Raw genomic sequence first — 1153433 nt, 5'->3', positions numbered from 1 at the left:
ATTAAAGACCTAATAATGTAAACTAACTAAAAATTTTAGGTAAAGTAGAGCTGCCAAAGATCATGCAGTAATTGGCAAAAGAATAATAATTAGAGGAATCAAAGGAGGGGCAACCACCATCAACTGAGGCATCAGAATTTTGCTAAGCAGCAAAAGAAACTTAGCCAGCATTTATTAAGCACCTGCTGTATGCCCAGCCCAAGGCTGTTCTTTCTCTTGCATTTAGTCTTCAAGCAGAATTCAAATTATTTCATTAAAAATAAATTTCAGTAGTATTTTTACTGGGAAAACATTAAGCCTAATCTGGAGTGCTTCTCAAATTATGATATTCAACCCCCCCCCCTTCTAGAACTATTGTATGTTTCTCCATATATTGAACTCATCTTTTATATCACCAAGTACATGACTTTTTATGTAGATCACAATTCTCATAAGGTTGTTTCTAGGTGTTTTGTATGTTTAGCATTATTATGTATGGATTTTTCCACCATATAGTCTAGATAGATATTGCTGAAACGTCTATTTTTCTACATGCATCTTATGTCTGACCACTATCCTGAACTCTTGATTCTAAGAGGGCTGGTCCTGGGGAAATGTTTTGATTGTCTTAAATGTTCTATGTTTAATAAAAAACTATCTGAAAATAACAAATTTATCTCACTTATCTATAGTTACACATCTCACATCTGACTCATGACTCTTGTATTACCTACATCTTTCAGAACAATAGTCAACAATTTGGTAATATTTCTTCTGTTTTTTCTAATTTTACAAGGAGTGTCTCTCATTTAGAGATTTTGACATTTTGGTATATGTTAGAATCACCTGGGAGAAGACCCCCAGGCATGTGTATTTGAGGTGTACGGGAGGAGAATCTCCACAAGTAAATTTGAAAGTACATCAGTTTCACTCCAGTCACTACTATGACTTATAATCATTATCATGGAATTTGGTATACTGATTTTACTAGAACATTCTTTGACTATGACTAAATTCCAAGTGCTATACTATGTTCTTAATATGAACAACTTTAATTATGCTCACACCCACCCTATCAGGTAAGAAATTGCTGCGCCCATTATTTATAGACAGAACTGAGGCAGAAAGACTAAATAATTTGCTGAAAGTCTCACAGGCAGAAAATGGTAGAGCCAGAATTTAAATCCAAGTCAGAATTCTTTCAGAGCACATTACTCAACATTTTATATAGCTAGGTGCAGTGATCAATGATCATATTACGGACCTTTTTTTTTCTCCATGTCTTTTGAAATATACTTTTTAAAAAAAAAATTTTAAAGATACTTATTTATTTATTTGACAGAGAGAGAGAGAGAGAGAGATCACAAATAGGCAGAGAGGCAGGCAGAGGGAGAGGGGGAAGCAGGCTCCCTGCTTAGCAGAGAGCTGGATGCGGGGCTCGATCCCAGGACCCCGAGATCAGGACCTGAGCCAAAGGCAGTGGCTTAACCCACTGAGCCACCCAGGCACCCCTCTTTTGAAATATACTTTTAAAATTTTGCTTACTCCTTGTTCAGTGCCTACTGTGAGGTGGCTTTTCTCCTTCGTCCTATTGATGTTTTTCATTACAGTGGTAGTTTTTCTAATAGTAAATCAGTGCTTCATTCCTAGGGTAGTTTTCTAATTGTAGAACACAATTCTTTTAGATGCTATTGAATTTAATTGAGTAGTATTTTATCGAGTATTTTTCTGCCTACATTGATTAGTGTCATTGATCTATAGGTAGGGTGTTCTTGTTTGTGTGTGTGTGTGTCTATGTATTCATCAATTTGTGTTTCAGGGTCATGCTTCCTTCATTAAAAACCAGAACTAGCTTTTCAGCTTTTCCTATGCTCTGGAACAATTTAGGTGGCAGCAGAATGATGTGATATAGTTCCTGCAGCATTTGAAGGAATTTACCGATAAAGCCTTCTGGCCTCTTGACATGGTTTGTAGATAATTCTTTAATAACTTATAACATTTCTTCCATGGTGATTGATCTGTTGGAAGGCATTCCTTACAGGTGAAAAAGGTGTCATTGTTATTTTCTGCAACCTGCTCGTTATTGAAAACTTAGAAAACACAAAAAGTAGAGAGAAGCAGAAAAATAATCACCAGAGTCTCATACCCCAGATTCACTGCATTATCATTAAATGGATTTCCTTCCATGTTTTTCAAACTCACAGTTTTTTAACTTATGATGCACACAAAATTTTGTATCCTGCTCTTCTCAATTACAGTGATAGCATAAACATTTTATTTTTATTATAAAGGTTGTGTGAAGTTACTAAATAATATTTTGTCACTTTCAAGGTGCTCTCTCCTGAATTAAGTCCTGCACACTTGGTTGATGGTTGCATTCCCACTCAGCTAGCTGTAGAACAAAGAAACAAAGGAAAGATAGTATACAAATGAATTGTCATTAAAAATGATGCAGAACATTAAAAACCATGTTCCCTGGCAGTGAGTGCAAGAGAAAGCCAGGGCAGATTTCTATGCCCTCCAGTTTAAGTCATTTTCGATCTTAAATACTCATTTCATTGATTACTGTAGCATTCTATACTAGAAAACAGAAATAAGCAGAGAGGGGAATGACTCCATTGAAGGCAGAGTGGGGAATGAGGGAAGAGGATTCCAGGATGGAAGGACAGCTTTAATGTTTAATATGTTTCTAAAGGATAAACAGAAATTTCTAGGACAGTAGCAAATAGAAAAGTCAAAGATGCAGAGGTATGGAATAGGAAGGTGTGTTGGGGGAATTATAAGTAGTGTCTGAAACACCAAGAGTGAAGGGACAGGTGGCAGAATGTAGGCCCAGAGAGGTGGGTGCAGCTGAGATCAATGAGCAGCAATGTTCAATGTTCAATGATCTGGAAGCCAAGGGCATTTAGACCCTCTAATTTAGCTGTGCCTATCGATACCCTTCTGGCCTACAAGTGCTGTCAAATTGCCAAGTTTTAAAAAATACTTTTTACATAGATGCTGTTTTAATCCTGATTTCATCAAACTTTGATTTATTAGGTAATTATTTTCTGCTTAGTTGGCAATAATTGGAGTCTTCGTTTGTGTTCTCCCAGAGGCAGACCCTAAGACAAGGCTTTGAGTACAAGTAATTTATTTGTGAAATGAGCCCTACCTAAGAAGTATGAGTAGGGGAGTGGGGAAGGGATAAAGGGGAGGAAAGGCAGTCAGTATAATTACTGTTGTGAGAAACTGGAGATTCATTCCACCTGGGAACTCCAGGAGTATAAAACATGCCCCCTAGAGTTATCCCACCTATGGGGCGAGGGAGCTGGGATATGTATACACCATCTCCTGCTGAACATTGATCAAGGATTTCTGGGGGACAGTAGGTAGTTAATTCCTTGCATATCTGGCCTGCTATGGATGCAAGCAGAGTGGCTCTGGAGGCCAGTGATAGACCTCAGGTAAAGAGGTGCTGACGGAAGTTAGGCCAGCATGCGCAGCAGTAAGACTCAGGGAGGGTATGAGTGGGATGCTGACAACCTCTGCTACAGCTGGGCATAATAGAATAAAATGAGATATTTATCTTTAAAGCTGCTTTGTGTCTATCCATAGACACTTATTTCTTTTGACAGATACCATAAAATCTTCAAAATCACAAGTCCAGCAACCGTTGTTGCACAAACCTTTTAGATTCCATGCTTACAAATTATTCATGGAGCCCCACTTGGAACTCCCAATGACTCAGCACTCCCTTCCTCTCAAGACAGCCCATTGAATCTCCTCACTCTTTTGTGTTTTAAAATGCATCTCCTAATAGTCTGCAAAGACCTGTCTCCTTTCCATTGGCTCTTGGCTGCATGCTGAGAAAACCTAATTTCTTATTTACATGGGGGTTCTCCATCCCTGGCTGCATGTTAAAATCACCAAGGGGACTCTTAAAGTGTACAAATTTAGGGAGGGAAAGTTCCCTCCAGGGCACCTGAATAAGAATCTCTTGGCAGTGGGACTGAAGAGTCCACAGATTTATGCCAGAACGTTCTTACAGAGTCAGTCTAGCCTTCGTCTGTGGGGTAGAGTTGGGGATCACTGCTCTATATATCATCTTTTAGTAAACTGTCACAGCCATCACAGCCATCTCAAGAGTCCCCCTCTCCATGGAAGAGCTTCCTATTCCCTACAAACATCCTTATTATGACATGGCTTAGAGTCCCTTCAACATTCTCTCCCATCTTCTGACTATCATTGTATCTATTTTTACATTAAAATGTGCCACCAAGAAATGAATATAATTGTGTTCTGAGAGTGTAGAGCACAGCAGAATTATCCCCTCTTGTCTTCTGAACACTGTAATTTAATTAATACAGCCTCAGGTCACATTAAAACTTTTTGAGGCCAGTTAAACTATGGAATCATGATGCACTCAGCATTGACTGAAGCTCTCTAAATCTGCCTTCTTTACCTTGGAAGTTGGATTTTTAGTTTAATTTGGTTTTGACTCAAGGGCAGTACTCCATTGTTTTCCCTTTCCTTCAGTGGTTTTTTTTTTTTTCCTTTTTATAAAATAGGCATTAAGAAATGGAGTCGATGAGATTTAAAATAAAGGGTGGGTCAAGGAAGCCTCCAAGGATTCTAGCTGTAGAAGTTACATGAAGCTTCTATTAAGAATTTTGGAGGTGAAGCAGTTGAAGGACGGAGTAGAGATGATAAGTTTGGCTACAGCCATGTTGGGTTTTTGGTGCATCAGGCAGAGGTGTCTAGTTGATGGCTGTGGAGGTCAGAATGCAAGTTAGAGACATAAGTTTGGAGACCATAGGTTTCTAGGTGGTATTTAGAGCTGTAGAAATCACTTTCTCTTAACATAAGTTATTATTCATATTTTATTATTCATGTTTTAGTTATAATATAGTATTGAAAAAATAAAAGACTGCAGTATGGTTCTAAAGACCTTCCTTCCAGCAGCCATTGATTATCCAGAACGTACTTTTCTATATTAAACCTATTTGGACACCATAAGAAATCTTGTCAAATTTCTAAATGAAATTCAGATATATTATCTCTCTCTCATTTCCCTGATGCCCCTGATTAGTAACCAGGTAGAAGGAATGAGGTCTGACTTCAGGAACAAGCCATTAGGAAATTATGTTTCTGTTTGCAATTCTAGTCACAAAGTTACTTGTTCATTGTGTAAGTAATGCTTTTTTGGCTTGATCAGAGGTCTTTGCACATGAATTACATTCCAAGCCTGGCTCTCTTTAAGTTTTTGTAAAATGTTTAAAAACGTTTGGCAAATCAAACATCGTTTTGATTAATGGACATTCTTTCTCCAAGAAGAAACTTTTAGGAAAAAAAAAAAAAAACAACCAGTGAATTAATTCAGAAAATAAAAGTAAGCCAAAATGATCTTAACAGAAGTGCAAACTGTTTCTCAGCAGTCAGGTCTCAGGCTGTGAAATGGTTAAAATGAAAAGCATTTTGGGGTTTCATTGGAGAAATGGTCCCTGGGATTAAATTCTCTTTTGACTTGACTTCAAACAAAACAGAGCAACAGGATGGGGTTCTTCGTGCTCTTGGAATGTATGTGATCACTTCCTTGTTATGAATTGCTTTTAAATTATTCCCTTTGCTCCTGTTTACCTCATTATTCTTTGAGCACAAATCTTACACTCAAATAATTTATGCGTAAAGGAATCTGATAGAGGAACAGAACAGGCTCACCAAGTGTCTCCTGCTCATTACAAGTGAATAAATAAATAGGAATACCAAACAATCATTCTCATCAAAAGAATGTGGTAGGTTTTTTTTTTTTTCCTAGACATCTCTAATAATTACTGAGGGATTAGGGGAATCTATCCACTGTGAAACTTAGCAGAGGTTTATAAAATCAGCACAGTCAAATATCTTGGATTCAGCCTTGGTGGTATTATTTTCTGCCATAATAAGCCTCCTCATGATGAATCAGAAATTTTATGCTATTAGGAGCCCAATTCTCTGTGGATGTAGTGTGGGGTTAGGGGTATGTTTTATTGGGGGAAGGGGGAAGGGGTGGTTGTAGTAAAGCACTTTTTTTTTTTTATGATACAAGTCAGGGAATTGATACCATCTCTTGCCTCAGATTATCTGCTAATGCATACTTACCCTGAGTTAATCATGAACAGAGGAATAAACCTCATTGGCGCACATGGATGTTGTGTATACAATTTTGTTCTCATTAGCACACCACAGCAACCAAGTATTCTCACCTCTTCCTTCTTGTCTCTCGCCTTCCTCTTCTATCAAATCTAAGGAGTCAAATGCCCAGTCCAGTGTCACACTTTCTTACCATGCGTAATTTGTTCACTTCAGGCTTCTTAGATTGGAAATGGTACCCTCCTGACTATTCTTTGGCATCCAGGAGCTCATACTAATAGTGAATTTATGGAGGGCCAGGGATGCTGAATTTCATCCTAGCCTAAAAAGAAATGAATCCCCTCTAAAGTTTAACCCTACTGTGGTAGGTGCTGTGCCCTTCTTCCCAGATTCCCCTGGGCAGAATAAAGGACTTCTCCAAGTGCTGGGATTGCTCAAAGAAGGCAGCCATCAGCTGTCACCTTTTTGGGGCATTATCTTTTCTGATGAAAATTGCTTTGCCAAAGGTCATACCTCTCTGCATGGCAGCCCATATTCAATTCGATGACTGACATAATGGTGTAAAAGGCCCAGCCCCCTGTCCCAACTCAGGACAACTTCAGAGGACCATACCAGCTCTGGAGCTCCCTGTTAGGTCCCCTGGAGCTTGCACTGGGACTTCGTCACAGCTGGCATCTCCCTCTGCCCAGTCCAGACTTCCTCCACTCCCTTCCACAGGTGCTTTTCCCAGGAGCTTTCCTTGATGACCCTGCATGCTAATTTCCATCTCAGACTCTTTCCAGGGGACCCACTCTACTTTGATGTGTGGAAATTAGCTGCATCTTATGTTATTTATTGGTTATACCCCCCGTTTGTTCCCAAAAGGGTTTAATTCAAGTCAAGAAGAAGTCTGCGTAAGCACAATTCAGTGACTACTGGGGCTACTTGGGACTGGGCTTTTGGCTGATAATATATATGACGAGACATCAGAATGGTTGAGGGAGGTGAGGAAGGCTTTTAGAGTAGAGGTTCCCCAGCCCACTTCCTTAATGGGACTCTCCAGTAGTAAGACCTGGATATTCTGAAGTACAGTCTTATTTCACTATCATGGCTTTAGGACATCCTGGCATCCTGTTTTATGATAGCAAACTCAAAGTACCAAGCCCCCAAACTGGGTTTTCCGTTGTCCTAACCGAAATGTGACAGTTATTAATAAGTTCAAAATGGATCACTTATGTTTTCTTCTTGGCCCTAAGAGAAATGGATATCTGGGAAAGTTTCCAGGGTGTTTTAAGGTCTGCCCTCTACCAGATATTCAGGTCTAGCCAACAACTGATCATGTTCTAACCCTAGGAGCCTAAGTATCCAACTTGACTCTGTGGCACTTGCAGGAGAACACAGTTGTTTGGCCAGTGAATGGACTGAGGAGCTCAAAACCGAGGGTCCACATTTGCCAGCCAATGTGCTCAGGGAGCCAAAGGACACACAGAAGCTCTTGGATACTTTGTGCCACCCTGGGAAGCCTTCCCAAACTTCACCAACCTGAAGGTGTCCCTGGAAGGCCACTGGAGTGAATGCATGGGCACCTTCTTAGGTGTTAAAAGCGTACTTCTTCCCCTGTCAAAGTCATGTCTTTTTGGTGAAGATCAAATGCTCACGCTGATGCTCTTTTGGGAATATCATTGAAGTTTGCAGTTCTCTTTTTAGGGCTCATCCAGGGCTTTTGCTCCACATGACTGTACCCCCCCCCACCCTCCAATACCACCCCCACTACTGTCACCCCTTCACCCACTCTCCCTTCTGACCTGGTGTGCAGTTGCATAAGCTCTTTATCTTGGAAGCTATTAAATTAATCCTTTCCTAAGAAGACTCTCAAGACCTTTAGAGATAAATTCCCAATGGTGGGATTTTGGTCATTCTAGTAGGACGCAGGGAGAGATTTTTTAGCACAACATTAATTCCGTATTTACCTTCAATTCATACAAGAAAAGGGAAGACTGCCTCCCTTCACATTTAATTCTGAAGCTATCCCAAGGAGGGCAGGAGGGTGTGCAGGAGGCTGACCCGTAACAATCAAGAGAATTCATCTAACAGGTCTCCAGTACAGGGGTGCAGTTGAGCAAGGGCCAAGCTGTGCCATTTTGAAAGCCATGGCCTAAGAGTGACAGGAATATTAAGGCAGGCATTTCTGGGAAACAGAACTCCACTGACAGCCAGCTTTGGCAAAGGCTCCCCAAAACCTTGTAGAACCTCCCTTAACTCACATGTCATGCTGGGATGCTTCCACCCAATCTCTCTCTCCTTTGCACCAAGGAACTGGACTTGTATGGCAGTCTGATAGCTCTCCCAAATCTCCCGCCTTTGCCCCATTTTATCTCATAATCACTTTCTGTAATAAAATCATTGTATAATTAACTCCTTCTTGCTTTCTGCTTTTCTGAAACCCAGGTTAATGAACTAGGCTTCTATTTTAGCTGTCAATATTTGACTATTTACTAATCAGCTCCTTCCACCACCACCATTCCCCATCTGAGCAGAGGTAGAAAAGGCCCTTTCCATTATGACAAAGGGTTATAGACTCAGGAGGCCTCAGAGAAAATTTAAGGAAAGAAATCACAACCAAATAATAATAGTAATAATAACAACCATACTACCTTTAAAGGTTAAGAAGAACATTTCTATCCTTATTTTAATCTTTCTAACTACTCCATAAGATAGGAGAAAAGGGAAGTATAACTACTGTTTGTTGAAGGTCTACCTTATGCCATGCATTTGTTCCAGATTTGCATAAGAGGAATAGGAGTATCAACCCAGATGAACAGATGAGGACTTCAAGGCATGGGAAGGCAATGCTGTGAAGCCATACTTACACTGTGAGCAGGAGATGAGCCAGAATTCAAACACAGCATTGTAGGACTCAAAATCTCTGCAGTGCCAAGCAAGTGCTCCCTTTTTGTGAGTAAAATAAGGATTTCTAATCCAGCCTTTGGACTGTAGGATGGAGAAATGGACTTAGCTGCCTATGCTGCTAAGCAGGCAGTAGGGTCATTCCATGGTTGCCTTGATAAGACAACGATGACCCATTTGTGCTTTCCTAAGTGTCTCTATGAGAAACAATTGTGAAAACAGACTTCCAGAGGCCCTAAACAAGAGCCAATGGTCTAGGTTCCCCATTGAGGAATTGCCAGTACTGATGGCAGAGCCTGGGAGAACAAGAAGGAAATGAGTAGCTGCTTTATATACAAAGAAAGTCCAAGACAAAAAAACACCAAAACATTTCTCAGGAATGCAAAGCAGAGCTGCATCATCACTAGTAACCAGAACATCCTACAAAAGTCCTCTTGCACCATCCCTCCTGTCCATTTGTGAGCCACTTTCCTTTTATGTTTACCCAGATGCCAATTTGAATTTGATTTGAAAAGTTCAAGGTGGAGGGAATTTGGGAAGAGGTATACAATTTTAATAGTCTTAGGCTCTACTCCACCAGGGGAATGGCTCTGCCTTCTTCAGCAGGTGGAAGGTCTCATTCAGGCCAGTGGGAAATTTGGTTTCCTGGAGAAACTGGCTTCCAGATATTTAGAGAAAGCTTAAATTGCATTCTCCAGTTGAATCCAATTCAAGAATTGGTCAAGGCACTTAGGAATGACTTCTGGCTTCTTTATAGAGCCAAAAATTGTTCTGTAACGACAACAACAACAACAAAAAGCCATGATAGAGAAGCTCTTTGGAAGGTTCTACTTTTGCTATTACTAGAGAGAGATTAGAATGAGAAGGAAATTACACCATTGTCTTTTGTATCCTGGAAAACTTCCAATTCCCAGCATATCCTACCAGTCTAGTCTCTAGACCAGGGATAGGAATGGATATCTCCCAAAGTTAAGCAAATTGAGCAATGGTCCATAATTTTATTTCTCTACTTATATGTATCTATATCTCTATAAATTATATGAATATGCTATTATCATTTGCTAATATTTCAGGGCATATGTAACTGCAGTAAGGCTTATACTTCATGAGAGTAGATATACATCTATATTTCATTTATTTTTATTTATTCACTTATTTTTTAATTAACATATAATGTATTATTTACCCCAGAGATACAGGTCTCTGAATCAACAGGCTTACTCATTTCATAGCACTCACCATAGCAAATATCCTCCACAATGTCCATAACTCAGTCACCCTATCCCTATCACCCTACCTCCCAGCAACTCTTTTTTTCATGAAATTAAGAGCCTCTTATGGTTTGGCTCCCTTCCAATCCCATCTTCTTTCATTTTTTCCCTCCCTACCCCCCATGACCCCCCCACTCTGCCTCTCAAATTCCTCAGAGAGATCATATGATAATTGCCTTTCTCTGATTGACTTATTTTGCTTAGCATAATACCCTCTAGTTCCATCCACATCGTTGCAAATGGCAAGATTTCCTACCTTTTGATGGCTGCAGAGTATTCCATTGAATGAATTGAAAAAAAAAAAAAAAAATATATATATATATATATATATATATATATATATATATATTACATCTTCTTTATCCATTCATGTGTTGATGGACATCTAGATTCTTTCTGTAGTTTTGCTATTGTGGACATTGCTGCTAGAAACATTCAGTTGCACATGCCGCTTCAGATCACTACATTTTTTTTTTTTTTAATTTCACCTACTTATTTGACAGAGAGAGAGATCGGAAGTAGGCAGAGAGGCAGTCAGAGAGAGGGGGGAAGCAGGCTCCCCACTGAGCAGAGAGCCTGACTTGGGGCTCGATCTCAGGACCCTGAGATCATGACCCAAGCCGAAAGCAGAGGCCCAACCCACTGAGCCAACCAGGTGCCCCCAGATCACTACATTTTTATCATTAGGGTAAATACTCAGTAGTGAGATCGCTGGGTCATAGGGTAGCTCTATTTTCAACTTTTTGAGGAACTTCCGTGCTGTTCTCCAGAGTGACTGTACCCACCACAGTGCATTCCCACCAACAGTGTAGGAGGGTTCCCCTTTCTCTGCATCCTTACAGCATCTGTCATTTCCTGACTTGTTAATTTTAGCCATTCTGACTGGCATGAGGTGGTATCTCATTGTGGTTTTGATTTGTATTTCCCTGATACTGAATCATGGAGAGCACTTTTTCATGTGTCTGTTGGCCATCTGGATGTCTTCTTTGCAGAAATGTCTGTTCACATCCTCTGCCCATTTCTTGATTGGATTATTTGTTCTTTGGGTGTTGAGTTTGATAAGTTCTTTATGGATTTTGGATACTAGCCCTTTATCTGACAGGTCATCTGCAAATATCTTTTCCCATTGTCTCAGTTGTCTTTTGGTTTTGTTGATTATTTTCTTTGCTGTGCAAAAGCTTTTGATCTTGATGAAGTCCCAATAGTTCATTTTTGCCCTTGTTTCCCTTGCCTTTGGTGATATTTCTAGGATGAAGTTGCTGTGGTTGAAGTCAAAGAGGTTGCTGTCTGTGTTCTCCTCTAGAATTTTGATGGATTCCTGTCTCTCATTGAGGTCTTTCATCCATTTTGAGTCTATTTTTGTGTGTGGTGTAAGGAAATGGTCCAGCTTCATTCTTCTTCACATGGCTGTCCAATTTTCCCAACATCATTTGTTGAAGCAACTTTGTTTCCATTGGAGATTCTTTCCCGCTTTGTCAAAGACTAGTTGACCATAAAGTTGAAAGTCCATTTCTGGGCTCTCTATTCTGTTCCATTGGTCCAAGTGTCTGTTTTTGTGCCAGTACCATACTGTCTTGATGATTACAGCTTTGTAATAGAGCTTGAAGTCTGGAATGGTGATGCAACCAACTTGCGTTTTCTTTTTCAACATTTCTCTATTTGGAGTCTTTTCTGTTTCCAGATAAATTTTAGGATTATTTGTTCCATTTCTTTGAAAAATATTGATGGTATTTTGATAGGGATTGCATTAAATGTATAGATTGCTGTAGGTAGCATAGACATTTTCACAATATTTGTTCTTCCATGAGCATGGAATGTTTTTCCATTTCTCTGTGTCTTCCTCAATTTCTTTTCTGAGTACATTAATAGTTTTCTGAATACAGATTGTTTGCCTCTTTGATTAGGTTTATTCTTAGGTATCTTATGGTTTTGGGTGCAGTTGTAAATGGGATCAACTCCTTAATTTTTCTTTCTTCTGTCTTGCTGTTGGTGTACAAAAATGCAACTGATTTCTGTGCTTTGATTTTATATCCTGATACTTTACTGAATTCCTATATGAGTTCTAGCAGTTTTGGAGTGGAGTCTTTTGGGTTTTCCACATACAGTATCATATCATCTGTAGAGAGTGAGAGATTGACTTCTTTGCTGATTCGGATGCCTTCTATTTCTTTTTGTTGTCTGATTGCTGAGGCTGGAGCTTTTAGTACTATGTTGAATAGCAGTGGTCATAGTGGACAGCCCTGCCATGTTCCTGACCTTAAGGGAAAAGTTCTCAGTTTATCCCCATTGAGAATGATATTTGCTGTGGGTTTTCTATAGATGGCTTTGATGATATTGAGGTATGTACTCTCTATCCCTACACTTTGAAGAGTTTTGATCAAGAAAGGATGCTGTACTTTATCAAATGCTTTCTTGACATCTACTTAGAGTATCTTATGGTTCTTGTTCTTTCTTTTATTAATGTATTGTATCACATTGATTGATTTGTGGATGTTGAACCAACCTTACAGCCCAGGAAAAAAATCCCACTTAGTCATGATGAATAATCCTTTTAATGTACTGTTGGATCCTATTGGCTAGTATTTTGGTGAGAATTTTTGCATCCATGTTCATCAAGGATATTCGTCTGTAATTCTCCTTTTTGATGGGGTCCTTGTCTGGTTCTGGGATCAAAGTAATGCTGGCCTCATAAAATGAGTTTGGAAGTTTTCCTTCCATTTCTGTTTTTTGGAATAATTTCAGAAGAATAGGTATTGTCTCTTCTTTAAATGTTTAGTAGAATTGCCCTGAGAAGCTGTCTGGCCCTAGGCTCTTGTTTGTTGGGAGATTTTTGATGACTGCTTCAATCTCCTTACTGGTTATGGGTCTGTTCAGGTTTTTTTTTTTTCTTCTTGGTTCAGTTTTGGTAGTTTATATGTCTCTAGGAATGCATCCATTTCTTCTAGATTGTCAAATTTGCTGGCATATAGTTGCTCATAATATGTTCTTATAATTGTTTGTATTTTTTTGGTGTTGGTTGTGATCATTCCTCTTTCATTCATGATTTTATTAATTTGGATCCTTTCTCTTTTCTTTTTGATCAGTCTGGCCAGGGGGTTATCAATCTTAATAATTCTTTCAAAGAACCAGCTCCTAGTTTTGTTGATCTGTTCTACTGTTCTTTTGGTTTCTATGTCATTGATTTCTGCTCTGATCTTTATTATTTTTCTTCTCCTGCTGGGTTTAGGCTTTCTTTGCTGTTCTTTTTCCAGATCTTTTAGGTGTTGGGTTAACTTGTGTACTTGAGACCTTTCTTGTTTCTTGAGAAAGGCTTGTATTGCTATATACTTTCCTTTCAGGACTGCCTTTGCTATGTCCCAAAAATTTTGAACGGTTGTGTTTTCATTTTTATTTTCTACGAATATTTTCAATTCTTCTTTAATTTCCTGGTTAACGCATTCATTGTTCAGTAGGATGCTCTTTAGCTCCATGCATTTGAGTTTTTTCCAACTTTCCTCTTGTGGTTGAGCTCTAGCTTCAAAGCATTGTGGCCTGAAAATATGCAGGGAATGATCCCAATCTTTTGGTGCCACTTGAGACCTGATTTGTGACCCAGGATGTGATCTATTCTGGAGAATGTTCCATGTGCCTGTGCTTTGGGATGGAATGTTCTAAATAAATCTGTGGTGTCCATCTCATCCAGTGTGTCATTTAAAGCCTTTATTTCCTTGTTGATGTTTTGCTTAGATGATCTGTCCATTTCAGTGAGGTAGGTGTTAAAGTCCCCAGTGTTACTGTATTATTGCTGATGTGTTTCTTTGAGTTTGTTATTAATTGGTTTGTATAATTGGCTGCTCCCATGTGAGGGGCATAGATATTTAAAATTGTTAGATCTTCTTGTTGGACAGACCCTCTAATTATTATACAGTGTCCTTCCTCATCTCATATTATAGTCTTTGGCTTAAAATCTAATTAGTCTAATATAAAGACTTCCACTCCAGCTTTCTTTTGATGTTCATTAGCATGGTAAATTGTTTTCCATCCTTCACTTTCAATCTGGAGGTGTCTTTGGGTCTAAAATGAGTTTCTTACAGACAGCAAATGGATGGGTCTTGTTTTTTAATCCATTCTGATAACGCTGTTTTTTTTGATTGGGGGCATTTAGCCCATTTACATTCAGGACAACTATTAAAAGATATGAATTTAGTGCCATTGTATTGCCTGTAAGGTGACCGTTACCGTATATTGTCTCTGTTCCTTTCTGGTCTGTTTCTTTTAGGCTTTTTCTTTGCTTAGAGGACCCCTTTCAATATTTCCTGTAGTGTTGTTTTGGTGTTTGCAAATTATTTTAGCTTTTGTTTGTCCTGGAAGCTTTTTATCTCCCCTTCTATTTTCAGCGACAGCCTAGCTGGATATAGTATTTTGGCTGCATATTTTTCTTGTTTAGTGCTCTGAATATATCATTTCTGGCCTGCTAGGTCTCTGTGGCTAGGTCTGCTGCCAATCTAATATTTCTACCATTGTATGTTTACAGACCTCTTGTCCTGAGCTGTTTTCAGGATTTTCTCTTTGTCACTGAGACTCTTAAGTTTTACTATTAGATGATGGGTTGTGGACCTATTTTTATTGATTTTGAGGGGGATTCTTTGTGCCTCCTGGATTTTGATGCTTGTTCCCTTCACCAGATTAGGGAAATTATTTGCTATAATTCACTCCAATCTACCCTTCTTCCTCTCTATCTCTTTTTTATTCTTATGGGATCCCAGTTATTCTAATATTGTTTTGTCTTATGGTATCAATTACCTCACGAATTCTCCCTTCGTGGTCCAGTTGTTGTTTCTCTCTCTTTTTCTCAGCTTCTTTATTTCCCATCATTTGGTCTTCTATATCACTAATTCTCTCTTCTGCCTCATTTATCCTAGCAATAAGAGACTCCATTTTTTAATTGCACCTCATTAATAGCTTTTCTGATTTCCACTTGGTTAGATTTTAGTTCTTTAATGTCTCCAGAAAGGGCTTTTATTTCTCCAGAAAGGGATTCTCTGGTATCTTCCATGCTTTTTTTCGAGTCCATCTAGATAGCACCTTGATAATCATTCTGAACTCTAGTACTGACATATTACTAATGTCTGTATTGATTAGGTCCCTAGCTATCAGTACTGCCTCTTGTTTTTTTTTTGTTTTTTTGTTTTTTTGGAGATGAGTTTTCCTGCCTTGTCATTTTGTCCAGATAAAAATAGATGGATGAGAGAACAAAATACTAAAAGGGTAGCAACAACCCCAGAAAAATATACATTAACCAAATCAGATGAGACCTGAAACTGGTGGGAGAAAAAAGGGGGAAGAAAAGAAGAGAGTGTGTGTGTGTGTGTGTATGAATGATGAATGACTGGTTTATAGAACAGAGCCACATACTAGATTTTGGGTGTATTTTGGTCTGTTAGAAGAAACTATCTCCCGAAATTTTAAAGAAAGAAAATTAAAAAATACACACACACACACACAAATGAGGGTACACACTGTGATGGGATGGAATGCTGTAAAGTTGAAAATTTTAAATGGATTCTAGAAAAGGAATTGAAAATAAGTTGGTTGAAAAAAGAAAAGAGAAAGAGAAAAGAGGAAAGAATGTGATCAAGTTGGAGACTAGAACAAAGCCATGCACTAGATTTAGGGTATATTTTGATCTATTAGAAGAAATTGTATTTCAAAATTTTAGAGAAAAAAATCTATATGTATATAAATAATAAGGTTAAATACAATGAAGGGATAAAATATGACTGTAACAATGAAAACTAAAAAAAGATTTTTTTAAAGGTATTGACAAGATAAAATAGTTTAAAAACTTTAGAATGGGAAAGAGGAAAAAATTTTTTAATTTTTAAAATTTTTAAAAATGCTATTCAATCAAAATTCCACCTGTATTTTTCAAAAAGCTGGAGCAAATAATCCTAAAATTTGTATAGAATCAGAAGAGACCCTAAATTGCTAAGGAAATGTTGAAAAAGAAAAACAAAACTGGCGGCATCATGTTACCTTATTACAAGCTTTACTACAAAGCTGTGATCACCAAGACAGCATGGTACTGGCATAAAAACAGACACATAGAACAGTGGAATAGAGTAAAGAGCCCAGATATGGACCCTCAACTTTATGGTCAAATAATCTTCGACAAAGCAGGAAAAAATATACAGTGGAAAAAAGACAGTCTCTTCAATAAATGGTGCTGGGAAAATTGGACAGTTATATATAGAAGAATGAAACTCGACCATTCTCTTACACCGTACACAAAGATAAACTCGAAATGGATAAAAGACCTCAACGTGAAGCAGCAGCCTATCAAAATCCTAGAGGAGAACATAGGCAGTAACCTTTTTGATATCAGCCACGGCAACTTCTTTCAAGATATGTCTCCAGGGCGCCTGGGTGGCTCAGTGGGTTAAAGCCTCTGCCTTCGGCTCAGGTCATGATCTCGGGGTCCTAGGATCAAGTCCTGCATCGGGCTCTCTGCTCAGCAGGAAGCCTGCTTCCTCCTTTCTCTCTCTCTCTGCCTGCCTCTCTGCCTACTTGTAATCTCTATCAAATAAAATAAATAAAATCTTAAAAAAAAAAAAAAGATATGTCTCCAAAGGCAAAGGAAACAAAAGCAAAAATGAACTTTTGGGACTTCATCAAGATCAAAAACTTCTGCACAACAAAGGAAACAGTCAACAAAACAAAGAGGCAACCCACAGAAAGGGAGAAGACATTTGCAAATGACAGTACAGACAAAAGGCTGATATTCAGGATCTCTAAAGAACTTCTCAAACTCAACACACACAAAAGAGATAATCATGTCAAAAAAATGGGCAGAAGACATGAACAGACACGTCTCCAGTGAAGACATACAAATGACTATCAGACACATGAAAAAATGTTCATGATCACTAGCTATCAGGGAGATTCAAATTAAAACCACATTGAGATACCACCTTACACCAGTTAGAATGACCAAAATTAGCAAGACAGGAAACAACATGTGTTGGAGGGGATGTGGAGAAAGGGGAACCCTCTTACACTGTTGTTGGGAATGCAAGTTGGTGCAGCCAATTTGGAGAACAGTGTGCAGATTCCTTAAGAAATTAAAAATAAAGCTTGCCTATGACCCTGCAATTGCACTACTGGATATTTACTCCAAAGACACAGATGGAGTGAAAAGAAGGGCCATCTGTACCCCAATGTTCATAGCAGCAATGGCCACGGTCGCCAAACTGTGGAAAGACCCAAGATGCCCTTCAGCAGACGAATGGATAAGGAAGATGTGGTCCATATACACTATGGAGTATTATGCCTTCATCAGAAAGGATAAATATCCAACTTTTGTATCAACATGGACGGGACTGAAAGAGATTATGCTGAGTGAAATAAGTCAAGCAGAGAGTCAATTATCATGTGGTTTCACTTATTTGTGGAGCATAACAAATAACATGGAGGACATGGGGTGATGGAGAGGAGAAGGGAGTTGAGGGAATTTGGAGGGGGAGATGAACCATGGGAGACTATGGACTCTGAAAAACAATCTGAGGGGTTTGAAGGGATGGAGGGTGGGAGGTTGGGGGAGCCTGGTGGTGGGTATTATGGAGGGCACATATTTCATGGAGCACTGGGTGTGGTGCATAAACAATTAATTTTGTTACACTGAAAGGAAATTAAATAATAAAAACATAAAAATATAGAATAAGAAAAAAACAAAATTAAAAAAGTTAACTTTGATAGACTAAAGGATCATGGGGGAAAAGCCATGAATTCTATGTGTTGTTTTCCCCTAGCTCTGGAGTTCTGCGTTCTCATTGATCAGTGAACTTGGTCTTGTCTGGCTGTTCTTGCTGGTCTTCTGGGGAGTGCCTGTCGCAGCAGTTTTCAAATGTCTTTGCCCGAGGTGGAATTGCACCGCCCTTGCCAGGGGCCAGGATAAGCAATCTGCTCAGGTTCACTCTAGGGAGCTTTTTGTTCCCTGAAAGCTTACTGTATAGCTTTGGAGGAGGAGAATGAAAATGGTGGCCTCCCAATCTCTGGCTAAGAGAAGCTGAGAGCTCAGGGCCCCATTCCTCAGTGTGCTCTCAGAGAAAAGCAGTCAATCCCTCCTCTCTCCCTGGTCTTCACTGCACTCTGTGTTCACCCACCCTGTCACTGAGCATTTTTGTCTCTGGAGCACGGCCCCGTTTGGAGTCTCCACACCCAGCCGATTCCTGCCACATGCTCCCACTCTGCTCCTCATGGAGGAGGAAGGTGAGTGTCCCCAGATCTGCTGCTTATTGGGTTCCTGCCTGCAGAGCAGGGATCTGACTGTGCCTTGGATCATGGTTTAAGGTAATCCTGAGCTGAGAGCTCAGTCCTTGGCTCCATCTCTGCAGCCAGCTTCCCCGCTCCAATACCTGGCAGCTCTCCCACACTCAGACACCCCTGATCTTTCTGAGACTCCACAGGTCCTGAGACCACACTGTCCCCACAAGGGTTCCACCCCCCACTTATCCTCTGGAGCGATATCCCTCAGTGGAGCAAACTACTAAAAGTTCCAGTTTTTTGCTCCACTGCTCTACTGCTTGCTGGGAGTTAGCCCTCCCCCTGCGGTCTGTCTTCCCGTATGTTGCCTCTGATTCACTTCTCCATACGTCCTACCTTCCGGAAAGTTGTCGATTTTCTATTCCTAGAATTGCTGTTATTCTTTTCTTCGATCTCCTGTTGAGTTTGTAGCTGTTCAGAATCGTTTGATAACTATCTGAACTCCTGGGACCTGATGATATTTACATCTCCTACTCCTCTGCCATCTTGCTCCTCCCTCCATCCATCTATATTTCAGGATAGTCTTTTATCATTTCTTATTTTTTAGCTGACCTTATTCTAATTAGATCATCATTGTTTATATCTTATGAAAGACCTTGTTCCTTCTTGACTAGAAGTATAAGTTCAGATATTTTCTTATTTTCATTTGTATTTCATGAATATATAATACTTTGTGTGAGACAGTTCTTTATGGTCCTCTCTCTTTTTTTCACATCTTGAGAGAAGAATCTCTGACAGCTTTCATTCTGGGCCATCTTTCCAGGGATGGTTGTATAGCAAACAGCCTTGAAACATAACAATAGTGGCTTCCACTGGAGTGGAGAGCAAGTTTGTTTTCTGTCCAGTATTCTAAAGATGATTTCTTCTCTGGGGCAAGGTTCAGTCTGGTTTTCTAGTAGTTCCATTATAAAATATTTGGGTTTCCATGACTCAGACATTTTTTAGCTATGGTACAAGCATGCTGAACATGCAGCATCCATGCATGCTGTCCCTGTGGGCCTAGTAGGCCTCAGGGGCAGGGCAGGCCAGGACAAACATGGGGTTCCTCCTGCCTGTTGTGCCAGGAGTACTAAAGTCCTTTGTCTCTGACCCTGGAGCCTTGTGTCTTCTGACAGCATCCATGAAATGTGGCAGACGAGCTTGTTAGCTTGCAAGTGGGTTAAAAGCTCAGACCCTCCACAATTATTACAGTAGCCTTAATACTTTTTAAGTAAAGCATGAGTTTTTTACTCATTTGTCTATTTTATGAGGGTTAATTTGGTTTAAACTACAGTTGATTCTTGAACAACACAGGTTTGAACTACACAGGTCTACATATATGCAGATACTTTTGTAAATACAGTACTGTATTGTAAATGTATTTTATCTTCCTTTTGATTTTAATTACGTTTTCTTTTCAATTAGCAATAATCGTGCCTTGGATAAACCTCATTGACTACGATACTGCCACTGCGCATAGCTTACATTTTCTTTTCTATACCTTATTTTTTTTTTTAAAGATTTTATGTATTTATTTGACAGACACAAACCACAAGTAGGCAGAGAGGCAGGCAGGGGGAGAGAGGAGGAAGCAGGCTGTCCACGGAGCAGAGAGCCCGATGTGGGGCTCGATCCCAGGACCCTGGGACCATGACCCGAGCCGAAGGCAGAGGCTTTAACTCACTGAGCCACCCAGGTGCCCCTTTATACCTTATTTTATTGTGAGAATACAACATATAAACATGTACAAGATATGTGTTAATTGAGTATGTTATCAGTTAGGCTTCCAGTCAGTAGTGGGTTGGTTATTACTAATTAAATATTCAGAGAGTCAAAAGTTATAGCAAATTTTCCACTGCATAGGGGGTTGGCTCTCCTAACACCTATGTTGCTCAAGGGTCAACTGTATGTAATATTGGCAGACTCACCCAACTATACATCATCTCAACACTGACACAAAAATGAATTCTAGGCCCCTGCTATCCACTTGGCCTTGTTCTGACAAGCCCAGTTATTCCTTAGGCTTGTCTTCCAACTTGGACCCTTTGACACATAGACTGAGGGAAGTTACAGGTTGACTCGTATATGAATGAAGGTAATGTGTTTCCTTTGTAGATAAAATACAAGTATCAAAAGAAATCATAATGTCTTCTTCTAATGCTTCCAAAGAATGACCTCAAGACCTCCTTTGGGGACCAATGCCTGTGAATGTGCTTTCCTCACCATTACATGACTACCCCATAATACCTACTGAGCACTTTTGATGGACCAGTCACTGAGCTAAGCATTTCATTTATTTATTTTTAAGATTTTATTTATTTATTTAACAGAGAAAGACACAGCGAGAGAAGGAACACAAGCAAGGGGAGTAGGAGAGGGAGAAGCAGGCTTCCTGCTGAGCAGGAATCCCGTTGCTGGGCTCAATCCCAGGACAATGGGATCATGACTTGAGTTAAAGGTAGCTGCTTAATGACTGAGCCACTCAGGTGCCCCTGAGCTAAGCATTTTAAGTGAACTGTTTCATTTACTTAATTTTCTATCTGAGCACTATCATATCTATTTTACATGTGTGTTACCTATGGCTTAGATACATTAAGTAAGTTTCACATAAACTTTTCACAGAACAAAGTTGTTAAGAGCCTTTGCATCCTCAGCCTGAACTCCAGTACTTCTCTATTTCAAAGCAAGTTTGAAGGCTAAGATCACTGACTGCCTAGTTCTTATCCAACCAGTGCCTTTGCAGGCCCATGCCTTCCTTGTTCCAATGGCTTAGAACAGGGTCTAGTCTTCGTTAAATGACTTGTGATGATTATGAGTAAAACTTGATTAATTTCTATTTAATGAATTCTTTCTTGTTCTGAGATAATATTAGAAGAATACATTTAGGTATCCTCTTTGTATTTTGAATATGCAGATTGAAAATTTTACCTTATGCATTTTGGGGGAAAGAGGGTAGGCAGATTTGGGGTGAGAGAGATTCATGTGGGAAACAAAAGGAAAGAATGGCTTTCCAAATGACTCTGTCATACTCGGGGACATATGTAGGATCAAATATGTACATGCAAGGGAAACAATTAATTCTACTGGTTCCAGGGTTAAGATATGATAAATTATCCTTCCCAAACAGAGACTCCAGCAAGTCAGATATGTCGGATCTGAGCACTTGAACACGTCACACTTCACACCTGCTGGTCTTTAAAAAGATTGATTATCCTGACATGTTCTGAGAAGACCACCACCATGCTCCAGCAGTATTTTCTGTCTTCTAAAAACAATATTTCAATTTAATAGAACACAAGGAAACTTTCAAAAACTGCCAGGCTAACTCCACCTCTGCGGTTTTAATGGGAAGATCATCCAAGCTTCCAGAAGTAGTAAGAGTGCTGACGTTTGTGCACATGGGAAAACGGGGAGATGAGGAGGAAGGCTGAAAGAGGGAGGGGGGGAAGCTACACTTTTCAAGAGGAGTTTAAACAGGTGTGGCAATTTGCTGTACAACTTAACCATAAAACACTGGTCACGTGCCCTATTTGTACTCTATGGAAATCTTTATGGAACTTAACTAAATTTCTATCTGTTGGAGGCTGCAAAGGCACGTGGCAGGAAGTTTCTGAGGGTGGATGATGGTTGGGGGAGGTGGATGGGCAAGAGGCAGGACATGGGCTGGGCAGTGGCAATCAGATTTTTTGGGGTGAGAGTCTTTCTTTTATATCATTGTAAATCTCTGTGACATTTCATTCACTGGCCACTGCATATTTCTGGGCCTTTGGTGGAAGAGGAAACAGAACATGGAAAAAGATATCGAGATAAAGAAACCAATTTACCTGTAATGTAGGGGAGTATATGTCAACAGTTTTCCTTGGCCGTTGATTAGAAAATTTTGAAATTAATAAATAGAATAACTAGGAATTTTGAAATTTTTTTATCTTTAGAATTAGGTATTTTTTAAATTTTTTAAATCCCTGGTTATATATCAAAATGTTCCAGTCTTAAATTAGAGACAAGCATAATGAGATAATAAGACTGGCATCTAGCCCATCCTTCTCATTTTACAGAAGAAATTTAGGCTCAGAGACATGAAGGGAATTATCTGAGGTCACACAGCATGCCAGAATTGAAACAATATCTGGAACCCAGGGGCCAGGATGAACCATTAGCTCTTCTTCCAGAATGCAGAATTTCCTGGAAGGATCAGAAATAATTCTTTAATATCTCACTCCACAAATGAGTTTTCCCCTTGGCAGGAGAAAGATGGACACTGAAAGCTTTGGGGTTTTAAAGAGGCAGAGGGCATGGACATGGTCAGCAAGAACCCTAAAGACAAACTATTATTTAGTATCATTGTCCAGAAGCATGCCACCCACAAAGTTATTTTCTCAAAATCCTGCTGTCATTATGTCACTCTCCTTTTCCAAAATCGTCTATAGGCTCTGTCATCATTTACAGAATAAAAACCAAACTTTTTATTTACGTGGAAAACATCTCCAGCTTGGGGTGCCCAGGTGGCCCCATAGGTTATGCATCTGACTCTTGATTTCAGTTCTGGTTATGATCTCAAGTCATGAGATTGAGCCCCACATAGGGCTTGTGCTGGGAGCTGAGAGCTGAGCACTGGGCACGGAGCCTGCCTAAGATTCTGTCTCCCACTCCACCTGCCCCTCCATCCCCATGCACATGCATCCACTCTCTCTTTGTCTCTAAAAAACAAAAACATAACAACTCCAGCTTTCACAAACACTCCTCTCCTGTAATGACTCCATACCTGGTTAGGTACCTCCTTGGTACACTGCACTGAAGACATGGGAGACACAGTGTAAGATCCTTTTCCTCATAGTGTTCCTATTCAATAGGGGAGATAGTGATCAACAGAGAAAGGAATGGACAAAATAATTATAACATACAAGGATAGCAAACAGGTGAACTGTCAAAGAGTAGTTGGTGGTGGTGAGGGAGGGAAGGGGAAAGAGATTTCCTAACTACTTTATCTGGAAATGACATTTGACTTGAGATCTGATGGTATTGATGAGCAAGTCCCATGAAGAGCTGAGAAAAGAATCATCTAGAGAGAGGGTATTGCAGTTGCCCCAACTGAATGTCTAGCTAATACTTACCTGCCTCAATTTCTTTGTTAATGCCATGTCTGCTGTGGAAATGCCTTTCCCCCACTGGCCTATACTAACCAATTCCATCTGAAACAATACTAGATAGTGGTTATGAGTGTAGATTCTGAATTAGATGTGGGTTTGGTTCTCTCTTCACCTATAAGCTATATGGCCTTGGGCAAGTCACTTCACCTTTATGAGCCTCGATTTCCTTATCTTTAAAGTGGAGATGGTAATAAAACTTATGTTAGAGGATTAATATGAAAATTAAGACAAATATTTCATATAAAACACTTAACATAGTAAAACTACAAAAATGAGTAAATGTTTGTTATTATCTACTCTTGAAGACCCAGCTCAAATCATATCTTCTCGGTAAACTTTGTGGACAAGAGCAGCCCAAAGTAGTGTTTGTTTCATTGGGCTTCTTATGTTCCCAGACCTAAATTCCCCCTCATCCCTGTGATGTTTTGTAGCAATATTCTCTTAATTGTTTTGTGTATCTCTTTTATTCATTCCCTAGTAAATTCTATGATCACGGTAAATCTTCATATTTCCGAGGGGGAGGAATAATGGAGAGGCGATGCTTATACAGGTGAGTAAGTTAGGATAAACGGGTTATAGTTCTACTGTTACCCTCTTGATTGTGGTGGCTCACCTCCGAGATAGCCCCCAATGATCGGCTTCTGGTATTCATCCCTTATATAAGTTTCCCCACTTCAGTGCAGGTGAGACTTTTGACTCACTTCTGTTCCAGAGAATATGGAAAAGATGTTGTGATGTTGCTTTCATGATTAGGTTGTATAAGAGTGTGACTTCCATCTTCCTAGAAGACTCTGCCTTTGATAAAGCAAGTGACCACATTTTGTAGAGGCCAGTGTGCAAAGAACTGAGGGTGTCCTCTGGCCAACAGTATGCAAGGAACTAAATCCTGCTAACAGGCAAGTAGGAGAACTTGAAAATGGGCCTTTCCCTAAGCAGTTCTTCAGATGAGATGCAGCCCTAGGTGTCACCTTGGCTTCAGCTGTGGGAGACCCTAGAGCAGAGGACCCAAATAAGTTGTACCTATGTTTCTGATTAACAGAAGTTATGGAGTAATAAATGTGTGTTGTTCTGAGCCCTCGTGCTAATTTGGAATGACATTGTAGTAAATTGTTAGCAATAGATAACAAATACACTTGTTTACTTGGAAAGATAACTTCATCTCCGTGAACTGGAGTTTCCTTATTAGAGATCTTGTTTGTGTCAGGTCCTAGAGTGGGGACAAGGTCTACAGTAGCAAAGGACAGGCAGCATCCTGTCCCTAGAGCCACTAGTCTAGCTGCAACCCCCATGGGATATTGTGTTCACCCTGCTGGTTGCCCAGGGAACTTAGCAGCTTCAGGCCTTTCTATTAGAGGGTCAAGCCAACCGCTAGATAGATAGAGACAAAACCCAGAGCCATTCTGGAAGCCCTTAAAAAGGAAAATCAAATTAAATAGTTGGGAACTTTCAACATAAGTGATGCACTTAGGCTTTTCTTGGTTTTTAAAAAATTAGTGGGCTTTTAAAATGATGGCAAATGTGGGAACCGTAAGAAATAAGTATGTGACATGGAAAGCCATTCTGTAACAAAAGCACATTCTATTTACCTCCAGCTCAGACTGAACCCTTCTTACTTTCTCAAGAGAGACACATGATTAGAAGTATCATTTGATGCAAGGAATACTAGAACATAATCTGGATGATGGGGTCAGTTCTGGGCTAGAAACATGTGTTTATGTAAGAGGACTTGTTTCTTTTAACTTGCCCCACACAGACTCTAAGACAGCTGTCAGAAAGGAAGGCCCAGGGGCACCTGGGTGGCTCAGTGGGTTGAAGCCTCTTCGGTTCAGGTCATGATCCCAGGGTCCTGGGATCGAGCCCCGCATTGGGCTCTCTGCTCAGCAGGGAGCCTGCTTCCCTTCCTCTCTCTGCCTGCCTCTCTGCCTGCCTATGATCTCTGTCTGTCAAAGAAATAAATAAAATCTTAAAAAAAAAGAAAAGAAAAGAAAAGATGGCCCAATATCCAGACCTCTGGATTCCTGAACCCCCTCCTGACCTTTACATCTTTTCCCCCAGCCTCTTCCCCTAAGGAACTTTCCTTCTACTGTACTTCCCATTGGTACCACTTTCAAGCTTACCCACAAAATTCTGAAATACACCTCTTATCTTCTTCGTTAGTACTCAGTGGCCTATGGGAAATCACTCTCTGAAAGGAGTCATGCCCCTTAAAGACACAAAACGTGTTTATTTTTTTCAAGGCTAAGTGAAGGCCTCAAAAATAAGTGGCCAGTTGACCCTCCCTGGATAGAAGCATTCAGGTACTTTCTTCTTTGAGATACACATCCCCATAATGCTTGTTGCCCTTGTGAACCATCGGGCTCTCTGCTCTGCAGGGAGCTTGCTTCCTCCTCTTTCTCTCTCTGCTTGCCTCTCTGCCTACTTGTGATCTCTGTCTGTCAAATAAATAAATAAAATCCTTAAAAAAAAAAAAAAGACTTTAAGGACTCATTTACTAGGTTCAGTATATTAGCTCACCACTTAGAGCTGAGTGACCTGTGGCAAATTATTTAACCTCTCTGGTCTGTTTTCTAAATGGAGACAATAATGGCACCTACCTCACATTTACGGTGTGAAGTGCTTAGAGTGGTGCCTGGCATAGGGCAAGCTTGGAAACTGTTAACTGTTGCTGTTAAGGTAAAAAAATGAACAAACAAAATGATTTTATGTATTTATTTATTTGAGAGAGAACAGAGCCTGCAAGAGAAAGCACAAGTAAGGAGGAGGGGCAGAAGGGGAGGAAGAAGCAGGCTCCCCACTGAGCAGGGAGCTCAATGATGTGGGGCTCCATCCCAGGACCCTGGGATCATGACCTGAGCCAAAGGCAGACACTTAACTGACTGAACCACCAGGTGCCCCAAAACAGACAGTTTCCATTTCTGATTACATTGAATTTGATCAGGACACAACTAGGAAAAAAAAAAAAAATAGGCAGTATTCATCCTGAGAACTTTTACATTTTTGGTTAGGATCCCCCTTTACCCTTGTCTTTTCCTAGCTCCTCTCCTCTGTACCTTTCTTGGTGAAGTCCCCTTTGGGACAAAACCCCACCTGGGACCACCTCCCCCAAGCCTCAGATTTTGCTGTCCCACTTCCTTCCACATCACATCTCTCCTTTCCTCTGTCCTTGTCCTTAGGCCTTTTGTTAGCATCTGATCAACTAATTTGTGCCAAAATGTTAATCACTCTTGGTTTAAATCAATCGTTCTGAGTTGTTGTTTTTTTTTTAATATCTCCACATCATGCGCATGAAATGCATAATAAATCTCCATTTGTAATAACATCCTTCACCTCCCCAGTGACTTCAGCTCAATGCAGGAAGGGGGGATGTAATCTGAAAGTGTCCTGACCCCCACAGTGTCTTCCCCCTGCCAAACTCTACAGCCTCTCATGATGCTAACAATCACGGCACAATCACAGCAAGTACTACCTTCCAGATTCGTCTTTTGGCAGATAGCTTCAATGACTTAACCCAAGTAATATATGATAATAAAAGCTTATGGTTCTTCAGCGGAGGCACATTTAAGGCCTGGAAGGGTTTGCTGGGTAAAGACTGGGAGAAGGCATATTTGATCACTTTTCTAATCATACATGGAACTGTCCTCTCCATCCGTCTCCAAAAAAACCAAGTAACTGTTGACTCTTCACCTTGTTTTCCTCTGGTATTCAAATTAAATATGAGGTTAATTCTTTTTTTTTTTTTTTAAAGATTTTATTTATTTATTTGACAGAGAGAGACATAGTGAAAGAGGGAACACAAGCAGGGGGAGGAGGAGAAGGAGAAGCAGGCTTCCGGCCAAGCAGAGAGCCGGATGCAGGGCTCGATCCCAGGACCCTGGGATCATGATCTGAGCTGAGAGAGAAATTCGGCTCTCTACTTATTCAAAACAAGACATTACCTGTTTGATAGGGGAAGCCTTCTTACCACCAAGGGCTCTGGCTGGCCCAGAGGGCAAGATTGACTGGGAAAGACTAGCTGGGCTTTCTGCTTCTGTTTATTAGGCCAACCAGGCCAGAGTAACTATGTTCACCCCAATACTGCTGTCCTAGTCCAGGGAGACCTTGATGTCAACAAATCTTGTCCTCATCGGATGGCCCTAAAAATGCAAGTTTCTCTAAAAAAGATACATTTCATGCTATAGTTCCCATTTGGGTTGAGTTGGGGAAAAACATGATCACTGAGTTTTATCTCACTATGAGAGATGAATGAAAATCACCAGGGCAAATCTACCTTCAAGTATTTAATTCTGTTTCCAGAAAACCAACTAAGATTTTTAGTATTTTGTCATCAGAACAAAATATTCTAATTGATCTGGGTGATGATTGCATGAGTTTTGCTTTAAAATATTCTGTAAATGGTAAAAATTGTGTGTGTGTGTGTGTGTATACATGTATATATACATATATATACCATATATATCCAACCACATATACATATATATATGTGGTTGGATGGTTCTGCTGGAACAGCGGTTTTCAAACGGCCATATATCAGAATCATGCTGCCTCCTGGACCAATTAAATGACACTCCCTCAGGCATTATTAGTATTTTCAAATTTCCCAGTTGATTTCAGTGTGCTCAAAAAAAGGGATCCATTGAAAACAACAAAACTAAACAAAAAAAGATTTCACCCCCAATGAAGGCTTATCTGTAAGATCCTTTTTAGTTCTAAGTTTCTCTGATTAAATAAATATTTGCTGTTTTACAAAAGGAAAAATACTGCCAGACTATCTCTTGCACCTGACAGTTGCAAAAGTATGAACAAACAAACAAAAAAATATTTTGGTTCAGAAAGCATAGTCTCTAGACTGGAAGCTTTGAGACTTGCCAAACACAAGTTCTGAGAATTTCCCAGTTTTCCTCTGGGCTGGCCCCGTCTAGTCTCATGCAGACGTTCTTAGATATACATTTGATTTCTCCAGAGAAGATGCCCTAACATGGACAAGCAAAAACTAAAAACTAGAGGCTAGTTGGAAACCAAATTCCCTGGCTAAGTGTTGAGTCCTGCCTGTTCGGTTTGTGTAGATGGAGGTCTGGGGGACTCACTCTAAGCTGCTGGAGGCATCATTAATTTCAATTAGGTGGAAAGTCTTTGGAGTGGATTGCTCCAGTGACAGTCGTATCAGGATGTCCTGCTAGCATGCGTGTTTTGTTTTGTTTCATTTTTTCCCAAGGATACTGCTAATGTAGTTTAAGGTCCTTTCATCTCAACAGAGGCTTTATTAAGTCTCCTCACGTCTGTGAGTACCTGTAGCTGCCCTGTTCCCTCTTAATTCATTTTCTGTGCCACATTCAAGAGTATTTGGAATCTCCGCAAGAACAAATAAACCTCTGAACTCTGATACACATGTAATCTGCCAAGGTCCACCCCACAACTCCAGACTGTCCCCCAGCACAGCTGAAACAATATCAAAAAGCATCAGTGTTTTCTGTAATCCATTTGCCAAAGACAATGCACCAGATGTGTCACATTTCCTATTTCCGCTGTGCCTGGCATCGCTTTCCCTCTGGTAACTGGGGCAAGGGGTCAAGGGAGACTCTCAAGGTGACAGATTTGTTAAAGAAAACATGCAGTGACTTGAGCTTCCAGGGTTCAGCATTAACCACTCCTTACCTACTTTCCTTTCTCTTCCTTTTTTCCCACTCAGTGGATGAGTGAGGACCTTTTGTACAACGGGAAGCACAACTGAAAGTTCTTACATGAGCCAGCTGTGTGACCTTGGGCCTCAGAGACTGCTTTTCTGAATAAGTAATTCCCCAGCATGCTCTAAATTTCCCTGATTCTATTCTAATAAGTGTATGAGGTAGAAACGGGGTTATGTTTATGACCACAGGCACCCTTCTGGCTCACCTACTTCTTGACAGCAAGTCTGTGGCCCTCAAGTCATGCAGATAGCTTTCCACATACTGGACAGAGGCTTTAAACAGCCTTCTCAGGGAACCAAGAGGCCAAGGACTTGGTAGATGGGTAGAACACCCTCCTTCCAGTTTCTGTGTAAACCGTCAGGAACCAGAAACACTGGGGATGCTTCTCCCTTTCGTAATTACTTGGGAAGGAATGTCATAGCCTCAAGCGTAATTAACAGCATTTTAATTCATTCTCTCTTTTTAGGCTGTTCACATAGTTGCTGTTGCTAGAATGAACACACCATTACGGTGTGTTAACTTTCTAAAATGAGGCCAAAGATGTTGAACTATGGCCATCCTCTTAAGGAACCTTGCTCTCTGAGCTTAAACACAGGTTGGGAATAAGCGTCGTGTGGCTGCTGTGAAACACACGCAGGCCTCTGGTGGTCCTGAGCTCCCCAAATGAGATACAAACAGCATTTAGATACGCTTGTCCAAGAAGAGCCTGCTCATTATCTGGCCAGCAGGGAAAGATTCCACAAATACACCGCCCACTGACAAGTTACACAATTAGCCATAAGACTGTGATTGGGTGTCTGTGGGCTTGTCCTCCCCTTCCCCATCCTCTTCCTCATCCCTAGGTCGGCATACTTCCCTACCTGCCACGCCAGCCATACTCCCCCTCTCTAGCCCAAATTTTCACGAAGAGAAAGGTTCCTGTATATTTGCTTGTGAAAGACACTGCATGTTATCCCATCAAGTGGAGTGTGATGATCTCCTTTCTCCAGACGTTTTTTACTCTCATGGATGCCTTTCCTTGACTTGAAACACACCAAGACGTACACCTGTACACACGCATATATACACATTGACTTCACAGAAGTGACTAGTTCGGCTTCTCTTTTAATTTCATACTTGATGGTAATGAGTTCTTTCAAACAGAACCAGTAAAATGTGAAACTGACATTGGTTGAAATTTAGGGCATCCTGCTTTCCTATACATTATTCCTTGCTTCTAAAATATTCATAACCACTTAAAGGTGATTTATAGATGCATATCTAGAATTATATCCTGATAATAAGAGCTTTACTTATTTTTCTTTCTCAGAGTATAGATATGTTTGGTACCAATTGGAGACCAAAATGCAGTGAAATATTTGTATGTGTTAATTATATAACATAAATATACATGTAATACATCTACATACATATTGGCCAAAACTCTACAATGAGAGATACCATGTCAAAAAGCAGTAAACTGTCAGGAATCTATGAATATAAATAGTTTTTAGCAATAGCATATTATCAAGGCATTCTTAACTACATTTGGCATTTTTGGAGCAAGAAAAATGCTGGGGTTTCATTAAACTGCAGTGCAAAGGAAATAGAGAATTTGGGTCCTATACGGGGAATGTCCTTGAAATGAATAGATTGCATAGAAAACCAGAAAGTTTGGTTCATACAAAATTCCCCCCCTTCAGCCTGGCAAAGGAAATCTCAATTCATTTTTAAGTACCCCAAAATTAACAGAAAAAAATGTAGTAAATAATTAAGAGTATGTTTAAATGTCATATACAACATTATTCATGATGAAAGTGAAGTTCATAAAAAATTCATTTGTTTTCTTATTCATGTAAGAGAGCGAAATCAAATAGAGGAAAACTATATTTTTGTGATCTATCTCAATTGTATACGTTCTTATTTGATTCTGGGAAAATTACAGTTGATGTTTAGTAATTTACTGCTAGAAAAATATGGTTTTTTTCCTGTGATGTATGCTAAAGGTAAATAGTAAATTGAAGTTATAAATGATTCTTAGTATGAAACACCCAAGCAATATTTTTACTGTATTTTGGGTGCCAGGATATCACCCCAGGTACCTCATTGAAGCCATCCAATCTGTGCTGTTCTCAGAAAAGAAGAATGCATTTCTGGGAAATTCGCCATTTGAAATTCCAATGGTTGCTTATCCCCTTCTGAGGCTAATGGTGCCAGTTGCTAAGAAAACAGGGCCTCTTGGCTGGCCAGAGGACATAGCTCTTTCTCTGTGTTGCTACAGGATCAGGGATCAACTTTAAGACACTCATTGTCCTGGAAAATTAGTGTATTGTGAGCCTTCTCAAACTTGGCATCTAAAAGTGTAATCCATATTGCTTGTTTTTTGATCCCAGGGAAGGCCCTGATAACAATTTTGAAGTCCGTGTGTTAGCTCCCAAGATGCTCATATTGTAAAGAACTTGAGGTCTGGCTGGCTTGTGGAAAGACTTAGGGGAAGAATTTCTCAAGGCAGAGCCAAAGAAGAGGGTCTGGCTTTTACTCATATTTCAAACACCCCAGTCTTCTTTTTCTCCCGACCACAATGATAAGGTACATTAATTCTGGGGTATGCTCTCTATCTCTTTATGTTCTGTTGGGCTCAGTGCTGAGTCCCTGATGATAATGCTGGAAATACGCTCTTAAGGAAGGGTTCCTTAGGGCACATGGATGGTTAAGTGTCTGCCTTCGGCTCAGGTCATGAAACCAGCATCCTGGGATCAAGTCCCATATCGGGCTCCCTGCTCAGTGGGGTGCCTGCTTCTCCTCTCCAACTCCCCGTACTTGTGTTCCTTCTCTTGCTATCCCTCTCTGTCATTAAAAAACAAACAAACAAACAAAAAACCCAAAACACTTAAAAAAAAAAAAAAAAAAAGAAAAAGGGTTCCTTAGTTTCTGTGCCTGCATAGCATGCTGAATTTGGCCAGAAACAAAATGGCTTACTGTCTCAAGAGGAGACTCCCTTATTATGTAACAGTCAGGCTGCCACAGGTAGGAGTCAGAGCTGTAGACACCATCTTGAATGAAATTTTCTTCAGAGGGGCCTGGGTGGCTCAGTCATTAAGTATCTGCCTTTGGCTCAGGTCGTGATTCCAGAGTCCTGGAATCAAGCCCCACATCAGGCTTCCTGCTCAGTGGGAAGCCTGCTTTTCCCTCTCCCCCTCCTCCTGCCCCTGCTTGCATTCCCTCTATTGCTGTCTCTTTGTCTGTCAAATAAATAAAATCTTTTAATTTATTTTTTCCCTCCAAAACACAAGACCTAATTTTCATTTATGGAATGGATTCTTTCTCTAAGTCCTTCAGAATGTGAAATTCAAAGCCTATCTACCTAGAATTACTTGAAGCAGAGACTGTGCTAGCTGGAGGAAGTTTAGTTGAAGGGAGAAAGTTTCTAGAGGAAGGCAGTGATTTAGAAAGATCTGTGAAGAGTGAAGGAAAGCAGAGTTGACCAACATTCTCCACCTGACAATTGGTATCCACTCCCTGTCAACTCTAACCTAGTCCATGACCACCACTGATGTCTCCCCTCCTGTGTCAGTGACACTTGTCTCCTTTACCCTTTCCTCCTTCATGAAATAATAAAATGTTACTATTAATAACCATTTATTATTTGTTATGTGCCAGGCCACAAATGTGTGCTACCATAATCCTTGTATAGACCATTCTCCTCTTCTTACAGATAGGAAGACAGACTGAGAGAAGTTATGAAATGTACCTAAGGCCACAGAGCTGGTAGGTGGCATAGCCGGTTTCAAATCTAGTTGGTTTTTCATCTGGCCTGTCAGAACCCACCCCTACTATCTTACCCACTGTACCACACTCGTGCCATTCTAGTGATATAGATAGAGCCTTCTTTATTTTTTCTTCCTCTCTCTAGCTCTGGTCAATAGCAGAAGTTGGGGTCCCCTCCTGAACCTGAGACCCCAAATCCGAGTGTGTCTGATGCCAGAACCTCACCATCTTCCACAAAGTTTGCATTGTCCAGTACTATAGCCTCTAGCCGAACATGGCTAGTAAGCACTTAAAATGTGGCTACTACAAATTGAGATGTGGTCTATGTATAAAATACACAGATTTTGAAGACTCGTACTGAGACTCCTAAGAAAAAATGGATGTGAAATATCTCGTTAATAGTTTTTATGTTGATGTCATGTTGAAATGAAAATATTTTAAATATGTCAGGTTAAACAAAATACCTTATTAAAATGAATATTACCTGTTTCCTTTTACTTTTTATCATGTGGCTCCCAGACAGTTTGAAATTACATATGTGGTTCTCACTGAAGTTTCTATTGGGTGGCACCACAGCAGACTGAGTTGGACAGTGTCTGCGTCAAAACATCCAGTGAGAAGCTGCTGCTAAAGTGACCCAGGAACTTTACTATTTACATTTTTCCAAGCTCTCACCTCCCTGCCTCAGTATCTTGAAAGTAATGGCTTCCCGCAGAAACGTTGGTGAACCCTGGCATAACGTAGAATTTTAAGGTTTGAAGGAAAGTTAGAAGTCATCTCGCCTAAACCCCCAAAGCAGTACTCTTAATAACCTCTCTTTATGGCATGGACATTGTCGTAGATTATGTCACTATTCCAGAGATTTGCTGCCTCTCCTACGTCTCCATCCCTCTGATGCAAAGCTTGGCCGGAGGACTTATTGCGCCCCTCCCTGGGGGAGGACTCTCTATCTCCACCCTTCGTAGCAAAGGAGTAGCTTGTCTCTTGCTTTGGGCAATGAAATATCGATAGTTATGTCACTTCTGAGCTTTAAGAAACAACTCATGGTTTGCCATGAGTATTTTTCCTCTGACATGAGACCTCCAATGTCTCAGGGAGGGGTGGTTCTATCAGCCCAGGCCTCCAAAGGAGGAAGATAGAGAAGAGATTCGTGGCAATCATGATGAATGTGTAAGCTTAGCGACAAATAGGCCTGAGTTGTTGCAAGCCACTGAGGTTTTTACTGTATCAAAACTTAGATATAGATGATATTCCCACTACCAAATCCTCATACAATTACATTCAAATACCTCCAGTGACAAAAATCGTTGGCTGGCAGAACACTACATCTTTTGATGGCCCTAACTACTAGAAAGATCTTCTTCATACGATCTTCCTGGGACAAACTTTTTCTTGTGAAACAGATGGGGCTCCCTTCCAGCTGTCAGCACAAATGAGGGAGTAACAATCCAAACTCAGAAATTGGCTGGGGTCAGACACCAGCCGAAGCAGGAGAGGTCACTACAGCTTCCTTTAAGGGGAGGAAGAAGAGGAATGTGACCCAAGGGGACTATATTTACAGCAGGAGGGGAGAACACGAAAAGCTGAGCCCAAGAGACAGGTGAGCTCAGAGCTATGGAATAGATGGAGAGGCAAAGCAGGAGGAAATAGGAGGTTTCTTCATTGCTGGTCTGCTTCAAGTTGTCAGGCATGACAGGCTCACTTAGGAACACTCTGCCCCACTGTACAGGCTCTGGTAAAGTATAAGAGACTGGAACTCTGAACTTGACATTGGCACCCTCCATTATCTGCTTACTTGTTTCACCCCTAGAATCAAAGTACGAAGTTTTCTCCTTCTGCCACAGGACAGCCCTTTCTTTATAGACAGGTCCATTTGTGGCCTGAGCAGACTAACATCAGTATTTTGTAATTAAGCTGGAAGTAGTTTAGAACTTGGATTTCAGAGTCAAGTTAGATCTGGTTTAAAATCTTAACCCCCATCAATTGATAGTGGTGTGAGTTTCAGTAATTTTTAAACTCAATAAGCCTCATTTATCTGTAAAACGGGAATACTCCCAATCTTGAGAGGCTATTGTTCTCAGGATTAAATGAAATGATTAAAAGTGCATGCTACTTTATCTGCCCTTCAATAAATGGTAGTTATGTATTTTTCTCTGGCAAAACCAAAGGAAATACTTTTAAAAAGATCCATCATAAAATGGCGACCACATTGATAACATATTATTATAACTTTAGGGACTCACTTAGAGTCTTACAAAATGCTCAATAATGATGTTGGTCCTTATATTTTAGGACAAAATCATCTTCTATTGAAATTCTGCCATATGAACCCTTAAAGGTTCATTTGAGGTAATTCTGAAAAGGGATGCGTTCTTTATTTATATTTGTGTCCTATTTTCTGTTGTATTTCCTTATCTAATTTCTTCATTTATTGAAGTCAGTGCTGAGAATCAGCATCTTACAAGAGCATTACAACAAAAAGTGTAGAAATTCCACAGCCAATTGCATAAAAATATTTGAAAGCATGGGAGAAGGAAAAGGTGAAGAGAACACTTATCCACTGTGCAGTCATACAAGCATCAGAAAGGCTACAGCAGAACTGGTTTAACCATCCAGCCAGCTCACGATATTGTCCCTGACACCCAGGGCTATTCTTCCCTAGGTCACCTTGAAAAGTTTGGGTCTGCCACCTTTTCTTCACCTTTAGATCCTAGGAAGCTCATTCATAAAGCTTAATTATGGTTTTTAAAAATTCCTACTTCAATCCGTATGTGTGGAGAGGGACAGAAAAGGAGGGACAGTGGGACAGAGGAGGGAGGGGAAGAGGGAGGAATGAATGAATGAATGAATGAATGGGACTATTTCTTGGTCCTCTTGAAATCACTATGTGTCATTAGAACTCACCCTCTCTTTTCTATCAGGTCTTCCCCAATCCTGTGAGCAGGAATCCTGGGTGTCTATTCCCTTAGTCACTTCAGATGTCCTTCTCCAACCTCTTCCAGGGTGATAACATTTTATTGAGACCCAGTGACCAGAAGTGCTTTGGGTAATGCAACACACTTGATTTTTCCTGTGAAGCTTTAATTCCCTTGTGGGTGACATTCAGGATGCAGACCTCTCTCTGGGCCCTAGCATATTCATCTTATGACTCCAGTCTACAATAATTTGTCTACAAATTACACAAATAATATAGCTATAAATAATACAAACTTGGGTCCTTTAGTTCTGTAAGTATTCTGAGGATCTTATTTTATGAGGTTCCAAATTTCTAACCCAATTTAAAGTGTTCTAGCTATTCACCATTTTTCAACGGAAGTTATTCCCCAATTACATTGTGCTTACTTACCTTTAGGGGGTACAATAAAATAAAGTATCTACATCTTTGTAAAATTAAGGTTTTTAATTCCCTTGTACCACCTTCAATTAGCCCATTTTCTGTCTTTAGTCATTACAGGCTTTAAACTCCAATACATACATATCATATATGTGAGATTTTGAAAATGTACTTAGGACTCTTGACTTCTGAGTCATCATAGTGTAAATTGGATGTGTCCAGTAAACCCTCTCCCAATTTTCTATTAAAATGCTTCAAAAAATGCATAAAAAGATATTTACTGGTGAAAGAATTGTCAACTAAACTTGCTATGGTCAGGGATTTACATTAACTGAGTCACTGGTGAAAATTGATTGGGAAGCCCACTGTAGAACCAGATATCACAAACCACACATCCTGCTCTGTGTACTAGAGCAAGGCAGGTACTTGACAGGAAGCCTGTACTCACACCGCTGTCCAAGCTCACTACCGTGCCCTCGAAAGTAGGGAGGTACAACCCAATCAAACCCTGAATTCTAAGCCCAGAGCCCTACTCTTCCCCGCCCCCATCAGTTGTTTCTCTACATACCTTCAGTCACTGTAACCCAAAGCTTACAATATGAGGTAGAATGAAATAATAACTCTTAGCTTCTAAGGAAAAATATCCCAGGAGTAAAGACAGAAAAGATTTATGAATGGTGGTTATTGTTTCAAACTGTGTGATTGTGTCACGTCAAAAAAGTAAATATCAGATCAAGATTCAGCTGAATATACCCCCATTGGCAGAAGTCGGTCTGTAGCAAATTGAGCAAGGGCACTGCATACCAAACTGAGCTAAGAAGATGGAGCTGCCAGTCCTCACCAAGGGAGATCTAAGGATGCCATCTTTTTTGTTGATGAGACACTAGCCCTAAAGAGCATTTTCTCTCTGTATGAATGACGAAAGGAAGATGGATGAATGGATAGATGGAAGGATAGAGGAATGGCAGGAAGGGAGGAAGGAAATGAGGGAGGGAGAGAGGGAGGAAAAAACAAGGGAGAGATGGAGGGAGGGAATTAAAAAACCAATGGGGATAAAGATATAGGTGTAGACATAGACACAGATATAAATATGTGTGTGCTTATGAACTGATAATGAAACATAAAGGGAGGAAGACTTGGAGGAAGAGATTACCTTTAATATCAGAACAAGAACAGGCTGTCATAACAGAAAATAGTGAGATGAGGACAAACATGCCGAAAGGATCCAGTCAAAACAAGTACAAAGCAATAGAAATTCCAAGATCAACTTAAAAATCCTTATTGGAAGACACGAAGCACAGCAGATTCTGAGGTATTCTGATACTGCACAAATAAATTGAATCAGTGATGTAGAGACAAATACAAATAAATAAACCATCCAGAATACATATGGAGAGTTCAAGATAAAAATCAATGAGTGAGAAGCTGTTTGAAAGGTCAGGAACTGACTTTACAATAAGAGAACTAAGTATGAATGGATAAAGAAGATATGGTCCATGTATACAATGGAATATTATGCTTCCATCAGAAAGGATGAATAACCAACTTTTGTATCAACATGGATGGGACTGGAGGAGATGCTGAGTGAAATAAGTCAAGTGGAGAGAGTCAATTATCATATGGTTTCACTTACTTGTGGATCATAAGGAATAACACGGAGGACAGGGGGAGATGGAGAGGAGAAGAGAGTTGGGGGAAATCGGAGTGGGAGACAAACCATGAGAAACTGGACTCTGAGAAACAAACTGAGGGTTTGGGAGGGGAGGGGTCTGGGGGTTTGGGTGAGCCTGGTGGTGGGTATTATGGAGAGCACGCATTGCATGGAACACTGGAACACTGCATAAACAATGAATTTTGGAACACTGAAAAACGTAAAATAACATTAAAAAAATAGAACTACAAGTAATTTTGAGGATTAAACCAAAACAATAGAAACAGAAATAATAATCAGAGATATAGCAGAAGGTAACTTTTCTGTGCTAAGTAATGAATTGAAAGAACATAAGTCAAATAAAAGATAAATTCACGCATTTGGTTTAGCAATAGCTTAACATCTTAACAATGTTTCCAAATTTGGAACTAAAGAACACACATATCAAGGAAGTTAAAAAAAAAAAAAAAAGTTACCTTTAAATCAGGTTTTCCTCAAATTCTACCTCTAAACAAAACAAAACAAAACAAACAACCAGAAAACGATGGAGAAATGCCTACAGAGGTTTAAAAAGGAAATTTCGTGATACATTTATAAACATAGAACTCTCAACATTTTTAAATGAAAGCAGTACAAAGAAAATTCTAGAGCTACCTTAACAAATAAAATATGCCACTTTTACAAAATGAGAAATTCATGAATTGAGAAGTTGTAAGATATAATTGTGCTGGGCATTGAAACCACTGAAGTATAAGGGGAATAAGTGATCTCACTATGAGTCCATCTTTTGAAATTGTTAAACAGCTTCTTACTCTCACTTTTCATCTCCTAAAGCAGAATCTTTGAGAGATGAAGCCTAGACATTTGTGTTTTTAAGCACCGCACACAGGATTGTGATAGGCAGATTTGAGAATATTGTAATAAATGGACAGCATCTTTGCTTGAACTTGCCTTCTTGACCAATAGTAAAGTTACATTTGTATATATTTATTAGCTATTTTCATTACTTCTTTTGTGAATTATCTGTCTTTGACAGTGTTTCTCTGAATATGTCAATATCTTTCTTTACCATTTTGAAATTGTTTATTGTATATTAAGAACATAAAGGGGGCACCTGGGTGGCTCAGTGGGGTAAAACCTCTGCCTTTGGCTCAGGTCATGATCTCAGGGTCCTGGGATCGGGCCCATATCAGGCTCTCTGCTCGGTGGGGAGCCTGCTTCCCCCTCTCTCTCTGCCTGCCTCTCTGCCTACTTGTGATCTCTGTCTGTCAAATAAATAAATAAAATCTTAAAAAAAAAAAAAAACATTAAGCATTTGCCGCAAATGATGCAGTTGTTTTAACCAGTTTATCACTGCCTTTAAAGTTTGTTTGAAAGTCTGAATGGCCATTCACTCTCATAATCATGGATTTTGACTATTCTAGATTCTCTGGATCTGTTTGACATCTTAAATTCTTGCCCATCTTTTCTGAGTGTCTGGCATTCATACATCAAGAAAAACAAATAAGGAAAACGTGCTTTTCTCTCAGACCGCCATAGCACTATACATAGGGGAAATGGAATATGCAGTAGAGACTTTCAGAAGTAATTGGAACAGCAGGAAAATCTCGGCACACATTTGGCCTTTTAAGGCTGTTCCATGTTGAGGAAACATACCAAATCCGTTTGAACATAGAACGAAGAAAAGCTAACCACTTTTCAGGACATAATTTCACATAGTTCACTCAATTCTGATGAACAACTTTGTTTCTAAACCCTCAGAGGAAGACCCTCTGGTCCTTTCCTCTTTGGTTTTCCCTTTGCTTGCATGGGCCCCTGGGTGGCTCAGTGGGTTAAAGCCTCTGCCTTTGCCTCGGGTCATGATCCCAGCATTCTGGGATCAAGCCCGCATAGCATTGGGATCTCTGCTCAGCAGGGGGCCTGCTTCCTCCTCTCTCTATGCCTACCTCTCTGCCTACTTGTGATCTCCATCTGTCTAAATAAATTAATTAATTAAATCTTAAAAAATAAAAAGAAAAAGAAAAGCCTTTGCCACCCTAAGGTATTTTTTTTACAGTGATCTGTATTTCTTACAGTTTTATAGATTCATTTTTCACCTTTACCTTATAAACTCAAACTTGCAATTGGTGTTCTGTTATCTCTCCCATTTTTCAGATGACAATATGAGAGCTCTAAAGTGATTTTAAAAACTTGGTTCAGGGTCAGGTCTCCTGATTCAAAATCAGTTTATTTTCAGTAACCCTAGGATGTGAACTTGATTTTCAACCATGATAGCCTTATACAACTCCTGCCATCATAGGAACGGGATTAAAGAACATGATCTGGAATGGGCCACAGACAGAGGTGGAATAATGTCTGTCTAGCTCATTAACCATCTACCCTAGCCATTTCAACAACAGTAATGGGAGATGCTCTGAGACTACACAAGGCAATAGGGTGTCATTGGTCCTTGGGACCAAGCGTGAGCCACCATCATGTGTGTTCAAACTTCAGTATTAAGAGCCTTTTCCAGGAGGAAAATATTTCTAATACCTTCTAATATTTTGCCTCCCATTATTTTTCTATGTATATTTTCAAGAAACTATAGGACTAGTACTTTGTCAATGATAAAAACAAAATTACTTCTCTATACAGTAGATACAAAAGAAATCAATCAGTCTCAGTGGTATGGGTTGAACATTTTATTCCAGTGTTTGTTTTAGCCTATTAAATGAAAAATAATTGCCACAATCTTTCAGAAATGTGCCTGGTTCAGCTTGGGGAATTACTGAGAGGCATTATAGTGTTAGAGAAAGATAGGCTAGATGGTGTCACTAGTTTACTTCTACCTTTCCTACGTCTCTTCACTTTCTCTAACTCTGAAACATAGGCACCCACTCAAGTCCTTTTGAATTAAGGTTAAATATTAAATATGTCAGTTTGTCAATATAGAGATTTATAGGACTGAGAAAGGATTTACCTATGTTGTTTGGAATGTAGAATTCAAGATTCTAGTCAATAAATCCCTACTTGGTAGAGTGGATTTTTATTGAGAAGGAAAGGGATGCCAGTGTATAGTCTTAATTAAAACTCAGTTTGGTAATTGTTATTTCTTTAGAAAGAAAATGAGAAGTAATTTAATAAGATTTTGTTTTATGAACACCCATATTTTTATTGATAACTCATTGATAAGAATACATAGTTCTTAAGTATAAACTATTCAGCTTTGCTTTCTGTATTTTTATTTTTTTATGATAGGGACAAATTGCAAGCACAATTTTCTGTGAGATTAATGTAATTTAATACACCATGGCCAGTGTGGCATAAATACTTAGATAAGTCAGGCATTCTGCTAGACACTTGGAACACAAAATGCAGACCTCAAAGAGCTCACAGGCTAAAAGGAACTCTGGTGAGTGACATCAATGCAATAAGATGTAATAAATGCTAAACAGAAGCCTGTGTAAAGTATTAATACAGAATAGAGGAGGAAGAGGCCAATCTACCCATGGGAATTTGGGAAGGCTTCACAGAGATGATAGTATTTGGGTTGTCTTAAAGAAAGGAAGTTTGCCATATTAACAATGCATTCAGTAGTAAGTAACCTTAAAGGACAATGAATGGTATGTTTAGAATATAGTAAGAAAACCAGTCTGATTTTAGAATATGGGGAAATTACGTTGGAGGCAGATAGAAAAGGAGACTAAAAAACTGGATTGAGGCTTAGATCTGAGTCAGCAACTTCTTTTGTAAAGATAATAAGCATTTATGGCTTGGGGGAGACTTAAATCTATCCTTGTCATGTGCAAACAATTGTAGAGAATATGTAAATGAATGGGCAGGGCTGTGTCCCAATAAAACCTTACCTGTACTTACAAAAAGAGTTGGTGGACAAGATTTGGTCCATGGGCCATAGTTTGCCAAACCATGGACCAAAATGTGAAGGGTATTTTAATGTTCTATTACAGTTTTGAACCCGATGCTGTGGGCATCTTTAGGCATGACATGATCAAAGTTGTCTCCCAGGAGGCTAATTGTTGTGTCATCGTGCAGCGCAGTGGGAGTGGAAATGGACTTTAGGATAGTGGTCTTGGTCTGGAGGGAGGAAGATGGAGGGAGACAGGAAGGGCCAGAGGCTTGAAGGAGTTCCAAACTAAGATGGACAGGGACTGAAGGTAGAGTGGGGAGGGAGAGGCTGGAGTTAACTTGATTCTGAAGTCTCCTCCATGTATCTTGACAATCAGTATAGAGAAGATGGGATTTTCTACTTCTGTAGCCCAGTGATCCTTTTGTCTGTTTTGAGGATGAAACCAGAAGATAAGCCAAAAAAGTCTGTATCTATGGTAGGAATTGTTTGGTTCTAGGTCTCAGGTCTTACTACAGCTCTCAAACCCTAAGTTGTGAAATTCTTGGAACTGACCTCAGATCTGTCTATACCCAAGATCGGCAAATCAGATCCCCTGCTGAATGCCTGATACTAAATGCTGTTTTTTTGTTTTGTTTTGTTTTGTTTTTTCTGAAAAATCCTTGGAGATCTTAAAATCTAAAAAAGCGGTATAAAGAATAAACAGAAATAATGAAAAAAATTCTTTTTTTTTTCCATTTACGTTCTTGTTTTACATTCTCTTCATGGATATTAAATGTTCCAAATGGTTGTATCTTGACTATAAAATGTCCAGAGTGCATTGGAACTTAAAAATAAATCACTGCCATGACTCAGAATTGAAATAACCATATCATAAATTTCTTAGTAATCTGTCTATCCCTGGGCACCTGGCCTTGTCACCATGTGTTTAAATCCTGTGATTTACTCCTCACCCCTCCTTTGCTCTCCCACCCCCACTTTGGCTATAACAGACCAGAGTCATCTCTTCTAGACAGAACATTATTGCTCACCATTAGCGGTTTGACTTCATCTTATAGACATAGATCAACTCAGAGGTCTCCCAAAGCAGCTTTTAAAAACTGAGATGCTTGACTTTGTTTGGTCATTGTTTTTAAAGCATGACTTACCAGTGAAGCTCATTTGAACACTCTTTCTATATCCTTGTCATGAGTTTCAGATCTCAGTCTTTCCTTGTTGCTGAGTTCCATTGTGGGGCCGCCTTGCTTTGTGGGATTGTTGAGAACCCAAGTCTTCTCTGCCTCCTCAATGTATCGCTGGTGACACTGAACTTCACGTTGCTGCAGGTGGGTGTGCTTGACTGGCTTGTCTTTTGTTCCTTGGAAAGTTCCCAGTTATCTCACATCTTCAACATAAGTTCTAAACAAAAAGTGATAAATGAGTATAGGTAGAACTTCTACTCCAGAGATCTTCACTTTGAACATTGTCTGCTTTACAATAGGGAAACTGCAGCTCATGTTTACATGTATTCTGGTTTCCTGATTGGACATACAGGCAACCCAGTAGTTTTTCCCCAGGTCTTTGCATTCAAAATGAAGGAAAAATCAAACACATTCTAGGCTTTTAAAAAATAATTTAATTTGAATCAAAATATTAAGTATTAGGAAGACTTTTAGAATGCCATATATTAAAAATATTTTGTAGACACATAGCCTTATGTAGTTAAAGCACAACTAAGACTTAAGAGAAATAGGATCTTATTTGGATCACAACCAGTAATCATGTGCTATGACCAATTAAGTAATTTCTTATTTATAAAATAATAAAGCTATATTAGGTGCTTCAGGGTTGGGACTCTCTCCCATGTGTGCAAAGGAGAAGATGAGCCCCACTGGCTTCTTGGAACCATTGTTTCCCTACCTTTTCCAGACCTAGGGTGAAGAGAATAGAGTGGAGAGAACATAGGAAATTCTGGATTGGGCCAGCTCTTTCCCTGCTCTCACTTTCTTCTCCCTCACCGGGGAAAAAAAAAAAAAAAAAAAAAAAAGATGGATGCAGCAGTCTCTTGGGCCTTTTCACATTCTGAAGTTCAAAGTTAGCATATAATTTAATGTTTTTGCATCATAATGTTGAAGAATTTAGAGGTAAGATTCTATGACTTTCAGTGACATACTATATCTGTGAAATAGGTGAAGCAGAGAGAAAATCAGAATGATTTGGGAATATTGGAAAATAGCATCAAGTCTCTTAGATCAGCAAGCCTCATTGCAGTCCACATATTTCAGCTGACCTAAAATGTTTTTGTGACAATATGGCTAGATATGGCTATGTTGTGCTATTATGGAGCAATGACAAGGGATGTTTTGGGTTTTTTTTAGCAATAATCTAGTCAGGGAACTTGACATTGAGATTTGTTCAGTGTTTTGGGTTGGGGCTCCCTAGAAGCAGAGTCAGAGATGTGGTTTCTTGTCAAAGTGATTTATTGAGGAGGATTGCTCTCACTTGAAACCTTCAAGGGAGTAAGAGGATCAGCAGAGGACAGAGGGAGCAATGAGGCAAAGATGTGGGCTAAGCTGACACATAGCCACCGTCTGATGCCACCAGGATCTCTGGAAGATACTGGCACCTTCCAGTGATGCTGCCTGGAAGCAACATGGCCTGACTTTTCCAGGGATCAGTCAGTCATTGGCTGTGGGCCACAATCCCTGTCCCCACCCTTGTCTTATTCTTGACCTTAAAGAATTTCATTATGGAAGTGTTTGCCCTACTTTTTCTTTTTTAAGATTTTATTTGTTAGAGAGACAGAGGAAGAGGGGCTGAGGGGCACAGGGAGAGGGGGAAGCAGACTTCTTACTGAGCAGGGAACCCAACTTTGGGCTCAGTCACAGAACCCTGAGATCATGACCTGAGCCAAAGGCAGATGCTTAATTGACTGAACCACCCAGGCCTCCCTACCCTACATTTTTTATAACTTTTTAAAGATGATGGCATTTTTCCTTTGTTCCTACTTTTCTAGTAATTTTATCATTAAGTATTCAGAATTTTATAAGATACATTTTTGTACATATTAAGACAATTATATATCTTCTTCCTTCAAGCTGTTAATGGAAATTAATATTTTTTCTTATTAAACCACCTTGCATTTTTAAGATAAGCTCTTCTTAGGTAGAGTATATTATTTTAAAACATACATGGTTATATTCAGGATGCTCACATTCTGTTTGGTATTTATGTATCTGTTGTCATAACTGAATTTAGCTTATTCGGTATCAAGGTTGTACAAGGTTCATACAATGAGTTGCAAGCTTTCTCTTTTTCCCCCAATTATTTAGAACGTTTTTCATAATATTGGGATTGTCTATGTATTCATTTCTTGAGGCCACCATAATTGAGTACTACAAACTTGGGTTAAAACAACAGAAATTTGTCCTTTTATAGTTCTGGAAGCTCGAAGTCTAATATTGAGATGTCAGCAGGGCCACACTTCTGCCAGAGGCTCTAGGAAAGTTTCCCTTGTCTCTTCCAGCTTCTGGTGGCTGTTGCTGTATTCCTCAATCTGCTTTCCCAGTCTCATGCCCTCCTCCTCCTCTTCTGTCTGGGTTTCTCTCCAATGTGTATCTTTTGTAAGGACATATCACTGGACATAGGACCCATCTGGATAATCTAGGACAGTCTTCTCATCTCAGGATCCTTAATTATACCTACAGAGGACCTTTGCTTTAACAAATTCCCAGGGGCCAGTGATTTGATATAGGCATACCTTTGGGGCAGGCTACCATTCAACACACTAGTATCCATTCGTAAAAGCTTAGTAGATTTCATCTCTGAAATCATTTGCCTCCCGAGAGGGATTTGGGGTTAAATTTTTTTTTTTAAGATTTTATTTATTTATTTGACAGAGAGAGATCACAAGCAGGCAGAGAGGCAGGCATAGAGAGGAGGAAGCAGGCTCCCTGCTGAGCAGAGAGCCCGATGCCGGGCTCGATCCCAGGACCCTGGGATCATGACCTGAGCTGAAGGCAGTGGCTTAATCCACTGAGCCACCCAGGCGCCCTTGGGGTTAAATTTTTAAACACCAGTTCAACTTCTTTAGTGGTTTTAGGCCTAGTCATTATTTCTTCTTGAGTCTGTTTTGGCACTTGCTTTTTTTTCTAAAAACATATCACTTTTGACTCTCTTCAGATTTACTGGCATGAAGCTCTACATTGAATTCTCTTAAGGTTTTCTAATACAATATGTTATATATGTACTTACGTCCCAGAAGCTGGAAGAAATGAGAATCTTTCCTACAGACTCTGGTAGGAGCATGGCCCTGCTGACATCTTGGTTAGACTTCCAGCTTCTAGAATTATAAGAGGAAAAATTTCTGTGCTTTTTTAATATTGTTTATATGCTTATTACTGTGTGTATATATTCAGAGATACATAATCTATTACTGTATAAACACTTATGTAGTCTATTGTAAGTGCTAACTATCTCAGTGTGCACTGTTGCTCTCCATTCATTAATTTTTTATCACATTTTCTAGAGGTATCTAGTTGCATTCATTTTTAAAAGAACACAAGTCATTTTCTTTGAGATCTTCTGGAGCCATCCCCTCTAAGATTTTTATCTCCCTGTCCCCATGCAATTTGTTTTTAAATATTTTACTTATTTTAGAGAGAGAGCACACAAGGGGGAGGAGTAGAGGGGGAGGGAGAGGGAGAGCAAGAATCTCAAGCAGATGCCCCACTGAGCTTGATCTCATGACCCTGAGATCATGAGCCAAGCCAGAATCAAGAGTTGGACACTCAGCCAACTAAGAGACTCAGACCCCCTGCCGTACAATTACTGTATCCAGCTTCCTTTCTTCACTTTTTCTCCTTAATACACATCACCATCCAGCACACTATGTGTTTTATTTATTTGGCCACTTTGTTTATTGTCTGTCTCCCAAGTAGAATATAATTTTCATGTGAGCAGAGATTTTTACCCATTTAGATCTCCACTGAATCCCTAGTACCTGTAACAGTCAATAAATGTTCGTTGAATGAATGAGCCAAAATTAATCTTAATTGTGTTGGTCTTTATCATTGCTTTGTTTTCTATTCATTAATTCCTGCTCTTTATTATCCTTTCTACTCCTTATGTAATATTAATTCGCTGAAATTTGTTGAGGTTTTCCATATGGCCTACAAACATAGAAATTTTTGTAAATGTCCCATTTGTTTGTGGTATTACAGATATAGTAGATTCTTTCATCACTTTACTCTCTTTGACCTGGGCTGGGGTGTATGAGTCTCCTTAGTTACAACTTTGGAACTTCAAACCCTGTGAACACTTCCATTAACTCATAGATTTGCCTTCCTAACATCATGGTCATTACGTTGCAACCATCAAAATCCATTTGCTTTAATAAAAACAATACTGTTTTTGCAACATACACAAAAACAAGTTAAACTACAGTTGAATATTACTCATCCGACTATGTATACTGACACTATTAAATACTACTCCAAAGGGTCAGACTTAAATTTCAGGAAAAAGGTGCCTTAATATTTTTCAGAAAAGAACGTGGAATATTCACATCAGTGTTCCATACTATATCAGTTGGAAAAATTCTGGTAAACCTTCCTCTACTCCATAAAAGCAGGGAACTGAAAAAGATTTTTTAAATTGGCTCTTCCTATATGCACACTGTACTTTAACTTTTTAAGTTTATTTTAAACAAAGGCCATTTTCTATGTTAAAAAGATTATTCTTTTCTGGGAGAAAGATACTGTTATCCCAAAATGGGAATTTTTAACCTTAAAGAACATTTCCTTCAACTTGAAAAATATTTTTGTCAATGTAAGAGTTAAAATGAAATGTCAAAAGAATTATACATCAAAATGTCACCAGCATCTCGTGACCTAAAATGTGGATATTTGAATATATATGTCATGTATAGTAATTTCCAAGTTATTATAGACAAGCCTCAACCCACACTAAAAGATACCTTATATAAATGTTCCTTTATATGCCAGACTTTGGAACTTGAACAATGGTCCTCAAATAGTGTTAAAGGAAAAGAATGAAATCCTAGGCTACCCCCATTCCTAATGATTTATTAAAATATCAAATCACTAGGAATACAGTATAATATCACTTAATCACTGATAAAATAATGTAGCCCCCCCTGAAAAAAGTCATGCTTAGGGTTCTAGCTTAGGATGTCAGACACCCATCCTGCTATTCAATAAAGAGACAGAGACTCCCCTTCGCCTGCCCCCCTCAGCCTCAAGCTGCCAATGAGGGGCTGCTGAAAACAGTTACAGGATCAGTTTTCTTGGGAGGTTGGGCACATTGCCGATAAAATGAATTAATGTGAAAGCACTAGCCTGAAAATAGTAGTAAAGACCAGGAGAAGGGCAACATTGCCTCGTGATTGGAATCTTTCCTCTGCTCCTTTGCCCTTTGTCGAATCTTGGTTTTCAATGCCTGCTCTGAAGCCAGAGCTTTCTCTTTGAACAGACTGCTGCACTATACTTGGATCAGATGCTTTCCGGGCCTATACTAGCTCTTTGAACCGTAATTCTCTTCCCATGAGTCCACTTCTACCAGCTTGTTTTTGTGAGCCCTTGAGTGCCAGATTTGTGAGAATCAGATTGCATCCAATTCCTGATGCCCTTGATTCTTGGATCTATCCAAATGAGAGCAGCTAGTCCATAGTTTAGTCAAGGCACTGAAATATTTTTGTCTTGTTCAACTTTGAATGAAAATTTCTTAACTACAGACCACATCAAAACTGGGAGCGAAGCAGGGATTTCTAGATTCTCCTAATACCAGTGTCCAGTACAGAAGAACGGTTACATTATTTGACAATGTGCTAGCTACTAGTAATAGAAAATCTGACTGCAGTTGCTTTCACAAATAGGGGTTTGTTTTCCTCAGATAAGCAGTCCAGGGGCAGGCATCTGTTGCTGTTGGTTCAGCTGCTCAGCTCTGCCACTGGGATTCCAGGCTTTTCATCCTCCACTTTCCAGAGCATATTAGAATTTTGTCCTCATATTTAACCATGTTCACAAATGGCCACCCCAAAGACCAGGTGTCACAAGGCAACGTCGTTGTTTCAACACCCTCAGCTCCCTCCTGATATGTTGCCATAATCTCTAGCCCATCTCTCTAGTCCCACTCTGCCACTACCCCCAAATCCATTTTCAATGTAATGGCCAAGGTGATCTTTTTGAAAATAAAAATAAATTGTAATTTGTTTCCCTTACTTAAAACACTCCTATGTTCCTCAGTGATTTAGAGGAAACTCCAAACTTTTGCCCTTGGTCTGCAAGGTTCTAGGGATCCTGCCACTGCCCCCTTGCACCCCATCTGCTGCCATTCAACTGCTCCATCATCATACTTGACCACACTGTGTTCTTGGTGTGCTTCAGAAGTACACTGCTTAGTCTAACCTTAGGCCCTTCACGCTTGCTATGTCCTTTGCATGGAATGTTTTGCTGCTACTTTTTATCTGTGTCTCAGCTCAAAGGCCACATATTCAATGAAACCTTCCCTGACCATCTACAATAAATAGCCATATCCTCTGCCCCCCACCTCCCCCCTTCCCAGGCAGTCTCTTTTTCTTTTGTACCTTGGTTACTCAGCAGCTCCCGCTCCGGACTGCATATGTGAATCACCTGGCAAACTTCTTAAAAATACAATATTCAGCCCTTATTCCATAGATTCAAATTTAATTGGTCTGGGATGGGCCCCAAGCTCTGGTATTATCTTAAAGCTCCCCACATGATTCTATTGTGCAGCTAATATTGAGAACTACTGGAATACATGGGTAAAGGTAGGAAACCATGAACAATAATTTTGGATAATCCTATAACACTGACTTCTTTTTTCTTGATATGATTTAACTTGATAAGGGGTCATTAAGATGATATTCATTCTCAGCATATATTCCCTGCAGCATCTAGTGGGTATTTGTGTTAAATCAAAACTTATAGTAAAGAATTTCTTTCTTAGAAGAAAATGATCCAAATGAGAAAAAAGTGTTTGCTCTGTGTCTGTGTGTTTGTGTGTGTTCCCAGAGAGAACATAGTTTCTCAGTTTTGCACCCCCTCTTCTTACTGCGTGGGAGTTGTCAGTTTTAGGGAGAGGGACTGTGGAGGCAGGGACCTCAGGGGGCGCTCAGCAAGCCTGGAGCTGGCCCGATTGGTCTGTGAGAGGGAAGGCATGGGTCAGAGGCTGACAGATGGTCTTTCTGCCACATGGACTGCAGGCAGATGGCTCTGACAGTTTGGACAAGGCCACAACTTTGGGTCGCTAAGGCAGAGCTCTGAAAAGATGCTTGAAGAAGCTTCTGATGACATCCCTCCCTCTTGCCCTGAGCAGACATTGAGCTTATAAGCACAGGAGGCGGGGAGGAGGAGGAGAAGCAGGAGGACCAGGAGAATGAGGAAGAGAGAGAGACTGCAACCCTTCCGCTCACTGGCTACCACCATGTTGCAGAAAGCCCTGGGGGCAAGCTGAGCCCACAGGCGGGGAGACAGAAAGTGTAGTGGTTAAGTGCATAGGGCTGTCCCCATGCACAGCTGCCCTGGGTTCCAGCTCTGCTGCTCATTGTATGCGTAACCTTCAGAGGTTATCCCAACATGTTTTAATTCTAGTTTCCGCTTAATAATTGAGTCTAACTCAAAGCATTGTTTTGTGGAGCATTGTTTTCAGGATAGGGCATGGTCCACACTAAATACTCCTGGCAAGTAGTCTCTGCCTTGGGTGCCCCAAGGCTTAAAAGAAAATAAACGCGGGGCACCTGGGTGGCTCAGTGGGTTAAGGCCTCTGCCTTCGGCCCAGGTCATGATCCCAGAGTCCTGGGATCGAGCCCCGCATCGGGCTGTCTGCTCAGTGCAGAGCCTGCTTCTCTCTCTCTCTCTCTCTCTCTGCCTGCCTCTCTGCCTACTTGTGTTCTCTGTCAAATAAATAAATAAAATCTTTAAAAAAAAAAATAAACGCAAACTGTGGTCTTACTGTTAACACATCTGACATTTTTTTTTTCCTTCTGCTGTTTAGCACCAGCCTTCTCTTTTCCTACTATATATTTTTAATTTACCAATCAGATCCATGTTTACTGAGAATAGAGAGGTGAAGTGTATCGAGAAGGGAGCTCCATGAGGAGGGGCAAGCCAATCTCATTTCTACCTCTTTTTACTTCCTTAATCCTCTGCAACAACTGTTTCCATCCTGCAGGATCTCCTTGCTTCCGGTCTTCTCTGTCAAGGCCCCGGTGAAGGTTTTTATGAGTCTCCCACTTTGGTCTGTAGACATTTGGGAATGGCCCCTGCAGTAAGCACGTCTGTCCTGTTTTCCCCATGCACTAGATTTTGCAAAGCCTCCTGGCACAGAACTACAGTAGACGTTTAATTAACATAAAACACTCTATAACACCATTAAGACAGCTAGATTGGGAAGCTGGCAATTCCCCAACCCCATGCAGCCAAGTTCCCAGACACAGGTATGTCCTTCAGCTTGCTCACAGTGGTTGAAGTTGAGGGCGTCTTTCCCTTCCAGATCTTTCACCTCTGAAGCTCCCCCACCAACATTTTCTGTTGTACCCATTTGGGGTAGAAGTGAGAGTCACTGCTGCACTCCCTTCTCCCACCTGTGTTTTGGGACTCCCAATCTCCTTTGTGGTCATGGGGTCACTGTAGTGACATGCTGAATAACTTCAAACAGCTGGGAACATCAGAGTCCCATCATCTTCTCTTGCTTATGCCAATTTGCCTTCTTCAAAGCTTACTCCCAAGTCCCCACTCTCCGGCTTTGACCCATAATGTCACCAGAGCCTGATGCCCCCTTGGAGGCTTTCATCTCTCACCTAACTTTATGCCACACCTTATTCTCCAATTATTAGGGTCATCCTCATTTTAACTCCTGTTACGTGGGAGGGGGGAGGAATTTGTCCAGTTGCTCCACAGTATGTGACTGAGCACTTGCTGTGTGTCCAGCAACTAAAAGCATAGTGCCAAATAAGGTGTGTCCCTTGTCACTGAAAGATATGTGTGGACTGATGGATAGGCCCACACATACATCTTACTTTAATGCAATGTAAGAACAAAATGCTCCAGAAGAAGAAACCAAGAACTGACTATTGCACTAGGTAGGAGTGGTGTAGAGAATCAGACAATGACAAAGGATTTGTTTTAGCCAAGTTTCCATGATGGCCACCCCAAGCCTTCTGCTGTGCTCCATGTATAGGTCTCAGGTTTTACAAACACATCCAGTGGAATGACCAGGGGTGTCAAAAAAGGCTGTCAGAAGACGTCCCCGTGTGTCCTGGCATACATCTGAGATCTCAGCATTTGAGATTTTTTTTTTTAATTGACATCATTGAGGAAGCCAACACTTCTTTAGGAGGGAGCACATCAAGCCTAGAAGATGTTGTCATTTTGAATTAATTGGGCCTACTTTTCTTATTTTGTTCCTCTCTGGTTGTCCTTTACTCCTAGGAGAGAATGACAACATGTGAGGTTCCCTTAGGGTTAGGCCTTCACTTGGGCAAATTTCCTCTTCTCCTTAATGTAGCCCAGAAAACTGTATGATTTTTCTAAAAGTTACTTTATCAGGAATCCAGTGACTGGGATGGGAGAGGGAGTGGTGGGTCAGGGAGGAAACAGCAGATGGAAGCACAAAGCCCAAACCAGAAATAGTAGCATTTACAAAGACAGTCTGATGTGGTAGGGCAGTGGTGGTTTTGAATGTTAGGAGGCCTGGATTCAGGTCTGAGTGTGACTACTTAGTGGCCTACAGCTGTCTCTAAGCTTTAACTTCCTCCCCTGTACTGTCTACCTTTCAGGTTTATTTTGCATGTCAAATTCTACACTGTTATGTGAGTGGACACAGTGCGGTTGGATAGGCACCACTGATTTCGCAAGGATCCTATTCAAGGTGTGGTCCACAAACCAACAGCATCAGCTGGGTGCTTGTGAGAAATGTAGGCATTTGGGCTCCGCCCCCAACCTAATGACTTAGAATCTGTATTTTAACAAGATCCCAAGTGGTTCATTTTTCAAACAATAGAGTTTGAAAAGTCCTGGTCTAGATGCTAGTTCTCAAATGTGGTTGCACATTAGAATCACTTAGGGAACTTTAAAAATGCTGAAGGTCAAAGTGTCTTTCTCAGAGATCTTCATGTAATTGGTATGGGGGTCAGCCTGGCCCCAGAGGTTTCTAAAATCTCCCCAAGGTGATTTTAACATGAAACAGTTTTTGAGGACCACTGTTCTCAACCAAGTCTTCTCAAACCGTCTCTGGGAAATGATCATTTTGCTTGTAAATTTCCAGTCCAACTGGTTGTAAAATTAGAAAGCATTACCAGCTATGGATATAGCAGCAAAGTCAAATTGGTATAAAGGTGAATAATGATCACTCTCAATTTGTTCCTCCACTTGTCACAAACTTCTAACAAAGAGTTCGCAGACCAAAAACAGTCTTTGGGCCACACTTGAACTGAGTTGTACTGCAGTCCAGGCCACCCTTCACCCCAACTAGGAAACCAATCCGACCCTATCTCATCCCCACTGGCTCCCTTCTTCTAGGTCAGAAGTTAAGTAGGCTCTATTTTACTGAACACACACTTACATAGCACCTATCCGATAGCAGGTAATATTCTAAATGTTTTCCAAGTGTTTACTAATACCAGTATTCAATTAACTTATCATTACCCCTTTCTTCTTTATGGAAGCAGAAATGGAGACACCAAACAGTTAAATTACTTGTCCAAAGTCACAGAGTTGGTATGTGGCAGAGGCAGGATTCTGAATCAGGATCATCTGGCTCTTAATCACTAGGCTGCCTTACCCACAGGTGCTTGTGGGAGAAAAAGACTAGTCTCCCACATATGCTACATCTTTTTTTAAAAGATTTATTTATTTATTCTTTTATTTGAGGGAGAGGAAGAAAGAATCTTAAGCAGACTCTGAGCTGAGCATGGAGCCGGACACAGGGCTTAATCCCACAACCCTGAGATCATGACTGAGCCAAAGCCAGGAGTCATTTATTCAACTGACTGTGCCACCCAGGTGTCCCTGCTACATCTCTTTTACCCCTAAATGTCTCAGTCCAGTCCCTCCATCTCTATCCCTTTAGTCCTCTTCTCATCTGCCTCTATCCCACCAGGCTCTCTTGCACCATTGCAAGAATCTCATCTCTCCCTTCTAATCATCCCCTGAAACTTTATCAGTGTGATCTTTTCAAGTAGCAAAGCCAAGGAGCTTCTAAATCCTTTAATGGTTCTTAATCCTTAACAGAATAGCAGCCATTCTCAACTACCTTTGTTGTCCCTTTTCTTCCCCTCTAGCCATCCAGAACCAACACCTGCCATGGACTTTGCCTCAGCCACTCTTGTGCCCGATCCTCTGTGCGTGCAGCTTCATGCTGAAGGAGGTCCTCTGTTGAAAGTGAAGCTTTAGCTCAAGTTCCATCTCCCTCACAGAGTCTTTCCTGAACACCTCTACGGAAATCACATCCACTGACTTCTCATTCCTGCTTCAGCTTCTCCTAGAGCATTCGCAATACTGTATCCGGGTCCTAGTTTCTGTGTTAGATTCCCTCTTGACTCAGAGCTCCTTGAAGCAGTGACTATGTTTTAATCAGCTTTGTATTCTTAAAACTACCACAAACCCAGGATCATAGCAATTACTCACTATTTATTTGGAATGAATGAGTGAGTGAATGAATGCAAATAGACCATTAGATCACTTTAGAGACACAGTAGATGCCTCCTTGTTCCTTTCTTCCCTTCTCACCCCACACCCTTGCACACCCTGCCACCCACTGCCTTTGAACGTGATATCTGTGTGTCCTCTTTTGGCTTTGCCAAAGCTGTTCAGACTGTCAGGGTAGGGAACGTGCCCCTTCCTCCTAAGAGTGTCAGCTGTTGGGCAGCCGGCACCAACAGTGGTCTAGCTTCTTCTTATCACTCCCTTGCTCTGTGTGCCCTGGAGAGAATATTAAATGTGTACACAGAGTACATGCTAAAATATTCATGAATATATTCAGAAGGTTTTTGCTTAAGCCCCCTTTGTCTGAAAATAGAGCAGAAGAGACAAATAGGCAAACGTGACACACAAAAGCTTAGGGAGAAATACTTAAGCAATTAGTTGCAATTGACCACTTTGCATTAGGCTATCTAAAAAAGACCAGTCTTAAAACATACCTGGCCATCAAAGGGGAGTTATCCCTCCATTATTGGAAGAATATGCTTTTTTAATGAATGTCTTCTTTCTGTCCTCATGACCTTGTGGTCTGTCACAATATTGTTCTGCCTTTCTCCCTGACTTTTTAACATCTGCCCCATTTCTTGAGGCAGGCCGTAAGTGAACATGGAGAATTGGGTCAATCTGGATGACTTTGCTTCAGCCTGCCTGGAGTTATGCATGGGTGGACCATGGAGAGACCTTGGGGCAGGCACCCGGGTGGTGATCGTGGCTGGTGACTACAGCTTAGGCAGTCTTAGACAGAGGCAAGAATGGGAAGCCTCACTGGAATGTGGGGTAGGGGATTCTCTGTCCTTATGGACCTCACACTTGTGTCCTCCATCTGACTGGCTTACACAGAGAGACCCAGTTCCTTCACCTAAACCTTGTCAATCAGCCTTGCCCGTTGGCATGTCCCACACTCTGATCTATAATGCTAATCCCTTTTACCATTTTTTTCCTTCCATTTCTCCTTCCTTTCTTCTTCCCATCCTTCTTTCCCTTCCTTCCTTCTTTCATTTTTTCCTACCTTCTGCTGGTCCTCTTTTCCTCCCTCTGAAAGATCATCTTCCTATTACTCCCAAACTTGGAACAGCAGATATTTAGTAAAAGACTATTTTAACCTTTAGTACATGGTTTGGAAGTTAAGCTTCAGTGAGGAGTCTCAAAGCCCACCGTCCACTAAAATACAGCTTCTTTTCTGTGCTAATGTGGTGACACTTGTATAGAAAGATGTCCATGCTAACATAAGATTCAGGCTTTGGGAAACACCCTGGTGTCAGACTTAGACTGAGTGAGTGGTCAGCATGTGAGAGAAAGGCCAAACTCTGGGAGTGGGGAAGTAAGTGGTTTTTTTTTTTTTTTTCTAGAAAGCATGAACTTTTTCTCCATGTCTCATCCTGAAAGGATAGTGCCAGGGTGGGAAATGAGAACTTGAGAGACAGGACTTAGGCTGAAGTAAAAGAAGACCACAAATGTCCCCTTTGCCTAGCACAGGGGTTGGCTCCGCCCTTAGGCCTAAGGCCATTTCTGCATTGGGGGGCTGATTCTCCTCTGGCCTGTGGAGACAAGCAATAGACCCCATGAGAAGTCTCGATGGCTGTGATACTGCTCTGTGTTCAGTATATCTGGTTTCCTTATCTTTTGTTCAATTTTCCCTTGAGCCACTATTTGTCTCTGGTGTGTGGGGAGCTAGGGAGAGACCAGCATCCACGCCTGTGGGAAAGGAGTATAGAGGGAATGGGTCCTCTCCCTAAGGCCAGGGATGGGGAGGTGGAAGCAGCTCCATCATGCCCAGGCAGGCCCTGGTCTCAGCAGGGCCATGGGAAGCCAGTTGGTGGGTACAAGGTGTCATACCAGGGGGTCCAGATAAAGAATTTAAGTGCTTACATCCTGAGCAATGAGAGGTGGGGGCCTGGACAGACTCTTCAGTACAGCTGAGGGCCTTTGAGGGTGCTGACTACCAGCCCAGTGTCATCAGGGGCTGTGCCTCCATCATTTGTGGCCAATGTCGATTGGAACTTGGGTAACAATAGCTCCAGCTTAAAGGAAGATAGAACCTGGTCCACTGAATGAAGCCAAGGTCTTTTGGTTAGGCAAGGCAGGTTTGGATTTCCAGGCCCACTACCTGAACTTAAACCCCAATATTTTAATAATGATTTCTACAATTTACAAAGTGCCATTGAGAGCCAGTACATTACCAGTGACAATAGGGATTAGTAAGTGAGTCTGCTTGGAACTCACAAAAACAAAAGCAAAGCAAAAGAACCACAGTGCCTTGTGTGTATGGTTAGATGATATAGATGTTCTTGAATGTTAGGTTCTTTCCCTTATATCCAGGTGTTTTATCAGCATTTTCATTTGGCTGTGGGAGCTTGCACGGCTACTGGTACCTTGGCACTTTCATTCCCATTCTGTTCTTGTACCTTGCGTGAATAAGACTCTCAGGGTAGGAGGTGAGAGAGAGTGGGGAAGAATGATTATTGGGAAAGGATATAATTGTTCTTGGGTCTCTAGTAAAATCACATCATAGTGGGCAAAACTTCACTGTAATTCTTAATGATTCTGAAAAAGATATTTATCCAAGTAAGGATGAAGACCACTGTGGAAACTCGATCTAGACCTGAGATTTAGGGTTCCAACTTCCCTTTCAGAACAGAGACTGCAAGCCTTCTCCATATATTCAATTATTTATCATTCTTCCCTTGGCCTATGAAGTTCCAGGTCATATGCTGCCCCATACCATGTTCTGACACTGAAGCCATTTTATTCAAAGAGATTGTGTTGCAGGACCAAATGTGATGGCCAGTCCTAATGGTTTTGTTAAATGCTGAGCTTAATCAGGGTTTTGTTCCACTCAAATCCTTTGAAGGAAAGAGTGCAGTAAACTATATATGAATAAAATGGGGTGTTTGGCGTTCAAGGGGAAAAAGATAATTGGGAATTATTGGCCTTGCACATTGATTACCATACTGATGTCAAGTCCTCTCATTATGGTAGAGGGGAAAGCATGGATTCTACAGTGGGGACGACTCAAATTTGAATCCCAGTTCTTCCCCTATCAGTGATGTGACCCTGGGTCACTTCCTCTTCTTTCTGGATATCTGCATCTTAACACATAAAGAACAAAACAGAGAATGACTCCATCTATCATGCCTGAGATACGATCTGGAAAAGGATTTTATAAACCAGAACACAAGGAGGCATTTTAGAAGACAGAGATTGTTCATTGAGGGTTGGGCTTGCCCTGTGAACTGACGTGTGGAGAAGGGGCACATGAGGAGGGACCCCAGAACTGTGATATCTGCAGGGTCCTCAGATGATTCCTGTCAGTGTTTTCAACTGGTAGTGAATGCCCTGGCTTCTAAGCTCCAGGTTTTGCTAAGTCATTTAGAAGTTACATGCCTGCCAGGGAGGTGCCAGAGGAACGTAACTTGCTACACTGCTCTTGTGAGTGTGAACTACACTTCTCAGGTACGACAGGGCTGGCAGGACTATTATAATATTTGGTGTGATGCTGCCTTCTATTATCACCACCTTATCCTCTCCTCTTTTCCCAAGCTGTGAGAATGGGAGAGGTGCTATATGGTTCATATGACTGGGCTGTATTTGAAGGCTTGGAGAAAAGATATATACATGCATTGTACCTCAATAAATTGCTCTTCATGCCCTCAGAATCCTTTATACAGAACTTGGTGGTAGTGGGACCACCTGCAATTTACCACCAGAAACTGGAATATGTATTTGTTTGGGATTTTATTTTCTCACTTCAAGATGAGTACTGTGTCTTTTGTCTTCAATAGCTATTCAATACGTGTTGAGTAAGTTATTTCTTAGTTGAACTTAGCCAGTTCACAACTCAGACAGCTATTCAAATGCTTAAGAATTGAACCAACCATTATAGAAAATCTGCAGGAGGTATTAGCAATGATGAGTATGGTGGTGAATATCAACAGAAGGCCTAAAACCGGTGGTTCTTGTCCCTATCAGCACATTTGAATCTTCTGGGGAATGTTTAGGCTTCATTCCCAGAGTTTCTGGTTTAATTGGTCTAGAAAGGACTCTACACCTTGACATCTCCAGTGACCCACTGATACTGAGGCTTGATTTTACTTCCAGTAGAGGATTTCAGCTTTGACTCTATGTTACCATCACCTGGGAAACTTTAAAAAGGACTAATTGTCAGGGTTTGACTCTCAGGGATTCTGATTTGATTGGGCTCTTATGGCCTGGGCATCAGGACTTCCTAAAGCTCTGTACATAGTTCATGGAGCCAAGGTTGAGAAACAATGACTTAAAGGGAGAAGCAGCTCTGTCTTTTTCTGACAAAATTACAACTTGCATTTAAAATAGCCAAATTTAAATAAGAAAATATAGAAGGCTACCACTACATTGTTCCTTATTCACTGTTCACTGAAGTACATTTACAGAAAACATTTTAAAAAGTCAAATACCTCAACCTTTTTTGCATAAATCCTAGCTGCGAATATAACCTGAGACTTGAATAAATTGCCTCTTCCTTAAATGTTGGTTCAGACTCCAGCTGAGATGACTCATGACGTTTAGGCCAGTTTGTTGTCAAAAGTTTCTGGGAATTTATTCTCAACCTCCTGCCCTCTTTCTCTCACCTCAGCCATAAAGAGACTACTGCCCTCTCACCATATGGATTTATTGTGCTATTCTAATGCACCATTTACCTTGATTTTCTGTCTGAGCAATAGTTAGGAAAATCACCTACTCCTCTGACTTCCCAGTGTTCCCACACTCTGCACAGTCCGAAGAGACATTTGCCAACCATATACATCATGGTGTCACCTTTCAAGTTCAACCCCAAATCCTGTCTGGATTTCATTTGGGACGCATTGACTATATAGATCAATATAGGAGAGAATTAATATATTTGCTGTGTTAAGTGTTCCAATCTATAAAAACCATATGCTTCTTTATTTAGATACTTACTTTTCAGTGTCATTCAATAAAGTTTATAATCTTTTCTGAATGATTTTGAACATTTTTCATGATGTACATCCTTAAGTTGTTGAGGCATTAATTGTATCTTTTAAAATTTTATTTGTTGTTAGTATATGATTTTGGTATATTGATTTTTTGTAATCCGGCAAACTTACTATACTCTCTTATGAATTCAGATAAATTATCTGTGGATTTTTTTGGATTTTCCAAATGCAGAATCACATAATCTGCAACAACAACAAAAAAGTTTTATTTCTTCTTCACCAATAACTGTGCTGTTATTTCTTCTCTTATTTTTCTTCTCTTATTCTTCTCCTCTTATTCTGTTAGCTAAGATCTCTGATGTCCAATGAAAATGTTAAATGAAAGAGGTCATGCAGACATCTTTATACCTACCCCACACCTTAAAGGGAAAATGTTCACGTGTTATATATGGTATGTTCTGTAGATTTCTTTTTAAGATTTTATTTATTTGAGAGAGAGAGTGCACACACAAATTGGGGGAGGGCACAGGCAGAGGAAGAAGCTGACTCCTCACTGAGCAGGGAGCCCAAAGCAAGGCTCAGTCCCTGGACCTTGAGATCATGACCTGAGCTGAAGGCAGATGCTTTACTGACTGAGCCAGCAAGTGCTCCTGTACTGTAGATTTCTGTTTAATTTGTACACATCTTTTATCAGTTAAAAGAAATTCCTTTCTTTTTCTGATGTGATAAGCTACATTATATTCTTAATTTTTCATCTTTCCCGGCGTCCATGCTTTTTGTCATGTGACATTGCAGTTCTTCCACTTGAAATGGCATCTGTTTTCCCACCCCCAATGATAAGTGGGCTTGGCAATGAGCATGACCAACAGAATGGTGATTAAAATGACTGTGCTGGTTCTATGCCTAAGCCTTAAGTGCTATCCTATATTTCCACTCACACTTTTGTTGCTTCTGCTATGATTGCAAGAAAAATACATCCCTGATAGCCCATACTAACCTCCAAATATGGACAGACTTCAACCTAACCTAAAATTCGAATCCAAGCCCAGAGAAATCCAGGGTAGATCAGCCAACCAGCAACTGACCTGGCATTGTAGTACATTGCATTACTGTGTCATTAGCTCACCCTTGCATCTAATCTGCTAATAACCTTCTTAATCATGAATGAATTTTAAATTATATCAAATGTTGTCACCTCTTTTATTGAGAAGAGCATTTCTTCCTTTAATCTGTTAATATGATTACATTAATTTAATTTTTTTTTTTTAGATTTTATTTGTTTATTTGACAGAGAGAGAGAGAGAGAGCAAAAGTAGGCAGAGAGGCAGGCAGAGAGAGGGGGAAGCAGGCTCCCTGCTGAGCAGAGAGCCCAATGTGGGACTCAATCCCAGGACTCTGAGATCATGACCTGAGCCGAAGGCAGCCGCTTAACCCACTGAGCCACCCAGGTGCCCTAATTTGTTTTCTTGATGTAAGTCAGTCTTGCCTTTGTAGAATAAATCCTGCTTGGTCAATGATGTATTCTTGTTTTTATAGATTGCTTTATTTGGTTGGTTAATTTTGTTTAGGACTTTTGCCTCGATGTTTTTTGAATGAGATTCCATGCCATTTTCTTTTTTTTGAATTGTCTTGTCAAGCTGGGTAGCAAGGTTGTTGTAGTCTTATACAATGAAAAATGGGGATCACTCCCTCTTTTTCTGTTCTTTGGAAGAGACCATGTAAAACTGATACTTATTTTTTCTTGAATGTTTTTAGAACTTGCCAATGAAGAAACTAGACATAAGATTTTCTTTTTGTGAAAATTTTTTTACTACTACTTTACTTTTATTTGTGGCTCTGGAAATAGTCAGATTTATGCTTATTCTCAAATCAGTGTTAATATTATGTTTTTCTGGGAATTGGCCTATTTTATGAAAATTATTAATAATATCTACTATTATTTACTGTCTACAGTGATTATTGTGTACTCCATTTCATTCTAGATAATGGTAATTTGTGCCTTCTCTCTCTCTTTCAGCAAAATATTGACGAATCTCACCAGTTTTAAAGTTTTTAAAATGACCATCTTTTTAAAGAATTAACTTTTGGCTTTGTTGATATTCTCATTGTTCTTTCTAAGTTTTATTAATTTCTATTCATCTTCTTATTTCTCTCCTTCTACTATAGCTTCATAATTTCAATACTTTTAAATCAGCTGAGAATTGTTTTGTGGCTCAAAATAGAGTAAGCTCTTAATATTCTACCTATCTTTAAGGAATGCATGTTATGCAGTAGTTGGGTGTTGTTTTCTCTATTTGTCAATTAGATCAAGTCTGTCAATCATGTCATTTGAAACTCCTGTATCTTTACCAGTAATTTTGTTTTTGCTTTTACCATCAGTTACTTTTACAGGGATTGTGAATTTTTCCCTTTCTCCTGGTAGTTTTGTCAATTTTTGCCTTACATAGGCACATACAAATTTCACATTGTTCTATCTTCCTGGTCAATGGAATCTTTTATCATTATGAAAATTCCCTCTTTATCTTCATCATTTTTTTTCTTTTGACTTTAGGTTCATTTGGTCAGATGTTAATATAGTCAGAGCAGCTGTCTTACAGTTAGAATTTGCTTAGTCTATCATTTTCTATCCTTTTGCTTTTAACCATTCGTTAGTTATGTGGTATAGATGGATGTATATGTTGTTAGCTTTTTAAAACCCATTCAGACATGTTTATCTTTTATTTGGAACATTTATCCACTTGTATTTCTTGCAGTTGCCAATGTATAGGTATATTTACCATCATATTTTGTACTTTGTTTGACTATTCCATTAGTTATCTTATTCGAGTTTTCTCTACTACTATTTTGGAATCTATATTCTATGTATCTGTTTTAATGGCCACCTGGGATATTAAAGTGTATTTATGTAATCTCTTGGAAGCTAAAATTAATACCTGTATCTTTCCCCAAGACAAGAAAAGAAACTTAGAAAAGTTAAACTTCATACCTACCCACTCCCCAACTTATATGCTATTGCTCTAGTGTATTCTAATTCAACAGTTTTAAAAAGCCATTAGGAAATATAGTAGTTATATAGTGCTAGGCATTATAACAAGTATATCCTGGAATCTTGGTGATTGCACCATGAAAGTTTATTTCATACTCAAGTTCCAGTCCAGTGGGAACTGCTTCTGATGGGGCATCCTTCTGCGGAGTTATTCAGGGATCTGGGTTCCTTCCATTCTGTGGCTCCACGCTCCTTTTAGTTTTGGGACCACTCTCCATTAAGCCACCAAATGGGGTAATAGACTTTGGGAGAAGATACAGCGATTTCCTTACCACTTTATTCCAGAAGTTACCCATATCACTTTTGCTCAAACACAAATGGCCAGAATGTAGCCACGTGCCCGTACCTTATTGCCCTTAACTCAGGTTCCTCCCGATGAAATGGGGAGAACAATGGTACCTCCCTGAGAGCATTTTGTGAGCCTGCAGATCAGCATAATGGATGAGTATCTAGTTAGGTGCTCACCGTGTGGCAGGTACTGTGTTAAGTGCATCATCATGTGTAATCTTCACCGTGATTTGCAGTGGATGAGCTAATTCATCTCCACCTTCAGAGGAAGCAATCCAGGCTTCAGGTGGGGAACTCTCCTGTCTGGAAAGTGGCCTGTAGCTACTTCTCTCCCATGCCAGTCTCCTTACAGCAGGAGAACCCTTCAAGGCTGAGTACTCCTAGGAGGCTCTTCTGATCCCCCCAGGACTTACGTATTTTCTCCTTTTTTCACATCTCAGCCATACCATTTGTATTTGCATGAGCCATCTTTCATGGTTTTCTATTGCTTCCATGTGAATTAATGTTTTCCCAATTAAGTGATAACTTCCTTGATGGAATGTACCATGTCTTACACTTAATTTATTACCTCCAAAACTGAAAGTACAGAAACACTACACACAGCAGAGTCTTAATGCCTATTGTCAATAATGCCTAAGACTCTTTTTATTTTAATCCTTTACAATTCTTAACACAGTACTGCGCACATAAATGTTACCAGATAAATTGTGTTGATTGACAGATAAGTCTCTCTTTATGGGCAGGATTGTAAATGTGGTGGCAAATAGAATGCACTAGAAGCCACTAACTAATTATATGATTTTGGATTTTAATTCCCTGGGCTTCACCTTTCTAATCTGTAAAATCAGATATCTGAACTCCATATTATAAGCTTAACGCTAAAATTCCATAATTCTGTGGAGTTTGCGGATGACAGTTACTAAGTTTGTACATGATTAATTAATTGAATACTCACAACAAGCCTATGTGGCAAATAATTATTATCCCTTCTTTATCGATAGAGAAACTAGGGCCCAGAGAAGCTGGGTAACTCACCTGCGGTCACACAGTCACTAAGTGGAAGAATTGAGATTCATGCTTGAATCCCCTAGAAAGAAAGCACACGTTCTCCTTATTTCACCACTCGGCCTCTTGAGAAACCTCTGCCTTAGCAGTAATGGAAGATTTTTATCAAATTTCCTTTAACTGCTTTTCCTCCAAATGGACTGTCTCAAGCTTAACTATGTCAGAGAAAATCCTAAGGCTATTAGATCAGTAATCAGTCTCTGGAAGCCCCTCCTTACAAGGTGCATGTTTGGCTCACTTTAATTTGTCATTCGTTAAGCCTGGAGGAATGGAAGGAGAGACATCTTTGACTTTGCAGGAGCCAGAAGAGCAAAGTTATTACCCGAACTCAACATAAGCACTTGGGTTTCATTTGGGTTTGAGATTTTGGCGAAGGTTCAGAGCTTTCCATTTCCTGTGAAGCCATTGCCCATTCCTGTCAGGAGATCAGTAAATTTTGAAAGAGATTCCAAAGCTGACAGATGAGTCACAGACGTCCGGACTCCATACGGCCTTGCTTGCACAAATGAAATGACCAGATAAGGCTTCTTTGTGTAGCACGGACATTTGCCATCAAACACGATATACGACTGGGTTTTTAATGCCAGTGGGATTAGAGGACAGAAAATTGGAAAAGGGACACTTAAAGGAGTGTCCAGAGAATCTCCTAATCTCAGGACATTGGTCTGAATGTATCTTGAGATACTGTCAAGGGCCATAGAATCATCAAAGTGTGTCAGGGAGAGCACAGAGCAGTGGGTAAGGCTGTGCAGTCTGGAATAGGCTGGCCTGGGGTTGACTGCTAACCTTGCCATATATTCCTGAACTTGGCAAGTTCCTTAACCTCTCGGAGCCTCAGCTTTCTCATCTACGAAACAGGGGTGCTATCAGTGGAAAGGGCTATTATGCAAATAAAAAGAAAAAATGTAGATGAAGAAATTAGCACAATCCCCAGCAAGCCCCATAATCTATAAGTTGTTTTTTTTTAGCATTAAAATATCAGGTGTGCAAAGCATTTGAAACCGTGTGGTTCACTTATCCTTTTGGAGAACCGAGGAGACCCAGGCCCAGATGGATGAAATAAGCAGCCACTTCACTTAACCAGTGATACAGACGTCAGGGGAGAACCTATGTTTCTTTACATAGGGGATCTGGGTTCCTTCCTTATTTCCCTATTTCTTAACTGAGCCAGCTGGAGAAAGCTTCCAGCTTCTCTTTTTGACCAGTTCATCTGGTCCAGGATGATGGTGAGAAAAGCAGGACAGCCCTGAGTGTCTGTGAGTATTCAGAGGTCTCGAGCAGGCTGGGCCAGGTCAGACTCTTAGCTTATTAGACTCTATCGGACTTTAGCTTACGACTTCATACTGTTCATTTGTCATTGTTTGATCCATGTAGAAAGCTAGGCTGTAAAAAGTCTCAGAGGGCACTTTGGGAGAGAGGACGTCTCTTTCTGGTCAGGTGCTGGCCTCTAGCTGTCTGGCTAGGACCTTCAGATCCCTGACATTTTCAACCTAGGACGGAGCTGAAAGGCAGGTTGCATTTATAATGGGAGAAATTGGCTTCCATTGTCAAAACTTCACAGAAAACTGGAGGCTCTCTTAAGGTTTCCTCAAAACAGCAGAGAAAATGCCATTGGAATCCAAATTCTGGAATAATAATAATAATGAAATTTCACATGTTGGATTTGTTTTTCAGACTTTCTTCTTATAGTCTGGGGTATCAGCTGAGTAGATGTTCATGGCTGGAAGTACTAGCTCTTTGCCATCAAGTTTGATTGCAAAGAAGGGTCCCCTTGATGGCCGTAAAGTAATTCTGTTGTCTCATGAAAGGCCTCTCATGCCAGGACCCCTTTCATCTTACACTCAGTGTCCAGGATGCCAAATAACTATGAGAACAGAACTAGACAGTTTATAAAATTCCATCAGTCAAAACATTTTCCCCATGAAATAGAAGAAATGCAGTGATGATCTACATTGCAACTTCTATTTTACATTAGATTTCTATGTCTTCATTGGTTTTTATATCCCTATGTATATATGTTTGTACCACAATTTTCACTTCAAATTAATGCATTATTTATTCAGTAAATATGTATTGAAGACTTACTATATGCCAGACACTCTTCTATTCATTTTGTTGCTAACTTTGTTTTATAGATAATCGTGACCCTAAAATTTCTTCCACACCATTAATTGACAGAAATTGAGAGAGAATATTAAACTCATTTTAAACAAATTTGGTAGAAGTCAAGTCTCTGCTGAAAGCTAATATTTCCATTTATCAAGATATGTTCCTTCAAGTGATAAGTGTGGAGGCCAAGAAAAACAAGGCTGTACCCACCTCAAGTCTAGCCCTGACATAAGTGCAGACATCTTGATGTTCCAGATTATCACAAAATATTTCTTGGGTTCTGACCTACTCAAGTTAGCATTTTTAAAGTTCCTCTCTCCTTTAATGATTGATTTAAACTCCTGGACTGGAAAAAGGTTTTTTTGTCAAATAGCAAAAAAACTTATTTGAGCTTCATTTTCTTTTTGTTACACTAATCATGTTTTGCTATTTTCGCTGTCATAATTTCCACAGATAATCCTTTCCACTTGGGAAGATCACCTGAGCATTCTCCCCTGGACTCAGCTGCCTCTGTCTTTCATAACTCCCCTACACATTCCCCAACTGACCAGTGTCGACCCAAGTAGGTAGGAACAACTCTACGTCCCTATTCAGCAGGAAGAAGTTACAGAAGATGAGACCTTCCACCTTCAACAACCTTAAAGATTTAAGGATCGAAATTGTTCAGGGGGAAATGTGGAGGCCGAGAAAATTAAGGCCATCCCACCTCAAGTTTAGCTGATGTGGGAAACAGAGGCAGAAGAAACTCATTAAAATTCCTTACCTACTGACAAGCCCTTGAAAGAGACAGAGTGGCTCTCCCCTGGAGACTTAACTGCTCTCACCTTGAGGTTTTGCTAAGGACAATCCTAGCATGACTGCCCCCTCCCCCCACCCCAACAGGTCCAACCAGGATCCTGTAAGTCTACTTTAACAATTCCTTTAGGAAACTTTATCTCTAAACCTCCAAGATATTTTCGAGAATCATTCCCAAACATATGGTCCACTGATATACATCTAAAGGGTCTCAGGAGAAGATTTTTATTACTGGGAATAAATAACCTTTCTCCCAACAATAGTTAGCCCCTCAAGGTCCTGGAGACCTTGCTTCTAAAATTCCTTAGAGACTTACATCATCCATAATCCCCTTTGTCCTCACCTACCGCCCAGACCACCCCTACTCTGCCTTTAAAAACTCTGACTGTAATCTGGTTCAGGGTCCAAGTCCCTACTCTGCTGTGTGGGGTACACTTGGGCCCAAGCTTAAGCTTGTCAAATAAACCCTCGTGTAATTCCATCAATGCTTGGCTCCTTGGTGGTCTCTCCGAGGCGAAAACTCAGGCATAACAATAAGACTATGTCCAAAGCACATGTTCTCTCATAAAGAGAAACTTTTTAAGAATCTGTTTGTCCAAGTGGCAACTACCAGATTTCTAATGATTAATCAAAATTAAGGTATTCAGGTCATGATACTGTAATTTTTCCAAAGGAAATTGCTTCTCCAGATATCTGAGGCATCTGTGAATTCATTTCTTGGTTTTAAGGGGACTTGATCAACTACATGAAGTGTAAAAGGTTCTTCTTTAATGGAACCATGACCTATATACTGAAATATATAGCAGCTACTAAACAAATAAACATAAAACAAAACAAAAAAAAGCTTAAAACACAAAAAGTGTAAGACTTCTGTGCTCAGTTAAACTTGTTTTTTTTTTTTAAAAAAAAAAACAAAACTATTAAACATTCTTGACCTTAAAAGAACACTGTGGAATAAAAGATAAAAGATACTGGTTTATGGGCTTTTAAAAAATATATTAGTAGTCATTAATGTTTATTGAGCATTTACTATATCCCCAGCAGTGTGTAGAGTTCCTTGCATTTACCACTTCATTTAATCCTCTAATTACTACGAAATAGATACTACTCTTTTTCCTTTTTAGCAGATGAAGAAGGTTTGAAGTAGAGAATTATCTTGTCCAGAGTCATGGAGTTTATCAAGTGATAGAGTCAGGCAGTGTGTCTCCTGAGCTTGCCCTCCTTAGAAGCAGCAAAATAGGGCAGAGGAACACGGACCTTGGGAATAGAGTCTTCCTGGGGCTAGAATCTTGACTCTATCACTTACAGGCTGTGTCACCTTGGGCCACACTATATATTCAGCATTGCTATGTTGCAGACTGCTTGGCTGGTAGACAACACTATATTGATTAGGAATTATGCCAACTGAGTCACTGTGTGTTGCTGCATATAAGATACCTGTATTAACTCATCAATAAGGCCAGGGCTGTTCTGGTAAATGTTGAATCACAGGCCCTGCAAAGGAAGAAATCTGCCTGACTGGTAGTGTTTGCTGATTTCAGTGGTGTGAATACTAACCCCATGGCTGATTTCAATGCGCTGTAACTGAATGCTGAGTTGCAAAGATGTGCACACAATCAACTCTTCCAAGTTGACCTAGCTGGCTCTAGCCCACCACCAAGTAAGACTCTTTCTCATATTCAACACCAAGTAAGTATCTTGGTGCATACTTCGGGTCTCTTGAGAGTGAGTGTTCTCCCTCACTCTCATTGGCCATTGGTCAAGTCACCCAGTGATCATGAGACAATTTACTTATATGCCCACTAGGATATTTATTACAGCATTACTCAAAATAGCAAAAATCTTAGACACAATTTAGTCATACAAAGAATAGGATTAGGAAGCCCTATACAGTGCAATGTGGAAATGCATCAAACATTCATCTGAGTGTTGTCAAATTTAGATCTATGTATAAAGTAAAGTTATATCTCTTTTGCAATTGAAGGACATAGTGCCATAGATATATGGACAGTTGGGTGGGCACGTGAAATAGGAAAAGAAAGGTACAACAGTTTAGATGTAGGAGGAGTAGCATCATGCCACGCTGATGCCACAGAAAGACTTAGTGTTTTCTATAAGATAGGAAAACTTGGTCTCTTGGCAGTACAGAAGAATGTTGTAATGGCAACTGGTATTGTTACTCAGGTAGTTACACAGTGATGAGGTCTGACCAACTACCTTCATCAATAATGCAAAGTTTTTAGCACAGTGCCTGGTACATAGTAAGTGTTTGACAAACATTGGCTATCATTATTAAGGTAGTAAACTACAGCATCCCATATGATCTAATGGTTCTTACATTTTTATGGAAGATATATGGACATGAAAAGATACTCATAATGTATTTTAAAATAAAAAAATTATTCTATTTTTATAAAATATATATGCTCAATTTTAGTGATAGAAAAATATCTGAAACATCTGGAGTGATTCTTTATGGATGGCATGATATTGGGTGATTTAAATTTCTTTGTTGTATTTGTGAAGCTATCCAAGTTTTTCTACAGTGAGTATGTACAATTTTTTTATTCAAAACAATTTATTTAAATTAAATAAAAACACTTTTATATAAATATTTTTTTCCTTGTTTCTCTAGAAAAGTCATGACCTGCTCATGTGGTCCAATACTAGAAAGCTAGCAAGTCTTGTCTTTGTTAATTTTGTTGAATAGCAGGTTGGTTAATAACTAGACAGACGGGCTGAATAATATTTTAAGCCTTGCACTGCACCCGGAACCTGCATGATTAAAAACCACAGCAGGCCAAGAGAATGGGAAATAAAGCTAGAAAAAAATAAGAAACACATAAAGAGTTACCTCATATCTTTTTCCATTTTAAAAAATTTTTATACTACATCTTTATATTTAAATTGGATTTCACTAGACCACATATAATTGCTCTTTTATTCAGTATAGCAATCTCTGTCTTTCATTTGGAATGGATAGAGCACTTACATTTAATAAAATTATTAGTATGTTTAGGTATAAATATATTATCCTGCTATTTCCTTTCTATATGTCTTATCTGTTCTTTGTTCCTTTTTACTTTTCCTGCCTTACTTTGGACTGAGTTGTTTAATAATCTGTTTTGTTTCCACTATTGGCTATTGGCTATAGCATTTTTTCTGTTTTTTATTTTAGTGGTTGCTCTAGGACTTACAATAAGCATTTTAACTTAGCAATCTAATTTATTCTTCATTGTAACTGGAAGCAAACACCTCATCACTTTTGTAGCATAGGTGGTATAAGCTAAAATTATGAGTAAGACATGGCAATTAAAAATACAGTCATGAATATCATATAGATTATGTACCTACTTTTCATTGTAGGAGTATCTATAGTGTCTGAATAGATTTTATGCACAATTTAATATCTTTTTCTCCTTTTCCTCTTGCACCATGGTTCTAGAGAAGCAGCATAATGTAATAGAAAGAGCTTGTGCTTCGGAATTTAGATATCCAAGGTTAATTTCTCTGTGTTACCACTTTCTGTTTTGTGACTTTAGATAAATTACTTAAAATCCTGAACCTCATTTATAAAAAGGGCATAATAATATTTATTCTTCAGGAACTTAAGAAAATAAAATGGTATTATGCATGTAAACATTTGGAAATAGAGAACACATGCTTAGTGAATAACAGTAGTTTCCAATTAGCAAGGTATGTATAGCCTCGTTTAGTAATTTTTAAATAGTTTCTTTTTATCAAACTTATTTTGGTGGCATAATGAATTTTTATTTCTCTAAGGTTCAGCCCTACCAGTGCCCCCCCAAAAAGGTCAGACTTTAAATCATGGCTCTCACATGCTCTTACCCAATATGAAGTTGGGTAAATGATAGATTTTCAAATTTTTACTTCTTCTTCATGATATGGAGATTATTTTGTCATAACTTTTTTCGAAAAGCAATTGTTAGAATGAGTAGAATTTCCTTTTGTAAATAATTCTATCACGAATAGTATGTCATTATCCAAATGTAAGGTATTATTAAGAATACTTTTAATAGGGATGCCTGGGTGGCTCAGTCAGTTAAGCTGCTGCCTTTGGCTCAGGTCATGATCCCAGGATCTTGGGATTGAGTTCCTTGCTCAGCGGGGAGCCTGCTTCTCTCTCTCCCTCTGCCTGCCACTCTGCCTGCTTGTGTTCTCTCTCTTTCTGTCTGTCAAGCAAGTAAATAAAATATTTTTTTAAAAGAATACTTTTAATAAAGATGATAAGGATAATAAATACTGGAGTTTGTTACCATGAATTTATCCAAAACATATGACATGGATACTTCTCCCAATGAACTTGCAGTCTAATTGGAGACAGAAAGATGAAAATTTGTGAGATCATGTCTAACCATAATGGGTAGTGTGTCATCACCAAATGAGGAGTGCAAACACCAATGCTAAAATATTCTGGGAAAAGGAGAGTCCATGGATAGAAAAGACTTTCAAGGATAAGAAAAGAATTCCATCTTAGGGAAGGGGAGCATGACCAAGGTCATAAAGATGGTTAGGAGTCATATGAGTAAAGGGGAGATCAGAGAAAGACCAGATGGAGGACATGAACTACAGCAAAGGGTCGGGATGAGAAACACAAAGACTAACGTGTTTATACCCAGAAAAGAATATCCTCTGGGTTATGGCCTTATGGTGGGAACCAGGGCCAGACAGGGATACCAAAGGCTGGCTTGAATTTGTCCATGAGGAATCTAAACATTTTTCTGTAAGTTAAATATATTGGGAAGGGAGTAGGCTGGACGGCATTGGGTATTTAAGAGGAAAGTGATCTTAAATTTAGACCTGATATTCAGGCTCTATATTTGCTATTCTGTCAAACTAACATCTAGCAACCTACAAACACACTCTTGTAAATGCAGTAATTTGTCAAGAATATTGCAAAAGAATTTTATATATCCCTGTCTATCTGGAATAGTCAACTAGTTTCAAACTAAGTATGCATATTATATATAATATAAGAGACAAGAGAATATTAGGCAATATTTGGTCCACTTCATGGAAACATTACATAAGGGCCACACACCCTTTCGTGTTAGAATATGAAACCTGAGGAAATTTTCAAGGCTCTTTCCATAAACAATCATCTCTAGAAGCCGATTACTTCAGGACAGGATTTGAGCCTGATTTAAAAGACAATCTGCAGGTTTTCTTTTCTACCTTTTCCTTTCCACAGCTTTTTTGTCCGATTCTTTATTGACTAGTTTTTTCTTCATAAGGGAAAATGTGGGTAGCAAAGTTTCGCAGGTGAAATAAAAGTTATTTTTAGCCTTTTTTTTTTTTATAAGCTACCGGGGAAAATTGCATTTCATTTACCGTATGTCATAATGGCTCTAGATAGAATGGAAAACGGTTAGACCTGAGCTACTGGAAGATCCAGACCAGTAATATAGATTTTGTCAATTCAAAAAACTCAAGGATGGTACTCACGAGAATAAATTATTTTACTTGGGCTATAACTAGTTCAGTTAACTTGACAGGCTTTGATTCCATTGACATTCAATTCGGTTTTTAAAAACACTCAGGCTGGTTGCTGGAATTAACTAGTTATTTGATTAAATTGACTTGCAGTGTGAAATGACTAGTCAGTTTAATCAAAATGTTCTAACTGGTTGTGCATGCAGGTGTAAAAGTGAACATTTCAACACTCTCTCCTGGATATTCTTTATTCAACAAAATGACAAATGTAAAGAGTTTTGTAAAATATAATATGAATAGGAGATTATGTAAAATGGGCCAGAAAGCCAGCAGTTTTTGCCCTGGGATCAGCAGTGAGCAATCTCACTCACAGAGTTTGGCTCCTCTTACTATAATTTCCCAGATTCCTACTTAAACTCACATCCTATCCTGGGCCTTCTTTACTCTCCCCTGTGATATTTCTGTTCATTCTCTGGACAGCCAAAATGTTTTGAGGATCTGTTCTGTTCTTTACACACCTTTATACTTTACTCTTGATGCATACAAAGACTACATTTTCTAATGGGGGAAAAGCAGGAGATGCGTTCATCTGTAACGTGTTCTAACAATGGACCAAAGCATTTTCTGCCTGGGATGTGTACTTGCCAAATTATGTGTCACAGGAAGAAAGGCAAGAAGGAGGGAAGGCAGAAGGGAGGAAAGGAGGGGCTATGGAAGGAAGGAAGGAAAAATTCATTGAATACTAGAAAAAAAAATTAAGTAGAGTCAACATAAAATAAGTAGGTAATTAAACCAGATTAATGTATGGAATCAACTACCTTCTAACTCTAAGAACCTCTTGGTCTTTAAAACAAAATCATTCCTTAACATAATTCTTCCTTTTTGCCAACATTTTATTAAGGTGCAGTGGTGCTTCTTCTTAAAGAAAAGGACAGATTTTTAAGATAAAGGATATTTTCAACAGCATGCAAGACTCTGGAAATTGGAGTTCTGAGTGCTGAGCCTGAATGTTACTGTCTTTTGGGAAATGGGTTCAGTAGATAAGTCCTCCTTATTGTGGAGAAAGAAAAGTTTAACAGTTTGAACACTTCTTAGCAATGAAACCTCACTCTGAAGAGCCTTTGAGGTGAGTGAAATGAATCAGAAACATATGGATTACATTTTGCTTCAAGTGCCTCAGGGCTCAGAGTGTTTGGCTAAGTACATTTTAGGTTTTTCCCATTACAGAATTGAAAAAAATACTATTGCCTGAAGCACTTTCCCAAGCCCAACTTGTACTAGGATTCAGCTAAAGGAACGTCCTGCCCCTCTCCCATTAGAAATGCAAATGAGCCCAAAGCATCAGTTTTTTCAGAAAGCTCTCAGGGAAAGCATGCCTGATCTGGAGGAGGCATCTGCATAGATGGCATTATTTATGAGGAAAAAATCGGGGGGAGGGTGAGGAGAAGGAGAAGGAAGAGGAAAAGAAAAGGGAACATTAAAAAAAAAAAAAGACCTCAGATCTTCCCAAAGAGGAGTGAATAGTACTTTTGCTAAAATGGATATAAAGATATATGTTTCCTCCCTACTGCAAAGGCAATAATGGTTTTGGTAGTAGATTTCAGTTGATTAACCCTAGGATTCAAATAATAAAGATTATACTAATGCCAGATATCTATTTTATATGGATAATCTCATTTCCATAAAATTTTATAACCCCATCTCTAAATATTCTGATTTAACTTTCTGGGATAGAATATGGATATTTAGTGTCAAAGACATGTGAACTGGGAAATGTGTTTCAAGACTATTGGGGGCACCTGTCTGACTCAGTTGGTTAAGCATCTGCCTTGAGCTCAGGTCATGATCCCAGGGTCCTAGGAGTGAGCCCTGCACCTGACTCCCTGTTCAATGAGTAGTCTGGTTCTTGCTCTACCCCTCCCCTCTGCTTGTGATCTCTCTCTCACTCTCTCTCAAAAAAATAAATCTTAAAAAAAAAAAAAGGGAAAAAACTGAGAGTGGCATTCTTTCTGTAATTTAAAAAAACCTGAAAACAGCCTAAATGTTCCTTAAGCAGCAAAATGGAAAAATAAACTACCATTGCCATACAATGGAAATTCTCTACAGCAGTACAATGGACTGTGGACACAAGTTATGAACACATAAACATGGCAACATCTTAGAAACACATGGAGGGGACACTCCTACAGGAACAGCCACTCCTCTTGACTCTGAAGACCAGATGTGGCTGCCATTGCTGCTACCGCCCATTGTCAGCACAGATGTTTGCTGTCCCTGGGGTGAGGGTGTCTGACTGACACACGTGGCTGCTACTTCCAAGGCTACCTGGTATAGCAAATACCGGTTACTTTCAAATTCTTCAGTGGTAGGTAGATTAAGGTCTAAATTGTGAGGTAGGAAATTTCTAAAATAGAAGATGAGAGATTGGCTGCTGGGCAGCTGAAAAGAATAGCAAACATTGCTACAGGCTCCAAGAAAAAAAAATATGAGATACAAGAAGGAGAGAGTTAGGAGACCAAATTCGTAACTCTTTGTTAAGTCTAAATAAGCTGTACTTGGTAAAATTTAAAAATGCTAACAATTTAGAATTTAACTCCAGAATAGTATCTTATGAGAGATGAGATAGGGAATTAAACACATCCTAAGCTTTTTGTTCACTGTTTTGGAAAATAATGTAGATAATAATTAACTCTGAGCATTCACAGAAAAATATGTCTAAATAATTACATTAAAAATATAAGGATGGGGCTCCTGCGTGGCTCAGTTGGTTAAACGTCTGCCTTCAGCTCAGATCGTGATCGCAGGGTCCTGTAATCAAGTTCCACATTGAGCTCCTTGCTCAGTAGGGAGCTTGCTTCTCCTTCTGCCTGCTGGTCCCCCTGTTTATGCTCTCTCTCTCTCTGACAAATAAATAAATTTTTTAAAGAATATATATAAGGACAGGGGAGGGGGATGAATAGGTGAAGCACCGAGAATCTTTAGTGCTGTGAATATACTCTTTATAACATCAAAATGATGGACACATGTCATTATACGTGTGTCCAACCCCATAGAATGTATAACACCAAGTGTAAACTGTCATGTGAACTATGGACTTTGAGTGGTAAGGGTGTATTAATGTAGGTTCATCAGTTATAACAAATGTCCCACTCTAGTGGGGGATATTGATAGTGGGGGAGGCTATGCATGCAGCGGGGGCAGGAGAAAAATGGGAAATCTCTGTATCTTCCCCTCAAGTTTTCTATGAACTTTTGACTGTTCTAAAATAAAATGTCTTCAAAAAATTGTAAAGATAAGGGCACCTGGGTGGCTCAACTGTTAAGCGTCTGCTTTTGGCTCAGGTTGTGATCCCAGGGTCCTGGGATCCAGCCCTGCATCTGGCTCCTTGCTCAGCAGGAAGCCTTCTTCTGCTACTCCCACTGCTTGTATTCCCTCTCTCGTGCTATCTCTCTGTCAATTAAATAAATAAAGTCTTTTAAAAAATCATAAGGATAAACTCTTGGGCAGCAATAATTGGAAGGGCCACAAGAAAGATTTCAGGGATACTGGTAATGTTATGTTGGTTACATCAACATAAATGTGTGAAAATACAGCAAGCTGTACACTTGTGAAATATATACTTTTCTTGTCTATATTACACTTCAATAAAAAGTTTTCCAAACTTTATGGGTTCATGCTAAAAAAAAAAGCTTTTTGGAAAGTATAGGAAGTCATAGAGTAAATAGTAGGTTTCCTTCATACCTCACTCCCTAAATCTCCTGATTCCTACCTAGAGGCAGTGCTGTAATAATTTCTTCTAAAACCTTCCAGAGATATTTTAGGATTCTATACTCATGTGTATGTGTGTGTCTGTATTTATAAAAAATATATATACATATATATTCATATCTATACATATGTACACATACTATATTCATGTATATTTCCTCCTTTATTGCATAATCACTATACTGTTGCATACAGTATACATCTGTATAGCATCACAATACAGATGCATACTGTTCTACATCTTACTAATTATGTTGCTCTTTCTTTTTCTTTTCAAGGGATACATAGAAATTATGGATTCTATCATATGGTTATACCACAGTTTATTTAGCCAGTCTATGGCTACTCAAAGGAATGCAACAAAAATATCTGTGTCAATATTTCATTGCATAATACACATATGAATCATCTTACGTAAATTATACATATATATTAATATATGTACTTAAACATAGGAACTGCTAGATCAAATGGCATATGCCTTTCTAATTTTGATACTATCACTAGACTACTCTCTGAAAATATTGTACTCCTTACATTCCACCAATACTGAATGAAAATACTATTCCTCCCTGTCCTTACCAGCACAATATATTATCAAACTTTTTCAATATGGTTAGTCTGATAGATGAAAAATTCCCTTGTTCATTTTAATTTGCATTTCTCTAGTCAGATAATTTAATTATTGGAACTTTCATATGTTTAATAGCCATTTGTATTCACTTTTCTACATGTTCTTGTTTTGTTCATTTTATAGTGAGTTGACATTTCTTTATTATTTCTATTGTGGAAAATATACATAACATTTACCATTTTAACTATTTTTGAGAGTAAATTCAGTGGAATTGTAGTTTCACATTGTTGTGGAACCAATACTACTACCCAGCTCCAGAACTCTGTCCTCATCTTAAACTAAAACTCTGTACCCACTAAACAATAACTCCCCATTTCCTTACTAATTTTATGAGCTCTTTATGTATTAATGTAATTCATGATTTGTCATTTAAATCCTGACAGTAATCCTGTGAAGTAGGCAGTTGCTTTAATGACTCATTCCAGTCAGACTTTACCCTCAGCACTCAACTAAGACTGTTCTCAGGGTTATCAATGACCTACATATTGCTAAATCCATTCATCCATTGCAGTTTTCAACTTACTTGCCCTATCAGCAGAATTTAATAGAACTGATCATTTCTTCTAGTACAACTTTTTCCAGTTGAATTCCCAGATGCCTTAATCACACAATCTACTCCATCTCAGTCTCCTTTGTCATCTCTTCAGGTTTTCTAAACTTTGGAGAGAACTCTAAGTCTCAGTACCTGCATTACTTCTCTTCTTTATATATACTCACTTCTTTGGTAATCTCTTTCAGTCTTATGGCTTTAAATAGCATCTGTACGCTAATGACTACCAAATTCATAACTATAGCCCAGATATCCCCACCCCGAACTCCACACTTGTATATTTAACTGCCTCCTCAAAGTTTTCACATAGATATATAATAAAAATATCAAGTGTAACAATTTCAAAATTGATTTCTTGGATTACAAGTTCTAATAATAATAAAACAACTTGGCTGTACTATCTCTCCTATGAATGGCAATTTTAAAAAACTAGAAAAATATATTTGAAAACAAATGTAGAAAGAAACTGTAGAGAGGGTGGCCTTTAAAGATAGTGCATTCTTATGGCCATTTGCCTGAAGGCACTTACTGGACAACATGAGGCAGAGCTAGAGAAAGTCATAGACTTACAGAATTGAGGTGTCAGAAGGCAGAGTCTTGGGCTGGCAGAGTTACTTGAAAATTAAAGAGGGAGAGAAATATCAGAGATGAGGGAGCTACAGAGGAGTCAGACCCCAAAATTATGAATGTAACTCTTCAAACTATTGAGCAATCATTGAATTGTGCATGTTCTGGAGATATTCCAGGGGTCATCCAGAAATGGCATGTAGAAAGTCAGAGAACTGAGAGGGAATCTCAGCTGCTTCCCACTGCAAGAAAGACAGAGTTTTGGGTTTAGTCAATACTCTTCATAGTTACATAATGGAATCCAGAGTCTCTACCATATATTATATGATGTCTAGCATTTAATAAACAATTACTATACAGATGAAGAAAAGGAAATGAGATATAACTCAAGAAAAAAAAAATCAATAGAAATGACCCAAAGGTTTTTCAGATGTTGGAATTAGCATATAAAAACTTTAAAGCTGCTTCATATACATGCTAAGGAATTAAGGAATTCTTAATTAAGGAATTAAGGAACTAAGGAATGAATAAACATGAAAAATCTGGCAGAGTAATGAAAACTATTAAAAAGAATACAATACTTGAAATAAAAATGTTGTAAGATAGGTTTAGAAGTGTATTGCTGATGGCAGAAAAAGAGCCAGTGAACTTGATGGTGGATCAATAGAAATTAAGAAATTTTAAAAATAGAGAAAAATTATTTAAGCATTATGCTCATCAACCTATGTGAATATATTAAGCAGTTCAATACACATACAACTGAGTTCCCAAAAGGAGATAGAGAGTGATGCAAAAAAATTTTTTTTGAAGAAATAATGGCAGAAAATTTCCAAAATTTGGTGAAAAATACTGAATTTTCAGATCCAATAAGATTAGTGAACCTCAGGATAAACACTACACCCAAACACATTATAGTAAAACTGCTGAAAGCCAAAGAAAAGTCTTAAAATCAGGAATAATAATACAGAGGCAAATGTATATACAGAAAGGAAGAACATCACAAGTGATAAATATGGCAGTAAATATATAAATGTAAATATGGAGTAATTACATTCATATATGTATATATTTTTTATTTTTAGGAGATATGGGACCACTTAAAAGAAAAAGCTATTTAAGCTACAATGAGTATAGTTGTTTTATGTATTACAGCAATAACACAAAGGACAGGGGATAAATGAAACTAAACTTTTGCAAGATTTCTATATTTCATGTGAGATAGTACATTATAAACTCTAAAACTTTACTAAATTGAAGGTACATATTGTGCTTCCTAAAGGAACCACTAAAAATAAATCAAAAAGACATAGTTGAAATTTTAATAGAGGAATTAAAATGGAATATTAATATAATTCTATTAATCGAAAAATAGTTAAGGAGAACAAAGGAAATTAGAAGAAATGGAAAATACATGACAAAATGGTAGGCCTAATCCAACCATACTGATAATTATATTGCTTGTAAATTAATAAAACACCACAATTAAGAAGCAGATATTGGTTACATTGTTTTTTAAAAACACAGGATCCAGTTGTATGCTGTCTACAAATGACACATTTTAAGTACAAAGACATATATTATTTGAGTGAAAAGAAGGAAAAAGACATACCATGCACGAAAATAGACCTCAAGTTTAGGAGAGTTATCTCTGATAAAAAGGAACATTTTGCAATAATAAAATGAAATTAACTTCTTAAGAGGACATAGCAATTATGAATGCAAACTGTAGTGACAGGGCTTCAAAACATATGAAACAAAAAATGACAAAAGTGAAGGGAGAAATAGATTAATGCACAATCATAATCATAATTGGAGATTTTGAATAATTCTTAGTAATTGAGAGAAGGGAAGAAACCCGATATCAGCATATTAAAGATCTTTACAATACTAACCACCTTGACATCACTGATATTTATGCAGTACTACATTCAACATTCTGTACTACATTCAGAATACATTATTTTTTCAAATGTACACGCAACATTCATCAAAACAGACAATATGCTAAGGTAAATAATATTTCAAAAGATTTACAAAGCATGTCATGTGATCACAGGGAATTAAATTAGAAATCAATAGCAAGATATTGAGAAAAGCCCCCAAAATTTGCAAATTAAACAATATGGTTTTAAATATTGCATGAGTCAAAGAAGAAAATAAAAAATGAAAACTAGAAAATATTTTGAAGTAAATGATCATAAAACTACAATATGCAAAATTTGTCAGATGCCATTAAAACAATGATTAGAGGGCAAACTATAACTTTAAATGCTTATAAATTTTTAAAGTGTTTAAAATCAGTGATCTGAGTTTACAATTTAATAAGCTAGAAAAATAAAATCAAATTGAACCCAGTATAGCAGAATGAAGGAAATGATGAAGAGCAGAGATTAATGAATTGATAAACAGAGAAAAGTTTTAAAGTTAGTTGTGTTTCTACATACTAGCAACAAATTAGTATTATTTGTTTAGAATATCTTAAAAAAAAATATTTAGGAATAATTTTGTTTATGTAAGACTGATATCCCAAAGATATCAGGCAGATATCAGATACAGAACACGGCAGAAAGAATTTATTGAAGATCAAATTAGTGGAGAGATAGATATACCATGTTTATGGATCAGAAGACCCAATATTGTAAAAATGCCTATGTCTCCTCTACAAATTGATCTACACAGACGTAAGAATCCCAGTCATAATCCCACCAGGCTTTCTTATATAAATTAAGAAACTAACCTTAAAATTTATATGACAATGCAAAGAACTTAGATTAGCCAAAGTAAAGAAAAAACTAACCTCAAGACATTTTATAAAGCTACAATAATCAAGACAATGTGATGTTAGGTGTAGATAGGCAAATAGGTCTATATGAAAAAAAAGAAAATAAAACCTTAAACATTACCTCATATCAAACACAAAGATCCCTTTGGGAAAGATCCAAAACAAAAAAGCTAAAATATATGAAGTCTTAGAAGAAATTATGGGAGAATATGTTTGTTACTTAGGATTAGTCAAAGATTTCCTAGAAAAGGTAAAGAAGGAAGTTACCATAAAACAGACAAATATAAATTAGACCGCATCAGAATTTAAAGCATTTGATAATCATAAAGTGATATTAAGGAAATTAGTAAATAAGCAAGAGATTGAGAAAATACTTATAAAAATATATCTGACAGAACTCTATAATCAAAAGGCAAATAAACCAATTTAAATATGCAAAAGACTTGATTAGACAATACCTTAAAGAAAACACAGGAATGGTCAAGCACATGAAAAAGTGATTAACCTAATTAGTCGTTAAGAAAACCCAAAGCCACGTGAGAGCTATGCATTGCAGAGCATTAACATGGTTAAAGGTTAAAAAGACTGTCACTCTTGTTTTTGGGAGTACAAAATGATATAACCACATTTTTACAACAGTCTGATAATTTCTTAAAAAAGTAAACATATGTGACCTTGACCCCGTAATTCCACTCCCAAAACTTACCTAAGAACTGAAAGCATAAATTCACAGAGACTTGGAGAAGAATGTTTACAGCATCTTCATTTATAATAGCTCCAAACTAGAAACAGCCCAGTTTTCTGTAGACAGAATAATGATATACAAACTGTGATATATATATATACAGTGAAGCACTACGGAGCAATAAAATGTGGTATATTCATACCGTGGAATACTATTTAGCAATAAAATGGAACAAATTAATGATTGATGTAACAGCATGGATAATTCTCAAAAGCATTATGTTGAATGAAAGAAGCCTTGCACAAAAGAGTACATACTGTATGAATCTCACAGATACCATGCTGAGCAAAAGAAGCCAGACAAAAAAGGAGAGACACAAATGATTCCATTCATGCAGGCAAAATAAATCTAGTCTGAAAAAAAAAAAAAAAAAATCAGAGAAATGGTTGCCTCTGGTAACTGAGAAGGGACAAGGGGAACTTTCTGGGGTGATGGAAATGTTTCATGTCTTGACGGGAATGTGTGTTCTTTTGTTACATCTCATTAAATTATAGAGTTTATATTTATGCATTTGAATGTATGTGAATTTTAGATGAAGAAAAAACTGTAAACTAATAATTGAACTCAAATTAGTAGGTTTCCTTTTCACTACCTTTTGTGTATTTCAGGTTTCAACAAATGAGCAAATACGTAAAGGATAAAGAAGGGTGTCTCACTGTTGGGTAACAGAGTTACACTCGAGTGAAGGAAAGGCAAAAATGTTCTCATTGCTTCTGGATTGGAATTGGAGATATCAGCATGGACTCATGGATATTAAAGTAGGTAGATAGATAAATGGATAAATGAAAATAAGGAAGAGAAAGATTTTATATATGACATATATAACATATAGTATATATACACATTAGCATTATGTATATATATGTCATAGAAATGTGACTCATATTATCTAGCTTTGCTTGCTGAGAGGGCTCAGAAGCAATGACCCACCCATAGGAATAAAAATACCCAGTGCCCAGATCTTGGTTTATGCCTGGACTATGCTCACATGGCTTATCCCTTTTGATCCTTCAAGTGTTTTCTTAAATGTCTTCTCAGTGATGCCTAGACTGAACTCCATAATTTAAAATTGTAATCCTTCACGCAATCTGTGCTCATCAGCCATCTTTGTATTTTGGCTTCAGTGCTTATCACTTTTTATCATGCTATATAATTAATTATTTTATGTATTTTCCCTCTCCTTGCTAGAAAGTGAACTTCTGGAGGGCAAAGATTTTTGGTTCATTTGGGTCATTCAGCACTTAGAACAGGGTCTGGCACACAATAGGTACTCAGTAAGAGTTTGTTGAATAAGTTAATGACTGATATTGTTACAGATAAGGAAACTGAGGTTTGAATTCATGGCAAGTAAGTAACACAGGTGAGATGTCTACCCATCTCATTAACTGCAGAATTCATTTCACAAAATGCCTTTCTAGTGTGAAAGATCATGATGTGAAACCAAATCTGACCCTACAGCCTAAGCACTACACCCTCTGTGGCGCTGAAGAAAAAATTTGCTTGCTTCCTAGTTGGGCCAAGGCTAAGTCTAAGCCAATGCAATGATTATACTTAAAGTCCTTTTGTCGGGAATGCCCATTTGCATCAATGAAGACAAATCAGGGCTTTGAAATAGATAAGGTGGCACCTGCCAGATGAGCCCACCCTGGAAACAGTGATTTTCTCAACCCCAGAATTTACTGGGGCCTCAGGTCACATGTATCCTCTCTCTCTTTATCTTTACTCTCACCAACAGCCTTGTAAGAGGTGCACATGAACTCCTAAGAAATTTGTCTGTGTGGGAGAAAAAGGAAGTGAAAAGAAGAAAGATGTCACATTAGAGAGGTATCTGTCAAGAAGAAACAAAACATCAGAAGTAGCAGCTATGTTTGGCAACTGATGCATTTTTTAAGAAAAAAAAATCATTTCTTTAACATTTGAGGCTGAAAGGGTAATTGTGTAAGAGAAAGAGAAGGCTAGGTTCTTCCTTAGTAGAAGAACCACAAAGCTAAAGTCAACAATAAGCAGCTAAACCAACAAAAGAGGGAGAGCTATGTCTGGAAATTTGGGTTGAAAGCAATTGGAGTTTGGAAGAGAAAAAAGAAAATATGACAATTTAAGCATCACTCACATCTGTCAAAGTGTGGATACAATCTAAAGGTCCAGTTACCTTAGGTTCCCCAGGCCACTGGATTCTGAAGGGGCTGCTAATGAAATGATTTACCCCTTTGGTCATTGGAAAAGACATATTATGTTTGCCTGACTGATCTTAATACCCAGAACCCTTGGCCATGGTGATTGGCTAAGGAATGATCTCATGCTCAGATAGGCAGGATTTTTCTCCAGATTTCATATAGAGACTAAGTGAGATAAGCCTTTGCTTTCTTCTGAGCTTCCGAAGCTGGAATGCCAGAAACTTGATCTTCCCTCCTCTTGCCAATGGAGAAAGCCTATGAACAAAAACAAAACAAAACCCAAATAAGACAGACAGAGTAAAAGAAGGATGATAGCAGTGTCTCTGTTCCTGGTAGCCTCCATAACTAAATCCTCTTCTTGGACCTTGCAGTTGCTTGAGTTGTTTCTAGCTACTTGCATCAAAGAGAGTCCTGACCAACAAAGACTCCCGTCAAAAATCTCATTTATTTATTTATTTATTTATTTATTTATTTATTTATTGTCAATTGTTTCTTGACAGCGTGCTAAGCAGCCATGAACCTAGTCCTCAGAGAGTTAAAAATAGAAAATATGCAGTAATAGCTGTTGGGATCCTAACAGTCCCCTCACTGTGCTTTAGTAAAAGTCACAATGGCTCATGGGGATCTTAGCAGCATAGAAGAGTAAGACAAAGGAGGTATTTTAATGAGACCAAGTTCAGGGGAACTTTATGTAACAATAAGACTGTGAGGAAAGCCCTCAGGAGACCATATAAGAGCTAGATTTGGGGCAGTCTCAAAATCAAAGGAGATCCAGTACAGGAATGAGGCAAAGGGACAGAAGCATAAATAGTGGATGAATCTGTGAGTCAGAAGAGATAGGAGAATTGTGGCTCCAGGCAATTAACCCTTGGGAGAGAGGGGTCATGTCCACTAGTGGCTGGAAGTGTGAGAGATGGTGCCAAGTTCCAAGTGGCCAGAATTCAGCAGGGTTCCAGCCTAATATGCTATAGTTCTTTGGAGATCTGGTGTGCCTTTTTGTAGACAACTAGTCAAAGTGATTGTGAGAACCCAGAGCTTAGAATTTACAGTAGGCTCTGAGTCTTCACCTAGAACAGCCTGAAGAGGGTAGACCAGATGATAAGTATTAGGTACACTCATAGGAAGGGTCAAAGCACAAGCCAGAAATTGTAGCTTGATATTCATATCCAGTGGCTTGTGGAGAATCTAGAACTGGAAATGAGAGACCAGGCAAAGTGGTCCAAGGCTGAAGAACCAAAGGGACAGAGGATGAGACAGGAGAAGGGATGGGAAGGGATGAGAACAAAGTGAATGCTTCTAAAGATTTTTTCCCAGAAGAGGTTGTAGTTCACCCAGCCTGATTTTATTAATGGACTACTAGGTGAGATGTGGGTAGGTCAGCCTGTTTTAAAGATGTAGGAGTTGGTGGACATCAAGGGATAAGGGGGATCAAAGGCAGATGCCAATGATGTAGAATGAGCAAGCAGTGAGGATCTGGGGAAGGCAGCATATCAGTAAGTAAGCAGGTTGCCTGATTTCCTCCCTGGAGTATTAGGATGGAATAGTGACACTATTTACTGGACTTAGAATCAGGGTCCCCAGAACTGCAGAATCCTGTTCTGGCATTCACTCCATTCACTCCAAGAGAAGAGTATGGTGTAATCTGTCTGAACAGACTGCTTGAGTTCAAATACACATTTTATTATTAACTATATCCATGACCTTGAATGGGTGATGTAATAACCTATTCCTCATTTTCCTCATCTGTAAAAAAGAGAATGTGTTGGTACTACCACATGATATTATTATAATAATAACATTAATATACATTAAGCACTCAGAACTGTTCCTAGAAGTATTAAGCACTCTCTTAATGTTAGCAATTAATACTATCTCTCAAGAGAGAAATACAGGGGAACAGTCAGCAAATGGGAAACAAAGGACCACTTTGCTGTTAGTTTTCAAGAGTGCCTAAGAAGCCCAGTGCAGAACTCTAAAGAACAAATGGCTTGGGTTTGAATTCACCATTCTCTAAAGCTTAAATCCAGATCTTGGGTCTTAACAGTGTCCAGCCTGGCTCATTATTAAAAACTAAAAGAGGGGCACCTGGTTGCTCAGTGGGTTGAGCCTCTGCCTCGGGGTCCTGGGATCGAGTTCCGCATTGGGCTCTCTGCTCAGCTTCCTCTCTCTCTCTCTGCCTGCTTGTGATCTCTCTCTGTCAAAGAAATAAATAGAGTCTTAAAAAAAAAAAAAAACAACTAAAACTAAAGGAATGATCATCATATTGGGGAATGAGAGAACAGAAGAGCAAAACCTGGGTCTACTTATTCACCAGCTGCAATGAAGAGAGGACAGCAAAATGGGGAGTGAGCCTGGGGTCATAACACTGAGTGGCAATGCCCCAGCAAATGTTCCAGGCTGCTCCCCGATCATATTAGGAGCACATTTCCCTACTCAGCCAGGGGTAGTAGGAAGTGAGAGTGGGGTGAATGCAGGCAGTAGAACCAGGTCTCTGGCAAGAAAATAGAAGTAGGTACATCCACTTTCATAGATGGGTATCAGCCAACTGTAATAAATCTACTTCCAGAATCCACAGGCTGGTGGGTCTGAGCTTCTTTCAAAAAATCCTGTCTTTCATCTTTAGGATTTGCTCAGGAACTGGCTCAGATAAGAAGCAACTCACCATAGGCAGGGCCGACTGGGCATTCTGACAATTGACAGAAACTTTACCCTTAACCATACGTTAATGAAGAGTGTGCAAACTGGGATTGATACTTTCTGTAATGATGAGTTTATATTTACAACATTTTCACCCTCCCATCTTTTAAAGAAGGCTTTTTTTGTTTGTTTGTTTTGTTTTGTTTTTAACTATTGGTTCAGTTAAAGCAATTGAAGAAGTGTAAACAGTGGGCTCTTTCAGTGTTCTCCAACTCCTTTACAGCCTTGAGCACTACTTTGGGCTGCTTTCAAATTTATGGTTCCTGATGATTCTGAGGGCAGCGCCCCAAGAAAAATCTGTACAGAGATAGGACAGTTCCTTAGTGTGCACCCTAATTTGAAAGGATGAGGACACACAATAGGAAATGCATGAGGGACTATTAAGAGGTGTATACAGTTAATATTTATGAACATTATGAGACAGGGGCATCTACTGCTATGTAATGATTGCATCTGAGCAGGGTGGTTACCTGAGAATCCACATTTCTCTTCATTTTTGGTAGATTGGATTCTATAAAGAAGATTTGTGGCAAAACTCCTATAGTGAAATATTACTGCTAAATCTAGGAGAGCAGAAATTTTATTTTCCCTTTCTTGCTTCTTTCTCACCCCAAAATAGTCTCTTTTGATTCAGTACAGACAAATTTCACAGAAGTATAGCATTTCAGGTCTGGAAACAATTTGTCTGCTCATTATTTCCTTTTGGATACATATATCCTGTCTAGAATCACATTTCTTTTACTTTATATATTCCTTGAGGATAGGAAACTCCAAGTTTGTTTGTCTGAAAATGTTTTTGTTTCCTCTTCATTTTGAAAAGATATTTCTCTTCAGTGTATAAATGTATAGTTATTTTTCCTCAGAATTTTGAAAATATTATTTTAATGTATTTTGATTTACATGTTGCTATAAGGAACCTGATGTGAGTCCAGTTGTTATTTCTTTGAAGGTAATCTTAAAAAAAATACTACTTTTGGTGTCCTTATTTTGCTTCCTTATCCTATGATTTTATTTAGAGATATGGATTTTTTTTTTAATGTTTCACATTTTTCTTAGTTCCTGAATCTGAGACCATGTAACTTTCATTAATTCTGGAAGTTTTTTATTATCTTTCAGATGTTACCTTTTCCATTTTTTTTTTAGTCTTCCGGAACTTTTTAAAAAAGTTGTCTCCTAGATTTTCTCTTTTAATCTTCCATGTTTCTTTAAATTATCCTTATCATTTTTTCACCTTTTTCTGTAAACAGTAATTGCTTCAGTATGCAGCAATATATAGTAAGCAATTTCTTTTTTTTTTTTTTTAAGATTTTATTGATTTATTTGACAGACAGTGATCACAAGCAGAGCCACCCAGGCGCCCCAGTACACAATTTCTTTAGTGCTATTTTCGAGTTTACTAATTCTTCCTTTAACTCTGTCTATTCTGCTCTTTGGTCCATCCATTGAGTTTGTAATTTTAATAATTATTTAACTTTCTTATTCCTAGATGTCTATTTGGGTTTTTTTTCCAAGATTTACTGGTGTTTTTTTCAAAATACTTATTCCTTGATCATATTTTTAATTTCTTCTTTTATTTCTTTACACATTTAAACATATTGATTGCTTATTATTTTTTCTGACAATTGTTCCCTAAAGTCCATAAGAGCATAGATCTTTTGTTAATAGTTTGGTTTTGTTTGTGACTTTGTTTGTGGTTCTTTCATTATGGTTTGATTTTCAAAATTTTATACTTGTGGTTTTTCAACTCTTGTCCATTTCAGTTATAGCTGTGTGAATTCTGCAAAGTCCACTTTGAGAATGATGCTTTGCAGGAAGAATTTTCTTTGGTTTCTTCCCAGAACTTGTTACATGATCATTGTAAATTAATATTTTTGTCTTGAGGCTTCCTAGATCACCTAAGTGGTATAGAAATAGACCTGAAACCCATGTGAACACAGACCTGTGTTCACAAATTCTCAAGAGAGACATTTTTTTCCTCACAAGAACTTACACCCAGATTAACAAGTTTCTCCTCTTAGCCAGTGGGCTAATGTTTACTATCTTTCACTGAAATCAGACTCCTTTTAAAGCTCTTGATTTTCATGGAAGTCTTAAATTCAATTCTGTACCATGCAGTACCAAGACTTAGCTCATGTCCTCATATGCAGCCATTAAACCCCACTGTGTCACAAGGAACAGCAAAGGCTCTGATTGCAGGCTAAGCTTCAGTCATTCTTGATTCCTGTTCCCTCTGAGTGTTTGGCCCCAAAGGGTTTCCCTTACTTTGATATAAACTTAGCCAAACCTATAAAAGTCTTTATAAAACTTCTATTTTTATTTTGTTTTCCCAGAGATTATGAATCAGGTAGGGTTTTTCAAGATAATTAATTAAAATTCCCTGATATGGATCATAAGTTTAATTAACCTAGGTCTGGTTTGTTTTGTTGTTTTTTTTTTAAACTGCAACTTTTATTTCAAATGATTTCCACAACCTCAATATGTTAAGATAAAGAATAGACTAGAGTAGAATAGAATAGAATAGAATAGAATAGAATAGAATAGAATACCATAGAATGGAATCAGAAGTTCTCTAGCTATAGCTGGGCAAGCCCAGAACTCTGCTGGTTTGGAGTTTTTCTTATTCTTCATGACAGTATGCAAGATACCTACTGGGACCTGTAGGACTACACAGATCACACTTTGAGGGAAAGTCCAATCTTGACCAAACCCTGATTTTCAAAAGAAAAAAATCCTATTTTCATTTAGTTTGCCACTGTTGGACTTCTCCCATAGACTGGGTGTAGGCCACAGATGAAAATAGGAAAGATAATAAATTCAGGATAGTATCTCTGCTAGTGTGGCATTTGTTTTCCTATCTGTAAATACAAATAAGGCTTAAACATAACCTTAAGGCTAATGTATCTATATAGCTCTCTTGACTTTAAATGGATGGTAACCTTGATTCCTGAAATAGCTATACCCTTGTGACACCTGGATGGCTCAGTTGGTTAAGTGCCCAACTCTTGATTTTGGCTTAGGTCATGATCTCAGGGTTGTGAGATTGAACCCCACATTGGGTTCTGTGCTTAGCATGGAGCCTGCTTAAGATTCTTTCTCTCCCTCTAGCTCTGTGCTTTCCAACTCTCTCCCTCTCTAAAAAAAAAAAAAAAACCTAAATAAAATAAAATAAATAAGATAAAAAAAATAAAAATAGCCACACCCATGCAACATTCTATATAAACCAAATCCTACATTTACTTTCATTGGAATATCAGAGCTATGTTCCTATGAGAAAAGCAGTATGGCCCCAGGATGCAAAATTGCCTTAAAGAATGCAGAAAATTGAATACAAGTGCATGTTAATTTTTTTAAATCCCTTATAATAAATTATCTCTTAATAAAATATTAAGCAAAAACCTGAACATTGTAAATTAGATTATAAATGGGATATAGAAGAAAGAAGTCTTGTTTCATTAATCAAGCACTTTAGTCTTTATAAAATTATATTTATTATATCCACAAACCCCATCTCATTCAAAGACAGCTGAATTGAGCATGCCTTGTCTGATTGTTCATTCACTGAGAGTTTCTGGTTCACACTTTTCCCAAGTGTGTTTGGACAGATGAAAACATAGTTGAGTAAAATGCTGGGTACAGACACTTAATCTTGGATTTCTGTAATAAGAACTTTTACCATTGTGAAGCCTCTACTCTTTCTTTTCTGGCCACAATGGCAAGCTAGTACCTTATAGTGGTTGATTTCAGAAGTCAGAGCCAGAAAGCTTTGTGATTGGAAAGGTTGGAAAAGTGGGATTGGGTGGAATGGCACTTGGCTTGGAGATTTGTTTGTTTCCTCAGCAGGACAGCAAGAGCAAAGGCAAAAACATAAAAGTGAGGCAGGAAAGAAGGAAAGGAGACAGACCAAAGAAAAACACAAAGCAAGAAACAAAAAACAGAGTGCCTTTACTCAGATGCGCAAAGTCCATTTAAGAAAGGACATTTGCACACTTCAGCTCCTCCAGAATCCCTCACCCAGTGGCCAGAATTCTCTCCATTTTGTGGTATGTCCTATCTTCCTGACTTTAAATTTCTCTAGAGCCGGATATAAATAATAATTATTACATTCTGTAACACTTCAAGGTTTATAATGAGATTCCCTCTTACATTATCTCACTTATTATTCAAATTAGGAAGGCATTTATTAAGATTATCTCCATCCTACAACTAAGAAAATTGAGTTTTAAAAAGGTTAAGAGATTTGCGAAGGATCACATAGCTAGTAAATGATAAAGCCAGGAATTGGACAAAGTTCTTCACCAATACTCCTGTGTTCTTGCTACCAAACCAGCAGTTTTAAAATTTTTTTACAGGTTTTATTTATGTACTTGAGAGACAGAAAGAGTGATCACAAAGGGCAGAGGGAGAGGGACAAGGAGATTCCCTGCTAAGCAAGGAGCCAGACACAAGGCTTGATCCCAGGACCGCCAGATTGTGACCTGAGCCAAAGGCAGACACTTAACCAACTGAGCCACCCAGGCACCCCAAGCAGTTTTTACTTTTGATGAATTTCAATTCTTCTTTTCTTTATTCTTTGGCCAGTGCTTTCTGTGGCTGCTCACTGAAATCTCTGCCTACCCCTTAAGGTCATGATGATATTCTCCTAATGTTTCCTTCAAGCTTTATATTTTTAGCCCCATGTTTACATCTATCATCCATCATAAATTAATTTTTGTTTATGGTATGAGTGAGGAGTTGAGATTCATTTCTCATATGCATGGATACCCAGTGGTTCTAGCACCATTTTTGAAAGTACTTTCTTTCCCCCTTGAGTTGCTTTGACCAGAGCAAACATTATTTGACTGCCTCAGTGTGGGCTTTTTTTTTTTTTTCCTATCCTCTATATTCTGTCCCATTATTCTATTTCTTATCCATTTGTCATTACACTATTATTTTGATTACAGCTGCATTCTAACATACTTTTAATTATTCATTTTTTAAGAAACTGGGAGTCCAGTTGACTTACCATAATTATAGAGACATCTGCTGTTGTTTCACTCATTCATTTTTTTGTGTATTCAATGCATGTTTATTGAATACCAGCCTTGTGACATACACTGTGGTTGGTCCTGGGAAACAACAATAGATTAAGTAAATTTTATTTGTCTTAAGGAGCTTCCATAGTGAAGGACACATTTACACAAACAAGTAATTATACAATGTGCTAAAAGTAATCACTCAGTCAATAAATATTTATTGAGCATATACGATCAGCTTGGCAATGTAGAATCCTGAACTCATGTCCAGGTTCAACTTTGCTAATCCAAGTGTGAGCTTCTCTTCTAACCTCACGTCACCCACAGAATATGTCTTCTGAGCTACCCATTCCCTGCTAATTAGTTGGATTCTTCTCTTTTGAACATTTTCCCACCACAAAAGCACAATCATATGAATAGTAATACCTTGTATTAGCATACTGCTTTCAACTTTTCAAAGTGGTTTTACATCCATTATCTTGTGTTTCTCTTCCTATTTCTCCTGTGCATTAGGAAAAGCAAACATTATTATTTTTACTTGACAGAGACAAGTAGATCACAGAAGCGGTAAGTGATTTGCTCCCTGTCACACAGCGAAGGCTACAGCCTCCCGCTCTCCCACCCCCCACCCCAACTCCCTTCCCGCTTCCTTTCCCGTTATTCTCTCTCTTTAGAGTCTTATCAGGGCACACTGCACCTGGAAGGCTTCCAATTTCAGGTACCACTCCTGGGCTCCAAGTTAAGCTGCCACAATGGTACCTTATGTTGAAAGACTACAATAGATTGTCAGCGTTATCTTCAAGTGCTGACGGAGATTTATGAATGGGGATGGAGAAAAGAATCATGATCATTTTCACCATTACAACTGCCTGCAGAAGATTCATAAAATTTCTGACACTTTCTTCATCCTTTTTGCCAGGCATCAGCTGTCAGGGGAAGGTCGCCCCTTCCCACCCAGCTTTGGAATGAAGTGATAAATGTGTCAGAAAGCTCATGCCGGGTGCAATCTTCTGCCTTGTAAACAGTTTTCATTGATACATATATTAAAGTTTGCTTTCTTTTTTTTTAAGCCCCATAAAAGTGCTTGAAAAAGAGCACTGTCACTGATAAATGTCTCCCCTATTGTGGGACTTTTAAGGATATGGGCTTGTTTAAAAAATATAAAGATGTCTAAATGGCTGGATATCTTGGGTCTGGTTTGACAGCAGGCTGACCAGGGTGTCAGGTTGGTGCTTTTACATGAGGAAATTTACACCAGCATTCTGAATTTTCATGAGCTCATTCTCTTCTTCCAGCCCCTCTTCTTTTCCACCACTGATATCTTACCAAAATAAATAAATAAATAAATAAATATAAAGAAAAAGAAAAAAAACTTATCAAGGCTCTGAAGACATGGAAATATTGAATGCATTTTTTTTTAAAAAAAGGATTTTTAGGTCAGTTTTTTTCAGTGTTTAATGCAGAAAAGGGCTCCATTTTGCATTCCCATCGGCAATGTAGACAGAGTGAGGAGTGTGTAATTGAGATCACGGCAGGAAGTGTGCTAGGACTGAGAGAAAGTTTCGTAAAATTAGACTATCAAGGGGGTACAGTGGGGAAAAGGAAGAATATCTCTTTGGGCAGGATACAGAATGTAGCATGTGCCCATTTTTCAACAGAAGATAAAAAGGAGGCATTATCCTACCAAATCAGAAAACAAAAAAAGTTAGCAAAACAGAACCTGAAATGATATGTTTAGCTTTTAGGTCTTCAACTTTTATTAGTATTGCTATTAAATCATATATTACCTAACCAAACTTCAGGGGAATGAGAATAAAGTCAAAATTGGATCAGAATGTTTGATCAAGCAAACATCGACAGGACTCGCAGTTTCTTAGTCACCCAAACTCATCATCTTGAGCCCGGCTGATGGATGAAGTCCAGAGAAACAGAGAGACTGAATGCTTTACTTAAGGTCACACAGCTAGGAGACTATTCAAGCAAGAAACTGAGTCTTTTTGAGTTAGTTCTCCTCTTCCCCATTCTTCCCCAGTCTGTTAGAGTGCTCTGTTTTTCTGCTTTTCCACTTTCCCATCATTCCTGCTGCCTCCGTGGGCACCAGGTCTCTCAGCACTTTTTCCCAGGTCCTTACTTCTAGCCTATTCCTATCTTACATGTTCTCAGCTCTGATCTTCAGAAACTTAGCTGTCTCCATGTCATTCCTAGGCATGTCTGCTCTCCCTCTGTTTTCTCAGTGCCATTCAGAATCCCTATAACCCAGGCTCTTCTGTATTCTTTTCCTACACCTGCCATCATAAAGTACCACAACCTGGGTGGTTGAAAACAACAGAAATGTCTTGGCTCACAGTTCTGGAGGCTACATGTCCAAAACTCAAGATGCCAGTAGGGCCGTATTTCCTCTCTTTCCTTGACTATTCTTGGCTTTTGGTGATATGCCATCAATCCTTGACATCCCCTGGCTTGCAGCTACATAATTCTGTTCTCTGCCTTCTTTGTCACACGGTACTCTTCCTATATATCTCTGTCTTCATATGGCCATCTTCTTATAAGGATACCAGGTATGTTGGATTAGGGGCTCACCCTACTCCTACAGGACCTCATCTTAACTAATGACATCTGTAGTGACCCTATATCCAAATAAGGACTTATTCTTAGGTATCAGGAGTTAGAACTTCAACATATGGTTTGTTTGTTTGTTTGTTTGTTTTGCAGGGGTGTACTTTTCAACCTCTAAGATCTTCCCTCAGTGGCTCACATGACCTAGCTAATTTTAAATCTCAAGCCTCCAGTGTGTAGCCTCAGTGTTCCAGCTGTGCAATACAGACAAACCCAGAGATAGCATCACAATGAAGAAGTGACTGTGTTCTGAGGAGCAGATCTACATGGGAGGGAGGTTTACACAAGACCCCTAAGGCATAACAGTTGGAGGGAATTGTGATCAAGAGGAGCCTAAAGTCGCTGGGTAGGACTACATACTCTGCCTTGTCCAAGACCTTCCATTTTCATTTCCATTCCTAGGGCTCGACTTATTTTGTTTCTTCCCACCCCCAGAAAGCATCCACCCTGTTTACTCTTCGAAGCCCTGCCATTCTGAGAAATAATCTGCACAGTCCACATTTTCTTGGAATCTTCTAGACAGCTATCCAACTTTCATTGTTTTCATTGAACAACTATCCAGCTTTTATTGTTTTCCTTCTCCAACCCTAGTGATACCTGCAGATTTGCACGTAGTTGTGTACTGCCCACCACTCTCTGCACCAGGTGTGACCATTCATTCTCTCTCCCCCAAAGGGCAAAGACCAGGGGTGAACACTTGGAATACTGGAATTCTTTGGAGCTATATGGAGCTTAGACACCATCTATTCCATGATTTCTTAAATTATGCTCAGAGGTGCCATGTGGATGAGCACAGTGAGAGGGGATGTCAGCTCAGAAAGGCTTTAAAGCCAGCTACCCCTCTTTAAGCAGAGTCACCCACCTTTGATCCATTTTGTCTTAGAGAAAGCTGTATAAAAACATCATTTGGGGTTTTAAAGAGTTCTTCAACTAAAGAAAAGTTTGAAAACACTTGAGTTTCCTCATTTTACAGACAGCTAAACTGTGATGCAGGCGGGCTGCATGTCTCCTCCATAATGATACAGCTAGTTTGAGAACCAGGAATATATTTTTCACATCTTGCTGCTTTCTCCTTTCTTCTAGAAGTATATCTATTTCATCTCATATAATTCTCTTAACAAATTTTTAGAATAGGCATTTTTGTTTCTCTTTTAAAATCATCAAAGTTCAATGCAAAATAAAATTCCCAAAGGTTGCTTGAGCTGCGCCAATGAACAGGGGTGAGATAACATCCTAAAGTGCCTGCTTATTCCACTGGACCACACTGAGTCATAAGAATCAGGAACTCCTGGAGCTAAAGCATGAATCACGATAACTTAGTTGAACTACTTTCATGATGTTTGTAGCAGGAAAAGACCTCTAATCATAAACTCATTCCATGCTGGCCATCATCATGGTGGGTGACACACATTAGGGATTCAGGGAAAATTGATTTCAGTGAGTCTGTCATTTGGTGATATTTTAAATATAGAAGCAACAACCCCTGAAATTCATGTATTCAACTATGTAATAAAAGTAGCTTTCTGGGGGCGCCTGGGTGGCTCAGTGGGTTAAGCCTCTACCTTCGGCTCAGGTCATGATCTCAGGGTCCTGGGATTGAACCCCGCGTCGGGCTCTCTGCTCAGCGGGAAGCCTGCTTCCTCCTATCTCTCTCTCTCTCTTTCTCTCTCTCTCTCTGTCTGCCTCTCTGCCTGCTTGTGATCTCTCTCTGTCAAATAAATAAATAAAATCTTCTTTTTTTTTTTTTTTAAAGATTTTATTGTATTTATTTGTCATAGAGAGAGAAGCGAGAGCAAGCACAGGCAGACAGAGTGGCAGGCCGAGGCAGAGGGAGAAGCAGGCTCCCTGCCAAGCAAGGAGCCCGATGTGGGACTCGATCCCAGGACGCTGGGATCATGACCTGAGCTGAAGGCAGCCGCTTAACCAACTGAGCCACCCAGGCGTCCCTAAATAAAATCTTCTTTTTAAAAAATGTAGTTTTCTCTTTCTCTATTGCCCCAGTAATATTGGGATATAATAGGTTCTTATTTAATGCATGTTCCTCCTGAAATTGCATCATAGTGAGGCACTTACTCTATTAGTATCTTCTTTAATACATTATACTGTAAGACTTTAGTTTCCCTTCATATTCCTTCTCTTTTGGGTCTCTTATGATTTTCAAACAGACTGGCTTCTTCAAGAAGCTTTTGAAAACTGCTTTTGGAAAAGTGCTTCAGTTCTGTGGAAGCCCATTTACAATCCAGAGAGGCTAGGGTAGGCCACATTAAACTGAGAGTCTGCGAAGGTCCTCTTTTTTGTTTTTTGTTTTTTTTTTCTGACCTCAGGCAAGAGGCTTTCTCTAAAAACAAACAGAGATTTCTAGTCTCCCCCCTTATCAGCATGATCCCAAATCCAAGGTGCTGTAGGAAGTTGGTATATAAGAAAGCTGAGGAAGGGATCTTTCAGGTTTCAAATGGTTGTTAAATATTTCATTTGTGCATGTCTTTAAAGTTGCCACAGGTATGACTAGTGTCACTCTGTGTTAGTTATGGTGACATAAAACTGGCCAATGAAAATTTAAACAGATACCTTCACTCTTGTCTGTTCTAGAAATTTCTGTTCAGCTCAGTAAGAGTAACAGAATTTCTGAATTCTGACCATGTGCTGTGGTGTTTAGATACAGGGAGATTTAGAAAATTATCCCCAAAGTAAGCATCCATTTAGAAAATGGAAAAGAGTAGCATGAACCCTGTAGTGTTGGATTGCAATCAGAGGTATCAGTATGAACTCATGGTGTATATATATATATAATATATATAATACATATATAATATATATGTATAATATATATACAAAAATATATATATACACAAATATATATGTATATGTATATACATATATATACATACATATATATAATATATATTCATATATAACATATATATATACACACAAAATGATAGGTATGGAAATATAGATGTGTATGAATTAAAAAATATATATGTATTTCCTGGCTCTGTCCAGTGAGAAGACCTAGAAAAAATGTCACTCAAGCAGTAATGAGCACACCTAGTGCCCAGATCTTGGTTTCTAAATACCATTCCCCAATAAAAAGAAGAACTTGGACTCCTTGGAATAGTGGTTGATTATAGGGCTGGAGCAGAGAAAACATAATATGAGACTGGAGTATCTGTGGTGCAACAAGTTAAGAAGTACTCAAAAACAGGATGGGGCCATGCTGAAAGTTCAAGGAACTCTCCGTGGTCAAAGTCAGAACAATTTGAACAACAATAAAAAATAATGATAGTATTGGGTGATAGCCCATAAAGTGAAATAAATATTCATGAGTCTATACTAATATAAATGAATATTGAATAAATATATGGGAAAGAAGGGATGATTTCTACTTACAAAGGCCTTCCAATTAATCATTGTAAATGAAACATCCAAAGTATAAAACCAACACTAGAACGCCATAGTAATAATTATTTCAGACAAGATATACCACCGGATGCTAAAATTAATGGACAAAAGTTTAAGAAGGAATAAGATGCTTGCATAGTCTCAAAGTATCTCTAGCAGAATTTTTATTTATTACAGAGAGAATAAAGATAATAACTGGAAATCCTGCAGGGCACCATCTTCACCCAAGTGATTAAGTTTAGCATTGACATCACGTACCCCTGGTATGATGCACTGTGATGCATTTGCCAAGATGGCAAGTTTTAGCATATTTGGCCATAAACGTATGACCTCAGTCTCCTCATGACAGAACATCAAACAAACCCAAATTGAGAGACAGTCTACAAACTAGCTGACCACTACCCTTTAAAAGTGTCACGTTTGTGAAAGAAAAGAAAAGTCAGAGGAACTGTCACAAGAATTGAGGGAGGCTAAGAAGGCATGACAGCTTTATGCAGAGTGGGATTCTTGGTTGGATTCTGAAACAGAAGAAGGTTAATAGAGGAAATACTGGTGAAATTTGAATGAAGTCTGGAGTTAGTTAAAAGTACTGTGCCAATGTTAATTTCCTAGTTTCAATCTTTGTACAGTAATTATTTAAGATGTTAACATTTTGAAACTGGGTGAAGTGTATATGGGAGCTCCCTGTACTATTTTTGCAAATGCTCTGAAAATATATATACTCATTTCAAAATAAAAAAAAATTAATTGTAAGTAAGCATCCAGCTAGGACATTTTCTTTCACAGTGGAATTTGATTAATTGCAACTCAACTAACTGGAACCTTAAAGCACTTAAAATTTTTCTCTATACTTCTGCTTTAGCAGAAAACCTTGCAAATAAGCTGTTAAATGGGATTTTTTTCCAGAAATTTCATTTCCAAGGGAAAGTCTGGGGTTAGTGTAACTCTAGTATAGTCTATAGTCCCAGATTCTGAGGTGAAACCCACCCAACCTCCGTTTAGCCCCTTCATCCCTGGACAGCCTATGCTCCAGCCAGTTTCTAAACACTCACTTCACCCCCTTTGCCGCCCGGGCACGTCCACATCTTTATGTTGTCCATGCTCTTTCCTTAGCTAGAAAGTGACTTTTTCCTTCATCTATGAACTGCCTTTGGAATCAGCCAGAGCTTGGTTTCAATGATCGGCTGTCCGGCCAATGAGTATGAGTTACTTCCTTCTCTGAATCTACTTCCTCATCTGTAAAACATAGGCACTAATCTTCACTACACAAATTTTAAGGTGTTTAGCACAGTGGCTGATCCACACAGACACTCTAAATGGTAGCTCTGCAGTTGGTATTCATTAATGATGGAAAACTCAACTGTGCCATCTTTTCTGAGAAGTCCTTAATTTATTAATTCGTTTATGTCTTCATTCAACAAAAGTCTACTGAAGGGGTACAACTTACAAAGGCTGATATAGGAGACAGGTATTGAACAAGTCATTCCCAGTGAGAGCAGTGCTGCAAGAGGGGAAATGTAGGTTTTGAAACCCCGTGTAATCTAATTGATTAGAATCAATTACTCTTCCCTCTGCTTGCAGACAACAAGGACAAATGCCTGATATTCACTGATTTCCTCTGGTTAAGCAGGAGCAAGGGCAGGTAAAATTAAGATTATTTACTACTAGATAAGAATATATTGAGTTTTTTGGAAAGCTTCATTTAAATAGAAAATGCCACTTTCCATTCACTGAGTGTTCCAGTTAACTGCAAATTAAATCTGGTTATCAGTGCTACTCACTTCATCGGAACATTCAGGTGAAATCTCTCAGGCGCTTAGTTTTAGCCAAGTACTTTGTTGGACTTTGGCTTCAGTGGTGACATCGGGGTACCTAAATATTAGAATGCAGTGTGATGAATTAAAACCCAAAGGTGGGGGATTAAAATCTGCCTTGGGGAAAGGTCTGTGAAAGCCTGACCAAGGCGGTGACATTCATCAGGAGCTAAAGGAAAACAAGTCTACTTCTTGTGACAAGGGCCAGGATATCTTTATGAAGAAGAACAGAGAAGAGACCACAGAATAAAAGAATTTATTGACTAGGTAGTAATATGTTCCCAGGCTAATAAGTGGTCATTTTACTTCTGCCCCACTGGATTTTGTAGGCTAGGAGGCAAGGACCAGTTAGAGCTCTGAGAAGGAATACACTTGATGTCTTGAGTACCAAATATGGGTTAGGTCTGGTTATGTTCACCAAGTTGGTAGCAGTTCTGGGTGATTTTATTCTTCGTTCAAGAGTTAAGTTTCTCTTGATTAATATCTGCATATGAGTCACTCACTAAGCTATATGTTTCACATTCACCATACCTTTTGCAGTCATTTTCAAACCCCTCCCCACCTCTCAAATGCTTCTCCACTATGGCTGTTTTTGCAGCAAGAAGATCCTCCCCCAGAAGCCCTAGGCTCCCATGTCTGTCATCAAATATATCAGCTGTTTATTCCCAGTGAAGGTAGAAATTGCTGTCCTGGATGGCACCATCTAACCCCCAGGGACGCTTGCCAGAGGTTCCGTAAACCTGGCTTCCCAGAAGAGTCAAGCAATGAGATGTGCCAGAATGGCCACACATATACTGCACCTGGAATCTTTTTCAGAGTTTACTTTTATTTTAAGAGCATGCAGTGGGGACGCTGCTGCTGGGGTGGTAGAAAGAGCTTTAACCTAGGAGTCGGATGATTTGGATTCAGCTCCAGTTGGATCTCTTGTGAGCTACTGTGAGTAAGCTTTAACCTCTCTGAATTTTAATGTCCTTTTCTGCTAAATGGGGAGAATAATAATTGAACATGCCCGTCTTCTGGTGAAAGACGTATGAGATAACGAACATGGAATGCTCCGTAAACTACAAAGAACTGTACAAATTTGAGCAAGATGTTATTAATTTCGAGGATAACCTTAAATAATCCTGAACATAATGGAATTATTCTCTGTTGACATTCTCAGATTTTAAAATTAACCACCATTTTTCTAAGACAGATTATTACAATTATTACACATTATTACAAGAAATAAATTGTCATTTATCTGAGCTTTTCTAGATAAATCGCTTTTTACTATGTATGCTCAGTTTGTCATATACTTCAAAACTCTCACCAAACTGCAAAATTTTAGTGCAAGGTAATGCATTTGGACAATATCCCTCCCACCAGAGTATCCCTGTGAAGTCAGAGGGAGAAAAAGGCTGAGAAAGCATAGCCAGTGCTAAGGGCTCCAGGCTGGGGGTGACCAGACACATGAAATTTGGACCCTGGCTCAACTGGGTCATAGCTGGGTGACCTGAGCACCTTACTTGACTTCTCTGAGCTTCAACTCCTGCCAGGAATAATTACATTTCCTTGATAGGTTAGAATAAATAAGAGAGCACATGTGGAAGATTCTCTGTAAACCATTCAGTGCTTCAGAGAAATTGTAGTTCCTGTCATTAGGTGAGAGATCTTGTATTCTTCTCTGGATTGACACAAATCATTCATGTCTCTGGGCAGCAATGCATGTGAAACCATCCTCCACATAATAGTGCGTTAGAACGTAACAGAGAAGATGGTGACCAGCCGTCACACTTCTTGAGTTCAAATCCTGTCTGGCTCTACTCTGACCAGCTTGGTGACTTGGGGCAAGTTCTTTAACCACTCTGTGCCACGGTTTCTCTTTTCTAAAATGGAAGTGACAGCTGCTTCAGCTTCCTAGAACTGTTATGCAGCGAAAATGAGCAAGATGATGAATGAAGGACTTGGCTTGTGATGGTTAATTCGTTTTATGACTACTTTTTTCTGTCCAGTATCTCAAAAGAGCCTCTTCTTTTGTGTTCAGAGTAAAGAGCAGCCAAAGGGAACACCTAAATACTGTCAGTGGACAATGTTCCTCCTATCTCAGAAGTCATTTTTTCCATCAGCTGACTTATTTATGCAGAGTTTCCCTTTGAGAAGACTTGATTTTCCTCATCTCTCTGCCTGTGTCCCGACTGGCTGTACCATCCAAAAGCAAGAAACCAGCTGCCATGTGATACACCCTCAACTTGAAAGGCTTGTTTGAGTTTTGCTTATCATGGTTTAGATGCTGCTGTGTGGGAGGTGGGACACTAGTTGGGGAGTTGCTATTTTCCAAACCCAGCTCTGCCACTGACCTACTGTGGCCTTGAGCTGGTTGTTTCAGCTCTGTAACTCCCTGTGTCCTCTGTGTGCACTAAAGAAAAGATACTCCATTTAGAGGACTGCTGAGTTACCAAAATACTTTCTACATTTATATTAAAAATTTTATTGCTTTTTAAATTTCCAAACAACCCCACACAAAAAGATGGTGGAAGTAACTAGGTTATTTGGCGATTACTTATTTTTTCTTCCAAGTTTTTATTTAAATTCCAGTTAGTTAGCATATAGTGTAATATTAGTCAGGTTTAGAATTTAGTGATTCATCACTTACATACGTCACAAGTGCACTCCTTAATACCCATCATGCGTTTCGCCCATCCTCCCACACACCTCCCCTCCAGTAACCATCATTGTATTCTCGACAGTTGAGAGTCTGTTTCTTGATTTTCCTCTTTTCTTTTTCCCCTATGTTCATTTGTTTTGTTTGTTAAATTCCACATACAGGTGAGATCATGGCACTTGTCTTTCTCTAACTTGTTTTGCTTAGCATAATACTCACTAGTTCCATTCATATCACTGGAAATGGCAAAATTAATTCTTTTTCATAGTTGAGTAATAGTCTGTCATGTGTCTCTATCACAGCTTTTTATCCATTCATCAATCAATGGACATTTGGGCTCTGTCCATAATTAGGCTGTTGTAAATAATGCTGCTATAAACATCAGGGTGCATGTGTTCCTTTGAAAGGGTTGTTTTTATGCCCATTTTCGGACAGAAATAAAGCTGCCTTTACTTCTTTGTAAAGTATTTCTTTGTGTACTTTGCTGCACACATATACTTCTTGAACCCAATTTGAAAACAACTGAACTAGATAAGATTTGGGGGCCTACATGAAGCCATCAGTGATGGCTGATAGCTGAGCCCCTGCTCCCTCACCAAGACCACTGGAAGGCAGGATTTCAGGGATTCCACCTTGCCATCATTCATTAGGAATAATGGGCTAGACTCCCGAGTGCATTGCAGAGCTATTATTCCTTGGGAGCAAAGTGAACAAATACAGAATGTTTAACAAACAGTCACAAGAATGGACTGTCACTTTCCATTTTTCTTTGTCTTTTCCCCTGGCACCGTATCCCTCATCATCTCCTGCACACTGATCTGTCTCCTCTGTCTCCCCTTTAGAACAGAAGCATGTTCCTTTGGGGCAGGGCTTGTATCTTACTCCTCTTTGTGTGATCTCTAAGGTCCTCCCAGCTTGTACTTTCTGATACCTATACGAAAATATTGGCTAATTTATTTCAAATAGTTTTTTTTCCCCCATTACTTCAAGCATAGCCTCTTGATCTATGAGGACAGCATTAAGATATAATTTATTACATACGGAAACATGTCCTTTCTCCTTGCCTTTCTTCAGTCTGTAATAGACACTGTGTTAAGTACAATTGAATGAAACAGACATAATCCCTGCCTTCATGGACCTTACAGTCCTACAGTTAAGGAGATTCTTGTTAAACAGATATTCCCAAAACAGAAAATCAGCTACAGTTGTGGATGGTAGGAAAGCAGAGTAGAAGGCATGAGGCAGAGGGAAAGTGCATGCTTCCTGAGGTGGAAAACTCTGGAAATCCAGCTGGGATCTTTCTGTTGGCATTCTAAGAGTTAAAGTAAGCTATGTCATAGATTGACTAAAGTGTTTCTCCTGAGACCATCCCTACTTAAACTCATCTTTGCCAATCATAATGTCCTACTTACCTGAGCTTGCTCGGGTATTATCTTTGTCTCAGTAACGTAATCATCTAGACTTTCCTACCTGTGTTGTCATCTTATTTTTATCTTAATAGATCACACTTCCTTCTCTGTTTGACTCAACATCATATTGTTTAACTCCTTCACTTGTCAACACTCTCATTTCCCTGTTTCTCATTTTCTAGTGTTGATATTTTCTGCGTATGTGGCTAGTCTTTCTACCACCTGCCCTATGAGCTAATGGGAGGCAACGGATTATAGAAAAAGGAGCCTGGGCTGTGAAGGCAGACAGACTTGAGTTCAAAGTGCAGCTTCACAAATTAGCAGTTTTGTAACCTTGGGCAAGTGGTCAGTACTTTCAAATGCCCAGAGACGTCAAATTAGATGAGGAAACTCAGTTTTAGAAAAATATGTCCCTAGGAATTTCATTTGATCTTGATTGACTAAATACCTTTTATAATAATAGCTTTTATGATATGTTAGGTACTTTTATAAATCTCTCACACATATTCATTTATTTATTTATTTATTTATTTATTTATTTTTTTTTTAAAGATTTTATTTATTTACTTGACAGACAGATCACAAGTAGGCAGAGAGGCAGGCAGAGAGAGAGGAGGAAGCAGGCTCCCCGCTGAGCAGAGAGCCCAATGCGGGGCTCGATCCCAGGACACTGGGATCATGACCTGAGCCGAAGGCAGAGGCTTTAACCCACTGAGCCACCCAGGCGCCCTCACACATATTCATTTATAAATCCCTCTAATGCTCCTATGAGATGAAATAATAAATCAATAATAAACTTCAGTCTCAACTCTAGTCCCATGTTACACAGGAGAACAGAGAAACACAGGAAGATGAGGTGTGTGCCCAAGGCTGTGACAGCTCATGCATGTCAGAAGGCTGATCTGAACACTGACCTCTCAGTCCACACCCATGCACCGTGGTGCCTCCCTATCCCCAGTTACACCTCTCAGTTCTCTCATCTGTAAAGTGAGACCAATAACATACACCTCTTGGAATTGTCATGAGAATTAAATAAAATAATGTATATAAAACCCCTAATGTTTTGCTTGCCATTTAGCAGACAGTAGACAAATGTCCATTCTGCCTCCCTCCTTTATTAAAAACAAATACAGTCCATGATTTTCCCATCCATCCTCATTTTGTTAATGTGTGCCACTATGTTCTACCTATTCTTCATCCCACATGGAAATGTATCATGCTTTTTCTTTATATTCTATTTTCTATATATTCACCCATCATTAAACCTGAGAAATATACAGGGTCCATACCCCCTTTTTCTTTTTTTCCTGTTGGATGCTAGTGGCTTGCCCACCCATCTCCCCCTGGGCACTTTCACCATCTTGAGTAGACAAAGGGAGCTGGGACTCTGTATGTAGAATTCCCCTACCCCCTGATTTTCAATTCAGTGCCTCATCCCTCCCTTCTCTGCACCTCCTGTTCCCAGGTCTGGGGCTTTTCTGTTCCACCATATTCATAGTATAAATCTCTAGTTCCTTTTTGGGTAGAAAACAGTAGAGTGCCCCTAAAGGGACATTCAGACATTTTTAGTTGTCAGAACTGGAAAGGGGAGGACTGTTGACAATGGTGCATAGAGGCCAGGGATGCTAAGTCGACAATGCCAGATAGCATCCCCCTACATAAAATATCTCCCGCCCAAAATGTCAGCAGGGACAAGGTTGAGAAACTCTGCTTTGGACAGAATTTTCATCAGTCATCCTGTTTGCAAGTCCTTCTGCTGTCTCCAGAGGAACCTGGCTTCTCTGATCCCTGAGCTTTCCCAAAGCACAAAAGCATGCATCAGCTGGCTTCTCACGAGTACCTCTATATGCAGACACTCGTGTCCCAATTATCCCTTATCCACAACTTCTCCACCTTCCGAAATACTTTCTAGCATCTCTGGCCCATTGTTGCCTCCTGTCCCATTCTCCTTGTCCTTGTAGGCTTAAAATGGTCTTACTCCTTTACTGTCTTTTTAACTGAGTTTTGAGAGAGGGCCAAAATAAATTTGTTCAGATGTCAGGTTTGAGCAGCAGTCTACAACCTTCCTAAAACTCCAAGAACTATTTTCTCGCTTTTTCTTTACAATCCAGTGTCATGAACTACAGATTGTTCTTGTGTTTATTAAAGATTCTGGGAGCCGTAGAGCCAGGTGAATTGTCCTATAAGGAGGATGGATGAGGGGTGTCTTGTTCTTCTCTGTAAATGTCTTTGCATTATCCATGGAAATAGCCTTCAGTGGGCCAGGTGAGCATGCCCAGGCTCGAGTGTGGCAGAGGATCTTGGTAGCATCCAGACCATTGTTCCTTGCCTCCAGTCATGTCACTTAACCATTCCAGCTATGGTACAAATAATAGTACTTATTAGATGTACTTTTTAATTTTATTTTTTATAAACATATAATGTATTTTTATCCCCGGGGGTACAGGTCTGTGAATCGCCAGGTTTACACACTTCACAGCACTCACCATATCACATACCCTCCCCAATGTCCATAACCCCATCCCTCTCTCCCAAACCCCCTTCTCCCAGCAACCCTCAGTTTGTTTTGTGAGATTAAGAGTCACTTATTGTTTTCCCCCCTCCCAATCCCATCTTGTTTCATTTATTCTTCTCTTACCCTTTTAACCCCCCAGGTTGCATCTCTACTTCCTCATATCGGAGATCTTGTGATAGTTGTCTTTCTCCGATTGACTTATTTCGCTAAGCATGATACCCTCTAGTTCCATCCACGTCGTCGCAAATGGCAAGATTTCATTTCTTTTGATGGCTGCATAGTATTCCATTAGATGTACTTCTAAAACTTATAATTCCTCTTATTTTCAAAGAAAGCATGTATTACTAACATCACTAAAATAGCAGGAATACCTGCCACCATTAGAAAGTGACCTCATATTCAAATACCATTGGCAGGACTTAGGGGGGTATGATATTTAAATTCTAGCTAGATATTGCTGCCTGCCAAAGGCTCTGAACCTGAGATTTATTCTGTTAAAAAGGGGAAAATTCATAAAAAAATCAGAGAGATATTAAAGACACATCAGTACCAAACTGAGGTCTCTTCATGATACACCGCAAAGAAAAAAAAATGGTGAAAAAAAGTTGCAAAAGGATTAACATTTTTACAATGTGATTCAGTGTTATCAAATGTCCCCCAGATCCCAGATCAGCACTGTTAGGTCTGCTTCATTGGAAAGCCCTGGCCTCATGGGCCAGGTGAAAATGCCCAGGGTGAAAACCCAGGCCTCGTGGGCCGGGTGAGAATGAAACCATCTCTTCATCCCTCAGATGATGAGTTGAAGGATGAGGGAGAAGTACCACTCAAGTGTCCCCAGCTAGGTGACAGCAGTGCTGGGATTCAGGTCCAGGGAATCAGATTCCCCAGTTTGTGTTCTCTTTCCTTAAATCCTCTAATTTCTTATGGAAGTACAAATGTTAATGAGGCAGTGTAGAAAGAACTGAGTGACAAAATGAGAAATCAGAAAAAGCGAGGCCTGTGTCTCTTCCCCCTCTTTCTGTCAAATAAGGATTGTTCCATTTACGTGAATATGTCATGGAAGCTCTCTTTGTTCCCTCCCCCACTTCCTTTGGATCATTTTTCAGTTAAGGATTGTTTTCTTTTGAAAATATGTTTTAGCTGCTCTTTCACAGCATTACCCACACTCTACAGAAAGGAAGCTTATTAAAAGTTAAAAAGGAGCACAGAAAATAGCACCTATGTTGCAGCTGAACAAAAGAATGCATATGGTGGAAAACTGAAAATCCTGCCTTTATTAATTAAATGACAGTATTACAGGTTCTGTTTTCATATGCATTTTTAACCAGACAAATTTAGAAATAGATATTGAACAGTCATGGTCCTGAAAATATATCATATTTTCATAAGATCAACCCTGACAGATAAAGTATTGGCGTGTTGGTCTTTTCTTCCCTGTGTCCCTTTTTGTCTTAACACACAGAGCCCTATCTGGTCAGGAAAACAGGGTTGTGCTGCTCTTTGCACAGAAGTGGCCCCTGACTGAGGCAACGTAATCACTTGACTAGAGAAAGGCCTCCGTTATTGGTCAGCAACCAGTGACCTGGTAGGAAAGGCTTTCTCCAAATGGGCTGATAATAATGAGATAATCCAACTAGACTGTCTCCTTCCTCAAACTGGCATTGATAAAATAGAACTGCAGTGGACACACAGCAGTGGGAATGTTATGCAAGAGAAATCATTTGGACCATAGAGAGGAGTACAGAGATCTATAGGCTTCAGTCTGAACAGCTTCCTACTTTCAAGCTAATCTGCTTGTATTTTTGCAATAATTCCTTTTTTTCTTAAGGTGGTCCAAGAGAATTCTGTTGCCTTACTAGCAAAAGTGGGTATTAATTTGCCCATTTTATAGATGAGGATGCTGAGGCTATGAGGTAGTCTATAAAAATTCATATTCAAATTCAGGCCTGCCTTTGTCCCAAGCCAATTCACCAAGCCATGCCACTTCCCTAGATTCATCACTGAAGATCCTCTTATCCTAGGATGTCGTCCAAAAGTCCAGAAACGTTCAGAAGAAATGAAAGGAGTCCTCTATTAGACGTACCTCTAAAATAAATCCCCCATTATTCTATTTTTTTAAAAGATTTTATTTATTTATTTGACAGAGAGAAATCACAAATAGACGGAGAGGCAGGCAGAGAGAGAGGGAAGCAGTCTCCCCGCTGAGCAGAGAGTCCGATGCGGGACTTGATCCCAGGACCCTGAGATCATGACCTGAGCTGAAGGCAGTGGCTTAACCCACTGAGCCACCCAGGCGCCCCACCCCATTCTTCTATTTTGCCCTCTCTCTTCTTTTTACTCCCTCAGGACCTCGCTCCATCATTTCGCATTTGAAACAGGTAGACCTAAATGGACTCTTAGCTCCAACTTCTGCCCCCTTCCAAACTCCTCTCCACAAAATAGCCAGTGATTTGCCTAAAATATCAATTGATGTTCAACTGATGTTCTGCTTCAAGATGCTGGATGGAGTGTATCTCTTAAACTACCTGTCACCCACCTTAGTTTCTAAATCCACTGCGTTTAGGAAATACAGAATGAAGCACATTTTTTTCAAGTGTTGAGATTGGGAAGTAGGGGCCGTATATCCAGAGCAGAGATTTTATCAACTTCTAGAGCACTGTAAGGGGGATGGAATTGTGTTAACTGATAAACCAGTGAGAAGAGTGACCTGAGTCAGAAAAACTACAGGGAAGGCAGGGATGCTCTTTGTGTATAGTCCCCCACAGTGGCTCTGAGATAGGAGGCAGCAGGCTAGAATTCTTACTGAGGACAGACGACTAGAGAGGACACTGGTCCTAACAAGTCTGTGTTTAGTGCTCTCACAGGTCAGATGCTCAGTGTGATCCTTCATTTGTAGATATGGAAGGACGAACCAGGGCCACTAGACAGCTGCATCCGTCCAACAGCAAGAAGGTGAACATTTACAGCAAATTACCCAGGAGGTACAGAGAGAATCCAAGGAAGAGAAGGGAGATGTTTTAAAACTTCTTATTCAGGGCGCCTGGGTAGCTCAGTGAGTTAAAGCCTCTGCCCTCGGCTCAGGTCATGATCTCAGGGTCCTGGGATCAAGCCCCGCATTGGGCTCTCTGCTCAGTGGGAAGCCTGCTTCCTCCTCTCTCTCTCTCTGCCTGCCTCTCTGCCTGCATGTGATCTCTGTCTGTCAAATAAATAAATAAAATCTTTTAAAAAAAACAAAGAGGGGCCAACATCCATCAAAGAACAGAGAAATGAAAGAGGAAAAATAAAAGAATAATAGTAAAATCTTCCCCATACTAGAAAAATTCAAATCTTCAGAATGAAAGACATCACTGGGTATCAGTCAGAAAGAATAAAGAACTCCCCTACCTAGATTCATCCTTGCACACTTTTGGAACATTAAGTATAAAAAGCAAATCCAACAGTAACAATAAAAAGGATAAAGACTTTCAAGTAAAATATAAACATATAATACATACAAGTGATAGGTAGATGGGTAGGTAGGTAGGTGGATAGATGGATGAATAGATAGATAGGAATCTAGATATAAGATCCTAAGTACTTTCAAATGGAAATATGAATACAGCCAGGAATATGTCTGTGTATTTGTGTTGTTTACATACTAAAAAAGCAATATCAGATTAACATCAGATTTATCAGCAGCATTTAGTCTCATCTGACCCTTACGACACCCCTGAGTTAAAACTGAACATAAAAAGGTAACTCCCTAATCAAAGTAATCTGTGTCTCTAATCACAGTGACAATGGAAAATCACACCTGAGGCATACTTTCTGCTCCAGATACATACCTATAACACATATAGTTGAAAATCAAGAAATTAAAAAGTCAGAGCTGGATTAGAGAATTAGTTAAGCATTTCTATGAACTAGAAACAAAAGGGAAATTCAAAGTGATGATCACAGAGCAAAGCTGAGACTAAATTGCTCCATGTCAAGGCGACCAAAGCCAAGCTCTCTTCTTGAAGCCTGGAGCAGGTATAGGGCTGCCTGACTCATGAGAAGCCTGAAAAGTTGCTATTGACCACCAGCTGGGGTTTTTCTTGCCTTTAACAAACTGCAAATTTCTGAAGGCAGGATGGTATGGAGATTGTTCACAAACAGGATCTGACCCCAGCACCTCCGTCTGTCCATCACTGGATCTGCAGTGACCTGAATAACACCTTGGGAAAGGAGCCCTAAAAATGTCGAAAGACCTGGGTCTAAATTGAGGACCTACAGTTCTAAAAAGGAGCGATTGGACAGAGAAGGATGTGCACAGGGAAGGAAGAGGAAGAAAAAAATATCTGAATCGGAAATTCCCCCATTCAAACTAGAGCCTACCCACTTAAGTTCAAAAACCAACAAAGAAATCTTAAGAGACAGCAAGATCAGTAGTCATCAAAATATGACTTCACTCTGGGTGAAATTAATCATGTAATCTGCCAAGACTTTTAAAAAAGAGTGTTCAGAATGCCCAAAGACAGAGCAGAAATTAAGAAAGAAAATATAATTTTGTAAGTAAAAAGAGCATGAAAATTAAAAACTCAATAGATGGGGTAAATTCTAGATTGAATGGTTTAAGGAAGAATTAACAAAAGAGAATAACAAAAGGGCCCTAAGATAAAAGATGCTCAACTTCAGTAGTTATAAAACAGGGGGCTACTATTTCACATCCATTCGGTTGGCAGAAATTTTGAAGCCTTAAAATACTAAGTGTGGATGAAGTTATGACTATAAAAAGGAAATCTCATATATTGCCAAAGAGTATAGATTGGTACCACCCTGTTATTAAATATTTAGCAAGATCTAGTGAAGATAAAAATGCATATAGCCAACAAACTACCAATTCCACTAGTTAGTATCCTATAGGGAATTTCATCTGTGAGCATATTTGTAAGGAGATATTTGTAAGGTCTATTGTAGCACTATTCATGGTAACTAAAAATTGAAAACAACTTTAATATACATCAACATAAGAGATAAATTTAGATAGAGCTATACTGTTGAATACTTTATATTACCTTAAAAAGAATGAACTACAGTATCCATGTATCAACATGAATAAATCTCAAAAATTCTGTTGAAATATGCATTATGATACTATTTATATAAATTTGGAAAAAATGTGGAAACCAATTCTATATATTGTTTTGGACATGTATGTGTACTAAAACTATAAAATTTTGGAAGAGAGAAGAGAACACCAAATTCAGAATGGCAGCTACCATTCTGGGGAGGAAGAGAGGAAGATGGCATTAGAGAAAGTTACATTGGAAATGTCGATGATATCTACAGTTTAAAAAGATGTTTTAGAAAATCTCAAACATACACAAAAGTAGAAAAAAACCTGTAAAGTGTACCCCCCCCATACCGAATACCCAGCTTCGTAATTCACAAATAATTAGCAAACACTTTGCCAATCGTGTACCATCCGTTTTCCTTCCACACACATCCACTTGTTTTTCTGGAGTTTTTAAAGCAAATATCAGACATCATACTATTTCACCCATAAATATTTCAGCAAACCTCTGTAACAAATGAAGACATTTAAAAAACATAATCAATGTGCTATCATCATATTTACCACAATTATCAATAGCTTGTGTGGTAAGCTCAATAATGGCCCCCGAAGATGTCCATGTCCAAATCCTGAGCCTGTGAATGTGTTACCTTACATGGAAAAAGGAGCTTTACGGGTGTAATTAAGCTAAGGATCTTGAGACGGGGAGATTATCCTGCATTATCCAGTAGAGGAGTACTTGAAAGAGGTACATAGGGGGTCAGAGTAGGAGGTGTGATGAGGAGAGCCAAGTGAGTTTTGAAGACTGGGGAGGGAACCATGAACTAAGGAATGCAGGTGGCCTCTAGACATGGAATAATCAAGGAGACAGAACAAAGTCCTGCTGACATTTTTATTTTAGCCAAGTGCAGTCCATTTCAGACTTCCGAGTTCTAGAAACTTAAGATAATAAATTTGTGTTGTTTTAAGACACTAAATTTGTGGTAATTTGTTAGATTAGAGCAGAAATAGGAAGCTAATGTAATTCCTTACTACTATCTGATATATAATGAATACTTTAATTTCCTCAGTAGTCTCAGAAGTATCTCTTTACAGTGCTATACCTACTACTTGAGCAATAGAACTAAATCAGGTGTCAGAGGCTAAGATTTCTTATTATTTGATCTTGGGCAATTTGTTTGTCCTCAATGCTGTTTCTGGGGTGTGTGGGTTTGTTTTGGTTTTTTTTTTAATTGTGTAATGGGAGTTTTTAATCAGCATCCCTGTCACAGGAAATGAATTAGCAAGTATAAACATACTTTAAAGAGGTTAACATAATTTGTAACTCTAAGGTAATTAGTTTATAATCCCAATTAGCCAAATAATATTTACTGAGCAACTATTATGTGCAGGACACTTCTAAGCAGAGGTGGCACACCAGTATGAAAAGACCTGATTCCTGACCACAGAAGGCTTGCCATTTAGTTGTGAAAAGCATCCTGATGTCAGGGAAGGCGGTATAAATAGTAGGAACACCAAGCCGTGAAAACCTGGGTCCAAGCCAAGTCATCTTCTGAGCTTGACCAATTATAAGCCAGGAGCTCTTGGAAAAGTTACTTTTGTTCCAGGAGTTGTTGGGTCCTTCATAGGGTTGATAGGATGTGTAGAAGTGTGAAGACCTGTAAAGCTATGAGTAGGTAAAATGTGTCCCAGGTAAGCTGGCTTCCCTTCCAGGTGTTTTAGCAGCAAGATAAACGTTACTCAGCCTAGATTTCATGACTCAGCAGGATGACACTATTTAAAGGATGTACAAAGCCAGGAGGTTACCAGTTCAGAGAGGGTGGGGCTGCTGTCAGGTAGAACCTGAGAAGGCCAGCAGCTTAAAGGGGACAGCTAGCTTTGAACCGGGCTTTGCCAGGCTCCTTTGCCAGGCAAGGACGATGTGGGTTGGGAGAAAGCAGCGAGGAAGATATTCCAGGTGGGAAAGGACAGGGAAGGGAGGGTGAACCCATGCTAGCGGTCAGACAGCAAGGAGATGGTCTCAGTGGCAGGGAAGGTTTCCAGAGGGCAAGAGCAGAAGAGAAGATGAGGATGGAAGCTCACAGCCAGATCACACGAAGTTCTTTAGTACTCATTCCTGTTCATTACGTAAGTCTTAGCACCTACAGTGTGCCATTACAAATCTTTCCCTTTCTGGCTGCTGCTGCTTGTACAAAGAACCTTGAACCCTGGTTTGTCTTGTCTTTTGGAGTTCTGTAGCTTAAAAAAGAAATAAATAAACCTAGTACAAGCAAAATTCATAAATCCCAGACAATGGCATCATGACAGAGAGCAGAGTATCTTGAGGCTGCTGCCAGGAGCCATTTCACAATTTCTGCTCTGAACCTTTCATTAATCCTTACTGTTTCATTTAATTTGAAGGCCTGAACAGAATGTCTCACACAGAATTGCTTGCTGTCTTTTTCACCTTCATCTCTGAGTTCCTGTTTGACCCTTACATTAGCATATATTACCAAGTTCCATACCCTTCAAGGTTTTCCATTTGAGGGACTGACTGTGAATAAAGCCCGTCCTGGGTCATGTGCCTGAAAGGAGTTGGGTAGACAGATAGAGGAAGGGGGGATTGCCTCAATAGTAATTGCTTATTTCCTTTCCCCTCAATCGCTGTAAGTTGGGAGGCCAGATAGGGAGTGGTGCTATTAGTCAGGGATGAGAAGAGCAAGCAGAAATTCCCTATGCAGGGAGCCTCCGTGTCTCGTTAAGCGTCTGCTTTCAGCTCTGGTCATGATCCCAGGTCCTGGGATAGACTCCCACATCCTGCTTAGCATTGAGCCTGCTTCTCCCTCTCCCTCTGCCTCCTTCCCCCTGCTCATGCTCTGTCTCTCAAATAAATAAACAAAATCTTTTTTTTAAATTGCCTATTTCAAACAGAACAACATTTAGTAGAGGGAATTGACTTACCAGATCATTGAGAGGGTGGGAGGAGTAGACTCTAGGCTGACCCCTCCTTGGCCGTGACTCTCACAGCATGGCATAACTGACCCACCAGAGGTGCCACCTTCTCTGCTCCAAGTAGGAGGCTTGGACCACTCCAAGGTCCCTGAGATCCAGCAGTAGAAATCCACTGCCACCACCCCTGCAATTTGAAGCCCCCCAATACTCTCGGATGGACTGCATAAGCTCTACCTTTATTAGTAGAAAGCAGCCAAACTGCCCCACTTCCTCCTTCCAAATCTTTTACATATGTTGAACAATTGATAGAACTAAGTCCCAGGCAAAACTCTAGTGGCAAAGGATCTGAAAAAAATTTTTTTAACTTTTTTTTAAGATTTTATTTATTTATTTGACAGGCAGAGATCACAAGTAAGCAGAGAGGCAGGCAGAGAGAGAGGGGGAAGCAGGCTTCCCGCCAAGCAGAGTCCGACTCAGGGCTCGATCCCAGGACCTGGGACTATGAACTGAGTCAAAGACAGAGGCTTTAACCCACTAAGCCACCCAGGCGCCACCTGAAAATTTTAATTACAATTTCCAGCCTCTGCAGTGCAAAAGGGTACATGAGAAGAAAGTAGGAATGGGTACTATAGGCCATTCAACCTTATCCGATATGAGTAAGGTCAGAGACATGATGCAGTGGAACTGACCAAGCAGGCAAAGGTTAAGAGGCCTGGATGTCTAATTCTGTAACTAATTCCCAGTTCCTACCCCAAAACAGGGTGTGATGCCAGGCAACATACATAGTTCTCTGAGCCTCCATTCCCTCCTCTGAGAGATGGATGTAAAATTCCAGCCAGGACGGTGTTGGGCAAACTGGCCCGCTACAATGCAAAGGAATGAAACTGGACCCTTTCCTTGCACCATACACAAAACTAAACTCAAGATGGATTAAGGACCTAAATGTGAGACTTGAAATGATTAAAAAAAAAAAAAAAGAGAGAGAAGAGAGCGTAGGCAATAATTTCTCTGACATTGGCCATAGTGACACTTTTCTAGATATGTCTCCCTGAGGCAAGGGAAACAAAAACAAAAATACACTGTGGGGACTGTATCAAAACAAAAAGCTTCTGCAGAGTGAAGGAAACAATCAAAACTAGAGGAAAGATGTGGTATATATACACAATGGAATACTATGAGGCCATCAAAAGAAATGAAATCTTGCCATTTGCGACGACATGGATGGAACTAGAGGGTATTATGCTGAGCGAAATAAGTCAATCGGAGAAAGACAATTATCATATGATCTCCCTGATATGAAGAAGTGGAGATGCAATGTGGGGAGGTTGGGGGGTAGGAAAAGAAAAAATGAAAGAAGATGGGATTGGGAGGGAGACAAACCATAAAAGACTCAGTCTCAAAAAACAGACTGAGGGTTGCTGGGAGGAGCGGGGACGGGAGAGGGTGGTGGGGATATGGACATCGGCGGGGGGTATGTGTTATGATGAGTGCTGTGAAATGCATAAACCGAGCGATTCACAGACCTGTACCCCTGGGGATAAAAATACATTATATGTTTATTTAAATAAATAAATAAATTCAATTTAAAAAAATAGAGGAAAACTGAATGGGAGAAGATATTTACAAATGATGTATCTGAAAAAGGGCTGGTATCCAAAATATATAAAGAATTAGGGGCGCCTGGGTGGCTCAGTGGGTTGAGCCTCTGCCTTCTGCTCAGGTCATGATCTCAGGGTCCTGGGATCGAGCTCTGCATCAGGCTCTCTGCTCGGCAAGGAGTCTGCTTCCCCCACTCCTCTGCCTGCCTCTGCCTACTTGTGATCTCTGTCAAATAAATAAATAAAATCTTAAAAAAAAAAAGAACTTATACAGCTCAACACACACACACACCCCAAATAATCCAATTAAAAATGGGCAGAAAACATACATAGACAGTTCTCCAAAGAAGACATAGAGGTGGCCAACAGACATATGAAAATATGCTCAGCATCACTCATCAGTGAGGAAATTCAAATCAAAACTATAATGAGGTATCACCTCATACCTGTCAGAATAGCTAAAATAAAAAACACAAGAAACAGCAGGTGTTGGGAAGGTTATGGAGAAAAAAGAACTGGTATGCATTATTGGTGAGAATGCAAGTTGGTGCAGCCACTGCGGAAAACAGTATGGAGATTTCTCGAAATAGTTAAAATAGAGTTACCATATGTTAGTCACCGTATATGGTGACAACATAACGTATTAAAAATACTTTTAAAAAATTGGGGGCACCTGGGTGGCTCAGCGGGTTAAGCCTCTGCCTTCAGCTCAGGTCGTGATCTCAGGGTCCTGGGATTGAGCCCTGCGGGCTCTCTGCTCAGCGGGGAGCCTTCTTCCTCTCTCTCTCTCTCTCTGTCTCTCTCTCTCACTGCCTGCCTCTCTGCCTACTTGCATGCTCTCTCTGTCAAATAAATAAATAAAATATTTAAAAAAATAATTTTAAAAAATTTAAAAAAGAAGAATACATCCAAAAATAAAAGCAGCATTGTCTTTTAATATAAAATATATATGTGCATCTTAATATTCCTCAAGATTTCTATATCAAACATTTCGCAAAATAAATATTTTTCAGGAAGAAAAAGAAGAATTACCATATGCTCTGGTAATTCCACTGCTAGGTATTTATCCAAAGAATATAAAAACACTAATTCAATAAAATGTATGCACCTCTGTGTTTATTGCAGCATTATTTACAATAGCCAAATTATGGAAGCAGCCCGAGTGTCCATCAGTAAATGAATAGATAAAGAAGAAGAGGCATATATATACAATGGAATATGACTTAGCCATAAAAAAGAATAAATCTTGCCATTTGCAACAACATGGATAGATCTAGAGAGTATAGTGCAAAGAGCAATAAGTCAGAAAAAGACAAATACCATGTGATTTCACTCATATGTGGAATTTAAGAAGCAAAACAAAAAAGGAAAGAAGACAAAACCAAGAAGAAGAAGAAAGAAGGAAGGAAAGAAAAGAGAAAAGAGAAGCATGAAACAAAAAGATTCTTTTTTTTTTTTAAGATTTTATTTATTTATTTGACAGACAGAGATCACAAGTAGGCAGAGAGGCAGACAGAGAGAGAGGGGGGGAACAGGCTCCCCGCTGAGCAGAGAGCCCGATGCGGGGCTCGATCCCAGGACCCTGGGATCATGACCTGAGCTGAAGGCAGAGGCTTTAACCACTGAGCCACCCAGGCGCCCCGAAACAAAAACATTCTTAATAGAGAGAACCTACTGATGGTTATCCGAAAGTAATAGGAGGAAGGAAGGAAGGAAGGAAGGTAGATAGAGGGGAAAGGGAAAGAAGAAAAAGGAAAGGAAAAGGAGAGAGGAGAAGAGAAGAAAGGAAGGCCAAGGCAAGGCAAAGCAAGGCAGAAAGGAGGGAGGGAGGGAAGAGAGAGAGCATGGAGTTTCCTCAGGGCCCTCTGCGGGATCCTCTTCCTTCTTTCTGCCAGGTTTGGCGTTCAATGACTGCATTCCTTCCTGTGGGGGTTCATGCCCACTGTGTGCCTGTGCCAGTGATGCCCACACCTCTTTTGTGAATTCGCACACCCAGCCGCCCACTTAGCTTCTCTCCTTGGAGACCTCAAGAACACCTGGAACCTAATATGTCCGAATCAGAGCTCCTGACCCCAGCCTGATCCCACCTTCCTCCGCATCTCCAGCAGAGGCATCACCTGCCTTTTGTTCTAGACATCACCTTTCATGCCCTCCACATCCAGTCTATCAGCTCACCGATGTTCACAGTCCAACATCTATGCCTCCTCTCTACAGCCACCACCTGAGTTGGGGTTCACCATCGTCTCTGGCCTCGACTATGCTCTAGCTTCCTGCAGTTAACCCTGCCTCCACTCCTGTCCCAGTCCATTCTCACAAAGCCAATAAACATGACCCGTTAATTACGAGAACTGAATTTTTAAAAAATGGGAACTGCATCACATCAGCCATCTGCTTAAACCTTGTTGTGGTTTCCCATTGCATTTAGAGTAAAATCCAAATTCCTTCCCATCCAGGCAAGGCCCTGTAAGAGCTGACCATGTCCACCTTGTGCCGTAAAATACGGTGGTGTCAGAGAAGTTGCTTCATGCCTGCTGTGGAGACACAGCCATGTTGATTGGACCAGGGAGCCAGAAGAGGCTTGAGATCAGGATGAGGGATGGGGACAGGACCATCTGAGCCATGGCAAGGTTCCTGATCCTGGGCAGTGGTGCCATCAGCACACCTACATCAGAGAGATTCAGGTGCTGCTCAGTGGACACCAGAGAAGGATCCCAGGGCTCAGCATTCGAGGTCACATGTCCTCCCATGGGGGACCTGCGTGAACCTAGAAGAAAGGTGCACTACCTCCCCCACTCTGGTGCCATCGAAGAAGGGGATGGGACAGTCTGTTTGAAAGGAGGGACAAGTATAGATAGGGAGTTTGAACTTTAAATTGATTGAACACTTCTCAAAAGAGAAACTATTTTAAGTCAGAGAGTAACTTAAGGGGGGATGCTGTTTTTCTTTTCTTTTCTCTTTTTCTTTTTAACACCATCACTTGGAATTGAGGCTCTAGAGCAAGGTACAGACAATTATAGTAGGTTTTGAATGTTCTATATTAGGAGCACATCTTATTTGTGAGCATAGATTTTATACCCATTACAGATATAAATGTAACTATAGACAAGGTAAGAAAGGAAATAAATTAATCTAAATATTAACACTAGATAATGTTTTGTGAGAGTAAATATTTTAACTTTTTTTTTTGTATTTTTCTCTCTTCCAATTTTCCTACCATGAGCATATATGACTTAGAATCAGAATAGCATGGTTAACATTTTTTGAGAGTTCAGGAATCTCTTCATCTGATTGTGAAGGCAAGCCCTATGAACTCCTCTCCTGTCCTCCCATTACCCGTGGCCCCCTTAGAACACTGTTCTTGCTGTATCGTAATTATCTGGCTTCCTCATGAGGCCAGGAGCTCTTCAGAACAGATGAAAACAGTGCCTTTTCATCTATGTATTCTCAGTGCCAACCCAAGACATATAACCACTGGACATTTAATAAGTATTTGTTGAAGAAAAGATTAAGAATCCACAATGAGAAAGTCATCCTTTCAGCTTCAGACATTGTATTTTAAGGACACTTTTGCTCAATTGCTAAATTCTAAGAGGAGAATAAATCCTTTGTCAGCAATTAACATTCAGTATGGATTAACTGAATAGGGCCTAGAAAACAAGGCAGCAGACAGTAAATTGGAATTGTCAAGGAGGAAACAGAGACTGGGTCATGTGCCAGTGAAATGCTTTGTGAAATGTTACAAGGCCAGGTGATGGCAAGGACAGGGATGGGCTGAGGCACTGGCCTTGGGTATAGAGTTTCAGAGGGCTTAGAAAACTCGGTGATCAAGTTAAATCATGTTTTAGTGCAAAAATTTAAAAAATTGAAATTTATTCAAAAAATCCATGATGAACAAAATACCGAAATTGTTCAGTAAAAATACGATCAGTATACCAATTTTTCCTTTTGCCTCAGGCTCCAATGTGGCTCAGCACAGTACTGCTACTGATCTTGTCTATGCTGAAAATTTTGGTATTTTGTCCATCTGGGATTTTTTTTTTTTTTGGATGAAGTTTAATATTTTTTTTAATATTGCATTAGAATATTTATCTTGACCGAGTTTTTGTTACCACCTTAAATTTCTCACACTCGTCCCCCTTGTGACTGCCAGCTATGGGAAATATATGAGCAAGTCCACACTCGAGGGCAGGAAAAGGGATCTTGCCTGCTCCACACTAAGTGTCTTAGTCTGCTGCAGCTGCCTTAATGAAATATCACAAGCTGAAAAGCTTCCAACAACAGAACCTTACAGTTTTGGAGGCTGGAAGTCTGAAAACAGGGTACTGACATGGTGAGGTTGTAGGTGAGGACTGTTTTCCTGGCTTGCAGACAGCTTGCTTTTCCCTGTGTCCTCATATGGTAGACACAGAGAAAGAACAAACTTTCTGTTGTTTCTTCTTATAAGGCCACTTATCCTATCAGGGGGTCAGCCTCCTGACCTTATCTAACCCTCATTATCTCCCAAAGGCCCCTTCTCCAAATGCCATCCCATTGGGTGCTAGGTTCAATATCAAATTTAGGGAGACCCAAACATTCAGTCCATGACACCAAGGATTAGCATTGCTTCTGATAATAGTGCCTGTACAGCAATAGGGCAATTAAGAATATTAATAATGTCTAACTTCAAGCATGTCCCAGTTTTACTTCCATTGTCTCCATGGATCTTCATAAGCAGTCTGTGAGGAAGGGTGAAACATTGTTAACATACTTAGGGAATGAGGGAACTGAGCAAAGGCAAGTTATACATCAATAGCATAGGTGTTATTAGAACCAAGAGTTCTGGTTGCAAAGGAATATTCTTCCTAGCACTATAGCATTCTCTGTGTCTTCTGTGACTGGTGAAGGACCATTTTATTTATCATGTACTTTAACCTCCAGTCTCCTTTATGATTCTGAGAACAACTCTGTGAAGTAGATTCTTATCCCCACTTTACAGATGAGTATGCTGAGTCAAGAAAGATGGCTAAGATGGCTTAAACCATCTAGCACCTAAATGGGAGAGTTAGTTTTCAAGCTCAGGTTCTCTGACCATGCCTCCTTCCTGGAGGAGAAACACTCATGTCCCCACTCTTTCCTGCTATGAGCTGTGTGGTGCAGTCCTGCCTGCTTGCTGAGCCTGAGCTACTGTATTAACAGAGGGCCTTGTAAACCCTCTAAGGTCCCATGAAATAGCACTTGACTTCCTGGGATGATGGAATGTGTGGGTTCGCAGACAAGCTGTTCACATACGGCTCCAGCATTTACTGGAGATCTGGCCAGTGCCTTCGACCTTCACAATCATCCTGTGGATGATGGCAGGTCCCAGATTCACAGTGTGCAAAAAATCCCCAGAGCAGGCTGTTGGGGAATTGGGCAGGGGGATGGGGGATAGGGGAGCCAGGCTTGGGGCCCTCATCCAGCAGCACTGATCAGCAGGTAGAAGGATAGGGGCTTTTAAGGTCTTCCAGAAACCATAGTTTCCCCCAAACAGGAGGAAGCACAAAGACCCAAAACCCCATCAAGGACTGTAAAAATACCAGCACATGGCAAATAGACCACAAATCTTAAAATTCAATTATGGTGACAGGAGAAAAATATTGGGAGGAGAAATTTGATTCCAGCCAAAGACACTGAATCAAAGAGGAACAAAATGAAATCCCCTTAGGAAGAACTCAAGGGTACCTCATAGAGGACCCAAGCCCTTTGAAACCCAGGAAATCAATCACCAAAGACCATCATGAGCTTAGTGGAGTAATGATGAGTCTTTAGAAAGAAGGATGCCAGATTAATGTGTTTCTGACTCAGGTTTAAGAATTAATAAGTGCCAAAAGGTCCAGTGGCCGTAACATTAAATATGAATGATTGAGAACAAAAATGTCAGAGAGTGGTGATGTGTTGGGAGCCGCCAGTGGGACCAGAATCCAGGCAAATTTGTATCTTCCTTAGAAAGCATCTATCATGTAAAAATCTAGAGTACACGTTTGATATGAAACACCAGATGTTTGCCTCTTCCTCCTCCTCTCAACTTCTTTTCCCTCCTCCCTTTTCTGTTCTCTCTACTTTCTCTTTCCTTTTCTTTCCCTTTCTCATCTTTTCTCCCTTCTTCCTCTTTTTCCTGCCTCTCTCTTTCCCTCTTCTTTTAATCTTTCTCTTTCATCATTTATTCCTCTTTCCATTTCTACTTTCTCCACCCTTTCCAAGAAGCTTATTCTACTCCCAGACGCCTTTGGCTCTGTGATCTGGGGCCACCTGGAAAATTCAGAAGTCTTCCTGGAAAATGAAAAGGCTGTACAAGAGGCTTCTTGGCACAAGAATGGAGAGCACATGTGTTGGTTTTAAGTTTTCCAAACTGGACTGTTATACAGCTATTAAAAATGATGGTTTTGGAAACTATGAAATGGCATGAAAACAGCTTATCCATTATATTTAAATGAAAAATTCAGGATGCAAAATTGTATGTACAGCATGATTACAATTTTGTTTAAAAACGAGCCAAAATCTATGCATAGGGAAAGCCTAGAAGGAAATATGCCAAAATGTTAACAGCCATTTTCTTGTAGTAAGGAGACTGGAGGATTGTTTTCCATTTTTTACTCCTTTCCAGGTTTTATTTAGTAAGCACATACTGCCTTTATAATGATAAAATAAGCAGTAAAATGGTCTTGCCAGACACTTGCTGTCAAGGCACAGCCATTCTGCATCTTGAAGTCACACTCTATAATGGGCAGTGCTTGGTGCCAGCTGAGTGAGAGGCAGCTATTAACAAAACTTCATACCAACCCCCTCACGCTGAAAATTCATGGAACCCTCCTTGCTTTTCAGCCTTGAGACAGGAAACTCAAAGGCATTGGGTCTCCCTAAAAAGGAGCAGGCACAGTATTGGAAGTTTCACATACTATGTCATTACAGCTCATTATAGCCATAAGGGAGAGGGGCTGTCATTCCCATTCTACAGATGAGGACTCTGAGACTTAGAAATGGTCAAGTGATTCACTCAGTATCATGCAGAAATTCAGCCGTGAAATAAGTTTTAACTCAGTTTGGTCTGAATTCTTCATTACCCAAAATGGTTACTCCCCAAGGAGTTCAGGGTTCTGAAAGAACCAGAGGAGGAGAAAAGCCTTGAGGGAGTGAAAAACTATAGAAACCAGTAAAGTTTGGGTTCAGAAAGGAACTAGCTCAGACTCCAGAACTCCATGGCTCTGAGTGGAGCCAATATCTGAATGATATTGGTTATCACTACTAGCTTTTGAAAATATCTTTTCTGTTGACCTCTTAGCTCAAAATGTTTCCATATGTGACCAAACTATTACTATTAAGGATCCTAAGAGTTCCACATTGAGTGCACATTACCATGAGCTAAAAAAAAAAAGGTAGATTTAAAAAAAAATTTTAAGGCTGTGTTGTTAGTTATTTTTACTTACTGTGAAGACAACTTTACAATATTTCAAGAAGAAAAGATAAGGGTATAATCTGACCACCTGTCACATTAACTATTCACATTTTTCATTGATCTCTATAGCTTTTCAAACATTTGTGTATGTTTACATAGTTCCAGTTATACTTTTAAATAGTTCTTGCCTCAGTTTTGTCCCTAACATTTCATATGTTCTTTTTCATTTTCTATACTTAGTCTTTTCTCTATTGAGGTATAGTTGACATTATATTAGTTTCACATGTGCAAGGTAAAGATTCGATGTTTGTATATATTACAAAATGTATGTTCCCCACATTTTGTCCAGTTAACTAACATCTATAATGTACTTAGTCTTTACCATTTCCAGTATGTATCTAGTGTTCTTGGGATGAATATGCCACAGTTATCATAGTTCCCCATCATTGGACATTTAGGGTTTTTTAACCATTACAAATAATGCTGCTATAAATATATTTTACATACCACTTTTTTTTTTCATCTGAGTCATTAACTTAGGACGAATTTACAAGAGTCAGATTACTGGTACAAAATATGTAAAAATAGTAATGACTCTAAAGATGTACTGCTGAATTATAATCCAAAAGGATAGGCAAATATATAGTACCCAGATCTCAGTAGGTGCTTAATAAATGTTTAATGAATACAAGAACAAATGCCATCAGCAACATATGTAAATCTTCTTTTGAATATATAAACTGTTTGAGAAAAAAAGACTTGGCCTTATTTTATTAAATGCATGTATTCTAGTCACAATGACTGAAACCAGAATTTCCGAGAATCAGATATGCTTTTCTCATTTATTTTAGTTTTTCCTAACTGAAAATTTTCAAGAAAGGAAGGTTCTTCAAGGACACTAACTTGGAGACCTTTGCCAGGGAAAGGATGGGGATGAGTCCCATCATTGTGACTCCTGGGAGTCTGAATCTGGGTAGGAAGCACTTGGTTTCCATGCCCCCTCCATTCTCCAAGCTTTCCCACGTCACCCTGAGTACCCCAGGTCTTTGCATATTTCTTCTCTCTCATAGCATCTCTTGAGTCTAAAACTCCATTGTTTTTAGTTCTTCTTTCCTGATTCCTGACTTGAGCAGAGTCTTAGAGAATAAATACATCATGAACTACCCAAATGAAGACACATGAGATGAAGAAAATGCACTAAACAGAATGCGGAATCTAAGCCCTGAAACCAATGTGTAAATTTGAGGAAAGTAGGAAGCAGTCTTTGATGAAACAAACTCATATTACAACTCCAGAGAGGAATAGAAAGCCAACAGGAACACAGAGAAGACACCAGCGGTGGCTGAATCTCCCTAAAGGCAGCAACAATCATCTGATAATAGCCCCTTTGATAGAGAATAGGAAAAAGAATAAATGCAAATGGTAAATGCAAATGGAAGCTTGCAGGAATAGCCAAAGACAGCGCTGAACTTGTAAACATGGTAACAGAAGCAAAGGCATCTATGGAGACCTTTTTATCAGGATCAAATATTGGCTATAGAGCCTTATGCATACCCAACCAAAATCCACACAATGTGCAGCCATTTGATACAATGTAGGCAAACAAGGGACCTGGGCAGAAGATTGAGGAGAGTTATAGCAAATGGATTAAAAAACAAAACAAAATAAGACAAAACAAAACACCAATACCAAAAGGGCCCGTGATGAAGAATGTCAAAGCCAGGGTCTGGGGGTGAATTAAAGCAAAATGTCTGGTGTTTATGCTAAAAAAGTATCTCTCAACAGTGATCCTTAAAGATAGATCCTCATGCTGAGTGAAATAAGTCAAGCAGAGAGAGTCAATTATCATATGGTTTCACTTATTTGTGGAGCATAACAAATAGCATGGAGGACATGGGGACTTAGAGTGGAGAAGGGATTTGGGGGAAATTGGAAGGGGAGGTGAACCATGAGAGACTATGGACTCTGAAAAACAATCTGAGGGTTTTGAAGGGACGGGGGGTGGGAGGTTGGGGTACCAGGTGGTGGGTATTATAGAGGGCACGGATTGCATGGAGCACGGGGTGTGGTGCAAAAATAATGACTACTGTTATGCTGGAAATAAAAAAAAAAAAAAAAAAAAAAAAAAAAAAAAGATAGATCCTCAGAAAGTGACCTCTCAGAATTGAAACTGAAGGACAAAGACAAGCTCTATTAAGTAATCAGGTGCAAAAACAAGAATTATGTCACACTTCACCCATCCACATTTGGCCCAGAGCGAGGGCCCTTGGAGGGACATCCACCCAGAACTAAGAAAAATCACACTAGTACACACACAGCTTCTTGCCAAGATTATTGTTCTCCTTGTAAGCACAAAGAGAATGTTCCAAGACCCACCCACAGGACGTGAAATGATTTGTTAACAAAGTCCCACAGACACAAAGATCACTTCAGGGGGTAATGATGATTTAAAGCTCAGCAGTGTGTAATTTTTTTTTCCCCTTAAAGTTATCTACTAGCAATTAATATTCATTTTACCAAAATTTGCTGTCTCATGAGTGATGTTCTCTAGCCTCAGTGCTTCTTGAGTTTACAGCTCTGGTTAACACACAATGAAGTGTTGACTCTTCCTTTTCAACTAATCTTATAAGGTCAAAGCTTTGAACTTCATAAGATGAATTTATTTAAAATGATGCATTCTTCTGACTCTAGAAACAGTACTTAATACACAGCTCTGCAAATTTTGTACATTTTATAAGTGTTAGTAATAATAAAATGGCCTATGTCAAAGCTGGGAAAAATTGTTTTCAAAGGGGTTGTATTATCTTGCTCACTGAACTTGGATTTTTATAATTAATATTTATTGTATCAAAATAATGCATGCACATAGTTCAAAAGTCAACTAGTTTTAAACAATTTCTAAATAATTCCCAGTCCCATCACTCCACAGTCATTCTAGTCGCCTCTTCAGAGGCAAATATTTTGTTTCTTTTAGTTTCATTTCTGGCATTGAAGTGTAAGCATTAAGCATTTCTAAATAATGTGCATATACAGCTCTCTTTGAATTAATGGGTTTCAAGCATTATCATCTGATTTTCTATTATCAGAGATGAGGTCTTATCTCCTTCTTCCTGCTTTCCTTCCCCATCATATTCATTTAAATCAATAGTCAGTCATTACTATAGTATTTCTATGCAAGTATTTCCAGCTTTGCTCTGTGGAGTACTGTTTGCTTTCTTCCTTGACTTTTGTCTTTTCTGATGTGGATTGGTGTGTGTGTCTGTGTGTCTGTGTGTGTTTGTGTGTGTGTGTTCATATTATTAGTCATCTTTGTGTGTGTGTGTTCATATTATTAGTCATCTTTTTATATACTGCTAATTCACCCCACAGTTTTTTTTTTCTTTACTTCCACAATTTTCAAAAGCTTTCCGGTATAATACTCTACAAGTCAACCACATCAAGAAGTTTATCTTTTCCCATTTCTTTTGCTTTGATATATCCATATGGAATACCTCCATTCTTCTTCTGTTTCAGCTGGATGCTGTCTAAACCAGTGGAACAGTGCCATGCTGGAAATTTCCATTGATTTTCTCCTAGGTTGGATTTCCATCCTCTGGTTTTTGTGATGTTGTTTAGAAATATGAACTCATTATGCTTCTTTTTGTGCACCTGTTCACTCTTATTGTCAGCTGGTAGGATTTTTTCTCTCAGCCAAATACTCTGAAATTTCATAATATTGATAATGGCCTGTTTTCTCCCACTGCACCCTCAGTGGATCCTTTCAGTATGGAAACTCATATCCTTCAATTGCAGGAAAGATGACTGAATCATTTTATTGATTATTTCCTCTCCTACATTTTTTCTGTTCTCTCTAGAACTACTATTTTTTGGATGTTGAAGCAAGCTATTTTATTCTCTGATCTGAAATCTTTTTAAAGATACTTTTATTGAGATTTTTTATTTCTGCTATCATGTTTTTAATTTCCTTAAGTATTGTGTGTGTGTGTGTGTGTGTGTGTGTGTGTGTGTGTGTGTGTGTGTTCTAACTCTTCCTTTTCCACTACATTCTGCTCTAGTTTCATGGATATAGTATTGTCTCTTGTTTCTGAGCATGATGATGGTTGATTATATGTTTGTTTTTCCATTTTCCCTTAGTATCTCTGTCACCTCTTATTTGCATGCTCTGTATCTTTGTTTTGGCCTCTATCTTCATTGGTAGAGGCTGCCCTCAGATGTCAGGCAATTTTTATTTCTTCATGATTAGAGAGAATGGGGTAGTTGATTAAAATTGAGACCCATTATAATATTTTCTGGTTGAGCTGTTTGACCTCTTATGTGATTATTTTTATGCCTCTTTCCATGGGCTTGTCATGTACTCCAGGAAGTACTCTTCTAATACCCACCTTGGAGAGCAGATATCTGGCTGCCAGTGGGTTGGAAGTTCTCAGCATGGGGTATGTGATTAACCATTCAGTGCCATCAATTATACCCATCTACTCCCTGTCCAAAACCCCTTATTTATCCTCACCTAGGTATCAATCTCCAAACTTTTCATGAGATGGGGAAGGAACAGTCACCCAGGGATGAAAAATGGCAAAAGAGAACTCCTTCAAAGAAGTACTTTTTCCAGTCCTTTCAATTTTTTACTTTTCTACCTGTTCACACCCAGTTCCATAGTTTCTTTTGCTGACAGTTCCTGAGCCTTTTGAAGATTGCACAGTGCAACTTTGGTTGGTCCTCAGATTTCTTCACTTTATCTTACAGTTTTACCCCACCTGCTAGATTCGTTATGACTCATCTGCCTGCTTTTCAGCTTCCAATGTTTGTAATTATTGTTGTCTCTCCTGTTTTCCTTTCCTTATAGGTTTACATATTTTATAACAATCTATTTGCCTTGTTTCACTGGGATTTTTGGAGTGAGTAGAGTTACTGTAGGTATTTATCTGGTCTTTTTAGATTTGAACTACATAAAGTTGTCATTTTTATAGACTAAAAATTGATTGGAAATTGACAATTTCATATCATTCAAGGTTGTATAAGCTTCTTTTTCCATATCACTTTAAAGAAGTCTTTTCATGGAATGAGAGAAATCATGGTGTATTTACTTTTAAGTGATGCTCCACACGAAAGCATAAGATCATGCTGAGAAATCGACCTGAGTATTTTTGACTGAATAAGACCTGCCCACATCCTTACCCCCACAGTAATTGCTCCTTTTCCCAGCTAGGTTATTTCCCAGCCTTGCTAGAGCAGAGTAAGCCAGGCTTTGATGTATTGAAATGAGCAATGGTGTTAACAGTAAAAGGCCCAATTCTTACCTCCAGTATTTATTCTCTGTGTAATAGTGGAATTCCCTGAATCTCAGTGTTTTCTTTAATAAAAATCCTTTATCTTTGATATTAGACAGCACTGGTCTTAGAAATTTGTTAGCTAGGTGGTCTTGGAGAAATTTGTTAGCTAGGTGGCCCTCATCTCTAACTGGGAATGATTACGTAATTCTTAGGAGGACTAATGAAAGTAAAGGTCTTAGCATGGTAACTTGCATGCAATAACTGTCTCAATAAATGTTAGTATTATCGTTATTAATTGTTAGTGGTATTATCATATATGTAATATGATAAAAATTAAGTTATAAAAATCAAATATATGTTTATTTCCTCTCTCGCTATCACTATTCTATAAGATGTAAGGATCAAGTGAAACAACTTATGTAAAATCTCTAAGTATATGCTATCTACAGTGTATTATGTCTTGCAGACCACTGATCAATACCTTCCTTTGAACTGGTTAATCCAAAGGAAGCTGCACAATTTGAAAGGTGGCTGCTTAGTGCACCTGCCAGTCAGACAGGTGTATTCTCTGTTGCTTTTGTGCCTTTCTGCAGTAGCTCCCCAAACCACTGGGATCCAAATGACGGAAGTGACAAAAGTCAGGCAAACCAAATCCTTTTTACATCCAAATGTATTTTAGTTTCCCAAAATAAATATTGGTCTCAAAGAATATTCCTTTCCCCTAAAACTTTCAATAAATGTAGTAACTAAGGGAAAAATTAAGATTAGGCTTCTTCCCCGCCCCCCCCCCAATGTGATCTTTCCTGTTTGTTTCATTGAAATGAGACCAGTAGATACAACTGACCAAAGCATGGCTGCTCAGTGTGGCTTTTAATATAACTCTTTGAAACCTACTGGGATCTTGTACAATTTTATGAGAGGTAAGCAAATGAATAAACTGTAGAGGGATCAAAAGAATAAAAAAAATTTCCAAGGTTATATATTCCCATTGGTTTGAGACTATTTCCTGGAAATGTCTTCAAAAAGGATATAAGTCTTTGGTCAATTTGAAAGACTGGAGTATAAGGGGGAAATTCTCAAAACAAGTTGTACAGTAATATATTATTGCATGTCACTTATTAGGAGGAAATGTCTTATACAGCTAAAGGATTATTCATATCATCCAGTAGTCTAGTTTTTGAAATTATGGGATACTCTAGTTACAAAACAATCAAAACAAAGTTGCAAATTAACAGGTACTGAGCACCTACTTGGCCCTCTGGAGAAGGAAAGGTGGGGATTATTAGCTCTCAATTAAAAATATGAGTAAACACAAGCATAGGAAGATTAAGTAATATGAACAAGAACTCCCAGCTCTTTATGTCGATACGGAACTAGAACTCTGGGCTGTCTAGTTCTAAAGTATTACCTTTTTATTCTATACTCAATAGATGATAAAACTAAGGTTTTATTTTAAGAAGTAATAAGGTCAAGGTTTCACTGCTATCACAAAGTGGTAAGCAAAACACAGGTTTCTTCAGTTCACCATCACCTACCATTATTGCCTTTTTCACAGTTCACCCATAGACTGTCTTTGGATAAATAATTCTCCCATGTTCAGAAGTGAGAATGGATTTATCAGGGTCTCAGGCTTTAACAAGGTTAGTAGGGAGAATAGAGATGGGACTTGCTGTACCTGATGGTGGTACTGAGACCCACCTTCAGAAGAATTCACAGATGGCCAGGGACCTGGTCAGCAGAGACTCTTGGTGGTTTCTTGACTTGGTCAGATAATGTCTTTTGAAATTTATCATCTCATTACTTCTCAGAAGATGTCCAAGTAATTGAGAACTAGTAAAACCCCTTTACAAGAGTGGTAGTGGGGAAAAATTATGAGAACCTACTTTGCTTGACTTTGCAGAAGAGAAAGCTCATTTGTCTACAGGAATAATCCCTTTGAGCATAATGATTCAGGCCATCATTTCTCTAAATTCACTCTAGACATTACAGATTCCACAGGCCTGGTGTGGCAGGAAGACTTTAAGTGAACCTTCTGAAATGTTTTAAAGGGACATCTTGGTAGCTAATTGCTGTACTTAATGCTAGGGTGTTGGAAAATTTTGTTTTAAGTAATGGAATGTTTTCTGTGCAGTGAAAGAATTGCCTTACTAATGAGCTCCATGTTAAAACATATTAAATACCAACTCTAGATGTATATATATAAAATGACAAGAAAAATTGTCATTGTAAAAGTTATTATTAACCTTCTAGAATATTATTAGGGCAAGGAATAAATGATAGAAACTATTGGAGAAATCTGTGGAGATTATTAGCAAATAGTAACATGCAGTGATCATACAATGAAATTAGGATTGTTTTTATTTTCAATTTTAACTTTATTCAATTATTATAGTGTTTGTCAAATATAAGATATGTTTGCAAGTATGTTCTGTATAAAGATTAACAGGAATACAGGAGGATAGTTTGGTGAATTCTGGTCTCATGAAGGATTGATGTCAGATTTGAAACTACACAGACCCTTAGTGAGAGATGTAAACATATTGAGCTGTTTATAGAATCAGGATAATAATGTCTACCCATTAACCATAGAGCTCTTAGATAATGCCTACCCATTAACCATAAAGCACATTTTATATATTGCATTATTGCCTCCAATTCTTCAACCTTTCCCATGTCCATACTCTTCGCTATGTGTCTGTCTTTACAGTGCTCTCCTACCGTGAGCAGGCTGTACTCCTTGCCTCTTCACTTGGGTGTGGATATGGAGCATACTTTGACAATAAAATGAAGCAGGTGTGCTAATTCCTAGTCGAGGCCTCAAGAGAACTTAAAGTGTTTCTTCTCTTTTCCTGCTTCTCCACCATCATCATAAGGACATGCTGGGGCTAGGTTGCTATTCTCAGGAAGAAGAAAAGAGACCTGTAGGGTGAAAATGCCCTCATTAAGCTTCCCAGCCTAGAGCAGAGCCCTCACCATTCCCCTGCCTCAGTGAGCCCCTCGACATATGAGTAAGTTCACCCAGGATGAACAGACACTCAGACAAACCAGCCTACATTACCCAACCCCTAGAAACATAAGCTATCATAATGTGTTATTTATAAGTATGTACAATAAATTGATATAAGTACTGACTATTGAGGTGGTTTATTACACCGCAGTTACTAACTGATACATTCAATACAGGTACCTAATAAGATCTTTTCTAATAAGACCCAGAGTTGAAAAACCATAACACATGAATCTTTCAGCCACATACCTGGTTGATAACCAGTTTGGTTTCTTAATAGAGGTATTTGTACATCTGTGACTAAGGCTATAACCACCCTTTAAAAAGTGCCTGGAGTGTCCCTCTAGCAGCTCAGAGTTGATCCCCAGTGCTCTCTTTCTCTGGTAGGTATCCTCAGATTCCATTATTTAGTGCCCAGATTCTTGTTCTTGGCCCAGCTATGCAGACTTTCACTGTGGTCATCCCAACAACTTGACTTTTTATTTTGACTGCAGCTGGACATGCTGTCATATGATATTCAGTTTTATGACAGCAGCTCAAAGCACCTGTCCCACCACACCTCCATGAAAGATGAGTTCTGACTTTCCTTTATTCTAAGAGAAAAGACTAAACAAGAATTACCCAGTATGATAATGGCTTAAGAAACACTCTCATTATAACTTTTTTTGGATTCACTTGGCTAAACAATTCTTATTGTAGTGTGAGAGCAAAACAAGGCATTTAGCTGAGTTTTGTCCAAATTCTCCTCTCAGACAAGTGGGAGTCCAGAACACTGGAATCCTAGAAGCCTGCTCTGGGCAGAAGGTATTGGGGGACCAATATTTGGGCAATAGAGAATAGAAATAAAGGAAGTCCAAGAGACAACACCCACAAATGAAACCAACATTGAAAGCCATGTAGACAGTTCAACCAAAGTGCCAGTACAAAGGACTCATGCAAAGAGGCCTAGTCCAGAAGTAAAGAAACAGGTTAGAAACCAGGAATCCTAGTCCATGTTCAAGTGAAATGATTTCCACTGGAGAAGGAAAAGGGTCCTGGAGAACATCCCTAAATTGTTCATAGAGTTCCTTGGAGGTCAGCTGTGACAGAGGATAAAGCTCTCTGTGTCACCTACCAACTCCAACAGCACCCTCAATGAACGATAAACTGACTAATCATTACTGTCATAAGACATCCAGTGATTCTTGGACTGTGTATAAAACACATTCAAAAAGTGAGTCTCATCTAACCATCTTTCTTCCAATTGCTCTCAATTCCATAAGAAGAAAGGGAACAAAACAACTGCCCTCACTCACCACACCTGGGGCCAGCTCAACTTCCTTATTTTCCAGGGATCCCACGGGTGCAGAGAGGTGTAATTGACAGAGGGGAGAACTGTATATGAAGGAAATCATTCATATTTGCCCACGGGCCATGTGTTGTTATAGAATTTTAACAGAAAAGTGGGGGCGGGGGAAGAAAGCTATATGACCAAGAAGGGATCAATCTTTCAATAGCTTGAATTGTGGAGACCTAAGTATGAATGTAACTTCAAATGTCTAGTAACTCCTATTGCCCTTCAAAAATATCTCTGCCTGAGGACATGAACAGACATTTCTGCAAAGAAGACATCCAGATGGCCAACAGACACATGAAAAAGTGCTCCATATCACTCGGCATCAGGGAAATACAAATCAAAACCACAATGAGATATCACCTCACACCAGTCAGAATGGCTAAAATAAACAAGTCAGGAAATGACAGATGCTGGCGAGGATGCGGAGAAAGGGGAACCCTCCTACACTGTTGGTGGGAATGCAAGCTGGTGCAACTGCTCTGGAAAACAGCATGGAGGTTCCTCAAAATGTTGAAAATAGAACTGCCCTATGACCCAGCATTTGCACTACTGGGTATTTACCCTAAAGATACAAACATAGTGATCCAAAGGGGCACATGCACCCGAATGTTTATAGCAGCAATGTCCACAATAGCCAAACTATGGAAAGAACCTAGATGTCCATCAACAGATGAATGGATCAAGAAGATGTGGTATATATACACAATGGAATACTATGCAGCCATCAAAAGAAATAAAATCTTGCCATTTGCGACAACATGGATGGAACTAGAGCGTATCATGCTTAGTGAAAAAGTCAAGCAGAGAAAGACAACTATCATATGATCTCCCTGATATGAGGAAGTGGTGATGCAACATGGGGGCTTAAGTGGGTAGGAGAAGAATAAATGAAACAAGATGGGATTGGGAGGGAGACAAACCATAAGTGACTCTTAATCTCACAAAACAAACTGAGGGTTGCTGGGGAGAGGGGCTTTGGGAGAAGGGGGTGGGATTATGGACATTGGGGAGGGTATGTGCTTTGGTGAGTGCTGTGAAGTGTGTAAACCTGGTGATTCACAGACCTGTACCCCTGGGGATAAAAATATATGTTTATAAAAAATTAAAAATTAAAAAAAAATATCTCTGCCTGAAACTGTGTCATTAGAGATTCATTTTCTGGGTTAAAAGGATACCTTAAATATTTCTCCCAGAGTACTCTATTATAATATAGTGGTCCTTGGGAAAAGTAAGAATTCACTAGTCGTTAGAACCCTAGTGGCAATTAGCTTAATAAAAGGAGGTTGGGGATAGTCAGGCAGACCCGTTGGAATTCCACAGTGGATATTGTAAGGCTCTGGGCACCTCGCTGTGAAAGTGATGGTAGGGTAGGAATAGGAGACAAAGAGAATAGAAAAATGGGAAGAAACACAAGAAGTGAGAAAAACTTCACACACTTAATAATTAGAAGGTTGGGAACAAATAGGAGAAAGGACATGCCAGTGTTCTAATGTTAGCATCTTCCTCAGAGGACTATCTGGAGGACGAACGAAAATAATGTATGTAAAACGTCTTTCATAATGCTTGACACTCACCATGTATCCAATAAGTGACAACTATCATTATTGCTATTGTAAGTTTCATTTCCCTAAGGAGATACCAGGGAGGTGCCAGGATACCCAGTCCTGATCTCTTAACCTCTTAACCTCATCCACTCCCACTCTTCAATCCTTATTCTACACAATCCTCCTACTACCATGTCTGCTGCCCTTCTCCCATGTAAGCCCTTTTTTTCTATTTGGATGTACCATCTGGTTTCTTGGTCCTTCCTTCTTACCTATACTCCTTTTACTTTCTTGTTCAGTGTTTACATGAAACTAACTTCCTTTCTAGAATAAACCACCCTCCAGACTTTCCTCCTATATACCGTTCCCTTTATATAGAGCTCCCTCAGTCTATCCTGGATTCATAGGCAAAGCCTATGAAAGAAATTCATACTTTTACTAAACCTGAATGTCAGACCTGATGCTGCCCTTGGTCACTGTGTGGCTGTGAAAAACTTATTTATCATCTCTGAGCCTCAATTTTCTTATTTCTAAAACATTTCTTACCCTTTCTATTTATTTAGTATTTGACCCACATATATTGAACAATATGCCAGGTAATAAGTACACTGTAGTGAATGAAAAATAGGAATGGTCTTTCTCTCCACAGAGCATATAGTCTAAGGTAGGAGGAAACAATTTCAGACGGTCAAATAATGTAAATAAATATAAAATACTAAATGACATTTAAATAAAGGTAAAATATCAACTGTGGCAGGTGGTATGAGGAAAAGATGTTGGGCATATAACAGAAAGATTTTTCATAATTGTGGGATCAGGGAATATTGACTTCCTGAAGAAGTAAAGCTTGAAGAACTAGTGTGAGTAAACTAGAGAAAAAGAAGAAAAAACTTGTCCTAGAAAAATGTAACAGCATTTTAAAAGGTTCTTTATTTATGTGGCAAATTGATAAAATTTGGTAATGGATTATATAGAAAGTTGGAGGAAATCAACTGATAATGGCATGGCCTCCTTGCTTCCTAGAGGATGAATGGTAGCCATATACTATGTGACTGTCAAAAACCTAAACCCTTCTTAAAGGGTCTATGAATTTACCCTACTGGAAACTAACAAATTAATCTACTACAATTTTATGGATGCTGACAGCAGACATGAGACTCCTGAGTCAGAAGAAAAGGACTTTCTTCTCATGGTGTAGACAGTTTCATGTTTGCACCAGTTGACCTTGCCTCTAAATCCCATGGAGGTGTATGGAATGGCCCAGGTGGGTGATGAGAACACATTGGTTCATGTCACAGCTGAGGACCTCCAAGCTTAGGAAATGCAAATCCTTTTTAATAGGTTGACACAAATCTACCCTTTGCCCTAGGAAGAGACATTATCTTTATTTTACTGGACAACAAGCAAAACTGCTCTTTGTTCCAGAGGTTGACACTTACTAAAGAAATATCTTTAATAAGACAGTCCACAAAAAAAAGACTGTAAGTGACCCTGCTCACAAGATGTGCAAAAACACAAGAGACCCAGAGGGAATTATCTTCCTACAGTGGTAAACCCTGGAAAAGAACCTAGAGATTTTATGGCTATTCTGAGGTTTTCTATGAGGATCAAACAATACAGTGTAGGCTAAACTGAGTGCAGAACTACAAAGAAAGAAGCACTAGTAACCATGCCACCCCCTTTCCTAAGTGAAGTAACCCTATGTGCTTCATTTGAAGCTTTGCAATCAACAAGAAGGAAAGGAAAACAGGAAGGAAACTAACATTTGGGAGTAAGAGAATTAGGAGGTATTTCCCACATGCCAGGTGAATGCTAACACACAGTATCTTGTTTAGTTTTCACAATTACATTATAAAGTTTTATCTTTACTAGATATATGAGGAATTGAACTTTGGAGAGGTTAAAAAAATTTTCAGGGCCACTCAATTGGTAAGTGGTGCACAATAGCCATTCAATCCCAGGTCTTGGCTATTCTGTCACATTATAGTTGATTTTCAGGTAAACTTTATAGGACTGGATTATCACCTTCATCTTCGCAAAAGGAAACTGAAAGATTGAGATGTTAAGTAAGCTTGACTTTACATTCAGTGAGGTGCAGAGATATGGCAGGCCCGCTTCTTGAGTCCTACCGATTAAAATGCCAGTAAGCAAAGAAGGGTGGTCACGGCAGGGGCTGCCTGGCCTCAGTCAATAAAGGCAAAATTGGCATCTGGGTTGGTTCTTTATAGACTACTTTTTAATCTATAATGGTACTGAGTAAGTTTTAAGTGAGTCTACTAGAAATGATGCCTTCACTGATACTTCTTGGAAAATCGGCAGAAAAGCCTTCTTTAGAATTTTTGCTATGATAATGCATTGCAGATGCATCACATATCAAGAAGATACTAGCTAAACAAGTTATGGAATATCCACACTACAAGATGCTCTGTTAACCAACCATATGTTAACATATGAGATACTATGTTAGCCATGTATGTATGCATGGTATGGTATCCAGAGCGATCTTTACATTTCATTTTTTATACTTTGGTACTGTTTCAATCTTTTATGAGAAGAATGTTTTTCTATGTCACTTAAGCAATTGAATGTAAAGACAAAAAACACTTAATCATCACTTAATATTTATCACTTCCAAGTGTCTTCCATGTGTACAATGTGTGTCACAAGGACACATTTCCATTCATTACCTCATGATCTACATTGAAACCAAGTGCTTGAATTTTGCATGGGCCCAAGTACCTTTTAACATTGCCCATGGAAGGTTTGTCATTTAAAATATGGTTTGTACCGCTTTTGAAACACACTTAATCTTTTCTCCATTAATCTGCTTTCCCTAAACCTTTCCCTAATTCTTCTCAAGGATTTCCCACCTGCTGTGCGGGATATACAACAGAGGGAGTCTAATCATGTTTGGAATTATTTTTATCAATTTAATCCATATTTGGCAGTTATTTTCATTCCAAAGTCTTAGACATTTTAGGCTGTATGCTGATCAATTTCTCAGTGTCATGTGACATTGGCAACAGATAAGATAATAAATGGATAATTATCTTCTGAAAAATATGTTAGCTCTTCACATAGGCTAAGCTAAGCTTAGATCTATCCACTGAATATGTTTTCAAACTTCCAGTTGTGGAGATTCTCTACAACCAAAAATAATATCTTTTCACCAGGATACATACAGGCTGCATACGTTTTGAAGTCTTTTTCATGCAGGCTTAAAGGTTCGTTTTTTTGCTGGTTTATGGGCTACTTCTTGATGCAAAACCCAGTCTAAGACTTTAAATAGAGTGGGAAGGTCAGGTGGATCAACATTTGAGACTCCACCTCCTCACATTTGGCTAGGATTCTCTTTTGTCCTTGAAGGAACTGAAAGTCAGTTTCTCCTGTGGTGGTCACCCCGCGTTAGCTGCAGATGCTCTTCCTCCCAACTTTGCATTCTATTTGTGGCATGCCCCTCCCTATCTTTTCATTGTCACAGAACCAGCAGCCTTTGGGAATGTGTGGGCAAAGCAATGAGACTGGCATCAGAGAACACAGCCACTGGGCACCAGGTGGGCCCAGAGCTGCAGGGAGACAAGGCAGGCACCATTGGATGCACTGTTTGATTTTGTTTGTTTGTTTGTTTTTCTTTTGTCAGGAGTGGAAACCCATGAAATGCCTGGTAGCTCTGATAGGAAGGTCTGTGTTTCGAGCTATTATAGCGTTCATTTCCAATATATGGAACTTCATAAAATGGAAATTACATCAAATAACATTGTTCTAAGGCTGTCATAAAATGCTGAAATCCTTTACATATGAAATCTCACCAGATTGCAGTATTTAGTTTCTTTCTGTATCCAAGGCTTTACAGGTTTGACCATGGCTCTGCTACTTACCAGCTTGTGTGACAAATAATTTAACACCCCAAAAACCTTACGTTTTCAAAGATATGCACTGGACTTCCCTCATGAAATTGTCTTGGAGAATTACATGCAGTAAAAGTAATCAACCTTGAACCCACCATTCCTCTGGACTTCTCATCACGTGAAATAATTATGTCATTACTATTTAGAGCACATTACCTGGGGATTCTTCTGCTCACAATCAAGAGCATCATGATCAGTGTGCCATATTTGATTTTACTGCTTCCAGCCCCTAGCCTTATACTTGAACAGCTGCTTCTTTGTCCCCAGAATTCTCCTTTGCAACAGTGGCCATCCATGGGTCCCTGTTCTTCCCCTCTATCTTGACTGTAAAACATCTAGCATAATCTGGGACCTTTTTCTCTTCTTTTCTTTGTTAGAATTTTACTTTAATCACCTGGTGCGTGCATCATGACAAGTGCAGTCCTTAATCACCTTTACCTATTTTGCACGTTTCCCTGACTCCCCCCTTCTCTGATAACCATCAGTTTGTTCTCTGGAGTCAAGAGTCTGTTTTGTGGCTTCTCTCTCTCTCTCATTTTTTCCCCTTTGCTCATTTGTTTTGTTTCTTAAATTCCACATATAAGTAAAATTATATGATACTGCCTTTCTCTGACTAACTTATTTCATTTACCATTATACTTTGTAGCACCATCCACATCACTGCAAATGGCGAGATATTGTTCTTTTTATGGCTGAGTAATACTCCATTGTGTACATAGCCACTTCTTTATTTGTTCATCAATTGATGGATACTCGGGCTGTGTCCATATTTTGACTATTGTTAAAAATACTGCTATAGGGTGCCTGGGTGGCTCAGTGGGTTAAAGCTGCTGCCTTCGGCTCAGGTCATGGTCTCAGGGTCCTGGGATCGAGTCCCACATCGGGCTCTCTGCTCAGCAGGGAACCTGCTTCCCTCTCTCTCTCTCTCTCTGCCTGCCTCTCCATCTACTTGTGATCTCTCTCTGTCAAATAAATAAATAAAATCTTTAAAAAAAAATACTGCTATAAACATAGGAGGGCATGTATCCCTTTAAATTAGTGTTTTCATATTCTTTGAGTAAATCCCCAGTAGTGTGATTGCTGGATTGTAGGATAGTTCTATTTTTAACTTTTTGAGGAACTTCCACACTGATTTCCACAGTGGCTGCACCAATTTGCCACCAATAGTGCATGAAGATAACTTTTTTGCACATCCTCACCAATACCTGTGTGTGTGTTTTAATTTTAGCCATTGATATAGGTATGAGATGATATCTTATTGTAGTTTTGATTTGCTCTTTCCTGATGATAAGTGATGATGAGCACCTTTTCACAATGTCTATTGGCCATCTGTATGTCTTCTTTGGAGAAATGTCTGTTCATGTCTTCTGCCCATTTTTAAATTGGATTATTTGTTTTTTGGGTGTTGAGTTTTATAAGTACTTTGTATAATCTGGAACTTTTCTTTCTAACTCTTAGATATTAAGTTCCTGAATTTTTATCCTATATTCTTTTTAATAGCTTCAAAGAGGTAAATCTTTGGCTGCTTTCTCTCAACTATTCCACTTGGAATCTGAATCCTCAGGCTGGGTGCCTACCATATGTTCGTCTCAGACCTGCCACTGGCATGAACTTTCTGTCCCATGGTTTCCTTCACAGCTGCTTCTATTACTTTCCTGGTGAGGATTCCGTGCCTGCTACACTTCTTTTCTCTGAAAGCAGGACAAAGCCTCGAAATGCCATGTTTTACAATTTCTTTTTATTTATTTATTTATTTTTTTATTTTCAGCATAACAGTATTCATTATTTTTGCACCACACCTAGTGCTCCATGCAATCTGTGCCCTCTATAATACCTACCACCTGGTTCCCCCAACCTCCCACCCCCCGTTGCTTCAAACCCCTCAGATTGTTTTTCAGAGTCCATAGTCTCTCATGGTTCACCTCCCCTTCCAATTTCCCCAACTCCCTTCTCCTCTCTAACTCCCCATGTCCTCCATGCTGTTTGTTATGCTCCACAAATAAGTGAAACCATATGATAATTGACTCTCTCTGCTTGACTTATTTCACTCAGCATTATCTCTTCCAGTCCCATCCATGTTGCTACAAAAGTTGGGTATTCATCCTTTCTGATGGAGGCATAATACTCCATAGTGTATATGGACCACATCTTCCTTATCCATTCGTCCGTTGAAGGGCCTCTTGTTTCTTTCCACAGTTTGGCGACTGTGGCCATTGCTGCTATAAACATTGGGGTACAGATGGCCCTTCTTTTCACTACATCTGTATCTTTGGGGTAAATACCCAGTAGTGCAATTGCAAGGTCATAGAGAAGCTCTATTTTTAATTTCTTGAGGAATCTACACATTGTTCTCCAAAGAGGATGCACCAACTTGCATTCCCAACAACAGTGTAAGAGGGTTCCCCTTTCTCCACATCCCCTCCAACACATGTTGTTTCCTGTCTTGCTAATTTTGGCCATTCTAACTGGTGTAAGGTGATATCTCAATGTGGTTTTAATTTGAATCTCCCTGATGGCTAGTGATGATGAACATTTTTTCATGTGTCTGATAGCCATTTGTATGTCTTCATTGGAGAAGTTCTGCCTGAGATGGACACTCCCAGGGAAAAATTTAACAAATGATTATTTTATTTTAAACCTATTATTTAAACCCATTTTATTAGGTTTCTTTTTCCAATTATATATTAATATAATAATATTGAGATATATGAAACACCTAGACTTCGATTTTCTCAGGTTTCTAAGCTGTTGAATTTCTCCATTTTGTTGAATTTCTTCAAAACTCCCACTTCTTTCTTATCAATACCTCATTCATCTGGATATTGTGTGAAATAATCTATCTGATCCTGATGTGCCTGCTCTAAACCACTATATTTGCTTAGAGCAAGACTAGGTTTCCTGACTATTGACTAGATGAGTACATTTCTCTTGTCTAATGTGGTAGCTACTAGCCATGTGTGATTTTTAAATTTAAATTCACTATGACTAAATGTAATTTAAAATTCAGTTCTTCAGTAGCACCTGGGTGGTTCAGTCAGTTAGGTATCTGACTCTTGATTTCAGCTCAGGTCATGATCTCAGGGTTGTAAGTTGGAGCCCTGTGTTTGGTTCTGCCTGGGCATGGAGCCTGCTTGAGATTCTCTCTCCACCCCCATCCTCTGCCTTTCTCCCACTCTCTCTAAAAAAGTAAAAAAAAATAAAATAAAATAAAATAAAATTCAGTTCTTCAGTCATGCTAGCCACTTTATAAATGCTCAGTAGCCACATGTGGCTATGGGCCACCATATTGGATAGTACAGTTTATAAAATATCATTGTCATCACAGAGAGTTCTATTATACAGTACTGCTTTGGGTTATAAAGTCAAATTTTAAAAGCTGAGTATCAATATTCCAATTATGGAATGGATATAAGCTTAAATATTGTGATTGATTGACTCTCAGGTTCATGCCTCTTGTCTACCACTTAACTAACCACATGACCCTGGGCAAATTAGTTTACTTCCTTGAAATTCAGTTATTCCAGATCTATAAAATGGTAATAAAATGTATCACTTACTTCCCTGAGCTATTGTATGTGAAAGTGCTTTGTAGCTGAAAAAAGTAACACTGAGTTTTGTTGGGGATTGCAGGTTGGGAATGCTAGTGATCACCAAGTGTTTATTGGCAATTTTCAAAATGGAAAGTATTTTAGGGCTGACCTTCACAATAGGTAGGAAGAGAAACATGGTGACCACAACTCCACCAGCCCTTAGGATTGGTCACATGCTGTTTTTGACAGGTATATCAAACTCTCCTCACAGCCCCAGGGCACCCAGGAACATACACTGATTGATTGGCTGTGTTTGACACATTTTGTCCAGGGTCACAGCCGTTAAGGACAATTCCTACCCACTGTTTCACCAGTGAGGATCTGAGTAACACAAGGGGACCCTGGTTCCACTTCGTGGCTGTCATTAACCTTTTTTTTTTTTTTTTAAAGATTTTATTTATTTATTTGCCAGAGACAGAGGGAGAGAGAGCGAGCGAGCACAAGCAGAGAAAGAGGCAGGCAGAGGCAGAGGGAGAAGCAGGCTCCCTGCTGAGCAAGGAGCCCGATGTGGTACTTGATCCCAGGACCCTGGGATCATGACCTGAGCTGAAGGCAGCTGCTTAACCAACTGAGCCACCCAGGCATCCCTGTCATTAACCTTTTTAAGACCAAGTGCAGAGATTCCATTCTGCTTTATGATGCAAGTGCAGAGGTCTACAACTCACCCTATGATAATGCTGTTATATAGCATTACTGAGATGACTCTTAAATAATCTCATCATAAACAATGTGTAAGCCATTTGCAAAGTCCCACATTTTAAGCCATTTTCCCATAGAAAAGGACATTAGAAACTCAGCCCCATTTCATTATCCATTTGAATAACCTTTTCAATTTTGAGCTTGCTGCCTAACCATGAAGGCTGAATTATGACTAGATTCTCCCACTTTCTCGCTCACTTGCTCTCTCTCTCTTTCCTTGCCTAGTGGGAGCACTACATAGATAAATAAAAATCACTGCAGATTAATTGTAGGTGCTGTGAGCTAGAAGCCAAACTGGGCTGATCTGCAGCCTCTGAGCTTGGTCTGTCTGGGTCTTTTTTTTTTTTTTTTTGCTCATCATTATAGAGGATTCAATTATAATCTTTCTCCATAAGCACAGTAGAGGTTTGCATACACCAGCCCTGGGGCATTATCCATCATAATGCATTTTGAGAGTGAAAGAAAAAGAAGGAGATGTCTCTGGTTTCCCCTAAAGCTGTATTTTTCATTTGGAGACTTGGTCAAATTTTAGTATTTTTATCCTTTCCCTAAGTCCCTTTCTCAAACATAAGCTATTCTGAGTGACCTCATGAAAATGCTAGAGGATGCTAGAGTACAGAGACAGGGCTTGTTGGCATTTGCTGAGGAGGGGTCCTTCAAAAAAAAAAAAAAAAAAGAAGAAGAAAGAGAGAAAGAGACAAAGAAGCAGAAAGAAATTTAAGCTTGGAAGTTTGTCCCTTTCCATGCAGGCTTTTGGGACTAGGGATAATCTTGGGGAAGATTTCTACTGAAGGAGAGTCAACCAGATCTGTAAGAGTCTGCCGTGTGCGGTGCCCACAGCCTCTCCTGATAATGACAGCTATCACTGAATCCTTCCTCTGGGCCAGGCACTATTCTGAGTGCTCAAAAGGCATTAACCCATTTAAATCTATAGAACTCCTTTGAGGAATATAGCATAATTATTCTCATTTTGCAGAGACAAATGTAGAGAATTTTTTTTCTTTCGAAAAGTTAGTTCACAGAACCAGTAAGTGGCAGGGATGGGACTCAAAATCTAGATAGCCAGAGCCTCTATTTTTAGCCTTTTATATACACAAATAGTTTCATTTAAAAATAAGGAAGCAATACAAGAAACTACTATAGTCCTCACATAGTCAAGTGGTTGTGGCTGCTGCATAACTATTTTCTTCCACTAATCATTGTGTATTGCATTCAGCAAATGTGTTGGCTGGTGTGGTTCCTTGCCTGGTGGAGTGACCCAAACCTTTGTACCTGAGGGGTGTTGACCATAAGCAGTCCTCTCTATACTGGGTTCTTGCAGTTTGATCATAGGACTAGGAAGTATTAAGAGGCTCCGGAAAATTTCTTGCATTCCAAACTTATTCCTCCTTTACCTCAGGCAGTAGCAAACCAGTATCCCTCACCCCCAGAAATCAGGATCAGTCGCCCCAGTTAGTACGAAAAAAACCCAAAACCTCTTTTTTGCCTGTTCATTCAGTGGCTTGAGGTTCCCAAAATAGCTAGGTAACAGCTTCAGCTTCTACTTTCAGAGGACTATTGCTGTGTCCCATGGTGGAAGCATTCCTCCTTTGGAAAGTGTGACCTCTAACAGAGCATATCCGACATTTGTGGGGATTGATGAAAAAATATTTCTAGCAGGTCACTAGTGAGAGGAGTCTCTGCATTTTCATTTCTGATCACAGTGCCATGAAACCCATCTATGGAAAAAACAGCACCACATATCAGTTGCTGCCTCCTGGAAGACACTGGAAGACAGTGTCCCAAACCGACAAGGTCTTGTTAACCTCCATAATGCATGTCTACCAATGTCTGTGAGCCTGAAAAACCAGGCCACCATTCTATCAGGCCAGCCATTTTAGGGGCAGTTGGGGAACATAGTGATACCACAAACATGGGCCCACTGAAACGCTGCATTTGCTCCAGAATGTGCTCCTTGGTCAGAAGCTAGGCTACTATGATAGTGAGTAGAGAATTCACCAGTCAATGGATGGTGGATTTGCCAGAAATATTGCAGGTATGGGAAGCAAATCTGTATTCAGAGTTAAGTGTCTATTCCAGTGAGAATAAAGCTCTGCTCCTTCCATGGTGGAAGGGTTCCAGTGAAAACAACCTGCCACCAGGTAGCTGGACGATACCCCTCGGGAATGATGCCATATCAGGGGCTCAGCAGGTTGTTGGCAGATTAAGCATTCTGTAGGGGTAGGAGCCAGTTTGGACTTCATGAATAGAACTCTGTGTGACTGAGCCCATGCTTAACCTCTGTCTTTGTCACCATGGCTACTTTGTAAGTCCATTGGGCAAGGATGGAGAGGGCTGAGGAAAGTGATGCCCTGATGTCCACAGGACACTTCGCCTTATCCACCTGATTAAGTTTATGATAATCCGGAGTTATTTTAAGATGTATATATCTTCTGCCTTGTTGAATGGAAATGTGGTAGGAATCACCATACCTCTATCTTTTAAGCCTTTGATGGTGTCACTGATCTCCATAATGCATTTAGAAATGTGGTTGTTCTTGAGTCACTATTTTGGTAGATAGAGGCAGTTTCAGATAGCTTCTATTTGGCCATTACTACCATATCTCTCACTTAATGGGTCAATGAGCCAACATGGAATTTCTCCCAGTTTCTTAGTATTCTATTCTGATTATGCATTCTAGCCCTAGTTTAGTGACAGCAGTTCTCACTCTCATTATAATGGCCTTTAGAGAACAGACACTACAAATCTCTTACAGTAGGCTGAAGCCACCTAACCTTGCAAATATATTTTTCACAGCTTTAATAAATAGAGTGTATTTATAACTCTGCTGTGGATATGATGAGGGAGTGGGTGAGCAGGTCTTACCTTACATGATAAACCCACTCTGGCATTCCAGTCTCTCTAAAACTTTAGATACTTTCCTCTACAACATACTAAGGAAGTTCTGGCATTCCAACTTCATTTAGCATTGGCTACCTTCACATCCATTTAACCAACTAAGCATATTGGTCAAGCCATTCACAACCACCCCAACTCTGCACCTTTACAACTCAGGATTTACATCTAGATACCTTGCTTAACTCAGCCTATTCATGGCCCCAGTAGAACTGAAGGACAAAAAGAATTTTCTAGGAACCTAAAAAGGTGTGTACAAAGATGTGGGCTGCTACGTAAAAAACGAATAAATAAGAAACAACAACAAAAAACAAACAAACATACAAAAAACCTTCTTTGCAAGTATTCAGAGAGCTAGAATGTTGGATGTAAAGCATAAAGAGTTCACCAGAAAGCTTGGGATATAAAGCATAAAGATCTCGCCAGGAATTCTAGGCCTTACTGAAAGGAAATTCCTGGTTTCGCTCTTAAAATATTTAAAGCTGGTGGTAAACTGACTCTTACTAATGTTGCATCAAATTATAGACCCATATAAACTACATAAGAGATTAAATAACATCCCTCAACTAGTGGTCTCACAGGAAGGGAGACGTGCTCTTTTCTGAGAGTAAATATTGTTTAATTAAGTCTCTATTGGATTTTTTAATATACAATGTCTGGCATATGATAATAATAATAAAGATGCTGGCAAAGAAGCAACAAAGTGTGAGGTAGGATAAAAAAAGGAAATGGTCAATAAGAGCATTGCTAGAGGTGGTCAAAATGTTGGAATTCTCAGCAAGGGCAATAAAATAACTACAATAAATATGTTAAAGGATCTAGTGGAAAAGGAGGACAATATATATTAACAGTTGAGAAGTCTTTGCAGAAACATGAAAACCAAAAGAAACAACAGGGAAAGGGAAAAAAAAAAAAAAAACCATGATACAAGAAAAGAAGACTTTATTCAAAAGTGTTTATAACCACTGGAAAATCAGAAGTAGTAATTAGTAAACTTGAAGAGGAGTCAGGAGAAATTAACCAAACTGAAATGTAAAGAAAAAAAATGAGTGAAAGAAAAAGAAATAAAGCAAATGAGAACTAAGAAACAATATCAAATGATCTATACATTTGTATCTGAGATTCTAGAAGCAAATGAGATAGAGGAAGAAGATAGAAAACTATTTAAAGGGACAATGGCTGAAGGGCTAAATTGTCCCAAATTGATGGAAAATACCAATGCTTTATAAACCACATGCAAGAGAGAGACAATTACACCAAACCTAAACATATCATACTCAAACTGATATGTGCTAACATTAAAAAGAGAATCTTTAATTGGAAACACACACAGACACACACAACACATTATATCCCAAGAGCAAGGATAAAAATTATGACTGACAGAGGACAGAAAACAATGGAAAAACATCTTTGAAAGTGCTAAAAGGGGGCAAAATCTGTCAGACTAGAATCTCCTATTCTGTGAATAATACATCCTTTAAAACCAAAGACAAAATAAAGATTTTTAAATATACAAAAGATGAGAGAATTAACTACCACATACCTACATTACAAGAAGTACTAAAATAAGTTCATCAAGCTAAATGGGAAATTATGCCATATAGAATTTCAGATCTATAGGAAGGAATGAAAAACATCATAGGGAGTAAATATAAAATTTTTATTTATATTATTTATATTCATATGTGTATTTTCATATCTTTAAAAGGCTATTGACATTTAAGCAAAAATGACAGCAGTGCCTTGTGACATTCATAGCATATGAAGAAAGTAAAATATATGATGAGAATGTAAAGGATAGTGAGACTGTAATATGAGTTATACTATATTAACAGTCTTACATTGTTTGGAAAGAAGTGTAATATTTAAAGGTACACTGTTATGAATTAAAGATGCAAAAAATAGGTGCATATTGAATCTCTAGAGAAGCAACTAAAAAAAAAAACCACAAGGAGATAAATCTAAAAAATGAATAAAGTAGATAAAATGGAATACTTAGAATTATTCCATTTACCCAAAGTAGGCAGGAAAGATACAACAGAGTGAAAAAGGAACGGAAGAGACAAACAGAAAACACATTCTAAATTTCATTTATTTATTTGAGAGAGACAGTGAGAGAGAGTATGAGCGAGAAGATCAGAGGGAGAAGCAGACTCCCCATGGAGCTGGGAGCCCGATGTGGGACTCGATCCCAGAACTCCGGGACCATGACCTGAACCGAAGGCAGTCGTCAAACCAACTGAGCCACCCAGGCATCCCCAGAAAACACATTCTAAGATGACAGGCTTACTTACCCTATCAGCAATTACATGAAATATAAAAATACTAAAAACTTCCATTAAAAGGTAGAGACTGTTGTACTAAATTAAAACACAAGAGCCAAATATATGTCCTCAAAAGAAACACATCTTAAAATCAAACAAAAGAAAATTAAAAATAAAATTATCAAAAATAAGTTGGGTAAGTACTAAGCATCAAAAAGCTTTAGCAGTTACATTAATATAAGGTAATAAAAAGTATTATTATATTTAAAGAGAGACATAATCATAAAAGGATAAATTCATCAAGAAGACGTAATAATCTTTCATGTGTTGGTCCCTAATAACTGTGTTTCAAAATACATGAAGCAAAAATTTTACTACTAAACAGAGAAATCAATTCTCTTTTACAGTTGGAAATTTTAATAGGACTTTCTCAGTAATTAATAAAATAAGTAGCCAAATAAGTAAGTCCATAGAAGATTTGACAATATAAAACATACAACTGACCTAGTTGACATTATAGAATAACATATACAACAACTGTGTAGTACATATTCTTTTCAAAGGTTGGTCTATAAAATAAGTTTCAATATATTTCAAAGATTATAAATCATACTATGTTTTCTGAACATTGGAATATCAAAAGTCAGCAATAACAAGATATATAAAATTTGGTAGATTTACAAATAGAACAACACTTTTAAATGCCCTAAGGGTTAAAGAAAATAATGTAAAAGAAATTAGGATTGCAAAATGAAATACAATGAAAATATATCAAAATTCATTGCATACTGCTTAAATAGTGCTCAGAGGAAAATTATGGATTTAAGTGGATATATTAGAAGCAAAGAAAGGTATAAAATCAACAATCTAAGTTTCCTCCTTAGGAATTGAATAAAGAAAAGGCAAATTAAACCAAAATAAGTAGGAGAAACTAAAAATTCCCAGAAATAAATGACATATAATCAAATACTAGAGAAAATCAACAAAGTTAAAAATTTAGACTTTATAAATGAGTGTTCATAGTATTTTTATTCATAATAGCCAAAAATTGTAAACAATGTCAATTTTCATCAGCAAATTGTGTTATACAATGAAATATGGAATGAGCTACTGATACATGCAATAATATAGATAAATCCCAAAAACATTATGCTGAGTGATAAATTCAAAACAAAAGAGAAAATACTGTATGATTTCACTTATATGAACTTTAGAATAGGCAAAACTAATCAATCATGTTTGCCTCAACTGGGAGACGAATAGAGATTGACTAGGAAGAAAAACAACAGAACTTTCAGGAGTGAGGAAAGTGTCAACATCAAGATTAGAGTGATGCATTTCCTTAAGCCTGGGTGGCTCAGTGGGTTAAATTCTCTGCCTTTGGCTCAGGTCATGGTCCCAGGGGATTGAACCCCGCAATGGCCTTCCTGCTGGGTGGGGAGGCTGCTTCCTCCTCTCTCTCTTCCTGCTGGGTGGGGAGGCTGCTTCCTCCTCTCTCTCTCTCTACCTGCCTACTTGTGATCTCTGTCTGTCAAATAAATAAATAAAAATATTAAAAAAAAAAAAAAAGATTAGAGTGATGCATTTTTCGTCTATACACTTAAAGTGGTTATATTCATTTTCAACTGCTTCACTGAAGTAGAAATGTCACATAGTTCTCCCTTTGTAAATTTACAGTTTGATAATTTTTAGTAAAGTGAACTGCAGTGCAGCCATCATCACAATACAACTTTAGAAGAATTCCATTGCTGTAAAAGAAGACCCTTTTCTTTTTGAAGTTCTTCCCCATTTATATACCTAGCCCTCATGTATTACTGATCAGGTTTTTATTTCTACAGTTTTGCCTTTTCTTTAAATTTCCTATCAGTGCAGTCATAAAATACATAGTCTTTTATATCTGACTTCTTTTAGTCAGCATGTTTTTGAGGTTCATCCATGTTTTTGTGTGTATTAGTAGTGTCTACCTTTTTACTGCTCAGTAGTATTCTATTACATGAACACTACATTTTATTTATCTTTTCATCTAATGACTGACATTTGAAATATTTCCACATGTTGGCTAGATCTAATAGGCTGCTGTTAATATTTGCTGTTAATATTTGTAAGTCTTTATGTTGACATGTACTTTCTCTTGGGTAGATAGGAGTGGAATTGGTGAGTCATAGAATGAGTGCACATTTAACGGCAATTTGTAAATTTCTTAAGAGACATTTTTAAAAACTTCTTTTGGGGGTGCCTACAAGGCTCAGTTGGTTGAGCATCTGCCTTTGGCTTGGGTTGTGATCCCAGGGTCCTGGGATTGAGCTCCTTGTTGGGCTCCCTGCTCAATGGGGATCCTGCTTCTCTCTCTCCCTCTGCCCCATCCCAGTCATGCTCTCTCTTTCTCTTGCTCTTAAATAAATAAATAAACAAATAAAATCTTTTTTAAAAAAGAAAAGAAACTGCTTTTTAAGAAACATAGTTGAATAGTGGAAAAAGTAGTCACTAGAAACCAGTAATCGAGGGATGCCTGGGTGGCTCATAAGCATCTGCCTTTGTCTCAGGTCATAATCTCAGGGTCCTGGCTTAGAGCCCCATGTCCCATTCCTTACTCAGCAGGGAGTCTGCTTTTCCCTCTCCCTCTGCCTGCCGTTCCCCCCTGCTTGTGCTCTCTCTCTCTGTCAAGTAAATAAATAAATTTTTTTTAAAAAAAGAGAGAAGAAGCCAGTAATCCTGAACTGACATCATGTCCCTGGTATTTAGCAGCTGAGTGACCGTGGATAAATAATTTAACCCCTCTGTTTCCTCATCTGCAAATGGGAGAAAGTAATTGTATATTTTATCAATGTTGTGAGAATTTGTTGAGATAATGTTTTTAAAGTGACTAGTAAAATACAAAGGGGAGTCTATCTATTAAACATAGCTAAGGATAGTAGTAGTAGTAGTAGTAGTTGTAGATAATGTCTCAAAAACTTTGTAATTTGGGGGATAGAGTAAGCACAAGCAAGTAGTCTGCTGATCATTCTCAAACCCCCAACCAGATCAAACAACAAACAACAGGTGTATGTGGTTTGAAGTATATACAGATATTTATTTTCATTCTTATTCATTCTTATTCATTTCTTATTCTAAGCTTCACTTGGCATATGGATCAGTAAACCTATCCAAATGCAGGCCTTCTTGTAATGTAGTTGACAGGAGAGAAACCAGAAGACAAGAGAGTACAAACCAGAGAAACAACAGGAGTCTTCTAATTATGGCTAGGAAAAACTTTGAGTGGCTCTTGTTATCACACAGGAGAAACTGGAATGATGAAAATCTTTTTCTTTATCTAAATCTGTGTAATGCAAAAATTTGTCTCTGTCTAATGTGTGCCTAGGAATAGGTTGTTAGGGGCTCACGCCATTTGGAGGACTACACGTATTCTTGAGCTTCAAGAAAATTGCCATCTTGTGAAAAGAATAAGACCAACATCCAGGAAAGAGTCAAAAAGTATAGTTAGTTCCTTAGTTATATGGTCCAGATGCACTTACTATGGGAATCAGGAAGGGGAAGAGATTTACATAGGTAAGATGGAAATCATGAGGGATATAGGGTTTGAGATGGATGCAAATATTTCCTTTTCTAAGATACAGAACTTTAAGAAGGACTCAGAAAAGGGGGAAATACAGAAATTACAGAAACATGTTTGGAGAACAAAAAAGTAGATGAGATGGACAATGTGAAATGACCACTCAATTCATATAAAATGACATTTTAAGATATAGATACCAATATGGCCATTAAAATGAGTTTAATGTTCATAAATCAAATAACAATGTCTTTTACATTCAACAGATTTGAGGTGAGGTATCCAGGAAATAGTCCTCTTGCAAAAGAGAAGGTAGCAAAATATCTTACTGATAGGTACAATTTATAGCATTTCACTATTATGTCCAGTTTACTGTATTGCATATCCTGATTGTATAGTAAATGCAGTGTGCCTTGTGGGGAAACTATGAAAGACATAGACACATACACACACACAAACATACAAAGGAAACTAATTTGGCCACAATCTGACCCTCCAAAGAATCTCCTTGTTAGCAAGCTGTCATTATCTTTTCACAAACGTTTTCATGTATGATTGAAATTACTGCATTAAAGTCACAGTGTGCAGTCTCACCGTGCACATTATAGTGCACTCATTCTCCCCTCAGATGAAAACCAGGTCATTTCAGATAAAGAGAAGTCCTTTAGTTACTATTGGTCACAAAGCCGTTGGGGTCAGTAGTTAATGTCCATCCCAGAGTAATAATATGAACTTCAATCTTCATTTAAAGGCAAAGTCCCTTCCCCAGATTCCTTGCCTTTCAGTTTGCCGCATGCTGGTCTGCTGCCTGCAGTGGTTAGGGGCCTTTTCTTCTTTCCTCTTTTAGCACTTCTAATTCTCCTCTGACGTGACCACTTGGTTTCTGATCATATAAAGCTGTAGTGTGAGGAGTAAGAAGGACAAGGGGACACAGGAGAATTCTTCCTTGACTGATGCTGATGAGTTGTCTTCAACTGTGTCTGGTCCTGGCAAGTATTTAAGCTCATTCTTTTATGCATAGAGCATTTCTGTGGGTTCTTTGGAGATGCCCATCCCACCCCTTTTGTTGGGAATATCTCACTTATAATTCCCTTGATACAAGTGGATGCATTCTTTTGGCTATTCACATAAGATGCATTTCTAAGCCTCTGAAATCTTACAGGACATATCCAGCTTGCTTTGCTGAAGTTCCCATGTGTAGACAGGATCTGAGGCAACTGCTCACCAGATCTCCCTGTCATGTGGCCCTCAAATTTGACCCACCAGATACAAATCTTTTTGTGGAAGGAGTGAAGTTACTCCCTAACCTGCAACTTCTAGTCCTCTTCTGCCAGCTACTTACTCCAACGTTTTTCTTTTTAGAATTCTCAGGCATGACTCAGACACATTCCAGAGGACATAAATTAAGTTCCCTAAGTTGTCTCATTAAAATCTCTTTCCTAGGCTTAAAACAGAGGAGGAGAGGTATCGGCCTCATAGAACACCAATAACTCTTTCTAAACAGATACTCTTTGCATCTGTAATTTAAGATTCTTTTTATGCTCTTGAGTAATTGGTATTTGTCTTTCTTTGACTGACATATTTCACCTAGCGTAATACCATCCATGTCATTGTAAATGGCAAGATTTTATTCTTTTTGATGGTTGAGTAATATTCCATTATATATATTATCAGTTGATGGACATTTGGTCTCTGTTCCTAGTTTGGCTATTGATAATGCTGCTATAAATATCAGGATTCAGGTATCTCTCTGAATCTGTATTTTTTATCCTTTGGGTAAATACATTGTCGTGCAATTGCTGGATTGTAGCTTAGTTCTATTTTTAAAATTTTGAGGAAACTCCATACTGTTCTCCAGCGTGGCTGCACCAGTTTGCATTCCCACCAAGAGTATAAGAGTGTTCCCCTTTCTCTACATCTTTGCCAACACCTGTTGCTTCTTGTGTTGTTAATTTTAGTCATCCTGACAGGTGGGAGATAGTAACGATTATGCTTTTAGGATTTATATTTCCCTGATGATAAGTGAAATTGAGCATCATTTCAGGTGTCTGTTAGCTATCTGGATGTCTTTTTTAGAAGTGTCTATTCATGTCTTTTGCCCATTTTTTAAGGGTTATTTGTTTTTTGGGGTGTTGAGTTTGGTAATTTCTTTGTGGATTTTGGATACTGACCCCTTTGTCGCCTTTGTCGTTTGGAAATATCTTCTGCCATTCTGTAGGCTGCCTGTGATCAGAAATTTCTATAGGTACAGGGTGACAAGGGTTGTCCAAGAAAATGGCACCAATTTGGAGAACTCCCATGGATGAGAAGCCAAGAGAAAGTTCCAAGGGAAAGAGAATCTAGGAGAGAAGCATGTGGCAGAGAGCCATTCCAGAAGCCACATAGGACAGAGACAGAAAAATCCCAGCCCCCTCTTTATTTCAGGGACTGAATACCTTGGTGGTGAGCCACATGAAGAGAATGTGGAAGTATTGTTAGACAGTTGAGTTCAGCCTTTGACAGAATGTAATGATGGGCCCTTATTTGGAAAGAAAAGGAGAGTCTCTGGCATTGTCATTTGTCAGTAGACTTCTGCCAGTCTTAGTCGTGCCAAATGACGACACCCTGAGTTGCCTCTAACTTCTTCAAAGAACGGTAGAGCATCATTGCTATTATAGAGAACTCCACCCAGGCAACTGGTTTATCCTCTAAAACAGAGCTTCTCAGACTGTAATATGCATATAAACTGCCTCAGGTGCTTGTTAAAATATAGATTCTGACTCATTGCATCTGGGGCAGGGCCCTAGATTCTCATTTTTATCCATATTCCACTGATGCCAGTATTGCAGGTCAGTTGATCAGTCTTTGAAAAGCAAAGCTCCAGAGGATGTGTTCAGGAAATGACACTGAATTGGCTTAATGTTAAGTGAGCTGGAGGTGTTTAAAAAAGTGAGGAACACCTGGAACTAACTGAACAGTAATGACAAACGGAGGCATTAAAAGCACATGGAAAAGACAATATAGTAGCTGGAATTAGCAAACTATAACCTGTCACCTGTTTTTGTAAATAAAATTTTTTTGGAACGCATGCCCATTCATTTGCTCTGTGTAAAAAGTTTACTGGGAACAGAGATCTCATGGTCTGCTCTTGGGCCTGTTGTAGAAAAAGTTTATTGACCCCTGAGATAGAGACATATGCTTCACTCCCCTGTATCATCAGATACTCTTAAAAGAAAGAGGCTTGTGGGACGCTTGAGTGGCTCAGTGGGTTTAAGCCTCTGCCTTCGGCTCAGGTCATGATCCCAGGATCCTGGGGTCCTGCTATCCCACATGGAGCTCTCTGCTGAGCAGAGAGCCTGCTTCCTCCTCTCTCTCTGCCTGCTTCTCTGCCTACTGTGATCTCTGTCTGTCAAATAAATAAATAAAAATCTTTTTTTTTTTTAGGATTTTCTTTATTCATTTGACAGACAGAGATCACAAGTAAGCAGAGAGGCAGGCAGAGAGAGAGGAGGAAGCAGGCTCCCTGCTGAGCAGAGAACCCGATTCGGGGCTCGATTCCAGGACCCTGAGATCGTGACCTGAGCCAAAGGCAGAGGCTTAACCCACTGAGCCACCCAGGCACCCCAATAAATAAAAATCTTAAAAAAAAAGAAAAGAAAGAAAGAGTCTTGTTTGCTTCCTCATTAATGTTCAGTCCTACAACATGCAAGAATTAGAAAGTCTCAGAAGTAGAACCAGAGCTGAAGGTGATGAATAGAGTATGCACTTTGAAAATCATCACTGTGTTTACTGTGTGCCCAGTCCAAGCTAGGTTCTGTTAGAAGTGTATGAAAAGTCAGAGCAATGTCTGCTTTAGGAAATTTAACATCTGGTTGAAGGACTTTCTCTTTCCCTTTATGGATTTTCTATAGATCCTTTTTCTGAAGTTCAGGCATACCAAGCAATTTGACCAAATGGCCAATCCCCAGGTACTCATGAGAAAACAATTCCTCCATTATTTTACCATTTAAATAGAACAGATTTTGTCATGTTTAGTTAAACTTTCTTTTAACGTAAGCATTTCAAAATCAGTAACAAAGAATATATGCAATTTGGTATAATAATCTATATCATAAGTGTTTCTCCATGTTACTCTTTAGATTTTATAATAGTCATTTTTATGGCTGCATAATGTTCTACCAAATGAACACCATAGATTTACTTAACCTTTGATATATTAGAAACATATGATGTCTCTAATATCTTATACATTTAATACTTGAAATAATTATTGAATATATAGCTTTTCCTAAGTTTTGGGCTTTTCTCTTAGGATAATTTCTCAGAAGAACAATTATGATACCAAAAAATAGAAATACCTTCAAGGTATGCTATACGTATTTCTAAATTACTTTCTAGAAGGATTATATCAATTTAAGTTTCTACAAGCAATGAAAAAGCCTTCTAGTTTGCCCACACTGTTACTCAAATAGGGTGTCATTATTTTTGGTTAGTTTGGCAAATATTATAACACAGTTATAGTACAAATACAGGGGTGATTTAATCCTCATGCCTGAACAGAAATTTCTGTTATCTCTTCCTTTCTTGTACTTGAAAGTAGAACATGAGTTGATATTGTTCATTCCCTTCATGGAACTAGAGACTGGAACCTTCTAATGATATTATTTGCTCAGAAGTCTGAATAAACCATGTCTGATTTGAATTACACCTAAGAGTTTAGTTAATTTGGCTCTAAAAAGAACTCTTAAAAACAACACCACTTAGAAGGTGCTATCAAGGTATGATCCCTGAAGTGTTAAATTGAGGTTTCAATATGAAAAAAAAGAAAAAAATAAGAAGAGAGAGAGAGAGAGTAAGCCACATTCAGTTTTTTAATCTTTTATATTTATATAAGCTTTTTTACTAAGCACTTTTACATCAACTATTTCATTGATGTAACTTTATCATAAATTCATCTCTAGGTAGAATAACCACTTTTATTCTAAGTATGAAGTGAAATAAAACAAAGCCTAGGAAGGTTAACTGACTTGCCTAAGGTTATAGAACTACTTATGACAGAGATTGACCCAAAATATAGAATATCTGTTCATTAATCCATCCATCCATTTATTAATTAATTGAATAAATATTTATTGAGCATGCTGTATTTCAGTACCAAGCCCTGACATGAGAGAATTGACCAAAATAGAACAGTCCTTGCCCACACAGAGCTAAATATCAGACAATGGGAAACAGACAGGAAAGTACTCAATTATATAATACCTAAGTCCACTGACTGTATAAATTAAATTGTGGTGAATATTATAGAGGAAGGAAACAGGGTAAGAATAATGGAAAGTTGTTTTATTTGGGTAAGATGGTCAGAGAAAGCCTCTATGAAGAAGTGATATATAAGCCAAGATCTAAAAGATAAGAAGGCTTTGGACAAGTGTGTGTGTGTGTGTGTGTGTGTGTGTGTGTGTGTGTATTCTAGATAGGTCCTGATGTCCAAAGCCTCAGAGATGGGATAGCTCCTGATATCAAGATATAAAGAATGGAAGAACACCAGGATGGCTGTTGCAATTTGCTATAAAATACACCAACTGTTAACCCCCACCAAGCTCACAGAGCTTACAAGCAGCTTTTATTAGCTATCTTTTGGATATAAATAAAAAGAGCAGACATCTTGGGAACATCTCCAAAATGAAAGAAAAGAACAAAGTAATCCAAAAAGAAAAGGAGAAGGTAGGGAAAGATACCCTCAAAATCAAATGATAATTAATATCCTTAGAAAGGTAAGAAGTGATATGATATCCATAAAACAAGGACAGGATGCTATGAAAAAAGAACAGGAAATAGGTAAGAATTTCTGAAGATTATAGTCTGGCAATCAAATTTTTAAAAACAATAGAACAGTTGGAAAATGAATTAGAGGCAGTATCATAGATGATATAAAAACAATACTAAGGATAGATAATAAGCAAGAAAAGAGAAAATAATCTGTAGATTAATATAAGAAACTACCATCCAACTACTTTGTTTCAATAAAAAGTCACCAAATTAAAAGACACATTTCTTCATTTATTTTTATTTATTTTTTTTTAAGATTTTATTTATTTATTTGACAGAGAGAGAGAGAAAAAGATCACAACTAGGCATAGAGGCAGGCAGAGAGAGAGAGGGAGAAGCAGGCTCCCTGCCAAGCAGAGAGTCTGACTGGGGGCTCGATCCCAGGATCCTGAGATCATGACCTGAGCCGAAGGCAGAGGCTTAACCCACTGAGCCACCCTAACGCCATTTCTTCATTTTAAAAGGGACCATCAAGTGCTTAGCATAATGAATGGAAGAAGACCTGGTATTTTCTGTGGTGAAATGTAGAACCCAAAGATAGAAGATCCTAAAAGTGTTTAGACAGAAAGAAAATAATGATCTACAAAGTAAAAATAATCAAGATGACATTGGACTTTGCAACAGCAACTCTGAAAATGATAAGAAAACAGAGCACTTCAAAATTCTGATCGGACATGGTTTTTAATGTACAATTATATTCTAGGTAAACTGTGGACCACTAGAATGAAGATATAGTAAATATATTTTCTTAACTACAAGGATTCAGATGACTGTATTCTTTCTTAAAAAGGTATTGAATGTTGTCAACTATACTTCAGTTATAGAAAAAAAAAAAAGCTACTGAAGAATTTTCTTCAGCAAAGCACACTTGTAAACCAAAAAGGAGAAAGGAAGGGATCCAGCCAGGAAAGATTTTACCTAGCGCAGGAGAGTGGTGAAGAAGAGCCATGAGATGTCAGCTTTGCTAGAGAGCCAAGTTGGGTTGATACAGGAGGGCAGACATTAAGGAGGTAAAGACTCCAGGAAAAGATACGGAATTGTCAGATTGTCTGATGTGTTTGATTTGGGGAGAATGAGACCAATAGACATTTACCAGTATTCTTTGGCTTTGAAATTCTGTGCACAGGCTTCTTTGATAAAAATGAAAAATTTAAAAACCACAGGCTACTGGACTAGGTGAGATTGTTCAGGACAAGAGAAAAGCAACTAAGACTGAGTCCTGAGAACACTGTAAGCTAGAGGTCAGAGAAAGGGAAGAATGGGCAATCACGTGAGTCAGAGAGCGTAGGAAGGGGTGCTGCTACCAGAGAAACTGAACAAGATGAGAGTTGAAAGTTGTCCATTCAATTTGGCATCCTGCGGGTCTTTGGAAACTTGGCATGGACGATACCAGTGGAAATCATTGGTGAGGGAAAGGGGGCAAAAGCCAGACTCAAGTGGGAAAAGTTAGCATGAGGCCAAAGTGTGGATGACTGTACTTACAAAGCCTCTGGCTATGAATTCAAGAAATAGGGTGGTTCATGGAAAGCACTATAGTACAGCAAGACTTGTTTGTTTTGCCTTTCATAATAAATACAAGAGGTGGGAGAACATGTTTGTTTATTGGTAGGCTGATCCAGTCAGACAGACAAAGACTGATAATGTGCAAAGAGGGAGCAACCAAAGGACAGTGTTTGAGGGGCTGAAATCCAGGCTGCATGGAGAGGGACTGGACTTTGAGAGGCTGAAGAGCATTTTTCCCATTTTAACCAGAGTAGCAAAGAGAAAATGGGCCCCAATGAAGATTGCAGGTTTGGTGAAAGGAAGATGATTTTTCAATTTTATCCATGAAATGAGAAGTCATCATCTGAGAGTAGAGAGGAAGGAATGTAGGAGGCTTTGGGAGAGAAAAGAAGGTATAAAATAGCCCTCTCAGGGAATAGGTAAGTAAGCCAACAAGAGAAAAATAAAAGGCCTGCTGGGCAGTTTTGAGTGCCCATTTGAAGCTGGAGATCATGAATTTAAAGTGAATCTTCTAGCTCCATTGCATTTTTCTATCCACATTCAGCAGCCCTGGTACAAGTTAAGGGAAGGAGAAGGTAGAGCTCACCAGGAGATGGGGTATTGTCTGATGAATAAGATGGAAGGAGTGAAAAGCAGAAATTTTTACAAAAGAAAAGGAAGAGTGAGGGAATGCTAGAAGCTAGACTGATGGCCAAAGGGCAAGAGCTGACCCAATGAGAAAATATGGGGTTGGGGGGGTGGGCATGGATCCTATGCAGGAAAATCCTATGCAGAGTATTGTGGTCTTGAGGGAAAGTAGGCATTTGCACAATGTAATTATTTTTTCTGGGGTGAGAATTAGTAGGATAGGGTTGCGTGTTTGTCTTGAGGACCTATGGTGCTTTCCTTAAGGCTGATGTTCCAGGGCAAAGCTAAAAGTGCCACCATCTGAGTTGCTGCCATCCTTCTTCAGAACCCCAAGGGAAATGGGTCATTTAAATAAGAGTTGGTCTAAATTTGATGCCCCCCGCCCCAGGTCTCTTTCAGGTCTAATACTCCATGTGCTGTAACAGCAAAGGTCTAGGCTATGGAAAAACTGGTGTTTCAAATCCTGTGTCTTTCACTTCAAAGGCTGTGAGGCTTCAGAGAAGCCACATAATTGGCCAGAACATCCATTGTTTTTAACATGTTTCTTAGAGATCTGATATCCATTTTTTGAATAAGCAGAATGCACATGTCCTGCTATAGAGAAGATAAAGTCATGCATCATCTTACACATAAGCGATAGGGTTTTATTATGTCAAATGAAGAGAGACCACCTGGTCTTGCTGAATAATTACTGCAAAGAGGAAGAGCTATGGATCAATTACTCTGAAATTATTAGGGGGTACTTCAGTCATAACTGCAGGGTAAATACCAATCCCTTAAGATGTGAACATTTAGTTGCATATTGCCTGTTCCCCTAACTAGCTTCAGGAATTTTACATTCAGAATGTTCTTCCCCTGATCCACCCTTATTTATATCTTCTCATCCTATAGATCTCATGTGAGCACCACCTTTTTGGAGACACCTTCCCTGACTTTGTGTACCATCCCCATCCTTATTCTCTCTCATAGACAAACTCTGTTGTTTTTCTCTTGGCACTTAGGACCTTTTATAACTATATATTTACTTGTGTGTCATACAGAATCATATCCTCTATATGGTACCCATGATGGAACCCATCAAATTTATATTGAATGGTTGAAACAACTGGAGAGGGTTGCCTGGGTGTCTCAGTAGATTAAGCATCCAAGTCTTGATTTAATCTCAGGTCATGTTCTCAAGGTTGTGAGACTGAACCCCACATTCTTCTCTGTGCTGAGTGGGGACCCTTCTTCAGATTCTCTATCTTCCTCTTCCTCTACCCCTCTCCCCTCTAAAAAATGGAGAATATTAATATCTTGGGCATGAAGACTTTTTATGGGATTAGGTGGTTATGTGGTTATTGGGTCTCCCACACCGGTCTTCCACCTCCATTTGGACAGTGACTGTTTTGCTCTCAAAAACATGCCCAGTACATGGCAGGTATACCCAGGTATGTATCAGTTCAATAAATGAATGGATGGATGGAGGAATGGCATATTTCTTAGAAGAAATAACTGTCTAAGTGTAAATATTCTGTAGGTATCTTACTGAGATTTTCTTTTAACCAAGTAAAGATCAGTTACAATGGCCTTAATATTTTTCCAAGTAAAACTATTTTGTCCTCTTTTATGGCTGAATAATATTCTGTTTAAGTGTATATATATGTGTGTATATGTATGTATACATGAATATTTATACACATATATACATGCACACATATATATAAACATATATATATAAATGTGTGTGTGTGTGTGTGTGTGTGTGTGTGTGTACCACATCTTCTTTATCCACTCATCTATCCATAGACACTTAGGCTGTTTCCTTGCTATGTGAAGTGTAACTTAAGGCCTCAATCATTCAACTATCTGGACTCAGAGAAGCATTTTTGGAGAAGAGTCCTATTCCTGCTTAGAATATCCCCTGAAGCTTACTCATCTCAGAGTGGAGCTGGGAAGGATTTTATTCAAGTTGTGTCCTTGTTAAGCTACTGCACCCAGTTTTCACTTAACTTATTTGGGTCTACACTCAACCACAGTTCCCTGCTCACTCTAACTTATTGTTCCTTAGCATCTTCCAAAGCTCCTTGACAATGGGGAAGAGGGATTTCTTGAAGTATACAACATTTCCATTTCTCCAAGTTGTCCAAGCTATAGTTCTGAACCAAACCACAGCAGCCAAGCGCTAGGTACTAGACCATGTCACATGTGACCCAGAAAGACTTCATTTCTGGATTATGCTTGGTTTTGATGCATCAGCCTCCTCTGAGGGTCATTGTAAACATAACCCTGTAGAAGCCACCATCATGTCCCTTGTTAGTCACTGTTGAGAAAGTCATTGGTTATCACAGCACACCATTTCTTCTGTAGAAAAGGCCACAGGAGTTGTCTTCACATGATCTGGGTGTTAAGAGAGGTTTGAAAATCATTTGGTTTTATAATAACATCATCACTGCTAATTGTTCACCTGACCAGATTCCCCTTTTTTTGTTGGCTTCTGGAAAATTGAGAACTAAGTATGGCTTACCCTTGTAGGCATGCAATCCTTGGGTGCTCACTGAGAGCCACATTCCTGGCTCGACTTTATTTGCACCCAGACTTTTCTTCTTGTACCTACATTTAAACTCATGCTCTTGTGTCTGTGTTAGATATTCTTGGGCATTGCTTCAGATTATTTTATTGGGAAGTAGAATGAAGGTAACCAAGTATTTATAAATCCCTTTCTTACTGAACTGCTGTAAGAACTCCCTATAAAATGTATACAGAACTTAAAATATACACAGTACTCAATGATTGATTCTACTTCTGCAGCTGCTAGTGCCTGCACCCCATGATGGCACCCTTAATTTCTTTACCCTACTAGTCAAGCGTTGTCTGTAGCTTTAAATAGACCCTGGTTAGATGATTGTTTTTGCTTCAACTCTCAGCTCTCCCACACCATTACCCTAATGGCACATACTGGCTAACAGCTGGAGAGTATTAGAGATGTCAGTCTGGTTTTAATTTCATTAAGAACTACTTGGGACTGCCTCGCAGATCTGGCCACTAACTACTTACTGAGAGAAGGGAAGGTACGGAGCTTTGAAAAGAGGTCGTATTTCTAATCCAGTGAGTAATTTGGAAGGGCCTGGTGTTAGCTAGGATTTTGCTCCTCTGAGCGTCGTCGGCAGCCTGGCAGCATCGGCACCGCCTGAGCGCTTGTATCTCAGGCCCCACTGCCGACCTCCAGAGCAAGCCTCTGCAGCTGAACAGTAGCCCCAGGTGATTTGTATGCACTTTGATGTTTGAGAGGCACTGAACTGGGACAAACTGTGAGGACAGCAGCCTGCAGTAGCTGAGGGAGAAGTGCCACACTGCCAGCTCTCTTGGCAGGATTTCTATGGGATTATGGGAAGAGTGTGTACGCTGTAATCTGATGAGTGGTTCAGATCCCAGCTCCACAACTTGTGTGTCCTGTGACCTTGAATAGTTGGCCTCACCCTTCCCAACTCTGATTTCTTCATTTGGTAAGTAATCCTGCACCCCTCCAAATGTCACTGGGAGGATGGAATGACATGATGTGTGATAAAGTGACCCACAAAGAGATGAAAATGTCTGGCAGTTTCTAAACAATGACTTAGACAACTGGCTGTGGTTGTTGCCTGAAGGACACTGGTTTGTCATGGACATCTCTAGATCTCAGGGCCTGGAAAGTAGATATCTACGGACCAGATGCCAGAGTCACCACAGGCGCTGCCTCTAAGGGTTCATGGCTCTCTAGAATGTGGGCATCTGACACTGAAGCTTCTCTCCAAGCAAAAACGAGCCAGAACTTACTTGCTTGATTCCATCTCAGGGCGAAACCAACAGGGAGACAGTAGCCCACCCTGAAGAGTACAGATTATGAGTCCCATTTGTTAAACAAAGAAAGGGGAATTGATTGACTCACAGCCCACAGCAGACATTCACAGACTTGGTGTTTGGACACAGCTCTTTCAAGTATGCACTTTTTTTTTTTTTTTTAACTATATGATGATTATAGGATACATTGAGTTACCTGTCATTGGACTTAAGAATTTAAGGATATAAATCTAATAATATCAATCCTGGGGTGAGGTACCCTCCTCTTTAATGCATATCTAGGACATATGGCCCATTCACCTAGATAAGGAGTTTCTCGTTAAGCACTTTGGTAAATAAATACGGTGTCTCCTTAATTATAGCTCCCTTCTATCCCACTGGCCTTGGGCTCTAAATTGGTTTTATGATCCTGCTCCTTGCAATTAGGAGCTCATCTCACACTGAATGATCTTTTTCCTTAAGGACAGTGACCAGTGGCTCACTCTATGTGATTAACTTGGTAGTATTTCACCCAAATCTTCCTGGGCTAGAAAGCGTCAACATTTCACATCAGGACCTTGATTTACTAGCCATCTGCTTAGAAGTCTGTCATCCACAGGGATGATTTCTTACTCCCTCCAGACTGCAAGACTTTGCCAAGGTTCTAGTGAGTCAAGGCCTGACCTTGAAGGCAAAAGGCATACCGTCCCTCACTCTTTAATTGGTTTAATTGTCTGCCTGTAAAGGTAGGCAGCGAGCCATTTTGGTTTTTCTTGCCAAATTTTTTACACATTGGAGATGTGACTTAAAGGAAACCTCATATGGGATCTCTGAGGAATTTCTTTATTGAGACTTTAGTGTTAGGATGTTTGATACAGAAATCCTTTGGTTGGAACGAACAGAGATTTGTTCAGGTTCCCCTGGGAGGAAAAAAAGAAAAGATTAAATGAAAAGATAGAGCTGTGTGCTAATCCAGGAAAAGTTGGAGAAGTGGGCAATAACCAAGTCACAAATTGTGCTATCTTTGGGGAACAGCTTTTCTTCTCCACTCACTACTCTTTCATGAGGATGCCTGCTCTGTTTTTATTTCCATGACGTTCAGTTAGGATTTCTTTATAACTTCATCCCACATGCTACATCAAGGCTGCCAGGTCCATCTATGCTGTGGACAGTCTTTTATACACAGGCCTCATTAACAGCCTTACAGTCTCCAAATGGTAAAAATCCTGAAGGATAACTCTGATTGGCCCAGTTTGTTTTTACAGGTCATTTGTTACATGGGTTTTAGGTGAAGGGCCCACCGTTCATCCATTCTGATTATGGCTCCCTGTCTCCTTTCAGATGAGATCAGGCGCATTCAGGGTGGTATGGCCGTAGACTGTCTCCTTCTTTCAGGAAGGACCATGAGTGTCTCCTCTGGGAGGCATCATGGGCAAGGTGTGAATTTGTAATTCCAGGGTACATCCTAATAATTCCCATTCTCTGACCCATGCTTTAGGCAGGACACAGCAAATAGGCATAAATTTACCCTAGCCACAAGTACCACCAGTTAAACAACCCCTACCCCTGCAACTTTAGGAGCACCCAAACATAGCAAGAAGACTGAGTGAGAGAAAGATAGCAAAAACCCTCTACAGAAGGATGTCTGGCCATGTAAGTTATTGCCTTGACTGAATCACTAGGGCATTCCAGGCCTCCATTTTGACCCTTCGGGTCTTGCATATTCCTGACTTCCTAACTCTCAGGCTTTCCCTGCCTCTAGTTAACCCTAAACTCTGACTCTGTAAGATCAGGACCAGAATTCTTGGTGCCTGGGTTTTGATCTGCAACTGCTGACCTCTGATGTTTACCCTGTTACCTAATTTGTTTTCCTTTACATTTCCTCATTTTGAAAATCCAACATAAGGACAAGCTGCTAAAATGTCTCCCTCAATTATGGACATCTAGCATAAGGATAGATAGTGGAATGGCATGCATATAATAAGGTGACATTCTCCTCTAGAAACAATGTGATTGGGCCATCAACTTTGTGGAATATCCAGTAGCCATCAACACTGAGAAAAATTATGTATGAAGAAAGATTCAAAAATAGAATACTAAATAAAAATAGTGTGAAATTATTCTTACACTATGGGTATTCTTATATAAAATATGAGATATACAGATAAAGAGAGGGAAATTTTTTAAAAAGAAAAACCTCGGGTGTTCACTTTGTACTTTTCCTAAAAATGATTTAGAGTTTTGGTTGCTATGTTGTTTGTACATTTAGTTTTACATTTCATTTAAGAAAGGTGAGGGTCACTAGTCCTTTATCTGATATGTCGTTTGCAAATATCTTCTCCCATTCTGTCAGTTGTCTTTTGATTTTGTTAACTGTTTCCTTTGCTGTGCAAAAGCTTTTGATCTAGTGTCCAAAATCTATAAAGAACTTAGCAAACTCAACACCCAAAGAACAAATAATCCAATCAAGAAATGGACAGAGGACATGAACAGACATTTCTGCAAAGAAGACATCCAGATGGCCAACAGACACATGAAAAAGTGCTCCATATCACTCGGCATCAGGTAAATACAAATCAAAACCACAATGAGATATCACCTCACACCAGTCAGAATGGCTAAAATCAACAAGTCAGGAAAAGACAGATGCTGGCGAGGATGTGGAGAAAGGGGAACCCTCCTATACTGTTGGTGGGAATGCAAGCTAGTGCAGCCACTCTGGAAAACAGCATGGAGGTTCCTCAAAATGTTGAAAATAGAACTGCCCTATGACCCAGCAATCACACTACTGGGTATTTACCCTAAAGATACAAACGTAGTGATCCAAAGGGGCACGTGCACCCGAATGTTTATAGCAGCAATGTCCACAATAGCCAAACTATGGAAAGAACCTAGATGTCCATCAACAGATGAATGGATCAAGAAGATGTGGTATATATACACAATGGAATACTATGCAGCCATCAAAAGAAATGAAATCTTGCCATTTGCGATGACATGGATGGAACTAGAGCGTATCATGCTTAGCAAAATAAGTCAAGCAGAGAAAGACAACTGTCATATGATCTCCCTGATATGAGGAAGTGGTGATGCAACATGGGGGCTTAAGTGGGTAGAAGAAGAATCAATGAAACAAGATGGAATTGGGAGGGAGACAGACCATAAGTGACTCTTAATCTCACAAAACAAACTGAGGGTTGCTGGGGGGAGGGAGGTTGGGAGAAGGGGGGGGTGGGATTATGGACATTGGGGAGGGTATGTGCTGTGAAGTGTGTAAACCTGGTGATTCACAGACCTGTACCCCTGGGGATAAAAATATATGTCTATAAAAAAAAAAAAAAAGGGTGAGGGTACTGAGAGTGGTATGAACGTAAGGAACGAGGCATCAGAAGGAGAAGGAGGTTCATTCTAATTATCCAGGCACAACCAGGCATGCAGAGAGGCCCTGCTGCTCCCTTTCTCCCTTGAAAATGGTAGAAACATTTTAAGTGCTTTGCCAAAAGTGATCAATAAGTTTTCTTTCAAATCTGCCTTGTTGGGCTGATCTGAAGAATGGAGACTGCTGACCACAAGCATGGAGGCAGAATGGGAGGCGATGGAGTTTGGGACTTGGCTTAAAAGAACAGAAGCATTCTGGGCAAGAATCACCAAAGAATGAAGCAGAATGGCCTACCAGGGTGATGTGTTTGGAGGTTACTGACACCCAGAGAAAATCAAAAGATCTCCATCGATTTTCATTAGTGTAAGGGATCCACATCACAGAGGCCTGCATGTCACCCAGGATTCCAAGGCCCAGGTAACTAAGTGATGGGGGACACTTAGGGCAGGGAAGTCAATCTTCTCAAGCTTATGTCTGTGTAGCTATCAGAGTTATTAAAGCAGAATTGCCCATCTGTGTGTGGCACCAGGGATGATGGCCTCAGGCCTCATTACATCAGCTTCTCTGCACATCAGCTTTCCATCAGGGTGCTATGGCTTCTGGTGGTCTCGCTACACTGCACTGAATAGCAGTTAATACAGGAAGACTGTTTAGTTTTGTGTTGAGAGACTAAACTGGTCTCTCTCATATATATGTGACATCAGGCTTCCAAATAGGCAGCCCTTCTGTTGGTGACGGTCATGTGTCAGAATCCCAGGGAGCATGTCTGTATTACCTTGGATTTCAGGCAGAAGGCTCTAGACTTTGGGTATATCCCTTTGCATTGGCAGCATGATAGGTGACATACAGTGGCTCTCAGATTCACTTAGTGAATCTAAGTGAGTTCCATTGCTCCAGAGATGCCAAAGAAGCATGGATGAAAAGTACAGTGGTAGACTAGCAAGAGTGTTGAACTAAATGTGCAGGAACTGTACTCTCTTGGCAGCTCCACAGCTCACTTTTGTACCTTTGGTAAGTCATTCAGTCTCCCAGGATCTGAGTTCCTCTTCTATTCATATGGGAATAGAGCTATTTCAAATTTGTTTTAAATTATGTTAATTATTACCTGATTCAGTCCTATTACTCTAAACCAGCCAAACTCTTCCAGGTTTCCCAGCCAGAACCAACAATAATGAGACCCTGAGTCCCTTAGGTAATGCAGTCATCCTGAACTGTTTCATTTTATCGAACCTTACTTAGCTACTCACAGCTCAGGACCTCTTAACCAAGGTGTCTTAGCAGTGGTGAGATGAGCTTCCTGGGGAAGAAGCCTATGACTCCAGTCTGCACCTTTCCACACACTCTCCTCTTGGACTTGACATTCTTCTAGATGCTCTTAAATCAGACTGGGCCACTGTACCCTCCCTGGAAACATTTTCACTCCTCAACAGTGAGAACTATACAGTCATTTCTTGGTGCTCTGTGATTTTATTCTGAACCCTGCACTTAACCAGAAAGCATGTTGGTATAAAATAGGGGCTGGGCTCTGCTTCTTCGTCTCTTTCTGATTAAGAAATATTTAATATTTCATATGGGTATCCTAACTTAGGGACTGAGTATATTTTAAAAATATAGATGACAGAAACAACCAAAAATGTACAAATAAACAAAAAAGTCCTGAATAAACCTGAGAATACTCTGTTCCAGAGTTCATTACATAAAGTGAGCCCTGAGAGTCATGAAAAGGTGCCTTATAAACAAAATAATTTTATGAACAGTAAGTTTAGAAGATGCTGTACCATGCATGAAAGCATATTAAAGGCTCTGAGAAGTCCTATGTTAGAGAAACTTATTTAAGTTTGCCTAACCCAAATATTTGTCAAGTTAATTAGACCAAGAATCCTTTGTTTATGAGTGTGTGTGTGTGTGTGTGTGTGTGTGTGTGTGTATGCCATTGGAGTTACATGGAGCACATTTAGGGAGATACCCTTTAGAAAATCAAGACATCTGTAATGTTTTCTCTCTCTCTCTCTCTCTCATCATCATCATCATCATGGTTATTATCATTTAATAAATCTCCATTTAGCTTCAGGTTGTAACACATTAATGATCAGAAAAAAAGCTAATGCAGTGCTGTACAAATACTGTGTTTGTACTGAGATTGGCTTATAGTGATACATTCATTGTGTCACTTAGAAATAACTTAATAGTTACCTGCAGGCATCAAGTTCTAGATATGTGAAGTGTATTAGATACTCTGTGAAAATGATCAAAGCAAAAAAGAGAAGACTTTAACAGTCTTATAATCAAGTTGGAAGAAAAACTATCATATTACATATAAAACAATTTGAAAGTAACTTTGAAGAAACCTATTAATACCTGAAAAATAGTGAAATAAAGTCTATGGAGCTATCTAAGAAAATAATGGTCAGAGTAAAGTGGAATTGATATCAGAAGTAACCTGGAGACAAGTACAGGGGTGAATAATCAGAGAGCAATAGAATTCTGGTAGCTGAAAAGTTCTTGGGCAAGGCATAAAAAACAGCAGACCCAAGAAAACTATTCTAAAATTGCAAAGGAAATGACCAAGAACCCTTCTGATTTCACAGAATTTCAAAAAGACTCAGGAACTAATCCCATCAGTAATTTCAGGAAGTGAGAATAGAAAGGTAAAAATTAAGGACTTTGGGTTTGAAGTCTAAGAAACTCTTAGATCTCTAGATCTCCTTCCTTACTCATGACAGCCTACTAACTGCCCTTCCCTCACCCCTAGTAAAAGGCATAAAAGGGTGAAACATTCTCTGGTTTGGAGGAGGTCAGCACAGTTGAGGATGGAAATAGTGAACTGAAATGGGCAATTTGGGAAACATACATAGGGGCACCTGTGTAGTACAGTAAGTTAAGTATCCAACTCTTGGTTTTGCCTCAGGTCCTGATATCGGAGTTGTGAGGTTGAGCCCTGCATCAGGCTCTACATTGAGCTCTTCCTCTGCCCCTCTCCACCTAAAATAAATAAATAAATCTTTTAAAAAGAAAACAGGAATATTAAATGCCAAAAACTCTGATTCTCCCACCTATACCCCAGTCTTTTTCCAAAACAGTGCAGGGCAGCCAGGCGGGTAAAATCTAGACAGAGATTAGAAAGGTCAGTTCTCAAGGATCTGAACCCATGAGGAAATGTATAAGCATACAAGTAAAATGACAACAAAGACAAAAGACGTTTAGGGAAAGCTTCTAAAATGAAAGATGAAGACCCAGATAAACAGAAATAAGCAACTTGAAGGAAAGAGAGACTAAGTAGGAAGAAGGAACTTCCCGAATTTTATCATTTCTGTCCTATGTGGGATTTTAGAAGATCCTTCAGCCATAAAAAAAAACAGTGTACTATTATAATAAGGATCATTCAGAGAACAACCACCACCATTACAAATTCTTGGAACTTCACATTCTATAGGAGAAAAAAAAAAAACTGAGAGGAATTTTCAAAGATAAGTGCAAGAAAATTCCTAGAAAGATAGGCAAGAACAAAGAAGAGATAAAAATAAGAAAATCAGATAGCCAGCTTAAGAGGTGCAAATTTTAGAAGGGTGGAATAATAAAAATGCATAGAAAGAGACAATCAAAAGTATATTTCAAGAAGATTTCCTGGAGATGAAGAACCTGTGTTTTCTATTCAAAAAAGTGCCCAGACAAGTGGATGTAATTAGGCCCATATAAAGAACAATATACTGACATGCCAGAACTCTTCACCTTGAAGAGAAAAGCAAGCATACTTCAAGGATGGAAAAAACGAGTCCCATAGGAAAGGTTAGGAATCAGAACAGCTTCAGACTTTTCAGAATTAATATTGGAAAATATTAAGTAATTGAGCAAAAATTCTAAAGAAATGTTTCAAGTCTAGAATTCTCTAATAAGCCAAATTACCATTCATGGGAGGGTATAACTGACATGAGATGTAATATCTCGAACATTTGCTATTCCCAAGAAAATAGAAAACATGGTATACAGGAAATGGTAGATCCAACAGAACAAAGGAGCAAAGGGAATCCCCAGTATGATAGCTGTCTACAGGTATGGAGAGCAGCCAGTCCACTGTGGAGTGGGGCAGAAGTCTATCAGGAAACTTCTTCAGAAGATAAAATTGGTGAAATAGGCATTCCACCTATTCTTATTGCTTCTGAATGTCCTGAAAGGAGATTTAGGCAATGAATAAGGGGTTTCATTTGGGACTGAATTAGTAATAAAACATAGAAACCAGGCAAAGAAACAAAACAAATAAGAACACAATCATTTAATTTAGGCAAAACAAACATGATGCAGGAAAGGGAAAACTGTCTCTGTTTTGAATAGCATTTCCACAGTCCGTCTAATAAAGCACTGATGGAGTCACTTCTAACCAATATTACAACATCACTCCATTGGAAAGTGGATGGGTGGGAGGAGCCTATGTGCCTGTAGGAGCAGAGGAAGTAAAGAAAGATAAATCTTCATCCTTCAGAGTGGGAAATCAATACTTATTCCTAAAACTGGTAACAATGTAAACATATTTTGCAGAAATCTTGATATAAATATCAAAATAGTCAGCTTAAAGTTTTTGCCCCTAGGGAGAGAAAAATGACGGGATATATGTTAGGGGTGAGGGAAGTCTTTTGGGGATTTTGTGGGGGTTTTGTTACGTTTTTCTGTAGCAAACTGTAGGGAAACTTTTTTATTCTTTAAGGTGTGCATTTATAATTTTGATTTAAAACAAAACAAATCTGAAAGTAAACTACGAAAGAAAAAATGGAAGATTTTACAACTCATTGTATAAGCTTATTATAACCTTGATAATGAAAATGAATTTATAGACCAATCTCAATTGCAAACATAGATGCAGAGATCTTGTATAAAATATTAACACATCTAATTCAGCAGCATCTAAAAAGTGATATGCCAAAACCAAATGTATTTAGTCCCATAAGTCAAAGATCAAACAGTCATTAAAAATAAATCAATTTGGGCGCCTGGGTGGCTCAGTGGGTTAAGCCGCTGCCTTCGGCTCAGGTCATGATCTCAGTGTCCTGGGATCGAGTCCCACATCGGGCTCTCCGCTCAGCAGGGGGCCTGCTTCCCTTCCTCTCTCTCTGTGATCTCTTCCCTTCCTCTCTCCTACTGTGATCTCTCTCTGTCAAATAAATAAATAAAATATTTTAAAAATAAATAAATAAATAAATAAATTTAACACACTGAACTAACTAATGAAAACGGAAAACATCAATATTTAAATAGATTGGGAAAACAATTTGATAAAATTCAGTATCTATTCAGGAAATAGATTCTTAGCTAAATTTTGGAGACAACTTCCTTCATTTGATGATAAGGTATCTATTAAAAATCTATGTCATACTTTATATCTAATAAGAAACTTTAGATGTAATTCCTCTAAATTAAGAAAAATAAAAAAAAGAAACATAACAAGAATACCTACTATCACCACTTCAGAGTCCAACCACTGCTTTAAGAAAAATAATTATAAGCATTATACAAAGAGAAATGTCCTTTTATAGTGATAGTTTTTATAGAAAGCACACCAAAACTTATCAAAAACTTTTGTAATTGGGCGCCTGGGTGGCTCAGTGGGTGAAGCCGCTGCCTTCGGCTCAGGTCATGATCTCAGAGTCCTGGGATCGAGTCCCGCATCGGGCTCTCTGCTCAGCAGGGAGCCTGCTTCCTCCTCCTGTCTCTCTCTCTGCCTGCCTCTCTGCCTACTTGTGATCTGTCTGTCAAATAAATAAATAAAATCTTTAAAAAAAAAAAAAACTTTTGTAATTAATAAGAGTTCAGCATGAGAGCTGGATATTATTTTACTATTAAAAATCAGTATTAAAAATATTTTTTATACCTACCAATAAACTATTTCAGAATGAAATGGAAATAAAACTTTTCTTCATAAAAACTATAAATGTCTGAGGTAATTAGTACAATTTATATAAATATGTATATAACTCTGGAAAACATTTCAAAGCATTATTGAATAACATAAAAATTGAATTAGTAGAAAGATACACTGTATTCATCAAATAGGAAACTCAATATCATCTATATGTCAGTGCTCTCCACAATAATCTATAAATACAAGTTATAAATGCAAAGAGTGTTAATCAAAATCACAGGGAAGTTCTTAGAACTTGACAAACTGACCCTAAAGTTCATGTGTAAGAGAAAAGAACCCAACGTGGCTAATACAGTTTTGGAAAAAAGAACAAAGTTAGGGTAGTCAGTGATGCTTGCCCTATCAGATATGAAGACACTTTATAAAGGTATACTAATTAAAACCATGCATAACCATGCATAAAGACAAGAAAATAGACCAAAGAAACAAACAGAAACAGCCATCAAAAATGAAAAATTGGTATATAACAGAGATGGCCTTATTAATCAGGGGAGAGCAAATGGACTATTAAAACATAAGATATAGAGAGGATTGGTTATCTATATGAAAAAAGATAAAATTAGATCCCTATCTCACACCATAGGTGAATAAGTTTCAAGTGGACTAAAGACTTAAATATGAGGTCAGGGCACCTGGGTGGCTCAGTCAGCTAAGCATTTGCCTTTGGCTCAGGTTGTGATCCCTGGGTCCTGGGCTTGAGCCCCACATGGGGTTCCCTGCTCAGCAGGGAGGCTGCTTCACCCTCTCCCTTTCCCTCTGCTCCCTCTCCCAATTCACACACACACACTCTTTCTCTCAAATAATAAATAAAATATTTTTTCTAAAAACATACTCTCTCTCAAATAAATAAATAAAATATTTTTTCTAAAAAAAGACTTAGGGGCGCCTGGGTGGCTCAGTGGGTTAAAGCCTCCCCTTCGGCTTGGGTCATGATCCCGGGGCCCTGGGATCGAGCCCCATGTCGGGCTCTCTACTCAGCAAGGAGCCTGCTTCTTCCTCTCTCTCTGCCTGCCTGTCTGCCTGCTTGTGATTTCTGTCTATCAAATAAGTAAATTAAAAGAAAAATCTTTTAAATAAATAAATTTAAAAAAATTTAAAAAGACTTGGGTATGGGTGAAAAACCTTAAGTCTTCTATAAGAAAATATAGAAGAATATCATTTATGACTTGGGGTAGGGAAGGATTATATGAACAAGTCACAAATGTGACTAGGTAAAATTATAATATAAAATTATAATATTCTGTTCAGTAATAGACACAATAAGAAAAATGAAGAAAACAAATCCTAGTCTGAGAGATGGTACTCACAGTGCCCGCGCTCACAAAGGATTGATATCCAGAGCCTATAAAGAACTCTGGAAATAATATGAAACAAATCCAAGGTGAAAAATGGTGAGTAACAATTCAGAAAAGAGGAACCTCATGAAAAATAAACAAATCTAATAATGTTTAGCCCTACCAATAATCAGAGAAATGCAAAACAGGACAGTTAGAGACCACTTCACACCAACCAGATTGGCAAACATTAAAGGACCTGACAACATCAAATGTTTGCAAAAATGTGGGGAAGTGGGGCTCTCGAGAACTGTTGGCAATGGTGTAAATCAATACTGCCTCTGTAGAGGGCAATATGAAAATATCTCGAAAAGTTGAAAATGTATGTGCCTTTCAATTCACCTCTTCCATTTTTAGTATGAACCCTAGTGAAACAACCAACAAATGTACACAAAGAGCCATACAGAAAAATGTACATTGTAGCATAGTTCGTAATTGAAAAAAAAAAAAAAAACCTGAAATATGATCTTAGCTAACAAAGGCCCATTATTACCCTTCAGACAGAAATATGAACACCATGACGTATCCCGGATAGCTGTCTTTAATATCACACCAATGTAGCAGCTCAGAAGTTTCATGGTCAGCCATTTCAGATCTAGTATCATGTAAGTTAACATATCCTAAAAACCAACCAACCAGCCAACCAACCAGAAACCCTTCCCACTCCGTGTCACTGTTGTGTGCCTGTGAGCAAAAGGACAAAGTTGTGTATCATCACTTAGAACAGAGACCAGATGCCTCAATAGTGACTAGTTCAAAGTTCACTTTTTCCAATTTTAGAGAATATGAATGTAATATTTTTGGATATGAACCAGCAAGGATTGACGACGATGCTAATCAAATATTTATTTGTCCATTGTAAAAATGCCTTTTAATTTGGTGCATTTGCTTTTAGAGCTACAGGTTGTACAATGTAAATGTGGTTGGAAACAATCGATAGAAGCCAATTCCCTGTTGATTAGTGGGCTCCTCTGAGTGGTCCCTAGTGACACATTCTCCTTTGAACACTTAGTACTTTTGGCAAAAGCCACCACTTGGACTGGGCAGCTGTGATTTCCAGAGGCTCTGAACATCTGTCCAAATTGTGGCACAAAACCTGCCTGTCCCAAATTGACCTCATTACTCATTTATAAACATACAAATAGATGATGGGGGAAAATCATCTTTGTGCTCCACAAGGGACTGCTCGTTATACTCCTCTTCAGCTCTGCTGCTGGCTTGCATTTCTGGGGAGACCTGGAGAGCTTCTCAAAGGGCAGTCTTAACAAACACCACATTACTACTTTGGATGCAGCATGAACATAACAAGCCTGGAAGAAAAGCACAGTCTTTGTGCTTCCTATTTAGAGATGATTCATATATGTAACGTGAACACATCGTCCAGAACGCTTGTTCTTTGATGCTTGTTTCCTGTTTCCTCTTTTAATGAGCAGTCCAGGTTTCCCTGTGTACTGTGGGCTTTGTGAGCCCCTAAATGGTTTCTAGGGAGCTGCCAGTAGCATTAGCTGGTTTGGTAAAGCGTTTGGATAATTTCCCAGTTTCCACTTCACCTTCAGATGAGGAAGAACCCAGTTGAAAGCCCTGATCAGACTCTGTGCTCCCTGCAGTTTTTGTGAAAGCCCAACGACAGCTTGAGAAGGGTGAAACTTTGCAATTTTCAGATCTAATCCAAGTAACGGGAAATTCGGAATATTCCCTATTCCTTGTACAAAGCATTCTTTATTTTAGAGGTAATTTTTTTCTGTGTAAGACAAAGTCAATCGACCTATGAACAAGTGTTAAAACAGTTATAGATTACCTAGCACCAACCGTTTACTGTAAGCAGTCAAGGGTGTGGACAACCTGCCTTTGAACCCTGCAGCTCATCCCTCCGAGCTGTGTGGTCTTGAACAATTTACTGCATCTCCCTAGGCCTTGCGATGCTCATCTGTAAACTGAGGATAACATTAACAGCTATCTCAGGGGGTAGTTGTGAGGAGTAGATGGGTTAATACACACGAAGAGCTTGGAATAGTGCCAAGTATGTGACAAATGTTCAATAAATGTGGGCTACCATGAAAACCTAACACTCTGCTACACATTTGGGGATAAAAGAAATTATACAGAACTTCCCTCAAAGGTATTTAATTGAAAGAGACAAGTACTATTCATATGAGATAATTAGCACCCCAAACATTTTCTTTGTCAGCAGCATATGCTGAGGTAAATTCCTACACACAGAGAGGCAGACTATCCGGTAATCGGAGGGCATCTGTTCTACCCGTTCAGCCACATGGTTCCGAAAGAGGAACAGGGGATCTGGATCTGAGGGCAAGGGAACTGTGAAGAGAGCCTCACAGAGAAGGGAGAACTTGACCTGGGCCTTGAGGGACCAGCGAAATAGAGATAGTTAGATGGCCATTTTAGAAGTAAGACCCACGTGAGAGGACAGACAGATGGTGTAAATATGGCATGTAAGGAAATAGTAAGTCAACCTGAGAAACGGGTTTTGGGCACCTCTTAACTCTCTGTAGCACCGGTTCTGAACTGCACACCTGCAATGACTTCATTCATTGCTTCTCCAACCAGATGCCCTAGTTGCTGTCCATGTTATGTTTTCCCCTTTAGCTCTTTTCCTTTTCCCAGCAGTCCAGACAGTTCCCCTCATGACTACAGTTGGAATCTTCCCTCAGCTCAACAGCCTTGGGACATTTTTATGACCGTGTCTCCCACCTTAACATGGGCCCTTGTATCCATTCCCCCAGGATAGTGTTCTTGTGCGATTTTGAGCCAAATGAATATACAGGAAATAGACCCACTAATCAGTGATATTCATTGCCAGTGCGTTGTGAATGCATTTTTTTAATGTGAAACCTATCTAGAAATCTTTGTCACCTTTCTTTTAGCTGGAGATACAGCCAAGTTATTGCTTAGAATCAGTATTACAGTCTCTTACAGAATGATTTTTAATGGATTTTTTTGGTAATCTCCTCACCAAATCTCCAGATAAAAGTAAAGAAAATACCTAGGGGAATACTTTTCCCCTAGAAATAAATTATCTGAATAAAACTAACCTAAGCTTCCTTTACACTCCCTCCACAACACACACACCTTTCTCCTTTAATTGGAAACTTCATGTTCATTGTGCATCTTGAGTGAAAACAAAAACAAGGTAGATGCAGGCAAGGGGAGGAAATAGTACAACAAAGGAGCAAAAGACTCCCCTTGCTGGTGCCTTAAGAAACAAGCTGGCTGTGTGCTTCTTGGTAAGCCCAAGAGTGATTCTTCATCACTAAGTGGGGCTTTTCAACACCTGCCTCACATCCCTTCTTAGTGATTTCTGGTAGAATCACAAATCTTGAGCCGGCCAGCAGTAAGGCCACCACATAATAGGCCTATTGCACTTGTTCTGCAGCTGAGTGAGGTGGACTGCATTCCCAGAGCTTGTTCATCCTGGAGCCTGTTCCTTCCAGACTGGTCCAGAGCTTCTGGGCTCCAGGACTGTGCTTTATAGGCAGGGGTGCTGGGGAGAGAAAACTCTGGTAGGGGAGATTTCCCATCCAAAGCCCAAGATTTTCTTAACCCTTGACAAGGGAATCTCTTAAACAATGCTCCTTCTTCCTCTAAAATGCCAACATCTGGGAAGAGGCCTTTGAATCAGAGCAAAATAATTCTGTACAAATGTATGGCAGTTGCTGGTTTACTCCTTGGGAAGCCACTGACGTACAACGCACTGGTGACTGACCCAGAAAAGAAACACAGTCAAGGCAGCAATAAAAGGGAAGACATTTTTCCTTTCCACATATAACATAGTCAAAGAACTTGATAGATTGGGTGAAACAAACCACAAACATGGCTTTAAGCTAAATATGCAGGTCAATAACCCTGAACTGGTCAGAACACCTTAGAAGTACTGGGTGGAATCTCCACCAGGCCACTGACCTTTCATCAGTGTCTTACTGCCTGCTAGGATTTGTGCAGTGATGGCACAGGTAAGTATTTAGTAAGTGAACAAAACCTACACATTAATGACTCAAAGCGTCTCAACAGAATCAATCAGAAGAGTGAGAGATTGGGGAATCAGGTAGGTTAATGGGGTTATGATTATGTTTGTCTAGTCCGTAGGGGAGAAGACCTGCAGCATTCATGATTTAACAGGTCAGTTTCATCTATGCAGGAGAGAGATCAGTGGTCCACGGTGCAGGGAGTTTTCATTTTACTCTGGCACTAATTTGTATTGCACGTGCTGGTGGGTTAATGTGTGTGATCCCATCAGATGGCTCTTGAGTGAGCCTAGCAGACTGTTGGAGTCTACACTTGAAACAGATTTTTGTTCTCTTTTGCATCTATGTATGTGTTTTCTGGGAGAAATTGTATGGGCAAATTTAAAGTTTCAGAGTCCCCCAAGGGTCTCCTAGGATTAAAGACTCATCATAGGAAGAAGGAGGAGACATCAAATCTAATAAATGGGCCAATTAGGACCAAGGGGCAAAGACACAGGGAGGAAATTTCAGCACTAGAATAAATTTCCTTCCAGGGCAGCTTAATGACTTCTAGGGGGTCTTACATAGCCAGTTTCTCAAGGGTTCTTGCGGCCAAGGGAACTTACAACATTTGTCTTCAAACAGCCAGTACTCAGTACAGCAGCTGGCACATTACAAGGTCTAGTGATATCCCAGAATACTAGAGCTCTTGAGGCCTTCATCCAATCACACCACTAAATGGTGAGGAAAACAAGCCCCCAAAGGCTAACTGACTGGCTCAGCATCTCACACCACAAAATGGCAGGGCCGGTACTAGGGCCCAGGTCTTTAAGTGCCATTTCAGTGCTATTCCTGATAGAGAAACACTTCACATTTATGTTCATCAGAATACTCTTGAGTGTTAGATATGCTACACATATTAAGTGGTTTCTCAAGCTATTTCTAGAACTTCCTTGAAAGGAAGGGTCGTTTGAGGACACAGTGAGTCGAGCTCTCCCTTCACCCCAGCTTCACCATCGCACCTCCATCTCCTCAGCAGCAGAGCATGATTGGAAAGGACATGACAAAGGAGCACAGGGGATTCACTGCTTCTGAAAGTTACCCCTTCATCTAAAGAACTGGAACTTCAAGATCTTAGTTGAAGGAGGGTCACTTTCCAATTCACCCTCTTTTCTTTGACTTTGGCAGGTGGAGGAATTTCAACCACTCATTCAACAGGCATTGATAGTATCATTTATGTTCCAAGCATGGGGCACTGTGGTCGGTGCTGGAAGGATGCAGAAAAATGCTAAATACCAGTCCAGAGAAGACATGAGACAGCTGCTTCCCTGTGTAGCACATGAATGGAGGCACAGATGAAGTGCTGGGAAAGCTCCAGAGAAGGAAAGACCTCATCTCTTGGGAGGTAATCAGAAAAGTCTTTCTGCTCTTGGAAGGAGCAGGATTTGCAGATGTGGTTAAAAGATCATGCTAGGCAGAGGGAATCAAGTGGATGGAGCATGGAAGCTGGAAGATAGGTGTAGGTACATATTTATGTATGTAAACTACTGATTCAGTCTGCCAGAAATGTAAGACTTGTGAAGAAGGCAAGCATGGGTAAGTGGTGGGTGCTAACTCATTGAGACTTCGATGTAAAGAGCGGAGAGACTTTAGGAAGTCGTTCATGGTTGCTAAATAAAAAGTGATGGTTGAGCAGTAATATGGTGGCATTTAGCTGGCAGTGTAATGGAAGTTGGTGGAGTAGACACTGTCGATGCTCTGATGAGTGCCTATGTCCCCTCAGATCCCTTTTATTATTTCTCTGTGCCCCTCTTCCCAGCCTCTGTATGCTTCTAACAGCTCACACCTGTGACTTCATTCAACCGCCTACCTGCCTTTGGGCAACAGGAAGCACTTTGACAAAACAAGCAGAGTGCTGAAAATGCTGGGGGAATTGACATCCCTTGGGGACCCCTTAGCCAATGATTGACAGTATGGAGATATGAAAGCCCAGCTGACTTGCCTCCAGTTGCACCAACTCAGAGACGTAATTTATACTTCTGACTTTCTTGCAGGATCAGGCCACAGCTGGGACTCTGTGAGAAAGCTCATCTTATTTTAACCTCCTTCCCTATCTTGCTTTCTGGACTCCTACCAATTTTATTCAGAAGCACTTCTGGAACACAGTAGTTGCTCATGAATCCTCATCTCGGGGTCTGCTTCTGACAAACATGTTGTACTGAGAAGAATGCTGAGCTGTGACTGGTTAGGAAGCTACTATAGAACTCTAGGCAAGAAAGCACAGAGCCCAATGCCAGGACAGCAGTGATGTGACAAAGGCAGGGAAGGAAGAGAAGGAATATTCCAAAAACAAACAGATAAGACCTTGAGAATGTAAAGGGAGGAAAAAATAGGAGTCAAACAAGAGTCTATAATTTCAAGCCTAGGTAACGTGATTCTGTGAAAAGAGTTGGGGAACCCCAAAAAGAAGAACGTATATGGGCAGGGAGTCAAGTTGGAGATGTTGCCTTTGCAGTTACAGAAGAATGCCATCTGAATGCTGAGCAGCTAGCAGAAAGGGTCAGGGTTAGAGATCTCCTTTTGGCTGTAATTAAGCACAGAAACCATGAATTAGAGGAGAAACTTCCAGAGAGAAACTGGGCTATGTGACCATCTATGGGAGTCCCCAAAGAGGACACCACTTTAAAGGTCTTAACCTTAGGAAAACCAAATCCATTTCTAGCAGTGGACATGGCAAGGTCTGGGATGGTTCTTACGTACCAATGTCTGTTTATAAAAACACTCCCAGTGAGTACTGTGCCTAGGTACTAAGCTCTAGTCTAGTAGCCTCTTCCTGAGAAGGGTATCTGGAAGGCATGCAGGCGCCTGATGCCCACTGGAGAATAAGCTGTGATGGTTCTCAAATCCTTGAATCCTTTAAGAGCAACTCTGCCTTAAAAGTGTTAATTGGGGAATTGCTGGTGACTGTTATTTTCTTTCTTGTTTTTAAGATTTTATTTATTTATTTGACAGACAGAGATCACAAGTAGTCAGAGAGGCAGGCAGACAGAAAGGAGGATGCAGGCTCCCTGCCGAGCAAAGAGCCTGATGTGGGGCTCGATCCCAGAACCCTGGAATCATGACCTGAGCTGAAGACAGAGGCTTTAACCCACTGAGCCACCCAGGTGTCCCCGACTCTGTTATTTTCACAGAAAGGTCTTATCATAGAATGGTAAGGCTGGAAGAGACCTGAGGGGTCATTTAGTGCATATGATAGATGTAAAAACTTGAGGCTAACTGTTGTGTCGTCAGGCATGGTGGGATCATGGCCAAAGAACCTATCCATGCCTCCTAAGTTCACTGCTGGGCTCTTTCTTTACCCATGGCTGTGCCCAACTCCCTCCATGCTCTCCATCCCAGTCCTGGACTGCATTTCACATCCTGGTCATGTGCAGAAGGCTCTCTGCATTCAATCATTCTTCCTAGTGAAATAATGAGTTCTATATATTGCAACACCTTAGTGACCCTAGTATGTCACTGTATTATTTTTAAGGATTTACTAAGATAAAGGATGTGAAAATGTTTTAACACAGAAGAATACTATTTGAATCTACAACCATGCAAAGTTTCTCTACTTTCTGGTGCAGTTCCTCTGTGATGATTATACTCATATATCGGTATCCTGGTATAAAGTGAGGCCACCAGACCTATGTGGGACTAAACACCTTTCCATCATTTTCACGCCCACTGAACTCCAAGCAACCAAATAAACATTAATTTTATTTTTTGAAGGGAAATCATGTTTAAATTCAAGCTCCTTGTTAATTAAGTCAAGTGAATGTCCCTGTCATGAAATAATCAAACTCACAAACATACACTGATCAGCAAACACGGGCCAGATATTGTATGAGGTTCTGGAGTTAGAAAAATGCAGTACAATGTATGCTTTCAGGAAGTCAGTCTACCAGAGGGAAGAACTTAGAAAGTTGGTGCTTGACACTGAACTGGGATGAATTGGAAGTGTACCAGATGAGAAAGGTGGGGATGGAGGACATTATTTCAGAAAAAACAATAGTAAACAAAGGCAATAGTGCTTTGCTGCTTTCAAGAACTATAATGGGGGCGCCTGGGTGACTTGGTGGGTTGGGCCTCTGCCTTAGGCTCGGGTCGTGGTCCTGGGGTCCTGGGATCAAGCCCCTCATCATGCTCTCTGCTCCATGGGGAGCCTGCTTCCCCTCTCTCTCTGCCTGCCTCTCTGCCTACTTGTGATCTCTCTCTCTCTGTCAAATAAATAAATAAAAATCTTAAAAAAAAAAAACTATAATGGATTTAGTGTCAGGTTCATACTGGCTAATTGAGTGACTGAATGAAACACTGAGTGAATGTCAGTATATGATAGCAGTGGATAAAAGGATGGAACAGGAGGAAGAGGCCAAATGGTTAAGGGCATTCCAGAGGCATCTCCAATGGCTCAGTGGGTTAAGTGTCTGACTCTTAATTTTGACTTAGGTCAAGATCAGGGTTGTGAGATGCAACCCCACATCAGGCCCTGTGCTAGACGTGGAGACTGCCTGAGATTCTCTCTCTCTCTCTCTCCCCCTCTACCCCTCCCCTGTCTTACAAAAAAAAAGCGGGGGGGGGGGGGGGATTCTATACCACCATGGCTTGCTAGCTTTATATCCTCCAGCACAGTGGTTCTCAAAGTGTGTATCTGGACCAGCAGCAACATCATTCCTTGGGGAATTGTTAGATACAAATCATTAAGTCCTAACCCAGTCCTATTAAATCAAGAACCCTGGGGATAGGACCCAGGAATCTGTGTTTTAACAAGACCATCTACTGTGATGGATGGTAAAGTTAAGAGGACCACTGCTCCAAGCATAGGGAGGAAGAAAAAGTTGAAGGAACATTTTATGGGGACAAAGAAGCACATTCATTTACTGGGGCTAGAAGGGAAAATGAAAGCATTGACTTCTCTCTACAAATATGCTAGCTCAGTCCTCCAGAAGTGCTCAGCCAGAGCCATCTGGGGTCCTGCCTAGGTCTTTTCAATCGAGTCCTCCTGTCTCATCAGGTAAGTAATCTTGTAGAAACAGCACCTCATTACCCTCCATCAAATGAGCAGTGAGGAAGCACTTTTCATTTGAGAGCTAGATGACTGAAAAGATTTGTCTGGGGCAATCGCAGTAGATGGCAGTGATTTAAGCTAAATTCAGTTCTGGAAGACAGCTGAGCTATGGGACAACTTGTGTAAAGTTTAGGCTGAGGTATCAGCAGGAATGTCTAACAGAGCACTCAAACCTGAAATAGCAGGAATTAAAGTCACTCATGGATCCTCTTTCAAACCAATTTATATATTGAATAAAATGGAAGTTTGCACCTGGCCTCTGATCTGTAAGTGAAGGCAGATAGCCCATGGCTTGGCTGACTGAAAAAGCAAACAATCAACCACAACTATCACCCTCCCCAAGAAATACTAATGAAAGAAAATGGAAAAATCGGTAGAGAAGCCAAATGATTCATAAAAATCAATTTTAAGCAGCATGAGATAAGCAGAAAGCTTAAATTTTTAAAAATGCAGTTAGGACATCAGGCAATTCCAAATGAAAATAAATATCTCTAAACAAGATTTGGAATAATTTTGGTAATTGTATAGAGCAGGATCTGCCCACAGAATCCATGGTCAAAATCCAGAGGGTTATCCTTGGCCAGGGAGGGACACATTACAATAGACCAAAGAAAAAGTTAAAGGAGCAGTTTGAGGATCAGCACCCCAAACAAGGATGCGGGGATGATGGACAGAGAGGCTCAGAAGCTTGTTCTCTGTGTATGTTGGAAGCTTCCCCTCTCACCGTGACTCAAGCTGCCCACCACCACTCCCTATCCCGATAGCTGGAACTGGTGTGGAAGCCGGCAGAACACACAGTCGATAGGCAATTACAGTAATCGAATCTTGGAGGAAGTGACACAAGTGTAAATAGCCTACTCCCAGTGGGCCTGTGATTAACGTGACAACAGCTTGGATGCGATTCCTTCCATGGAAATAAGGGCAGCCTAGTCACAGTAAAATTGGCAAGAGAGTATCCTACTCTGTCCGTTACGCCCAAACTCATGAGTCTCACCTGGAGGGGAAGCCTGGAAGGAAAGGAGTAGGTGGGTGCACGTAAAATAAGAGAAGCATGTTTGAAAGTACCAAATATTTGCAAAAGATCTCACATGTCCGCTAATTCATTCAATTCTTTATGAAGCAGATGTTAGCGTGAGCCCTGCTTTATCCCCTTTTGACAAGGACTCCGATGCAGAATGGTAAAACAGTCCTTCCAAACCAAGTAGCATCATTCAGATTTGAACTCAAGGGTTTTCTGAATCTAGATTCTAAGCTCTTCCAACCACAAGAAGAGTAAGATAGTTAACTGGGGCTGCAGGTGAGGCAAAGGGTTGCAAGGATATATAATCAAAAGAGAGTCATGAAAAGCTTGGTAGATCCAACCGTAGGCATTACAGGGCCCCAGAGTCCACACCACTGCCTTAGTTGCTATGGCTGCATGCTCATACGGGTACTCGAGAATGTGGAGACCCTCCAGACCTTGGCTGTTAATGTACCCTCAGAGGCAAAAAGACCTTTACCTTCATTCTGAGATGGAACAGACAGTGGCAACAACTAAGAGACATGGACACTTTAAATGTGGTTTGAGCAGTGAGGTTTGGTGGAATAAGTTAAAAGGAGAGCTGTTTATGACAAACATGAAGGAGAGGGTCTTAAGTCGCTTCCCAGTGGGATGGGGGTCAGGAACTCCCAAGGTCTTGCTTTTAGCAGAGCTAACTTTAGAGAGGAGAAGGGAAGTGGTAACAACAGCCCTCAGAGGATAAGATCAAGTGTATTAGAACCAAAGTTCCCTACGAGATATAAGCGATATAAGGGAAAGGATGAAAAATCAAGCTATTGTAAGAGGGGGTTGAGGAAGAACTGTCTTGGTAGGCAGGAGAGAGACATAGGCATTATCTTGGCTCAGGGGGTTAGAGACCCAGGGGTGGGCCCAGGCTCTGTGGGAGAGGGAATGTAGGGGAGACCTCAGGCTGTGGGTTCATTCTTCAGGAGGCAGTGGCAGTACCTAATGGCAGTGGCAATAGTACCAAAAGCCCCTAATGCTGGTCAGTTTGGCTAACTCTCAGAGCTCCTGCTGACCTCTAAATGTTTGATGGGGCTGGAGGTCTCAGTGAGGAGGGTGAAGACCACTCTTCACCCATGAGCAGTCAGAACCAGGGAGAAATGTCTCAAAAGAAGTATCAGAAGCAGATGGTTTCAGACCCCTTAGGAGAAGGTGGGGGAGGCTGTGCTTGATTGAGTCTGAGGAGACCTGGGTGCCACTAGTGGTTACTGCTTATTTTGCCTCTTTCCTGAACCATCACTGCCTTGAGAGAATAGTCAGAGAATAGCTGGTATGGAATAGGGAAGACCTTTTATTCTTTTCCTTGAGAGGAGGATGCCGGAGAGGTGCTCTAATAAGCTGCTGATGATGAAGGCTAAGAGGGCAAAAGCAAGATTGAGAGGCAAGTGTGCTCCTACCTAGAAGCCCTTGGTTTACACGTATCACAGCAGGTTTGGGCACAGGCCTGCAGGGGGAGTTCACAGAAGAATCCAGTGACACATCCATTAACCTCTGGGTTGGGGATAAAAGGACGTGGCCAAGAGGCCAGAGGGGTTTTGGGGGAACAGCAATGTTGAAGGAGGGATTTCACAGTTTTGGTCATAGGATGATATAATCCTCCTCTTCTGTGTCCTGTACAAAATCTTTGTTGGACTGTAGTTGCTTATTGATGCTTTTCCACAAGTGAATTATTACTGGGGGTCAAGGTCATCTAGAAAATGAGCTAGTTCTGCCATTTGTGGGAACACAGGAGCTTGACGATTAGGGAAACAGCCCTCTAGGCCATACATGGTTGTCTCATTTAACATTCTCAGCAACTCTGTGAAATAGATATTATCACCATTTGAAAGTAAGGAAGCTGAACCTCCCAGAAGTCTAGTAATTTGCCAAGAAGCTGAGTCAAAGTTGCACCAAAATGTTGGTGATGCTAAAACTCACTTTCCTCATTTCTGTATGGATGGCTCTCAGGGTGTGGTTTTCTGGGCCAGCAGCATTATTAGCATCACCTTGGAACTTGTTAGCAATGCAGTCTCAGGCCCCACCCCTAGATCTCCTGAACCAGAAACTCTGGGGAGGGGGCAGGGTCTAGGGAGACACCAGCCTCTACTCTTTTTTTAAATCTTTTTTTTTTTTAATTTATTTATTTGAGAGAGAGACAGCAAGAAAGAGCATGAGTGAGGAGAAAGTCAGAGGGAAAAGCAGACTCCCCATGGAGCTGGGCGCCCAATGCGGCACTCGAACCTGGGACTCCGGGATCATGACCCGAGCCGAAGGCAGTCGTCCAATAGACCCTCCAGATGATTCCAATGCATGCCAAAGTTTGAGGACCATTGATCTACACTACAGTGTCTCTCAGAAATCCTGCACGGCACTTCACGTCTGATGAGTCTTTGACTCACTGAGATGACATCCCACTTGACAGTTTGAGATACCTGAATGAGCAAAGCCTGCAGAGACACAAAATTCAGGCACCCGGCTATAAAATGAGATACAGCCTGAAATCTCAGAGGAACTGAGGGGATACCATGAGTGGGGATTGCACTGATGTAATTATAGCCAGTTTGAGATTCAAGGCAACAGTGTTAAAAAGAAATGTAAACAGCTTGCTCCAACATCATCCTGCCTTCAGGCCACCTCTGCAGGATCTGTCTTTGGGCATGATTGTCTAGTTTTTGTTTTGTCATGTCTATATACTGTCTTGGAAAATGGAGGAAATGGGTCTGTCGGGTTTTTTCCATAAAACATATATATGGCTCAGGAAAACTGAACCCTGGTCTGAGCCATAGAGGTGGGGAATGTGCCTTTTGGAGGTGAGAGTACTTGCCCTGGGGCCCCTCCCCTGGGTGCTGAGGAAGCCCATTCTTCTGTGCCCTTTGTATGTGACTAAAACCTGCTCTTGGCCAGAGCTTTTCCAATTACAACTGGATTGCCAAAGAGTATGTTGGATTGCAAGTCAATATAGGGGCTGGGGTGGAAAATATATATTCAGAAAAAAAAAAAATATTTGAATGCAGTGTGGTTAGAATATATTTATAATTTCTGAAAGGCAGGCTGGTGGTAGAAAGAGTGCTGGCCTGAGAAAAATGAAGACCGCATGAATTTAAATATGTTTCATAACAATAATAGTAATGACAAAACTACTACTAATAATTGACATTTACTGGGTTCATACCAAGTAGCGTGTATTATGCTAGTATGCTTTGTATGGATTATCTCAGTTTATTCTTCAAAGAATCCAGTGGAATATCATCCTCATTTTAAAGGTGAGAACACTGAAGCTTAGTTAGGTGATTTGCCCAAGGTCAGATGTACTTGATATGATCCAGACATTCAAACTCCAGAGCTTGAAACCATTTTGCTCAGTCTGCTGTGCTGTCTGCAAGGACCATTCCTTACAAACTGGGTGACTTGGGCCCAGCCAGATTACTCACCTCTCTGAATGTCATCTGAAAACATTCAAATAATGATCCAGCAAGCCTCACAGAGTTATTGCAAGGACCAAAAAAAGAAAAAAAAAATCACTTTAACTGACCACACACAAAACTAATTACTATTATTGCTAGCTTACTTACAAAAAGAACGAAGGACATATTGATTGTAGGGCAATTAAAATGGGAATAAAGGAACAAGAGCAGTTCTAGGAGGCTAGGTTAACATGAGTTACTGCAACTGAGCCATGAACGCATTAGCTTGGAGCTTCCTATAAGTCAAGGCAGAAGGAAGGAAGGAAGGAAAGAAAGGAAAGGGAAAGAAGGAAGGAAGGGAGGGAGGAAGGAGAGAGGGAGGGAGGGAGGGAGAAAGGCAGGAAAGAAAGGAAGAAAAGAAAGAAGGAAGGAAGGAAGATAGATAGAAGGAGGGAGGAAGGAAAAGACACTTTTCCTAGTTCTCACCAGCTTTTAGCAAGGGAGGAATGCCATGTTATCAGTAAAGACTCCTTGCCCAGCATTCATAGGATAATTCATTCTTTTATTATTCCATAAAAAATGTTAGAGAACAGAATAGAGGTTGCTTATGGTGATGTTTAAAAAAAAAAAAAATCACCATAAGTGAGTGACTTCCTTATAAAAACTGAGGACATACCTGTCATTCTAGGAAGGTGTTTCATTGAGTTAAGACAACACAGTCAGTGCATGCAGAGCTTTTGGCTTCCTTCACAGAGAAATAGAATCTACCTGATGAAGAGTTTCTGTGTATTCTCAGCAGCAAGGAAGCATTTTAAATATAGAGACTTTTCCATTGGGAATGTGAGTCCACAAAATTTCTCTCATTCCTCCTGCTGCTTCCCAACACATACACAGAAAAGGACTTCTCCTCTTGGGCGCCCATAGAGCTGCCAGGTGGAAGACAGTATGGATGTGGTTTCTGCATCCCTGTGGATGCGTAAGTGGAAACTGTCCACAGACCCACTGATCTATCATAGCATATTGTAGCAGTTATCCTGCCTGAGATGGAACTCTTAGGTGTTCCCTCTGAGCAGTTCACCTGTGTTAATTTTCATGGCTTTGACACCTCTGTGAGTTGGAGGTATGGGAAAGAGGAAGCTAACTTGGAGGGAATTGAATATTTTCTTCCCTTTCCACCTTCATTGTGAAATGCCTTTGGAAAGCCTCATAACATAGTGTTGCAGGAACAGGCTCTGCCCCTAAATTCCCTGGGTTCAAATCTAGCTGCTGCTGTTTACTGAGGATGTTGGCAATATTTAGCTCTTGGCTGGCTGTTCAGCTACCATGTCTCTGCTCTCATTAGTACCTGAGAGGTTGAAATTTATGGACTGTAAGACCTAGCTCCCAGGCCCTCTAACTTCCATTAAGCTTTACCCAATAGAAGGTATGAAGAGAAGGGTTGGGGTACCTATTACCTTCCAGTCCCTCCACAGAGCCTGTGTTCACTGAGATCTTAATTTGGGCAGAGGATGCAGTCCTCTACAGCCACAGCTTCTGTGGGGAGGCCACAGCTCTCAGCTCTAAATTCTAAGCACCATATTACCTTTCCTAGCCCATTCTTATTGCTGTGATGGGCAATAATGATTCCCAATGTTGATAGCCTATGGGTGCAGCACCATCCCTAGTTGGTTCTCCCAATCCAAACTATACATTTACAAGAGGAAATAGGTCTTTTGCTAAACTCTCTTCAATTATACCCTTTGAATATGACATTATTTGGCAGGGACACTGAAGGATGCAGGGTTGTAGGGAAGTTTATGTGCTTATTAGCACCTGGCACATAGTAAGTGCTCAGTAAATGCTGGGGTTATTCTGAGCAGCAGTGGTGGTGGTAATAGAGGTAGTCTAGCCCAGACCTTCTTAAGCCCCAAGAGAAGTAGATAAGTTTGTTTGTTTGTTTGTTTGTTTGTTTTAAGGGGGAGAATGCAGGGGAGAGAGGGGAAGAGAGAGAGAGGTGAGGGAAGAGCAGAAGGAAAGGGGGAGAATCTTAAGCAGGCTCTATGCCCAGCTCAGAGTCCCATGCAGAGCTCCCTCTCCCAACCCGGAGATCATGACCTGAGCTGAAATCAAGAGTTGAATGCTTAATGGATTGAGGCATCCAGGCGTCCTGACACGTTTTTGTTTTTGTTTTTTTTTAATCTCTGTTGTCTGAGCCATTCCAGAGCATTGAAGTTCTGCCTGATGAACCACTGGGTTCTCTGGCGGGAGAAGATAAGCTAAAAACACTCGTTTGATTTGGAAGAACAAAAAAGAGAGGGAGCTGGTCTTGGAGGGAGTAAAAGGACAGCTCAGAGTAGGAAACCTCCAAAGACCAGAGCCCCCACCATAACAGCAAGTGCTGGGGCTGAGAGGGAGCGCTCCAGACCAGTGGCTGGCTGAAAGGAGCCATCTCAGACCCAGATAGAGAAGGGCTCCCTGGGCAGCTGCCCCTGTGTTTCTTTATGTGATTTGCCCACCATTGGTTCGGGGACAGTCTGATTCCACCTCAGAACACCCTAGGTCACTTAGGAGAGACTCTTGATGAGAGAGGGAAGAGTTCAGGTATCTGTACTTTGGAAGCAAACTGGGAGCAAGTGGGAGACCCAGGCAGGGGAATGAATGCCTGCTACTTGTAGAAGAACCTTGGTTGGAGTTGGTCCAGGAGAAACTGCTTCTGTGTAGATGGTCCCCTGTCACTCCACATGTTTAAGTCCACAAGGCACAGCATTTCGGAAGGTCGTATCAGCCAGAATTCTGAGAGGAAGCAGATGGCCCAGTAAAAATGGATCATCAGTGCAGAATTGAATATAGAAGCTATGTACAAAGGTGTGGGCAAGCTGCAGAAAAGCAGTGGTGTGCTCCAAGTGGCCCCTGACAGCCAATTGTGTGTGCCCCTTCCCAGCTCCATCTGCCTTGGGTGACCATGTTGGGAGCTTAAAATTTGCCACAGTGGGGCATTTGCATAATGGAAATCAGCAAACGTGACAAACCAGGCTTTCGTTTTTGTTAACATGTTTTGTGTTTTCATTTCTTGAAAGCCAGTTTACCAGCTCATCACTGGAAAGAAGCATCCCAGGGCTATTCACAGAGCTTGGAGGAGTGAGGGGAGGCAGCTGTTAGCAGAACCTCTAGGCAAAGAACTGCATGGTTAAGGCCTCCAGACAGGACCTGGATCTTCACTGAAGAGACTGGCATAACCCCTAGTAACCCCACAGGGAAGAAGCTGGAGAGATATTTACCAAATTTCATTCTCCTTCCTGCAGGGTTCCCACTGGCCAAACCCAATAAGAACCAGAAGGCTAGGAAGCCAGTGGTTAGAATTTATACAGGCCAGTCTCCTGAGCCTGAAGATGGGTGCTGGAGGTGCTGGAGACAGACCCAGAGAGCAAGCAGCAGTCCTGCCCCTCCCATGCTAGAGAAGATTCCAGCACTGTGATGAGAATGGAGACAGGGCTGGCCCTGGGAGTGTGGAGCCTCTTGCAACTAGGAGTCTAGGGTAACAGGACAGGCTGTTGAAGGGTCCAGGCAGATGTTTAGATGTTTGAGGTGAAAGACATGGTATCGTGGAAGACAAAGAAGAGACTCCAGTTGTATGGAAACCGCTTTGCCTCCTCCATTTGGTCCAGCCCAGCCCAGCCTCCACATTAGAATTTGACTAAGGACCCCCATTTCCAGAAACTGAGCCCTTGAGCCCTTGGAATTCATAATGAATCCCTTTTCTCTGGCTTCTGTTATTTAGCACATTTCAGTCTAGAAAAGAACATAAACATTTCCATGCCACATCTAATACAATTATAAGGTCATTACACATTCTGTAGCACAAAACAGCTGTTTCAAAGATCCTTATTAGAATTTAACAGAGTTTTATTTGTTTGGGGCAAAAAAAGCAATCTTTTAAATTATGATTTAATGAGACTGTTAAATGTTCATCACTAAGTGGTTACTTATTAAAGCTGCATGGAGCTTGGCTATTTGGGTTCAAAGGAGGTTAACTGAACTTTTCTTCCCACTCTGGCCCTGTGCGTGCGCGCGCACACACACACACACATACACACCCATGCACACACACAAACAAATCTGTATGTTTTTATCTAAGTTCTCTTTTCTCCCAAATTATGGCCTGTTCTTTCAAAAACAAACTTCATAAAGCTAAATGGGTCTAAACTCCAAATTTCTGTGGCTGAGTTGGCTTTTAAGTTGAATTCATAAGTCTGTGTAAAGATACCTTGACTTCCAAATATCTTCTTCCCAGCACCTTTGAAGAAGGAGGTGTTTGCGTCAGAAGTCAACCCATGAGGGACACCTGGGATGCTTAGTCAGTCAAGCGACTGACTCCTGTTTTCGGCTCAGGTCATGATCTCATGGGTCCTGAGATTGAGCCCCCGCACTGGGCTCTGCATGCAGGGGGAAGTCTGCTTTTGCCCCTCCCCCAACTTGCATGCATGCATGTGCATACAGTCACTTGCTCTCTCTTTCTCTCAAGTAAATGAATAAATCTTGAAAAAGAAAAAAAAGGTCACCCCATGATACAGTGTCTGTGACCAGCACCAAAAGTTGGGATTCTACATATATAGGTTCTTGTGGGTTTTATATTATTTCTTACTGGAATAAGAAACTTTTCGCACGGCCCTATTTTCTGGGGTGAGAGTTGGGGTATAGGGGGAGGACGGATTATGGCTGATGACCTACCAGTGATCTAATACAGATGTGTCACTTTGTCAGGCTGCAATACTGTAGCAGTTAATCCCGCAGCATTTATAATAATTGCGGTATGCTGCAGAAGCCGTACTGTGACACAGTGTATCCCTGGAATTCATAAGTAGGTTGTTTAAATGCAAAATAATTATTAAGCACTCATTCTTGGAATTCATCCTGAGATAAGTAGCCCTTAAGAAAATGTCTAATACAAAATGACATTTGGGTTTTAGAATATATAACCTTTTGTATTAATGGTATCCCAAGGTGTTTTACATAGTAATTGGATGGTAGTGTGGTAAGTATTTCAGTAAATGAAATGGCTCTTGGGACTGAAGTAGAGGTTTAGCTATTCTTGGATTTCAAGTTGGATTTCATTGACTATGGGGAGGTGAGGTGGAATGCCAGGCTGTTTAAAAGTAGCCCAAGGCCTTCTTGAAACTTCATTGAAAACATCAGGAAATAGAATTGGTCTCAGAGGTAAAAAATACAACCCCCCTTGGGACAGATGAGGGACCCAGGTACAAAGGTGAGTTAGTGACTCGTGCAGGGCTGGACACCAGGTCTCCTAACTAGGAGGATCTGAGGTACAGTACTCACTCAGGGTTCATATTTCAGCTCTCCCAAGTCCTAGCTGGTTGACTTAAAGCCAGGCCTCCATTATGACATCTGAAAAATGAAAAATAATAATACCTACCAGAGTCAGCAGAGAGATAAAAATTTTATCTATGATGTATTTATATATATACACATACATATAAACAAGTACAGTTCCTGGAACATAATAGGTACTTCCTAAATGGTGATTATTATTATAAATCCATGTTGCCATAAATCTTTCCGGCTTGAACATTTTCAGTATCGATTTGCATCACTTATTGTATTAATGCTGTTCTGTTTTACAATTACAAGTTATAATTAGGCAAATATGACTCATCCAGCTTTCCATGTCCAATTCTCAGCACTCCACCCGCACATCAAGAAACAAATCAAAATGCAATTAGATGCCGACTGGATGCTAAATAGAAAGTTTATAATGTATTGTCTCATAGAAGATTACATTGTGAAAGTGAATTGATCTCATGTCAGTAACAGAAGGGTTGAGACTAGATCTGTGTCAAGCATGAAGAAGATTAATGTAGATGCTGACTTGACATGTTTGGTGGGGGAATGTCTTAAATTGCAGTGGATGGGTGTTAAAAAGTACAACCACACAGCAACAGACTGAGAGGGAGACTGCCTGGCCTAGTTGAACAGATAACATTCTGCATTTTCTGTGTGTGATAATAGGTATAAATAACCATTGCCACCCAGTTTAGGTCTATGGAAGTTCATATTTAACTCCTCCAAAGAAATTAAGAGTAATTATTCATTTTTACCAAAGAAGTCACAACCAGAGTGTTCTTTAAAATGGCTCGTCTCCCTAGTGTGAGTAAAGTATGATTTGACTCGCTTGAAAATCAATTTACAAGTAAAATTTTCAGGAACACATCTGCTAGGTAAAGCACGTTCTGCCAGGATCCTACAATGAAAGTGACAGTGATATGTTGAGTTTTTTTAATGGATAAAATTATGTGAGCAGAGAACATAATTATATATTTTAGAAAGAGCATAGAAATACTTATAAACCTGGGCTATAAAAAAAATCACTTTTTGAATTTCTAAACCAGTATACAAAACAATTTGGTGTTTACTGATTTCTTTGGGTAGGGTATTTTAAGACACAAGGTAAGGCATTCTACAAATATTATGAGAACCCTACTAATGGCAAAACCCTGGAAGCTATTAGATAAGTTGTAGAGTGTTTATACGCTGGTAACAGAATTTCAACCCTTGACAACCTGTGGCTGGGAATATCCTAATCCCCATTCTATGGATGAGGAAGGTAAGGCTGTGAAATTGAATCAATTTATACAAGCTGACAAGGTTAATGATGCATGGCAAAGCTGGAATTCTGGGCTGGCCTCCTATATTTTTCCTAAAGCCCACCATTTCCCCTCTTCTCTTCCCACAGCCCAGTTCAGCACAACACCATCGCTCACCCAACCAACGAGCTACCCCCTCTTCCTTGTCTCTGCTTCTAGCCTTGTTCCTGTCCATCTGTCCATACATCACAAATCTGACCTTACCACCCTCTGCTCAAAACCATCAGGGGCTTCTCATTACCAGTGGGTATAGTCCAAACTCTGTGCCATCTGCTCTCCATATATGTCTCTACCCTTATTTTCAGTCCTCCCTGCTTTGCATGTTTTAATCCCAGTCACACGGTGTGATTGTAGACCTCTGCAAATGCTACATATGGCACCTCCACTAGTTCACTCATGCTTTCTTTTCTCTTCTCTCTAAAATGCCTTCCTCCCTCTTCACCTGGCTCACTCCTCCTTACCTTCAAGCCTCTGGGTATCAATTCCAAGGACCTTTTTCTCCCCACTTGCGTCTCGCCTGGCCTGGCCTTGCAGGGCCTCTCCAGAGCTTTCCTCCATTATTGCCCTTGATATATCATCTCATGAAAACGTGACTGACTGGAAATGTCACCAGTCAATGGTTCCTTCCCATCAGAGACTCCATTACTATCTTTGTCTCCCCAGAGCCTACCTGAGGGCCTGGTCCACAGTAGGTACTGGATAAACCTTTGCTGAGGTGATGAATGTACACTTGAATAAGTAACAAAACAGTGCAGGACTCTTAAATCTAAGTCCAGTTCTCTTTCCAATATGCCAAAGCTCAGTAGTGAAAGATAACAAGCCCCTCTGGGTTTCACGCTCAAGAGATTCAGACCAAACAGGCGTGGGACCCACAGACCCAGAACTCACAGGGCATGGCTGCAAATGGTGCTGCATAGAGTGCTCAGGAATTCGGTGCAGCACTGTTCCCTCTGAAGGCCTCCTCCTTGTTCTTGGGGACTCCAAGAATCCTTGGTTTGTGGCTGCATCCCTGCAGTCTCTGCCTCCTTCATCACATGGTCTTCTTCTCTGTGTCTTCACGTGACCTTCTTTTTATAAGGACATCAATAATTTGATTTAGATCCAACCCTAATCCAGTATGACCTCACTCTAGCTAATTATGTCAGCGAAGACCTGATTTCCAAATAAGGTTACAGTGTGATGTTCCAGTAGACTTGAATTGGGGGGGGACACCATTTAACCCAGTGGAAGAAGAATCTCTCAATCTTTTCTATAGATGGTACAGTTTACAAAACATTTAACCAAGACCTGTATTTACCTTCTTCCCAAGCCTAAAGTTGGAATGTCTGCAGAACTTAGACTGGATATATTTCTCTTGAACCTCCAGTTTTCCCATGACTGGGATCTCAGTAACTAGTTCCAGACTTCCTTGTTGTCAGCCTCTCCTTTGTGAGACCCCAGTCAATTTCCAACCCTTTCCTTCTGTTTGGGTGATACTCGGAACCAGGATAGCCTCACTCTGGGCTTTTGTCTAATGGCACTTTGCATCCTTCTGCTTTTCCCCTCACAGATTGGCTCCCATCTTCAGAGCAACCACAGACTCCTATCTCCATGTATGTGTTCCCAAGGCCCTGCTCTGGCTCCCACACTCCAAACACTCGGCCTTGCCTAGGCCCGCAACTATGATGGAATCCCAGTCCTGGCATCGTGGGCTGGCCCATCTTACCCCTCACAAAGACTTGATTCTAACAAAGATAGGTCTTTTCCTTGAAGTAATTTTTCCCTTCCTGAAATCCCCCGTGACTGTTGCAGCTCTCGTTTGTAAACTGAAATGGTCCAGATGACAAGCTCCAAATGTACTAACATTTTAGCATCATAAACTGTTACAAGGGGAAATATTCTTGGTCGTCTTCCTCTCTTTAAGATGTTTTCTGTTGATCAACCTGCATGCTTCCCTCTAGGGTACCTCTTTAAAATACCTATAAAGGCAAAGGCAGAGTATTCAGCTATATTTGGCCAATCATTGCTGGCATGCTATATGGGAGACAGATGTGAATTTCATCTTTTATTAGCACAGTACCTATAGTCTTTTAAAAATGGACTTGCTTATGAATGTGAGGTATGAAATCCATCTGAATATACTCTTCACCTTAAAAAAAAAAAAAAAAAACAGCAAATTTCACACCAGTAACTTCCTCCTGTATCAGGCAATGGGGTGAGATGAGGTTTTGACAAAAATGGTAGGTATTACATAACACTCCCATCTTCTTACAGATGCGTGCGCAGCTTTAAAATAGAAACGGGCAAGCGGTGCATTGTCTGCAGAAGCAAACTATTTGAGGGAGGCTAGCAACATTCCCATTGCCCATAATACGAACAAATTAGAAGGGGAGGGAAAAGATCCCTTGCTGGGCATCTCAGAGTGATCTCAGAGGAATAATGTTGGTTAGACATTATTTAGGAGAGTTTTGATGGTCACAGCCCTTTCCACCCTCTTGAGGGGCCAGCTGTCTTTCTGTGAGGAGAACCTGTCCCTGGGTCCTGAAGGCACTTTGTAAATTGTACATCTATAGAGAGGAGGCACTAAGTTAAATAACGTCCCCTAAAAATTCATGTCCACCTGGAACCTCAGAATGTGACCTTATTTGGAAATAGAGTCTTTGCAGATGTAATCAGTTAAGATGAGGTCATACTAGATTAGTGTATGTCCTAAATCCGGCGAGTGGTGTCCTTATAGGAAGAGAGCCAGGTGAAGACACACAGGGAAGGCCATGGGATGACGGGGACAGAGATCAAACTGATGTAGCTACAAACCAAGAAACACCAAGGATCACTGGGAGTCACTGGAAGCTAGGGAGTGGCGAGGAAGAAAGCCCCCAGTTTATGGTAATCTGTAACTGCAACCCCAAGAAACTAACATATCACCCAATCCAGTTTCATAGCCAGGAAGAACAAGCTCTCTGTCTTGATACTGCCCCTCATGAAGACACTGTCCAAGTCATACAAGTGCCTTCTCTGTCCACCCATCCACCATGCTCATTCCCGCATTTAGGCTCTGGCTCGCACCCTTGGAATTGCCCTTTCCCCAGGCCCACCACCAAGCCTGGTTCCTTCAAGGCTCCAGCCCTCATCAGGCTCAAGCGAATTATTTTAGGGTGTCCTTCTGCCTCTCCATTAATTGTTTAGATCAGTTATATGGGTCTGCTATCACCTTTGAGCCCTCTCCAAATTCCATGTTTTTGCCTTTCCTCAAGACACCCCCAGCTCCTCCCCACCCTGAAAAGCCCTGCACATACAGGAGACACTCACGAAATTTGTGCTGAAGGTATGTTGTATGCCTGGAGGGTCAAGAGCCCAACAAGAAGTTGTGTAGCTTTTCCTATGGGAGCTGGCTCCAGCACTGCACTGCAGATCCAAGCTTGTGGTCCACACAAGTTTGGTCTAGAAGGTGCTTTGGCAGTGGGAAGAGAAGTCACCTTGGAGACCTAAGGTGGAAACCGAAAGCCTTTGCTGCTTAATAGGTATTTTAAACAAATTAGAGGTGACAGAAGGCAAGTGACTTCCTCCACAAATTGACAGTTCTTTATTGGAGGCCATCTTTGTTCTCAGAGCCCCAGTTAGACCCCTGGCTCCATCCACGTGTACAGACTGCGTGAGCAAAGGGAGGGTTAGCCGTGCTGCTGAGGCTTACCTTGAGGATGTTTTCAGTGGAGTGGGGAGTGCAGCACAGGGCATGGAACCTCTGAAGCTAGTCAGGGAATGACATTCTCTGCCTGCCATGGGGTGCCCTGTCATGTGTCTCGGATCCAGTTCCCCACCAGCCCTGCTCCGGACCAGAGGCAACCCCGCTCCCCACCCTCAGCCACTGCTGCCTGCCAAGAGAGAGGAGGGGGCATATAGGAAGTCAGCAGCCTGCCTGCTCCCACTAACCAGCCTGCCAGCATCCCTGGGCCCCTGCTAGGGCACCACCATGCCCAGGGGTGGTCTACTGGGCATTCATTCCAAACCTTCATCAGAGAGCCCTAGAAGATTATTACTTTTCAGTCCCGATTCTGCTTTCTTTCCAATGTTTCTCACCATTTCTTCTAGTCCGGGATTAGTTTGAAAATGTTTGATTTCTCTCTCTCTCTCTTTTCCTTTTTTAAAATATTTTCTTTCATTTCTAGGGATTTAGGTCAGGAGGGGCAAGCCATAAGATGTGACCAATCTACCACCACCTTGAACAGGAAGCTGCAGCCAAATTATTTAACTTCTCAAAGATTTGTTATTTTTATCTATACAATTAGAAAAACAATACTAGCTAACTCATAAACTTGCTTTATGGACTAAAAGAGATAACGCCCAGAAACTACTTGGTACAACGCCCACACACAGGAGCATAGATATTATATATAAATGTGTAACCTTTGATGAATCACCTAACTTCTCTGAGCCTCAGAAAATGAGCCTCCTCTGTAAAATGGAGTCACAATAATAACTTCATAGCTGACACCAGTCCATGTTTTTGTCCTGCTTTTCTCCTGAAAAGCCTATGCTCCAGCCACTGTGGCCCATTCGAAGTTTCCCACATGGTTCATTGTTTTCAGGCTCCTGTGCTTTTATTGAATTATTCTTTTTGCCTCCAGTATTCACACTGGGCCCACACTTCCCTGTCAATGGAACCACTTACTCACCGTCAAGCTGTCTCAATTCTCACTTTCTCTGGCAAACCTTCTCCTTAATTCAGGCAGAGGTCCTTCAGTCATTTCAATCAATAATTACTGAACATCACACTAGGCCAAGAGCTAAGAATTCAGCAGTGAACAAAGTGGACCAGACCCCTACTCTCATGAAGCTAAATTTTTTTAATAGACTTTATTTTGAGGCGCACCTGGGTGGCTCAGTTGATTAAGTGTCTGACTCAGTTTTGGCTCAGGTCATGCTCTCAGGATTGTAGGATTGAGCCCCATGTCCAGCTCTACACTTAGCGTGGAGTCGGCCTGTCCCTCTCTTTCTATGTTAATAAATAAATAAAATCTTTAAGAAAATAGACTTTATTTTTACAGCCACCTTAGGTTCACAGAAAAATTGAGAGGACAGTTAACCAAGATATCCTATGTATCCCCCGACCCTCACAGACATAGCCTTCCCACTTTCAGCATCCCACACTGGAACTGAATTTGTTGCAGCTGATGAACCTGAATGGATGTTCCTTATCACCTCAAGTCCATAGTTTACATTAAGGTTCACTCTTGGTGTTACACATTCTATTGATTGTATCCATTATGGTCACATACTAGTATTTTTCACTGCCCGAAAAATCCTCTGCGTTCTACCATGTATGCCTCCCTCCCCACTAACCCTTGGTAACCACTGATCTTTTTAGTCTCTGCACAGTTTTGCCTTTTCCAGAGTGTCATATTGTTGGAATCGCACAGAATGTAGCCTTTTCAGATGGGCTTCTTTCACATCGTAATATACATTTAAGGTTCCTTCATGTCTTTTTGTGGCTCAATAGCTCATTTCTTTTTAGCACTGAATAATATTCCATTGTCTGGATGTACCAACAGTTTATCTCTTCACTCACTGAAGGACATCTTGGTTGCTTCCAAGTTTTATAAATAAAGCTGCTATATAAATGTCCACCCATGTGCAGGTTTTCATGTGAACACAAATTTTCACCTCCTTTGGATGAATACCAAGGACCACAATTGCTAGAATGTATGGTAAGAATATGTTTAGTTTTGTAAGAATCTGCTGGACTGTCTCCCCAAGTGGCTATACCAGTTTGCATTCCCACCAATAATGAGTGAGAGAGAATTCCTTTTGTTCTACATCCTTTCCAGAATTTGGTGCTGTCAGTGTTAGTGTGTGGTAGTATTTTACTATTGTTTTTGTTGTTTTTAAAGATTTTATTTATTTATCTGAGAGTGAGAGAGAGATGAGTGGGGTGAAGGGCAGAGGAAGAGGGAAATCAGACTCCCCGCTAAACAGGGAGCCCGATGTGGGGCTCAGTCCCAGAACCCTGGGATCATGACCTGAGCCAAAGGCAGATGCTTAACCCACTGAGCCACAGGCACCCCAATTCACTGTTGTTTTAATTTGCATTCCCCTAATGAGGTATGAGCTGGAACATCTTCTCAGGGCATCTGAATATTTTAAGCTGGGCATCTTAGTCTCTCCTCTCTGCACCCCCAACCCCAGAGCACAGCCCTCTCCAGAAGCACCGGCATGTCACTAAGTCACTGTGATCTCCTGCAGCCTGGGAGGCTTAAAGCAGGCCCTGTTATCTCTCATTTGTTTTATTTCCCAGAGCAGTTGGCACACGGTAGGTGCTCAACAAATGTATGTGAGTTGTCTGCATGTTGAATGATTGGCTGAAAATTTGAACAATACACCGATTTGGAGGACTCATGGCTACAGACAAGAGTAAAAAAATACGTAGCAGCATTTGTGAAGTAACATGCAACAGGCATGTTATGTCAGTGTCTAGATCAAGTGCGGCTCTCAAAACTGCAAATTGACTTCTGGCCAGAGCCCTCTTGGAAGTTTCCTTATTCTGCAAGTGCAGCTCTTTTCCTCTGCTTGACAAGGGAATGTATTGAACACTCCCAGATGGGCCTTTCCCCAAGCAGGGCCCACTGGGGCCCAAATGAATCAAGCTGAAGGAGAGTGAGCAGAGTCAGCAGTGAGAGAAAGACTTAGCTACAAGGTCAAACCCTATCTGAAAATAGGCATGACAGAAGACAGAAAGATTTTCTTTGATCATTGTATAAGGAAAAGGGATGTTTTGTTCCTTTGTTGATGAATACCTTCTCACTGTGTGACCAGATAATACTGTCATGATTGATTCTGTATCTCCCACCTAAGATGAGACCCAGGAGAACTGTGACGAAACCCAGGGTTAGAAGACCCAGGTTCCAGCCCTTGTACCGCCCTAGACACATGGAGTGACCTGGGCTCCTCACCTCAAACTGTATACCTCAGTTTCCAGAAAAAAAATAAAACAGTTGTGTGAAAATACAGCAGTTAATATAAAATATCTTGGAAAAACTATAAAGCACTCTACAAAAACAAAGTGTTAGTATTTCCCTCTTTGAAGCAAGTTCCTTAAGGAGCCCCTTGCCTAATCAGCATCCTTTTCTCTGTACCTACTGTAGGAAACAGCATCTAAAAAACACAGAGCAAAGAGCAGAGATTGCAGAATTGAGGGAACCAGAGGCCTCTCAGAAAGGAAAGAAACAGAGATCAAAACAACCAGCAGTAGAGACTAAGGCACCAAGTAATAGCTGGCTTCCTTATGATGTTTTGCGTTATTCAGAACACATTTACTACCTTATTTTGTTTGCACGATAGCTGGTTGAGTCTCCCAGTAGGATAGATACTCTGTTCCATTGGAGTGATGAACAAACTGAGGCCTACAAAGAGTAAGTGACTTGTTCACGGAAGCTCAGAGTGCAGCCAGAACTAGAAGGAATGTCTCCTAAATCCTAGCCCAACACTTTTTCCAACATAGCACACCATGCTGCAGGGATCAGGCACACATAAGTGTGCCTTGCTGCCACAGTCCCTGAACCAAAGAGGATCCAGGAGACAGATGGTAACTTCTTGAGTCTTGGGAAAACTGCTTGGAGATGGTGATGAAAGCTCAGTAAAAGCAGTTTCCAGGAAAATGCGTGCACTTCACTCACGATTTGTGTACACAAGTTGAAGGGCTTGCTTAAAGCCAATTTGCAGATCTCGAATTGAGTCCCTCTTCTAGGGTATACTAAGAAGCATGTTCTAGGGGTACCTAGGTGGCTCATTAGGTTAACTGACTGACTTTTTTTTTTTTAAGATTTTATTTATTTATTCGACAGAGATCACAAGTAGGCAGAGAGGCAGGCAGAGAGAGAAGGGGAAGCAAACTCCCCGCTGAGCAGAGAGCCCGATGTGGAGCTCCATCCCAGGACCCTGAGATCATGACCTGAGCCGAAGGTAGAGGCTTAACCCACTGAGCCAGCCAGACGCCCCCTGACTGACTCTTGATTTGATCTCAGGTCATGACCTCAAGGTCTGGGATTAGCCCCACATAAAGCCCCTTAAGGGGGTTTCTGTGCTTGGTGAGGAATGAGGAGTCTGCTTGTCCCACTCCTTCTGTCCCCCACTGCCTCCCGCATGCATGCTCTCTATCTCTTTAAACAAAAATAGAAAATACTTCTTTTTTTAAAAAAGAAGCATGTTCAAGGCAAAGGGATGAAACGTAACTATTTAGGGGATAACTGACACATCATTTCGTTTTTGTTTTTGTTTTGCATATAATACCTCAACTAACTCATAAGTTGCCAAAGAACCTGTGTTTGAAAACAGAAAAAAAAGTAGACCAAGCACCTGCTCAGTCCCAGCACCTATTCCAAGAACTGCCAAAACCTTAGAGCTACAAGAAGCTTTGAAAAAGCTTCAGGGCAGCCCACAAATTTATTATTACCTTTATTAATTACTTCTCTTGTTACTCTTGTTTTTTTAAATTATTCTTACCATTTCTGCAGTTCTAGTCATTTTTCTCTTCAGATCTAAGATTTTACCAAAGTAATATTAGGTAGGGAAGCTAAATGTGAGACGCTGAAATTTTCAGAACTCTGCTCAGGAAAGCATCAACAGGTGGTTCAAAAGGTTAGCAAGTACTAACAACATAGTTTAGTCTCCTGTGTGTAAACGGCAATCATGACAAATTTGGAAAGAACTACAGTTGTGGGTTTTTTCTGCAATGCAGTGTAAATTCCCACAGCAACTCCTTCAATATCCTTGAGTCTCTTTTCTGTACCGTTTTTTATGTATATCCCAAAATCTTAGTTCAGTGCTGTTTGAGCTTCATATAGTGCTTGGTTCATCCAAGCATGAGATGTCTTCACTGATTAGAAATTCTTTAAAAACTGGCTATTAAAACAAATCCTATCCAAGGTAAGCCCATCTGTTCTCACTACTAAGGTGCAGCCCCCCACCCCCAGAGTCTGGCCAGGGCTTCAGTATGTCCACATTGTCCGCTGAGCCCTGGAAGTGCCCCTGGAATCCCTCCTTCAAAATATTTGAGGCTCAAGTCTCTTTTCTTCTTGAAACATTCCTCCTCCTCCATTTCCTGGTGAGGGGGCCATGATCCGCCCCAGTATACAGGCCAGAAAGCACAAAGACACGGGAGGTGCTCCCGTCCCTGTTCCCCATGCACCCCATTCCTTCAGCCTATTCCCAGGTCCTAGTTGTCCATCTTCACAGCAGATCTCAGCTGTTTCACCATCTTCCTTCTCACGGATGCCCCCTGAGCCCCTCTCTGGACGGGGCTCACTCGTTCTCCCACAGCTAACATCAGTGGAGTCCTTCTCACTGCTGGACCTTCAACAAAGCCAAGAACTAAACAACAACAACAACAACAACAAAGCTCTAACCAAGTCACTCCTGTGCTCAAAACCTTCAAAGGCTTTCCAAAATATGTCCACCTGACTTAGAATGGGACTGGAAGCCTTCTAGGACCTGGTTCCTACTGATCTTTCTAGGCTTCTCTTCCCAATGCCAGTTACAGAGTCTAGATTCCAGTTAGAGTTCACTGTTCTCTACTCCCTGCTTCCTTTATTAGAGGGAGAGTTCTGGGGCTTTCCTACCTGGTTTTCCCCACTCAGCCCATTACAGCTGTTGCACTGGGCAAGGTGCATTACTTCTCTGTGCCTCTTGGTCATCGCAGGGATATTAACACAGGCACTGTGAGGATGACATGATTTAAGTACGTAAAGTTCTTAGCAAAATGAGCACACGGGGAGATAGAAATCATCATCAAGTATTGTGATTATTGTGCCCAGAAGGCAGTTTTTTCTCTCTGATTTATTTTTATCCAAATTCTTGTCATTTTTCAAGGCCAAACACAGATGTCACCAATTGTTTGAAGTCTTCTCTTGCCCTCTCAACTCAAAGGACAGTTTTTCCCCCATGAGCTATCTACCTTCTTTATGATGTATACCATTTCTAACACAGTTATTTGTATCTACATATTGTCTCTGTTACCACATTATAAATTCCTTTTTTAGCAGGATTTTATTCATTCAATGATTAGCATTCAAGAGCCTGCCATGTGCCAGGCACTGTGCTGAGCATAAGCAGCTTCTTTTCCCTCTTTCTTTGCTTGCCAGCATTCAGCATAGAGAGACATGTTAAGTTGGCACTTAACAAACATTTCTGTCAAAATAAATGGATTATTATGTCCATCCCAGTTATGATTTGGCAAGAACATAAATCATCTCTTTTCCCCCAAATTGGGAGAGTGTTTAAGGCCCCAAATGGTGAAATTAGCAACCTCAGACTATTCTAAGACAAAACTTAAAAATCCTATAATCTTAAGAGCTTCCACTTTCGAAAAAAAAATTTTTAAAACGTTAATATTTTTAGGGGTGCTTGGGTAGCTCAGGTAAGTTGGTTAAGTTGGTTAAGCAGCTGGCTCTTGATCTCAGCTCAGGTCTTTGTATCCCACAGTCATAAGTTTAGGCCCCACATTGGGCTCTCTGCTGGGGATGGAGACTACATTAAAAAAAAAAAAAAGTTAATGTTTTTATTTCACAAAATTCCTAGTTTTTCTTCAAACTTAAAAACACGTGCCAGTTTATGGAATAGTACTCAGCTAGAAAAACGAATGAACGAGTGATATATGCGACACCTGGGTTGAATCTCAGGACCATTACCCTAAGTGAAAGAGCCAGATCAGAAAAGCCAACATTCTGTATGATTACATTTATCTAACAGCTAATCAGTGGTCATCAGGAGCTAGGGATTGTGAGGGAAGGGGCGTGTGGGACTCTATGAAGGGGAGCACCAGGGAGATCTCTGTGGTGATGGATAGTTCTGTATCTGACTGGTGGGGGCAAGTACAGGAACCTACACATTGCTAAAATGACAGAACTACATACATGCACACTGTGGCCTCACCAGCTTCCGGATTTCACTGTTGTGCTATAGTTACATAAAAGCGTGAGCACTGGGGGGAACTGGGTGACAGGTACCCTGTACCTCTCTAGATAGTGTTTGTAACTTGTTGTGAATCTGTTATTATTTCAAGATCGAGAGGTGAAAACTTGGGGCACCTGGGTAGCTCAGTCAGTTAAGTGCCTGTCTTCGGCTCAGATCATGAACTCAGGGTCCTGGGACTAAGGCCCACGTCCCACGTCAGGCTCTGGGGAATCTCACCAGGAAGTCTGTGTGTCCTTCTCCTGCTGCCCTTCCCCGTTTGTGCTCTTTCTTACTCTCAAATAAATAAAGTCTTTAAAAAAAAAAAAAAAGGAAAAACCAAAATGGTAGAAACTTTATATCTCTCCCTTAGAAAATGACCTGAGATCTTCTGAGAAATGAAAAAGAATCACCAAGTTTACCAGAAACTCATGAGGGCTGGGACTTGCTCAGAAGCATAGGCAACTTCACGGTAGACTCCTCTTATGGGTCCTGATGTCCCTGCTCATCGGAGGTGCTCTTGTCATCATGCAATACCCCTCTTTATCCCTGTCACTGCTTCCTTCTGGCACACACTTGCCTGCTCTATGCATTCTCTTCATCCCTTAATTTTCAGCCTTCTTGATGTTTCAGGTATATTTCTTATCAAGAGCAGTTTGATTTAATCTTAATGTAACTTGGGGATTTATGCTTGTGAAGATGTGAGCTGAAGCCATTTACGCCATGTACCTATCAGTCAGCATTCCACTGGAGAAACAAAACCAGTAGGAGATAGAGATTTAATGCAAGGAATTGGATCACACTTACCAGCGCTGGCTAGGCAGTTGGAAACTATAGGGCGGTCTGTCAGGAAGGGCAGGCTGGAACTCTCAGGCATGGGCTGAAGCTACTGTCCACAACCTCATTTCCTTCTCTTCAGGGAAGACTCAGCTCTGCTTTTAAGACCTTTCACTGATTGACTGAGACCCTCACAGGCTTTTTGAGGATCATCTCTGTTACTTACAGTCAACTGATTATGGGCTTTAATCACACCTACCAAATACTTTCATAGCAACATCTCCATTAGTATTTGAGTAACTGGGGACCCTAACCGAGGCAATTTGATAAATAAAACTATCACAAATTGTATATTGTTATCATTAACATATTTGGATTAATTCCTACCAACTTACCTAGATTTTCTCTTTTCTCTGTTTTGTAGTTGCTGCTGCTGTATCTCCTCCTTTCCTTCTCCCCTGCTTCTTTCCCTATTCCTGCCTTCTCTTGAACTGCGAGTTTCTCAGTTACTTTTAGTGATTTTCTCATTTGCATCTTATGAGTTTCCCTTTTTATTTTTTATGTGATTACCCTTACATTTTTTAAGTCTGTATTTTTCCAGCAAATTCTAAAGTTAATCATCTTTGCTTCCCCAAACAACATAATAGAATTTTCTAATCCTGTTTGAACTACTCCCCACTAACAAAATAATTCATTTTGTATATTTTAACTCTTACATTATTTATTATTTTTTCACTATCAACCCTTGTTTTTATGTAGGAACATGCTTACTAATGTTTTCCTCATCACTGCCACTTGGCTTCTGTTCCTTCTAGAGTCTCTTTCCCTCATCAGAAAGTTCTTTCAATGAATAATAAACTCTCTTTGTATGTCTTAAAATACTCATTTTTTTTTAAGTAGGCTTGATGCTGGGTGTGGAGCCCAGCATGGGGCTTGAGCCCACAACCCTGAGATCAAGATCTGAGCTGAGATCGAGACAGACACTCAACCAACTGAGCCACCCAGGTGCCCCAACTTAACCCTCATTCCTTTTAGATTATTTATTTATTTATTTATTTGACAGAGAGAGAGATCACAAGTAGGCAGAGGCAGGCAGAGATGGGGGGGGGGAGAAGGCTCCCTGCTGAGCAGAGACCCCCGATGCAGGGCTCGATCCCAGGACCCTGGGACCATGACCTGAGCTGAAGGCAGAGGCTTTAACCCACTGAGTTAATAATTTAGTTAACTGTAGGATTCTAGATTGACTGTTAAATTTTTCTCCTCAGATTTTGAGGGCATTATTACATTTTCTTTCACATTACTTCCTTATTGATGAGAAGTTAGTTGTCAATCTGATTGTTTTTACTCACAGATTGTCTGTTTTATCACTTCTGGTAGTTTTTAAAATTTATTTGTTATATCTGATAGACTATAGTCTCTTGCTCTCTGTCTCTGTCTCTCTCTCTCTGTGTTTTCTTCAGTTTAGGATTTGGTATGTAACTTTTCAATCTGAGAATTCCATGTCTTTCTAGAAGATTTTCCATCAGGGAGCCTGGGTGGCTTAGTCGGTTAAGCATCCAACTCTTGGTTTCACCTTGGTTCATGATCTCAAGAGTCGTGAAATGGAGTCCCAGGTCAGGCTTCACGCTCTGCAGGGAGTCGGCTTGAGATTCTCTGCCTCTGCCCCTCTTCCCTGCGCTATGCTCACGTTCTTTCATTCATGAATAAATAAATAAATGAGATTCTCCATCAACATAGTTGCATGTTACTACTCCCACATTTTTTCTTTCCCCTTCTGTAACTGTTTTAGACACATTGGAGTTTTTAATTCTATTCTTTACATCTCTTATTGCCTCTTTCTTATCATACATCTTTTGAGGTCTCGAGTTGTATCCTTAAGTTCACCTTTCAGTTTATTAATTCTTGCTTTGGCTTCCTTTGACCTTTTATGTTGAATTTCACAATTATGAGAGCAGTATTTTTCATTTCTAGAATATATGTTTTCAAGTCTGCTTACTCTGTTTTTACAATGTCTCCTTCTGACATGAGTTCAGTTGATTCCTTTATGTCTTTGAACGTTTTTGAAACCACTTATTTTGAAGCTCTTTGGAAACTGCTCTATTTTCTTTAGTTTCTCAACTGGAAATTCTCTCATTTGTTGTGTCTGCTGACTCTCTCTTATGGGAATGGATTTCCTGATGTGCTTCATATCTCTTTACTGTCAGCTTACTTTCAACAGTGGTCTTCCACGGTAGTTTCTCAGCAGTGTCCTGGATTGTGGAGGTGATCTCTTCCAGCAGGTTAGCATTTGCTTCTAACAGTGCCCTCCACATTTGCCAATTCTGGACCCCTTCCAAATTGCTTTATATTAAAATATTTCAGAAATACAAAAAGGTGTAAAGAATAGTATATTGGATCTCTCTGTAACCATTAGGCAGTTTAAGAAATAAAATGTTACAAATACTTTTGAGACCTCCCTGTATCTTCTTTCCTTTGCAATTTCTTCTCACCTCCCACCTCCAGAGATAAACACTCTGCTCAGTTTGCTGGGTTTTGTATCCTTTTGCTACTTTCCTTTTCAATTAAAATTTCTGTTTAGTCATGTTAATATATAAATCTCTGTTTTCAATTTGGTATTATATTCAGTGGTGCGAATATACGTTTTCATTATTTATTCTGCTGTTTATACATATTTAGTTTTTCCTAGTATTTGCAACTACCAAAAAACGCTGCTGACAATTTTCTTGTACTTGCCAACTTGTGTGAATGTGCAAGAATTTTTCCAGAGAAAATTCCTAGGGAAGGAATTGTTGGATAATAGGGAATCTGTATTGCCAAATTAATAGGTTTTGTCAAACTGCTCTCCAAATCATTTATCTCCCACAAGGTATAAAAGTCATTTCACATGCATCTTCATCAGTTCCTAGAATTATCCACATTTTGATAGTTGTCATTCTAACGGATTCGGTATCATATCTCCTTGTGATTTTCATTTGTATTTTATTTCCTTGGTCCCCAGTAAGATGAAGCATTTTTTCATGCTTTTACCCTTTGCCATTTGAGTTTCTCCCTTTTATCCCTGTTCTTTTTCAAATTCATTTCTTTCTTGAATTGCGGGGTGCTTTAGAGTTAGCAGAATGCTAATTCCCAGGAGTAGGCATTGGAAATGTCTTCTCACAGTCTGACTTCTCTTTCACTTTTTTAAATAAAGATTTTATTTACTTATTTGAGACAGAACAGAAAGCACAAATGGGGAGAAGGGGAGAGTGGGGCAGAGGGAGAGGGAGAAGCACACTCCCCGCTGAGTGGAGAGCCCGATGTGGGGCTTAATCCCAGAACCTCGGGACCATGACCTGAGCTAAAGGCAGCTGTCTAACCGATTGAGCCATCTAGGTGCCCCTATCTTCACTTTTTTAAATGGTGACTCTTGGTTTACAGAAGTTTTCTTTGTAATATAGTCAAAGCTCTCAACCTATTACTTTAATATTTGTGCTTATTTGCTTTGTTAAAAAAAAAAGTCTTTCCATTATTACAAAAAATAATAAATAAATAAATCCTTTCACACTTTGAGTCTTAAAAATATTTTCCTACTTTTTTTTTTTTAATTTTTAAGTTTTGCTATCTAAATTTAGCACTTAAACCCACCTGGACTTTTTTTGAGTATGCTGTAAGATAGGATTAAATTTTATTTTTGTACATGAAATTAATTATACCTACAACTTTTATTAAGTTTTCTTTTTATAATTGCCCCACAATTTCATCTCTATCCTATATCAGCTTTGCATTCATGTGTAGGTCTGCTTCTTGCCTTTATTCTGTTCCATTACTTTATCTATACACTCTGTGATAAGTCCACACCATTTTGATTATTATAGTTTTATAAAAAGATTTAACATTCAGTAGGGTAAATCCCTTTCAGACTTATTCTTCTTCAGAGTTGCCCTAGCTATTTGTGGCACATTGCTTTTCTATAAAAAATTTAGGACCGGTTTGTCAAGTCATATCAAAGAAGTGTCTGTTTTAACTGGCATTGTATTGAAATATTAGTGTAAAGTATGCATTTTATATAGTTATATTATGTAATCATGTAAATTAATGTGTTATAATATTAAGTCTTCTAAATTTATGATACTCGAAGTATGGTTTGTAGACCAGCATCATGTGGGAGGTTATAAGAAAAACACAATCTAAGGAACACCTGGCTGACTCAGTCCAAAGAATACTTGATCTTGGGGTCATGAGCTTGAACCCCATTTTGGGTATAGAGCTTACTTAAATAAATTTTTTTTAAACTTAAAAAAAAGTAATAAATAGAAATGCAGAATCTAGAACCTCACCCCAGGCCTACTGAATCAGAATCTGCATGTGAGTAAGATCCCAGAGGCATCATATTCACATTAAAGTTGGGATGCCCTGGTGGAATCCTTAAACACAGAAGCCATCTACCATTATTTAAATCTTTATAAATTTATAAAAGTCTTGTACTTCTTTTTTTACATTTATTGCTAGATATTCTGTTTTTAACCATACTTTATATTATATAGGTATTACAGATGTATAGAAATGTAGTTTGTGTTTGTATATTGAACTTACATGAGTTTTCTATTAACATCTTACAATTTACTAATCCTTTCCCCTACTGTGTTGAATCCACTATTAATCAATTAAATTCTTAATATTTATTATACTTTTATGTCTAAAGTTTCTATGTAATTACTGTTTTAGAATCTCTGATGCACCCTCTGAGGAAACACTCCATCTTTCCCTCTGTGTTCTTGAACATATGATCATATTATGATCACCTATAAGACTCTATTGTCTTTTATTTCTAACTTTGGTCATTTGGCTCTCTTCCTGGCTATCTATGATAATTTTTACTGAATGTTGGACATCGTGTCTAACAGTAGGAAATTGTCAAGGCTTTGGAAGATGTTACCTTTCTACAGAGAGGATGTCAGTTTTTTCTGGCATGTGCACAGAGTACAGACAGATCACATAGATGCAGCTGAAGCTGGTTTCAGGCTTTGGAGGGGACAGAGGTCTCTATTTTCAGTTTGCCTTTGCTCCAGGGCACAGCATTCATGCCTAGAGCATATGCTTCAGATATCTTATCTGAAAACCTGGGATGTTAACCGAGGTTTCTCCACTTTTGTAAGTCCCAGCTCCAACCTCTTTGTCTCCAACCAAAGCCTCCAATCAAGTTCTTCGGCTTCACAGAAGCTGCTTTTCACTTAGATTGTTGGCACCTTGCCCCGTGGGTATGCAACTTAGGGGATGAAAAACAGCTCTAAGGAAAAGTACACATCAAATTTCACATTTTGGCAGCTCCCATTTCTCTGAGGCTTGGGCTTCTTAGGTCCTGCCATCTTGACCACTTGAACTCTAACTGCTATCTCTCCAGCTCAGTGAGACTATTGCAGACCTCAAGCTGCTTCTTTCTGCTTCACTTCCTTGTTCCACAAATCGGCAAAACCCCTCAGGGAAACAAATGGAGGCAGATGGGATGTTGCCCTCAGTGGGCTTTACCTACTCTCTAAGATCTTGAACTCTTAAGTCCTCTTTACGTGGGTTGATCTCTGATGCCTTCAAACAGTTCTTTTTAAAACTTCACCCAGTTTGTATAGTTATTCTTGGTTGTGTGGTTAGTGTTATGTAATCTTTTTCATCATAGACAAGAATAGAAGTCACTTTATACATAATTTTAGTTTATTCTATTTTCCAGATTTTGAGTGGATCCTTGGCTCTTTGATTCTCAATTTTTTTTGATAGAGACATTTAAGGCATGTTCTTTATACACCATTTTAGCCACACCCAACAAGTTTGTATACATCATGGTTCCTTTAGTATTTGGTTCTGAATATTTTTAATTATCGACTATAATTTATTGTTGAACTATGAGTTATTTACAAATGGGGTTTCAATTTCTCAAATATTTGAGACTATTTGATTTTCTTTGCTTATTGATTCCTAAGTTATTTATACTTTGTTCAGATATGTGAGCTTCTCTATTATTTCTTTGGAATATACTGGGACTTGCTTTATGGCCGTGCTTTACAAAGCATGCTTCGTGGTCAACTGAAGGTCTACAAATGCCTGAGAAGAATTTGTGTTCTCCATTAGTTGGACATAAGATTATATTTCCATTTGTTGTGTCCATCGTGTTGATTGTGTTATTCAGATATTTGCTATTCTCACTTAATTCTAATTTCTAGAGTTATTATAGTGAGTTGTATATTAAAACCTCCAGCAAAGATTATGAATAATTCAGTTTTTCTATGTAATTCTGTTAGTTTTTGCTTTTCTATATTTTTGGGTATTCAGATTTAGAATTACTATAGCTTTCTGGTGAAATACATTTTTGTTATTATGTAGACAGCATCTTTATCTCTGATAATGCTTTTGGTCTTAACATACCTTCTTCCTGTTTTTAATAAACTTTTATTGAGGTTTTGTTAGGTTAATATTTACTGTCTAAATAAATTTTTATTATGTGCATTATATTTTATATAATTATTATATTATTACATTATATAGCATATATCATATATTAAATGATATGAAGTATATATGAAATATATTTATTTATATTAACATGTATTTATGCATTGTATTTTTTATTTATTACTTTCTTTGATTTTCAACTTTTTAGTACTTTTAGATTTTCGATGTATTCAGTTTTTATTTTCTTAACTAATCTGACAATCTCTATGTTTAACTACTGGATTTAGACCATTTATAGTTATAACATATATTTAGACATATTTCTTTGAAGTTATTACATGTTTTTATTTACCTTTTTTTCTTTTTGTCTCTTTCCTGTTAATGTTTTAACTGGTCATGATTTTGTAGGGGGTTTTTTTCTCCCCCATTTTTCATTCTTCTGTTTGGAAAATTATATATTCTGTATTCTTTTAGCAATTCCTTTAAAATTTTGGCAATGGGGCATTTTAATTTTGGTTTCTCAGAAGAGATACCCTCAAATAATTCATTTATTTTTTTTAAGATATTTATTTATTTATTTATTTATTTATTTGACAGACAGAGATCACAAGTAGGCAGAGAGGCAGGCAGAGAGAGAGAGGGAAGCAGGCTCCCTACAGAGCAGAGAGCCTGATGTAGGGCTCAATCCCAGGACCCTGGGATCATGACCCAAGCCGAAGGCAGAGGCTTTAACCCACTGAGCCACCCAGGTGCCCCTATACCCTCAAATGCTTTAAAAGGTTGTCCCTGTGCCTCTTGAATAATATGAATTTGCCGCCCCCCCCCCCACCTACCCCATGAGAATTTAGCACATAGCACGTTACATGGGATTCCAGTTTCTTTCTTAGGGAATCAGTCATTTACAGCCCAGCATGAGTTGCATGCTACTATGGCACTTCTCAAGCTACTGATCGGAGTTTTTCAGGACAGCAGCCAGTTGCCCAGTACAAGCTGCCTGAATCCCAGACTCTATCCTAAGTCAGGCATTTAATTCCCTGTCCCTAGGCACCTAGCAGTTCCTGTTAGTTCCATGGCCTCTCTATCATCAAATTCTCATGGCTTTAGTTAAGTGTCCTTCTTATTTATGCCATCTTGACATTTTCATTTCTTCCCTTCCTACTTAGCTGCATTTTTTAATTTTTAAATATTCTATGTATAATTTATTATGTTTGGAGTAGAATGGTGGCATCCAAGTTTAGCTCATTATACCCAGTTCAATTTGCTCTATAAATCTAGAAGACTTGTAAAATCTAGAAAGTTTTCTATTCTACTTTGAAAGATCCTAAGATCTAAATCCCCTTACCATTACAGGACATTTCTACTACTATAAGGGGGAGGTGGCAGTGTAACATCATTAGAAATTCAGTTAGTAAGTAAACAGACTGCTTCATTATGTGTCTGGAAGTTCATGTCTTAGTTTTCATTCCATATCTAATTTTGTGTCTTTAAGTTCTTGATTATGTCTCGGGTAAACTATTTGCCTTCATATAATCTGACTGATAATGCTTCCATCTACCTCCTACTTCAAAGAATTCCTCCAAATATTAAGTGGAATAATAAAAGATTATATTATATAAATGAAATTCCTTAATTTGTTTTAGAAATATCTATAGACAGGTAATTATTACTATTATTGTCATTATGAATGACTAGTTACATACCATAAAGGAGAAAAGAGTTTAAACTCCTAGAGGGTAGAAACTATATTTCTATAGCAAAGTATATAGCTATACTATATAGTAGCTTTTGAGCTTTGAGCATAGTGCCCTGAACAGAACAGGGCTTAGGAATCATGGGTGGATCAATGTCCAGCAGAGAATCCACAGTGAAATTTATAGAATCATTCTTTTATTTGTGTTTCAAAGTTAATACATTTAGCTTTAAACCCTATGCCATAATTTGAGGTATTAGGTCAGGAAATACTGTCAGAGTATTGCTCCCTAGAGTAGAATTGAAGCAAATCCAAACTTACTTGCAGTTATTGGTAAACACTTAAGCTTTTAATAATGGGCAAGGAAAAAAAAAAAAGAAAAGAAAACATTTTACTCAGAAAGAATGATTGCCCTTGATAGCTGAAGTGTAGTAAAGGCTTAAATAATACATTAACTAATTGCTTGTTCTCTCTGATGTTTGATGTTAATGGTTTTTAATTGTAACATATGAATTTTAATTCATTTTCTCCCAGAAACCAGAAAAAAAGTGAAGGCAAACATGGTGACTGCTACCCCCTCACAGGAGTTCGTTAGGTACACTTCATGTTTCACCTATCTGGATGATATAAATTGAATTCTCTGCATGAGCCCTTCAGACAAGTCCTTTACAATGGAAACCCAACGTGAGAAAGTTGATTGCAGTAGCCACCCTGGGCAGAGTCTTTCTGAACAAGCTATTGCCCACCATTGACAAGAAACGTCCTTGTCAATCTCAATGTGGTTTAGGTCGCAGTGGGATATCGTAGGCACAAGCTTTGCCAGCAGTTCAGGAGGACAATGTTAACAACTCTCCATTATATTTGTAGATCTGACCAAAAGGTGGGAAACCATCAGGGTAGTTGAGTCTCTAGCCATAGCTAGTCAGAGTTCACCAGTGCCTACGAGTTACTTCTAGATGGTGATAGCAGAGTCCCCATTGTCTGGGGAGTGAAGGGGTGTTATTACTCACCTCTTGCCTCACTCCATTTGTTTAAAGCTCCACTCTGGAGAAGCCAATCAGTGCTTTTTTCATTCCAGCAAATGTTGCCAGTTATCCTCTGCTTCCTGTTAGAACACTATCTTTTTGTACGAATCTCCTACTCAAATATATGCATTGCCTCCTCCTTGTTGAGCCTCTGAGCTTCCCTTTTCTGCATTCAGAGCCATCCACTATGTGCTTCTGGTTCTGGTTTTGGTTCTGATTCTGGTTCATCTCTCTAATTATCTCCCCCTGCAGACAGTTGCTCTGACAGCCTCGTATATATGGGGGCGGGGGGGGGGGCGGTTCAGTATGCTCTACTCATTCCTTCTGTGTGCCTGGGACTCCTCTAGCAAAAGAGGTTTCTCTCTCACCTCCACTTATCCGAATCCTATTTTCTGACTAGAGACAGGTGCTCCTCTATTTGGAAGGCTTCCTCTTTTTGATCAAATTCTCAGCTTTTGAAGGGCTCTACTTGGAACAATGTGAGACGAAGGACACCCTTTAGCCATCCAGGTGAGCCAAATCAATCTACAATCACCTGGTTGGGGGGTGTTGTAGCCAGATGTCACCCACATTCTGAATTCTACATCTTTTTCAAAGCTAGTCCAAATTGTGCCTTTCCCAGCCCATCTTAATGGGATCTCTTTTTCCTTTCAGTGGTTATAAATCTTGTAGATTTAAGATAAAACACATAAAAGATAAAAACTTGCCTATATCAGTATTTTCCAAACCTGAAAACCATATCAACCCCTCAGGTGGAAAAAAATCTTTTCATATCCCTAATGTTAACTTAAATTATTTTTATGATGCTATTTAAAATATCCAATCATAAAATAAGGCACAAATCCTTTACAATTTTGTATCTTATAAAAAGTTATAAATTAAATAAAACCAAACTTTATAACCAAAATCAAGTTCACAGCATGTCACAGACAATTCCTTTCACTGAAATTAATTATGACAGATGATGTCATTTTGCTGAAATTAATCAGCAGCAAAAACATGAATGTGATTCTGAGTGCCATAGTGCAAATTCTTCTGGCTTTAGCCAATCTGTCACTTCTTAGTGGTGTAACCATAGGCAGAGAAGGTCTCTGAGCCTCAGTTTCCTCATCTGTAAAATAGATTGGTAGCTGCATTGTAAAGTTATTATGAGGTTGATTATATCTGGAAAGTATTTAACTATAGGACAAGTATGAGAATTAAGTTAAATATGCATGTAAAGACCTCTGCATGATGTCCGGCACATGAAAGGTGTTCACAATGTTTTATTATTATCACTGTTAGAGTTAGACCCTACTCTCATTTTATAATTTTAAAAAAGTAGCTCTATTTTGAGTGACTTCTATGGTCAAATCATCAAAAGCTTTGTATTATTTATCTCTAATAGTAATGACTGCCATGTATTTGGTGCTTTCTATGCAGCAGCTTCTATGCAACTATGACTAGTTATTGATTGATATCCTACAGCTCTCCTATTTTCCCATGAGGAAACGAAGGCTCTAAGAAGTTATTTAACTTCTCTGAGGTCACAGAGGTCCCAAATAACAAAGCTGGGATTCCAACTCAGGTTTGTCTGAGCACAAAGTCAGTGTTCCTAATCAGTATCTCATTATTACAGAGTACAAGCTCTTCTTAGAAGCCATTGGAGGGAAGACAGGAGGGCAGGACCAAGCAGTTCAGTCCCAGTTTCGTATAGATGTCTACTGGATTGTATTATAGTAATGATTGCAAACATTTACAGAGCCTATTATGCACTGCTGTGCCAAGCACTTTAATTGCGATATTTCATACAATCTACTACACCTGTAAATTAGGTTCCAATATAATTATCCCCATTTTATAGATGAAGAAACTGGATTCAAAGATTAAGTAACTTAGTGTCACAGAGGTAGCAGTGCCAGAATTTAAACCCAGGTCTAGCTGTTTTCACAGCTAGTCCTATTATGCTGTACTATAGCTCAGAAATGTGCAGAAGGCCATGGGATGGAATTATGATGATAGATCTTCCTATTTCCCAAATCACATGACCATGCAACTGTGGGTACTCAGAAACCATTCACCGATTGGTTGAACTACCAGGAACACCATGCCAGGGGTTGCCTGTCAATGGCTCTGTGGTAATGAAGCACAGAGAAGGGGGTAACAGGCTATGGATGCAATGATGCTAGGTGATAGATGATACGGCGATAGATTTTTCTAGTACATCCTGTTCACAGGTGTGTCATCTTCTAAAGATCTGATCATCGTCACTGTTGCCTGATATGCCGGAACAGCATGTTCTTGGGGTAAGGCGAAAGAGTACGGACTTTATGTCAGTAATTTTGAACAGGGGACTTTTTCTTTTCCCTGAACAAGGTAATTTTCTAACCCAATATTTTTAAACCATGGAGTCATCTGGTAAAAAATTACGTTTGGTGCTCATTTTATCAGGAAATGAGTCCCAATTCTCCACTTCTCTTAGTAAGTATAGACCTGGCCAAGTTGTCCTCAAACATCCTCTCCCGGCCCTGAATGCTAGCCAAGCTCCAGGGCAGAAGGTAACAGATTTCCAGAATGAAACCTTTCAGCACCAGCAGCCAATCATGTGGGAGTGAAGGAGGCTGTCTCCTACAACTGAAACCACAAGGGAGTTAGAACAGGAGGCAAGATAATTACCTACCTGGACAGCAGCCAGGGAAGCAGCCCGGGCCTCTTGTGAAAATGCCATGGGAAATGTAATGACCACATGTGGTAAGAAGGACCTGGGTTTCCTACCTGATCTGATAAGCAAGGTCAAGGCAGGACGCTGATCCCAGGAACAGAAGGACTGGTATTTATTATTTATCCAACACTAGCAGTCAGGCAGGCTCTGCACAATTCGAAGATCAGTCTGAGCACCTACCTTAGGGCTTAAATTTTTTCTCTGGGAACCTAGGTTTCTGGAGTCCTAACGTTCCCCATTTTCTTAAGCCTAACCCTTGAAGTTCAGGGGTCTTCAGTGATGTGCATCGGAGAGCGGGGCAATGGCTTCACAGACATTGGATTCACCCTGTATCCTCACATGTTAATTTCCCTAGGCTTCTTTTCCTCTCTCCTTCCCATCTTTCTGTTGCTCATCCTTTAGGACATGGCTTGAATGTCTCTTCCCTGATCCCCCAAGAGTGGAAAGGGCACTACTTTGGGGGCGGGGGGTGCCTCTTCTGCCATAACACTCACATCACTGAACTATGAGCTCTTTGTCCCCTCCGAGACTGGAAGGTTTTTTATAGTCAGGGACTGTTTTGTATTTTATTCAAAGGTGGTATCCCCAGTACTGTCTGTCTTCTGTAACACATGGCTTCTGTGATGCAAAATGACTTGTACAAAAGTCCAGGGTAGGGATAGGATATCTGCATAATCTGGAAGTCCCACTGGTTTGCAGACAGTTTGCTCTCACACTTTACTCTTCTGTTTCACCAAAAAGCAGCTGATGCAGACTAACATGCCAACTCGAGCGAGCCACGAAGGAGGATAGTACTGAGCCCAGGGCCCAGTACCCCCGTGTACCCACTCACAGACCTTCAGCCTTCCTGCCTTGATCATTTCAGCCCACCTCCTTCTACTGGGGTCACTTGCAGAAGATTCCAGGACCTGTCAGTCACTTTCTGCCTCTCTCTGATTGAGGGTCTTCTCTGGCTTCCAAGAAAGATTGCTTGGTTTGCATATATGGTAAGAAGTACCAGAATCAGTGGCCCAGGAGTGATCTGCAACCTGATAGAGTCCCACCTGAGGTTAAGTCCCAGTTACCCAGGTTGGTTCTGCTCATTGATGCCACTTAGTAAGATGAAGTGACTTTCCTCCCTTGTCTCACTCTTCTCCTCCCTCACTACACCTCCTGGGATCACCTCCCTACAAACTACTTGCACCAAAATCCTGATCTTAGGGTCTGTTTTTCAGGAAAGGTAAGTGAATACACCTCACTCTTTCTTCATGCTATCTTGCAAATGCTCTGGTTCCAAAACTGCCTACGTTTTGAGTGCTCTGATCCAGCCTTAGTTTACCTCCAAGTCCAGCTATCTTTCCAGTGTATGAGTTTAAAGAATATAAGGTTTTTAAAGAATACATATATTGTACTATGGCATAACCATCTATGTTTAGCAACATACCTGGCATTCGTAAGTTGATCAGTAAATATTTGGTGAATAAATGAATAGATGAGTGGCTGAATCAGAATTCTAGTTGTCCTACCTGACTTTAGAGAAGCCACAATCTTCTGTGTGACAGAACCTTCCATTTGTAACAAGACACCAATTCCTATGTCCATCAGAATTTACAGCAATGTTTTCATTACAAGGCTTACCCGTCTTACTGGACTTAATTATGTATCATCAAGGTATTGGAAGAAACCTTTAAATGCTTAAGGAAAGAAAATATTCAAACGAAAACTTACCCCAGAACTTAAATGTGTAGAGTTCATTATCTCTAGCTACATATTTATTTCTGTAGAAGCACCACAACCTGTAAATTGGATGGCAGCTATTTTGCTGTGTGCATGCAAGTTGTTCGTATTCCTGCTATTTCTAAATTTTAAAAATGTCACTCAATGACAGCATGCTATTATAAAAAGTATGGTCAATTCATTCAATTTAAAACAATATATTTCAGCCAACAAGATTAAAATGATCCTCTTAAGTCCATAGAGCAGTGGATTAGTTAATCAGCACGTATGGAATTGATCAAACATATTTTACGTGGAAAAGACTATGCTATAAATCAAGGGAAGATACAGAAAAATAGAAAATGATCTAATTTAGGTTTCTCAGAGTGGCCTTCAAATGTTCTGCCCTCTTGTACCCAGAAGTACCCGAGCCCCATTTTGAGGTTTGAATGATGTGGTACCCGTAATAAATAATATTCTCCACCTTCAAAGGCCTTTCATTTACTTGGGAAGATAGACACAGGTGGAAAGAACAACAAATTGATATGATGATATAAGCGTCGCAGACCAGTTCCCTTCTAAACTCTGTGCCCTGTGTGTCCTAAAGGATCTTTGGGAGATGAGAGGAGTGCTGAGTGTGGGGTCCTAGGGTTCTATTTGCTTTTTCAAATTGGACTTACACATAATATTTCTTTTTTTTCCTTTTTTCTTTTTAGCGTTCACTTCTTGGGGAAAAGTTGAGACCTACAGACAGAATCAGTAAATCAATAGGAACAATAAATTGGGGGAAGGGGCTTGGGGCTGGGACATTCTCTGTGAGCTTTGGTTGTGCAGGAAAACCCTTTGAGGGGGAACAAGGAGAAAGGGTTTTAGGCAGGCCTAGAAAGAGGGGTGATACTCAGACAAATGAAGATCAGTGAGATAGATATCAGGCAAATAACATCCCTATATATAAAACAATAAGTAACAATAAATATAATAACAATAAATACAGTCCCATCATTATATATACACACAAGAACAAGGGCATGGAATTACAATTAGCAAGTTAATCCTTCCCCCTCCCAAAATACCACACCAAACCAAACAAAAATACCTACCACGTGGAATACCTAGATATTCAAGGCCAAGTGTGCTTGATGTGAATTTTCCAAAAGTTTTGTAAAAACTACAAATTTTTTTCACATTGTTAACATTCACTTGGTAGTTGAAGACAGCAGGCAAAAAGGGTAGATTTGGAGAGTCAGGCATTCCTGGATTGAATTCCTGCCTTTGAAACTTACAAGTCACTCAACCTCTTAAGACACTAGTTTCCACATTTGCAAAATGCAATACAGGAATATTCCCTAATGGGTGCTATAATTATGCACATAAAGGATGTAGCACAACACACTCCGAATCCTAGCTTTTCGTGTGCTTTTTGAACAACAGTGAAAATAAGTTAGTATGTTGTAACTTCTATCTCTATAAACTTTTAACCATTCCCCAGTATATAATTCCTGCTGAATAAGAGGGATGTGGGCACTCGTGCTTCCTGTCAGGGGAGGAAAAGAGAAATATATGCAAAAAAATAAGGTGCAAGGTAGTGTTAATGCTAGGTGTAATTGAGGATCCGACAAGTGATTGATTTTTCATAAGGAGTCTGCCATGCTATTTTGGGTAACTGCATTGGCGCATGCCACTTTCTTTTATTTGCTTTCTGCCCTTTTCCACCTAGACCAGGGCTTCTCCAATGTTAATGTGCATAGGAATCACTGGGAATCTTGTTAAAATGCAGATTCTGGTTCTGTGAGTCGGGATAGTGCTCTACATTCTGAATTTCCACTCGGCTCCCACATGATGCCATGTTCCTGGTCTATAGATCCCACTTTGAATCACTAGGATCTAGGTACTCATTTTCAGACCTCCTTTTAAGAGGGCTTTCTAACTTGACATCGTCTCAATTTTGGGTAAAACGCTAAACCATTAAATCTTCAAGACAAGTCCACTACCACTAGGATTAACAGATCAAATCTAAGATTCCCAGATACTTTTGAATTCCAGGTGAATAGCCAATAGCTTTTTAGTATGCTGCATGGAACATATTTAGGCTAAAAGAATATTTGTTGTTTATCTGGAATTCAAATTGACCTTGGTATCCTTTACTTTTATCTGGTAAATCTGGCAACCCAACTTACCACCTACCTTTCCCACCTCACCCCAGCACCTACAGTTAGGTTGATACTCCTCAACCTCTTTCAGACAAAAATCCCAGAGCAGGCACTGTTTGTCCATGCCACCGTATTAACTTGGGGGGACTTCTAATTTTTCACTTAGTGGACAAAGATAAGCTTGGTGTTCATTATGCATTTGTTTTCCTGTGAGCTCAGGAAGCATAAATAGTCCTTCACCTGTGTCTTGCCAGTTTCTGGCAGAATGAAAGATACACGGTAAATATTTGCCAAATTTAAGTGAGCAGAATGAACTCTGTTCCTGATTGAGCTGCTTTGGTTGATAGTAGAAAATGGCTTTGGCAGAGGTTAGAGGGCTCTAAGGTTTTAGAGTCGGGGCAAGGTTGTGGTTCAAAGAGAAACACAGCAATCCTCTTTTAACAAAGATCTCTGTTCCAAAAAAAAAAAAAAAATCTTAATTAATCCAATCAAGGAATGTCTGTCTACAATATTAGAAGCAAGCTCTCTCTTAATTCCAACTAGACTAAGTCCACACTGTACCACAACAAAATTAATCATCCCCACCTCTCCACTTCACATTTCTCCTGAAGGCCCCTCTGCTCATCATCTCCTACCTCCCTCTTTACTGGGCAGCGGACTCAGATCACCCTCCTTTGGATAATGATTGCACGACACTTATTTTTGAGCCCCTTTCTTGATCTGCGGTGGAGATTGGCCCAGCCTCATTGAATGGAACCAAACTGAAGGATACAGGAACTTTAAGCGTCTTCTAATTGATATTGGCTAAAGTGGCTTTACCAGTCCCTGTTCCACGACTCTTTCTGAAAGCCTCTTTGCTAAATACTAAAAACCCTTGAGTGTGTCCTGAGAGAGGTAACCATTTCCAGTCTGTGCAGTCAGCATTCAGCAGGTAGGCCTCCCAGATCTGAAAACACCTCCAAGGACCCTGTCCTCAGGAGCTTCTGCTATGCAAGCGCCACGATTTGGACAGCCCACGTCTGCAGGAAGGGAGAGCTCAGAAAGGAACGGTCTCTGCTGATCTCTGGGATCGTCGCTATCTTCCAGGCAAATGGGGCTGTGACGAGGTCATGCTGTGTGCCTATTCTGACCTTCTCCTTCATGGAAGCGGGCATAGTGGACCATGCCTCCAAAACCACACGAAGCCATGGAAAGCCTGTCACAAGCAGCAATTTCATTTTAATTCATTATTCAACATTTACACAAGCTTAGGTTCATTTGGTATATATAATAGCTAGCAAGCCAAGTTTCTTTTATGAAAACCGGGAATCCAAACACAGAGTAATTACTCTGAGGAGGGAAAAACCACCGCAGGTCAAATAGTGCCACTCTAAATATTGACACTATATACTTTCTGCTCTGCGTTAACCATTTGGATCCCACGGCTCCAAGTGTGATGTCATCCCTGCATACAGAAGAGAAAGGCATTAGATGTAGGAAAATGACAAGGGGAAGGTTGGAAGTCTGAGCAGCTGCCCAGGAGGCAGGAATGAAATGTTCGTTGTGGTAAGATGGAAAAGAGAAGAGTGTAGATCACATTTACAAGTGACCACGGTCACTTGTAAATAACCACCAAGGGTACCTGCTGGTTATTAGCCCCTATGCATCGTTGTTTATATATGTTCACTTCAGCACGACTCACACAGTCTTCTGGGAAGTTGTGCCATACCCTTTCTACCCCATCACCCCTGACATCTATGCTAGCAGGCAGCGCAAAGCTACTATTACAGAGCCAAGGGCTTCCAGTCCCAAGAAATGAACTTCCCACATCCCCTTGCTTGGACGTCTCTATCAGCCCATCTCCCAAAGTGAATCTCTATTACCATTTGTTTTGTATCTTATTTTTTCCTTATAACAATTTATGTTGAGCGTCTTTCAAGTCAAGATTGTTCATGTGAGAACTCCAGGCCCTGGCCGAGCCCAGGGTGCCTGGCCCCAAGGCAGGAATGCTTTCTGATCCAAGAGGCAGTGACTTTGGGTGAAAACAGTCATCTTCTAAAACAATCAGTTCTGGTTTTGTTTGGTTTTAAGAAGTCAGATCCCCAAGGGGATATCACAGTAGAAAGAGAATCCCAAAAACATTTACTCCAAGAAAAAACTCAGTGATCCCATGCTCTGATCCCCAGTGAAAACTCAGGCTCAGAGATGTGAAAAGCGTACCCAAGTCCACACTACCAGTCTGTCCTGTGCCCCACCAGTATGCTACCTACTTCTCTCATGGAGCCAACAGTAAGTGGAGAACCAAACTATTTTGAATCTCAAAACCCAGTTATTATTTATTAGAATCCTACCCTGAGGAGGAACCTGAAACTAAGAATGTTCTGCACTTAATCCCATACAGATGTGAAAATCCAACCAGCAGGCTCCAAGCTCAAGTACTGAAGCTCGAGTATGCTCTAATCCCTGTTAAACAAAGTCTCCCTCTCTTACCTCGTTACTGAGCATTAGGAACATTAGCAACAGTGCTCCACCAGTTGATAAAGATGGACACTCCCCTGTTGCCAGGCACATGGGGCTGTTGACACATGTGACATTGACAGGGAAAAGAAGGGTTTTGTTTGTTTTGTTTTGTTTTTCATCTACTGGCATAAGCCTTTATTAGAAGCCACACATAGTTATTATCTAAATTAAGAAGGTAGGGATAATAAAATAAAATTTAAAGACATCTAAAATCTTACCGCTCACAAACCAGTACTGTCAATATTTTGTCTATCTTCCTAAGTATTTTTCTTTGGATATATGTGTGTATATGCTTCTCTGTACTCAAATATATTTCTCCTATATTAGTAATAAAATTCCAAGATAGTGTTTCATTTATTGTTTAATCACTTTTCAGTTAATAATAGCAACTTTATCCCCATGTCAATAAATGCACTTCTATAACCTATTTTGATGGATATAGAACATTTTATTATTATTATTATTAATTTAATTCATGTAGTAATCATTTACTGGGTGCCTACTTTGCCCCAAGTACTATGCCAGGTACTAGGGACACACAGGTGAGTAAGGCAGTCAGCATCCCAGCCCTCACGAAGTCACATCCTACACAGTACTTCGGCTTGCTTCCTGGCACCAGTCAAGGTTCCAAGGGCTGAACTCATAGGCCTATGGAGCAGGGACAGTAGCTGGCCACCCAAGATGCTGTGACAGCAGCCTGAGGACACAGTTACCAAAGGCCCAGAGATCTCTAGAATTGGTTTGCAGAAATCAGAAGACTTCTTCACACCTATCCTCCTCTTATGATCCCTTTTTACTATAGAGTCCAATGTATAATAAGTATGCAGTAAATGTTGTAGATTGATTAAATGCCAATTACTATTATCTGATACATCAGTCTGCAATCTGCTTTTTAAATGTGAATTTTAAAATAACTTCCTCCCCAGCAGTTAAATGTTAGCAAGCAAAGAACACTGCAGAATTTCCTTCATATAATGAAGGAAATACTATACTATATATAAATATGTATATAAATACTATATATAATATTATACTCTACTAGTCTAGTCTAGTCTATTCAGGGCTAAACTATAGTAGTCTATTCTGTACTTTACTATGCTATGGTATAATTGGTACCAAGTAAATATTTTGTCACATAATTGGTATACTTTTGCCCTAGCAGCAAGTTTACAAAAAAAACCAAGAATGCTTTTCTATTCACTACCCTAGTTGGGCAGGATAGCATTGGCCCCTTTTAAATACGGGGAAGTGCAGTCCAGAAACATAAGGTGACCTGATGATAAACTAAACTAGTAGTGTTGGAGCCTGAGCCAGACAGAATACAGGCTTTGTTTGCTATTTTAGCTACAAGAGCATTGGTAAGAAAGCAGTTAAATTCAAATAAAAACAGAGCAAACATGAGTGATAGCAGAACTTCCTCAGTTCCGTGTGTGACAGAAAGTGATAGTTTCTTTTTTTTTTAAAGATTTTATTTATTTATTTATTTATTTGCTTACTTACTTACTTAGAGAAAGTACCTGAGTAGGAGGAGGGGCAGGGACAGAGTGAGAGAATCTGAAGCAGACTCCCCACTGAGCAGGGAGCCCGATGGGGGCTCAATCCCAGGACCCTGAGATCAAATCAAGAGTCAGACACTTAACTGATTGAGCCACCCAGGCGCCCTAGAGTAGGAGTTTTCGAATCACAGGGAAGTGGGTTCAGTGGCACCACTTACAAGCTCTGTTACTATAATAAATTTCTTGACTTCTGGGACTCAGTTTCATCATCTGTACATAGGGACTTGCAAAGTGAAGGTGAGAATTTGACACGAGTCGTCTTCCATGGGACCTGACCATAATACTGCTCAAAAAGAAGATGCTGTTGTTGCTAGCGTCCGTGTCATTATTACTATTACTCTTAATTTCTGTAAGACAGAGGATATTCCCTTTCGTACTTCTTTATTAGAATATTCAGACGCTGAAGAAGTTTGGTGCTGCTCATCTGCCATGGGGCTCTGTTTACATCTTGAATTACTCAAATGAAATGTAAAAACAGCTTCACTGCATCTTAAAGTGCTCATTACTTTAATTCAAATAGCACAGAGTTCCCCTCAAAATAAATGACTCTGTCCATCTGTTTATTTCCCTCTGCTAAACTGATTTCCTGCTTTTCTTGGGCTGGTGAGAAACACTTTCAGAGACAGCTGATGTAAACTAAGTAGGGAAGTCTACAGCCCCCAGCACTGGTCTCTGGAGAGCCTCAGCAGGCCTGGGAGACAAAGCCATCCTCATATTATATGGTGTGTGCGTATCACAACATTCCCAGTCCAGAGGCTGTGTCACTCTAGATAGAGCTCCACTTTAGGGAATAATTTTTTTGGATGCCAGCTTTGCCAGTTTTTACAGATTTTCATTTTGTAGGCTTGACTATAATTTCATTTTATTTTTGTAATCATTACTGTCAGAGGACACAATTTAAATCAGAGTCTTGATGGTAACACATAATTAAATGATTCTGTGTAAAGGCCAGAAAAATAAATTTTATGAAATTGAGGGCTAATAATTTATGAAACGTGTGTGTCAATATTTTATTGCTCTTCCTAGCACAGAAAGCCCATCCACAGATCACCCAGACATGTACAATGATTAAATTAGTTGTCTTCAATAATTTCTTATTTTTAGGCATATGAAGCCACACATTTTCATATATTTTTAAATTCTGTCATTATGTGTCATAATATACTTGATTTAACTGTTTGTTCAACCACTGATCCCTTTAAATACAGAATAGTCCCCAATTTAACGATGGGTTGACTTAAAATTTTCGACTTTACTATGGTGCCAAAGTGATACATATTCAGTAGAAACCATACTTCTGATTTTGAATTTGGATCTTTTCCTGGGCTGGTGGGATGTGTAGGATCCTCTTGGTGACACAGGGTGGAGGAGCCCACGCTCCCAGGCAGCCACCCTGTCACAAGGGGAAACAACTGATAACACTCACAACCATTCTGTCTCCAGACAACCACTCTGCTTTTCACTTTCAGTCCAGTATTCAGTAAATGACAGGAGACATTCAACCCTTTCTTATCAGATAGGCTTGTGTTAGAGGATTTTGCCCAACTGTAGGCAAAGCTCAGTGTTCTGTTTCAGGCAGGCGAGGCTAAACTGTGGTGATTGCTGAGTTAGGTGTACTAAATGCGTTTTTGACTTAAAAATATTTCTACTTACAATGGGTTTATCAGGAAGTAACCCCATCATAAGTTAAGGAATATCCGTACTTGGACTTGTTGTATGCGGCCTCCAATTATATTCTTGTCCTGGTCCCAGCAAATGTTAGGGGCGGGCCTCACAGTGGCAACTGTGATATGTAAGTTGTGGGGTCTGATGGGGCAAGGGTTGGACTGACAAGGAAGACTGAGAAGTTCTGACAGATCAATTGCTGCTTTTATGATTTTTACAGAGAATTGGCCCTTCTATTCTTGATTGTAAATCTCAGTAAAAAATACACGGTTCTCAGCTAAATTCTTAAGTGCTACATTACTCTTTTTGATTTTGAGGCAGCCTTGAGTTTGCTATCATCCTGGGTAATTCCCAGACAGTTTTATAACATGCAGATTTTTCTGTTTGAATCAGGAAAATAATTACTAAAATCTTACCATTTTCACAAGTCACTTATTTTTATTTTTTACTATGCCACCTTAGTCCGTATCATTTGCATTACTGAAAATAATAGTACATTTTAAATTCTCACCTTGTTAGAATTTTTATATTCTGTTTTTTCCTTGCTTACTATTATGGTATAAGTAATTTTCCCATGTTGTTACAGAATCATCACAAGTGATTATAAAAGTTTTATCAGTTGGTAAATTCTATTTTATTTAATCATTTTCCCACTGCAAGTTTTAGTTGTTTCCTAATCTTTGTAATTAAAAATTTTACAATATATTATTCTCCCTTTCCCTGACTCCCCCTGTTTTGGGGATTACTTTGTAGAAAGAGTAGTAAAGTAGTAGTAGAAGAAATATTCCACAATCCATTACTGAGAACCTTTGGGGCAATTACGTTTTATATTCAGAATCATTTAGATTTTAGAAAGGTTGTATGGTGAGTATGCCATAGATCATGTCTCAGTGTCTGAACACAACACTCCATAATCAATCAGTTTAAGTCAGGTTTTGCTATCAAATGAGTTCAGATCAGGCCAGTGATTGCTTCCTGATGAGTTAAAGAAAAACTTTTCAGCGCTTTTCGGATTTGGAATTGAAATAAGAGATTGGAGACAAAGAGTAACTACAGTCAACACTAGCTACCATGAATTTAGGATTTGATATTAAGAACCAGGCTATGCAAAGCTCTTTTAAAACATTATAGATTTGGATTTTACTTTACATGAAAATTTGAAAATCTTTTAATAAGCAAGAATAATCTGTTTATATTTATTTATATAAATGTAACCTTTGGTCTTGGTGCTGTCACATCATCTTATTTGTAATTATTGAGTGTATTATGTTGTATTTACTAAGTTTCTCTATTTTAGATATCCTCTTTGTTTTCTCAAAAATTTTATTCTAATATGTCAGAAGGAGAATATAATTTTTTAAGATTTATTTCTTTATTTTAGAGAGAGAGCGAGAGAGAGAGCAGGTGTGAGCGGTGGGAGGGGCCGAGGAAGAAGGAGAGGGAGAGAGAGAATCTCAAGCAGATTCCCCGCTGAGCATGGATCCCCGCAAAGGGCTTGGTTCCAGGACCCTGAGATCATGATCTGAGCCAAAATCCAGAGTCAGGCACTTAACTGACTGAGCCACTCAGGCACCCCAGAAAGACGATATTATTATTCTAAGGGTTATGTTTGTATTAATACTTTTTCTACTGTCCTTACTTACACCTCAGTTGAAATGGTGCTATTTAGCCAGGTATGGCCATGCCCCAATACAACTCTATTTTTAAAAATGGGTGGCAGGCTGAATTTGGCCTGTAGGCTATAGTTTGACCTCTGTTCTGAATTCACAGGAATGAAATTTGTCCAGTATTCTGAGCTCTGGCACATTGAAAACTTTTGTCGTATGGCCTTGATATTGGAAGGACAGTGTAGCTGGATACGATAGCCTTGGTTTGAACTTTCTTCCAAGCTTACTGAAGAAGCTGGTTCACCCTTGCCTTGCCTTGTGTGGAGTTTTGTGAAACGTGAGAGCATCCTGTTCCTCTTGCCTTTGTAATTTATTTTATCTTTTTGTCTGAAGACCTTTAAAGAGTGTCTTTATATTTAAAGTCTAATAGTTTCACTAGGGTCTTTCTCAGATGTCTAAATCATTCTCCACAGTACTCAGTGAACCCTGATTCTGGTCTTTTTTACTTATGGAAGTTTTCTTGGGTTTAGTATTAAATATTACACTGATCTATTGTTTCAGGTTTCTTCTTTAGGGACACTAGTTATGGTTACAGTCATTCTCCTTTGCCTGCCTTCTCTTTCAATCACTTCCTCTCTGAACTATTTCACTTCTTTCTTAATCTGATTTTCATTCTCATGATTGTTTACCTGCTTTGCTTCATTGCTCTTTATTAAGTTTTTATTTCTGATTAGCTTTTACTTTTTTATTCTATTTCTTTCCTGAATTCCAATAATTCATGTTTCATTCTTCCTTTTTCTGTCCATTTCTCTTCCTAGTTTTTATATTTTGGATTTGAGGTGGGCTGTATTTTTTTGTTTTTCATATCTCTGAATATTGTGTGATGATATTAAATCTCATTTAGAATGACATGTTAATGTTTTCTTCACCTTCATGGCTCATTGAGGGGGAGAATTTTCATCAGCAGAAGAGTTTTATTCACATCATCTGACTTTCTACAGTAACTTTGTGTAGATGTGGTATGCAGTTTTTTGGTCATATTCATTGTACTGACAGTTTCTAGTTTGAAAACCACTCTTTCTGTCAGTTTTTTCTTTTTTGGAGTAGGTTAATTTAATGATGATTTTTGTTGCTGGACAGTGGAGGGGCAAGAGTTGTGTGTTTTGTTTTTCTTTTATTTCATCAGGATCCTTAATTTCCCTATTCTTTCCTTCTTCCTCTTCACTACACCACCCTCAAGGGATATTGTCTTTTCTATGTTTATCCGATTTCCCCCCCAAAGCACCATTTCTCCAAGGCTGACACTTCTGGTCCTGCACTTTCTTCAGCCCCTTCCTTGTAGACAAATCTGTGAACAACCAAAACTCGATCCGTGTTCATCGTGTTATCCTTCCTCTTTCTGCAGGTGATTTTGTCAGAGTTTCCCATGTGTTTTTTTTTTTTTTTTATCACCCTCTCCTTTTATCACCATGTCTTTTAAATCTCTCCTCACCTGCTCTGTGCATCTACAGACTAGAGGCAATAGATAGGCAGCAAGTTGAAATTTCTTTGTTTTTCTAATCACAATTCATTTGAAGTTTGTAGAGTTCTCTTTTTCCTAGTAATGCAGATGTGTTTTTGCATATTTTTGTTACTTTTCTTTGTTGATTTTCTGTTTAGGGCTTAAGAAGGAAAAGAAAATTTGTAATCAGGTGTTTACCATTGTTCTGGACAAACCTGGAAGTCCCGCCTATTCATTATGACACTTTTGACAGTATAACACATTTTTTATTGACCCAACAATGAAGGCTGAGAGATTCTTTTTTTAAATATTTTATTTATTTATTTAACAGAGAAAGAGAGAGAGCGATCACAAGTAGGCAGAGAGAAAGGCAGAGAGAGAGGGGGAAGCAGGCTCCCCACTGAGCAGAAAGCCTGATGCAGGGCTTGATCCCAGATCCCAGGACCCCAAGACCATGACCTGTGCCAAAGGCAGAGGCTTAACCCACTGAGCCACCCAGGTGCACCAAAAGCTGAGAGATTCTTAAAGATATAATTCCATGTCTCCTGGGTTCATAGTTACCTCACAGATATTATCTTAAATATTCATTCCCAATGATATGAAACACCTACTAGCCAAACCTGACTTCCTTTAGATAAAAATTCCTGGCATGATTTAACATGAATTTGTTTATAATACAATGAGGTATCATACCCCATTGTTATTGTTTGGCTTTGTTACTCAGTTACAATATATTTATTTCTAATTTACTAGCTCTGTAAGGACTTGTCAGGTTTTTGTACTTCAATACATTTGTGCAAGTCACAAAATCTCAGTGTTAGTCTAGCAATTCAGAGGAAGAGCAACCAATCTGATGGAGAAGCTTCTGTTCTTATGGGCTGCAAATTTCTCTCTGACCTTCATTAAGAATTAGTGTTATTAATGGTTAACATTCTTAATTTTTCATATTAATGATATTAAATACTTCTGTTACAAATATATTATAAGGGAAAGAAGCACATTAAGTTATTAATATCAATAAACAGTTCAACCCCCAAACAAAGCCCCAAGAAAATGAGGCTCAGGATTAGTAAGTCTGTTTTGTTAAAAGGAAAACATTGAAAGGATTAAAAACAATATCAAAACAACAGCAAATAGCAGTAACAACAGCAATAGTGTTGGCTAACATGCATTACCTAATACCTACCCAATGCCTACCTAATACCTACCAGTGGCAAAAGCTATACTAATCACTCTTTGGAATTCCATCCTTTTGACATTACTATGAGGTAATTAGTATCATTATTTCTATTTTACATATAAGGAAACAAAACATTAAAGAAACAAAATCACTTCTCGGAGACACAAAAGAATTAAAGGTTATATATTACCTCATTTAGGGGCCCCTAGGTGGCTCAGTCAGTTAAGTGGCGGATTCTTGATTTTGGCTCTGGGTCATGATTTCAGGGTATTGAGATTTAGCCCTGTGTTGAGCTCTATCCTGGGTGTGCAGCTTGCTTGGGATTCTCTCTCTCCCTCTCCCTCTGACCCGCTGCCTGCAACTCGCATGCATGTGCTTGCTCTCTTAAAAAAAATGACCTCATTTAGCCCTCATAATAATACTATGAAAAATTTACTGTTATTATTCCCATTTTACAGATAAGACAATGGAAACTCAGATAATAAAGCGTCCAACTTGAGAAACTTCAGAGTTGAAAACACAACAAAACAACACAAAGTCATGTTTAAAAAGGAAAATTTTTAAATTCATATTTCATATTTCTATCATCCCGTAGTCTTATTGTCAATATTTTGCTATCTCTCCTTTCAGTAAATACACAAATACACACATGGGACCATAGAAGTGAACAGTTGGTAAACTGCTGTGATAACTATGTAACAATTGCATGTGTATGTATTAATCCTACAGACTTCCATTGTTGATCATTCAGGTTGTTTCTTTTTTATTTATTTTTTTTTAAATAATTCTGTAATTAATATCATAGGAGACACAAGTTTTGCACTTTCTTAATTATCTCCCTTAGATTTCATCCTAAAAGTTTATTTCTTATTCGAAAAGTATTGCATTTAAAATACTTAATATTTAATACTAAAATTGTATTTCTAATAATCTAACATGTTCCAGATTACAGTGATGGCAATTTATATCATAGTTTTGAACTTCACTCCATATACTCAGGTGTGTTATCACAGAAATCTATCTATATGTGCACATTCTTTAAAAAAAAAAAAGATTTTATTTATTTATTTGACAGAGATCACAAGTAGGCAGAGAGGCAGGCAGAGAGAGGAAGGGAAGCAGACTCCCTGCTGAGCAGAGAGCCCAATGTGGGTCTCGATCCCAAGACCCTGGGACCATGACCTGAGCCAAAGGCAGAGGCTTTAACCCACTGAGCCACCGAGGTGCCCTATACGTGCACACTCTTATTCCAAATGCATAACAGTCGTTAATAATATAGTTCCATTGAAATAATTTAAAAAGACCTATCACTGAAAAATTAGACCAGCATTTCTGTAGATCACAAATGTCCAGAAGAAAATGGGAGCTGAAACCTTGGTCCTACTAGACTTCCAGAATAGAAGCAGACAAAGGCAACCCAGGACTTGGTCCAGGAGAAAGGAATCAAATTACACCCATTCATAGTGATAGATCTTATTTAGACTTGCTTTGTAAAAAAGTTATAGGGTGAGGCTCTCAGGGTGAACTGAGACTGAAAAGAGTTTAAACTTCTACCTGGGTCTGTTAAATGGCTAGGTAATTAATGATATAGTCCCATGGAGTTAAGGGGGTCCCAGCTATGAGTCCTGTTTCTGAACTAGGGACTCTAAGTTGGGGGCCTCTACGAAGGCAACCAAAAAGACTCCAGTAGAGAAGGTTGAGTGCAAAGAGAAAAAGGTAACAAAACTGGCACACAAAATGAACTTGCTTGCAAAATGTCAAATCTAATGTGGAAAGCTGAGGTATGAAGGATACCTCATCAATCAGAGATGATCTCACTTCAGGGAGGTGGATATTATAAAGGATTCTGAAAGCAGTTTCCAAAAAAATATATGTAAGACCTATGAAAAGATTAAGGAGACACAGCAATCATAAATGCAGTAAAGAACTTACAGAGGACTAAAAGGACCCAACTAGAAATCCTGGAAATGAAAAATACAGCCATGAAAAGGAAGAACACATGAAGTAGAATAGACACCACACTAACTGAAAAAAGAATTAGCGACTAGAAAGAGAATACTGAGGAATTTGTCCAGATTGCAGAGTGGAAAGATAAAGAAAAGAAAAGTGTACAAATGAAAACTTAGGAGTCACAGATAACAGAAAAGGAAGCTTTTATTGTGGAGTATTTCTGTTACAACAGACTTGCATGCTTTAACACTTTGGTTACTATGATTATCTTTGTTTCTCTTCAAACAATTTTGAAATATATATGGCTAAATAATGGGGGAAAATGCTTTGTGATTCTTCCAATACATTGAACTCTATGACATAGGAATTTTTCCATATGAGACATTAAGGACTTCAGTATAGAGCTCAATTTCTCCAGTTTTTGGCCACTGAGTATCACTCAAAGGCTATTCTTCATACATAAAAACAACCAAAGTGGGGATAAGCACTAGGTGATATATGGAAGTGTTGCATCACTACATTTTATACCTGCCACTACTATTACACTATGTGTTAACTAACTGAAATTTAAATAAAAACTTTTATAAAAACCCAACCAATGTTTGGTTAATTTTTAAAAGCTTTACCATAAATTTTATAATAAAATATTAACATTTTAAAATGAAAGCAGTAATGATATTTTTATGTCAGTCCGCTTTATGTCAAGTGTGTATTTATAGTCTGTCTTTCACCAACTTATTTGTACCAGGCTCACTACAAACTTTTCTGTGTGTATCCATTCCTACATACAGTAGCCTCTTGCCTCGCCTCCTGGTCAGAGCTGCTCTATCCACACCATACTCCACTCCTAAGATTCTAAAGCCTAGCTGCTGCCACCAAGTCCACAGTTAAGGAGTCCCTGTTTATGGTACCAGCTGACAAGGAGAGGACTCCATATCTGCGCACTGGCTTGAGTGGACCCATGGAGACTTTGACTAAAGGAAAGTTGCCATATTTCAGGTGGATCTCAGACCCTAGAAGAGGGGAGGCAAAGGGAACCAGAAGCTAATTTTGTCAACCATTCTCCTTGTTCCATCTCTCTTGACCTCCCCCCACCTAGGATTGTTCTGAAACACCAAACAAAGTTGCACATGGCCTTGACGATACCTCTCTAAGAATGAACAACTGAGCTATGTTATGGAATTTGGCCATCTCAGTTATGTATTCCTTTATTTAATCTCTCTCCTTCTCTTAATTCCCTTTTCCCTTGTTGTACAATTCCTTGGAATTGTACTTCCCAATGAAATGTTAGCACATAATTTTTTGCCTTAGGCTCTGTTTTCTAGGGAACCTGGGCTAAGACTATTAATTAATAGCTGACAGATAACTTGAGCCATAGGCCATGTTCTGTAACCAGTCAATTTCTCTCTTTGCTCTTTCTGTTCACTATATTAGAAAATCCAAATCCACAGTCACAGGTTGTCAGGAATGGCAGCAAGTTTTTGGTGGCTCTGACAAATGGTTCTGGATTGAATATGGACATAGAAATTATAAAGAGATTTCCCACTGAAGACTACTTTTATCATTCAGTCAGATGCTAAATCAATGAACATATCATATTCAAAACCCAGAAGGTTGAATATTTCAACTTGAGACATAGCAGCAACTGGAGTCCCAATTTTGCTCTTACTGCATTTGATTTTGGAGAATGTTTCTGCGTATCCTTATGGTTCTCATTCTCTGATGAGTGTAGAAAATCAAGTGATGGGAAATGCCAAATTCTTGGTGATTCTGTTATTTCTACCACCTGGTCTTTGTAACATGTCTTAACTTTTATCCTTGACATTAAAAAACATTTTAAAAAACCCCTGAAGTGATAGGTTTCTCTTATTCAAAAAATGTAAATTATTGCTAAGAAAACCACATTACTAAATACCTGAAATCATAGACATGGTCTTTTTAAAAAAAAAAAAAGATTTATTTAATTTAGAAAGAGAGAGAATGAGAGTGAGCATGGAGGAGGAAGGACAAAGGGAGAGGGAAAGAGAGAATGTCCAGAAGACTCCATACTAAGCACAGAGCCTGTTGCGGGGCTGCACCTCAGGACCCTAAGATCATCATCTGAGCTGAAATCGAATCATACACTTAACCGATTGAGCTACCCACGTGCTCCAGAAATGGTCTTTATGAGGATTATGAAAACAATTATTTTATTTATTTTTAATCAATATTTTTAATATTCTACCATGAAAATTTTCAAACATACAGAAGCTGCAGAGATTGTACTGTGAACACTCATATATTCTCTGGATTCAAGAGTTAACATTTTATTGTACTTCCTTTTCTTTCTTTCTTTCTTTCTTTCTTTTTTTTTTGGTAAAACTGAGCCAGGTTTGGTCTTTATTTTTATTATTGTTATTATTATGTTCAATTAGATGTACTATATATATCCCCTTTTCATATATCTTTCCATCTATTCATACTTCCACCCATCCACTAATTCATCTCATTTTCTATTATTTCAAAGTAAATTGCAATATGCTTATCATTAACTAGAGTTCAAAATATTTGACAGTTCCTTATAAAAATAAAATGCATTATATTATATGCATAAATATTAAGTATACTATCCTATTAATTTTGACAACTTTAAACATTTATGTTACTCAAACTCCTATTGATATGTAGAAAAGAACCATCATCCCAAGAAGCTCCCTCATGTCTCTTTCTGACAATTCCATCCCTATCCTTCAGAGACAATCACATTCTGATTTTTTTTCACTAAATATTAATTTTACCTGTTCTAGAGCTTTATATAAGTGGAATCCTAGAGAATACACAATGGACTATTTTTTGTAAGAACTTTTTCACTCAACATAATGTTTTAAATATTCATCCAAGCCATTGGGTATATCAGTAGTCCATTCTTTTCTATTGCTGTGCTCTATTATGTTATACAAGTATACCACAGTTTAATTAGCCATTCTTCCATTGATGAACACCCAACAGTTTCCAGTTTGGAACTGTTACGAACAAAGCTGCTATCAGTGTTCTTGGTATAAGTCTTTTTGTGGATATGTGTTTTTGTTTTCCTTGGGTAAATACCCAGAAATGGAGTTTCTGGGACATGATGTCAGTGTATATTTACTTTTATAAGAAACTGCCAGACTATTTTCCCAAATGATAAAAGCGCTTTACAGTCCATCAGCAGTGCATGAGAGTTTCTGTTGCTTCACAACCGTGACAATATTTGGTATTGTTAGTCCTTTTAGTTGTAGCCATGTTAGTGGTGTGTAGTGGTATCTCATTATGACTTTAATTTGCATTTACCTGATGATTGGGAGCACATTTTCATTTGCTTATTAGCCATTTGTGTATGTTCCTTTGTAGAATATTTGTTCAAATATTTTACTCAATTTATACTGAGTGAATTGTTCTTTTTTAAATTTAATTTTTTTTAATTTACATGATATATTTTTTATTTTATTTTTTCAGTGTTCCAAGATTCTTTGTTAATGCACCACACCCAGTGCTTCATGCAACACATCCCTTCTTAATACCCACCACCAATGTCCGTTTTTATTGGGTTGTAGAAATTCTGTCCATTGAATACCAATTTTCAGACAGATATATATTTGTGAATATTTTATCCTAGTTTATATCTTATCCATTTTCTTTACAGCATCTATTGTGGAACAGAATTTTTTTTTTGAAATCAAATATAACATATCTTTATTTTCTTTTATTGTTATTATATTCTGTGACTTATCTAAGAGAATTTTTCAACCCCCCAGTCACAAAAATATTGTCTTATATTTTCTACTATAAATTTTAAGGTTTTAATTCACATGAAGCTTATGATCTATCTCAAATTAATTTTTGTGTGTTGTGTAAGGGGGATTCATTTTTTTTTTCTATATGGATATCTAGTTTTTCCATCACCATTTGTTGAAAAGACTTTGCTTTCTTTAGTGAGTTGCTTTGGTACCTTTGTAAAAAATCATTTTAACCTCTATAGAGTCCTCCAACCAACAATAGCAGTATATACATTTTTCTGTACTGCACAGGGAACATTTTTCAGAGTAGACCATATATTAAACCATACAACTAGTCTCAGTAAATGTGAAAATGTTAAAATCATATAGAGCAAATTCTCTAATCAAAGTGGAATTCAATCATAAATCACTTTAAAAAGGAAACTTGGCAAATTCACAAATATGAAGAAATCAAACAAGACAGTTCTAAATAACCAATGGATTAGAGGGGGAAAGTACTAGAAAACACTTTGATATAAGGTAAAACAAAAACACAGCATATGAAAACTTATGTGATATAGTAAAAACAGTACTCAGAAGGAAATTTATAGATTTAAAGCCCTATTAAAATAAGATCTCAAATCCATATTTTGACCTTCCATTCTAAACCTTGAGCAAGAAAAAGAAATGAATAGTGAGCCTGGTGGTGGGTATTATGGAAGGCACATATTGCTTGGAGCACTGGGTATGGTGCATAAACAATGAATTTTGGAACACTCAAGAAAATAAAATAAAATTTAAAAGGAAGATTAGAGATAAACAAAACTGAAAATAGAAAACATGTTCAGAAAATTAACAAAGCCAAAAGTGGGCCCTTTGAAAATATCAACAAAATTGGGAAATCCTTAGCTAGACTTCACAAGACAGAAAGAAATTACTAAAATCAAGACCAAAAGAGGGATCTCAAAACTGAATTTACAGAAATAAAGGAATTTTAAAATTACTATGAAAACTGTATGTTTACCAACACATTAGATAGCCTAGATGAAATGGACAAGTTCCTAGAAGCATACAAACTACCAAAGCTAACTCAAAAAAAAAAAAAAAAAAAAGAGAAAGAAAGAGAAGAAAAGAAAACTTGATTAGACCAATAACAAGTACAGAGATTAGTAATAAAAACAATTCCAACAAAGAAAAGCCTTTGACCAAATGATTTCACTGGCGAATTTAAATTCAACCAAATATCTAAAGATGAACTAATACCAATTCTTCTCAAGCTATTGTAAAAAATAGAAGAGGAAAGAATACTTCCTAACATTCTGTGAGGCCAATACCATCCTAACACCAAACAAACACATCGTTTTAGAAGAAAAGTAAAGAACTTTGTGAACATAAATGTGAAAATATTCAATAAAAATACTAGTTAACTGAATCCAGCAGCATATTAAAAGGATTATATACCATGACCATGTGGAACTTATCCCAAGAATGCAAAGTTGATTCAATATACAAAAACCAGTGTAACTCATCATATAAATAGAAAAAAGAAAAAAGAATGATCATCTCAATAGATGCAGGAAAAAGCACTTGAGAAAATCCAATGCCCTTTCATGACAAAAACACTGAACAATTGGTAATAGAAAGGAACTTCCTCAACCCAACAAAAGCTATCTGTGAAAAACCAACAGCTAACATCATACTTAATGTTGAAAAGCTTAACACTTTGCTCCTAATATAAATAATGAAAGGATGTCAGCTCTTGACACTTATATCTGAAATTATACTGGAAGTTCAAGCCAAAGCAATTAGTCAAGAAAAAGAAATAAAAGGCATTTTATTAAGAAAGGAAGAAGTAGGAGCTCCTGGGTGGCTCGGTGGGTTAGGCCACTGCCTTCAGCTCGGGTCATGTTCCTGGAGTTCCAGGATCAAGTCCCACATTGGGCTCCAGCTCCGCGGGAAGTCTGCTTCTCCCTCTGACCCTCTCCCCTCTCATCCTCTCTCTCTCTCTCAAATAAATAAAATCTTAAAAAAAAAAAAAAAAGGAAAGAAAGGAAGAAGTAAAATGATCTTTACTTGCAGATGGCAAGATCTTATATATAGACAACTCTAAAGAACCCATAAAAAAATATATTGACATGAATGAATAAATTCAGCAAAGTTGCAGGCTACAAGATCCATATAAAATATCAGTTGTTCTTCTATATACTTGGAGTAAACTATTAAAAAAATGAAGTCACAAAAACAATTCAATTTATGATGCCATCAAAAAGAATAAAATACTTAAGATAAGTTTAACCAAGGAACTACATGTCTAACCAAGTAAGTACACTGAAAACTACAAAACACTGCTGAAAGAAGTACAAGAATGGAATTATATCCTATATTAATGAATTGGAAGACTTAATATTGTTAACATGGCAATACTCTCCAACTTGATCTGCAAATTCAATGCAATCCCTATCAAAATTCCAACTGCATTTTTTACACAAATGAACAAGCTGATTTTAAAATTCATGGAGAAATGCAAGGAACACCAAATGACCAAAATCTTGAAAAAGTTTGGAAGACTCATTGGAGGACTCACATTTTCTGATTTCAAAATTTACTAGAAAGACAGGGCATTACGGGCAGAAGGATAGATAAAGAGATCGATGGAGTAGAAGTGAGAGTCAAAAAATAAACTCAGGTATCTATGGCCCGTTGATATTTGACAAGGGTGCCAAGATCATTCAGTCTTTTAAATAAATGGTGTCCAGACTATTGGACATCCACATGCAATGGATGACTTTGGATCTCAACCGCCCACCATATGTGAAAATTAATTCAAAAAAATCAAAGACTTAAAGAGCTAAAAGCAATACAACTCTTAAAAGGAAATATAGATGAAAGTCTTTGTGACCTCAGATCAAGTAATAGTTTCTTAGGTATGATACTAACAGTAGACAACCAAAGAAAAAATAGAAATTAGACTTAATCAAAATTTAAAACTTTTGTGCATCAAAGGACACTATCCCCAAAATGAAAAGATACTACAAAACCAAAGTATTTGTAAATTGTATGTCTGATTAGGGTCTAATACCCATAACATTTAAAGAGTCCTAATAACCAACCATAAAAAGACAAATAACCCTATTAAAAATGATCAAAGAATTTGAATAGACATTTCTTCACGGGAGATATACAAATAGCCAACAGTCACATGAAAATATGCTCAATGTCATTAGCCATTGAATTCAGCTCGGGTCATGTTCCTGGAGTTCCAGGATCGAGTCCCACATCGGGCTCCAGCTCCGCGGGAAGTCTGCTTCTCCCTCTGACCCTCTCATAAAAATGAATATCAAAGCTATAATGACATACCATTTTATGCCCACTAGGGTGGCTGTAATCATAATAATTTTTTAATGGAAAATAAGAAGTATTAGCATGGATTTGGAGAAATTGGAGCTTTCATACATTGCTGCTGGAAATGTAAAATGGTATAGTTGGAAATGTAAAATGGAAAACAGTTTGGCAGTTCCTCAGAAAGTTAAACTTAGAGTTCCCATATGATCCATGAATTTCTCTCCTTAGGTATATACCCAAGAAATTGAAAACATATGTTCATATAAAAACAAATGTTCATAGCACCATTATTGATAATAGCCAAACAGTGGAAAAACTCATATGTCTATCACCGGATGACCAGATTAACAAATGTGGTATGTCCATGTAGTGGAATATTATCAACCATAAAAAAGGAATGCATAAGCACTAATACATGCTAAAACATGAATGAACTTGGAGGATATTACACTAATTGAAAGAAGCCAGACACTAAAGTCTACGTATTATAGGATTCCATTTATATGAAATGTACAGGGTAGTCAAATCCTTGGAGACAGAGACTAGATTAGTGGTTACTAGGGGGTGAAAGAGAAGGGAACAAGTATAGATTTTGTTTTGGAATGATAAAAACCTTCCAGAATTAGGGAATGGGGATAGTTGCACAACATTGCAAATATACTGAAAAAAATCATATGTGTTAAAACTATACACTTTAAAATAATGAATTTTATGGTATGTGAATTTTATTGCAACGTAAAAATGTTTTTTAAAACATCAGTTGATGGCATAAGTGTGAGTCTATTTCTGGGCTTTCTCGTCTACCCCACTGATCTACATGTTCCTTTTACCAGCACCAGGCTGTCTTGATTATTGGAACTTTATTGTAAGCTTTGAAGTCACAGTAAGCCTTCTGACTTTACTCTTCTTTTTCAAGAGTGCTTTGGGTAAGTGTAAGCTATACCCCTTTCCTTAAAAACTTGGGTTCATACCTTTTCCTTTCACATCAAGCATATGTCAGCATAGAACATTCTTTTACCTGCTGCTCGTTTCTTCGTGTAACAGATTGGAAGACTGGAGTAGCAGAGTAGACATTGGTGGCTCTGATTTGCTTGTAGTCACAGAAGTCAGTGTTTTCTTCAGGAATGAATCAAGGTCAGAAGGAAGAATGTTTGCTCCTAATCGCCTTTTTTAAATAAATTAGTCTCTGGGTGGGTGTTCAGATGAAACATTCTTTGTGTGTAGGTAGTAGTGCCTTTTTTGGTTGCATCCATGTCTGGTCCTCCACCATATTTATCATAATGCTCCTTTTCCATTTTTATCATAGTTCAAAATGCCATGATCTAAATTCCTGTATGTGCATTTTATAGTGATCAAAAAACAAAAGCTTATCAAGCACTTGTCCCTCCTACATATACCATCATCTTGGCAAGCCCTGATTTGTGCACTGCATATCACCAGTTTTTTCCAATTGTGAACCTGAATGTGGGAGTGATTGCTCTTTCACATTGTATATACTACGGTTGTTACACTATGTCCATCTGTATCATTTGATAAAGGAATTTTTCCAATAGCTGTTCTTCCTTCTAAGTGTAGTATTTTTTGTACTAGGGATCATTTATAAGCTTTCCAGGAGTAACACATATTTTTTTGTGCTGTAAGGAATGTGACTTGAAGGGTGTTTCTATAGTTTGGGTCTCTTCTTTGCCTTTGGCAACAATGTTATCAATTTTGTGCCAGAAAGCATTATTTTGCGTTTATTACGGAGAATCTAAATGTATTGACTAGAGAAGTCACTGTATTTAGAAAGTTGGTTTTTTTTTTTTTCTTAATGTGGTGGTTTCATATTGCTAATTGACAGTTTCTTATCAGACAAACACTTAGAATGGAAAGTAAATGACTGGCTGGCTCAACAAAATTTAATTTTCAGATTTATGATAATTCCTACTGTTACCTTTTTTCTTTTTGACCGTGAAAAGTCATCGCACTTGTACCTACATGTGTCCCAGTGCACAGACACTCACGGTTTGTGTTTACATTGGGCCTGCTCACTCTACATCTTTTAGACATTATTTTGAATTAGGTTATTTTATTGCCACCCGTATACTTCAGTCAGTGGCCTCTGATTTAGTGACCCTTTTGGTTTATTGAGAATATCATCCAACAATAGAGTCACAACAACAAATGCAGATTTCTCAAACAAAAATAACATACAAGAGACATAAAAAAATGTTTCAATCGACATTAACTACCCTGGTTATCTGAAATTAGCCAAGACGGAATAACTAATACAATTCTAGTAGTGCACAGCCAGCATTTAAGAATATAAAGATTATTAAGACTATAACTGGATTTCTAGAAAATTTTAATTAAGCTTAATTTCAAACTTATGGAAACAGGATTGTTTTTCAATGTTCTCCTCTTAAACCATGAAAAGACAGGAGAACATTTGATAGATTACCAGAGACTCGAGACCAACTAGGGAAACTGGTTTATAATCCTCTATCTCTGTTGAGACACATAACCAGGATGTTTAAATATGGCCAACTAGCAAACCCATCTTCTTGAAATGCTTCACTAATTTGTTACCCAACTTTGCCAACAATCTGTCCCCTTGCTTGTTGAACAAGCTACAGTTCTCCAACACCTCCTGGGCTGTCGAGCCTTGTGCATTGCCAAATTACCATCAAGAAAGCTCTTATCAACTTCTATTTCCCACCAGCTGTGTGGGAGAAAGTCTGTCTCCCCAACTCCTCATCAGTTCTGGGTAAAGAGAAGTTGCATTGCATATGATGTTTAGATTCTAAAGATAGCACTTAGAGGAAAAAATCAGAGTCCAAATGACTCTGGAAGATCCCTTACATTGTCCACGAAATGCAGAAAGATAGGTCTGTGTGCAGTAAGTGCAGTCTCAGGTTCAGGCTCACTGAGTGGGATAGTGGACAAAATGACCCCAACAGTTTTCATTGTGTTTTTTCATTCCCTTTATATCTGTTTATTTATTTTTGTCTGAATTATGTTTGAATTCATGTTCGTTAAATACAATGGCTTTGTGAATTGCCTTTGTCACTTTCAATTTGGAGTGTTCATCTTTTTTTTTTTTTAACATTAAGTGTATGATTACCTTTTTATTACACTTATTTAAAAAATATGTTTCCTAATATGCCATGTATGTGCCATTATGGGGTGTGTGTGTGTGTGGGTGTGTGTGTGTGTGTTCTGTTTATGACCCTCCCCACTGAATTAAGTATGTAACATCTTAAATTAATTATAGGATACTTTCTGGTTTTATGTTTGAATTTTTAATCTTCATGGAATTCCTTTTTATAGACAGCATTGAAGTCAGCCTCTGAGTTTATTTTTCCTCGAGAGCTTGAACAATGATCTCCTAGAGGGACATCCTTAAAAGTTCTCTGATATGTTTATGTTTTCCCATTCTGGTTTTCATACAAGAGTTTCAGCTGTTGGTAATCTGAAAGATAGGAAGAAAATCAAGACAACTTTTCCTATCACACACTTGTGCCCAGGGCATTTCCTTCCTCTTGGAAGAGAACGGTGCTACTTTAATGATTTGGTTATAAATAAGGCAATGGAGAAAAGCAAGCAAGCAAGCTACTTAATCCTGTGGCAAAAGCTGTTAATTGTCCCTCAATATCGATTTTTGCCTTCCTCCTTAGTAACGGAACCCTCACTTAGCTGGGTACAAGATCAACCAGAATAAAGAATAATTACAAGCTTCCTTGAAACTGGGACGTGTCTGGGTTTTGTGAAATATCCTCAAAGATAGGAGGCGTGGTCTATCTTGCCCTTACATCTTTATCAGCTGTGGACATGGAGGCCAGAGCTAAAGCAGCCCTAGTGGACCATAAGGCATTATGTTACAGAGGCCAGCGCAGTGAGACAGACGTCGCCAGGGTCCCTGATTCTGTGGAGCTGGCATTTCAGTTGTGGACTTAAATGTAGCTGAATTTGAATGCTACAGAAACACAGGGAGGGCTTATGTTTTATTCAACATTACATTCACAGGACTTGACACTGGACCAAGAATGTGGTACATGTTCAATAAATGTTTGTAGGAGGCATATCTTTCCATTTATAGGCAAGACAGTAGTGATTCTGAGAATTTCAGGTAGGCTGATTCATTCCACATCTCGTCCTTTGTATTTGGGCCTGTGACTTCAAAACCTTAAAGAAAACATCATCTCCTCTCAAGTATGTTTTACATAGCAATCATCTTTCATAGACAACCCTTTCAATGGAACTCTTTTACCTGACTTAACTTTGTAAAGAATATGCAAATCTGGAAGTGCTAGCTACCATTTTGATGCACGCTCCCCCAGAGCACACCGTGAACGGGAGTTGGTAAGTTTTCTAGAAGAGATCCCAGCCACTCTGGCCCCAAGGTGACAACTCTCTGTGAGGTTTATGCTCCTATTTAATCGCAGTTACCTCCTTCTCCATTCCCTGGGGGCCCATCTTTATGGAGAAATAGGCAGTTGGCTGAGAATGTTGGAACGGAACATTCCTTGCTAATTATTTAATTTTTGTCTGGCACAAACTGGTACCTCTTAAGTTAGTGGGAACTATATGTCCAGTACCTTCCTTTGCTACCAGACAGCTTACCATGTATCACTAAAAAACACACAGCTCTGTTCTTGCCCTTGTCCCCAACCTTGGCCAGCACTTTTCTCTTCCACCTGCTTTTCATGGAGTAATGGCAGCAAGCATCTCGTGCTTTCTATTGTAAAACTGAGGCATCAGTAAAAATGGAGGAAAGACAAAAACCCTGGCCTCTCACACCCCCATTCCTTGCACCTACTCTAAGCCTTTCCTTTATTTCATCTACAATTTATTGTATCCTGACTTGGAATGTAATACCGGGAACAGCCCAGTCAGGAAGGTGTTAGGAAACCAGGGCCCAGAGAGGTGAAGCTACTCCACCAAGGCCACACAGCAAACACATGGCAAAGCAGAGGTTAGGACCCAGCTCTGCCCTGGCTATGATTTAGGCCCCAGACTGTGGATCTATTACCTTTACCGCTAAGAAGGTCTTTAACCTTCTTGTTTCCTTAATGAACTACTGTTCATCTTTCAAGTGTAGTGCAGGTGCCACTTTTTCAGGAAATGATCTCTATTGCCCTGGACTGAGGCCCCCTCCATGTTCCTGCAACCTCCTGCATCTTTATTCCAATAAAATGTTGATTGTGAGCATTGCATTTACTATGTGTCATAAAAGTTTTACAAGGATCACCTACCTCAATGCCCACAAGCCTTCCCAGGGAGGCCACTATAATTAGGGGCAGTCTGCAAAGAGGAATCTTGAGTAAATAGAGCCAGGGGTGCAAATCTAGTTTTTTTTGGTACCAAGGCCCCAATGTTTAATCATTATGATATAATGCATTACAATACCTTTATTTTTTAGTTTGACATTGTCCTTCTGGGACTCTCAATTCTCCAATACCAGAGAGTTTCTTACCCTTTTTATACTCTCAGCAGGTAACACAGGATGACAAGCAGTGGCTCATCTGATTTTAATCTCCTGCCCCCTTTGTTGGCCCTTAAATGTGCTACCACTACATGAGATGGGAATATTCATTTCTGGGATGACATAGTTCCAACAAAACACACATACTATCAAATTGAGAACTGTAGATTCATCTTTCTGTTGCATACACACACCAACAACCTGGCTGAACTTTTTTTTTCAGATACTTCCAAATGTGTAATGAAAAATATCTTTCAAAGAATTTCCCACCCAGGAATATTCTTTATGGTCTGGTCATCCTTAGTGCTGATTTACCGACAATTTACCATGCTCCCTTCTGGGAACATGTTAGGATTTCCCTTCTCTGCCCTCTTGAGTCAGTAAGACTGTGTGGCTTGCTTTGGCCCATGAAGTGTGGGCAGAGTGACAAGTGGTATCTCTAGGTAGAAGCCTAGAGGCCTAAGGGCCCATGCCTGATTTCCTACTGGTCCAGGGACAAGCAGGGTTTGTAATATACATATGACTTTGAAGAGCAGAGCCCTGACCTCTGACCTACAATGATTAGTAGGGTAAGTAGGGCACAAAGCTTAGTTATTCTAAGCTACCAAGATAGGGCGGTTGATTATTACTACAGTGTAAGAGTCTGTCTTGCTTGAGACACTCTTGACAGGTTCATGATCCTCCACCACCACCCCCTTTTATTTTATCTTGAGGAATAAGGAGAGTCATTACACTGGGGCTTAATCTCAAAAGTGTTAGTCCCACTAGAAGCTTAATAGCTATCACCACACTTAAGAAAGTTCTGATTGGGACAATGCTACTGATTGTCCTCCTTCCCCACTGGGGGGCAGAGAAGGTGGAAATGAGCCCAAAGGAACATCAGAGGGAGTTAATTAGATGAGCAAAAATATTCCGAAGGTCAAAGGGTAGGAATCTCCTACCTGGTGCTCTCTTGAAATCATCAGAGCTGTCACACTTGCCCGAGACTGTATAGTGAGAGTGTGCCAGGAGGGTGGGGGGTGAACCTGTTGCTTTCAGGGAGTGCCTTCTGGCTTTATGATTTTATATCTTCAATCTTGGCTGGTTAGAAGATTCATTTATACACTTAACCAGATTTTCCCAGGGTGTAAATTCCCCCCAGAGATAAATTAAACACTTTTAGGGATACAATCAGTCTGGGAGGCCACCAGGGTACCATTCAGTGCTTCGCAGCAGCAATTTACCAAATGGTACCCTGGTGACTTAAGGAGTGAGTGCACATCTGCAAAAGGACTTCCTTCGCATCCAGGGATGCTCTCTCAGGATTCTCCCTGTGATGCATGGACAGCCAAGGGTGGAAATGGAGAGAGTGAGACCCCCTGTTTGCCCCTCTGTTCCCATCATGCTGTCAGCTGGGCTGCTGTGTCAGTGGAAGATAAGCCACGGTAAATTAGGGAGGGAGGGGAGCCCAGCTCCTGAGCATAGGCCATTTCCCCTTGGTCAGAGCCAGCTCCCTTGGGGATGGTCCCTCTCCCAGGGGCTTGCTGTGTTGCCCAGGATATTCACTGTCAAGGGCTTTTCCTGGACCACATCCCCATGCCTTTGTCCTGCCTCATCTCTCTCGCCTCATCGACACCCAACTTATTTTTCCTTCTTTTGGGGTATTAAATGTATTCATTCATTCAAAAAACAATTAGCAACCACTTATTGTATTCAGGATCAAATTTTAGTGAATCACACCAGTACTTGGTTTAGATGGATCTGTCTTAAATCTTGGCTCCACTATTTATTGGCCTTCTGCTTCGATGCCTCACTTTATCCACCTGTATAATAGATGTAGTAAAAGTACCTCCCTCATAGTGTTATAGTAAGAATTAAATGAAACAATATATGTAAAAGGTTTAATAAATTGCTGAGCACAGAATAAATATTAACTTCTATTCTTCTTTACCTTCTACTGTATATGCCAGGCACTGAGGAGCTAGAGATACAAATGTAAGTAAGGCCTGGTTCTTATCCTCAAGACATTCACAGTCTAGAGCAGTGATCCTCAAAATGTGGTTCCTGATTACCAGCAGCAGATGGGAATTTGTTAGACGAATTCTCACACTCCACCCTGACTTCTTGAATCAGAAACTCTGGAGCCCAGCAATCTGTTTTAATAAGCCCTCCTGGGGATTCTGACCCTCACTCAGTTTGAGAGCCTCTGCTTTATAGTAGAGGAATACTTGTATCTTATATTGGTAGCAGGGGCTTAAAGTGTACAAAATGTTGCTGTATGTTTTTAATTCTTACAGCAGTCCTGCAAAGGAGGAATGGTTATTTCCCCACTTTCAACCAAGGAATGGAAGATACTATAGCATAGTTTGCTCATTCACTAACCAAACTGCATTTGTGCTTGTGTATTTATCCCCTCAGGGAAGGTGACCATCCAACAATTTAGACTAAATTTCATTTAGCCTAAACCAATTCTGATAATCCCAATCCCTTTTTAAGTGGTTGGTTTAGGAGTGGATTTGTGACCCAGTCTGACCAACAGAGATGAAGAAACTGTTGAAGAATTTCTAGGGATTTTCTTTCTTAAAAACACAACAAAACAAAACAGCACACAGACGAGATGGCCTTCTCCTGCTGGATGTGATACCAAGGGCAGCAGCAGGCATCTTATCACCATGAGGAAGGAAGCACAAGGCTCAGGCTGACATTCAGAGAATGTAGAGTAGGAAGATGAAAAGGCCCTTGTTGATATCATTGAGGGGTGGGATCAGGCAATACCATCCTATCATAGGACCTCCTGTATTATAACAAATTCTTCTTTTTGTTTAAGCCATTTTGAGTTCACTTTTCTGTTCCTTGAAATGAAACATAACTTGATAAGTCCATGGAGAAAGATTGGCAACAGATAACAGAGCTAGCCATCTGAACTCATGATCTGAGCTTCTTAACTCCCATTCTTTTCATAATTTGACTTGTTGACAGATGATGCTTCTGATGGATGGGACAAACTAATACAATGCATATCTCATTTCACCCCACACCCTTTCCACCACCTACTCCTTCTGCTCTTTTCTTGAACTGAAACTCTAGGCTATCACATCTTTATCCCTAGTACCTAGCAACATGCTTGGCCCACAGTAAGTGGTAATGAATATTACTTTTGCTTTTTATTTTATACACACACACACACACACACACACACACACACACACACACAATTTTTATTGGTAGAGGGAATGGTCCCCTAATTGTGTGAAGAAATGAATGACCGCCTACTGAAGGGTTGATGGCATGTATACATTCAATATACTCCCGTCTATAAAAGTCAGTTTCATGTTAGTCTTACATGCCTTAAATCAGACTGTAAAATGTTAGAGTTCAGGGGAAGATATGCTGGAGAGGAGAGAGGCTTAAACTTTCCGTAGAATCACTGCCTACAAGGATAGAAAGGGACTTTGTGGTTACTGAGACTATTATTTCAGAAATAATGAAACTGAAAAACTCCTCTTCCTCTCCTTTCCCTTCTTATTCTAGCTTCTTTCTAAGTATGCATTTTCTTCAGTCTTCCTTTCTTAAATAGGATCAGCAAATGTTAGATTTGGAAAGGACCCTGTGAGTCATCTGGTCTACCCTCCTTGTTGGATTGATGCAGAAGCTGATGTCCAAAGAAGGGAAAGTGTTCAAGGACTTTGAACAGTTCTAGCAGGTGAGCTGGGCAGTGAAGGGTAGATTTGGTGTCAGTCAGAAACTGGGGTGGGTGGGTGGGGAAGGGTTGTGCCCGTATCAGCTCTGCCATCATCATAAGTTGCACGATCTTGGCCATGTTACTCATCCTCTCTCCGTGCGTCAGTTTCCTTAACCAGAACATGGGTTGTAGCTGCTCACTGCATTGTTGTAGGAAATAGTGTACGGTGCAGGAAGTATTTTTAAAGCATTTGAAGAGCACATGGTCGGTAGCTGTTAGTTGTATAATAATATCTAATATGTGCTGATGAGGAGAATGGGATGATGACCTAAAAGAAAGACCTGGGATATGAATCCAAATTTCTCAGTCCTTGTTTATTTCTACTAACCCATCCCTTTCCCCCTCTTTTCTTTCTCATTTCCCTAGCCTGACATTTAAGTTTCATTTTTGTTTTCTATTTTATTATTGTTTGCAGTAGAAAGTGAATAGAAAGAAAGTCATAGAGAGAACATGGGCACTGGAATTAGACTGAGGTTGAGAGCTTATATTTGCTGAAGGTTAACTATGGAGCTTTGGTCAAACCCCTTACTAACCTGGGCTGTGCTTCTTTGGAAAGCAGAGACTCCATTATCCAGTTCCTAGTCCTGTGACAAAGTAACACTCCTTACATAGTTCAAGACGTGTTGATTTTTTTCCCAAAAGCCATAGACCAGTAGCATGCAAAGTTTCAAAATCTTAACTGTATCTCCTCCAGGACACTCCCAAAATTGAATTGTGGCACTATTTACCTTAATGCGCCAAGTCCAAATTAAGTTAAATCCAGCCTGATCATTCAGTTAAGACTGAGGCTGATTGCTGACCTTGCAGAATCATGTGGTTAAGGCATGGCTGACAAAAAATGTAAAAATTTGACCACACTCGAGGCCACATTCATTGGGATCATGTTGTTCCCCAATCTAAAGGCTAGATTTGTCCCCAAAGATCCTTTTGCTTACACTAAAACAAATAGCACTTTAAAGTGAACTTTCTGTCAGCCAAATGAGGAGAGCTGCCAGTAAAGTTCCGGGCTGCTAAACTTGGTCCAATGAAGCAGCCTGGGGCAGAGGAAGGGCACTAAATGGGGAGCTGGGAGTCCCGGGTCCTTCTTTCATTCCACTGCCAACTCTCCGAGTGACTCTGGCCAAGTCTTCACTGACCTCTCTAGTTTCCTCACGACCGTTAAGGCCCTTCTTGTTTTCCACAGTGTTATTCCGCTGCTTAGTGAACTTCTTCAGCAACAGAACATGCCACCATACATCTTCCCTATTGGACATCTGCTTTTTATCCATGTCATATAACATAGTTCCCTACAACACCATGTCCTTTGTAGTACCAACTACAAAGTAGTTTTTAAAGTAGTCTCCATGCCCAGCATGGCACCCAATGCGGGACTCAAACCCACAATCCTGAGATCAAAAAGTGAGCCAAGATCAAGAGTCAAACGTTCCGCCAACTGAGCCACCCAGTTGCCCCATTGTGCCAAGTATCCTTTAGGCACTTTAATGGAATTGCAGAGGAACCTTGGAAGTGATATAGTTATCAGACGAGAAAACTGAAACCCAGAGAGGATAAGCAACCTCTCCAAAGTCACACAGCTTTTTGGCAGCTGTTCTGACGTCCGCCTTCCACCCTTGCAATGAGACAGTGGTTCCTGCACGATGATGCTTCCTTTTTCGTCGTATCATCATGGAATAAATGTTAAGAGTAACAGCTGTGTAGACCCAAGGCTTTATTTTCTTTATTATGACAACATGTCCCTGGGAAGAAAATATTTGTAGATCTAACTTTTGGATGTGAAGTAAGTGTCAAACTGAAATGTTATTGACTCAATGGTGCTTCCTACTCTGATAAATGTATCCAATATGTTCCCAGTGACTCATCTGCAGGGGGAATGTATCTTTTTTTCTTTTTCCCACACTGACATTTTTGTCCTTCTACACAGTGTTGCCCCTAAAATCTGCATTTATAGTATTATCGAACTTCACCCCCAAATTAATAATTTGATTGATTATTCAAAATCTCAAGCATCCTGACAGCCAGCAAGCAAGGGGGGAGGATATAATATGCAAACTGAAGATTTATCTTTGTTTTTCTTCCAACAAGTGAGCTCTCTCTGAGCCAGACAACTTATAGAAAAAATTATGAGAGGATGTTTTACTTAATCACTATATCTGGAAGATCCCTAAAAGAAATGAAGGGTTTTTCTAAAACATAGTTTGGTCCTTAAAATAGTATTTTCCTTATAAGGAAAAAAAAATCAGAAAGGGGTTTGTAATGCAATAGTTTTGTTTTCACAATGTCATAAAGAGATTCAGAAAGATCCCATACTGAATACTGTGAAATAAAATTAGCGATGCAATAAATGAAGTGAGAGTTTTAAAATTAAAAATATGTTAAGGTGAGGGTGCCAGGGTGGTGCAGTCGGTTGAGCAACCTACTCTTGATTTCGGCTCAGCTTGTGATCTCAGGGCTCAGAGCAGTGAGATCAAGCCCTGCTTTAGGCTCTGTGCCCAGAGGGAAGTCTGCTAAAGATTCTCACTGCCTCGCCTTCTGTCCCCTGCACCCCTCAGGTGTGCATGCACGCTCTCTCAAATAAATAAATAAATAAATAAATATTTTTAAAAATCTGCGACCCTTAAGTGGAAGACACTATGCTGGGAAGAAACATAGTTTACAAAAGACGAGGTCTGCTGACTTTAATTAGCCTCAGATATCCTTTTTCTAGAATGTATGACAGAAAACAAATCCCCTAGAACACATCTTTACAAGACAGTTATAAGGTCCTTTATAACTGCTATGTATTTACAGAACTTCGAGTGCCAGAAGGCACACATACAAAAATAGGAACTCTCTCTCAATGTACATACATACGGAAAATATGAAAATAAATGAAAAGCAAAATAAATGTTTGCATTACCTTTGCAAGTGTCTTAGGTGTTGTTGAGACAATAGATCCTAACTTCTAATACACAGCAGAATTCTATACCGCTATACACAGGTTCTCCAGAAATGTAGACATTTTGCAATTAGCACATACACCAGTGTTTTCACTTTAATGATAGATAAGTAACAAACAGAATTGCCAGCAATTCATTAGTTTTCAACACTACAAAAATCTCTGATGATACCTTTTTATGAATTTGACCTGAGGCTGCTCACTGGAGGGAACAGAAATTGCATCTGACACAGTAATGTGCTTTAACTCTAAAAGGTCTTAAAAGATAGGGAGTTCCCAAAATGAATAGGAAAAGGACCTCCCCAAAGAAGTGGTCAATTTTTTTAATTTAATCAATAGCATTTGGTTTAACACCAGTAGTTCTCAGACTTGGAGGCTCATTATAATCACCTGGAGAGCCTTTTCTATTCCCAGCCTGGGCTCTACCCCAAACCAATTAAACCAGAATCTCTAGGGGTGGGACTCAGGCATCTGTACGGTGTGATTACAATGTGCAGCCAAGCTTGAGAACCTCTGATCTATGATAAGCCATCCCTGATTACTGTATTATTGGCCTCAATTATTCACTCTGTTTTATTAGTGCTACACATTCACATCCTTGAGCTATTCTCTCCAGGGGCAAGGGTACTTCCCCATGCCTTGACTTTGGATGTGGTCACGTGACTTGTTTTGGCCAATGGGATGTTAGCACATGTGGTATGCACAAAGGCTTGAAATGTACTTGGTTCAGGAGCTTGCTCTCTTGTGTACCTACCTGCCTTTGGCCATGAACAGAGCAAGCCTCTGTCAACTACTGTCCCAAGAAGAATGGGAGATGCAAAGAGCTGACACAAATCCAGTCAGCTACCTGGAGCCAAGGCCAGCTGAACCCTAGTTTGCTTACAGACATAAAAATTGGAAACAAATGTTTGTTGCTGTACACCACTGAATTTTGGGATGGTTTGTTATGCAGCAGTTTTGTATAATAGGTAACTAAGATACCTAAAATAGAAAAAAATTGTTTAGTGAGAAGTCCAACTACATTTTGGGGCCAACTACTTTTATTCTGGCATGAGAGAGAGGGACAATTCAGAACTATTTCTAAAGGAAAGTTTGACCCATAATATCTACTATGATGTAGCTTTTTGGAACAGTGCTACTGTCTTTGTCACCCCTCTGATCTGTTAAGCAGAAAATATTTCCTGCTGACTTCTTACTCAGTTTCACACAGGCCTTCCATCTAAATATCTATCTTCACCAGGGCAGAAACAGGCATTCTGAATCATCAGTGCCCCAGGCTAGTTCAACAGCATTTTTTTTTTAATTTTACTTTTTCTTTTTTCTTATTTTTAATTTTTAAATTTTAGCTTTATCCAAGTTTTTTGGGAAAGAACAGAAAAACAGTCTCTATGTAACTACCACCCAAATATTGAGACAGGCATAGCTTAGTTGTGGTAAGTTTCCTTACTTGGGGCTGGGAAACTTGTGGTTGTGCTTTAGTTATAGGCCAAGTTAGGCACACAGGGGCATGGGTCTCTTCTCTCATAAGAGCCCTCCTTTAGGATTTATACTTGTTTATCTCTGTGCATTTATAATTCAGGTGGGCTTGAATTTAGGACAGTGGTCCTCAAATTGAGGGTGCATCAGAATCACAAGGATTCACAAGAATCACAAGAATCACATCTTAACCATAACCATAACCCATAACCACTTCCCAAATGTGTATCTTTAGTCCTGAAACAACCCATGAAATACCTTCTTTTCAAAAAGCTTTCCTTGATTTCTCCAATACTGCTTCTTTCTTCTGAAGTTCTAGGACTTTATCTTAATGTGTCCTAAAGCATTCAACACTTAATATCTAAAGTATAGATACTGATGGACTTGTCTTAGCTCCTCATAGAGGATGTACAATCCATCTGATTCATCTTAGAATCCCTTACAGCATTTTCCTAGCAGGTGCAAAATAAATTTTTATAGAATCAAATCCAATCTATGAGTGAATATCCATATGAGGGTGTCTTGGAAGTTCAAAAGATTAAAACTCGAAATGAAAAGCTGATACCATCAATATGATAACTGTTAGCTACATGTGGCTATTTAAGTTAATTGATCTTAAGTAAAATTAAAAATCCAGTTCCAAACTATAGTAATCAGGAAAGGGTGGTATTGGCAAAGGAGTAGACAAATAGATCAATGGAACAAAATAGAGAGCCCAGAAATAAACCCACATAAATATAGTCAACTGATTGTTAACAAAGGAGCAAAGGCAATACAATAGGGAGAAGATAGTCTTTTCAATAAATGGTGCTGGAACAACTGGACATTTACGTGGAAAAAAAATGAACCTAGACATAGACCATACAACCTTTCACAAAAATTAACTCAAAATGGATCATATGCTTAAATGTATAACACAAAACTATCAAACTCCTAAAAGAAAACAAGAGAAATCTAGATGGCTTTCAACATGGCGATGACTTTTTAGATACATCACAGGCATGAACGATGAAATAAATAACTGATAAGCTGGATATGATTAAAATGAAACATTTCTGCTCAACAAAAGATAGTATCAAGAAAATGAGAAGACAAGCCACAGAATGGAAGAAAATATTGACAAGAGACATATGTGACAAAGAACTGTTATCCAAAATATAAAAATAACACTTCAAATTCCACAATCAGAAAATAAAAAAACCCAATTTAAAAATGGGCAAAAGACCTGAACAGACACCTCACCAAAGAAGATATGCAGATGGAAAATAAGCATATGTAAAAGTGCTCCATATCATATGTCATTAGGAAAATGCATGTTAAAACAACAATGATTACTACTATATGCCTGTTGGAATGGCCAAAATTCAAAACACCAACATTACCAAATGCTGGTGAGGATGTGGAGCAATGAGAACCCTCATTCACTGCTGGTGGGAATGCAAAATGGTGCAGCCTCTGTGGGAGGGCGTTTGTTAATCTCTTAAAGGAATTCAACCTACTCTCACTTTATAATCTAGCAATCAGGCTCCTTGGTATGTACCCAAAGGAGTTGGAAGCTTGTGTCCACATAAAAACCTGCACATGGGTGTTTTTATAGCAGCTTTATTCAAATTGCCGAAACCTGAAAACAACCAAGATGCCCTTCAGTTGGTAAATAGATAAACTGTGGTATATCCAGACAATGGAATATTATTTTGTGCTAAAAAGTAATCAGCTATTAAGTTATGAAATGACTAGGAAGAAATTTACATGCATATTAAATACTAAGTGAAAGAAGACCACCTGAAAAGACCATATTCTGTGTGATGTTCTGGAAAAAGCTGAACTATGGAGACAGTTTAAAAAAAAAAAAAAGTGGTTACAGGGTGCCTGGGTGGCTCAATCAGTTAAATGTCTGCCTTTGGCTCAGGTCATGATCCTGGAGTCCCAGGACTGAGCCCTGTGTCCCTCTCCCTCTGCCTGACCCTCGTGTTCTCTCTCTCTCTCTCTCTCAAATAAATAAACAAACAAACAAACAAACAAATAAATAAAATCTTTAAGGAAAAAAAAATCAGTGGTTGCTAGGGGTCAGGGAGAGAGAGGGATGAAAAAGAGGAACACAGTATTTTCAGGGCAGTGAAACTCCTCTGTTTACTACTATAATGGCAGGTATATATCATCATACATTTCTCAAAACCCAAAGGATGTACAACACCAAGAGTGAAGCTTAATGTAAACTACGGACTTTGGGTGTGTCAATATAAGTTCTTGAGTTGTAAAAAATGTACCACTATGGAGGGGGACAGTGAATGTATAGGGGCAGGAAGTATATGGGAAATCTCTGTACTTCCTGTTCAATTTTGCTGAACCTAAAACTGCTCCGGAAAGATCAAGTCTACATAAAAGTGAAAAAATCCAGTTTTTAAAATCACATTAGCTGTGTATCAAGTGTTTATAGCCATATGTGGCTAGTGGCAATCATATTGGACAACACTAATATGATTCTATCAGGAAGACTCCTCTAAGAATTTCCAAATCACTTTTGTCTATGTTATCTGACCTTCATCAATTCTCCTACGAGATAAGTAGTTAAAAATACAAAGGCTAGGGTGCCTGGGTGGCTCAGTGGGTTAAGCCGCTGCCTTCGGCTCGGGTCATGATCTCAGGGTCCGGGGATCGAGTCCCGCATCGGGCTCTCTGCTCAGCAGGGAGCCTGCTTCCTCCTCTCTCTCTCTGCCTGCCTCTCTGCCTACTTGTGATGTCTCTCTGTCAAATAAATAATTTAAAAAAAAATACAAAGGCTATCATGTCCATTCTAGAGATGGGAAGATGGAACTTTAAAGAAATAAATTGTTTCATGGCAATGTGGAAGAATCTAATCTATAAAATAATTATGAGAGGAGAGAAAGTATCTAGAATCCACAGGTACTCAATAAATTATATTCCTTTATTTGTTGATGTATTCAGTTTCCTTTTTTTTTTTTTTTTAAACCATACCTCATCCATTCACTCAGTTGTCAAAAATCACATTCATCATGTGTTGGACACAGGGCTTGCCCAGGTGAACAAGTGAGACAAGGTCCCTGCCTTCAAGGAGCTTACAATCTAGCCTTCTTTACACTTATGTTTTTCAAAACCAGCCAAAAATATTTGAGAGCTCAGTATCAGTATGATTATGATGGTTCTACGAAGGACAACAAACCCAGCACATCACCTCCACTTCACCCAGGTGAAGCTTAACGTGTTTCCGGTTGCAAACACTAGGCTGCAGGAAACCCCTGTAGGTTCCTTGGCATTTTCATGTTGTCACATGCTTTCCTCTTATTGAAGTCTCCACACCCAGTCTGTTAGCTCAGAAGCTAACAAAGGGAATGGTAGATGCCCAGGGCAGGGTCCCTTGTGTTCCATTCCCTGAGCAAGACTTTTAGCAACTTAGATGCTCGTCTCTAGGGCTGTTGTAGCCTCATCACTGAATGCCACTTAGTTTTGGCGTGTACTTCTTACCTTCTCTGTAAGACATAATCTGTCTCTGTTTTCCCTATAGAGTAATAGGAGCTCAATGAAGATTTTGTAAAATGCCAAGATAGACGTAATGTAACTCTTGACCCAGTGGTACCCCAGTTGAACACTATTATTACTCTAATTAAATAATCATATACCTACTATGTGTAATATATGTTCCTTATTAGCACTATCTGATAGATGTATAAAGCACATATGAATTTTATATTTTCAGTAGTCAGATTTAAAAACAAATTTATTTGTGGGGTGCCTGGGTGGCTCAGTGGGTTAAAACCTCTGCCTTCAGCTCAGGTCATGATCTTGGGGTCCTGGAATCAAGTCCCGCATCGGGCTTTCTGCTCAGCGGGGAGCCTGCTTCCCTTCCTCTCTCTCTGTCTGCCTCTCTGACTACTTGTGATCTCTGTCTGTCAAATAAACAAATAAAATCTTTAAAAAAAATTTTTATTTGTCAGAGAGAGAGAGCAAGCAGAGGGAGCAACTAGCAGAAGGAGAAGTAGGCTCTCCACTGAAAAAGGAGCCCGAAGCGGGGCTCGATCTCAAGATCCTGGGACCATGACCTGAGCCAAAGGCAGACGTTATCGACTGAATGACCGAGGTGTCCCCAGGAGCCAGATTGTTTTTTAAGTTAAATTGAGATGAAATTAATTTGAACAGAATATTTTATTTAACCTGATAGATGCAAACTACTGTCATTTCAACATGCAATCAATATAAAATTACTAATGAGACACTACATTTTTGTATACTGTCTCTGAAATCTATATGGGTTTTAATATATATCATATATTTCAAGTTGGATTAGCCACATTTCAAGTACTCAACAGCCACCCATAGCTAGTGGTTACCATAATGGACAGGGCAGTTTTATACAGTATTTCATTAAATCCTATAAGATAACTAAGAATAATAGCAAAAATTTGAGTGGCAAACATTCTGGAAGGACCATCTCATCTATCTTCCTAACAACCCTCATCTGGAGATGAGGAAATGGACCTAGAAAGGATTATGACTTACTGTCTACCCACCGCTCCTCAGTGGCAGGGCTGGGTCTGGAATTCCCGCTTTGCGGCTACCAGGTCAGGCCACTGATTAACTGGGTGGTCTGGAGCAAGTTAGTCCTCTGCATCTGAGTTGTCTCTTTCACAGAATGGGAAGAGAGTTGCAGGGGATTAGCCACAGTGAATCTTCTTAATTATTTCCTAGCATCTGGCGAGCCTGGCTCTCCTGTTCCTACCTGTGAGGACCTCAGGTTTACAGGCTTTCTTCTGTTATTTGAACAGTGGGCTGGCCGGCCTCCGAACCGCCAAACCTTGCAGCAGGACAGAGCCCCTCCCATACCAAAAGCAGTGCTGCTTTTTCATTTGAGTTTTGTCTATTTCCCGAAGAGTTCAGCTTCAGCTTCTTGATGCTTTTTTGAAAGAAAAGAAACTTGTTGTCTGGGACTCGGTTTTAATTTTCTATCTTCTTTGTTCTTAGGCATGTTGTAGAAAGCTCCCCTCTCCCAAGGATATTCTACTACATATTTCCATAATTTTCCTGCTCTCCCTCTCCATGAAATGAAAAGAAAATAACTGTCAACTTTTTTGCATATATAAATTTTAACAGCCCATACATGTCAACTAATCTTTTATCCAGGAAGGAAATGCTTATTTCAAGTGATTGAAAGTTGAAATGCTTAGGTTTTCATTCTTGTTGTGTAATGGAGCGCTGTGTGGACATGCTACATTATGATTAGTTTATCAATCCCCAAATCCACTAATTCTAATGAATGCCTACTATGTGCAAGGGCAGAGTCCCTATTTTCAGGGAACATATCTTTTACCAGGAAGAGTAAGGCAAATGTTCAACCAAGAACAGCACAAAGTAGATAAAGTGTGCCAAGTGCCTTAAGAGGAGGGGTGCAAAGTACAGTTGACCCTTGCCCAACACAGATTTCAACAGCACGGGGCCACTTATCTGTGGATTTTCTTTCTTTCTTTTTTTCTTTTAATAAATATAGTACAGTACTCTAAATGTATTTTCTCTTCCTCATGATTTTTTTATAACATTTTCTTTTCTCTAGCATACTTTACTCCCAAGAACACCACATATGAAACATAGACAAATTAAATGTGAATTGACCTTTTATGTCATCAGTAAGGCTTCCAGTGAACAGTAGGCTCTTAGTGATGTTTTGGGGGAGTCAAAAGTTATACGTGGATTTTTGACTGCGGTGGGTCAGTGCCCCTAACCCTTGTGTTGTTCAAGGGTCAACAGTATGAAGCCCAAATATTTGGTTTGGGGTAAATCAGAGAAGGTTCCACAGAAGAGTTGCCTTTCAGAATGGACCTTGATAGGTAGGGTTTCAGCATACAGAGGAGGCAAGAAGAGCATTTGGGGAAAAGAGGCACCTGTCCCCGTCTTCCGCACTACAAGCAGGAGGAAGCGTAGGAAGCAGCACGTGGCTTGGTCTGAGGATTACACAGGGATTGCAGGGATTATGTAAGGATGTAAGGCAGTTTGGCAAACTCTGCATGAATGTCACAGTCCCAATCCTCCACCCATGGGAGATGGCATTAATTAATCACAGCCCACACCTTTCCAACCAACCTCTGAGAGGAGATCGATTTGCCATCCCTGGTGCAAGAGTGCAGAGATAAGCGAAGTAGAGCCTTGAATACTGTGTTGACTAGTTAGTAGTTAATTGGATAGGCAATGGGGAGCCATTAAAGTCTTGTAAGCAGGGGAGTGACATGGTGGGAAATGAGAACTGTAGTTCAGGGTAATTAACTTGGCAGTGTTATTTGGGATGGATTAGAATGGTTATCAGACTAAAGGCCAGTTATTTGGAAGGTTACTATAATGGCGTAGGTGAACAATGTCTGGAACTGGAGTGGTGGCTATGGAAAGGAAGGGCACAGGTCATAGAGGTAGAATTTAAAGCACTTGGCAAGTATGTGAAGATGTAGAGAGCTAGGGCCAGTGGTGAGAGAGAGGAGTCAAAGCTCACTTGGAGGTTCCCAGGAATTAGGTCGGAATAAGAGAAAACAAACTAGTGTTATCAAGAGGGAAGCCTGGGATTGATAAAGAGGTAGGGAGAGTCCTGGAGAATTTGGGAAGGGAGAGAACAGTCTGCAAAAAATGGATTTAGGCTTATCTCTTCTACAAAGTATAGATTTTCTAAGCCATCACCTGTCAGAGAACTCAGTAGTTCAAAGTAAAATAACCATTTTTAAGCAAACATTATTGCCCTTTGTCAACGAGCAGAGACTAAGGAAGGCTTCCATCTTTCCAAATATTTGAAAAGTTGGAAAGCCTTAATTAGTAAGCAGACAAGGGGCATGAGGGAAGGAAAATATATAAACCTAATCACTGTGCTTTCCAGGTTTCAAATGCTTCCCCAATCCGGGTAATTTATACTTTAGTAACAATGATTGACAGTCAAGGAATGTATCTAACTCACTTTTATTTTTCCCTTGGGGAAAGCACTTTCGGTCCCAATTGTTTTAAATTGCAGAAGCAGTAATTGTTTTAGAGAGTTAGGAGGAATGGCTTTTTGGAGCTGGAATTTGCCGCTGAAGGGAATATGGATTCTGTCTTAATTGACTAAGGTCACTAGGGCCATTTTCAGGAAGGTCTTTCCAGGGTGAACAAAGACTAGCTTAGTCGAAGGAGAATAGGAAAGGAACCAGTTGAAGGCTCAGGGGAATAGACTTAACCAGAAAAATGTTAATGAGTTGCTACTGGTACCTAAAAAGGAGCCAGGGATATGTTTGAGCCACTTGTATCCCAAATAGAATTGTTGGTGAAATTTAATATGAAAAATTGTTTAAAATATTTTAAAATAAATATGGAGCAGTGGATATATTTTAAGATATTCACTTCTCCAGAGGCCCTCGCTTATTTATGAAACTGTGCACTTTGATATATTTGTTTACTTAGTAAAGTCAAGAGTGACAAGCTAGGTCAATTACATCAAGAACATTATTAACAGGCTAACCAATTGTAAATGGTGTGAAGGCTGTTCTGGAAATCTTGTGCTTTGATGTATGGGGCAACCCACACATCTGATTTGGGATGGAGGAGACAATCGGGGCATTGTTTGTAGGCGCCAACAGACAGGCTAAAGCCAGGGAACCTTGCAGACTGGATTAAGGTATCAGAACCGTTCACATCTCATTTACATCACTCGGAAGAGTGGACCACAGGTTTTGCTGATTTAACACACAGACCATAGCAAAGAGCATTGTGTATTTGAAATCACACCAATATCAGTAACAGTAACACAAATCATGTGTGAAGTTTGGCACATGGAGGTTCATCTTAAGGAATTATCTAACAAGCCCCCCCCCCCTTTTTAAAAAGCCTTTTTCCAAACTAGGAAGGTAGAAAAAGGAAAATATTCCCTACTTCTTTCTCCCATCCCAACCCCCTAAATACACATATTTATGCCACCTTCTGGTATATAATAATATTTTTTATTGTCAAACTTTGTGAGCTTTCTGAAAGAAAGGTGAGGGTGTATGTTAAAAATGTACTGATTTCATCAGTATTTGGGGAGTCAGAAAGAATTGGTCAATTGAGCATTGAGACAGAGAAGTCAGGCTAATACCACCTGAATGTTTTCTAGTTATTCAGTTTGTATTGTCCCTTCATATTGGAGTTTGGGGTCAAGGTAATATTGATACAATTCTCTACTTTCCTTTGATATTATTAAACACCTACTATGTGATGGGTGTGTTTCAATGGAAGGGAGGTGCAGAATGATGTCTACAATGATGTGAATTATTAAGAGCTGTTAATTATCTGAACTTTATCACCGAGACATTATTAATGCCTCTCCAGTATATCTTTTATGGATGAGACTGCAGGTTTAATAGTAAGATTACCAGTGGGAATTGACAATTAGCAGCCACACAGAACTAGATGCAGTATGCCATATTACAACCAGCTTAGATAGTCATCAACCAAACAGGCCAAAGTTTTCTTCAGTAGAAACTGCCCTGCCAAGTGGTTTCTGGATCCTTCTCAGAGAAAGCAGGGAAGGGGCTGAAAGCCACCTCTTTCAGCCACACCAGAAATTGGCTGTCCCGGGCGGTTCAAGACCTAAAACCTGTTTTAGACACAGATGTATCAAACCAATCTGGAAACCCACTGGGCGTCCCATCCCGAAGTAAAAAGTGCCACGTCCCCCCATCCTCCTCCTTCCTTGGGGTGTTGGGCCAGGTCGAATTCCTTTTTAGTTTCTCCTCAGTTCTGGGGTGGGCTGGCAGGGAGCTACCTGCGATTCCCCAACGTGGATGATCGCATTTGTCTCTTCTCAGTCTGGCTGCAGATGGGGCCGAGTGCTGTTCCCGAGAGATTCTCAGAAGTAGGCACAGGATCATCTCGCTGATCTTCGTTTCAGTCTCTGGGCTGGGCAAAGGGGAGGATCGGGGCAAGAGAGCCTCTCCCCTCCAACCCCCACCCCGCCCCAAAATTGGCAGCCAGTCGGTGGCTCTCGGTCTGGGGTCTGGAGGGTGGGGAATGTGGGTGTGGGGGCCGGCTGGAGAAGCTCTCGCTAGCGCTGCCGGTGGCCAGACCCGCCTCCCAACCCCTCTCGGGCGCACACTTACGTCCACCCAGACACACTCCGCGCGCTCCCTCGCGCTCTCGCTCGCCCGCCGCCGCCGCCTGCTCTCTCCCTCCAGCTCTCCCCGGTCTCTTTCTCCCCCCCCCCCCCACTTTTTTTTTTTTTTTTTTTGGTACCATAGAGTTGCTCTGAAAACAGAAGATAGAGGGAGTCTCGGAGCTCGCCATCTCCAGCGATCTCTACATTGGGAAAAAACATGGAGTCAGCTCCGGCAGCCCCCGACCCCGCCGCCAGCGAGCCGGGCAGCAGCGGCGCGGACGCGGCCGCCGGCGCCAGGGAGACCCCGCTGAACCAGGAATCCGCCCGCAAGAGCGAGCCGCCCGCCCCGGTGCGCAGACAGAGCTATTCCAGCACCAGCAGAGGTAGGAGGCTGCGAGAGGGGCTGAGGAGGGGGCGGCGGGAGCCCGGGAGCGGAGCGGGGGCCGGCCGGGAGCGGGCGCCCGGAGCGCGGGGTCCGGGGCCGCGCGCGAGCCTGCAGCGGCGCCCCGAGCCCGGAGAGCCCCCTTCCCCTCCCCCCTCCGCCCCCCAGAAATGTTGCAAACTTTTGCAGCCCGTTCTCGGGTTGCGGGAGGAGAGGGGGGCGGGGGAGGCGGCAGGAGGGTTGACAGCCGGCGGGCTCACCCCCTGGCTTTGATTTTTCTGCGAAGAGAGGAGGAAAGCCGCGTAGTCCAAATTAAATACGCTCCCCCAAAATACGGAGAACCGGAGAGTGGGGGCCCGGGAAAGAAACTTTTAAAGCGGCAGTGTCCTTTTAAGAAGAAAAAAAAAATCCGTTTATGGCCACCCTCCTCCCGCTTTACCTTTTCTCCTCTTGACAGTTTCGGCCCTGGCTGCCCCAGACGTAGTGTGTTTTCGGTCTCCCGCAGAGCTGAGGGGGTGCGGGAGGAGTGAGCGACCTGGGAAGCCCCGGGGGTGGAGAGGGGGCGCTCCTGGATCTCGGGGCGACGTGGGCACCTTCTCTGGAACGCGACGGTGGGCTTGGGATTTGGAGGAAGGGCTGGAGGAAGGGGGGTACGGGCGCGTGAGGTGCTCGCTAAGTTGTCTGGCGGGCGCGACGAGGGGAGATCCTCAAGTTTGCAGACCCGGGGTTCGCAGCCGGGCGCCCAGGCTGGCGGGGGGCGTGTGCGCGCCAGCGCGCGGAGGGCGGTGGTGCTGTGGGGCGCTCCACGCGCATTCGGAGTGAGCGCCTGCAAAAGCAAACAAGCAGAAACAGAAAGCTCGAAATGCACCCAAACTTATTTCTGCCCTGGGAATCCTTCCCTCTCTGAGGTTCAAGCGTTTCTGCAAGAACCTGGGAATGGTCAGCGAGAGTTGGATGCTGGTTGGATAGTGCGAGAGATGCCCCCCCCCCATCCCCGGAGCGATTTTTACACTTCATTTTGGAGCGTTTGTGCGGGGAGGGGGGGTGGGCAGGAGACTCCATTGCCCCCTCCTTGCATTTTCCTAAAGTCGAGTGTTGGGGAAGGCTCACTCTCTCTTTTAAGAAAGGTGTCAGAACCTGATGTGGGGGCTTTTCTTGGAGGTGGGGGATTATTTATTTGATTGCGCCTGGAGTTTGCAAAGAACAGGAGGAAGCTACGGCTTTAATTACTGTTGTAAATAATGTATAAATCACGCCTGTCACTCCGGAGGAAGCGGGCTCGCGCGAGCAGCCCAGGGCTGGGGATCAGGAGGATCTCCAGCCCGGGCTTGGGCACCGGCCCAGCGCGCCCCCTCCTCTTGACACTGGGCTTCTGGCGGCGATTGGGGAGGGCTGGAGAGAGGCGAGTGGGGGCCCGGGAGCCGCTCCCTTCCTCTCGATGTTATAGTTGGAGGTAGGAATATGGCTGATCATGTGCTGGCTGTTTTACAGTATTCACCCCCCCCTTAGCCACACCCCCTGTCCGGGCGCTTTCCCATTCACGGAATTCGAGTACAGTAAAAGCCATCAGGATGACACACACGAAAAACATTTAATTAAAGGCGATTTCCGAGGAGTGAACACGCGGAACCGCGGTTTCAGCGGGAGGGGGGTGCAGCAAGGGCTAGGAAGGGAGGGGGATCAGGGCCAGGGGCCGGGTCCTGTCGCCAGCTCCGTGAGTTTGTGTGTGGAGAGCTTTTGGCTGCAAAGAGTATATTTAGACCCTGAGACGGTGGATTTGGAATGCGAGCGGGTTATGTAACAGGGTTAATCAGAAACACTGGAGAAAATCCCCTTCATGTGTTTCTGAGGTTTTTTTTTTTTTTTTAAGGGGGGGGAATAAAATATAAGAAGCCACACTAATTTGTGGTTTGTGCTGTCACCACCCTCTCTCGTAACCTACCCCTCCCCTTTGTTATTAGCATCTTCAGGTGTCATTCTTGCCAGAAGGTGTTCTTGCAAGAGATCAGGGTGGCAGGCTGCAGAACCAACTAACAAATCCGTAACTTGCTGTTCTTGCAAATTATATAACGTTGAGGCATTCAGTACCACTAGCCCCCTAGGCTTAGCAAAAAGGGGAGAGGGACAAAGTAGGGGTGGGATGCACCCTATACAACTGACCTGTTGACCTTTGTCCCCTTGTCCCCTAGAGGGTCATCCTCCTCAGCTCACTCTCCTTTGAACCAACCCCTTATCCATCTCTCCAGGAGATTTACTAAGGGGAGGGAGAAGAGGTAAGGCCCAAACACTCAACTCACATCCTGCACGCAGGCACTAGGTTATATAACAGTCTGAATGGAAAAAGGAAGGTCAGAGATGGAGGCATCCTTTAGCTAACACAGCAGTAGTAATAGCTTCCAGAAATTATGTGCATTTGCAGACTTTAACCTCAGATGTAGTGTCTGCTCCTCAGGGATACCAATCTTTGTGTGTGTGACCTAGGGAGAAAAAGAGAGAAAGTGTAGGTATGCCTGGTAGATGAGAGTGATTTGAAAATGGGAAATGTTTGGGTTTTCAGATGATGTAATGGAGTTGGCAGAATATGCAAGTCGGCTCCCAGAGTGTAAGCAGCAAGAAAATTGGAGCTGGCATCCAGTATTAATGTTGCATAAATTACAATATCGGAAAGAAATTAACCTACACACTAGGTGATTACGCCTTTTTAATACTTAAAACAGAAAGGCACACAACTCAAAAGGAAAAGCAAACATCATCACCTTATAATTAGCATTTTCAACCTCAAGGAGGATTGAATGGAGTTCTTGGCATTGGGTGAAATGGGAAGCTTTTGGATTTGGGAGATGCTTTCCAGAGAGGTAGCAGGGTTCGCTTCCAGCCAACCAGTGTTTGCAGTCCCCAGAAACTGTGGTCTGTATTCTCATGACATTGAGGTGACCTCATGAGACATTACCTAGGTAGACTTGAAGCTGTTGTTGAATGCCAAACTCCTGGGAGTCCCCTTGTGAATGGGCTGCGTCCCCTTAGTGCCTGCGCTACCAGAATCAGATGTGTGACTTTGTAATCGGAAAGACGGACCTCCCCTGTCCTTAAAACTAGCAGGGAACATTAGCAGTTGTAATGAAACTGTCCTGTTTTCTGGGTGGTATTAACGATGGCTGGTGTTGTTCAGTACCATCTCTGCAACACAATGGAAGGCAAAAAAGAAAGGCAAGAAGCAACATGGGAAGTAAGAATGAAACGGAAAAAAACCACAGCGAATCTTTAATTTAACAAGGCTTTCAGGGACTTCAGGGAGCCGTAAGCATTGTGACATAACTGTTATTAAAACCCCTTTTCCAGAATCTCGTTATTCTATGCATGCCAGAAGCTTACATATTTTACTTTACTAAAGTTATCGTTACAGGGCTGCGTGGTACGCAGTTGATTTGGAACACCCATGTGTAAGTTGAAGGCTTTTAGGGCCTGCCGACCTAAGGGAAAAATCGAAACCAAAAGATGGGATTAACATTGAAAAGCTCAGTTGGGTTGAGATTGAACCCCCTGGAGGCTCAGTTTAGATTGACTGAAAATCAGTTAACAAGGCCTGTAGTTTATTTGTAGCCCCTAGGACTTCTAGAACCACATAACCAAAGTGCCTGGCCTCCACTCCTCCCCTTCTGTCTTGGCTGATTCACTTTCTGGTAGGTACCCTTCTTGCCTGGCAGTTTATAGCCTTTTCTAGATCTACTTTTCTAACTCAGGCTCTCCACAGTGAACAAGTGATGCCCCATAGTTTGAAAGAGCTACTGGCTGGGATAAAATCCTTTGCCAGAGGGATGGAATGATTGTTTTTTAAACTAAGGGACTTTTAATTTTCTGGTAAATTGCTCATAAAAACCTTTATAATTAAACCCTGAAAAAATGGAATAATTTTAGAAATGCATTTGGTGATAGGTATGATAACTTTTCTGTTTCTTACCCCTTCTTTCTTAAAATGAATTGAATTATTAATCCAGAAGTCAAATCCTGAGTGGCTAAAACATTTATAGCAGACTCTTTTTATGTTAGTCACTTGCTGGAATTTTCCAGAACCTCCTAGCATCACGAAGAGCCTTGGCTTTTTCTATAAAATGCCTCCATTTCCGAAACTGAAATACGGAGTCTGTGTGGAATCCCCCTCCGCTGAGACCCTTCAGCTAGTGTTTTCAAGACAGCAGAGGTCTTGGCGGTCGGGGGTGCAGCACACACTGCTAGTTCCACACCAGGCTCCTAGGCAGGATGTAGGGATGTTCGAGAATGTTCATTGCTGTAATTGTGCCTCCAGGGGAAACATTCTGAGGATTTTGGGTGACAGCTGAATTGCTTTTGGAAGCAAACCGACCCCTGTCCAGAGCTAACCTTTGGAATGCACATGAGACAAGCCCATGGCTGCTTCTCCTTGGGCCACACTCCTGTCACTTCTGACAAGAAGATGCACATTTTCCCATTTTTGCTTCCAGAAAGTTGTGGTGTGTTTTTGGAAGGGCAGACTTGAGTTGGATGTCACTGAAAATTCTGTTTGCGTGGTATGGTTTCTTACAGTGTAGGCCACTTTTTCTGAGAGTGCTCCTCCTCTCCGCCCTCATCGTCCATCTACTTAATGAACCGTGCTTCTGTACTTACGTATTCGTAGAAGCAAAATACATAATGACACTTCAGGTGTCTGGGGAAAAATTATAATATGACTGCCCTGTGTGCCAAAGACTAAAATTTTATAGAAAACCCAGCTCGCTTCTTTTGACATAACCTGCTGCTTACCCTCTTTGTCTTCCTTGAGCCATTGTTCAGGTACTTGGAGGTAGACACCGTCCACTCCCTCAGGGAGATTCCTGACCAATCATCCTAGATTAGTGATAGATTCTTCGGGAGCAACGAGAGTCCGCTTTGAAAGGCCTTAAGGTACCAGAGTAAACCTGACCTAGAATGTGGAGTATCTTTCTGAATATGAAGACTATCATCCTTGTTGAAAATTTAGCAACAGTGTCTCTGTCTCTTTTTCTCTGTATTGTTCTCTCTTCTATCATTTAAAAAAATGTGGGTATTTTTGTTGTTGTTATTGGGGGGAGTATTGTGTGCGTGCCTGTGTGTGTGTATGTGTCTGTTTGTGTGATTCATAATGAATCACACAATTCCATTGGTTTGGAAATGAGCTGTTAAATTTTTCACCCACCTTACTAAAACGTATGTTAAGAGAAATAAAAGTGAATCATTTTGAATAATGCTTTAAAAAAATTCTCCAGATAATCAGTGTTCAAGTGTTGATTAATATACAGTAAATCATGATTTTTCTATAAGGGTACCAAGGCATTACTAATGAATTAGTTTTTCTGGCTAACAGTAGATTAACTGAATCTTTTCTGTCTTTTTCTTTTTGAATATGTTTCTTTTAAATGTGCCGGTCCCCTTTCCTACCCTAGAAAGAACATGGGGAATGTAATCGAATCTTTCTTTGAGGTTTGAGGATCTTACAGTGGCACAGGGTCACTATTCTGAGGATGAATTCTGATTGTGCATTATAGAACTGTGAATGGAGACAGTGCCAGAGATTGGACTAAATCTGCCCTGATCCCAGCTTGGAAATTGTTTTCTTTTTCTGTTAAATCCTCAATATCAGTATGTTTTGTTATTTGCCTTTCTTGGTCTCTAGCTCGCAAGGAGCAAAGCAGAAATTCACTTTAATTTGTTGATTCTGGTTAATTGAGGTTTTTACTTTCTAGGAAAATTTCAACCTGAATCTAGAGCCTTTATTCTTCCCCTACAGTTAACAGAGGATGTGAAATCATTCCCAGATGTCTAGGAAGACTGTTGTATTTACAAATAAGTTATGTAATGTATTTCCATAGCATTATGTAACTTCTGGTAGCTAGAAAATGATGGGTAATTTTGCCTCTTCCTTAGATACGTTGAGAGGGGTATCTCATAAATCCTAGAAACTAGGAAATTCTAGGGTTGGTGGGAAGACTTTCAAGAATATCAATAAAGAGCATTTAAATTCCCCCAAAGGAAATTCTCCTTTGAAGTTTGGGCCTTTGTTCACTGGACCAGTATGGAAAGCGTGCCCGGGACGGCACCATCAGAGGCTGACTTTCTCAGGGCCATCCCACGTGATTTCATGAGAGTCTTTGTTTATCTTCTGGTATCCTTGATGTCACAGCTTTGCAAATTCATCTTAGGGGCTAGGGTGTTCTTTTGTGACAGTCCAATTACTACTACTACTACTATTATTATCCTTATCATTATTATTATTATTATTATTATTTTGTTTTCCGAGTAAGGGCATCAAGGAAGTTGAATGGGGGGTGATGAGGAATAAATGTGCCATGTCTTGTGGCTTGCTTTTTGCTCCCGTTTTAACATGCCAATGTGAAAAGGAATTACAGGTAACAATTCCCTTGTGTTGGTGGAAGAATGGTTCTTTTATGTTTGTTTGTTTGTTTGTTTTCCTTTTTCCCCTACCAGATGTGTATGGCCTCCGTGGACATGTCATTATTATGCTCTGTCATATTGCATTATGTGCTCTGACATGTTGACAGTGGTGTGGCCCTGTGTTTTTCTGGTGATTGTCTCATCCACAGAACTGAGGCCCTGGTGGCCGGCTACAGAGCCCTCTCCAGTGTCCACCACCAGTTGAGAGTACAGGTCTCCCACACCCTTGAAGGTGCCAGAGAACTGCAGGCCAGGCCAGGGAGTCTCTGCACCGGTGCTATTCTTCCCCGAAGCTCACTCAGAGGCTGGAACTGAGTAGGAACGCTTGGGGCATAGAGGATTTATAATCTGCCAGCCTCAAATCATCTCTAGCAATGTAACTGGGTGTTTGAGTTTTGATTGTGAACTAGCTGAAAGTTTTTTGAAATAATCAGGAAGTTCCTCCATCCACGATCAGACCATAATGGATGAAACTCCTTTGGGGTGCAAGGAAGGGTGCCACTTAGTACAGGATCCTCAAGCCTGTGAAAGAGGCAGCGCACTGTTAAAAATACCTAGCTTACTTCGGGGGAGGATTTGGCTGAATACTGATGAAGTTTATGAAATATGAATGTAGTGAAGTTGCTGTACGTAAGTGGTAGGCGTGTGTGAAAGAAGTAAGAAGAAATAAAATTGTGTATAAATGACACTCTGAAACTTGATGGAATTGTATACGTGACAGGAATGGTGACGTTTGGGTCTGTGCTTAATGGGGGAAAATAAACTGGCTTAAAATCTGTATGTCAAGCTAGATGTGTGGCTAAAAATTACAGAATATAAAATTATTGGACTTATGAGCAAAGAGTGCTAGCAAGGATAAATAGGCAGATTGCAAAGGATAGAGGTGAAACAGAACGGGGAAAATGAGGGACCTACACTTGAATTTATAATGAGCTATGGTAATCACTGTTTTAAATAATCCAGACTATTAACTACTGTGCTGCTAGGTAGAGAATTAGTTATAGCCAAACAAAAGGCATAAATATGAATTTTAGCTTGTGTGGGAGAAATCCTCTTGATCCCCAAAGCATAAACGCATGTACTGAGAAGCAAAGCTGCGCACGATGTAATTTTTTTCTGTCTTATCCTGATTAATTGACAGCCAACTGTATGCCTCTTTCCTGAAGGTGACTTTACAATCTCCAGACACAGACATTTCTCTCAGAAGTGGAGTGAAGGAAGGAGAACCACAAGCTAAAGTGTGTTTTACTGGGTGAAGTATTTTCGGGGAGAGATAAGAAGGGTACAGTAGGGGAATGAAAGTGCATACAGGGATGAAGAATGCCTGTTTGGGGCTTGGGGAGTGGGGGCTGTGAATGAGGAAGGGAATCTCTAGGGGAAGGAGACTTCTGTGCAAAGGAAAATGAAATTAGCATTGACTCTGAAATGGCGGGGAATGTGACTTTCTAATTTTAAATTATCTTTAACAAGGGCAATGAAAAGAGGAAAAGTTGACACTTTGAGAAGTTATGACGAACTTGTCGAGAATGCCAATTGACAAAGGCAGGTAAGGGAATACTTGGAAACACAGAACAAGAACAGGTCTGAAGGGCATGGTAATCTGCCTCCTAGTGTGTTAAGGGAATTGGTGGGCATGTTTATTGACTCTTCCAGTTAGTTTTAAAGAAACCTGAAGAAATGGACAAAGACGGAGAAAAGACAACGATTCTGCCCTTCCAGAAGCAGAGAAGCTTCTCTCATCCCATACGATCGATGCCAGTCCTGGGGAAGACTGTCTGTATAGAAGTTAATGGATTTTCAACATACAAATCACAGAAGAAACAAGGGTATATTTAGCAAGTCTAAAAACTCTTCGATAAACTGCATTGCTTTCATTTTCACTGTACAGTCATGAAGCCAGTGCATGGAAAGAAGGCCGTGGTAAGGATACAGCTTGTACTCCCAGGAACGTTTGTGTGATGGGGATGTTATATCTGAAAGGACAGGGCATCGGGGAAGATGAGCTGCCCATAACTCGCAATTGTCCAGGTAATGAAACATTGGAAAGCAAAGGCAAATGAAACGCTTTGATAATCAAAAATGATTCTTCTTTTACTGATCATAATAGTTGACCAGTGAGGACAAGCGTGAAGTTGCAAGTTGCATTTTACCCTTTCCGGCCCTCGTGGCCCACTTCTGATGAGCACATGTCTTCAGAAAGCGGGAACCTGGATAATTTCCGTAGAGCAGTCTGTTAACCCAGAAGACGGAACATTTCACAGCATGGAAAAGGAAGGTTGAAGATTAGTGAGGCTCCCAAATTTCTTGAGGCCCTACAGAGAATCAGTAGAGGAACTGCTGTGACACTGAGAGGCTGTAGCAAGTTCCTCGAGCTTGTTTCCTAATCTTGAGCTTGAGGGTGTGTGCTAGGTGTGTGGTTCTCGCTCACGATGCAGGCAGTGGTCCTGCTTTATTAGCCCGGAGCCTGTTAGAGGCAGAAGGGGCCTCACAAATCATCTAGCCTGGCCTCCTCCTTCCAGCTGATGCTCACAGAAGTCTAATAATGCATCCGAGGTCCCATTCCTACTGATTAGCAAGACTGTGACAAGAATACGGGTCTTCTACTTCTGTGGAAAGGTTCCGGGGTCCCTGGCCCTTGTGCGCTGTGCCAAAATGCTCAGAAATTCCACTAAGGTACTGATTCAAAGTCCTCCCCCGCCAGGAGAGACGCCTGAGATTATCACAGTGTGTACACAAGTTCATCCAGCATGAGGTAGTTGACGTGTTTGAAAGTCAGCGCACGTTATGTTGGCCATGCATCAATAATGGAATATTATCAATAACGCTTATGTTTTCAGATCCCACTGGGTATTTTTATTATTGTAGCAAAATTAGCCAGTGAACTGGTGGTGGTGTCAGTAAAGCCATCCTAAAGCATAGTGAAAATAGTGCCCGTGTCTCAGCATTGCTGATCCGGCAGAATGTAGAATAGAGGCTCTGGAGGGGAGCATCTTGTCGTTGGTCCCCGCCTGGGGGCAGCTGGGGGGGAGGTGCTCACCGGAGCTGGATGCAGCCAGAGGGTGGAGTGGGGGAGGCTGGCTCTTGGCGGCTTCCTGCTTTCCTCAAGGCAAAGGATTTAAGGCAGTGCATTTTATAGAGACTCTCACCAGCAAATCCACCTGTGGAATACTATGTAGCCGGTAAAAATCATGTTGTATTCCCAAATATGATTCTCAAATATCTCTTGGGAAAATGTCATCTATTAGTGAAAAGTAATGACCTTCATAGCAGTGTGCATAGAATGTGCATAGAATGATTTTTTTGTAAAAAACGATAGTTTGGGTGTTCGTGTGTGTGTGTGTGTGTGTGTACGTGTGTGTGTATTAATACAGACCCATGTACACCTTAATAATGAAATGATAAAATGGTTTTCTCTGGTGTGAGGTTTTTTTTCTTTGTGCTCTTCTGTATATTCGACTCTCCTGCATTGCACATGTATTACTTTTGTAACTAGAAAAAAAATAAATCTTATTTTTTTTTTCTTCAAAAAGATTGTTTGTATGTTGTGAAACTGGGTGTACTTGGAATGAACTAATTCTGAACTTAGTATGTTGCACAGAATTTCTTGATATTACAGGATGGGCCACATTTACTGGCCCAAAGAGCTATACCTCTGACAGCCACATTCAGCCAGGGTTGTCAGGAAAACAAGGGTCACTCAGCTTAAATATGAAAAAAAAATGTCCAGTAGTGGAATTTCCTGTCCCTCCAGAGCAATATCTTCTAAGTGTTTATACTGTGACCTACAATGAGAGAAACATACTACCTTGTGAGTCAGTACATGTACACACACACACACACACACACACACACACATCCCCCCATGCGCATGCAATAAACTTTTCATGTAAAATATTTATCCTTTACCTGGGATGCGCTGTTATTTTTGCTCTGGTATTTTAAGACAAGATCCAAATCATGAGCCACCAGATTGGTTTCATGATCTATTTATGGGCTGCCTCTCACAGTTTTAAAAACCCTGTCCTGGGCATGAGATAGAAGCAGCCTTTTTGTGAGCCATGGCCCGGCAGTTGGAGGGAAGGCAGGAGAGATGGAGTGTTTCCACAGTAACTGATGTTGGACTTCAGGTGTTACTCATTATGATTTCAGGGAGGAGGTGGGGGAGGGAAAAATAATGTAAATACTTATAATATCTCATGTGGTATCTTTATGCCACTTTTAGCACATGCTCATTAATATCCTGTTTCATTTAGACATGCATCTGCCAAGGCTGGCTTAGAATGGAGATTTTGGAATCCCCTTTGCTTGGATTTGATGTCACTGTCAAAAAGCCCGAGGGTGGCATTCTTTCATTTCACAAAGTTTTGCTGAGCACCTTGCGTGTGAAAGCAGCACACAAGAGGGGGCCGATTCCTGCCTTCCTGGATCTTGCATTCTAGGGGTGGCATCTCTCAGTAAAGCCCACGGTCTGGGTCACTTCTGATAATTCTCTTCTACCTGTGTCTTGGCTTTGGCCTTCTTTAGTCCTGTTCCTCATATATGTGTTCACCCTTTCCCTCTTCTTCCCAACCCCATCTCCCACCTTCTGCCCCTCTCTCTCTTTGCTGCTTGTAAGCCTGCAGTCGTTTTCCATAAAGCTGGGAGACAAAACTCACCCTCTCCCTCCTGCTGTTCTCATGACCCTGGTCTTCCACAGTTGTCAATCATGTGGGCCTCGCTCATGCAGTAAGCATGCAACCTCTTTCTTTGCCAGGTTCCTTTCTGTTGTCTTATGGTGTTACTTCCCAGAGAAGTGATTCTCCCCAAGAAGACCAGCACCGTGGTTTATTCTTTCACTCCTCCACAGTGCTTTGCAAAAAGTAAGTGCTCATCAACTGTGCAGAGAGTGTCCCTGTCAGAGGGCTCCGCCCAGCTGGCCACTTGCTCAGTAGATTCAGCTCTGTCGTTCCGACTCTGCAAGCGCCTCTTCTACTTGCTTCAACTTCCAGCTGAGCCTTGCGTTTGGACCCAGGTGCCCTTGTTTGTCCCATTTCTGCCTCTCTTGGAACCACTCAGCCTCAGTGGCAGGTTCAGGCCTGCTCCAGTCCTGAACGACTCAGATGAGGGCCAGACATGTTGGGAACCCTCATGCGTGCTTGTTGCAAGCCTGCTCGGAGTGAGGCAGACATGGGCCAGAGGCCCAGGTGTGCCCGATGCTAACTGTGTGAACTTAGGTAAGTGCCTTCACCGCTCAGTGTGTTTCTTTCATCACCTGAAAACTGGATGCTGCCTTCCCAAGATGCTTGAGGACCACGTGTGATTGTCCATGCACGACACCTAGCAGGATGCTTGGGGCACGTGGAATGCGGCCCTCGTAGTGTTGTAGTAGTGTTGATGGAGCACATAGAGAAACAGGGGTCCTCTGGCCACCTCTCACCTTCTCTTCCTCAGGTCTCCGACTCCCTTTCCTCCGATCATCACTCTGTGGTTCCGATGGGTTGCTCAGTGAAATGGGTTGCTCAGTGAAATAAACAAGAGTATCGGAAGGCATCGAAAACCTTATCTCTTACTGCTAGTTCCCTTTCCTCACTGGCTCTGCCCCAGTCACTCTGCTCAACCATCAGGGGCTGGATCCTTGTGAGGACAAATCACTGAAGCTCAACCCTGTCAGCCACTTGGGCTCCCTGAGCTGATACCCCACACCCTTCACTGAACCAGAAGAGGGCCCCTGCCTGCCCGTTCCCTCCTCCCGCCCTTGCTGTTCCTTCCACGCTTCCAGCCGCCCCCTCCAGCCACCGAGGCTGTGGCAGCGCCCTCCTCCCCACTGTGCTCCAGAGCTCTCTCACGCCTCATTTCTCAGCAACCCGTCATCATTCCCTGCCCTCCCTTCCCCTTTACTCACTTTCTCCTCCCTGCCAAAAAATCACGTGGCAGAAGCTTGTCTGTGAGGGTTCCATTCAACTTGTTCTGCATTAATGCCCCACTACGGTGACCCACTGCTGAGTCTTTCACTTGTAACGTAATCTAATAATTTACATGCACTTTGCAAGCAATACTCTCAGAGACTCGCAACCTGCTCGAAATTGCTCTGCTGTTCCAGTAGTTGAGCTGATGAGAGAGACCAGTGTGAGAAAGAGTAGTTAAGGGTACCACCATGGTGTTGGGGAAGTAACACTAGCATAAGGGGAGGGTGTGCTGATGGATTATAATATCCTTTCTTAGAGAAGCAATTAAACTTGCTGAGGGTCCTGTATTGATTTTGGCTTATAATTGGACGAGGATAGGTCAATGTAGGTAGAAGCATTAGCAAAGGAAGAGGAAAGTGAACCAAAAGTGGAAACCGGTATTTCTTGGACACTGTGAAAATGTTTTCGTTTCGAGATTCTACGTGACTTATACAGAATTAATTGACACTCTGATGAGGTTGTTTTATTTCTTTACTCAACGACGTTGGAAGCCAGTTCTAATATGCAGTAGCCATGAAAATAGAGTAATGGCATTGTAATAGTGCCATTGTAAACTGAATGACACCATTAATTACACATCTATTTTGTCTAATTTGTATTGTGATGGTGTGGGTAATACACACACATACAGGCATAGAGTAGCTGGTTTTTTAAGAAATAGACTCTGGCTGAGAAGCCCCAATCCTTAATATTGAAGAGTTAGTGAAAATAAGCCATTGTTTAGTGAAAAAGTTCATCTTTATATATTTAAATGTAAATGTAGATGGATGTATATACACACACAGACACACATGTCCATACACATATATACACAGGCATACACGTATATCATGCCTATCAGGCAGATCAAGAAAATCGGTGATGACTGTGGCAAGCTGGCTAGCCTGATGGGGAGAGATGTCAGTTTTTCAGGCCAGGTCAATATGGTATCAAGGACAGGGGTTGAGAGCAAGGCCTTGTCTATTTGTTTCAACCCCTTGGTCCTCATTACCATTTCTGAGAACCTCTATTCATTGATATGTCTCAGGGTGGGAAAGAAGCATGAAGGCCCAGGAATGAGGTTTATTTTATTTTGTCTGTTGTCTCCCAAGGAAGGACACTGGCCAAAGGACTTCTTCCCCAGCACAGAGATAGAGACATATTTTTAAGCCTGAAGTCATTAGCTAAGCCTGGAGCAGAAACGGGTTCTGAGAAGCAGCATCCAGTGTGGTTCCACCCTGTGGGACATGTGAATTAGGAAGTCCGTGACTCTGTTAGGCTTTGCCATGGTTCTAATGACTTTATCTCTTTTTTTTTTTTTAAGAGTTTTTATTTATTTATTTGACAGACAGAGATCACAAGTAGGTAGAGAGACAGGCAAAGAGAGAGGAAGGGAAGCAGGCTCCCTGCTGAGCCGAGAGCCTGATGTGGGGCTTGATCCCAGGACCCCGGGATCATGACCTGAGCCAAAGGCAGAGGCTTTAACCCACTGAGCCACCCAGGTGCCCTGTGACTTTATCTCTTTCTCCTGAGAGCACTGGCGTGGGTGGGGTCGTTTGACACTGTGTGTGAGTTTCTACCTCTTAGGGGGGTATTTCCGGGGAGCTTCTGAAGACTTACCTGACATCTCTGGGAATGGACTACTGCGTCCAAGCCTCTGTTCCCATGTTTTTGTGCAGTGGCCATCTGGAAGGGATTTTCCTGCAGTGGCCTTCTAGAAGGGATTTTATTGTCATCTCCATCTCTCCCCTCCCCATGTTTCAGAGTTTTGCTTTTGCACCATTGTCAGTACCACCGCGTGGTAATCTGGAACCTCAGAAGGACCTCATCCAAAGAGGTGAGATTTTGTGTAGTTTAGAATATATTTAACTTTAATATATATCATGTTTGCTCTGATGACCAAAATGTTAAAAGCAGAGTTGCTTCATAAACAGCTGTGCCCTTACTGTATCACAGATCAACAATGTTGACTTTAAACTCTGTGAACCTTTCAGGAGACAGCACGCAGCATCAATGCCTGGCATGTGGATTAAGAATACATTGAGTGGAGAAGTTTTATTATAAACCTCAATGAAAAAAAATCAATATCGCGCCCAGTAAAATGTTATAATGAAAATTACCATGGTGTTTGACGACATCCCTTTATTAATTAGTCTTTTCCATTATTATTTCTTAGGAGCAAACACACTCTGGTTTTGTCACTCATTAGTTAGAGTCCTTACTGAATTCCTGTTTTGCTGCTTCGCTGTGTTGATCTTCTCACTGGTCTCAGTTCCTGGAGGGCAGCGCTATAGATTGTCTTGAATCTTCCGTCCCCATTTCTCTGTCTATCACTTGGGCATTCAGTGAATGCCCTCAGGATGCTAGTGACTGTGCAATTTAGATCGGTATGTTCAAGATGAGCCAGCGGTGGGACGACTGGGATGAGGCAAGAAAATCCAGTATTCTTCGGAAGCTTCAGATGTTTAAAGGTGAGGCCATGTATAGCCTCCATTCCTTCATTCATCAAGTATTTATTGAGCACTTGCTGTGTGTCAGGTCACGTGCCAGTCAGTGGAGGTACAAGTTAAGGTAGTTGATAGGCAGGAAAGGCACAGTAGCTTAAAAAATAGTGGAGAGTGCTATAACCAGAGATACTTACCAAATGTGCAGCACACAGAAGAGGGAGAATACCCCTCATGAGGGGTCAGGGAGAGTTCACTGAGGAAGGTAGCTTTGCCTGGTTTGGGGGAAGATGGGGAGAGATTTACCTAGAAGACAAAAAGTGAGAGAGCGTTCTGGGCCAGGATACAAGAGATGGAAGTTCATGGCACATTCGGGTAGGGTGAATGAGGTGTAGCTGGGCCGGGGCATGAGGTATGGTGGCGAGGACCAGGAGATGAAGCTGGACAAACTAGGAAGGGACCAGGTAAGCATCTTGAACATTTTCCTATGCAAAATTCTGTGCAAGTGAAAAATATCAGATTTTTTCTTGTTAAGGTCCTTAAGCATAAGTGTGTTTGAAGTTGGGGTGGAAAATTTACGGTGTAGATGAGGAGCCAAGTTAGGAGATCTCTGTGACAATTCTGAAGAGAGATAGTGCAGGCCAGGACCTGGATGGGGGGAAGGGTGGGCTCCGAGGCAGCATTTCCTGGGAGGTAAAATCCTAGGCTCACAAAGGAGGTGACGGCAGGAGTCAGTACGTGAGTTCGGTGGAACCGTTGGCTGGGACAACTTGGGGTGGGATGTGAACGGGTCCCCAGGGCTTAGTTGGAGGTTCTGGGGAAGTGTCTCACGGGCAGCTGGAAATCTGGGGCTGGCAGGGAGCTTGTTAACCAGGGAATCAGGAAAAACAGTATTTTAACAAGGGCCTGGAGCTCAGGAGGGACAGCTGGGCTGGAGGCGTGATGGAGCAGTGTTTTTAACAGGGTATTGGAAGGTGAAATTTTTCTGCCAGGACATGTGTACATGTTTATATCAAGAGAAGATAAGCCGAAAGTCCAAGTGGGTGTGGTTGAGAACATGAAAGAGATGGATAGATGCCTTGACAGAGGGAAGTATCTCCAAAAACTGGCTTTAGACTCAGAAATCTCACATTTACTAAAGGCATTAAAAAAGAAACAAAAACAAAAAAATCACCCCACCAAGAATGTATCTAAAGTTAGAGTGAGGTTTTAATACACTTAGCAGCTATAGGCTGCATTTGAATTTAATCTGCTTTGTTGGTAGTCTCCTTCCCATTGTGTCTAACTGATGATTGTAGAGTTGTTGCCCCGTTCCCCCACCTCCCCTTTTAAACTCCCCTGAGTTGTCTAGAAAGTTTTTTTTAAAACTTTCTACACAACTCAGCATTGATTTATCCTGTCTCTACAGGGAATCTGCCTCACACTTGGCAGAACCTCAAGGTTGGGAGAAATGGAATGAATAGTAGTTGTGGAGAGGTCTCCACATTATCCTGGGAGAAAGGCTTCGTGGGAGAGAGAAAGTTGAAAGAGGGTCTCGAGAAAGGGTATGAGATCTTCAAAGGATGGGTCTGGCCATGGGAAATTAAATGGGAGATTTTTTTTTTCTTTGTAGTTGGGAGAGACACAGAAAGGCACAAGTGTTTTTTGGCGGGGCAGTCGGTGGTGGTGGATGATGGTTATAGTGGGATTGCCGTTGTGTGTTTCTGGCACTTAGTGTTTTCAAGGGGCTTGCTGACGTGGAATAGCCTCTGGAGGTCCTGGAAAGGAGGGGATAATGTCACCTCGCATGGAGGGACTAGAGAAGTGTTACATTATTGGGGAGACCTGTTGACTTAAAACAACTCGGATACTAAGAGGCTGAACTTATCTTTGACTCCAGTGAGTGTGACAGGAGGGGCTCTGCCTGTGGGAAGAGCCATTCCTTTGCCTTCTGAGGCAGTAGCCAAGCTCCCCATTGTTTTCAGTGAGCTCTGACTAAATACTTCCCCTGTAGATATTCGACTAATATGTCATATGAATTATTTGTGTTATCTCTGTGCTGTGAAATTAGAGGCCTTCACCCACAGTGTGGTAAGTAGATTAAAATGAAAGCCTGTTTTTTATGGTATGGGGGAAACCGGGCAAATATCAGGGAACCATTTTGTGTGTGTTTGATCTGACAGTGGGGAGGCCTTGGGATGCCAGTGTCTTCTAAAATCTGAAAGCTGAGCTCTGGCTGGAGTTTCCTTCAAAGAGGTTTATATTTTATCCGTTGGCACTTCTGAGGGGGAAGGAGGGTTTGGAGTGGGTGATTTTGTGATGATTCTTTTCTTGCTGCTGTTTTTCTTCTTCTTTTTAACTTTGCAGAAAGCCCTTCCAGTTCTACGGTCAGACCCCGTTCAGGACGTTGGTGGCCAAACAGTCCCCTTTTGTTAAGCGAGCGTCCTATTTTTGTTTCTCTTGAAAGGTGCCCTTCAGGACAGCAGAGCCTTTATTTGGGCTGTTTAGAATTGAGCCCTGAGGAAACCTAAACAGAAATCGTTCGAAGCCCAGGCCAAGCGCCTCCTTTGCTAGCAAGGCAAAGCTAACCTACGAGATGAAATCTAACCAGCTGGTTACCCGAGAACCACCGTGGAGAGTTCTCCAGCTTGACTTCTCTTGCTCTGGCCGCCGTCCTGAGAGTGAAAGCCTAAGGTCATGGCCTGTCTGGCCAGCGATGCAGGAAGAGAGTTATGGCTCTTGATGAAGACGCATAGGTTACGTTATGTTTTGGGGGTCCTATGTCAGCTTGCCAAACATTGAGGATTAATTTTTATTCAATGAATGTATTTTCTTTCTTTCTCCAAGGGAAATAGTATCTATAGCTTTAGCCTAGGTCAGATAGTTCTGGATCACCAGTTCTGCGTTTTTCTTCTACAAATTAGGTAAACTGAGTCACTTGAGAAAATTGGGGCGTGTATAGGAATTGATCATTTAAAGGTTGTGCATATGAAATGATTTTATTTTCTTCTGTTTGAATACATATGGGCTTAGCCCCTGTGGTTTGAAAAAGAATCTTTGTTCCTTAACCAAACCAAAGATCCTTGGCTTGAGGGCTCAGACAGGCCTCATTGCACACGTATTGCCTTCTGTTGTGGAATTTTTCTGCCCATTTTAGATATCACTCGGGTCATTCAGGTGGACTGGGGAAGAGTATTGGTCTTTGTTAGAGAAAGAAAGACTGGCTGGACAAGTTTGATCGCTAGGGGTGATTTGGAGCCTCTTGAGTGTGAGGTCATCGGTTTATTTAAAATCTGAGCTTCCACACAGACTGGTCAGTAAAGCACTGCCCTTCCTCATTAACTGCACATTTCCCCCTCGGTGTTTCCAGAGGAGGAGACATCTGCCTCCTGGGGAACCCCCAGCCTCCTGGGAGCATCCGTGCGCCTGGCCCCCGTGTACACAGACAACTAAAAAGTGAAGCGGTTTGGAGGCATCATTTTAAGGCTAAAGTCATACATTTTAGAAAGTTGAGGGCTGGTTCTGTGACAGGGAAGTTGAGCTAAATATGCAGTTCTATTTTAATTTTCACTTTATGCCAAGGCAAAAGCATTGGGAGATAGGCTATAAATGTATAAGTAAGTCACTGCAAGAATAGCCCTTGCAAAATGCAGATTTAGGAAGGCTAAATATTTTCTCACATACTTTAATGCACACGAATAACTAACCCCTGATCCAGTTCCTGAGAAAGGGATGTTGTATAACCACTTAACCTTGATGGCTGTAATGAATAGTACAGAAGTCTGGGTAACTGTAACGTAAGTATTTGATTGTCTTCGCTCCAGCTACAATAACAAAATAGCAGAGACTGGGTAGATTAAGCCACGGAACTTTATTCTCTCCTGGTTCTGGAAATGGGGAAGTTCTAGACCCAGGTGCTGGCAGATTTGATTCTTGGTGAGGGCCCTCTTCCTGGCTTGCTAAAGCGGACTTCGTCTTATGTCCTCTCATTGTGGAGAGAGGAGGTTTTGGTGTCTCTTCCTCTTCTTCGGAGGGCACTAATCCCATCGCTGGGACCCCAACTGCCTGACCTCATTTAAATCTGATCACCTTCACAAGAGCATCACCTTCTGGCTAAGGGCTTCAATATGTGAATTTGCGGAGAACACATCCGTGTGGTCCGTAACACTGGTTGACTTTCAGGATGGTTGATGTAGCTCTAAAAAGTTGTTTAAATTTAACTTGTTCATTTGTTTGTTTAAACAGAGTCCTATTTTTCTATGTATGTTTTATCTTAGGCATGACTGTGTCTCATCCTATTCCGGTACTGTCTGAAAGCTACAGTAGTAAAACCGAAGGTAATTAAGGCTATGGTATCATTGTTTTAATTTAGTGTGTGTGATTTTTTTTTTTTTTTGTAATTCAACAAGTTCCTTCATATTCTGCATAATTGGATCACATTTTAATTTTGTGGCAAATAAAGATCTATTTTACATTTCTATTAGAAAGACAAGCCCCTGTGGCTAGGTCTGAATTAGAATGTTTGCTGTTGTTGTACTGAAAGCAGTGAGACTTTCAGAGTTGATTCAGCTTCTAAAAAACTCATCTATGAATCTTTTGGGTGAGGAAAGAGTCTTTGATTTAAAGGTGTACCCAGCTATGGAGTTCATGTAAAAGACAAACACAGAAACAGCAAGAAAATGAAATATATAAGCATTAAAGGCAAGTAAAGAATAACTAAATCATGGATGATCCAGTATGGTATATTCTCCAAAAACATATTGATCTTTGACTCAAGCACATCTGTTTGTGAATTCATTTTATTATCTGTGTGATTAATGCCCTGGGAGTTTGCATGGAACACAGTAAGGAAGATCTCAAACCAGAGAGTGCACTGGACATGTAATTAAGACACCTAGGTTCTGATCCCAGAACACCTTAATTATGTGAGTGGCTTTGAGAAACTGACTATCCCCCAACCCCCGCCCCCTGCCTCACCTTTTTCAGGTAAACTCCAGGTGTCTCCCAGGAACACACTGAGCTATAAGGTCCTGCCATCTTGTCATTCTGTGACCTCGAGACAGAGACCCAACTTCTTTAAGGATCCAGGAAAGAATACACTTTCCTTACTATTTCTACCATTTTTTAAAGTTGACATCTCATAAAATTCACCCTTCTTAACTGGACAATTCAATGATTTTTTTTGTAAACTTACAGAGTTGTACAACCACCATCCCAGTCTAGTTGTAAATTGTTTCTGTTACCCCAGAAGGAGCCCTCATGCCCATTTGCTATTACTGTCCCTTCCTACTCCCAGTCTAAGACCACCATTAATCTACTTTCTGTCTCTGCAGATTTGCCTTTTCTGAACATTTATTTAATAAATCATATAATATGTGGTCTTTTGTGTCTGTCTTTCACTTAGCATCATGTTTTTGAGGTTCATTGATGCTGTAGCAGATATTGATACCTTGGTCCTTTTTTATATCTCAGTACTATTCCATTGTATGGATATACTTCATTTTGTTTATCCAGTAATCAGGTGATGAAATAGAGTAAGTGTTTTCTCTCTTTTAGTTTTTCCCTGTGGGGCACTTCTCACAGTAGCCTACTCCATATGGAGAAAGTATAGGTCTCTTTTAGAGAAATGCTAATTCTCTATCCCATGCCTTCCTTTGTAGAACAGGCTGGAGTCTTATGTTTGAAGCCATTTGGAACCTCCTAAGTCAGTGGACTGAGCTTCTGGGTCAGTGAACATGTGATTAGGCAGTGTGTAGTAACTATCAGTAAAAGTGAAAGCACTCATTACACATCCTGTTCCGTGATACAGAACTATAAACGTGAGGTTTCCCTGGGAGGGAACTTGACTCAGGAACTTTTCCAGTGATGGCCTGCTTGTAGTTTTACATTTGTTTTACTCATCTGGTGACGAAATACTTGGAAACAAGAGTTGAGGACTCTATCTGTTACCTTGACTTGGTAGTGTCACTTTCAGCATTTTCCTCTGGAAGTCTTCAGAAACATTCTGAACAACAGCAAATCCAGAGAGGGAAATACTTGCAGAGAAGTTTGTGCTTTGCTTTTCAGCTCTGAATCAAAAAACTACTAAATGTAATTGCAAAGAAAAGGTAGGTGGAAAGAAGAGAGGACTCATTTAAGGATTCAGGCTGTTGACTTCTTAAAAGAGATGCCATAGGCTAGACACCTCTAGTAATTTCGATATTTGCTGTTCTTTTTGTGTTGTGAGTGAAGAGGGAATGTGCATTTCCACTGGGTAAATTCCTAGCTAATGGAGGGTAGCAGCTTAGTATTCTCGATGCTTCTCAGATGGCTCTCCAGTTTAGACTTTACTCTGGAAATGTGGTTAACCTGCAATATGTTTCCATCTTCACGTGCTCCTGGGTCCATTCAGTTTCCTGGAATCTGTCCTTGGCTAGTGTGTTCTGTAAAATGAAGGAGGAAAGGCTACTCCATTTGCCTTCCTTGTCTCCATGTGGTTAACGTATTTTGTAAATACGCTCTGTTCTACATTTCTGAAAAGGTTGGAATCACAGGAAATTGTGTGTGTGTGTGTGCGTGTGTGTGTACTTATATGTCTGTACATACACATATACATATACTCTTCCAACGTATATTCATCCACACACATATATTGTTCCAGTTGCACCATAGGGCTGGACCTAGGAAAGCCAGCAACTTGACTCAGTTTTATTTAGCATGCAAATTATAAGCAGCTTCAGTAATATCTTCTGGAATTTAGATGTTAAACTGATTCCTACTCCCAGCGATGAAAGTGATGTTTAGAGTGTCATGCCCGGCCTCTTGGGTCCTGGGAAAGGTCTGCCTTTGGGGTTGGGGTTGAATTCATATGGTAGGTTATTGTATAGAAAGATAAACTAGGACATTCTGTAGTAAACCCCAGATGCTCCCTTATACAGAGCCTCAGATGTGGGAGCTGAGAGGGCTGCCAAGGGCTCTGTGCGTCCTGGCCTTCCAGAGAATGAGCAAACAGCATCCAGACATGACCGCATTCTTATCCTTCTCTCCTGTCACTTTAACGAGGGAACATTTTCCTTCTTTCAGTCAGGAAAAAACCAGTTTGGAAAAAATTGTCCTGTCTCTTTTTTGGCGGGTGTGGGAAGGCCAGCCTTCCTTACTTGGAACTGTGTTACGGTATCATCATGTTGATCATTTGCAGGATTATTTACATATGAGTCTCTAACTTGTGAGATCCTTGAGGATGCGATGCAGCGGAGTAAATTTTGTGTTTTATGGGAAACTCAGCACAGTGGGTTGCAGACAACAAGTACTCGAGCATAGTTTTGTGAATGAGTAAATGACGAATAAATACTTTCTGTAGCAAACAGGATCTGTGATTCGGTTAGTATTCACAGTAGTGCCTAGCAATGTTGCTGGGTGCCAAAGAGAGAAATAAAAGACAGAGTCCCTGGCTCTTTCCCTCTCTACCTCCCTTAGTGCCCCCTTCCTTTCTTGCACAACTATGTATTCTGGTCCCATGCTTGTCAGGCAGTGTGCTAGGGGCTGAGGTTAATGAAATAATAAAAGAGTGTGTGTATCTTTGATGAGTTTGCAAGAACAGTTATCCTGGACTGTGAGATACAATTTGATAGGAGTTCACAATAGTTAGAAGCTTCTGCTTATTGAGTACTTACTCTGTTCCAGGCACTAGGCATACTGAGCTCATTTTTAAAATTCTCTTGTTGCCCTAGGAGGTAAGAGTTATGACCCCATGTTGCAGATGAGAAGACTGAGGCCTAGAAGAGTCAGTCAGTCAGGGTCCAGAACGTCACACCACACCAACCACCAACCACCACAGTCCCCCTCCTCCCCAAACCGTGATAAATGTGTCTACCCAACAGCCCCCGTGCCCTGGGGTTCCTTCCCATCTCTGTTTGTGCTCCTCTCCGTCTGCGGAGGCGGGAGGCTGTACTAGGCAGAGGCAGCTCCTGGGAGCTGTGCAGTGTTCAGCCAAGTCAGCTGACCACAGCTGCCCCTGGAGAGTGCCTATTTTTTTTTTTTTTTTAAACTTTCTCTTGCCTTCTCGCTGCTCCTGTGGCAGCTTCTTTATTCTTCCGGTTGCAGGTTTTCCTTTCACTCCTTAGGTATCCTGTCGCCCTTCCTAGGCCTGAGATGGTCATGCCAGAGAACTTCTTGAGATTGAATGGTCTTCCTTACCAGCTTAGCTGACTTCCGGCCAACAAGACAAAGTGAAACTCCGATCTGGCTGGAGGAACTCCTGCATGCAATTCTGACAAGTAACTTGAACCGATTGTTGAAAGCAACCTGTGCTTGCAGCTTGGCAGATGTGTGTGCTGTGGATGATGAGTATTAAAGATGTGGATTTGACCACACGGCAGAGCCTGTGAACGCAAGGTCGGCACATTCTCAGAGTCTCCCCAGCTCCTCCAGTGCTTTGTAGCCCTAACAGGAGCTGCCAGCGGAGAAGTTGCTGAACTTGGTGTTGGCTGGGGCATGGCTTTATTCAGCCAGACTCTTGTGGGCCTGCTGTCCCTTTCAGGAGACTGTCCCCACAGGGAGAGTCATAATGGTTGCCACGGACCCACGTCTGGTTCCTTCCTTTTTGCAAGAAGTGGGGTAACTCAAATGTTATAAAAGTTAGTAAGCCTTGCCTGGGCCCACATGTGACAGGTTGATATTTTGGGGCAGGGTTTGGCCCAGTGTACGGCAAACAACATGAGAACAGCCACAGTGCTGACCAGCACACTGAAGTTTTTAGGTTGAAAAGCCTGAACAGAATGTTCAGCTGGAGCTGGGGACATATTCCTTTCCTATTTTATCTCTGCCATAAGCCTTGGGGCTGATTGGAAAACACACCCACTGCAGGATTTGGATCGCCAGGATTTCATGTTTATTTCTTAGACCTGCTCACGCACGGTCTCTCTCCTTCCCTCTCTCCATTCCTCCTCCTCTCCCTCTCTCTCCCCCTCCCTCCCTCTCTCCTTTCCTCTCTCTCCAGCTCTTTTGGGTGGAAATCTGAAAGCTGCTCATCATATTACTGGTGAGGAAGTATTCTTTCTCTTTATAGAACAGTGCCAACTTCTCTGACATTGACACTAGGACCCAAGTGATTTTTGCAAATGCAAATCTAATATGTCTCTTCCTTGCTTAAACCCTTCATTGAATTCTTATCACTCTTGGAACAAAACCAACCCCTTTAACGTGGCCTAAGTTGGCCCACACTATAGCTTTCCAGCCTTATCTTTCACCTGTCCTCCCGGTGGTTACGTGCATCCTCTGTCCTCTAGCTGTACTAAACTGTGCTGCTCAAACTTGCTGTGCTTCCTCTGCACCTCCACGTGCTTTCCCTTACACCTGTGTTTTAGCCACCCCATTCATTCATTCATTCATTTTTGATGGAGCACCTCTTGGATGTCAGCTACTATTCTGAATCCTAGGGATACAGTTGTCCACTCCCTGTTGTCCCAGTGAGTTTACAGTCTTACTTGTTAATCCTGTTCATCTGACAGATCTCAGCTTGGATTTTCTTCTTCCTGGAAGATTTCCCTGACCTCGCTTTTCTGGGTTAGACACCTTTCCTTTGCCTTCTGGAGCTCCCACATTTGCACTGTCACAGCACTTACAACTTAGTGGGATTCAGCCTTTGGGACTTTTAAAGAGCAAGAATATTCCTTGGCCAGCCTGGCTCGTAGTGGGTGCTCGGTAAAGACCTGTTGAACATCAAAGGACGGTGCATTTGATACGGAAGGCCTTAGTGAAAAAAAAAATACATTCTATATGCAATCATTTCAAACAAAACCCATTCTCCACATCTTCAACAGCTTTGCAGTGGCCTTTGACCAATAGGAGGCACTGAGTGTGCAGATGATAAGTTTGCTGTCAGTCACGTCGTTGCTTCCTTATAGGTAATTTGTCTTCCTGGTTGCTTTTAAGATTTTCTGTTTCTCTGGTGTTGTGCAGGGTCACTATGATATGTTTAGGTGTGGATTTATGTATTCATTCTGCTCAGGATCTTGTGTGCTTATTCATTCTGATAACTCATGCTTTCCTTTCATTCTGGAAAATTCTCTGATGTTGTCTTTTAATTTTTCTTTCTGAAACTCCTGTTGGATATATGAGTGATCGTCTCGTTTTATTTTCTATTTCTTTTCTCTGTTATAGCTGTTCTTTTTCTCTGTGTTCAGCATTCTAGACGATCTCCTTGTTTTTTTCTTCAAGTTCACTCACTAGTCTTCTCCATCTAATTTGCTATATAAATTACTCATTGAATTTTTTAAAATACTGATTTAATATACGTGCAATGCGGTAATGATGCTTTCCATGTGAACACACCTGTGAAACCATCACTGGATCAAATAAAGGATACCGCCTGTTCCCTGAACAGTCCTTCCCAGGCGGTGCTCTCCCAGAGCTAAAGCCTCTTCTGGCTCTCATCATCATGGACTAGTCTTCCCTCTTACGAATTTCATATGAATAGAAACTTACTAAATATATTCTTTTGTGTAACATCCTTAATTTTAAATGATTCTATTTCTCTTTTATATAATTTTTTTCCAAATTTGTCTATTTTTGCCATAATGTTCTGGTACTTCATTATTTATCCTTATTTCTTCTTTATTTTAATCTCTTTAATAATTTTAGAGTTCCTTATTTTATAGAAACTTTGATAATATTCTATTATGTCAAGTTCTTAGGGTGCTAATTTTTTGTTATTTGTACTCTATTATATTGGATCTTTTCCTTATGTGACCCTAATTTTTTATTGCAAATTTGTCTTCCTCAGGATCATTTTCCCCCAGGGAAACCTGTATATCTGGAGTTTGGAGGTGTCCCTGTCCTGCAGCATAAATTCAGAACCTGATACATTTGCACATTGCATAGGTTCAGGATTTCAACCTCCTGGAGGAGACTTTTTTCTTTTCTCCTCATCTGGAATTCTAGGTAGATGACAAGTTTTGTTTTGTTTTGTTTTTCTCTTTCTTTTCTCTCTCTCTCAATCTCTTTTCTTTTTCTTTGTTGTTGTTGTTTCCCTGGGTAGAGTTTTTTCAGTGTTGCTTTCATGAAGGGGGCACTTTTGATGGATCTCTATTTCAGTAGCAGTCTCGATTCTAGTTTCTGGGCTAGCAAAGATGCATCTCACATCCCTGTTCCCTGCAAAGGTATTGGCACCCAGCCCTTCCACTCCCCCACCCCCTTCCAGGGTATATATTGTTAGGGATGTGTTCCCCTCTGCCCATAGGCCATCTTTGCATCATAAGGCCATCACTTCTGGCTCTAATGTTTTTGCTTTGCATCTGGCCTCTGTTTTATCCTCAGTTTTGGCTTCTGTGAGTTTGTGCAAAGGAATAGATTACTGAGACACCGCCTAGACCTACTAAATTTAAGACTCTGCCAGAAGAACCTAAAACCCCATGGTTTTCACAAAATGCTCCAGGTGGCTATGAAAGTGAGGGGACTTTGAGAAATATCACATATGGTAAACCTCTGAGGTTCAGTTTCGGCTGTGACGTTAGGAGGACCTAATGGTTCTTTCTCCATTTCTTTCTTCCTTTATCCCTACCTCTCACATCACATCCCTACAAAAGTGGGCATTGAGATGTCTAATCTGGCCATTCAGGCAAAAATGAGTTGGTCTCATTCTATTCTGAGTTACATTAATCTTTCCTGGCCATGGCTGGAGGAGGCCCTCTGAGACAGTGGCTCACTACTTTCTGTCTCTGTGTCGTCAGAAATCCAGTGATAACCAAGCGGTGTGCAAATTCCTGAAGAACAATAGAAAGAATTACCGAGCACTTTGGTTAATTCAGAAATATTTCTTGGAAATTTTCGAGTTAATGTGCAGTGTTTGAAAAACCTTGTGCAGTTAGGTACCCACGGGACTGAATCTGACTAGAGGCAAATCACCCAATTACTGGCAGGGAATGAAACCATGTTTATAGAAAAACCTTCAGAATCCTACCCGCCCCTGTTTCATTTCTTCATTTCTTTATGCTTGCAGCACGACTGCGTTGTTTTTGGGGCCTGGTTCCAGATTTCTCTCTCTCAGTAGATTGTTTTACCTATCCCGGTGCCCCCAGGCTTTCTAACCTCCATGGCTACTGCAGAATACAAGAAACTGCCTGTGGTCCTTTCCCTTTATTTTGATTAAGCAGCAGGTTCATGGATACACCGACAAATTCACAGGGACTTTGACATTCACCACAATTTAGTAAGCTTGGTCAACCCCATCTGACTTTCCTTGGGTACACCGATCTAAAAACAGTAGCTACCAATCCTCTAGGTTTGTGTGAGGTGCTTCTCTGAGATGCCTCAACTTTCAAAACAAAAACCCCAATGTAAATTGGGAGGGTGGTGTGGAAGATAATAATTAACGAACTCTAAGATTTTTAGGAAAAAAAATCATTTACTGTGCCACTCTATTGCTGTGCAAATGTATGTAGTCTCTCTTGCATTTGTGGAAAACAAGTTGGCTTCTGCTTTCTGGGCTGAAAACACACTTTGCTTCTTTTTTTTTCTTTCCCTGGGACCGTCAATTTAATTCAGGAATGATCTAATTATGAGGAAGTGAATCCAGTCCTCTGGATGATAAGTGTTGACTACCCCGGGAGAAGCCCTGGCAGATGGTTAGTTCAGAGTGAATTTACCCTGGGATCGGGGCTTTAGACTGACAGCTTTTTTCACTCAATTAAGTGCAACAACTGCCAAAAGGACAGCATTGTACTTGATGCAAATCATTACTGTCGCCAGCGTTGATAAAGTTTAAGCCTTGGCCCCCGAGTCAGCCCAGAACTTGTGAGGGTGTTTCAAGGCACCACACTGTGAAGGGAGAAAAAAACCCAGTGATGCGCAGAGGAATACGAGGCCCCGCCTTGAAAATGCACGTATTTATTTCCTTTTCCAGGTCAGTAGCTTTATTTAGGGCCTCTATTTTGGTGTCCTGTCTGTCAGTGATTCATGAGGTATCTCTAGCAGTTGGCTTCTGCCCTGGGCCCCACGGATCCCGCGGTGACTCGACATTCCAAAAAGTTAACTTCTTACTATTTTATTTGGGATGCAGGATGAGCCCACTCTGCATGCCCTGCATACCTTGGGATGGCCATCAAAACACCTGAGAGGCAGGAGCCGAAAAGGAGAGACACCTTCCCTGTGTGGGTGGCGCTTCCATACGTCAGGAAGCCCTACATAGCTTTCTAGGCCACTCGTCAGAAAAGTCCCATTTCCACCCAAAACTTCTGCAGAGCAACTTTCCCAGACTCCTCCGCTTGGGTAGAGCTCTGATCTTCTCCAGTCTTCACCGCAATGTGCAACTTTGACTCCTGTCTGTCTCTTTCTGCTCCCTGAGGATTCTCCTGCCTTAGTGCTGTATTTCTGTGGTGTCCAAGGTCAGGACCCATTAAGATGTTTTTGAACTGTATAATGAGCAATGGCTTCCTGCAAAACAAGGTCTGTGAGGCAAGCCTTTCAGAGAGGCTCCTTCGCTCCCCTGTACCAGCCTTTCTCCACCCTCCGTCCCTCGCCCCAGAGGCACCCCGGTGCCTGGTGCTGCTGCACGGCTTGTTCTGGGTTGTTATTTCTGTTTTACAAGCCTGGGGAATCTGAGCCTGAAATTTCTCAGTCAGGTATATGCCGTTGTCAGCCTGTTATCAGTTTCCTGATTTACTGTGTAAGCAGTTTTGATAATCCCTGTCATATGTGATTACATTCCCCCCCTTCCCATAACATCTCAGTGTAATTGGTTTGATAAACTCGACCTCAGTCCAGTAGTTTGCTTGGAATATACTTTCACCTTCTATCTGTGTGACTAAGATGGTTTTGAATTGCTCTGCTTGGGGAAAATCAGGCTTGGAGCACCAGGCCCTTAGCGGTGGGAGCAAATCACCCGGGGCAGGCGGCACAGGCCTGGGAGAGCTGGGGGCTCCAGCTAAGCTTCTAGAGTAGAAATGGAATTTTTCTTTCCTCCCCTGCACGGGCCAAGAGTGTTGTGTTTCTGTGTGTGTGTGTGTTCTTCGGGATCCAGAGAATAGGCATCTTAAATCTGTATCTGGGGCTCTTGGATGGACCTCCTTTCCATACTTTGTCTTTATTGGAAGTTAGATGTGTTTGTTTATTCTTTTATGGAATGCCCACTTTGTTCCAGGAAGACTCTGTGAGGAAAAGGAGTTTTAATTGTTTCCATTTTTCCTTTTTTTCCCCTCGCTGCAATGGCGCTGCTCCTGAAGACAGAGAAGGAATAATCAGTATGCTTTGACAGTGAGGTGTTTTTGGTAAATTCAGTGTTCTGGTTAATTTTGGGTTAAGTTGAAATGCCAAAGCTTCTTGGAGCTATATCTTACATTAATTTGTCCTGTTATTTAGTAGCCAGCAGAGCTCTGAGGCTTTGCAGAGAAGACAGTTTTAGAATGAAGTCGGGGAGCATGAGTAAGATTTGGAAGAGGGGAGATGGGTTGGGGCAGGTGGGAGAAGGGCGTTCCTGCTCCTAGCAGGGAACAGCCTCAGTAGAGGCAGGAGGGCTGGAAAGCCCGCTGGGGAAGAGGGAGAGGCCTGCTGGCATGTGGGTGGAGGAAAAAGGGAATAAAGCAGAATCATCTCAATTAGCGCAGAGAGCGAGGCTCCTCATTGCTGGGTTTTGGAGTTTGAATTCAAGTCTGTAGGCAGTCAGGATCCATGTAAGCTCTTTTTTGTTTTTGTTTTTTTGTTTTAAAGATTACATTTATTTGTTCGACAGGCGAGACAGTGAGAGAGGGAGCACACGCGGGGGGGAACGGGAGAGGGAGAAACAGGCTTCCCCTTGAGCAGGGAGCCTGATGCGGTGTTCGATCCCAGGACCGTGAGATCATGACGTGAGTTGAAGGCAGACATCATGATCTGACTGAGCCAACCAGGCACCCCCCATATAAGGTTTCTGAGCAAGGGGTGGTATTGTCAGAACGACCTCTCCAGAAAATAAACATACAGCACTATGTAGAATCATCTTTTTAGAGGAAAACATGCAGGCCAAGACTTTAGGACCACCCATATTATAATAATCTTAAAGAATTGTCATTCTAGAATTTAAAAATTTGGGGACAATATTTCCTTTTAGGTCACAAACTTTTCTGAAGGTATCCCTGAAAATTTCTACCCGGTCTGGGCTTTGAAGATGGAAGGCAGCTAGGCTCCCACTGGCCTGTTCTACCATGTGATTTCACATCTGGGCTCCCAATGGCCTGTCACACCATGTGATTCCACAGTTAGGCTCCCATTGGCGTGTCCCACCTTGTAATTCTGCAGCTGGGCTCCCACTGGCCTGTCACACTATGTAATTTCACAGCTATAGCACTCATTCCTGAATGTTCACCAAAGAAATGTTTAGAAAACGCAGATGCGAATGTGACAAGGACGCAAACTTGGATAAGTCTTCCACATGAATTTATCCTGGTTATTTTCCTAGATCTAAATTTAAAGTGGGATCAGAAGATATTATTATTATTATTTTTTTTTTTCCCCACACAAAACAGACCTGTGCTTTTAAAAGCCCTAGGCTGTCTAGTCATTCCTAAACTGCCACTCTTTCTCTTTAAAATTTTGATATTTTACTTGTGATTTTGGGGGTATTAACTTTTAAAATATTGCATTAAAATATTATTTATCTTGATTACTGAATTTTGGGGCACCTTTAAATTTTGTGCCTAAGCCAAGTGCCTTATTTGCCTTGCATTGTCTGGTCCTGTTGAGTTTACAAAACAGAGGAGGTAAATCTTTTCAGTGCTGTGGGGTTTTTTAGCCTCTTTCCTATGGACTCAGATCCTTTTAAAATACGTCCCTCACACCACACAAAACAAACAGCAAACAAACCATCACAACTCTCAGGTTTCCCTTGAGCTCACTGAGGGTCTCTTGCCTGTACATGGGGTGGTGGGCTCTTCCCTGGATGTACCCCTCACCAGAGGGTTTTGAGCTGTGTGTGGTGAGCACATCTTATGAATGGGAACTTCCTGGCCGAGACTGACTTCACCAAGTTTTATTGGACGGGGTCCAGGACAAACCTGCTTCATAATGAGTTCTGCTGGGGAGTGAAGAGGATTGGAAACATGGTCCAGCGGATTTATGTTTTTTGACATCTTGACAGGTCCCAGTGAATGTCCTTCTCTTAGGCTCACCTGATATAGCCCAGTTTAGAATGAGAGGTTCCCTGCAGAGTCATTCCTTGCTTGTAATGAATAAAGATCTGCTGATAAATCTAGAAGGAGAAATGATGGATTTGGAAGGGCTTCCTGGAGAGTTAACCCTTGTCCCTTCTTTTGTGATAGGCAGACCTGAGGCACAGGGAGATGGTGGGGCTCCTCCTGAGCCCCAGGGTCTGTGTGCAGAGGCTGGCCTAGAACCTGGGACACGCTCTGGCTCTCAGTCGGTGTCACCATGCCAGGGAACAGTGGAACCCTCACCGTGAGAACTCCGGGATCCACTCTGTCCTCACCATAAAACAGCCTATTACTAAAGTCTCCCTCTGATTCTAGGTTTCAGTGCCTTCCCTTCAGAACCACGTTAGGCCCCTAAGTGCCTTTATTGCCATGTAGGGAGAGGGAGGATGCAGACGGCTTTGTAATTGAACAACCATGCTCTTGTCAGTACCCATTGTTTTCAAACCAGCTGTTACAGGGGGCTGATGCCCAGGTGCGCGTGCAAGAGAGCCAAGGCAGCCTTCTCCACCTCTCTGTCTGCACAGCAACCTGACCACTTTGTTCCTGTGGGCCGTGGGATGATGTGTCTTTAAATTTTCGTTGTTTCCTAAGTTCTGCTCTGGCAAGCAAGCTCTGCCTTAAACCTGCAGAGTTAAATTTACCCAGACTGACAACTGTATATGCAGGGTTGAGTTACATAACAGCAGTTGCTGCTTTCCACTTTGTGCTAACCCAAACACTGTGTTCAAAGAAACCATGGAAAAGCAGTCTTCCGTTTGGGGTGCTACATGGGTGACTGGATTATGTGTCTTTAAATTTTTTTCTTTTTTAACACTGTAACAATTATCCCATTATCCTGACTTTGGTGCCATTAGGTGACTTTTTTTAATATCTTAATTATTGGGTGAGCAGATGCTGCGCGCACATGTGCAATTTGTTAATTTATGCTGTTTGAAATGAAATCCAGTTGTTTTCAATGTATTTCATAATATTATGGCTAGCTGAATTGTAGCGCTACTGGAATTGTGAAGCCGCTAGCAGGGAAAATGTGCGTGTGCGCCTCCACGTTCTCTCTGATTGTCGTCCTGCGTGCAGCCTGTGTAACTTCTGCGATTGTCGCCTCCCCAGCATTCATCTGAGAAGCTCTTTAGATCCTTGCAAACTTCAGTGGGCTGACGGGCCAGGCCTAGCTAATTCAGAGCTTGCCTCAGCTGGAGAAAGGTTTTTCTGTCTTCAAGCAACCCTTCCTTGTTGGGTGGGCTGTGAGCTGCCTGAGTTGTCACACAGAGACTCAGGGGGTCCGAGGACCGGTAACTCATGCCGCTGGTTGGTTGACAGTCTAATACTGCAGAGCTGTTCAGGCCAGGCTGCCCCTTATCTATTCAAACAACTGCTCAGTACCTATCAGAGAGGTAGCGCGTGTGATGGGAAGTAGCTGCGATTTCACGGGGCAAAAATGCATGGCCGTTGCAGCCCATTTGGTTTTAAATTCTGGCTTTTGGTTTATCTGCAGTGAGGCCTTGGCTTAGTAACTTTATGTCCTTAAGACTCACTTTCTCCAAAGGGAAGAGGAATAACCAACTCCTAGGCCTATTGGTGAAGATTATGCAGTGACCAGCAATGTGCTTGACACCCAACAGATGCTAAGTGAGTGGTCAGGCCTCCCTTTTATTGGTCTGGAATAATCATGTGGGACAGAGGCATGGAAAGGGCTTTAGGAGACCCCTGTGTAGGTGGAGAGGCAAGGCATCAGTATGTGCTGCGTTAAAGAAAGGTACAAAGTGATCATGTGAGATATGTCACAAACAGTCGGGAGCTCATTGGCTAGTTATTGGTACAGACCTAAAATTCAGTGAGTTCCGAAGAGGAGCTAGATCACTAGTAAGCTGAAATGCAGACAGTGCTTCAGAGAAACTCAGACTTTGGCCATTCTTTGAAGATGGAAGGAATTTAGGTAGATAGAAAGGCCACTGAACAGCGTGTGTGCGTGTGTGTGCGCGCGCGCGCACACCTGCAGGTATGAGTGCATGCGCATGCGTAGTGGGGTGTCAGTTGCTTATCAGTGGGGGGAAATCACTCAAAGGTACAGAGATGAAGAGGCCAAAAGCCCATTTAGGAGACAATGAGAATACGTGTTTGTTTGAGGCTGATGGTTTGTACATGCTGAATGGTGGAATACGAGGTTGGAAATATAGATCTGAACCACACCGTAGAAACTCGGAGTGCTAGGTTAAGAAAATCATTGCATTCTGTCCTGTGTTTTGGTTTATTAAAATATGGAGCTCTGGATAGACCAGCAGGCTTCTGGGAAGCCCCCACACCACAGTGAACCTATGAATGAGCAGTAGACCTCTGGTGGCCGAGAGAGTTACTGCAGAGCCCCAAGGTATGAATCTTGTTTATTGCATAATTCTTAGGAGCTTGGCTATATTATAAATTGGAAGCAGAATGTAAATAACATCCAGGCGGACAGCAGTAATGGCTCACAGCCTGAAATCTTACAGAATCAAAAGAGCTACAGAAAGAGGAAAAAATTATGAAACAGACTGGGGCCATTTAGGGGTAGAGTAAACCTCTTTATACCACCATAGATCCTGAAGAAGTCACTGTCTTACAAAACAATAACCGATGACCTGCAAATAACAACAGTAACAATATTATTATGTATAACAACAACAAAAAAAGGCTAGTATGTTTTAACCGGCACAGTGCTAAGAATTTTATTGCATTATTTTATTTAATTCTCACAGTACTTCATGAGAATGGTCTTGCTAAGTTTTCCGTGTACACGGATGTAGAAAATGTAGCTTAGGTTAATTCACTTGCCCAAGGTCACAGCAGTTGGGAAATCATATGGCTGGGATACAAATCTAGGCAATGTGGCTCTGCCCTTTAAAAAACACTCCATATTCCCTAATAACCTTTTTGCCTTGGGTTATAATAAACTGATGTTCGGGAAACCCTTTTGACAACACACTAAAATGTCCACTGTTTCATTCAAAATACTTACAGCCAAAAAATAAACAGGGAGTTCTTATTATCTATGAAATCACTTATGTGGAATATTACCTTCTCCAACAATATGGTTGGAAGTGAGAAATTATTGCACATTTTAAGTCAGAATAAGGAATATGTGTTGGTTTGCTCCTAACCTCCCCATCACTGCTCTGCCCCACCCTGTGCATTTTCTCTATTCTCTGGGTACTTGGAAGGGCAGAGAGTCACACATGTCTGAAAGGCATTCGGTTTACCTTCTGCTCTAGAACTTGAAGCAATTTCATTAGTGCTCTCATTGATTCACATTGGACTTTAGCACACTTCCCACTGGCCATTCATTATGAGTCTTGGTCTTTGCTGCAAGGGTGAGTGAAGGGCAGTGAGAGATACGTTTCATAAAAATATACTTTTCAGGGCTATAGGAAAGTGCTACATCCATTCTTGAAATGGGGCCATTATAAGACCAGCACATCTTCCTACGTGGCCCCCAAAGCCATCCACCAAGGTTAGTGTCTCTGGGTGGCTTATAGTGGAAATGGAGCATTAAGCTGGGGATCTTAACATTTGACATAGTCACTACTTGTGTGACCCTGGGAAAATTCTTGAACTCTCTGGGTCTCAATAGGCTTATAATCATAAAAGTGAGGAATTGGGAGATATTATAAATAAAGCAGTTAACATAATGTTTCTTCATACTCACATGGAATTGCCATTAATATTGGTATTGGGCATAACTATATGGTTTCAAATGAGAAAAAACAAACTCAACCTAGTAAAAAGTGGGAATTAAGGGGCTTACATAACTAGAAAGTTTCAAGGGAAGATCAAGAGAGTAAAAGAATTTCTGAGTTGGCCTTTATCTCTTCCAGGCAGTTCCTTCCCGGCAAGAGATCCAAGGGAGAAAGTTCGACTTTCCCTCCTCTGGGCCCTAGATGAATCCTTAAAAATGTGCGCATTGGCTCAGGCTGGATCATGTGACCCCCACACCACCCTGCACCATTAACTGTGTGAAGGAGGGGGTCTATGACACCCAGTGGCTGGCCTGGGCTTGTGCCAGTCCTTGCAGAGCACATGGTAGAGTCTAAAAATGTCATATTGGTTTTTGAATGAATAAAATTTAGATAGGCCAAACTGAGATGAAGACAGGAGTATTTCAGGATGATATAAATGAAAGTTTAAGGGGTGGGAATTGGCCTAGTGTGTTCAAGGGTGAGTAAAAAAGTGTATGATTGGAATAGACGGTTCATCCTGGGTGGCAGGAAGATGTTAAGTCAGGAGAGGGGATGTGGGCCGGGGTGGGTTCTGATAGCAGGGCCGGAGTCTGGTCTTCTTCTCTCAGCAATAGAAGGTTATTGAAGGTTTCAGTGCTGAGAGGTTAGAGGATGATGATACTAGCAATAACTGATGTTCAGGAACACTGTTGCATTTGCCAGTCACTGCCACAGATACTTTGTCTGCTTGCTCTCACAGCAGCCCTGAGAGGCAGGTGTTTAGCTCTCTTTTACAGATTAGAAAATATGCACTCTCTGGTTTTAAGGGGTCTGCTGGAGCTCCCTGCACAGAGCGGAGAGGTGGACTGGTCTCTGCTCAACAGATCACACATACTCTGGGTGGTAACATGGTGGGTTTGGGTGTGAACTGGAAGTCACATGCATCCGTCATTGATTCATTCCCTGAATCACTGATTAGAGATAACCTAGGAAAAGTGATAGATTCTGCTTGTCTGACTGGCTTTGGGCCTCAGGCATGTGAAGATCACTTTGCATCATAGCATAACCTGTATTTGGGGGTGCTTTGAAGTCAGTGAGGATGAGACTGGGCCCACTGTTGAGCTGCAGACGAGGCACCAGGTACGGGGCACATTTCCCCATACCTCGTAGCAGCTATGCCTTTGGTGGCAAATGGGATACCTGTTGTCCTCAGTTAGGGATGGTGGATTTTTCTCATTTTGTGCTGCCCATTTAGATTTTCTCCTTTACACTGGGTGGATTGCACCGGATCCCTCGTAACTGGTTGGGAAGCCGGCCATCCAGAGTAATTTGCCTTTAAGCACAAGCCAGTACAACATGTCACTTTTAAAATAAAACACATTAATTTAGAGAATGACTGTTTTATGGTGAAGAGCAGCCTGTCTAAATGAGAGGAATTAAAGGTCAATGGTCAAGTCCTCTGCATTATTCACACCACCCTCCTCAATAAATCACAATCGCTAAAACTGCAGGTTAGCACTTACTTAAATAGCAATGTGTTGGTTAAGGACGACGTGTGCTGACATGACCTCTGTTTGCACACAACACGCTCTGTGGAGAGCGAACCCCTCAAGAGCCGCGCGTATCCCTTGGCCATCAACCAGAGTACCTTGTGCACCATTAAACAAGGTTTAGATTGGGCCTGGGCCTCGCCTGAAATCTTCATTCTAGGCAGCCTTTGCTGAGAGAAGCGAAGCTTGAATGGCAATAATATTTGGCATTCAGACCTTATAGCGTGGTGCAGACCTGATATTTTAAGTATTCCTCTTGCCACCAGGTTTTCAGAACAGACGTAGGACTGCAAAATGTGGGGAAGCAGAATGCATGGACCACCCCCTTCTCCCATGGGCACTTTGGGTCTTGCCAAACTACCTTGATGGACCCAGTTGTACTTAGTTACCAAGGTTTGAACTTGGGTTACTGGGTGTGTAATATCTGCTTGAGGGCCACTCTGTTGTTTGCATTGTTTGGAGAGAGAGATCAGAGAAGCAGTCACCCCATCAGGACCCATGGAAGGAAGGATGGAATGGGAAGATGAATATTTTAAAGGTTGACAGTGTGTTCATTTGCAAGGAGCAGGTTTTGACTAAAATGGTTTGGACAGCTTAAGAAATACCATAGCCCACCTTTTAGTCCTCCCGGGACACATCTGAATGCGGGAGAACGGGGCCGCATGGTGGCATCATCATCCCCCATTCACTTTTCACTTGCGACCATTAGGCGTACCCTCTATCAGAAGTGACTTCCGTGTTTTTGCCACGGTGGGAAAGATGGCAACACAGATGTGCTTTCCTTAGAGAGGTGTCACTCTGCGACATCATGATGTCGGGGACAATTACTGTGCACAAGCTCTGTGCTGAGGATTGGGCCAGAGGCTTCCCGTACAGGTTTGTGTCCCGCCTGGTGATTGTGCAAGGCGAGTGCCGCTGTGCTTATTTTTAGATAAAGAAACAGAGGTTCAGAGCTTTGCCCAAAGCCAGAGCATGGAGCCGGCATTTCCACAAAGGTCTCTGTGACTCTAAAGATTATGTTCTTTCTACTGTGCAACACTGCTTCCCGAATGAAAACCCAGGCATACAGAATATCTCCCTGATGCATTTAGTCTTTGTTTATAGACCATTAATTTATCAGCTGAGAGGCTAAGAAGCTCAGAACTGCACTGTGATAAGGTATCAGGTGTTGTTTTCCTTTCTTTTCTTTTCTTTTTTTAAGGGAGCCAGCGAGGAAAAAAATATTCTATGTACAAATCAGTGTCTCTACTTTATATAAACTATTTATAAAATTATAGACACACACACATATACACAAGCATTCTGCAGTATACCCATTGGGCGATGTATAGGCTCTTCCTTGAATTGTTTATGGAACCTGTCTTTCATGGCTTTATTTTGTAGTGAAAGCATCTCCTGATATTTAAAGGGGAACCTCACCACTGAGTGCAGACAATGTCTCTGTGAGGTCTGTGTCAGTCTAGTTTCCATGAGGTATCATGCTTTCCTTGTCCCCTCTGAAACACTGAATTTACAGGAACCCATTGGTGTTCCTTCTGTGGCTGGGAAAGCACTTGACTCGTTGTAAAGTGCGGAGGTACAGCTTATTTTTGGTCCGTGCCTCCTAATTTTAGGTCTGAGTAAAAGGTTCTTATAGCAGGACACACTGACTTTTTAATTTTTTGGACCAAGTACTAATTGATGCAGAAAATAATTTTTATTGATGTGTGAGAATTTGCCTCAACAGGCTTTTGGGGTGAGGAACAGATAAACTTTTAAATGTATCATTGGGGACACCTTGGTGGGTTAGTCTGTGAAGTGCCTGCCTTCAGCTCAGATCGTGATCCCAGAGTCCTGGCTGGGGTCAAGCCCTGAATCAGGCTCTCTGCTTAACGGGAGTCTGCTTCTCCCACTCTCTCTGCCTCTACCACCCCCCACCCCCACACTCATCATACACACTCTCTCACTCAAATAAATGAATAAAATCTTTTAAAAAAATGTATCCTAGACTTCAAGTCAATAGATAGAAATCTAATTTATTTCTTTTATAAGAATTGCAAAATTTCCCATGGTATAGACACATTAATTTATTCATCCTATTGATGAATATATACATGGTTTACAGTGTGAATAATACTGGAATAATTATAGATATCAATTCTATCTTTAGTGTCGGGGGCCCCTTTTAGGCAGTAGCTCTCCTTCTTGCTGGGTCATTGACATTGTGCTGTTCCCATATGGCTCTCACTTACACCAGCCTTTTTTCTAGACTATTTTTTTCCCTAAAGATTTCTTTATTTATTTGAGAGAATAAAGAGAGAGAGAAAGCATAAGCTCAACTGGGGGTAGGGGCAGAAGGAGGGAATCTCGAGCAGACTCCCTGCTGAGTGGAGAGCTGGTGGGGCCTGATCCCATGACCCATTGAGATCATGACCTGAGCTGAAACCAAGAGGCAGGTGCTTAACTGACTGAGCCACCCATGTGCCCCTATCTTCCACCAGCCTTTCTTTTGATTTTTTTTTTTTAAAGATTTTATTTATTTGAGCGACCAAGCTAGAGAGAGAGAGAGCATGAGTGTTGGGGGAGGAACAGAAGGAGAGGGAAAAACAGGCCTAATGTAGGGCTCCATCCCAGGACACTGAGATCATGAACTGAGCTGAAGGCAAATGCTTACCTGAGCCACCCAGGTGTCCCTTCATCAATCTTTATAATCATCTACTGCAGATCTGCTAGGAGCTGGGACACTAGATAAGCAGTCTGGCAAGGATCCTTTCGAGACGAGGGTCTATGGATACTGAGTAGGCGCCTGAAAGTATAGTGGCTGCATATAATTGCTGTGTATTATATGTCTTTGTCCTTTTATGGTCCCCATTATTAGACCATTAACCCCTGGAAAGCAAAGATCATCTCATATTCATTTTTAATCTTTTATAACATCAAGCATGAATGTAAAAATTCCTTCATTCAAGAAACATTTAAGTACTGAGTTAACACTGTAAAGAAAGCTGAAGAAGATATGGGTTTTAGACTCTGTGGGTTGCTACCTCTCACCCAGCAAGTCACCAAGAGAACCAAGGTGCCCTTGCTCTGTTTTCATTGACCAGTGCTGTACATTTAAAAAAAAAAACAAAAACAAAACAACAACAATAACAAACTTGTTCTGGAACATCTGGGACTGGGTTCATAGTGCCTCCAGTTCTGAGGAGCTTGTAAAATATTTCCCTTCCCAGTGAGTACTCCAAATATTAGTCCTTCATACTGATAATGGTGGTACAGTTTTTTCACACAGACTTGTGTTACTCATGTGTTGGGAGATGATGTCCTACTTCATTAAAAGTATTTTGAGCTACGAGGGAGTATCTTAAGAGAAACACAGGATGCTGTTGAAATGCCCTGTTTGCTTATAAACAGTAGGGCCATTTTTATTACTTGCCTTCTCCCTATCGTGGGCCTCATGTTTTTGTTTGTTTGTTTTAAAGATTTTATTTATTTATTCATCAAAGAGAGAGCAGGAGCACACAAGCAGGGGGAGCAGCAGGGAGAGGGAGAAGCAGGCTCTCTGCTGAGCAAGGAGCCAGTTGTGTGACTTGATCCCAGGACTTTGGGATCATGACCTGAGCTGAAGGCAGACACTCAACTGACTGAGCCACCCGGGCATCCCAGACCTCATGTTTTTCAAAGATTTTGATCATCCAGCTCTAATGATTATTTCCCAGTTTGTTTTGTTTTGTTTTTCTCAGACAATATGAGATAGTTCCTGTTAAAACAAGTAGCTGATACGGTTCCTGCCTAGAGATTTGGGTTAGCCTGAGCTAGTGTGGTAAAAGCAAATGCACTTTTTCTGTCAGAAGTTTTGAAATATTTCATGCAGTTTTACAGAACTCATTTGTACCTGGGATCCTGGATTGGGCACAGCTGCCCTAGAGTAAGAGTCAGCAAACTACAACCCAGGGGTCAAAGCCAACCACCTACTGCCTGACTGTGATTGGAGAGAAAGTTTGATTAGAACACAGGCACACCCATTTGTTTACATACTGTCCACTGGCCGCTTTCAAACTACAAGGGCAGAGTTGAATAGTTGCCACAGAAACTGTAGGGTCTACAAAGCCTTAAATATTTATTCTCTGGCCTTTGGCAGAAAGCATTCCTTCTTCTCTAGTTTGGTCTAGAGGAATGCCGCTAAGGCGAATGGCATGGAAAACCCTCTTCAAAGCAGGACACCTTGGGGCTGGGTAATAGGTAGTTGGGGGGCACCACAGGGAATGTCCTGAAAGCTGCTCTAAGGAAAGGTGTGAGCCCATAGCCTGTCAGGATCTTCCCTCATGAGGGGCAAAGGAGGACCATCAGTTAGGCCTTGAGTCAAGCAGTTCAGGGCCATGTAAGTTGAACGTTGTGAGAGAGGATGTTGGGGAACTTCTTCTGAATTCTTTCCTTAGGACCAGTGCAGAAAGAATTAGAAACATTGACAAAGTGAGACATTGGGCAGTTCTGTCTTCCTCACAGAATGTTCTCCAGAGCCCCCCAGGGTGCTTCTGGGGAAGTAACCAGATAAACAGCGGCTCTTGCCAACAGTGCAGGCTTGTAAACTTTTTTCCCTTCCTTTTTATGCCTGTGGTGACAAACATATGCTTTGAAGCATGAGATTTGATTATCCTGTCTTAGCGCTTATAAATACAAATGTGATTAATGGTCATAAAAAACAGGTTGACAGTGTAAGACTAATTTTCAGCAAAGTAGCCCTGTGCTGTTCTCTGGAAGTATCCATTCCTTGTAGAGGCCTGTTGAACAGTGTGGGTGATGCAGGCCCCCTTCCCGTCCCTACTGTCTCTTCCCCTCCTGCTCTTGGTTCTCCCCTCAGCTCTCCCCAGCCTCCCCTCCTTGATAATTAAAATTGGTGGATTTTCCCCTAGAGAGCTACCTGAGGTAAGAATCCGAGTCTCTTTGTCATGCCATTAATAGTCCGGAACTCTGCAGAAAGGCATTTGGCTGCGTTCTCCATTCCCCACTTGGGCCTGGCGGGCCGCCTGTTCATGTTGGGGAACAACACAACCTAAATCCGGACAATTTGTATTTTAGTAGTGACGGGGATATTCGCTCTCTCCCTCTGTCATTTTGCATTAAAGACCTGCCACTAATAAAACTAATTAATAACTGCTGGCTCGGTGTGGAATAGTTGGACTTCTTAAACCTGGCAGGCTGCCACTGCTGCTTTTGAAAGAAGCACTTCATCTCTGTCATGGACAGGATGAATATTTCTCCACACTTCTAATTGGACAAAGTGCCTTTCAAACTCCATGGCATTTCAGAGAGAGCAGATAAGTATAGGTTGTGTGCTCTCTAGATACAGTCACCTCTCAGCTGCCTCCGACACGGGGAGTCCGTTCCTGAGGGAAGCCTGCTTCCATGCTCTTCTTCAGTGATCCCTTCTGAATTTGCCTCTGACCTCTGACCCCAGGGGGAGAGAACTGAAGGGGCACGCCCAGGACCAGAGTTCATCAGACCCTCAAGTGTGTAGGAACAGTTCTCATGCATGGGAGCAGCACAGTGAATTGACAGGAGTGGGGAAACTTAGTTGGAAAATACAGATTTCTAGAACTCTCCCCTGTCCTCTTAGTCAGAATCAGCAGGGGCAGCGGTAGGGCATATGCATTTTTAACAAGCTTCTGGGTGGATTCTGATGCACACCAGGGGCTAAGGACTGCAGGTAGAATCTGGGTGCTTTCATCTTCTGGAACAGGGTGGTTTTTCTCTTCAGCCATTCACCAAGACATCTTTTTAAATGATCCAAGTAGGCAGGGTACTGTGCTTGGAGGGAGGAGGGCGGGAGCTGCTTGCAGTCTCGTCAAAGACACAACACAAATGCACATGAAAACTTAGATGATAAGAGCCCCCAAAACAAATTGTGCTCTGCAGAGAGAGTTTGCGCATGGGCAGTTCTCCCCCTTCTAATAGGCACCAACCCTAGGGAGAACTTTAATGACTCCTAAGCAGTGGAGTGTGTTTGTGTTTTCCCTGGGGAGGGTTAACCCATGCCTTTTAAAGCTGGGTGGTGAAGGATGTATAGGAGGTTACTGGGTAGAGTAGGAGAGTGGGCACGTCCAGGTGCTTGTGTGGTAAGAGATCAGAGGGAGGGACTGCAGACCACCTCTTTGGTGGGGCCATCTGAGCTGCAGTGAGGAGCTGAGATTTTGTTGTGTCTTGAGTTGCAGATTAGGATAGCTCGGAGTGAGGGAAGCCATGGAGGCCTTTGTCACAGCTCTGACTGGAGATGGCAACGGGTGGGGTTTGCATCCTGCTGCGGTGTGGATGGAAACGTTAGGTTATTGCAGTTGGTAATCAGTAGCATGAGGCTTTCCGTTGGTTGTGTGGGCTGAGAGGGAGAAGCGAGGACAACTAAGGTTTCTAGTTTGGGGACCAGAGAGATGGCAGCGCAGCAGCCAAAATGTAGGAGCTATCATAACGTGTGCCAACAGGGGAAAAAGAGGAGAACCACTCTGAGCGCAGACTTGGCTGATACGGAGTTTCTGATGAGAACCTCTGGGGCAGATTTCACGTCTTTATACCACAGCAGCCCTGGTGTCTTGGGAGACCCTTCTGGTCTGCTTACTCCAGCTCCTGTCCTATGAAGCATTCATGCTCGCGGGGAAATAAGGATCAGATCAACATGTCAGGAGGCTCACTACCATTTCGTTTGCTGCGGAGCGTCCGTGAATCCAGAGTGTCCCCTGTGATGATGAGTCTGTGGCTCCTGAGAGCCCTCGAACTCACTGCAGGGACCAGAGATGTGTGGAATGTCCTTGCAGCATGTTTGCTTGTTGCGGGTAATGCCAGCATGGAAGTTCCTGAGCAGTAGGAGCCAGAGTGGGATGAACAGTCCTTCTTTGACTCACCAAACATTCCTTGTATCATTGACAACATGCCAAGTACTGTCCTGGGGCTAAGGATATATGATAAATAAAATTACTGCTTGGGGAGATGGATTTGTAAATAGATAATAAAATAGAGTGTTACAAGCACAAAGGCAGAATTATGTACCAGGCACAAAGGTACCATAGGGCAGGAAATGATTAAGCCTGAGGAGGAAGCTTGTCGAAGGAAGAGGCTGAGGAGTGTCCAGGGGAGGCTTCCTGGAGGAGGTGATGTAATTCATGAAGGAGGATGACTGAATGCTTTTCTAGTCTAGGCAGAGAGCACAGGGAATATTGAACAGCACTTGCTTCTTAAGCGTTCAGCGGGTGAGGGCAGCGTGCTGTGTTATACGCTGTGAAGAGACAGAAATGTGGCTGAGAACACAGCTGGTATGTTTTCACTTACGAAATGGGCAATTTGGGGCAAAATCATGAAGTGCAAGAGAATACATATAATCATCCATGGGAAGCAGGTGCATTCTAACATCACCTGTTCAGAGGTGTGTTTGTGAGTTCTGTGGGGGTGGGGGTGGGGCTTTAGCAGGAGATGCTCTGGGTCTGTTCTGCCCCAGAGGAAGGGAGTAATTGTGTCAGGGCCAAGGGGTGTGGGAGCACTGGGACCCTTCACTTCACAGTGAATTCCAAGGATGGACAGGTTTAGACAAGACATGTGTCTGACATGCATGCAAGGAGAGGTATGAAAAGAGCAGCGTGGGGTTACTGAATATTTCTTACTCATGTAGCTGACTCCCCCTGCCCCCAGTTTAATTGAGATGTAACTGACTTAGGGCACTGTGTAAATGTAAAGTGTGCAGCACAATGATTGACTTAGATTTATTGTGAAATGATTAACATAAGTTTAGTTAACATCCATCATCTCATATAGATGGAAAAAAAAGAAGTAAAAGTTTTATTTCCTTGTAATGAGAATTCTCAGGATTTAGTCTCTTAACAACTTTCAAATAGACCAAACGGTGGTGTTACATTACATCCTTAGTACTTGGTTATCTTAGAACTGGAAATTTGTACCTAATGTTCATCTTCCTCCAACCACCCCCTGCCCAATAACCACAAATCTTAATTTTTTTTTTTAAAATTTTAAAATAACCTTAGACTTGGAGAACTGTGGCCAGGATAGCACAAAGAGTTCTTGCCTACTTTTCAACCAGTTTACCCAGAGTTAACCTCCCACACGGTATACCCATGGTAAAGTTCTCAAAACCAAGAAGTTAACAATGGCGTAATGCTGCCACTTAAACTACAGACCTCATTCAAATTTCCATTGTCTTTCCACCAGTGTCTTTTTTCTGTTCCAAAATCCAGTCTGGGATCCTACATTACATTTGGTCATCTTGTCTCCTGGTCTCCTCCAGCCTGTGATAGTTCCTTGGTTTTTCCTTGTTTCTCATGATCTTGACCTTGTGAAGAGTGCTAGTCAGGTGCTTCTTAGACTGTCCCTTAGCTTAGTTTATCTGGTGCTTTCTCATGGCTAAATGGAGGCCAGGGTTTGGGGGAAGACCGCAGAGGTGAAGTACCCTTTGTAACACATTATGTCAGGGGGACAGGACATCAATGTGTCCCATTTCTGGGAATGTGAGCCTTGATTCCCGAGGTAAAGTGTTGTCTGCCAGGCTTTTCCACTATAAAGTCACTATTCCTTCCCTTTGTAATCAACAAATACTTAGAGGAGACACTTTGAGATGAGGGGAAGATCCTCTCTCTCCTTAGACTTTGGCACGGGCCACTTTTAAGTCTGTGCCTTGGTTCCCTCTAACCTCCTCTCCTTCCAGAGTCAGCTCTGCTGTGTTATGGTGATGCTCTGTCTTTCATCTTTGCACAGACGGCTGGAGGGAGTAAACATGCACACCACGGATGTTCCCGGGGTGACTGTGGCAGGTGGAAAGCACTGCTTTATTTATGTAGGGAGGAAATGGTGCTCAGGGCTAGCAATTTGTCCAAATGCACTTTCCCAAATGAGCATCTATGCATCTATATTTCTTTGCTTTGGTATCATGGAAATAACACTGAATTGGATGGAGGAAAGGAGACTGAGGCCCTATCTGCTTCTGACAACCCTTGGCTATGTGACCCCAGGCAAGGAACTTGAGTTCTCTGGGCCTTGATTTTCCTAAAGGCAAGTGGGTTATATTAGACAATTCCTGGGGTGACTTTCAGCTCTAACATTCTTTGGTCCCATAGTGGAATTCCCCCCTGGGCTAAGATTCTACCTCTAATGAGGAAAACTGAATTATAATGGAATCAAGAAAACAAATATGGAGAGCATCTGGGTGTCATATGACCTTGGAGTCTCTGATAGTTGAGACATCTGATAAGGGTGGTTTGAAATCAGACTAATGAATGAAAAATAAATTGCTATTTTCAAAGTCGAACAAAAGGATACACATCCAATTATATGGGATGGTTGTAAGGATAGACAAGCTCTCTATGCTTGAAGACCTTTACTTTCTGTAGGTTTTCAGAAGGTTGGATTGCTTGTAGCTACCCAATTTCAAATTTTTGCCCCAGAACTATTTGTAATGCCCTCTTCCTTTGGAGATGTGTAGGTACTGCTTCCATAGTAGATTCTTGGTGACATCTTCATCCCTATCATATGGCCATATTCTTAAAGCTCAATATGGAAATGGCCTACTTTACCTATTTTTTTGCCAAAGCTAACTCAAGGCATACAAATCCTTTCTTTGTTCTGCTAATGAAAATGTGTGTTCTTTGCTGATAGGCATGTCAGTTAAAGATGGTAACAAAGTCTGATTGATTTTAGAGCATGACTTTCCAACCTTCTTTGATGTTGTGTAAGTATTTGGGATTGGTAGCATTCCCCTTTCTCCAGTCCTTTTCTGCTAGTTGACTGCTTTTCACATTAGTACTGCTTTTGGCCATGTGAGTTTTTACCTTGGTTTAATTTATCACTTGAAGTACTTGCCTGTATCATTTGCAATTTGTATCCTTTCAGAAAGATGAAAAGAGCTAAATGTTCTTCCAGGAGATGTGTTTTTAGGAGAAGGCTCTCTTTAAATGGGCTGCTCTTCATTCTCACACAGGGCAAGACTAATTCACCATCACTAAGATACAGGTGTTGGGTTTCTAGCTAGGCTGAAAACAAATTTCACCACTTCCTTATTATTCTTTTGCATTCTGCTTAATTCTGATATGTCTCCTAGGTGGTGTGTTAGATGGCTGACTAGAGAGCAAATGGGTTTTTAAAGTGTGTACCATGTTTTGCCACTGCAACAGGTAGTGGAACAGAAAGGTAGACAATGCATGGGCCCTCCACCTTCAAGGCGCTCATGTTCTACTAAGGAAAACAGTACAAATAAAGGATTTCAGTGGCCCTGGACGTCATGCTACCATAGCTATATGCACAAAATACAGAAGAAGTAAGACAGTAGAAAAAGTTTTTAACATTCTCTGGGAAAGAAGAATCCAAACAAAGCTTTTTGGAGGAGATATGGCCCAATGTTGGATTTTGCATGATAAAGACAGCCAGGAGGAACATGTGAACACCATGAATGTGGAACCCAGCATACAGATGTCCCCATGACATTGTGGGGTTCTAGGCCCTTGACTATGCAGGATGTTACATAGTTTAATTAGCCTATGCATAAAATCCTTATATACCCCTTTTTAGAAAACAATCTCACTATCATTGAAGATACTGTTTCTCTGAAAGTAAGAAATAAACAGTGACAGGATAGATAAAGGAAGTCAAGTGATAATCCAAACTCATTTGCTACCTGGCAACTCTCTCCATGCATTTACCTGTGTTTTTTTTTTTTTTTTAAAGATTTTATTTATTTAATTAACAGACAGAGATCACAAGTAGACAGAGAGGCAGGCAGAGAGAAAGGAAGGGAAGCAGGCTCCCCTCTGAGCAGAGAGCCAGATTCGGGGCTCCATCCCAGGACCCTGAGATCATGACCTGAGCCAAAGGCAGAGGCTTTAACCCACTGAGCCACACAGGTGCCTGCCTTTACCTGTTTTTAAGGCATACTTACCTAGCATCTTTACTGTAATAATTGTGGTTCTACACTTTTGTGTTCTTACCATCTTTTTTTTTGTTTTGTTTTGTTTTTTAAATCATGCTGTAAGTGAAAACAGAGGACCTGAAGATGGTTATCCAATGGCTGTGTCCATTTCTTGAACTCTGACATCTCTTGCATATTTAAGAGTCATCATTAAATCCCTTTAATGAGTCAGTTTGCCACACACATATTTAACATTTACTGTATATCAGGCATTGTGCTAACTCGTCAAACTTCCTAGTCTCAGTTCTTAAAAATTTTTGAGTCCCTTTAAGAGCTTTTGTTTATATAAATTATATTTTTTTGATATTTCCCATATAAGAACTAAAAATGGACAAGAGTTTAAAGTATACTGACTTTAAAATAATAATAAATCCATTGCATTCTAAGACAAATAACATATTGTAATGAAAACAATAACTATTTTCCAAGATGAAAACAAAAAAGTAGCATTCTTTTCTTTTTGCACATAATCTCTTTTATGTTTGGCTTAATAGAAGACAGCTGGATTCTTAACTCTGCTGCTAAATCCAGTGTGTTGCCACACTGCACATCATGAAGCCTCTGGAAAACTCTGCTTTTTGTGATAAGTAATATTATGAAAACAGTTTTGACCTCATGGATATCCTTGTAGGAGTCTTGAGGGCACCCAGGGTTCTAGGGACCACACTACTGTGCCTTCTCCTCCCCCCACCACCGTGGAGTGGAGATGCTGAAACCCCAGGGATGGCTTGAAAGGAGCCCAAGGACGCAGCACTGCAGACTGATGACCTGTCGACATTGCACTCCAAAAGATCAGTCCACAGATGTTTCACATGGCTGTGTTTCTTTAAGTTTGAATCCACATAAGAAGAGAAACTGCTGGTGTTTAGGTTTTCTTCTGCCAAAGGAAAAAGTATGTGGAGGAGAGAGGGTCATGGAAAAGCACTGAATGATGGGATATACCAAAATGTCTTTGCTCCATCCAAAGATATTTCAGAAGTTGTGTGTATTCTGTACAGTTAGCCATTCAAGGACTGTTATCATTAGTGTGACATTTCTGTTTAACGTAGTTTCTGGTAGTTCTTTTGTCAGTTATATGAAGTCTTGTTTTATATTTTTACTAACTTATAAACTGTTTTTTCCTGTTTCACTCTGCGTGTGTGTGTGTGTGTATGTGTGTAAAGTGTTGTCATTATTTGTAGTTTCTTCATAGAGAGTACCTGTTATCTTGAAGAAGTATTTTGGGGTAATGGTTTATTTTAGAGTTAAATTAATCAAAATATCAAAAAACTTTTTCCAGTGATACTTTACAAGCATTTCAGTAGACACAGTACTATCAGTATTTCCCCATATCCTTGAGAGAAATGGGTATGAGTAGTCTAGATAAAACTGATATATTTATCTGTACTCTTTAGCTCATAAAAGGGAATTTGATCACTCTTGGATTCTATTTTGAAATATTTAAGGCAAGGTATTTAAAATGTTTTAAAAGTTAACCAGGGAGAAAAGATGAAAGACTTAATTTCCTTGGACTTGAATAATTCAAGTCAAAATCCTCTGTATTCAATTTTCCTTGACTTCTGTTGGTTGGTTTGGGGTTTTTCTTGGCCTGGGATTGAATATTTTACGTCACTTTAGGAAAGTCAGGATGTATCTAGCTTTTGAAGTAATAACCCAGATTTATAGTTGAATGGATTTAGAATCAAAGGGTTTTGAAAAACACACATTAGGTCTGTTGCTCTTCTTTTCTTTCTTTCTTTTTTTAATACCATTAGCAGAGAATTCGAGTATTTTAAACACACTTTCCAGTGGAGCTCTTGGAAGTCCTTCTTAGGGCTACAAATATGAAAATGGGAGGAAGATTTTTTTTTTCCCTCCCTTACTTTTTCTCTTCCCACCTTCCTTCTTTCTCTCTCTTTCTTCTTTCTTCCTTGTTTTTTTTTTTTTTTGTCTTTTTAATTTCTTCATACTTTCCCTCTCAGATTTGCAATAATCAAAAGCCCATTAAGATGTAAAAACAAGGATGTGATGGAAAGTGGGCCCTGGTGCTGACAGCAGTATTTTTCACATAGTTGTGAACATGTGTGCAGCCACAAATTAGTCTTTGGTTCAGCTATCTGTAGTAATGATACAGTGATTTATAAAGTTCCCCTTTCAAAACAAAGTCTGAAGTGTGCAGACCACAAAAATGACAAACATTTTCAAAGATGTAGGGTGGAAAACCCAAGCCTATCAGCATTTTGAAAGACAGATTTCTGGAAACTCCAGTCTCCATTTACCTGTTTTTTCAAGTGCTTTTTTCTCAAAGCCCCTTTGTGCTCACTTGCAGCAGCAAATCCTCCTTCTCTGCTGGAAGGAGCGTTATTGGTGGGTATTGAAATGTTCTAGATGTAAACATCAGAGCTCCTTCTGTTGTTTCACAGAAGGTGGGTTAGAAACACTAAATGGCCATGTGGGGATTATCTCTGAAGTGTCTTTTAAATCTTCAACCACCAAGAGCCATCGAAGACCCACCAACGCCCAACCCCCTCACCTGGGGGAACAGGCATTCCATAGATAGAGGGTGATGAATATTCCAGAGGCTGGTAACATGCTAACAACAAGAAGTCAAGACCTATAAGGCATGAGCAATCATATCAAAACCTCTGCACCTCTTTTGACCCTGTGTGGACATAATTTCAGTAACAGACATAATTTCAGTAACAGTAATAATCATATTAGCCATTGTTATTGATCGTGGTTGTGTGCCAGACATCATGTTAGCCACTGTATATGTATTATCTCATTTAATTATGAATTGCACAAGTCTATAAGGTGAGCACTGTTATTTTCCTATTGTACAGATGAAGAAATATCAGCTTGCCCAAGTTTATGGCACTTAGTTAGCAGGTAAAGATATTTTCAATAGACTTTGCTTACTCAAAGGGCTGACCTTCTAATGTGCCAGGGAATGGAACCAACTCTCTGAAATCCAGATATTCCCCCTAATCCCTCCATTTGGACTGGGTTTTCATTTTGATCCAAGTGACACTAAATGAGTTAGAGCTCCTCCTGCCACCCTAATATTACTTAAAGGTCATTACTTAAAGGTCATTACTTAAATGGGAATAGGGGGTGAGCAGAAGGTAAGTCCCACAGTCAGGCTCTGGACTGTGTGGTGTTGGGCCTCACGGACCTCAGAACATATTCAGCATGTTAGGTGCTAAAAGTTTCAGAATTGAAGAAGTGTGTGTGTTTATTCCATTTTTGTTAAAAAAAGAATGTGTGTGTGTGAGATGAGGAAGCAGCATGATGACGTATGACTTGCACAAACTGAGCCATTGAACTTGGTGATCTCTGGAAGGCAGAAGACTGGGGTCAGAGTGAGTGAGACTAGAGGATAGTTTTTTTCTGTATGTAAACCCTTGTTTTACTGCTACAGCAGTCCTCTTTTCTCTTGTGATGAAAAAACAAGTTCAGGAGAAAAGACAAGCCTGACTCGGAGCAAGTAACATGGGTTTGAGTTTCCATGTCATGGCTCATGGGCTGTTGGACCTGGGGGAGCACAAAACCTCCATGGGCTTCGGTTTCCCCATCTTCAAAATGACGAATGAGATCAAGGATGTCCGAGTCTCTCTGGCCCTTCTGTTTTGTGAAACTCTGTAAAACGTTGTAGTGAGGCAGCTGGGGGCCTGGAATGACTAAGGCCTGCACGCTAGGTTGCCATGAGCCCAGCGTTCTCAGGACTGAGGGCACAGTCCAGGTGGTGCCTCCAGTCAGAAACTCTCCCACAGCAGGCTCCAACTTCTGTGTGGTGAGCTCTGGGCTGTTGGCAGTGTGTGCTCACAGAATGAAGCTCTGTCCTCTAAAAGAGTGTTTGCTTCCTAGCCATAGCAGTAGACCCAGAGCCTTTCCCTCTTCCACTCATATGTTGATGCCATTGCTTATATCCTGCAAAATCGTATGGATCTTCTTATTAAAAAGTTAGCAAAGTAGTTAAGAACATGGGCTTAAAAAAAAAAAAAAAAAAGATCATGGGCTTTGCAGTCAGGCCCATTTGAGTTCAAATTCCAGCATTGCTAACTGTGTCGTGGTTATTTAACCTCTCTGGGCTCAGTTTTCTCATCTACGAAATCGTGATAATCCTACCTCGGTTGGAGGGTGCTACTGGGAGAATTAGATCTTATGCATATCAATAGAGGTGTCGGTGCCTGGAACATAGTAGGTGCTCAATAAACATTAGTTATTCTTTAGTAGAATTCTATTCCCCCCAGGAATAGATGCAAATTGAAAATGTGGAGTTGGCTGGTTGAGGCTTACCTGGGTCTGGGAAGGTGCAGCTGGAGGCAGGAGACAGTTGCTCCATTTCTGCTGTGATTGAAGTTCGTTGATAAGGCTGACAGGTGCAAGTATTAAAACTTTATGTCAGAGCTTATTACAGAAAGTTTTGATCACCAGTAAAATACCAGTTCCTAAGAATCATTTGTGCATTATTAATTCTGGATCGTTGAAGAGGAAAATGAACCATCATTTGTTTCTCTTTATTTCATTCTTGTATGAGCCCCTCCTTTCTTTCCCTCCCCTCTCCTCCTTCCAGCCAGTGAGGGGAAAAGCCTTTTTCTAGTACGGTAGATACTCCTGGTCTCCTGTGGAAAATTAGACCTGCTAATCCTTATTAAGAACCTTCTATGGCCAGTGCGTGTGTTACGAGCACGGAGAGCGAAGAAGGTTCGTATGAACCAGTCCTGTTCTTAAAGAGCTTATTGTCTACTGGGTCAGATGAGGGGCCAAGGGGACAGCTCACCACAAGATAAGGCAGAACATAAGCAGGGTGCTGTGGGGGCAGCTGGGACATGACACATTGTAACAGGATACAGCAGGTAAGGCTTCCCGGAGGAGGCCTTTGAGCTGGGCCTGAGGGAAAGGGTGAGATATGCATTGTGGGCTGGGGAATAGTGATGAGCAAATAGCACAAGGCTGAGAGAGTAGGTCATGTGCCTAGTAAACGGTGAGTTGCCCTAGATTAGAGTTATGACGTTTGTGAATAGTCATGGTTAGGATGGCAATATTTCTCAGTCTTACCTGCCAACGAAGATCTTCTGGGGAGCTTGCTAAAAGTTCTCTGGCCTCCCACCTATTGACTCAGATTCAGTGTGAATAATGTGGTTCTGGAGGATGAATTTGAAAAGATTGGGAAGGCCAGTTTAAGAAGAGCCTCGAATGTCATTCAGAGTTTTGACTGTATTTGACTTTGTATCCCATAGCATCCGACAATATTTTTAACTAGCTATTTTTGTGCAGAACTAGAAGATTCACATTGCAAATGCTGTCCTGGTGGTTCTAGGTCAGTGGTTCCTAATGTGAGGGCTGGGATGACTTGGGGTCCATGAAGACTTTAATGGATCTCTGCATGCTATTTTAGGTGTTTCTAAAAATTCAATGCAAGTTGTACATTTATCTATCCTTCCTAAGTTTGTAAATGGTTTAACTAGCCCCTTTTTTTGGTATGGAACTGTAATAACATAGTGTGGTACTGTGGATAAGTAAGGCAGAACAGTGCTGGTTAAATGCATGGATTTTGGAAGCAGATCTGAGTTTTTAGACTTATTTCTTACCTTTTCAGTTTAAGGTCTCAAGTTACTTCACCTGTGTGATCCTGTTTCCCCGTATGTAAAATGGAGATGAGGGACGAGTGGGTGGCTCAGTCGGTTAAGCGTCTGCTTATGATTGCAGGGTCCTGGGATCCAGTCCTATGTCAGGCCCCCTGCTGAGCAGAGAGCCTGCTTCTTCCTTTACCTGATGTTCCCTCTGCTTGTGCTCTCTCTCTGTCAAATAAATAAATAAAATCTTAAAAATAAATAATAAATAAATAAAATGGGGATAATACTAGTGCCCACCTCACAGGGTTGTGGGGAGGATTCTGGGAGGGGACCCATGTACGGCGCCTGACATGAAGAAAGTGCTCCCAACAAGTCCTTCTTATTAAGCTGCTTCATGGAAAAATAATTATACATCACTATGTGTAATTTTGTTTGGGAACAAGACTCAGAGGAATAATAATCACAATAAAGGAGACTTGCAACTGAAATCTTGGAAAGCTTCTCAAAGGGCTTCTTTTGGACACACATCTCGAACGGAGAGCAGACATCCCTTTTCCTTCGCTCCCCTAGTCTAGAATAGATGCTCCTCGGAGGACCCTCACACTTCAGCTGTGCCTCTGGAGTGTGATTTATCCTGGAAATGGTTCTAATGGAAAATAATAGAAAATTACTTGCCATGAGAAGACTCAAATGAGAATGTGTATTTACTTTGGGCGATTTTCCCATTGCGCTGTGTTAGACTGCCAGGAAGTTAAAAATAGTGGTGATAAGCAATCTGTGAATCGGTCCCTCTTGGGGTGGCAAGGGTCAACTGAAAGTAGAATTGTTCCTCCGGGCCCCTGAGAACTCCACTTTATCCCCCTTTCACTGTTCCAGAGCCCCTCGTGCATGCGGCTTCTGTTGGCTGCTCTCCTGCGATCCGCCTGTCCTGCCCAGCTTCCCCTGTCGGGCCCATCAATTCCTCAGGCTTGTGCTAGGCAGCCTGTGTTAAACCGACCGGTTTGGGATGGCCTCATGCTTTAAATACACTATTTATAACCGGTAATTTATGTTTTCATGATACTTCATGTGGCAGCTGGTCTTTGTGGTGCTGTAATAAGGGAATAATGAAAAACATGGTATTTATACTGGTGGCTGTAGTGTTTGTCATTTTGTGTATGGATTGCAATTGTAGGAAGCATGTAAAATTCCAAAGGGTATTTTTTTCTCTTAAAGATAAACCCTAGCATATTAAATATTCATCTGCTGTGTAAGAACACTATACTATCTTTTTGTTTCCTTCATCCTAATTTTCTCATGGAAATATATTCAGATGTCTACAATATGTATTGTTCTCATAAAATGCTCCTCATTACAACTAGTCCCCTGAGCAAAACTTAAAAATCTTCATCAACAGCTGTTCCAAACTATGCTAATATGCATGCCCTTCAGCCTCTGGGGTCATATCTAAAGAATACCACTGGAGCACAGTTGTGCACTTGGCTCCCGAATTCCTTGAACCTTGGTCAAGTTCATGACTTTGAGTGGTGGGTGAGGTCCTGAGGACTGGCAGCCCGAAGAACCTTTGCCCTTTTAAGGAGTTGCTCCTTTTAGGCTCTGCACCCCGCCCCGTACCCTCCCCCACCCCCATTTCCAAAGGTGAAGTTTGGTGTCTTCCCATTGTTTCTTATTCTTTGACCCAGCTGCAGAGACTGGGAGGACTGGTGACCCAGGCCTCTCTTCTGAAGACATGATAAAGCCAAGGACACTGTCAGAGGCCACCAGGAGGAGCAGTGGGGTTGTAGCTTCTGTGAAGTCCCCTCCACTCTCCCCTCTACTGGGTAATATTACTCAAATGACCCTGGCAGCAATGTGGAAATCAGAAAGTGGGAAGAGTGGGTGGGGGCCAGTGAGCACTGAGACCATGCATGTATTGTGTTCTAATGAATTTGCCTCCAGATCCCTCTAGAACAATGGTTTTCAAAGTGTAGGCTCGGAGTAGCAGCAGTAAGAACACCTGTGTGCTTCCTTGAAATGCGAATTCAGACCTCCTCAAATCTGGAGGTGGGGCCTAGGATCTGAGTTCTCTGGCCCTGCAGGTGATTTTGATGTTTGCTCAGGGTGGAGAGGCACTTACTAATCTCACTGGGCTTTTCGGTTCCTCGAAAAATAACAAGGGCATCACGGCCTACCTCCCGTGTACACACTGATGGGTGTAGGGCTGTGACAAAGAGAAGCACAGCCCTGCTTTCTGCCCTGAGAGGGTGTGCTGGCTGACGGTGGGGCAGGCCTGGTACAGTTCTGACCGCCAGGGTGCACAGGAGCCAGTATGTTGCCATGGCCTGGTCCCTGGAAGGGGGTCAGGCTCTTGAGTCACACAGAAGTAAGGACAGTAAGTTCCTTACTATGAGGAGTGAAAAGTAGTGGTACCTAGTGGGTGCCGTAGAAGCTTTTGTTTTTAAAATGTTGAGGACATAAAACTATGAAGGATGCCTCTGGGTATTATTTAGCCCCGATAATACTTTCTTGTGCTCCCATTAAATTTAGAATCACACGACCTCACTTTACCTCAGTAAGCATTAGCATCTGCTCCCCTCACTGATGCCAGTGTTGGTATACTGCTCTCATCATGGCTGACGTATTTTGAGCCCGTTCAGTGTGCCAGGCAGTGTTCTGAGGACTATACACGTGCTCTTCTGATGTTTTTGTAACAGTCCTGTGAGAGAAGGGGGGACAAAATCCCCTCTCACAATGTCCACACCCTAATCCCTGGAACCTGTGAATGTTACCTCCAGGTGTGGTAAATTAAGGTGGGGCCGGGAGAGCCTCCGATGATCTGGGTGGGGCCAGGGTAGCAAGGGCCTTGGAAGGAGGCCTGGCAGAGGTAGCCGAGAGACACCATGGTGGACGCAGAGGGAATGGGGGGGGGCAGGCGGGCTGAGGAGGAAATTTGAAGGTGCTACTTTACTGGCTTTGGGGATGGAAGGAAAAACCATGAGCCACAGATGGCCGGTGGCCTCGCAGAGCCAGAAAAGAGAAGAAGATGAATTTTCTCCAGAGCTTCTGGAAGGAACACGGCCTGCCAGCGCCTTGATGTGAGAGCTTCGGACCTCCAGAACTGTAAGTAATACTTTTGCGTTGACTGAAGCCACTAAATTTGTGGGGGTTTGTTTCAGGGCCATCGGAAAGCGATATGAGGTCTCTGTCGCCGTTTCATAGGTCGGGGAACTGGTATTCGGAAAGCCGGGGGCAACTCCCCCGAGGTCACTTCAGTAGGAAGCGGTACCCCAGGGGATTGTGCCCAAGTCGGGCTCCTGAGCCCAGACATGGAATTCTCATGAGACTCAGCACTTTGCCAGGGATAGGTGTCTTGCTTTGTACACTGCCTTCCGGACTTTCTTTTCTATTCCACTGGCCTGGCACAGTGGGCAGAAAGGTTCACATCAGACTGAACTTTGTGATGAAATCAGGTGAATTTTTCTTAGTGTACCCTTAATGTGAGCCATTTACTGTTTGTTTGGTTTTGTTGTTTTAAGAGAGGGAGAAGGGGACGATAGGGTGGGAGAGAGAGAGAGAGAGAATCTTAAGGAGGCCCTCCCCCCAGCATGGAACCCAACGCAAGGCTAGATCTTCCGACCCTGAGATCACAACCTGAGCGAAATCTGGAGTCAGACGCTTAACTAATGGAGCCACCCAAGTGCCCCGCGGTTGACTCTTTTCTGAGGTGATGTGTAAGGAAGGCAGTTTTGGGGGGTGATGTTGGGAAAACAGGAGGTGGTTTTAATATCCAATACAGCTCCATCAGCTGATTGAAAAAGAGCCAAGAAGAAAGTGCTTTTTCATGAAAATGGGGTGTGTGTGTGTGGGGGGGAACAACTAGGAAACACTGAGGCCAAGAAAGGCCAGTAAGGCTGAAGGAAGCGTCAGAGTGGGTTAGCTCCCTGCTGGAGTGTGTTGTTCTGTTTCTGGTGGGATAGAGGGGCGGAGAGGAGATGCTGCTCTTCCTCGCACTCAACAAGTCTGTCCTCTGGGATCAGAGACCAGGAGTTTGGAGAAGAGGCTGCAGATCTGGCTGTCAGGAGTAAAGCTGCTGGGTGGGGGAGGGTTGTTGGGGGTCCGGAGGGGATGCCAAGCACAGAGGCATTGTCAGGACCCCAAAGGGCCAAGCTCCAGACTGAATGTCTTAATATCAAAGTCAAGGCAAGGCTCCAAAGAAGCCCAGTCTTTTTTGGAAGGTATGCACAGAAATGCAAGACGGAAGGGCCTAGAATGGCAGTGTTTAAGGCAGAAGAAGATCCAGTGCAGGGAACACCTACAGGGGACCAGCTTTGTGCATGGGACTACAGAAGCCGTGGGTTTTCTTATCCTCTAGTAGGAAGAACACAGCATTTTCAGAATTCTTCTCAGTTAAGAACTGGGAAGATCAAGTCCCAGGGAGGCATAAAGAATACTAGAGCTTGGAGGCATAAAGAAATCAAACTGACTAAGTAAGCTGGAAAGGAAAGAAATTAATAATTATTGCGGGTCACTCTGAGGCAGGTTCCATGCCAGACATATTCACATAAATTCTTTCCTTTGGGCAGCCAGAGACTCTGAGGTAAACATTGTGTCGTCATGTAGAATGAGGCTCAGAGAGGTTAAATAACTTGCCCAAACACAGCAAGTACATGTCAAAACCAGCACTGAAACTCTGTGTTTTGGTTTCAAGCCCAGCGTACTTTACGCCGCAGTGCATTGCCTCCTGGGGAAGAAGGAATCCTAACACGCCTCATGTGTTTTTTAATGACATGGAAAGATGTTCAAGAGATACTGCTAAATGGATAAAGCAGGTTGTGTGACCCAGTTCTTATTAACACACACACTTACCTTGAAATATCAGGATAAATAGATAATACGCCCCAACACCATCAAGTGGCCACTTTTGAGCCTTGAAGTTGGGGATATTTTGTTAAAATTCTTTTGGCTAACCTATAGTTGACAAATTTTCTACAGAGAATGAAACTTCATGTATTCACAGATACTAATAGAATGCTGGGCTTTACAGCCCCTTTGGAGGAGAGCAAGGGCAAATGTATAGAAGCGTGGAATGTTGGGACCGTTCTTGAGTCTGTGCATATGCACAGAATGAGGCATGGCTGCGGTGGGAGGACTCTGCGGGAAAGCCCTGGGGGCTGAGTGTGGATGGTGTCACTTTGGAATATCCAGAGTGCCAGACTTATGACTTGGTGCTGGGTTCTACAGATGGAGGAATCTAATGCAGAGGTGGATTTTTGAAACGCTATCCTGAAATGAGGCAGCGGATTATGTGAATGCTTTAAGAGGTGGGTTTTGTATGGTTACAGGAAGCCTCTTGGAACATCCACTGATCCCAGCCCCGCAGGTTCTGGGTTGTGGCACACTATCGCCACCTAGTGTTCGCACAGCCAAATTGTAGGGCTAGTTGATTTAAGAGTCTTGGTTGTAGAGCAACTTCTCTTTCAAAGCCAGAAATGATAGTTGAGTTATCTTTGCCTTTCAAAGACGTCTAAAAGTTTTAAAATAACTGGAAAAGGAAGTGAATATATTAGTGTTAAACTAGACATCTCAAATTACGTGGACACTGCTTCTTCGGTAACTCAAAATTGTGAAAATCCAGCAGAGAAAGAACATTTATAGCCTCTACAATACACAAATACCTGGGTTCAACTGGAGATTGAGAGCGCTCAGTATCTCTGAGACTTGTAATGAAGAAGAAAACTTTCTTAATTCCTACCAGGTTGGTATTTAAGAGACTTAACTGCTGTGTGCCAAATTAGTAGTGTTTTTTCCAGAAGCCTACATTTTAGCTTATTTTACAGTCTGATTAGATGTCATCATAAAAAAGACTGGATTTTGAATTTAAGAAGAGTTGAGGATGTAGCCGATTATGTGTGTGTGTGTGTGTGTGTGTGTGTGTGTGTGTTGAGGGAGTGGTTGGGGAAGGTGGTCCCTGCATCCAATTCAAGACATCTTCTGGCAAATAAGACTTTCTCATGCTCTGTAATTCTAAGGTGGGCTTAGAAGAGGTGAACATACCTGGGCTCGAATGACTGTTGGTAAGGAGGCTGGGCGGAATAAATCTGATTGTGGAGTTATATTGTGAGAGAGAAAACATTTTTATTACTGTGTTAGCTTTTGGCAAATAGTAGCTGTGGATAACACACAGGATTTCTCTGCCTCACACAGAGACCTCTATGTGGGTGATGTAAGCATTGTGCTAGGAGTCCTGAGGTCTGGATGCTAGTGCTGGCTCTACCCTTAACTAGCTCTTTGACTTTGGGTAAGATGTCTTCTCTGTGGCTACATGTCCATCAGCCGTGAAACTTGGTTTTATGTAAGCCCCTCCTGTACCAGAGTAGTGTAGTGAGGTTCAATCAAACAGCACTGAGTAAATACAAGATGGTATAATAGTTACCAGTGGATGTACAATTTCTTTGAAAAGCTCAAATGCTATGTAAGGTTTACTGTTTATTCTCTTCCCTATTCTCCTCCTCTTCCTTCTCTACTTCTCCTGTTCCTGCTTCCATTCTGTGTCTGTTTCTACTCCTGTCTCTGTCCCTGTCCCTCTAGTTAGACTGAGGACTGGACAGGAAAATTATTCTGTCACTCTAGGTTGTCTTCATTTGTCATCTCTCCAGTGCTTGGGTGTCTGGTAGACACCCAGTAGAAACTGGGCAACTTCACACGTACTCAAAACTATCAATATCACCCTTGATTAAGGGTGACCAAGGTCTATTTGATCAAGGTCCTCAAGAACCTCTTCAGGAAACTGTTGTTAAAATGTTTGTCTTAAAAAAAAAAAAAAAGTCTTCAGTCTTTAGGCTTGCTGTGTTCTCTTCTACTTGCTGGGATCTCTTCATATTGGGCTGATGGGTCCACTCTTTATTTATTTATTTATTTATTTTTTTTTTTAAAGAATTTTTTTTTAAAGATTTTATTTAATTATCAGAGAGAGAGAGGGGGAGAGAGTGAGCACAGGCAGACAGAATGACAGGCAGAGGCAGAGGGAGAAGCAGGCTCCCCGCTGAGCAAGGAGCCTGATGTGGAACTCGATCCCAGCAGGCTGGGATCATGACCTGAGCCGAAGGCAGCTGCTTAACCAACTGAGCCACCCGGGCGTCCCTGATGGGTCCACTCTTAAATGATCTTTATACAGTGGATCATTTGAAATCTTGCAACTGGTGGTTGCCCAGTGTGTGTGAAGAGTAAATGTTCCCGAGTCCAACCCTGGGCTTGAGTCAAGGTTCTGCCACTTAAGTCTGTTTGACTTTCAGCAAATTACTTAACCTTCCTGGGCTTTACATTCTTCATCTGTAAACTAGAGAGCAGTTGTAGGGATTAAAAGAGCTATCTAAGAGTGTCTGGGTTAAGCAGTAGATGGTCTTAGTTTTTGTAAGGGCAGGCCTAGGAGCTGAACATTTCTGCATGTCATGTACAATTAAGAATTGGTTGATATTCAGCTTCCATATTTCAAGGTGGGATGTTGATTTCCTCTTTTTCAATTTCATGCCCCTCCCCTTCAGCAATTCTTAATCACGTGTTTGCACTCTCAGGAATCTATAATACCCAGCTTAGTGATCCATGGAACCTTAGGGTTCTCTGTGGTCGGGTTGGTGGTGGGACCCCCACCCCAGTTCTGCTCTCATCAGGCAGCCTGCCTTTGGTCTATTTTGCATATTGGAACTGTGAATGGGATTTCCTGGGGGTCACGATTCTTTAGATAAAAAAAAAATTTGAAAGCACCAATCTTTGGCCTTAGTTTAGGACAAAAAGAGCAGATCAAAGGAATGAATGAGACGGAAGTCTAGACTCTGAGCAGTAGCAACTATAAAATCACAGAAGTGCTCTGAGGATAAGAGTAGACCTAGATGCACACAGCTTGTTTTGAACTGTTGAGAAGATGGGACTGTAATTCCAGTGTGAAATAACCCTAAAGGATGACCACTGGAGTTACATGCACAATCAATTTGCAATTGAAGGCATTTTCCTCTCCAGAAGCTGGTGGAACACTGACCACTGTCCCTGGATGCCTGGTGTGGGGTTGATACGGGGATGCTTTTACCGCGCCCTGCCCCCCCGCCCCACGCCAAGGCAGAAGCAACAGGAAGGTGAAAAGAAAACTGTGCTTCTACAACACACACATGCCATGTTCACAGTTACATATGATTATTCTTTGGGGTTTGTGATGAGGGCCTAGGAAGAGAAACAGGAAGCCTGCTTCTCTGTGGGAGCTGGTGGGAGTGTGTGTGAAGGGGCTGTGGGAGGGGGAGGTAGTACAGAGTGAAGGGTATGTGGGGCAGGGCTCCAAGTCTGTCTTGGAAAAGCTTCTCTGTTGTACAATAAGTAGTACAGTAGTCTTAATATTGTTGGGATTCTGTGGCACTTCTTTGGAAAGTCTGTGGTGCTCCATAGTTACTTGCAGCAATAGTATTTATCTGTTACACTTTCATACTTCTGTCATTTTGCAGAAATGAGAGCTTCCAGATCTTTTTTAGCCCTTAACACGAAACCTCTACATAATCTGCAGATCGGGTACAGGGGAAAAAATGTGTGCATTGAGACTTTACTGATGCAGAATTGGTGATAACTGTGTGAGAGGTAGAGCCAATGTCACTAGCTCTGCCCAAGAAGAGAGGGCTCTCTTCAAAGCAGGTTCATGGGATCCAAGGATTAGCAGGTATTTAAGAGCATGCAAAGTGATGTTCTAATTACAGACCCTTCTTGCCTTTTTATTAAAGCAGACTTCTGCAAGGCAAGGTTGTGTTATCTAGGTTTGTGGTGTTCTTGATAAGAAGAGTGACACCTGATGGTTCAGGAAAAAGCAAACTTTTTTCTTGTAATCTGCTGATCCTCTGCCCCCTTACTCCCTAATTAGTCTAGAGTAGAGAGGCTTTCCCACAGATGAAAATTAGCGGCCTGCCAGCAACTCTGACAGTTTTTGGGTTTGGGGACTACAGGAAGACAACAAACATTGGGGGTATCTTTAAGATACTCAGGAAAACTTATACTCAGTCAGGAAAAAAGCATGTTCCTACATTAATTATAATTGAGAATATACTTTCCACATGGTTTTGATCTGAAAAAGTCACTGAGCCATCTGGCCAGCATATTGGTTATTCCAGCGAGAGAGACCTCTGCACTCCCTTGGAAGATGAGATCTCCCATTGTAAGAGCATTTTTTGGTTGGTTTTAGTACCTCTATAATTAGATTTTCTAGCAGTTGATAAAGCCCAGCCTCTAATCTGCTAAATTGGATCAAGCTAGTCTGTGTCACCTTGGGCAAGTCATTTTCTCTCAGCCATGCCTTAAATTTCTCCATGTGAATGAATCCTGGGGATAGCAGCCCCTTTTTGGAAAGAACCAATCTGTAAGGAGCTCAGTGCAGTCCTTTGCATATCAAACTCTCCATGAATGTTAGGTATGGTTGTAGGCTAGTCGTGTCCAGTTTCGAGATGAGATGAGGACAGCTGGTTTCCTGCGAGAAACTCTGTAGACATCATCTTTGCTCCAGATCAGATGAGTTGCTTTGATTGCTGTACTTCCTCCCCAGCTACTGTTGCTTTAATGTCTCACCCGTGAACCCTGCTCTCTATACATCTGGTCTCCATTGCCTCCTGTCTCTTCCCTTAGCATCTGTTGTCCTCCAGTAGGAAGTACAAAGCATGGGTTGCTTTCACTTCAAGCTTAGACCCCTGTCTATGCTCTTTCTGGCTTTGGGAATGCTGCCTTGCCTCTGAATGGAGTCATAGGTATCCTGCTGTGGCACTCTTCTCCAGTCTCTGACTTAGCCTGACCAACTGATGTGTACTGGGACTCTAATCCCCATGGTTTCTCCTTGAGGACCCAGGACTGAATTTCTAGGTAGCCTCCCATGCTTTGGTATTACTGATAGTGAAGCAATGGATATATGCAAACATACACACAAAGAAATGGAGAAACAGATCATTAGAAAACAGTAAGTAGAATTTTGAGAAAACCAGTGAACTAGATGGAAAGAAATCATGATGTGGAACTATGTTGATTGTGTTTCTTGAGCTACTTGCTGCCATTGGCATGGATTCATTCATTCACTGACTGACCATCCAACATTTAGTGGGTCTGTGCACCTTAGGAGCTATTCCCCTGGATGCATTGAGTGACACATAGATTGGATGGCCTGTTCTGACCCTATTAAATGAAGCATAAGACCATTCTGTGCCCTCTCATATTCCTCAATAATAGTGGCCTTGTTTCTGGCATTAGGCTGGAGAATTGGAATGTGGATTTCAACAGTTGAAAACTAGTAACAGAAAGCCCAGCTATGGAGCTGGCCAAAGTAGTGTGTATGAAACTGAAGAAGGACTGAATTATGTGTCTGGAGACCTTCTTTATGCTCTCTGCTCACTCATTAATGGTGGAACCATAGATAAAACACTTCACATTCATCTTGGGCCTCTGTTTCTTAAGCCGTAAAAAAAAGGTACCTGGCCTAGGTGAGCCAACTTTTGAATTCTGTTAATTTAAAAAATTTTGAGGGATGGTGACTCAGTCTGTTAAGTGTACAACTCTTGATTTCTGCTCAGGCCATGATCTCATTGGTGGTGAGGTTGAGTCCTGCATCAGTGTAGGGATGGGGATGCCTGTGCTCAGCAGGGAGTCTTCTTGAAGAGTCTCTTCCTCTGTCCCTCCCCCCACTCATGTGTGTTCCCCTTCTTTCTCTCAAATCTTTAAAAATAAAATAAAATATTTTGAAATGTCAGGGATAAAAAAGAGCCATGACTTGCTTTTTCTCTTGCCCTCTCTTGTTACTGAGAGCTTCCCTCCTCAAGACTATTCCACAGAAGCCTAGTGTGGAAGCATCCTGAGGACCTGGAGCACAATGCCCCCACTGGCAGTCTCCTTCATGAACATTCCAATCTCTGTGGCTAGTCTACTGTGTGGGGCCTGACAGGATTTTTGCCAAGATTGGTTTCTATAAAAATACATAGTTACCAAGGTTTCTTTTTTAGCTGTTTAAAAATTTTCGGTTAATGCTAAATAAAGGGCAAAATTAGCTGTTAGAAGCCATCACCACTCTAATGACCCAGAACTGAGGACTTGACCAGGTGATTTCTAAACACCTATTGCTGTAGGGCTATTGATGACCCAGGGCACCTATAAATGTGTACATATGATAGGGGAAAGCTATACTATACGTTTGAGAGACTGTATATACTATACTGTGAAATATTTATTAAAGCCATCACTGGGGTGCCGGGGTGGCTCAGTGGGTTAAGTGTCTGACTTGCCTTCAGCTCAGATCATGATCTCAGGGATGTGAGATTGAGCCCCGTGAAATCTCAGGTTGGGCTCTGTGATCATAGTGGAACCTGCTTGAGATTCTCTCTCTCCCTCTCCCCTACCCCTCCCCTGCTCATGATAGCTCTCTCCAGCTCGAAAAATGAATAAAATCCTTTAAAAAAAAAAAAAAGCCCTTTGTAACTTCTTGCTGATTATAGACAAATCATATTCTCAGTTTGGAATGTAACAAAATACTCCAGCAGTGAGCACTTCTAATATTTGTATATGTATATTTTTCTGTATTTGTGTATTTGTATTCTGCCCTTTGCATCACACATTATAGTTTAAGTGTTTCCCATGTGATTAAAAATAGTTGAAAAGAGTTTTTTCACTGGCTTCAAAGACAATCCGTGCTGGTGGAACTACACTCTCACTGTTGCCACAGTCCATTTCTGCGGTGTTATTGAGACCTCAGGACTCGTCTCCTGTTTTGAAGTGGCCTTAGTAGGTTGGAGAGCCAAGTGTGTCTTTGGACCAACAGATTTGAAGTTCATATGGGTTGTGAGAAGAAATCACATCGAATTTGTGTATTCATTTTTTCTATTCTAGCCGTAATCTAAGATGCTTAATCTGAAAAGGATTGAGATAATACATAAGGACTTCTTTTGGCGATTCTATTTTTGTGCCTACGTGTGACCAAACCCAATAGTAGAGACAAAAACAGTCAAAACAATGAAACCTGAAGAGAAGACAGGACTGGATGAAAATTGATATTTATGGAGCACGTGCTATATGGACACACATACATTAGCTCATTAAGGTCTTAAAACCAACCTGCGAGATAAATAGTACTTCTTAGATCACGGAAGACCAGTTGGGCTCAGAGAGGGTTTTTGTACTTGCCCAGGTGACTCTCCCTGGCAATTGGCAGGCCCAGCTTTTGAATCCAGGTCTGTCAAATTCAAAAATCCAGTTTCTTTCTCTGTTATACCACAGTGCCTAAGTACAATTAAATTCTGGCTTCAGATAGTAACTGCCTGGCTCTCTGTCGCATATCCCTCAGTAAGTAAGAGAAATTCAGAACGATAACCATTGCTCTTGGGGATTGCCTGTTTCTGAGAACCACTCAGGGCCTGGGGTTCGGGACTGGTTCATAGGGGATCCACGGTCCCTCAGTCCCTAACCTCTGCTCTCCTGCTTGAGCCAGAGCAACTCCTCTTTTCCCAGTTTTACAGATTGTATTTCTGAGTAGGAAGTTGACCCCCACTTTGCAGGCCTTCCCCCCACCCCCAATGTAGCAAAATTTATACCCTGGTGTTTCACTGGAAAGCATTGGCTTTTTGCAGGAACTTGGTTCAGAGCCGATCTGTGCTTCCCCCAGTACCAAGTGGCTTGTTAGCCTGGTATATCTCCCAGAAGCATCCTTCCCAGATTTCCAGTGGAAATATTCATTCATTGAACAAATCATTGCATTGGTTGAGCCTCAATGAAAAAATAATTTTCTTTGTACTAACTGACTTTTATGTCTTCATTTATGAAGACCGTTCTCTTCCTAACCCCCTAAGACTTCTGACTCAGAATTGTCTTTGCTATGATCAATTAAAATAGTTCTGAAATAGCATGCAGTGCTGAGATTCTCCACTTGCCACTGTGTTTCTTACCATCTCTACAGTACATGCGCTCGTCCATTTATTCATCAAGCCATCACTGAGCGCCAGCACTGGACCAAGCACGAGGCCTCCCTGCATCCTCTCCAGTGTGCCTTCCCCAGCATTTGTAGAATGCCGGGGGGGTTTTCTCTTAGTTTTTTGCGGGGTTTTTTTTTTGGTTGTTTGTTTTTTGTTTTGCAGGGATTTCTCTCTCTCTCTCTCTCTCTCTCTCTCTCTTTTTTACATTTATATGAAATACAAAAAACAAGCTTATTTACTGACTATTAAACTCAAGAAGATACTATAGTGTGAAATGTGGTTCAGTATTAAAACAACAATGCTGTGAATAAAATATGTAATGTAACATGAACTTGTAAATTAGAAAAAAGTTATCTTTCTCACCTCGTAGTTACTTTACATAGTTACCTTAGGCTAAAGACCTAACAAGCTAATGTCTATAAACAGAGAACAACTTCTCCTTGCATGTTAATTGGAGGCAGAGTTCTTAGTTTGCCGTTATTTTTTGTGTGTTTGAACTAGGTCTTATCTCTTTTTGGATTAGTGATCCCTGTCAATAACCGTAGATCCTACAGTTTAAGTTTATATAGCACTTTCCCCCTTTAAAAAAAAATTTTTTTTTTTTTTTTTAGGATTTTATTTATTTACTTGTCAGAGAGAGAGAGAGAGAGACAGCGTGAGTGAGCACAGGCAGACAGAGCAGCAGGCAGAGGCAGAGGGAGAAGCAGGCTTCCTGCCAAGCTAGGAGCCCGATGTAGGACTTGATCCCAGGACACTGGGATCATGACCTGAGCCGAAGGCAGCTGCTTAACCAACTGAGTCACCCAGGCGTCCCAGTCTTTCCCCCTTTTTACATAAGATTCTTCCCAACACCCTTCTGATGTAGTTGCATATTAGTGTTCTTGTTTCATAATTAAGCTGAGGGTCTGCAGCTGGTGATAGAGAAGGCTTAGAACAACTAATTTTCTCAAAGTCCACTACAGGATCGTTAGATTTCCCCCAACCCCACCCCCCCACCCTCCAGAATCATGTAGGAATTGTGTCCTTTTATCATTTGGATGTACCCATCTTCAGATCCTCAAAAAAATGAAAAATTCTCCGTGAACATTGTACATATTCCTGCTTTTCATGGACAGTAGAAACAGCCTCACAAAATGAATTTGGTAATAGCCGGCCCCTGCTTATGGACAGCTGCCCAAACAGGAACAACATCCATAATGTACACCTTGTTGTCACGGCCCGTTCAAAATGCAGTGTGACTGATGTGAAAGTACGTTGCTATCCTCAGTCAATATGTTGCCCAAATGCATGAATGCAATACAGCGTGGTATTTTGGAACACGACGTTAGGTTTTCCTGATGGAAATGTTCTTGAACTAAAATATCCTCCGTGAAAAGCTTTTTTTGTGGTTATAAAAAAAGATCAGCATCTCGCAGGTTCCCCGATTTGCTAATTACTTAGAATTCAGATCAGGTATTTGTGGTGAAATTAGCATGCAATAGCTATCAGTTTTTGACAAGGGCTTCTGATGGAAGAAAGGGATGGCTGTAGGTGATAAAGGGATAAGGAAGTAGCAAGTAGATTTTCAGGGTTAAATTTGATCACCTCGGTTAGATGATGGCTTAGTGGTTTAATGTTCAGTGAGAGTGGCTGGATACACAGAAAAAGGCAAAGCCACCTCTTGGCGGAGATGTGTCTCAAGAGGTGGGGCCTTTCCTTCGAAAAGGCTGATAGCTGGAGCTCTCAGTGTGAGCCATGTTACCCCCTCTCATTCTGTGTAGGAGGACCTGTAAGAGCTGGTTATTTTCCAATTAACAAAGGGTAGGAGGTTTCTTAATTATTTACACAGAGGCCCTGTTTGATCTATTTCTGTCTATTTCTATCTATATACCTCTCTGCCCATCTATATATTTATCTCTTCCACTACGCTCGCAGTGTACCAAGGTCTACTTCTAAAAAGGACTTAACGCTGAATTGGACAAGAACCCCTACTACATTGGGTCCTGTGCTTCCCTTTGTATTCTCTGTCCTTGGCTAAAGATGTCAATAAAAATGTGAATGCAATATTAACAGTGTGCTTTCTTGCCTGTGGTGCTCCCCCCACCCCCGCTGCCCTCCAGCCCCACCACCATCCTTTAGATGCCATAGATGGTTTCAGAATGACTCACCCCTCAACAGGAATGGAGCTATTTTATTCTCCAGTCTTGAATCAAATATTGTTTCAGCTGACACAACAGCTCCCACAGCCATCCAGTTTATGAGCCGTTTCTTAGCCTCTTTGGGCCTCAGTTACCACATCTGTACACTGGGCAAAGCTGTAGTACCTGCCTTAAAGGATTGGCTGAGGAGTAAATAAGTGGATATCAGTAAAGCACCTAGCCCTGTTGACATCAAGTAGCTCAGAAAAATGTGCCTGGGAGCAGTATCTGCTACCCTCGAAAAGGAATGGAAGGTTGATGTCCCATTCTGCACCTTGTCCATCCCCACCACTTCTAGGACGTTGGGAACCCAGGACTGGCAAAAATGGCCTGGCTGATCTCCAGTAAAGATGACCCTGCCGGGGAGGAGACTGTCAGCCCTTCCTTTGAGCCAAGTCAGCTCAGCACGTATTTCCCTGCTGTCTGGAGGAGTGGAAAACTCCACGCTGTCACTGGAAGCACTCTGGAGATCACATCTGTCAGGATGGGATGGCTCATCCCACACTCTGTGGACAACGGCTTGGCATGAAAGCCTGACATGTGATCAACACCCCATTAGGGAGAGTAGTCATGGCAAACTCTTTTTTGGAAGGGGACTGGGTGAGTTTTCCTACGAGGCAATGTGCAGCTGGGTTAGGGCTTTGGCACAGCCGCTCATGAATTGAACTGTGGCTCTCCTGCTCTCCAGGGGTTGGGATTTGGCTCTAGGCAAGGAACATACACATGCCTCTGAGGCCTGACATTGTTGTTCTCTGCAGCTCCACGGATCATGGAATTTTACTGATGTGGGTGAGGCATGGGGTGACTGGCCCGGTGCTGCTTTCATTTTCATCTATTCTTCCATGCATGCCTGTCTATGTCCGCTTACTCAGCAGCCATTTAAGAATGGCATACCATGCTGGTGGTCACTAGGCTAGGCTAGTCACTTGTATGCACCAGGGGCAGAGAGCTACGTTAAATCAGTCACAGGGACTTTGTCGTTCATCTGTATATGCCCAGTGCCCTTCATAGTGCCTAGCACTAGGGTAAGAGCTTGGCTTTTGGAGAAGGATGGTGTAAGTATTAAAAATGAAGCTGATGCAGGGTGCTAGGAGAACCAAGTAAATGGTATTGTCTAGGATTAACTTTTACAATTTGGTTTCATAATCACATATCCCTTAGTTTCCTCAGATAACTTTAAAGGATGCTTTTCTTTTTGATAGGTCAAACAGAGCAGTTAACTTAATTCCCCCAACATCACACAATTGGTCATTAACTGTCCATCAAGGAACTTCTCTGAATTCAAGTCCCTTTTTATCTTTGTGGCATTGCCTGTATCCTATCTGATGCCAAAAGGGCTCTCCCCCCAACCCTACCCACTGAGAGGTGATGAAAACCTAATTTTTCAGATGACATAATGTGTTCCCATCTGACTCAAGTACTTGGTTTTGGTCATTTCTTTATCACACAAACATAATGAGCACCTACCATGTATCCGGGATTAACCTAAATATTCTGTTTAAGATTTACTAGGTGTATCTTTTTTTTTTTTTTTTTCCTGAAGCTTGAAAAAAGGATCAATTCTGCCTTGAAAATGTATTGACCATACTATTGGCTGGGTGACTTAGAGGGGACTTGAGGCCCCAACAGTCCCCAGGTTCCTCGGTATGAATGTCCTTAATATTCATTACAAAAGCTAGGTGGTGCTGAGCTCAATATGCACTGGCTGTGTTTTGCATTCTGGAAAATCTTGTAAAAAGGAAAGCCTTGGTAGGGGCCAGTGCGATGTCCTAGAACGGTGATCTTGAACAAGCTTATTAACATCTTTTCATCTTTTTAACATCATATGTAAAGTGGAGGGGTCTAGAGGAGAAGTTGATTCCTCAGGGTCTTTACACTTTGAAGCACTGGCTGTATTTCATGGCCCTACTCTAAATGATGGCCTCTCAGAATGCCATCGTTACCCAGATTTTCCTCCTTCCCAAACCGCCTCCACCTCCTGGGGGCTCAGGCTTCCTGTTTGCTTTTCACGCCCACAGATTCCTGCTGGGCTGTCTCTGGCGCCATCTCTCCCTGTCTCTGGGGAAGATAATAGAGAAGAGCTGAGAGGACTTCATGGAGCTGCCTATTCCAGGAGCTATTTTATGACTCATGTACTGTAGGGGGTGCTGGCCTATAGCGGGGAGAAGGGACACTTCCCCTTCATTTCTTTTGCTTAAAAGAAACACTCAAGGAACCTACTATCTCAAGCAGACTCTTCTTCCCCACACAGTATTGGATCATTGGCAAGAATTAAAAAACAAAACTCTAGAATTATCCTAAAAATGGTAACAGGAACAGATATTTAAATATGCTAATAACTCTCTTCTGACCGCCCCCCCCCACACACACATTGTTTTATCCTCTTTCCCTTTGGTTGCTACTTTAAAAAAAAAAAAAAAGTGACAGGAAACTGGCTTCTCACCCAGTGAAGAGTAGGAACAGCCCTTTGGCTTTTGAGTAGCTTGTGAGGTTTTTTTTTTTTTTTTTTTTTTTTTAATAATCAAATGTTTAAGGGAATTTGTTCCAGAAGAGTCATGGGTGAGGAGGGTGAATAGTTGCAACTGGATTAACACCCTGTCTTTTGGGTTCTGGGCATCAGTAGCCTCTTTCTCCGTATAATTGATCCCAGTTTCCAGAAAACAAAGCCCAGAAGGCATATTTGCCCATTTGTACCTTGGCTTGGTGGAAATGCTAGGGTCTCCCTTCACCTTGAGTATGAGAGGAATAAACAGCCACTTTTTGAGGTGTTGGAATCCTTGAAGCTGTGGCCCAGTGATTCACTACATTAGCTGTATCTAAACACATCATCAGCCTTTGTCAAGTTTCTGCTGTGGTTGGCTAATTAATGTTATTGGAGGAAACTAGGAATTCTTTCCCTCCACAGCTGAAGATGAGACAGAATTTGTCAGGCATCATAAACAAATGTATTTTGCTTAATCTTTCCCATTGGAATGATCTCAGTTGTCTTGTAGCCCAAGGACTACCTCCAAAGACCTTCCCAGGCCTGAGGCTACAACACCCTAAATTGTTAGCATCCCTTTAAAGAAGCTAAACCAAGGGACTAATGTGGCTTTGCTCTTTAACATCTCTCTCTCTCTCTCTCTTTCTTTCTTCTTCTTTTTTTTTAATTGCCTCTCAACATGGAAACACTTGATGCCTTCTCTATAGTTGAATTTGGCTGTGTTTGAGGTTTATATGCATGCCCAAAGAAATATTTCTTCCAATATTTTGAACGGGAGAAGTGATAGTATCTGCATTATTGATTTGCCCAAAGATCTCCTTGCCCAGGTGGGTGCCCACTTCGTAATGCCTAAAGCAGAACCATCATTTTTCACATTTCTCAGATTGCTCTCTACTTCTGAGCCAGCCAAAAGTCTCAACATGTATTGTGTGCTGTAATACATGGCAGACACAATAACATAATCAATGACCTTTCCACACTGCACACACCTGCACATATGGGCATAGATACAGTGGGTGTCTTAGCTCGAATACCACCATTTTGTTTCACGTTTGAGGAAATCTAACAGAATGTAGGACTTGGAGAAGACCTTTATTATGTAATGACCTTCAATCCCTCTACTTTATATTGGAAGCCTTAATTATTTGAAAGCTTTAGAAGGCATACTATTCCTAGCCACAAATGACTCATGACATGCCTGGAATGACCTGTCATCTACAGTCACAGAGAACCACTTCTTTCTGGTCCAGGTACTGTCTATGGACCCCTTGCCCAGAGGTTTGGTTAGTAATGGAGTACTGTGGTTTGCAGTTTCTTAGTATTTTTTTCACCTCACAAACCCCAGGGTGCGAGAAAGCTTATGAGTCTGACAGAGCAGCCTTCTCAGGGATGTCTGGTATATACCTATTGAAACGGCTTCTCTGTGGATTGTTCGTATGTTGCCTTTTCCTTTTGTACCTCTTTCCATTCTATAAACAGGATATGTTAAGAGAAAGAGTGTCATTCACAGACCCCAAAGAATAAAGCCAAATGTTTGCAGAGAGTAAGGTCTTCAAAATTAGTTGTGGACTTTGGGGAGGTAGAAGGGTAAACTGGGTGAGAGAGGGCATAGGCTAAAGTCCTGGTGCTGGGAAAGAAGGAGAAATGGAGAGTTTTGTTAGCAACTGTAGGATGTAAGCATTTGAAATCTGCCAGTCAAGCAGAACCAACCTGCTTCATGCCAATTAGCTATGTGAGCCCACTGCGGGCAAGACTTCCAAGTGGTTGGAAGCAGCTCGGTCCTACAAAGTCTGCTCACTGTTAGGAGACCAATAAATGCTAGCCAACCTGAGTGATACTGGCTGAGTTCCACTCCAGCCTGGGCCTCCATGTCATTGTATGTCCTTGTGTAACACTTTGCTCCTGAGGGTTCTGAGCAATTGAAGAGGGAGGCCATGCATGAAGAAACCTGCAATCCAGAATACACAAGGTCATTACTGACGTGTGTAGCCATAGAGCAGACTCATGGAGTTTAGAGCCAGAAGAAAATTTAGAGTATGACATGCCCAAATCCCCTCATGAAATCAATTAACAAAAATTATATAGCCCAAACATTCACATCGGTGCCCTGTAATTAGTAACTGGAGTTTGAGGTACTCAACAAGGTAATAAAGCCTATTAACAGCCGAGAGATCCATGGAGTCTCTCTGGCACAGATAGCGGGTTAGCAGCTGCTCACTGGGTGAAGTGGTTAGAAGGAAGAAAATACTATCTGTTGGGCCCCATCCAATCAGGGCCAGTCACGCCCAGATTTCCTTTCCTGGTAAAAGCTAGTAAAATTTCTCTCATTCATCTGGGGATTGAAGGAGGATCAAAATATTGAGGGACAAATCACACCATCCCATTTAAGGAGTAATAGGGCAAACTTATTTTAACATTGATACTAACCAGAGCTGGGTTCATCATGTCATTCTCCCAGATTAAGGAGCAAACACCTGGACATGGCATTGAGACCCTGCCCCCTTCAACCCACTTAGACGTCAGCCTGCCCTCCAGATTCCGTTTCTCCCAATTTCCACCCGTGCTGCAGTTGGTCTTCAATCCTCTGCACTCAGGTACCTCCTTATCTGATGTGGTTCTCTATCAGGAAGGCTTTCCTCCAGAGTCTACTTAGTACACTCATAATTATCCTTCAAAAGCCAGTTCAGCTGGGACTTGTTTTATAAAATGTAAAGAACATTGATCAGTCCTTTGTCCGTAACTCTGTTAAAGCAGCCTGTTCTGTAGTGAAGTACTTATTTATCTGCAAGAGCTTGCGTGTTATGGTCTTGTTATTTTGTTTAGTTTTGTTTTTTGTATTTTTAGTATTTTTCCTTCCAGAGCCTGGTATGAAGTCATTCGCTAATAAATACCTTTGAGAATATGGATGGACAGATGCATAGGCAGATGTCTCAAAAAGCTGCTCTCCTGATCTTCTGTATAAATGTAAACTCTTTAAGAGCAGAGATGTTAGTCTGTTTTGTTCACTGCTGAATGCCCCAGCACCCTGATTAGTACTTAACACATAATGGATTTCAATAAATTCTTGAATGAAACACAAGTTTTTAAAGGTTTTAACTTATGAAGATACTGGACTTTCATTCACAAATACAATTGATTGAGAAGCAAGTGTCCTTTTAGACCCATAATGATACTTTACCTCATAGAGGGTTGGCATGGTTGTCTTCTTCAGAACTTGCCTCTTGCCATTTCCTTCTGGTCACTTCTCATCAGTGAGAGTCGGCAGCTCAGCTGTTTCTCCAGTTCAGGAATTAGGGAACTTTTAAGCAAATAGGAAAAATGTCCAATTAAAATGTGTTTATAGGGGTGCCTGGGTGGCTCAGTTGGTTAAGCATCTGCCCTTAGCTCAGGTCGTGATCTCAGTGTCCTGGGATTGAGCCCCACATCAGGCTCTCTGCTCAGCGGGGGGTCTGCTTCTCTGTCTGCCTGCCACTCCCCCTGCTGTGTTCTCCCCACCCCCACCACCCCCAATAAATGAATCTTTAAAAAAAGAAAAAACCTAAAAAAATGTATTGCTAGCATTTACTTTTCTATTGCTGCCTTTCCTGGTTTATTATTCTCTACCAGGAAATTTTGGCAAGGAGCGAGGAGGTGCAGTTGTTTGTTTTTAGATTGCACATAGAGGAGAGAAACTATTGAGTTGCAGAGAGTGTTTGAAATAGTACTGGGATTTTTCCCAAGCTACTCTGACTGACAGCTTGATGGAGAAAAATGAACAGTTCTTTTTGCCAATTCCAAAGCAGACTGGGCCTTGTTTACGATGAATATGGCAAGTGGAAAGACAAACCTTGTGCTAACAGTGGACACAGAAATGGAGGGCAGTATCCCTGTTTTATTTATTGATTTTTGCCTTCTACCTATCAGCACCCTGCTTATAGTAGTCTATTTAATGCTAGGTGGTGCATTTAAAGAAAATGTTGGATGAGTCATGTCATCAAAAAAGGTGGTGGGAGTCAGATCTCTGAACCTCTGCATTTAACACTGAAAATGATGGTGCCTGGGGAAGGGAATACTCAGCCTCAGGGGTCACAGGCCTAGTGGCGGTATCAGGACCCATGTGTAATATTTGTCTTGTAGGGTTTAACTTCTCGGATATTTGGATTGGTCCTCTTGAGATGTGTTAAAGTGATATATTTCAGTATTTGTGAATCCAGGAGTAGGTTTCAGTGCTTATCATTTTTCTCCTGAGCCTCACTTGGTACCCAGATATAATGACTTGCTAATGATTGGGAGCATTGCCCATACAGGTCTTCCGGAAAGAAAGGGGAAGGCACTAAAGAACACAAGAGACATGTTCATTTACTTGTTCCGCTTCATGATTGCATATGAAGTGTACAACACTGTACTTGGAGTCTAGTGGGAAAGGACTCTGTAAAAAAGTACAGAGTTCAGGGTGTAAGCCTGGCTCATTGCTTAACTGCTATCCGTCGTAACCAACTTGGAGTTTGGTATCTTCATATCAGTGTCAGACTTGGACAACATCATAGAATGCAGAAAGCGTTCACCTCATGTGCTGCCTATTGATATTAACTGCCTAAAGTGCTATGTTGAGAAGAATGAAGCCACACTGGCATAGAGTAGATGGATACTATCTGTGATTGGCTTCTGATGTCTGTTATGGACAGTGGGTTGAAGGTTACAGTATGTGTGCAACTTAATTGCTATTCTGGGCCAGATGATCTGGGAAGTTGCACTGCCAGTATACTATTGCTTCCGAAGGTTAAGTCTTTGCCTTCTAAGAACTTAAACTTCCGCAGATGGGTATAGTTCTGTTTCATTTAATTTAAAAATCATTGAATGGCAATTGAAGTAATGATTTCAGATTGCCCTTGTAAGTGGAGAAATGGCAGTTTTTCTGCAAGCACCTCTTTCCTCCTAGGTCATTGGTCTTAAACAGAACAAAACAAAGGTATAGTTCTCCTAGTCAATCTTATTTCCGTGTATTTTGATGAAGAGTACTGAAACTGATCCCAACGCACCAGTAGAATTCTTCGTGAGTTACTATTTAGCCTAATGAAAGTTTAGTCATCTATGCCTCATTTCAGTGAAACCTTGAATCTTTAAATAAGTCACATGAAGTTTTAAAAATATAAGCAAGAGCCTTTTGTATATTTTGGTCTAGGAGACAGATTTAACTCTAATTTGAAATTGTGTTTCATTAGGGATGTTTTCTTTTGACTGTGGGTTTAAATTAAGGTTGTTATACATAATGGTGTTAGCCTAGGGAGGGCTGGAAAAGGTCGTTAAATATGGACCAAATTTATGAGATGATCTGTTTGTATGCACATATACAATCAAATGATGGCTCAAAAATAATTATTTTTAAATCGTGCCTTGCATTTTAAAGATGGCAATTGATACAGAGCGTTAGAAGCCTATTCGGGATCAACCAAATGAGGCCAGGAAGTGCTTCACAAGTGACTTTCTAAAGTGTTTACTTCTAATAAATATGATAGAATGCCCCTTGTCACATGTGCTTTTTGCGACCCCAAAGTACACTCTTAAGGCCTATGATACCCCTAAAACCATAAAAGCCTAAGAGTTAATTGAGAAGGAGGATTCAGTCCTGTTTCTCCACATACGAAGGGTTTTAACCATGTGTGATATTCCTAAACTCTTTAAAGACTAATCAAAACCATGTACACTTGGAATTGCAAAGGTTCTATGTGGTTTTTACCTCTTTTTTTTTTTTTTTAAGATCTTATTTATTTATTTATTTTTTTAAGATTTTATTTATTTGACACAGAGAGAGAAATCACAAGTAGGCAGAGAGGCAGGCAGAGAGAGAGAGAGGAGGAAGCCGGCTCCCCGCGGAGCAGAGAGCCCGATGTGGGGCTCGATCCCAGGACCCTGGGATCACGACCTGAGCCGAAGGCAGAGGCTTTAACCCACTGAGCCACCAGGTGCCCCTGGTTTTTGCCTCTTGTTTTATTGGAAGTGTGAGGCCTATTTTGTCTACGAATCCCTGGCTAGTTATGGCAGAGCTAGATATCCCATCAGAAACATTTGACTCCTAGTCAAATGCCTGTTCTTTCTTTGAATAATTAAGAAAATAGAGTATAAAAACAGGGTGAAGTCACATGGATTTCACAGAAAAAAATGGGAGTTCCTAATAGTGATTTGGCTTTCCACACCAGTGCTTTTTTAAAGCTGCTGTGAAGTTTTCTTCTCTGGGATGTTGGTATGTTGCATCACTTTTGACCCCAAGGAAAAGATAGTTTTCTCCTCCTCATGCTTTTCCTTTTGTTGTGACTACCTGGAAGCTCCTGGCTAAGGTTCGTGTTGAGTCTCCACAGTTTTGCTGTAAGCTTCTTCAAATCCTCTCTGGAGAGAAGTAGGAGAAGAAATTAAGAAACACAAAAGTATTATTTTAGAGAGAATGATATCTTCCTAGCAGCTGGAATAACTTCTTCAGTAGTGATGGTGAAATTATTTTGATGAACTTTGTCTGAGGAGCTCACTAGACGAGAGGAGACCTTTGGACGCCTCAGGGTTCAAACCAAAGATAACACCTATGTTTAGGTGAAGTGGGACAAGAAGGACCATAGATAATTAAGCTGAGCACAGATGTGGGAGGAGGTGGTCTAATGGGGACCCTTCCCTCTGGTCCCACAGATCCCCCATAACATGAATGATTGAGACAGGATGGAACTGGTTGAATTTCTTATGGAAGCTGGTGGTGGGGCTGTCTTCTCTGTAGGTGATGGCACATGAACAGAGTCAGCTGACGAGGTGAAATCCCTCACACCGGAGTTACATTTGCTTAGCAAACCATACCTCAGCATTTGGAAACTCCGGATGGAGCTTCTGTTCATTTGTTGGAAGCATCATCAAGGGGAACAGAGCAAGTTGCCTAATGTGATGCCCCAACAGAGCAAGCAAGGGAGTGTCCATCTAACAAGCTAAGCGGATAGGAATCTGCAAAGGGTGTAGCCACAGACTGAGCCAAAGCCCCACTCCACATCACAAGGCTTGTAAACAGTGTTTATGAGCACGCTTCGTCTTAAAGATTTATTCATTTGAGAGAAAAAGAGTGGGTGCAATTGTGGGGGAGGGGCAGTAGGAGAGAACCCAGAGCAGATTCCCCACTGAATGGGAAGCCTCACCTGGGGCTCCATCCCATGACCCCAGATCATGACCTGAGCAGAAACCAAGAGTCAGACGCTCAATTGACTGAGACACCCAGGTGTTCTTGTGAGTTCTCTTGGTTTAATCAGCTTTCAAAAAGGGTCACTTGGGTAGACTTTTGCCCTTACAAAAGATTATCCAGGCCTCCTTCCCTCTTGGACTTAACAGACTATGTGATACCAATATAATCCGATTTTAAGTTAACTTCTGAGTAGATTTATAAGGACCTTTTAATGATACTGAACACTAAGTTCTGGACATTGTCTATTGCACTTACTGACCTGAATGAATTGGCCATGAAATTGCAAGAAGACTGTAAAGATCTTTAGGCCGTGCCTCCCAACCCTGTTTCTGTTTTCTCCACTCATTTTTAGGAGAGAAGAGGTGGTTTGAATTAATTTCTTAGGTCTTTTAAGAATACTTCATAGGAGAGGATCCACTATATTTCATTCCTTGCGCATGTTTACAGAGGCTAAGGACAGGCTCTCTGATAGAGAGCAGGGTGGTTTGGTGACTAGGTAACAGATCACCCTTGTTTACCTTAGTAACGTTGAGCAGACTGTGTAGTATCTGGGAAAGTGAAGCTAGGAGGCAAGAGCCTAGAACTGGTTTCCGAACACCTGTGTTTGGATGTACCTGAGGCACCTGAAACCCAACATATGCAGAGAAGAGCTTGTGACTATCTCCCCACTCCTCCACCCCAGGCTTCCTCCTCCCCCTACACTCTCAGTTCTTCTGTTTACCTCCAACCCTTAGAGACCAGGGTCCTCTTCTCCCTGGCTCTCCTGGCCTGATTGCTCCAAACCTCCAACCTCCCCTCTCTCTTAGGTCACTTTGCTTTGGCCCCACTGCCATATCCTTGGCCCACATCTATTGATGTGACCTCCTTGCTCCTCTTTCTGTTCCCTGCACATCCCCGTGTTGCCAGAGTAGTGTTGGCTCCAGGAAGCAGATCACACCCTGTCGCTTTGTTTGAAATCCCTTGGTGGCTTTCCTTAACCTTCCTGAAAAAGTGCATATTTGTTGAGGTGATTTTGAATGAACTGCCCTTGTTTCTGCCCTGTCCTGTTTCTCACCAGGTCCTCCATGATCCCCAGGCTGTAAGCAGGATGAACCAAAATGAAGCAGGCAGGTAATAAAACTGAAGATTGGACACACACACACACACACACACACACACTTGTTACAGACTGGTAATTCCTATTTGAGAACTAAGATCATGGGTGCCTCCCTCACTTGGGCTTAGAAATAGGAAAGGAAGGTCACCTGGTAGAGAAAGCCTCCCTGTTTACTTACTCTTATTACCTACCGAACAGACCAGGAAGACCCATTTTTTTCCAAATAATTTCATCTTTTTTCCTTTGGTCTCCAACCTATTCTGTCTTCTAGGAGGGCTGGAGCCAGAATTTCCTGAGCCAGAATCAGCTAGCATCTAGCAAGGGATAGAAACTTCCATGCTCTGTCTCTAGTGTCTTTTTGCACTTGTCAGATGTGACCTTCCTCTTTCTTCCTGGAAGGCAGGGGAGGGTGACTGTGACTTGCTGTACCTGAGTGACGTGGTGTCCACAAGGAGCTGGAAGAGCCAAACCCCATAAGGGCCAGTGTCCCAGCTGCCCAACTTGTGGGCTCCTTCAGTGCCCCACACCCCCTCAGTTTCCCTCAGGTGGTGAAAATGTCTGTGGTGCAGGCGCTGGCTTTGTGGTTGACTCCTGTGAAAGTTCTGGGAAATAAAATAAGACAGCCTGAAAATGGCCAGAATGCAGGAGGCGTCTGCCAAAATTGGACCTATTGTGATGGTTGGCCTGGTTGAGGCTCTCGGTGCTCGGGGTGGGGGGGCAGAGGAAATGGAATCCATTTAGTTCCCCCGTGACTGCCCCCTGCCATGAATAGCCTGAAGAGGGTTTTCTTGTGAAAATGTCTGCTTCAACCTTCTGTTTCGAGCCCATGTTTTATTGTGTCCCCCCTCTTCTGCTGCTGCTATTTTCCTGCCTCTACCCTGACAAAGCACCAGGTTTATTCTCTCGCTCTGTGTGTTGGCCCGCTTGGGTGTCTAAGCAATGTATCAGCCTCAGCTAATACATTAGAATTTGAATAAATGTATAACAGCAGGTAGCAAGTGACTGGTGACAGGGTGACATATTGACTTAATATCTTGTGTAATGTGATATGAAGGATGTGCCTTTTGGTGTGTATTTTCATTTTAATTATTTTTTGTTGCTTTTCTTAGGCAGACACTTGTAGGCAGTTTTGAGTAATTGTCTGAAATCATTAACATGTTTATTAAATAAGGAAGCAGAGTGCATTATCTAGCGAATCAATTATGTAAATGCACAAAAAGCATAAGAAATTAGTCTTTAACTGTTGCTGAACTGCATCCGTTTTCTAAATTATGGATGAAAGTTACTATGTGCGTATGCCCCCACTGGTAGGGGGGAGGGAGAGAGATTTAGATGCATTCCCCTTTCTCCGAGTTTTAAAGCAGCAACAATTGTGTTTTTTTGTTTGTTTGTCTTTGTTTTGTTTTGTTTTATGTTTTTTCCAAGAGGGGGCATTTCTGAGGTATAACAACTAGTAGGGATTTATGTAGATCCTTGGTGTAGATGACAACAGATGGTCGGCAGTGAGAAACAGAGCAGTCTCCATCGAAGGGTCTGGGCGAAATGATAAAAACAGTGTTAGTGAAGCAGAAGCAATAGCGTCTCTCCTCTGGATAACAACAAAACTATCTAGGTTCAGCATTTTCGATATTTTTTTTTTTTTTTTTTAAGCCAAAGCATTGTTCTTTCTGATAGCTTAGAAATAAAATCTTTAAAAATTTTTTGCCCTTGACTCGAGTCAAATGTTTGGTAGCATTGGTGTTTTTCATTTGGGAAGCAGTTGCCCCAGATAATCAGAAATACACTCAGCTCAAAGTACCAAATAAATTATGTCAGCATTTAAAATTATCACCCTTTATTCTTTTATTGTGTGGTGGTTTTCCTTTTCTTTCTTTCTTTCTTCCTTCCTTACTTGTTTCTTTTTGCTTCATTCCTTTCTTTTTTTTTCTGGTCTCAAAATTTTGTGGCCTTTCTCTTCATGGGGTCAAACAGTTGACCCAAACATACATAGGTTTCCATTTTTTGGCCTTGCGTTTAATGACTAAAACAATAGTACTGAACTCCTGCCTCTGCTCTTGGCTGAACAAATTTCCTCTAATCCTCCTGATGGCCATCCAAAAAGGAAGACTGGAGACGAGATCCCACCTGCTTTGAATTCTTCGGTAAAGGTTTAAGCTCAGATTGAAGCCTGCTCAAAGAAAATAGTAGGTAGAGGAAGGCTAGAGTTCTAGTATGTGAAATTTTTAGCTTTCTGAGCCAGGGAGAGACAGTTGCCTGTTATTATTACTCTGTTGTCTTTAAAATGGAAATCAGGGCTCCTGGCTGGCTCGGTTCCTTAGAGCATGGCTCTCAATCTTGGGGATGTGAATTTGAGCCCCACGTTGGGTGTAGAGATTATTTAAAAATAAAATCTTAATAGTACTTAATCATATCAACCACTTAGGTTGCCAGTCTTTATTGACAGAATATTTTTGAAGCCAAAAGAAAAATAGGATGGGAGGCAGAAGGATTTGTAGAAAGAGGTAAACATCTAGAGAATGGACTGGACATGGCTACTTTTAGTGGAATTACATAGAACTGTTCATGTAACCTCTGTGAGCTCTGTTTGCATATTGGCAGTCCTGGGAATGATAAGACAGAACTCCTAGGGTTGCTGGGATGAAATTGGAATCTTTATTAGCGTACATATGAGCACCCATTATAATTCTTAGAACAGTATTTCAGGAGCTCAGTTTCCTTTCCAAAAGTGTTAATAACTGCTAAGATTTGAGTTAAATTGGTGTAGTTGCAGTTTCCTGTGCAGAAGACAAATACATCTAGAGACTTGATACAGATTGCTTGCATGTAGGAGTATGTTTATGATACTATAAGAGAATCCAGGAGATGGTCTAGCTATAGTAGGAAGAAAACAAAGTTCTTCTAGATACAGAAAACATAGTAATGTATAAGCCATAAACATAACTTTATAGATAGATATTTTGATTTCATGTTCAGATTTTCTTTTGGACAAATATCATGAAAAAAAATATACAGGGTAAAAAAAAAATGCAGTTTAAAAGAATATGCAGTGGGAACATGTGATCTATCCTTTCACCACCACACTGACTCCAAAGAAATAACCAGTGTTAATAGGCTTTGTGTTTATTTTGGATATACATAGGAATTATTCCTATAGATTCAGAATGTAAGGATGTGGGATCAAAGGGTGTATGCACTTTCAGTATAGAAATAGAAGCCAAATTGTCTTCCAAAGAGGCCTTAAGGATTGGAATAATGTAAGAGTATCAGTGTAAGCGTATCAATATTAACAACTCTGCATTGGTAATCATTTTTCTCTAACAGGACAAATGGTACCTACTGTTGTTTTTAATTTGGATTTTGTTAATTGTGAATGAAGTTGAACATCTTTTTTGTGTGTTCATTAGCCATTTGCTTTTCTCCTTCTATGAACCTGGTCTTACTAATTGCCATGGGTACTGAGCTATGCTACCCAGATCACCCTTCAAGAAGCTCCCATTCCCTCCTCTGCTGCATGGGCTGCAATGGAAGGAGCTCCATGGCCAGCCACCTTTTGGAGATCTTGAGCCGGCTGGCCTCAGGTCTTGCTCCCTTCCGGGGAATATCCTTGTCTGCTCTTAGACCATATGGGGGTCTAAGGCCTCAGCCTCTTGCTACCATTGTGTCAGTCCCTATGCAGTCCTGAACTCTCTGCTGCAGTTTCATTGCTGTGTCTACCTTCCTTTGTGCAGTCCTGGCTCTCTCCCCCAGTGAGGCTTGATCCCCCAGTGCTCCTGCCCCCTCTTCTGCATCTTTAACTCTGCTTTCTGGAAAGCCAGTACCCATTTGACACAGCATTCTTGGTCCTTTTCTAATTGATTGGAAGGCATTCCGTTTGGGAGAAATTCACCTTTTGTCTCATTTAGGAGCTGCAAATACTTTGTCATTTGTTTTTCACTTTGATGTTGGTTTTCCTTGTCTTTCAGATGTTTCAAACGCTCAAGCAAATGTATCAGTTCTCCTTGCTTTTATTTTATATTTTAATTTATGGCATTTGGTTTTTGTCCCTTGCCTAGCAGGGCCTTCCTTATGGGAAGATTTTTTTTTTTTTTAACGTTTCCTTTTTTTGTTGTTGTTCTAACAACTTTATTTTTTACATTCAAATTTTTGAGCCATCTGGGATTTATTTTGATGTAGGACATGAGAAGAGAACCAGCATTATTTCCCCTCCTTGTAACTGGCCAATTGTACCAACATGTTTATAGGATAATCCATTATTCTCACACATCTGAAGTGCCAACTTCATTTATAATAAATTTCTATGTGTATAATGTCTATTTCTGAAATAAATTTGCCCATTTTTCTCACAGTTCTTTTGCTAGTAACAAACTGTTTTAATTACCTTAGCTTTATAGTATATTTTAATATCCAGTAGGGCTAATAACCCCATATTTCTTGACCATTCCCACAGGTTAATTTTCCATGCACATTTTTGTTTATTTTTTTCTATGCACACTTTAGAATTAACTTCCCACTTTCAAAAATACTCTTGTTGGGGGGTGCCTGAGTGGCTCAGGGTCCTGGGATTGAGCCCAGCATCGGTATCGGGCTCTCTGCTTGGCGGGAGCCTGCTTCCCCCTCTCTCTCTCTGCCTGTCTCGCTGCCTGCTGTGATCTCTGTCTGTCAAATAAATAAAATCTTTAAAAAAAAATACTCTTGTTGGCATTTTTACTGGGATCACATTAACAGAGTAAGGAATGGGTGGGGATACCATATTTACAAGTAGTTTCATCTATGAACAAAGTGTGTCTTTCCATTAATTTCCCACTTTTTATGTCTCACTGTGAGACCGTAAGGTTTTTTCTCAATTCTAAATGCTTTAAATTTTTTCTTGAAAATGAATGTCCTTTTGCTCTTGCAAATTGTATCTTCTCTATATTTAATGGCTTTGGTTCGTGTAAGAGAAGTGATTGCTGTTCAGTAGTTTTGTAATCCTCTACTTTTCTCAGTGTTTTCATTAATTTACAGTTGATTATTTTGGTTTCTTAGGTTGATACGGGTATCCTCTGCAGCAATAATAATTTTGCCTCTTTCTAATTTTTTTATTCATGACTGTAGGACTCTGGTTGGGCTGCCAGACTGGGGAGGGGGGGTGCTAAGTAACAGAAATTTATTTCTCACAGTTTTGGAGGCTGGAAGTCCATGGTGAGGTGGGGGAGGCAAGGGAAAGTATGAACTCTGCGAAATCCCTTCTGCTAAGGACTAATCCTGTAAGGGCAGGGCCTCACCCTTATGACCTCTTTTAACTGTAATTACTTCCTTCAAATGGAGCCAAGCTGGAAGGGTTAGGGCTTCAACATAGGAATTTGGGGGGTGGCAGGGAACAAACATTAGGTCCATAACAGTAACTTTCTCCTAATTGCATTGGCTGGTGCTAATTGGAAAATGTGAAAGTGTAAAAAGTGTGAAATTATAGCAGTGACCATTTTTGTCCAGTTGACAACGTTGCTTATGTGGTACTCTTAAGCCTGATTCTGGCTTTTGAGCTAAGATACATTTATATCAATATTTTTGCCATAGTTGGAAGTATTCATGGGCTCCTATTTTAACACATTAAATCATAGTAGACTTTGATTTTATCAGTTGCTTTTTTTAATCAGCAACTGATTTTATCAGTTTGCTTTTTCTGTTAAGGTGATCATAAGGTCGGGTGCCTGGGTAGCTCAGTGGGTTACCTGCCTTCGGCTCAGGTCATGATCCCAAAGTCCTGGGATCAAGTCCCACATTTGGCTCTCTGCTCAGCAGGGAGCCTGCCTCCCTCTCTCTCTCTGCCTGCCTCTCTGCCTACTTGTGATCTGTCTCTCTGTCAAATAAATAAATAAAATCTTTAAAAAAATGATCACAAGGTCTTTCTTATTTAGCTTCTTAATACTATGAATCACAGAAGTAGAATTTCTGTTCACAAATGATTGTGGTATCCCTGAAATTTGTTCTATTTGTTTGTTGTATGTTATGCTTTTATCGTGCTGGTGGATTGTTTGCTAATGATTGAGTTAATAATTTTACATCATTGTTTATAAGTTAGATAGATCTGAATTTTCTTTCTTGGGTTATTTTTGTCAGGTTTGAAAGCAGTGCTAAAGCTGTTCCAAAAAAAATAACTTGGAAGTTTTATTTCCTGAATACATATTTAGGTATTTCAGTGTGAATCAGTATGAAATGGCTCATTGTCAGTGTCTTTCTCAGTGTTTCCCTAAACGTGTTTTTGGAGGAAAATAGTTGATAGATTACAATAATTGTCAGGCTTGGTCCTGTCCTCTTGGAGCTGAAAAAGGAAAATGGAGAGACTAACAGATATATTGCTGAGGAACGGAGAGTTGTGTCTGCAGGTACTATGAGAAGGTGGGGAGCTGGAACACTGGGAATCTATAGAAAAAATCTTGGAGATACTTAGGGTAAAAACAACAACAAAAAAACCTTTAATAAATTGTTCTGTATTGTATGTAGTCTGAGGTGATGAATCTTGATGTATTCACACAGTTATCCTATAACACAACATAAGAAGGGTAAATGCTGTCACCGTTCCTTTTGCTTTTCTCTTTGAATCTTATCTGGAAGTGTTCCTTATGTCTTAGCTTCCCGTGCCTCCGCCTTCCCCACAGAGCCCAAGATCCACCTGTTGGCACTCAACTGTCTGCGCACCAGGACTCTGTCATTTCTCCTTCCCACAAAACCCTTGGTGTGGCAACAACTTGCTAAGAAACTGTTAGGCCAGTCCAAGCTCAAGTGGAAATTGGTGATGATGGTTTGTTTCTCTGCCTCCAGAAGGTGACCTGTTTGTATTTTTCAGGGTAACCTGACAATACTTAAACCAAAGGAGTGGGTGGTGACCTCCTCAGCAAGCTTGCACAGCCTTTGTGTGTGTCTGATGGAGCCACACTTCTAGCTTTTGCTGTTACAAGCAGGGTTGATGTTATACTAAATAAATCAACTCATGATACTATCTGATTCAGCTTTAGCAGTCCTAATCTTTAAAGGTGTTACCTCCTTTTGTAAAGTCTTTTTCAAGTATCTCTTATAGTAGATTTCTTCTTACTCTCTCCCTCCTCTTCCTCCCCTTCTTTCCCCCTCCCCCTCCTCCCCTTCTTCCTCCTCTCCCTCCTCCTTTTTCCTTCTCCTCCTCCTTCTTCTTCTTCAGATTTATTTATGTGTTTTGGAGAGAGAGAGAGAGAGAGAGAGAGTGTGTGTGTGTGTGTGTACGTGCACGAGTGGGCAGAGGGGAGAGGCAGAGAATCTCAAGCAGACTCTGCACTGAGTGTGGAGCCTGATGTGGGGTGGGATCCCACTTCCCTGAGATCATGACCTGAGCTGAAACTAAGAGTTGGATGCTTAACCACCTGAGCCACCCAGGTGTCTCACCTCCAGCAGATTCCTAAAATTTGAAAAGGATTTTTTGTTTTGTTTTTGGTTTCTCTTTTCCTCTTTCTCAACCTGGACAGTGGGACAGTGTGATTAAATTGGATCATTTTGCTGCCTTTTTTTTTTTTTTTACTTTTTGTGTTCTTCCCTCTCTGGGTCTTTGTTAGTCCTGAGCAATTGTGTTAGACTTTTTAACAGGGTAGAAGATTATGTAGTAACATGTGCATTGCCTTAAAACTGTCCCAGTCACAAATTGTTGTGATAAATTAATTCTAAATTCTACATTCTACATTCCAAATTCCAAAATTAGTTGATCTTAAAAATTTACTTCTCATGACCTAGGCTGAAGAACATGGTGCCTAAGACAAATCTGTGAACATTGCTTCCACCCTGGAAGTCAAAATGCACCCCTTTCTAAAATATATATAAGTCTCTGAAATATGAATATAGCCTTTTGAAATGTGGACAGAAGTCCTTGATCAGTTTTTGGCTTTAAAAATAAAGAGGGTTTTTTGGGTCCAATTTACACTTTGCCGTTGTGATACTAACAGATAAGAGTACTGCAAATAGAATGAAGTCAGTAGGATTTAGGGTTCTGAAAGGAGGTTTCTTGTGTGAAAAACAGCTTTTCTTGACAAGCTGCTTGTCAAGGTTTTCAGCAGCCTCTCTTCTCATTTATTTATTTGGTTTGAGGGAGTTAGGAAGGTGTTTGGTGTATTTTGTGCTGGCAGCTCACATGTCAAAAACACAAGACTAAAAATATTCTCCAAATATGAATATATAGTAGTTTCTTCTTCTTCCTTTCTCCCTCCCCCCAGAGTACTAGCACTACGATCCAGACAGACGGGCTGACCCCTGGGAAAACTGACCTGAGGTGAACTGAACCCCTGTGCTTCCCACCACGCTGGGGATTCCTTGTAGATTTCAGATTTCCCTTGGGATGCCCTGCCTCCTTGACTCCTTCCCAGCATTCTCTTATCTCTACTGTCCACCACTGGAACCTCTCTTTCCTGGTTCCATTGTTTTGTAGTGTCAAGAATTTGGGCAAAAGTTGTTTTGCATCTGGCAGTGCTAAACTGGAAGTGGTTAGGTGCTCTTGGTTGATGGGAACCAGGGGAAAGACATACAGAGAATGTGTGGAAGTGGAGAAAGAACATTCCAGTTGGCTGTCACTTAAAGCTTAATGGGCTTTGGTAATTGGTTGTCCTTACTGGTCCGATGGCTTTTTTTAAAAAAAGATTTCTTATTTATTTGAGACAGTGCAGAAGCTGGGGGAGGGGCAGAAAGAGACAGAATCTCAAGCAAACTCCCCGTTGAGTGTAGATGCCCCCCGTCACCCCATGTGGGGCTCCATCTCTTGACCCTGAGACCATGAACTGAGCTGAAATGAAGAGTTGGACACTTAACCAACTGAGCCACCCAGGTACCTCTAGCATTTTGGTTTCTTAACCTTGAGGCATTTACAGACCTAGATTTTGGTTTAATAGACTCACTACTGCATTAAAGCAATGTCAGTGTAATGGCCTCTTTGTTTATTGAGCTTAACATTTTCAAGGCATTGCCTGGGAGTTCTAACAGAACCACTAGAGAGTGAAGGGGAGGTCACATCCAGGTAGAATATCTTAGAATCTGTGTCCGAGATGACACTTAAACAGGATCTTTTTGACAGGAGGTTATGAGGCAGACACACCTTCTTGTGCTGGTAAGTTAAGTTACCTACCTACCAACACAATTCTTAATTTATTTGAAAATCACTTATACCCAGATGCCTTAAAGGAATCATGGTATTGCTGAAAAGTGTAGGCACTGTGTTTGGCCTTTTGCTTAAACCTAAAGCAAGTGAAGTCAGAATTGACTTTGTTTCCTCTCTCTCTGCATTTTTGGGAAATGAGCAGACATGGGCAAAATGAGACAATTGACACGTCAAGGAGAAATTTTCTCTCCCAAAAAATAAGTTCAACATTGTACATTCAGTGTACTGTGAATGTATATGCATACCGGTGGTTTCATTTATAGCAATACAACTGAAAATGTGCAAATGAAATCTGGGAAGTGCCAAATGGTGTCCTCTAGCATCTAGAAGAACTTTCCTGGTGTGAGAGAGAAACTTTTATCAGGTAACAATTCCATTTGGTCCAATTTATTTAAACTGTATTTTTAAAGAAAATATAGGAAAAGAAGCTAAAATTTGAGGAAAACAAAATGAAAAACTTCTGAGAAAGCACATTTTAATATTTTTCGTGACTTATTTTTAGGTAATTCTTTCCCCAGCAAATCTTAGGCTTACTGTCCCACCTGGTCCTGGATCCAGCCCCTGAGGTAGGAAAGCAGATAGAGTACTGTCCTGTGGTCAACTTGCTGGATCTCATCAAGAGATCCAGGAACCAGGGGATTCACCTGAAATCTCCCTGCAGACTTAGTCTTATTTTCTCAAGTGCTCAGCTTCCCCCAACAAGAATGGAGTTCCTGAAAGCCACAGGGTTACCGTCCAGATGGAAGCTTAGGTGGCCTCTTGATTGACATGATGACATTTTCTCACCTGAACATCAAAAAGCTTTCTATTAATTTATCCACAAGTCAACATGTTAAGATCCTTCTCTTCCTTTTGTCTCAGTCTGACTTGTGTTGAACAGAGTGTTCATTTGTTGGTATGTTTTTGTTGAAGAAAGCAAACCAGACCGTGGGTCTTTGCAGGCAAAATGTTCTTCTAATCTAATTCTTATCTATTCCGTTAGACAAGTGTTTCCAAACTGATCTCTGTGGAACACTGGTGATTGGTGAGGCTCTTGTAGTTCTTCTGTGGAAAATATTGCCCTGGTCAATTTAGTTTGGCAAAACACTACCTGCTTTATCTGCTCTTGGTTGCTTTCCCGTGAACATTAGTGTATTAAAGGCCGAGAAGTTTGTAGTTAGAACCAAATTTTAACTTGTGTGCCAGAACTTTTTCTGCTTAGAATCCATCCCACTCCCTGAAGTATCTCTTAACATCCAAGGGACACGGGTATTCCACAGAACAGTCTAGACGGTGCAGAACCAGACCCTCCCCCGCATCTTGCAGGAGTTTCTCTTTCTGTGGCTCACACAGTTTTTGCTGATGATAGTAGTTTGATCTTGAGTCATGAGGGACTTGGATTTCTTGAGATAGAAAAACTCACATATTTGCAAAGAATTTCCAAAGATCTGTGCTTAAAACAGGCAGCTGTTGCAATTTGAGCATTTTCAGAGTGGTCTTTGCCCCAGGGGAGTAATGACAGCCAACCTGAAGCAGTAAGTTTTCATATTGTGTAAAGTCTGCTTTCTGAATATTTTTATTCATACATCATTCAGCATACACAGAACCATCTAGCTCCATCCCACGTTGACGTGAGTCACTTTTTTTAAGTACTTCTTTTTTAAAAAGTGTCTCATGCACATAGATAATTAGAGAGAGAAAAAAAAACGAGTAAAAATAAATCATGTTGTTTAATTTTAAAAACTCAAATGGAGCTTAAGAACCGAATACATATGTTTCTCACTTTCTTGGATTACCAAGAATTACCACCTTTGTTCTGGTCCTATTCCAAGCTTGGGAGTTAGCATTTTTTTTTTTTTTTTTTTTTTACCATGAAAATGAATGATAGGAAAACAGCATGTCAAAATAGAGGCAATACTTTATTAAATTTTCTCAAATGACTCATTATAAATAAAGCATGTAAAAGTCTGTTAAAACCATATGCTTCAGGTTAACAGCCCCTTGTATTTCTCTTTCCAGGGTAATTATGTTGTCCGGATGGACAATAACTTTATAATTTATATGCTCCTCTTTCAAGATTGTTGCCTGGGAAATGGAATGTTAAAGTTATTCATTATTGTGGAGTCAGTTTACTGATTGCGTGATATTTATGTCAGAATTGTAATCTGTTATTACCTATTATTTCATCATTAAATTTAATGCACAAAATGTGTAGTTTTATAGCTGTCCATTACTGTGTTAATTTAACATAATGCAAATTGATCAGCAAGAGTGGCACTCCTCTGTGCACATGTTTTATATGGTATAATGCTAAATGTAGTTGAGCGCTGTTCTGAGTGCTGAGAGAAGAGGTGGGTGCATTTTGTGGTTTGGGAGAATGTCTGATTTGGGAAGACCCCGTCCACCAACAGAAGCACTGTGATTCACAGCTACATGCCAATGCCTCTTTAACCGTGAGCTCAATCAAGTTTTGGGCACACAGTGCCTAGAAAGGAGACGCATTACAAATGAGGACAAGTGTGTGTGATGAGTGAATTTGTCAGAAAAGAGCTTAAGGTCTAGTTAAGGAAGTTTAACATTCAAAAACCCAAAAGACACTTGAACCTCAAACCTCCAAGTACAGGCTGCCTTTCACTCTTGAGAGAAAACATCTTTAGAAGTTAGACCAGTAACTGCTATAGTCGTTATTTTGTGTTGTATGTGCTGCACACTAAGTGAATGATGAAGAGCCAGCAGGGAAATAAAAACGTGTCAGGAGTCCATAGGATTCAGAAGTTTTAGAGTAGATCTAGATTGTGCTGGAATCTTACTTCTCATTTATGGTGGGGAATGTTGGCCATTTTTATTTGGATCTAGAGAAGTAACTTCTCCTTCATTGACTCTGATAGCATTGGTCTCCAGTCATAGGATGTTGGATTGTACATGGCAAATCCTAATTAATATCCTATGCACAGCTGAGACCATCTTGATGTAAGGTTGATAAATACATTTTATTTTAAGAGTACAAACTTGAAGATGAGTCGATGTCCTGAATGCAAAAGCACTGTGAACAAAGTTGTAAGTGCTTTCTAGGGGCATTGGGTTATAATTGCCATGATTGTGATCACCATTCCAGTGTGAGTGTTGGCCTGGTTGGTCATTCCTAGTGTCTCTGAACTGTGTTAATTGAAATTCTTTAATCTGGAGAACTGCCCTGTTCTGTGCCATGTTTTACTGGCACAATACAGGGCAGTTCTATTGAACTATAATTAACATATATCATTGTCTAAGTTTAAGGCATACAATGTAATGAATGATTCACATATATTGTGAAAGAACTTACACAGTAAGGTTAGTTAAGATCCATCATCTCCTGTACATACAAAAAAGTAAAAATTTGTTTTCCTTGTGATGGGAATGCTTTGGATTAATTTACTCAGCAACATTCAAATACACCACACAGCAATGTTAACTATAGTCACTGTGTTGGACATTACATCTCTAGTACCTACTTCTCTGATAACTGGGAGTTTGTACCTTCTGACCAACCTCCTGTTTCCCTCTCTCTTTCTTCTGCCTCTGGTAAGCACATATATGGACTCTTTTTTTTTTTATAACCTTATTTATTTTTATATTCCACATAAAGTGAGATTACATAGTATTTGTCTTTATTTCACTTAGCATAATGCCTTCAAGGTCCATCCATGTTGTCATAAATTGTAGGATTTCCTTTTTTTAATGGTTGTATATATAATCATTGTGTATGTGTGTACACATACCTCTTTATCCAGTCATCCATCAATGTACACTTAGGTTGTTTTCATTTATTGTAAGTAATGCTACTATGAAAGTGGAAGTGCAGATACCTCTTCAACACAATGTTTTTGTTTCTTTCTGATATATTGCCAGAAGTAGAATTGCTGGATCAAATGCTAGTTCTCTTTTTAATTTTTTTGAGAAATCTCCATGCGGTTCTCCACAGTGGCTTCATGGTTTACCTTCCCCTCAATGGTGTGCAAGGGTTCTCTTTTCTCAACATTCTTGCTGGTGTATTAGCTCTTCTCTTTTTGAGAATAGCCATTCTAACAGGTATGATACGATAACTCATGGTGGTTTTGATTTGCTTTTCCCTGATGATTAAGGATGATGAGCATGTTTTCATGTACCCGTTGACCATCAGTATGTAATTTTTCAGGAAAAATGTCTATTCAGATTCTGTGTTCATTTTTAATGTTTTGTTTTTGTTTTGCTGTTGACTTGCATGAATTCTGGATATAGTTTGGATGTTCACCCCTTATCAGATATATGGTTTCCACATATTTCCTCCTATTCAGTAAGTTGTCTTTTATTTTGTTGATGCTTTACTTTCCAGAAACTTTTTAGTTGATGTAGTCCCACTTTTTAACCCCTCTTTGGTTGCTTATGCTTTGGGTGTCCTAACTTAAAAAAAAAAAAGAGTCCTTGCCAAGATCCATGTCAAGGAGCGTTTTTTCCTATGTATTCTTCTGGGAGTTTTATGGTTTTTTTGTCTTACATTTAAATACTTAATGCATTTCAAGTTGATTTTTGTAAGTGGTATAAAATGGGCTAGTTTCATTCTTTTACATAAATATCCAGTTTTCCTGGCACCATTTATTGAAGGGATTGTCTTTTCTCCATTGAATATTCTTGGTTTCCTTGTCAAATATTAGTTGACCATATGTGTATTGGTTTATTTCTGGGTGCTCAGTTCTTTTCCATTGATCTGTGTGTCTGTCTGTATGCCAGTACCATACTGTTTCGATTATATAACTTTATAATAAAAGTTGAGAATAGGAAATGTGATGCCTCTTGCTTTGTTCTTCTTTTTCAGTATTGCTTTGGATTTTTAGCGTCTTTTGTGGTTCCATATAAATTTTAGGATTGTTTTATATTTCTGTGAAAAATGCCCTTGGACTCCTGATAAGGATTGCATTGAATCTATTGATAGCTTTGAGTAGTATAACAATACTTTCCTAGTCCATATACATGGGATACATTCATTTGTGTTGCCTTTGATTTCTTTCATCTGTGTCTCATAGCTTTCAGTGTTGAGATCTTTTACCTTCTTGGTTAAATTTATTCCTAAGTGGGTTGGTTGTTGTTGTTGTTTGTTTGATGCTGTTACAAATGAGAATGTTTTATTCCTTATTCAGATAATTTGTTAGGAGAATTGCTCTTTTACTGTGTGTTCATTTATTATTTATAAGAAAGAAACTTTTTTCATCCCCAATTCTGCATTGTGGTGACAAGGGACTCATTCTGTTTTGTCTCCTTGCAGTCTACTGCATGCCTCTTTCCCCCTTAAACTAGTAACCACACTTAAGAAAAGAAAATACTTAAATAATTTTTGCAAAAATTGTTGATAACTGTGTCCGAACCTCAAGCATTAGATGCTGGCTGCAAATTTACTGAACTATGAACTTTACCATTACTAAAATGGACCATCTTTAGTGTCAAGTGTTAGAGCTGGTTAGCAGTGCTTATCAACATCACATAACCACCTAAGAAAGTGGAGGGGGGTGGGAAGGGTATACTGGAGTTTAACAGGGAATGTAGAAATTTTGTTTAAGATTTTATTTATTTATTTGACAGAGATCATAAGCAGACAGAGAGAGTGGTGGGGGGAGCAGGCTCCCTGCTGAGCAGAGAGCCTGATGCGGGGCTCGGTCTCAGGACCCTGAGATCATGACCTGAGCCAAAGGCAGAGGCTTAACCCACTGAGCCACCCAGGCGCCCTAGAATGTAGAATGGTTTTAGAATGTTTTCGTGGGCAAATCTTTCTGAAGAGATAAGATTTGGGGGGAAGGGGAACGATAATGAGAGCCACATACTCTGAGCTTGTTTGGCTAGGAAATAGACAATACCCTTTCAAGAATAGTGGAGAGTTAAAAAAAAAAATGGTAGAGAATAAATTCTGTAAGTGGCACACTAAATTTTAAGTCAGTCAGTCCCTAACTGACTGTCAGTCAGTCAAAACAAATACTACTCAGACCTTTTAGTGGCCCTTTTCCTTGAACTCGTGAGGACCTAGAAGCTCCTCCCTTCTTCCCTGCCCCAGCTCTCAGCTCTCGGGTGGGTCACTTCTCCACTCAACCTGTGGACAGAACCATGGGATGGTTTCACTGATGTTTCAGAGGTGACAGAGAGGTGGCCAGTTGAGTCAAGATTATGGTGTTACTTATTTGCTTGTCTCACTTGTTTAATCTGAGATGATATATTTGGTCTGGTTCCCAATGTCTTGGCATCCACTAGATTTTCCAGGGGACCAGTTTATCACTTTCAGCTGCCCCTTAGTTTACCACCCGTTGTTGTAATTGTCCTTCTCTGTTTCCCAGTGCCTGGCAAAGCAGTTGGGCCTAGGGATGTACTGGTATTTTGTAGCTAAATGGTTTTAGGATTTGGTGGTAGGTTTTATTTTATTTTTTGAAATGTGGAAATACATTGACGTTACAAATGTGAGAATAACATCAAAGTGTGAGAATAGCTCTCACACTTAGATATTATTCTCACACTCTGGAGAACAAAATAGGCTTTATTGGTAGGTTGTGTCTGCACTTGCTGTAAATGGAATATATATTATCCCTCCAAAGTTATGATATAAACAGATAACACAAAAGTTTGGTTAAAGCAAACAGTTAACTGTTACATCTGCCAGAAACAAAACATTACAAAGAAGGAAGTGAACTTGTTAGTCTGGGGTGGGTTTGGGAGGGAGAGTGAGTACTTTTTGTGATTTGTAAGAATTCTTGATTTCATCTGCAAGAACGGCCCTATCCTAAGAAATTAATAGCTAAACTGTGTTATTCTTATGCTGAAGCAGTGGGAGGACCTATAGTACATTCTGACTGAGATGAGGAACTGGTGACTTAGATCAAGGTGCTCTTGATAAAGTTCATTCCAGATTGAAAAGGATTGAAGATACTATTTTGTTTTAATTATTTTTTAAATGTTAGGTATTATTTGAAGAAATGGCTTTTGGCTTATTTCACAAATGGGTGTCCTTTGGTTTGATATCTGTTCATATGAAGGGTTCCCATCTTTACAAGGAAGCCAGTTGTTGACTGACCATTGACTTTCATGTGTACCCTCCAAAGCCAAGGAGGGAACGAAATGATTTTACAGATACCTAAGAATAAAAACACATTCCCTTTGATAAAACCAGACAGTTAAGACCAAAAGAAGAATTCTTTTTATGTGCTTTTTCTAATAGACCAAATAATTGTTTAAATTTTCAAGTTTATCACCTTGGAGGAAAATAACCTTAAGTGGTGAGCTCTCATGAAATCTTGCAGGACAGTGCTATGTTGGCAGGGACCATATTTCTGGAGGCAATAATCAGTGAAGAATGAAAAAAAAAAACATGGAAGAATGAGGAGTTGGGGGAGTAAGGTACAGAGGAAGGAAAATGCCTGCTTTCCAGAAGGCCCATAAAACTCTGAAAAGTCTCAAGGTGTGACCACACCTGTCAGACACTTTCTTAGGTTTTGTTTGTTAGGCTAAGGACATCCAGAACAGGTCTGAATTAGGTTTGAAAACTGGGTGTTTGGTAATCTAAAATGAGATGCACAGTTACATTTTTATAAATTCAATTTGGGCTATTCTATAGTTGTGTATTATTCCTACCCAAGTGGTTAAAGATAGGCAGTTTTGTTCAATTCTTTCTTGGTTAATTGGAAAGACCAGTATTTACTGATCTGGGGGTACATGTAAGTGCTTTACATGTATTCTTTTGGTCCTGCCTTACAGAGTGTATGAAGTACAACTATTATCCTCTGGCCTTATAGAGGAGAAACTGAGGCCGAGAAAGTTATGTGCACAGGATGCTGGCAGTGAAACCTGGCAGCAGGCTGCCAAGTCCATGCTTTTTCCTAACAGGAGACTCGGTGTTCTTTTGTGGCAAAGGGAATCTTTTTTAAAGACCAGCTGATCAAGAAACTGTACACAGGGTGTACTGATGATTAGTAGTTGTTCAACACACTCCCAGTCCAGCAGACCACTCTGCATTTTCAGACTGACTTGGTCAAGCCCATTCTCAGGCTTGGGAAGGTTTTTGAGGGAAGGACACAAGCTTTCAATGAGGTGTAGATGGTTAAATCAGTTAAATATGGGTGTTAAATAAGAGCTCTGCTGCTGAAGGAAAGAACCCCAGTGCTGCCTGCTTAGCCACCAGTGGTCCCGGAAAGCCATGACTGACTTGCCTGAGTATGCAAGAACTAGGCCTTTTGCAAAAGAAACCAGACGATGGGTTCACGAAACCAGCTAAGCTTCTCCTTCCAGTTGCATTTTGGTAAGGTGTTTTGGAGACTCTGCCTTCTTGTGAGGGAACGGAAGCATATTTTGCTCGAGTCCGAGATTTATTTTCATGGAGTGGAATGATGCAGTAGGGAGAAGGGTGGGTGGAGAAAAGATGGAGGGGGGTGGCATCCAGACAAGTGCTCCCAGCTTCCTGGAACCGAAAAGGAATCTTTAATATGATGGCAGAGCAGGCAGTCCATTTCCACAAAATGGTTTATTTCAGGTGGGAGAAGAGCAGAGACTGTCAGTTTATAGAGCGAATGTGGCTGTAGAGGAAATCACAGCCTAGGAACCCTTTGTGTGTTGGGGCTCTCCTTTGCCGTTGTGATACCTGACTCCGCCCCTTCCCTGGCTTGCGTTAATTACATCACCAGCCGCTGGCCATCTCCTACCTCTGGTCAGTCAGCTGCCTTCAGCTTTCTAGGTTTCTTGATCCTCATAGATGTTTCTCAGGTGGTTTTTGTGTTGTCACTTCTGTTTGAGTTGGTTTTTCACACTAAGATGTTCTATAAAGCCGCCGAAAGGGTAAATTTAACTTAACTTACTCTGATACAATGATTACCTGAAGTTTCGTGAGAATCCTGCAATACAAATTTTGGGCTATTCCATAGTGAAAAGATTCAGGATGATGTTCAAACTTCCTTCTCTTTACACTCTCAGAGAATTCAATAGTTACGTTGCAGAACCTTACGTTACTTGGTTGACCTTATGATCTAGATCTGCTCATCATTCAGAGAGTACTTCCTTTATGAAGGTAACTTTTGTTTAGGGATTTCTTTTATGCATTTTCTAGTATTTACTGTCGTACTTGTAAAGAGTTTACCTTTGGAAGCATGCTTAGTTACTATTAAACTGTTGTGTTTCCCTAGTTGGAAGAATCTAATAAAAAGCAGGCTATTTTTATTAACTGCCAGATTTCACAACAGTGGAGTGTTCCATTTTCATACAAAGAGATATATAGCAGGATTTATTCAGCAAGTTCTTTATATTTATAAAAGTGTCAACAGTGAAAACAGCACACGCTTATACAGGTCAGTTGTATAAATGTACCAAACCAATGGTGGTACCAGACTCCTGGGCTGTGTCTCCCCTGCTACCGGTACAGTTTGACCTTATTTCTAGAACAGTAGGTAAAGTCAGTGTTTGTCCTTTCAGCTGCTTGCGTTTCTGACAGCGGTACTGTTACAACAGAATGTACCCAAAAGCCAAAGGAGATTCTATTTATGTTTATAATCGCTAAAGAACAAGCCCTTAATTATTGCACTTCATTTTTTTAGAATTGTAATTACAGCACATTGAAATCTACATTTTCATTAATCATCCTTTGACATTATTTATTGCAGTCTCACGAGATTATTAAGGATAATATTGGGAAGAAGGGAAAAGGTCTGAACCTGGGATATCCGACCCCTGTAAAAATAGGAAAGAGAATGATTATACATTATTGTGGCGGAAAAACATTTTAAACAGCAATAACAATCTAATATGAGATATTTGGCTAAATCGTCTTTGTTTTCCATGATGGAGGTCATGGTTTATTGATCATTCGAACGTCCATTAACATATAAAAAAATTAATAATTTTCCTGTTGACATATATGCTAGCATTTAATTTGGTTATACTTGGGGGAAATTAAGACGAATTGAATTTATTTTTCCAGAATGGCATGGTTTCTGTAAACCAGTCTGAATTATGCTTTTCAATGTATTTCTACTTCCATTTTGTACTGAGAATAGTTAGATTAGTGGCAAATTGCTTCTTTTTTAAGGACCTGAATGCAAATCTGATTTCTCTCTTCAAAAGAGGAGAGAGGGGAAGCCTGGGTGGCTCAGTGGGTTAAGCTGCTGCCTTTGGCTCAGGTCATGATCTCAGGGTCCTGGGATCGAGTCCCACATCGGGCTCTCTGCTCAGCAGGGGGCCTGCTTCCCTTCTTCTCTCTCTGCCTGCCTCTCTGCCTACTTGTGATGTCTCTCTGTCAAATAAATAAATAAAATCTTTAAAAAAAAAAAAAAAAAAAAGAGAGAGAGGGCAGGAAGGAGAAAGAAGGGTGGTGATGAGGAATGCCCAGAGGGACATGGAGATTACATATGTTCCAGGTCCCCTAGGAATCTGAGTCTCAGCATCCAAACCCAGTGCTAGTTTAGTGCTGTTTCCCTAATGGCATTTTCTCAGTTTGCTGCTGCTGAAACTTTACAAAAGGAAAGCGACTGGCCTGAAACCTTTTGGTGGCAGAGTTGAGGAGTCAGGTCTCCTGTACTTACTCCTTCTCTTTGACTCCCTTGCCAGAGTTGGAACGTCTGCTCAGTATGTCTTTCCACTGTTCCAAATCAGTGTTCAGATTTTAGAATATTGACTTTCATATTTAATGAGTTATCACATGAAAAGTGCTTTGGATACTATCTCACACTAAACCATAGAACACATTTGCTATTAGTAATATTATTATTTTAGTTGAAGTAATTTGATCTTAGTTTCTCCACCTTTTCAGTGAATGGCCACAGTGCCCTAAACTCCCTCCATCCTTGCTCCGTAAACCCACAGCACCCAACACATTCACAGCTTCCAAAGAGACTGTCCCTCTGTTGTCTACAGAGTGCTGCTTAAGTCTGTACAAGTCTCTTGGACAAAGACAAAGACATTTTTCACGGATGAATCAAAGACTTTCAAGACATCTATTTATTTTTAATGGGTAAATATGCAAATAGCAGAAATACTTTGCTGAGACATGAGCAAGATTGGCTCATTGGGAGAGTTATTGAAATAGGCCCTGGTGAAAGCAAAGACAGGAATGTTTATGATTGTCATATTAACACTGAATGTTCAAAAATGGTATGACCTTGCTGACCAAGCATAGCCCATTAATCCCTCCCACAAAACACATTAGTGAGGTAGCTCTTTGGTGATTTTTCTCTTTGCCTTACTGGATATTACAGGTTTGAATGATGGGCACATCCTAGAAACTAACTACATGTGCTCAAGTTATGGATTGGTATGGAGTATTAGGGGAACGTGTCTATTTGAGGTCAGGAGATGTGGGTTTCAGCTACTACTGATGACCTGGGCCTCAGTGATGCCATAATTACATTGTGAAGATAGATGCCAGCTTTCTCTGCTCTGTTTCTTCTTGAAGCCCTGACTCAGGCTGTTTTTTTTTTTAATGCATTTCCTAATAATTTTATTATGAACGAGTTGAAACTTGAAACACACAGAGTAGCTGAAAGAGATTGATAGAGAAAACCCATCCTAGATTGGATTTCAGTAGTTCTAATGCCTCAACACCTATCACATACTTATGGTCCTAGTTCTATGCTAAACTTTTCATCTGTAGAATCTTCATTTAACCCTCTTCATGATAGGACTGGTAGGTAGACTTATCTCCATTTTATAGATGAGGAAATCAAGGCCACAAGAGAAGAAATTATTACTCCTAGTGCCTTCACCTGTTAAGAGGCAAACGCAGTTTGAACCCAAGTCTGGTAGCTACAAATTCTAAGTGTCTAGGCAGCACGCTGCCTCTAAAACCTCTGACTCTGCTAATGAGAAAGCTTTCTCTTGACTCTGCCATTGTTGTAGAACAGAATCTTCCATGGCCACAGTAAGTCACTGTCTTTTCAGATCTTCAGGACCCTTACTTTATCTCCTTGGGGCTTTTTCCACCTGTGAGATGACAGGGTTGTAGAAGGTTCCAAGCCCTCTTCCAGCCCCAAGATCATGTACGATGTTCAACTACCATTACCAGGAATCAGACATGTACATACATCATTCCTTCCAAAACAAATCCAAGTTCTCTTTTATGAACGGAAAAACCAGTACATGATTATGCCAGTGTTGTTATAACCAATATTGTTACGCCTTTCAGAGCAATGAAAAACTATTAGTCACTCAGGGTTCAAGAGAAGGTTTCTGCAAATAATGTCCTCTCTTCTCATCTCCATTGTCTCTCTGCTTCTTTTATTCCCTTCCTGTTTTCTCCTTCCTTCTTGATAAGGGAGAGATGATCAGAATGTAAAATTGTCCAGAGCATTTTGGAGTTATAAGCAGTCATCTTCAATTTCCTGTTATTTGCAGATACTCTTAAGAAATAGAATACATGTGAAACGTTAGTTCACTATGGGTCGATCATCTGCTTAGTTGGACGTGGAGGACCTTTTGTCCAAGATGGGAGGGAAACAATCGTATGCCTCCTCATTGCTCTCAGTCATGCTTCTCTTTCGAATACAGACAGACCTCAGGATTAGAAGGTTCGCGTGGGAAAAGTAGGTAGATAGAGACTTTTACCTCTGAAGTCCTGGCAGGGGAGAATAATGCCCAGAGTTTCTGATCCTTTGATCCATTTGAATTTCCTTAAACCTGAATTTCAAATTCTACCATTTAAAACATCACTGTTTTTATTGTGGTAAAATACCTGTACCATAAAATTTTACCCGTTTCTCCACGTAAATAGATAGAATTTGGTGGGTATGGTCAGGCAACCATCACTATAATCTAGTTGCTGAACTTCTTCACCTACCCAAACAGAAACCTTGTGCCCAATGGCTGTCACTCTCCAGAAGCCCCCTCCCCAGCCCCTGGCAGCCACCAGTCTACTTTCCGTCTATGTATTTGTTCTGGATATTTTACATACACAGAATTATACAGCATGTGGACTTTTGTATCTGGCTTTTCCCCCCTTAACCTATCTTTTCAAGAAAACATTGGCCTTTTGAATCATTTGGTGTTTTGTTTATTTATTTTTTTGCCTTCAAATCACAAGTGGTACCTGATTTCTCTGGGCCTCTTCAAACACCTTCATTATCATACAGTGAAGGAAAATCTCTAGAAGTGAAGAAGATTATCTAGAAACGAGATCAAATAAAGAGTAGACATATTTCCATAATGACTTGTAAAACTGCCAAATGCAGATTTTGATTTTCTGCCCAGCTGGAAAGTCATTTACTGTTAACGAGACATGTGAATTCTTAAATTATTCATTAAAAAAATATTTTCAGCTATTTTAATTTGTGATACTAAATTATTAGATTCAAAAGGGTCAGGAGTGTGGAAAGGAGGAAATGGGACTTGGGCAGAGGCACGGTGGTGGCCAGTATTTGTTCCTGGGTGGCAGTGTGAGCTGACGTGTAGGACTACATGAGTTGTTCTCGTTCCCGGGGCCATGGTGTTCTCAGACCAATTGGACTTCCCTTATCACTTGATTTCCTTTCTCTCCAGATGCATTGCCAATGTTGGATAGTGCCCTGAGAGAATAGATCCCTTGCGATCCACTTTTATGACCTTGGAGGAAATTCAGAAGTAGTTTTCCTCTCTCCTTCTCTGACAGATATCACAACATTCATATGTGTTCTTGGCAGTTGAGAACGAGAGAAAGAACATTTCAACCCTTCTGTAAAACTGGAAAGGCCAAGGGAGTATATGTGACAAAATCGATTGCACACCCCAGGATTTCTCTCTCTCTGTATCCCTGCATTATCTAACATAATCAACAGCCTCCTAGGTCTGTGCTCATAGTATCTGTAATTATATTCATTTGTACGGGTGCCCAGGGAATTCCAGGGATGAGCCCTGTGAGTGGTTAACTGCAAACAGGAGCTTGCTGGAATTACAACATCACTTGGGGTCTTGCACATTTTGTGTGACTAATCTTATGTTTTTTTAGTTTTTGGGTTTATTTTTCTTGCTCTATTTGCAGTTGAGAAAATGATGAAGGTAAGCCAATTATTCTCAGGTCAGTTTATCATTTTCTTCTTAGTGCTTTTTAAGTGTACTCTTGGAGGGGGGGGAAAAACAACCCATAGCAATTGGGATATAGGGGAAATAGAGGAATCAATCCAACTTAAGCAAAAATGACAAGTAATCTGATTCCTGAAATTATGTTTCAGTGTGAAACCAAAAGCATTTTCCCCTCCATTCCCCTTCCCATCTTTTTTTCCTCCAGATTTTGAATCCTATGGGTAAGCCTCTTCCACTGATTGCATAATTAGGTAGATTAATTAGCACCTGTCCTATAGCTGTAAGAAGTTGGTGCATACAGCGTGGACATGTAGTCTATGTAGTCTATGCCAGACTACTTAAAAAGAAACCAGGGGGGTCCGATGTCTAGCCCTTAAACATTTTCATAAAAGAAAAATACTGAGAACCAGCCCTAGTCTTCTCTCCTTGTGGAGAGCCAGAGGGGTGAGCGGAGTTGTGCTGGGTGACCTGTCTACATGGCCCATGTTAACGATGACAAATGAACTTAAAGCCAACTGTTGAAAAATACTGGAAGCCTGTGTTCTGTAGCTGAAATGTTCTGTCAAATTATCAGCTCACATGCCAGCAGTGCACATCTCGTAGAAGGCAACTAGGAACAAATTCCTGGATCATCAGATATTCTGCATATCTGACATTGCCATTAATTAGGTTTGCGAATCATGAGATAAGAAAAGAAAATCTTGGGTACTGGGGAAATGACTACCCATTCCTTTGGATAAATATTTGCTAAACATTTCAAGTGCGTGAAATAGCAAGTTATTTAAACAAAGGGCTTAAAGGGTGTGAAGGTTACACACATGGACCATTTGTGGTGACCCCGTTCCCTGACCTCACACAAATTCCACCTCTTGAGTCCCACCAGTTTAAGTGCTGTGTTTAATTTCTTTAATAATGTGCATTGGGAAGACTTAATATTCCTCACATGTCGTCCTCCAAAATAAATTGGTAATAATGTTGTTATTAAAGTTACTCCGTCATGAGAAATAAACCAAGTCCTTTTCTTCTTCGAGAAAGGCTGGTAGGCATTGTTCACCACACGCTCAAGGTCAGAGGGCACAGTCAAAAGTACACATGGCAGCAGTTTGAAGATTCTGACACACTGCCTTTCAGAGGAGGTCCCCTGCTGGATCTTTCCTGGGTAGGTGTCTAATATCGTAATATATTTATAATTGGATTTTAATTGCAATCTGATTTTAGTGTGTGTGTTTCAGTTTGCTGCTACAAAAGGACAGTGCTCTGAATGAAATTGCACAGTACCTCTCCCAGGGCAGTTTATTCTCTGCCAAAAATATATCGGAAGGAGAAAATGCACGTCAGTGTTGTTTGCCTTAGTTTATTGACTTCACAACCTAAGTGCCTTTCTTCTTGGGCATTTTGTCTTGCTTTGTGGTTCTGCCCAGCAGAGTGGCAAGGTTGGTGGAAGCACGTATGGGTTCACAGACTCTGGGGTTCCGCTAGTGACTCTGCCCTTTCCTTGAGTCAGCACACGTGTCACTTGGCCTCTTAAGGTTTCCGTTTTCTCATCTGTACTATGGGAATACAATCTTTACCAGGTGTATGTGTTGGCCAGGGCAGTGTTAAGGTGAGTAAATCAGATAGGGCATGAAGAGTATCTGGCATCTAGAAAAGAAGGTGACTTTTCTTAACAAGTAGTAACTTGTTAATTACAACTCTGGATAATTTATCATTTAATATTCTTCACAATCCCCATGTGTTAATCATAAAAGTTCTTTGAGAGCCTTTGTTGATTCAGTGGATATGGAGAATCGAGGTCTGATTGTTGACTAGAGGAGTGGTTAATGATAGCCAAGGGTAATTCCTTAGAGCCTTGGAAGAGAATCTCTCTAAAGAAAAGTGACCAGAAATCTTCCCAGCTCTCATTATTCGGCTGCAAAACTATAATTGAAGCTAATAGGAGACTTCAAAAAAGATCACAATATTAATACTTGGATCAACTGATATTATAGTTTGGCTTCTCAACATGAAATTTAGCTTTTCTGGATCCTGTGCTGCAGTTCCTGTGGCTATAATACTGCTCACGGTAAATGTGACGTTTCACTACCTTCTAGCTAGTTGATTTTTAAAAATGTACTAATGGCATTGTTTTTTTCAAGTCAAGAGCATTTGGTAACAGGGTTTTGGTGGAGAATAGAAATTTTTAGGTTCTTTCTTGGCATTTTCGGTTCAGCTGGGAAGAGAAAAGGGGAAAGATAGAAAACAAGCAAAATTGTAACAGTATTTGCCAAACAAAGGAATTAGAAGCTTTGTCAATTAAAAAAGAAATGCGTTCACAGAAAGCTCACTGAAATAGTATAATAAAAATACGTTGTTCTCAGGGCACCTGGGTGGCTCAGTGGGTTAAAGCCTCTGCCTTCGGCTCAGGTCATGATCTCAGGGTCCTGGGATGGCGCCCCGACAGGCTCTCAGTTCAGCAGGGAGCCTACTTCCCTTCCTCTCTCTCTGCCTGCCTCTCTGCCTACTTGTAATCTCTGTCTGTCAAGTGAATAAATAAAATCTTAAAAAAAAAAAAGTTGTTCTAACCTAAGTTTTACAATATTTGGGATCAAAGGGGGGTGAGGGGTTGGGAGAGACTGGTGGTGGGTAATAAGGAGGGCACGTATTACATGGAGCACTGGGTGCGGGGCATTAACAATGAATCTTAGATCCCTGAAAAAATAAAATTAAAAAAGAATATTTGAGATCAGATAATACCATTTCACATTTCTGATATCCTAACCAACAGAATAATTTGCTGTATAATTGAAACAAGCATGAATTCAAACAACACTAGTAGACCTTTGTGCTGTCTTGTTTGAACACCATCCAGAATAGTTGAGTGTCCATATTCTGTGATCTGATAGTACCAATAAAGAAACAGCCCTGCAGGTAAACAGTAGCAGTCGTCCGCTATTGTGTAATTTGATCAAGCCCCTCTACCTGCAATATCAAGAACGTTCCCAAATCCCGTTAGTTTACATAAATATACATAGAGTATTGAATGTCATGTTTTATAGTATTCTCATCCCTTCTTGTCCTCAAAAGTTGTGCTTTTTGCAATAATATGGTAATTGGTTTTTGATATGAATACTAATGTTAATGGATGTAAAATAAGACATTTAGTGTGGAAAAAGGCAGTTTTATAGGTAATTTATTTTCGTGCCACCAATGTTCAATCATAGGAAGCATTGATCATGATTTTTTAAAAATGGAATTATTTCAGTCCTTCCCACCAACAGGAACACATGCTTTTTTTTTTTCAGGGGGTGGACAGGGATGGAAAGATAACAATGCTGATGCCCACTGTGGATTAGATGCTAGAATGACCTAAAGATTAGAATGGACTAAAAAGGTATTGCAGTTGGAGAGTCACATGAGGTCAGCATGAAGATAAGCAGTCATCTAATGAAGTGTGGTCTCCTTACTAGATGGGAAAACTGAGGCCCAAAGAGGAGTTCAGGGTAACTCCATTACGAGGCTCATTAGCAGCAGGTCCTGGGTTAAGATAGAGGTTTTCTTAGGGTCAGGTTGGATTTGAAAAGTAGGAGATTGAAGGGAAAATGATGCTGAGAACAAACACAAGGTTAAAAACTGATCCAGTCCAGACAAAGCATTGCTTTCAGTTACCTGTGACAGAAGCTAAAAGATTATTCTTCTCCTGAGATTGGCTAGAAAGCCATGTTCAAGTTCAGCCTTCTGCTCTTGGTCTTTCTGAGCTGCTTTGTGAGAAGCCAGACCTGTGAGGCGGGTCCACACTCTCCTCTTACTTAATCCGACAGAGAGGGTGCTGAATTGGCATCCAGCACAGGTAGGAGGCTCTCCAGGCCTCCAGCCCACATCGATTTTGTTCTGCCTGGAGGTAGACTACAGTCAGGACCCGAATACATGGGAAACAACACCTACCAGCATGAATTATTATAAGCTGTACCCACTAGAATATCAAAACAGCATTTTCTTAGTGATTGCATTATCTCTGAGCCCTGATAAGAGAAAGGCTTAAAGGAAAAGGAGCCAATACCTTAATGGTGTTGGGGAGGGAGGCAGCATGGCAGGCTGCATAATGGGCCAGAAGGCGGGAGGCTGGCCTTGGGGAGCAGGGAGGGAGTTGTGCTTTGAAGGGAGTAGGCAGAGCCTGCATGGTGCTGGGCTCCTAGAGGGAAGGAACCTGGCAAGGCCTCCTATGGTTGTTTGCCTGTACTTAGGGAAGTCTGAGGCCTGATAAGCATTTTATTTTGTACAATGAGAGGCTTTGAGGACTCTGAAGCAGTCATAAGTAAGTGGTTCCTGTTTTCTCCCCAGCATCCTACCTGGAGATGTCCAGTGCCTGGAAAGGCTGACCTCCAGCATGGAGGAAGAGGACAACCTTCCCTGTTCTGTGGTAGCAGTGGACGTGGAGGGTGGGAAAACATTTGAGGTCTTCAGCAAGCCAGAAAATCTCCCTTAGGCCCAGGCTGGAGCTGTGCTTCTCAAATTACCTGCATAGTACAACCCCCAGGATGGAGAAGGGGAAGATCGCCCAATGCCAGGGGTGCCGGGGGGCTCAGTCAGTTAAGTGTCCAACACTCTTGATTTGGGTCATGATCTCTGGGTCGTGAAATCGAGCACCACATCAGGCTCTGCACTAGGTGGGGAGTCTGCTTGAGCTTCTCTCCCTCCTACCCTGCCTGTGCTTGCTCTCTCTCTCCCTCTAATAAATAAATTTTAACAGCAACAACAAAAAAAATCCCAATGCCTAAATTGCACCCCAGTTAAATCCCATTAGACTTAGGACTGGGGGAGCTTAAGTATCAGGCTTTTTTTTTTTTTTTCTCTTAAGACTAGCAGGGTGCTTTCAGTATGGATCTAAGTTTAAGTGTTGGGGAATAGAACATTCCCAGTCTATAAATAGTTCTGAGGAGTTCTAGGGAGATTCCTTGCCTTTGTCCACAGGTAACTCCTTAGAGACTGTGCGTATGCCCCCCATAGTGGATTAGACACCCTGATGTAGTCCAGGGGGAGGAAGAGGAAAGGACAGGCACTACAACACCTGCTCTTGTATTATTTGGGATGATGCATTAGCTGCTTTGTTTTGACATACACTGGGCTGTGAATCAGTGACAGGTTTGCCCTCACCCCAAGGTCTGTGCGTGTGTGTGTGTGTGTGTGTGTGTACGCATGTGTGTATACACACACTAGCAGTGAAGTCAGCCTCTGGTGTATTAAGAAAAATCCTCTCTACCCGTGTAAGGAGCACCATTCCCCTGAGAACAGGGCAGAGCTGAGACAGAGGAGTGGAGCCCCAGGAAAGAAGCCTCATCATGAGTCGATTAAAACCCCAGCCTCCTGACCTCCAATCATAAGTTCCCGGCCCTGGGAAATAGCTCTCTAATGGGCTTTAGGCGATAAGCAACAAGGTTGAAATTGAGGTTACATTAAAGCCTAATTTTCTTATGAGGAAAAATGTGCAAATGAATATGAAAGTGATGTTACCTTTGTAATACAGCTTATTGCCTGCGCCCAAACACCCGGAGCCTTTGTCTCAATTTTCTCAGTGCAGCACGTGCCTGCAGCTACCCGAATATATTTTACCTAGTCACGCAGTCTCCCTTAACTGGGGTGTGGGCACGATGACAGCTCAGCTCCATTTGGGGTGAATCAGGACTCATGAACCCTGGCATGGCCCCCTCACACAGGCAGTCCTCTGGGTGTCAGAGAATGGGGCCACACGCCTGCCTGGAAGAACAGCCCTTACTGGTGGATACGTGTAGATGAAAATCAGATTTCCTTAGCCTCAGTTTTTCCACTGGAAAAAAGGGATGTTTATGACATCCTATCTGGGAAAGGGCTTGAGGCATTTGGGAGCTGTATATTAAATGTGAGCTAGGACTTTATTAGACCCAGTTCTGCCAGGAAGCCAGCTTTGTAACCTCAGGCAAATCCCTTTGGTGCTCTAAGCCTGGTTTCCTCCTTTCAAAATCAGTTTGGGGGGACCCTTGACATAGATTCCAGCCCTGTCACCCTCCAGTCGGCACACACCACCTCCTTTCCATAGGATTCAGTTTACCAAAAACGCCCTTTTCTCAAGTGCATCTCTTCATTCTCAGCCCCTCTTCCCCATTCTCCATTATCCATTGTGAGATCTTAGAATAGGGAGCGAAGGGATAATGGGAAACAAAGACCACCAGAATGTCTCAACTCAGACAGCAGAGCCTGGCTTAAGAAAGAAAGTCATGTGAGTGCCGAGAAGTGCTGAGGGGCCATCCAGAAACACTGTGCAATCCCTTGTAAGCCCCGGGAAAGGTGATCAAGAAACACCAAGTGAATATTTTTCTTCTTACGTGCAGTTCTTATTTCCCTGGTGTTTCAAGGCAGTATTAGCCTTTATGCTTAAGCAACCCATCTTATATTGTCCAGGATTTCATACGCACTATATGACATTATGCTATTACCACTTTTAATGCTGCAGTAATTTTCATAACATGCAGTATGTATACGGAACCTTATTATAACTTCTGCTTGGGCCTTTTTTTTTTTTTTTTATAAGAAGTCATTTTTTTCTTTTGGCAGCTACATTGCTAAGGGCTTTGAGGATTTCCTTAATGCCGTCACTCGATGGGTGTGTGTTCTGAATTGTCATTTTTTGCTTTTGTGCAGTTTCTCCCGTTCCTATGAGCTTCGTTATCTGCTCATGAAGAATATGGCTCTTAGGAAGCTGGGATTGCGGGCAGCCCTAGTGATGCCCAGAGTCTTATTACCTAGGCACTTCTTTTTGCCCTTGGCATAAAAGATCTGAGATTCTGAGTACAGACTGACGCTGAAATGAATTGCTTACGATGAGACCCACAAAGACAAAGAGACACACGAGTGGCTAAGGGCTTTAAGGGGTAATGTAATCATGGCTGACTTCAGGCTTGCTGGTTTGCAGAAATCATTCCTGTCACAGAAAGCTCCTACTCTGAGAAATTGTTAGCGCTCAAGCAAGAGAGGTAGTGGGCTCTCAGAGTCATCTGATGGTATTTAGTAGTTCCCTTCAGAAAGGATGTATGGGCTCCTCAGGAGAAACACACATCTCTGCACACTACACACAGCCCTCCAGTTCTGCTTCTTATTAGCTGTGTGCCCCTGGGCAAGAGAATAACCTCTTATCTCTGTTTCCTTGACTGTAAAATGGGCCTCTTAGAACCCAGTTTATTTACAAGGTGGTGCTAAAGGATTGGAGGTAATGCTTGTTTCAACAAAGGGTACTAACAGGACCCCCAATAAGTTTGTTTTGAATAATTTTCTTGGCAGATAATGGAATATAAGGTGTTTGAGTCCTGTTAAAAAGACTGTGGCTTTTAAATGGACGATCTTTTTTTTTTCTTTTTTTTTTTTTTAAAGATTTTATTTATTTATTTGACAGAGAGAAATCACAAGTAGATGGAGAGGCAGGCAGAGAGAGAGAGAGGGAAGCGGGCTCCCTGCTGAGCAGAGAGCCCGATGCGGGACTCGATCCCAGGACCCTGAGATCATGACCTGAGCCGAAGGCAGCGGCTTAACCCACTGAGCCACCCAGGCGCCCTTTTTTTTCTTTTTTAATTCTCTGCATAGGACAGTGGTCGTCAGCCCTCCATATATATATATATTAGATTGACTTAATTGGTCTGGAGTGGGGGCCTGGGGATTTATATTTTAACTTTTTTGAGGTGTGATTTAAGACTGTAAAGTACATGTATCTAAAATGGTTTGATGAATTTTTCCATAGGAACAAATCCTGCAACCATCAGCCCTGTCAACTTATAGGATATTTGGGGTGTGTGTGTGTGTGTGTGTGTGTGTGTGTGTTTTCTCCAGGTGTCTCATATGGGTAGCTGGGACTGCAAACCACAGCCCTAGCAGGTGGCCACCCACACTGGATCTGACATTGGCTTTTCCTCCTTACCCCAAATGCCCAGTGTGTTTGCATAGTCCTGTGCCCATGCTCTCCCCTACCATCAGCTCTGTTTCAGAAAACCTTTTATCCCTGCCCATCAGCCTGCCCTCAGCATGTGTACTCACCTCTTGTTGCCTTGGCACTTCATACTGCAGAGTGAGGAGGGAGGTGTCTGTCTTGGTACCAGAAACTTCTCCAGTACAAAACCCAGATTTCTCTGGCTCTTCATATCCCCAGGGTGAGCACACTGAGCATGCAAGAATAAATGGGTCAACTCGAGAGAACCTTGACTATTCACTGCCATTTGCCTTGCTCATAAGAATTAATTATGATGTGAAGGATACAGGAAATAGGTACATTAGGTCTGACTTTTGATTGTGGCCCTTGTGGCCAGCCTGGGGAGCAGTGGCAGGGTGAGCTCTGATGGCACATTATCTTTGAGGATGTCTCTTGGAAATTGTCCTCTTCCAGGCAGGCCTGGTGACTGTCCCTGCACCTGCCCTCCTCCTCCATTCTTCACAGTGGCTGTCCTTCCCTATCTGTGAGCTGGACCTTCCCAGACCTCAACACCCAGTTTGTGCTGACGTTCCTTCCTACCAGTGTCTTCCAAGGATGCCAACCCCCATGGCATTCCCTTTTTCCTTTTTATCTTCTCTTGCCCTGAAAGTCCTCCTAGTCCCTCACAACAGGCTTGTCAGTACCACCTTCGGTTCACATGAGAGATGAATTGAGCCTTAAAACCTGCTCTATCTGCATTGGAAAGAAGTGGAGAAAAAAAATGTTTTGAAAATATTTTTGGAAGTTTTAAATGTCAATTTTGTTTCCTTACTGACTTCTTTTTATGAAAGAAAAAAATATCACCAAAAGAAAAATCACTGCTTCTGTTTTTGGCAGGAGGGGAGTGTAATGGAAAGAAAACGCCCTTTTCCATCATCATGATGCTGGGTGAGCTTCTCTTGGACCATTCGCTGAGGCTTTCCCTCCCCCACAGCAGAATCTTCTCTCTCTGGGCCCTGTGCCTAAACTTCCTCATCTGTGAAATGGAGATATACACTCCTTTCATTTTAAGTCCTCTGTAAATACAAATAAGCTTGAGAAAATCAGCTGAAACGGGGTTTTTAAAAACCCCTCTCCAAATCATGTTTGGATCTTTTCCTCAATAACCAGAGACACAGGGGAACTGCCTTTATTCTGCAGCCTCCTTTCTAATGGGGGGGGGGCACTCCAGCCCAGCCCTGTGCTTTTGTTCGCAAGGTCCTTTTCCAGTCTCGCCCTTATGAAAGCCCGATGACTGGCCTGTGAAGCCAAGGCAGAGCAAGTCTCAGGCCTCTGGAGAGGTATCACCTTCTTTAAGAAACCCTGAAACCCTGACCTTAACCCCATCACCTCCACCCATTTCTCTTCCTAATGTTCTCTGTGTCTTTGTCAGCACACATGCGTTGTAGGGTTATCTGCCAGTGTGGCTCGTTCTCCCCCAAACTGTGGGTTCTGTAAGAGCAGAGCCTGTCCTCTACCCCTTATCTATAACCAGTGCTCAGCACAGTACCTTACTGTCAAATTCACTATGTCTTTGTTGAATTAAAGAGTGAAAGAAAGAATCAGTAGAGTGAAAGAATCAGTAAGGTTGCTAGGGAATCAAGTGGAAAAGGGACTAGAATGATGGTGTCTTCAGGCCACTCAATTTGATGACCTTGAACCTCATTCTTTTATGATCTTCTGGCTGTTTCATTGTACACTCTGGAAATCTTACTTTTTTTAGGTTAATCTCTGTTACTGTATTTTGTAATATCAATAATGAAGAATACTTATATTCTTATTTTGGTGGGTTGTGTGATTTTTCAAAATAGAAAAATACGGTATTTGGGGAGCCCCCAGGACAATAGCTGAACTGACATTACTGACTCCATTTCTTTTGTCAGGGAATGATTTGGAAAGATTCAGGCAATTTCAAAACCCAGGTTCCTGATATCTGAGGCAAAATATTTCAAACACATTTCACAGTCAAAACAGTTCTATAGGGTTATAAAAGATGAACTGATGGCATTTCTATTTTAGATTAAGTTTTGTTAATTCTATAAATGAGAAAAGTTGAATCACTGGTAGCAAAGCCTTTTTAACAGAAAGAATTTACTTTGGATGGTTGTTAGGCATATGATACTAATATTCATGTACAACAAATTCAGCAACTTACGGGAAAAGAAAGAATGTGAATTGAAGCAAAAAAAAAAAGATTCTTTTAATACCTACACATTAAAGTGGAGGAAAGTCTGTGAATGTGAATTTAACTAAATCATTGTAGATAAACAGTTATGAGAACAGAATCTTTGAATGGTTTTATTTTTGGATTTACTTACTGCCATTAACAGAATCTTTGTGCCTGCAACCCAGTGGAGTTTTATTTTGTTTTAATCGGATTTGTTGGCAAGGCAGTTATGTTGTTAAAAAGAAAATGCAACTTTTAACATCCAGCTGCTTTTCTGAGAATTACCCATCTATGAAAAAAAGTGGCACCATTAACATTTATGAGAAACAGACTTAACATTATCATAAATTATACAGTAAACTATCTTGGCCTTGGATTGAAAGGTGTGTGTTTGTCTTTGAAGCTGATGTATTTTGACAGCACACCAGGAGGCAGCTCACTCTGAATAATGGGCAAGATGAGAGCCTCAGAGGAAAGAAATCACTCCCTTAAGTGAGCGTAAACCAGATAGGGGGTAAATGAACTTCCCCACCTGGACACATCGCAATTTTAGAAGCATTGATCACACAAGAAGCTAGTGCTAGCGGGGACCTAGAAGTCATTTAGTTCTATCTTTTCTATTTACCATGCAGAATTGGAGGCTCAGGAAAAAAAAAAAAAATTCTCTTCACTTTATCCAGTGTATCAGTGGAAAAGCCAGGAACGGAGCTCATGGAGCACCACCGGGTCCAGCTCTCAGGGCCTGGGGGCACCACAGCCACGTGCTCGGCTTCTGCTGCCACCTCTGGAAAGTGAGTGGCCCGTTGTTTGAGCTTTACATCCTCTCCAACCTGAAAATCTCACGTTTCACTGATAGTTGTTATCATCTGGGTCATTTCTCTGTTTTACTACATCATCATATCCATTCACCTCCAAGGAATGACTGCTTGGTATGGGATGTAGGAGGCATCCAGAAATAGGTGACTGGGCTGAAGGTCGTTAGGAGAAGAAGGAAAGTAGGGGTCCTCCACCAGCCCCTCTACTCAGATTTTAGGGTTCCAGTAAGTCCTACTTCAAGCCAGGGGTGCACATGTTCAACCCATGTCCTGTGTGGTCCATACCAAAAATTCCGAAATGGACCCCCAGTTGGCCACTGAGCCTTATGATTTGCTTAGGAGGACACCATCTCTCAGTGGTACTCATTACTTTACATTTCTGCACCCCCCCCAACATTTCCATTCTAATGCCATCTGCATCTCACCTGAACGTTTTTTTTTTTTTTTTTGTGATTTTATTTATTTATTTGACAGAGAGAGATCACAAGTAGTCAGAGAGGCAGGCAGAGAGAGAGGGGGAAGCAGACTCCCCACTGAGCAGAGAGCCCAATGCGGGGGCTCAATCCCAGGACCCTGGAATCATAACCTGAGCCAAAGGCAGAAGCTTTAACCCTTTAAAGCCACCCAGGTCCCCTTACCTGAATGATTTCTACCAGTTCATAGTTAGGTGTATTGCCTTCTCAGTTCCTCTTGCCTATCATTGCTAAAATGGCTTGTCCTCTATCAAGACTGCATTTTGAGAAAGTGTTGAAGGACCCACAGTGGATTCTTGTGGGTTGCCTCAAAATTGCCTGGACTACAAAGGCTGTTTTTCTAGTGGTGGGTCTTCCTTTGATACTGAACCTCCCCACCAAGGTACTTTTTATCCCCTCCATGTGGCTCACTGTTTCTCACTCTACCCAAGTAGCTTCCCTCTGCTACTGAGAACTTCCTCAGCTTCCCTTAGAACTGAGCTCATGATGCCTCCCATCAAGGAAATCCGCCCCCTCACTGACTACCTCCCAGATTTCTGGCCCTTGGGTGCTCCTTGTAGAACAATGACTAGATTGTCCAGTTTTGTGCTCAAATTGTTCAGGTCCTCCTGGCTTCAGAACTTGGTCCTGAAATTCAGAAATGTGGTCCTGAAATTGCTTCTTCTTTTCCAAGTCTCTCTGGGGGCCAACTTAAGTGTCCCGAACCATGTGGCAGCTCAACAGAGGTGTTTCCCTTCCTGATGCACTTCTCTGGAGAGGCTGACTTCCTGAGACTGGTGTCATACACGGGAAAGGGAGTCTGTTTAGCAGTGCCATCTAAGAGAAACCTCCTTCACTCTGAAGCCACAAAAATGTGCTCTTGGCTTTGTTGGCGGGAGTCTGTTTTGGAAATTCCACGGTCAGCACCAGCAGGACTGTGGTGGGGGGCCATGTGGAGCAGCATGTCCAGGATCAAGTGTCCTGTCTTTCAAGTCCGCCAGACTCCCTTTAAAACTTGAAAACCGGTGGTTTGCTGAGAGATCTTATGTGGGTTTTCATTTTAAATGGTGCCCTTGAATGTGGCTCCTATTTGCATTTCTCCGAATTTCCGTTACAAAGCCCTCATAGTGGAGCACCTCCCAGTAAAAAGAACAAAATTAAAAGACTTGAAAGCCAGCTCCTTCGCGTGTTCTGGAGATATGAAAGAAAGCAGTGTCTTCATTGGGCCCGACCCAAGATTCCAAACCTGTGGGTGCTGGATCCCCACAGACCTCTAAGCCTTCTCTAGGGGTGTGGGAATCCACATACCTCCCACCGGCAAACAGCCCCTAGCCAGTACACACACAACGTCTTCTGTACTACTCTTTTGCAAGCACATTTAGATGGGTTTGGGATTCATAAACAAGTGTTTGTTTTAAAGTACTGCTAAACAATTTCTTATTAATGGACTAAAATTATAAGTGGAGTCACGTGGGAATTGACACGATATTTTGATGTTACAAAGGAGTTCTCGCACCCTCCAGGCAGAGAGCCAGTGTACTGAGATGCTGGGGCTTGTCTGTGGCTGTGCGTGTGGACAAATATTGGCCAGAACTCTCTGTCAGAAGGGGTAAGGCTGCTTTGGCGGATTTCCATAACAAGGGCAAGGTGCAGGGATAGCTGTCCTCACTGGAAAGCCAGTTATGTAACCAGCTTCATTTTGAGGGGGTTACAGACCCGAAGCTTGTGAAATCATTTTGTAGGTGTAGCATCTGTAGGATTTTTGCTTGTGGAAATTTGGGTAAGTTCTTTCAGGCAACAGAGGTAAATGTTAATGCCCAGTTTCATTTAGTCACACCGCCCAACAGACACTTTGCTAAATAGTACAGTAAAGAAATTTGTGAACGAGGCCTAACAGCAATGAATTTTTCCTGCTGAAAATCCTATTAATATAATTCCCTCCCTTTCATGGAATGGAAGCTGAGGGAATAAATGGTCCAGTCTTCATCTTGACAAAGTTTTTTAAAGCTGAAACTCACCTGAGGATTAAATGCTTTGAAGCATGTGCCACCTGTGTGGCTAAAGCTGATATTTCAGCCCTTTGTCACTCTCTCCAGAGTTCCCTTGGGCTTGGGGGAGAGGGCAGTGGTGACACGGAGGAGATGGAGCAGGGACATCAGTCTCCAGGGTTGCTGGTTGGTTTTTTTGTTTGTTTCACAGTGAAGTTTAAACCCAGAGCTGTGTTGGCTGAATTAAGGACTTTTTGGAGTGACATTTTTGTTGTAAGGACTTCTGTCGAGACCATATTGTTGGCGTAGGAATTCAGCTTCGTGGGACAGGAAACAGTTTCAGGCCCTAGTGAGTAATGTTCCCCTATTTTGGATGGAAAAACATTGCAAATCATGATTTTTGGCCCTCAAAGAACAGCTATGGGTGGCTGCCATGGTTCACTGTCTCTAGTTTGGCTTTGGCGACAATAGCCGATTCGCCAGGATAACAGGCACTTTGATTTTATGGCACTTGACATCTTCAAAATTGCTGAGGTGCATCCCAAACTGGTAGGTGGACAAGACGACAAGACCACGTGTGCCTCCTCGTGTGCAGTCTCTGCACCTCAAGGAGGATTTGTGTGTGTGTGTGTGCATGCACATGTGTGTCTGTTTTTAATATTACTGCTTACATTTATATATTATAAAATACATAATAAAAATTTTTTAAAGCAGGTTCAGGAGCTTCCCAGCTAGACATTTGAAGACCCTGTCTGTATCATATGGACTTGGGAATGACTATAGGCACTGTAAGGGCCTGAAGAGCTGTCTTGGTTAATTCAGCAGCAGCCCCCCCCCCGCCCCGCCTTTTTTTTTTCCCCTTGAGAGGACCAGTGACCTAGGGCCACATGAGAACTTTGTCATTTGCCGTAGTATCTTGCTGTGAAGCCAAAGAATGTTCTCTGTGGAGGTAAAAAGGCTCCCATACGATTTTTATGCTCCCATCTATTTGCTTTAGCCCCCTATGCCTCTAGGCTCCGAGCCCATATCCTAAGCCCAGAGCTGGGCCTCAGGTGTTTCCTGGCCTCCACCCACCATGCCACTTGACATCTTCAAAGGCAGCCATGCCCAAGTTCGAATCGTCTGTGCAAATCACATCACACTTACTTAAGAGCAAATGCAGGATTTCTGTACTCACTGGTAGGAGCAGAACACACGTCTCCTAAGATTAGATTAGTGTCTATATTTAATTAGCTAGAGGCACAAAAATCTTACCAATGCCAGGCAGATGCTCTTAGCAGGAACCAGAGACACCCAGCTCAGGGGACCTTTACCCAGGTTGTGAAGGAGGGATTTGCAGCAAATGGGGTCTTATGGGACCTAAGAAGCCCATGCTTTTGTTGCTCACCTGCTTATTCCTCCTTGGGCTCACATCACCACTCTAAACCTCCAGGACAAGTCTATGTCTTTCATTTACATAATTTATTACAAACCCAACTTAGTCCCATGCACTCATCCAGGAGGATGTGAATGTCTGTGAATGGTACCCGTCCCCTGCCTTCCCTAGGTGCACCCTGACGTCCTAACGGAGAGCCACATCTGTCTGGGAACTGTGTTCACAAATCAGTGTTCCCACAGGCGGTTGGAAGGAACAAATAAGATCATTCCCAGAGCTGGGCTTGCAGTGAGTATTCTATAAATGTTAGTCACGATGGTTATTCACCTGCCCTTTGCTTTATGGAGACTTAAACACGTGCCAGACCCTTTACTTCCTGGCCTCCTTATTTCACGTTCCCTCAAAACCTCCTTTTCCCTGTCTTTGCCTCCAGATTCTGGTGTCCTGTCAGGTTTTGTGCAAATGCTACTCCCTCCAGGAAGCCTTTTTGGACTGCTCCCTGCTTCCTTTCCTTGCTTGAGATATGCATACCCCCTTGTTCTCCCTCTCCTGTTCTCTGCTGGGCTCTCTGCTACTTATCCTTTCCTCAGCAAGGCTCCTCTGTGGACTTCCTCTATGTTCAGTCCAGTGTGGGTGAATACTTTATAAGATACAATGAAAAAGAAAAAGCAGTTTAAAAATACAACCCCCACTTTTTAAACTGAAGTTACCAGACAAAAAAATGTCACATTTACACAAAAGGTTTTAAAGGCTTACTCTCAGCTTCTGAACATCTCTTGCTCCAGACCAGCAACGACCAGGCTGAGGACCATCTTGGTCCACAAAGCGTGCTCTGAAAAGCACAGGGTTACGTTGTCTTCATAGACACAGTTACTCAGGTCCATGCTGATGCCAGTGACCTTAGTCTCCTACACCTGGCAGGAGCCTTACACATAGAGGGTTCTTGATAATTTAGTTGAACTGAATGAATGAATAAATGGATGCACAACAAATATTAGTTGAATTGAATGAATGAATACATGATTGGATGTGCAGAGCATATTTAAAACTCATAATCCCCAGGAAGAATTTTCTTAATGAACAGCACGCCAAAAGGATTATAATTTTTTATCTTTGCCTTTTATAAAATTTACTCATTTGCATTGCATATTAAGACTCTTTCTTTTCCTTTAGTTTTTTAAAATTTTCCATCTCTGATAACTAAATCAAGATAGGTTTTATGCTTTCTGCAGAATATGGGCATCCTTGATAATATGAGAAGTAAGACAGATGAGAATCTTAAGAAAGAATGCATACGTTATGCTTTAGTGAGAAAAAGAATTTCTGTATTTAATAATTGCTAATTAGAGAGCAGAAGGAAGAGAGTATATACTTCTGTGTTGTGAACTTGACAAGAAAATTTACTCAAGAGCCGTATTTGAATAAACAGAGGTAAAGTTTACTTTGTAGTACTTCCTTCAATCACCAAATCAATGTTGAAAAGATGAAAAGCAAATCTCCCTACCAAGGTTTTCTTCCTCCTTGAGGAATGCACTCTGGTAGTTCTCAGAGACATTAAAAGGAACCCCAGTGAACCAGCTAGCAGGATGCTTTCCAGTAATCTCTGCTTCTGTCTGAACAGAGGCAAACCCAGCTTGACCTCCTCTCTAATCACTTAAAGGAGGCTTTGAGATTTGAGGATAAGCTGTATACATTCTTCTCTAGAAATAACATCTCACTGTTTCTTACCTTAAAAAAAAAAATATTAAGACCCGCACACCATTCAGCTTTCTTCATTTTATTCCCTTGCTACCTCTGGTCTCAGACTCTGACTTTTCAAGGCCATAGTCATTTCTCCTGCATTCAGGGTCCACACCATGTGATCATTCAGTCCGCAAACATTTATGGAGGTCTCCTGTGAGTAAGGCAGGGGGACAGAAGCAGACAAGACACAGAAGCAAACAACTACATACATGTAGTTGACATTCTGTTGCACAAGTGATTGCAGGAGTGATGTTATCTATAGAGAGGAAGGGCAGAGTGTGGTATATATGGGGATTGTACAGTGGATCCTGACCCATTGGGAGAATGGGTTGGTCAGGGAAGTGGCATTTAAGCTCAGACATGAAAGATGGGGAGAAATTAACCAAGAAAAGTATTGGGGAAGAGTATTCTGGGACTTAGAGGATTCTCTTCTCTAACCATCAGTCCTGGTATATGCACCGGATTATAAAATACAAAACTATGTTTCTCACTAATAAGACCGTTTCTTATTTTTCCAATCATAGAATTAAATATAAGTCACTGATACATACGTGTGTGTGTGTGTGTGTGTACATGGTGTATGTATAAAAATTACCACAGGACAAGCACTGTAACTGAAGCAACCCTCTCAGTTAGATGCTGTGGTCATCCCCATTTACAGATGAGAGAAACTGAGGCACTAGGAGGTTAAATAACTTACCTAAGGTCATGTAGCCAATAAGTGATGCAGTCAAGATGTGAAACACAAACACTAGAGTTCGTGCTTTTAACAGCTATATCATTTTGCCTGCGCTACAGGCAAAAAGCGTCTTTTTCTTTTTTGAGGTTTGCAGTTTCTAATACAGTGCTACCTACGTAAAGCATGCCCCAATAAATGCTCACCATTTAATCAGGTTAGATTTAGTTACCCCTTTGCCAGAGGGTCTTTGATTTAATTGAAAACAAGAGGGGCTGAAGGAGGGCTTGCTGATAGAACCACGTATTAACGGGGGTGGTGAGGTATTAAGAGATTGAGGCCGCCTGATTTCAAATCTCTCCTTTGCTTCTTTGCCCAATACTGGGACAAACCCTGTGGCATTGTGGGGAGGTCGGACTTTCATTCATTACTCAAATACTTATCGAGTAACTGGGAAATGCTCCTCACTGTTCTGAGCGTGGAGGATTCAGCAGTCAGAACAGACAAAGCCCTGTCCTTGCAGTTCTTACTCCCTGGTTACAGGATGTTGTGTGTAACGTGCTTAGTGCAGGGCTGTGTCATCGGTTAATTCTATTATATGGTGCCGCTGTTTAGTGCTCTTAACGGGCCATATTGGCACATTCCTAATCTGAGGAGGCATGTCAGATGAGATGATAGAACAAGATTTGTAGATGCTGATGGCAAATTGGATCATAGGACAGGGTGACTGTGGAGGTCTTCTAATGACCACTGTTGAATTAATCATACAGCTGTTAGCCTCAGTTTTTGGGATAAACAAAGTATTCTTTTGGGGCATTACACTAGTGTTTTTGATAATGTGCATTGTAGCAATAATGTTTTGGTGGTAACAAAGAAGAGGATCTGTAAAGGGCCAGATAGTGAACATTTTAGGATTTGTGGGAAACGTGATCTTTGTTAGAACGACTCAACTCTGCTGCCCCTGCAGCAGGAAAGCAGCCATTGACAATACGTCAAGGAGCAGGCCTAGCTGTGTTCCAGTGCCACTTTATTTATAAAAGCAAGCATTCAGCCCATAGGTCATAGTTGGCCCACCTCTGGTCCAGAAGACAGTAAAAATTCTGTGAGCCGCACCCTAGCACACAGCACTAGCTTTTTAAGAGAAAAGAAAACGTGAACAGCAAAATGACACTGACTCACTTTAAACCTAAAATACACTCCTTAGGCACTTTTAAGTTTGCATCGGACTCTTCTTGATGGTTTAAATTTCCAATTTTGTATGACCTTTCCTGATGGGTTCAAAACCAAGACCAGTGCAGAGAAGTTGCAAGAACTTGGAAAGGGCATCTTTCCTGGAATAGAATCAGAGTGAAACTGTCCCAGGGGACTGATGTTGGGTGCAAGACAGAATTTTCAGTCAGGAGAGCTTAGCAGTATTGAAGTAGATTACTGAGAAATGTTATTGCTGAAAAGCATCTTCCTTCTCTAGGCATTTTATATTCTACATAGGACCCACTCTCCTGGCTAATCACTCACTGAATAAAAATCTGACCTTCTCCTTCTCTTGTGTGAGGTGCCCAGTTCCTGCTCCAGACAGAAGGCTGATGGTGGATGAATTTAATGGATTGTATGCTCTCCCTGGGATTGGGTGATCAGCTTTACCATATTAGCCAACTAGAATGAAGTCTCAGTAAATTACAGTAAGGGAGAAGAAGCCACTCTGAAATGGAGAAAAGCATTTCTAATGTCTTTCAAGAATGAAATTTGATTTAAGAGGCCAAAAATGTCTCCAAGTAATGGGACCCTGACTCCAGAACACCTAGCCCAGTTAAAAGTAAAGCTAATTAACATATCAATAGTTTGTAGATCTTAGGTGCTTCCAAAGTGCTTGAGGGTGTTTGACAACTTTTTCTTCCCTTAAGCTCTTTTGCTTTCTCTTTGAAGAATTATTTTAAACAAAGAGAACCCCTGTTCCAATCTATTTTAATCTCAAGGATGTCTGATTTAATATAATTTTCTCACGTTCCTATCAGCTTGCCAAGGTGAGAAATAATTTACTTTGTTGGAGCAAAAGAACAAAGAACTTTGGAGGAAATGGTGAAGAGTGGACTTCCTTTACCAAAAAAAAAAAAAAAATACTGTAGTTTAGTCCATACTGACAAACTGCCACTCATTTTTAAACCTCTGCATTTTTAGATGGTCTTGCATTTCCAGGCCTCTGTGAATTTGTTCACATAGGCAGTCATGCAAAAACAGCTGTGTTCTCTATCAGTGGCGTCTGCGGTATTTAGATTTGGTTGATGGGTGTATTAGGAACAAGCAGAGCAGAGGTGATTCCAGCCCATTGGATACAACAAATAATTACTTCTGTGATTTTGGAAGCCATTAACTACACGCCCACCTGAGAAATGAATGTTGCCGGGGCCAAGGTGGGCAGGGGCTGGCTGCTCAGTGACCATGCTCAGGAAGATGCCTGTACGAGGGAAGGAAGGGTTCCAGGAAGACTCTGTACCCTCTCCTATGATGATTAAGACTTAAATGAGTCTGAAGAAAGGACCTGGTGGAGAGCTTATTTTCTGGAAAGGTTGATTGACATTCTCAGTCCCTCTTTCCGCTTTCAGTTGCTTTTAGGAGGGCATACTGTAATTCAAATAAAAATATATTTGTTGTAAATCTACAGAAGATGCAAGGGCCATGGCCTCCCCGAGTTCAAAAGCAGATGGAGGAAAGAGACGTTGAGAACCAGTGGAACGAGAGCCATGTTGTAAAAGACCATGGGGATGATGCAGGGAGGTCGGGGGAGCAGGACAGCACAGGCCCTGCCAATATTAGGTGAGTGGTAAAATTGGATCCGGAAGAGAACATTCTTTTAAAGGGATGGTTAGAAGAAAGTGGTACTAGTCCCGAATGGTTAAGGAAGGCTTCATGGGGGAGGCGTGATTTGACCAAGGCCTTGATGGGTGAGGCGGATGGTGGGGCATGGGGTGAGGGGGATCACATGTGGTGAGAGCTATGAACTCCTGAAATGCAGGTGGGGATCTGTTTTTTAAGTCATTGCTAGTGTTTGAAGCTACTTACAGATGCTTATTGAATGAATGAATGATTCTTAAGTGAACAGAGGATTCCTCTGAACTTAGCCCGTACCACCCAGTTTAACACTCTATTCTGTATTGTCTCACATTATCAAGGCAATGCTTCTTCTGGCTGCCCTGTTAGCACCCTATGGGAAAGGCCCACGATTAATATTTCTGCATCTTCTACAGTACTAACTGGAATGTTGAGCACAGAAAAGATGCTGCCTAAACATACCTCCTCTTTGAAGAGGATAACGAAAACACAGGATGCTAAGCCTTAGTAGAAGCTAGTATTACGTTGGGCGCTTTAAGAAAGAAATCATTGTAACGTGAATTGCTTTGCTAGCACAGAGAGCAGACCACCCCCCCCCCCCGCACCGCCCCCCACAGGATCTGCTTGGTCCTAGTGGGAATGAACCCGTGTATTTGTTTTTAGGGTCTCCATGCCACTTAGTGGAAATAACCCTTGAGTTTCCTGGCAACTAATTCTGTGTATGAACTTGACCTCTGCTGTTTCTACATTATGTCAACTTTTAGGCATGTGGACTTTGATTTATGATGGTCTGACTTAAAGAAGGAAAGTGTTTTCTTCCCATTGTATAAGAGAGCTAATTGTTACCTAGTATCTACTATGTGCCAGGAGGTAAGTTCAGTGCTTAAAGATAGCACTTTATTTAACTTTCACAGTGGCCTTGGAGATAGTGCTTTTCCCATTTTGTAGGAGAAGCTCAGAGCCATGACATGGCTTGGACATGGTTGCAGGTACAGTAAGCTGTGCAGGTTGGATTTGAACCTAGGACACCAGCACAGAGTTACGCTCTTCCCACTGGGTTATGCTGCTTCCTGTGTAACTACATGTTGGTGGGCGTTCAGGTGTGAATAGGTGGAGAGGAGGGAAGAGACCATTTCGGATGAGGTGTGGTGATCTAAGGCAGTGACTGGCGGGAGAGAAGAATACTTGGGTGGGGCAGGGGAGCGGGGAGGAGTGGTTAATAATAAATAATCTTGAATTCTTCAGATTTGGCAGGGTGACAGAGGATTCTGAAAAACTTAAGGCTTCATAAAATGTCTTGGGAGCCACTCGAAATTTTTTTTACTAGAGGAATGACACAATAAAATAATTAAACATCTTTTGAGCACAGATTACATGCCATATTCTCTGTTGAGGCAAATTGTACATTTTTTCTGCTCTCATGAAACTTTTACTCTGAGAGGAGAAGAGAGACCTTAAATAATCTTAAAATACTATGTATAATTACCAACTGTGGAACATACCTAAAAATATATGAGTTCTAAGAGTGTAAATGTGAGGCCTTCCCTAGTCTGAAGAAGTGACTTTTGAGTTGAGACCCAAGGGTTAACCAAGTGAGAAGAGGGCTCCATGCAGAGGAACCGTATATGCAAAGGCCCTGTGGCAGAGGGGACTTAGAGTTAGAAGAATTGAGGAGACAGCCTTTGGTGGGGCTGAGTAGATTGAGGGAGAGAGTGGGGGGAGGATATGGATGAAGAGGTAGAAAAGGGCTAAATGTGTTCAGGACCTCATAGACGATTGAAAGATGCCAGTCTTGATCCAGTAAGGTGGCTGCATGTTCCTTAATTGGCAGTGGGTGATATGGAGATAAAGATAAATGTGAAAGCTGCTAGGGACTGAATGCCGATACTTCCTCTCTTTCAAAAGAACAGGTAGATCTCAGAGGTGCCATCCTCCTGTTGTGTTTGCAGGCTGTTGACACAACCTGGAAAGGTGGGGAGTTTTCCACAGACTTGTCAGGGTTTGTGTTCTATGGAAACTGACAGAGCCTACAGGCTGAGGGGCTAATTTTAATAGAAATAACCTAGGTGGGTTTGTTAATTTTCTTCATTCCCTCGATGACCTGTCTGCATAGCGTGAAGGTGCTTTGATGTGACTGGGAGAACAGAAGGCTATTTTGTGCATAGCCAACCGTGAGAGGAATGCTGGTTTTGCAACAAGGAGGTGCAGGATGATGACAGGTGAGTTGTGTGGAAGGGGAGATCAGAACAGGTGTGGCTTTTCCCACCTTCCCAAATGCAACTTTGTTTATCTAACATTCATCTTTCTTCTAGCACGGAATTAACTTTTATGAACTTGGGGTGTTCAGAGTTCCAAGGAAATGAAACAGCCTGGAAAGTTATTTGGTTACTGGCACAGTGTGAGCCTCCGAGGAGGGGAAGAAGCCCCTCCTTGCTCTGATTGACTGAGTTTGTGGATGTTTCCCCTGGGGTTCCAGAAAACTTGTGAGGCTTGCAGAGGCTTTTAGGTTCAAGTACCAGGGCACATTCTGCCTGTGTAAATGGACATGGTGGGGAGTAGTCTCTCCCCTGCATGCAAATGATCTTGGTGTTGTCTTTGTGGAGTTTTTTTGCTGGCTCTGGCTTCTGTTCTGGGGGGACAAGTTGCCAGGACAGTGTGAATGCCACGGGAATTAGAATGCATCCCTGAGCTGTCTGCACCCACTGCCTTTGGGTCCTTGAGATCTCTGCACAATGGCAGGCCATCTCCTAGGGTGGACAGAGCCAGACCCGAGGAAGGTGTGAGTGCTGACAGCTGCCTCGGCGGTCCTTGTAGTCCTGGTGTGTGTGCTGTGTTGTGGTGTTCAGCTGGTAATGGGGAAGACTCTGCTTCTGAGTGTACCACCCTCCCTACAAGGACTCAGACAAAGCCCTCAACCCATGGTTTGAGTCCTACAAGTGGAAATCCTTGCTAGCTCATCTGTCAGTGCATAAGGATCAGGGGGGTGGGGTACAAAAGAGGGTCTGGAGAACCCCAAGTTTGCATCCAGTTACCTCTGAAATAGCAGGTGTTTGATGACCCATGCAGTCATGGTTCAGTCCCTCTCCTGTGATGCTAAGTGCCAACCCAGTACTGCCAGATCCCCCAGCCCTGCCCCTGAAGGGAGGGCCGCTCACTGTGCCTCCTGTGGTGAGCCAGCGCCCTGCCTTCTCCTGTTCCAGAGCCTGCTGTCCCCAGTTTCCCAGCTCAGATCAGGGGAAGGACTGAATCTGAAAGAGAGGGATGGAGTCTTACCCTGGGGCTCTGGAAAGTGTCTGTGTCTGGGGGTCCCTCCGAGGAAAGCATCCCGTCGTTAACCGGTTCATTTTGTGGAGAACTCTGCCATGGAGGAGAGAGTGGTCGAGTAAGAAGAAGTAGAGAGGACTGTTTCCTGTTAACAGAGGGGAAAGCGGGTGCATCTGTCAGAGTAGGAGGTAGACTGGAGAAGAGCAGTTGGGAGGACTGTCAGGGTCAAGCACTTGGGTGTGGGGATGCAAGGATGTAGGAGCAGAACCAGGAAGTGGTGGGTGCACCGTCAAAGAATTTGGATCTGTCCCCTAGCAAGGAAACAAAACTGGGCTTTTGACAGTAGGGGCCTCATAAAAGGGAAATCGGATATCAAAGGTTGTTTTAAGAAGAGCTTTGGATGTCAGGGGAATGGAGCAGAGGGAATACAGAGCAGAAACGAAAAGCTTGGGAGGCCAGAGGTCCTCGGCTGTGGCCCTGATGGTTGGGGCGGCCAAGGCCAGAACACGCAGTGGGAAGCAGAGCTTTTATTTAGTTATTTTAAAGGAAAGATGTTTACAGGCTGCTCAAAGAAAGGAGAGATTAGATTTCACCATCTGTGTGACATTTCATAGTTCGTCATTGGCAACACTAAGCATGTCAAGTTGGTCTGGTTGAGGAGGGGGCTTCCCCTCTGGAGACCCCTGGCATGGAGTCCTGTACACTGCTTCCCAACTGTTGACAAGGATGAGTGGTTCTCTCAAGCACCCACTTTCTTCATTGAGATCAGGACGGACCAGGGTGTAGGACCTTGCGATGAGGCCTGGGAGAAATGTCCAGGCAGCTGGTGACAGGACTAGGATCCAAGGAGACAATCTGGGGCTTGTTATGGAGCATTCTTGACTGCAGCTTCCATCCCTGTGTGTGCCTGGGAGATAGTTTGAGCATTGGGCCTACTACCACTTAACCTGGTGGGCTAGGTTACCTTTGAGCATGTATAAGCCCACAGGAGCACAGGGTCCTTCTGGCTCACTGCCATTTCGAATCCATCACCCAAAACCTTGAAGGTCCCCTTCAATATTCCTAGTAAACCTGTCCACCATCCCCAGTCTGGCCAAGACCCCCAAAGACCAGTGACCCCCTAGCTGGCCTCCTGCTGTTGTTCCCACTCCCCACCTTTTCTTCCCCAGAGGTAAAGCAGGGAGTGTTCTTTTTGAAATGCAGATCTGGTTCTGTCACTGTCCTGCTTGGAAGGCTTTCTTTTAACCTGAAGATAAAATTTAAAACGTTAGCTTGGACAGGTCCACAAAAGCCTTGCAGACTTTTATTTTGTTATTTTAAAGGAAGAATGAATACATACGGACACTGAGGAAAAGGAAGAGAGATTTCCACAGCTACTCCTGCTTCACCTTTCCTCTTGCTAAATTTTAGCCACACTGATCTATCCATGTCTTGAATGCATCAAGCTCTTTCCCACCTCAGGGCCTTTGCATATGTTGTTCCCACTGCAGAGAAAATGGTCTTCTCAATAGTTCTCCTTTCTCCCGCCTTTCTCCCCCCTGGCTCATTTCTGCTCATCCCTCTAGTCTCAAAGTAACTAGAATCCTTTCCCTCAGTGTCTCATGGTCTCTATGACCCTTACTCACCCTTCCATTCACTTTGTTGCCATTTGCAATTGGCTGTTCATTTGTGTGGTTATTCAGTGTCTGTCTTTTCCATTAACCAGAAACATCCTAAGAGCAGGGCCCTACCTGTTTTAACTAATCTTTGTGTATCTAGTGCACTTTAAATATTGATTGACTAAAACAAACAATTAAAGGGATACATTACAGCCTGTTACTGTGTTCCTATTTGTGCTTCCGGGTAAATGAATTTAAACTTTTATTTACTATCTACCTAATTTTTTCGTACTGCCAACATTTAATAAGTGCAAGCCCAGAATAAGGCATATTTCCTGTCTTTAAGGGGACTGGTGGAAGCAAAAGTCTTAGAATAAGCTATAATCCCACACTTTAGAAGACTTATGGGGATGCTAATAGATTTAGGGACAAGGCCTGGGTGCACAGTCTCTGTCCTGGTATTCCAGGTGGGTTATTAAGTATAATTTTCTGAAATTAGAGTTGGTACAAGTCCATGTACTGGGAAAATGATCAACCACTGCCACATCTCATCCAAAAGGCATTAGTCTAAACTGTACGGAGTGTAAGATAAGCTGTGATCTAGTTAATTGTCACATGAGGGCACATGCTGGTAACAGATCACGTGGGGGTTCATAAGGAATATTGAAACCAGAGCTTGGGAGAACAGGAATGTGTCCTTGACCCCTCACCCTCTGGGGCAGACTCTTCCTTCAAATGAATGGTGCCTCACTATTATCCAGATACATGTACCCCTGGAGTGGAGAAGGGAAAGCCAATCTGCTCCCTTTCCATAAAACCCCCGTCCTTGTAGCTTTTCCAAATATTGTTACCAGTTGGGAGACATTGAAGAATTGACCACTCTTAATGTGTGATGGGGGGAAGAAAGAGGGTGACTTCTGGCTCTTTTGAATTCTGCCTATAATTTAACATGATTGACAACTTTTTTGGAGTTAGTGGGTGAAACACAATCTTTCCTTTTTAGATCATGTCTGAAAAGAGATCACAGTACTGACCAAGTTTACTATTTCTAGAACTATCTTCACTAACTCTAGAAAAATGACCTTGAGATAATTATCTGAGAGTGTCCTCCAAACAGGTTCCCTTCACCTAAGGGTAGAAGGCTTTGAACTTTATTTCCTAACTTGATGAGTATTTCATGATAAACCAGTTCTGGCCCATTAACTTCATTTCTCAAAACACAGGTTTTAAAAGAGTATTTCCTAAAGGAGTTGCCACTAAAAAAGGGAATGAATCCAACTTGCTGGAAACAAAAATAGAGCTGAACATGGCACATATCTTGATAAAAAAAAAAATTTTTTTTTGTAGGAGTGTGTGTTAGTTTTCAATAATGACATTATATAAATAACAAGCAATGTGTGTCTGATTAACAGCCCAATGTCCAATAACTATTAAGAAATCCTGTTAAGTAAGAGCCTGCCCTCCTGTTCTCCTTCTCTTTTCTAATTTATCTAGAAAATCAAACTAGTGAGGTAATGTTCCAAGAAAGCCGTCCCCTCCCTGCTGGAGATTTAGTGGAGGATGTGATAGACCATCTTTCTGGAGAGAATTATAACCCACACTTAGAGGGACCTGTGTCCCAGCAGTCCCCAACTTGGGATGGTTCAACTTAGCATTTTTGACTACTGTGGTGTGAAAACGAAACACATTCAGTAGAAACTCTGCTTCGAATTTTGAGTTCTGTTCTTCACTTTCAGTACACTATTTAATAAATTACATGAGCTATTCAACAGTTTGTTGTAAAACAGGCTTTGTGTTACATAATTTTATGCAGTTGTAGGCTAATTAAGTGTACTGAGCACCTTTAGGCCAGGCGAGGCTGAGCTATCTTATTCATAGGCTGTGTGCATTCAGTGCATTTTTAACTTTTGATATTTTCAGCTTACGGTGAGTTTATGGGGATTTAACCATCACAAGTTGAGGGGGATCTGTATGGATAGATATATGCAGGATGAATTTGCCCAGACTCAGTGCTGGCAGTTTATGAACTGGAACCCTGACATAGAATTCCCGGTTGTGAGGTGTGGTCTCATTCAAGCAATGTCTACAGCACCCATTTCCATTTGAGTAAACAGGCAGACATGAACAGTCACTGGGGTAAATCATAATTAGGAGTGTTCTTGAGATTTGGGGAGTGATTCTTTCAGACTTTTTAAAATTGACAATATATGAGAGATAAATTTTCCCCACAGATGTTTCAGCTAATTGTTCCTTCTAGGTAAAGAATGGCCCCATTTCTTGGTCTGTCTGATGATGACTTTTCATTTTCTGCCATAAACTAACCTAATTTGCAAATGAAAAATTTCACTGAGGTATAGGTTGCCTGCAAGGGAATTATAGCCCTGCACCTTTGGAAGTGTTCGGTAGAACACACGATTACATTTTAAACAAAAGACTTATGTTCTTAATTCACAGTTAAAATAACAATTGCTCCTACGTGGTACTGATTATTTTAAAAAGTTTAGACATTCCAATAACAGTAATCAAGAGGAGTTATGTTCACTTAAAAGCAAAGCAAATGAGGAGAAATTGTGAAAACTTGCTTAGTATTTCCTATTTGTAGGGGGAAGTTTTTCTGAAATCACACCATATTCCCTTGTTGATACATTTCACTGACAGTCTTTTTTAGATAGCTGGAGACTAGAAGCCCTTAGCAGCTTGGTGTCAAGCTTAGAAGCACCAATTCTCTTCCAAGTCCAGCATGTCCAAGGAGGTTTACTGAAAGCAAATAGGATTTAGACCCAGCAAAGGACTTGGGTTCAAGTCTTAGTTTTTACCTTTACTGGCTTTGTAACTGCCTAGAAGGTTGTTTATTTTAGGTACCAACTTTCTCAACTCTGAAGTAAGAACTACAATGCGGAGGCTTTGGGGAGCCTGGGTGGCTCAGTTGGTTAACTGTCTACCTTCATCCTTGGTCATGATCTCAGGGTCCTGGGATCGAGCCCCACGTTGAACTCCCCACTCAGCGGGGAGTCTGCTTCTCCCTCTTCCTCGCCCTCTGCCCCAAAACCTGCTTGTTCTCTCTCTTTCTCTCAAATAAATAAATAAATAAATAAAATCTTTAAAAATAATGGGGAGGCTTTTTCTCTGTACTGAGGGGATCCCTTACTCCAGGGCCATAACAGTACCAGGCAAATGAAAGGTAATAGTGTATCACACTTAATACTTGTTTAGGGCAGGTAAAGTGATCAATAGCCCAGGTAGATTTATTTAAAATTAAAAAAAGAAAAAAAAAAGCCAATTCGGTTATACAAGGAGAGCTTCTACTTTTGTTGGCTCTTTTCTACTGTAGAACTTTATTTATTCCAGAGATATTTATGGAACTCTTTATTTATTGACTGCTTGTGTGCTAGGCACTGAGGATAAAATGTAAAGGAGGAGACAGAGGCCCTGCTAAGGAGTTTACTGTCAGGTCCAAGGGAAAGTAAGTGGGTAGGAAATCTCGGAGAAGCTGGGAGGGCTGGGTGGCCATAGTGAGGGGAGGGAAGCAGGTGGTTGGCAGTGAGGTCCAAGAAAGCTGGGACGCGTGGGCCTTATGATCTAGTGGAAAGGGTTTGGATTTTTTAAAAAGGTTTTGTTTATGGGAGAGACTGAGAGAGAGAGAGAGAGAGAGAAAGAGAGAGAGAAAGAGTGAGAATGAGCAGGGGGAGGAGCAGAGGGAGATAGGCAGGCTCCATGCTCAGTGTGGAGCTCAATGCTGGCGCTCAGACTCATGATCCTGAGATCATGACTGCAGCCAGAACCAAGATCAGTTTCTGCAGCCAGAAACTGAAGCGACTAAGTCACCCAGGTGCCTCAAGGATTGGGATTTTATTCCCAGTCTGTGGCAGTTCCTTTTATTTGCTTTGCACGCAGAAAGTCCTTCAGAGTTCAGATACTGGGCTGCAACTCCAGTGTGTCCGAAAACGGTAGAGCGCAGGGCAAGAGCCTCTTTCATCAGATCCCTGTCTGTCCCCACTGAGCAGTTTTGCCCATCTTTCCGGACCCTGCCCTTGCCTCACTTCACCAGAGGATCCTCCAGTCTTCCCTTTGTAACCTTCTCCCTCCTGTTTGCCTTTGCCTTTTATGGTGCTTCTCACATTCTGCCTTGCTTTAAATTCTTGGCGTTGGTCCCCCAGTAGAGTGGGAGCCTTAAGATGCCAGGGCCTTATGGTACTCACGTTTGCTTTTGTCTCCGTGCACAGGTGCCCTCTACTTGGGAGATGCCCCATAAATATTTATTGAGTTGCAGTAACTCAAATTCGGATATGAGACTACCAGGGAATAGTTTTCCAAAGCATTGTGTGGGAGAGAAGCGTATCTGAGAGCATAATGGGAAATGTATCCTAAGCACCCACAAAATAGTTTCCATTCTTTTGCTTTTACATCCCAAGAAACTTAATGGGTCCACTATAGATGGTTTCATTTGCTAGATGGATCGGATTGAGAGGATTTTCAACCTGTAAACTTTCATAATTAAATTCCACTTTAAAGGAGGACATTTTACTTATTCTTAAAATTGTATACAATTCTACGTAATGCATAATTACAGAAATTCAAACAATTAAGAAAATACATTAAGGTAAAAAAATTAAAATCAGCCTCTCATATTCCCAGTACCACTCTACCTCAGAGGTAATTATTGCTAATTATTCTTTGTTGATTCTTCCAGAATTTCTCACCTGATCCATTTCCCTTTGTCCATCTTGGACATGGACCTGCTACTTTTTATTAATGACTGCGTAGCCTTCCCCAGTGTGGTATGTTATTTTACATTCCCCTATTGAGATGTGTTGAGTTTGCTTCCAGTTTCTTGCTAGTACAGCGAACTCTATGCACATCATTACGCCACCCAAATGGCATGGTTAGCCTAGTCAAAATATGAGCACCTTCTCTATTTTTAACATTTTTGACTACCCACTGTTTGGCGCTTCATTTCCATTGTTTTCCAGACGACACAGATATAAATTAGGTATCATCTGTGCTGTCAAGGAGCTCCGAGTCTGGTGGGGACCAGGGGTTCTACGTGACTAACTGTCCACAGGAACGGAAGCTAGGCTCTAGAGGTGTGTGAGAGGTGCTTCCCAAGTAAGAATCATGAGATGGGGCTGGTGGGAACAGAAAAGGCTTTTTGTCAGAGGACCTGGGCCTGAAGGCAGAGCACTGGTGTAGAGAAAGGCCTTCTGGGACAGAGAAAAGCACCTGCCAGTAGGCAAGATGTCAGGAGAGGGGAAAGAGGAAAAGCTGGAACTGTAGAGGTAGGCCAGGACCAAATTGCCAAGGGTCTGGTGCTCTATGTAGGAACCACAAAGAAATCTCAGAGTAGGAAAGAGCTGGGAGTTTTTCCTGAGAGCTTTCTCAGTTGGCTGCATTTAATGCAAATATGCAAGAGATGCTGCATATTCACATCCATGGCATAAGGAGCTGTTTTGGAAAACAGTTCCCTGCTATTTCAAAGAAGCCTTGCTAATAAGCCAGTTTGAGAGTAGAGTTGCTCTTACAGTACACTACTTTCCAGCAGGACAGCCCCTGGGTTCTGGTGACCTTGCAGCTGGGCGAGCATCTTTCTTGCTCTCTTCCCACTCCCGCCCTCTTCTACCTCTGTGTGGAGACTGTGCAGAAGGGCCGAGAATCTTTTGTGGATTCTGCACATAAATGGATAGGATTGGTCCCCAAGGATGTCAGCTTGGCAACCTTTAGAGTGTGAAATCCATTTAAAAAGGGATCAGGAAAAGAAAATCAGTAAGAATGGGAGAAGACTGTTTAGATGGGGTGGTTTATACAGTTAGTGGGTTTAATTTTTATTTCCTGGAAAGGTTTTAAGAGAAAGACATGTAAGGTAAATTCTCCTGTGAAGTGCTTAGAGAATTGCTACTCCATCAGCAAGGAAAGCGCAGACCAGGGCATAAGTACTGTGAATTTAAAGCAACCTTGGATTAAATTCCTCAGGTAAGCCTGCTAGTCATGTCTCCCCAGTGCATATTTATCCAGATGTCCTTTTGGGATGGGACTGGACTGATTTTTAATGACTCTGAACTGCCTTCCCCAGGCACTGGAGGCTGCGTTTTGCTGACGGCGGAAGCTCTTTGTGTGAGCGCCCAGGCTGCCGTTTGTGAGAAGGATTCTGCTCTCTCCCTGTGTCTCTGTCAGCTTGCGCATGTCAGTTTCCCCATCTCTGAAATGGGGATTATAACCTTTGCTGCAACAGATAATTTTGTTAAGGAAAATAAAGATTTATGGTTTTAAAATATGCATGTCTAAAATAGCTTCTGGTGCTAGTTGGCTGTCTTTGCCTGAATTTCCCTGTGCCTGTAAGTGAGATTCAGCATTTTCTTGTGGACTGTGAATTGTTGCTACTAAATGAGCTTGTCAGTCTCTGCTAAAGAACAAAATGTCCTTGGATTTACCCCACACTGCATCGCTTTGTGCACTTCCACCGGAGTGCTAAATAGGAGATGTGCCCGAATCAGATTTTTCCCCCCAAAAGGCTGCATCTCCATTAGGGACACTGATGTACGCAGCCACTCTCCAAAGCCATGTAGAAGCCTGGGGAGCCTCAGACCTGACTCTGCTGCTACAGATCTCCCCTGCCCCAGCTACCCCCTACCAGCACCCCACTCCCCCACCCCGTGACTTGGGTGTGGGCCTGGGCAAGGGCTGCCCTCTGGTCTCTCTCATTTGCAAAATCTCAGCTCTGGGACTTGTCAAGAAGAGCCAATCTTTTGCTACTTTAATGTCTCTAACTCGGCGTTGAATTTCTGGAGTTTTTCTTTGCAGATTGTGATTCATAATTCCAAACCTTCTGGTTATTATAAAATAAGGAACAGGAGCAATTCAGATGCCTTTGGGATATATCTCCTCATTCTGAGGATCAGGTCTTTGGTGTGAAAGATGGAGGTTGCCCTGACTCTCTGGTAATACTTTGTGTCCCAGGGGCCTGCTGGGTGTTCAGGGCTAAGGAGGGGACAGAAAATAATGGACCTTGGGTCCCAAAGCCCCTAACACTCCATTCAAACAGGCATCCTTATTTGTTATCTGATTTGCCTGCAGGATTTTGCGTAAGATTTAAGAAAAGTGTTCTGCTGCTTAAGAAAAAAAAAAAAAAGTGTTTGAAACCTCTAGTCTGTGCACTTTGGGATTTCATATCCTTGCACAGCCTTGGTATGGTCTTATCTCATTCTTCATGAAATTGGAAAATGCATTTGTCACTGGAGGCCCAGCCCTCAGACTGAGTTGATATTTATAGATTCGCCAGGATTCCTCAGATGGGTGGCCATTGACCTTGTTTAGTGGTATGCAAAGTCTTTTTATTAGTGGGTTTGTATATGGCTTCCTATAAAAGCATTAGTTCATGTCCTTAAATGCTCTTTTCAGAAAATAAGCCTTCAAAAGATGTTCTCTTTTTAAAAAAATAAGTATTTATAAAAAGTGTTTTTGTGGTAAACAAATTCCTATTATAAATGTCTAGTAATCAACACTGCTTAGAAACTTCCTCTTACGATATTCTCTGCGTAGCCTGGTCTTATCCTGCCCTTCAAAAACCTACAGATCCCCCCCCCCCCACCAGGAATTCTAATGGATCCCTGGACAAGCCAGTTCAGTCCCCCGCTCCAGAGCACTGGAAAAGGTCTTTTGGCAACGTGGATCTGACCATTGACTCTCCTGGTCATAGCTTTACGCTGAAAGGGTGGTCTGTCCATCCATGCCCTCAATTCCCTGCTTCCTGGAGTAACCTTTATGCAGTGCCTATAGCATTCAGGCATTGTGCTGAGCCCTTGAGGAATCAAAAAAACAATAAGAGCCCCAAAGGGCACGGGTGCCTTCTGCCTGGAATCCTCTTCTCTGGAGAAGTAGGCTTTCCTCACTCAGTAACCAGCTCAAATAGCACCCTTTGTGAATTCTTCAGTTAGGCAAAGGGGCACCTTCTTGTTTTGCAGGCTTTTTGCACATCTATCCCTTCTTCTACATCAGGATTATGGTAACTAGTTGTCTACTGTCTCTGCAGGGCATCGGCTGGGTCATATTGATTACTGTATCCTCAGCATCTGGTCCAGCTCCAGATACCTGCTAGCTGTTCAAAGAATATACCGCCCCCCACCCTGATCTTTTCTATTTGGGCCAGAAATGACATATCCCTTCTCTTTATGACATTTCTTTCTTTCCACCTTTATTTATTTTATTTATTTTTTTTTATTTGAGAGACGGAGATCACAGAGAAGCAGACAGAGAGAGAGGAGAAGCAGGCTCCCTCCCGAGCAGAGAGCCCGATGTGGGGCTCGATCCCAGGACCCTGGGATCATGACCTCAGCTAAAGGCAGAGGCTTTAACCCACTGAGCCACCTAGGCGCCCCTCTTTCTACCTTTAAAATACTTGTTTGTCTAGCAGTCTCCTCTTCCCCACTGGAGTCTGAGTTCCCAGAGGCTGGCCCCTTGTCTGCTTCACCTTATGGATCTTCCTCAGAGACCTATAAGCATACACTGTGCTCAATGTGTGTTATGGGCCTGGGCATATCCTGTTTCAGAGAGGTGGTGTGACTGCTGGGGCGGGGGGTGCTCCTTTTCTGAGAATGTGAGCTGCATTCCTGGCTTGTCCTACCTCCAGTGGCTAGACATCTTCTGGGGCTGGAGTAGAGAAAAGCCTGGACCCTTTCTTGGGAACTCGTAAAATAGACCAGATACTGACAGCTGAAATATCTGCTCTGTGGTGTCTGCTTGTTTACATTTTGTAGGCATATTTGATTAGAGTGGGTCGAAGGAAAATACCACTCTGAGGTCAACTCAATGGTCTAGATCTTCCTGTAACTGGAGGGTGAATCTCTGTCTCGTCCATCTCTAGGTCTTTCTGGGGGCAAGAATTCTCAGTATTCTGAGATCTCTGAGGAATCTGTAGAGATCTCTGTATTTTTGTTCATTCACCTAAAACAGTAGTCACCCTAGGAATGAATGTCCCTCAATTCTTTAACCTAAGAGGAAAGGCTTGGTCTTTGGAATGAGTATCACAGAATGCCGTGCCAGGTTCTTCAGTGTGCCACTGTGCCCATGTCCCACAGGTGAGTGGCACAGTCCTGGGCCATGGTGGAGGAAAGGATCTCTCGTGTCACTGTGTGCATCACACAGCTCGGCTGGGGAACCAGAGAAGTGTGTTGTTCTTCTCCTGAAACAGTCTCTGTCCTGTCGGCCCATGAGTATGATAGACATGGTTTCACTTTCATTCAGTGCCTCTTTGCTCAAACTCCATTTTGTGGAGCTCTGCCTTGGTTGACCGTGAGTGAAGGATAACAGTGCATAGAGTACTTGCAGACCTCATGGCACAAGGGAAGGATAACACCTTGCTCCTTCTTTGCCTTCTGAGTTTGTTAGCTTCAGAGATGGCTGTCAAGTTATTGGTCATGATGAGAACTGCCTTGCTATAGCCACAGCCTCCTGGAGGTTGATGTGAAATGTGCTTTTCTCCAGAAAAGCCCCAGGTCCAGATGAGCACTCTGCCTTATTGTTGACCCACCTGTCATCACCACCATATCGTGGAGTTTATTATGTGTGGATCACACTCCCAAATGGTTTTCTGTATCCCCACCATCCAAGGTAACCTCTGAGCATAAGGATTGGGACGCCTGGGTGGCTCAGTTGGTTGGACGACTGCCTTCGGCTCAGGTCATGATCCCGGAGTCCCGGGATCGAGTCCCACATCGGGCTCCCAGCTCCATTGGGAGTCTGCTTCTCCCTCTGACCTTCTCCTCGCTCATGCTCTCTCTCACTGTCTCTCTCTCTCAAATAAACAAATAAAATCTTTAAAAAAAAAAAAAAAAAAAAAAAAAGGATAAAATATATCAGCAGCTTGGCCATTGGTGGTAGAGAGAGAATTGTATTGTTTGCCTGCATCTCCAGGCTTAGGGGATAATGTCCACATAATCTGCAATGTGGCTTTGTGCCTACATCATTTGTTTGACTGATGCCCTTGGCAGACCCATATGTGACGGACACCTAGTGCAGTACCTTAAGCTGTGATTCAGGAAGCTTGCACTCCAGGTTAGTGTCCACTGGTGCCTGATGTATTCCTACTGAAAGGAATCCAATCATGGGAGAGGAAGCTCTTCTATCTAGTTGGCATTTAAGGAAACTATTACAGCTGGAATCATATTGCCTTTTCTTTTTCTTTTTTAAAGATTTTACTTATTAGCGAGAGTACACAAGAGTGAGAGAGAGATGGAGGGAGGACAAGTCTGGTGGGGAGGGTTGGGGAAGGGCGGGGGGAGAGGGAGAAGCAGCCTCCCCCCTGAACAGGGAGCCAGACATGGGGTTCAGTCCCAGGACACCGGGATTATGACCTGAGCCAAAGACAGACACTTAACTGACTGAGTCACCCAGTCACCCCAGGATATTGCCTCTTCATGTTCACTTATCCCTTGATGAGACAGTGGAATAAATACTGTGACCTTAGTCACATGAGAGAGAGATCAGCCATCAGTCTAACCAGAGAGTCCAAGAAATTAAGATTAGTAAGTCTTCAGAGAGGGGCCTGAGGGAATAAGGCAGCAGTGTTCCCAGCAAGTGAAGGAGGAGGCAGAGGGGTGGATCTGGAGGTGGGGGTCAGTGTCCCAGTAGATCAGTACCTATTGCTTTCACATACATGGTCACTTAGCTTCCTCTGGAGTCTACCTGGAGAGAAGAGCTGTGGAGAAGCCCCCAAATCTGTCGTTTGAATTCCCTCAGTGCATTGATTGCAAACCTTAGCTGGTATCTGTTGACTGGAGGGGAAGGAGGTTTTGACTGTGGTTAGTACCCATAATGCTCGGTGCCAGCGCCACCCAGGACGGTGCGTGGCATTTTAACTTCCACCTAAAATGCGCTTTTATTTCCTGTTGCAGTATGTAAGCTCCTCTGATGGTAGAGATTTAAGGAAATGCGGAGAGTTATTTAAGTGGAATCTCCTGGAAGACACACCCAGGGATCATTTTCATTCATATTTTTTCATTTCTTTTGGCAGCAATAATGCGGTATTTCTGTGTTTCATTATTATGTAGTGTTATGGGGCATATTCTCTGTGGGTTTAGACTCCAGAGTAGCATATCTGATTTATACTTGATAAAGCAGTGTTTGCCAAGTAATTTTGCTGAAAAGCAGCCACTTCGGCAGAAAGGGAAGTGCCTCCTATAAAAAGAACAGAGTATATTATGTAGCTGCACGGGAGTTCACTGGGACCGAGAGATGTCGGCTATCAGGGGCCTAGAGACAAAAAGTTTGCTTCTTTTGATTTAAGTTTCAATTTTATTTCACTTTCTTTTTGGGATAGTCTGTCAGCCTTTAAGTTTTAAGTAAGTTTCATGTTTGCTCATCACCAAGACATTGGCCCACTTCTTCCCTGTAGGACTGGTCACACCAAGCTCAACAGTATAGGTGACTGTCTACAGTACCATGGAAACTGTTGTTGATATTAAGCATTCTGTCTCCTGATCCTAAACATTACATTATGTTGGCCCAAGTTCCCTGGAGGGTTAACTTTTCCCTTATTATATAGACCAAATTTAGCCTTATTCCTATCTTAGTCTGTTCTGTTGTTTGATGATGATGATGTTGGCTTCTTGAAACTCAGAAGCCAGTCTTGGGATCATGAGTAAGTGTTTAGAAGTCTTTTTAAAATGAGTTTCAAAGACAATTTTAATATGTGCCACTATATTGCAAATCAAGAAAAACTTGAGTCTTTTTTTTTTTTTCCTACCAAATATGGATCCATAGAAAAAGTGCACGTATTTCTAGTGACAGATGGGTAGGGTGACCCTCAGCAGTCCAGGGTACTGCTAGACACTCAGCTAGGGTGACTCTGTTTTTCCCGATGTTGGTTTCCTCATGCAAAGTTGCTGGTGGGTCAGTAGAGAACATCATGAGAATGCTTATGATAGTTTTGAGGCTATCAGACTGAAGAAGCTGGCTGGGGGTACACTTCTCATTCCTGAGACACTCCCAGAGAACTTTGTGGTGTCCTTTGTTGGGGCACCACATGGAGGCCTGCCCCTGGGCAGAGGAAGTCTTTGTCCCCAAGCCGAGAGGGCCCTGGGCCTCCTTCGTTCTCCAAGCCCTTGAATCGGGCTCTGGCAGCCGCAGTTGTGGTGCTAACGGACGCCCCTTTTGATGGCAATTTGGCAGGGAGTCAAACTTTGGCCCTAAAGCAGAGGTGGTGCAATTAGACAGCTGAGATGCATTCTCTGAACACACACTTTTAATTGATTTCAGCTTGTTCAGTTCACAAAGATAGAGCTCTGACACACAGCAGCCTTCTTAGAGAGGCTTATTTTTACTTTTCCTTTATTCAGCAGCGTAATTCAACAGCAACAGAAGCAACAATAATCCAGAAGCTCTAAAGAGCGCGTATTTGGCATGGCTGGGATACAGAAAGTATTATTAAGAACTAATGAGTGAGATAGTTAGATGTTAACCGGAAAAGCATTAATGAGCAGAAGAGAATTCTGGCATAAACATCTGTTTCCGAAGCAGATGTTTGTTACCTTGTAAATTCGCTGAAGAAAAGCCTGTGGAAATGGAGCAGTGGACCGTTTTAGGTAATAGGAGGGGCTGAAGGGTACTGTGGGCGACGTTTTCAGATACCGTGTGTGTGGCTCTTCTGAAATTCGCAAATGACTGTGTTTGAGACCGTGAATTGGGGTGGGGGTGGTGGGGTAGAGTGGGGGTGACAAAAGGTGTCAGACCAAGATGAATTGCAATAGCCGATGACAATGAGCGGCAGTGATTCCTGCCTTAGGGAGAGATTTGGGATTCTCCTTGAACCGCTTAACTCCTGTCCCATCTAGTCCAGGGCTCCATGGTCCTTTCAGTGTGTATGGATCATTTTTGTTTTCATCTTCTTGGGCTAGAGATTTAAGATCTGCTCTGCCCCCAACAAAAATTACCAAACCTTTGGCTGACTTACTGGTAGCTTGATTTATGTAAATGATGAAATGGCTGCTAATGAGTTAATAGTCAAACATTCCAAGATTACACAATGAATGTGCTTCAGCAGCTTCCAATCCCTCATCCCAGAGTCACTAGTTGGCAGGATTTCCAGGGATCTCCAACGGAGGCTTGGGTATTTTTTCAGAGCCTTCAAGTGATCTACCGTTGGCAGCTGCTTCATTTGCTTCTACACAGGGACAACTTGATACGGGTTATGGTCACTTAGTATCATAGAACAGACTTTAGCTGAAAGAAAGCTTTAGGATCGATCGTCTAGTTGCCCCAAACCCCTCAGTGATCAGACTGAAAAAAAAAAGTGGGGACTCCCTAAATGTGTTTCCACTAGTATCATCCAACAGTTGTTGAAAGGGGCTGGTTCCCAGAACCCAGGCTCAAGTCTGGAGCTTGTTCCACTGTGCCCCATTCTAGAACAAAACCCCTTCATCCTTCTCTTAGGTACTCAAGGTCAAGCATGGGGAGAGGGTTCCTCTAGAGAGAAAAGTCCTTTGGGAGAAGACCCTGGGCTTGCCCTCCTTGATGCTTTGAAAGCTATAAGTACAGCTAGAGCTGAAGTGAATTCCAGCCCCCAGACCATAGAGTTGGGACTGCCTTGCCTAGGCTTCTTGGTTTATTTGTATCCGCCCTCAGAATGGTCACAGGCACAGATATTGAGATGATTTTTTTTTTTTAAACTGTTAAATTTTATAAAGCTGTTTTAACCAGCAGTGTGACAAGGCTGTTGCTCCCTCTGTGGCATACTGGAAACACTGTTTGTCACTGCTGTCAGGCTGCAGAGGAACCCAGCAAACCAACCCCAGGGTTAGGGCCCCAGAGTCTACAGTGATGGTTTTGCTGCTGCTGGATGGGTCTGCTTTCTGCCACCAAAACAAGGTAGCTCTGCAATTTTTCAGGAGAATTTCTTGATTAGACCATCTTACCCCTTGGTCGTAGCCCTGGGATCTCCTTCCTGGGGCCCAGGGACTTCTGCTCGAAGACTATTTACAAGAACTCTCCAAGGACGGCCTGTATCCCTTCCACCATGTATCATGGTTATGAGAGAGACGGGTCTCCAGTCTGCCTATGTGGTGATTCCTTTTTCCGTCCCTTTGTGTGTATATTGTTCATGCAAGAAAAAGCATGAACAAAGCCATAGCTGCATGAAACGGGGTGATTTCCTAAGTTAGCAATGCCTGTATTTTTCTGTAGAATTCCCTCTCACACAGAATTAAGGAAGGCCCAAGTAAAGAGTTGCCCCTAATATAGGACTTCTTCCCAGAGCACAAGCATTTCCTCCTCCTCATCAGGGGCTTTTTATCCTCCCAAGCAGGAACCAAAAAAGCCCATGTTCACGGAATATTCTAAATTAATTCTTTTTGTTATGCTTGAGGTGCTGATTCATTTCTCTTGAAAGAACCTTTGCATCTGTCATGTAGCTCCTGGCGAGTCAGAAGCAGATTTCGTGTCACTTCAAGGGGAAGTCTGTTTAACACCCTCCCACCCCATGGTCCTGGGGAGACATGACACAAGAAGAGTTTGTGTTGAGTTGACGTTGGGAGGATGCTCACGGGGCTGCCATTTTGAACGGTGTCAGTTGTATTTGTGAGTCATTCTCTCCCTGACAGCATTTCTTTCACCTGCACGACGGTGACACAGAAAAACGGAAGATGTGAGCAGTGTTGCTGTGTCTTTGAGGGCCTCTCCTGAATGACTCCTTCCATCATTATTCAGTGCTGAGGGAAGAGCCCACTGATAGAATCCTTTAAAAAAGAAAGAAAGGGGAGGAAAGGAAGGAAGGAAGGAAGGAAGGGAGGGAGGGAGGAAAGAATTCTCTTGCTGTTGAGCCCGGGTATGATTCCTCCCTTGTGGTTTTTTTGTCGTTTAGTTTGCTGGCCCACCGCTCTCGGCACGCAGCCGTTACCTCCCTTGATCCCTGTACCACCCTTTGAGGGATGTATTACTAACAAGTACCGAGAAGGGGAGATTCTGGAAGTTGTCCAAGGTCACACTGCTAGCCAGGGGTACATTAGAATTTGAACCAAACTCTAGCCCCTTCCCAAACCCTTACTTTTTCTACACTCTAATGTCCCCTGCCCTGTGAGGCTTGACCTGTGGTAAGGTATATGGACATTCCAGAACAAATTGTCCTGGCTCTTGTAACTGTGGCTTTGTTCATGGTTTTCTGGTATGAACAACCCACAGAGGCACGTGCACACACATACAAAGAGAGCTTGCTTGCTTTGCTCTGCTTATATTCTTCCTACTGATCTTTCCATTCTTGGCTTCTGTGAGCCCGCAAGCTTCTATGAGCGCTCCTCTTTACCCCTACTGTGCTGCTGTGGCACTCTGCATAGCTCTATCCCAGCACCTTTCATGTCCTACTGTGTGTAGGGCATGTCATCTTGGCCACCATGTGGGTGCCTGAAGGTCAAGGGCCATGTCTTGGGGCCTAGCCCAGAACTTGGTACATGTGGGCCTTGCTAACTCTGTGCAGATCTGAACTGAACCAAATCCATAGTAGGAGATTTCAAACCTGTGTGGCATTGTTAATATGGATGACCTGAGCTTCAGGAGGTGGCCTAGCCTGTATACTTAAGCAGGTCTAGAAATGGCCTCTCGACGGAAGACATCTGTGTCTTTCTACTTTCCAAGCACTGTGAAAAACTCCACCAGCAAAAGGTTTGAAGAACGATAACATTTATGGCTCCCTGGCCATAAATTCACTGAAGAGCACATAAAAAACACCATTCCCACAGGGTTATGGCAAAGATTCAGTATTGCAAACATCTGCATATGAGCAGTAAAGCTAACCTCTGGTGTGCAGTACTCGACTGTTATCAACATATATTAACATTAGTGACAATCAGATGTGATTATCTGAGATGGCGTTTTATCTGCCAACTGCAGACTTATGGCTTCTAGAAACCCAATTTGCCTCCTTGCTCATATGTTGTTTTTATATGACTCGAATCCCATGCAGAAATTTGTGATTAGTGTGACTCTCCCTGCTTTTATTATCTGGTGAATATGGGGAAGGTACAAATTTCCTGTACTTAAGTTGATTTTTAGCATCTTGAATAGGAGAGGCTCTCAGAAGTTTGTTAAATAGCTAAGTAAATTTTAAAGCATTTTTTTGCCTTACATTTGAAGAAACCTACTGAGCCAGGAAAAAGGGATAGATGCTAATATTGGCTGATAGGGTTTTTTATACAACAGGTTTGTAATTAATTTTATAAGGTCATTGGTTGGAGGGTATATATTACACAACACATCTTAAGGTTTCAATTGCTGTCATTATTTACTCTTGATTCTTTAAGGCCAGGTTTGGCAGAATTTTTCTGTTGAGAGCTAGACAGTAAGTATTTTAGGGTTTGTGGGTCCTGTGTTCTCTGTAATAACTACTGATCTCTGCCATCGTAAGGTGAAGATAATGCATAAATAAATGAGTATACCTGTGGTCCAGCAACATTTACTGACAAAAATAGGTAATGGGCTACAGTCTAACCTCTGATCCAAATAATATTTTTTCTAAGAGAAGCTTTTGGGAGATTTAGGGGAAAAAATTGTAGACTTTTTGCAAATGGAACTTTTATCTGGCTCCCATTCCATTTGGCAATGTCTAACGTGGCCAAATTAGATTTTAAGTTAAAATATAAAACTTGACATAAAAAATTTGTCCTTTATGCTAGCACAGTGATTCTTAATACTTATTTGATTTTAGTTCGTCTAATGCATATAATACATTTCCAGTAATAATGACTTACTACAGCAAATGTCTCCCAAGGAGAAGGATTGAGAGACACTGGTTTGGTGACATTGCTCTGAGTTCTTTAAAGTCTGTTTTAAAACTGTCTTAGCATGAGCCATTGCATTCAGATGAGTAGAACTTCAGATGGGCAGAAATATTTAGGTGTCAGAAAGCAAGAGCTTAGACTCAGAATTCCTTCTGAGACTTAATCCCAGCATCACTGACGAAGTGCTTTCTTCGTTCACACCGGGCTGTGGAGCTCTATGAAAACAGACCTATGCGGGAACTTGCAAGCACTGCCTGGGTGATGGTCAGATTTCTGAATGGCAGAAAGGTTTTCGGTTTCACAGTTTGAAAAGGATTACCGAGGTAGGAGCAAGGGAAATATCTGAGAGTGTATCTTGTAATACTTATTTTTCTCTTGGTTTGAGGTTATTTTTTTTTTTTTTTTATGCCTCTCCAAACAGTGACTGAGACCGTCAAATTTGCACGGTGCTGTTCCAGGCAACTTAGGCAGTTGGCAACCCTGTGACCCAGGATCACAGCCCCGGAGTAGTGGACCTCAAGTAAATTATTCTTACTCCTTATTGGTTACTTCAGAGTAGCATTTCCACCTTGTAGTCTGGAATGATTTTCAAGGAATCCTCACAGGTGTAGCAGCTGCTGACCCCTGAGAGTTAAGCCACTAGCCCTCCCCACTGGAATCTTCACTGCTTGTCTTTGCAAATAAGTGAGCAGAAGTTGGGGGCAAGAGAAACCCTGTGTGACTGGGGCAGAGGCCTGTGACTTGTATAGCCCTGTGTGGAATTCTTCAAACGGTCAGGGCCAGGCAGTTGTGACTTGTCATGTGACCAGCGTGGGGCTGTAGTGGGAGGATGTCGGGAGTGGAAGATGTTCTCCCAGGGTGGTCCCCACCTAGGCAGCATCCGCAGCTTTTGAGAGATGCAAATTCTCAGACCCCCATGGCCATCCTACTAAATCAGAGTCTTTGGTTGTGGGCCCAGGAATCTGTTGGAACCAGGCCTCTCGCGGACCCTCCTACTTAGTAAAGTTTCAGAAGCCCTGCTTGGTTTACCAGCGGGTAAGCTCTGTCTAGTACCTTTTTGTGGTTGTGGAAATGAAGGGATGGAGGGCCAGTGACTCGTCCAACAGCCTCTTGCGGGGAGGGACCTGCTGGTCTGATTCCCAGTCCAGCCTCCAGGGCGGGGGCAGTGCCAGTTTAGGAGGACTGTGAGGAGGTCAAGGGCCTTGACAGAGTGGTGACTTGGGACCAGTGTCTGTGCTCCGTGCCATTTGTGCTGTGGGCGAGAGGCCTGGTCTGAGGAGAGATGGAAGGGATTGGGACTGCCAGCTCTGCTCCTCCCCTGGGCAGCCTGTCTCCATTGAAAAGCCTGGTGACCCCGCTGTTGAACTTCCTCTTTTAAATAAACAGCTCCCTAGAGCATCTTTGGCTGAGCTTAGCAACAGGGGAGGAGGGAGAGAGAGGGGCGGGGGGAGAACAGGCTCCCCCGTTATCATCATGTCAGTGCAATCACTGGGAATTACGGTTGAGGATTAAGAGTCACTTGGGGATAATTCAGCCAGGCTGGAGAGGGAAATAGACACACACACACACACACACACACACACACACACACACACACACACACCGTAAACATATTGCTAAAATTCATGGCACCAAACAAACAGCATAGGAAAACAAGTATGGGCAGAATTGAAAGGGCCTGAATTTTGAATAGGTGGTATAGGCTCCAGAATGATCTGTTTCCTAAACACTTTTGGTGAAGTTGTATACACAGTGACTAGAACAGAGCAGCTGCTTCCCCAACTCTGTGCATTGCTCTGTTTCAGAACTAGCATCCCTCTCCTCCAGGCATCTGTTCCTGAGAACACTTGAAGGTTCTGCCAAGAGAACTCAAACTGGCGAGAGAATACTTGAAATGTAGAAAACGAGACACACACATGCATGTGCGCACACACACTCCTGAAAAGATACAGCAAGGCCCAAAGGAGAGTATCCCCTGTGTCCCAATATTCAGGTGCCTCTGAAGAAGGTCACATATATCTTCTATCTGTTGTGATTATCCTTGGGCCTGATGAGGAGACCTCAGCCAGTTAGGGTTTTGCTTTTCCCGGACAGGGTGTGGGATTTGTTGACACTTTTTGACTGGGTCTTCAAGGTTGGTACCTAGAACATCTTTTCTTACCCTGTGAGGCAACTGTCCAGCCCAGTGGGATTTGCCCAAGCATGGTTAATGGAGTCCAGAAGAATGCTGTGCTTTTCCAGTCAACCTTGAAAGAGCCAAATAGACCAGAGCAACCCAAAGTAGCAAGAGAAAATAATTTGTTCACCCTCAGTGAGAGGCTTGGCACACCATTCGATTGAGAGGCACAGCCTAGACTTCATGGGGCCAATGAAAGGTGAGAGCTCCCTTCAACCCTTTTGTGTGTCTCTCACTTCAGGTTGGCTGTAAGGTAATCAATTATCTCTGTGATAGAGGCTCTTACCACTTCTGTCCAGCCAAGTGGTGGGCCTTAAACATGGGTTAAACCAGGAAGGAAACAGCCCCACCCTAAGTTTTCCATGTGTGGGTGCCCTTAAAACTACTTTGAACGAAACAGAAGTGACTCTTAAGTTATTCCTCATTTTTTTATTCTTTATCCATTCTTCCTCATGCTTTCTGACTTGGTAATTGACAGAGATCTAGGTATTCCCATCATCCATTTGTTGTACATAATGAGGCTGTATTTTATTTCCTGGGGAGGAGCAATCTCCATAAGGGAGAAGGTGGAGAGAGGTATGGGCTTTCTCTCCCTTTCCAGATTCTCCCCATTAGCCTTAGAGCACTACACAGTCGTTTTCCAGATGAACAAACGCTGCAACGGATGTGTCCACAGACATGTGTTCTGGGATTATTTGGGTTTGTTTAAATTGAGCTTTCCGTACACCAAAAGATTTTATGGAAATACATCGTGGTTTGGGACAAGGAGAGATTTTCAGCTTCAGACATGCAGGGGCCAAGAGATTAACTACTCCATTCCAGAATGTCCATGACTGTGCATGGCTTTATCTTGGAGAATTACTGCTTCAAGCCCAAATAAGCTAAAGGAACACATCTCCTCTTTTCTCTAATACCTACTGGAACTGGACATTATGTAATCTTGATATTCCCTCTCTAGATTCTGCCTGGAATTTTTTTTTTAAGATTTTATTTATTTATTTGACAGAGATCACAAGCAGACAGAGAGAGAAAGAGAGAAGAAGGCAGGCTCCCTGCTGAGCAGAAAGCCAGATGCGGGGCTGGATCCCAGGACCCTGGGATCATGACCTGAGCTGAAGGCAGAGGCTTTAACCCACCACTGAGCCACCCAGGCGCCCCTGCCTGGAATCTTAATAGCATGGTCACTATCAGTGAAGGCTAATGTGATCCATTCAGATGTTCTCAGAGTTGGAGAGGGAAGCCATGTTTTGCCTTGGGGAAGGGACACCTGTTCTGTCTTCTTGTGGGGGTACAGGGACAGAACCCTGCAGTGAAGAACACCACCCTCAACTGCCAGATGCCACTTTCACAGCAATTCCACATTGTTCTGAGAGAATGCCTTTGTGGTCTCAGATGCTGGCTTCATGTGGAAAGCTGAAAAGGAAGTGTTTTGTTGCCTGTGGAGCACTGAAGATTTGGAGCACCAAAAGATTCAGGAGCCCTTACACTGAAACCTGGTTCTGGGAGTCTCTTTATCTTAAAGAATTCATTCAGCCTTTCTCTACCTCCCTTTCCCCATCAGTGAGGTTGGATTAGAATGAGATGCTTCCTAAGCATCTGTTAATGACAACACTCTTTTTTTTTTTTAATTTTACTTTATTTTATTTCAGTGTTCCAAAATTCATTGTTTATGCACCATACCCAGTGCTCCATGCAATACATGCCCTCCATAATACCCACCAGCAGGCTCACCCCACGCTCCCACCCCTGCCAAAATCCTCAGTTTATTTCTCAGAGTCCACAGTCTCTCATGGTTTGTCTCCCCGCTCTGATTTCCCTCAACTCACTTCTCCTCTCCATCTCCCTGTGTCCTCGTGTTATTCCTTATACTCCACAAGTAAGTGAAACCATATGATAATTGACTCTGTGCTTGACTTATTTCACTCAACATCATCTCTTCCAGTCCCGGCCGTGTTAATGCAAAAGTTGGGTATTCATCCTTTCTGATGGAGGCGTAATACTTTCTAATTCTTTAACTCCATATTAAACTGATCAAGAACAGTATACATATTCCACCTTCTCTTAGGATTCTAGAGTGTCCTAGCCACAAGAAACTTAAAGAAATAATTGCCAGAGATTTACTTATAAATGTGATTTTTAGGATTAGACAGAAATCTTGTAATTCTTGCCCTACAAGAGCAACCACGTTGGCATTTGCCCTTCAATCTTGATGAGGAGCTTGAAAGTTCTCAATTACTATTAAGCAGTACAGCACTTTACAGCATTCTTTTACATGTGATCCTTACAGCCAACCTGTGAAGTGGCTGTGTGTTATCCCCATGTTTTGGAGATGTGATTAGTAAGTGGTGAAGCTAAATATTGTTCTTCTGTCTCCCAATTTTCCAGAATTCTAGTTACTATTCCCAGTGCTAATTCTAACAAATTACTGATTATAAATCCTGGTTACTCTACTAATGGAGTAAGTTTTTAGCCCTTGCTATAGACATCCTCTTTCTGCCCCATTCCACTCTCTGCTCAGTTTTCTTTGGAAAGTAAAATATAAGCAGGGAAAGATATATATGGCAAGAAATGATTAATAATACCAGTTTATATTCAGCATCTGCAAATATATGTATTTTCTGGTCCAGAACTTGTAAATAATCTTATAAATGAGTCACTCTGTTGCCTTTTTGTAAGCTGTATCTAGTTCATATCCCTCGTCCAAATATAAACCCCTAAAGGTTAAGAGTACTCTTCTTTTCAAGGCAATAAGGAACAGACAAAGTTAGCCTTTTCAGGTATTTTCATGTAGTCAGGAAAGCTCGCCAAGGGAGTGAGGATAAGATGGCCCAGTGCCCTTGGGCCTTTAGAAAATGTCTCATGGGGGTAAATGCTTTGATTCCCAGCAGTGCAGGAGGTAACAGATGTGAGGCTCTCCATGGTGCTTACCAGAAATATGTATGTACTGTGGGACAGAACAAGGTACTTTGAAGATTGGAGAATTTGTCGGCCCTGTGACTGTTCACTTTATTGCTTTCTTCCTGTGCAAAATGTCTCCAGACCCAGAGGGAGAGGCACCAGCCAGACAGTGAGTCAAATGACAAGTTGACAAAATGGTTGTAATTCTAGAAGCTGCAGTCCCATCTCACTCTTTTTATGTAGGGGTGGGATGAAGCCAAAATCTGAAACAGCTCCCAGGAGAGCAAGAAGATATTGTTACTAATGGTTGGACTGACCTGAATTCTTTCCACATTTGTTTATGCTAGTCATTGGAATAAACATCTGAACCGCATCTACATGAGCACCCATATCTAGCAATGGTGTTCTTATTAAGAGAGAGTCAGCCGAGCCTCGCAAAATACCCACCACGTGCAGGACAAGCGATCGATACCATTGTGGAAAGGCCTCCGAGTAACACCACAAACATCTCTACTCCTTATCCAGAGATTTAATGGCAGTGGGCGCAATATGGGACAGCAGAATTTGATGCCGTATTTGAGCTATGTACTTTTTATTAGGGGCAGATTTGTGAAGGTTTAGACAGGGTGTCTGTTTATGTTCATTCATTCCTCTTCTAAACAAATGATAACTGAACACTGCTACTACCCATTATTGTACTGGAAACTCCAGAGAGAGCACTGGCATGGGGTTCTGCTTTCCACTCCCCTGCACTCGGGTGGGGAGAGTAGGTAAGAACACAGGGATGTTCAAAGGTCAGTGGCAGGTGCTGCAAGCTTAGGTGTTTGAGAGCATGAGGAATGAGCCCTCAGTCATGCTGGGTATGGAGAGTATCAGGAAGAAATGGGAATGGAGGTTTAGGTTAAGCTGAAGGTGCATAGAAATTAACCAGGTGAAGTTTGCATGGAGTCCAGAGGGAGGGAAATAGAAATTGCAACCAAGTGAAGGAGTGCAAAGACCTGGGGAGCTAAAAGAGAGGGAGGTTTCTGATAGCTGGTGGCTTCCTGAGCTGCCGGTGGTGTGGTAGAATGAACCCGCCCCTCCTTCTCCACCGCATGCTAGCCATGACTTCATTTATCCTTACCCGATGCTGGTCACGTGCTGGCCTCTTTATATACGTGATTTGTTGACTCCTTCTCCCCTATTTGAAGTATTATTGTCTCCATTTAAACATAGAAAACCCAAGTCCTCAGGAGGTTAAATAAGGTGCTCACAGTTGCATAGTTCATAACGCAATCAAGCCAGGTTTCAAACTAGGTCTAATAGAAAACATGAACACCTCAGCACTGCCATCCAGGAGTGTCCAGGCCAGAAACCGTGCAGCTTATGGAATCTCGTAACCAGATCTGTCTTGTCCATGTGTCTCCCTGCTGCAGCATCCTGCCAGCTCTCTCAGGATGAGGAGCTGGGCCGTTCAGGTGCCACTGGGTACCTGGAACAGAGTAGGCACATTGTATCCTCACAATAAACACTTGGTAACAAAACATCTCGACCATATATTCCCTTTTCCATCCTCGTGATAAGAGTTGAGATGGAATTCAGTGCCCAGTGACGTTTGGACTTATGTACTTTTTACATAATTCTCCTGAAACTCAGTGGGTGACTTAGTAGAAGATTTAACTGGTGGATGGAGGAGAGATTTAGCTACTCTTAAGGCACCCTTGAAATCCTCCTATGCTCCTTGATTATGCAAGCGGGATTGTTACTGCTCAAGAGAGAGAGAGCCTATCCTGCCACCAGAGAAACAAAGTCAGACTTATGTCGTGGAGAGTTTTATAAACTAGCTGAACAGTGTAGAACTGCATCAAAGATCTGCTATTGAAATCAGTCATTTATATCTCTTTAAGTGATACGTTAGCATCTTTCAATATTATTGCTTTTTTAAAGGGAGTACTTTTTAAATAATTTGAAGACAATGTCTCAATGAATTGGTGGCATCATTTCTGATGCTCAGACTATATAAAATCTCAAGGGTATGGTTTTAGAATAGTATGGATTAAAGTTAGTATTTTTTTTCCCAGTGGTCAGGAGGAGGATAATAAAAATCTGTTAATAAGGGAATCTTGGACAAGTGGTGCCCATAAGGCAGAGTGGGAAGCACATGGGCTTTCTAATTCGATCTCTTCTCCCTACCATGTTCAGAAGTGGAGGTGAGTTAGTCACATGAACTCTGGGTTTTCTTGCTTGTTACATGAGGATAAAACAGCTTGCCTTTTAGAATTGTTGTAAGGTTTAGAAATAGTACGCAAGGAACAATCAGTTCATTGCTTAACCAGTGGTAGACAGTTAAGCCCCTATTCTATGAGGTAGGTGAAAACCCGTGCTTGCCTTCTACTTACCCCTGTGTAGGCTATGCCCTGGTTATGGCATGGTTTCTGGCCATAAATAGAACATAAGAACTTGGACACTGAACTCAAAAAGATGTGGATTCAAATTATGGCTTTAACACTATCACTTTGACTTCTGCAACTTACTTTTTCTCTGTGCATCATCTTTTTCCTTTGTGAAATGGGGAATGTGATTGTATCTACCTAGTAGGGTTATTGTTGGGACTGAATGAGAAGAGCTGCTGAAAGCCCTTAATATGGACTTGGTGTATAATAAATACTCAACAGACACTAATTATCATCAGCTACCTATTATCTAGCGTTGCTTTACTGGGAAGTGGGTATCAGGCTCCCCCTAGGATGAGAGGGCTTGCTGTCTTCACTGAGGCTCTACAAATAAGGTCGCAGTTCAGTATTACAGAGGGTGTGAAAGCTACTCTGGGGGTTTGGGACAGAAGCAGGAGCCCTTGCCGTACTCTCCCCCAGTTCAGAGGCTGTAGGGCATTCCAGTCAGAGGCCGGATCTGCATGGGAGGATACAGAAATGGAAGAAGGACCCACGTAGGGCACCACAAAAGGGGGTTAAGGAAAGAAGAGATTCTTCCGCGTGGAGAGGGATTGGAGGCTTCAGAAAAACGCTGGGCATTTATTTTTATTTAAGGGACCTAACAGCACAGAGAAGTAAGAAAGTATGTTTTCGAAAAGGAGGTTTCTTGGGAAGACCTGTATCTTTGTTCGATAAACACAGAGAGAAATGTTGACAGAAGGCACGTAGTTGGCAGTGCACTTCCCAGGGCAGACGTCCCTTTTCCAATGCCAGGGCTGCCCACAGTAGAGGTGGCTGTGGCTCAGCACCCAGTGGCTGGGGGATCGGGCAATATGGGCAGACAGTTTCTGCCTCCCCGAGTCTGTAACCCTTGCTAGGTACAGTCTAGACTGAAGGAAATAATTTAGATTCACAGCCATTTGCCTGGGACATGGATGTAGAAAGATGGCAAGCAGCAGCTGACCCAATGTAAAATGCTCTTTTTCTTGAAACACGATCATCTTCATTAGGAATCTGAATCTGCTAGATCAGCCCTAGAAGGCTATCCTTTTGAGATGTATCCTTCCTCACTCTCCCTCTTTGTTTTCCTCTCACTCCCTCCCCCCACTTAAAAAAATAGATTCCCCCTGGATCACACCTGTATCATCTACAATTAAAGATTACTTCAACTGCTGACAATGCCCCAAGCTATTCTTTAAGACTATCTCATTCTACTTAGCAGTGCCCTGTGCCTGCTGATCCCACCACAGTGTTTTCTCCACTGAAGACATTGCCTCAACAAAATCTGTTTTAGAGTTTTCCTTGCTTCTCCATGCTGAATTCCAGTCACAGTCAATGGCCCACTTGTGTGTAGTTCAAGAAGCAATTAAGGGCTCTTTTCTCCGAACAGGCAAGGGAGGGGGTAGAGTGAAAAATGATCATTACTCTGATGAGTCCTCTGCGTTACTGAACAGTTCACAGATCTTTGATAGCACAAGTCCCCCACATTGAAACCCTTCTCTGTAACTGCCTTCTGCAGGCTCTCTTGCTGTTGGGCAGACTTGAGGGGGGGGGGTCAAAGACTCACATGTCATAAGATTGGAGCAGTCCTGCACCTGACTTAGGATTCTGATTAAATATGATTGTACCAGCTGCACAGTAACCCGCAGCAGGATGATGGTGTCATTGGAAATGTAAAAAGTGCAAGCTTGGGAGACCTCCCAAGTAACCTTGCCATCTCCATTGTGAGCCTTTTGTTACATCCTAGGAGGTGTGTTATAATCAGAATACAATAGTCTTATTTATCTGTGCTTGTCTATGTGAATTGTGTCTGTCTTTAGTGTGTATGTTTGTAGAGGGAGGAGACTTTGATCCATCTTCTACATATTGGGTCTAAAACAGAACTAAAGACAGAAGCTGCTTAAATGTTTTTGGTGAAGTGATCAGTGTATCCCCTCCTTGATGTCTCTTAACAAATGTGTGCTATGTATGGAGGGGTAAATGAGGTCCTGGGAAGAGACGAGTCATTACGTGTCAGTGGTTCTTGAAGAGCAGGCCTCCCTCCACCAGCAGCATTAGCGTCACTTGGGAATGTGTGAGAAATGAGTGTTCCTTGGCCCTGCTCTCAGAAACTCTGAGGTCAGACCCAGCAACTGGTGCTTGCATAAGCCTTCCAGCACATTCTGACATGTGCTCATGTTTGAGAAACACTGGTCCAATAAACTCTTCCTTGCCCTCTGGCACCTCTACAGACTTTGTTCTGTGAAGAGGAAACCTTTGGTCCTAGCAAGACTAGAGAAGTGGGGACTGAGCTTTGAGGTGAGGGCAAGCTTTCCTGCAGCCTCCCACCTGCCTCCATAGGGTAACAACATAGCAAATTCCTGCCTTTAAGGAGCCAAGGAGTTCCACACTACCTCATGATGGGATATTGAGGCATCCTTGCCTTGAAGAAGATATCTTCTTGCTTCTCCACTAAGTATGCATGTTGAGGCACAGAAGGGCACCGATTCTTGATCGAAATGTAAGAAGCTATAGTGTGAGAAGTTTGGATGTGGAAGACTTGGATCAAGGCACAGGTCTGTTGCAGTAGCTTTGGGACTCTGGGAAAATCCATTAACCTCACTAAACTTAGATGGACCTGAGTTTCCCCATCTCAAAAGCAGAGTTAATTATATCTGCCCTATCGTAGGACGTTCTGCTCAGTGGAGATGGGGGTCAGGATGGGATTTTGCCCAAACTCACTTTTCTTCTCAGACTTCTGGATGAAGGTGCCCTACCAAGGATAGCTCAATAGGGACAACGTATTGTTATGTTTTAATCGTATGCATTTATATTTGTGTGTGTACAAGTGCACATGCATGAACACACACGCACACACATACACACAAATATTGCTTCTCTGGTAAAGGATAATAAAACGGAAGGCTGAGTTGTGTCAACCTAAATGAGGCCTTCCATCTCCACCTTGTGGTCAGACTCTATGTCCAGTTACCTCACCAGCCCAGGCATGAGCAACTGGAATCCCAAGCATGACCAAGGTCAGGGTGTGGTGACCACACAAAGGCAGGAAACTGAATAGAGCTTGCCCACTACAACTGTCAGAATAAGATTGGGTAGGGAGTCTAGAAGGCTGCATGAGAGGGTAGCAGTTCTGTCAGTTCTGTCAGTTGTGATCATGATCCAGAGACAAACAGGCTTTCATGGGTTGAGTGTGCCCCCTCCCATGGAAGGGGCTAGCACCAGGAGAAAATAGAAGTTCTCTTCTTCCTCATTAGCTAAAAAGCAAGCACTCTGAAAATGTTAACAATGTATATGTGTGAGTTATTGCATTTAGTATTTCTTCTCCCCAATTCCCCAGTGCCATGGCTAACAGTGGGCCCTGAGCACCCCCTCATTGGTGAGTTTGGCTCTTATCTGCCTCGTGGGTAGGGATGGGGCTTGGTGGTCAGGGTAGGTAGCAAACTAGCTCAGCTTAGTTAGACTCATGGTGCTGAGACAATTCCAAGGGAGTGGGCAGAAAGGAAAATAGAATGAAAGGTGAAGGTCAAGAGGAAATTTAAGTCATCAGATAGGAGAAAGCACTTATCAAAACAAGATGGGAGGGGGCTTATAAATGAATGCTTCAGACAGTGGCTGCTATGTGTGACCTATGTGATGGCCTTAGGCCTGTTGAATGGGTGGATTCAGTAGGCCAGAAATGCTGGGGATAGAATACATTTTGGCCCAACATGGCAATACATCAGAAAGCCTAATCCCACCACTACTACATGGGACCTGATTGTGCCTTGATGCTACCCGACCCGTCCTCCTTCTTCTCAGCCTACAAACTGTAGCCACCGAGGCCTATGTATGTGCCTGGTCCCCACAACTGCCATTCTGCTTAGATTGTGGTGTCCTGCCATCTCTTAGGGCTGGAGCCCTTCCTTCACCCCAGCATACCAGAAAATGAGAGCCTTTCCCCTGGTGGTTAACTCTGCCTGGGCCTCTCATCGCACATCCCATTTAACCATTTCTATAGTGCTAACACTTACCTAGTGATAGACATGACCATTGACTGCGGACGCTCCTCCCTCTGTCCCATTTATCAGACAACTGTAGGTATTTTGAACAGGGCCACTGCATAAAGTAGTGCAGGTTGTGTCTAGACAACTGGAGAGGGTGCTTTCTACATGGTGGCCTATGTGTGTAATGTGTGAGCACACCTCACAGCCCTTGTGTTCCTTGGATAGGATGTGATTTTGTCCTACTTCTTTGCATATTATAACTCAGACTGACAAACTCAGTTTTACTCAGCTCCACAGCTCGTTGCAACCCTTGGTTCTTGGGGTGAAAATGAGAAAAGAAGGAGTTCAGATATAGTGTGTGGTTTTTTTAAGTCAACAGCTAAGTTTGGGTGGAGTTAAACATGACAACCATCACTCCCTCAGCCCAATTCTCACTACTAACACTTACTGAGCACCTACTATGTGCCAGGCACATAACATGGTTGAAGGACATCCCAAGACTTTCTCTAACTGCAGTCTGGCAGGACCATTGTTTCTTACTAAATCCAAAGTGACATGTTACACAAAGATGAAATCTATTAAGTAGTCCAAGAAAGGTGACCTTGAGAAGTAGATACACTTAGGCCTGCTACCTAAAGACATAGGTCTGACAGAGAAAGCTCCCCCAACCCCCACCCAAATTTCTAAGGTTCCCAAACTTGCTCAGCTCATGGTGTCTTTGTGTGCCACTAAAGTTTTCACCCCCTAGACCAAGAGAAATACCTAACGTTTATTAATAGTTTCAAAAACTCAATATTTGTAGTCTGTGCTCCCTCACAGAGATCACTTGTGACCCTGGAAATTTGAAAATATTTGTGGCTTTCCTAAGAGGTTGCTGCAGCACACTGTTTGGGAACCATGACCCTAACCACACCTGAGACAAACAGGGTGGAGCTTAAACTGTTGAGTTTCCCAGAAGTCTGCCATTGTCATACTTTCCCCTGGAATAGTCCAGCAGAATAATGAAAATTTTTACGCAGTCCTTTGGGAAGGAAGACAATTTGGGGGAAAGAAGATCATTTTGATAAATTGTAAGGAGCTGGTAGAAATTGTCTGTTTCCTTAGCAGCATTTCAATTTCAGGGTAAATTTCAGACCAGAAGCACAGCATTTCTGGCCAAGAATTCCTTCATATCTTTTTGCAGGTATCCCACTTAGAGTTCAGTTTAGAAGCAATATTTTCTTTTTGGAGCAACAGGATCATTGCCCATATCCCAATTCTGTTTCTGACTCTGTATCATTCAGTGGACCTTTGGTGACTTCAGGGCAGGGTCTAGTATAGAGTAGGTGTTTAATTTGTGGCTTTGAGTTATATAACTCCTTTATGGATAGCTTGTAGATATTTTTATTCTTCAAGTGGTTTCCCTCATGGCCATCACTGCTGTCATTCTTTGGGCTTGTTTTTTTAGGGTTGCCAACAAAAGGTAGCACAAATACATCAAGCATTGCAGCTAAGGCTGCCTTTAAAGGCATGGGCTTATCCTTTCAACTGTTCCCAAAGAGTGGTGATGTCAAAGAACACTGGCATGGCCGTGGAGGTCCTGGTGCTCCTTATGATAAATAGCAAGCACACCATTCACAAAATGTACCCAGGCTTCATTCTGCAGGTGCCCTTGTTCTAGAGTAGAAAGCCTTTGGACCCTTAAAGCCATCCTACATTTTAGAGTTCAGTTATGAGCAGAAACGCAAAGTTCTGGTAGCAAGAAACAGTATCTTCTGTTCATTGAGATGGACTGCCTGATATTCTGGAAAAAGAATGAGTCATAAACTGTTGAAATTTAGCAATGAACTTGGCAATGGTTGGCATTTGTGGCAGGAAAACACAGTGGAGAAATTGAGGAACTCCAGAAAACCCCATTTCTTTTACAGGGACTGCCTATGCCCAGTCTAAAGAACGGGTGAAGCATAATGATACTGATATAGGAGACAACTCGAGAAGCTGTCACCACCCAGTTTCTGTTTAATATTTACTTTAAGTCAGTACCTGACGAATTGAGATGAGAACTTCAGCTCTGGGAATTTTTTTGTTTCTTTATTTTCCCACCACTCTCCCCAAGCCCATTTCTCTTTATCCCCTAGGCCAACATCATCAAAAATCCCTTGGGTTGTGGCAAGTCACAGCCCTGCAATATAAGCAGTGGTGATGTTTAGGCAGTTCATGCCATCTGAGAAATTGGAACCACTGTGCAGTGAGTGATAGCGCTGCGAGGAAGCCGGCCCAGACAACCTTTAATAACCATGCCAACCCTGAGAGAGTCCATGCTTTTGAGATGGGAGCTGTTAATAATCCCACAGGGTCGTTGAGTGTCTTGGTTTTAAATAAAACAGGAGCAGTAAGTCAGCTTGTTGTGACGAATAGTACACCTGCTCACTGCCCTCTCCCTTGCCTCACAATCAAACAGAAGCCCCTTAGCATACAAACCTCACCACACTGCTCAGAGGAGCCATTTATAGCATAGAGGCAAGAGAGAAGAGACCATTTCCAGGCTTTTACCAGTTGTAGTTCAGAGCATTCATGGACCGTCTGCTTTAGGTCCCTTTTCTGCAGGGAGTGAAGAAAAGGTGCATATGATGATGGTAAGGAGTGGATAGGAAACCATACCTTTATAGTCTTTTCTTCATTTGCTACAAACAACCTTGGGTCTGTCTGCACCTAAATGCCTGGACCTCAATTTTCCTGGGACTCTGAAATGGAAACACTGACTTGGAACACTTACCATATCCCAACAGTTTTCCTACAGCCTGTGCCCTGCTCTGAGTGCTTTCCATGTATTAACTCACTTAATCTTCAAAAACAGTTTTAGAACCAAGAAAGGTACTGTCATTATGATCCCTCAGTCCTTATTAGGGTCATATGGTAGCCTGAGATCTCCATTAGTTCAGAAAAGTGCTGTTTCCAGGGCAGGGGTGCTGGCTAAGCTTTATAAGGTAGAAATTGCTGGCCAAGAAACCCTTCATACCTATTTGCAGATATCCCACCTAGGATTAAAAAAAATAACATATATAGCTCACAGTGACTTGCCTTGTGAAGATTTTATTTATTTTAGCAAGGAGGGTGTAGGAGCAGAGGGAGAGGGACAATCAGACTCTGCGCTGAGCATGGAGCCTGATGTGGGTCTTAATCTCTTAACCCTGAGATCATGACCTAAAGTGAAATCACGAGTGAGATTTCAGTCAGTTGAGCATGTGACGCTCAACTGACTGAGCCACTCTGGGGCCCATAGTGACTTTTTAAAACAATCAAATTGTGCAGACTAAAGACCCCACTTTACATAAAATGCCATTTGTGTTCTTTTAAGGTGCAATTTTTTGTTAAATGGTAGACCTTTTAGGATAGACTTATTTGAAAGTCATAGATGTATGTAGTTCTTTGGACAGATAATCTCTCCATTCAGCATTTAAAGTTACAATATTTCTACTCTAATGATTCTTAGAGTAGCTTGAAATGTGGAAATGTGAGTGATTTTGCTTTTTTCACTCGGTATTATTTGATCATGACATAAAAATAGAAACTGCTGTATTTCTTATAGGCTTATCAGTGCCCATGTCCACAGGGCAGGGTGTACTGAGAGAAGGGGGATAGCATGCAGGTGATACCATCTTTTCATGAAAGAACGAAATGAAAGTGTTTTGGCTTTCTTTCAGTAACATATCATTTGTAACTTCTTCCCCTCATTTATAATCATGTCCATTTATAAACAGTAATTTGCTCTTACAAACATGTACTGTAGTTAGAGTTCTTTGGGGAGCAATTGGTGTTCTTGCTCTGTGACATCATGAGCATTTAAAAAACTATAATTATAAATATCCTCTAAGGTAAATATATATATATATATATATATGAAAGAATTGGAGGATCTGTCTAGAGACTAATTCAGTAAGAATTTGTCTCTGTATGTCCTGCCCCCACCCTCATCTCGGTGAGTTGAGACACCTCCAGATTTTTCAAAACTCACTGTAGATATTGCCTACCACAAATCTCTGAAAATGTTACTGTTTCGAGAACAGTATTTAGTAACAGTATATCTTGACATCGAAAATAGCTTGTTGCTATTAACCTTGATCCCCAGTTCTGAAATCCAAAGAGTAAGCTTGGATTCCTTTGCCTTATACCGTGAATTGTGGATTGTGGGCTTTTATCTCATCTCCCCCACCAAGTCCAAGGATACACCAATGGAATCAAAGTTTGTATTTCTCTGAATGGTTTGAAGTAGAGAGAAATACCTGGTCTTAGTGATAATAATGAGTAGAATACCCAAACATGAAGTATTCAGAGGGAAAGGATCCATGTATCAAAGACATTCTCCAGTTTCATAACACTTGCAGAGTGGCATTTCAGCAGAGGAGACCATTAGATTACTAATGGGGTATTTAGAGACGAAGGAGCAAAAGTAGAGTGTAATCTGAATATATAAACCGCTTATGTTCTTAAAGTCCAATTTGTACCCAGGTTTTTTTTTTTCTAACTCAGAATGTATTTCCCTGTAGGATCTATATTTTGCATGCTTTTGGGCTCCCCGACTAGCTTATGAAAATCCTTGTTGAGCATAATGTAGTAATGTGGTTTTTTGGAAAGAGCAGAGAATTAGATATCGTATGGCCCTGGGTTTGAGTCCCAAAACTGTAGCACTTCTAGTTGTTTGGCCCTAGGCAGGTCACTAAAGCTTTCAGTGGTTCGGTTTATTCATACATAGAATTCACATGCTGAGACCCAGTGTTTGATCTAGAGTAGATGTTCAGTGGATGTTTGCTGACTGAGTGAACAAAGGAATAAGCACATATTTTATTTCTGTGGGAAAAGTCCATACAAAGGATGAGAGGCTTGCACAATTTCTGCTGCCTCAAGGTGGAGATTGCAGGCCAAGATCGACAGAAATGAAGACTCCTCAAGGAGCCTTTCATGACCATTTATACGATATGGGGGTTTTCTCTGAAGCACCTGGTGGCTCGATGTGGGGCTGCAGGAGTTTCAGTCACGAGGCCAAGGCTTCACCAACACCTTCTCAGGCCCTGTGCAGCTAACAGGCACGTCAAAGGGGTGTGCTGGCCATTTGTATGTTTGACTCTCACTCAAGTTAGATGTTAGCAAATAAAGAACTTTGTGCATGCCTCTACCTCTGTGAAATGTAATAAAGGGCATAAAAAAGATTTCTTTATTAGAAAATATATTAACTTTATTTTGATTGGCCCAAAGGAGGTAGGTGAATACATTTAAAATAATGAGAAGGGGAAAAAAATAAACATAAAAAAATTGAAATGCATAATGTTATTCCCAGAAGGGAGCAGAAAGACCCAGGGTATTACAGACTTAGAGGCAGTCATACCTGATTTGGGGAATGGACTTCGGGTTTATTTTAATGTGACCCCTCCTTTTCTAATTACAATCAGTCCTCAGACAGGTAAGAGCAATTGTGAATTTATCTTCTGTTTCAGTGGGCACACTTTCTGGGAAAAAAAAAAAAAGAAAACCTTAAAATTTCAAGAGGAACTTTTTTTCCTCCATTATCTTTATTTATTTATTTATTTTTATTATTATTTTTTTTTCTTAAGCATTTGTTGTATTTTGAGCTCCAAGGGCTGACAGCTGTTCTAGTTTTGCTTGGGGACTTTTTCACAATGTGGATTAATCAATGTTATGAACTGAGTCCGTGGGGTTTTGGGAATGTAATTGGTTTCAGATGACACTTTGCTAGTCAATCTGTGAAACAGCCGAATGTTGACACAGCTGAACAATTCCAGCTGTTTCCACTCGCCCCTTCCTCTTTCCCTGGACACTACATCCTCTGCCTTTATTTTGTCTGCCCTCTCTTATTGTGACTTCGCTAAACTCATTTGTTATCCTTTCTAAAATTTCTTCTTGATTTTCTCTCCTTCGGGATATCATGGCTCCCCGTTTATTGTATTCTTCACCCAATTTGATTTTGGAAAAGTTTTTTCTTGGCTTGCATAGTTCTTAAGGAAATAATAGTTTTACCATGTAATTTCCCTTTTTTTAATGTGGTGATCATCAAAGCCGTTTATTAAAGGGCACACAGCAACAAATTTAGCTTTTACACAAGTGCTTGGATTCCCTGAATATTTGGTTTCACAACTGTTTGATTGACCTTTTTATTTTTTTAATTACCAGAGGCAGTCCATTGAATAAATAATACAAGTCATTAACTTCATTCAGTGCATAGCGGGGTTTGCTACTGTATATCCTTCTGAAACAGTGAAAAAGAGATTCAGGTGTCAGTATTGCAGCTAGAAAGACATATGATTAGAAGGGAAGAATAAAGAAAAAGAAAAACAACCGTGAGTTATGTACAGTATATTGAGTTTATATACTGTCAGGGGAATAGTTTGTAAATTGCTTTTGGTGGTTTTTCATTATCAGGCTAATTTCTCTTTGTTTTTTCAAGATTACTTGTTTCTATGTCTTACGCTGTGAAGGAATGGCTTTAACTGCTTCTGTGCCCAGTAAAATATTTTGCTCTTTAATTGGGGGATGGGTTGCAGAGCTAGAGCTAAATGAGGTAAAGCTAAAGAATAGGATGCCCAAGTAGATGCATGGGTGAATGTGATCATTCCCACTAGCCGAGACTCTTGATGTAAGAAAAGTAATCCCCTTGTGCCCAGAATGGTCTGCATTGACTAAATAATGGGGTCAGACTTACAGAACAGTTAGGCAGCCACCTGCTCTGGCTTGCTTGTGGATTCAGATGCCTAGCACAATGATAGATTCTGAAGTCAGAGGCACGCCTGAGATGTCAAAGAATGTGGAACAATTGAGCAATTAGCATGAGAATTTGGCAAATGAAAGCAATTGACATAGTGAATTTTTTCAGTCAGATGTTTCCTCCCACTACAGTTGTTAATGATCATGGTATCAGAAGAAACATTCTCAGGGGTGGAGAGAATCCTGCAGCCAGGAAACAATGGGTAGATATACGATGTCCTTTCTCTGAATGGAGAGCAATAAACAGTACAAACACTTAGGCATTGGTGAGGGATGATCCAGTTTAACTCTTACCTAATTGTATGTGTAGTGAAACTTCTGGATCTTTGTAGCAGCAAAATGCTAAACTATCATGGGCCAGGTGTGCTGGAAAGAGGCAGAAAAGCATCTGTATCAACAAAGCATATGAAAAAAAAAAAAAAAAAAGACAAATTGCACTTGGAGATGAGCAGCCAGAATTCTAGGTGCTAACCCAGTAAATGGGCTTTAAATCATTGCAGACAAATCTCAGAAGACTGACCAGAAGTTGGTTATGGCCAAAAAGACAGAACAAGTACTGGATGTAATTATGGAGGCACTAGAATCAGAATCAAAAGTGTGTCTGTGGCCATAGGTGGTGTAATTTATAGCCGGACCAGTGTGCCTTAAGAACACTCTGACCAAACAAAGGAAATCTCTGAGAGGGATAATTGAAGTAACTAAGGGATTCGAGGTATACCACTGGAGGCAAATAAATATACTTTATTTAGGAAGTAAAGAATAAATGGGAAGGAGACCTCTGTGATCATAGTAGGTAGAAGAGTGTGAACCTAGACTTATTCACTAAACATGGTGGCAGGACATACTTTGAGGGTAGAAGTATATTAGATAAGAACATCAGTGTTCAAATCCTTGTTTTACCGTTTATTTACCTGACCATAGTCATTTGTAATCATTCTGATTCCTGATTTTCTTACTGAAAAAGGAGGAAATCACAATCTTAAAAGAGTTTTACAATTATTAAATGAGATATATATGTGGAACGTTTGCTGTAATTCAAAACTTAGTCAAATATTTAACAGATGACTACCATCACATTCATTGTCATCAACCACATCATTGATATTTTATTTTTTTACAAAATCTGAAAGAAGTACAGGTTAAAAATTAAAGTTTACAAGTTTAGATTGACGTATACATGGTTAACTGGGAGAACTGGAAGTATGTTGGCTAGATCTTGGGCCTCTTGATATTAAAATGAAGTGTGAACTGATTCCCTCCCTTAATTGTACCTTAATGTGACTTCCAGAAATGCCTCAGTGCCTCAGTGCAGTAAGGTCCATCCTATCTCCCATTTTTTTTCTGATCTTACTAACCCTTTTCTTTCAGGGCATGTGGATCTAGAAGAAGGAAGGTTTGGACCTCTGGCCTTGAGAAACCATACTTTTAACTACTTGGGTGTAACACAAAACAACACCAACCAAAAACCTGAACCTCTTGAAAGGATGTTCTATATTTTGAGGAATATGCCACCATTTCTCACTATTGTATAGGCCCTAGGCTCCCTAGATCTTTATCATTTGCTCCAAAACAAAAACCCGAACAACCAGTTTCTTCTGGTGAAGCCCTAATTTTGTAGTAAATACTTAATATTCTCAAGTTTTTGTCCTGATGTTGTTAGGGCTAATAACTGCTATCTCCGTCTGTTTCCATAGTACCTGTCTACCAATTTTGGAATCACTAACCTCTTTTAAAAGCTGATAGATAGCTTGGAATGTAGATGAGAGCCAGTAAACTCCTGCAAAAGAAGTGCTTACAACAACAACAAAAAATACTAGACTTAGTAAATTTCTCAGACAAGTAAGCACAAGAGAATGACCAAAATCCTACTCCAGAAGAGGGGCTTTGATTCAGTCATCAGCTTTCTGCTAGGATAGTTCAACCAAACTGCAACCAATCTTGAAGGAACACCAGCTATGGTAGAAAAGTCCTCTGCTTTTTGGGTAGAACAGAGAAGTCATTGGAGAATATGAAATATAGTCAGACTAAACTCAGACCAGAGTCTTACATGAAAGAAATGGATTATGCAATGAAAACAAGATCTTGGCATACCATTCTTGGGCTCTGAGAGACCTTTTGTCCCCCAGTTTTGCAGTCAAACTTGTACCAGCATGAGGTTTATGCTAGATTCCTTGAACGTAAGAGCAGAAAGCACCTAAGATCCAACAGCTTGTCCGAGGTGGAACTGTCCAGGTACCGCTCTTACCAGCCTCTGCAAGGGCAACATCATTGACCTCTTAGTCCTTTCATTGATTCAGGAGTTGGTTTTTGAGTGCTTTATGTCAGTCTCCTTTGTTGTCCTCATGGAACTAGTAGAGGACCGAGAGAGACATTGATCATCCAGTCACTAAAATGCTGGGATATGGCAGCTACATTAAGTGTTGCAAAGGAGAGGGGGATGGTGCCATGAGCTATAGTAAGGAGTGTTGACTTGAGTCAGAGCAGGGTGTCTTGGAGAAAGGGCAGTTGAACCCAGATCATTAAAAATGACCCTGGCTAGGCAGGGGGGAGCTGAAGATGTAAAGTTAATGTGGTGCCTACTGGCAAGGAGCTCACAGTCTTAAGCAGTAACGGTGCATGAGGATACCTGCTACCTGTGTTTCAGGTTTTCCTAGGGATAGTTTGTTAGCCCTTAAAGGGCAATGGAAAACACTATGGGGGAGGGGTTCTCTTCAAGGATAGCTTCCTGGAAGAAGGGACTTTTGAAAGGAGCTTTGGATGATAACACTACTGATAGTTTGTGAAAACTCCTGGAGACGTAAATACATCCTTTACAAAATTTCTTTGGACTCTGATTCTCCAAGCTTGATGTATTCCGAACACTGAGATTCTTTTTTTAGACTCTATGGGGGCAGATAGAGAAGAGTCAGTAACTAGCCCAGGGCAAGCAATGAAGCAGCTTAAGTATGAGGGGACACAGGGTGAGGTGAGGAACTTGAGGAGTGCTAATTGCTCCCAAGTCAGATTGGTCAGATTGCATCATAAATACTAGAATTTTACTTCTGTGCCAGAAAGAAGATGAGCAGATTGTGTAATAGTTTTTTCTTGCTGCCTGAAGACTAGGGGGAAGCCTTAGTTCAGATAATGGTACTTTCTCAGCCGTCTGCATGGGCTCTCCAAAACTATCCATGATGAATCCTGAAAAATGTTATTTACACTGTGCACCACTGACGTCAGAGGAATTTGACATTAAAGCAGCACAGGCCTGGGAACCACCATAGATTTACAGAATTAGTATGAAGGGGGGAGGGTCCGCATTTTCAAAAAGCTCCCTATGCATGCTCTCAAACAGTCTTAAGTTTGTGAACCCTAAAATTTACACTAGGAATTTAGGCTGTGTGTGAGGACTGGATTATGGCCTAAGTAGGATAGAGTATAGCTCAGTAATTGATATATATAGCCCACAAGAATGGGCCATGCAGACGTGCCCTTTGTATTGCAAAAATAAAAAGCTGTTTGCATAGATGGTGCTGAGAAAGTACAGACTAAAATTACCTAGACAGTTTTCTTAGGTGGAAGTAGTGGCTCACGGGAATCAAAGTTGGTCTCAAGCATGTGACGTGCATCGGGGCCTGTCCCTTCAGAATGCGATTGCGTAACCATACCCAGATGCTCCCTCCCTGCAGATGGGGGTGGTGGTGTCTAATGACACAATGTGGCCAGTGGGCCCCATCACTCTGTTCTCTGATTAAAGCTCATAAAATGTGCTGTGTTGACCTTTGCCATCACAGCTACTCTAGAGGTTAACTCCAGGATGTTATGGCTCAAAGGGACTGGTGATATCACCAGCACCAGCTACATCTACAAACATTTTTTATGGAAGCCCAGGGGAGGCACAGCAAGGTGAGGTGATGTGCCGAAGGCGTCACCAAAATGTACTTAAGGTCCAGGACCAGAATTGGGCCCTGTTTCTGCATTTTCAAGAGCTAGGCCAAATGTGCTTTTAATTTATTTTGTAATGCTGGTTCATTTTTCACTCTTTTCACTGGAAAACCTGATTTGAAATGGGCTGGGATTTTTAAGGTGAAAAGCCGCCCATTAGTCTTCTTATTATTTTAGAACCACAGTAGTTAGTGTTTACTGAGCACATACCAGGAGCCAGGCAGTGCATTAAACACTGTGTATACATTAGCCATCTGATCCTCTTGGCTGACCTGCGCAAGTAACTGTCCATATTTTAAAGATGAGGAGGCTCAGGCTTGAGAAACTTTTAAGAACCTTTCCTAGGAGATTCAACTGGCAGATAGAAGACCGAAGATTTCAAGCAGGCCAGTCTGATTCCAGGATATTATTTTATAACTTATTAGACTATTGATCATGTTGAGAAACCACAAAAATTCCTTTTGTACAGATACAGTTCAGGTCACCTTATCTGAATTACACTTTACTTTAGATGACAAAAGATAAAGTGTGTTAAACGTTCACTGAACACTGGGTTCTAGATTAAGTAACTTTTTACTTTTTACTTTAGTTAAATGCATAGAGTATAGCTATTCTAGGGTGTTCTCCCTGGGCAGTAGTGCCCCTTCCCCCTCACTGCCGCCATGTTTTTCATAATCTTGTTCCTGGTAACATATCCAAAAATGATGAGAATATGTATTTTCTGTGGAACCTGAGTTTTCAGTTAGAACAGCAGCAGCTCCACAAAGTGAAGACACTGAATATTATTTAGTCTCTAAGGAGAAGCTGTGTTGGTGGTAGGGGCCGTTGCATGGTGTGTCTTGATTTATAGGCTTCTCGAGGCCAGCTGGTGTGTCCTGCAGGTCAGCAAGCACACCAATCAGCACACATGATTAGAATGCTCACTCTTCACACCTGACACAACTGTCCTCTTGTGCTCTGGGTCTCAGGCTTGGGTAATTTACTGGAGCTGTGGAAATTCTGTCCTTTTCAGATCATGGTAATAAGTTAGAAAAATTAAGTATGGAGAAAGCGCTCACCTGAAGTGGGATGTCTTACTCCCCGGTTTTTGTGAGCAGCACTCCCTAAACCTTGATAGCGAGCATGTAAATACCTCTAAATACCTCATGGAAATGGAGACCACATTTCCCTGAGGACACAAGCTTCTGTCTGTCCCATGCATTTGGGAGAGGAGAGAGTATAATCACTGTCCTCACTCCAGATAGGAATGCCATGTGGACACTGAATGCATAAATTATCATACCCAGGAAATGCAAATCCTGCCCAGGGACTCCTTGAGGCTGATCATCTGAGAAGCAGTAGTTATAAACATGTGGAGCCTTTATCCAAGCTGTTCACTCTGCCCAAAACACCCTCCCAGCTCTGCTCTGCTGGGCCATTGCTCCTGGTTTTCAATGCTCCACTCAAGCTCCCTCCTCTGAGATGTCTCCCCTGATTCCTTCCAGACTGGGGTCCCCCCCCACACAGTGCTCTGCTGACCTCAGGCAGCTCCCACACTAGGCTTGGTTATAATTTTTTATTGGGACAGACTTGGTTTTCAGGGCTCCCAGAGGCCTCTGCAGGGAAACACTGATCCAGAGGAATCCCCCCTTCCGGCCAAGGGAGCAGAGGTAAATACATGACTTCCTTTCATCAGCATCTGGGTTACTTGTTTGGGGTGGGGGGACTGGGATCATCTGTGTGGCTGGCCTGGAGCCACCCTGTGGCACTCTTGGAGTTTATCACCTAAGTGAGGGGTTTATCACCTAAGTAAGGGGGAGCCTGTAAGTGGAGCAAAAGGGGCTGCTCGCTTCCTCTGCCTGGGAAGTTCCAAATGAAATGTGAATCAGTAAGCAGTATAGCATTGCAGAGGAGGGGAAGATAGCGGAGAGTAGAGGGGCCCCGAGAAGAACCTCGAGCTGGATCTTAAGGACCAGTCTAAGAAAGAAACAAGGAGTAGGAAGTATAGCCCAGTTTAGCCAAACCCAACAGTAAAAGCCCTGAGTATGGGCACAAGCCTTTGTTCCTGTTGAAGATGTGCCATTGGCCTTGTGCATGGTCAGGTGTTCCAAGCAGGGAAGACCCAGTAAAGAGGTGGCAGTGTCCCCTCTGGCCTTTATCTTCAGCTCATCAACATTTGTTGAGCACTTACTGTATGCACCATACTGTATGAGCTGATATAGTAGTTAATAAGAACCTATCTATTTGCAGGCCTCCTCTGCCCAGCAACTAAAGCATGGACTAAAATTTCCTTTTAATTCTTGTAATTAGAGAAAGGCTGTGTAAACTGTGATTATTTTCACTTTACCTAGGGATGAATAAATAAATCACAAAGGGCTTTGGGGCTGGTGCATAAGAAAACTTAAAATCGGGATATTATACCGTAAAATGAGGGATGAGGCCAGAAGCTTGTCTGCCCTGTGCCAGCAGCACCCTCCCAATACCATCCCCGCCCCCACATCAGCCTGCCTGCTATACCCGCATCACCCCAATAGCATTGCCTACCCTGTTGTCTAAGGCCAAACTCCAGGGAGAAGAAAGATAGCTCCTCCCCCTTAAGGACTTGGGACATGTCTGCTTTTAGATCCAGTCTGGATATTTTAAATGGTCTTTGATGTTGTATTCTAACCTTTCCCTTGTTTTAATAAAAAGAGTTAGAGGAGCACCTGGGTAGCTCAGTTGGTTGGGCAGCCGACTCTTGGTTTCTGCTCAGGTCATTGTGGTCTCAGGGTCATGGGATCAAACCCAGAGTCCGGGGTCGGGCTCCACACTCAGCAGGGAGTCTGCTTCAGATTCTCTCTCTCCCTCTACTCCTCTCCCAGTTTGGGTACACACACTCTGTCTCTGTTTCTCTCTGTCTCTTAAATGAAGAAATAAAAATCTTAAATAAATAAGTAAAATAAAATAGTTTTTTAAAAAAAGTGCTAGGTGATGTAACCACTGACCTCTCCCAAGCTACATTTGTCACGTGTACTCTGGACGAGAAAGCCAAAAATTCTAGTGATGGAGCCCCCTGTTTGCGCAGCCAGTAGTGATCTATGGCCAAGAAAGGGGTTGTCAACTCTGGTTGGAATCTCATCCTTTCATTCCCTGCTATGGGCCATGGGGTCTGCCACACTCCCTCCTGCCCTGGCATGTCCGGGGAAGGCCCCTGTCAAGTGCATGCTCTTAGGGTGTGTTGTCATGGCAACCACTGGGACCAGGCCAGGGAGAAGCGGGCTCCTACAGTGAACAGAATGAGAAAGGGAAGGTGAGCCAAGAGGATATGTGAAGTGGGAGTCTGGATGCCAGAGGACCAGGGGACATGATTATCAGGTGCTCACTTTTGCTTCATGGGATGCCAGATGTTGGTGGGGGGAGCCTAAAAAGTGTGAAAACTGCATGAAGTTAGCTTACAATCTATTCACTTAACAAGCATGTACTGGGTTTCTCTCTGGAACCACATCCTGCACTAGGAGGTGAGGATTAGTCAGATCATAGGGACACCTCTGCCTCCATCTAAAGTCAGGTGGCACTTACTAGAAGACATAGATTGTGTTTTTCAAATACAGAACTGTGGTGTTTTGACTCCATCATAGTTTATGAATTACATCATTATTGAAAGTAAATGAATCCCTTTTCTCGCGATTAGACCTGTTGGCTGCCAAAACTGGATCTTTGAATCTACTTTGCTTTTTCTCCTTGATACCATTGGGCTTGTCCCAGCTTTTAGCATAATTCCACTTTGGGACAGGATCGGTAAAGAAAATTGAGAAGGGTCTTTTATTACAGCCCATAAATAGCAGGAAATTCTGGACTCTAATTTCCCTATGGGAGGAAAGATCCTACTGAGGTAAAATACAGTAACGTATCTCAAAACAGACTTCCAAAGGAGTAAGGAAGATTTCTACAAACCTCTGTTCTTCCAGAAGTGAGAGTAATTGCTCATACAATGGTATTGGAATAAATAGGTGCATTGTGATAATTTTTTGGTAGGCAGGGAACATAAAATGAACTATCCTTCACCATGACAATTAAATATCATGAATTACTGGTGAGTAAACATCAAGGTGAGGTACACACCAAACATTCTGCTGGTTGCCCCAGTGTAAAACCTGGTTTCTTGGTAATTTTTGTCTTCTGTCCCCCAGCTCACCCCATGCTGTTCGGTGAGTCTGGAAACATCCTGATGTTCCTCACGTTATTCCCTCGCTTTCTTCTGCTACTTTCTGAACCCAGGGCTTTCCTACTTTCTCCCTGTATATTGCCTTTCTTCCTTCTTAAGCTGATTTCTTTGCCCTCGAACCAACTCCTTCCAGTCCATCCTGAACCCCTGAAGCAAGGTTAGTGTTTCTTAGAAAATTTCCTTCCTTCCCAGCTAGTATCTCATGTACAGTCACTCACTCAGCAAATGGGGAAGGGGTGCTTACAATCACTAGATGCTCCCCATGGCTTTGAGGATGAACTCTGAACCTCAGCCTCACCTCCAGTCCAGCTACACTCTTCCTTTCTGACTTCCCCTTTCTGGAAGCAGGACCTTCCATCTGGCTCTTTGCCCACTGCCTCATGCCATGCCTTATATGCTCCGTCCCATACTTTGCTCTTGTTCCGCTCCCTTTCAGGCCATCCAGGTGCCCCATCAAGGTCTAAGTGAAATCCATCATCTTCCTTGAGGCCTCCCTGACTCCTCTAGCCTTAAAAGGACAGAAAACCGGGACGCCTGGGTGGCTCAGTTGGTTAAGCAGCTGCCTTCGGCTCAGGTCATGATCCCAGCGTCCTGGGATCAAGTCCCACATTGGGCTCCTTGCTCAGCGGGGAGCCTGCTTCTCCCTCTGCCTCTGCCTGCCACTCTGTCTGCCTGTGCTCACTCTCTCTGTCAAATAAGTAAGTAAATAAATCTTTAAAAAAAAAAAAAGGACAGAAAATCCCCTATCCAGTTAGTCGCAAGCCATACTCCTGCAAGGATCCCCATAGGATCCCTAGTCCCACTCAGTCTGTTAATGAATCTCTTCTTAAACTTTGTTTAGAACTAACTGCCCATTGTTGGAGCTTTCATATTCATAGTGGGGTGTTTCAACCAGTGTTTTTCCCGAAGCGTGGATCACTGAATAAAGAGAGAAATTTGGGGGACACTGGAGTTCCAAGTTACCTATTAGAACAGTGATTCTTCAGTAAATTTGGGTGACTCAAAAGAGTTAGTGATGGGTTGCAAAGGTGGCCTTGTACAAACACAAATGTTCTTTTGAGTGGTTTTTTATCCCCTGAGCTCCCTGTTTTAATAAAAGTAGGAGTGGCAAAGAAACTAGAGGTTTCTATAGATGTCTGTGCCTCCAAGGTGGCCATTGTACACAGTAGGAGGCACGAGAAGGTGGGTGCCTTAGAGATGAGCATAATTGTTGTTACTTGTATTAGTATACAACAGTGTTGTGAGCGGACTCCAAATTTTATGTGCTTACCATTTACAAATGCTCATGTCATCTAAAGAAGTGCTGAAGACAGTTGCCCTCCTGGCAGAAAATACTAAATGTGATCATTCTGAGAAATGCTGGTGGAAAGATCAAGATTGAGTGTGGAGGGGTTAGAAGTCCCATGCTCATGAATTTCTGCTTTTGGGGGCTTACAGTCAGAAATAATATTCTCAGGTTTCTCTTTTATGCTTGAATATTAGAAAGCCAGGTATAATGAAGTGCATAAGGCTGAACTAGAAGTGGGTTAAAATGCCTTCATTTTACAGAGAGTATCCAGTGTAGAGGACCTCACCAGTGCTTCCTTCCTCTGTCTTCCTCTAGCTGTCGAGTCTAAGGAGACCTGGCAGCCTGAGATCCCCTTGGGTGCTCGGGGAGATCGGTGGAGGCAGACACCTTTGATGTGCTCACCTACCAAAAATGTCACATCACACTGCTTCTGTTGTTTCACACTGAATGTGAATTATTCACTAAAAGGTTAATTTCAAGTCTTGTCAAATGTAGATCATTAAAGGCCTCACATTTTCATGGCACAAGAGAAAAAAAAAAGTCAGGGGGCATGAAGGAAGGCAGATAGAAAGGTTGAACAAGCGGGATACTGTCACAAGCCCTTTGGACAATCACATCAGGGTATTTTTATCTCTACTCGGCAGAAGCAGCGATTGGTGACTTTTTGCAGAAGGAAACTGGATGGGTGTCTGCCTTTCTACTGGTAAAATAGGCCCAGTCTCCTCTAGGACTGACTTTGGTTGGTGCTTTTTGTTCTTTGCCTTTATTCTAGAGCAGAGATGGCCCATATTTTAAAAAAGTGGTTTTTATGTTTCTATTTGTTTTGATTTCTAGGACCATGTTTAGATGACAAAAACACCAGATTGAAAGACAGTCCATCTGGTATCTTTGGCTTTCATAAAAGCCAGTTTGAATCACATCATAGTTGATCCAATGGCAGGAAAACACATATTTACTCAAAATATGGTTAATGTGATGTCTCTCAAGAATCCTGGATTTTGTCGCCTTGGACACTTCAGGCTTTAATTTCCAGTTTATCCCCTTTTTCCTTTCTTTGATTTGAGAAGCCTCATGAAGAGTAGAAGGAATCTGGGATTAAGAGAGACCCAGAGACAAATTCCAGGTTTTCCACTTTAGAGCGTTTGCCCTTGGGGACGATACTCAATCTCTATGACCCCCCCCCCCCCCAGTTTCTTCATTTGATGTAGGGACGTTAATACCTACCCTAGGATTTAGGGGAGGGCTAACTCGGCAAACCCATGTGAGAGCCAGCGAATTCATAGCACACGGCCCCAAACTGGTGTCTACCATCGATACTGTTGTTTTTTATTTTCTTTGTTTTTTGGTGTTTGTTTTCCCTCACTATTATTCCTTGCTTTAAAAAATAACAGAAGAAGTATATGGATCTTCTTATGCATTTGAGTGGATATCTGAAAATTGAATATTTAGGAGTTGTTACATGTAAATGGCATGGGTTTCTAAGACAAGCATTTAATTAGAATGGGCTTTTCAATAACAATACAGTTATCTGGAGTAATCTGGAGTTATGGCCTCACATAAAGGAGTATGACCTGTCAAGAGATATTCACTCTCCTGGATGAAGAAGGGAGGAGAGTACCACGATGTTAATTATTTAAGCTCCTTTATCTGTAAACATCTCTCAGACCCTCGTGATTCTGCTTGTTGCCCATAAACATTACCAATGCTGTTGTATACTTTCCTTGAGATGGTTCTAAAAATATAGAAAGGAAATTTTGATCTGTGATAAAAGTTCAGGTTGATCACCCTTCTCTGCCTGTGTAGTTTTGTTCAGTATTGCTTTGAAGCTCCAGCTGGAATATTCACTTGAAGCAACCTTCTTCTCTCTAAAGTTACTCTGCCCGGTAAACCTAAGAATGGCCCAGCAGATGACTGGAACGAGCAGAATGCCTGCACGGGCGGCACAGGTGCTTTCTTTGGGAAGTGAAGTGATTTTCTGCTGACAGCTTCAGGTACTGTGTAAACATTAGCCACAAAACAAATATGAATCCTCACGGTGGCCCCGGTCACTCCGTAAGCCCTGCTTACTTTAGGAACAGCTGTGATAAAGGGGGAGGAAACATCTGAAGGCAAATCCAACCCATAAAACCTACTAAAGTCTACAGTATTAAACTCCATGATGGAGAGAATGAATTCAGACTGCAAACAAGAGAAACCAGGAAAGAAAAGAGGAGGCCTGGCATGGGCAGGGGGACAATATTTGTCAATGTTGTATGCGAGAGCTCCAATAAGGATTTGGTACGTGACAGAGGTAAAGGGAGAGCCAGCCCTAACTAACTTTATTAGCACAGCTCGGCAAGTTTGGCCTTGTCCATAAACCATGTGTTGTCTGATGGTGTCACTTACCCATTGTGTTTGTATGCCTCAAAAACAGAGTATTAAAATAATACGGTTAGTAACAGGAAATACACAGATACTCACTGAAGGGACTTTGTTGGGACACTGAGTCTTGCTTGGAGCCAAAATCAGAAGGCCTAGCATTTCTGGTGCTTTGGTGGGATGAGAAGAAATACAGCTGGAGTCTGACGTTGTGCCCTGCTCCCCACCCCCACCTCATTGTCTCCATTACCTGGATTTCTGTCTCTAAGGGGAGACACCAGATCTCGATGGAGATGGTTTAGAAATATGGAATGGCTGTGGCAAGAGACGACGAGGAACTCTTCTGGTTGTACAGGAGAACACTTCCAAGTGCTGTGAGCAGCCACGGGGAGACACCACAGCCAATGGTTATTTTTGCTTCCTGCCTTACTCCTTCCTCTGACAATGCCTGTCTTCTTGGCTTCAGGAGAAACCGCATACATGGAAAAAGCCACAGCTAAGTGGGATGATGCTTGCTGAGTCCATCCCTAAACCTTTCCATCTGCCCATCACCATTCCTTTCACCCCCCTCCCCCACTTCACGCTCAACTCACATGGGTTTGCTTAAAACAGAATACAGATTTCCAAGTCCCATCTACCATCCAACAGTTTGGGGATAAAAATGGAATAAGGTTCATTTTACTTTGCAAGTGTTTCTGTTAAAGAAATAGCCCGGCAGGAAACCAAGGCAATACAAGTCAGCTATCCCCCACTGCCCCTTTTCCTTAGGTGTTGCATTTTCTGAAGGAAACCTTCCCCCAAGGATGCAGTAGGTACATTACACCTGGGGAGCTGTTCAAGGCACAAATGAAGTTCAGAGCGTGCTTCGCTATTGTGTGGATTCCGGGAAGTGCCTTCCAGGAGAAGCATTTGTCTGAATACACACACGCCCAACTCGTACATACTTGTTTTCTGACTACAAAAATAACCATCAGCTGTGTTGTCTCCCTGGAACCCCTCAAAAAGGGAGAAGCAAGAATTTTGTTTTTGAGAGGCATTCTCCAAGACTCTGCTGCCCTGGCTCTGTTACTGAAGTTCTGTCTTCCCCCTCAGTGCTTCCCTGGACCCCAGCTTCAGGGCCAAAGTGACAGGGGCATAAGGGTCATTCTGGCGGCTGTCGTCTGTAACTGCCCAGAGCCTGCATAGTGGCCGCTGTGGAGTTGTGTTCTTAGCAGTGAACGCTGTCTGTGAGCTTTCTCCACTGCTGAGGGGTCACCTGTTTACATCTGGACAGGGAGGGAGCCAAGGGGGCCTTTTGTTCTTTCTGTCAGTGTGAGTCAGTAGACCACCATTGAGTCTCAGGGGAAGAGGGGCAAAAGCCAGATTTTTGTTTAAAAAAAAAAAAAATGTTTTCACAGCTGACAGCTGTATGCAAACAGTAATAGTACATCGCGATGAGCATTTTAAAATATGAACAGTCAAGATTATTGGCTTTGGGTGAAAACCAAGTGATATAGGACCAAATGGTTGAGTTTGTCTGATCACATCGCTCCCTTTCCTAATACACAGGCGTTGGTCATTACGGGGACAAAAGCTGAAGCAATGTAGTTTGTTAAATCCTTAATCATGGAAAGTGATGAGCAACAATTTGCGGTTTATTTTTCTTTAGGACACTTTATTTATGATATACTACCATTTATCCCCAAAACACACATTTAGTGAGTTAGAAAAAGATGTCCCTTTTGTAATTCTATAACAGGTACACAGCTAGGTAAGTAGGATGCAGACTGGGCACTTGTGTAGGACACAACTTAAGCAACTGTACATGGCATGCTGCCTGAAGTTTCATCCTAGCCCCTGTTTTCTCTGTGGGCTTTTTGTATACCTTCTGTGCTTTTGTCTTATTATGAACTGTATAAAGGCAAGAGTGCATGGAAATGTACTGTGACCTAGAAGAGAAACAATCAGTGAGGGAACCAACCCAGTCTCAAAACATACATTCAAGATATCTGGAATGGTTCCTACAGAATTGGCGATGATGTGTAGAAATGTGCTGTCTTTGATCTAGTGAAGCAAATCCGTTTTCAGAAACTACAATCTGATAAATGTTACTTACCCTCCATTTCTCTCCTGGACTGATGTTTTCCTTCCTTACAGAAAACACACAACCATAGTTTATTATAATAGCCTTGTATGATACTAGAACCACTTCTTGAAAGCCCTGAAGTTAGCTGTATTTTGAAGGATGAAAAGCATTATGCATGAGGCTTTGCCACCCAGACTTGTAGAATCCTAGCTATTCAGCAGTCCTCTTGCAAGGAATCTGAAAGAAAAAGGAAAAAAAAATAGTGTCATTTGACCCCAGAGTTTGTCCATAGGCTTGATGAGGCTTAAAAGACCCTCCCCTCCACCACTGTGCTTGGTGGAGGAATGGTCCCATTTAGTGAAAACACGGATGGTTTCTGTGTGTATAAACTACACCCACATGGCGCTAATGTTTGGCACCTCTAACTCTTGCCGCTGTGGGCTGAGAAACAGATCCTCACCACCCGTCTTGTGTCTTTTCTGTTTCTGACTGCAGATGATAGCATTTCTGTTTAGTTGAGAAAGCAGCAGATGCTGCATATGCCTAAGACTTCCAGGATGTACCGTAAAGGAAACAGGTTATTGCAGCCACACACGGATGTGGGAAAAGACGTTTCTTCCATCACTGCTGAAAGGTGGGATGGGTGAGTGGGTGTCTGCTGTACATTCTTGCGTAATTAGTGCTGCAGGTTTGGGCTGCTCCCTTTAAGCACGACGTCACTCAGATCCTCTGCGCCTCTTGGGGACAGGCTAATGCAGGCACATGGACTGTTTCGAAGCCAAGACAGAGACTTCAGACTCTCCCCGAATGTGGAAGTGGTGGCCAGGAATAGCAAATGCCAGGCCTCCCCGAAGCCTCTCCTGCTCTCTTCAGGCTGAGAACAGTACATGCAAGCATCACTAGGTGGCATAGCTGCCTTGGTGTATTATTCTCCTGGAGCCAAGCTTGTAACTGCTGTGGGATGCTTTGATGATCTACCTGATAGGATTCATATCCAGGCCCACTGACACAATTTATTCTGATCAAGTGGAAGATTCCATTAGCAGCAGATCACTAGATGGACTCCAGGAGAAAAAGAAGGCATGCCTTAGGGTCTGTCACCACAAACACCTGCACGGTGCAGTTCACCTTGCCCAGGCTGTGGCTGAGACAGAGCTGCTGAGTGGAGCTCAGGCGTTCAAGTTCATGATTCAGTATGTCCCACCCCTGCCAGCCCCTACCCCCATACACACACACACACATACACACACACACACACACACACACACACACACACACACGCCATACCCATCCTCAACTTAGGAGGAATCAGGAAAGTTTCGAGAAAAAGGAATACATAAATATCTCTATGTGTGTATACATTTGATAGTGACTACTGTAACACTGATAGACTCAAATCAGAACTACGACAAACCCACTTGACTGGGCTGACACCTCGTTTCCCTGAACTGCACTTTTTGTCATCTCTCTAGCTGACCACTGCCTGTTAAGTCTCCCTGGAACAGAGCCAGCCCTTGTCTGTTTCTTCGTTCATTGTCAATGGCTACTTTCACACAGCCACAGAGCTGAGTAATGAGACAGATACTGCACGGCTCATAAAGCCTAAAATACTTACTCTCTGGCCCTTTACAGGAAAAACTTGCCAACTCCGGCCCTCCAGAATATAGTTTGAGGAACCTTTATTCCTAGCATCGATATTTCTAACAAATTTCTTAAGTCAATACTGAGACACTTCCCATGGATAATAGAATTTCTGTAATAATGATAGTAAATACGTTTCTTGTTGACCATAAAGCATTTTGGCAATGACCTAGGCAGGTAGGTACTATGCCGTTGTATATGGTGTCTGTATTCAGGGAGCTCACGAGTTAGTGTAGAAGGTCTGTTTGTGTAAAAGAGCACACAAGACACCACGGAGTAGAGAGAACACAGGAGTGTGGGAGGGGGAAACGTGAAATTGAGAGCCACAGAGTTAGGGTTTTAGTCTGGGTAGTGACATTGTCTTCTGTGAGGATAGCAAAACCTTTTACTGAGCACTTACTATGCACCAGACCCCATCCCGACTGCTTTACATGAAAAATTTCTTCTAGTCATGTTGAGGTAGTTATTATCATTATCCCAATTCACTGGGGGAGGAAAGGAAGTCTCAGGTTAACTACTTACCAAAACAAAGCACCCACTTAGGAAGTGGGAAGGACCAAAACAGGTGTGTATGACAGGTAACCACCACATTGTAAGGACTCCTTCTTGGAGATATCACGTAACCTCTGGATTTCCCCCACAGGTGGCAGGATGTCACAGCACACCCTGCTCCTGGGTGCAGTGCAGAGTGTAATGTTCTCGAAGCTCTGACACTGAGCTCACTGATGGAGTGACCACACAGGGAGCAGCAAGATCCTCAGATGGGGAAGAGGTTACCATGGGTTGGACGGGTCACAGAAGGAGGAGCACAGCCTTCAGAGTAGATAGAAAATGTTAAGAGTGTCACATCCTTGACCTTGAAGGAACCGGGAAGGTTTGTGGAGAAAAATACACAGATATGTATATAATTTGAGCCTTTTAACTTGACAGTGTTCATTGCCATATTAAAAGCTCTGAGCCATCCTGCAGCTAAACACTTTTTACATTATTTAACCTACGGTTTTCCTCCTTCTGGCAGTATGGGATGTGCTTTTCATAGTATATCAGTGATCATTTATAGATCAGTATTCCTCACATTACTGGTTAGAAATGCTGGAGTTTTACATTTCCACTCACTACTGTCAAACCTGTATTTTCTTTTCTTTTTTCTTTTTTTTTTTTTTTTGATGGTAGACTGTTGGCATTTATGAAATCGTTACTTTTGTTTGAGGATGCAGACTTGGATGCTGACCCATTCTTGTGCAGTTCAGTGCATGTCCACGGAAGGAGCTGAATGCCCCAGCTGAACGGAGCCGTGCGCACCGAGTCCCCACGGGAGGGTGTTGGAGACGGGTGTGTCGCCGTGCTCATCTCTGTGTTGAGCTCCAGCATAAGTGGGAGTTCTTAGAAGCCGTGTGGCTTAATACATCTGTCTCCTTGGCGGCTGTGCCAGCTTTTCATGACAGTGCTTTTCATCATCTGAAACATGTAATTGCTTTTGACGACAACAAGAGAATTATGGCGAGAGGACTCTCTACAGTTTCCGAAAACACTGAGCCGCCTGTGCTTCAGGCCCGGTCAAGTTAAGCAGACTTGGGGCTGGAACAAGAGAGAGGGTTTGCAGACAGAAAGGGGCGTCCAGCAGGGAAAGGACCTGCAGCAGCTGGCTCCATGGGCGTTTTCTTCAGAGTAAGGATTTGTGGATGGCGTTTCCCCCACCAAACCAAGGCGTGAGGGGAAGTTGGGGTGACTGTGTGTTGTGCAGACGTGGGTCTTGCCTCCCATTCAGTTCCAGGATATGGTGTGTGCTTGAGGAGCCAAGTCTGAAGCAGAAAGACTATAAGCAGAAAGCCCAAACCCCCCTCCCTCCACCACCAGCCCCTGTTCCAAACCTCCCCTTAGGCTTCCCACACACATGAGAGTTGTTTGAAGGGACTCTACGGCCCTTTCTGGGATTGACGTCAAAGTCTCCTTGTGTCCTGAGCTTCAGAAATGTCTGCAACTGCACATGCCAGAAGATTCCTCTCCGTCAGGCAGAATAATCAAAACCAGGCTGGTTGCTGGGCCGTGATGCTCGCCGGGCTCTGTGGGTGAGGCCCACCACCACCACCACCATTTGGGGCATGAAGCAAGGCAAACAGTTCTCCCAGAGAAAGGGTCTTGTGTGTGTTTTTTTACAGAGAGCATAGACCCTGTATCTGGAGATGTCTGTGGCTTTTTCACTTCTTGGTCTCGCTGAGCTGCTGTCCTCTCTGGAGGCTAGTGGGAGAGAGGAAAGCAGAATGCAGGGTTCAGTGGTCATTTCCCAGGGAAAAGGGAGCGTTCAGATGAGTGCAAGTGGATGACCGAGGAGCAAATTCTCAAAGGATTATGAGAACCTGCAGAATAGACCTGTATATAATTTAACCGGGGATGCTGGCATATGTCATTTAGCTTTCGTATAAAGAGAAGAAGCTGGGAACGATGCTGATTTCAAGTGCATGTCTGTCAGATGAATCTCTGTGCAGTTTAGAGCCCACAGGTCACACCCTTCATTAAGATGCCAGTAGTCCCTTGTAGGCCTGTGCTCTTTTCCAGAGCCCTATCTAAAGCCCTGGTTACATAAACACATGAATCACGTCTGCCTTCTGGGGAGTTTTAAAGTTACTCATTTTATCACTGTGGGAGCAAGTATCTTGGGTTGGTTGGTCTCTCCTGGAAAATAGGTCTGCAAGAAATGCTTGCTGAGTCCATGACTATCCTCTTTCTGTAACTGGGGAAACCGAGGCAAAAAAGTACTGAGTAGAGACCCATGCTTCCTCTGCTTTTCTTTCCAAGTCGATTTGGGATATGAACCATTATGGGGCAACAAAGGAGTGGGGTGTTTTGTCTACTATCAGGCACACAAAAAGGGAAAAATGTAAAACCGGCAATTTTTATTTTGATTTTTTGCAAGGAAAAATGCAGCAAAAAAAAAAGATGCCTCTGATTTCTCATTGAATTTTTTCTTGACCACTCTCAACACCCTCATTCTGATTTATTTCTCAAGAACAAGGCGAGAGACACTCCGAGCAGAAGTTCAAATTGCCCTTTTGAGAAGGCAGAGATGCGTTGGAGGTTGCTATTACCAGGCCCTCTAGAGGCACTTCCAGGGTCTTAATGCATTTTATTCCTTCCTACTTGTGAAAACCTAAAGCCTGTTGTTTTCCTCTTTAGGAAAAATGTGGGTATGGAATGCAGAAAGTGATCTTCGGTCTGCAGTCCTTCAAAAGCCAGGGGACACAGGTTGGTCCCCTGAGAAACCTCCCTTATTTCCTAGTCCTGCGCAGAGGAGGATGCTGTGGGGGGCCCCTGGTCATATGCCAGCTGATGGGAAGAGAGATGATTCAGATCCTGGGCGTGAGGACAGATAGAATGCACTTACTCATGACATCAAAGACCCTCTGTGCTACCCAGGCAAGGTCACCTGGTGCCACTTCTCTGCAGGCTAAAGAACCTCTACCCCATGCTCGCTTCGGCAGCACATATACTAAAATTGGAACGATACAGAGAAGATTAGCATGGCCCCTGCGCAAGGATGACACGCAAATTCGTGAAGTGTTCCATATTTTTAATGAATACTGTTATGCTGAAAATAAATAAATTAATTAAAAAAAAAAAAAAGAACCTCTACCCCTTCTAGAATAAGAAGAGAACATCGTTGTAGGTTCACACCACAGTTGGCTACAGTATGGCTAGCTGCCCCATTCAAAGTAAGAAGTTAATTAAAGACTGTGTGCATTCTGGGCAGAGTGGTCTAAAATGAGCGTGTCAGGCTGCCCCAGCAGACTCAATCTAACTGAGACCCCCATTGTGAGCAAAAGATGCTCTCAAAGAAGGGCCTTGAGCTTGAAAACACACTTCCACCTTGACAAGATATGCCCTGTGGCAGGAGGCTGGCTCTGGGTACCCAAGAGGGTCCTTGGGTTTTTTGTTACTGTTGTTGGCTTTTTTTTTGTTTGTTTTATGGTGGTGGTTTTGGTTTTTGGGTTTTGTTTTGTTTTAAATAAGATCAGTGTCAAAGTCAGAAGAATTTGGAAGAGCTCATACCAAATGAGGCTGTTCCTTTCCTTTCTGTGGAAGACCTTTTGGAGTTGATGCCGAGAGCCATTCCAGCTCCATTTCTCCCGTTCTGGTCCTACTATATAACACCCCACCCAGTCCAGCTGGAGTTTGTTGATTTTCTTAAAATATTGAGCAACTGCTGGCAAAGGAGCCCTGCAGCTTGGTGTGAGGGTCTGGGGAGAACCCTCTACTCGACAGGAATACCTCTGTGGTGGCTTCTCTGGCTTACCTCTGGCTTACTCTGGTGAAACTTCAAACTGATACTCTTCTGGGGGCAGGTAGGGTGGCTGTGACACACGTTCTGTGTGCCTAAGTCCATCTTCCGTTTTGCAAGAGGCTTATCGCTTACTGAAACCTACTGGCTGTATCCCATGGCCTCTTCTGAGGGATTGTGTCCCCTAGGGCAGCTCTCAGAGCTCCGAAAGAACTGGTCATGTTTTGCCAAAATGGGACGGAGGAACTATGAGCTTGCATAAGGGTCATTGCTATTTTGTACAGCCCTCTGGCCACACGTAGACACCTCTTCTTCCTCATGCTCCTTAAAAGGGAGATTTGTTTAAGACACACCGTCACATTCTCCTCCCTCCGTCGTTCTTCCCTCCCGCACACACAGCTTCTGATGGAATTTCCAGGGCCTGACTTGTTCTCCTCGATTCTTCTTCCTCCTCCTCCCTGTTCCCGGAATTTCCCCAGTCTCTGCTACCTCTTCTCTCTACCTACCGCTGCCATGGACCCTCTAGCATTCTGTATATGGGGTCTGAGGTTGGCTGGGTGGGGCTTGCGCATGTCTGGGAGAGAGTGCCAGGAGACCGAGACAGTGGTGGTGCCTATTGTTCTCTGTCTGCCATGACGGCCTTTTCCCTGAGCATTTGCTTCCGATTAAAAGGGGGGGAAAATCAGCTTTATGAGTTTGTTTTATGGCTAACATGTCAAGGATTTTAGGTCTAGAAAGGAACAAAATGAAGAGTTGAGATTCACACCAGTCCTTTGTCTGATTTTTGCTGAACAGCATGCTGTGGGGTCCACCATGCCCCATTGTCTTTTCCCTCAGCCCTAGGGCTGCCTTCTCCCCTGAGTCCATTGCTGGATGGTCTGAGTACCTTGAGAGCCCAGCAGAAAAAATTCTTACCAGCTTGGGCTCCTCCAAGTCCTCACTTGCCCAGTCTCCCCACAGCGCTGGTCTTCACTTCTCTAGAGCCCCTGTTCCTTCTGCCCTAACCTCTCACTCATGAACACGCTTATGATTCACCTGGGGGTCTACTTATAATCCAGACTCCAAATCTGGGGTCTAGAAAGGATCCAGTATTCTACATTTCTGACCAGATTCTAGGATTTATGGACCATGCTTTCTCAAGGACCACATTTGTCCTGATTCAATGGTCATGCTAAAGTGAAAGATGATTAATCTGATGAGCACATCAGTATTAATGAACTGAAGAAAAACCAGGGAAGGGCCTTCCCCTTTCCCCAAGTGTCCTGTGGGCAGCAGCTTCCTGGAGATAACTCATTTATCCATTCTATCCCCATTTCTCAAGCCCCTGCGGAGGGCCACGTAATGTTCTAAGCCCAAGGGCAGTGCCTCTCAAACTGTAATGTGCATGCAGATTACCTGGGGATCTTGTTAAAATGCAGATTCTGATTCAGTAGGTCAGGGGTAGGACCTGAGAGTCTGCCTTTCTAACAAGCTCCCAGTGGATACCAATGCTGCAGGTCCCTGGAGACCTCATAGAGGGAAAGAGTCTAGCCTGGAGCTGTGGATATAAGGCAGGAGCCAGATAGGCTAACCTTCTATACAACTTTAAATTTTCTCATGGCCATTTTAAAAAAGTAAAAAGAGACAGGTGAAATTAATTTTGAAAAAATATTATTTAACCCAGTATGTGCGCGGTGTTACTTGAACACGTACTCAGTGTAAAAATGCTGGAGGTCTCCACATAGCTGCCAATACCAAGAGTCTGTTTTGCAGTTAGAGTACATTTCAGTTTGGACTAGCCACATTCCAAGTGCTCAATGGCCACATGTGGCTAATGGCTACTGTTCAAGACGGTGCGGGTCCACGTGATGCTCTCATCTCTGGGTGGCTGGGCAGAGTGACCCTGAGGAGAGCAGAAGGTGCCACCATGGGGCCTGGGGCTTGCAGAGCTCTTGTGAAGAACAGCGTCAATGACATGAAACCTGGACCAGCTCCCTTCCCCCACCCCCTTGGGAAATAAATAAAATCGAAATCTCTCCATGCAAGTGGTTTCTTTCTACCAAAGCTCACTGCTTTGGGTTGGGTCAGATTGCCTTTCCATCTTAAAAGTGCTCCTCCAGCTTCACTGAAATGGAATCTCCTTCATCTTTACTCCTGAGTTGGGGGCCGGGGGGAGGGAGGAGTTGGCTTTGCTTCTGCGGCTCTTACCAGGTTTGTTTTTGACGTCAAAGCCCCTGAGCGTGGCTTTGCTCCGGGAGCCGAGTTCTGACTTTGCGTTCCTGCAGATTCTCTTGTCACTCCAGCCTGTGCTCCAAATGGGGAGCTGAGAGTGGGGTGCCGGGTGCTCGTGAGTCACTGCCTCCACCTGTCCTACCAGCTGACCGGAGGAAAGGGGCCAGGTTGGAGGGCTTGGAGACGTCGAAAAAATAAACTCCTTTGGCTTTCTTGACACCTGCCCTCTTCTGTATTCCTCATGACCCGTGCTCGGGATCTTCATAGTGTTTCAAAGTACTTTATTCTGTGGCAAATTGGGACGTGGCAGATGTGGCTGCCCTGGGGATAATGCGTGACAGGCTTTGCCCAGGACGCTGTGCACTTGTATGGGGCTTGGAGTTCACCCAGGCCCTGTGCCTGATGTCCAAGTATTAAACGGCTCTATTAGAGAAGAATAAACTGAAGTTGGGTTTAAGAGCTGCAGTAGTAAAACTGGTTAACATTTAGCTAGCACTTCTTAGTTGATGTAGCTTTCTGACCATCTCACATTTCATTTTTATAAAGTATTTTTTACATTTATTTATTTTTTAAAATTTATTCATTTTTACAAAATATTGTCTGGAAGAGGAAAGGGGCAGAGCTGTGGTCCTCATCCATTAGGTGAGAAGGTGGGAGGTGTGAATCTGGCCCCATTTGACTCTGCTATTCTGTCATCTGGGGTTGGTTTGTGCATTTGAATGGTCAGATGCTCTGGGTGAGTGTTGGCTGTGAAGTCAAGTTGCCCAGATTGGATGTTGCACAGAATTTTTAACCTAAGCCTCAGTTTCTCCGTCTCTAAAATGGGAATGATAATTGCACCTTCCACATAGCATTAGGTGAGATAATCTATGTAAAATACCGTGTAAGTTCTTGAACTGTGTAAAGTCTTGACTGTCCCTGTCACCACCGGGAGACCTAGTCTCCACGTCTGACTACACTGGAACAAAGAGAAGGATCTAGTTCTTGCTCACTCCTGTGCCACCTTGCTAGCCAGTACCCTCCCTGAATCTTCCCTGCATTGCTCCAGAAGGGGAGAGTCTGTGTGTCTTTGCTAATATTTCTATTTCCAAAAGAAAAGAAAATGGTTCACGAGGGAATTTGAAACTCCAAGTCAGTTCCTCTAGGTAGGCAAAATGAGGTAAATGAAGGGCTTGGCCAGCAGGTCCCAAAGAAGCAGGCTTGGGAGGGCTGGAGTGAAGTACAGGTAAGAAGACTTACACGGAGAAGCTGCTGGTCCCCGCACTGGCACCATCCGCTGTGGAGATATCACCGTGTCTGCTCAGCCAGCTAAGTACAAATTAATCTCTCGTGGCTGACCAATTACGCACAGTCTTTTGTGAGAAAACAAGTTAAAAGAAATGCGTTAGGTAAAGAAAGGAATAGCGGCTCTTACAGGGAGTGGAGGGATAGGCGTGCACAATCAGAAGGCATTTAATTTCCAGCTGCAGTCCAGCTAATCTTATCAGAAGGTGTCGGAAAGTGACTATATCTAATCATGTGTGTATGGACACATATTCCTGACCAGGGCAGCCAGGCACCCTGTTCACCTGGGTCAGTTCCAGTTTACAGCTGTTGTCCTTGAGGAATATTATTTTTTTCTCTTTTCTTTCTTTTTCTTCTAGAAGGGAAGGAGGGAAGAGGCAGAGGGAAAAGGAAAGAGAGAATCTTAAGTGGGCTCCATGCTGAGGGGCTCAGTCTCACAACCCTGAGACCACGCACCAATATCAATTGTCCGACACTTAACTGACTGAGCTAGCCAGGCATCGCTTGAGTAATTACTAAGAGCATCCCCCTTCACTCTTGGATGAGTCTTGGTTTGTACAGTAAAGTGTACAGTTAACTTAATTGTAACTACCTAGCATGTCTGTATGTTTAACAAAAACACATAATTTATAGTGCTGGAAGAGTGTAACAGGCTGTTGTTGAGTTGTGCCTTTTTTTGTTGTTTTCTCTAGAAATATAAATTGAAGTTGTATCCTGGAAAGAACTTGCCCTTTGGAAAAAGGCCAACATAGACCCTGTTATAGAGAAAGGTTGGATGTGATCATCAAGAGAGTAAAGTCCAGAGTGACCATCTGGGTTCCATCTCTAGCTCTGCCACTTACCAGCTATGACTTCTTGGACAAGTTTCTTAACTTCTCTGTGTTTGTTCTATAACCTCTAAGAAGGACACAGAAGTACCTGCTGTATAGGTTGAAATGAGTATTAAGTGTGTTAATAGTTAACACACATGAAACAATGACTGACATTGATTAAGCCCTCGGTAAATATTTGTTCTTACTTTAGTCCTAGCTTTACTGTTCCTTGGCTGCTTGACCATGAGGGTTGGAGTTCTCTGAGCCCCGATTCCCTGTAAACTGAACAGACTATTTCATACCTTCTGGAAATGTAGGAAACCTCTAATGGGGTCATGTACATGCAGAGCTTAGTGCAGCACCAGGTTGTAAAGGATTGTCACCAAATGTTCACTTTTCCTCCCTTTCGACTTTGCCTTGATAAGATGGGAAGTGTCTCTGATAGCTCATGGAGCTCATCTCTCCTCTTGTTTGTTGCATGGGAAACTTGAAGTTGTTTTCTATGATGTCTGTGGCATGAGGCTGTGAAGCCCACCAGAGAGGTAAGTAAACTTCCCAAGAGTTGCCTGTGTCATCTGAGTGATACATGGCGGTGGTGAGCTTGGGACGACTGTGGTGAAAATAGCAAAGACAGTGGTTAAAAGACGGCTGCATTTTTATAAGCTTCTAGAACACCCATCGCTACATACCCTGGTGAGGTGTGGTTTGTTTTTCTTTTAATATTCCCTCCCCTTTCACTCCTCCAATGTCTATGGGTTAGTTATTTTGAATTCCAATGACATTTCTGTTTAAGTGATAACAAGTTGAGATGAGCTGAAGACTGCAAAGAAAAATCGGTATGGGAGCTGGTATTACAGAGGAGGGTGTGTTTAAAATACTCTATTTGCTCTTGTTTCTGTGGGGTAAACAGCACCTAATCAAGAGTTTTATCAGTAAGAGCAACCTTTGAAAAAATGAGTAGTCACTGGTTAATGCTATAAGCTATGTATCTTTCAAACCAACTTGATTTACTCAGACATTATTCAGATCGGTGAGTTTTTTTCTTGTCTATCAATCAGCCATCCTTACATTTACATTTTCAGTAAGTATTTATTGAGTACTTACTATGTGCCGAGCAATATGTCATGTTCAGGGGATACAGCAGTGGAAAAAGACAAACGAAAAAAACCTGTCCTCAGACTTAAGATCTGCATAGTGTTTACACAATATGCTTGTCATCATTCAAGCATGTTCCAAAGGCCATCAAATGTCCTAAAACACATAAGTAAAAGATACAAATTGAGCTAAGAATGAAATGCAGGGAAAGCATCAGTATTACTAATCTGGGAATAAATAAGCAAAAGCCTTTCATCAGTGTTTTGCAGGAGGATAAAGTGAATAGCTTGAGCTGAGGTTCATGTGAGCTGACTAGACCAAAGAAATGAAGCAAACATTTCATGTTAAAGCTTTCAGACAGTTCTTGCTGCAATTACTGGTCCCATCTCAGGCCTGAGACTATATCCTCTTTGCTTTTCCATCTCCCGTGCCCTAGACGAATGTAGATGGGTGCATTAGAGTGCCCCACACACCATCTACCTCTTTCAGGTAAAGCTTACTTCCAGCTAATAGGAAATGGTTATGTATATATGTATGAAAGCTTACAACCATGGCCATTAAAACCATCTTCTTGTGATATAGGTGATACAAGTCATGAGGTTGAAAGAGGCTGGGGAAAAAATGTGACTGAAAAATCATGATTGAAAAATGATGCAGATCCTTTACCAAATACTATTAGTCACCAGTGTTTTCCAAGGTTGTTGGCAGAGAAAGTACGTCAGAATTACCTGGGCACCTTGCTAAGGAGGCACCTGGTCAATGAAGATTCTTTGAGGAGGGTGTGGAGATCTGCATTTTTTTTTAACAGCTTTGGGTGGGTTTTCATACACGTTGAACTTTGAGACCCAACAAGTTAATCCATTTTACCAAGAGTGAATGTAAGTGTCAACCTCAGAAAACTGTCTCTCTGAGAAATGGGCAAAGCAATAAAGCAGTATAAAAGGAAAAAAAAAAAAAAACTAATAAGGCATCATTAGAGGAAATATAGAGGAATCTTGGAATATTTGAGATTTCCAGGACTGAACCTATATTTACAAAGTACCTTACAGTTTCTTTAGAAGCCCAAGATGATTTTTCTAATGTTTGAGGTTGACCAGAGCCCAAATATATTTGCCAGAAGCAGATTTTCCCCCTCAGATTTAACCTCCCCCTCCCATGCATTTTTAGGGAAATTTAATCCATGTGTTCTTGGTAGTCTTGCCCTAAATTTATCAAAATGTCATTTTTGTAACAATAATTTGGTAGCCCTGTAGTATTTTAGAGTCTTTTGTTCCCCTTCAGAAACCGGAAGCTGCATTTGGCCAAAGACAGACTAACCTCAAACAGACAGAAGTTTGAGTTGGCTCCAGAACACAAGCCCCACAAGTATCCTGTGAGTCTCCCACAGACTCTGGGCACTCTGCTTAGATAGAACCTAACCTTCAAAAAGCTCTCTTGCTTCAAAAAAGAAGGCATTTAATAATGGTAACATGACATTCTGGAAGATCAGGGGGCTCAGAGAAACTCATGCTTTAGTCTTGGGCTTTCCACCAGTTTGCTGTGTGGCTTCGGTCAGATACTCTACAACATCTCTGCTTCTCTCTTTTGTTCACATTTAAATGGGAGGATTAAATTACAGATGGTCCCTGACTTAGGATGGTTGAATTTATAATTTTTCAACTTTAGGATGGTGCAAAAGCAATGTACTTTGAGTAGAAACCATACTTGAAATTTTGAATTTTCATCTTTTCCTGGGCCAACAATATGCTGTAGAATGTTCTCTTTTGATGCTGGACTGTAGCAAGGGAGCCTCAGCTTCCAGTGAGCCATGTGATCACGAGAGTAAACAAGTGATACACTTAAAACTAACTGTACCCCTATAACCATTCTGTTTTTCACTTTCAGTACACCATTGAGATATTCAGCACTGTCTAATGAAATGGGCTTTGTGTTAGACGATTTTGCCCAACTATGGTCTAATGGGAGAGTTCTGAGCCTGTTTCAGGCAGGCTAGCCTAAAAGCTCTGATGTTCAGTAGATTAGATGTATTATATATATTTTCGACTTCGGATTTTGTCAACTGATGATATGTTTATTGAGAGAGAGCACCATCATAAGACAAGGAAGATCTGTATGTGACATTTGGGTCTAAAGTACTTCTCTGTCTCAAGTATCATAACAATTACTGAAATTACTCCCTAGATTCTTCTACAACTGTAGTGTATTTTGGTTGGCTTATCTGTTTATTGCCTTTGCAAACACAATGCATTGCTATGTCTCTGGCTTCTTGCCAGGAAAGAGGAGCCAATTTGATTGTGTTGCTTCTGGATGTCAAAACATTCTTGTCTGACCATGCCACAGAAGAAGTTTGTCGAAAGTGTGACTGACTGACATAATGACTGATTGGCTGATAACGGCGGCTGACAGTGATTGATTGAGTGTAAAATTATCTGCTCTCATTACTTCTGAAATTGAATTCAGATTGGTTCTATTGGAGAGTTTCCATGGAGACCATAACCCACTGAAGCAGGTGTTTGTGGATGCAGTGGCTTATTGTGATCAATACCTGTTTCCTGTGTGGGTCTGAAGAAATTATTTGTGATTATAGTGGAAAGAGACAGCCATATATAAAGTGGGGGGGAGGAACTCATGTTCAGTCTCACTGCAACGAAAAAACGGGCCTTCTCAAGCTTCTGCTTTGGCTGACTAGTCCATCATACATTCACTAATTTGCCATTCTTATTTTATTGTGAAATTGGAGGATTTGCATTTATAAAAGACAAGTATTGTAGGATTTTTCCTTTCCCCACTTTGAAGATCAGAACAGTATATAAATGTTCATACTTGTTTTTAAAAATGTGATAGATTACAGTAAGAACAAACATTTAATCAACTCTTAAACACACACACGTTAATGTGGGACAGGGATGGTCCCTCAGGCTTTTTCTGGGTTGTTTCCATGAATGAAGAAGTCATTAAACAATTTCGTGGGCTTGCTTATTGATCTCTTTCAATGGCATGCTATGTCTGCTCTTCAGGGAAGCCTTTCCTGACTGCCCCCATCAGAGTTAATGACTCCTTCCTCACTGTACCGGGGCATTCTTCCATCTCCGGTTCTGTCTTCTTTTAGGACATTCATCTCAAGCCATTTTGCCTTCAAAGGCTTACATCTCTCTTGCCCTCTTGCTGATGACCTCCTGAGGACAGGGTCATTTTCTTTTGTCTTCATATCATCCTCAGCATCTAGTGGAGTTTGGAGACATCACAGAGGTTCAATACATGCCTGTTGATTGAATTAACTGGGGCTGCATTGCAAGATCCTCTCTTCCGAGCCTGGTGTTTAATGGGCTTCCCACAGAGTGAGGCACATTCCCACCAGGTGCCTCAGTGGTTTAGTCCCTGTTTCTGGCCCTGTGGCTGTGTGTGTGCCCTCGAGGGCTGTTAGGGACTATTGTGTTTCAGGAGGCTGGTATCACAGTGGCAGTCTGTACAGCTTCTAGAGCAGCACTGACCTGTGTGTGTAAAACTTGAGTTCCTTAACCACCTGCATGAGAGCATGTGGAATCACGTAGAGTAATTCTGTAAGAAATCACAATTAAAAAAAAAAAAAGAAAGAAAAGAAATCACAATCAAAATCACTCAGAGTGTTGGTTAAAAATATGGTATCCCCGTACCTAACAATTCAGATTCTTTTGATTGAGTTTTGTAAGAAGGGTAAGCGATTTCAATACCACAACTTTGTGAATCTCTGCTCTAAGGCAGACATATTCCTTGAGACTTCTAAACGGAAGTCAAGGCTTTTGGGCTTTTGTTTCTTTGTATTGCCTTTAGCAATAACTGGCCATGGGAACATGAAAACATATTTAAGGGAAATTATGGGGCCTTTATCTTTAAAGAGAATGGGTATTTTTTGAAACTGTCCAGAGAAGTCATCTCACATGTTCATTGCAAAATACAGACTTGCTGCAAATAAGGGCCCAGCCAGTGGTGTCAGCCATGAAGAGATTGTTCCAAGGGTACCCTCCACAGGACACATGACAACAGGCAGTGTGCCAGTGGCTTATGCATGAACTTGATGGCCTTAGCGTTGTGCTTCCTGAAGTATACACCCTGCTTTGTGTTTTCCTCTCTAGAGTAAATGCAAACCAGTGGAGATCTGAAGCTATCTCAGGGCAGCAAGGGAAATCTCTGCCTCCTCCAGAGGGCTGTTTCTTCTTGCTTTGTCTTTGCTGGTGCTCTCTGATGGCCCATCTGTGTCATGTCTTCCTCACAGAATCTGCCTCTTTGGATCCCAGCTCTTTCTTGCAGGAATTTTCTCTGCCAGGTGCAGCCCCCAAAGAGAGGCTCCCCACCTGAAAGTTTGAAGAGGCTTATTCCTCTGGGGTTAATTCTCTCCTTGGTCTTACCTTGTTTACTTTTCCTACTTATCTTTGTGGGACTTCTTTGGTGAACTGCTGGGAGGGGCAGAGACTAGTTAAGGTCTTCTGTTCTTAGGCCTCTTCCTTACTTCAGTGACAACCACAGCAGCTCCAAATACCAGGGCTGCCATGACCTGTTAGAATTTCTTTCGCCCTTCCCCCTACTTTGGGTTTATCAAGCTCTAATTGACATATAGCATTGTAGAAGCTGAATGATTTAATAAGACAGACATTCCAAAATGATTCCCACATGATTCCTAAGTTTAGTTGACATCTGTCACCACACAAAGTTAGAGCATTTTTTTATTTTTCATGTTTTTTGTTGGTTTGTTTTCTGCCTTCAGAGTCTTTATGGAACTGATGAATGCTCATGGGAGTTAATGATTTTCTCCATATCCCCTTCCCCCAACTTTGCCTCTCCCTCCCCCATCCCTCCCCCATCTCTTCGAAGTACTTCTGTTCTTGTTTGTAGCCACTGTCTGTAGGAAGAGCCATGATCCCCGTCTTCACACTGTCGGTGGTATTACAGTTTGTTATGTAGCGTAAAAAAGTGTTTGTTATATAAAAAACAGCTTTTCTTACACGGTATTTATTAGTGATTCAGACACCTATCATTCATTTTACCTATTGTGGCCTTCAAGGTGAGCAGGAGCCCTCTGTTTTGTTCCAGAAGCCAGTGATAGTTGAAAAGCCTCCAGGTGGCTCTGCCCCGGGGGTCCCGTGCCCTCCCTGCAGTCCCAGAACGGTTCCTGTGACCCCAGCTGTGTAGTTCAGGCAGGATTCTTAGGGCTCTGACGTGAAATGGAACAGAAAATTGCTTGATGTATTTTGCCACATGAAGTACCTTTAACCGCCGCTTGGTTCTTTATACTCTTTCGATTAAGAACTCTACTAACATTGTGTGGGTAAGTAAAAGATTCTTTTTATTTTTATTCTGTGGGGAAAAAAAAAAAAAGGAAGAAAAAAAATCCAGGCATTGTCAAAATATTTGCTTAATCTTCCAGAATCGGGAAGTTGTGTAGCTGCTTGCTCTGACAGCCCGGAACAATGGTCATTAAATGAGAAGCAGATGTAACAAAGTCCGCGGTAAAAGCCTTCTATTACGGGCTGTAAGGGGAAAAAAATTAGTTGTTAACAGAACACAGTAAGCGTTATGGAATAAATCAGAACAAAACATTCCCAATTACTGTACAAAGATAATTAAAGTCTACGACGCTAATTAAGGTCTGTTTATATCTATTTCTGTTTGTGTACAAACATATGCACATAGTTAAATATTTTCTATTGTTTTTTATGCGATGCTAACTTCAGAGTCGAGTCTCTCTGAATTTAACTTTTGTTTTTATATCACCAGGAAGTACAATCTCCAGAAATTGAAACTCCAGCTTTTCCTCCTTGATTTTACTTTATTTTTCTTGGCGCACTTCAAAAAAATATTTCAAGTATGCAATTCTACTTCCTTGAGTGGACTTTTTCAGTCTACTATGTTTTTCAGTGGGATCAACCAGATTTTCCCCCCACCATTCTTTAAAGAAAAAAGGATTTTTCTTTGAATTTGACCAATATGGCAAAATATCTTCACACATTAGTGTTATGTAGGATTACCAAATGTCTTTTGGATAGGAATCTCAAGAAAATTCAAACTTGAAGAAAGAGAAATTGATAAATAATCCTCCCTCCTGGCAGTTCCCCCAGGGTTTTCATCACAGGCTATAAATATCACATAAATATTCCCTCACTGTAAGCTATAATTTTTTGGATGGATGTCAATGGTTTTTAAGTGGGAACAACAATGAGCTATAATTATCATTCAAAAGTCATTAGCTAAACAAGTGGAAAGGCAGTATCTTTCCACCAAGGTCCAAGAATAGCCTCGGCCTATACTGTATTTGACTTAACTTTGTGAATTAGGAAGAGACCTAATTCTAAATTGCTGTTGACCTTCTTTTGAAAATGACTTCATGCCACCACCCAGATCAGCAATTTCATTTTTAAAAGAAAGTACAAAGTTCTCCTTGGACTTCTTTCTCTTTCTTTCATTCCTTTGTTCAAACCTACCTGCTGTCTATGTTTTCCCTTAGTCTCCATCTACCATAGATTTAATACAACTGCAACTTTATGGCAGTTCTTCCTACTGGGATTAAACTAAAAAAGAACTTGTATAGGAGTCAGAACTTCAGTCTTGAAACAGCATTGGTGAGACTTTATTCCAGACCAGTCCTGTTCAATAGAGTTGTAATGCAAGTGGCATACAAAAAGTTAAGTTTTCTAGTAGCTGTATTTTTTTTCTTTTATTTTTTAAAATTAACATATAATGTATTATTTGCTTCAGGGGTGCAAGTCTGTGAATCATTAGTCTTAACACAATTTATAGTCCTCTCCATAGCACATACCCTCTTCAATGTCCATAACCCAGCCACCCTGTCCCTCTCCTCCACCCAACAGCAACCCTCAGTTTCCTGAGATTAAGAGTCTTATGGTTTGTCTCCCTCCTGAACCCATCTTGTTTCATTTTTTTCCCCTCCCAAACCCCCCACAACGCCCCCCTGCCTCTCAAATTCCTAGTATCAGAAAGATCATGTGATAATATGATAATTGTCTTTATCTGATTAAATTATTTTGCTTACCATAATACCCTCTAGTTCTATCCATGTCATTGCAGATGGCTAGATTTGGGTTTTTTGATGGCTGCATATTATTCCATTATATATGTTTTATATGTGTATATATACATACATGTATATACACACATATATGTATGTATGTATATACATACATACATATACCATCTTCTTTATCCATTCATCTGTTGATGGGCATCTAGGTTCTTCCCATATTTTGCCTATTGTGGACATTGCTGCTATAAACACTCAGGTGTACATGCCCCTTTGGATCACTACATTTGTATTTTTGGGATAAATACCCAGTAGTGCGAATGTTGGGTCATAGGGTAGCTCTATTTTCAACTTTTTGTGAAACCTCCATACTATCTTCCAGAGTGACTATACTAGCTTGCATTCATTCCTACCAGCAGTGTAGGAGGGTTCCCCTTTCTCCACATCCTCGCCAATATCTGTCATTCCCTGACTTGTTCATTTTAGCTGTTCTGACTGGTGTAAGGTGGTATCTCACTGTGGTCTTGATTTATATTTTCCTCATGCCAAGTGATGTTGAGCACTTTTTCATGTGTCTCAAGGCCATTTGGATGTCTTCTTTGCAGAAATGTCCGTTAATATCTCCTGCCCATTTCTTGATTGGATTACTTGTTCTTTGGGTGTTAAGTTTGATAAGTTCTTTATAGATTTTGGAAACAAGACCTCTATCTGATATGTCATTTGTGAAAATATTCTCCCATTCTGTCAGTTGTCTATTGATTTTGTTGACTATTTCCTTTGCTGGTCTATCCTTGTGCTTTAGATCTTGATGAAGTCCCAATAGTTCATTTTTGCCCTTGCTTCCCTTACCTTTGGTGATGTTTCTAGGAAGAAGTTCCTGTGGCTGAGGTTGAAGAGGTTGCTGCCTGTGTTTTCTCTAGGATTTTGATGGATTCCTGTCTCACATTGAGGTCTTTCATCCATTTGGAGTCTATTTTTGTGTGTGGTGTAAGGAAATGGTCCAGTTTCATTTTTCTGCATGTGGCTGTCCAATTTTCCCAACACCATTTGTTGTTGAGACTCTTTTTTCCACAGGACATTCTTTCTTGCTTTGTCAAAGATTAGTTGACCATAGAGTTGAGGGTCCATTTCTGGGCTGTCTATTCTTTTCCATTGATCTATGTGTCTTTGTGCCAGTACCATACTGTCTTGATGATTACAGCTTTGTAATAGAGCTTGAAGTCTGGAATGGTGATGCTACCAACTTTGGTTTTCTTTTTCAGTATTCCTCTGGCTATTTGGGGTCGTTTCTGGTTCCATATAAATTTTAGGATTATTTGTTCCATTTCTTTGAAAAAAGTTGATGGTATTTTGATAGAGATTACATTAAATGTGTAGATTGCTTTAGGTAGTGTAAACATTTTCACATTATTTGTTCTTCTAATCCATTAGCATGGAACACTTTTCCCTTTCTTTGTATCTTCCTCAATTTCTTTCATGAGTACTTTATAGTTTTCTGAGTACAGATTCCTTGCCTCTGTGGTTAGGTTTATTCCTAGGTATCTTATGGTTTTGGGTGCAATTGTAAATGGGATCGACTCTTTAATTTCTCTTTTTTCGTTCTTGCTTTTGGTGTATAGAAATGCAACTGATTTCTGAGCATTGATTTTTATATCCTGATACTTTACTGAATTCCTCTATGACTTCTAGCGCTTTTGGAGTGGAGTCTTTTGGGTTTTCCATGTAAAATATCATATCATCTGCAAAGAGTGAGAGTTTGACTTCTTCTTTGCCTATTCGGATGCCTTTTATTTCTTTTTGTTGTCTGCTGAGGCTAAGACTTCCTATACTGTGTTGAATAGCGATGGTGATAGTGGACATCCCTGCCATGTTCCTGACCTTAGGGGAAAAGCTCTCAATTTTTCCCCATTGAGAATGATGTTTGCTGTGGGTTTTCTATAGATGGCTTTGATGATATTGAGGTATGTTCCCTTTATCCCTATACTTTGAAGTTTTTATCAAGAAAATATGCTGTACTTTGTCAAATGCATCTATTGAGAGTATCAAACGGTTCTTGTTCTTTCTTTTATTTTTGTATTTTATCACATTGACTGATTTGCGGATGTTGAACCAACCTTGCAGCCCATGAATAAATCCCACTTGGTCAGGGTGAATAATCCTTTTAATGTACTGTTGGATCCTATTGGCTAGTATTTTGGTGAAAAGTTTTGCATCCGTGTTCATCAAGGATATTGGTCTGAAATTCTCCTTTTTGATGGGGTCTTTCTCTGGTTTTGGGATCAAGGTAATGCTGGCCTCATAAAATGAGTTTGGGAAGTTTTCCTTCCATTTCTATTTTTTGGAACAGTTTCAGGAGAATAGGTATTAGCTCTTCTTTAAATGTTTAGTAGAATGCCCTGGGAAGCCATCTGGCCCTGGGCTCTTGTTTGTTGGGAGATTTTTGATGACTGCCTCAATCTCCTTACTGGTTATGGGTCTGTTCAGGTTTTTTGTTTTTGTTTTTGTTTTTGTTTTCCCTTCCTGGTTCACTTTTGGAACTTTATATGTCTCTAGGAATGCATCCATTTCTTCCAGATTGTCAAATTTGCTGGCGTATAGTTGCTCATAATATGTTCTTATAATTGTATTTCTTTGGTGTTGGTTGTGATCTCTCCTCTTTCATTCTTGGTTTTATTAATTTGGGTCCTTTCTCTTTTCTTTTTGATAAACCTGGCCAGGGGCTTATCAATCTTATTAATTCTTTCAAAGAACCACATCCTAGTTTTGTTGCTCTGTTCTACTGTTCTTTTGGTTTCTATTTCATTGATTTCTGCTCTGATTTTTATTATTTCTCTTCTCCTACTGGGTTTAGGCTGTTTTTTCTCCAGCTCCTTTAGGTGTAGGGTAAACTTGTATACTTGAGACCTTTCTTATTTCTTGAGAAAGGCTTGTATTGCTATATACTTTCCTCTCAGGACCACCTTTGCTGTGTCCCAAAGATTTTGAAGAGTTGTGTTTTCATTTTTGTTTGTTTCCATGAATTTTTAAAATTCTTCTTTAATTTCCTGGTTGACCCATTCATTGTTCAGTAGGATGCTCTTTAGCCTCCATGTATTTGAGTTATTTCCAACTTTTCTCTTGTGGCTGAGCTCTAGATTCAAAGCATTGTGGTCTGAAAATATGCAAGGAATAATCCCAGTCTTTTGGCACTGGTTGAGGCCTGATTTATGACCCAGGTTGTGATCTGTTCTGGAGAATGTTCCATGTGCTCTCGAGAAGAGTGTGTATTCTGTTGCTTTTGGATGGAATGTTCTAAATAAATCTGTAATGTCCATCTGGCTCAGTGTGTCATTTAAAGCCTTTATTTCCTTGTTGATATTTTGCTTAGATGATCTGTCCATTTCAGTGAGGTAGGTGTTAAAGTCCTCTACTATTATTGTATTATTGTTGATGTGTTTCTTTGATTTTGTTATTAATTGGTTTATATAATTGGCTGCTCCCATGTGAGGGGTATAGTTATTTACAATTGTTAGATCTTCTTGTTGGACAGATCCTCTAATTATGATACAGTGTCCTTCCTCATCTCTTGCTATAGTCTTTGTCTTAAAATCTAATTAGTCTAATAATAATGACTGCCACTCCAGCTTTCTTTTGATGTCCATTAGCATGGTAAATTGTTTTCCACCCCTAACTTTCAATCTGGAGGTGTCTTTGGGTCTAAAATGAGTTTCTTGCAGACAGCATATCGATGGGTCTTATTTTTTTTTTTAATCCATTCTGATAACACTGTGTCTTTTGATTGGGGGCATTTAGCCCATTTACATTCAGGGTAACCATTGAAAGATATGAACTTATTGCCACTGTATTGCCTATAAGGTGACTGTTACTGTGTATTATCTCTGTTCCTTTCTGGTCTGTTACTTTTAGGCATTCTCTTTGCTTAGAGGATCCTTTCAATATTTCCTGTAGTGTTTTTTTGCTGTTTGCAAATTCTTTTAGTTTTTGTTGTCCTGGAAGCTTTTGATCGCCCCTTCTATTTTCAGTGACAGCCTAGCTGGATATAGTATTCTTGGATGCATATTTTTCTTGTTTAGTGCTTGAATATATCATTTCTGGCCTGCTAGGTCTCTGTGCATAGGTTTGCTGCCAGTCTAAGATTTCTACCATTGTATGTTTACAGACCTCTTGTCCCGAACTGCTTTTAGGATGTTTTCTTTGTCACTGAGACTTGTAAGTTTTACTATTAGATGATGGGTTGTGGACCTATTTTTATTGATTTTGAGGGGGATTCTCTGTGCCTTTTGGATTTTGATGCTGTTGCCATTGCCAAATTAGGGAAATTATCTGTTATAATTTGCTCCAATATACCCTTCTGCCCCCCTCTCTCTTTCTTCTTCTTCTTGGATCCCAATCATTCTAATATTGTTTCATCTTATGGTATCACTTATCTCTCAAATTCTCCCCTTGTGGTCCAGTAGTTGTTTGTCTCTCTTTTTCTCAGCTTCTTTATTCTCCATCATTTGGTCTTCTGTATCACTAATTCTCTCTTCTGCTTCATTTATTCTAGGAATAAGAGCCTCCATTTTTTATTACACCTCATTAATAGCTTTTTTTAATTTTCAACTTGGTTAGATTTTACTTCTTTCATTTCTCCAGAAAGGGCATTTGTTTCTCCAGAAAGGGATTCTCTGGTATCTTCCATGCTTTTTTTGAGCCCAGCTAGCTAGCATCTTGATAATAGTCATTCTGAACCCAAGTTCTGACATCTTACTAATGTCCGTATTGAGTAGGTACCTAGCCATCGGTACTGCCTCTTCTTCCTTTTTATTTTATTTTATTTTTGTGGTGAGTTTTTGTGCGTTGTCATTTTATCCAAGTAAGAATAGATGAATGAGAGAACAAAATACTAAGAGTATATAAATGACCCAGAAAGATATACACTAACCAAATCAGAAGAGATCCAAAACCAGAGGTGAAGAAAGGAGGAAAAAAAGAAAAACGAAAAACATAATAATATATAGACCAGTGAATAGAACAGAGCCACACACTTGCTTTTGGGTGTATTTTGGTCTGTTAAAAGAAACTACCTATTTGTGTGTGTGTGTGTGTGTGTGTGTGTGTGTGTACATACACACACACACACACACACACACACAAATAAGGGTAAACATGATGAAGGGATGGGATATGATTGTAAAGATGAAAATTAAAAAAGATTCTAAAAAAATGGAATTGATAGGATAAGAAGCCGGTTGAAGAAAGAAAAGAAGAAAAAAAAGAGGAAAGAATGTGATCAGGCTGGAGACTAGAACAAAGCCATGTGCTAGATTTAAGGTATATTTTTATCTATTAGACAAAATTGTATACCAAAGTTTTAAAGAAAGAAAAACCTACATGTGTACAAAAAATAAGGTTAAATACAATGAAGGGATAGAATATGACTATAACAATGAATATTTAGAAAGATTTTTAAAAGGTATTGTTAAGATAAAATAGTTTAAAAAGTTAAAATTAAGAGGAAAATATTTTTAAAAATAGAGTAAGAAGAAAATAAAATTTAAAAAATTGAACTTTGAAAGACTAAAGAATCACAGGGGAAAAGCCATGAATTCTATATGTTGCTTTCCCCCTCACTCTGGAGTTCCACAGTTCCCATTGATTGGTGAACTTGATCTTGGCTGGATGTTCTTGCTGATCTTCTCGGGGACGGGCCTGTTGCTGCCATTCTTAAATGTCTTTGCCCAAGGCAGAATTGCACGGCCCTTGCCAGGGGCCAGGCTAAGTAATCTGCTTGGGTTCTTTCTCAGTAGCTTCTCTTCCCTGAACACTTTCCATATGGCTTTGGATGCTGGGAATGAAAATGGCAGCCTCCCAGTCTCTGGCCTTGTAGCAACTAAGAGCTCAGTGCCCCACTCCTCAGTGTGCCCTCAGAGAAAAGCAGTCAGTTACTCCTATCTCCCTGTTCTCTGGCTGCACTCCCAGCTCATCCATTCTGTGTCGGAGCATTTCTGTCTCTGGCGCATAGCCCCATTTGGAGTCTCCAAACCCAGGCGATTCCTGCAGCATGCTCCTGCACCATTCCCCCCAGTTGAGGCAGATGAGTCTCTCCAGATCTGCCACTAGTGACATCCCTGCTTGAAGAGCAGTGGCCCAGCTCTGCCTCAGATCACAGTCTAAGGTAACCCTGAGCTGAGAGCCACTCCTCAGCTCCATCTCTGTAACCAGCTAACCCACTCGATACCTGAGAGGTCTGCCACACTCAGGCACCCCCGGTCTTTTATGACCCTGTGGGTCCTGAAACCACACTGTCCCCACGTGGTCTCCACCCCCATGCCTAGCCTCTGGAGTGACATCCCTCAGTGGAGCAGACTTCTAAAAGTTGCAATTTTGTGCTCCACTGATCTACTGCTTGCTGGGAGCCGGCCCCTCCCCCTGCAGTCTCTCTTCCCATATATTACCTGTGATTCAGTTCTCCTCATGTCCTACCTTCCAGAAAGTGGTCAATTTTCTGTTCCCAGAATTGCTGTTCTTCTTCTCTTCAATCTCCTATTGAGTTTTTAGGTGTTCAAAACGGTTTGATACCTGCCTAGCTGAACTTCTGAGACCTGAGAATATTTAGGTCTCCTACTCCTTGGCTATCTTCTCTAGTAGCTGTATGAACTGATGAAACTGATGAATTTTGACTAAAGATTTTGGGTATTTTAGGTTAAAAATACATTAATTTTAGCATTTTACCAATAAGTAATTGCTAGTCATATAGTTCATATTCTTTTTTTCATACTAAGTCTTCAAAGTCTGGTGTGTATTTTAGATTTGCAGCACACCTGTACTTGGACTAGCCACGTTTTACCCACTCAGTAGCCACATGGGCCAGCGGCGACCAAACTAGACAGCAGAGCTTTAAATAACACTTGGAGAGGACCCCATGTGACATTAACCAAATCTGGGGGCTTGAGTGTCTTGTTCACATGGAGTTACTTATCTAGGTCAGTTTGGAGATGAAGGCAGAATCCCCTTGCTTCTCGCTTGGGTGGCGATGGATTTGGAGAAAGGAAATGGTAGGAGGTTTCAGAAAGTTGAAGGGTGTGATTGATACAAAATGACTTGATTTTTGAGTAGAAAACTACAAATGTGGAGCTTCGTTTTACTTGTGTGAGAGCTGTCTTGTTGGGCTTGATGTTCTGTTATGAGCCAGCTAGGACCTAACTAGAAGGATCGAGGGGAAGAATTCATTCTCTCTGAACAATTTCAGAGCAGAAGGAACATTGGTTTGAAGGAAAACTCAGCATTCCTCTGTCCTGCTTGCCTGAGGCAGCTGCTATTGCCCCGAAGACTCACTCACATAGCCTATGCTGTGTTCTTTTGTACCCACAGACTGGAGCCTGAATCCATTCCCAGCTCAGTGATAAACACACAGAGATTCCTTGAGGTGTACCCAGAGAGAGTTGACTTTTCAAATCTGATAGCCCTCAGTTTGAACAGCTCAGTGACTTGAAGCAAATTGCAGATCTGAATCTGTTTCTAGCAGTAAACCAGGAAAGATAATGCCTACCTTACAGAGTTGTTTGAGAAGTAAATACCATGAAGTGTATAAAGCACTTGGCAGAGTGCCTGACACATAGTAGGCAGTCAATAAAAGATGGGTATCATCATAATGTAAACATTATATAAGTATACACATAAATAATAATGCCAACATATTTAATTACTGTCTCAAGCTGCTGTCATGGTCCTTTGCAAAAGGAACTTTTTGTATTGCTCTAGGGTCCATCACTGAAAACAATGTTCTGTAGTTTATGATCTCCATGAAAATAATTTTTGGTTAAGCTGGGGTAGGAACTCTGGATGTCTAGGCTGTTAAAAAACTCCTAAGTATTTGTCAAACTAAGCTCCTGCCTCTTGGTTTTTTTTTTTTTTTTTTTTTCAGAATGACTTAAACTGTAAATGTGAAATGTTTCTAATATCCATACTTGGCCCAGCCTGGGTATGTGACCATGTGAGGAAACTCGTTATGGTTGTCATCTGAAAATATGGGAACGTGCATTGGTCTACTCTGTTGACCAAATACTGATAAAATTCTTGCTTTTTACATTTGAGGGGCTTGTTGTTTTCTTGGAAACCACCTTTTTGTTACTTATGTTCTCTTGTTAACTTTCAAGGGTACGAGTTGAGCAGAATCATACACTAACTCTTTCTTAAGGCCAGAAAGGCACTATTCGCAGGATTCTCTTTCGTTTGTGGGGAAGAGGGTGGCCAGGATCTTTGCTCTTTTGTTTGAAACTCTTTGCTTTAGATTATGTTTGGGCCACATTTTAAAGCTTATTTTATGATCCTAAAAGTGCTAATCATAATTGGTTGAATGTGATGTGAGCCACTTGGAAGGGTTTCCTTTGTAATTCTGCATAGTTTCAAGTACTCTGGGTGTCATCTTGCTAACCAGCCAATTAACTGAAGAGTTCTTTGAGAGCATGCGCTGAATTTGATGTAGGTGGCTTGTGTAAAATGTGTCCCTCTCACAGTGTACTTCTCCCAGAACACAAAAAGACACTTTTCCAAAGACAGACCTTTTCAGGAGGTCAGGGGTAAAGTGACCATTCTTGGCAGGACCCATCAGAGGGACAAATGTCCTCCAGTTCTTCAGAAGGAGAGTCAATACTGAGAACAAAATTATGATCATCTTTATCTGTTATACAGAAACATCTATGTTTAATATTTTGCATAAAATATTTCTCTAGCCATTTTTGTGGTTCTGCCCTTTGGCTCTTGCTCCCACATCATGATGGAATAAGCAATAACACATTGTTAGCCTTTCACACCTTTTCTCCTCACTGATACAGAGGTGTGTATATGCACGGGGCCATAGCTGGGCAGGGGGGTAATCTCTGTGGAGGTTTTTTCGTATGGAAATAGAGGCATACTCTACATTGTTTTACATTACACAGTGCATCATGTACACATCCCTAAAACTCAGTAGAGTTCTGACACACTACCCTTCCCCCTCTAAATTACCAAAGAGATCTTTAACTGCCTCCTACACGCAAACTTAGAACACACACACAACCACATTATATTCCAAATCCTTACTGACAGTAGTCTCAGAAGTTGGTTGCTTGCTAAGCTAAGTTATGTGTCAGTTCAGAATGCATCTGAGCTAAACCAAATCAAAAAAGTATTTCCATTTGGTGTAGACCAGAAAAGAAATTATTAAAATAACCTGGCGTCGTTATATCTTATGAGAAATATAGACCCTAGATGAATATGTATCATATAAAGGTACTCTTCACCTGGAGACTAGCAAGGTCTGGAAAAGTATGTATATGACAGTTTTTTAAATATCTCATTTCACTGAATTTGACATTCAGAGAGAATTTTTACTTATATTATAGTTAAGTTTCAGCTGGCCAGTAACAACTTTGGATTTAATATTTTTGTCCAGCTGTGGTTTTTACCCATTCTTTGCCTAGATATTCTCAGGAGGCTAATAATTTGTAAATAAATTCAGTTCTATCCAGAAACTCTGTATTAAACAGTTACTAACACAAACTAATTGTGTTGGTCTGGAAGTAAGTGTTAAGATGATATCTTAAACAACCTGTGCTATTATTTTATTAAAATGAAATGTGACTTGTATGTATGCATACATATACACACACATACTAAACATAACTGTTTTGTGAGTTTTAAACTTTATTTTTCTAATATCTTTTAAAACTGTTAGAGTTATTCTCAAATGAAATTGAAAAAGAGATAACCTAAAATAAGGTATATTATCAGACATAAATGTGTTTACTAAGTTGCATATACATATCAGTTAAGGGATCATTCTTTTTAAAGATTGTATTTATTTATTTGAGAGGGAGACAGAGCACAAGAGGTGGAGAGGGGCAGAGAGAGAGGAAGAAGCAGACTCCTGGCTGAGCAGGGAGCATGATACGGGTCTTGGCCCCAGGACCCTGAGATCATGACCTGGCCTGAGCTGAAGGCAGATGCTTTACCAGAAGAGCCACCCAGCTTCCCCCAAGGAATCATTTTTAAATGCTACAGTTTTTAAGTCCTTGTTGGGATGCAAAGGCATGGATGGCTTTGTTTTGTGCATATTCACTATCTTGATGTGAGCTCTAAACTTTCATGACAGTCTTTTCTACCTCTCTGATCAACTCATTGTCCCATATAACACAACAGCCATTTCATCCTTTCTCAAACTCTCTCCCTGCCGCTGCATCATTGATGACCTCCTATTTTATATTCTGTTCTCTCAAATGGGTCATGCCCACTGACTTCTGAAAAAGTAGCAAGACTAATACGAAGAACTTTATTTTCTTCTGAACCATTTGAGAGCAAGTTGCCAACCTCTTGCCCTATCATCCTAGAATACTTAGTTTATAAGTTTATACAAAGATACTCTCCTTGCATATGCATGATCTAACCATCGAAAATCAGGACGGAAAAGCACTGATACATGACAACCTGTGAACTGTTGACCCTGTTCAAGTTTTACCAGTTGCCTGATCCTTATATGTACATAGATACAATTGCAAATATAAATATACATATGTCTTGTCCTTCTAGAGCAAAATGTTCCAGTTTTGGGTAACATATTACAATTTAGTTGATATGTGTCTTTGGTTTTCTTTCTTTTATGTAGTGTAATTTCTGTCTTCCCTTGACACAGTTGAAGAGTACAGGCCAGTTATTTCATAGAATGACTCTCATTTTGGGTTTGTCTTAGGATTAGATTCCATTTATGCAGCATCAGGCTACTCAATATTAGAATTCCTCACAGTCCAGTTGACTTTTTCTTCCCTTCTTGCTGAGCCAAGCTCACACACGCCCAGGGTTCCATTTATCTCCCTTTAGCTGGTTCACAGATTCACATCTCAAGTTCAGGCCTCTCCAGGAAGCTCTAGACTCATGGAACCAACAGTCTCCCTGTTTCTCTTCTTGGATACTAAATACCAATCAGTCACCTTTTACTATTGATTTGACAACTCAAACATCCTAATCTGTCTGCCTTGGTCCTTCAGTGCTACCTCAACCCTTGCCTTGGACTCTCACAGCCTCTTAATTGGTCTGTACATATCCTGTTTGGTTTCCTCCAATATATTTTCCTTATTTCAGCCACATGATCTTTTGAAAATGGAAAATTGGTTGTCATTTCCCCCTTGCTACTTAAGACCCTCCAGTGATATCCCCTGTGTGCTTTGGACAGACAAAATGTTAACGTGACCAGTGGGGTCCTGTGTGGACCACTTACTCCCTCTTCATCTTGATCTCATGTCTGACCCTCCCTATTCTGGTCATACTGACCTTTCTGTCTTTCTAGTTGTGTGTACCGTGTTTCCTCCAAACACAGAACCCTTGCTCCCCTCAGCTCATCATCTTCCCAGCCTTCTAGTATTTTTAAATACTGAGATAATGATTCACATACCGCTTAAAGTGTACATTTCTGTGTTTTTATTATATTCAGAGTTCTGCAACCATCACCACTATCTAATTTCAGAAGAATTTCGTAATTGCAAAAAGAAATTCCCTGCTCATTAGCCACCACTCCTCATTCACACCTGTTAGCAGTTACTTTTCATCCCACCCACCCCTAGCCGGTCAGCCCTAAGCACCCACAATCTACTTCCAGTCTCTATAGATTTTCCTGTTCTAGACATTTTATATAAGTGAAATACACAATATGTGGTATTTTTTGACTGGCTTCTTTTCACTCAGAGTTACGTTTCCAGAGTTCATACATGCTATAGCATGAATCAGTACTTCATTCCTTCTTATGGCCAAATAATATTTCACTCGGTGAATGTATCATATTTTATTTATTCAGTCATGAGTTGATGTACATTTGGGCCAACTTTAAAGTCTTGAATCAAGTATCTCGTCCTCAGAGAATTTCCCTTAAAGCATAGCAAGTGTAGATCCTGATAAATGGGGTTTTGTTGTACAGTATCTCTGTCTCTCTATCGCTCTCTCACTAGTGATAGCATTTCTTTCTTTCTTTTCTTTCTTTCTTTCTTTTTAATTTGTTTCTCCTTTTTCACAACCCCACAGGCGCCCAGAGGTTCCCACCTGCCCCCCCACACACACCGAGGGACGCGGGGCACACGCACATGCATGGCCCGACAGGGCCGCCGGGTAGCCCCCTAGTGATAGCATTTCTCAGAGCTATGGTTTTGTCTGCTTATTTCTTGGCCTAAATAAATGCTGGTCTTTCCCACCGTCACTTGTAAAACAGAGAAGGCAGGGACCGTATCTGTTTTGACTTACATGGTGTGCCAACAGCTAACACAGGGGCATGCACACAGTAGGAACTGATTAGATATTTGTTAAATGAATGAATCGTAATACTGTTCATTGAAACAAGATTGTTTCTGGCAGTGTAGATATTTGAACCATTTGTATGAATTTTCTTGGCATGACCTCTATTATGCCTTAGATCGCAAGGGCCCTCCATAAACCGTTCATTTCTTCCTCTTGCTTCCAGCCCGCCTTTACTCAATTGTATTTCTTAATAGAATTCAACATTTATTGTATATATTTATTTGAATTAAGTTGAAAAAACATAGAAGTGACTGTGAGAGGCCAAAGCAGAGGAGCATGGGGAAGTGAATGCATGGCGAGCCCATAGCAGAGCTGGAAAGGTCTGGGTGACTGTCAGCTGAGAAGGGCAATGGGATTCAGGGGTATGCTTCTGTAAACATCTGGGGAGAAACTTTTTTTGATGAGTTTCCTGTTTGTACTTAAAGTGCGGGAAGTAGTTCATGCAAAACATTTTTTGCTTGAACGAGTGGTCGGCTGGAATGACTTGGTTCTCTTCCTGACTCCCTTACTGAGGGTTAGGCATGGTGCTATGAGCTTTAGGTGTGGAGTTTCCTTTAATCCTGCCAGCCACCTTGTGAGCTAGGCATTACTGTTACCATTTTACAGATGAGTAAACTGAGGATTTGAGAGAGAAAAGTCACTTGGCCTTTGTCCCGAAGTTTTTCTAATTCTAAATCTTACATTAACTCCTGCAGTTTTAGATATTAACTGTTCATTTTGGCAGGTGTAGGGTCTCTTTTTAACTGGAAGGTTTAAAATAGAGAATTAAACTAGAAAATCACAAGCTGTTGATGATTCTGCCTGGAATTAAAAAAGAAAGAAAGAAAAGAAAAGAAAGAAAGAATGAACAACTCTGGTAGAGCAGAGGAGATCACTTAGGTTCTGGAGCTGGATGGAGCTGGAGTCCATACCTACCTCTATCGTTACTAGTTGAGGACATTACTTACTGTCCCTGAACCCCAGTTTTTTAATTTTATAAGTGGGAATAATTATATCAATCTCAGTGGTTAGTGAGGGGTTAAATGAAACAAAAAGAACAAATCTCCAAGCCAGTGCTTGACACAAAATATATGCTTTTTTTTTTTTTTAAGATTTTATTTATTTGCCAGAGATCACAGGGGAGAGAGAGAGAGTATAAATAAGGAGCAGCAGACAGAGGGAGAAGCAGGCTCTCTGCTGAGCAGGCACCCCTATGTGGGACTCGATCTCAGAACCCTGGGATCAGGACCTGAGCCGAAGGCAGATGCTTAACTATCTGAGCCACCCAGGCATCCCCAAAATATGTGATTTAAAAAAAGGTGACTTCTCCATTTTTTTTCCCTCTTCTTCTATAGTAATATGCAAATGAATGGCTTCTGTAGAAAGTTTGAGCTAGCTCACCCAGCTAACACTTTTTTTAGGCCAAGATTAGAAAGAAATTAGGTACTAAACTGTGAAAATGATTGTTGGAAGAAGAAACTTCCCTTCTCACCTGAAATAGTTATCTATCGTTGAGTGACTATCCATTCAATTAGTACTATTCAAGCACAGAAGTGAATATGATACTAATGGTCCTTTGCCCATACTGGGCTCAAGATCCAATAGAAGAGACACAAACAAACAGGCTTTTACAATTCAACCAAATACAGCTCACTTACTACTATGACAGATGCCTTTGAAGCAGCATGGGGAAATGTGACGACATTTTTTGCGGGCCAGAAGGCTTTCTAACTTGCTTCTGGTGCGGTTAAGACTCCATGGCCTCTGGGAGCCAGTGAAAATCCTCCCCCCTTACTGCACTGTGATTAACAGGGAGAGGAAGTGCAGCGTGTTTAATGAGGCTGAGTCTCCCATTAGGTGCTAAAGGACAATATTGTTCACATATCCCACCTAACAAGTCCTGCAGAAGCAAAGTTCATCAGCCATAGGGACTTCCTGTGTCTAGTTTTTAAAATTTTAAAGCAGGAACAGACTGAGGATGAATTTGGAGGCCTATTTGAAAAGTTTAGTTCTATATACATGTTTCTAATTACTTTGTTGTGAAATAGAACTTGCCAGGCCGGCCAGCTAGTGGTTTATTTCACTCTTTATGAGGCAAGCATATTAAGTATGACAGGTAACCCACTGGAACTGTGGATGGTATTTCACGCAATAGTGTTAAACATTGGGGAGCAGGGCAGACCTGGAGATGAAGAACACTTGATTTCTTTGGGAGTCACTTTGTTCTTAAATACCCAAATACCAGATATTGAAACACATTTTCGTGATTCCTTTGAATAAAAAGCAAGCAGAATGGCTACTGTTGTAATTCTGCTGCTTCTAGCAATTCGCCAGCAGAATACGTCCCAAAATAGCAGATATACAATGCAGCATACACTTTGGTAAATCTAATAATCTCATGAACTCCTTCGCGCCTGGGTTAGTCATCTACATAGCTTTAATGGTGAACTTTATAAAATTTGGAACCTCATGAATCAGAAGGGGAAAAACAAAAGTGGACAGTTTTAACAATGATGGATGAGTTGCTAGGGAGTAAAATTAAATGGTTGATAATAATTGTGGTAGCTCACAAAGACTGATGTTATTTACAAAAGCTCCATTTTGCATGTAATCAGATGTCTATTCCCATGAGCTGGGTCATAATTCATATTCCACTTTAATGTTCGTGGAAAATGTGCTTCTCTCTGTGTATGTATTATTTTTAGGATGTTATGTTTCCTTGGTGCATACACAATGAGCCTGAAATCCTTTAGGAATGTGTTTAATTTGAAAGTTTTATCCTCTGGGTCTGGCTAATTCAAATACACAGCTAGGAACATTACGGTGGGGTCTGAAAGAATGTGGGCATGGCAAATTACGTGCACAAAGGCAGCCCCATCCAGTGTTGCCCGTGCTCATTTGGTGAAAGGATGCAGGGAGAATTTTTTTCCGAAACTTTTTCATCTATTCACTTAATATTTCTGAACTAATTCCTTATCTTAATCAGCTTGAATTATACTGAACCATATTTCTTTGCTTTTCAACTCAGAACCATCTCTGGTGGCTCTTCTGAATTAAAATGTTAAGCCTAGGGACCTTTGATAAATTTCCTCCAGGGTGTCCTGGGGCCTCCCTTATAGTCTCTCCCATCCTTGGTCACAAAGATGGTCTGAGCTGCATTTTTCCTCCCCAGCAGCTGGGGAAGAGCCCTAAGTGTATAACTCAAGGATCACAGCTCTCAGAAAAGAGTGAGATTTGTCCCACCATCTCAGAGAAGATGTTTCTGAATCCTGTCGTTGTGTCATGGAAGAAGAGCGGGGGCCTGGGAATTTGGCCCAGAAGCCTTTCAAGGGGATGAGTGGCTCTCTGGGAGCTGTAAGTTCTCTCAGGAGAGGCATTTTCATAGGGCTCTGTGAAACTCAGTCTTACATATGGACAGAGACACGCGTTTTATGATTTGAGAAGTCTGAGGAGAAATTAAGTCTTGTCCCAGTGGGTAGTGCTCTGCTGAGAGAATGGTCAGATCATGCTAGAGCATCCCAGGATGCTGATAGGGACTTCTGTATACATTGTGGGGCTTCAGAGTGGCACAGACTTAGGTCTGAGTCCTGACCACTGAACTCATTACACATGTGATCTGAGCCTGGACTGAAGCTTTGGACATCTTCAACAGCAAAAAAATTGTGATGCGAAAACATGTAATGCAACCACGTCATTCAAAAAATAATACCGAAAGTTAAACCAGAAAGTGAGTATGAGGAGTTCTAATACATTGCCACTTTCTCCCCCCAGGTAAATGCAATTTATAATTTTTTTTTTTTTAAACTTTCACATTACCCCCCAAATTTGCTCTTGCTATGCTCGTATTCTCAGCCTAGGTTTTGTGTAGAAACCCAATGCATGGATCACCACCCCCCTTTCTGGGAGTTGTGCTATTTCTTTTCTTTCTTTCTTTCTTTCTTTTTTTTTTTTAAAAGAGCACAAATGTGAGCTGAGGTGGAGTAAGGGAGGAGCAGAGGGAAAGGAAGAGAGAATCTCAAAGAGGCTCCACACCTAGCGTGGAACTCGATGCAGGGCTCAATCTTATGACCCTGCAATCATGACCTGAGCCAGAATCAAGAGTCAGACACTTAATCCACTGAACCACCTAGGTGCCCCTGGGGGTTATGCACATTAAACACGCAGAAGTATGTCATGGACCTTGTACAGTGCCATACATGTAATCAACTCTCAGTGTAGGTTACTTTTTTTTTTCCTCCCCATTTCTCATCCTTCCCTCCACCCCAGACTCTTAGGGACCAGTTTAAAGGTTTTCTGGTGCAAGGTAATTGGGCCTTCTGAACTGGGTTTGATCCAGATAGGTAGGAGAGTACCATGGTTCTATATATCAGTGTATACACATTGGGTACTTTCATCTTTTTTCTTGAGCCACAGGGATTTAACTACCATTGAAGACAATATGTGGGATGAGCTTTGTCATCCCAGGTAGAAATCATGAATGGGAAGGAGTCAGGTTTGTGTTTATGACCAGTAACATTGCATCTTATATAGACCGTTCCCGCCCCAGGGGAATTTGCATGGACAAAAATTGCCAGATCTCTTCACTGGAACAGCGTGTGGATACCAGTAACCGGTCTGCCATCTTAAAAGTTCGTAGCTGATCCTGAGATGGTCCTGGCTTTTCGTAGCCCTCCAAAAGTGAAGCACCTAGTTCTGTCATTTATTAAACTTTGGTCAGCACCAGGAGTAATGCTACCTCCCTGCATCTCTTCCCCTGAGGAGCCAAAGGCAAATGGCAAACTCAGTCTTGCGTTGTTTAAGAGACCATTTTCCCCTACCCTTATCTAGACAGCCAAACCACAAACAAGGTTTAGAATGGAATTAGCCAGTAAATCCTCAGTTAATCATGTCCCTGAAATCTGAATGCATCTTGTTGTGATGGGTCTTAAGGATTGTAGTTTTACACAACTTTAAAGTAAGAAAACACAAAACTACAGAAAGGTATCTTCCTTAACAAGGGAGGATTCTGATTGTGACCCCTCACCCTGTTCTTAGTGCTGATCCCTATCAGTTTTATCATGGCTTTTGTTCACTTCATTTTTAAGGCCTCTTGAAAAATGGAATGCATTAAGTGTATTGTGTTTATGCCTTGCTGAGTCTGTAGCAGATGTCACATTAACACAGTGTGTCTGTGTGGGCACCATTGACAATACTGGCATGAAAACAAAGATGGTACTCTGAATTTGATCTCTGTTCTTAAAAGTATAGGGAAGAAGCTGTTGTCCTTCAGGCCAAGCCCAGTGACCACACATCTGATCCAAACTTATCTTCCTGCAACATCTCAGCATGTGGCACAGTCACCATGCACATTCCTACTCACACCCATTTTTTCACACACATTAAGTATATTAATAAGTGGCTGCCAAAACAGTGAGAGCTTCCGTGTCAGATATTTTACAGGTGCTGGCTCATACAGTGGTTCTAACCACCCCAGAGGGTAAGAGCTTTGGCTATCATGATTTTATAGATAGGGAGACTGAGGCAGCAAACTAGTGAACTAGGTTATCACAAATCATAGATGTCACAAGTGGCTGAGCTGGTATTTGAATACACACAGTCAGACCGCAGAGCCTGGACCTCACACACTCCTCAGAACTGCCACCCCAAGATGCTTTGTTTGCCTAAGCAGATACTGCTCTCCTTCTAAGGCTCCCTCAGGTCAGTACATAATTAATTGACCAAGAACACTTACTCTGAGCAGGGCACCACATGAAGCATGCAAGCGGATATACACACACCATTCACCGCTAGTCCCTGCCCACCCAGCAGCCTGGACGTGTTGGGATGTGGCGTGCATATGAGCACTCACTGGAAGTTAAACATCCACTGGGAGGATGTTGACACTTGCTGCTTTGCTGGGGACAATAGGTCTTTCTAGTGTAATTATTAAAATGCTTCCATTTGTTCTCAGATGTGCCCTACTTTGGAGGGTATCATTGCCGTGGCCACAGAATTACATTCGAGGGCTTAGGGGAGGAGAAGGACGTAGCTGACCAGGGGATCACATGCAAGATGCTCTTGCAAAAGAGCTCTTGGAGAAGGTTGTACTAAAGCTGTTCTTGGCAAGGCAGGGTTGTGTTGTGGCTAGGAGAATAGAACTGGAGTCAGACTGCCTTTCTGAAATCCCATTGGACTTCAGTGTCCTCACCTGGGAGATGGGTAGAACTATGCTCTTCCCTCAGGGTTATCATGAAGAACGAAAGCTCATACCCATTAAGCAACCGAAGTACTGGCTGGCCAAGAGCAAGGGCTTGTGAAATGCACTCTAGCATTACTTAGGTAGACAGAAGGATGTTCTAAGTTTAGGCAGTGACATCTAGAGTGTGTTTAGGGAACTCTCCGAGCCATTCACAAAGCTGCCATCTGCCTCTCCAGTCTCCCACTGTGGGGACCAAACAATAAAAATCACTTTCCCAGCCTCCTTTGCAGTCACGTGACCCAGTTCCTGCCAATGAGGCAAGAGAAAGGTGTCCTTGCAGAGAATTCTGTGTGCAGGCCCCCTCCCACTTCATGCGTCAGAGTATTGGTGTGGACTTGATACTTGAAGGTGCCCCTGTCATCTCCTTTTCTCAAGGGGAAGACTAAGAGAATTCCCAGCAGTGGCCTGGAGTCCTGACCTTGTAGGACCTCTAACACACAATACAAAGTCAGCTGCGTCCAGACTTTGTGTTATATGAAGAAAGATAAATGCTTATTCGTTTAGGCCACTGTCAACTGGGTTTCTGGTACTTAGAACTAAATTCATCATAACTGATAGGGAATGAGAAACTAATTTGGCACTAGGATCAGTTGCCATTTGGGAAGTACAGAAGCTGGGTGGGGATGGCGGGCGGGGGGGCGGGGGTGTCCTCAGAAAATGGTAGCAAGCCCTTGAAGGTTTCTTAGCTTGGGAATAATATGACTTGAGTTATGCTGTGGGAAGATAATTCTGCCTTCAAGGTCTATGATGGATTAGAACAGAGTCTCCAAAATCTAATTGTCCACAAGATCCCCTGAGAAGCTTTTCAAAATACAGATTTGAGGGGCCTCTTGTCAATATGGTGAATCAGAATCTATGGGGGTGAAGGTGTAGGGCACATCTGCAGTGGGGGAGGGAGATAGGTGGTTATAACAACAGCTAGGCGTTCTTGTTTTCAGTGAGCCAGAGGAAAGGAGCCACATTTGTACTGGAGAGGTGGGAAGGTTGAGCCTAAAAGGGGACAGGTCCGTGTCCAAAGTTAATCTGCAAAGAGGCAGCAGTTGTGAATTAAAGAGTCCTGTCTCCTCTGTGCAGTGTGTGCTCTCCTTTGTTGGATGCCTGTTTCTGAAACAAAAGGCTCTCTTATTCTGGGCTCTACGTGGGAAGGTCTGAGGGTGAACAGTGGCAGAGAGGGTGGCATATAAGTAACAGATGTGAGGAGCTGTGTGGAGGTGATACTTGGAAGCTGTCTTAATGTGGGAGCCAAGAGTGGGGGAAACAGAAAGGACAGAAGGCATTTCACGCTTGCAGAACTCTGACAGCAGTAGCCCCTGATAGTAGATTTGGAAGGAAGTTGTGGCCTGCAGAGTTGGTTTCCTGACGTGTTACAAGGGAACACATCTAGGTGATGTCCAGCAGACACCTGGGGGTGTGAATCTGGTGCTTCCGAGAGAAGGTGGCAAATTCCTTGGTGATGAGGGAGCAGGGTGGGTCGGGAGGGACACAGGGAGAAGAGAGCAGGCCAGAGGCCCCCCCATGGGGTACACCCAGAGCCAGAGCAGGAACCAGAAGGGGATGCTTGAGAAGGGGCAAAGGAGCCAGGAATGTGCTTTGCTGTGAAGGTGAAAGGTGGGCGGAAGGCTCAAGGTGATGGACAGACCATTCCAGAGGATAGTGAGGACATGAACAGGAACCTTATCAGGAGGGTTAGTTGACAAGAGTGGAGTGGAGAAGAGGTGAAGTAAAGTGTAGGAAGTTAAGGAGGATATGCTGGGGGACTTGAAGCTGCAGAATGATTTACTTTTAGGAGAGCAGCACTCAAAACGGGGGGAGGGAGGGGCAGAGTGTTCAGTTTCCACCTCTTCCCCAAGCACTCCTGCTCCAAAGAACCACTGTGTTTTCTGAGCATGAGCAGTGGCTATCCTCCGAACCATACAACTGATCGCTAAGACGTCCATTGGCTTCTGATCATCTGGGGTGTAAGTCTTACCTCTTAGAATCTCACAGATGGTTAGTGGACAGTAGTGTTTACTATCTATTTGATACCTGATTGGCAAACAGCACAGGGAATTACCGCACAAAATGGAGGGGGAGCCCAGGGGACAACGTTTTCTCTCTTTAAGGAAAGGGCATGATGAAGGACAGACATGGGGAAAATTCTTGTTACTTTAAAACATGGGAAAGCACAGCCTGAGAACAAATGGGGTTATCATGACAATGTTAGAAATTTGGGGCGAGTGACGCCGGCAATATCAATTTCAGAAGAGCTGTGAGGAGGGGTGTGTAATGTATTCCGCTGGGCATGTTCTATGGAGCTGTGAAGACAGTGCAGTTCTCGTGCCTCGCAGCAACTGGGTCCTTTTGTATTAGAGAGCTTTGGAGATGTTAAGAGCATTTGGGGATCTTAGCAGAACTAAAAAAGATCTTTCCTTTCAGAGGGTGTATTAGATAAGATGGAAGAAAACTCAGGGGGGAACAGAGCTGGATCGGCTCTGCTTGCTTTAAGCTCTTCAGCTGGACGCATAGGTCTGGATTTAGTCCTGGGTCATTTCGGGTAGCCTCCGTTGCAAAGGGCACAGCTTAAGTGGCTTGGATACATGCATGTTTAGTGTGTATATGCGCCCATAGACATAAATGTCTATGGGTATACTCATGAGCTTGTATGATGAGTACATATCTATGAGTACGTCATATACACCCATGCTTGGATGTGTTCTAAGTGGCTCTTTGGGGCCCCTGTATTCATATATACATCTGTACTTATCCCTGGGTCCCTATACATATGTGTGGTCTGCACCAGTATACATATGCATGCAGAAACATATGTTACATTTATAATAATGAACACAAATACGTACGTGTGTATACAGGTACTGTGGACTACTCCTTTACGCCACCTTCCACATAGCCTCTCACCATTAGGGGACCTGTGACGCCTTGCACTTAAAAAAAGGACTGTAGATCCTTTGCCAGATTGTTTTGGCATCCCTTTCTCCCTCTTTTGATTTGCTAACGCCGTTCTGGAATTTTAATGGGGCGAGAAAGAGGAAATAAATCCACTGAAACCCCTGTCTTCTGAGCTGGTCGAGGACAGGAGCAAGTTGGAACTAGCGCCAGACAGAAGAGGCCCCAGGAACTTGTGACTTTTAAGCCCACGGCACTTTGCCGACGACTCAGAAGGTGAGGCCCCGCTCAGTTAGTGAAGAGACTGGACTGTAGACATGCACAAAGACATTCAGTTTTATAACTTCTATACCAGGCATAGTGAAATAGAATGAAACGGACCAATAAAGTCTTCCACAGGAGAGTTCTACGGGGGAATCCATTGTAATAAATAGAAAAGGCAGTTGAATAGCTTGACCAGTTTTCTATATAAACAATGCTTCTAAGTGCTTGGGAAGAGGCTCCTCCATTATTGAGGCTGAGTATGCGTGCTTCAGTACTTGTCATGATATTCATTTGCTTTGCCAACCCTTTCACCCTTACGATCAAAGTCGGCTTCTTCCCTACCCCTGTGGAAGTGATCAACATGGAGAATTAGTGAAACTGGAACCCAGAAGGTTTGACTGTAACAGTAATTAGGAAGGAATGCACGTGTGCTTGTTTCTGGGAAGGTTAGGAATGGAAATAAATGCAAAAATATGCTTTTCTGGCAAGTCATCATTTTTAATACGAAGACGGAAAGCACAAGACAGCTTTGTTTTGCCTTTTTTCGAGGGTTGTGGTTGATTTTCTTTTCTTGCTTCCTGGTTTTTGCTAGAAAGAAACTTGTTTATTTCCCACCCACTCCACACCCCCTCTCCCAAGCTAAAATATCTGTCCAAGATCAGCCTTTTAAGTGCACAGTCTTAGAGACGAGAGAAGAAAAAGAACTGTGATTTAAAATATATATGTACATCTTTTTTTTAAGCTTGCAAACTGGGATTTCTAGACTCAATTTGTGTTCTTGAGACATTGGAGTCAAGTTTATATATAGTTTTTGATGTAGGACCTAATTAGGCTCTCAGCATATCTTAATACTTTCTGCTACATCTGCATTAAAGATAACGTTGCATACATTTGCATTTCATTTACATAAAATGTTAGCCATGCTGTATGTAACAATCACTTTAACCAAGTACCGTTGACAGCAAATATTTTGAATAAGCATGTGAAAATCCATGGTTACACAAAGCCTGTCCTGGATTCTGTCGCATCTCTCTCATTTGGAACTTGTTTGTGTGTAACACGTTCTATTCGGGCCCTGGAGGTTTAGCCAGCAAATAAGGACAGAGGAATCAACAAGGGTCTGACGTATGTGATAGACTCATGTCAGGAAAGAAAGGTTCAATTGAGACTCTTTCTGACGCCTTTATGATTTTATTAACAACGGCTATCAGTGGTAATAATGGTATGCTTTTTGTGATACATTTTAAAAGATGGGATAACCTTGAAATAAAAGTATTCATTCATTTCTTTATTCATTCATGTGTATTCGGATGAGTCTATATGGGGCAACCTTATTTCCAGGTCTCATTTAATGAATCTCAGGTTTATCTGGGCCAATTTACTTTAAAAGTGAAATTTTTGCCAGGGGACTGCTCCCCCAGTTGCCTCAGAATGAGGAATGTTGCTTACCTTAAGTTCTGATTCCTCTGGGCACATTTCCTGTGTTCTAACCTGCTCAGCCATTCACCTCCCAAGTTTGTCACACTTGGCTATTCTTTCCCCCTTAAGGGGGAAATCTGGGCTGCCTCTCTGGGGTGTGGTTTATGGCCGTCAGAGGATGGTAGGCCTAGCTTGTGATGTGTGGGATCTTCTACAGTCATGAGATCTGAAGCTTGCTCCGAAAAACATGCACTTTCCAGGGAATATTCATGAAAAATGGTACTAACCAAACCCATCTGGGAATTGTTGCATACTTCTATCTCTTCTTGGAGGACCACGATGTCTAAAGTAAAAATCTTGCTTAATTTTCTCTAAGTTGCTATTTCCCAAACTTTTGGGACCATGGAAACCTTTGTTGATATGCCACATATTTACTCTGGGAGACAAGTTATGCACAGAGATTTTGGAAGTCACTGTTCTATTTTAAGGACAACAAGGATAGCAACAATAATAGTAGTTGCTAGCATTTGCTAAGAGCTTCTTGAGTGCCTTGTACTAGGGTGAGTACCATACTTACATTATCTCAGCTGATTCCCTCAAGAACCCTAGAAGGTTAAAGTGCCATATAAGTGCTGTCTGAGAGATGAGAAGACTGAGACCTAGGGAAGCTAAACAACTTACTCCACATTGTGCCACTAAGAGAAAAGGGCGAGACTCGAACCCAGGGCTGTGCTCCTGTTTGCTCTGCCTTCTGTGCACAGCAAAAGAAGAAGGTACTCTTCTTTTCCAAGCCACCATTGCCTGTCTCTGTAATCATTCCTCACATGTCCTGACTCAGGTCCTTCACTATGGCAGCCACTTTGCCCCTGGTTTATCCATATCCCATATCAACTGTGCTCTATTAAACACAGAGCCCCAGATGGAGGATGAGGTCCAAGGAGTCAGGCAGAGCCATCAGCTCCCTTGTCTTGGACCCTGGATTTCAAGTAATGCAGCCTAAGACTTCAGTGGCTCTTTTACACGTATATAATTCTTTTGTATCTTTTGGAGCGTGTTCCCAGAATTGTTCAATCTCTTTTCCCGTGTATGCCACTGATTTTTAACAACTGAAGATTTGTGATCTAAGGCAAGTTGTCGCCCTCTTTCAAAAGGCTTCAGTTTTCTGGTGAGTAAAATGGAAATAATAATGGTCCAGACCTCCTAGACCTGCGGGGGCAACAGATGAACAGGTGCAGTCCTCAGTACGGTGTCTTATATGTAGTAACTATTCAGTAAGTATATTTTTTAAAGATTTTATTTATTTATTTGAAAGAGACAGAGAATGCACTTGAGAGAGCACAAGCCAGGGGAACAGCAGGCAGAGGGGGAAGGAGAAACAGGCTCCCCAAAGGGCAGGGAGTGTGATGTGGGGCTTGATCCCAGGACCCTGGGATCATGACCTGAGCCAAAGGCAGCCGGTTATCCAGCCGCCCCACCATTCAATAAGTATTAACAAGTACGATTGTTGTGGTAGTTATTAGAAAATTAAGAAATTTTATTGAGCAAAAGCCTCCTCCCCCAGTTTTTTGGTATATTTTAATGTAATTAAATTTTCTTTCCTTCAAAAATTTTGAATTAATATCTCTATTTGTAAGAGCAGCTTTGTTAGTACATTTGAAACAATTCCCACAATGCTGATTTAGGCATTTCACATTTTTATATGCATTTTTAGCTGGTTTTCAAAGTTGTAAGACTCTAAGGGGGGGGGGAACCACCCTAATCCTTAGTTGGCAGGCAAGTCTCCTCCCCACATCCTTGGATTAGAATAGAATCTGCCGCCAGGGCTTTCCTTGTCTCCTGTGATTGAGATCTGTCTGAGGCAAGAAGGCAACCAGTACCTGTGTATAGCAAGTACATCTGTTAAAGGTAGAATTTGCAACTTTAATATTTATCAATAGGCACACTAATTCTCTTGACGATGGTAATTAATGAAGTGCTTATATCTTATTTTGTGGTAGTTTAATGAGCTGCGGGCTAGCAGGGAGATCTGGTGCTTGCTATAAATGCTACGAATCAAAGATGCTGGAGGAAAATGCAGAAAATGGAGCAGAAAAATTAAGCCTTTAGTAGATAAAATGTCTCAGATTAAAACGATCTCAAAACAAACCTTGGTAAGGCAGCAGCATTTAGGAATCAGTGAAAGCCTTCTGGGGGGAAAAGTCATATGTTTGCCATTCGTTTTTCTCCAGTGAGGCTGTTAATTTTGACCACCCATTTGTCTTTCTAGCCGTTTGGTCTGGACTGTGTTAGCAGCATGCAGTGAAAAATTGAGAGGAAAACATAGTTTGCTTCTTAAGGCTTAGATAGTTGCAGCCAAAACATTTTGTTGTATTGTGTTTTGAATAATTGCTCCAAATCTACACTTAATTTTGCCATAGACAGCTAGCCTTATAACCCTAGTTAACCTGTGTTTTCTCTTGTTCTTTCATCCTTTGGAAATGAGGTCCACAGAATACAAATGCAGAAAGGCATAAATTCCAACTCCTCAGAAGACAGGAATAGAAGTCAAAGTGACCTCAATAAATCAAAAGCAAGTTGAAGTTCAATAGGGACAAATGTAAGGTAGGATACTTATGTCCAATAAATGGACTCACAAATTTAAAATTGTCTGAGCCCTATCATGGCAGAGAAATGTCTTGGTCAATGATGTGAGGAGGACTCTCGTAGCCTTATCCTAGGACCTACTATGGGCTAGCCGTTCTGCAGAAGTCAACTTGTTCAAATACACTGTTGCAATTTCCCTACACTAACTCTCTCAGCTATACATAATTTGTTCTCTCATTTTATAGATGTGGAAGCTGGGGTTGAGAGAGGTTAAATAATTTGCCCAAGTATTTACAGTTAATAAACGAACTGCCTGGTTTTGGACCATGCTTTTTCTACGTGACCAAGAGCACTTCATTACTGAGCTGTTATTTAAAAAGCCAACCCAGTTCTTGGCTGTATGAACTTGGATTTCACTATAGAACCAGATAATAACCTTTCCAGTATACTATACATTACTTAAAATTTAAAAGAAAAAGGAACAGGAGAAACTGGAGCACGTCCCAAAATACCCCACCCAGCAACAAAGGCAGGGAAAGAAATTTTGAAACTGGCCTTATAGGAAAAGACTCAAGGTGTTAGGGATTGCTTAGCTGGGAGGAATGCAGCTGTGGGGTAAGTGGCATGCTAATTGCCTATAAACATCGAAAAGGCAGTAATAAAGATTTATTTGCATTTTACATAAATATTGCAGTTTACAAGGCACTTCCAGATCCCGTCGTTTTATGGGTCCCCCACAACCTCTCTCTTCGTGAGCAGGAGTTGGCAAACTTCCTCTGTAAAGGGTCAGAGGGTTAAATATGTTTGGCTTAGCGGACTGTGCGATCTCTGTCACAGCTTCTCAGCCCTTGTGTCACTGCACAGGAAAGCGGCCTGGACGCTTCCTACACAAGTGGGCGTGACTGTGAGCCGATGAAACTTTATTTACCACAAGAAGTGGCAGGCTGGATTTGGCTCTTGAGCTAGAGTAATTGACTGCACATTATTGCTCCTAGGGTACAAGTCAAGGAAATTGAGGCTCGGAAAAGTAAAGGGACTTGTCCGATGCGATTCAGTGAATGAACAGTAGCTCTGGAGTTAGAGTCCAGACTCCCTGGTTCATAGTTTGGTGCTCCATGCACTCAACAGAAACTGTGTCCCCGGAAAGATTGCAGGGAAGGTCATCATCCCCAGGTACCATTTGCCAGTGATGGTGACTGAAATTTGGAGCAGACTCATCCAGAAGTTAGGTGCCTACCTGGTGTAATGGAATGTTACTTGGCGAGCACTTAAGAAGGGGTATCTTGTCAAAAAACATTTTCCATCATGCCTAAAATTTCCATTATAAAATCAATTACTTTTTTTAAAAATTATTATTTTTTATTTATTTGACAGACAGAGATCACAACTAGGCAGAGAGGCAGGCAGAGAGAAAGAGGAGGAAGCAGGCTCCCCACTGAGCAGAGAGCCACTGCTGGGCTCGATCCCAGGACCCTGGGATCATGACCTGGGCTGAAGGCAGAGGCTCTAATCCACTGAGCCACCCAGGCACCCCTATAAAAGCAATTACTTAAGGAACTTCCTGAGATGTGTGAATTTCCAGTGGATTACAGCATTTCTGTACCTAGGAGAGAAAATACATTAGAAAATACATTTGTGCTGACTTTTCGCTAGTAAAAAGTGGGATTGAGAAGGTATATGGCATCAGAACAAGTTAGCATTTATGGGGTTTGGGGTAGGCAGTGAGGTTGTAAGCAAAGGTTACTGTACCAGTTATGGGTGTTTTATATGAGCAAGTGGGGACAGCATTAATATTATCTGCAGGATGTGTGGGGTACTTAACCCATTGTGGGGCACATGTTCTAAGAGCTGTGCTTGCCTCAATTCTCCAAACAATCCTGGAAGACAGGTGCTCTTCTTTCTATTTTATAGGTAGGGAACCTGAGGCACAAAGTCACAATAAGTAGGTGGAGGTGGCACATCAGAGTCATGTTACATATAATCTGTTAGCGAAGCTCCCCGGCCTGTCCTTCTTGGTGGGCTTGGGGAAGGAAGCCCTCCACCCCGGAGATGCTCAGACTGCATATGCACACTCTTGCTGCAGTTGGCTGGGCAGGTAATCCTCCAGTTCTATTTGTCTGATAGAGATGTAAACTGTGGTGAGCTGTGGAGAAAACACAGGAAAGTTAATGCACCATTACCGGCCAGGCCGGATGGCATGAACTATGGCTGAAGAATGTTTCCTCTTGTTTGCTGAAAGAGGCCTTAAGTGGGCACTTGTAACAAGCTTGGTTAAACTTATCCTGCTCAGGGTTAAACCCTCATAAATCAGAATAGCTCAAGTGACCCTAGTAAATGCCAGTACCCAGCAATGGATGGAGTAATTCAGTCTGCTTTGTTAAGTGTCAACTAGCCTAATACTGCTTCTTCTTTTTTTTATTTGTGTGTGTGTGGGGGGAGCTTTTGCAGATATACTTTCAGTAAGAGTTTTTTTTCCGATTTATCTCGTTGAGAAAGCAGAAGGTAATGCCACTTCTATTTCCTCTTTAGATTAAAATTTTATTTCAAACCATTCTTCTGACATACTTAAAGTAGATGAGATTTATGCATTTAAAAATAAACAATGCAAAGCCTTATCATTTTATTAGTCTTGACATCATTCTTTTTAAGATACTATTTTTAGAATTTCCAAAATTTCTACTCTTAGGTTTCAGGAACTTTCATTACCTGTACAGTAGAGAAACAGATTGGGTAATGAGATCATGGGTGCTTATAAGGAAAGAAACAGAGGAAGAGAATGTGAGAGTTACAGCTTGCAGGAAGGGAAGGAAAGAATTACAAAGTGGAGGTGGGAAGGAAAGGTAAGAAGCCAGATGTGTGTTCAATGGAATGAAGAAGCAGGAAGAAACGCTGAATTTGGGATCATGAAATCAGAAGATTTGAGTTCAGTTCCCAGCTCTGCCCCTTGCCTGCATAACCTTTGATTTGTCACTTGGCCTTCATCACCTTCATGTTTTATATCCTGTGGGAATAATCATGGAAGCTTTAAAGGGTGTTTAAATGATGTGATGTGGACGAAGTCCATTGGTTTAAGAGAGGTGTATGGGATCTGTGTGTCTTAGGATTACAGCAAAACAGAAGCAAGGGACCAAGCTCATGATGGTAAGATGAATGGGAAAGAAGCAGCTTGGGAAGTAAATTCATTTGGGTGTTCCTAACCAACAATCTTTATTTCCAAGTTCTGGGAAGTCATGGAACGTTCTTAACTGTCTACTCTGCATTACACCCCCTTGCAACAAAATCCTGATATCACCAGGTCACGAATTTTGACCAAAACCTTACAGGGCAAAGGCAGGAATAGGATCTAGAATGTGCACCGTCTAATAGGTGGACACTTAAGCAGGGTGATATTGGTATTTCAAGGACCTTGGACGGGGGGTGCTCAAGGGGACTCTACTTGAAACAGAAGCTCTCTGTGACAGTGTTAGATTCAGGTCCCAGTGGGCCTTGAGCAATTCTACAGAGGAAAAGTATCCCCAATTTTCTCAAGCATAGGTTGTTTTCCCCCCAAAGCCAGGGATTTTCATAAGCTAGATTTAAATTTAATTCTTCTCTCCCAGTGTCTTTTCTTTTTAACTCACCATCTGACAGGGAATAGTTAGTATATAACCCAAAGCATATGTGGTAAGTTTGTTCCTCTCTCCCTAAATATGAGTTTAATAAAAAAAAATAAATAACAGTTAAACATATGTTACAAATGAAGCAGTACAGTTGGGGGCAAAGACTAAAAGGCGACACAACTGTTTATTAGTTGTGTTTTTCATTTTCATGTTCGGAGAATTTTAAAACCTGATTTTTCCCCCCAAGCTGTAGCCAGATCTGCACAACCAGTTATGTACTCTATTTTGGTCTTTATTTCCTACAGATAAACACCAGACAGTGTTGAAGTCCGTGTCCAAAGCAATGAACATCAATTACCAAAATAATGAATTAGGACTCTTTTATGTGTCACTTGTCCAGGTTAGTAATTTCAGGGCTTGTAATGTTTTACCACAAGAGAGAGCTTTGGCATTACGTATAGAAATCAGCGCAGGGGAGTGTTAAGTGATCTTGGCTTCCTGGATTGCTGTTCAAGGTTTGTGAGATCCAACCAGAGTCAGGACAGATCAGATGGTTCCTTTTCTCGTCATCAGCAGCTTTATCAAGACAGTCTATCTGACTTAAAATCAGAGATGAGTCTTGACCTTATAGGTGAATTTGCCAGTCTTTCTTTACTGTGTCACAAGGATGAATCCAGGTAGAGGCACCTTGTATCTTGGAATAACTGCCCTACCAAAATGTGGCTGTTCAAGGATAGAACTGTGACCAGAGTCCTGGTTGTTTCTTTTATTATAGTGAAACCAGGGCTGTGAGCCATGACTTCTAGGAAGACAGATTCTCACTGTAATAAATTTTTGCTCTACATGTATGACCTCAGTGATCCTCTATACCCATCCTCCTACCTAAATGGGCTGCTATATAGGAAAAGAGAAGTGACATCAGGACAGATACTAGAGTGGAGAATACCAAGTCAAGGTTCTTCTTCCAAAAGTGTTGGCATAGAAAAGCTTTTCAGACTGAAAGCGATGAATCAGTAATGGTATGCAAGGAACTTTGGGATTCACAGTCTGATTTGCTACTGAGAGCAGTCTTGCGAAGTAGTAGGCAGGTGTCTGTTTTGAACTCCACTTTAAAGAGAAGGAAACCAAGGGGGGAAAAAAAGTCGTTTGAGATGGGGAGTCACCGGACCTGGTTCTTTCTGCACCCTTATCTTACTGTGTTGCATGGGTAACTTCCTATGCCTGAAGTTGTCTCTAGTCAGAGTTAGCAGAGAGGAGGAAAGCTAGTATGTGTGCCCCCAGCAATTCTTTGGTGTCATCGATTTCAAGGCTTTTTCCTTGTTTGGGAGTGGATATACACATGCAACTTTCTAAATAACAGAGTGTACACAGTTGTGAGATTTTTGCCTAATGCAATCAAGGACAAAGCATTCAAAGGTGGTCCATAGATAAGGACAAAAGAGAATTCCATCCATGTGCCAATTTTTTCATAGGATTTCTTCCATTCTTGCAAATGATAAACATAAAGAACTTGATTATAGCTGTAAGTCACAACGGGAGATTTAGTTTTCCTTTGCTTTCTGGGAGTCACATGTATTCCAGCCGTCCAGGAACCTGCTAGTGTCACTCATCACCCTTGTGCTCGGAGCTGCTACATGCTCTTTCCTGTTTATGTGTTCTGAGCACCTGCTCCATGAGAGAACCCACCAACACGTGGCCTGTGGAGGCAGGTGGAGTGTGGCCAGATCTCTTGAGATGACTAAATCAAATGTTTTCTTTATCCCCTTAAACCCAATGATACAAATGTCATCTTCTTGGATCTCATAAATTAAAGAAGTGTCGCCTTGAAATGTGATAGACAGTGAATTTTAATTTTTGGTCATTTACCACCCCCTCAAAAAAAAAAAAAGAATTTTGAAATTTTTTTGTACCCCCTTGCACATGCTTTCCTAAAATTTGACATTTAGAGTTTTTCATCGTAAGTTTAAATAGTTGCAAAAGATATAAATTCCTGGCAAATTATATTGACATTTTAAAATAAAACTGTTTGATCACTTTTGAAAATGCATGCAGTGAAATCTGAATGCTATTTTGAGTGAATATCCACCATCATTCTTTTTTTTTAAATACATGAACAAGCTGTTCTTTAACACTCAAAAATTGTCTGTCTTTTTTCTTTGAACTATCTTTCTATTATATTTCCCCTGTGGAATTTTATACTAATGTTATATATTTTAATGCTTAAAAGTCTTTTATTGATTTTGCTGTCATAGCCCTTTGCAATAAAAATATGTGTAAAAATAAATTTAAATTTTAAATCCAATGATCATAAAACTCTAATTCATAAAAAGTCTTTTAGATTGATTTATCACTACAATGATTTTTTTTACTATAGAGTTTATCAAAACAACATAATTGAAACATTTTGATTAATAATTATTAAATGTAAGAAGCAAAAATTTATTGGAAATACATTTCCTAATGAGATGGATGGAGATTTATTTCCAGTTAGTTCAACCCATGGATGAATATTATTTATTGCTAAGGGCTCAACATCAGTTCCATTTCTAGTTTTAGTTTCTATTATATAGATGGTGAATATGATATATATAGATATAAATTCTCTACATATTATATGATGGGAACAGATGGAGTCCTGTTAGAGCAGTACCATTTCTGTCTTTAAATTTCTGAATTATAAGCCAAAACAAACAACCACCCGCAGCAATATTTAGTGATCTCTTGGTAAATTTATTAGATCTTCCTTTGATTTTGTGAAAAGCAAACAATAGTGGGCACCTGGCTTCCAGAAGTGTTTGTAACCATTCATTAAAGTCATCTGCTTTCTCAGTGTATGCTAAACAGTATGTCACATTTGCTTTATCAAGATACCAAATTGCTAAAAATTATATGTATTCTTTCACTTAGTGATGTGCTGCTTAACCTGATCTACTTAGAAAGTGTTCATGATTAGGAATATTGGAAATTTCAATACACCTTTGCCTTCCAAACCATATTTTTTATGTGATTACGGTAAACATGCTTTTATCACACCTTGAAATGCATATTCATCAAACCTTGGATCTGCAGATTTAGTTTGTTCAATGCATAGATAATATACCCTAATTGTGCTCATTGTTTAATCAACCAGCCACGTCAAATTTATTTTGTGTCAGAAAAAATTCTGACTTCATTTTCCAATGGATATATTTTCAGTGTTAAGATGCATCCCTGTGACAATGATATCACTTCTGCATTTGGATTTTAATATAGAATTTTGACTAAAACGTAGCTCTATAAGGACAGGGTTTTTAAAAATATATATTTGGGCATTAATTGCTCAATAAATGTCTGTGGGGGAGGGTGAGGAGGGAAAGAGGGAAGAAAATTGAGGACTGGAGCTGTGGAGGTCATAAGCTGGTAGCCTGGGTTTGGGAAGGCTGCACAACTTTCACTAGTTCTTACTGACTGTATTCCACTGGGGTCTCTAATAATAATCAAGGGGTAGAGGAGAGGTGGTGAAACCGTAAGTATTGTCCTTCTCCCCACCCCAGTCCTCCTATCTGAATCTCAAAAAGAGGTCAAAATACACTACTTCTGACTCTTCACCAAAGACCCAAAGACTTACCCACCTTGGATTTATCACTCACCTTGATTCTAGGAGGCTTACTTTTCACCTGTATGTCAAGTTGGTCCTTTCTGGGCCACTCCAGTGCTCTTCATAGCTCCAAGCAATGGGGCACAGTGGATCTGTGAGGGTGAGAGTCAGGTTTTTCTTCTGGGAAGTAGGAGAAGCGTGATCGTAGGAGGCGGGTGAATACAGCAGAAGGCACCCTTGAGCACAGATGCATTCTCAGACAAGCTCAGGAAATCTTAGGGAAATAGAGATTCTGGAAGTTTATTTCCTTAAAACTGCCTATGTCTGTGTATTCCTTGGAAGGATTTTTGGGACTCTTGAGATGTACATGCTCCCTAGTTTGAAGACCACTGTAATAGAGAACAACATAACCTTGGAAAACAACACAAGAACTTTAGTTCAGAAAGGGTTATAATTTGGGAAGGGAGGGACAGGACACACAGGTAAAGGGCAGGAAGAAGGCATTCTTGAGGCCGAGTATATTTCCCTTTGATGTGAATCCGTGGTCTTCCCTAAGACCTTGAAAACCATGTATTAGGCAGAAACTGGAGAAAAGCCACTCCAGGAATCGGTGTGTTCCAGAAAACTGGCAAGAGCAAGGGGGAAACCACATTTATTGAACAGATATTGTTGGAGGTGAAGGTTGAATACCTTAAGATGTTTATTTCTCACTCTGCATTGGAGAGGTTAAATGACCTTTCCCAGGGCATATGGTCAGGAGGTGGTCATGCCTGGCTCCAGAGTCCATCTGGGGAAAAGAGTTTGTTAGCTCCTTTCTGCTGCTGCTTGAATCTACCTGAGTATCAAGGAGTCAGATGGTCACAGAGTACCATCTCAGAAGAAGAGCTAATTTTATCTTTTCCTTAGTTGCAGAAGAGACACATGCTCATTGTAGAAATCACGAAAAACAGAAAAGCACAAAGCGGTAAACAAAATTTGTGTCTAAGTCTACCACTCAGATAATTCTGAACTTTTTAGAGTGTATATATTTGTGAGGAAGGACACACATACACAAGCACACATTCTCACAGCAGGGACCAAAAGTTTGTGTGGTTTAGACAAACACCTCCACCCAGGTTTACATTTACACGTGGGCGATCACCAGGCTCTTTATCTGTGGAGAGGCAATAATAGTACATACTTCATGGAGTTGTCATTGTGAGTGTTACAGGAGTTCATGGCAGTATGCTTAGCTAAATGTTTCGCACACAGTAAGCCGGATGGATGGGGGGATAGATGGATGATAGACCCTAGACTTTAAAAAAAATTTTTTTTTTTTTTGGTTAACAGCATTTCCTGAACATTTATCCATCTCATTAGTTATGTATTGCAGTAAGCATGACTTTTCATCACACCCATTGTATGACTATAACACAGTTGACTTAACTAATTGTCTTATTGTTGGGCACCCACATTGTTCCCAGCAAATTGCTGTTCTAAACAGTGTTGCATCTAACGTTCTGCTGCCGAGGACTGATGCAGTCAACGGCTCCAAGTGTGATTGCAGCGCTGGAATACGCGCATTTAAGACGTTTCCAGTGCGTTGCCTAATTTAAGTTCAGAAAACCCTACTCATTTATATTCCAACTCTACACAGATGTGAGAGTGCTTGTTTGCATAAACCCTCACCAACACAGGTATTATCTTCCTTTTTCATCTTTGCTAATTGGATAAGTTTTAAAAAGTGTGCATGTTTTAGTTTGCATTTCTTTGATTATAAGTGAGGTTTGACATTCTCTGTTATTGGGCGGGGGCGGAGAAAAACAATCTAACCATGAGGTGTGTGCGCGTGTTTGTTCTTCTTAGGATGCTTAGTGTTATTTACTCCCAGTCTGTATCCATCTCTGTTCTGTAGGAGGCATGAAATTAAAGTTCAACTTTCCTGGGGCATGTGTGTATGCATAAGAGGTTTAATCAATAACTGACAGAAGAAGTGGGGGCTTACAGTGCCCTCCCAGGTCTCTGTGGATTCTTTCTCTTTCAGTCTGGCTGCTGCTTCTCTGACAGGTGTATTTCTTAGCTCCGGGGACCCGACCAGACAGCCCTCAGCTCTCACTCCGCCCAGCGTGTCTTGGGACTCAGGACATTACAGAAATACATATGGTCTGGAGAATGCAAAAGGTCAAAGGCTTATTTTTAGTTGGGAAAAATGAGACTACATTTTAAGCATAAAGAATCCTGTGATAGGATGTGCCCTCTTGCTGTGTTATTTGTATTCTAGTATTTGCTCTTCTCTCTCTCTCTTTCTTTCACTCCCTCTCTCCCTACCTCTCTCTGGCAAATTATACTTTTCTATGACAAGAGGTACTTCAATAAAGAAAGCAAATGTATAACAAGGAATTTAAATAATAGAAGAAAATGTCCTAAACCTAGAAAATCTTGTTTGCAAATTGACAGAGTGAGAAGGATGTTTCTCATTCGGCAAAGACTTGAAACCTCATCTTGTCTGCATTCCCTTCACTCTGGGATCTGAAACCTGTGACTGATCTCCCTGCTGCTTTTGATCCTCTGCCTTGGCGTTTGGGATGGGGCTTTTTCCCCCACCTCAAAAAAATTTTTTTCTTGACCATGAGAAAAGATTTCTCATCAGAAGAGTGAGACTGCAGGAGAGTCTGTGTGTGAGAGAGACAGACAGACAGTTGGCAAAGCAGCAGCCGCCCAAAAGGCCAGGCCTGTGCCATCCCCTTCCAGTTCCGTGTTTGATTTCCTCCCAGCCGGGGGTGTGGGGGAGTGGGGGGTGGGGGGAGTAGCTAGGCCCTGTCAGCCTCTGCTGGAGTCCCTGGGGACTCAGCCATAACTTTCCTCCCGCTTCAGCCGTTTCTTCTTCCAAAGGCTGTGTGAGATAGGCATCCTTTCTTCCTAAAAGCTTGCTCTGTTCTCTCTCCCCTTCCAGGCCTGACCTTGTTTGGCATTTTGTCCAAAGCATGGGAAATAAACTTTAAAACTTGCTCGATGAAATAAACACTCATAGGCCTCCTGGATTCCCACACCCTCCTCCAAGCCCACACGGTCACTATGACCACGCTAAGCAGGGGATGGCACCAAAGATGCAGTCTAGTTTTGTCTTTGAATTTCGGAAGTTTGCATCTCCCAGCTGGAACCCTCGAGTGGGCTGCATTCATATATATTCAATACAAGCATAAACGCGATCCTAATTAATGAGTTTGTTAATTCTTCTTGCCAGCTGGGGACAAAGACCATTGTTCCAGTCTCCAGCCATTGTGTGTGTGTGTGAATTTGGAATCTCCAGATTTCAAATCACTAGGTCAGCAGATTAGATCGTCTCTTCCATCTCTCAAGATTTTTTAAAAACCTAGACATTCTTCCTTATAATGTCACATAATCAGAAACAAACCCCCCCACCATTTTTTAGGCTACCATAGTATGTAGCTTATCAGAATGGATACATAGAGTGTAATAGATGTTAGATAGTATGTCCTTGTATTTTTCAAGTGATTTCTAGGAAACCAGTTTTGTGACATTGGTAAGTGCAAGGTATTTATATTCCCTGGTTGGGTGCACCCAATAACTCCTTTTCAAATTGGAGCATCAGCTCCAAGGATGAAAGGATCACTTCTCGGAGTTTAAACCCTAAAGCGGCATCATTCATGAGAATGATTTGCTTGCAGAGGTTAGCTCTCTGACTAGATGATGCTTTGGATAAAGTAAGAAGCGGGCTGACTAGCCCCTAAATTACAGGTAGGCTGTGTTCAGAAACACTAGGCATTTTTTCAATATGATACAAGCCCTTTAATCTCTCTGCATGGCATTGTTTTAGCACTGAGCACGGCTCCTCAAAGCCCAAGATTAAATTAGGAGAAATCCCCCTGCTGCTTCTATTGAATTGAGTTAATATAATGAGTTTATTGTTAAATTAAACAAAATGAAACTTGCCATGTGGAAGAAATGCGGCTGAGATCGCAGTGGGATGTTTTTTCCCTTTCTACCTTGCTTCTGTGCCTCTGAGAGGTAACTCCTTGGCTTGGATGCTACAACTCCAACACACTCGCTCAACTTGCCCTGGGACCTGGGAGCTGGGAGGTTGAGCCTCAAGCATAAAGTGAACTTCAACATTTGTGGGGTAAGGGTCGATGCCCAGCATTCCTATAGCAGCTCCTTCTTCATAGATACAGGTGCTGGTCTAACATGGACATGGCTTCCATTCCCTCGCATTGTTTCTGTGAAAGACAGGGTTGAGACCAGGCAACCCACCTCAACAGCCAGGAGAGAGGAGCTTATTAGGAAACGGCCACCTTCCCAGCTGCCCCTTCTGCTCATTGCTTGCCACTTCTGGCTACTTCTGTCCACGGCATAACCAGCCCCCTTTCCTCTTGCCCCCTCAAACTGACTCTTGCCCACATCTCCTTATGGCTGGGTTCCTTTTGTCATTCCGTTCCTAGTTCAAATGTCCCCTCAGAGAGCTCTTTTCTCCTTCACCACATAGAAGTAGCTCTCCAGTCACTCTCCATCATATTGCCTGGTTTTACTTTTGTCACCTTTTACATCGCCATTTATTTCCTCACTGTTAGCTTATGTGTTGACAGCTGTTCGTGTCTCTCTCTGATAGAAAGTAAACTCTGTCAAGGCAGATGCCACATGGGCTCCTCCCACTGTGTCCCCACCATGTCTAGAATATAGCAGGCATCCAGTAGATATTGGCTGGAAGGGTGACTCCTCAGTGTTCCCATGTGACATAGAGCAGGCTTCTTGACCTTTCTGAACTTACAATGTAGAGATAATAAATGCCCGTCTCCCTGTGGCACATGAGCAGTAAATCCATTCCAAGAAAACTAGCCCAGAACAATGACACGTGCTGGTTTCCTTCTTTGGGCTCTGAAACACCAGCTTCAGATGCTTTCTCCCTGCTTCCTGGGGCACATACCGTAACCAGCCAGCAAGCAACTGTTACATGGTTGGTGTTTCCACATGGGAAGCTGAGCTCTACGTTGAGTTATTAATGACTTCTCTAAAACTCATTCTTCCTATCCCACGAAGATTTGTAATTCATTTGTCAAAAGCATCATTTCCTCCAAAACACCATGGATCTCTAAGTATCATCAGTGTCCCAAACCTGACAGATGTAGTGAGGAACGAGCAGCTCCGTGAAAAAGCAGGCTTGAACCAGAATGCTGGGAGGACCTTCCAGAAACTGTTTGGTCAGATGGTTGTCTTTTATTAAGGAAATTTAAAATAGAGTGTCCTCAGCAATCTCCTTGATAATTTATCAACCTTCTCATTTGAGAGAGAGAGAGTTTGGGGATTTTTTTTTTTTTTTTTTAGTTTAGTTTTCATTGTAAGATCCTCTTGGGCTGGCAGGAATCTTAGAAACCATGGGCTGCATCCTTAGGTTACAGATGTGGAAACTGAGGCCTGTAGCCTTCTCATTTGTTAGCAACAAGTGGGTCCACCCAGTCCTAATTCCCCAGCTAACCCCTTCCCTCTGGCCTGGCCTCCCTCCCACAATGCCCACCAGAATTTCACTGTCCCCTCATTTCCCTAAATCCTCTTCTCAAAAGCCAATCATGTACTTGATGGTATTTACTAAGTTGCTCTTTTCTTCTGAAGTCCACTGATAGCACTGATCTTGCCTCACTAGGTGTGTTTCCCACCTACCTAGCAGCTTCCTTACCCCTTTCCGCCCCTCCTCAGATGGCAGTGGCCAGCCATCTCCTCTCGCAACACTCCCGAGCATTCTCCCTGGACGGGGTCCTCCTCACCTCTGAGCCTAGGAGCAAGTGCAGCCCTTGACTTCAGAGTTCTCTGACCAGCATAATTATTATTCTCAGTTATGAAATGGTCACTTTGCCTCTGATATCGTTTCTGTCCTAATGCCTGTCATCTTTTACATTGGTTGGCTGCCCAGTAGAGCAGTCTGTTCCCCAACCTCAAAATGTCTGCTTTTAGCATCCCAGAATGTCCAGTTAATCTTAGGTGAATCTAAGATTCATGTTACACTGATGAAAGTAAGATTTAGTATAACGAACATTTAAAAAATTCTTGCCAACATCATCAAGAAGTACTAAACATCAAATGTTTTTTCCAAAAAGATCTTCTTTAGCTAATAATAAAAAAAAAACCCTAAATGCTAAGTATATCCTATAATTTTACATCTGTTAAGTGATTTGAACTGTGAAACGTTCACACTGAAAAACAGTTTGCCTTTCCAGCTGTTGATCTGTTCTGAACACTGAGCATTACTGTACAGGAAGTCTTCCTTGCAGGCTCCAAGTCGCTCTGTTCATATGCCTTTGAACTGGGAAGGAGGAGCAGATTAATTTTTTGTCTGCATTTCAGCTATTTTCATTTTTCTTTTAACATATAAAGTCTGTTTAGAATTTTCCCCCAGAATCTGATGCCACAAGCTGATTTGTATGGCCCTCTATTCAGAAAGGGTTAAAGCCAGTAGAAAAGCAAGAACTCAGTGGCAAAATTCCTTCCTTCCCTTCTTGTGCACACACAGAGTCAGAGACACCCTGGGTGCCTTTTGGGGGCTAAGCCCCTAGCATCCACATGTACAGAAAGCCTTGGTAGGACTAGTAGTGGGGAGCAGAGATGGTTTCAGCTTGAACACCTGGGGGACAGGGAGGGAATGTGTACACAGCATACCATATAATGAAGAGCATGTCAAAAATACAACTACCTGCTTTCTTGGGTATGTGAGAAGTTCTCTATGCTAAATGCGGATACATTATTTTATTTGGCTTCAAAGGGAAGTTAACACCCATGAATATGAGCTACAAGGACACAGACTTCAGCTGTATGCAAAGGAGAAATCCTCTGAGGGTCTGAGCTCCCTGTGGTGGAATAGCCTCAATGGTAGGAATCTCCCTGTCATTATTCTTTTAAGGACCTCCCTGTTCACATGTGCTCTGGGAATCCTCCCATAGCGTTTGGGAACCATGTAAACAATGAGCTGAACCTTTCCATCAAAGAATAAGGAATTTTAACTCTCCAGCAACCTAGTCCTCCATTTCCATTGTTTTCTAGGTGAAGGGTCCATGTCGATTTAATTCCAAAAGGAACTCTACCTAAAAAAAAAAAAAAAAAAAAAAAAAATTGCTTGAAAACCACCACAGCTGATGACCTTTCAGCTCCCTTCTAGCTCTGGGGTGCTGTGGCCGTAGCAGAATCCAGAATGGTTGGTCATCAGGTTCTGGGTCCCAAAAGCTGCCAAAAGCATCACCCTGGATTAATGGACCTCAGCTTTTTCAAGAGGTTCACCACCTCTCCATTGACCGATGGGTGATAGCTCCACCATGATTGGGGGAGCCCTGGCCAAGCCTCCGAGAGATGTTCAGGATCTGTCAAGAGCATCATGGTCATCAGCCTTCAAAAACCGATACCCATGCGATACCCATGGTGAAGTTAGCCTTGGTGAAAAGGAATTGATAGAACAAAGCAAACCTGCCTGGAATTCTGAAGTTGCCACTAAATCTCTGAAGCCACGCCAAGGCCACCCCGGTTTCTTCTCTCAGTTTCTTCTTCTTGCTGGCTACTGGCTTGCTCTCTCCACGAACAGTATGTTGAGGACATGAACAAGAGTATTTCGTTTTTTTTTCTATTGAACTTATTGGTTTCCATGGGATTATGGCTCTTTTACCTTATCACCGCCAATTCTTATGGCTCCAGAGAGAAAGATGACTTACCCAATCACTGGAGCAAACTTGAAAGAAACATTAAGGTCCAAGCAGGAGAAAATGTGAGTTTACAGTGATAAGATGCCTTTGAGAATCTTTTGTTTTAAGGATGGGATACCAGCAAACATGAGCAAGAGTTTTTAAAAGCCATAACTAACATAGGGAAGATATACACAAGTACTTTGTAAGAAGTTAAGCATGAGTTATGGAGTATAATTTTTCTAAGTGCTTTGAGGAGGACCCATTCTCCATGGGCGGGGGGCGGATGTTCTTCTGAAGATGCTTTACAATATTATTTAGTAACAGCATTACTTCATCGAAAGTTGATGATAGATATTAATACCATATTTGCTTTTAAAAAATACTAGTAGGGGATGGCATTTAGTATGGGAATACAGGAAACTGGAAGGAGAAACAGACCTGAGAGCCAGACTTGTGTTTGGCGGGAGATGGCTGTGTGTTCTTGAGAAATATGCTTTTCTTCTCTGAGCCTCAATTTTTATATTGGTTTGGTGAGGGGTGTAGATCATATGATCCACTGCCTTTTAAACCTCTGAAGTTCTGTCACTCTCTTCCTGAATTGAACAAATGTTCTCAGTTCATCTGCAAATCCGTATCATTCAAACAAACCAATTTTGTTGCCCTCCCTTCCAAGTCCCCAGCCAGGACTCCCCATATCAAGGTATTTGAGACCAACTGATTCAAGCCCCTAACGTATTTTACTTGCACATTTACCTGTCAACTCATAGGTAACCTATAACATTATCATCCTTCCCTTCAGAAAAACCTTTCTGAGCTGCTCTAGATTATGATAGGCTCCTAAAATTTAATTAAGGATCATATAGGGATTACTTTGGGATCTTTTAAAAATTATTCCATATATACCAGATAACTAACTGTTGAAGTGTCACAATGTGTGTTTTTACAGTAGTCAGCTGGTATAGATGCTGTGTATAGTTACTATGAGTGTTACTGGAACATAAGACCTTAAACTTTAAGCTTTTATTCAGATATAATTTGCATACAACAGAATCCCCAGATCTTAGGCATTCAGCTCAATGAGTTTTGACAGCTGTATACACTTATGTAACCAGCACTTAAAACAACATACAGAACACTTCCATCTTTCTAGAAACCTCCTTTAAGCACTTATTTTAGCAGCTGAGTTTCTTATTTTTGTCCTTTTTACGTAATTATCAAACAGTGTGTGAATGAAAATCAGAGAAAAAGTGGACAAGTTCATGGAAAGGGAACTTGTGCTCCCCCTGACAGGGACACTCTCTTTACCTTGACCTTGATTCAAAGGATTACTTTTCTTGCACTGAGTAGCCAGGTGTGAGCTCTTCCGTCTGAGTTCCTCCTCTGTGTGTAAACACAGCACTGAGTAAATAAACTTGTGTGGCATAGTAGTTGGTGTTAGTGAACATTCACAGAGGAGACTTCACTGCCTTCCCAGAGGAGACACCAGGGGATTCTGCCAGGGCATCCACAGACTCCGGTTCAGCCGAGGGATCTGAAAAGGAATACATGCATTTTCCAGGGGTTGAACTGGGCCATCAGGTGTGTGCCCAGACACTTGGGGACAAGAGGCTTCTGCTACAGGCTGTTCAGTGAGCGGGCAGGAGGAAGCCCCACCACTTTGAAGGAAGGAGAGATGGTTAGTTGGGAGGATGTTGGGGAGCAGAGGAGGAACAGATAGAGGAAAGACCTCTTTCAAGGTCACCTTTCTGGGAACACAGAGCCAGGAGGTAGAAGGTGGCGCCGGTGAGCTCCTGGGGCCAGAAGGCCGGCCCTGGGGAGACTCAGGAAGGGCGCGGGAAGATATGCCACCACACCTGAGGCAGCCCTTCATTTATTTGAGCCTCTGTGCCGGGACTGCTAACAACCAGCTCAAATTGGCTGATTTTTCCACATTTGTCAGGGAGCCAGCTGCACTGGCTCAGCTGAGCATCTGCAGAAAGGGAAGCAGAGAACCAGAAAAAAAAAAAGCTTTTAAGTCATTATTCTTATTCATTTCCCTATTCTCTGCCCCTCCCCCTCGCAGTCTCCACTGCCATGCCTCTTTCTTCTTCTTCTTTCTTTTTTTAAAAAATCTTTTTATAACCATCTTTTCCTTTATGTGGCAAGAGCCCTTGGCATCCTTCCAGTGACCTGTCTATAGAGAGATACTCCTCCCTTATAATTAGGCCTTTGTTACACCACTTCCTGATTTTCTTCCCTTTCTTTCCCTTTTTAAAGCTTCTGGCCCCTGACACCCCAGTGCCCGGTGGAATAACCACACTTGTTAAAACGAAGGGTCTTCAAAAGGGTGATCAAGTTGGCTTCCTCAAGGAGGCCTGTGAGTTCATTCAGGCCTGTGGTTACAATGGACCAGGGCATGGATGGACCCAAAATAAGACGTGTGTTGAGATGTCTTCATTCTAATCACAATCTCACCTGCTGAGCTTTCTCTGAGCACCATTTCATGAGCCCTGGGAGAATGGGTTCTCAGTATATCCGCTTCTCTTGTGGGTACCTCGGTCTCTTCCCTGCATTTGGGGGATTTTTTCTTTCTGTCTTTTCAGGAGTGTTTGACAGTATGGAGTCCCATCCTTCTGCCTGGAAACTGGTATGATTATAGCCCAGGAATGATGGAGTGTAGAAACCGTGATCCTGACATGAAGTGGGCCAAGAATAGGGATAGGAGGTTAAGACGCCCTCACACTGAAAGACTAGAAGTCTTGCGGTCATTGAAATCTTTAGGATGTAAAGAAGAAATTATGAGAGAACTTAGTCCTTCCCTATCACAATTGGTGATGTTCCATTCTGTTCCCTTTGTTCTGATTTGCAGCTCAAAAACAAACAGTGCCAAGCAAGCTAGATAACCACTCTTAGTGGCCTCTCTTTCTCCAACGTGGCTTTTAGAAATAAAGCTATTGGGACAGTCTAGACTTGCCCAAAATGTTAGATTTCTAACCCCCACCTCGTCAGATCAATTACTTTGTTAACCCAAAATGTTACCAAGTGTTTCTGGTAGGCTTAAAAAAGATGAGGGTAACACTAAGGTTTTTTTCCCCCCTTTATGGGTTTTAGGATTTTTAGATACTTCCTTTTGAAAATTTTATGTCAAGAGGGAGTATTATAGGGACGCCTGGGTGGCTCAGTTGGTTGGACGACTGCCTTCGGCTCAGGTCATGATCCTGGAGTCCCGGGATCGAGTCCCGCATCGGGCTCCCAGCTCCACGGGGAGTCTGCTTCTCTCTCTGACCTTCTCCTCGCTCATGCTCTCTCACTGTCTCTCTCTCAAATAAATAAATAAATAAATCTTAAAAAAAAAATTAAAAAAAAAGAGGAGTATTATAGAGAAAAATGTTTTATCATTTTTGCTGTTATTGTTATACAAAGATCCAACCTCCAAGTGGTCATTCTAACCAGCCTACTGGTAGCGCTCTTTGTTGTGGCTTAGTTAAGAATACCAAATGCTCTTCCTGGTGGTTTAAGAGACTGAAGTTAGGTCCTTTGGAAGCACTTGAACCAGGTCAAATGAGAATTAAATGGGTTATTGATTTAAAGGCATGTTTAAAACACTAAAGCTAGATTTCAGGTTTGTAACTTGTTTTAGAAGTTACTTAGATAGTCTGTGAAAGGGGATCCTTAATACCTTCCTCACAGTAATGTGTAGATTAATGAGATCCTGGGTATGGAGCACCTGATATGATGCTTGGCATGTGGTAGAAGTATGCATAGACCAGCCATTTTCAAAGACCTGCAGTGTGATTTTTCAACTTAGAAAAGTTATCACTATCCAAGAGCTGGGCTTAATGTAGTGAGAGTATTGTACGTAACCGAATACTTCATCATATCCCAAGGATAGGTAAACGTTGCAGAAGAGCTTGACCAGAATCTCATGCCTTCCATTTTATACTAGTTGAGTAACTAGAGGGGATAGGTGGGTGGGATGCCTCCAATGTACAGACCAGTTTCTGCTAAAACCCTTGAAAGAGTTTTGGTTTTGGTTTCCAAGAAAGCCTTTTCTTGTCCAGACAGTGGGGCAGTGTTTAAGTGTTACTTAGGTACTCAGGGGTGCCTGGGTGGCTCAGTCGCTTCAGTGTCTTACTCTTGATTTCTGCTCAGGTCATGACCTCAGGGTTGGGAGATCGGCTCACATGAGGCTCCACACTCAGCAAGGAGTCTGCTGCTCTCCCTCTTCCTCTGCCCCTTTGTGCTTGCTCACTTTCTCTTTCCCTCTCTCAAAATAAATTAAAAAAAAAAAAAAAAAAAAAAAAAAAAAAAGATTAGGTACCCAAACCAGCCCAAAGTGGACTTTTCTGGCAGCACAGAGTTTTGATTTCCTTAGTCCCTACCATATTTTTTTTCTGTGAAACACTGCCTTCTGATTTCCAGACATATATCATCCCTCTGCATCTCCACAACAGTGTGGGTGGCTGTCTGGCCAATTCCATGGTATCAGGGACTCTAATTGTGGGACAAGCTATGTCAGCGGGTGGGAAGGTGCTGGTGAGATAAGCTTGCACCTTCTCAACACCTGTGGCAGCAATGAGGGGAGTGAAACTGTTCTACTGTAGCTCCCCTTCTAGATTAAAGCCTGGTCTTCCACTCTCCCTAAGGAAGAGAGCGGTCCTACTTGCAGGGGGCAGAAGGGTCTCGTTCTCATTCCTATATAAGAGTCATACATATATTGAAAGTGTGTTGTGTCCATCAACACCCACCTCACCTGAGTTGGAATGGCAGATTTGTGATGCCAAGGTTATAGAGCTCTTTTACGTGTGTCAGAAACTCTGGTAGTAGAGCCCAGGCCTCCAACGGATCCTAGTGGATACTTTCAGAGTTTGAGGATTATTGGTTTAAGCATTAAATAGGATTCCTGTCTACACTGCCGACTTTTGGGGAAGGGATGCCTGTGGAAAATGGGGTGAGGAGAGTCCCATGGACAAGGTAGGGGCTCAATAAACAATAATGACTTTCTTTTTGGGGGGATTTACTTCTGAAAGTAGAGCTGCCTGATAAAACACAGAGGCCCCATTAAATCTGAATTTTAAATAAAAACAAAATTTTTTAGTATTGGTATGTCTCATTTAATGTCCTGTGTTTCTGTGTGCTGAATCTGGCAATTCTGTGACAGTGAAGTCAGGTTGTGTAGAAACTTGGCAGATACCACCTGAGACAAGTGATCAAGGTTACCACCACCAGTAAGAAGCTATGAGAAGATGTGCTAAGAAGGGTTCTTTATCTCTGAGCTTTTTCTTTTTCTTCCCCCAAATCCATAACCTCAGTCTCATCATTAGGGAGCATCAGACAAGTGTCTGAGAGACTGTTCAAATGTCAAGGTCATGTAAAACCACGAGAGACTTGAGAAACTGTCACTGATGGGGGAAAAAAGAAAAAGAGAGAGAGACAGAAAGAAAATTAGGAGATATGAATAACCGAAGGCAATGTGGGATTCTCGATGGGATCCTGGAAAGAAAAAGAGACATTTGTGGAAAAACTGGCAAAATCAGGATAAAGTCTGAAGTTTAGTTAATAGGAGTAACTTACTAACATTACTTTCTTAGTTTCTATAACTACTGTGGTGAGATGTGATATTAATAACAGGTCAAGCTGGATGAAGTGTCTATGGGAACTCTACTCTCTTTGCAGTTCTTCTGGAAGGCTAAAACTGCTATAAAATGCAAGTTTTCAAAAAATCGGGCCGGGTATACCTTAGCAGCTTTGTGAGTACCACCCTCCTTTGTTTCCTTTCAGGAACAAAGAGAGATTTTACTTAATTGCTGAAGTGTGTGAGGTCATGGGAATGAACGATGAACACACGGGGCATCGTTCTTCCGACATGATAGGGGCCAGAAATGTTGCAGTGGGTTTAAATCTGCCAGGGACAAATAGTCTTTTCCATGAGCATATAACGGGTTGTGCCTGGAGAGGCATGGGAATCCTCATTGACTGTTATGGCTTATTCACCCCAGAGCTGATTGAGACAGATTTTTTTTTAAGAAGCAAGAGAGGTCAGCAGTGGGGTGGTTGTGTAAGAGGAGCTCACACACAAGCATCCTGATCAGAATGGCTTCATCGCTTCCGGAGGATTCTGTTGTCGTTCCCTCGTTTTTAGTTTTATCTGCAAGGTTTGGTCTGTGTGAATCCATGAGCTTAGGGATCCAACGGCGGCTTCTCAGCCAAAAAGATTTTTCCACAGCACCAGTTTACAGATGGTGGACCAATTTGTTCTGGAATTAGTGGTTTCAGATAAAAACCTTTTAGTAGGGCATTTAGAATCACACTGTGACTTTAGTTTATTCCCAGCCCCACCCTGCCCACCCCCTACTGTATCTTCCCTATTTCCCTAGATGGGGATGCCTCTTAAATTAAGTCCCCAAACCTTAGGGACTGTGGTGGCTTCTTGCCGAGGTCTAAGAGCCCTTCCCACAGCAAAAGGTCTGAGGATTGCAGTTAGCTTCCCTGTGGAGGCTTAGTCGTTCACTTCAGCCCAGCTCAGCCCTTAACCAGGAATGAATGTAGCTAAATCCCGGCTGGAAAGAGCTCTCTGTCTCAGTCAAGTTTCTTTGTCTTCTCTCTCCTTCCTGTCATTCGGTGGGCCTTCTGGGCGCCATTTCTCCCAGCAGGAATCCATTTTTCTTCCTGATTTGAAACTCTTGTGTTTAAGAACATAATATTTAAAAGCATACATTCTAGTACTTACAGATTTTTTACATTCATCTCTTTCCCTGAGCACTGTCTCATAGCTGCTTCTCCTTGAGTCCAAAGACTTGATTTTATTTACTTACCATGATTTTCTTCCAATTTTTAAATTATTTGTTATAATTTACTAATATGTGTTACTATCAAAGGTTTAATATTGAATAATAATTTATCTCAGTTTCTTTTTTTTTAAGATTTTATTTATTTATTTGACAGAGATTACAAGTAGGCAGAGAGGCAGGCGAAGAGGGAGAGAGGAGGAAGCAAGCTTGCCGCCGAGCAGAGAGCCCGATGTGGGGCTCGATCCGAGGACCCTGAGATCATGACCTGAGCTGAAGGCAGAGGCTTTAAACCACTGAGCCACCCAGGCGCCCCTATCTCAGTTATTTTTTGTTGTTAGGTTCTTTATGTCATTATAGTTAATGTTTTACTGTTTTCAATGACAGTGGGATTTATATTTTAAAAACTTCACTACTTTTAACTTTCTTCATCTTTGGAGTCATTTTGATTAGGAAAAACTGAGTTATAGTATTACTGGGATCTAAAAACTCTTAAAACTTTTAGGACTTTTTTTTTTTTTAAGATTTTATTTATTTATTTGATAGACAGAGATCACAAGTAGGCAGAGAGGCAGGCAGAGAGCGAGGAAGGGAAGCAGCTCCCTGCTGAGCAGAGAGCCCGATGCAGAGCTTGATCCCAGGACCCCAGGATCATGACCTGAGCCGAAGGCAGAGGCCTTAACCCCCTGAGCCACCCAGGCACCCCAACTTTTAGGACTTTTGATATGCATTTCTTGTCAGTTTAATTTTTACATGTCTAAAATGACCAGAAATACTCTTTCCTATTGTCTCCAACCCATGCCTACAATCTTCCGGAAAACCCACATTGAAACACCCCTCACCCACTCAGTAGTTTCAAAATAAATTCTACCTTCTTTTTTATTCTCTCTGTGGTCTTTCTTTTGTCCATCCATCCATCCATCCATCCACCCATCCACCCAACAGTTTCTACTTGCTAAATTTATTGGTGTTACTAGTTTTGTTCTTTGGTCTTTGACTAGAAGTCAACTTGAAGTTCTGCTCTCTTCTTACTTGCTTCTGGGAAGAATAAACCCAGGTTATTATCTCCTGGGTTTAGCTGATGTCTTCTTAACAAGTACTACTTTCCATTCATTTACAAAATTTCTATTTTTACAGTCAATATCCAGTAGTCACTGAATCAGTGAAAATAAGTAAGGTTGTTTTTCACTGATTCAGAAAGGTTTACTTAATTAACAGGCATAACATAGACAAGTATCACCTAAGATTTGGTGACGCAAAGCGATTATACATAGTCATCTATAACTCACTCTAGCTAAGTAGATCTAAGGTTTATAATTTGATTTCTACCTGCATCATATTTTGAGATTACATTTGTTTTAACTCCTTTAAAATGTTCAGTGTTTGCTACCTTCAGGTATTGAGTAAATGCATATTAAAATAATAGTCTGTGTGTTTCTGCTTTTGGGGAGACTAAGAAACTTGCCCATGTTGTTGGTAAGTATTCAAGGTGTGGGTGGGTGGATGTTCACATACAGATTTGTGAGGAAACAACTTTGTATACACACTTAAAAGTATTTGTTACCTCATTCAGAGAACCCAAATTCTTCCAGAAGTCACTGTCTTGCCAGTTTACATTCTTGATGAATGTTTAGGACAAATGTGTTGGCTGTTTAATCAGCCATTTCTTATCCAGGAATAATGAGCTTTGAAGGGATTTGAACCACTTCTTAACAGAGTGTAGGACTCACCGTTATATTTTCCTTTTTATTTTCACAATTTACTGCAAAAAGCACAGGAGTAGAAATTCACTCACTTACTATCTTTTAATAACTGAATTACTGCCCAAACATAGAGTAAGACAAGTATATCTTAAACAATGGCTGATAAAAAAAGAAAATTGCACACAAGCCTTACTAATTCCAAAGTATTCTAACACTTTTATACTATTAATTGTCAAAATAAAATTTCACTTATTATTTCTTTAAGCCCTCTGAGTGCATCAACTCTGCATTAGGGCTTAATTGGAGCTTTTTAAAATAAAAGTTATATTTGATCCAACAAGATAAAGTCCGTTGCTTATTGATTTGCCTGGGAAACAAAAAGCTCAGATCTCAGCATGAGCCAAATGAAACTTTTGGTTCCATGAGTTCAAATTAGTGTTATTAATCATATGACCTCAGGGTGTTTGAGTTAAGGTTAAAAGTAGTAATACTTTAACAAATAATTATTCAGTGAATTTTAGCCCAAGAAGCTCTAGGTTTAGTGGCTGGACTAGAACCAGATAGACCTGGATCCCAATCCTGGCTCCACCACTAATAAGCTGGTTGACCCCGGCAGGGTGCCTTCTCTCTTAGCCTCAATTTCCCCATGTTATAGTAGGCTTAAAGCAGCAATTCCATGCCTATGTATATACCTAAGAGAAACAAAAACACTTTTCTACACAAAAACTTATGCATGAATGTTTGTAGCAGCATCATTCATAATGGCCAGACGTCGCTCCATCAACTGACAAATGGGTAAACAAATTGTGACATGTATATACAATGGAGTATTATTCAAACATGAAAGAATGGTTGCTACCACTTGGATGAAACTTGAAAACATTATGCCAAATGAAGGAAGAAGCCATATACGGAAGTTCGCATATTAGGTGATTCTTTTCATTTGAATATCCAGAACAGGGCAATCCACGGACACAGAAAGCAGATGAGTGATGAGGCGGTAGGAGAATGGGCATGATTTCTTAATAGAGATAGGGTATTTTTCTGGGGTGATGAAGATGTTTTGAAACTACAGAGCTTGGTTGCCCAACATTGTGAATCTGCTAAATGCCACTGAATTATACACTTAATTTATTTTTATTTTTGTATTTTTTTTAAAAAGATTTTATGTATGTGTGAGAGAGAGCTTGAGAGGGGATGGGGACAGGGAGAGGGAGAAGCAGGCTCCCCGCCGAGCAGGGAGCCCAATGTGGAACTCAGTCCCAGGGCCCTGGGATCATGACCTGAGTCAAAGGCAGACACTTGACCAACTGAGCCACCCAGGTGTCCCTGGTTTGTACACTTTAAAATGCTGAATTGTATGTGGATTGCACTCAGTAAAAAATAGTACAATGAGAAGACCTCAGCCTGAAAGTTATTAGGATTAAATTTGGGTGATGTGCACACAGTAGGCACTTAAACAATATGCTTTTATTTCTTCTACCCTTGCTACTCCTCTCTTTCTGGATGATTCCTTTACCTCTTGTGTGTTGAAAGAATGAGAGAAGAGCATTTTATAGAGAAGTGAGTTGAAGTGTTGAGGGAAGGGTGTGGATCCGGATTTCTGGGCCTCTGGAATACATCAATGTAGGGCTCTCCTTAAGGTAATAGTGTCTATTAAACCACATTGTGTACCTTGCTTCGAGTGTTTCGGGTGGCCTTAACCATCCTTGAGGGGCGGGAGGGGACCAAGACAGCTGCAGTATCTGGAGCGCTTCATCTAGAGGGCAGGCATTTGCCAAGCAAGCAGAGAGTCATAATTCTAATAGTTTAGCAACAGAGGATTTGCCGAGGTCGATAGGCTGTTTGTCAGTGAGGCAAGTGTTCTGCCTTTGGCTATGACTTTTATATATTCTTTCCAACAGAGGCAGAACAACAAAAGTCCCCAAACAGTGCATTCACTGGTTGAAAAATAGGCGTTGCCTGAGCTGAATGAAAGTAATTGCCTTCTGACCTATAAGGTTATCAGTTCATTTCCAGAAGCATCAAATGTGACTCCCCTGATATTAGCATGCTGTGAATGATGGCCAGTGTATTTGCTCCTGATTTTCCCACTCCCAGGGGAATTAATCTTTCTACTTGGTTCTAGGAATAGGTAATCTATCATTTGCCCCCAGTATCTCCTCTCTCCAAGGCCCCCTTTCAGCCTCTCCAAACATGCTTGAGAGTTCTGCCTGCCACCTTTTTCTCACTCTTAGCACTTAGTTGCCCCCTGAAGGATGGTCTGCTGACTGCATGGGTTCTCTACAGCATTGTGCTGGAGCTCAGTGTCATGGCAAGCGGGAAAGCAGGGCCAGAGTGGGTGGGCACACCTCCACAGCAAGGAGGATGGCAGTTCAGGTGAAAATGCCAGGGAGAGAAGGCTGCGATCTGACGAGTTCAATGCAGCTGGTCTGTCATTCAGCATTTGCCCTTGAGGACCTACTATGTGTATTGTGTGGAGAGAGCTTGGTGTGCCCAAAGAGGACTTGAATTCAAGGCCAGACATGCTAGTCACTAACTGTGTGGCCTCTGGAAGTAACAACTGACTCTGGGCCTCGGTTTACTCATCTGTAAGCAGGAGGTAAAAATCTCTTCTCAGGAACATTTTGAGAATTAAATGTAAACAGCCTACTATCTCTTAGAAAGCACGTGTTCCATAAGTGGACGCTCTGCCACTTATGGAACACTCTGCTGAGTGTTAGTTAATTAATTCCCCTGGGAGTGGGGAATCTCTGCTTCCAAAATGGGGGATACCTTCACGGCCCTCAGGGACTCTCAGGGCGATAAGGTCAGAAGTCCTGAATTATTGCACAAATCATACACGTGCTAAAGGAAGTAGGTCTGATTCTTGTGTTTTTGATTGTCATGAGAGAAGGGCCCCAACCAAACAGATGGTTGCAGTAACAAAAGTTTTAATACTCACTCATTTTTGTATCCTCAATCCTTACTATGACCCAGGATTTTTACAGTGAAGAATCTTGTGACTCAGGGTAAGTAATTACCTGCCCTCCTCAGCTCTGGTTAACCTCAAAGCCCATGGTTTTCTTACCACTCAAGTGCTGTTTGGGAAGGCAGCCTTTGTAAAAGAGGGAGAATTTGAGTTGGACCTTGAGGAGTGAGCAGACTTGGATAGTCCTTGATTCTGTCATGGGTAACCATAATTGGGTAGACCATCCTCCAGGCAAGGAGGAACAGCTAGGACAAAGGCATAGGAGAGGAGAGTGACATTGCCCAACAATAGGGAAACACGGTCGAGTGGAGTGGGAAGAAATAATGAGACCTCACATCCCAACATCCCAAGCCTTCAGTCTTGAGAGTCTCTTCTGAACATCATTTTCCCCACCTGCCCACAGCATGTGGCTAGCATCATCCTGTCCCTTTTCATGTGATTACAATCTTTCCATGGAATTTGTCAGTAATGACAGCCATGGCTTGTGATCTTCTTAACAATCCATGCACTTTCAGAGCCTTTCAAAGACTCCAAGTCCTTATGTCGCTGGGCAAAGTGAGCTTGACAGAAGTCTTCACAAGGCCCCTAAGAGCCGTGAATTGCCACTAGCAAGCCTGTGTCTTAAAGACCTAGTGAGCCCATGGTTTCATTTAAATCTTTAAGTAAATTCTCAATTTTGAAGGACCCCTTGATTTGAGTGAAGCATATTAAGGTACTCCTTGCCTAGCCTCAGCATAAGATTAATTTTTCATTTATAAGAAAAATATTATCTTTACCCATTTCCAAACAGAAGGATGGCTTTTGAAAACACAGGTGCTACAGTTCAAGAAGGATTTAGTTTTTCTCAGTTTGATCAAATATTCTGATTTCTTTCAATGCCAAAAAAAATTTTTAATTTAGTTCTTCTTTCTCTTAGGCAAGCTTTTCTAATTTTGAAAATGAGAAGACACTTAATTTACGTTTTCTCCTTCACTGGAAGATTCTACCAATCATGCTATTGAAATTCTAAATCCTTTCTTTAAGGAACTTCAGAGTCAAAGAGGAAATTAAAAGATTTTAATTCATTTTCTGATTTTTACCCATGATAAAAGAAAGAGATGCCTATATTAGACAAGAGAGATAAAAAAAAAAACCATAGAAAAATTTAGACACATTTTATTTCCAAACCTTAGGAAACTTGATTCTGGGGGTTTTCTTCCAGTTTTTCACCTATACTCTGTAACACTGTAACTGCTACTTCATAAATCCTGCTCAAACCACTGGAGTCCATCGCGAATCCTGCTCAAACCACTGGAGTCCATCGTGATCTCTCTGCTCCTCCAAATCTGAATGTATATATATGTCCCCAGGACCTGTCATTTCCCAAACCAAGTAGCATATATAGTCTAAACTAACACTTCTCAAGGTATCTGTTCTGAAGGGCTAGTTTCTCCCCACTCTTTCTAGTTTTTTGTAGACTGGTGTTTTTCTTTTAAAAAGAACACAAAAATGAGTTACCAGAAAATAATGAAATACTATGAAAAGACATTACAAAATACAAAACCACATTCATTGTGATATTTTACAGGCGAAACTTCCATTTTCAAAGTGCTGTAAGTTTCTAAACACTACTCTCCAGTTCTGCACTTGTCTCAAACCAGTAACAAGTTTGCAGACCAGTGTACTAGCCTGTGGACTGTGCTTGGATTAGCACTCAGTACTGTGTGCAGTGCCTCATTGTTTTTGCAAGTGTTGCTTGGACATATGAAATACAGAAATATGAAACAATTACACTTAAAATAGCATTAAATGTAATACTTAGAATACATTTAAACAAGGTAATGTTTGTCCTGCACACTGGGAATTATTAAAAAAATAAGTTTTGAAATAAAGATATCCTGTGTTCCTGGGTCTGAAGATAGAATATTGTTAAGATAGTAATACTCCCCAAATTAATTTACAGATTCAGTGCAAACCCTATCAAATTCCAACTGTTGTTTTTTTGTTTTTCCCCCACATCAATGGACACACTGATCCTAAAATTCACATGGAATTGCAAGGGACATAGCCAGAACATTCTTGAAAAAGAACAAAGTTGGAGGACTCCTATTTCCCAATTTTAAAACTTGTTACAAGGACCCGTGGCTGGCTCAGTAGGTTAAGCGTCTGACTCTTCGTTTCAGCTGAGGTCATGATTTCAGGGTTGTGAGATCGATCCCCACATAAGGCTCTGCCCTTGGTGGGGAGCCTGCTTGAGATTTTCTCTCCCGCTCTCTTTGCCCCTCCCCTCATTTGTATATGTTCTCTATCTCTGTCCCTTTCTCTCTCTAAAGTAAAATAAATAAAATCTTTTAAAAAACAAACCCGTTACATGTCTGCAGTAATCAAAACAGGATGATCCTGGCGTAAGGACAGGCATATAAACTAGTGAAATGGAATTGAGGATCCAGAAATAAATTTTACACGCATGGTCAACTAGTTTTCCAAGAGAATTTGGTGATGAGAATTCAGTGCTGAGAGAATTCAGTGAAGAGACAATGGGCTGAACAAGTGCTTCCGATATAACTGGATAGCCGCATACAAGGGAATGGAGTTGGACCTTTATGTTACACTACATACAAAAAATTAGTTCACAATGGATCAAAGACTTACATGTAAGAGACAAAACTATAAAACTCTTCGAAAGGAGGATAGGTATAAATCTTATGACTTAGGATCAGGCAGTGGTTTCTTAAATATAACTCCGAAAGCACAGGCAACAGAAGAAAAAAATGATGAGATTTGATCAGATTAAAATTATGTGCTGAAAAGGACAATATTAAGAAAGTAAAAAAGCAACCCAAAGTATAGGAGAAATTATTTGCAAATCATTTATCTCCTAAGCACCTGCTATCCCAAATATATAAGAACTCCTACTACTCAGCAATAAAAGACAACCAAATCAAATACAATGGGTAAAGGAGACAAACAGACATTCCTCCAAAGAAGATCTACAAAGTGAGAAGATCTTCAGCATCATTTGTTAGGAAAATACCACTTCACATCCTACTACGTTGCTGCTGCTGCCGCTGCTGCTAGCAACAGATGGAAAGTAACAATGTTAAAGAAGACATGGGGTGATTGGAACCCTCCCACTTCACTGGGGTGAATGGAAAACGGTTTAACCTCTGTGGAAAAATTTGGTCATACCCCAAAAGCTAAATACAGAGCTGCCATTTGACCCAATATTTCCACTCCTAGGTATATACATAAGAGAATTCAACACATGTCTTCAACTACATCTAAAATTAATTATATACTACATGTTGGCCAGTTGCATTTAAATTAAATTTTAGAACAGTGTGTTCACACAGAAACTTGTATATGAACAATCATAGCAGTATTATTCATAATAGCAAAGAAGTAGAAACAAACCCATTGTCCATCGAATAATGATGGATAAGCAAAAGATAGGATATCTATACATGGAAAGAGTACTCAGCTAGGAAAAGGAATGATGTACTTCTACATGCACCAGCATGGATCAGCCTTCAAAACATGATATTCACAGAACAAAACCATCCATGAGATGTCACATAATGTAGGATTCTGTTTATATGAAATGTCCAGAAAGTAAGTGGTTGCCAGGAATTGAGACTGTCTGCTCACAGCTAAGGGGCTTCTTGTTGGGGTCATGGAAATGTTTTGGAATTAGTCTTGATGGTTGTACAAAACTACTGAATCATGCGTTTTTTCATATGAATTTTACTTTGTGTGAATTTTTTTCCCCTCAAGAAAAAAAACTTCATGGAAAACTATTTTAAAATGAGCACAAATGAACATTACCACAAAATTTTCTTGTTAAACCATTTCGTTAAGCTGACAACTGACATCTGTTTTATAAAGAAAGGCTATGGAATACTGTTTTGGCTTGTCGTCTTACAATGGCAAGTTATATTTACTGTCCCCTCTCAACCTGTGCCTCCAGCTAAACATATAATCATGACTCCAGGCAAAAAAAATTCAGTCCTCATGAAATTGGGAAAGTAATTTTACAGTTTAATTATTAATGGGTTTGCAGGGGTTTTTTTCCTTCCCTCTCACAGATTTTGAAAATAACTGGGTAGAGCCTCGGTAACCATATCATTTTGTCCAAATAGGACACTTTTGAGCAGGAAGGTAGGCACTAGCCATATGGGATGCTGGCACAACCAGCAGAAACGAGACTGCTCTGGGCAACCCAGGACATATGGCCACCTGAGCAGAGGGGACATTAAATTCCAAGCACAGACTCGGGGCTGGATACCCAACCAAAAACACTGGGCAAGGTGCGAGGATTGCTTCCGAAGTGAAAACCGTGCTACAGGTGGTGGTGGTGAGCGGGGAGGTGTCCTCCCTCCTCAGTGGGAAGGACTGGCCCCGGGGGAGGCCGCTGTCACCCCAGCTATCTGGGACTGGGATTCCAGAGGAGGTGGAGAAAGGTGGGGGGTGGGGGGTCTGTCTTCTAGATGCCTGTCTGGGGTCTCCTCCTAAGAACATTACCTCCTTTCTTATTGTGCATCTAAGTTAGGACTTTGGGATGGGCCCGGGCTGCTGTGCCAGCATCATCGGCTGGTGTATGTGAGAGAGGACATCCACCCGGGCAGGTCAAATGGCAAGTTCGAACCTTGGCTGCCGATGTTGGCAGTTCTGAGCTGTTCAGACTCAAGCAGAATGGGTGGGTATCAAAGAATCGATCTTCAGTGTAAGCTCTGTTCTGATCTGCATTTGCCTGAAGACACTTGGTGATATTTAATTGGATTCTTCATTGTTTCAAATGAGAAAGCAGAGACTCAGAAATGGTTCAGATTTCTCTATTGAACAGCGCCTCTCCTGGAGTAGGAATTGTTCCCTATCTATTCAGCTTCTATTTTCCTGGGGGTGGGCATTTGGAGGGGTGAGAAGAGGGGAGGTGAGACTCTAAAGGAAAGAGGTTTGTGGAAGACTGGGGTAAGAATCTGAAGGGTCCGGGGCGCCTGGGTGGCTCAGTGGGTTAAGCCGCTGCCTTTGGCTCAGGTCATGATCTCGGGGTCCTGGGATCGAGCCCCGCATCAGGCTCTCTGCTCAGCAGGGAGCCTACTTCCTCCTCTCTCTCTGCCTGCCTCTCTGCCTGCTTGTGATCTCTCTGTCAAATAAATAAATAAAATCTTTAAAAAAAAAAAGAATCTGAAGGGTCCAAGGCTGAGGTTTCCGTCCCCCCACCCCACCTCACCACAGCCCTGCCCTGTAAGGCAGATAAATGTATAGAGCAATCTCATTAGTGCAGTGGTGAGCCACTGTCTGCCTCCCTGGGCTGGGCTGTGGATTAATTGCTCAGTGTTCAGAAAGTACCTTAAAGAAAGAGCTGTCACCTGGGCCCTTCCAGCTGATGTCATCTCTAAGGACCGAGCCCTGCTTGGAGCTGAGGAGAAGAGGTAGGAGGTTTCTGTGGGATCCAAGGGGCCCCTGCCCCAGAAAACCTCACAGACTGCCCATCCTCTTAACTGAAGTTGAAGCCAAGATGGGGACGCGGCTGTGTGTTGATCAGTGGTGGTGGCTGCAGTAAAGGAATGGAGGGACACGTTCCAGGCACAGAAGAATCAGGAAGCCCCGCCAGAGGTGTCAACATTCTCTGTGCCTTGTTTGGCACCAAATTAGTTATTTTACACCCATTCACTCTGCTAATCCTCTGAGTCCTCACGCATGTGCGTTGTTATTTCTACGTCCTGGGCGAGAGTGAGCGAGCTCCCAGAATCCAGCAGAGCCCGCATGGGGAGGGGGTTTCATCAAAGGCAGCGTGGATTGCACACACTCAAAGCAAACATGCCCAGGGTATGATCCCCCATGTGTATTTCAGTGCTTTTCAAAAGGAGCGCTGGGGGTTGGATTTTCTGATTGTCTTTTGAGTTTGCCAAACTGGAAATGGACTCCTTCCAGGTCTGTAAAAAACCTGCTTGACAAAAATCCAGGAAGATGTCCTGCCCGTGGCAGGACATACAAAGCCTGAGAAGGGACTTGGCAGGCTGGGGTGACTTAGGAACAGGAATTCAGTGCTTGGTTTGCCCACTTCCTCTGTTCGGACCTCACTTGTGCACGCTGCCTGTCTTTGCACTCTGTGGTGCGATAGATTGGAATTTGCTTAGACGTCATCCCTCTCGGCTCAGACCATGGCAGCAGCTTCCAAGGGGCATCCACAGGGCATCTGCCCTCACGAGCCCCGTGCTATTCCTCCCTCCACTTTCCCCGAAGAGTGGTCTCCTTAGGCCCTTCTTCTGACTGAATCCCAGTGTCCTCCCACCGGCCCTCATTCCCCCTCAGGCTCTCTGCAGTCTGGCTCTGGCCCCCCTTTCTGGCCTGCTGTCTCCAGGCTCATTCTTGTTCAGCAGCCTTTCCCATTCTTTTCTTCATGCCTCGGACAGCTACCCACTTTCACTGGCTGAGTCCTATCAGATCTCACATGAGCATCGAGTTTCCCCTGCTTCAGGAAACTGTCTGATGCCTTGAACCGTTCACCCCCCGGCTCGGAGCAGAGGCTGTCCTGTGATGAGAGCTTATCCTGGCATTTCAGCCACACAGTGCTGCCACAGATCTCTAGGCTCCCTGGGGGCCTTGTTTGCGGCTTCTCCTACCCATCACCGTACAGAGAGCCTGGGACAGCGAAGAGACTCAGTGCGGGTGAACGAATGAGGCCTGTTAGAGAGCTGAAGTCCCAGAGCCTATTTCTCACAGAGTTTTGACTCTAAAGGGTGCTGATAACTCAGGAGCCACAAAAGTAAAGCACAGAGTGAATAATGTCCTTGCTACCCCAGGGGGTGACACATTTTCCTTAGTGAAGCCCAGAGCTCTGGGCCAGAATCACCTGGTAACTATAAAGGGAAGAAGGGGATGAGGCAGAGAGTGTCCCCAATTTATAGAGCAGGAACTTGAGAGGTGAAGCTGATTGAAAAGAGCTGGCTGAGAGAGTTGCTTGGGCTTCAGGTACGGGATAGTCTCTGTGCTTCCTACCACACCTCCCTTAATAGCAGCCTGGAAGGATGTGAAATGACCCAAGCTCATTATAGGATTCCGGAGGTGGCTAAGGGCGAATTCCTGCTTACTTACACAGCTGGCTTCGTGGGGGCCAGGGTGGAGGCTGGGGTGTCGGTCCTCCCATGTCCTGAGGACTTTGTCCAAAAGGGTCTTCATCCGGGCGACTTTCCTCCAGGACTCAAGGAGCAGCGTGTTACCCAATGAAATCAATTAAAAGAAGTTTGAAATGCCATGTCCTGCAAAACAGCTGTGTAATGCTAAAAATAGGTCCCCAGGTAAGCCGGCATCTATCGGCTAATTGCTGAGAGGGATGGTTTGCAGAAGGGCCTCCCATCCCCAACACAGAGCTCTAGAAGGCAGAGATGGCAGGAAGCCGGATTGAACTGTTCAGATGGAACTCAGAGGGTCTGGCGGCTCCCGGACCCTCGGAGCCAAGGTGACTTCTCTCTTTGTTCTTCTTGAGGCCCAGCCCTGGTGGTGTCACCTCCTCCCTGGGCCTGGCTACAAGGGTCTTGAGGGCAACTTCTGTTGTAAGCAGAATAATGTTAACAGCTGGGACGTGCCAGTCTGTCAGAGGTCACTGCTGTTACAAGTTTCAGAGTGAACATTTTTAGTAGAAGGTGAGACAGGAGGACTGCAGGCTACACTTTGAGGCTGCAGACTGGAAAAATCAGAGCATTTTCCGAGCAGTGGACTAAGGCTGCCCAACCACCCTGCTCGTCACTCATGGGCCCCATAGATTCAGACAGAGCCCACTCTAAGTAAAATTGGACAGGTGGCAGGGGAAAGTCAGTGGATTCTGAAACAGGAGATGGAAGCTTTAATCCTGCTCTTTGACCAACGAGCTAGGTCACTTGAGGCAAGTAACATAACCCACTCAGGTTTGCACCGTGTGTGGACCAGGGTTCTCCTACTTTTGTTCTGACATTCAGTGAACCTATGATTCCAGAATTTTCTCATAGTTGAGCATCTTCCACATTCCTTGGCATGACCCTCCTGACCTCTTTTTTGGTGACCCCACCCACTGAGACACAGAGGGCTTTAATTTGTGTCCTCTCTTGCCCAGCCGCCCAAAGTACCTCCCTTTTCATTCTAATCCCAGATTTCCCGTGAGTCATGGGATGATTTTGCAAAGCCACCTGCTTTTGATGCTTCTTTAAGTCAATTAAAGCAGGTCCTTGTGTATTATCTGAAGAGAGATGGGGGTAATGGAGTGCATGCCGGTCAGCTGTGTTGGGGAGTCCTCAGGTCAGAGGATAATGGCAAAATCACAATGGCAACAATTAGGAGGAGAATGAATGAGTTCCAGACACGAACGCCATCTCCTTATAAAGTCAATTTACGTGCTTGTTCCAGCAATGTAATACACACAAGATTGAGGCTCCCGATTTCTCCTTCATGAGCCCCACAGGTCCATGGAACCCTTTTCTTTCTGGGGGAATCTTTTAGAGAAGCCCCAGTTTGTGAGGCAGATAAATGAATAGAGCTTCTGTGTTTGAAGCATAAATTGAGACATGACCCCCTTTCACTCTTCTCTCCTGCTCTTCTTGTTCTGCTCCTTGACCACTAGGAAGGCTTCAAGTCCCAGGGGACCCAGTTTGAAAACCACTCCCCCCACCCCAGGCTTCCCAGTGTTGGGGTAGGGGTGGGGGCAGAGTCAGGAGCCCCTTACCCTCTTGCTGGTCCAGGCTGAGCAAGTCCTGTCTTTGAACTCAAGGAGCATATCTGTATCTCCTTAAAGTTCTCACTGGCTGCAAGGAAGGCGAACATGACTCCTGGGTGAACGCCTCCTCCGGGTCTTTAATCCACCATTCATATTTGTAGAAGAGCTTTAAGAGGTTTGCAGAAATGCTTTAAGGAAGGAAGAAGAGGGAGCTTGGTGGCTATAAATAGAAAGGCTAGTTCTAAGGTCAAGAATGATAAAAGAGGAGAGAAAAAATGTAAGGGTTGCAATGGAATGAGGAAAAGAATCACAAAGACATTAAGAAAAAGCGTGCAAACTGGGGATTTCCAGCAGAAAGCGAAAAGCACAATGTGTCTGAATCCCAGGCTGAATGTTGAACGTCCGCTGTGTCCAGCCTCCCACTGTCGTTAGGGTCATGAAGAGCTGGGAGGGATACCCGTTCCTTACCTGGTCCTGGGGCTACCAGCAAGGATCCCTCTCTTAACGAGCTCCCTGTCTAGTAGGGGACTTACTCAGAAACTCTAAATCCAAAAGGAAATGTGGCAAAGGAGTAAGGGAGATAAAAATGGACAGTTAGAGGAGATCAGAGGAGGGGTTCTTCTGTGAAAACACCCAAGCCAGAGCAAGGTTGCTCTAAAGCATGACCATCCTTTCAATCCTGAAGTGGGAACTTTGGGTAAAACTTAGGCTCTTCCAATTATATCTTATCAAACTTATTTTGACTCCTTCATCCTAACTTCATTCTTCTCAAAAAAAAAAAAAAAAATTTACTTCTTTGTTTCTCTCCCTAGAGGAGGTGTAAAGTCATAACTATGTTTCTTCCAGCATGAGACAGTTGGACCCTTGCTTTAAGTGGTGATTGCGTGGCCCAGGAATTCTTCTGTCCGCCTGTCTGAATTTCAGTGGAGCATAGCAAGGCCTTTCCATTTTCACTTAATTGCTTTCAAGTTGCTTTGACTTAAAAGCATCAGCTCATACCTCACACCAACATGGAAGGCAAAAAAAAACAAAAAACAAAAAACAAAAACTCTTGACCATCAAGGAGGGAAAAAAAAAGAAAAAAAAAACAAACACCTCAATTTGTGTGGAGGACCCTGGCCAATTACTAGTGATCTGGGAGAAGACTTTGTTACCACACAGATATAATAAAACTAAGGGGGAGTGCAGAGGCCTGTTGTATCTAATCCTGTGATTTTTTTTTTTTTAAAGATTTTGTTTATTTATTTGACAGACAGATTACATGTAGGCAGAGAGGCAGGCAGAGAGAGAGGAGGAAGCAGGCTCCCTGCTGAGCAGAGAGCCTGATGCGGGGCTCGATCCCAGGACCCTGAGATCATGACCTGAGCTGAAGGCAGAGGCTTAACCCACTGAGCCACCCAGGCGCCCCATCTAATCCTGTGATTTAACTCATTTTACCCATATCTTTTGTGAGCCAGTGCCTTTCCAAGTGGAATTTAGAACAACTTCTAACCTAGGCCGGCAGTGGGCAGTACCGTCACCCTTGGCTTTGGACATGAAGCAATGCTGTGTTGCACGCTCTCTACTCCCAGAGTCTAGGACCTGGTTGGCACATAGTAAGGACTTGCTCAAATCATACTTGTGGAACTGAACTGGTTAGGACAAGGGCAGGGAAACGGGAATGTGCGGGGTGTGTTTATAGGCCAGAGAAATAGCCAACACTTGGAAAGCATTTACTGAAACCCAGTACCATGCTAAGTACTTGATGTTTTCTTCTCCTTGACCTTCCACAGACCTCTGTAGGTAGAACTAGTAGTATCCATTTTCACAGGTGGGAAACAGATCAGATCAGCACTGTGTTCACTTGTGAGGACCACCCTAAAAGGCACCACAGACTGATAACACAAATTTATTTCTCACAGTTCTGGAGGCTGGGAATTCCGAAAGATCAAGGTGCAAGCAGGCTAGGTTTTATTCTGAGGTCTCTTCTTTTAGCTTGTAGATGGTGACCATCTTGCTTTGTGTGCCCATGACTTCTTTTTTGCGGCTGTTCCTGGAGGATGTAGAGATAGGACGCCATTGTCTAGGATTTAATTTTACTTCTCTAGAAGCTTCCTGTATAAACACAGCCATGCTGGCAGTTAGGGCTTCAGTATACAAATTTTGTGGGCAGGGGTACAAACACTCAGTCCATAACAAGTCACAGCTCAAGTTGACACAACTAGGGAATGTCCAAACAGGAACTCAGACCGCCTTACCCTGAAATTTCTGCTTTCCATTGCGAGGCATCTGTTCCGTGATGTGTGGAGTCACAACCTAGCATACAGGGAGGGAAGGGACTGTGTTGTTGGAGAGGATAAGGAGGATGTAGTCTAGACTCAGAGGAACCCTAAAAATGGAATCTGTTGACACCCCCCATCTACATCCTACCTATGACCTATATAGAAAACCTTGTAGTTCCCTGAGCCTTCTGCTCATTGACTTGCTGAATATGATGCTTTGCTCTGTCTTACAGAAGGGGTTCTCAGCCTCAGCTGCATACTAGAACCACCTGGTAGACTGTGAAAAAACCAGGAGTCCAAGCCAGACTGAAAGGCTCCCACGAGCCTCACACAAATCTTGGTAGTGACAGCAAAATAAAACAGCATGACTTCATACTGATACAAGTAACCTAATGAACTGGTCAAAAGTCCGAGATAAATAGGATATTTATGTAATTTCAAGCACCTCTCCAAACAGGACTGATAAATGCAAAAGGAAAATGAGGGAATTTATAGTGGAGAAGCCGGACAGTCACTGCTTCAATCAAGTGACCAAAGCGAACATCATCAGTATTGGGACAAATAGAAACCATGTGCCATTTCACAGGTGAAAATGAGAAGGCGCCAAGTGCTGCTGTGTCAGCCTATCCAAGATACAGAACCCGAATCTCACCGTGGGGAAACATCAGACTAAACTGAGCAACATTTCCACTGAGCTGCTGGCTTGTAATTTTCAACATTGTCAAAGTCAGGAGAGCTAAGGACAGAATAAGGAAGCTTTCCAGAATCAAGGCAGCTAAATGCACATAACAACTAAAAGTGACTTGTAATTTTAAATTAGAGCCTTTTACTATTAAAAAAAAAGATCTTAGGTTCGGCAAAGCTTGAATGATCATAATATATCAATATGGATTTCCTGATTTTAATGGTTACGTGGTAGTTATGTTACAGAAGGTTCTTGTTAGGAAGAAAATCCCCACTGTAAAGGAAGAGATGGGACGCCAAGTCGAATTACTTCCAAATGGTTCAGTTAAAAAAAATAAAAAAATAAAAGTTATTTATGCTGTAACTTTTCTGTAAGCTTGAAATTCTCAAAATACAAACACACGAAATCCCTGATGTCCAGCTTGTGCACCAAACCAATTAAAAAAGAATCTCCAGGGAGGCGACCCAGGGTTCCGTAAGCTGTGGAAATTCCCAGGTGATTCCAGTGTGAGCCTGGGTTGAGATTCTCAAAATGTGGTCCCCGAACCAGTGGTGTTAGAATCAGTGGGACGGGGGCACCTGGGTGGCTCAATAGGTTAAGCCTCTGCCTTCGGCTCAGGTCATGATCTCAGGGTCCTGGGATCGAGTCCCGCATCGGGCTCTCTGCTTGGCAAGGAGCCTGCTTCCTCTTCTCTCTCTGCCTGCCTCTCTGCCTATTTGTGATCTCTGTCTGTCAAATAAATAAAATCTTTAAAAAAAAAAAAAAAAAAAAGAATCAGTGGGACGCTTGTTAGAAGCAGAGATTCTCCAGCCCTCTTGCAGAGCTCTTGAGTCAGAAAATCTAAGGGGAGGGCCCCAGCAATTTGTATTTTAACAAACCCTCCAACTGGCTTGGAGGTTTTGGTTCATGCTTCAGAACCATTCATCCAGAACTTTACTCATTATTCTGTCCATATTTGCTCCTAAGTATCCTTCCAGAGTCAGCTCAGATCCTCTTCACATACCTTCTCTGGGGCTACCTCACTCTCTTAGTGTAGCCTCAGGGTTTAGAAACGATCTGTCCACACACTGGTCACCCCCGACAGACCTGGTTCAAGTGTTGTTCCCCCAGTCCCCGGCACAGAGTGGGCACCACTGCATGCCTTTTTAATTGACATTTATCAGATGAATGGAGGGACGTTTGGTGGTGTTCTCTGTGCTACATTGACTTCCATTTGCCATCCCTTTGGAGGCCCGCAGTGATGCTTCTCAAGTGCTGTGACGGGAATGGGGTAAGGGGCTCTGTGAAGGCAGGGAAGACAGATGACGAGTATTTGAAACCACATTAAGAAGCAGCCCCACTCTTAGGGGAGTTGGTTCTGAAGCCTTTTACTAAAAGGTGCCTGCGAACTGCTGGGCTCCCTAATTAAACCAGATGGACTGGATGATAGCTGATTAGATTCCTGACTTACCGATCCTCCTTCTATTTACTCACATAAATACGTTGATGAGCCAGAAACCATCTCATTCAGGAAAAGCACCTCGCTGAATATTTTTAGAAAATTAAACTTTTATAGATGACCCAGTCTGTGAGCAGCTAAAATGCCAAAGTCTGTTTCCTGTGGCACTAGGATGGTAGAGCTTTCAGCAGGGGAGCCGTGAACGGGTCTGTGTCTGCAAATGTATGCCAACACAACAGCAACAACAAATTATAGGCCCATCAGTCACTTTGGACAGAGGGAGCAGCACATCACAGCGATGGACACAACCCGGGATTTGGGCACGTCTTCGCTGCAGCGGTCTCTGCCTCTCCTAGCTCCGCTGGGTGGCGTCACTGTTGTGGATACTGACTTTCCATTCACTTGGTGGTCCCAGCTGGTAATATTTGGGGCTGGGGTTGATGAAGTAGATGGTGAAAAGAACACACTCCATTAAAACATACATTTATAAACACATGCAAATATAGGTTCATCTGCCCATGCATAAATACATATGCCTATGTGTATCAATAACTGTGTGCCACTTTCTTGGAAAAAACCCACACCAGATACAGTTATTCAGGCAGCAAGGATCTTAAGCAACCATGGGGTTGAGAGATTTTTTGCTTCAGGTCCTGCTACTGACTGGAATCAATATCCGTGCCCTATAGTAGATATGGAGGTGGCCCAGACTGGATGCAAGGAAAATTATTCTGTGAACTGCATTGCTTGAGGAGGTTTCTAAGACAATTGTGCTGAGATGATAGAAGAGTGAGTAGAATATTCTAAAGATATGCCACCAGATCGATGGTCCTGCAGAAACATCACTGCACTAGAGAGAGGGCACATCTCAGTCCCAAGTGCTCACACTGGCTTTGACCTGTGAAAATTGGTGCAGGTCTGGACTGACTTCCTTAGCTGAACGGCATAATCAGAATTCTGTTTGATCACACGCAAAGAGTATTTTTGACTGCCTGATGGATTACTAGTGGGTGTTTACTTCCATGGCTGGCGCAACATATTTAGAACATATCAGATTTACTGAAAATATGGAAGCATTCCCTCTTAGAGTAAAAGCCAAGATCAGATTGTTCTCTAAAGGCACGGCAGGTCTCTGGAAGGTCAAATAGATATAATACCAGTGTGTAACTTTCTGCTCATTTATTCATCTAGTATTTAAGATATTCCTACCATGTGCCAAATATTATTCTAGGAGGAAACAGTGGTTAATAAGACAGACACAGTCTCTTCTTTCATGGAACTTATGATTTGTGTTAACTAGCCATTAAGTTTGGTGAAAATAGAAATGAATGGTGTAGGTAGAACTTGCAAACTTCCTGGGAGATAAGACTCATCTTCCAGAAAGCCATCTCCTTAGAGTATTATTATGGGCTGAATTGGGTACCCCCCCCAAAATCCATCATCCCCAGTACCTACGAGTGAGACCTTATGTGGAGATAGGCTCTTTAAAGAGATAATTAAGTTAAAATGAATAGGCCCTTATCCAACCTGACTAGTGTCTGTATAAGAAGAAAAAAATTGGATTCAGATAACAACATATAGAGGGAAGATAAACTGAATACACAGATAACCATCTTTAAGCCAAGGAGAGAGAACTGTAACAGATCCTTACTTCACAACCCTCAACCTTGCTAACCCCTTGATCTCAGACTTAAGCCTCCAGAACTGTGAGACAGTATGCTTCAGGGGGTTAAGCCACCCCATCTGAGTACCTTGTCACATCAGCCCTAACGAACTAATACGAATATATTAAATGCTAAAGTGTGGACAGGGAAGAGACTGGCTCGATTGAGCAGGGACACAGGTTGAGAGAAGTTGAACTGTTGGTCAGGCTGAGTAGGGAGGAGGATGGCTTAGTGTTCCAGAAGGGGGAAAAAGAGAGAGAGAGAGAGAGAGCGAAAGGGAGGGAGGGGACCAGGAGGGAAGGGGGAAGATATAAAGGGAGCAAGGGAGGGAGTTGCTGCAAACAGAGAACTCAAAATGCAAGTCTCTTTGCCTCCGAATAGCTTCATCCCTGTGAAGGAGGCTTCTGCATTCTCCAGAGAACACATTTCCCCTTGATGTCCTGTTTATTGAATTGTTTTGTTTTTCAACGAAGCAAAATGGCTTCAGGTCAGGCTGGTTGGTTCTTCTGCTCAGATATGTTAAGTTCTTCCATTGGAAGACTCTCTTTGTCCCCTGTAATTATCAGCTTGGACGGTTCCTTGATGATGGGATTTAGAGCTGCAGCCTGCAGGACAGAAACCATCCCTAATTCTGCATTTTGATTGTGCCCCAACCCCCAGTGGCCCTGGGGACGTGAGGACAGTCCTAGACGGTGAGCGAAGCAATGAAGTGAGCAGAGGGTGATGCTTTGCAGTGTTGTCCTCTTACTGGTAGGCTCAGTGATAGTGGGTTGACAGTTAATGCTGGGGAGGAAGATTGGAGAATGAGCTCAAAGATGGGAAGTCAAACATGACAAACACTTGTGTTGATGCAGTGCCTTGCTGGTGCTCAGAATTGCCTTGGTAGGTGAGATCACTGCCTCCAGGCCGGCTCTTCCTGGAGGTCTCTAGAATGTTGTGAAAGGGGCTGATGGCCTTTAGCAGCAGTTAGAAGTCCATTGTCCCTCAACACATTATGCCATAGTTCCTATTCCTTTGGTGTCTTGAGCCTCCATGCCACTGGTCACCAGAAGGACCTTCTGTAAGGTAGGAGGGCTGGTTCAGCTGAACTCCAAGAAGGAGGCGTGTGGTTGGAGCAAAGGGACTTCTCACCACTTCCTTTCCTGTCATAACTTTCTCATCTCCTTTCTCATCACTTCTCTGTCTCTCTCCCCACGTAGAAAACACTCCCTGCCAGGGACCATCCTTTAGTTCTCTCAGAATCCTCAGAACCTAGTCGATGCTTAGTTTATAGCTGGCACTCAGTGACTACTGGCTACAGGGAGAAAGGGAAGAGAAGGAGCTTTCTTTTGGGTCTGGGCAGTACCTCTTTGTGGCATAATGTGGCATAATTCAATGTAATTTATGTCATATGTGGATCCCAGGAATCTCAAACAGGACCTCTCCTTTACCTACCGCCCCCTTGTATCTGCTTCACGCAGAAGGTGACTCCATGTGCTTCTGCAACCAGCCCTCCCAGCTGCACTTGTAGGCCACCAACATCTGGAGACACCTTTGCTGCTCGGGCTGCAGTACCTAGAGATTGAGACCATCCTTCTCCCCTAGTTTGCCCCAGTCCTTTGGGCAAACTACTTAGGCCACTCTATTTACCAGTGGGACACTGCACCCCAACTCCTGCTGACTGCAGCTCCCTCCCCTTGCCACCAGGCAGCACTGCCTTCCTTCCACTCTCCCCAGGTCCCAGGAGTTTTTAATAGCTCTTTGATTCTACCTTTGGGACAGAGGTATGAGGGCACAGGGTATGGGACTAAATAAAAGGGCAGGATGACTCTCCCCTCTCTGACCCTGACCCTGGTCCTTAACACTTTGGCCCTTGAGGCTCATTCCCTTGGGTTGCGGGCTTTCCCAGAAAGCTCTGCAGAACCTCCAGCAACCAGAAAGCCTCCTCACCCCACCCTCCATCTGCAAAACCTGAATCCCAGGGTGAGTTCCAGGTGGGCTTTCTCTGCCAGCTAGCCCAAGGCTATCCTCCTTGGTGAGAGGCCACACCACATCTTATCCAGATAGGCATATTAATGTTTCCATTACCAAAAATTGGCCTTGTAGCTCCAGAAAGGCTTGAGCAGAGCATGAAAGCCCTGCAGGGGCGGGAGTCAGATGGACTTACATTTCAAACCAGACTGTACCACTTACTTACTAGCTGTGTGACTGTGGACCAGTTACTAAGACTCCATGGGTCCGTTAAATGGGATAATTCCTATTTCGAGAGACTCTAACTGGTTTACAGGAGTGGAAATATGAAATGAGGGAAGAGCATTGCTGGCAAATAGTAGGCACTAAACCTACCTTGCTTTTCTTGTCTTCCTCTTCCCTTAAGTTGAGAGTAAGGAATAACTCGATACAAATCTCTGACTTGAAACCACCCACTGGTGAACCTCCCCTTGAATATCCTAGCAGGAGAGCCCCATCAAGGGATCCCTGTCCCTGCAGTTGGAATGCATAAGTATCTGAGCTGCTTCATACTAACCAGGGCTGAAATCCACACCTGCCCACCGGGCCTCCCAGGATGTACTCGCAGAGCTAACTGGGCCGTCCCTGCTGAGTTCTGTAGCATTCGGTAGAGCTCTTTCATTAAGATGCTCAGAAAGGGCTTCAGATGAAACTGAGGGAGGTACCACAGGCAAAGTGAGCTGAGCAGGGAGCAGAGGAATGGAAGGGAAACCTCACAAATAAGTACAACCTCTTTGCCAGGAGACCACAAACCAGAGGATGCCAACTTCCTTTCCGGCACCACGCAGAAGTGGTTCATTGCTTTAAGTCTAAGGGAAATGAATATCAACCTCTTCAGATCTCTTCCAAGCTTGGCAGTTTTCAACCCTTTGCTCCCACTGCCCACTTCCTCTGTTCTGCATCACTGCTATTCCTGCGTGAGATCATGGACAGTGTGTGCCTTGTGAGCCGTGTCCCTTGCCTGCATTCTGATGAATAGGGGCCCTCCTGCACCATCACCACCTGCAGGAGACAAGCAGACTCTAGCTTCTAATGCCATAGGATACAAAAGCACAGACTTTAGAATGAGAGCTGCTCTCCTCTATTAGCTGTTCAACTTGGGAGCCACTCATTTACCCCCGGAAGCTTCCATGGCTTCTAAGTGTAAATAGAGCTCATTTTGTCTTCTTCAGAAGTATAAGAATTAAATGAGATGGTACGTATAGGCATCTCATCATCTGATGCGCAGTATGGTCGCTATTTATAGGTGTCCTGGCAGTGGGAGGCATGGCGGGTGTGAGATGCATTTAGTCATACCAGGAATACTCTCCCCACCTTTTAAAACCATATCTATTCTTCATGCTTACAAATGGCATCATCTCCATATTGTCTTCGCTGTCATCTGCAACCACCTAATTCCCTTTGAATGCCTGTCTCCCCTACATTCTGCCATTCCTTGGCCTTGTTGCCAATTCTGAGCAAGTCTTATGTTTCCCCAGAGTGACTGTAGGCCCTTTCAGACCCAAATCATCCTTTCTAGTGAGTGTTTCAGTAATAGCTCCTGGGAGCTGTGAATTTTAGTGAATGTCAACACCCGTGTTTGGGCAGGTGAACATATTAAGGTTGCCAAGCGTTCATGTCATGGTATCCAAGACAGTGTCCTAGCGTGTTGAGGACAGCTCAGAGATGGCTGAGATGAAGTAGAAGAGGGAGAAACCATATAACCTCAAATAGAACTCTCCGAGCCATGTCCAGGGGCTAAACTCAGAAAAGGCCAGCTTTGATCTGTACCTTCCCTCTGGGGCCAGGTGATTATAGCTTAAGATGGGTTTGGGAATTTCCATGCTGCTGGAAACATATGAGAACCTTCCTAGTATTTGGGTCTGACAGCAAATGCTGAGACAGAAAAAAATATTTCCATCCATCTGCACTAATCTCTTGTTTCCCTAGCAGTTAGAAAGAGAGGATGAAAAAAATAAATTAAAGGCTGCATCAGGGGGAAAAAAAAAAATAAAAAAACACAGTTAAAGAGCCAGGCTTATGCTCAGTCTGCTGCCAGGTCATTTTCTCGTCGGTGCAGAAAATGCCAAACTTCTGTGGCTATGGGGTGGAGGTGCTGGGAATATAATCATTCGAACTGTGATAATTGAAGGCATTAAAGAAGAAAGCCCAACTGAAAAACTTCCGGAAAAGCAATGGCACTCAGAATTCCAAGCAGGCCACTCTCACCCCTGCAGCCTTGCGGCCACACGAGGAAGAAAGTAGAGGTTGGTCAGGATCAGGTCTCCTTCCATGTCCTAAAAGAATCCAGCCATCTGCAGCCGGTGCTCTGTGCCAAGCCAAATCCAAACCCCAGCACCTTTCTACCAATTTATGTGCAGGCCTTCCATGTTTGTATGTGCAAATCCATCCACGTGGTACCCGTATGAGTTACCGTGCTTAGGCTGGGACCCCAGGGAACACAGAGTTGATGAGGGCTTTGCACTTAACCTTTAGTTACACAATCTGGGCCTTGTTACCGGGTTGGCTGGAGCTGGCAGTTCCCACTGCTCCTGGAGATAGGCCAGGCTGACAATGTATATCCGTGGATTAAATCATTAAAGCCATCACGGCTTCTTCCCCTTCCTCCTTACTCCTTTCTTGGACCCATTCGTAGCCAGAGACATCTCTCCAAAGGAAGAAGCTTCTGCCCACGTGTATTCTAGGCCTAGACACCATGTCAGCACCAACGTAGTTGCTTCAACCAGCCAGTACTTGAAAGTCTCTGTCTTGTGTATTGTTGGGCAATAAACATGCTCTTCTTGGTCACTTACATTCTTTCCTTATGGATCTTGGCTCCTGGGATCAGGTGTGCATGTATGGTAGGGATGGGAAGGTTGAGAATGGTCCAGTGCCTTCGTAAGGCCGTCTGTGAACTCACCTGTGAGCAGGTTCCTATGGAGCAGACTGAGCCATGCACCCAATCCTATACCGGGCCTTGTAGGAGAGGTAGAAGGAGTATTTGTTCCCTGGCCTCAGGAGGCCCACAGTCAGATTAGAAGCCATAGGCAAATGGGAACTAAAATGAAAACGTAGGAAAACAAACAAACAAACAAACAAACCCAGACACACCAAAATCAGCATGACACAACCTAAGGCAGAGAAGGTGAGCAAGAGAGGCTAGCAAAGAGGGGAAAGGAGGGGGGGGGGGGGCTGAGAACACTGAGAAAGTGCTTTCTGAAGGAGGTGACATTTGCACTTCACCTTGATGACAAGGTGAATGAAGCCTCTGTAACCTGATAGTTAAGATGAAGACTGAAGAGAGATGGCTTGGTCTTAAATCCCAGCTCAGCTTCTCCCCAACTGTGTGATCTTGGGCAAGTTCCTTAATCTCTTTGTTCCTCAGTTTTCCTACTTATAAAAGGATAATAATAGTGTCTGTCTCATAGGGGTGCCCTGAGGATTCCTTGAAATAGACCTAGAGAGCATATAGCTAAAATGTGGTGATGGTGGAGGTGATGCAGGGCTCATGCGCAAGCCAAGAACAGAACTGGCCAAATGAGAGGAGCCCTGGAACATGGGGAACATGACTTTGAGGGGAAGCTAGTGTGTCAGTGGGTCATCTTTCCCAGTCATTTGTTGTATCTGTAATCCCGGTCATCTGTAATCTCTGCCTCCACTTATTAGATCAGATGGGCAGACATCTCATCCACCGTCCCAGCGGGCCAAGGCATCAACCGGACAACTATTGGAGTGGGGTTTTTTTTTAATTAATTTTTAATCAGATAGACAAATTGTGTGGCCTAAATTCCTGCAAGAAATGCAAAGGCCTCTCCAGCACCAACTTCCTAAGCAGTTCAGCCAACAGTGTGGCTGGCTTTAGGGAGGCAGGGGAAACGACTGGTGCATTTGCTCTGGTAGCTATCTTGGTCAGAGGGATTTCATAAGAGCAACATGTTTGTTAAATGTAGTATGCATAGCTGATGATTTTATGATAAAGTAAAAAACAAACAAACAAAAAAACTTTAACTTATCTCTATGGAGTCATGGAATTTGAAGAATTATCCAGATCTCAGATCCTAGCTTCATAAAATTTCTTCCTCTTTCCACAGAAGGTATTATTTCCATTTATTTTGGGGCCTTATGAGGAAAATTTTTACAATCCTCACTGGTTGCAGGAAAGAAGAAAGGGCAGCCTGTCATATGGCAAGCCCCACAACCCCCATTTCCAAACTCAGCAGTGGGTGATGATGAGGCCTTAAGTGTTGGATGGGAGAGGAACTGAGAAAGTTGTTCACACGTGTGTCTCTGCCATAAACGTATATGGCAAAATGAAATCCTTCTCTGGAGGATTGTAGAGTCCAGCAGCAGAGGGAAGCTTCAGGATCATTTAGTATTTCTAAAATTCCATTCTACCAGTTTCCCAAGATGTTTAATGGTGTTACATGTCACAGTCCACTAAGTTTGGAAATGATCATTTGAGCGACAATAATAGGACTGTTGCCTGCAGGAATTTCAGAATCTTTAGTATGCTACTATTATCATTGTGGCTTTCCAAGAAAGGGATGTAAGTATGAACCCAATTAATTTAATTTAATTTATTTTGGCCATTGTGTTGTTTTTTATTTTTGTGAAGGACCTTTTTAGGTTAAGACTCATGGCGGTATTGCTCAGCATTTGTGGTCTGTGGAGCATCAGGACATTTTGACTTTGTCTAATACCTAAGTTTACAGATGAGGTTTTTGGAGCAAAGTCACTATCAAGTTCATGGTTGAAGTCAGACGTGATCCCAGGCCACCTGAGCTCCTCTTCCAGAGCTTCAGAACTCCAAGTAGGCAGGCCAAGCTGCCCATTTTACCTGCAGTTATCCAAATGTTTCAGGAAAACAGTGGTTTTTAAAAAATAGTTATCTTGGTTTCTTTGGATGTATATTTCTGTTTATCACTCTGTCATACGGAGGTGGGTAATCATAGAATATCTAATACATCCTCTGTCCAACAGTCATAGAAAGAAAAGGAATACTTAGTTTCTATTCCTTTTTCACACAGGAGTCCAGTAGGACTCTGCTATAGAGGCTGGTCACCCTGGTTTTTGTAGTTTCCAAAATCCTTCATATAATTAACCTTGGGTTGTGTCCATACCAGTCTATTAGCAGGTACAATTTTAATGGGTGTGCCCATCTGCAGACTTCAGCAGTATCAGAAGGGTTTTGATGTTCTGATTTGTTGGGAGAGAATCGGGCACATGTGGCTCAGAATGGTAAGGGTCTTTACTTCTTTTTCCTGTGTTACCAGCCACTCAACAAGGTGCCTGAGCCAAGTTTCTGTGCAACCCTGCTAAGCAGACAGCAAGAATGGTGTCATATTGGGACCAATAGTCAAGAGCACATTCATACAGAGTACATTTTTCAAGTGATCCATTTGGTGCACATGAGCCAAGTTCAGTTTTCTTAATGACAACAATGGCCGCCAGTTTTGCTTAGCTGTGAGTTACCATGCCGGACATTTAACATATGTTTTATCTCATTTTTTTCTCGTGACAACCATTGCTAAGTCCTAGTTACCTGACCTTGAATAAGACAATTTAATCTCTTTGTTCTTTGGTTTCCTCAGAGGGGGTTGGGAAGATTGAGTACAATGAGGTATGATTAAATGAGCATCTGTCTCATGTTTGCATATACTAGGCACTTAATAAGTAGTCATTTATTGGGGCAAAATCTATATTGTATAAGATGTTATAAAATCCACTTTCCTCTCTTTATACCTCTAGCTAAGACAATTAGGCCATAGTAATATTTTAAATAATCCTAGGTTTTGGTAAAGGGGCTGTGGAGCACATTAGTGACTCTTCTTATTAGGATGAAATAGAATTTGATTCTGCATACATGCAGAGGCTCGGGTAATTTGAGTGTGATGTTTAATCCAGGGTGAACATCCTTTGGATGAAATAAATGCCATCAGCACTTTAAGAAAGTTAATATTTATATCAAACATCTTCTGTAATGAGATATGATCCTTTGACCACCAGAAATCTAGCTCAGATTTTAGATTTGCATGCTCCCATAGTCAGGTTTCTAAATGTTTTATTTATCCAATTGGAGAAGTAAAGTAGATGCACTATTTCAAAGGAGACAGTGATTCAAAGTGGATCACTAATTATTCCCTTCTCAAAGTATTCTGGTTGAAGAAAATAAAAGAAGACTCTAAAATCAAACATACTGCACAGATAATTTTGAATAGTAGTTATGTTTAAAAAACTCCTTTTAAAACAAACCATGAAAGGTAGGTGACATAATGTGATTATATTTGGAAACCAAGTGTTTATATTTGAGAAGAAAGTATATTGGTTTCCTGGCATAAATACTTAACTCTTTCAGAGTAGTCTCTACCTCTCGTTGGTGCTTCTTCACTTTTTGTCAACCCCCTCCTTTTCCCCATCTAGTTAACTCTTAACCATTTAAGACTAAGATAAAGTGTCATCTCCTCCCAGAAGTCTTCCCCAGCCTCCCTTTCTCCATTTTAATGTTGAGCCCTTTGCCTACCTATATCTCAACCATGATGAGCACCTTATTCTGAAATAATTAGTATGTGAATCTGTTTGCTCCACTGAACCACTATGTCACGCAGGTCCTGAGCAAAATGTCTTTTCTATCTTTGTTTACCAAAATTACTGGCACAAAGTAGGTCTTTAGCGAATGTCTATTTAAAGGAACTACAGGGGTGCTTGGGTGACTCTATCCGTTAAGCATCCGACTCTTGATTTCGACTCCAGTCATGATCTGAGGGTCTTGAAATGGAGCCCCTCATTGGGTTTGCTGCTCAGTGAAGTGTTGCTTCCTTTCTCCCTCTGCCTCTCCCCTGCTCTCTGGTATACATGTGTACGTGCATACTTGCCCTCAAATAAATAAATCTTAAAAAATCAAAAGACATTCAAAAAAGATAAAGGAACTACAACAAATCCTAGACAGTGGGCTTCACCATTGCATTGCTGGGAATCAGAGCCAAGAAGTTCAATGGTGTCATGGAACTGATGGAACTGTAGCTAAAAAGGCTTCTGGATTTGTGTTCTTCTGTGCTAGAGGAAAGATGACAGGCACAATGGAGTCCTCACCTGCCTTCCCTGGCAAAATTCCTAAATGTGGGTGTTGAGAGGATGTTAGTCTTCTCTCCAACAGGATTGTAGGCTGTGTTCACATTTTGTAAGTGCTCTTGTAGCCCCCACGTTATCTATTTCAGTAATAGGCACATTGTAATAATACCTCACTTGAATTCACATCATAGTGTAGTCAGTCATGTACCATCTTACGTGTCTGTCTCCTCTGCTCTCCCAACTCATTTTTGAGTCACTGCTGTTCTGTACAGTGCCTCGCATTGGCAAGGATGCTAACAGTCTATGCATGAATGAGCGAACGAATGGTAAATAAATGAAGTCATTTGTATCATACCTTGTAGACTTCCTGGTACTTTCCCTTCAGATCTCACTTGATTTAATCTGTACAGCAACACTGTAAGGCTCATATGTCTAGGGTTAGTGTCCCATTTCATAGATGCAGAAATTGGCCATCAGAAAGATTCAATAACTTGCTCATGACCTCATATCTGATAAAGGACAGAACCAGGACTTACGCCCAGCACTTCAAGTGCTTGAAGCACAGACTCATGCCCCTAACACAGAGCTTCCTCTACAATTTCTAATAGACCGGGTATGTGTTGGGTGAAGAGATGGTGGGACCTGCTAAGATACTTTGCCTGCGACAGAAGGAATAGTCATAATAAGAGTGGTTGCTATTTACTGAGTTCTTAAGATGGGTACTCAGTAAATGTCAAGCACTTTACACAATTCGTCCTCACTAACACACTCCAAGGTAGCTACTGGTGTGACTTTTGTTTCCCACAGGAGGAGACTGGAATACAGAATGCTTATGTACCCTGTGCATGGTCCCAGAGCTGGTTCATAGTAGAGGCAAGATTGGAAGCCACACAGTTTGAATTCAGAGCCCCCGCTTAACCACTCTGCCATACTTCTTCCCCTGAAAGACCTCCGTTTTCTTCTGAACTGTCATTGTGTTCCTAACAGGCCAACACCTTGCAGTAATTTTGACCTTGGAAAAATTATCCAACTTACCTGGGCCTCTAATACCTGATTTGTAAAATGAAGAAATTAATATCTACCTTTTGGAACTGCTGTGAGAATAAAATGGTAATACATGAAGAATGTGCTTTGTAAGCTGGAAAGCATTATACAAATGAAAGTTGTTATTGCTTAGTGTGGAAAAAAAGCAACAAGCTATTGTAATAATAATTCGATTGAACAAGTGTTTATCGAGTTCATGTGGGCAACGTGTGATCAAAATAAGAGAAATACTTCTATTCATCGCTGAACATAATGCTATCAAATTTCCAGCTAGAGAATCTACTTTCCCTGCTTCTTTTTGTTAGAAACATGCTGGTGAAAATATCTAACAGGAAAGAAAACAAAACCAGGTAAAGCAATCTTGTTTAAAATTGTGCTGGTGATTACAGTGTGTTTTATGATTTTCTGCTTTCAATAATGCACCGCCCTACTTAAAAGCTTGCCTACTGTTATTGTAATTTCAAACATCATCTGGCCCCTTTGGAGAATACATGTATGTAAACTGTTCTGTTCTCAGTGGAATAAACAAAAGGGATAAATTGAAAACAGTGCCACAAGGAAGAACTAGAGAGGCATTGAGACTGTCAGGATTGGGAGTCGGCCTTCTTGGTTGGGTGTGATTCCTCCTTCTGACCCATCCTGCCTTCATGGTCTTGAGTGAGACATGTACACTGACTGAGCCTCCATTGCTTTCCCAGCAAAATGCAGCAATTGAAACTTTATAAAAATAGTTTATGAAATCTTTCTCACTCTAAAATGCAAGTTCTTGTTTTATGTTGCGTTCAGGAGAATATTTAGCATCTTTTTAAAAATATTTGTTTTTCTTTTTTTTTTTTTTTTTTTGCATGATAGTTAGGACTAGGAATTTTAAAGGCATAAAGCCAGTGTCCAGTTAAACATCTCTATGATCCCAGTTTGACAGCTAACATGTACCGAGCATCTACAGTATAACCAACATATGCTTTACGTGTATTCAGTAATGTTCACAGTTCTAAATCTGAAATCCCAGTAATCTGAAAAAATACATATAAATGGGGCGCCTGGGTTGCTCATTGGGTTAAAGCCTCTGTATTCCCCTCAGGTCATGATCCCAGGGTCCTGTGATGGAGCCTGCATAGCATCGGGCTCTCTGCTCAGCAGGAAGCCTGCTTCTCCCCCACCCCCAACACCTGCCTCTCTGCCTACTTGTGATCTCTGTCAAATAAATAAATAAAATCTTAAAAATATATGTATATATAAATAGAGATTACCTTTAAAAAATATAAAACTCACATAAATGTGGCAAGTCAAGGCAAGAAATAACTGGAGAAAAATGTCCAGGTTTTTTTTTTTTTTTCAGTCATTACCAGTTGAACTACAATTTGCCAGTCACTAAATGGTTGCAAAGAGAAGCAAAACTGGTCTCTGCTGTCAAGGAACTCACCATTCCACTCAGAATATAAGAACTGAATAAGACTCATAAAGTACTTGAGGGTCCCAAGAGAAAATAATTCGTTCTGCCTGGGGAGTCCTAGAAATTCCAGAAGAGGTGACGTTTCTCCTGAAACTTGGATGTCTCCCCTTGAATTTGTTGGCAGTTGGCTGCTTGTTCACTAGTTTAACTACTAGTTAAATCTAGTAGACACCCCGCATAGGTCAGTAAATATGGAGAGCAGATCCAGTGGGGACCAAATCAGGACCTTTCTCACAAACCTACCTCCACAGAGTCAAAGCTTGCATCATCCATGAATGAGGAGGATTGGAGTCCTACCCGTAGGTGTAAATAGAAAGTTTCCCCTTTGAGTATGTCCAGATACGTATCTTCTAACCTGCAGGGCTTGAAACTATCCTGAAAGTTCCCACAGTCTCCAGAGAGGCTTCTCATCCTTTTTGCAAAACCTGTGTTTGTGGCACACAATAGATGGTATGAAGTAGAAGCTTTATCTGTTGATTTCACTTATTAAGCAAGGTCGGATAGAGCTATAAGAAGCGTCCGGGTGGGAAATTTAATGCTGGAGATTTGCAGGAGTGTGTCAGTACCATTTCTTACATCCCACCACAGGGTCTGCGGTAATGGCAACATGGCGCCAGGTGACCAGGAGTAGGTTAAAAGCACCCTCTCTGGGCGCCTGGGTGTCACAGTCTGTTGAGTGTTGGACTCTTGCTTTCACCTCAGGTCATGATCTCAGGCTGGTGAGATAGAGCCCTCCATTGGGCTCTGTGCCAGCATGGAGTCTGCCTGTGATTCTCTCTCCCTCGGCCCCTCCTGCTCGTGTGTTCTTGCATGCTTTCTCTCTCTCTCTCTTTCAAATAAACAAGTCTTTAAAAAAATAAAAAATAAAAAATAAAGCACACCCCCCCTCCCCGACCTGCTCCTTATATCCTGCAGTGGCATGTCCAGCAGAGGGTTCAGATGAGGCTGCAGCAATTAGAACAGAAGTGGAGGGGTCTCTGTGTTGGTGCTTTGTGTGCCCACACTTCACAGCTGCTCTGCGATCCAGTCCAGAGCGGCGTGGCTTTCTCTTGTGTGTAGTAACACTGGGTGCCAAATGGAGTGGTGAGGGAACACTATTTGGGCAGTTTATTTTTACATGCTGAGTTTTTTTCCCCTTTAGCTGTATATTGAGAGGTTTTATCTCTGAGGCAGTCCTGATAAATAGCCTAACTGGAGAAGCCAAGCAAGATTGGAACTGGCAACTTGCAGCATTTACATTGTGGATGGTACGAGACGATCACGTGGGGTTCAGCTGCCTCATCACAGGAGGCCAGGAGCGTCACAAGAGAGAGACCATGACTTAGGTACGTGTACTCTACGGTGTAGCAAAGTGCGTGGCACACGCCCCATGCTTCAGGGACGTTTGCAAGAGAATGAATGACTGGACAGCGCCATTATCCTATATTTCATCGTGCTGCTTCCGCTTAGAAAGGCTGCTTGTTCACGGCTCAGAACACACTTCAACTCAGCCCTGCCTCTTCTCTGCTTGCCTATTAAAATCTTCCTTCTCTGGAACAACTCTTGGACAACTCCAACCTTTATAGATCTCTTCCTGCCTAAATTATGGTATCATTCCCTTCAGTATCCCTCTTTTGGAACTAGGGGGAAAAATAACCAAGTTCTAGTTTCTTTCTTTCTTTCTTTCTTTCTTTTTTTTTTGTTTACGATTTTATTTATTTGAGAGAGAGAGAGAGCACACGAGCAGATGAGAGGGATAGAGGTAGAGGGAGAAGCAGGCTCCCAGCTGAGCAGGGAGCCCCATGAGGGGCTTGATCCCAGGACTCTGGGATCATGACCTGAGCCAAAGGCAGACGCTTAACTTACTGAGGCATGCAGGTACCCCACCAAGTTCTAGTTTCTGATTGTTTATATGAGTTTGAGTCTCATGACTTCTTTTTTAATTGAAGTATAGTTGAACAATATTACATTAGTTTCAGGTCTATAACATTGTGATTTGACAGTTACATACATTGTGAAATGTCACTATAATAAGTATAGTTAGCATCTGTCACTCCACAAAGTTGTTACAAATTACTGATTATATTCCCCATGCTATGTTTTACATCCCGATGACTTTTTTATTTTATTATTGGAAGTTTGTACCTCTTAATCCCCTTCACCTATCCCCCACCTACCTCTCTCCTTGCCACCAGCAGTTTGTTCTCTGTGTTTGAATCTCTTCCTGGTTTTGTCCGTTTGCTCATTTGTTACATTTTTAGATTCCATAGCTAGGTGAAATCTTACGATATTTATCTTTCTCAGTCTTACTTACTTCACTTAGTATAATAGCCTCTAGGTCCAGCTATGTCATCCCGAATAGGAAGGTATCATTCCTTTTTGTGGCTAAGTAATATTCCTCTGTGTGTGGGTTTGTGCGTGCACTGCAAGCTTTCTTTATCCTTTCATCTGCCACTGGACACTTGGCTTGCTGCCGTAACTTGGCTATTGCAAATAATGCCTCAATAAGCATAGGAGGGCATACATCTTTTCAAATAAGTGTTCTTGTTTTCTTCAGATAAATACCCAGCAGTGGAATTACTGAATCCTATGGTAATTCTATTTTTAATTGGGTGGGGGGAACCTCCATGCTATTTTCCATAGTGGCTATACCATTTTGGCACAGGGGTTCCTTTTTCTCACATCCTCGCTAACACTTGTTTTTTATTTTATTTTTGATACTAGCCATTCTGACTGATATGAGGTGTTATCTCATTGTGGTTTTAATTTGCACTTCCCTGATGCTTAATGATGTTGAGCATCTTTGCCTGTGTTTCTTAGCCATCTGTATGTCTTCCTTGGGAAACTGTCTATTTAGGTTCTCTGTCCACTTTTAATTGGATTATTTGTTCTTTTGGTGTTGAGTTACATGAGTTCTTTATATATTTCGGATATTAACTCCAATATGGTGTGGTACTAGCACAAAAATAGACACATAGATCAATGGAACAGGGTAGAGAGTCCAGAAATAAACCCACTCTTATGTGGTCAATTAATCTACAACAAAGAAGGCAGAATATACAATGGGGAAAAGACAGTCTTTTCAATAAATGGCCTTGGGAAAACTGGACAGCTATGTGCAAAAGAATGAAACCGAGCCACTTCCTCACAGCATACACAAAAACACACTCAAAATGAATTAAAGACCTAAATGTAAGACCTGAGACCATAAGCTCTCTAAAAACAAAAGAAAACAAAAAATCTGGGAAGTAATGTCTTGGACATCAGCCTTAACAATATTTTTATGAATCTGTCCCCTCAGGCTAGGGAAACAAAGGCAAAAACAAACTATTGGGACTGCATCAAACTAAAAAGCTTTTCCACAGCAACAGAAGCCATCAACAAAATAAAAAGGCAACCCCACTGAGTGAGAGAAGTTATTTGCAAATGACATATCCAGTAAGGGGTTGATAGCAAGGTTTCTTGAAAGCAGGGAGTAAGTAGGGCCATGTTTTTATACCCCACATGGGGGAATGGTTGTAGGGGATGAAAAGAATCTGGAGCTAAAATTGGATCCAAGTGTGTGACCTGGTTCTGTCCCTTAATATTTGGATGATCTTGGCCAAGCCACTTAACTTCTCAAAGCCTCGATTTTCCCATCTTTAAAGTAGGAATAAATAGTGCTTGTCACAATAAGGTCAAAAGAATTAAATGAGGTTGCTTATGTTAAAATGTATGGCGTAAATTAAGTGTTGTTGTTACTTATCCCTGACAGAGGCTAGCACTAGCTGGGAACTTCATCTATTTTTAGTTACTATTAGTTTAGTGACTGAGGAAATGAACCATGGAGAGTATTTTGCCTTCCATAAGTGACTCCTATAACTCATTTGTAAATGTTGGCATTTTGGAATGGAAAGAAAAAAATGGATTTTGTTTCTTTTAAATGAATGCTGCATTGCATTTGTATCACAAGCAAATGGAGAGAAATGTTTTCATTCAGTTTTATTTTTCTTCTTTAACACCGGTCACTTGTATTTCTTGGGTCATGTTTGCCTGGGAATAAAAAATAGGGTCTCCAAATAGTTTTGTTTTGGAAAGAACTTGAATCCCCCACCTTCCCCACTATCTTTTAAACATCGGGGCATGGGGTGCCTGAGTGGCTCAGTCTTTGGGCATATGCCTTTGGCTCAGGTCATGAACCCAGAGTCCTGGAATCAAGCCCCGCATCAGGCTCTCTGCTTCGCAGGAAGCCTGCTTCCCCCTCACCCTCCCCCCCTGCTTGTGCTCCCTCTCTTGCTGTGTCTCTCTCTGTCAAATAATACATAAAATCTTTTTTTAAAAAAAATCTGGGTGTATTTCAGGTGAGCTGGTCATTTTGGCTGCCTTTCACATTCCCTGTGGCTCTCGGTCATGTTAGGTTCTGAAGCTACTGATGCTGAAAACAGCAGCGTGGACCTAATATCCACCACCAGAGATGCCCTTGGGGGGCTGGGGGGTGGCATTGCTGATGCCTATTGACTAGTGATGCCCACAGGTGGCTGCCCCCAAGGCTCTGAGACTGCCTGGCCTTCAGAGGGCCTCGGCCTTTGCAGTATCTGCCAGTACCCTTGCTTAGGTACCAGCTCCCACTACAGAGGCTGCTGGCAGCAAAGCAGACACCATATCCTGGGTTTCGCTAGGGGCCACTCATGGTTTTGGGGAGATTGCTCTTTTTTATTCCATTATTACTCAACCATGCAATTGTGGCTGTTCTCCCATGAGGCACAGGATAACTGGGACAAAGAATGCACTGCTCCACTCAGAATCATCCCTCCTTCTGATCCTGGCCCGTTCGCAAAAGGTGCATTTTGAGTCATTCTTCCTTTGGAAAATACATCTCCTTCCTGGAGCCTCCTTGACTCCTGCATATAACCCTGAGCAAGTGTCCCCTCTCCTCCAGGCCTGCCTGAATCCTTGGGTGGGCCCTACTTGAACTCAGAGCGGGGACCCTGCTACACCCCTGACTCGTCAAAGCGTCTGCCTGGTGGGAGAACTCCTGACCACCATTCCCTGGGTGGAAAGGGGGCAGGAAGCAGACCCAGTTCATCTCGTGGATTGGAAGCTGGGTTGATGACCAGGTTTGCCTCTGGCTCTTTTGGGCCAGTGAGGTGACTTTAGGTGCCCCTGGCTTCCCCACAAACAGAGGGGACCTCACGTGTTCAGGGCTCGCCACATGTACTGTCACAGACAGAGTGCACGGACCAGTGTGAATCATTTTCGTCTGCCCCTGGCCTGAACCACCCCTTTTTCTTTCTCCCAAATACAGTTTTGAGTGTATCCCTTTATACCTATGAACACTTATTGATGGAACGTCTTTTTGTGCCTGTGACCAGGGAGCGGGGAAGGGGTATGGATTAAACGGAAGGGATTTGAAGAAAGAGCCCCTTTTCTCCCTGAACAGTGAGGAGCCTTATTTCTTCTAAGTAGCTCTGTTCTTGGCAGTTGTTGCCTGGAGAGCCTCATTCTTTCCCTCACCTTCGCATCTGCAGCAGCCACGATAGAACAGCGTTTCCCCCTGACAGGAGCTTGGGCGAGCCACTGTCGCCTGGAGGCAAGCCAGCCCCGTGTGCTGGCCAGTTGGCACCACCCGCCTGTGTTCAGGAAGCCAGCGCTCTTCTCCATCCCCAGAGATGTCAGTCCTGTGATGCCGGCTCCCTCCAACAGGAACCTTGGCATACTTACTTCCCTTCCAAAAGAGAGAGAGGAGAATTCCTATTCTGCGCCCCCCGTGACATATCGTTTTATAGGATGATGAGCTTAGATTTTCAGAGTGTGGGGAGGGAAATGCCGTTTTATAGGTTGTCCCTCCACCCCGCCCCCATGTTGCCGGATCTGCTACATATATTCCATGGGAACCTCTCTCCCCTCTGCCCGAAAGCTGACCAGTCCTTGGTCTTTTTCATTCCAAAACCGGAGCAGGCTGTTTGCTTTCCATTGGTGTTCCATCCTACACATTGTGCTCATTCGAGCATCTGTCCCATCTCTGAGCTGCGAACCCTGCGGAAACTCTGACGTGGGTGCCTTTTGCTAAACCCAGGTCACTGTCAGTGGGGGTCTAGCCCACATAGGCATGGAGCACCCTCAGCCCTGGGGCCTGGTGTGCGGTTTTCACTGTGTTCTGTGGCCAACGTATTTCTAGCCTCCTGCAGGGACACCCATTGGAAAGGGTTTCCTACCCTCTGGAAATGCGGGCTTCAAGAAATCTTGCACAGTTTTTGGAGTTTTCCCACCTATAGCTGTGTCCAGTGAAGCAGTTGGTTCCGAGGAGCCCCTCGTGGGGCATTCACTGAGGCTGGCTGGGTCTAGAGCGGGCAGCCTCCTTCTAGTTGCACGGGGAGAATCTCCTGGGGGCTTTTAAGTAATACTGATGCCCAAGCCCCATTTCAGACCAGTTAAATCAAACTCCCAGGGAACGGGAGTGGGGTGGGCTGGGCTTCAGGAATTTTTAAAGCTCCCCAGGTGCTTCTCATGTTCAGCCTATGTTGCAGTTCTTCAGTTTATAGGATTTCCCTGACAGCTAGATGACCTTGTGTGAGTGTGAGCACACGTGTGTGTGGTTTTCCTTTCACCGTGATGGTCAGCCAACAGACCATGGCAGAGGCCTCTGTTTTATGGTTTATTTGGCAAGCAGCAATGATATATTTATCCTCATGTTATAGACACACTTGCTAGGTCCCCGAGATAGCGACTGTCGTTATTAAATATGTCATATACGGAGAATAGAGACCAGTGCTGGCTCTCACCAGATTGAGAACCTCTTCAGCCTTCCCCTCGTTAGCTCTATCCTCTAAAACATTGGCTGAACCCTCATACTGAAAACAAAATCACGTCAGAACCCTGATCAAGAAATAACATCCCCTTTTAAGTATGACCTTGATTACAGAAAAGAACAAGAACTCCTTGGGAAAAAAGTGGCTACAGGAGCCAGAACGAGATGGAATAGATCAGAAATGACACTCTTAAGCTAATTTAAAATGTGAAAAACATAAGAAATATGAAAAATCAAATTCTAAGCCTGGCAATCAGTCCACTTTGAAAGTGTCCTGCAGAACCTGACCATCTGTAGCAAAGTCACCTTACTTCTTAACCCTAGCGAGTCTTAAAATCAGAATGTGCTTCTGGGCCTAGCTCTGTGGATTTGGATTTGGTCATGAGGCCAGTGAAGGGATGGATACATGTACCCTGCCTCTAGTTTTTTCGATTTGGGTGGAACCGTCTCAAGTGTGTGCTAAGAACAGAAAATTGTTCTTCGGCTATCCTACAAGAAAATCTAATAAATTTGACCTTCAAGGAGTTGCTACTTAAACTCTAACAGGACTTTGTAGGCTTGATAATATCATTAGCCTTGTTTATTTCATTCTGTGTAAGGACAGTGGGGGCCAGTCTTGCAGTTGTGAGTTTTGGTGTCTATTTCTCTCGTTATGCTCAGCTTCCTTTGTCCACCCCCCACTCCCCGGTGTATGTCTCTGTTATCACTTTTGCACATAAATCTAAAGATAAAGACAGTGAGTGTTTTGAAGGAGGATAGGGAGATCCAGGCTACAGAGAAAACGTGTGTGTGTATATATGTGCACATAAGGTACACATGGTGTTCTAACAGCTCAGCACTGAGCATCATAGGTAACAGGAAAATTCTTTTAACAGATAATCTTATGAACTGATTACAGGTCACTGCTCACATGAATGTATGCCTGAGGCTACGTCGCTAATGTGAAGCAAAGTACAAGATGTGAGAAACCTAAACACATACCTTTTTATTTGTGGGCAAATAATTGCAGAAGATCTTGCTTAACATACATATAATGAGCCTTGTGAATAGAAATGTAAACAGAAGCCTGATTCTCACATTTGAAAATTAGCAGTAGAAGAAAGAGCATTGATTTTGGATTTCATCTGACATGGGTGTGTATTCTAGCTCTGCTGCTTACATGCTGGGTGGCCTTGGGTTTGTGACATGAGCTCAGTACAACGCCGTTTCCACATTCGGTTTTAAGTTTTGAAAAAATCTACCGTGTGCTGAGTACCTGGCCATTACTGGGGGCTCCGTAAATAGTTATTTTTACCATTAGCTATGGTTTTTGCCAGTATTTTAGTTTTCAGCCAGATCCATCATGTTAAAAAAAAAAAAAAAAAAAACAAAATCAGTGCTTCTGGAAAATTAAGAGGGATCTTCCCAAGATATTACAGATTAGGTTTTCATTCAGCCATTTAGGAAGGAGGGTTTACTTGTAGACTTAGCAGGTTTTATGCATAAGAGCTATGTCTGCTCACTAAACTGGTGAATGATGCAAAAATCGATGATTAACTTTGTAAAAACTGCTTCCTAATAACTGCAATGCCACTTATCACCAGTATCAGGGTGTCTCATCTTTTTCTTTTTTTCCAAGGGCAAGCATTTAAAACCCTTCCTTACTTCCAGGATCTTTGAAGAGAAAAAGATAAATCAGTGATGAGGTTGGGGGGTGGGGAATCTTGAGGTTACAGATGTGAATGTGCTGAGTGACTCATAATTGCATAGAAAAAGTGAGATAAATAATCCTCTTCTTACAATCTGAACATTTTCTTGGGCTCCAAAGTAAGTACCAAGGAACTAAAAATAAGGCAGAGAAGTCACTGGGGATCTTCCAAGAGCACCTCTGATTGAGAACGTAATAGAAATTGGCTACTGTGTCCAGGTAGGACCATCAGCCTGGGCAGTGCCAGCATTAAGGTCCACTGTTGACTCTGGCACTGATCATCTTCACTCTGAATGCCTCATAGCCCTTCACCCCATTTTCCATGATGTTGGTATTCAGACCAGCTAGGTTTAGCTTGAAGGTAGAGTGGGGGGTTCGAAGAGCTAAATGGAATCATAAGTTGCCAACCCATTAAAGAATTTGCAGAGATCAACGTATGGCCCGATTGTACCATTTAAAATCTATAGCAGCTGTTTCGTCCAAATCACTTTTAAAGACAATAATCTTGAAGACCAGGGAGGTGAAACCCCTTGCCTGAGATCACACCTCTGGTGAATTCTGTACTCCAACATTTTTGGGCCTTTTAGACCTAACTGAAATTAACCAGAAGTTGAGCTGAACCTGGCAGGTCTCTGCTGCCGCCGGGGCGGTGCGTGTAGTTGATCACCATACTGCTTGGAGTACAATGGCGTTTGGGCTCTGCAAGGTCAGGTTCACAAGGGAGGCTCATTCCTTTTTACGTAGTGAGTATAACTCGTTTTCCTATAGACTATCACTTCTGTCTTGTAGGGCTGTCACAGGAAGAAAAGTCAGGGCAATTCCCCTTAGTCAACATCCTGTGCTCTTCTGTTTTTTGTTTCTTTGTGTGTTTTTAAATCATTTATTAAGAGAGTGTTTATGTACAGTAAAATTCAACAGCTTTAAGTATACAGTCGGATGAATTTTGGAAATTGTGTACAATCCTATAACCACCACCGATCAATATATAGAACACTTTGCTCATCCTAAAAAGCTCCCTCAGGCCCATTTGCTCCCCACTCCCTCCCCCAACACTGGCCTCGGGTGACCACAGATCTGCTTTCTGTCACTACAGTTTTGCTCTTTTTCTAGAATTTCATATAAATGAGACCATGAAGTACATGAGCTTTTGTGTTCAGCTTTTCTTCTCTTAGCATCATGTTTTTGAGACTCATCCATGTTGTGGCATGTATTAATATTTCTTTGGATTGCTGGAGTCATAGGGAGCCATATTCCATGGTATATAGGATATAGGACACACAGTCCATTTATCCATTCACCAACGGATGGCCATTGGCTTGCTTCCAGTTGGGGGCTATTGGGAGTCATCTTGGCTGATCGTTTTATCCTTAATTTCTCCTAGTGACTTAATATCTTGACCCAGTCTCTAATTTTTATGGTCTTCAATTGTTTTTCATCCCCAGTATATGAAACACTTTCACAAAATGCTGATGGGGTGGAGGTGTTGCTCCTCATCCTCCCATCTGTGACTTCAGAAGCGATCTACTCAGAGTAGCAATCTGGGGCCCGAAGCTGACATGATGGCCTCTTTAGTGTGCTATAATGTAATTTACCATCATGACAGGCCTTCAGGGACACAGCAGAGTGCACCAAAATGCAGTATCCAATATTTATAGTAAATAGAGTTGAGTGGCTTTTTATCCTGCCTTGTGGAAAAGTGCACACACTCTGTTTTCCACCCATTCTAAGTGCTCAGGGAGGGAGCAGAGGGAGGACCCGTGGACAAAACTGTCCCACACCCGTGCGGCTGCCTCGGAACAACTTGGGCTGAGTTAGCACTTAGACCCAACAGCAGAGAGTCTCCTGAAAAATGGGCTGTCCCCTGTTATAATTCACCGTAATGAGTGGGGAACAAAAGGTTGTGAAGGAGAGTGGTGACTGATGGCCGACACGGCCGCCCCGTGTTGCAGCTGGCACAGCTCCCGCCGGCGAAAGGCATAATCTATTACTGCTCCAGGTCGCGTAGTGGTAAATGAACACTTACGGCCGCTATGGCAACTGGATTGATTATCACAGCTACCTCACGACCAGCCTGGCCCCGTATTACAAGTGAGCACATGCGCCCCTGCCCTGCCTCAGTCAGAAGAACGCCTCCAAGGCAATTTGTAGAAACAGGAATCTCTGAGTACACCAGGTCCCTCTTCTCCAGCTCCCCCAGCCGCTGGGGAGTCTGGGCAAAGCTGGCCATGGACCATCGGGCCTCTCCAACTAGAGAGGTAGGGCCACCCTATTAAGACAATGTCTGGCTCCTTGTGACAGTAGGGTAACTGTTTGTTGAATACGGTCACATGCATGAATGGAGTGGATCCCTGAGTGGAAGGCCCAGCCAGCTCTGAGATTGTGCTGAGGGCAAAGTGGGAGGTGACGGTGGGGAGGTCAGAGTGTTTATGGGGAGCTGGAATGCCCCGCTGGGAGGTCTGACGGAAGGCAAGGAGGGAAACCAGACCTGGCAAGTTGAAATGGACCAACGGGCAATGGCCTGAGCCAATAACATTGGTCAAGACGTTACCTGTGACTAGACTTGTACATGTTTCTGAAAGCATGTTCTTCATTTAGGAAGTACAGGATGGGTCACTTCCTTTTCTCTTTATCTATAGATATTGACTGGAATTAATACATAAATCTCTAGTTTTTCCAGTAGCCAAAGGAGAGGGAGCAATCCCTGTCCCCATTGGAAGGTTTAGGCAGAGTTATGATAATGTTCTAAATACACTCAATTGTTATTTTTATTTTTTCCCAAGATTTTATTTAAAAATGTTTAAATGAGTTTTTCTCTGATCTAGTTTGTGCAAGTTGATCTAAATATGTATCATCAAGGGTAGAGGGGTGGGTAGCATTAGTGGTGCATTATCTTTGTATTTGGTTGGTAGAAGATTTACTCCATGGAATTTAAATGTGAAGGTGTTCTAATTCTTTGCACATGACCCCTAAGCTAGACCATCCACAATGGCAACTAAAGTGGCTACCACGTTCCCTGGGACCGTGTTTGAACATGGCATGCAGCCTTTCCTTGTAGGATCCTAATGGCATGGTATGAATAATAATCTAATTGTGTGAAATGGAATGATATAGTGAAGTTAGACCAGTATTTCTCAAATTTTTCATCACTGTTGCCTTCTAAGGACAATTTATTTTTCCTGATTGTCCTCCCCATGAAATTTTCATATCATAGCTACATCATGTATTTATGTGTTGTGTCTACACCTGCGCTATGTACATAAAAAGAGTATGATTTTTTGGCAAGAACCAGTTTTCACCCCTGTGGGAGTGATATTAATTCTCCGGAAAATTCATAAGTTAGAAAAACATGGGGTCAACTCTTTTTCTGCCAATTCTCTGAGCCTCACCTTCTTCCTCACCAGCAATAGAGATAATTAATATCCACTTAATAGGATTCTGGTGCACCCAAGAGGCAATTAAGAGATGTTCGTTATCATCACTGTTACTGTTATTTAAACTCATATATGTTTTCGCATAGAGTATCTTGATTGGTCTAATTGTGAACTTCTGAGGTATCAGAACTGATGTCACCCTATTACAGATATTATTCCCCCCTTTACTGATAAGATCACAGATGGTCATAGTGGTTTGGTGATTTGCTCGAGGTCGTGCAAATAGTAAATTTGTCAAAGCTAAGACTTGAACTCAGATTCAAGTTGTAGTTCAGAACTCTCTCCTTTGAAGCTCTGTTGGCTCCACCTTGCTGCCTGTGGTGGCGCTAGGTTTTACTGTGTTGTCAAGACCCAAGTTGGAATGTGAGGAATTGAAGAAATCACCCATGAAAATAGGCTCTAAGGACCAGTCATACATTTTCTGCCCCCAGTGTGTAGAGAGAGAATTATCAAGGCTTTGAACCAAATGGTCACACCCAGTTTCAGGAAATCTGTGATAAGCTTTTCCTGTGTTGCCTGGTAACTCATGGGTTTAATGAAGCAGAATTTCCCCAAGCTTGGGAGAACTTGGCTTTCAAGCTGGATGAGGGTGAGTCCGTTCTCACCAAGATAAAGCCCTTATGAAATGAACAATAATAATCACTCAGAGAGGAAGTAGTCTTGAACGACTACCATGTTCAGGCTCACTGCTGACTATCTGGAAGCATTGGAGAGTTCCCGTGCTGGGCCTGGTGTTCCTCTGAGCTCATTGCAAGGCTATGCAGCAGAAGGGGCAGTTCAAGGGTGTTAACTGAAGCTTTGCCATTTGACAGCTGTGGTGCTCCGTTTCCTTATCTGCAATCCAACATGAAAACACTCCCTACACTGTCTGGCCCATGATAAGTAAATATTTACAATTGTTATTATTAGATGAAAAACTTAAGACATACACCCCTCTTATCACAAAGTGTAAGATCTAATACTGCTCCTAACTAATCATTATACCCACCTCGACATAGCATTTAATCTTTATTGAAGTGGTTTTACATGAGTGGTTGCAGAAACAGAGTCCTTGGCATCTGGAGATTCCTACCATCATCCCCTGCCCCATCGAGGCACCTGTCTTGTACATTTCATCAACATCAACTGCTCATTTTTTAATTAGCTAAGAGATATTCAATTCTCTGCACATGAAAAAAGAAAAAGGGGATGTTGAGAACAAGGACTTGTTTTTTGACCACTGCATGGTCAAGGGCAGTGCCTATTGCTAAGGCAGGGCCATCCTTATCGGTCACTCCACATGGTTGCTCTCAGAGGTGGCAGATCCACCGTGATCTGCATTCGAGGTAGTGATGGTGATGAGAGAATATTAAGGCAGACGTTCTCACTTCTGTAGCTACAGAGGCTGAAGGGCTGACAGGTGCATGAGGAATGCCGTCTGCTTCTCCGTCCAGGCTGTTTCTGGAAACATACCCCTGTGCTGCTAATAACACCAGATCCCTCCAACAGAGCCACTCCACAGGTTGCCTAGCACCAGGCTAGGGCGAGAACTGGATGAGAGTAACCTCATGTGTTCCAGCTAAGAGAGGGCTGTTGTGAGCAGCCGGAAGGAAAACTGTGAGGAGCCAGGCGAGTGATGTTGCTTCCAGAGATGGACCTGTCCTTTCCCCCAGAATGGCTTCCTGAAGGGCCGTAGATACCGTGGGGACATCCGTTGGGCTTGAATCTGGCATAGCTCTCATTCTGCTGGAACTCTGCATGGATACTCTGACGATGACTTGCTCAGGTGCAGATTTCCGCGTGGCTAGTATCACCATGGTGAACCCGAGACTGGGGGACTGCAGGGCAATCCACGTGGGGAAGCCCTTGGAGGTGACCCAGAAACTTGAGCTGGTGATGAATTCATCCATATTGGTTTACCCAATTCCAAGAGATTTGAGTTCAAACTCCCTTTGTTATCATTGTCTTTCATTCATGGCAAACAAGAGTATTTTCAAAAGGGGAACAGCTGAGCGTCTTTTGGGAAGACCACACTGCCTGCCCCCAGTCTCAAAGGGTCGCATTTTGCTGATCATTGGTGCAAAATCTAGCTTGTGAAGTCCACTGTCTCCAGAGCAGTGAAGGATGAAGCTACCAGTTTGAGTCTGATGTTTTATTTATCTGGACTGGTAGTTTTATGTATGGTGTGTTTTCTCTGTTTGGGCCTCAAGGCTGGTTAAGCAAAAGGCAGGAAACATAAATAAGTAATAGACAGACAGGGCTGTCCATTTATAGACTTTCAAAGATGACCTGGTTTTCTGTTCCAATGTAAGCATTAGTGTTGCATTAGAGTAATATGCATTCGAGATGTTTTTGCTGGTGCATTGGTGGTGATAATCAGGAGAGACATATTCATGTTCTATTTTTATAATAAAAATTAAGAAACCTCAGGCTGCACCAGGGGCCCTTGTTGGCAGTGTGAAACCATGAGCCTGAGCAGTCCATTTTCCTCGGGTTGTGTGGGATCATAGTGTTCCTTTCTGCTCTTCTCCAGTTTCTGGTTATTATTAAACAACCCTTTGTGAAGGATTAACTCTGGCTTTCCTCCCAGTGAGGAGATGTCTACACAAAGCCAGAATATCCAGCCAATTGCAGGCAAACGGGTTATTTGGTATAGTACAGGAACAAATAACTGGTTGGCCAGCCAATTCTTCACTTTCTGATGGCCTCCCTTGGCATGGAAACAGCCTTCTGTAGTACATGGTGTAAATGCTTATGAGCGTCCCTTTAGCCATTCATTCAGAAAATATTTCCTGAGGGCTCACTGTGGGATTCATTATTTTAAAATGGGGATAATAATAGTACCTACTGCATAGAATTATGTGGATTAAATGAGTTAATATGTGTAAAGGGCTTAAAACAGTACCTGGCACACAGTTAAGGATTAGTTCATATGAGCTTGGCTGTGGAGTTGGAGTTTTATTCTATAGGCAAGGAAGAGGCAGTGAAACCAATGGTATAGGCAGATATGTCCTTATAGGCAGATGTGTCCTTCCAGAAGGTGGTTTCGGTGGCAGAAGAGAGGGCAGATCTTAATGGGGCAGAGCCCACAGGCAGGGAGAGAGGTACATATCATCTCTTGTCCAATCTCTTACCACTTTCATTTACCTTTCTTGAGATCACCTAGACTAGTGCTTCTCAAGTGTGATCCCGGAACCAGTAACATCACCGAGAATCTTATTAGAAATGCAGATTCTTGGGCTGTGTCCCAGAGAGACTGAATCAGACTCTAGAATTTTGGTCCAGCAATCTGTTGCTTTAACAAGGTCCCCCAGGTAATTCCGTCCTTGCTGAAGTTTGCGAACATTGATCAAGTCTTTGGAGGAAGAGTGGAAAGGAGAGCTTTATTTAGAAACTCTTTCCCCCCAACACCCACCTACTCCCACACATGAAGACATCACTGAGTCAACATGGGGCAGGTGCACAAGCTTTGAGGAGGGTCTCCGTGCACAAGGCATGCCAGGTGGCAGTCTCCTTGTTAGCTGGTCACACAGAAGCAGGAGCCTTGTTAACACAGATCAAGGCCACCTGTTGAGCACAGCAAAAACCAAACCTCAAATCTCTGCCTGGCTCACTGCCAAGAAAGCACTGTGACCCACCCCTGTCGATACATATGGTGTAGAGCCAAAGTGGCGTTATGCTAAGTAGGTGTTTTTGTTACCAGAAAGACTGTTGGCTGCAAGGCTCCAGTGTGCCTCCCATCACATTGAGTAATGAAGGAGCCCAGGGACTCTGGGCTCTCCTGAAGCATGCTGCATCTGGGTCTTGGGAGTCTACGTGCACATACCTGAAGATGTTGGATGGCCCACAGAAAGGAGCACATAGAATGCTTCTGCCCTTTCCCGTATGAAAACCTTGTGGCTGGGCTTGTTTTTATTACTGACATGTAGTTACCTCTGGGATGAAATACCACCTCTATAGATAATTCTAGAACAGCCATCTCTATCTTCTAAATTTATTCATTTTTTTCATTAATACAAATTCACATACTCTGGCATGATGGGAAATAAACCAAGAATAGGACATCCACCCTCCTCACCCCCACACTGTCTTGGGGAGTATGCCATCCAGGAGGAGATAGAAGTTACCCACACAGGTGCCAGCAGTTCAGAATAATGTGCTATGTCAACAGGAAGGTACAAACGGTGCATGGGATGAGAAATCAGAGGGTCTTCCTTAGCGTGATCTGGAGAAGCTGCTTGGCAGAGGAGATAGCATTTGATCTGGGTGGAATTTCAAGAGATAGAGAGAAGGGATCTCAAGTAAAGGGAACTGAAAGAGCATGATGGGGGGAGGGGGTGGGAAGCACACATGCTCAAGGGAAGAGCAAGGGGTCGATTTTGCCAAGGACACATTCTGCAAGTAGTGTCCTAGAGAAAGATGAGGCTTGAAAGATAGATGGGGCTTTGAATACCAAATTCCAGGCCAGGATGTGGACCTGATTGCCTAGGTGAGGGAGCTGGTGGAGAGTTTTTGTTAGGAGGTTGGTGTGAGCATCATGGCTCTAAGAAGACAATTGGGCTGAGAATGAAATTGGGATGGGAAGGATTTGAGGTGGGTTGCTCAGGGGTCTAGCCATAGGAAGCAGAAGACTCTAGGTTGGAACTAAGTATTCTGTGTTCACAAGTTCATGGCCGTGGGAGGCACCTGGATATTCCTGGTAAGAAGGAGGAGGGAGCTTTTAGATTAAAGGATTCCCATGTAGGAAGCCATCACAACTCTCCACGGATTGGGAGGAAGAGAGTAGAGCCACTGTGGGATGTCAGCTACTTTTCTGGTCGATTCTTCTTGGTCATCTGTCCGAGAAAACATTCCTCCCTTTAGAGATGAACACCAGAGGTCCTCGATAGCCCATGCTAGCCAAGCCCAGAGCATCTCAACAATGCCACGGAGCCTTGGCAAGGGGCTGAGTCACAGGCTTGGTTCTGACTCAGAGGAGTTGGAACCACCTACTGAGTCATTTGCAGGAGCTGTGGTTTCCTGGGAGGCTTCCCAACCAGTTACCCGCCCTGCCGAGTGGCTGGTAGCATGCAAGATCTGAAGGGAGCCGCACATTCTCTGCGCCATGGCTTCAGGCAAACGCAAGTTGCACATCTCCAACTGTTGCATGGAAATTATTTCCTTGCTCTGCATAGAGAAACTTGGCACTTGGTGGTAACAGATAAACAGATGAAACATCTTTTTACTCCCTGTTAGTTATTTGATCTTAAGGAGTCTCAGTTTCCCCAACAATGAGTGAAAAACTACTTAGGAACAGTTGTGGTTCCTGAGAGAAGTGTTGGTTCCTAATGACTTCTCCTTAGGAAGGTCCAAAATGTTCCATATTTTGCAAGAATTTGGCATACTAGTTGACTGAGCGTTCTGGTAGAAATGGAATTTGGTCCATGTCTGTGTATACTTTTATTTACTGCCACTCAAGCAGCTCTGTTTTCTCAGATCTTTTAGATTTCTCCACAGTTAGTAGTCATAGAAATTTCAAGTACCACGAAATCTTTCCACTCAGAGAGTACCATAGTTTGTTTTAGAGAGTGAATTCAAATATATTGGTACTGCTATATTCTTCCAAATAGAAGTTGCCACTCTACCCCCACCATTGGGTCTTTGTTTTAATGAAGATATCTCTGGATTCAGTATTCTTCTAGAGGTTGCTTTTAGAACTCAGGATCAGAAAAGAACCCAGAACAGGTCCTATTGGTAGAGTCCAGTCCCTAACTTCCAGCACATAAGAATGAATTTCTAACACGTATGAAGCTGGAGTTCCTTGCTAATACAGAGGTTAATGTGGCTGCCTAATGTGTTGACCTAATGAATATTTAGCCAGAGATCTCAGCCCACGGTTTGGGGTCTAAGCTGTTATCATTATAAGTTAGAAAAGCTTGGAAAGAAGGTTTCTTTCTTTCTTCTTGGAAAGAAGGTTGTGATTTTTGTCTTTTTTTCCTGTCCTTACACTGGATTATGAGGAACTCACAGTGCCGTGTTACCTATAAGGAGTTCTCTGTAGAGCGCTCTCTCTCTCTCTCTCCCTCTCTCTCTCTCTCTCTCTCTCCCTTTCTCCTTCCCTCCCTCCCTCCCTCTGTGTGTATATCCGTGTGTGCTTGTATGTGTGTGCAGAGAGAGACAGCTTTGGCCCTGTGCAAGATACCAGGAACATTAAATCTTGGCATCAGCCACACAACTTCTGATTACCAGTGCCTGTTTTCTGGAGGCAAAATAATGCCACTTGATGAAAAGAAAGGGGAGTTGAATGTCAGAGACTTATAAAGGTTCAGGAGTCTGGGACTGGCAGAGCTAGCCATCTGTAAGCTGAAACTATGCATCTCCTCTCTTTAGCTGGACCTCCTGCAGCTCTGAGCTGGGGTTCTGCTTCCTTGGGGAGCCAGAAAAATGAGTTCAAAAAAGAGATTGGGTAGGGACTAAATGTCTAATTGAGCAGAGGGAGTCCAGTGAAGGCTGGTGGGCTGCTCCTTCACTTCTGGAGTGGGGTCTCTGTGCATTGGGTCAGGGGCAACGGTCTCCCAAGGCCTCACACCACCACTCCCCTCCTGGGCCTCTCTGGCCCATGTGAACGTTTGCTGTGGCAATCAGACACACCCTTCACATTCCCAAGCAGAATTTTCTCACAGATGGGGAGTTCCACATCAGAACCTGACCAATCACCCTTCCATATGGCTTTCTTCCCCACCCTTTAAAATATATTGGGGGGGTCCCGTCTCAAAACACTGTAAAGCGAGAACACCAATGGCCCTTTATCATCAAAGAACAGAATACTTTCTACTTCTCAGAGCCCACCTACCCATCTGACTTGCAGCCTTAAGGAAAACGTAAAGGGCCTCACCTAGGCAAATATGAGGCCATTTGATTTCAGTTCATACTGTTGTGCCCTACCAGTGTCTGCCACTGGGCTAAGCCCTGGGGCTCAGAGATGAGTGAATTCTGATCCCTCATGGATCTCAGTCTCTATAAGATAGCAGGGGAACAGGGAATGAGAGTCACACATGCTAAGGTGACCTCAAAGCGGGGGTGTGGGGGGTTCCACCTCCACAAAGCAGAGATAGTTAGACATCTACCTTGGGCACTTAAGAAAGGAATTTAGAATTCTGTGTTCTCTCAGTGAATTGGAGATGATTAATGACAAACCCATCTCAGTAATTCCAAAGTAGGAAAGGAAAATCTCATGTCTGGAAGTGTTCAGAGCATTAGCTAGGGGAGAACAGACTTCTAGCCCCTTGCTTCTTTAGGTGTTTTCTGCTACAGCCCCAGGGCTTTCTTTCTTTCTTTTTTTTAAAGATTTTTATTTATTTATTTGACAGACAGAGTTCACAAGTAGACAGAGAGGCAGGCAGAGAGAGAGGAGGAAGCAGGCTCTCTGCTGAGCAGAGAGCCCGATGCGGGACTCGATCCCAGGATCCTGGGATCATGACCTGAGCCGAAGGCAGAGGCTTTAACCCACTGAGCCACCCAGGCGCCCCAACCCCAGGGCTTTCTTAAAGCATTTATCACACTGTGCCATCTGGCATTGGGTCACTTGTGTGTTTATCTTCTCACCCTGTATTGGGAAGGAAGGGACCTCATCCTGAAGGACCAGGGCCATATCTTATTCTCAGAGACCACCCCCCCGCCGACACACACACATATCCACGTAGAAGCTTAAGGAATTGAATCTCTCTGTTTCTCTACTTGTGTAGACCTTGGGAATGGAGGTGGGAGAATATGTTTCTCTGGCCTCCTATTCCAACCTGAAGAAATAAGGCACACTTCCCAGGGGCTTACCATATTCATTTGTGGCAAAAAAAAAATGGGGGAGTGGAAGGAGACTGGTATGTCAGGTTTCATGTGCCTATTGAGTTTTTCAGCCTGTACCTGCTTTCCAGAATTCAAATGTTCACTGATTTGCTGGAGCTGTGCTGTCCAGTATGGCAACTGCTGGCTGCATGTGATGACTTACATTTCAGTTAAAGAAAATGAAGAAATTCAGTTCCTCTCTCACATCAGCCACATTCTGAGTGCTCAGTAGCCACAAGCAATTATTAGATATAGTATTTGTCAGTGCGGAGTATTTGCGTCTTCATCGAACGTTCACATGGACAGCACTGGGGGTACGACATTTCTCCCAAGCAGCGTGTCTTAATCCAAAGTGTGTGCCATGAATTGTGTCGAGCTGAATTACTTGACAGCAAGAGCTTATGGAAATACACATTCCCAAGTTCTTCCCTAGATCTCCTGAATCAGAATCTCTGGGAGGGAAGGGGTTGGGAAAACTGGGAATCTTTTCACAAGTACCCCCAGATGGCTATTAGGAAAACTCACATTTCAGGATCAGCAATCTAAGGGAAGCCAGAAGTTGAATATCAAAGCTGGAAAACCTCCTGGTACAGCGATTCTGAGCATCAGATGTCTAATAGCACTTTCCACTCCAGTGTGAGATTTCCCAGCCCAACATTTCCAAGAGTGTGTGACTGGAGCTCCCAGATTGCAGCTGAGGGCACCGTCTCAGGAAAGTCTTGGCTGTGCTTCTACCAAGCAGTAAATAATGAAGAAAGAGGCTGTCCTAGCATTATCTCCCTTTCTCCTCTTGCAGACCAGGAGGATGGAAATAACCTCGCTGCTCCCCTTGAGCATGTTTGAATCACAAGTACCTTCCTCTAAAATAAATTTATTTCCTGCTGCCTTCATCCAACAAAGACCAGCCAGTGATGAATACCAGACTTCATAGCTTATTTGTCAAGGCAGTACACCTGTGAGGATTCCTGTGGAAGATAAATTTTGGTTTGGGGGAGGGGGACTTGGAGGAGGAGGGACCTGGCTGGGAATAAATCTTAACATGTTGCACCAGACGGTGAATGAGCGTTTGCCTCACAAGGCTCGCCCTCCTGACAAGGTATGATAAATTACCCTCTGTGTTGACACCTTCATTGGGTTATTTATGGCTCATTAATTGAACCGAAAAGGGGCCTTGTAGACCCAGCAGGGGCACCTTACAATGCTCCTCCAGTGGACCCAGCTCAAAGAGAAGAACAAAGGAGGGCATAGGGGGAGGGGGGCACACAAATGTGTCTGCTTCTTGGCTGGAGACACTCTTCACCAAAGATTTCAAGATGTGTTTAAAAAAAGAAAGGAAGGAAGAAAAAACCTTGGGAAGTACAGGTGAGCGTCTCTAGGGATGATGAGCTGTGCACCTCCCAGCCAGCCTCTGCTGGTATCTGGTATCTTCTAGAGACTCCTGCACCTCGAGCTCTGCGCGTGATCACCACTGAAGCTTTAGACTTGCCCTGAAGGTCAGCACGGCACAACGAAGACCATCAGAGGACCCAGACATAATGCTAGGTCATTCGTACATTTGCTGTGGGGCATTGGCGGGGGTGGGGGGTGGTTGGCACTCAATCTCTTTGAGCTTTGAATTCTTCCCTTGTGAAGTGTGGGTATCAGACTGGATGATCTCAGAGTCTTTATTAATTCTAAACGGTCTGAGAAAACAAAAAACACGTTGCTCCTCACAGCCCATTGTATTGATTTAACACCTCTGTTTCTGGTTATTAATGATTAGTTGATTCATTTGGCAAACAGTATTTACAGGGATCCTGTCATGTATCAGGTTCCCAGAGGGGAGACATAGCCTTACTGGGTATGTATGGTCTTGTCAGCTTCCATGAGCATTCTGTCTAGAATTCTGTTTGTGTTTTCAAGAGCTGGCCAGCTCTTAGGGAGGAATTGAATCTTTAAATTACATACTTCTGGGATAGCCTCTTATGATAAACTCTCCTTTATTTGATAGTAACATGCAGTATTTCCAGCTATCATGTGTGGAAAGTGGTTTCTCCGGGGTGCCTCTGTGATCCATGACTAAGTTGAAAAGGCTCTCATATAAAGTGCCAGGTGTTTTCACTGTTGCTGTTGCCTTGCAGAAGGTTCCACCCGGTGGAAAAAAGCTTCTGAATGAAAGGAATACTGGCATGGTTTTGGTCGTTTATCTGTCCGTCCATCCATTTCGTCGTTCTTCTATTTCACCAAATTTTATTGAGTGCGCACTCTTCATCTTTGTGTTCACAAGGTGAGTCGGAGACAAAATTCAAGAATTCAAGGAAGTTACCCTCTGGTGGAAAGCAAATGCAGTCCATAGTCATTGATTACTATTACAGAGTCATTCTCTTGGCATCTATGGGAGCATATGGGGGAAAGCATAACGGTGCTGGGGGCTTAGGGAAGGCTTCCAGAATACTTAAGTTGGGGTTTGAAGGAAGGCTAGCTATTTTCTGGGCAAACAAGTTGTAGAGGATTTTTCCACATAGAACAAAAGAATGTGTGTAAACAGCACAAGTATGTACATCAGCTGTTTCACAAATTACAAGTAGTTTATTCTGATTGGGGTTGAGTGTGAATTTAGGAGATGGAAGGCAAAATGAGGAAGATGGGGCTGGAGTAAGGCCAGATCTTGAAGAGGCTCCTGTGAGATGTGGAGGAGCCTGAGCTCTGTCCTGAAGGCCATGAGAAAGATTTGAAGAGACTTACTTAGAAGAAAGGTAAAGTCAATATTTTAGGGAGATCCTCTGGTACCAGGGTGGAGTGAGCTTTCTTGTCTAGGAGATTGGGGGAGGAAAAACCTGCTGGATGACTATTGCAGTAGTCCAAGCAGGAGAAAATAAATGGGCCCAAAGCAAGGGCATGGCAGTGAGGAAGGTGGAGAGAACACAGGACTGGCAGCTAGAAGCCCTTGATTCTAATCCAGGCTCTGTCAATATCCACGTGAATTATTTGTTTTCTCCAGGACATGTGGCCTGCTCTGCAAAGTGAGGACATGTGACTAGATGTTCTCTACTCTGACTCTGACATTCTGTAAGGATTGGGTTTCCTATCTGTAGTTAGAAGTGGGGAGAGAGAGGAAGGTACGGGGTCAGTATTTAAAATTGAGAGAAGTTTTATTTAATAATGAGGATTGGCATGTTCATCAGCTGCACCCAGCTAAGGATATGGATGGGAGATGGTAGGGAATGATTCAGCTGGTGGTAGGGCAAGTTCTTTGCCTCCTTACCAAAACCCACAGAGAGGGCTTCCTTAGGACTCATCAAAAACATGGGATTTGGGGGCGCCTGGGTGGCTCAGTGGGTTAAGGCCGCTGCCTTCGGCTCGGGTCATGATCTCAGGGTCCTGGGATAGAGCCCCGCATCGGGCTCTCTGCTCGGCAGGGAGCCTGCTTCCTCCTCTCTCTCTGCCTGCCTCTCTGCCTACTTGTGATCGCTCTCTGTCAAATAGATAAATAAAAATCTTTAAAAAAAAAATGGGATTTGTATAACTTACATTCTGCTTTAGGAATCCATTGCCTGGCAGCTAGAAGGGAAAGCAGTTGGGAGAACTGGTCCACTCAGGCTAAATACTTTCTACCTCGTCAGTCAGGTGAGAAGGATGAGCATGACTTACGCTTATATCCTCAGAAACTCATTTCACCCATTTGGAGAGATCTCTGCTCTTTCTTTTCCCCTCCAGGGTTGCCTGTGAAATTCTTTTCTTTTCTTTTTTTTTTTTTTGCCCCCAAATGAAAATAATTATTTTTCTGATATTAAAAAAGGACAGGCTCATTGTGAAGAGTTCAAAGTCTTTTTTTTTTTTTTTTTTTTTTTTTTTTTTTTTTTTTTTTTAAATTACAGAATAGAGGAGCCTGGGTGGCTCCTTCAGTTATGTGTCTGCCTTCAGCTCAGGTCATGATCCCGGGGTCCTGGAATGGAGTCCTGTCAGGCTTCCTGCTCAATCAGGAGTCTGCTTGTCCCTCTCCCTATGCCCTATTCATTCTCTCTCAGTCTCTCTCTTAAATGAATAAACAAAAATTTTTTTTTAAAAATTACAGAATAAAATTTACCTAATATCTCAAGATCCAGGTAATAAGTTAATATGTCTGTAAGGATCCTTCTAGCCGTCTTCTGTGTGTGCAATAATTTGGATATATTGACATGAATGGGCTATATCATATAATCTGTTCTATTCAGGCAGTAAAATCTTATGGCTATCTTTTGTGATGTATTTATGCATCACCATTTTTATGACACAGCACTTTATTCATCGATAAATCATAATGTATTCAACTGATAAATTGGTATTAATGGACAATTTTTCTTTTATAAATAAGATGAAGAAGACCTTTTTATATATACATTTGTGCATTTGTAGAATTACTTATTTCCTACAGAGGAAGCTGTAAGGACAGAGTTTATGTACATTTTCAAGTTTTCCTACATATTTACCCAACATGGTCTCTGGAAAGATTACCATCATACCTAAAATGTAATTTAATGTTTTCCTTCACTGGAGAGCCAGGGTCCCAGGGGTTGGAGCTGGGGCAGGATTGAGGCTTGGGAAGCTCCATGGTCTTCCCTGTGACTCTCTTCACCAAGCACTCTGGAGTCCATAGGTCCAGTGAAGGTGTGAGAGACTTTGCCAAGGGCTCGTGGAAAGTGGTAGAGTCAGCGTGCCTGCTGATGCCAGGGTGCATTCCAGGATCTCCTCTAAGGTGGCTGACCCTACATTTTAGGACATTTGGCTTCTGAAGAGCAGTGTGTCACTATACGGATAAGCTATATGAAATGCAGTTGATGAAAATAGGTGTGTACTGGGGCACCTGGGTGGCTCAGTGGGTTAAAGTCTCTGCCTTCGGCTCAGGTCATGATCCCAAGGTCCTGGGATCGAGCCCCGCATCGGGCTCTCTGCTCAGCAGGAAGCCTGCTTCCTCCTCTCTCTCTCTCTGCCTGCCTCTCTGCCTGCCTCTCTGCCTGCTTGTGAGCTGTCTGTCAAATAAATAAATAAAATCTTTAAGAAAAAAAAAAAGAAAAAAATAAGTGTGTACCTGTGTGATATACAACCTTCTTCAGGCCCCAGTGTGGTGTTTTCTGGTCTCTGAGATGGCAGCCCTCTGTCCTAGATGTTCAAGAGCAGTTCAAGGTCAATATACTCCATCCTCTCCTCAAGGCTGCTTCCTTCCATGCATGTCAGACCATGTGGGCCAGGTACGGCTTCAGAATTTTTGGTCATCACCTGGCACCGTGTGATGAATTTGAGTAGAATTCCCCAATCATTTTGTCTCCATTCATGACAAGTGCAGAGTTTCCATCCCTTATTACTAAGAACTTGTGTTATTACAGGCAGTGTGCTGGGTACTGGGTAGAACCCTAAAATGAGTAAGAACTTAGAGGTTCATGGCATTTGAGAAAGAAAGAATCCTGGCACTCCTCAGGTCCAACCCCCTCGGATTCCTGTGGAGGAAACTGAGGTCCACAGAAGTGAATGTTTTGTCTCTGGTCATCAGTCTGGCTGCCCAGATGTGACAGGCAGGAGCTCTCAATGGTGAGATGGCCATCGGATCCTCAAGATAGGTAACACATCTTATCAATTACCAGTCCTCCGATCTCTCAGGTCACTAGAGCTTACAGAGTATTTTCACCACATTAACCAGTCCCGTCCCTACACCACCTGTGTACGAATGCTTCCCTAATTAATTTTAATATATCTGTGCCCTCCTCATCAGCAAGGAATCCGAAAACAGAAAGATTGAGTGACCTGTCCAAGAGCTAGCAAGAGACAGTGTTGGGCTCGTGATCAGGTTTTCTTGCTTCCGGTTCCAGCCTTTTTCCAGACCTGCCTTTGCTGGCTCTGGGTCTGTACCCTGAGCAGTCCTTGACAAGAATGGCCTGCAGAGCAGGTCAGCTAGGAAAGAGGTCCCTCTGCCTGGATATTTGAATGGGGGCTAGGAAAAAACGTTTGCCTTAACCATTTGTCCTTACCATAAAACATTCATTCCTTGGTATCTTAAAAGCTTTCATTAAATGAAAGATGCACCCATGTAGTACTACAGCTATTCTGTTCCATTAGCAATGGAATGGAAGGACATGGAATAGAATTTATGTTGCATTAGAAATAAAATAGAATTCATGGGCAGAAGTATGATTATGGACACATAAGAAACACACTTACTTATAAATGTGTGAAAAAAAAAAATCTGGAGTCTCTACAACTTAAAAGGGCCGTGGTGTGTGATGACTTTAGTTGTTTTCTTTATTCCACTGTATATTGTTACATTTTTATGCCATGAACGTGTATTAGCAGTAGTGGCACGATGAGCTAGTTTTTAAAAAGTTAACAGACTACTCATTACAGTCGTGTGCTTCATCTTCAATGAGTGAAAAAGGATGAAATAAATACAATGTTATGCCTCTATTCCGTTCTCCTGGCACCGTATTCACACATTAAACTGCAGAGAAATCATCTTAACACTTGGAGACACCTGGGTGGCTCTGTGGGCTAAGTGGCTGACTCTTGCTTTAGTTCAGGTCATGATGTCGGGGTCATGAGATTGAGACTAGCATTGGGCTCTGTGTTCAGCGTGGAGTCTTGAGATCCTCTCTCTGCCCTTCCCCCTATTCATGCACTCTCTCTCTCTTTCAATGAGTAAACAAAAAACAAACAAACAAAAACCCAAAAAGTTAAAAAAAAAAAAAAAAAAAGAGTTGTCAACAAGCCAAAAGCCAAAATTTTTTTCTGGAATGGGATGGTGCAGCAGGTATGGGATAGATAGCATGAGAGGAGAGAATAAGTACAAGCTGAGTGTCACCCAGTGGGCTGACTCGGCCAGCCTTCACCTCTCCCTATGCTCGCCTCCTGAAATGCATTGCCCTATGCCCATACAGAATAATGGCCAATCATCCACTCTGTTCAGAGCAGAATCAGACATGGGCTAAGGGGTAAGACAAGGCTTCTCATTAGTCCCTGCTCACTCCAGCTTTCAGGCAGCTCAGTTGAACCGAATCTAGCACACGACATGCTGTTGGGTGAGTTAGATGGGAGGGTTCCTTCTGGCCACTCTGGGTGTGGTGTTACTACTGTAATTTGTGGTGGGAACACAGTAGGCGCAGAAGGTATAGAGCAACATGGTGAACAAAGTCTTGTCACTGTGGAGTGTTCTGAGAAGGCACCAGTGCTTTGTCCAACACTTAGTGTTTAGATGTAAATTAAGAGATGTATCAACACAGTAGCTTGGTAAGTGAAGTAAATATTTTCTAGAACTGGGGACTCTTTTAAAAGGGTTGTGAGAAATCCTAGAAATTTCTGGAAGCCCATGGAAGTTAGTGGCTTGCCTCAGGTCACCCCAAGGGTCAGAGACATAGAGAAGACTGTAGTCTAGCCCGTAGTCCAGGGCTTTTCCCACAAGCTCTGTTCACCCTCATTCACTAATATATCCCACACACATTTACTTCGGGGCCTACTGTATACTGGGTGCTGAGCCAGGAATGAGGATCCCCAGATAAATAGAATGAGGGCCCTTTCCTTTTGGTGCTCAAAATCTGGTTGGGAGGAACACATTCACTGGTTCTTTAATAAGATGCAGTAGGTGCACCTAGGTGCTGCAGTCAGTTAAGCATCTGACTCTTGATTTCAGCCCAGGTCATGATCTCAGGGTTGAGAGATGGAGCCCCACATTGGACACTGCACTCAGCGTGGAGTCTACTTGGGTTTCTCTCTCCCTCACCCTTTGCCCCTCCCCCCCCAGCTCGCTCACTGTCTCAAACAAATTTACTTAAATAAATAAATAAATAAATAAATAAAATGCAGTAAGGTGCCTTCCTGAAAAGAAGGACTGTGAGATGCATGCAGTCTAGGAGACCATCTGTTTTTAGGGAATCAGCACAAGGGACGACCCTGCTTGGGGGTGTGACACTGCCTTGACTCAGATCCCAGAGGAAGGCACCCAGGCTCCGAGATGATGAGCAAAGTTTACATGGATGAAGACAAAATAGCACAGAGGAAAGATATGAAGGACAGTTTCCCCCATAATCTTGGCAGTGTGTTCTTTTGAGGAGCTCAAAACTCTTGTTTGATTCCAACAGTTGAGCTAGATACCACACATTTTTGTCTCCCAGGAAATGCTCACCACAGGGTTTCCTTTGTCTGTTGTGTGACCACCCTAGCTGCTCTCGCACCTGTGTCCATGGTCTGTGTTGAAGGGTCTTCCCTTTGTTTTTTATTGTGTTAAATCCAGTTTTGACCATGACAACAGCCATTTGGTTCTAAAGAACTCAGAACAGTGCTAGAAACAGAAACTCTGTGTATTTCCAGGAGACTTCCTTACAGAACCCTTTCCCTCTCCACAAAGGATTCTGTGACATAGCAAATGTCACAGATAGACTCTTTGCCCATTACCCTTGTGGTTTATTAAGAGACTGAAGAAAATTAAGAATGAAAACATACCCATCCGTATACCTTGTCTGGATCTTGATTTGAGCAAACTAGTTATAAGAAGACATTTTGGGGGTAATCAGGGAAACTTGATTAATAGCAGTAGTATTTAATGATAATGGTATCATGATTATGGCTTCAAAAAGTTGTCTCTTACAAACACAAAATGATATATACATACATACATACATATCTACCTACCTACCTACCTACCTACCTACCAGGAACTCCAGTTTTTTGGTTTTTTTTTCTGTTCTGTCACTCATTTTTCTCTAATAGATCAAGAGATCAACTACCTTAGTTCTAGCAGACTAGGAAATAACAGAGGCTCCTGGAAGGTTGTGAGATAGAACCAAGATTGAGGTTTGAGCCTGGAATATTCTGGTTCAGTGTTGATGTATCCCAAGTCCCAACCCAGGCCTTCAGTGCTTCATGTATCTTTCCTGAAATAAGTTTAACGCAAGGAGAACACTGCTCAGAACTGTCCTGCATCTGAAATTGAACACAATACCGGGACACCACAAATCATAGAACATCAATAAAAGAAAACATTTCATAAAATACAAATTTTAATAAAGTCCCCCTTGACATTTGGCATACTTGAAGGTTTGTCAGTATTACAGAAGTGGTGTCATTACAATCTCATTTTGAAGGATGAAATGTAGCTATTGGAGTAGCCTGTGATTAACTGTGAACCCGAGGAAATGGGCTTCTTAACTGTTGGTTACGTGGGTCATCCTCATGCATCATACCTACAGCCCCCAAATTATTCTTCCTGCGTGAAGCCTGATGGCCTTGGGGCCTAAGAGAGACCTAAAATGGGTGGCCTACTCACGACAGTTTCAGGTGACAGTGAATGTCCAACAATGCAGGTGATATGGTAGAAAAAAGTGTGGGCTTCAGATACAAATGGGAGTGGGTTCAAATTCCATGGCTACTTATTATTTGACCTTGAAGATAGGACTTAATTTTGAACCTCTGCTTCCTTATCCATAGCATAAGGATGATGAAATCAATTTTAGAGAAAAGCTAGAAAAAGGTTACCTAGAAAAGTGATGGAGGTGGATGATAAAATGAGAGAGATAGAGAGAGATAACACACACAGCACTAGACACACTGAACCCCTCCAGGAAATGTCAGTTGCCTTTCTTGGCTATTTATCTATCAAATGTGTTCCAGGTTATGATAGTTCTTTCCCCAGATTGCACCACTCCAAGGTCACCAGAGGCTTTTTTTAAACGAAATATTTATCTATTTTAGAAGTTGTGGGGTGGGGAGGAGAGGGAGAGAAGAGAATCTCATGCTGACTCCTCACTAAGTGCAGAGCCAAGGCTCAATCCCACGACCCTGAGATCATGACCTCAGATAAAATCAAGAGTCAGACGCTTAGCCAACCGAGCCCCCCAGGCTTCAGAAACCCTTTTTATTCTGCCTCCAGCTCTTCTGGTTGTAGTGGTTGGTGGGGCAAGATGGTGATACTCAGGCTGGAGAGGGGCCAGTAAAGGAACTGGCCTCTTCTGTCTGCTCTCCTTTTTCACAAAAACTTGAGCCTCCTCCCCATGCAGTATGTATGTGGACAGGAGGCTCTGGCATCCTTCCCAATTTGTTGGTAGATTCTATAAAATTTTACTTCATGCATGGTTGAACCCTAAGGTTTAAGATTATTATTGATTTGGTTTTCGTTTATTGATTGTTGGTAATCCCACCTCCATCCAGAGATTTTCTAGTAAAAACACAGGTACAGAAAGATCAAAACAGTTTACCTAATGGCAAAGCAGGTCTTGAGCAAACGAGAGGGAAAGAAAACTACAGTGAAAACGCCCTTCTGAGGAAAGCAGCATAAGATGCGGCTCCCTGTCTCCTAACAGCTGGGGAGGAAAAGAGGAATCACTGTAGAAGGTGGAGGTCTCCTTGTCTTAGAGTAGGAAGCAGTTCAGGTCAGAGCCACCAAATGCCTGCATTCTCTTGACCACTGGAAGGAATTTGTTGCAGGAAGGAGTTTTATGTATAAGGTTATTTAAAAAGGCCAAGAAAAAAAATCATCCCAGAGTGGCTTTCCTGGTGGATGAAGAGACACTCGGCCTGTGGCTGTGTTTATATCCGCCTTTCCATTTGAGAGCTTGGGCAACCTCTCCCTCACGAAGGATAGGCATTTGTGGCCTGCCTCTGACATGCGTCGCTGTTTGACTTTGGACCACATGTTCACCTTTCTGGCCCCTGGGCTGCTCCTCTGTTAAATGAGGAGCCCCTTGCAGTTCTAAGAGCCAGTGATGCTCTTATTCTATGCTTGCCAACCATGGAGCTCCAGGAGGGTTGAGAACCCATCATATCATGTTCTTCTCCCCATGTCTGCTGGTATCCAGTGAAAATAACTGGCAAGAGCAACCACAGGGACAGTCAGCTTGAAGGGATGTGGAAAAAGGGACTAGGAGGACACTGTGGCCCAGAAAATCAGCCTGGACACCAGATTCATTTTTAGTGGGGCGGGGCTTTCACAACCTGCGTGTGTTACTACAGCCGCGCACCTTTTCCCAGCACCCCTGTTCCTAGTGTGTGGAAGCCACCATCCCCTCTCCTTTGGGCCTCCTTTCTGCAACTCCTAGTCTCCTGGTCCCCACACTGTACATCACCAATCACTCAGCCTCCCGACTTCTGTGCCCCTTAGCCCGAAAGCGTAGGTTCTCTGAGAGTCCTCCCCGATACTCAACAAGTTGGTAATTCCTACAGCTCTGGAATCTAGCCTCCTAGAACTCAGTGCCTGCACACTTTGCCAAATCTTTCTGCCTCCTCCCTGTCGCCAGAGCACCCCAGACATGCCCAGAAACAGGACAGACCTGCAAAACTGCATCTTGTTCTGCCAGAAGAAATTAAAAAAGAAAAAAGCTCCTGGTGTCACCCAGGTTCCTGGTTTTTCTGCTAATTGGGAATGAAAAGATGCAGTCCCTTACTAATAACCTTTCGCACACAGCCACAGCTAATCATGTCATTAATGGGTAATTCCAAGGTAGCCAGCTGTTGGTAAACATGCACCTCCACAGTGCCTAGTTTCTACCTGGCAATTCCAATCGTAATTACCATGAAATTATATAACTGCAAATTACCCTGCCATGCGAGTGGTGTAAATAAGTACGTTCCTGCTCTGTGATAATAAATGTGAGATGACACGGTTAGTTAATTAGTAGCCACTGGAAATTTACCAATGGGTTACCAAACCAGTAACTTTCACCGAAAGAGGGAAGCAGATGGTTGGGGTTTATTCAGCTCGGTTTTGTCAAAGCCGTAGCGAAGGAACTGGTAGTGCCTGTTTTTTTCTTTTCTCCTGGTCCCTGCTGTTGGAATCTGGAAAGTAAGGGAGGACTCCCTAGAATGAAAGCACAACTTGAAGACCAAAGATGATGATCCCCAGCTTAGCCGTTGGCTAGTCGTGTGACCGGGAAACCATGCTGAATCCCCCTGAGTCTCAATTTCCTCTGTGAGGTGAGAGTGATGCCAGCGAGGTCGATGATGAGTCCCTCCTCCCTGGGGTTGTCAGGAGGATGACATGGGTTTATGCCCGGGGAGGGGGTGGAAAACTCCCAGCCCTCCGCGGGGTGAGCTGTTATCATTGACCAAGGACTAGAGGAAAGCCCAGCTTCACGGGCCATTCGTTCACCTTCTGCACTCTGAGGGCTGCGTCTGCTTCCGGCCGTTGTGAAACGCTGTCGGGGCAGAGACACTGTCACGCTTTGTCAGTTGAGGGTGGCAGAATGAACTCAGCTCTGAGCCTCTGCTGTTTTCTGAAGGGAGATTATAACTCCATTTCCATCAGGAAAGAAGGGGTGATGCTACAGATGCGTGAGAGGAAAGGATTACGCCCAAAGAAATTTAACTCCTGAGAGATTATGTTCTCAGCCCTTGCCTGTAGCTGGGAAATAATCAGCCAAGAGTAAACAGTCTAGTAACAGCTCTAGTTGGGCAACAGGAGGGCCCTGACCTGGCCACTGGGACTGCTCCACAGCCAACTTTTCTGACTTTCCCCCAGTTAGCTCTCCTTATGGGTGCCGCACTCAGGCAGGGAAACACCAGGAGGGAGAGAGGGGGACAGCGCCCAGCGGTTCCAAGGCGTGTCCACCCTAGGCTCCAGGACTTCCAAATACAATGAGACCAGGAAAAGCCACTTTCCTTAGGACAGAAAACTAATGTCACTCTTTAGCTTGCTTTCTGAGGCACATCCGGGCTGCACCTTGACAAATAGAAAGCTACTCTTGGGGATGATGGATTTATCTTCCAAAGTACTGCTAAACTTGTAACCATAGTAACAAACAAAGCTATTACATAAAATGGCTTCACCCATGTGAAAGCAATAATTATATTAACCAGATGGGAGGAAGAAGGAGAAGGAAGTCTGATCAGTGTGGCAGGTACCAGTAAATTGGATTGAAAATGCGTGGCATTTTCCTAAATTACACCTATTTGGGGGCGGGGGCCGGAGCCCGACAGAGGAGCGGAAACAAAGTTGGGAGCAGCTCCCACCAGGTGGCAGTATGCAGAAGTGGTTGAAGAGTCTCCCGGCCGGCCCGTGGCTCTGGGCTCCGGAAGCCGGCTTCAGATTCACTTTAGGCTTGGTTTTACAGCACCCCTCCCCTGCCCATCACCAGTGCAGAGGGGAATTTCCCTGTCAACACTAACAATGTGGAAATGGCCCCAATTAGACTTTATTCAAGAGGATGCTGGTTGAGAAATATTCTAGTGGCGACAAGCAGTGTGTGCTAAGGGAAATGTGAACCCCCGTGGTCTGATGAGGCCTGGGGTGTGTGCGGTACAGATGAAAACTCCGGTGCGGTTAACCCCTGAGCGGCTCCCTGGGTCGTTCCTTCTTGACACTCGGTTCTCAAACATACGCATACCTTCGGATCATCCAGGAGGCTTTAAAAAGTACAGACACATCGTAGGGCGCCACCCTCACCATTTTTTATTTAATTGTATGTGGTCCGGGCTGGGCATTGGAATTTTGTTTTGTTTTGTTTTTTTAATCCTCCAGGTGATTCGAAGTATGTTTTCTGGGGATCGGGTGGGTCAGAAGCCATTTCTTAAAATGGAGCGGAGGTGAGTTATTCAGAGGTGATACCTTTGGGGGCAAAAGAGCTGCAAACTGACTTTCTCATCAGTTGCTTTCTCTTTTACTCCAGTGGGTGGTTCTCGGTTTAAGAATTTTAACCAGAAAATGGCCAGCTGACCCCCAGAGCAAGTGCCCTCATGATGTCGCAGGCTGTCCCTCATGTTTGCTTAGAATGTCAAGGACCTTTCCCTTCCCTCAGTCTCTTGACCTGTAAATCTCGGTGGTAATGCCTGCTCACAAATCCCTGGCCAGTCAGATCTGTTTGCTTACAAGGCTGGGAGGATTGCACCATACAGACACATCGAAGGGAATCTGAATATCTAGCTAGATCTTGTGTAATTTGACCCAATCAGAGACACGCAGGGACAGCCCTGGGAAAAATGTAAAGTAGGCAAAACTGCCTTTCCTTCCCTCACTCCTCCCTCCCCTGCCCCCCCCCCCACTGACTTCCCAGAGCCCTGCCCTGTGGATTTTAAACCTCACTCTCCTTTTGCTCAGTTTTGCATGTGAAGTGTCTGTAAAGGAGGTAATGGATAAATCAAAAACAAAACAAAACAAAAACAAAAACAACACCCTCTCCCACTCCTTCATGTAGGGAGTCCTCATGATTGTAACAGACAATACACTGAGAGCTCAATCTCCTTCACTGATCACAGCACGTTTGTGTGGAAGTCATTTTCATTTTGATAGACGAGGAAACAGGCTTGAGGAGGGTAAATGCCTTGGGTTTGGCCTCATCGCTAGTGAGTGACAGGATGAGATTTGAACCCACGTCCGTGAGAACTGGAACCCTTAATCCTACCTTATACCGCTTCCTTCTCAGCCTCTTAGGGATGAAGCTTCCTACCTTCACTGTCTAATACAGGAGCCACTAGACACATGTGGCTGTTTACATTTAAATCTCAATTAACTAAAATCTTACAATTAATTCAGTTTCTCATTCACACTAACCACTGTTCAAGTACTTTGTGGGTAGATATGGCTAGTCACTACTGTATTGGGCAGTGCAGAAAACAGAGTACTTGCATCATCATACAAAGATCTGAGGTGCTTAGAAATAATCTGTCAAGTCTTTTCAGTTTACAGATGAGGAACTAAGGGTCAGGGAAGAAGGGTGATTTGCTGAAGAACCAGCCCTCTCCTGCTATATTGCCTCCCACCCAGTGGTAAAGCTGGGGTTGGAACCTGAGCTTCCTGATGCTGACCTCTTGCAGACTTTACACGAGCGCATACCTGCCACTCAAAACCATTCTTGAATGTTGAACAAGGGCAGACTCATGCACAAACCTGGGAGGCCGTGTATCATCTGGGCTGGGCAGCTAAGGTAGCCTCAGGAAGGAGACTATAAATGCTGCTATTGAAAGAGCCTGGAGGCCCTCTCTAAGCCCCCCGGATTGATGCTGCTATGGTTGAGTTGCAAGGGTCTGCAGAGAAGCCCATGCTCCACCACGAAATCAGTGGGCACGTCCTCTGGGGCCCACAGTCTGTAGGTGTGTGCCCTCCCTCAGGAGGTGTCTGTCCTGTGGTCATTACTACTTATTGGTAAACAAGTATGAATACAGCTTAGGAAACAGTTGTTGATCCTTCCTCTGGACTGCACTAAGGAGAGAGGCTACAGAAATTGAAGAAGACTTGTTTATCTCTGCCCATGGGATTCCAAATGGGATTTGGGATTCCAAATCCAAAGGAATTCTAAGGGGCCAGATATGTGTTGGACTGGCAAGATCTCTGTCCACAGAGTTAGATCTGTGTTCAGGTTCTGGTAGGGTCACTTTCTAGCTGGACAACCTTGGGTATGACATGCAGTCTCTCTGACCCTCCCCTCCTCAGTGGTAAAGTTCTGATTGCCATAGCCTTCTAGTAGGTTCCCTGGTCAGAACGGATAGGGGAGGTGGGAGTACTTCACCTGGCCCAGAGCAGGTTCCAAAGAAACCTTAGTTCATTTCCCTCTGGTCCTTCCTGCATCTTCCCAGATGGCCTCCTCCCCTGCCCCGTGCTCCTCCTCACCCGGAGTCCTTGAACATTCCTGGGGCCACTCAGAAGGTGGATGATCACTTGAGGACAGACATCTCAGATATTGAGTCTTCACTGCATTTATTTTCCAAGAGGTGGTATTCCCAGGCCTGGGACCCATGGGCTTACCTTCCTTATTTTCCATTTGTTAATCACATTCACGGATCACTTCCTGGACAAGCTGAGATGTTCAATGGAAAATCCAGTTCAGGGAATTTGTGTTTTTAGAGCACAGAGCACAGGGGGCAACAATACATATTTTCTGGAGAAAGAAGCCAGCCAGACTCTGAAATATTCATTCACGTCACAAGTATTTACTAAGTGCTGACTGTGTTCTGAGGCCTGTGGTACGCCCTGGGGATGCAGCAGCGGTGGGCAAGACAGGCAAAATGAACGTGGTGAAGGCATTTCCATAAACCACAAGTTGAAAGCACGCATTTATTTGCCTTTCTTGCTGTGGGTCCAGCTCTGACGGTAGACGTTTGTAAGGAGGAGTGGTTGCTTATCCTCACAGACCATGGCTGTGGAGACACAGATTTCCTCTCTTTTCGCTGGGAGCTGCATTCTGCCAGCCTTCTCAGCGGGCAGATATTAGGGAAAGCTCCTCCCCCCCAAAGCCTCCAGCCCTTACTTCAGCAATCCAGCGTTGCCGTTTACGTTTATTGCTTCTTGAGTCCAAAACAATTTCTTAATTCAACAAATTATCACAAATCACTCCCTGGCCACGGGAAGTTTGGCAAATTAGCCCAGCTGCCTGCGGAAGGAGGCACTGGTTCTGCACGTGCGCCCCTCTCTGTTTTCACCGTCCTTCCCTCGTCAATCGAGTACAGGTCATCTCGTGGGCATCCTCACTCTGCAGGGGTACCCTTAGACATCAGGGTTACATGGAAGGATATGACATGGTCTCCTTTCTACAGGACTTAGAGTGTGGAAGGGGGACAGAGACAGAACAGAAAGGCCTGGTCCAGCAGACTAAGTTCCATAGGAAGGAGTGGCATGGGGAAAGGAGTGGTCCGTTGTTTGGTTTGGAGAACTCTCACATGGAAGGACAGGCAAAAGGAGGAAAGGGGATTCTCAAAAGAGAGAACAGCGTGTGTAAGGGCATATACCTCATTTGTTCAGACTCTGTTAATAGACTCTAACTCCACAATTGTTATTTTGACCCTTAATAGTAAATCCAAAGTGTTTAAGTGGATTCTAGACTCAACCAAATATTTGCTCATGCCCATTCTTTACCCATGTCTGCTACTAAGAAATGCCACCAAAGCACAACAGAGTCTTTGTTCTAGCGTTTACTTTAAAATAAGGCTGCCTTTCTGTCTTCCACTTGACTCACAGTGAAACAGAAAGACCTAGAATGAGGTAAGTCAGTTTGGTGCCCAGAGATAAAGGACAGAGGAGCCTGTCACATGGCTGTCAGTGGGGGTGAGAGGGGCATTGCCTGCCAAATGGAATGCCGACTTGTGAGCCAGTTTCCTTCACGCTGTCCGAGGAGAGGTGGGTGTAGGAGGCTGGGGTGGAAGGGCAGATCACACTCTTGTTCTCTTGTTCTGGAAACCGGAGGTGTGCCCAGGAGTTCTCTGTAACTTTCCAAGTAGTGGTCATGGAGGCCGTAGACCTCCCATCTACAGTGGACCTTCCCATCATCCCCAGGGGCCCCTCCTTCAGTCCAAGTACTGGGTGGCTGGGCTCTTAGCTTACTCCCACATCCCAACATGCAATGAAATAGAAACCAAGAAAAGGAAGCAGACCTTCCAAAGCAGGGTTGCCCTTATGCCTTCTGGTAGTGAGCCTAAATGAGGCAGATGTTGATAAGAAGAAATCCGATCGTGTACTGTGATGGGCAAACAGTATTTCCATTTCCAAGTATTATTTCTTCAAATGTAACTTCTAAAACTACATTGTGACGATGGCTATACTAGGCTAGGAATTTACTAAAAATCATTAAATTGTATACTTAATATGTGTGGATTTTAGGATATGTAAATCTTAATAAAGCTGCTTTAAAAATTTTTTTAATCCAATCCATTAAAGGATCCTCAAAACGTTTCTTTAGAGCCTAGAACATTTAACAGGCATTGCCTTAAGCAAAACAGTACAGCCAGGGGACTGTCTTCAGGGATCCTAGTGTACTTGTTCTGCCCCTTTCCCACCTCTGTGACCTTCCCAACAACACTGCCCTCATACCCTCCTCTTCCCTCTCAGCCCCTCTTGCTCCCCGGAAGAACTGATTGGTATTTTATTTATTCACTAATGAATGAATCCATTGCCCTGAATTGATTCTTTAATATATTTGCACTTTCAACTTGTCTTTCATTGTAAAATGATTACTTTTAAATCCCCACTCAGGGGATTTAAAACCTTAGAGGAAGGGATAGAAGAGAATTGAAGGAAGAAATGCTTTCCCCTAAGAACCTGGAAATCACCGCAGAAAGGCAGCCATCTGTTTTGTCTATAGATAAAATCAACCACGTATGATGAAAGATCGAGTTAATCCAATATTCTCAGAACCTGGCCATGTAAATGGCCTTGGGAGCAGAGGGTATGCTGCGAGTCTGGCCCGGCCATTCCACCTATGCATCAGTGAATCAGACATAGGCAGGTGCTCCCAGAACCCACTGTGGTCATAAAGACACCCGGAGACTTACAGAGATGATTTATGTCTGTGGAAAAGAGCGTGGACTCCTGATATTGATGTGACTGGGAGGGTGGGATAAATTTAGTTAGTTATTATAGGGTCACTCTTTTCAACCTTGGAAAAATCTTGCATACACCAAGAGGAAAGCCTTGTGATTCTGTGGAGAGAGAAGTGGTTGTGGAACGAGCGGGTCTAGGCTTGTCCCTTCTCTGTGGCTGTCGAGCTGTGTGAATTTAGGTGAGCCACCTAACCAGCCCTCTGAGCCTCTGTCCTCTCATCTAAAACGGGGCCATTACTCCCAACTGCACAGGGTTGTTTGGAGGTAGGTGATAGTCACCTGATTAGAGATCTTGCAGGGAGTAATTCAGACTGACTAAAGGAAGGGGTTTTTACAAGCTAAAGTGCTCTAAGATTAGAGTATTATAATTCCCTCAAACTTCCCAACAAATTTCAGCAGAAAGATAATGCAGATGGTTATTCTCTGTCTGCCTGACGGCATCAAAAGGCACTGGGAGCTAAGTGACTTGCCTACCCAGGATTGGTATTTGCATCTTCTGATAGAAACATGGAGCTTTGTGGAAGGCAACGTTTTCAATTTCAGGGTTAGTTTCCACTGCGGTTCATGGAATCTAGACAGGGAACGTTGACACTGACATTTCGGAACTCTTCCAATTAGTTTCAAGAGTTCAAATATCTCTCTGTTCGATACAACCCAGAGTGTAATCGTTTGTTGGTAATAACCTAGCCCTTGTTTAGCTACATAGATCTGACTCTGAACCCAGACATCCCATGGACAAAAACACCACTTGCTTTTTATTGGCATGTTGGGTGGAATGGCTCCACACAGCTAGGAAACAATTTTATTTTTCCCCTTTGCAACTCAATTATAAGGCTGAAGGGCACATATAGATTTTTCTGCAGGAAGCAAAGGGCTTTCAGGCTTACTTTATTGGCAGATTTCTGCATCACCTCCACGGTGAAGGGTTAGGTGCTTTTAAGAGGCAGAAATGCCCAGACTGAGGGGGAAAAGAAAAAAAAAAGGGGAGGGCAGGGAAGGGGGGAAGGAACCATAATACATTCCAGATGGGCTTGTAAAAAACGAGGGAGGTGTTGTGAATCTTGGCCTTTCACTCCTGTCCCACCGGAGGCCGCTCTCTTCCCAGAGACTCCATGAATCCAACAAGAAACAAAATAAGGGGCCCTGGGTGGTGGTAAGAACTCGGAATTAGAAGGCAGATGCCCAGGCTGGGGCTCTGTCCCCAACTCTGACACATGCTGAGTCGGGGCCCTGTTGAGCCCCTGTTCCTCGGTGTCTTCATGTATAGAATGAAGGAAGTAGTCTGGCTGCTTTTTAAGTGCCCCCCTGTATGGATATTCTATGACTCTGTTTCTACAGCTTTCCTCACAGGACATCTCTTTCCATTTATGGGAGTGCAAGTGTGGAGATTAAATATTTCAGGAAGGGTCCACCTGAGAGATGGAAAGGCAGGAGATGCTGGGTTTGCTGCCAACCTTGACTTTTCCTGGTGGCCCACCTAAGTGCTGAGGGGCCAGTCTCCGAGGCATCCACACCTGAGCCTTAGCAAGATGCTCTTTCTGTTTTTCTGTTTGAATCACAGAAATTCCCTGATGACTCAGAGTAGCTCCCCTGGGCGTCTGTGCCTGAGGCTGGCAGATGTGTTCAGCATCTGGAAGAGAACCCAAAGCAGGTAACATATTGGCAGCCTGTATCCTTATGGTCTGAAAATTTGTAGCCATTTTTCCAAGCCAGTAGAGCTGTCGATGGTTCACGTGGAGTCCCCAGACACGTGTTAACTTGCCCTGGGATGAGTGGTACGAGCAGAGCTGTCCACCTCCCCTGCCGTCCTGAAGTAACAACATCAGAGAAGTTCATCCACTGAGGGGCCAAACAGACGGGGCAGCATGCTGGGCTCTGTGGATGATAGTATCCCTGAGTCTGAGGGGACATCCCCTCTCTCCAGTACTGGGTGGTGTGTCTCCGGTAGACTGAGAACTCTCGGTAAAAAAAATAAAATAAAATAAAAATAAAAATAAAGGGAAAGAATTCGTGTGTTCAGGATACCAAGTGGCAAGAAGGGCATAATCCCCCCAGCGCTGGGGCATCTACACAATATTCGGTTGGCAAAACCACACTGTCTTGGGTATGTAACAAGCTCAGTATTCAGCCTGCATTACTGGGACCCTGGTGAGGAGAGGGTCGGGTGGGAAGACAAAATGGGAGAGAGACTGCTATAGAAATGAATATTGAATCCAAAGTATTATTGTTAGAATCTCTGGAGAAAATGGCTCCCGGACATACAGGATTTTCAATACAGTTTAAAAAAGGAATGGCTCTTCTGGTTTTTCCATTTATTGTAGCTTCCCAAAGCTTATTTTTAGTAGCACTAATAGTGCCGCCTACCCCTGTACTCATTTTCTACAGATTTTAAATTTTTGTATTATCCTGTCCCTCCAGAGGTGCCTTCTATTTCTAAAACATTAGTACCATGGAGGGGGGAAAATAGGGCATTTCTGAGAGAAAGGAGCCTTGGATATTTGCATTCCAATTTGATTAGTATTTTTGCTTCTCCTGGTTCATTCTGAATCAAGGGAAAACATACTTAAATGGAAATAGATTGATGCCAAGGATCTCTGGACACTAAAGGTCCCCCAGTCTCTGACACACAAACACAACATGGTTAGCTTAGGCGCCAGTGTCCTCTCAGAGCTTCATTAGCCTCAGGGCTAATGAAAGGCCTGACCCAGGGGCCTCACCAAGATGGATCAACTCTAAACTTGACTCCGCAAGCCCCCTGCCCAGGATGAGCTATGGGCGGGAAAGAAACCCCGTGAGCATGTGGCTTGTGTGTTTCTGGGTGGAGGTGGGGAATTCTGAGCAGTCAGACCCCATGTGCAGTCTCAGAAGCCAGAATGTGGCATCTGTGACTGAAGAAGTCAAGAAACTGCCATCATAGAAGGACCCTTTGTCCTTTAATTGTGCATCTAGGAGCAGATCTCTGACAGCAGAGTCCACTGCTGAAGAATGACAGTACTTGAGTTGTGAGTGGAGTTTCAGACTCACTGACTTTGCGCAGACCTCTTCACAACTGGGGCCACGTTGCCAGATTACACGTGGGAACTAGATAGAGGGTAGCTCATGCTATCTTTACCTGTGGGCTCCTGGAGCAGCTCCTGGATTAGTCCTAAAAGAAAGCTGGACGTGGAGGCATCTTCAGCCCGTCACTGCTTTTGTAAAGTTGTGGCTTTGTGACCTGGTTATCTGGGTTCTAACGGGGGCATTACAAGTCAAGTTTTGAGAAAATAATGCTATGTTAGATTTCCATGGATGGTCTCTCCTAGCTCAAAGAATTCACAATTAGCTGAAAGTGTTAGATCTGGAAGAGACTTAAGAGGTGTTTTCTCTAACTCATTGTTATGTAGTTGAGGTCCCTGAGCCCAGAGAGGGCATGTCTCTGGCTGAATGTCACCAAGCAATGTCTTGTATAGGTTCATGGACAATGTCTCAGGTCTCTTCTATTGCTCTTTCCAGTGATCCTTGAAAAAGGCAGAATGGCTGCTATGACATGATGGGCATTTAGGGAATCAGAGATGCCACTAACCACTCCCCATGGCTGCCCCTTAGCTCTTCTTCCCAACCCTTCCAAGCTGGGCAGCCCTGAGCAAGTTGCTTTCCCTCTCTGTGCCTTGTTTATCACATGTGTAAAATGCAGATGATGCTGATGGTGGTGGTGATGATGATGACACCCCCCCTCCCAAAGCAATTACGTGCTTCAGCATGAGCTTTAGAGTCAGACACTTGGGTTCAAATCCTCATGCTCCTTGATTTAGTGCTTGGAGCACGTGGCTTACTTACTCTCTCTCAGCCTCAGTTTCCTTAATTTTAAACTAGGTGTAATAATTCCTCACTCATAACATTTTTCTAAGGATTAAATGATAAACTAGATATGTAAAGTGCTTAGTCCAAGCGTTCAATAAATGGCCACTGCTCTTACTGTAATTGCCAACAATAATAATGAGTTAGAAAAATGTAAGTAAAAGTCCTAAAAAAAAAATCCTAATGTGTGATAAAAATATTAGCAGTTATTAACAGAAGGGGCCATTAGTATCCATCCCAAGCTGTTGTTAAAACTCCTACATTTCTAGCAGCTGGATCAGCCCAGAGCAGGGTACTAGATTTGCTTGCTAAATCAGCTTAAATCACTTGTTTGCCTCTGACACAGTGTGGCTCTTTCTGACATGGCCAGAGAGACCACAGAGCGCACTAAGCTGCAGAAGGGGAACAACAAACAAAATTTCAGAGACGAAGAGATTTCCAGTAATTGCTGGGACCACCTCCATGCCAGTTTGATTTCCTGGGCGAATGCGTGTGTTGCAAAGATTGATGTGGGCTTGACCTTCAGACCCTGTTTGGAAATTATACATACACGTGGTGCTTTAATGGTACGAGTGGCAGTTGGGGGGTTGTGTTAATTACATTTGAATAGAGAGATGGTGATAACTTACTAGCTCAGCCCCTGGTAGTTAATTTTATTACATCTAGGGGAAAATTCTGTTGGGGTCTATGAGTAGCTGTGGTGCAATTAAGCGGCAAGAAGGTTTTTGTCGGTACAGTTGCTATTGATTAGTATTTACTTTAAAAAGAGTAAAAGCTATTCCCTCGTGCCAGAGCTGCCTAATCTGTCAGGGACGAGCCTGCACGTTTCGGAGATGCATAGCAGGCTTCTTCATATGTGCTGAAACCCCCCAAAAGAGAGTCCAGTATAAAAATCTCCCCAACTGGTTTTAATGATGCTCCAGTAAAAGGCATATACCACAGCCAAGATCTCATTAAAAGAGGGAAGTCTTTTTGTAGATTTGCTTATTTATTTATGAAACACCTCTGAAATATTTATAAATGCTTCCCTGATATTTGTCTGAAAATACATTTTAGGGCTTCTTTGGTGGAATGCAGGGGGAGGGGGAGCAGAGGGAGGGGAAGCAGGGAGGAGAGGATGCAGGTGGGAGAGAAAGAGGTGAGTCGGGCACAGTTTCTGCTGCCGGGAAGTGGATGTGCCAGGGTACACATGAGTCACTAGGGGGTGCCCCAAGAACCAGGCAGACGCTAACCTGCTCAGCACAGGTGACCCCGCTTACTTGGATCCCTTAAACAGAAGCAATGGCAATCACAAGTGCTCTGTTGAATTTTCCTGACAGAACCAGGGCAGATAGGGACGCTCCTAAGGCCTTTATCACTTCCTTCACTTTTAGAGCTATTTATTAATTGAAATAATAGTTATGCTACCCCTCGCCTCAGACCTACTTTCATCTGTTTAGCAACTGCTTTCTACAAAACACAAAAGAGCTCAGCAATGACACTGGTGTCTTAATTAACCATTGAATACCTTACAGAGCAGCTGTCATAACTCTTGTCACTTGAAAGAAAGCACAGTGGTCCCTGTTTTTTAAAAAAAAAAAAAAAACCACATACACACAACAGATACACAGGGGAAAAAAGTTGATTTAATGAGCTGTCTTTGATGTGTCTGAAGAATGATATTTTTTATCATCATGCTTTGCACTCACATAGCAATGCAAAGGAGGGAATCTCAGGTCAATCTGGAAGAAACCCGTGAATACTTGACACCTTTCAGAGAACCTGGTTGCACAGTGGCTCAGAGAAGTGGTCCAAGATCAGGGATTATAACACAACTAAGACTAGGAAGAAGAAGAAGAAGAGGAGGGGCTAATATAAGCTTATATGGAAGAAGAGGAGGGGCTAATATAAACTTAGGTGACCAAAATGTTCCTAAGCCTTTCCAGCCCATGGGTATGAATGAGTCCCATTAATGCTAAGACCAGAGCCTCTAGCCCTCACCTGTTAATGCAGGCAGTACAGCCCTTTACAAAGCTCATTCTAAAACTCAATGTCCCTTTGAGCTCCCAGCATGGTGTTTTCTGTGTGTTTAGGAATTAGTCTGGACTTTTACTCAACGCTAGATTCTGCTAGCCCTGAGTTCCCCTGATGCCATCAGTATCGGCCCCAAACCACACCACCGTTAGGACTTTTTTTTTTTTTTTTTTTTTTTTTTTTACCATTTCTTATGGACTTCCTCCTCTTCATATGGTTGATTGCTGGCTCTAGCCACCAACCCTCTCAAATCTTTCATTACCAGGACAGAATAGGAGTCTATGTTGAAGTGAGGAAAGATGTTTTCTGTCTCTGGGCTCATTTAGGAATGTTTCATCTTAGTTAAGTAGTTTGAACCCAAAAGTGTTCTAGAACTTGATGCTAAACTTCTTTTAGCTGATGTGTACAACCCCTTCTCCCCAAGGTATATATAAGCCCTTAGGGCCGGATGGGTTCAAACTAGAGCCAGCATAGTGAAAGAGAACATCCAACCCATCCGAAAATCTTCCCATCAGACTCTCAGACCTGTGGCTGAGTCTCACTGGCACTGCTGGTGATCCCGTGGTGATCCTTGTTTTTCAGCCCAAGGCTGCTTCTCCGCCCCCGTGCAAATAAATATTTAGGGAATAGACCCCTCTTACTCCACAAACCATGCATCTAAAGCTCCACTCTGCCCCAGTAAGGACCTCCAAAATCCTAAACGTGAACCTAGTTAGAGAGGAGGCCTTTAATGACACCAGCATAAATCTTGGGGGGGATGAATGTGCAAATGGCACAGTGATTCGCTTGTTTCAACTCTACTTCTACAGTTACTTGGTATTTGAAATGTTACGAAGAACAGGGATGCCTTGTAACTAAGTGTTGCAGACCCCTCCAGTGCAAAACAAATGCTGTTACCAGCACTGAGCAGAAGGTCCACAATTAGCAGGCACTTATTATAAATAAGAGGGAAATCATAGCAGCCCAAGGATTGTTAGTACCGACCTTCCATTTTTCAAAGCAAACCAGATACTTTATATATCACTGTATATGAATGCAAAAGGTACCCCTGGGGGCTTATCAAATCAATGGGACAGCAAAGCATTTTATAATGGGTTTGCCATGGAAATTTTAATGTGTTAGAAGATACTCTACTCATTGCTGCCTCACTTAAATCACCGTTAAGTGAAGTCTTAGACTGGCCTTCTGTTTTGCATAATTCTAAATTCAGGGTCCCTGGGGAGGCAGTCACCCCTGTAATAACCATTGTGTTTCTATGCATTTATTTCTGTGTACACTCAACTGTGAACATACATCGGGAGAGCTTGTACCTTCTCAATGGTGAGTCTCTGAAAAGGCCACCTCGAATTGCACAGCGCTTGGGGGGGAAGAGTTGGTGGAGTAGAATAGTTCTGCCAGTTAAACTTCAAAATGAAGTCCAGCTTTGCATCATGTGTCAGGAGCCTTGAGCGAGTGTGGAGGCCTGATACAAAGTGACTACCACACCGCCCACCACCCCCAACCCCACCCCAATAGAAGGATTCCAGAAGACATTTATACAAAGCTTCTTGCCAAATAGGGCAATAGGGCCCATAAATGTGTCCAGTGGTGGAAACAGTGGTTCCTGCTTGTCTCTGCCAAGCGTGTACCCTGGGGAAGACAGCGTTACCCGACATCCTCTAAGGTTGCTGTGAGTAGAGGTCAGAGCCTCCTCTCCCCCGTGACGTTGTCACCCCAGTAGACAGTCTCCACAGTCTTCTCCTGGCACCCTCCAAAACTACTCATACAAGTATTGGGCGCCTGATGAATACTGTTGACTTGATTTCCCTGAGCCAGCCGGCAAGGTCAGAGGTCAGGGTAATCTCCCCACACCCAGAGAGGGGTCACAGAATTCATCCCCTGCGTAAAATGCTTCACATTAGCCTATTTTCTCTCCAAAGCACTCTTCTATTTTTTTTTTCCTTTCAACTTTATTTATTACGTCTGAGAGAAATCCTCAATTAGGAAAACATAAACTTGAACATTTGCATATCTCCCCTTTAGCTAAAGGAGCATTCTCCAGGCAGCTCTAGAAGAGCAGAAACCCAGAGCTGGTGGTGTGCTTCTCATCCTGACTCTGAACTCGGTGACCTTACTCCTGTGTGGTGGGGGTTTTGTAACCTAGAAACTAGGCAGCGCTGAGAAGCAGGGTTTTCCCTCTCAGGGAGCCGTTGTTAAGTATGCGCCCCATATACAATCTGTCCCGCCCTGCCTCTCCTTACCACTGTCCTGAGCAGGGTTTAAATCATCTTTCAGCTCTGTGCACGTGCCTATAAAGCAAGATAGAACACATTCTAACCAGGAGCAGTGGCAAGCCCTGTTGCTTCCCCAGACCTGGGTTCAGTTCCAGATGCCGGTGCTTGCATATATGCAAGCAGAGCTCTGAAGTGATGAGCCCCTCTCACATGTTAGAGGAGAGAGGCCCTTCCTTCATCTCACATGAACCCATAGGAAGCTGAGCCGCAGCTCACAAATTCCTATGAATTCCTATGAATGAGAAAATGAAAAAATGAAAAACTTTGCACTACCCTATGGTTTTTGAAGTAAGTTAACATTTGATACTGAGATAAATAGATGATTATCCGTTTCCATTCCTAGAAGCGCCACTGCAGAATTTATCTGGTGACCATATGACATTACGAGGACAGCTTTTAACTAAGTGAAAGACTGAAGGCTAACAAGCAAAATAGAAATACAGCCAGGCCACTGTCATAACAAGTCTTGTCATTCCTCAGATGGACCTATAACATTGTCCCATCCGTATTTCCATGACACAGACGCATAGGAGAACAATCTGATTTGATATGGTAGATTAGCCTTTTGGTTCCCAGACAGTGAGCCAAGGCACCCTGGGCATTATAGCAAACTCAAAAGAGTGCCAGGAAGTAGTTTAAATAGTTGAGGAAAGTGTATCAATTCTTGACATCTGTCAGACATCGTGTGAACTACCAGCTCAAGTCAGTTCACAGTTTCACTACTGGAATGCACAACAATCTTTTCAGTGATGTCACACCTTTGCGAAGCTAGGTTTTTGACATTTGGTAAAATATAAGTCAGAGCCATGTGGTACAGTGTGGAGCAGGAAATGAGGGCGGGGCTTTCCCATCAAATGCCAAGGGTTCAGAAGTTGTGAAGTAAGTACTTGTGATTACTTAACGATGAAAATCCTATTTTTATTTTTCTTTATGTGCCTGATAGTTTCAAAAAACTACGAAATTGGCAGGACACACTTATTATCTGGGCCTAATTAATTAATAAACAGTACTGTTAGATCATTTCTTTTAGCCCAGGAGTGCTATAAAAGAAAAGATGACTGATACATTAATCATGAAACAAGAATGTTTGGGGACTTCTGGGTTATACGGTACAAAAGATAAATAATCATTGTTTGCTATTGAATAAATGCCAAGAAGTACTTACTGTGTGCTTTTCATATATAGGCATAATTTCAAAAAAACTACAGAGACATACATGTGAGGTTTCTGCCCTCCAAGTTGGGGGAGGACAGTAATAATATGAAGGATGTGGTATGTGCAGAGGTCCCATAGTTTACATATAATCCTATTATATCTGTGTAAAAAATCTATGAGGAAGGGCGCTATGATTCATTTTATAGAATATAAGGCAGTTTCAGAAAATAAGACACTTGCCCCAAACCACATGTCTGTAGTGAGTGAACAGGCTAGTATTTGACCCAGCTCTATTTGATTCTGAAGCATACTCAGCCTTGTGCTCTATCAGTATCCTGGACTGTTGTAACAGCAATATTGAAACAACAGCCCATGCGTTTCAGTATCCATCAGGAAGATGCTGTTTTAAAATGCCCCTTACAATCCCAAGTAGCTGTGGGCTCTCGGGCTACTATGTTTCTATTTTCCTGATCAGTTTGTGAGCATACTTAATTTTGTATGTGAGGGAGTATTTTAATTCTTTTCTCCCCCTAATTATGTGGCTGAACCATTTCACTTTGAAGCATTCCATTTGGCAGACAATACATGACCCTTTTAATCTTGGTCTTTGTATCTTGTACCCAACAAAAGTTAAAAAGCACCAAATGGTGCCAGTTGTATTGTGATTGTCACGTTGTGTGATGTGCAAGCTTAACCCATAGCAATTAAAGCAGCTCAGAGAAGGAATTTTCCACTTAGACAAAGGGGAAAAGGCTATCTTGCTCTCTCCTGGAAACAACTAGAATAATTCTGTGGAAAATCTGCTTTCCTGATCTTTGCATCAGGAAAAGCAGGCTGTCGGGTGGAAGCCAGCAGGACTCTGGGCTTCCCTCACTGTCCTGTATTGGCTGGGTTAGGAAGTCCTCAACAGCATCTCAAGAAAGAGTTTGACTTTGTGGTCTGACATTTGTATAATGGATATTCTGTACACACATTCCCCAGATTTTGTGGATTCAGAGATTACTCAAACTCCATCCTGATAAAGCTGTATTTAATCTGGGTTTACTAAGTCGTTTGTTTAAAGGGTGGGGAGTTGTTTTGGATAGTGGGCTGCTACTTACGCTGAAAAGGCTTTTTGCTGACATCCCTACCTGGTGAAATGGCAAGAGGCGGTTTCAGTAGATGGTCAAGCATGTCAGATATCTATCAACCTAACCTTAAGAGAACACCATGAAAGAAGTGTGGCTGAAAACTGCTGGCTTCTGCTTGCTCAGGAAACTCCCTGTCTGGGTTACTTACCTTTCATTACTAACATTTTACCCAGTCATTATACTGGATTTCCCCTTTTCCCCTCAGAAAATTAGTAATCATTTCATTTCCAGCCCATATTTGTGCACTCAATCAGATAAGAGCTGTGAAGGTGCCATGTCCATATTGGGACATAAACTTCAGCATACTGCGCGCTAATCTGCTTTTGACCTGCTCAGGTGGTCGGTGCTCTCCATGTTGAGGACTTCTGAAAATGACATATTCATATTTACTTCTCTAAGTTCTTGCCTAGGAGATCCTAACTCAGGATAGAAGAAGACGAGGTTGGAAAATGGCATATGTAAGACATGTTTGCATTTGGGCTGCCCAAGGCCAAACCGTGGTTTCTGTAGCATTGTTGACAACCCCTGGTGGTGTGGAGATGAAACGCTGCTCCATGTTCCCCTTAATAAGATGTGGACCACCACTGACCCCAGTGCGGGCTTGCAGATGGCCTGAAGGTCAGTTACTATCCATGGGACTCCTTGCTAGATGTTTTTGGCGATTGCCAGGGAATATCTACCATGGTCTCATCCATCAGTAAGCCTGAGATCATGGCTTGTCCCCCACCTTACCCTCCCACCCCCCTCATGCCCTCAGATTGGATCCCTGACAACTGTATACTACACAGAACTTTATGGTAGTTTTGAACAGCTGCTTTTGGTGCACTTCACCATCCAATCCTATGTGATGTTTCCCAGAAAGCATTGCCTAATTTTTGGAAGGGTTCTGCCCTGCCTCCCCTCCTGCCTAGAGGACCTGAGCTTTACAGAGATTTATCAGTTCTGATACCTTCTCTTCCTTGAGCCTAGAATAAAACCCATCCTGCCCATAAACGGAAGGCCTCCCAAGCCTGAAGATCATCCTGGCTCTACCCCGTCCATGCTTTGGAGTCAGCAGAACCCAGTTTGCAGGTTGATTCTGTCACTTACTCATCTGCAGCTTGGACAGCCTGAGCTTCTGCTTCTTTGGTCTATAGAGAAAATAATTCTGCTTCATTGGACTGTTACGTGTGATGTCAGATGAGTCATTGCATAGTAGATACTCAAGAATTATAGCTTCCTTTGCTAAACTTAGAGTTTTTCGACTTCTACTTAGGACCCGTCTCCAGCATTGGCTCCTCCAGGACAAGGATAGAAGGAGGCAGGTGTGTTAGGAAACGTGCTATCTTTTCTCTAACTCAGTGCAGTCCTGCCTGTTCTTTTTTCAAGGTCTTCCTTCCTTTATTGTGGGCACAGTTTTGCTTCCCCAGTTAGATGACTCTGTGTTGGAGAGAAAGCATAAGAAGACTGAAGTAAATTTATTAAGATGTGGGACTACACTTGTCAACTTTTATGGGATTGAGGGAGCGTTATGTGTGTAAGTGTTATCGGACCTAGCGACAGACATCATAAAAATTTCCAGGTCGTCTCTTTTATTTAAGCTGTTTTTCAGTGAAACTACAAGTTCATACGGACTTCCACAGAAATAAAATTCACAGCTCACTTGGGAAACAGGGGGCTCAATTTGGGTCTCAAAAATACATCTTCAGCCACGGCAGATCTCTCCAGTGGACGTGGAACACAAAAACACGGGTTTTTGCCTGAGCAGTGGTTCATCAGACTAAAGGAGGCTTATTCTTACCCCCAAAAGTAGGCATTTGTGGTTCCTGGACGCATCACCAAAATCATTAGTTCATTAGTTTCTTTGCCTCGTCATCTAGCATTCATATCCCCCTCCACTACAAGAACAAGATTTAAGGCAACTGTTTAATGTGATCTCTACCGAAGAGGAGATTATGTGTATACCATGATTACTCATTAATCCCACAAGCAGAGATCTTGAGATGTCATTGTGGAGATAATGAGTGCAAGGCCCTGATATGTAATAAGTTAGGGCAGAACTGGTGGGGGACTTGTAAGACACGGGTAGAGCTGCCCTGTCCACTGATGAAAGGAGAGGCCAATGGCTGTCCTTATGGGCCTTGGCTGGCCCTTTCTCTCCTCTTTTTTTTGACCGGTAGTTCAGCTCTTCAGTCCTCTCTCCTGAGTGACTGCTGTTCTCCTTGTTCCCACTGCTACCTTTAAGAACAACACACATGCACACGGGCGACGACCCCCTCCTGGAGCTGCCCTTCCCACCATGTGCCCTGTTTCTTTATCGCTTCTCAACCTGGGGAGGATTATCTATCCGGATCGCTCTCCCTGACCAGCCGGCCTTCGAGAAGGGGAATTCACATTACTGAGCACTGTCCAGATGGCAAACCCCACACAGTGTGCTCTTCCTGTTTCTTTATTGACTCCTCGCAGGTTTGTACCCTGACTCCCCTTTTGTAAATGACACAGCCAGAGCTCTTAGAGGAGACGTGACTTGCCCAAGTTCACAGCGCTAGGAAAGGACGGCTCTTAGGTTCCAACTCAGGTCTGTATAACCCCAAGGCTAAATTGTCTTGGCGAGGCAACCAAAGTAAGACTTGATAAAGTCTCGGGAGTGTTGCTGATTAAGTAGATTTAGTGGGTTGCTTCTTGCAATAATTTAATGTGAAAAGGGTATTCCTAGACTTAAAATATCGTGAGGATTTTTTTACTGGTGAAATTTTAGCTATAGAGTAGATTGGGAAGGGAAATATTTGGGGATTGGAATTCGGGGTCGCTCTGTAAGAAGGAAACAGCCTAAAACCAGGTCGGTAACTAAGACGCTTGTATGCATATCAGGAGAAATATTTTTGTCTGGCAGTGGATTTTTCTTGAGCATCTAGTGGTGGAAATGGGAAATTTAGAATTGCTTGTGTATCACCAGGGTAAAATCAATCCTTATTTGCACATGGAGCATTTTGCAAGTATGCTAGCTTTCCATTGATTGGCACTGGTGATGCCCAGGGTGTGTTAGCTTTGAGATCTGATAGGAGAACAAATATCTAGGCAGAAAAAATGGAGTGTAACCCTCTGGGAGGCAGATATGAAAATGGCCTGGCCAGGTTACCCTCTCGTGGGGATAAATGTCGGCGTGTCTCTCAGTGCTTACGGTGTGAGTTGGTCTTTTCTGTACACCAGCTTAGTGAACAGAGACAGACCTCCCTAATCCGGTGAGGGGAACTCCAGAGACTGCTCAGAACTGTAATGTGAGTCCTGATTGATGGTTTTAAGAGAGAGAAAAGATGACCCTTTGCTGACAGAATTACAATGTGTAGTCTTAGAAGGCTGCCAGGAAGAAAGTTCGATATGATCAATGTTTACCTTTTTCTAATTAAAAAAAGTAATCACCTACACGTGTTTAAGGAAGAAGTTTAAGCTCCTGTCCTTACCACATGAGTACATTGAGCAACTGAATCTCAAGGAAAGAGACCAAGTAGAAAGAGGTGGAAAGCTGAGGAAAGAGCACCAGCTTAGAATAGCCATATATTCATTGTTCTCAGGGAGACTGCTGAGGGAGGAGAGTGCCCAAATGTGTGTGTCGTATGGGCAAGCCTCTGAAATATGCAGAGGGTCTTGTCATGATTTATTTCCAGCCACTGACTGCTGTAAACGACAGAGTTTAGTTCAGTTTACTTATTTTCTTTTTTTCTTTCTTTCTTTTTTTTTTTAAAGAAGAAGCCTCAGTCTAAGGAAACACTGTGCTTCTCCAAGATGCCAAGCTGTTGAAAGAACCGTTCCGGGTGGAGGGTGGGGGCAGGGAAAGTATATTTCCTAAGATTTTCCGATACTAAAACCCATTTACGACTGTTGAGGAAAATCTCTCTGACGGAGGATTTAGCTCTCACTAATCCTTAAGTGACTTGTTTTGACAGAGCCTTTATAGGAGATTTTCTCAGTAACTTTGGTTTGCTCTAAAGGAGCAATTACTGATTTGTCCTCCAGCACCTTTTTTTCTAATTTTTTTTTATTTTTTCCTGTTTAATGTATGCCAATTAATGAACATCATGTATGTTCCAAAATAGACAGCGAATCCGATCAGAACTGTTTACTGGAGAAATTCAGGAACGTTTGGATTTTCTTGGATCCTCCATTCTCTTTCTTGCCTCCGGGTATCAAGGACCTGGATTTCATTTCGTGTGTCATGTGGCCTTCTCAGCAGATTCTTTGACTCCAGCTTGAGGAAATCGAGCCCTACTTTCTATTTACACTGCACTTTCTCTACATAAAGACATTTTCTCCTGCTTGAGGAACGAGCGCGGGGACCCCAGGTTTTTAAGCTTCCCGGTGTTTGCTTTTGCTCAGATAGGCGTTATCTTTTAGAGGTGACTAAAGGAGCTGGCGCACACTGCTCACCTCCCTGTTCAAGGGACCGCTCGATGCTGGTGCTATGACAACGGGGCCCTCACGTCTGTGCGTTTCGATTTCCTACCCTACCTGCTGTGGCTGTGAAGGGATTTTTAAATTCCACCTCACCTCCCATCTCCCCACATTGTCATTAAATCCCACCCCAGCAGAGGCCTCCGTGGGTCTTTCCAACCCACAGGTTCTCAGAGTGCGGTTCCCCAACCAGACCAGCGGCACCAACGGCTCCTGAGACCTCGTTAGAAATGCAGATTCTCGGGCCCCGCCCCGGACCTGCCCCGTCAGAAAATCAAGGAGCAGGGCCCAGCTAACTGGGTTGTGGCACAGTCTTATGGCGATTCTGATGCAAGCTAACATTTAAGAAGCACTGTGTTCTAGTCCCTGGCCTATCTTGTTTGTGGAAAGGACTGCAGAGGAAGCCCCCCTCCAAGAGAACTACCGCCTACTGCCTCAAAAATCCCCAGACTCGTGACTCCACGCTCGATTTTGGTTTGTGACTTTGAAAGCTTTGTCTGCACAGTGAGGTTTCTGGTCCTAATTTATGACTGGGTTCACTCTATTTCTTTCTTAATTTCATTAAGCCATGCCAGTGACAGGATTGCTGCTAGGGTGTGGCAGGAGAGATTTATGAGTTTTCACGAAAGTGTACAAAACTCTAGGCGAGCATTAGCATAGTGAGTTTTAAATTATTCCTGAGACTTTTTTGAAAACCGCCTGCCTTAATCCTCTTGTCAGGGAGCTGCTGAGGTAAAAAATGATCACCGAAGCAGCTTTGCTGGCTTCACAGAGACAGCCGTGAGAGCTCTTCACTGGGAGAACTGTCTCTGTGCCCATGTGGCCAATGAAGATAGTTTTCAGAGAAAGTGAGAAGCCATGACATTGGTTTTGAGGAGAGGAACATTATGGGAGGTCCCTCGGGAGTGGGCATGGGGTCACCCTGTAGGCACGTAAGTGTTCACGTGGCTGCTTGATGGGGTGGCATCAGCCCAGTCTCTGTGGACTGGGGGAGAGGTCCTGGACTGGGGACTCAGGAGAGCACGATTCATGTCCTGGCTCTTCACAAGTAGCCTAACCTTGGGCATTCACGTTTCTGACTTTTGGTTTCTTCATTTATAAGACAGAGGAGGTTATACTAGGTGACCTCTAAGGGTCCTTTCAGCTTTAAAATTTATGATTCTGGGATTCTTTCTCCCATCTGCCTCCCTGCACCATCCTTCCCCTTGTGTAAAGAAACAGTCGAATTTATTGATCCCTCAGAGGCTCTGTCACCCACTTCTCCTTCCTCCATGCTCCCTCGTCCCTTAAGAGCCTCGTCCTTATAGGACTTGAAAAAAACAAAAACACATACAGTGCACTCTTCTCTCTTCAGCTGCTTAGAATTTACCTCCAGAGTGGCTTCTTTACTTTCTCATGGAGCGGTGAGGTGGGTGCCCAAAGATGACAGAGTCTCATCAGGCAGGGTAGGGGATTCGTTACCCAGAAATCCTTCAGTGAGACTTGAAATGAAAACATGTAATAACACTCTCTTCCCTCAGAAAATCAGGACTCCCAGCCTAATCCCATTCCCACTTGCCCTGTCCTCGGAAGAAACCAAGCTGCTAAAAACACAGCAGAGGTGAGACAAAGGACATGGTTGCTAATTGCTGTCGAGCATTCTGGGATCGGGGGTTTAGGGAATGTCCTATCATCATCTCACGTTTGCCTCCAGTTCTGGGAATTCTCCCATCTTTGGTTAGAACTGTGTCCTTGGGTAACCTGGCCAACCAGGTCATTTGCTGTTGAAGCACATAAAGGCGGACATCCAGGTGACTCTCTTCAGGTTTAAGGGTTAGACGACCCTTTCCAAGCTCAGGCCATGCTGGGAGAATTTATCTCACTTCCCAAACTCTGACAGAACCACAGGACGATGGGAGAGGGGGTCGGCAAGCACGTGTCTCGTGTCACCACTGAGGTCTCAGGAAAGCACAGTTTAGAATCCTTTAGGGTGTTGCAGCTAAATTTAAATACAGTGGTAACGTGACAACTGCTTGTCAGATGGGGAGTGTGCCAGCCTTCCTTCTCTTTATACCTTGTAACCTCCTGAAACTGGAACCCACTGGAAAATTCCCTTTACCCTGTGACAAGGAAAGAGTCCATCTCATGAAACTATTCTAAGTATATTTCCTTCTCGGGAAAGTTTCTGATGCCCAGATGAGGAGTGAAACACCAAGTCGGGAAACGTAGCTTCTACTTCGTTTTGGCTTCTTCACTGACAGGAAGGAGTGTAGTTGTGATATTGGGAGAGTCGGCTCAGAAGTCTTCATTTTATCTTGGCTCACAGGCACCAGCAGTGCCAACAGCACCAACTAAAGAAGAGCAGAAAGGCAGAGACTTGGGGAGAATTAGGCAGGAAGAAACCTTATATGGCACAGAGGTTCGGGCAGGTAGTGTACAAGCAAAATCGTGAATGCCTGTTTCCCTTCAGTGGCTCCATCTCTAAATAACTACTCTCCTCCTCTGAAGAGATCTAAGAATCTGTTAAGAGTTTCAATGTTCCAGATCTGGAATCTTTGTGAATCCAAGGAACACTTGGTTAAGAATGACAAGGCCTGGTTTCCTATTCTGATTTTGCTGTCAGCTAGCCTTGTGATGCTGGGCAGACATTTCTTGTCTTTCAGCCTCAAATTCCTCATCTGGCTCATGAGGATGTTGGTCGACAGCAGAAGTGTGGCCCGTGCACTGAAGAGGGCCCTTAACTGCTACATTCTTTCCCAGTGATTCCAGATGAGACCTCAGAATCCTTCTTAACAAAGTGCCTCGAAGCAGCCATGACCTTTTCAGAGTTCAGAGTTGACCCTTTGCATGAAAACTCCCTGCCGTCTTTCTTAGATGGAAGCTTGGAAATTGACACAATGTCATCAGAGCCTGTAGGAGTGGTACTTAACCTAGCCCCAAGGTTTGGAGAGCAAGGAAGGCTTCCAGGAGGAGGTGACTCCAAAGCTACATCTTGGAAAACGGGAGATCAGGGGTGGAAGAAAGGGTTGTCTGGGTACAGAGAACCGAAGGAATGAAGGCAAGAATGGAGAACAACAGAGTCTGCTGCATTTTTGTTTTGATGTCATGTAAGGTGTCAAATGTGGGACAGCAGGAGATAAGGCTAGAAAGACCGGCAGAGACCAGATCAAGGAGGGTCTTGGAGACTAGGCTTTGGAGGTGTGGTTTCGCTGACCTGTCTCTTGTCCTTTCTTGCCCCTGCCTTGTCCCTTTCTTGCTGGCTGGTGATTTCTGAGTCTATACATCTCTGCTTCTGTCTTTTGTTGCCCATTTGACCCTTGAGTTTTCCCAGGCTCTGGCTTTCTCTGCAGCTAGCATTGTTCCTCTTATGACCTCTGACCATGGGACCTGACCAAGTGCCGACCCCTTGACCAGATGCCCACCCTGGATGCTTGTCTGTTCTTCCACATTCTGAGCAGCTCACCATCCAATTTCTTTACTTTCTGTGTATATCTTGTTCTTCGCTGACCCCTTACCCTCACCCACAGCACACACGCACGCATACACACGCACACACACCCCAGATCTGAAGCTTACATCAAGGGCACTTGCGAAATATTACATAATGACACATTCCTTCAGATAGAGTTTGGGCCAGTTAGAAAAAGAAAAATGGGCTCATTTGCAGGATCATATCAGCTTGCACATGGAAGGGGGTCTTTTGAGGCTCTAATGGGCAGGCAGCTGATTCTGACAGCAGAATTCTCGGTCCTTGATCTTCCCAAGACATCTCCCCCCTGTTTTGAACATTAGCTGTGGTGTGGGTCCTTCCCATGGAGAACTGTGAATCCTATTCAGCCGCCTCCTTGTGATTTGGACATGAACAGGGAGCTTTCTCTGTCTACTTAATTCCCTTTGAAAGCTTTCTCGTCCCACTATTGGGCCCTTCAGAGAGAGCACTGCATTAATATCTTCTGCTCTGGTTTCAACTTGGTGTGGTTTTGTGATCTTAAAATAGATGGAATTACCACGGCAAGCATTGTTCTGCCTTGAACTTAAAGTCTCAAGAGCAAGTACTTCTGAAAAAGTTAATCCTTTTCTTATTTGCAAGGATTCTGGACTGCAGTTTACAAAGAAATATGCTAAATTATTTATAATCCAGGATTATTGCAATACCAAAGATTTCCTTGCATAACATCCCAGCTGCACTAAAATGGCACAAAGAGAACAGCCCTTGGCCACACCTTATCTCAGCTGCTCTCCGCAGTCCCTGAGAAGGGGCCCCAGAGCTGATGCCCTGGTCACAGGAACGCGGGGTCTCCAAAGCATCACCCACCTCAGCTCACATGCTCATGATTCTGCTGCTGGGGCCTCAGGTGTGGACAGACAGCGTACTTCTTTATAGCAAGCATCTAGTTTCCTAACATTTGTACCCTGCATTCTTCGGAGAGGAGTTGGGATGGTCAATAGTTAAAAAATGGCATTTGTGAGACATTTTAGAAACTATGCAGTATTCTAGGCCCGTCTCCACAGTTAACTCGGAGAAAATTCATTGAGCTCCCAATTTGCACAAATGTAAAGTAAGGGGGTTAGCGTCAGTGATCATGAAAATGCCTTCGGTCCTAACATTGGATGACTCTAAACAAGTCCCGACATAACTCAGGGATGCTTATGTGCATGGCACAGACCATTGGAAAAAAAGACGGTGACATCTGGGTTACTTATTGTGGGAAGATGGAGCGGAATATTGGATATTGGATATTGGGTATTGCAGAAAGATGAGAATCCTAATCCCTGTTATGAATAGAACCTTCCAGAGTGGATTTATGTATGTGTAATACATTTTCCTCTATTTTCAAAATTGGGAAATTACTTGATGCTGTTTTATAATCTCTTACCCTTTATAAATCGTCCCCAGGTTTTAGAAGTAATCTCATACTTTTAAGGTATTTTTACATCCCTTGTCGTTCATTACGATTCGCATTTCCTGCGGCTGTGTCTATTTCTGCATCTGAGTTCCACGTGACATAAATTTAAGTCTGCCAGTGGGCCGCCAAGGCGAAGGGGGTAAGGCACAATTGTGTTTTCCCAACTTGGGTTTCCTGCCCTTTGGCGTTTTAGCTTTGGGGATACTGTATCTTGGCCTCTAAGGGAAGCCAGATCTAAACTTCAGCAGGACTTGGTGCCTCCCAAGCGTCTTCCCTGCACAGCGCTGCTGCCGTTCCGGGTCAGCATGAGGCTTCAGACATTCATCTGTGCCATGATCACTCTCCTTTGACTGTGGAGAACCGTGCATTTTGTTCTCTCCCAAATACACATGTGTCCCAGCACTCACTAACAAGTCTGTGGGGCAGGGAAGCCTATTCCCTGGGGTGCTGGGAGGAAAGAGAAGTGATAAATGTCAAATGCTAAGATGCCTGCTGGTCTGTGGGTATTGCAGAAAGGTTGATTTCTTTCTCTCCCTCCCTTGCTTTCTCTCTCAGCACCCATTTCCCCCTCTGCCAAAGGAGGCTGGTCTAAATGATCAGTAATGATCAAACATTTAGGGACATCTCTCTCCACCTGGGACTGGGCAGGGTGCATTGGACACACAGCATTAGAGCTCCTAAGTTCCCACTGTCAAGGGGTTCGTAGTGAGGTGGGAAGTAGCCAGCTCCTGCCAGGGTGATAGTAGGAAAAACACTGGATACTCATGGGACTGTGGGAGGCAGATTAAACTCCAGGTACAGGACTAAGGACATGACAAGGAAGAGTCAGGAAAGGAGCCTCAGAGGTGGCCCTCTTATTCCTAAGCACCTCTTCTGTGTGTTCATCTCCTGGGTTCCAATGACTATCTGTTCACTGGCAGCACAACAGTCTTTCTGTGATGAAGGTTTGCCCTCTGCTGCCACCCTGCCTATTTTCTGAGCGGAAGGAATATGAGGGTCCACTCCGGTCTATCTGCCCTGGGCCCTCGGGGTAGGAGGAGGCTTATTGCCATCGCAGAAAGGACTTGCAAAGTGGCAGGCTCCAGTCACCCAGGACAGGGACAGCTTTGATCTCTGCTCCTCTCTTGAATCCACAAACACCCCGCTGATGTCTTAAAGGAAAAGAAAATCTTGAGGTGAGCCAGAAAAGCACTTGGAGTTAGAGAAGTTAGAGCACAAGAGGACAGGTAAAACAACACCAAAACCAGAGAACACTTGCTCAGAGGAAGTGTTGAGAATTGAGCCAGTGAAACCAATGTGTGGCTGGTTGTGTATGAGGCCAGGAAAGAGAGAGGGGGAGAGAGAGAGAGATTGAGATTGAGAGGCGCTCCTGGGCAGGAGCCTGGTTAGTGAGGTGAGGTTCACAGAGCAAGATGGGGATGGAGAGAGCCTGTTTGGGACTCCGTCTAGGGATACCCTTTCTTGGCTGACTAGGGCTAATTTTTAGGATCTCTTCATTTCGAGTTCTCACTAGCCTTCTTTTTAGAAGCTCATGATTAGACTCCATGAAGTATTAGACTCTGGGAAGGAAGGTCTAAGGAGTCTGTCTGTTTGGAGGTGAAACAGAATGTCATTGCTGAAGCCTGCACTTCGCCTCCTTCTTCTCACCACAGCCAGGCGCGGGCGAGGCCGTGGGGCAGCAGGTGCACGGGGCCGGCCCCAAGACTGCCTTAGTACTTCCGAACGACCAACCTTTCAAGCTAGCACTGTCTTGCTCCAGAGAGAGTGGGCTATTTTTAAAAGCTCCTTCCCTATCCTCTGCCCATCCAGATGCCAAACAAGCACGAGCGTGTAACCCCAAAGAAAGAAACAGATGGCCCCGAAGTCACATCAAACATGTCTGTAAAGATGCTTTTTTTCTACCTATTTGATACTCCTGCTTCTTTGCCTTTTCCTTCTCTTTCTGCTCCTCTGCTCTTGTCTATAATATGTAGAACGCTTTGGTTTGCCGAACTGGGGTTTAATCCTGGCAAGGGTCTTCAATAATGCTGAGACTTCTGAAATTCCTATAAAACCCCACTTTGGCTGCCTTTTATCATGAACCAGCCATGCACCCTAGTGACAGCATGATAGTCAGAGTAGGAACAAGAGAATGTCTTCACAACTGACCACATAACTAGATCCCTTCAGGCCACGAAGGGTTGCAAATCTGATATGCTTAACATCTCTGTTAAAAGATCATAGAGGCACTTGAAACCTTTTTCCTAATTCCAGCTCAGTCTCGCTCTCGTGCTCCCTCGTTCTCTCATTTTTTCCCCTCTCAGCTCTGGTACAGGAAAATGTCTGGCCGACAGTGAAGGCAGCTTTCTTCTGACCTGTCTTGGTTTTTGTTTGCAACAACCTGACAAAGAGCAGATCACTTCCAGAAGCAATGAAAACTATTGAGGAAGGCAATCTTATGGTCCAGGAGCAGAAGAGAGAGATAGTCACAGGCGATGTTGTTCTAGGAGGCTGCTAGGTTTAAATGTGGTGACCACAAGTCTCATCTGGTTTTTGTAAATGGTAGGGATTTTAGAGTTTGTAGTTGTCTTCCAAGTCTGTGCCACAAACACTTAGCAAGTATGCCAGACCATCCCAGAAGAGACCCAGTTGTCTAGGAAGAAGTTATAGTCGTAAAATATATTCATTGCAAAACCTAGATGATGGTGTACTAATTTTAGTAATGGCTTAAGTTGTTCTTGAAGAGTTTTAAGCCTTTCACCATCCTTACGATTGTTTATGCAAGAAAATTTGCTATTTTCATTACTGGAGACCCACCTCAGGTGGAGATCAAAGCTCTCTATATTGACTAAGCAAATGGGTTGAAATATTTTGCAGGAGGGATTGACATCCATGGTTATAACTGGGTGGCCCTTGGCAGGCCAACTCTATAAGGAGTTTAACATAAGCAAGTGTAAGGAAAGGTTCCACAGGAACCACCCAGGCATGGAATTTGAGCCTTTCATGTGGGATACTCCTGCACTTGGTTGGAGGCAAAAACGTTGCAGTATAAAGCGTTTGAGACCTACTTATCCCTCAGTCCCCATGAGCTGTAATTGATGCTGAGGGGTCCCAGCCTTGTTCACCTTTGTCTGGTCATGTAACTAGATCCCATTAGAACCTTCTAGTTTGTTTTTGTTTTTGTTTTTAATCTCCATCCTCAGGGCCCCTCCATATGTTTTTTTGTTTTTTGTTTTTTTTTAATGTCTATGTTATGAGTGTTTTGATTCTCTGCCTTCTGTCAACTCATGCTGTCTGATTTAGTTGGGGAAATGCTGTCTCCAGATGTAACAAGGTCTTGTCTGCTTTTCCCTTTAAGGACCTTCTGCATACCAGGTAGGATTCTTCTAAAGATGCCCTCTATTTGGTGAAGTTCTAACAGTGAGTAGGGTTGAGATCTAAACAAGATAAATCATGAGGCAGTCATTTGCCTGGAAAAATCAAGAGTGTCCAGGAAATGAGGTGGCAGAGTAACTAGCTGAGATTTGGAAACAGGAGGCGAAGCTGAGTTAGATGGTGTGGGGAATCAAGGACCATGGAAGCCCCTGCTGGTGAGCCAGGCCCTGTGCTCTGTGCTTTGCATCTGCTTTCTCATGTGACAGTCACAACAACCCCATCAAATAGGTGGTGTCATCCCCGTTTTACAGATGAGGAAGTTGAGGTTCAAAGAACACAGTAATTGCCTGAGTCATCTACTAGCCAAGGGGCAATGCTGAAATTTGAGCCAGGATAGTTACCAATTGCATTGCATTCCATTCCCTTAAGAGCACAGAATATATTTTATCTTTTTTCAGATCACTCGACCGATAGTTAGATAGGAGATAGATAGACGGGAAAATTTCTGAGGCAAAGCTAATATTGAAAATGGACAGTCATTATAAACCTCTTGTCTAGGCCAGACTATCTATTACTGTATAACATGCTACCCCAAAACTTGGGAGCTTAAAAATAGAGCCATTTTATTCTATCTCACATTTTTTAATGGGTGAAGAATCCAGGCAAATCTAGGCTGCGCTATTCTGCTTTCCCACATGACATCAGTTGAAGTCACTTATTAGTATTCAGCAGTAGCCAGGCTAGTCTCAAGGGTCTTAAATGCCTTTACTTGCGTGTTCAGTAGCTTGGCAGGGACAGCTGGACATCTGGAGCTCAGCCACACCCCCTCCCCTCCTGCGTTCTTAAGTCATCTCTACCTGGCCCTACCACACAGTAGTTAGAGTCAGTTCAGGGCTCCAGAAAAGGTGGAGGAAGCTACCAGTCTTCTCAAAGGATGAACCCCAAACAGGTATAGCTTCATTTCTGCTCTACTCTGTTGGTAAAAACATATCTAGGTTGGCCTAGATTCTAGGAGAGAAGATTTCAACCCGACTTCTGACTGGAGAGAGTGCCAAAGAACTTACCACCATCTTTCTTCTACCACAATCACATGTGCTCTTCGCATGGAATCAAAGGAAAAGACTGCTTTTTAGGACCAGGCTGTAAGAGAGCCACATTCATTTCGATGGCCTATTATCCTTCATTGACTTTGTTTCACCCTTCTCCTATGTTCCTAAAACCCATGCTCAAGGAAGATGAGAGAGCTATGACTCACATGCCCTTTGGGGGGCCATTTTCATTGTGAGCTGTATTTCTCATTAGAGAATGAAAGGATTTTTCTCTTGTCAAAGGAATATGCTGCTTCTCAAAATTCAGGGAGATAAAGAAGGGAAGAAAGAATGGGTCTGGGCAAGTAGTCCTCGTCAGAGTCCTTAAAGTACAGACTATTCCAGCAATTGTTCATTCTGCCCAAGACAGCGATAGGTCCACTCCTTCCCATCAGCTGTGCACACACTCCCTGCCTCTCTTTCTGTAGTCCTCTCTCCTTTTCTTCTGTGACCCTTCAACTCTCTCTCCATACACACAGGTGAATTTATATTTAGATTTGTTTATTTTCTTGGGTTACTGTATCAGGATGACCACAAGTAGTCAAATATATAAAATCATCACACTTTTTTTTTCCCCTTCCTAGGTGACATAAGGATCTAACCATTCCAGGAAAAGGGCAGATGACATTTTTCAGGGTTGCAGTCCCAAAGAGGCATTTGTGAAAATGGGGAAAAAAAAAAGTTTTACAAAGGCTGTGAGAATTATATTCATGGGTCTGGGTTAACACTGGTCTTTTTAGGTTGCTCCAGAAGCCAGCCTCTCATGTCTGTGTCATTTTCTTCTTCTTCTCTCTCTCCCTCTCTCTCTCTCTCTTTCTCTCTCTCTCTTTGGGATACATTTTTCTGTTCTATTTTGAGCACCACAGCATAGTTCTTTTATTCCATTTGTCAGCTGCAGACGCACATCCAGTTGAAAAGCGCCCCCAGCCTCCACTGCCACAATGCCTCTGATCTTGTGGCCACTGGAGCCTCTGACCACATGAGTCTGTTGATTTGTGGCTGCTCTGTTGTTTCAGCTCTTGGTGTTACCAGTGGGAGAAAAGCTCAAGGGAGGGAAGAATGCTGAAAGAGTAAACCAGTTATAACAAAGCACTGCGGCCGGGCCAGTGGGTTATTATAATTCCCGTATTTTGAATCCATGGTAGCTGTATCATTGTGTCCCTCAGTTGCGTCATGGAACGGGCTTCCCAGGCACCGAATGCCCTTTTGTATGCCCTTGCCTTCTGCATCTTTCAAACCCTTCTTTACGTGGGTTCTAAGGTGCTCTTTTATATTTTGCAACAGCAAAATAATCTACGTATACTTTTCTGTCTATAAAAGCAACACAGACTCATTGGAGAATCTTCGAAAAATAGAGGAAAAGTAAAAAGATACTGATCATGAAAATGTCAGTCATCGGTAACCATGTTAATTCATTCATTTCATTCACTCACCAGTAATTCCAGTATACGACCCAGAAACACAGAAATGCAGAAGGAATCAAAAAGGCAAGATCCTTGAACTCATAGACTTTAATTTAATGGGAACACTAACCCTAAAATAATAAAAAAACATGACCTTTAGCAGCTGCATAGCATTCCATCATTTGAATATATATGAGGTTCAATTAATACCTTTTTATATAATTTACTAAGCCAAGTTAGAATTTATTACCCTAATAACTATTAGATGTTTAGATTATTTTCAAGGTTTTGTTATTATATATAAAGCTTCACTTCACATTCTGGTATGCAAATCTTTGAAATTCTGAGTGAACATCTTTAAGACTCTGAATTTATGTTATCAGTTTGTTTTCCAGAAGCATCCCCATTTGTACCACTTACCCATTCCTGCCCTACCACCTCATAAAGCTGATCTTGCCGTGCTCTTGCTAGCAATGAATATTAACCAGCCAAGCTGAATTTCACTGTATTTCATATAGTCTTTAGAAGTGAAGACGATACACTGTTTTCTGCTTATAAAATCGGTAAATGTTTATCATGAAAGCAAAACAAAACTAACAAACCACATAAATCCAGCCTGGGCATACCAGAACAAAAGAGAAAAATCAGCGCAATCAGAGATGATCACAGATTCCATTTAGGTGTGTATCCTTTTTTTCTAAAGGTAAGTGCCATTTTTTGAGCAATTCCTTCTAGAATAAACATGCCACAGGGAAGAGGTATAGAACCAGCTAACCTGGACACCATGCACGGCCTCCGCTCCTAGTGACTGAATTCTCCTATTCTAAATTTCCCTCCCCCTAGGCTTCAATATCTTTGCGAAAGGAGAGGTTGGCCTAACAGATTTTCATTACTATGTTCCTTTTAGGCCAGGCTTCTCAACTTCAGTGCTATTGACATCTTGCGCAGGACGGTTCTTTGTTGCGAGGGTTATCGTAGGCATCGTAGGAATTCAGCAGCACCCCTGGACCTCACTTACTGGATGCCAGTAGCCACTAGCACCCCCAGATGTGTCAATCAATCAAAAATGTCACCTGACATTGCCAGATGTACCCTTGGTGCATAATCGCTCCCCCAGTTGAAAAGCACCATTTTGAGCCAAGAAATACCATAATTCCATGCCTAGTGAGTTTTCATAGTTGCTGCAAAGCAAAACTTTGGGTGATCGCCAGCGTGCTTTGTATGGGGAGGCAGAAAAGGTGGTAGATACAGGAACAGCAGGGCTAATTGAAGAGGAAGCGCCACCTGGGTACTGGCCTGGATAGCGTGCTGGGGACAGTTCTGGAACACGTGCCCACGAGGACAATGCTCTGAGCTGTATTTACGTCTCAGGTGCCCATTCATGGTCAGTGGGTAGGAAAACAAATTTCTTTTGTAGTAGTTATATTGTACGCCGGCAAGGTGATGAATTATTGAATTGGTTCTCTTTTTATAAACATATTTATCATCTTTCCTTTTCATCAATTCTGTGGTGAACAAGGGAAGGCAGAAGCAGGGAAGCATTTTGCAAAGAGCTTCAAATGTTACCTCCCTGTGCTGAATGGCCCCCTGGTTGGAGGGGTTATTTCCTTCTTGAGTGGTCCCTATGCCTCAAGGACACTTTTTCGTGCCATCATTATTCAGCCTCAGAGTCACCCTGTTTTCTAACACTTTCTCTTTCACTTGCCACCCCCCCCCCAATTTTTTTTATTTTGGTGGTGAAAGGAAGCCTAGGTGTTTATTAAAAATTGGGATGAGGTGGCAAAGTGGCCATTTTGCATTTTGCAGTGTGCTTTGAGCCTCAGCTCAAACAGCCAGGCTATTGTTCAAGCGGAGTCCCAGTTTTTTCAGCAAAGGTGTTGAATTCTACTGAATGTTAACATGGTTGTTTCACCCAGTGGGTGGGCTAGGGGACTTCAGGAAAGTGGGATATGTTGAGAGCACCTGTCTGGAACGATTACTAGCCAGGAATGGGGCTCCCTAGCATGTGTCCGCCTAGGCCCTTCTCCTGGTGAGACCTCTCTCCAGTAGTGGCAACCCTGGTGGCTGTGCCCAGAAAGGCTACAGTGGAGGAGGCCACGGAGCTCAAGGTCTCAGGGGGAAGTCAAGCAAGTGGGGCCATAAAAACAGAGGCCTGGCAGACAGTAATAAAGATAGATCAAGGGTCCTGAGGTCGTGATGAAATTAAGCATCAGTAAAACTCATTGCTGGAAAGGAGAGTGCTGGCCATTGTCCCCACCTTTCTCCTCATTAATGTTTGTTCCTTTAGATCAGTGCTTTTTTTGTTTTGTTTTGTTTGTTTGTTTTAAGATTTTATTTATTTATTTGACAGGCAGAGATCACAAGTACACGGAGAGGCAGGCAGAGAGAGAGGAGGAAGCAGGCTGTCTGCTGAGCAGAGAGCCCGATGCTGGGCTCGATCCGAGGACCCTGGGATCATGACCTGAGCCAAAGGCAGAGGCTTTAACCCACTGAGCCACCCAGGTGCCCCTAGATCAGTGCTTTTTGAAAGGTGCTTTGAGGAGCCCTTAGGGCGGCCAAGGCAAAGGCCTCGGGGTTAAATTGGAGGTGGAAGATGGTGGCTGAGGTGTTGAATGAACAAGTGAAGGGCAAAATTTGTTTATTTTTAACTGCCTTGGTTTCATTTAAGGAAAGGAATCCTGTAATTAAGAGGGGGGTGGGGAGATAACACCATTGGCAGAGATTTTTGTATTTCTCAAGTCACTCTCAAGTTATTCAAACAATTCTCAAGAGTTTTTTGTATTTACTCAAAGCAGAAATATAAGAAATTTAATCTTCGTTTCATCATTTTAATGTCTGAAGAAATTAGACCATTATTATTTTATTTTAATCGATTTTAATTTATACCTTTTACAGAGGCTTTGAGCTGGCCTACAACATATCCACAAACTAAAAAATAGGTAAAAATAGGTTGAATCAAATGAAGCTGTTGAAATTTGGGTTTTAACCTACAAAAATGGAAACATCTCTAGCTTCAGAGAGATTGTTGTTTGGATTATGAGCAAGGAAAAGTTAGAATGAAGGGAAGAATGTCAAACCAGTTCCAGGGAAAGGGTGGGGCAAGAGAATAGAAATACACAGGCCCATGGACCTGCAGGGTTGCTCCTAATTGAGCCTTAAATATTCCTGGAAACCAAAGAGTAAAATAAGATGTAATTGGTCAAAAGAAAGCATTTTGATCTCACAGAGAGGCAAATCTGCTTCTTCCACTTTTATCGAAAAGAAATTACGTGTGCAGGCCCTCTTAGGGGACCCGTGGGTGATGGTGCAGATTCTTTCTTCAAGCACGCTAAGAGGAAATGCAGTCACAGATTTCATAAATCACCTTCTTATAGCAGCCCACATGATAATACCACAATCACGCTGGTGTATATTTGTTTTTAAAGGAAATAGTATTCTAAAATGACACAGAGAGGTGGAAGGTTTATGTTTGTGTCTTATTTTACAAGCGTTGAAAAAGGAAATTATTTGTTTCTGCCAAATAACATCTCAAAGCATTTCCTCTTAGTCTAGGAGGAATTTCCAGAGCCTGACCTTAAACCCCAATTCTATCAGCCTGTCAGAGATAGATTTTACTGATCTCTTCTTATGTCTGCTGTCCACTGATGTGACTTCGTGTTGTTTTAAAGTGGGTCCTCGCCATTTGTTTCTGTACTCTAAATAATTGATCAGACACTCTGAATGCCCTTCTTGGGAAAAAGCTTCAAATTATATAAATAGTGCGTTTTATAAGATGATCAGGTTGCATCTAATTAGGTCTTTGGTGTGTTATTGACTTTCGAGAGTTGTTTGCTTTTGCTTTTCCAAATAACACCAATGGCTAATATTCCTGAGCATTCTCTGTGCACCAGGCTCCATTCTAAGGGTTTTTTATATACATCATCTCACATACCCTCACCCGGTGGTCCCGTAAGTTAAGTCCTTTAATTCTTTTTATGTTACCAATAAACAAATCAAGGCTCTGAAAAGCTTAAAAAAACAAAAACAAATAACTTCCCTGAGACTACCTGGCTGACATCCAGCCAAGTCAGGATTCAGCCTATGGGCCCCGCGACCCTTGTTCTTGATCAGTATACTGCAAAGCCCAGGTGACTGTTCTTGGCAGCTGCTCAGGGGAGAGGAAGCCTGTGCTTCTAACACATGGAAACAGCCTGGCCTTGTCACACAGGAACATGGGCAGTAGAGGGACTGGATAGCCAAGAGGACCAGCGGCAGCTGGTTCTCAAAAAGCATGACACCTGGAACTAGAAGGTCAGAGGAGATCTGTGAGTCCTGTTCTGAAACCTGCTCAGGCTGACAGGGGGGTGGTTGGGTTGGGACTGAAAGAGCAGACAGATAGATACGCAGCAAAGTTCTGGAATCTAAGGAGCTCAGATGAAGAAAACAAAGACTAAAGATGATAAGACAAGGCACCAGATCTGGATAATTAGAGGGAGGGCTGCGTAATGAAAATTCTTTTAACCAATCTGCTATAGTTACTTGGGACCTTGCTTACCTCTGGGCACAAGCTACTTCATCTGGAAAAAGAAGTCCAGTAGGTCACCATAGTAATGTTGCTTCTGATGGCTACTGCTTCTGTGGGGCCTGGGTTTTCAGAGAGAGGTCTGAGCACTGACAGGAAGTTGGGATTTAGCCATGTGGCTCAACAGAGTACTTGTAGAAGAGAGCTTTCTTCTAAGCAGAGCCTTTCAGGGACCAGGACTGGCCTCTGAAAATGACCCAGACCCAGTCCCTGTGGGACAAGCAGGTGGACCCACAAAGGAGCAAGGCTATCTCAATACATCTTTAGTTTCTGGGCTCCAGTTTTCTTCCTCCCTTGTGAGATATACCAGCCACCAACAAAGCAATGCCAAACACGCAGCTCTGGTTGCGTCCCGAGAGACTGAGGGCTGGTGAGGAGAAAGTCACTCCATCCTCCTTAACATAGGAAAATAGTATTTTTTTTTTCATTTTTAAACTTTATTTTTCTTTTTTTTTTTTTTTTTTTTTTTTAGATTTTACTTATTTATTTGACAGAGAACACAAGTAGGCAGAGAGGCAGGCAGAGAGAGAGAGAGTAGCAGGCTCTGCACTGAGCAGAGAGCCCGATGTGGGGCTCGATCCCAGGACTCTGGGATCATGACCTGGGCTGAAGGCAGAGGCTTTAACCCACTGAGCCACCCAGGCGCCCCTTAAACTTTATTTTTTTAGATTATTTTTTTTTAATTTGATAGAGAGAGAGATCACAAGTAGGCAGAGAGGCAGGCAGAGAGAGAGGGGGAAGCAGGCTCCCCGCTGAGCAGAGAACCTGATGCGAGGCTCGATCCCAGGACTCTGAGATCATGACCTGAGCCGAAGGCAGATGCTTAACCCTCTGAGCCACCCTGGCGCCCCAACATCAGAAAATAGTATTAATTTAGCCTCCACACTTGATTCCTCAGCAGCCCAAACTTACTTCAGTGGAATCCATTGTTAAGGTCTGTGTACTACGGTGAGCTGTTAGAAGTAGGGCATTTTACACGTTTAGTTTGCCTTGAATAGAAATGAACCCAAATCAGGTCTCATTAGAGCTCTGCTGGTGTGTGATTTAGGCAATTTTACCATTATCTGCAAAGAGAGGAAATCATGGGTACATTCAGATGTAATTCCGTAGCATCAGAGTGAGCTCTCCCTGTTAACTGGTTGTGACTGCTGGGTTTTTCTTGTTTAATTGTTTAGTGTAGCTGCGCCTCAAGGAATGAGCACAAGTGAGTGTGATCTGGAGGTGGTCATGAAATTTTTAGACCTTGGAATGGATTCATGATTTTTAGGGTGCACTTTGGTGTTTTCGCTAAAAATACTTGGTTATTTCATGAATCAAGAAAAGACAGCAGCGTTTTGCTAGTAGTCAAAAAGTGTTTACTGAATTCTATCCTGGGCCAAAGTCAAAGAGATAGAAGACAGAGGCTGCTCTAAAACAAAGCCCCCCATAGGCTAAAGTTTCAAAAGAGAAATCCAATCAGCAGTTATTTTGTAAAGTTTTCAGCTGGCATGAAGCAACCGCTTTGTAGCATTTGCCACTGTGATGGTAACAAAGATAGTAATAATGAGGGGACAATATCTAGCATGATGTTTTTAAAATAGTGGCTCTATTGAGATATAATTCATAGACCATAAGATACATCCCCCCCCTTTTTTTATAAAGATTTTATGTATTTGACAGGGAGAGAGAGAGAGATCACAAGTAGGCAGCAAGGCAGGTAGAGAGAGAGGGGGAAAGCAGGCTCCCTGCTGAACAGAGAGCCCAATGTGGGGCTTGATCCCAGGACCCTGAGATCATAACCTGAGCCAGAGGCAGACGTTTAACTGACTGAGCCACCCAGGCACCCCTAAAAATCACCCTTTTAAAATTTACAATTAAATGGTATATACCCAGGGTGTGCAGTTATCATCACCATCTAATTTCAGAGTATTTCCATCTTTCCAAAAAGAAACCCCATATCCAGTAGCAGTCACTCCCCTCACTCCCCACTCTCAAGCTCCTAGTAACTACTAATCTACTTTCTGTCTCTATGGATTTGCCTCTTCTAGATGTTTCATATAAATGGAATCATATAAAACATGCTCTTTTGTAACTCAATTCTTTCACTAATCTTGTTTTTGAGGTCCATTCATGCTGTTACATGAGTGAGTACTTTTAATTGCCCAATAATATTCCGTTGTATGGGTATGCCACCTTTTGTTTAGCCAATCATCTGTTGATGGGCATTTAGGTGGTTTCAGTCTTTTACTATTATAAATGATGTTACTACTATAAATAATGTCCACATACAAGTTTTTGTATGGACACCTTTTTTTTTTTTTTCAGTTCTCTGGGTATATACCTAGAAGTGGAATTGCTGGTTTATATGGTAACTATAAGTCTAACATTTTCAGGAACTGCCAGATTATTTTCTGAAGTGGCCATACCACATTACAATCTTGCCACCAGTGTATTAGGGTTTCAACTTCTTTAAATCTCCTCTGGCACTTCTTATTATCTGTGATTTTGATTTTAGTCAATCCTAGTGGATGTGAGATGGTAACTTATTGTGGTTTTGATTTACATAATCACTAATGATGTTGAGTATCTTTATGTGTTTATTAGCCTTTTGTATATCTTCATTGGAGAAATGTCTGTTTCAATCTTTTACCCATTTTTTAGTTGGGTAGAGTTGTAAGAGTTCTTTATGTATGCTGGTTACAAATCCCTTATCTGATCTATGACTTGTCAGAATTTCTCCCATTTCTGTGGATTGTCTTTTCACTTTCTTGATTATGTCCCTGAAAACACAAATATTTTTAATTTTGTAGAAATTCACTTTATCTATGTTCTTTGTCACTTATGCTTTTGGGGTCAAATCTAAGAAACCAATCCCTTATCCAAAGTCACAAAGATTTATTCTTATGTTTTCTTCTAAAGGTTTTAAAGTTTTATCTTTTACAATTAGGTCTGTGATTCATTTTGAGTTAATTTTTGTATGCGCCACAAAGCAAAGATCCAGCTTAATTCTTTTGCATGTAGACTCGCAGTTGTCACAGAACCACTTGCTCAAAAAACTGTTCTTTGTTGATTGAATTGGCTTGTAATCTTGGTCTAAACCTTGATTGTTTTTTAAATCACCAACTAAATCAACTAGATCCTAGAATATCCTGGAATCACATAAAATAGTCTCAGTTCCTATTCCCAGAGAACTTGCTATCTCCTAGGGAGAAATCCTTGCCAAAAACAGGTGGAAGAACACTCATTCATTCATTTATTCAACATTATTATAGTATTCTTACAAAATATCTGGCCCTATGGTAGGCCCTGGGAAGACTGGGATCTATAAGGATAAGAGAGGACACACTGAAGCAGGTGAAGGAAACACAGCTTTCAGTTTTATTAAGACTATAGTAGGTCCCAAGGAGTTTTATTTCTATTTCTATTTGTGTTTGTACATGCTCATTCTTTTCCATCTAGTTGCCTTGATGAACCACTTCTCACCCCTGGATTCTGATGGCATATCTTCTAAAAGGTCTTTGACATAATCCTAAGATATATATACCTCTGTAATAGTTCTTAGCATGTTGAATTGTAACTGGATATCTGTCTCTTGCACTCATACTTGACGAAATAACCATGTTTTCATGGCATCATATACCTGCTAATTCCTAGATATAGATGATGCCCCATTTGTATATTAAACAAATTAATATCGGAATCAAGAGTACTAGATGGAGGGGTGCCTGGGTGGCTCAGTTGTTAAGTGTCTGCCATCGGCTCAGGTCATGATCCCATGGTCCTGGGATCAAGCCCCGAATCGGGCTCCCTGCTTGGCAGGAAGCCTGGTTCTCCCTCTCTCACTCCCCCTGCTTGTGTTCCCCTCTCTCGCTATGTCTCTCTCTGTAAAAGAAATAAAATCTTTTAAAAAAAAATTTAAAAAAAAAAGTACTAGATAGAGTTGCTCTCTTCCAATTCATTTCAGAAAAGAACTCAACAAACATCTCAACAAATGCAAGACATTGTGTTACAGGTTGACTGAGTCATGTGACCCTCTCACATTGCCTTGATCTTGATAACAAATGTTTTAAAAGTAGATGTGGGTATGGTGTGTGTGGGCACCATTGCAGTGATGTATATGACTTCCAAAGAGACCGTTGTCTTTGGCTTGGGAAAAAAGACCTCAAAATCGAATTCAAGGCCAGTGTGACCCAGATGTCTCTAGTAACTAAACCATTTGTCAGAAGGATAGTTCTACTGACTCTAACCGTGTGGTGGTCTTTTAGCCCTCCCACTTCCTGTCACAACTCACAATGACAGATCCCAGAAAACACCTAACCTCAGAAAAAAAGCACTTTTGTGGGGAGGACCAACCTCAGGAAACTAATTTTCTGTATTCTAGATGTCACACTCACAATTAATTAGTTTAAAGTTCCCTGAGAGAACCTTTATGCTGCTGTGGATTGATTTGCTTGAAATAGCAGAAATATGTGGGCCTTCAGAAGGGTGTGGCATATGAAGATCTAAAACTCTTGGCTCTCACAGCTCTGGCTTTTCTCTTTCCCTGAGGATAACTTTCATTAAATACACCGAACAACTGTGGTCTTCAAAAGAGTTTTTGGAGAACTCGATCCTTAAGTGAAACAAGCAAAAGGTTGAAAATAATTACCATGAAAAATAATATTTCAAAAGGCTCATTGGGTGGTCTCCTGGAGCACACCACCAGGTAGAAGAAGCCAAAGCGTTTAACCTCATCCAGGCATTTTAGTTTATAGTGAATATACTAAAGGCCTGGCTTCATTTGTGCATGGAAGAATTGGATTCTTTCATCCACCTTAGGCAGTCTCTACTGCAGAATTCATTCTCTTGATGACCATATTCTTCTTAAGGGTACTGTCCACTGATAGCCTCACTATTGAACATTAGATGGGACAACAGTACATACCGTTCTATCCAAAGGTTGGGAGTCGTTCTGTTTTCCCCAAATCCCTCTCCATGTATCAGAGGGCAGCTCTAAGGTTTCTTGGAGAATTGAGCAAAGTCTTGCTCAGTTGTCTAGTTTTTATTACTCATGGATCCTGCAGTTTAGACAGGACTTTGACTTGGGAGGCACAGTACCTGGTTCCCATGAGGACTCTGGTACTCACATGCCAGTCATGCCCCCTCTCTGAGACTTCTGTTTTTGTTGTTACTGTTATTATTGTCATTGTTGTCATGAAAACTAGAATTTGTTGTGGGTTTCCTGTGATTCACATGCCATGAATACATATTTATCTGGGTTATCTTAAGAGCCACCTGAGGTATAGATATCATTATTTTCCTTTTATCAATGACAAAAATGAAGTGGAGAGAGATTAAGTAGCTTGTCCCAAATCACCTTTGATAAGTGGAAAAGGCAAAGATTTGAACCCTGGAAGGCTGACCCTAAAGGCCACATTCTCAATCTTGACACTGCCACATGAGGGGAAAGTGAGGTTAAGATTAAGTGACTATCCTTTTCAACACTAAGTATCTATACTTCTGTAAGTCATTCCATAAATTCTATACCATTACTGTTTCATGCCAGTGATTTATAAGAAATTTCATGGACTGGAACAGAAGTTGGTAAACTATGGCCTACAAGGCCCAATCAGTCCCCCTGCCTGTTTATATCAATAGCTTTATTGGAATAGAGCCACATTCATTTCTTTACATATTGTCTATGGCTGCATTTTTGCTACAATGGCAAGGTTGACTACTGCTGAAGACAGTCTGGGTGTAAAGTAAAAAATATTTACTTTCCTGACCCTTTGTGAAAGCAGCTTGCTGATGTCTAAACTAAAATGGGAGGCTGTAGTGCTGGGAAGTTTATTCTGTTCACTACAGTATTTTCAGCATCAGAATGATGCTTAGTACACAGTAGGTGCTTAATATATAGTTTTGAAAGAACAATGAATGAGATAAAAAGTTTGTAATTTCATCAACTATGCCCTGGTAGATAAAGCTTCTGTCTACAAATAAGCAGAATTTTAGAATAAGCTATCCACCCCCCTACACAAAACCCATAAACTATAATGCTCAAATACATAATTTTTATGAGATGTGAACTCATAAAATGAGATTTTTACCAATTTTCTTGAGCACTTACTAAAGGTAGGGTAGTTGGTTTAGGTTTTTCTACCCTCCTCCCCCGTTCCCCTACTACTTCAGGACCTGATGTCTTGGCTTGGTAAAATTAATATTGACATTGAAAACTAGTTTATTTGTTTTAGGTGGAGTCCCCATAACGCTAGTAGACAAATATGCGTAGAAGGAGAGACAGACTGCTTTGCATTCTATCTTTGCCCCTTCTTTCATGAATTATTATGCAAAGATCAATTCCCTAGTATTTTACACCTGGCAGTTATCTACAAAATTTGCTTTCTGCTCCAGAATGTATTATTTGGGGGTTGTTTAAAATAGCAGCTGGGTATCTCTAGTTGTATCCCAATTTAATAGAGCTAATACAGCTATTTGGATGTGAGAGTTGCTTAGTAGAAGCTACTTTATATTCCAGAACCAACTTGGAAACATAATAGCTATGGTGGGTTTGTTTTTCCCCCCAGGTTCTTACAGTCATTTATCTTAGCAGTGCATTAATTAATTTTCTTTCATTATCTGGTACTTAGTCATAAAATGTTGTCATTCTCATTATGTCATTCTACAAAATGCTCTGTACATATTGTTAGTACTACTGAAATGTGTGAGCTCACTGCTAGTCATATCAGTGTATTTGGAAATCACTCTGGTAGAAATAACATTTATGTTCAATACCAAATTCTCCTGGCCTTAGAAATACATGCATACTTCTGGAATAGATCTAAGTGGCTGGCCATTTTATTCATTGATTCACTTATTCCTATAACCTACTTTGTGCTGAATACTTGGTTAAATGATTAAGATATTGGAAAATACACACACACACACACACACACATACCCTTTACCTATAAAAGACCACTGTCTGGTGCAGAGGATGTTAGGGAGACAGAATATGGGATGAACAATTTGATCATGGACTGGGGAGAGGAACCAACTGAGGTTGAGAGAGGGGAAAGGTCAGGGAAGAATCTTTAAGAACTTGACACGTGAAACCTGAAAACTGAGAAGAAGGAAAAGTGGAGAAAGATGTAAGGCCATAAATAAAGGATTGGGAAAAATAGAAAACAAAGAAAAGATGAGTAGGGATTACCCTGGTGAGAAAGATATAAAAAGGTATTCAGAGAGGACAAGAGCAGGTGAAAGGCATATAACATTAAACAGTATGTGTGCTTGTGAAAGAGCAAATAGGAGAGAGTGTTGGAGGTTAAGGTTAAAGACCTGTGTGCCGTGCTAAGGAGTTGAATTTGATGGTCTAGGTGTGGGGGAGCCACAGAATAATGCAGTAGGAGAAAACTAACTGATTGGAATGACAGTCCAGCAAGCAGTAATGCTAGCATTTGGGGCAGCAAGAGTCCCTCTGCCTGTGAATGAACCACAAATCTTCAATCACTAGATATTGGGGTGATTCTACTCTGGGCCTCAGACATCGAGCTCCTCCTAAACTAGGGTTCTCTCTACTATGTCACACTCTTAATGGGAAGATTTCCTTAGAGCACTGCCAAAACAGAAGTTCCTCCATAAAGTTTTTTAATAAAGTGTTTACTTTGGAAGAATTTTGCATTTACAAAAAGTTGCAAAGATGATACAGATTTCCCAGATGTACTTCACCCGTTTTCCCCTAATGTTAATCTCTTACATAACTATGATTCATTTGCCAAAGTTCAGAAATTAACATTGGCACATTACTAGTAAGTGAAGTTCAGACTTGACTTGGATTTCATCAGTTTTTTACATTAATGTCCCTTTTCCATTTCAGGATCCAACCCAGGATACCACATTGCATTTACATGCCCATTTTTCTGCATTGCATCCTTAAAGTTTTTAATTACATATGCTTGTGGTTTATAGAAACTGACTACATAAGAGACTTTGAACCTGGTGAGACTGGAAAAGAGAGAGCTTTCCCCTTCTGTGAAAGGGGAAAGCGTTCCTCTTTTTGTGGAAAAGCCAGCCAGCCTGTAGGATGTAGGCATAACATTCCCTTCATCAACTTTCCTAGGCTGAATGGTTTTAACAAGGTAGAAAAGAATTGGATGAGTCAAAATCTGACTGGGTGATACTTATTTGATGAGTGGCATTTTGGGTAATATGGCTGGCCATGACCTCTTGAAATAAATGGTGCTCATAAAATACTTCAAACCTTATGTAGCTATAGTCCCCATAAGCAATGCTTTGTTTGCTAGGGCAGTGGTTCAATGGTGGTCATTATTTAGTACACCTTGGGCTTGTAAGCTGAACTCTAAATTTAACAAAAAAGTTACCAAATACTTCTTAAGTGCCCTTGAAGAGTTTGGCCTCCAAATGTGTGCTTTGGTGTGGTTTTGGGGAAGAAAAAAAACAAAACTTTGATCTGCAGCAGGAGTGTAATTTGGGAAAATGTACAAAACTTCTGTTGCCTAGATCTCTAGCCCATCTCTTTTCCTAGACCTGAGCTGTCGTGCCTGGAAGTCCATTATTATCACCATTCCCCATGCTTGTTCTGATGTGCTATTTCCAGAAGTTTTCACTTTGGAGGAAAGAGAATCCATCCGAAACTTCCCAGCTTAAATCTGGCAAACCAGTCAGCTCTGGTGTGTCTTCATGATAGGACTGGTAGAGTAGACAAAAGAAATAAAACATGGTTTAAAAAGTTCCCTGCAGAAGGTGGCATTGATTTTTTTGGAGAAGAACAATATGATTAGGACTTGTCTCCCACTAGGACCAGAGGCAGGCATATTCCAATGTCATCCGATGGTTAATCAACTCTACAAGTGACTGATCTGTGACTAGTGATGGTAAGGATTCAGCTAGCCTACGGAATCTGTAACCAACGCGAACCAGAATGCTCACTGGGGAGGTGGAAAACTCTAGCCACTGGCGAGGTCTTGGGCTTTTCTGACATCAAGCAGGTTTCTGTGCAAAAGTGAGCATCGCACACACGTGGTCATAAGCTAGGTGCGCCATACAAAAGCAAGGTGTCTCTAGCTGAGTCAGCAACACAGACATTTGCCGGCTAACCACCTCTCTGCCCCATTATTGCTGCCACTTGTCCCAGTACCACCACTTCCTCAGGTCCAGGTTCTTTTTATCCACCGAGGAGCAGCATAGAAGTGGCCTCTTTTGTGCATTCTGGGAGCTACCCATATGAAAAAGACATTAGCGCCCTTCCTAAAATCCCCCCCAAATCTCTGCCTCTGGCTCTGGGATGCACTTCTCACCCTCTCGTTATCTAGATAAGTATCTAATCTCTTCTCATTTAGGATAATTAATTGGAGCACAGGATTTACATTTAATTCACCTTTATATATCCTCAGAGTGCTTAGCATGCTGCTTGGCACACAACAGTAATGCAATAAATATCTCAATAAGTAGCACCTGGTTATGCTGCTGATGACCGTGCCCCCAGCCTAGCTCATCACCTCGCCAGTGAAATTATGAGTAATAAGGAGTCCTGGCCAGATGTCCAATTGAATTCCAATGACACTGTTGCAAAGACCACTTCAGGAGATCTTTTCTTTGGCCTAATCGACCATGATGAGCTTTTTGCCCCAAATGAGGGAAGACAAGCAGACAACTGAAGAAGATAGACAACCCCACAAGAAACAAACCCCACAAGAAAAAAAAGAAATTTCCTTTCTCACAATTCCTCACTGTTTCTCCATACCCACCATGGGTTAAAATCAGACTCCTTTACACAGGTACCAGCAGAAACTGGATGACATAAGTCCCTTTTTCTTGACACTGCTGTAGATTCAGAGTTGTACACCGTATCCTCGCTGAGTTGCCTCCTCTCTCTGGGATGAAGCGTGAGGAGTGTGGAGGGAGGAGGAAAGGCAGTCCACAAAAAACCAGAGGGACCAGAGGAGGATAACATGGGGGTTGGGACCAGCATTCTCCTTGGGACCAGCAGTACTTATTCAATTGTTGCCCATTTTACGGTGTTCCAGGGAGGAGAGAGAGAACTATAGTTGCCTGCTTGCCTTCTAATGTGTCTCCCCCTGCCCCACAAAAGCCTGGAGCATCTCCCACATAAGAGCTTTGGGAATTCCCTAACCTGGGACCAGCTGAGGCAGCTTGAAGCTGAAATATTTTTAGCATTTATTATGTGACTGGCCACTGCTTGCCACCAGCCCCGCCCACTCACAGTTCAAGAAGCTCTACCAACAAGAGATTGCCAGTCTTGTGTCCAACCAAAGTACTGACTGACCCAGGAGTATGGAAACCTGTCCTTAATTACAGAGGCTGCCATTTCGTCTCCACGTAGACGCAGGGGCACCTGGACCACCTACGTTGTGGACCATCTGGGGAGACACGTACTGCCCCAATCTCTATTATAAAAGGCCCCTTCCGGGATTTTCATGAAAAAGAAAACTCCATCTTTAAAATAATAAAATCTGTATCTCTGGAGAATTTCCCACCTCTTAATTCTGTCCCATTCAGGTGCCTGTCAATTCATTAGAAAAAGGTCAGTGGAAGACGGTTACCATGGTTGCATTGGGGACCTGCAATTTTAGGGTCATTCCACCCAAAATGTAGAGAGCTGATGTGGTTGTTTTTTCCTCCATGTGGCACATTTTCTGAAGGACACCACCATCAAAAGACTGTAAAATAATGCGGGTGCATAATGGAGCGACTCGGTGTGAGGTTGACAGTAATGAAACTCGAATGTCCATCACATTTGGCATGCGTTCTAGACAGCTTCGTTGTTTGAAGTGTGCTGTCTGTGCCTTGGTGGAAATAATCAGGTTGCCAACCTGTTTTTGGCAAGCCGTAGCGGAAGCAGCTCTTTACTTACAGATAGATAGCAAGGCATGAAGCACTTTCTGACATTTTCTCAAGTCTCCCCTCCCAGGGTGTTTTCCCCTGGGAAATGCTATAATAGCCAACTGGTAAGGTCCCAAATGAAATGTATACATGAAAGAACAGAGAACTTCTAATAAAAGGACATTCCAATCTTCCTCTCCCCCCAACACCCTTATGCTACCTCAGACTAAATGGATTTGACACCCAAGTATCACCCACCGTGGGGTTGAAAGGAAGGCGAACAGTGACCTCGTCCAGCCCGCACCAGCCATGTAAGTCGCCCTCACAATTCGCCCTCACAATAGCCACACAAGCAGGATGGGTGGTTGGCTCCTGGGTCTCTGATTCCTCTGATGACTTAGAGCTCACTCACCCGACAGGACAGTCAGGTTTGGAAGTTAATCTTAAACTAACAAGATAGCTTTCAATGCATAAATCCTCTTCAATAAGAATGGCTACTTTTTTTTTTTTCCAACTGCTGGCTGAGTGCACTGAGAGCTCCCCCGCTTGCCCTGCACCCGCTCATATACTATTCACAACCACCTCAAAGGGAGGTATTATTATTCTTATTTTATAGTTAAAGAAACTGAGGTTGAGTTGGCCAAAGTGCTTATTCAGTTTATTCACAGAACCCCTAGTGACAGGAACCACACAGCTGGTCTTGAAGCAACTCTGACTCTCAGAAACGGCTTCTTTTTAAGGTAAAACGTGTTTCCCTCTAAAGCAAGCAGTACGCATTTATTGAGGAGCTGCCGAACTTCAGGCACGATGCTAGGCATTTCAGATTCAAAGAAATAATGGGTTTGATTTATGCCCATACTCATATTTTTACCTCATTTTAAGAAATATTGGGGGCAAATTAAAAGGAAACTTCTGGTATACAATGGCAGGATATAAATAGGACTAGAGAGCCAGGATCAGAGGAAGCATAAATAAAAGTGAAAGCTACCTTGACCAAATGAAAAATATACTACACAAACCAAATGGAATGAGAAACATTGTGTCAATTTGTTTATATTTGACCGGGGCATCCCCAAAGCCAGAACAAAAGGGAGACGCTGTTAAATCACAAGACTTAAAAACAAAATGATGGCCAAAACAGGGTAGCTTTTTTCCCTGCAATTAAATGGTGAAAAGAAATCTCTCTCAGAAGACGACGTATTGGGAGCATTTGGGAGATCAACTTCGCTGTAGCCTTAGCAAAATTCCTCCAGGATATGCATTAAAATACTTAAGGGTAGTTGTTCTTGAAGGAGAGCATTAAATTAACTTGGCATATAATAGGGCACTATAAGTCAAGTAGGTAGCCTGTGCCCTTCCATCCTTTATCCTCCCGAAAGTATAAAACATTGCTCCTGGCACAGAGGATCTTCATTACAGATCTCAGATACTGAAACATAGAGACATGCCTGAGCCCCAGACTATGAGTGATCAGAACTCAGAGAGCAGGAACTCTTCTGAGTTTTCAGAGAACTAACCCATCACTGTGGGCTGAGCCTTTGAGGGGCCATTTCTAGGAAAGAATGACCTTTGAGCTGAGTCGCACTGAACAAGCATGGGAGGGAGATGGAGGAAAGATGAGTCAGGCTAAACGTGACTGATTTGATTTATTCCTTTCACTTAAACTGTGTTGTGCCTCAATTTCATGTGTCTGTGGAGGACACTCACCCTTGGCACCAACTGGAAAGTGAAACTGCAGGGCGTTCATGGGCTCTGGCCAAGGAGCCATCAGCAATCCCATTACCAGTGCTTCGAGTGAGTCTCATAAGGCAGATTTGGCTCCAAGCAGCAACCACAGCTCGATTTTCATAAAGTAATTTCACTTGTTTGTCCCAGTTAATATTAATAAGCCCAGGGCTACACGCATCTACTTATCAGAGCACAAAGATAATAGAATAATGGAATGTTCAAGCTGAAATGGACCTCGGAGAACTTGTAGTCCAACTTCCTCATTTGATAGATGAGGAAGTGGAGGTGGGAAGAAGTGAAGGGCCAGGTTGCAGAGAGTCGGATTTACAGACCAACTGAGCTGGAACCCAGTCTCTCCAACAGCCAGCCCAAGGCATAGTCTGTCAGAGTTGTCTGGCATCCTCCTACCTCATCCCTGAGAACGGGAGTGTGCTAGAAAGAACCTTGGACCACGCACCAGGAGAACCAGGACTTCAACATATCTTCATTCATTTTTATCTGGAGTTTCTCTGGACTCTTACTTTCTCATCACCACCTCAACTTCCTGTAAACATGGATGCCCGACGCTGTTCCCCAGAAGAGGAGATAAGATAAAACAAAGTCTCTGCAACACCGTGGTCCCTTCGGTTTAGCCCAAACTCAGCACAGACCTGGTGCTAGCAGGTGGTACTTGGTGCTCTGTGACTTTGAACATACTTTCTTATCTCATGGAACCTAAGCTTCACTAGACTGTTGTCATTATGATATGAGTCAGGGCATATAAATCATATGGCACAAGGCCTAGCACTGAGATGCTCAAACATGCTCATTTCTTGATTGTGTTCTTGCCTTCTGCCTTCCTGGTAGACCAGATGTAAGTCCATGTGTGCCTCTAAGGGACATGAATCATCTAGAACTCCACGTAGTCAGAATGTGGAGTGATATCATGTGCCTAAGTTACTTACCTCTTTCCACTGAATAAGTCAGTCTGCGGGGTCTCATTTCCATTTCTCTTCAACTAGCCAAACATCCATTTTCACCTTCTGCTGGCCCAGGGACAAATAAATCACATTTCAAGTGGTCCCAGGACAATTCAGCTTTAAAGAAAAAGAAAGGATGGCAACATGAAGGACGTTTGCTGTGTTGGGCTGTCACTGGGTCCCCATCGGAATCATGAAAAATTATGGCCAATAAAATAACATTTTTCAAAATGTGACACTACCCTTAAATTTATCTTGGGCAGTAAATGGATTTTGAAGAGAATATTTGAGGGCAGTTCATTTTTCAAGCACTCAATAACACATCATAAATGAATCGCATTATTAATTTATAATAGAATAATTGTTTTGTCGCAACAGCCATTTTCACAAGCTCTGGCATTAATTTTCTCTTTCTTTTTAATCATCTCAAAATATAAGCGCATACACCACCCCAGCCTGCCACCCAGTCTTCTCCATTTATACGGAATTGATTCTGACTGCTTGGCTAGAGAATCTTCTGGCCATCCTTTTGTGACAATGAGAGAGAATGGGAGCAAAAGCAGCTAGCTCAGACTGAGACTGACTGTCTTCTAAATAGTTTGCTAAAGAGCTTAACTGTAGTATTTTATCGAGTCTCCCCAATAATCCTGAAAAGTAGCTGCCATTATTATGCCCATTTTACATATGAGGAAACAGGAAGAGAATCTTTTTCTAAAGCAACAAGACAGAAAGGAACACCATTTTCCACTGAGGAGGCTTCGTGAATACAGGTTTCACAGACCAGGTGTGCTAAAATCAGGGTGCGTTGGACTGTCATCCCCTTTATATAACAGAACATGTAGTATCCTCTTTAATGGCACCAAGTTAAAGCAGCGAAGGGCAGAGAAAAATGGAGCAAAGTACTTATAGAGTGAAGACCAAGAGAGCAAAGTCTTTGGGAATGCATTTCCTTTTTGTAATGAATGATCCAGTTGGGTGGCTTGCCGATGTCATAATGTTCGTCCAACTCTGACGTGTACAGGTGTCCTGATTGTTTTCTTCCTGGAGCATCAGGACACCTGGGTGCCAGACCCCTGTTCTGTCACTCAACATTTGTGCCATTTTGGTAAGTTGTTACATCTTTCCGAATCTCAGCTTCCCCCCCCCCCCCACTGTGAAAAATTTGCCCTCCAGTGTCAGTATTCCCGGAGGTTGTATTGACCAGATCGAAGCAACTGTTTACATACTAACCATGAAGAGGATGAGGGAGAAACAGGGCATCTTTAATGCCTAGCACTCAACATACAAAAACTTAGCCTTGCATTTCAACCTGTCTGAAGGGAGAGCTATATAATTGGACTTCAGAGAGGAAAAAGCCCATATGAAAGCTTAATAATAACAATAACCCAAAAAAAGGCAGTCTTAAAGCATCACGACACTAAAAGCTCATTAAGATCTCTGTCCCAGCTATTACACTCCTAATTGAACAGTTACACAAATAGACGTACAATACAATCGTGACTCTAATTAAGGCTCCGACCTCAGAATCTAGTAGAAGCTTGTACAGTTCCTGCTCCCTTCCCCCCTCCCCCTTTAAATAGCTGTTCTGGGTAAGCTTTGGGAAGAGAAACTGTCCTATTATGACTTCACTGAAATAACATGAAAACTCATACAAGTGCCTCTTTTTTGTTTCTTTCCTTAGCCCAAATCACCTCTCCCACTCCCCATTTCTTCCCATTCACCACAGGGAATGTGTTCTTTGGTGGGAGAGGATGCAGTTTGCCAACTCCAGTGGTGTCTGTCCTATGATTGTCCACATTTTTCTGCAGGGCCTTCCATCGGTGTCTTGATCTATAGGACTGTGGGTCTAAGTCCTGCCTGGTACTCTCAAGCAAGGCTCTCTCCCTATTAGATAAAAGGCTTTCTTGCCCTTGTGCATGTATTAGTTTTACTTTCTCTTGCCACTTTTTTTTTTTTTTTTGCTCATATATACATCCCAGCTAAGAATTTTAACAGATAGACAGTTTCGAGTTTCTCTGCACTTTTCCCTCCTCCTTCTTGTCCTGACCTTCGCAGAGAAGAGGGATGCCAAGACCCACAGGCGGTAACCTTGGGAGGAGGGGTAAAAATCAAGGTCTGTCTTTGAATAATGAAGAGTCCACAGGCTTAGAAAAATTCTAAAGGAAGAAAAAAAAAGAAAAATTCTAAAGGAAGTTAAAGATCTGTATATAGAAAACATTCCTGAAGTGCCCAGTTTCTGTCCCCTCTGAACTGACTGCGTTCCACGTTAATGGAGGTTGGCATATTTGTCAAGCAGAGCTATGATAAAATCTAGAGTGAAAATAATTTGAGCTTGAGGTTGACCACCTCCATGAATTGATTTCTTTCTGTCCTAAAACTAAGGACCTATTTCCAGGGCAGCTTAGTATACCTACTGAGGAGAGCCCAGTGACCTAGAATTCCTTTAGATCCTTTTGTCTCCTGCTATCTGAGTGGTGTGGTCTTCTGCAGGGCCACTGAAATAGAGGGGAGTCTAACACACCAGGATACTTGATGTCAAGTTACATAAAGAGAAAGGCGGTTTAGGGAGACCCTTCATTCCTTGGAATTTCAAAAAAATATTTTTCACGCTTAACAGTAAAAAGTAGCTGCCTTTGCTTGACCATGAGTACAGTGTAAAGAGAATCCTCGTCTCAGTGCCACACATACTAGCCATGTCACACTGTGACAAGCCACCAACGACCCCGGGGGCAGTGACTCTGAGAGCCCAATGAGCAAACATTTATGAAGGTGCTTTTAAACAGAAATGTGGCCTCACCAATGTAAACGCTTGAATCTACAGACAGATCCAGGTCCTCTAGTGGGAGTTGATTTTCAAAAATTAAGAGGTAAGCACATTTTTCTGAGACATGTGATTGACATTAAGCTACCTCTGCTATGGATGGTTGACCTCTTTATCAACTGGGTTATGCATGTGATTCCCTCATGCATTTTCAATTCCAAAAAAGATAAGCATTGTCCATGGTGTCTTTGGGATCTAGTTTTATTGTCGACATCCTCAGGAAGAGCCCAAAAGTCTTTCCTGCTAGAAAATCAAGCTAGAGCGTGATTGTTAAGGATATCCCTTTGGACTATGTACGCACTATTATAAAAACTTTTCCCACCATGTAATTGCTGGGTGCATCTGTCACTCCCAGCTGGGACATCAGGGACTCAAGGACAGAAAATCTCCCGCTCCAGGCCCCAACATAGTTTTTAGCACCTGGTGGATGGTCACTAAATATTTGAAAAGAGAAAGGCAGTGGGAGGAGAAAGGGGGGAGTTCCACATTGAATTCTAAATACCAACACATCCCCTAGCACACAGTAAATACCCAATAAATGTACATTGAGTTAATAGCTCTGATGTGCAGCCAACAGTTTAAATTTTGTACTCAGATAATAATAATTACTTATTTAGCATGTCACAATTTAGGGAGTTTAGGAGATAAGGATGAGAACTTTGGTTTCATTTTCTGGATCCTGAATTTCAGTAATATCTCCATACCTCACAGGCCAGGACTGTGGGTTGCTATTTCATGACCCACGTGTGGGCTTTAGTCTTCTGGGGGCAGAATGAACTACTTAGGTGGTGGTTGTCCTTAACGCTCTTGCAAAGAGTTCAGTCATTTTTAAGGGACAGCATAGTTCATACCTGTTTTGCTGGACTTCGGGTTAGATGGCCTCTATTTTCCTCTGAAGGTTTGACTGAGAGCCTTTGTTATTGGAAGCTTGAGGTTTGGCACAGTCTCGAAGGTGTCAAGTTTCTCGCAACTTTTGACCTTTGATGCTACACTTAGATTTTCCACTGCTGAGCAAATTATGCATCTACTATTGGAGAAATGAGTGTATGCTCTTGGATTGGGTTGTACGACAAACCAGAACCAGCGATCAACACATTTAGAATGGTTTGAGAACACAGATTTGGTTTCAGTCCCCATCTAAAAGGTTTGGATGGTTATCTGAACTTGACTCATCAGATCTCAATCTGGACCATTGAATTTGCAACACAAAGCTCGAAACCTCAAATAGGAAGACTCCTGTTATTTCTCGTCATGCCAGCTTCCCATCAGGCCAACCGCGTTTCGGTGAAATGTCCTCAGGCATTTTGGCACGTCCGGTTCTGTTCCAAGTCCAGGTTGTGGTTTCTTTGAAAGTAGTAGGTGTAGGTGGTAGGAACATGGAAACAGGCCCCCAAGCTCTGCAGAGTTCACATCCAGGATCTACTGCAGGGCTGAGGAGAGAGGGTTGAAGAGTTAGCTTTCCCTTCACAGTGTGTCCTCCTGGAGGACAGAGAACTGTAGCAGGAACAACTGGATTCTTCACAAACTCTGATTCAGTGTTTCTCATCCCACCTGGTCTAGTGTTTTAAACTTGAATATGGCCTCAGATTACCTGAGCATCTTGTTAAATTGAAGATTAAGATTCAGGAGGGCTGGATGAAGTCTGAGACTCTGCGCTTCTCACAGGCTCCAAGTGGCGCTCGTACTACGGGTCCCTAAACCCACTGTGTTCTGAGCAGCGGCCCATGTGCAAAGCATTGGACCAACGTAACACAGAGGTGAATCGATGAGGAAGACTAGACCGTTGCCCTGGTGGGGAGACAAACAAGTACACAGTAAGCACTCCACAAGTGCTCAGGGCAGAGACTGAGGTGAAGAGAGCCCTGTGGGAGCCCTGCCTGGGCTTTGAAGGCAAGCAGGAGGTGAGCAGGCAGGGAAGCCAGAAAGGAACATTTTAGGCAGAAGCAAGGGCCTGGGTTAGAAAGGAGACCACATACAAGCTTGTCATCTTTCTGCATAGAAGACACTTAAAATATTGCCCAGCTCATTCTCAAACCCCGGGGGTGGGCGGGGAACGGGGTGGGGGCGTGGGGAGAAGCATATGAAAGCACAGAACATTCCTGTGGCAAGTAAGCCATCGCTCACATCCAAGGGCACCAGGCCTTCTTCCTGCTGCACAATGTAATTAGAGCGTTGGAGATGTGGGATCGGGAGAAGCACCAAGCTGAGGGAATTGTGAGCCAGCCGAAGCTGCGAGAAAGTCAGGCGTTCCCATTCTCAGCACTATCAGCAGCCTTGCTGTTATTTCTTGGGGACTGACCAAACTGGGGTTTGCTTTTTTCTTTTCTTTTCTTTCTTTCTTTTTTTTTTTTCTTTCTTTCTTTCTTTTTTTTTTTTTTTTTTTGGTGTGCCTTTTTTTTTCTTTCTTTCTTTTTAATGAATCTGAAAACTCAGTGAAACTCAGGCTATTACATTTCCCTGGGCTTTTTTCCTCTCCTTCCTGCTGCCACCTTGCTTTGCTGTGTCCCCACTGTCCCTTGGGATTCCACCCAGAAATGAGACTGGTTCACATCGCCCATGCTACAGACCTGTTCTCACTCGAGCTCCAAGCTGGCCCATCAAACTTTCTGATCCCAGCTGTCAGAGTCCAAGCAGTGCAATCCAACAGTGGCCCAGGGGGAAAACAAAACAAAACAAGAAAACCTCAGATGGTCTTTCTCTTTCATTGTGTACATTCACTATGGCCCCAGCTGCTCACTGATGGGGAGGCCCAGAATGTGTCTTGCCATAATAGTAAAACAATAGCAACTGCTTGCTTAGAAACTTACACAGCTCTCATTTTTAAGCCTTCCATCTATCCTGACAAGTCATTAGGCAGACACTAGCGTTCTTATTCCCATTTAACAGGTGCAAAAACTGAGGCCAAGGGAGCCACAGCTCAGATGTGGTGGACCAAGGATGCAAATCTAGTGTTCTGAGTCTAGGCAGGAGCGGGTTTGGCTCCCCACGAACAGACCGTGCAGTCAGTTCTGACAGTAGTCCGTATTTCAAAGAGGAAACTGAGGCCAAAGGAGGCTAAAGAACTTTCCTGAGGTCGGTGAGTTCCAGCCTTGGGATGCAGACTCCCCGTCTGCGTGATCTCAGTCCTTACTCTTCCCCTGATGCCGGTAGCTTCTTCGATCGTTGCACAGTACATCCTGCCTGCGCTCACCTCTCTGGGCCTTATTTTCTCATCCGTGAAATAGAGACTTTGTGGCCGGCGAGATCTCTTCCCAGCTGTCCTGTGCCACGATCGTGCTGTTTGGACTCTGGGACCAGAGTTCTTCACTGCAGCTTCTACTCGGTGCTAATCATCTTGCTCCGTTACGTTTAGCTCTGAGTGTGTTTACTGCAGCTGTCAACACACTTCAGTTGGTTTTGCGGCTGAGGTGGATAGCTAGACGAGAGCACCTGTGTGCCATTTTGCAGAGCCCTTCAGCAGCCCGGCAGGCCTTCCACTTGGCTGCAGGCTGCCATGGGCGGTCTCGGTGCCAGCTCTAACTCCTCTGTTTACACTGGAGAGAAGCAGGCATAGCTTTAGCTGCAAATACCCGGAAAGCAACATCAGGAACCTTTGGCTGAAGGTAAACTGCTGGTTGTGCTCCAAAGCCCGGCGTGTTGTGTTGATGGGGTATTCGAGGTGAAGAGAGCAAAGACTCACACGTGACACATTTATTCCCAGGTTGTGTGCATGAGCAAAGTGGATTTCAGTCTCCCACTTCTCCATGACTCCTCTACCTCCTGGGCCTCTGCTGCTGTGATTGAAATCTCTGCTCACTCTTTCCCTTCAAGCCTCATGAGGCACCATGTTCTCTAGAATGCTTTCCCTGACACGTTTTGTCGGCACTCCAGCTTTGCCCGCGTGTCCCTGAACTTCCATCCATCATAGCCCTTGCCCCGCCATAATGAATATGTCTCTCATTATTTTCCTGGCTGAGGGCACCAGCCATATGTCATTCATCCCTGGATGCTCTCCCACTAAATGTTTATTGAATGAAGAATGGACGAATGAATGAAGCCATAATGGCTTTCTATGTGTTCACCCTTGCAGTGTTCTACATACTGATTAAGAGCAAGAGTTTCCCTTGTCTTTCTGATTTTCTGCCATTAGGCCTCCTTCCTCTTCTGACAGATTTGCTCAAAGTTTATCCATTTGCCTTACTTGTCCTCTGAGCCTTCTCCCAAGCTCATCTTTATCCAGAACAGCATCCCTTCTTCTTCCCTTTCTTCTCATATACTCCCTGATGGGCTAGCTTCTCTGCCCTTCATCTCTGAAAGGACACCTAAACCTCTCCTCATTCTCCAGTGTTCTCTGGCCAGCACTTTCCCTACTGCCCTACTAGAAATAAACATGAAGTTTCTGGAAGTAGCCAGAAGTAGTCTTTCCCCTGGATCATACGTAATATAATATTGTGTGTGTGTGTGTGTGTGTGTGTGTGTGTGTGTGTGTGTAGTTTAGTTTGTTTTGTTTTGTTTTGCTTTTTAAGTTGTAAAAGAATCAATTCATTTGCATCAATGACTTCTAAAATCTCACTTGTGCAGCAAGTATTTCGACACTATCAAAGGACCCTTCTGGTTCTAAAACAAATTTAAAAGTCAGTAATTCTATAAATCATGGATGGATCCCACCCCCAAGAGATTCCGTGTAGGAGATCTTCTATCGGAGCTTCAATCTTAACAGGTGACTTGTTGTCCCCAGGGCCACCTGGCCAAGGTGTATACTGGTGGGTGTTTCTGCTGGGGAGAGAATTGGAAGGGAGATAAAACTTGGAGTGGTGGGAAGCATTTAGAGGGCTTCCTCCTTGAGAGACAGAACCTATCATGCCATCAATAGTGCCCTCCACTATGCCAAGAAGGGAAGGAAGGGAGTTTTCACCCAAGCTTTTCTCATTGTGCCGCATATTTCCTTCTTCCCTTGATGGGTTTCCTGGGTTGGTGGTGAGCAACTTCCAACCTGTTAAGTGCCATGGTTGGTAGGGAAGGATCAGCGCAGCCATCTGTAATTTCAGTGGATATGAGGACCACTTGATACTGGGAAAAGTTTGGATTCGCAGGCCCTTCATCAGGATTCCTGATTCACTATATACAGAGTAAGTCCAGAAATCGCTATTTTGTTTACAATACACATTTGCTCTCCAAGACCAGAGTCAGATTTTACCTGCCCCATGGGAGAAGCCCAGCAGAGTACACTCAAACGTAGGTGTGCTTCCGTTTCGGCCCTTGTTCTCCTTCATAATCCTGTCTCTAAATCTGACCCCTTCTATCATATGGAATTCTACTGTGCTGGTTCTTCACTTTTAAGGGGAAGTTCGCAGGGGAAGTTTGGGAAAGAGTGACCAACACCCTTTGGAAAATCTGGTGAAAGCACAATGATGTTATGCCTGTGCATGGGCTCCCTGGGGAGAGAAGCCATCCATACATCTCAAGTGAAACATCTCACCCATGTCAAGAATTGCTTATCTCCTTCCTATGGCTCCTTGTAGCTATAGAGAGCAGAAGCACCTGGGGAAGGAGTCCAGGGCTCTGCAGGCACCTATACAGCCTGTCATGTAGTTTCCGTATCATTGTAAAAGTTGGTCCTAAGTTTTAGCTGCCCTGCTAGGCTCTGTTTTTCTCTCTTGTTTGCAACATGAAAAGCCAAGAGGCACTTCATGCCTTTGATACCCAGTGCTCCAGGAGACTTTAAAGAGCAGAATTCTCCCACATCTTACCAAATAGCTTGTGTCTCCCAGTGAGGTATATGCAGACCAATAAAGCAGACAGTGCCAAGAGCATCGTCAGTGTGGTCAGCCGCACAGAGCAATGTGATCTTAAGTTCTAGGCCGGCCCCGAGCCTGAGTCAGCTACTTCTGGAGCACCGAACTATACTCAAAACTACTATAAGCATCTTTTCCAGACCTTTTCTCCAGGTCAGGTACTGAACTTTAGAAAGAAAATCCTTATTGCAAATTTGGGTGATTCTCTCTGTTGTCGAGTATTGCTGATACCAAAACCAGTGTCCTTCTGGTGAGAAATGAGACAAATATTTTGAACTACATAAACTCATTCCTGTTCATCCTCTGTATTTGGGAGGTTTAAACACCAGATTCTCTACTACTGTTATTACTGATGAATTGAAAAATGTCAGATACCTTTAGCTAGGCCACACTTGGAAGGAGCAATATCATGTTCTAATGGTAGGGTGGTTTTAGGATAATCATCATAAGTGTTGTCATTTATGTATCTCTGTTGCTGGGAAGCTTTGCTGAAGTACTACAAATTGCTAATTTTGTTTCTGATAGCCACCCATCAAAGGCCACGGTCAGCCATATGCTCAAACATGTGCTATGTGCCTGGGTTTACTTTTCTTGTTGTGTTTTCTGAATCACCCCACCGAAGTAGTTGTGTGTATAGCATGTCTCAAATTCCATTTAATCATTAACATAGAAAATCTTCTCTCCTGGGAGGGTCTAATGTAGAAAAGGAGCATTGCCTCAGAGTATGTATGGATAACCTCAGGGTTGATGTTATCACTAACTGATAATAATAATCATTATTATTATTTGTTTTTATATTGTACCTAGTCATTTATAAAGTATTCTTCTATCTTTGCTCACATTTGATCTTCAGTTAATTTAAGCTTCTATCATAAGCTGTAGATATTCAAATCATTCTAACTTTCCAGATGCCAAAACTATGGAATCACAATACAGCAATGATAAAAGATGATATAAATTGTCCACCAAATAGGGACAAACACTGGGGCGCCTGGGTGGCTCGGTCATTTAAGTGTCCAGCTCTTGGTTTCAGCTTTGGTCTTGATTTCAGGGTCATGAGTTCAAGCCCTATGTTGGGCTTCATGCTGGCCGCGGAGCTACTTAAAAAAAAAATGTGGACAGTTATTGAGATTTGAATGCAGGTCTGTCTGACTCCAAGTCCAGTTCATTCTATGTTTAAATTTCCTGAACTTCTGCAAATAAAACAGTGTATTGTTGCTCATAGTAAGCCACAGTGATTGGACTATTCGTAGAACCGTGTGACTAACACCCCTTACTGTCATATTAAGACCTGGCCACATATACCGTGAGACCGCTTCCACACCAAGCTGATGTCATGAGATGTTTTAATCGCTACTTTCTTCTTCTTTGATGACTTCTTGTTGGCAATGGTACAGCCATTTGTTACGCACCCAATTAAGTCAGCAGTCTTGTAGTCTTTTGTAGAATGTGGAAACTTCTCGTTTTATGTCTTGTGACTCTACTTCACGGAGCCGACAAGAGAGATGGCGGAAAAGGTTACAGTCACTCCATTTCTCTATTAGCGTCTTCTCCTGAGAGCTTATCACTAATTTTGGTGTCAGAGCAATAGTCACTTTGAGGCTTCATGAAAGCCTACATACTCCCCAGAAATGCAGACGGCCCCCCTGACCTTTGAGGCTGGAGATAATGGCCAAGGCTGAGGCACAGTGACCTTTAGGCCAAGAGTGGGTGGCAGCACTTTCTTTTCTGTGACATTCGTTTTGCTTTTCCCTGTCTGTATTTTTTAATTGGAAGCATGTACCGTGTGAATCTGCCTGATTCCCCCATACGTACACCCTGAACTCTGAGTAGAAAGATTGTGTCTGGCTGGCTCTTATCATCAAGGAGTGCTCTCACTGCTAAGCTGGGGGCCATTACTAATTGCCACAGTTATAGACACAAAGGATATTATGGGTGACCTTTCAGGGGAAGATGCTGTTAGCAGAGCAGGACCTTTGTACCACCTGGCCCAGCCCATGCTCTTTCTCATACTCGTTTTACCTCCATGATCTCATGAGATGAATCTGGCACTTGGATTTTTTTTTTTTTCCCAAAAGACTTTTTTTTAAAAAATTATTTTATTTTATTTTATTTTATTTTTTGTATGCAGAACTCATACTCCTCAAGGGGAACCACAGCCACTTAAGCCATTTCTTCAGGCCTTCCTCCATGAAACCATTTGCTACAGACGTACCTGGCACCTTCAGTCCCCTTTTGCAGCTCTAGCCCACACCAACCATCTTGTTATTTGTTCTATTTAGTTCCTTATCTTTGGATAACTCTGTAATGTTCCCAGATTACTTCCCACATGTTCATCTCATTCTCTCAGATTTTTGTTTCCTACTTATCAAACAGAAGCTGGCCAACAGAATTTCCTAAGTACCCCCTCTGTGTTGGGCCCCGAGGTGCTTCTCACGTACTTTAATTTAATCCTCACAACACCCCTGGGAATTAGGAGCTGCTTTCCTGTTTTACCCCTGAGAGACTGGATACACACCATGCACATTATAGGCTTGCTGAGGGTCACACAGGGCTGGTAAGTATAGGAGACATGTTGCTATTAAGCTCCCATGGGCCAAGGCAGGATTCCAGCCGTGGACACTGATGGGAGGTGGTTGGGGAGAGGACACCCCCAAATGCAGATCACAGTACCCACGTAGCATGCTTTCCACAGGGCCAGGCACGTGGATGGTATTCTTAAACATGATACTCTTCTGCTGAGTTACAAAGGGACAGTCCCCACCTGTAGCCCCAACTGAGGTTTAAGCTCTGGTGGAGAGCCCAGGCAAGGGTCCCTTGGACAATGCCTGACCAGGACTGTAAAATGGGAAAACATGTCACAATGTTGTTCCTTCATCGGGTCACTCAGGACCTACAGTATAGGCACATGCAGGGCACGGGGAAGAGCCTGTGGGAAATGTGGCCAAGTCTTGGCTCTTGGGAGTTGAGACATTATCAAGAAATGATTCCTCTTCCTTCGGAACCATCCAGTGATCCAGAATAGGAGTTCTCAGAGCTTAGATCTGGTTGGCACAATGGCATTTTGATCAAAAAGGAAGAAGGAGAGAGGAAAATGGTTGTGAGGGGGATAATACACAATACATAACATGTGCACACACACACACACACACACACACAGAGCCATAAACCAAAGCCAATGAATGACTTTAATAAAGGAAAACTTATAGAATGCCAAGATTTATTCCCCCCCCCCCATTTGAAATTGCTTTTTATGTTCAGAAAATTCAGAGTAAGAGACAGCGGTTTTCTCTAACTTTGAGCTGTGTGCTTTGGACAGCTTGGGACCTCAAACTTTCCCCACTGTCCAGGCACATGGCTGCTCCAAGCTCACCCCACTGAGGCCTTTCCCACACACACCCAGGCAGGGGCACTGTTAGGAACAGAGCAGTCATGCCTTCTTCCTGGGGAACAGGGCAGGGGGGGAGCGACATTTCCATGGTGGCAGGATTGGCACCTTAAACTGTCGAAGGGGGTGACAGGTTGCCAGCGTCTTAGAAGAACATTTTTTATGTTCTGCCGAAATTTGAAATCCAGCTCGTGCTTGTAAATCGTTGTGTAACCATGTCAAGGATTCGGTAGGGTTTTTGTGTTTATATATATGTGGGCATTGTTGTTCCTGATGAGTCCAGCAGTGGGCTAGCGGGGAAGCTCGGTCCACCTCACAGAGAACTTAACAAGAGACCAGACAACAGCAATATGTTACCTCTTTTGTTTGTACTGCGTCTTCACACCCACTCACTCAGCAACAGACTGAATGAAACGGGCTCCAGTGCTTTGTGTGGGGGAAAAAGAATGAAAATAATGGCCATTCAGGCAAAATAAAGCTTTTTAGTGCTTTTCAGAAAGCAGTCTTGTCCTCATTGTTGTCCGGATGTTCACATAATAGCCTTATCCTTGTCCTTCATTGAAACACGCTCAAAGCAAGGAAAACATCTCACCTCGCACGCAAACAGATGTGTGCTCTTAAAGTGATCGGCAAGGAAGGCATGGGTCAGGGAGGGCTGTTGGACTAGGGATTGGGGAGGGTACGTGAAAGGGGTCTTCCTGCCGGGAGCAAAGGCAATGGACAGGTGATGTTGACGTTGATGTTGGGAGATGAGCTTTGGAAATTAGGTTCTGCCTGACATAATCTTGAGAAGGGGAAAACGTGATTTTCACTGTTAGCCATGGCATTGTGCACACCTGTCAGGTACTTACTAGGTTCTGTGTGTGTCACGGTGTATCCCTTAGGTGTTATGTAATCCTCACAAACAGGCTCAAGGAAGACATTATTCTCCCCCATTTTAGAGATGAAGAACCTCGAGTCTAGAGAAATCAAGTCTCCTCCCCAGAGTCATTCACCTGGGAAGTGGTAGAGTCAGGATTCAAATCTAGATACCATCTGACCCCACACACCAACTTCTTAAGTCCCACCCTAGGAGTCTCAGAATCAAACCAGCCAGGCTTATCAATTAGAGGAGATGACACCAGCATGAAGATGGGATGAAAGGGAGGGTTACTTTGAGAACCTTAAGTAGGTAGTCCCAAGTTCATTTGGCAGCTCATCTTTATGATGGAACTGTAGGGTACCTGCATGTTATATCAATCAATCAAATGTCTGCGGGACAGAATGAGTCAGGACATCAGCCTGGGCTCAGGGCAAAGAATCCTCTAGACCAGGTCAGGAGACACAGACTGTGCACTGTTTCCTTCTGGCCTTGCTACCCTGAGTGCTTAGCTCTACCCCACACTCATTAAAATCAGTGGGGGGGCCGGAAGAATCATCAAGGTGCTCCCAACAATAAGATTTTCTGTTCCCACATCTCTCTAGGCAGTCCTCTTCGTGGTGACTTCAAGTTAGTCTCTTATTTTTGTTTGTCTCAATGACAGAAAACCCACTGGAACCACAAGGGCCATAGATACCCCCCACTTCACCAGCCCTAAAGAGATTATTGCCTTTGTGTGCCCCATGCCTTCTGTCCCCATCCCACCCAACTTTTTGAGGTCCAGTTGAAATCTCACCTCCTCAACAAGATCCCACATGATCCTTCTGCGCACCACACTTAAAGACATTGCACTGGTAGCTTTAAGGTGGTCACCGTAGGAGTGCGTACACAGACTTGGCAAGTACTACAAATCAGGCCATCTTTGTTGCTGGTTTGAGAGCTAGTTTACCAGCACATCACTGCTCATGACCAATGCTCTGCCACCCATTTGACCCCAGTCACTTAATACCCCACAGGCCTTTTATTTTTTATCATGTGCCCATGCATGCCTCTATACAGAGACTGTAGAGTCATCGGCTTCTTTCTATCTGTGCAGCACCATCATGGTCTCTTATAAGTAAGAGGCACTCTCTAGTATCTCTCAGTGTGGTTCATTTCATCCCCTTGGGTATACTTTTTTCTATCCAGTTGGTTGAATATAAATCTTTTATGTAACCAATTGCCATTTGTTAATTCATTTATAAATGATTTATTCATACCAAAGAGGATTTACTGTGCTCCAGACTCTAGTTCAGAAGGCCAGATCCTTAGTAGTAAATGCAACAGGAGGTCTTTGCCCACAGGGAACTCACATTCTAGTGAGGAGAGACTGAAAATAAACAAATAAATTAATAAATTTGATGCTGTCTGATAGTAATAGAAGAGTAGTCTAGGGGCACCTGGGGGCTCAGTTGATTAAGCATCCAAGTCTTCATTTTGGTTCAGGTCATGATTTCAGGGTCGTGGGGTGGAGGCCTCTGTCGGGCTCTATGCTCAGTGGGGAGTCTACTTGAGATTCTCTCTTTCCTTCTCCCGCTACTCCCCAAAATAAATAATTAAATAAATCTTTTTTAAAAAAGAAAAAAAAGAATAAACTAGAAAGATGGATAGGGGAATTGGGAATTGGGTGATACAGAGTCTCAGACTGGGATGTGTATTAGTTTTCTAACGCTGCTATAACAAATTATCACAAAGGTTTTTTTACTTAAAACAGTACAAGTTTATTATCTTACAGTTTTGGAGGTTAGAAGTCTAAAATAGGTTGGCAAGCCTGCGTTCCTTCTGGAGGATCTAGGGAAGAATCCATTTCTTGCGTGTTGCAGCTCCTGGAGTGTACTTGCCGTACTCGGTTGCTGGCCTTGTGTTTCTCTGACTTTCGCTTGTGTTATCACATCTCCTCCAACTCTCTCTCCCTTGCCTCCTTCTTTTCATTATAAAGGCCCTCACCTGCCTGGATAATCCAGGGTAATCTCTCATCTTAAAATCCTTAACTTGATCATATCTGGGAAATTCCCTTTGCTACATAAGGTAGATAATCACAGATTCCAGGGAGAGAATGTCAACATTGGTAGGGGACATTATTGTGCCTGCCAAGGAAAGGTAACATTTGAGATGACACTCAATTAACAAAAGCCTATGAAGGGAAAGTATTCCAGATAGAGAGAACAACAGCCTGCAGAGATCCTGAGCCTGGCCTGAGCCTAGAGTCTCTGAGGAAGGTTCCAGCTCACTGGAGTGAGCAAGCAGAGGGAGGCCAGAGATGTAGACAGCCCCCAGGTGCCTCAGCATCCTGGGGGCCAGAGTGGGGCATGGATTTCATTCTGAGTGTGATAGAGCTGGCAAAGGACTCAAGAGTTTTATTGCTCACTGGGTTGATCTATATTTCAATGGAAACAACTTCTCTGGCAATTGTCTAAAGCAGTGCTGGCCAGTAGAGACAGAATGCAGTCCACATTTGTCCCTTGAAGCGTTCTGCTAGCCACATTTTAAAAAGTGAAAACTAACAGGGAAAATTAATCTTAAGGAGACATTTAATTAATCCCGTATATCCAAAATGTCATCATTTCAACATGTAATCAAGATAAAACACATAATAATGAGATATTTCACCTTCTTTTGTTTTCCAAGTATCATGTCTTCATCATCTGATGTGTATTTTATACCTAAAGGACACATCAGGTTTGACCAGCCGTATTTCAGGAGCTTGAGAGCCAGCCACCTGCGGTCTGTGGCAAACATTTTGGACAGGGCACTTCCGGACACCGTCCTCAGAGTCCCAGGCAAGGTCTCCTCAGGGAGTGTTTGAAAAAGCAATGAACAGTGGGGTGTCACAGAGAATGTGGGGCACATGTCACTGCCATGAGCCATTCCCAACTTCAGAGGCTCTGAGTAGGCCATAGGAAGCGAAGAATAGAATAGATTCTAGAAAGGATTGTGTCCCCTGGTGGGGCGGATGGGGTTAGGTCCACTCTGAGTGGACTCTTGCCTGGCTGGAACCTCCAAGGAACACAGATCTCTCTCCATTTGATTGGTCTTTAAGTTCACCTCTTTGTCTACCCCTCATACCTTTAATCCTCTGAGGGTGTTCTAGTCAAAACCAGACTTTCCCCATTTCTTTATAGACAGGGCCATTTAATTCAACTCATTATACCAATATTACTGAAAACAAGGGCAGAGGTCAAGAACAGGAAAAATTCAATGAGGCAATGAGAGCGTATCAGTTGCTAGGGCAAGAGCTGTATCCCAGGCACTCTCAAGCTATACCCATGCCCTGTTGTGCTCTCACAGTGACCCTGTCCCTGATATTAACCACAAAAGTCTAGCCCAAAATGCTTAGTATAGAAAGAACACCATGTATATCCATTTAGATTTTTTTATAGTGATATTAAATTAAAAGGGTTTATGAAACAGAAAATAAAGATCTGAATTAAAAATGTAGGTCATGGTGGTTACATAAAGGCCAGCTTATGAGCAGCTTATTCAACACAGCACAAGACAGTAAAAATAACAGCAACATTTATTAGAATATCCTATTTAGAGCCAGTGATCTGTGCAACACTGCTTTTAGGAAAAGGGATGGCACTGAGTTCCCCTCTGATGATGGATTCGGTGGGCAGGCACCTCGACCCTGACATCCGGGCTCTAGGCACCAGCAGCACCATTAAAAGACGGTTTGGCCATTTTGGATACATAGGGACGAAAGCTCTCATGTGCAAGGACAGAGGTGCCTTCGGCAAGTACTTCAGGCCTGTAGAGCAGCGGTCAAATTACCAGTGGCTCTAATTAATGTGCTTACAATCTGGAGCAACCTATATCTGCATTCCAAAAAGGGGTGGAATGTTTCCCTGTGAAAACACACTAGCACAAGCCCATCTTGGATGAGTTTTCCAAAATCATAAGGACATGATGGCGTGGGAGAAAGGAGCTAGGACAGAAACCTGTTGCCTTGTTAATCAGCAGCGATCTTCACAATCAGCTGATTAACAAATATTTATGTAATACCTATGAAGTGCTATAATGTGGAGGGATTTCAGCAGCACCAGATCCCTACTTTGCAGGGGCTTGAGACCTAGTGGGAGAAGTAACTGTGCAATAATTAATAACAGTCCATGGCACTACTGTGGTCTCCGGGGTCAGGTTCTGGCCTGAGGATCAGTAGGTCTGAGCTGTGCCATTAACTCAGCCACTTTCGAACCAGTCATCACCTTGCAGGGACAATATCTGCTAGATCACCTAAAACCCATGTCCTTGGGACCTCTCTGGACCTCGGGATCTTCTTCTGGAAATGAAGAGGGTTTGACTGGATTAGGATGGTGGCAATAATAGTAATAGGTCCACACAGTGGTGCTCATGAGTGTGCTTTGTACTTTACATAAATCACGAGAAGAGGGGTTCTGGTTTTCCCAATTTATGGATGAGAAAGCCAAGATTTAGGTTAAGTAACTTACTCCAAGCCAAAGAGCACTGACTAACGCAGAACTGAAATTCAGTAGCAAGCCATCGAGCCTGCAGATTTTGGAATCTGAATGCTCTGCAGCCCATCACGGCTGCCACAGTCTCTAGTCCTGGGACCTGAAGGAATTGTAGGAAGATGTCTTGGGGGACTTACAAGGGCGAAAACTGATGGAAGAGACCATGTTGTGGTAAAACATGGCCCAGGTCTAAACAGAACTTCAGAGGAAGACAGCTCCCCATCATCTGTGGCTCAGAGAATTCAGATGCAGCTGGCCCAGAACACCAGAATGCCGGAATTCTGCATCCTTCCCTGGGATATACTGGTCAGTCAATGCCAGTGTCTACTTTTGCCTTGATGCACCACTGGTCCTGGAGCAAGACAGTCACACAGCAGGTGGAGTTACCAGAAAGGGACCTCAAGACTGCTGCGTGAAAACAAGTGTCACCTTTTCAACCTTTTCATTTTATACATGCTCAGCCACAGGTGGAGGAGCTGTGAATTTCGCTTTAGCCATAACGTGTAGCTAGGGCACACACACGCACACATACACACAAACAGATTGGCACCCACAAAGTCTTTACTTTGAGACGAGGGTGGGTTCGGTTTCCTTCGCTTACACAACCGATGCCGCACAGGGACACTTTGGCTTAGATGGCTCATTAGCCACAAACTGTTTCGTTATGTGTTGCCCAGTTCCTCTGGCTTCCTGCTCATTCTCGTGAGCAGATAGTTCACCTCCTTATCTCCGAGAATGGTCTCCCAGGTAGCCCCAGAGTCCGTCGCTTTGATACCATCGAGGCAAGAAGGCATTAAACCACCCTTCTTGTAATTGTTTCAGTCGTCCCTTTTCATGTCTGCTTCATGAAAAGATACTGTGGTTAGATTTAAGCCAGGCCTTGCCGAGGGTATCATGCTTGCCTGGGGTTACCCACATGGTCACGTGGCTTACCTTCTTCTGCAGCAGGGTGATCTTATCTTCCTTGCTGCTCCTTGCCAGAGAGCGTCCAGCTCCCTCCAGCTTGTGTGTGTGTGTGCACACACGTGTGCGCTCAGGCATGCGTGGAGGCTCGCTCATGGCAGCGGCTTGTAAAATGACACTTTGTCATTCTATAGCCGAGGCCATTAGAATGAGGCCTTGGCTATATGCTTAGAAAAGAAAACCTTTATTGGCCTTTCACTTGGGAATTTGGTATAAAGTTTTCCTTCAGCGGACCTGTTTCTCTTTGATTTAAGCTGGTACTTCTGTTTTTCCCTTTCTGGGCCAGGACCTGGGCTAGCTACTTAGGGTACAAAGGTGACTATGACTGAGCCACTGTCCTTGAGAGATGTTCAGTGGAGCCACAGAGAGAAAACGTGTTAATAAATAGCTAGGGTTTGACCCAGGAAGGGCCCAGCGGTGCAGTTCAGAGGGAAGACAGATGAGGGGGACTTGGAGGGAGGGGCCAAGGGAGGTGGTGAAAAGGAGCAGGCATTTAAAATCCATATTTAAAGTTAAGTACAAGTTTTCCAGTTAAAGAGGGAAAACATGTTGTCAGCAGAGGGAATAGCAGAAGAAATGACAAAGGTATAGACAAGGGGCTCTGTTTAGTGCAGCTTGAGTAGAGCAGTCACCCAAGGGGGAAGCTGTAGAACAGTGGGCTGACCCAGCCAGAGCAGGACTTTGAGTGTTGTCCTGGATGTTTAGCACTTGGGAGAGCGTCCTGGGATCTTTAGCTTTAAGCACTTTCAGCACTTAGTGTCCTGAGATCTTTCGCCTTAAGATTTAAACCTGAGGAGTGCACCAGAGACCCCAGGAAAATCAGGAGACTTTCTAGAACCTTGCCAAAACGAGGACCTTGGCCTTCCCCAGCCAGACAGGACCGTGCCTGCAAGTCTCCCTGGTTCTGACTCAGCCTGTGGCTTTCCTTTCACAAGTGATTTAACCCTCCTGGTACCCGATTTGCTATGGTCAGAGTGTGAACCTTCCAAGTGTCCTTGGCTCCTGCTGACACCTTGAAAGGCACATGGGAAGAATTAATTTAATATCTCATGTGGCTCTTGGCAACCCAGTGGACACTTACCCATGACCCTCGTCGGGGTAGGAGGGACAGTTGTTGGTTAGGGTGGCAGTGATACCATGCTGCCAGAGGAGGGAAGGAGCTCTGCCTGGGACACTTGGGACATGTGGTCTTCCGTGGGCTCTGTCATGCTCAGGCAGCATGAACTGGACAAGTACTTTCTGTCCAGGCTCTGGCAGACACTTTTGTAGAATGAGGGGCTGGCCTCCATGGCTTCCTCCTCTGATTCTGCCTTACCTCTTGGGAACTCAGAAGTGTTCTATGATGGAAGAGTCTGACCAGGAAGTGTTTCATCTTAATAAATTAGGGGGCTCTGGGAGTTGGGGGCCTCAGATAAGGGGGGGGGAATCACCCAGAGACCCAGTGAGGGTGCCCTTTTCTCTGTTTCCTAGCAGCAAAACAGCCAGAGACGGAGGGAGTCTGAACCCAATGTCCTGCCCGAGTAGTCCTTGGGTGTGGAGGTTTAGAGTAGGCACCCTGGGAATGGGGCTCCAGGAGTGGAGTGACAGGGAGGTGGCTGTAGCATAGGCAATTAGAGAAGCTACAGCTCGGATGACTCCAACTGGCTCAAACTCGGCCACCGCCGCCCTCACCCAGCAGGGGCAGTGGCCTTTTCCCACAGCCTGGCCGCTCAGAGCCTCCTAGGCCGCACATCACGTCAGTCTCACCGTTTCCTGCTCTGAAGGCTGAGAATGTTCAGCTCATCTGCACTGAGGGCTCATGAGGGGCCCCTCTGTACCAGGTGCTTAGAGGGGGTGACCCACGGCAACCTGTGGCTGAGGCGGAAGGTGGAGGCCCAGGACGCAATCAGTCCTGGGCTGCAGCACAGGGTGCCCATTCAGGCAGCAGAGAGAGGGGGTCATGAGCACCGGTTTTGAGGTCATAAGGACCTGGATTCAAGTGCTGGGTCCCCTGCCTCACTGAGCAGCTTCTCACGCTACTTTGTCTCTGCAGGCCTTGGGCATCGTTGCGTCATCTGAGAAGGGCAAGTAATAAAAATTGGTCTGACTCTTAGAAGAAAAAACTCAGATAAAGTGGTCAGCGCTCTGCCTGATATGTAGTAAGTGCCCCATAGATGGCACCTTTAAAAAAAAAAAAAATTGTATTGCTAATGTCTAGAAAAATAAGTTAGGGCCAGAATGTAGAGGCTCCTGTCTGCCAAGGCTGGGAACTTGGACTTTGTCCTGCAGCCCGTGGGCAGCCACTGATGGTGCCCCAGCAGGGAATGGCATTAAAGAAGTTGGTGTGTGGGGGAAGTCTCCACCTGTCTTCCATTTGGGGGGTGCATCGGAAGAAAGAAGGAATGTTGGTAAGCAGGCTTCGCTGGTGTCCACACCAAGTGGAGGAGGGCCCAGAGAGGTAGTGGAGGGAATGGAATGGAAAAGCAGAATCAAGAACTTTGAAAAGGAAGGTGGCCGAGGAGGATGGGGTGGGCACTGGGCAGGGAGGCAGTAGAGGAGAATGAAAGACGATGTCCCCAAAATGGCATCGACCCACACCAAAGTGTAAACTGTTCTCTGTCTGCGGGGCTGGGTGGCAACGGTTGACCCAGGCCCCAAAACTGTGTTTTTTTGGCACAGTGGTTGGTCCGTATGCTTGTATCCTGCTTTGTCCACAGGGGATTCAAGATGTTATACCTGACAGAGTGTGTGGCTTCTACTTTCTTCATAAGGAAAAATGAACTGAAACAGTGACCAAAGGAGAGAAGAGATAGAAAATAGAGTAGCAGAGTGTCAGAGAGTGGAGATGGGATGACTGACCAAATGGGGTGGGGGGAGGGGGTGTTAGTCCCCCAACTCTCGGCCTTGGAATTCAGATTCTGTCGTTTACTGCCTACCCCCTTTCTGAGGGAAAAGCCCCTCCCAAAGGGACAGAAAAACCAGGTTCTTTGACCTCTATTCTAACTTCCAGAATAACAGTGGGGTATTAAGCAATGGTATTTTTAATCTTGCTTTTCTTTGTCATGGAATAAGCCAGGGCCAGTGCCTCCTTCTCCAGTCCCAGGAAAGGATGAGAGGGAGAGAGAGAGGGAGGGAGAGCGAGAAAGAGCAGCGGGAAGGGAGAGGGAGAACCCATCACCACTAGGCACTGCCAGGTGACCCGCCGGTGGATGGCAGTGGCAGCGGCTGCCACAGCACCATCCCGCTTGTGGCTTTGCTTCCTCTTTCTCTCTCTCTAGTAGCACAGAATCACTCAGCCCTAGATTCCTCAGGGTTTCAGAACCCAAGAGGTCTGTGAGGACATCTCGCCAGGCCTGAGGCCCCGAGAGCGTTCACAACTGCCGCTCTCACAACCGGATATTTGGTGTCTCTGGGCTGGGTTCTGTCCGCTTAGAGGGTCAGCTGCTGGGTGGCACCGGGAGAAAGCAAGAAAAAGTTGTTTCCTTCAGGTCTCTGCTTGAAAATGCTAATGGAGAGTCACTCAACACTTGGTAAGTGCAGTGAATGTTTTTATTCTCAATGGCCAACTTTCTCTGGCTTCCGTAAGGTATTGTTATCGAGGAAGAAGGTGGTATGATCGCCACCCCACCCCCACCCCCCACCGTGTGCTGTGAAGGCACAGAGATAGTTATCTCTACACCTAAGTCAATGTTGCTTTTTTTGGGGTAACAGCTTTCAAAAAACCATCGACTGTGCTCCGGCCGGTCAGGCTTCAAGGGCTGTTGCCACAGAGCAAAAAGGCAGGATGCTTTGTCAGGCAAGCTGCAAGCCACAGACACAGGCTTTGGGAGATAGTGAACGCATCCCCTCTTTGTCACAGACTGGAGCCTAGACCCACCTGTGCCTGGGATGTGGAGTAAGAGGGGCCAGGTGAGAGGTGTGCTGGTTAATGCAGGGCTCCTTCCCTTATCTCTTCTGCCAGTCTGGCAATGACCGGACACGTGCAGGGTCCCTTTAGGGAGAAGAAAAGAGCTTAGCAAACATATAGCTGTCATGATCTTCTTCCTAATGGGAACCGTGAGGTTGCACTAACTTTCCCAAGGTCAACCCGTACTGCTGCTTAGAGGTACGACAGGATTCGAGATGGCATTGCTCTGAATTCAGTGTTCAGAGACTTCTTGGTTAAGTGCAAAAGAGCCTGGCTTTGCAGCCAGATGGCCCTGGAAAACATCCAGCCTAAGGACCTAGGAGAGTTTGTCTTTACCCAGCCCCAAGCCAGGCCCCCCGAGCCCTCTCCACCCCGCACCCCCACCCCGGGAATGTTGCAGAGGTCTCTGGGACAGATGCTGAGGACTTCTAGATGAGAGGACAAGGCACTCAGAGCCGACAAGCCGTAGAGACAGGCATCTGGTCCTTCCCTCAGTAAGCAGACTCTCTTAGGCTCAAAGGGACTGCCCCCCGGTAGGGCTGCCAAAAGAAACCCAACCCCTGTATCATGGAAGCAGTTGGTAACATCCTTCCCCAGCGAGCAGGGTTTACCCTAGAAGCAGTTCTCATTGCTGCTGCAGACTCAGGCTATCCTCCTCCTACTGGGAGCCATCTCAGGGCCAGCTCTGCCCACGTGCCACTCCCTTCCCATTGTCACTGCTAACATCCCCTGGATGTGCCCCCTGCAGCAAGGACTCTCTTGCCTGCCCCCACCCCAGCCTGCTAACCATGACAGACTCTGAGTTCATCTTCTTCCAGTCCCAGAATCATCCTTCTTTATTTACCTTATAAGATGTTCTCACTTAATCAGGCAAGTGGCAAAAATGTCAGTGCACCTCCTGGATGCCCATATAAACCACTGCCAGTGATACAGAGATGTATGTGGCCATCCCTGTCTGGGATTTTTTTCCTCTTGTAATTCCAGTAACTTCTAAGAAGACAGGGTTGCTTTTTCTACAGCACGAGGGGGCCAGCCTTTTCCTCATATGCTATGGAGCTATGCTCCCACAGGTGCTAATCTCAGGGAATACCGTGCCTGGTACTCCCTGGAACTCTGAAGGCGCTGTACAGACCCAGGGTCCCCTCTGCCACGTGTACTTTGCAGGTGTGTGAAGAATCGTACGCTGGGTAAATGTGCCATCTCCCAAGTCAGGCAGACCAGATTCAAATTTGGGCTTCACTATCAACTGCGTGGCTCTGTGTCAATTAATCTCCCTGAACACCCGAGAGAGTTGCTAAGGTGGTTTGATAAATTAAAAATACAAATAGATTTTTCAGTGAGGAACTGAAAGGGTCGATCTATATTAACAATAATTATTATCATTAATATAATGATTTCTCACTCTTGCCGTCATTATGTTTGTTCAAGGTAGGTGAACTCTGCCAACAATGCCCAACAGGATAAGCACTTAACAGATACGTGCTGAATGAATGTTTTCAGGAATGATCAGGTGGGGATCCAAGTGCTCTCTTGCAAGAAAAAGAAGAAAACTGTGTGGGGAAACTGAATTAGAACCAGAAGACACTGAGTTTTTTAATGTGGTTTTGGTTAAATCGCGTTCTCTGGGAACTGAAAGCTAAGAGGGAAATCTTGACCTGGCCACACTTTTGACACCTCCAAGTAGGAGGCTGTTGTATCTGGTGTGGGTGGGGTTATTTATGAACAGACTGCTGTTCCCGCCTCCCTTCTTCACCCATGCTTCTCTTCTAAAAGAAAGCTCCAGAAGGATGGGCTTTAGATCTACAGTCTTTAGGCCAGATTTCATCCACCACGAGGCTCTGTTTCCACAGCCAACATGGGGCACTGGTGAGCCAAGCCCTGGGACCTGCTGCCTTTCTGCTGGGATAGCCACTCTCCTTGGTGGGGCAGTTGCCAGGATGTTCCCTCTTCCCTATACCAGACCTCTAGATGTTTAGAAACAGCTGATAGCTGTGCTTTTTTTCATGATAGTGCAGATGCTTGGTGCTTTACAGTTCTAGCCAGGGTGAAGTCCCCCACCCAGACCCAGTCTTGGTCAGCCTGTATTCAGTGTTAAAGGCAGGGTAAAGGTCTAGGACCCTATAGGCCAGGGCAGGCTTACATCAACAGGTAGGGATCTGGCCTGAGCTGATGGGGATTGAAAATTGCACCTGTGTTCTAGGGTTGTCGGTAGATTACTCAAACAGTAGCTGTGGTTCCGGAGGAAAGTGTGCCGGCCGCAGAGCCAGCAGGGTAGCAAACCCAGGTCATCCCACAATCTTTGAAGGCTCGAGTGGATCTCAAAGATCAACATAGCAGTAAGAACAGAATCTCTATTTAGAGAAGAGCTGGGAAGCCAAATCTTGAAAAATTTGGAGAGTCGGCTATGTTCTACCTCAAGTTGTATGGCCTAGGGTTTTTTGGTTCATAAGGTTCCTTCTGGAATATTCATAGACATTTCCTCTGCCAACCCCTATGCTAGGGAACAAGAACACAAAGATGAAGGAGACATCCCTGTCCTTTGGGATGTACCCTCACAATGCCAAATGCCTTCGTACAAAGTGAACAGCTAGTCACTTCCAAAGGTTTCCAGATATCCCAGTTTTTGGCATCATGAGAGGAAACCATCAGATGCTACCTTGTTTGGTAGGACCCTCTGTGATTTCAAAGCTCATAGATACAATGAAGGCTGTACCCTCGGTTAGCTCTTGAGAGAAGTTCATAACTCTGTGGTCAACACAGAAGCCAAGGGCAAGGTTACAGGCCAGCATGAGGTAGGACTTAGGAGTGGGTACACCTCTATACTCCAGTCTCCCCATGGAAGGCAGGGAATGAGGTCACCATCTTCTTGTTTTGTTTTCCACATGTTAAACTTGTAGTACCTGCTACCAAGCCTGTGTTGACATGTGCAAGAAGGGATGGGATTGGCAGGGTACAGTGCCCATTGATTGATATACGTGCGTCCCCACCATCGTGTAATTAATGGAGCCCCACCTGGAGAGGAGCTTCTGTTAGCCAAGCTTCATCCCACATCTGGAATCACCTCAACCTGACAGGCTTCATTTTTTTTTCCCTAGTCACTTATTTTCCTATTTCCATCCATTGACCAACATATAGGAGATACAGGATAGAAAAAGAACAAGAAAGATAAGGTTTTTCTGACACTAATTCAAGCTGGAAAGGTAAGATTGCTGGACTCTGGCCCAGGATCTGCCTCAAATCTGCCATATTTTGGCCATTAATTGCCCATTCAGAGAGCCTGGGTAAGGAGCAAAGACAAGCTTATATAGGGCCTGAAAAAGTCAAGGTAAGGATTTTGTACTTGATCATGAGCACAGGGAGCCATTGAAGGATTTCTTCAATAGGGAAGGTCCTGGTGGGATTTACCTTTTAGAAGCATCACTGGCTGCAGTGCATGCCGGGTTTTGAGGTGTAGACCAGGTGAATGACATGGAGGCCATGGCCTAGGACAATGGGGCTGGAAGGGCAGAGGAGGGAGTCACTGGAGAGTATTTAGGAGATAAAGTCTTGAGGACTCAGTGACTGATGAACATGAGCTAGGATAGCCTCCTGCTGGGTTTGGACAGGGTGTTTCCACTAAATGGAGAACCCAGGAGGCAGTACATAAGGCAAGAAGGCCTTGAGTTTGATTCTGAATATGCTACATCTGGAGTCCCCACTGGACATGGGGGTGGAAATGTTCAGGGAGCCAAAGAAGAGTGAGTCTAAAACTGGGAGGGGAGAATGACACTAGGGGTTCCTGATTGCCCATGGAGCTCAGGCCTACCAGCCTGCTGGTGAAAGAAACCTGTGGGACTGTCATCAGGGGCAAGCAGGCCTGGGGGACCTGCAACAAAGATGATGAAAGAATGGTTAGGGAGGTTCAAGGCCAGCCAGTGTAACCTTCAAGTCTCCTCATCATGTCATTATCAGTGTGTGAAAAACCAAGAGCAAGAATGAAGTTTCTCTGTTTTGTCTCTTCTCTTGGTCAGCACATAAAGCAAAATGGGCCAGCACAAACTTTTAAGTGGCGTTTCAAGCCACCTGGTAGTTCTCTACAGGAATGTGCCTTTCACATAGGTTGGCATTCATACCAACAAGTTCTGGCTTAAATAAGCATCATATCATCTCAACTGTATCTTTAACCGACTGCCATTTATTTTTTTAAAAACATTTTAAACCAATCTTACCTACTCACTGTTACAACCAGCATTCAACCATGAGAAATATTAAAAGTGAACATATTGAAAGTGGTCGGTGTAGTGGAGTACATAAGTGATTGAGCAACACCCTAGGTATTGACCTGTGCCTTGAATACCACAGAACTTCACAGACCTTTAAACAAAAAAAGATAAGCAGCAGGGAAGGTGTTTACTTTTAAACTGAGAGCAAGTTTTTATTTCAGTGCCAATTTTTGGAGGTGAAAAAGGATCAATGATTTTTTTCTTACCTTTGAAGGTCAGTCAAATGAAACAGACTAGCCATCTTCTAGGTTGTATCTGAGGATAGTAAACTGAGCCAGAGTGTTATGGTGATTAAACAGATAGTTTGAGTTTAAAGTGTAAGGAAGCTACTGAGAAATTTGTGGAAGGAGGTAAGAGAATACATGGGATTAAGTGCCCCCATCACCACCTCTCTGACCCTCAGGCTCTTTATCTGTCAGGGTTGGGGGATGGTAATCACAGATAGTCTTCTACAGGTTGTCATAACAATTGGGTATGGAAATTGTTTTGTTATGTGAAGTGTGTCGGGCATAGTTTGTTTTTATTGGTGTCTTATCTCGTGGGAAAGACTTCATGTTCTGGTATGTCTCGGGTGCCTGGAGGGTCATTCAGAGAGCTGATGGTCTTTCTGTAGGTTACGTTTTTGAAACCTTCTTTGGCCCGCACAGTTTTTGCTTACCCTTTCCATTTTACGAATGTCAGAAAGATTATATGATTGACTGATAGAACACCAGCAACCCAGCGAGATATTGTACCATGGCCCAGGGCTATACTTTCCATTTTTATTAAAATTCTTATTAACTCATAGCCCAAGAGCTTTTAAGCCAAGCTTGATCTCCTTTAGGGCCCCTTGATTTGATCAGAGCAATTTGTGTGCAGTGTTCTGGTCCCACTTTGTGGAAAGGCAACAAGACAGCAACCAAATAATGTTCTTCTGAAGATAGTGGGGTCCCCTCTCCCTCACAAACTACCTTGCCTTACAACCCTGGCCACGTAGACACACTTGAGGTCTACAATGACAAGTCTGCTTCCTCAGTTTAAGGCCTGCCGCCCCTTTGAAATTCTGTGTCTCTCTATGAAAAATAACTATTCAGTCCTTTGTAGCTCAGTGGTACTGAGTTTGGTGGCTCCTATCCTGAATATGAGGATAGCTCTTTGGAGGGAGGGAAACTATCCTGCAAAGATAAGGGTCCTGAGGAAAAACACACCATGATGAGGTGCAAGGGGAAAGGGGGAACAAGAAGGGGACCTTGCTGCATGGGGTAGCTCCTAGCCTTGTTGAGCAGACGTTCTGCTACTCTTTGGTGGGAACAAAATGGCTTGCTCTCAGCAAAGGCACAGTAGCTCTCACAACATGTGTGATCAGATCAGGCGCATTGTTGGAGCTGTAGGGTAAAGCCGCATCTCTGTTCTTCCCCCATGGGCTTCATGGCGATTTTTATCCTTCAGTTGGTGGTTGCTTAAGTGGCCTCCCTGAATTACTCATATTTATCCTTCCATTAATAGGTAGTCTTAAACGTAATGTCATCACCTTGGTAATCTGCTAAGCTATAGAACACCTGAAAACAGCAACTCTCTTAGCAACTAGCTGCGTAGAAGCCATTTCTTTCCTGACATAAGATGTATCTGGAGCCTTTTTAAAATTTTTCCTCGTGTTTGTGTTGAGGCACAGAACACACAGTGTTGAGGCTGAGAAGGGCGATGCTACTGTTCGTAGAAACTACTTCGTGTCTCCAGCATTGTTGACTTAGATTTTATTGCCACAAATTAGCTGGTAATGTGGCTCTGAAAAGCCACTCATGAATGAAAACCTGGGTCTGAGACCTCATTTGTTATCACTTACAATGAACTCATTTGTACCTTTCTCATATCTGAAGGAGTAGATGTCCAGGCAGAGCCTTCTTCTTGATGATTTCAAAATGCTTATTCTTTCTCTCCTTTATTTATTCTACAAAGATTCACGGACCTGTCATTCACTGCATCCCTGGTACGGTAGTAAGCCTGCTAAGGATAGCAGGTGAATATCAGAGAGAGGACCAGTTCTCAAGAACTGTTAACATGGTTACGGCGCTCAATGGCTGATGAGGTAGCCCCATAATATGTAATCTCACAACAGCACAGGGCAGGAGGCTGAGGAGGGATTATAATCACTGCCACCTTATGAGTGATAGAGCTGTCACTCAAGACCAGGAGAGCAGCAAATGCTGAAATTCAGACTCAACCCCAAACCTGCTAAACCCTGAGCCACATTCCATCAACTGCACAGCCTCCCCAGATCTTAGACTCTTCCCAGGGATGAGACTTAAACATGTGATAAGTTAAATGACTGTGTAAAGAGTCTGTGATTAAATATTAAATGCATGGTCAAGATAAATGCTGCCGGATTCCAGAAATGGACAAAATCACGGTAGCCAAAAAAGTCATGGTAGTAAAAGAGATGGGGCCCGATGCATTAGGTTTGCTGGAGAGAAAGAAGAGACCTTTGACAGGACAGAAGCTGATTTATCTTTCACATAAAAGTCTGAGCAGATGCGGCAGCTTGTGCTGCGGGAAGCTGGGGGACCTAGGCTTCCTCTGCCATTCCCGGGCTTTCCCTTCACCCGCATACCCAAGATGGCTCACCAACGTGTCCATATTCCAGGAAATACGCTGAAGAGAGGGGTGGGAGAGAGACAGTCACCCAACATCCCACTTTTGCCCCGAAGTAGGGGATTTTCCAGGGCATGAGACTTTCAATGCTCAGATCAGGAAAGTCCCTGACAAACAAGGGGTGGGGGTGGTAGTCACGCTAGTTCTAGGACCCCACCTGAAAGTCGTATGCTTCACTTGTAGTTGCATCCCATTTGCTAGAACTTAGTCACATGATTGTACCTGGCTGCAAGTGAGGCTAGGAAAAAAATTAATCTTTATTCTGGGTGGCTGTAACTGTGGGCTTCTAGACTCAATTGTAGGAAATTAAGAACTTGCCTCAACCCTGTCTTCTGGGGAAGGCTATCCATTTGAGTTGCTAGTTAGCACCCCAGACTGGCTTTTGGGAAAAAGATCTGCTGTATGAGTCACACTGTTAGGAGATAATATCAACCATCAAGCTGATGTGTCATGGCGGGGGGGGGGGGGGGGGGGGGTAGGTGAGGAGCTGGTGTACACAGGTGTAGCCACTGGGTGGTGAGGGTAGTCAGTTCTGCCCTGATACCTGTGCTATCCAGCCTTGATCTGGCTGTGCTGGACTGAGTTTTCCATACAAAACCCTCCTAATTAGAGTTTCACATTCACCTTATCAAACACTCCAGCTTCATTCAAGGAAAAGAAGACTGGATTGCAGTAGGAAGGAACCCAAGGAGGGAGAGAGGATATGGCAATGTTTGGAAACCAGTTGTTCGATAGAAGAGAGCCCAGGACACCACTTATTGAACATTTCCCAGTCTGGTAAAGACCCTTCATCACCTCCTCTGTCATCGGAGCTTCATGGATATTCCCAATCTCCACACTGATGATACAGGCATGTTACCATGTGTCAACTTTGAATTATTTTTTCTCTTCTTGATAGCCTAAGTTCACCTTTTTTTTTTTTTTTTTTTTTTTTGTCAAATCACTTTACTGTAGGGAATTAATAGATCTCTCTTCCTAAATTGAGGCGTGGTCCCTCATGCCCAAGTAAATCTCCAGTGTTTCGTGAATCAACTAGACTTCTGCCATGTGGTTCTCATCACACTCGAATGCCTGTTTTCTTGTGTACCCTGGAGCTTCCAACTTGAAGAGAATAAACATTCCAAAGGCATTAGCATGCTTGTATGAATTAGTAACTCTGAGGAGGGAAAAGCTGAAACGAGATCCAGCCATACTTGCAACAGCTTTACTTGCCTGGAAGTATTTATTTGTCATTTTGTAAAGGTTTGCAGTCAGCCTCAGCCACTGTGATGGTTACAGAAGCCTGAGAACAGTTTTGATCGTACAGTGATTCAGGGAGTTATTAAGGACAATAAATCTGCATTAGTTAAGAATTGAAGAGCTATAATGTAATATTATGCAGCCATTAAGTATAACATTTTCAAAGAATGTTTAATGGCATGGTAAAGCGCTCATGATAGTATTTTTAATGGGGAAGAATCAAGATCTCATACTACGTACATGGCATGCTTCCAACTTCGTAAATTTGTATATATAGAAAAAAGACTAGAAGGAAATTCTCCAGAATGCTCACAGTGTTGGTGAGATTATGGAAATTGGTATTATCTTTAAAATCATGTAACTTTTCCACTATTAAAATAGAGGGAAGAATTGTTTGTTTTAAAAAAAAAAAACACCTCTTCCCTCTATTTTAATGCAAATACCTCATACATTTATAATTATAGAAAGTTATTTATCGTTAAAAGAACATAGATGAAAATGGTGCTCAGGGGGATGGCTTCACATTTTTGTGTTTGTTCATTGTTGATACATTTGTTCCAGGCACAGTGCTAAATTGGCTAAAGTTTAGAAGTCCCCACCTTAAGAAGTCTGCAGTACCGTCAAGATACCTTAGTAAGGCAATATGTTAATTGTCTTACAAAGTTGTGAATAGCATATGTGTTTACTGAAGGAATTAATACATGGATCTGTCGGTGGATGCACAGAAGCAAGAGTTGGTCACCAGTGCTGACCTTTCCTTCGGGGGTTTCTGGCGCACTGGGAGATTTCTCTCATTTCCTTATGGGAATATCAAGTGTCTGGGCCCTACCCTTTGGGTTGATTGCTTCATAAAATGACAAAGGCAAATGGAAGAACTGACAAGCTCTTTCCATGTGTTGTCCTGGCAAGGTTGTACTGATTTGGGAATGGATGACTATGGTAAGAGTCAGAGTTGGAGGCCTCCAGATGTGCAGAATTTCTCCCTAGTTAATGCAGTGTTCCTATGGGACAAGAACCCAAGCTAGAGGCATGAACAGACCACAATTTGGGGGCCAAATTGTACCCTGCGGGAGATAGAAAAGGTCCTCTGTTCACCAACACCCGCATCACTGATTCAGTAACTGAGGACAGAGGTCTTCCACTTTAGTGAGAGAGTTTAACAGGTCCATGCCCCAGAACTGCCTGAATTCCAGTTGCCCTAAGGTATAAAGAAATGCCAAAGGAGACTAACACTTCCTGCTGGAAAACTCCCCGAGGCGTAGCCTGTCTCCAGATTGGCAATAATCCAGGTAAGCAGAGGGGAGATCCAAACCAAGCTGGGCCTGAGAAAACATATCTCTTCCCTTCAAGAGTCTTACTAAATGCTCTGACAGTCTCCCTCACTCTCTGGGACACACCACCACCCCCTAGTGGGGCTTAAGTCTGTGGGGAGGAGGACTCCTAATGTCTTTTTTGCAGGACTCCTGGAAATCCTTAAGTGATCTAAGTAAATGAGTAACTCTTTGGATATTGCAAGATGAAAGTAAATGAGCTGCCCTGAGACCATAATGAATGCAAATGAATTCTGCACCTTTATGCAGGTTTGAGAGAGACTAGCAGAACTACTGGTGGCGAGACGTTGTCTGAACATGAGAGAGACTCAAAATCAATGGGAATCTGGAAGAAGAGAGGGAAGGAAAATGCAAAGTGGTAGTCCTTGGAGAAGCCATTAGCCAGGACCTGGCTTTTATTACTTTCTTTCTAAGAAATACCCTGGGTCGTTTCTCCCCAGTGCCTCCCTGGAGCTTTCTCTTCGAGGGTCCTACATCCCCGTGGGTCTGGGCCAGGGTTGAAGGGGGGGTGTATCCTTTCCCCCTACACAGGGCCTACAGAGGCTGTGACCACCCTGCATTCAGTGTGCCTCAGTCAGTAGCTGCCTGGAGGTGCCCAGAATAGAGTAGACCACTGCAGTGACTGAGTCCAGACTTGACAGTCATGAAAGAGTGTCTCCTCTGTCTTCCCTTCCTTTGTCCTCCTCTCACACCCTCTTTCCTTCCGGGGACCTCTCGATGCCCTCTGGGCCCCGTCCCAAGCCTTCCTTTACCGGGAACTGATAGCGGGGTTGGCAAGACCACCTTCCTCACCTGCCCGCCCCTCCTGCCCTTCCTGCTCCAGGCTCAGGTCCAAGACAAGTCTGAGAGGGTGGGGGAGGTGAATCTCTTGGGAGCAGAGCTCCCTGCTCCTGAGGCTTGCCACTGCTTCTTCAACTCCACTCCCTTCTCCTTCAGACCTTCTTCGGGAAGCTTCTTCAACTCCACTCCCTTCTCCTTCAGACCTTCTTCGGGAAGCTTCTTCAGCCTCCCCCACCCTTTCCCTGACACTCCCCGAATGGCCCATCCTCGTGATCCTCCACCATGAAATGCCTCATAGTTCGTACCGGATTGTCTCTGAAGTGTACGCGAACCTTCCTTACTTCATCCAGTTCTCACTGAGTACCTAATACATACATCTGCTAGAGCAGAGATTTAGGACATGAACAAGAACAAGCTCTCTCTGGCTGCTTGTAAGACCATAGCTAGAATACGCTTTTATAATGGTCCTGAATCCTTCCTGGAAGCACAGAGAATAAGGACCAGACAGGAGCCACCCGGGTCTTGGAGCGCAGACACCACAGATGCAACGGGCCCCTTCTCAGGGACCAGCACAGGCAGCTCCTTCCCACACCCCATTCCTTTAAGACCCCATCTTTCCCTGGAGGCAGATCCACATCCCCATAGCACTGCAGCGGGAAGAAGGATATTGGCCCCCAAGCTGGTTCCTGAACACACGTTCCTGTGGAAAGCTTGCCGCGAAGGGTGGTTTGGGGATATCCTAAGGATTACACTTCAAGTACATTATGGTTAAAGCATACTTTTTTAGACCGTCCTCTGGGAACATAACCACCCTTTATAATTTGCATTTCTGGGGAAAAGCTTCCAAATAGCAAATGAACAAATGAGTTCGTTTCGGATTTTATATCCACCAGACATTTTCTCCCCAGCCCTCAATCCCTCGAATCTGCCATTCTCTCAAGGCTCCATATCTACAAGCTCACTCATCTTTTGAAGTCAGTCATGTCAAGGTGTTACTTTCTTAAGTAATATGTATTTGAGCAGAGGATTCTGATAGACCTGTGCCTTAACTCTCAGAAAAGAAAAAAAAAATTTTTTTTTTCATTCTAGTATTTCTCTCCATAGCTCTAGTGGAGGGGATCTCACATAGATATTAAGGCAAGTCAGTAGTAGAAACATTTGTGAAGAGGGGATTTGGAGCATCTAAAATCTTATACTCTGAGTCTCGTACTCAATTTGGGTAAACATGGCATTAGTATTGTTTTCCAATTAGGCTTAATGTTATACTCCTCCAAGGTGTTTGACATGTTATCTGTATCACAGGCAGGGGAAGGGTGGGGGGTGTTGGTCTACCCAATTAGATGCCTCTAATTCTGAAATGTAATTGAAGGTTGGGGAGTTTCTGAACTGAGAGTGCACACCTTTTCCTTTCTGTGGTAGCGTGAGGACTTGGGAACTAAAGCGAAAGATAATAAATATCTTAAGTTTGAAATCTGATGGGAAGAAAAAAAAGTGTATGTCTTTTAAAAAAAGAGAGCAGGTAGAATAATGTCCCCAGGCCAGGAAAGTACCAGTCATTTTCAGATAAATTATACCCTCCTCCTCCTCCATGGGAAAAAAAAAATCATACTCAGACTTAACTGTCCCTTTGGCACTTTTGTCAAATGAGTTTTAGTAGCAGGAGCTGCTAAAAATATAAGCCAATTTCTTTCTTCATTTAAATCAAGTGCTTAAAAAAAGTGTAGCGCCTAGAACTGGTGCAGGGCTCAGCATAGCAGCAGCTGGTCTGCCTGAGTCCCTGAATAGTCCTCAGTGACAGCCCAGCGCCCTCTCAGAGCTGAGGGAAGTCAGCAGCGAGGCTGGAAATTGCCCCTAAAGAGCGGGGGCTGCATTTAGCACCTGAGACCCACGTTGAAAAGATGTCCCTGTGTACATATTGACCAGGTCGGATGCAGGAGGTACTCTCAAGAGTATTTTTGTGTTTGGGCATTCATAGGTCTGTCGTTCATTCGTTCATTCTTTCGTTCCTTCCTTCCTTCCAAAAAAGCAAAAACAGGGGCGGGCAGCTGGATGGCTCAGTAGGTTAAGTGTCTGCCTCTTGATTTCGGATCAGGTCCTGGTCTCAGGGTCATGAGATGGAGCCCTGCATGGGGCTCTGCGCTCAGCAGGGAGTCTGCTTGAGATTCACTCTCTCCTTCTTCCTCTGCTCCTCCCTCCTGTGCTCTCTCTTACACACACACTCTCTCTAAAATAAATAAATAAATCGTTTTTTAAGAACGAAATTTCAAAAAATTAAAAAACAAAACAAAACATTTGAAAGCTCCCAAGCATGTGCCAATATCTATATAGAAACACACAGCCCTAAATCTGTGAATGAGACATAATGCCCATGCTTGGGTAGAGTGGGATTTGCCCCATCCCGTCCAATGTTCCCTTTTCCCGGGACCTTTCTCTTTGTCATGTTTGGAAAGCAGTCTGACCAACTGACCCTGTAAAGTGAGAACCAGTAAAGGTTCATATTGCTTTTAGGGTTACCTGCCTTTTAATAAAAGACTCTTAAGAATTTCAAAGCTTTTGAAGTCCAAAAGAATCTATTTATAATGGTCAAATGTCAGGAACTGTGATAGGGGGAAGGGAAAATATTTTTTGGCAAGAGACTCCTCATGTTATCCTATGTGGCAGCTATTTGTTCTGCTCAAGAATCATGTAAGTTATATCTAAATTATGTATATCAAAGGTCATCTTAGATTCAAATTTTATGGGTGAAAAGCTTTTAGGAAATTAGCTGATCCAATTCCCATATTTTTATAGAAGAGGAAATTCTGGGAAAGTCAAGCTCCTGCGTGCAGTGGGCCGCTCTTTGTCCCCACCACGCTTTGTCCCAGAGGGAGAGCAGCAGCACGCCACTTCAGGAATGGAGATGTAAGATGGGGAAATGGGCCTACTCAGAGCTGACTGTGTATTATGCTAGGATTTCGCCGTAATGCCCCCAGTACTTAGCCTTGAGACGTATAAATGAGGCCACCTTGAATCAAACCCCCTGTGGAACTTCAGTGATTCAAACAAACCTCCTGAATGAGACTCTGAGATAGCTTTGCCATAGTTCAAATTCGGGTCTCTAATGAATAGTGAACATAGTTATTAATGTCACAGTGACTTCTACGGAACAGCTACATTTTACCGCTGCATCAAACCTGACTTTTCTATACAATAATTGCATGAATGCTGTCTATGTGTATGTATGGTGACGATACAGAAGCACCTAACCATTTGCTAGGAGCACCGAGGGATTGTGGCAAGTACCCCACTATGCTTTCTTCCTGTTCTACTTGTTAACAGTGGTGCAGAAATTTGGAAGTCTGCCAAATATCCCTGTTACCACAGCACGGGAGGGAAGGCGACTGATTCCAATTAGGATTAACTCTGTAACCCCTTCTTCCTTATAACAATGCTCTAATCACTGAGGTATCAGCACTAAACAATTCTAGAAATTCCAGGCTACGCAGTCCTGCTTTCATCTGCTTGTACTCTCTTTATTTATGATGTTTTATAGTCCACCACTCAAGTCACCCTGGTTATCTTTTTCATAAGAATTGGATTATTCTTTCCTTTGCCATCTGCTGTCCTGTTCCTTAGCAGGGTCACGGTTCATTTTGGGTGGACTTTTGGATAAACAAATAGATCTTAACAATGGATTACATAGTTCTGAGATTGGGTTTGGTTTCTAAATAATGATTGTGCACTCTTTTGTAACATTTCTTATGTGTCGGGCACTGTTCTGAAACTTTATGTGAATTACCTTTATCTTCATGAAAACAATCATACTAGCAAAGATTTATTATTTAGCCCCATTTTACAGATGGAGAAACTGAAGCAAGGGGAGGCTATTTAATTTGTCCAAGGTCATACAACTCTTCAGTGGAAGAAGCTGAGATTTGAATCCAGCCAGTCTGGCTTAATCACTACGATTTCTGGTCACTATCACACTAAGCTTTGGGACACGGATTTTAGTATTAAATGTTAACACCCATTTCTGGCACTTTAGGATTCTGTTTACAAGGGAAGATATCTATGAAAAGAGCTAGTGGGCTTGTCAGCAAAACTATATTTAAAGCTCACGTTGCTTCTCTTCATGTGAACTCCCAAATCACATCCAAGGACAGAGTTTGTCTTGACTTCACAGGTTAGGCCTGTTCCCCACAGAAATCTAGGAAGAAATGTTGACTCTATTAACTTCCGAAAGCCTGGTTGAGTCAAGAACATTTCTCAGTCCCAGACCTTTTCCTCTTCCACAAAGGCTCTACTGATTATGCCAACATATCATGTGTTCTCTCTCTGGATCTTTTCCTTGGATCTCCCCTGAACCTAAATTAGGACAACTGGTCTGACCAGCACACATATCTGCACACATTCAACAGACCTCCATGTTGGAAATAACACTTCACTACTTACTGGCTTCTCTCATCCTTCTCATTATGCCACATCAGTAAGCTCTGTCTTCACAACTTAAGGCCATGAACCATGTCTTCAAATTCGTTATTTCTCACAAAGTGTTTATTAATATACGAGACATCCCTAGCTACATTTAATAAATATACAGGGATCAGACCTAAAGAAGCAGCAGTATTTTAGGCAAAGCTAGGGTTTTAGCCAAAGCTATTACATGGATTTTTTTTTTCTTGTCAGTAACTGTTTGTTTGTTGTCTTTTCCTTTACCTGGTAATTGTCTAAAAATTCCTGCTTACCTGTTACATTGAGTTAAACTCTCTTATTTCTAGGGGAGGTAAAGTGTGTATTACGTACATTTAAGTTCTGTCTCTGTAAGGTTCTAGCAGTGAATTTTAAAAAATGAGAAATGCAATACATACCTAACCATCATTCATTCCTTCATTTGATCTATATTTATTGAGTCTACCACATGTGCCAGGTGCTCTGAATAACACAACAGACCTGGTTAGCAGTTCCATTCATGAAGCCTACCCTAGTTGGAGATTAGGGTAGGCAAAGGACACTATATGAATAAATGCATAATTTCAATCTTGCTGAGTGTTAAGAGAAGTACCAATAGAGTGCTATGAGAAAAAAAAGATAGAGGGTACCTGATGTAGAATTTGGATAACAAGTTCCCAGGTGATGCTGCTGGTTTGGGGAACACACTCTGAGAACAACTGCTCTAGGTTATTATGGGTGGAGGATATTTTGCTTGCCTTATGGGTCAGCTCAGCATACCTTTGAATCACCTGGAGGCCTTAAAAAGTACTGAATGCCCAGGAGAGTCTTTCATAGTTGGTCTGGGCTGGTGCCTGGACATCAGCATTTTCAGGGGTACCTAATGCAAAAATGGGGGATAAAGAACACTGAGACTCGGGCCCGGCGTGGGGGGGCTCTTGTTGGCTGAGCACTGGCTAGTGCATATATTCCAGGGTGGTTTGCAACACAAATGCTGATTCACTCACCTACCAGTCAGCCTAGTGGTGAGGAATTCTGCTTTCTTCCAGTGCTGATCTCACAAATCCCCAGTTGCAACGTGATGCTGTAATTCTACCCACCTGTCATATGAAAGAACTGGATCTTGATGGGCTTGCTCGCCGTGAATTTGATCTCCAACATGGAGTGTTTCTAATAAACCCAAGCGATAGCCAGTTGGACTCTGTTCCTCAGCTGGGAAGCCTGGGGCAGGAGGGTGGTGGGGAAGGAGCTGGCTAGCGGGCCCATAGTGGTGTAGCTGGAATCAGGGGACCCAGGTTTACTCCCAACTGGGCTGTCATGAGGTAGAGATTTTGGCAAGGACTCTGACTCATTGCGCTACAGCTCCGTCATTTACAAAATGAGGGCATTGAACTAAGAGGTCACCATGCTTCTTTAAAATGATCCAATTCTAGTTGTGGAAATAAGTGTGAAACTGAACAGTTTCCTCCTTTGTAAAATAAGAGTTGGACTCGTGACTTCTAAGACTTTGTCATCCCCAGGTGCTATGATTCTACCAAAAATGACAACAGCTAACATTCAACGAGTGTGTGTGTGTGTGTGTGTGTGTGTGTATTTACATGCCTGATAAACGTGTATTATCTTCTTGCATCCTTATTTAAAAAACGAGGTAAACTCTATTACCATTCCTACTTTATAGATTAAGAAACTGAGGAACAAAGGGGCTGAGTGGCTAGCCCCGACCCACAGAGATAGTGGGTGACACATCCGTATTGTGACCCAGCCATCTCCTCCAAGCACACACACTGTTTTACCTCAGACGCTTTGTTTCACTGCTCTAACCCCTAGTTTCTCTAGTAATTAAATTAGGGTTTGGACTAAACTTGTCTCTAGGTCCCTTTCAACTCCCAAATGCAGTGCTTCTGTGGATATTTCCAATTCTTCATTTGTTCATGTTGCCTTTATTTATTCAGCAAACTTTGAATGAGCTCTTAACTGGGGGCTCAGGAGTCAGATGGGCTCAGATTCCGATCCTAAACTGATGGGGGTATTAGCTGTATGACATGTGTCCAATTACCGACACACTCCAGCCTCACAAATCCCATTTATTTGCACAAGATCAGTAACTGGGTCAATTGTGTAGGGATGTTGCGGGGTTAAGTGGCACATTGCCTGAAAACACCTTGCCAAGTGCCTGGCAAACAGTAAGCACTCAGTCAGGGCTTTGTTAACGGTATTGTGAGGCCCCACACTAGTTGCTAGAGGCGAAAGGATCAGTGAGACATAGTCCTTGGCCTCGTAGAGCCTACAGCCTCGGCAGGGCAGCAAGGTGGCTAGAAATACTTAGAATAGGACGTGAACCAGAGAAGTGTGTCCCAAACCTTTGGGGAATGCAAAGGCGGGAGTGATTATTTCAGGAAGAGGGGGGCTCTTTTAACATGAGCCCTGTTTTCTAGAGGCCTGAAGGCTTCGAGAACCACGAGCGCTAAGACATGGGCAGCTCATGGCGTGAGCCCAGCATGGAACACAGAGGCCAGGAGCCTCTGATCCAAACACCTAAGGAGGCGGAGAGCACCATGCTGAGCAGAGGAGCAAAGCAAGAGTCAACCGGAAAGGGACAGGCAGGCAGCGTGGAGCGGGGCAAGGGAAAGGGGCCAGGCAGGGGGGAGCTGGCTGGAAGTGGAGCACACACCACCAGCAGTGATCAGAGAGCCCGAAAGCATTCAAGGCGTCTTCCGTGGAAGATAAATCCCTTCCACAGCCAACTGGCCCTGCTTCTTTAGGGCTGGTGTGAAGAGCCAGTCTTGGCCAAGGCCCGTTGGCCCAGCAGGGGGGCTCGGTAATTACCTGGCAGAGGTGAGGTGGACTCTGGCAGTGGGGTAGCTGCAGTTCCTGGGGAGGCTCCCTTCCAGAGAGTCTGGGTTCATAGAGTAGCCGAGAAAGGATGGGCCGGGGTGAGTGTAGGGATTGCCTACCGTATCCAGCCCCTTCCAGGGCACAACGTTGTAATCTGCATTTTAACACGCTTCCCTGGTAGTTCTTGCCTCTGTGGTCTGGGACTGACTGTGCCTTGAGACACACATGGTAGAGGGGAGCAGGCCAGGCCGACCGACACATATGTTGGGACCTCTCGGTTTGCAGTTTTCACAACTTAGGGGAAACCTGTGTTGTTTTCCTCCACATTTCCTGTAAGAACCAGGCACCTGCCCCCTGCCACCCCACTCTGTCTTCATTCTCAGTGTGAAAGCTACAGGCCAAAAGGATAACACTGAGCTTACAAACAATTTTTAGAAGTTTTATGGGAAAGAGATGCACCTTTTTGACCTCAAATTTTAAAGCCCCCGACGCAGCGCAGGCCAGGATCTCACTGGCCCTTCGCCATGTGTGAAATGTTTGATCAAGGGTTCGCTTTCTGCAAGACCTCCAGCACGCCGAGAGCCAGGCCTCTGTGTCTTCCCTCCTTTTCTCGCCCCCTGAAAGCACGTTCCCGATATTGTCTATTCTTTTAAAACTTGAGGGAACTGCCATAGAGCTTTGATCAGCAATGTTTACCCATCTCTGGGAAGAAGAAAAAAAAAGCCTACTTTCAAAACACATGCTAGGACCTGTGCTAAGCAAGGAGAAGCCCTATAAATTCCCTGAGCCACCCTCAGGTTGCTGGGAGGCGGTGAGGAGCGTCTTCTCCTGCCGGCATCACTTGCCAGCTTGTCCCAAACTACTGGTTTCCCAGTCGCAAGGTAGCAGGCTGGCTTCAGACTAGTGTGATCCAGGGGAGGACCTGGCTGTGTGAAATGCATATACACATGCGTGCACGCACACACACACACACACACACACAATTTTAGTTCATGTTGTCAGGGAGGAGAGGCTTTGTGACAGACTTCCTTTCAGGTTGCCCTGAGGCATTCACAGGGGTGGCGTCACTGGTCCCAGTAGTAGACTTGGTCCCTCTCGAGTCCCTCCTCCTTGGAGCTTCCCGGCTGCCTCATTTGGGTTGCCGGGTCCTCACTGTGAGATAGGCCATGAGCTCCACCCACAAAAAGGCAACCTTCTCATGTGTGTCTGGGTGTGACCTCAGCCCCAGAATGCCATGCCCAGAGTTCTGGGAAGTTCCTTATGGGAATTCCAGTGTCCAGCCAGCCAGAGGTCCAAGAGAAGAAGGAGGGAGCCAGCAGTGCCTGCCTTTAGCTCCACAGACGGGCCCCTCTCTGAAGGGCGCCGGCAGCAGCCTAGTCCCTGTGGAAATTTCTCTAGGGAAATCTCACAAGCCTGTAAGAAACTTGACCTCATTTGCATTTTCTGATTGAATCACAGATAGGTTTTGGTTCTTTCCCTTCCCTCTATAAAGAAAGGCCCAGGAATGAAGTAAGGCTGTTACCTAGTATTTTCAGGAGCAATACATTGTTATTGATTATAAACTAGGTTCTCTTACCCATGGTATTTCTGGGCCTTGACTAATTCCATAGTGGATGTGTGTCTGTATCATGCTGTTTAAAAATCTTTCTTCCCCTCTTGTACATCATTGTTTAATGCAAAGTTCAACAGCATCAGAGCACACTCCTGAAGGATTTATTAGTTAACCGAATCTCCGTCCTCATTATGGGAGTGATGGAATTTCTTTCAAGGACTGCAGTTCCAGTAATAGCATAAATCAAAGACAAGCCAGTTGCTTGCTCTGCACAGGACTCTTGTTTTTAATCTCATTCCCCAAAGGGAGGGAAAATTTAGATGTAAAAAACCATAGAGTGAGACCAAGTTATTTAGATGTCAGCACGCATCTGGACTGCCGGAATCTATTAATTGCTGTTACAGAGCCTTCGCGAGAGACCCACGATGGGGCAGAGCTGCTGCTTCCGTGTGGCTGTTGGGCTTCATTGTACTGGTTTGCATTAAGTCCATAAGTGTGGTTCTGCCTGCCAGGCCCAAACTGTCCAGGGAAATATTGCCGGGACGAGAAATTAACAACAGCTTGCTGGCAGAAGGACCTCGAGACATGTATGTGATACCAGGAAAGATAAACCGAGCACCAAGGAAAAATCAATTCATCTTCCTTCTGATGAAAGAAAATAGGAATCTTTGTTTTTTTCCTGCAAAAGTAATAAACCCCTCTTCTGAATACAGCAGTTGACATGCCCAACTGGGTGCTAAGTTTCTTCTTAGTTATTAGCTACCCCCTTTCTCTTCTGCATCCTGTGGAGAAGGGCTCTTTGAGGACCCCAGAGTCCCAAAGGAAGAACACCCCATCAGTGGAGTGCATGTCCTGCTCTTCCAAATGGGCCAGGTGGGATTCAGATGTATTTGGGTTGCTTGTTGGACTTGGCAGTTTATTCGCTGTGTGACCTTGAAGAAGACACTCTACCTCTCTGAGCTTCCCTTCCTCCCTGTGTCCCATAGGGTGAGTATGAGCAGTAAGCGAGATAATGTGTATAAAGATTCCCAACATTTCCTCCTGCCCTCCCCACTGCTCTCATGTGGGAAGTTCCTGGAAAAGAAAATTTAAGGGTGATTTTAATCTAATCTTAACATATTAGAGTCCTTGCACCTGTTCCTTCCTTTTACTTCAGGCTCCCAAATATTCCTCTTCCTTCTCACTTTGCCTTGTTCCAGGTGCTATTTCAAGGACTCGCCTGAAGATTTAAACGCATCTGCACTATTTCTCTCCTTTCGGGAATCTACTCCTTTTTTTCCTTCTCTCCTTTCTTAATCTATTTTACTTGCCTGTGATTGGTATAAGGAGGGATAGGAAAGGGTTAATGTTAGGTTGGGGCATAGAATATAAGAGAATGGAATATAAGAGAGGTGAGAAACTGTATTCTTCATGCATGCAACAAATATTGGTTAAGCACCTGCTGTATGCAGGCTCAGTGCACAGGACTGGCATACCTCATGCTCCCATGGTCTTTTGTGGGCAAACCTGGAAAGGCAAGAGACAAGTACGATGCTGTCTGCCAGGTGCTTTCGCCCAAGCACAAAGGAGGGCTCCGGAAGGAGGGAGAGCCTCCCTGAGAGCTGAAGGCAAAGACAAGAAGGAAAGCATATGCAAAGGCCATGAACGGCATGCATAGAGGCCCGGAAGAGAGAGAGAGAGAGAATGAGAGAGAACCTTGTGTGTTTGAAGAAATAAAAGATCAGGAGGGAGGGGGGAAAAAAAAAAGATCAAGAGGGAGGAACAGGGAGTGCGAGGGAGCGTTTGTAAAGATGCAGTAGAGGGGGGGTCCGGTGCCTGGGGGAGGAGTTCGGACACGAAGTGCCAGAGGAAACCAGTGGAAAGAACAGGGGACAACAGCAATCAGGCTTGTGATAGAGGCACCTTGCTCTGGCAGCAGCCCTGGGAGATGAGCCTCCTTATCTTGGCTCTGTGCCTATCATTCCACGGGGGTAGTTTGGACCCTTAGAATTGCCAAGTCCTCGGCTTTGAAAACAAGCAGCCCGCCTTGCTGAAGCTAAGTGCTTTCAGTGGTCCAGTGAACTGAGATCAAAAGAGCTCCCCCTTGGCCAGGCGCTGTTTTAAGGACTCTGCGGAGGATTTAAACCGACTGGTTTTGAAATGTAAGACAAACCATAATCACCGGGCAATGCTCCCTTGTTTTGCCAGGGAGAGACATTTATAGGTATTAAACTAGATCCAGAAGGCCTCTAATACAGTTCCTTAAATGTAATAATAACACAGAATTATTAGGGGAAACTATTATTATTATTCCAAGTAATAACATAATTTTGTGCCCATGGAGGACATCCAAAGTGCTGAGAGAAACGAGCATTAGTTAATTAAGCCTCGCCACTCCTCCCTGAGTTAGGCGAAGTATCATTAGACTCATTTATAGAGAAGTAAACTGAAATGCTGTTGGGTTAGTTGACTTCCTTAAGGTCAAACCGTGGGAAGAGAAACTGGGGATTTTTACGTTTTCTCAGCCCCCTTTGCTTCATGCATCCGCTTGTGAACGTAGATTCAGATTTTCCCAGTGCCTAAGCAAAGAATTCACCTCCAGGGTGGGGACAGGAGAGGAGGAGAAGCGCCAAGCTCCCGTCCTGGTAATGGGCCCCTCTGAGCCTCCACATTCTCACGGGGCCTGGATGCATCCAGGGAAGCTGATTCACCGTGCTGAAGGCAGCCCTTTGGAGGAGAATCAGAACACTGGTCACATGTGGCAAACAAAGCCACATTGCATGGGAAGAAGGAGCGAGGAACAGAGGTCCTAGTTGTTGGGGGCTTCATGTTCTGGCAGCAAGAGTACGAACCCCAGAAATTCTTCAGCATCTGCTGCTACAGCTGCTTTTTTCTCTTCCCACCCACTTTCTTCAGCTCTGGGCTCCTGCCTCCAAATCTCTAGGATCTGAGTTTAGGAAAGACACCTTTGGGATCATATGGGGCATCTCAGCAAGCTATGTCCTCTCTTCCAGATCATTTATATCTTCACCCCATGGACCTTTCACTCATGTCAGGAACCACATGGGACCCTGGAGATAGAAAGCAGAAAAGGGTTTGATTCCTACCCTCAGGAAGTCAGTGATTTATTTGGAGTAGAAAAAGATGCCATACACACAGCCTCCCCTTAAAAAAATCAGCAAACTTCACAGATAGGTGATCTGTGCTCCCAGATGGAAAAGACCTGCAGGATATCTTGAAGAAGGCAGACTGACCAATTCTCCCTGGGGAGTTTGAAGAAGACTCTGGGGGAAGGAGTGGCATGGCAGCCAGCAATAGAAAGAAGAGATGATTGGGCTGAAAACCGAGAGAAAGGCATCTATGCAAAAGGAACAGCCCAGGCAAGGACATGAAGACATGATGCTGTACGAAGGTTAGGGGCCATTTGAAAACGTGCATGCATCCTCCTTGTGTAAACTTTTCCCCATGGACTGAAAGAGCTAAATTAGTCCCTAATTATCTATTCCCTCCTAATTTTTATAGATTGTTTTATAAAATGTAATAGGCCTCCTTATCCAGGTAGATTATAAATCACTTAAGTTTAGGGACCTTGTTTCACCCCATTACACAAAACTGAGCAGTACTGAGTATCTAGCATCTGGCTAAGACATACAAAGGAAAAGTCAAATTTAGACACAATTTGGAAGACCCAGACTGAAAGGTCACTGGAAGGACCAGCTCAGAATGACCTCGAATGTGATACTTCCATTCTCTAAGACTTGATTTTCTCATTTATAAAATTATGGTTACTGTTACTTCACACATTATTTCAATGATAAAATAAAACAATAGAGATAAAACTACTTTTCAACTGCAATATGTTATAGAAAACATTATCATTGTTAAGTCTAATCTAATAAATAATTATAATAAAGATATAATATAATAAGGATATAATAGAGGCAACTGGATGGCATAGTCAGTTAAGTGTCCAACTCTTTGTTTTGGCTCAGGTTGTGATCTCAGGGTCATGGGATCAAGCCCTATGCTGGGGTCCCCACTCAGCATGGAGTCTACATGAGATTCTCTCTCCCTCTCACTCTGCCCCTCCTGCTTGTGCTCTCTCTCCATATGTATATATGTATTAAATAAACAAATAAATACATCTTTTAAAAAATATAATATTCTAGAGTAAAGTATTTTCTTTCTATCTCCTTAGCTGGCACCAATTAGAATCTCTAAGTTCAATTCTGCCCATAAGGCAGAACTAATGGGAAGATAGACAAAGGATACAATTGAGTGGAGCTCTTTTTTTTTTTTTTTTTTAAGTTTTAAAAGTTTTAAAGCACAAGTAGACAAAATGGCAGAGGGAAAGGGAGAAGCAGACTCTCCACTGAGCAGGGATTCCGACATGGGCCTTGGAATTCCAGGACCTTGGAATCATGACCTGAGACAAAGGCAGATGTTTAACCGACTGAGCCACAGAGTCCAGAGTATATTTGCCTATTTTACTACGCTGGAGATAGAATGAAGGCGTTTAGACAAAATGGTTAGAGATAGCAGATTAAACCCACATAGTTAGTTGCTCTCCCTTCAAAATCCACTACAGTAAAGAGTGTTTTTAAGAGACAACCCAGAGGCTACATATTACATCAGCAATAATATTTGGAAACTAGAAAGCCAGTGGAATAGAAGTGACAGGCTTGTCAGCTAAGAAAACTGAATCCCAAGCCAGTAGTGAAGAAAACCCAGAACATCGCAGAACCCATCAAGAATTGATGGCACCATGGGGCACCGGGTGGCATAGTCAGCTAAGTGAATGACTCTTGGTTTGGGCTCAGGTCATGATTTTGGGGGTCCCAGGATCAAGCCCCATGTCTGGCTCTGAGCTCAGCATGGAACCTACTTGAGATTCTCTCTTCCTCTGTCCCCACCATGAAAGAATTGATGGTACTAGTTACCTCTGAAAGTGAAGTACAAGGTGGGCTAACAATAATACCAAATAAAAGTCTAAGTAGCAGTTTGTTCCCAAGTTCCCTCTGGGAAACTGTTCTACCTCTTCCCTGACTGGAATTATTCTTTGGATACTGTAAACTGATGGTCCCTCTGCTTGGTACACCATGTGCAAACAGTGGGGTTAAGAATACATTCATTTATTTAATTGAAGACTCCCTGCTTTCTTCCTCCAATTTGGCTCCAACACAATGGCAGCCAGATGTATACCTCTTAGCAGGAATCAGAATCTTCACTGCAATATCTGACCAGGCTAAGAGGAATAAAATACTAAAAAACTCATGTTGGAGTTCCCCAAGGAAGTTGCCCAATCAGTTAATCTAATAGTGAATGAACTCTTCTCATGCACTCTAAAATCATACTCAGCCTTTCCATACCTCATTCTTAAAAATAAGCAGATAACCAAGAATTATCAGGCATCTGAGGAAAGTATCTAATATGAGAAACAGAGGTTTTTGTTGTTGTTGTTGTTGTTTTTAAGTAGCAAGTTAGAGGAAACAAACTATGAAGGGAGAAAAAAAAAATTGGCAGAGAGGGAAATACCCGTCTTTAACAAACACAGAAATACAAATGGAGATGTGACCTCCATGAAAGAATGAGCTGTTCTTTAAAGAAAAAAAAAAAAAAAGGAACATGAAAAAATAAGAATGAGCTACAGCAAATAAAAATCAAAGCATAGAATGAAAAATAAGGGAAAGAAGACTACGGAGAGTGGAAAGGATAAAATAATTCAAGAGATGACTCAGGAAAATTGGAAAGTGAAAGACACAAGTTTCCCATTGAATCTATCAAATGTCCAGTATAGTGGATGAAATTAAATCCATACTAAGGCAGGATGGTTATGAAATTGCAGAACACCAAAGACAAGAAGATCCTTGATGTCCAAAGAGAAACAACAGGTTTCATAGTAAAGACCAAGAATTGGGTGGGTATTAAGCTTCGGAACAGCAACAATAGAAACTAAAAGGTGATGGAGCAAGGTTTTCATAAGTCTAAGAGAAAATGACTTCCCGTGTAGAATTCTGTATCTAACCAAACCATCAATTACATGTGACTTTACAATAAAGACAGTTGCAAATATGTGCGGTCTCCAAAATATTACCTCACACACATCCTTTCTCAAGAGACTACTGAAGGAAGCTCCATCAAGATGGGAACATAAACCAAGAAAGATACAAGCTCCAAGAACAAGGAGGCCAACAAAATAGACCGTGAAGAGAATCTCCAGGATCATGAGAAAGAGAAACCACAAGACAACAGCTCTGCACCCGTCCATATTGGAGCTGGTCAGAAGGCTTCTGAGGAACTGGCTTCAAGAAGGTGAAATTGGCAGAACACCTGATGTGTTTCAATATATTGAAACTTACACAACAAGGAGAAAGTTTGAGGTTCAATAAGTGATCAGTAGCTAGAAAATTAAGCAAGCAAGAACAGCTCGTTATTAACTCCCGGAGAAACACACTATTGTACAAAACAAGAAATATTCTGGTTGGCTACGACACGACCTAGCAGTGAATCACTTTTTTGTTGTCATTAAAACAGAATATCGATCCAACCAAATTGTGAGAGAAGTACATTGGCAGGATGAGGGACAGGAAATGTGCATGTGTGGTGGGGGTGGGAGATCTTGAAAGAAAGCAGAAACCTCATCTTCCGTAGTGGAAGGTCAATAGATAAAGCCTAGAACTGAAAAGTCAAAAAGTAGTTACATAAACATGTTATTTAGAGATATGGCAATAAAGATCGAAAGCATCAGCTAAAGGAGTTGAAAGTGGTTGCTCTGAGGGCATGGGAAATAGAGGGAGGGGACTGTTGGTTTTTCGACAAAACTTTCTAGAGTTACTTTTCTCTTTAACTAAGACACAAGTATAATTTTTAGACATGAATTTTTAAAAAGAATTAGAATTAACTGTGCCCATTTCCACCAACTGTTGTGTTTCAGGCTGCTATGGCCAATGACCATCAAATTTACCAATCCAAATCTGATGTCAGCTTGGCCATTCCAAGGAGGTATCGAATTAGTTACAGAATTTAGAGCGAAATGACATTGTTTTATAGACAACAACAGAGAAGGCAAGTGACTTGCCCAAGGCCCTCAGCTCAGTTACAGCAGAATCAGAGCTAGAAACCAGAGCCCCTCCCACCTGGTCCAATTGTCTTTCCTGGACACCCTCAAGACTCTGCTTTCCTCCTTTTCGCATGTAAGAATGTGCTTTTTATAGTGCATGGGACATGTGGTGGTCGCAGAGGGAGTCAGCCATGACTCTAGTCCTGGCTCTGCTCCTGACCTGCATGCTGCTCCTTAACCTCACCAAGCAGGTTGGTTGGTTTTTCCATCTGTGAAATGAGCATAATAATGCCCACGTTGCCTACGCAATAGTATTGTCATGGGGATCAAAGAAGAGTATAGAGATGAAACCACTTTTTGAAACTGTAAAGCCTTTACAGATACCAGGAGGTGCTATTATTTTCACTAGTACAGCAACTGCCTGGGAAAGACGGCAGTAAAGACCATCTAGAAGTTCCCATTAGTAATGCCGATGAGAGTTCTTGGGTAGTGTGAAGATAATGGTATCTCAGAAGGCATGGCAAGGGATAGTTGATCTCTTCTCTTGCGGTCTGGCCCTGAATTTGTCCGGTCCTGTCTACGTATGGGTGGGTGTATAGACTCCTTCAGACAGACGCTCGCTTCTAGTCAAATTGGGTGCTTTTTGGTCAGGGACACAGATCAGCCATCTGCTAGACTTTGGACTATCTTCGGTCCCCATAGTTGTCGACTTTGTTTTCTAACCCCTTTGCAATTTTTCCCTCTTGGGTTCGTACCAGGAAATCAAAAGCAGAAGAGTTAGACTCTTTCTGACAGTTCTGACTTTCCTACTGAAAGGAAAAATTTCAGAGCAGCATGTCACTGCCTAAAGTGCTTATTAGAGATGCTGTGGAATTGGCTGGAACACTCCAAAAGGAGGCTTTACAAACAATTCCCAGGCAGCGAATCCTGCCTGGTCCACCCTCCACATTCCTGGGGGAGGGGCAGCCTTGGAGAAAAGAGGACTCTGTGTCCAAAGGATGGGACTCCTGGACAACTAAAATATAAACTTCTGCCCCTTGCGTGTTGACATTTTGGTGTTGAACAATGAGTAGAAGAAATGATACCATGTTAGAGACAGTGGCACTCTTATTTGGCAGAATTTGAAACTTATACCAAATTATGTGTTTGCCTCAAGTCTATCATCTGGTCAGGGGCAAAACAAGGACCAGAATCTAGGCTTCTCTCACATCCTTCTTAATGGTGTAGCAAACCTTTTGCTAGGGAGGGAGAGGGGCACAGTGGGTGCTAGGACATTCACTAATGTACAGGGAAGGCAGACCTACTATATAATCCTGTATTAATAATACAATAATATAAATTGGCCAACACAAATTGAGTGTTATGTACTATGTGTTTTACGTAAATACTTAAGAGTCTTACATCAACAGACCTATGAGTTGGGTCCTGTTACTACTATTCCGTCCTACAAATAAGACAGAGTCAGTAACTTTTCCAAGGTTGCATGCCAGTAAGCGGAAGTCCTGGGCTCAAACCCAGTTCTTTCAGACTCCTAGCCCCTCCCTCTAGTTGCACTGTCTCCCTGCATTTCCTAAGTTAAGTCGAAACAGGGGTGACTGTGTTTTAATTTTTTGTGGCAACAGCACTCCCTTGCATTCTCTCTCTCTCTCTTTCTTCCCCCCTCCTTCCCTTTTCTGTGACTCTGTCTGAGCTCCCCAGCCTCCGTGGATTGTTGTTTGTGGTTTAAATGACACCGTTTTATTTGGGCTGTTGTCAGAGTGATTGGTACGGTGAAGTCACCCCTGGCAGGTGTTCCCATGCCTGTCAGAGGAGAGTGGCGTCATGGTCATGGTGAGAGGGAGGCTGCATATGGGGGGAGGGGGGAGCAGAGAGGACCTTGGGACAACTTGGGCTGCATACTGGGGAAGTGACTGGTGGAAGCAGTGATTCATCGCCCTGGATATGCTCAAGACTGGATCCATGGGATTCTTACAATTTTCACACCCCGGACAAAACTTGACACATTGAAAAACTGTGGCGGGGAAGTCATTTTCCTTCGATTTACTTGGGTGATGAGGAAATCATTTTTGAAACTGCGCGTATAAAGAGGCCATTATAAAAGAACAATGAACAAATTTGGATTTTAGGTTTCTTCTGTTGAAAGGGAGAGACTGTTTTAATTTAAGAGCTGTGATCACAGGCTTATAAAGAGGACTAAACGGAGCCAGGATCTTTGAATCTGCAATTCAAATATCTAAACCCTGGCCAAAATGCAAGGAGACTAGTTTTTGTGTGGCTCCTGAAATCAGTTGTTTAATCTCATACATATGTAATTTCATAGTCACACCTCTCTCATTTGTGGAAATTCAAAAATATTTGTAATCCCCCTTAGCTACAGGTGATCTTAATCACCAGTGGAACTTAAGCAATCAGACTTACTAAATCACATTTTAAAGGACGCTGATTCCTGAACTTGCTCACTTCTGCCCTATGGAAATAGCACTCATATGGGAGTCAGATGACTTGGTTCGGGTTCAGGTTCTGCCCTTCCCTGTGTGGTGATCTCGTGTAAAGTAGCTCTCTGTGCCTCAGTTTTCTCATCTGTCAAATAGGGAGGATTAATGTGGCCTTCCCTAGGTGATTTGGAGGATTAAGTGAAACCATTTTATTCAAAAGTTACAGTATAATACCTAACACAGAGAAAGCCCGTCTTGAATATTTGTTAATATGAATGCCAGTACCGGATAGAATTTTGTCTATTTCTGAGATATACGGAGGGAAAAGATGAAAAAGAAAGAGAAGGAGAACAGAAAAAAAAAAAAATAGAGACACCAAAAAAGAAACCAAATACAGGTTTCTCCACCCAGATGTATCAAGACCAATTCTCCATATCATGGGTCAGAAACTTCTGGTCATCACTCCCCACTCCCATCTATTTTGGAATAGCTGGAAAAGGTAGTTACATCACGGGGGTTGTCGGTAGTAACACACAACTATCTACCTCCTCTCGAATTAGAGTCATGGAATGTCAGAGAAGGAAGACAATCTCTCAGAACTTTTAGTTTACTGCTAAGGAAACTGAGGCCGAGAAAGATGATATGACTTGATCAAGGGAACACACAGTTGGCTGGGAAACTAGGACTCCCTACTCCCAACAGCCAGCCTGGTATCCTTTCCACTCTGAGATTCTCCTTTATGGGCTTCCTATCCCTTTCTCCCACTCCTTCTCATGTTCTTGTCTTCTCTAAAAGCAACAAACAATGCCACACAGGTTGCATGCCTGTTCCTCCACTTGGGGCTGGAATTGTCCACCGTTTCATAACAGGCTCCTTCCGTAGATGGTGAACATGAAGAGACTGAGCAAGTGAAGTACAGAGTTCTGTGAGGCCTCAACTTTCTTTCCGTGGGCTTCTTCCTCCAGCCCGAGAATGAAGAACTGCTTCAGTTCCTCCTGGCCCTGGGCTGTGCACGGCAGTCCTAAGGGGCTGCCACTTGGGATATGCAGATGGGAGGGAAGATTTCAGCCAACCGGAATTCTAATTTGAGGCATAAATTAATGCACACCTGAACAGGTGACATTATCCAAATGATAAATTGCTATAGGCACAGGCCATTGTGTTCATAAGGGTGATTTATGGCCCAGGTTTGGAAATGAACAGAGAAAGGAATATTTAAATGTAGCCATTTAAAAGCCAAGCTGTTGGGTTTAGGGCTGTCTTTAAAAAATTGAGGTGTCTTTCCTCTGTCAGACTTGTCCATATTAATCAAAATAGAGTGAAATAGCTTCGTAAATTTTTTTTTTAGAAAAACAGGAAAAATTGTTTCAAATAGGACATGTAAGGCTCTTTGTTCGTTTTTATCGCCCCCCCCCCCAGCACATTGCCCAAAATGAAACCTGCAGGAATCTGTACACATTTCTGTTATGTAGGCCTTCCCTCAACCTCTCGTCTTTTGAGGCTAAGCAGAAAATGAAAACTTTAATTGATTTCCTGCCTTATTGAATCTTGGCAAAGATTTTTATCTCTGTAGACACAGAAATATTTGAAAAAAAAACAAGGATGGTTTGTCAACAACAGGTAAATATCATTTCCAAAGTAGAGTGGAAGAAATCAGCCAGGCTCATCAGTATACACACACACACACACACACACACACTGCCTTTACAGGAAGGCTTTTTCCTTCTGAACATGGAAACCAGGTACTTGAGCTGTTTGTCACTTGCTAAAACACTAAAGGAGGACAAAAGAGATGGACCTCATGAAATATTTAGAATTCCCACCCAGCAGAGTCACAAAGATATGAAATTAGCCCCTTCATGGGGCCGAGAGCCCTCTGTAAAGCTACCAATAATGATGGCTACTTAAGGCTACCATTTGATCCCTCCCGCATACCCATCTCCCCACCACCACCACCAGCAACAGCACCCTGTGACCCTCACAGCAGTCTTTGAGTTGGGAGTTGTTACTCACGTTTTCAGATGAGGAAACTGTAGCCAGAGGGATCATAGTTAAGAAACGATGGAGAGACTTAGCCCCAGGAGTGCTGTCAGGTCTGTTTGACCGCAGTTTGCACCCTCTTCCAAGTGGTCTCTACTTACAGACTTAGTGGTGGTGCCCCTTCTTCTGGGACTCCCACCCCATCTCAGTCCTGCCGGGCATCCTGAGAGAGCTCTGGGTTTCACTGCAAGACCATCCATCCCTCAGCAGCTACACCATGGTACCTCTCTCTGTTCGTTTTCCACACCTGTAACATCAGTGGTTTGTCCCCTACCTGGCTGGCGTGGTTGTTGCATCAAATAAAAATGAGAGAAAATATAGAGGAAACAGCTTTTTACATGGAGATACGCTGCCACCACCATCCTCTGTCCTCATCTTCTTATCCTGTAAGACACTTCTATCCCCCCCCACACCCGCATGCTTCTGTTTTATTAGGAAACGCTAAAAAGCCCATGAACGACTATGAGAGTCATCTGAAATGATGAGTTTTCTTTGCGAGGGTCTGCTCACAGATTCCACACTGTGGCAAGCTGCCTCTCCCGGGCTTTTGGGCGGCAGCATCAGGGGCATTTGAGGCCAGAGAGCTTCATGTCTTTATAACATTATGCATTAAAGTCATCTGTAAAATGAAGAGACATTCCAAATAGCCCTTATGTTTTTCATTTTTTCATTTTGGCACGGGGACACAGAGCAATTTTCCAGAATGTTTTAAATAGGAAAAAAACGGTCATTCTCAAGACAGCCGTTCTGTATTCCTGAGCCTCTGGGTCATATTCACATTCTGAAATATCTGAGCCACTAAAGTCTGTGTTCCTTTAAATGGGCTGTTTCTTTTATTAAAACAAATGAAGGCAGCCTTCCTCCCTTATATAATATTCTTACCCCTGAGCCCTGTGGGCAGGGAGGGTGCAGAACCCTGGAATAAAGCGGTTGGAACACACTGAGAGAAGGGAGGAGGAGGAAGGGGAGACCACAATTAGAAGAATGCTTTCTGTAGTTCCTAACTGCTCCTTTCCACCCAAGGCCTCCAGGTGTTCACGAATTTTGTCTAGCAGCTATGTGATTAAATGCTTTTATAGGGACTGTGCAGGCCAGGGCTATTCCTAAAGTTGGCAGTAGGGTGCACCCTTTTTTGTGGTCGGCCCTCGATAATACCTCTTCACATTTTATGTATCGTGTTCACAGTTGAAAAGCTCCTTCGCTTCTAGTTTTCGCTGGTTCACTCACTAAATGTGCCGTCATCAACGGGTACGTGCCAGTCACTGCCCCTGCACTCGCGGAGGTCACAGAGTGACAGAGGTTGGGGGCACCCAATCTGTAAGCAGCTATATACATGTAGCATGATACGCACTGGAATTGAGACAGGAGAGATGGGCTGAGGGACCTGTATGCCAACAAGCAGGCCTTCTTCTTCTGGGGGCAGGGGTGGCTTTGTTGAAGCAGCAGAGGGAACAGAAGCATGGGAAGTGGGTTCCAGAGGATGACTAGGAGTTCAGCTTGGGGAGAACATGGGATGCTGTGGGGTGGGGGTGAGGGGGGCAGGTAGGCAGTCATCCTGTAGGTCGGGCAGAGGAAATGTTATTTACTAGTCAGTAGCAAGGCAACCTGTACTCAGAGAAAGTCACTCCCTCCTTGAGGTCACAGAGAGGAGGCTGCCATATGTGACGGCTGCACCGAGCCTGGCGGGCTCCCTCTCATAGCCCTGTCCCAAGCATTTAGTGCTGTTCTCTTCTTAAGATCAAAAGAAATGAGAAGCGATGTGAAATCTTCACCTCTTCCTTGTGGGTTTATAAGGTTGATACTTTCCACCAGAGCTGAGTCAGAGACGCTATTACCAAAGAGAAATTTTGTTTTAAATTAGTCTTCCTGGCATTTCTTTCTCTGCTTCATAACTAAATCCTAAGGCTTGTCGTCTTTTTGTTGAGAAGAATTTACAGAGGGTTTGCTATGAATAGAGCCATGGAGGTGTTGGAAATGGCTCAAATGAATGGGACAGCTCAGCATTCTTTGTTTATATATCAAATATTTATGGAATGCCTATTGTCAGTAGTGAACTGCTGAATGTTGAACAATTGGCACTCTAGAAAAAAAATAAAGCCCTGATTTGTAGTGTTTGCCAATTTCTGTGGTGTAAATGCTCCCGTCACAGTCAGTTTCAGGCATCCCATCTAATGTCTCTGCAGGCAAGGTGGAAGAGAGACACAGAATTGGCACAGACACTGGGCTGGGTGCCGAAGTTGACTTGCGATGCCTGCCCTTTGTTACAAGTCAGGACCCCCTTTGTGGGGCAGATGAAATCCCAGCTTTATTTCTGTTACTGTTTTCATGAAAAAACCAGAGATACAGGTACTGAGAGACAGAGACAGAGAGCTAGAGAGAGAACGAGAAAAGGCTGAGACATTCCAATACACACATCTTGATAAGAGCTAAAATGCCTCAACCATCTGTCTCTTCCTGTGCCCCTCCCGCCTTATCTCCCTCTCTGCTAAGGCAGGCTCCAGCCACAGGTGTTTAAAAGAACATCAGATTGCAGAGGAAAATGAGAAAAGGAAAAAGAAACGAGACTACTTCTTAGTATTTTTTCCCATGAAAGCATAATGATTAACTTAGTGTTTTGATGGGGGGATCTTGTTGGCGTAAGACCTTGTTTTCCTTTGTGACTCAGCACTCCCCTCCCCAGTATTTTTGGATCAGTGCAGAATATAAAAAAATAACTGTGAATCACTCAGAAGGGGGGCTGTGAGGCTTTGCATGGATACCTGTCAACCTCTGACTCTGACAAGGAACACCATCTATCTTCTGTGGCCAGCCTTGGGCCCTGTTCATGCCCCAGGCTCCTGATGGTGTGGTTTCAGGAGAAACTGCTTATAGGGTGTGATTGAGAGGACACTCCTTTGTCGAAATGTCTCTATTAGAGAAGTATTCATTTTTCTTAAGATTTTTATTTTTTTATTTGGGGGGGTTGATATGGGGCCGGATCCCACGATACTGACTGAGATCAAGACCTGAGCCAAAACCAAGAGTCAGACACTTAACCGACTGAGCCACCCACCCTCAAGAATTCCTTTCATTGGTGGCAGTCCCTCTTGCTAACTGATACCCACAAAAACTTTGCTTTGCTATTTTCAAGCATTGACACCTTAAGATAAGGCAGTTTATCAGAGAAGAATAGTTAGCTAAAAGTAGGTCTTACAGAGAGAAGGAGAGAATCTGAGCAGGGCCTCAGAGATGGGCAGAAAGGGGTGGAGGCCTGAGGTTTCAGGGATCCCAGGGGAGGAAGGCAGATGAAGAACTTATTGGAGGGAAGGTCCCTGCCTTTTCCCTGAGAACATGCAGACTACATGTTAACCTTCTCCAGATGACTCACCATGAACATGAGTAACCAGACCACACCATGACACCCTGATGTCCTCAGGTCTTTAAAAAAAAAAAAAAGTTTTTTATTGAGCAATAACTAGGTGCCTCTGTTAGCTCATTACATAATTATCTCATTTTCACAATAACCCTGTATATTCGAGAAGCTTGTTTCCACTCTAAAGTGAGGATGTAGCATTCCTTTATAGAAGGAAACTAAAGGTCAGAGATGGGAAGTAACTTACCCAAGATTGCACAGCAATTAAGTGGCAAATTCTGGCTTTCAGACTGGGTTCTAGCTGACTCCTAAGCCCGTGCTCCCCACATGCTGTTGTGCTGCATCTTAGGGTGGGGTATGATTTGCTAACACTTCCCGTGGCTTCAGGCTATTCAATTTTGTATTACTTCCACTTGCTCTAGTTTTGTGGGATCTTCCTACTTTGGTGGTCAGTAATCACACATTGTGGCAGTCAGGGTGCCTTGCCCCAGGGGGCTCCCTCTCCCCACTTCTAGGGAGCCAGTTTTTGGTTTAGGAACCAGATAACTCACCTTGTTGTTTCTTTGTAGAAAAAGGGCCCAAGGATTCTGAATAGAGTCCTAACAGCTTCTCTAAGTTTGTGTGCTTGATCTTTGATGCATATCTCAAGTGGGCTTCATCTGACTTGATTAATTCTTTGCTATTTTCTAAATAAATGAAGTTATGAAGTACTACATTTTATTGTTAAAATATTCCATATATAATTAGATTTATTTAGTTAGTTAGTTATACTGCAGGTGAAGTTCTCTCTGTGTGTGTGTGTGTGTGTGTGTGTGCCTATGGGAAGAAGAGAAGGAAGAGAGAGAGCTCATAAACTTAGCAACTTGTTCGAGTTCATGCATTAAATAATAAGGTGGGGTTCTTCCCCCTCCCTAGATGTAATTGAATAACTATTGCCAGGTGAAAAATTTTGTAAGATGTGTCTCCTTAATGCCAAAATTCAAGCTCAGTTGATCAAACTGGTCTTCCTCCTGTTGGGTTGCCGCTGGTGCTGTGGCATAGCTACAGGGCATGAATATGGTCATAGTCATGTCTTACCTGTCTGGCTGATTTTAAAGCCTTCACTGTACCATGCCAAAGTGTCATCCTAGCTCCCGGAAATTTTAGTCAAACCGATTTGTTTGGGCAAGACCCTTCATCTGTCTGGGGGCCTCCAAGACCACATGTGAAGAGGGAGGACCTGACTGGACCTGGCGACCAATGGGCCTGCCTAGGTACAGGCCAGAGAATGACTTCTTCCCATCAACCACATATTGGTCTTGGTGGAAAAAACCAGAGCATGCTGTTACTTTATAAATGACTCTGGTGTCCTTAGCAGTGCTAGTAAGGAGTTAACATCTTGTATGCAGAGTGTGAGGAGTCTTACATAACTCATTCAGTCTCATCTCATGGGTGTTTTTCTGTAAACTCTGCCAGAACTAATTTCACGGTTTTAAAACAACTCATGGTACCAAAAGAATGCGTAATGAGCTGCCATGAGATATGATCGTTTCCCGTTTATAAGGAAAAGACCTGTAGCTCCTTGGGACTTATTAGGAATAATTTCTCAATTAAGCCAACAATGCAGGCCTTTGGAAGGGCTCACACAGTACAGCAGAGATCGCTTGGGAAGGTCCTCCCTCTACTGGAGCTCTAGAATGCTCCCTTCCTTCCACATCGTCCCCACCTTGGTCTGGCTTTCATTCTTTTTCTTCTCTTTAAAAAAAAAAAAAAAAATATATATATATATATATATATATATATATATATATATATATAGAGAGAGAGAGAGAGAGAGAGGGAGACAGAAACAGAGACAGACAGAGAGCGAGCGAGAGCGAGCAGTATAAAACATACAAGATTTACCATGTTGGCTGTTAGAAACTTTATGATTTAATAGAATCTAGCAGCTTCCTTTCCAGGAAGTAAGCATTCCCCATTCCCAGCCCCCAGCAAACACTAGTGTGCTTTTGGTGTCTGTAGATTGCCTGCTGTGGGTATTCACGTCAATGGAGTCATCTGTTAGATGGCCTTTTGGTTCTGGGTCTTTTCACTCAGCATAATGCTTTCAGGGTTCATCTACCTTGTAGCCTATGTCAGGCCTTCATTCCTTTTTTGTGGCTGAATAATATTCTGTGGCGATAATAATATTGTGTGGCAATACCAGCTTGTGTCTCTTCATAGTTGACAGGTAAGGTTGTTTCTACCTTTTGCTGATTGGACAAAGGGGTGCTATGTAGTTTTACCTACAGGTTTTTATTTGAACACCCATTTTCAGTTCTTTGGGGCAAATCCCTAGGAGTGGAATTGCTGGGTGATAGGATGATTCTATGTTTAATTGCTGTGGAACTACCAAAATGTTTCCAAAGTGGCTGCACTGTTTTACGTCCCCACCAGCAATGTATGAGAGTTCCAATCTCTCCATGTCTTGGCCAACTACTTGTTGTTTTCCTTTTTCCTGTTTAATTGCCATCTTCGTGGGTATGAAATGGTATCTGTCTGGCTTTCTTTAGAGGGATTTGTTTCTGAAAACTATTTATGGATTTCCAGGGGTAGAAAGCTCATATGGGCCAAAGCATCACAAAAGCTCAGCTCAGCCCATCCCCTGTCCCACTTCTAGGTTTCAAAGCAGGCTCTTGCATGTAGGGACATCAGAGGGGTCACCTCCAGGATTGCAGTGCATGTCAGAACTATCCAAGTCTCACCTCACTTCATGAGCTTGTGCCATCTCTTAGAGTCCCTTCTAGCACAAGTAGTTTGTGGGTGCCACAAAGCTAACCTTCTACCCTCTCCCTGATAGAGTCGTAGACACGGCATACAATGTGAAGGCGTAGGAGAGCCACTGCCAGCCCCCAGCTCACCGCTGCTCCAGGCTTCTTTCCACTCTGTCATGAACCACAGCTTCATTTCACACTTCCTGTTTTGAGGATGCAAATGTTAAAAAAATATTGTGATGATGATGATGATGATATTTACATAAGCTTTAAGCATGTTAATACTCACAGTAGTCCTGCAATATAGACCAGATATCAGGTAGTACTACCCCCATGTTATAGTGGAAGAAAGCAAGGCATGGTGCCATTTAGGTATTTGCCCAGAGCTCTTTCCACTCTAATATATTTTTCTAAATAATGTTCCCTGGTGGTACAGTGTCATGCAGTCTACCAGGTGTCTTCCCATTAAGTAGGGCTGAAGGAAAGGGAAGGATGGGGGTTTCTGAGTGAGTGGAATTGGCATTCAGGTGAGGGGGTCATTAGGAAGGTCTCTTCTGATAGTCTGAGGAGGACAACTAAGCCAGCTGTTTCTGCTGGCTCACTATAGAGGGAAGGATTGGAGGAAGCTGTTTGAAGCTGTGATCTTAACAGCTCAGTGGCTGCTCCAGAACATTCCATCATCGTTGTGCCATATGAGTAGATGCCCATGTACCTACTGTGTCCTACTGATGTCGTACTGTGCCCCGCAGCAATGAGGTCAAAAGACAGAGCCTTTTCTCAGGGAGCTTCAAGTCTAAACAACTGTCAAATTTTTAACTCAAAAAATACTGCCCTTTGGTTTGGCCGCCTTTTCTGGGACAGGTTATAAGAAGAAGAATGTGGAAGCAAATTTTATGTCTCAAAAAACCTGTCAAAGGGCTGTGGTTTTATTGTTGCTGCTGCTGTTGTTTTGTGGTGAGTACAGGAATAAAGTGACAAGTTGCTGCCAACCTGCAGATGGTGGATAGCCCACACTGAGCATTGGTTTCGGGGTGCCTTTTAAATTCTCTGTGTACTTGGTCCCACTACCAGCCACAAAATCCAGGTTGGCTCTTTAGAGGTAAGGATTCCTTGCTCTGATTCCTAAGCTGGAAGACATCTAGTGGGTGGGAATTTTCAATGCCTGCCAAAACCCCCAGCATGTGTATGCCAAAATGGTGGTAGATTATAATGTCTGATGCTTACAGTAGGGTCTTCTTGAGGCTTTTATGTGGTTGGCAAGCCGTGAAGGGGGTCTCACAGTTTAGAAGCTAAGGTCTGGGATTTGGTTTTAGGCAAACCCCTCTGAGAATAGTCCTTCGTTTTTACCTCCCATTTCCCACATTTGCTTGGTTAAAGGACTTGAGGTGGAAAGACAGGACCCCACATGTAAGCTGCTCTTGAGCAGTAAACTCAAGGATATTGGCAGATGGGCCAAAGCACCCATCTAGACAGAAAGCAAGGAAGGAAACCAAGTACTTTTGACTTGGGCTCTAATTAAATGACAACTCTGCACTGTCAGAAGTTCTTTTACTCGACATCCAGTGGCCCATGGCTTAGAAGGTTCTGGTTGTCATTCTAAAGATCTATTGGATTTAGCTGTCAGATACCCACAGACAGCTCACAGGGATGTCAGTGACTCAGTTGCCTCTGACGTCAGTGGCTTTTTGGATATCAGAAAGCAGGTTTTGGCTCACTGATTATGTACCCAGAATTTCCCCCTGGGGCTCTGTTATTGTTTTTCCCCAAAGGGGAGCATAAAAGCAGGTATAATGGTCTTGAGGTGACAAAGTTCAAATCTAAGAGCCATTCAAAAACACAAATGATGTGTATTCTATACTATGTGCTACAAGTTGGGAAGTTGGAGCAAATTTAAAAAAAAAAAAGAAATTTAACCTGGGTCATGTGACTAGGGGGGAAAAAAGGCTTATCAAGAATGCTGTGAAATAAACAGAAAATGATTCAGCATTTCTCTGCTCTGTTCGTTAAAGTAATGGTGTTAGGCTTTGAAATTTTCTGTTTCAGTCATACCTTTATTTCATGTGTGCCAGTATTTGTAAATAATTATATTAATGTGACATTTTAAGTAGACCTGTTTCCAAACAGCCTGTTATTCACAGTGGCTGTTTTCTGGAGAGAAAAGAAACAGTGGAACACAGAGCACTCAGCAGAATCACAAAACTCCTGCCAACAAAGGGACCACTAATCCCACCTTTCCACTGCCACCTCAGAGAGGCCTCAGGGGTCTAGGTCCTCAAGGAGCTGTTCTAGAGTCTACTGAATCAGTCAAGAACCTCCCAGGCCTTGCTTCATCCAGCAGAGTCTCAGAGGCACTGAGGCAGGATGGAAAGGCTCCCCAGCTCAAATGTCACAGAGCATCATAACTGAGGAAGGCCGCCCTAAAGGCCACCTCCTGGAACATGGTGGCCGAGCCTTAGAGTCTAGCCTGGCTTCAGTCCATCTCAGTAGCAAATCACCAGATCTTTGAATTTCCACAGATTCTCCCCTGCAGTGAAACATGGACACACTGAATATTTGATTAACTGTTCCCAGTCCTTGGAGCCTCCTGGCTCCCCTACTCCCTACTTCTCACATAAGCAAGACTTGTGCAGTGAACTTTCGCGCTTGGCTAAGCACATTCTGATGTGGTTTAATGTAGTTCCTCGGTGTTCAAGATGACTAAGAAACAGGCATCCAGCATCAACATATTGCCAGTGTGAAAGGAAACCTGACAGTTGGGATAATAAAACCACTTTACCTTTACCTGTTTTGGGCTTTTACACTCCACAAAGCATATGCACTATAACTTACTGCATGGTATTACTTTAGCAATGGGTGTATGTTTTAGGTTATTTTTTGAATTGTGAGGCACAAAAGGATTTGGTAAGTGTGAGAAGCTTCTGAGGCACATTAGGTCTTGGTTGAATTTTATGAGTTTGGTCATTAATAAGACTCAGTTACCTTCACCATAATAATGAAAATATAAGTAATAATCATAAAAATTAAATGGAGAATATTGCTAATATATAGATCTAATTTAGTCATAAACCAAAGTATCTTCAGGGCAAAAGGAATTTTGAGATTACTTATTCCATCCTTTCACCTTAGAAATAAGGAAACAAATGCACAGATAAGTTAACTTTGTGCCTAAGATCAATCACACAGCTAAATAATGAAAACCAAATTTTTGTTTTTGTTTTTATTTGGAGGGCTGCTTTGGGGTTTAGGGAGAAAGCCAGAAAAAAGCAAAATTTATAGGACTTATGTGTTCTATTTAGAGGTCGTGTGTCACTTAATCTATATGGGATAAGTTTGCTACCCACTAGAAAAATTAATAATTACTTACTTCAAAAATTTTCTTTGGTGATCCTCATTCTGTTTTATAGATATGACTTATCATTGATTTTAATTCCCTTCAAGCTGAGGAACTTCTTTTATCATTTCTTTTAGTGCAGGTCTTCAGGTAATGAATCTCTCAGTTTTAGTCTATCTGAAAGTGACTTTTATTTTGACTTTTCCCTAACTGTAGACTTCTGGATTGACAGTGTTTTTCTTGCTGTACTTTAACAGTATTACTTCCTCATCTTCCGGCCTTTGTTTCTTTTTGAAAGAAGTTAGCTGTCATTCACACAGTTGCTTCTCCTCTAAGGAGTGTGTGTTTTTTTCTGGCTGTTTTCAAGATTCTTCTCTCTATCTTTGGATTTTAGAGAACTGACTATGGTGTTCCTAGGTATGATTTTCTTTGTATTTATCCTGCCTTAGGTATGTTGAGCTTCTTGGATCTGTAAGTTAATGTCTTTTACCACATTTAGGAAGTTTTCAGTCATTCCTTCAAATGTATTTTATGCCCATCCTCTCTCCCTTATCCTTCTGAGATTTCATGTTCATTTATGTTAGACTGTTTGATGGTCTACAGTGCTCAGATCTCAGAGGCTCTGTTCACTTTTCTTCGTTTGTTTTTCCTCTTTGTTTTTAAGATTGGATACTTTATACTGATCCATCTTCAAGTCCACAGACTCTCTCCTCTCATTTCTAAACTGCTGTTAAGCTCAAACAGTATTTTTTTTTCATTGTAGTCATTTTTTCTTTTCAACTCTAGGCTTTCCATCTGGTTCATTTTTATAGTTTATCTTTTCCACTGAGGTTCCATATGTGTTCATTTATTATGTATATAGTTCTCTCAGTTCCTCAAATATATTTATAGTATCTTCTTTAAAGTCCTTATCTGCTAAATGCATCATCTGAATATTATTGGGGTGAGTTTCTATTGACTGCTTTTCTTTATCTGAGTATGGGTTAAATTTTACTCATTCTTCACATTTCTAGTAACTTTTAGTTGGGTAATAGGTAATACGAATAATTGTTGCTGTGACTCTAGATTCTGTTATATTCCTCTGTAGATTAATTATTTTAGCAGCCAGTTAATTTATCTGGTCTCAAATTCTAACTCTGTCTTTGGGGTGGTCAGCAGCAACTACAGTCTCTTTTTGGTTGTTTCATCTTTCAGCTGCTGCTTTGTATTGGGACCCTTGAGATCTCCTTTATACGTGTTTGGTTTAGTAGTCAGCCAAAGAGTCAGCAGATTTTATATACCGATTTGTAACACGTTCCCTCTGCAGTTCCCACCCTTCTAGACTTTCTTCCCTAACTTTCTTCCAACCCTGAATTTATTCTCTGACAAGTTAAGATAACCAGAGCCAAAAACTGACCAGAGAGTCCTTTCAGGCAAAATTTCACAAATCCACAAATTTCACGAAGTGGAGGCCCTGTCTTTCAAGGTGAAGACTGTATTCCAGTTTTCTGTCCATTTTGGTTGTACTCCATTATCTTCAAATCATTTTTTAAGACTTATTTTGTGTAGACATTTTAATTGTTATCTGCAGGAGGATTAGTAGACCATTGCCAGAAACCAATACTCTGTATATTTACATTTAGATTTTTTAAAACATGTTGACTCCATAGCACAGCTCAGTGAGGCAAAACTAGTATTACAGATAAGGAAATAGAATTGGGGGTTAAATGCCTTGCCCAAGTTCACCCAGCTTTGTGCTAGCTGAATAAGCCATGGAACCCAGAACCCTTCACTTTGGCCCTGGGCTCAATTCCACAGTTGGTGTTATATACATCAGACTTTCCAGTGCCAAAGCTTCTATTGCATTCTGTTCCTGCTAAACACTACTAAACAAACAAACAGGACCATGTTGGCTTTTTGAAGCGTTTTGGTCCACAAGAAGGATCTGGGGCTTCCATGGATTGTAGAGATCTCTAAGAAGTCTGCACCAAGCTGGTGTTGGAAGCAAAATACCTGCAGCAATCCTAGAGCCAACTGATACCTGCAAGCCCCAGCATGCATGATTGTGAAACTGAAGCCAGTCCAGAAGTTTCTTTTTGGGGAAGCCATATACAGCCATGACAGGAATGTTCTATGTTACCTAGCCAGTACTATCTACTAAAAATTTTAGTGTAGCTGAACTGAAAACTCAACCTCCATTGGCCCTTGTGGTTGGGAAGGGTGTTTTTCTCCCCTCTCTCCAGGGAATTTAGTGCAAAGTGTCTATAGGTTGACATTCACAGGAAGACAAGAATTGTTCTCAAGCTGGGGTCTGCACAGATATTTTCAAATACATTTACTACCTTCTGTACTCTCCAGGTTCTAAACAGATACTTCTGTACCTCTGTTGATCCTGGATCTTCCTCAAGCCATGATGCTACATCAAGTTTTAGTCATCTTCCAGCTTCTTAAGGGAAATGTCATTCTCTACCAGCCCTCCCAACCAGTTCCCACCCAATTCCTCCCTTTCACTTCAACGTTTGTATTTAGCCAAAGCTTTTCAAAGTGTATTTTTAGAAAACCTGTGGCAAGATCACAGGTTGTTTTGGAGATCAATGGCAAAACACTATAGTGCTTTATCAAATTATGGTGACTGTCATTAATAACATTGGATGTATACTTGAATGTTGCTATGAGAATAGAGCTTTAAAGTTCTACCCTAACAATAGCAACAACAAAATGGCAATTATGTGAGGTGAAGGATGTGTTAACTAACCTTATTGTGGTATACCTTTTAGAATATGTGTGCATATCAAATCACCATTTTGTACACCTTAAACTTCCACAATGTTGTATATTGATTACAACTCAATAAAGCTGGAGAGAAGGGTGCCGAGGTAGTGCAATTGGTTAAGCACCAACTTTTGGTTTCGGCTCAGGTTGTGATCTCAGAGTCCTGAAATTGAACCCCACACTGGGGTCCCTGCTGAGTGCCAAGTCTGCTGGAGATGCTTTCTCACTCTCCCTCTGACCATCCCACTTGTGCTCTCATTCACTCTCTCTCTCAAAAAAATAAGTGAATCTTTAAAAAAAAAAAAAAAAAGTAAATAAAGCTGGAGGGGAAGATCACAGGTGAGCACGCGTGTTTAAAATGCAGATTCTCAGGAACCACTCCAGTTATAAGAAATTAAAATTTTAAACACTCCAGTGTTTGTGCTGGGGAATCTGCTACACAGCAAGGGATCCAGGTGATTTCAGTGCTCATGAAAATGAAAGAACCACTGATCTACGTGAAATGAGGAATGCTAAGAGCAATCTCAAGTGTAAAGACTGACTGTATGAGCCATGTGTCTTCACTCTTGGGGGAATCTGTTTTTTCTTTCTTAGTTTCTTTCTTTCTTGTGTTCTTTCTTCCTTTCTATTTTGTATGTATTTATTTTACTTTTTTGTCACAGGTTCTCAGATGGGAAAACGTGATTCTTAAAAATCAATTCTGTCAGGCGCCTGGGTGGCTCAGTTGGTTAAGCTGCTGCCTTTAGCTCAGGTCATAGTCCCACATGGGGCTCCCTGCTCAGCAGGGAGTCTGTTTCTCCCTCTGACTCTTTCCCCCTCATTCTCTCTCTCACTCTCTCTCTCAAATAAATAAATAAAATCTTCTAAAAAAAAATCAGTTTGGTCTCCAGCCCTAATCATCTTATCATCTGGACTGCTGTGATGTTCAAGGAGTCTACCCTTACCCTTTCTTTGGCTGAGCCTGTCACATTGTGTACTCACAAGAAGGTCCTTTCCTGTAGTTACTCAGTTCATGCTACCCACATTTATGAAATGCTTGTTACATGCAAGGAACTATGTCTATGGGCCAGAAGCAGACGTACAAATAAAGCTTAAACTTCAGAACTCCTCACTTGAATGAGTTTCTTCCAAGGTCCTGGGAAGGATCCTCATAATGTGTTCTCATGGTTATATGTTTTTTTAATATTTGTAAAAGCACAGTTTTAAGTTCTTTTTCTTAAAGTCCCCCAACTTGGATAAGCTTCAGCCACCATCCTGAATGCATATTTGCTCCTGTAAAGAGCTAATAAGTAAGCAGTGAGAGAAAGAGATATGCACATGGATGATTAAAATACAATGTGGTGCAACGTGGACCCTCTTCTGGGTATTCTGGGAACATACTTGTGAAAAGGGAGGTGATCAGGGAAGACTTCCTGGAGGAGGTGACGCTTGATGTTGGCCATGAAGTAGGGGAAGGAAGACTCTTCCAAAGAAATAGTGTGAGCAGAGTTACAGAGGTAAGATATATTTGGGTGGTGGGGTGAGAGATTAAAATGCTTTGTTATTTGAGGACATTTCCTTTAGGTAAGGGGAAACTCCAATAGCAGGATGGTGAAGAGATTCCATTTCCAGGAAACTATATGGACGGTGAAGCTGTGTTTCCCAGAGCGCACCTGATCCTCAGCCTCCTGGAGCCCAGCTAGCCCCTGTACTTGACCTTTAGGAGACCTATTAGTTGACTACATCAGTAATTGTTCTTCAAGGAAAAATAACCCTTTTACTCTTCACTCCTTCTCCCATGTCCCTCCAACCCTTCTTTACTGTCAGCCTCGCAAATCAATATTTCATTTTGAAGAGCCTTGTTTGATGCCAGTTCTGCTTATTTGCTTCACAGCCACTGTGGGTAATGCTTTGTAGGTCTGTCAGTATGTAAATTAAACCAAGCATAGATAGCTTTGTGTTGCTTAATGTTCAGCTGATAAAAATTAATGTGGTGTGAAATGAGCATTTTATCTGACTGCAGATACAGTGACGGAGTTAATTAGACAGGCAGAGGGAAAATGTTATTAAGCAAGATGGGGGCTTTCTCTTAGAAGGGGGCCCCAACCCTCAGACAGAAGGTTCAGAAGGGCCACGGGTGTGGCTGGGGTGCCCTGGGCTGAGGCAGGCTCAGAGCAATGAGGCAGGGAGGAGAGTGCCCTCTTTAAGCGGTCAGCCCCATGGTGCTGATGACTATGTGGATCCAGCCCGAGGAGGAGGGGAGGAATACACAGGCCAAGCCAGGCCAGCCGCTTCCAGCTTACTGCAAATTGCACACATCAGCATTTGCTGAGGCGGCTTCTTCTCCGTGCAACATCACTGCCATTGATAGAGAAAGTAGTTTCGCTCTTAAGCAAGGAAAAGCAAGACGACAGGCCAAGCAGCACCGCACACAGCTGTCCACCAGGGCAGCTAGGAAGCCCAGTCTCTGAGGAAGATGTCTTGAGCTTAAAGTGTTCCCTCTGCCCAGCTGTGATCTGCCTCCCCCACTCACCTTGCACAATTCTTGGGGTCGCAGATGTCTTGTTCCTCAGGGTGACCGCAGTGCTGAGCTCACAGGTGCTTCATAAATGTCAGTGGAATGAGTGAATGCACGTGATGCCCCCTCTGCCTGAAATCTCTTCCTGCCCACGCTTCTAGCCCTTGACCTCAGACACTGCTGCGCATCTTTCCATCTCAGCTCAAAGGTCACATGTTGACCAGAACTTCTCCTGTCTCCCTGACAAGATCAGTCCCCCAGACTCTTCAGACACTTTATACTTTTCCTTCATACTCCCCGAATTTATGATGAACTATTTGTGTGCCTACCCCTGTCACTAGACTGTGAACTCCTCGAGAGTAGGGACTGGGCTGTTTTGCCACAGTATCCCCAGCACAGCTGAGTGTGAATGAATGAATGAATGGTCTTTCTGATGCCCAGTGGATTCCTGTTCTTTCATCCATACCTTGTTTCAGAAATGTCTCGTAGGCACCCTGGCAGAGTTTCTCCTTCCTCTGAGTTCCCATAGCACCCTGTGTATTCCAGCAACAGGCTTGCCAAAGGGCGGCCCTAATCTTGGTTTATATGCTATTCTAACCTATTAGGGGATAGCTCCTTGAGAGCAGTCGTGGGGTCTCATTCGGCTTTACGTCCTTAGTACTTAGCACAGGGCCTGGTTTTTGTAAGGGCTCAGTATGAGAATGCACAACTAGTAAGACCAAACAAACAATTGTAGGTATCCCTGGGTTAAACAGTATTTCAGTTAAATGAAAAAATTCTTTGCCACTTTCCTAGGCTCTCCCATTCTACCCCTTGCAGAGGGACACCCAGAAAAGACGAAGGGATGTAGCCATCCCTCTTCAGTGTTGACACTGCTGACGGGGAAGGGCTGTGAGGAAATGCCATATTTAGGGAATGCTTCATGGTTCCTCTTACCATTTGATGAAGGTGTAAGCTTTGCAGACAGCGAGAAGGGACTTAGGCAGTGCTTAATCCCATGCCTGCTCCGCCCGTCTCTCAGCTCCCAAACTTTGTAGCAGCTGCTTGAGCAACAGCAAGGCCTGCTGTTTTGATAGCCCCATGTGGTTACCAGCACTTCTGCCCTGTAACCCTGCTAGGTCTCATTTGATGAGCACCCCAACCTTCAGAGCACTGCGTGACTTAGTACAGACTTGCTTTCCACTCCTCGTTTGCAAAATGGGAGGACATTGCGTTTTGAGAGAGGTAGACTAGAAGGCCTGAGTATTATGAGAAAACACTGATGAGGTCCCACTCACACCCCACCCAGTGGTTCCCGAGTCACCCTATCCTGAGAAAAGCCTTGGTTCTTGTTCTGTGATTATGTAGGACTCTCCACACCTCTGCTCATAAGGTTGCTAAATAATTATCACACGCTGAGACTCCCAGGAGGGAGCTGCCCTGGCGTGAGGGCTGATCCAGTCAGGTGAGCATCAGGTAGGGAGGAGACTTCCTGTTTGTTTGCCAAACCCAGGTGAGACAGGGCCCCAGAACCATTAGAGAAACAGCCCAACTCAGGGCAGATGAACCGGCCCAAACTCAGGGCAGATGAATCAGCCTCTTTCCCCCTTTCTCCTGGTCCTCTGCCATCACAAAGCTGCTCAATATTCCTGCTTCAGGGTGGCCATCCTCTGGGTGGCCCTGCGGACAGGAGGGTGGTCTTCCCCTGTCCCCCAGAAGAGTACCCTTCTCGGTCTGTCTGCGTGGCACTGGACTGTGCCCCCATATGGGCCCCACCCACTCCTATGGCATAAGTGCCATCTCACCCAAGAGGATGGCTTCTGTCATGTTTTTCTAGGAAGGCCCAAGACCTTTTATTAGAGGTGGCCGAGGAGGTGGTTTCATTTTAGGAAAAAGTAATACCAGTATTTGCCTTTTTAGGGCACTTTCCTTTATGTAGTCTGGTTTTATCTTCTGACCATTTAGCAAAGAGCTCACTGATGCTCTCCCATTTGACAAATGGGGCAGTGGAGGGACAGAAAGGTTTAGTGATTTGTCCAAGGCACCATGTGCCATCTGGAAGTCACTTGGATTCACTGATGCCATGGACAGCCCAGTTCTCAACTGTGGTGATGTCCTTTGCATGTGAAAATGGCATTTCCAGCTGATTAAACCCTCAGAGGCCTGGAATCATGACTTTTACCTTGTTCTACACGACGCCTTCCTTGCAAAGGCATGTCATTAACAAGAGATTTTGGTGAGGTTAATTGTCAAGGATTCATTCGCTCCACTCATGTAGTGCTTAAATAGTTACTGAGCACCTGCCAGGCAAGGGCATAGGATGGAAAGCAAACACAGATTGCCTGTTCTGAGGAGCTAATAGTCTTGTGGGGGAGATGGAGTTCATCAGATTGTCACCAAATAAATGTAAAGTAACAACAGTGACAAGTGTGTTGAAGGATTTGTCCTCTGAAAATACATAGTAGCAGATTTGTCTCACATGAAAGACAGCAAGGTTTCCCCGAGGAAGGAATGATCAGAAACATGAATAGGACAGAACCAGGCAAAGGGGATATCATGTGCAAAGGTCCTGTGGAGAGATGAAAAATACGTATTTGAGGAACTAGGTGAAGACTCTAAAGATGGAGCCCAGAAACACAGGAAAAGCAGCATGAGATGCAGCTGGAAAGGCAGATGAGGAATCTTATGGAAGCTTTCTACACAATCACAGGCAGAACATCTGACATTTCTTTGTACCACATGTGACATAATTTGCAAATTAATTTGCTCAAAAGAATGCACAGGATCATCCCGACAGTTATAATTCTCTTTCTCCCTTCATGCCTCACTTGCTAACAGTTAAAATTCAAGCTCCTTCTCCATTTACCTCTTCATTTATTTAAAATATTTATCACTGGAAAGGGGAGGCTGAAAGTTCCCCGTCTTTGTTTGCATCAGTGACCACAGAAGAAAAGCACACAGGTTTCAGACCCACACATCCCCCTGCTGGAGCGTCTGCTGAACCATTTGAGGGTCTGGATCGAGCCTGTTAGAAGATGCTCACTGATGTTTACGTTTCAAGCGCGTGAAACCAGACATTGAAACTGTTCATTAAAAATTCCTGTGCTCAAGCAGACAAAGAAGAATCATTTCAGAAGCTCCATAATGAATGTACAAGCGGGTACAGGTTATCTTGTCAAACACAATAATCATGAGTCAATGCAAACGGATGCTGCTTGTATTTGATTTTGCCTTCCACTGAAGCACGCTGACAGCTGCCTCCGGCCCTCCACCTCCCTGGGTGGGAGGACCCAGTCTTTTGCTTTGTGATCCCCTCTGGCCAGGGCTGAAGGGGCGGGTGGTGGGGGAGGAACATGTAAATTAGGAGAAGCGCTCCGTCCAGGAGTTAGATGGCGAGAGTGAAATTAACACACATGTAGGCACTTTGCTGTGACCCATACCCAGCGACACAAGCTAGGGGGCCGGGGAGGGGATGAGACGGATTTCCGCATTGTTAGCGCTGGAGCTGGCAAGGAACTGCTCAGGTCCCACAGCTCTCACCTGGCAGAGCTGGGATTCTAATCCAGTCTTCTGAACCCACATCGAGAGCTTTCTTCTCAGTTCCACAACCGTCCTTCAGATTTTACTCCACTTTGTCCAACTACAGACTAGAGTTTAACAACAGTATACTCAATGCTGTGTTAGTCACCAAAAACACAAGGACGAATAAGGCAGTGGTTTCTGAGCAAAGACGTTCACAACTCAGTAGGGCAGACAGACACATACAGTGATGGAAGGAAAGCTCTATAATAATTGCACGGCACATTTTGAAGAGTCATGGGGACCAGAACTTGCTGTGAAACTGTTTGGTGTGGCCCACTGAGAATGTCCAGAACCTCCATCTTTCTGTTGAATGGGGCTTTAAGGGCAATGCATGTAATAAAGTAGTTTAATTTCACTGACGTTTTAGAGGCCAATGTACGGTTCCTATATTCTACTGCAAAGAAATAAGAGCAACAAAATACAACCCCCATCTGGTTGTCACCATCTTTTCCCAAAAGGATGGGGTTTTAACATCAAAAAACTAGAAAGGACATTATCTTGGAGTAAGGAATAATTTTTTTACTGTGAAAATACGTAACTTCATGACAGCTCATTATATTATCCTTACTCTCCCCAGTTGAACACAGTGGAAACCAAAACACAGACCTACCCACACTGTGCTGACAGGCTTGGAGAAGCGGCTGATGGGTAGCAAAGAATGGCCACCCTTGGTTTGACCCAAAATCATTGAGTTAAACCAGTTATGTGACTGGTTCATTATCCTGAGTAGAGATTCACTTCTTTGCTAGTCTTTCCAGGATGATCAGTCACATGAAATCGAGTTTCCTTCATTTCCTTTTAAAAAGAGACAGATTGTTGGGACGCCAGGGTGGCTTAGTTCGTTAAGCCTCTGCCTTCGGCTCAGGTCATGATCCCATCATCCTGAGATCGAGTCCCGCATTGGGCTCCTTGCTCGGCAGGGAGCCTGCTTCTCCCTCTGCCTGCCACTCTGCCTGCCACTCTGCCTGCCACTCTGCCTGCCTGTGCTTTCGCTCTTGCTCTCTCTCTCTCTCTCTCTCTGTGACAAATAAATAAATTTAAAAAGAGAGAGAGAGATTGTTGATCTGGAGAGTTCTGAAGCCCTGGCACCAAGTTTTCTGGTGGCTCTCTCTGGAGGTGCTTCCAGCATCTGAATGGATGTGAGCTACTACGGAGCTGTGGTGGGAGCAGAGCCCCATTTTAGCACCTTTCCAAGACATCCCATTTGGAAAAATGAAAGAGGTTCTCTCAAAGGTAAGAGTGAAAGTCCAAGGACCTGGCTCAGACCACACTCAGGATACAAGGTTTTAAGCCCTCCCCCCAGTCACCCAGCATGATTTCGGTGACCCTCTGTATTTCATTATTTTCGTTTGGGAAATCCTTGATAAAAGCCTCCGGGTTTTGCACAGATGTCTAGGCAGGAAAATAACTGTCTGATGGACCTCCTGGAACATTCTCTAGAATACTCTTAATTTCTTTTACATATTAGAAGAGATCAATAAAAACATTAAAGTAAATCCTATCATCCTAGTCATCTTCTTAAATTTACCCCTCATGTCTTCTGGAGTTTAATAGCAGTGTAGTATTCCATTGTCAACATGCATTCATTTGTTAAGCCATATCCAGTTACCAAACCTTAGTCTCCTTCTGAAATTTTGTGGTGTGTGTGTGTGTGAGAGAGAGAGATTAAATTTGATCATTAGGGACAGTGCTGCAGTTTGTGTAGCTTTTTGCTTCTGTCAGATCGTTTCTTTAATACAAATTCCCAGGAAAAGAATTCCTGGGTCAGAGTAAGCACGTCTTTACAATTCTTGTTACACGTTGCCTTATTTCTCTCAAGAGGAATTATTCTGATTTAATGTAGGGCTCACAGGAGTCAATCAGTCCTACCATAGCCCAACCAGCTTTAGGATATTGTTCAGTAAGATTAAAATGGTACCTATTCCAAGTTACTTTAATTTGCATTTTTGATTACTAGCAGGGATGAATGTTTTCCCCCATGTTTACTTACTTATTACTATTCATTGGGGTCTGGAGTATGGATGGGGTCATACCTGGAGGGGCGATGACAGCTGTAGATGAGTCCATGTGAATAAAATGTAGGTTGATTTCTGTGACATGAAGGGACTGCGTATCATAGGACCACTTTCACAGTTGAGAAAACGGATGGTTGTAACTCTTATGGGCAAAAGAAACAGACTCCCCATAAAGTAAACAGCCAACAGTGGGCACGCGTTCATTTACCGTGTTATCCTCATTGAAAGGTCTCAAGGAGCTTCTGGAAGGCCATCAGCCTCCACGTCTTTCAGTCTTTACAGTTGTCCACATTAAGATTCGAGAAGCAAACAAATAGTGGCAAAACTCAAGATGAAGTACACTTCCTTAGCTGGAATGGGGCATGACCCTTCACGTGACCCTCCTCATCGAGCTGGGTTGATTGAAAACCATTGTACATGCATATGTACAAACAGGCATGTTTTAAGACTAAATAATCTTGTTGCCTTCAAGAATCTGAGCCCTGTTTCCTCTGCGGGCCTCCCTGCCCACAGTTGACCAGACTCAGATGCGTGGGATTTGAAGATTGGGGAACTTAATGGGAAACAAATGGTGCCAAACTCTGAATTCTCTGGAAGATTTCAAAGTCTGTTTTCTTCACATTACGCTAATAGCGCCTTTCCTGGCTCACCACACCCCCCCCCAACCCCATCGCCCCCTCTGGGGAGGCACTCAGCCCAGTGGTTATATAACTGTGACTTGACGCCACAGCCAAGGTACGGGAGCTCAGTTCACTGAACTGTGGCGAGGCTTACGTTCTCCTCCCTTTACTGGCCAGGGAGGAGTACAGTTAGAGGATAAATAGATGACTTCAGGTTACAGCTCAGCTGCCCCTGACTCCGTGGGCTGGCTGGGCCACTCCATGCTGCCCAAGCAGAGACCCGCCCTGGGGACCAGAAATAAATGTCTCTCAGGTACCAAATTAAGCCCCAGCAGGAGGAATCTGGGCTGGTTCATTTTTTTCCCCTTCAAGAGAGTGGCCTCAGAGGCACTACTAACCCTTTGGGCTGCTTGGGCATCCAAGGCAGCCACAGCCCCTGGGATGCTGAGTTTACTCTTACCCGGTACAGTGTTGACCTAGCAAGAGGAAAGGTTGCACTCAGCCCTCTCCACTCCACCCCAGCACAGCCAGACAGACGGAACACCCTCCAGGCCCAAGCCCCCACAGACGGCCTCCTGTACACTTAAGAAACAGAATAAGACAGGTGTGTAAATTTGGCTTGCTGAATCAGAAATGCCCAGCTCTTATAGGTTTTGAGACCTTTGAGAAGTTTGGTTAGCCATCTAAATCTCAGGTTCCCCATCTGTAAAATGGGTATCATTTTATACACAAGCCACCTGATGAGGCTGTGGCAAGGATGAAATGAGGTCTGGGATGGAAAGCTCTGGAAATATTGCATGACCTCTGGAAAGAGGCAAATGAAAAATCACTTCTAATCATAGCACTTTTTTATTCTTTACCCCTCCCTTGCTAGACTGGATGATCCTAGCATGTAGGGACTGTATCTGCTTCATCCCGGACTGATAAAATCAAGCACAGTTCCTGATACATAGGGGACCCTCAGTAAGTTGGTGCATGCATGTTTGTGTGGATACTAGCTGTCTTAGGAAACTTAGATTCTGAGATTGTGGATGCAGCAGGATGGGGCTGGTTTCCTTTTGATTTTTTTAAAAATTTTTTTTTTTCCTTCTACGTTATTTTGGGGTCAGTGCTCTAATCCCTAGTCCTGCGCATCCATCAAATAAATGGTTTCTTTTGAGTCCATTTAAATAAAAGTAAGAGTCAAGGATTTCTTGTTTTGAATTTGTTGCTCTGTGACTCTTGACTTTGGGGTCATGAGTTCGAGCCCCACATTGTGGACATAGAGAGCCCTTAAAAGTACAATAGTTGCTTACATAAAATATCAAGCAAAACTAAATTACTAACTGAACAGGGATGCTGTTTGGAAGTAATTACCTGAGGGCATGTGCCCTATTCTTTTGAAAAGACTTATTTCTCTTGTATGTTCTATGACAGGTGATGTAACTCACATGTAGGTGTTCACAGTCTAGACTGTGCTCCTGAGACCAGCCCAGTGTTTCCCAGACCTGTCTGCACAACAGAATCACAAATGGAGCTTTTTTTCATTTAATACCCCTGTCTTATCACTCCTGGGGAGGTAATCTTAAGACTGAAATAGACATGAGAATTTTCAAAAGTTCTCCAAATGGTTCTGGTTAGCAGCCAGTATTGAGATACTCGAGGCTGAACTTTTCCACACCCAGCATGGTAGTAAAGAAAGAAATTTCTCTCCCTCTATTTTTCTTGAAATTCCCATATACATTATGGCTTAGCTGAAACTCCTCCTCCTACTGCCTCCTCACCTAACAGACACATTTAATGTGTGTTCTGTGATGTATGACTGCTGTTGCTTCCGAAAGCACTTCACTTAGATGTCTAAAACTTTGCTGAAAACCCCCAAGTGCTTTGGAAATATGTATCCACATGTTTTTGATAAGGGAATCCTCTCGTTAGAGGCAAACTACCTTAGTGCATTTAACCATACAGATTATCTCCCCCTCCCCACTCCCCCGATGGGGTCTGGGTCTCACTTGACTATGCCACAACAATAGAAAGAATATCAGTGTTCTTCCATTCAAGGCAAAGTTGTGGAGAAAATGAAGAGCCATTTCACAATTGTCAGAAACGCCATTGCTAGAACTGTTTTGAGGAAAAAAACTTGTACAGTTTCCTACAAAGTGTCCACCAGCTTGGTCTTTGTCAAAGATTAGCCAATGGGTTTATATAGTGAAGGGTTACAAGGTGTGTTGGTTTGTTCATCTTTCTTTCTCTCATCTATCTACTTGTGCCAAGCAGCATTCTCCTTACACAGTCCTGCCACTTACATCTCCCACAGCTGCAGGTGCAAGGAGCGGTGAGCCGACTGGATGGAAGACAACCTCCATAGCAGAACCAGCCTAGTAAAACTCCAGCCTGTGGTTCAGGGAGTCTTATTAGAGGGAGGTGTTAGACAGGCTCAGGCATTTAAATGACCTGCAGGTGAGCCTTTGATCTGAGCTCCTTTCAGTTGTGTTGGAGGAAGGCAAATCCCAAAACGGGAGTGTGGAAAAGGGGAGGGCAGGGTGGTGATGCGCCAAGCAGAGAGACGTATAGGCTGAGCTCAGGTCCTTGATCCAGGGATGGGGTTTTCATCGGGTTTTGTGAAGGGAAAGAGTCCCATGAGCCCTTCCTGTACATGGGAATCCAAATGGTTCACTCTTTCACTGGCTAAAGATCATCTCTGTTTGAAACTAGTCACTCATGCTCCCACCTAAATGTTCCCATCTATAAAATGGGGCTAGTTCATACCTCACACAGTGTTGGGAGGGGGAATTGATTAATTAACGTTTACAATCTGCTTTGAACTTGAAAAGAATTCCCTAGAAGTTGTTATTAAGCCTGTATCATTTTTACTTTGAGTTCTGGGGTGTGTCTAAACTAGAAATTCAAAGGAAACTTCACAGTTTGTGGCACCCCCACAGAGGGGACATAAAATGCAGTAAGATTAATGCAAATCCCCTAGAAATGGCTACCCTTTAACCAGTACACAGTGTGTTCTCTGTGGTGCTCTAGAGGGATCCTGAAGCAGAAAGGAGAGAAGAGTAGCCATCTTCCAAGCGAGGACGCAGGAAGCAGTTCCTTGAACTGAGAGGGGTAAGGTGGGGAGGACTTTGTTCTTTGGTAAAGGGATCTATCAGTATTCAGAAAAAAATTAGTTTTTGGCCCTCCACCTTCGTTAAGTCCCTCAGGAAGCCAGATAGTCTGCTGGGCAGAAGGGTTTGCACGTAAGGCATTAAAGGATAGTCAACCTAATTTAGTTTATAGTCATCTTAATTTATCCTGTTGTCACTCAGCAGCAAACCGCAACGTACAGACACTTGTCTGCAACCAGGTAACTGGGCTGTGCGATGAGGCAAGGTTCAGGGCCAAAGCAACGTGCAGCAGAGAGAGCATTAATGAACACTGGCTCTTGGGATCCAGGGTCTTTAACCCTTCTGTGTGAATATGGAGAGAAATATGGGTCCTTGTGTGCAGGAAAAACAAAATAGTGATCACCTAATCCCATTACAGAACCTTTGTAAACCGTAAGGATAACAAGCCTGTGCCTGGCTTCAGTAAGCCAGATCAAAAATTATTAGCCACATTGATTTCTGAGCACTGACCATTCCCACCGAATGGAGTTTGGGTAATTGTTTCTCACTGAAGAAACAACAACCTGTGATGTGTATCAATACCAGGCCTGCGTGGTTGCATTAGATTTTTCTTGCCGGAGGCTGTGGCTTGAGTTTTAAGTCAATTGAGGCTATCCAGCAGAAGCTGGTATTGACTATTGGATTAAACAGTAAGTCAATTTATTTTTCGGGATTCAATATTCAAGGATGCAAGAGAGCAAAGAGATCCTCCAGATGTGCTTTTGTGCAGCCGTTGTACCCTGCTCACATTGTTGTGATGCTTTTTAAGCCATTTGAAATAGCATTTGCACACCCCTTGCTCAGCAGTTCAATGCGCACCTTGACTATCGGCATTTTACTCACTCGCTGTGCTGGTGAGACGGCTGTTTGATTCTCGGTTCTCCAAAGAGGTGAGCGCCCGGACTCTGCTGCCCCAGGGACTCTCAGCACCTCACCTTTCAGAGTAAATGCCTGCTCTGCTGAGTAAGGATGTCTAAATGAAGGTGTAATCCACTTGGGAGCGGCAGCCCACAGCAACAAGGGGAGGGGATGCAACTTCAATTTTTTTCCCATGAATGATCAAATTTAGCATCTTAATATCAAGTGGGACTAGGTAGGGTTATGCCATCCCAGGGCTTGAAGTGACGCAGTGTGCACTCATTAAATATTTGAATCTAATCAAGCTTAACTTGGGTGGAGAAAATGAGGCCCAGAGAGAAAGGGTGATCTGCCCAGAGTCACACCACTGAGTGTGCAAAACGGAGGCTTTAGCTAGGGTCTTCTTATATTTACCTAGGCCAGTGACTTTTCCATGATACCATGAGGCTTCTCTTTAGGAAGAGGAGATGGATCGGTATTTATTAGCTCAGGAGGGAAACCGACGTGGGTTTTCTTTTGAGCCAATGTTCCAGGTTGGTTTCTCTGTTTTGTTTTGTTTTTCAGCTATTCACTTAACCTCCACCTGAACTGGAGGACACTTTGTTAGAGAGAACCAAACTGTAGATGCTTATACCTTTTTTGTTATTTTAACTACAGTCTTAAAGGGTTCCCAGTGTTGTAGAGTATAACTGTCTATATATATAAATTATATATATGTATATATATACATATATATAATTTATTTATTTTAGAGACAGAGAGCGCGGAAGGGGAGAGGGAGAGAGAGAATCTTAAGCAGACTCCCCACTGAGCATGGAGCCCAGTGCAGGGCTCGATCTCACTACCCTGAGATCATAACCTGAGAGGAAACCAAGAGTCAGACGCTCAACCAACTGGGCCACCCACGCCCCCCAAGAACTGCTTTTAATAAGTAACATTCATTCGTTCATTTGGTAAATATCTATCCAGCAGCACCTGCTGCGAACCAGGCATGGTTCTGAGTACTAAGAGCATACTAGCAGACATAAACAAATACCCATGACTTTGAGTTGTTTATTTTCCTGCAGGGAGAAGACAGACAATTAGCAATAAATATAAGAAATAAGTAAATTATATAGTGTGTTAGAAAGTGGTAAGTGCTAAAAAGGAAAAAGTAGAACAGGTAGGGGAGGCAGGCTGCAGGTTTTAATAGGGTGGTTGGGATAGGACTGCCTCTAGAGACAGTAATTCCACTGTCACTGATAAGGTGTCTTAGACACCAGTAGGTGCAGATAAAGATTCAGGCGCTTTACCAGAACTCCACTCCAAACTTTGGGGACTCCATCCCTGATCTCTGTCTTCTGCATCCATGACTCATTTGTACCCCTTTGGGCTGGGGAGCTACACTCCACCATCTCAGTTCGATTTGCCATTTGTACCCCTTTGGGCTGGGGAGCTACACTCCACCATCTCAGTTCGATTTGCATACTTTAAAAGCAGCAGAAAAGGCACATGTATTTCAATAGAGTTCACTTGTGAAGTCTTTGATGGCTCCCTTCTTTCTTTTCCCCCAGCACTCAGCTCTTTGGTGATGCTCCAAGCTCCAATCTCTCCAGCCCTTTACTTCCTGCCAGGCAGCTTCTGGTATCTCTAAAGACCTAGACAAAGTTACCCTATTCTACTTCCTTCCCCTGAAAACTTTGCTAGGAGATTAAGTAGCCATCTGGTAGACGAATACATCCCTCCTGGGTGTTGATGGATCTGTAATAACAATAGCAAACACAAATAACACAAACACAATAACAATAGCCTTCATTTGATAATACTAACTCATTTAATACAACAGCCTTAAGATACCGTAATTATCCTCATTTCACTGGTAATGAAACTGAGGCAAAGAGCAACTTCCCCAGAGTCATACTGCTTTTAAGTGCTGGGCCTGGGATGCAAACCCTGGCAGTCTAGGCTTCTTCAGTGCCTTAACCCTGGAATATAAATCGGATCCAGCTCTCATGTCAGCTCCAGCTGACTGGTAGTGACTGCTTAAAATGCCATCACGAAAAAGACCTGGGATTGGGGTTAGTATTAATGGGAAAGAATTCCATGGTCGATTAGCACTGTCGGCCATGGGTTCAGGACCGGAGAATGGACAGTTTCCTTGTCGTAACCCGAAGGAGTAGTGGAGAGTCAGGCCTGCGGCATGGCCAGTGAGAGAGATATTTGGGGGCTGGTCCCTATTAGATCCTACTGTAAAGTCAACTGCCAATCTACCAGTAGACTCCGTTTCTTCTTTTCTTACCATGGTCTTTTTTTTTCTTTTATCCCACAAAGGTGAGAAGTATAAAGATGGGCTCTGAAGCCCATCCACGGAAAATGAAAGGGAAGGGAGAGGCTCGCTCCTACAAGCCAGCCACAAGTCCCTTCACCTCAAACCGGTTGATGATCGTAATATCCTGGGTGCTGTCTAAACTCAATTTTAACTGAACTAGCAAAACACCTCCCCCTTCAACAAAGTTTCACGTTTCCTTAGAATTACCGATAAGGCCTAAGCTACAGAATTTGAGTTGGAACTTGTTCACACGCAGGCATGCTGACCTCGGCAGATCTGACACTTCCCTGGGGGTGCTCAGGGAGGAGGGTTAGAGGGTTAGAGTCGAAGCCCCATGTAGGGGACGTTCCCCCGCCATACTGTATTCCATAATGACCCAGCTATGAAAGCAAGGGGGTGCTGCACAAGATAATTCTTCTATGTCAGTAATTTTAAACCTAAAGGGGTTTGATGTCCCATAAGCATATTCATCTTTCCATGTTTATTAAATTAAGCCCTCCATGAATCTGCAACAACATACTGTTCATTAATAGGAAAAGAGACCATTGTTTCCCCCCAGGGACCATATTGGCTCAGATCTGTTCCAAGGTAGGTATAAATGATGTGTGTGTGTGTGTGTGTGTGTGTGTGTGTGTGTGTGTGTACGCATGTGTGCACAGACACGTGCATGTGCACTTGTGCACCTTAAGTAGAGATGATAAGGGAAGGACAAAGAGCAAAGTGGAAAAGAAGGAAACAAGGTCTTAGAGCTTAGACCAGATACATCCAAGAAGAGTTTTTATCAGAACCAAATCTAACTACTCCTGGCAGAGTGCCTAGTGTGATATTAGTTTTTATAAGGAGAAAACTGAACGTGTAATTGTAGTGTCTCCATAGGAAGGAAATGGCAGATCTGTTCAGGAGAACCCCCCACGCAAATTTGAAAACAGCTTACATATAGGAAAGTCAGTTTTTTTTTCCTTCTAGCAACATTAACATAGTCAAACGACTGAAGAGAGAATTCTATTAACGAAGTCAGTCCCATCAAGTTAAAGCCTAGTAATACTGCCATCGGGGCTCAGTAGGGAATCTAATCATTTGCAGCTTGGACCAGAATAATGTGGAAATCCCATTCATTTAGAGTTGTGTTACTAGTGATGCTGAAGGCAAATCCAGGAAGTCCAGTACAAGTGTAGGGAGCTTAAGGGAGAAGTGTTGAAAAAAGAAAGAAGAGGGTGAAGATATTTTGACAGCCATGTGATTCACAGGTGAAAAACACTACAGGTGGGGGGTGTCTGAGACTTTACTGATAGCTTGTTTCAGGACAACATGCTTTATTTAGACAATGTTACAGTAATAGACTCAAAATATCAGTCACAAAGGAAGTTGAGGAAATGTGTTGAGTAATCATGAATTGATACTGCAATTACCCTAAATTTTCAAGTTTCCAGTTAAAGCCAATGGTTGTTTGGTAATAGAATCTGAGGAACATGGTAATAATGTGGGTTCAGCAAAGAGAAACTTTTCATCCTCAATTCTTTTGCTTTGCTTCAGGAAAATAAGATGACTGTGGGAGGGGGCAAGCTAGAACATTTAGAAAGAGACTGCAGATGACTTCTGCCCATTCAGAAACACTAGTGACAAATGTGGTGTATCTCAGGACCTCAGTGTGAGGAAAGAAAGACTGAGGCCCTTGCTTGACCTAAATGGGGGTACATCCATTGAGTCTGTCAAGAGCTACTAAGACCAGTGGCTACTCCAGGCAGTTAGTGGGGTAAGGAGACAAGAGAGGTGCTTTTTCTTTTTTCTAGGAGTAAACTCTCTTAGTAGAAGCAGTAGTAACAACTGGTGTATGTGAAAGGCTTATGGAAAGGCATATCTGGTGAAGGATCCAAGGAGATTGGGCCTCTGTGAGCCTTTCATGAACTCTGATGATAGCCTCTCAGGAGGAAGCAGTTTCCAGTGATGGTTCCTGGATTGGGGCAGAGTCTCAAATGAAGGACATCATGAGACCAGGCAGCACATTTGAAGAACAGGAGGTCCGACCCCCGGCCTTGACATCGATAAACACTACACTGACTTATCTGACCCAGATGCTCCAATAAAATCTAATCCTTCCAGAACATGAACAGGATTAGGCTCCCGGGGTAGAGAGTAGGGAAATGCCCTATTAAGAATCTCCAGAATCCATAGCTATGGGTGCCGGTCAGATCTTTCAATCTGAGTCAGGCCCAGGGCACATGCTGTCATCAAAGGGCCTTTCGGCTGTGAGGTCTCAGTGGTCTTCATGTTGCTGCTGAGGGATCCTGATTTAAGCCTGCTCAGAGAGCCACCCCATATTTCATAAGTAATTAGAATCTTAAATCTGGGAGAAAAGACGTATCTCGATGAATAACTCTTTATCGCATGTCTTTATTACACATTACATAAATGCTGAACATGGCCCTTGAGAGTGGTGGGGGAAAAGAAGAAGAAGAGATCTAGGGGAAGATTCCATAGCTGGGTGAGGGTAGTGTCGAGTCTTGTTGGGCAGGTAACTCTCAATGCTTGGGTCAAGACTGACCGGGCCTTCCCTGAGTTTTTGTGTGGTTATCCATTCAGTGACCAGAAGTTGGCTTTGTTGGCCTTTTATTTAACTATATTTGTCCCTGAGGACCTGTTTTGAAATGTCTGGTGCCAATGGCATATTCTTCTTCAAAATACAAAGGCAGTGGGTGGAAGAAGACTGCAGCCACCATGCCCACCCCTACCCTCCACCTTCCACCGCTGAGGTGCCTCTGTAACCTTGGGGCTCTGGGGAACACTGAGAACCCCTAGCAGAATGGAAAAGCTGGCTACCTGAATTCTTGAGTTTGTCTCGACATTGCTGCCAATGTATAGTCTTTTGTTGTTGTTGTTTATGATGTTAGTTAGTCGCCATACATTCCATCATCAGTTTTTAATGTATAATTCATTTTATTTTCTGGGTCTTATTTTTCTGTCTCTTTTTCTTTCCCGAAGAGCTTCATTCTTCCTCTTGATTCCCGCCCCTCTTTTGTAACCTGATCTTTAGGTGTTGTTTAGTGCAGTGCATTTCAGAGTAAATCGGTATCGGTAGAGTAGACACGGTTATGGTAGCACTGAAAATTGATGAAGTTGGTAACTCAGTCGTGGTTACGTAAGACAATATTCCTATTCTTAGGAAACACATATGGAAGTCTCCAGGACTTACTGATCACGCTGTATATGCCTCATCCTCAAATAGTGCAGAAAACGAAGTACATATATTCACATAGAAAGAGGGAGAGAAAGAAGATTCGACGTCAATCATTTATGAAGCATTAAGTCCAACGCTGAGTGTACCAAGACCGTCACCCTTCAGGCCAGAGTTCACCACAGATATTTAAAGCAAAGAATCCACCCAAAAGCCCAAAAGCAGGTCGCTCTCTGTGCTCCAGCTTTCCTAGACTTGTCAGGATGGATCAAGGTTTCATCGCCCACCCTGGAGCCTTCAGGTGCAAATGAGCTGTCAGAGAGAGGTTTTCAGAGAGCAATCAAGAGCCTCTTCCTTAGAGGCCAGGAGAGCCTGGGCCTCCCATTTTAGTCAAAGGAAGCTAAATGGAACTTGCAACCCAAAATATGTAATGATTCACCCCATGGTAATAAAGCAGCCCTGGAGAACTCCCTAGAGGGATTAATCTTAATCGGCAATTAAGATAAAGTCAGGGCACATGCTAATCCAGGACTTAATCGGAGACATTTTAATGTGCTGCTGCCATGTGGGTATAAGACTGGGATTCCACTAATTGACCCTGGAATGTGGGTGTGAGGAGGAGGAGGAACAGTGTGCAGATGGGCCGCACATCCAGCAGCTAAATGAGGCTTTGCAAGGGTGCTGGGCAGTCTTGGCTAGCACGGATACCACGCATGGCTTGTCCTGCTGTTAAGGCTCACAGGTAAATGAGCAAAAAGGCAAAAAGGCAAAGCAACTTCCAAACAAGACGTACGGGACACTTCCTGACCCACCAGCCTGTTCTGAAAAACCCTGGCTTATGAGATTATCAGAGACAGTCCTGCAAGGTGTGCAAACCAATACAAATATAAGCAAAAGCAAAATATAAAAAGGAAAAAAAAATTACATTTTCAAAGAAAGTTGAAGCCAGTATCACTCCTGCATTCTCTTCTCCCTAGATTTCCCTTTTCTGTGTATTTCTCAATCCCGACAATCACAGGATGCAGTTTGTAAGTATGAATTCCCGTGAACCAGACCTTGCACCCTAGGTTAGGCAGAGACTCGTGCACATGCTCTCCAGCTGGTTTGTCTCCAGTTGTGTCCTTCTGAAGTCGCACATTGCCAGCCGTGATTTGAAGACGACGCTGGCATTTGCCCTGAAACTCTCATGAGGAACCCAAGCATCCAGGTGCAACGGTGTACGGTAGAGAAGTTTAATCCATGTTCTTATCCTCATCACCACATGCATGCCAGACCCTCTGCTACTTCCTTTTTTTCCTTTTTTCCCAAGTTCAGATGGATCCTGGTTACCTTGGGAGGCAGCTGGGTACCAGGCCCTTCTCCCAGATAAGACAAGGGTTTTGCATCATTTACTCATGTGTCCATGAGAAATGGATCTGGCCATGAAACTTTTAACCCTATATAAGATTGAGTGCATGTGTGTAAGTTTCCCCACATGCCCACTGGCTCACATGGGTTTGAACCTTCCCCTGACGCGAGAGAGAAGTAAGAGCAAGTTGCAGAGGAGGGCAGCTCGGTGTCTTTCCATGGTTGTCTTTGAAATCCATGGATATCTTAGAGCACTAGCTACATGATGGGCCTAGCGCAGGGCTCTGTGAAGCACACAAAGAGGTGTGTGGCAAAGTCACGGCCACACAAGGGAAAAAATACACTATACAGATGAAGTGATAACCAAAGCTGCGAGACACTAGGAGAAGCATCAGACAGAAAGAGCTCTCTCATCTAAATGGGGAAAGAGATGACTTTGGCCATTTGGGAAAGGCTCCCCTGAGGAGGCGTGCTTGAACAGTCCAAGGAGCTAGAAGGAAAGGAAGCATTCAGATGGGAAAATAAGCCCAATTCAGAGGCTGGTAAATGGCACACAGGATTGGAGTGGGGGAGAAGAGGAAGTCAGATATCCTAGAAAAGGTGTCAGAAAGAAAAGGGTCAGAGCCAGTATATGGAGAAACCCAGAAATCTGGGCTTGAGAGTTAAGGCCTGTCTGTTTATATGGTGCAGATAGGGTTGCCAGATTTAGGGAAAATATCCAGAAAAACAAACAACAACAACAAAAGGACACCCAATTAGATTTGAATTTCAGTAAGCAAAATCATTTTTGATAGACGTCCCCGATATTGCATGGGACATACTTATACCCAAAAGGTATTGACTGTTTATCTGAAATTCAAATGTACCTGGGAATCCTATATTTTATCCAGCAGCCCTAACTGTGGAACTTGGGAAGGTTTCGAAATAGAATAGTCTCATGAAGATAAATCTCTTCCAAAAGGAATTCTGAGGATCGGATATTAAGAACTGTTAAACTTTCCTCATCACGTGCTTTTCTTTTTGGGAAAGCTCGATGAAAATCTCATGTCCCACATAAGGGGTTCCCTGTAGCTGAAATGCATGAATTACCCTGTTTTAAGACATGAGCTTAACAGGAGCTGTGAATTCAACAATGTCACCAGTGAAACAGTTGTCCCTAGGAAAGGCTGATTAGTGTACAGCTGAATTGGGCTTTGAAAACATCATTTCTTACAAACCCGTGACTCCTGGGCTTCCTACACCTGCCTGTATGTGCAGGACAGTTAAGAAACACAAAGGGAGATCAAACATAATAGGCATGACATGAAAAGCGTAATAGGAAAATCATATTGGGCCACTACCATTTTCATTAAAATCTTTTTTCTCCAAGAAAATAAGTAATGCATTTTTTGAACATTTGTAGTTTTTATAATTTAAATGGGCAGTATTCAGAAACAAAAGCCTTTTAACAAAGGTGTAAATTGTGCCTTTTAAAATGACTTTTCTTCCCTACCCTGGTACCCACAGTAATGAACACTCCTACCCAATCAAAATATGAAAACAAAATTGGAGCTGTGTCAGCATCTTGGCTGCAAATAAAACTCAAAACAGGTTATAGCACATGCTAGGAATACAAAATAAGGTTAGAAATAATGCTTCAGCTGTGAGTTCTTCAGGCTGTGGAAATAATAGAGCATAATTTAGTAGAGGGGGAACGAGGGAGTCAGCATACACAGGAAAAATGAAAAAAGCAAGAAAAACACAAGGTGTAGGAAGCAGGGTTGAAAGAAATTGAGGAGGACATTGGGTGGCTAATCATTTGAGGAGAAAAAAGGCCCAGCCTGGTCAGAGAAGGTCCAGGAGCACAGAGATCAAACTGGTCGAGTTTTGTATAAACTGCTCATATTGGGTTATCAAGGTGATTCTAAAAGTCCTCCCAACAAGAGCAGAATGGAGGAATCCACTTTTCTTACCTGGCAACTGGAATATTCAAGGGGTGTTTATTTTATTAAGTCTGAGATTATCGCCTAAACCCTAACCAAATTTGCAGAGCCACTCCGTAATTATCTTGGTTTAGTGATTCAGCTCTCCGGTTACCATGTTCAACCAAACGGATTTTTTTTTTTCTTTTCTTTTTGCAACTCTTTCAGGATATCACTAGTCCAGATCTCCCACCCCCAACCCCATCCCATCTGAGCACCTGACCCTGGTGAATGGAGACAAAAATAGTTAACAGGTCTGCTGTTTTACATTGTACTTGCAAGAGCCTTATCAAGACCGCTATCTGCAATTACAGTTTGCACATTCGCTTCCATTCTAACTCAAGACTCATTTTCTTAACGAATATTGATTATGGAAGTTCATTTCCCTTTGTACTTGGCTTCCTGGTGCTAACAGTTAAGAACTTGTTATACATAGAAAGAGGCAGCCTTCCTTTTCTCCCCTGTAACACCAGGTCAAATAATTCAAAACGTGTGGCTCTCTCTACCATCCCCCCATCTTGAATAGGGTACCAGTTGCCTGACTATGAGGTTGCCCTAAGTTTCCCAGGCTATGCTCACTATTCCCATTTTGGAAATAACCACACATGCAGTACACATTCAGTGAAGTTTTGTTTGGGATGAGAAACAAAAACATGCCAGTTAAAACTCCCCTAAATGTACTACAAGCTTTCCTCCCTAGTTAGTCTCTCCTGAAATAATCATTTTGTGAGAAGACACATTTCTCACCTTTAGTAATTCATTGCCAAAGTCAACTCCTCCCTCCCACCTGGTCAGCGCTTTCTCATTGTCTACATGTGACAAGTTCATTAGAAAGAATAAAAATTCATTTTATCCAGCCAGCCTGTCAGTGCACCTGCTCTTAATTTTACCACTTATTTATGATTCAGGTGTGGGATAAAGTTTAAGCTTTGGCCTCTGGTTTGGTTTATTCCACATGTACTCTGTTCCATATTCATTTTTTTTTTTATTTTAATGAGTCCTTTGGTGGTTAGTTGTAGTGGCAATTATTTCACACTTTCAAAAATACTATGGGAGTAGAGAATGAAAAAAGGGAAGTTCATTTGAGGCCCAGCCAATGATTTGGAGAGAAGTCAGTCTTATATTCCCATTATATTCCCATAGTTTCCCATACTCCATGTGAGAAACAGACATTCAGCCAGCCCTCAGCTAGCACCTGGGCAGATCCACCATATTTTCAGGTATTTTTCGCAGGCCCTCTCTGGCATTGGTCATTTCCTGGTTGGCTTTACAGTCTTGTCTTAATTCTGCAGTGCACACATGCCAGTTCCTCCTCACCCATGCAGTGCCCAGCAAGTTTCTGGTGTGTTTCAAATTTGAACCCACTTGACGAGCTTATCTGGGTATTCAAAGTAGTGAGTGTGTTCAAACCTCTGGCAACAGAGGAGTGAGTGGCCAAGCTTTATGATGTCAGGAGTGTGGAGGATATGTGAGGGTCCAGTAATGGCTTATGAGGAAACAGACCAAAAGATAAATGGAGATGACCCTTCTCATGTAATTTCACTTCCCCGAGGACACCTTGAAAGGAACACGGTTCAGATTCCTCCACGGCACAGACCACCCTGTTTTGCATTCTTACTGCGTTGAGGCACCTGAAGACTGGGCATGGGAGATACAGTGATGAAGGAGATGTGGCTGTGACCTTAAGGAACCAACAGTCGCACGAGGGGAGACATGTATGTGGACCTTCTGCCAAGGGACACTTGAGTAAGAACAAAGGTGACAGGAGCTCTGAGGTCAGAATAACTGACTCAGGTGTTGATGAAAATCTTCATGAAGGAGCTGGGAGTCAGGCTGGGTCTTGCAGGATGAAGAGAAGTTGTTGTCCTGAAGGAAAGAGCATTCGAGGTAGAGGGGAAAGAATATGCAAAGGCAAGAAGTGCTAAAATGATCTAGACTATCTGGTGTGACAAGACTAGAGCAGAGCTGAATGAGAGCAAAAGAGTATGGGGCCCAGCAGCAAGTACTGCACCCTTCCAGTAGTTGGAATTGGTAAGAGGGATGCTTCCAAACCAGGAGCTCTAGTTCCAACACCCAGCCCTTAGCACCAGGTATGTCGAATCAGAGAGCCTCGATTTCTTCATCTGTAAAAGGGGTATCAGAATCCCTGTCGATGTACAGAAATGATCAAATGAGATGACATATCTCAAGTACCTGCCCGTGTACCCAAAATATGCCAGTTATTATTGTCTGCCTTTGTGTGTATCCTTATCATGGCTCTTAAACCCAAAGGGCCAGTGGCCCTGCAGGTAGCTTAAAGATGTCAAGGGAGCCAGGTCTAAAGAGCTTACCGGCGTCTGTCATTCAGCCACTGTTGAGAAAGAACGTATGTCCCATCTGAAACAGACTCAGGAAGGAAACGCCCCCTTCTCAGTCACATCTTCCAGTTTTCTAGGAGAAGCTGGAAATAGTGATGTCTAAGCAAAATTGCCCAACATTTCTGTGTTAGCTCCGAGTCCAAACTTAAAACACAGTGCAGGCAAAATGGCACATGTCTCTGGGCCATACACCACCTGTGGGCTGCCAGTTTAGGGCCTTTGATCTCTATCTTCTCTCTCCCACCACATTACAGGCTCTTACGGGGCAAGGGCTGTGGTTGCTAATGATTCGTATCAGGGCTGGCTCATGGCGGATGCTGCGTGGTTGGAGGGCACTGACTTTAGCCACATAGAGACATCAGCACCAGGAGTGAGGAAAAGCCAGCCAACAAGTGAGGTGTTCAAAAATGCAGAATTCAAAGAGTGACCCAGCGCCATAGCACAAACCCAGGAATGAAAACTTTTAAAACTCAGCCCCAGCAAGAAGCTCCTGGGGGAGGAGCAGATCCTTGGGGGAAAAAAAAAAAAATGTGCAGTCTGTGAAGGGCAAAGTTTGGCAGTCTATTAAACATCAAGTTACAATAGGCAAGTGCAGAGATCACAGAGGCTAGGATTCATGTACACACATCTATACAGGGGACTTTGATGCTTTCAAATGTCTGCTCGCCATCTGAAAATCAGGCAGCAGGCATCGCCTACATACCTCCCAGCAGGTCTACCTGTCTGGGTGTTTGGGCTTGACAGCGGGAAGCTCTTTGAAATAAGGCTGAGGCATTTCAAACACTTTTGCTTGAATATCCAGTTTGTATATTCTGCTGATGCCTTTTTAAAAATTTCTGTTTTATTTTATGTGGGTTTTTTTCCCCCTAATTTTGGAATCGTTGATGAAGTCGGGAGTGTGCAAAAGAGCCAGTTCCGAAGCGAAGATGCCTTTGACGGCCTCGAGTCAATAATCAGATACAGACTCCTCGTGCCCACACGCAATCCCATGTAATGAGGAAGGAAAGAAGTTTTATTCACAGATCAGAACTATTTTCAACAACAGTCTAGTAAAAAGTGCCAAATGTTTGAACCATTTGACTCCTGCCCGGATAATTTCATAATGGTTTAGGGAGGGATGTTTATGGCTTTCTATGAGTAATAAATAATTTAGAAGCCATTCATTAAAACCTTCTAAATTACAGACACTGCAGGCAAATTCCTTCTTTTAAGACGGAAAGGATGACCTGAAAATTGGTCCCCCGTCTCTAGCCTTCCTCCCTTTGATTCTTTTTTCCTTACCCTCCTTACTAGGTAAGTGAGTAAAACGCCAGCATTAAGAGGGTCTAGAGGACCGTGGTGCATATAGAAAGGAAACTGAGCTGCTCTGGCCTGATGAAATTATGGGTGAAAATCAGACGATCTTAAATTTCATTCTCAGGTACACAGATTCTTACTCATCCATCTCTCTGCTCATTTTTTTCCCTAAGATCTTATTTACTTACTTGACAGAGAGCCAGAGAGGGAGAGAAAGCACAGAGGGTGGAGGAGAAGCAGACTCCCCACTGAACAGATAGCCCGACACAGGGCTTGATCCCAGGACCCCAAGATCATGACCCAAGCTGAAGGCAGACGCTTAACCAACTGAGCCACCCAGGTGCCCTATTTTTAAAAGGAGGTTCTGGTGTCCTGGCTAAAAGAAGGAGAACATATGGATTTGCATAAGGGAGGTTCTGTGACTCAGGTTTTCAAAGCTGCCACATAGGAGGCAAAGAATATCATCCTCGTCTGCATCGTGTCGGAGGTGTGGTAGCTTGGCTATCTCTCCTGACACCACACTGCAAGGCCTTGATCGTGGGGTGTGGGAGTCTTACACAAGAGCTAACCAAACCACAGAGGATTAGTTTTAATTTCATCCAAAAGCTCTAAGTAGGAGAAAAGGTTGTCAGTACCTAAGGCAATACTGAGAAGCAGGTTGACGTGGTGGGATTGTCCTGGAAAGGAAAGGAAAACGGTGACTCTGGGTTGGCTCAGGCACTCCCAGGCCAAAATCGGTGGGCACACACTGAGCTTACTTTCCTTTGTTTTGGTGGTGGGAGGGTGGGAAGGTCTTGGGAGTGAGGAGTTCTAGCTCAGCCTGTAGACATGAAAGGTAAGAAAACAAACTGTTGACCTGAGCCAGAGTTCTCCCGTTTCACAAATAGCCTGTGTCAGCAAGAGGGAGTGGCATGAGAAATGTGCTATGGATTCTAGGATCTTCCCAGTATAAAGCCATTCTTCTCCCCCGTGTAGACATATCTGATACCTGCTGCTTGGTCACTTCTTTTGAAATCTGGCCCCAACATTCCCACTCAAACAGGATCAGGGCAAAACTGGACACTGGCTTTTGTGGTAACAACCTATTGGCTGTCCTCCTCTCCTTGAGGCCGGCCCCTGAGAGGGCAAGCTTCTGGTTCCAGGTGCAGGCACCGTCTCCAACTACCTAATGAACACATTTTTTAAGAGGGCCTTTTTATGGTTCCTTAAATGACAAGTCATTTTAAGCACAACTGATAAAGGGGCACGATCACAAAGTAGTGTGGATGGAAAGGAAAGTATTTTATGTGAGCAAGAGTGTCAAAGCAGAGCTTTATCAATGAGTGGAATTTCCTGTAAGTAGAGAGATAAATGAATTAGTAACTCAGAGTAATTTTTTAAAAATACATATCCAGATGAAAGCTTGGATAAGTTTGATCCCTTTTAGCCAATGAAGTATGATCTCTAATTAGGTTTCCACGCAGACGGTGCAGGCTTGGAGTACATTTCTGAATCTAGTTGACCTTTTCAGCTGGAGAAGCCAAATGATTTCCATTCCATGCTCTTTAATTCTGGAGGAATTTCTAATTTGTTGCCAGAGATAAAAACTCACTCCAAACGGGGGGGGGGGGGGGGGGGGGGGGGGGAGTTTTAAATAGTCCAGAGTCCCATTTATAGAATATTAAAATTTTAGAGCTTGGAGAACCCTAAGAGACCATTTTATTCATTCTCCTTATTTTCCTGATAATAAAACTGAGGACCAGAGAAAATCAAAGACTGGCCCAAGGTCACTCAGGGACTTAGGACCCAGGACTAGAACCCACGTCTCCTGCTTCACACCCCGGACTCCGTGTGTGGCCGGCTTCTCATTTACCTGCCAGGCTTTCTGGAGTCGTCCATATGTTGCTGAATCAAGGATCCCTTACTGAACTCCAGGATCAGGCCTGCTTTGGGGAAACTTCCACGGGCCAACACCTACCCTCTTGCCTTTCTTAATTTCTTTTGGAAATTCTCTATTCTCTCACCTTATTAATGTTAAAACAAAATGGGTTCTTTTATTGCCACAGGCAGCAAGAAAGTGAACTTCTTGATGGAGGAAAGTGTCTTCCCTAGTGAGAGCAAGTAAATTAGTTCTGAGGTACTCTCACTCACTGTAACTGTAATGAGAGAGACACCAGCCCTTCCTCATTAATGAGATGCCAATCACAAAGGGAACAGCCTCAGAGAGCCTTTGGGGAGGGGGTGGCAGGGGGACGGCAGTGATTGGCACTGTAGCAAGAAGGTAGACAGCAGAAAAGAAAGCCTCCAGAGGTGGGGAACACACGTGGCTGATCTAGAATTGGAGGGGCAGGTCCGGTGGGAGCTTATGGTTGTCCTGAATGGGCACGTCAGTGTGGTTTATGGGAAGCATCTCTGAAAACGGAGAGAGAGATTGGGGAGCTCTATCGTCTGGCATACTTCGCCTCACACGCTTCCTGAGGCAAGGTTGTGATCGTGCTAAGTGTGTCCCACGTGGGGACCCATATGCTTCGTGACAGTCGGGGCTGGTTAACGAGTTGGGCCCTCTAGGAGGGTTGGCAGCCACGTATCTTGTCTGTCTGCCTTAGAACTTGTCAGGAGTTTAACATACTGTGTAACCTAAACTTTGAAAAGGAAACTTTCTAAAAGAAAGTCAAGGAGAAGGAGTTTGGTACTGAGGGAGTGGAATCATTTCCCTGGTCGGAGACCCTGGACTTAAATTTGCCCAAGGACCATTTAATTGAGGACAGTGGAAGCACCGAAGTCACATCTGGTGGGTAATCGCTACTGAAAACAGTTTGAAAGTCCTGCCCCTGGCAAGACGATGCTGTCTTTCCCCCTGAGCTGCCCAGAACAGCATTTACCACAGCATCAAGAAAGTTTGGGGAAAATAGCCGTCCAAGCGTTCCAACTCAGTTTTCAACATGTGCAGCCTCCCTTTGCTTTTATAAGTCGGTAAAATTCTGTGCATCTTGGAAATGAGTAGAACTTCCATTTGGAATTAAATGCCCTTTTTCTCCAGTTGTTTTTTTCCCTGAAACATTTATTTTTTATGAATATGGGCCTCTGTGAAGGTTAAGAGACTTTCAGCACTCAAAACAACTTAATAAAAGGTCTGAGAACACAATTAGGCATGCTTATGTCCTTCAAGAATCAGGTAGCGGAAGTTCTAATTGGCAAAGCAGCATCTTGAATGTCATTTTCCAAACCTATTAGACCATGTCTAACCGAGAAAGAGGAGAAGCCACAGCAGTTTACAAAATACCAATAGTGTCCCTCTTGGAGACATAATTTTAGGGTAGCAGTGAATGTGGTACCGAACTTGTAGATGTTACAAAATGTTGTAGCTGCGAAGCCATGCTTGTTTCAAGCAAAATGATATTTCTGAAGATCACGTGTAGGCTCCGCTATTCATAGTAATTATAGTAAATGTGTGTGCAAGCGATCTGAAGATCCTTCTCCATTGTGTGTGTTTCACATATTTCCTTCAAGACCCATAGTCACCCACTAGTGCAGCATCATGGCCTCCTTTCTCTGCTTCTTGGTGATCTTTCTCCATAGACTGGGTAAGACCAAAGCTTCTCATTTGATAGTAAGACAACACACATATTTTCATTTATTCAAGCCTGATAACATAACCTCGATGCCTGGCTACTTTGGGGTTACCAACATCCACATTAAAATCAAGAAGAACCAGAATTGTTTTTAATAAATCCAGAAGAGAGTACCTCCAGGAGACATTATTTGGCCTGGAATCTTTACATTTTACATGAGCCCTTTGGAAAATCTGAAGAGACTCACCTAGGAATTCCATTCTTGGGTGGAAGGCCAAAGGGAGGAATCGTCATGGAACACAAAGATTCATAAAGCCAGTTGCATTTTATTTTTGGCGTTGTGTTGCTGCTAGAAAACTGTTTTTCAAAAACTTGTTGGGTAAATCCTCATTTTTGTATTTTTCCCCTTTGGTTTTAGACACCTGAGTTTTTAAAGATAAAATTCTTGCAGATGTTTTGGATTAATTTGTTTTCAAAGGTGCCCAATAACTTGGTTTCCAAGGACTAGATGTTTTTTCTTCATTACCAACCACTGTGGTTTGCAGGGAGGGAGAAACTCCACTTGTGGTTGGCTTCTGTACAATGGAGTCACATCCTCCCGGGTTTTTGGAGCATTTGAAACTAAACAAAGCATGAATGTGCCACCTGACTCCGATTTTTTTTAAAAAATAAGAATAATTTTGTCAGCTCTTTCAGGCCAATGTCTTATATAGTGATCTGAATTTAATTTGAAGCATCTATAAGTCTTTAAGTTAGTTCTCCCTAAGAAAATGGTTCAGAAGAAAACAAGGGGTTTCAGTTTTACCTACACAGGCACACTATGGAATAGGTATTTCTCCAGACTGATAAATGAGCTTTATTTTTGTTGTTGTTGTTGTTGTTGTTGTTGTTGTTGTTTTTCAGAGAATAGAAACAATATCTGGGTAAGAGCTTGAAAGCAGAGAAGGCCTGAGATAGAACAGTATTTTTTTTTTTTTTTTTTTAATATTGTAAGAGAGGGCTGCCCAGCACTTTCTTAACTGGTACTTCTAGAGAACTGGCTCTTCCTCACGTTTACCACAAAATAATTGATGTTTGTATTGCTGACCCTAAGGCATTACAGGATCCCAAATTGCGTTTTGAATCATCAAAGAGTGATTCATTGCGTTCTGGGTGGTTTTCTTGTTGAGTGTATTTTATTGTATACTAATCCCTTTGAAAACTGGTAATATGCCTAGGACAGGGAGCAGAGGCTTGCAGTCAAGAGCACATAGCTGCAGCCGGTGAGCAGGAAGTCTCTTTGGTGTACAGGCTGGTTGCCCCCTCCCCAGCCTCTGTCCTCCTGCCTCAGACGGGGCAGGAGATGCCACCCAGGGAATCTGTGGAAGATTGTCTCTTCCTTTCCTGCTCAGCTGGCTAGCTGGAACCCATGTGTAAACAGAATTCCAGATTCTCACCCCTTCCCTGTGCCCAAAGAAAAGAAGAGCCAGAAACTCAGGGTGGCATTAATTAGGTTGACCTGTTGACCTGTATGAAAATTCTTTCATTTGACCACTTTGTATCTACAAAAGTGGCAATTTCATATGCCAGTTGCAATGATTACAGATATCGGGTGCCTGTGTGTGTGTGTGTGTGCGTGTGTACACATGCATGTACATGTGTGTGTGCCTATGTGTGTAGATAGGCATCTATCATTGAATGACTCAGAGGACTCCTTTAACGAGAACACCAGAGCTCCTCCGACCACTCAATGTGCTGCCCCCTTGTTTGTTAAGCAAATGATTGTTCCTTCTGCGATGATCTTTAGCCATTCTAGGAATGGCACCCCAGCGTGTCACAACACTGCTATGTATTAGGTGAAAATGGCCTTCCTATTTCTTGGTGTGCTCTGTTTATATTTTAATGCTGTTTACAGATGGAATATTCTATAAATATTCATATTGTGCCTGTTACTGAAAGGCTCCAAAGAGCGCTTTATTAACAAGCTCCCTCAAGTAAGGGTAACTATGGGAGAGAGGGCTTTAATCCATCGTCCTGGAGTTCTCACACAAAAACTGCTCTACCCTCTTTACACATAATGTTGGGGTGACCTGGGATTTACCAGCTAAATTCACAGCTGAAAGTGTCAGCTAATGAATTATTCCAAGTAAATTAACAGACCTAGGGAATCCTTTTTCAGTCCCATACCAATGCTCTCTTCATTAGCGAGTACTCTTAATGTAGGAGACAAATCAACTGGGTGCCCGGAGAATCTGCAGCCCACATTCAGCCTCTCCACCATTCCCCTATGCCAACAAATTTTAAATTTTATTCTAGCGCCAATATTCAAATGACATTTGTTAGAAGAGTGTTTTATTCTTCCAAAGGAAGGCTGGGAACACTGGAAAATTTGAGAGAGAGAGGAAGAGGAAGGAAGGAAGGGAAGAAGGAAGAGAGAAAGAGAGAGACAGCAAGCAAGCTCAGGGAGAACTTAGAGTGAAGCATATTGAAACAATTTTTTTTTAAGTCACAAATTTTTTTGTGTTCAAATGTAAAGCTGTTAAACAGTCCCAGGTTATACATTACAGATTTTTTTTTTTTTTTAAGCTGAGTTATTGAGTGACTAGCAAGTCCAAAATACAGTCAGGCTGATCTTTGTACCAAAGAAATCAAAGAAAAAGTAACAAATTATTTGGTATCTTCTCAAATGGGCAGGGGTAGGAGAGGGGGAGGCTGAAGCGGATAAGGTATCCCCCAATTTTTGTACCAGAGATACGAAATACTCCTTTCTGTCCAACCAGACTGGCTTAACTAGCAAGGTAATATTTGGGGGAAAAACTAGGGAGAAGGAAGAATGAAACCAGCAGCCCCCGGGCTCCGCAGGACTCCGTCTGGCACTCAGTTCTTTGAGGCCTACCCCGAAGCGGTTAATCAGAGAGTAGAGATGATGTCAGGTTACATCAGAGGCGGATCGCTCTATGTGTATGGACAAATCCGAGACGGCCGCTCTTTCAGGTCTGGAGCTGCGGTTGCACGCAAACTGTGATCCAAAAACGAAATGCCAGCATTTAATCCTTCCAGCTACTCAACTTCCTCATTATTCCCTTGTGGGAATAATGGTTGCTACTGACTCAAAGCCATTCCGCCTCCCCTCTGTTGGGTGACGTATGCATTGCTAGAGATGGCCCTGGCCCCAGGATTACGATCGAGGGTCCTATAATGAGAATTCAGTTCATCTCTAGGTAAAATCCAGCAACAAGGACTTTGAAGCCCTGAAACGCACAATGCTGTCTTTATGTGTGCTGGGATATTCACTCTCACACGGCGTCTGGGCCGGCCTCTGCCGGTCAGGACTCTCAGTACATTCTCTCGGGCACTCGCTGGGGAGTACCTCCTAGCAGAGCACATTTTTGTTACGTGAGGTCATAGCTACATGTGGCCACTGAATCAACCATTTTGACGTCAGTTTTGGTTCTTTCCAGTTGTCTAATGACCGTTCATTGAACATTTGATTGGATTAGGATAGGCTGATGCGGTTCAAGTGAATCCAAGTGTAGGAGGGAGGGGAAAAGCCCTGGATTGTAAATCCAAAGGACGTTGGTGGCCTCCCCTGCGCTGCTAGCTTGCTTTGTGACATTCAAATCTCTTGACTTCTCTGAACCTCAGTTTCTTCGTCTATAACAGGATAATCTGTCTAGCCTCTCTTATCAATCTTTTCTGGGTTTTATGAAGAGCACAAGTTGGTGGATGTGAAAGCTCTTATTCCATTTGCGTTATCAGCCTGAATTTGAAAGAGTTAGTTGGCATAGTGCTGCGGGAGATAACCTGAGCGTGGCTTTGCTGGAGATTTCTGTGCCACTCAGACAACACTCTCTTGGGAAGGGAGTAAGAAAACAAGGGAGTCATTTGGGTCATTTGGACCCACTCGGTCATCACTACTTTAAAGTTGCGAGAGTCATGGCAAATTCTTTGCATTAGCTATTCCTAAAGAAACCAGAAGGAAAATGCCCTCTCCCTAATTGTACTTGAAAACAGGAAAGCCTAAAGCATCAGGACAAGTATGTTGAATGGACAGGATGTCCTAGAATGACACTCTAGGTGTAAATAAATCACTGGAACTCATGGCATCCACCCAAGAGTTTTGAAGGAACTCAAGGGTAAAATTGTGGAACTGTTGGCCAAAATGTGTAACTCGTTACAAATGGGTACTGTGCTCCAGACGTGGCAAACTGCCAGGGCCACACTGAAAGAAGAGAAGGACAAATAGTGAGTCTCACTTGTGTACCTGGCAAGCTAGTTAGAGACTAGCTGAGTGGATAGTATCACTGAATACGTGCTTATCAACAACCGAAGCATTTACTGAGTGCATTCGCCATGCCTGAGGCTAAGTGGGAGACGTCAACAAATGCAAGCGTCTAGGAGGCAGTTTGAAAGGGGGGTCCGAGAACTCCAGTGCTCCAGATACCGATTTGGGGAGATGTTGGCAGGTTGGTCAGAGAAATAACTTTCATCTGGAGTGCAAAGGTCTTTCAATTGGCAGAGCTTGCCTCTGGAGCACCGTGCCCACTGAGACTAAACTGTTTTGAGAAGAGAGCTGAACTCCTCTGGTAATGTCTGCCCTGGGCAGTACGGTGCTCTGTGTTTGTCGTCTCCATATATAGATGGGTATTCCCATTCTGAGGGGGTCTGTGATAACCCAGGGAAAATGTGAGAGGGGAGAAAGGGAGAGGCTGAAAGACAGTCTCCTAGACACAGCAAGCATTTAAGGAGTATGTACAGGAAAAAGAGGCCAGCAAAGGAGGCCGAAACTGATCATCATTTATTCACCAATTCATTTGTTCAACAAATAAATATCAGGCACTTTCTAGGTACCAGGCACTATTTCACACACTGGAGTCATGTCCAGGATGCAGGCAATGCTCCCGCTTTTGGAATTATTTCAAAAATATCAGATAGTAATAAATGCTCAGAATCGGAAGAAGGTAAATGTGGACAGGGGTTGGATGGGCACTGGAGCAAGATTGGCCAGCTCTTGTAGAAGCTGAGACCTGAATTGGCAGGACTCGACAAGGTATTAAAAATAAAACAAACAAACAAGACAAAACAAAACAAACTAGGTGAAGAGCATTCCTGGCAAAAGAAATAGCTAGTGCAAAGGCCCTGAGGCAGAAGAGATGGCAGAAAAGGATACTTCCCTGAAGCTCATCTGGGTAAGATGGCATTGCAAGGGTAAGACAGGGCTGAGGAGGTTTCCTGATGCTTATAGTCAGTTGGCTGGTTGTTTAGAATGGAGAAACTTAATGATGTTTGCGCACTGAGGAAAAGGAGAGAGACTAGAGGAGAGAGAAAGGATGGCAGATGGTGCTGAGAAGGACATTCATCTTGGGGAAAACAGCATAGATGATAAGAGCAGGGATAGATAAACAGTTTAGAACAGCACTTTCCAACCATTTTTAAACCTGTTAACTCATTTCTTAGTAATGTATATTATTTGGGAAAAAAATTTAATCATCTGATCATCTTGCATGCAAAGCAAAATGAAGTGATTTAATGTTTTAAAATATATGTATCATTTTAGAACAGTATATATTAAAGATTTTATTACAAAATTAATTGAATACAATATTTACTAATATTCATGGATTATAATAATAAATTCTGAATGAGTTCCATCTAACAAGTGATGCACATGGTTTAATTTACTTTAATTATGTAAGAAGCGACAATTTATAAAACATACATTATAATGACATCTAATAGTGTGCTTAGTTTGGAAACCAAATAAACATTATTAAGCTGAGGCTTGAAACTTAACTGTGTATCACAGCATCAAATATGGACAAAAACAGAACCAAATCTGTTTTCATAAGTAGTGATAGGAAACCTTACATTTTGTGTAAAAAAAAATGGGAATTATTTTTATCCTTTGTTTCTTTTATTTCTAAACAGTGAAATTTTTAAAGTACATTTCTGTCCACTAATTATAAATATTTCTATGCAGATAATTAAAAGCCAAACTGGATATTGGCAACACCAACTTTTCTGTTATTAACATTGGCTTTTGAAATGATGGTGAGATCTCAGTGGGTTATAGGAGAGGTCCATTGGTTATATGGAATTCTGAAACCTAGTGAAGAGTGACTTGCAGAATTACTATCATGTGTACAGTATTCATAAACTTTTCAACATTTTACTGGAGAATTCTGCTATTTGCCTTTACCCAAAGGCCCATTATGTGCAAAAATTAGACAGCTTAATCAAGTAAGCCACTAACAAAAAACGAACATTAAAATTGTGTGACAGTGAGGTTGCCACTGCAGTTGGTGATAGTGAACTCAACCCCCCAGTACTGGAGAATGGCCCAGCGATGAACACCAGTGCCTGGTTCCAAGCTCTTCTCTCTTAAATGGAAAACATATTTAAGTAATCATTATCTTTATCCAGTCATTTAAGTAGAGATTGAGATATATGCCGCTCTGATTTCCTCCAAGTTGGGAAGCATTACTCAGGAGAGACATTGAGGGATGGTAAACAACAGGAGGGCAGAGACTTTATTTTGCTCACTGCTACATCTCCAGATCGAACACAGAGCCTGGCACAGGTATTGGCTAAATAAATGAGTAAGCAGATAAACAAATGCATGTTGAAGCAGAAGACCAAGTCTGCTGTGGAGGTGTGGAATGTTTTGGAGGAGGGATTGAGGAGAAGAAAGGATCAAAAGAGGGAAGTTGCAGGGGCTGGGTTAGCAAACACCATTAGGTGGAAAGGCCAGGTTCCACAGAGGACATGGTATTCGTAAAGGACCTTCATTTAATGCCCAAACTATTGTTTAAACAATTACTATGTGTTTGGACTTGTGAAAGATACTGTAATATTCAGAGATAAAAAAGACTCAACCGTTGCCTTCAGGAGAAGCTCACTAAGTTTATGGGGGTAAGGAGATAAATACCCATTCTAGACCGTGCACACACTCTACTGTCCACAGACCTTAGGGAAGAAGCAGAGGGGTCTCAAAGAAGCAGTGTTGACCTCAAGAATCAGGAGAGTAGGGCGCCTGGGTGGCTCAGTGGGTTAAGCCGCTGCCTTCGGCTCAGGTCATGATCTCAGAGTCCTGGGATCGAGTCCCGCATCGGGCTCTCCGCTCAGCAGGGAGCCTGCTTCCTCCTCTCTCTCTCTCTGCCTGCCTCTCTGCCTACTTGTGATCTCTCTCTGTCAAATAAATAAATAAAATCTTTAAAAAAAAAAAAAAAAAAAAGAATCAGGAGAGTAGGGTACTTGTTCCAGCATCACCATCAACCAAAAAGGCATCTGGTGCCCCTGTCTATGTTCAAAGAGATTAGGACTGGATCTCCTCAAAGGTGTCTGCCCAGTAAAACTTTGACCATCCATGGGCTTGGGAAACTCAGAGCAGGATTTGGTGTTGGCAGCAGTTTTGTGGAAATGCATCCTCAAGGACATGGAACTTGAATTGGCCTTGGAGAATGGGGGAGGATTGTGGAAGTTGGGGCTGAGCATATCAGGTGGGACTAGCAATGAACTGAGTCATGAGGGTAAAACTGTACAATTTTTTTTTTCTGATGTCCATTTTATAAGTAAGAGAAGAGAAGTATGAACAAGCAAGGTCGAGTGATATGATGGATTGCATGCTAACATATTGGAATTAGCATGACTCTCTTTGATGCGATGTTTTATCACTTACATACAAGACACAGAGGATGAAGAGCACCTGGGTAGCTCAGTCAGTTAAGCTTCCAGCTCTTGATTTCGGCTAAGTCATGATCTGATTGTAAGATCGAGCCTTACATCAGGCTCCACACTCAGCAGAGAGTCTGCTTGTCCCTCTCCCTCTGCTCCTCCCCACCACTAACCCCACGCTCTCCTTCTCTCAAGTAAATAAATAAATAAAATCTTTTTTTTTTTTTTAAAGAAAGGTTAAAAATAGTCTAACTGGAGTAGTACCAGCTTTGGGAACCCCATATACCGATGTTAAGAGCAATCTTAGAAAACAGCTAAATGAGAGAATACACCATGAAATCTGCATGTTAGGGAATGATGATGATGGTAATAAAAGGTGATGGGAAAATGCTACAAATTCTCATAAGGTGGAATAGCGAATGATTCTCAAAGTGGACAAGTGTAAAAATAGCCCATGCTTTACCTCTAACGTGAATTGCTACCTAACAAGGGCTGCCAGTGGTAGATGGACACTGGTAAAAGATGGACAGAGGTAAGCAGCCCCCAGAAATCTACTGAAGCCCAAACTGGAAACATCTGCCTGCTCTTGTGCAGACCCATGGAGAGGAAGCTTGCACAGGGGTGCTGGTGTTCCAGGTCCAGCTCCAGCAGATTGCTTAACCTCGGTGTCTACATCTGTGCAATGGGAATAATAATAACCCCTTCTCCGTGTGCGTCACAACACTGTCACAAGGACCGAATGAGATAATGGGAATGAATTTGCTTTAAAAAGAATCAAGTGCTATAATTGCTGGAATGAGGCAACAGAAATTTGTGCATTTTTGATGTCTGTCTGGTATATGAACAGCTTGTGCAAACACACTTAAAATAATTCCTTGTATTTGCAGAATGTTTTAGAGTTTATCGGGTTCCAAAAAAAGATAAAGGGACTTGGTGTGGCTTTAACTCCGGAAAAAAAACCTGGGTTTGAATTGCAATCTTGTCACTTGCTAATGTGGTTTGGCATCCAGATCTTTAAAGGACGTAGGCTCAATTTCCTCATTTGTAACATAGGAGAGCGTAGGCTCCCTCCCTGGGGGGCCGGTTGTGAGACTTCAGTACAATAGTGGACGGAGCTTAGCGCCTGTCCACACAGCCCCTTCGTGCCCCGTGGCTGGCTTCTGTCTCACACTGTGTTAGGATGGGAACTCCCATGGCCTGCAGAGTTCCTGAGACGGAGCTGGTGTTCAGTAAATATTTGTTGACCGGATGGGTGAACACCAGCTCTGTCATAGAGATGAAAGAAGGTAATATCTGCTTTCCTGGGTAAGAAAACCAAGGCTCAGAGAGATTAAATGTCTGCCTAAGGTTTAGTGTCAGAACTGAAAACAGCAGGCTGGATTCAGTCATGAGCCTCTTCCCCAAGCATCCATGTGCTGCTCTCTGTTGTAAATCTCTGGCCTTTAGCGAGCTCCCAGGCTCCAGTTTTCTGTGCTGTTATTGTCCTATCTTTACTATTTGCTTCTGCTTCTGCTTCTGCTTCCCCTCCTCCTTTCCTTTCTTTCTTTCTTTCTTTCTTTCCTTCTTTCTTTCTTTCTTTCTTCTTTTTTTTTGATCAGGGCTCAGAGAGTAAAAAACTCAAGTCAACTTCTAAACTGTTGTTTTTTTTTGTTTTGTTTTGTTTTTTTGAAAAAGGGCCAAAGGGAAAAGAAAAGGGGGAAAAAAACCCATAAGCAGAATCTCAAATGTCTTGGCTTTTGACAGTCCTCCGTTGGCTGGCCTCACTCCAGAAAATACTCTTCACTGAAAGGTACAGTTTGTTTCCTTCTCCTGCAGACGGAAATGGGTGTTCAGGAGGCTGATTCATCCCATGGCCCTTGCACCAGGCCTGGGACCAGCCCTTTTCATTATTTGCTCTGTTCCCTCTTTGGTTTACAAGGTCAGAGTCGATGTTTTGGTTGTTTTCCAGCAGTGCTCTACTGACCGACTTCGCTCTAATCCCTTGATGTCACTTAAATAAACTCGAGGCGGGTGGGGGAGGGGAGCGGTGTGAGGACTCCAATGATTTTTCTGCCGCTGTTGTTCTCGGCGGCAAATTAATTTGATGCTGTTATGTAAGTGTAATCATCCTCTCTAATCACATCACAGGATTGGGAACTGCCAGAAATAACAGAAGGGAACATTCGCGGTATCAAAGGGGAGCCACTAAAATAGATTGTTTATTTAGGTACCAAATTGAGACGCTATTATTGGGATATGGAAAACAGCCCCCGCCACACTCCCCTTTCACACGTCCCTGCGTTTTACATACTGTATTTGTCCGTGTGCATCATCCAGAAGTAAAAGGAGATACAGATTCAAAGCTTCCAGGGGCACCATCCCGGAAGGAAAGCGGGGAGTCAGAGGACCATGAGCGTCAGTGGGTTTTGGTCGATGCCTGGCATTTTGGTGATGTTCCTGCTGGTGGAAGAGGCTCCTCTCTTTGCCTGATGTTCTTTCCTTATGCCTGCCTCCCTCTCTTCCCTGTTCTCCCCCAACATTGCCTTCTCCCTCCCTGTGTTTTCCTAGCAAGTCAGAGAAGCCTCCAGCGAACTCAGGTGGCCTTTGGCAAATTCTTGTTGCTGTCCCCTCCCCCAGCAGATGGGTCACGGGACAGATGTGAAATGGTTACAGCCGCCCCGTCTTCTCCCACACTCTATCTGGTTCTTTCTTCTGCCCAAGCTCTTGTGCTTTCCTTCCTGCTCAGAGAGTCCCAGACTTGAGAAACAGAGTCCTCTCCCAACCTGAAAATGGACTGCACCGAGTGCTCCATGGGACAGTGGATGGGTGGCTAAGAGTCTGGTTTGGAAGCTCAGCTCCCCTCCTTGTCCTGGACAGATTATATTTTCTGAGCATCACTTCCCTCATCTGTAAGAGGGGACAGCGGGGCCTGGCTCAGCCTGTTGCTGTGAGGATTCAGGTGGGAACCCCTAGGAAAGCCCAGCATGTGGTGGGCAAGAATGTGGGCTCTGGGGTTGGGATCTGCAGCCAGACTTTGGGGGTTGGGTCCCTGTGCTACTACTGCTTACACCGCCTGCTCTGTGACGCTGTTCGAGGTGCTGACCTCCTCATACCCCAGTGTCCTCCTCTGTGAAGCAGGATCATGCTGATACTGATCAGAAGAGCAGAGAGTGAGATAAGATTGCATATTTTAAACGTTTAGCATAGTGCCTGGCTTGCTAAATGTTAGCTTCCCTGCGTTTTATCATTCTCATTGTTATTATTTATTGTCATAATAGCAAAATATAATTAAACAAAAATAATAATCATAATGATGATCCATTTCTAACTCTCCCCACCTCTTATTCCCACCACTTGTCCCCACACAGCTGCTAATCGCCCCTGGTGTTATTGGCCATAAGTAATCAGGACATGACATAGGATCGAAGGAGGCAGAATGATTTAAAACATGGACAGACGGGGTAAGGAAGGATGCCTGCCATGGGAGAGAAAGGACACTCTGCTGAAGGATCTTAGAAGACTCTTTCCTTGGAGCCTCTGACGGAGGCCTCTTCCTGCTCCCCTGCTCCCCTGGTCTCCATATTCCTCTGCCATGTTCCGTATCTGGTCTCCTCCTGCCTTTCTTCTCTGCTCCGATCACCGCTGGCTTTGAAATGCCTTCCACCAACAAAGTCCTCCCATCAGAACGAACTAATCCCTTTTCCTTCTGTAAGGAGGGGTACCCAGGCTGGGGATTAGGAGGCTTGACTCCTTTCCTGCCCCTCACCTCTTGGGAGACTTTTGTCCATGGGTCTTCCGGTTTTGTCTGTGGACACAGACGGCACGGTATGATAAGTGCCAGCTGGAGTACCAGCCAGTCCCCCATTTCTGAACCATGTACCAGGACCCAGAGCACCGCTGTTCCTCACTTTCCTTGAATGGAAGTATTTTTTAAATACATAAAAATTCATCTCTAAGACTATTCTGTACACCCCGATCACAGAAGGGAATCGATCACTTTGCCATAGCCATCTTTCACTCTTTTTCCTCTAATCTAATCTCAGTTTGGTGTCCTCCCCAGCTGAAGATTTTCTGTGGAGAGTCTAATGAGCAGGCTCCCCAAAGCAGCTGTCGTAGCTGGAAGGAATGCTAACTGAGTTTCGGGTCACCAGCTCCAGAGAAAGTGGGGCTCTATGGTAACCAGGCCCAACTAGGTTTGCAAAAATATATTGAAAGTAAAACTTTAAAGGGATTTTGTTTTTTTCTTTCTTAGAGAAGATGATCTGGACAGTTACTTTCTGCGCACTACTTCATTCTCTGTGAACTTGGCAAGCTACACGTTTTAGCTAGCTAGTTGGTGCCTCTAGCAATGGTAACCAGTGGAGGAGACCAGTAGGAGGGGAGTGAATTCTTTCTTGGGTACAGACACAGCGGTGGTCTGGTGGGCTTCAGAGTCACACTCTAACTGCACCACTTTCTAGCTGGGGGACTTTGGGCAATTTACTTAACCTCTCTGAATCACAATTTCTCTATCTGTAAACTGGTTGATACAGTATCCAGCAATAGGATTAATGTAAAGACAGTATGAAATAAGGTACGCAAAGTACTTGGCACATAGAAAGGCCTTGATGAGTATTAGCTATTAGCATTATTGTTGCTGTTTAGATGATGTGGATGTTTGAATGCCTAAAGTCACAAAGCAGATGTTGTTTCTGTCATGCTCCTGGGAAAAGAGGTGCTGTCTGGACGTGCTAACAGGCACCCTGAAACAGTCATCTGGGCAGTCATTGGGCAGTTCTGGTTCATATCCTCTCTGTCCTGCAAAACTTGGTCCATTAAAGCAAGGGTTACTAAAGTGATTATCAACTATTCTCCCTCTCTTAGCTACTTAGCCTTTCAATTAATATCCTAAAATAACTAAACCAGTTAAATACTTAACTATATATCATAACTGACTACCATAGGATATTAGTTAGGGAAAAAAAAAAAAAAAAGCATTTACAGAAATCCCATTAATTTGCATTTCATCCATTCTTAGAGCAATTTGCAGTAATTCAGTCTGGATCAGGCTACATTAACTTTTACATCTATGTTTTACAGAAATAATTTACCAGAAGAATTAATGGTGTAAATGAGGTGATAGGGGATATACTAAACTTTTTTTAAGGCAGCAAGTATTTCTCAAACAATAATGCTCTGTGTGAAAATAAAACTTATAATTCATAAATGGGTGTTGTTCAGTGAATGCATGCAGCAACATTTCTCAAAATTCCATCAGAGAGAATCATGGGGAGAGAGAGTCAAAGATTCCTGAACTATACCCCCAAAACTTTTGAATCATGATCTTTGGGGGTGGAGCCTAGGAATGTGTATTTTAGCAAGCTCCCTCTGTGATTCAGGTGTTAACTAAAGTTTAAGAATAGCTATTACACACACTATTGGCCAAAATTATATAATTTTGTGTGTGTGTGTGTGTGTGTGTGTGTGTGTGCAATCACATATGCCTTGATTGAAGTAACCCGGGAAAGTCTCCTTAGCAATTGTCCAGAGCTCCTCGGTATACCAGAAAACACCGGGGCCTCTTCTCTTTAAAATATTCCAGAATTCAAACCCTTGTACTAGTGCAGACTGATCTTCCCCCATAATGGAGATCTGTCACTGAAATGTCCTCCAGCTTCCCGTGATCACTGCGCAGCTGCCTACATCATAACCCTCTAACAGTCAAAACACCTTATAGCCTAAAAATTTTGATGGTAAGACTGGGATTCAAGAAGATTATGAGGAACCAGGAACCAGGAAAGGAAAGGAACCAGACTGGGACTCTGGGAGGCCTGGAAAGAGAACAAGGATCGAACATGATAGGGATTCGGTTACCCAGCAAGGAGAGGCTTGGTCGTAAGGGACGGGTCTGGAGTTCAGTTATAGGAACAGAGTTAAGGACAGGTTGGCAAAGAGTCACTTGATTTAGAGCCTCTGCAGGCACAAGCCACCCCTCAGTTGTCACATAAGCCAAAGTGACATGAAACCCTAACACATTTGAGAACAATAGGAGGAAGAATCTCTTTACCCTGATTTTGACTTTCCACAGGTGGATGGCTTGTTCAGTACTATACCATTTCCCTTGTTAATAAAATAATCCCTATGTCTGAAGGGGCTGGTTTATATTGCTTTGGATGTTTGTTCACTAATTGTGCCAATATGGGGTTAGGACCATTTTTTCCACCATTTCTGTGTACAATGTATCATATAGATGTGCACATGTGCTCACACACACACACACACACACACTTAGACCAGCATGTGTATGTATATATTTAGAATATTTTAAACTAGGCTTTGACTCAAAACCAGATCTTTATATCTTAATTTATAATGGTAAAGAATGTGCAGCAAATACAAAATTGACCTAGAGGTCAGTTTATGCCACTGTTTGCCAGGGATTAAAACCATGGTGTGAGCAAGTTTGCTTGTAACTAAAGCACAGACTCTTGGCTATTTGCAGCATTTTAAACTTTAACAAGTGGGTGATGCAATATAAATGATGGTTTAAACATTTATGCATTGGGTGGGAATCCATATTAATTATAAAACAAAGAGCCAAGTCCTAGAAACAAAGAAGTATCCGTTTTTCTTCCTGAGTTGCTTTGCTAAGAATAAGATCTCTAAAGTAAAGCCATAGAAACCAGAAAGACTCTAGGTACTTACCAATACTTGATCTGTAGCTTACCTGGGACAACTCATCCAAGAGCTCCCCATGAGTTGTTGACTTTCTACTCCATGACTTGCTTGTGTTCTGCAGCCATCATATGCCGTGTGCTGAAGAACACCTCTTCTCATGCACAGCGCTCATTGTCATGGTGCATTTGGCAAAGCCTCACTGATTCTAGAGTCCTGACATGGTGGAAGCAAGCCTGAGCTCTCGGATGCTTCTACCGTGTCTCTGGAAGGTGACTGGGGGCATATCCACCGTTTTTCTCTTGCTATAAAATAGTCCTCTATTTCTCTAACAGGCCAGGATTAAAGAAAGAGATGTCAATTATTTCAAGCCTGTTCCTTTACGTTCCCTCTTCTTCCAGGCACCAGAACTCTATACCAACCACAGAGTAAAAGCAAGTTCAACCTTATGCTTCTGTCTCTCGGGGAATGTTCTACTACTCCCCTGAAGCTGATGGATGAGAAGGGCTGAACATGGCCATCTCTCAATTAAAAATATCTCTCACCAGCTTGCTTTGGTTCCAAGGATTCTGACTTTCTTTGGAATCTGCCTTAGGAGCCATACTCAGCTGTTCTCACCTCAACAGAAATTTCTTGGTTAGTATCTTAGAGACGAAAAGAACTCCTGGATAGGTTTTAGTCTGACCAAGGGTCTATTCCCAGCCTGGGATGCTGCCCAGCTTTAATGAAGGGTCCTTACCATTGGGGTGCAATGAGTGTAAGCAGGACGGGCCATGGGCTGTGAAAACAAGTGGTCACCAGTTCACAATTCAGTCCGAGGCTGACACTACCCAGAGTTGATCAGTGAGTGTGTGTTCACTATTTTATTCAACATTATTTGGTATAGAATTCAGCTCTTCCTTACTGGGAAGCAAGTCCCTAATTCCACAGGTTTGACTGAAGTGGGCCACCTGCCAGATGGTAAAGTTAATATAAGAATCTGAATTATTTTTCTCTAAGCCATCAAGGGAAAAATATTTTCTATGGCCACACTTTTGAAATGGTCGGTGCAGATTTAAGTGTCCAGTTAATTGTATAGCCCTCCGCTTCCTCCCGTCTGTCCACACGTAGGCTTAGCAAGAACTAACCCCACACGTTGAACCCAGGCCTGGAATCTTTTACCTCTTCCGGAAAGTCAGTAGAGGCTTCTGTCTCCTTGAGTTTCTTGAGTTTCGCTTTCAAAAGGTTTCAGTTTTCTCTTGGGAAAGGCTAGCGGGAGTCTGGATCATTGATCACAGGTAGTTTAAGGTCAGAATGTTTTCTCTCTCTCCCTTTCCAAGCTTTAACCATGTTTATACAGAGAGTTCTAAAGACTAGAATTCATGAATCTCAAGGCTCATAAACCACTCTCCACCCACTATAGAGTCGTAAGCTTTGGCCGCACACATCTGCAAGGCATACCTGGTATGTTCAGCATCTGAAAAGCTACAACTGGGCAGCAAGCTGGAAAAATCAAACCTCCATTCATTAAAAATAAAATAAAATAAAATAAAAGCACATGGCCCACCACCCCTGACAGCTGGCAGCCTACATTTTTCCAGCTGGGTTTTAGCTTAACACCTTTTGGGATGTTGTCTTCCAAGAGGATGTATTTGTGCTTTTCAAATCTGACATTTGGATTAAAAAAAATGGAGCCTAGAGACAGTGTTGGACACATATTTATAAATCCATGAAGGCTTAGCCTACAGAAACCACAGGAAATACTATGATATTTTGGAAAAGGTCGAGTTTCATAGATTCTGTAAGGCACTCAGCAGGTTGTAATTATTTCTTTTATTTAAAAGCCCTCCAGATATTTTTTTCCAGAGGGTCTCTGCAATTGAGGGTAGCAGACATTTTTTTCATACTGTACATTCTTTTTGGCCAAGCGCTGGAAATACACAGGAAATCAAGTGGTTTTGGAAGATCCAGCAGAGGCCAGGCCAAGGCATGAAGTCACTGCGACAAAACGGGAAATCTCCGGATCAGCAGCATCAGGTCTTGGCCGCCTTCATCCCCCTCCTTGTGCATGAGGGAAAAAATGAAGCAGGTGAACACACTGATCTGTTGTGTTCTAACAGAAACCAAATGTCACGGTGTCCGCAGGCCCGACACAGCAGCTGGAATCGCTCAAGAGGTTTAGACATAGGCCGACAAGACAGATGCGTCGAGGCGGCCAGGAAAGTGGAATGAGTTGCCTGTGTCTTAATTCAAGGTCTTCTCGCTGCCTTGGGTCTGGACTTCTGCTGGCCTGGCTCAGGGCGAGGGCAGAAGCGGCCCGCGGAGGCCGAGGAAAGCAGGTCAGGGCCTTGTTGCACTAGCCGCTGGGCTGCCGCTCAGGAAAGTCAGTTGCAGGGACTTTCACCTCCAACCAAAGAGAAAATGGGCCGGCCTTTTGGGCTCACCTGCTGAAGACAAAAAGGCAGGATCTGAATCTGAGGCAGCAGGTAGGCACATGTCTGGCTTCCTTTCCATGGGGAGGGGCAGACCTTCAGAGGCACCAGAACAGAGCAGGAGAGACCTCCGCGGAAGGCGAGCGCTTGGCTCCGGCCAAGCTGTGGGCTCCGCCGTTTGACGGGATTCTGTGAGAACCCAGGAAAGCTGCGAAAACTCCCCGGGAAACAAACTCGGAATGTGCAAGGCCCTCGCTCGCCACCGTTTCATCCGGATTCTTTTGGATGCTTTGGGCTGAGTAGGGTTAACCTTGAGCAAAAAGGGAAGAGAATTTTAGCCAGTATGAATGAAGTGGTCCCAGGACAAGTCATAAAATGGCCTTTCAGAAAGAGCCATCCATTGAGAAGGGAGCCAGCCGGTGAAGTCACCACCAGCACAGGGCGCGGTGGCCAGGCATAGGCTGGATTCAGCAGAACTCTGGCCTGCGCCCATCACACCCTCCAGCATTTCCATTTAATCAGTGGCGGAGGCCCCGGGTGAAATGAGGTAGGGAAGTCGTGTGGTTCCCAGTAGGTTTCCTAGGACTGAGTTTATTTCTCCCTGGCTCCCAACATGAAGGAGGTACCAGGAAGGGGCAGAGGAGACTCACAGATCCCCCCGGGGCAGAATCCGTTCTGGGGCCTTGTGCGGCACCGTTGTCATCATCAGTCACAGTGAAGTCGCCGACCGTCATGCTGCGTGGGAGGCCAAACTGAGCGAGGATTTGAGTAGCTCTTCGTGGTTCACAAAGCTCCGGTCTTGTCTGGTGTACGGAGCCCAGGATACCACCATCACTGCTCCTCGCATTCTTGTGAGGACGCTGAGCTCAGAGAGGTTAAGTGATATGTCCTGGGCCACACAGCTAATAAGAGGGTGAACCAGAACTCAGACTCAGACCTTTTAAAATTATGATGAGATGCCCCCTGGGAGATTCCCCCAATCAGCTTCATGGCCATGGGTCCCTACCGTCTCATGTCCCCGGTGTCAGCCCAGTGTCACTTCCAAAGAAACACACATTGACTTCTAAAAAAGAATTTAAAAGCAATTTGTGTCTTCATTACATTTTCTCAGAAAATGCTACAGGAAGGTTTCCATATATAACATATAGCAGATTTCCTGACATATCTGTTTACCCATGTATCTCCCCCAAAACCCCACCCATCACAATATGACAGCTGCCTTAATCACTCCCCCTCCCCCCCACCAGAAAAAGAAAGTTCCCTCGCTCCCTCACACTTTTCCTCAAACCTAGTGACTTCTGATTCTTACTTTTTCACCCTACCTCTTACCTTCCAAATCTGTTATTTCCTCTTCTTTGAGTCTGGTTTCTCCAATGGAAACCAGCCAGTCTTGGTTTATTCTTCTCCTTCATCCTTAATCCATTCCTGTTATTGGAATGACAAGACCCAGGATCAATCTGGAATGAGGTTGTCTTCTCTACGGAGGGTGGGAGGGAGGGGGAAGCCGTGAGTCTTTTGTTTTTCCGGTTATACATGTATGTGACATGTCTGTGACCTCGCAAATGTGGCCTCTAACCTTCAAACCAAGACAGGCAGTGCATAAGATGTCATTAGCAGAGCCTCGCCGTGAATGTGGGCTTAGAATCAGATTCATGCTTTCCGATGGTGGACAGTGAGATTGGCAAACTCACCAACCATGCCTTGTTTACACTTCTTTTGTCAACTGCAATCATTCTTCTCCTCAAACTCATGTTTCCCACCTTTCTTAGAGTCATTGATGTCTGTGGCAAAGTGACAATAGGATTGAATTTCATCTTCCTCATCTTCCACTTCACAGTAGATACATCTAGATGGATAGCTATCTAGATCTTTATCTATTGAGAGAGATTCAGTTGGGGCCATGAGAATCGTTTCCATTTCTCTCTAATCAATCTAGAATGGCTTCCTGGAGGAGGTCAGATTTCAGAAGTTACATAAATGCTGTGAGAGAAACTTTTGTTTAGCTGGGAGGGAAGGAGCTGGAAGGCAGCATTCTGAGGAAGCTTGGCAAGAGGTGGCATACTGGTTCCCAAGGAGATTTGTGCGGTTGGTCTGAGGCATGTGGGGGATGGGGGTCAGCTGTGGCCATGGAGGAAGTGGGAAAAGAAAACAAGGAAAGCAAGATTGACGGGGCCTCCCACGTGAATAAGGAAGAGGTGAAGAGAGCAAGAAGTACCCTGAGGCTCTAAAGATGAGATTCAAAGGAGAGGACTAGACCCCCAGAGCCAAGTCCCTGGCGTCCTAGATCAGGGAGGCTGTGCCCCTCCCCCACCCCCGTCTCTGTACTCTGTACCAGCACCTGCTATAGTGAATGATGGGCACTTGCTCAATGCCCTAGGTGTAAATTTCCATTTTTCTAAGGCCAGACAGGAAAGAAGCAGCAGCAGTCTCGGCCCTGGAACACTGCCCTCTGAGTAGTGTCAGTGAGCATTTTCTCAGCTGCTCTGACTCTACCCTCAGTCCTGTTACTGGGAGCTCTCGCCCCAAGGAGCATTTTCCCATCTCACTCTGCTCTGTTCCTGGTTATTATAGCCTCCAGAGAGAATGCCTGAAGCCTGTGGCCTGTTGGAAGCCATATTATCAGAGGTCATGTGTACAGAGAGTAAACCATCTTATTCCTTTCAGGGAGGGAGAAGCATGGAAATGGATGCACTTCCTCCAAGGTCATGAAAAGGTCAGTGTCAAGAAAAGGTCAGTGTTGTATTAAGGAGAAACCACTGTTCCTCAGGACACTGTCCTCCAAAGTTCATTCTGTGCTGTGTGAAGTTTCTGGCTGAAAATTGAATTTGAGTCATTTGCTCACTGGACTTGCTCTTCCTATCCCGTGTGATTTGCTAATGGTCAATGCTATATATGATTAGTCAGCCGAGGCATTTGGAGAGGACTCTGGGATACGTGTAGTGGTTTATCATATACAGACCCAGAGCCTAGAATGTCCATTCATTCTCAAGCACACCAGTTCCTCTACCCAAGTAGAATGCCTGGGGCTTCTGTTTTGCAGTTGCTGAACACCATGCAGGAAATATAGATGTTTTGAGTGTATGACCTCAAAAAGTACTACAGTTTCTTTCTCACCCAGCAGGGCTTGGTCGAACGTTGGGCTGCATCTGGTAGGTGAACCAACTGCAAGATCTTCTTCTGAAGAGAAGGGAGAATGATGCTAGTCATCGGTCACAAACACACACAAGTCATTTGGTCTTGGATATGTACATAGCAAAATCACTCTTTTTTTTTAAGTTAATGAGGATCTAAGAGACATACTGTTCAGAGTAACCACTGCCCTTATCTCACCATAATGTGTGCCAAGAGAGAAAGCCCTTCTTGGGGTGGTTTCCATTGGTCTTCCACATAAACATCAAGTACTTCCTTTTCAGCACATACACCCTCCAAGCCATCACTGTTACTTACCCCAGCCCTCTGGAAGAGAACTGTCTCACAGGGACAGTTCAGCTTTCAACACAGCCTAACTGGCATTGTCATTTGGGCCTTTAACCGTGTCTGGTGCTCCAGTTCGCATCCAGGGCTGTGAACAGTATTGCCGGACCCAATTGTGTGTCTGCGAATGAGCTGGAGATTTTGTAATTTAAAGGGACAGGCAAAGTTCACATACTGTTTCAGTTCTTACTTTATGGGCCCCCTTGGGCCGTCCTGCTTTATTTGGCTGTTTCTGTGTGAGGTGCTTTTTCTTCTGAATGCGTGTCAGGGCAGTGGGGGCCAGGGCAGGAGGCTCAAGGAGGGTACCACACTTTGTTTGGGTTTATAGAATCCTTTGGGACTTGAACCATCGAACCACTGAGAAAGAATGTGGAGCCCTTTGTTGCAGTGAGCCACAAAAATTGAAGCAAAACAAGGGAGTGATCATCTCGGGTATCCTTTCCAGTCTCCCTCACTCTTTATCTATCTTTTCCAGTAGAGAAGAGGAGAAAAGGTTGGTGTCTGGGGGCAGTGGGAAAATCTCTTCAGAATAAGCCCCTCTTTCTTCCCCCCGTTCTAGGTCATCAATAAAGACCTAGGGAGCAAATTAGGGATGTCTGGGTGGCTCAGTCGGTTAAGTGTCTGTCTTGGGCTTGGGTCATGATCCTGGCATCCAGCCCCACCTCGGGCTCCCTGCTCAGCGTAGAGTCTGCTTCTCCCTCTCCCTCTGTTCCTCCACCCAGCTCCTGCTCTCTCCCATGTGCACTCTTTCAAATAAATAAAGAAAATCTTTTTTAAAAAAATTAGAAAATATCGGGGCGCCTGGGTGGCTCAATGGGTTGAGCCTCTGCCTTCAGCTGAAGTCATGGTCTCAGCATCCTGGGATCGGGCCCCACGTCGGGCTCTCTGCTCAGCAGGGAGCCTGCTTCCCCTCTCTCTCTCTGCCTGCCTCTCTGCCTATTTGTGATCTCTCTCTCTCTCAAATAAATAAAATCTTTACAAAAAAAAAAAAAAATTAGAAAATATGGAAAAAAAAAAAAAAAAGACCTGGGGCAAGTCAAATGTCTCTTGCAGGGGAAGAGAGAAGACTAATATGGGGGAAGAGATCAAGAGTAGTACATGGCCTCTGTGAAAATCAGATTTTTAAAAAAATGAAATTGTATCCTTCCCCAATTCCTCAGAGGGCTCAGCTCCAAGAGAGGAGCAGGAAACACAAAGGATTGAAACCTCCTGGATGGGGGAAGGGTTTCTCCTGTTGCAGAGGCTGGCTGCTTACTCCTGGAGCTGAGGGAGGGCTCTAAGCCCTGTGCTTAGAAGTGGGGCATTAAAAGAAGTTAACTTTCCCCCACGTGGAGTAGATCCATAGAAACTTGTCCTTGAAGACGTTTTGAATCTTGAAGTTATTTCCTTTAAAAACCAAGTAAAACATAAAACATGTCCTCCACTACCCCCACCCCGACCTACCTCTCCCACCCAGCACCAAACCTCCACCCCCCAACCCCCCAACCCCCACCTCCACCCGCCCCCACCCCCGCCATGGGTGCTTATCTCATTTCTGATACTTTGGAGCTGTAATCTTGCAGCTGACTCTCAGAATCCCAGAGAAGGCTTTGCCGGGAGGATCTCTCCATTAGACACAGGACCTAGGCTCCTATTATGGGTTGATTTGTGTCCCCTCAAAATTCATATGCTGAAATTCTGAATCCCTAGTACCTTGGACTGTGACCTTATTTGGAAATAGGGTCATTCGGGGTAATTCATTAAGATGAGGTCATACCAGAGTGGGTGGGCCCCTAAAGCTGCAGGACTGGTATCCTTATAAAAAAGAGGAAATCTGGAGACAGACATGCACACAGGGACAACAGCAAGTGAGGACTGGAGTTCTGCCCCTATGAGCCAAAGAACTAGCAAAAGCTGGGGGAAGAGACCAGCTGAAGGAAAAAGAGCAGGTCCTGCCAACACCTTGGTCTCAGGCTTCCAGCCTCCAGATCTGAGTCAATACATTTCTACTTTTAAGCCATTCAGTTTAGGGTTCTTCATTTCAGCAGCCCTGGGAAGCTACTACAGGCCTGGTACCTTTAGGGGCCCACCAAAAGGTTTCCATTTTAATTCCTTTTAAAATCAGAGGGGAAAGTTACTACAATGATAAAGATAAATAATGATAAATTATAAATTATATAAATTATGTGTTATAAATTATATAATAAACAAGTCCAGCCTACCCTATATTTATCTTTATACCAATGCAGTCATAAAATAAAATTAAAAAAAATTTTTTTTAATCAAGGAAGGGGTCTGTGAAGGCCAAAGTGCCCAAGACCCACAAAGGTAATGCTCCAGCCCTGAGGCCTGGAGTTGATTTGAAACAGGTGAGAGGCCTCTGCAGGTTGCTAGAGAATCCTGGAATTTGTGACTGGGTAACCCGGTACCCCCACCCCCACCCCCACAATAAATAATAAACCGCCCAATACTTTGTATAACTGTGTTACAAAATATTCCTTCAAGCTTTGCTGCTCAACCTGCCTCTTTACCTCGGCCAGATTGAGTTGTTTTCACATCTGATTTCTGTGGGAGGAGAGTGTCCAGAACGTCTCCATTTGGTAGGTGATCTTCCGGCCGCTCTTTCTGAAGCACAAAGTGGAACAGAATCCACCACCGTCTCTGTGCGTCCCCAGTGGAACGGCTTGCTTCACTAAAATGAGAAGGTAGCGCTTCAAATTAAGTCTGGCCTCCCTCCTTCAGCTCCCAATAGGTCTTTCTTTTCCACTGTCTCTTCCCATTCACTTTCAAAAGCTCTATTACTTATTTATGACCCAACCCAGTAGAAATAATATGCACTTAACTTGCACTTGTAACTGTTATCCTATTAATTACTCAGTTAAAATCCATAAAAGTAGACGGCTGTCACCGAAGTCTCCGCTAAAATCCTCACAAAGGGGAGCAGCTCTGGACAAATTCATTAATTAGGATCTGGTATGTCGTTCTTCGAAGTCAAATCGTCTGAGTTTCCAGGAGCCCAGTGGCCTGTGAAGATTGTTTCTCGTCCTCTCCAGTTGACAGTTCACACAGACTCTGGAATCAAAGGGAATATCTTTTCCTGACAAGCAGCCATAAACAGAGGAAACGTATGTCAAACAAGCAGGTGATTCTACGTTGACAAGTGATAGGTACCCTTGACCCTCCCATCCCCCACATCGACAGCCCCATGGTTGTCAAACTGTAGTGAGCATCAGAGTCACCTGGAGGTCTCGTTAAAAGTACACACTGCTGGGCCCCCCAACCCCACAATTTCTGATTCAGTGATTCTGGTATTGAGCCCAAGAACACGTTTTACCAAGAACATGTTCCCAGGTGATACCAATTCTGATGGTCCAGGGCCACACTTTGAGAACCCCAAGTCTAGACACTAACCTTCAGTGGGTCTTTATCCCCAATGGGTGGAAAAGGACACCATCCTGCAGTTGCTAGGGGACATAATGAATTTTTAACAGAGGAACAAGCTGCCTAAAGTTATAGAATCGTCTTTGCTGAAAATAGGTAGGAGTAGACACTACCCCTTTCCAAAAGGGTTTTGTGTTGTTTGGCTACAAACCCATGCAACCGGAATAACATGATCAACATGATTGTATTCTGCTCCTGTTCTCTGTGACTTTCTCCCCTCCCTAGTGACTGTCCCGGCATCCCGTCTCGTGATGTGTAGATAGATATTCAATGGTGCTAACAGGAAAAAGCAACGGCAGGGGTAGAGCAATGAAAAAGTACACTTGGGTGCCGAGGCATCTCGGAAAAGCTGCACAAGGGGGTGTCCAAGCAAGGGTGCAGAGAGTGGGGAAGGAGCATTAGTAAAAGCTTATTAGCAAGACCTTAGTCTTCTGAGAAGTGGAAAAGTGAGAAGAACCCAACTTCTCTCTGCTGTGTTCCTTCAGTCAAGGTGTATTTACTGGTGAAGAGTGCCAAGGGGATTCACCCAGAGGGAGCTAATGGTGTAGTAGAGAGAGTGAGGCCAGTGCACAGATCATTATACGTGGTGAGACAATGTCACAAAACCAAACTCACAAGGGCCCAAGATGCTCCAACAATCATCATACCTGAAATGTAGTTACCTTTCAGGAGGGACAAAAAAAAGTATCAGATCAGAGTGTGTTCAAATCAGATGATACCAAATCAGAGCTCATGGACAGAGACATCAAAGCCTTAAACCAAATGGGAGCGTGTGCAAAGGTCTTCCTCTGGGTGCAGGAGCCCTTAAATGCCGAAGGTCCTTGCTTATCAGAGCTGTTCAGAGAGGGAGACAAAATGGGATGTTTTTGGAGATGTTTTCTGTCATGACTCTGACCTCCTGCCATGCTGCTACCTGTCCTCTGCCCTAAGAACCTGGACCAGCTGAGATTGCCACCAACTGGAAAGTACCGTTCCAGCATTCTTTGGGACCAGGGGAAAAGCAGAAGATCGAATGTGGCAACACATAGCGAGCAGCAAGCTGACATCCCTATTCACGCTCACCCACGCCCACCCCAACCTGCACAAGGCCTCCCCCAGACTCAGCTTCTGCTTCAGATAGAATCTGCTGGAGCCCTCAGTGACTTCTTAGAGGTGACTGGCAAGGAAGATAATTAGGAGAGGTGACAGCTGAAATGTGCTAGATAATACCCTGTGGTGAAGGGCATGGATACACCTAATCTACTATGTGTTTGGAATTAGGAATGGGGGATTAAAGTGGGGTTGGCCTGGCCGGTCAATACATCTTTCTCTGATGGTGAATCACTGTTTCCCATTAGTGACTTTGCTGCTTCCCTGATATTTTATCCCAAATGGAAGTGCGGAATTGCATTTTATCTTAAAAGCACCGAGCCTTGACTTTGTTGTTCTGCATTGCTAAACTTCCTCCCAAATGTCCTTGGGAAATTGTACCCACTAAGCAAAGCTCATCTTGTCTACAGACATTTTTCCTGCCATGTTCCAATTCACATGGACTTCTCTAAACACAAACATTTCGATGCTGAACTTCTGTTTATCTTATCTCTTCTGGAGGCCAAAGTTGTACCTGTCTTTTTCTTTTTCTCCTTTTTCTTAGGATGCCTAGCATTGTTCTAAAGATGGTAGGCCCTCAGTCGTATAACCATTCTTGTTTTGTTTAATTAAATAGCATTCATTTCTCTCCCTAAACAGCAAATTAGGCAGGTAAGGTATAGGTGTGATATGCTTTCCCAGACACAGATTAGAATGATGTCTGCCACAGATTCCATATCACTAACTGGTCTCTCTCTTCTTAAAAGAGCTACAGAAATAGTGTTTGGCAATATTATATAAAAAACAACCTTTTATAAAGCAAGCTATGTTTAGTTAGGGGTCAGATGATGCTTTGTTCAGTATGTCTTGTCACCGATGTCTTTTATCATAAGCAACAAATCTTTCTGTGTTGGTGAACATCTCTGAAGCAGATGTCCTGTGACCCAGGGTGGAGGTTTATCCTTTGTTCTGTGATATATTTGCCTTCTCTTGAATTGCAGGCTCAGTGACTCAGCTTCTTTCTCTCCTCCAAAGAGATGTCAGCGACTGTTGTTTTGCTCTCTGATGCTTTATCCCTCACAGGGATTTGCTTTTGTAAACTGCATGGCTAAGGTGCACATCTTAAATAACACCATTAAATAACTCTCTTTTATACCCAACTGTGCTGCCCACAGTTGTCTACAAGTCAAGTCTGAGTGCACACAGCAGAGAAAAGGAAACAATAAAAACAGTATAGAAACAAACACCAGGTTGAGGTATTGGAGTGCAGGAAAACAGTTTTGTTAGCCATTGCCAAAAGTATTACAGAAATTTCTAGCCCCATCTATCAACTCAGAGCGACTACGTGGTTACCGTGACATGACACACAGAGCTGAATGGCCTTTTAGAAGAGAATGCACGGGACCTTTCTGAAGCGTGGTACCAAGGTGAGGGTCTCTTTCCAATCACAGAAACCTACTTTTCTGTCAGTGTTTGAAAATGGAGAAGGACCCACCCAGAATACAGTGAGGTCAGGTGTCCCAAGAAGCATGATAGTGGGCTATTACCTCCAATTCTCTCCTGTTTTCAGAAACACAGCTTTTAGTCCCACCGGTTCAAAAACTTGTATTTGTAATGTTCAGAAATGTGAGGACAGATTCAAAGATGACAAGCTCCCACAACTGATGTATAAAACCAGTATATTCCTTTGTTTATTTAAATGAGAGATTTCTTCAGCTGTTTCTTCAGTGGAGCTCCAGAAACAGACTTGTGTTTAGGGCAGTGGTTCTCAAATTTTTTCATGCATCAGAATCACTGAGAGAACTTCTTAAAATATGAATTCCTGGGCCCACCCCCAAAATTTCTGATTTCCTACAACTTGGGTGGGACCCAAGTGTGCATTTCTAAGGGATTCCCAGGTGATGCTGATGCTGTTGGCCCAAGGACCACACTTGGAAAACACTGGTCATGGGGAAGAAATTGCTATAATTAAAAACTAGAAGTTCTCTCAAGCACAGAGTTGCTCACAGGCTTAAGAACTGGGGCTGACTGGAAGATGTACAGAATTACATTTCCTTTATTCATCTCTCTCCTCTTCCCCATCTTCTTTCCTGTTTTTTTTCCTCCTCATTCTCCTCTTAATTCTCTCTCTCTACCTCTCCCTCCTGACTTCCCTCCCCTTCTCCCTTTCCCGCTCCCTACTCCAGCACCTCACCTGTGTGTGGATAGCTGGATACACATCAGTTAGGCAACTCAACTTTCCCACCACTGGGAACAATGGATGCCCAGGGCATTACCGTGATCTTCCTTTTTTTCTGCTTCCTTGGCCAGACCTGATTATCATACGTTCTTTTGATATATTTGTAAGTTCAAACAGGCTACAAAATTTGTCTTCCATAGAGCTCCATGAGAGATACACAGTATCTCTCCCATGACCTTTCTGTGGGGTCATACAATTGAACTTTCTGGCCATGGTCTTTTTTCCTCCCTCAAACTCATTCTTGGGGGGTCACCTCTGTAATCCCCAAATACTGACACCATTAATATTTGCATTTTAGTTAAAGTATAAAGATATTCTATGTGAAATGTGTTCTTTTCTCACAGTTTCTCACAGTTTCTAACACGCTTCACTCTTTAGTAGAATTCAGCAACCAAGTGACTCCATGTGGCCCACCCAAGGACCCCACTTCCCACAGATCCCTCCAGCCCACAGCCATGTACTGATCACACTCATACTATATACATTGAGCATTTGTTTCTTCCCTTGTCCTCCTTTTCTTCTCTTTGTGGCACCTTGTTTGTGGTTGCTACTGTTGGTAGTTTTACTAATTCAAAGAAATCACCCCAAGAAGGCAGAAGGGAAAAAAAAAAAGATTGAAGAAATGAATAGGGGAGGAGGTTGAGAAGGACATTGACTAATGTATTTCCTTATTTAGCTCCCTTTCCAAATTTAGGGAACTCATAAGAAGCATAATTGAGTCTCCTACTTATAAAAGTTCTGAGCCAGAATTCCTCCAGAGGAACAAGCTAATACCATCTCGGCAATAAAGGGGCCAGAAGCAGAGCAGGTGTGCGTGTCTATTCTGCCCAGTCCCTGGGGCTTGGTGTTTATGAGAGTGTCCCTTTATGAGAAGATTTCTATCCAAAGAGAGTTGTTTTTGTCTAGAAGGAAAATTGTATGAAGGGGAGAGGGGAATTGATAACAGGACAGTGTGAACAGATATCTGTTAATGTGCGTCTTTGGAGGTGAGGACGTGCGAGTATGTGTGTATGTGAGTGTGTGTTTGAGTCTATGTGAGTGAATAAGTGTGTGTGTACATTTTCCTGTGTGTGTGTGAGAGTATGTGGGTGGGTGTGTGTGTGAGTGAATGAGTGGGTGAGTGAGAATGTGAGTGATTATCCCATCTCAGATAAGCTGGGTGGGCTTGCTTGACCTCTCTCTGACTGCAGCTGAACAAAGCGGCCAAATGAAGGAAAGGCTTATATTATTTGCTTAATTTTTTTTCTGACCAGGACAGCTTCTCCAGGAAAGCTTCCTGAAATGTGGTGGTAGATTCTTCAGTGTGCCCTGGGTGCAGGAAGCTGTCTGCTTCCTGAAGGTTCACCGCAGGGTAAAAATCTTTGGCCTGACTTCAGTGCAAGGAGCCTGCCTTTGCCGCCTTGCAGGAATCTGGAAGGTGCTTGGCTCGCTGTCTCCTACCTTTCCGTCTTATATAACCTGACAATTTGACAATTACATCCTCTACCTGGTGGATTCATTCCTGTTTTCCTTGATGGTTACTAGATTTCATATTTTTACATAATAAGTTCTTTAAAGATCTCTAATTTGGGTACCTATGCAGAGGTTGCACTGTCCAAACAAGATGTTTTAAGGCAAACTTTTGTTTTGTTTTTAATTCTCAAGAACTCTGTATACTGAATGTCTGCTAGGGATGCGTTCTGTTCCATTGGATGGTTTAGATGGTCATTCAGCTTGGCGCTTGCTCTGAGTCAGACGTTCTCTTGAGCTAAATGGGGAGCAAAGCCTTAGCCCACGTGGAACTTCTAGTCTGGTATGGAAGGATCCTAATTTATTAGTTAAGAGAGACCTCTGTTTTCACTAAGATACATCCTCTGTAGACATTTGGCTGAAGAAGAATTCCACCAGCAAATTTAAGCTTATACAGTTCATGCTTATGAAATGAATACCTGGGGTTGGTCACAATGGAGATGATGGCTCCTGTGACAAACTGGTTTGCCATAGTGTTTCATTTTAGGTGCCAACTATAGTCAGTTGGTAGTGGCTGCTTGGAGTGCTAAGTACAGAAGAAATCTGAGGCAGAGTCCTGGTTCAGCAGGAAAGAGTACCACAATAGATAAGTGATGCCTGCCAGAAACAGGAGTGGCGTTGTTAGTGTGCTGGCTGTACTTGCCCCCTCTCTCCTGGTTAACAAAAGAAAGATGCCATCTTTATAAAACCTGTTTTTATTTGCTCGATAAAGTTAACTTTTGCTCTTACAAGTTGAGACCATCTCTAGACAGGTAACTGATATTTCAGCAATTTTGAAGCTTTTAATTATTTTCCCCCTGTTTTCTTTTCCTAGCCTGTCTCTCTTTATTATGTCTCCCCCTCCCCAGCTTTAGAATCATTGACCACCAGGAATACTGAACATTTACTGACTGAATCATGCTTTCTGAGAAAGAAAGTACCCAACAAACTAAGTTGTTGTTTATTCCTAGAACATATGTATGTTTATAGGAAATGATTAGAGCTGGCCATGTTTAGACCAAAGGAATGAATTTCTAATGGTGAAATTCAGGTATACTAATTGAGGTTTGAGACAGAGCTGTTTTCTTGACATTACTTAAATGACCATATTTACCACTGCTGATGGTTGTTCACCGCATATGGCCCATCAGAGATCTCAAGTCTCTTGAGGTAAAAATGAGGGCCTGCTTCATCGTTTACTGGGTTAGCCTCAGTTTATGCCAGATTATTATCAAAAAACAATGGAGGGGCATCTGGGTGGTTCAGTGGATTGTCCGACTCTTGATCTTGGCTCAGGTCTTGATCTTAGGGTTGTGAGTTCAAGCCCTGAGGGGGAAAAAAGGCAATGTAAATACTCTTCTTTCTCTGTTTTTTTCTGTCAAAAGAAGCATTCATTTTCCACATAAAAGTAGCTAACTTTTGAGACATAAAAATTCAGACTATAATATACCTTTTTATTTATTCCATATGAGACTACCCAGCAGTTAGAACGAAGTTTGCAAATAAAGATACGGTGACTTGGAAACCAATTCATGGTGTATTAAGCAAAATAAAATAATCATAGTATAATATATCAAGAAAAATATAAGTGAACACATATACACACATATACATATTTTAAGCCTATATTTAAAGCATATACAGTAGCCTAGAAGAAGTTTATATTAAAAAGTTTTACCTCACAAGAAAGGCGAGTGATGAGGGAGTGTGGGAGTAGTGGGGGGGAAGTGAATGGGGTCTTTTGATCTTTTATTCCACATTAAACTGCAATTTTTAGCTCTTTATAGCCAGCATATATTACTTCTATCATTAAAGAGAGAAAAGTTTAATTTATTTGGAAAACAATAGCAAAAGCCATCAGGCCATAAAAGGTTAAGGCCACTGGACCAAATACAATTATTCAGAGTGAGAAGAATGGCATTTCCTACTGTCCTTGATAACCCCAGGGTTTCCAGCTGCTAACAATCATCTCCAAGCATCCTGTGCACACATGAAATGTGCAAGGAAAGCCATCTTCTCCTCTAGTGAGGAACGCCTTCGAGCACCTTCACTTCAGGCCCTCTCCTGTGGTCACCTAAACGAAGATATGCTGCTGAGAGCCTCAGGTGCAACTGTTGACTATTTAAATGCGATCCCAAAGCCTGCTTTTTAAAAATTGCTTCCCAGATGTTATCTGGTTATTCTTGTTTATGGCTTTGTTAATGTTAGTATGACAAGAGAAAAATGTAGAGTGACAGATCACAACAAGGGTGACTTCAATTCAGTGCTACTTAGTGTCGCTACTTATAGAGATGGAACTGGACAAGGGAGAATCTAGCAATTTTTTTAATGTTGAAGCTAAATCTACTGTCAAGAACTAGCCTCAAAGCAGAGGTAAGATGGGTAAGATAGAGGGGCGCCTGGGTGGCTCAGTGGGTTAAAGCCTCTGCCTTTAGCTCAGGTCATGATCCCAGGGTTCTGGGATCGAGCCCCACATCGGGCTCTCTGCTCGGCAGGGAACCTGCTTCCTCCTCTCTCTCTGCCTGCCTCTCTGCCTACTTGTGATCTGTGTCTGTCAAATAAATAAATCAAATCTTAAAAAAAGAAAAAAGGTGTTAGATAGAAAATGCTGTATTACCAGTCCTACCCCTTGACTGTATAAAGTGCAAGTTGGATTGGACTTTACATTTTAGATTTAATACAGAGGAACAAGTGAACAAGGGAATGCATTAACCTATTACAATCCAGTTGGGATGAATTCTATGCCATTTGTTGAGGCAGAAGGACAAACCAAGTCACTACAGACAAGGCTCTTGTTAGAAAGATTCCTGGCACCTGGCTAAAATTCCCATCCACCATTATATTAACATGTGTTTATATAAATCACGGGAGTTTTGTATTCCATACTATATACAACCTTGAGAGTGTCTGTAATTATTGAATTTTAACAATAAAGAAAGTGGTGTCTCAAATAAGTTAATGGGTTTGTCCAAGTCACAACTGGGAGTGACTAATCTGGGACTAGAATGCCAGAATCCTGACTCTCTTCTCTTCAACTCTGCTAATATGGTATTTCTCTTGGTTCAGGACTCATCCCCAGAAGACCTTGTTAAAATATGTATTGTTGGAGTTTGGAGTGGGGAAAGTAGCCAAGAGAACCTTTCTAGTTAATGTGTTGCCCTCTTCTGTGACAACACTGGGAGCTCTTTGGCAATGAAATTTTGAGAGAGCAGAATAGAGGTGGAGGCTTCCAGAATATGGGGTGGGGTGAAGAGATCTGGGTGAGAGCGTAGTGTAGAGACCTGTATCCCAAAGCAGAGATACCAAAACATAGGAGATGAAGATTAGCATCAGCTTCACCTCCTCTTATTGGCTTCTAGTGCCTATCTACTAATATTAATTAAACCTAAAATAAATATCCCATCAAAGGAAGTTATAAATATCTGTCCATAAAAATACTAAAATGTCACTTTGTGTTCACATGGGTTAAATTAAGGGGAGACCCCTACCAGATGAAATGAATAATATCTTAACATTAATACAGTGAAACTGTATCATTTTCTAAAGTTTTTTTTGAATCTGTACCTCTCTTAATGGCACTTTTTATACTTTAACCTTTTTGAGGGTGGGATCTGTATCTGCTTCATCTTTAGGTGTGGAGAAATGAATAGCACTCAACATGTTCTTGCATTAATGCATGGATCAGGGATGTTAGCACAGATCTTTTTAATTCTCTTTAGTGTATTATACTTATAAATGCATTATACTTGTAAAATTTAAAAGTTGGAGACTCATAGTCTATTCTTCATTTTTAATCTCTTTCAATTTTATAAATGAATGGTGTGTCTTTATATGTGTTTTTGGATAAAAAGAATGATAGTACTGATATTTTAAAGTTCAAATGTGCTAACATCCTAGGTTTGTCTGTGTTAATGAAGTCTATTTTGCTGTTCAACTAAATATAAAATTGAATAGGTACAACCTAGTCCCTACAAAAGTAGGGACAATATAATCTATTGCATATTGCCTATGGCCAGGGGGGGTGAGAATATTGGAGATCGTTAATCAATAGTGTTGAATGGTAAAAGAACATTTTTCTCTCAGTTATGGTTCTGGTTTATTTTTTTTTAAGTTTTTTATTCTAATTCCAGTATAGTTAACATACAGTGTGGGATTCTGATTAAAAAAAAAAAAAAAAAAAAAAAAAAGAGGAAGCATTTTCTTATCTTGTTAAATTCTACCCAAAGAGTAATCATCCAGATGGGAAGTAGAAGGAAGGTTTGAGTTCCAGTAGCGTGCAAGAAAAAAATGGAAAAATTCCTTTGGCATGCATTCTCTTGATAGAGAGGAAAAACACTGGGCTCAGTGTCTCACAGACCTTGGTTTCCCCATCTCCCATCTCCCAGCTCTGGTTGTAAGCAGGCAAACCTTTCAAATTCATTTGCTGGGTCTTTGTAGAGAGGAGATGAAGCCAGGTCCAGGAGTCCATTCAAAGAGGGAGGAATACCTTCCTGAGGCATGTGAATGTCAGAAGCCCTGTGAACCTCTCCTAAGGTTTCACTTGGCAGGCAGGTGCTCCATTGAAACTATCTCCCCAGGGATCTCATGGGATCTGAGATCCTGCTCCTTCTCTTACTGGGTGGGATGAGAGCAATGGCCAGTTCATGTAAGGACAAGGACAGATTCTTTTCATTCTAATGCCACTTAAAACAACAACAACAACAAAAATCTATTCCAGGCCCTTCTCCCTTCACAGAGCTGGTCCCAGGTGCCTTTTCTTTGCATCTCTCTTCCCAGCAATGCCTGACACCTGAAGTGTCTGCATTCTTTTCCTGCTCTGTTTTGCTCCTGAACTTCTCTGGTGGACAATTAGAAGCTTTGGTTCATAAGGGATCAGCTGTCAGGGCGAGGAATGTGAGGCTCTTGTTTTGGACGGGATTTGGGCAGTCTGAATCCTTGCTTTTGTCTGGAAACATTGAGAACGATAATAGCGATGTGTGCCCAGTGGCCTAGGACTGCAGGTAAATCCGAACAGGGGCCTGGGAGTGAAAGAAGGTATGCTGGGAATCTAGTGGGTTTGCAACCCAGGGCGAGTCTAAGGCATATTAAGGCTAACAGCAAGCATAGGGAAGCAATTACAAAGAAGGGAAAGGAGGCACAAGTGTGGTTGTATTTCAGCCTATTCCTGCCCCCAAAAAAAAAAAAAAAAAATTAAAGAATTAAAAAAAGCAACGGCTGAGTTCAACAGAGCCGTGGAGTGAGCTGAGGCAGAAATATTTGTCTTTTTTCGTTGTGGCCGGCCGTGTAATCGCAGGGCTCGCTGGGGAAGAAAACCCGCCAACCGGTGCGGGCTCCTGTTTGTGAGGCGTTCACCGGAGTTTGCGATCAAAACGATTGTGAATGTGAAAGTTATTACTGCTCAAAAAACACTTTATATCAGGGTTAATTATAAGGAGATTCTGGAGTATAATTAGTGTTCTTTCTATGGAGGATTAAGGGGCTCTCCTAAATGGCCTTTTTGATTGCCTTCTTCCCTTTTTTAATTTCCTCCTTGTCCTTTTTGATTATCTACCCCACGACCCTCAGGGCTCCTCAATGTAATACAATTAAAATAACATTTTTGTGTTAGAGGGTTTTATTTTATGAGCTATTAACCCCCTGCTTGCCTGCAGTCTGGTTCCGTCTCCCCGCGCAGCCGCTGCCCCCCGTCGCCCAGGCGCGTCTGCAGCCCCAACCCCTGCGGGAGGCGCGGGCTGAGGAGCGTCTATGCTGGCCGCGCCAGGGCTGGGGAATGCCACTACTGGGTTATCGAAAACATGATTGGATGCTGACTTTCAAGCAGGAATGGAAGGCAAAAGGAGCCCTCGCAGCTGGGCTGGCTTTCCTGTAAGTCGCTGGCTAGATGCTAATACCTCGTCCTGACTCTTTTCCATTCTTTTTCTCTCTGTGCCCTGGCTGGATTGTCTTTCACACAGTAGGTGCTCAAAACTGTCCATTAATGACCTGCTTAGAACCATTTGCCATCGTTGTTTTTGCAACTGGACTGTAATAACCAAGAACTCAAACATTTCAGCTTCCCCTCCCTGTCAGTCCTATACCCATTCATTTGTTAGGCTTGCCAACAAGGCGTCTTATTAACCTTTATTTCCTCCATTCTGAGCCTAAAGGTAGGTTCTAGTCAATGTATGCATTTAAAGAGTGAAGGTGATTCTGGGAGGCAGTATAAAGGAAAGAGTACAATTTTGGAGTCAGATAAGCCTGGAGCCCTCCTCCAGCCCTACCATCTAGTAGCTGTGTGACCTTGGCTGAGTCACTTAAATTCTCTGAGCTTCATTTTAATCATGGGTAGAAGGGGAGGGGGGCATTCTATTAACATCTAAGGTTTGTTGTGATAATTAGATGAATTCAAGTGTGTGAAACATTTAACCTAGTACCTAGCATATGGGTCTGTTCAGGAAATGTTGTGTACTCCTCAACCCCTACCAGTATCTACCCATACCCACTACCACCACCACCACCACCCACCTTTCTTGTCATTTGCATTTGACCAGAACTTCTGTAGTTCTGCATGGAGACTGCTCTATAAAACCTGCCTCACTTTAAGATTTTTTTTTTTTTTTTTTTTGACACAGAGAGAGAGAAATCACAAGTAGGCAGAGAGGCAGGCAGAGAGAGGGGGAAGCAGGCTCCCTGATGAGCAGAGAGTCCAATGCGGGACTGGATCCCAGCACCTTGAGATCATGACCTGAACCAAAGGCAGAGGCTTAACCCACTGAGCCACCCAGGCACCCCAGAACCTGCCTTACTTTACATTGACTGGCCCAGTACCAGAGGACATTTATATTCACTTTATTTGAGGGACATAACATTTTATAATATTGCGTGGCCTTTCCCGAAGCACATGGAACCGATAACTTGAGTCACTAGATTCCAGGAAGGATTCCAAGAAGCACAAGTCACAATGGTCTCTCGAACATGGGGACATTGAATTAATAATGCAAAACTTCGGGGCACCTGGGTGGCTCAGTCTGTTGAATGACCAGCTCTTGTTTTCAGCTCAGCTCTTGTTTTCAGCTCAGGTCATGGGCTCAAGGTCATAGGATTGGTCCGCATTCAGTAGAGTCTGCTTTTCCCTCCCATCCTCCCCCAACTTGCATTCTCTCTCTCTCTAAAATAAATAAATAAAATCTTTTTTTAAAAAAAAATGCAAGAGTCAAATAATAATTGGACATAATAATACATGTCTCTAAGCAAAACATGACTGTTAAGTAAATAGCCCAGGTAATAAAAGCAAAGAAGATAAGAGGAAAGACCATATCAAAGTAGGAAAGAGAGGGAAGGCTTTGGTGCTGGTGGCATTGCTCGAAGGCAAATTAGGGAAAAAAGAAAACACTGAAATGCCCAAACTCATAAGATAATTAAAAAGTGCCCATTCCAATTTTGAATATGGCACTTTTGAATATACTTAGATTGAAATCTAGTCCATTTTATAATCACTAACCAAGAAGACCTTTTTTCTTGCAAAATGTGTTCTCTCTGTGTGATTAAACCTGACGCATATGTTTTACAACTCACAGATTGATGGTTGTTTCATTTTAGAAGCATCTGCTAGCCACATAGAACTCTCCAGTTACAAATAGGTGAGCCATTTGTAGCCATCATTCAGAGACATCATGAAGGGACCAAGGTCTGTGCATGCTTCTCTGGGAGAGTGTGGGAAAGTGGTGGAGCCCTCATTCGTTCAGTCAACCCACATCAACTTTTAGTAAATATCTGTTGTGGCTCATATAAGCTACCAGCACTGACAGCTTGAACGTGAGGGAGCTTTAGCAACTGTTCTGAAGAAGCTCATCCTCCAGAGACACAGGTGCTCAGATGCGGGAGCTCCTACTAACCCAGCCATGATGGGTCAGGGAGGCATCACAGAGAAGATGGGCCCAATATTCGAGAAGGCACCCAAGATGACGTGGGGCACAATATAAGGTCCAAAAGTCAAACAGTGGGGGAAACCTAGTGAGTCAGACCGTTAGGCAAAAAGGCTTCTGTCCCATGAAGAGGCCTGGAGAGCTCCAATATGTAGACAAACCACCAGGAGCTCTACAAGCAGAGTATATGGGTTCAAGTTCTAGGTGTACTACTTAATTGCAGTTACATGACCCTCTAGCTTGCTTTCCTCTTCTGTGAAATAGGATCATTAATAGCCACAGAAGTTTATTGTCAAGGTGGAGGAAATGGTTGTAACGTGCTTAGCATGGTTCCTAACACCACATGCTTGGTGTGCACATGGAATGCGCCCGTGGTTCCTGACACCACCTCAGTGTTCTCAGTGAAAGTCACTTATAATAACAAAAATGACTATCTTTGTTATTGTTATTATGGGATGTAGTAGGGTAATTGTATTTATTTCCCAAGAGGATTTGAGGTGGCCTATGCAAGGTAAAAATTCAGGGACTAAATTGTAGTGGAAAGAAGACTCAGCTAGGGATAATTAAATGAAGCCAGGGGTAAAGTAAGTATACATGCTGCATGTTGTCAGATTTGGTATATCTGTTAAGCCTTAAGAGAATTAACACCTCAGGGAGCACCTGGGTGGCTCAGTTGGTTGAGCATCAGACCCTTGATTTCAGCTCAGGTCATGATCTCAGGGTGTGAGTTAGACTCTCCGCCGGGCAGGGAGTCTGCTTAAGATTCTCTCTCCCACTTCCTCTGCCTGACCCCACTCTTCCTCTCTAAAAAGAGAGAGAGAATTAATGCTTTTTATCAACTGTCCTCTTTTAAAAACATTAAAAAGAGAGAATTAACACTCTTACCTAAGTGCATGTTCTCTCTAAGAAAAAGTTAAGGCCCCCGAGTTAGTTGTACTGCATGGATAGACCTAGATGGTCTCTGGTGTGGCTGAGGGGAGCCCTGCTCATGTGCACAGACTCTGTGGCCTTCCTCTCACCCTCCTTGAGGATGGAGAACTTGTCTTGGCCTTTCCTGTAGCCTCCAACTCTAAGAACCAAACTTCTCACATAATAAGCACTTAATAAATACTTCTTGATTTGTTGGGTGAATGGGTGCTTGGATGCATGGGTGCAGGGCTGAATGGATGGAGTTAGACATCATCCTGCCTAGGGTTTTAACTCTGACCCTTCTAACCTCTCAGAAGTTCATATCCTATTTGTTTTAGATGGGAAACCCTCCAGAAAAAAATTCTGTGTTTAGAATCTGTCATTTAATTTATTTTATTCAAATCATTTTTCAAATCATTTCCCTGAGAAAGTGCTCAACTAGTCCAACTTACTTCTTCTCCTTTGCTTTTTTTTTCTTCTCCTGACCTGAGGAGGGTGTCTTTCCAAAAATATTCAAAGAGAATAGTTATGCATGGGTATAAATAGTTTGATAGGGTCACATTTGTCAAATTCAACCAGGTTTGAGGTAACAATGGTCTTTATTTTTCTCTCTTTTCAACAAACCTTTCAACTTCCATGTTCATCTAAACCAAGGTTAGCTGTTATTACTCAAGTAAAATGTCACATATTAATCTATACGTGACTGTTCAAAGATTTTTATAAAATCTAGTCTTGGCAATACCTTCCTTGGTGTCCTTCCTTGAGTAAGGAGTTCTGTATCCTAAGAAAATATCTATGTTTTATCATAATGAGATTATAGAAAAAGTGAAATTCCATTATTTCTACACCCAAAAGACCTCAGTGACCTAAGGACAGATAATTTGGAGAACTCAGGGCTTCTTGCATACCAATCTTATTCCATCTTTGCAAAGATCTGGTGAGATGTTAAACTCCGTGGTCGGGGGTGTCATGTTTACAGGTAGAATTCCTGTGGTGCTCATCTCACGATGCCTAGACCACTTCCCTGGAAGTGTTCTTCTCACTGCTTGTCAGAGGCAGAGAGGGATGAGGAGTGGCATGGAGGTGCCTCATGTCTGGCGTTGGAAATGTTCATCAGAACCAGAAGGTCTGCTTCCACCGAGAAGATGGTCCTCCTTTCCTGCATTCTTCCTGCGTGACCCCGGGACGGAGCTGCACAGGAATGACCAGAGTCCAGCCTCTTGTAGGGATCTGGCATATAGCACAGGTCCAAGCCAAAAGGAGATTAGTCCAGGGAAGTCAGCTAAAACAGGAAGAGGCAAGTGGTGGTAATGCCCTAGGTAGGCAGGGCCTAGAGTCCAGGAGGTCAGACAGGTGACAAGAGTAGCAGGGGTGAGCCAAGAACTCTCATTCTTCAGAAAGGCTGCTTTCTGCTGCTGTCATCAACCTATTGCCTGTGAGAACCCAGGTCTCCTAGGGGTTAATCAGACCTAGAAGAAGTCCAGAAAACTGCAGGTAAGCCCTCTACATGAATAAGGCAGGGCAGAAACACTCTATTTATACGTACATAAAAGCTGTAAGAAATAGTGTGGTTAGTGGGTGGTGGGTGATGAGAGGGAGCAACTGTTTAAGTGCACCTTGGTTTGCTAGGTTATCTTTGTGATTTTGTTTCCTCTTCAGTTTGCTAACGGCAACAGAAGCTTAGTTCTTTAACGATATGTAGATAATTTCCTGCACTTACCTTAATGATATATTTTATGTTGACAACACATGAATTCAGAACTTCAGAAAATAAATAGTATTTGGAAAACTGAGAGGGAAGAGAATGGCATCAAGCAAACAAACAAAAAAGGTCAAGAAGAGATAGTGATAACATGAGCTAATTTTATATCTTTAATAGGGTCTCTATAGAAAAGGTGCTGCTGTAATGTCACCCACGGTAATCGTTCAGACTCTTGCTGGACAAATCCATAATGAAATGATTTGCTCAGCAAATAAATAGAGGTGTCTTTGTTTAAACAACGGTGCATTTCTGAAGAGCCGTTTTTACACCTTCTGTGAAGAATCCTTCCGGAAAATAAATCATCAGCCTGTATGGTCCCCAAAGACTGAGGCTCTTTTGAGGGATCAGGTGCATCTTGACAGACATGTCCCTTTGCAGAAACCATCTTCGCTCAAACTGCAAAGGGTTTTTTGCCTTTTGTTTTAATAAAGAAGGCTGATTCCCGACTCATCATGTTTCATGTATCTGGTCTGTTTAAATACCCTGGTATATATAGACGGTGTAAATAAGGTTTCCAGCAATTGTTTCTTCCTACTAGAAGAGCAACAGTTTTGTCATCACTTAAGAAACAGCTATTACCAAGCTCTTCAAGAATGCCCACATCTGCCTTCCCCGTGGCCCTTCTTCCAACGAGCTCCACAGAGTGGTACTCAACAAACCTGGCTTGTATGAGTAAACATATTTATTTATATAATAAATAATTGATGTACATTTAAATAATGTACATAAGAATACATAAATAAGAGTACTTTCGCAATGGAAGCACAGCCTCGCTCTCCTCAGAGAGGTAGTTGGCTATTGTGGTTTCGATTTTCTCTTATCTGTTTGTGAATCAGAACCTACAGCAGGCCAGTTTATTTGTGTCGCTCTTGAGACCATATATATACAATGATATGATTGTATCATTGATACAAAAACAGTATTTGGATCATTCAAAGTTTTTGTTAATTTGGCCCATCCCCTCCCCGACAGTCAGTCCAGCTTCATGAGGAGATCCTTCCGTAGAAGCTGATCTCTCTGAGACCCAGAGACAGAGAACCCGTGGCCTCTTTTGCTCTCTTCTGCCCCTGACTCATTCTGTGACCTTCAAAATGAAGACAGCGCTACCCCAGGAAAGGTGGTTGTATTGATTGCAGTTGAGAACTGAGGTTTCTGTGTTTCTCTCGTTGTTTGATTGATGATGTGTGATGCAGGGAAAGCAGCGTTCAGGGAGACTCTCAGGTGCGGGGGCGGAGGTAGTAAGTTCAAGAGTGCCACAAAGGTCTGCTGGCTAAACCGAGAGCCGGCTGGGGGTTTTGGTTAAATTGTGTTTGAAAGCCCTCGCAAGCCCCCAGACAACAACGTATGGCAAACTCAGACGCAAGGAACACTGTAGAAGTCATACCCGCAAACTTTGGGAAATTACAGCCGACAGTTATTAGTCATTCTTACGGGCAATAGAGAGTGTTTAAAAAAAAAAAATTCAAATCTGATGCTATGAGTAAAGAGGTGTTCTTTCCTGGACCGGATAATAATATTGCCAAGACCGAGTCAAGAAATTAATAGGACACCTTGCTCGGTGCTGCCAGCCAGCAAACTTTGTTTCTTGTCAAGTTTAGCCTGTACACAGGTGTCTTTAAGTTCGCGGGGAGTCGTTAATATATAGAATCCCAAGCCACTCACTTATTTGGGCGAAAATGTAGTTCTTGAGGGAAGGGGGAGGAAAGTAAACATGAGGTGAATGGAGGCAACCACAGAGGGGGAATTGTTAAATTTACTACTGATAAAAGGTGATTGGGTCCATTTAGATACTTTCAACTGGACAGTCTGGATTTTTAAATTGTTAACTTAGATTTTTTTGGTTATCTTCTGTACCTTTCTGTTCACGTTAAACGTTCTAACCCAAATAAGACTCTTGTTTGCCATCTAGCTTGACGGGAGGCCTAAGGCGGTGGGGGGGGGGGGTGGTTGGGGTAGGGGTGGGCGTCAGATTAGCTCTCCTACAAATCACAACCCAGGCACTCAGATGTCTTAGGGCCAGAAGAGACCCAAGAGACGTTTGTGTGTTGACATGTCGTTCCAGTGTGCCATAAGAGTCACCACGGCAGGATCATCCCCTGAGGTTTGCGCTAGCATGCAGCACTAGGGACACTAAAAGCTAGGCTCCTGCTTCCGCACTAGCATTCCCTCCACCCTCAAAATGCTGGCTCTCTCCTTTTTTTTTTTTTTCCCAACTGGAAGAGAAACAACAAAGGGTAGGGGGAAGCTTTGTAGACTCTAAATGCCTCTCTTGCAAGGTGTTCTCTCTTGCGTTACTAGAAGGTAGCGCTGGTAGCGTGGCCATGCCTGTGCATTCTGAGCCTTCTCACTACTCCTTCTTAAACATACAACACATGATTTTACCTGTGAACACCCACCCGAACCCCCAAGTCAATTCTGCCTCAACCAAGCACCTCCACCAATCCTTGAAGCCAGAGTCTGCAAGGTGGATTTCCTAACAAGCTGACTTTTCAAAGGTTTTTCAGCTCTCAAACACATGAAAGCCATGTTTAAAAATTTAAGGGTCTGATATGTACCAGTTCTGTGGAGCAGCAGCAGGATGTCGCTTTTTGCAGTGCCGTGATTCCCCAAACCCCAACTCTTTAAATTAAGATGTTTATGACAGCTGCTTGGGCTTAATGGAATGCACATAGGATTGGCCATTAATTATCGCTCTTGGGTTTTTGCACACATAATCCCTGAATTTCACCACAAAAGTCAGTATTGTTGTGTAAACCGTTTTTAGTGCTTTTTAAAGTAACCCTCTTTATCTGGGGTTAGACATTTTTTTCATTTTACTGTAAAGTTTCCAAACATAATCACGAGTTTGGAAAAAAAACAAAACAAAATCCACAACCCTTGATGGAACTATCATTCAGCTTCAACAACCATCAACATCTTACCATCACTGTTTTTCCTACTCCCCCTCCCCCACACACTTTTTAGTTTTGCTGGAATATTTTAACGAAGACCTCAGACATCAGGTCATTTCACCGCTAAATATTTCAAGGTCCACATTTTGGAAATAGTTTTACATAACCATAATGCCATTATCAAAACGAAAGAAAGTTAATAATTCCTTAATGTCATATACTATTGAGTTTATCTTCAAATTTATGCTTGATTTGATCAAATAAAGATCCAAACAAAGAAAAGCATGAAATTGTAACAGAAGAGATTGCATAAGGTCTTTTAGCAGCTTTCACTGGGTTGTTCATCATTATCTACTAATGCCACACATACACACACACACTGCTGTTTTGGGGGGTTTTTATACTTTCGTCTTTTGGTTTTTTGAGCCTAAGGAAGGTTAGTCCTTGAACTCTGATCTCTACATTTTGCTCTCAGAATGGATCTGGAGGCTGTCCTAATCAGAAAGTTTGCCTTGGTAATGATAGAGTGCCTGGTGTCCATTGTGGAAATACCTCAGCTTTGTGACAGAACATACTATTTTCTTGAGGTAAATATTTATACAGTTCCTCTTGATTTTCATCAGTGAAAGGCACTCGGTGTTGGTGTTCCTTTGAGAGAGCCCCTTTCCACATATTAATGACTTCCTCGCCTGCTTTCTGCCAAGTTCTGTACTTTGGATTAGAAGGAGGTCAAGACGTGGATGTTTAAACGAATGTCCAGCTACCCCAGCTTTGTGTATGAAGCTCTCAGTACTCCTCTCTGGCTCCGGTTACCTAGTTAAAGCATATTTGTGACATGGGGACAATTCTGACGGGAAAGTCAAACTTAGCAAATGAGTATTTATTTGAATGTGATTAAACCAAAGACTTTCATTCATATCTAACCAGAAACCCTTCTTCTAAAGTGGTTTTTCCTATTCAGTTTGTAGATCTAGCTTTTTTTTCATTTATTGGACTCGTTTATGAAAGTGGGATCACCTTTATCGAGGTGAATGTCTTCACTTGCCTGCTGTCACATTCACCTTGAATTCTACAACAAGAGAAGAATCTTTAGGAAGCTGGCAGTTACAGTGGCTTCATCTGAATGTAGCATCAGAGATGAAGTGAGACACTAGAGCATTCTAGAAAGGTTCTCCCTTCAGTGACTGACAGATGGACGGAAGAATAAATCCCTGCCGAGTGATACTCTGATCACCATTTCTTTTTGCATGTATGTCAAACCATTTTCATTATGGCAACCTGACCTTGTTGACACATCTTCATTGATATGAAGGCCCCATCTATAGAACACCAAATGCTGGAATGGGAATGCGGCATTCTGATTGACTACTCAGAGTTTTTCTGCATAAAATGCAAAGAATCTGGAAGCTGGTTGTATTTGGGGGCTTCATCTGGGTATGATTCAGTGTCAGGCATTTAATGGCAGCCTCATAAAAGTATGTTACCTGAGTAATTGATGAGGCCCAAGGATGCCCATTTAAGAGTGCTGATAGATGGTAACAAAGCCAGACAAGGGTTTCATAAGTAACTGCCAAGAGTGAAAGTAATATATTCCCACCCACCTTGCCTTCTAGCTTCCAACATCATGGGCAGACGTTATTAACATGCTTTAGGTATTATAGACCCCATCTGCCCCTTACGTCTGTGCTGATCAGGCCATCCATGATGCCCTGATTCCGGGCATTCAAAGAAAAGAAGAAAAATGCCTGATACTTGCTGCACTTTTCCTGCATGCAGGACACTGTGCTGGGTTCTATATTCCTTCTCTTGTTTATCCACAGTCACAAGCACATGGTAGATGTGGTGGGGGTGGGGGTGCGTAACTTAGCCTCATATTATAGATGTGGCTCAGAGATGGGAATTGCTTGGCTAGTAGGGGCTGTTGCTGAAACAGAAACACAAGATTGCATGCTCTTCTCTCTGTGCTGGTGCCACAGACTGCCTCCTATAGGTGAGCAACTGCGAGTGTATTCAGAAAAGAAGGAAGGAGGATGAGCCTGAGGGAGGTATCTGAATTGAGGGAAGATTCACAAGCAACGTAGGAGCTCAGAGAAGCCTGTTTAAACTGTCATTGTCTGCAGCCCATTTCTCGACCTGGAGAGAACAGCTTACAGAGGGCTTGGTCTAGAATTTTGCTACTCAGAGTTTAGTCCATGGGCTGGAAGTTTTGGTATCACCTGGGAACTTATAAGAACTATAGACTCTCCAGGCCCAGGTAAGACCTACTGAATCAGAATCAGCATTTTTAACAAGATCTCCAGGCAATTCATATGCACATTACACTTTGAGAAGCACTGGCCTAGAGGCTTGTGGGAAATAATTAAAGATGCTGACTGAGTAGTTCTAGTGTAGTGCAAGATCATTTCTGGGTATAGGCAATTCTCCACCATTAGGCTGAGAGGAAGAATCTTTTTTTTTTTTATTAAAAAAAAAGATAACAGAATTTCTTCCAACTGTGAATCTCAAGATGGTGGTTTCAACCAGGAAATGGATCTTTCCCTCCTCTGACATTTTACACTGTTTTTTGAGTAGTAAGCCGGGAGTGTGTGTGTGCGCACACACACACACACACACACAAACAAATTTAGAAAAAAAAGCTAGCCCGTGAATTTATTAGAAACCATTGTTGAGCACCGTGTGGAAGTTTAATGGAAACTCATTTTATTCTCTTTCTAAAAATATTATTTTGGTTTTGGTTGTTTTTCAACATGCAGAAAAATTCACCCAATGTATGAAATGCAAACCTTAAGGGATGAATAAAGTTGTGGTTTTCACAGCTTTGTTCATCCAGGCTTCTTCTAGTCTCCTCAGACAAGCTCCAAGGAAGCTCTTGCAGTCAGCCGTCAGACACCATGTGAAGGTCTTTGGAAAAACAACATGAGAGTTTACCACCTACCTGTTGCCAGGAAGCTTTACAAGCAAGTTAGCAAAAGAGGAAGGTGTTTTAGAGCTGACTGCCGCATCACTCTGAGGACGGGAGGTTCTCCGTGATTTCAAACTTCCACCACACTGACATGCTTCTTGCCCTTATTTGCTCCTTTCCTTTTCACTGTGTCCTTGTCTGTTGGATTCCTGCTCCTCGTAGGTCTTCCTCTGGAAATTCAGGAGCTGTATCTACTGGGAGGCAGGGCTAAGACCCTGCATCACAGAGCCTGCTAGGGAAGGAATGGGGTATTTTATATAGTTGTTAAAGTTCACCCTCTCTCACAAGAAAGAGGTAGAACTGGAGAGTCTTGCAAGGCCTCATACTCTCCAATAGCACTAGCCACCCAGTTACCGGAGGCAGCCTGACAGGAAGTCACAAGGGTTCTAGTCCCACCCTTGCTGCTAACTGGTTAAGTTTGGTCTTAGTTCCTCAACTCTTGAGGGTTGGATGGCAAGTCTACAGGATGAGGGTCACAGGTGGCCCCTTCTGGCTTTCGAATTAAGGATCCCATTATTCAGTCTACCAGATAATGAGCCCACATTTTGAGGGCAGTGCTGGGCTCATGAGATGTTCTCCTTTTCTCTCTGGTCACAGTTCACATCATCACATCATCACACTGGGACGGCAGAAGCCCTTTTTGACATCCCCATAAACACAAATATCCTATCTGGGAAGAAAAAATCCTTCTTTCAACAAGAAAGAGAATTAAAAAGGTGCTGATTTTTTAAATGTTTTACAAGTGGCTCTTGGGTTTCTGTAGGGCCCAGTTTTGCCAAGTGAAAGCATCTCGCCCATTTGAGGTGGTTGTGGAGTTTTACTTCATTGCTCTGTGAAATCCTTGGGGTCAGTGGTTTGTCAGCCAGCATCTGTTAGTCTGCCTTGCAAATCCTGTTGTAAGGTGTGTGCCTTCAAACTGGAGTGCTTTCCGTAGAAAATTAAACTGATAGTAGTAGCTGATATATATATTGAGCTCTTTCTGTGTGACAAGTACTGGAACTAGGGACTGACATCTACTTTACTTTACTGATGTGGAAGTTGTAGATCAGAGATGTTCAGTTACTTACCTCAGGCCCCATGCCTAGGTAGGACACAGACCATGAGGGGACATTCATCACTCCCCTCCTGTGGGAATATTGCTGAGGGCTGAATATGACCTGGTTGAGCAGAAGAGAAAAGTGGAGAAGGTGGAATGTTCATGGGGGTATATCTGAAACCATTCTTTTGGTTTAGGATCTTCTCCTCATTGCTGCTGCTCAGTTTCAGTTTCACAAAACCCTACAAATATCCGTGCTGTGTTGTCTGAGAACTAGGAATGCTGACAGTAGAAACCAAGGATTCTAAGGACAGAATTAAGCATTCCTTTTGTCTTCTTGTCAAAGCGATAGAAGGCACCACTGGTTTTCTTAGTGGGTGAAGGGAGTTAGGAAGAAGCGAGGAGCCATTTCCTGGAACCGGATGAACTCCCTCTTCAGCCTCATTGCAGTGGCCTGAGTAATGACTCACATGCTCCCAGGGAGGCTGGACACCACCCCCCCCAAAAAAAGGTGCTGTTGCTAGTTAATTCTGGTGTGGATTTCTGGCACTAGCACATTTGTTTTCTTATGGAAAATGATTGTATTAATGACTATAATCTTCCTACATAATTTAGCACAATTTAGTGCAATCTTTTATTGCCAGTGAAGCCCTGACCACAGTGTGAAAAAAGTAGAAGAAATGAGAATCTGTTTGTTTTGCGGATGAATGTAATCTAAACAGCTCTCTCTCTCTCTCTCTCTCTCTCTGTGTATGTGTGTGTGTATGTGTATTTCTTGGCTTAACCCAAGTTCAAAGTATCCACTCTGACTGTTGAAGAGGGTGTAAGTCCAGTAGCCATGAGCAGAGACTTTTCAGGCTTTCTAGTCTGAAGGATAGGATTTCCATCATCAAGATTTTTCTCCCTCAGAGGAGAGCAGTCTGCCCTCAGTGAAGCAACCTGGAGACAGAATTCTAACCCTAGATGGAGGGTTATAAACTCTAATGGTGGGATATCCCTAATCAGGAAAAGAAGCTGGGTGCCAGTAGTCACAATGGGCATCATAGAAGCACTAGAAATTGAGGCTAGCCTTCGAGCCTCCGGAATAGCCAGAGCTTAAATTAGGCCCCATCTATCACATAGTGCCTTGCAACAGACTGGGATCCTAAATGGAAATGAGCACCAAGGCTAGGAGGATACCTTAAGCCAGCTGGGTACATACTGAAAAGATAAACCAAAATGAATCTAAACCATGGTGCACACCTGGCCATAAATGGTAACTGACCATGACCTCACTTCCACCAGTAGTATGAAATGGTATGGATTGTGTCAACTAGAGAACTTGTGCCAAAGATGGCGGCCACTCATTGAGATCCAGTGTAACTGTTTGATGCTAGAAAAAAGCTTTCGTGTCATCACATTTCTCTTTTCAAGAAAAGACAGAAATATGTATATGTCTTAAAGGGAACATCTGGATATTTAAATATTAGACTATAATTCAAGATTTTTTTAAAGTGCTAGACAACCATGTGTAATCCAGATAGAACATGTAGGGAACCACCGGTATGTCACCTCTAGAAGAAGACTTCATCTCTAAATCAACACAATGATATTTTGAACCTGTTGTATTTAGGTATTAGTTCCATCTGAAAATATCAGCCATTCTTCCTAAGATAAGAAACATCACTTCTAATATTCATAGAAGAAAAATACACTGTCATTGACATTTCAGATTTCATTTCTAAAAGAAAATTCTATGTATTATTAGATTACATAGCACAAAATAGTTTTATTGTACTGTAGCAGGAAAAAAGAAACTTGAAACCACTGCTATTATAATTTGTAGCATCTTGAGACTAAGTGTGGGAAGGCTAAGGAATTTGGCATTTTATTATCATATAATTTGTTTCAATAAAGTTGTTTTACATTTTGGATTTTTCTAGTAAGTCATGTGTACAAAGGTGTGTTGCTAGAAGTTTTCAAAAAACCTAGAAGACCAAGCTGAGATTAAGCCATCTGTCCTAAAGTGTCCTCTCCCCACAGCCCTTGAGCTAGAGCATATAAGGACCAGAGGAGACAGACAGCGGGGCCTGAAAACAGTGGGAAAGAACAAGCAATGAATGGGAGCAGGATGAAATCCATCATGGGGGTGCTTCTCACACGATAGGCAACCTTTAGTCTAGCTTTTTCTTCAACCACAGAATAGCTCCCTAAAAATAAACCCTTCTGGTTCATGGCATTGTGTGTTCATGGAAGGCAGGGCACAATAATGGGGAAGAGAGTCACCTCATGTCACCCCTTATTTAAGCACTTGACCTCAAATTAACCACGGCCTCAAGCTGTCCATCTTCTTGAGTATAGTATGCAACTTTTGACATTTATTCATTATACATTCATTTATTTAATAAACATGTATTGATTACCTGCTCTATGCTGGTACTGTCTGGGCAAAAAGAAGCTGTCAGGGAAGAAATATGTGTAGTCCCAGGCCTACAGAGTGTGCGTTTAGAAGTAGGAGTAAGAAATGTATGTTCGTGACTAACTCCAAGTAAAGTAAGAGAAGAACATGGCCTTGAAGGCCCAGAGGCTGTTTGGCGGCATGTGGGAAGGGCAGAAGTGACGCATCCTTATTTGATCTTATAGAGGCAAAACCTCCTCAGGGGGTAAATAGGGATGCAGGGAAAGCATGAGGCTGGAGAAGGCCCGGCACTGGGGGATAAAAAGAGCTCTGGAATCCTAGGCTCAGCATACCACTTTCTAGCAGTGTAACCAGCTCAGCTTTCTTCTGCATTGCCTTGGTCTCCTACATGTTAAGTGATGGAGTTGGGGGAATCATCCTGGAGGCCTCTTTCTGCTGAAAGGGCTACAGGTCTTACCTGTATAGGTGTTCTGGAGCATAGAGGGTCAGGGTTTGCTGGGATACTTCATGCACAGCATGCCTTCCCTCTTCTCTGACCTGGGACCAGTGCAGTGAGAAGAGCCCTGCTTTCCAGAGGCACCATGGAGTCATCCAGAAGGGCTTCCCACTGCTCAGGGGAAAATTGGGCTTCAGCAATGAGAACATGAGGCACTAAGTGAAGGCCAACCAGCCATTAACAGCCAACTCTTCATCTCATGGTTCTTGCCTTTACTAAATACCACCTACACACATCCTAGATAGATTCTATCTATGATCTACTTGAACATTCCCAGTGGAAGCCTTATCTGTTATATCTTTCTATGGGTAATTCTTAAGGTCAGGAGGAATCCATCTCCCCAAGTTCAAGTGCAAGGCAACATAGGGCTTTGTCCAAAATGGCAGAGCCTGGGTCTGAATCCCATCTCTACACTACTCAGCTTCCAATGCCAAATATTCCTGAGACAGTAAAATCAAGGTAAAAAGTCTGATCAAACAGACACTTGATCTCTAAGTTACTTCTCTCCACACCAGAACCCTCAGACCCTATCCCCTGGAAGAGGCCATGGCCTTATCTGCAGCATACAGATGGGTTTTGGAACCAATGGGCCTGAATCTGAATCCCCAGTCTGTTACAAGGGTAATAGTAACCATTTCTCAGTGTTGTAGAATTAAATGAGATCTGTATGCAAAATACTTCATACACAGTAGAAAGTCAGTGAACGGTAGTAGCTATTAATTACCGCTACTTAAGAAGCTTACATATAATTAGTTGAAGAGGAGTTTACATGAAGTTCATCAAGCTAGGGGAGGAAATATTAAGGTATGTTATCTCGTAAAATCCCACCACTGATCTTCCGGAAGTAAGTTTGGGAGGGGCTGAAGCTCAGTGGTTTCTGGAAGGCCTCTGATTCTCCCATCCCCATGGGCTGTCAGAAATGGCGCCGAGCTAATCATGTCTCCCCGCTCACATACCCTTTGCTGGCTGCCCTGGCGCTACATCAAGGCCTTTTCTTGCATGCCCTGTGCTGTTTGAGGTCTGTCTTGAGGCCTACCGTACAGCGCGGGGTTTTACCTTATCATCAGTACTTGTTTTCAGCCTGACCCCTGGATGCCCCTGTTAGGGGATAGATCTCCTGATTCACTTCCTTCTCAGAATTCTACTGCATAAACAAGCCTAAGCTCTAAGATATAAATAATTCTAACTCTGATACCAAACAGACTTAGCCGCAGTATTGCTGCTATGCCCTGGGAACAGGGAGGGTGAAAGTGTGGAGAATTGAAAGGGCCTGAGACGGGGGGGAGGATGCCAGAATTTCTATGGAGAGTCCGGGGAGTTAAATGAAAGAATTTCTGTGCAAATAGTATGGAAAATTCCTTCATGGCCCTTTACATAATGGAAGCTATTTCTAAGTATTTCTCCCACCCACCTTGGGACACACACAGGCATAAAATGACAAAGAAGCTCAAGTTCTGATGCTAAGCCACAGTTGAATGCCGCTTGGATGAGAAGTTAGTGACATTTTGGTTCTGAAAAGAAGGTAGGCACCCAGGAAAGTCTTGGTTGGGCTCTACACACACATAATACGCGTGCATCTTCTGTGGCCAGAATTCTGTCAGGGAGGTTCAAGGGACAGTCTCTCTACCCTTAAGAAGCCTCAAGTTTAAGCCTCAGTCTAAGGAGTCAAGAGTTTGTTCAGAAGGAGCAGGCTGAGCCAACATCCGTTAAAAAAAATGTATGTGAATGGGTGACAAACATGACATCACATAGGGATGCAACTGGTTTTATGTAAATCCTCCAGGGCTGTGGAGGTGATGGGGATGAGGAGCACGTCTGGGGGAAAGTAGTATGGGCTCCCAGCGAACGCAAAGGGAAAGGCTCACCTTGAGCCAATGGAGTAGTATCATGGACTCCAGCACACCAGCTCACAACTGGCCCCGGGCGGAAACTTAATGAGAGAAAAATGGTGGTCAGGGAAGGACCCAAGGAGAAAATTCAAGGAGAATTTCTGTGGGGGCATGGAAAGGAGGGGCTCTTTGGGACTAATTGAGTGACTTCAAGAAAGATCATGATCATGATGCTTCAAGAGAATCACGATGCTTGCTTGTAGGCGCAACACCCAGAGTCAGTTAATTCAGGGATCAGGGGAGAGCTCTTCCCTTGGCAATAGCCCACAGCACACTTGCCTGCCATTCTGGGGAGTTTCAGCTGACATCCACCTTTCACGGCTTCCAGAGACCAAAGGAAGTCCACTCGATTGACACCTCAACTTTTGGGGTTGAGCAAAGTGGTATCTTCCCTCAGAACACGCCATATACCTCTGTTTGCTAAAAAAATGACATTATTAGTGTCTCTAAAAACAACAACAACGAGGAACAGCTTCTCCTGAGCTAGGTAAGAATCAGAAACCATTTATTATCACAACATGTCAAAAAAAAAAATGTAGTTCACATCAGAGGCACATCAGTTTATTAATTTGACTGAATTTTCTCCTGGGGCTTTTTCCTTTTTGGGAAGTGATTTGAGCTGAGCCCTAATTCCCCAAAGAGGCTGGCATTAAAAGAGATTGAAGTTTCGGAAGTGCTACTTGGATTGTTATTTTCAGGCTGCCTCACTCTTCGCAGAAGCACCCTCTCCAGTTCATCAGTTATTGATCAAGACCGTGACAGAGGCTTCTGTCTCTGGAGAGGGTGTGCAAGAGTGGGAAGCTAAAATCTGCCTACGGACTGCTTCAAAATGACATGCAGCAGGGCAAACCCTTCCCTCTCTCCAGACTCCCAGGCTCACAACTCTCTCAATAGGAGAGATGGAGACTTGTGGCGTGTCTCCCCCCCACTGAGTACACAGAGACCCCCAAAAAGATCATTCAAGTCCTCTGATCCCCTCTGACCACACCACCACCACCAACCTCCAAAATACCATCTACACACCCACTTTGCAGAGGACAGTGGAATGAGAAACACAAGCACAGCCACTCGGCTGAGGTGCTGCTTGAGGGCAGGGTGTCAAGTAGTTCAAGTAGTTCACACCATCAGTATCCCCCAAGTTTGCCTTCTGAAAGGCAAACTTGAAGAGACCACCAAGCTAAAAGTCAAGAAGTACAGGTTCTGTCATTGGCACTTGCAATGAAGTTCATGCCCCATGGACACACCTGGGGGGCACAGGCAAAGCACGCAAACCATCTTGTCCTATTAGTGTTTTGTCAACCAGTATCAAATTTGACTGATTCTTCTGTTCCATGAGTTGCTTAGGTGCTTTGAGGTCCTGCAGACCTGGCTTAAATTACCACTCTTTATATATTTCCTCACCTGGGACATGTTGATGGTGCCCATGAACCTTCGTAATACCTGCCACCTCCCTTCCACCTGGGGACCCTAGGAGGATTAATTAGATTGCATCTATAATATACTTGGCACTCCTTGGAGAAAGATTCTGCATAAAAGCAAAGTATTATTATTTCTAAGAGGGATGATAGTTATTAGCTCCTTGTAGGATCATTAAGCAAATAGATTATGCTTCCCTTTAGAGAAATTATCTCTCAGTTTCCTAATTCTTACATCTTACAGTCTATAGAGCTGAATACACACTCTAAAAGGGCAAAGGGGGGAGTGGGGCAGGTTGGTTGGTGAAAGAGAATGGGGTAGATTTCTAACCATAACTCTAGACATTGTTTTTAAGGACTTCGTCACCAAAGAAAGTAGACAGTACATATCGCCTTCCCTCTGATTTTATAAAATGGCCCTGTCTGCTTTATAACAATTATATAATAAATGATGACTCTGTATCTATAAGTTCGTTCATCTTATTGCCTTATGAGCCTCCGATTGTTGAATCCTTTGATTAAATCGTATTACAGTTAAGTAGCTGTTCAGGAATCACAGGGTCGTCGGGGCACACACACTTGTAATAGTTTACGAATGGATAATGAAAGTTATAAGTGGAAAATTTTAAATCTAAAGTCTGGTCCACATATATTTCAGGGAAAACTCAAACGAGTATTTATCTTATTTTCACCCCATTTTCCAGATTGTGTCAAAATTCCTCATTTGGCATTTAATAGAAGCCCAGTCTTATGACGAAACCAGTTCCACTTGTCCTGCATTTTGGGTACATTGTTCACTACAATGAACCCCACACTGCCTCAGTTGCCTCGCTGTGTCAGTAGAGAACGTCTCACTTTCTGTTTTTCTTTACTTTTCTTTTTTTTCTTTTTCTTCTTCTTCTTTTTTTTTTTTCTTTTTTGCTGGCACAAAAATGCCATGTGGAGAAGTGGAGTATGATCCTCTGGCTGGGGGGAAAGCCAAATAGAACACAAAGCACAAATTGAAACCTCGAGCCCCTGACGTGAGTTTTGAGTGGATTTTAGAGGAGAAAACCCAGAGCTAATGTCTCTCGTGCCTGTGCAGGCACACGGGGAGCGTGGCCGGCCCCGAGCTGTCACGTGCGGAAGCTTACGCGAATCCGATCTTCATCCAGAAAGCTCATTCACAGGAAAATACAATGTGGGTCAGAGGGGAGAGCGAGGCGGTGTCAGGTGCTCGCTCATTCACCCTCCCGAGAAACAGGAGTCGGGGGTGTTGGAGGGGGAAGGCTGGAAGCCCCGGTTGGAGAATACCAGAAGGCCACCGCGGTGGGAACCAAACCGATGGCCCACGAGGCCCGTGTCAGCGTGGCCGCTGCAGTCCTCTGTGCGAGGGCGCTCGTCTGACCTAGATAATGCACTTGAGGGGCCCGCCGCTGGGGTGCTAGCTCCCCGTTCTCTCCCCTGCATTCTGCATTCTTGGTCGTCCTTTTCAAGCTTTGCCATTTTGTTTAATGTTGTGAGAAGGGTTCTGCTCCTCTGAGAGACTGTGACAAAAACCTGTCGACTTCCGGGGGCCAGCAGGGGCAGGGAGATAACAGGGGACAGGGACACTTGGCTGGAGAGAGCCCTGCCGGTTGTTTTTATTCTCCGCATCTGGGGCTCCTCCGCCCCGCCCTCTGAGAGTGTGCCTCCAGCGACTTCGGGGAGCCACCCAGGCAGGATGACAACAGGGTTTGTGGGCTGTGTTTGCTTCTAGGATGGGCGTGATGAAAGCATGGTGGCGACACCCTGCTTCCCTCGTAACCACACGCTGATAGTGGCCCTCCCACCACGCATCTCCAGCCCGAAACCAGGAAGAGGCTCCAGAAAGGAGCCAACGTGCAAGCACTTTAAAAACAACAACAACAACAACAACTTAGTTTTGTATCTGGTCGGTTCAAGTTTGGAGTCCCACATCTTTGTCACAGCTGTGTTGCCTAAAGTTAGAGGTAAAAATTCCTTGAGGGAAATGAGGCCTCTCATTTGATTGAAATTGACCTGTGTTTTCTTAAGACCTAAAAAAAAAAAAAAAAAAAAAAAAAAAAAAAAAAGATTTTATTTATTTATTTAACAGAGAGAGACACAGCCAGAGAGGGAACACAAGCAGAGGAAGTAGGAGAGGGAGAAGCAGGCTTCCCACTGAGCAGGGAGCCGGATCCGATCCTGGGCTCAATCCCAGGACCCTGAGATCATGACCCAAGCTGAAGGCAGTGGCTTAATGACTGAGCCACCCAGGTGCCCCTTCTTAAGAGCTTTTAATAAACTAGCAAAACCAAGTCTATTGTACTCTTCCCTCTAAAAAAGTAAAAAAGTCATAAAAATTTCAGAAAAGATGCAAAGCAGAAAGGAAGGAAAATACTAGATGCAATCACAATTAAAATTTTGATATATTTCCTTGTAGACTTTCTTCCTTTTTTCCTTTCTTCCATCCTGTTCTTTTCTTTTCTCATCTCTTCTTTTCTCATCTCTTCTCTTGTCCTTCCTTCCTTCCTTCCTGTCTTTCTGTCTTTCTTTTACTCAAATTTTTCTTACATCCCCAATGCCGTGTTTCCAGGCTCACATATGTGGTATTTGGAAATATCCTGCTTTAATCAAAACACAGGGCTGTGTAAGGATGAAATTAAATGACCCCTTAGAACTCCTCCAGCACCTCCTCCATTCACACTGGCCAGAGAGGATGTGTGATGTGAGCTGGCATCCTCTCCATCCCTAAAGCAACTGGAAAAAATGTTAGGATGGCATCAACCTAATTGCCCTTAAGCAGATTAAGCCTCCTAGTTCTCATGGTAAGACCTGCTGGTGACTGTCCTTATCTTGCCCCCCCCCCCAAAGAGCCACTGTTGATTAATTGCAAATTTGCATGCTTCAAGACAGAGAGGTGAACACTTAGGCCTCTCTAGCATTCTCTGTGTATTCTCTGTTCATTGAGGAAAATGGAGCCAAGTGGGAATGTGGCCAGCAATGCAACTGGCTTTCAGATGCATGTTTCTGTAACACATCTTAGTGCTATATTTGTCAATGGACTTAGGGCCTCAGAGAACTTTCCAAGGTGAAAACCTAACATTGCTTCCATGGACATTGAGGGTAAAGCCCTTAACCCTGCGACTTAATGAGAACAAAATTAAGTGCTTCTTTAAGCAGCTTAGATTTATCTTGTCAATATAAGTGATGGGAGGTTTCTTTGTGTGCTTTAGAAAAGAGATTGTGTGTGTGTGTGTGTGTGTGTGTGTGTGTGTGTGTATGTTAATCTAAAGTATCGTCTCTTTGCTTCATTATGTCACCATCCACACTGTTCCTTTATGATAGACAGGGTTCATCTATTCCCCTGCTCTAAACTTAATTACTTTGCAATTAATTCTTTGTTGAAAATAGCAAGGCTCCTAAACTCGGAACATCTCATTGTGAGAAAGGCTGTTTATGGATAGAGGTCAAGAGGACGAATTGGAATATTCCGAAGCACTGCCACAGATATTTTGAATGAAAATGGCAAGAGAGAAAAGGCCCATTCCAAACAAAGTTGCCACAGGAGGTGAGGGCTTCCTCCCAAACAGAGCTAAGAATTTCAAAACAGCACCATAGAGAAATCTCATTCCAGTAGTTTGCACGAACTAACATTTTTTAATGACCTACTGATGGCAACCACTTGTACGTGCCTTGTTAGAGTTAATCCTTATAAAAATCTTCCCAGCTAGGTAATATTCATCCTGTCTTATAAATGATGTAATTTCTTAAGATGACACAAATAATGTAACACAATTAACTCCCTAACATTCATCCTGCATGGTCACTGCTGACTGGTTTACAAGCATGGGATTGTTGAATCCATTATGACCATTTTACAGATGAGCAAACTGAGACTTTGAGAAGGGGAGGTGGCTTGCCCGGGGTTCCACCACTGCTAAGTGCTGGTCCCAGCCTCAGCTATAATCCTAGACTTCCTCCCTCACACAGCCCTCGTCCTTACCCTTCGCCGACGTGAGAAGACAGCTTTCAGGGAATGTCCTGCATGTCAGCTGGTAGAGAAGGGACTCAGAGGAAATGACCCAAATGAGAACTTGACGAGAGGTTATGATTATTCCGGGGCCGTGAACAGTCCGAGACTGAAGAAGTGGTCCCTGCTAACCTCTCAGCCCTTCAGGCAACTCGTCGGGTTTTGGAGGTCAGTGGTGAGCACGTTAGTGTCACAGATGGACAAGGGCACCACCCTTCTGGCATATGGAAGTGGGTAAGTAAGGACAAGATGAGGAAAACTCAGAGCCCCCGTGTCAGGTTCATGTGCGACAGTGGAGGATCTGTCTGGGCGCTGCCAGAGCTTTGCATGTAGTAAATAATAGAGAAAATATTGTTGAGTGAGTGAATGAAGGAATTCTCACACTTGTAAGGACAGGGGAGAAGCAGTACATTGGTGAGTTCTACAAATTTTGCCCACTTTACCAAATGCAGAGAAACTGAATCTCGGATTAGAAGTTTCTGTACGAGACCCTGTGAGTCAATATCTGCTCACCTTCTCTGTGGAAGTTCCACTAACTTGTTCAGACCCCTCCGATCCTTGGTGGCTCCTGTCTCAGCCCCTCTTCCGAAACGTAATGTGTGAAGCCTTGTATTATGTGATATGAGGCTTATGGGAAGACAAGGCCCTTACATTGAGCGGCATGTTTCTTGAAGGCATTCACTGATTTTTTCCTTTTGTTTTTTTGTTGTTGTTGTTGTTGTTTGTTTGTTGAGGTGTAATTGACAGAAGGCATTCACTTTTGAGTCTTTAAGTATTCAGAAGATATATTCTAAGGAGCTACTATGTGCTAGGTGTAACGGCTGGAGCTTAGGATTCAGAAATAAAAGCTATTGTCCCTGTATTTAATTGGAAAGAGGGATGTTTTCTATCTGTGGGAGGGAGGTTAGTGACAACAGAGTGTGCATGGGACTGGGGTATAGACAGATGAGCCAACAAAAATAACGCAGCACGATAGCTATGAAAATGGAAAGCGCAGAGAACAGAAGGCAGCTCTGGGGGGAATTCAGAAAAGGTGCTCCTCCCTGAAGGTTAATGCAGACCACCACACCTGGGCCCAGCAAGTGGTGAGTATACGTCCCCACTCATCCCTTTGCTACTTGCCTTGAGCTGCGACCACACTGAGCAACAGACCACAGGCAGCACTGAGGGTACGCTAGGGAGAGACAGCAGACATCGCCAGGGTGTGATGGTGAAGTGGCCACGGCTCTGAATCTGGAACATTTAATGGGAATTAGTCCAGGAAAGCAAAAAGGAATAGCATTCCTGGTAGAGAAAACATAGCCAAAAAGCTCAGAGGTCTTTGAGAACATGGAGCATGTGGGGAGCTGTAAAGGCTGAGAAACCAGGGGCCGTTCTTCATTAAAGAACTTCCTTGATGCCTCAAATACAGCACTGCATTGGAAAAACACTTAAAGCAAATGAAATACATTGAAGATTCCTGACTTTTTTCCTTGCCTTGTTTTCCTGCTGTTCTTTTCCCCAGACTAAGTAGAAGATGACTAGAATATACTCAGTTCCCACATCTTTAAGGGGTGAGTTGAAAGTATCCCTTGGATTCCTGTTCTCTGTGAATGGAAGGAAAGATTTCCCTTAAGCATCACGACATTGATTCTGCTTCTTCCAATTTCTCTGAAGCTAAAGAACTCTGGGATTGGGGCTACGGTCAGACAGGACCAAGGTCAACCACCCCTCTCTCCTTCTCTTACAGTGGGCTTTACCTTCCCTTAAGGAATGCATTGCTGTAAAAATCGTGTTCTGCAGTACATCTTTGCTGGCAATTGCCCTAGCAAAAGAGAGTAATGAGGAACGGTTGTTATATTTTAGACGCTTTTGAATAGAGTGGTAAATTGTTATTCAAATCCCACATGATGGCCAGTGTGCACATTATTCTTCCCATGCTCTAGTTTTTTTGTTTGTTTGTTTTTTTGTGTTTTTTTTTTTCCATAAAATACATGCTTCTCCTGCCCATCCACCTCCTCCCACCTCAAACCCCTGTTTCTCCTAATGAGCACAATTCCCATATCTGGGCAGGTCAGCCTCTCTGCAAGGTCCTTCCTGTCTCTTTGACCTCCCTGGCTTTCCTCCTGGACAAAAAGCAAATCAGCTAGCAGAATTGCACCAGGAATATCACATCATGTCCTATGTGTGTACTTTGTGTGGAGTCACTGAATGGAGCCCTCTTAGCTTCTGGAATATAATTCTAATCTAAACACACTTGGGTAAATAGCACTCAGAGCTTTATTTATAGAAACAGCCTTATTTGGAAAACTAATTGTTAGCATTAAAATGTCAGCAGTAATTTTCATTGTGAGTCAATATTAAATATACTAAAGATAAAAATGTGAAACTTTCAATGATGCCAGTGATCTCTTATCGAAAGCATTAAGCATTATGCTTCACTACATAATCCTCATTTTGTATAGAAATCAGGAAACGTGCCCAGGTTTCAGTAAAAACAAATTTAAGAAATGGATCCGCCAAATCTTAATGTTGCCGTCATTTTCTAAAGAAGGAGCAAGCCAATTCAAATTCTATTCATAAAATTTGGGGGCTAGAATTTGGCTCAAACCTTTTGTTATTCCTGATTTTTTTTTCCTTACATGACAGACATAGGGACATACCTCACTTGGAAAAAAGAACAAAGACACGAGACAGTTTGTATATTGTTTGGACTCAAATCACAAGGGGAATTGGAATAATTTATCTATTAACTAAGCTAAAGAGAGATAAAGGAAATATATCTAGATCGTTTCATTTGAATTTTTAAATCAAATATGAAGAAAAATATAAAAATACTTTTCAATTTTTTTATTTGTATATAGTTGACACACAATGTTACATTAGTTTCAGGTGTATAAAAGTGATTCAGCAACTCTATAAATTATAGGTCTGATTCTTTTTGTCTTTTTACTTGTTTTGTTTTTTAGATTCCCCATATAAATGAAATCCTGTAGCATTTGTCTTAGACTTACTTCACTTGACATAATATCATCTTGTTCCATCCATCCATATTGTTGCAAATGGCAAGATCTCATCTCTTTTATGGCTGCATAATATTCCTGTGTGTGTATGTGTGTGTGTACCTTATCTCCTTATCTAGCCATCCATTTGTGGACGACTCTGGTTATGTTCATATCTTGACCATTGCAAATCATTCATACAGAAACCATAAATGAAAGGTTAGATCCCACCCCTTTAAATAAAACAAAACATTTTTTAAATTTCCACATATGGATAAAACCTATGCAAAATTTAGAAAGAAAACATTAGCGTATAATTAACTTTACAGAATTATTAGAAATTGGTAAGTGAAAGACTAACACCACATACAAAAATGAGCAGAGACGTGAACAGGCAATTAACAGAAGAGGAAATATGAAAGTTAGCAAACTTAGATAAAACAATCTCATAAATAAACAAAGACACATAAATTAAAAGAAGATACCTTTGAGTCAACTAAGTATCAAAGTTTTATTTTTCAGGATAATGTTGGTGAGGATATACACTATGACAGGAATTATAAGTTGATAAACTCTACAGGTCCCTGTTAATGATACATATTAAATTCTTTTTAAAAGTTAAACTTTGAAGAATGTACTTAGAAAATTAAAACTGTCAATAAAGACATATATAACAAGGATATTTATGGTCGAATTATTTTTGTAACTAAAACAAGTAAAGAAATGCTAAAAGGCCTATAATTATCAGTATGTGGTAGAATTCATGGCAATATTAACTCTCATAAAACTCATCTCAATGTTCTGTAGTAAGATGTATTAGTTTCATTTTTTTAAAATGGTGATGTATCTTTCTTAAGAAAGGTTGGGAGTGGAGGCGGCAGTGTGGCTCAGTCAGTTAGGCGTTGGACTCAATTTCAGCTCCAGTCATGATCTCAGGATCCTGAGATCAAGCCCCCAGTCAGCTCCGCAGTGCGTGTAGAGCCTGCTTCAGATTCTCTTTATCCCTCTCCATCTGCCCCTTCCCTGCTTTAGGAAGGAAGAAAGGTGGGAAGGAAGGGAGGGAAGGAGGAGAGAAAGAGAGGAAGGAAGGAAGGAAGGAAAAGAGGAAGGGAGGAGGAAGATACTGGAACGTTTTTCACAGTGGCCTATCAAATAGGGAGCTGGCAATGGAAATGGTTGGCCCTGGGGGAAGGAATATTTTATCACAAACATTGCTTAGGGTTGTCAGCCCATGGTAATAATCAGAAGCAAACTAGCTTTTATTAGGCTTTTCATTGTTTCTAAATCATTGCCTGCACACTGGGCAACTGCTCCCCCATCATTCTCCCTCTCTTGACTCACGACTGTGGCTGTTGACGCTTCTGGAAAGAAAGAGGAAGGAGAGACACCTTAACTTCCGCATTTAGTATGTAGAAATCGCTTGCAGTTGGTACTTACACCAGTTTCTACAATAAAATACATAATCACTTCACGACTACAAACACTGAAGTGTTTTTCCAGCTTACCTAGGTGATCCTACTTCAGGAGTGGAGTGGCATCATTTTCACTTTGTAGGCTTTTATATTCTGTGCGTGTGTGGAATCCCACAGGAGCCTCGTTTGTCCTCTCACACAGGATCTTCACACGTGAGAGTCGCTGGCTGACTGAGCCCCGTAACTCTGCGTTCCTATCCCGAAGGAACCGTGAATGAGATACCATATAATATGAATGGATATCCCCCTAGGCACCCTATAAATTTATTATAAAGCACGGGATTTTGCAATAACAAAAAATAACTTACGAAATTTGAGGAAAGTCTAAAAATGAGAAATTTATGTCTCTTCAGGGTCACACTAGACCACAGATTCTAGTAACAGGCCTGATTTCATTAACACAAGAGCAGGCCTTATTTTATCCCAAGCAGGCAGAAATACTGCAGTGCGGGGCTCTGAAGTTTCCAGTGTTGGGGACAGAAAGTAGACATAAGTCAACCCACTTTTCTGGAAGGAAATAGCAAAGGTGGACAGCTCTGTAGGTTGAGGCAGTAAGAACAGCGGTTAGATGATGCTTTGTTTGCTTTTAACCTCCATTTTGTAAAAGATTTTTAGAAAGACAAGATTTGAGGTTTGGCTGTCCTTGGAAGATTGGGGTGAGGGGAGGCCCCATTCAGACAGCTGTGTGGGGCATATAGAATCTAACTTGGGCTTGTGGTTTTTGGGAAAAAAACCAGCATATTGGGGTTTATGTAGCTCTTTAAATATTTATTGTCCTCACTAACTTGGCATTTAGTCATCTTTTAAGGAAGTCATGAGTAGAGCTAAAATTTGTAATATGGAAATTACTCAAAATCCTACAAAAAACCATCCATACCAATTGGAGTTGTTTTTAGTTCAAGAGAGCTGAAAAATCTCTCCACATTTATTGTGCTAGATAGTGAAGAGTGATGGCAAGAAGTAACGCCTCCTTCAAAAGTCAGGCGCTGATTCTTGCTCCGGTTCAAAAACCCTTTAAAATCTCAGGAAATGGGTTCTCTCTTTGAATTGCCCACCCTAAATGCAGGTACTATTTATCTATTATATCAGTTTAATGAGAGGACTATCTCGTGCTCATTAAGTTGATTTGAAAAACGATCAGAAGAATCAGAGACTGTGTCCTTGGAGACTATAAATGCCTCCAAGGCTAGATCCATTTTAGGAAAACCAGGTCTTTTACCTTTGCTCTCGCTTCACCTCAGCATTTTCTTCCCGGCAGAAATAATGCGTTTTGTCATTTTGGAACAACGGTTTAATACATTAATGATCGCAGGTGCCGTTCCTAGAATTTTAGCTCTGCAAATGCGATACGGTGAGTGGGTCAGAGGCAGCCGGTATGGGTTGCGTAAAGTGAGGATACACTGCGGTGTAGGCAGAAGCACCCCCACATAATAAAATAGTCGGGGAATATGTGGGATGTAGACTGTGAAAGGCACGTGTGGTGGGTGGTGGCCTGGGCGAAGGGGAGCGGGGAATAAGAGGGTGTGAGAAAGACAGGAAATTAGAGACTTGCGGGGCTCCTGCTCTGTGGCCTCTGGAGTTAAAGAGTTGTTATGCAATCCATGCCAGCAGCTTGAGGGGATTTGGCTAGTAGTTCACTTAATTTCTCTGCAATGTCCTTCTTCTTCTTCTTCTTTTTTATTTTTTTCCTGTAAGTCAGCCTGAGTGGAAAGAAAGTGGAACTCTCGTCAATGAATCAAATGGCGGGAGGGGCCAGCTGGGAGGACTGATTCCCCCTGGATCTTGTACACATTACTCCACTCCTTGGCTGTACTTCGAGTGCAGGTTAAATGAATTGTTCCCATTAGCGGGCTGATAGGACAGCTCCTTTAGATGAAGGAGACTCTGTACTTTGAATGTCACCGTGAGGAAAAGGGAGCCCTCATAGAAAAGTTGACAGTAGCACTTGTGGCAGTATTTTACTGTCATTGTTAAAAGTAGATAAAATGATGACTTACAGTAAGGCTCCGAGTTTCAGCATAATATATAATCATAATAAAACTTCTGTCAGCTTAGAAGTGATGTCAGAATTCTCTGCAGTTTGAGGGCTTATCTGAGGCATTGTGGTCACGGGAGCCATACTTGGTACCGGACTTGCCAGCCGAGGCTAATTCGCTCTGGCGTTGGTGGTCCTGACGCAGTCTCATTCACTGGATTAGTCACTTCTTCCTACATTTGCTGAAACTGGAATCCCGAAAGTTTACTTGTTTTATCTGGGTATTTTTTGTAGCGATATTTAAAGCACTCTTCAGTAGGTGACACCAAGTATGACTACTGAGGGAGAGGGGAGAATGTTAAAAATTAGGAGGATGTTGAGTTGGCTGAAAGGTTCCTCATGTCTGAGCCCAGAGCTCTCCAACATTTCCCATACTGGCATCAGGGGGATAACTTGTTTTATTTGTTCTATTACCTTGGAAACTGAGGCACAGGTTTCAGAGTAACAGAATCTGTTCTCTTGATCATATAGTAGTTGTAGGAACTATCTGGAATATGTAAATCATTTATAAGGATAATTTATAAAGATAATTTAAAATGAAAAACAAATATATATATATATATATGTATATATATTAAGATATCCGTAGGCAGAAAAAAAAGACATCTATCATCTATAGGGGAAAATATATAAGCAGGAAGAGGGGAAGAAGCCCCTGTCACATGCATTTCTTCATGGACATAGGCACCTGAAAAAAGTCAACAGGGCTTCGAGAGACCAAGGATGGAAAGAGAATGTGCTCAGAGTTGGGCTGAATGAACATAAGCCTGCATTTTTTTCAGTGTTCCCACATCACTTCTTGCTCTTGAAGCTTATGGATGTGATGAACAGTATTTGGGCTTTGTGAGGGAGCAGAGATGACTGCTAGGAACAAGGATAGGCCTCACGCCAAATGGATGGCCGGATGGAATTTGGGTCCCCAGCTAGGCTTTGGCTGATAATATTCACTGTGAGTACCAGGACAAATGCTATCTCATTGGCCATTCCTATCACCTAACATAGTGCTTGACAACGTGAGGTAAGGAGAGTACAATCACACAGCCAATCAAGGGCAGCATAGATGGCAAGTCTGGGTTTTTGACTTGAACAAATCCCACTTTGAGCTGAAAAATTAGATTATTCATACATTGTTCATTAGTGAGATTTTCAAAGAGTTTCAAGCTGTCCTTCGACTCTGGGACTAAATTAGTGACAGCTTTGAAATCAGAGGTAACTAAAGCTACCTCAACTGGATATGGGTTGATTTCCAAATTCATAAAGGCATTGCAAGCAGTGTTTTTACTGTTATGTGAGTGCGAGCCAGAAAGTGGTAGACATAGCTGTGTGTGACCGAGTTTTGATAATATACTATCCTAGGGAGGCTAGTCTCTCGCTGTGGCAGCTAGGAGCATCCTTGAGGCTTGGGCAAGGCTCCTCTAGACTCTTGTTCACAAATACAGGAGGTAGACCTGAGGGACACTTGTACAGCTGTACACCATCTAAATGCTGGTTTACCAAAGCCAGACTGTGCAAAATGAGAAAGGACAACCAGAATGTAAAGCTAGAAGAGCCTGTTAGGGGGGAAAAAAAAAGTTATTGCTGATGGAAAAGAGGGGAGACTACAGGGAATGCTTTGACCCAAGATACACGTGCTTGTCTCTGTTGCTTTTTGCTGGATACCTTTGGCTCTTGGTGCAGACAAAGGAGGAGCACTTAAAGGATTTGACCAGAGAAAGAAATAAGTACAGTGACCACTGAAAATGCCCCATGACTGAGCTTTGGCTTCCAGTTCTGTCATACAAGAGCCTCTTGACCTTGAGCATGCCCCCTCCACCCTTCTGACACTCCATATTCTCACTGAGAAGTGACTCAGCAATATCTTCAGTACTTACCTCCCAGAGAGAGATGAGGAAATCAGAAAGATGGGTTGAAAATATGCAACTCTATGACATTGAATATGTTCTTAGAATGGCAAACTGCAAGTTGACCTTGGATAATTTTCAAGGGAGTTTGAAGATGTCAGACTCAAAAACAATGACAATAACACCACCACCACCACCCTGATGGGGAAATGCTACATCTTGTTTGAATGAACATCAGATTGTTAGTCTGAATGATGAATTGAAAGTACCAGCAAAGGGACTGAACTATTAAGTTACAAACAACCGTCCGCCTTCAAGTAACCACTGAAGAAAGTACCCTGCATTTCTCGGGTTCTTGTTTGGAATCATTAACCAAGGAGTTTCTGATTTATTTAGGTTTCTATGTAGTCGAAGGGACGCACTTCTCAGGAGGGCTGTTGTTATACGCCACTAATGGGACTTTCATCTGACCCACAAAACATGGGCTGCTGAGAACAAAGGGAAGCAAGCGCAAGATTGTCAAGAGGGTAGACTCATAGAAGTATCGTCAAAACATGGCAGAGAGCCAGGGGAGGGGAAGGTAGAATTCCAAGTCAGGTCTTCTGACTTATTTTCTACACATTTTCTACGTCAGGTCTTCTGATTTATTTTCTGTGGGTTTTCTACGCGGGTTCCCTTCACATGGCCTTAACAAATTCCAGTACTTTCTCATCAACCGATGAGGTTGTGTTCCTAACATGTATCGTAGTTGACAAAACCACCATTGACAAAAGTAAGAGCCCACTGAAAACAAGAATTTAAGGAGGAGGGATAAAAGATATTGAATGTTTCTTTTTATAAATAAAATCAATGGCTAAGTAAGTAAGTACATATTCTGAAGGTATCTGCTCTCCAAAGCATTCAAACCTGCTCTAGGGAGGAACACTTTCTTTGGCATTTGGGGAGCTGTGACTGCGGCCTATTCACAAGTTCAGGCAGAATCTCTCACACACTTTAGGTGTGGGAGACTGGGCCTCATTTTAAAGTTTTCCAGCCAATAAGGGCCTTTTGTTATGAAAATTTCAAACATACACACAAAGAAAGGCAACAGTGCAGTGAGCTCTTATATGCCAAACACCCAGATCGCACACTTATCAAGATTTTGTCCTCTTGGGCTTCATCTATCCCTTTCTGCTTTGCTGAAGCATTTTAAAGCAGATCATAGACATTGTATCATTTCATCCCTGCATGTTTCAGATGTCAGTCTGTAGCTAAATGCCTGGTACACTCACTTTCTGCCCTGTGTTCTTTTCAAGGCCACCGAGAAAGGTTTTGAGATGGTTATTTTGTTTTGTCTTCTGGACCTGCTTTGCAGCATAAACTGGTTTTTCCTTTCTGCACTAACATAGACCACGTGGTCCCAAGGAGTATGATGGAGAAATAATGCAGCATTACTCTGTTGAAGAAGAGTGACCCAAACTCACGTATTAAATAATAATAATCATCATCATCGAGGGATTTCATATATATAGATATAGATAACTATCTCTCTCTCTCTCTCTCTCTCTATATATATATATATATATATGTCTTTTAAAAAATAAAAATAAAAGTGCTGACTTTTATTTTTAAATCACTTTGACTAGAAGGGAGATTGCTAACCCCAAGTTAACTTCTAAGCTGTTATATCTAAGAACCCTGAATACCAAAATCGTTATTTCCAGGACTGCTTTCTCAGTCTCAGAAATGGGAAAGTTAAACTATTCTGAATTGCCATAGGAGAAGTCACGCAAGCTCTTCTTCTTGCTCTAACATATGTTTAAGTGGGAATTTTTCTGTCGGTTCTTTATTATCCCGGAGCCAATATGAGATTAGCTTTACAAGTTGGGTTATAACCTTTACAGCTTCTGTGTCGGGGATCCGTTAACAAGATCATAAAGATCTTTCTAACAGATGAGGCCTCCGTGCCCTGTGTTCAGCTGTGGTAATGACCAAATTGATTTTATCAGAAGTGTTTAAGAGCGCCATTTTAACTTTTCTATTGATTGCCTGACCTCAGCTTTGGGCCCTGGGGTTGGTATGTATTCTCTCCGCCTCTCTCTTTGTATGTAGCTTTCCAGTTTCTCTTCACCCATGCAAACCTTTCCTTCTGTGCCCCCAGACCATCTCATTTAGCCTCTGCCTCACCGTTTCCATTCTCCTGTATTGTCCATACATTTTCAGAGGACTAGGCTTTGAGGGCACAATTGGTAAAGTAGACACGGCTTTGGGGAGCCATCTTTATTCATTCATTTGACAGAGTTTCTCGAGTTCCTACTATGTGCCAGGCACTGCTGTCAGCATTCAAAAATACAGTGATAATCCAGGAACATGAAGTCCCTGCCTTTAAGAGTTGCCATTGTTGGAAAGGCATACAACAGCTATTTAATAGAATGTCAGAGGGAGAGAAACACTTTTATGAAGAGTAAAGCAAAGTAGGGAATGAGGTGGGAACACAGGTCTAGATAAGCCAGGGGAGAGCATTCCACCTTTGAGATCTGAGTGGCTGTGAGGAAGGCCTGGGGAGATGTAGAGGGAAAATTGAACCAGGTAGAGGGAATTCCAAGCAGAAAGGACTCCAGGCCTAAGCAAGCTTAGAGCTTTAGAGAAAATTCAAGAAGGTCCATGTAGAAGAGCAAGAGAGATGAGGCAGGGAGAAGAGGACATGAGGTAGAGAACCAGGGAGGCTTCTGGAGGACCTCATGAGCCATGAAAGGAACTTGAGCACGAGATTGACACTAACTGATTAACAGTTCAAAAACTTGCCTGACCCAGAGGATGCTTGTCAGTGATGCTGGTGAAACCTCCTTGGATCCAGCTGAGATGTCTTGTACTTGAACATACCAGGCCACAGAGCAGAGTGGAGTGCTGCTCTCTCTTATTGTCTGGCTGACTTGGAACCAGTCACTTAGTCCCTCTCAGAACCAGTTTTCTGTCCTTTTCCAGGGAGTGATACAATTTCTTATCTCTTCCACATCTAATATTTGGTAATTCTAAGCTATAATCTAGAGTTGTTTCTTAACCTTATATATTTGTTAGGGTAATAACAGAGACCCAAGAACACAGCAGTTCATATGAGGTAGAAATTTGCTTCTTTTTCCTGTGGTGTTTGACCCCACAGAAACTGCCAGGGAAGCAGGCAGGCTTACGAGTTCTAGGGTCCTGTCTCCAAAGGGGCAGTACTGGGCCATGACTTCATCCATGTTCCAGTCCATGAGAAGAAAGACACAGGATATCCCAGGCAAACAATTTCCTCTTAAGTGACATGGAGCTTCCACACACACTTTCTGCTCACGTTTCTTAGTGAGAACCTAGTCTTATGGCTATACCCAGCCCCAAGGGACCCTGGGAAATGTAGTCCCTATCTGGGCTATTGTGTGCCCACCAAAAAGGTACGTGCTGTGGAAGAATGGGAGAATGGAGGGGCAGGAAGAAAACTGCCACACCATTACTTCTGAAAGATCCCAGAGTATTGTCAGATACCATAAACTCATAAAATTTCCTGGACTTTTGTCATCAATTTCCTAGGGCTGCTGTAACAAATTGCTGCAAATGAGTGGCTTGAAATAATAGAGATGTATTCTCTCACAATTCTGGATGCTCAGAGTCCAAAACTAAGGTGTCAGCAGGGCCATGCTCCCTCTGAAGACTCTAGAGAAGAATTTCTGGAAGCCTCTCTCCTACCTTCCAGTAGTTTCTGGCCATCCTTGGCATTCCTTGGCATATCACCTCATGACTCCAATTTCTGCCTCCATCTTGACATGACATTCTCTGTGTATCTTCTTTGTCTCTATATCCCAGTCTCCTCCTTTCTCTTATAGAGACAACAGTATTCTTACTTCTATCCTACAGCAATTGAAACTGCAACTCAGGTGAAGTAGCTTGCCTAGAGAGAAATGATTCCAGTGATGGTCACTTAGTGAAGGTTGATGAGGTCAGGCATGCAGCCTGGGTCTCCCTGTCTCCAAAATCCTGCTCTTCACATTTCACGGAGGTACGTCCCAGAGACTTCTCAGGGGACAATGACAAAGGGCTCACTCTTGCCTGGAGGGATTAGTGATCAGCCTCTGAGGCAGTACCTGCTCTGTGGAGTTCTCCACAAACCCAAGTGCAGATATCCTGTAGTCATCGGCATAAACTGAACTTCTATTTGGTAGCTAAAGGATTGTTGTTTTCCTAGGAGTCAAGAGTCACCCAGCATCAGAGTCTAGGTTTCGCACTGCATTCTGGAACATTATGAAGAACACACTGAACTAAGCAAAGCTTATTTTCAGACCCTTTTTCAGCACGTGGATTAGTGGTTTGATTACTACTTCAAACTGTACCATCAGACTGTCCACCACCATGGGGCCTTCCTTAAAGATTCTGGCCATGTCATCATGCTCATTCTTCAGACTCAGATAGAGTTCCCTGGAAAGTGTAATGCAATTAGTTGTTGCCATAGGAAACCAGGTCTCCTAGTGGTCACAGAGAGATGATGTTTGGAATAATAAAGAAAAAAAAATGAAATCAACATTTCCATTCATTATTTCATTTTATCCTCACAGCAGCCCTGGGAGGTGCATATTTTAGCTTTTCTTTCTTAGTCTTAAATGTTATTTACACAGATTTATTATAGAAAATTTCCAAGTCGAGACAAAGAAAATAAATGAAAAAGTATCCACAATTCCTCCACTCTCATTAATTTGGTGCATGTTTTTTTATTCTTTTTTCTAAATGGTTTGTCTTCTTTTTTCTTCTTTTCACAGAAATGGAGTCATGCTGTACTTGGGGAGTTTGAGAGTCTTTTTGTTGTTGTTGTTCCTCTGAAGACAGCTAGAACGTCTTTCTTTGCAATTAACCTTTCATTAGTTACTGATGGCGGCGTATTTCATTACATAGATAGACCATGGTTTATTTATCTCATCTTCTCATCCTGTTGGCATTTGGGTTGTTCCTCCCTAACTTTTTGCTGTTGGCAACAATGCTACCGTGAAAACCCTGTGTACATCCATAATTACTTCTGAAAGCCTATATTTCTGGTGTTCAGATTACCACCAGAAGAAGAAAAGATGTTTTCCCCCTTCTTTAAGAGATGAGGAAACTAAGATTCAGAGACATTAAGTATTTTGGCCACATTCACACAGCTGGCAAGTGACTGAGCTAAGACTGAAATTGAAGCTTCCAGACTCTAAATCTCATATGGGAAAATAGTTTATTCATCTCACCCAGTAATTATCATACTCGATAAATTCTGTGAATGCAAAGGAAATACCTTGGTGACTAGTTTCTTTTCTTGAATTATCACCCAGCAGCAGCCAATCCAGAGAAAACTGCTTAAAATTCTGTCATCAGAAGAGAGGCTACAAAATACTTATTTAATTGGAGTTTTCATCTTTTTTCTTTCAAGATGATTAATGTTGGCATTTTTAAAAGTCCTTTACAGACCTTTAAATAGTATCTTTTATGTTCAGCAATAGTTGAAGACACCTCTCCACTAGAAATAAATATCAATATTTATTTGATATCCCTTTGGATCCTGTGGCTTTTTTTTTTAAGATTTATTTATTTATTTTGGAGAGTGAGAGTGTGCTGGGGGAGGGGCAGTAGGAGAGGGGAAGCAGACTTCCTGTTGAGTGGGGAGCCTGACATGGGGCTTTGGGGCTCAATGTCATGATCCTGAGATCACGACCTGAGCCAAAACCAAGAGTCGGATGCTTAACCAGCTGAGCCATGCAGGCATACCAGCACCTGGATCTTGTGACATACATACATACATATATATATATATATATATATATATATATTTTTTTTTTTTTTTTTTAAGATCATATTGACAGAGAGAGACCCAGCAAGAGAGGGAACACAAGCAGGGGGAGTGGGAGATGGAGAAGCACAGAATTCAATCCCAGGACCCTGGGATCATGACCTGAGCTGAAGACAGTTCTGAGCCACCCAGGTGGCCCTTGTGGCTTTTAGTGTTAATCCTGGTTCTGACAGTAGAGCTCATATCCTCAAAATTTAGAACCAAATTCCCATTGCTTCCACTTCAGATTCCCTCTCCTTTCTAGGTGATTTGAGACATGAGTGAACCCATGGAACTGTCTCCTATTTTGCCATAACTCGTATACCCTTGGTCTATCCATGCTTGTGCCATTGGGACAAGACTTTGCTCTTGGGGTGGCTGCCGACTAGATGAGATTTCTTTAGTCATCACTTGCCTTGACCTGATATGCCCCATGAGGTATGATTTAGGGTGACTACACAGGGCCAAAATATGTGAAAAGTATCTATAGTGCCTGACTTGCTTTGGGGCCACAACTCTAATCTTCCAGTCATCCTCATCCAACCAGTTCTGGTAGCTTCGAGTTTGGGGATTGCAACTCTAGGCACGTGTTTGACAGCATTCAGGCAAGTCACCTACAGACAGTTCAAGTCAGTACCTGCCCATATTAGTGGCAAAGATAAACAATTTCAACAGATTTCAGACCTACACAAAGTAAAGCATTTCCTGGAAAAGCATGGTAAGACCTGGTGACTTTTACCTGAACTGAATTATTCACTTATGACACTACTTAATTCCAGAAGACTAAGCTGGAAGTGTTGATGGTTGTCAGTTCACATCTCTGCTCAGAGCTCCAAGAGCAAATTTAAGTCAATGAGTAATATTTAATGGATAGCTCCATTTTCAATGTAGAGACTCGATAAAAGGAAATCAATTTGAAAGAACAGGATTCTTATTATTCTTACTGTCCTTTAGTGCTAATCATGCATTTGGCACCAACAAGCCATAAGAGGAGAAATTACCCTCCTTAGGTGTGGACTTTTCATAATGCATTAGATAATAATCTCTAAGGGACAAGATGGATGTTTCCCGAATAAGTTTCGTCTCTAAATTTCTTTCTAGGATAGACTGATGGTGGCTTTCTGGTGCTTTTGCTGCAGGACTGGGAATGAGGTTTTGTTCTTGGAACTGTTTTGTCAAAGATAAAGGGAGAGCTAGAGAGAGGGTATAGCTCTCGCCTGCCTGCCTAAAACTAAAAGATATTTCTGGGCACAACTCTCAGGAAATATGACCTAGAGATGGAAGGCAAGCACACATACACAATTGTTTTAGTTCAAAACACAGGGGGAAAAAATCCTCTTATCAATGCCTACTCTATTTTTCACACTAAAATGGAGATTCTTTTCATGTTGCATAAAACACCTTGATTGGTAAAAGAGCTGAAATATTATTACCAAAGGAGCTCAACCTAGGCTCAAATCAACACAAAAGAACGCTCACATTAAAGTATTATTTATCTTCATAATTAGTATTTCTAAATGATTTTTAAAGGCTTTTTAATGCAATTACAAAATGTTTGATTGTCGTAACATTGCTAATGCTTTGATGCCTTCCGAGTGTTGTCCTTGGTCCCTGCAACCCTGGCACATAATTTATTTCTCTTTTGAGTGAACTCTAAGCATTAGTGTCCATTAAGAATTTTTGAAACAAAGTCCAGAGATTACTTGGAGCACTTTCAGTAATATGTACTGATTATCATTAATAGCTCTTTTGTCCTAGACAAGGACATTGTTTTGTAACATCCCTCTGTTTGGTGAGGCCGCGCTCGGGCTGTGTTCCCGCTCTTGCCTTCTGCAGGGGTTCTCTCCTTGACTGCCTATGGAATGGAGAAAGTGCGTAGGACAGCTCTGGGTTGGGGGAGGGAGGGCAAAGGACCAGCACAACGTGAGAGTTTTTGTCTTTATTAAACTGTTTTTAGCCCTTCGGATTCAAAAACAAAACCCTAAACTCTGGGCTTGGTTTCTTAGCTCGTGTTCATTCACTGCATATAAATTGCTCTTTTACCTACAAGCTCCTTACAAGGAGGAAGTCAGCGAGAAGTATAGAAGGGAGCAAGTCGACCCAGCAGCTTTGTACACTTTGCACTATGCTCGCTGATAATATGGAAAGAAGGAGGTTAACACATTCCAGATTTTATTGTGAAATTTCTGCCTGAGCTCTCAAACACTCATTTGCCAGATTCTATGTCTTAATGACCCCACTGCCCTGTTGGGTATGCCTGTGTCCACCCAGGGGATAGCTCTCTGTTGGTCCAGTGTGAAGTATCTGTGCATAGAAATGTCTTGAGTAGGAACGAGACACTCTGCTACATGTCTCAGGTGAATTCTCTTACTGAAACCTTATTATAAACCCAGCATTGAAAATTTTGCCCCCAACTCATGGGTAGGAAAATGGAGACTTAGAAGTTAGGGCATTGGCCCGAGACCTCACAGCTTGAATAATGGGCATCTTATTTAACTCCTTAACCTTGTGAAGAGGGAGAATAAATCCTGGGAAAGCCTTCAGATTAGGAGACTCCTTTTCTAGAAATCAAACTCAGCATTAAGGTGTGGGTCTAGTATAGACTCATGAGTTGGCCAATTAAAGATTTTGTTAATTATCATTTAGCACATCTCCTCCTCCCTGCCACATAGAGTCATTTGAAATAGGGAAACATTGACATGTTTATTTCTTTTAAGATTTAATTATTTATTTGAGAGAGAGAGAGAGCATGAGCAGGGAGAGGGGAGAGGGAGAAGCAGACTTCCCGCTGAGCAGGGAGCCCAATGTTGGTGCTCGATCCCACGACCGTAGGATCATGACCTGAGCTGAAGGCACGTGCTTAACTGACTGAACCACCCAGGTGCCCCAAGAAACATTGACATATTTAAAAAACAAAAGGAAGAAAAAAGAAAACTTCATTGCATCTCATTTTAAGTATTCTTTGTTGCGTTTGTTTTTCTTTTTGTTTTTTATTCTAACACAGAGCTTACCCATGTGGAAAATATCTGGGTCTCAACAACTGTTATCTCATTAGGAAAGAGAATAAGAGAAGGCACACAGACTGAATAATGGCAGAGTGGCAAAGGACATCTCTGTAGTTAGGGTCTTGTCGAGAATGCAGGGCCTCTGGAAATGCTAGTTTAGTAATCGGCATGTCTGAGAAAGAGGAAAAATGCCATTTCTTACCCCTCCACCAAAAAAAAAATTTAAAATAAACTTGGTACCCAGACTATTGCCTAGAAACCAAGAGACAATAAGAAGTCCATCAAGGAAGTTAATTGGTCCCAGATTTGGCACTGATTGGAAATATCAGATTACATTCCTAAAGTGCTCTGCTCTGTGATAGCTCTAACTCTCAAACTACTGATAACTGTGACAGTGATAAATTTGTGGTATTTTCATGACATTTCCTTTGCTTTACTTTGAAGCATGGTCGGCTAAATAGAGTCAGGCAGTCTTGCTGTATTAGAAGCCCTACTTTGAGTACAGTATTTGTGGAGATTTTTCCTCTTAATTTCAAGGGTGTTAATTGACAATTTAAAACTGATGTTCTGTTATTAAATTAGAAATTAAAGTATTACTTGGAAATGTTTCTCTTCTCTTTTCTCCTCTCTCTTTCTCTCTCTCTCTATATATGATCTGGGTGACATATAAGGAGTCTTGCAACTTTATCAAAAGGTACCATTTTTCTCTAGCCCAGATAATTTTAAAATATCACCCAAAAGAAGTGTAGCTTTTACTTATATAACCTTTTGTGGGTATTGCCTTCTTTCTTCTTTGGTTTTTAAAGGCAAAAAGAAAAAAGTTTCAGGGGGTTACCTTTGATTGTGAGCTACATTAGATTTTGTACAGTGAGAAATAGATCTGGCAGCCTGTTGCTTAAAAAGAGGAGGTTTGGTCTAATAGCTAGAAAGCAGGGCAAGGAGCCCTTGATCAATGAACTAGAAGGGAAATTAAGAAATCATGCAGTTCAGCCATCTCATTCTACAGATGAGAAAACTAAGGCCCAGAAAAGTTCAGTGATTTGCCCAAACCAACCAGTGAGTTCCCTCTTGGCTCAGGCTGCTGAGCGCCCCCGGCGCCCCCCCACCCACCCCGACTCCCACCCCCAGCGCTCTCCCACAGCTCCCTGCCTTCACAGGCTCTGCAGAGAGCATTACTCGCTCGGCGGCCTGTTTGCAAATCTCAGTGGAAGGATCTTGGTGTTCTTCCCAGTCACTTGGCAGTGAATCAAAATCTTCACAACAGCTGGACTCAGTTTGACACCCTTTGGTGGTGGTGATCAAAGTCCCTTGCCTGTGCTAAACAGCAGTCTAGTTAGCACACTTGCCAATGAACAAGTGTCTTCCTTGGATTTCAGAGAGTAAAGACTCCAGTGGAGTTCAGGGTCTAGAACAGCACACACTTACTTTTAGGAACTTGGTTTCTGTCTCTCTCCAACAACTAGAAATTTTCAAGTCAGAGCACTTGGTCGGAAAACCAGAGTCCTTAGGCCCTATGTCAGAGTGAAACCCAGGGACATCAGGAGTAGCTATGACATAACTTTCAGTAGAATATTCTAATTCAGCCTTGCTACAATAAGACCAAGCGTGTTGCCCACCCTTTTAATGTTTCTATCACACTTTCCAGTTTGGAAAGCTCTTTAACTTCATTTTAATTTTCATAGCAGAATTTTGAGTATTATCGTGATGATACACAATTATAAACTCAAGACACAAATACAAACTCCAGGCCCAGAGAAGTTAAGTCAGTTGCCCAAGGCCTGTCAGCCAAGAGGCAGGAAAGTGTACGGGCCACGAATGCAAGCCCAAGTAGGCCTGATCCCAGACCCAGCGATCTTGAGCTAACTTTAAAAAGCGTATTCTTTTCTGCTGGGTAGAATGAGAGCTATTTGCCCCTGCTAAATACTCATGATAATTTATCTTTAGAAAACCGGTTTTTCCAACAATTCATTATTCAGAGCTGCTTCTCCTACCGCTGCTGTTAACATTAGCTTTGGATGTGCTAAGGACGAGAATGGGCAGTGTGTGACTGCTGTGGTCTCATGAAGGAGGCGCTTTCTGGCAAGAAAGACAGGATGCTTACAATCTCTGAGGGAAGGAGAAGAAAGACTAAAGGGGGAGACTCACCCCACCCCCAATGAAGGGTGAAGAAATGGCTGTTGGTCACAAACAAGGGCACCGCAGGCCTCTCTTTTGGAGGACCTCATTCACGCACGCCCTGGTGAGGCTCCCTGGTTGGGATGAGACTGCGGACAGGGTCCCATAAGTTTAAATTATTTACTGACTGCTGAGTGATATGGTCCTGGGAATCAATCTTTTTTTGAGTATTTACTCCTTTCAGAGGCACTGTCTATACCAGGGTTTTTAAACATGAGCCATGGATGTGATTCCAAGAGGATATTAACTTTCCACAGAAAGCTTTTTATTGTGCTAATTAAACTTTCCTGAGTCTCAACTGACCCATCTGTGAACTGAGGATGGTTTTTGCTTACTTTCTTTCTTTTTCTCGGTGGGGGTGAGAGGGGAGGGGGGAGCGGGGGTGGAGAGACAGACCGGGGGCTGGGTAGGAAGGAACAGAGGGAGAAGGAGATAATCTTAAACAGGCTCCATGAGGTTCAATCTCAGCACCTTGAGATCGTGATCTAAGCCAAAATCATGAATCGAGTCAGATATGTAACTGACTCAGCCACCCAGGTGCCCTTTTTTTGGTTGTTGCTTTGTTTTTTGTTTTGGGGGGGGGTTTGCATTTTTTTTTTAAACGTTTCTATAGAATCAGTTACTATGAAGTACTAGAGCTTCTATAGAGAAAGGAGTGACACAAAATTCAAGCCCTTAGTTTGATCAAAAATGTTATTTTTGTAGGAGAGGAGGAAGAAGGCAATTCCACATAAACTTTCCGATCGTTCCATTAAATTTGTCTTTTGTGTGTTCATATCATTTTCATTTGTTTGCTTTTGGAGGGTAATAGAATTTTGTCTTCCTAATGGCTATGAAGTAAAAGCAATAATTAAATATTATGCATAGTCCTGTCTCCATAGTTAAAACAATGCACTTTTTATAAAAAATACCGCTTTCAGGGGAGGGGTGTGGTTTTTAAGGCTTTCTCCATATAAGTGTGCTATTAATTTGTTTTATATTCTTCACTGTATAGAACAGATAGAGTTTACATTTTATTTGTATGCATTAGGGTTGCCAGATAAAATACAGGATGCTCGGTTAAATTTGAATTTTGGATACACAGCAGAGTCGTATCTGAACTTCACATTTAACTGGAGTCCTGCATTTTATCTGCTAAATCTAGCCACTTTTAGGTGGACATATCCCCCAGTTCTTCATATCAGTCGCTAAGTGGCTGCTCACCTAAACTAGGGGACTGAGCTGGCTCTGATGCGGGCTCATGCTTGCTCCTGGGGACAGATAGGAGTGGTTTTAGCTCTCTGAGATCAGGCAGCTTTCCTGGAAAGATTTTCAGAATCTATTATCAATGTAATCATCATGAAAATATTTGATGAGAACACTGCCTCACGCTGTATAATAAATTTAAGTAGAAAAGTCAAAGCAGTGGTATTTTCGTCAGGGCTTTGGATGTCAGGAGAAAATAGTTCCACACTCAGCGAATATAGATAGGTCTGTTTTGGGCTGTGTTAAATCCAATTGTGTGGAGGTTCTGAATAATCAGGAGTGACAGCATAAGCACTTTCTCTTCAAAGTGATTTTACAGAAAGCATTATTTCCTAAGGAAAGTACACATATAGCCCTCATAATGCTGAAGGAGCACTAACGTATCAATTTATTGGTGCTGGTGTTGTGAGCTGGAGTTGCAAATTGTATTCAGATTTTAAACTTCACTCACACTTGCTGCTGGGGGAAGCTCCCTTCCCATGATAAAGCTTCTTTCAAAAAAAAATCTAGAAAGTTTTCTATAGTTCCCGTGTGAGAGAGCCTTCAAGGCTCTTGCTGAGGGTTCTAACTTCACTTTGAGAAGCCAACTCAAACATGATGAAAAACAATAGTTTAGTTTTCCTCAATAAAAAGGGGGGTGGGGGAATATGAGTTGGGCTGTGTAATTTCAGCTTCCCTAAATAAGCCCTTTGGAAAGTTGTGGGTGGGAGCAAGCGTGTGATTTTGGTCTTGGCGCACAACTTTGGAACTAACTTTTTTTTTTTTTTTAAATGTCTACCGTGGATTTTCAGATTTCTCCCCTGTACGATTTGTTCCATAGCTAAGTAATGGGTCTGATGTGGGTGCCAAATTTTTCGACAACTTTTACTTTCCAGAGGAGGGTTAAATAGTTCTCTGAATAACTTGAAAGAAAAAAATTTCAAGGTTTACCACAGTGCTTAGTCACAGGCTAAATGTTTTCAAGAGTTGTATTACTTTGAGCCTATTTAGTCTCAGGAATATCCCCCAAGAAGGACAGAGCAGAGAGTTCAAAATGGGCTCCTTCCGAAACAGAGATAGCATAGTTTGCACTGGAGCGTGCGTTCGTGTTAGCTTTCTGTGGTCTTTCTTATGTGCCGAGTCTTGCTTAGCGGCATTCATGTGTCACCTGCTCTCCATAAATCATCTTGGACGCAGCAAGGTTGCTGACTCATGAATCCCTCGTGTTTTCATACTGTTTGTGTTAAGTTTTGGTACCGTTCACAGAGAAGTAGCGGCCATACCCCTTCTGACTTTAAGGAGTACGGACAGATAGGTACATTTTGTGGATGTTTTTCCTTTCACCAAAAAAAATTTATGCCTCCTGTGAGCAGGCAGAGTCATTTTCATTAAAAAGTAAACCCCGAATCAATGGCCACAGCTCAGCTCACCCTTGTCTGAGAAGGTTGACATCTCTCTCTTGCGTCTTAAATCTTCCCCACTCTGCCTCTAAATATGATCATCGCCCTATTTAAAATGAAAACAGAGAGTCTTCTCTCACCTTGTTTAATCACTGTCCACGCTGCTTTTTACCACAGAATGTTCTAAACCAGTAGCCGGTGTTTGCCATCCCTGTCACTCGTGGTTCTGTTGTTCTGGGGTAGGTCTGGTGACGCCACCAGGTACGACTGAGACTAACCTGGCCTCTGCGTTGCCGTCCAAGCAAATGCTCTCCTGAGTACACTGTGAATGACACGCATTCCAAAAAAGCACCCACAGGACACTTTCTTACCTTTGTCATTCTTTCTTCTCTTCTAGGTATCTCAGTAACGAAGAAGACACATACATGTAAGTAATGCATTTTTTTTTTAATCCAAAGTTTTCTGAAGAGTTGGAATTCGCATATGTCTGGCTGCTGTGACCCTTCAAGTATAAACTAATGTTTCAGCTGTGATCCATGGTCAACAGAGGTCATACTTCTCTACCTGTAGTGGTCGGAAGTGGTGCATCTCCACCTGTTTGTACTGAGTGTGTGTTAAAGAGAGTCTAGCCATAGTCTGCTGAATTCTAGTGATTCAAGTCATTAGTCTTTAGAAAAATCATCAAATCTAGTCAGGAGGATCAATTAATTACTTACCGATCACCCCTATTCTGGATCCTTCTTAGAAGAGCTGGTATGTTTCTAGGAAACATCACCTGGATTTCTTTTAAACTTTGGTCTCCTTTTCCTCACCACCAGTTCACGATCTAGGCCGTTTTGTACTTGTGTCTGTGGGGCAGAGATACTGACTGGGAATCTAGGTGCTGTTGCTCGACCATGACTGTGGCCCACGAGGGCCCTGGTAAATGGCATCGGAAGTTTGATGTGGAAATGTGCGCTGGATTGACACTCTGTATTCATTCCCACTTCTCAGGTTCAACTGCTTTCATCAGTTGCCTTCATTCGAACTACACCATAAGTTTACAAACTCACGTCAATGTAAAGTGTTGTGATTTTGCAATCTGAGCAATAATGTTTGACTGTGCTTTGAACCTCAGGATGAGACTAATCCGTCATTGATGCAGGCAGTCAACTTTCACTGTACTTGACCAGCATATTTAGACTTTGAATTAGTAGTGTCATTAGAATTCGATAACTGTTTTAGACCATAGATATGTGCTATCCATGAGATGTGTTTGGGCATCCTTCTAAGGCAAGCAGTGGAGATATTTATGGCACAATTTAGGGCCAAAAAAAGATGAGTCCCCAAATTTTTCCTAATTATGCTTTTAAAACTTTTGGTTTCATGTGAAGCATTTGGGGAAAAAAAAATCTGTGTAACATCAAAGTAGTTTATCTTGTGCCTCAGTTGATTCTTGAAATCTGCTCTTGGGCTTGTCTGTCTGTCTATCTGTATTTGTAGCAAACAAAAAAGCAAAAAAAAAAAAAACAACAAAAAAAAAACCATTTAAAAAAAAAAAGAACACCCCACCAAATTCGATGGTGGCCTTTTAGTGCCCAGTCCTGCAGTCTCTCCACCTGGCTCTCCCATGGGCTTCAATGGAATGTTTGTTTGAGGAAATTAGTAAAGGTCAGGCCCGTAACGGACACATGATCAGGACAGCACCTCCATCTCAGAATGCACAGTTCCCGTTGGCTGTCCCTCCATCACGGTAGTCTGTGGCCCTTAGCTTTTTGGGGGTTGTTTTGTCGTCGTTGTTGTTGTTGTTCTTGCTGTTGTCGGTGCATAATTGAGCTCATGATGACTGAGAGATTGACAGTGCAGGAGACTGAAGTCCTCTGTATATCCGCAGGGCAGGCATGGTACAGAGCGCTTCCTTGCACAGCCTTGCCCATGAGCTCGTCCCTGGCCTGGAGGGACCCACTCTAGAGGTGGTAAGTAATTCAGTCTTTCTGCTAGCTCAGTCCTGGGCCTCTCCCGAACAGGAGCGGATGATTGTGCCTACTGTTGATGGTGGTTTGGGGTATGGACTCCTGGCCACCTGGCAATACACAGAAAGCCACTGATTATTTGCATTATGACTTGGCTCTTGGATAAGTGGATAAACCACTAGTTCAACTCCACTGGATACAAAGAGTGCCCCTCACCCAATAAGGCAGAGACCAGAGACGTTAGTAAATATATAGACCATCCATCCATGAGGACATTCAAGGAATTATCATCCCTGAGAATAATTTCATTGGCCTATTACAGAAACAATAACTTGTGGTCAGATTTAAATTCATGGAAGGATTTGGATGGCAGCATGGGAGTGGTAGCTAGTGAAGTAAATGCTGGTATTCCAGGAAGAGGCAATATAGCCAGGTTGGCCTTGCAGCCAAGGCTTAACTAACCCCACCAGATATGCCTGCTTGAAAAATAGAGCCAGAGTGGGTGGACTTTGATTGCCTTTCTAACTCTGGAAATCAGCAGGAAAATTCTTAGACATCAAGCATCAAATAAGTGTCGACAGACTTAAAATAAAGCTCATTTTATGTAATTCAAATATTAAATTGACAAAAAGAGATCAGAAATCACCTAGGGTTTTTTGGTTGATATTTACTTTCATGATTTAGGGGAGAGGGCCCATGATAAAGCAGACCAATGACAAGCTGGGAAGAACAGCAACTGAAACAGAGATTTGACACAAAACTTTGCACATGCCAAGAAGAAATTGAATTGTCCAAGTTGCGTGTTAGTGCAGGTCTTCAATGCCACTTCAATGTGGAGATTGTTTTTGTCACCCAACTCAGCAGACAACCCCTCATATTTCTGATCTTAGCATCTCTACAGGGCCTACCACTTGTGAGGAAGAAGAAAATCAATCAGTTCTTTCTCCCATAACAGTCACCCAAATGACTTCTTCTTTAGCATCTGTCGGATTTTTCTTGCAAACCAAACTGTCCTACCTTGCCCATAAGTTTTCTTAAGAGGTTAAATTCCAGCTCCTCTTAAAGCATCTTGACATCTGTTCTTCAAAAAGTTTCACTATCAGTGAAGTGTGTGAATTCATTTTTGTACTGTCGCAAGACTTCCATTTTTAGCCAGAGTTCTGGAAACCTTGGTCAAGGCTTGACTACATAATCATCGACAGCTGAAGTCACCCCGCATTAGCAATTTCAATCCAGGTTTCCTAAGTGCCCTCACAGAGAGATGGTTCAACTTACAAATTAACATGTACAGTTGTAGAATATATTATCAGACCAGAGTGTCAGCTCACAGGTACACCAGTCAGAGGTGCAAGAACCACAAAATGAACCTGAAGAGATGTGACACCTGATAGTATTTTAGGCCACCTCGTTATCTGGAAAGCATAGGTATTATATGCTTCTTTAAAAAAAATAAATAAATAAACAAATAAAAAATGCTTTGGGTGAGCTGAGCCAGAAATTCCCAGGAAAGGAAATCTGATTAGTACCTTCAGAGGAATTCACAAGTGTGGTCTTTGGAGAACTCAGATTCTCCAGAGTTCCTGAGAAGGGCACTGGTGGTGTTTGTCATTAACTTTACTTGGCCAGTGGGGGAAGGCAAAGCTTTGAGGTTTCTAGTACAAAGTCGTCGTGACCAACCTGGTCAGAGAATGCTTTCATTTGTGATATTCTTCAATTGGTGATAGGAAATGTTGCTGTTGCTTTTGGTATGTGAGCAGAAAAGGAAGTTTTTACTTGTGGGATAGGGACCTACGAGATAAATTTTACACTATGGTGTAGAATTTCAATTTAATCTTTGTGGTGATTATATAGCACCTGTATTTGGTTGGACACTTTAAAGATTGCTTTGACTTTGGTGTTTCACAAGTTTGTTCTGGTGTCTTTCCTGCTGAAATGGTATCATGTCGGATAAGTATCTCTTTCATGGCATCTACGGCTGTTTTGGTTTTTATTATTTGCCAAGGACAACTCATCACTTGCCCCTGACTTTTTAATCTCATTCTACTTGGATTGTTCTGCATACACTAAAATGTTAGAATATGATGGATTAAGAGGTGAAAAAGTAACAAATGCAACAGATCCTCTTAGTTCTTTCCAGCTAGAAGGAAGTTTAGCATCATGAAGTCATAACCTTAATGTATATATCAGCCAAGGGCCGCAGTGTAGACCCGAAGGGTACCAGGTAGACTGCTAGATAGTTTCCAGAAGCAGCAGATCATTGTCACTTCCTCCTGTTCTCATCCATGTTTCTATTCTTTATTCTTCCTGTGTAAGTCTGGTCTGCTTGTTTTCTTCTACACTCAGGAACAGGTACTTACTTTACACACGTATGAAAATTGCAGGCGACTCAGTAAAGCAGCCAGAAAAATGTATCAGTTTAATACGATTTAATGTCAGTTTTTCCCAGTAAATAACAAAGTAAAATGTGCTTTGGAGTCTTCTGAAATATTTTAATTTTAACATGAATAGCCACTAACGTCAATTTAGTGTGTTTTCAAATGTTTGTTTGTGGTAGGCTAATACCAAACATATAAAATTAAAGCACTATATTATTTATAAAAAGAGTTTAGTACTCAATATTTAAAATATTTTAGTACAAATCAGAATATTTCCTTGAGAAATAATCCTTTGTATCTGTAAAAAGAAAAAGTGTTTATTGCAGTCATTTAAAGTGGAATAGGTTAATGTATTCACTTTTCACCCCTAGAGACTTGGTTTTGAATTTGACTTAGAGAAAATTAGTTTTGAGGCCTCAACCTCCTCTCCTTAGGCATTTGTTGATATCACAAAACCAACCCAACAATTTGTCACGATTGTTGCCATTTACTCAGGAGGTCCAAGAACTAAAATAACCTTATTTTCTCGTTTTCTTTTCTTGTCCTTGAGGCCATTCCTTTTGATTGTAGACTCTTAACACAGCACCAAACTTAGGGCTCACCCACACTATTTTCACAGTCCAGGAAAACTCAGGAACCATTCTTGGCAAAGCTAATGGAAGGTGCTTTGGTTATATAGTTAATAGGTTGCCGTGACAACCCATGTGACTCACGGCATGACTCACAGCGAGTATAATTTCAATTGCTGCTGGCAGGGTGTATCATTAGGACAGGCCTGAGAAGAAGCCACACTGAACTTCTCTTAGTAGGCTTTCATCCAGATTCCACCTACCCATTGAGAAACAGAAAAGGGGATAACCCAGTGCTCACAAAGTAGCCAGAGGATTCATTTCTTCTCCAGGCTTCCTGAGGCTACTGGCCATCCCAGACATAAAGCTTGCTGCTGATGGTATGTGACCAAAAATAGATGCGATGCTGCCATCTTAGAGGGCTAACCAATGGACAACCATTTACTGAGAGCCTACTATGTGCCGGCAGGTTCTTTGCTCTCGAGGACCATACAGACTAGGTTGAAGGTGGGGCCCGGGGTGGGGATGGGGTAAGCGGGGTAATTCAGTCACTGAAAACACCAATGCCTCATGTACCACTTCTAGAAGATTGGGCTCACAACTGAAAAGCATACTTAGCTGCAAGTGCAGGAGAGGAGGAAAAAAATTAGACAATCCAGGATTTTGGACCATGATCCAGGGCATACAGCAGGGTGAAAGGAAAGGGAAAGATTTAACCCTGGGTGCTAAAAGCTCTCCCTGCTGCACATCTCCCATTCTCACCCAGAGTCACACCTATTTAGTCCCTTCAAGATCAGCCAGCCCAGGGAAGTAAAAAATCCCTAATACTGCCCAAAAATGTTTGCCTTGTTTAGACTCAGCCTGTGTGACTACAGCCAACCCTGCCTTAGCTTAACAGGATTTCTGGCTCATCATATTGAGATATAAATGGACTGCACTTGGCCCTGCCACTCAGTTCTTCCAAGGTAGAAGATTTGCATAGCCTGAAAACCCACAGTTTATTCCATTCAAAAAAAAAAAAAAAAAAAAAAGGCCCAGAATATGTAGTTAAGTGTTTCCATCAGAGCCTCTAGTTGATTCAAGTTTCTTCTGTTAGTAGGACATCAGATCCATGAACTGAATTTGGAGAAGTATTTGAGTTCCTATTTCATAACACAGGTTCAAAAGGGTAAATTGAGATGGCGAGGAGCTCCTTAAAAAGTCCATGATCCCTAGTCAGGAGAAAACACAGGTGCCTGGCCTATCGGGCACTGGCATGTACTAGAGATTATCTATTTAGTAAAACTCTTACATGTGGTTGTCTCACTCTTTAAAGAATGCTGGGTGTCAGGGCCACCTGGGTGGCTCAGTGGGTTAAAGCCTCTGCCTTCAGCTCAGGTCATGATCTCGGGGTCCTGGGATCGAGGCCCGCATCAGGCTCTCTGCTCAGCGAAGAACCTGCTTTCCCCTTCTCTCTCTCTGCCTGTCTCTCTGCCTACTTCTGATCTCTGTCTCTGTCAAATAAATAAATAAAATCTTTAAAAAAAAAAGAAGAAGAAGAAGAAGGCTGGGTGTCTGTTGCAGAGTTTCACATTACTATTGATTCGGCGAAGGCAGGAATCTGGGGTAGGAGGAGAAATACCAGGAGATAGGAACTGCCAGCCCTGAGTGGTTAATTCTAATAGTTCAGGTGCTCTGCTTCATGCTTTACATGCATGATCTCATGCAATCTTCTCATCAGCTCATGAGCCTTGCTCTACCTAGGTCCCCATTTTGGATGAGCAAAATTATCCTAGAGATCAGCAACTTCAAGAAGTGAAAACGCTGACAAACTCATCCATCTGGTGATGGGCAGAGTCAGGTCTCAGAGTAGACTGACGCCTTCCACGCAAAGAAGCACCACGCCATTATCTCTGATCTCAATGTGAGGCAGTGTCTGTGGTGCACTTACAAAGCACTAGGTGCTTTTCTTAGCACTTCGTAAATGTTCATTTATTTCATCTTCACCGCAATCTTGTCAGGTAGGTCTCGCTACTCTCCACACTCTGCAGGTGAAAACTGAGGCCCAGGAGTCTACAGCAAGCTAGGACGGGATACAGCCAGGATTGAAAGCCACTCCACAGAGTCTCGATGCTGCTACAGTAACAATGTCAGTCCTCAGAGTGGTCCTTCCACTCTAAACCGTAGGAAGAAAGTCCAGTGTAATTGTCATTCCTACAACTGATTCGGGTTCTTGAAACCTAGGACTATGTTACCTGTAAAGTCTTCTAAGCTTGGTGAACCAACCGATTATAAAATAGAGGGATGTTATTCCTTCTATATGAAAAAAAGTTCATTTAAACTAAGTGGTCTACATAAAACCATGCTGTCTTTTTAATTCAAAATGATCTTCACTTCTCTTTTTAACAATCTAACCTCACTTATCAAAGAACTGGCATCCACTTGATATCATTGTTCATACAACTCAACTGATTCCATAATAAAATAGTTCAAAGGGTTCCTTTTGCTTCCAGATAGTTCTGTCCTCCACACTAGTAGTGATATGTATTTCTTAGAGCACAAATCTGTTTTTCACTGCCACGAAGTCTTTAATGGACCTCAATAACATTTGTAATAAATTTGTGCATTATTCTTTGGTCAAACCGTCTTGGTATTCGTGTGTAACTTTCATTGCCACTAAGGGGTAGTATGATTCAGGATACTGTGGTTTCTCTGAACCCTAACCAAAAACAAACAAAACCATGAAAGTAAAAAGAATGCCTAGGGAATTGAAATGCATACCAAAAGCATACATAAAAGAATTAAACATCTAGGTTTTGAGTATGTTTATGCATACCTGAACTTAACCTTAGATTTACAGTTATATCTGCTTCTCTCTTTATTGGGATCTGTTGTCCAAAGGCATAAAAACGTAGGAAAAACGGAGATGCTAATGTGTTTGAAATATGAAGAAACTTACTGTTCTGCATTAACTTTATTTACAAATTACACAAATTTTTTAATAGTAACTCTGTCAGCTATGCTGCCAGGAAGTTGGTATACTTGTAGTCACACGATCCTCTTTGATTATAATTGATGTCCATATCTGCATGTTATGGTACCTGAGGTTTTTATTTCCAAGCTCTTTGATGACCCTTTTTCCTAGATTCCCCACAGTGGAATGTTTTCCACTCACTTCACCTCCCCCTCTGAGTAAACATTTTTCCTCTGAGAGACGGATAGCCTTTTCCCTTGTATTACTTATTCATCTCCTGGGCATTCACTGTAGCTCCTAATGTCTTAAGTAGTTGAGGAACAGAAAATGCTAGAATATGCAGGATTAAGCTGCAGATTCAGTGAAAGAGACTTACTCTGTAAGTCTTTCATTTTAAATGTTATATTTGTAGGAGAGAAGGAAGGGCTTGTATGGTAGCTAACCCAGGTCCCCGGAATCGGAGATCTGAGAAAGGAAAGCTGGAAAGCAGACCAGAGCCACTCCCTGGAGGAGGACCATGAGGCTGGGAGTCAGATCTTCTTCGCTTGGTATTTCTAACCCCTACTCTGTGCCCAGCATTGCATTAGGCACAGAGTGGTATAGAAAGCTTAACTCCTAACACTCACTGTCCAGTAGATCAGTCTGCATCTGAGGACTAAGGACAGACCCTCTTGAGGAAACTTTGGTTAATGATGGAATTGCAAGAAAATGCAGGGTTGTGACACAAGTCGGATTACCTGTATGAGTTGGGGATGCTGGTGGTGAGCTGAGCTCAGTTGAGAAGAGTAGCAAGGATTAGGTGTAATCAGGTGGATCAAGGGGTGTTTGGGGATGACTGTGTAGACCTGTCTAACTAGAATAGAGTATTAACAAGGATAAGGAAGGACAAGAAGAGCAGCGATAAGGTTTCAGCTTTATCTCAGAACCAGTGGGGAGCCACAGAATGTGTGTGAAAAATACACTGACCTTTAAATAATGCTTTTATTGCCACGGTCATTTAGTGAGTGTTACATAAAGCAGATGTTCCGTACTTCAGTCCCTTTTCCAAAATCAGACGGAATTCTTATCCTTAGAGAGAGGTTCTTCTCTGGCCTTTCCTCTGATCAACTGTGTAGCAAAAGTGCTTATGGGGCAGGAAAGATCTAGTCCAAAAGGGAAGGCTGTTCTGATTATTAAAGAGAAAGCGCGTTTTACTTTTTCTCCATCTTCCCAGGTTTAAGGTCTAATTGTAAGACCAGTTCTTGCCGTGCTGTCGAAATCAGAAGAAAGAAATGAGCTTGAAAAATACATATGCACTTTGAATTGCGTGGCTAGCGGTTCTCCTTGCTTTCTTTTATTCCTGCTGCGAATCGACCGGAAGCTACTCTAATACACCAGGAGCCGACGTCTTTCCAACCCTTTGTAACTCGGCCGCATGTAGCTGTGTAAAAATTGGAACCCCGAATTCTAAATCCTGCTCACCCCTTAGGTAGGCAGCTGTGTTGACTATGACTTTGTTCATCAGCACGAAGAATCATTTCCCTCACGTAGCTGGACAGTACAGTAAGGGGATAATCATACTTTCTTTTCTCTTTGTTGGTATTTCTTCATTTTCCAAGAATGAGTCCCTATCGTTTCACATAAGGAACGCAAAGATCCAGATGAGGTCTTGTCATTGGCTGCACGTTCACGAAAGTCTTCGGTATATAATGAACTCTATCGCGCCAACTTATCTGTCTCTCTTACACGGTGTCTTTTTGTGCCGACAAAACTGAAAATTCACTTTCCCTCACCAAGTCGGGGCGTCGGGATAATTGATTGTTACCAGTCTCTGCTGTTAGTAGACAAGATAACACCAGTGCCTCTGGAGAACGGGTGAAAACTAAACTCTGTCCCCCGAGGCCAATGAAATAGCTGTTTGGTCCCTTGTGTGAAACTTCCTAATAACTTAACTGGGCAGCCTCTGGGTCCCTGGAGGGTTTCTCCACAAGAGTATTCCCTCTCTTTGTTAAGATTGCTTATTAAAAATGATTTTATAATGAAGTTGCCTCAAATAGCAGCTCTTTTCCTGGTTGTCCTTGAAGCTGTGGTGAAGAATCTTAGAGACAACTGTCTAGGGTTTTCCTCCTTGTTAAAAACTTCTCTTACCACTGTTACTCTTGATTTTTTTTAAGGAAACAAAGTCTAACTGACACAAGTCCCTCTCCGGTTGATTATGTCGCTTAAAACCCGGTGCAAGGCATTATCGGTAGTTAGGTTTGTCATTCGGGCTCAGGAATCGAATTGATCTGCGCGGATGGAGGACATTTGAGTCTGCGGTGGGAACGAGGCTGTCGGGCTTCCCCAGGAGAGCGGCGGCTGGGGAATGCCATTGCTAACTCTGCCCCCGACTCCATCCAAGCAGGGATTTCCAATTATTTTCTCTCTTTGGTCCTGGATTTCTCCGATCTGCAAACTAACCAATTTCCTGCCATGGGGGACCGTCATGAAGAAGAATCAAACAATAAAAAATAATTAGTACTGCATTCCTTGCTATCCGGGCGCTGTATAGATTCAGACTTCTAACAGATGTGGACAAGTAAGAGAAAAATCCCTTTTGGTTGTTGTTGTCCACATCATCAGCTTGCCTTTGGGTAATGAAGAGGCTTCAATATGCTGGTGTCCTTATTGATTTTTAAAGATTTTATTTATTTATTGGAGAGAGAGTAGCAAGAGAGAGCACGAGCAGTGGGTGGAGAAAGGGAGAAGCAGACTCCCTCTGAGCAGGGAGCCTGATGCTGGGCTCGATCCTAGGACCCCGGGATCATGATCTGAGCCAAAGGCAGATCATGAGCCACCCAGGTGCCCCATGCTGATAAAGAATGATAAAGCAGATGTCAATAGGGCTTACCATTGGAAGCATCTACTTCAGACTTGGTGTCCCAGTGGCCAGGTGACTCAGGAAAGAGCCACAGCATAAAGTTGTTAGTGACAGGTTCAGTTTGAAGTATTTTTCTAACTTTAAATCTTGTCAGACCGTAAATCCACAGAGCAGAGTATCCCAGATGCAGCTTGGCACTCCTTTTGCTTTGCAGTGTGAATATAATACACCAATAGTAAAGGGGACCACTGTGAACCTTTTAGTGGGGAGATCAGTGTGGTCTGGCTGTGCTAAGAATTATAGTGTGCTAAGTTGTACCAAGAACATGCCTTGGCTAAACGCTGTTCTCTAGGACCAGGTATAGTCGAAAACACTCCCTTTATGTACAACAATTCCTGTTGCTTCCTTTCTCAAATAAAAAGAAAAGAAAGACTATATGACCTGCTCTGGAATCCCACTGCCAGCAGGATCTTCTTATTCCCCCGCCTTAATAACCTTCTAGTGCTTTGCAGTACCTCAGGAGTCTACACTTCTTAGTATGGTGTTCAAGGGCCTTTGCAATCTGATCGTAATCTTTCTACTGCTCATTCCTTGACTTCTATGCTGGTAGTTTCTGCCATCCTCAGTGACCAGTTTCTGCAAGGTTGTACATGGGCATACCTCAGTGCCTTTGCTTCTATTGTATCTTGTTTGTCCTGGAATGTCCTTCACCAACTTCGGGACCTGTAGAATTCTTTTTTTAAGATTTTATTTATTTATTTGACAGACGGAGATCACAGAGAAGCAGACAGAGAGAGAGGAGGAAGCAGGCTCCCTGCTGAGCAGAGAGCCCGATGCAGGGCTGGATCCCAGGACCCTGGGATCATGACCTGAGCCGAAGGCAGAAGTTTCAACCCACTGAGCCACCCAGGCGCCCCAAGGGACCTGTAGAATTCTTACTGCTCCACCAAAGGCCAACATAAATAGCATCTGCCATGAAAGCCTTCTCCAACTACCAACCCTCCCCCCTTTGTTAAATTGCAAAGTAAACTTTGTTACTGCAGCTTCTCTGCCCCCACAGTACATGGTTAAGGTGACAGTACAAAAAGTCTATTGTAGAATAGTTGTTGTTTATGTAGCTTTGTCCTAGATATGCTTTAATTATCTTTATATCCCTTAGGCTTAGCAGAATGATTGGTATCTACTATGTGTTCAATTAATATCTGTAGATTTTAAATAAGAATGTCTGTGCATGTGTGTGTGTGTGTTGTACATGCACAATTTTATGACCTCACGTTCTTCTTGCAAATTTGAATCTCGGGAAAAATAATTAATCTTTTCATTGTTAACAGCAAAAAGGAAAAACAGATATTTAATATTTGAAATTATCTTGTGAGATTTGTTCTGTATTATTTTGGAAACCAATACTACAACTCAAAGGGCTCCTTGATGTCTGGCAACTTACCCTATGTATCTGGAGTCTCAATTTTAGAAACTTTAGGCTTTAAAGTTTCTTTTTGCAGAGTTAAGACCGAATCTCATCCAGAAGGCTTAAGAGTACTTACTTTTGTTCTAAAATGAAGAACGTGTTATTTTTCTGATTGACCTCTTAAACATTTGTCTGCATTATCAATACAAAATTTTATAAGCTACATACTCAGATTTACAGAATGAAAAAGAAAGAGACATTTTCAGTTGCCATTGTCATCTACTCAAAGGCAAAGGAGGGGGCACCTGGGTGTCTCAGTCAATTAAGCATCCAACGCATGATTTGGGCTCAGGTCATGGTCTCCTCGGATCCAGCCCTACCTCAGGCTCTGAGCTCAGCAGATGTCCGCTTGAGATTCTCCTTCTCCCTCTGCCCCTTCCCCCATACACTCACACTCTTTCTCCCTCTCTAAATTAAATAAATACATATTTTTTAAAAAAAATAAAGGCAAAGGAGAAAACAACCTGCTAGAGAAAAGAATCGGCCAATCTCTCCACGAATGGGAAGTATATCCTGTCAAGAAAAATATCCTGTATTTGTCTGGTGTGTAGAGGGAGAAGTGATCCTGATATGTTAAACAATTTGAGAAGTAGATGCTTCGATAATCCTAGATTACTTACTGAGTCTGAAGGTAAATTCTGGAAACAAGTGACATTTATTTGTTCAAAGCCGGAGCACATGACATTGCTGTGTTTGGTCTGGAATGTAAGTGTGTTTCCTTAACTTAGCAGGGACCAGTGATTTCAAAACTCCGGCCCACTTGAGAAGTAGCTGCTCACAACCATGGTTTGTCTCCCTTTCCTTGGAATTCTCTGCCTTTTAAACTTTAGGAACAGTTTCCTCCCTTCTTTTGTTTGTAACCGCCCCCCACCCCAGTCAAAACAAAAGGAGCCAAATTATCCCCTGCAGTATCAATTCCTTGAGTGGAAACCTTGCTTATAAATGAGAGGATGAGATGTGACCCAATAAAAGAATCTATTTTTATTTTAATTTTAATTTATTTCCTGGTGGCCCTTTATGCCTCCTTAGGCGATGACCTAACCAATTCTATCTTAACACTGATTTTTTTTTTTTTTCCTTCCAAGGTCAAAAAGCACTTTGGAATTATTATAAGAGGAGAGTAAATGTTTTCTTGCCTTGAATGGAAAGCCCATCTCTTCATAGGAAATGTAAAGTCTGGCTTTCTCAGCTTCACACTCATTCTGTCGTGAGGCTTTTATCAGCAAGCTAAAGGAGAACAGGAGGAAGGAAGAAGATCTTTGATTTCTGGTGGAGACACTGTCTCTTGTGGCCTCTTTCATCCCTCCTCTTTCTCAGGTGGGAGTCTTTAATAACACAGTGAGAGGAGCGGTCTTCATCTTGGGCTGCAGTTTTGCACAGCCAAGTGCAATCAAAGTGGAAACTGTCCTAGAAGGCACTCAACCTGTGGTTTTCCAGGTGGGACAAGGGAAAACGGCTACACCATCACACATAGACCCATACCCCCACACGCGCCCCACCCCCTGCCACACATACTCACACAAAAGAGTTCTGACCGCTATCTCTAAATCAAAGAATTTTCCGTGGCCTGATTTGTGGAAGTTACCTAATCCTGCCTATAATTGGGGTGATTTGAGAGATGGGAAAATGTTCTCATTTTCATTATGGGAATCACTGGGGGACAGTATCATTGAGAAGAATATGCATTTATTGCCCTAAATTGCTTTACCTGAGATACTACTGGTATGTTTCACTTAAGTTAAATTTCTAATGAACAAAATGACCGATGTGGGTCCCATTCTCAGAGATTCTCCCAGGGCTCAAGGTACTCCTTAATGGTCAGTGAGTTCTTCTTCATTCATCCCAGAGTTTTACTTATAAGGAAAAATTCCAGAATTGAGTTGAGTTAATATGCCCCTGAAACACAGAAGAGCCAACTTCTAACATTCTGCACGTGGTTAAAGGATCTACACGCTGTCCATGGTTCGTCTATATTAATACAGTAGTAAAACCTCATCACAGAGTTCCTTGCATTGTAGGATCATCATGAAGTGAACTCACCTTGTCATGCCAAACTTAAACAACTTCTGGAACCAACCTTCTCGGCATAAAGGCCAGGCTGGGTCTACCTCACACCAAATAAAGTGAAGTTCTACCATATTCTCATCTAAAATTCACCATGATTCCTAACTTGTCACCCCTACCTTTAAATAAATGGGTAGCTTAGATTGGGTTCCCCAGAGAATAGACTCCGACCTGTGCCTACAGGAAGTTGATTGGGAAGTGCTGTTAGGAACAACACCTGGAAAGGGTGAAGGAAGCTGGATTGGGAGGAGAAACTGACCTGACATGCACTTGCAGCCCGAGTTCCGCAGATGCTGCAGGGAGAGGAGAAACGGGGATAACCCTTGAGATACGTCCTAAATTGAGGCAAGGGGATTGGATATTCTACTCTGCATCAACTAGCCCCAGAATGCCAGCTTGCCACAGGGAGGGGTGTAACATTGGGGAAGGCAAGCTCCGCTTAGCTGAAGGCAAGTCTCGGGTGTGAAACATTGGCAGTCAACACTCCAGGCCCCAAGGAGAATAAGGCCCTCGATTCTGGGAGGAGGGAGGGATCTGGGTGGCGCCCCACAGTATCACTCAAGGGGGGCCAAAATAGACATTAAATTTAACTTTGGTGAAAATCATGTTTGCTGTATTTAAAATGACACAAATTTTATTGCTTAGCTAGGATGTAAACTAATAAAATATATGCTTGGCCTCAAGCATATAGTATACCAGAAGAGCAAATGCTAAAGAAAAAAAAAATGTGGTTTTTTGGGTTTTGTTTTGTTTTTGTTTGTTTGTTTGTTTTTGTTTTTTCCTGTTCAGTGAGGTTCTTCGTTAGAATTTCTGGTCCTGGATGTGTGCATTATAAATCATATGCTTGTGCAATTCCATGTAATGTTTTATTTTTCCACACATGGACATTCCAGAGAGTTAACACATTTTTCTCAATTATAAACATAACGCATTTCCAACTCTTTCACCTCATGTGGAACGTTTTCACACAGTAACAAAGAGAATGCCTGCAAAGAACTAATTATACATAATACACGTTACTTTTCAGATTTTGACAGTCACTTCTGTCTTATATTTGAGATATATTATCTGAAATATTTTGCAGGTCCTTTTTGTGTATATAATGTCTCTCTTTCTAGTGGTTTATGGAGCTCCACGCTCATTCTGTCTGTTAGCAACTCCTTGCAGATGAACTCAGGATTAAGCTGGAGATTAGGGGTGGCTGTCAAAGACAGAACCCTCGGGAGCCAATAATCCCATCCCCCAACTGTTGTCTCACAAGAAAAAGCTTCTCAGGAGTAATTAGTGATAAGGTACACGATGAATTTTAGTTTCCTTCCTCAAAATTTTGACCTAAACTCTGATTTAGTGAAATTTGACTTCAATTTGACTTCTAAGAATGAGAGTTCCCAACAGGAGAAAATCGATCCAAACTGTGTTCATAGAGTATTATATCAGGAGAGAAAGAACAGTTTCCACTCTTTCCTCGGTTGTTCAAAATACATCTCCCACCACCAACATCCAAAATTCTAAAGCCCCAAGTGTTCCTTCATGTAATTGTCATAGTTCAGAATACACCTATTCCTTCCAGAATCAGAAGCTTGAGACACCTTGCAGATCTGAACAAGGCTTTCCGGTTTCAGAGATCCTGAAGGTTCAGACGTATATCTGAACCTGTAGAGTTCAGATGGAGTCAGGATTTATCTAAGTGGAATTCAATCTGTCTTGCTTTCCTAGGTTTAGTTTCTGCCTGGGAAAAGAGGGGCCCTTTCAGGTTGATAGTGAAGTTAATTCAGATTATTTTTTCCCTTCCTCAAAGAGAATCAATAGACTGTAGAAACTCTTTCCCTGGTGTGAAAGCTTCCATGGTTCCAGCCGCTCCTAACTGGGAACATCCCCAGCCGTTCTTCTGGAGATCCCTGTGTCTGAACCCTGTGAAAGGGATTCTGATGGTGCCCATGGATGTCCATGGCAGCCTGATCAGTCTGGCCTGGGTATTGCCATAATAATTACAGGGTCCTGACAGCAGATTTTCTTTTTTTTCTTTCTTTCTTTCTTTTTTTCTTTCTTTTTTTTTTTTTTTTTAAGATTTATTTGGCAGAGAGAGATCACAGGTAGGCAGAGAGGCAGGCACAGAGAGGGGGAAGCAGGCTCCCTGCTGAGCAGAGATCCCGATGCGGGGCTCCATCCCAGGACCCTGAGATGGTGACCTGAGCCCAAAGGCAGAGGCTTTAACCCACTGAGCCACCCAGGTGCCCCCTGACAGCAGATTTTCAAGTGGCAAAATTACTGGGAGGACCATCTCCTGAAACACCCTTGGGAGAGGAACCCCCCGTATGCTCTACCAAGTAACCCAACTAAATTTGCCATTTCACAGATGTCTGACCCAACCCATCCAATTACAAGTGTTGTGTAACTACTCCACTTCTTCATAAGACAAACTGATAGTTAGTGTAAATTACAGTGATTTTTTTAATATAAAGGTAGCTAATGAGCTGAAATGTAGTTGCTATTTTCAATGGACAGTGTGAACATGCTCAATTTTTTCCTGGGAAAAATAATAACTCCATATATATGTATATGACTGTGTGTATGTGTGTGTGTGTGTGTGTGTGTGTGTGTGTGTGTGTGGCTTTGCTTTTTTTTTTTTTTTTTTTTTGCCAGAATTTCAGTGAGTGATTCACATTACTGTCGATTACACACCCTTGTTATGTATTACATCCAGCAGGCAGCTGTCCAGGAAAACACAAGTCTGAAAATGCTTCTGTTTTAAGAAAATTAAATTCATCGTTGCTCCTCCTATGGGCATGTGCAGCAGGCAGGAAGCCTCCGCTTTCTTGCCAAACAAAGGGATAAGGCCTTGCCTTCCTTTATCTGGATTAAATAGGCAGTCTGACATCTTGAGATCCTGATACCAATGCCCAGATGCAGGGCTTGGTTTTGGTTTCTAAATGGTCTTTTTTTGTTGTTTGTTTCCGTGTGTGTTACAAAACACAGATTGGTGTTATAAAACAGTATTTCTAGTTATGAGTCACAGCAGTGCCTGTGTGTTACCAGAGGCTGCGTGAGGCTGAATGTAGAAACGGTTGCTTTCCTCCTTCCCAAAGCCAGCCTGTGACAGCTTAGGGCTCTTAGCCCTATTTACAAAATGGGCCTCCTTGTCTCTATATTCAGTCAGATGCCTTTTTTTTTTTTTTTTTTTTTTTAACTTTGGGTAAAACTACAGCTGAAAATGCCACATCTGCTTTGGGGATGCTCTGTGGTCCAGTAAATTCAGCTTCTGTATGGGCAAAATGAGGACTGCCAGGCTTTCTCAGATGTATTCTTCCTGGGACTCTTACAAAGTTTAACAGAACATCCTTAAGGCAAGCAGGTACAGTGGCCTAAATCGTTCATGCATTTGAGAAAATTATGAGAATTAGTTGATGTTTCCAGTTCTGAGGCTTTAACTACATTTGAATCTGATTCATAGAATCAGACAATTCAAATAACGAAATACTGGCTAGCTTTGAAGCTCAGCATCACATTATCTGTGTTCCAGATGTATTGTGTCTAAGTAATGGTGGGATCTAAAATAAACATTTGAAAGACAATTTTGATTTGAGTGAAATCAGTTTACCTCTGCCCTTATTTAGATGCAGAGTCAAGCCAAAAATTGAAAAAATATATATATTTTTTTAGAAGATGGATGGAATTTGGATATGGACTGGTATTTTAGAAGCTATTAAAGAATATTTCCTTAATATTGTCAAGTGTAGTAATGACATGATTTCTATCAGAGATGAAGACTGAAGTAGTTAGAGGTGAAGCAACAGCATATCTTGAGATTTACTTAAAATGCTCCAAAACAATAAAAATTTAAAAAAATAATAAAAATAAATATATTGAGATGGGGCTGGGAATAGGTGAAACAAGAGTAGGAAAACATTTATTTTACCAGGAGGGAGAGGGTGAGTCCATAGAGCTGTATTCAAGTTTTGTGTGAATGTGAAAATTTTTTAATAGATGAACTTTTTTTCACCTTCTTGTCTGTGATTTCTGAGGTGATTAGATTTACAAAGGAAGGTTGACCACCTTGGGTCATTAGTATTTGATGAGAAAAAGGTGACACCAATGAGCATATCGGGTTTGGAAAGTTGACAGTGTTCTCTTAAACTGCATAAATACCTGCATCTCTAGAAAAATTATGCATTAGTTGTTAGCATACACGCTAATAAAAGTTGTCTTTTATAATAAAGTTCCTTCACCTTTGCTTCAGGTTGGAAAAGAATATGCGTGTTAGCTGCTCTTGTTTTTAAGTTTCTCCATTGTTCTGGTCATGAAGACCCAGATTTGAGAGTGGATCGGAGAGAGAATCAGGCGGTCCGCACCGCCCTTATGCGAGCTGGAGACGTTTTCTCAGGGAGGTAGAACGCGTCTTGTTCAGAAGCAGTTGCACTGGCTTTTACAGAAGTAGAAGCAAGACTGGAACCCTTCAACTCTGTCATACCACCTCAGTCCCGTCCTTTAAAATACTCATTAACAAGCCATCCTCTGGGGATCAAAGCAGTTTTCTAAATCCAGACCAGGGACTGCATGTGAGATGTTCAATAAAGGAAAAAGATAATTTGGGGCCACACTACCGGAATGATTTCCAAGTTGTATGGTAAGTCCCAGAAGTGGAGGTTTTAAATTCTGTTCTTGTTAATGCTCTGCAGCAAGTTTACAGTGTATTCTTCCTCCTCGAGCTTTCTAGACTTTCTGTCAGCGGTGGTCAGTTGATTCAGGTGACGGTCTAGGCTGACAGGAGGATGCACCTGGCCAAAGTGATTCCACAAGGACCAGCAGCCACTACGGTAATGCCTTTCCAAAGGCCTTTCATAATTGAAGCTGAAATTCCAAACATCACCATTGAAATAGGGACGTTTTTCTTCAAATGGAAAAAAAATTTCTGTTTTGTATTTGTGGCCAAATCCTTTAAGCTCAGACTTCCCTGCTAAATTTTGTCTCCTTTGCATTGTACTTCATAATAGCTCGTTGGGATAAAGTAGACGATCCGATTAGCATTTATAAAATAATTGTTACCCAGTCCTTTCAAGAGTTTTACAAAGAGCAACCCTCTGATTGTTGAAATTATTTGTATGATAATACAAATAGGTGGGGAAATATACATAGAGACAGAAGAACTTTGTCCCATTGGTATGGTCTCTGAGGAGACCAGCCACAGGGGTTGGTGCTCTCTTTCTCCTATCCATTACTCAGAACTCTGGATTCTCTTATCTGTTGGATGCCCAAGAAATACAGATTTCATGTGTTCATTAGGGAATCATCCTGACTTACTGAACTCCTAATAGGTAGAAGGCACTAGGGATATAAAAAGAAAATATTGGGGCACCTGGGTGGCTCAGTCGGTTAAGTGTCTGACTCTTGGTTTCGGCTCAGGTCATGATCTCAGGGCCGTGAGATTGACCCCCATGTCGGGCTCCACACTGGGCATGGAGCCTACTCAAGATTCTCTCTCTTCACCCCCTCTACCCCCACACATGCATGCGTAGTCTCTCTCTCACACACAAGTGCTAAGGAAAGAGATGGTATAACATCTGCCTCCTGACAGGGGCCTCCTGAAAATCATGTTGGATGAAAATCTAGCCAAGTAGTATTTCAGAGCATGAAGGAAGGTGGGGGAATCGCTGAGAGAGCATTCCAGGCAGAGGTAAATGGAAGTATGGTGTGAGCACCTGGCTATTTGTCTGTGTCCAAGGTATATTTAATCCTCAGGATTTGAAAGCTCATTTCATCTTTTACTTTTTTTTTTTTTTTTTTTTTTTTGGTGCAAATTATACCTCCTAGAAGACATTTACTTAACTTACCTAGAACTCAAGATAAAAATCCTATAGAGGAGTTTACAATTAGCCAGATAAAAACAGGGCAGTACTTAATTTCCATTTCAGGCTCCCAAGGGGAAGTTTTTTGTTTTGTTTTGTTTTTGTTTTTGTTTTTTTATTTTAAATCTTTTTTTTTTTTTTAAGATTTTATTTATTTGTCAAGAGAGAGTGAGCATAGGCAGAGTGGCAGGCAGAGGCAGAGGGAGAAGCAGGCTCCCCACCGAGCAAGGAGCCCAATATGGGACTCCATCCCAGGATGCTGGGATCATGACCTGAGCCGAAGGCAGCTGCTTAACCAACTGAGCCACCCAGGCGTCCCCCAAGGGGAAGTTTTGAAGAGGTCCCCACTCCGGCATAGCTTCTCAAGAATGGGCTTTGTCGTCAGTACAGGGAGGTCTGTTCCTTTTCTGGACCTTCAACTGCAGTATGATCTAACAGGAACTAACTCCTCTCATTTTCCAGAGGCAAAAGAATCTCTTCCCTTGGTTTTGTTCATGGAAATATGCTTTGTCCCATTGTTCAGAGCTGCTCATGGATTCCTCGTTGGTCATTGACCTGGAGAGGGCTGGTTTTCTCTGGCAGGTGGTCAGAAGCATCACAAGCCACAGTTAGACACAGTGAGATGTCCATGTCCAAAATAAGAGGAGAAGAAGGGGAAAATGGGGAGGTAATAGGGGTGTGGGGGAGGAGGAGGAAAAGAAAGAAAAGTAGAAAATGTATAGGTAGCTTTGGAGCTCACCCAGAGACTTCTTACATGAGCTGACCTCCAAGCTGTCTTCTGGAGACAAGGCCTTTTATTTTGTTCAGGAAACCCTGGAGATTTGTGGTTTCTAATATTCACGGTGCTATGTGCCAACCCACATAGCCAATTTTGCAAGCAAGTAGCGCTGCCGACACATGACCCATATTTCTCACAAATCCCACTATTCAGTGGTCTTTCTATTCTTCTAATTATACCAAAAAGACAGTCTCTAGTGGGTAATAATCTCCCTTTGCTAATACTTTGTAGTTGGGTTCCAAACCAAGACCTTTCCTCTATCACAGCTTGAGTATGTTATTTTTATTTTAGAGCCAGTCACGACTATTGGAAGGGGGGGGGAAGAGTCTCTTGGCCTCCTGGGGTGGTGGTCAATGGATTTATCTTTTACTCTTCCTTCCTTTTCGACCCAGTGCCTCATTTGGTTTGGCTTGCCTGGGCAGACGGTGAGATACCTGCTCAGAAGATCTCATACAACATGCATTGTGTGGTCTGGCTTGGTTGTTTATTTTTTTCAAATCAGATATTCAAATATGGTGTGTTGTGAAATCCTTTAAGTAAATTATAGTGCAAATACTTGGTTTCAAGGAATGTTGAAAAAAGGAAAAATTTCACTACTTAATAAATTTGATTAATATCATACAAAATTTTTAAAAAGAATCTCGATGGTCAGTGACTTAAAGTTTCCTTTTGAATCTATAACTCTTACGTTGAGCTTATCTCTGTTGACATTGTGTCATAATTTCTTATGGATTATCTCCCCTAGACTGTAAACATCTTGAAGGCAAGATCGGTGTCTATTTTTGTGTACCTCAAACTCCTTACACCATCATATAAGATGAGGGTGCACATTGGATCTGGGACTCAGAACCTGGGTCTGGGGTCTGCCAGCCAGCCTGACCTGACAAACTTCAAACAGGCCTCACTTTCCCTCATCCACAAAGTAAGGAAACAGGACAAGATGATCCCCCAAGGTCTCTGCCTTCCTAACTTATAATTCAGAGAGTCAATTAGATCTTGATTTGGGAGAGCTAGAGCTATTCTCAGGCTTTATCATTAATTTTTCTTTGTTCCTGTATCTCAAAAATGGATTACCTAAATTTCTCCACTTTGGTAGAAGGTATTGATTTTACCTCTATGATAAATCGAAAAGAATCCTGAATGAGAAGTTACTCTAAATCACTAATATCACCATTAAGTGTTAATAAGTTCCTCAGGGAAACTGTTCTTCAATCAGCCAGAATAGCTTAATTTATTTTTCTTTAAATTAAAAGGCTTGCAAGAACCGAACAAGTGAGAGAGTCCCAGGAAAGGTGAGGTATATTGCTGTGGTCTGCAGTCTCTGTGGCCAAAATATGTGTATTATATACATCTGTGGCTGAGGTTGAAGTGTTTTCTCCTTTGCTCTTGTTTCATTTCAATGGGTGAAATCTGATTGAAATTAACATCCAGTGAGGCAAAGAAAGCAGAGGTGGTGGGAGACTAACTTCTACTGTAGAAGGCTTCGGGAAGCGATGAGGGGGCTGGTCAGATTTCTACACTGGCTCTGAATGTCATTCATCCTACCATTTACTTGTTGAGTGCCTACTATATACCAGACATTTTTCAAAATGCTGGTATTTGTGAGTATTGCGCAATGTGGATGCTGCCTCTTCTTTCTCCCTGCCTCCCTGCTTCTTTGAGTCCCTGGAAGCACTAAATAGATATTTGTAAAGGAATTGGCCTCTAAATGCTTTTTATCATGCTCCCTGGTCTCTTCCACCTGCTCCCAGGAAAGAGCTTGCTAGCCCTGAAGAGCTAATACAAAGCTGCCTAAATTCTGGGGCCAAGTCATGGATAACCAGGCAATCGTACACCGAGCTGAGACTTTAAAAAAAAAAAAAAGTTTTTCTCGTCCTCAGAAATCAGGAGTTTTTTAAACCCACAGATGTTACCATGAATTGGGTACATTTTAGTTTCATGATTTCCTTCCTTCACATTTTTCAGTCCATTCAGTAAATATCAGTTTGTGAGTCCATATTATATGCCAAGCACCATCCTGGTCATGAGAGATGGGATAAATAGGAAGCAAGTTCATTAGTTTCCTAATGCCTCCATAATACATTATCACAAGCATGAGGCTTACAACAACACAAATTTATTCTCTTAATGTTCTGGAGATCAAAAGTCCAAAAGTGGTTTGATTGACCTAGAATCAGGGTGTTGGCAGAGCTAGTTCCTTCGAGAGACTCTATGTAGGGCTACCTGACTTTCTCAGCTTCAGATCTACCTGTATTTCTTTCCTCATGGTGCCTCTGTCCTTTTCTGAAGCCTGCAGTGTAGCATCTTCCAGCCTCTCTCTGTCCCTCTGCTTCCGTGTGTCTCTGATCCTCCTGCCTCCCTCTTTTAAGGACCCTTGTGATTACATTGGACCCGCCAGGATAATCCGGAATAATCTCCCCATCTCAAGGTCCTTAACTTAATCACAGCGGCAGAGTCCCTTCTGCATCTAAAATAACATGATGACAATTTCCAGGGATTAGGAGGTGGCCATTTTAGGGGGAGGAGGGGCCATTTTTCAGCCCACTGCAACAAAGCACACAGCCTTTGTCACCTCAGAGAGCATAGGGTTCTAGTCGCCCGGGCAAGGAAAAACTGGGGTGGGTTTTTTGTTTGCTTGCTTGCTTGCCTGCTTGTTTGTTTTTGATGCTTTATTCTAGCCATAAAGTTTCAGTGGAAATAAATATGGAGAATATATGTCTGTTACATTCAAAGTGTGTCAAGGTTAAAAATAAATCTTCCTCTTATAAAATGCTACCTTTAAAACAGAACATTAACTGTACCATCCAACACATAAATCTAAACTGTTGCATTATCCAAATTTCAGCAGGAAATGATTGGAATCTTTATTTGCAAAGGGAAGAAGTAAGACTCCTCTCTCCTTAGCCTGTGAGAAACTTTAGTCAACAAGTCTTTCTTCAGTAGCTACTCTGATTAAAATGATAGGCATTCCGAATCCCAGCGATCCAAAGAAGTAGCTTCCATGGGAGAAGAAGAGACGCCACTTCTTCATCGTTAAGTGCTGGCTGCAAAAGGTCAGGGTTCTCCTGGTAGAATTCATGCTCTCGTCGAGACTTTAATTGTCCCTCAAGTTCTTTGTAGTTTTGAAAATTTGAACATGAAAAATATTGCCCTAGGGTATCTGAAACATAAATTTTAACATTAGGCAAAAAAGAGAACCAACCTGGAGGGGGAGGATCTGGCTACAAAGCAAGAAATAAAATATCAGAGGCCAAAAAAAAAAAATGAGGCCAGGTGGCTAAAACATGGCCTGCTAGACAGATAGAGTCAGATTCTGGACCAGAAGCCACCAACAGCCACCAAAAGAATACAGTGTAACGAAAAGTCCAGAGGCCGCAGAGGCATTACCATGGGGGTCACATTTCACCTCTACCACCACATGGGAGTCATGTGGCTATGAGCAGGCTGTGTAACCTTCCTGAGATTCACCTGTAAAATGGGGATACAGTAGTACGCAGTTGAATAAATAAGATCTGTGGGTGCAAGCCCAGGCTTTCCCAGAATCTGGCTGATCAATGGGCCGTCAGCAAGGACAGTCATTTGGAAGCAGGGTGAGGATGACAGTCCTGGCCTTGGCACTCCCGTCACGCCACATGCGTGACAGCCTTCATCTTCTGCAGCCCTCCCCCCATGTAAGGCTGCCCTTGATGTTCACTTTGGCCAAACAGAAGTTACCATTTGCAAGGTACACTTATGATTTCCTTCATGTCCCAGGCATGTTCACACACACACACACACACACACACACACAGAGTCTCCCAGAGGTCGACCCTGTGTCTATGACTCATACGTGGCAGCCAATTTTCCAAGCAAACTCAAGCACTCTAACAAGGGTTTGGGCTTTGCCCAATCAGTTGGGATTTGTCTGCAGGCTCATAGGTCATTGCCCCTAGCAAGCTAAAAAATTCACTTTCAAAGTGGTTCATAACCTGTAGAAATGAAAGCCCACAGTGTAACATCTCAGGTAAAAAATCCAATGTCACTCAGATCAGGCTTACCAGCTGAACTCTGGTGATTATGAAGTGAACTCTGTTGTTGGAAACCTGCGTGAACATTAAAGTCTGTTATCGCTTTTATTGGCAGGTGCCACGGGCTCAGACAGCAAGAGGGCAGGGTGGGAGAGGACTGCCGAGCTGGTCAGACAGAAACAATGGAGAGAAGGAGAGCAAGAGGCAGCAGAGAGAAGTCTGATTTTTCTAAAAATGGAACTATTTGTGTAGTGGGAAGTAATGAAAACTTAGGGCCATGTGGTTTGTGTTAAATGTTAAGTGTTTTACAACAGTTAAATGTGTTCTGTGCACTCCGTGGAAATGGGATTCTCTACCGACTACTTGAATGGAGGGGAAAAAACATGGGAGGGATTGGTTTTCTAGAAGGAAAATAAATTTGAGAAAAAGTAATGTCACTTTACTTTTATTCTCTGTTGGGCATTTTGAGAGGATTTATCTTGGCTCTTCTGGAAGGACACAGTTGTAAGTCATAGGATCATCGGATTTCAATATTAGCAGGGAAATTCGAAGGATCCAGGCTAAACTCCCACCAGGACCCTCCGCCCAGGTCCAGCTTAGGCACAAAACCAAAGCAAAGGTATAGCTTCTTCATTTCTTTTCAATGCAGCCCATTCTACTTCTGAGCCAAACTGATTTTTAGAAAGTTCTTCTGTCTACTAAGCAGGAAATCTTTCTCCCTATAATCTCTGCCCCTTGGCCCTACTGATACCTTTCTTATGCTATTAACTATCTTTCATAATAGCCTGATTGGAAAAACTGGAGTTCCGTGGGTGAAGTAACTTGTGCCTCGTTTCATAGGTATGAATGGCAGAACAGGGATTTAAATCCAGGTCTGCCTCCCTGCGTATCTCCTATTCTTCCTATATGTCACCTCGCCTCTCCATCTAGATAAGAGAAGGGCAGCCTGCTTTCTCCCGCGGGGGACAAGTGTAAAGACCTAACAAGAACTGAGGGCAGAGGAGGGAGGGAAACGTCGGAGAGATGGAGGCGGGCGGACAAACACCCCTCTCTGATCGGGGTTACACTTTCCCAAGCCAGGCCGGCTGCGGTTATCTGAGTATAACTGACATCCCACTATTCACAGCTTTCCACCTGGTGACATGCTTAATGGCCCATGAAATTCTAGCCCTCAGGGCTCAAGCCTGATATTTACGGTTCCCCCACATAAACCGAAAGTGGATTGTAAATTTATCTCTCTCAGATTTAGGTGACTAAAATGGCTGTTCCAAACTCTGGAAGGGATAGTCCCACTTTATGGACATGTTGTACCAACTTTAAAAAAGATCAGGGAGGGAGGAGTATACAGAGAGCTGCTGCTCCCAGGAGCCTCCTGGAGCGGAACCCTGAGTGTATCGAAGTCATGAGTGAAGGCGGGCGAGGTGGGGAGGATGCACGTACGAAGTGGGGGTGACCTTCCTGAGACTCCGTCTGGGTGCAGGCATCGTGTGGTATTTCTGTGTTCAGGTGTGTGCATCTTTCAGCCTCGACGCTCCTCGAGCCTGCAGCTTCCTTGTCTTTTCTCTGATGTGAGCTTGCGCCATAGGCAGGATGTGACTTAAATTTCACCAGCAAGTTCCAACATGCAGATTTTAAGAGGAAACCTCTGTATATGCTCATGAAAGATGGGGACATAGTAACAATAACCGAAGTGATGACATTTCCCTCTAACGCATGAGCACTCCCTAATCAAAATTCTTTAGTATTCGCATCCAAAAATTTCTCTCTTCTTCACACCAATAATATGGATTATTAGGAAGGATGAGGTTAGGCGCCGACGTGGTGTGTTGGAAAGAACTCAGGCATCAGAGGCTCAAAGACCTAGGTTTGAAATCTCTGCTATTCTATGTACTGTATTTCTTATATCCCTTGGGACTTCATTTCTGAACCTCAATTTTCCAATCCATCAAATGGGAATAAAAACACCAACCAAAACATTGTTGTGAGCAAATGACGCTATGAACTGAAAAGAAATAGGTTTATAAAACAAGAATATTGTTTGCAAAGGGTTGGCGTGGTGCCTCCTTTATTCTGGAAAAAGGCTTGCTTGAGCATTCGACTGTGTACCAAAGCCCCTCCCCAGGGACCAGCAGAAAACAGCCAGGCTCCTTTTGCGTGGAAACCTTCACGTGGGCTCCACAAATAGACCCTGTCTCCTGGTTTCACACACAAGAAAAGGCATTCTCCTCACAGGCATGTTCGCACCATGAGAATCTTTCTCACCCTCTCTCTGCGGAATTCCTCTCTCCGGTTTTTGAGATATCCTCGCCTGGAGGACAGAGTTGGTGATTAGGAAGCAAATTCAAATTTGAGTGCTTCCCCTCCCCCACGCTGGGGGTGGGATTTCTAGGCTTCCTTTTCTGAAGATACTTTGTGAGTAACCTGAAGTTGGAATGCCCTCCTGAGGTGGATGTATAAAAGCCAGCAGCATAAATAGGAACTAAGGCTGAAGTAAGCATAAATGTTCCCCCAACAACTTCAATAGAGAGAGGCTTGTTTGATCCTCTGGAAACTTCCTGAAACTGAGCTGAATATTTGTTTGTTTTGCGGTAGCTCCACTTTTTTTTTTTTTTCAAGCCTTGTAGAGCGTGGCTGTTGGTTTCTCTGTTGAAAAGGAAAGTGCTTTTTCTCAGTAATGATGCTCGCGTTCTGAACTCGGTAATACCCACTTCTAAAGGCCATTTCACTATAAAGATAAAGTCCTGCTAATTCTTAGGACTCCCCAGATAAAGGATGTGGCCAGTTACCATGACTTGTGCTTACCTCCCAAAGTGTGTCATTTGGAAGACACGACCAAAAAGTATGTGACCGAAAGTTTCTAGATGGATTTTCACAGGGAAGATTTGACCCCACCTGGGGAAAAGGTCGACGCAGATGACTATACAAAAAGGACAGTAGCATTCTGACCTTTCGATCACCAGAAAAACAGAGGCTCTGCTGCGTTTGTTCTTCTGTTGCTTTTTTGAGGAGCCTGTTGGTTACTAGCAATGTTGTTTATTATTTGAATATTCTTGGAGCTTCAGCTCCATGGACGCTGAGGCCAAATCACAGAGCCCAAGAACAACACACAGAGAAAATGCTGAGAGGCAAAACAGGGGGGTCATTTGCAGGAGATAGCAATAGTGGTGAGTCCTTCCTTTTGGCCTCCTTTCTGGTAGATATGTATCAACACCATAAAACCAGTGTATGATGTCGAGCTGACTGACAGTTACTAAGACAGAATGTTCTGAAGCTGGAAGAGCTAAGAAATGGCATGTCAGGGCTGAGGCGCTTGGCAACGTTTTCAGGTACACGTACAGTGTTTCCTTATACCTTGTCTCTAAAATGCTAACGTCCCCCAGGTTCTGTGTCTCGGGGCCCTCAGAATGTGGGAGACAGCCCATAAGGCCGTGACAGCTACGGTCAGATCCTGTCCCTGTGGCCTCTGAACACAGGGGTAATTTGCCAGGTGTCAGATGCGAGAATCGTATATGCCATGGATTTTTTTTTTTTTTTTCCTGGAAGCAACTGGAAACCAAGTTAGTGACACTTAAGTCCTTCACCTGCTGCATCACTGTAGCCAGTGGGTGTGAGCCAGAGTGGTACCAAGAAGGGCCCTCATCAGAACAGCCGCCGGAGTTATGGGCTCTGGCTTGGAGCGGAATGTTATACTATGTTCAGAGTCATGGCAACTTGAACTCGGCAGCCGTGTCTGCTTCTGACATTACAAGGGCGCGTGTTGACCTCCGAGTGAGATATAGATTGAGAAACCTTTCTTTTGTAGCTAACAATTTGTTTGAATTCCTTTAACAGCTGGATGGTTGAGTAGCAGTTTAAGTGTTAGAATTAGCGGCGTTGCTTTTCATCTCCCACAGATTAAATGTAAAATACATATGGAATCACTGACAGCTCCCCTGACCCCCCAAAAAAAGGGTGCTTAGAATTAGAAGGATGTTTCCAGATTGTCTTTTGTTTCCATCATCAATATGTATAAAATGTACCCCATTTGAAACTGAGAACCCTCTGTGAGGTTAGTAATAATATGTTCTCTTTGCAAAAGGGCTTTTTTTCAGAGGATTGTTAAGCAATGTTTTGTGATAGGTTCCAACATATTTGTACCCCTCAGAACACGCTACATTTGCTTTCATGTGTTGTGATTAGCTGGCTTCTTTGTTTAATCCCTAGCATGTGACATTCTTCTCTAATAGTGCTTCTATAGAAAATTTTACTCTAGGCAAGTAGGAGACCAGTTATAACACTTTGATTTAAAAAAAAAAAATATGTCCAACGTTTCCAACAGCCACATTTTTCTGAGAAAATGATCTGGGGCACCTAAGGTTGAAGTTCCAAAAATTATTTTTGTGGCTTTTTCAAGTGATTTTTTATATGAAGTCAAGTAATAGTTTTAACAGCACATCTAATTTTGATGCGATTAGGATAGATAACATATCTACTAATCGCAACCTTCTTTAATGTTTGCATATGTTTAAATTTGTGTAAATTAGCATGTGGTTTTACTGCCTATCAAATTTCCCCTTTACCCCCACCTTCTTCAGTGTTCTATGTGGAAGACACCTTCATACTACAGACGAATGAGACACTGTCATGCTTTCAAAATTCTTTCCTCCCTCCCGCGGCTTCCCTCAGTCAGCCTCATGTAAAGTTAGCCAATCAAAGTCAACATTACATCTTCCCCTTTGACCTGTGTTCTCCCTCGTCCTTATATAAGCCTTAGTGGCCCCACACCTTTCCACAGCCACCACCACACCTGGTCGGGCGACCTGGTAGCTGCCTCACACTTCCTCCTCCTCACCTGATCCTGTGGCTGCCTCTGGGGTGTGATGCCAGGGATTCTGAAGACAGCTGGGGCAGGATGAGGGTACAGAGGAGGCGGTGTGTAAATAATGGTCACCTTGTGACCATTATTCCTCTCTCTTGGCAACAAACACAGCACGTTCCTTTGTTTTCTCTTTCTAAACCGTTCTGGTCTTGGACCATCCCTAGTACAGGGACAACCTCTGTCATGTAAAAACAAAAAAGGTCAGGTGGCTCAGCTGGTTAAGCGGCTGCCTTCAGCTCAGGTTGTGATCCCATGGTCCTGGGGTCTAGCCCCACATCCAGCTGCCTGCTCAGTGGGGACCCTGCTTCTTCCTCTCTTCCAACACCCCCCAGCTCATGCTCTCTCTCTCCCAAATAAAAAATTAAAATAAATAAATAAATAACAAAAAAGGAACAGTAATAATAAGGCTTTTCAAGGCAGTAAGAACCCACTTGTTAGGTTTGCTTTTCTGTCTCTCTCTTACCCTCTCACTCTTGCCTCAAGGATCAGTTGTCCTTTTGCTCAATTGTTTAGTCAACAGGGAACAACAAGCCGGGGCCCTGGCATCAATGGAAACCCTGGACCTTCCCAGGTCTCCAGGTGCTGAGGGGAGAGGTGGGCATCATGGAGTCAGGTCAAGTTGGGGTATCGCTTTTACAGGGCTTCCCACATCCAGAAAACCAACCACTGTGGGTTTGCTCACAAACTTTTGTGACCCATCTGCGAACCTCGTTTCACAGGTTTGAGAGTACACAGCCTGGGATAAAAACTGAAGGCATCACAACACATCTGAGCATAAAGGAATCAGGGAGAAAGTCCTTAGAGTCAGGGAAACTGAGGCCTATAGGCAGCAAGCTATACACATAAAGGAGGCAGCAAGGACCACAGAATGTTCTAGAATAAAAGAAATAAGTGTGAGGTCCATTTCCCTGTCAGTACCAAGGGAACCATTTTAGAACGAGAATAGTGCTTACATTTTTTTTACTGGGCTCTTCTTCTAAGTCTTAAACACTTCCTACCACAGGTAACCGGGCCCAAAAATAAATGCGGGAAGAAAATTCTTTGCGTGTATGAAGCACTTTGTATTTTCTCCCTCCTTCTCGATCCTTAATTAAGTTTTGCAGCCACCCTGTGAAGCCGGTGATTACCACTGGGTGAGGAAACGGAGTCCCGCAGGAGTTATGTGACTTGCCCAAGCCTACGAGCCAGACAGGCTGGGCAGGGTGAGACTCCCAGTTTCTGATGCCCACGCCCCATGTGCAATCCAGCCTAGTCACCCTGTGTCTTGGCGTGGGGGAGAAATAAACAAACAAACGACTATGACACTGCTTTTACTTCTGGGGAGCAATGGGTTCTTATTCAAAATAGGCACAAGGGGCCAAACAAATGGTATCCAGTAGCAAAGCTGTTGGGGGAGAGTGGTGCCACCCTTTGGGGGCTTGGAGTTCTGCTCTTTCTGAAGCTATGTGTCCACTGCTAAGTTTCCCTTTATTACTCACATACCCAGGTTTTATTCAGCAAAGGGGCCATACATCTTGCCGGCCAGTGGGGATTCAAAAGCGATACCATGAGGTCTACTTCGCTGTAGTCAGGCTCAAGGCCATGTAATATACCATGTGGTATGTGCTGTAATGCAGCTATTTATGGAGAGAGGTGGAAGTCCAGAAGAAGAACTTTACCCTCCCTGGTGGTCAGAGAAGGCTCCACAGATAAAGTAACATTGAACTAGAATCTTAAAGAAAGGAGCAGGAGTTTGCTAGTTGGAAAAGAGGGAAAAAGAACATCCGGGCATCTATGGTGGGGGGCTGGGGAGTGTGATAGACTCCGGCTTCAGATTCCCTGTATTCAAGTCATGTTCTCTATAACCTGTAGCGTAAAACTGAAACGCATAGGCTCAGCTCTCAATTCTGATGTCAGATTAGCTCTCTGTCCTCCAAGATGTCTTTCAATGCACTTTCCCCATGTCATATGGAAAGCCAGGACCTTGCCTGGATTTCGGAGAGCTCCAAGGTTTGACAGTGTAAAGGGAAGACACCGCCCTGTGGTTCCAGTCACCCCTGGCTCTGAATTTCTGCATGCCCCTGATTCATTTCAGTTCATTTGTTATCTCTTATATACAGTAGGGACATGTCTCTAAGTATGTATACTCATATATGCATATATGCACGTGTATATACGTGTGTCATACATATGCGCATATACACATCAATATGAAATGCGTCTCTTGATTTAAAAAAATATCTGTTTCACGAGCACTTTACTGCAGCGGGGGGTAGAGGTGGGTAGCAAACAGTGGGTTTCTCTCACAGAAATGCAGACTTTACATGGATCCTTGGAGATCCATGGATCGATTGACATTTCCTTCTCTCTCTCTCTCTTTAAGGTTTATTTATTTCAAGAGGGGGGGGTTGGGGGGAGGGGCAGGGGGAGAGAGAGAGAGAGAATCCTCAAGCAGACTCCCTCCTGAGTATGGACCCTGACTCAGGGCTCCATCCCAGGATCTGAAATCATGACCTGAGCTGAAATCCAGAGTAGGACACTCGACCAATGGAGCCATCCAGGTGCCCCATCTGTGGATCTCTTTATAAGAGACCTTGTTTAGAGCCTTCCAGACACCGCAGATAACCACCATGGACTACTGTCACTTTAGCCGCGCTGTCACATGTCCTTTAGTCTCCTGCCCTTGCCCTGTTCTCCACTCCCTTCTCTCTTCTCTCTTACCGTCTCTTTTCTCTCTCTCCCATCTCTCTTCTGTCTCCGCAAGATTCCTTGTTACTCCTCTCCTCCTCGCCCTCTCCTTCCTCCCCCGACACTCCTGCTCAGCTCAGTTCAGTTGTCTTTTGGCTCTTATTGTCCACATCTTCAAGGCCACAGCTTATCACAGAATTGTCCTAAATGGAGACCGTTCCCTTCCGAAGAGAAATTTTGATATTAAGTGGTTTTAATTTCCGTTTGTTTGGGCATATCCCCGCTCATGGCCTAGTCCCTGGGAATAAGTGGGCAATCGATACTCTCCGTTCTATGAATTAGTCAATTAAGGAGCGCTTTAAAAAGATCTGCCTTGACTTGGTGTTTAACGATACTGTAATTCTGCCCTGAATGGGAGATATAAAGAGGCTTAGCCACCTTACTAAGACAGGCCCAGGGACTCCCCACTGTGTGGTGATGCCCACCAGTCCCTAAAGCCTAAATACTCCAAAGGCCGCATTTGTTAAGCCGAGCTGCTACATGGGCAGGCCTGCATAAAAGCCAAGGACAGAAGGATACACATAAGCCACAGAGTAGAGTTTGCCTGTCGGGAAACAGGAAGAAAGAAGCGTGGGAACAGGCACAACCATACCATTTAGTTTCTTTGAAAAAAGAGTCCAAATAGAGATTATAAAATCTTGGAAATGGGATTGTGCATTCACCAAGTCTCTGCATTTTTATATCCTTTAAGTATTTTGTGGGTTAAAAAAAAGATTGCCAAGTCAAACAAATAAACAAACAAACAAATAAGGAGAAAGAGACTCCCATATCAAAGATGCCTATTGAAAATGAAATTGCACTTTCTAATGAAGAAATAGTTTGAAATATGATGCTCTTCCAAGAAGAGAAGTACCCGGGGCCCTCAGCGCCCTAGACAGGAGGTAGCTCCCAACCACTGTTATCAACATGAGGCCAAAAACCTCAAGATTCACAAGAAGTCTTTGTTGCTTGACGCCTTAATCTCTTACCACTGTTATGTGATTAAATCATGAAAGGCCTGTAATGACTTGAATTCGTGTCCACAGAAGCGTTCAGTGGGTGTCCCCAGTTCTTAGAAAAACCTGGCGAATTGTCCCCTCTTCTTCCCTCACTCTTCCGGCACAGGGAATGTTACAAAGGGCGTTAAAGAATTTTCTCAAACGAGTCCCATCCTTATGTCCTTTTCAAAGCAGCATGGAACTAGTATTTCAAAATATACCAACAACAACAACAAACCCCAGTGGCTTCCCTGCTATTCTAGTAATTTTCTGGGAAGGTAAGAGAAATACACAGACATCCCTGCAGCCACTTTGGTTACTAATAAGTCTCAGAGAAGCCCATCATGAGGTTCTGTCCAAGTTGCCACACTGTCCTGAACCTTCCTTCTCAGTTTATTTATTTGTTCCCATTCTAGAACAGCCAGCAAATGATTTCACACCTTTTTGTTTAGCTGCTAAAAGCAACACAATAACTCCCCTCAGGGCTGCCTCTGTGGGTTCCAAAAATAAAATGGGCTCATTTTCATGCTAAGCATGCAAAGGCTCATAGGGATTCTAAAGAAAGGCAAAGGAAGGAAAGAAGGGAAAAAAGAGAGGTCAGACTGTTGGTGTTGCTGAGAAGGGTCAGCCTCTGCCTCGAGTTACCAGCCACCCCTGCCAGAGAGGTAAAAATAACAGATAGTTCTTAGGCTACAAATTAAAAGGGATCTAATTCAACCCCAAACTCTCCAGCCTTATCATCTATCCCTAAACCCAGGGTTATTTTTGGAATACAACCTGCCGTTCACCAAGAAGAGTAGAAGAGTAGTAGCCTGCTTTCAGCCTTGCCGATAAGAAGTCTCCTGGGCAGGAAATAGCCAGTAACTTGCTTCCAGGTCAGAATATAAAATCGTGGATCTATGAGATTCTAAGTTGACTTCCGAAAGTGCAAGTTTTCTGGGCCTGAGCTGTTACTTCACCAGCACTCATCATATCCCATATGTTATTTATTAGAAAGAACGTTATGAGATGCAAATCACATAGTATTAGTTCCCACAAGCCAGGCTAGAATGTGTGAAAAGAATTCTGGGGGCCCCTGGGTTGCTCAGTGGGTTGAGGCCTCTGCCTTCAGCTCGGGTCATCGTCAGGGGTCCTGGGATTGAGCCCCACATCGGGCTCTCTGCTCAGCAAGGAGCCTGCTTCCCTTCCTCTCTCTGCCTGCCTCTCTGCCTACTTGTGATCTCTGTCTGTTGAATAAATAAATAAAATCTTTAAAAAAAAAAAAAAAAGATTTCTGTGAGAGCTTGGAGAAGTGCACAGGTTGCGCACAGAATCTGCCTTTTTATGAGAAACCTTCGAATATTTGACAACTATCAGCCTTTGCAATCCCTGCTCCCCCAGTCCCCACTCCTTTCAGTTAGGTCTGCCCACGTTCTTCCCCGAACACTTCCCATTCCAGTTCCTTCCCTAGGATGCGAGCCAGTTTGCACAGTGTCCCCCTTACAGCACAGCCCCGAACGTGGGCCGACCTGTACAGAGCACAGTGGCGTGAGCACTGCCCTGAGCTGACGAACAGCCAAGTCCCACAGCCTGAGCTTACCTGAGCCATTTCTTTTAGCAGATGTGCTGTGCTATGGAACCATATTCCCTTTCAAGATCTGTGAAGAAAGGTTGTGCTAAGCCAACTGTAGACAGAAATGCTCAGAAAATCTAAATGCTGCTTAAAGGAACCCAACTTTTAAATAGTTTAAAAGGATTCCTTTATATACAAATACTTCACATGCGAATTATAAGTCCTTCTTATTTTTTCTTCATTAAAACAGATACCCAGGGTGCCTCTATCTGGTATACCTAATACAATTTTTTCTATGTTGAATATTTGAACATTTTCTAACTGCATTTCTATGAAATTATTCTGGGATTCAGACTTTCTGTTCAAGCAATCATAGAACCTTTAGAAATGGAAAGGACATGGGAAGATTTTCAAATTCAGTCTCAAACTTATTTTACCTATCATTCAGAATTCATTCACCAAGTGATTTCTGAGAACCTACAGTGTTCTAAGCTTATTCCGGGGTAATAAATATAGTCCCCTACTTTAATGGAATTTACATTCCCATGGGGAAAACAGACTAGCAAAATTTGAAATAATTTTAGGTAGTGACAAGTGCTATGAAGAAAATAAAGTAGGCTAAGATAGAGACACTAGGTCAGGGGAGACAAGTTTTAGGAGGGTCCATTTGGGCGAACTGTTGGAAAGGTTTCAACCAAGCAGAATCTGGAAGAAACTTTATCCAAGCTATGGAAACAGCAAAAGGAAGGTCCCCAAGGTAGCAATAAACTTGATGTGATCTGGAAAGTGAAATTAGGCCAGTACGGTTGGAAAATATTAATAGAAGAAGAAAGTGATAGCAGATGGAGTCAAAGAAGAAAAAGATAAGCAGGGCCTAGATCGCATGAAGCATCAAAGCTTGTGGTGAAAGCTTGGATTTTATTCTCAGTGTAGTAAGAAGCCACTTGGAGGGTTTTAGATAGGGGAGTAGCATGATTTAACTTACTTTTTCTTTTTTAAGTGCTCTCTACCTGCTATGCAGACGGATTATACACGGTTTAAAAACAGAGGGAGATGGCGCACGGGGGGTGATGCAGCGGGTTATCCAGCCGACTCTTGATTTCACCTTGGGTCCAGATCTCAGGGTCAAGAGATCAAGCTCTGCCTCCGGACTCCTGGCTGCGATCAGTGTGGAGAGGGCTTGAGATCCTCTCTCTCCCTCTGTCCCTCCTCCGGCCAGCTTGCTCTCTCGCTCTCTCTCTCTCTCATAAATAAATAAATAAATATCTTTAAGTTAAAAAAAAAAAAAAAAGAGGGAGAGAAACTAGTCAGGAAGATATTGCAATGGCCTGTCAAGAGATGACCGTGGCTTGTACTGGTCTGGTAGAAGTGGAAATGGAAGTGGGTGAATTCTGGTTATTTTTTAGAGGTACAACCAATAGGACTTGCTAAGAGAGAAACAACTGGACTCCAGGGAAGCTTAAATGATTTGCGTAAAAGGGGATAAGAAGGGGCACCTGGGTGGCTCAGTCGGTTGAGCATCTGCCTTCAGCTCAGGGTGTGATCCTGGGGTCCTGGGATGGAACCTGGCATTGGGATCCCTGCTCAGCAGGGAGACAGCTTCTCTGCTTCTCCCTCTCCCTATGCCCCTCCCCCATCCCATGCTCATTTATTTATTCTCTCTCGAATAAATAAATAATATCTTTTTTAAAGGGGGAGGAGAAAAGGAGAAAGACACCAAGAAAAGATTGAGTACTTAGTAGTGCCAGGTACTTCAATCCTAATAGTCAGCCTAATAATACTGTGAGAGAGATATTATTTTACCTACCTTTTATGTATAAGCACCCTGAGGCTCAGAGAATTTAAGTAACTCCAAATCAAACACAGGATTAGGTTAAGGTGGCACTGTTGGACTGTTGGAATGTGTATCTCATAGACTCTTGCCACTGTACCATACTCTTTGCCAAAGTGGTGGTGGAGGGGAACACTGGGTACAGACTCTGGGGTAGGCTCCTTCTCCATACCTTTTCTTTAGATTCATGGATGCTCCGTGAGAGCCAATGCCATCATCTGCTACAGATCCCCCAGTGTGCCATAATATCTAACCAAAGCTAAGATGCCTTCCTCCTGTTTCCTTTCTGCCCCCTTCCTTTGCGCCTCACCATCTCTGAGTCAAGGTCCACTCCTCTGTATGCAGTTCAGTTGCCCGAGACATGAGCCCCTGTGCCTGCCTCCCTTCCTGAGGGGCTGTTGCTGGAAATTGCTTGAGCAAGCTGATGACAACCTGTCTATATTTAGCAGAAAAAGTGGAGGCAAGGATCTGTCCAGCTCAATTTTTTTTACAGTCTCAATGTTCAGAATCTCACAGACAATATCCTGAAAGGCACATTGGCCCTGACAGTATCTGAGTGGAAGGAAGCTTCCTCCATCTCACCGGGTTATCCACTGGAATCCTTGTTCCAAGAAATTACATGGACATCCATCGTAGAACAAAGATGTGACGTCCGCAGGTCTCCCCCTACCCCCGACACAAAGGGCTGCTGGTACTGTAGGCACTTTGATGACTTTTAACTGTTATTCTAGGACAGGAAAACAAGCATGAAAGGTTTAAGAGGGAAATGGGCTATGACATAATTGTTTATGCGTTTAAGTGATATGTACAGCACTTGATTTTTATTTCTTTTCAATGTGGCATGGAAAAGAAATACAAAGCCGCTGATGGTTTGAGAGCAAAGATAAACTTGCTTGGGTGGGGAGGGGAAAAAACTACAGCAGGTGTTCTCAGGCGCTTAGTAGGATGAAACCATTGCCACGGAGGCTGATTATCACTTATACTTAAAGTAACTAATTTGAGGATGAAGCACAGTTTAGCTTTTCTGGAGCCAGACTAAACCAGATACAGTATATTGTCCATGACTCTGACCTTCCTCACTTCTGGTCAGCCAGAGAGAATTATCTACTACTGAAAAGCAGAACAATTAAGAAGAGCTAAGAAAACAGGAGAGTAGAGACTGTTAAAGAAAAATGGGAATTTTCAAGACAGTAAAATAACACCAAGTGTATCACAAAAAGGGAATTTACAGAGGGAAAAAAATTCTCTCCAGTGAGCACTTACTTATAATCCTCTACTTTCTAACATACAAGATGTATCAATCTCTGGTTGTCAAGTGAAAAAAGAAAGAAAGAAAGAAAGAAAGAAAGAAAGAAAGAAAGAAAGAAAGAAAGACCTACTATAAAAGAATTTTTATTAGCTTTAGAAATAGAAATTTTAAAAAATCATTTTTTCATACCTCCTTCCAGTCCCCAACTTCATTTTGGGTTAAATCTTATACAGAGAAAAGCACTTGGTTTAGAAATGTCCTATCTCATTTTCACAAAATCTCTTCTAATGAGATGAATTTTAGTGTTGCTGTGTCTATTAAGGAAAAGAGAGGAAGAAATAGAAAATCCACTTTTTGTACCATTGCACTTCTTGGAACTAAAGCTCCCAATACCATGTTCCAGAAGTTAATTAACAGACCATTATTAAGGAGGGAAAAACCCTATGCAGTTTGGCAGGGGGGTGGGGGTAGGGTGGAAACACAATTAAATTTTTTTTAAAAGAAAGGAAAAGGTCACCTAAAACCCCAACACCCTAAAATTTCACTGTTAACAAGCCTTCAAAACAAAACAAAATTATTCGGCACATCCCTTGTTGAACCCTAGTAGGACCAATGTAATTCAGATTTTCCCTCGTTTATCATTTTATGACTGTTTCTGGCAAAATTCCTCAGATCTATGGTTGAAATCTTTACCGGTGCCCCAGAAGCCCAAGCAGAGATGATCTTCTAGCATGAAATGTCTTAATCTCCTCACTGGAAGTTTTCTTTGCTTGAGATGAACAAAAAGATATATAATTCTTTTTTTTTTTTTTTTTTTTTTTTACTGTTCCCATGACTATCAAGAAAACAAGAAGATCCTTTCTGATTTTCTGTGTCATAGCATATGCCTCATCCTTCAGAGACACAGGAAGAACTAACACACTCTTTTTCACCTAAGACCTGAAACTTTGAAGGCAGACATTCTCTTTAAACAGGTTTCTTTTACATCATCTTGGCCACATTTTAAGTTGAAGGAATTCAGTATAAGAACTAAAAGAACTTCTAGGGGTGCCTGGGTGGCTCAGTGGGTTAAGCCTCTGCCTTCGGCTTAGGTCATGATCTCAGGGTCCTGGGATCAAGTCCTGCATCGGGCTCTCTGCTTGGCAGGGAGCCTGCTTCCCCCTTTCTCTACCTGCCTCTCTGCCTACTTGTGATCTCTCTCTCTCTCTCTCTGTCAAATAAATAAATAAATAATCTTAAAAAAAAAAAAAAGAACTAAAAGAACTTATTAAAAAAAATAGGGGTGATGAAACTACTGGTGAAAGAATTGGCAAAGACGGGCACCTGGGTGGTTCAGTCATAAAGCATCTGTCTTCGGCTCAAGTCATGATCCTGGGGTCCTGAGATCGAGTCCTGCATGGGGCTCCCTGCTCAGCAGGAAGCGTGCTTCTTCCTCTTTTACTAACTGCCCCCCCCCCGCTTGTGTTCCCTCTATCACTGTGTCTCTGTCAAATAAATAAATAAAATCTTAAAAAAAAAAAAAGAAATCAGTAGAAAACCCACAAATACAATCTTGCATATGTAAGAATAGCCTGAAATATGTATATATGGAATACATATAAAAACAGTGGGGAAGAGTAGTCAGCAAGTGGTACCATGGTAATTGCTAGCTTATCAGGAAAAGAATTTTTTTTTCTCATACCACGTAACAAGTTCTAGATAGATTAAAGAAATGTTATTTTTGAAAAGTTAATTCAATAACTAAAGGAATGTATTTCTGCATATTTATCTGATCTAGGTGGGTGAAGATTTTCAATACTTTAAAGCAGTGGAAGAAATCGCTGAGTAAAGGGTCAGTAAAGCTGAAATATAGAGAAATATAAAATGTCTGTATGTCAAAAATAATCATAGCAAAATTAGAGGACAAAAGGCAAATTAGTTAGAAAACGTATTTTTTCCCAAAATTAAGACACAAAGAAAGTAAATAACCTTTATTTATTAAGTGTTACTATAAATCAATGAGCAAGAGACAAAGGTCATGAACTGGCAATTCATAGATGAGAAAATACAAATAACTAATTATACAGTAAACAATTTTCAGCCTCACCACTAAATACGAAGTGAAATAATAGGGACCTAACAAAATAGCGAAGATTTTTAAAATACCATTAATCAATGCAGTAAGAGCTTCAAGAAGACACTGATATACTGTGTTAATATAAATTAGTACAACCTTCCTGGTACTATGTATTAAAGACCTGAAAAATGATTATACTGTTTGACCTGGTATTTCTCCTTCTGTTAGACTATCCTAAAGAAATGACTTGAAATGCTAAGATTTATGCATACACAGAAAACATTAAAGTGTACCCTAAATGTCCATTATCAAGAAAATTATTAACAAATTAGTAGCATCCTATGTTGAAAAATTATGTGGGTGTTCTGGGGGGGGCGGGGGATAGCTATTTTCCTGTCTTGTTCTTTCTCCAGGTTTAGTTTCCCTTTCTCTTTTTTCCTTTCTCCCACACTTGATCCAAGTAAACCCAGGGAGTATGAACACCCTTCCTCAACACCGTTCTGGAGGTGGTGAGATAGGGTTGCTTTCACCTCTTCTTGCAAGCCTGAGAAGATAGACCTGAAAAGGACGAGAGCATGGGTTTTCTATATGAAGAGAAGGAATAGTCCCTGGAAGGACCTGGGTCAGCTTCTCCAGCCCTCTTCTTGTAGACCACACCTGGACATGCAAAGAACACACTTCCCCAAGGAGTTCATTTGAGAAATAGAGGGAATGTTTAATCTAAACAACATATTTTGGTGTTTTAAAATGGTAACTTCTAGAGCAGCAAACCCCATCACTACTATTGCCACCACCATCACAACCTCTGAGTGAACCAGATCTGAAAGGAGAGGAACTAAAGGGCCATCACTCTTGCCTGGTGTTGACTTCCAGAGGACGGAAGATGAAAAGGCTCAGGATCCATCTCCAGCCAAGTCCAAGGTCTTGCTTTGTTCTGTTGAAATTAAAAGCAACATGCAGAGTGTACTTTGCTTAACTCTTGTACCCAAACAATCTTCAGTATGTTTCTGTTCCAGAGGAAATGGAGGGCTGAGTCTCTGATCCATTTCCGTGATGCCACACAGCATCCTTGGATGAAAGTATCGCAGTCCTTTGCATGTCCTTTGGAAAGCCCTTCAAAGTGTTCTTTCCCCTTTAAGTGTCAGAGTTGCATTCTGATTGCAGAAAACATATTTCAGTCAGTAGAGGCAAATGTATTTGAAATCTATCCGGAAACATCTTTTTAAGGATTACAACTTCCTACAGTTTAAATATCATGCTATTAATTGTGGCTATCTTTTTATTTATACCTAGAACCCAGGAACTAGGAAAATGTAACTTTTTTGACTCTTTGGTCGGGGGGGCCAGAATTGGAGCTCCCTTTTTTTCCCTCCAATAAAAATCTATAATTTATTCTAGTTGGACTAAAACACATAATTCAGCAATAATCCACCATCACCCTAATGTTTAATATTCTTTCCACTGAAAATAAGTAAAAATAGCACATTATTCTCAAACTTTTTGGTGAGGAAGAGAAGCCTGCGGGAAGAGTATAACCTAACAGTTATCTTTAAATTGCAATTTGAGGTTCCTGGTCATTTACATTCTTGCTGTTGCCCTGAGGCAGCCCCTCAAAATGCAGAGTCATGGTGGTGGCAGCTTGGCCCTCAGGTGACAGAAGCCATTAAAGCGAGGCAGAGGGCCCGGCCTCACTTCGTGAGTTTCATTAGCTTACATGTTGTGTAGGAGCAAACTGTGTCTGAAGGGCTCCAGACTTCTAACCAAAATGTTCACGGCTTAGAGACAGCGAGAAATTAGTGAGTGAGATATTTATCTAGTACCTGGAACAAGAGTTGACGCTCTGTGAAACATCACCCTGGAATCAAAGCCAAAATCGCTCTCTTCTCTTCAGTGGCGCCTGAGAAAATAATCACATCAGAATTAGTAAGGCAAACAAGACAAGGAGAGAACTGAAAACAAGCCCGCATTAAATAGGACTGAGGAGAAAATACCTGAGCTTCAGTAATTACAGAAAAGGTGGGATTTAGGAAGTTAAGGGGAAAAAAAAGTCATAGAACTGCTTCTCTCAGAAATGCAAATATTTGGGATCCCCAAGTGGTCCTGGGGAATCTCTCAGGCAGGTCTGGGATAGGACTAGGAGAAGGTACAATTGGAAGATGATATTAAGTGGCCTCCTAAAAATTCAGGATGAAGTGATTTTTAGTGGGAGTGTAGGTGTTTCCTATCTTTGTTGTTGTTTTGTTTTGTTTGTTTTGCTTATTATAAAAGTAATAAATAATTACATTTAAAAACATCATCATTACAGAAAAATAGATTGTAAAAAAGAACTGTCTGCCATTGCCCTAATGTAGAGATCATCACTTGTTAAAAGTTGGGGGGTAAAAATTTATTTTCATATGATTCATATGATATGTCCTTTAAAATAAAGTTATGGATAGTTATAACAATATGAGAGATACGTATATAATAATATTTAATAATAATAATAATATTTAATATTTAAAAAGTGAAAAAAAACTGGGTACATAACAGAATCAAAAGACATCAAATAACCCTATGACTGGAAAAGACACGTAAAATTATATCGAAATATTTTAAAAGTTAGGGTTGTCTTCATATTTCTTTAAGCACATTATAACATATATTTTAAAGTATTTGTGTATGTGAGTGGGATTGTGTGTGTGTGTTTAATGACTAATTCTTTGCTTCAAAGAGCCCATTTTCAAAGAAAAGGATACTGAATTTCCCACCTCACATGGCCTTGGGGTGAAGGACAAGGATACTTAAGATCATTGGTAAATAATGTTTTGAATCTCTCTTTGGCATATGAAACTGGATTTCAGCCTATTTAATGCTCTCTTGGTAAAAAGTCTTTATATGTGTTTCTTGGGCAAGAGAAGGATAGAAGAAACTAGATACAAGGCTTGGTTGGGCAGTTGATTTTAATTTCTGTTAGTGACTCTGTTAATTTCGGGCAATTCTCTGCTTTCACACCAGCGTTTTCCCTTGTGTATAATGGGGAGGATGAGAGAAAGTCTGAGCTGGGGGACTTGGTCTCCCAGCACTGCACCTGCTTTTTGGCAAATATCCAACTCATCTTGGCCGGGGGTCACACATTCTACCAGTTCACCAGAGCCAGGAGGCTTAATTACCTATCTTTTCAAAGACCTCTGGATTCTGACAAAGGGGCTTCTTCAGTTTGATGTCATATTATTCAATTCCTGAAGCATTCATTTCACAGAGAGAGAGAGGAAGAAGAGTAGAGAGCTCAGGCTGTGAGCCCTAGGAAGTTTAGAAAAGCTTAGGGAAAGGTTTTCTATGTAGTGTAAGTGGAGGAAATGCTTCATGGTCTGAGAAAAGTTGTGTCATACTTCCACACAAATAATATGCTTCTCAGAAATAAAATACTTAAATGACAGAGTAACTTCAAGTCGTTGCAGTTTGAGCTGGCTGTGCTCACCTTCCTTTTCCTTTCCTTGAGAGTGCTCTGTGGGGTGCCTGGGTGGCTCAGTCCTTAAGTTTCTGCCTTCTGCTCAGGTCATGATCCCAGGGTCATGGGATTGAGACCTGCATCAGGCTCTCTGCTCCGCAGGAAGCCTGCTTCTCCCTCTCTCTCTCTGCTTGTGTTCCCTTTCTCACTGTGTCTCTCTCTGTCAAATAAATAAATAAAATCTTTAAAAAAAAAAAAGAAGAAGAAGAAGAAGAAGAAGAAGAAAGAAAGTGCTCTGTGGTTCACTCCTAGCAGCACAAGCCTGGAGGGCGGGCGATATTGGTACTGTCCTTTCATAGGGGTTGCTATAGCCTAACCTGGACTGGGTGTTCAGGCTGACATGGCGTAGTTTTCACAAAACCCAGGACTATACATTGGAAGGCCACCAATTTTATTTAAGAAACATTGCTCTTTATTCTAAGAGAGTGTCCTTCCTGCTTTAGGGGTATTCAAATGTCACTCTCCTTAATGAATTGATGATCATCGAAAATGGCAGTGGTGGTATTTTTAACATTTTTATTTGATCAGATTTAAACTTGGCAACAGATCTATAAGATCTGAACTCAAAAACATCAGTCTGTGGCTAGTTCTGTATATGGTAATAGGGAAAATGCACTTAATCACTATCTTCAACCCAGTATATTAAATTCCTCCTCTACTCAAACATGTGTCCCAGTTGATGGTAAGTAGGACACCCAATGTGGTCGAATTATATTTCTCTGTCCACCCTCTATTAGGAGGTCCTAAAATCAAGCCACTGAAAGGTCAAAAAAGAATGGGGCAGGCAATCTGGATAATAAATAAACTGGCTGGTTAACGGACCCCGTGTGATTGACAAGAATAAAAGTAGGTCCCATGCGATGTCTAGAGCACACTTACATTTAAGAGTTATTTATTTTTAATTTAAATTTAACCAGATATTCTGTATTTTTTCTGGCAATCCTATACCCAAGATTATCTGACCCTTTAGAAAATATGTAGCCAATAAAACGTGAATTAAAGTAGCCCCTATCATATAAACAGCTATTAATGAAATACACGTAAGTGGCTATTATTGAAATACTCTTTTGGTTGTCTTTTTGTTGTGTAGTTTCCTTATCTAAATGTGGTATGTTTAGATGATAGGGTTCTTATAAAAGCATAACAACCTTCAATTAAATCCAGAGAAGAGTAAAACAAGCTACCTTGCTCGCAGTTGGCTTACCTGATAAGCGGTGTTTACCAGCTGGTCCTGCAGAGTCACTCGGGTGCCCCCCTCTGAGCTGGCTGCTAGGCCGAGTAGTTTCCTCCAACCCACTCTGATGTTTCAGGACCAGAAAATTGTGGGTGGGAAGGAAGGAGGAAAGCCAGGATCCGTTGAAATGCTGAGACCTACGTACTCAGCCTGCAGCCAACACATTCGTTCTGTTTCTTCCTTTTCCCTCAGATGCTAAAACTAACACAAAGTTCAAAAGTCTACATTTTTTTTTTCACCACACTACTTGGCAAATGTAGATTTCCTCACCTTAGCTTGAAACAAAAGTAATGATAAAACTGTCAAGTAGCACTAATAACCTCTCTGGTAATATTTGCAGGGAAATTACTTTCCATCTGCAACGTGGACGCCTATTTTCTGTTAGGGAAATGAATTTATATGAGCTGGAGATTGGCAGGGAAGTAGGAGTCTAGGTCAGATACCTAGTGTGCATTTCATTACAATGAGTGGGAATGCGCGTGGTCTTCCCCCACCCCCCGCCGGCCGCCTCATGGTTGTTGCAAAAGTAGTATGTCGGGGGGGTGGTGGTGGAAATATGGTGAATAGTGTTCATATGTTCAAATAAATGGAAAGTGAAGATCAAAATGTGCAAATTGGAGCCAATTTTGTCGTCAGTCCTCAGACGGGCTGCTTAGGGCTGCGACGGGAAGCTGGGTTAGAAGGTCTCATCCTGGCTCAGGCGCTGTCTACCAAGGTGACTCTGGGCAAGTTATGATGTCGTCTAGACGTCAGGTTCCTTCCTTCTCAAATGAAGGGATTACATAGGCCAATATGGTCCTTTATAGCTCTGATCTAAGAAGGTCCAGAGGAGAGAAGGAATTTTGGAGTTCTAAGTTAGTGAACAGAACTCATCCACTTACCTTCTGGGAGTTCCAAGGCTATGTTTTTGAATTAACAGACCTGCTCCTGTTCTCGTGACCTGATCTCATGTCCTGACTTTCCAACATAGAAGAGCAATCATTCTTTATGCCTTCCTCTGCCCACCCTGGCCTCATCAGAGGAAGGTCAGCTGGACTATGTTGTTTGTCCTCCGGGACACCTAGGGAGTTCTTGTCACAGACCATCCCTCCGGACTCCCATGTACACAGTCATGGTTATCTTTCTTTTTCAAAGCTGTTACTTAGGTTGGATGAAAAATAAGCAGAGTTCAACCATCATAATTATTAATATGGGTACACAAAGACAACACGTCCCATGTTTTCAGTTTTTAAATCACACTCTCAACTCTCAGTTTCTCTCCCGCATGTTTTCCAGGCCTTTTCTCACTAGGGTTGTTCCAGTCAGAATCTTATGAAACGCTGCCCCTTTTGGTCGGTGTTTTAACATTGAATGTTAAATACAAATTGAATGAAACATTGAATGTTAAATACGAATGAAAATACAAACTTTTCAAGGTAGGCAGTATATGCATTGATTCTGTTCTTTGTGACCATGTGGGAAAGATGGTGGAAAATAAAGATTTCTGTGGGGTCCTCTCCATCCTGAGCCCAGAAGCTCACTGTTGCCTTGTTTCAGATTTCCTCACACATCCGAAGATGGCTGTCCTTTCCTAGTATGAAACCCTATCGCAGAATCATGAGTCTCCATCTTCCATTTTATCCATAGTGCTCTTTTTATTCTCCTCAGGTTTGTGCCAACACCAGAGAGGTTAAATGGGGTACCTCCCGGCCTCTCAAGAACGCCTGTGTTGTTATCATTCATGGGAGACGTTCTCAATTTATGCAGACATTCCTCCAGCCCCCGCCCTTCCCCTGGCCCTAGTCATTCCTTATCCCCTATTCTTTGTCCTGTGAACCCTTGTTGCCCTTCCTGAGGTGGAAAACTACTGGACAGCCTCTACCTCTGTGCAGCCCACACCTAGAACATTGCTGGCCTTTGCCCAAATGATGCCACCCCATTTGGGATCACCTGACACCATTGTGATCAGTCTTATGAATGACCTGGCAGCATCCCATGTGCCTACCCAGTTCACTCTTGCTCCATTCCAGTGCCTGTCACATGTCTTCTTGTCCCATGCCTTGTCAGGCTCATCCAACACCAACCCTTTTTATTCATTCAACAAGATAATTTGAGTATCACTTGGTGCCGCCGGGTAATGTGTTCTGCCAGAGTTAATGAAAATTCAATACTTTTCCTCAAGATGCTTTGACTCCACGGAGGGAGACCGACAATATAGAAATAATCAATCATTACAAACATTGGGAAAGGATGTAAAGAAAACAGACAAGGTCTCTGGAGAGAGTGGCAAGTGGAACCTATTTTGGATAATGTCCTCCATGAAGTACAAATTCAGCCCTACGCCTAAACGATGAGAAGTTGCCAGCCATGGAGGGAAGAAGGGTGGGGCGTGTCTCCCAGTCTTTGGGCTCAGCATGTGAGCAGACCCTAAGGCAGGAAGGAGCATGGTGGACTTGAGAACTGAAAAAAGCCTCTCTAAGTCCTCCCTACCTTTCCAGTCCCTTCTTTCACATCGATCTTGCTGACTACACCCACTCACACTCACTAGTCCATCTCCTGAGCTCCCTTAGGTCATTCCTCTCTGTTCCCCTTACTTAACACTTGGTCGCATGCTGTCTTTTATTATTCAGCTATGTGGAAGATCTTTATAGGACTTGAGTTCCACACTTCATCTTTCCTAAAGCATCAGTCAGGGTTCTATTTATATAGGAGGTGCCAAAGAAATACTTGAACTCAATTCAGTTCAATAACCTGGTCTACACTAGGTGGTGCATGCTAGGTAGTCAGCTCAGGGCTGGTGTTTAAAAATAAACAATTCCCTGTCTAGCCATGAGGAAAAAAACATCAGATAAACCCAATAGTCTACCATATACCTGATCAGTATGCCTCAAAACTGTCAAAGGCATCAAAAACACGGAAAGCTCAAGAAACTGTCACAGACAGGAGGAGGCTAAGGAGACATGCCCACTAACTGTAATGTGGTCCCTGAAGGGCATTCTGGGGACAGGAAGGAAGACATTAAGGAAAAACGAGTGAAGTCTGAATTAACTTTAGTTCGTTTAGTTAAGAGTGAACATACCATGTTAGTTTTAACAAACACACTATAGTGAGGCAGGATGTTAACAGTAGGGGAAACTGTGAGAATTCCCCTTTTTTGCAATTTTTTTACAAATCAGAAATTATTCTAAAATCATTTGTTTGAATTAAAAACAAATGAGGGGTGCCTGAGTGGCATAGTCGGTTAAGCGTCTGGCTCTTGGTTTCAGCTCAGGTCATGATCTCAGGGCTGTGAGATCGACCCCCGAGTCGGGCTCTGCACTCATCCCAGATTCTGCTTGAGATTCTTTCTCTCCCTCTCCCCTCACCTCTCCTGCTCCTGCGCGCTCTCTCTCAAAATAAATAGATAAATTTTTTTTTTAATTAAAAGTAAATGAATAAATTATCAAGACATGGTCCCTGCCCTTCATGAGTTCATACCCCAGTAAAGAAAACATACGTCTAAATAAATATTTGCAGTACAGCATGATAAGGGCAACAACAAAATTGCATACCAGGTACAAAAGTAGCCCAAATGAGGACGCGTCTGAGAATTTAGGGAAGAATTCACCAAGGAGAGAAGCGCCTGGAGCTAGGTTTTGAAGGATCGCTAGGAGTTGGAAGAATGTAGAAGACAAGCCTAGAAAAGACTGGTTCAGGCCCTTGACACCTTTGACAAGGCCTGCAAACCTTTCAAGCAGTTTACCTTTTTGACAAAAGGGAGAAAGAATGAAAAGGGGATAAAAGCTTGGGTATTCACTGACAAATTACGGCACCATAGTTAGCAAGCTTATTGTTTGTGGCTGGAACTTGACGGCCCAAGGCAGCTGACCCACAGGGCCTCTGAGTAGTGCCCACCAGATCTCCCTCCCATCACTCTCCACCCAGCTGTGGAGGCCATCTGTGTGGTCACCACGGACTCCCTAGTACACTGGGGCAAGGCACGCCCCCAGCTTCCGGGGGTAGATGGATAGCCAGGAAAGGACATGAATGCAGAGAATAAGAGGCGGTGATTAGGGAACTGAGGCAAGAGCTGAGTGGTCAGTAATGGTCCATTGTCTCCAAACCGGACAGGCCAGAAAGTCTGCCACACCCATCATGGCAGGTAAAGGAGGTAGAAGGCAACTCCACTGAGAGCAAAGGCTTGGCACTGTTGGTGCTGGATCCCCAGTATCCCACTAGTTGGCTTGAGGTCAGTTCTTCGAAAAGGAAATTGATGAGTGCCGAGCAAGACTAACCCCAAGAGGCCTGGCGGCCCTCACCACAGATGAATGAAAACACCTGGGGACCTGATCTGGGAGAGGCAACCCACGGGTCAGGAAGTGGCTGTCCTCCAGGGGAAGGAGGACCCTCAAGTCCTTTTTAATTGGAATTCGAACCGGATGTCTGAAGAGGAAGAAGCAGTTAGAAGGCAAATGAGAAGCAGAGGGAACCTTGAGTAGAATGCCTGGGAGGACCCTGTGGAAGCTGGTGTAGTAAGGGAGCAGTCAGTGAGGGAGTCCAACAGGTGGTGAATATGCCAGCTGCTGTCAGAACAGAGAAGCAAGCACACAGAGACAAGCAGCGTCTCTGAGAGAGAGAGAGGTCCCTTGCTGCCACAAAGCACTTAGCACAGTGCTGGCCCCAGAGTGCGCCATCATTGTTCTTCTGAAGTTGTTTCGTTCTTCTTATTGGATTCCCATGAGAACTGTGCTGTTCTTACTACTCCACAAGTATCCTTACAATAAACATCCCCTCACTTAGTGAGGTTTTTTTCCTTGCAACCACCACCACCACCAACAAACGCGCACATACGCAAGACAGTCCCAAAATTATCACTGGTCAGAATTGCAGCAAATATGTTTGGCAGACCCATAATTTTTAGGGATCATTTCCTGTGTCAGTCCTACAGGGAAGGTTCCTGCTCACCCTGATCTATGTCTGAGAGATCTGCTACAGATCAGGGATTTCCTGGTGTGGGGAGAGGTAGGCCCCAGGCACCAAGCTGACTCACCCTGAATTGAGCTGTAGGCGACTGGAGAAGTTGGAGGGTGGGAAACCTGGTGTTGAGAGGAATGTAGGAGAGCTCTGAAGACACGCCTCATCCAGCTCCACCCCCAGAAGATGGTACAAAGTTCATAGGTGTACTTTGTCACTACATCAGTGGCTTCACACACACTAGTTCATTTATTTTTGAATAGGTCACATGGGTACGTGATATAGTATTCGGAAAGATATAAAAGTGCCCGGGTAGCTTAGTCGGTTGAGTGACTCTTGATTTGGGCTCAGCTCATGATCTCAGGACTGTGGGATCGAGCCCTACATAGGGCTCTGCTCTCAGTGGGGAGTGGGCTTGGGGTTCTCTCTCCCTCTGCCTCTGCCCCTCTGTCCGCTTGCACGCACATGCTCTCTCTCTCAAATCAATCAATCAATCTTTTTTTTAAAAAGGATATAAAATAGAGGTAAGCCCTATCCTTTAGCCAGTGACCACTTTCTAATGCTGTCTTCCAGAAATAATCTGTTCTGTGGATATAGGAGCACCATGAATCCAAAGATACACAGTGGCATCTACACGCACATGCATGTAGACATACACACGCTGTTCTGCGCATGGACTTTTTTTTTTTTGATTCCTACTACCTCCGTAGAACTAATTCCATGAGGGCATGGAAGCTGCCTTAGTCTTTTTAGCAACAGCGTGATGCTCCATTTTATGGGTATACCAGAGTTATTTCATCCCCTCTTATTCAGTTCTGAGTTGTTTTCAGGCTTCATTAATACAAACAGTGCTACAGTGAATATCGTCCAGAATATACCAGTTTGCACATATGCAGATCGATGTGCAGGATTAACTTCTAGATGTGGAATTATTAGAACAATGGGAAAGTGTATTTGTCGTGTCCCTGGATATTACAAAGTGGGCCTCCAGAGACAATTTACCAGTTTACGTGTCCAACAGGAATGTATGTGATTACACCCTCACCAACACAGAATGCATAGGGTTTTTTATTTTTTAATTTTAAAAATGGATTTATTTTTGTAGCAAATATAAACATATGAGAAAAGCCCTTTGCATAGGTTTTTTTCTGAAGTCCCGTCTGTCTCTCTGAATGTGTCTCTCGTCATCTCCCGTGCAGGTATGTGCACACACACAATGGCTTGCCCTCTCCCCATTGGAGATGGGTTTTTTTTTAAGGCTTTAATTCTTTCTTTTTTCATATTGCAGTGGGTTTTCATCTTTGGTGATTTTCATTTGCAAAAAAAAGAAGAAGAAGAAGAAGAAGAAGAAAGAAAGTTTTCCACTAAGTCTTACATTCCCCAATCTAGAGGGTCTCTTAATCTTTCCAGAAGCAATTGCTGCTGCCAGTATGCCAGGACCTATTTCTTCATTAATTTTTCCAAAGCGCTTATAATACTGAGGGGACTGATACTGGGGCCGATAATGCCCAGTAATTCTCGGTATTTACAAAGCTTCTTTGTCTGAGATCTCAAAGCACTTGACAGCATTAAATCATCATTCCCTCGGCTCTCTCAAAAGCATCTTTGAACCAGAGGGGTGATGCACAGAAATGAAATGTCTGCTTTCTATCCAGATTGTCTGAAAGGTGACTGGGGAGAGAATACAAACCAACCAACATCGTTTCTAGCCAGAGTAACATGTCCCTTTGGTTACTTCAGATTTTTTTTTTTTTTAACCTTTTGTGGATGCATTTCCAGTGAATAGTAAATCATCTGTGTATAAGCAGCAAATAGAAATGTGGCAAAAACGTTCAACGATGTCAGGGGTTGAGTCCCTGGACGCAAAAAGGTATATTCAGGCCTTTAGGCTACTCACATGCTCTCTGGTCTGACTCCCGGTCTTCTCGATCCCAGAAAATGTATAAATATGACAAAACACCACTTCCTCTGGGCCAGGAAAAGAAGGCAGCAGAGAAGGAGAAGGAAAAAAAGCAGGAAGATAAGGGGAGGGAGTGATGTTTCCTTCCAATGTTGGACAGTACCCTGTGAGCAGGAAGCCCAGCCTCATGCATAGTGCCTGATTCCACCAGTGAGTAACTGCCCTTTTTATAAAGAGCTTTTTAACTGTCACCCATCCTACTTCTCCCCACCCTTTCCCACTCCCTAGTCTCCACAGCCCCCATATCCTCCACACACCATACACAGAATATCAACCAGAGAGCAGGTTATTTAGCAGGGAAATGTTAGCAAACATTATCTCCTATTTCAGATACAAAAACCAAGGGACAGAGAAACTAACTTATTTAGTGGTAAAGATTCTGTCTTAGGTATACGTATCAAAACCTTCATCAGCTGGGTCAGGAATTATCAATCAATAGGGTGAATTTTTTTTTAATTTTTAAAAAATTATTAATTACACAAATAACACAGAAGATCAAAATAAAAATAAACATCACTGGGCACCTGGGTGGCTCAGTTGGTTAAGCCACTGCCTTCAGCTCAGGTCATGATCCCGGGGTCCCAGGATCAAGTCCCGCATCGGGCTCCCAGCTCTGAGGCGAGTCTGCCTCTGATCTTCTCCCCTCTCGTGCTCTCTCTCACTCTCTCTTGAATAAATAAAGTCTTTTAAAAAAAAAAGTCACTGCAGTCTCACCACCCCAACTAAACATCCTGCTCCCTCCCTGTTCCGTGTCCTTTGAAGTTCATAGGCCCTCTGCAGGTCCAGTAGTAACCAGAGCCTATAGAAGTGTAATATTGTGAGCAAGAGCCCAGGTACAGGGACTAGGCAACCCACACTTCTATCCAATTCCACCATTGACTAGCTGGGCCTTAGTTATTCCATCTATAAAATGAGAATATAGATATTTTGCACCTCACAGAAATGTGATGAGGAACCAGTGAGATACCCGTGTCACGTAGTTAGCAAAGAATATAGTACCTACCTGATCTATCTGAGCTGCTGCTAATATTATTATTAAATTTTGCTTTCTGCCTTTGAAAATGCATCTTAAGCAAATACAGCAGAATTGTCTGATAGTTCCCATATACTTCCTAAGCAGACTTCCCACTCCTGGTGCACCACTTCTTCTAGGTTCTTGACAAGGTGGGGGAGAGTCCTTCCTGCAGAGAGCCAAGCATCCATTAGCCCCTCCCCTCCTAGGGCCTGTACAGACTGCACCTGTTGTGGGCTTCCCCACTGTCCTGACCCTGTTATCCCTCAAATTTCAAGGCTTCAGGGAAGAAAGTGCAGAAATGAGAACCGTAGAGGACACCTTACTTTTTAGAGTTCCCAGGGCCTTGTAGCTGTATCCACCCGACCGAAGTATGTTCTGATTATCGCTGATCCTCTTCAGAATAATGGCAAGAAGAAGCATTGTCATTTTGGTAAATTTAAAACTATTTTAAATATTATTTTTAAAATACTTTAGTTTTTTTTTTAGTATTATTTAAATACTTTAAAATTTTTTAAATACTTTAAAGGATTTTCAAATACTTTTTTTTTTTATAAATACTTTAAAACTTTGTGTTAATGTATGTTGGTGTAATTTCAAACTTACAGACATTTGCAAGCATTGCCCAAGGAACTCCCAAATGTCCTTTATCATTCTCATATGTGTACACACATGTATACAGAGAAACATACGTGTGTGTGTGTGTGTGTGTGTGTGTGTGTGTGTGTGTATGGGTGAGAGATAAAGAAAACGTGTCTCTTTACCTCTTTTCAGGTTGGAGTTCCTGCGAATGTGGTATTTCTCCGCCATGATCCCAGTACAGGGATCATAATCAGGGAATGTATTGTTGATACAACACGATTTCCCAACCCACCATCTGTTTCTGTATTTTTAAAGCATCACTTGAAAAAGCAGGTGTGGGACAAAGATGATAAATGTCCATCACAGCCTAATCAGGCCACTCGTTCACCTGGTGACCTCCTCCCCCGAGTCGTTCTTCAAAGCTCTGGGCTAACAAGACTCCCCGGCAAGCCTGTGCAGCGGCTCTCCCCCTCTGGCAGAAATCAGTTCTCTGCTGGCAGCCCCTCCACGCCAATAACCCTTCATGTGGTAGTGACTGTCTCCATCCTGGACTTCGGGGTTCCTAGGGCTCACTTGGGTAACTGACAGATAATTGGGGCTTAGGAAATGTTTGCTAAAAACGAATGATTAAATAGACAAAAGGAAGCCTCTGGTGAATTGAACTTGATGAGGAGTTCGGTTGTTGGTATTGTTTTGTTGTTGTTGTTTTTATTTTTATTATTTTTTTTTAATCTGTCAGATGAAACTTCGGCGGTACACAGTACAGTGGGTGAGAATAGACATGCATCTTAGGGCAGGCAAAAAAAAAAAAAAATCATACGTGGGATCTTGGCTCATGCCTTCCTGCCACTCCCTCCAACTTTCTTCTCCTCCCTCTCCTCCCTCTGTCCCAAAATATAGTAACTGCTGAAAGAATACAGTTATGTGCAGGGGACGTGTAGAGACTGGATTCTCAGAAGAGCCGTGCCTGTGAGCGTAAGAAACACAGCCCAGGATTTCAGCACTTGGCAGCCCTGGGCTTTCCATCGTTCCTGCCACGTTAGCACGCAGTAACTTTCCGTGCCGACTCCGGGCGGCGAGGCAGGGGGCGGAGCTCCGGTCTGTCCCCTCGCCCGCCGCAGCAGCCACCGCCTGTGGGCGCCAGGGTGCCCGGCAACTGCTCCTCCTCCAGCTAACCCGAAAAGCCACACGTCCCTGCCCTTGGAGTGCGCCAGCTGAACCGAGTTGGTGGCAGAACCTGGTACCTTCCAAGGCCCTTGAACTAGAGCGCCGAGCCTGCTGTGTTCCCCAGGGCTTCCTCTCCTGGAAAGCGCTGTCACCAAGCAGCCCATCCATCCCGGCAGCCGCTCCCTCCCAGGCCCGGCTGGTCCAAGCGGCATGAAACAAAAGAGCGTGGTTGAGTTCCGTCCGTCTTGACTGAGCAGCTACCCTGTGGCAGGGGCACTGGTAGATTTTGGCCCAGTGATGTCATTTCACTTTTATTTTCATTTAACAAATGCCTCTGTGGCATTTTGCTGCGCGCCTGGCACTGTTCTAAGCGCTTCACAAATATGAGCTCGTTAAATCCTCATGAGAGCCCTGTGAAGCAGGTACTCTTGTTATTTTGACTTTTTGGCTGAAGAAACGGACACAACAAGAGGTTAAGTAACGTATGCGGGTGAGACTGGGTCCCTGCCCTCGTTTGAACTAATGCCGTCATGTCTTTTTCTCTTTCACATTTTCTACATTACTTTCACTTACTTAATTTTCCAGTGGACACTTGTATTGATCAACAATATGGTTTGGATCATTGTAGAAATGTGCCTTCATCCTTCCTGTGTATCAGATACCCTGGGGACTCCAGGGAAGGCTCAGGGGGAATCCTGCCTCCAGGAACAGAGGAGTGCGGTCAGGGGGGTGAAGCATGGACAGTCTTGCAACAAAGGGAGACCCCGAGAGATGCGGATCATGGGACCTCCTGGAGTTGAAAGGGAAGCAGAGGAGAGTCCTCTGGGCAGGAATGTTTGGAGAAGGCCTCCAAGAAGGTGGATGGAACGCTCTGGAATAGAAGCCACTTTGGGTAAATGAAACAGAGAGGATTGGGATCAGCCTCGTGTAGGCAATGACTTCCTGTGCCTAGAGGCCCGAAAACACAGGAAAAGCTATGCATGTTCTTCAGAAAGTGCCTCAAGCAATGTCTGTGGTTCTATACCTTAAAAATCAAAGAGCCCTGAAATCTTGGGCGGTTGGGTTGTCCTGCCAGCTCCTCCTGAGCCACAGCGAAGGGGTCAGAAGGGCTGATCCTTGTGTTCCAATCCATCATGATTCATTATGATGAAGTAATGATATGGAGAAGCATGGGAGCGAGACAACTTGCATGTCAACAGATGTCAAGACTATGAGAGCGAGGAAGAAGATAAACAGTGTGTTTAAGGTTCAAGGGTTCTGAGTGAGTTTCTCAATTTTCATATAGGTTATGATATAGTTCTGCAATAAAATGAAATTTTTTAGCAAACAAAGCAAAACCAAATACCCCTCAACCCCACCGATAATCAATGTACCCAAAAGGAATCATCATGACACAGCATCAGTGTGGAAGATGGGTGGCCATTTTTGTAGCCCCAAGATATTTTATACCACAGTGGATCAAAGGAAGTGGGAAAGGCTGCTGAACATGTCTGAAACTAAATTTGATCCTCAACAGTCGGAGGAATAAAAACTTGCCTTTGTCTCCAAAAAAAGATGAGCTACTGAAGAAGATGTGTCCATTTGTGTCGTGGCTTTATTACCATAATCATGCTCTAAATCAAAGAAGCCATTACTGGGTATTGACTTCTGGAGAGTGCACTTTTCATTATGAAACATTACGGTAAGCAGCTTATGTCCAACATGATTGCAATTAGAGTTTAGTGAACCACAAGAAGGGACAATCCATGTAGGATACATCAGTGTAAACTCGTTTGCCAAGAACAAGTTTTAACCTTTGTACAGCTGCTGAGGGAAAGGTTCCAGTATTCCCTATGAGAATACCTGTCAAGTTTTCATTTGAACAGGGAACACCTATTTTATGTTTTTGAAGACCACTCCCTTTTTAAGCTGCGCACCTTTGGGCATGTGTCAGCAGGAGGTGTTGGGACAGATATATATTTAAAAAAAAAAATTGAACGAGCTTCAAATCCAGCAGATTAGCAAGATTTGGGGAAATGGCAAGACCAAAAAAAAAAAAAAAAAAGTTTCAAAGAAATCATCTGTTTGGGGAAGCAACATTTGAAGAGTAATTATGGGGATTGAGGAAGGGAATATCTTTAAAAGGACAGGTACCTAGCCAACTAGGTTGGTAGAGCATGTGACTCCTGATCTTGGGGTCGTGACTTAGACCTCCATGCTGGGCATGGAGTTTACTTAAAAACAAAACAAAACAAAAAATCAGGAAAGATGACTATCTGCTATCTTAAAATGAGAAAGTAAATTATTTTTACCTTCATCACCAAAGTGTAAAGAACGTACTATCTCTGCATCCTGACTCTCACGGAATGCCTTTATGGAGAATCAAAAGTGGGAAAAAAGTTGTGTCCACATATTTTATGGTGAGTTGAGGCTTGGTAGGAACAAATACAGCATGGAGTAGATCCCCTACTTCCTAATATTTTAATCCAGTCATTCAACATTTGACAGATTCATTGGGCACTGCTGTATGTCAGGTACCTGGAATGCACATGAAAGGACAGGTTACAAGATGCATGTATAAGGGCTGTGTGTGTGTGTGTGTGTGTGTGTGTGCATGTGTAAGGGCTCTGTGTCTGTGTGTGCTCCATGTGTTTGTGAGGGACTGGGTAGGTTGGTGGGGGTGGCAAGGGAAGGAATGTAGCAGAGGTGGTAATCTCCTAGCCTTGGTCAAAGCTGAGAGAGGGGAGCTTGAGTCCTGCTCCCCAAGTATTGTTCCATTGCTGTTTCTAAGCACAGTGTTGCCACCTGATTCTTGGAGTCCCTAGTTACCTCTCCCAGCACCTCCAGAACACAAGAGGGGAAGACCAGGGGTGCCTGGGTGGCTCAGTTGTTAAGCATCTGCCTTCAGTTCAGGTCATGATCCCAGGGTCCTGGGATCGAGCCCCACATCGGGCTCCCTGCTCAACGGGGAACCTGCTTCTCCCTCTCTCACTCCCCCTGCTTGTGTTCCCTTTCTCGCTGTGCCTTTCTCTGTCATAAATAAATAAATACTCTTTCAAAAAAAAAAAAAAAAGAAAGAAAGAAAAGAAAAGAGGGGAAACCCAACCAAGCCAAGTGTTAATAGCTAAGAAAAGAAAAAAATACATGGTAATAGGAGAGTGTTGAACAGCTTATCCGTGGCCTGTAATGGTCCTGTCCCTATATAATCATTTAAAATTGCCCTTGACTATAAGCTCGAGTTACTTCTCTGTTACTTCATAGTTTTGAGAACCAGAGCCCAGAGTTTGACTTCCCATTTTCACTCTCAAGAGCATAACACCCTTTTTGAGCAGCTCTCGGTCTCAGTTGCCTCCCTGTCTCCCCCATGCCACAGGGCTTCCCGGTCGCTACCACAGTGGGACTCTAGCCCTGAAACAGCCCTGCTCCAGCTTGGGCTTAGCCCCTGTTGTCAAGGACCAGAGGAGGCCAGGCTTTCTGTGCTCTGTGGGGGTGAATCCACCCCATCACAGTTTTGCTAACTTAGTAAAGACTGGACTTAATGAAGCTCACTGTTAAAGGTTCTTCTGAGTACATGTATTATTGTATTGGGAGGTTTTTTTTTGCTTTATTCTTTCTTCCTTATTAATACAGCTAGTCATCTACTGTCTTATGAAACTGTAACAAGCATTGAAATTGGCCCATGACAGCTCTATCTATAATCTCTCTGAGGGAGCCTGTGGACAGGGTGTCCCCTGAGCACGATTCTCACTCACTTTTCTGCCTCTTGCTGGTTGTTACCTCAAATCTTGCTGCCCTTCACAGAGTTCACCTTTTGCTCCTATATTTTTGAGTTAAGAATACGGGCCTCAAATTTCACTGGTACTGGATATAATCTTTGTGTTTCAATCAGTGAACAAGCGCTTGCAGAGGACCACCTGGGTGCCCCAACCTGATGGACTTACCTATTTATTCAACAAATATGAACCATATAAAGGGCAACTGTCATGTGCCCAGCACTGTGCTGGGCTCTGAGACTGTAACACTGAGCCCGACAGTGACAGTCCCTGTCCCAGTGGGCTTGCCTGCGGAGAATATATATAAACCTTGCCTTTAATAACTTACACTAAGATGGAAAGGAAAAATCAGGGGGGCACTGGTGGGTTTGTTTTTGGTTTTGTTCTGAGACATTTTTATACTATGGAAGTCATCCCTGAAATGCAGTGTCTTTTTATATGAAGCCTATATATCATGGAGAGAGCCTTTCCACCCAATCTTCTTCCAAGTATTTTTTCTTGGAGAACTATTCCAGAGTCGTGTGTGACCCTGGGCTCAGAACAAGGGGGTTTCCTACGGCCTTGCCACTGACTCAGCAAACCTTTGAGCTAATTGGGCTGAATCTGGATTTGCCCCAGCCATAGAATGGAGGTGTGGTCATTCTTATTTGTGCAAAGTGCAAGATTATTCAGGGAAAATCAGTTTATTTTTACCTGACAAGCTTCCTTTTCCAAGCTCTTTTCCTGGAACAAGGTTCTGACATATTTGGGGTCTGGTTTGGTTCCAAGATTAGAATCTCTTCAACTCCTGACCACTGGAATTCCTTGAGACTTCCCCTAAACATGCCTTTGGGGCTCTTCCAGACTCCTGATTTCTTTCTGAACATCTCTAAGGACGACAGGGGATATTTTCTAACTTGGGGCTAACAACAGATACCAGGAAAACAACAAACAGAAGTCGAAATTTCCCAATCCTTGCCAGCCAGTGACAATCCCCGTGCAACGGGGAGAGTGCCCGGCAAATGTGGGAGACAGAGCTGAAGCAACAGGGGGGTGAGGGGAGAGCGTGGTGCATGCGCCGGCACGAGTCGTCTCCACACCAAGGACACGTCATCACACCAAGAGTGTGGCACTCGTCGTCTCCACACCAAAGACACGTCATCACACCAGCCTGGAGGACCGCGGGCCCTAATGGAGTTTGAGCCACACTGTCGATTCACATGTTCTCAGACTTACCTTGCTCTTGTGGATACCCAAACCACAAATATGTACGGGTGTCTGTCTGTGCACTCACATTCAACAGGATGTAAAGTGTTTTTGTGTATGTGAGTGGATACGTACTTACCGAACTGTATGTTTCCTTTTTTTTTTTTTTTAAAGATTTTATTTATTTATTTATTTGACAGACAGAGATCACACGTAGGCAGAGAGGCAGGCAGAGAAAGAGGGAGAAGCAGGCTCCCTGCTGAGCAGAGAGCCCGATGTGGGGCTCCATCCCAGGATCCTGGGATCATGACCTGAGCCGAAGGCAGAGGCTTAATTCACTGAGCCACCCTAGGCGCCCCACGAACTGTATGTTTCTTAATACTCTTTATGTTGAGTTTTATGAGTCTTACCAAGATGGGTTTGCTTTCCCCTCCAGAGTAGAGGCCCTTTTCGGATGAGAGGAATGCGGCTCGCCCAAATGAGATATACCCATGATAACGCTCCTGGGTTGCCCCGGGAGTGAAGCAGCAGGATGAAGTGAGCAAACGCGACCCTTTTCCACAGCAGCCCCTCAACCTTGGTCCGCAAGACTCCAGGCAGCTAAATGTTTTCACACCAGCCGGGCCTCCTCAGTCATTCCTTGCTCATTAGCTGAAGAACCTGTCATCTGGAGAACTGGTTGCCATGTGGTTATTGTTAGGAGTTCAGGACAAACAGGTTCCAGCAATGTGCAAAGGTTTTTTGTTTTGTTTTGGTTTTGGTTTTGGTTTTTTGTTTTTTTCTTTTTGGCAAACAGAAAACATAAACAGTTTCCTTATGAGCTAGCTGGACTAGGGGGGAGCAGCCTCCCCAGACCCTGCCTCATGGCAGGGCGCTCACGTTCTTCTTCGGCCTCCCAGGCATTGTCCATGGTGGGGTTGGCTGGGTAAACTCCAGTCCCATGATTAGCCTTCTCCTCCCCGGCTGCCAGTGGAGCCTCAGGAACAGCTACCTGCCTGTCCTGAGAAGTGCTTGGAGCCCCATCTCATGAGACTTCGGGGAGACTCTTCCCTCCCTCTCTCCTGTTATACATGGTGCAGGTTAGAAATACTGGCTGGGGTGTTAATCTTTTCTGTTATCAGCTTCCCAGATAAGATAGGCACAACGTTCCGGACTTAGAAACGGTCTCTCCAGGGCCTCGGTAGAGAGCAGAAGCTGCTCTCTGTCCCTCTGTCTGTATCTCCTGACCCCAAGTGTGGGGTATTACAGGATTCAGAATCCAGGTATCAGAGCCAGCAGTTCAGGCAAATTCTCTAGCCCTGAGATGATGGAACATGAGAGAGCCTTAGGATTTTTCAGCTGTGGGGAATAGCAGCTAATCCAGCACCACATCCTAGGAAGCTAAGTGGGGGCCTGTGGGGTAGTGCTGTCTGTTTTCACCAGCAGCCCTTAAACCCATGGCTCCCTGACAAGGCTGTTCTGGTCCCTCCTTGTGCTTAGAAACCCGGATGGAGCCACAGCCTGAACATTATTAACTTCCTTATTATGTTAAGATGGGAGCTCTTATCTCTTCTGCTCCTGGTTGCAAGAACAGGTATATTATTTGAGAGATTACTATGTTCCAGAATTTATATGTATGTAGTTATGTATCTATGTGTGTATAATCTCATTTAAACCTCACAATAACATGACTATGAAGTATAACAGTGAGTGTTAACTGAGGAAACCAAGTTTTAGACGTTAAGCAACTTGTTCAACCCACATAGCTAGTGAGCTGCACAGGTGGGCTTGAACCTCAGTCTGTCACACCCCAGTGTCCTTGTCTTTCCTACTGTGCCCTGCTGTCCCCCTCCCCTCAAGGCTCTTACATCCAAAGGTAGAGGTGATGTCTTTATAAGTCAGTGTCAGTGAGCTAGCTTCTAAACTCTTGAATACTTTTCTTGGGACTTTCTTTTTTTTTTTTTTTTAGATTATTTATTTATTTATTTATTTGACAGAAAGAGAGAGAGATCACAAATAGGCAGAGAGGCAGGCAGAGAGAAAGGGGGAAGCAGGCTCCCTGCTGAGCAGAGAGCCCCACGTGGGGCTCAATCCCAGAACCCTGGAATCATGACCTGAACCAAAGGCAGAGGCTTTAACCCACTGAGCCACCCAGGTACCCCATTCTTGGGACTTTCTTAAGAGATTTTGAGCTCACTAGTGTGCCAAATGGATGCCTCTTTTCTTCAAACATAAACACACAGCAACACACACACGCACACACCCCGCAAAAAGACCGACCCCTTAATGCTCCTCCCTGTATTACTTGCCTTGCCTCTGCAACTTTCTCATTTCTATTTATTCTGCTGTCTCCATGTCCTCAAGCTCCTGTGTAGAGCCCACTCTCTCCAAATCCGCTCCCCTTAGCTGCTGGCCATCCTCCAAAATTGTCTTTCCCTCCTCTTCCTCAACTCAGTCAACGTTTGTGTTCCCTCTGTGTTGTTGGAAGAGGAGTATTCCATTCCTTAGACATTGACCTCTTGACTAGATAGCCTGTCAACCTAAATGGATGAATCCCCATAAAATTCTCTAATGTTAGACATCTAAATGTCTAACCTCATTCTAAGAACAAGAAAGACTTTTACAGAAGAGGAGAACGATATGTTCGTTTTTCTCACTAATCTACCAAAAAAGATATTCCAGTTTTCCTTTCTTTTCTTTTATCATATATATGTCACCTCTGTGGTTTTGTAATTATAGTACAGATTCAATGTTGTATTCTTTTTTCTCTCCCATGGAATTTCCCCACATCAGATGTTACCTGTTTGGTCTGAAGAACAGCCTTTCGGAGGGCACGGCAGCAAATGTATCGTCCCGTAGTTCTTTCTGCCTTCCCATGAGTTATCTACCTGAAATTCTGAGGGTCCCCCTTTAATAAACAGCAAGGATCAAGTGTGACACCCCTTTTTTAGGGGACTTTGGTGACCCTAATCCTAACACAAAACCAAGATATCAAATTTGAAATGTTACCATTATTATCCTCCTTTAGATATTAATAATTTTTAGGACTTTCCAAGGAGATCAGAAGGCGACATGGAACCCCACGTGCCTGGCAGTTGGGTAGGAGTGCTGCGAGGGTTATCGTAATTAAATCACACACAGCCCTGTGGGGGAGTACTGTGACCCTCGTGTTCAGATGAGGAAACCAAGGCTCAGAGGGTTGAGCTCCTTTCCCAGCTGCCACGTGACAGGACAGCATTCAAAGTTAGATCCGCCGTGCTCTGTAGCTCCTTCCAACGCACCAGCTGACTCTCTCCTCTTGGAGAAACCTCCTCTCATTTAAGGTTAGTCCAAGCCGATGTAACAAAGAAAAGGGAACGGAGAAGGTTCTATGGTCAGTGACACATACAAACATTACAGGCACACAGAGAATATGAAACAAATGTAAATTTATTCAAAAATTATGAGAGAGACAGTTGCAGTGATACATGTTAACAGGAGACCTATTACTCATAATTGATTTTACTAATATTTTAGCATCTGACCTGTTTCTCTTAATTGAATTGAAATGGCTTATGCAACACATTTGTTTTACTGACTTTGGAAAGATATAATCACCTTCACCTACACTTTTAATTTTAAAGTAGAAGGTTTTTTTTTTTTTTTTTAATTCTTGAAGGGTGGCCTTAAAGATAAGTAAAATGCAATAAGAGTTTTCTTCCCTAGAAAATATCTAGAAAACTGTGGTTATTTTGTTTTAAGGAAAAAAGAAAAAACAACAAAGAGAGGGCATTTTTCACAACGATTGCTGAGGTCACCCTGAACGAAAATAAAATGTCCATTAAACTCTTCCCAAGAATCACAGATCGAGTCACTTGGGAGTCACTACTCTGCCCTGTTTAACTTAGTCAAAATTAGTCATTCCAAAGCCCTTAAAATATAAACTAATTTCATGTTTGCAGAAAATACTTTACCACCGGGAACAGGGTAAATCAGAGAGACAGAGAGGGATCCTTCTGGGAACAGGAGCATCTCACGTCTCAGCATCTCAGGACAGATGACGCTCTCCCCAACTGCAGAGAATACCAGTCTGCTGGGTTTGTTAATGCCTGGGCCTGCAGAATATCAGGGATGAGAATTCAAGAGCAAACCAGGAGACTGTTCGCTAAAGCAGGTAAAAATTATGGCTCTAACCTCAGGCTTCCACTGGGCGCACAGCCACTAGCGTCTGCCCGGGGTTAGTTGAGGCTTGGAGAAACATGCCAAAATTAGGGGAGGTTCATTTTTGTTTTTCACGTTGGCAGGTCTTGTCTTGGAAAAGAGACAGAATCGGTATACCAGCTTTAATGGATTATAAGATGATTGGGCGTTGGGCGAGAGCAGAGGGGAAAAAAAGGCAAGCAGAAAGAAAAAAAATATTTTCGAGAACTCGCAAGAAATAGGTCTTGCTGGCCAACCGTGGCCCTAGGTTGACAGCTGTTGTATGTTAGTTTAGAATGCATCTGTTTCTTAATAAATGATCTCATAACTTTAGTGATAGCATCCAAAGGAAAATTACAAAATGAGCTTGAGGAAACATTTTTCTGGGTTCCTTCTCCCTGTGCCCAACAGGGAAAGAGCCGACAGAAGCCCTGCCTAGTCTGACTTGAGGCCACCCATTGGCTGGTAGGACTAGGATGAAACATTAGCACCTTTAATGTGGGGTTGAAAAACGGAATGCCAGGAAGTTAAAAGGACTTAGGGGAAAATGTCCTTTGGCCTTCCGCTGCGTGACAGGATTCTGAAGTGGCAGCTAGTGAGCAGAGTAGACTCAGTTAGTCCAGTCAGAGGAAAAAAGCAGCAAAACCAGAGGACCAACATCAGTAATATCTTTGAGTGCAGTGATGAAAGAGTGAGATGGCTCTGCCAGAAAGGCGGGTCTCTTCATCAGGCTTCCCAAAGCAGTTTGCGCCTCTGGACAGCTGTCAGGGGAAACGAGCCCTGCCTATTGGCTGGTATTTATTGAGCACCTACTAGGTGCTCAGAGTCCTCCAGACCCTTCATGCAAAGAAGACTCCATCCTTCTTTATTTTTGCCAAACTTAAGGTTGTTGGAGACGGAGATAGATGGTGATTTTGCTTTCTACCAGAACAAAGAAAGTAAAAAGTGGGGTAGACTAATGAGACAAACCCACCTGTTTTCACATTGATAGGAATCCAGTCATGTACAGACCCTGAAGTCTTTGAGAAGGGTGAAAGCCATGACGAATTGAATCCCTCCCCCCACCCCATCTTTGTCCTGTTCTCTCGCTGATCCAATGCTGGGCATCTGGTGGGGTATGCAATGGACAGCCTCGGGTGAGAGACAGAAGAAATCAGAACAAGGCTCTGGCCACTGCTGTTCTGGAGACTCTTGGAGATCTTTTGAGATCTGAGAGATTGAACCCATTCAAGAGTGAAGAATTTTCTGTTCCCCACCGCCTATGTAATAATGTCCAGCCCAACAGAGGAAAGGTAATCAAGGGGAAAGAGCAATTTTATTTCCCTTCGGAGGCAAACTCCCTTTGCTGTCTAGGATCTAAGGTGTCCTTCCTCCCTCCCTTTTGTCCTAAATTAGGTTGAAAGCACAGGAAAGACCACTGGCACATAATCTTCAGATGACATGACTTCTTAGCTTTACTACAAACACATGTGCCACTTTTGGTCATCTGATGATTTTACCCCTTCCAGGAACCCAAACACTCTCAATCTGGAGGTGTTTTGGACAATCATCTGTAAGAAAACAGAATAATTGCTAAAAGTCTATATATTTTATCTCCATGATGCAATTTACCGGCATTGTACTTGAGTGAAATTGAAAGTTTTTATCCAGGTGATTGCCCTGGATAGGATACAGTCTTAAGGAGTCTCTCAGATCCTTTAATTTTCTCTTTCACTCCATCTTTCTCTCTGATCTGGGCGCTATTGCTCAATTGTGCTGTTTCTATCATTACCTACTTAGTAGCAGCAATGGGAAATAAGCCTTAAAAGTGATAACCTGTCATATTTTTTTTTTTTAATTCTGCTGGTCTCATAAAAAAAAAAACTACCAGTCGTTTATTTCATCTCACTTATTGTCGATCAGTCCCGCATTTTTTACCTCCTTACCGTGGTTTTCTTTGTGCTGTGGTTCCCAGCCACGGCCCGCTTCCTGCTGAATTAAACTGCAACCCAGACAAAACCAAAGAGCACATCTCTCCCAAAGTTCACTCGGAAGGTCGCCCCTGGTGAGATGGACATTGCAGATGTGCTGGAAAGATTAGAAGCTGCTTTGATAAAAACCTGTGTCTGTTCTTTGCTTCAGGTCCTCAGAGTGGAAGATCGGATGGATTGCCATTGCCTTGCATTATTTAAGAGTTTTGATGAGCAGCTCCCATCAAAATTCCCCACAGACTCTGGACTGTGTGTGTGTGTGTGCATGTGTGCCCACGCACGAGTGTGTGTGTTTTAAACAGCACTTTAGAATGATTGAGATGTTCAAAAGGACATTACCAAGTGAGCGCTCTTTGCGGGGCTCAGATTCCATTAGGTTGTCCTTCCTTAAGGTCTCTTGGTGGCCCTTCTGTTCTATTTGATGGCAAATTCTGTTCATTCCAGATTGTGTTAAATCCCTTTAGCAGCTTCAAACGGCTCTCCCGTGCTGCAGTGTTAGCATTTGGGTGCTGATCAAATCAGTCCCTGGACTTTTGTTATTTTTCACTCCTTTGATGGTTTTCCTCCGTTCTTCTGTTTTCGCTGGTTTCCACTTTCATCTCCACGGTCTGTTCTTCGATGGTGTTATCTATTCATTCGAGAGAGTCCAGCCATTCAGCCCTCTGAAGAAAGGGCCGTTCCCTCACTTCTCTGGCCTGGCTGCCCCAGTGGGTAGTCCATGATTTGTGTCTTTCATCCTGCAGCTGTGGAGGCCCCTCTTTGGGCCACCACTTTGGTGATAGGATAAGGATTAGTGTATCACGATTTCATTTTTATCAACCTCGTCTGTGTCTTCCCGTTTTTAGGTGAGATGCAGTGGCTTCTGTGATCACAGGTATTTTTATAAATGGCTTCGTTTCTGATCATTGCAAATGAAAGTTAGGCCACCTCATTTCCATCTCGGGAACTTTCCACAGATAGATCTTTCTTGTCATTTCCTCGAAGTGTGACCGAATGGTCAGAACACTGAATAAAAATGAGACCTTGAGGACTTTATCCTGGATCTCTCAGGATCTCTCCCTGAGACTTTATGTAAGTCGTTTACTCCCACGGCTGCCATATTTTGGTTCTATCTCAATTCCTTGCCATAAATATTGCATGCTATTTTGCCCAATTAAATATTTCATGTTTCATTTCAAAAGCCCTGGTACAAAATAAAATAATTTTCAAGGGTAATGTAACTGATTATGATTCCTTTTTAGGCTAGTTCAGTATTTCCTACCAAGCAAAGGGCGGTAGAAGCAAAGTTCTATGCCAAATGAGCATCCCTTCAATGTGGAAGATGGTCAGTGTTAGGATTAATAATAGGAATCACTCCCTTATGCTGTTGGCGAACTCACGTGATACTGCCTGCCTGGACACCCCCCCCCCCCATCGCTTTGAATCGCTAACGTATTAGAAGGTACAAGAAAAGTCTACATAAATTAATGAAAAAGATAACCATAAAAGAGAGAAAGAACACTTCAAAATAATAATCCTAGCTTCTGAAGCCAGTGTAATGATGGGTACCAGGCTCTCCCAAGCACTCTGTGTATCCCTATCACACAGAAAGGACTAGAAATTATGAGGTAGGCTTGGTTTATGTTCTGCATCGTGAGAGTTCATTTTCCATAGACTGTCTAATCCATTAACAATTAACAGGAGATTTATTGGTGGCATAGTGTTGAAGAACTATGTAAATGATCTCTTGCGGTAGGAATGAATAGGTAATACACAAATGTATGAACTGAAAGCAAGAATTAGTCACCAAAAAATCTCCTGCAAAAGTATAAGACAGCTTCCTGTTTCACTTTCAAAAATCCTCTTCTGGAAAACTTTCCTTAAACTTGCCAATCTGAGTTCCTCAGAATATAAATTCTTAAGGAGCTGGAAATTGGTTTTCAATATTGCGCATGTGCCAACATTTATCAAGCACTAGACTAGAGAGTCAGGAACCCTGGTTGAAGTCCCAGCTCTAACCATTAGCAACGTGACCCAGGCAGGCTAAACTGAAAAACCTCTCCAAGCTTTATTCACCCCATCTGCGAGTGGGCTTAATGAACTCTGCCTGCTTGCTTTTCTTCCAGGAGGTTTATTAAGTCAAATGGTATCCTTTAAGCTGTCTTTTCATGAACAACAACCTACTGCTCCTAATGATGATGATGAATTTAATAGCAAAATCATGGTCATTTTAATACAAAAAGTGTGATTCTGGAGTTCAGACAATACGTGGGGTGAAAGGAACAATCATCCATGAGTATGGCCCAGAACACGGACAGCGGTGGCTTCTCCTTGCTCTGTCTAGCCTGGAGCAGGAAGAATTCATCTCAGGACCTTCAGTTCCTGCTTTGTACAGTCTGCACAACGTGGATCTAGCCTGGCAGGTGTAGAGGCAGCAGTTTCCATGACTCCGATAAATTAACTAGTGTTCACGGGTGTTTTGCGGCTGCCCTGGAAACAGGCTAGCAGTTTTGAAAAAGAATTGTTGCAGCCATGAAGAAAGTGTTGGTATCATGTGTGTGCACGTAGAAAGCGCACTTTTAAAAACCTGTCCCTTCACCTGCACAGAATGAAAACAATACCAAGTTGTGCTCATGTTTTTCTTTCTTTTTTGTCCACATTGAACTTACTTTAACTGCTAACCTTTGCTTCTCCAGAATTCCGGCAGGTTAAACATTATTGTATAAATAGCAGTGGCTACTGTATAAATAGCAAGTATCTTAATATAATGATACAGATTTAAAGCCCAGCTCTGGACACTCAAAATGCAAGTAAACATTTACAAAAACATTGCAGCTTTAAAAAGAGAGGGTATTTGAACAGTTTTTATTTTATTGATATTTGGCTAATATTAGAATTGAATGAAATTCCACTGTATAAAACAGTTATTCCTACTACGAAAACCTCTTTATTTTTCCACAAGTCCTCTAAGTTTTGCTTCCTGAAACGGGAATAACTAAAGCCCTAATTGTAATGTTTTAAGTAATTAGAGGTATTATTTGAATTGTGTGTAGTAATGCTGCACTCAAAGACGTTATCAGAAAATGGCCTGTATACATTAATTTTCTGTAGTATATTTCTATAAGTGTCTAAGCTACCTCACTGTATTTGGGGGTGAGGGAGGGAAGGCCTTTCAAAATATATTATGTAAGTCCCTGTCTCCCTAGTTCAGGGTTAATCCATTCTTAATGTTTCAAAATCATTATAAACATTAATTATTGTGGCTTGTACAGTATGCTGTAATACAGGATGTCCTCAGACTCTCTCTATGGGTGTAGCAGGTTGTTTGCCCCTTTGCTAAATGGTCTCGTGCTGCCGTACTTTTTATCATTTTTTCTAATCTCTTCCTTCAGTATTTATTGTTTCTTCTTGCTCCTATGGGCAGGACTCTGCACTCCTTTCTGCTGTGCTTTTTAATATGTTTTATATACAGGAAAATCAGGTATCAAGGTTTGCAGAACTGTGTCTTACGTAAGAGTAAAGAGCCTCCGAATGAATGCCCGAGAGACTTTTTAAGAACAGATATGAACTTTAGTCCTGAAATTGTTAGTGGTATCGTTGCGGATCTTTCTTTCTGTTTTGTCTTCTTCCATGCTCCATGTCCTAATACTTCTGACAAAAGCCTCTAATTATGAAAAGCATTGGAGCAAATATTTATACTCCTTTAATAATTCTGATTTAGTATTACTTAGATAACCATTTGCTTTGTAGATAAACTGGAAGCTGCATCCCTTCTACTAGTCTTAATGATGATTGTTGGTGTGTAAGCAAGGGTAAGACTTTTTTTACTTCCTTTTTCCAATCTCTCGCACGATGCCTCACCCACAGTCTGTTCCCAGAAAATATCTGATGATTAACTGAGATTTAAAAATAATTATCATGCACAAGCTACCTACAAATGAAACTTTCTAAGAACTATACTTGTCTCTCATGTTCTGGAAAATGCTTATGTGCTTTTCACACTTCGGTTTAAAAAAAAAAATCAGAAAGACCAAGTTGAGCATAAATGATTAAAAAAAAAAAAATTTTAAAGGAACCGAAAAGTGAATTCTTCCTAGATCTGAATTCCAAGTACATCGCAGCTTTCCTATGGGATTATTTTGCTGGTGGAGGAATTTGTAACTCATAATTAGAATCCCTTTAATTCATTCATTCATTCCAACAATAGCATTTATTGAATGCCTGCTGAGCCCCACCAGGAATGCACAGGCTTTATCAGACACAATCTCAGGAAACAGACATTTTGGCCAGAATTTGAAGGTTGCTGTGAGTCAGAGCCCAGCTGCCATATGTTAGAAGCATTCCCCCAGTTAAAACTGAAAGCTTTAAAGTGAAGCTTAACTTGTTCTTAAACTAGCTTTAATTCTATTAGAACGATCCCAAATATTTCATGTTGGAGGAAGAAATCTGGAGAAGTGGTGTCATAATGTTTTCCTGCTCCCTGACAAGTCAATCAGTAGCCCTGTCCAAGATCATTTAAAATAGCCTGGAAATAATCGGAAGTGATGAGTTTCTGTGGAAAACACTTGTAGGATGCCTGTCGGCAAATGATGTTTTAAACCCTAGGTTTAATTTAGATCTGTTGTTATGTTCTCTATAAGAACCCATGTGTTTAAAGAATGTAGTCTCAAGAAAAATTAACATAAATGTAAGTTAGGAAACAATCAGGTTTCGCCTAAAATAATAATTCTTGATTCTGAGGTTTTGCCTATCTGTTCTGCTGTGTAATCAAATGCACACACCACGTAACACCTCTCCCTCCCTACCATTAGCTTCCTTTGTTAGTGAATCATCATGTTTTGCATGTACTGAAGACCAATAATCTTATTCGGTGTCACTTAATCATATCTGATCATCGTAATTTTGTAAGGCAATCATATGTATACATTTTCAGTGATGTAACCACGGCTTTATTTACACAGCTTCTTTTCCACCGCATTTTGCCATTTATATTATATTATTGCCCTTAGTTGCACATGGGGGGATTGAGATGATTTTATAGAAATTATTGATATTGGGGGTGCCTGGCTGGCTCAGCCAGTGGAGTATGCGACTCTTGATCTCAGTGTTGCGAGTTTGAGCCCCACGTTGGGTATAAAGATTATTTAAAAATAAAATCTTAAAAAAGAAATTATTGATTTTTGTTCCCTCAAAACCTTAGGGACATAATAGATCTTTTTAAGAAAATATTTCAGGTAGAATCATAATACACTTATTAACTGTGTTTCATTCTTTGTTTTATCAGGAGTGTTTGAAAGAGGAAAAAAAAATCTTGTTTTCAGAGAATACAAACTCTAGTTGTATTATTGAAGAATCACTTTCAAATATTCAAAAAATATTTTTGAAATGGAACAGATAAATCATCAGCTCTTGTGAAGACATATTCATAGGGTATATGATGTACATAACCTTGATCCTGAGGAGCGGGGCTAATGGACAGAATCAGAAAACATCTACTTCTAAAGTGAAGAATTCTCCAAACTATTTGAGTTCCCTGAGTACATACCACTAAATGTATGAAGAGTTGGTACTCTCCAAGCGGCTAAATAAACTCACTCTTCGTATTTTTCATTAGTATAGTTCGTGTCGCTCATGTAGTTCTAAACATCTGGTTGTGTCTCATAAACCACTCTAATCCAATGACTACTGGTTATCACCTGTGCCAGATATGAACAGTTCTAATGTTTACTGTCTTACCTTTATAGTCTTTAAAAATCTCGAAAGATAGATATTATATTTCTTTTTTTTTTCTAAGATTTTATTTATTTGAAAGAGAGAAAGCACGAGCAAGGGGAGAGACAGAGGGACAAGCAGACACCCCACTGAGCAGGGAGCCCCACACCAGGCTCCATCCCAGGACCCTGAGGTCATGTCCTGAGCTAAAGTCGAGAGCTTAACTGACTGGGCCACCCAGCTGCCCGGATAAGTACTATTTTTCCAATTTTATAGATAAGGAAACCGAGGCTTAAGGACTCTAAATAACGTATTGCCAATCACATAGCCACAAGGTATTAGAACTGTGATAAGAAGTCAAATTTTCCAATCCCAATTCCAGTGCTCTGTCCACCACACACGCTGCTTTCAAAAGAAGTATTCATCTATTCAACAAATCATGTGACCTCGTGGCGCAATGGTAGCACGTCTGATTCATCTATTCAACGAATCTTTATCCATCATCTAATATATGCCAGGCACTGTGCTAAGTCTTAGTGTTACCAGAGATACAAAGCTGAGTAAGACAGATGTCTTCCCTCCCTCTAAGTCTAGAGTCCATGAAAGAAGACATAAAAGAGAACAAATGAGTACCGGGGGTCGGGGGGGAATGGCATGAAGAATCAGGTTTATGGAAAGGGAAGATCAGGATGCCAGTGGGAACCGAAAGCTCCTCTGATGGAGGCTAGCAGTTTGTCCAAGACCTCCTGAAGGCAGTGACATTTGGACTGAGATTGTAGGATGGCAAAAATGATAAATAGGTAGGTAGATAGATGAGCATACATACATAGATGGATAGACAGAGTTGATTCTCATTGTTGGCAGATTCTGTATTTGTAAATTTGCCTACTAACTAAAATTGGTTCATGACCCCCAAATCAATGCTAGCTGCCATTTTCAGATTTGTTCCCAAGGGTGGAGTATCATGATACATGTCCCCACCTAAGGTGTGATGAGGCAGAGCTCTGGCTTCTTGTCTCAGCTCTCATCCTGTGAATAAGTGTCCTTTTCACATTGTAAGTAGTACTGCATTTTCATAGTTTTTGTGCTTTTTGTTGGTGATCTTACTATTTAAAATGGCCCTCAAGCATGCAGCTAAAGTCCTCGCTGGTGTCTTCAAGTACAAGAAGGCTGTGATGGGCTTTACAAAGAAAATACACGTTAGAAAAGTCTCATTCAAGAATGCTGGCTGTGAGTCCAATGTTAGTGGCCCAATAATATCCATCAAATAAAGTGTCTTTAAACAAACACACAGAAAACAAGGTTATTATTGATGAGTTGACAAAAATGTTATGAGCACAGGCTCACAGGAACCTAACCCTCTATTTCCTCTAGAGACAGTGATTCAATATTTGCCATTTCAGTGGTCCTAGTGACTTTATAGAACCTAAGGATGTGAAATAACAAGAACAGACACTAGGGAGATAGACAGCTGACACCACCAAGTGCTGGTGTGAGTTCAGGACAACTAGAACTCTGAGACCATTGCTAATAGGAATGCAAAATGGCACGGCTTCTCTGAAAAACCATTTGGCATTTATTATCATTGAACTTCTATATCCCATACATGCTAGCAGTTCTATTCCTAGACATTTACCCAAGTGAAAGAAAAATATATTCACACAAAGCCTGTACGTGAATGTTATCAACTTTATTTGTAAATGTTAAATAATGGAACCAGCCTAAGTGTCCATCAGTTAGGCAAGGAATAAACTGTGGGATGGACTATTACTGAACAATAGAAAGTAACAAATTATTGATAGGCTCAGCAACATGGGATGTACCTGAAATGTGTCATGCCAAGTAGAAGAAACCAGAGTCAAAAAACTACATAATATATTATTCCATTTAAGTGATATTATTTAAAGGCAGATCTATAGGGATAGAAAACAGTTATGTGGTTGCCTGGGTTTAGGGAAGGGAAGAAATTTAGCTACAGGCGAGCAGAGAGGAATCTGGGAGGAAAGGAGATGGAACTTTTCCATATATTGATGGAATTGGTGCTAATTCAACTAATACCTTTGTCAAACTCGAAGAACTTACACTAAAAAGAGTGTGTATTACTATATATGTAAATTATACTTTAAGAAGAGGTGAAAAACTGAGATTTGAATGATGAATAAAAATACTATTATTCTATTTTGCCCCAATAACATCAGAAAACACTGTCTTGTACATTATAGGGAATGTAGACAATAAGATGGAAAAAATCTGGTGATGACACTTATGATGGTAAGCCCTGAGTAACATATAGAATTGCTGATCATTATGTTGTACACCTGAAACTAACATAGCACTGGATGCTGTTTCCATAAAGCAAAAAAAAAAAAAAAAAAGAAAAAAGAAAGAAAGGAAGAAATGCCATTAAAACAAAGGTACTCCATGTGTTTTACTATAGTTCTATGTGATAACACACTGTTAGTATAAAATAAACACTGTGTAATTCATGTCACACTATGAACTGAGCAGTGGATGCTATGAACATATAAAACACCTTTTCTTTTCTCTTGGGTTGTTTTTTTTTTTAAAGATATTATTTATTTATTTGACAGAGATCACAAGTAGGCAGAGAGGCAAGCAGGGAGAGAGGGGGAAGCAGGCTCCCTGCAGAGCAGAGAGCCCAATGGGATGCGGGGCTCAATCCCAGGACCCTGGGATCATGACCTGAGCCAAAGGCAGAGGCCTCAACCCACTGAGCCACCCAGGCGCCCCTTTTCTCTTGTTTTTAATGCTTAAATTTAACCTGGTTCTTACTGGTTGCAGGAAACCATTCTTTACTGATTGTTTGACAAGCGGTGACATCTGCAGTCTATACTATACTTCTAATATATGCATATTTCATAGGAGGGCAAAACTTCTGTTTGATTTGAATTACCCAGTTCGATGGCATTTTGACCTTAGGATAATAGAGAAGAAAACAAGACATTAGAAAAAATATACTATTGCTTATCTTGCTTATATGTGGTTATGTAATGTAGGCAACTTTGAGACATGGGTGGTGAACTGCTCACATCCTTGGAAGCAGTAAGACCTACCACCTGACCTTTGTGAGTGTCTTCCAGTTCTGGTATTTCTCTTTTTTATTCTTCCTTGTTTACGATGGCTTTGTCACTTTCCCTCTGTTAGAGTTCAAGGAGCAAAGATGTATACATTCTAGCTTATGAAAGTCCCCTTCACCATACAATATGTACCCTGCCTTTGGAAGAATGAGCAAGTTGGGGTTTCTGAGGCTATTACTATATGTACTTAAGCCTTTACAACAAATTCAATAATATTTATCAGTAGTTTCTCAATAATGTGTACCATCACTTACCTAAATAAGTCACTCTTTCTTACTTGTATTATGACATTTTAAAAATTACTTTAATCTGTATTTAATATTTGTTGTCAAAACATCTAAAAGGCATATACATACGATGTCTTTGTATAAATAACAGGGCCATGCATGACTATAATCAACACATGTGGACAACAATTTATTCAAATTGCATTGAAAATTAAGAGACTGTGCTTAAGATTATTATACCATTATACCACCCATTTGGTATGGATGATTGAATAGGTAAAGGAAATGCTGTATTATATGATATGTTGCAAAAACTATGAAAAGAGCATCAGTGATATGATTTGGAAAAGCAAAATCAATGAATATCCCTATATCATGGTTTTTCAGTAGAAGAGGGTGAACTACAAAATTACTATTTTTAATGTTTTTAACAGATGTGTTCTTTGAAGTCTTTTATAAGTGCAGTGTTGGCTTTTGTAGTTTTTAGTTTCCTTGAAGCCCTATTGGACATTCCATTACCAATATTTAGGGTTGTTTAATTATTCCAAAAAAAGAAAGAATTCCCCTTAAGAGTTAATATGTGGCAGGTGTTTCTTAAATGTACAAATGGCAACATTGTTTTCAAATAAGATAATTACAACTGTGTACAGTATGCTTCTTCATTAGTAAGTAATTAAATAATTTACTAAATTGTGCAATAATTCATAATGACACATGCTAACCCTGCTCAATTATAGGAACTAGTGATAAAAGAATTTCTTGCACACATGCCTAAAATTTATTAGGGTAGTAATTTTTGATTCCTGACGAAGTCAGCTTGCCATTTTCAAAATACTGAGGAATGCTCAAATCAGAGAAAATGTTTTTAAAATTTTGAGAGTCATAGCATAATGGTTAAGAGTACATACCCTAGAACCCACTTACAAAGGTTGTTCTTAAGGTTCCATCATATTTTAGCCTTCTGTTCCCAGCAAATTTCTTAATTTCTCTGTACTCCAGTTTTCTCATCTCTAAAAAGAGAGTTCGGGGTAAATGTTAAAAAGAGTATCAGTGCCTACCACAGAGTAAGTCTCAAGGTATTGTTAACCAATAGGAGAGGTAAAAGAAGCAACAACAGTGTTGTGTAATTATCGAAAAGCCCCTTTGATTTTGGAAAGTTATCTTTGGGGACATAACGCTTCAGTGGATACTCGAAATCGAATGTGAATTTTGGAGTCTTCTGAGTTGAATGCCTCATTTAATCTACCTCCGTCTTACAAAATGGAAGAGAGGAGCACTGATTTTTTTTTTTTTTTAAATGTGAGCCAAACATATTTAGAAGAATTTTAACATTTCTTAATACGACAGAGGAGCATACCCAAATCTATCCTTGTTTCAGTACTCAGAGCATATTTCCCCAGTGCAGGACTGGACATAAATAATAGGTTACTTCTGAGAGCGGCGAAGAGACTTCTGATCAAATGCTGTCAGCCAAACAAATCCCATCTTATAAGCTGGAGCTTAAATGTGAGCCTCCGAACGACTATTGACATGTGGCACCACTGTCTGAAATGTCAATAGTAATAAAATGAGTATTTCATAATGCAGAATAATTGATTACTCTGCCTGACTGAACAGAAACATATTTTCTCCACGAAAGCAAAATAATGCCAGCATTTGCTCCTGGAATGCTCCTCGCTGCGAGACTCGGATTTCCCAATGAAGCCCACGTACTCCGCAGCCCTTGATCATGCATGACAAAAATAGAGAGAACCATCTGTAACTGCTTATCTTTTCTCCATTATTTGAAAATATATTTTTAAGATACTTCTTAAAAAATAAAAAATGGCCCGTATACAAAGCATCTATATTAATAGAACTGTCGCAGATAATTTCCAGAACTTAAAAGGATGAGATACAGAATCAAATAATATTCAATTTATCTTGTTCATCCTAAAATGTCCTGCTTAGCGTTTCGCTCTGTGGAAATAACACCCATTTCCAGTTTTATTCTTCCTCTTTGTGCTGTGATGTGGAACTCTTTTGCTCTGTGTGTTTTATTAAGTGTAATTTAACTTTATGACTATCAAACCGACTATTAATCCTTACAATAAGACTATGAAATGGGTGAGCAGCAAAGAGATTTATTTTCTAAAGCGCAATTCTCTTGTTCTGCCCTCGATTATTTTTTCAAAACTCATTCTTTGAATGTATATGGTTTGCAAAGGTCTGTGCTAGGCACTGTGAGGAAAAGCAGAAGAGATAGTAACAACCTACATTGTGAGCTTTCTCTATTCCTTATCTATATGTGCTGTATGTTGCTGTGAGCCTTCACTACTAGCTTCTTAAGAGAGGCATTTTCTTTCTCTGTATCTTCATCTGCGTTCTGCCCGCCTGTTAAGATGTTCTTTATTCCTTTTTCTAGCCACTAGATTTGTCTTTCAAAGTGTAATTCAAGTGGTACCTCTTCCATCAAGTTCTTCTTCTCATAAAATTTAAGTTTAACCCTGCACAAAGTACCTCCTCTTACTCTTGGCTTACATAGCACCTTATTTCTGGAACATTGTTTCTGCCTTACATTGTAAGTGTGGCATTCACGTGCCTGCTAGATGGTAAGCTCCTTGAGCGAAGGTCTGACGTCTTAATCTTTTTCTTTCCCTCTTCATGTCCTGGCGCACATTCTTTAAATTATGACACACAGATGTTTACATTCTGTATTGGATGGGAGCTCCCGCTCTTACAGGAGATAAGACCTAAGAAAGTGAGACCAAGACCCATTAGAACAAGGGATCATTTAATTTGTACTCATCTTCATATTCCCAATACTTAGCAGGTACTTAATAAATGCTTGTTTAATACACATACGCACACATACACACAGTTTCAAAATTGTAAAAAACTTAGCAAATGTGCTTTCTAATAGTCATTCCAACACAAACTTTATTAAGATCAGTAATTTATGCCAAGCACAGGCTCTATGTGTACAACAATGTAGGAGCTAGTGGGGGTAGTGATGGTATTTCCACTCCTAAGCCCTACTAAGAGGTAATCACTCTATCCTTTCTTTAAGTTGTTTAATCCTCGCAATGGCCTGTCAAGACTCCATCAGACTTATTTCACATATGAGGAAACAAAGATTTATTCAAATCACTCAGCTAATGAGTGGGATAAAGTTTGGTTTGGGGCCCAGCTTTGTCTAATGTGAGAGCTCGTTTGACCATACGGCAGAGTTCAGTGACACAAAGAAGCCTCCTTGCAGAGGTAAGTTGATGTGGTGCAGCAGAAGTTCCTAAGAAGTGGATAGGATGTGATCGTGAATGTAGTTGTGGGATGTTTGAGTTGCGGGAGCACTTCAATGTCTGTTTCCATTCCTTCATTTTACAGGGAAGGGGCCGGAGAAGTGAAATAACTAGTCCAGGGAGCCGTAGACAGCTAGTTAAGTGTGAAACTTGAACCCAGGCTCCAGGTTTTGAGTTTATTTCTAGTTGTCATATTCCTTTAACTAAAAAAATGATTTCCTGAATAGCCTGTTCCCCTGCCCTCTGCAGGAGTGGGGTGAGAACACCCCATGGGAACACAAGTCACAGAGGTCCTTTAGGCCTCTGATGTGCATCTCCTTCCTTGCTGCCTTGGCAGGTGTGTGTGTGTGTGTGTGTGTGTGTGTGTGTGTGTAGTAAGACACCTGCTACCTACCTATTTCATGGAGGTTGCTCACATCTGTATGCCTGTGAACTTCACCCTTCCCCTCATTGTGTTGGTTACAAAACATCTGCCAGTTCCTGAATTTCCCAATAGATGTATGAGATATGTGGTTCCAGAAATCTCAGAATCCCTTCACCATTGTCTCAATCCAGCCAAATCTTTCACCTCTAACATCTCATTACACTAATAACCACACTAATGATTTGGAGCCGTCTGTCAACTGTGAGGGGCAAAGTGCTGTGCAAACATCTTTTCAGTGGGCAACCAGACACTGCCTTCCTTTAGGGTTGCTCAGATGACTCAGGGAGCTGACTTCTCTACAGTATCCAGAGCCAAGGTCAACTGATTAGTGAGCTTGTTCTTGTTTGATTCTCCAGCACAATAGCAGGCACATTACACACATTCAGTGAATGTGCTTGATAATGTGAAATGTGTGTGCGTGTGTGTCTGAATGTGTATAATTGAAGCTATCTCTTGCCACCAAAGTACAGTGTATTTTACCGTATTTCATGGACTATGTGTAAGCATACACACATGTACATCTACACCGACATCTACATTTGTTTTAAAATCACAAGTGGCAAGCGAGCTATATTCATCTGTTCATCTTCTGACCCTTCCACTCATTAATAAGGGGGCCTCTCTGTCACCCCTGGTTTCCAGATCTCACCAATATTATGCCATTTTTTTAAAAAAATGTTCCTTTATGAGACACTGGCTCCTTCCAGAAAAATTAAGCAAGTCTGTGCCTTCTCTGTAGCTTTCCAAGTAGTCTTATTTAGAACTCTCTGGGCCTGACCCTGTCCGGTCCACAGGAGACCTGCTCCTCTGGCTCTGTGTCGGTCAGAATGGCCCAAGTCCTACAGATCACAGTGCAGTGGTGGTTAAGAATTCGGTTGAATCAAGCTGCCTAGGACCACATTAACCTTTCACTGATCCCTTTCTTGTTCTGCTAGAAAGAAATTAATTGAATTAGCAGGCTGCCACACACTAGAGAGGGAGAAGCAGGGCCTGGGTGAGATACAGAGCCAAAATCCTCTCTCACGTGCAGCCGCAAACATTGAAATCATCTTATGTTAGGAGGTCCTTGCCCACTCAAGAAAAATCTCTTGGTCCATTGGTTTGCCATTCTCCCTAACAGCAGCATTCTAGTGTGATTCAGTGCGGTATGCCAAACCTCATTTGGTGGAAAATCAAATATACCCTCATAAAGTATCATTTCTTTATTTAATCTCTGAAAGTGGGAAGATTGGCACCAATTTACTGATTACATTCCAGTCCAGATATCCTGTAGAAATATAGCAGGCTTTCCTCACATAGGCATTTGGGAACAACCTGGCACCAGAAGTGTCTCTCCACTTTCTTGCTAAGTGACAGATCAAATGTGAAATCCAGTATATAGGGACCCCATGTGGGGCTGTTACAGGTCTGGAGGACTCTGAAATGAATTACATGTGTTTATAAGTATGTAGGGTACCTTCCTTTTCTGAGATTAGCCAATAGAAACATTTGAATAAAAACATAATGTGTAACGTAACTCTATTCATGGTAAAGAATTCCCATCCTGTGTAATTACCTTCATGTAAGCAATACTCTTTTTCTATTTTCTTTTCAGAACACTTGGTAAAAAAATTTTAAGTGGAAAGAATATATTACTTAATACTGTTTCTCCCCCATAGTAGGTACTCTGCAAATCTTTTTTATTAGACTCCAAATAATTATTCCTACATGCTAATATATAGTTGGTAAAAGTTTGCACAGAAATGTGCATCGTTTAGGGTTCAAATTTGGTGGTATCAGAGGGGTTATGGATCCTTTCATTCCTGACTGATTTATTTGGTGGAAGACTTATAATTTCATAGAAAGTTTGTATTTCAAGGTTGTTTTGTTTTAAACAGCTCTCATTTTTACTTTCAAAGTTTCATGAGAGCTTTATGTTAATATAAAGAACAATATTGTACCCTGGGTTAAAAGCTGAAGACATTTAATAGAGGCATGTATTACAAATAGCATCTAGCCACACAGGAAGGTTAAGACTTAATATCTGAAATTCTGTTGCTCATTATTTATAGGACCAGAATGAAACACATTTCCAAAGGCTAAGTTCAGTATTACATTATCCTGGAAATGTCTTTGTTGAATAAATGTGTAAATATCTCAAATAAGTATTATGAGATTATATTTCTATTGGGGACATATCTATAGGATGACTGATTCTACTACTTGTAATTGCAGGAGCACACATGTCACGTTACATGTCATTCCCGATTACCGATTTCATTTGAAATGGTCTGGAAATAAATACCGATTACTAGTAATGTAAGACTATTTACCTTGGAGTCAGATGTCTGACAGGCAGGCTAGAGCTAATGGATTTGCTCATTTTCAAAGCATTGTTTTCTAAAACAGGATACTGTTTTAAAGTAACACTGTGAATTTTCGGAGTTGTGTATCTGGATTCATTTGCAGGGAATATGAAGAGCATACCTAGAAGCATGCAATCACTGATGTCTTTCCATCCTTCAGCGGTACAACGGAAAGAAAATTGTACCTGGGACCTACCTACTGGATAGCTTGGCTTTACTTTTCCTTGTTATAAAGTCCTTAGGACTAGGGGAAATCAAGAACCAAATATGAAGGATGGTGTCAATGTAACTGAGGGGTGTTGCCTCATTGGGAGATACAGTTGCATCATGGGAAGGTGGTGTGATTTAATTTCATAATTGTAAACATCAGTGGGTATGGTTGGTTCATTTGAAACTCTTGTCCACTTTGCTATGGCTGGACAGCTGAATTAACATGGGTAGGTCTTGGCTTCCCACTTTCATAATTTCTTATTTTTGTGGTTTTATTTGAAAAAAATGTAAAGTAGGGGGATGGGGTAATTGGGTGATGGCATTAAGGAGGGCATGTGATGTGATGAGTACTAGGTGTTATATGCAACTGGTAAGTTATTGAACACGCCATCTGAAACTAATGTACTATAAATTGGCTAATTTAATTGAAATTAAACAAAGAAAAAACCTAAAGGAAAAACTTTAGGATGGTTTTAGCTGAAACCAAACTTTTATAAAGCTATGTCTTGATTTCTGACCTTCTAAATCAGGACTGTGTAAATTTTGCCTTGAAAGGGAGGCTGGGGATTGTGGGGAGTATATGAATCCTAGTTTTCTACAGAGCTGATTGTCTCACTGTGTTTTAAATCATAGCACAACTCAGGACAAGGACAACTGTTTTATGGGGGAAAAAATGCTAGGACTCTCGTAATATAATCAGCATGAAGTCATCAGTTAATAACTATATAATATTTTGAGTTGTAAATGGAAATACAGACCATTAGAAAAGAAAGGAAAATTGAAGTGGTGTGAAGTAACAGTAGCAGGTATGTAAACTGGGCTTTTGAGTTTTTTTTTTTCCTGTTGTGGTCAATGTTATGAACATTCAGCAAAGTTTTAAATAATGCAGGCTCTGGGTATGAAGCATCTGAAATTCATCCTCAAGAGATTCATCTAGTAATACTGTCAAGATTTAAGTTTCCATAGGCCAGTAAAAAGAATTAAGCTTCAAAGTTCAGAGGGAATTAAGTTTTAATTTTAAGTAAGAATTCACAAAGTTTACCTTTATATAGGTATTTTTGTTTTCCTCCCCAAAGTGGCACAATATCTCATCTTTAGGGTGTAAAAAGTAGAATCTTTCCCACCTGTAGATGGGTTCCCTGGAGAGAATGATGGATATGGAAGAGTCTGGGAATTTAGTGGCTCAAGTTGGCTGGCGATTGGATTATCATTTAGGATATTCACATAGTTTTCAGCTCTCCTTCCAAGTAACAGTGTTCCTGGGGGAAGAGAGAGGTGTAAACAGACACCTTTGGTGAAGTTGGTGTGCTGGAGAACACCAACGTTTGAGTGGGCGGAGGTCCCCCTGCCCAGGCCAAGTGTCCCATGAAAGACTTAGAAGGCCCTCACTCCACTCGCCCGCAAGGTCCCGGGTGACACGTGCTGCACGGACCCATATGGGCCCCCCTTTCCGAACAGAGCTGGGGCGCTCTGAGAAATGAGGGTGTCTATGACCCCGCAGGCCATATCCCTCTTTTCCGCCGACGAACCGCAGTATTTAACGTCCCGGGGGGCTCGGGAAAAGCAGCAGGAGAGCGGCGGGGGGTTGCGTGCCCCTTGCCCCACCAGGTGGGGGCAGAAAGTGGCCAGGCGCGCGCGTTCCGCGGGGCGCTGCGTCCAGAGAGCACCCTGGCGACCACAGGTGCTCTGGGAGGCGAAGAGAAGGCCGGGGGCCTGGGCGCGGGCCGGGGGCGCGGCAGGGCAGCGCCGGGCTGGGGTGCGCCCGCCGAGCCGCTGCGGCTCACCTGCCCGCGGGGGCGGGGCGGGGCGCGGCGCTGGGGCGCGCCTGCCTCCCGCCTCCCGCCTCCCGCCCGGGGAGGAAGCGGAGGGGCGCGGTGTAAACAGAGCGGCGGCCGTGATGTCAGCCGGTCACATGGAGCCTCTTATGGCTCGGGATGGCTCTCGGCGGGCGGGCAGCTGCGGCAGCTGCTGCTGTGGCTCGGGCGGCGGCGGCGCGGCGGCGGCAGAGGGGGCTCCGGGGTCGGACCATCGGCTCTCCCTGCGCTCTCCGCACCGCGGCTTAAATGATGTATTTTGTGATCGCAGCGATGAAAGGTGAGCCGGGAGCCCCGCCGGGGCCGGGTGGGCTGGCTGCTCCGGGGGGCGGGGAGGAGGGCGCGCAGGGGGAGGGGTGGGCGCGCCTGCCCGAGCGCACGTACTGCCCCGGGCTGGGCGCCCGAGCCCCGCCAGGGCCTTCTGGGCCACAGCGGCGGCGCCACCTGAGCCCGACCGCGGGATCAGCCTGCCTCCTGTAGGGGGCAAAGGCGCACGGGCTGGAGCCCCCTCTTCCTCCCCCTCTGACTCCTGTCAGCAGCCCGGGTCCGCCTGGCACCCGGCGGGGCTCTCGGAAGAAAGTTTGCTGGGAGTCGCGGCGCTTCTGGAAGGGAGGGGAGGATCTGAAGAGCTCGGAGGAAGCCGGGGACGCCCGCGGTCTGTCCCCAGGGCCCGCACCCCGGACAGCTCCGGCCTACGTAGTGAAGGCGCTGCGGCCGGGCCGGGCCGTGCGTGCGCGCGGACGCGATGTCATCTCTGGGGACTGGTCAGCGCCCCGGGCCTCGCGCCCTCCCGCCCTCCCCCAGCCCCGTGGCGGCCCGGAGGCCGGGAGCGCCCGAGCGGCCGCGGGCGGGGAAAGTGCGGCCGTTTCGCCCTGCGTCCCGACGCGGCTACTTCCGAAAGCGCCCGGGCCCGAGCCCGAGCGAGACGGGCTTCTCGAACGTGCCAAGACTCTCCGGGCTGCCGCCGCAGCGTCAGCGCACCTCCGCTTTGATACTTTGGGTTGTGGATGGACGTGGGGAGGCAACCTTGCCCACAGGAGTCGCGGGCGGCCGTGCAAGTTAGACGGCGGTGAGGGCCGACCCGCGCGGGTTCGTCGCGGTCGAGTCTCCCCGCCCGGCCTTCCGCCTTGGTCAGGATTTCTGAGCAGGCTGGTGGCAATGGCAGGGGGAACTAGTGGAAGACAGGGTCGACTTGAGGGCTTCCCAGGTGAGGGGGAAAGAAACGAGCCAAGTCAGGGAAGTTTCTCCTGGGAGAGCCAAAGTTTGGAGGTGTGCAGGAAGTCGCCCGTGCGGCCCGGAGAAGCCAAGTCGCGCTCTTAGGACTCTTGCAAACAGCCGTGGAGAAGCTCAGCCGGCAGCACGTTGCCCGCCTGTGCGCCGGCAGGTTCCTCCGGGGAGATAATCTGCCCGAGGGGCCTCGCGGACCGGGCCGCTGGCCGCGGGGATTTGGAAGCCCATCTGTTTGCGGCGCACCCGGTGCGCAGCATTTTTGCAGATCCAGACTGTCCTGCGGGCACTGCCCATCCGTGCGGGCGCCGGGAGCGCCGTGAACGTTTGGTGGGTTGAGGTTTTGTTGCAGTCCGGGACGAAGGACACTAGTTCGGTATCCGAGCTGCGTTTACTTTCGGATCATCGAGCTTTGCCTTTCTTCACTAGAGATTGGGTGGCATCTCTTTTATTAATTATTAACAGGCCGAAATGTGCTGGACACTAAGATGAGCTGCTTAAGATGAAATTTTTCTATACGACGTACCCACGGCAAATTTTCTTTCCCTCGTGGCTTTCAGAAAACAGGATTTAAGCGTTTTTAGAAAAAGCAACTGATAAAGGAGGGAAAACCTCCCATGTGATACACGTTCTTAAGCACTTAAAATCATTTTGTAAAGAAAAAAATGTTTGTCTTACCGACTTTTTTTGGTAAAAGAAAGCTATGCTCCTCCTCTCCCCCTCAGAAAAACTTTTATGCTATTTCCTGCGTTTTATTAATCCTGTAAGAGTAAAACGACTCAAATAGCCTTCGTAGTCAAGACATTTTCTTGTGTGCGGTTTTTTTTCCCTCCCCTTTAAGTTGCAAAGTGGATTTTGCTCTTTGGAAGATGTCAATGCCAGTCTTTATCCATTTTATGTTGTATAATTTGTGTTGATTGGGGGAAGGGTGAAAACCCAAGACTATTTCCCCTCATGAAGAGTAACCACCAAACAATAAGGAAAGTATGTTTTAATATTTAATCTAATGTTGATGCTTCCCAGTACAGAGGATTTTGCTTTTGTAGCTCTAGTACAAAGTTCGGTACTATCCCTTACTAATATAAGCATGAGAATCACACAACCACCAACATCCCCCAAAAGCTCTAGCCCACACATTTGTCTTGGAGTGACCTCTGGCTGCCATTAGATAATAGATTCATAGTAATGTGCTTTGAGAAAAGTAGCTCAGAAGTACTGGCAATGCAGTTTTTTCTATAAGCGTGAGAGAGAAAGAAATAGAATGCATCTGGACAATTAGAATATTTCATTTCCAATATCTTCACATCCTGTGTTTTAATGGGATTATCTCACTGTGGCGCAAATTTAAACTGAAGAAAAATACTTTGTGGGAAAATGAGGAATGTTGTAAATGTTTCCATATCAGATTTAAGGGGAAAAAAACTGGCCCAGAATCATATTAAATACTTCCCTACTGCCTCTTATTTTTAATAGTTAAATTGGTTCCATATGTAAGAGAGTTTGTATAATTAGATTTTTCATGCAAAACAGAAAAACTCTATAATATAGCTTTTTGGTACATGTATGCATGTGGATGGGGGAGGAGAGAACAAGCGACCATAAAAGAGAAACATTCTCTTTGTTGGCTGATTACTTAGCTTTTTTAAACATCATTAAATCAGGCCTTTTGAACTCACCAAAGAAGAAAATCCTTCCTCTGCGTTAGTTGTCAAATAAGTTTAGGCTTAAAGTGGTTTCATGCTTAGAAGTAATAAATCTTCATTTAAGCAACTCTAGTCTCATCCTTCAGTTTTGTTTTTGTTTAATTAACAACAAAATTCCAATACCATTTGGATTGCTTCTTGGGCAAACAGAGAGAGCCAGCGATAACATTTAGAATCAGGGGAGCACTTGTTCTGCTCATCATAAAAGTGCATTGGTCAAATGTCAGGCAGCAGCCAAGTGCTGAAAGGAAATGCAAGGGCTTCATCAGTTTCCGTAGATTATATACTCCTTTGCTTCATGAGTGCTCAGCCTATGCTCATGTAAATGGAGTTAGAGTGGAGAAAGGCTTACAGGGAATTTCTGTCCCATAATAGATTCTTCCCCCAGCACATGTGCAATTCAAATGCAGAACTTCACCTTCTTGCTTTGAAAATATTTTGTGTGTTGGTGATTAGTAGTAGTTCCAACTCGCATAAATTTGATTTTGTAGTTTTGAAGAACTTGGGCTTTCTTTTTACCCAATGAAATGTGAATTTTATCCCTGGTCTGCTTTCACGCACCCTGTCAGTGGTATCCCTTAAGCAGGGATTTTTGTCCCATTTTTGTGACCTTTGATGAGTAGGATTGGGATAAGGGTGATGGCTGGGTCTTGAAAGAAGAAAATGCAAAGGGCTGTGCCACCAGGCAGAGTTCATCGGGCAAGAAGGGGTCAGTTCTTTTAAAGACAAAGAGGATCTCTGAATCCATCTGTCCATGGGAGGAGGGGGGAGCTCAGACCCTTTAGGAAATAGACAATATTTTTAAAGCACCCTTTTCTTGAGCAGCCTCTTGATTTTGTATATTTGAATCAAATCACTTGAAATACAAAGCAACATCATGCTCGAGTAAACCACTTTGCCCTCAATTTGAATTAAACCATGTAATTTCTTGATGCTGCCCAGTTATAAAATAATACAATTTGTAAATGGAAATGCTCCAATAGATGGAGGGATGGATAGATGTATAGATAGATAGAATGAATACGATTTATATCTTCGGGGTTATTTTATAACTAGTGGATAAATTAGTAAATATATATTAATAGTTCTTACTGCACTCCATTTTCTCTCACCTTTCCCTTCCAGCCAAGTGAACCACAGTGAAATGGATGAGATCAGCAAGTAGATAATTGCAAAGGACCTGCAGTAACACCCCAGCCACTTTGTAATTTGCTCAGGGGTGTCTAAGAAAATAATATTTACAAATGACCATTTATTGAGAGAAAAAGTTACTGGATAGATGGATAGATCGATCTGCAGAGGTAGCGTTAGAGTTCAGTGTTCTTATAATTCTCTTAAATTATTTTAGTCATCAGTAAAACCCATTGCATGGAGTAAATCTAAGTACCTCGTCATAGAAATATTTTCTGATGCATTCTAAATATTCATAGTGCTTATTAGTAAGAAATCAAGGCTGCTTTAATCTATATATTTCATGTCTATTAAGTATTAAAACAGTAATTAGACTCTCAGAATCAGCAGCTACACCATGTGTATGCTTCTCTGCTTTGAAAAAAAAAAAGGTAATATGGAAAGATCCACCAGTGACAACAGGTATGAATTGACATTTGATATCATCTCAAAGACCACATATTGACCCTCTGAGGAAAGACTGACAAATTTCCCCCCTCCCCCTTCTAGATCCTCCGCTGAGGATACCTCCCTTCCAGCCCAGACTTTGAGTCATGGACTTACAGATTCATAGTCAGAGCTTTTTGTATTTGTTACTATGCATGCTTTCTCTGTAAATTGTCAGAGCATTATGTCCAGAGAAAAGAGGTCTAAATAGACTGATAATAGCATATATTAGCCCTTGTGCAATATGCGAGAAAACAGTTGAAAACTCTTATTTTTGGATATTCTTTTTAAAGTGACATTTGGTAGCCCTCATCGTATTATAAGGAGGTAATGTGATAATTTTAAAATCTTTGTTCCTGTGAGTATGAAAAACCATGTCCAACCTATTCCCTAGATTTGCTAGTGATTTAATTCTTTGATTTTTATTGTGTTGTCTCTGAAGTTTACTAGACATTTCGTAAATACATAGTTGGATGAGTTAATCTATATTTGTTTTGTGCTTTATGTTTTACAAACATTCTTGTCTCATTTAATCCTCTGTGGAAAGCCACTATTACTCTCATGGTTTTTGGTTGAAAAAAAGTGAAGCTCATAGAGGCTATGTTGCTCTAGCCAAGCTCTTCCAGCTGATAAATGGTGAAGCAAGGACTAGAGCCCTAATTTCTACTGTTTTCATGCTGCCTCCCCTGGAGGAAGCTGTGAAAATGCCCTGGATATAACTTTGTCTCTAGTTAGTGAAAATTATAACTCTGGCATTTATAAGAGAAAAAAATAGATTCAATTATGTAATGCTTTGCTGAGCCTAATATCTTTAAATTACTATTTAATAAAATCAATTTGGTACAAATGGGGTTATTCTTATTTGCTCATCATTAGCTCTCTTCATCCATGATTTTCATTAAGTCTGCTTGTTATAAGAGGATCTGGGTGAAATGTAAGCCTTACCTTCCTAAAGAATACAGAATACTATGAGGTACAGCTAACTTGTATAACCTACCTCCATCATGATAGAATTGAGCTAGAGATTTATCTGTATGTGTTCCACTAATCTTTAGGCGAAGGGTGCGTTCATAAATGTATCTTCTAATTTTAATATGCCTTTATGTAGAAAGCTGATAAAGCCTTGGGCTTGTGAGTGCTGTTCTGGTTTTTCCATGACAGCTAAGGGACATGATTGTGGACATACTCTTGAGAAATCTGTTGTCTTTTAGAAAAGCACACAAGAGTAAAAGTTTCCAAGTAGATAGATCTGCAAAAGCTCATTTCTTGATGGGTGTTTACTTTTCTGCTGACTGGATTGAGATGAGTGTGAAAGCAAATCTACATTATTTCATAGAGTCTTGGGGAGAAAAGAAACCGTCACTCAGACACATGTCCTGTTGGCATTTGGTTCTCCACTGCATTCCTGCCAAATGGTTGTCTGGTTCTACTTGAACACCTTTTATGACGGGAAACTCACTATTGTTCAAGATAGCTTATTCCATCTCGAATTAGAAAATTCTGCTTACATCAAGCACAAATCTCTTTGTATTTTAAATCCCTCGATTCTGATCCTTTCTTTTGGGGCTGTGTAGAACATATTTAATCCATCTTTCAAGTAAAGATTGCCAGCTATTTGAAGCCTCATAGTATGAAACGCACACAACTCTGACCTTACTATTTGCTGTCCCTGTCCACTGCGCTCCTTCTGTCTTCCCGCAATCTTGGTCTGTTTCTTTCTTCCTCAGGCATACTTAAGTTTCTCTAGAACCTCTGGAAATTTTGTTGCCAAAAGTGGAACCCGCGCACTAGTTGTGGTATGATTGATTTAGCACTTAACCTGCCACGTAGTAAAGAGTAAAGATTTTTGAATTTTGTGTTAAGTTTTTAAAGCTGCATAGGCTAGGCTGTAACTTTAGGACATCGCATGAGCGGTCTGTGTAATATCATTGTAATTTGTGAAAGTGGACTTTTGACCTATTTATAAATGCTTTTAGGTGTCTGAAGTTGGCTATTAAATATCTAGGAAAATCAAAGATATTCTAAAAGCAATTAATGGAACATGGGAAGCGTTTATAAGGTGTTTTCCTCCAAAGAAGTGTCTGATCTGAGATAAGGCTGCCCTCTAGTGGTTACTTATTCGCGGAAAGCCGTAATGGTGCCAGTGAATTTCCCATCAGGCTAGTGGAGGGGGTCAAAGGTTGAAATTATTTTCTCACTTGCTGTGGGGCATTCTTCATCAGATTCCAAAGAGTAATGCATTGTTTTAAACGGTTATTAGAAATGGAACTGTAGTGGAGATAATGAATTTGCAAAGTTTCCATGGAAGATAGTAAGGGAAGTTTTAAAGCTGAATTATAAAATTCTTTTTCGCTCCATGTTAAATTTTAAGATGTAAATAAGATTTGGTTTGTGAGTAAACAATTATTATGACCTTTACCGTAATCTTGTAATTTTTTTTTAAGTTTCAGCCTTGATTCTGTTCCCCAAACCTCAAATAAATTTTAAAAAGAGATTGTCATTTTGATTTGCATCTTCCCTTTTGAAATCCAGAGCCATTTTTTTTCCCAAAAAAGCAAACATTTAGAAAGAAGTAAACTATTGTAGCTTTTTTCAGCAATAAAATGGTTTTAAACATGGGTGCAAAACTATTAACCACTTGATTTATGAAGACTTGTGGTCTTTTGGTTCATTTAAGTGTAAGCAATTTGCCGCAAATATAGGGTCTGTGTTACATAGGTTTTTAGAACATCGTATAGAGTTTATGCTTTAAAACACTGCACAAAATAGAAATAAGAAAACACTTCTGTAATTTTCAGGATAAATAGATAATACGAGTGAATTGCATGCAGACTCAGATTTCGGTGACATCAAGTGTGAAACAATCATAAAACAATCTGATTTCTGGGTTGGAATCAGACAAATAAGTATTGATCCTTTAATATCATTTAAGGAAATGATGCCTTGCAGAAGGATGAGAATACAGGTTTACATGAATTTTGCATTGCTCAAGAACTCAAGGCTTCGGAGCTGAGTTGGACTAACCAGGATAGTAATAATGATGGGTAATCACTGAGATTTTAAAGGGTGACAGTGCTTCCTTATTCCTACTGGAAAGGTGAAATTGCACCTTTACGTGAAAAACATGGAGGGGGGGAAAAAGCAAGGAGAACCTGCTGTTTAAACTTTTCCATCATAGAAATAAGATAGTGGTTCAGAAGTGAAGACTTGTGGTTAAGTTTCAGATCAGTTATTGAAGCAAACTGTTTTTTAAACTATGCCGCCTTAGGAGTGCGATTCTTTCACCACATGACAAATAATCTCTTTTTCATAGAATGTTATTTTCATTTTTCAGTTGCTGGGGCCCCCCCTTTCTCTTATTTGTTTATTTCACGTCAAATCTTGTGCAGAACACAGGGCATAAATAAATAAATAAATTTGTAAATTTAATTAAATTAAAATTAAATAAATTTGTAAAGTGCCTCCTGTGTGCTGGGTTCTACAGGGCCCATCTGTGTGCTTTTATAGAGCTGAGACCCCCCCCTTCCTCCCAGTTGTGTCTTGTAAGCCATGAATCAGCATCTAAAAAATGTACTGGGAGATTGGCAACCACGCTTAGCCAGAGACGGCTGCTTTAAGACCGTTGCTCTTAGAGGTCTGCAGCTTTTGTGAGCAATATGCCATTTAAAGTAAAGGAGAATTTGCGACACACAGAATGATATGGTACTGTAATTAGATAAAGCCAATCATCACGTGCGAACAGGATTTCCTTACAAATAAGCCACAGGTTAGTTCTAAAATCCTGCCACAAGTAGGGGTTCTGAACCTTGAGAGTACAACTCATAACCCAGAGAGTCTTTTCAAAAGGGAGATTCGGGTGTCTGGGGTGCTGTTAAGTGGCTGCCTTCAGCTCAGGTCATGATCTCAGAGTCCTGGGATTGAGCCCTGCATCGGGCTCCCTGCTCAGCGGAGAGCCTGCTTCTCTGTCTGCTGATCTGCCTACTTGTGTTCTCTCTGTGTCAAATAAATAAATAAAATCTTTAAAAAAAAAGAGAGAGAGAGAGAGAGAAATTCCTGGGTTGTAGCTGTAGAGAGCCTGATTCTGTCTGTTTGGTCCTCCTGGCCTGGGAAGGCATCGTTTTAAAAGTGTCTCAGGTGTTTTCAAGTCAGGGGGTCCTCTCGCTTTGTGAAACCTGCTCCCGTCCTCACCTTCCAGAGCTGGCGGGGGCACGGGGTCCTCTAGACCTTCAGCAGTTCCCAAATACCATTGATCTCCACAGTCAGCTGGAAAGCAATTTAAAAATAAACTCCCATTCTCCATCACCACCTTTGTGGATCCTGCTTCCGACAGTAATGGGGTGAGACCAAGGAATCTGAATTTGTCAAAGCTCTTCATCTGGTGAGTTTGGGAAGCATTGCTTTGGTCTGTGGTGTGGAGAGTAGAGCTCAGAAAGGTAAATAGATTAAAATCAGCATGAGCTTTCCTGCAGTCCATCCTTTCTGGGTGGAAGAGATGCCCGACATGAGCAATTTCTGCCATTATTTGGATGTCATTAACGCGCTTAACATAATCTTCTGATTATTTTGGCTTTTCTATAACAGCGTGTGGGAGGAAGTGGGCATACTCCAAATCTGTTACTCCAAGTGGCCCAAACAGCCAGAACATCCTGAGACATGGGTGTGGGAAGTGCCAACAATACTTTCCAGTACTTTTCTGCGTGAATCTTCTTGGGGAGCTCTGGCCAGCATTTAGTGAGCCCCAGGGGCTGGCTCTTGCCACCATTTTGACCAGTCGGTGGGGTAAGGGATTGTGCCACAGGGGTCAAGGCCAACTCCAGTGGAAACAGTGATGTCTTTTCTATGTTGCTAGAAGCACCAGCAGTCAGCAGTCTCATCAGTGCTTCCTATTTACAAGTATTTCTCAGGCCCTGTGCACATTTCCTGTCTGCCCACTTCCAGGCAATGGAGGTAGCTGAGTATGAATGAGGCCAATACAACCCTGCCTTCACGCAGCTCCGATTCTAGTCCAGTGAAACAGAGAAAAGCAGAACTGCTCTGGTTAAGGGAGAGAGCAGCCCCTCCCCTTCCACACCACAACTCCAGGCCCATCCCTCTCTCTTTGGAAAATGGTTATGCACTATCCCATCATTGCGGCAGGTATGATACTGTGGATTGTAGGAGCCATGGGGAACACAGTGGACTTTGTCTCTGGCCTCTGGGAGTACACATCCTGTCAGGAAGATGTAGGCAATCCCTAAGTAAACAGAGAAACAGGTAGTATCAACAGCTAGGCTCACAGGCAGACCGTGTGATGGCTTAGAAACTTGTATGGCTTCATGGATGAATGTCAGGGAGCACAGTCCAAGAACTTTTTCCAACTGATGGTGAGTGTTTGGCAATAGGCTCAGGAGGGGTCTCGGAGGTTCTCAACCTTGTCTGCACATTGGGCCATCTAGAGAACGTTTTATATATTTATTTATTTAATTTTATTTCATTGATGGAGAACTAGAGCACAAGCAGGGGGAGCAGTAGAGAGGGAGGGAGAAAGATACTCCCTCCTGAGCCAGTAGCCCATGCGGGCTAGATCCCAGCAACCCGAGATCTTGGTCTGAGCCGAAGGCAGACGCTTAACCATCTGAGCCACCCAGGTGCCCCTAGAGAGCTTTTTAAAGATAATCAAGCCCAGCCTGCACTCCTAGAAGCTCTGATTTTATTGGTTTGAGGTGGGGCTCAAGTATTGTTAAGATTTTAAGCCGCCCATGTGGTTCTGATTGAGAAACCCCTGAAGTTCAACACCCTGACTTTACACGTGAGTCACTGGTCCCCAGTGCACAGAAACAGCTTTGGATGGTGGAAACCACCCCCCTTCACGCTGGGTGGGGGGAAGATGTGGGTTCTCCTCCCAGATCTGCTGCTCAAATAATTGTCAGGTTACCTCGGTTGCTCGCTTCCCCCGTTTGTTAAGTTTGAGAGACTTGATAGGCATCAAGGTCTTTTCCATATCTCACATTTGATGAAATGTTTCTATGCAAACAGAGAGATGATCTGATTTCTTGTTCAAGACTCAGAGGAAACAGATGAATGCCTTCTAGTTTCCTTGTTCCCTGTCTCAACCCTTAATTGCTGTAGGTGCCTCAGTCAGCTAATGCGTTCATTTCAGATGTGAAAATTTAAGGTAGAAAAGGGTGACTCCTTTTAGCCAATGATTTAAACAAATTTAAGAACAAGCATGCTTTCATTAATAGTAATAATAACTGTGCCCAGACTTAGTTCTGGTAAATTACAGAAATACCTTATTTATCAAATTCTATCCCAAAGCCTTTTCCATTTTTGATGGTTGAGTTAAAACCAAGGAGGTTAGGGGGAAGGAGGTTGCATAAAAATGGAAACCCTGGAGTCATCTAACCATTGCATACCACAGTAATCATATTCCTTACCAAGTATTCCAGGCCAGAAACCCAACAAAATTGAGTCTCTTCTAATATATTGTTTGCAGTTTATTAGCAAGCAGAAACAGTGTATCTCCTATGATGCTAGCTTACAAAAGAAAAATAACAACTGAGCTCTGTCCTGAAAAATAAACTCATTGTACTTCCTCATTAGAGATCCAGTATCTCTAAGAACTTGGATTTCATTGAAACATTTATTCAGAAAGGTAGCAGTTCGTTATACACCAGGCTGGTGTGATGTAAGCACCTTAATTTTATTTCCTTTTTGTGTGGAATGACCCAGTGAGGGTTGAGAATATTCAGCAGCTCCAGAAGTGATAAAGGAGCTTGAAAAGTAAATCTGATGGGAGCTGGTAAATGAAATTAGAGCAATGTCTTTTTCAACAGAGAATTTTAAAGATGAGCATATTGCCTATTTTGTGTGTATATATTTAAGAAACTGTACACACGTTGTATACAAAGCCATATGCTTGCCTCAGACATTAAATTACGAAAAGTCATCTTCTAACTTACACTGCATCCATAACAGCAAGCAGCCTCTGAAAATTGTTTTAATAAAATAATTAGTTTGTCAGAAGTTTATTTCAAAAGCAGAATTTCTGTCACAAGCAAAATCGTGTAGAACAGAAGTGTTTTGTTTCCACCATTGCAGAAAAACAAAGTTGTTTAAGATGAGTTAAGATGTCTCCAAGTTTTGGCCGACTTTCTGAGCCTCCTGCTGCTGTTGCATTCAGAATCCCTTTTAACGTGGCTTGGAAGTTTCTCTGTAATTTAATGGCTGCTTAGGGGAAATATTGGCTAAACTACTCATTCTGACTTGTTAAGATGGCTTGAGCGTTTTCAGAATGTTTTCATTTGCTAGAAATATGTTTTGTGCTGAGGCTTCTCTTGTTGAAGAAGGTTGGTTACCAGCCATCTGATGATGCCTCAGGGTGTTTACAGAAAATGTGGGTGCCGTAGTTATATTTGAGCACAGCCCTCCCCCAACAAAGATAGTGTGGTAATCAGCAGGAATGTGAAAACATGTATTTAAGGATTGATGCTTGTAAAAGGGGCGCCGTAAAGAAACATGGTTGTTCAGATGTAAGAAATGACTGACAGCTCTCCTTGTAGGCATGCTAGTAACAATAAAGTCTAGAAGTTCAACATCAAAGCGATCACAGCTTACTCCACCAGTGACTTGCACATCAAAGACGGAGTGCAAGACAAAGGAAGTGCACTGAGGTATGTTTCTGCCTCATAGCCCAATGCTCAGGGGAGCTCCCATAGCTCCTTTCATGAATGCGAAGTGATTTTTGCAGATCAGCGTCTTCATTTCGTAAATGACCGGGAATATACCAAAAAAGCAGGGCAAACGAATGTCATCACTGCTTCCCATCACTTTAAGTTTTGGTAGGAAAGATTCATCGAACAGGAGATGGGTCTCTCTGATTTCCTTAAGTAACGAATTCTGTAGCAGCGTGGGCAGCTCCGACTTCACCTAGTAGAATACAGGCAATTATTCACGGAGTAAGAGAGTACAAATCGGATACATTTCAAGCCGGTTGTTTTGAATTATGCTTGAAAATATTAAACTGGACCTAAGTTTGTGGAGTTATGTATTCCTCGCTCTTATTTGCTTTTTAATTTTTTAAAATTAACCTTGTGGGTGGATTTCTGCTGAATCAGGTGTGTATTACTTAACAGGTGTGTGTGATAATGAAATCTGGACCTGTTAAACCGGCTCTTAATTAATCACCAGATCTGTACCTCAGTTCTATAAATCAAATGGCTTCTACTCCGAAATGAAAAATGCCAAAAGTGGAACAGGAGGAAGAGTCTAGATATAACAGCCCCCCCTTAATATTAAATTGAAAATAAAATTAAGCATGCAAGTATTATGGGTGATTTGAAATAATATGCCTTTTTTTGCTTGCCTTTGAAATTTGAAGTTCTTTTATAGTTCATCTTCAGTAATTTACTCATTTTTAAATGCTATTGAAAAATAGTAGTGCTCTGTGTAGTCATTAATAAATACAAAGCAGCTCTCTCAAGGCTCTGGGGAGACCTAATAAACACAACTGTGTTACTAATTGATGCTATACTGAGCTGACAAAAGTAGTGCATCAGTAAACAGAAGTTAGAAAGCAAAAAGTTAAAGAACTATAGGGGATTATGTAGACATCAAGGGTTGGAAATTATAATAAGGCCTCTTTAGGGGAGCATTAATTTGCATGTGGCTGAATTAGGACACCCAATTATTTCTGAGGACACTGCTAAGAGCTCATCCGAAATACCCCTGAAGTGAAAGGTTTGGGAGGGTCGGGTGTTCCATGGGATAGAGGGGGGACTCAGCGGGTCATATTTCCTGTACTCATGATAGTTTCCCCAATAGCTTGTTGGAGCAGCTTTCTTTGTTAGGGAGGAAAATGCTGATGAAATCAAGAGTACTGCAATTTCTTTGTTCTATACACACAATTTATGTTGAATTGCCACAATGGAATTTTTTTTTTTTTTTTAAGCAGGGAGGGCAGGAGGGTGGAGACAGAAATAAACCTTTTAAATCTTCTTTATGTGAAGCCCACAAGGACATAAGCACTGAGCAGATTAGAGAGTGGATTTATACTGTCAGTATCCTCTGTGGCAGGGGTCCTCAGTGTGGGATCCAGGCACCCCTGGGAGCCCCAAAGCCCTTTCAGGGGTTCCAAGAGATAAAAACAATCTGTATAATAACACTGAGATATTATTTGCCCCTTTTCACTGTACTGACCATTTGGCATGAAAAGTGCCAAAACTTTGGGAGGTAAAACTGGCATCTTTGCAGGAATCACGGTGGGGACACCTTGTACAAGTTATCATCATATTTGTTATTACCGTGGGCTTGCTGTTAACAACACATTGCCGGGTTCGAGAATGTCCTTGGTGAAGCAGTAGAGATTATTAAGTGTATTAAATTTTGACCCTTGAGTACAAGTCTTTTTAATATTCTTTATGACAAAATGGGAAGTACATATAAAGTGCTTCTGCTACATACCGAAGGAGGATGTTTGTCTGGGGGCGGGGCCGGGGCATGGGTTGGGGGGGGCACTGTGCCATTGTTAGAGTTAGCAGCCCACGTAACTGCTTTTTGAATGGAATGCTATGTTATTTACTAGACTGACTCTAGCTATTCAGATTTAGTTATAGGTCATATATTTTTTCAAAAATGAGCGAAGTGAGCCCGTCGTTTCAAGAAAAATAGTTGGCAGTATTTATTGCCAATAAATTCAAGCTTTTAGGCAAATACAATTTTGGAATACTTATTTCCAACACCAGGCATGTGGCTGCTTCCCCATATTTAAAGACTTCCCTGATGAGGTAGATGGTGATATCAATAAATGTGATTGCTTGATATGATCTTATTTGTATGTAAGGAAATATGGCAACATCTGGAAGAACTACATAACTCTGTGAACTAATAGTTTCCAAGTGACCAATGCATGGGTAGATGATTCAAAGTACAAGATATACCAATCTATTTGAATTTAACAGAGTACAAAAAATTATGAGAGGGTTTCAGGTTTCATCTTCCATCCAACCTTTAAGAAACCACCACTTGGGGAGTTTTGGTGTAGTATCAGAGAAGGCTATCTAAAATTATCTGAAAAGGCTAAAAAATGCCCCTCCCTTTTCCAGCGATGTATCTGTGTGTGAGGCCTGATTTTCTTCACGTACTTCCAACCAAAAGAGCACAACAGACAGAATGCAGAAGCAGATATGAGAGTCTCCTATCTTTCATTAAGCTAGAGATTAAAGAGATGTGCAAAAATGTAAAAATAAAAAAAAATATTCTTCTGATTAACCATTTTGGGGAAAATGAATTTTTCATAAAAATACTTTGTGTTACTCGGTAATGAGTTTTTTACTATTATTTTGAAATTAATTATAAGTAAATATTTTTACATTTTCTCAGTTTTAATTTCTTACACAGTCATTACTGATGTATAACCCACATTCCCAAAAGGTCTTTGGGATTTTTAAATACATAAAGGGATCTAGATGCCAGACATCAAAAAGTTGGAGAACTAAAAAAAAAAAAAGGAAAAAAGGAGGGTTGCCTGGGTGGCTCAGTTGGTTAAGTGTCCAACTCTTGATTTTGGTTCAGGTCATGATTTCAGGGTCGAGAGATAGAGCCTTGTATGGGGCTCTGTGCTGTTTGTGGAGCCTGCTTAAGATCCCTCTCTCCATCTGCCTCTGCTTTCACGCATGCACACTCTCTCTTAAAGAAAAAAGTTTGAGAATCTCTGCTCTACAGTTTATCCTAGGAGATGGAAGATTTTGTGACAAAGCACACAGTAACAATGAAAGCGCTTTAAATTTAGACAAATTCAACAGATAAGCCATGAATTAAATTAAAGCACTTTCAAACATGCATTCAAAAACATATTTTCTAATCTCTATTTTCGTTATAATGTCTTTCCCTTTAATGGCCGTAGAGGACTAGAATCATTGCTAATGTTACATGTTCAGCGTTTTTGTTGTTTTCTTTTTTTAATACAACAGAGATTTGGCAAAAATTGTGGTTTACAGAGGTTTTACAATTTACCTTTAATCATCTGCAAACTACATTAGCAAAAACTGCAATAAATTACTGCTATTTGTCTTTTCGGTTTGGCCTAATACCTAGAAAAAAATATTTTGTACGATTAATGCAACTTCCAGAGCTATTCCAAATCCTGGTAGATGTAAGACTTTCCCACAAATGTGGACCCTTTGGGGAATTTCATGACCGCTTGTAGTGGTGGAAGAAAACCCTTCCATGTCCCACCACCACACGAGTGAAGGATATGGTCACCTGCTGTCCACATGTGTGCCCCCTCAGACCTTCTGTGGGAGGGAAGAGTTCTGCCCAGGTGTCTGTCGGCACTGAGGACATGGCCAGAAGGCCGAGCCCTCGGCTAACTTTCGATGTGCTTGGCAGAATCTGTTCCATTAGACTAATTAAATGTATCAAAGGCCAGCCTTCCCTGAAGTTTCTTGCGAAGGATAACGTGCAGCTAGAAAGCCATGCTCAAATACTTGTTAATTTTATAATCACTTCGTTGGCATCTAACATACAGGCCTTTACATTGTCCTATGGAGCTGGGCCATCGGCCTCTTTGTTATGATTACCAAACAGGGGGCACTAGGTCTTGGTTCCATTTGGTTTCCTATCAACAGGCTGTCAGTTGAATGTGAGCAAATACATTCTGGCACATTCAGCTTTTCCAGGGTCTTGCTCCTGACTCCTCTAACCCAGAGAGGACTGGGTGCCCCTAGAGCCTGATGAATGTCAGAGTATGGGGCCACCTCGCTTCTGGCATGGTTTTAGTAGCCAATTAAAGGTAGAAGCTGAAACACACTGTGTCAGCGACGGTTGTGTAGTGGCCCACAGCTGACCTGGCCACGAGAAAAGCCCCTCACTTCCTCTTGGATCTGCCCACGATGAGGAGGGCTAAGGGGAGTGAGATGGCCTAGTTTCAGAACAGCTCATGATACTGTGGGGGAAGGACGGGAGTGGAGAGGAAGGAAATGGAGACAGCATCCTCTCTCCTTGCGCTGCTGAGAAGGTGAAGCTCTAACCTTTGCAAAACGGGTGAGAGAAAGAGCCACATGCCCACTCGTGGTGAAAAAGAAAACAAAACTTCCTCCCAATGCCCAAGATAATTATCCTCTTTGAAGTGAAATGGCTCTTTGGAGGCAGTACATTTTGTTAGATTTTGAGCATTTTCCTGCTACCCAAACTTAAAATAATAAACTCTACACATTAAGTTTGGCATTATCCAGTGGTTTTGACCCAGGCATAGGAAACGATTTAAAAAACCAAAGGCATTTTTTTTCTGGGTCGGAGAGGACTCACTCTCCGAGAATTCATCAGGCTCCCATTTGTGATGCTTGTTTCTGGAGGTATGTTGCACTTAAATAAAAAGCTTACTAAAAGGCTAGGGCATTCTGGTACATTTGTAATATAAATAATACACTCACAGTACTGAAAATATTCTCTAGACTCAAGGTTTTGGAATTTTTCACTGTCGTTGAACACACATTTTGTTTATTCTCAATTCCTTTGTACCACCACTTCACAAACATAAAATCGAATCTGTGACTTTATAGGCGGGAAACCAACAGCATTTATAGATGTCAGGTGTGTCATAACTCTGTATCACAAAGGCCTGACAGCAGCCTTTGTGTTTTCCTTTCATTCCCTCCCTCCCATTCTTCCTTCTCCCCCCCCTTTCTTCCTCTTTCCCTTCTTTTCTCCCCTCCCCTCCCCTCCCCTCCCCTTCCCTTCTCTTCCTCCCTCCCTCCATCCCTTCCTCCCTCCCCTCCTTGATAGGCTCTTGGAAGCTCTGAGGAAGGTAGGAGGAGACATTGAATCTGAAGACATGTGAGGGGCACCTGGGTGGCTCAGCAGGTTGAGTCTCTGCCTTTGGCTTGGGTCAAGATCTCAGGGTCCTGGACTCGAACCCCATGTCGGGCTCTCTGCTCGGCAGGGAGCCTGCTTCCCTCTCTCTCTGCCGGCCTCTCTGCCTGCTTGTGATCTCTCTCTCTGTCAAATAAATAAAATCTTTAGGATAAAAAAAGAAGAAGAAGAAGACATGGTGATATTGTTAAAGGAATATGAAGTTCTTTTAAGACTTAAAGCTTCTGTGTATTTTTTAGCTCTTTGCTAAAAGTTCTGGCCCTCCGTAAGGTTGGCCTTAGGCAAACAGGCTGTGTTTTCATAGTCAAGCATCTCCCTTTTCTTTGCTTTCCTGACCTAGCAGCCATGGGCAGAGTAGTCACCTTCCTTCCACATCAAGATCAAGTAGTGCACCTCTCCACGACTGCCTCCCCTGCCCTCTCTCCTAACTCGGTGTGTTGGTCTTCTGTCCCCTTCTCTCCTGGCTCTTCCAGGTGACATCACAGAAATGAATAGGAAGGAATGTGGGACATTTGGCATATGTGGAAGAACAGGTATAGATTTGGAAATTTTTCCAAATATAAGGTTAAAGTCCCAGAAATGCTGCATACTAGCAGAAGGATCTTTGGCAAGTCACATATCTCTCTAAATGTCAGTGTCGATTGTAAAACAATAATCAGATTGACCTCATAGGGATTTTAGAAAGTAGGAAGTAATGCATAGAAGGTGAAGGTGCTTATACAATGTCTCGCCTGTAACAGGTACTTAGCACACAGTAGAAATGAATATCATTATGTTCCCCCGAGGAATGGTCCACTTCATGTACATGAGTTTGCAGTAGGGGAATGATGTCACCCAATCTTCTCTCAACTGCCGCACACTGGCATTTTAATAAGGGCCTTCGCTGGTACCCAAAGATAGGAGTTTTGTGATCTGATCAGATGGGGGTTGGTGGAAGGGGCACTTGGATGATATTTCTCATCATATAATGTGGGAGGCTTCCAATTCTGCATTATCCGAGCCTTGCCACTGTAAACAGTGATACGTATGTCCTAAGTACATGTTTAAAGTACTTCGTCTGTGTCAGGCACTGTGAAATGCCTTATTACCACACTGAATACTCATGTAAACCTTTCATCCCCCTTTTTACAGAGCTGAGAGTCAAGGGAGACCGAACACCTACCCAGGATCACAGAGCTAGAAGCACGTAGGGAGGCCAAGCCTGTCTGGCTCTCAAGGCTGTGTTTTTAACCTCCTTGCTCTCCTGACCCAAGATCACAGCACCAGAGGACTCTCACAGAAATACATTGTTCCATACTCTGAGATTGGGGGTCCTCATACAAATTGGGGTTGGGGCTCTTTCCAGAACACTGTGGTGGGGTGAGGGTAGGCAATAGAGAAACTTATGTTATTGAACTTCTGCTGTGTGCTGGGCACGGTACCAAGTGCTGGAAGCAGAGAGATGGTATTCCTTGCCTGCAAGGAGCTCACAGGCCTTTGAGGACATGAGGGGCGCGTAAAATCACAGCACGGTGACCATGCCAGATTTGAGCAGGTGGAGATGCAGTGGGAAAACATGAAGGAGCTCTCCTCAGATCTGAGGCAGGAGGAGGAGGAGGCAAAGGCCTGACTGAGCTTTGAAGAGAAGGAAGGTCTTGCCAACCAAGAGTAGAGTTCTTTGTGTAGAGCAAAAACTCGCAAAGACTGGACAGGGAGTTTGGTGAGTTTGGGGACGGCTGGAAGTTGAGTCTGGCCTGTAGGGACTACGGGAGGCCCGGCAGCTGGAGGAGGCCACGAAGGCCCCAGCTGTCATCCCAAGGGGGTTGTTCTTCATACAGAAGTGGTGGGAAGTCACTGAAGGCAGTTGCCAAACCTTTTTAAGGCATTGGGAATCATGCGGAGCAATCGCATGTTCTCACTATCTTCTTTTCCCCCTTACTCATTTTGGGGGCAGGGGCTGGGGGGGAGGGGGGAGAAGCTTTTTGGATATAGCCAAAGACCCTCCCACAGTCTGATCTGGGTTTCTGTGCGGCCACTTCACCTCTTGGGTGCTCTCAAGAGCTCTGTGAAAGGCTCCTCCCCAAGACTCTGTCAATGGATTTGTGCACTTTGCTTGTTATAAATTGATTCAGGGACTTCATTATGATGTCGCCAAGATGAATGGGGCAGTGGTGTTTTGGCTCGCGCTGTCAGGAGGAGGGAAAACAAGTTTCTGTGGTGCTGCGGTTCAATCATGCTGCTTACAGAAGTAGGGCCATGAAAGCATGGAGGAGTGTGTCTTTGATACTAGAAACCCCGTCGCCCTGTTGGGGCTACAAGCGAATGCTTAAATTAAAGGTTGGAGCCAGCTTTCAAGTGTTGACTGTCGAGCAAAAAGCTCAGCCCACACTCGTGCACTTACTCAAGCTTGTTAAAATAAAAATACACTCTCGGCAAGGCTCGTGTCACAGCTAGTGTAATTATTACATTGAAGATTGTTGTTTGCATTTGAGTTGCTGTAGCACCCGTTTATTTAAAGATATGCTCGGTAATTTAATACATTAGTCAGGACTTATGCCCAAGCCGTGAAGAAGTAAATATCATTGCCAGCTGCCTCTCCGGGTTATTCTCCTTCATGTACTCAAGGTAAACACTGGTCCTTGGCAGATTGCTCCAGGGGGAGGGGATTTCCCTTCCCTGCCACGGCCTGGTTGCTCACCTGACTCACCTCTCCTCTGGCAAGGAGGATAATGCTGGCATCGCCCTCAGTGGTTGGTTCTGAGGATTAAATGAGATAATACATTTAAAGTGTCTAGCCCACCAGTGTTTCATAATGTCATTTTATTATCGGTAGTATTCCTGATTTTTTTTTTTTAAAGATCTTATTTATTTATTTGACAGAGAGAGAGATCACAAGTAGGCAGAGAGGCAGGCGGGGGGGGGGGGGGTAGCAGGCTCCCTGCTGAGCACAGAGCCCGATGCGGGCTCAATCCCAGGACCCTGAGATCATGACCTGAGCCAAAGGCAGAGGCTTAACCCACTGAGCCCCCCAGGCGCCCCACTGATTTTTTTTTTTTTTTTTTTTTTTTTTTTTTTTTAAGCAGTGGGCTGGGGTAGGACTTTGGTGCTGCTCTTTTTGCCTGGCTACCAATGATAAAAGTAGGACAGTCCAACCAACTGTGATAGTAGGCTCGGTAGCCCTAAAGTCGTACTCCCTGTGTGGTTTAGGATATGCCCAGATTGTTGGAGTGTTTGGGAAAGTTGTGCAAGACTTTGCAAAGGTGAGGCATCGTGCTCACTTTGTGATTGAATTCTTGTGGGGTTCTTTTCCTTGACATACAGATTTCTGAGTCATCCTTCCTTCTTACCCTGTTTGGCCATGTGGAATGCGGGACATCACTTCCAACGAAGGAAGCCACTTTATACCCATTTATTGAGCGTTTTTCTACATTTCAAGCTACTCGGCTTTGCTGTGTTGTTTTAAGGCCCCAAAATTCAAATCGTGGGTATTAAGGGGGAGTATACCCAGTGTCTTTTTTCTTTCTTTTCTTTTTTTTTTTTTTTTAATGGCGGGGCGGGGGGTCAGAGGAAGAAGGATAATCTTAAGCGGGCTCCACACCCAGGGTGGAGCTGGGCACGGGGCTCCATCTTACCACCCCGAGATCATGACCTGAGCCGAAATCAAGAGTGGGGCACTTAACTGACTGTACCTCCCAGGCGCCCCTACCTGTTGTCTTTTCTGCAGACCTGTGGAGTCTCCTGGATGGAACTTAGTCATCAGGCCTCCCTCCTCATCTCAGAGTGCTGGGATTTATGATCTCTGCAGAATGTTCTAGTATGTTTAAGTCAGGATATTGTTTTGTTTATCTAAATCACCCTTCCAGCCCACACTTCTGCATGGATGATTACTCTTTAATAAGGTAACAGAACAGTGGTGAGGTCAATTTATGTCTTGGCACAATGTTCTGATGAGTGAATTTTGATAACTCCCTAGCAGAGAGCAGTATTTTGATCTTGGAAGGTGATGTAGCCAAAAACACAAGTCCCAGGGAGCACTTGGGTGGCTCAGTGGGTTAAAGCCTCTGCCTTGGGATCAGGTCATGATCCCAGGGTCCTGGGATCGAGCCCCGCATAGCCTACCTTGCTGCCTACTTGTGATCTCTGTCTGTCAAATAAATAAATAAATAATCTTAAAAAAAAAAAAACCAGTCCCTTGGCTGGTGGACATTCTGTGGAATGGTAGACCTCTAATCAACTCCAGAGGCCAGCTCATCCAGAATGTTTCCTTCACAGATTAGGCAGTGGGTAGATGAAATGCCATGCCTGGGATCAACTGGCGGCAGGTTATGAGCTAGAATAGAAGTCTCCACGGTTGTTTCACTGCTCATGCATCATTCTATCCAAAATGATAGAATGATACCATTCTATCCAAAAGGGCTGTAAGTGATGCATGAGGCCTGTTTCACTCTTTAGGAACAAGGCCATACATTTTTATCCAAAGGTTCAATTGCATCATTATTTGTATTTTCATAGAAAAGGGAAAAAAATTAATTCCAGCCAAGAGTGGCCGCACAAAGGACCGTATGCACCCAAGCTTTAACGTCGGCTTTAGAAGCACAGAAAAACACAGGAAACCACTTCAAATATACCATCACAAGGAATTCAAACTGTGTCAGAGAAGCCAGCAGAACGGTGTCCCTTCATGCTGAGTATTGTGAAAATCTATCCTTGTTGTTTGCTGTGGTCTCCCTGTGAGAGACACATCGAAATTTCCACCCACCCCAAGAAAAAAAAATAGCAGGAACAGTAAATAACAACCCTCAGATAATACAGATGGGTAAACATTTCCAGAATTGATTATATAAAGTACTGTTGACAAGCCACTAGCAGGCAAAATGAGGAGAGAGGGGAGGGAAAAAAAAGAACTTTTATCTGCCATTCAACTCTGGGCATACAAGGCAGGATAGAGACACAGAGCAAAATCCGTGATTAACATGATAATGTTCTTCATTGCCTGCCCCGGATAGTGAGAGGGTCCTGAGAATTATCTAATCCAGGCTACTCCTGTTACTCTAGAGAAAAGAGAAACTCAGAAAGGTTAAGTGGCTGGCTGGCCTCGCATCCCACACTTTACAGAAAGCCAATTTCAGGACCCTGGTCTCTTGACTCTCAGTCCAGTGCTCTCGTTGTGATAGTATGACCCCTAATTAAATTTATGACACGACCAGCATCAGGGGTACGAGATGAGGCTCACAGAAGTTTCTCTAAATGGATAGCTGTTTTAAAATCATCATTAAAGCTGTTCATGATTTTTAGGATCTCCAAAGTGCAAAAACTTAATACGGTATCATGTAAAAATCTTAAGTTATTGCCAGCCCTAAAAAGGAAGGAATTTTTCATGTGTATTTAGTTATCCAACAAATATTTGCTAAACGCCTATGCTTGTATTTACGTGATCTGCAGTCCATGATCAATTCTCCTCTCTTTTCTCGGAGGCTAATAAGCAGAGGGATCACTGGATCTGTCCCCTTCACCCCTCAGTCTGAGGATGTCATGCGCACATCCTCTTACTTTTCTCTAGTTGTCCCTATCCTTCCCATCTGGTCTTTAAATGTCAGTCTCTGTTCTCGTCTCCTTTTTTAGCCCGTGTGGGTTTCTCCTGTTTGTCTTGCTCTCCTTTCGCTGACGTATTTGCATCTCTGTAGTTGCGCTTAATATCTGCTAAATCAAACCATATTGGCTTGAATAGCTTCCATTGATTGTGAATAAAAGGATGCTTCAGCTGCCCAGCCTTGCTCTTTGCCCCTTCTTTGTCACCAGTAGGTTTAACTTACTCAAACCCTCCTTGTCCCTGTCCCCCTTTTACCCCTGCTTTGTTCATGCTCCCCTGTTCCAGCCAACTCATCCTTTTGAGCTACCCTTACTATAAACACAGTCTCTGTGTTGCGGGGGGCGGGGGGCGGCAGGGAGGATCACTGCTATTTCATTTACTCATTATTTAGTGAACGAGGCGACCGGTCAGGTTCTCTTTGCTGTTGTTCTGTTTTCACTTTTAACCACCACCCCTCCCCCAAATTATGGAGATGGTTGGAATCACTGTTGTCATTAGCTAAACCACATCGAGCAGCTACTACAGATTTGCTAAGCAGCATTCAGAAAACTTGAATTTTGTAAAGATGGAGCCTTGGGCTTCTTTTGAGAAGGGATGGAAAATGAACACGGCAATTTCGTTGATTATTTTAATTCAACCAATTTTCTATATACAATCCTCTCACCGCAGAGAAATGATTAGATACTATGTGCCAGAAAAAAGAAGTGTGAAAAGGCACTAACCACAAAAATACGATTTTGTAAGTGGTATCATCAGTCTATCTATTTTACACTCCAGGAAATGCCACAGTCTTTATATATTTTTTCTTAGCTCAAAACCAATCCAACCTGAAATCCATATGAAAAATAGCAAAACTCTCCAGTCAACTTTTACCTACTTCTTGGCTTTGTCATTCAGCAACCGCCCACTTGTTCCGCCACCCCCCACCCCACACCAGTTATACTAGGAAACATACAAAATCATACTGATGGTTTGCTAACCTAACAATAATAATGCTTAGATTCAAGATAAATTTCATTACAGGAAACATGAAAGAAACTCTCAGATGTGTGAGCTCAGGGACTGTGTTGCTGGTGGACGGGGAAGCCCAGGAATGTGGTCTAAGGGATTCTGAGATCTGGGCCTGGCCTGCCTCCAACCAGCAGGTGTTAGTAGCAGCAAGTCCTGCTCTCCCAGTGACCACCACCCCCCCCCTTTCCCTGACCGGACCTCACCGCTGCCTGGTTGAGGAGAAATGGCTTCTTCTGTCTTGAGAGGCATTCTGACACCACACTTGGCTAAGGTGTACAGATGGGGAAGTTTGGGTCTTGGGAGTAAACCTTCCAAGTTTCCATCTTTTGTACATACGTCAGTAAGAGCGAGCATGAGATCAAGGAGCCTTTGCCGCTGTGCTGCCTCGTTGGCATGTTTGAAGGTTCTCACAGATAGGAAGGCCCTTGGGGGACTATTTGGCATCACGAACTGAGGCTGCCCAGCTGTTCCATCTCCCCTTGGTTGGGACAGTCTTTGTCTTGCATGATAGAAAGGTGCACAGGGTAGAAGTAACAGCGGGAGACTGAAAGCACCATCCTGTCCATTTTCCAGTAGAACACTGCTCTGCTACCCAGAGCTTATTTTCCTGGACACCCTCTTCCCTGTAGAGCAATGGTTCTTAACTGAGGACAGTTTTCACTCCCAGGGGACATTTGTCACTATCTGGAGACATTTTCAATTATCACAACCGACGAGTGCTACTACTATCTGGAGGGTAGAGGCAAGGGATACTGCTAAACATTCTGCATAGTGCCGGGGACAGCCGCCCAAAATAAAGAGTTCTCCAGCCCCAAATGTCAGTAGGACTGAGGCTGAGGAATCCTGCAAGAGAATATGTTGTTTCTCTCATGTTCATCACGGACCCCTCACACACACCGCCTACATTTCAACCTAAAGACATTATATTTGAAAGTACTTACTTTCACTTTCAAATGAAGGAATAAGTGGGAAACCTCATTCACATGAGAGACAAGTAAAAGTGAGGGAATGATGCAGTAGCCCAAAAAAAAAAAAAAAAAAGGCAGAGGGAATCAATATAAATGAACTCATTTAAGTTAATTTGTGCTGCTTGCAATGGTAGAAAGACTCTCTGGTGAAAGAAGACGTCTCTTTAAAAGAGAAGGCACCATCCTAAATGCCTAGTGTTGCTAGGCAGGTGATAGGAGTGTGGCGGATAGAAGAGGCACCTGGACCACTGGACAGCCCATGTGCCATCTGGAATGAGCAACCTCCCTTGGCTTCTACCAGCTGTCACCATTTAGAATAACTGGTCTGCCATTGCAGGACAGTTGATTTTTCAAGAGACTCTGGAAGTCTGAACTTTATTGTGAAAGTCCCTGGTTATCAATTGTTAGAAACAAATTTTAAAACTCGTAAGCTTTGTTTGGTTGAATAGTAGGCAGATGAGACCAAAATCTCTGGTCTAATTACCTACATGGGTCTGAATAGGTTCCCCTGTTCCAAAAACTTTTAAGGGACCTGGAAAATAAGTCTAAACTCCTTAGCCGAGTATTCAAGACCCTTTAAGATGGGGGCTCACCAGCCTAGCCACCCACTTTCCATCCGTTGGTTCCTGTCCACCCTTCTCTTGAGACACAGCGTGCCTCTCTTTGAATAAACCGCGCATGTGCCTGTCTTTGAATAAACCGCACATGCTCATACTCGAACCTCTGCTTGGCTCTCTCGCCTTCCCGTCCCACCTTCCTTTCTGCTGCCTGTTGACATGTGACAGTCATTCTTCATGGCCCAGATCAGATAACCAATGATCTTTCTGAATTCTCTCAGAAAGTCTGGCTTGCTATATTATGTAATTATGCTTTTTACAACTTACCACACATTCATCTAATCACCTGCCCACCTCAGGTAATGTGTAAGATCTGGAGACTAGGAACCCAACTTTATTGTTCTTTCCTCCATGTAAACAGAGCTTTTAGTAAATTTAAATCACCTTCTCCTTAATCATCCACCAGTGTGTGCTGTTGTTAACAGGACAGTCTCTCTCCCCAAATTTTCTCTCTTCCCTTCCTATGACCAAATTGTTCCCCCAAATTAAAATAACATAAAATAATGTTATTAATGGCAGGAATGGAATTATGTGTTTTTTCGTATCCTCTCACCCCCTTTATTAAGAGGGAAAAAGTAAAATTTGAGAGATGAGTAATACTTATTAAGTATTTAAAATAAGTATCTTTAAACAGTTAAATATTTGTGTCTATACTTAGATGTATAAATCAGTATTTCTTTGAACTTGAAGTGGATTTTGAACTGTGCTCTCCATAATTATAATAATCATACATTTTATTTATGTGTAGTTGGACTATATAGACATTAACCAATTAATTCTTGATCACATTGCCTAATAAGACGACTTTCCTTGGTACCCTATTTTTAGAGTACACATATGAGTGTGTTAATTATAGACCTCTGTTATTAACTTTGCATCCTATTATCCAAATGCTTACTTAACAATTTACCAACATCAAGGGGTAGGTGGGCAAGAAACTTGTATCAGAATTAACTTCAGTTTTCAAGCCAGGAGGCAAGTGATAGTTATTAATCCATCAAATACCTGGCTTGAGTTCAAGGACAATTCATTTTCCTTAAGTGTTTGAGTGGTTGTTCAAGGGAGGGGATATGTTGACTTTCTCAATTCAGGTCACATCATAATTAGCTAATTTTATATATATATATACATATATATGTATAAAATTATATATATATATGTGTATATATATATGCATGTATATGTTTGAGCCAAATTTAGTTTTATTATAAACCTGGTTCTCTGTAGGTGATATAGCTAATAATTAAGTTATCCCCATTAGCTTGTGCTTTCAGAAGTTGCAATGGCCTGCTGCCTATCCCATTAAAGAACTACCTTTATCACTAATTTTAACATGAAACAGATCCATTTGAGGAAAAATCCATTATGAATGAGATAGAATAGGTTGTTGAATAGCATAGGTTTAGGCTCAAGGGCGAATATAAATGTGATATAATGGGAATATATTGGACAAGTGCAATTTATCTCATTATTCAGCAGTGAGGTATTCCAAATGCATCTGCTAATGAAAACATAAAAATAGATGACATATAGCATACACACACTATGAGTTGCCTTTGCAGAATTATTTTTGCAACCTCTACTATGCCTGAAACCAATCCTGTTTAAACAGCAACAGTACTTAAGCCTCTGGTTATAAGAAACAGCTTCTTTAAAATTTAGACTAAAAAAAATAAAAATAAAAAAGCGAGAAAAGTCAGTGTCATATCTGTAGAATTTACCATTCACCTTTATGAAAGAATTCTTAGGAATGCATCAATTTTATCTTAATCTGCTTGTGTTGTCTTCTGTTAATCCTCTATTGTCCCTTGATATCGGCCCACATGAAAAGAAGGCAGTGTTCTTCCTCAGAGCTCTGATGGACGAATACAGAGACTGAGGTTTCAGGAACACTGTCTTTTTGCTGAGATACTGATAGAATACAATAGATAATATTCACCGAACTCACAGGGGGGGTCACTGCTTGCCCATAGGAGTTTGTAAGCTGTTGGTTGTGGCGTTGAATTTAAAACCCCAAAGAGTGGGGGGAGTGACGGGGGGGGGGGGGGAGTATAATGATACTATTATTGCATTGGTTACAGGGTTTTAACGCGGGTATTCGGGCATCATAAATATCTTTGTTTTTTGCTCTCCTATGATTTTCTCAGAACTAATCATTACTTTATATTGAGAAAATAATTTCAATTAGAATGCTCTCTGATTCCCCATCCCCCAGATATGTTTGAACAATGAACTTGTTAGAAGTTCAACAAGTCAAATATGATTTGCTTTCACTGGCCCCATCAGTTTTGGTTCGAGGATTGTCACAAAGAGACCAAAGGGTCAGTTTGGTTATAGCCCAGGAGGCTTTGAACACAGGAAAGCAGTATTCTGCAGTCCTTGTTTGTACCCCTGATCCTGGCCAGCTCTCTCAGAAGTGAAGGTAAGAGGGACTGGATGAGGGAGTGTGGTTGGTTCTTCACAAATTACCATCACTACAAGAAAAACAAAAAACCAAAAAGCACAGCTCCAAGAGAGGGTCTTCGCTGGTGAACCAGATGCGAAGAGCACCAGATGAGGAGAAAGTCCCCAATAGTAACAGCACCCGCCGACATTTATTGAATCTTTTCTGTATGTCAGGCGCTGGGCTAAGCAGTTGGCATGCATGATCATGTTTAACTTTCAGCAACTCTCTAAGTAGGAACTGTTACTGTGCCCCTTTTTTAGGTGAGGGAGCCAGGGATCAGGTCAGAGAGGTTCAAGTGGCTAGTACAAGATCACACGTGATAGGAACCGAGATTTGAAGCGAGGCGTCTATCCGCCGAGCCCTTCAGCCCTGTGTCCACAGCCATACTGAAAGCATGCATGCATGAGCACGTGTATTTCTCAGATGGTGGATTCATTGCCTGGACACAGAATTCACGGGCTGAAGGAAAGAAGTGTGTGGTGACAAGCATGCGCAAGTTTAGGAGGTGTGCGGGAGGCTGCCTGTGAGGGTCGGAGTGAGAGCTAGATCCATGCCCGGGGAAGACCAGGAGTGTTCTGTCCCATCCAGAGTGCCGTGTTTTGCTGGCCAGTAGTTACATAGGCCATTGTTACCTGTGTGTGTACTTAGCATATTGGAGTAAATTTCCCAAGGACTGCTAAGGATGAACCACAGTAAACTAGACCTGTGTCCCCAGATAAACAATGTCTGTGATGTGACCAAATGGGAAAAGCCATGATTGGGCCTCTGGGGAGCCAGTTTCCTAATAGACTCTTTGGGGTGTACAATAAGAGCTACCATTTACTGAGAGTCCTCATCCCCCAAGCCAATCTATGAGAAGTGGAGTCCCATGCAGAAAGCTGCAGATGGTATCTAGTTAGGCAAAGAAACAAAAAAGGCAGAGTGGTTGTTTGGCACCACTGGTGTTCACATAGTCAGAATCTTGCACGCAGTAGGTGCTAAGCAGATATTTGTGGTTTGTTTCAGTCATGGATTTTTGTCTGCATATTTGGCTAGTCACCTCCTTTTGGTTTTGCTTTGGTAGGCTGACTCTGTTCACTTTGGGAGAATTTTAATGTATACAGATATAGTTTGGGGTTAGCATTTACCTTTCTTCTGTTTTCCTTGACCCTTTTTTAAATGCGTTGGTATTTTCAATTGAGAATCTGTGATATCATGGAACGGGGTCCAAACCCTTGGGAGCCATCTTGTGGTTAAAGCATCTTTCTCGAGTTTTCCTGAATCTGCAACACTGGGTGAAATTCTTGTATTCATTTAAAAGTTAAGAACTTAAAATTGTCTTCATTACTTCCTTCTCATCACAATTATCATTAGGTTTCAATTATTTATAATTAATATGCATTTTTCTGTATTTTCAAAATACAAATTAAAACTTCCCAGGTATAGAAACACATTATAAAACATCACTACCAATGTGTGTGTATGTGTGTGTGCATGCACACATGTATGTGTGTGTGCTCGTGGGTGTAAAGATGTGTATATTACAAGTGGGTACATTTTATTTTTAAAAATTTTTAAATTTACTTTACAGAAAGAGAGAGAGAGAGAGATCACGAGTAGGCAGAGAGACAGGGGAAAGCAGGCTCCTCGCCGAGCAAAGAGCGCGATGCGGGGCTTGATCCCAGGACCCTGAGATCATGACTTGAGCTGAAGGCAGAGGCTTAACCCACTGAGCCACCCAGGAGCCCCCAAGTGGGTACATTTTTAAAGCCTTGCCTATCTTTAGGAATGAAGTCCATGAATACATGTTTTCTTTATACTTTTCTGTATTTTCTAAATTTTGTTCAATAAGCCTGTGTAACTTTTAAATAGGGAAAAAAAAAAAAAGCAGCCCCAAATTATAGTTAAATATTAGCAGCTGCTGCTAAGGGCAGATGGACAGATTGCCCCAGCAGCCACATTAGAGGGAGGGTAAGCACTTGAACACACATATTAAGCATAAACATAACAAAAATGGAATGGCAGTTTAGTTCCTGTGTTAATGAAGTATTAAGGGCGTGACTGGGGCAAGCTGACCCTGATTATGTCACATGAAATTGACTGTTTCGGAAAACACTCTTGAAAACAAAAATAAACAAAACCAAAAGAAAAGAAAAAAAAATTTTACAGGAGCAGTTTTGGCACTCAGTGTTTCTGAAGTGACATACATTTTAATATATAGCCAGACTGCATTTTGTGGCAGTATGATCATTTTCAATCTGAGTCTCCTTAAGAAGTCAGTCAGAATCTCTAGAGAGATCTAAATTTAATACAGTCTCATAGGGAACACAAGCAAGAGTCACTCTGATAAACTTTTTGCTTTGCCAGATATGGATTACACATGATTGGTTGACGTGGTCCAAAAATGAACTAAAACCTCAAATTCAAATCATTCACAGACTTCTTATTATAACTTAAATTGCTTCCTGAAGGAAAAACAACCATAGTAACTTTTGACTATCTATAATAAAAGGAAAAAAAAACAGATTGAAATTTATAAAATATAGCTGTTTAGATCAGAATAATTTTTGGAGCTTAAAATTTGTCTGATTGAGTAATACTAAGTTGATTTGCCATTTCTTTTTTTTTTTTTAAAGATTTATTTATATATTTATTTGACAGAGATCACAAGTAGGCAGAGAGACAGGTAGAGAGAGACAAGGAAGCAGGCTCACTGCTCAGCAGAGAGCCCGATACAGGACTCGATCCCAGGACTCTAAGCCGAAGGCAGAGGCTTTAACCCACTGAGCCACCCAGGCGCCCCATGATTTGCCATTTCTTTTTTTTTTTTTTTTAAGATTTTATTTATTTATTTGACAGAGAGAGAGATCACAAGTAGGCAGAGAGGCAGGCAGAGAGAGAGAAAGATGAGGAAACAGGCTCCCTGCTGAGCAGAGAGCCCAATGCGGGACTCGATCCCAGGACCCTGAGATCATGACCTGAGCCGAAGGCAGCGGCTTAATCCACTGAGCCACCCAGGCGCCCTGATTTGCCATTTCTTAAAACATATATACTTGGAGTCATGGGGACGAGATCCAGAAACTTACTCAAACTGAATGTGCTTTCAGTAATTATCAAGCTGTGATGGAAATAACATAGAGGTGATTGCTAGACTGTGTACCACAGTTGGTCTGGGTATGTGAAAGAACGTCCTCTTTCGGTTACCTTTTTTTTTTTTTTTTTTGCCTTCCTTTTACAGCAGTATTTCACTTATGATGGATCTGTCCTCTTGCAACCTCCTCTATCAGGAACCATGTGAGAATTTAGGAAGTAAGCAAATAGGCCTGTGGACTGCCAAAACAGAGTCCCAAAGTTCAAGCACTACGGCTCATGCACTAGACTCAGAGGAAATCCCTTTGGACCCAATACATCCTACTTATAATTGGTTTTTACACAGGTCCTCTGACAAGTTTGGCTCTCTGGTTATGTTCCAAGAACATAACTAATTCCAAGCTGAAATATTAATTACAACTAGAAGGAGGGCCTTATAAGATCTAGCGTATGACTACAGATGGAAAGACAACAAATGATAAGGGGGAAAATAACTATAAGAAGGACAATGGGGCATTTAGTTTTGGGGTAAAATGTTCTATAAATCTTAGAAGGTCTTAAGGTCATTATAGCATATGGAATAATTTTGTACTTTTCTGGTAAGTTACTAATACGTTTTAAAACAAGTTTTATAATGACACTTCATCAAGAAACAGCCAATTATGTTCAAAATACCCTAAGAGGAAGAAAAATATGTCATGCTTTTAGAAATACTCTATTAAAAATGTTTAGGACAGGGGCGCCTGGGTGTCTCAGTCGGTTGGGCATCTGGCTTCAGCTTAGGTCATGATCTTAGGGTCCTGAGATGGAGCCCCACATCGGGCTCTCTGCTCATTAAGGAGTCTGCTTCTTCATCTCTTTCTGCTCCTCCCCTCACTTGTATTCTCTCTCTCTCTCTCAAATAAATAAATAAAATATTTAGAAAATGTTTAGGGTAACTACGCTCTTTGTTATGATGTGCTTTCTTGGATAAAATTCCAGCTCTTTGAAAAGTCAGCTCTCCCAGACTCCTTTTTAGGCCAGTCATCATCTGGGATTCACTGCTGTTCACCCTGGTGATGCTTTAAAATCCATAATATTCGCAAAGTTGTCTGAGGAGAATTTGCTTCATTGAAGTCTTTGAGAGAACCATCTAGAAAATGACTTCTATTTGTTTCCAGTTTGTAAGATGTTTCTCTTGGAGCCCAAGGGAATGTGTTCTTGATGAATGGTGGGCCTGACTAACGGGAGGACCAAGGACAGAATTTCCTGTGTTTATCTTCCCATCCCAGAGTTTGTAACAGTTGACTCTGGTTATTTAAACTCCAGCAAGGCTGAGCTTGTATCTCATTACATAATAGTACAAAGTAACTTAGCCAAAACAGGCTGTTCGCTATGCTGGCCCTTCCTGTCATGTAACCACAACCGCTGCGATTTTTTGCTCCTTCCAAAGGAAGGCTAAACCCTGTGTCATCTTGCACATCGTCTTCTAGGGCCAGAAAGCCCCACTTTCTAGTTCCCAGGTAACTGTAACAACTGTGTGCATTTTAGATCTTGAAAAAGTGGGCTAATTTTAGGTATGACTATAGAGGCTAATACAGATTCTTCCATGGTAACTTGAAGCTGAACCGTCACAAAATCAGAGTGCTAGGCAGAAAGAAAATGCAGGTAGCAGAAAATTCTTCCTGCCAGCAAGTAGGAGGAGGAGAAATTGCTTTAGAACAAAAGGAGTAAAAAGGCATATTCAGTGACAGTGGCATTAAACCAGTCAGGGTTGGCTATTTAAAGAGCATTAAAAAAAAAAAAAAAGAAAAGGGCACCTGGGTGGCTCAGTGGGTTAAGCTGCTGTCTTCGGCTCAGGTCATGATCTCAGGATCCTGGGATCGAGCCCCGCATTAGGCTCTCTGCTCAGCAGGGAGCCTGCTTCCTCCTCTCTCTCTGCCTGCTTCTCTGCCTACTTGTGGTCTCTGTCGGTCAAAAAAAAAAATTTATTGGGTACTTATTGCTATCCAAACATTTGGGGGTGTTTCAACATTTGAGGACAATGCAGTGAAATATACTCCAGTAAATCTGTTCCTGGTCGTTTATCTTTGAGTTGGGGTGGACAAACCATTGTTCCTGGAGGGATAAGGGCAAGGTAACATATTCACAAAAAGAAGATAAGGAAGTTCAAATTGGACACATGAATGGTAAAAATAAACATCTATTTTAATGTGTAAGTTTTCTTCATCTAAGAAGGCTTTAAGGAGAAAGTGAGGTTTGAACCAAAACGAGGCCTCCAGTGGAACTTGAAATAATGGAGAGAGAGAGGGGAAGCCAGGAACTTCCAGGCACAGAGGACTTCAGGTGTGGCCAGTGGGCTGGGGATGCTGACTTCAGCTTATGCCGCTAGGCACATTCACCCAAAGCACTTCTCAGAACTGCAGGGAGCCATTAGTGGCAACATCTTTACCTGCAAAGTAAATAGAACTAAGAAGATAACCTAGACGCTCAGAACAGGAAACTCATTTGCCTAAAATATTTAGATAGGTAATACAAAACTTATTTTCAGGTAATTGTTTTAGGTCTCTACTTTCATGTGATGGGTTCACAAAAGAGAAGGGGCATTGGAAGAAGGGAAATAAATTGTTTAAATTCAGAAGTTAGGGGGCACCTGGATGACTCAGTTGGTTGAGTGTCTGACTCTTGGTCTCAGCTCAGGTCACGATCTCAGTCAGGTTCCACACTCAGCACGGAGTCTGCTTAAGATTCTCTTGCCCTCTGCCCCTCCCCCCACTCCTGTGTGGGTGGGCTCACACTCTCTCTCAGATAAATAAGTAAATAAATAAAATCTTTTTAAAAAAAGTTATTGCTGTGGCCAGATTTTCCTCCTCCCTGTTCCTATTTATGAAACAATCCATAGCACCTTTAGCTTTGAGGGTAGATTTTGTTTGGGGATAGATAGAGAACATGAAGCTCCTGGTCTGCAATTGAGTGGGTCTAGAAGGAGAGAGAGAGTGAGATAAAAATGAGAGGGACACTCAGGATGGATCCCACCTTTTTTTTTCTTTTCATAAAACTCACCTGAAATGTCAGTTACTCCAAAAGCTTTCCATATCAGGTACCTTGAATTCCCTCTGCTGTCTGTGCTTCATTGGAAAGTAGAGGCATCACTCTTTCAAGAGGGGGAAATTTGTCTGACAGAAGGAAAGGCATAAAATAGGCCAACAAAGTCAAGTGACCTACACAGATGGGTGTTTCGAGATGTGTAAGCTGCGGTTCCACAATCACTACCCAGATTCACTTACGAATATTGGGTGTAAAGGCCGGAAGTGGAAAAAATATTTTCTGGGCAGGTGGGAGTGAAGAAGAGGGAGAAGTGGGTTATCATTCTTCTTTCAAAAACTACCACATTAAACTTTTTTTAAAAGTTTCCTTAAAGTCCTTTTGATCAACAAATGACAGTTTTTCTTAGAAAAGAAGTTAAGACAAAAAGAAAAAAAAAAGAACTTCAAACAGTATGAGTGTCCTCCTAACCACTGCCTTCTGTCTCTTCCCACCTGTGAATCCAGACAGTTTCCTTTCCTTGGCCCCATTCTGCTTAAATATCGCGACGTCGTGCAATCACTTCTTTCAGACGGTAACCTAGTACCAAACAGAATTTTAACATAGCCACTAATTCTTTTGAACAAGGCTGTGTTGGCAATTATGAAACAGGGTAGACGTTGGCAAGCGCTTTCAAAATAATTACAGGGTTCCTCGAGTAGTACAGTATAAATAATTGCTGGTTTAAAAGCGTTATTGTGAGCAGCAATTTATACTAAAATTTATATTTGCTCCTTGAAACCAATATACGTCAAGAGTGCCTCACTTACACCCCCATATCCCCACACTGAGATCTCAAGGGCTTTGGAACCTTTTGATTCCATTACACGTTTAACTTAGCAAGGCAACTACAAGGCACATCCAGGCGCTAGTAAATAAGGGTAAGAGTAATGCATTTAATAAATGGGCATGAATGAAGTCATGAAACTATTCCAGCTCTGGCCACCCGGCGTGCTCCCAGGATACTGACGTGCAGAAAGGCCATTTTGGTACAGAGAGAAACTAAGAACTGCAGTGGTATCACTTTTGCTTGGCAAGTAGGGCACGCCGAAGAACATTATCACCTCCTCTTTGGCTTATGATGGTGTAGATGGGAGGCACAGAGGACCAAGACACAGGAAACTCCTGGAGATAATGCCACTCTAAAATAGCCACAGAGACTTATTAAAATATATATATTTCCTCTCTCAGGAAGTTTTCATTTTATCCTATGGCACATTAAAAATGGGTCGGTGCGTCAGAAGAGCAAACGGTTGGAAGGGGGAGGAAGGCCTGGGGGCTCGGCGGCTGTTGGTGAAGGGCTCTCCTCGAGGAGTGAATGCTGAATAGGGGCCCTTCTTTCCTAAGCAGGTGAACGAATGGGTCATCTTCTTGTCTTTCTGTTGATCCTAGTGGCTTCTCTTACCCAGTGTGAGAACTCCCCTGAGATTTTCACATCCTGAATGTTTCTCACCAAAGTAGTTAGTGTTCTAGGATAATGTGGTTTTTGTTTCAACTGCTGTTCCTGGTTTCTGTTCTCTAAAACCCTTTTAAGCCATATTTTCCATGATTGTTCAGTACTGGCTTTGGTATTTAAATAAGCCTTTCAATGGGTCATTAGCTCTGTAATTAATTCCAGCTATTTTTAAATGGTGCCTTGGTTTTTAAAGAGCTGCCATATTCTCAACAGCCTTGTCTTTCTTGGAGCATCCCTAAGCATTAGCTGATTTTTTTTTTTTTTTTTTGGTGCCAAAAATATTGTAATTTTTTTTCTCCTTTCAAATATATTCTTCACGGGTAGGAAGAGTCAAAGTTTTGAATGAGGACAGAAAATATTTAACTGTTACATTTCTGTATGATAGCCTTGGATAGCCTTCTATTTTTCTTTCAAATGATCTCTACAAATAACCATCAAGGATTTCCTGTGGGCCAGGCCCTGCCCTCTTTCTTATTTACATTTGAAAACTCAATACTGGCAAGTCACAGGATTTGAATAGGAAGTGACTTTATGAAGAAGTGACTGCATGGGACGCACTTAGCCAGTTAGTTGCAAAGCTCAGAATTAGAACCCAGAGCACCTGACTCTTAGCCCGTTCTTCCCAGGTCTTTGTGCTTCGTTACATAATATTAACATAGCTGTTAGTCTCCCTAACGCTGGAAGAGGCTTACCAATTCTAATATTAGAACCAGCGAGCCTGGCCCCACACCCTGGGCAGACGTCACAATCAATCACAGCACAGTGCACCTCAGCCAGCATTCAAAGCGTTCATGAGAAATCCATCTGACTTAGGAAATGAGCTGAAACCCACTTGCCACAGTGACCTTATAGTAATCCCAGGATAAAGCAGTAATTCTTGGTTCAGAAAAGCAGATGGAGATTAACTTTGATTATTGAGTATTATCTGCGATTAGATAAAAATACCGATAGCTCATATAATAATAGTAATAGTGGCTACCATTGTGGGCCAGGCACTGAGCTAATTGCGTAGATGAATTCTTGCATTGGAGCCACATAACAACTCTGTGAAGTAGTTACTGCTAACACTGGTACAGACAAGAAAATTGAGGATTGGAAAGGTGAAATGACTTGCCCATGATCACTGAGCTAGTAAGCAGCTGACTTAGCATTTGGGCTCGAATTTATCTCTAAAGCCACTCCTTGACACCTAACAGTTCACATGGACTGTCCAGTGCTGACCTGTGGGCCAGCCCTTGATGTCAGAAGACCAGTTACTACCTTTCTTCTCCATGACACTGACCCTCCCCTGTTACCTCCAGCCCCTGACCTTCTTTTGTTTTTAATCCTGTGAACTCCTTTGGCATCTTTGATTTACAGGTTCTAGTAAATGTAGTTCAGAAGAGGATGCTTGCCCAGTTGATTTTTTTGGTTTCGTTTTTTGATAAATTAGATACCCTTTAACTAATTTTGGTTCTTGCCGTAGAGTTTCCATGCTAGAAGGAAATGTCTAGGGCTGCCTAGGATATCTTCAGCAACCTTCTTGTTCTTCTCTAGAGTAACAGAGATTACATGCTAGAAGCAGGAGATAGGGTTCCCTAATTTAATCATTGCTTTGGGGCACCTGCCGTGTGTCAGGGACTGAGCTAGACACTTGGAATACAGGATGAGGAAAAAAGACCGATCCCTGCTCCTTCTACCACCCATTCTAAGTGTGTGGAGACAGCTAATAAATATGAGGTATTCTGGGGAATGATAAATGCTATGAAGAATGAATCCAGGTATTACAGTAGGAGATGCATTGGGGGGAGAGGGTAGGGATGCCTCTGGTTCTTTATTTCCTATGGTCGCTAGGACAGGTATTAAGGGGGACTTTAAAAGGCAAGTTTAGAAAGGCCTGGATCAGTCAGTTAAGTGCCTGCCTTCACCTCAGGTCATGATCTCGGGGTCCTGGGATCGAGCCCTGTGTTGGGCTCGCTGCTCAGTAGGGAGTCTGCTTCTCCCTCTCCATTTGCCCCTAACCCTGGTTGTGCTTCTTCTTTCTCTCTCAAATAAATAAATAAAATCTTTAAAGATAAATAAATAAAAGGACAGTTTAGCTTCTGTGTTTCTAGATATATTATAGCCTGCTTGTGGCTAGGACTGAGGCTGGAGGAAAATGTTAGGTGGACACAACTTTATTCCAATGCAGTCTTCCTCTTTCGCACCCCTGCCATTTTCCCAGTCTGTTGGGGTTTTTTCTCCTGATAACTCTCTCCATCTCCAGGTGCCCAGCATTCTGCCTTTGGTGCCCAAGCTTGCTGCCTCTCCCTAACACTACCCCCAGCGTGACCCATGAATGGTCCTCTGTTTCATGTCCTCAAGGTCAAGTCGCCTGTGGCTGCCCAGGCCTCAACTAGCCGCCCTGATAAACTAACCTCTGTTCACTCCTCCCGCGTGAGTGATTTCGGTTAACCCTGATTCTGGTTTTTGTTTTTTTTTGTTTTTTGTTTTTTGTTTTGTTTTTTTCCATCTGCGAAATGACGAGTTTGGGATAGACCTAGTTGAAAGTTGGGAGGAGAATGAGCAGATGTGGGTGGTGGGTGGTGGTTTCCCTGGATCTCACCCCAGCTTGGTAATCTTGGGACAGTGTGCCACTCCGAGCCTTGGTGGCCTTGGCTGAAAAGTAATGGGTTTGATTGGATCATCTCCGAAGTCTTTACAGGTCTGGAATTCTGTCATTTGGTTTGGTTGAGCTCCTTAGAGCCGGCTAAACAAAATGGAAACTAGTTTCTGTTTTCATGAGCAGGAGCGGCTCTACTTTGTCTGACCCGGGGAAGTGTCTTCAGACAACGAAGGAGGCCAGTAAGGTCTCACTGTAGGGCGGTAGGAGAAATTATTCGAGGCCTTTTAACTTCCCTTCCTGAGGACAGTTCATGTGGGGAATGGACTCTTACTGCGATTATTAATGAAAAGAGAACAAAGATGACTGTTTGTATGTCCAAACAATGTTTAATATCTTAAACCATAGAAATAGCGGGTTTTAACGAAAGCCACATCTCCTGAACGAGGTGTGGGAACTGAGCAGGGGCCAGAATGGGCCAAAGCATCAAAATCACCTATTTGTGTAAGTGACTAGCTTCTACTTCCTTGTTATCTGTCATTTTACTCCGTGTTGAGGTCAGAGTGGTAAGGCTATTAGGCAGTATACATTCACAGTAGATTATCAAGAAGACAACTGGCAAGGGCATGGTGAATCACTCTCACCAGTCATTTCTAAATGATGAAAAATAAATGTGCATGTTATATTCTACATGGGTGCATTGTGTTGGATATTTCCTGTCTAGCTATAGACTTTACTTAATTGATGTCACTTATGGAATCCTGTGAAATCGCCTTGCAGAAATCTGAAAGAGGAAGAGATACTACCAAGTTCATGACTAGCTTGTCCTTTTTTTTTTTTTTTTTTTTTAAAGACTTTATTTACTTATTAGAGAGAGGGAGAAAAGAAGCAGCAGGAAGGGGCAGAGGGAGAAGCAGACTCCCCAGTGAGCAGGGAGCCAGCGCCCGGGGTCTTGATCCCAGGACCCTGAGTTCACGACCTGGACCAAAGGCAGCTGCTTAACTGGCAGAGCCGCCCAGGCGGCCCCAGCTTGTCTTCTTCTAAAGGCATTTGTTTAGTGTGATGAGGAACAAGTGGTCCACACAGTGAATCTTCTGCACAAACTAAATTAGCAGAAAGAGCAGCAAAACCAGCACGGTTCTGCAAAATGCTTCTTTTGTTTTCTGTCAGTGTGGTAATGATTCCACACAATTGAAAACTTATTTTTGTAAGCTGGTATTGGGTGTAATTTTGAGGTGTGAATTCAGCCATTCATTGTTTGAACTTTTATTCTTTCAGAATTAAGGTAGCCTTATTTAGATTCCTTCATCATCTCCTTTGAGATTCAACATTTACATGATAATCTGGATGTCCCTTTACATCTTTTTCCGACTGTTCTTGAGGAAAACAGACCTCATCAAAAAGGATTAATTATTTTCCAGCGAATGCTTATTTTGTGCTGACAGTAACTTTAATCCCTTTAACATCTAAATGAGGGGGATTGATAACTGATAACACTTCTGTTGATATTTTCCAGATATGATTCTGTAGCAAAAAAACCCACAAAACTTTAATGTCTTTCTAGTGAACACTAACAGGGGAAACCATAGATACATAGACCATAAATTCTTTGGCTTTTAACATTATTTAAATGAATGTGATTGGGGTTCGACATGAGCAGTTTAAAATATTAAAACTTTCATGCAGGTTTTAAGTCTTAGATGTTCCTCTCCTATACATTTTACTAGGTCAAAAGCAGCCCAAATATAAACAGTTCTAATCTTTGGCCATTTTGTTGTCAAATATCACTTATATTTTATTTTATAAAATGAGCTGCATTGTCCTTGTGATTTAATTGACAGCTGGAAGAAAATCAGACACTTTATATACAGTAGGATTTACGAACCCCTGGAGTCCTATTTGTAGCTATTTCACAATACAAGTTAAGAATACTTTTTTGTTGTTGTTTTGTAGATTAGAAAGGAGGTCCAAGAGGAAGGAGAAAGACATTACAGTTTGAATTTATAAGTAGAAAGCACAGAAAATGAGTGAAATAAAGAGATTATTACCATGAGAGTATCACCAGATACCCACCCCAGCCCCCAAACACCCAGGCAATCTCTTTGTGAGAATTCACCTTGGGTGTTTAAAAACCATTGCAATTCAAAAAAAAAAAAAAGAAGTGCTATGAAAAATGCTATGTAATCCCCATAGCAAACACAACAAATATGTGATATCCTGAGAAACTGCAAAATATTTTCTTATCCCATGTTTGGTCCCTGTCTCTTAGAGTGTTTGAAACTAAAGAATATAGCAAATACTGTTATATATTTAGCCTATTCCCTTATGCCTTGCTTATTTCTTAATTCATAGGCAATGAATGGGGAGAGGAAAATAAGAGTAACCACAAAATACCCCGGCCACATGATCGAGAATACCACTTCTAATGCTTACTCCCCACCTAAGAAAATAGCTATACTTCCTTCTCTCCTCTCTTGTGCCAAACTTGATTGCGTGGAGCAAGAAAGTGTCTAGCAAGTCTTTTTTAATGTTGTGCTATTCATTTAACTCAACACAACATGTTTAATTCCTCATTCTTTTTTTTTTTTAAAGATTTTTATTTATTTATTTGACACAGAGAGATCACGAGTAGGCAGAGAGGCAGGCAGAGAGAGAGAGAGGAGGAAGCAGGCTCCTGCTGAGCAGAGAGCCCGATGCGGGACTCGATCCCAGGACCCTGAGATCATGACCTGAGCCGAAGGCAGCGGCGTAACCCACTGAGCCACCCAGGCGCCCAATTCCTCATTCTTTAACTTTGGGAGTAACTATAGTGTTTTGTTGCTCATTTACAATATAGTCAGTCAGCAGACACGGTACATAAAAGGTACTAGTTATCATCAAACACATCAAGAATATGTTTCAGATTGTTCTGCTTTTATCAATAAGACTTTGTTAAAGTGTAAATATCAAGAAGTTCAGTAGCCGCGATGTAAAGCTAATCTGTTATTTTTATATTTTTATCCACCACATTATTTTGAACCAACACTCTACACCTTTAAACATTCTGCTCATACTCCTCGCTTTCCGAAGTTCCAGGATCTCATCATTAACTGTCATCATTAGCTTTGCCTTTCTCAGAAAAGAACACATTCTCCCATGGCCATTCTTGACCACCTTTAGCAAATTGAGACCACCCTATTAAGAATGTTACGTGTGTTTGATTACCTAGAATGGCTTCCCCAAAGATTCTCTTTTGAAAGAGTACCGGCACAATGCCCGAAATGCCAGAGGGTGGAAAGTCATGGTCTTGACGGGGAATGACTAGAGTGTTCCTGGAGACAGTGTTTCCGCATGGCTGACATTAATGACAACCCGATGCTACACACTCACTAAATGTTTTCATTTCAGAAGAGCATCAAAACCACGGAGTCCTTTCAAGTCGTCTTCATTTACTGTGAAACCAGAAACCATGCGAACAACGACTTTCAGTAATAACCTGTTCCCAGCTACAGGCTGTATTAAACTCCTTGTCATATAATTTTCTAATTTGTGTGTAGGTAGTTGTAGCAAACAACTTAGTTTATTCCAGAGCATGACATCAGAAAGCATATTTTAATGCAGCGGTGGTAATGAAATCAGAATTTCCACAAAGTCAACTCTAATTGAACAGTATTGGAAGGAGAGAGAAAATAGGAGACTCAGAGTTTTCCTCCCAAAGTCATTTACATTATTAGGTAATGAGGCTGACTTTATTTTAACAAATGTACTAGAAAGGATGTTTCCACGTGGGTGACACCCCTTTGCAGCCAGTCCACCAGGGAGGCTGAACATCTGTGCCAAAAATGCTATCACTTCCAAAAACTAATACGTCATCTCTCTTTTGGAATGGCTTTCCACTCCCATAGCAATAGCCTCCATCGTGGCCATTGTTCTTCTGTAAAAGTGACTTTCATTTTTGAAAATAACCAATGGTTAATATAGTGGGTGAGGTAACAGGAGAAACCAGGCCAGGCTGTTTTTCTTTAAGAACAACAACAACAACAACAACAACAAAAGTGACTACGAAGTGACAAACTGGTCTTTACGGGCACACTGGCCCTGCGAGCAGCTGCCAGCGGAAGCGGTTCAAAGAAGTTAGTGACAACGACAGCATCGCTGTTTTGAAGACCAGTCATTTGGGGTGAGAGGCTGGTGCCACTAATTTTGCGGGAAGAAAATACCGGCCGCTAATTCTCTTCTTCCAGGAAATTAACATGGTGGACGGCAGCCACAAGGAAAACAAAGGACATTCCAAGGCTGTCTCTGCCTCAGCACGGAGACACGTCCGCACACACAGTGCATGTCCCTTAGCCAGATCTCCCCCGCCTCCTGAGGGTGCACGGTTACAACTGTGTCAGAATTACTACTCCCTGACAAAACTGCCCTGCGAGCAGTGTGTGCGGGAAGCCGAAGGGAGGGAGAAAGAAGGGAAACTCCTAGAATGGCGCCTCTCGTTGTCATAACCTGATAGTCATCACCGGAGAATTCTGACTTCAGCCACCAGTTCAGAAATCACTAAGATGCCACCCCATTTGGCTGCGGGGCTGCTCAGTGCTGTTTCCGCACTCGGCACAGAGCTCCCTGTTTCTGAGCTGGGCAGACCTCACTGACTCAGTTGTAAGGGTTCAAGATCAGGGCTCGCTGGGGAATCTGATGCGAGTGGTGGTGGTGGTGGTGGTGGTGGGACTGAAGCTTTCCCCGTGAGAGGTGTCCTTCGGAACTACCCGTGTTTGATCCCATTTTGCGGTTTCTTGTCTTTAGGGGCTATAAAAATGGGTTTTCCCTAAGTTTTACTTTTTAAGATTTATGAGATGCTGCTGAAGAATGTATAGAACTGCGACCTATTTTCTTGTTCCCAGGCCTTTCTTCTAGGGATGGTTTTGCCTTGCTGCAGTTGGAGGGGAAATAGCCTCCCTGGAGTGAAGTGAGTGGCAGCAATCCTTGGGAACCCTTCTTAGGTCTGCCACTGGTGACCTCAGACCCCTCGGGCTCACTCGCTGTTTATGCCCATTGCTGATGTCTTTGTGACCAGTCTCCTCCAGTTTCAGCAATTGCTCTCTCCCTAGAAAGACTGAACATAAATTCAAATAACAGTTAATATGGGGCACCTGGGTGGCTCAGAAGGTTAAGCGTCTGCCTTCAGCTCAGGTCAGGATACCAGGGTCTTGGGATTGAGTCGACACCGGGCTCCCTGCTTAGCAGGGAGTCTGCTTTTCCCTCTGGCCCTCCCCCCTGCTCATGATCTGGATCTCTCTCTCTCTCTCTCAAATAAATAAATAAAATCTTCCAAACAAAAACAACAACAAAAAGAATTTTTAAAAACCAGTTAATATGAATTTGTATTCCTAGAATGTTAAAATGCAGTTGGTTTAGGAAATTTATTTGTTGGCCCTTGGGGCTTTCCGTTTTCTCCTTTCTTGCTCTCCATTTTTCAGTTGTAGTTGAATAAAATGTGGATCCTTGGGCAAAGTCAGCATGGGTAGAGATGTCACACGGCTATTTGTCAGGTTAGGAGAAGAGTGAGCTGCTGGTATCCTGTGAGACTGAGGGCTTCCCAGCCTCCTAACTCCCTGACAGTGGCTAGACTGAAGGTAGCCTGATTGCCACTTTCAAGTTTGGCTTTTTTCTTTCTCTTAATCTCTTCCTCAAAACCCCATTAAGGATGGGGCGCCTAGGTGGCTCAGTTAGTTAAGTGTCTGCCTTCGGCTCAGGTCTTGTGGGACTAGGCCCCACATCCAGCTCTCTGCTCAGTGGGGAGTCTGCTTCTCCCTTTCCCTCCGTCCCCTCCTCCCTGTGTGTGTTCTCTCTCTCCTCTCAAATAAATCGATAAATAAATCTAAATACTAAAACAAAGCAAAGCCATTAAGGAAAGCTCCTGGAATAACACATATAAAAATCAGAGATTTTTAAAATCATTGCCCTCACTGTTCCTGAGAACCTTCCGCCGTATTGAGGACATTATGCTTTACAAAGTGCCGTGAACTAAGATCTCAAAGAATCTTTGTAAAATTATGCCCAAAGAAAACATTCTTTGAAATTAATTAGTAATGTCTAAGTCGAGAAAGAAAGATAATAGATTCACTCTAAAATGAACTATACCATCTAACTGAGCAATGAAATGTCGCTCTTGAACACCATTTACCTCAATAGACCAGAAAAGGGGAAAACATTGCTCTGTTGTACATGGGAGTAATTAATGCTCAGGAAAATTTCTGAAGTGGATTGATACTTGTCCAGTAGAGTTACCTGCCTTGCTAGTGGCAATGATAAATTTTATGGTTTATCAGTTTATGTTGGCTGACAATTCAAAAAGCTGATTCCAAGAACAGGAAACTGGCTTCAGTGGAAATATTACTTGTTGATTTTAGAGGGTGGGGATGGGTAAGGACTGGTCAGACTTATTCTTGTGATATATTTTAAAGGATGTTTTAAATGAACAATAATTCCTCAGAGGTGTTGGCTGTCTTTCTGATTATTGGCAGCTGTGTTTGAGGTGTGACTGGTTTTTTAAACAACATTCGAAGGTGATGCACCTGAAAAAAATCTTTTCCCATTCAGAATTTTCAGTCTGGAAGCTTACACACGTATCTGAATGATTTTTTTTTTCTAAGTCTTAATTCTTTTTTGAACTCCATTTTTTGGAATTGTTTTCAGTGATTGCACTGGGTTTCTTTGAATAACAGTGAAATTAGAATAAAGGCAGGTCGGAGTGAGTAGTTAGGTTGATTTTCCTGGAGCACTGGGGTGACTTCAGCCACCCCTCTGGGAATCAGTTCCCCAACATGTTACATGTTATGGGGAAGGCTCTAGCCTGATAAATACACTTTTGTACTGCCACTAGAATCTGCCTCAGAAGTCACTTCTGTTATTTCTTAATGGTCTTTGACATGACCTTGGACTTGGCCCCTGATTATGAATGCCTTAGACCTTTGTAGCTGAGAATGAGGTAGCATGAGGTCCTAAAATGCTTGGCCGTTGAGAGGTTTTGTTTTGAAAAATAAATGGGAAATAGATTTGCATGACTGATGCTCCTTGCCTTGGGCTTTGCTGCTATGGATTTAAAGCAAAAACACACAACTACTGGGGTTGGGGAGGGAGGTATAAACAACATAACTCTGTTCTAGCACATTCTATTGAAATTGTTTACCTTGAAGGGAAAACAATACTTTATTTTCCATCAACACTATGTTAGCATTGTGTTGCCTTGTCTTCTGTGATGGCATGGTATTGAAAGGAATGCTTTTTGATAGGTAGTAGTAAACATTTGTTTTTAAATAAGGCAGAAAAGAAAAGAAAAGAAATGGCATGTGTGTGGAAACAAAGTGTTCTAGCTCTGGCAAGAGCTCTGGCAGGACTTTTCCTCTGGACCTCTAGGAGAACATTTCATTATGTTCTCTTTCCTAAGCCAAAAATGAGATGAAATAGACAACTTGGTTACCAGGTGGGCTTCTCTTCCCCTTTGGATTACTGTGTTTTCCCTGACTAGATGACACCTGTGGGGTCTTGCCATGAAAAAGATGTCCCTACTGTTGGAGAAATGACGGGTCAACTCACCGATAATCATCAAATCACAGCATAGTATAGCAGGACTGGATGGGGAAGACTATCCCGTCCAACAGTGTATCTAAGAACAGAAGAGGGGAGGGGAGCCCAGGAGAAAGATGCTGGCAGAGATTCTGAGGGTGGGGGGGAGGGTTTGGTAAATTACACTCATTGACAGGTAGTTTTAGGTCGCTCAGGCTTTTTGCTATCTCACCACACGGCTCTTAGAAGCCCCTCTAAGGAGGCTTACTTCTTCTCTGCTTACCACCTCTCCAAGATGCCCGCCTTGCCATGGGCTTTACCTAGAAAGTGGGTCGCTGACATCATATACACTGGTCTCTTTGAGTTCTGCTTTAGATCTGCTTAGTGTTACTTCTCATCTTGGGCCTCTGCATTAGAAATAAAGCTGCTGGCGGTGCCTGGGTGGCTCTGTCAGTTAAGCATCCTACTCTTGGTATCTGCTTGGGTTGTGATCTCAGGGGCGTGATGTGGAGCCCCCTGTCGGCAGAGAGTCTGCTCAAGATTTTCTCTCTCTTTCTGTCCATCTCCCTCTGCCCCGCCCCAAATAAATAAATCTTAAAAACAAAACAAAAAGCTGCTAAACTTTACCTTGTTTTTATTTACAAGGAGTATAATGACCTGTCCTTCATTCTTCTACTAGTTCCCTCAACTTGGTTGCAGCCCTTGCCTGATACTACTGTCCTTAAAAAATGCATGAGGAGGAGGAGGAAGGTACATACTAACATTTATTAAGCACTTACTATATGCAAGGCACTGGCTCTACCGGCACTCGACCTGGGTACCCTTTTATAATGAGGTAGGAATCATTTAAAGGAGAGGAGGAAAATAAGGCACAGAGAGAGAGTCAGAAAGCTGCCCACGTTCAGATGGTTAGTGAGTGACAGGACAGGATTTTACCCCGCGGCCCTAGAACTTGCACAGTTAACCTCTGCACTTGACCTTCAAGGTTATACTAAACTCTTTTCTTTCTTCTCCTTTTAAAACAGTTTTCACTTTGTGTCTTGATCTGTATACAGTGAAGCTAATATAACAAGATGAAGTGTGCTAGTGGGTTCTGCGTATCCTCTTTGCGCTCCTGGTGTCTGACCGTGCAGGTTGCCAGCAAGTAGTGGTAGGCCTTGCGGCTGGATGGACCTGTGTGTGAGCATGCGGCATGTGGTATATGGGGGGTGTGTGTGTGTGAGAGAGAGAGAGAGAGAGAAATGATTTAAGATGGTGGCAGTCATGGGCATTAAAAAGGACCTGCTATTCTGAGCTAAGGCGGTGACAGTAAGATGTGCCTAGAGCAGCTGTTAGCAATCAGAGTGTGTTTCCATCTGATGTGAAATGTGCTGCCGTCACTTGTGAAGTGGCTTTCAAACCCTGCCGTACTGAAGTACCAGAGTGTGTGAATGGTGCACTTTTACTGCAAATGAGAAGAATTCACTTATTCTGAGGATAATGTCACACCCCCTCACCCAAGCTATCTGAAGTGACAAAAGCACACATGGCCAGAGGCTGAGCAGCAGATAGGAGTCTGTCCAGGATGGTCACAGAACCTCCTCCAAAATGTCTGTCTGCAGGCAAAAGCAGCTCCTTGGCTGGTAGGAGCAGAAACCGGAAGTCGAATAAGGCCATTGCCTTGCCCCTTCCTGTACTATCGCCACCTGGCTGTGACATTCTTAACCCATTTCTGGTACATGACTCACATAAGAATAGGTGGCTTCAAGAAAAGCACCCATGGTACACCTTTCCTTTTGTTAGGAAAAAATGACGTTTATTAGGTATTATAGTCTGTGAAATGATGCTGAGTCTGATGTGCAGAACTTCTTAAAATAAATCTGACAATCTCTGAGCTTGGTCAGAACATTCCTTCCCCTCCTGCCTCACAACTACTTAGTATCCCCAAGGCTCTTCTGCCTTTTACTGCATTTCTCTTTCCTACCAAGAAATAGCTGCCAGCTCCTGCTTTCTCCCCATGGGAATAGACTTGGAAAACAACTGTGCTTCAGCTATCAGCTGACATCGTTAGCCATTCTCTGGTTGATCTTACATAATTAAGAGTGGAAATCCTTCTTTAAAAAGCAAGTTTAGAGAGCCTGCAGTTAGAGAGTCAGAAAAAAACTCCAGGTCATTTGTCTGGTCGTTCCTACGCCTGGCTGAACTGGCTGTCTAAGAAAAGCATCCTAAAAGATAATTGTTTAAAAAAAAAAAAAAAACTATTGAACTGCAATCCAGAAATACATCTGTGATGTATTTGAAGGCTTAGAACTTGACATATTGGTTGTTTAGATGTCATTGGCTATGTCCTAGAAATTAGAGGTGGAGAACTCAGCAGAATTTTTCTTCCAGGAGTTGGTCACTAATCCTTCAAGATCTTACAGTCTAAATATGATTAATATGACAACATCTACACTTCTGCTTCTGGCAAGTCTGAATAATTTGCTTATGATTTTTAATAAAAACCAGACCTTTCCTTGGCTTGTTGACCAAAGCTCCATTCCCCTTATTAATTCTAGGCATATTTTGTAAAGTGGGGAAATAGCTCAGCGGTAGAGGGGGAATCTGGACTGTGGGATAATCCTTCTTACCATCCTCACCCCAGGACCTGGGACTGAGAAAGTTTTCATATTACCAACCTGTGTTTCTGTGGCTATGGATGTATTGTCATTTTAGTCCTCTCTGGCTTACTATGGAGGGTTTTAAATGTATTTCCAATGCTTAAAGTTATGAGTTATTTTCAAAATTTTGCCATGAATCCAGACTTGATTTGGTTAGAGAATATTTCTTAAATGACATAATCTACTATTCAATGAATAGTAATGGATCAAAAAAACAATCCAGGCTAATGGGAAAAAGCGGTGGATTCCTTGGCCTGGTTAACTTTGATGATGTAATCTGGATTCTTGTTATTTTGACCCACTTCTGCATGCCTTTGTACAGCGGATTTTTGTGGTAGCACCATTGGGGTGGGGAGGGGGTCATAGAAATTATACTATCAAATTAGCAATCAACGACTGACCTTTTAGGCAAGAGATTTTAGCTCTCTAAGGAGTGTTATGAGGCAAACAATATTTTGATTGGTTTTATTCAGTAAACTCCGATGCTATATTCTAAGGATACAGTGTATGAGACTCATAGGAAGCCACAGAATAAATAGATTTAAACAGATGTCCTGTTTGTTGTAAGATCCATTTCTTTGTCAATATGTTGTTCCGTCCGTGGGCTGGTGATTAGATCAATCAAATCGACAGGCTTGTTTATTTTTGTAACATTATATGTACCTATTAAAAAAAATTAAAAGTTTCTACATTAAAATACCAAGATTGTACAACGAGGCCAGCCTGAGGTATGCATGAGCAGGCATGAGGTTAAGAGAGCTGCCAAATGGAGTGTTGGGTGTGAGAATTTGGGGGCAATTGTGTAAAGTTAGATTATTTCATAAAATGCAGTAATTCTGATGTTTTGGGTGAAGCAGACACTAGATAAGATCTCCAGATTTGGGTTGGTTTTAAAGAATGTTTTTTTTCTGTTGTTGTGGAAAACAGACTTCTAATGATGAAAGCAAAGAGTTGACCCCATTGCTCTCAACTGCAGACAGAGGAAGATTTAACCTAAATGGGGCGCAGTTGTTCTTGTTTAGGGCAAAAAAGGAATTGGTATCTAGAGTGAGGTTGATCACGAGTAAAGATTAGATACAGTTCTGTGAGTCAGATGACTTTTTTTTTGGCCTAGTATGATCCAGAAGAACGTAAAGGACACACATCTATTGTCGGAAAAGAAGTTATTAGGGGTTTACCTTGATCACAATCTAATCACTTGGTAAAACAAAACAGGTTCTTTCTCCTGCTGAGAGGAAATGACAGTCAACCCACACTGAGAGTGCAAGAGAAAAAATTGTATTAGGTATTTCTGATCTGAAGGTCCTAGAAAATCTTCAGGATTTAAATATTGAAGAAAAGAAAATGTAGTTAATTCTAGCATCTTAGAGGAACCTTATCCCAACTGAGAATAACTGGCCATTGGACCAGTTACATTTGTCCTGGTCCCTGATTGCATATAACCCCGCACATTCTCGACAACAGGTATGTCTCACTATTTATGACGGCAAGAGACAGGTTAGATTAGGGAAGACAAAACAGAGAGACGTATTTGTAATGCTGATACTATGGCATCATCTTTTATTGAGTGAGCATTTATTCAGTGTTTGCCCACTTGATGAGCAAAGAGAAGCTGCTTTCCCTGCCGTTCAAGTATTTTATGCAAGGTTGAGTTAATTATCAGGTAGTTACCAAAAGAGGTAAAAAGTCAATTACCTTAAATTTCGGTGTTTTGTATATTACTGTCTAGTAGGAGGGTTCTAGGTAGAACTGGCTCTAAAAATCAAAGCCATCCACTATTCCTCTGTAGGAAAAACCTGTTTCCTCTCTGATTGGACGGAATTTCCCTGTCTAGGGACAGAAGTGTTCATTTGGATTGGGCTTTTAACAAAGATATGTATGCATCGGGGAATGTGAGTCAGTTTCTCTGGAAAGCTTAATCTAGTAAGGATAGAAACACATTACAAAGGATTAATACTCAGTTCTCATTGTCAGAACTACCTGCACATTCACAGAGAGCCACACAAGAAGATACGCCTGTCTTCCGTATTCTGCAGGGATTTCCTGCATACCCAGCTAAGCTCTTTCTGAATTCATAGTGGGGATTCTAGCCCAGTGTTTTAACTCCTTCAAACTGATGTCATACATGTATAATGTCTGAGGGAAATAGCTGAAGCTCCAAAATTCCACTTTTGACGTACTTTAGATTTAGTTTACAAATACTTGTTCTCTTGACTGAGGTGTGTTTATGTGTATGTATTTTGGCAGGTACAAGCAATACAATCAATTTAAAGAAGTGGCTTTAATTAGTAGGTAAGATATAGGAGCTTTGTCAAAGGGGGGGCTGAAGCTTTTTTTTTTTTTTAAACTGGCTCTACTTTGACAAGCCCCTTTGAATCAGACATCAGCTTAATACCAAGACTCAAAATGTCACAGTGTGACATGTATGTTTATGGTTTAACATGTAGGAATCCTTCCATTTCCACGATGCCTCCGCAGGACCACACAGGCCCTGGTGGAAGTTTCGTTTTGGTGACTGCTTGTGACAGCGGCTCTGGAGAGGTGACTTCTCCATCTATGTGTTCTTCTTTTTTTGAGACTAAGATCATAGCATCTGGACCTCTTAGTCCCTCAGGAAGGCATTTGGGGAACCAACAATTAAAAAAAAAAAAGTATGTCTAGGTAGCAGATGAAAATTACAGTTCTGTGTATTTTTCTTTATTCTCTTTGTGGAGGAGCCTGTTGTGGGTAGTGAGGGCACAGCGTCCTAGTCCTTGCCAAGAATGATATGCCAAGCTTCCTAAAGCTTTCCATTTATATAAGTCTTTTCATCTTCAAAGAGCTTTGTGAGCATTCATTTACCACCACCTGCCTGGGAGGTAAAAATTATTCCCATTTTATAGACGGAGGAAGTGGAGGTGTAAGTGACTTGCTTGAGGCCACCCAGCAAGTTGAGGGTCAGAGAGAGACTTGGAAGGATTGCCGACTCTACTTCTAGCTAAATCAGCTGCAGCTCTTTCTCTCTCGTGTCATTTCCCCTTGGGAGCCCCAGATCAATGCTAGCATAAATCTAAAGGCATCAGATAATCTAGAATAGGGAAGAGACACCAAGTCTGTTTTATTTGTGGCTGCCTCCACCGCTGAAACTCTGGGAAATCCAGACAGAGAGAAGCCATTTTACCCTCCTGAGGTTCCCTGTCTGCATCTGTAGAATGGGGATGGTAATATCCAGGGGCCTACTTCACAGCTGCTGGGAGCACCAAAATCAGAGCACACTGATGAGAACAAACACTTTCAAGTCTGTTACAGAACCTGCATATATCAGACATTCTTACCGTTGCCAGAAATGACCACAAGGCTGCTCTAGCGAAGCGTAGATAGGGCGTTTCTAATTAGGTGGCTAATTGCTTTGGTGCTGTTCAGTGAGGACTAGGTACTGTTATGGAAGAATCCAAAATCAGTAGATGGAAAGACTGTATCAAGGAAACATACTAGTATTATAATTAGTCTATATTTAGTAGGCATAATGGCAGAACACGTTGATGGTTGGTTTGGATAGTGTGCAGCTGGAACTCGGCCCTCCCCACCCCCAAGGTTCATTGGTCATGCCTGTGTGGAATATAGCCATGCTGTACCCCGAGCCGTTCATCCAGGACAACTGAAGTTGCCAAACTGGTCAAAGCCCACAGCCTATTCCCCTCCCACCACTGAGATGTACGGAGAGGTGTCCCCAAATCCGCTGGTGGCCCCGTCGCCTCCAGCAGCAGCCCTGAGAGAGTGGAGGGGAAAGCATTTTGCTCCCTGAGTTGTTCACCACTAGTATGCATAGCACCTTCGCACAGTATAAAGAAGGCACCGCCCTGGCAAGGATGGTTTGAAAATGAGGTGCTTATCTGGACACACGAATTAGAATGAGGCTCCCTTACTCCAGGCTCTTCCAGCCACTCTGCAGCAGGACCAACAGCCAGGTGAATTTCAGCCCCTACTTTTGTCCCACTCAGCGGGGCACCATTGGGCAGGGCAGAGCGTCCTTAGAACCAGAAGGTGGCCAGACCCAGAGCGTCCAGAAAATTCTAGAAGCTGGGAGCTTTGAAAGCCGCTCCAGGTAAGCAGGTGAAGCCTCTGCCACTCTCCCCCAGCCGGCCTTGACATGCAGGCCCGGCCGCCATCCAGGCAGCTGCAGAAGCCTTTAATACCCCAGCAGTTTTAAACTGGGGATAAAATAAAGTGACTAATCCATAAAGGACTCAAGCCATTTTACTGAAAATAAAATCAAATGCCTTGGGGTTTTTCTTTTTAATCTTTATTGGTTTTTCTGCTTACAAAAGTAATACATGCTGGTTGTAAAAAAAAAAATTCAAACATTGGAGGAATATGTAACATAGCAAATGAAAAGCCTTCCATAGTTTCAGCCTCCAGAAGAGAGACTGTCAACAGATTGGTATAAAAGATAGTTGGTTTTGGGTTTTGGGTTTTGTGTTCTGGGTTTTTTTTTTTTCTTTTTTTGTTTGTTTTTTGGTTTTTGGTTTTTTTAGCAGTAGTTCTTGACTGTTTTTGCAAGACACACAAAATTGTGTAACATTCATCTGTGTCACATACTCTCATGGGTGTACCCAAGGTTTGGCCATTTCCTGGCAAGCCAGCAAATGTAACCCCGCCCTATTCAGTCCAATTCAAGAAAGTGTATGGTTATGCAAGTGAGCTAAAGTGAAAGATATTATTGGGGTAACCATAGGTCCCTATTAGTTTATTTTTTATATGAGCCAATAAAAATTTTAATTTTTTTTTTTTTACTATTGTTAGTAACATTCCTTGGGACACATAACACAACTGATTGCAGTGTACTGCTGGGCTGTGACAGTTAAGGGCCAATGTCGTAAAGGATTGTTATGGTAGCTGGTATGAACTGCCCATCATATTATTCAGAGGATAAGCAGCTTTTCTCTATCCCCACTTTGGAAAGGGCTTAAAGTCTGGAGAAGAGAATTTCATTTCGCTATACGGCAGGATTTCTTATCAACAATAACAATAATAATAACTACTATTTATTGAGTGCCAAATATTTCTAACAACTGTGTGATGTACATATATAGATAGCGAGAGAATACATATATAAAATAATCATTTCTATGCGACATCATTTATACATTGTATCTCTGAATCTTCGGATATTAAACTGAAGCTCAGAGAAGTTAAGTAATCTGCCCAGCCTTAAAAATTGTTAAACCTTGGCGTCAGTTGTCTTACGGTCAAAAACTCTACTTGGAATCTTATAAAATGGAGAACAGTCTAGAAGGTTGATGATTACTTACAGTTATAAAGTACTAGTAAGTAATGTAACTCCCAGAAGGATATCTTGACATCAGTTCTGAGTAGTTATGTAAGTTTAACCGAATTATTTGTGCTGTGTCATTTGCATCCTCGGTTGTTGGTCGTATCTAATAGCAGTCTGTTCCTGATACGGTTATTGGAGCAATTTAGCTTGGCTGTGAATTATGGTGGGAAAGGGGGAAAAACTGTGGAGTTAAACAAAAAGGCAAAATGTCTCCAAATCCCAGTCTTACCTCTTCCTAGCTCTCTGACATCGGGCAAGTTGTTCAGCCTCTCTGAGTTTCCATTTTCTCTTCTGAAAAATGGAGGTAATGATGATTATGGTAGCTCCCCCCTCGTAGGATACTGGAGGAATGGATATAATGCCTTGCACATTATAAGCCCCAATACATGTTGCATATTATTGGTTATCATAAATCCATTAGATTACCATGCCATCACCTTTCACCCGTAGAATGGGTACAACTCTCAGACAATCATACTTTTTAATTCTGTGGGAAATGGGTATTTTTCTCTGGACCAAGATTATCTCCCAAAAAAAGGTTCTGAGGAGCATATGAGGTATCCAGAATGCCATTGTCCATGTTCTCGTCCTTTTTATAATTAAAAAATCCAACCTTCTGCAGAAGTACAGTGCTAAATGATAGCCCAGCCCAAGGACCACTTTGGCTAATTAGCACACTTGCATTCCAGGATTTCCTGACTCCCCGCTGCCACTTGTTGTCAGCTCCTTGAAACTGCAGAGATTTGCCTCTGCAGGTGTGGAGAGCGTGCTTGAATCACTGAGGGTGCATGAGAGAGCAAATTATTTAGGCAATAGAGCTGAAAATGTGGGCAAATTAGAATTTTTCATAGCAAGATTGTGCATTGTTAAGCCAATTCATGATTATATGTGTGTGTCTTGCTTCAGATATTCTGCTACACAATAAACCTCTTTGCTGCGATGAATATGTATGTGGACTAATTTAATCAATATACTTGTGACAGTAGTGGTGTCTGACAGAACTCATCCTTTGAAATTCTGGCTGACTTAATGTGTGCAGTATATATATGGGCCAAGACTCATAATTTGTGTTAAAAGACGAGTACTTTGAAAAGAAACAACACTGCCTGTTAGAAAATGAAAAAGCCTGAGGGATAGGAAGCAAAGGGCAAAGGGATTTTTGTCCTTTTCTCTCTTATTGGTCGAAAAACTCAAATTTAAGGAACTAAACTGCTTTCTTTTTGAAAAAAATACTGATGGGCATTTTGTGGTTGTTGTTCTCATTGATATATTTGAATTCTGTAAATTGACGAAAAGGTGGAGGGAAGTGGCTTTTATGCATTGTTGGATTAAATGGAAGGTTGAGTTAAGTGCCCTGGTCCAATCTGCAAATGTTTGCTTTCTGGAAATATCAACACATGTGATCAGATCACATTCAGAGAGTTTGCTTTTTGGAGCAGGTGGATTTTAATCATTTCCTAAAGAGCCCTTGCAACTCAGATTGTCTTCTGAGATAAGAGAGCCAACCCAGAGGGTAAGCTAGTCTAGTTTAATCTGACCGTTCAGAATACTTGAACTTTGCTGTGGAGATCCCCCCATCACCTTACCATGAGATTCCTAGTGAAGCTTTTCTAATTCCCATTCTTTGGCCAACGTTGTCCACCGGAATGAAACACAAACACGGTGGGGGTCAAAGGTCGAGGCTCATGGCCCCTGCTTGAAAATACAGATCAATCTACAGTGAATCCATTCATATTAAGCATCTTACCCGCCATAAATCTTGGGAAATAAGTCTCAGCTTGAGTGCCCTCCAGATGCGAGGACCCTGGGAACTGAAGGAAGGTGAAGTTTAGGAGCCTGACTCAGGCCAGCAGCCCTATCAATGCAGCAGTTGACACCAAACTCTGGGTCTGTGCTATCATTACCCTCCTGCCTTCCCTTCCATTACCACCTCCCGCCCTCGCAGCCAGGCCATGAGTCATTCCAAGGGCAAAAGTGCCACGCTATGATCCCAGGGCCACCGCCATCATGAACAGACCCCTCCATGCCAGACCTCCATATCATAACTTGTAGGATCACAGCAGTCATTGGCAGGCATTTTGGTCCTGCCTTAAACATTACCATTTCATTTCTCATGCATAATCCACTAGGAGCCCAGGCAGAATGAACAGCAATACATTATTCTCTATTCAATCCAGATAGTTTTACTCAGTGTTCCCAATATGGTCTGTCCAGGGCCTTTATAACTTATAAAGAGCTAAATAAATAGATGTGCTTGATCTCTCCGTTGTTAAGCTGGAAGGAAGGTAACTCTTGAAAGGTCTGGAGCTCAGCACTGAGGCTGCTTTAATTGCCTCACATCGTTTTGATGCCTGCTTAAACTACAAGGTTTAGCCTAGTTTGTTTGTGTCTGATTTCTGTGATTACGGCTTGAGGTAAGACATAAGCAGAAGCAGCTCAGTGTCGGTCTTTTTATTTCACATATAAATTTTGTTTAATAAGTGGTCCAAGTACTTTATGTTGCCTAATTATTCTATTCCTTAGGGCTGGGGGTGGGAGAGGCTGGTTCTCATTACAGACTAGTTAATTCCTGTGGGAAAATCCAGGCCATCACTCTCAGCTGATAGCACCTTTCAGAATGTCTATACCACCGCGTGGCTTTTGTGTCTCAAAAATGTTGGACGTAACTCTGTCTAAAGCTACAGACAATATGTGACACAAAACTTAGCCTTGACTCCATTAAAAGTATCAGAAGGGGGCTATCAGTGTGAAGCATCATTAGAGTTCAGATTTCATAAAGAATTTCCTTGAAGCAATCAAACAAGACACTAAGATGAGGCAGACTTAGAAATTATCATTTTTGTTTAATGCGACCTTACCACACGTTGGGCTGTGGAGCTCAGAATAGACATTATACAAAGACACCATTATTGATGTATTAGAAGGCTTACCCATTATAGAAAATATATTGGATGTGAAATTTTAAGCAGTCTCTAACTGGACATTGAAGCTCACTATGTCAACACAAAAAGTGACTGAGGTGAGGGGCTCCTGGGTGGCACAGTCGGTTAAGCTTCTGACTCTTGGTTTCAGCTCAGGTTCATAAGATGTAGCCCCCTGTCAGGCTTCGCGCTCAATGTAGAGTCTGTTTAAGATCCTCTCTCCCTTCTCCCTCTCTCTGCCCCTACCCCCTGCCTCCAAACTCGCTCACTCTCTCTTTCTCCCCTAACTCTCTATAATAAATAAATAAATCTTTAAAAAATGATAGACGTGAAAAGGGACTCTCCATCTGGAATAGCTTGTACTCCCTAAAAAGTCATCACAGTACTTGTACTAGTCCCCTGGAAAGGAAGTCAGCAGGTACACATAGTTTATAATGAGGCTAAATCCAGTAATTTAATGTATACCGTTTCTGAGTATTGAATGGAAACGTCACATCAAATCCAGAGTAAGTGGTTGTGGAGATTATTCCAGGATATGGGATTATACTGGAAGGAAGAGTGGGCTGTATGCATGTGTGTGTTACTCACAAGATGCAACATATTCCTTGGATACATCATTGCATTGTGTAAGGCATGGGGCTAGGTAGGGGCTGTATGAAAATGAAGTACACTTAACGCTCTTAAAATTGTGTTTGTGTGTGTGATATAGTAATCTGACATGATAGCCATAGTGAAAACTGTGGAAAATAAAACTTAGTGTAATGGGATATTCTGGGTACACTGGTGAACATTGCCACTCTCCGTATACAAAAGGCGAAAGATTTATGCGATCTGAAGAGAAACCAGAGTATTACACCCTCCGTATACAGCTCAAGATTGGTCTTCTTTATTTCACATATAAGTCGTATTTAATAAGTGGGCCAAGAACTTCATTTTGTCTAATTATTGCTGAGGTTATTTTTTTTAATCCTTACTTGTGTCCTTTCCAACCAGCTGTGCTCAAGGTATATTGTGTTTGCTTAGAAATGTGCTTTGTCATATTTGAGAACTTCGGTGTGATAGGTATTAGACATTGGGTGGTCTTCCAACATGAGGCATCTTCAAGTGATCCGTTGGTTAGAAACATATGCACACTGTACCGGGCAATCAGTCTCCAACATAAAGAACTGAGAAACTACATTTACTATTCGTTAGGATACACCATTATTAAATTCAGATAGGATATTAACTTTATGGTTGAAAGGTTTTGATCGTCCACAAATGGACTGATTTTTAACACATGCCAACTACATTAATTAAAAAAGATGATTAAGGCATTCTTAACTTGCCGGCATATGTAACTTATTAATATTTTGAATTGAATCATTTTCCTAAGTAGTCTTGACTTTCTGGAGTGTATATTTTTTTCCCTACCGGTGGAGCTATAATGCGCAGCCAAGACAGATTTATGACCTTTTAAAAATAATGATGGAAAATGAGATTGGAGGAAACATTTTAGTATCTGCTTTGCTCTGAGGCCTAAACTGCGAGCTCTCCAGTTCTTGAAGGCTTTGAAATGCTGATTCCAGTCTTCTTGTGGGTTCTTAAACACCTTCTCAAATGACCCATTTTAATAACCCGAAAGCTATTATATAACGAGCAGCCATAATTTAGTCCAGGGCTCTAGGGGGACCCTCACAGTTCAGCAATGAATAGTTAATGCAGTATAATGTTTAGCAGGTTATTAGTTTTCACTATACAAATGCTGATCAGGGAACGCTTTTATAAGGTGTTTAAAAGAAAATGTAATTAACTGGTTGCGTGCTTCTGTTGCAGCTCAAATTGAAATTATTCCTTGCAAGATCTGTGGAGACAAATCATCAGGAATCCATTATGGTGTCATTACATGTGAAGGCTGCAAGGTAAGCCTTTTTAATTGTTGTTGTTGTTTCTATTAATGTTAGAATGTGTCTTTGTGATGTGACTTCTCCTGTGTCTGAAAATTCAACTCCTCGGCATTTTGAGTGATGAGAGATGACAGGACAGAATAAATATTTTGGTGTTAAATTACAATTAAGCAAGTCATATATATTTTTATGTCTTCCGTCAAAATAACAGGAGGCTAGAGAAAAGTATTTGAGCATTGCTCGTTTGTCATTTCCAAACCTACAATTGATAGAACTGATAAACCATCCCTTTGGTTATCTTTTTAAAAAAGAAATGACTCTGGATTTCTGTAGTGTCCCTGTTAAAAGCTTTATAGGAAGGCATTTCCAGTGGTTTAATCGGAATGTGATTGAAAGTCTTATTATTGGCCCACATATGTTGATACATCTGGCCAAATTATGGCAAAGCCATTGGAAAGAACTGGGTTCTGGTCTTAGTACCATCCCGTACCCCTCTTGTTGTGGGCTTGTCTTAATGTTTTAGTGACTCAGTTTCTTCATCTATAATGTGGGCATAACACATGTTCTTCCTACCTCTTAGAACTATTCCAAGGATAGAATGAAAAACTGTGAATAAAAGTTCCTTACAAACTGAAAAGTGCTGTTTCAACCTAAATATTATCTTTCTTATTGCTGTTGTTACTGTTTTAATTATTACTGATGCCGATCGAGGGCAATGTGTTATAGCACATGCATAATTTGAGAATCGGAATAGAGATGTTTATCCTAATCATTCAAGACCTCCAAACCCAGATTGCCTCTGTTATTCAAATCTCAATTTATTAAGATTTAAATCCTTCTGCTTATATTGGAAGGGCCTTGAGACAGCTTACAGGATAAAACAGTGCAAAATAAATAGGCGAGAAGCTATTTAAACATGCAGGCGGCCTCTGAGACAACTGATTGCCACTGAACTAGGCTTGAATTAGCCCTAAGGCATTTTGAGGCTGCGGCAAAAGAAATAAAAATAAAAATAAATAAAATCCATGCATTTGGTTAGCTTTCCTTCAGTGAAATTAGAAAATGTCACGTCACAAAATACAAAATCACCTTCAGACCCAAATAACTACTGAGAGACTTCAGGGAAGTTTGCCTCATAATTTCCTTAAGTCTTTGTTTTACTGTTAACTCAGCATCACATGTGCTGCTTTGTACACGTACAGATGTTTCATATTGATCCCATCTTGGGGACACTTGGGTTTTCTACATACCTCCAAACATACTTTTTTTTCATCACCTGCCTTTTAGAAATAGGGGACTTGCTACTGAAAGGGGATTTTTAAAAAAGATTTTATTTATTTATTTGTCAGAGAGACAGAGCACAAAGCAGGGGGAGTGACGGGCAAAGGGAGAAGCAGGCTCCTTGCAGAGCAAGGAGCAGATGTGGGGCTTGATCCCAGGACCCTGGGAACATGACCTGAGCTGAAAGCAGTTTCTTAACCTACTGAGTCACCCAGGCATCTCTGAAAGGGGATTTTGAATTGTTCCTCTTTAAAGATTTTTTTTTTTTAATTTATTTGTCATAGAGAGAGAAGCGAGAGCAAGCACAGGCAGACAGAGTGGCAGGCAGAGGCAGAGGGAGAAGCAGGCTCCCCGCCAAGCAAGGAGCCCGATGTGGGACTCGATCCCAGGATGCCGGGACCATGACCCGAGCCGAAGGCAGCCGCCCAACCAACTGAGCCACCCAGGCATCCCTGAATTGTTCCTCTTTATAGCAACCCTCAGGGCCTCAGGTTCTAGATTACCAAGAGAAAAACAAAATGATATACTTTTACTTCTCAGCTTACCCTCCCTCAAAATTAATTAATTAAGTAAATAATAGTAAAAAAAAAAAAATGAAATCAGCTGCCTGGCTTATCCCATCTGGGGACAAACTGTCATCCCGTTGACTTTCAGAGTTACTTCTGTTGATGTGGCTGGGCACCTGTCCCCCCTCACCCTCACCCAGACCTCCTTGTCCAGGTGCAGGACGGCACAGCCTGTCCTGGTGAAGCAGGTACAGACACCAGGGCCCCCTAGCAACTTGGAAGTTCTGAGCAAACTTGACTCTGTGCGTTGCATCTCATCTAGTTAAGCTCTTCCGCGGACCGGGTTCTGGGCATTAATCAGGTGACCTTTCATTCTGCCCCAAGAAACTGGCCACTCTCTCCGAGGCTTTTAGGAATGCCACGTGTGATTTTAGGTAGCAACTAAAGTGAGCACCTCAGGTCGGCGTCTGAGGCAGGGCCAGGGTGGGGGTGAGGGCTGCTTTGTGTGAAATAACGCAACAGTGCAGAAGATTCATGAACAACATGCTGTTCAGTAAAAATGGGACCGTCTGAGAACCACTGGGCTTACATAGGCAGGAACAATGCATGTTTTCTTTTTATCCCCAATACTTATTTATGATGAAAATTAAAGCCATAAGAAAACAAAGGGCAGGTGGCATTTTATCATTGTCATTTTTCTAGATTCCTTCCCCTGATCTTGTACAGTCCCGATGCTGAAGTGTATTATGGTTATCTGTGGTTCTGTTCTTCTGTCCTGTTGACTTTGTACAACAGAAATCACCAAAACAAACAATTAAAACTTAATCTTATTAACAGACTAGGCCTAGGCCCAGTCTGGGACCTGTACAGTGGTATGTGTTTATATTTGATGCATATAGTATTTGCTGTACAATTATAGTTTCCCTCTGCTGTAATTAATATTTTTACTTCTGGCTGTGGTGAAGTCAAGAGACTTCTGCTTTTGCCGGTGATGTTAATGATTTATCATGCTCTAACCAGGTGAGGGTAGTTATGGCATCATAAATTATAAATAATTTATCTCTGTGATAGGATCAGTAGACATACGGAAAATTTCTAATTATGTGTATAAATACATACCTAATGAAAAGAAGAGAAAGTCACTCAGTCATTTCCGAGTTCATCATTTTGTGAATGTATTTTAAATTGCATTTTAAAGTCAACCACCTGAAATCCTAAGAAACCAAAGAACCTATTTAGTTGCTGAAATGATTATTTATTTTACCACATATTTGCTCAGGTAAGCATTGCACATAAGCCTCAAGAATGATGCAAATTTGGTAGCTCTTTTCTCTGGTTCCTGGGTGTTCCCAGCCTAACCTCTCCAAGTCCCCTTTGCTTCCCTGTAGAGAGACAATATTGTGGCATGGACACTTAGTTACTTCCCAGTTAGGTAACGCGCCTCTGTTTTCCCCGTCTGTAAAATGAGGATAGACACTTAGTTACTTCCCAGTTAGGTAACGCACCGAGAAAAGTGCCAGGCATACAGCAGTCATTCAGTAACTGTTGGCTGCTGTTAGAATCATTGCTAGCCAAATTCCGTACACTTGAGTCATGCTGTGCTAGTCAGATATCATTTCCAGAACATGTATGGGTCCAGTCTTGATTGTTTTGTGTGACCATTTGCTATTTGTTATGTAGACTCTGCTATTAAAAACAAAAATATGAGCACCCCCTTGGGACCTGACCATGTCAAGCAGTTTATGGTGTAGTTGTAGAGATGAGGTCTGCACAGAGGCAATGCAAGAACTTAATCCTAGGTTTAATAAACCAGAAGAAATTTTTTAAAAGGGAGGGGATGGTTCAGAAAGAGATCCATGCATTTAAGGTCAATTAAATTTTGACGAAGATGCCAGTTGAATTCAATGAAGAAAAGATGGGTCATTTCAAATAATATTTCTGGAACAATTGGACAGTCATATGAAAAAAATTAACTTCACATTTATACCTCTCACTGAAGGCAAATATTAACTTAAAGAATGTCCTAAGCATAAAACATGACTCTATAATATTTCTACAGGAAATCATATATTTTTGTAACAGTAGACGTACAAATATTGCTCAGACCACACACTGAAGTCCTTACCTTATTTTTAAAAAGAACAAATTGGGGTTAATAGAAATTAAAAACTTATACCTTTCAAAAGATATCATCAGGAAAATGAAAAGGCAAGCCATAAACTGAAAGAAATAAAAGAAAAAACCAAGAAATTTTAAAATAAACGGACAAAAATAGTAAAAAGATACAGTAACTTGAACAATCTCTTCACAAAAGCTGGACAAGGAACCTGTGAACACGTGGCTATATTCTCAACATCTTTAGTCATTAGGGAAACATAAATAAAACTGCAGTTTAAATATCATGCATTTAAGGCATAAAATACATTAACCTGCTTTTAAATTCCATGACCTGTTCATTTGAAAAGCTAAAATTAAAATAGAACAAAACAAGAAGAATAGCAAAACCACTGCCTAGAACAAACATCATGATGATGCGGAGAGACTGGCAAATCTTGCAGTCTCCTACACGACTTGAGGGTCTGTGACATGGTACACAGCCCCTTTGAAAAAAGATGGAACTATGGTCAGCTATCAACCTAACATATGACCTAACAACCCATCCTAGGCGTTTCCCCAAAAGAAACAAAAGCACCTGTCGTAGAAAGACTTTCAGATGAATATTCATAATGGCCATAAACTGGAAACAATCCAAATGCCCATCAGCCGATCAATGGGTAAAAGAGCAAGAGCCACAGAAAGGAGTGGCGCTTAGCAGTAAGAGAAGAGGTATGGTACGTGCACAGAACAACATTACCGTGAATGAAAGAAGCCAGAAACAAAAGAATGGTTACTGTATGATTGCATTTCTATGTCATTCTAGAAGAAGCAAAAATTTTAAATTTTAAATCTGTAATGGCAGACAGCAGATGTGGTAACCTGGAACCGAGGTAAGGAATGACTGCTAAGAGAAAGACACTTTTTGTGGCTTGTGGCAATGTTCCACCTTGATCATGGTGGTAGTTCCACAGGTGTACATATTGTCAAAATTCATCAAGGTGAACTCGTCACAATGGTGCATTTTTGTATTTAATTTATGCCTCAATGAAGTGTATTTAAAACATATATATATATATATATATATATATATATATATATATATATATATATATAGAACTAAATCCTGAACTAAAGCTACAGTCTATGGTGTGGCACAAAGAGCACATACCCATGAAGCAGCAAGAACCTGGAGGTGAGGAAGTCTTGGTTGTCTTTTAGGGACAACATATAACCCCGGTTGACTGGAACAAGGGGTCACTTTCTGTGGATTGTGGGAAATAAGGAAGGGTATGCCATTGCCAATTTTTTAAAGGCTCTATTATACCAAGGATTTTGTTAGAAAGGTACTTTACTTGTTCTTTTCTTCTTCCTTTTTTTTTTAAGATTATTTATTTGAGAGAGAGAGAGAGAGAGAGAGAGAGGAAAAAATTTGCATGCGAGCATGAGGGAAGTAGGGGCAGAGAAAGTCTTAAGCAGACTCCATGCTGGGCACAGAGTCCTCCTGGAGCTTGATCCCACAAGCTTGAGTTCGCAACCTGGGCCAAGAGTCAGAAGCTTAACCAACTGAGTCATCCAGGAGCCCCTACTTGTTCTTTTGAAATAATGAGGGAACAGTGTACCAGCTTTGGTCATCCCTTGACTATTGCATTTCAGAAAAACCTAAAATCCAGGCCTGCAGGAAATTAGGTCGGTCACTAAAGTTGTTTCTGAGCTCTTAGAACAGAATTTAGTCCCAGCCCTGGGTGAGCAGTAGGAGAGGGGGTGGGGTAAGCTGAGGCAGGCCTGCCCGGGAGGAGGGGCCAGGCCAAGGAATGGGCAGAAAGAGGAATAGGCCAGAAATAAAACAAGAGGCTGTAGATGTTAGGGTTGAACTTCAGTCTTCAAAGTGGATAAAAATGCTGAAGTGTTTATAGAAAAATGACACCAGTTGAGGTTTCCTTTGAGAAATGGTCCTGTTTCTCATTTTCACTTCCATTCCTGACTTCATCATTAGATACAGTGACTGCTCATGATGATGATGAAAAATTTATCTCACAATAGAAACAGTTTTTTTACGTATATCCTTTAGATGTTTTGGATCTATAATTTCAATTTTAATTTTTTTTCAAAGATTATTTATTTATTCAACAGACAGAGATCACAGGTAGGCAGAGAGGCAGGCAGAGAGAGGGAAAAGCAGACTTCCCGCTGTGCAGAGACCCTGACGTGGGGCTCCATCCCAGGACCCTGAGATCATGACCTGAGCCGAAGGCAGAGGCTTAACCCACTGAGCCACCCAGGTACCCCTCAATCATAATTTTTAAAATATAATATACAATCTAGTATTAGGGTTGATAGGATTGATTTCTGATACATTTAAGACCTTTTGCTCTTGGGGTGCCTGGGTGGCTCAGTGGGTTGAAGCCTCTGCCTTCAGCTCAGGTCGTGATCTCAGGGTCCTGGGATCGAGCCCCATATCGGGCTCTCTGCTCAGTGGGAAGCCTGCTTCCTCCATTCTCTCTCTGCCTGCCTGTCTGCCTACTTGTGATCTCTGTCTAATAAACAAATAAAATCTTAAAAAAAAAAAAAAAACCCTTTTGCTCTTGATAGGGTAAGAACAGAGTAGCATTCGTTGTCAAATACTTACTCATCAGTTAATACACTTAAGGCGATGTCTTAGGCAAAGTTTCCTTTTCCACCCAATGAAGGGAGAATTTGGAGTAGTTTCTTTTGCTATATATTGTATATTGTATATTAACTATACACGAGCCTCTTAAGTATAGAGAGCAGACGGGGTTGCTAGAGGGGAGGTGGGTGGGGGGATGGGCTAACTGGGTGACAGGCATTAAGGAGGGCACTTGAGGTAGTGGGTGTTACACGCAACTGACTGAATCACTGATGAATCGTAAATTCTGCCCCTGAAACTAATGATACACTATATGTTAACTAAATTGAATTTAAATAAAAACAAAAAGTAGAGGGGAATATGCTGTCTGAGATTAACCATGAAAAGCCTTGGGGCTCCTGGGTGGCTCAGTTTTAAGCCTCTGCCTTCAGCTCAGGTCCTGATCCCAAGATTCTGGGATCCAGCCCTGCATCATGCTGCCTGCTCAGTGGGGAGCCTGCTTCTCCCTCTCCCACTCCCCCCTGCTTGTGTTCCCTCTCTTGCTGTGTCTCTGTCAAATACATTTTAAAAACAACAACAATAAAAAGCCTTTTCAAAGATACCCAGAATGCAAAATTGGTACTTTTATCCCCCCCCCTCTTTTTTTCCTGAAAGAGTTAAGGCAGTTTCTGGAGTCTGTATGTATTAGGCCAAAAAGAAATGCCCATAAATATTCCATTTAGGCTCAAATTGGTTTTTAGAGGATTGTAATATTTTTATTTCAGTTGGGAAATGTCACTAGCTTTGGACCCATTTTATCTGCATTTCACATTGATATATTCATGTCCAACATCTTTATTTTAATGTTTTATAACCCCTGGCCCCAATATTAGAGCTAGCCATTCAATACGAAAATTAGATGTGGCTGTTACTGCATCCTATGACATCAGAGTTTCAGTGCCATTATATACCAGGTGATGAGAAAAATACTTCGTTTCATTCCCTCTTCCAATCCTGTGATGAGATGCACAAGTAGTAGAATGTATGAAACCCCAACTTACATCAAGATGATTTGGATTTTTTTTTTCCTGTATTTTCTCTTGCTGTGTTTTGGTCATAACTATGTCCCAGTAACTGCTGTCCTTCCTCAGCTCATAGACAATGCTGGGCTTATGGCCTTGTTGTCAGTAGGGCTCTAATATAGTATCTGGCTCGGGGCAGGACTCCTCATATTTGCCTGGGGATCACTGCTGTGGAATGTGTTCATTTGGATTGAGTCTGAGTGTGGCAGATCACAGGACGGCAAAGCAGACATCTACACTTACCAAATATGACACACCAGGTCAGCTTTAATCAGAGATCATTTGCACATACAATTCTACAGGGAGGCCAGTCATTATTGAAGGGGAGAGTAGTTCAGGAGATCTATGATTCCATGATTTATTGCTGCCAGCTGTACGAATGTAGAGCCGTACCAGCTAAACTTTTGCGAATGAGCTTGCCTCTTCTTTCTGAAAGAACAAATCCCGTTCTTCATTTACTTCCTTGAGGACTATGATTGCTGCTCCCCACCCCTTTTTAATTCTATCATTTCCTCTGCTTCTTCCTGTCTCTTGATTTTAATCTATTCATGCCCTCTCCTTATCCCTCAGTAAAATTAAATTGACAGTTATTTTCTTACTTAACTTTAAATACTTAAATATCCAAAGATATTTCTTCTTCCTCCCCCCCATCCCATGTTTCTGAATATTCTCAACAGAAAGTTCCCCAGAGAAATAAATTTGTAACAGTTTGTCATTTACAGAAGGGATTCTCTGCTGTGAGAGGGAGACGTACACCCACAACAGTCTCCCCAAATTCCAGTTTTTTAGTTGTATTGGAAAATACAATAATTCAGGCAGGCATAGGAACATTCATAATAAATCATAGAGTTATGAATAAATCTTGGTTGTCAAAAGCAAATGTGTAGCCGTTCCAAAGCGTCTGCCATTAGAATTCAGCAAGGCAGCTGTCAGCTGTTTTCTTGTAATTAAACAGCCAATGAACAGCTAATTAAGACATATGTGTATACAGAAGTGGAAGTGGGTATGTTAATGAACTGTAGGAATCAATTCATTAAGTGAAAATTGTCAAAAGACCAAACATCAGATCAGCATTTCAGCCTCTGCCTTACTGAGAAGGAGCCCCAAACAGGAGGGGAGCCGCCCGCCAGAGAGAAGACCCTCTGAGCACCTTTCCAACCACACCCATAGTTCTCTGTCCAGCCAACCCACATTTCTGGGCAAAACTACTAATAACACCAATAGGAAATGCCATGTATATTTCAAAGCTTTTTTATTAAGTAGATCCAGCAAATGAAAATATTTTCCTACCCGTATATAAACGTGGTATTTGATACTCTATGAAGTGCCACCTCCTTCTCCTATGTCTAAACCATTATATGGAACTTTGACTACAGAGCTGAAAAATGGGACTTCGGGGCTTGTTTGGTTTTGTTGTTTATCTTGTTCTGTTCAGTCTGCCCTATGTGTTTGTCTTGATGCTTTTGGGGGCGTATATTAAGAAGTCTGTGGCATTTGGAATAAGGTGCATCTAGGGTTCAGTGATTCAAATCCTGCCTCCTCCCCTTATGTGCTATGTGACTTTGGACACATGGCTTAACCTCTCTGTACTTGAAATTTCTCTTATAAAACAGAGAAATACTTGCTTTGCAAGGTTGATGTGAACTGCAGATCAGTAATATCTGGCAAGTGTCCTACATGGTGCCTGGTATTGAATAGGTATTCAGCATATGATTGTCACCACAGTTTTTAATTAGTACTGTCATTTTTCCCTCTGGTCATTCATTCAGCAAGCATTCGTTGATTTCTGTAAGTATTGGATTAGCTCCTGGAAACAAAGAAACAAAGCAATCAGTAAGGGAGACCTGGCCATACGGGTGCACATGGGATGGGCCCCCCAACCAGCCTCGGGAGGGGCAAAGTCAGAGAAAGTGATTATCCCTGTGAATCCTGAAAAGAAGTGAGAGCTCCTGGAAGTGGGGGTAGAGTGGGAGAGTTGGGGGGTTGCCCTTGGAGGAACCGTGAACACAGCAGTTCAGGCATGGCCAGAGTGTGTCTTTGAGTAGAGGACTAAATGTAGGAGAGAGTTGCCTGGACAGGTGGTTGTAGCCTGGTCATCAGTAGGGAGCCGCTGAGGGCTAAGAAGCGAGGAAGTGACCCGATCAGGTTGATGTTTGAGAAAAGGTCTCCAGTAAATTCGTGAAAATGGATTGGAGGGGATGTGAATGGAAGCAGGGAGACCAGTTGGGGGACTGTATAGTAACCAACTTGGGAGATGGTAGGCATATGAGCTTGCAATAAAGATGGAGAATAGCAGTAGGATTTGAGAACTAGGGAAGATGGCAAGAAACAGCCTAATATGGTGACTGCATGGGTGCACGAGGGGAGGCGGAAGGGATGAAGTGAAGCCTATCGTTCTGCCTTGAATAATTAGGATGAAGTCAGTCTTTTGACTGAGCAAGCAAACACCAGAGGAGACGAGGCCAGGAAGTGGGCAGTAGGCTGGGATATGTTCTGTTTTGGAATGAAGATAAAACTGGAGAATGTGTATGTCTGTGTGTGCTGCGCGGGGGGGGCGTTGGTGACAGGACTATAGAAAGTCAAACCACCACTTTGGGTAGAGACCCATCCGAAGTGGGGAGGATTCGTTCAGACAGCCTGATGGGTACCCGGGGAGGGCTGTGCTCAGTCCAGGCACGTGCCGGTCAGTTTTCAACAACTGAGTTTGGAAAACAGTGTCTATCAGTATGTACATAACTTCAATGTATATGTCACTGATGTAATGTCACACAATTCACAAATAGTAAAATCTGCAATATCCGAACCTATAAACGTCAAATAGACAAGTGATTCTCGCTAAGTGCTCTCAGTAATTTCTGCTGAACTCCTACATCTGTACCTGTGGTTGCATTTGATGAAAGACTGTGGTGCCACCATGAATGTTAATATTTTCATTTACGTTAATGAGTAAGAGGAAAGTGAAATAAGGAAGATGTGTTTCAGAACTTCACTCATTCACCAGTGATGACATGAACAACCTCTTTGCTAAATCAAATAATAGTTTCTAAATACTAGAAGAATATTTCCTCACATTGTTGTGCTGTTCACAAAGCGATGGCTACAGATATTATATACTTCTACCTTTAACCCACATTATTGTTTTCCTTATCATTTTTTAAATCTAGACCATAAGTGTAGCTTTTGGCAGTTTCTATGGTACAGATACTTCCAGCACATGGTCAATTTCAGGCCTCCCAACATGACCCCTCACTAAATGCAGAGTAGGGAAGACAGCACACCATTGTATAGTATTCCCACTGTCCAGATGTAGCTGATATAAATATCCTCAGGAACATGGATAAGACCAAATAATAAAATAATAATAAGTTAATTTTTAATAATAGTTATGTTTAACAATTGGTTCATGAAACTCCTGAAAAAAATTTTTTTTAAGATTTTATTTATTTACTTGACAGAGTTGACAAGTAGGCAGAGAGGCAGGCAGAGAGAAGGGAAGCAGACTCCCCGCTGAGCAGAGAGCCTGATGCAGGGTTCGATCCCAGGATCCTGGGACCATGACCTGAGCTGAAGGCAGAGGCTTTAACGCACTGGGCCACCCAGGCGCCCCAAAACTCCTGAAATTTTAATATTCACATCTTGCAATCTGGAATGAGCATTTTCCCGTAAGCCATGGCCTCAGTCCCAGTCCTGGAGAACTCTAAACTAGTAAGAGTGAGGAACAATCATAGAGTAAAATCAAAAGTTAAGCATTAGAAGTTTCCAGAGGACGAAGGCAGGAATTAGAAATAAAAGTCAATGAAAGGCACTTTGGTGAAAGGCTAAGGGAGGAACCATTGGAGAGTTCTCTTGCAGTCTGTGGAAATCGATATAGATGGTATGTATGAGGAAGTCAGGATTGTGTGATGTCACTTCTCTTGGCCCAACACTTCAGAAGAGATACTTAAGTGAGAGGGGACTGTACTTAAAACTAGGACACTGGACTCTGAGTGTCAGCACTTACACTTACCAGGCATGGGGCTTTAAGTCACTAACCGTTCTGAGCTTCATTTTTGTTATCTACAAATTAAGAATACTAGAGTCGATCTGTGCTTCTTAACATGGGGAGGGCAGGGCAGTCTTCAGGAAGCTTTGTTAAAATATTTATCATACAAATTGATATGCTTTTTTTTTTTTTTTCGGCCTGCAAAAATGGCGCCTTCATATTGTTCAAACTGTATGTATGTTTAGGACTATATTCCACAGACGTTCTGGATCAGTCTATTTCAGGTATATTTTTTTAAAGCTTCCTGGATGATTCTGATGCACCATCTGTTTGAGAACCTTTGAACCTGATAATCTGTCAACTCCTTCTAGTTCTAAAGGCTGCTGGTATTATTCTAATGAACCATTTGCAGTAACTGCATGTTGGTATAGCACCACTAGGTGGTGGTAGTGTGCCACTGTCTCACCAGGTTCTACTACCCTGAAATTCATCATGGTGGCTTTCTGCTCAAGCCCACCATGTTCACAAGGACCCATCTCCATGTATTTTGACATCCATAGAAAGTGAACTTTTAAGAAAGCCAAAGAAGTAATTCATTAGCTCATCTTTTGGCAATAAAACTCCAAAACTGTGAACTTAATATTTTTTCTAGCTAACTTATAGCTTCATTAGTTTCTCTCTTTATACATACCTCTTCGGCTCTACCCCAAACTCCAGTGCACCGGTTTGTGCTGTCCCTACCCTCTATGTGGCCTCATACTCCCCAAGCCCTAGAACTTCTGTCTCAGCTCACGCATTTCTCACTGGGACCCTTTCCAGGATTGCTCCTTATCAGGAGAGATCTCACTTCTACATTCATGTATATATTTCTACCTTTAGGTGGGAAGATACTGACCATATTTTCTACCTTTCTTCCTCTTCCTTCTTGCTCTCCTAATCCTCCTCCCTCTTATGTGTTCTTTAGCTTTAAATATTTTAGTTAACTTCCCAAATCCTTAAGCCCCTGAGAAATCGCCAGGAATGCTGAAATGAAGAGAAAGAACAAAAGAGAAAGAGAGAGAGAGAAAAAGAAAAGGAAGACCAAGCCCTCAGTCTGTCTGAAATGTAAAGTTCAGGGTTTATCTGAGTCATGCAGGCTTAACCTCTCTCTCCTTCATAGCTCTTACCTTATAACCCTACTTGACCCATCCCACATGGTATGTGATAGCTCTCCTCCTGGGCATGACTCTGTTGCCTCAGTCCAAAAGCAGGATCCCTTCTCTGGCTCTTGGCCACTCCCAGAACTTTCAGCAGCCACTTGCTCTGCTGACTCAGTGTAGAATAAATGGTATTGTGAAGAGCAAGGTGTGTCTGTTTGCTCTCCTACTTTTCCCAAACGCTTCAGAGCTGAACCATCTAAAGAAGTATAGTTCTCTTCCGATCTGATAGCTTGAAGACTTAATTCCAGCCTCAGTGCTCAAAGCCCATGTGGAATGCTTCGTGGATTTGTCTTGCAATGGCATAATTGCATAATGGCATAATTACTCAGACACCTCTCATGATAGAGGTCTTTAGTGACATAGTGTCCTTGACCTAAGTTTGTTGTTGGTGGTGGTGGTGGTACTGGTATTTTATTTGTTTTCCAAATGACTCCAAATAATTTAGAAATAAATAAGGTGAATAAAAGGAGACCTAATGCTATGGTCAGAAATGAGGGAAAATGATGAGTTCGTGAGACTTTTTTTCCGGGGACTCCAACCGACATCAGGCCATAGAAGGAGTAATCTGGAAAATGCCTGGGCAGGGGCTGTTAGTCCTGCCAACAGGGCTAACCTGAAGGAAAACAGCACTTTCAGAGTAGATCAGTTCTGCTACTTTATTCATACCTGTCTCTGCCTAATTTAACGGTTGCCCTCTCTGAGAATAACCAAGTGGGAATCCTTTTGACATGCAAGGGCAAAATAAAAAGGATAAAAGTGTGTGTTCTAGAATTAAACCACATGAATTCATATCCTGCCTTTACTCTCTGCTAGAGGTGGGGCTCTGCAAAAGTCGCTGTACCGAAAACCAAGGAGATGGTAGTGCCTTCCTCACACTGCCCTCGTCAGAATTATGGAATGTCATCCACTTAAAGCACAGGGTGCCTGGCACATAAGAAGCACTGTTTTAACGATACTTGAGATTTGTTTGAATCGGGTAGGTAGGACACACAGACACAAAAATATCACGAAGGAAGAAGGCTTCATACTCACAGGTCCCTAGAAACAGGAGGGGCCACAGTGGAAAGTAGCAGGCTCAGTCAGGAGGTAGAAGGGAGAATGCATAGAGACTTCATTGTGATTTCCCATAGGAAGGAATGGGCAAGGCAGGGTAAGCAGGTTTACGATTGGCTAGATTTAGACAGCTCTGGTCTCTAGGGGCCGCCCTGGCTGTCTGGTATCTGGTCCTGGAATAAAATGGGTGGGGCAGTAGTGGCCCAGAGTTTGAGAACTTCATCGAGGAGGTGGTTGGGTATAGGGGCTCTGGATTGGTTGGTTTGTCTATGAAAAGTGTGCTTCCAGACAAGTTGCTTGTGATCTCTAGGAATTAGCTAGTCCTGGGAAATGTAATCTCTTTTGGGTCTTACGGCCCCAAGATGTCAAAGCATCAAAAATATGGAATAAAAATATATGATTAACACAAGCACTAATTAAAATTTCTCTATGAGGGCGCCTGGGTGGCTCAGTGAGTTAAAGCCTCTGCCTTCGGCTCGGGTCATGATCCCAGGGTCCTGGGATCGAGCCCCACATCGGGCTCTCTGCTCAGCAGGGAGCTTGCTTCCTCCTCTCTCTCTGCCTGCCTCTCTGCCTACTCTCTCTCTCTGTCAAATAAATATATCTTAAAAAAAAAATAAAATTTCTCTATCATCGTCATCATCATGCCTTCTCAGCATTCCCTGGTAATAGAGCAAAGTGATGGTTTTATATGGCTTCTGCGCCATTGTTCTGGAACTCATTAGTAATGGTTGATGTTAATTGGAGTTTGGTAAGTAGAAACTAAAAAGTAGCATCTTTTTTGTTAATAACCCAACCATTATTCAAGAGCTGTAGCTAGTTCCGGATTTCATATTTTTGAAGGAAGTGGAGAAACCAGAGAGGATTCTGAGAAGAAATTCTTAATGGGGGGAAGAACCAAGGAGGAAAGGTGACAGATGCAGTGATTTGATCTATAGGTGAGGGATCAGGAGATAGGGTGCCAGTCCGTGAGTACTGCTTCCCTTCAGATAAGAAGAGATCACTCAGACATTCTCCATATTTGATGATCATAGAACAAAATGCAGCAGGTTCATTGTGAAGCAAGCACAGCCTCAGCTAAAGGAAAAGCAAGTAATTCCTGATCCTAGGCACCTGTAGTGACAGCAAACATGGAGGGTCTGAAGAAAGGTAGAGTCTCAAGGAATAGACACCTTTCACCTTTGACAGAGATTATGTATCTCAGACAAACTGAATACCTAGACCCTTGACCTCTTGTATCTCTTTCTAAGGATTATCTGCCTCTGTTACATTTTTATTTTCTTGAATTCTCTTCATTAAGCTCCAAAGAAAGCTTTACTTCTTCTCACTTCTTTTTGTAGAGGAGAAAAAAACCACACCAAACAAACAAGAAAGCCCACAGTGTTAGATATTTTGAGAAAAGTAAGATTGCTTCACAGAAGAGGCCAGACTTAATACAAGAGAGATTCAAAGCACATCAGACAGTCTGAGACCCTGGACCCCCAGCCCTGTCCATGTTTATGTTAGTGAGTAGTTTGGCAGATAGCCAAGAGTGGGTGATAGGTCAGTGCCCTGCCCCCTCCCATTCTAGTCTGGCTTCCAAAACAAAGAGGTAGGAACTGATATCCTATCCATCTTAGCCATTGACTTAACCCACAGTCACCAACTCTTCACAAAAGAAAGCAGATCTAGTAGATTGCTTTTCCCGTGTAGTTCACGTACCTTTCAACATACATACTATAGAAAAATCAGAAAGCACAGATAAACAGATCCCTTATTTTATCACCTTTTAATATCAATAATTGTATTTCTGAAATACCATTTTTACTGGTTTCTGAATATATGGATATCCACTATAACTCTTGCAACTCACTAATGTAGGACATGTAGCATCTTTCTAAATTTCTTATATTTCAGACTGTACTTATGATGAATATCCTTGTAGATTAGCTTTTATACCATTCTTAATATTCCTTTAAAATATATTCCCTAAAGGATAATTATTGATTCAATAAATAGACATATTTCTAAGGATTTTGATACAACGGCCAAGTTGACCTCCAGAAAAATCTTTCGGTGAAAAAGTACCTTTGTCAGTATGCCTGCTACTCTGTCAGTTCTTTAGGATTTTACTTCTCCCCTCTCCACTGGTGTTGCCTTTATTGGGGTCATGTATCTTGACCATTAAGGATTTGAAGATATATATATATATAGTGGTCTTTTGTACCCTTCATGGCTCTGGGTCATGGAAAGGACTCTGGTTACCTTCCTTTTCTTCAGTACCTTCCTGGCTTGCAAAACCACTAAGAGATAAGTCAAAAAGAAAAAAACCCACCACCAACAACAACCCCCCCCATATATTTAGAAATTAAGAAATGTGCTTCTAAATAATGTATAAAGAAGAAATCTTTTGAAAATTAGAGTGTGTTTTCAAATGACTGGTAATGCAAATACTATATAGCAAAACTTACTCTAAAAGATGACCGAAAGGAAAATGTGCAGCTTTAGGGAAAGGATGAACATGGAACATTAATGATGTAGAAAGGATCCAGCTCAAGAAGTTAGCAAGAGTGAATGAATGAAAACGTGAATGAATACATGAAATCCTTGAGGTCAGTAGCTCCTCAGGCATCTTTGCATACCCTCTCATTTCCAAAACAACGCTTAACAAGTAAGTGGAGGGTACACCTGGGTGACTTAGTTAAGTGTCAGACTCTTGATTTCAGCTCAGGTCACAATCTCATGGGTCCTGGGATCAAGCCCAGAGTTGGACTCCATGCTCAGCAGGGAGCCTGCTTGAGATTCTCTTCCCCTTCCTTCTCCCCCTCGCCCATTGACTCATGCTCACTGAGTCTCTCTCTCAAATAAATAAATAAATCTTTATTTTATATATTTATTTATTTGACAAAGAGAGAGAGACAGCAAGAGAGGGAACACAAGCAGAGGGGTAGGAGAGGAAAAAGCAGACTTCCTGCCAAGCAGGGAGCCCAACATGGGGCTGGATCCCAGGACCCTGGGATAATGACCTGAGCCAAAGGCAGATGCTTAACAACTGAGCCACCCAGGTGCCCCAGGAAATCTTAACTTAAAACAAACAAACAAAAAGGCAAGGAAATGGAACTCGAGGAACATGGGATTATATTTGTTAAAGACTATGACTCTGAACTCAAGGGTTGACGAGTATTCCCATTCTGATTTATCTGCCAAGATAATCCATCCAAGTGTCATTTAAGTTCTTGGGGCAGGAGAGTCTGTCTCAGGGAATGCAAGATGTGTGGAGTGTGGTAGACAGAGTTCAGTGGGCTAGGAGAGATAACCCAGGATATCAAGATTGCAGCCATCATGAGTTATACTGAGGCAGGATTTTCCATACCTCTGGACATTCCAGAGAAATGTTTTGTTTATTCCACTAAAAATATTTTGGAGATAAAGATTAAAGATAAGTGCCTTGGTACCAATCTATCAAGCACATGGTTTGCTTAGCAGAAGTCAAGAACAGGGCCTAATCACACAGGCAGCCATCTGTTGGATTTAAAGAAAGTTTCACATGTGTAAGGGATAGAGGATTAGGCTCTAGAGATCAGTTTTGCCCAAGAAAAATAAGTGGCTTTAATGTCATTAGTGGCCTCCTGGATGATCTGCCATAACTTTTTAATTCTCCATTAAACATTAATGCCGTTCAGTGCTTAGTGTACTGCCTTTAGTATCATACAGCTCACACTGACACTAACCTGTTTTATATTTTATAACTGAATCACAGGGCTTTTTCAGGAGAAGTCAGCAGAGCAATGCCACCTACTCCTGTCCTCGTCAGAAGAACTGTTTGATTGATCGAACCAGTAGAAACCGCTGCCAACACTGTCGATTACAGAAATGCCTTGCCGTAGGGATGTCTCGAGATGGTGAGCACTCGTAGTTTGAGTTGTACAGTAGCATGGGCTTGTGAAAGTGCCTTCTGAGCCCTGGACCCAGATCTGCCCCTCCCCCACTCCACCTCACCTCTGGAGGCCTTGTGGAACCCATAACAGTTACTTCCTCCTCTGTAGTGCACTGGAGCCCACTGGGGTTGGGGGTGGCATGGCAGAGAAGCACCTGTGTGGTCAGAACACCTTCCTATTTTAGACCTTTAAGATGTTACAGGTTGATGAATTGATTGAAGGGACATGTCATCTGAGGGCCTTAATAAATATACCTCTTACAGACATTGTCCCCAGTAAGAAACACAAGCCAGAGCTAACTGTTAAGGCTAATTATTAGTGCTTTACACTAACTAGTAAAGCTTATTGGCAGTTGGAATGAATTAGTTTTTATGTTAACTGGATAGTTTGAATCACAAATCAAAATCACGTATTTAGGGGGTTTCTTTAAATTTTTTATTACGTTATTCAATTTTAATTCCAGTGTAGTTAACATACAGTGTTATATTAATTTCAGGTATACGATACAGTGTGGTGACATTTCCATACACTCCTTAAAGCCCACTGACTATTTCAGCCGTCTCCCAGCCCTCCTCCTCTCTGATATGCTTTATTTTAAAAGGGTACCCTCAATTAAAGTTATTATTTCCTTCTCCGACAAGAATATTGTTTACTTAGGGCAAACTTCGGAATACACAGTTCTATAGGATATATGTAAGACATTCCATCCGAGAAAAATAGAATATACATTTTCCTCAAGTACACGCAGACAAATCCCCTGGTTAAGTCATATGAAAGGAGACATAACGAATATCACAAATTGAAATCACACTAAGCATATTTTCCAACTATAATGGTAAAAACTAAAGATCAACAATAAAACAAAGCTGGGAAATCCACAATGTATACATTAAATAATTAATATATAAAAACTATACAACAACAGTACTGTACAAGCAGTGACCAGACAAGAAATCAAATGGCAAATCAAAATATGTCTCAAAACAAAAGAGAAAGTCCCATACTTGTACATACAGAATGTGTGAAAACAGTGCAAATCATGGCACAAAGACAAATGTTCTTTTCCTTAAAAGAAGCTATTTAAAGAAATAGAGGCCATCTATCGTGCAATTGCCAAACATTTCAAGATCTTCCTGGAAAACTATCTTAAGTGCGTGGAATAATCAACACCAGATTTCAAGACAGTTACTCTTATACAAGGAAACTGGGCAGAAAGTATAGTGGGTACATTTTAGGACTTTTACGAACATACAAGCTGGCTCTCTTAAGAGATCCCCTTGAAGGAAACATCTCTTCCAGTGGAATCTCAGCCTGTGGAAAATATTTCAGAATGCTGGGCAGGCGTTCTGAAAGCCTGCCTTCCCCATGATCAGATGTTCTTGGGGCCTGTAGACCAGCCCAGGCACGAGCTGTGATACACGTCAGTAGTGGTGCACGGGATGGCCACTAAGAATATGTAGGAACAAAAATTAAGTTTGGGGCATTGGAAGATGCAAGTCACAGAACTTACATACTCAGAAATGCCTGTGATAGGCAGTTCTGCGGATTTCATCTTTCAGAGGCACTAAACCAACAAAGTCAGGCATATCTCTTATATATGAACTTATATGCTAAGGTCACAAGTTGTGTGTGTGTTTTTAGTTGTGTGTGTGTTTTTGGTTGTGTGTGCGTTTTTGGTTGTGTGTGCGTTTTTGGTTGTGTGTGTGTTTTTAGTTGTGTGTGTGTTTTCTCAAGAACTGACCCTCTCATTTCATTTATAGTATAATTACTCTTGTTGATATTAAGGCAAAAGTTAAAACACAATTCAGAGTATTAGCAGAATGAGTTTCACCTATGGTTGTCAATCCCTCTGGGAGTTCTGGAGTAGTCTTTTAAAAAAAAAGGGGGGGGTACCTTCAGTATGCCTCTTGGAGATTTTGCACAGAGGTAGCAAGGCATGTTATGGGCTTGATGTGAATGTTGGGGCGTGTACAATGACAGGCCTGAAATCCGAGCCTAGAGTGGCCTGATTGCTGCCTAACCAGCCCCAACTTTGTTACCGGAGCTGTGGACTCTGGAAATTGATCAGGATCCCACTCATATGTTTCCTGTGTGTAAAGGGACAGCACGTTCTCCTTGGCAGGACACAAATCTCCCAGGTGGTTGTCTCTGGTTCCCAACTTCCATCTCTCTTGGCCTCCTGCCCCTAGACTCGTAGAATTATAATGATGGTCAAATAGATGAGTTCATCCACCCAGTCGGGTATAAATGTGACCATAATCAACTACGGGGTCTTTGTCCTTCCAGCTGAGGCTTTCTCTGCATACAGAGAATTGGGCTGAGAGACCGTGGGTTAGTGAGAGAGTTCAGACCAGGAAATCATAAGGTTCTTTTATCAATTATCTCACGTTTTAGGAGAGAGCATTTGGGATTCTGAATGAACAGGAAAGGTACTACACTCATTGTTCCACTTTAAATATGGGGACACATCACAAGGAGAAACACTGAGAACACAAATTAGCCCAATAGGGAAATTTACACAGTGTTTGCTCTTCCCCAGATTCTGATACTCTGTTTACTTGAGGGTAAATAAGAAGAGAAAAAGTCACTTAAAGGTGGGCCTGAGGGTTCCACAGGGTTCAGCGTGACCCAGGAGGAGGAAAGTGAGGGATTCTTATGTCATGTAGACTCAGAGATAAAAATCAGGGAATTGCAAAGGCCTTCATTGCTGCAGTCTCACAGCAAAGCCCCAGATTTGGCTGTTTGATTAGGAGGGAAAAATGAATGAATGAAATGAATGGAAGTTGAGGTTCAGCTGCTTGTGCCTCAGTGTACCCCCATGACTCTGCATCCCTGCACATCAGTCTGAAACCCTGGGAAGAGAAAGAGGTGGTCAAGGTAAGCGGCATGGGCGGAGAACACACAAGCCCATCAAGTCACACATCAGTGGTTCCCGCTGAGCGTCGGGTTATGTGCCAGCAGGAGGACATACGTGGTCATTGCCCTTGCACCAGTCCTGGGTCTGGTTCTGAAACATAGCTCCTCTGGGATGTGGAGCAAGCCTGTGTGGGGTGGGACCGTTTTCACCTCTGGATCATGTCCTTATTTTTGTGGCGATGTGGTTTTTGATTGAGATTGTCTGAGACTTAAAAGGAACCCCCAACGCATGCTGGAGAGAATAATAAAGAAAAGCATATTGTATATGGTGTGGTCTGGCTTTTCTCTTCCAGCTGTAAAATTTGGCCGGATGTCAAAAAAGCAAAGAGACAGCTTGTACGCAGAAGTACAAAAACACCGGATGCAGCAGCAGCAGCGAGACCACCAACAGCAGCCTGGAGAGGCCGAGCCGCTGACTCCCACCTACAACATCTCGGCCAACGGGCTCACCGAGCTTCATGAGGACCTCAGCAACTACATCGACGGGCACACCCCGGAGGGAAGCAAGGCAGACTCTGCTGTCAGCAGCTTCTACCTGGACATACAGCCTTCCCCAGACCAGTCAGGTCTTGATATCAATGGAATCAAACCAGAACCAATATGTGACTACACACCAGCATCAGGCTTCTTTCCCTACTGTTCTTTCACCAACGGAGAGACGTCCCCAACTGTGTCCATGGCAGAATTAGGTAATGGCCTCCACGTGTCCATTGGGACGCGTCTCTTCTGCCCTTTCAAGTAAATGGGATGTGTTTGACTTTCCTCTAATGAGTTACATTATTAGAATGATACTAGAAGAGCAGTTCACCTCTACTATTTGGACCCCTTCAAAGTTCCACCGTGCCCCCTCGCTTTCGATTGTCCTGTTTCCTGTCGCATACCAGGAAACACGTTGACCTGTCCGTATCAGAGATGGGGCAGCGTGAACTTGAAGCAGCCTTTAAATGCCACAGAAACTGTAAACTCAGGGAATGACCCCATTAACTTTGTTCATTATTTCCTTTAGTTATTGTCCAGGTGTTGCTTTACACCTGAAGTCATAGAAATGGCAGCCCACCCACTGGGCCTGGGCCATACACAGTTTTGGACCCATGCAGAGTTTTAAATATTTTTGAACTGGTTGCTAAAGTTTTAAACCTAGACAGTCCTGCTTCAAAGTTCAGATTTTCAGCTTCTTGTGAGAAGGGGAAAATGACATAGTTCTACTGGGCCAGCACTGGTGAATGGCAACAACCAATTGGTACCAGTAAAGCCCTAACACCTTGACATGTCTTCCCATTTTATATCGCTGCCCAGCTCCTGTAGACATCTAGGTTTTTCCAACCCTACGAATGTTAAAGGGAAATTGGCTTCTTTATTTTCCAAAATTGTTTGGTGATGGATATTGGTAACAAAACTGATAGAGTTCATAGAAAACTCACCAGGCAAAAACAAACAAATCTGACATCTCCTTAATCCTGTGTGACATTGTTGCTTTTTGGGAGATGTGACCTAGAAATGTTGGTAGAACACAGACACTGGAAGACTTGCCATTTACAGAAAGTTGTGTTAGCAACCCCTGTTACAACATTTGATCGATTTTTAGGTCCAACACTATTATTAGAGAAACTTGGATAAGAAACTTTGCAGTGTTAGAATGTGACGTGCTCCTCCCCGTGACTCCTCACACAAGGTTATAGTCCTTTGGGATATTTCAATTAGTTGCTGTGGAGGTGACTAACTTAACACGAGGAGAGAATGAAGACTTCAGATGGAAAAGAACCAGCAGGTTCTGACTTGAGCACAGACACCCTTAGTTCACAGAAATAACAGTTGTGTTCTTTAGATGGTTTCTCCACCTCTGTACTCCATAAAACATTTTTTAAGTGAAATTTATATTTCCAGTAAAATCTTTCTCCAAATAGAACAAATTGAATGTTCTTGATGGTTTTTACACAAGTACCTCTTTATGGGTCTAAATTTAAATCCTCAAGAGCAGGGACATTTTAAGCTTGGTCTTTAACCACTGAACAGCATTAAAGGTGGATTTCAGCTCTTTTGATTAACAGAGGAACCTCTGAACTAGAAGCCAAGCTGAGCAGAGGTAGGTTTGATATTTTTTTCTTGAACTAGAACAAAAACCTTCCGTTTTTGTCGTGAAATCTTGGTTGGCCGCGACTTAAGCAGAACTGTAATGAAAGTAAAATTTTCAGAAATGAGTAAGGATTTGATTGAAAGCTGACATGATATCATGAAAAATGACCTGGCTCACTTTCAGTTTGCTTCCACCTTATCATAAATACTAGCAAATCTGTCCTGTTTGCTTGTCAAACGTTCAGCCCCAAAATAAATCCATAGGGCTTAGCCAAAGCATTGCCCTTAAATATGGCCCTTTGGCTAAGCGTGTACTAATACTTGAGTGGGTCCAGAAATGGAAAAGCCAATGCCTCTTGGGCCGTCTGGTCAGTGTCTCTTCTACATCTCCCACTGCAGTCTGGGAGCCCTGTGCCCTCAAATGTTCTCCATGCTCTCCTAAATTGGGAGCTTTTTACGTGTCTTTTGGCATTTTTCTGGATCAGTAAAATTAATTCATCACTGGGATTAGTCCCAAACCCAAAACTAAATAAGAATTTGTCTAAAAAGAATATAATTGGATTCTAATTTTCTTTCCCATTTACCTGTACAAAATATTTGGAGGAATTGAGCAACATAGAGGTGGCCAAAGATGTTGCTGGTCCTTCTTCAAAGCTATCTGGGGTTTCCTAGTATTTCCTTTGGGGCCTCAAATCCTGCTATTTTTTCCCCCCAATTCCAGTACGTTAACATACAGAGTTTTATTAGTTTCAGGTGAACAATATAGTGATTCCAGTCTTTCTGTCTTTTTAATGATGTTAACTTCATTTTAGGCAAAATTTTGTCATCAGATTTTAAACAAATGAAACCAATTATACAGTTGGAAAATAAATTGTAAATTGACATATCTTAACCGCAATTCTCTCTTTCAATAATAGTGTCTACAATCCATTACTTTTAGTGGCAATACATCTGCATTCCTGGCTAGGAAATTTTGCCCTTAAGGTACAATTAGTACCAGAAATATACATTCCAGATAAATAATCTTGGTTCGCTTAAAAAAAAAGCTAACTGCACATGTCACTATAATTGATAACTAAAGCCTTTTGTAGAAGAGTCAAGTGATTATTGGACAAAGCACTGGTCAAGAAGTCAACTTATATGTTTTGTGGTCCTAGGTTTGCTATAGGTTGTGTAACCCACTATAAGTCATGTACCTCTGCAAGCTGTAGTTTCCCTACTTACAGAATATAATGATGAAGAACAGACTGGCCCCAAATTATGTATGTTTCAATCACTTGCCAGTTGCCCACTATTATACCTTGAAAAAGTCACTTAACCTCACTTGGTTTCATCATCTGTAAAAGGGAGATAATACCAGCACTTTCCTCCCAGAATTGTTATGAAGATGAAGAAAATATACATATTCAGAATATATGTATATAGATATATATGTATATATATGTATATATACATATATATATATATGGAGCTACCACGTAGTAAATGCTATTAAACATTATTAATGGTGTTACTGAGGAGAGGCTGGACTATCTAAAGTTCCTTTCCACTGTGAAAATCTGTGACTAACTCAGAAGTCAGGAAATTCCATCTGAAGTACCTAGACCTTAGCTGTGTTGAAAAAACAATCATGGTTGGGAAGATGAACTGATTTGTCCATCACAAAGTGAGTTTATCTGCTGAGCACAGACCAGAAACCAGGTCTCCTAACGCCTAGTTCCATGGTATTTCACTATTCCAGAGTGTTTCTCTAAGAGACCACACTAACTTAACTTTTGCTCAGTCTGACCATATTGTCCTTTGCTGAAATGGAGATTTAAAAATAGTAAAGTGTCTGAAATCTTACACTTGCCAAATCAACTGTGAATTGTAATCAAAGGCGGTTGGTGAGAATGCAGCCACTGCCCTCTACTGGTATGACATGTACATTACGCTATTCCTTGTCTGTCTTCCCAAAGGTGGGCTCAAATAGGTAGGGGTGGATGGGAACAATTTTTAAGATGAAGTAAGATGCTGACCATATTAACTGGAAAAGAAGCATGATCTGGAAGGGAATACTATGTGCTTCTTACCATTCGTCACCTCATAGGATCCCCCAGCTTCCCTGCAAACACTTCATTTTCATTTTATTTAGTATCTGCAAAAATTGGTTTACTATATACACATTTGTTTTCCTGATTCTGACTCATTGTTTTCGTCTTTACTGCCCCCTTCTCTCCACAAGCATCACTGATTCTAAGACACATAAATTGCTGGCTTCTCCCTCTTTTGGTCACTGTCTTTCTGTTTCTTTCTTTTAATTTTTTTCTTCTGTTTATGTTTTATTTTCCTGGTATTTATTTATATTGTGTTCATGCCTGTGTGCTGCCAAATAGGGCTGTTAAGATTTATTGTGTTTCAGTGTTTCTAAGGAGACTCTAGTTTCAAGCTTCATTTAGGTGAACCCACTCTGTTTTCACACAAACAAGTCTGAATCTGTTTGCCGAAAGCAGTGACAAATTTCCAAACAGACCCTCTTACTAGTGTTGCCAAGTTTTCATTCAGCACCATTCTTTTAAATGGCTTTTCCTGTTATGTAATCAGGACCCTAGAAGAAGATCCCTTTGGGATATGGTTTCATATTCATGGAATCTTGTCAGTGCCCCTTAAAATACTTGCATTGTCCTTCCCTTCCATAATGTTTATTACTGACCTACCTAAAGCGCTTAGTCCTGCCCACACGGGTTGCAGCAGCCTTTCGCTGGTACTCCCAGCTCCAGCCTCTGCTGGAGTCCACCAGTCACAAAACTGCTTGTTCTGTTGCCCCACATACAGCCTTCTGTGTGCCAGCTCCCCCTAGATAATTCCACTGACTCCTTAAGCAGGTCCAAACCTTAATCCTAATATTTGAGATTCTCCAGAATGTGGACCCTTACCTACTCATGCTTTTGTTTGGGTGCTATCACTTTTTTTTTTTTTTTAAGATTTTATTTATTTATTTGACAGACAGAGATCACAAGTAGACAGAGAGGCAGGCAGAGAGAGGAAGGGAAGCAGGCTCCCCGCTGAGCAGAGAGCCCGATGCAGGGCTCGATCCCAGGACCCTGAGACCATGACCTGAGCCGAAGGCAGAGGCTTTAGCCCACCGAGCCACCCAGGCGCCCCTGGGTGCTATCACTTTATCACACATCTGCCTGTCCCCTATGAATGCCATTATTTGCTCCTTCATCTATCATCCCTAGAATGTGGAACCAGCTCGCCTCTTCACACTGCTGTCCACTGCCTGCCAAATCTTCCCTTTCCTTCAGGGTCCACTTCAGATGTTTCTCTCCTGCCAAGAAGCATCCTCTAATTCTCTTTATCTTTCCCTTCCATGACAGAACCTGTTCTCTATTTTATCTTCTGATGTAATTCAAGTTGATGCTTTATTGTCTAATGTCTTGAATTGTCCTTTCAGTATTCCCATACATGTTCATCAGATTATAAGTTCCTAGAGAAACTTTTTAGGCATCTAGTTGTTTTAATATCCTCAAACTACCTACGTTCCAGTATAATTAGAACAAATGTTTACGTAGTGTGTACTAGGTAACCCTCACTGTTCTAAGCGCTCAACTCATTTAATTCTCGCAAGGCCTATGAAGTAGATACTGTTTCCCTCATTTTGCAAGTGAGGAAACCAAAGCACAGAGAGGCTGAGTAACATACCCAAGATCATACAGCTGGTAGGTACAAGAGCTGAGTTTCATACACTGGCTCTCTGGTGCCAGAGTCCATCTCTTAACCACCCCCCTACATATAGTGACATAATGGGCCCTCAGTAATGCTTGTTGTACTGTTTGCTGGCAAAATAAAAGAAATAACAGTTGTTTTCACGAAAGCATACTATTTCCTAATTTTTCAAGAGTAATCCTCCCCAGGTCAATGTCTCTTCATAAAAATGCCAAGAATAGGCTGTGTTGGTCATTTCCCACACCTATCTGGGCTAATAATTGTTCATTCCCAGACATTGGTGTAAAGCCACAGAAGAAGGTCAAGGTCAGGAGGGTCTTTGAAGTCACCGAGACTTATTGCTAGGTATTGGCGTTGCCTGTCCTTCATCTTCATGTTCCAAAATATAGAATAGTTCCAAATTGCTTATTTAAAAATATAAAGATGATTGAAACTGGTTCAGCATGTTGCTTTGTACTTGTTACTTTTTATTTACCTTTATTTTCTTACTTGTTACTTTTTAAACCAAATGTTAAGCAGGGAAAACCCTGATTATCTGGAGAAGAGCTTGGCTTTTCATGTTTATGATCTCCTGTTTTCTCCTTAGAACACCTTGCACAGAATATATCTAAATCACATCTGGAAACTTGCCAATACTTGAGAGAAGAGCTCCAGCAGATAACGTGGCAGACCTTTCTGCAGGAGGAGATCGAGAGCTACCAAAACAAGGTATATACTCTGAAGATTTGTACCCAGGTTTGAGACAAGAGTGGGAAGGGTGTTTATGCAGGACATCTGTTGAAGAATACAGACTAGAGAGTGACTGTCTTTCATCAGATATCAGATTTCTGTTTAAAATCTTTATTTTAGAGATGATCATATACTTGGGACTTTGTTGTCTTTCTGAGGTGCAAGTGTGTGAAATTCCAGCAATAACAAACAAATTTTCTCAGGCCGATGGCTATATACACGTATCTCCTATCATTTGGCAATGGGGGGTAGAGGAAGCAGTGTCCAAAAGCCCGAATTAATTGAGAGTTGTCCTGATACCACGGTGGAAGATTTCAAGGTCTGGAAGTTGACGTAAAATAATCTCAGCCTCAGAGGTTTAGAGGATGTGTGCAAAAGGTTTGGAAGCTATTCTCATAACTCCAGTCTGAACCTAGCAATGTGCAACCGACAAACGGTGCTGCTCCTTGCCATTTTCTTTACACACTGTTCCATAAGCCACCAGAATGGGAGGGCAGGGCTGGAGAAGGGGAAGTTTCAGTTACCCATTCTGCCTTGGTAAAGGGAGATGCTGTGGTTTTCCCCAATAATTATAGAGATGTAGGCCTAGGAGGGGCAACAGGGTTTCTTCAGGCTAATCCTCCCCTTCATTTAACATATGAGGATATTAGCATCCCTTGGCGTATGGCAGGAGAGTGAAAATATCAGGACTAGATCATGATTCCTGGCTCCTAATTCAGTGTTTCCTTCACCCCATCATATTGTTGGAAATAGTATTAAGATCCATATCCCCTTGTAACTAAATGGAAGTGGGTATACAAAAGCAATTAAACAGGATAGGAATCACTTTGCCTTTGAGACAGCAGGTAACACCAGCAGTCAGCCAGTATTGTTAGAAAGGGAAACGAGAAAGCAGTAAGAAACAGGGCATGTGAAATGGGATTCCGAGTCAGAGATGCTAGGATTTGAATCCCGGCTCCAACACCTTCTAGCTGTGAAACCTCTAAGAATTTATGACCACTTATGGAAAATGGGAAAATGAAATAAGACAAGGATGTCATACAGCATCTAGCTCAAAGCAGGTGCACGATAAATGTAATTGACTCCCCTTCTCTACCTTGCCCCCAGTAAAATGGTGTTCTATTCCCCAAGGTAAGATAATTGCTCACAAGAAGATCCTACTGTGCTACTCTCCGAGGCCCAAGGGTAAAGCAGTGGCATCTGCTGCTTTTCGGACTCACAGTTGCACCTCCTTATAACATCCTCCCCCGTCCCTTTACCGCCAAAATGGTAACAGAGGAATCAGAGGAGACGAGAAGGGACTCGGAAGCAATCATTATAACCCAAATGTTGATTTTTAATCCTCTAGCTTTTTTTTAATCCATTTCCAAAGAAGGCTTTGACAAAATAGGGGCAGTTAAAAACCCCTGTGTCCGGGATACGGGTGACCATGTGTGTTGCTGTGCTTTGCTCCTCTGCAGCAGCGAGAGGTGATGTGGCAGTTGTGTGCCATCAAAATCACAGAAGCTATACAGTATGTGGTGGAGTTTGCCAAACGCATTGACGGATTTATGGAACTGTGTCAAAATGATCAAATTGTGCTTCTCAAAGCAGGTATGTGCTTTGCAAGTGAATTTTGAGATCTCTTCCTAACCTGCTTTCACCCGCCTATTAAAGAAATGCTGGGTAAGGAAGGTGTCGGGAACAGTTTTTCCCCAATAATAATAGCTCAGGTTCCTTCAGCAGCAACTGAGTCCTTTTTAATGGTTTTTGAGCTATCTGTGGAAAACATTTTGTTTCTCCTCTGAGTGAAACAATTAATTTGAAGGATACCCACTCCAGACCCTTGGGAGGTAACAGTAAGTTGTTAGGAATGTTCTCTGTGGAACTCAAAGGGACACCCCTGGTTTCTTGGTTTGTTTGTTTATGTTATTGTTTGTATGTTTATTAACCTCTAATCTATTATTTGTTTCAGGGGTACAGGTCTGTGAGTCATCAGTCTTACACAATTCACAGCACTCCCCATAGCACACACCCTCCCCAGTCCGTCCCCCAGCCACGTCATCCCTCCCACCTCCCTCCCCTCCAGCAACCCTCAGTTTGTTTCCTGAGATTGAGAGTCTCTTACGGTTTGTCCCTCTGGTTTGTTTTAATAAATATGAATCAATACGTTTTCCTGGCAACTCTGAGACTCTACTGCAAGACAGAAGAATGCCAGAGGAGTAATTTGTAACCCCGCCTCTCTTCAGGAATATAGGGCATAGTTAGCTTGGCCATAGTTAGCTTCAGCATAAATCTTTAATTATGCTGGTAATCTGTGCCCCTTTAAATAGAGAGCTTAGGGGCACCTGGGTGGGTCATTCAGTTGGCATCTGCCTTCGGCTCAGGTCATGATCCTGGAGTCCTAGGATCGAGCCCTGCATTGGGCTCCCTGCTCAGCGGGGAGCCCTCTTCTCCCTCTGCTCCTCACCCTACTCGTGTTCTCTGTCTCACTCTCTCTGTCTCACTCTCTTTCTCTCTCAATTGAATAAAATCTTTAAAAAATAATAATAAATAGCTGATGTGACTGAGAGCCACTGGCCCTGTGGCTGCACTGAATCAGAAAGGGGTCCCTACATTAGGGCTTTCACAGTAGAGAAATATTTACCACAATAAGATAATCCACATAATTTGTCTTCACTTAGGTTCTCTAGAGGTGGTGTTTATCAGAATGTGCCGTGCCTTCGACTCTCAGAACAACACCGTGTACTTTGATGGGAAATATGCTAGCCCCGATGTCTTCAAATCCTTGGGTAAGGAAATCTGGGTGCTCGGTCTTTAAATCAGGGCCGTAGGAAAGTGTGGGAGCCCTGCCAAAGAGCTTACTGAACAGAACGGAAACTGTTATTTGGAAACAAAAATTAAAGGATTTTATGCTTATGTTACTTTATAGTCACTGCAGAAAAGTCACACAGCTCAAACAGTTTTTGTCTATAGTACATTGGAAAGTTTAGCATTTTGTTTTATCTAGTCTGTAATCGAAGAAATTTATATTGTCTAACCTTCCAGTTCCCTTGCAGATTTTAAGATTTTCATTGGATGAATTATTCAGAGAAACTAGAGGATGTAATCTGATGCATAAAATCAAGCAAAGAGTACTTCTCAAATAAAACCCATTAATAAGAATGAAATGTAGATATCAAAGAAATAAAGTATAGCTAAGTGAAACTGACATAGACTATAAAAATTATTTTGGATTTCTATAATTTAAATAAAGTGGGATATAATCATGAAGAAGAATGAAACAGTATCCAAGATAAAGTTGTTAAGTGATTTTAAAAACAATGAAATTTAAAAAAAGAAAGAAAAATAAATAAAAACAATGAAATGACAGAAGGTCTGTATACTTTAGGAAAGCTCATTACCATTTAAATGGGTATATATAATATGCAAATCTAAAAGAGTAGATACCAAACTTAACCAATCCTTTTTTTTTTTTAATATTTTATTTACTTATTTGAGAGAGGGAGAGAGAGAAAGTGTGTATGAGCAGGGGGCAGGAGCAGCAGGAGAGGGAGAAAAAGATTCCCTGATGAGCAGGGAGCCCAGCTTTTGGGTCAGTCCCACACCCTGATGTTATGACCTGAGCTGGAAGCAAGACACTTAACCAACTGAGCCACCCAGGCGGCCCCAAGCTTAACCAATCTTTTGAGAATGGATTATTAATAAGACTTTCACATTCTACATTTTTAGTTCTATAATAGCTGTAATGATTTTACGACCATACTGTGTCATTTGTTCTAATTTTTAAGGGTGGCTTAGATCAAATAGAGTAGAAAGCAAAAAATCAGTGAATGTCATGTTTCAGTTGGATTGTAGCTGCTAGACTCTGTTTTTAAGATTGCGGGTCCTTAAAGGGGCTCCTGGGTGGCTCAGTGGGTTAAAGCCTCTGCTTTTGGCTCAGGTCATGATCTCAGCGTCCTGGGATCGAGCCCCACATCGGGCTCTCTGCTCAGCAGGGAGCCTGCTTCCTCCTCTCTCTCTGCCTGCCTCTCTGCCTACTTGTGATCTCTGTCTGTCAAATAAATAAATAAAATCTTAAAAAAAAACAAAGATTGCGGGTCCTAAACTCAGGCAGCCTGGTTTTGAATATCAGGCTGTTTCTTCCTACCTGTATAAACTTAAGTCATTTTTCTCTCCAGGTCTGTTTACTCACCTCTAAAATGGGATAATAATAATAATAACAACAATAATAAAACCTCCCTCCCAGAGTTGTTGTGAGCAATATGGTTCCCAAAGGAACTTCTTAGAGTGGTACCTAATAACATGCTAACCTTGCAACAAAAGTTCATTCTCAATATTTTGAATGGTGAGGACAGTGGTGATAGTGATGATAGCTGAACAGATTTTTCTTTTAAGATTTTAAACTGTTGAACTGTAGAAATGTTATTACTATCCTCTTGGATCTTCAACTACTAGATCCCTTTTCACCTTATTCCATGTTTTTCTCCAAAATAGTAACCAAAATCTTAAACTGTCTTTGACCTTGGCAGGTTGTGAAGACTTTATTAGCTTTGTATTTGAATTTGGAAAGAGTTTATGTTCTATGCACCTGACTGAAGATGAAATTGCGTTATTTTCTGCATTTGTACTAATGTCAGCAGGTAAGATAACCAAAGAACAATGCAATGCTTTAAAAAGTGTTCAGGTAAAGATTTCTTAGAAGGTACATAAGTTTTAATGGCTCTAGAACATTCAGGTGCCTACCAAGAGAGGTTGCCACCCTTATTAAATCTAATTTTAAGTTTTATCAAACAGCAAAACGCCCCTCCCTCCACACACACACATTACCTGTTTAAGACCTCGTGCCATTCTGACAAAATCTTAAGAAATGAGAAATGAGTAAAACCCAGTCCACAGTTAACCTCCTGATATCACGAGAAATGCTCTGGTAGAGTAGGGTTGCCCTTCTTAACACGTATCTCCAAGACAACATGGTTTTTAAGACATCCTACTTTTTTTTTAAGATTTATCTGGATGTCATCCACAAGTTTATCCAAATTTAATTTATGTTTTCAACCAGTACTGCCTCCTGGGTATATTCTGTTTTGCCAATTTACTGTCATCTGTTTGGAATTCTTACACATAAAGGCTGAATTAACAACCGTTAAATCGTTTGGAGTGCTCTTGACCATCTTAGTTGCCTTGGATTCTAAGGCAATTTTCCTATTTGCCAGAAGGGCTAGCAGGATTGCTATGAGTATTTCATCCAGAAATGTAATTATTAGAAAGATTTAAGCACCCGTGGTAGTTTCATTTGCCCTTACGTGTGGCCGTAGATTTAAATATCTATCCTTTTGGAAGGAGAGGACTTTCCCCTCCTTAAAGTGTCAGTAAAAATGGAAAGATTTACCACTCTATTGTAGATCAGTTTTCCACTGCTTTAGGAGCAAATTTTGAGCATGGAGTAAAACTGGGCTATTGTTCTCTAATTCTCCACTGTGGCATAATAACCTGTGTCTAAGAGTCCAGAGGAATTGGGGTGTCCCAATACCACATAAGAGAAACACTACGAAGTATCATTTTTCATGTTTAGATCGCTCGTGGCTGCAGGAAAAGGTAAAAATTGAAAAACTGCAACAGAAAATTCAGCTAGCTCTTCAACACGTCCTGCAGAAGAATCACCGAGAAGATGGAATACTAACAAAGGTAAGAGGGAAGGGTAATGCGGTTGGCATAGCCTGAACTATATCCCTTGCCACAGGTCCTGCTGCCAGCCACCTTACAAGTCATCTTACCAGCCCCCAGAAGTACCCATAAGCAAGAGGCTACTGAAAAGAAAGAGATATCTCCATTTCAAGAAACTTGGTCGGGTCAAAATTCAGCTTAAGTTCTACTTACAATCATTGGTTGTGAAGTGTCCTGCAATAATAGGGCAATGGTAGAAAAAGTTTTTTTAAGCATTAATACATTCTGGAAATCCTCCTATTCCATCTAAGTTGTGCATAAAGCTGAGTTAATGTTCTACATTGATATAAATTAGAGAAAGAATCTTTGAATTTAGAAGGAGGAAGTTATAAAGGACTAAAACAAGCAGGATAATCACATATTCTAATATTAGTTCTATTTCCATTCCATTCATTAGTAATCAACAGAAAGTGACTTTTGTATTTTCTTCGTCTATTTCCCATTACTACCCTGTATTCAAAGCATAAGGCTTCATTTTTGCTAATTATTACTTTTTGCAATAAAAATATAATTAGGATGTCAATTTAAAATATGCTAATATTCTTCAGTGCTTGCGCTAGTAGTATGTATTCGGTCTTCGAAAATCAGCCGTATTCTTTCTAAAACTATTTTAGTTGTTCAAGAAGATTGATTTGAAGGGTTTGGGTTTCTTCTCCTGCTTTTTCTTTTCTTCTGATAGCTAAGTTAGGTCAGAGAGAGGAAGTTGAGGGTTAGTTGCTATTTTGTTTTTATTTTGCACCCGTTCAATGAGAGATGGAGGCAGGAATGGAAAATAGAAGAACCCTCCAGACCCTTACCTTCTTCTCCATCTTGCCCCAGTGCAAGGATACAATTAAGTTCTTTCATTATAGAGAGCACCTAACACATGGACAAGATCGGTCACATATGTTTCTTAGGATTGAAATAATACATCGTTTGTACAGTGTTTTGGACTTTAAAAAGCATTGTTTCAAGTTTTATTGTCTTCAACTGCTAAACGGTTGATGCTGAGACTTCCCTCCAGGCCTTCTGACTATTCTTTCTTCTGAGCCTTTTACTCAGACCCAGAATTGGTTTGTCTAAGCAAAGGTCTTTCCAGAAAGAAACTTGTCGTCATTGGAGTTGGCTAGTACAGGTTCTGCATAAAATATGTAGGGGACGCCATCATCTCCATTTGCAGTGACCTCATCTGCCCATGATTGCCTCCTTGTTCTCTTCTCTGTCACCAGACATCTTCTTTGTCCACAGCGGTGGAGGACAGGGTTGGGGATGGGAGAGCAGAAAGTATGTTTGGAGTAGGAGAAGGAGGTGAGAGGCTTGGGTTCTTATCTCAACTCTGCCACTTTTGCTTATAAACATCTTTTCAGGTTATTGTATTATTTGTCTTCAAAATTGTATTTAATGTATACCTGGTATTCTATGACATGCCTAAAATTTGTCTTTACCAATCTTCCTTCTTGGAAGATCATAGAAGCCGCTTCGAGTGTGTTTCACCTTTGTAAACAACGTTGTAAAGATCATCCAGATTCCCCGATTTTTGATGCTCATGTCTGTTCTTTCCTCACAACGTGTCCTTTCTTCCACTTACAGTTAATATGCAAGGTGTCTACATTAAGAGCCTTATGTGGACGACATACAGAAAAGCTAATGGCATTTAAAGCAATATACCCAGACATTGTACGACTTCATTTTCCTCCATTATACAAGGAGTTGTTCACTTCAGAATTTGAGCCAGCAATGCAAATTGATGGGTAAATGTATCACCTAAGCACTTCTAGAATGTCTGAAGTATAAACCATGAAAAACAACAACAAAAAAAATTAACCGAGACACTTTATATGGCCCTGCACAGACCTGGAGCGCCAACACACTGCACATCTTTTGGTGATCGGGGTCAGGCAAAGGAGGGGAAACAATGAAAACAAATAAAAGTTGAACTTGTTTTTCTCATGCATATGATTTCCATTATGCCTACAGATATGGACCCTTTTTCTGTCTCAACTTCTTGATCATTGACCTCTGTTTACAACTGAAGGAGGGTACTAAAGTCGGAGGATTTCCTTTTCTTGTAGCTCACTGCCCACAGACTTTCTGCAGAGTCACCAATCTGTCGGTAACAACAGAGAGTCCGGCAATAATCGGTGCCCGGTGTGCATAGCGGAGGTGGCGGCATGACTTTGCACAACCTGCTCTTTGTTTCATGAAGGAAGTTTTTATTTTTTTCACCGATTATTGCCAGTCAGCAGGATGGCATGAAAAGGGTCCATAGCACTAGCAACAATAGCATTATAATATATTACAGGGTAAATGGGCATGAAGACTATATATAGCTAAAAGAGATATTGTTTATATATTGTTTTAATTAATATAAAATGTAGTTACTGGTGTAGCTTTTCCTGTTGAATTGATAAGGCACTTTCATTTTGCACCTTTTTCTTTAAATGAAATGCTAGCGTGTTCACTGTCGTGTCGCATGTGCACCAGAAACACAAGTTTAACTGAGAAGGCTTGGAAGGTACGTCAGGAGGTATTTATGCTGCTGTTTACAAATTACTTTGAAAAGACTGGCTGGTCATATCTAGAAATCATGATGTGGATTATTGGTTTGTTTTTGTTTTGTTTTGTTTTGTTTTTTTTACACTTCATTTGGTATTAGAAACGGAATTCTCCCTAAATTATACTTTGCTTTTTGGTAAGCTCAAGGATAGATGTGTTTATGCTTCATACAAAGTTGAATGGTCGATTGGTGCTATGGACTTATACCATCATGCACGTTATTTTTAAAAAGCTTTTTTAAGTGCCACCTCATGGGGGTAGGGGAGGGAGGGGAGGCTCATTTCATACAATTCAGTAGATATATGGACTCATTCTCAACTTGGAATTCTTATGCTTTGAGGATAAATCAGTAACCCAAATATTTATTGGAATTCAGCTTTTATTATAAGAAGGACCCAAAGATTATATCTGGAGCAAACACACACTCCCCATGTGAGGACATGAAACATTTACTTTGTGAATGCCTATGTTCTTGGTCTAAACTAGGAACCCTAAGAGTGTATCTCAGAGTGACCTAGCTCTAGACTAGCTGCCTCTAGACGCTATAATTCTAGAATATAGTTCTCCATATTTCACAGACAATGGAGAGAAGGGCGAGGGAGTTATGCAACACTGAACCGGTTTCTCTTATTTAAATATTAAATATTTTAAGCATTCAAAGTGAAGTTGATGCTAGCCGCAAACATTTACTCTTGTATTTATCTTCAATAGAAAACTGTGGACTGTAATTTATTTTATTAAATATTTAGAAGAATGTTTGGCTTTTGTGTTCAGGTGAGAAATATTGAATGTTTTTGTTTAATTTCATTTTTTTTATTTTAATAACTCCCAGTGGGGGAAGGGAAAATGAACAGTCTGATATACAAGTGTGCATATTTTAAAAATAAGTGCCCTTTGGAAATGTCAGCATTTAGAAGATGATTTTAGTCAGTCGGGTGGGATTCAAACTTCTGGTCTGACACGAAGGACCATGGTTATATGGAAAAGGGAATATCCCATAGCATAATGGTGGGAGTTTCCAGGCAGCCCTTTATAGCCGAAAAAATGTCTCTACCCCCAGGCTCTTCCTGAATCTTCCCTAGGAACTGTGGCTCCTAATGTCAGGTGGAGCACAGCAGGGGCATCCCAGAGCCATTTACTCTGGGTTTAACCCCAACTGATTTTCTGACTTGTTTCTTGAGGGATTTGGAAAAGAGGAAGGAATTATTCACAGAGAAGTGTGTATGAAGCCTAAATAACATCTTAATTTTTATTTCAAAAATATAGTAAGGGTTTAACCATAAGTAGAAGACGAGAGTAATATCTACTTAAATTTCTTACAAGTATATTAAACTTTATGTGAGTGTTTATATAGAGAGGTAAACTAAACATATAGTATTTATATTTGGGCAAGAAGGGTGAAATCAAAATTTTAATTTAAATAAGCATAGTTCCTTTAAAGATCAATAGTATTTATACTCTGAAAAGAGTACCAAGCTTAGTTCAGTTATTTATTTGTCCATTTATTTTTCCTGTTGTTTTTCCTGTGGGGGGGCGGGTAATGTGTTGGGTCTTTTTTGGAGAGGGGGTGTTTTTTGTTTTTTGTCATTCTGAGTCACTAAATTTGGGGATGGTTTTATTAAAGTGTATTAACTTCTTTTTAACCAAAGCTTTCTGAATATGACCAGCCTCAGGTGCTAGCGCATTAAAGAGCAACTAAACCTAATTCCAGTGTCCATTTGTGAAGTGATAAGAGCTAACTGAACTTCTCTAAGGGTGAGAGAGAGCATAATGTTGAGCTTAAAAGAAATTCCTTTTCCCAGAAAGGACTTTGCATGTACCAAATGCAAAAAAAAAAAAAAGATGCTTAATCTCAGTCACACCATGGTGACATTGCTTTTAGAATAAACCAACGTACATTGACGTGATGCTGCTACCAGGTCTTTCTGAAAGAAAAGCAAGGTGAGGAAGAGCAAAATACATTGGCAGCGTAGGGACAGAGCAGGAGAGGCATGCTCAGTGAACAGAGGGAACAACTATGATTTGGATCAAAGTTGGGATCTGAAGTTAAACAATAAATTCAGTTTTAAAAAAATGGAAGTATAGAAAAGGATGTGAAAAACTCTGCATTTTTATTTTCTTCTTACAGAAACACCTGTGTGAGGACACAAACTACTTGGTAATACAGAACAGTGATTGTTAAGAGTTCTTATAATTAAAGTTTCCTAAACTTAAATATCCAGTAGTCTTTTAAAGATTGGAATCACATCATTGTTATCCCAGCTCCTATGATGCCTTTAATACAGTTTTTCCATAGAGGGTACATAAGGCTTTTTGTACAAAGCCTGAATACCTTTGGTTACAATGGTGTCAGACGGTTGCATTATATTCTGAAGAACCTGGCCTTGGTCACAATGAAAACAAAAGTGCAGATGAAAGTGCTTTTTTGGACAGTTTGCAAATTGTGTTAAAGCTATGGATTTTTTTTAAGTGTTCAGCATCCTAATTTGTGTTAAAGCTATGGATTTTTTAAAAAGTCTTCAGCATCCTAATTCACCCTTCCTAACTTAAGGAAAATATAACTTAAGACACTGCTTCTAAGTTTGGTTGTTCTTTATAGTGTGGATACCCAGATCTCTGTGAGCGTAGGGGGGTGGGCTGAGGGCCAGGTGAGAAGGGAGAGAGAGAGAGAGAGAGAGTGAGAGAGTGTGTGTGTGTGTGTGTGTGTGTGTGTGGTTTTCGTGTGTATGATGTGTGTGTGTCGGACCGCTTCTAGGCTACTAAGTGTCAATGGAAAAGAAAATGTATTCAAAATACTTAAATCAAAACTAGAAGATGGGGAAAAAAAAGATTTATTCTATACAAAGCCTTGTCTGGACCACTTTAGAGAGACTTCTATTTTTTTAACCCTTCTATAAATATTTGATGGCACTTGAAATATTCCTGCAATAAAATGTGATTTGTGTAAAGAAAAAAAAAAGATTTTGTAATGTGAAACAAAGAAAGAAAGTAATGTAATTTTCTAAAAAAAAAAATACAAACAAACAAACTTTGTATTATTTTCTTGATGGAATTTGTCTATCTGTCTTTGGAAAACTTTTTATTTCATTGAATGTGCCATAGTAGAAATATGTGTTTTTAGTTTTAGACTAAGGAATAGCTGTTTGTGTTCCGACATTCCAAAATGCAAAACAACCTAGTAGAATCTTTATTGAAAAGGTTTAAGTAGGATGTAAGCTTCTCTCATTGTTGCTTTTTTGCACATGTTCTTCATTCCTCTCTAGTGCAATATGTACATAGAGCACTTGCGGGTGTACCTTGATCCCTCAGGGAAAAAATACATATTTGTACAGTTTTGGTTTTTTGGTTTTTGTTTTTGGTTTTTTTGGTTTCTTTTTTTTTTTTTTTTTTTTTTTGGCCTTTTGTTTTTGGCTAAGGAATGTCGATTGAATCACTTGTTATTGTTGAGGGGCAGCCAGATAATAATCCTAAAGCCACTGTTTTCAAACATTTATTGTTTAAATCATGTGTCCTTCCAGTGCTATTATTTTAAGATAATAATAATAAAAAGTTATTTTCTGACAGTTCTTTGTGCTGATTGGTGAAAAAAAAAAGGGTAAATAAGCACCTTATGATTGACTTACTGTGAATGACAATCCATCTTGATATCAACAATAGAAGCCCTATCACTTTGGAGTTGGGGTTAAGAGTCAGAAACGATGTGCTCAGGGATCTTCTAAAACTCTTCAAACAGGGTGGCCAGTACTACTGGGACAAATTGTGTTTTTTATTATTAATAATAGTGATAATAATACTATCCCTCAAGGCACAAGTGAACTGTGTAGAACTGCGTGTGTGTGTGTATATGTAAACTCTTCACTCTCGCCTCATTTTGTTGAGTTCAAAACGTATGTGTTCTTCAGTCTTGTGTGGTTTAAAACGTTGAATAACTTCCAAAGCAGTATAAAGTTATGCTAGTATGTTCACAAGATAAATTAATAGGCAGTATACCAATAGAGAACATCACTTCAAGCGCAGTCCTACATACTCCATTTACCTTCCTCAAAATTCATAGCATTACATATTAGAAACTTCCCAAATCTACATGTATGCAAAAAATTGTTTAAACCAGTTATGAGAGACCTGCCTATCAGTGCAGTGAAAGAGGTAAAACTTTGAACACATTTTTTCAAATGCCAGCAAATAACTTATTTTCATTGCACTCTCCTCTAGAAGCAAACCAAAACATCCCTTTATGTAACATAGTTCTTTTACTTCTTCACTTCGAGTTTTCATCTCTTGAATCAATACAAGAGCTAACGTTTAAAGACAAAAAAAAAAAACAAAAAAAAAAACCCAAAAACCCACCTATGTAACAGTGCCATGAGCCAGCTCTTAGGGTTACTTTGGACATTTTTGCAATATAGCTTCGTTCTCATGTTTCCATGTATTTTCATGAGGTCAGTGAACCTCAGTATAATTGTTGGCTTTGATTCTTCCATACCTGGAATACACATTGAGAAGAAGCTTTTACTATTTTCTTAGCACCATAGCAGAATATAATTTGAGGAAACTTTCCATGTCATTTAAATGAAAAAGAAACTTTGACCTTGTTTTTTATAATAAAGACTATGGAAAATGGCAGAAATTTCTCTTTCTCTCTCCACTTCTATACATGTATACATATATATACATACATACGCATATATATACATACACACACACAGGTTATTGACATTTTCACATATTGTAACATGTGATTGCCATGTCTTACTTATAAAGATTGCTACAACAGAACCCTATTAAGAGAAATACAATTGCAACAGAAAAATCTTGATCTATTGCTAATAATCTATGATTCAAATCTTCATTCTACCCCTAAACACTAGTATTACTAAAGAGGTTCCACCAGATTTGATTAAAGAGGCCTTCCTCCTATTTATTCTTAAGATATGAGAAGGCTGATGACAATGTCTTTACAAAGCAAATGGTTTCACTTCTGGGTCAGTTGCTTATTTGTTGTAAGTAAGATCAGTTTTGTCAGGCTCTCAGAATAATTTTTTTAAAGTAATCCAAAAGCCTGGCTTATATATCAAGGAAATATCATAGACGGATCTCCATGTTTAACCAGACCCTCAGATCTTAGAGCAATAAATACATTCATTCAGTCATTTACTTATTTATAAATGAATGACAGAATATTCCATCCAAATAAACACAATGTTTTTTCAGCAATGCAATATAACATGGGGTCTTGCGTTAAGAAAATGCATATGACTATTTTAAACAGATGCCTATAGAATCCGTGTTTGCTGTTTACATTTAGTGTGTCTGCCACATTTTCTTTTGCTTTTTTTCCTTCTAAGAACTGAAGAAAGACAGCTTGCTATTAGCTTTGACACACTGCACATACCATTATGTTGTTCTCTAAGAGCAACTAAATTCTCTCCAGTGTTCTGTGTGTTTCCTTTCTCACTCATTATTACTTTAATATGGATGAAAACTATTTCTGGGAACTTGGTTATTATTGAACAGATTGCATATGTAAATGCAGATAATTCGTGAGCAATATAGTGAATATGATTTCACACACACAAAAAAATCTGTATGTACTGTACACATCTTCCTGAATCCAAAATTCTCTTATCCACAGTGGTTTAAAATCTCAGATAAAACAGTGGTAAATTTTTAAACATTAGGACATTAGCTGGCTGCTTCTTTAAATGTACCTGTATTGTCTGCCTGCTCCTTTTGTGGAGATGTGTTTTTGTATTGGATGTTTGGGCCAATGGGAGGCTTCAAGCTACAACATATTTTCCCAGTTTAAATATATTTAACATATGACAAACCCCAGACAAGGCTTTTAATATGTATAAAGAACTGCAGTGTTAGGTGGTTTATTTGCAAACCGTTTTCAATGTTGTCCATTTTTATGGCACCTTTAACAATATTCTTGTTTCCAAAGTACAAAAAAAAAAAAAAATAGGTTAAATAATCTAGCCATAACTGAATGTCAAGCAATAAAACAAATGACTTTTGTGCATAGACTTAAAAAAATACAAATTTTAGACATCTGCATGTAAATGCAATCTCTTGTTTACTGCTTTCTTCAACTTGAGCAATTGATTCCTTATTTACTATTAACTTAAGAACTTGTAATGGCCTGTAAACATTTTCTCTCTTACTCTTCTTTCAAATTTACCTTTGTCCCTGCTTTTAAGTCATAATATTTAATGTTGTTCTGCACATCTCTATACAGTTAACTTTTTGGCTTTCATTCTGTATAGATAAGAAAATGTTATATTATAAACAGCCTACTCAGTGCAAATATTTATCTGTTTATCAAATCCACAATATGCTGTATAATACTGGTTTTACTATATAATCTATTTTAGACATAGCTGTTTAGAACTAGAGTGTGCTATTTTTGTGTTTTTCTGATGTGTGGTGCTAGATAAGTTACTTTTGTGAACAAAAAAAAATCCCTTTTATTCCTAGACAATACCACCTTTGGGTCTTGTTAATTTCACTGAGTATAACTATATATTTGTATATATATACATATATATATATATCTACCTGTTCCCAACTGGCAGCTGTATCAGAGTGCTGGATTTGGGACATGCTTTTCTCTTTAAATACATAATATCATTATATAAATTATTCTAGAGTGTATTTAATTAGGATAAAATTACTTCCTTAGTATGGATATTTGACATCTATAGGGTGAATTTGCTTTTAAATATGGATATATGAAAACTTCTTAGCATTTACTTTATGTTTGCTACTTGGGTTTATACCATATCTTCTGAGCTGAAACTAATTTGCCAGGCCTTCAAGATCCTAAAGAAACACTCTAGTTTAATGGAGTAATATTTTTTTTTCTTACTAAGGAATTATATTATTGGCACCTGACAGAGTTGTGTACTTATTTCCTATTATAGATAATAGGCATTTATATAAAATATCCTTGGTGGCTGGATGGCAGAATAAACCTTTCCCCTCCTACATGAGCCATGAGAACCATGGAGACACCCGCTATCATGGCAGAACATGGGCCATAAAGGAAATTTGACAAGGGACATTCTGTTTCAATATGACCTCAACCAGTTCCATGAACTGAGCAAAAGACCTTCATTTTAAAAGTCATTTAATAATGAGCTTAGTTAAACTCTTTCACCTGTTCTCCCAAGACCTATTGGCATTGTTAAAAATCAAAGTATATCAAATATCTAACTAAGGATGTAGTTAACCTTATTAAATATTGATTAGAATTGTTCTGTAATATTACTGAATTTGTAAGATCTTTAGCAAAGATTTTTGAGCAATTTATAAATATAGAGCAAATGTTTCTGTTTACTGCACTTTTTGTAATTGAAGGTGATAAATTCTCAAGCCATGGTTATTGGCTTCCGTGCACTGCATATTTACCCACAATTCTAGACATTTTCCATTTTTATGGAAGAGTTGCTGTTACCTTAATTATAAATGCAATCATGTGGTTAATGAGAGCGAATGCTAATAGTTAACCTTTTAAAGTGAATTGGCTACAGTTTAGGGAGAAATCTCTTTTACTACAAATCACATCATTCCTTATTGCTTCACTTAGAGATTGAAACCTGTTTTTCTGCTTGTTTTTTAAGCACCATTTAGTATCCTAAACTTCCTGAGAGTAGAGATTGTATCTCTTTGTGTCTACACAATGGCCAGCACATGTCAGCATTTGATAATTGTTAAATGACAACTGTGCCCAAATTAAAATTTTTTCCTGGGATTTTTTTTTTTTTTTTGGTGAATTTATAAAGTAAGTCAAGCCTTATGGTTAACACTTTCTTCTACAACCAAGTATTAAAGCTACGTTTAAAAAGACCACATGAAATGCTGATTCTAATTGTGTGTAGGTCTTGAAGATTAAGCACACAAATTTCACAAAACTCTGTGAGTAACAAACTCAGCCTTCTGTAAATATACATGCAAGTTTGGAAACAGTAATACTGTACCTATAAATATATGCTGTCTGTTTTGTGTACAGTATGTAAAAACTCCTTTTCTGCCACACTAAAAATGCAAGCCATTTATGGAAATCCTAAAAATAGTATTGTACTAAAACTTTGCTAATGATCTTTATTGGAGGATCATCCAACGTTTCACTTACATTGGGTTTTCTTTTCAATTCACTCTTACAGTAGTCTGCTTCTTTCCAGCTGTTTGTTATTTTATTGAGTCCTCAATTTAAAAAAATATTTTGATTCATTTTGTAAATACAAGCTGTAAAAAAAAGAGAGATTTAATGTTGTCTTTTAAATACTCCGATTTTCATTCTAATATGAATGTTGTTATATTGTACTTAGAAACTGTACCTTTAATATTACATTACCTTTATTAAAAGTGCATTGAACACATCAATTTTAGATGTGCTTTATGTACTGTTATCCTATAATAAAACTTCAGCTTCTAATGGAACACTTGCCTTGTTTTTATTTTTTATTGGTTATTGAGTTGCCTTGTACATAGTTTTCTAGTTCATATTTTGTCTCCAGAAAATGGGCTAGTAGAACCTTGCTACTCAAAGTGTGGTCCACAGATCAGTAGCACTGACATCAATACGACCTTCACCTTATTAGAAACGCAAAATTCTGGGCACCTTCCCAGACCTACTAAATCAGAATCTGCATTTTTACAAGATCCCCAAGTGATTGGTTTGCATACTAAAGTTTGAGAAGTACTGGTGTGTAGTACAGTACTTTTTTTAAAAAAAAAAATAATTCATTTTGGGGCACCCGGGTGGCTCAGTTTTTAAGTGACTGTCTTCTGCTCAGGTCATGATCCCAGGGTCCTGGGATCGAGCCCTGAGTAAGGCTCCCTGCTCAGTGGGAAGCCTGCTTCTCTCTCTCCCACTCCCCTTGCTTGCGTTCCCTCTCTCACTCTCTCCTCTGTCAAATAAATAAAATCTTCAAAAAAAATAAAATAAAAATAATTCATTTCCATTTGCTGAAGGAAAAATGTATAGAAGGATCATGCTACCCTTTGGATCAGAAAAGTCAATGAAAGAAGTTTGAACTTGTGAGATAATATCTATTGATTGGTTGTAGCTGCCAGAAATGCAGAAGTGAGGATTCTCAGGCTGTCTCAAAGAAGGATGCCATGACTGGTTAGTGGTGTCTGCCGTGATGTATAGGAGGGGAGATATCCTGAATGCACACCATACTTTGTCATGTTTGCTTTGGAAATTATTAAAATGGAATGTCAGAAATGATACCAAAGACTTTAAAAATCTGACTTAACCTGAGCTGTCTTTGCCCTACCCCAGCCCAATCACCTCTTGAGTAGATTATATAGGAGTAAACTAATAAATTTAAAATCAGCTAAGTATCACACTATTTTAATGATGCAAAACACCTCATCATAAATTATTTTGAAAGTAATGTCAGGACATCCAAATTGTAAAATATCCTGAAGTCAGAATAAAAGCAACTGAGTTGGCATTTTCCTCCACAGGCATACTACAATACCTAAGTGTCTCTTGCACTCAAGAAAATAAATATTTGACCTGATTCCCAAAGTTGCTTCATGTGACAGTCCCTACTCCTGCTTTTATTTCCAACTGCCTCAGAGAAGAGGAAGAATGAGATTATGCATGTGAAATATTTGTAGACTGTCAAGTTCTATATAATTGTAAATGTTCACCACCTTCTAGTATCCCAGGAAATTGGGAATTAATGGAAATAATGGAGGTCGAGTTATGAAATCTGTCACCTCCTGGCCTTTGGCCAAACCCAGGCCTAAGCTCCTTCTGATAAAAACAATGGTTTACACTCATCTCTCCATCATGGATTAACTTGCCCTGCTTCAAGAGGGATACTGTAACTGGAGCAGAAGAGGGATTTCTTACCATTCTGTACCTAACGGTCTCATGGGCGAACTGGAAAGGAAAACAAATGTCAGGTCAATAACCTCTTGGGGAAAAGCAAAAGCAATAATCGTAGTAAGACCTGACCACAGTGTGTCTTGGTTTGGCACTGTTACTACTAAGCTTTGTCTCAAGAGGCAAGATCAGTCTAGCCCCCCCAAATTAGACTTCCACTGTTACTATGCCCCTGGGTCAAATGGACCAGTGCAGAGCTGGCCTTGGCTTCTCATGACAGGTCTCTGAAAAGACAATATGCTGTGGAAGGTAACTGCTGATGTGCTGAGATGCAGCTGGGCACGTTCACTTCCCCTTTTGAACAAGAAAGTGGAGATGCGGCCCAGCACTGTTCAAAGCCATGGTCTAAAAGAGACTGTTAATATAATACAAGTTCCCAGAGACGAGAAGAAAAAAACTTTCTTACCTAAGGGATTTCAGGAACATGGGAGGAAGCAGGAAATTTTTGTCAAGAGAACACTCCTGGATTCCAGAAGAATCACACTGATGGATCCTCAGCTTTTCTTAAGGCAAGCCTAGACTCTCAATATTGGCGGGGTCCTCTGCTAAATTAACATGCACTCTAATTTCACTGTACCACTAGTTGTGAGCTGGAGAAAAGTCCTTTTTTAAATTTCTAATGTCATTTATCTCTGATGTTGGAAAGAGATAAAAGAGTCTTACTACATTGACTTTGCCTCTGGATTTTTTTTTACTCCTTAGGAAGGGGACTGTTATCTCCAGTACAATATAGTCATGTCTTAGCAATCCACTTGTGGTTTATCCACTCAATGGGCTCCTCAAACATTATTAATTCCAGGATGATTTCCTCTTTGTGGGGGAGCAGTTGCTTCAACTACTCATTGTTCTGTGCTTAAAGAACAAAAACTAATTTTAAGAAGATCCTCACCCAAAATTATGGTGGTAACCTAACAAATCTCACATCTACATTTTCTACCATTCTTTCTTTATCCCTCCAATAAAATACACACTGTATTCTAAAGATAAAGCTAAATAATGGCTTGCTTATCTTACTTGAAATGATCTCTTTGGTCATCAGCCTCTCTCTGTGGGAGGATCAGAGGTCCCCTATAAAAGATCAGCATTCAGGTGAACAGTTCTGGGTAGTTTGTTTTTAGTACAGGGACCATGTGATACAGTACACTATGAAATATACTTCACAAAATATCATCTTCAGAGTAGAAAACTTTGAACATGTTAGCCATTCTCCTCTGAAACCGGATAGCCTGGGCCAGAGCACTGTGTTGGTATTCAGGAGTAATGATAATTACCTCCCCACTTGAAATACATTTGTTGCTGAAAATCCAGGTTTGAACAAATTAATGTTGGCAACAGTATTTCCCCCAATAGCTCTCAATCGATTCCTAGATCAAAACCTCTTGCCTAGAGAACTATTTCTGAATTCTCATTCTGAGAGGACCTTATGGATGATTTTAAGTTCATGAAGCAATTCCCTGAGTGAGGTAGTTGCCACACAATCAACTCTCCAAGACTTACTTCATCGCAAATCAAGCAGAGGGAGTTCACTAGGTAAACCGTAGGAAAATGATTTGGTGCTAATAAAAAATAGATGATCATGCATATTTCTGTCTTGACTTGGTCCACAAGAACAAATACAACTGGAAGCAACTGTAATAACTTCAGTTAGCTAGGTGGTTGCCATTTTAAAAGTTCTTTTTTGAAATTTGTTTCAATGAACCATTTTATAAACTCAAGTACCTACTGTTATAAATTCTTTTAAAATGAGATTGATTTCTCACTCAACTTCTGTGTTTGAAGAATGGAAAACCAACTCTTTCTTCTGCCTAAAAATCCACAGAATAAAATATGATCACTTTGGAAAATATTTTGGTAGGGTCTTAAAGAGTTAAACATAAATTAACATACAGTCCAACAATTCCACTCCTTGGTGTCTGCCCAAGAGAAATGAAAATACAAAGTCCACACAGAGACTGGTAAACAGATGCTCATAACAACATTATTCATAACAGCCAAAAAGTGGAAACCATCTAATGTCTGTCAACCATTGCATGGATAAACAAAATGGGGCATATCCATAAATGCACTATAATTCAGCAACAAAACTACTAACACCTATTGCAACACGGATGATCTTAAAAAATATTCTGCCAAGAGAAAGAATTCATATTGCATAATTTTACCTATAGGAAATGTCCAGAAAAGGCAAATATATAGAGATGGAAAACAGATTTGTGTTGGCCTGGGGCTGGAAGGTAGGAAGAGAGATTAACTGCAAAAAGACACAAAGGCCTTTTCAGGGTAATGGAATGTTTTAAAACTTGGCAGCGTTGACTGATGGTTGCAAAACTCCACACATTTACTAAAAATGAATGAATGATACAAATAAAATGGGTGAATTTTATGATACATAGATTACACCTCAATAAATCTGTTCTAAAAGTATGTACTCACAAGGCGCCTGGGTGGCTCAGACATTGGGTGTCTGCCTTTGGCTCAGGTCAAGATCCCAGCGTCCTGTGATTGAGCCCTGCATTGGGCTCCTTGCTCAGCGGGAAGCCTGCTTCTTCCTCTCCCACTCCCCCTGCCTGTGTTTCCTCTCTCGCTGTGTCTTCGTCAAATAAATAAATAAAATCTTAAAAAAAAAAAAAAAGTATGCACTCACAGACACACACACATACACACTCGTTTCTCTATCACCCAGAGTAAAGTTCGACGTCCAAATTGTCTAATATGGCATGAAGTCTCTATCCCCTTCTCCCTTTCCAGTCCAATGGCTTTCATTTCCCACACACACACAACAGTGCAGTAGCTTTCCCCCTTCCCCAAAACATGCAGTGCTGTTTTACATTTCTGCACTTTTTCCCTACTGAAAACCCACAACCCCTTCTCTACACAGAGAACTCCAACTCACCTTTCAAGACGCAATGTAAATTAAACTTCTCTGAACTGGCACCTAAGCTGTCTCATCAGAATAAGTTCCTTCCTCGTTGTGTTCCCAGAGAATCGATATATTTATATGTGTGTATGTGTGCACGTGTTGTGTGCGTGTGTGTATGTGTGCCATTTCTTATTTGTATTGTAATCATCTATTTACAATGCCACCTCCACTGTGGGTTTTTGTATTTTTGGAAGGCAGAAAAAAACCCTATATGCTGACTATTTTACGTTGAACATCTACTCTTTGCAATGTACTTTTTACATGTTACTTCTAATAGTCACAACAACTCTGTAGGTGAGATATTACTGTCTCCTTTACCCAATTAGGAAACGAAGGCTCAAAGAGGAGACACATGTGTAGGACCACACTGGCAGTGACCAGGAAAACTGAGATAAAACTGGTATCAGCTGGACTCTAAAAATCTATGTTGTTTTCACTAAACTGCTTCTGGCTCACAAGTAAAGCATAAAGAAGAAAGGATACATGTATCTAATGTATTGTAATGGCAAGAGTTATAAGACCTGATTTTTAGCATCCATTCTATCACTGACCATTTAATGTTGGAAACGTCATTTGACAACCTGGACCTCAGTTTCTTTATCAGGAAAATAAGTGGGACTAGGTAATCTCCAAAGTTCCCTCTGGTTCTAAAAATTCTGATTCTGTGTGCTATCTTGCAACCACCAGAAATCAAATACACCAAATCAGAGCATGCTCTTTGATGATAATCTGTAATCTCAACACAGCTCATGTCTGGTGATGTTACCATAACATACTACTATGGGCTGATACCAGCAGCGTAAGTGCTTGGACAATTCTTGAGCTGTTTCTTAAGCAGCTGTTAAAGAGTAGGACAGGACTCTCAATTCTCTCTGACTGCATGCTTCATGAGATAGTACCCAACACGTGGAATTCTACACTGCCTTGATGTCCATCTCGGACCTAGCACAGGCTAGGACACTCACCTGATACAGGCTACCAGGTCAGTGCCAGCCATTGTTCCAGCTGATTTGCAAGTATTCACAAGCATTGCCTCCTAACATGCCTCTTCCCTACAACCCACTCAATACATTGCCAGATAAACTTTCCTGAAATATAGAAACTCCCACTGTGTCATTCCTTTGCTGATAAGCAACTTCCACTCCACAGTCCAGCATTTTATTTCTTGTACAATAAAGTCAGAATCCTGAGTCTGGCTTATATGCTCTTCTGTGGCTTAATCCCAATCTATTTTTCAAACCCTTTTCCTCTACTACTCTTTATAGTCCTTGCATTCCTGGCAAAATAAATTACCTAAGGGTCACTGTATTCAAGGCAGATTTTTAATAGAAGTATAATTTCTGTGTAAACATTATTTAAACAGTATCATAAATCATTGTAAAATTTAAAATATGCTTTCCTGCTAGCATACAAACTGGACTTGTTTATGCAATAGGTTTACGCAGTTTCTTGTGCTGGTCTCTTTCTAAAAAACGCCCTTTCCCATGATCTACATATTTCAAATTCTTCAAATGAGCTGCCATATCAAGTTCCCAATGTGGTAACTGACATGTACGTATTCATTATGTATCTTCAGCTATCCAAAGCTGCTTTCTGTCCCTCTCCTTAGTAATTTCTCTCCCTCTCTGAACTCATACAATCTCTCTTAAGGAGCTTACTACTTTCTATGTTGCTTTATATTTTTTAATGTGAAAGAAACCCAATGATCAAAAGCTCTTGGAAACACGGGTATTGGGCCTTAGTCCTACGTGTACCCAGCACCAAACACAAATTTTAAAGTGCTCAATAGATATTTCCTTAGTGAATGAAAATAAAATTAGTGGGGAGCCACCAGAGTGGCTGCTGGTAGAAACTGACATCTGGAAATAGAGTGGGGATGGAGTGGAGGTGCTATATATGCCAAGTACCATGCAGAGCACAGCTTCATCCATTACTTCACTTAATCCTTTCCAAACCCCTAACGAGGCGCTGATAGCTCCTTTTTACAGATGAGGAAACAGGGATAGGGAAACTAATACATTTGCCTATGGTCACAACCAAGTGTGTTTAGGTCTTCCCAGTACTGTACTTGTCGCCTGTCCCTCTTCTAACTTATCATCCCCTGAAAGTCAAGGACTTTTCTAGGATAACGCATAGCCCCTAGCCCCTTCCACGGGCATAGCCCCAGCAAACCCAGCCTCACAGTTTCCAGCGAAGTACCCGGAGTACGGCAGGGAAGAGAACACGGACCCCGCCCGCCGCATCGCTGGTGACGTCATTACGCAAGTACGAGGCGGCGCGGCCACGTCCTTTAAATAAGGCCTTCCGAGGGCGCGCGCGACAGTGAGAGGAGTGGGGTGGAGCGTGTGGAGTGGGGGCCGCGGCCCGGGCCAGAGCCGCCGCGGACCACGAGGTGGGCGGAAAGGATGCCTTGCAGCGGAGACGCGGAAGGGAGGGCGCTGCCTTGCAGGCAGGCACGCTCGTGAGGGCGGGAGGAGGGAACATGGCGGCCCCCTCGGCCAGGCCAGGACCCTCCGCTCCAGGTTTTGGCGCGGCCCCCACCCCCCCGGCTTTGCTCGCCCCTTTACTTGTCTTACTGGAACCTTGTTTCTCCTTCCGTCTCCTCTCCCTCAGCCATTCCTTTTGTCTTCCTTAGCTCCCCCTCCCCAACCCCAGACGGGGTCGTAATGTGAGAGGTGGATTATTTGGGGGCAGGTCAGGCCCGTCAGGAGAGACCGACTCCTAAATTTGACTGCTAGGTTTTCACACTCCTTTATCGGTACGTTTGAGGGTAACAGGAGAAGCACAGAACGTAGAGTGGTCAAGTCAGATTTGCCATCCAGGTGATTCCTTTGTATGATTCTGTGAAATGTCATTTAAGTCACCTGGACCTCTTTCTCCTCAAAAGTGTGGTTCTTTTTGAAAGATTCTTGATTTCCAGGGAGATTTTGTCCAGCATTGCTTGCCAGAATCTTGTCCCACAACTGTGTATGATTGGGAAAACGGATTTATTTGGGCAGTAAGGGAATAGAGGGGAGCTGAGTTAAGACTTAAGCCCCATGCCCTTAAGTGATCTAGTATATAAACAATGAGAACACCATTCAGTTTTGACTCTTCATTTCCACAGTGAGTTTTCTGAAAGTTAAGTTACTGGAGTAAGTTAAATGGAAAAGGGCTCCAACATCAGCTTCCTGTTCTGCTGCAAAGAAACTGGGGAGTATTCATCAGTGTGCTGTATTCTGTTTTAGGTGTCCCTGTCAGTTGAGGGTAGGTGTTACAGGTTCTTAACACACTTAACAGCCCCTGCCCCAGCCAGTCACCTGCTTTTGATCTTGACCTTTTGTTTTTCCTCAGTTGAGTGTAGATTCTGGAGAAATTCTGCCTCCGCTGGAGTCTCCACTGCCAGGCAGCAGAATTGTGAGATAGAGTGAAGCAGAAACCTAGGAATATGAGCTCCATGATGGCCATGGGTGAACCAAGGCTGAACTGGTGAGTTAAATCTGTTTGAAATCTAAAGAGGAGTGAAGTGGGACTGGTGGCTGGATTAGGAAAGGAGGGTTTCTGGTCTGGAGAGATTTGGAGGAAACAAAAAGAAAATACTAGTGGCTCAGACTGTACCCTGGTCTTACTTGCACGTACTGAGTACTTTTGAGTCATAGCTGATTGCACTTCCCTCCTAAAATGATAAAAGTTCATCACTCAAATTGCTACTAGATATAACTCCATCATGTTATTATTTTTCGTTCGTCTCTTAGTGAAGGACTGAGGCTAGGACTCTCTTGCGTTCCAAGAACCTTGCCCATTTCTGTACAACTAATAGAAAGACCCTCTTTAAGAAGAGACAAGCTTCATTTTATTATATGAGAACCTATCCCCAAGTGATAATATAAATGCATAGACTGTGTTTTAGAAGTGTATGAGAACTTCACAAATAGATGACTTGGTAAGTGTAGTTCTGTAGGACTCTAATACATGTGCTGTTCTAAATCAATTTAACACAGATTTACTGAGCATCCACTGTTCGCTAGCCAAAGAGAAATACTGAAGTTACAAGAGATGACAAAGATGACTTATGTAGTACCTGATTCAATCAGTATGAGCTCAATAAGTTTTTTGTTTGTTTTTTGCAAAGTGCTCCTTTCCCCCCAAGGAGCTCGCTGTCCTTGAGCCCATGAGTTTGTTTTTGTATGATATGCAAAAACCTTTTAACTGGGGTGCCTGGGTGGCTCAGTGGGTTAAAGCCTCTGCCTTTGACTCTGGGTCATGATGCCAGCCAGGGTCCTGGGATCCAGCCCCGCATCAGGCTCTCTACTCAGCAGGGAGCCTGCTTCCTCCTATCTACCTCTCTGCCTGCCTCTCTGCCTACTTGTGATCTCTGTCAAACAAATAAATAAAATCTTAAAAAAAAAACAAAACCTTATAACTTAATGAGCTTTCACAGAAACAGTACCATAACACGTAATAAGAAATCACTTGCTTGCATAGCAAGCAAGACATTCTAATTTTTATCATTTATACTTTAACCATAGTTGTGGGGTTTTTGTTTGTTTGTTTTTTGATAAACACCTTTAAAAACAATCAGTGTGGGGTAAATAATGCTAAAATTTCCTGTGTGGGAATGGGCCAGCCAGAAGTTACCATTTAATAGATTGTTCTGTTTTAAATTTTAGGAGTTGTATACATTTAAGCTCCTTATCATAATGAATGTGTTCAGATGCTGCACAGATGCTCTTAAATGCCATTGACATTATGAAACCAAATGTAGTTTACAGCCTTTGCACAGTATTGTAGCCCTTGGAACTACGTTTTTCCACAGAATCTTAATAATCATTGTCCTTTCTAGGTTACGGTTCTCAATGTTTTTAATTCCTTCAACCAGCATTTATTGGTTCTTTACCATATGTAATATGTTATATCTAATTATGATGTTATAGAAAATCATATAAGACTTTAGAAGTGGTTTTAGCTGAGTCACACCATTTATCACATTTGCCAAGTTAATGAGAATAGGTAGGGTAGTTAGTCTTTGTAGCTGCTGTCTTGTGACCTGGCACAATAATGCATGAAACAAAATTAAGTTGAGAAGTATTTTCTTTCAGCAGCCAAACATCTTAAATGTTATGCCACAGAACCTGAGGTGAGCCCTGCCCCTGACAGACTCTTACTCTACCTCAATCTGTTCTGTCTTTAACTCTTAAGTATCTCTGATGTTTAATTGGGGTTTTTTTTTAAGATTTTATTTATTTATTTGACAGAGATCACAAGTAGGCAGAGATGCAGGCAGAGAGAGAGGGGGAAGCAGGCTCCCTGATGAGCAAAGAGACTGATGTGGGCTCAATCCCAGGACCCTGAGATCATGACCTGAGCTGAAGGCAGAGGCTTAACCCACTGAGTCACCCAGGCGCCCCTTTAATTGGGTATTAATGTTAAAAGCAAGGCTGATTATTTGAACAGGAGAGTTTCAGATTGAGCCTAGGCTAAAACCTATCCAAGTAAAACATCTAAACTCAAACATCTGATACATGAAATTAAAATTATTAAGAGGTGATTATCTAGGAAAGGGGCTGTAGGGGGCATGTAGTTGTAAACTACAATTGTACCATTATGCTGCTTAGTCTGGCATGAGATTTTGAATTTTCAAATATAAGTAAATTACTTTGTTTCACAGGGATGTTTCCCCCAAAAATGGCCTTAAGACATTTTTCTCTCGAGAAAATTATAAAGACCATTCCATGGCTCCAAGTTTAAAAGAACTATGTGTTTTATCTAACAGGTAATATATTCATTTATTTTATTGTTTATTTTCATGTTTGACGTTATTTTTCTGATAATTGAAGTTTTATATTTGTATCCACTATTAAACATTCAAATTCTAAAAATGTAAAAATTTAAAAATGGAAGAATCCAGTACCCAAGGATGACTGGTCTTTGGTATATGTGTATTTATATATATAGATATATATTAACAAATCTTTTTGACCTTTATCCACACAGATATAAAAACAAAAATGAGATCATACTATAAATAATGTAAAATACTATAAAACTGTTTTGCAGTTTGCTTTTTTCATTTAAAATAATATTTCATGTATCTTTCCATGCCTCTATATATAGCTTAATCTTAATTGTTCATAATACTTCATTATATAGATATATTTTTAACTTACTTAGCTAGTCTGATATTGCAAAATGTGTTCCTCTTTTTTGTAATTATAAATAATGCATTAAAGAAATTTTGTAATAATTTTTATAAGATAATTTCATAGAAATTGAGTTCAATCAGATGGCATAAGCATTTTATATTTTAATAGATACTGCTAAATTTCCATGGATTTTTTTTCCTCTCTGGTATGAGCATGCCTATTGAATGATAATTTTCCCTTCTTACTGCTTGCTTGCCTGTAACATCTCTTTCCTTTGTGATTGGCTATTTCTATTCTGTTGTGGATGAGGCTTGAAACCAATTGGGTTTATTAGAATGGACTGTAAATATGCCAAGTGAGGAATGGGAAGCTTCTCTAGAGGAGCTCAACATTTACTTTCATCTTTCTCCATTCATTTTGCAATTGAGGAAGCGTATTTCTAGCCTCTGTGTGGAATGGGTCCCCATCTGTTCCTGCCTTCTCAGTACCCTTTCTGTCAATTAGCATCCCTTCCTACTGCTCTATTTTCATTTTTTCTCGATCAGTGCTTAAAGGTGCACAGATTTTTCCTGTCTCAATCCCTGGACTCCGTGTTACTTTCTTACCTCTTCTGTTATTTGTACTTAGATTTCTTGAAAAACTTGTATGTGTTTGCCGGGAGGAAATGAGGGCAAAAAACTATGACATGCAAAAAATGTTTAACAAAATGGCAATAATAGTAAGTCCCTCCCTGTCAATAATTACTTTAAATGAATTAAACTCTCCAGTCAAAAGACAGATTGGGAGAATGGATTAATAAATCATTTGGTTGCACATCTCACTACATTTGCTTTCACTGAATACCCCCCTCTAATCTGGCCTCCACCCTCATTAGTCTACTAAAACTTCTCCTCTCAAGATCATTGGTGGCCTCTCGACTATGAAGATATCTCACTCTCCTAGTTTTATGGTGATGGTGGGATTTCTCAGTCTCCTTTGCCATATTGGCTCATTATACTCCGGAGCTTTTAAGAAATACTGATCTGGCATGGAGCACTGGGTGTTACATGCAAACAATGAACCATGGCAAGAATGGAAAGCTAAATGATGTACTAAAACTATAATGATGTTTGTACAAAAACTAATGATGTACTATATGGTGACTAACATAACATTAAAAAAAATTTTTTTTAATAAATAAAAAAGAAAAAAAAAGAAATACTGATTTTATACTCTCAACCCATACTTTTGCATCTGAACCTTTAAGGATGTCTGTGGAATCAATTAATAGACCCCACTGATACTCATTTATATTTTGTTTCCATTCATTTCTTATTAAAACACTGAGCATCCTTTTTATATATATGCTGGTATTAAGTAGGATAAATTCCTATAAGAGAAAATACGTATATATTTTTTGTTTTGATAGATGCTACCAGAATGCCATTGAAAACATTTTTTAAAAAGGGCTATTTTGATTCATCAGATGAATAAGTAAGTTCACATAAAGGCAAGTAGATGTTGTAAAAAGAGGCGATTTTAAAAGAAACATTCTTGCCTAAGTGCATAATTATATTGTCTTTGCTAATATCACTTATAAAAGGTTGAGTAGATCCCACGTAAATGCATCCAAGGATTTTTAAAAATATATTTGTTATTCAACTTATACCATTTCTTGAGGATAACTTAATTTCTTTTTTTAATTTCTTAAAACTTATTAACAGAAAATTGCCTTTGTTTATTTGAATCAAAGAGTATCTACCAATTCTAGTATCCTGGAAGATGAGGGTAAAAATGCATGTCTTCACCTTTTTTTGAAAGTAAAATGAACATGTATCTTTAAAAACAGAAAACAAAAGCTTGTCACCACTCTATGTTCTTTTATCTCAGCCTTCATCTTTTCAGACTAAATATTTTTAATATTAATCTTCATCCTGTACTGCTTCTTAATTATTTCAGTTGTTCTTAAATTTAGCTCTAGTCAGCATGTCATAAGTATGGGTTATAGTCTGAATTATATAAGGGAGATGACATCTCGCTGGCAATTGCATACAGCTTCTAAAATATTTTCTTCTTAGAATATGCTTTGTTTTTCTTTATATTTCTGTATAGCACAAAATAATTAGTATAATTTACCTTTTAGCATAGAAAAAATAAAGACCTAAGGCACTGATTTCATATGTTTCTAATCTTTTTTGCTCACATTGAATTTTATTAAGTCTTGTTACAGTAAGGAGTGGATTTTCAGATTATTAAATTACAGACATTTAATTTTAACTTGGAAAAATTAGGAAAAATGTAAAATTTTTATTAGTCCTAATTTTGTGTTTTTTTGTGTTCTCTAACATATTTGGGAAAATACTTCTAATTACTCTGCTTTCTACAGTAGGAGGTTTTTATTCAACCCTTCTCCCTCTACTGGAAGGTAAACATTTACCTTTTTTTAAATTAAAGTTTGGATGTAGACACTTATAACTGAATTTTGAGCCAACAATGGGGAAAGTGGCTTCAAATAAAAATTTATGAAATTTTAACATGTTTAATATAAAAAAGTATAAATCAAATTCAGGAGGTATAGGTAGACTTTAGATGTGGGCTAGAAGTACCATTTCCAAATGCTACTTAAAGAAGCAACCCAAATCAGTAGACTTGAAGCATAGGAGACTAAAAGTTTGAATTCTGCCTTTTTTTTTTTTTTAAAGAAACTTTAAGCAAAAAAAGAGAATAGGTGGTTGACAAAATGAGGGGGGAAAACTTCAAACCATCAACTAAAATAAAATATAATGCTGTAAATGTGGATAGAGAAACCCTGTCAGATGCTTTTGGCTTGCACCCTGATGAAGATTTTGACAGCACTGCACTCGGAAATGATCTTGATGTGCTGCCATTTCATTCTTTGCTGAATGTAGCCAATTTAAACTGCTAGAATTTCTTGACATTCCTACTCTGGCATATCTGAGTCAGCATCTTGTTGCTGCAGCAGCTTAATTAAATTTGCCAGTTTGTGCCACAAGGACAGACATGTTCTCATATTCAGAGAGACAGCTGTGAAGCAGTATTGTTAAGAGTTGCGGACACAATACTGTTAGGTTTGAATAGCTCTCAAGACATTTTCTAGTGAGAAATCAATTTGCTGTAATACATTTCTCCCAAGATCAGCAGTTAATATTCATTTTGTTAACCTAAAATATGCTTATTTTTATACAGTTATTGAGAAACTTTAGTAGCTAAGTATGTCTTCTTTCACCTGTATTATTTTCAGAGCCAATCTAAGCTTCCTTATTTTAATTTCCAAAATTCTTTACCCAGTCACTAACCAGCTCTCTTGATTAGTTTTCCATCTTTAGTTTAGCTCTTATAGGGTGGGGTTGGATATTTTGCTTTATTTTAGGGCCTTAAGTTTTATTTTTCTAAGAATCTTGGCACTTCTACCATAATTATTCTAGTATTATAAAGCTGATTTGAAACAAATTATTAGTGGTTTTGGATTGGGCTCACCCTTTGTCCAGACATAGATCTAGATTAATAATTCTCAGCCTTATCAGATCAACACCCTCCCACTTTTCGTAACAAATATTTATGAGAAATAAGATACCTCCTTTGCTAGCCTGAATTAAAATTCATAGGTAATAATAGCCACAGACATTATTTAAAATAATATCTTAGATATATAAATGTGAAATCAAAGGAAATAATTTATATATTTTAATATGTATATGCATAGATACTATTGCACTAGAAGGTATAATGAAGTAGGCAGATGCACCAGCTAAAATGAACAAGGTTGGATTTTTTTTTTAAGATTTCATTTATTTGAGAGTGAGTGAGAGCAAGAGAGAGAGAGCATAGGCAGGGGCAGTGGCAGAGGGAAAGGGAGAAGCAGACTCAGCACTGAGCAGGGAGCCAGATGCAGGGCTTGATCATGGGACTCTGGGAACATGACCTGAGCTGAAGGCAAACGGTTAATCAGCTCAGCCACCAAGCACCCCAACAAGGTTGGATTTAAGAAAGGTTAATATAAACAATGCCATAGAAGAATAATAAAAATAAAAGAGAATAAAATGTATTGTTAGGATAAGTAATAACAGACCAGATTTGTTTGTGTATGATTAAAAGAAAGCCTAGGGGTGCCTGGGTGGCTCAGTGGGTTAAGCCTCTGCCATCATCTCAGGTCCTGATCTCGGTCCTGGGATGGAGCCCCACATGAGGCTCTCAGCTCAGCAGGGAGCGTGCTCCCCCCCACACCCCGCCTCTCTGCCTATTTGTGATCTCTGTCAAATAAATAAATAAATAAATAAAATCTTAAAAAAAAAAAAGAGAAAGTCTAAAGGAAGCTTTGAAAGTTGTGTAGTATACTCTGATGCATTACATTACTGGCAGATAATATTCCTCACCTCCATCTACATGCCTTTAATTCTCCCTTCTTTTGTAACAACCAAGATACAACCACCGTCTTCTGAAATTCCCTAAAGAAATTTATACTGTCGTATTTCAGAACCATAGCTCTAAGTATTTCTTGCCCCTCCCCGTTATCCCTCCCTTTTTTTTTTTTTTTTTAAGATTTTATTTATTTGATAGAGAGCACAAGCGGGGTAGGGAACAGCAGGCAGAGGAAGAGGGAGAAGCAGGTTCTCTGCTGAGCTGAGCAAGGAGCCTGATGTGGAGCTCCACCTCAGGATCCTGAGATCATGACCCGAGCAGAAGGCAGACGCTTGACTGAGCTACCCAGGGCACCCTTCCCCCCAATTCACTGCTTTTCCCTTCTCCCTCTTAGTCCCCGATCATGTTATCCTAGGATTCTTGGTTACCTATTCAGTAAATTGAGTTTGGAAACCTGAGATCTCCATAGTTAGACTCTATTGATACACATATTTACTTATCTTTCTTCCCTATTCGTTTGTCTGATCTCATTTGCTTGTAAAGTTTCAGAGAGTACAGACTGTAGTGTTCCCATATCCAGCATGAGCTGACACACGGTAGTCAGTCACTCATTAAGTATTGATGAACAGGGAATGAAGAATGAACCAGCAGAGCTCCATCTTTCTCATTAGTTTCCCTTCCTCTTGTGTTACTGTTGCTGCTTAATTTGGAACTAAATCATAGTGAACAGTTACTCTGGTGGAAATTGGAATTATGGAGACCAAAGAAGTTTTGTTTTATGTGTATATGTATTTGTGTATTTTAAAACTTTCTCATTAAAAATGTAGATCACTACAGTTGAAACTAGGAATAGCGACAAATTATGAACAAGATAAGAACTTTGTGTTCATGTATCTTACTATTGTAGAAAGGTGTTTTGGGGTTTCTTTGTTTTGGGGGTTTTTTTTAGAAATTGGGGTATCATTTCATAAATATGGTAACAGATTCTCTAGTTTCTACTATCTCCTCTAGTGCATTTCTTTTTGGATAAGCCAGACTTTTTAGGTTCATTCAAACCATAAGGACACTTCCGTGGACTCAGTCTTGTATGGGTGATGAGGATTGTTCAACTTTTCTAAAACCACTATTGCTTCCATAAAATATGGGATACAGTGTTGGAATTTTCATTTTAAATCTTAAAGTAATTAAGGAAACTAGAAAATTTAGAATCTCAGTGAGTTTGTGAACCTGTAACCTAAGCGTATTCTACTTCTAGTGGCTTTTGTTCACCATATTAACTAATACAGCTTACTGAAGAATTTAAACTTTTGAAAACAACTTGCATTGTAATAAAGGTGAACATGAAATATCTGCAATTATAATTGGCAATAGCAGTTTTCGTCTGTTGAATAAAGGAGAAAAAGTTCCAAATTGAATAACTCGTCTAAGGATTTTGCCTCTTCCTCTCTGTCAGATAATTGAAGGTAAACTTGTAGTGTGATCCTATCCTGCAGAACACTTAATTTACACCAAATGGCTGAACATCAAAATGCAGGTGGCAGAGTAGGATAATAATCCAGAATTTACTATGTTAATCACGCTATATTCTCCCTGGTGATTGAGAATCATGAAGTTCCATGATAGTAATCTTCATGTGAAAAGCACATATTTGTAAATTGTATTTTTTTTTCCAGACGTATAGGAGAAAATTTGAATGCATCAGCAAGTTCTGTAGAAAATGAGCCGGCAGTTAGTTCAGCAACTCAAGCAAAGGAAAAAGTTAAAACCACAGTTGGAATGGTTCTTCTTCCAAAACCAAGAGTTCCTTATCCTCGTTTCTCTCGTTTCTCACAGAGAGAGCAGAGGAGTTATGTGGACTTGTTGGTTAAATACGCAAAAATTCCTGCAAATTCCAAAGCTGTTGGAATAAATAAAAATGACTACTTGCAGTACTTGGTATGTATTCTATTCTTCAGCGTCAGTGAACAATATTTTAACTTTGCTTTCATGTTTTTAGGTGTAGTTGTAGTCACAAAAATGAAAAATTTAAGGAGTTTAATTGACAGAGCATTGGCGCTTTCATTCTTTTGCTGGTTCTTTTATAGTTCAGGCATTTTGCTGTGGTTCTGAGCATATTTCATTCCAGTTCATCTTAAGTACTAGCAGAACAATTTTACATTGCTTGTTGAACCAATTTTAATTTTTTGTTTGATTACGTTAAGTGGTGGTTTCAAGTTCTCAATTACATAAATGATGCTGTGTTGAACATCTTGGTTGCAGACTCTTTGTTCATATCTATAATTGTTTCCTTAAGATAATTTCTTTAAATTGCCAGATCAAATCTATACATATTTTTCAAGGCTTAGATATGCATGGGTAAATTGTTATGCAAAAAGTTTAAGCCAATTTGTTTATGCCACTATTGCATGAAAGTTTTCTTTAAAAAAGAAAAATCTTCACTAACCCTGGATATTACCTTTTTGCCTATAATTTGGTATGGAAAGAAAGGTGATGCTTTGTTTTATATTAATTTACAGTGCTTACTAATGAAAATAAGTCTTTCCTTATGTTTATAAGCCATTTTTGTTTCTTTCATATCTTGCCTATTCATGTTTTTTGCACATTTTTTTCATTTGGATGTTTGTCTTTTTTATGTTAATTAAGAGCATTCTGTGCAAAAGCTTAATTCCTCAATAAGTAATGTAATATTAGTAATTTGCTCTTCTATTTTTTGTGGCATTAGGTTTTTTTTTAAATTGAAGCATTGCTGATAGACAATATCTGTTAGTTTCAAATGTTCCTATAGTTCACTGTGTTCTGCATAGTGATTCAAAATTTGTATACATTGTGAAGTTTTTAATAATAAGTTTGTCATTATTATATAGTAGTGTTTACTCCTTCTCTGATTTCTGCTTTGGATAAGATACTTTTATTAGTCTTTATGTCCAAATTATTTAAGAAGTGGTTGTTTTTAATCAAGCTTCTTATTCCAAGACATGTCTACTTTTTTAAAAATCAGGATATGAAAAAACATGTGAATGAAGAAGTTACTGAATTCCTAAAGTTTTTGCAGAATTCTGCAAAGAAATGTGCACAGGATTATAACATGCTTTCTGAGGATGCTCGTCTTTTCACAGAGGTAAAAAAAAAAAAAAAAATTTATTTAAACTGGCAAGGAATAAGCAATAACAGCATTTTAAAATGTGTGATGCTTCTGCCACAATCATATAAAGATACCAGTATTATCAATTGAGAAATCAAATTGTGTGTCAGTCTTTTATTCAGCATATATTTTAATAAAAATATTAGAACCTCAAAATCATATACACTAGTAGTATATCCATTTTTTTTTCTTTTACTGATTGAACTACTAAAATTGAATTATATTTTATTCACATGGATGGTTTGATCTGATGCACTGCTTTCCCTTGTGAGAGAGTGGGTGTTTAAGGCGTGACTTTGGTCCTTAAAAATCTGAATGGTCATTTAGTACTTAGTCACATAAATTTGTATTCTTTATCTTCATGGTAACCAGCTACCAAATGGAAGGATTTCAACTGTGAGTTCATTTTTTGATACTTAGATTATTCATGCAAGTGTATTAGCAAAGCATGTACATCGTTATACTTTGTACCCTACCATCATTCAGTGGGCTTAGAAGAAATTCAGAATGCACTACTTAAATGGTAACTATTAATACGTATTATTGTATTAGAATTTTTCTGCCAGTATGAAAACCAGTATGAATTTTTTTGAAGTCTTGAAAACTAGTCATATCATATATATTATATAGTGATCACAGTGTGATCCACTCAACAGTATTGAACTCTGAATGTAAAAATGGTTAAGATGGTAAGTTTCATGTGTATTATACCACAATTCAAAACAAAACAACTGTTACCTATAATTTAGGGGCAGCAGAGGATATTAGTTTTACCGTTTTTTATATATATTTTAAGATGAAATTTTGCTGTTAATGTGAACCAGAAGAATGATTCTTCTAAATAAAAGGAATTGCATTTTTATTTTCTCTGAACCTGCACATGATACACTCAAACCAAGTGTCATATTTTTCTGTATGGAAAAGGAATTGTACCTGTTCCTATTTTAATAGTGCCTTTGAAGGGATGAGAATGCTGATTTTAAAACTAAGGTACATCCCCTCATGTCACTGGTTTAAAATGTTTTCTCAGTTCACCCAGAAAGAGAGGGTCTTAGGACGCCTGAGTGGCTCAGTGGGTTAAGCCTCTGCATTCAGCTCAGGTCATGATCTCAGGGTCCTGGGATCGAGCCCCTCATCAGGCTCTCTGCTCAGTGGGGAGCCCGTTTACCCCTTTCTCTCTACCTGCCACTCTGCCTACTTGTGACCTCTCTGTCAAATAAATAAAATCTTAAAAAAAAAAAAAAAAAAAGGGAAGAAAGAAAGGGTCTTTATAAAGTTGTACAATGCCCTATATGATCACACTCCCTCAATCCCCTGACCCCAGCCCAGCTTGCATCATCTTCTACATACCTCCCTCTCTGTTTGCTCCAGCCTCCTGACCTCTTTGTGTTACTTGAATATTCCAAGCATGGTCCTGCTTTAAGGCCTTTATAGGCTCTTCCCATCTTTCTGGCAAGCTTTTCCCCAGATAAGTCCATGGATTAGTTCCTTGATTTAAGTCTCTCTATTCAGATGCCAACTATCAATTAGGATATCCCTAATTACCTTGTAACAAATAGCATCACTTTCAGGGTTCCCTTTACCATGCTTTATTCTTTTTTATTGTCTTTCTCCATAACACCTATATATAAGTGCTTTTTAGTGCACTGCTGTGTCCCTAATGACTAAATATGCCTGACACACAATACATTCTCAAGTGCTCGTTGTAATTATTTAGCAAATATGAAAGTGTTCACTAACAAAGTACATTATTTGATAGCTAACAATCAGCATTGTCTTATTTTTTAGTCACATTGACTTGGCAGTATATTTTGTCCAATTTACATCTCCACCCTAAAGGTTCACTGATATTTTTCTGATTTTTTAGTGTTTTAAATTTTTAATTTTATATTATGAAATGCTGTATATTTTAGAAAAGTATATAGAATGAATATATACAGCTTAACACATAATTATATAGTGAACACCTATGTAGCTCTCTTCCAAGTCAAGAAATAAAACATTCCCAGTAACCCAGAAGCTCCCTCTGTCCCTCCTAATAATAACATTGTCCCTTTGTGAAGAAGTAATCACTGTCACAAGTGTGGTGTTGATAATGTCCATGCACTTTTTTGGTAGTTCTTTGAGCTCACTTTTGCCTGCCTTTGAGTTTTATGTGAACAGAATTCTTCCTTCACTCATTATGTTTGTGAGATTTAACTGCATATAAGTTTGTAGTTATAGTTCATTCATTTTCATTTCAGTAATACTGCACAGAATAAACTGCAGTTTATTTTGTTGATCAAAGTTTGAGTTGTTTCCTTTTTGGAGCTTTTCTAAGCAGTGCTCCTATGAAAGTTCTCATACATGTCTCTTGTAATGGAATTGTTGAGTCCTAGAGTATATGCATATCTTCAATGTTAGTAAATGTCCAGCTATTTTCCAAAGGGTTGCACCATTTTGCAGTCTGCCTGTGAGAGTTTTGTTGGTCCTTATGAGGATATTAACTTGAGGAAATTAAAACTTACGTGGTGGTCATTTCAGTTTTAGGCAATCTAGAGGATATGGTATTATATATGTAATAAGACTTTGCATCTTTTCATATGCTAATTGATTATTTCTTATGGATCAGTTGTTCAAATTTTGCCCTATATTCTACTGGATTTTCTTTTTGTTGTTGATATGTGGGAGTTCTTTCAAATTTTATGGGTTATGTATGTTGGAAACTTTTTCTTTTATTTGATAAAATGGTCTCTTTTAATCTACAAGTTCCCCCTCCATTCCTTTCTTTTCCTTAAACTTCATCTTTGTAGGGGCACCCCGGTGGCTCAGTGGGTTGATCCTCTGCCTTCGGCTCAGATCATGATCTTGGGGTCCTGGGATCAGGCCCGATGTTGGGCTCTCTGTTCAGCGGGGAGCCTGCTTTCCCCTCTCTCTGCCTGCCTCTCTGCCTACTTGTGACCTGTCAAATAAATAAATAAAATCTTTAAAAACAAACAAACAAACAAACAAACTTCGTCTTTCTAAGAACTTCAGTCATTTGACCTGTAACATTTCCCATGGTCTAGATTTTGATGATTGCTTATTCACAGTGACATTCAACATGTTCCTCTTTTCTCTGTATTTCTTACAAATTGTTGTTGGGATCTGGAAGCTTGATCAGAATTAGTCTTTGCTAAATGGGTTCAACACATAGATGTTACGTTCTTTAATCAGGTGGCACGTATATCTGGTTGTTTCTTTTTTGTGGTTGCAGCTGTTCATGACCGATGCCTAGATCTATTCATTCACTGGGGTATATAAAAATCGTAGGATTCTAATTGCATAATTTATTATATTTATTGGTTGAAATAATTTTATTAAGATATGTTTTCCCTCATCTGTGTGGTTTCCCATCCATGTAGCAGAAAAAAATGCTAGATTCTTTGCCTTTATATGTCAGTTTTGAAAAAATTGATTCCTTCTTCTACAATGTTGATGAGTGTTTTCTTTTTTAAAAATATGGGTTTGAGTCCACTGTAATTACTCTTTTTGAAGCTCAAATAATGCCAGCTTTAGCCAGTGACTACTCTTCATACAGATTTTGAGTCTTTTTGAATCACTGTGGTAGTCTTTAGGGCTTGTTATGTACATTTCCTTTCTCAGCTCTGGTATCACCAATTCTCCAGAGCCTTTTGTTTCTTTCAGTGGCAAGTGGTATTTCAAGACTTCAGTCTGGGTAACTGGGGATGCTCATTGCTCCTGGATTGATCATTGTTTTTGAGAATATTTTAGTCAATGGAGCTAGAAAATACTTATTTAAAGAAAAAATACTACATGTATCTCACTTATTTATACCACATTATACTCATAACAATCTTAGAATAATATTTCTAGTACTGTCAAGCAATAGGATACTGAAAATAGTTTGGAAAAGCTTTTTTTCTATGTTCTCCCTATTCTCCCCTGCTTTTTTTTTTTAATAATTTTTTATTTTTTATAAACATATATTTTTATCCCCAGGGGTACAGGTCTGTGAATCGCCAGGTTTACACACTTTGCTTTTTTTTTTTTTTTTAAAGAAAAGTAAAGTTTTGACCTCAGGTTTCATCTTTCTTCCTGTTGATGACCGTAGTCACACCCATGCAATTTTTCATTTTTCATATTTTTATTTAAATTCTTGTTAGTTAACATAGAGTAAACATTGGTTTCAGGAGTAGGATTTAGTCATCTGTCACTTACATATAACACCCAGTGCTCATCATTACAAGTTCCCTCCTCAATGTCCATCACTCATTTAGCGCATCTCCCACCATCTCCCTCCATCAGCTCTGTTTGTTTTCTATCATTGAATTTTTCATGGTTTGTTTCCCTTTCTCTTTCCTTTTCCCCATATGTTTACCTGTTTTGTTTCTTAAATTCTACATATAAATGAAGTCATATGGTATTGTCTTTTTCTGATTTATTTCACATAGCATAATATACTTTATCTCCATCTGCATTGTTGCAAATGACAAGATTTCATTCTTTTTGATGACTAAGAAGTATTCCTTTATGTGTGTATAGTATATATGTGTGTATATATACATATATACATGTGTGTGTCTGTGTATCTTTATATATGCACACACACACCACATTTTCTTTATCCATTCATGAGTTGATGGATACTTGTGTTCTTTCCATAGTTTGGCTGTTGTTGATAATGCTGCTGTAAACATCAGGGCACATATACCCCTTCAAATATGTATTTTTGTATCCTTTTGGTAAATACCTAGTTTATAATTACTGGATCCTAGGATAGTTCTATTTTTAACTTTTTGGTGAACCTCCATACTGTCTTCCAGGGTGGCTGCACCAGTTTGCATTCCCAAATACTAGTAATCTTTTATATTTTAACAACCTCGTAGGTGTGTAGTGGTGTCGCATTATGGCTCTAGTTTGCATTTCCCTAATGAGTGATGATGTTTTAAAATCTTTGGCTGATTTTATTGGTTTTTTTTAAAAATATATTTTTTAAAGATTTTATTTATTTATTTGACAGAGAGAAAGAGATCACAAGTAGACAGAGGGGCGGGCAGAGGGGGAGGGGGAAGCAGGCTCCCCACTGAGCAGAGCTGGGTTCGATCCCAGTACTCAGATCATGACCTGAGCCAAAGGCAGAGGCTTAACCCACTGAGCCACCCAGGTTCCCCTATTGGTTTATATTTTTATTGAGTCTTGAAATCTTTATATATTCTGAATACAAGTCTATTATATATGTAGTTTTCTCCAGTTTGTGATGTGTTTTTTAATGTTTTTAAGAGTTTCTCTCAACAGGGCGCCTGGGTGGCTCAGTGGGTTAAGCCGCTGCCTTCGGCTCGGGTCATGATCTCAGAGTCCTGGGATTGAGTCCCACATCGGGCTGTCTGCTCAGCGGAGAGCCTGCTTCCCTTTCTCTCTCTCTGCCTGCCTCTCCATCTACTTGTGATTTCTCTCTGTCAAATAAATAATAAATAAAATCTTTAAAAAAAAAAAAAAAGAGTTTCTCTCAACAAAATTTTAATTTTAATGAAATCTCATTTTTCAAAATGTTTTATGGTTGGTGCTTTTATGTGTTTTAGTATAGAAATCTTTGCTGACCCCAGGTGGTTCCCATCTGGGATCACTTTTACTTTTACCCCTGCCCCATGGATTTTAGCAATGTCTGGAGACATTTTTTGTTGTCACAAGTGCCCAAATGCTGCTGGTATTTATGGGCTAGAGGCCAGGGATGTACTAAGCATCAGCAATGCACATGACATCTCCCACAACAAAGAATTATCCAGCCCAAAGTGTCGGTAATGCTTGTGTTGAGAAAGCCTGATCTAGAGGTTTTGTAGTTTTAACTTTACTATGGAACTTCATTTCAAGTTTTTATATTACAAGATGTGAGGTTTGGATCAAAGTTCATTCTTCTTTCATATGGATATCTAGTTCGAGCCTGGTAATTCTCACCTGAGAGTGATTTTTGCCTCTCAGAGGACATTTGATAATGTCTGGAGACATTTTTGGTTGTCAAAACTGAGGAAGGAGTACTTCCAGCATCTGGTGGGTAGAGCCGAGAATGTTGCTAAATATCCTTCAATTTGGGACAGCCCCCCATCACAGCATCATCTGGTCCAAAATGTGGAAAGTACCAATATTGAGAAACTCTGCCTAGCACTGTTGGTTGAAAAAGCTATTTTTTCCCTCATTGAATTGCCTTGTCACCAATGATATGTGTGTGGGTCGATTTCCTGACTCTGTTTTATTTCATTAATCTATAAATCTGTCTTCATGCCACTACCACCTAGGCTTGTAAGATTTGAAACCATGTGAGGAAAGTCCTGCAACTTTGTTCTTTTTAAAAATTGTTTTGATTCTTTTAGGCCTTTGCATTTCCATTTGGAATCCACTTGTTAATTTCTGTAGGAGAGTTAGTTGGGATTTCAATAGGATTTCTTCCCATCCTGTAGAGTTTGTATTTTACAAGTATCTTTTAAAATAGTGCTTAGCTTTATTGCCTTTCTTCCCTTTCTTTTTAAATAAAATCTGACATCTCTTGTCTTTTGTTAACTAGAAAGATTAGTTATTTACATTCCTTATGATAATTAACATGCATGGACTTGTGATTTCATTTGTCTTTTTCTAAAATTCTAATTTTACTTCTTTTGAGATGATTGAATCCTTCTTCTTTTCTTCTTATTGAGTTGGAATTTATTCTTTGTTTTTCTCTTCTCCTAATGGTTACCCTTGAATTTTTACAGTGATCCCCCTCCCCCCATTGAATTGCCTGTCCTTGGTATATGGGGCAGTTTCCTGGTTCTATTCTGTTTCTATTAGTCTAGGTATCTACAGAGACTGTAGAGCATTTTGACTTTCATCCATCCCTTCTGACTGATGTTATTTAATGCTGTCTTTTTTAAACCTATTATGTAAACCTGTTATTATTTTATATGAACAGTGTTTTAATTTATCTACAAATTCTGACAATTTTTAGCTTCCCATTTCTTCTTCTCAAATATATATTCTGAGATCATCCTTACTGTTCCTGAAATGCTTTGTATCCTAGATGTTGCTTTGATGACTGTCTCTTGGTGATGAACAATCTTTAGGTTTATCTGAAAACACTTTTATTTTGCTCTCTTTCTTATACGATAGTTTTGCTCCATACATAATTCTAAGTTGACTAAGTTTTGTTTCTCAATCTGAAGATTTAATTCTGCTTTTCCTGGCTTCTGTTTTTGAAAAGTGCATAATCTGTTTATCCTTTCTTTTAGGGAATCTGTCTTTTCTCTCTGACTGCTCTTTATTTTTGGCATTTAATAGTTTCACTACAATGTTGGTTCATTATGTTTCTTGTATCTGTATATTCCTATCCTTTATCAGTTCTGGAAAATTCTCAGCCATTTTCTGTTATTGCTTCTCCTTCATTTTCTCAACTCTTGTCTTTCTGGGATTCCCATATTCCCTTGGTTAGACCGCAGTCTGTCTTCCATTCTGTCCCCCGCCCCATCTACCTCTCTCCCCGCTTCAACTGTGGTATATAAGTAAGATAAAATTGTAACCATTTTTAAGGACAGTTGAATAGCATAAAATACTTTTTATACTGTAATAAATAAAATTCTACCATCCACCTTTAGAACTTTCTCATCTTCCCAAGCTGAAACTCTGTACTCATTAAATAATAACTCATCATTCCCTTTTATCCCCAGTCCCTGGAAACCACCATTCTACTTTCTAGCTCTATGAATTTGACTTTTTTAGGTACCTCACATAAGTAGAGTATTTGTCCTTTTGTGATTTTTATTTATTAATATATTTATATATTTATTTTATTATTTATTTGTTTATATTTATTTATTATATTACTTAGCATAGTATATTCTTCATGTTTCAACCATGTTGTAGTATGTGTATTTCCTTCCCTTTTTTAGAATTTATTTTTAATTGTGGTGAAATACACATAACTTAAAATTCGCTACCTTCAATTATCTTTAAGTGTGCAGTTCAGTAATATTAAGTACATTCATATTGTTATATAGCCCATCTTCAGAATCTTTGCACCTTGCAAAACTAAGACTCTTTACCCAATTCTGAACAGTTTCTGCTAACAACACTTTTGATACCAAATACTTGTTTTGTTCCCCACCGCCACCCCCAACTCCGACCAGTTCTCCCAACTCTCTGGAAGGCAGCTATTCTCACCATTATCCACCAATACAAGTTCTCCAACTCTCTAATAGTAGGCTTAGGGTTCCCATGACCTCTTCCTCTGGTTTAGTAATTTGCTACAGAACTCAGGAAGATACTTTACTTACTATTTCTAGTTTATTATAAAGGATACAACTCAGGAACAGCCAAATGGAAGAAGAGAGAGATGCATAGGGCAGGAAATGGGGGAAGGGGCACAGAGCTTCTATGCCTTCTCCAGGCATATCACCCTCCCAGTACCCATGTGTTCACTAACCTTGGAGCTCTCTGAACCCCGTAGTTTAGGGACTTTTTAGGAGTCTTTGTTTCCTAGGCATGATTGATTAAATTATTGGCTGTTGGTGATTAAGTCAATCTCCAGCCCTGTAATCATACCCTGGACTTTCTGGCATCTGTCCCCCACTCTGAAGTTATATAGAAGCCATGAGTCATCTCATTAGCAAACAAAAGATATTCATTCTTGTCACTCCAGAAATTTCTAGGGTTTTAGTGCCCTGTGTTAGGAACCAAGGACAAAGACCAAATATGTATTTTTTATTTTATCGCATCCATTAAAAAATAACTCTCAATTCCCACCACTCCCAGTTTGTAGCAACTACCATTCTACTTTCTGTGAATTTTGATCTTCTCTAGGTAACCCCATATAATTGAAATTTATGGTATTTGTCTCTTTTTTTAAACCTATTATTTATGATATATTTTACTTAAAAATAATTCTACTTTCTGTGAATTTTTATCTTCTCTAGGTAACCCCATATAATTGAAATTTATAGTATTTGTCTCTTTTTTAAACCTATTATTTATGATATATTTTACTTAATGTAATGTCTTTAAGATTCACCCATGTTCTAGCATTTTTCTAAATTCCCTTCCTTTTTAAGGCTGAATACATATTCCATTGTATGTATTTGGACATTTTGCTTATCCATTTATCCATTGATGGTTACTCTGGTTCCTTCCATTTTTTGGCAGTTGTGAATAACCCTGCTTTGAACATGGGTGTGCAAATACAGTTCAGATCTCCGTTTTGTGAGCCTTAAATATAAGAGTCTCATGTTCAGCTCCTTATCTGATCTTCCAACTGGAGGAGGTATTTGACCTCAAGATACCTCTTCTTTTATGCGTTTTCTGCACACAGCCCCTATTTCTTCTCACTCTAGGTGTGTTGAGTTTATTTATTTACTTACAGTCCTTGAGATTCTTTTTGCTTTTTACTAAGCCAAGTAATGCATGAAAGTTGTTAGTTGTAATTTATCCAGTATCTAGTGGGATTTGAATAGAAGTGCTCTCTCTCTAAAGTATGCCTACTCTATCATACTGCCAGAAGTAGTGTCCATTATGTTTTTACATTTCAAACATTTATAATACCATATTTTTCCTTTTTGACCCAAAATAAAATCTAGCAGAGTCATTTTCACCTTTCTTTGTAATGATAGATCTGTAGTATGTACTTGCATGTGCTTTTGGTGTATTTAGTTTTCAAGATATTTTGAATATTAAATAACGCTTGGTGGTTATTTATTTTATTTTATTGGTTTTATTTATGGGTTTATTTGATGGGAAACAGCCAGAATCTCTTAACCTTCATAGCTGTTTTTCAAAGACAAATAAATTATTAGTTAAAAAATGATCCTTTAGTTGCTTGATACCTGCCAGTTATGAAATACCTCTAATACAGTAATATATCTGAATATAAGAGTAAAACTGTTAGATTTTCCTGTGACTTTCTTTTTCCCTAATTACTGAATTAAGTAATTACTAAGTTAGAAGCACTAACATCCAACAGCACATATCTAACTAGAATAGTCTCTGTGTCATCTAGTTCTTATATATTGCTTTCTTTTGCATGTGTAGGTTCAAGTTGTTGTTCTTTTAATGGCTGCTATAAGATGGCAATGTGAGGGGAGGAAGTTAACTAATATAAATGAGCAAAGATACTATGTAGATCTGACTGCAGTTGAGATTTTTTAAAACAAACAACTTTTCCATGTTAACCCACATTTGCCTTAGTTGCAAATAATATCCCAAATACAATACCAAAGTCAGCATTGAAAAGAATGGATAGAGGGGGAAAATGTGAAAGACAACATGGAGTGAGGATTAAGGAAGGGGAGAAGAGGATGTGAGATTAGATGAAAAGACACTGGAGTAAAGTTAATAATTTGTAACTTAATAAATTTTATAAATGTCTGAAAGGAAAGAGGATATAAAGATTACAAAGATATGCTTATTGCTAATAATTTTGTGATATAAAGTAAATTCTAAAAGCTTCAGATTAGATTCATTGACAGGAAAAATTCATTGACAAGAAAAAATATGTTTCTTAGAAGATGATATACATATGTTTTTAATTATAACCCCACTCCTACCCAAAATCACTCTGCATCTTTGAGTTATTTACATATTATTACAATATCATGTATTCTGCTTGAGTAAAGCTGTGAATTTTATTTCCTTCTTGATAATATTTCCTGGTAAGTTATTAGTATTTTGAAAAGTTTGGAGAGATGAAAATACTAAATACTCCATCATTTAATTAGTTTTGACGTTGTTATTTATTTTTTTAGATTGTAGATTAGGGTGATTTCTTGGATAACTACTTGGTTAATTCTTTGTGCTTGGGAATATTTTTAGTGTATTAAACTTATTTATTTCTAATTAGTCATATATCTGCTTTTATTGCAAGATAATGTGTTAAAATTTTCATGTGGCTTTATTTCCTTGACAGTTTCTTAAATAGCACAGAAAATATGATGCATCTTTTCTATTTAATTTTAAATTTTAATACTATTGCTAATTTTAGTATTATTAAATACCAATCATTTAAGAAATTAGGTTAAAAAGAATTATTATGAAAATAAGAGAGTAACTCAAGTAAGGAATATACATTATGCTTGGATTATTAGAAGTTTGATTAATGAAATAAGACTAATATTCATAATGAATAATTATATAGTCACATGTAACTAAGTTACTTTTGTTGTATTATTAGGAAAATATGGTTCAAATGAATTTCTCTTCATTTTTATTTCCTAGCAAATTTTAAGAGCTTGTATTGAACAAGTGAAAAAGTATCCAGAGTTCTATACTCTTCATGAAGTCACAAGCTTAATGGGATTCTTCCCATTCAGAATAGAAATGGGATTAAAGTTAGAAAAAACTCTTCTCGCATTGGTAAGGTTTACCAGTGAAGGTATAAACTTATTTTGTCTGAAACATCACCTATATTTCAGGTGGACAAGATATATGTTTAGGTTTTGAACAGTAATGAGCTGTAACTTCTAAAATATGCAATGCAAATGTGTTTTTTTATTTTATAGATATTAGTACTTGATATATATATTTTTTAAATGTCACTACCAACTTTATTTCTTGGTTTTCTTTTCTTCATTTCTTATGTTTCTTCATGTTCCAAAGTACAGCAAGGAACCTTTTTTCTTTCAAATTATTTTACTCAAAATCACTGGAAGTAAGTTTGTATAGAGAGGATATTTTAGAGTTTCTGTTATATTTGTACCTTATAAAATGAAAGGTTAGAATGTAAAGTGGTAAGGAAAATGGCATGGCATCCTTGTCTTGAACCTTTTAAAAAACAAAAACCAAAAACACATGTAGGCTATCAAGCAAAATCATTGAAGTCATGGCTTTTAAGAAGTTTTTAGAATGGAGAATTTTAAGAGTTTCATATGATGAAAAGATACTTTTCTTAGGGAAAAAAATACATGTGATATTTGCAATAAGAGATTCCCTTTTTTCTTAGGGCAGTGTAAAATATGTGAAAACTGTATTTCCCTCAATGCCTGTGAAGTTGCAGCTCTCAAAAGATAACATATCTACCACTGAGACACCAGAAAAAACAGCTGCAGCTATGCATTATGTAAGTAGGAAAGTCTTTTGGATTTTCCCGAGTAATCTTCTGTACCTCTTAAAGTACATATAATCTTACTGTTCTAAAGTCCCCTTCTTGGGGTGTCTGGGTGGCTCTGCCAGTTAAGCATCTGCTTTCAGCTGGGGTCTTGATCTCAGGGTCCTGGTATCGAGCCCCATGTCGTGCTCCCTATTCTACCTCCCTACTCCCCCAGCTCATGCTTTCTTGTTCTCTCTCTCTTTCAAATAAATAAAATCTTTAAAAAAAAAAAAAGTCACCTTCTTAAATGTCTTCCTTCTTTTCAGTACATCATCAAAGAAATTTTCAATAAATATAATGAAGTAACAAGTTATGTGTTGTTTTTCAGGATATTAGTAAAGATCCAAATGCAGAGAAGCTTGTTTCAAGATATCACCCTCAGATAGCTCTAACCAGTCAATCATTATTTACATTATTAAATAATCATGGACCAAACTACAAGGAACAGTGGGAAATTCCTGTGTGTATTCAAGTAATACCCGTTGCAGGTTTGTGATTTACCGTATCAAGTAATAATCTCAAAAGAGGAGTTGGAACAGTTGTATTTCAGCTGTCTAAATATAGGTGGTCATATATTTACATTTAGTAGAACTTTAAATATGTAATACTACTATAGGGTTCATCCTCATATATAAGTAATTAGATATATAAAACTTGTATTCATATTGGGGGAGGTAAGAGAGAAATAGTTACGGTTTTGGGTACCCAAAAATACATGAAATAATGAAGCTCTGTCTTTCATTGAAATGAAAAGAATGCAATACTTTATTAGACAACCTCAAATGGTGAGTTTCCAAGACTTATTGTCTGGTATTGGAATTCAGAATTACAACAGGTCTATCCTTGTAAGTATAGGATTGTTTTTCCTTGGCCAGTAAAGTTAATATCTTCTAGAATTCGTATTATTATATATAACAATTATAGTTAGTATAGAACTATATCTAATAAAATGAAATTACAGATTAGAGTTTAATGTAATATATTCTCTGTGGTTGAATTTCATCACTTTTTGAAAACATAGTCCTGTAAGAACGGAGTAATAATGACAGGTAAAAGTATAGGAAATGAAAAGCAGAAAATCTTTTAAAAAATGTATTAGAGAACATTTTTTTCTTCCCGGTCAAATTTTCTCACCCTTATAACTGTAGGGGACATTAAAGATCACAAGTTCAAGGGTGGAATATACATGAGATGTGCTACACTTTCTTAGGCTCTATTTCTTTATTTGGTGATCTTTCTGTCCTGCATCTGGTTTGTTTTGAAATAGAACTTCTAGAAACTAACCTCTTTCTTCTGTTTTTGTTTTAAGGTTCAAAACCAGTTAAAGTAATTTATATTAATTCACCACTTCCCCAAAAGAAAATGACAATGAGAGAGAGAAATCAAATCTTCCATGAAGTTCCATTAAAATTCATGATGTCCAAAAACACATCTGTTCCAGTCTCTGCAGTATTTATGGACAAACCAGAAGATTATATGTCTGAAATGGAAGTATGTAATGCTTGCTTTTTCTTTTCTTTTTTTTTTTTTTTAAGGGAATGTTCTTCTTTATCTTTTTGAAGCATAAAGTTTTATTACAAGTCTTTAAATCTAGTAGTTAAAAATAAAGGTTTTAGATTGATACTTAAAATTGAACCCCAGGTCAAGCTAGACTTTAAGCAACTAATTTAACTTCCCTCAACCTCAGTTATCTCCTTTTGTAAAAGAAAGATGATGATATGTACTTCGAAAGACTGTTGTAAGGAGTAAGGTTGATATTATATGTAAAATGCTGAGTACAGTCTTTAGTATATATGTAAAAACTTAGTGGTGGTGGCAATCATGATAGTGGTTTTATTTAACTGGCCTCATTCATATTCAAGAGTTTTTAAGTATGAAAAGGAATAGATGAGTTTGATTGGTGCAGAAAAGTATTTGGCCAGACTGTTAATCTTTTTCCATATACTCAGTAGCTGCGTGACCTTAGGCAAGCTTCATAATTTCCCTGTCTCTGGTTTGCTCATCTGTAAAATGGGTTTCATGACAGTACCTAACTCAGGATTATCTGGGATTAAATGAGTTAATACAAGTAAAGCATTTAGGATAATGCCTGGCACTCCATAAATACTGTTTTTATTATTTCATGTTTAGACAAAACTTCATTTATTCATTTTACTCATTTTACAAATACTTATTGAGCAGATACTGACCTATGCACTGAGGATACATTAGTGAATAAAGTCTCTTTTTCTCTCACAGTTTACATTAGTGATAGAGAATGCAGATAATAAAATTTCAGGGAATAAGCAGTTAGTGATAAATGCTATTCAGGAAAATAGAGTAGGCTAAGGGTAAAGAGATGGGAATGAGACTGTTTTAAATTGATGACCAAGAAGGTTTTTCCAAGGAGAGAAAATTTGAACAAAGACTTGAGTAAAGTGAAAGAGCAAACAAAATCAGAAAATAAAATAGAAAAACTTTTTAGTTTATTTTATTTATACCTAGGAGCTAATACTATTTTAAGAATATTGGCCTTTTGTGTTCCATATTTGTTTTTCTCTGCTGTTAGCCATTAATTTATTTATGATGTAATATCATAAAGCACTTCCAAAGTTTGAGTTTTCTTTTTTTACATTTTTAAATCTATCTTATACTTGGTGTGAGGTGAATGTAAAGAAGTAGCAAGCACTATGAAGAAACATGAAGTAGGTTAAAAGGTTTAAAAGTGACAGAGTAACTTCTTTCTGTAATGGTAAACCAAGTAATTTGGACCTTGACCATTACTAATTACAACTTAAAAAGCTGGACAAAATTTAAAATTTCTTTCTTAGAATCATCGAAGAGCTAACAAGATATTGAGGAATTACAGGGCTGAGATACTAGAGAAGATCAGAATCCAGAGAGTTAGTCTTAGAGTCATTTTTGTCCTGAATGGATTTGCCATTTCTGAAAGGGCAGCAAAAAATGAACTATGCTTTTGACAACATCACAAGACTAGGGGGACAAAAGTCAAAGTTTGATTTTCTACCAGGGGCTTGAACCCTACAGAGCTGCACCCTGGGAGTAAGGGTGAACTAGAAATAAATCCACTTTCTCAGAGATTGTAAATGTTTTCAGGTCTTGAACTTGGATTGAGATGCTTTTGGATTGCTAGTGTCTCTAGACATCTAATAAGAAAAAATGAAAATGATTCTTAGAGGAACATAATGTCATTTTGAGCCATAAATTATTTCTACAGTTAACTCTTTAAATAAAATATCCAGAAAGCATAAGGATAACTGAACTGGATATTGTGAGTAAGAACCATCAGAAACAATGACCAAAGAAATTGACTCACAGAAACAGATCCTGCAATTACCAGTCACAAACTGTTAGCCAGCTCTGTTTAATTATACAGTGTTCAAGGAAATTAAAACCATGCTTAAAAATTTCAATGAGGAACCAGAAAATTTAAAAGAGATCATAGATTTGAAAAAGAACTAAAGAAAAAATTATCAACTGAAAAATATAGCAACTTAAGAATTTTGTAAATGGGGTTATTCATGCCTTAAATAAAGCTGAAAAGAGAATTGATAAACTGGAAGATGGGTCTGAAAAGACTATCCATAATGAAACACAGACAAAAATATAGAAAATAGGGAGAATAGGGCCAGAGATATAGAGCATATAGTGAACATCTAACATATGTGTAGTTTTACCTAGAAGAATAGTATAAAAGAGATAATCAGACCAAAGCAATAGTTGGAAACAAAGAAGAAACCCTTTTTTTTTTTTTAAGATTTTATTTTATTTGACAGAGAAGGAGAGAGATCACAAGTAGGCAGAGAGGCAGGCAGAGAGAGAGGAGGAAGCAGGCTCCCTGCTGAGCAGAGAGCCTAGACTCGGGGCCCGATCCCAAGACCCTGAGATCATGACCTGAGCTGAAGGCAGAGGCTTAATCCACTGAGCCACCCAGGCGCCCCAAAGAAGAAACTCTTAAAAGCCACCAGAAACCAGGTACCTGGGTGGCACAGTTAGTTAAGTGTCCAACTCTTGATTTCAGCTCAGGTAGTGATCTTAGGGTTATGAGATTGAGCCCTGCATTGGGCTCTGTGCTCAGCTTGGAGTCAGCCTGAGACTCTCTCCCCCCCAACCCCCTCTGCTTCTCCCTGCCTCTTTCTCTCTCTAATATAAATGAATAAGTAAATCTTTAAAAAAAAAAAAAAAAAAAAACCACCAGAAAAACAAAAGGCACATTACCATTATAAGACTAAGAGACTAGCAGGTAATTTGTCAATAACAACAATGGAAGCCAGAAGACACTGGTACAATATATTGTGCCAAAATGACCCATACACTAAAATTCTTAATCAGGGGAAATATCCTTAAATAAAAAATTAAAGATATTTTCAGATAAAAACTGGCTTTGCTACCAGAAGACTTATAATGGTAATGTGCCTTTTGTTTTTCTGGTGGCTTTTTTTTTTTTTTTTTTTTTCAAGATTTACTTATTCATTTATATTAGAGAGAGAAAGAGGCAGGGAAAAGCAGAGAGGGAGGGAGAGAGAGAGTCTCAGGCTGACTCCAAGCTGAGCACAGAGCCCAATGCAGGGATGTTCTTCAGGCACAAGGAAAATAATCCCAGACAGGAGGAGAATGGTACAGATGCAAGAAGGAATAAAGAAAAACAAGTGAAAATAATATGGGTAGGCTGTAATTTGTAGATGAGTCCAGGGACCCTCAGGAAATTAAGAGAGTTCTGAGATGACTTGAGCCATAAAACCCTAGAAACTAACCAACCAAAGCTCCTTCCAAAACAAAAACCTTCACTCAGACTAAGAGTTCATATTGAGCAAAACAAGGACATTAAAGGAAAGGAAAAGAGAAGTTTTCATATAACTGAGGGAGAGGGGACTAGAGAAAGCAGATTTCAGAATGTACTTAAGATTTTATACACATACACACACACAAATTTATATGCATGCATATGTACCTACAAAAATACATACATACATACAAAAATACATACCTTGTGGTAACTTGGAGCATGAGCTTAGAGCCATGAAGTTCAGAAAGCTATCTTGGCATGCCCTTAAGCAGGGTTGTCCTCCCATAGGAGCAGGAGAACCCATCAAATTTCAAGTCAAGAAACAGAAGAGGAAGGGTGCCTGGGTGGCTCAATGGGTTAAGCCTCTGCCTTTAGCTCAGGTCAGGATCCCAGGGTCCTGGGATCAAGCCCTGTATCAGGCTCTCTGCTCAGCAGGCAGCCTGCTTCCCCCTTTCTGTCTACCCGCCTCTCTGCCTACATGTGATCTTTCTTTCTCTCTCTGTGTCAAATAAGTAAAATATTTTTAAAAATAATAATAAACAGAAGAGGACTGTTGATGGAAACCCTTATAAAAGTACTAGAGAGGGGCGCCTGGGTGGCTCGGTGGGTTGGGCCGCTGCCTTCGGCTCAGGTCATGATCTCAGGGTCCTGGGATCGAGTCCCGCATCGGGCTCTCCGCTCGGCGGGAAGCCTGCTTCCCTTGCTCTCTCTCTGCCTGCCTCTCCATCTACTTGTGATTTCTCTCTGTCAAATAAATAAATAAAATCTTTAAAAAAAAAAAAAGTACTAGAGAAAAAAAGATAACTGCTTTAACATTTCCATAGTCAAGTGAAGAAAGATGTACCAACAAAACATGAAATGAGTTCATCCTTTGCCGTAGAAATCTCAATTCTAGAAATGTAGCTCAGAAGTACGCTAGGGAGGGCTGCCTTGCTGGCTTTAATGGTAGAACATGACTCTTGATCTTGGGGTTGTAGGTGAAAACCCTGCTTTGAGTGTAGAAGTTACTTAAAATCTTACCATGATGCCTAAATGGCTAAGTCAGTTAATTGTCTTCAGCTCAGGTTGTGACCCCAGAGTCCTAGGATTGAGTCTGGAGTGAGGCTCCTTGCTCAGCAGGGAGCCAGCTTCTCCTTCTGCCTGTCCTGGGATTGAGTCCCAGACGGAGCTCCCTGCTCAGCAGAAGTCTGCTTCTTCTTCCTCTGCCCCTCCCTGCTTGCTCGTGCTTTCTCTCTCTCTGTTAGATAAATAAATAAAATCTTCGAAGAAGTTGAGTAAAAGCCTTATCATAATAATGGAATAGTCTCAAAAAGATGCCAGAGCCAGCTGGAGGGTTTCCTTTTGACTAGAGATGTGGCAGTTTGACGTGACATGGAATGACTGTGGTGAATTAAAACATGTGAAATACGTTAAAACCCCTGAACTCATAAAGATACTTTAAAAAAATTACTAGTCACCTTTGGAGGGTGCTAGTGCATATAGTCATTCTAAAAACTGTTTATAAAAAGAAAAGATACCAGATATTTGTCTTGCCTTTCTAGTACAAACTGTATTTTAGGGTAATGTTAGAATATGACGGTCACCATTTTGCAGCTCCTAATGAAATAGTGAATCTAAGCAGTAATCATCAGTGGTGGCTCTTTAAAATCATCAGTGAGGATTTTCATAATGGACAGATTAAGTTGTGGACATTTGATGAACCAACAAATCAATTGTAATATCACAAGAAGAAAGACAACCAGACATCATCAGCCTCCTGGTTGAAGTAGGAAGTACATAGTACCACTATATTCAGGATAAAAAACAACAACAAAAAAACTGTACCTGAATCTAATAAAGCTACTAGATTGTTTTAATAGGAAATTTAGGGAATAGAAGAATGTGTTAAATGACAGAGGGATACAGAAGCTAAAATCCAGAATTGGACATTTTTGCAGGATAACTAACTTATTTTTTCCTATAAATATCTGGTAATATGGGAGTTGGCAGAATATGGGGGAGAGGCATTTGACAAATTAAAGAAAATTGAGAGCTTTGTCAACCAAATACAGTGTGGGGATCTTGATTAGATCCTGGTTCCAGTAAACAATTGTAAAAAATACATATATCAGACTTGGAAATTTTAACACTGATTAGGTATTTTATGACATTAAGAAATTATTTTTATTGATATAACTAATATGTTTTAGAGAAGAATCCTTTTACAACTGCATACTGAAGTATTTACAGATAAATGATATTTAAAGTTTTATTTAAGTTCTGTTAGAGATGAGACCATTGTTTTCAAGTCATTAATTTTTGGTTTTGTAATTATTAAATTATTCATTTTATTATATAATTATATTAATGTTATTTTCTTATTTCTTGAAAAGACTGTGAATGATATTTCTGATCTTCAGTGTTCTATTTTCTGTTGCGCTTTAACTATTCTGCAATTATTTGTATTTTCTTCTTTTATCCAACAATTTGGAGGGTATTTTAGGGTCCAGGTGCTTGGCTTTATTGTTTGTATTTATTCTTAATGATCTCTAATTTTATTTTCTTCTAAACAGAGAGTAAGATCTTAGCAGATTCTGCTTTGTGCTATATTGATGTTTTCTTTATATGTTAATTTATAGTCCATCTTTGGAAATGCCCCTTGGATTCTTGGGAGGGAAAAGGTATATCTTTGCAGTCTATATATGTGTTTTCAGTCATTCATATATATTGGTTTCATTTAATAGTATATGTACTTCCTATATCCCTATTTTACTCAGAGACAGTGTACTGTTGACTAAGTGCAGTTGTGTTTCTGTCAGATTTTCCTTTTATTCTTCAATTTTGACTACCTGTTTTGAAGTTATTTGGCATGTCACAATTCACTATTCATGGATTTCATCTTTTTTCAATGCAGGATTTCTTTGATGCTTTTTGCATTGAATTCTGCTTTGTCTATCACTTTATATTGCTCTCTTTTACTTCCATTTCTTAACATTATGTCCCATTGTTTTAACCTGTGTAAGAATGCCTCATGTAAACAGCATATGGTTTTCTTTTCTTTCCTTTTTTTTTTATTTTTTAAACTAAATTTCGTGGTCTATTTTATAAGAGTTACATTTACTGAGAAGTTTTTTACTATGTGCCAGGGACTATGCCAAGAAACTTCCTATATACAAGTTCTCATTTAATCCTTAGAACAAATCCAAGAAGATGACCCTATCATCACTATTTAGAAATGAAGAAATTGAAGTTCAGAGAGGTTGAATAATTTAATGGGTTTTTCTTTCTTACTCACTATATGATTGCTGTTAGACATTTCCTCCCTCAGATCCTCAACTGTATGACTAGTGGGTGTGCATAGCTTGTAACCAGATTTTTATAGTATTTATCTAAAGTCCTTTGCTAGATTGAGGAGAGATCTATTGCTGCTTGGGGAGAGGACAGTTTATTCTTGAACAAATTAAAGCTGTCTGTAGTTCTTCCTTTACCAAAACAGTACATGAAAAACTACAGCCTCAGTGGCTTCATGTCCCAGAACATAATAAAATCATTTCCTGTCCATATTACTAGGAGTTATTTTTTTGAGTAGGTGTAGAAAATCACTGATGATGTTAGGAATACATCAGAGGCTGGTGACCCTTCCTGAGCTGCATTAAAAAGCAGCTTCCTCACAGTGGCAAAGAGGCTTTCTTCCTGGTCAGCTAAGTACAGGTATCTCTGCAAGAGTGTAATGGAGTGGTTATCATTGAAAATCTACTGCCTTCCTGTATGACCCCACACTTGTTCTTTGTGGTTCTATTTTCTGATGAGTGGAAATTCCTTTTGGGATATACAGGTTCACAAGTATTCCCTATTTCCTATGCTGTTACAACTTGGCATATTTGTCTTGTTTTTCATCAGCATTTCAGTGGGAAGGGTGGGGGGATGGTGTAACTGGGTGACAAGCAGTAAGGAGGGAATGTGATGTAATGAGTGCTGTGTGTTATATACAACTGATGAGTCACTGAACTCTGCCTTGAAACTAAAAATATACTGTATGCTAATTGAATTTAAATTTTAAAAAATAATTTGAAAACAAGAAAAAAATAGTGATCCATTATACTTGAATTCTAAGAAAAAAAGAATTCAATGGGAAGGTAAGATTGAATAAATTAGTTTCTAGTAGTTTATCATTATCTTAAGCAAAAACCTTTCAAAGCCATTAGACATTTCTTTCTGCTTTTAAAGAGTATGAACTGTCTTTATGAGGGTAGGGGCATTAAGTGATAGATGAGGGGTGTTCTGGAATACCTGCTAAGAGTTTACCAATATATTTTCTTAAGATGTCTTATGAAGTTAATGAGTGCCGAAAAATTGAGACCCTTGAAAATTTGGACCTGGATTTTGATGGTGATGTCACAGAACTTGAAACTTTTGGAGTAAACACCACCAAACCATCAAAGTCACCAAGTCCAGCAAGCACTTCCACAGTACCCAACACAACAGATACTCTCACAGTTCCCAGCACAGCAACAGAATCTGTGGTACCAACCACACCAGACATTTCTGCTCATTCTAGAAGTTTATCTCAGATTCTGATGGAACAGCTGCAAAAGGAGAAACAGCTGGTGACTGGTATGGATGGTGGCCCTGAGGAATGCAAAAATAAAGATGATCAGGGATTTGTACCATGTGGTGAAAAGGCATCAAATACTGACAAGTTTTTGGTGCAGGATAATGACTTGAAAATATCTGATTCCTTGCAGTTAGAAGGTTCTACAGAAATTGAAATCTCTCATAAAAATGATTTGGCTACTGATACAGTATATAGCCCTGAAAAATTAAATGTTCTGGAGAACTCAGACAGTTCAAAGGAAAAGCTTGTTACCTCAGAAGCAGTAAGAAGTGAAGATGTAATTCTTTGCAATAGTGATACAGATGAAGACTGTTTAATCATTGATACAGAGTGTCAAAATAATAGTAATGGAAAGACAACTGATAGGAATTCTAATTTAAGTTCTAAACCAGCTAGCCCCAATTCTTCTTCAGCACAGGCTTCTGTTGGAAACCAGACTAATCCTACTTGTAGTCCTGAAGAGTCATGTGTTTTAAAAAAACCTATCAAACGAGTATATAAAAAATTTGATCCAGTTGGAGAAATTTTAAAAATGCAAGATGAACTCCTAAAGCCAATTTCCAGAAAAATACCTGAATTGCCCTTAATGAATTTGGAAAATTCTAAACAACCTCCTGCTTCTGAGCAATCCTCTGCTCCTTCAGATGCCTCTAGTTGGCCAAAATCTGTATGGCCTTCTGCGTTTCAGAAGCCAAAAGGACGTAAGTAAATATTTACAAAGACCTTATATTAGCTGTTCTACCTCTTCCTTTTCCTTAGATTTTTCTCCTTTATTCCCTTTCTTTCTTTTTGCTATGACCTGTCTTATAATATTTACATGGTCATTGATATTTTATTTTTCAAGGTACTGATCAGCTTCCAAAATCTTCTCTTTAAATATGTATACAAAGTTATATGGATTTTTGTAACCTATGTTTATCCAACATGTACAGTAGCTACTGTAACTACAGATAATATGGCTCACTGAACGATGAAGGGGAAGTGACCAAAAATAATCATAAACATTTATGAGTCCAAAATTTACTAATTCATGGTGTGGGACTGTAGTTTTATGCTTTTTTACTTTCTGAAAGAAATATAAAGTTTAGCCCAGCTCTACCTAGATTAGAAAAAACATCACTTTTTTTAAAACTTTTTCTTCTTCATTTGTTGTCTCATGAATTTAAACTTTGTCTAGAGTTATGGAAGGTGGTATTTAAAGCTTTGACCTCAGCGCTTGGCTGCAGTTCCAGTAAAAGTAGACAGAAATGATAATAGTGTAAATGTTCAACTCAGAGAAAATAGTTAAAGTTGATAGAAATGTAAAAATAAATAATTGAATTGTTTTATCTTGAGTTATGATGGATAAAGAGCTAATGTATTTTAAAATAAAAATGAGAAATATAATTATTTTTAAAGGATTGCCATATGAACTACAGGACTATGTTGAAGATACATCAGAATATGTAGCTCCCCAGGAAGGAAATTTTGTTTACAAGTTATTTAGTCTGCAAGACCTGTTGTTACTTGTGCGATGCAGTGTCCAGAGGATAGAGACCAGACCACGTTCAAAAAAACGGAAGAAAATCAGAAGAGTAAGTTGTTAATTGGGAATTTAGGATGTGGATGTGGTAGTATAAGTAGATAATCACAGATACTTAACATGCCATTATTATGAAGTTTAATTTTAAACTCTTGATCACTATCAGAATTTTTCAGGTTGAGTTGGAGCTTTTTGTTTGTTTTTTTTTGTGGGGTTTTTTGTTTTGTTTTGTAAAATACTGAAAACACTTTTAATAAGGGGAAGTGGAAAGTGTTAAATATAAAGTTCTTGAATGGTGGTAACATTCTTATATGGAAGTTATAAACGTAATGAAGAATGGCACCATCATAGATTTGACCTGGACCTGCTTTCTATAAATTTGGAATTCCAGTGTGACATATTAGCCCCTTTTTCTCTTTAAGGATCTTCTTGACTAGTTTTAGAGGTCTCACGTTTTCAAAGGTGTGCTTTCACATGCATTTGAAGTCTTCCCAGAATTGTTCAAGACTAAATGTTTTCCTTTCCTTTTCCCCCTGTTGTTTTGGGGAGGGGATTGATATAAAAAAAAGTTTTTCAGTTAAAAAGTTCTTGCTCCAGTTAGAGTAATTGGTTCTTTAAACCGTTTTCCATATTTGATGTTTAAAGTTCTCATTCAGATTAGTTTGCTTTTTGTGTGTGTGACCACTGAATTCGGGTCAATAAAGAGGAGGCTCTCTGTAATAACTGATTATAGTGATGTCTTTCCTTTCATTTTTACTTAAGAGAATTTTTCCGTTGTGTACATTTGTCATTGTGTGTATGTTTATTTATATTTTTATATTATTATTATTTTTTTAAATTTTGGTGTCTCTATCTCTTGCTTCCTAACCTATAACCTGATAAGAATCCTCAGTGACTACTTTAAAATGTTAGTATGTTTGGGGCTAGGAATCAGATGATCAAAAATAGTGATGTTCCAGCATTGACCTTGTGGGTCAGTGCTGATTGCTGCTTTGTCATGTTAAGGAATAACTTGGAAAAGAAAGGAAGGAAGGAAAGAAGGCAGGGCGGGCTGGCGGTCCAACCTCCCTTAGCTGCCAGTAGGGGGTCTATCATGAAAAAACTCTAAAGCCAGCCCATAAAGATGTAGGATCTTTGTCCACCAGAATCCAGTGGACCTGGAGGATATTTCGCTTGATGATGCTGTTATCCTTTGTTAAATAGAAGGAAGATTGTGAATACAATTTTAAATTCTTAATTCTCATAATTTGGGTTTTATCAGTGGTTCTGGCTTTAAATTTTAGAAACCATATGTTTTTGAATTATAATGTGTGGGGTAGTGTTCTCTGTAAGAGAAAGTCCAGAAATAGCAAAATACCAAAGATTTTGTATTACTCTGCTCCTAAATAAGTGCTAATAGTCTCTGAATTAAAAGATTTTACTTTATTTGCTAATTTTTCCCATCTCATTTATATTTAATTATGATCAGTTTGATGGCTTATTGCATGAACATTTTAAGTATATATAGTGTCAGTGCTATGTGTTGTCTTTTCAGTGTTTTATTTCTTTAATTTTTACTTACTATCTCTCTCATTTATTTGGGGGCTAACCTCATTTCTTTGACTTTCTACTCGTAGAAGCCATACCACTTTATATTGATCTGCCAGTTCACAGCAGTTAGAAACTATTGATGGCCAGTGTCTCTTAAGAAAGAATAGCTTAGGGAAATATTGGATACTGAATTAATTCTTGAAACAGCCTGTTAAAGACATTGTCATTCAGTTCACTGAAGTGCAGTTTGTAAGTGTTGAGATAAACCCTTATTGGAGATAATTTGCTTTTCATCAAAATCTATCAAAACAGTCAAACCCCAGAGAATATCTAAATAGGAGTCTTGTGTTTCTTATTATGTCAAACACAGAGTAAAGTGATAAAATTTCCAGTGAGTGGTTATCATATTGTACCTTTTATTATATGTAATAGTTTAGTACACATGGTTTAAATCCCTTAGTAGAATGCATTTCCCTTGGAATCATGCCCTATTTATCTGTTTCTCCCAAATGTTTTATATCCTAGAAACAAAATAAACGGGTATTAAGTAAATGAAAGAGCTGAGTAGTGAAGAGAGAACAGGGAATTACTAAGGAAGGGAACTTTAAGATAATTTAAGCACTAGTTTGAGAAATTTTAAAGTAGCACTATTTAAGTTCTGCATAATAAAGCATTCCCTTAATATTTACTACTTTAAAACCAACTTGTGTAGATAAACTTTAAAATACTTAGAAGTCTTGGGGCACCTGGGTGGCTCAGTGGGTTAAAGCCTCTGCCTTCAGCTCAGGTCATGATCCCAGGGTCCTGGGATGGAGCCCTGCATAGGGCTCTCTGCTCAACGGGGAGCCTACTCCTCCTCTCTCTCTGCCTGCTTCTCTGCCTACTTGTGATCTCCATCTGTCAAATAAATAAATAAATAAAATCTTAAAAAAAATATTTAGAAGTCTCTTCAACCTCTGATACTAGCTATGAAATACCATACTTAGGGATGTATGGAAAAATTTGAAAGGTTTATGTGAAAAATTGGAAGGCAGAAACAAAAAATGTTTTTAGTTGGGGAGATTAGGAGTTAACCATTCAAGGGAGAAAGGAAGAGTAAATTTAATTTTTATAGTTTGAAACTTTGATTGAATTCAAAGTTTCATTTTAATTTTAGAATATTACCATGATATATTGACTTTTTTCTTTCCCTTGGCTTCCTGGAGGTGGCAGCAGAATACATACAGAAATTAAAACCAGTTTCAGGATTTAGTTTCATAGATACAACTCAGTATTATCAAGGTAAATCTACTCTTGATCCAAAAAGGGTATCTTCTTTATCAATTACTCAACTCTGCTGTAAACTGGCTCTGTCCCTGAGCAAATTACTTAACCCTCTTGACCTCCATTTCTTTATCTCTAGCTTACAGTTGTTAAATGCAGAGTACCAGTTGCTTAAGAATTATTATATAATAAAAAGCTTTTATCAGTAAAATTATCTTAATCTCAGTTTAGTTTTTTAAATTGAGAAGATACCATAGAGGCCTTGTACTCAAAGTTTGGCCCCTGGAACAATAGCTTATCAAATATGCAAAACCTACTGTATAGAATTACTGAATTATTGTATTGTACTCTTGAAACTAATATAAAACCGTATGTTAATTGTACTTCAGTTTTAAAAAGAGCAAATCCTTGTTCTTCACCTCAGATTCTGCATTTTAACAAAGTTATTACCAGGTTATTCATACACACATTGAAATTGAAGAAATACTGCTTTAAAAGAGTTTTACACCATTCACAGGTAATTATAAGAATCGAGTTTACTGTTGACAGACATTTTACTGGATTTGAATTGTTCTTACGACCATCATTGTTTCAAGCCCACTAAATTTGCCACTTTGTGAAAATCAGGAATTCTGAAACATTTATGAAATATTTTCAAGTATATGAATAGTGGCAACTTAGTATAATTTCAGAAGTATGAACTAGCTATATCACTTTGAATAAATTTCTTAAATCATGTATTTCTCCTTCTGCAGCTGGAAATGAAGAGACTACTATTAAGAGTAGAATATTCTTTGACAGAAATGAGAAAACATGAGCACAGTGAACATGACTCACATTATTTCATAAGCATGAATTTCCTTGCATATCCTCCTTTACACTAGTAATGGCCACAGTTACTTTACTTAATCTGTTCAGTGTCCTGACCAGTAAGCTCTGATTGGCTACTTTACCAGGTACTTAGTGTTTGGAACAAAGCCTTTGTATTAATCAATATAAAGACACTTACAGGTGTTAATGTAGGTATTAATGCTTATACGTTCATTCTTAGAATGAAAACAAGCTGCTCCGATAATTTGAGCCTGAGACCATGTGTCTAATGCTTTAAAGGGGTAAAAAAATTCTTACCGTTTTTAGTCCTCTAAGAATTACTAGTATAACAGTCTTTGCTTCCCAGCATCCAGCTTTAAACCTTTGGGCAATTACATATCATAGGCTCTGTTCCAAGGATGCTGCTGTCGGTTACATTCCCTGATAAAATGTGTACATGTGTAGGGAGGTGTGTGAATTTTAAGTGGATGTGAGGGAGAGCTGTTGGTTCACGATCCTTATTCACCTCTTGCCCACATCTAAGAAGGGTTCTTTCCATCTTTCTGTCTGAATTCTACTGTATTTGAAAGGATAAAATAAGACTACCTGAAAGCATTATGAAGGGGCAAAACTATATAGGTAAATGTATTTGTTGTTAAGAGTAAATTAACGGAGCTTTGAAAAAGGATCTCTTCATTTCAGCAATTTCCAGTTTATGTACTACCAAAAGTGGAATATCAAGCTTGTTACGGAGTTGAAGCTCTGACTGAAAGTGAACTTTGTCGCTTATGGACTGAGAGTTTATTGCATTCCAACTGCTCATTTTATGTTGGTGAGTTATGCAAGAGGACTTGATCTCCCTTTTAATGTCATTATAAATACATACTTTTGATCGGTTATAAATACCTCCATTTCTTTCTATTAAAACACCATTCTTACTGCATTTAGATGGTGAAGTGAGACTAGTGAGATCAGATATTTTCATTTCCCTCTTATTCATCTTGTTTAGTTGTGCTTGATGTCAACATCATTGTTTTATTTTTTAAATACTTATTTTACAGGGTACTAAGCTAAAACTATAGAAGTGTTTTCTGACAAGTTTCTTTTAAACTAGTGGTGTGAACATATTTTGAAATTTTCTTAAAATCACAATGAAATTTAAAATTTTGCAATTTTTCTTTGTTTCTGTTTTGCTGTCTTTTGGAGGAGGTGGTTAGGGATTTGATTTCTCTTATCTGGGTTCACATACAGTTAACATATTTCATATGAAGGATTACTTTTCTGTTGTTACTGGTACTGGTACTGCTCCCTCCCAATGGAATGCCTCATCCCATACTTTAATTCATCCCATATGTCTCAGTCCATCCCCATTATCTCAAGCTGCCCTTATACCTAACATAATGTAGACTTAATGTTTTTGGTTTTAGAAAGAGTACCAGTCTACAGATAGTCAAGAGTTAAAGAAGATGGGTATAAAATACTTAGATATTTCACTTCAGAAGTATTTATTACTGCCCTCTGACATCCAAATAACAGACTAAATTGGAAATTATGAGTTGCTAGGTAGATATGAGTTACGGTATACCCTTAAAAGCAGTAATGTATTTCTTTTCAAATATTCTATTCTTTGAGCCTCTCTGTAATATGTCAGTTTTCCTTTCTGTATTATAATCCTCCTCCCAACTTTACCTCCTCCTAGTCTTGCAAGGTACAACTCACAGAATATTGTTGGTTTTGGTTTTTTTTTTTCCATTTGGTTCATTATGTATCTACCACTCAGAAACCAAGTTGTATGATGCACATGAAATGTTCCAAAATTATCCTTAGAAACTATTAAATATATGTGTGTATGTATGTGTAGATGTGGGTGTTGGGTGTCTATAAACTAACAGAACAATATTTCTATTTTTTGTTTTGTTTTATTTTTTAGAGAAAGGTGTGGAGAGAGCACACATCAAGGAGAGGGACAGAGGGAAAGAGAGAGAGAGAATCTTAAGCAGGCTCTACTGGTTGTGGAGCCTTACACAGGGCTCAATCTCACTACCTCACTGAGATTATGACCTGAGCTGAAATTAAGAATCAGACACCTAACCAACTAAGGCACTCAAGTGCCCCATAACAATATTTCTAACTCATTTATGAAATATGTAATATGGGTCAATGACTGTATATCCATTGTTGCTAATCCTCACTATTCTATAGAATAGATTATTGTTTATCTTTGTTCTATAGAGGTAAAAACTAAGGTTCTCTTAAGTTTATTGCTCAAGAGTATCCGTATCTTTTCTGATTCCACAACCTGTGCTTTTTTTCCATTATAATGGAATAATGAAAACATGCTGAATGTGGAAGTCAGATGATATATGTAGGATTACTATACATTTTATAATTCTTTTACCTTGGATAGAATCATTTAACCCCCTAGGCTTGAGCATTTTCACCTATACATAATATAATAATACTTTGTTCAAGGACTGTATATACAGATCTTTTTAAATTATAATTATTACCTAATATATTGTCCCCAAAGTAGAATTCTTCTTGATGAAAATAGATATCTCAGGACAGTGAAGTAATATTTCATATATTTTTGTACTGAGGAAAAAGCTGTTCACCTAGAATTAGGTGAAAATGTGAAAAATCATCTTTATGTTAAAGAGTTAAGAAAGGATTTCTTTTTAAAAAAAATTATTTTATTTATTTATTTATTTATTTATTTATTTATTTGAAAGAGAGAGAGAGCGCCATGAGCAGTGGGGAAAAGGAGCAGAAGGAGAGGGAGAAGCAGGAGCAGAAGGAGAGGGAGAAGCAGACTCCCTCCTGAGCAGGGATTTCCCACTCAGGGCTCTGTCCCAGGATCCCAACCAAGATCATGACCTCATCTGCAGGCACACTTAACCAGCTGAACCACCCAGGCGCCCCCTCTCCATTTAACTTTAGGAATCTGTTTAGATTGTTTCCATTTTAATGCAACTGAAAATTCTTGTAAATACCTGTTAGTATACTGCACACATATTGCTGTTAGGGCATATACTGAGGAGTGGAATTATTGGGTCATATTTTAGGTATACACTCAATTTAGTAAATAATTTCAGAAAGTTTTCCAAAGTGATTGAACCAACTTACATTTATAATAGCAATATGTGATGATTTCAGTTTCTTCACATCCTTACCCACACTTGGCCTTACCAGTTTACTTAATTTTACCCATGCTGGTGGGTAGGTATTATTAATATTTCATTTGTTTTACTGTGCCTGTCTCTGGTGGTTTATGAAATTGGGCACCCTTTCATGTGATTAGTCATTTGGATACTCAATTTTGTGAATTGCCTATTTAAACCTCTTGCTCATTTATCTTTTGTCAGGTGGTTTTGTGTGTTTTGTTGTTGTTTTTTAAGTAGGTTCCATACCTGGCTTGGAGCCAAAATGGAACTTGAACTCAAATCCCTGAGATCAAGACCTGAGCTAAGATCAAGGGTAGGATGCTTATCTGACTGAGCCATGCAGGTCCCCCTTGTTGTCAGATTTTTGTTTGTTTGGTCTTTCTTTGTTGGTTTTAAATTTTATAAATGTTTCTCTCCCATTCTGTAATTTACCTTTTCAGTCTCTTAATGGTATCTTTTGAATTTACCAGTTTATTAGTCATTTCCTTTCTGATACATGATTTTTTTGTCCTATTTTAAAAACCCCCCTCCCAGCAAGATCATAAAGATACTCTCCTATATTATCTTCTAGAATTTTTTTTTCCTAGTCCTTATTTTTAGGTACACAGTTTGTGTGGTATTTAATTTTACATGGTCAGAGGATTTTGTTTCCAATTGTGGGTACTGTTTATTGAAAAGACCACCCTTTCTCTGCTGCTTTTCAATGCTACTTGTTCTATCAATCATGTATGTGACTCTAATTTATCCTTGAGGCAGTACCTGTTTTATTTATTCTTGGTGGAGTAATTACTTAGTTTTTCTAGGTACTCTTAGCTAGACAATTAACATTGTAAATTACTCTAACTATATAAGATATTCTGCTGTTTCCTAAAGTGAATCTTGTGAACTTATTTTTCTTCAGGAGTTTCTTGGCTGTTCTTGGCCCTTTGTGTTTACAGATTTTGGAATCAGCTTGTCAGTTTCGATCAACAACAACAAGAAGATTAGGATTTTTGTTAGCAAGTGCAGTGACTCAATGTGGAGCAAATTGATAGCTTCACAATAACATCTTCTAATTTGTGAACTTTATATATTCCTTTATTAATATCTTTAATTTCTCTTAGTGTTTTATGATTTTCTATGTAGAGCTCTTGTACATTTTTTGTTAGGTGTATTTTGTGGTATTTGATATTACAAATGATATTTGTGACATTTTATTTTCTTAAGGTTTGTTTCTAAAAAATAAAATTTATTTACATACTGATTTCATATAGTGATCTATCTAGCAACTCCACTAAAGTCACTTATTCATTCTAATAATTTTTTTTTAAGTAACCAATCATGTCTTCTGCAAATAATGGCCAGTTTATTTCTTCTTTCCAATCTATATACCTTTTTTTCCTTGCCTTCATTGCCTATCACTTGAATTCAAGTTGAATAATGGTCCTTTATGTCTTAGTTCTAATCTTAAAAGGGAACGTTTTAAATAATTCGCCATTGTGTTTGGTATTTTGTGTAGGTTTTTGTAGATACCTTTAATTAGAATAAAGAATCCTTTTTATGCCTAATTTAAGAATTTCAAGCAGGATGGGCAAAAAAAAAAAAACCCTTATCAGATATTTTCTTTACTTTTACTGATGTGATTGTGTGAGTTTTCTCTTATTCTACTAATGTGATGACTCCTGTTGAGTCAGGATGTTAATCCTAAAATGTTAATCAAACCTTGTGTTCCTGCAATAAACCTAGCTTGATTATAATATGTTACTTTTTCTATATTGGTAGATTTAGTTTAATATTAATATTAATTTTGTTAGTAGTAATTTTGCCATCTGTGTTTATGAGTGAGATTGGCCTATAATACCTTGCTTACGTATTGGTGTTAAGGTTATATTTATACCATAAAATGAGTTGGGTTGTATTCCTTCTTATTCTCTTATCTGGTAGAATTTCTGTAAAACTAGTGTTATTTCTTCTACAGATGTTTGGTAAAAGTTACCTAGGAAGCATGTGGACCTAAGTTTTCCCTTTTGAGAAGCTCCTAATTATCAGTTCTGTTTTTAAATTCATTTTAGAGCCATTCAGATGTTTGATTTCTTACACCAGCTTTGTAAACTTGTGTGTGTGTGTGTATGTTTTTAAGAAATTTGTTCAGCTTTTCAAAATTATTGGCATAAAGGTATAATGTCCTCTTATGATCTTTTAATGTCTGTAGAATCTATAGTAATTACTATACATCCCTAATAGTTTGGGGTTATATCTAACATTTTAATATTTATTTTCTATTTGACTCATTGTTTTAAGAACCTTTTTTTTTGGTCTTAGTGCCTTCTTATGAACTGAGGTTTTTTATTCCATTTTTTCCCCTTGTTTAACAGGATAGTTCTATATTAAAATAATTGTATACTCTTCTACTACTCTTTAAAGGGTTATTCCAGAGGTGTCCAATATAGTAGCTCCTAACCACAGGTGACTATTTTAAATTTAATAAAATTAAGCAAAACTTAAAATTCAGTTTCTCAGTCATATTGGCCATATTTCAAGTGCTTGAAAGCTGCATCTGGTTACCATGTTCAACAGGACAGAGATTTCCAGCTTCACAAAAATTTCAATTGGACAGTGGTGCTCTAATAATTATAACCGACTCATCCCTATTAAACAGTATTTTACTTTTTCTTTATATTATTATTAGTGTATACATTTGATATTCATTTATATTTATTCATATATTTACCCTTTTTAATGCTTTTCTTCTATATCTCTAAGATTCTAACTAATATCATTTTCCTCTGCCTTTAGTATTTAATATTATCTTTATTACAGATATCTTAGTGAAAAAGACTCCCAGTTTTTATTCATCTAAAAGGTTTATTATTAGTATTATTATTATTATGCTTTTATTTATTTATTTATTTATTTATTTATTTATGTCAGAGAGAGTGAGCACAGGCAGACAGAGTGGCAGGCAGAGGCAGAGGGAGAAGCAGGCTTCCTATCGAGCAAGGAGCCGAATGTGGGACTCAGTCCCAGGACGCTGGGATCATGACCTGAGCCAAAGGCAGCCGCTTAACCAACTGAGCCACCCAGGCGTTCCTATGCTTTTATTCTTGAAGGATAGATATTTCAGTGTCTTCTGGCTTCTTCTGTTTCTGTTGAAAAGTCAGGTGTCCATCTTTTTTTTTTCCCTCTTTTAACAGTAATACATCTCTCTTCTCTGCAGATTTAAAATTTTATCTTTCTCTCTGCTTTTCAGAAATTTTCTTCAATGTACTTACATTAGGCTTTCTTTGTAAGTACTTCTTTTGGGGTTTATATTGCTCCTTGAATATGTGACTTCTAACAATTTTGGAGAATTCTCAGTGATTATGTCACTAAATATCACTTCTTCCTCATTCTCTTTCTTCTCTGGGATTTTCATTGCATTAGGATATATCTTACTGTAACCCTAATGTCCTGTACATTCTTTATTATCTTTCCTTTGACTCTTCATGTATTATTTTTGATATTTTTTTCTAGCTCATTAATTCCTAATTCTTCACCTGTCTCTAATAAACTATTTAAAGATTTTTTTAAAAAATTTATTTATTTGACAGACAGAGATCACAAGTAGGCAGAGAGGCAGGCAGAGAGAGAGGAGAAAGCAGACTCCCTGCCCAGCAGATAGCCCGATGCCGGGCTTGATCCCAGGACCCTGGGATCATGACCCGAGCCGAAGGCAGAGGCTTTAACTCACTGAGCCACCCAGGCGCCCCTCTAATAAACTATTTAAACCATGACTTTTGTCCCTAATTTCAATTATTGTATTCTTCAGTTCTAGATTTTTCCATTTGGTTCTTTTTTATAGATTAGAGTTTCTGACAAATTCTCTATCTTTCCTTTAGAATATTAGGCAAAACTCTTTTAAAGTCTGTGTCCAGTACCTTTGTTATCTAAATTTCCAGTGTGTCTTTTCTATTATCTTTTGTGTATTCATTTCTTAGGGCTGCTGTAACAAAGTACCACAAACTAAGTGGCTTAAAACAACAGAAATTTCTTGTTTCACTGTTCTAGAGCTAGAAATACAAAATCGAGGTGTCACCAGGCCATGTTCCCTCTGAAGCCCAGAGGAGAGAATCCTTCATTGCCTTTTCTATCTTCTGGTATCTGCCAGTAATTTTTGGCATCTTTTGACTTGTAGATGCATCACTCTCATCTTCTTTTCTCTCATCATGTGGCATCTTCTTCCTGTGTGTCTCTCTCCTCTTAGAAGGACACCAGTCATATTGGATTAAGGGCCTACCCTGCTCCAGTATGACCTCATCTTTTTTTTTTTTTTTTTTAAAGATTTTATTTATTTATCAGAGAGAGAGAGAGCGAGCACAGGCAGACAGAATGGCAGGCAGAGGCAGAGGGAGAAGCAGGCTCCCCGCTGAGCAAGGAGCCCGATGTGGGACTCGATCCCAGGACGCTGGGATCATGACCTGAGCCGAAGGCAGCTGGTTAACCAACTGAGCCACCCAGGCATCCCAAGTATGACCTCATCTTAATCTTTAAGTATGTTTGCTATGATCCTGTTTCCAAGGAAGGTCATGTTCTGAGGTACTATGGGTTAAGGCTTCAGCATATCATTTTTAGGGGAACAAAATTCATCTCATAACATGTTTCTTTCTTTTTTTTTAACATGTTATTTCATTGTATGCCAGGATGTTCTTTAATAAGGGCCAGCTACTGTATATGAAAAATTATGGAGATAATGAGAAAGTTAAAATATTATCTTCCTCTAGACAAGAGTACTATTGACTAACCTTAATTCCATTACAGGGATTTAGATAATTTGAAGCTTGACTTTGGACCCTAGAAAGACCAGTCTGTTTCCCACTGAATGCTAGTGTGTTGCTATTCAGGGTCTGTGCAGGTAAGAGTTGATGTAGCTGTACTGACACTGCCAATCATTGAAAAGACCTATTTGCAAAGCTGGCCCTTAACGCGTATCTGGGAACTTGACTAGTAAACTGTTCCCTGTACTGATGTAAGACTTTCTTTAGATGATAAGGATGGCTCCTAGTACCTACACTGTACAGACAATGTGGCTTATTCTAAACATCTGCTTTCCTTTTGAGAGTCTTTGGTATGTGCTAGGCGGAAGGCACTAATGAGCCTCCAGTAAACAACTTGAGTGCTGAGTTTCTAAGAAACTTTTCCAATATACAAAAAAACTGTTGCTAGAAGAATTAAGTGCATCTTACGTGACTTCAGTGGGAAGGACCTTTTTTTTTTTAATTGTGGTAAAATACACGTATTTTAGAATAACATAGAATTTAGCATTTTAACCATTTTGGTGTACAATTCAGCGTGCATTTTTAGTACAATTCAATGATACCAAGTAGATTCACAGAGTTATGCAGCCATCACCACTATCTACTTCCAGAACCTTTTCATCATCCCAGATAGAAACTCAGGAAAGACTCAGAGATTTCATCTGGTTTCCTTTGGACTTTGCTCCATACATCTTTTCCTTTTACTCTTTATTTTTATTTTTTTGCTTTGCATAATTTTGCTGTAGTAAGTCTTAGCCATGTGTACACCTGTATGCTGAATCCTTGAGCTCTTTTAGAGAATCACAAAACCCAGGGGACCCCTTGTTCCACAAGTTCCCTTAGGTGTTCAGTTTGTTGATAGATCCTGAAATGAGTTTCATTCATTCATTCCATATGAATGCTCCCCCCAAAGAGTCATGCTATACATCATCCTTAGGTCTGTTAAGTATGATTTTGTTGCCAAAAATGAAAGATGCCACTATTTTAAACAAACAAACAAACAAACAAACTTGTAGATCTATGTATTTTACAAACTTGGAATCAGTTTAGGAAAAAAAGAAATCCTTTTTAAAATCTTCCAGAGAGGGGCACCTGGGTGGCTCAGTCGTTAACCTTCTGCCTTCCACTCCAGTCATGATCCTGGGGTCCTGGAATTGAGCCCTGCCTCAGACTCCCTGCTCAGGAGGAAGCCTGCTTCTCCCTCTCCCACTCTCCCTGCTTGTGTTCCCTATCTGCCTGTCTCTCTCCAAATAAATAAATAAATAAAATCTTAAAAAAAAAAAATCTTCCAGAGAGCCTCAGAGATAAGAGTGTAGCCCCTGGGGCACCTGGGTGGCTCAGTGGGTTAAGCCGCTGCCTTCGGCTCAGGTCATGATCTCAGGGTCCTGGGATCGAGTCCCACATCGGGCTCTCTGCTCAGCAGGGAGCCTGCTTCCCTCTCTCTCTCTGCCTGCCTCTCTGTCTACTTGTGATCTCTCTCTGTCAAATAAATAAATAAATAAAATCTTTAAAAAAAAAAAAAGATTATTAAAAAAAAAAAAAAAGAGTGTAGCCCCTGTCTTAAGGGGCTTTAACCAGAAAAACTGGTTAGCATCAGGGAAGATGGCCTTCTACTAGTAGAATTTAGAGAAAAACCTTTGTGTTATTGGTATTTGATACCAGAAACAATCCAGTCACTCTAGTATGCCCAGCAATGAGGCATTTATTGCATGTGGATCTTTGTATCATTGTATCTTTTTTAGCTATAGCAGCCACTAAAATGTGTTGCAAAATGAATTAAACTTTGAATCCATCCTTCAAAGAGTTGTATCACACAGTTTTAAACCAAGATTTCTCAAAACAAAAAGCGTAGTTAACCATACATTGTATATTTTTTCATTTTTCAAAAAAATTTGGTCTGTGTTAAGTGCTATTAATGAACAGTTTTTAATGTGTGTAGACTGCTGCTATAAGCAATAGAGGAAAGTAAAGTTCATAATAAGTAAGTAACTTATTCATAGATACAGAGTTTATCAGTTGGCAGGACCAGAATTGAGTCACAGTTTTTAAGTGTCAGTAACTTTGCCATAAAACTAAAAAGGGCTAGAGAAGAATTGGAGAAGAATTGAGGGAGGGGCAGGGAGGTGTCAGATGTAACAAAAGGGAAGCATTTTGTGTGACAGTAGTAATCACTGTAAATTAAAACAAATGATTTTACTGTTTAGAAATCAGAGTCTTGACCAGAAACATTCCGAGTGGTATGTTCTCTTTCCCATGCACTCATGCACCATAGTCCCTCCTCAACTGTGGCCTGTTTTCCTCTCAACCAGTGCGAGGCACTCTTGTATTTAACTTAAGCATTTTGTTGTCATTATTGCCAGACTATGATCCCAAGATTTAAAGGAAATGTAAAATAATTTCTCCTCAAAAATCAAATTTGGGGGTCAATACGTTAGATCCTTTAAACAGTGAGGATAGTTTATCTGCATGATTGAGCAATTCAGATAAAACATGTCTTAGAAGATAGTGATAGATCTCAGTTGGTTTCTTTTACTGAGGAGCCCATTGGTTTGCAGGACATAAGTTCAGTAATTCTCAAACATTGTAGTTCATCAGAATCCCTTACAGGGCTTGTTAGAGTAGAGAGTGCTGGCCCTGACCCTACAGTGTCTGATTCAGTAGGTCTAGATCAGGACCCAAGATTTAGCATTTCTGGCATGTTTTCAGGTGCTGCTGATGCTGCAGTCTAGGAATTGCATCTTGAGAACCACTTTTGTAGTTCATAGTCTGTTTTTCAGGTAGAATAAATGTACTTATTTTGTTGTTAATGTTTGTCTGTTTCACTTTACTATGAACATGTTCTCTTCCCCTCAATTATAGTACTCTTTTTTATCCTCAGGTCCCATAAAAACATTAAGAAATACTCCTAAAGAAAATTCCCAAAGTGGAGCACCTTGGGTGGCTCAGTTGTTAAGCTGCTGCCTTCAGCTCAGGTCTTGATCCTAAGGTCCTGGGATTGAGCCCTGCATCAGGCTCCCTGCTCAGTGGGAAGCCTGCTTCTCCCGCTGCCTCTGCCTGTTGCTTCCCCTACTTGAGTGCTTGTACATTCTCTCTCTCTGTCAAATAATTAAAGTCTTCAAAAATAAAAAAGAAAGAAAGAAAAGAAAATTCCCAAAGGAATCTTATCACGACTTCTTTATCTGCCTTCTAATCTTTTAATATATATCAGTTCTATATAGTTGACATAAGACCAGCCTTGCTTTTGCACAGTTCTGAGTTTCAGTTACTACAGAGTACTATAACTAATTTCATAAAGTACAGACTTCACAGTTGACTCTTCAGTCCACATATCACTACATGAATAACAGATGGACATCGTGACCAGTCATGTCCCATTTTCCAAACTCTGTCAGTGGTCACCTGTTAATGAGTTCATAAACAAAAAACGAAGTGTATATTTGTGTTCCATCCCTATCTCCCACTGATAAACTCGTGTAGTTTTATAAAAGTGGATTATCAGAGTTGGCACACAATGATTAAAGCACAGCAAAGAAATAAAAAGTGATACTGCAGGAAGTAAAATTCAAATTGAACATAAATGAAGTTATAGGAAAGACAGCTGACAGTAGGAACATTGACACTGTTGATGTTCAAGAGACTCTAGATATGCTGCCACAGGAATTTAGTGAAGGCAAACTTAGGGACATAAATGAGGAAAGTGGTTGTTATGTAAAAGATGAAAAAGTGATACCTGCATAAGGTTTTGCATGAAAAGAACTCTTAGAGATATTTCCTAACATTTAAAGCCCAAAGGAGGTGCTCCTGGGTGGCTCAGTCAGTTAAACATCTGCCTTTGGTTCAGGTCATGATCTCGGGGTCCTAGGATCCAGCCCTGCATCTGAGCTGAGCAGGGGAACCTGCTTCTCCCACTCTCTCTGTGCTGCTCCCCCTGCCTGTGCGTGCGCACGCTCATTCGCACGCTCTCTCTCTCTCTCGCTCTCTGTCAAATAAATAAATAAATAAATAAATTTTTAAAAAAATAATAGTAAAACACAAAGGATACAATGTTGGAAGCTGATCCCAACTTAGAAAGGAATTTGACAGCCCATGGCTTCCTATCATAAGTTGTTCCAGAAGGTGACAACCCATGTTCAAACTGCTCTTGATAAGTTTTTTTATAAAGAAATATAATACTTTAATTTTCAGTGTTTTTAGTGTTTTATAGTATATTAAATAAATATTAGTTTTGCTTCTTTTCATTTCCCTGTACATTTACAATTGTTGGAGAATTCATAATGTTTTGACAAAAAAATTTTTTTTTAAGATTTTATTTATTTATTTGATAGACTGAGAGAGGGAACACAAGCCACAAGCAGGGGGCTGGAGAGAAAGAAAGAGGTAGAGAGAGGCAGGCCTCCCACTGAGCAGGGAGCCTGATGTAAGGCTCCATCCCAGGACACTGAGATCATGACCTGAACTGAAGGTAGACGCTTAACAACTGAGCCACCCAGGCACTCCTTGACAAAAATTTTTTTTCAGATTTATTTATTTATTTATTTATTTTAGAGAAAGAGCATGGGGTGTGCAGGGTGGCAGAGGAGAGAGAGTCTTAAGCAGACTCCTGAGTACAGAGGCCAACAGGGACTCTATCTCACAATCCCGAGATTGAGATCAGGACCTAAGCCGAAACCAATAGTTGGAGGCTTAACCTAATTGCACCTTTCAGCTGCCCCAACCAAAAAAAAGTTTTTAAGATTTATTTATTTATTTATTTATTTGTGAGAGAGAGAGAGAGAGAGAGAGAGAGAGAGTACGCACGCATGTGCACAAGTCAGAGGAGTAGCAGAGGGAAAGGGAGAGAGAGAATCTCAATGAGACTCCCCACTGAGTGCATAGCCTGATGTGGGGCTTGATCTCATGACTATGAGATCATGACCTGAGCTGAAATCAAGAGTCAGACACTTAACTCATTGAGCCACCCAGGTGTCCCTTGACAAAAAATTTTAAAGGTTATGGAACAATTGTAATTTTTCACATTGATCATTAAAATCGCTTGCATGGTTTCAGCTTGTATGATTATTTTTATCATCCCATACTGCATGCAAAACAAGAACTACCTGTTTATATGTATATATGTTTGTATTATGATTGGATACATGTATATAAAGCCTTTAATTGTATTATATAAAGACCTTATTTGTACTCCGTAAAGCAGTTTCTCAACCTGACACACAAAAAATACTTGGATAGCACACTGATATACAAAGGAGATTGCTCACGGCTGAAGGGCAGTGGCCAGGAAACTTTCATCCCAAGCCTTTCTCAGCTGCCCAAGGGCTGGGGAGATAAATATCTCAACACACATATGAGTCATCTAAGGCCCCCAGGTGAAAATGCTCCAATATTGAGAGAATTGTTTACTTCTTGAGGAAGTAGGCCTCATAGAACTTAGCATGGCATTCTCTACGTAGTTATTTTTGGCTGACCATATTTGACATATACCATAATACATATTTTTTATTGAGATTTCTTTAAAAAGCTAAGACTTGTTAATCTCCTCAAAGGCATATTTAGTAAATGTCTAAATATGTTTTATTGTATTTAATATTCCCTTTCTACAGTTATTAAAGCATTAAAATATGTCTTTGTTATTAGAAATGTCACTGTATAATGAGTGTTAGAATTGTAGAGGTGAAACTAAAACTTGGCATAGGAAATAACAAGTAGGCATGGGAAAAATAGATTTGTTGTTTTAAAGAAAAGCATCTTGTAAAAATGTTTCTAATTCTTTTTATGGGATAAAAGCCAATAAAAGTGGGCTTCATATGAAAATGAGATATTATGTGCATTTTTTGTTGTCCCAGTGATTTGCATCAGCTTCACAGGTAATGTGTTTTGATAACTAAATATTGCAAGTTCAAAAATAAAAACAAAAAATGGTATTATCTCAGTGTTAGTAAGTGTTATACTCTTGTCATACTAATTGATATTTTTAAGTATGGTTTTTGTATTAACTTGATTATATAACATTTAATGTAGGGCTGTCTTTTTTGTCATTCTTTCTCAGTATATTTCAAGGCCTAAGTGTCCTGTCTTAACCTGTGTTGTTGTAGTATACACACATTAGTTTTTAAAATGGAAGTGTCAACCTTTGCTACTTTGTTTCTTGGAATTCTACAATTATGTCATATTTGTAAGGAAGTAAGACTTTAAGCACTTTTTTTAAAAAAGATTTTATTTATTTATTTGACAGAGATCACAAGTAGGCAAAGAGGCAGGCAGAGAGAGGAAGGGAAGCAGACTCACTGCTGAGCAGAGAGCCAGATGTGGGGCTCCATCCCAGGACCCTGAGATCATGACCTGAGCCGAAGGCATAGGCTTTAACCCACTGAGCCACCCAGGCGCCCCAAGCACTTTTTTTTTTAAAACCATGTGGAATCTTGTGTGCTTTAATTAAAAGCTGGATTTTCTTTTTGAGCTTTATTGTGGTATAATTAACAGATCAAATTGTAAGATATTTAAAGTGTACATCATGAGGATTTGATAGACATATATTGCAAAATGATTCCTCCCATCCAAGTAATTAATACCTCATCGCCACACATTTATGTTTTTCCTTTTTTTTTTTTATGAGAACATTTACATTCTCTCTTGGCAAATTTCAGTCATGCAATATAGTGTTATCTTCTCTAGTCACCATATTATACATTAGAATCTCGGACTCTTAAAAAAAAAAAAAAAAAAAGAATCTCAGACTCTTGTATGGCTGAAAGCTTGTACCCTTTTACCACCTCTCTCTATTCCTTCCTCCCCTAGCCTTTGGGAACCACTTTTCTACTCTATTTCTAGGAGTTTGACTTTTATTTTTAGATTCCACATGTCAGTGATACCATGTAATATTTTCTTTCTCTGTCTTATTTCATTTAGCATAATGCCCTTAAGTCTTTGTTGTTATAAAAAGCAGAATTTCCTTCTTTCTTTTGGCTGAGTAATATTCTGTTGTATATATACACCACATCTTCTTTATCCATTCCTCTGTTGTTAGACACTTAGGTTGTTTCCATATCTTGGTTATTGTAAATAATTAAGCTTGATTTTTATAATCTAATTTTTATCTTAACCAGGTGTGGGAATGCCTGGGTAGCTCAGTTGGCTAAGCAGCTGACTCTTGATTAAGCTCAGGTCATGATCTTGGGGTCTTGGGATTGAGCCCTGTGTCAGGCTCCTCTCTCATCAGGGAGTCTGCTTCAGGTTTCTTTCCCTCCCCCTGCTCATGCGTGAGTGCTCTCCCTCTCTCTAAAATAAATAAATGAATCTTAAAAAAAAAGAACCAATGTGTCTTAGATATGTGTAGAGCATACCCATACTATAAATTGGACTGTCCATTTGTGTCGATAATAGGTACATATTTCTCTAAAAATGTCATCTCTATGAAAATGCAACTTAAACTAATAGGAAACAGATACACCAATATTTTAACAGTTGTTCTTTAATTCGGCTCTTAGAGATTATTTTTTGGTGTGCACATGTGTAAACTTTTCCATATTCAGCAAATATTTTGGAACTAATACTTTTGTGTCATTTTAAAATACAGTTTTGGGGCAGCTGGGTGGCTCAGTCGGTTAAGCATCTGACTGTTGGTATCACCTAGGTCATGATCTCAGGGTTGTGAGATTGAGCCCTGTCTCAGGGTCTGCGCTCAGCACAAAGTCTGCTTGAAATTCTCTTTCTCCTTTTCCCTCTGTCCCCACCCCCACTTACTCTCTCTCTCTCAAATAAATAAAATCTTTTAGGAAAATAAGTAAAATACAACTTCACTTAATAAACTTAATAAAATGTATTTTGCTCTTTTTAGAATGTAAAGTTCCTTTGAGGTTGTTACAATTTTGTAAAAGCATCTTTAAGAAGACTGTATAACCTTTTCTTCCCCCCAGATACTGCAATTGCTCTTTTTAAGTTTGATACTTTATTTTAGGGCATATCGATGCATTTACTTCAAAACTTTTTCTGTTAGAAGAAATTACCTCAGAAGAATTAAAAGAAAAACTTTCAGCACTCAAGTAAGAAAGTTTACTTTGTGGTGGGATTTTTAAAATTTGCTGATGTAATCACTAATTTTTGTTTATTTCTAAATATTTGTTAAGTTTAAATCATTTATCTTCTCAAGACTTTTAATCCTTTTATACACTGAGGCTTCCTCTAGCCCAGTTTGTGATCCATCTATATTAATCATGTCCCTTTTCAAATTAAATCAAATTCCAGTGATACCAGTATTTCTTCTTCAGGTAAAGGAGGCTAGAGCAAGAGTAGTAGCCCACCATCTGGGAGGTACATGGGAGCACTCCTTTGCAGGGAAAGTGATATAGACTCTTAGCTGTAAGGATTGTATACAATCATTCAGACATCCTAACTTCTAAAATTTTCCCCTTTGCCACATGTTACTATACATCATACTGAAATGAGTTTCTTGGGCTCAGGACTCCAAATACCTAAATGCAAAGGAAAATAACATACAAACATTATCTAATTTATATCTGATAGCTTTCTGTGAAAGTACTGGTGGGAGTATTATCCCTATTTTATGTGTGGGGAAAACTGGAACTTAAAGTGACTTGCTCCAGAGCACACAGCTGAACTAAAGTGGCTGGTAGTAAGTCTGATTCATGATTAGAAGAGCAGTTATCCTTAGACTGCTTGCATAGTTCCAGCTTTGGGGCTTGGTGCAATTTTTGAAGGGTCTCAGGTTCAAGCTTGAATTCTCTGCTTGTTCTTAAAAAATATCCACTTCTATTATAAGGACTGCCTCCTTTGAAGAGTAAGTTTTTCTTTACATGAATTAAAAAAGCTTTTGTGTGCATTGCTCACTGCCTGTCCCACCTTTCTCAGTGAAACCCATTTTTAAATAAATTGTAGGGGAAATGAATTTCGGGTAGAATAGATACTAAAGAAATATATTTCATTTCCCTTTAACTATCCTGCCACCAGTCACTGGCTTCTCTGGTATCACACATTTAAAATACCTCTCAGTTTCTTTGGAAACTAATTCACCACCATCCCTAAAAGGCAAACTCTTCCACAGATTAGTTCTGCTAAAGACATCTTGAACATTTAAAAAAGTTTATAATTTGAATATAAAATAGTGATCTCTTTACAACTGCCCTGATTTACACAGACCAAGTACTTTATGATTTTGAAGAGAAATCAGCAAATGGCAAAAATTAAGTAAACAATAATTTAATCAAATGATTTTGGTATTCTGTTTTCTATTTCATATTTTTTTTGTTAGGGTATTTCTTTTCCTGAGGAGCTATAATTGTTAAGAATAACTTTTTTGTTATTTAATTTTACAAGAATTTCTTCTGTTTAATAGGATTTCAAGTTTATTTAACATCCTCCAACACATTCTGAAGAAATTGAGTAGGTAAGTTTTTTTGGACCTTCGGCATTGATATATGTGATTTCTTGGGTGAAAATTCACAGAAAATTTGACTATATGTTACTGGGGGTCATAGAATGTAACCCAGAAATGAAAGATTTATTCTCTTTTGTCAAGGTTGAAATTGTGAAGATATAAATAAGAAAATAATAAGGTAGTATCTGACTTGCTTGCAATTAAACATTTTCTGTAAGCCTCTATTGTATTGGTTTCCAATTGGCATTGTAACAAATTACCACAAACTTACGGGCCTAAAACAGCACAAACTTACTCTTTTTCAACTTTGGAGATCAGAAATCTGAAATCATTTTCACTAAACTAAATTTGTGTTAGCAGGGCTGATTATTTTTGGAGACTCTAAGGGAGCAGTCATTTCCTTGTCCTGATTTTCACCTTTTAGTGGCTAACCTGTATCTCTTGACTTGTGGCCTCTCTCCATCTTCAAAGCATATTACTCAAATTTCTGCTTCCTTTATCACATTGTACCTTAATCACATTTGGAAAGCCATTAAACATTCAAAAGTTCTGGAGATTAGGATGTGGATATCCTGGGGACCATTATGGAGCCTAGCAGAGATATATTGTTTACATTTTCAGGATAGGAAAGCAACATAGAGCTAGTGTTCAAAATCATTAAGTCCATGAGAAATCTTAGAATATGGATTCTCCATCTGGTGATTTATCAGACTGTTTTATTTTATTTTAAAGATTTTATTTATTTATTTGACAGAGAGATCACAAGTAGACAGAAAGGCAGGCAGAGGAGGAGAGGGAAGCAGGCTCCCCACTGAGCAGAGAGCTGGATGCAGGGCTCCATCTCAGGACCCTGAGATCATGACCCAAGCTGAAGGCAGAGGCTTTAACCCACTGAGCCACCCAGGTGCCCCTCTCAGACTGTTTTAATATGTGAACTTTTATACTCCTTCTGTTATACCCTTACCAAAAGAAAAACTAAAAAACAATTCAAGAGTCTGAAATAAATGTGAAAAATCTCAAAGTTCTAACTCTCCTACCTGTGATGCAACTAGATGTTCGTTTCCTTCTTTATAAAATGATGGTGTTGAGGTCATTGATTCCCTAGGTACTTTTCAGTTCAGTGATTCTGTGGCAGAAATTCTATTTTGTATATCATGTTCTTCATGTGGAGGACAGTACTTATACTTGAGATTTGTTTAATGCTTTTTGAGATCTTATTATCAATATCTTAGTCTGTGTGTTCATTTTCTACTGCAACTATAGCAAATTACTATAAAATTGGTGTTTTAAAACAACCCAAATTTATTATCTTTCAATTCTGTAAGTGTAATAGGTCTTCTGGGTTGAAAGCAGTATGTCAGTGGGACTGAATTTTTTTTTTTTTCTTTTTTTTTTTCTGTAGGCTCTGGGTATGGTCTCTTTTCTTGACTTCTGTAAAGTTTATAGGCCATCTGCATTCCTTGGCTTGTGGCACTCTTTTTCAAGGTTTCAGAATCATGTTGAATCCTCACATCGCTCACATTGTTCTAACTCCTTTCATAGTTATTTCTCCCCTCTGCTTCCCTCTTCTACATTGAGGGACTCTTATGATTATTTTATTTAACATCCTCCAACTGAGATAATCCAGGAAAATCTTACCATTTTAAAACCAGCAAGTTGGGAATTACATCTTAACCCCTTTGCCATATAATGTAACATATTTACAGGTTCTAGGGTTTAGTATCCAGGCATCTTTGGAAGGTCGTTATTCTGCCCACCATAGTTAGTATCCATCCATGTACTTTGCACTATAATGGCACTTCTAAAATACTCTTCCTTGAAGTTTCTCCTTCTCCATGAATTCTCTGTAAACCAGAGCTTTCTTCATTTTTAGTAAAGGTAGTTAAAGTATGATTTTCATCAATAAAAGCTCAATCTTTGAAATATTATTTATTCCTACTACCAAATTCATTATTACTCATTCCCTTATATGAAAATATGAAAGTGGTTGTTCCGAAAAGAAAGTTCTCCAGAATGTAACAGTAATTCTCTGAAATTCCTTTGTCAACACCTATTAATTTTCTGCTTAAAAAAAAAAAAAAAAATTAATGGAAATATCACTTACCAGGCTTGTAGGCAGATGGGTATAACTGAAGTGTGATTAATCCTTATTTTAAATGATATGGGAAAGAACTGAGGTTTTTCTTGGCACCTTTGAGCTAGAGGAATGTAAAATCTTGTGAAAGCACAAAATATTAATCCTGTTCATTTAGCTTTTTATGTTGATACACTGAATTCCTTAAACCCTTGTAAGGAGAAAAGGAAAAGGTAGATATGATGTTTGACAGAAGTGATTATTATAACAGTAGAGGATTATGATTAAGGGTATGGCCTATAAATTGAACTACCTGAGCTTATACCTAAGCCCTACACTTAGAACTTTGGGCAAATTGTTTAGTATCTCTAATTTCTATGTACCTGTAATATGGGGTGAATTATTAATATTATGCCTTGAAGATTTGTTGTGGAGGATTTAATAATAAAATGGATATAAGCAGTATGACAGTAAGGTCATGGTAAGCATTCAGTACCTATCAGCTGCTATTGTTATTATTATTCTCATAGTACTTTGTATTGTGATCCATTTTTTTCTTCTACTTTATTTTAAGCTAAGTGTAGTGAATGTGCCACATTCCCTTTTATATCTCTTAATATCTGTGTTACTGGATACAAAGCAAGAGCTATGTTTTTTGAGTGGATTAAAATGGTCTGAATAGGAATACTGTGTATGTACACTCATGAGATGCTTTTCAGTATATGTTGTGTGTGGATCAGAGAATTAACAGACTATATGTTTCCCATAAATTACTGACTACTTAGAAATTGACTGAGGTAACAATAAAAAGAAAGTAATTATGTATCCTGAACTTTTAAATTAAAATCAGTTGCCTAAAAATCATGAAAATTATTAAAAATAAGACTTCTTAAATCTTGTTTGCTCATAAAATATTTTTAGAGGTGGTATTCCATTCCCATAATTGTTTTTGATTTTGCTAATAGATCATGATAAGAAAATACTGTTGAAATTGACACCATGAGCCAGTGAGTTGAAATTTCCTTATATGATTTAGCTTGCAGGAGGGTTCCTACTTGTTGTCTCATGCAGCAGAAGATTCTTCACTCCTGATCTACAAGACCTCTGATGGAAAAGTTACTAGGACAGCCTACAATTTGCATAAAACACATTGCAGCCTTCCTGGTGTGCCTTCCAGTCTCTCAGTTCCCTGGGTCCCTTTAGATCCCAGTCTGTTATTACCATATCATATCCATCATGGAAGAATACCTTGTACTTTTCCGCCTAAATCACTAGGTCCTACACCACAACAAAAGGTAAGATCTTTTTTGCAGTTAAATGTTCCATTAGGTTGTTAATTATTCATCTGTGTCATTGACAATATAATATTTCAACTTCATATCCACCTTAATCACATCATCACCTAAAAACTGTATCCATAAGAAGGGTAGATAAAGTTGTATGCTTTACTAGATCTGGTCATCATCGGTGGAAGTTTCTGTTTTTGTTATGTTTATAAGACAACTAAAGGAAATTCTATTAGCTTCCCCAGTGGGAGCATGAGTAATACATCCACAGAGTTGAATCCCTGTGTTCTTGTGAAGAGCAAAGTAATATTTTTTTGTGATTCTTATTTATGTGTACTGTTTCATTTCATTAAATATTTGAGGCAATTTGCAGAAGAATACTTACCATAAAATTATGATGATACAATTAAAAATTGATAAGTAGAATATAGAAAAATTAAAAAGGAGGTGTTAGTAATTAGTGAATGCAGTACCTTATTAAATGTACAATAAACTGTTAAGGACTAAATTGCTTGCTAAGTATTGTATAACTCAGTATTTATTGAGTTATAATTAACATTACTCTCTTTATTGAATCCTTCCCAGAAATACCAGTTGAATGGTTTTTCCCTGTCTGAAACTTTTGTAAAGCCATGGCTAGAGATACTCTTCACTACGTCACTCATTCTTTATATCTTGTAAGATAACTCCATTTGAGGTTTAGCTGTAGGAAAAGTTTTGTTCTATACAAATGAATCTAAGTGTTCAGGAAATAAAAGCTAAGTGTATTTTCCTTCTGGGCTGCGAGAAATCTTGGAGTCAAAATTATTCTGACTTCCATAATCTTCTCAATATGTGTGTCCCAGAACATCTGTCAGTCGTGTATCCTATGGATATCTTTTGTTCTTTTTTTTCTTTCTGTGTTATATTAATCCATAAATGTTTTCAAGTCCTTTTAGAAATAGCTGGAATGCAAATATTGAGGACTTTTTAAATAATTTACCTTGAATGAAGTTGTTTACGTTTTTCAGTAGTTTACCCTAATGTTACTGTTTGGGAGGCTCTTTTTAGAAATGAGAACTCCTTGCACATTCTTAGCTAACTTTGGCCATTAGAATATATATGGTTAACTAGTTGCTACAAATGAAAGAGTGGATGAAGTTAATATTTTAGACCATCTTATCTACTATTCTGGTTGGTTATTTCCAGTTTAAATTTCATTTGAGTAGTAATTATTATAACTAATTAAGGCAAAGTTTTTGTCACTAACTTAAATATAATAATTGAAAACTACTTTTAAAAGATTTATGTTCTTTCTAGGATAATGATTTCTCTTTTACTTAGAAATTCTGCAGGGCACCTGGGTGGCTCAGTTGGTTAAGTGTCTGCGTTTGGCTCAGGTCATGATCGCAGGGTCCTGGGATCGAGTCCTGCGGAGCCTGCTTCTCCCTCTACTAGCTGCTCCCCCTGCTTGTGCTCTCTTTCACTCTCTCTCTCTTAAATAAATAAAAATCTTTTAAAAAAATTTTTTTAAAAAGAAATTCTGGTTATGGTCTATTTCCTGTGACATATAATTCTGTATGAGGATAACTTACTCCTTTTTGGTTTAATACTTTGATACAATGTTCAGGGTTTGGCCACATAAATACGAAATCAAACAATTCAATTATATGCATGCCACTGAGCAGTTGCTGATTTGTATTTTTTAAGACACTTCACACTTTCAGTGACAGAAACAGATCCTTCGTGAAATTATCTAAGACAGCTGTTAGGTAGAGTAAATGGGTAGATAATTAATGTTTGGTTTGGTATGTTTTTAAGCCCTTGAAAGTTTTTGGTGATCTCTTACATACCTCCCTACAATCTAGCCCTACGTTTGGTGAGAATTACCCAACCTTCCTCCCTTAGTTCCTCCTAGCTAGGCCATGGAAATGGGACTTTCTAGTCTAGTCAGGTTAAGCACAGATAGGGTTTCTAGCCTTAGCAGCAGCAGGAAAAGACTGAAGTTTCAGGAAACCTGAGGAAGTAGTACCCTATATGAAGCAAAAATCATCCACATATTTCATGGTGTCAAAACTCATATAACAGGGGCACCTGGGTGGCTCAGTCATTAAGCACCTGTCTGCCTTTGGCTCAAGTCATGATCACAGGGTCCTGGGATCAAGCCCCACATCAGACTCCCTGCTCAGCACGAAGTCGGGTTCTCCCTCTCCCACTCCCTCTGCTTGTGTTCCCTCTCTAGCTGTCTCTCTCTGTCTCTAAATAAAATCTTTTAAAAAAAACAACTCATAAAACAAATGTATCTGCCTCTGATACAGCCCTTTAGTTCCTGTCCACTTGAACTCATTTCTCATCTTTGTGTAGTGCCTTAGGTACTAACCCTGAGAGACACCCTAATAGAGTCCGTGTCTGCCTCCTGCTGCAGGGAGAAGAGATTAATAGGAGAATCTCATTTGTTTCCTATGCTACTTTTGACTTCTTCCTCTTCCAGTCCTTTTGCAAAGTCTCTGTGCCAGTCCCTTCTCTCCTTCTACAACTTCTATAATAAACATTCATTTTACACACGCAAAAAAAATCTTACAATGGAAGCTTCAAAATGCTTTCCTCAGCGATAAAAGAGATACAGTCAGGGTGGTCAGTGTAATCTTAGGGTAGATACCAGCTGAGTGGGCAGTAGTGTAGATAATCTAAAAATCACACTTTTTTCTAATTACTGTGTTAGAAAAGTTCATCAGATTCAGACAAACACACTGGCATACTCAAATCCCAGCTGTACTTTTTCCTTTATGGTCACCTGATCGTAAACCAAAAAATGCCTCTGAAGAGATAACATATTAGGTTAAGGAAGCTGGAGTCTGATTCATTCTTAGTGAGCCAGTAGCCCGGTGGAGCAATGCTAATAATATGTCTATTAGGAAAAATGAATGTGTTTGGAGTAGCAATATCACCCATCACCATCAGGTCTGTAATTCAGTAGATAGGATTCTGTAATTCAGTAGATAGGATGTAAAGAGACAAAGGATCAAGGTGGCCAGGGAAAATAGAGGCAGAAATGGATAGGTTCTGGGCAAATGGTTTTAGGCTGTACAGCTTTGGCCCTTCTCTCCAAAGGCTGACTTTATCCATTACCCCTTTTAAAAACTATCTGCTCTCAGTGGCCAAAGAGATGACAGAATTTCCAGGTCTCATCTTCAGTAGGACTACAGTTAGCAAGGGCTTGTATCCTAAGAATATGCCTTCCCATTTCTGTAGTCTGTGTGGGCTAGAAAGTGAGGGTAGGCAGCTAGTTGTCCTGAGGAGGAGTCGATATTAAGATAGAACCGGCACCCTAACAAACTTCCTTCCTCCCACTTCTCTTCCTTTTTTCCTCTGTAGCCTCCTTCCAGTTTTTTCTCCCCCTTTCTCTTTCTTTCTTGCAAGAATCTTCTCTTTTAGTCCCTCAACTTTTCCTTTTCACTTGAGTTATTTTCTCTTTTGCTTTCCTGTTTTTCACATTTATTTTCCCCCCTTTTTCCTATAGACTCATCTGTCTTATTCTTTGTCCCTTTCTCCAATTCTGTAATTTTTTTCTCCCTCTTTACCACCTCTGGCCTGTTTCTTTTATTTCCTTTCTCTCTCTCCGTATTTTTCATTTCTTGCTTTCTCCTGCCCTTCAGTGTCATTATTGCAAACACATTGCTCAAAAGTACTGTCCTTCCGTCATTTTCTAATTTAACATTTCAGCCTCTTCCAGAATTAACACAAACAGTGGTTTTCCCCTGCTTCTCTCTATCTACCCTTACCTCTTCCTTCCCTGATTGCTGTTTGAAAGTTTAGTACCTTAAACTGTGTCAGATTAAAGCTTCTTTAGAAGCAGCCAGATAGCTGGAGATTAAAAACATATAAAGGATGAGTTGCAAGGTAATTAGTACATATATAAATAATACAGAGCAGAGTTAACTGTATATAAATATTTTGTAAACATGTTAAACCATTCTTTGCTTCATCTCTTAGGTTGGTGGAACAAGAATGCCTACACGCAGCCGCAGGAATCCAGTTTCCATGGAAACCAAAAGTCTGCCTATTCAGCAAGTTGAAAATGAAGGAGAAGCTCCAAATAAAAGAAAAATAACTTAAGGACTCTACCATGGAAAATGAAGAAAAACTAGTTGTAACAATGTTCAAATTAGAAAAGTTTGAGGGGAAATATGCCTAGATCAGTGGACAAGATGAACATTTTTATTTTAGTGTCTTTGAGAGTTCTTAGAGTGCCTTGAAAAAATATATTGGCCACGTGAAGGAATGTTTCAGCTAAAATGGAATGTTATACTTTTAATGGTTGATGTTTGAGGAGAATCTGGATATGTTTTAACATTATCATGGCAGGGAAACAGAGAAGAGAAATATTTTTATAGTAGACCTTTTCCAAAAACTGTAAATAGGAAAATAATTTGCTTTTTTCAAGAGCAATATGTATCATTGCGTGTTATGTTAATAATTTGAACTATATCACCAGTCTGTTGAGATTGGCTCAAAAAAGTTGAATCTTGCCACTGTCAGGGTTAATTTAGAGCCAATGTAAACTTTGCTTCTGACCCATTGTGACAGTTTTTATATACTATTTTAAAATGATTGTTGCAAGTTAATAAAGTTATCTTTAAAAACTTAATGAAATTCCATTGCAAAAGCCAAAAATTAAGATTAAAAATAAAAAATACATGCTTCTGAAAAGTTACCAGTTAACAGTTCCTTGTTGGTCAACCATCAGTTTGTTTTTAAAAAAACAAACCTTCTGTGGTGTTATAGGTTTGGGGATAGATCCCCTAGCTCTTGGCACAAATTTCAACTGAGTGTTGAAATATGCTACTCATAGCAGAGATGAGAGTGTTTTCCAGAAAAATCTCATTATTTCAACTGAAAAGGTTAATGTGTAATAAAACATAAATTATTTTTTCTCATCTATACTGATTAAATTTCCGAGGACCACATAGATCAATTTGGAAAAATTATCACCTGATGTTGCTGTAGCCAATTTGGACTTAAGAAGAAATGGACTTATTTAATTTGTGTCTCTTCGTCCTTTAATGTGGGTTAAAAGTTTCAGAAATATGTGCATCATTTGTAAAATATAAATTTTGTTATCCAAAATAGTAACTTCTTTGTTTTTGGAATTTTTTTTTTTTAAGATTTTATTTATTTATTTGACAGAGAACACAAGTAGGCAGAGCAGCAGGCAGAGGGAGAGGGAGAAGCAGGCTCCCCAGTGAGCAGAGAGCCCGATGTGGGATACAATCCCAGGACCCTGGGATCATGACCTGAGCTGAAGGCAGCCGCTTAAATGACTGAGCCATCTAAGCACCCCATGTTTTTGGAATTTTTTAATGTGTTTTATATTAATATAAGAAACTAATCCAAGAAATCTTCTCAACTATTACCACTAACAGTTGAATATTTTTATCTTCAACTACCAAGTTTTGTTTTTAATTATTTTAGTCCATTATAAAATATTTTTAAATTAATTAATAATTATTAAAACTATTTTATATATTTTAATATATTATTTCTTCCTCATGCCAGTCCTCTTTTAAACATTGAACTTTTTTTTTAATGGACATGATTTTTTTTTTTTAACTTTGTCCCATATTCCCATATCCCAGAAATATTTTAGTTGTGAATCATTTGGCAGTGAACCAAGGGAGAGGCAGGGTTTCCTTTGGAATTTGCTCTTTTAAAAAAGCTAGACAGTGATTTCTTCAGACTTCTGAATCCCAGAAAGACTTGGCTTTTGATTTTTTAATACTACTTTTTATTTAGTAAAATGTATAGTGTTGCAAGTAATTATTTTGAAATTATCTTAGCCATACATCTCAGTAACCCTGATTATATATATATAAATCTAGTCTTAGTATTTTACTTGTGCTTAATCAGACCTCTTTTATAAGATGTATTTGATCATGTATGTGTTTTTTTTCCTTGATTTTTAGTACAAGCATACCTCATTTTACTGCACTTTACTTTGTTGTACTTTGCAGATACTACATTTTTTACAAATTGAAGGTTTGTGACAACCCTGTGTTAAGCAGAGTCAATGTTGGCAAGGATGTGATGAACCTGGTCCACTTATACCTATGGTGAAGTTATAATTTATACATACCTCTTAGAAAACATTTAGTTCAATAAATGTTTGCATTTGTTTGACGTACATCCTAAAGAAGGTCCCCATTTTACTCTCATAATCTTTTTTAACATATCACAGTATTTGCTTATTTGACTTACTGCCTTTCTTCTTGACTATATTATAAACTATGCAAAGGCAGGAACATAATTGTTTTGTTCACAGTTATGTAACAAACACCTAACCTGGTTTACTATCTTATAGTTGCATAGTAAATTTAAGTTAGATGAATAAATGAATGTCTAGATATCAAGGATAGATTTTATTTTTTCCAGGAGCTCACATTCTAATGGAGGAGAGAATACTGATCGATGGGTAAGTGCTCTGATAAAGTAATATAAGAAAGCCATATAACCTGAACCTGATAATTAAGGAGAGTTGAGATGAAGCATGAGGGGAGTCTTTTTAAAGTGTGTAAGAGTTCTAAGGAAAGAATGAAAGATCTATATGGAAAGAAAGAAGCATATGCAAAATTGAAGATGGAGACATTGTAGGCTCTGACTTGGATTTGAGAGAAAACGCTCTAGGACAGGGGCAGATATGCCATGCTATGACATTTGAATGTTTTCCTGTGCAATGTGGGAAGAAGTAGTGAATTTAAATTTAAAAAAATAAATAACACAATCGGGCTTTTGAAGAAGTTCTTGTTAGCATTAATCTAGAGAATGAAATAGAACTCAGAAAGACTGTAGGGAAGGAGAAAAGTTGGAAAGCTGTGTTATAATAATTGAAAAGTAAAGGCCTGGAATTAAAGCAATAAGAGGGATGGGCTCAAGTATCAGGAGAAAAAAATGGTGACTTAGTGAAATGGTTGGTAGGAAGTGTTAAATAAGGCTTCCAGAGAAATCCCAATTCTTCATTTCAGATACTGGGTAAATAGTGGTGTTACTCATTGAGAAAGTAGGAGGATGAGTATGGGTAGGGTGGAAAGGGTTAAGTGAAAGTGTTCATTTCCTAGGTGGCTGGAAGGCCCAGTTGTTAAGGGTCTGCCTCTGGCTCAGGTCACAATCCAAGGATCCTGGTATCTAGCCCTGCATCAGGCTCCTGGCTCAGCAGGGAGTCTGCTTCACCTTCTTCCTTTGCCCTTACCCCACCTCTGTCTTGTTCTCTCTCTTAAATAAGTAAAATCTTTTAAAAATAAAAAAATAAAAAATTTTCATTTCCTTTCACCATATTTGTTCCTTAGATTCTAGGTTTGGATGCAATATTAGTTATATATTGCTGTATAATAAATTACTCCCAAATTTAGTTAAAAAAACAAACATACATTATCTGAGAGTTTCTCTAGGTCAGAAGATGCAGCTTAGCTGGGATTCTGGTTCAGGGTCTTTCACAAAGTTACAGTCAACCTGTTGTCTGGGGCTGCATTCATCTCAAGGTTTAACCTGCTGGAGCAAATACTTTCTAAAGGGTGGAGCAATTCTTTCACTGATTGTTGGCTGGAAGACTTATCCTCGCTGCATGTACTTCTTCATGAGTCTGCTTGAGCATCCTCAAGACATGGCAGCTGGCTTATCCCAAAGTGAGCTATTGAAGAGGAAGAACCAGAGAAAACCACAATGTCTTTTTGTCTTGAAGGTCAAATACTGTCCCTTCTGCTGTATTTTCCTCATTAAATATGTTAGTAAGTGCACACCCGAGCCCCACCTCTTGAAAGGAGGAATAAAGAAAGAATTTGTGAACATTTTTTAACTACCACAAATGCCATGAACATTTTAAGGATATAGAAGAAGAATTAGGTTTAGGGTAGAAAAGAAAGGACACTGTTTAATGTCTTATTACCAATATGCTGAATCTAGAGGTGGTTGATAATTTGAGTTTTGAACTCAGAAGCCTGATTTCAGCACTACAGATTTGGGAATTGTTGGTATGTCTGTGGTAATTGAGAGAAATGGAAAGGGTAACATAGCAGAAATTAGTAGAATGAGAGAAGGATCATGAATGGAACCCCAGAGAAAATCATATGACTTCACTCAAAGAAGTTTCATGTAAGTGGCCAGTATGGAAGTCATGTTTATAAACATTAAGGAATGAGTAGAAGATGAGGTGGAAACAATGACATTTTTCATTGCTAATTGATCAACAAAACTTGGAAATAGTTTCACTATTTAGATCTTCTTTTGCAACTGCAAAGGAAGTTAACCCGTTCCTTTCCATTTCTACTTGGGTTCTAGTTTTGGACACTATAAACATTTTTGATATATTACAAGGAAGCATGGATTTAGGGTAGAGTGGGGAGAAAACACTTTAATGTTTTATTATGAGCATACTAAATCTGGAGTTTCTGACTGATACACATATTAAGATGTTTGTTATGTGTTAAAAGTATGCGGTACCTTTTAATCAAACTAAGAGTATTTGATATCAAGATTTATTAAGTTTCTCATTGAGATGTAGGAATAAAGATGTATTTCATTGATCCTTCCACTCTTGCCATGTTCCCTTTGGGTAATGTCTAGACTTACCAAGGTATGTAGGGGCAGACAAAAAAAGCATCTATCTGGGAATTGAATCTGATCTTCCAGGTTAATCTTACTGAAGGAGTTGAGGCCCAGCTGTCTATTTCTAGGATGGGACTTTGAGATTGCCTCCTCAAAAAGAAAGATTCAAACAGCACAGGCGTAATGTACTATTGCCTTGGCATAAATGTTTTCTTTCAATATATGAACTGCTGGAAAGTGATCAAGCGAGGAGCTACAAAAGGATTGTGTTTTATTGCTAAACATGCATGGTATATTCTTGATAATTCTCCAAGGAATGGGAGGAAAAGCCATAGAATGAATTAATTGCGGTTTTGAAAGTGAAGAAACCTAAAGAGGCTGTGAATAGTGGGTTGAATTCCTCCTTCCCTTTTCTTGAGAATATGCATTTCTTGGAGGGGAAAAGGAGGAAATTTTTTCTATACTCCCTATCCTAGGTTTGGCTTGCTCAAAAATGTACAGCACCGGAGGGTAAGTGCATATTAATCTTAAGAGTCGCAGTGCAGCAAGGCAATGCCACGCTGATTCCCTGGGTTTCACCTCTCTTCCAAGCACTGCATTAATGCAACATCCACTCCAGACAGGTTTTACCAACACAGAGATTAGCCATTCTAGACCCTACCTGCATGGTTTTGCTCATAAAGCTACATCTTGGATTATTATTATTATTAATGCTATATCTTGGATTATTATTACTATTATTATATGCTTGAATTTATTATCACCTGTAGAAGTTTCTAGTGATTAGTATGAAAATCAGATTTATAAACAGGACTAAGGAGAAGGAGAGGTGGAAACAATGGAAATCTTCATTGCCACTTGATCTGCAAAACTTGGAAATGAATTGATAATGCTTTTTTGAGCATGTCTGGGTATAGTACATTATGCCAGTTTCTTGGGATGTAAAAATAAATAAGATTGTTTTCTGTCTTAAGGGTATTCTCTAATCTAGTTGGAGAGATGGATATGTGCAATTAGCCGTAATACAGAGCAGAGTTTAAGTGGCACAGTAGTGCACAGGAATAAGAAAAGGGGGTGCGTGGAAATAAGAGAAACTCATGGTAAAAGTGACCTTTAAGCTTGTTCTGAAAGACAAGTAAAATATTAATAGGGACAATAAGCAGGAGGAACATTACAGCATGAGGGAAAATCCTGTGAAAAGTGCTGATTTTCAAAAAGAGCAAATATGCTCTTATAACAAGCATGGGGATAAAAGAAGATAAATGGGTGATGAAGAGATAAGTTAGAGCTTGATAGTGGAAGGTATTGATGATTATTCCCAAATAGTTTGATTTGATTCTAAAAGCAGTAAGGAGACATTGAAGGCTTTTCAAGCAAAATGACATCAATTTTAGGAAACTTATAAAGAATTATTTAGAGAGAAGAAAGACATGGCAAGGAGGTGATAACTCTACAAATAGAAAGTGGATAGAAAAGGTGTAGATTGGAATACTATTTAGTTAGCAGCTATGAGATTTGATCTTATCTCCCAATGAATGTTTGCCTCATGTAACAGAGTTGCAGGTAGGTTATAGACACCAGGTGTTGAGAATACAAAGAAGAACTAAAGCTCATGGGACATGACGTAGCTTGTGTGTGTGGAATTATGAAGTAGAGGTTTCAGAGACAACTGAAATTTTTAGCCTGAGTGCTGCCACTGACTTAAATGAAAATATTAGAAGAAGAATATAGATGGCCTAAAAAGACTACTCCTTGTGTTCAACCAAATGTCAGCAGTTACAGTTAAGATGATAATGTCCTATGGAATCTGTACACTGAAAATGTGGGTCTATAATTTAGAGGAGAGAAATAGGAAGGCTGGGCCCCACCTTTGGGTTGATAAACCAGAATATTGGGCCAGGCATGTCTGGGACCACACTGGCCTTTTCTTTCCTCTACTTCCTCTGTACTGGGGCCAGTGGACAGGGAGTTTGGTTACATACCAGATTAACTGAGCAAATACACTGAGAATAATGGGAAAGAGGAAGGCAAGAATAAACCCCATGGTATTAGATTGAAATTAGAAGTATCAGAGTGAATTTGTTATACTTAACATATATGGAGAGAGGTGGAGAAACATATAGAGCTGTGTGTATGTGTACATGTGTATACGTATTTCCCAGTTCTGCCTCTAGAGCATAGAAGCAGTAACCCTCACATAGCAATGCACAAACCTAGCACCCAGGTTTCTAAATTGGTTTCTTGGTTTCCAAATTCCATTCTTCACTAAAAGAAATTAGTGTTCCTTGGATATATTATCTCGAGACTGGGGCAAGGAAAATATAAGATGAACCTGGAACATTGTCTTACACCAAAAAGTAAGAAAGTGCTCAAAGAGTGATGGATGCATGTTAAAAGAACATAAAGACTAGCTTAAGAGTGATGGATGCATGTTAAAAGAACATAAAGACTAGCTTAAAAGAGTTCTTGGGTCTGGGAGAATTGAGCATGAAAGAGTGAAAGTAACATTATAATGCTTTAAGTAAAATAGTAATCTACAAGCTCATGCTGGCATAAATGAATAAATGAGGAAGATGGAAATATTTTGTTCTACAGTAGATTGTCAACCAATAAATCCAGAAGGAATGATGGAATTCGAAAAATCAACTTGCAGTCATTATAGAGAGAATTACTTAGCTGAGAATCCTCAAAGGATGCTAAATATGGTAGGTGAAAATTTGATGGCAAATAGGAATATTCACATAGCCTTTTTTTTTTTTTTAAGATTTTAATTATTTGAGAGAGAGCACAAGCAGGGGTGAGGGGTAGAGGGAGAAGATTCCCCACTGAGCAGGGAGCCTGGTAAAGGACTCCATCCCAGGGTCGTGGCATCATGACCTGAGCTAAAGGCAGACGCTTAATTGACTCAGCCACCCAGGCACTCTGTAATATTCACATAGTCTTATTAAAGAATCTCCCTAGGAGATAGTTATTAGGTATAATATACTTGTTTGTTTACTTAATCCAGAAGAAATCTGGCAGAAACTATCTTAACTAAATGATTAAAACTAGTATCACCAGTAATAAGACAAATGAACAATGTGTGTTTCCTTCAGTGCACCAAGAAAAGCACATTACTTAGGTGGTATATTACTGTCTGACTCACCCATTGTTACTCTATTTCAGAACAACAAAGGATGTACAAATTCAGATTAAACAATCTGAAAGATACCATATTTCAAAACCTCTTGAAAACATTCTACATGGCAGCCAAAACTTGTCTGGACAAACCTGTTACTCTCTTTCTGGTATGGCCCAAAAAAAAAAAAAAAAAAGCCTTTTCTTTCAAACAACTTTTGAGGTCTCATCATCTACAGGTTACAGGTAATGTTCTCCAATGCCAAGTAAACGTAAGTCATCCAGTTTTTCAAGTTGGTCTTTCAACTACTGCCCAACTTAGGCTCTGGAAATAAACTGTAGGGGTTTTTGGTTTAACCTGTTAGATAGACTCCAAATAAGTAAAGAGGATGTTGCATCCAGAGACAGTCTTACTGACTGCATTTTTCTCCATGAGATATTTAAATTTGCTCCTGAAGTTTTCAACCCAAAGTGAGAAATGAGTCCAGGATAAATGATCAAGTGATTGCAGTCTGTTTAGAGTTAACATTTCTAGACAACTAAGACATAGAATGTGTTTTATATTTAACTATTTAGTCATGGGTCCTATCAATATGCAAACAGCAGTTTTACTAATGTGAAAAAGAAATAATGGAATACAATTTACAAGTATAATGTCTGCCCTCTGTCTCATGAAAAGTGATGCAGATTATAGTTTCCCAAGTCCCACAACGGGCAGCTGGAAGTGGTCTCTGTCCAATTACAAAATGCAATCTTGTAGAATTGCAAAATGAGTTCTTCTGAGTTCAGGAGGAGAGTGAGGGAGACTGAAATCACAGTGTGCAAGGCTTGAATGTTTCTGTACATGTGTGCATGTTGGGAGGCTGATAAAGTGGTGGGTCAGTCCCTAATTCAGTTTGGCTTTTTTTTAATGCTACACTCTAGTGCCTGAAAACTTTTACTCTTAAGGAGAAAGGACTGTGTAACTTACTAAGTGCCTAAGGCCAAAATGTCATTTTGCATATAAGGGAGAGCTGAGTTAGCTGTCAGCCAAGTCTTCTGTCTCCCATGAGCCTGTGCTAGAGTTAATTCACATCCAGCAGTTGGGGAAGTCTTTAGAATGTTAAGACTGTCTGCTATAACTTGGAGAGAATTATGAGAGGTTGAGTCTCAGAAGTAGGCAGCCCAGATTTGGAGTTTAATGGAAGAGGCATGCGGTTGGGTAGAGGGTGGGAAGTGGGGAGTATGGAGTCTCAACTCCTTCATTTGCTAAGACCATATCTCTCCCTTCTTTGCTCTTTGGTCTTTTCATCTGTAAAATGCAGATACGTATACCTTGCTAGCATACTCTATAGGCTCTATTGACTTTCCAGTAAATAATGGATATAAAAGTTCTTTTTAAACGGCAAGTCCTTGGGGGCACCTGGGTGGCCCAGTGGGTTGGGCCTTTGCTTTTGGCTCAAGTCGTGATCTTGGGGTCCTGGGATCGAGCACCACCTCAGGCTCTCTGCTCAGCAGGGAGCCTGCTTCCCCCTTTCTCTCTCTGCCTGCATGTGAGCTCTGTCTGTCAAATAAATAAACCAAATAAAGAAATAAATAAATAAACTGCGAGTCCTTGTGTAAATGTGAGGTATTTTCAGATCAAATCAACGAGTAATGTCATCTGAGCTAAAACTTGAAAGGAGTTTGCCAGATTGGAAGGGAAATTACAAGCTCAGGGACAAAACATAGTCAATGTTCAGAGGTGCAAACATGCATAGCATGTTGGAAGGGCAGATCATCGGTGCAGCTAAGACATAACCAGTGTGCCTCTGGGCACAGTGCTGGGGAGAACTTGTCACTAAAAAGCTGTGATTGACTTAGAGACTGTGGCGTTGTCTTGAGGTGGGGAGTGAGGAGAAGCTTGTTGATGGGGGGTAATAATAAGAGATGGACAACATGGTTAAACTAACATAATGGAAACCATGGCAATGTAAAATATGTAGGCTGAATTGGGGGGCAGAATGGAAACTAGGAAAGTCTGAAAGCAGGGAGATCAGGTTAGTCTATTTTTCAATCTAAACCAAAGCTTCTAGTGATCCATCTTACTTGGCCATCCGTCACTTCTGTTCTTCAGTACCAAATAATGCCTGCCACATATGTGAGAATGTGGTCAAGCCTGTGAGATAGAAGGTGCCCATTGTTAATCTTCTAGAGTTGGACAAGTCAGAAATGGAATGATAAATACTGCAGACCCTCATGCAAGCTGGGTCAAGTGCCTTTCCTCCCTCCATAGCCCAAAGTTAAATGGAGTAAGGGTTCCTTTGCAAAAATTGTTCTTTGGGGAATTAAACTATGATTAAATTATCGTTTGGAAGCACACTCTAAATCTGGAAAAAAGGTTGGTATCCTCCCAAGTAAGTCACTTAAAAAAGGATAGTTAACTCTTTAAATGTCACTTTTACCTAGTTGTTCTCTTTCCTAACCTTTTAAAACTTGGACTCTGGGGTATAAGAAGGAAAAATAAAATGAGCCAAGTAGCTGAGCCCAGAAGCCCAAACTGAAATCTAATTTGCCTCCGTTCAGAGATTTGAGGGTCAGAGTAAGTCATGCCATGAGCTCCTCGCCAGAATATTTTAATGTTTGTGTTAATTATGTTTAGAAGTTTGAAATGAATACTATAGCTTTGAATGAGAAAACTGGCTTACCCAGTTAAGACAAAATGTGTAGACCAGCATTGCCAGCCCATGTGGGTCTCAGGGCCTGTCTCCTGCCCCTCATTCCTTTTCAGTTTGATATCTGAAAAGGGTATAAAGGCTTCCTGTATTTTTTTCCTCACAGTACAGAGCAGGTAGTTTTATTATGTACATAACTTACTAGCAGACTAGTTTGTGAAGACCTAACAGAAGCAATGTTAATGACTCTGAGAAAGGATTTCTGTTTATGAAGGAAGAGTAATTCTCACTCCAGGAGAGTGGTCAGCCTTTGTGAGGAGTGGCTGGCAAGGGTCTCTAGACACACTCTACAACTGCTAACTCTGTGGCTTTTCCTTTTTCCTCTTCAGCTGTGTGCGTTCATGTCTAAGTTTGTTCCATTTATCCAGAATACTCAACAATGCCACTGGGTCTGAAAAGGGACTGAGGTGTTAATCCATTTTGATAGAGACCTACATGATGCTGATGCCATTCATGGGAAACTATAACCAACTTGGTTGGCTATTTCCTTGGCCATAGAGTATAGGTTTTTGAAACTCTTTTTGATGTGTAAGTACCTCATCTGTAGGTATGTCATTATTGAAAATTCCATTTCAGTTCATTCTACTTTTGGATATTTTCACCAAAAAAAAAAAAAACCTTTAAATTGTATTACATGATTTTGAATATTTAAAGAACTTGGTTGGACTGATATTTACTTCAGACATCATATCAAAATGATCAAACTTCCCTAAAACCAGAAAATCAATACTGTTGATTCCATCAAACAGTATAATCAAATGAGGCCCTATTCATGGCTTCATGTATTTTTTTTAATATTTTATTTGTTTATTTGACAGAGAGCTAGAGAGAGAGAGCACAAGTAAGCAGAGCGGCAGGGAGAGGGGGAGAGAGAGAAGCAGGCTCTCTGCTGAGCAGGAAGCCCCATGTGGGGCTCGATCCCAGGACCCTGAGATCATGACCTGAACCGAAGACAGCCGCTTAACCAACTGAGCCACCTGGGTGCCCCGCTTCATGTATTTTTAACCCCTGTTGAAACTCCTACTATCCTCTGCCCACTTAGTTACGAGCCTTGGCTCAGAATGACCTTTAGCAGTTGCTTAGAACTCCTCTCATTTAACCAAGATTTGCCTTGGGCTCTGAGGGAAATAAGTAGAGGAGTTCCAAAAATATTCTCAAGTTTTCACATGAGTAACATTAATCAAATAATATATCTTCTCCAGTAACTATTCCTATTTACCTCTTTTTATACTGAAGTGGCTTGTTTAAAACAAAACAAAATAAAACAAAAAACAGTCACACCTCTACACTGACACTGTCCATGGATATAGCATACATTGGTGTATGTTACATTTCCTCTTGAATGGTTTCACAATGGCTTCAGATAGCGATGAGTAACAATGCATTGGCCAAGACAGAATATCTTCTTCCTTTCTCTAATGGTTCACTGCCCTTGAAAAAATTAGTCATTCTCTTATTGGGTTCCCCTGCACTTTGATTTTATTTCTGATACATTTGTTGAATTACAATTACTTATTTATTTCTACTAGACCTTGAGGTCAAACTTACCACGTTTTTGCCCATTAGGCATCTGCTGTACAGTCCTGCCCTAATGCCTAGCATATGGTGAATACAGTGTTTGTTAAATTGAGTGCATTTGTCTTGATTTTTATAGTTAGGTACTAGCAGCTTTTTCAGAGACATGGGTGATCAAAACAACTTGGCATTTATCTGTATTATAGTAAGCATTTTACGAATTTCATAGATAAAGATGTGTAAAATGTTTGATGAACAAAAATGTTCATGTAAGTGAATTTTTTTTTTTTAAAGAATTTATTTATTTATTTGACAGAGAGAAATTACAAGTACACTATAGAGGCAGGCAGAGAGAGAGAGAGAAGGAAGCAGGCTCCCTGCTGAGCAGAGAGCCCGATGCGGGACTCGATCCAGGACCCTGAGATCATGACCTGAGCCGAAGGCAGCGGCTTAACCCACTGAGCCACCCAGGCGCCCCCATGTAAGTGAATTTAAAGAGGAGAGATCGGGGCACTGGATGTAATGACACCTCCTGGGAACAATTTCTGAGTTAGGAGTATTGTGAGCTATATATTTTTTTCATTCTCTTACACTCTTAGTAGTTTTTCTTAGATTCCTTCCTTTTGAGCTAAAACATAACCTGGATATTAGAGTTGTTTTCTTTACCCCACCCTAGTTGCTACAGCTGATGAATCATAGAAACCAGAGAAGGGAAAGACCAGTGAAGTCATCTGGTTCACCTCCAAATTAGGGAGTGGAGTCTTGGGATTTGGGGAAGACTAACCTCTCATTTAAAAAGAGAAAAGAAAAAACTGCAACTAGTGCTGCTTAGAGCAGCTCACCCATCTGTTCACCTTTTGGTTTTTGGTTTTGTTTTTTAAGATTTTATTTATTTATTTGACAGAGAGAGATCACAAGTAGGCAGAGAGGCAGGCAGAGAGAGGGGGAAGCAGGCTCCCCACTGAGCAGAGAGCCCAGTGCGGGGCTCAATCCCAGGACCCTGAGACCATGACCTGAGCTGAAGTCAGAGGCTTAACCCACTAAGGCACCCAGGCACCCCTTGCCTTTTGCTTAACAGTATCCTGAGCTCTACCCTATTAGAACACAATCAGTAATGCTTTTCCAGAGCCCTAGAAGCACCAGATGCCAAAGTGTTAAGGAGTTGAACTAAAATTACCTGAGTAATAAAGTTGGATTATGAATCTTCCAAAGATTGTTTTAACAGAGTCTTAAAGAATTTAAAACTCTGTTTTAGCAAGACCTTACAAATGTAAGAGCTAGCAAAGAACTTGCAGATGATCTGGGCTAACATGGTAGTTCCCAGATGCAGAAACTAGGATGGAGATGGTAGGATATTACAGATATGCCGGGTCACGATGATAGGCCTCTCAATCCATTTCTGTCTGTATCACAGTCGCCCAGTGTCCTCCCTCATGGTGCTCTCCTCTGTCGTCTCTCTCTCCTCCTCTTTCTACTCTTCTGGGTTGGTGTTTGAAGAAGTGGCACAGATGATTTACCGTCGGTAGCTGCTCTTCATGTCAAGGAAGCCTGAACCTCAAGTATCACATGTCATTGGGCCACAGAGGGAAGCAGATGCCACCTCAGCTCCACCAGCAGCTGGTCTACCACACTCCTGGCTTCCCTTCTGCTAGCTTCTGTGCTGTTTCAGCTGCCAAACCTCTCCCATCCAGAGTCTGATTTTGTACTTTGGACTTTCTAACCAGTCCTGGTGTCCTTTGCCCTCCCTTGGAACCTTGCTTAGCTCTCTCCTAGCTTCTTAATGTCTTCCCATAGCATCCTGACATACCGCTGGTCTCTTGGGTTACAAAACTGGCTCCATACTGCTTGCTATTTGCTAATGTCCTCTTACAGAGTGGGGAGGAATATTTGTACCCTGTCAATAGTGGCAGCATTTGCATACATGTGTCCCCAGTGTAAATTTCCTTATCTAGTTACCTGAGTATATCACAGGTTCACAGTATTCAAAATCTAAACTCCTCTGCAGCATTAGAAATATTCAACTGTTTTCCTATAAGTTTTATTTTGGTAATATTCTACACAGATTTATTTACCTTATTTTTTCCATTTTATTTATTTATTTTTATTTAGATTTTGTTAGTTAACATACAGTGCGGTATTGGTTCCTGGAGTAGAATTCAGTGATCCATTACTTAACATACAACACCTAGTGGTCTCCTCAAGAAGTGTCCTCTTTAACCCACATCATCTATCTAGCCCCTACCCCACCCACCACCTTCCATCAACCCTGAGTTTGTTCTCTGTCATTAAGAGTCCCTTATGGCAGGGCGCCTGGGTGGCTCAGTGGGTTAAAGCCTCTGCCTTTGGCTCAGGTCATGATCCCAGGATTCTGGGATTGAGCCCGGCATCAGGATCTCTGCTCAGCAGGGAGCCTGCTTCCTCCTCTCTCTCTGCCTGCTTCTCTGCCTACTTATGATCTCTGTCTGTCAAATAAATAAATAAACAAACAAACAAATAAATAAATAAATAAGTCCCTTATGGCTTGTTTCTCCTCTCTCCTTTTTTTCCTTTTCCCTTTTCCCGTATGTTCATATGTTTTCTCTCTTAAATTCCTTGTAAGAATAAGATTATATGATACTTGTCTTTCTCTGACTGACTTATTTCACTTAGCATTGTATACTCTAGCTCCATCCATGATGTTGCAAATGGCAAGATTTCATTCTTTTTGATGACTAAATTATATTCCATTATATATATATACGCCACATTTTTTTTTAAGATTTTATTTATTTATTTGACAGAGATTACAAGTAGGCAGAGAGGCAGACAGAGAGAAGGGGAAGCAGGTTCCCCGCTGAGCAGGGAGCCCAATGCGGGGCTTGACCCCAGGACGCCGGGACCATGACCTGAGCCAAAGGCAGAGATTTTAACCCACTGAGCATCCAGGTGCCCCATACCACATTTTCTTTGTCAGTTCATCAGTCAGTGGACATTTGGGCTCGCTCCATAGTTTTGGCTATTGCGGACATTGCTGCTATAAATATTGGGGTGCATGTAACCCTTCAAGTTTGTATTTTTTAATCCTTTGGGTAAATACATAGTAGTGAAATTGCTGGGTTATAGGGTAGCTCTATTTTTAACTTTTTGAGGAGCCTCCATACTGTTTTCCGGAGCAGCTGCACCAGTCTGCATTCCCACCAACAATGTAATAGGTTCTCCTTTCTCCACATCCTTGCCAACACCTGTTAATTTTAGCCATTCTGACAGGTGTGATGGTATCTTATGATGGTTTTTATTTGTATTTCCCTGATGATGAGTGATGCTGAGCATCTTTTCCTGTGTCTGTTAGACATCTGGATGTCGTGTCTGTTCCTGTCTTCTCCCATTTCTTAATGGGATTATTTGTTTTTTGGGTATTGAGTTTGGTTAGTTCTCTATAGATTTTGGATACTAATTCTTTATCAGATATGTCATTTGCAAATATCCTCTCCTGTCCCATATGTTGCCCTTTAGTTTTGTTGATGGTTTCTTTTGCTGTGCAGAGCTATTTATCTAGATGAAGTCTCGGTGGTTCATTTTTGCTTTTGTTTCCCTTGCCTCCAGCGCCATGTCTAATAAGAAGTTGCTATGGCTGAGGTCAATGACAAGTGTTCTTATAAGAGACAGAGGAGGAGAAGGTCCAGAAACAGAGAAGAAGGCCACGTGAAGATGGGGAAAGATTGGAGTGATGCTGCAACAAGAAATATTGACAGCCACCAGAACCTGGAAGGGGCAAGGAAGGGTTTTTTCTTAGAGCCTCCAGAGGGAGTACGGCCTTGCTGATACATTGCTTTCATACTTTTCCCCTCTAGAATTGTAAGAGAATACATCTCTATTGTTTTAAGTCATGAGGATTGTGGTAATTTGTTATGGCAGCCTTAGGAAACTAACACAGGGTACATGAGCATATATAGCATATTTGAAAAATGTTTATTATGTATTTATCCTTGATTTATAGTTTGGATGGGTATGGAATTCTAGTTGCAAAATAGTGACTTTATATTTATTTCCTGATACATTTGTAAGTTGGCATTCCTCTGTAAATAAGAATTTTCCTTATCCCACTTTTTTTTTTTTTTTTGTCATAGAGCATGCATGCATAAGCAGGGAGAGCAGCACGCTGAAGGAAAGCAGACTTCCTGATGAGCAAGGATCCCCATGCAGTACTTGATCCCAGGACCCTGGGATCATGACCTGAGCCAAAGGTAGATGCTTAACTGACTGAGCCACCCAAGCATCCCCTTATCCCATCTTTTGTCTGTTTTCTTAAACTACCCATTTAGACAATTCAAAGTAATGCAAAAAATTTCTATCATTATTCACTGTGATGCTCAGATTATCCCAAATTTTAACTAGGAGAGGCTCCTTCTAATTGGCTTTGTGTCTTTTCAATAAGTTGTTTAACACAAAGATCACCCTGTATTTTCTCTGCCCCATTTCTGGAACCAGCTCTTTCTCCTCTGAGAACTGTTTCATTTACTGGAGAATGGTATTTAGAAACTAAGATCTGAGTGTTGAATATAATGCCATTCTTATTTCTTACCCGTCATGTATGACCTTTCAAAATCTCTCAGATCTTTTAGGAATTGCTCCCTGTTTGTATCAGGTGTTCTGAAATTTCATGGTGATGGGCCTCAGGTTTGTTTGTTTGATTGGTTGGTTGATTCTATTTATTGTGTCTTTCAGTCTAAAAACTTGTGGCCATTAGTTCTAGAAAATTGTCTTCAGTTATTTCTTGATGATTTTCTCCCTATAGTTTTGCCTGTTTTTTTCTTTCTAGAACTCCTATTATTTGAATGTTGGATTTTACAAATAGTTCTTTTTCCTTTTCTGGTCAAGTTTTTAAATACCTGACATTGTTATATACTGGTTATATATAACAAGGCTCAAAGATATAGCAGCTATACGGCTAGAGAGAGTCTAAACCATATAATGTAGAGGACTTGGGGCCAGCCTGTGTCTTACCGAAGAAGTGATGGTATGTGAAAAATATGGTGTGGTGGAAGAAGCAGTGAAAGGCAGGCTCAAAACCTCTAGCCTCAGGTCTGCCGTTTACTGGTCTAAGGGTTATGGTAGATTTGTCTGTACAAGTGGTTGCCAACAATTCCATCCACCCATGTCAATACATGTCACTTCCTTTATGAAGAGGTGGAATCGTTTTTCCCTTCTCTCAAATCTAGGTTAAATGACTTGTTTTGACCAGTAGAATACAGAGGAAGTTTTGTGGGCCTGGCAGCTTCCACTTTCATTCCTGAAAGCTATCAACCACCTTGCTGTGGAGAGGATCTTTTGGATCTTCCAGACTCTATTTGGGTCTCCGTAGCCAATCCAAAATAGACCAGAGATGAGCTGACCCAGTGAACTCTGCCCTTTGCAGAATCATGAACATAGGGTTGTTGTTGTTTTATGCCTCTGAGATTTGGAAGTAGTTTATTTCCTAACAATAGTAACTGAAACAAATTATTACCTGGATGTGGAGTATTGCTGTAACAAATACCTAAAAATATAAGACATTGACCTTATTGCCAGACAGTAATAGAGAGTAGATGGTTAGTGGAGGTTGAAAGGGTGGTGAGGAAATTGCAGTAGGAGGTTGGAGGAATGGCAGCCTAGCTTATGCTTTGGCAGAATGTTTAACATTACCATTGCCTGAGATAACATGAATGATAGAAAATATGCCCCGTGAACTCTGAATCTAGCCAACGAGATTTCTAGGCAGAATCCTGAAAATGCTAATATATAATATATATATAATAGGAGAAAAGTACACTAAAGAAAGATGTTTGGCTTTCAAGCAGAAATTGCTAGCTAGTGAAAGATTACAGAGTGAGAAATGGCCTCAGAATAAAGATCAAATTGTGTGTGGCTACAAAACCTTTTTTTTTTTTTTTTAATTTTTAAAATTCCTCATAAGGGCGCCAAGATGGCCTGGACAGTTAGGAGTCCAACTCTTGATTTCAGCTGGAGTAGGGTTCTTATGGGTCATGAGATCCAGTGCACCATTGTTGGTCTCTGGGTTCAGGGGAGTCTACTAGAGATGCTCTGTTGCCCTCTCCCTCTGCTCCTTTCCCCACAACTTCTGAGCACTCGCTCGCTCTGTCTCTCTCCAAAAAATCAATGAATTAATCTTTAAAAAAAAAAAAAAAATTCCAGAGAGATTTAATGTGGTACTTTGAAGACCATCTCAGGTCTTCTAGGAATCTTATGTGCACAAAGTAGAGAAGTAGAGAAGTCTGTTTTTAGAAGGAATAATACATGGGAATTTTGGAGCATGGAGTTAAACCTCATTAAGATTTACAGAAAATCCATAATGTTTTTGAGAAAATTGTATTGGTTATAAATTTTTGGAGCATAGAATGAACCTCAGTAAGATTTATAGAAAACCCACATAGTTTTAAAGATAATTGTGTGGTTTTTTTTAAAAATAATCTTGTTAATGAAAGAATTTACAGTTTTGTTGGACACAGAAACAGGACAAAATGAAAAGTTTCTGGATCTTTGTGTTTCTACTGGCATGAAGCAGATTGCGAGAACTACTCAGCTACAAATATGGGTCATTCTTAAGGAAAAGGAGATATTTCAGACAGTAGTGAAGAGGCCAGAGGGCAAAGCCCAAAACTGATCAGACTTAAAGCAGGGATCCGCAGACTACAACCCATAATGCCAATCCAGCCTGTCACTGTTTTTGTATAACCTATAAGCTAAGTGTCCTGGTAGCTTCAGCTTTTCTTCTTAAAGACCCACACCATTACTGCTCTGGTGTAGAGATCAAGACTATTCCTCTCATCTTAAGGATGAGAGACTAAAGACAGGAAGGCCTAGCCTGCTCTCAGACATTCTAGCAGCTGATTCACAATGGTTAAACCCCTTTTGATCCTCCAACCCCATATGAGCTGCCCCACCCAACATCATGTGGAACACAGGCTATCGGCACTGAATCCTGTCCAGATTGCAAAATCATGAGCAGAGCAAATAAACGGTTATGTATGTTTCAACCACTAAGTTTTGATAGTAACTTGATACATTGCAACAAGTAATTTGAGTGCATTATTTAATCTCTGGATTGGGCAGAAGACTTTAGTTGGGTTCCAGCTTCTCCATGTATAAAAACCAAGGATTAGACAAATTAATCTGAAAACTTCTCTCTGATCTACCATTCTGTTACTCTGACTTACTCTATTATTCCGTAATTTTTGTGAGTGCCTATTATTGCTAGCTAGTTACTATTAGCAGTGTTCAGATATGGTAGACGAAGTGTGAATAAAATACAGGCTTTAGAGGACAGCATGCAGAAAAGTAGACATAATCTGTGATCCATTGTAGTAGTAAACATTCTCCCTACTATGGGGGAAAAAGAAAAGAAAAAGAGAATCTTTGCACAAAGAGATTAAAAAGCTCTTTTATACTGGCAGAATTGGCCCCACATTCCTCAGATAGCAAACCATGACTTCTAATAGCTTCATTTTTATAACATCAGTGTAAAGTTCTGGAGCTTGAAGCAAACTGGCTATTTCACAGATGTGTATGTCTGAATTTGCTAGAGTCCCAAGATAAAACAACAACAACGTTCTTTTGGAGACCTGGTGAATTTTATGTAATGCGTATAATTTGAATTGAATCTTACCTTCTGTGAAGGGCCCACCACACACAAGTAGGAGTAAGAGGCTGTGCACCCTCCCCTGAAAAGAATAGAAGGGAGGCAGAAGCCTGTCCACCATTATAGGCAGCCTGTGTTCCCCTTCTGTTCCAAAATGTTCAGACAAGTGGGCAGATAAACATGATTTCTGCTTGTAAGTCTTCCAGCCTACATTTTTTAAAAAAGGATTTTATTTATTTACTTGACAGACAGAGATCACAAGTAGGCAGAGAGGCAGGCTGGGTTGGGGGGGGCTCCATCCCAGGATGATCCTGGGGTCATGACTTGAGCTGAAGATAGAGGCTTTAACCCACTGAGCCACCCAGGAGCCCCTCAGACCAAATTGAGCTATAAACATAAATCCCGGGGCTCCTAGGTAGCTCATCAGTGGAGCCAGCCCCCCTTGATCTCAATAGGGTTGTGAGTTTGAGCCCATATGTATAGACATTACTTAAAATCTTTCTTAAAAATGCAAATCAGAAATTGTATTAAAAGAGTTGGTTTATTTTCTGTGTGTTCTGATAGGGCCCATTATGTATCATTATAAGTGAATAGGTAACGGTGAGGTCAGGGCTGAACATCCAGAGACAACGCCCCCCCCCCCCCCCCCCCCCCCCCCCCGCCTCCCCTGCCTTGTGGCGAGTTGGCTAGGTGACCGTGAGCGTGGCTAACAATGTCTTTTGGCTTTCCTTTAATTTTATGGTTCTCTGAAGTGAAATGATGCCCAACTAGAAAGTAAAAATAGGCCTCAAGATAGGAGGAAGGTTAAAACACATAAACATCAGGATTAGAAGAGGAGCTTGCTCCCTGAAATGTGTGGAAGGAAGGAATTCAAAGATTGCAGGGAGAGGTCTTCAGGATTCTTAGCCAAACACTCCTGCTAGTTTGAATTCTGCGTACAGTTTTGAGCAGTCACACACTAAAACTTGTTTGCTTACATGTTGCCGGTGTGGTTCGTGGAAATAGAGAAGGGAAGAAAAGCGAGAAACGAAGTAAAACTGAGCGGAAGGAGCTGGCAAAGAGGCTGTGAAAGAAAGAGTTATGAAAGAAGGAAGGAAGGCAACTTCTTTGTTGGAACTTGAGGCTCAAAGCCGCCGCCCCCACCCAGCCCTGACTGCCTGCCACGAGGACGCGCAGCACTGCCAGGGCGCGGGGTGCAGAGCGCGGGTGCGGGAGGCGTGGAGAGAAGCTGAGAGGACGGCGCTCCGGAAAAACGGGCTCCTCTCGGAGCCTGAGGGGGTGGGAATCTTGGAGCCTGGCTTTGGCCTCCCACCCGTTTCTCTCGTCCCAACCCTGGCTCTGGGCCTGGCTGCGTGCTGTAAGGCCCGGGCGAGCCAGTCTTCACAGGACCGGACCCAGCAGATCGCCCGCCCCACTCTCCTCCCGGGAACTGCTTGCTGGTCAGAGGTTAAGCTAATGTGTTTGCAGACGGTAACTGGGAGCTGGAACTGGATGCCAACAGCCCCTCCTCAGGGGAATCTCGATTTATGTTTCCTGGAACAATTCTTTCTCCCATTGCATCGACGCTTAAAAAAAAAAAAAAAGTGACTTAACCAAGCTTACTTTGCTAATTTATTAGCCTAAGTCAGGGTCTGAGAACTCGACGTGGCGCTAAAAAAGTAAAAGAAGGGAAGGGTGGAAGAAACGAGGCCGCTGATGGGCCTCTAGGAAGCCTCCGCAGTGCTTTAATGGAGGGTTGGGCTGAGGGCGCGGGGACTGCTCCCGCAGGTCGAGACTCAGAACGTTCCAGGGCGAGGCCGCCCCAGTGGGCGGGCGGGCCAGGGAGGGTGAGTCACCCTGACTCCGGGTGGGAGCGGGCAGGGGGAGGCGGGGCGGGGCGGGCCTCCCTTCACAGGGAGGATGTGGCGGCTATAAAAGCCCCACCCAGGGCAGCCAGCTCTGCTCTACAACTGAGGACGCTCGCTGCTCTCGGCGCCGGGCCCAGGTAAGCGGGGTGCGCCCCGCCCTCCCGCTATGGCCCCGGGGCCACCGCGCTAGCGGGGCGGGGAGCAGCGGCAAGAGAGGAAGACGGCCTTACAAAGAGCCTTGGGCCACAGGAACCCGGGAGGCCGTCCAGGGAAGGGGGCTGGAGGGACGGTCCATACTGGGGTTCTGTGGAGAGCAGCGCTATAGCGCTGGTGGCCTGGGTAAGAGTGGCCTGGGTAAGAGTGAGGGGGACTGGTTGTGCTCTGGCGTTAGGCTTGCAAGGCAGAGGGAGGGGGGTGGGGCATCCCCCCCGAAGTGTTCCCAGAAAGCTGAGAGAGGGGTGCCGGGGAGGGGAACAGAGGAAGGCCCCACATTCCTGACGCGCCGGGCGCCAGGGTAGACAGGGTGTGGCTGCTCGGGTTGCCTTGGGTCCCGGGCTGAACAGGCTTGGGGGCAGTTCCCTCCACGTTGAACAAAAGCTTAACGGCCTTCTAGAAAGTAACCTTCCTCAGTTTTACTTTGTTTGAAAACAAAAACAAAAACAAAAAACCCACAACCAAACCCGCGTTTGTGGAACTTGTAGGACCATCTGGAGGGAAGCAGTGGGGTGGGGGAAATGAGAGGTGGGAGTTTGTAGGGGGTTGCTACCTTTCTCCCCAGTAAAACAAAACAAAAGAAAAAAAAAAAAAACCTCAGCGCATTCTCTTTTGTCTAGATTATCTTTTAGGAGAACAACCTCTGATTTCAGCGTTATCTGGAGAGTTTCCCACTTGGTTGACCATTTTTGCGTCAGGAAGTGTCCCCCAGGGTTGGGGGGAGGGGAGGAAGAGGATCGTCACTGACTGTTACTCCACATGATGCAGTAGTGAGTCAGGAACGAGGGTGTAGAAAAGGGCGTCGCCCGGAGACCGCTCCTAGAGCGCTGAGGCGGGTCTCGGCCCTTGGTGTGGAGGGTTGGATTCCATCAACTGACTGTTGAGAAGGTAGGAGGAGAACACCAATTTCCTTACCTGGGAAAGTGGCCTAAGGATGCCCATTCTTACCTCCACTTGCACAATTATTGTGGTAAACTTCGAAAAGCACGTTCTTTAAAAAATAAATATGTATAAATAAATAAATAAATCTGTAAAGCACACTGAAATCATTAGGTGCCATGCCACTGCAAATGGTCGCTTTTATGTTGAGTTGCTCTTAAGCTGTGAGTGTTCTGAATCTGTGGAAGAGCAGTGGCTTCATGGGTGCACACTGGGTCTTTATCTAAAGCCTTAAGATCCTAGAGCCCAGGGGTCTGGGCATTCAGCTCAGACTGACTGTACCAATGGATCCTGTCCAGAAATATGTGGTACTGTGCTGGTCTGGAACTTGGTGGTTTGGAATGCAGAATGTACCTTCTCATTGAAACAGTATTTAAAGGTTTTTAGGTTCCCAGGTTAGCGCAGAAATTCTACTTGAGGTGCACGGTATCTAAGTACTATATTGATAGTACATGCTTAATTTGGTGGTCGGGGGGAAAGGTAGGGAGGAAAAGTGGGAGGATAAGGGATGAGGATATGTGGGTAGGAAAAACAAATTTATGAAATATTATTCTGGAACTTTCCTTGGTTTTGAGATTGGCCCTCATTATTTGGAAAATTATATCTTTGCCCCCGCCACCTTTGTTTTTTCCAGCTTCCTCCTTTGCCCTTAGCATCCCTCTTCTCTGACATATCATAAAAGCCATTACTGTCATCATTTCTGCTGCTGCCCCTTCTTCCCATTTCAGTGTACTTACACGCAGCTGGAGGCTAGCAATTTGAATCAATATTCAGTAAGTTAGGAATGTTTGGTGGTCCTGAAATCCTCAGCAACCTAAACAGACCTGTGTTCTGTGAAATTAGAGGCCATGGAGTTAAGGAGCCACATAATTACAAATTTCAGGTCTTGTGAATGAAGGAAGATTTCAGATGAGGCCAGGTTCAGAGAGACAAACTCCAGAGAGGAGTCCGCTGGCCAGTGGTGTTAAGACATTCCCCTTCTTCCAAGTCTATCGATTATCTAAAAACTTAAGGGTTTCTCCGAAAGTATCTATCATATCTGTAGTGCAAGGGTGTGCCCATCAATGTGCATTTCTTTAGTTAAGGATTTATGATTTGGAGACCTAGATTTTGTAATTTCCCACAGTGCCAAATGGACTGCCTGTGGCAAATGCCCAGGAAATACTGCTTATTCACTGGCTTTGATTAGGTGCTTGTTCTTGGATTGCACCTCAGTATTTAACATCTTGTGTCTTTGAGCTATTAAAGTACTGTATTGACTGACATTAGGCTGGCTGTTGTGGCCATTAGTTTCCTGACAAATTTCTGATTTAAGTAGTTTCCTGGCAAGGTAGGTATCCTTCTGTAATTGCTATTGATTTTGGAGGCTGTAGACTCTTCCTGCACCATTGGGCCTAGAATCTTGTACTGACACACTCATGAGCCTCGGTCAGGGCTGTGGGCCTGCTGAGGCATTTTTTGTTAATGGAGAGTGGCCCTGTCAAAAGGAGGAGTCGCAGTCTCCAGTGGTTTGCTTTGAACATCTATTCATTCCACAGTATTTATTGAGCATCTATCAGGTTCTACTTGCAGATAGAGGTACTGGGTATGCAAGAGTGAACAAAACAGACTGAAAAAAGCCAAAACTGAACCAAAAACCTGCTTTGTAGACTTGAAGTCTGTTGGGGAGAGGAAAAAAAAAGAAAAGACCAAGTAAGTGAATTATATAGACAGTAATTAGGTTTTGAACTTTACATTTTTCCCAAATTAATATTTTAGTTTCCAAACTTGGCAGGGGCTCATTTCCCCCTTTAATCTAGATGTTCCACAAAACTGAGTGTCATATTTAGCCTGCCTTGTGGTAGTGATTCTTAAAGTTATTGTGACTTAACCTGCCTTCCAGATTTGATTGTGAGAGTTAAAACAGAAATGGAATGCTCCTTTTTTTTTTTTTTTTTTTTTGCACATGTGAATCCACCTCCCTCATTTTCCCTGGTGCCACACCCCATTCTAGTTAGAGGCTACATCAGGAAATTCCAGTTCTTTTAAAAAATTCTTTCCACCCCTTCACTGGCATGCTTTTCCTTCTGTTACCAGAAGCAGTCTCCATCTACTTAGTTGGGAAGCAGGTCAGCAGTAAGGGTCAGGAGATGCCCAGGCTTGTTTTGGGTGGTTCCAAACTGAGATTAGCTGTGAATCTCTCTTCTGGGGTAAACCCTGAAGCTTGAAGACCTCTGCTCAGTCTTGTCAGAGAGAAGTCAGTACATCCAAGTAGTCCGAGTTCTAATCCCAGGTTTGGTGTAGAAAGTTCTGAATCAGGGGAATGGCTATGACCTGGAGTCCTTGCTCTTTGTCTCTCTGCCACACCCAGTGTTACACACTCATAGCTCAGAGGAAATGGGAGTCCCAAGGCCACTTGCAAGTTCTTCCTCCTTTCTCCTCCTTCCTTGTATTCCAAGTGCCCTAGGAGATGTAGGTTACATTTGCATGTTGTCCAGGGGACAGAGCTAGGACCCGGGTGGCCTGGAAGTATAGAGGTGGGGTACTGGGGTGGGAGTGGGCTGTCTTTCATGATGAGGAAGAGGCTGCCTGTGAAGTGACCTGCCAGGCTTTGGAAGATTTGCAAGGAAACTGGCAGCTTAAGCATCCTTTGGAACTGGAACTGCATTTAGGATGTTCATTCTGAGCAAGAGAAAGAAAATGGAGCAAGAGTACATTGAAAAAAGAAGCCATAATGATACGGAAAGACCTCATGTGTGTAAACCATCCATAAATGCCACTGAGCACCTACCATTTGGTAGGCACTGTGCGCTGACCTATAAGGAAGCAAGTGGATGTGACAGAAACCCTGCGGGCAGATAAAATGGAAGACCATCTTTATATACTCATTTTTGATTATTTCACAGACACACTGAGATAGCACGGAGCAGGGAGAGGTGCAGGAGAAAAAGTATAGTATTTTTGTAGCCTGAAGTCTCATGAGGGTGTCAGATGCTCAAGATTTCGTGTTCCCAGAGAACCTGGGTCTTGAGGTGGTAGAATTGTGCTGAGTATATTCAGAGGAATTACCACCCCAGTGTCACTGCAGTGTGTGTGCGGGTGTGCACTCGTTGGGGGGAGGGGTGGAGAAATTTTATGGAAATGTTGGTGAAGTCCAGAGTGTGGGAGATCTTTTTTTTTTTTTTTGAAGGTTTTATTTATTTATTTGACAAATAGAAAACAGGCAGACAGAGCGGCAGGCAGAGGGAGAGGGAGGAGCAGGGACTCAGTTGCAGGACTTGGTCCCAAGACCCTGGGATCATGAGCTGAGTCTAAGGCAGACACTTAATCTACTGAGTCACCCAGGCACTCCCAAAGTGTGTGAGATCTTGAAGGCTGAGGTTAGGCTTTTCTTTTCTTCTTCCCCCTCTTCCTCCTCTTCTTCCTCCTCCTCCTCTTCTTCCTCCTCCTCCTCTTCTTCTTCTTCTTTTTAAGATTATTTATTTATTTGAGAAAGAGAGAGAGAGAGAATGCGAGCAGGGAGAAGAGGGAGAAGCAGGCTTTCCACTGAGCAGTAAGCTGGACGCAGGGCTCTATCCCAGGACCCTGGAATCATGACCTGAGCCAAAGGCGTTGCTTAACTTACTCAGCCACCCAGGCGCCCCGTTTAGGCTTTTTCTGTAGACACCAGGTCTCCATTAGAAACACAGTAAGTGGGCCATAAAACATTGACATTGTGCTGTAGCTCGAAGGCCTTGATTTCCTAACCCTGAAACTGTCCCATGCCAACTGACTTCATTCTTCCTGCCAGACTCTTTCCACCCACTCCAAACCCATGACCAGGGACTGACAGAGAACCTCTGAGAACACGAGGTTGCCACGTAGGTCTGTTGGGAGCAAACAAACACATACTGATTCAGATCAGGTAGCGAAAGGGACAAGCCAGATCAAGTGCTGTTGTGTCCATTCTACTCAGTTTGATCAAGGCCACTGGGCACAATTCCAGGCTTTTTGCAGGATGACTTGGCCCGGTGACTCAGGCATTGATCAAGACCATAAATCCCAGGAGAACAAGTTGTGTTTTCAGGAATGTTCTGTTGAATAAAAAGTGCTTGGGGTGGGGGGTGAGGAATAGACACAGTACAATATGAATTCTACTCCCAACACCACTCATGCAATTTTTTTCCTCCCCTTTTGGTTTAAAATTGCAGTCTGGTCCTATAGACCAGGAATGCTGCACAGGGAAGGTTTTGGTGGGGAAACCCAACCCTCCATGCTGCCACCCACACACATTTTCACTTTAAAAAATCCTCGTTTGTGTCATCCAGTTCCTGATTGATTCATCATGGTTGCTAGGGCTGTGTTTTGTGGTAACACATCAACACCACGTTTAAACTGTAAAGTGGGTGTGTCAACGAAACTGCTAGATTGTGCTCAGATTTCAGATTTGCCTATGTAGACCAGCCCATTGCAACATGTTTTTGTATGTTTGTGTGAATTAATGCTTGGGTTTTCTGGAGCTCATTCTTAATTCATTACAGTAGAACTTGTTTTTGCTGTTTACAAAATGTTGACTTTTGGGTCAACAAAACAGTTGTTTCAACTCTTCTTTGCAAATTTTGTTTTACTTTCCATTTTTGGGGAGAAGTTTAATCTGTTTCCCTTGTACTATTTCTACTACCACGTGTTTGATGTGAAACAATAAAATACAAAAAAAAGTAGGTAGGGTTTTAAAAAAGTAATCCTTTAAGTATCTTTAAGACAGTCCTTATGTTAAATGTAAATGATTGTTTTTCAACAGCTGCACAGATTTTGTTAATGTCTAGTTTTGCACTCCAAGGGCTTTTCCAGTCAGGCGGCTAACAGTCTTCATTCATTAATATTTTCAAGGCCAGAGGAGAAAACTGTTCCTTCACGGCACCGGGATGGGGGAGTGGTTGGTGGCTGCCAGGAATGAGTGAGTGCATTCTCACTCCTGTGGTGACTTATTTCAAATCAGTTTGAAGTGGGTGTGGCTCTTTCACTAAGTTTCTCTATCCCTCTCTAGTTCTTTCCTCTTTCTTTCTTTCTTTCTCTCTCTCTCTTTCCTTCCTTCCTTCCTTCTTTCTTTCCTCTTTCTTTCTTTTTTAGATTTACTTATTTTTTGAGGGGCGTGGGGAAGCAATCTCCCTGCTGAGCTACAAGATGTAGGGCTTGATCCCAAGACCCCAGGATCATGACCTGAGTGGAAGGCAGCTGCTTAACTGACTGAGGCACCCAGGTGCCCTTCTAATTATTTTCTTAAAGAAAAACAAAAACAAAAACAAAACAGAACTACCCAATAAAGAGCTGTTTTAATAATCTTGTTTAGTCAGCCAGCGCTTCTCTGGGAATGGGAGGTGCTGGTGTATGAAGATACTACTCATCAACAGATTGAATTTGCTGGCTTTTCCCCCTTCTTTTTTACAAGTTGAAACCAGTTGGAGATCTGGGTGAGGTCGAAGTGCTGGAAAGAATGATGTAGACTGCCATTTTCATGTGCTTTGAGAACTCTGCCAGGAAAGGAGTAGTGGTTCTGCTTTTAACACACTTTAAGAATTTTACACTGTGATGAGGAGTCAGTGGGAATGGAATTTTCACAGGGCTCATAGACTTCATTTTATTCTCAAAGCACTAGGTAAACTAAGGCACATCTCCTGCTTATAGTAAGAAAATTCAGCCTCCAGAGCAAATGTGATAAACAGATTAGATGAGTATTGGGGAACTTTGGCTTTCTGGCTCTCCCATATTTCCATAGCCATGCTTAAATTGGCACCATTCAGAAGCCAATATTTTAGACCCCCCACGGGGCACTACAGTAGACACAGCTTGTTTTAAACTTGTCCTCTCGGTTCTCCCACCACCCAGGGACAGACATTCTTCTCCATTCTTTCTCCCCAGTCCTTCCCCCATGTTTGTCTGGCTGGAACCTTCCAGGGTAATTGCCCTTCTCAAACCTGTCAGTACCTCACCGTTGATCTCTCAGCTGATCTCCCTCACATTACTTTTATCTTTCTCTCTGTCTGAGTCTTCTTTGGAAGGGAGAACGATTGTGGTCAAGTTGCCAGGGTGAAGACCCGAGAGTCAGACGACCCAGATTCTGGCCCTGCCTCGGTTCTCATTAATTGAGTAATCTGGGCTAACGCCTCAGGTGTTTCTCACTGCAACAAGATGAGAAGAGAGCTGGAAAGTGCTGTGGGGCGTAGTCTGCATTTCACCATTTTGTGTGTGTCTGCAGGCCAAGAGTGTATGCTTGTCAGGGGTTTGTTGATTGATTATTTGAAGGTTACTAGTGTTTGTAACCTACAGTAGCCCTACCAAGACTTCCTTTTACTGCTTTCAAGGGTAGCATTGCACTGACGTGTTCTCATTAATCAAATATATTATGTTAATGTTTTAATAAAAGTTCTGAGTGGCAAAGCCAACTTTCTTCTAGAGACTACCCAGTCCTCCACAAAATGACTGCGTTGCCAAAGGATTGGATGTAATGAAGAAACAAGGGCCGAATTCTATTTGTAAGGTGAAAATGTGTTTGCCATTATGCTTACATGAAATAGGAAATATTTCTTAGATACCAGAGAACTTGCACAGAGCATATAGCAAGCTTCATGGAGATTCTATTATGGTTATTATGACATTTTTGCTTTTCCTGTAGAATGGTTATAAATAATATAAATATAAATGTTCACTCTGCCAAATACTGACTTGTTTCTAAAAGTTTACTTGGCACCTGGAGTGTGCAAAGGCTCTCTTAAGTTTGTGGGGAACCAGGATGCTATGAAGGAGGTGAGGTAAAATATACTCCTGCTGCTTTGAATTGTACTTAGACATTTGCCATTTGAATTCTTGGTACATGTGGGAACTCAGTACAGTGTGCTCTTCAAAGAAGTCTGGTGGCACCAGAAAGTGCTTTTGGCACTTTCTTGGCACTTTTGGAAGGTGGGCAAGAGCATGTGGGATGGCAGCTACAACCATCCCATGAGCAGAGGCCAGAGTAGTGGTGACTCCAGGAATGGGTACAGTCTCCTAACCAAGAGGAGAGGTGAAGGTAAGGAGATGGGGGAGGAAGCAGCAATCAGGGCACTGTGGATGAAAGGAATACAGCTTTTGGAGAGAAGCAAGGGACTGTGGGGGTCAGGCCACTTTTGCTGGGGGGGGGGTTGGATAGAAGACACTGATACTGGGTTTCTGTGCCAGTCTTGGAGGGCTGGCCTGAGCTGGAATAAGAGAAGGCTATTGAAGGATGGGTTTTGAACCGTTGGATGAGATGATATGTAGGGATTTAATTGATAGTAGCATGTGGGATTGTTGTGATGAAGTAACAGGACAACTGTGGACGATAAAACAGAAAGATTTGTGGGGCCTTTAAAGACCCTTATTTCCTGTCTCTCCTCAGTGTTGTGGCTTGGGAGGAGAATTAACAGGAATGGAGAGTGTGTATCAGATTGTCTTTGGCTTATTCAGTAATGAGGGTCTCATGTGAGACAAGCTTAGGCAGCTGTCTGCAAAGCCAGTGCTCAGGGCTGGAAAGGCAGCTTGAAAGAACTCTACAATAAAAACTTACTGTGCCTCTGTGGTCGAGATTCCCTAAACAGCAGAACCCACGTGAGGCACCTGATTTAAGAACGAAGTGGATTTTTAATCCACATTTCTTTGTGAGCAGAAACAATTCTGTTTGCAAGTCTGACTTACTCATCCTCTCTTTGGGGTTTTCCTTTTGTTTTGGCATTTTTATTTCTTAGCTGTTTATGGTGGGGACTAGAATTCTGTTAGGCAGATGACAACAGTTTACTCCTCACTGCAGACCTGCTGCAGTTCTGACGAGGCTCAGCGGTGATGGTCAAGGTCAGGATTGGGTGGTTAGTATCTTAGGGAATTCATCTCCACTTTGGTGATTCTCAGGCTGATGGATATGACGAGATCTTGTGGAATATTTTTTGGCTCAACTAGAAGTAGGAGATTTCTTGCTTTTTCTGTCAAGGCAGACTCAAATTTGTCTGTCCTGACAAGAAATCTCAAACTGAATTTTCCCATGATCAGGCTACTGCAAACGTTTTTGGACGAGGATTGGACCATGGCACTAGGGGATCCTCTAGACCAGTGCTGTCCAACAGAAATACAATGTGAGCTGCATTTGCCACTGTGAATTTCCTAGCAGGCCTAGGAGAAAAAGGAAAAACAGGTGAAATTAAATTTAAATAATGTATTTTGTTTAACCCAATAAAGCCAGCATATCGGAAGTACAATATATAATCAATAAAATTAAAACAGATTTTATGTCCTTTTTCTCACTCTAAGTCTTCAGAATCCAGTGTGTAGTTTACACTTACTGCACTTCCCAGTTTGGACAGGACACCTTCCAAATGCTTGATAGCCCCGTGTGGCTGGTAGCTGCTGTATTGGGCAGTCCAGTTACAGAGGTGCATGGCCTCCCATACCAGAGTGTTATGTTTGCTATAACCAAGGAACCTATATGGACACCTCACTGTCATTCAAACTCATAGTTCACATTAGGGTTCACTTTTAGTGCTGTACATTTTGTGGGTTTTGACAACTGTATAATGGCATTATAGTATCTTACAGAGAAGTTTCATGGCCCTAAAAATCTGCTGTGCTCCACCTCTTCATCCCTTCCTCCTTTCCCTCTAATTCCTGGCAACCACTGATCTTTTATTGTCTCCATGGTATTGTCTTAACCAGAATATTATATCGTTGGAATCATACTATGTATGTAGTATGTAGCCCTTCAGACTGGCGTCTTTGACTGGTAATATGCATTTAAGATTCTTCCATGTCTGTTCATGGCTTGATGGTTCATTTCTTTTCAGTTCTGAATAATGTTCTGTTGTCTGGATGTACCATGGTTTATTTATAGAGCAAGACCTTTTTTTTTTTAATTTTTTTTTTTTTAAAGATTTTATTTATTTATTTGACAGAGAGAGATCACAAGTAAGCAGAGAGGCAGGCAGAGAGAGAGGAAGGGAAGCAGGTTCCCTGCTGAGCAGAGAGCCCCATGCGGGACTTGATCCCAGGACCCTGAGATCATGACCTGAGCCGAAGGCAGCGGCTTAACCCACTGAGCTACCCAGGCGCCCTAGAGCAAGACCTTTTATAATCAGGATTATATCCCAGCAGTAGAACATATTTTGGGGATAGGCGTGTCTGAGAGCTATGGGTATAGGGGTAATTGGAATAGCCTTAATTTTCTTTTTGCTTTGCTTAAAACTATTCAGTGGGGGCGCCTAGGTGGTTCAGTCGTTAAGCGTCTGCTTTTGGTTCAGGTTGTGATCCTGGGGTCCTGAGATTGAATCCCGTATCAGGCTCCTTGCTGAGGAAACCTGCTTCTCCCTCTCCCACTCCCTGTGCTTGTATTCCCTCTCTTGCTGTCTCTTTGTCAAATAAATACATAAAATCTTAAAAAAACAAACAAAGAAACAACTGTTCTGTGATTATTAAGAAGAGAGAGGGGGTGGTCTAGGAGAAGGAGCTGAGGATGAAAATCTTGCAGAGATATGTCCATAAGCACAAATAAGGGTGAATCTTCTTACATCCGTCCACCTCCACCCAACACAGACTGGAATCTGCTTAGTCCACAGTGTTCTGATAAGTTAGCAAATGTCTATGTCAAATACTCCTTCCAAGCCAGTTTTACAAAAATATTTAGATCATGCAAACTGTTGGGAGAATGGAAAACTGGATTTGCATGGACACAATTTCTTTGATCCAAGAATATTAAGCAAAGAGTCTGAAGCAGGAGTTATTAAAATTCAGATGTCGAATCCACTGTTTCAGGTTACAGCTCTGCTCTGTTTTCCTTCTTTGGGGGTGATGATGCTGAATGACCTATCTTGTCTCAGTTGAGATAAATTTCCTGCTGCTTGGGCACTCTTCATTGGCAGACGTTGGTATATCAATTCCGAGAACCGTGTGATTGCAAAGCTGGAAAGCCAATTCATCAGGCTATAGTGTCGCTGCCTGATTAAGTGTATTAACTGGAAGATGACTTCATTTCAGCCCTTTTGAATCTTAAATACAAGGGATCGGTCTTTCTTGGGATGAGTTAATGTCAGAACATCTGTCCATGGTCTTTTTCATAAATAGCTGCATATCTTCTAGGCATTGCTGAGCTAAGAAAATAATGGATAATAATAAAGGTTCTATTTAGGAATGGGCCAGCGTGCAAATATTGTTGATTTCAGGTCCTTTTCAATAGAGAACATTACTGGTGAGAAACACAGAAGCAGTGGCTGGTTGGACAAGCTTGTCCCTTTTTTTTTTTTCTTTTTAAGATTTTATTTATTTCTTTAGAGAGAGTCAGAGAGGGAACACAAGCAGGGGAGGGTGAGAAGGAGAAGGAGAAGCAGGTTTCCCACTGAGCAGGGATCCAACAACCATATGGGGGGATCCATCCCAAATCCCTGGAATCATGATCTGAGCGGAGGACTGATGCTTAACAGTTGAGCCAACCAGGTGCCCCAAGCTTATCACTTCTTATAAGAAGTGGAAGACTCAGTTTTATCCTGTTTGAACAAGTTGCATGAGCCTTGGGGAGCATTTTGTTTTTGTATTCACAAATCACATCTATCCCAGTTCTGTTTACACAGAGCACGAGAAAGACTGGCTACTTCTTCTACTTCTTCTTTTTTTTTTTTTTAAACTTAAGATTTCATTTATTTATTTGAGAGAGAAAGAATAAAAGAGAGATCTTGAGCAAGGGAGGCAGAGAAAGAGGCAAGAGCAGACTCCTGCTGAGCAGGGAACCCAATGCAGAACTCGATCCCAGGACCAAGAGATCATGACCTGAGCTGATAGGCAGACCCTTAACCTACTGAGCCACCCAGGTGCCCAGACGGACTACTTCTGTAGTCCATCCAAAACCTAAGGCAAACCATCTCTCAGCTTAATTTGCCCAATCATAAGATAGGAATTGCATCCATTTGCAAAAATTGCTCTAATATCTTCAGATGAAATGGTCCAAGAAATAGAGATTAGTATAATGAATCACTGCGCTTCAGGGGAAAAGAAAGCCTCTTTGTAAATACTTTTGTTGTACTTTTTTCCTCCAGCTTCCTTCAAAATGTCTACTGTTCACGAAATTCTCTGCAAGCTCAGCTTGGAGGGTGATGTAAGTATATCATTTTGTGTAATTTTTGCAAATTAGACGTCTCTCTGGATAACTATGCTACTCTCTTTCCTTGTACATCTAAGGACAATGAGAACAAATATACACAGTTATTCCCCTCTCTTCATTCCCCTTTTCTTCACCATTACTTTTACTGTTTCCAGTAGTTCAATTTGATGGAAATGTTATGGCACTAGAAACTTTTTTGGCATCACCTTAAAATTGGACAGGCATTAGTGACACTGGGGTGGCTGGAGTTTTATCCTGCTATATACTTAGTGTGTCAGTGGTGGTAATTGCTATGTTGATCCTTGAGTTTTAATGTCATACCCTGGCATTTTATTAATGATTGGCATAAGCTACAGCCATATCAAAAATGATCCTTGTGTTTTGGACTTATTACAGTGTCTGTGAAATTATTCTAGACAAGGACTTCCATGTTTGTTGTTTTAATTTAACACCCGGGAAATCTTTAATCTAGAAAAACTAGGATAGTTGTGTGTGTGTTTTTTGTTTTGTTTTTGTTTTTTAGCTAAATAAATATTCTAATTCATCATGTTTGCTTTTTTGCTTTGGCTATCAGGGAGCTCAAAATTATATCTTACTGTCTTTCACAGGAAATATGTGAACCTGGAAATTCTAATGCTTTGTTTTATAGTCAAAATTTTCTTAAACTATATGTGAAATTACAGGTCATTGCAAATACTTTTAGAATCAAGTAGAATATAAATTATGAATATGTAAAAATATTTAATAATTCCATACATCTTTCTGGTCATCCTGGCAGAAATGGCTCTTACAAAAACTCTGCAGTAACCCTGGTTTGTAGGCATATCTTACAGGTACTTCAAAATGCGCTCTCACTGAAACTGAAATACATCAAAGCACTTGACAGCAGTTTGGATTAGGTGGTACTGCTGTATTCTGTCTGGTACCAGCCATCAAATGTTCAGGTAGATGACGTCTATGCAGACACGGGTTGTATGGAGTATAGAGCCCATCTATTTTTTTTTTTTTTAAAGATTTTATTTTATTTGGCAGACAGAGATCACAAGTAGGCAGAGAGGCAGGCAGAGAGAGAGGAGGAAGCAGGCTCTCCACCGAGCAGAGAGTCCGACGCGGGGCTCGATCCCAGCACCCTGGGATCATGACCTGAGCCGAAGGCAGAGGCTTTAACCCACTGAGCTACGCAGGTGCCCCGAGCCCATCTATTTTTAATCTTCCCTCGTGGAACTTGTGCACACTGTTTTTGGCAACACTTACAAGCTGCATGTTGAGGTCCAGACAAGTCCAAGAGCTGGACAATTTTTTTTCTTAACGGATCTGATCATTAGATAGTTTTTAGTATCAAATTTCAGAAAAGGCTTTTTGTGTGGCCTTTGAAGTTACTTTAGTATAATGCATCTCTCTGTGGAGAGATGGGACTGCAATAGAAAATGTCATATTCCCCCCCATATTTTGGAGGAAGAAAAAAAATCATTTTTCCTCAATAATTTGATTTTTGAGACAGTTCTATGGGTAATAGGTTCAGTTATCATTTAGTTTTGTTTTTAGAAGTTTTATTAAAGATATGCAAAATTTTCCTACTTCTTGTTGTTTTTGGAGTAAGTTGACATAGCACCTAGGAAATGAAGCCATATGTGATATGGCTCAATGAGCAGACTGTCTGCCTTTGTAAATAATTGACGGCACTGTTAATAAATAGGGAAATGTTTTTCTTAGATTTCCATCCACATTTTGTAGCCACCATAACAAATAGAGTATTTCAGAATAGCCCTTTGTCCTTACTTTTTTCTGAATGTATGTTTCATCTCCATTGATTTAATCTTATTGGAAAGTTTAGTAAAATTAGACGGAAAATACTTTAATGATCCACTGTGTTTCAGATGTATACGTGTTAACTGGATTCACTATTTGGCCAAGATGGTCACAAGTACATTTTGAAATACTCTGTTCAGTCCTCCACTTAGATTTCTGGCTTGTCCTGGGAAACATTTGAGAGGATGTCATCTTAGTTACTTACCTGTATATAACTGCACTCCTAATAAAACCAAATGAATGAGTGCTGGAATGCTTCTTTATGTTTGCCTGTGGGTAGAAAGGTAAGTCAGGGCACCTCAGGCTCTGACTCTTCCCAGAAACTGAACTAAGGCAAGGTCATCACATTACGATGGGCATTATGTACTTGGGGGAGGTCGTGGGGATGGATGAGTCTTGAAGTTGAAGGTTCTGGGCGCCTGGGTGGCTCAGTGGGTTAAGCCGCTGCCTTCGGCTCAGGTCATGATCTCAGGGTCCTGGGATCGAGTCCCACATCAGGCTCTCTGCTCAGCAGGGAGCCTGCTTCCTCCTCTCTCTCTCTCTCTGCCTGCCTCTCTGCCTACTTGTGATCTCTCTCTGTCAAAAAAAAAAAAAAAAAAAAAGAAGAAGTTGAAGGTTCTACAAGTTGATGGTTCTACTGACAATCGAAACCACGCTGTCCATCTTCTGCATTCTCTTTGCTTTGAGATTGGGTAACAGGGTGGAGGGAAGCTGTAAGAGCTCTCAAGGAAAGAGAGAAGTTAACCCTTCGGATAGAAGGACTGATGTAGACGCATACTACTGTCCTTGCTTCAGTCTGGGATGGGAGTGGATCCATCAGTTCAGGCAGGGTAATGGGCTTTGAAAAGCATTGGAAAAGGAGGAGAGTATGGTTTAAAAGGCCATAACAACAACAAAAAAAAATTAAAGAAAAAAATAGAAAGGGTGATAGGAATAGGGTTAAAAGCGTAGTGTTAAAGACCGCAGAGGAGAGGGAACAGAGGAGAGAGCGGGGGGGCAGGAACTTAGCGAACACAAAAAGGATGTGGGCCAGGAGGCCTGACCACCGTGGTGCCCCGGATTCCCTCACTTGTCTGATAGTCTGAAACAAGCAAGCCAGCATTTTACATTTGCATTTTGAGGAACTGTGAGCTCAGCGATATAGGCCCAGTGGAAATTCAGATGCCTGTAGCAAAAACTTGGCTAAACACACTTGTCATTCAGGCCTTTCCACATTTTCAGCTTGTTTCAAATCGTTGCTGGCCCAGTTTAATGCTTTTCAAAGTCTTCCCAGATAAGTGGTGGTTTCCAGTGCCCAGCTTTGGGTTCTCTGCTTTTGAACTTGGACTAGAAGTAAGAGAAGTGAAATACAGATAGCATTTTCTAAACGAGCTGAGCTTTTGAAGATGAAATCTTATTAGAAACAATGAAGTTTCTTATTCTCTGTTGTGAAGGCACATTAATACTTCCCTAGTTACATAGTCTACGAATGATTTGAATTGTTTAAAGAAACGATAGAAGAAATCTATTTCAGGGATACTTCAGCAGGAGGATTTTAAATGTGTCTGATTTGAGTATGTTTGTCTTTTAACCTCAGCACTCCACGCCCCCAAGTGCATATGGGTCGGTCAAAGCATACACCAATTTTGATGCTGAGCGTGATGCTCTGAACATTGAAACGGCCATCAAGACCAAAGGTAGGTGATAATTGTCCTTCTCTTGTCAGGCTGACAACAACGACTGAGGCATTTTTAGTTGTCTCTTCATTCTCCCTCAAATCTCTGTTTACTGGTCATTTGAAATTGTCCTCAAGCTTTAATGGAGTGGATCTAAATCTTTCCCATCTTACCCCACCCCTCCTTCCCTCCTTTCCTTCATCCTTTCCTTTTTCCCTTCCTCTTTCTTCCTCTCTTTGGAGAGAAGACTTAAAACATGAGAAAGTTTTTTTTTTTTTTTTTTTTAAGATTTTATTTATTTATTTGATAGAGACACAGCAAGAGAGGGAACACAAGCAGGGGGAGTGGGAGAGGGAGAAGCAGCCTTCTCATGGAGCAGGGAGCCAGATGCAGGGCTTGATCGCAGGACCCTGGGATCATGACCTGAGCTGAAGGCAGGCACTTAATGACTGAACCACCCAGGTGCCCTCATGAGAAAGTATTTTAACCAAGGAGCCTAGTGACAGGGAAACAGGCCTCAGCTGAGAGCTGGAGGTCTGATTCCCTGGGTGTGTGTTTTGGCCTCAGGTCTTTACTTTGAGGCCTCAGTGCCTCTTCCAATAAAGAAGAGTTTGGTCATGGTGATCCCTAACTGGCCTTTTTTCCCTGAATTCCCCTGATTTTTCAGTACATTTGTTGGAAAAATACTGGGAAAAATTATACTGCTTTGCTTTTAGATCTATTGAAGAAAAAACTCGGGTTTTTTTTTAACCCTACTGGTTATATCATTCCTTAGACCTGGAGCTTGAATTAGAAGAGCCGTCAGAATGAGTGTATTTCCTGGAGTTCCAGGATGAGTAAGAGAGGGCCAGAAGGTGTAAGAGCTTCCCTTCGAAATAAAGCAGATAAAGCATTTGATTGGGTGGGGCTGAGTAAGAACTTGTTCAGGTCATCATTGTGCTGTTTTTTTGTGTCTATAAAAGTCAGTGTTCAGGGCGCCTGGGTGGCTCAGTGGATTAAGCCGCTGCCTTCGGCTCAGGTCATGATCTCAGGGTCCTGGGATCGAGGCCCACATCGGGCTCTCTGCTCAGCAGGGAGCCTGCTTCCTCCTCTCTCTCTGCCTGCCTCTCTGCCTGCTTGTGATCTCGCTCTGTCAAATAAATAAATAAAATCTTAAAAAAAGAAAAAAAGAAAAAAAGAAAAGTCAGTGTTCAGACTCTCTGGCTTATGTTAATGAAGTGTGTCTCTCTAGGATGGCCCCATCCCCCAAATCCCTGGGCATTCTGATTATTGTGGTGATGCTTGTGATTCACCACACTCTTTCCCCTTTTAGGCAAAGCACTTCTTTTCACTGTGAGGCTAGTTGAGATATGTACATGACCCAGCAGCCAGAGCAGCTGCTGATTCATACCTCTGCTAAAGAGCCATGGGCGGTTTGGTCTGGGAAGTCCGGTGTTTTAACTTACTGACATTTGGACAATTCACATATGGGTGACCGACAGACTGGGAACCTCAACCAGGATGACCTAGGAACCCAAAAAATGAGAGTGATCACATGTCCTGGCTTATTTACATCTGCATTATTTACTGATTGTGCCCCTTTTCACTCTCAGAATTGTTTTGTCTTTCTAAAACCCTTGGAGAGGGGCGCCTGGGTGACTCAGTGGGTTAAGCCTCTGCCTTCAGCTCAGGTCATGATCCGAGGGTCCTGGGATTGAGTCCCACATCAGGCTCCTTGCTTGACAGGAAGTCTGCTTCCTCTCTCTGCCTTCCTCTCTGCCTACTTGTGATCTCTGCTGTCCAAAAAAAAAAAAAAAAAAATCTTTAAAAGCCTTGGAGAAACTGGTGACTTTGTTTCCAGAGGCAGGACAGAAAGGAGAAAAATCGTTTATGTCCTGTGGCTCTGACTGGACACAAGGATTTGCATTATCCTAAAGCAGCCTTACAGTTAGATCCCTGGGGACATGGCGTATCTCCCAGAATGACTCCCTGGACAACTGAAGGGAGAATAAGGAAGCATCCAAATTAGACCTTTCATAAGTCTTCTCTTTTTGATGCTTTCAAATGACCATACTTGTCAAAGGCCAGGTTGGGAAGTCAGCAAGTCAGTAATCAGAAAATGAGACTGAAAGGTACAGGCTCATCTCACCATTCTCTTTGGCAGAGCTGGGGTGTAGTGGGTGAGAGATTGTGCAGTCATGGTTCTTCACATCTTGGCTCTGCCACTCATTTACTAACTATCTGACTCTGGAAAAACACTTAACTTCCTTAAGCTTCAGTTTCCACATACAAATTGGGGCTCAACAGAGTTCCACCTCACACAGTTGGGTGGTATGAAGTGGTGCCTGCCATTAGACAGTGCTCGAAATGTGTTATCTCAACACACACTCACACACACAGGCGTGTACACACACAGGCGCCTGCGTGCACATGCCATGATCCACTTGCCTAAAACTCACCCTGTCTCACTATCTGGGTGTGCCTACATTCCTGGGGTTTCCCAAGAGCCCCTGCAGAAACACACTTAACTCCCCTCACAGTTAACTCATCTGACAGAGATGGTGCCTTGTACACGCTTGAGACAAAGACTGCTTTTGTCCTCGCATGAGAAAGCTTTTAAGCAACCTGGAATGTAAAGATTGCGCAAGTGAGCTCTGGTCACAGCTGAAACTCCCAGGGTAATAAAAATGCCTTCAGGCTCTTTCTGAGTTGGTTAGAAAATACTGTAGTTTCTAAACAGAGATGTCTGGGGGGGGTGAGATTTGGATTCCTGCATTCCAGTGTGGTCAAAAGCAGCTGACATCACCATGATCCTGATTGCCACTATTGATTGAGTGCTTATTATAGCAAAGCATTGCGCCAGGCACTTTAGGAATGCTCTTCTTAGGTGAACTTCAAATTCATCCTGATGTAGTGTTATATCCTCTGCACAGTTTATGGGTGACAGAGTTTAGGTCTCTTGGCCTTGGTTTAAATTGGGGTTTGGTCAACTCTGTCCATCCCTAGGCCTGTGTTCTTAAACACCTCCATGTTGTGCCACCCACCTGAAGACCAGACTTTCTCCCTTTATTTTCAGACATGAAAAGCATTTTGCAGTTGTGATTCTGTTGATTTGTGGCCCAACTTTAGGCCCCCTGTCTTCTCTTCGTACTTAATGCCTAGTGACTTCCACTGAGGACCACTTACTTATTTTTGGTGCCTAGTAATTGTAGAAAGTAACTGAGTTTTCTTGAATTAATTCTGTTAGTCTTATAAAATAATTTCTGGACTGTCAGTGTGTCTGGGAACCTTATATCCTTCTAGGAAATTATTGAGGAGAAAGAAAATTACATTCATACAGAGCTCAGTGTACCAAAGATGTTAATATCTGCATTGGTTATGGTAACAAAAAACCAGGCTAGTTGGGGAAAGACTTAAGAGGTTCTGGTAACTCCTTCTGTGTTACCCAGAATATCTGTAGACTATGAAATGTGAAAAATAAAATTTATGAACGATTTTTACTGAAATATAGTTCACATACATACAGTTTGCCTAGGTAAAATGCACAATTCAGTTTTTGAGTGTGTTTACCGAGTTGTGCAACTGTCACAGTTTAGGAATGCTTGTTTTATCATGCATTCACCTTAAAGTTGTTAGTTGTAGAGCTGATTCTTTTCCTTTCTTGTGCTTTCAGTATATTCTGTTTTCCAAATTTTCTATGAGGACATGTATCAACTTCACAAATGGAAGGCAATAAATTTAATTGCAAATAGAAATAAAGTCATTCATTGGTAAAGTTAACATTCCTTTGTCCCTTTCCTCTTCCTCTTGATATTTGTAGATAGCTCATTCCACTTTTAAAATGAGCTAATTAGGGGCGCCTGGGTGGCTCAGTGGGTTAAGCCGCTGCCTTCGGCTCAGGTCATGATCTCAGGGTCCTGGGATCGAGTCCCGCATCGGGCTCTCTGCTGAGCAGGGAGCCTGCTTCCCTCTCTCTCTCTCTCTCTGCCTGCCTCTCCATCTACTTGTGATCTCTCTCTGTCAAATAAATAAATAAAAATTAAAAAAAAAAGAGCCAATTAATATTTTACCCTCCCGTTTAAAATACCTTCTACCTTCAGTGTAATTAAGAGGCTTGCGCCACACTTTCACCCCACACCCGCCTCAAGGCCTTCACAGGAAGAACACAATGCTTCGTAATTGCTGTTTCCTTGACATCAAAGAAAACAAAGGGTAAACCTCGAATACCTATAAACAAAGGCCAAAGTCCATGAAATGATGACTCTCTGGGCCTCCATCTCCTAGGTAGAGTAGCCCAGTACACGTGCAAGCCTGTGCCAAGTACAGAGTTCTCTGGGCATTATCTGCTCTGTCTGACCGACCATGGACTTCCCTTTGGTCTGAGTGCTCTCAGGAAGGAGAGCTGAGAGCAAGTCTGGAGGGTCCTTCCCTTACTATGAAACAAAGGATGATAAACTGGAACAGGCCTGGTGTGGGGGGATTAGAAAGAGGGGCCAAGCTGAGTGAGATCTGGACTGGTAATAAGGATGGGAAGCAGTTACTGTTACTCCTTCCCGTCAGCCTTATACTCTCTCACCTGGGCTGCCTGGCTTCTGTCCTCATTGAGGGTCTCCTTGCTTCATCCACTGCAGAGTCTTTCTCTAGCTTCATCTCCAGGCTATTTGGAAACTTTACTCTAACAGGAGTGTGCAGCCCCCATCTCGTGGTAGTGTTAGCCCACTTCTCACACCCAGGTGCTTCCCTCTGACCTCTTGGAGTGGGCCCATACTTAGCCTCTTCTCCATGCTTTCTCTGAGGAAGAGGCAGAATCAATTATTCCTTGGTCTGTGTCTCAGATACTTCATGTGAGGAATTTACAGCTCTTGTCATATTGTGTTGTTACTTATGTATGGAATTGTTTCTCCCACCAGAATGTGAGTTCCTTGAGGGCAAGGATTTTATTTCATTAAACTTACTTAATCTTATTTACACAGCCCCTGAGACTGTGTGAAAAAGTAAATATTTAAGCTATATTTAAATAGTAGTCAAATGTACACAGATCCCATACCACACATGGTGAGTGCAGAGAAGGGGGACACGTGGCTGGTGAGATGAGGCCGCAGAGGACATTCCAGAATCTGGACAGTAGCCAGAAAGGGTAACAGTCCCCTAGTGGGCTTTGATCTGTTTTCACAAAATGAATTTAGCTTATGCTCATAAGTCTGCTTTGTTTTTAGTTTGAAGGGATCTCTGTATTTCTTGAGTATGTTACCTAACTCGAATGCATGGCTGTTTTGTGTATACTCTGGCTCGAGGTAGACTATGCAGTTATTTACCTTAATTTATGTCTAGTTTTAAACTGAATAAAGCCATGCAAAAGTAGTAATATTGCTTAATTAACAAGAGGTTTCTGAGACTAAAATCTGTAGGAGTCTCTTGGTCTAGATTGGCCTTGGGTTAAATATATACTGTGGAGTGTACAACACAGCTGTGAATGGTTTACCATATGGGTCCAAATAACTAGAAAGGAAAGTCAGCTAAATTAGAAAAGGATGAATCCAGACTACATAAAATAGATTGTAATTAGAAGCAGCACAACCCCAGAGTTAGTGTAAGTGCCAATAGACTGGTACAGCTTTGGTCTCTCTCTCTTTCTCTCTAAAGGGGTGGGAAATGAGTTGCCCTATTATTATTGCCAGTTTTGATTTTAGCAGTATTTGTGTTCTCCGGAAGGGATGCAAAAGCGAGTGTTTTTTTTCCCCCCCTTGCAAGCACAAGAGAGAAGCATAACTGCAGCAAGTTTTTGCACTTATTTTTTTCTTACACTTTTAAAATGGAACCATGTTTTCTAGCATGGCCAAAAATACGAACATCCCATGCCAGTGGAAAGCAGGCCAGGATGTGTATTTTTGGTTTCACCTGCACACCTGGAGGAATATTCGTTCAGCTGAGACAGCAATTAGGAATAGAGTCTCTTGAAGATGCCAGGAGGCAGATTGGCTCAGAAAGGTGGCTTCGCTCCTAAGGGGGTTGGGGGGAAAGCCTACAGAACCCTTAAGTCTGAGGGACAGTGTTCTTGTGAGAAAGGTCCCTGTGGCTCACACAGCCCAGGCCTTCCCATTCTCCTGTACTGGAAAGGAGGAAGGGAACCTTCTCTTCACCGAGGCCTTTCCCTTTGTGATTAAGTTTACTTTGGACTGAGTTCTTGTCTTACGGCAGTGCTGGGAACAAAGAAGGACCAGTGCTGAGTCACGGCCACCTTTGCTCTGAGCAGAGATTTTCAGATTTTCTTCAAAACAATCTTTGTCTGCACTGGTGTATAGATGCCAAACCTGAGCCAAAAAGTCCATAAAACATGGGTGAAGGGGTCCCTGGTGCCTTTCTAATGGTAGGCATTGGCTTTTATTGCCTGCCTCTCAGCTCCTTTTTTTTTTTTTTTTTTTTTGTAAAAACTGGTACCTCTTTCCCCTGAGGAAATTGGACAGTTGCTGCCACCCAAGGACACTGGGTATAGTAACCAGATTCTTTTCTGGTGTCTGCAGTGCTAAGGCAGTAAATATTAACTTCTTCACTATCAATTGAGTTAAGGGTGGGGATACTGGTTTCTCTTGCATCTGTTCAGATTTTAAAATTTTCTGTCTCATGAGGCTAACAGAGTAGCCAGGCACAAAATGGTGCTTGCATTTTGCATATCAGCCTTCATTTACAATTTGATTTGGTTTGAATTTTGGATGCTGGCCTACTTTGTGTTTTCCTGCTGGTCCTGTGGAATATTTCAGAACTATAATTATGCATGGAAGGCAGACAGGGTTCTAGATTATTGAAGCATACAGTCAGGTGGCCAAATAGAGGGCACTGAAATCCTTCCTAAGGGTCTCAGCAGAGGTGAGATCAGAGCAGAATGGAAAGAGAAGAAATTTGATTTGGGGACCAAATGTTCTTCTCAGGCACTTAGCTAAACCACACTTGGCACGAGTCAGGACCACAGCCACATTGTGCCAGTCCTGGGAGAGGTGCTGGTCTCCCCAGGCCCCTCCTACCCCATGCAGCCCTTGTTTTCTCACTCATCTCTCAGGCAGCTGCCACAGCCTTGAAACCAGGCTGGTAATCTAATATGTGCTAATGGCAGAAGTGTTCCCCAAGCCCCCGTTGCCCTCCACTTTCATTGACCCCAAACAGAATACAACCAAGAGGCAGGCCTGCGACAGAGGAGCTAACTGTGGAGAAGGTAGTAGACATGGTCTGAGTCCTTAACTGGGTCCATCCTTTCTGCATTTGCCTAAATGTTCTCATAATCTCTTTTACAGAGTGAGAAACCAAGGCACAGGGAGGTAACTAATGTGCCCAGATAGTATAGTTCTGAGCCCCACATCATTTCTGAAGCATTTCTGAAGCCGCTGATCTAGATGCCTCCCCTTTTCACCTGTCCCCCATGTGAATGTCCAGCTTCTGGTGGGACCCTCTGGATACAGAGAACTCACGGCTGCTGAGTGATCCCCAGGAGTGACTTCGAGAGCAGGAATTCCAGGCCAGGCAGCACTGTGACTGATGGTGGGAAGGATATTTTGGGCAACTGTGTGTGTACCTCTCTGTCCCTGAGGTCACTTCCAATAGACAGATGGCTTGTTGGCATATTAATTTTGTTGGGAGGAGCTGCCCCTTTCTCACCATGTTGTTAATGGCTATCCGTGGAAGAGCGTTTCTAGCTCTTTCTGTTGAAAAAAACCTCAGTTGGGCTATCTCTTCAGTGGCCATGCACTATTAGTGGGTAACAAATCCTTATCTACAGATGATTAAATATGTGTATGTTTAGATATACTAAATAGTAAGGCCAGTTCTATAAACATATGGACACGTTACTGTCCCAGATCCTGTTTGGGAACTATTTGGAAGAGTGTGGTATGAAGAAGTATGAAAGTATAATTTCGGAAAGGTACTAGCATGACTCATAGAGATATGGGATGAACACATCAAACATTTATTTAACTCAAAGGAGATAAGACTGGTTCAAGGGACATTTGAAAGCCTGGTTGTTAATAGGCACTGAGGGAAGAGTGTTGAGTTAAGATTGCTGGTGAGACCATTGGTATCCTGCAGGGCACTGAAGCCATAACCTTTAGACCATAATCTCCAAGTTAACTTGTAACCCTGCAGAGCTTGTGGCCCACAGTAGTAAGTTGAGTGAGAGCATACCGTAGAGACACAGTCTTGGATTGCCCTGTTAGCCACACTGGGAGGCCCCTTTATAGCTACTCTGTCTTCCTCTTGCCTTATTTTTAAATTTTGGGTACTTTTTTTTATAACAGGAGACAGGATAGCCCAATGCAGGGAGCCCGGGTCTTGAATCCTGGTTTGAGTCCCAGCTCTGCAGGTGACTTGCTTGTGTGACCTTGGGCCTTCTATGAGCATTTATTTCCTCGTGGGTAAAAATGAGGATGACAGTAACACCTGTCTCTTATGGATGTGGTGAAAATTACATGGTAGAATTGTGTAAAGCACTTACTTAGTAAATGCCTGGCACATAGTAGGTGTTCAGTGAGTGACTGATGCTATTATAATAAGCAAAATCCACACCCATGGATCTCCTCTCTGTGGCCTGCCACTGACCTTCGTATTGCAGAGATGATTTCTTCTGAGGTTTGATACCCATATTCCCAGTAATCTAAGCTGAGGCATGTTTTTTCCCATCATCTAGATAAGGAATTTTTTTTTTTTTTGACCAGTTAGCCACGCCCTGAGGGCCTCCTGAGCCTTCATGAAACAAAATGAAATCCATTTTATTTGTGCAGTCAGTGTGTCTTGGCAGATGTGAGTCAGCATCCTGTTCAGAATGGCCTCTTGGTTCCTTGCCATGGACAATAAAGACACATTTTCCCTGGGATGCCAGATGTGGAGCTGACTTGGGGTTTCCATCCGTAGAGAAGGGGAGGAAACTCCAGGAGGCTGATTTTGTGATTTTGGAGTTAACATTATGTTAGATTGCAAATGTTCTTTTCGTTTGAGAAATACAGTGGACGGTTTAAGGGACCCGAGACTCCAGAGTTTCCTGCTCAGCTCTGCTGTCAGCAGCGCCTCCCTGTGGTATCACTTGGCAGAGGTGTCAGTGTTCAGTGAGCTCGCATGTGTTTTTTCTTACCTGGGTTATTTGGACAAAGGGAAGCATTACTTTCCCTGAAATTGTAATCGACTCAGCACCTCACAGGAGCAATTGGTAGAAGTGACTTAAAAGTCTTCTATCTAAGCAGCGTGCTGACTGCCTCATGTTGACTGGCATTCAGAGCAGTGACTGACCTTCCGGAGGCCCCAGCTAAAGAGTGTTGTTGGAAACATTTTTGTAGTTAGGTGATACACTTCCTTTCATTTTCATGAAAGGAACGAATACTGATGAAATTTACTGTGTTGTTTCCCTTCAGGAGCCAAATTTGTGTCTTCGTTCCTTACAATCTTAAAAATTTTAACTTCTATCGTTTTGAGAAGATATTAAAAAAAAATCCACCTGAAACACAGAACTTACTGTGTTTTCTTTCACCCACGTTTTGTAGGGACCCCTATCTGCATCACTGTTTCCCATTGTGAGCCTTTGCTTAGGTTACTTTGACTTTCCACATGAAATACAAGAGGAGTGGGATGGGAAAAGGAACATTATTCAGGTTTGTTGCTTTTTTCCTTTATGCTCTTGCCCTGACCACCCAGTTTCTTTTAGGCCCTGGGCCCCTTCTGCCCAGCAGCTGCTTCCTTATGCACTGAATGAGATCTGAACATGGGAATCCAGAGCCTCATCTTCTGGGTATCTGCACCTATGTTAAAGTCATTAAATATAAAGCTTTCCCGGTGTCCTGGCTCTTGCTATGCCTTGTTGACGACGACTGTGCTGACATAGGTGGCTGAGTGCTCAGTAATCATCCTTCTGGCCCCATCCTGGGCAGAAGTGGTGAGAAACCGGATGACCCTTGTGGCTTCAACCTGCACTGAGCTATTTTCCACAGGAATAAACTGCCTCACCAATTATGATAGCAGGTTGAGAGGAAGCAGCAGTGTTCTGAAGATAAGATGGTTAAATCCCACTGGCAGAAATGTATATTCTGGTGGTCCGACACAGGACATGCCTTAAGTGGTTTGACTAGGCAGTTGATCCAGGGGTCCATGATCCGCTCCCCTCCCCCCCAGTTCCATTTGAAACTTGCAGACAGTGGTATGAGAGAAATAGCTTATGTAGGTGAGGTTCTTAGAAGGGGGAGGGGGTGTCCACTGGCAGAAATAGCTCCCGTGTCTTTGTAGTTGCTGGTATTAGCATTTGTGTAATGGATCCGATTGTTCATGTGAAGGGGTCCCAGCATGTTGGATGTTGCATCTCAGCAGGCTATTCGCTTGGTAAATAATTTAAGTAAAATACGTTTAGATTCCCTCAGACTATCATAGTTGCTGCCACCTACGTGAGATCCAGGTTAACCACTCGGGCTCTTTACAGGGATTTCCAATAATTGGATTGAATTCTGGCTCTGTTGGCTGGATGCTTAGCTGCTGTGAACAGAAAGGCAAAAAGCTGTCTCACTGACTCTAAGAGTGTGGGACTACACTGCAGTCAGTGTAGTGAACTCGTCAGGTGTTTTTTTCTTACCTGGTTTACTTGGACAAAGGTAAGCTTTTCTGGCCCTGAAATTTTAGGTGACCCTGTCCCTCACAGAAGCAGTTGGTAGAAGTGACTTAAATCTCTATGTAAGCAGATTTCTAAAGATCTTTGCATTCCTCATGTTTATCTGTCTCTGTTGGTGATTCTCAAATAAAAAGTGACCAGAGAGCTGGTTGAAATGCTGTTTGCTTGGTCCATAGTTCTAAGGAGGCTTTAATCAGTAGATCTTAGGTGTGGCCCAAGAGACTGTGTGTTAGTAACTGCCTCATGGGATTCTAATTCAGGTGGGCGTCTGACCACATTTTGACACAAACATAAATTTTGCATTTGTTTCCAAGGGAGAATTATTTTTGTGGGTCAGTGTTGGTGTGTGTTCAGGTCAGCAGTTCCAAAATTGCTTTCAGAAAGTACTAGATTTGAGGTTGGAAGATATGATTGATTTTGTTGTTCTCTGGCATTTTCAGATTTGAGGAAGAAGGTTTTTTTTTTTTTTTTTTTTAAAGATTTTATTTATTTATTCGAGGGAGGGAGAGAGAATATGAGCAAGGGGAAGGGACAGAGGGAGAGGGAGAAGCAGTTTCCCGGCTTGGCAGGGAACCAGATGTGGCGCTCCATCCCAGGACCCTGAGATCATGACCTGAGTTGAGGGCAGAGGCTTAACTGAGTGAGCGACCCAGGTGCCCCTTGAGGAAGAAAGTTAAGTAGGAAGCAAAAACACGTTTATGGTTTTCCTAACATGAAATTAGAGCCATAGAATATTTAAGAGAGAGTGAGAGAGAACACATGTAGGGGTAGGCCTGCAGGATTGTATCTGTTAGTGTTTCATGGAAGCTGAACTGGAGGTCATTGTTCGAGTGCCTTACTTGTGCAGATGTAGAAACTGAGATCCAAACATGCCAGATGTTTACACACGTAATAGTTTCAGTTTCTCGAGCATCAGCTTCTCCATCTATAAACTAGGAAGAAGGCCTATCCTTACTGGGTAGCTGTAAAGAATAATAAAGCAATCTGTGGTAGGATATTGCAGAAACCAAAGAGAATTATATAGATGTTGCAATTATTATGCATATTGTGTTTTATTCTAATTGAAGTATGTAGAACCATGCTGGGATTCTCTCAAGGAAAAGTCACTAGTTGATTCTAATCAATGACTACATGTCATTCACAGTGTATGTAAAGAACCTTTTTTATGGCATTATGGTGAACTTTGAAAGTATATATAATCAAAAGAAAGAAAACTTTACAGTGTCCATAAGTCCATAATTCTACCACTCACATGATCACTATTAAAATTTTGTTATAAAGGCCTCTATTTTCTTGTTCATGCACATGTATTTTACAAAACTTGAGTTAAACTGTATATATTGCTTTGCCACTTGTTTTGTTTTACTTAACAGCATATCATGAACATTTTTCCATGTCAGTTAATATTTTATGCCATCATTCTGAATGACTGTAGTATCCTATTATTGGGACAGAAGAACATTTATTTAACCAGACTCTTATTGGACTTAGGGAGCGTTTTCCCTCTATTTTTTGATACTATATATAATGCTGAAATAAGCATCTTTGCAACTGAATCTCATATATAGCAATTGTAATTCTCTGTTGACATTGGTCCTCTAAAAATTGGAGGTAAAGTTATATAGATGCTGCACTTAAGTGATTAATGTACTGGTATGAACTCACTCTGAAATGAGTATATAAATACAAAAGTAAATGTTACCTATTTTTATACCCAGAAAATCTAACTTGGCGCATTTTGATCTAACACGTTTGAGGGTTGAGGGTACCTTCTCTGTCAGTTTGTTCATTGCCTCTGCCTCAAAGCATTACAGTTCTGATATTTCTGTTGCTTGGGGACTCCTGATTTCCTTTAGGTCAGGCTGTTTGCCATTCACATGTAACCTTGTGGATTTAGCTCCTCTCTCCCTTGCCCAAGAATTACCTATCCAGTTATGGCAAAGACTCTTCCTTTTATTAAAAAAGGTATATAATCGGACGTGAGGGAGACCTTTCATTCTCTGAATTCTTAAAATCAGGCTTTCTTCAGTTAAATGGCATTTTAGGAGTATTTCTGATATAAAATTGGAAACTTTCAGATACAAGAAGGCATTGCTTATCTTTGTAAATACACATGTTCCAATTAAAATAGGTACTAAAATATTTTGGTGGCACTTCAAAACTCCCAATTTAGATTTAATTTAGATTAAAACACTTACTCTTTTTAATAAAGTTATAAAATTGATTATTAAAGTTGCCTATTGAAGATTAAAAGCAGTGGAACATTTATTTTCCTTAAAAAACAATTTAGTCTTCAATAAGTATGATTGTATTAATCAATTATGCTATTAAAATACAACTGCCATATTAAATCTGATTCATTTGTCATGACAGTTTCTATAATTATAGAAATTATACCTAGCTGCTTATATAGCCGTAATCCTGCAATAAATATAAATAATTGTCTCTATTAATTCAGTTCGCAGTTACTGTCTATTAAATCCCCGGTTAAATGGCAATTTGGGAACCTTCATTTAAAATCCTCCTAAATCTTTGTTGTTCCGTCTGGCTGCCAAAGCCCCACAAACACACCTCCTATGGTTGATTCCAGAAACCAGTTTATGAATAAATAGTTTTTTTAAATGCAGATATTCAAAAGGTCCATTTAGATTTGAGGTTTACAGCTGTTAGGATAAAAATTGGGTAAACACATTTGGTGGACGGTACTGACGTGGAGGACAACACTTGATGTCCTGATGTTTTGGTTTGAAAAACAGTACATAAATTTCAATTTGATAAACTGCTTAAAACCCTCAGTGTAAGCCCAAAGGACTAGAGCACATGGGTGATAACGGTTCTCAATTTGTGTTTCCATAGGTGTGGATGAGGTCACCATTGTCAACATTTTGACCAACCGCAGCAATGAACAGAGACAGGATATTGCCTTCGCCTACCAGAGAAGGACCAAAAAGGTATAAGCAATTTCAGGGGTGGGGGGCATTCCTTATAGAATTTCACTTCCTTAGGCATTGCATTTTCTTTTTATGGATTCTGGCTTGTCCCGGCAAGAGCATTCTAGAACTCTTGGGTATCCAAGGTTTTCCTCTTACATCCTTCTAAGAGTCATCACTCATACTCATGATCCCTGGAGTGCTTGGAGCTCATCCATAAAGACCATACCCTCCTCCAGCCAGAGGGTGTGGAGGGAGCTCTGCTGGGAACATAAAGTTAGAAGGGACTGGGAACATCAACAATAGCAGGTATCGTTTCTAGAATGCTTACTCTGTGCCAGGCATGTAGTTCTGACATGTAGCAACTCACTTCATCTTTATGACTTCTGCTAGCTCTTGATAAGATGTTTCTAATTTAATCTTAGGACCCTGGCCTTTAGTTAGCATTGATCCTGATAGGCTCTCCTGACTCTTAAAAAAAAATACTTGAATTCTTAAGAGGTTTGCTGCAAATGGACTTAGTTAGTAGTTCATTTTGTCTACTAGGCTATCTTCAACATGCCATGCTCCCACTATTTAAAGAGTCTTTGTGTGCTTTTTCCCTTGCTTGTGCACTAGTGGTTAAGGAACAACCCAGCATTTGTTCGTCCTTTATTTTGTTGCAGTGTTAGGAAATTTTATTTTTAAAGGATGGGATGCTTTATTTTTAACTTCTTGCTATTAAAAGCTTTTGATTTATTCTTGGACAGTGCAGTAAGCGTGGCTTCCTGCAGTTTCTGTTTGACTTAATAGCTTTCACTCGTAGCCACAGTGGAGGTGAGCTGGAAAGATTCTGGAAAATACATTTCTTTTCTTGGGGTTGACATGACCACCAGGGTTCTGAGAGTTGCAGGTCAAGCCCTGCTATGGCTCCCACCCCTACCTACTCAAACAGTTGGAAAGGACATAAATAGGGAAGAATCCAGCTTCTATCATCTTACGTGCATTAAAATTCTTTTTCCAACTAGACTTATATAATCTTTTGTAGTGAGGCATAGAGGGGAGTGTTTTATTTCTCCAGTTTCTAAAAGGATCTGGGACCTGGTAGGGCTGAGTTCCAGTTGGAGCAAAAGGCTCACTTCTTTGGATAGTGTGCTTATAGTTGCTCCTTCATTTGTCACTTACAGAGTGGGGTATTCGAACACACTTAGGTGTGTACACACATGTGTACACAGAAACACAAAAGCTTGGATCTCAATTTCAAATTAGATGGAAAACAAAGCTCTTACATACTCTGTTGGATGGAAGATATTACCAGAATCATGATAGTGTTCGTTGACCACACAGGCTTTGTTTGTGTTGGGGACTGCTTACTGTCCTACTGATTTTTCTTTTTCTTCTTCTTCTTAAAGAAAGGGAGAGAGTGGGGAGGAGGGGCAGAAGGAGAGGGAAGGAGAGACTCATAAGCATGCTCCACACCTAGCACAGAGCCTGATGCAGGACACAATCTCAAGACCCTGAGATCATGACCTGAGGCAAAGTCAAAAATCCGAGGCTTAATCAACTGAGCCACCCAGGCACCCCTGTCCTACTGATTCTTGATGTCTCTCAGTCTTAGGCTAAGGAATATTGTCATCATGTATAGAAAGATACATAAATTACTTGAGATCATTTCTGAAGGAGATTTTGGAAGCAGAACATTAGTGTTTTGAATGAGTTGTTTGCATAATCAAGGAGAAAGCTCTGTGTAGAGAGTACATTGGGGTATGGACTGTGGCTGCCTCTGTCATGAACCTTGAACAGCATAGGCAAAGCTAACAGGTGGAGAGGAACTGAGGAAGAGGATTGGTCTTATGTTTTTGCTTTTTTTTTTAAGGCTTTATTTATTTACTTGACAGACAGAGATCACAAGTAGGCAGAGAGACAAGTGGGGGGTGGGGGAAGCAGGCTTCCCGCTGAGCAGAGAGCCTAATGCGGGGCTCGATCCCAGGACACTGAGATCATGACCCGAGCCGAAGACAAAGGCTTTAACCCACTGAGCCACCCAGGCACCCCTGGTCTTGTGTTTTTTTCCACATTCTATCAGATGCCAAATTTTCCAGATAAGGAATAAATAATGTTTTATTTATCAAACATTTCTGGGATTTCTGTTATATGCAAAGCCCGGTCCTAGACATCATAAGAGACAGGAAGTTCAATGCCAATAGGAGTTTATAATAGAAGTGGAAGACATCAGTAGGCACCCAAATGCTATTTGAAGTTTGAGCAGAGAATGAATGGGTAGAGGGGTGTCAAGGGTAGGCTAAGTTTAGAATGACCTAACCTCAAATTTCTAAATTGGAAAATTGGTGCTATAATTGGAAGGTGTTGCTTTTCAAGCCCCTTTCTAAGTGCTGTGTGTTAGTAGGACACCAGGAATCAGAAGAGAATAGGTGGTGGAAGACATGGGCCAGGTGATTTCCAAGGTTCATCTTAGTTCTCACTGCCTAGGAATGATCTGAGAAGATTATCCCAGACTGCACAACACCTCCTGGCACCTGCAGATACTTTTAGGAGCTAACCGTTATAGACACCCTGGGGTGCTGCAGGCAAGCAGGAGAAAAAGAAGGGGAGAGAATAGGAAGGAAAATGTGAAAAGAAAGGAAAATAATTGCAATAGGAGAATTCAGGCATCACTCGGTGCTCATGATGTGTAGGAAGTTTAAGCACCAGTTTAAGTGGCTGTAAAATGACCCATTGCATTGGGGTATTTGTCTCCATACATGGGGGTTGAACTCAGACCTCTGACATAACAGTCTATGTTGAGACAGTGGAAACCTTAAAAAACAGTACAGAGCAGGGAAACCAAGGAGGTGAATGCGGGACTTCAGTCTCCCATTGTCTCTGTCGACTCTATCCCAATTTGATGTGGACGGAGAGATGTTCTCGCAGTCTGGAATGAAGCATTTTGCTTAGGAAAGCTTCGTGATCCAACTTCCACCCATGGTGGGGCTTCTGGTTCCTCCAGAGACTTTTAGGAGGTGCAGTTGCACCAACATCTTTTACTCTAACCACCTTCTTAGAAGAGGCCTTGACCTTGGAAAGTGCCTTATCTTCCATGAGTGCTTATCACTTGCAAGTGTGCTGTGAAGCACCCTCACACTCCTAGCTTTCTGAGGAATTGCATACTGCCCTGGTTTCTTTGTATTGACTGGGAGAAGATGGCTCAGTCAGCTTGGATGCTAAGGGATTTTTGTCAGAGCAAAGGCCGATCTTGTGGCTTTTGACATTGGAGTCTGTGGAAGGGAATGCGGTTGAAACAGTTGGGTCTGTGATCCCAGAGTGGACAAGGAATCACAATCCATTTTACAAACACATCCTGCTTTTGTTTTATTCACCAGTTTTAAAGGGAATATTGGTTACCAATCACATTTTCCATGTTCTTGCCCATTTTTCTGAAGGAACTTGCATCAGCGCTGAAATCAGCCTTGTCCGGCCACCTGGAGACAGTGATTTTGGGCCTATTAAAAACACCTGCTCAGTATGACGCTTCTGAGCTGAAAGCCTCCATGAAGGTAAACATGTGTGAGATGCAATCTCTGTCAAATCCGCCATTAATATTTGTGAATTACAGCTCTCTGGGTATAATTAGGTGATTTTCAGTTTTGTTGAATTCTCATTTGGTACCATTTTTTTTTCTAATGAACTGAAGCTATAAGTCTCAGGATTTGTACCAAAAATATTTCAATTACTCTTTTTAAGACTGTAAAGAAATTTCATGATGCTGGGAAGTCAGTTATCCAGCTGCTACTGCTTGGCACCTGGGCAATTGGAATACCATTTGGAAAAACTACTTCCTTGATTACACTTCCTCCTTAAAAAAAGATTTGTTGTGATATTAAGGCAAAAGTAAAACTCATAGCTTTTGTCAAGTGAAACTTGCAAATTCTGCCCATGTTCTTTTGGGTATTTCTTCTTCTGACCTTCTCCTGTCAGTCCCATTGTTTAATTCAAATTTGGGCAAATCAGGACATTACAGTACATATAAAGGGTGGTTTCAGGTTGTAATTAGTACCTGCGTTTTGTTCAAAGTATTATAGCACAGATTATCTCTTTTGTTTATTTTTTGTTTTTGTAAAGTTATTTGGAATTTTAGGTTACATTAGGCAGTAGAAATTCCAGGTTAGAAAATCCCTGAATTCTGTGTGTACCTAAAACATCAAGTATTATATAAATGTGATAGAGGCATAAGCATAAATGCATTTTACGGGAAAACATAACCCTTCCTATAGTATGTGCCTGCAACACTTTAAGTAATCTGATACTGCCCTCTGCTGATAGAACATGGTAAAGTCCCGAGTAGGGGGGAAAGCCGCAGTTTTCATTTTTTATTTGGAGTCCAGTTGCATTTTCTGTGATGCTCCTGTTTCTGAATCATGAAGAGACCAAGCTATAAGCCTGTCACCAGAGCTGATGTCACAGTTCATGTCATCTCTTTCCCCAGAGAGCACCTCGAGAGCGAGGCAGCTTCGCATACCAGGCATTTCCATCGCCCAGGACTTGATAGCTTAGGGCTGCTGCAAGATTTGTTGGGGAATCTCTTTCTTCCTTCAGTTCTTCTGCCTAACCCAAGCTCTGCTCAGTTTATTTGAGCAGATTGGCTCTGAGTTTCCCAAGTAGGTTATATTGCAGTGAAGGTAGATGATGAATGACGAAATGTCACCAAAATTTAATGATCCTGCTTGAGAAAAAGGACAGTCCTGAAAAGCAAATCTTGGGTTTTCTGGAGCCATGGATGAGTTAGCCTCTCCTAGGTTTCTTCTGACCATCATCACTTCAGATCAGTTTATCTTACTTTCGTCAAAAATCTATTTAGTTGTGATGTGTGCAATTTTACTAGTATCTTTTACTCGGTATTAGTGACTTGAAATGGACCTGCTCGAGCTGTCATTCACCACTGTAATCTCTGTAACTGGGCCCAATGAAAGGTGCTTTGACTACTGAATCTTTGACCTTGTGCCAGCTCTTCCATTAGCTGTCACAGTTGAGTACCCTTCTGAAATCCATAAAGCTCGAAGTGACGTTAACTGAACTATGCTTTTCAAAAAAAAAAAAAAAATCTGTTTTGACTTCTGGCAATACCAGTGGCACTACTGGCCATATGTTATGGTAGAAGTTGCCCTTGTGATAGGACAATCTGTGGGAAGCACAGGCCAAGTTTTGGAAATTGCCAAGGTCACCTCTGAATACAGAGATAAAAATACTGTTAGAATCCTCAGATGTTAACACTGGTATATCAGCAGTGAAAGAAAACATCTTATATCGCCACACGTGTTTTACATTTCAACAGTGTCAGGATATAGCATTTCTTCCAATGCAGTATCATTTTTAGACTATATTTCTATCATCTTAAGATTGAAAACCTGCCCCTAACATATTTGAAGGCACTTAGTCACTCTGTAACATGTGTATAGAATGTTGTGTAGGCCTTTTGCTCAGGTAGGAAGAAAGTATGGCTGTGCCAGAACCTCTACATATCATGATTTAAAACTCTGAAAGAAGAGGCATTGGCTCATAGATTAGATTAAGAATAAAATTCAAAATTAACCATTAACCTGAGGTTTAGCTTATATTATACAAACCGCTTTTCAGGGGTGTATAAACTCTAATAAGTTTAATTAATAGCTGACACACTTTTCATGTGGATAAGTTTCTTATTGTATTAACACCTTATAATTGATTTACATTTTAAACAGTTGTAATTCTACTTAGTTCAAAGTAATATTTCCATATTCGGAAAGACAAGTATTAGAGAATCCTGATTATTAAATCTTGACTTTGATCATGAAGCCAGCTTTGAAATACATGTTTCATTGAGGCCTTTCAAGCTTTCTGGCACGTTCAAAAGTGTATATATTAAATTTGAATACATCACCCATCAAATTCTTCTTCCTTAATAAAGTGTTGGTGTCTAGGTTTATTTGGCAGTTCATTATTTCCTTTTGCTTCCCTAAAATGCCTGAAGAGTGCATAGTAATCAAGCAAAAATGGAAGTACAAGAATAAAATTTTTAACATTAACCCAATTTTACATTTCAAAGAGGTAAAGCTAAAAATTTTATCTTATCTGTACATTTCCCTGGTAAAAGACTTATTCCATTCCAGTGATGCTGACTGCAAATGACAACAAACTCTCTATATTCCCTTATTTTATATTACTGAGCAGAATTGTTTAGTAAAGAAAAATTTCCCATCTATTAAAATAATTTGAAAAATAGAGAAAAAATAGGAGGAAGAAAAAGTTACTCATTCTGTAAACCCATTACCAAAAGGCAACTGTATTGACATAGTTGAGCTCAGATGTATCACTTATATCATCTTTTATTCTTGTGAAGCCTTTTTTTAAGAAATAGAAAATAACATTACATTGTGCTGTGGAATACAGGACAGATCCCTCCACTAAGAATATGGAAAGGAGCTTGCTAACTGACCCAATCCAAGTTTGCAGTTTCCTGATTGAGATCAGAGAAGTACACTAATGGCTAAGAGGATTTTCCCTGCTGATGTCTTTTGCCTGGTTCACAGGGACTGGGGACTGATGAGGACTCCCTCATTGAGATCATCTGCTCAAGGACCAACCAAGAGCTTCAGGAAATTAACAGAGTCTACAAGGAAAGTGAGTAGCCCTAGTTCTTTGATGTAGCTTCTCAGCCCAATGTCTGTAACCTCATCATGGCTCCCTGGATAGTGTTGGGGGCAGGATGCCTGGATTACCTATGCAGAAGTGCTGTCTGGACCATCCAGGGGTTTGCCATGGTCCAAGTCCCTCCACCTTCTTGGGGCCTGTGTTGGTAATTACATTCCACTAGACCGTCTATAAAAGGATAGGCAGGAGGGGAAAGAGAGAATCAAAAAGAACTTTTTTGTAAAGGGTCTGATGGGAGGCATAGAAAGCATGTACTTGGATTTAATGTACTGGGTGCTTCCCACTCTCTGCTTAAGAGGTTCCCAGCTCTGGATTGTGGATAATTATTGCAAGAGGCATGTGGCTGTATGTGCACCAAGCACTAGAGGAGGCTATGGGTAGAATCAATGATGCAGCTTACATGTGTAGCTGTTACTAGGTTTCAATGTAGAAGCTATTTTGAATAATAAAATACAGATTCATTCAAAAGTACTCTCTAGTTCTTACTAATTTTGCCATTGTGCATTTTCTTGTTCAGTGGATAACAAAGCACAGTTGGGGTGTGTGTGTGTCTGTGTGTGTGTAGCCTTCCAAATTTTTTCATTTTGAAAGTGAGTTTTCACAGTTAAGTTTGGGAAACAGTATTCTAGCTCTGAAAGAGGTCACTGATCAAAGGTGAGCTTGAGGATGCCTGATTTGATCTAGCTCTATTTCCTGTCACTGATAATAACATTTGGCTCTGATTTTATGAGGCTAAAAATCATAAAATAAATCATGGACCATCTGCCCTCATTTGGGTGGATATGTCCATGCTGCCACAGCTGTTTCTGCTTCTCAGAGGCATAGTGCAGCAGGGGCGGTTGGTAGGGGGGTGGCTGGCTGCATAGGCAGGAAGCATAAAGCCAGATGTGTTGTTTTCCAAGTGTACAAGACTGATCTGGAGAAGGACATCGTTTCTGACACATCTGGTGACTTCCGCAAGCTGATGGTTGCCCTTGCAAAGGTTTGTTTCCGGTTTATTCCTTTGTCCTTGTTTTCTCCCAATTAAGGTCCTGTACCTCATTTTATACCTGGCATCGAATTAGCTCAATCCTCTGTGCCTGCATCAGAATCTCCAGCTGCATTTCTGACAGGGGGTTTGCACTGTCACTGCAGAGTTGTCATTTTTGTATAATAGGATTTCTTATCCTGGGAAACCGCACGGTCAAGTGGACTTCAGGGCCAGAGGAGGAATAGGCAGCTCTGAAGTCCTGGCCTGGATTATGTGCCAGCCCTTACCGCATGACTTGGGGAAGGTCACTTTGCCTCTGTCAGTGGCCACATAGGACCCAGTGGGAAGGGATCCTCTTGTTTTTCTTTCCTTCTCTCTGCTCTCACTTCTTCTGAGAGGGTTTGCCTAGGTAGTCCTTTGCCTGGAAAGGGGATCTTTGTTTGCTAATGCTAACACAGAAACCTGAATGAAAGGCATTTCTCTTCTGAGTCCTGAGTCCTGCCTGACCAGTGTGCAGTTCAAGGCCTGTGTGCTAGAGGAAGGAAGAGAAAATATTTTCTTCAGGAACCTTAGTGACAAATGATTGATTGGTAACGCTGTCTCCTGCCTGCTCACATACCTGTTACTGTAGCAACTCCGTACAGCCTTCCCCGCCAGTTCCTCACCCTGCATCCCACCAACCACCCATCTTCCTGGAGTCCACTTTCAGTAATTCACTCCCTTGATCAAAGCCCGTTTCTGCCACCAAATCGGAACTTTTACTGCCTTGAGAACTTCCCTAGACCTTGTCCCTTCCTCACTTCATCTTCCTTCAAGGATTCCTTCCTGCTTACCTTCTGCTCTAACTGCCCTGTGGCATGCTCAGCCTCTCTGTGTACTGTTCCCGCTGTGGGGAATGGCTTCCTCCTCCTCCCCTTTACCAGCCTCATTGACTCAGGCCTCACTGTGCACCTCAACCCTACACCGTTGTCCACAGACTTTGCTGACAGTAATGACAGATCTCTCCCTTCTTCTGCATTTTATGTCTGCATAAGCCATGGATCACTGTGTTTTTTACCTTTTGTTCCATGCTTATTTTTCCATCTGGATGGTAAGCTCTCTGAGGGAAGGAATTAAACATCATTAGTGCTTTTTATGAAGGTAGAGGGAATTCTAGAAAGTGCTTGTCCCAGGAGGGTGTCCCCCTACCCCCACTTCACTACCTCAGTTATTTACTAATCTTTGGTCTTATCTAGACTTGAAAGTGAAGAAAAATTTTAAATGTGTGTGTGTGTTCCATAAGTTAAATAATGGTTTTCATGAGTTGGAGAGAAGAATGAAATTTTCAACATTAAAATACACAAAGAAACCTATTTGATGTTCTTTTGTTTTCTTCTGTAGGGTAGAAGAGCAGAGGATGGCTCTGTCATTGATTATGAACTGATTGACCAAGATGCCCGGGTAAGTGTCAAGGTTCTTGTTTGAGTTTCTGTTTTCTAGCAGGTCTCTAGATAGTCTATACAGTAGTTATCGATCCTCTGTAACAATTTACTTCCAAACTGAGTGGCTTAAAACAAAAACACATACATCTCTCAGTTTCTGTGGGGTGTGGCTTACCTGGGTGGTTCTACCTCAGGACTTCTTATGAGGCTAGGGTCAAAATATTGACCAGAGCTGCATGTTCTGAGAGCCTGACAGCTTCAAGAGGATCACCCAGCCATGTGAATGTTGGAAGGAGGCCTTGTATTTCTCTGCCTGTGCTTTTCTTTTCTTTTTTTTTTTTTTTTAAAGATTTTATTTATTTATTTGAGAGAGAGACAGTGAGAGAGAGCATGAGCGAGGAGAAGGTCAGAGAGCAAAGCAGACTCCCCATGGAGCTGGGAGCCTGATGTGGGACTCGATCCCGGGACTCCGGGATCATGACCTGAGCCGAAGGCAGGCGTCCAACCAACTGAGCCACCCAGGCGTCCCAATGCCTGTGCTTTTCTAAGGGCTTGCTTGAGCGTCCTTGTAACATGGCAGCTGGCTTTCCCAAGTGAGTGAGCCAAGAGAGAAAGCAAGGAGGAAGCCAAATGCTTGTTATCATCTAATTTCAGGAATCACAGTGTCACCTTTTTTTTTTTTAAGATTTTATTTATTTATTTGACAGAGAGAGAGCGTGCAAGAGGGGGAGCAGCAGGCAGAGGGAGAGGGAGAAGCAGGCTCCCTGCTAAGCGGGGAGCCTGATGTGGGACTCAATCCCAGAACCCTGGGGTTATGACCTTAGTCAAAGGCAGACCCTTAATGACTGAGCCACCCAGTTGTCCCTCACAGTGTCACTTCTGTCATACTCTTAGAAGTGAGTCACTATGGTGTAGCCTATAGTCAGTTCAAAAGGAAGCAGGTGCCATTTTTGGAAGGGAGAAATGTCAAAGAACTCGTGGGCTTCATTTTCACTTTCTGGGAATAGTAGTTATTTTAAGATAATCCCTCTTGATGCGGGTTGTTAATTACGGGACCAATACCTGACTCATGTGCTTATTTAGGCTTTACTTGTATGGAAGTACCAGATTCTGCAGGGTGTGATAAGACTGTGTGCACTCTTGTGCATTTGCTACAAATAAACACCAATAAACAACACGGCAGAGTGGAAGAAGACACTATATGCCCTTTCTGGTGAGGGAAAAGGGGAAGAGTGAGGGAGACCTTACTTTTCTGGTTGAATAGCACTTCTGCTGGTTATAGTGCCATAATCACTAAGAACTGTTTGTTAAGCTAATTCAGATCACTGTGAACTATATACCTTTCCCAAACAGTTGTCAACTATCTCAAGGCATTTTAGAAGAGTTTCAGAACAAAATTTATTTAAATTTATTTTGGTTTTAAAATTCAGTATGTTTTGAGGTACCTGGATGGCTTAGTGGGTTAAGTGTTAAACTCTTGGTTTCAGCTAAGGTCATGGGATCGAGCCACACTTTGAGCTCCATGCTTGGCACAGAATCTGCTTGACATTCTCTCTCTCCCTCTCTTCTGCTCCTCCTCTCTTTCCCACTCTCCCTCAATAAATAAATAAAATATTTAAAAACTGAAATGAAATTCATTATGTTTCACAGCACCTTTAACAGGAGGTAGAGAAGTGTTTTAAATAAAGTAATATTAGTTAGGTTTCACAACTTCTAGATAATGGGTGTTCACTGAACAAATATCTTATCCTCGTATAAGTCTTTCTCCTTCCCTCCTTGCCATTCTTAGCATTCTTAGCACTTGTAGCTCCTAAATTTTCCAGAAACTAAAAATTAGACTTCCTGAGTCTCTAAGAAATGTGGGTCTGGATACCTGATCTGTAGCTGTCTTCAACAGACAACCATTAGCTTATTTGCTATCTAAAGTACCAAAGGAAGGAGGGCTGGATGTGCTAAGGAGCATTTGCTTGTTCTTCTGCATAGGAATAGAAGTGCTTGGTTCTTCCTTTGTCAGTCAAGGAAGTAGATGTGTACAGCACACACCTCACAAACAATCTAGTCTCATGCTGTGTTTGCGCCTAAGGAAGACTGCTCTTAATTAAGACTTTTGACGTAAATACAACATATTTGCCCATGTCTTCAGCACAGTCATCCTTCTCATTTGGCATTTTCAGTGTATGGGTTTTGAGTTTCTTTGCATGATATTTTTACGACCTTACCCTGGATGTGTAGTCAGCTTTCTTGGTTGGTTGTGCTTGTAGGATCTCTACGATGCCGGAGTGAAGAGGAAAGGAACTGATGTACCCAAGTGGATCAGTATCATGACTGAGCGGAGTGTGTGTCATCTCCAGAAAGGTGGGTTCTGTACTGAAGAAGTCTACAAGCCTGTGGATGGTCCCCTCAGCCCAGCTTGCTGGTTATCTGTGTTGGGGCATGGGTCTGCCAGAACAAAGTTCACTCTCTACTTTGCGCCTCATAATCTTATCCATTTTTCCATCACCAGATCCATTTGCCCTTCTCTTCCATTTTGGATCCTACTTTCTCCTAAATATTTTCCATATTTGATGCTTTAGCTGCTCCTTCTTGTCCAGGATCATTTTATCTTGCCATATTTGTTGAAGTAATGGACTTTCCTGGGCTCTGTGTACTGTTTCTCACTGCTTCCAAACAGAATAGTTTCCACTCAGAGTTAAAGATGGTCAAAATATGTGGCCCAGGCAGTGCCATTCAGGACAGATGCAGTACAGCTGTCCCAAGCCAGCCAGTGCCGTGTCAGCTCTGGTCCACCATGACAACCCCTAACACTCTAAGATGCTGTGATCATCCTCATTTGCTTATTTATTTTTACCATGGTGCATAAGCATGTGAGTGATCACTGACAGCTTTGATTAGTGGCTCTGTTATTATAATTACTTTTTGCTTTTCCTCAGTATTTGATAGGTACAAGAGCTACAGCCCTTACGACATGTTGGAGAGCATCAAGAAGGAGGTCAAAGGAGACCTGGAAAATGCTTTCCTAAACCTGGGTAAGCAAGTGTGCCTCCCCCGCCACCCCGGCCCATTGCTAGTGGACATGAGCTTTCAGGAAATTGTGCCACAGTGGAAGTGACCAGTGGCCGTCCTGTTCATTCAAGTGCTTTTGGGACAGGTGGCTGCTTTACCTGATCTGGGTTGTTGTATAATCTTCACTGTATAAATGTAAGATACAAAACTAAGGAGGGCTTGAAGCTGGTAGAGTGAGGAATTGCCCAGGAAGAAAAAGATGACAAGAAAAAGGGCTCTGTCAGGGATACTCACATTTCCACATTGGTTTTTGCAGCCCTCAGGGTCCCCACGTTTAAAATGGCGGTGGAGCTGAGTTTCAGAGGACCCCAGTTTTCCCCCTTTTGCAGCCCATTCCTGTTATGTTAGATCATCTTGTTTGCACCCCAACGTCTGGGCCTCGGCCCTCACTGGTGAAGAAAGGAGCAGCTGACCCCTTTTCTTCTTTCCACAGTCCAGTGCATTCAGAATAAGCCCCTGTATTTTGCTGACCGGCTGTACGACTCCATGAAGGTAAGGGGAGTTAGCTGAGAGGTCCATGTTTACACGCTAGGCTTTTCTTCTCTTGTGCCCCCAAACCAAGTCTTCTTGACTAGTGGATAGTGGAGGGTCCCCACTGTCCAGGTGCAGGAATGTACTGGTCAGCCATGGTTGTGTCTGACGGGTGAGAAGACTACAAGTCCGTCTTCTCTCTCTCTGTCTCTCGACTACTTGAATATGTGTTTGTGTGCAGGTAGAAAATAAAATACCAGATGGTAATCATGTCTGATTCCTGCTTGAATTTCTCAGGGATTACCTTCCATTACCCCAGAGTAAAGACAGGCAAGGAAAGGAGGGATTACCAAGCAGTCGCCTAGACATTGTGCTACTTATTTCATCTGAAATCATTACCAAAAAGCCCTTGTGGCTTGTGTTATTTTCTTTATAGATCAGGAGACTGGAGCTCAGAAAGCTTCAACTAGCTTGATGTTACATAGCCACATTGGAACTTGGGTCTGTCTGACTCTGAAGGCAGCCCTACAGCTATCTCTTGAATGGACTGTATCTTCCCACAATCCCGGCCCATATTCTATGCCTCAAATGTCCCTTGTGATTTCTGGTTTCCTGGCCCTTCTTCCTGGACCGCCCCTTGTCCACTCCCATCTCCTTCTCCTATCTCCCTCAGATTCTCTGTCAGCTAGCACCTGTTCCTTGGTGCCTCTGGTCTGAGACTCTTGAGAGTAAATTCAGTTGTCTTTACTGTTTATACCGTTCAAAATGGCACAAAGCGGTATTTTTTTTTTTTTTAATCCCTGTGAGCCAGGGACTGTTTGTTACATATGGAAACTCGCACACTTCTTAAACTGAGCCGTGCTGTAGTTAGGGCTCCTACAAGTTTATTGGGTGAACATAGTGGGGCTTTATGCTGATTTCATCCTAGTGTGTTTGGAATTCCAAGATGCTCATCTTCCTTTCTCCCTCCCTCCCTCCCTTTCTTTCTTTCTTTCATTTTTTATTTTTTTAGAGAGGGAGTGAGGGAGGGGCAGAGGGAGACAGAGAATCTCGAGCATGCTCCATGCCCAGTGTGGAGCCCAACTCAGGGTTCAATTTTATGACCCCTGCGATCTTGAGGTCAGCTGAAATCAAGAGTCAGATGCTCAACCAACTTAGCCACTCAGGCACCCCAAATATCATTTTTCTTAAAGAAATGGTTTCATCATTACCTTTGCAGCTTCTTAGAGGGCAGCATTAAGAACTCAGATGAGTTCCATATATAAGAAAACTTACTGGATTAACATTGTCAGTGAATTGTAACTTGGAACATCAACTTGACTTTCAGGGCAAGGGGACTCGTGATAAAGTTCTGATAAGAATCATGGTCTCTCGCAGTGAAGTGGACATGTTGAAAATTAGGTCTGAATTCAAGAGAAAGTATGGCAAGTCCCTGTATTACTACATCCAGGTAAGCCCTACGGTGATGCGTTGGCCCTGCCAGGCCATCCAGAAGGCCCTGGCTCCGTGGGCCGGGGGCCTGTCAGAATGATGACAAGGGTGGTGGTTTTCTCATTCATTGGCAAGAGATGCTGGTCATCAGATACCAAGGGTTTATTTTGAAAGTGCCATTTGTGACTTGTCCTAGAATCTTCCAGAGACAATCAAAGATCTTATACTTCCCACATCTACTATTCTATAGCGATAATTGGTGTTCATGACAATAATCACGTAAGACTTGCTGAAGAGCTAGACATTCTGAAGAACCTGAGATCAATTAAATTTTACATTTTTATTATGCAGTTCACCCTCGCTCAACACAGGTTTGAACTTCACTGATTGACTTAACGATTTTCTTTTGATAAATACAGTGTAGTACTATAAATGTATTTCCCTTCTGATCTTAATAATATTTCCTTTTATCCTCCGTACTCTATCATAAGAATATAGTATATAATACATATAACAGACAAAATATGTGGTAATCAACTGTTTATGTTACTGGTAAAGCTTCTGGTTAAAGCTTATTAGTAGTGAAGTTTTTGGGGTGTCAGAAATTTTATGTGGATTTTTGTCAGGGTGGAACAGGGGCATGGGTTGGCACCCCTCAGCCTTCCGTTGTTAAACAGTCGACTATTTCCATTTTTTCAAAGTCCTCTGTGACAGGCCTGGCAATGTTTAGTTACTCAGAACTTCCATCTCTTTCATCAATTTAGTCTCTGTTTGGAGAGACGAAGCCTTTGAATGCAAGGAGGGGCTGCTCACAGTGGTCCCCCAGCTGGGTATTTCAGACAGACATTGCAGCTCCTCTTTTCCAAAAGACCCTGAAAATTTCAAAGGCATGTCAGTGGTTACCAGGGATGAATTTTTAGGTGGGTTTGGTATACCCAGGTTTTTTAGGGCACACATTTCTTCACTTCACTAGCTTATTCCCGCATGACCTTAAGAATCCCAGAAACAGCATCGTGAGGTGGGAGAGGCTCTTGTTTTCTCTGAAAGTGTTAGGGGAGGTGAGAAAAATGGTGGTGCTTGCAGGACCTTACTGCAGGAAGAGCAGGCCGGCTTGTGTGGGCCTGATTCCTTGCTGCGTGAATCCCTAGTACCTCACCTTCTCTCTTATGGTCATGGCACTAGAAGGTCTCCCCAGGCCAGACTCTCCGAGGGCCTGCTGTTGATGGCTGAGGTCTTGTGGCTAGGCAGGTCCCGCCAAGCATTCTCTTGCTATTACTAGGGAAGGCTCTATGTGCATCAAGCCTGTTCTATGCTAGTCGCAGAGTTGGGGTCCTTGCTTTGATTACTGATTTTCTTTTTTCTCCTTGGCCATTTGTAGCAAGACACGAAGGGCGACTACCAGAAAGCGCTGCTGTACCTGTGTGGTGGGGATGACTGAGGCCCACGACGGTTAAGCATCCAGGAGTGGTGCTCCTTTGTTTCCAGCTAACAATTCTAGAAAGTAGCTTATGACTAATAGTCCCCTTGCGCCCGTCCCTGCAGGGATGGCGTTAGTATCACCCGCTCCCCGTCCTTATTGCAGTTGCCTAAGCATTGCCTGCCTCTCATGTCTAGTCTCTCCTTTTAGCCAAAGAAATGAACATTCCAAGGAGTTGGAAGTGAAATCTATGATGTGAAACACTTTGCCTCTTGTGTACTGTGTCATAAACAGATGAATAAAATGAATTTTTACTTTATAAACAAGTACTTTGTTGACCTTGCTTTCAACTTAATTGTTAAAATCAAACAAGCTTAAAAAATAAAATAAAAAGTAGAAATCAAACATGTGTAAGGGCTATATTGTTCAGCTGGTGTAAAGCTGTCCCCTGGAGGAATAAAGCTCTAGAACTCAGCTGTCTGATATGGTAGCCTCTATCCAGATGTGGCTGTTTACATTTAAATTAATGTAAATGAAATAAAATTAAAAATTCAGTTCCTCAGTCACACTCCACATTTCAAATGCTCGATATCCACATGTGGTTAGCAGCCAGTGTATTGGACAGCACAGGCACAGAACATTTCCATTATACCAGAAAGTTCTCTTGCACAGCTCTTTGTGCCCAGGGGATGATAGTACGCATGGGGGGGAAACTCACATCTACTCATCTTTCTACAGGTAAATTTGGTGAAAACCAGCATCAGTGGTGGCCTCAAACTGGGAAGAGGAGTGGGGTGGCATGGTGGGCTCTAGCAAATATTGCAGATATATCTATAAGCCATTAGCCTTAGAGAAACAAATAACGTTCTGGCCCAACTTCAAGGACACACCTGCCGGTGAGTCACACTACAGTATTCTTGTAAGGAGGTGTAACAAAAGTGGATTGGGGCACAGAGAAGAAAGTGATTGCTTTTGGGAGGATTGAGAAAGATGGCCCAGAGGAGAAGGAAGTATTTTTATTGTGTCCGAAAATCTTGGGTAAAGTTTTTAAAGCAGGTACGAAGCTCTGCACCAGATTCTTGTGGTTCCGATAATGGAACAGGTGATTCATGCTATAGGCACCAAGACTGTTTACAGAAACAATTATGTCTCCTACGCCTCTCAGCCAGCCAGGGGCTGTTCCTAGGACTGATTGATTTCTACTCATTCTTTCACGGATAGACTGCAATAGACATGATGTATAACACTGTATCATTGTTCATAATAAAAAAGATGCTGTCCATAGGCTGCTAGCCCAGGACACTGTGGACTTGCTTACACATGTTCTTCTCCTAAGCAGGATATAGGGAGGGAGTTGATGTCTCTCCAAACCCTTCTACTGTATTTCCTCCTGGTCAGAGGATGCTGTGTCAACTGCTCATTCCTGAACCTGGCTGACATAGGGCACACTCATTAGTCGACAGGGAGTAAAAAGGTCATGGAAACAAATGTGTAAAATGGCTAGTTGGACAGAACGGGGGTCCGGGGTATGCGGCTAGAGAAATAAAGACCCCCTGCCCCACTTAAAGCATGCAAATTCAGCTAGAATGACGCTATGTTGACCAAACCAAGTATATCTGTGGGCTGAATGATTTGCTGTTTTCACTTTGGCAAACTTTGGATAGAAACTCATATAGAGCATGGCTCTTGATTGGCTCATGATGTGCCTAGAAGTCCACTAAGCTATTGTTTAAAAAGTATCTTAGGCAAAAGTAGTGTTTTCTGAAATGTATCCTACCATGCATATTCAAACTGATGCTCAAATCCCAAAATAACCTTTTCTGTGTCCTTGGGACAGAGTTCAAGGAAATGCATAGGAAGCAGGATATTTATGTTTAACCCTAAATGGTGATATTGAACTCAAAATTGATAGGGCTGAGCAGAGGCTTGTCTGGAGTAGTGTTTCATATCAGGAAGTATTTGGGCTTTGTTTCTTCCCATCTTAAAGTGTGTTTCAGGCCGCAAAGGGAAGGTGGTAGGAGAAGGCAAGGGTGTACAGCCAGAATGTGGGGAGGCTTCTGCTCCCACCATGCCTAGGGCACCCTGGCCACTGGTCTGGACGGTTGGACCCTCCAGCAGGCATGACGGAAAATCCAAAAGGCAGACTGGCACCAGAGAGTCTCTGGGAGAACTGTTCCAAATGCTTCCCGCTGTCTCTCCTCTGTTTGGAGCTGTGATTATCTCATGTTACCCAAAACTGACAGAAAGGACACTTAGACTTTGGTCTCCTGTTTTTCTGGATTCCAGTCTGTCTTCAGTGAAGCCGTCCAAACCATTTCTTGAAATAAATAACCATCTGGAGATTTGAATAGACTCCCAAACAATTTTACTTTGTAAAGAGAAGGAAAAGGGCACCAGGCAGGCTTTAACATTTTGTCAGCTGATAATAAGAACTTTGATTTTCTTCTTTGAAGAATTAAAGGCAATGCATGTAGTGTAGCCATGGAAACTTATTGACTGTAACTGAACAAGAGGATGTATTTTTTTCCCCCTGACCTGTCTGGTGGGACTGACATACTGTACAACTCTAGATGGCACCCTTCACATTGTAGCCTTTGTGAATGGTATCTTCTTTTCAATTGTGCAGTGTACAACCTGAGTGGCCAGATACGTATGATAGCCCTATATGGTGACCCCAGGCGTGTGTGAGATGGCCTATTAGGTCTTTTTCACAGAGTTGGCTTTCAGATTAAAGACACATTTTACTTAGAAACAGTTGGCTAAACCTCTGAAGGCCTCGATTTTTCCATAGACTCTTGATCTTTGGATATGTTTTACTTGGCTATACACGAATGGCTGTGCGTATGAATCTTCCCAGCATGTGAAGTTCCTCTAGTGTAAATTATTAGTAAAGATAGCTAAAGCAGGGAAAACCTGGCTCACAAAGTGGCTACGTTTAGCAAGAAAAATGATTTGAGGACAGAACTCTTTTAAATCAATTTTTAGTCTTTAAATGACTCCAATCTCCGGCCTCTCCCTATGTTTTGACAAATGGCTTTGGCTTCTTATCCACATCAGTTTATTTGACCTCCTTTTTCCATCAACTACCAAAATGAAAACTCTGCTTCGGGAGAGAGAGGGAGCAATTTTAAACATCCCTTAGCAATGAGGCAGAACATACTATAGCCATCAAGTTCTAGTTGTTCATTCTATTTATTGAAAAAAGCCTGTAGCCTGATTTCTTTTATGCGAGTACATTTGAGCAAGCAAAGTTTATAGAGATGACTTATCTCATTACATTAGAAGAGTGATTTGCTATCTCAGCATCTATAAGCAATTTTAACAGACATTTCTGGATGAAGAAAAGCTTTTGTAAATATATGCGAAAGACACGATTTCATCAAGCATTAAATTGGAGGTGCCCTGGAAAAATATTACATTTGTGCATTCAATTAGCTTGATTGTGGCTGAATTTTGTCCACTGAAGGCAGCATTTCTGCAGAAAAACAGAAGCATTCCCTACGTCAGCAGGTTTCCTAAAACAGAAAAGCACACTTACCCCCTTTGCAAGTCTTCTTTTGCATTTGTGCTGTTCCCAGCTATATGTCCCTAATCAGGCTGCTCAGTCTTGCTCTCCACAGTAGAGCACAAAGGGAGAGTAAGCCAGAAGCCACTTTATTTAGGTGAAATCCAAATCCAACAATTCCACCCTAAAATAGCCTGTGCCAAGTCTAAGAGCTTGGCAAACTCTGGGCAGAAATGGGACTGGTCAAGATGGACTTAAGTTCTCCAAACTTCCCTTCCTGGTTTCTGCAGGGTCTCTCCCTCCTTTATGGTCTCTGGGATACTGTTTAAACTTTGGTATGACTGTTAACCCATGTCCCTTTCCTGGAGATGAGTTTATAGGGTCAGCCTTATCTTGGAGTAAAGGTTTTGTTTGCCTATTACAGGAGTGAGAGGCAGTTGAGTACAAGAGGGCTTTCTTGGACTCCTAAAATCACAGTGAAGAAATGAGCCAAGTATTTAGAATGATTACCAGCCCCCTTCCTTCTCCTTGCTGATCTGTACTTGAACAATGTTTTCTTTTAAGAAGAAATAAACCAGAGGTGCCTCGGTGGCTCCGTTGGTAAAGCATCTGACTTCAGCTCAGGTCTTGATCTCGGGGTCCTGGGATCCAGCCCCATGTCAAGCTCCCTGCTCAGCGGGGAGCCTGCTTCTCCCTCTCCCTCTGCCTCTGCCTCCTGCCGCCTGGCTCATGCTTCTCTCTCACTCACTCTACCTCACAAATAAATAAGTATTTTTAAAAAAGAAGATGAAATAAACCAGAAAATCTGTAGTAGGTCAATGGAACCTGACTGTGGGGGTGGCTGTTATTTTTAAACAACAGGTGATGACAAACTGGAACTTTCCTAGCTCTAATCCGTTACAGCCTAAGGCTCTTATAACTTGAAAGCACATTTCTAAGTATTAATTAAGAATTAGGAAGGAGTTTGAAAAAAGAATTAGGAAGAAGTTTGGATCAGGAATTAAGAAATGTTTTTAACAAGTTTTACGTTTTTATGTCAGTTTGCCAGATTTCAAATTTTACCGTGGATTCTAGAGTTTGAGAGAACCAACTTGGTCTTTATGGATCACCTTGGTTCTTTTTTTTTTCTTTTAAGGTTTTATTTATTTATTTGACAGAGAGAGAGAGCTCAAGCAGGAGGAGCAGCAGAGGGAGAAGCAGGCTCACCACTGAATAGAGAGCCCAATGCAAGGCTCAATTCCAGGACTTTGGGATCATGACCTGAGCTGAAGGCAGACACTTAACTGACTGAGCCACCCAGGAACTCTGATCACCTTGGTTCTAGTAGATCTGAACTCATATATGACTAGAAATTTTTTTAAAAAGATTTATTTATTTTTCTTTTAGAGAATGTGCAAGTGGGCAGAGGGAGAAAATCACAAGTAGCTACCTAGGCACTCCATGACTAGAACGATTTTTAGTCTAGAGTTGAGCAGGTAATATGGGACTTCAGTCACTGACTCATTCGTTGACTTACTAGTTAGTTAACAGATACACCTACCATGTGCTGGTGACTGAATGAAATACTGGAGATTTAAAGAACAAGGCAACAATGACCATGTAGAATGAAAGGGCTGAGACTGAGGAAGGCAAGGCAATGTGCTTGGGGGTCCATAATAGCTGATCCCCCAGGATGAAACATCTGGGAGATTTCTAGGAGAGGCAATCCTCAAATAAGGATTTATATGTGGGATGGTGGTGGTGGTAGGGTTTTTGTTGTTTTTTAAGATTTTATTTATTTGACAGAGAGAGAGAGATCACAAGTAGGCAGAGAGGCAGGCAGAGAGAGAGAGGGGGAAGCAGGCTCCCTGCTGAGCAGAGAGCCTAATGTGGGGCTCGATCCCAGGACCCTGAGATCATGACCTGAGCCGAAGACAGAGGCCTTTAACCCACTGAGCCACCCAGAAGCCCCTTTGTTTTTGTTTTTTGATGTGCAAAAGGAGTATACAGTAATCATCTATAATTGTCTACAAAGTTGGAAAGTAAAGAAAAGCATAAAGAAGAAAATCAACTTCAACCACAACCAGTCATGGTTAACATTTTGGCAGGATAACCTGTTTGAGAATTAGCTCTTCTTTCCTTGGCAGTAAGCACATCAGGAGAGAAAGAGGCAATTTTTCCTCCTTCATAAGAGAAAGGGCTGGGCTTTAAGCAGTGAAAGTCAGGCTTTCTTTGCTGAAAGAGTGGAGTGGCTTTTGATTTTTCAAAGTCTAGTTCAAGAGGATGTAGGCCTAGATTGTTCTGGGTGATGATTCTGGGTGGGAGGAAGAAGTAAGTATCCTATACTGGACTCGCTGGCTCTCCAGAGACTGAGCGGGACAATGTTCAGGTGATAGGGGTGGTTTCTGGCCCCCACACAGTGCATGAAAGTGTCCAAAGCTCTGATGGGGGATCAAAAGCTGCCCACAACAACGTTGTTTATCTCTGGGAATGTCTTGATGACTGTGCGTGTGAATAGGGAATGACGCCCTGCCCAATGTTAAAATCTTACTTCCGATCTTGACCTGATTTTATCCCCCTCTTTCCTCAATTACCAGAACAGCTCAGGTCCCCTGGTGAATTGCTGGAAGGGAATCTCTTTTATGTTTAATTTCTGACTTCCCTCTCTTTCTCCCTTTCTTCCTCCCTACCTTCCTTCTTTCCTTCTTGGGATTTTTTTTTTTTTTTTAACATTTTATTTATTTATTTGACACAGAGAGAGAGATCACAAGTAGGCAGAGAGGCGGGCAGAGAAAGAGGGAAGCAGGCTCCCCGCTAAGCAGAGAGCCCCATGCGGGGCTCGATCCCAGGATCCTGAGACCATGACCTGAACTGAAGGCAGAGGCTTACCCCTCTGAGCCACCGAGGCACTCCCCTTTCTGGGATTTTATGATCTACAAAATGTATCTCAGATAAATCATAGTAAGTATTCCTAGCACCTCAGAGCTGTATAATTTAGATCTAACTTTGTGCTTTAAATAGCTTAAGTTAGCTAAATTTTGTAAATCAGTAAGGAAAACAGGATCCTATTAGAGTTATAAAACAAGAGAAGAAAAATGAAGGATGTGCTCTGGATATCATATTCCAGGTTTCTAGAAAAACGAACAACAGAAAGTGATTTCAGAGCATAGATTTAAAAAAAGTAAGATGTAGAATCAAACCTTTTCAGCTTATCAGTGGGGTAACTACCAGTTCTTCTTCTTCTTCTTCTTTTTTTTTTTTTTTTTAAGATTTTATTTATTTATTTGAAAGACAGAGATCACAAGTAGGCAGAGAAGCAGGCAGAGAGAGAGGAGGAAGCAGGCTTCCTGCTGAGTAGAGAGCCTGATTCGGGGCTTGATCCCAGGATCCTGGGATCATGACCTGAGCCGAAGGCAGAGGTTTTAACCCACTGTGCCACCCAGGTGCCCCTGCCAGTTCTTTTAATATGAAGTTTCCATGTAGTTACTATCTGGCCTCTAATATTAACAAATATAGAGACTGATAAGGTATGTCAGTCTGGTTCCCAGCCTCCAAATACCACATGGAAATTCAGGCCTGGCTAATCCCTAGTGTCAGATTTATGCTAGCCTGAGCATAGAATATTTAACCAGTTGTGTTTCCTGCTGCTTCTGGGAATCTGGGGGCCTCTGTATTGTCCTGGGAAGGAGTAAGCTATTCTTGGGGCCCATGCTCTGTCCCCAGCACTGGGACCAGCTCTGAAAACCCTGGTCCAGTAAAAGATGAGATTGTTATAGTTTGTCTTCTGCCCTGGTTAACTGACTTCATCTCCCAGCTACCCTAAATCCTGGGTTTATACGATCCTTCTTGCTATATCCTGGAACCATTCCTTCAATCCCAGTCCTACTTTGCTCAGTTCCTTGATGAATGTCCACATAACAGGGGCAGCCATCCTTGAAGGATAAGCTCTGCCCAGCAATTGGAAAATTCCCTTTATCAGAACACTACTGTCTGTTTCCACCATCACAGTTAACTATTTGCCTCTACTTAAAACATATTCCATGGTCCCTTACTTGCTTTGCCTTACTATGAATAACCAGCCAAGCAATGATAAATTCAGAGATGGTAACGCAATTTGTTTGTTTGGCACACACAAAAAAAACATGCTACACAAGTTCAGAGATCAGATAATTACTTTTCCCTCCCTTCTCCCATCACCCACCCACTGCTCTGCCAGAAACTCCTTCCTTAACATTAGTCTTTGCATTAAGACATTGTCTCCATGCAAGCATATTAATTGGGTGGTTCTAATTAATCTCTTAGCATACTTTAGAGCCATTTATCATTTCTTTGAAAGAGAATGTGGCTCTTAAAGAATGGGGATGTGGGATGTGAGGGTATTTTTTTTCTTTTACTTTTTTTATTTTGCACTATAGACAATGACAACCAGTAATATACTGCTTTTCTTCACATTAGTATGGATTTTAGGAAATCATTGCTTTTTCCCCTGGAGAACTAACCTATAGACAAAAAAGAAGTAGTACCACATTGTAAAATCTGTAAATCCCAGAAGTCAAGAGCATGAAGACAATCCCCAGGGGCAGGAAAGAAAATAAGCGTCATGAGAGATGAGACAAGTATATATTGGGAAATTGAGCTAGGAGAGCGACTGTTTCAATGCCACTCACCCAGACAATAGGTACCCTTTTTCTCCTGGCACCCTCTGTCACCACCTTAAAGGGGTCATTTTTGGTCTATGCTTGGAAGAACTTTTCTCAGCTGACATGCTTTGAGGAGAGGTGCAATGAGAAAGTATGAATAATAATCAAAATCCAAACTCAGGGAAGAACACACATTGAAAGGGAAACCCAGAAATGTCAGCATTTTGCTACTTGAACCAACTGCTTCCTTTGGACCCAAGAGGGAGTCTGAAAAACATCTAAGAGTTCAAATCAGCATATACAAACCCTAGAGGGTTACTTTGCTGACTTGATGGTGATCAGTTTATACCCTGAAGCAACAGAGACAGGTACCAAGACTGCCAAAGTTTTTAAAAAAAGAAGAGGAAATTGTGTTTCCTTAGATATGAGTTGGCTTTGAAACTGCCTTTTCTCCTGGTCTGGCAAGCCCTTTCTCCCACATTGCTGCAGGTTTTATTGCCTTACCCTTGAAATGAAAAATCGAACTTTGAGGCGGGAGGACTGGGCAGTCCTGAGAGGACAGGGGGTCTGGAAGTACAGTAGTCAGCACAGCTGTGTGCCCTCATAATGGCTTGGCTTTCCTTGTACCCCAAGAACCTATCCCTGAGCTCAGTCTGAAGTCCTTTGCAAGCCCGGTGACCATTCATTACCCCACTGGAGCACTGCGAGAGAGTGAGTTCTTCAGTACTACACAGATATGAAATGTCCATGAATTTAAAAAACAAAATCACAGTTGTGTTGGGCTCTTTCCTCCATCCCAGTTTTAGCAGGATGTGGCTGTGCCCATGAGGCTCTGAGAAGCTCTGAGACCATCTAGCTGGTGGGCCCTGTCACTAGCACTTAAGTAGGGAAAGTGCAGTAGGAAACCTGAACATTAGGGCTCAGGGTCAGCGTCTGCCAGTGGGCTGTAAATGAAGAGCTGGATGCCTCCTCTTGACTGGAGGGAGCCTGTGGAGAGAGGCATGGAGGGCAGGATCTCAGATCCATACTGCAGGAGCTGCTGGCCCATGAAGCCAAAGTTGGGCTAGGTCTTCACGAGGTAAGTCACACAGATGGTAATTGAACAGGAGATCACAATCTCACAGGGGACAGGATCCTGCCTCCTGTTTCACCAACAGAGTCTGAAGTCCAGTGCTTCCCAAACGTGGGAGCTAATGTCATCTACATGGCTGTCTTCTACGGGGATCCATTTATTGTGCAGGTGGGTCATGCAGGCCTTGGATGTTCACCGTGAGACATTCAGCAGGGCGGTGGGCAAGCAGGTGGCGCTTGGATACACCGTGGGCACTTCCAAGGTAAAGAACAGTAAGATTTTCATCTGCCTGCGCTGGTTATCAGCCGTCCACAGCTGATGCCCAGCACCTGTATTACACACTGGCTACTGAGCGTTCTCTGGTAAAATGGATTTTGGGGGCTACGCAACACTCAGGACAATCTGAGTTGGAAGTGTCACACACCTCTTTGAGAAAGTACGCCGGTGAGCCAGCAGCAAATGGGTAGCTGAGCAGGCTGCAAGCGCAGCTGTCCTTGCGCAGCCTCGAGCCCCGGCGCAGGCGCCGTCCTCTTGACACCCCGTTGGGCAGCACGTAGTGCGCAGACTCTAAGCCGGGGGCGGCCATTATGCCAATGGGAGGATGGCGGGGTTGTGAGATACACGTTCCGGACAGCTGAGGTTGGCTGGGCAGCCCTCGAGAGTCACGAGGCACGCAGGTGCCCGCGGCTGAGGTGCTGGCCGCGAGGCCCAGGAGGGGGAACTGAGGGGCCGCAGCCGCCCACTGGGTCTTTCCTGGCCCGTGCGTCGCCGCCCGTCGCTGCTCTGGAAGCCAGGCCGGGAGTCTGAATGATACGAGCATGACAAAACGTGCAGCACGACCGCAAACTAAATCGAGGTAAGACATTAACTGGCAGGGCCAGTTAAGATGCATCATCAATATACTTCTGGTGTGTTTTGTAACGGAACACCGGCTTAGATATCACAGGTTTTGAGGACTCCTCCTCAGAGGTGAGTTAAGTACATCACCCCCTCTCACCCGTGAAGAATCCAGGTGTGAGGGTGCCCAGGGTTGCGCAGGGCCTGGAGGCAGCAAGTCCCTGGTGAGGCGCCCATGGGGCAGTTAGGATGATTGGCTCATCCCCAGCATGGGTCTGTTTTCCCTTGAGCCCCATTCTGAGCCTGGGAGTTCACAGAAGCCGAATTCTTTCCTGGAGTCTCCCCCCCCCCCCCACCCCCCCGGAATAATACTATTTACCTAAAAGGTTGTGATGATTAAATGAGATAGTTCAGGTTAATGTCCCTAGCATAGTCCTTGGTATAGTGGAAGTATTTAATCAAATAAGTCAATTTCATATATAATCAGGTAGACGATATATAAGTAAATAATACCATACAGTATTATTAGATTTGTCCTTCAGAGACGCAGGAGAGATTTTCCACTGTATGGCATTTGCACAGGGCAGTGGACTATAGTTTTGGGGTCCCACGTGGCTTGTACCGCTTCTGTGGCCTGTTTCCATTTGGGAATTTAGCCTCCATGGTTCCCTTGGCTTTCTCTCTTGTCATATAATTGGCTTGGGATGTGCTTCCTACTTCATTCCTTCTGTCTGTAAACACATCCCAAGACCTGACTGACAATACAAGCCTATCTGGGAAATGCACAGTGTTTGGGTCTCAGTATGGATGTCCTTGAATTTATTTTATAGATAACATCATTCGTATTCTTGGCAGTGAGACAGGATCCCTCCCGCACTTTTTTTTTTTCCTTCACATTTCCATCAACTTTGAACCATATCAAGTTGGTGAATATATGTAAACTGATGATGAGTAGGAAATAATGTTTTGTGATGGTCAGTCTCTTCTGTTTGTGAAAATCACTGAACTTGATGACCTAACGGATTGCTTTTTCTTTCTTTTTTTAAAATTTTAATTCCAGTATAGTTAGCATACAGTATTATGTTAGTATCAGGTGGACAATATTAGTGATTCAGCAATCCTATACACTATTCATTGCGCATCAAGATAAGCATACTCTTAATTCCCTTTACCTGTGTTACCCATTTCACATTGACCTCCCCTCTGGCAACCACCAGTTTGTTCTTGAGAGTTAAGAGTCTGTTTTTTGGTTTGTCTCTTTTTCCTTTGTCCACTTTTGTTTCTTAAATTGAGTAAGATATGAGTGAAATAATAGTTGCTCTAACTTATTTCACATATCATTATACCCTCTGGATCCGTCTGTGTTGTTCCAAATGGCAAGATTGCATTTTTTTTTTTATGGCTGAGTATGTGTGTGTGTGTACACACACACACACCATTTTCTTTATCTATTCATCTTTGGAGGGACAGTTAGGTTGCTTCTATATCTTGGCTATTATAAATAATACTGCAGTAAAAATAGGGGTACATTTCCCCTGGGGACATAAAAATATATGTTTATAAAAAATAAAAAATTAAAAAATAAAGAAATTGCTATATAGGTAATGTTTTTCTCCTTCCTACTTTAAAAAAATTTTTTCTGAGTTTTCTTAAATGAACATGTCAGTATTCCAATGGAAAAAAAAAAACTTAATTGGAAATAAAGAAAACTAGGGGTACATTTATCTTTTTGAATTAGTGTTTTGTGTTCTTTGGGTAAATACCCAGTAGTGGAATTACTACTGAATCATATGGTAGTGCTATTTTTAATTTTTTGAGGAACCTCCATGCTGCCTTCCACAGTGCCTGTACCAAATTGCATTCCCATCAGCAGTGCAATTTGGTTCCTCTTTCTGCACATCCTTGCCAACGCTTGTTTCTTGTGTTTTTCATTTTAGTCATTCTGACAGGTGTGAGGTGATATCTCATTTTGGTTGAATTTTTATTTCCCTGATGATGAGTGATGTTGGGCATCTTTTCATGTGTCTGTTGGCCATCTGTATGTCTTTTGAAAAATGTCTGTTCATGTCTTCTCTCCATGTTTGATTGGATTGTGTGCTTGTGTATGTATGTGTGTAGCAGTTCTTTATATATTTTGGACACAAACCCTTTATTGGATATATCATTTGCAAATACCTTCTCTCACTTAGTAGTCTTTAGTTTTGTTGATTTTTAAAATTTTTAAAATTTTTATTTATTTTGCTGTGCAGAGCTTTTAATTTTGATGTAGTCACAGTAGTGTATTTTTGCTTTTGTTTCCCTTTTCTCAGATGGCATCTAGAAAAATGTTGCTAAGGCTGTTATCAGAGAAAGGACTGCCTGTGCTCTTTCCTAGGATTTTTATGGTTTCAGGTCTCACATTTAGGTCTTTAATCCATTTTAAGTTTATTTTTGTGTATGGTGAAAGAAAGTGATCCAGTTTCGTTCTTTTGCATGTTGCCATCCAGTTTTCCCAACACCATTTGTTGAAGAGACTGTCTTTTTTCCCATTACATATTCTTGCCTCTTTTTGTCAAAGATTAGACCCAGTTCCTTTGGTGATTGGAGTTAAGGGTTTATTTTCTGGAACCATGTGACAATGACTGCAATTAAATAATGGTAGTAAAAGCTGTAGAAAATATCAGGTTGCCTAGATTTCTGGGGAGTTTTGGTTCCACAAGACCAGAAAACATGAAAAAGGCCAGGAAGCCATCAGAACATGTTTTCTATTCTGCATGGACATCTTAAACAAGCATGGTGAGTCTTAATTTTAGGAGGTACCTCTCAGGCTTGTCCTTGTGGCCAAGTTCCTATGAGTCACTTCTGAGGATATCACAGAATGATGATCCATCTTACATGTGTTGTATAATCCAGGAGCTGTTTTCTTGATAGAGAATTCTATAATCATATGTGTACAGGTTCCATGCCTCAAAAATGTATGCATAAATTATTTCTAGGAAATGACATCTACAGTGATGGTCCTTCTTGTCCCTGTCCTCACGTCCTTTCCTGGAGCTGGCTCTTACTGAGGATAGGTTGTAGAAGGCAGCCTGTGGAGGACTTGCCTGTTAGCCCAGTAACACGTAAGAAGATTCGCTAGTGGGAGTTAACCTTTTCCGAAAATAGGGTTTGATTGCCTCTTACTCCTCTCCATTTTCTCCATTCTCTGGACTTGCACATTGAGCAGAGGATACTTGCTCCATGTATATCAAAGTTTTGGAGAGAGAGAAGGGAGTGAAGGAGTAGAAGAAAAGGCAGAGCAAAAGAAGGCAAAAGTGCAAGGTAAAGAGAAGAGAGAGAGGGCACCTTTTTTCAGGGTGTCTACACAGAGCTGGGGATTAAAAACCCATCTGTATGAGCCCATGAGTCATACTGAGGAAATTAGAGAAGAAACCCTGAAATCTCTAATCAGAAAGCCTTTCTGTTAGTTAGAATATATTGCTTAAACATGGAGTAAATAGCTGTTTGAATATTTTTTTCTGTAATTGATATTGGTGTTTGATAGGTTAAGATTAAGAATTTATTCTTTCATTCACAATAAAGGACTTGAGGTAGATATTTTGTACATTCTGAGGTGTTTTTTTTTTACATAAATCTGTTTGCTACCATGACCCTTATTTTGTCAATCAATCCACAGTAGCTAGCTAGTAAGAGCATTATTTTCTTGAAGTTATTCTGTGCTACTGAGTTAAGTGTTTGATATGGCTTATAACATTTAATTTTTATGGCATGCCTAAGAAGTACGTTATCATGAGTCTATTTGACTGAGAGAGGTGAAGTTCAGAGAGGTTAAACAACTTTCTCAAAGTTGTGCATCTAATGGGAGGCAGAGCCCAAATATCTTATTCTAACACCTTTATTTGCCATCAGCTCACTCTGCTACCTCTGCACCAGAATTTTAATAAAAATGGAAGAAAATTTTATCCATTAATTGTGTGCATATGTGAATGGGAAAGACTCAACCTTTTAAAAACTTATTCTTTTGATTTTACAATAGTTTTAGATTTACAAAATTAATGTGAAAATAGTGCAGAGTACCTGTATTCTCTAATCCCAGTTTCTCTTTTTTATTAACAACTTACATTAGAATGATATATTATTATTAACTAAAGTCCATAGTTTATTCAGATTTTCTCCATTTCCCCCTTATGTCCTTTTTCTGTCCCAGGTTCCCATCTAGAATATCAGACTACCTTTAGTAGTCCTGTGGCAGTTTCTCAGACTTTTTTTGGTTTTGGTTACTGTGAAGTTTTGAGGATTACTTGTCAGAATTTTTGTAGAATGTCTCACAGTCGGAACTTGTCTGATGTTTTTCTCATGATTAGGTTGGGGTAGTATATTTTTGGAGGAAGACTGCAGAGGTAAAATGTTATTTTTGTCATCTTTTATCAAGATTCATCCTTTCAACATGACTTATGGCTGTTGATGTTAATGTAGATCATCTACTTAAGGTAGTGTTTGTCAGTTTCTTCCCTGTAAACTTACTCTTTTTCTCCTGTTACCATGGTGTTTTCCTAAAGAGTTGGGAGTTATGAACCACCTCACTGAGAATAGAGTATCTATCTACACAAGTAATTTGGAATTTTTCACAGTGGATTTTTCTCTTTTCCTTATTTATTTATTCTTATTAATATAGTCATTAATTTATGTCAGTATGGACTCATGGATATTTATTTCATACTTTGGGCTATAATCCAATACGGCTTTATTTTATTGCTCAAATTGTTTTAGCTTTGGCTACTGGGAGGTCTTTCATTTGGCTCCTGTGTTGTGTCCCTGTGATACATTAAGTTAGAATTTTTTGGAGCACTTTCTTACTCTCTGGCACTACAGGATGCTTCAGGATCATCTCGTATATTTCCTGGTCCAGTCCTTGAATCACCCATTTCTCCAAGCAGTCCTGGTTTCCTTCACTGGAGAATTAGTATTAGAAACTGAGACAAGGGCATTAAGTGTGTTCATTGCTGTTGGGATGTCATTGCTTCTAGGTTCTCTCAGGTGAAAGACCAAGGAAATACATATGTGTATACTAACTTGTGTATATACACATCTATACATTTTTCTATGTGTTACCATCTGTATCTATATTAAACTAAACATGAGTTCATCTTAGTATCTCCAACTCTAATTTATTGCTACATGGATCATTCTAACTTCCTCCCCTTGTTTACCTATAAATTCTCACTCCCAACAGTGAGAAATCTGGTACCTGCCTTTTACCATTTACTTAATTGTCCAGTTCTACAATAGGTATAGCAATATCAGAATTTTTAATCCAAATCTCCAAGGAAAACGGCATTATCAACTGGAGTACATTGCTATGTGAAGTTTGTTTTACTTTGGTGTTACAGATTCTACTTCTTTCCAAAGTTGCTTGAGTCAGTACCATTTACCTCCACCTCCTTCGGTGAGGTTCACACATTTGTAATATAGTTGGGTGGTTTGTCACATTTTGTACTCCATTCTAGGATCCTCTGTCCTCCTCTAAGTAATTTTTTTTGCTAATTTTCATTTTGTTTACAGTAACTCAGAGAATAGTTTCAACACTCCCAGAATTCACTGCACTTCATCTACTCAACTTCACTTTCCTAACTCCTGGCAACCACTGATCTGTTTAGTAGCTTTATAGTTTTGCCTTTCCAGAATGTTATATAATTGGAATCATACAGTAGGTAACTTTTTCAGGCTGACTTCTTTTATTTAGCGATATGCACTTAAGAATTACCCATGTATTTTCATGTCTTGATAGCTGTTTCTTTTTACCACTGGGTAATATTCCATTGTCCGGATGAACCACAGTTTGTTGATCCATTTACCTGTTAAAAAGGACATGTTTGTTGCTTCCAATCTGTGCAGACTTCTGTGGGGATGTAAGTTGTAGCTCATGTGGATAAATACTTAGGAATACAGTTGCTGAGTCATATGGTGAGACTGTGTTTAATTTTGTAGGAAACAGCCAAACTGCCTTTCAGAATGGCTGCACCATTTTGTATTTCCATCAGCAATGAGTGTTTCTTTTGCTCTGTATCTTTGCCAGGATTTGATACTGTCAGTTTTTTGGATATAGTCATTGTAATAGTTGTGTAGTAGTTTCTTGTTTTTACTTGTGGTTCCTTAATGACAAAGATATTGAGCACATTTTCTATGCTTGTTTGCCATCTGTATATTTTCTTTGGTGAGGTGTTTGTTCAGATCTTTGCCTGCTTTTTTTTTTTTTTTTAAAGGTTTTATTTATTTATTTGACAGAGATCACAAGTAGGTAGACAGGCAGGCAGAGAGAGGAGGAAGCAGGCTCACTGCCGAGCAGAGAGCCCGATGTGGGGCTCGATCCCAGGACCCTAAGATCATGACCTGAGCCGAAGGCAGAGGCTTTAAACCACTGAGCCACCCAGGCGCCCCCTTTGCCTGCTTTTTAATCTGCCTTTTTTTTTTTTTTTAATTAAAAAAAAATTTTTTTTTTAGTTGTTGGCTTTTAGGGTTCTTTCATATTTTGGAAATATTCTAATATTTGGATATGCTGCAAATATTTTCTTTCAGTCTGTCTTCTCATTTTCTTTCCATTCTTCTTGGCTTATCTTTTCATTTTCTTAATAGAGAAGTTTTAATTTTAATAATTATTAAATAAATAAATAAAATTTATTTAAATAAATTTATTTTAAAAATTTACATAAATAAAATTAAATTTATTTGAAAATCAATAAATTACTTAATTTTAATAAAGAAGTTTCACAGAGCAGAAGTGTTAATTTTCGTATAGTCCAACTTACCAATTTTTTCTTTCATAGACTGTGCTATTAATGTTGTATATACAAACTCATTACCAGACCCAAGGTCATGTAGATTTTCTTTTATGTTTTCTTCAAGAAGTTTTTATATTTTTTCCGTTTCACATTTAGGCCCATGATCCATTCTAAGTTAATTCTTGTGCAGGGTGTAATGTCTGTTCCAAGGTCATCTTTTTTTTTAAATATGGACATTCAGTTCTAGCATCATTTGTTGGAAAGCCAACATATTTTTTTTTATTAGAAAAATATTTCTGGGGGTGGCTGGGTGGCTCAGTGGGTTAAGACCCCTGTCTTCAGCTCGGGTCATGATCCTGGGGTCCTGGGATCGAGCCCCGCATTGGGCTCTCTGCTCGGCAGGGAGCCTGCTTCCTTCTCTCTGCCTGCCTCCTTCTCTCTGCCTACTTGTGATCTCTGTCAAATAAATAAATAAAATCTTTAAAAAAAAAGAAAAAAAAAAGGAAAAATATTTCTGTCCAGTTTGGGGAACTAGAGTGCTGTGGAAGCAGGCTTTGAAAACTCTGGCCCAGTCACTGAAGTCTTCTTGTAACTTCCATATGGTGTTTTCTTTTCACCCATCTTCCTGTCAAATCAGATGCTGTCTGCTACTCACTGAAGATAGCTATAAAGACTTGTTATTTCAGTGCACAAGAGAAGAATTGCTGTCTGTGTGTATCAGAGACAGTAAAGTCCCTTTGGGACTTGTAAAGGAAGAGGTAGTGGTTGGAGAGCCACTATTTTGTCCTTGAAGGTAGGAAACTTTTAAGATGGTTAGGATTTAATTAATATACATTTGAGACAAGCATCTCTTGGGAAAAATATAGAATTATGCAGTACCTACATACACTTGCATGTGTGTTGAGTGCACACACATATGTGCACACACAACCTTTCTTCCAAAGCTTGGCATTCTTTAAGAGCACCATCAAGACCCTTTGTCCAGGTCGTGGGGAGAGCCAGACAGAGGCTCTCCATCATCACATGCCTCATCCTCAGGGAAGTGGGGAGCAGGTTTTCATAACTGTGATGTATGTTACAGCATTAAATATGATAGCATATGAAATTAGCTACATATTTCACAACACCATTTATTTAGAGATTGTGTGAAAATTAGACATACAATTATTATTTTGCTTGTGATGAATTAAAAATGAAGAAGAGTGCCATCTTGTGGGCATATCTGTTCCTACCACAATTACATCAGAGCTTGGAAGTTCATCAACCCTAGAGAACCAGTCTGTATAGAAACCATCTGTATGTAATGTATTAGCTGAGGGCAACTGATTAAAGACTTCTCTTAGTTCTTTTACCTCTGTTAAATCATTCTGTGGACCTTTATTTTCATAAATGACTAAAAGGTACTTCCTGATAACCTTCCTAATAACCCCATGGAGGGGTACTAACATTGGTGCTTATAATAAAAAATGGCATATTATCAGTTCATTTACATACCCTAATTACATTTTGTATAAGTAGTTTGACTGAAAAGACTCCCAGTACATGAACCCACATGGAATGGGAATTTCAGAAATTTCTAGGGAGGATGTCTTATATTCAGCATTGAATTTGGTTGTGATTTTCAATTGGTGCTAGTCTTGTCTTAAAGAATATAGTTGTTATTTATTTATCGGTATGAAAAAAGAACCAGGACAGACCACTCAGTAATAGGACAGAAGTTTTAGTAGTAATTCAGGAACCACTGGGTCAGATGGTGGACTCCAAGCCAAGCTAGGGAATTGGATGCTGAGAAGCTCTTTGGCAAGATGGAGCCAAGGAGGACAGATCATGCTACTTATTGCTGAGGGATCCCCTTTTAATTCCAGGTTTACTGTTTTTTACCATGAGACCTTGGGAAAATCCCTACACCTTACTAGGATTTTTTTTTTTTAATCTGTGAAATGGACAACTTTGAAATGTATATTCCCCAGGATCTCTTCAAGGCCTGAAATTTGATGTATCAAAGAGAGGTCTCATCTCATTCAAACCCAGGTTTCCTGATTAATGATGGGATTTATCACAAAGATACTTATTTTTAGTGAAGCTTCTATGGAGATATTCTGAAACCATGGAAGTAGTTTATATTTTACATAGTAACAAATTACATAAATACTTGAATATAATTACTCCTTCATTACTGTTCTCTTCACTTTGAATTTCTGTAGCCCTTATATGATGAGATATCACAGCAAAGCCTCACTCACGTTAAGAACTAAGGCCGCTGGTCTCTTGCTGCATTGGAGATATATTCTCCTTGTAGATGCATACACTTGACGTCACAGCATCTTAAGACATCTCAGACAGTGATGGTGACATTATCCACCTAGCCTGCAGCTATTATATCAACCTCATGCTGTCAGTATCGAGACAGTGGAGTTGATTCTAGGGAAAGAAACCATCCCTTCCATGGCCAGCTGAAGGACATTTGGGAAGGGTGTCATTTCATGAAGACTTTGTTCACCAGTTGCTAAGGACCATTGCTTTGCATTTGTGTTTAACTATGTGTATATATTATAAGGGTTCTCATAATTTGAGAACTCTCATACATTCCTGTTTGCTTAAGTGAATGCACTTTAAAGTTTACTGGGGGAAGAGGAGAGTCCAAAATCCAACAAGATACTAAAAGTTAACCTACATTGCATTTTATCTTCATCAAAATTATGCTGCTGTGGATTGCTAAATTTAGTGCCCTTTAAAAAAATGTGGAACAAATCACAGTGATGGCATTTTACCACAAGAGAGCGCTCTAACAAAACACCTCACAGCTGAAAAGCTCTACCTGGTCCTCCTCAAACATTTACATGCTACGATATCTGGCTAGTCTTGTGACATAAAGCTCAGTGTCACAAATATTGTTTCAAACTTTATGAAAAGAGATTTTTTTTTTTAAAGATTTTATTTATTTTTCAGAGACAGAGGGAGAGAGCGTGAGCGAGCACAGGCAGACAGAGAGGCAGGCAGAGGCAGAGGGAGAAGCAGGCTCCCCGCCGAGCAAGGAGCCCGATGTGGGACTCGATCCCAGGACCCCGGGATCATGACCTGAGCCGAAGGCAGCTGCCCAACCAACTGAGCCACCCAGGCGTCCCTGAAAAGAGATTTTTTAAAGAGTGTTGAGAGCTTGGGAAGTGAACCCTGAGTATAAGTTAACTACTTGCTTAGCTGGAGAGGCTTTAAAATTTCTTCAATTCCGAGGAACGGGGCAAAAGAGTTAAAAAACCTTTACTATCTTTAACAATAGACCAAACAACACAAATTCAAAAACACTTTAGGAACATTTCCATTTCCAAACTACATCTTTAATGGATTATCTTCTTAGAATTTGGAGTCTAGGGGTGCCTGGGTGGCTCAGTGGGTTAAAGCCTCTACCTGCTGCTCAGGTCATGATCCCAGGGTCCTGGAATCGGATCCCCGCATTTGGCTCTCTGCTCAGCAGGGGAGCCTGCTTCCCTTCCTCTCTCTGCCTGCCTCTTTGCCTACTTGTGATCTCTGTCTGTCAAATAAATGAATAAAATCTTTAAAAAAAAGAATTTGGAGTCTAGATTTTTGATTAAAAAAATACCAACAACCAAACAAATCCATTTTCCAATCTAGATGGAACTATCGGAGAGAGTGCTGTGTTACCTCTCCCAGAATACATACAGTAGAGGAAGAAAGTAGGGGAAAGGCTATGTGATAGTCTTTGAAGTAAATTAAAGTACCTGAACTGCATTTCCCTAGTGGATACATAATACTTGAGGGCATTATTGCCTACAATGAATATCCTTTACATTTAAGCAATCTTTATTGATAATAAAATAATTAGAAAAATTTATGGGCATTTGTGCTATTATTAACATGGCTTTGCCTACAGGAGAGATTCAGATGGTTATTCACGGATATTATGAGATTCTCCCTCCCCCCCCCCCTTTTTAGATGACATGTTTATACTTAAGCAGCACTTCTAAATTTTTAATAGAGATGAAGAGATTCCATTTAATTAGGTAGAGTGACTTGTTTATGTTCAGGTTATACATTTATGAGTTCTAATGAAGAACAGAAAATACCTATTGAGCAGCCTTTGAAGTTCCACTTGTTTAAGGATAATTGTAAACCCAGCTCAATGGAAACAGCATCTCAGTCAATCCAGTGATTGGACAGTAGAGCATAGGGAGTGCAGTCTAGGTAAAATAATTGCACAAATCGCATGTCAATCAATGTTCAAAGGATTTTTTTCCCTCCCAAATCAAAGCTGTTCCATCTTACATTCGATTGGAATATTGAAACTGGGTTATAGGAATAAATGTTAAGGATATAATAAGATTCTTTTCTTAAAAAAATCCCTCACCACTTATATAAAGTCTTTCTCTATTTTTCTTTGAATTTTTACTTTTTATATTCTGTGTAGCCGATTTTATTTGCAAATTAGAGAACGAAACCATGCTACAGTCAAATGAGCTTTCCACATTCATAAATCCTTTCTGAAAATAAGTTAATTTTTTCTTAAACTCTGACCCAAGGTAAAAAATCCAAATATTTGTGTGCCTCAGATGTACTGCAAAAAGGCCACCTAAATTAATGAGGTTTCTTGAATTGGTGTATGGAAATGCATTACAAAGCTTAAGAAGTCCAAGAGATTTCTCATGATTTTTAAAGCATTATTAATGATCTTACTATAGGATTAGTCTTTATTTCCTGAAATATTCCTGGTCTATTTATGAGTATATAGGATGGAATTAAAGTCTGAAGAGGTTATTTATTTATTTTTTTAAAGTTCTGTAGAAGGTCTATTTCTATTACTTTTTGTAAGTTTCCCTTTCAATTGTAGTTGCAATCTGCATTTGGAGTGAGTGAAGGAAGCTTGAAGAATAATATAATCCCTTATGGTATCTCTTTTAGGGAAGGGGTGGGATCAATGAAATGCTGCATACAGGTTCCTGACAATTTATTCATCTTGCTATTATTGTGGCTGATGAATTGTAGCAAGGCGACTCCTAGGACTCGTGTTTGGCATCTTTAGTATACATTATAATTTCACAATTAATTGTGAAAAAACCCCAGCATGCAAAAGAAATAAAGCCATCCCTAATTGAAAAGTAGTACCTTAAACATACTTCTTAAAAGAAAGGCACTTGTCTTGTTGCAGGGAGCACGGAAAGTAGAGAACAGAAGATGAAAGAGGTAAGGAAAAGAAACCATTGCTCTTTGCTTAGCTTGGTGACCACGTTGAAGGCTCTGATACATATTAGTAGTTGCACATCCATTTTCTCTTTCTTCTGTGTGCTTGTTTAATTTATTTTCATAAGAAAACTCTGCTCTTCTTGTCTGGAGCCAGCATTAAGTAGCTGAAATCTTAAATGGTGTGGGTTTAAGATCAAACAGGACCTAATAAGGTGGGATTTGTTTTCTTATTGATCTTTTTGTTGCTTGGGTCCTGCTGACAAGCTGCAAAGTGATGGGGAGGTATTAGGACGGCAGCTCTTCAGAGAAATGTGTTCTTGCCAGGGCTCCATCTTGAAATAGGAGAGCAATAGACTTAAAACAGCTCAAAAAAAGGAGTTCAGGTCTTGCAGAATGGAAGTGGGTCCAGGGGAATGTCCAGCAGCATAAATATTAAAAGTGGAAGATGCTAGCTGATTTATTTTTGTTTATTGTATTTTAGGTTCTGGGAAGTTGGCTGATGTCCTTGATTAGAGTTGACCACCATGCCTAATTCAGGCCTAATTTAAGAAACAGAAACCTCCTGACTTTGTGGGAGACACTGGGAAGCAGGACAGGATACAATTCATGTAAGAGAAAAGCGAAGAGTTTGGTATCTTTTTTTTAAAGTTCACTTAGGAGTCAAAAAGACATAAAAACAAAACTATGGAGTTATTTAAAGGAAGCTAAAGGAAATTAAAGTGAGAAAAAAAAAAAATTAGTGAACACATTAAACTCCTTGCTACCAAATGGAAAGAAGCAGGAGAAAAAGTTTTCTGGGGGGGGGGTGGTGTGGGGGGAGGACCAAAAATAAGTTAAAATAAAAAGTTAAAAGTAAGTTAAAAATAAAAAGTTACTAAAAATAAGTCATTTTGGTCCAGTCCTTCAGAAATAGAGAATTGAGTTAAGCACCCATTTTTGTGGTCTTATTCAGTAGCTTAATTGTACTAGAGGGCATTAAAATCTGTCTCCTGTTAGGGTAGATAATGCATAGTTGATATTCCTATAGGACTAGAAGCACAGCATTTTCATATTATTGGCAAAGAAGAAACTATGTCTATAGATTTTACCCTATATTAGATAACCACTTCAGTCATCCCAGGCATCAAGGATCATGTTCTGCTTCTGCCCACCTTTCAGGGTTGCAGAAAAGCAAGAGGGAAAAAAACACAACAGAAGGGAGTAGCCATTAGAAGGGAAATATTATCCAGGACAGTGGCACTCCTGAAGAGCTGACTTCTAGAGGCTCTTTGGCAAGGTCTTTACAGATGCAGTATTTCTGTTGATCTCCTTCCTGATTCCATCCTTTCTTCCTTTAATGGGCAAATTAGCCTTAGGTTCTTGTTAAATCTCTTCTTTTTGGGAAGAGAAGACTTGTATGTGGTTATGACCAGGCACTACCAGGAGAAAGGTCAGTTAGAGAATAGTGTCCTCTTTTGGGGGATGCTTTTTTCCCTTGGGGTACAGCAGTGAATGTCACCAGATGCTTGAAGATCACCTCTTTGCTTGTCCTCACTTTTAAGTACAGTCCTTTGGCATGAAAGGGAGAAGATATTCAAAATTATCCTAGTGAGAAGGAATATAGGATGCACCTAGTTATATGTGGCAGAGGAGAACTTCCTTTGATATTGAAGACGGGAGGGAACTTAAAGGCCAACTACTGCAGGCTTTTCGTTTCTCAGATGGGTAATCTGAGGCCCTTTGAAGCTCAGCGAATTGTTCAAGACAATGTAAGTAGTTAGTGGTAGAATAATTTCACTCTTGCAGGGCATTTTTGAGGAGGAAGCTTCTGGAGAAACAGCTATTTTTCTGGGACTGGGAGGGTCCTCGAAGTAAGAGAATTATGTTCCTTGTTCCTCAAAGTATAGTTAACAGACCAGCAGCATTGGCATCACCTGGTGCTTGTTAGAAATGAGTATCTCAGTCTCTTTTAGATCTGCGGAATTGAATCTGCATTTCAACAAGATCTGCAGGTAATTTCTTTGCATGGTAGAGTTTGAGAGCACTGATGCCCCAAACACCAACTAAAATGATTGCGCAGCTCAAAGCAGCCTAATTTCAGCATGTGTCATAATGACTTCTAAAAGACACTGTTGTAAGCAGCATTTTTAGCTGAGGTGAGTACATTAAAAATGGAAAGATTAAAAAAGTGACGCTGTACAGTGAAGGTGAAGATTGGGGGAAATGGTTGTGTTAAATAGTACAACTTTTTTCTGGTGGGCAGTTGGTTATAGGTACCAGAGTCTTTTAAAAATGTGCATACCTAGGGCTCCTGGGTGGCTCAGTTCTTTAAGCAATTGCCTTCGGCTCAGGTCATGATGCTGGAGTCTCGGGATCAAGTCCCTCATCAGGCTGCCAGCTCCACAGAGTAGGCTTCTCCCTCTGACCTTCTCCCCTCTCCTGCTCTCTCTCATTGTCTCTCTCTCAAATAAATAAAATCTTTTTAAAAAGATGTGCATACCTGGGTGGCTCAGTCAGTTGAGTGTCCAACTCTTGATTTAGACTCAGGTCATGATCTCAGGGACATGGAGTTGAGCCCCTTGTCACGCTCTGCACTCAGCCAAGAGTCTGCTTGAGGATTTCTCTTCCTTTCCCTCTGCCTTCCCCACTGTTCACATGCTCCTCTCTCAAATAAATAAGTCTTTAAAAAATGTGCATACCCATCTGATACAACAATTTCACTTTCTAGGAAATTATTCTGGAGAAATAATTGGACTAATTTAAAGAGAAGTGTGAATAAGAATGTCATAATGTTTATGATAACTCAAAAAAATTGTAAGCAGTCTAATATCTAATGGTAGAGAATAATTAAGGAAAATTTGAAACCTATAGTGAAGTACTATACAGTTGGGCGCCTGGGTGTCTTGGTTGGTTAAGCGACTGCCTTCACTCAGGTCATGATCCTGGAGTCCCAGGATCGAGTCCCACATTGAGCTTTCTGCTCGGTAGCGAATCTGCTTCTCCCTCTGCCCCTACCCCCATCATGCGCTCTCTCTCTCTCTCTCTCTCTCAAATAAATATATAAAATCTTTTAAAAATACTGTGTAATCACTTAATAAATTAGAGTTGCATTTAATACTCCAGAAATATGTTTATATATATATTTGTTGATAAGTTTTAAAAAACTCAGGTTTCCATACTCTGTATAAAATGGCTCAGTGGGTTAGGCCTCTGCCTTCAGCTCAGGTCATGGTTTCAGGATCCTGGGATCTAGCCCCACATTGGGCTCTCAGCTCGGCTGGGAGCCTGCTTCCCTTTCCCCCTCTGCCTGCCTCTCTGCCTACTTATGATCTTTCTCTCTCTGTCAAATAAATAAATTAAAAAAAATCTAAATAAATAAAATGATCTCATATCTTGTTTAGAAACAGATATATTAATTTAAAATCCAGGAGGAGCCGCAGGATGAGCTCAGAGCATGGCCAGCAGCCGCAGCCGGGGGGCCGAAGGGGCCTTGGTGATAAGAAGTCCAGAAGGCGAGGCAGGCGCAAGGAAACCTACTCAGTGTATATCTACAAGGTGCTGAAGCAGGTGCACCCAGACATTGGCATCTCTTCCAAGGCCATGAGCATCATGAACTCGTTTGTGAATGATGTGTTCGAACGTCTGGCTGGCGAGGCTGCCTGGCTGGCCCAGTACTCGGGCCGAACCACACTGACCTCCCGGGAAGTCCAGACGGCCGTGCGCCTGCTGCTGCCCGGGGAGCTGGCCAAGCACGCTGTGTCTGAGGGCACCAAGGCCGTCACCAAGTACACCAGCTCCAAGTGACCCGGGGCTGAGCGTTTAATAAAGAGTGAACTGCTTCCGTGAAAAAAAAAAAAAAAATCCAGGAGACCATGAAGGTTAAATGTTAACAGTAGTTACTTCAGATAGTATTTTTATAGGTAATATGTTTCGTTTTTCTTCATTTTATGTTTTGTTTGTTTGTTTTACAAATAATTTATTAGCTAATCAAAGGTGAAAATATAGTAGTTATTTTGGAAGGGTGTTTTTTTCTTTAAATGTTGAATATTAAACAAAGTAAAATAAAATAAATGTTGAATATTTTGGGGTCCCTGTGTGGCTCAGTCAGGCATCTGACTCTTGGTTTCAGCTTTGTTCATGATCTTGGGTTGTGAGATTGAGCCCAACATTAGACTCTATTCAGTACAGAGTCGGTTGGAGATTCTTTCCCTCTCCTTCTGTCTCTCTCCCCAGTCTCGCATGTGTTCTCTCTCTCTGTCAAATAAATAAAATCTCTTTAAAAAACGTGGATAGGGGCGCCTGGGTGTCTCAGTGGGTTAAAGCCTCTGCCTTCGGCTCAGGTTATGATCTCAGCGTCCTGGGATTGAGCCCTGAGTCAGGCTCTCTTCTCAGCGGGGAGCCTGCTTCCTCCTCTCTCTCTGCCTGCCTCTCTGCCTACTTGTGATTTTTGTCTGTCAAATAAATAAATAAAATAAAATAATAAAAAATAAGATAATAAAATAATAAAATATAATTTAAATAAATAAATAAATAAATAAATAAAAGTTGGATATTTCACTTTCCAAGATATACCCTGAAAGGAAAAACGTTTTAAGATCTTGTGTGCAGCTTTTTCACTATACTGACTACATTATATTGAAAATTTCTATTAAGCATCTTTCTCCTCCAAGACTGTGAACACCTTGATGATAGAGATTGAGTCTCTGGCATCATAGCATGGAACTTGGCACTCAGCATGCAGTTAACAAGTGTTTTAAATGGATGAATGAATGGGTAACTGTCTAGAGATTTTTTTTTTCCCCACGAGTGGCTTAAAGTTCTTAGCACACTGGAATTGATTGCTATTGCATATAGATATTGTGCCTGTTGAGATAGCTAAGGAGGGCAAAGTTCTGCCCGACCTGTTGGTTTAGCCGCAGTTTCTACTCTGTTTTTTTTGTTTGTTTTGTTTTGTCTGTTTGTTTGTTTTGACAGAGAGAGTGATCACAAGTAGGCAGAGAGGCAGGCAGAGAGAGAAGGGGAAGCAGGCTCCCTGGTGAGCAGAGAGCCTCATGTGGGGCTCGATCCTAGGACCCTGAGATCACAACCTGAGCCAAAGGCAGAGGCTTGACCCATTGAGCCACTCAGGTGCCCCTGCAGTTTCTACTCTGGTAATAGATTGTTCCGTGTGGCATGGGCTAGGGCTGAACATGTGAGGTGGTCCGGCTGTAGAGGCCCCTAAAGGCTCAGAGGAAATGTCCAGGAGTAACTACCCTCTGCTCCAGTGAGGAATCCTAGGAGGTGGAGTGTTGTGCTCAAATGAAGTTCACAGGTAGTGGAAACTGGGTTTCCAGGTCCTAGTTTGTTTCATTATACTAGTTAGAATTCTAGGTCTTATCTCATTAGGCAGCAGAGTTTTGAGAGGTTTGAACTATTGTGAACTAGTGCTCACTTTGTTTCAGCATTATGCTAAGAAACATTTGCAAACATTCTTTGATCTAATCCTATGCTTCCTTATGAGGGAGGTACTCATTCCACAGAAAAGAGACTGAAACTTAAAAAGGTTGAGCAACTTGCCCCAAGTTCAGACACAGAGAGTTAGAGCTGGAATACACACATGGGACCCTGAACCCAGAGCCCACTTCCTTCTGTGTTTTAAAGAAGCTGGAGGAAAGGGATTTTCTCCTGATCTAACACACTTCATTGTGACCCTGCCTGTGGAGATGTCTGTGGGACTTTTTGAATTTCCCCAGTTCTCTCCATAAACAGATTCTATTTGATAATGGGTTTCCACATTCTGTAGTTACGTATTTTCTTTCTTGCTCTTGGTTCTCAGTGAAGTCACCAGAAAGCCTATTTTATAGCTTAAAAGGAGAATAAAAACTATTTTTAATAAAGTAATTCATGTTAGTTAGAAACAGTCAAAGTTCAAGAAGGTAGTTTGCATACTTAAAGGTAAACCTAGCTTTAAATTGGCTTATAATTTAATTATGAATTAATTTTAATTCATGAAGTTCTGAGAAAATTCATACATTTGTTGAATGTATGTGGCTTGTTTCTTGAGATATTCCAGTTTCTGTATTTGGAAATGTTATAACAGTATAAAAAAATAGGTTCTTATCTGTAAAACTGGAGAAACATTTCTGGAATTGAGTAGTACAGTAATGAAATACAAATATTTGTTTGGAAATCTTTTTGGCTGCTTTACATTTGGAATTTGCATAGTAATATAGAAGGATCTTGAAAAACATCTGGGAAAGGGTCATGATTTGATCCAAATTATATATCCAAGAGGTTTCAAAATCATATAATGATATAAAAGTACCCTGGGCTTTTCTTAGTACCCCACCCCAAATGGAGTATATCTTAATTATAACAGTTTGTAACATATTTATTTGTGTGACTATCTGATTGATTTGTCTCTGCCACTAGCCTGAGCTTCATGGGAGCAGGGGAGCCACATCTGTTTTGCTTGTCATTGTATGTGCCTAGTCTATAATACCATGTTATGGCATATAAATGAACAAGAATAATAGTGAATACTTGTTGAGCCCTTACTGTGGTTCAGGTGATGTTGTAAGTGCTTAATACTAACTCATGTAATGGAACTTTTGGCAAATATTGCTTGAATGACTTTCATGTAAATAAAAAAGAAATTTGATTTATATATCTGGGAACTTTATTTAGTGTTATGGAGGTTTGGGAAACTATCACAGTGAGAACTACAGGACATTGGACTCGACGTGATTCAGCAGAATGTAGCTCTTCTATCTCATACCTGACAAATATTTAAGTTTTCATGTTTTTATATTCCTTTTTATCTGCTGTTTTGCTATCCCCATAGCAGATTTTCAAGAAACAAGAGAAAAGGCTAGATGCAGACTACTTAGAGAAATAGAATGGCAGTACCATTAAAATTGGGCTTTAATTTTAATGACGTCTTTGACTAGCAGCTGTGAATGCCAGTGGTGGGAGGGGAGGATTGTTTTTCCAGAAAGTTTCAAGCTGACACCTATGTTGCTCCTGCAGTAACCTCCACTTAATTTATTGTCATTTACTGCAAAAAATTGATGAGAACATAACCTTTGTAAGGTTTTTATGTTTTATTGTCCATAAAAGATAAAATATGGAGTAAAAGGAAGTAAAATAGTATTTTGTTAGGTTGGTGGATGGATTTATGCTTTAACTAACTGATAGAATAATCAGAAGGTCATAAAGATCAGAGTCTCTGCCTCCTATCTCTTCTCTTTTTATGTATGCATTCAACAAGCTTCTCTCTGTGGCTGTCAGGCTCTTGGGAGCTCACCCAAACACCAGGCCCCCCTTTGTCTAAGGGCATTAACTCAGCTGTTTAGGTGAAGAATATCATGGAGGCCTCTGTTGTAGACATTAAGCAATTGGGGTAAGTCTAAATGAATCAGATACTTGACATGTGCAAATGGAATGTTTGTTCACAAGGGACTCTAGGTTGCATTGTGTCTTGAATGAACAGGCAAAAACAAAGTGTGTGAATTAAATTGAATTTTGCAGGAAACATACAAAGTGATACAGATCTTTCGGAATTGCTGTTGATTGTGGTAGAGAAGTGGATGCTGGGAGAGCCCAACCCCTTCAATTTTCTAACAGACTTTCCCTTGCCAAAATAAAATAAAACAAAACAAAAGATATCAAACAAATTTCAAAGTGATTCTATTTGATTATCTAAGCCAGTCATTCCCAAACTTTATCCCATACATCAGAATCACCTGAAGAACTTGTTAAAACCCGATTTTTGGGTGCCACCCTGAGTTTCTGATTCACTAGATCTGGAGTGGGGCTTGAGAATTTGCATCTCTAACAAGCTCCCAGGTGATGCTGATACTGCTGGGCTAGGGACACACTTTAAGAACCACTGATTAAGGCACTCAGTTATCCATGGCTTAGCTGGGTAGATGTGCTTCAAGAAACTGTAAGAACCCAAGGAAGATATTTTCTCACTTCAGAAGAGGGTGGCCAGGTGAGTCTATAGGGGTAGGTGTGTGTTTCATCTGCCGGCAAGACAGGGCCTGTCCTGAGGATAAATAACTGCTATACTTTTAGACTAGTTAATTAGCTAATTAATCAATCTAAGGTTGGGGTGAGGAATAAAATATGCAAGTTAATATCCTAAGTGTTTTTTGTTTTGTTTTGGAGGATTTGCTTCTAAAGTAATATGCTTGCTAGGAGCTTCTTCAGGGTGCCAATCTGTTTTACTGCTGTGTCCTAGATGTCAGGCACAGTGCCATGCACCAGAACTGCGATATAATTTATAGGATTCAATGCAGAATGAAAATGTAGGGCTCTTTGTTCAAAAGCTAAGAATTTGAAGACAGGGACAGCAGGATGTTAATCCCAATTCTCTTTAATTTTGAATCCCATTAACCCCTTTTCAGTGCAGGGCCCTGTGTGGCTGCACACATTGAACACCCATGAAGCTGGTCCTGGGTTGTCACCTAGTAGATACTCCGTGGGAACAATCAGAGGATCCTCACCAAAGGGTCTCAACTAGAGTGACCAAGAAGGGATTTTGAAGGACTCCTCCCCTCCCCCGCTTTTCTGGTGGAGGCATGTGCTATCATTTTATGTAGCCTTTGTAGTTATTCCCTGCCTTTGCACCTGTTACGCCATTGCTAGCAGCTCCGTGAGGTAGGCGTTATGATCCATTAAAAAGGCTCAGCTGTGACTGAGTGATTTGGACCAATTTTCTGAAGTCTGATGCTTTAAAAATTTTTTTTTTTCTTTTGCCACATTTGCGTCTCAGAGACATTTAGCTATTTGGCTTGAAAACACACAGTCAGTGACACTTGAACAGGAATTTGAACCCAATCTTCAAAATCCTGATTGAGCATTCTACTACTTATCCCGAAGAAAGCAAGTTTTGGAAAGTTTATTGATTCTGTTTATTGATATATTTGAGCTCTGAAGCTTGAGTTTTGAATCAAGAAGCTAGTTGTCTCTGGTCTGTCCCCATGTGCTATTTAGTTCTGTGAACAAGGGGCTCCTTGGATGCCCTATTAACAGGAGAGTCTGGCCCTTTAAGTTGCTACTGCTGGCTTGGAAGACTTAATCTGAATTAATCCTCCAACTCCCAGTGTTCTTCTGCATTGCTACCCATTGTTTAGATGAAATAAAAATATTTCCTTGTACACTGTAATTCTCTTCTGCCCCCACTGTCCTGATTTACTTCTCTGCACTTTTCCCTGTTCTCCATGGGTGTGAAACTCCATCTCCTAGGGTGTGAAACCTGGTAGTTATGGCTGCCATGCCCATGGACTATCTGAGTTTGAGTCATCCTTCTTACTTGCTCTGTGATGTTGGCCATGTTTTTGACTTAACCACCTTTGAGCTTAGTTCTTGATCTGTAAAACAGGAATGATACAATAACAGAGGTTTGATGTGATGATTAAAAGGCATAAATTAATGCTTTTGTAAGAGCAGTACTGTGTTGAGGGATAACCCCCGCCCCCCCCGCCAATATATACCTAGGCAGTGGATCAGATGTATTCTCTGTTGCTTGTTTCACACTTTCCCTACCTCCTAGAAGGAGACTGTTGGAATGTTGCTTCTTGGTACGTCTGTACTATAGAGCACTGAAGATTTCAAACCAAAACCAAGCCAACTGATAAAAACAATGGAGGGCATAGTGCTGTTACAATTTACAAAGCAGTAAATGTTTTGAAGTAGACTACTGGGGGTGTGTGTGTGGGGAATGCCATGTTAAAAATAATTACACCTTGTAGGTGCCCTCGTATTCCAACAGTGTGAGGAAATGATTATGTGTACAAGTATGTGTAAAAAAGTGTTTAAAGCACTCAAGAACTTCATTATTAGAATTTCCTTTCCTCGAACACCTGGGTGGTGGCTCAGTGGGTAAAAGCCTCTGCCTTCAGCTCAGGTCATGATCCCAGGGTCCTCTAATCGAGCCCCACATTGGGCTCTCTGCTCTGCAGGGAGCCTGCTTCCCCCGCCCCCCACCCTGCCTGCCTCTCTGCCTACTTTTGATCTGTCTGTCAAATAAATAAATAAAATCTTAAGAAAAAAAGAATTTCCCTTCCTCCCTCCAGGTTCCTCAGTCTTCCTGCACTCCACTTCGGGAATGCATTTTGGATAAATTGAAACCTATGGCGCTCAGGGAAAATAATTTTACTTCAGTGCACTCACTATAGCTGCTCATTCTCATGGTTCTGTTTATCAGTTGCCAGTGTTTAGAATGTATGCAAATGTTTACCAAGATCTTGATATGTTTTCTACACCCAAAACTATTTATATAGCTAAAATGTTAAAGTAAATATCAAGGAATGAAATGAAGATAGGTCTAATTCCAGTTGTGTTGTCCTGATGACAGTCGGGGGAATGGAGGCTCTATATCTTTGAGCCTTATGTACCATTTCAGCACCTGCTTGCTTCGTTCCTTTTGACCTTCCTGTACCTATGCAGCAGCCAGTGGTATAGCCATTCTTTTTTTCTATCCATTCTTCCACAAAAAAAGAACCCAGAGGTTTGGGCAGCCATTCAGAGTCCTTGCAATAGGGATGAGATGCTTTAATTTTTCACAGAGTAGTTTTTTGGAGGATGGAGTTGAGTGAACGGATAACAGTTTCATTGCAAACAGTAAGTTGATATTGCCCATCAAAGCTTAACTGAAGGATTTACTCATTCCAAGGCCTAGAGAATTATTTACATTTTTGTATTTATTAAGTGCACATGAAATCAAGACCATAATTTGGTCCATATAATTTTACAACTTTATGGAAAAAAAAAAACACATTGTTAGTACCCAGTGGGAGACCCACTTCTCTTTTGGTGTTGATGGGATGTATGCTATCCCTTTATGATTTGCTACCCTACTCTCTGGTTGACCCAGGTAAACAAAAATGACATAGACACCTAAAACCAGAGATAATCTAAGAACTCCATATTGGTATGAAATTCTGTCTCTTCCTCACTGTACATAAAGAAATAGATCAGCCAGTGTTTTCTCCATGAATTTTCCTTCTCTCTAACCCTTCCCCACCAGTACCCCTGCTCTTCCTTGTGAATTTCTTCCCTCTTAATTCCAGATCTAAACCAGATTCTAAACCAGATTCTAAGACAGATTCTTAGATCCCCTCCCTCTTCCTCACCTCAACATCTAACAATTCGCTAAATATCATTGGTTGTACCTCAACTCTCTCCAGACTCCCTCTCTCCCTTGTTTCCACCTTCCTTACCTTTATGGAGTCTCCTGTCTGCTGTCCTTCTCTAGTCTCACTTGGGACTATCAGTCCTGTCCTAAACACCTAAAATAAGCAGAGCAGTGCTATGCATAAGCTTCATCACTTCTCAGAATTGAGTCCAAACTCCTCTAACAAGGAATAAAGTATTTTTATTGATCCTCCTTTGCCTGCTGCTCTAGCTACATCCGTTGGTCTCTCAAAAGCAGCTGGAATGCTACTTTATTTTCCCAAATGGGGCATATTCCCTTCATGGGCCTTTTTTGTAAACTTATTTTATTTTATTTTATTTTTTTTTGAAAGATTTTATTTATTTATTTGACAGACAGAGATCATAAATAGGCAGAGGGGCAGGCCGGGGCGGGGGGAAGCAGGCTTCCCACTGAGCAGACAGCTTGATGTGGGGCTTGATCCCAGGACCCCGAGACCAGGCCTGAGCCAAAAGCAGAGACCTAACCAACAGAGCCACCCAGGAGCCCCAATTTTGTGAATTCTTTCCGCAAGCTCTGTCTTGATAACTGTTCTCAGCTCAAAGGTCAGTTTCTTCTTCAAGTCTTACCTGACTGCTCAGGCAGAGTTGACTTTTTTGTCCTTCCAACTTTGTGTGAAAATGTTAAAGCATTGGTAATACTATATTGTACATAGGTTTTAACAGAATACCTTTTAAACATATTTTTATGAACTGTAGCATACATACAAGAATGTGTTAAATATAGGGACGCCTGGGAGGCTCAGTTGGTTAAGCGGCTGCCTTCGGCTCAGGTCATGATCCCAGCGTCCTGGGATCGAGTCCCACATTGGGCTCCTTGCTCAGCAGGGAGCCTGCTTCTCCCTCTGCCTCTGCCTGCCATTCTGTCTGCCTGTGCTAGCTCTCTCCCCCTCTCTCTCTCTGATAAATAAATAAAAAAAACTTTATTAAAAAAAAAAAGAATGTGTTAAATATATACGTGTACTTTAAAGAATAACCACTACAAAATCAAATACTTACATATCACTCACCCAGGCCTTGGATATAGGACTTTGACAACCCCCAGAAATCCTCTTTGTTTCCCTCTCTGGTCTCATCTGCTTCTTCCATTCCCTATAGGATGATTATTCTGAATTTCTTGTTAATCATTAACTTGTTTTTCTTTGTAGTTTTAAAAAAAATACCACCTAAGAGAGGTTGTGTGTGTGTGTGTGTGTGTGTGTGTGTGTGTGTGTGTTTATATCTATTCCTGGGCGACATATTATTTAATTGGGTCTGTTTGTGAACTTTATATAAATGGAATTGTTATATTGTAACCATTTATGACTTGCTTTTTTTCATTATTGTGTTTATGAGATTTATTCAATTATGTGTTGTCATGATTCATTTTTTCATGGTTATATAACTCCATTTTACAAATACATCCTATTTTATTTACTGACTCTATTGTTGATGACTTGTTTGTAGGTTTTGCAATTATGAACAAGCTTCCTCTGAAGATTTTTGCCCATGTTTTTTGGCACAGATGTAAGACTGACATGAGGAGATATATGTCTGTGTGTGTGTGCGTCTGTGTGTATGTGACTGGAAGCAGGACATCTGGGTAGAATATATATGCAGATTCACCTTTACCAGCTATTTCCAAACATTTGCAGAAGTACTTGTATCAAGTACCGTCTCTTTTATTTTGTTTTCTCTAGTACCTAGGACAGTGAATCACCAAACATTCAATACATACTCACTAAGTGAAAACAGAATGACAAAGTAGGTGTTATGTCATAGCCCTTATGTATGAATAGCTCTAGATAATAAAGACAGAACACCTTTTCTTGATAGAAAAGCACCTACCTGATAGAGTAGGCCTGTTAGTATTGTATAGAATGATATCTTTTAATAATGATATAGATAGGAGTGATATAATTTTAAGGTCTCATACCACTTAAAAATTTTTTTTTTTACTTCCCTTCATCTTTTTCTTCTTCTTCTTTTTTTTTTTAAATTATGTTCAGTTAGCCACTGCATAGTACATCATTAGTTTTTGATTTAAGAGGATTCTTAGAAGATGCAGGTGAAATTATGACTGTAGCAGGCAGGAACTTCAGAGCAGAATGGGTCCCAACTACAGTTAATAATCTTTTCCCAAATTACTAAGGAGCTGGATCTTGGAAATTAACTTGTCTTGGAATGTGGGTCTTTCTCCAATGCATCTTCTGGAGCTTGGAGTAGTATATAGATCTTTGACAGAGAAAATCAGTGCCTCTAGAATGAGTGTAGAGACTACATATTTATAATGCTACACAGGGAAAGACACAGATGGACTTATGTGTAGCCAAGCACTGCTAAGCAATTAACACGCAGGTCATAAATTGGCATAAACCATGAATTTAATTGTGTTCCTTGAAATACCTTTCCATAAACAATATATTAGGGATACCTTCTCTTATCCAAACCTTATTTTTTTTTTAAAGATTTTATTTATTTATTTGACAGATAGAGGTCACAAGTAGGCAGAGAAGCAGGCAGAGAGAGAAGGGGAAGCAGGCTTACCGCTGAGCAGAGAGCCCGATGTGGGGCTCGATCCCAGGACCCTGGGATCATGCCCTGAGCCAAAGGCAGAGGCTTTAAACCACTGAGCCACCCAGGCGCCCCTTATCCAAACCTTATTTAATAAATTGGTTCTTTATGGGGCACCTGGTTGGCTTAGCTGGTTAAGGCTCTGACTCTTGATTTCAGCTCAGGTCATAACCTCAGGGTTGTGAGATTGAGCCATGTGTCCAGTTCCACACTGGGTGTGGAGCCTGCTTAAGATTCTCTTTCTCTGGGGCACCTGGGTGGCTCAGTGGGTTAAGCCTCTGCCTTCGGCTCAGGTCATGATCTCAGGGTCCTAGGATCAAGCCCCGCATCGGGCTCTCTGTTCTGCAGGGAGCCTGCTTCTCTGTCTCTCTCTGCCTACCTCTCTGCCTACTTGTGATCTCTCTCTGTCAAATAAATAAATAAAATCTTAAAAAAAAAATTCTCTCTGTCTCCCTTTTCTCCTCTTCCTCCTCTTCTTCTTCTTTTTAAAGATTTTATTTGAGAGAGAGAGAGAGAGAGCAAGCAGGGGGAGGGGAAGAGGGAGAGGAAGAAGCAGACTCCCTGCTGAGCAAGGAGCCTGATTCCAGGACCCTGGGATCATGACCTGAGCTGAAGGCAGAGGCTTCACCCAACCAACTGAACCACCCAGGCGCCCCCCAACCTTCTCTTAAAAAAAAAATTTTTTTTTGGAAAAAAAAATCAGTTCTTCTGAAAAAAAAAAATTTTGTTATTTAAAAATAATTTGGGGTTTAAAAAAGAGTTGCAAAAATAGGGAGTTCCTGAATACACTTCACTCAGCTTCTGTTGATATTAACAACATCTTATATAATCATGGTACACTTATCAAAACTAAAAAAATTAACATTGATGCAATACTAGTAACTAAATTATAGACTTTATTCTCATATTACTGATTTTTCCACTAATGTTCTTTTCCTATCCAGCACACAGTCTAGGATACCATTTGTATGTAGTTGTCCTGTCAGTTTCAGTCTGTGACAGTTTCTCAGTATTTCTTTTTTTTTCATGATGTTGGCCCATTTGAAAAGTACCACTTAAGTTTTTTAATAGAATGTTCCTCCGTTTGGGTTTGTCTGATATTTTCTCATGATTAGACTGGATTATGGATTTTGGGGAAGAAGATAGAAGTGAAGGTATCCTTATCACATCAAGTGAGAGGTAGATACTATTAGTTTGACTTACCATTAGTGATGCTACCTTGATCATTTATTTATTTATTTATTTTTAAGATTTTATTTATTTGACAGAAATCACAAGTAGACGGAGAGGCAGGCAGAGAGAGAGAGGGAAGCAGGCTCCCCGCTGAGCAGAGAGCCGGATGCGGGACTCGATCCCAGGACCCTGAGATCATGACCTGAGCTGAAGGCAGCGGCTTAACCCACTGAGCCACCCAGGCGCTCCAACCTTGATCATTTATTTAAGGTGTTGTCTGCCAGGTTTCTCCCTTGTAAAATTACACCTTTCCCTTTCCATATTCTGATCAGTTGATGAAAGTCACTAAGTCCAGCCCATACTCAAGGAGGGGAGAATTAAAATCTACTTCCTGGGGCACCTGGATGGTCAGTTAAGCATCTGCCTTTAGCTCAGGTCATTATCTCAGGGTCCTGGGATGTATCCCTGCAGTAGGCTCAGCAGGTAGCATGCTTCTCCCTCTTCTTCTGACCCTCACCCTGCTTGTGCTCTCTCTCTGTCAAATAAATAAAATCTTAAAAAGAAACCCCCAAAAACCTCTACTTCCTGGAATGAAGAGTAAAGAATTTGTGGATATATATTAACACCACCACAATGATTAATAAATATTTTGGAGGATACTTTGAGGTTATGCAAATATCCCTTTTCTCCAAATTGGTTCATATATCTAAGGCAGAAAATACACCATTCAAAACCTTAAGAACAGAAATCAATCAAAAGAAAATTTTGACAATAAAACGTCCCTTGTTTTTTTTTTTGAGAGAGAAAGAGAGTGTGTGTGAGCAGGCGATGGGTGAGGAAAAGGGCAGAGAGAGGGAGAGAGAATCTTAATCAGATTCCCCAAGCATGGAGCCTGATCCCAAGATTCTGAGATCATGACCTGAGCTGAAATCAAGAGTTGGATGCTTACCTGACTGAACCACCCAGTCACCCCAAAAGTCCCCCCCTTTTTTTTGCTCGATAGGTAATAACCAACTAACTCCCATTTTTTCAAGCTTGTGCTGAAAAGATTTCTCTTGGCTTAAAAGTTGAGCAGTTGAAATCTGTCATAGAAGGAATGAACCAAACAAAAGACTCCTTTATATCCAGATTCTGTGGATTACTTCTAGACAATTATACCTCCTCTTATTTAATTGGTCTTGATGACATCTATTTCCAACTTTGTTTTGAGATACAGAGAATTGGACTTTATTTTTTTAGTATTTTTTTATAAAATAGAAATATTAAGTAGCAAGCATGCATAATTTCTTTAGACAGAGAAAGAGGTAAACGTTTCATTTTCCTGTATTTGTCTGTTATCATTTCAGATAAGATTCTGCAGGTCTTAGGAACCGCAGTGACAATTAATCATGCCTCTGTTTTTTCTAAGAGAAGAAAATGACCAAGAATACCCCCAATATACAATTACAACTTTCCCAAAGGTTTCCTGGCACAGAAGGAAACTTCATATTATCAGCTTGTGAGCCTAGACAAACTCTTAATTTTATTTATTTATTTATTTATTTTTAAATTCTTCATTTTAATGCCAAGGAAAAGTTCTACTAAAATAATCTCTTAAACTTTTGCCTAAGTTTTCTAGAAAATCATTCAGTAAATTTCAGAAAATTATTTTTATAAAAATTATGTTCAGTTACACACTGTATAGTAGTACATCATTAGTTTTCAGTGTAGCATTCAGTGATTTGTTAGTTATGTATAACATCCAGTGCTCATAACATGTGCCGTCCTTAATACCCATCATCCTGTTACCCTCTTCCCCTAATCCTCTCTCCTCTGAAACCTTCAGTTTGTTTCCTGGGATCCACAGTCCCTCATGGCTTGTCTCCCTCTGATTTCTCCCACTTTAGATTTCCCTCCCTTCCCCATGGTCCCTGTGTTATTGCTTATGTTCTACATATGAGTGAAACCATATGATAATTGTCTTTCTCTGCTTGACTTACTTCACTTAGCATAATCCCCTCTAGTTCTGTCCATGTTGATGCAAATGGTGGGATTCATCCTGATGACTGAATAATATTCCATTGTATGTATGTACCACGTCTTCTTTATCCATTCATCTGTTGAAGGGCATCTTGGCTGCTTCCATAGTCTGGCTATTGTGGACATTGCTGTTATGAACATTGGGGTGCATGTACTCCTTCTTTTCACTACATCTGTATCTTTGGGGTAAATACCTAGTAGTGCAATTCTGGGTCATAGGATAGCTCTATTTTTAACCTCTTAAGGAATGTCTGTACTGTTTTCCAGGTTGGCTATACGAGCTTGCATTCCCACCAACAGTTTAAGAGGGCTCTCCTTTCTCCACATGCTCGCCAACATTTGCTGTTTCCTGTTTTGTTAATTTTTGCCATTCTAATGGTGTAAGGTCTTATCTCATTGTGGTTTTGATTTGTAATTCCCTGATGACCAGGGATGTTGAGAATTTTTTCATGTGTCTGTTAGCCATTTCTATGTCTTTTTTGGAAGACTGTCTGTTCATATCTCCTGCCCATTTTTTGACGCGTTATTTGTTTTTGATGGTTGAGTTTGAGATGTTCTTTATAGATCTTGAATACCAGCCCTTTATCTATAATGTCATTTGCAAATATCTTCTCCCATTCTGAGGGCTACCTCTTCGTTTTGTTGACAGTTTCCTTTGCTGTGCAGAAGCTTTTTATCTTGATGAACTCCCAAAAGTTCATTTTTGCTTTTGTTTCACTTACCTTTAGAGATGTATCTTGAAGGAAGTTACTGTGGCCGATGTCAAAGAGGTTACTGCCTATGTTCTCCTCTAGAATTTTGATGGATTCCCGTCTCACACTGGGGTCTTTCATTCATTTTGAGTTTATCTTTGTGTATGGTGTAAGGGAGTGGTCCAGTTTCATTCTTCTATATGTAGCTGTCCAGTTTTCCCAGTAGAATATTGAGAAGACTTTTTTCCATTGGCTGTTTTTTCCTGATTTGTCAAAGATTAGTTGACCATAGAGTTGAAGGTCCATTTCTGGACTCTCTCTTCTGTTCCATTGGTCTACGTGTCTGGTTTTGTGCCAATACCATGCTCTCTTGGCAATCACAGCTTTGTAATATAGCTTGAAGTTAGGCTAGATGATATCCCCAGCTTTGTTTTTCTTTTTCGTCATTCCTTTGGAAATTTGGGAGTCTTTTCTGGTTCCATACAAATTTTGATTGTTTGTTCCAACTTTTTGAAAAATGCCAGTAGTATTTTAATAGGGATAGCATTAGAAGTGTAAATTGCTCTGGACAGAATAGATATTTTAACAATGTTTATTCTTCCAGTCCATGAGCATGGAATGTTTTTCCATCTTTTTGTGTCTTCCTAAATTTCTTTCATAATATTCTGTAGTTTCTAGAGTATAGATCCTTTATCTCTTTGGTTAGGTTTGTTTCTAGGTATCTTATAGTTTTTGTTGCTATTATGAATAGAATTGATTCCTTAATTTCTCTTTCTACATTTACGTTGTTAGTGTATAAGAAATCAGTGAGGGGCGCTTGGGTGGCTCAGTGGGTTAAAGCCTCTGCCTTCGGCTCAGGTCATGATCCTAGGGTCCTGGGATCAAGCCCCATATCGGGCTCTCTGCTCAGCATGGAGCCTGCTCCCCTCCTTCCACCTGTCTCTGCCTGCTTGTGATCTCTGTCAAATAAATAAATAAATAAAATCTTAAAAAAAAAAAAGAAGCTGATTTCTGTGCATTGATTTTTGAATCCTGCCACATTACTGAATTGCTGTATTAGTTCTCATAATTTGGGGGTGTAGTCTTTTGGGTTTTCCACATGAAGTATCATGTTGTCTGCCGAGAAGGAGAATTTGACTTCTTCTTTGTCAATCTGGATGCCTTTTATTTCTTTTTTTGTCCGATTGCTGAGGCTAGGACTTCTGGCACTATGTTGAACAATAGTGGTGAGAGTGGGCATCCCTATCATGTTCCTGACCTCAAGAGAATATCTCTCAGCATTTCCCCATTGATAATGATACTCACTATGAGCTTTTTTTTTTTTTTAAATTTTTTATTTTTTATAAACATATATTTTTATCCCCAGGGGTACAGGTCTGTGAATCACCAGGTTTACACACTTCACAGCACTCACCAAAGCACATACCCTCCCCAATGTCCATAATCCCACCCCCTTCTCCCAAACCCCCTCCCCCCAGCAACCCTCAGTTTGTTTTGTGAGATTAAGAGTCACTTATGGTTTGTCTCCCTCCCAATCCCATCTTGTTTCATTGATTCTTCTCCTACCCACTTAAGCCCCCATGTTGCATCACCACTTCCTCATATCAGGGAGATCATATGATAGTTGTCTTTCTCTGCTTGACTTATTTCGCTAAGCATGATACGCTCTAGTTCCATCCATGTTGTCGCAAATGGCAAGATTTCATTTCTTTTGATGACTGCATAGTATTCCATTGTGTATATATACCACATCTTCTTGATCCATTCATCTGTTGATGGACATCTAGGTTCTTTCCACAGTTTGGCTATTGTGGACATTGCTGCTATAAACATTCAGGTGCACGTGCCCCTTTGGATCACGACGTTTGTATTTTTAGGGTAAATACCCAATAGTGCAATTGCTGGGTCATAGGGCAGTTCTATTTTCAACATTTTGAGGAACCTCCATGCTGTTTTCCAGAGTGGCTGCACCAGCTTGCATTCCCACCAACAGTGTAGGAGGGTTCCCCTTTCTCCGCATCCTCGCCAGCATCTGTCATTTCCTGACTTGTTTATTTTAGCCATTCTGACTGGTGTGAGGTGATATCTCATTGTGGTTTTGATTTGTATTTCCCTGATGCCGAGTGATATGGAGCACTTTTTCATGTGTTTGTTGGCCATCTGGATGTCTTCTTTGCAGAAATGTCTGTTCATGTCCTCTGCCCATTTCTTGATTGGATTATTTGTTCTTTGGGTGTTGAGTTTGCTAAGTTCTTTATAGATTCTGGACACTAGTCCTTTATCTGATATGTCGTTTGCAAATATCTTCTCCCATTCTGTCAGTTGTCTTTTGATTTTGTTAACTGTTTCCTTTGCTGTGCAAAAGCTTTTGATCTTGATGAAATCCCAATAGTTCATTTTTGCCCTTGCTTCCCTTGCCTTTGGCATTGTTCCTAGGAAGATGTTGCTGCAGCTGAGGTCGAAGAGGTTGCTGCCTGTGTTCTCCTCAAGGATTTTGATGGATTCCTTTCTCACATTGAGGTCCTTCATCCATTTTGAGTCTATTTTTGTGTGTGGCGTAAGGAAATGGTCCAATTTCATTTTTCTGCATGTGGCTGTCCAATTTTCCCAGCACCATATATTGAAGAGGCTGTCTTTTTTCCATTGGACATTCTTTCCTGCTTTGTCGAAGATTAGTTGACTGTAGAGTTGAGGGTCTATTTCTGGGCTCTCTATTCTGTTCCATTGATCTATGTGTCTGTTTTTGTGCCAGGGTACCATGCTGTCTTGATGATGACAGCTTTGTAATAGAGCTTGAAGTCCGGAATTGTGATGCCACCAACGTTGGCTTTCTTTTTCAATATCTCTTTGGCTATTCGAGGTCTTTTCTGGTTCCATTTAAATTTTAGAATTATTTGTTCCATTTCTTTGAAAAAGGTAGATGGTACTTTGATAGGAATTGCATTAAATGTGTAGATTGCTTTAGGTAGCATAGACATTTTCACAATATTTATTCTTCCAATCCAGGAGCATGGAACATTTTTCCATTTCTTTGTGTCTTCCTCAATTTCTTTCATGAGTACTTTATAGTTTTCTGAGTATAGATTCTGTGCCTCTTTGGTTAGGTTTATTCCTAGGTGTCTTATGGTTTTGAGTGCAATTGTAAATGGGATTGACTCCTTAATTTCTCTTTCTTCTGACTTGCTGTTGGTGTAGAGAAATGCAACTGATTTCTGTGCATTGATTTTATATCCTGACACTTTACTGAATTCCTGTACAAGTTCTAGCAGTTTTGGAGTGGAGTCTTTTGGGTTTTCCACATATAGTATCATATCATCTGCAAAGAGTGATAATTTGACTTCTTCTTTGCCGATTTGGATGCCTTTAATTTCCTTTTGTTGTCTGATTGCTGAGGCTAGGACCTCTAGTACTATGTTGAATAGCAGTGGTGATAATGGACATCCCTGCCGTGTTCCTGACCTTAGCGGAAAAGCTTTCAGTTTTTCTCCATTGAGAATGATATTTGCGGTGGGTTTTTCATAGATGGCTTTGATGATATTGAGGTATGTGCCCTCTATCCCTACACTTTGAAGAGTTTTGATCAGGAAGGGATGCTGTACTTTGTCAAATGCTTTTTCAGCATCTATTGAGAGTATCATATGGTTCTTGTTCTTTCTTTTATTGATGTGTTGTATCACATTGACTGATTTGCGGATGTTGAACCAACCTTGCATCCCTGGAATAAATCCCACTTGGTCGTGGTGAATAATCCTTTTAATGTACTGTTGAATCCTATTGGCTAGTATTTTGTTGAGTACTTTTGCATCTGTGTTCATCAAGGATATTGGTCTATAGCTCTCTTTTTTGATGGGATCCTTGTCTGGTTTTGGGATCAAGGTGATGCTGGCCTCCCTCATAAAGTGAGTTTGGAAGTTTTCCTTCCATTTCTGTTTTTTGGAACAGTTTCAGGAGAATAGGAATTAGTTCTTTTTAAATGTTTGGTAGAATTCCCCCGGGGAGCCGTCTGGCCCTGGGCTTTTGTTTGTTTGGAGATTTTTAATGACTGTTTCAATCTCCTTACTGGTTATGGGTCTGTTCAGGCTTTCTATTTCTTCCTGGTTCAGTTGTGGTAGTTTATATGTTTCTAGGAATGCATCCATTTCTTCCAGATTGTCAAATTTATTGGCGTAGAGTTGCTAATAGTATGTTCTTATAATAGTTTGTATTTCTTTGGTGGTAGTTGTGATCTCTCCTCTTTCATTCATGATTTTATTTATTTGGGTCCTTTCTCTTTTCTTTTTGATAAGTCGGGCCAGGGGTTTATCAATTTTATCACTATGAGTTTTTTATAGTTGGTTTTTATGGTACTGAGGAATGTTCCCTCTATTCCTATACTCTGAAGAGTTTTAATCAGGAACGGATATTGTATTATGTCAAATGAGGCCATTTTTTCTGCACCAGTTGAGAAGATGATATGTTTCTTGTCTCTTCTTTTATTGATGTGTTCTATCACATTGATTGATTTGTGAATGTTGAGCCACCCTTGCATCCCAGGCATAAAACCCACTTGATCATGGTTAATAATCCTCTTAATGTACTGTTGGATCCTATTATCTAGGATCTTGTTGACTGTTTTGGCATCCATGCTTCTCAGGGATATTGGTCTGTAATTCTCTTTTTCAGTGGGATCTCTGGTGTTGGGATCAGGGTAATGCTGGCTTCATAGAAGGAATTTGGAAGTTTTCCTTCTGTTTCTAGTTTTTGGAACAGCTTCAGTAGAATAGGTATTATTTCTTCTTTAAATGTTTGGTAGAATTCTCCTGGAAAGCCATAGAAAATTACTTAAAAAAAAATTGGGGTTATATATTTTGTGTCTAAGCCAGAGGTTTCTAGCATGGGATGTCTAAATTCTTTCAGTTTGGGTTCTTATTTGTTAGCTTCAGAAACTAATACTGCTTCTTTTAAGCCAGAAAGGAATCTATTAAAAGAATATTGGATAAGGACTAAGAAGAGGTTGGGCGCTGGCTGTGCAGCCAGAAACTGTACCTCTAGTAAGGCTGCAGAGCTGATCAATGAGAGCACTGCTGCTGACACTCTGACTGTATGGATCCTGGGCCATCCCTAGTTCTTTGGGTTACTAAGCTTCCAATTCTGGGTCTAGGTCAGATGTATCTTATTAGCAAAGTTTGACCTATTTCTGTACCAGAGCTGCCAAGAAATCTGGAAAGGTGACCATCTCCAGTGGTGGAATATGCTCTGACTCACTTGGTATGGAGTTTCCCAAGCATAGTAAGAAGACTAAGATACTGACAGCCAAAATGAATGACCAATGTTTACTCTAGACCCTCATGGATGGGGTCCCTCTAGCTGTGAAGTTCCTCTGATTATCAAATAAGTCTGTCTTTTTTTTTTTTAAAAGATTTTATTTTTTATTTGATAGACAGAGATCACAAGTAGGCCGGGAGGCAGGCAGAGAGAGAGAGGAAGGGAAGCAGGCTCCCTGCTGAGCAGAGAGCCCGATGTGGGGCTCGATTCCAGGACCCTGGGATCATGATCTGAGCTGAAGGCAGAGGCTTTAACCCACTGAGCCACCCAGGCACCCCCCCCACCATTTTTTTTTTTTTTTTAAAGAAATACTGCTTTAAATGCTCTACAATAAATGTGTATGATGGGCCACCTGCGTTCCTCAGTCATTAAGCATCTGCCTTTGGCTCAGGTCATGATCCCAGGGTCCTGGTCTGGAGCCTGGCATCAGGCTCCCTGTTCAGTGCGAAGCCTACTTCTCCCTCTCCCACTCTCCCTGCTTGTGTTCCCTCTCTCACTGTGTCTTTTTCTATCAAATATATAAATAAAATCTTAAAATTAAAAAAAAAA

General features: G+C 41.5%; 4 protein-coding genes, 4 long non-coding RNA genes, 1 other non-coding gene and 1 pseudogene across 18 annotated transcripts; 6 read left to right on the top strand and 4 right to left on the bottom strand.

The window, feature by feature from the left end:
- Positions 1 to 19853: 19853 nt before the first annotated feature.
- Positions 19854 to 20009, bottom strand: LOC116592083 (annotated as a pseudogene).
- A 241401-nt stretch (positions 20010 to 261410) lies between these two features.
- LOC116589819 lies at positions 261411 to 263605 on the bottom strand. Its single transcript, XR_004285412.1, has 3 exons — positions 263127 to 263605; positions 262443 to 262505; positions 261411 to 262109 (listed from the first exon to the last, which is right to left on the bottom strand). It is a non-coding gene; the product is annotated as an uncharacterized LOC116589819 (long non-coding RNA).
- Positions 262445 to 968520, top strand: RORA (RAR related orphan receptor A). 3 transcript variants are annotated; one of them, XM_032341460.1, is made up of 11 exons: positions 262445 to 262688; positions 788123 to 788152; positions 928760 to 928845; positions 946354 to 946495; positions 949741 to 950136; positions 955815 to 955936; positions 957418 to 957550; positions 958621 to 958728; positions 960469 to 960579; positions 961512 to 961624; positions 963233 to 968520. In XM_032341460.1, the coding sequence occupies exons 1-11, from the start codon at positions 262523 to 262525 to the stop codon at positions 963395 to 963397; spliced, it is 1572 nt and encodes a 523-aa protein (XP_032197351.1). In that variant the 5' UTR covers positions 262445 to 262522; the 3' UTR covers positions 963398 to 968520. The 3 variants fall into 3 exon arrangements, with proteins under 3 accessions (XP_032197351.1, XP_032197352.1, XP_032197353.1); XM_032341461.1 differs by lacking the exon at positions 262445 to 262688 and adding an exon at positions 637272 to 637943; XM_032341462.1 differs by lacking the exons at positions 262445 to 262688; positions 788123 to 788152 and adding an exon at positions 870543 to 870632.
- LOC116592110 lies at positions 443146 to 443252 on the top strand. Its single transcript, XR_004286303.1, has one exon. It is a non-coding gene; the product is annotated as a U6 spliceosomal RNA (small nuclear RNA).
- Positions 611010 to 617681, bottom strand: LOC116589820. Its single transcript, XR_004285413.1, has 3 exons — positions 617638 to 617681; positions 616104 to 616235; positions 611010 to 611277 (listed from the first exon to the last, which is right to left on the bottom strand). It is a non-coding gene; the product is annotated as an uncharacterized LOC116589820 (long non-coding RNA).
- Positions 936723 to 972910, bottom strand: LOC116589818. 5 transcript variants are annotated; one of them, XR_004285409.1, is made up of 4 exons: positions 972333 to 972441; positions 968546 to 968681; positions 940014 to 940082; positions 936723 to 936809 (listed from the first exon to the last, which is right to left on the bottom strand). It is a non-coding gene; the product is annotated as an uncharacterized LOC116589818 (long non-coding RNA). The 5 variants fall into 5 exon arrangements; XR_004285410.1 differs by lacking the exon at positions 936723 to 936809 and adding an exon at positions 938101 to 938187; XR_004285408.1 differs by lacking the exons at positions 936723 to 936809; positions 940014 to 940082 and adding an exon at positions 946867 to 947977.
- Positions 972911 to 979280: 6370 nt separating this feature from the next.
- On the top strand, positions 979281 to 1043039 carry ICE2 (interactor of little elongation complex ELL subunit 2). 4 transcript variants are annotated; one of them, XM_032342732.1, is made up of 18 exons: positions 979281 to 979414; positions 980129 to 980268; positions 980356 to 980490; positions 982670 to 982774; positions 989177 to 989438; positions 990502 to 990621; positions 1001854 to 1001991; positions 1002578 to 1002694; positions 1003053 to 1003212; positions 1004034 to 1004215; positions 1010129 to 1010170; positions 1011812 to 1012805; positions 1013503 to 1013678; positions 1017932 to 1018061; positions 1033120 to 1033204; positions 1034515 to 1034565; positions 1037667 to 1037925; positions 1041889 to 1043039. In XM_032342732.1, the coding sequence occupies exons 3-18, from the start codon at positions 980450 to 980452 to the stop codon at positions 1042009 to 1042011; spliced, it is 2985 nt and encodes a 994-aa protein (XP_032198623.1). In that variant the 5' UTR covers positions 979281 to 979414; positions 980129 to 980268; positions 980356 to 980449; the 3' UTR covers positions 1042012 to 1043039. The 4 variants fall into 4 exon arrangements, with proteins under 4 accessions (XP_032198623.1, XP_032198622.1, XP_032198624.1 ...); XM_032342731.1 differs by lacking the exon at positions 980129 to 980268; XM_032342733.1 differs by lacking the exons at positions 980129 to 980268; positions 1010129 to 1010170 and having other exon boundaries at positions 979282 to 979414.
- Positions 1043040 to 1063311: 20272 nt separating this feature from the next.
- ANXA2 (annexin A2) lies at positions 1063312 to 1108304 on the top strand. The gene is made up of 13 exons (XM_032342728.1): positions 1063312 to 1063414; positions 1075472 to 1075530; positions 1078922 to 1079021; positions 1092469 to 1092563; positions 1095962 to 1096075; positions 1099085 to 1099175; positions 1100108 to 1100187; positions 1101556 to 1101615; positions 1103858 to 1103951; positions 1104527 to 1104622; positions 1105093 to 1105151; positions 1106458 to 1106580; positions 1107940 to 1108304. Exons 2-13 carry the CDS (start codon positions 1075483 to 1075485, stop codon positions 1107997 to 1107999), a joined length of 1020 nt encoding a protein of 339 aa, XP_032198619.1. The 5' UTR covers positions 1063312 to 1063414; positions 1075472 to 1075482; the 3' UTR covers positions 1108000 to 1108304.
- LOC116590654 lies at positions 1076734 to 1078253 on the top strand. Its single transcript, XR_004285693.1, has 2 exons — positions 1076734 to 1077753; positions 1077961 to 1078253. It is a non-coding gene; the product is annotated as an uncharacterized LOC116590654 (long non-coding RNA).
- A 24992-nt stretch (positions 1108305 to 1133296) lies between the features above and the next one.
- On the top strand, positions 1133297 to 1134039 carry LOC116590652 (late histone H2B.L4-like). The gene has a single exon (XM_032342729.1). The coding sequence runs from the start codon at positions 1133386 to 1133388 to the stop codon at positions 1133746 to 1133748; it is 363 nt and encodes a 120-aa protein (XP_032198620.1). The 5' UTR covers positions 1133297 to 1133385; the 3' UTR covers positions 1133749 to 1134039.
- The last annotated feature ends 19394 nt before the right edge of the window (positions 1134040 to 1153433 follow it).

The sequence above is a fragment of the Mustela erminea genome, chromosome 5 (genome assembly GCF_009829155.1).
Source record: "Mustela erminea isolate mMusErm1 chromosome 5, mMusErm1.Pri, whole genome shotgun sequence".
Lineage (NCBI taxonomy): Eukaryota > Metazoa > Chordata > Mammalia > Carnivora > Mustelidae > Mustela > Mustela erminea.
Note: the sequence above shows the minus strand (reverse complement) of the source record. Positions and strands in the feature narration are given on the sequence as shown.

What these genes read in the sequence shown, in the direction of transcription:
- RORA (XM_032341460.1), top strand. Translation starts at nt 262,523, where the DNA reads ATGGAGTCAGCTCCGGCAGCCCCCGACCCCGCCGCCAGCGAGCCGGGC. An exon ending in TGTGTCCATGGCAGAATTAG is followed by an intron (nt 950,137 to 955,814) that starts GTAATGGCCTCC and finishes TTTTCTCCTTAG; the next exon opens with AACACCTTGCACAGAATATA. An exon ending in AATTGTGCTTCTCAAAGCAG is followed by an intron (nt 957,551 to 958,620) that starts GTATGTGCTTTG and finishes GTCTTCACTTAG; the next exon opens with GTTCTCTAGAGGTGGTGTTT.
- ICE2 (XM_032342731.1), top strand. Translation starts at nt 980,450, where the DNA reads ATGAGCTCCATGATGGCCATGGGTGAACCAAGGCTGAACTG. An exon ending in AACGGAAGAAAATCAGAAGA is followed by an intron (nt 1,013,679 to 1,017,931) that starts GTAAGTTGTTAA and finishes TCTTCATTTCAG; the next exon opens with CAATTTCCAGTTTATGTACT. An exon ending in GAAAAACTTTCAGCACTCAA is followed by an intron (nt 1,033,205 to 1,034,514) that starts GTAAGAAAGTTT and finishes TCTGTTTAATAG; the next exon opens with GATTTCAAGTTTATTTAACA.
- LOC116590652 (XM_032342729.1), top strand. Translation starts at nt 1,133,386, where the DNA reads ATGAGCTCAGAGCATGGCCAGCAGCCGCAGCCGGGGGGCCGAAGGGGC.
- ANXA2 (XM_032342728.1), top strand. Translation starts at nt 1,075,483, where the DNA reads ATGTCTACTGTTCACGAAATTCTCTGCAAGCTCAGCTTGGAGGGTGAT. An exon ending in AGCTGAAAGCCTCCATGAAG is followed by an intron (nt 1,096,076 to 1,099,084) that starts GTAAACATGTGT and finishes CCTGGTTCACAG; the next exon opens with GGACTGGGGACTGATGAGGA. An exon ending in GGCTGTACGACTCCATGAAG is followed by an intron (nt 1,105,152 to 1,106,457) that starts GTAAGGGGAGTT and finishes CTTGACTTTCAG; the next exon opens with GGCAAGGGGACTCGTGATAA.